At 43.2% G+C, this 898353-nt stretch overlaps 3 protein-coding genes, 1 long non-coding RNA gene, 2 other non-coding genes and 1 pseudogene across 9 annotated transcripts; 4 read left to right on the forward strand and 3 right to left on the reverse strand.

Moving 5' to 3' along the window:
* Positions 1–15228: 15228 nt before the first annotated feature.
* LOC141102871 (uncharacterized) lies at positions 15229–26301 on the reverse strand. Its single transcript, XM_073591901.1, has 3 exons — positions 26228–26301; positions 22990–23095; positions 15229–19315 (listed from the first exon to the last, which is right to left on the reverse strand). Exons 1-3 carry the CDS (start codon positions 26299–26301, stop codon positions 15347–15349), a joined length of 4149 nt encoding a protein of 1382 aa, XP_073448002.1. The 3' UTR covers positions 15229–15346.
* A 39480-nt stretch (positions 26302–65781) lies between these two features.
* On the forward strand, positions 65782–79818 carry RPL13A (ribosomal protein L13a). 2 transcript variants are annotated; one of them, XM_073592181.1, is made up of 9 exons: positions 65782–65924; positions 70744–70896; positions 72113–72185; positions 72814–72879; positions 74313–74414; positions 78596–78681; positions 78765–78824; positions 78922–79044; positions 79692–79818. In XM_073592181.1, the coding sequence occupies exons 1-9, from the start codon at positions 65910–65912 to the stop codon at positions 79776–79778; spliced, it is 765 nt and encodes a 254-aa protein (XP_073448282.1). In that variant the 5' UTR covers positions 65782–65909; the 3' UTR covers positions 79779–79818. The 2 variants fall into 2 exon arrangements, with proteins under 2 accessions (XP_073448282.1, XP_073448283.1); XM_073592182.1 differs by lacking the exon at positions 65782–65924 and adding an exon at positions 66351–66369.
* On the forward strand, positions 71972–72046 carry LOC141104043 (small nucleolar RNA Z195/SNORD33/SNORD32 family). Its single transcript, XR_012235430.1, has one exon. It is a non-coding gene; the product is annotated as a small nucleolar RNA Z195/SNORD33/SNORD32 family (small nucleolar RNA).
* LOC141104042 (small nucleolar RNA Z195/SNORD33/SNORD32 family) lies at positions 72237–72317 on the forward strand. The gene has a single exon (XR_012235429.1). It is a non-coding gene; the product is annotated as a small nucleolar RNA Z195/SNORD33/SNORD32 family (small nucleolar RNA).
* Positions 79819–93667: 13849 nt separating the features above from the next.
* Positions 93668–94128, reverse strand: LOC141102872 (ATP synthase F(0) complex subunit C2, mitochondrial pseudogene; annotated as a pseudogene).
* Positions 94129–109290: 15162 nt separating this feature from the next.
* ADAMTS9 (ADAM metallopeptidase with thrombospondin type 1 motif 9) lies at positions 109291–476198 on the reverse strand. Of its 2 annotated transcripts, XM_073592184.1 has the most exons (40): positions 475788–476198; positions 474355–474722; positions 418090–418252; positions 382994–383271; positions 379533–379616; positions 379323–379447; positions 367855–367895; positions 364744–364849; positions 363075–363221; positions 360496–360637; positions 349080–349187; positions 333174–333319; positions 332125–332306; positions 331906–332042; positions 329870–329987; positions 329017–329112; positions 302022–302188; positions 299393–299522; positions 293464–293590; positions 291984–292194; positions 289861–290025; positions 286728–286892; positions 281037–281156; positions 278871–278960; positions 276125–276292; positions 275629–275922; positions 272927–273088; positions 267613–267789; positions 218333–218500; positions 186528–186701; positions 148570–148740; positions 145313–145507; positions 144068–144200; positions 139442–139536; positions 139238–139332; positions 128120–128253; positions 127919–128010; positions 121604–121708; positions 118411–118505; positions 109291–116685 (listed from the first exon to the last, which is right to left on the reverse strand). In XM_073592184.1, exons 1-39 carry the CDS (start codon positions 475891–475893, stop codon positions 118416–118418), a joined length of 5775 nt encoding a protein of 1924 aa, XP_073448285.1. In that variant the 5' UTR covers positions 475894–476198; the 3' UTR covers positions 109291–116685; positions 118411–118415. The 2 variants fall into 2 exon arrangements, with proteins under 2 accessions (XP_073448285.1, XP_073448286.1); XM_073592185.1 differs by lacking the exons at positions 109291–116685; positions 118411–118505; positions 121604–121708; ... (5 more) ...; positions 145313–145507; positions 148570–148740 and adding an exon at positions 159933–162296.
* On the forward strand, positions 470308–653894 carry LOC141103037 (uncharacterized). Of its 2 annotated transcripts, XR_012235236.1 has the most exons (4): positions 470308–470551; positions 541211–542099; positions 615945–616072; positions 653390–653894. It is a non-coding gene; the product is annotated as an uncharacterized lncRNA (long non-coding RNA). The 2 variants fall into 2 exon arrangements; XR_012235237.1 differs by lacking the exon at positions 541211–542099 and having other exon boundaries at positions 470310–470551.
* The last annotated feature ends 244459 nt before the right edge of the window (positions 653895–898353 follow it).

Consider the following 898353-nt stretch of genomic DNA (forward strand, 5'->3'; position numbering starts at 1 on the left):
ATAATAGAGGGTGTCACACCTATATCCGCGTTTGCTGCAGACACAACATCTTTTTTGGGGGGGTTCGTTGGGTAGGGGTACTCGGGAGGACATAAAAATGCCTCTCATGCAGCCGACTGCATTTGGTTTGGGATGTGAATGGGGGAAGTACGGGCGCTGCAGAAGCGGTGGGTTCCCAATTAGGATTGGCGAATGCAGCAGGAAGGGCACTATGGGCACGACGGGCCTGTGTTTGTCTTTTTGGTGGCAGCGGGACACTACTTGTGCTTGCCACCTCACCAGCTTGAACTGCACTTATGGGACTCGCCACGTCACCAAGTGTTACTGCAGTGCTGGTTTGACTACGACCGGGGTGTACTAGGGCGCTGGTGCTTGCCAGTTCACCAAAACGCTACCAAAAAAACTGTTAGCGATCGCAGGGATCAGGCCTGACTCTGCGAACGCTGCAGTTATGCGTTTAGTGTTTTGTAAGTGTCAGTGATCGATCGATACTGCACTTGGGTGGGCTGGGCTGGGCCGGGCGGAGGGGCAAAACGCAGGTGCTAGCAGGTATCTGGGCTGATCCCACTAACACTGCGTTTTTGGGAACCCTAAACTGCTGGGGACGCCAGTATAGATCTGATCGGATCAGATATTGATCAGTTCAGATACTATACCACTAAGGGAGGTGTACGGTGCGTGCGTGGGTGTTAGCGGTACTGGCACTAACCTGACGCTGCCTGGGGCTGGTGCTTGCCAGTTCACCAAAACGCTACCAAAAAAACTGTTAGCGATCGCAGGGATCAGGCCTGACTCTGCGAATGCTGCAGTTATGCGTTTAGTGTTTTGTAAGTGACAGTGATCGATCGATACTGCACTTGGGTGGGCTGGGCTGGGCGGAGGGGCAAAACGCAGGTGCTAGCAGGTATCTGGGCTGATCCCGCTAACACTGCGTTTTTGGGAACCCTAAACTGCTGGGGACGCTAGTATAGATCTGATCGGATCAGATATTGATCAGTTCAGATACTATACCACTAAGGGAGGTGTACGGTGCGTGCGTGGGTGTTAGCGCTACTGGCACTAACCTGACGCTGCCTGGGGCTGGTGCTTGCCAGTTCACCAAAACGCTACCAAAAAACTGTTAGCGATCGCAGGGATCAGGCCTGACTCTGCGAACGCTGCAGTTATGCGTTTAGTGTTTTGTAAGTGACAGTGATCGATCGATACTGCACTTGGGTGGGCTGGGCTGGGCCGGGCGGAGGGGCAAAACGCAGGTGCTAGCAGGTATCTGGACTGATCCCGCTAACGCTGTGTTTTTGGGAACCCTAAACTGCTGGGGACGCTAGTATAGATCTGATCGGATCAGATATTGATCTGTACAGATACTATACCACTAAGGGAGGCGTATGCTGCGTGCGTGGGTGTTAGCGGTACTGGTGCTAATCTGACGCTGCCTGGGGCGACGCATATCACCGCCGGGCGATCAGGGGGCTAAATCTTTATTAGGTAATAAACGGCGGGTGCCCTGACACTATAAAAAATAAATGAACTAACCAGCGTCACCCGTAACAGTTATACGGTGATCAGTGGTGAAAGGGTTAACTAGGGGGCAATCAAGGGGTTAAAACATTTATTAGGTAGTATATGGGGGTCCCTGTCGCTATAAAACGCTGACGGCGAACCTAAATATTTACCTCACTAACTAGCGTCACCAGCGACACTAATACAGCGATCAGAAAAATGATCGCTTAGCGACACTGGTGACGGGGGGTGATCAAGGGGTTAAAACTTTATTGGGGGGGTTAGGGGGGTATCCTAGACCTACAGGGGGCCTAACACTCACTGCCCTAACACTGTAACTGTCACAAACTGACACCAATACAGTAATCAGGAAAAAAAAAAAAAAAAAAAAACCTGCTTGGTGTCAGTTTGTGACAGGGGGGGGTGATTGGGGGGGGGTCGGGGGGCGATCGGGGGGGGGATCGGGGTGTTTTGTATGCCTGGCATGTTCTACTGTGTGTGTAGTGTGTTGGTGCACTCACATTGCAGTCTTCTCTCCTCGGCCCGGAACGGAAAATACCGAGCCGAGGAGAGATGACATCATTTCCTCTGCCTCTGTGTACAATACAGAGGCAGGGAAATGATCCCATTGGCTGGGAGCGATCGCGAGGGGGGGGCCACGAATGGATGGCCTCCCCCTCACCACCGATCGCCGGGGGAGATTTGCCGACCGCCGCAGGCACCGGGGGGGGGGTCCGCGGGCAGGCAAGGACGTACCTGTAAGTCCTTTTGCCTGCCCGTGCCATTCTGCCGACGTATATAGTCGTGCGGCGGTCGGCAAGTGGTTAAATAGTCAAAAATGTATCTCCATTAAAAACGCTTGTAAATGAAACGCAGCTAAATGCAAGTTGACACGTGTTTACAAGCTGTTACAGGTGTTTGCCTCTGAACATCCGTCCTGAACGCATTTTTTTGCTTTCCAAAAAATGCTTCTAAACTCAACCGCCTAGAAATGACTATAAGACCCCTTTCACACTGAGGCGCTTTACAGGTGCTACAGTGGCTATTTGGCCGCTAGCGGGGCGGTTTTATGCCCCGCTAGCGGCTGAAAAAGGGTTAAAACCACCAGCAAAGCGCCGCTGCCCCATTGTTTTCAATGGGCAGTGGCGCTTTAGGAGCAGTGAATACACCGCTCCTACATCGCTGCAAAGATGCGGCTTGCAGGACATTTTTCACCGTCCTGCAAGCTCACCGCTCCAGTGTGAAAGCACTCGGGCTTTCACACTGAAGACACAGGAGAGGCTCTTTACAGGTGCTACACAGGCGCTATTTTTAGTGTGAAAGTAGCCTTAAGCTTTATTTATTTATTTTTCGTCTGGTAATCCAGTCAGTAAGTCTGTTGTTTTTCAAAAGAACAAGCTCTCCAGCAGAATGAATCAGTTACAGGGATGAGACAAACCATTTACCACTGTCAGAGGTGCTTAGAATGATCAGCTATTATTTATGTAAAACCTTTATCCCAAAAGGAACAAAAGCTGTAACTGCTTATAATATGTTAGCTGGAGTCTTGATTCAATTTTTTTAGTGTATTTAAATCTGCTAGTCCATCCAACACTCCCCTCCCCCCAGAATGACAATGCTGTTGTCCAAAGTTACCCCCTGTGCTCCTTCATCCAAAGTGGGGCACTCTAATACAGGAGGTGTGTTACTGGCCAGATCACCAGGTGAAAACAGAGAGGAAAAGCCAAAAAAAAGAAAACTAATGCAACCAACCACATCTAATGACTGGTACACTGCGATAAATTACATTTTTGACCGAAATAGACTTGGTGGACTGGAGTGGGGCCTGGTCTTCTGTGGCCAAATGCGCCTTTAACACAGTCACCTTGGAGGTGGCATATAAGGTGCTCCTACGTTGGCATTGGGTCCCTGTCCGCATTGCCCATGTCAATTCATCCTACAGTGACTGCTGCTTCTGGGGCTGTGGCCATCGAGGTGATGCCGTTTATATATGGTGGAAATGTCCTAGACTAACTGGCTTCTGGTCCTGTGTATTTGGCCTCCTACCCTGTATCCCTGAAAATAAGACCTAGCGTGATTGTCGGTGATAGCTACAATATAAGCCCTACCCCCCCCCCCAACTAAGCCCTACCATTTTTCCATGAAAATAAGCCCTACCCTGAAAATAAGACCTACAAGGACTTAAACTAGGGCTTATTTGGGGGGTAGGGCTTATATTGCAGCTTCACCAACAAGCACGCTAGGTCTTATTTTCGGGGAAACAGGGTATGTACGTTGTTTCTGCCCGTACCAAAAGAAGACAAGTTTCCGTTATTACACTGCCCAATCACGGGCCTATTCGCCCATCAACTGAAGCTTGCTTCCTATCTGTTTGTCAGCCAAAAGAACAATTGCCCAAGCCTGGAAAAAAAACAACTGTTCCCTTTCAGGGGTGAGAGATCGCATGAGCGCGTTGATGCTTAACGAACAGATGCCGAGCATCCGCAATGAGTCTCATGCCAAGTTTCTCAAACTTTGGGAACCATGGCTGTCATATGCCTTTCCTACCCTACCACCAGCCTGCTTGGACAGCCTGTGACGGATGGTCCCAATGCTTCCGAGCCCCACGTTCCCCGTCTCTAATCTTCTAGCTTCCTTCCCCCTCCTAGACTCCTCCTTCTCTTTTCTAGCTCCCTATTCGGTTGGTGCACGATCTTCTTCCCTCTAGCCTTACCTTTCTGCCCAACTTTATTCTGATTTCTGATCTATAAGGCTAGGCTATATATTTCACCACCTTTTGGATTATGGAGGGCCCAGGGGAGTTGTGGGGAGCCTCTCCGGGACCCTTTGGTCTTCATGGGCCTACAAACAAACACCCCTATTCATTGCTGTTATGTTAGCTCTTATTTCTTCTGTTCATGTATCACCTTATTTCTTGTTGCCTTCCATGTGGGCTAACTGTTGTTACCACTTCAATATTAGCCCCTGCAAGGGCGTAACTTTTGCATGTTCACCATTTGTTAAAACCAAGTAAAAACTATTGAAACAGAAAATGATTCCTAAAGCAGATAATTTTTTGTTTTTTTAAAAATAACAAACGTAATACTTATCTGCTTTGTGCAATGGTTTCGCACAGAGCAGCCCAAATCCTCCCCCACCGGCGGTCCTGGTTCCTCCCCCCTACTGGTCGCCCCAATAGCAAGCCTTTTTCTATGGGGACACTCAAGCAGACTCACTCCCGAGCCACGCTCGGTGTGTACATTCATACCCTGCCCCTCCGCTTTCTGCTCATTGGCTCACTGGCGGTGAATGGCAGCAGCGGGAGCCAATGGCTCCCGCTGCTGTGTGAGCCAATGAGGAGAAAGAGATCCGGGAGAGCTATTGCTCCCATGCATATCGATGGATCGAGATGGGGCTCAGGTAAGTATAAGGTGGGGCTCGAGGGGAACTGCACCTCGAGGCTCCTGGGATCTGGCCATCCACCTCCACCGATCCTCCCGAGACACTCACAACACTGAGACACTCATTCTACTCCATGCTTGTAAGTGTAATTTACACTTGTTTTTATTCATGGATCTCAATAAGTTTTATTGCTACACTATCACAACAAAGCCTGGGGAATGCCCAGGAAAAACCCAAGCCTACTTACCAACCAGCTCGCAGACAACCAAATGAACCTGTCTAACAATATGCGTTAAAAACAGGGGTTTAGTCTGCACGCATTTGCAAACGCATGCGTAAGCCACAGAGCCTCGTCACGGCACCCTGGTATCTGTGGTCCCTAACACTAAACTATGAGTGTCCCCACAGTGGAGGCACATGCATTCTGATGGATAGATGAGGGCAGGTGGACTGAAGGGGAGCCCACCCCTTCTTAAAGGTACAGGACACACCAAACACCCAGCATGTAGCACAATGGCTGCAAAGGTGTTGGTGCGTTGCTGGACCAATACACACCCCAATGTGATATGAAAAACAAAAACTCGCCAACGCCCCCATCTACAGCTGGCTATCGCAGTAAGCAGCATTGGAGGGCTGAAACAGATAACAACAAAGCCTGGGGAATACCCAGGAAAAACCCAAGCCTACTTACCGACCAGCTCACAGACAACCAAATTAACCTATCTAACAACATGCGTTAAAAACAGGGGTTTAGTCCGCACGCATTTGCAAATGCATGCGTAAGCCACAGAGCCTCGTCACGGCACCCTGGTATCTGTGGTCCTAACACTAAACTATCAGTGTAATTGCTACACTATGGTTTGCCGTGGGAGTGCTGCAGCCATCCATCTCCTTCAGCCGGTCCCTCTCCCCCCATCACATTCTTGAAGCCAATGCTCCAGGCTGACCTGCCGGCTGTCTTTTCGTCTCCTTCCACCTCTGGTGGTAGCATTGCTCCTGCACAAGAGTAGCTGAAGGCATGCTGACCAAGAAGGAGGTACTGAGGGAGGCATTAGCACTGGCTGTTAAGGACGTCTGCGGGTTTCGGCTCCTTACCCACCTCCCACCGCCCTTAGAAAACGAATAACTAGCCGGTTGTCAAGCAGCTGGCACCCGAGGGCGTCCATAACAACCAGCTGTGTTTTTTCTTAAACGCATAGTTCGTTTAAGAAGTGCTGCTATGTACAAACTACTGTTTTGTAGGTTGAAAAGACCCTTATGCCCCGTACACACAGTCGGACTTTGTTCGGACATTCCGACAACAAAATCCATGGATTTTTTCAGACGGATGTTGGCTCAAACTTGTCCACACACGGTCAGAATTTCCGACAACAAGGTCCTATCACACATTTTCCGTCGAAAATCCGACCGTGTGTACGGGGCATTAGAGTTTAGTTTATTCGATAAAAATTTTCCATCCCGCTCCTTGGATTTTCTCATCACTAGTTGAAAATGATCCTCAGTTCAACTCCACTAAGGATTAGAAAATTGAACATTCTGAAAACTAAAAATTTGAAATGAAATTCTACATGTGTACGGCTTATTTTTAGACAAGGATTTGGTCATTTGAATCTTCAGAAAGACAAGAAAATGAGTAGAGTTAAAGTGTTACTAAACCCAGGAGCCTGTATTTACTATATCAGGTCTCCCACAGTACGCAGAACATGGAAATGCAATTATTTTAGTAAATATAAACTTATAAATACTTTTTCTCATCAGGAGTATATAGCAGTCTTGTGACTTGTATCACTGTCTGCTTAAGCATTTATTGATTGGTTTGCGCAAAAATTATAGCGTCTACTAAATAGGGGATAGTTTTATGCCATTTTTATTAATAATTTTTTTTTATTAGTAATGGCAGCGATCTGCAATTTTTATCGTGACTGCGACATTATGGTGGACAGATCGGACACTTTTGGTGCTATTTTGGGACCATTCACATTTATACAGCGATCAGTGCGATTTAAAATGCATTGATTACTGTGTAAATGTGACTGGCAGCGAAGGAGTTAACCAGGAGGGGGCGCTGCAGGGGTTGAGTGTGTCCTAGGGAGTGATTGTAACTGTGTGACAAATATCGTATAACATAAAAAATTGCAACGATCGCCATTTTATTCTCTAGGGTCTCTGCTAAGAAATATATATTGTTTGGGGGTTCTAAGTAACTTTTTGGCAAAAAATACTGATTTAAACTTGTAAACAGAAAATGCCAGAAAAGGCTTGGTTAGCAAATAGAAATATTACCAGTGGCGGCCTGTCCATAGGGGGGCACTCGCCCCCCCCCCCCCAATCTGTAAACAAAAAAAAATGGTCACTTTAATGCCACGTACACACGGTCGAACTTGCCAATGGGCTAACCTCCGTTGGCATTTCTGACGGAAAGATTTAGAACATGTTCTATATCTAAGTCCGTCAGAAATGCCAACAGAAAAAGTCCGATGGGGCATAAACACGGTCGGAATGTCCGAACAAAAGCTCCCATCGGACTTTTTCTATCGTGAATTCTGACCATGTGTACGCGGCATAAGACTGACCGGGCGCCGGATATGCGGCGGTCTAAGGGAAGCTTCCCAGCCTGCAATCAGCTGATTGCAGGCTGGGAAGACGATTTGCCCACGTTTATGGATTGTCCGGGGGTGCAAAAGATGCGCCCGCAAACACTCCCCCATTCTCCAATGTCCAGTAAACACTAGCGGGGCTCTGCTCTGCACACACTAATCACTGGAAGCCTGGCTGGACCCTTAGTTCCCTTCCCTGCGCTTCTCTGCAGTGCTCTGCCCCTCTTTCATTCTCTCCACTCACTGTGACTGGGAGGTCTGTGCTTATGATAAGGGGGTGCAGACTGGGGGGGTGGTAAATGTGCAGACGGGGGGGAGTAATTGTGCAGACTGGGGGGGTGGTAATTGTGCAGACGGGGGGGTGAATTTTATAAAGCCGATCGTATCCAGGGTCACCCCAAAGACGACAGAGTTCATTATCATTGAAGTGCATGAACCACAAGATCTGCTCATATCGTGCCCTGGCCATGTAGGCAGAGAACACGGGCATATGGTGAATTGGGTCAGTGGACCAATATGACCGCAACTCACTCTTTTTAGTTATGCCCATGAGGAGGGATAGGCCCAGAAAGGTCTTAAATTCGGAAACCGTAATAGGTTTCCATTCTCTGGCAAGGGCCAACTGGGGAATAGCGGCTATGAATTGACCAGCATACAAATTGTTTTGGTCCACAATAGATCTATAGAGATCTTCCGTGAAAAACAGCAAATAAAAGTCAAGTGATGTAAAATCAACTGTTTCCATCTGAATTCTGGGTTGGCCAGTGAATGGGGGAAGTATGGGTGCTGCAGAAGTGGTGGGCTCCCAATTAGGATTGGCAAATGCAGCAGGAAGGGCACTATAGGCTTGATGGGCCTGTGTTTGTCTTCTTCTTGGTGGCAGCGGGACACTACTTGTGCTAGCCACCGCTCCAGCTTGAACTGCACTTATGGGACTCGCCACGTCACCACATGTTACTGCAGTGCTGGATGTGCGACCAGGATGTACTAGGCCGCTGGTGCTTGCCAGTTCACCAGAAGGATGAGCGGCACTAGTACTGGCTCTCTGTACCCCATACGAGAGCCCTGCGGTTCTTGCACCTTAACAGCAGAAGAACGGGGTCAGGTACGCCTGACCTTGGCAGGGACCACAACTCCATCGTCAGAGCTATCTGTTAGGGCGCCGCTGCTGAGCCTGAATCTGACAGATGAGTGACTTCCTCTTCACTATCTGTTATGCTCAGAAACGTGTAGGCCTCGTCACTACTGTACCTTCGATTTGACATTTTGGTCTCTAAATTTACTGGTGCAGTAGTGAGACTCACAGGAAAATGGGCTGACTGTCAGCGACTGATTCAGACGCTACCAAAAAAACTGTTAGGGTTCACAGAGATCAGGCCTGACTCTGCGAATGCTACAGTTATGTGTGTTGTGTTTTTGTAAGCGACAGTGATCGATTGATCCTGCACTTGGGTGGGCTGGGCTGGGCTGGGCGGAGGAGCTAAATGCAGGAGATAGCAGGTATCTAGGCTGATCCCGCTAACGCAGTGTTTTTGGGAACCCTAAACTATTGGGGATGCTAATATAGTTCTGATCAGATCAGATATCGATCCGTTCAGACACTATACTACTAAGGGAGGTGTATGGTGCGTGAGTGTTAGCGCTACTGGCACTAATCTGACGCTGCCTGGGGTGATGCAGACCCTGACTGACGCTAAAACCTAACTGATATCACCCGTCGGGCGATCAGGGGGTTAAACCTTTATTGGATAATATACGGCGGGTGGCGTGATGCTATAAAAAACAAACTAACCAGCGTCACCTGTAACTCTAATACGGTGATCACTGGTGGCAGGGGGTGAAAGGGTTAACTAGGGGCAATCAGGGGGTTAAAACCTTTATTAGGTAATATATGGGGTACAAAAAACACGCCACTTGCCCCCATCTATAGCTGGCTATCACAGTAAGAAGCATTGGAAGGCTAACAGCAGGTATAAACAAGGCCAAGGATAAATCCAAGGTAAAAACCAAGCTTAAAGTGGAGTTCCACCCAAAAGTGGAACTTCCACTCATCAGATTCCTCCCCCCCTCCGGTGACACAGTTGGCACCTTTCAGGGGGGAGGGGGGTACAGATACCTGTATATTACAGGTATCTGTACCCACTTCCGGCGTAGATAGCCGCAGAATCTGCGGTTATTTACGCCACTTCCTGCTCCCTCCCCGCTGCCTGCTGGGAAACACACGGGTCCCAGAGGCAGCAGGGAGCATTCGTATTGCGCGGCGCGACTCGCGCATGCGCAGTAGGGAACCGGGAAGTGAAGCCGCACGGCTTCACTTCCTGATTCCCTTACCGAAGATGGAGGCGGCAGCACCCGAGGACGGAGAGACGCTTCGGCCTCGGGTGCCGACATCGCGGGCGCCCTGGACAGGTAAGTGTCCATGTTTTAAAAGTCAGCAGCTGCAGTATTTGTAGCTGCTGACTTTTAAAAAAAAATTTTTCGGCGGCGCTCCGCTTTAACTTAGTGCCCAGCCCGCAGACAACCAAATAACCTAACAGCATGCGTTAAAAGCAGGGGTTTAGTCTGCACACATTTGCAAATGCATGCGTTAGCCACAGAGCCTCGTCAAGGCACCCTGGTATCTGGGGTACCTGACGCTATAAAAACCTGACCGTGAAACTAATCAACTAACTGGCTAACTAGTGTCACCCGTGACACAAATACGGCAATCAGAAAAAAAGATCTATTAGCGACACTGGTGACAGGGGGTGAAAGGGTTAACTGGGGGCGATCAAGGGGTTAAACCTTTATTAGGGGGTTTAGGGGGGGTACCCTAGACCTAACAGGGCCTACTACTAACTGCTCTAACACTTATTACAGTCACAAGTTACACCAATGCAGTGATTAGTGAAAAATCTGAAATTGGTGACACAGTGACAAGGAGTGAAGGGGTTAACTGGAGGGGCGATCGGGGGATGATTGGCAAGTGTATCTGTGTGTACTGGTGTTAGTGTAGTGTTGTGCAACTCACTGTTAGACGTCCTCTCTCTTCTCACTGGATTCAAAAAGACGCCCCAAGGAGAGATGACATCACTTCCTCCTGTCTGTGTTTACACTTACACAGACAGGGGAAGGATTTCATTTGTTAGGACTGATCAGCAGGTCCAGGCCAGAAACAATTGTCCGGGACCTGAGGACTGATCGGTCCTCTAACGATTCCAACAGCCACGGGGACGGGGGGTGGGTTCGGGTGACCGGGAGCTTTCTGATCATGTGGCTGCCGTGACAGCTAATCATGCCAATCAGGGCTGACCCATGACATTAAGCCCCACCTCCTGGCATTCTAAACCCCTATAAATAAAGTCTGAGATGACTTACATAGTGCAGAATGTGGTATTGTTTAATAGAGATTGTACGGAAGGTATGACGGTGGGTAATATTAGACATGTGCGCCGTCAATAAATTTGTTTCGTTTCGTTCCATTTCGTATTAGGATTAATTCGTATTTCGTATCCGAAATTCAATTCGGATTCGTACGAAATACGAACTTTCGTTAGATTCGTTAATTTTTCGTAACAATTACGAATGTTCGTTATTAATTTATCATTATGAGGGGCTCCCACCATCCCCGTGCTGTGCTGATTACCTGGGGTTTCAACTTTTAGGTTCGTTAACTTTTCGTAACAATTACGAATGTTCATTATGATGAATTTATTATGAGGGGCTCCCACCATCCCTGTGCTGTGATGACTTCCTGGTTTTTTTATATTCATCATAACGAATAATGGTAATTAACGAACATTCTCATTTCCGTTGTAACGGAATTTAGACCTGAAATTCGTAAACGAAAGTTCGTATTTCGTACAAAATTCGGAAGCATAGCAATTCGTATTTCGGATCCGTATGAATGTACGAATTTACGGAAATTCGTACGAGCTTTAGATTCGTACGAAACTAATCGCACATGTCTAGGTAGTATGTACAGAAGAGGAGTGCGGATTGTATGGTGGTGGGTGGTATGTGCAGGAGTGGAGTGCAGAGTGCTGAGTGTATGGTGGCGGGTAGAATGTGCAGGAGAGGAGTGCAGAGTGTACAGCAGTGGGTAGTATGTGCAGGAGAGGGGTGTGGAGTGTATGGAGGCGTGTAGTATGTGCAGGAGAGGTGTGCAGAGTGTACAGCAGTGGGTAGTATGTGCAGGAGAGGGGTGTGGAGTGTATGTCGGTGGGTAGTATGTGCAGGAGAGGGGTGTGGAGTGTATGTCGGTGGGTGGTATGTGCAGGAGAGGGGTGTGGAGTGTATGGAGGCGTGTAGTATGTGCAGGAGAGGAGTGCAGAGTGTACAGCAGTGGGTAGTATGTGCAGGAGAGGGGTGTGGAGTGTATGTTGGTGGGTGGTATGTGCAGGAGAGGGGTCTGGAGTGTATGTCGGTGGGTGGTATGTGCAGGAGAGGGGTGTGGAGTGTATGTCGGTGGGTGGTATGTGCAGGAGAGGGGTGTGGAGTGTATGGAGGCGTGTAGTATGTGCAGGAGAGGAGTGCAGAGTGTACAGCAGTGGGTAGTATGTGCAGGAGAGGGGTGTGGAGTGTATGTCGGTGGGTGGTATGTGCAGGAGAGGGGTCTGGAGTGTATGTCGGTGGGTGGTATGTGCAGGAGAGGGGTGTGGAGTGTATGTCGGTGGGTGGTATGTGCAGGAGAGGGGTCTGGAGTGTATGTCGGTGGGTGGTATGTGCAGGAGAGGGGTGTGGAGTGTATGTCGGTGGGTGGTATGTGCAGGAGAGGGGTGTGGAGTGTATGGAGGCGTGTAGTATGTGCAGGAGAGGAGTGCAGAGTGTACAGCAGTGGGTAGTATGTGCAGGAGAGGGGTGTGGAGTGTATGTCGGTGGGTGGTATGTGCAGGAGAGGGGTGTGGAGTGTATGTCGGTGGGTGGTATGTGCAGGAGAGGGGTGTGGAGTGTATGGAGGCGTGTAGTATGTGCAGGAGAGGAGTGCAGAGTGTACAGCAGTGGGTAGTATGTGCAGGAGAGGGGTGTGGAGTGTATGTCGGTGGGTGGTATGTGCAGGAGAGGGGTCTGGAGTGTATGTCGGTGGGTGGTATGTGCAGGAGAGGGGTGTGGAGTGTATGTCGGTGGGTGGTATGTGCAGGAGAGGGGTGTGGAGTGTATGGAGGCGTGTAGTATGTGCAGGAGAGGAGTGCAGAGTGTACAGCAGTGGGTAGTATGTGCAGGAGAGGGGTGTGGAGTGTATGTCGGTGGGTGGTATGTGCAGGAGAGGGGTGTGGAGTGTATGTCGGTGGGTGGTATGTGCAGGAGAGGGGTGTGGAGTGTATGTCGGTGGGTGGTATGTGCAGGAGAGGGGTGTGGAGTGTATGCGTGGTGAGTATTATGTACAGATGAGGAGTGCAGAGTGTATGGCAGTGGGCAGTATGTGCAGGATGGTGTCACTAGGGCAGTGGATGGTGTCAGTAGTTCTTTATTTTCATCATTTTAATTTTTTTTACAATTTAATGTTTTCACAATTTAATTTTTATTATTTTTTTCAAAATGCTTTTTGGGGGCCAGTGGATGGTGTCAGTAGGGCAGTGGACAGTGTCAGTAGATCAATGTGTCAGAATTGTTTTATTTTTATTATTTGACTTTTTACAATTGTTTACAAATTCATTTTTTAATTATTTTTTTACAATTTATTTTTGTAATTTTTTTTTTCAGAATGACTTTGAAGGGGGGGGGGGGGGTCAGTGGACAGTGTCAGTAGGGCAGTGGATGGTGTCAGTATAGTAGTGGATGGTGTCAGTAGTTTTTATTTTTTCATTATATTATTTATTTTTATTATTTATTACAATTTTATTTTTTTTATAATTTTTTTTACAATTTATTTTTTTATTATTTGTGGTGGGTGGAGGGTCAGTGGATGGTGTCAGTAGGGCAGTGTCAGTAGTTTTTGTTTGTTATTATTTTATTTTTTATTATTTTTTACACTGCTGTGTCAGTAGAGAAGTGAACGTTGTCAGTAGTTTTTTAATTTTTATATATATTTTTCACAATGCTTTCTTTTGGGTAGGGGGAGTGGACAGTGTCAGTGGTTTTTTTGTTGTTTTTATTTTTTACAATTTTATTTATTTACAATTGAATTTGTTAATATTTTTTACAATTTTTTGCAATTATTTTTTTGATCAGCCCTGTTGGGGGGCTTTGGTGAGATATTAGGGGTCTAAACAGAGCCCTGACATCTCTCCTTTGAGACAGAGAAAGGGACTGAGAACACAGATTCCCCAGTCTGTTTCTCTGCAGCCTCAGCTGCACTGAAGATGAATGGAGAGAGACAGAGACTCCTGTTCATTCATAAACTGAAGCAGAGTAAACATAGTTTACGATGCTCAGTTATGAATGGACAGTCAGTGATCACAGACTCTGCTCATTCAGAAAAGGAAGGGGCCTGTAAATGACATGTTTACCAACACCTTCCTCCGCTCCTACATCCTGACACATCCCTTTACAGCAGCTGGTGGGAGAGGAGGGAAGCTGGCAGTGCTGCAGGGGACGAGGGGGGCCGGAGGAGTACACAGGGGGGCCCAGAAAGGAAGGGTAATCTGATGGACAGTTGGGGGTGATCGGTACGGCGGTGGGGCAGTTATAAGAACACTCAACTAAGTAAGTGGCGCAGCCAACCCCCTTAGCAAAGTCAATGGAATGTCGCAGGTCTTGCTGCCCTCCTCAGAATAAGGGTATCCTTAGAACTGAAACATGGTAATGCACAAGGTCGGTGCGCCCTCCTGTTCTTTTTGTACATAATATGGTGTGATTGACCACCCCCCACCCTCACACCACCCTCCGACCAGGCATGTGTTTTGCTGCGAAGCATATGGAGTTGATGGTCCGGTTACATTTTACCCAAAATGCTCTGAGGTTCCAGGTTCAAATCTAGGCCCTAACAGTGGATGGAGGAATCTATTGTTTTTTTTTCATTCATCCCGCAGCCTGAACTAAAGAAAATGAATCATCTATGGCCAGAAGTGTAAGAATTAAAAAAAAAAAAGCAAACATATGCTTACCTACCTGTTGCAGCATTAGTCATGGCTGTCCTTTTGCACGGGCACCTCTGAGCACAGCCCAGGGGACCCAGGTGCATAGGGAGCCCCTGCAGTTCGAGGCCCCCCCCTCCCCCCCCCCCAGCAGGGGGAATCACATGTGGACACTAGACAGAGCAGGTGATCAGTGAGGCGAAATAACTGGAACCGATCGTTTGTGGCTTACCCTAAAGCAGTTGAAAGTTGGCCACAAAAGAATGGTTCCAGTTATTTCCCCCAACCGCCACACTGATCACCTGCTCTGTCTAGTGTCCACAAGCAATTCCTCCTGCTGGGGGGGGGGAACTGTAGGGGCTCCCCATGCACCTGGGACCTCTGGGCAGTGCTCAGAGGTGCCTGTGTGAACAGACATCCCTTACTGATGCTGCAGCAGGTAGGTAAGTATGTATGTGAACTTTATGAAATGTCTGTGCAATCATTAAATTAAAATTACTTAAAAATTTAAATTAAAAAAGAAAAAGTAAAAATGTAGACTAAAAAGCCACTCTCAATAAGTAGCATAGTTTAGCCACACCCATAGTTTTTGGGGCGCAGGAAATAACAGTACAGGAGGGCATAATAATGGGGTCTGTAGAACTCAATCGTTTTCCACATGCAGAGTAGCTCAGGGAAGTTGATGGATCATAACTGGCGCTATAGCCGGCAGAGGTGATCGATGTATTCAGAGAGGAAGCCTCTCTGCTGTCCGTATACAAAGGCTCAGTGGGGAGGATTCCCTCATCCACTTCGAATGTGTGGATGGGGCGAGTCGACTAATTTTGTTTTCCTCTAACCTGCTTCCACCATTTGTTTCATATTACATGTTACTCACACCTTTTTTTGGGTGTAAGATAACAGTAGTGCAAATGGCTTTAGGCTCCTTGCTTTCCTTATCCATGCTCTTGCTTTCGTTTCCTCCTCTTTTTTTGCCTCTCCCACTCTGCTTCTGTCTCCTTTGCTTTCCTTATCAATGTTCTTGAGATCTTCTGTCTTCTCTCTGTATTTGTTTTCTTTTCCTCCTCTCTCTTTTTCTCTTTCCATCTCTGCTTTTATATTTGCTTTCCTCTCCTTATTCCACTCCTCCTCTGTCTTGCTTTCCTGATCTTTTTTTCTCTCCATATTTGCTTTTGTCTCTTCTGCCTTACTTATTATTCCTGTAATCACTGCCATATTTCTCTTCACCTTTGCTTTCCTTTCCTCCTCTCTCATTTTCTGATCCTCTCCTTCTCTTTCCATTTCTGCTTTTACCTCCACTGCTTTTCTTACAAATGTTCTTGAAATCTCCTTTCTCTTCTCCTCTTTTTTCTTCACTTCTTTCTTTCTTTCCTGCTCTCTCTCTTTTTCCTTCTTTTCCTGCTCGTCTTGTCTCTCCCTCTCTAGTTTTGTCATCTCTGCTTTCCTCATTATTTCTGTCATGACTGCCATATTTCTCTTTGTCATTGCTTTCTGCTCCTTCTGTCTCTTCCTCTCCTCTTCTCTTTCCCTCTCACTCTCCATCTTTGCTTTCCTTTCCTCTTCTCTCTTTTTCTGCTCCTCTATTTCTTTCTCACGCTCTGCTTTTATCTCCTTTGCTTTCTTTAGCAATGCTCTTGAAATCGCTTTTCTTCCCTCTGTCTTTGCTTTCCTTTCCTCCTCTCTCTTTTTGTCCTCCGCTTTCCATAATAGTGCTTTCCTCTCCTCTTCCCTCTTCTGCTCCTCCTCTCTCTTCCTCTCCTGCTCACCTTTTCTCTCCATATTTGCTTGTATCTCATTTGCCTTTCTTGTTAATCCTGTAATCACTGCTATATTTCTCTTCAGCTTTGCTTTCCTTTCCTCTTCTCTCTTTTTCTGTTCCGCCCATTCTTTTTCTCTTTTTCCGTCTATCATTTCTTTTTCAGATGCTCCTAGGATCTGCATTAGGTGTTCTATCTTTGCCTCCCTCTCCTCTCTCTTTTTCTCCCTCTCTGCTTTTATCTCCTTTGCTTTCCTTAATAATGCTTTTGAGATCTCCTTTCTTCTCTCCATCTTTGCCTTCTTTTCCTCCTCTCTCTTTTTCTGCTCCTCCCTTTCTGTTTTTATTTCCTCTGCTTTTCTTATAAATGCTAGCAAGTTCACTTTTCTTCTCTCCACCTTTGCCTTTCTCTCCTCTCTCTTTTTCTGTTCCGCCCTTTCTTTTTCTCTTTTTACGTCTATCATTTCTTTTTCAAATGCTCCTAGGATCTGCATTAGGCGCTTTATCTTTGCCTCCCTCTCCTCTCTCTTTTTCTCCCTCTCTGCTTTTATCTCCTTTGCTTTCCTTAATAATGCTTTTGAGATCTCCTTTCTTCTCTCCATCTTTGCCTTCTTTTCCTCCTCTCTCTTTTTCTGCTCCTCTATTTTTTTCTCACGCTCTGCTTTTATCTCCTTTTCTTTCTTTAGCAATGCTCTTGAGATCTCTTTTCTCCTCTCTATCTTTGCTTTCCTTTCCTCCGCTCTCTTTTTCCGCTCCTCTTCTTCCCTCTCCATCTCTGCTTTTACCTTCATTGCTTTTCTTATGAAGGCTCTTAAGATCACATTTCTTCTATCCATCTTTGCCTTTCTCTCCTCTCTCTTTTTCTGTTCCGCCCTTTCTTTTTCTCTTTTTCCGTCTATCATTTCTTTTTCAGATGCTCCTAGGATCTGCATTAGGTGTTTTATCTTTGCCTCTCTCTCCTCTCTCTTTTTCTCCCTCTCTGCTTTTATCACCTTTGCTTTTCTTATAAATGCTTTCAAGATCTCTTTTCTTCTCATTATCTTTGCTTTCCACTCCTCCTCTCTTTCTTTCTCCCTCTCTGCTTTTATCTCCTTTGCTTTCCTTAATAATGCTTTTGAGATCTCCTTTCTTCTCTCCATCTTTGCCTTCTTTTCCTCCTCTCTCTTTTTATGCTCCTCTATTTCTTTCTCACGCTCTGCTTTTATCTCCTTTGCTTTCTTTAGCAATGCTCTTGAGATCTTTCTTCCCTCTGTCTTTGCTTTCCTTTCCTCCTCTCTCTTTTTCTCCTCCGCTTTCCATAATAGTGCTTTCCTCTCCTCTTCCCTCTTCTGCTCCTCCTCTCTCTTCCTCTCCTGCTCACCTTTTCTCTCCATATTTGCTTGTATCTCATTTGCCTTTCTTGTTAATCCTGTAATCACTGCTATATTTCTCTTCAGCTTTGCTTTCCTTTCCTCTTCTCTCTTTTTCTGTTCCGCCCATTCTTTTTCTCTTTTTCTGTCTATCATTTCTTTTTCAGATGCTCCTAGGATCTGCATTAGGTGTTTCATCTTTGCCTCCCTCTCCTCTCTCTTTTTCTCCCTCTCTGCTTTTATTTCCTTTGCTTTCTTTAATAATGCTTTTGAGATCTCCTTTCTTCTCTCCATCTTCGCCTTCCATTCCTTCTCTCTCTTTGTCTGCTCCTCCCTTTCTGTTTTTATTTCCTCTGCTTTTCTTATAAATGCTAGCAAGTTCACTTTTCTTCTCTCCACCTTTGCCTTTCTCTCCTCTCTCTTTTTCTGTTCCGCCCTTTCTTTTTCTCTTTTTACGTCTATCATTTCTTTTTCAAATGCTCCTAGGATCTGCATTAGGCGCTTTATCTTTGCCTCCCTCTCCTCTCTCTTTTTCTCCCTCTCTGCTTTTATCTCCTTTGCTTTCCTTAATAATGCTTTTGAGATCTCCTTTCTTCTCTCCATCTTTGCCTTCTTTTCCTCCTCTCTCTTTTTCTGCTCCTCTATTTTTTTCTCACGCTCTGCTTTTATCTCCTTTTCTTTCTTTAGCAATGCTCTTGAGATCTCTTTTCTCCTCTCTATCTTTGCTTTCCTTTCCTCCGCTCTCTTTTTCCGCTCCTCTTCTTCCCTCTCCATCTCTGCTTTTACCTTCATTGCTTTTCTTATGAAGGCTCTTAAGATCACATTTCTTCTATCCATCTTTGCCTTTCTCTCCTCTCTCTTTTTCTGTTCCGCCCTTTCTTTTTCTCTTTTTCCGTCTATCATTTCTTTTTCAGATGCTCCTAGGATCTGCATTAGGTGTTTTATCTTTGCCTCTCTCTCCTCTTTCTTTTTCTCCCTTTCTGCTTTTATCACCTTTGCTTTTCTTATAAATGCTTTCAAGATCTCTTTTCTTCTCATCATCTTTGCTTTCCACTCCTCCTCCCTTTCTTTCTCCATCTCTGCTTTTAACTCCTTTGCTTTCCTTAATAATGCTTTTGAGATCTCCTTTCTTCTCTCCATCTTTGCCTTCCTTTCCTCCTCTCTCTTTTTCTGTTCCTCCCTTTCTATTTTTATTTCCTCTGCTTTTCTTATAAATGCTAACAAGATCACTTTTCTTCTCTCCATCTTTGCCTTTCTCTCCTCTCTCTTTTTCTGTTCCTCCCTTTCTGCTTTTATCACATTTGCTTTTCTTATAAATGCTTTCAAGATCTCTTTTCTTCTCATCATCTTTGCTTTCCACTCCTCCTCTCTTTCTTTCTCCCTCTCTGCTTTTATCTCCTTTGCTTTCCTTAATAATGCTTTTGAGATCTCCTTTCTTTTCTCCATCTTTGCCCTCCTTTCCTCCTCTCTCTTTTTCTGCTCCTCCCTTTCTGTTTTTATTTCCTCTGCTTTTCTTATAAATGCCATCAAGATCACTTTTCTTATCATCTTTGCTTTCCACTCCTCCTCTCTCTTTTTCTGTTCCTCTCTTTCTTTCTCCCTTTCTACTTTTAGCTCCTTCGCTTTCCTTAAAAGTGCTCTTGAGATCTCCATTTTTCTCCCAATCTTTGCTTCCCTCTTTCTTTCCTCCTCACGGTTCTTCTCATCTTCATCGTGAAGTTTGAGAATGGTGTCAACCTATAAAGACAAAAAAAAAAGAAGGTAAGGGAAGTGTACATTTTAATGTGGCACGCCATTTAATTTTCCTTTTATATATTTATGGACAGATACCTGGGCATACAACAGGACTGCCTGTCTGAATATGGAGAATATCACAGCATTTTGTACAATAATAACACAATAAAGCATACATTCAAAAGGGGTTTCTTTCAAATTTGAATATAGTGGGGAAAGGGTTGAAATGTTGCCAAGAATTTTTATGTTGTCTATGTCCTGATTGGGGTAGTTTCCTCTCAATTCCTGTCATTTCAGTGGGAGAGAAAGAGTGAGTGCCTTCCCTTTTTTTGGGATTTACTAAAAACGGGTGCACACAGAATCTGCTGCATAGTAACCAATCAGCTTCTAACTTCAGCTTGTTCAATTAGGCTTTGAGAATAAGGTCGGCCATACATGGGTCGAATTCCGAAATCATTTTCTTTCGAAAATCTTTTCAAAGAATTTCCATTCGAATTTAGCATCATTAGTGGGCCCGCAGTAATGGCCGAAATTTTTTGAAAAACAATCGATTTTCTAATGGGAGAATCGTGTGAGAAATATAATAGGAAAAGAAATGCGCATGAGCACAAATAAAAAAAAATCCTGGAAAGAAAACTCCCAAAAAGAAAAGAAGATTTCCAGCTACGAAAATTATTTTCTGTAGCAACATGAGGTGAAATTGAAGGCTTGGTTGGTCAAATTTTCGAAATCAATGGTGGTGTTTCGTCAGATTAGGGGACCCGTCAGATTTTAAACGGAAGTGACATTCTGTCACGGCCATCTTGGTACACCCCGCACTCGCCCGCACTAAGGATACAGTGAGAAGCAAGCGGACATTTTTTTTTTACACCCACCGGAGTCTTGCATTTCACACTTATTTTTAACAGTAAACTGAGCTTATATTTTTAAATACAGTATTTTGAAATCCATCGGACTGTTTTGATGTTGAATTTTAAAAGCAGCGGCAAGCCTGCTGATCTCACAGGTTTGCTAATCTGACAGAACACCGCTGCTTTGGTTTCAGAAATGGCCTGCATAAGTCTAGGTTCATGCTTCTCTTGAAATTGCACGATTTCAAAGCCGCATGTCAGTGCAACTTCAGGTGCGACTTGGCTGACATCTGTGTGACAGATGTCTATGCAAGTCGCACCTGAAATCGCCAAAAGTAGTGCAGGAACTACTTCTTCAAATCGGTGCAGCACTGCAAAGTCGGTGTTGCACCGATTTTAACAGTTTCATTGCCGACAATAGGTTGCGACCTGTCAGGCGATTTGACCTGTCCAATCACCTGACAAGTCACACCGGTGTTAACAGGGGCTAAAACCTAGAAGCTGATTGGTTACTATGCACAGCTGCACCAGATTCTGTGTGCTCCCCCAAGGTTACTTTATATGTAGTCCATTCATTCCTACATGTCTACACGTTTCTGTTCCCTGGCGGCAGTTTAATGATAGCACTGTTCCACTCCTCCCACTTCTTCCCTATCCAATAACAAGAGCAGGGAGGTTTATCATAGCCGACTGCTGGCTAAGCATTCATGATTTTGGCTACACTACAAGGGAGATTAGATTGAGGGCCAATGCACATTATGTGCCGTGACAGTTGTTTTACCGCATGGTAAAATGTCTGTCAACGCAGGGACACACAGTAAACATTTGTTTCCTATGTGTCCCATTCACACTGCAATGCAATCTAGTGCTGCCTCTGTGCAGGAGCTTCCTGTATTAAAGACTGGTCACTCCTGCACCCTGTCCTTGTGCAGGGTGACTGGTCTTGTCTCCGCCCCCCTCCTGTAGTTTTCTCCAGGCAGACTGTAGTGGGTGGAGCTTTTCCCCTCCCACGGCTCTGCTCTCTGCAAAGGCTACACAGTGATGAGACCAGTCCTAGTTTTACAAGGTAATATCTGTGCTTAGAAAGGTGTTTGGTGCACACAAAGTGGATTTATATCCTTTGTTGCTATTGCTGAATATATTTAAGGGAAAATTCTGTGCCTGGAGTTCAGCTTTAAAATGTAGGATTTCCTATGTTTCAGTGACAGTGGTCTTCACAACAAATAAAGGGGTGAATCTCACCAGCGGTACACAGACTGTAATAAACACTTGGCAGAGGGCCTAACCCTTCCATACTTTCACGGAAAAAAAGTTTTGCCTTATCTATACTTTAGGCTGGGTTCACACCTATGCGATTTGGATGAGGCTTTCCTCGCATCCAATTCGCATAGCAGGAGATTGTGACCGGCTCTCTATGGAACTGGTTCACACATCTCCGCAGCGGCTCTGGTGCGCATTGCACAGGGGACCTGTGCGACTTTTGGTCCATTTCAGGTCCGAATTCAGCCCAAAATTTGGGCTGAAATTGGACCTAAAACGGTGAATGGAGACGCACCGGACCCCTGCTGTGAGCCGCTGCGTTCTCTAGTGTGAACTCGGCCTCAAAAAAAATTACTGCAGCCCCAGGTTCACATAACACAGATCTATCATTGAAAGCTGAATTAGTCAAAAAATAATTATGTCCTTAGAAAGAGTAGCCATCCGCTCCCCACGCCCTACTTCTTCCACTGAAAAAAGCTTCCATTGCAAAAAGCCTGTGCAATGATTACATAACGCAATCTGTAAACAGTGCCGCTATTAGCAATCATGGGGCCCCATACAGGCTTCCTGACGGGGCCCCCCCAACTCCACCTACACCCCGCCCAGCCCCCAAGGTGCAGTAAACAGCGACAGTGACTTTATCTGTGTATGTCTCAAAAATTTAAAAAAAGTCCCTCCTTTGCCCATCTGCTGGCCCAGTGGGGCCCAGGGAAATGTAATTTAGGCACTGGTAAGCAAGTAGGAATGGGGGTGTGGTCTGGTAAAATCAATTTATTTGTTTAGGCAGAAATGAACAATAAAGCTGCCTTGGGCCCCCCCTGTTTAGCTGATGGGGCCTGGGCCCAGTACTACAGGACCAGTTGTACTGCCTTATCAGCAGCCCTCTCTGTGAATGGGGGAGAGATTGATGAATGACCAGATCCTCTCCCCATTCACAGATAGTGTTAGGCTGGGTTCACACTTTTGCATGTCAGGAGATTGTGACCGGCTCTCAATGGAGCCGGTTCACACATCTCCAGAGCGGCTCCGGTGCGAATTGCTCAGGAGTCCTGTGTGTCTTCTGGTGCGTTTGAGGTCCAAATTCAGCCAAAAATTTGGGCCGAAATCGGACCTGCAACGGTAAACAGGGACGCACCGGACCCCTGCTGTGAGACGCTCCGTGCTGCGGTGTGAACCCAGCCTTACATGCGTTATAATCACTGCATGGCTTTTCTCAAGTGAGGGAGGAGTAGGTGGGACCCCGTCAGACCCGGAGCTATAAACGCTTTCAGCAGCAGGAAGAAGACCTGTCATCACTGCCAGAAGGTTACTAAAGGATCCAGCTGCTTGACAGACATGGGACATACTGAGAAGGAAATCGTTTGATCTAGGAAACAAACTGTTCCAACCACAGAAAGGAATCTGTCCTCATGCAACAAAATTGCCCCCAGCTTCCTGACGGGGTTTTTTTTTTTCCTTCCTCTGGACTAAAAGGGTACCATTTTTCTAAAGACTAAACCAGACAGGCGCCTGTTTTTTCAGCTTCAAGAGCTGTGCAACTATATAAGAAGGACAAAGGTTACTTACCGTGTTCTCCGTCGGGTTGTAGTGTTGTATATTTTTGCCATTGCCTCTGTAAATGCGGGGAGAATGACGGCAACTCCCTATTATCTGTAAATTACTTTCACCAATGCTGTAAGAGAAATAAAAAGAAATATATTATTTTCTCAAGTTTTTGTCATTCGAAGCAAGAAAAACATTTTTGAGCCTGTGCATTTTATATTGATATCCATCAACAAATTTATCACCATTTTTCTTTTACCCATTACTGCCTGGCTCAAGAGATTTGTAATCATACGTATGAAAAAGTAGCTGCAGAATTACAAGACTGTACACCAAATATGCAAAAAGAGACCCTGTCACCTAGTCCATGCAGGGCAAATGACAGTATCTCTGGGAAAGTTATTCCCAATCCCATTTTAACTTTCTTTATCTAAGTTCCTTTACAGCTCCCTGCTTCTCTGCAGCCAGCAAAAATACCCACCACTTCTGAATATGGAGGAGCATGTAACTTGCCCCTCTGTGAGGGTATCTGGGCCCAACATCCAATCATTTGGCTTAAGCACTGGCACATGACCCAGCAAGTGACATCACTACTCCCCGGGTTATGGACACAGCTAAGCTTAGCGGAAGAGCAAGGAGCTACGAGGAAACACAAGTACCAGGGGCATAACTACCACCATATCGGGTGCTATGGGGCCCGCAGCCGATTGGGACCCAGTGAGGATGAGAGCACCGCCGGCACAGTCTCCCAGCCAGGGGAAAAGAGAGGAGAGGAAGAGGCAAGCTGTGACCTGTGCCCAATGCAGCGTGACCTGTGCCCAATACAGCGTTGCCTGTGCCCAATACAGCCTGGTCTGCCTGTGCCCCATACAGCCTCACCTGTGCAGAGGAAGAAGCAAGCCACCCGGATCAGCAGAGAGCTGAATTGCCCGATGTAATAGCTTTCATTAGAACTTCCAGTGTTCCCGGGGCTCACGTCACATAGCTCCACCTCTTGGCCCGGCGCCTTTGATAGACAGAACGCCAATCCAATGCGGGACGTGTGACGTCATCAAAGGCGTCAGGCCAAGAGGTGGGGCTATGTGACGATGAGCCCCGGGAAGACGGGAAATTCAAATGAAAGCTATTACAGCGGGCAATCCCGCTCTCTGCTGATCCGGGTGGCTTGCCTCTTCCTCTGCACAGGTGAGGCTGTATGGGGCACAGGCAGACCAGGCTGTATTGGGCACAGGCAACGCTGTATTGGGCACAGATCACGCTGCATTGGGCACAGGTCACGCTGTATGGGACACAGGTCACGCTGCATTGGGCACAGGTCACGCTGTATGGGGCACAGGTCACGCTGCATTGGGCACAGGTCACGCTGCATTGGGCACAGGTCATGCTGTATGGGGCACAGGTCACGCTGTATGGGGCACAAGTCACGCTGCATTGGGCACAGGTCATGCTGTATGGGGCACAGGTCACGCTGTAAGGGGCACAGGTCACGCTGCATTGGGCACAGGTCACGCTGCATGGGGCACAGGTCAGACTGTATGGGGCACAGGTCATGCTGTATGGGGCACAGGTCACGCTGCATTGGGCACAGGTCAGGCTGCATTGGGCACAGGCCACGCTGCATTGTGCACAGGTCACGCTATATGTGGCACAGGTCACGCTGCATTAACACTGTATGGGGCACAGGCAGACCAGGCTGTATTGGGCACAGGCAACGCTGTATTGGGCACAGATCACGCTGCATTGGGCACAGGTCACGCTGTATGGGGCACAGGTCACGCTGCATTGGGCACAGGTCACGCTGTATGGTGGCACAGTTCACGCTGCATTGGGCACAGGTCACGCTGCATTGGGCACAGGTCACGCTGTATGGGGCACAGGTCACGCTGTATGGGGCACAGGTCACGCTGTATGGGGCACAGGTCACGCTGTATGGGGCACAGGTCAGGCTGCATTGGGCACAGGTCACGCTGCATGGGGCACAGGTCAGACTGTATGGGGCACAGGTCATGCTGCATTAGGCACAGGTCATGCTGTATGGGGCACAGGTCACGCTGCATTGGGCACAGGTCACGCTGCATTGGGCACAGGGCACGCTGCATTGTGCACAGGTCACGCTATATGTGGCACAGGTCACGCTGCATTAACACTAGGGCAGCTGTTGGGGGGGGGCTGTTTGCAGGGGGGCCCCATACAACATTTTGCTATGGGGCCCTGCTATTTCTAGTTACACCCCTGACAAGTACATAGGGTTCCCACGGGTCAGGGAATGCTACTCTTCTGCATTAAAAGTGTATAGAAAATTTTAGAGAGAAGCTCAATCATGTGACCTATAAGTCACATGACCAGCTCGCTTACAATCACAGAGTTCTCTCTGCTGCATTCAGCAGAGAGAACTGTGGGGCATTGCAGGCTCCACTCCAAGGCCCATATTTTATGAATGGGTCATAAAATGCAGTTGTTCATTCTCTGTTATTAAACAGGCTGAATTACTAAAACTGGAGCACTCAGAATTTGGTGCAGCTGTGCACGGTGGCCAATCAGCTTCTAACTTCAGCTTGTCCAATTAAGCTTTGACGAAAAGCCCTCGTTCACATTGGACCGATTTGGCATGCGATTTTACAAAATCAAAATCGGCAGCTATTGCCTGCAATGGCACCGTCCGAATCGGTGAGGCACTAAAAGTAGGGGAGATTTGAATAGACATTTGTGCATGAACCCGCACAGATGTCTGTCAAATCGCCCCCCGAAGACGGACTGCATTGCCGGTTTGAAATCGTGCAAATTCAGCTGAACTCGCACAATTTCTAACCTACAGCAGTGTGAACCTGGCCTTAAACCTGGAAGCTAATTGGTTTCTATACAGAGCTGCACCAGATTGTGCACCTTAGCCCACGTTCACATTGGGCCGATTTGGCCTGCAGATCGGAGCCTATTGCTGGCAATGGCACTGTTCAAATCGGTGTGACGCCGATTTTGCATTGCCGTACCGATTCCCGAAAGTAGTTCCTGTACTGCTTTTGCTGACTTCGGGGGCAATTTCAATAGACATCTGTGCATGAACCCGCACAGATGTCTGTCAAATCACCCCCAAACTCGCACTGAAATGCCGGTTTGAAATCGTGCGAGTTCAGCTGAACTCGCACAATTTCAAACCCGCCCTCAGTAAGAACATGGGTTTCCAGTTTTAATAAATCTCCCAGAGAGTGGCACCTAAGATTCACTATCTATAATGAATTTGAAATAAAATTAATTTCCAACTTACCTGTTCATCAAAAGTGATAGTTTAGTTTGGCTTGTCCTGTATAGGTGCTTTCTTCTAAACATTGTAGTTGCCATCTCGGCTAAATGCTGTAAAAAAAAAAAGAGAGACATATAAGTTCTTGGTTCTACTCTAACTTATAAAAATGTAATGGCATTTAAACATTTTGGCTTACTACACATCGGACATTTTTGACACATTTTTGGGACCATTGTCATTTATACAGCAATCAGTGCTATACAAATGCATTGATTCCTGTGTAAATGACACTGGCAGTGAAGGGGTTAACCACTAGGGGGCAGTGTAGGGGTTAGGTGTGTCCTAGGGAGTGATTCTAACTGTGGGGGGGAGGGGCTACGTGTGACACATCACTGATCTCCGTTCCCGATAACAGGGAGCAGAGATCAGTGACAGTGTCACTAGGCAGAACGGGGAAATGCTTGTTTACATTAGCATTTCCCCATTCTTCAGCTCTGTGAGACAATCGCGGGTATTCCCGCGGACATAGAGTTTGCGGGAGCCGCAATCACACTCACGGAGCTCGCAGCAGGGTCGCACGCCGCCACGCGCGCGACCACACGGCGGCAAATTCAAAGGGATGTACAGGTACGCCCATTTGCACAGCCGTGCCATTCTGCCAATGTATATGTACATGCGGCGGTCGGCAAGCGGTTAAATAAACATTTAAAGCGGGGTTCTCCCATGACACAGAACTCACAGAGCTTTGTGGGGTTTCTAATGAAAGAACACAGCAGAAGCTGATTCATTTCAGACTCTCTCTGTCTTTCTCTGACTAAGACACCATACACACTATTAGATTTTCTGCAGATTTTTGTCTTCAGATTTACCAAAACCATCTAATATGAGGTCAAACCTTAAGAGTTTCAATTTGTATGCAATCAGGCAGGCCCTTGTACTACATGGTTTTGGTAATTCTGAAGACAAAAATCTGCAGACAATCTATTAGTATGTATGGGGCCTTAGGCTGGGTTCACACTGCTGCTGGATACGGCTCACAGCAGCGGTCCAGTGCGTCTCTGTTCTCCTTTTCAGTGAGGAATCAGGCCCGAATTTTTGCCTGAATTTTGCCCTGAAACAGAGCCAAAGACGCACAGGACTCCTGTGCAAAACAGATAAGGACTGGTTGGGCATCATGTAAAAAATGGACCCAAAACTCTTATCTGCTGGCTGGAATTAAAAATACAAAATATGTTTTAAGGAATATTTCATATTTATACAATTTATAGCTTTTAGTCTAAATGATAACAAACTAAGAAAACTATTATACATTCCCTTTAAAGTTTCATATACATAGTAAAATCCCACTAACAATCCAGAAGAACACTACCCAATGTAAATAAGTGTTTTTTTTTAGTGTAAGGTCCTCTGTAAGGTGTATGTAAAACCAAAACTTTATTTTTAAGTTTTGGATAGAATAGGGAATAGTTAAGACTCATGTCATTATTATATTCTCTGTCTATATCTGGTTGGGTATATTTCCTTGCTCCTCCTGCCTAAGGCCGGCCATAAACAGAGACATTTTCTTTCCTGCTACCAAGAAATTGGCTTGATTGGGAATCCCTACCATGGAGCCAATGTGTTCCCCCCGCGGGGGAGACGGAGGAAGCCATTCCACCCAGGAGAACACAGTGATTACTCCTAGTGGCCATAGGTGTGTGCACTCTATTGCATTAGGGTGTGCACCCCAAAGCTTAAACACGCGTGCGTGCCTGTGCGTGTGTGTGTATGTATGTGTGTATGTGTAATATATACAAACACACTCTTATAATTAAATATAAAAAACATTTTAAAATGTATTAAAACATGGATGTGTCAGTAGTGCAGCGGTTGGTGTCAGTAGTTTTTTTATTATTTTATTTTTGTATTATTTTTTTACCATTTTTTTTTAGGCGCCCCTTTGGGGGGGTTTTGGTGAAACATTAGCAGTGGCAATCTGCGCTGCACGGGGTGATTAGGGTGTGTCCGGGCACGCCCCCTGCGCACGTCCATGCTAACGGCTATAATAGCCGCTAGCAATAATTGCACGTAAAATCCAACTCCCTGTTGGATTTTACATGCAATTATTGCTAGCGGCTATTATAGAAACCCAACAGGGGTTCTGATCCTTCCAAAACTTGAAAAGAGTTGTTTTAGCTGAAAATACACTTGATCTACGATATCTCTAGCTGGTATAAAATATGTAGAGAAGTGGAAAAGGGGAAAGCTATCCTGCTAAGGCCCTGTTCACATCTCAGCATAGCAGAATTGCGGGCAGTAAAATCATGACAAAGCGTGCAATGTGCATTTGGTTGCTATTCACTCGTAATAACACCGCGTGAAAAAGGCGCAAAATCGCGTTGTCCAAAAATGTGCCGAAGTCGGCTTCAAAAAAGGATACAGGAGCTACTTTGGTGTATTTTTGGAGCGGAGGGCGGCCTATTGAAGTGAATGGTGTCTCTCCAAAAACATGGAAAACAAACATGCAAAAAAAAATAAGCCTGAAAAATGCAACGATGCTTCGTCTTTGCTAGATGTTAACGGGGCCTAATGTATTACAATATTACAATTTTATACATTGATAGGAGTGAAATAAAAAAATACTTACTTTTGAAGATGTTGAAATGGGCCTTAGAATTTGAATCTCTGAAATTCAAATTAGTGACCAGAAACTCTGGAACCGGATCTGCAATCAGAACCTTGTGTATCACAATCTGTTCACCTGCTCAAATGTCGATTTGTATAATCGCACTAAAAACGCTTATTGCTCTTCGCAATAAAGATCAACTCGCCTATAAAGAAAAAAAGAGAAGTTTAGAACATTTATTTTTTTTTTTTTTATCTACACATCACACAAAGCCGGTCTACATAACTAATGCCAAAGGGGGAATTATAGGTTACTAAACAAATGCTGATCCACAGGCACAATCAATATCATATCGTTTGTACAGATTTGTCACGGGAAGATCTGCCACCATCAGCAGATTTCCCCATCACCTCTTGTTCTGGTGAAAGATCTAAAACAAGGGTCTTCAAACTATGGCCCTCCAGTTCTTCAAGAACTATAATTCCCATCATGCCTAGCCATGTCTATGAATGTCAGAGTTTTACAATGCCTCATGGGATGTGTAGTTCTGCAACAGCTGGAGGGCCGTAGTTTGAGGATCCCTGATCTAAAATGATAGATTTTCCTTCTGCCTGTGACATGAAGACGTATAAGGTGACATCTACCTAGTGGGGCGCCACAGAGAGCAATAAAAACTGGACGGGGTGCTAATCCTTCCCTACTCTGTCTAAATCTACGAAAAAAATGGTTTTGCCTAGACATACACTATAAAGTGACTTGGTCACCACAAGGTGACTGTCTGCATTGGGGGTAACCAATATTCAACACATTAGAAGGTTTGAATACCTGCTGCGGCCGGAGAGAAGCAAAGCGACAGCATTTTAACAAAAAGGCTGCCAGAAAAGAAATGATAGCGCCTGATCATTTAGTGAGGATGCACAGTGTACTCCTGTGGTGACAGGGTCACTTTAAACTTTTTTAAATGTCATCACCAATAAATTACCAAAAAAAAAAAAAAGCAGTGATATTAGCGCCTTACAAAGTTTGAAAAAAGTCTGGGTATGTACTTAAAGTGGAACTCCAGCCAAAACCTTCACTATTTACAGTTTGATATGGTTTTGAACAGAATGTGTAAGGGTTAGATCCTCTGCCAGGCTTTCACTCCTCTGTGTGCTGCCCCTCATTCAAAAAGTGGAGTTCCACCCAAAAGTGGAGCTTCCGCTCGTTTTGTGTTCTCTCCCCTTCCAGTGCCAATTGGCACCTTTCGGGGGGAGGGGAGGGGGGAACAGGATACCTGTCTTTGACAGGTATCCTGTTCCCACTTCCGGGAGTCTGGGCCATGGCCCGTGACGTCACAGCGGGGCTCCCTCCTTCTCTCCCGGTCGCTGGGCCAGTAGGAGAGAGGGCCTCGCGCATGCGCAGTAGGGTTCCCGGTGTGAAGCCGTAAGGCTACACTGCCGGGTACCCATACCCGCAGTGGCGGCGGCAACACCGATTGCTGTGCCGACATCGCTGGACTCCAGGACAGGTAAATGTCCTATTGTTAAAAGCCAGCAGCTGCAGTATGTGTAGCTGCCTGCTTTTAATTTTTTATTTTTTTGGGCGGAACACCGGAACCAGCTTGGTGTAGTTCTGCATGAAATTGGCTAAACTATCTATATATATATATATATATATATATATATATATATATATATATATATATATATATATATATATATATATACATGTATATATATATATATATATATATATATATATATATATATATATATATATATATATATACATGTATATATATATATATATATATATATATATATATATATATATATATATATATATATAGTTGATCTTTCACTTTAAGCCCAGTTTCACACATGTGCAGTGCGAATTGAAGCTCAGGTTTCACTGAGGAGATAAAAATCTCCTGTTCAAAGGAATCACTGTGTTTTAGCTCAGGATCAGTGAGCAAGGAGAGGGGGGGGGGGGGAGGTGTAGTGAGGAGAAGTAGAAAATCCATGTTTAGAACGCAATGCATCTGCGAAGCAGATGCGTTCCCATAGAAGATAAGGGGCTCGTAATTCGCACCGCAATGCCCAGAAAACGCACACTTTTTTGTGCAATGCGCATTGCGAATGCAACGCACATTTGTGAACCAGATGCATTCATATGAATGTATTTTAAAATGTTCTGCGAATTAGATGCGGTGTAAGCAGCATCTAATTCGAATAGGTGTGAACCTGGGCTCAATCAGCCAAATACATTATATACAAATACATATAAATATATATATATATATATATATATATATATATATATATATATATATATATATATATATATATATACACACACACATATATATATATATATATATATATATATATATATATATATATATATATATATATATATATATATATTTATATTTAGCTTTTGTTTTGACGAGCATGAAATGTATTTGTCTGATTTAAAGTGAAAGATCAGTTAGGTTTAAAAACAGTGCAAGCAAGGAGATTGTGTGCCTCTGTATATTCATTATCTATCTATCTCTGTATATTCATTATCTATCTATCTCTGTATATTCATTATCTATCTATCTCTGTATATTCATTATCTATCTATCTCTGTATATTCATTATCTATCTATCTGTCTAATTTATATTTAAAATCAATAAAACACCATTAACTATTATATAGACTGATAGAGGTTAAAGCGTAACTAAACCCAAAGATATAAATTTAATGAAGCATAGCAATCAGTGGATATGGTGGCTGCATTAGTTTTCTTTATGTCAAGCCGTTATTCCTTTATTTTTATCTGGTGATTGGCCAGATCTCTATTATTATTATTCGAGATTTATATAGCGCCAACAGTTTACGCAGCGCTTTACAATGTATAAGGGGGCAACACAATTACAGTACAGTTACAGGAGGGCCCTGCTCATAGAGCCTACATTCTAAAGGGAGGGGGTGGTGGTACAAAAGGTAATAGCTGCAAAGAATGATTTGATGGGGGTGGCTCAGGGACAGTTATGTGGGTGTGGGATAATGTATACGTGCAGCAGCATTGTCAGTCAATGTAGAGGTTGTGTTAGGCTCGATTCACACCTATGCATGTTGCTTTTGAGCGTTTTTGGAGTATTTTTTGTGATGCTTGCCACGTTTTTGAGCAGAGTTTTTACAGCGTTTTTGCTGCGTTTTTGCCGCGTTTTGCAGTTTTTTGTTTTTTTTTACAGTTTTTTTTAGACTGTATACAGTCTAAAAAAAAAATTTTTTTTAAAACGCCAAAAACGCATCAAAAACGCTGTAAAAACGCTGCACTTGCGTTTTTGATGCTGGTCCATTGAATTCTATTACATGCAAAACGCTGCATTTTGCATGCAAAAAAGTCCCTGACCCTTTCCAAAAATGCAGAGGTACAAAAAGGCATTGATGTGAACATGTTCCATAGGAACCCATGTTAAAAAATTCCCATGCATTTCTGCAAAATGCAAAGTGCATCAAAAAACGCGCTAGTGTGAATGGAGCCTTAGATGGACTAATGGATTGATTGATTGCCTTTATGCAATCGATAAAACAATTTAAATCTGAACTCCAGCTAACACTCAGACCCCTTTCACATTGAAGCATATCAAAAATACATGAAAACGGCATATACATGCGGTTTTGTGTTTAAAAACCACTGTATCTATGGAGCAGTACAGTATAGCTGCCTTTGGATAGCAGGATTGTCATTCAGTGGACAGATTGTGTTAGGTGGACTAATGGATTGAGAGGGCTCCTATATAATGGATAAACAATTTAAAGCTGACCTCCATCTAACACATAACATTAAACTGCTACAGCGTTTTGTTTTGTTTTGTTTTCAGTTTGGGATAAGGCTTTATATAAATAAAAACTGATCTTTGTAAGCAGAACTGTCAGACAACAACAGACTCCAACTGAAAGTTTAGTTTGGTTTAAACATAGCACAGCCAAGGAGATTGCTTGTCCCATGTATACATAATCTATCAATATAGCTATTTATCTGCCTTATATTTAAAACGAATAAACTCTATTAACAATTGCATAGACTGATACAGGTTAAGGATGAAGTTTGTTTCACATCAGATTAGCCTAAAAGAGAAATTTGGGATATATCAAAAGGGAGCAAAGGAAAGAAACATCCTACTTACCGAAGCACTCAGATGATCTGAGCAGAGGCACTGACTGCACAGCCTATAGCCGTTAACCCCTTCTGTGATGTCATAACGCTGTCTCAGGTCATGTGACCTGCTCATACCATATATGGAGTTACCATATCGCACAGGTCATGTAACCTGCTCATACACTGTAAGGAAATACGACATCTCTAAAGCCTGTGCAGTGTTATAAATAAAGGAGCTAGGAATGTAATCTACAAAAACAGGTGCCAATTCTGCTTAACAGCCTGTTTCTGACACTTTGCCTTTACAAGTTAAAATCAATATTTGTTGCTAGAAAAACCCCCAAACATTATATATCATTTTTTAGCAAAGACCCTGGAGAATAACATAGCGGCTGTTGCAATATTGTATGTCACACGGTATTTGTGCAGCGGTCTTTCAAACACAATCTTTTTTGGAAAAAAATACACTTTACTGAATTAAAAAAAAAATAAACAGCACAGTTAACCCAATTTTGTTGTATATTGTGAAAGATGATGTTATGCCGAGTAAATTGATATCTAACATGTTACGCTTTAAAATTGCACGGACTCGTGGAATGCCGACAAACTACAGTACTTACAAATTCTCCACTTTAAAAATGTTTAACTGTTACCAGTTTAAAGTTACAGAGGAGGTCTTTCCTAGAATTATTGCTCTCACTCTAACGATCGTGGCAATACCTCACATGTGTTATTTGAACACTGTTTACATTTGCGGGAGCGACTAACGTATGCGCTTTCTTTGGTGCGCGAGCATGCAGGGATGCTTTAAAAAAAAAAAAAAATTATTATTATTTTTACACTGTTCCTTTAAAAAATGATGGCTGTTACTGATTAAAATTTTCGTGTTCGATTAATCGATTTTTTTTTAAAATTGATTAATCAACTATTTTCGATTAATTATAAACGCACATACAGATCCAACCACTTTTAGCTGATTTAGCACCGTTGTTATGGCAACGGCCGAAGCCGGACATACCGGGGCATGGCTAGGACGTCACACGTCATAAACTCAGCCTCACCGCGCCCATAATCTCAGCCTTACCGTGCCCATAATCGCAGCCTCACCGTGCCTATAATGCAGTCTCACCGTGCCCATAATCTCAGACTTACTGTGCCCATAATCGCAGCCTCATCGTTCCCATAATGCAGTCTCACCGTGCCGATAATCGCAGCCTCACCGTGCCCATAATGCTGTCTCACCGTGCCCATAATCGCAGCCTTGCCATGCCTATAATGGCAGCCTCACTATGCCCATAATGCTGTCTCACCATGCCCATAATGCAGTCTCACCATGCCCATAATGCAGTCTCACCGTGCCCATATTCGCAGCCTCACTGTAGTCAGTGCCTGTGCCTGGATTACACAATCTGCGGACATCTCCCGCTGTGTGTCTCGGAGCTGAGTGTGAAAGCTTTGGCCACGCTGTGAGAAAAGTCCCGCCCTCCTCCTAGATCAGCTTGTGTGATAGACAGAACACTGCGTCTATCACACGAGTTGATCTAGGAGGAGGGCCGGACTTTTCTCACAGCGCGGCCAAAGTTTTCACACTCGGAGCTCGGAGACACACAGCAGGAGATGCCCGCAGACTGTGTATGACATATAGTGGAGGAGGAGGCAGCGGAGCGCTGCGCTGCAGCCACAGCTTGGCCCAAAGCGGCCCCAGGGCATTTTGATTGATCAAAATAATTAACGATTAATCGAGGAATTAATCGTTCATTTCCGCAGCCCTAAAAAAAAATATATATATATATAATTCTGATCACTTTTATTGCTGTCACAAGAAATGTAAACATCCTTTGTGACAGTAATAGACAGTGACAGGTACTCTTTATGGAGGGATCGGGGGTCTAAAAGACCCCATACCCCTCCTCTGCACTTCAAAGTATTCAAAATGTCACAAAATCTGCGTCTTTAAATACATTATATTTTTTCAAATTGGCGCCCTTGTATGCAGAGTAAACCAGAAGTGACGATGTGACGGGTTTTTACATTGAAGACCCGATCAAAGCTGATTCCGGCTTTGTTCAGGACTCCTGCCAACCGGCGGACGTGCCAGCTGGTTGCTTGGGTCTCCAGTGGGATGGGAGACCCGGGGGGAGCGGCGGGGGCGGCCCCTCCCGCTGCTTGTGATTTTGGGCGAGCAGCTGCTTAGCCACGTCAGTTGTTATCACTTGAAAGCCCACCGTGGGCTCTAAAAAAACAGTACCGGGGTCCGGGGTGATGCCTCTGGATGCACAACCACTTCAACAATATTACGTACAGGTACGTGATTTTGCATGAAGTGATTAAAGCGGAGTTCCAGTCTGGGGGAAAAAAAAATTAAAGTCAGCAGCTACAAATAATGTAGCTGCTAACTTTAATATAAGGACCAGTGACGGCTGGTGCTAAACATTTTTAGGGGGGTGCAAAGAAATTGAAAAATTAAACTGTTAGTAATGCAGGACTGTAAATAGCCATTTATCAGGTGATTATGTATCATTACTGCTAGTGTGAATCTGATAGTGTTTGTAAAAAATGTATTTTGTAAAAGCCAAAAACTCACTTACATGGATGTATTGGAAATATTTGCATACAATACACAGCGTGCCCGGTGCACCTTGCGTTTCACGGGACGAGAAGCCAGAAACCGGAATTGATGCGATGATGCTCAAAGCCCCGCCCTGTTGAGAACAGTCCAATCACATGAGACCAAAAATATAAAATCAATATTGATTCGCTAAAATCAAAAGTGGGAGGGTTCGGGGTGCAGAGCAGGACAATCTAAAACAAGCCAATTAGAGCTCAGCCTCAAATCACATGCTTTTCAAAAGTGTACGGACCTAATAGACACCCATTAGTCCGCAACCCCACGTACACATATAAACAAAATTGTTGTTTTTTTTTTTTTTTTATTAAATGACAATATATATGACCAACAGGTTTTAACATGTTAAAGTAGCTTTCTTCTTTGGCAAACTTTTGGTGGGGGGGTGGCAGCATCCCCGCTCCCCTTATTGACCAGCCGCCACTGATAAGGAAATTTACCTGTGCAGGGATCCCGCAATGTCGGCACCCCAAGCCGATTCGTCCATCGGCTTCGGGTGCAGGTGCCGGCATTGCAAGTAAGGGAAACTGGGAGTGAAGCCTTCAGGCTTCACAGCCGGTTTCCTGCTGTGCATTCGCGAGTTGCACTGCGCTTTCTGAATAGTCCCGCCATCTTATGGGATACACACAGGTCCCAGAAGGCAGCGGGGGGAAGGAGGAGGGGCCAGACATGACGCATCTTACCAGGAAGTGGGAGCGGGTACCCGTCAAAACCAAGTACCCACTCCCCCCTCCCCAAAAAGTGCCAAATGTGGCAGTGGAGGGGGGGGATGCAAACAAGTGGAGCTTACCCATTAAGGTGGAGCTCCACTTTAAAGTGATGGTATTTAATAACCACTGTTTTTTTTTTTTTTTTGGTTTTTTTACTATTCAAAAGGAAAAAAATGTAGGTTTTGAAAAAAGAAAACAATTTCCCTTACTTTATGTACCTTCAATACCTGTAAATAGTCTTTCTTCATAAATGTAGGCAAAAATGCATTCTGCTACATCCCTTTGGTAAAACAAAAAGCGTATATTATTTAGGGCCAGGTCACACCATTGAAACGCAGTCCAGATGCGTTCCGGATGCTTTTCTGCATGCACGTTTTTAATGCGTTTTTGATCCGATCTGCATGTGGTGTGAACTGGCCCTTAATCTGTGTGAAAGTTATAGGGGAATTACCAAAGGCTCCTGCATCATTCTTAGGGCTCAGGAATCTGGTGTTTACGGCATGCAGCTGATTATCTATGCAGATAGAACTATTTTAGGTTTCTCTGCGCCACTTACACCAGTTTTTTAAAATTGGAAACTGGTATGGGGTTCACAAGGGTTGTTGCTAATTACCAAAGGGGCTTAGAAGCTTACAATTCCACTGCCAGCTTACAAACTATAATGTACTGTATATATTTGAAATTTATGAACCCTGATGTCCTGCATATCGCATTTCTTGAGCCCCTAAAATGCCAGGAGAGTACAAACACACCCAAAAGTGACCCCATTTTGGAAAGCAGACACCCCAAGGTATTTGTTAAGAGGCATTGTGAGTCTTTTGAAGGTTTAATTTCTTGTAAATTTTTTGGGGAAAATGAGGAGAATAAATCAAATGTGATTTTTTTCCCCCCACAAAGTTGTCTTTTTAATAGGATATTTCTCACACACAGTATATGCATGGTTTTTTTTCTATAATCTTGTGTTAGATTACATTATGTGCCACATTGTATGTTATTTATAAAAAATGTGCATCTTTATATCCTATTTCAGAGCGCCTCTCGGCACGACCGCCCACCGCTGTCTTTCCTGATCCGACAACTACAGCGGGAGGGGCTGAGAATCCCCCACTGATGTCAGCCGAGAGGAGGAGAGAAGAGCGGCAGGCAATCACGTGAGTGCCGAGCAGCGCTCTAAAATAAAGTATACAGCTACATATTTTTTTTTATAAAGAACATACATTGGGGCCAATAATATAATCTAACACAAGGGATTATAGTAACAAAACACAGTTATTTATGCAGGGGTGGGGGGGTCGGGGAGCAGATCAGCACTGACACAGCTGACAGGCAGGGAGGGAGGGAGAGAGAGGGAGCAAGGAGAGACAACCGCACAGCTTCCTTTAGGGATAGATGGTTTCTACAAATTTTGTAGATCAAAATTCAGCAGAAAGACCAGGTGGTATTATCATTGAGCCTCAAAAGATGTATTTCTTGAAATCAAAATTTGATTAAAATATGAAATATTGGGGGGGGTGATGACCATGGAAGGTATTATACAGTATAATCACGGTTCACTTCAGCGTTAAGATATATCATAATTCTCAAAGATACACACCATTTAACTTCACCACTGAGGCTACTTTCACACTGGGGCGGTGCCAGCATTAGCGGTAAAGCTTTACTGTTGTTATTTCGGGTGGTAGCGGGGCGCTTTTAACCCCCAAGAAGGGGTTAAAAAGGGGTTTAAAGCGCCCGTGATGAGGCGCTTTTCAGGCACTTCCAAAGAGGTGCCCATTCATTACAATGGGCAGGGGCGGTGTATGCAGTGCTCCCACACTGCCCCAAAGATGCTGCTTGCAGGACTTTTTTCCCGTCCTGCAAGCGCACCACCCCGGTGTGAAAGCACTCAGGCTTTCACACTGGGGTGGCTTGAGAGGCAGTTTTCAGGCGCTTTACATGCGCTATTTTTAGCGCTAAAATGCCTGAAAACTGCCTGAAAACTGCCTTAGTGTGAAAGGGGTCTAAGGGTTTACATCTACTTTAACAGTCCAGCCAGTGCGTACAAGCACTACACCAATCTCTCCCTATGCACTTTATCAGCAGCACTTCTTATGCTTTCCATATCACAGCTAAAGTACATTGTAAATATGGCCGCTGTGCTCTAACTCTTTTATAGTGGGGGGCTTATTCGTCCTACTAAGACCTAAGTTCAAAGGCCAGGGATTGCATTATTGTTACAAAGAATTTGGACTGGCAAATTCCCACATTAGATCCTTGGGTCTGAGAACCTTGTAAACCCATGGTAGAGGTGAACCTGAATCTCAACCCTACTTAGCGACAAGCTCCTTGATCTATCATACAGATGATAAATATGGGTCTCCAAGTCACAAATGCTCTACAAACTCAGAACTGAAAGCTTGAGATTTCAGACAGTCTCCCAAAATATATTGGGCCACTCCTTGTTGTATTTTGTTGCATGAGGCACATAAATGTACCCCCTTCCCTCCATCCACAACACATACACACAATCTACTGTGGATCGATTACAGGTTTGCATACCAACCAGATTTTTTAAATTTCCCCACTGCTAAATTCACAAAATAATCACATGTTGCTATCAGGGTCCCAAAAGTGGCTCCAACATAACCAAACAATGAAAAGCATCTATGGAGATTCAGTGGAATGTCACAGCTACAGGCCAGTCCTCTGGCAAATGGGACTTCCTAACCATAAGCTTTCCCACTCATATTTACTCATTAGACAGACCACTTGTTGACTGTGCAAAGTGCTGGAAGCTGAAAATTATGTTCTTTGTCATGTGAATTACAGTCAACTTTTTATCTCAGACTACAGACAAGCAAGATCCGTTTTTCTAGTATTGCACACAGTGCAGCAGGTAGGGTTGCCACCTGGCTGATACTTTACCAGTCTTAGTGGTAGAAATGTGACCATGACAAAGTTACACTTAGTAATAAAATATGATAATTTGGTTGGAATTTTTTTCTGAGAAAGGTTGGCAACCTAAGTTAGATCACCCATCTGAAAAGCAGTTTTGAGTGTGGGAGCTTTATGATCAATGAATACCACCCAGCTGCTGTAAGCGGTAGTTGTGATTACTAAACATTATACCACCAACGATTATCAATGATGAGTCATACTAGGTAATGTGACATTACATATAATTAATCCAGATGAGGGGTTGGTGGCAGATTGCAGTGTTGGATCACCAGTCTTCACTTCTTGATCGGCATCATGATTGGATGCCCTGCTCAGTGCATCAACATGCATGAGCATTGGGCAGATTCCCTTATTCCATCTAATTGGGGCACATGGTGTTGGTGGGGACCTGCCCTTTACCGGGGATATAAGCTGCTCAGGCTGGACACCTGACCATTTCAGATGGACTATTCACACAAGCAGGATTCTAGACATACCTATGGCCACAGAACCACATACAAGGTAATTGAGTCTGATTCACACTCACCACAACAATTTCTTTGGGTTCATTTTAGTTTTACATCACACAGTCCCCCATTACATGGTGGTTTTGCATTTGGTTTCATCTTTTGCGGGTATATGCACACATAATTTCCCCAGCTGTAGTTTTTTAGCTAATATACTTCATATCACCATCCACTCCCCTCACTCACTCACAGGTATAGGCTTATCCTACTAATTAATACATTTATTTCACAAGGTTTCATCTTCATACCCTTGCAGAGCAGTGTGGACTGTTAAGCATACATCAGATTCACATGGTCGTGATATGGTCGCCTGGTCTTCACCTGGCTGCTGTCTCTGGCCTGGATGGGACTCCTCACCTCAGCCCCGGGGGAGATCATCATCCCTGTCCCTTGTCTTCCCTTGGACATAGGTTGGGCGCCACCATTGGGCCGTATTGTAAGTTACACACCTTTATTTTGAGAGATTGTTCTCTGCTTAAAGGATCTCCTATATTTATAGATATTACTGATTTAATTTCAGAGCATTTTACTCCTGATGATTGGCATGAGTCATGAAACGTGCGTCAAGTTACATCGAACTGATGCCTAGACAAGTTTGACTCACCATGAGCTATCGATAATGTTTATTGAATTTTCATGAATGGATGAGTGTTTTTTTATGTAACTGTAATGCTAATTATGTTGTATTTTATTCTATATATTCATAAAAGTGTATCATAGTACATTGTGTCCTGTATTACAGATTGACACTCTCTATAATGTGATTTTGTTATTAATAAATAATTTTATGAATGATTTGTATAAGGTATCCTTTCAGTGACATGCCTCACACAAAGTCCCATTCCTTTCTCCTTTCTGTTGTTTAGTACATATTAGGGATGGAGGCTTGCCTACAATCAGGTTGTGTTAGGTCGCATCAGTATATACTAATTAAAAGTCGGTCGTCCAAGTTGGATGTTTGTGCGTAGGGTAGAAAGTCTATCTTTGCAAGTCAAGGTCTTTTTAAAATGCAGTGACTTTCCTCAAATGTTCTATTGTGATAAATCCATCATTGTCATTTAAAACACACGGACCTGGAGATTCACCTGCAGAGAATGTTTGCTGAATGTCAGATTCTCTGCTCTATACATATGTCTCTAAAACCTCCTACACAAGATCGGATTTTCTGACGGGAAATGTGTGACAGGCTGTTGGCAGAAAATCCGACCGTTTGTACGCTCCATCGGACAATTGTTGTCGGATTTTCCGCGGACAAATGTTGGATGGCAGGTTTTAAAATCTTCCGCGGACAAATGTCTGTTGTTGGATTTTCCGAGCGTTTGTACACACGGCCACTGGACAAAAGTCCAAAGTACAAACACACATGCTCGGAAGCAAGGACGAGCAAGAAGAGGTCGGTCTTGTAAACTAGCGTTCGTAATGGAGAATTAACATTTGTGAAGTGGCAAATGATGAAATCTCGAAATGCAGCGCACAATTCTCTTCTTCTTTAATGGGATAATAATGAAGCTGCTTTGCTGGTGATACTGATGGAGTTATTGCAAACAAATTTTTAAAGGCATTTTTTTTTCTAGTGATATCAAGAATAATATTATTATGCTCTCTCTTTTTTTTTTTTTTTTTCGGCAAGTTACCACAACACCATTATCTCATAGTTTTAAGATCAAAGATACAACTATGTTGGTGTCCCTTGTCAATTTTACATTGTATTTTTTTAAATGTAACTGCCTACTCCCAAACTGTCATTTGAAGTAAAACACATAGCCAAGTATTATTCTACACAATTGTTTTATTGTGCATAAAAAAAGAAAACCTATAAAATTAGACATGCTATCTGCCAATACAACTTAACCAAAAAGTACATTCTATGCATACAAAAATATAGAAAATATAATAAATCAAATCATTATTCAACCAAAAAATAAGCCTCATGCATGTGTTCTGCTTCTTAATATAGGTGGTCAACAATGCCAAGAGTTGGTGAAAGCAGGGGTCCGTCATCCGGAGATAATTGTAAAAAACATCTGGATTATTCTCCTGGAGCTCCCGCAGCAAAGGCATATGACATAAAAGGTCACGATTAATAAAGCAACCAATTTTTGGTCCAAGAACTCCTCCTCCTCCTGTTCCTGTTCCTGGACTTGGGTCAAAGCAACTCCAAGGCCAATAATAAATAACACGTTATCTCCTCCGATTCCGCAACATGTCTGGTTGACGAACGGCTGTTCAGAAACCAAATGAAAAGCGCGAAATGAAAAGCGCGAATCAACACTCACCAAACTTCTGTTAGCAGAAGGAGCCCAAAGGGTGGCACTAAAGAGATGAAAAAACACGTAGTACGTCACTACGTTCGTGTTTGTTGGCCGACAATTCCTTGCCATTTGTATGCAAGACAAAATCCAGGCACACGCCTTTGGACAAAAGTCTGAGGTTTTGTCTGTGGAAAATCTGATCGTGTGTACGAGGCTTTAGTCTTGTACTGTCATGTGGAACACAGAAATTGAAAAATAAAGAAAAGTCTTCCTGGTATTTGGCCACTGTCCCTAGCCCTCTGCCCTTTTTTTTGGAAGGGTTGGAAGGGAGCTGTAATTGGCTGTGGGGAATCTTAGTGTATATTTGGCCACCTTGGCATCTGAGAACCTCCATCTCTACCTCTACATATCACTCCACTTAAAAATTCTTTTTTACAGAATACCATATGCAAAGCGTACATGAGCACACCATGACCCATTCTAAGGCCCACCTTCACTGACAAATAATTTGAACCTGGAGAAGGTGTATTTTTCCCCTCCCACAAAAGTATACATTTTTGTGAAAGATCATACTTACAGCTGTACAGTACATGGTGTTTTCCTGTGAGCATTCCTTTTTAACTGTGTTTCCATAACAGCGTTGGCATTGATATTTGAACAGCGTGGTTATCTTGTACCTGCTATGCAATGACATTTCTGCCCTATTAATAATAATAATAATAATAATTCTATGAGCTTTTTCAAGTTGCTGCTAAATGACAGGACACAATGAAAATAATTGGGCTCTGAAAGAACACGGTGACACGCTGCAGATAAACACCAGTGCCCACTTTACTCTGCGCTACAAATCGCTTGACATAAATTCCGGGAATGAAGACACAGCCAAGCAGATTGTAACGTACGAGAAGCAGCTCTAGGAAAACCATTGCCAAAAAGACTACATACATTTGTGAGATTTAATTATCACATTTGCAAAATTTTTATGTGCTTAGGAGAGCATTTCACATTTGTTTTAAGTACTTCTCAAATTAGCATACAGTACAGCTTGCGGAGGTTTGATAAGAACTAATGAGCTTTGTTTTCTAAAAAAATAAAACTTTTAAGGGCAACTCTAGGCAAAGAAGAGTAAGTCAGTGAATAGCCAATGCTATTCATGAAGCCCCTCCATTACCTGGCCATTTTTTTCTGTTTTCAGTGTTTTGATAGTTTGGCTGACAGTTACCTGGTCATACAATAGTGTGCTAAAATGATTTGCTATATTTAGGCAGATATAGCTTGTTTCAGCTTGTTTTGTTTGCTTTTTTTATTTTGGGAGAGTCTTTTGAAGGAGCAGATGCTGTAGTAGAATATGCCAGCATTAATCCAAAATAATTTCCACATTGAGAACTGTAATTTGTAATAAAAGGTATTTATTTTTAATAAAAAAATTGTTTTTATGGTGGTGGTACATGTAATTGTGCTTTGTATTTTTGTAAAAAAGACAAAAAAATTCTTGAAAAACTGCAGACTAAGCTCCAATAGCCTACAAATGCAGACTATAGTGGCGACATGGAGGAGACACAAATATATATAAAAACATATTCTTTATTGTACAACACTTAAAAAATACATTAGAAAACTAAATTCTACCTCCAATTCTCTGGAGGGTATATTCAAATTGTCTAAAGATAGTACATAATACAACGATTAGTAAACCTAACCATGTAATCACAATGGCTGGAGCACATGATGCGCAGTTGTCTGTGGGGTCAATGTTTCGCCAACCATATGGCTTCCTCAGGACCCAGAGAAGAGAACAGCAGATTACCAATGATGACAGCTAGCCAAAGAAGGCCCAAAATCACCCTGGACGGGCATAGGAGCACCAAGGGCGAGCAACCCCCCCAACCGGAAGGCGCCCAGACTGAGACGGCCAAGATTACGTTATATATATATTTACATATGAAATCTTTATATGTATGGTGGTGAGGATATCCAATCACGTAAATAATTTTGGGCGGAGTTCCACCCACAAATGGAACTTCCCCTTATCTGGTTCCTCCCCCCCTCCGGTGTCACATTTGGCACCTTTCAGGAGGGAGGGGGGAGCAGATATCTGTCTAATCCAGGTATTTGCTCCCACTTCTGGCAATAGATCGCCGCAGAATCTGCAGCGATCTACACCATGTCCGGCCCCTCCTCCCCCCCTGCTGTCTTCTGGGAGACGCACAGGTCCCAGAAGACAGCAGGGACCAGTCAGGATGTGCAGCGCGACTCGAGCATGCGCAGTACAGAACCAGGCTGTGAAACTGCAAGGCTTCCCTTCCTGATTCCCTTAATGAAGATGCCGGCGCCTCCACCCGGGAGCCGAGAGACGGGTCGGCTTCGGGTGAAGACATCGCGGACGCCCTGGACAGGTAAGTGTCCTTATTTTAAAAGTCAGCAGCTGCAGTATTTGTAGCTGCTGACTTTTATTTTTAAATTTTTTCGGTGGAACTCCGCTTTAAGGGAGTAGATGAAAGTAACAAGCCATCTGGACTCGTGGGATACCAAAAAAGCGTGTAAGGTAACATATAGCTGAAATATATACAGTGGGTAAAATAAGTTATGAACATGTCACCATTTTTCTAAGTAAATATGATTATTATTATTATTATACAGGATTTATATACCGCCAACAGTTTATGTAGAGCTTTACAACTTGGGGGTAGACAGTACAAATACAATACACTTTAATATAGTAGGAATCAGAGGGTCCTGCTCATTAGAGCTTACAATCTAATTATATTTCTAAAGGTGCTATTGACGGGGGCGTGTCCAAGATGGCCACCGGAGCAGACGTGCACTGAGAGAGCTCCGCTCGGCCTCCACCTTCTAATCCTGCTACCCTGCAGTCTGAAACTTAGAACCGGCCGAAAACGAGAGGGGAAGCGGCGGTGACCGGTATGACCAAAGGGAAAGGCACCCTGTCTGCCTGCAAGCCCCAGAAAACAACTTTAAACTCCACTGCACGGATCGTCCGTCCCGCCAGAGCTCTCAATATGGCGTCTCAGGCAGAGAGCAATGTCCCGGACCCAGCAGAGAGGGAACAGTCCAACTTTGAGGCACTTATGCACGCAATCAATAACTGCCAATCGACTCTGACGGGTAAGATTGAACACATGCAGCTGGATATAAGTTTGATCCGCAGAGATATGGACAGCGTTCGATCCCGCCTTACTGAGGCTGAACGCAGGGTGGGGGATACAGAGGACAGGAACACACAGTCTCATTCTGCACACTGCAAACCAAGATCAAAACCCTGGAGACACGTGCGGAGGAGGCTGAGAACCGTAATAGACGGAATAATCTCCGCATAGTGGGGCTGCCTGAAGGGACGGAGGGCAAAGATCCCACAGCGTTCACAGAACACCTGCTGGGAACCCTTCTACCAAATCTCTAATTTCTTTGTGGTGGAGAGGGCACACAGAATGCCTGCTACCCAGGGGCCCCTGGGAGCTCCTCCACGCAACTGCTCAATTTTAAAGATCGTGACCTGGTCCTGCGTGAAGCTAGACAAGTTGAGCAACTGCGTTATGAAGGAGCCAAATTGATGATATTTCCTGATTTTTCAATAGACACTCAGAAATTGCGCCGATCCTTTGACCATGTGAAGCTTAACCTGCGCAACAAAAAAATCAAATACAGCATGCTATTTCTGGCGAGGCTCCAAGTACAGGATGGGGAAGCTGTTCGTTTCTTTACATCACCTGAAGACGCATCACAATGGCTGGAGTCTCTGCCCAGAAGATAATGAGATACTTGTTGGCACTGATACATCACTTACTGACGGTTCCTGATCTGGCACTGTGGGCTAGTTATGAAATCAAGGTGGTGCAGCAGGCCATGTCGGAGGGTAGGATAGTTTCTTATGACACACTCAGAGATACTTTCCAGCTCCCCTCCAAGATGTTCTTAAGATATTTACAACTACAACATGCAATGCAGGCACAATTTCCAGAAGGGGTCATAGTGAAATCGCATGGGGTAGAGAAACTCCTGATCTCAAAAAAACGTTGACCGTACTCTCTCCTCCCTTTATTTTGCGGCACTGATGGAGGGGGTAGACTGTATGCCAAATGGAAGGGGGATGTGCCTGACCTTGCTGATGACGACTGGGAAGAAGGGATCCAGCAGTACATTTCATTAATGATCTCAGCAAAGGATAGATACATCCAGCTTAAATTTCTATATAGGGCATATTACACACCGCAGAAACTTTCCAGAATATATCCAACACAATCGGATAGATGCCCTAAATGTAATACTGAGCTAGGCACCTTTATGCATGTTGTCTGGTCCTGCCCTGTCATACAACATTTCTGGTCACAGGTGGTGGATACTATTAACACAGTGAGCCATTTGCAGATAGGGATGAATCCGATCATTCTTCTTTTAGGAATTTGTGACAATATCACATCCAGTATACACAAGAGACTATTTGTATTTTATGCCTCCTTCTATGCTAGGAAGTCCATCCTGCTTAAGTGGAAACAACCTGACCCTCCCACGGTTTCCCAGTGGAGGGCCCTGGTGAACTCCACACTCCCGTTATATAAGCTAACTTATATGATTCGTAAGTGTCCCAAGAAGTTTGCAAAAATATGGGGAGAATAGACCAAGCAATGATATCAGAGGCAACATGATGGTGTTTTTGGTGGCCCCCCCCTCTTCTTCCCACTATACCCCCCTCATTAGGTCCTTGCCTATTCTCCTGCTCCCCCCCCCCCCAATATGATCCAGCAGTACATTTCACTAATGATCTCAGCAAAGGATAGATACATCCAGCTTAAATTTCTATATAGGGCATATTACACACCGCAGAAACTTTCCAGAATATATCCGACACAATCAGATAGATGCCCTAAATGTAATACTGAGCTAGGCACCTTTATGCATGGGCCGAGGGCTTTCACACTGAAGCGGTGCTCGGGCAGGAGAAAAAAAAAACTCCTGCAAACCGCATCTTTGGAGCGGTGAAGGAGCGGTGTATTCACCGCTCCTAAACCGCTTCTGCCCATTGAAATCAATGGGGCAGCGCGGCTATACCGTGGCAATACCGCGGCTATAGCCACGCTATGCGAGCGGTTTTAACCCTTTTTCGGCCGCCAGCGGGGGTTAAAACCGCACCGCTATCGGCCGAATACCGCCGCAAAAACGACGGTAAAGCAGCGCTAAAAATAGTGCTGTTTTACCGCCGACGCCCCCACCGCCCCAGTGTGAAAGTAGCCTAAGAAAGAACAATTTATTCAAGTGATGTAACCATATCAGTGATATGATACATTTATAATTCTACATGTAATGTTTCCTCTTTTCACTTCTGAAAATATGCGATATACCTTTGTTTACCATGTATTACCACAGTATGCTTTTTTATTGTATGCTTAAATTTCTCTGTCTGGAGACAAATAAAAACTTTTCTGTTGAAAAAAAAAAAAAAAAAAAAAAAAGGTGCTATTGAAATTTTCACTACATGTCTGTAACAACCCATACATACAAAGAAACCGAAACAAGTCCAAAAATTAAGTTATGTGTAATAAAATGGAATGGCACAGGGAAAAAGTATTGAACACATGAAGAAAGGGAGGTGTTGCTTCACTGCCGGGTCCCCTTACCAGGAATAGCGGCGGCAGCACCCGGGAGTCGACCAGAATTTCGGCTGGGGTGCCGAGATTGCGGGCTCCCTGGACGGGTAAATGCCTTAATATTAACAGTCAGCAGCTGCAGTATTTGTAGCTCCTGACTTTAAGTCCTCATGCACACGGACGTTTTTACAGCTGCTTTTTGGAGCTTTTTTTGCAGCTTAAAAAGGCCTGTCTATGTTAGTCTATGGCTTCATGCCCACCTAGGCGTTTTTGAGCTGCAAGTGGCATAGGCGTTTTTAAGCTGTAAAAAAAAACCCAGGACCAGTGGGTTCTGAGAGACGTTTTTCAGCTGTAAAAACACTCTAACGCTCAAAAACGTCATTCACCAACATTTTTTAGCGTTTTTGATCCATTGAAAAAAAAAAAAAAAATTTGAAAAAAAAAAACGCTAAAAAACGCTAACGCGGAAAAACGCTCAAAAACGCTCAAAAACGCTAACAACCGCTATTTCAAAAACGCTGAAAAAAGCTGAAAAAATCACTGCAAAGATACTGGCGTTTTCATAACGTTATTTTAACAGCCTGTGTGCATGAGGGCTAAATTTCCACCCAGGCTGGACGTCCTCTTTAACCGCTTCCCGACTGCCTCACGCAAATATACTGCAACAGAAGGGCACGTACAGGCAGATTAACATACCTGTACATTGCCTTTAAGAGGCAGACTCGTGGACTCGATGTCCGCGGGGATACCCGCGATCATCTCATGGTGAGGAAGAATGGGAAACTGCTAATGTAAACAAGCATCTCCCCGTTCTGCCTAGTGACACTGTCACTGATCACCGCTCCCTGTAATCGGAAGCAGTGATCAGTGTCATGTCACACATAGCCCCTCCCCCCCACAGTTAGAATCACTCCCTAGGACACACCCCTACAGCGCCACCTAGTGGTTAAGCCCTTCACTGCCAGTCACATTTACACAGTAATCAATGCATTTTTAATCACACTGATCGCTGTATAAATGTAAATGGTTCCAAAATAGCGCCAAAAGTGTCAGTTCTGTCCGCCATAATGTCACAGTCATGATAAAAATCACTGATCACCACCATTACTAGTAAAAAAGAATTAATAAAAATTCCATAAAACTATCCCCTATTTTGTAGACGCTATAACTTTTGCGCAAACCAATGAATAAACACTTATTGAAGAAAATTCTTATTTAAGAAAATAAAGGTGGTGGTGTTTTAGGTATTGTTATACATTTATGTCTTCACTTGTAACCTTTGCTTCTTCACTTTTCATTGCATGTCCCCTTAGAAATGGCCAGGTTTGTGACAGGTTTAGATTCCAGGTGGATATAAAAGACACAAAATAAAGCAGCTGTGTATTTATTGTTACAACATTAAATTTATTTTTGTATAATGCAGTGCAAATGCCTGAATTTGACTTGATACTAGCCACTTGCTGTACAGCAGAGCTCAGACACAGAGAGGAAGAAGCAACACAAGGAGTTTAACGGTTGTGCTACAGTGCAAGGATTGTGCTGATTGGAGGAGAGAACAGAGTAACACAGAGATGAGCTCATTAGAGAGCTGCTTCTCCCTTCACTGTCCAGTCACAGGCTGGGGAGGAACAAGACCTGTATGTCAATTACTGCAGCAGAGAAAATCAGGTCTCCTGTCCTGAAAGGCTGAGCTGTGTGGCAGAGCTGTGTAAATCTTAGAACCGGGTGTACAGAAATCAATATCCTATCTATCTATATATTTATATACACTATATTACCAAAAGTATTGGGACACCTGCCTTTTGTGAGGTCAGGCACTGATGTTGGACGAGAAGCCCTGGCTTGCTGTCTCTGCTCTAATTCATCCCAAAGGTGTTCTATCAGGTTGAGGTCAGGACTCTGTGCAGGCCAGCCAAGCTCCTCCACCCCAAACTCACTCATCCATGTCTTTTTTGGATCTTACTTTGTGCACTGATCCAAATCATTTGGTGGAGGGGGGATTATGGTGTGGGGTTGTTTTTCAGGGGTTGGGCTTGGCCCCTTAGTTCCAGCGAAGGGAACACTTAAGGCGTCAGCATACCAAGACATTTTGGACAATTTCATGCTCCCAACTTTGTGAGAACAGTTTGGGGATGGCCCCTTCATGTTCCAACATGACTGCACACCAGTGCACAAAGCAAGGTTCATAAAGACATAGATGAGCGAGTTTGGTGTGGAGGAACATTACTGGCCTGCAAAGAGTCCTGACCTCAACCCGATAGAACACCTTTGGAATGAATTATGCCCCGTACACACGGTCGGATTTTCCGACGGAAAATGTGTGATAGGACCTTGTTGTTGGAAATTCCGACCGTGTGTAGGCTCCATCACACATTTTCCATCGGATTTTCCGATACACAAAGTTTGAGAGCAGGCTATAAAATTTTCCGACAACAAAATCTGTTGTCGGAAATTCCGATCGTGTGTACACAAATCCGACGGACAAAGTGCCACGCATGCTCAGAATAAATAAAGAGATGAAAGCTATTGGCTACTGCCCCGTTTATAGTCCCGACGTACGTGTTTTACGTCACCGCGTTCAGAATGAACTTTGTGTGACCGTGTGTATTCAAGACAAGTTTGAGCCAACGTCCGTCGGAAAAATCCTAGGATTTTGTTGTCGGAATGTCCGAACAAAGTCCGACCGTGTGTACGGGGCATTAGAGTGGAGACTGCGAGCCAGGCCTTCTCGTCCACATCAGTGCCTGACCTCACAAATGCATATTTCCATAGACACGCTCCTAAACCTTGTGGACATCCTTCCCAGAAGAGTTGAAGTTGTTATAGCTGCAAAGGGTGGGCCAACTCAATATTGAACCCTACGGACTAAGATTGGGATGCCATTAAAGTTCATGTGCGTGTAAAGGCAGGCCTCCCAATACTTTTGACAATATAGTGTGTGTGTAATAAATATATATATATAGTATGTATTTAGCTGTTTTTCTGGAGTTCAGCTTTGAGACAACTCCTCACAACTGTTCTAAAGATGACCCATTATTCCTAATTTATTTTCCCAGGGAGATACAAGCAGATAGCGAGAAAAACTGCATATCATATTGATATCTGCTTCCACTTGGCATACAATGGTTTGCTAATATGAAAGTTGGAGGAATAACTCCGAAATGTTGTCTATCGTTCAATCTGACTTCCTCTTTTTTTTGCCTGCAGGGTTTTGACGATCATTTGCCAAATTAGGATACTTAACATAAAATGCCACCGTGCTTCCAGTGCCTAATGGTTATTATAAATATTTATTAGAAGCTGTCAGAATGTGTAGCTAAGCAGTATTAGCTCTTTTAGGAACAGTTTTTCCCAGTTTTTTTATATACTTTTGAAACAATGAAGCATTTCTCTGAATTCTTACCATATGGCTGCTGGAAAACCCTTATTTTCATGTTCCAGAGTAGGCTTAAAGGTATTTGCCTTGTTACTGCTTTTTTGGTCTATGTAGTAAGCAGAGTAGAGTCTGTAAAGGAAACCTCTCAGGATAGACAATGGGCGGGTCAGGAACCCAGAGTGGGGGTTCCTGATCCGCCATCCCAGAGCATCAGTATTGAGAATGGAGCCAGTGGTAGAGGAATCATTCGGCTGCAGTAGAAAGCAGAGGCGATGCTTCCTGTATAGTGCCAGCTCCTGTCATAGGTGGAGTCATACCAAATGCACTCCGCCTGGGACAGCAACAGCCGACGATACCTGCAGGGCCATTCCTGAAATGAAGATTGTGTTTTAAAGACCATTTTTTATTTATTAAAATAACATAGAAATTGGCATATCTGTTCTAGTTCTGCACTGGTTACTCTGGACTGCTTTCAAACCGATCCACAGGTGCAGCGCAGTGCACCTGCGGGTTACCCGCACTGAGCCATAGACTTCTGTTATTACCTGCGGGTTTGGTGTGCTCCTGAATGCAGGAGTTTTGGTGTGCTTTCAGAAAGTGCACCACACCTGCAGCATATAATAGAATTCTATGGTAAGGTGCAGCTAACCAGCAGGAAAGCCACAGGTGCTCCATGCTGCACCCAAGGTGCGAGTAAACTGCAGCCTATAAGTGTGAAAGCAGCCTTTGCGTCAGGGCTGGGCTCAACCCTTCCTTCTCAGAGCTGGCCACTCAGCTGTTGGCAAATTGCCAGCTCCTATCTCTCCACAGTTACTCAGCTGTTAATGATATCCTGCTCGTCAGTCCTGCTTATTTAAGCCATTCAATCCAGTGGATCTTTGCCTTCACCTTGGTCAACATCAGAAGACAATCTCCTGCATTCCTGTTTAAAGACTTGCTTTGCTGACATCCCTTCTGGCTCCAGATCCTGCTTGCTGTTCCACTACATTGATCCCTGACTTCTGGCTTGGCTGACCATCCGTTCTGGTGACTGAACTTTGGCTATATTTTGACTACGTTTGTTCTTTTTACTTTTATTATTAATAAAGTGTGGTTTAACTGTGCTTCTGTCTCAGTCTGATTTAATGGTTTCTGACACTTTGGCCCCTTTGACTTAATTGGGTCCATCTGTGTGTTTTTCAGGTGGACCCAATTGGACCCTCCATTCACCTCTATGGTGGACTTGTGTCCGTTTACACCTGCCTACCTCCAATCCGATCTGCTAAAAAAAAAAAAAAACAGAACGGGATTCGTTCCTTTCCGTCTGGGTGGATCGGAGGGCCCATAGAGTAGAGTGGGCTGTGTCCGCTCTGCATGTGCAGAGCGGACACAGACCTACCATCCGCTCGCTGTGCTCATTGTGGCCCACGACTGCTTACCAAGCCGCTAAACGAGGGGCAATGCCGTGACAAAGTAAGGTGCCCACACAACAATCTCTGAAATAATTCCCACCTATCCAGACAGGAAAGTTCCTAAAAATATAGTTATAGTTCAGAGGAAAAATCATCTTAAGAATGTTTACACAACCCATAAGCTTTAAAAGGTAGAGAGAACCATGTGGTGCACTTTTTCTTTAATTGCTTAAGAATGGGGTAAAGATTAAGATTATAGAAGCTTCTCAGGTCCTTTGTGACCATGATTCCCAAATATTTGAAGTCATCTGCCCACAAGAACAGGGATCCAGTCGCAGATTCCCGGGCACCGAAGTCAAGCGGAAAAAGTACTGACATTTAATCCGGATACCCGAATATCTTCCTAAAGATGGCAAGGGAAGCCCGTAAGGAGGAGTGGAATGTGGAATCATGCAGTGGAATGTGGAATCATGCAAATAGTCCCTGCTCCAAGGGAAAGGATTCTGATAATTTGTCATTCGTCTGCACCTTAATTCGAGGGGCACAATACAGAATACCTAATCATTTGAGATATCGAGGCCCAAAGCCAAATCTACGCAGCACCTCCCAGAGAAAGACCCATTCGACTGAGTCAAAGGCATTCTCAGCATCTAAAGAAGACACAACTCTCGATCCAGAGTTCTCATGTTCGGTAGCCAAATTTAGAAACAAGCGATGAATATGATGTCAGTACCCTTTCCCGGCATAAATCCGGTCTGATCTACATGTGTAAGATCTTTGATTACTTTAGAAAGTCATAAGGTCAGTATTTTAGCCAATAATTTGGCGTCCACATTAAGTAGGGATATGGGCCTGAGAAAGATTACTTTTTGAAGAGCTAGTTACAAGTCACTGGTAGGAAAAGATGATACAACTTTCTTGCATTGTTCTTGTTCTCAAATTTGAAGTTTAACTGTAAGACCAAAGGAACCAAAACACAGCTTACTGAACTGAAAATAACCTCAGCAAAGTATTCTAGATCTCTAGTGACCCCTAGTAGACAGAAAATGTTTTGCAGATGGCAATTAATTTGTGAAGTAATACGGAAGAAATGTATAAGAAAAGGCTTAGTTATAAAGCGAAAAATTGTTTATTGGCTAATATTGCATGGCTTACGTCAATAGATTTTTAGGTATCAGATGATTTTTTTTTTTTTTTATGTGATATTCAAGTCAAGTCAAAATGTGAAGTCAAGGCAAAATATAAACAAACAGACACAACTTCCACTTTAAAAAAGAAAAAAAAAACATTCCTATACCCATGCTGTGTATTTGTTTCTAGAAAAGTAGCATGCACTCATCATATGGTAACAAATCAGATGCTTGCTCCTCACTTCCCACTTCAGTTATTGGTGCCATCACAAGGGAGTATAAACTTGTAGACATTGGTAATTAATGTAATTAATTGTTTGGCCAAACAATTCAAATGGGCAGCCCCTCTGCTCCTTTTAAAATTATCATCCAATGGTATGGGTTGGGTTAAAGGGGACCTTTAATGTAGAAGGTGTGCCAAAATAGCAAGCAGAAGGCAAAGGACTAGTCACCAATATTTCCTTTAAGCTTCCAGCAGCTGATCTTTTTTCTTATCTTCCCAATCCTTGTTCCTGTGTCTCCGTGTGAGGCCCTTGCCTCTTCATATCAGAGCACCTTCCTGATGTTTGTTGATCTGATAAATGATGAATTAGTGTTTAAAAAGCTGCAGGAGTGATGGGTAAAGCACAGATCAATTAAATGAATGAAGCAGATTCAGGAAGATGCATGCAGTACAAGTCCTCTGGTACAGCTTTCTTTTCAGCAAGGAGAACAGTGAGCAGCACAGTAATGACATCATCATATCCTACTTTAATTCTCATGAGACTAGCAGCTAGAGGTAACAGTGCTTTACACAGCTATAAGGCCCAAGGCACAGGAGTGCCTAGGCACAGTCACATGTCAGTAAGCACACTGTTATTTTTCAGGAGAAATAAAAGAAAAAAAAAACTTTTAGGGGTACTGTTTGGCAAAATGAACACTTCTATACATTCACTATAAGATAGCAAATTGAGTTTTGAGCTCAGATTCACTTTATGTGGAAGGGCTAGATATAGACTACCTGTGCCAGGTGCAATACTTTTAAAAATACAGGACAGAAGAAAGACAGCCATGGGGTGTCTAGATCTGAGACTGAATGTAATTGAGATGAATCAGTAAAGAAGATGAGAATAAGTATAAAAGGAAGGGGAAAAAAAAGAGAGATCTAGAAGTAAAATTAAATCTAGCTGAATATTGAATAGATTACATTGTGGAAAAGGCAGAAAGAATGTAAAAAATGTACAGGGAATAGAAAGAAAATAGAGGGTGGAGAAGGAAATATAGGAAAGGAATGACAGGTACACGCTAGTGATTAGGGGACAAGAGATAAAAAAAAATTCTGAAAATGGCAAAATGCATGTACCTTCTCCCCCCCCAAGGTCCAACTCACCTTGCCAGGTGGATTTATAAATGTATTAAATGTTCCAATTGTAAGAAAAGGGAATGTCCCACATCCAGCAAAACCCAGCAGTTTCTGTAGTAAATGCAGCCTCAGCCCAGACTCTGTCCAGGCCATGCTTCCCCTTGCGTTTCATCCCAACCACGGGGCTTAGTCATGCCAGTGACTCTGGTCTGAGGCTGCTTTTACTACAGGAACTGCCGTGTTATGTTAGATGTGCGGCACCTGGGACATTCCTGTTTCTTATTCTTGCATCTACTGAGTCAAGGCAAGCTCTGTCCCAGCCTGCACTCTCAGCGTGAGTTACCAGACCTGAACAGACAGGAGCCTGGAGCTGCACCCGTGGTCTTTGGTGTGGGTGTGCAGTGAATGGTTCCAATTGGTTTTGAAATTGTCATTTAAAATGATGGAGGGGGGGTGGCAAAGCTGCTACCTTTCCTGGGGCCCATTTGATTTCAGGTTGGCTCTGAGGTATAAGGTTCCTTTTCCCACATTGCATTGGGGATGTTTTTGTAGGCCTTGGATCTTGAACATAAATTCTACTGAAAACAAACATACAATATACTTATAGCTTGATAGTCCTTCTCTACTTATATTTATCCTTCCCTGTGCTCCTCTTCCACCTCGGTTGCCCACTGGAATCTCAAAACTAATTCCTGTATATGGCCCAGGCCAGTCCATGTACACAAAGCTAGGTACAACCTCCTTGCCCCCATATAACGGTGTTGTGACCTGACTTTTTACAACTCATGGGGAGAAAGTCATATAGTCCCCTATACATATCTCAAAAGTGGAGGGTAGGCAAAGGGTAATATCAGCAGAATAAGGGACTATCAAGCAAACCTGAACAGGCACTATGCTTGAAGAGTTTACAAATTTTATATCCCTTAAAAAAATTGTAGAGTACAAGTACGTACATCCAATAATGGAACCCAAAGAGTCCGCTCTCAGGGGAAAATCAGGCCTCCTCATTTTATGAAAAAGGTAACTCTAAAATACACAATTTTGGAAAAGATATATTTATAAAATGTCATAGCAAGTTTTAAAGTGCTTCTTCTGATTGGCTTTTATCAGAAAGAAAAGCATTAAACCCAATAGTGTACAGCGATTTTTGTGAAAATGCCAACTTCTGCCAACTTTAAACCTGCCATTTCTTTCAATTTCCTGCTATGTACCACAAGCAACAAAATATCGGCTTCAACAAGAAAGCTGCATTATCCAACCCAATCCTACCTACAACAGATGGCATTTCAATGAATTCTCCTCTGAGTAATAATTTGTAGCAGCTTCACCTCATTTTCCAGCAATTGCTCAGTAGCTGAAATACACAAAACCACACACTCTATATAACCTTTATGTTTCGCTGCATTAGTTGCCAAGCAACCTATTTGAAGAAAGTCTTTTGTTCATTCTTGTGAATATTTAGAGTCTAAATGTAAAATTTAATAACAGTTTAGTTCTTGCATTATGTTTGCTTCAATCGTTTTATGCAAAGAAAAAAATAGGTATTTGCACTTACAGGAGGTGGGCAAAAAAGTACGGCACCTTATGATTAATATGAAGATCCCATTAAGGAGTAGGGACACTCCTCTGAAACTTGGGATGTTACGTTTTTGTTTTGTTTTTTTGTGATGGTTCAATGCTGAGATGTCTTTGAATTGTTCAATTTCCATCTCTCCTTGTTTGTTTATTTCCAAATGCCAGCCATGTTGAAGTTTGCCCACCCTTGGGATATGCTGGTCCACTTGGTACATTCAGTAATCAAGTTGTTATTTTTATGATAAACATGTAATGTTTGGCCTTTTTTAGGACTGTGTTTGTTTCCTCACGGTGATTTAAGAGCCCTTTCACACCGGGCCGCCCATAGCGTCGGCTGTAAAACGCCGCTATTTTTAGAGGCGTTTTACCGTCGGATTAGAGGCGCATTTCTGCTAAAAGTGCCCCCGCTAGCGGCCGAGAAAGGGTTAAAACCACCCTCAAAGCGCCGCAATAGCGGCGTTTTGCCGGCGGTATCCCAGCGCTGCCCCATTGATTTCAATGGGGAGCAGCGGTGGAGGAGAGGTAGACACACCGCTCCTTCACCGCTCGAAAGGAGCTGCTGGCAGGACTTTTTTTCCCGTCCTGCCAGCGCAGCGCTCCGGTGTGAAAGCCCTTGGGCTTTCACACTGGAGACAATGCTGCAGCGGGTTGAGGGCGGGTTGCAGGCGCTATTTTTAACGCTATAGCGCCTGCAAAGCGCCCTCGGTGTGAAAGGGGTCTAAAAGAAAATGCACCAAGGTGATCAATGACATGCCCCTATTATCATTTAAATCAGTGGTCTCCAAACTGCGGCCCGGGGGCCGGATGTGGCCCTTTGCTTGCTTTTATCTGGCCCTTGGGGCAATATTCCCCCCACTGTCAGCAACAGTGCGGCATAGTTCCTGCTACTGATACCGACAATGGGACACTATTCCTCCCATTGATAGCATTGATGTGCCATTATTCCTCCCAGTGATACCAAAGATAGGGAACTATTACTCCCACTGACAACAATGATGGAGCACTATTCTTCCCATTGTTACCAATGATGGGGTGCTATTACTTGTACTGACACCTACGATGTAGCGCTATTCCTCCCATTGATACCAACGATAGGACACTATTCCTCCCACTGATACCAATGATGAGGCACTATTCCTCCCACTGATACCAATGATGAGGCACTATTACTCCCATTGATACCAATGATGGGGCACTATTACTCCCATTAATACCAATGATGGGGCACTATTACTTCCACTGATATCAATAAAGAGGCACTATTCCTCCCACTGATAACAATGATGAGGCACTATTACTCCCATGGATACAAACGATGGGGCACTATTACTCCCATGGATACAAACGATGGGGAACTATTACTCCCATGGATACAAACGATGGGGTACTTACTCTCATGGATACAAAGTCCGGCTTCCCTAAAGTTGGAAGAACAATAGACTGGCCCTTTAGTTAGAAAGTTTGGAGACACCTCCTTAAATTTTAAATAAAGACCAACTCAAACTTAGGGATATTTTAAAAAAAATTAAGCCCAGGTCAAATGAAAACTAAAAAGCTGCTCTTGCTACAATATTTACCCAGTGCTGTACCCCACAGAATAATAGTACACGTTCCTTCAGTAGAAAAGAGGAAGGTTTCACATCACAGTGAGCCAACATTAAAACCCAAGTTGAGGTTTTCATGTAGTACCCACGTCACTCTTAGACAGCTAATGGTGTAAAACATACCCAGTAGGGATTTGTATAGTGATAAATAATTTTTCATAAACCGCTGGTGTTACATAAATACCAGTTCTCAGATGCATGATGGATTTTCCTGCTGCTTGTGCCTATTGTATAAGAAAACTGGAAACTGTGCAGAGTGCACAAATCAAAAGCAGCTGCAACCACTAATAGAAGATATCCTTTCTATTAATTATCTGTAAAACAAAGTGTTGCTCTAAAAACCAAAGTGTATATCAATTCATCATAAATCATCAAAACATTAATACAAAGTGTAAAAAAACACACAGTAAGCATTGATAAAAAGTGAGGAACATTGAAAAATGCCCATAAAGAATCCCAGAACCAAGAGAAGTCCCGTAATAAACATGCATCAATCTAGAATCTTCATGATTTCCAAAAGTGTGCCAACAGCATCCACCAACACCCAGAACATGGTAAAGGAGGGAGCTTACCAGACCACAGTGACCCCCTTATGCAGAGCGTTCAACAGAGCTCAAGGATATATTAATCAGTGGCTGTGACAGCTCTTTCTCAAGGCAAACATCTAAACCCAGCACTGAGTAGCCTCCTCCAGCTTGTTAATGGCTCAAATCCATGTGAAAACAAAGAAATAAACACTTTGCATTGTGTAGTAAGTTGAAATCCAAATGTATTGTATTAAAATCACACTTGCATGAATAGATGTACAATGATTTATGATAAATTGATATGGAATAGGTTTTTAGCGCAACACTTTGTTTTATTGTGCCTATTGTAGTTAATAGGACTTGCTATGCAATAGCGCAGCTAAACACTGTGCTCCCCTACCCAGAGCTTAAAGTCGAACTGTATCCAGCCAATTTTTGTAGTCTTGGTTAGAGTAGGGAAAAAATTCTAGTCAAATTTTTTTTTTTATCTGTGATTCTTTGGCCTTTAGGCCTGTAGAAATTCGTTCAGCAATTGTCGTTTTCAGAATGTTCGTTCAATTATCCAAGAGTTAAAGGGAATGATTTGACAATCAGATTCGTCCAGACCGAGTGAAAAAAAAAAAAAGGATTGAAATTTTTTCTTGAACCTAATGGATAGGAACAAATTTCTAGTTAGGATTTTTCTCGCCCAAGAGCCAATTTAACTAGCTAGTCATATGTGCATGCACTTGCCAAAGATAATCCGGAAATAGAACATTATTTAGTAAGAAAGGTCATCCATACCTTTATACCATTAATTTGGAGACGCAGACATGATACTCGAGCGAAAGGTCATTTGAAATTAGCGGAGTCCATGAAGGGCCCATTAAATGGTCGGATGAGCAATTTTTATACTTTCTCTTCCGAACGTTTAAATGAAATCCTGCAGGTGTATCGGCAGCTCACTTCCTGTCCCTGAGACACCCATACAAGAAAAGGGTAGGAGGGGTACAGTTGTCATTAAGACAGGAAAGCATAGATGGCAATAAACAATTTTTGCTGCCTCGTTCATATAAAGAACTTCAAAAGGGCCTAAATTGGTCTACCAATATCAAAGAAGATACATCAGTCCTCTCAGCTCTGTTGGGACTGAAGATCTAGCTTGACCAGTCATGAAGTTCTTCTCATCCGAACATTCAAATGAAATTCTACAGATGTAAGGGCAGCTCACTTCCTGTCCCTGATACAAGAAAGGGGTTGGAGTGGGTACAGTTGTCACCAAGACAAGAAAGTATAGACAGTAATAAAAACAATGCCAGAAGTTCTAATCCTTCCTCACTGTCAAAAACATGTATTTTATGTGTGCCTGTTGGAGACATTTCATATCACTTCCTGATGTGAAGTGAGGGAGAAGCTCGACAGTATTGACAAAGATGCCAATGAAAACAGAGTTTCTAACCCTTTCCCGCTATAATTATGTTTCTACATTAGGACCAGCATGCAGGTCAAAGCACCAACAACAGGTCAGGGCAGTGTTCAATGTGTTGCTTCATCAGCAACTGTGGAATCTATATGCTAAATTATGTATGCTGGACCCAATATAAAACAAACCAAACACCCAACCCAAAGATGTACCCATGGACAATAGGGGAAACACAAATAAACCCCAGGGTTGGTCAATACCGGCAAGATCTTATGCTCATTGTGATTAAAAATACTGTATATGTGTTAGAGACAAGGGGACCTATTAAAGTCTGCGGTATCCTGATGAACAGATAATCATAGAAGATATACAACAGTATCCCAAAGATTTTTACTAGTTGCTTGGCCCTTATATAAAGGCACTAATATGTCTGTATATTTATATATATACATATATACATAGAGATAGATATATATATATATATATATATATATATATATATATATATATATATATATACTGTATATAGTATCTCACAAAAGTGAGAGCACCCCTCACATTTTTGTAAATATTTTATTATATCTTTTCATGTGACAACACTGAAGAAATGGCACTTTGCTACAATGTAAAGTAGTGAGTGTACAGCTTGTATAACAGTGTAAATTTACTGACCCCTCAAAATAACTCAACACACAGCCATTAATGTCTAAACCGCTGGCAACAAAAGTGAGTACACCCCTAAGTGAAAATGTCCAAATTGGGCCCAAAGTGTCAATATTTTGTGTGGTCACCATTATTTTCCAGCACTGCCTTAACCCTCTTGGGCATGGAGTTCACTAGAGCTTCACAGGTTGCCACTGAAGTCCTCTTCCACTCCTCCATGATGACATCACAAAGCTGGTGGATGTTAGAGACCTTGCGCTCCTCCACCTTCCATTTGAGGATGCCTCACAGATACTCAATAGGGTTTAGGTCTGGAGACATGCTTGGCCAGTCCATCATCTTTACCCTCAGCTTCTTTAGCAAGGCAGTGGTGGTCTTGGAGGTGTGTTTGGGGTCGTTATCATGTTGGAATACTGCCCTGCGGCCCAGTCTCCAAAGCGAGGGGATCATGCTCTGCTTCTATTTGTCACAGAACATGTTGGCATTAATGGTTCCCTCAATGAACTGTAGCTCCCCAGTGCCGGCAGCACTCATGCAGCCCCAGACCATGACACTCCCACCGCCATGCTTGACTGTAGGTGTAGCGATGTAATTGCCGCTAGTAACAAACAATCCACCAATTCACCCCGCTGCTAGACTTCATACATCACTTTCAGAGACAATGAACAGTCTTTTGCTCGTTTTATTTTTGTTGTTTTATTGGGGGGTACAACTTGGATAGGGAATAGGGATATGGGATGCCCATAGAATCTATAATTGCCATCATATTTTAAGATTTAAGCACAACAGCACTTAGAGCCAGAAGATTGGATGTGCATTTATACTGAGTATGAATCTCCTCCTGCATCTCCATGCAGACTGTCTTACCTGACCAGTCAGGAATTCCTCCTATCCCCAAAGCTCTACATTCAGAAATTATAATGGGTATGGTGAGGAGGCTTCTTTCCCAGTCGATGCCTCTGCAGCAAAGTCCCGGGCCCCTCGAGGCCTAATGGTTACCTCCAGAGTTAGGGACAGCTGACATCCTTCCGTATAGAGTGGGTTACAAGGCATGGTGGGTGTAATGCAAGATGAAATGGTGGGTGCCAGACACTTTTTGAATGCAAAGAGATTTATTGTCTCTTAAACAGAACTGTGGGAGTGAGGGTTAGGGCCAGGGCCCCCTTAGATAGATGCAAAGATAATTGGCAGACTCCGAGACTTCTATAGGAAGACAGCTATACAGTTGAAGGCCTCCAGCCTAACTGACAATTGCGCGGTCGTGCGACGTGACATCCAAACAAAACTGACGTCCTTTTTTTCCCCACAAATAGAGCTTTCTTTTGGTGGTATTTGATCACCTCTGCGGTTTTATTCTTTGCACTATAAACAAAAAAATTGCGACAATTTTGAAAAAAACGCATTATTTTTTACTTTTTGCTATAATAAATATCCCCCAAAAATATATAACAAAACATTTTTTTCCCCTCAGTTTAGGCTAATATGTATTCTTCTACATATTTTTGGTTAAAAAAATCGCAATAATTATCAACAATCGTATATTGATTGGTTTGCAGAAAAGTCCTAACGTCTACAAAATAGGAGATAGATTTATAGCATTTTGATTATTATTTTTTTTTTACTAGTAATGACGTTGATCTGTGATTTTTATCATGATTGTGACATTATGGCAGAAACATCGGACAATTTTGACACATTTTTGGGACAATTGACATTAATACAGCGATCAATGCTATAAAAATGCACTGATTACTGTAAAAATGTCACTGGCAGTGTAGGGATTTAACACTAGGGGGCGATCAAGTTAATTGTGTTCCCTAGTGTGTGTTCTAACTGAAGGGGGGAGGGTAGATGACAGATCGCTATTCATACGACGATCTGTCGCTTCTCCCCTCAGAGAACCGGGATCTCTGTGTGTGTTTACTACATATTTACTGGCCCCTTCCCCTGCAATCTATCCTGAAACATCCGCTGCAGCAGCCAAGAGAGAGAAGAGGAAGGAATATTGTTGCCACCTTTTCCTTAAGCCAAACCTGAACACTTTAGTGGCCTGGGACACCTTTGGGTGCCCCAAAGAGAATAGTAATGCGGTGCGCTTAGTGTGCTGCAGTGAACAGTGGGTGTGGCTAAATTGCTCTTGCTGACATCATTGCCCTGCCCTCGGTGATGCCGAACCTGCCTCCAGACAGCTGCCCACAGCTCCCGGACAGCAACAGGTTTGTATGTGACTATCTTTGTTACTTGAGGAGCCACAGCCCAGTCTGAATAATGTGTCTGGGTTTCAGTCCGCCTGAAACCCAAACACATGATTCAAAACTCGGACTGTCCAGGTGAATCCTGGACAGGTGGCAACCCTAGGAGGGAAGACAGCAGCACTGTGGAACAGGGGATAAACCCGGGCAGTAGGGGGAATCAGCAACACATGTCCTGATTAGGGTGTGCCCAGGCACACACCCGACACATGTAACTCCATGTGTTATTATATGTGAACAGCTGTGCCTGCTGTCTCCTGTCATTACGTTGTACAGCTGATCGGTTACCACTGTCCACAGCCACCCCTGAATCGAGCTGCAGGAATATGCTGGGCTCTTGCCACAGTCACTAATCACAGTTGTAAATGAGGTCTAAGCATTTCTATGTTATTTAAAACAAAAATAAAAAAGTTTTGACTTCAATCTGCTCACATAATTTGTAATAAATTCTTTTTTGCCATTCTGAAGCTTCCCTTCAACCACTTTGCATATTATTTTATATATACTGTGATTCTGTATTTGCCAAATATGCTGCAGAAATCTCCCTCCACTGAGTTTGGCTGCAGCCATTTTAACTGTGGTCAGCTGAAGCTGCTTCCTGGTCACTTCCTGGATTTACACCAGCAGCAGCAGCTTTCATTGGCCCTCTTATGACTCATCCCCCCCTCCCTTCCTGGCAAACTCTTACAAGAGTAAGGCTGGGTTCACACTGGAGAACGCTCTGGCTCACAGCAGGGGTCTGGTGCGTCTCCATTCACCATTTCAGGTCTGATTTCAGCCCAGATTTCTGGTCGAATTCTGGCCTGAAACGGAGCAAAAGACGCACAGGATTCTGGTGCGATTCGCTCCGGAGATGTGTGAACCTCCCGGCTCCATAGAGAGCTGGTGTTCTGTTGAGAAGTGCCCGCTATTGAGAAGTGCCCGGAACGAAAGGCGCATGCGCTGTACGGAACAGCACAACAGCTAAATTTTACGATCAGCTGTTGAGACGACGCCTGCGCACAGTAGCCGACAGAATAATCTTTTTCTGTCAGATTGTACCCCGCGCTCCCGTGGCGAGGGGCGGATTTCTACTTCTACTTGTTGTGGGCGGATTTATAAATGATGGGCAGTGCTGTAAAACAAAACTTTTTTATGCTATTCTTTCTGGACGCTTTCGGGGCGTGTTTAGCCAACTGATGGGCAGGTTTGCTGGCCGTATTTAGCATAAAAACTGTAGTTTTGCAGCCCTGGGCATCTTTAAAAAATGCCGCCGCCAACTGCCCATCATTTATAAATCCGCCCCTCACCGACATGAACTCTCCACGGGAGCGCGGGGCACAATCTGACAGAAAAAGATTATTTTGTCAGCTATTGTGTGCAGGTGCTGTCCCAACAGCTGATCGTAAAATCAGCTGTTGTGCTGTTCCGTACGGCGTGTGTGTTGCGCATGCACTGTTCATCCCGGGCACTTTTTGATAGCAGGCATTTCTTGACACAGCACCAGTCACAATCTCCTGCTGTGCAAATTGGATGCGGGGAAACCCTTATTCAGTTCGCAATAGTGTGCACCCAGCCTAAGAGAGGGAGAGAGAGCTGTGTATGATGTCATAAGCCTAGGCTAAGGACCAGACAAGAAACAGGAAGTGGGCTGTATAAGGTATTTACTGGCAGAAAAAAAAAATGCTTTACTATCCGAAGTTAAAACAACAAGAGCAGAAGATTTAATAGATGGAAAGTTGAAAAAATGACTGAAGTTCCACTTTAACTCCTTCAGATCCGCGCTATAGCCGAATGACGCCTACAGAGCGGATCTACTTTTCTGGGAGGCTGTCAATTGATGTCCTCCCCTTTGCACGCTCCCCCTGTGCGCTGTGATCACAGAGTCAATGAGACTCGGGTGTTCATAGATCGGAGTAAGGGGCCGATCCCAACCCCCTACCACGTGATCAGCTGTCAGCCAATGACAGCTGATCACCTGATGTAAACAGAAGATCGGTAATCGGGTTCTTTTTTTCCTCGCGCTGACAACGTGAGGAGAAAAAAAAGCCGATCGCCGGCTTCAGTGCAAAGGACATCGGTCCCGAAGAGGAAGAGGTGAAGCCGCCTCATCTGTGCCCACCAATACTGTCATCCAGTGCCACTTGCCAGTGCCCACACAGTGCCACGAATCAGTGCATAAGTGCCAGCAATCAGTGCCACCTATCAATGCCCACCAGTGGTGCCAATTAGTGCCACCTAGCAGTGCTGATCAGTGCCCACCAATGCCACCTAACAGTGTCACCTCATCAGTGCCCATCAAAGCAGCCTATCGGTGGCCATCAATGCAGCCTCATCAGCACACATCAATGAAGGAGAAAAATTATCTGTTTGCAAAATTTATTAACAAAATAATATAAAACGGTTTTGTATTTTTTTTTTTTTAATCGGTCTTTTTTAAAACCACCAAAAGAAAACTCTGTTTGATGGGAAAAATGATAAAAATATAATTTGGGCACAGTGTTGTATTGAATTGTCGTTCAAAGAGTGACAGCGCTGAAAGCTGAAAATTGGTCTGGGCAGGAGGGGGGTTTAGGTGTCCAGTAAGCAAGAGGTTAAAGTTAAACACTTTACTGATAAAAGGAGGATTGTGATTGGTCAGCACAAGCTGTAGCAGTGATCGCCCTCTTTAGGATGACAGTTGTCTGGTTATCTATGACCGCAATACCATCTCAGTAACTGGCCTGGAACAAGCCTGCAGCTTACAAGTATTCCAGGTCAGTGACTGAGAACCCACCGCTACCATTGCATGGACATGCTGGCCACACAACTCTCATACACACACATTCAATGGCTGCCTCCATTCCTTCCCCTCATCACACACTTCCGGGAATCCCCTTAGGTGAGCTGTCATTGGTTATCCCGCCATCACACACGCATGTGATTGGTCATCCCGCTGCCACACACGTGGTGCAGAGCCCAGGACTATTCCCCGCCCCTCTCGCAGCCAGTGACAGCGCCATTGGGCGGAGCTCTGTCCTCACTTCCGCCCCTCTCTCTTCCTTAGGAAACCCCGTGGCCGAGCTCGAGTCTCTTTCTCGGCCGGCAGCACAAGATGGCGGACTCTAAGGTGAGGGGCTCCGGGCTGTGCGGCTCTTCTGGGCTGGCTGTGTCCTCCCGCCGTGCACTGAGCGGCACCGGGGCTGTGGCGGGAGCGGGGTACGTGTTGCTGGCTGGTCGGGGAGGAAACGTGAGTGGGGTAGAGGAGGAGGGGAGGCCGGGGCCTGCTGGTAGTAGGGCTCCCATGTGACGGGACGGCGTGTGTGAGCCCGGGGTGGGGGAGAGACCCGAATACTGACAGATCTGTGTGTGGGGGGGGATGGGACAGGCTGTGTGTATTAGTGGAGTGTGAGGGGGAAGTCAGGTGATATGGAGGGGGGTCAGACTAAGGGGATCCCCTCATACAGAGTCCTGGGAGCCCCTCACCTCCCCCCATGTCTGATCTCTGCCTGGCCAGCCTGAGAGGACATCCCATCCATGAGGACATCTAATCCTCCCCCCTAGAGAATAAAATGGTGGGTGTTGTAGTTTTGTCACCCAATATTTACACAGTGGCTTTACAGTTTTTTTTAGGGGGAAAAATACTAATATCCAAAGATTTTGTTAGACATCACATAACATAGGCAGACGGTACACTTTGATTATTGTACAGAAACATTGAGGCCGGGTTCCTCCATGTGATTCCAATGCGGGTTCCCCCATCACATCCCCCCCTCAGGAGGGTCACACTGCCCTCTGCGGACCCCTTAGGGTGTCCATATAAAATGAATGACCCCCCCACATCGGTTCATAGATCGCAGTGCCAACAGTGACATCAGACAGGAATCGCATGGATGTTAAAGTGGAGTTCCACTAAAATTTTTTTCTTTTTTGTCAGCAGCTACAAATACTGCAGCTGCTGACTATTAATAATCGGACACTTACCTGTCCAGGGTCCAGCGATGCCGGGGAATGAAGCCCCGCTCGTCTCCCCTCCTCTCTGTGGCACCAGCATTGTCACTGTGGCTTCACATCCAGGCACACACTGCGTGTGCGTGAGCCACACGGCGAGCTGTGACTGGCCAGGCAATCATCTGGGACCTGTGATGTGTCCCAGATGATTGCCAAGAGGGAGGGGGGAGAAGTCATCTCCCTTCCGGTGCCCCAGGAGGAAGTAAGAGCTGGAACCCTCAAAAGAGGATATCTGATTCCCACCCCCCCCAAAAAAATGACATGCCAAATGTAGCATGTCAGGGGGTCACCTTCCCTTAAAGCAGAAGTTCAATTTTTGGGTGGTACTCCGCTTTTAACACCCAATGTGATCCGATTCCAGTGTGGGGGGAAAAGGTCCCCGCAATGTGGGTTCAGCCATACATACTGACTGAATTCGCATCACATGTGATCTGCACAGCAATGTGGTGTGAATCGCATGTGATATCTGTGTTCTCAATATTATAATCCCGGGCACAAAGCCTATAAAATAAGGGACAATACACTTCCATGAATTTTAGTGCACACAAGTACAATATAATATCCAATTGTTGTGTAAAATATAACAGACCATGTTGCTGAGTAAATAGATACTGATAAGTCATGCTTTAAAATTGCGCACATTAAACTCTTGTACATCATCCATGGGCTTTATAAGCCTTTGCAGGTTACCATCTTATATTTGAACAGGTCTGGAGATAGAATTATTGCTCTGGATCTGATGTTTGCGGTGATTTGTTGACTTGTGTCAGCACAGCAGGACAGGGGCTCTTTACTTTTAATTTACTTTTTATTGATCAAATTTATTGCTATAACAAAATATTAACAAAATCCCTTATAATTGGCAGTGACACTCTTTACTGAGATGATCTGGGGTCTATAGACCCCGGATCTCTCCTCTACCCTTAACAGCATTGCATCAAACCAAGCTCAACCAAGCTTGATTTGCTGCTTTCCCAAGCCAAGTTTACATCCGGTGGGATTGACAAATACTTGTCGCTTCCAGTTTCTTAGATCTGCTGCCTGTAAAGGCAATCCAGCAGCTAATTAGCTTCTGGTATTGCTTTTACAATAGCTGAAAATAGATACCCATATGATAGCGATGGCTGCAGGCCAGGTATGACCACTTAAACCCCCCACAAATCGGTATGTTGCTGTGGTTGAAGTGGGTAAAGGAGTTTGGAGTTTTCAAAAAACAAACCATAATCCCTACTTTCCATCTGTCCCCAGCGGGCTCTAAGCCCGAAAACTGAGCGATTGCATGACTGCTGACCACTCAGTGACTGTCGGTCACCATTCTCTGCTCCTCCAACACTTCTCTGGAGCGCTGTGCTGGGGAGAGGGTGGGAGCGTCTGGCGTTGGCACTGAGCCAGCTGCTGATCAGGCATCTGGGTGGATCCTGACATTATTGTTGGGATCCTTCCAGATCCTGGAGTAATTCTGTCAGCTGACAGTGGGCTTTAGTCAGCTGTAGGCCGATTCTGGGTCACAGGAGGGCAAAAGTGCATGGAGACCAAGTAGAGAACTACGGCCAAAAAAGCTTTGTCCATACTTTTAAAATAAAAAAATAGTCCAATGTTGTATTCCATGAAGTGAATGTTCTCCCACATCCATTCTCCGCAATCGCCATCTTTGAGATCTCTGTGCAGATGATGCCACAAGACTTTAGCTGGTCTGCTGGACCTGGTAGTGATTCCTGTAGTATACTCGCTCATCTCTGGCAGACACCCTGCAGGGGGTGGTGTGCATGTGACGTCTCTCAAACAGCACCTTGGGTGGCTGCATCTCGTGTCCCAGGAGGCAGTTTATGGGATATTCTGCATACATACAACTAGGGGGTGATGGTACCGGTTTGTTCCCCTGACAACCCATTCTGAACCTCCCAGCACCATCGCACCTGGGATTGTCTCTTGTTCCAGGAGACTGCAGAGCCGCTCATGTACTGACATGTCCCACACATCCACAATAGGGGGCCACCTGTTAGATATCAGAAAATGACAGCCAGCTCCCAAAACAAAGATGGTGTCACTGAAGATTGGTAGCCCTGAGAACAATCAGCTGCATAGAACACAGCGCTGGACTAATAGTGTCTGAGATGACTTCTGGCTCAACTGGCACTATTGCCCAGATACTTGATTTTTCCAGACTGCTAGAAAAATGAAATGTAATTAGTGGGGACAATCTTTTGTAAATGCTTAATAACCCCCCTGCTGGCTGTAAAGGAGCCACTATTGGAGGTGTAAATTTAAGAGAAAAAATTGAAACTGGTATTTGTCTGCGTGCCTGAGCCCTAATTATGTAAACTTGTGCCAGGTATGGTGGACAAAGTCTGCCAAAATATTTTCCATCCAGGTATTGTCCTCTAATCAAGTCATAAATGGGTAATGAGGTTGTCATAACAATGTGCTCCCTACTAGAGTGCAGCTCTTTATATGCCATTCATTGGTTGTTTCTCATTTTTAAAGTTTGTAAAGGTGTTCATCTGTTAAAGTGTAACATTTTCTATGTTCCAGCTGTGAGTTGTTATAATTCTTCCCGTCTGTCTTTCTGCCATCTGTCGCCTTCACTTCTGGCCCACAGACCCAATGAGAAGTCGGGTGGAATCCCTACAGCGTCCCCTCTCAGCCTTTTTAACCCAGAGGAACCCCTGGAATCATTTTAGCTGGGATTCCTGAAGTTTAAAGTGATTGTAAAGCTCTACTTTTTTTGCTCATTAAAATATCATACTTGCCTGATCTGTGCAGTGGTGTTGCACAGAGCAGCCCCAATCCTCTTCTGAGGTCCCTTGCCAGGGCTCCTGGCTCCCCCCACTGAGTGCCCCCGTGGAAGCGGCTTCCTATGCGGGACACCAGTACATGCTCAATCTCAGACACTGCCTGGTTTGGCCCCATCCCTGCTGTTTGCTAACAGGTTTTGAATGGCAGCGAACAGCTGTTGCATGTGTACACAGCGCTGGATCCAGATCAGCAATGGTCACAAATACACCCCATCTCCCCAGCAAGGGCAGAGACAAATATCGGATTGGGGTTATGGTTCCTATCTCTAGGGCATTTTGACTATACATATGTTAACCCATATGCCACTTTCTCAAGCTACATTCAGTAATTTCTTTTTTGACCAGGTGATGTCCATAAGGTTATTATTGCTGCTCATGGGCTGTGGTAGTTGCAGGAAAGAAATTAGTGTGATTCTCCCATCAACACAGACAGTTCTGAGAGAATTCCTCCTGCCGAGACATTGTGTTCTTGGAGAAGATGGCTACAGCAGCTTCTAGTGATAATCGCAAGTATATACCACAGACTGATTTTATTGGTCAGCTTGGTACTTTCAGCCTGCCCATACAGTTTGCATCTTGGCCAGTTCCTGATGGACCAGCTGAGATTCAAACCGTCTGGCCAAAACAGTGCGGTTTGCTCTTTTGGGATAGACAGATTTTGTAAGTCAACAAGCCCCCGTTTCAGTCTAACCAATGTCTGTTACCCTGCAGAGAGCTTTGTTGGGTGGCTGTCACAGAAAAGCTGTGATTTTAGTCAGGCTTTACCAGATCAATGCTGTGAGGGGGAAGATGGTGGCACCCACTGGGGATATAACTGGATCTGGAGGGGCAGAATGATGCAGATTTTGAATGATGTGAATTTATAAGATTTAGGCCTCATTCACACAGTGCATCTGAAATGGCCCCTCTGATCACAAACACTCCTGGCAGAAAAATTGGGCTTTGAAAAACATGTTAAAAGCTGCTCATAGTGCTTGAACCGGGAGGGAATGCTCAAAGTCAAAAGATGCATTTAAAAAAAAAAAATTTTTTTTTGAGCTCTTATAATACATGTTTTCTGTGGTTTCTGTAAACATTAGCAAAGATTTCTGTTGCTGGTAATTGAGAATGAATGCATTCCTTTTTTTTCCCCCCTGCATTTAGGCCAAGGCTAAGGCTCCACCAAATGCCAAGGCTGCGCCAAAGGGCAAAGGAAATGCCCCGGCAAAGATCAAAAAGCTACCTTCAGAACTAACCAAGGGAGGTCTTCCAGGATTCTACAAAAACTTGGGTGGTGGATTTAAAGCTTCAAGTCATGTAAGTTGTACATTTGTTTGCTAATTAAAGTGGAAGTTCAGCCAAAACCTACTCTTGCCGCATTCTAAACCTAGTGTATCGATCCCTGTAAAGAAGAAAAAAAAATCGATAAACCTACCTTTTCTGAAGCTGATCTGGTCCAGTCTCCAGCAGTAGCTACTGTGTAGAAATCTGACAAGGACCGGGAAGTGATGTCACCCATAGACTTACTATGGGGCTTCTGTTTTCTGCCTCTTCTGCACACTCCCATACACCGAAGCGACCGCTCAGCATGGGACCGGACCGGCTGCAGAATAGGCAAGTATATGGCCCTCTTTACAGGGCTAGATAGACTTGACTTAGAATGTGGTTGGAGATTAGGTTTGATGCACTTTTTTTTTTTTTTTTTTAGCTGAACTTCTGCTTTAAGCCTGTGAAGATTCTTCTTTATCCTGGTATATCTGCTAGTGTTTAAAGCATTACTTTAGGGCTCGTTTACACTGCAATCCCGGTGTTCAGTGGGTGGTTCCCCCATGCACATTTGCATGCATTTGTTGTGCTTTTTACTTTTAGAGTTGCATTTAGGCCCCTTTCACACGAGGCGGACTCCGTTTCTACGGAGCCCGCCTCGGTCCGCTGGCTCAGCGGGAGATCTGTCCATTGATCTCCGCTGAGCCGGCGGATGACAGGTCCCTCTCTTCTCACTGAGCGGGGAGGGGCTTGTCAGGCGCCGCTGCCGCCTATGGAGGGATCAGATGGACCGTTTTCATCAGATCTCATCTGATCCGCCAGCGACGGACCTGGACGTAGGGCCATCCGTCTGCTTTTAGCGGATCGGATGGGGTCGGATGTCAGCGGACATGTCTCCGCTGATATCCGACGCTCCATAGACTAACATGGAGCGCCCGTTCAGGTCCACTGTCAAAACTGACAGGCGGACCTGAACGGTCCGATCGTGTGAAAGGGGCTTTACATGAGGATGCAGTGTGAACAAATTCAGCATGCTTTATTTAATCATGTGAAAGCACTGCAGGACTGATGAAATACATTTTTCTTCATACATGTTCAGGTGTAAACGAGCCCTCACTAAAAACTGTCTGTCAATGATGATCCTTGTGTTTGAGTTTCACTGCTATGAAATCATTTCACATGCACTACCATCTGAGACAGCGGACTAGAATAGGGCTGTAATCGTGCTACACTTTGTACCCAGTGTGACGGCTTCTCTTTATTACAGGTTCTGGTCCTGGATGGCAGAGGACATCTTCTTGGTCGTCTCGCCGCCATTGTTGCTAAGCAAGTTTTGCTTGGTAGGTACTGAAACCATTCATTTGTGGGGTTTTTTTTGTTTTCGACTTGTCATGGTCATTGATGATTGTAAAAGTCTTGTTTGAGTTTCACGGCCATGAGATAACTTTACATGCACTACCATCTGAGACCAACTGCCCATGGTGCCATAAGAAAATTAAAAGCTGGACTTCAGGCTGAATACACAGAACAGATTCATACCAGGATGTTTTACCTGGCACAGAATTTGTATTTCTGTTCATCCAGTTCTGAGATTTACATAGCTCTGACATGCTACACAGCCTTATACGGGAGAATAAAAGTCTTGATCTGCTGTAGTAATAATTATGACTATTCCCCCCTCACCCTGAGACAGGACAGTGAAAAGAGAAGCTGTAAACTCCTGTCTCTCCACTGATCAGCTTTTTTTTCTTGCAATGTAGCAGTAAAGATTGCCCCTAGTACTGCTGTATAGGGACTGAGGCGCTGATATCAAAAATTGGGTACTAAAACTGCATGTATATATTCATGAGAAAAACAGCCACTTTAATTATCTGTCTGCAGTTCAGCTTTTATAAAATGGCAGTGGGCTAAAAAAATTCCCTTTTTGTTTGTTCTTCAAAGTATAAATTTATTTTTAATTTTTCTTAGGACGTAAAGTGGTGGTTGTGAGATGTGAAGGTATCAACATTTCTGGCAACTTTTACCGCAACAAACGTAAGTAGCATGGATATTGTGCATAGCAAGATGCTAAATTCAATATTTTCTACTTTCTTCTATAAAACCTATCCTATTAGTCTTCAAAATTGTTGGCCGTAATGTATTCTGCATGTATTTGATAAAAAAAATTGCAATAAGTGTACATTGATTTGTGAAAGTTGGTGTCCAACTTATAGTGTATATACTCTTAGATTGTAAGCTCTACGGAGCAGGGCCCTCTGATTCCTACTGTATTGTGTTTGTACTGTCTACTCTCAAGTTGTAAAGCGCTACGTAAACTGTTGGTGCTATATAAATCCTGAAGAATAAGAATAATAATCTGGAATATTTTTATTTACTACTGACTATCAGTGACTTGGTGGGACTGCAGGCATCCTGTCGCTGGGGTGGGGGATGGGAACTAACTACTGCTGACCTCTACAGTGGCACTAACAGTGATCAGTGCTAATACTATACTGTCACTGTACTAATGACACTTGCTTGGCAGGGGTTAAGATCTAGGGCGATCAAGGGGTTAATTGTGTTTTAAGCAATGTGCCAGTTTTTACTCACTGCTTTGCAGGAAGAAGTAAAACGGCACATCGCTGCTGTATGAAGAGAGCCCTGTGCTGTTTGGCACAGCGAATGACAGAGCTCTGTTGGTAATGGGTGGGTGCTGGCTATAAATCATTGTCAAGGACCCATTGATAGGCTTGTGCTGTAGTGACTGGCAGCACAGTCTTTGGGTCTGCGTGAGTGGATTCTGATGATGTGCAGGTACGTGATTGTAGGAGCTGGCCTGCTGTAGTAAATGTACTGCGGTGGGGTTGGTAAGTGGTTAAAAAAACAAATCTTGTTCCATTTGTTTTATGTGCTACCTACCTGTTTACTTTGTCCTATCACCTTTTGTAGTTTGGGGTGTGTTTTCTCCTTTCCAAAAAGCGTGACCAAAGGCAAGCTTGATGGAACGGACTACCCTAGAATAGCTGGCAAAAGTAAACTGCCCTTGGGCTTAGTTCACATTGGTGCGATGCAGGAAACCCTGCGATTCCTGTGTGGGTGCATCTAAGGACCTCTGTGGGTGTCAGTGTAAAGTTAATGACTCCACCAAATCGGATCGCAGTGCAAACTGAAATGGTACAGGAATCGGATCGCATGGGTGTGAACACTCATGCGGTCTGATTCTAGCGTGGCCCAAAAAGGTCCTGCACCATTTTGGTGCAAATGCGATTTCAGCCAGTTTGGCTGAATTCATATTGCATCTGATGTGCACAGCAATGTGGTGTGACTGGCATCGCACAAGTGTGAACCCAGTCTTATTGTCTTTGTCCTTCAAGTTGGTGGTTTTCATTTTAAATGAGATCAAAACAAAGCTTTCGACAGACATATTATTTTTTTTTTTTTTTTGCATAAAAACATGCACTTATTTTCATGTCTGTTTTCTCTTGTAGTGAAATACCTTGCCTTCCTGCGTAAACGTATGAACACAAACCCTTCCCGTGGGCCATACCACTTCAGAGCACCTAGCCGCATCTTCTGGAGGACTGTAAGAGGTAACAGTATTCATGCCTTTGTAGTTTAGTTTGTTTAAGGAACCTGGTCTGAATACCTCACTAGCAGTTTGTATCTTTAAAGGGTAACTCCACTTTCTGTAAAATGCAATATGGCTACCTGGAGATGTTCTGTACACAGAATGTGTACATAACGCCTCCCAGTAACTTTTTTTTTTTTTTTTTTTTTTTCCTGCTTGTGTGATTGGCTCACTGATTGTTCCAGAGGTCTTCACTAAGATGCAAGTCAAATTTCGGTGGTTCCTTATAGCGGAAGTAAACTCATAAATTAAACCGCGGGAATGCTAACTGCACATTGGCTTTGCTCTCAACCAAACTGTCAAACCACCCAATGGCTGGTGTCATAACGGATCACATGTGCAGCACCATGGCAGTTGAAAATTAGATGGAGGTAAAGATGGCAGCTTCCCAGGCTGAAAACAATGGGAGGGTTTACTTCCACTTTAAGCAGTGAGCAATTTCTTCCCTCAGATAGTGTATTCAAAAAGTAATTCAGCACTTCACTTTTTCCACATTTTGTTGGTCTTGGATTGGACTAAATTGGTTAAATTAATTTTCCTCAAAATTCTACAAACCAAAACCCCATAATGACAACATGAAAGAAGTTTGAAATCTTTGCAAATTTATTAAAAATAAGAATCCCACATACAGAAGTATTCGCAGCCTTTGCTCAATACTTTGTTGAAGCACCAATTACAGCCTCAAGTCTTTTTGAGTATGCTACAAGCTTGGCACACCTATTTTTGGGCAGTTTCTCCCATTCTTCTTTTGCAGGACCTCTCAAACTCCATTGGGTTGAATGGGGAGTGTCTGCACAGCTATTTTCAGATCTCTCAAGAGATGTTCAATCGGGTTCAAGTCTTGGCTCTGGCTGGGCCGCTCAACAACATTCAGAGTTGTCCTGTAGCCACGCCTTTTTATTTTGGCTGTGTGCTTAGGGTCGTTGTCCTGTTGGAAGATGAACCTTCGCCTCATTTTGAGGTCCAGAGCGCTCTAGTCAGGATCGAGGGAAAAATGAATACAGCAATGCAGACATCCTTGATGAAAACCTGCTCCAGTCTCCTAGTTTCTACTGCTGAAAACATCCCCATAGCATGATGCTGCCACCGCCATGCTTCAGTGTAGTCATGGTATTGGTCAGGTGATGAGCGGTGCCTGGTTTCCTCCCAACATGATGCTTGTCATTCAGGCCAAAGAGTTCAGTCTTTTTTTATCAGCCCAGAGAATTTGGTTTCTCATGGTCAGTCCTTCAGCTGCCTTTTTGGCAAACACCAGGTGGGCTGACTTGTGCCTTTTACGGAGGAGTGGCCTCCGTCTGGCAACTCTACCATACAGGCCTGATTGGTGAAGTGCTGTAGAGATGGTGGTTCTTCTGGAAGGTTCTCTTCGCTGCACAGAGAAACGCTGTAGCTGTCAGAGTGACTATCGGGTTATTTGCCACCTCTCTGACTAAGGCCCTTCTCCCCTTTCGCTTAGTTTTGGCCGTGTGGCCTGCTCCAGGAAGAGTTCTGGTGGTTCCAAACTATATACAGATGATGGAGACCACTCTGATCATTGGGACCTTCAATGCTGCAGAAATTTTCCGAGGTCTAAAGACTTTTCCTTGGCCTTCATGGCTTGGTTTGTGCTCTGACATGCACTGTTAACTTTGGGACCTGATATAGACAGGTGTGTGCCTTTCCAAATCATGTCCAATCAACTGAATTTACCACAGGTGGACTCCAAGTTGTATAAACATCTCAAGGATGATCAGCGGAAACGGGATGCACCTGAGCAACCTATTTTGAGCGTCATGGCAAAGGCTGTGAGTACTTTTTCTTAAAAAAAAAAAAAAAAAAAAAAATTTGCAAAGATTTCAAACAAACTTATGCGAAAAGGGGGGGAGGCTGGGGCTTAAAATGAGACACAGGGAAGTCTATCTCCTGAAATGTAAATGAGCTGCAGGGTGGGACTTTAAAGGACGCATGTTCAACGTGGCCAGAAAATGAGTCACTAATAAAAATGTATTATCTGGACAGTAAAGTCTCGTATATTGAATACAGCAATTGATAAAATAGATCATAGCATAAATGTACACTGCACAATGTGGCATAAAATATCATTCATGTTTATGTGACTCAGTGGTAAAATATTCCAACTGAGCTAAAATCAGTCAGACACAAGATGCATTCCAGATATACCCAACATGTGTTGTGGCTAAAAACCACTTCCTCAGGGGCGGGTGCACATAAATAGAGATATAAATAAGCCAGTATAATAAAGCGCACACAGGGAAAATGAATATAATATGGAAGACAGTAATAAATTATCCCCACATATACTCGCATAAGAACGAAGCCTGGAACCTGCAAGACCCAAACCTGAAGGCTGCCTATAGTGTCCATACCGGGATCTGTGGTAGATTGGACCCACCAGGGAGTCAAGCACACAGTCCCACAACTGATGTACAGGGGGGAGAAAGGGGTTGGAAAAAACACAATTGGTAAGTTATTTGGGCTCCGTTTCTGTAAAGTTAAAAAAATATGTAAATACTATTAATAAAAAGCAGAGAAAAGGAATTGAGCCCAACCCCCCCAAAATACTAGACCTATGAATAAAGGAAAATTACCTATTGACAGGACAGGGAAAACCAAAATCCAATAACGGGTACAAGGTGAGAGGGGCTGCCGTACGGACTGACTAACACCAAATGGAGATGTTATGAGCTTGAACTACAAAGGAGGCCCTTATTGTACCTAACTTGTTTCACATTGTGGTTGTGGGGGTATTTATAGAATTTTGAGGAAAATAATGAATTCTATCCTTTTCGGAATTAAAGGGGTTGTAAAGGTAAAAGTTTTTTCACCTTAATGCATTCTATGCATTAAGGTGAAAAAACTTCTGACAGAACCGCCGCCCCCAGCCCCCCCGTTTTACTTACCTGACGCCTCGAAAGTCAGCTTCGCGTTCCCGACATCTGTTCCTCCGCTCACCCTGGCCGCTGATTGGCTGCAGTGGATGGATTGAAAGCAGCGCAGCCATTGGCTCGCGCTGCTGTCAATCACATCCGATGACGCGGCGCGCCGGGGGGCGGGGCCGAGTGATACAGCGAGCGGCTATAGCCGCCGGCTGTATCACGGGAGCGCGCCCGCAAGCACTCACCACCGTGCGAGAGAGCTCGCATGAAGGTGGTAAATGCTTGCGGGGAGGAGCTGAGACAGCCGCCGAGGGACCCCAGAAGACCAGGTTCGGGGCCACTCTGTGCAGAACGAGCTGCACAGTGAAGGTAAGTATGACATGTTTGTTATTTTTAAAAAAAAAAAAAAACACCTTTACAACCCCTTTAAGGCTGTAACATGACAATGTGGAAAAAGTGAAGTGCTGTGAATACTTAATGGATATACTGTAAATAACCCATAAGGATGGTCTTTTAGCGATCTGTAGGGAGGTTTTGTCCAAGTTAACACAACTATAAGGGGTATAATTGCCATTGACTGTCATGCTAATGTGCTATAAGTTTTTGTTAGGGTTTTATGAGACGGGGGGGGGGGGGCGGCTGAGTTACAGAATAAATTAGACCTATGGTTATAGGTGACAAAGGGGTTGTAAAGGTTCGTGGCACGTGGCAGACAGTGACCCCCCCGTTTTACTTACCTGAACCCCTTCATCTTTTTGCTGGGGACGTGGTGTGTGTGTGTGTGTGTGTGTGTGTGTCTCTCTCTCTCTCTCGATTGGATAGATTGATAGCAGCGCAGCCACTGGATCCCGCTGCTGTCAATCAAATCCAATGACTGGGGGGCAGGGTTGAGTTCTGCATTCGGCCTCTATGGATGCCCAATGCTGGACTCAAGAGCGTGCCTGCGAGGTAACCCCCTTGGGGGAGGGGGTTATCGGATGCAGGGAGGAGCTGCTGGAACCCCAGAAGAGCAGGTTCGGGGCCACTCTGTGCAAAACGAGCTGCATAGTGGAGGTAAGTATGGCATGTTTAAAAAAAAAAAAAAAAAAGCCTTTAAAAAAAAAAAAAAAAAAAAAAGGCCTTTACAGTCACTAAGTGTTAATCATGATGTTTTACTTTTAGTGCTCAGAATATAAGTGTTGCATTGTAATTTTTGCATAAATGTATTCTGGGAATACAGCATGGCGGCATACTGATGGGTACTGCTGTTTACCTCATTTTTGCACAGGTATGCTGCCACATAAGACTAAGCGAGGACAGGCTGCTCTGGAGCGACTGAAGGTCTTTGATGGTATCCCACCTCCTTACGATAAGGTGACTAAGATGTTAAACCTTGTAATGTGACTACATAACTCGCGGCTCTTGCTGAAATACATTGACACAAATTTCTCTAACAGAGGAAGCGTATGGTGGTCCCTGCTGCCCTGAAGATCGTGCGCTTGAAGCCAACACGCAAGGTACTTGATTATAGTTGGAATAGACCTCCAGAATAATGTATGGTGTCTCATTTCTTAGAATGGCAAGTCTAAGCGTATGTTTTGAATCTGTTTGTAGTTTGCTCTCCTTGGCCGCCTTGCCCATGAGGTTGGCTGGAAGTACCAGGCAATCACTGCCACCCTGGAGGAGAAGAGGAAAGCAAAGGCCAAGCTGCACTATAACAAAAAGAAGCACGTCATGGTAAGCTGAAAGTTTTTGTATTTGGATGTTAAATGGAGAACTAGCAGTAATACGTTTTCTGTTCACTTGGTGTTTAGGACTAAATTTTAGGTCCAATTTGGAGCTCTAAAAAATACTGTAAATCTTCAGAGCTGTAAAAATGCAGCCAAAGTAAATCATATAAACTAGCACCTCCCCGACTCTTCACTGAATATCTGCAGGAATTCAGCAACCATGATGAAGAGATACTTTCTTCTTGTATGATATTGAATTCTGGGTTAAATTGGTACTAAAGGCTTTTTTTTTTTTTTTTTTTTTTTTTTTTTTTTTCTGAATCCATTGCTAGTAAAAAGTGTAACATGCCCCAGTACATGTAGATAGGCCAGTGTGGCCAAACACTTATAAAGCACCTCCCATTTAGGAAGTGCTGTGTCCTGAGGAGGAGCGGGCACATTGGAAAAGTGGCTTGCAGATTTATGCAGTGTGAGGCAGTAGTATACACATGCAGGGTGGACTCAAACACAGTAAGGGGCTGCTGGAGCTGTGGATAACACTGTGAGGATAAACAGAATTGGGAGGAAGGAAGCAGTTTTGTAGGGGAAATCTTTTCTGGCAAATGTAGTTTCTGGAACATTGTTGCAAATCATTTTTTTTCCTTTTTTCTGTAGAAACTGAAGAAGCAAGCAGAGAAGAATGTTGAAAGTAAAATTGCAAGGTACACAGATGTCCTGAAGAAATATGGTATCCTCGCTTAAACATGCCCACACGTCTGGAATAAAATATTTGGAAAAAGTGCTTGTTTTGAGTGGAGTAACTTTTTTTTTTTTTTTTTGTGTAAATTTGATCTTTTGAGGATTTAGTGTTTCACTTGTTTACAGCCATGTGTCTTGTTTAAATCCTTGTTTGACACACTGCCCTGTATTTGTAACAGCAACACAAGGGCATTGTACATAACTATAGTTATGCAGCCTTGCGTGGTAGAAAGATGTGGCAATTTGTGTGTAGCATTACTAAAACTCAGATACATAGTGATGTTACAGGAGCATCTGAACTAAAATGGCAAGTGCTGGTAAATGTTGTGTTGAGGCTAGAGTAATAACATTGCTCCCGATGGGGATGGACTAGTGAATGCTGATTAAAGCAGGCCTTCACCCCCTAGATCAGTGATGGCAAACCTTGGCACCCCAGATGTTTTGGAACTACATTTCCCACAATGCTCTACTACACGAGCAACATGGGGAAATTTCCAAAACATCTGGGGTGCCAAGGTTTGCCATCGCTGCCCAAGATCTAAGGCTCTGCACTGCTATCCCTCCCATATAAATTGGCATTTTTTTGGGCTCTGCTTTTTTTTTTTTTTTTTTTTTTTTTTTTTTTTTTCTTCCTCTGCCCACTCATTTTCATTTAGGTGAGAATGTGTCCCTGGTGCCTCAGCCCCCTGGGATTCCACATCACAAATCCCAGGAGGCTGCAGGTGTAGGGACTAACAGTGAATGGTGGGTGAATCTGCAGTCCTCATTGGAGGCATGTCACCTGAATCAAGACCGCCAACTTCCAGTCACTAAGCAGGGCCAAAATGGTGGCACAGGACTTGGGGTTGTATCTGATCAATGTCTAGCAGTAGGATAATGTTTGATCTTTTTTTTTTAGCTCGTTGCGCATCATGCAGTTTTGTCTCGGATTCAGATGCGTAAAATGTCCAGAAGTTCCGAGGAGCAACTGAAGTTGACAGCATTACTTGATGCTAAGCAGCTGCACAGGCAAACAAAATTGATATACTTGAAGTGGTAAACTATTGGAAACTGTTTAAGCCAGGCCAGAGCTGGTGCACATTTCTTTTCTGCAATCACAGGTTGTAGGAAAGAAATTGGCACTATTCCCTCAACAGACAATGTTGACCAGAGAATCCCTCCTGCTGAGCCATTGACGTCTCCTGGCGCGGGAAGCTGCCCTCGTCGGGCGAAGACTGATTATTGCTAGCGGCTATAGCGGCCACTTGTGATTGCAAGAGAATCCGGCAGGCTGATTGTACATGCATTTTATAAATGTAAAGTATAATCCATGCAAATTACCAATATCTACTAACCAGGCAAAGACTGCTGCTGACACCCTAAAAGTGTTGTCCGCTCAACTTCGCAAACTTTTATGAAAAATATAAGTGCAATCCCCATAATGTATTTTATGGTTATATTATAACTTATGATTTTGTGTTTCAAACGTTATCCTACCCGGGATGTCTACTAGACTCTTGTTTGGACAGATTTAAGTGAGTTCTTCCTAAGAAGAATTACAGGCCTACAATATAAAAAATTTCTATGCAAAACAATGTACCGCTTTAACATTCAAAAAAATCTGACATGCCGCCAGGGAGGTTAAACATCCAATGTATTTGGTGCCCACCGCCTCCAGTTAAAATGCCTGCTCACCTCCAAGGTATATGATGACCCCAACATTCACAAAGGCCTCAGTGAACTCCACCCAGGATGGTACTGGAACACTCCTCAAATGGCATCCCCGAATCATGCTACTTCACTTCTTGAATCTCAAACATATATAACACACCAAAAAAATAGATGGAGAAACCATAGTGCTCTCTGCTAAAAATGTATTTAAATTGGATCAAGGGATTAAAAACACATGCATGTATTCTGCTCACCATGCTGATACTAAGGTGAATAGTGATGTCACAGGTAAGGCTGCCTCCCACCCATACGAGGGCCCCCCCCCCCCATTGGTTTCTTTAGCAGGTAACCTGATTGTTAAATTACTCACAGATAACTTTTCATCACCCTGGAGCTGATCGTTAGCTGAGTCTTTGCCATTTTTGCTATTCTATCTATTTGAATGGTAGTTTTCTATCTTCTTCCACATCTTTCTGGTTTCCATTTTAAAGCATTTGAGATCCTTTTTAGCTGAGCAGCCTATCAGTTTCTGCACTTTAAAAAAAAAAAAATTTTTAATATATGGTACCCCCTCAACTTTTTTTTTTTTTTTTTTTTTGTAAGTCCTTTTATTAGCAAGAATCTACTGGCACCTCTTGAGGCAAGGGACCCAAACCCTGTATATTGCCACAGAGAAACCAGACTCGATGACAGAATTTTGCAAGACAAAAAATTCACATGGTGAACCGGATGAGGAAAGCAACCATGAGACAACTAGGGCTGCAACTAACAATAATTTTCATAATCGATTAGTTGGTCGATTTTTTTTTTTTTTTTTTTTTTTTTTTTTTTGTTTTGATCAGGTAATAACTGTAGAAAAGTTGGTGTATACATGTGTTAATATGTGAAGTATAAAAAAAAAAAACTTCCTAAATATTTATATGCAGTGATTAAATAACCAGCTATATGGTTAGAAAGCAAAATCTCTAATCCACTCTGAGAATAACAGACAGAAGAGTTCTGTGTATACTACTAGGTTAAATCTGGTAAAAATATCGGACTCTTGAGATCAAATTTTTTCATTATACCACTGCCCGGCCTATAGCAAAATAATGGCCGGGCGGTGGTTTAGTTATCCTGACTGGGTATCATGACGTCAAGCAGGATAACTGCCAGTGTGCGCCTATGAGGGTGACACACCGATCTTGGTAAAGAACCTCTTTACCACGTGATCAACCGTGTCCAATCGCAATGTAAACAGGAAGAGCCGTTGATTGGCTTTTCCTCACTCGTGTCTGACAGATGCGAGTAGAGGAGAGCTGATCGGTGGCTCTCCTGCCGGGGGGGTCTGTGCTGATTGTTTATCAGCGCAGCCCCCCCCCCCCCCCCCCCGCAGGTATTCCCATCCAAGACCACCAGGGATGCCCACAAAGGTACCCCAAAAGGTATGCCACCCTGAACCACCAGGGAGATGCCAATGAGTGCTGCATATCGGTGCCACCTCATCTGTGCTGCCTTATCATTGAAGGAGAAAACATATTTATTTACAAGATTTTATAACAAATAAAATTTGGTCTTTTTTCTTTTTTTTTCTTTAATTTGTTTAGCAAAAAACAAACAAACCCAGAAGTGATCAAATACCGTCAAAAGAAAGCTCTATTTGTGGGAACAAAATGATAAAAATGTTTTTTTTGTAAAATGTGTAGCATGACTGCGCAATTATCATTTAGACAGCGCTGAAAATTTGCTTGGGTAGGAAGGGAGTTAAGTGCCTGGTATTGAAGTTGTTAAAGAGAAAAAATAAATAGACTGGCTGATTTTCAGACAAAACTAATATATGCTGGTCATACAAAAAAATTTAATGGTAAGAACATTCGTTTGATTTTCTAATCGTTAGAAGCAGAATAGGAAACTTCTTGGTCAAATGTATTCAGTGTATGTGGTTTTCGTTCAGAAATTACATTCATTTTAAAACCGAATGTTTAAAAGTGAAATTTCCAAATCGTCTTTCAGGACAGCACCCGAGAGATCATGGCTCCTCCTCCCACAGGAAACACCTCATCAATTAGGTCTTTAAATTGGAATCCTCCACGTTGCCTCATCAGTTTTTTGTGTTTCCTCCAGCTGGAGGAACACCTCTGGTGGGAGCCATGATCTCTCAGGTTATCTTGGGAGACACAGGTTCTCACCTGATAGGTCTTTTTTTAGGCTAGGACAGTGAGCCTCCCACTTGCCTCTTATATGGACGGTCCCGTGGGCTCCCTCTCCCTCTTCCGTGCTCGGGGAGAGCCTGTACGTCCGGGGGTGCTGTCTAAAAATTTTTTTGGCCTGCAAGTGGCCGTCCTCTGTTCCCTTCTACATGAGGGAACGAGCGGTGGCGGCCGCCATGTTGCTGGTGGCAGAAGAGCGCTTCAGCCACGTCCAGGCAGCACTTCCGGGTCGGCGCGGGCGTCATTTCCGGCGCAAAGCGCAGTGGGAGAGGGCAGGGTCACCTGGCGCCTTATTTCCGGTTCCAGGTCAGCGCAGCGGCGTTTTCGAATCTGGAACCGGTCGTTTTACCACGCACCGCAGACAGCTATGGATAGCGATGCAGCGGATAAGGGGGCAAGCCAAGGCGCCAGCAAGGCTAAGGTAAGGGACTGTGTCCTCTATTACCCTGGGCCGTTTTCTCCTGTGGGGGGGGTTACTCACCCTTTCCCCCACCTTCCCCCCACCACTCTCCCCCCCCCCCCCCCCCCCCCCCTTCTCAGAGGTATGTTGCAGTGGCTAGATTTAGATATCTGCCCTACAACAGGGGATTAGGTGGTGGTGGCTTGCTGGGCACATGGAAAATGAGAGGTTTCTTCCTTAGTGCACCTGGGTGTATTATTTGCGCTGTATTACAGCCTTTTTAAGCGTGGTTGCTTGTCTCTTTTCTGTTTGTCCAGGCCAAAGGTTCTGCCCAACCAGTCAAGAAAAGGTGCCCTGTCTGCAAAGAAAAATTAAGCGATGCTTGGACCAAAACGCTTTGTGCAGAGTGCATTACAAATTTGGTCAGAGAGGAGACTCCATCCGTTTGTGGCGACTTAGTGTCAACAATAAAGGAGGAGCTCCGGGCCACCTTTCAAGCTTTTAGGTCAAACCTAAGAGAGGAGCCAGGTCCCTCTAGGGATCCTCTGGTTCCGCAGCCATCTTCAGAACCCCAGAGTGGTTCTCAAATAATTTTTGGGGGTCCAATATCCCAGGACGCTTCTCAAGGGTCCGTTTCCCTCGCTCCAGATGATACAGATTCTGAGGAGGAGGAAAATGAATCAGATACCACTTCTAAATACAAATTGTCACTAGAAGAGGTGGGAGGACTCCTGAAGGTAATCCATGCCACTTTGGGGATAGAAGAGGAAAAGAAGGAACTCTCCCTGCATGACCGCATGTATGCTGGTTTAGGAGATTCAAAAGGTCGTTCTTTTCCAGTCCATTCAGTTATCACTGATATGATTAAAAAAGAGTGGCTGGAACCCGAGAAAAAGCCTTTCTTTTCCCGGGCTCACAAGAAAAGATTTCCTTTTGAAGAAAATCCAGATTCTATATGGAATAAGGTTCCAAAATTGGACTCTGCCTTTTCCCAAGTCTCTAAGTCTACGGACCTAGCCTTTGAGGATATGGGCACTCTGAAGGAGCCCATGGACAAAAGGATGGACCTGCTTCTTAAAAGAACCTGGCAATCAGTAATGCACAATCTGAAACCAGCGATGGCAACAACCTGTGTTGCAAGGAACTTAGATCACTGGGTTAACCAGTTGAAAGCCCATGTCATAGCAGATTCCTCAAAACAGGAGATTCTAGACTCTTTTTCAACCCTGTCGGCAGCAATATCATATATTGCAGATGCGTCTGCGGAATCGATCCGCATGTCAGCAAGCTCAGCAGCTTTAACAAATTCTGCCAGAAGGGCCTTATGGCTGAAGACGTGGCCAGGAGATGCTGCATCTAAAAATAGATTGTGTGGTATTCCGTTTGCGGGTGATCTGCTATTTGGTTCAGAGCTGGAGTCCATTCTTGACCGCACGGCGGATAAGAAAAAGTCGTTTCCAGTTAGGAAGAAACAGGTGCAAACCCGTAAGCGTTTCTTTCGGCCCCAAAAAGGTCAGCAGGAAGGGAAAATGCAGGGCAAGAGGAAGTCATGGTCTTCTCAGAAGCCCAAAGGTAGGGGTGGAGTGCTCTTCAATCCTCCTGCGGCCTCCGCAAAACCACAATGACTCTGTCAAGGTCGGGGGAAGACTACAGGAGTTTCTTCCTCAGTGGAGAGCCATTTCCTCAAATCAATTCGTTGTAAAGATGCTCTCCCAGGGGTATGTGATAGAATTCACGGAAGAACCTCCAAGAAGATTCCTGGTGACAAACGTCCCAAGGGACGCAGTCAAGGCTCTCGCCATGAAGTCCTTAATTCAGGAACTGAAAAATCAGAGAGTCATTGTTCCGGTCCCAGCGGGGGAGTTCTTCCAGGGGTTCTACTCACATGTCTTTCTGGTTCAGAAACCTTCAGGAAAGTTCCGTCTTATCCTGAATCTCAAAATGCTGAACAAATCAGTAGAATACAGAAGGTTTCGGATGGATTCAATATTTTCAGTAAGAAACCTCCTGTATCAAGGGTGCTATATGGCATCAATAGATTTACAAGATGCCTACCTCCACATTCCTATTGCCGCCAGGTCGCAGAAATATCTGAGGTTAGCACTGAAAGAAGGGAAGAAGGTGGTACATCTGCAATTCAGAGCACTCCCGTTTGGTCTGTCATCATCCCCAAGGGTCTTCACGAAAATAATGGCCGAAGCTCTGGCGCCTCTGCGTCTGGAGGGGATCTCAGTTATTCCTTATCTGGACGACCTGCTGTTTTTTGCCCAGACCAGAGAAGGTCTTCAAGAAAACTTGCTCAGAGCCCGTGTTCATCTAGAATCCATGGGGTGGATTTTAAACCTTCAAAAATCAAATCTGATTCCCTCACAGGAAGTGTTATTCCTGGGTTTCCGTATCAACTCTTTAGAACAAAAAATTTTTCTTCCAGAGGAAAAACAGAAAAAGTTGATTCAAGTAGTGTCATTGCTACAGTCAAATCAAGTTCTGTCCATCAGGAAGGTTATGTCAGCATTGGGAACCCTGACCTCTTCCATTCCGGCCATCCAGTGGGCAAAGCTCCATTTCAGACCTCTGCAAAGTTTCCTGTTAAAAACCTGGAACCACCAGCAGGATTCACTAGATTCATTAGTGAAGATCCCTACTTCAGTAAAAAGAAGTCTGTGGTGGTGGAAGAACCAGACAAGGTACTCAGAGGGGCTGTTATGGTCCTTCCCAACTCAGGTGAGGTTGACAACAGATGCCAGTTCCTGGGGTTGGGGGGCTCATATGAGCGGCCGGTGGGCCCAGGGCTCATGGGACACAAGAGATGCCTTGAGGTCCTCAAATTGGAGGGAACTAAAAGCTATAGAAATGGCCTTACTGACCTTTGCGAAAGAAGTCCAGGGGCAACATACTCCGATCCTGTCAGACAACGCCACGGCGGTGGCCTACATAAACAGACAAGGGGGAACCAGAAGCAAAGTTCTGCAGAGTTTGGCAAAAGGCATTCTGAGTTGGGCAGAGCTCCATACTCTATCCTTATCCGCGGTCCATTTAAAAGGCACCCTAAACAGAGTAGCGGATTTCCTAAGCAGGAACCAGATTTTAGAAGCAGAGTGGCAATTGAATCCAGAAGTCTTCCAGTTAATAGTGCAGAAATGGGGGCGCCCAAGAGTGGATCTCTTTGCCACCCAGGAAAACTCGCAAATGTCTCGCTTCTTCTCCCTGAACAGGAACGAGACATCACTGGGAGTGGATGCTCTGGCACAAGATTGGAAGTTTCACCTCTGTTACGCATTTCCCCCGTTTCAGCTTATCCCTCGGGTCATAGCGAAAATCAGGAAGGAGGAGACAACAGTGATCCTCATCACTCCTTTCTGGCCAAAAAGGCCTTGGTTTTCATCCCTTCTCCAGATGCAACAAGAACCTTACTGGCACCTTCCGTTAAGAAAAGACCTTCTGTTACAAGGTCCTCTATTTCACCAGGAAGTAGCAAAACTAAAGCTCACGGCCTGGCTACTGAGGAGCAGCTCTTGAAGAGGAAAGGTTTCTCGGATAGGTTGGTAGCTACCCTTCTGTCTAGTAGAAAGAAGGTTACAAGAGCAATCTATTCCAAAGTCTGGAAAATCTTCAACTCCTGGTGCACAGCATCTGACAGATCTCCAAGACAAATTTCTTCTGTGCTTGAGTTTCTGCAAGAAGGGGCGGACAAGGGCTTAGCAGTCAGCACCCTCAAAGTTCAAGTTGCTGCGCTGGGGGTATTCCTGGAAAAATCCATTTCATCAGAACCCCTAGTAATAAGATTCTTCAAAGCTCTTACCAGGTCTAGACCAGTGGTAATCAAAAGCTGTCCAGCATGGGATTTATCGGTTGTTCTACAGGCCCTGACCAAGGAACCTTTTGAACCCATTAATTTAGCCTCCCTGAAATTTATTACTTTGAAAACAGTGTTTTTAGTGGCTGTTACAACAGCTCGAAGAGTCAGTGAGCTGCAAGCCTTATCAATCAGGGAGCCTTTCTTTTCCATTTTTTCAGACCGAATTGTTCTGAAGACGGATCCTAATTTTTTGCCGAAGGTCGCTTCGATCCAGAATCGAACTCAGGAAATAATACTTCCTACCTTTTGTTCTAATCCATCGGGTAAGAAGGAAGAAGAATTCCATACCCTGGATGTTAAAAGAGCAGTCTTGAGTTACTTGGAAAACACTAAAGACTTTAGATGTTCAGATGCTCTGTTTGTTTTATTTTCCGGTAATAAAAAAGGAAGACAAGCTTCTAGAGGAACCATTGCCAGATGGTTAAGAATGGCTATCTCAGAAGCCTATTCCCTTACAGGTCTGGAGAGTCCATTAAATGTCCGGGCTCATTCTACAAGAGCTTCCGCGGTGAGTTGGGCAGAAAAAGCTGGCGCCACCCCCGAACAAATCTGTAAGGCAGCTACTTGGACAAGTCTGACAACCTTTGCCCGTCATTATAGGTTAGATCTCATGACGGCTGGGGACCAGGCTTTTGGAAGGAAAGTCTTACAGGCTGTTGTCCCACCCTAAATGGAGTAAGTCTCGATTATCCTCTCGGGTGCTGTCCTGAAAGACGATTTGGAAAATTACAAGTTAGACTTACCGGTAACTTGTTTTCCAATAGGCTTTCAGGACAGCAGTAACCCGCCCTTTGTTTATGCTAATGCTGTAATACTATGATATAACTGTCACTTATGTGTTGCAGCTGGGGCTGGAGTTCTCTACAAACAACTGATGAGGCAACGTGGAGGATTCCAATTTAAAGACCTAATTGATGAGGTGTTTCCTGTGGGAGGAGGAGCCATGATCTCTCGGGTGCTGTCCTGAAAGCCTATTGGAAAACAAGTTACCGGTAAGTCTAACTTGTAATTTTTCAAATGACATTCTTTCATTCAGTGAATGTACAAAGATTTTTGGTATGAATATTCTCATCCAAAAATCGATACGTGTGTGGCCAGCATAAGGCTCGGTTCACACCTATGCAGTTTGCTTTTGATCCGTTTTCTACAGTGCTTTTTGCTGTGCGTTTTGCATTTTTGCAGCAATTTGTTTTTTTTTTTCCCTTTTTTTTTTTTTTTTTTTTTTTTTTGGCAATTTGTTGGGCAGATTAAAAAACACAAAGACTGACTGCATTCTTTTCTGCAGCTTCTCCATTTGAAGTCTATTGAACAAAAAAACACCATTTTGTGCTGAGAAAACTCCTTGGCTGTACAGCCAAGTGGCTGTGAAAAGCACAGATGTGAATGTGTCCTATAGGAAACCATGTTAAATGAACTGTAGTGCGTTTCTGCAAAAAGCACCATAAAACGCATAGGTGTGAACCAGGCCTAAGACAATTAGTAGTAGCAGCATGCTTTTATTTGTATCACCTGTCATAATGGGGTTAAAAAGACTAAAATTAGCCCTTTATAGTAAAAAAAGAACAAAAAGATAATTGCTACTATAAGGGGTTCATTTCATACTGTGAAAGTAATACATTTTATTTAATGAATATATATATATATATATATATATATATATATATATATATATATATATATATATATATATAAAAAAAATAATAAACACACCCAGAAGTAGGATATATGGGCGTTATAACTAGGAGTCTGACATGAAGTGGGGGTGGGGAGATATAAATCTTTTATATTAAAGTAGTACTAAAAACAGACTTTTTTTTTTTTTTTTATGGATACGATCATTTTAAATATAATGCACAATACTGGTAATTTTTTACTTTAAGACCTCTTTTGCACTGAGGCATTTTTCATGCGCTTTTGGGCTAAAAATAGCGCCTGCAAAACTCCTCCCTGCAGTCTCAGTGTGAAAGCCGAAGGGCTTTCACACCGATGCGCTTTCAGTACGTTAAAAGAAAAATTCCTGCAAGCAGCATCTTTGGAGCGGTGTATACACCGCTCCTGCCCATTGAAGTGAATGGGCACCACTGCTGCGGCGGCGCTTTGCGGGTCGTTTTAACCCTTTTTGAGCCGCTAGTAGCGAAAACCCCTGCAAAAATGGCGGTAAAGCGACATTAAAAATAGCGGCGCTTTACTGCCGACGCCCCAGTGTGAAAGTTGCCTTAATGTAATTGTATGGCCTTATATTACCTCCAGTCTATCAACCTCCACCTTCTCTGGGTTGAGATGCTGATCTTCTCTGCAGAGAGTCTTCAAAGTGATTTTTTTTTTTTTGTTTTTTTTTTAACCACTTCAGCCCCGGAAGGATTTACCCCCTTCCTGACCAGAGCACTTTTTACAATTCGGCACTGCGTCACTTTAACTGCTAATTGCGCTATCATGCAATTCTGTACCCAAACGAAATTTGCGTCCTTTTCTTCCCACAAATAGATCTTTCTTTTGATGGTATTTGATCACCTCTGCGGTTTTTATTTTTTGCTCTATAAACAGAAAAAGACCAAACATTTTGAAAAAAAAATGACATTTTCTACTTTTTGTCATAAAAAAAAATCCAATAAACTCAATTTTAGTCATACATTTAGGCCAAAATGTATTCGGCCACATGTCTTTGGTAAAAAAAATGTCAATAAGCGTATATTTATTGGTTTGCGCAAAAGTTATAACGTCTACAAACTAGGGTACATTTTCTGGAATTTACACAGCTTTTAGTTTGACTGCCTATGTCATTTCTTGAGGTGCTAAAATGGCAGGGCAGTACAAAACCCCCCAATGAGTAATGTAATTTTTTTTTTTTTTTGTCATTCAATCACTTGGGGTGTCTACTTTCCAAAATGGGGTCATTTGGGGGGGGGGGGGGTTTTGAACTGTCCAGTATTTGCGCAGCGATTTTTCAAACGCATTTTTTGGGGAAAAAACACACTTTTAAAATTTTAATGCAATAAAACACACTATATTGCCCAAATGTTTGATGAAATAAAAAAAGATGAGCTTAGGCCGAGTACATGGATACCAAACATGACATGCTTTAAAATTGCGCACAAACATGCAGTGGCAACATAAATATATAAATACATTTTTAAAAGCCTTTACAGGTTACCACTTTAGATTTACAGAGGAGGTCTACTGCTAAAATTACTGCCCTCGATCTGACCTTCGCGGTGATACCTCACATGCTTGGTGCAATTGCTGTTTACATTTGACGCCAGACCGACGCTTGCGTTCGCCTTAGCGCGAGAGCAGGGGGGGACAGGGGTGCTACTTTTATAACTATAACCGGTTCCAGGTTAGGGTCTCTCAAAATGCGATGGCATCTTGGGAGACCCTGTGAAAGTGTGCCTAGTCTGTGCAATGCTGTACTCTATGCTAATAACTAGTGCATGGTAGCGTTCAAAACATTCACCAATGCAAAGACCAGGATTGTCAGGACAGGAGGGACAATAATAGCGGGTGTCACGCCTCTATCCGCGCTTGCTGCAGACACATCTTTTTTGGGGGTTCGTTGGGTAGGGGTACTCGGGAGGACATATAGAAAATGCCTCTCATGCAGCTGACTGCATTTGGTTGGGGATGTGAATGGGGGAAGTACGGGCGCTGCAGGAAGGGCATTATGGGCACGACGGGCCTGTTTGTCTTCTTGGTGGCAGCGGGACACTACTTGTGCTTGTCACCTCACCAGCTTGAACTGCACTTATGGGACTCGCCACGTCACCAAGTGTTACTGCAGTGCTGGTTTGACTATGACCGGGGTGTACTAGGCCGCTGGTGCTTGCCAGTTCACCAAAACGCTACCAAAAAACTGTTAGCGATCACAGGGATCAGGCCTGACTCTGCGAGCGCTGCAGTTATGCGTTTAGTGTTTTGTAAGTGTCAGTGATCGATCGATACTGCACTTGGGTGGGCTGGGCTGGGCTGGGCCGGGCGGAGGGGCAAAATGCAGGTGCTAGCAGGTATCTGGGCTGATCCCACTAACACTGCGTTTTTGGGAACCCTAAACTGCTGGGGACGCTAGTATAGATCTGATCGGATCAGATACTATACCACTAAGGGAGGTGTACGGTGCGTGCGTGGGTGTTAGCGGTACTGGCGCTAATCTGACGCTGCTTGGGGCTGGTGCTTGCCAGTTCACCAAAACGCTACCAAAAAAACTGTTAGCGATCGCAGGGATCAGGCCTGACTCTGTGAATGCTGCAGTTATGTGTTTAGTGTTTTGTAAGTGACAGTGATCGATCGATACTGCACTTGGGTGGGCTGGGCCGGGCGGAGGGGCAAAACGCAGGTGCTAGCAGGTATCTGGGCTGATCCCGCTAACACTGCGTTTTTGGGAACCCTAAACTGCTGGGGACGCTAGTACAGATCTGATCGGATCAGATATTGATGCGTTCAGATATTATACCACTAAGGGAGGCCTATGCTGCGTGCGTGGGTGTTAGCGGTACTGGCGCTAATCTGACGCTGCCTGGGGCAACGCATATCACCGCCGGGCGATCAGGGGGCTAAACCTTTATTCGGTAGTAAACGGCGGGTGCCCTGACACTATAAAAAATAAACGAACTAACAAGTGTCACCCGTAACAGTTATACGGTGATCAGTGGTGAAAGGGTTAACTAGGGGGCAATCAAGGGGTTAAAACATTTATAAGATAGTATATGGGGGTCCCTGTCGCTATAAAACGCTGACAGCGAACATAAATATTTACCTCCCTAACTAGCGTCACCAGTGATACTAATACAGCGATCAGAAAAATTATCGCTTAGTGACACTGGCGACGGGGGGTGATCAAGGGGTTAAAACTTTGTTAGGGGGGTACCCTAGACCTACAGGGGGCTAACACTAACTGCCCCACAACACTAACTGTCACAAACTGACACCATGCAGTAATCATGGGGGGGAGTGATTGGGGAGTGATGGGGGGTGTAAAGTGTGCCTGGCATGTTCTACTGTGTGTGTAGTGTTGTGCACTCACAGTGAAGTCTTCTCTCCTCGGCGCCGGAACGGAAAATACCAAGCCGAGGAGAGATGACATCATTTCCTTTGCTGCTGTTTAGCATACAGCAGCAGAGGAATGATTCTGATTGGCTGGGAGCGATCGCGAGGGGGTGGGGGGGGGCACGAATGGAAGGTCTCCCCCTCACCTCTCATCGCTCCCAGACCAAAGCCGACCGCCTCGGGCCGATCGGACCCCCCGCCCGCGGGAAGGCAATCACGTACCAGGTACGTGATTTTGCCTGCCTGTGACATTCTGCCGCAGTATATCTGCGTGAGGCGGTCGGCAAGTGGTTAAACAAGAAACATGTTATACTTACCTGCTCCATAATGGTTTTGCACAGAGCAGCCCTATTCTCCTCTTCTGGGATCCCCACCGACGCTTCTGACTCCTCCTGCCTTCAGAGTGCACCAATAGTAAGCAGCAAAGTATAATATAGAGCGCCCCAATAGCAAGTTGCACATAATAGTATAGAGCGCCCCTATAGCAAGGTAAAAAAACCTCTTGACTTTAGAACCTCTCACTTCCTGCCCAGGACTACATGTCCCATGGGGCATTGCTCCTCACACATTCACAAGTTCTCATGCACTTACTGACATGTATGGACGGTGTACTGAGCTGTATGTGTGCTGCACTGTATTTCCTGATATTTAAACAAATATTGTATTCTGTATTATGCAGGCCAACTAATCGGCTGGCAGATTAATCGATTATGAAAATAGTTGACAACTATTTTCATAATTGATTAGTTGTCGATTAATTGACTAGCTGTTTCGGCCCTAGACAGAACAGTCCCATAGCTTCCGAAAGGGAAATACCCAGGATGGTATAAGAGAATAGTTGCTGTTTAAGGGATGGATTCCTGGCATATCCAATAATGAGACTTCCAAATACTGTACCAATACCAGCTCCAGAACCAGCCACACCTACAGTGGCAGCGCCAATGAATTTAGTAGCAGTATCAATGTCTGCACACTGCACTGGTTTGAACCCCTTGTGATGGAACCAATGCTACCTCCTGTGATTGCTCTGTCCTGAATACAGGGCGGCTCAGCAGGCTACTGGAAAGTGGTCGGGAAAGAAGACAAACACCATTCCTCGCCAAAATTGGGTTGGACATAAGTTTGGCGCAGGTGTACATTTTTCTGGTTATGGTGGACAGACGGGGGATACAAGAATGCCACACAGGTGATACTTGGCAGGGAGAGAATGAAGACGAGTGATGGCACACGGCAAGCGCAGATCCTCCTCAGTTGACGGCAAGCAATGCGCCTCTCCAATCAATTTAGTACGGCGTTCTTCTGAACAATGTCTGGAAAGACCCATTTTATTCTGATTTTCACATTTATTTATAGTGCATTACTCGGAGAAAAATGCACTACACCCGGCATGTACAATGTTTGCTGCCTTCGTCCTTAACCTCCAGAAGATCCCCCCCCCCCCCCCCCCCCCCTTCATGACCAGGCCATTTTTTGCAATACAGCACTGTTACTTTAACTGACAATTGCGTGGTCGTGCGACACTGTACCCAAATAAAATTTGTCCCCCCCCGTACAAATAAAGCAATCTTTTGGTGGTATTTGATCACAAAGACCATTTTGGGCAAGAAATATTTTTTACTTTCGGCTATAAAACACATCCTGTAAAAATCAAATTTCTTCATAACGTCTACAAACTATGGGATATATTTATGGAATTTTTTTTTTTTACTAGTAGATCAGCAACTTTTAGCAGCACTGCAATATTGCGGTGGGACGTATCTGACAATTTTTGGGGACCAGCAACGTTAATACAGTGATCAGTGCTAAAAAAAAAAAAAAAATCACTGTACTAATGACACTGGATGGGGAGAGGTTAACATCAGGGGCGATCAAAGGGCTGTGTGCCTAGCCAGTGTTTGTGTACTGTGTGGGAGAAGTATGGTCAAAGCTCTTAAGCTGGCCATACACCATACATCTTTCTTATTCCATTTTCTTTAGCTTTAATGTCAACTAATATAGTGCAAGGGCCTGTCTGATAAAAAGTGAGTGTTTAGGTTTGACCTCATATTATATGGTTTTAGTAAATCTAAAGTAAAGTTGTACAAGAAAATTGTATAATGTATGGCCAGCCTTGGCCATACTATGCCTGCACCTCTGCACTCCGACTGTTGGCTGATGTGTCAGAGCTGGTCCAGGTGCTGCAGGGATCCCGGCAATTATGTCAGGATCCACCCAGATGCTTGACCAGCAGCTGACTAAGCCTCTTGGGGCACCACTGAGAGCATGAGCCAGGTGGTCCAGTGAGTGCTGGAGGGGCAGAGCTATGGAGTGATCAGCGGTCATGTGATTGCTCATTTCTCTGTTTGAGCCTGTGGGGGGACAGCTGCAGCCACATAGGTGAGTATGAATGTGTTTTTTTTTTTTTTTCTTTTCTCCCCCTGTCCTCCTATTCACTGTTTTAGGGTCAGCAAGAAGAGCTGCATGCGCAAAGGATTTGTGTGTTCCATGTAGGGCTGCAACTAACGATTATTTTCATAATTGATTAGTTGGCCGATTATTGTTTAGATTAATCAGTTAATAACCTTAAAAAAAGTGTTGTTTATAATTTAGTTAATATGTAACATTTAAAAAAAGGCAATTTATTCTTCAATATTTGTATGCAGTGGTAAATATAAATAACCAGCTGTATGGTTAGGGAGCAAAATCTCGAATCCACTCTGAGAATAACAGACAGAAGAGATATACTGTATATACTATTAAAGGAGAGATATACTGTATATACTATTAGAAGAGATATACTGTATATACTATTAGGGGAGATATACTGTATATACTATTAGGAGAGATATACTGTATATACTATTAGGAGAGCTATACTGTATATACTATTAGAGGAGAGATATACTGTATATACTATTAGAGGAGATATACTGTATATACTATTAGAAGAGATATACTGTATATACTATTAGGAGAGATATACTGTATATACTATTAGGAGAGATATACTGTATATACTATTAGAGGAGAGATATACTGTATATACTATTAGAGGAGAGATATACTGTATATACTATTAGAGGAGAGATATACTGTATATACTATTAGAGGAGAGATATACTGTATATACTATTAGGAGAGATATACTGTATATACTATTAGGAGAGCTATACTGTATATACTATTAGAGGAGAGATATACTGTATATACTATTAGGAGAGCTATACTGTATATACTATTAGAGGAGAGATATACTGTATATACTATTAGGAGAGCTATACTGTATATACTATTAGAGGAGAGATATACTGTATATACTATTAGAGGAGAGATATACTGTATATACTATTAGGGGAGATATACTGTATATACTATTAGGAGAGCTATACTGTATATACTATTAGGAGAGATATACTGTATATACTATTAGAGGAGATATACTGTATATACTATTAGAAGAGATATACTGTATATTCTATTAGAGGAGAGCTATACTGTATATACTATTAGAAGAGATATACTGTATATACTATTAGAAGAGATATACTGTATATACTAAAAGAGGTTGAATCTGGTAAATATCATCAGACTCAGAGATCAAATTTTTTTATTTAAAGAAACAAAAAGTTACAGACTGGCAGATTTTCAAACAGAACTGTAATTTATTATATGCTGGCCATACAAAACCAATTTCTTCCTTCAAAAAAAATTTCATTTTAAGAACGTTCGTTCGATTTTCTAATTGTTAGTGGGGTCAAATCGACGTTCGATTTCAACCACAGTGAAGGGAAAATTTAGAAATAATAGAAAACTTTTTGGTCAAATGAATTTTCAGACAGTGTATGTGGTTTCGTTGAGAAACGACATTCATTTTAAAAAAGAATGTTTTAAAATGAATGTCAGCAAGTGAAAATTTCAAATAACATTCTTTCTTTCAGCGAATGTTCAAAGATTTTTCGTCTGAATATTCTCGTCTGAAAATTGATCTGTATGGCCGGCATAAGGCTCGGTTCACAACTATGCAGTTTGCTTTTGATCTGTTTCTGCAGTGCTTTTTACTGTGCGTTTTGATTTTTGCACACTGCGATTTGTGTTTTTTCTTTTTTTTTTAATGCTTTTTTTTTTTGGCCAATTTGTTGTTGGGCAAATTAAAAAACACAAATTGCTGCAAAAAACATGCTTTTCTGCAGCTTCTACATTGAAGTATATTGAACCAAAAAAGCACCAGTTTGCGTTGAAAAAAAGTCCTTGACCCTTTCCAAATACGCAGCAGCTGAAAAAGCCTTGATGTGAACGTGTCCTATAGGAAACCACGTTAAATGACCGGTAGTGTGTTTTTGCAAAAAGCACCAAAAAACACATAGGAGTGAACCAGGCCTAAGACGTTTAGTAACATAATGTGGTTAAAAAAAACTAAAATTAGCCCTTTAGAGTACAAAAAGAGCAAATAATCGCTACTTTAAGGGGTTAATTTTTTTTTTTCTTTTTTTACCGTGGAACAGTGAAAGTAATATTTTTACAGTAGCAATTATTTGCTCTTTTTGTACTATAAAGGGCTGATTTTATTCTTATTTTTTAACCCCATTATGGGCCGATTAATCGATTCATTTCATAATCGATTAGTTGTCGATTAATCAATTAGTTGTTTCGGCCCTAGTTCCATGTAAAAGAGAAGTATGAGAATTCGGTGTGGTTTTGTTTTGGTTTGTTTTTTTCCAGTTTTTTTTAATGCCTAGGTGGATGCAGCATCTGTCCCCTGGTGCCTCTACACTGAGAACTGACTGATTGAATAAAACAAGAGGGACTTTTATGGACTTTTTAGGCACAAGTCTAACAAACTGATTAAAAAATATAGTTTTATTTACTTAGAGAAATACATAACATACAAAAAACATATTGTCTAAAAAACACACCACAACATGTGTATGTACTTAAAAATGCTCGCTATACAGCACCATCTATAATGTATTATTCGGACGTCTGGGTATACTTTCCACAACAAGATCAGTCCGAAATGGTGACTTGATAGCGGGTCTATAATCAGTTCAGATCATATAAATCTTGGATACTCGACATGTTTCGCGTAAAATTACGCTTCTTCAGGAGCGATACAAGATGCGTGGTGGCTATCAGAACATATAAACATAGCAAAAGCATAAAGATTAATACAGTGTATATGATCACAAAACAGACGTCTCTAATGACGCCACATAGATAATGTTTGAGAAGTAAATGCTGGTTCAAGCGGAGCAAAAAATGGGTACGCCAATTAAGGGGGCGATGAAGGGCTAGCTATGGGGGCGTACACAACATGATCTCATATAATGTTAAAAAAGGTATATAACCGTAGGGAAAGTTCATGGGGTAAGTACAACATTTTTTGTCCCCAATGCCTGAAAGAATAAGGGGAGAAAGAAAGGAGAAAAAAGGAAAAAAGAGAAAAGAAAAAAGTATAAAGTAAAAAAGGGGAGGAGGGAGGAGAGGGCAAGAAAAGGAAGGGAAAGAAAGGGAAGGGGGAGAGGGAGGAAAGATGTGGGGACAGGGATTGGAAGGGAAGGGGAAGAAAAGGAAAAGAAGAAAGAAAAAGTAATAGGCTGGAGGAAATACTTACATTGTAGAAACCATATAGAGATATATCAAGGATAATAACCCACAAGCCCAAACAGGGGCCGGAAAACCGGCAGACAGATATATCTAACACACGTCGGAGTATATGTAGGTTGATACTAAAAAGGTTGCATAGGCCCGTTCCTAGAAGAGAAATAGTAGGTTTGTAGTAACAAATAAGCATATATAAGCGCAAGGGGGGTGGTATGTGTCAAATGACACAACCCCCACCATGTTCTCATAACACTTACCAGTCTTTGATTTTTGCAGATTAAGCTTTATATTTTTTTGTCTCTATATAACTCTGGATTTGAACTCAGGTACTTCTGGGCAGGGGGTAATCAGAAAACCTACTGTAGCCAGATGCAGTCTACCAAAGACCTTTCCTAAAATATAAACAAACACATGGAAGAAAAAGGAAGGGGATGGTAAAATGATAGCTAATTTAAGAAGGTAAGGGTTAATCCATGTTCAGCGTCTGGCCGCTATGCACTATAGCAAACGAAAGGGGTACCTGCATATGATGGTAAGAATGATCTCCGGCGTGTGGTGTCTCGCCTGGGGCTGGAGCGGAGTGCACACCATGACAGGACGCCGTCCTATTTGTGTGCACGTCCCGTCCGTCGTCAACCAATCGGCGACGCCGACGTGACGTCATCCGGACCGGCCAAATGCTCGCAGTGCGCATGCACGCCGCCCACACACGGAAACGCCATCCAAACAAGGGCGGCACCTCCAGTGAGGAAAGCAACACACGCCCACCGCGGGCTACACCAGCCGGCACAGAATTGCACCAGCTGTTGTAAGCGCCACATCAGGGAGAACTGAGGTGACGCTGGGCGGCCGCATAGCAGCCAAGAACTCACCACCCGGTGGCGCCCATATATATGCTCCGCACGAACTCAGCAGCAACAAAATAGATATATGTAAAAGAATTAAAGCTTCAACATAGAAAGAATTCTAACAACACCTGAGAGAATCTTAACCCTCAGATGTATAACTCAAAAACCGCAGTATATACATGAGGGTTGCTTACTGTGGGTTCAAACCACAGTGAAACCCTAATTTGTGTGATACATGTGTAAAGATATTAATGTATAGACATACATGTAAGATACAAAGAGTAAAGAGAATATGGACTTAAATAACGAACAGCATGTTAGGAGTCATATGTACAAATATATGTACAAGAAGTAAGTCTCCTAAAGAAGAGAGGAAAAGGGAGAAACAAGGGAGGGGGGAATCAATGGTATGGAGAAAGATGGAGGAATTGAAGACAGAGTTTTATTATATATGTGTATTTGTTTTATGGACAAATAAGACAAACATATTTCCAAAACATTAGTATGAAAACTTGACCACATGGACTGAAGTTATTCAAAAAACCGTTCATGTGTCAAATATGCTGTCAGAGGAAGGGTTTATATGAATGCGATTCGTTTATGCCAGGGAATCGAGTTGCATTCAGGCGTTCTATCCAGAGTGTCTCTCATCTCAAAATTTGTTTGTCCCAGTCGCCGCCTCTGGGGCTTTTTGGAATCACCGCAAGGGCGATGAAGGAAACCACCGAGGTGTCGAACCTATGATAAAGGTCCAGGTGCCTGCTAACTGATGTAATCATTTTTCCTCCTCCAGAATAGTATATATGGTCCTTTATACGTGAGCGAAATTGTCTAATAGTCTTTCCGACATAGAAGGCTTGGCACTTGCATGTCATAAGGTAAACTAAGCCCTGAGTTTCACAATTTGCGTGAAAAGGGGGAGTGAACATTTCTCCATTAGGGAGTCTGAAGCAGGTGCCCACCTGGATCCAGGGACAAAACGAGCATCTTCCGCATCTGGTGATCCCTCTAAGACCAGTTTGCAATGGGAGATCATTGCAAAAATGACTAGATGTAAGTTTATCTCTAAGGGATCTACATCTCCGAAATGTAATGGCTGGGGTAGGGGTAACATATTTTGCCAGGATAGGGTCCTCACGTAGGAGAGACCAGTGTGTAGTTAAAATATTGCGTAATTCTGAATGGTGTTCAGAATAGCTGGTAATGTATCTTACCGTCAGGTTAGATTTGGGAGTTTTTTTCTGATATAGAAGGGAATTTCGTGATTGACGCAGTGCTTTGTTGTAAGCACGGCGAAGAAGTGATTTACTGTAACCTCTTGCCTTCATTCGGTAATAAAACTCGGTATAGATGTATTGAGCCTACAGAAATCGATCAATATAGGACTGATTTTCTGACTATCGTTGGTTCTGCCCACCAGGAAGGCCTCATTGATCAGGACCTTTATAATTTTTTGAATATACGCCATCCCAGGATGGCTACATTTTATGCACTTCCAAAAGTGCATAAAAACCAGATTAGGCCTCCGGGTAGACCCATAGTGTCAGGCATTGGATCTTTAACTGAGAATGCAAGTCGACTAGTCGACTCAATCCTCTTACCACACGTACTATCTTTACCTTCATACATAAAGGACACACTGGATCTTTTGAAGCAGATCGAGGGTTTGGTCGTGCCTCCTGATGCCCTGCTCGTGACCTTGGATGTCGAGGCTCTCTACTCGAGCATCCCTCACGAGCAGGGCATCAGGACAGCGCGTACCTTCCTTCGTGAACAAACGCACCATCGCTGGGACTATTGTGAATTCATTTTGAAATTGTTGCATTTTATTCTCACGCACAACTGTTTTACTTTTGACGAGTCCCACTTCCTCCAGGTACAGGGCGTAGCCATGGGCACCTGTTGCGCGCCCACCTACGCCAATCTGTACCTGGGGGGGTGGGAACGTGCAGTGTTTTCGGATGACAGCCTACTACACTTCACGAATCAGGTGATGTGTTGGTGGCGTTTCATTGATGACATTTTTATTGTATGGTCGGGATCTATGGAGAGCTTAAACACCTTTGTGGGGAGATTAAACTGCAACAGTTTTAACCTGAGCTTCACGGTATGTAGTGATCACTCTACGATTACATTTCTTGACCTTACAATTTGTAAAGACAATGATGGCCGGCTGGCCACCTCCTTGTTCCGTAAACCTACAGCAGGTAATACCCTGCTGCATGCAGGAAGTGCTCATCCACACACTCTCATTAGAAGTATACCCTACGCGCAATACCTTAGACTCCGTAGGAACTGCACGTTCACGGAGGATTTTAAGCAACAAGCTAATATACTTCGCGACCGAATGAAGGCAAGAGGTTACAGTAAATCACTTCTTCGCCGTGCTTACAACAAAGCACTGCGTCAATCACGAAATTCCCTTCTATATCAGAAAAAAACTCCCAAATCTAACCTGACGGTAAGATACATTACCAGCTATTCTGAACACCATTCAGAATTACGCAATATTTTAACTACACACTGGTCTCTCCTACGTGAGGACCCTATCCTGGCAAAATATGTTACCCCTACCCCAGCCATTACATTTCGGAGATGTAGATCCCTTAGAGATAAACTTACATCTAGTCATTTTTGCAATGATCTCCCATTGCAAACTGGTCTTAGAGGGATCACCAGATGCGGAAGATGCTCGTTTTGTCCCTGGATCCAGGTGGGCACCTGCTTCAGACTCCCTAATGGAGAAATGTTCACTCCCCCTTTTCACGCAAATTGTGAAACTCAGGGCTTAGTTTACCTTATGACATGCAAGTGCCAAGCCTTCTATGTCGGAAAGACTATTAGACAATTTCGCTCACGTATAAAGGACCATATATACTATTCTGGAGGAGGAAAAATGATTACATCAGTTAGCAGGCACCTGGACCTTTATCATAGGTTCGACACCTCGGTGGTTTCCTTCATCGCCCTTGCGGTGATTCCAAAAAGCCCCAGAGGCGGCGACTGGGACAAACAAATTTTGAGATGAGAGACACTCTGGATAGAACGCCTGAATGCAACTCGATTCCCTGGCATAAACGAATCGCATTCATATAAACCCTTCCTCTGACAGCATATTTGACACATGAACGGTTTTTTGAATAACTTCAGTCCATGTGGTCAAGTTTTCATACTAATGTTTTGGAAATATGTTTGTCTTATTTGTCCATAAAACAAATACACATATATAATAAAACTCTGTCTTCAATTCCTCCATCTTTCTCCATACCATTGATTCCCCCCTCCCTTGTTTCTCCCTTTTCCTCTCTTCTTTAGGAGACTTACTTCTTGTACATATATTTGTACATATGACTCCTAACATGCTGTTCGTTATTTAAGTCCATATTCTCTTTACTCTTTGTATCTTACATGTATGTCTATACATTAATATCTTTACACATGTATCACACAAATTAGGGTTTCACTGTGGTTTGAACCCACAGTAAGCAACCCTCATGTATATACTGCGGTTTTTGAGTTATACATCTGAGGGTTAAGATTCTCTCAGGTGTTGTTAGAATTCTTTCTATGTTGAAGCTTTAATTCTTTTACATATATCTATTTTGTTGCTGCTGAGTTCGTGCGGAGCATATATATGGGCGCCACCGGGTGGTGAGTTCTTGGCTGCTATGCGGCCGCCCAGCGTCACCTCAGTTCTCCCTGATGTGGCGCTTACAACAGCTGGTGCAATTCTGTGCCGGCTGGTGTAGCCCGCGGTGGGCGTGTGTTGCTTTCCTCACTGGAGGTGCCGCCCTTGTTTGGATGGCGTTTCCGTGTGTGGGCGGCGTGCATGCGCACTGCGAGCATTTGGCCGGTCCGGATGACGTCACGTCGGCGTCGCCGATTGGTTGACGACGGACGGGACGTGCACACAAATAGGACGGCGTCCTGTCATGGTGTGCACTCCGCTCCAGCCCCAGGCGAGACACCACACGCCGGAGATCATTCTTACCATCATATGCAGGTACCCCTTTCGTTTGCTATAGTGCATAGCGGCCAGAAGCTGAACATGGATTAACCCTTACCTTCTTAAATTAGCTATCATTTTACCATCCCCTTCCTTTTTCTTCCATGTGTTTGTTTATATTTTAGGAAAGGTCTTTGGTAGACTGCATCTGGCTACAGTAGGTTTTCTGATTACCCCCTGCCCAGAAGTACCTGAGTTCAAATCCAGAGTTATATAGAGACAAAAAAATATAAAGCTTAATCTGCAAAAATCAAAGACTGGTAAGTGTTATGAGAACATGGTGGGGGTTGTGTCATTTGACACATACCACCCCCCTTGCGCTTATATATGCTTATTTGTTACTACAAACCTACTATTTCTCTTCTAGGAACGGGCCTATGCAACCTTTTTAGTATCAACCTACATATACTCCGACGTGTGTTAGATATATCTGTCTGCCGGTTTTCCGGCCCCTGTTTGGGCTTGTGGGTTATTATCCTTGATATATCTCTATATGGTTTCTACAATGTAAGTATTTCCTCCAGCCTATTACTTTTTCTTTCTTCTTTTCCTTTTCTTCCCCTTCCCTTCCAATCCCTGTCCCCACATCTTTCCTCCCTCTCCCCCTTCCCTTTCTTTCCCTTCCTTTTCTTGCCCTCTCCTCCCTCCTCCCCTTTTTTACTTTATACTTTTTTCTTTTCTCTTTTTTCCTTTTTTCTCCTTTCTTTCTCCCCTTATTCTTTCAGGCATTGGGGACAAAAAATGTTGTACTTACCCCATGAACTTTCCCTACGGTTATATACCTTTTTTAACATTATATGAGATCATGTTGTGTACGCCCCCATAGCTAGCCCTTCATCGCCCCCTTAATTGGCGTACCCATTTTTTGCTCCGCTTGAACCAGCATTTACTTCTCAAACATTATCTATGTGGCGTCATTAGAGACGTCTGTTTTGTGATCATATACACTGTATTAATCTTTATGCTTTTGCTATGTTTATATGTTCTGATAGCCACCACGCATCTTGTATCGCTCCTGAAGAAGCGTAATTTTACGCGAAACATGTCGAGTATCCAAGATTTATATGATCTGAACTGATTATAGACCCGCTATCAAGTCACCATTTCGGACTGATCTTGTTGTGGAAAGTATACCCAGACGTCCGAATAATACATTATAGATGGTGCTGTATAGCGAGCATTTTTAAGTACATACACATGTTGTGGTGTGTTTTTTAGACAATATGTTTTTTGTATGTTATGTATTTCTCTAAGTAAATAAAACTATTTTTTAATCAGTTTGTTAGACTTGTGCCTAAAAAGTCCATAAAAGTCCCTCTTGTTTTGTTCTCTATACAATTTGTTAGGACGTGGCACATTTTTACTTTTTTGTTTGTGTCCACGGTGCCACTCCGTGTGTAGACACATTTTCAATTTTGTACTGACTGATTGAATGCTACTGATCGCTCAGTTCTCACCGCTCCATGAGTAGTGAGCTGCAGACAGTCACAGCTCTCTTCTCTGCCCCCTCCTTGCTCACTGGAGTGCTGAGCTGTGGTGGGGCAGAGTGGTCGGTTTAGGGTCTCAGTGGCTCGCTGAGAGGCTGAGCTGGGTGTCGGTCCAGGGATCTGGCTGATCCTGACTCCGTGGTTGTGATGACGTGGAGCCTGGAACGACTTCTGTGACGTTAGAAGACAGTGGACTTCAGCTCGCTCTCTGCTGAAAACGGGTCACAGGAGTGCAAAACTAACCAAACTCCTGTGATCCATAGAAGTACAGTCAAACGAACTTTGGCTGTACTCCTTTTTAAGGCTTAACGACTGTGTAAAGCCCAAGTGTTCTTGGAGATCTATTGCCTTGTTTTACGTGTCGGGAACACATTGTGGAGTGCTGGTTGCAGCTTAGAGGAGCTGTGGGGGATCAGTTGTAGTGCTGGTGGGAGGAGTAGGCCAAGCATTTTTTCCTGTAGACAGTGAGCAATTACAGGGTTTTTTTCAAAATTATTTTTGCGCAGTTGGGCTTTAGGGGTCGAGGAATAAATTAATATCTTATTCCTTGTCCCCAGCAGGCCCTTTCCATTCTGTGCTTGCGGTCCCACAAAGCCTCTTCTAGAAGGCTCCCCAGCTAGCAGTTGCACATGGACATTATCATATACAATGCAGAACCAATGCTCCTGCATTGTATGTTTGGGTGGTAAAGGCCTGTCAACATCCTGGAGCGCTGGCACTCTGCTGGGGTGGGAATAAGTTAAAAGCTAAGTTCACCTTTGAGGAGAAAAAAAATAAACCTTTTTGCAGGAAAAAAAGTGCATTTATTCCTCTCTTAAGGCATTGCACCCCAACTCAATTGATTTCAGGGGTCTAATGGTGGGTCCTGCAGACATGTTCTTCGGCTTTCTGCACCGCCTTTCTATTTGAAAGCTCCAGGATCTGTGAATAGACTATGGTCACACTGATCGGCACGATTGCTTTCCATTGAAAACTACATGTCCATCTGATGTGGTGACAGACAGGACTTGTATTTTTTATTCAGTCACGTGAGCGATGGGGCTGTGCAATTGGAACCCTGCACAATCTTGACCGTTTTAAACATGCCTGTGGGGGAGTGGTGCCCCCCATCTGCTGTCATGGGGTGAGGGGACCATGTTACATATTGCATATTGGCGTAACATGTTCCAAGAAGATGAACGCTAAGTATTACAGCTTATTCCTCTACTTCTAGACTTACCAAGCATTTAATCCTTGCAGTGCAGGGGGCCTAAATCTGAGCTACGTTCTATGTACCTTTTTGTAAATGCGAGTGCCCTCATAGCAAGCAGGGGGTTTCAGCAAGTGGGAGGCGTCAGGAGCTGCCAGCAGGGGACTTGAGAAGGTTTGGTTCAAAACCACTGGACAGAGCCGGAAAATATAACATGTTTGTTATTTTTAAAGAATAAAAACTGTACCTTTTACAATTAAAACTGCTCCCTCCCACCTTAGAAAAACCTATACAAACGAACCTGTAAAAGGAAGATGCTTATACTTATTTAGTGGTCCAGTCATGTGAATCCCCCCAGTGGCCGGCTTGAGAGGAGAGAGTGCTGACAACCGATGGAATGCCTGGCCAGTGACATCACCTATAGGTTTACTATGGGACATTTGTTGTTAGCCATTCCCTGAAGCTGGCTGCTGGTGAGATCACATGATACAACTGAGAATAAGTATAAGCATCTTCCTTTTACCGGGTAGTTGGTATAGGCCAGTGATGGCGAACCTTGGCACCCCAGATGTTTTGGAACTACATTTCCCATGATGCTCTACTACACTGCAGAGTGCATGAGCATCATGGGAAATGTAGTTCCAAAACATTTGGGGTGCCAGAGTTCGCCATCACTGGTATAGGCGCTTGAAGGTGGGTGGGAGCTGTTCTTAAAGTGCTACTAAACTCATAACAGTAAAATCAGTCTAAATGCAGTAAAGCATGCTTGTCATACTCACCGTGGAACCTAAGGGGTTAAGCCTCCACATTGTGTAAAAGGGCTGTTTGATCCTGTCTTCTGATCCTCCCCTCCTTCCATAGTCCCCGATCCATCTGCTGATAGAACAGAGCCTTGGGGGCACTCTGCACATGCTCAGAGCCTTGGGGGCACTCTGCACATGCTCAGTTTGCTGTGTATTGCTAGAGTTTTTTTGTGGTGGGAGAGTGCATGTGATCAGCACAGGGCCTCTGTCCAGACAGAGGGTCAGGGGTCATGCAGTCTCATAGCACAGTCAGGGGAGAATGAAAACTCCTCCTACAAGCTTTAACCAGTGCTTGGTTGGACACCGATAGAAGTCACAAGACTGCCATCTACTGCCGATGAGAAAAGGTATTTAGCAGTTTATATTTAATAAAATAATTGCATTTCCATGTTCTGTGTACTGTAGTGAATGCAGGGTTCTGGGTTTAGCAACACTTTAAAAGCTTGGTTAGTTCTAGATTGGAATTCCACTTTAATGCAGACACTGACTGTACAGGTGAGGGGGATCACTGGGACATGGGTCACTTTCCCTGCCACTTTCATTATTCTGCGCTGGAGCAGGATTTGGAGGATCAGTGCTGGAAAACAGTTGGGGGATGGTCTGCAGCAGTAGTTACTAATATGTCAGATGCTTTTCAGGAGTAGTTAGTGATGTTTGCGATGGTCTGCAGAGTAGTCCAACGGAGCGTAGGGAAAACCCAGCCATGCTCTGCTGCACTTACAAAGGTTATGCTGTGGAAGTGGATGCTCTGTATGGTATGAGAATAAAAGCTGATTGTACGTCCTGTGCAGGTTATGAGCCCAGGAATGTTATGGATGATTCTTTCCAAAGCTGGGTTATTATTTGTGGAGTGATGGTTTGCAGCAAGGGGACACTAACAGGTTTTTTTTTCAGGTTGCAGGAAAAAAAACTGACAGCTCCAGTTGGACAAACTGTACTAACCATACGAGGTTAGTTGAGGAATCTCCCTCGATGAGAGTTCTAATCGGTAGTCGGTGGGCTGCTGGTTTTCCAGCATGCACGTTCCAACAGAAGCCAGCTGGCTTCTGTCGGACCGACTAACATACACACAGGCAGAATGTCGACTGGTTTTATTTGAACCAGAAAATGTCTCCCGACATTCTGCCTGTGTGTATGGGGCTTTAGGGGGGCACAAAGTTGACATTTGTTGATGCTCTGCAGATAGGAGTAGCACTGCTGACTAGTCCCAGTAGCTGTGGGGGCAAGGCTTTTTCTTACCAATCCCCATAAATAACTCATTCAGTTTTCTTTTCTTGAGGAAGGGGGAGCAATGCGTGATCTTGCACACAGATCCCCTACTGCATTCAGAAAAATACCCCCCCACCTATGCATTAGTGATGAGCTTGGGTTCGGTCCAAAGTCAAGTTTGTCTGAAGGTGGCTCCCTAATATGGCCAGGTTCAATCAATGATGTCATGATCATCCCCTCCCCACTCTATACATGCATTTGTGGGGATAGGAAATCTCCAACCTGCAACTCACCACCCCAGCAATGACTGCTAATTTCCAGGTTCAGACCAAACCCAAGCTCATCCCTAAAGCTAGATACACATTTTTCAATTTCCTTTAGATTTACCTTCAACTATGTAGTACAAGGGCCTGACTGATTGTATACAAATTGAAAGTGTTTAGGTTTGATCCCATGTTATATGGTTTTGGTAAATCTAAAAGAAAGTTGTACACAGTGGTGTTGGGAGGGGGCTGGAGCCTCAAGTGTGCCCCCCCAAAAAACCTCCGGGTCTCGATATTGCTAAATGCATTATTAGCCCCGAACTCTTTACACAGGCAACAGGGAACCATCTCCCACTTGTCCAGCACGGCCGAGTAATGTACAAAAAGTCCCGGTCCAATGCCAAGACCGTTGGGACGTGTGACACCTTCATAGACGCTGCTGGGTCCAGGAGGAGGCGGGAATAACACTGCGGCCGTGCTGGACACTGGGAGATCCCCGCTCGCTCTGTGTAAATGGACGGGCAGCGGAGCGGCTCTCCTATCCTGGCTCTCGCTCCCTGGTGCGTGCAGCCTGCTGTTGGGAAGTGGTCATAGATGAGATGGGCTACACTACACAGGTAAGGCTGAGCTGCAGGAGTGTCAAGAGGCCACCTGTCACAAAGGGGGGGGGTCAATGCATGTGTCAATGTGTATGTGTCAGTGTAGGTGTCAGGGGGGTCAATGTGTCGGGGGGGGGTCAGTGTAGGAGGCAGGTAGGTCAGTGTAATCGTCAGGTAGGTCAGATTCTTCAACCCCACCGCCCCCGCCGGGCTTGGACTTCGGGCTGGAGCCCCTGGTGGTTTTCCCACCTGGCAACGCCCCTGGTTGTACAAGAAAATTGTATCCAGCTTAATAGGCATATGAATAAATTGTCTATGTCAAATAGGCATATGCTCCACCATCCTCCATAGACCAAAAACAGTATTCTGTGTAAAAATCGCACAAAAAGATCATTATACTGTAAAACTTTAAAAATAATTTATTTGTTAATAGGTGAACACCAGTAAAGCTGTTATCAGTGCATATTATAAATACCTATGACAATAAGAACAATGGGTACAATCTGCGTGAACACAAATCTGGTGTTTTTCCTCAGGAAGAAATACAGATAAAATTTTAAAGAATAGGGGAAAAAAATGTGTATAATTAGCACCAGAGATTTAAGAAGAGGTATATACAAAAGAGAATGCTTATAATAAGCACATTTCAGACATGTAGCATCTTTGAAAATTAATATAATTTATACCAACCCTTACGTGTATAGATACAGTGCATGAATAGACCAATATAAATCAAAATACAAATAATTAGAAGTACAAAAAAAAAAATGATCAAATGCTGGTCATATAAACATTTTTGTTAGCCATTCATATAAAACATTGACAAAAAATAAAGTTGCATACAAAAATCTAGACTTCAGATGTTAATAACTCATTATAATTCACAAGACCTAATGGAGCATGTGTTAATAACCAAGCTCCCTTTGTAAGGATCTGATAGAAGAGAACATCTTTACTTCAATGAACTGGGATGGATAAACACTTGAAACAAAAACATTTTGTTCCTCCAGAGGGAGCAGCAAGAGGTGGAGATGGCTGGAGGAACTTCTTATGATAGATGTTTACAACCTACTGCCAAAATTCTCCACCTAAGATGACATGCATAGGTTTTGGATAGAGGGCTACTGGCAGTTCATCAACAATTTTTTATTTTATTTTTTTAAACCATCTAATATTAGAAATTTAAAAAAAATAGTTTAATGTATCATTATTTTCTGAGGGCAGCCATTTAGGTATACAGTATGTGACATTATGTTATAATTTACTATAGTCAGATGTCACTATCGGTCAACACCTGGTCTTAGTGTGGGTAGAAGTAGTTAGCAAGACTCACAAGCTGGACTTGTTCTGCAGTATTGAAAACGTTCCATTACTCAACTTGTGGTTTTGTTCATTGTGATGAACTTTAACGTAACGTAGACCTAAGAAACTTGGTGGTGAATGTTGAATCCTGAATGTTATGGAACAAGTCCAGTTAAAAGTGAATTATAGTTACCTATTTAAGCCGCAGGCATTCTTTTGGTACTATTTGAAAGGGTGTTTGAATGCTATTTCTTTAAACTTTCGGTGTGAATCTGGCATACGAAGTGTATAATCCATAAGGACTGTATACTGTGCGTACAGAGAATAAGGCACCATAAAATAGCTAGCTGCAGAGGGATCCCATTTTATGGTTTCTCCCACTATAATGGATCATAAAGTGCTCTTATAATGACTCGATCCTAATAAAGAAGTTAAACCCTTACATATACATAGTAAAGTGACTGGTCTCAGGTAATACTCTGAGATTAAACAAATCCTCCTACATAAGTTGTGCCTGTTTTTCTGCAGTCTTCTCTCTTCTTTTCTTCACAATAGAATGCAGTCTTCTCTCTTCTAACTCTGTTCAAAGTGCTGAATATTTAATGCTTGTCTGAGAGTTCAGAAAGAAAGGGGGTGGAGAGCAGAAATCACACACTGGAAAGCTCAGTGAGGCGAGCTCCTTCACACAGGAACAGAACTGAGGCTGTCAATCAGCTGGAGCTCCCTCCCCGTCACCATTTTTCTCTTGGTGCCAGGAAAACTTGGTCACTAGTGATTCATGCTGATAGCGGAGGAACGAAGCAGCAGAGAGAAATTACACTTAGGGGTTGATTTAGTAATGAGAGTGCAAAATATTGTGCAGCTTTACAGAGAAACCAATCAGCTTCCACGTTTTATTGTCAAAGCTTAATTGAACAAACTGAAGTTAGAAGCCTATTGGCTACAATGCAGAGCTGCACCAGATTTTGCACTCTCCAGTTTAAGTAAATCAACCCCTTAGTGTTCTTAGTGGAGACAAGTACACATTATAGAGGGATATGCTTTGTTCATATTTCATGTCTGAGGTTTACAACCACTTTAACTAAATATGTACCAAGACTATTATTTTATCTTTTTTTCTGTCTCTTTTTGTGACTGGTGATGAACTATATTATAATCTATGGAAAACATCATCAAATCTGCTCCTATTATTTTATAACAACCCTGAAGTAGAAAAACCTAAAGATAGGGCTGAGGGTGGCAGCTAAACCAAACTTTGTGTTATCATCACTTAATATATTCATTTTATCTAACAAGCAATAAAAGGAGGCACTGAAGACTAAAGCTGGCAGTACGTGGTTAAATCGACATTTAAAATTCAATCTGTGAGTGCTCCTGTCAGCACCACCTGGCTCAGCAAAAGTTGATTTCACAATTAAAGGAGTCTGGTGGGAAATTGTCAGCCACACAGTGCTATCAGATGCAGTCATTGGGGTTTATTTACTAAAACTGGAGTGCAATATCTGGGGCAGCTGTGCATAGAAACCAATCAGCTTTCAGTTTTTGTTTTGTCAAAGCTTAACCGCTTGCCGACCGGCTCACACCGATATACATCGGCAGAAGGGCGCGTACAGGCAGATTAACGTACCTGTAAGTTGCCCTCTAAGAAGCGGTTTGCGGGGGCGTGCCCGCCGCGACCACCGTGAGCGTGATCGCGGGTCCGGCGGACCCAATGTCCGTGGGGATACCCGCGATCGTCTCACAGAGAGGAAGAACGGGGGAAATGCTGATGTAAACAAGCATTTCCCCGTTCTGCCTAGTGACAGGACACTGATCACAGCTCTCTGTAATCGGGAGTGGTGATCAGTGATGTGTCACACATAGCCACGCCCCTTCACAGTTAGAATCACTCCCTAGGACACACTTAACCCCTTCACAGCCCCCTAGTGGTTAACCCCTTCACTGCCAGTCACATTTACACAGTAATCAATGCATTTTTAATTGCACTGATCGCTGAATGTGAATGGTCCCAAAATAGCACCAAAAGTGTCCAATCTGTCCACCATAATGTCGCAGTCACAATAAAAATCGCTGATCGCCGCCATTACTAGTAAAAAAAAAAATATTAATAAAAATGCCATAAAACTATCCCCTATTTTGTAGACGCTATAACTTTTGAGTAAACCAATCAATAAACGCTTATTTTTGTTTTACCAAAAATATGTAGAAGAATACGTATCGGCCTAAACTGAGGAAAAAAACATTCTTATTATATATTTTTTGGGGATATTTATTATAGCAAAAAGTAAAAAATAATGCGTTTCTTTAAAAATTGTAGCTATTTGTGATCAAATACCACCAAAAGAAAGCTCTATTTGTGGGGAAAAAAGGACGTCAATTTTGTTTGGGAGCCACGTCGCACGACCGCGCAATTGTCAGTTAAAGCGATGCAGTGCCGAATCGCAAAAAGTGCTCTGGTCTTTGGGCAGCCAAATGGTCTGGGGCTTAAGTGGTTATTTGAACAAACTAAAGTTAGAAACTCCACCAGATTTTGCACTCTCCAGTTTTAGTAAATCAACCCCAATGTTTTGGTATTCAGACAGTTGTGGGTGCTGTGGCTATCTAAATAAAATAATTTGAAGCGAAGAGTCCCCCATCCTTGCTGCTTAAAGTGGATGGGGGGATGGATTGATTTCTAAGCAACACATCTGAGCGTGTACAGCCAGGCTAACACTGTTATATGGACAATTTTTTCAGGTTTTCACTGGACAGCATACTGTGCAATATTTGGAATTTGCTTTCCCAATTTCTAAACCAATAGGAGAGATAATGTTGCTTCCCCAGTCACTCAGCTAGTCGTGGTAGATTTTATAATAAATTATTCTGCCAATTTGGTGGTTTTGGGATTTTATATGCAGGAATCCAGGGAGGATCTCGCTTAGGGTTGAGACTTGTCTGACAAAAATGACATAAACCATGTTGGAGGGAAGCTCTAAGAGCCCATTCACACTACTGCAGTGCATTAACGCATGATATGGAAATGTGTTAGTGTGAATAGGCCCTGGAAGGTTTAAGAAGCCAAGAGGGGGCCATCAGTCTCCAACTACAACTAAAATATCACTTTTGGGTTGACTGACCATACTATATTTCCAACCAGAATGTTGTCCTGGTGACAAATGCCCCCTCCTCCCACCATTTCTTCTCCTGGTGTCACAGGGACAGGAAGTGAATCTCGCTAATCGGTCACAGACAGACATAAAAATGTGGAAGAAATTTTAACTCGTGGAGTTAGGCTTTACGAACTAAAATAAGGGGTATTATGTGGTTATGTTTAGTTATTTGGACAGCTAGCTGGCTTTTTTTTGGTAATTTATTATTAGCAAAGGTGTTTTGAATGTTATTTCTTTACACATCGGGTGTGACTCCGGCATACTTGGTATAAAATCCACAGGGATTAAACACTATCTGTGGAGAGAATAAGGGGGGGGGGAGTTTACTAAAACTGGAACACTCAGAATTTGGTGCAGCTGTGCATAGTAGCCAATCAACTTCTAACTTCAGCTTGTTCAATTAATCCTTGACAATAAAACCCTCAAGCTGATTGGTTTCCATGCAGAGCTGCACCAAATTCTGAGTGTTCCAGTTTTAGTAAATCTCCTCCTATGTGTCATAAAATGGCTTTTCTTTACCCTGTGACTGGTCCATACGATGGCCTCTATACAAACCGCATACAAGTCTTTATTGGCAGGCTCATTTTAGTGAACGTAACAATTTAACATTAACAAATAATTCATGTACTGTATAAAAACAAGGCTCTATCTCAAGTCAGTATTTTTTTTTTTCTATAGTATATTTCTTAGTGTAACTTAAAAAAAAAAAATCAAAAATAATATTTAACTCTGAGCTAATAATTCAATAAATATTTATAAAGATATTTCTCGTTTTTTTTCTTTTTTTTTATAAAAGGCACCATTGTTGTTCACTTTGACCTTGTAGTGCAAATGATTCCCTTTTTTCAGTATAAAATATTACATTAAATACAAAAACAGAATTCACAATGTTATTTTACATTTGCGCAGACAAAAGATGTAATCTAAAAGGGTATGCTTGGCATGTTCATGAAAAATGTTCTGATGTTCTGCACTTCATTTTTGTAAAGTACCTTTTTTTTCAGTGCTTGACCCTTAAAAGGCAGGAGGAGTTCAGGAAATCCTATTTTTAAGGACTTGATGTTAAAGTGGAAGTAAACTCTGTCATCAACGGCCAAATAAGCTAATAAAAACCCATTCCAAAAGTTCTCCAGATGTAGAAATGGTGAATACAGTAATGTGTATTTCTGCTTATTGTACAATACCATTGGCTGCACTACGTTCACTCCACCATCATAGCCATATGTTGGCATCAACTACCTCCATTCCTCCTTCCACCCATCACTGACAACAGCAACAAATGGAAGATGAGATGGAGAAAGTAAATTGCTGGGACATATCCAAGATGGTGCCACCTTCACCAGCAGTAAAGATAGTGAAGCCAACATTATTGCACAGATGTAGGTTGCTATATTCACCACTGGTAGAACATCTGGAGAACTTTTTGAATGGGTTTCTAGTTTATTTGCAAGTGTAGGGCAGAGTTCACTTCTGCTTCAATTGTGTTACATTTATGAAAATTTGGGTTTAGGGATTTCGGGCCATGACACACTTGGAGTTATGCTGCCGGAAATACCTCTCTCTGGATCACTCAAATGCTGCATTCCTTAATGGAAGTTTCTCTATCTCTGGCTGAAACTCTAGAATCTTAGTCCCAAGCATTGACACTTCATTGACTTGGAATGAGCAACACAAATAAAGAGAGTGAGTTGTCTTCGCTATTATGTTAATAGCGAACTGTTGCCAATGACAGAATCCCTAAGGTGACACATTCTCAGTGTTTTGTGGGAAATGCTGGGGCATTCATATCATGAGCAAGTTGAGTATGTTATCTAAAGAAGCACTCTGGGGGGACTGCCTTAATGGACTGCTTAACTTATCTCACAGCCCCTTCTGTTTGGGCTCCTGGATAATTTGGATCATGGTTGATATGCAGAATGTGCATTACCCTCCTGTGTCTGCCTCTATACTAACAAGCTTAGCTGTGACAGTAGAAAGAGGCACTTATTGCTAGAATGGAATATAACACTAAAGGTACAGCTTTGCAAGGCTGTTTCATGAGGCAGTAAGGCTGAAAACACATTGGGCTTGTGTGCACACCCATAATCAAGATGACCAAGACTTCAGATCTGTGTTTGCATGACTTGCCCATAGCCACTGCCCTAGGGTATAGACACACCAGCAACAATGGACCTCATTGGACAGTATGTACTGTATATACCATCAGCAGAACACTTGAATATACAGAATTTATAGGCTTATTCTAATAAAGCTTTTTACACCTTTCTGCCTGAATGCATGTTTAGCGCTGTTTAAATGTTGCTACCATGCAGAATTATGATAAACATGTAGTCTACAAAGTGTCCTTGATGCCCACTAGGAGCAATAAAGAAAGCCCATTAGCACAATTCCCATCCCATCCACTATCATGACTGTGTTGGGTGCACTTCAAACCTTACTTTTTTTTGTGTGGCTCCATATTTTGAACAGAGTACCAGAGCTGCATTAGCCATTCCATTATTACCAGGGTAATAATGCATTTCTACTGCCTAGAAAGCTGCAGTTGGATTTTTAGACCCGCACACACACATACAAGGGTCAATTTAGACCGAAACCAATTAACCTGCTAGCATGTTTCTGGAGGAAATCCATGGAAGCACAGCGAGAACATGCAAATTCCATGCAGATAGTGGCCTGGCACAAGTTAACGATTAATTATGCAGGTTAGATGGCTCAACTTGGAGCCAATAGAATCGGACAACATGAGCTGCCACTGACAAGAGAAAAAGCTAAAAAAAAAAGTTTGGTGCCAGTTGTAAATTCTTTAGCTCTTTGGTGGCCTGACAAATGGGACCTGGCCTGTTCTCGGCTTATGAATTTTTTTCTTTTAGAAATGAACATTCTGCAGAAAAATGCCAAATAATACCCTCTTAAATCTTGCAAAGCACCAGAGGCTGATAAGCCAGGAAGAACTGCTAGATCACGGACGGATGATAAACCATACAAAACTGTTATAACAGAACATCAGGCATGTCAGTATGCTACATATGATGTAGAGCATGTACAATGCAGTGGACAGACTGCAAAGTGGAACAGAGACACATAAAAAAAGCAGCCAAAACCACTTCACTGGTGATGGCTCCGCTCATGTTCGGCTGGATGCGCATCTTGCAGAGGAGGGCTTGAAAGACACATTTTTTTTACTTACGCCCACAAATATTAAAATAAATAAAGTCAGACATAAATATTACACTATACACCACTTGGTATCCAAGCTATTTACACATATACAAACACTGAACGAAGAGGTATTGCAACACATGTCTTAATCCATCTGAACTTCTTTTTTTTAAAGCACCTACAACAAAAGAAAAAGGAAATTAACTTTCAGTGATGTAGTCAAGCAAACCATAAATAAATAATTTGATTTAAAGAAAATACGCTTTATTCCCCCATCAACACTGTCAGTTGAGTCCTGCTGGCGGGGAGGCTCCCTAGTCAGCAGAACACAAGGATTACTGCTAACGACTATAGGCGGCAGTCATTGCATGTAAAAAATTCAACAGGCTGGTTGTACCCATGGCGATCAATGGATTGATTTTGGTACAACCAGCCTGGCCATAAATGGATGGAATCTCAGCTGGTCCCTGCTTTACTGGCCAAGAATCGATCTATCTATGGCCAGAAGTGATCGGACTTCATCACTCTAAAATCTGTTTGGAAGCTGCACTATTGCAGATCACCACAGTTTTTTTTGGTTTTTTTTTTATATTTTGATTTGCAAAATGTATGTCAAGCCAAAAACATTTTTTAATTTTAGAGAAAGAATTAGAACTCTTGTATTATTATTTTTTATTTTTTTTAACCAAAATGGTTTTATTGAGAAAAAGATGCCAATGTACAGAGAATAGTTAAAAATCAATCCTTGTTGGGTTTTTACTGCTTCCTGGTGAGAGAGAGAGATTTTCCTTCATATCCTGCCCTGCGGACAACGGTTTCACCAGTCGGTAAGTAAGGGAAGGGACAAAGCTATAAAAAAAAAAAAAAAAATCTAACAGGGGCTTTAGTCTTCCCTTACATGACAGGAAGTAAGGGGAAGTCTTTCTAAAGAAGCCCCAGATAACAGTAAGAGCCCAACAGGGTTCCAACCCCTCTCCACTCTGGAACACATTAACATTCATTGCATAAAAAAAAGCAGGCATTTCATTATGGCCTACCAACTTTCGAATGCAGCAAACCAATACGAATGGTATATAATTTGTTGTGCAGTGCATTGTGCTCTATTGTACAGTGCATGAGATGCTATTCGAAATGAATGTCACTGCAAGACACCACACATAGAGATTTACGATTTCTTCTATTCTGTTGCGTCTCTGGAACAGTAACTATAGAGGAATCTCTCCAAAGAGACAGCAAAACTGTATCGACAGGGGTTTTACCCAAAAAATAACACATTAGGAGGATTCAATATTCAGTTTCCTGCTTTGCAGTATGTACATTTTCAGTGCGTGTCTCATATATTAGGCTCACCAAATAGAAATACTGTGGCTGTCTAAAGCTGGAGCCAGACTACATTGGAATTATCACCACCCCAAGCAAATAAAATCAAGAGGTAACTGTGTTGTTGATATGCACCAGTCAGAGATCTTTAGATAACAAGAGAATGAATCTGGTTTATCACTCTTGGCAATGCAGGCACATTTCATGCATAATGTGATCAGTATTGTGTGACTTTGGGACAGCCATTTTCAACTGGGGATCCCTAGGGTTCTTTGGGAGGCTGCTAGGGATTCTTTGAGCCGTGGCAAATTGACTTCCCATCTGTTGGTGCCTACATAGTTTGAGGGCCAAGGCCATTGGTAGAATCAGTGGCATGATACCTGTGATCTTTTTCGCTGTCTGTAAAAGCATTCTATGGGGGCATTTTTCCCAATGACCACCAATGTAAGGGGCAGATTTCCAACTGACACCCAATAACCTGAGACCTGAAAATCATTTTAAGGGTTCCTCTGGGGTTAGAAGATTGAAAAAGGCTGATTTATAAAACCTCTCAGAGTTAGGAATCCATTTAGGGTCCTCTTACCAGTACTATAATAGTTGAACACGGAGGCCAGTTGCAGAGGACGGAATACACTTGCCACAGTAGCCACCACATTTTCCCGTCACCTTGGTTCCATCCTACAAAAACAAAATTGGAAGAATGTGTTACATTTGACATGGTTGTAATGAGTTCAGTGCTTCATAGTGTGACATACAAACAGATCTGTGAAACTTGTTTGACAACATCTAACTTAAGGCCATACACAGAGCAAATATCACCCGGTTCCTACTGAAATGGCCAAAATTGTGCTTTGCCCTTTTAACATCCTCCTGCCTGACATTTTTCATAGTTACATAGTAGGTGAGGTTGAAAAAAGGCACAAGTCCAACCTATGTGTGTGTTTATTTGTCAGTATTACATTGTATATCCCTGTATGTTGCGGTCTTTCAGATGCTTATCTAATAGTTTCTTGAAACTATCGATGCTCCCGCTGAGACCACCGCCTGTGGAAGGGAATTCCACATCCTTGCCGCTCTTACAGTAAAGAACTCTCTGCGTTGTTTAAGGTTAAACCTCTTTTCTTCTAATTTTAATGAGTGGCCACGAATCTTGTTAAAATCCCTATTGAGAAAGAGTTTTATCCCTATTGTGGGGTCACCAGTATGGTATTTGTATATTGAAATCATATCCCCTTCTCAAGTGTCTCTTCTCCAGAGAGAACAAGTTCAGTGCTCGCAAACTTTCCTCATAACTAATATCCTCCAGACCCTTTATTAGCTTTGTTGCCCTTCTTTGTACTCGCTCCATTTCCAGTACATCCTTCCTGAGGACTTTTGGTGCCCAGAACTGGACAGCATACTCTAGGTGCGGCCGGACCAGAGTCTTGTAGAGCGGGAGAATTATCGTTTTATCTCTGGAATGAATCCCCTTTTTAATGCATGCCAATATTCTGTTTGCTTTGTTAGCAGCAACTTGGCATTGCATGACATTGCTGAGCCTATCATCTACTAGGACCACCAGGTCCTTTTCCATCCTAGATTCCCCAGAGGTTCTCCCCCCCAGTGTATAAATTGCATTCATATTTTTGCCACCCAAATGCATTATTTTACATTTTTCTACTTTGAACCTCAATTGCCATGTAGTTGCCCATCCCATTAATTTGTTCTTTTTACAAGCTTTCCACATCCTGCGGAGAAGTTATTACCCTGCTTAGCTTAGTATCGTCTGCAAATACAGAGATTGAACTGTTTATCCCATCCTCCAGGTTGTTTATGAACATATTAAATAGGATTGGTCCCAGCACAGAACCTTGGGGGACCCCACCACCCACCTCTGACCATTCTGAGTACTCCCCATTTATCACCACCCTCTGAACTCGCCCTTGTAGCCAGTTTTCAATCCATGTACTCACCTTATGGTCCATGCCAATGGACCTTATTTTGTACAGTAAACGTTTATGGGGAACTGTGTCAAATGCTTTTGCAAAATCCATATACACCACGTCTACGGGCCTTCCTTTATCTAGATGACAACTCACCTCCTCAAGAACGATTCTTCATGAATCCATGCTGATTACTGCTAAAGATACCGTTCTCATTACTAAAATCTTGTATATAGTCCCTTATCATCCCCTCCAAGAGTTTACATACTATTGATGTTAGGCTAAATGGTCTGTAATTCCCAGGGATGTATTTTGGGCCCTTTTTAAATATTGGTGCTACATTGGCTTTTCTCCAATCAGCTGGTACCATTCCAGTCAGTAGACTGTCAGTAAAAATTAGTAACAATGGTCTGGCAATTACTTGACTTTCGATATGAGAATTGAAGGATACGGGCCAATCAGATGCAACCACTGTTCTAGCTGTCACAATACAGTAGCCAGGGAAGACTCCTTCATTCATGTGGCTTAGCAAGAATGGGGGGGAGGGAATAATTGAAGAAAGATAGACAATGGAGAAGTCTTACAGTTTATGTCAATGTTGATGATGCCCTGTGAGCTCAGCTGAGACTCATCTCCTAAAGTCCAGGACACACTACAAGTTTTTATGCTCGTTCAACTCAGCGAGTTAAACAAACAAGAAAAGCACAGATTGCTGTACCAACACAAGCAATGTTGGTGTGGCGATCTCCCTGACTGTGCAATTGAATTCTGACACGGGGACTCCCCCCACCAGAATAAAGGCTTGCTGAACCGGCCGATTATTTAACAATGTGTACCCAGCTTTACTGTACAGTGTATATTGCCTTTACTCTACACATTGGGGTTGATTTACTAAAGCTGAAGAGCGCAAAATGTGGTGCAGCTCTGCATGGTAGCCAATTCAGCTTGTTCAATTACGCTTTGACAAAACAAAAAAATCTGTGGTAAATATTGTATTTTGGCATCAGAAGAGTGCCAGTGGGTGTAGCCTCCCTGGCGGTTTTCCCGAGTGTGGCTCGGGGTTAAAATTCAGTACCATTAGCGGTAACCCCGAGCCACACTCGGGATCGCATTGCAGGATCCTGGGGCGGCGTTACTTACCTTGTCCCCGGGATCCTGCGATGTCACCCGCAGTGTCCGAGGGCTCTGTCCTCCTCCGAAGCCTCTCCGTGCCAGGCTCCGTTCCCTGCGAGCGGCGCGACGCACGGGGGCGGAGCCTGGCGGCAAATTCAAAAAAATGTCAAAAGCATAACACATACAGTACTGTAATCTTACAGATTACAGTGCTGTATGAAATGATTTCACATCCCTTTTGTCCCCAGTGCTTTGTCCCATGCCCTGCATGCAATTTTACATGATATACACTGTTCTTTCTGCCTGGAAACTGGAGATTGTCCATAGCAACCAAAAAGTGTCCCTTTACGTCAAAAGTGGCTTTAGACCAGCTAGAAAACAGCGATAGTAAATTAGAACACTTGCAGAATTGAGCGATAGTGAATTGTGGGGAAATGTATTTTATTACTATTTTTTTTTTTTTTTTAATTATTTATTTTTATTTATTATATTATAATTTATGTTTTTGTGTTTCAAACTTTATCATACCCGGGATATCTACTAGACTCTGGTTTGGACAGATTTAAGTGTGTTATTGTTAAGATTTACAGACCTACAATATAAAACGCCAAATTTCCATGCAAAATAATGGTACCGCTTTCAGCACCTAAAATCCGAAATAATCATACCGCCAGGGAGGTTAAACCAAAATTCATATAAAATAAAAAAGAAATGAGTGAAAACAAATGCGAAGATCCTTACTGGAGATTTAGTTATTTCAGTCACTGCATAATTTCCTTGTGACATCCATTTAGTGGTTTCAGATACAGAGAGTCCTGTTCCTTGAAGGTTGATGCTAAAGCGACCCTAAGGGAAAGCAATACATAAAAATAGTGTTATTCTAATATAAAAAAAACGCACATATACATTTAGGATCCCGTCCCAATGACATACTCTGGCTATGTGTGAGCTCCCATCAGCGAACTAACTAATAAAAATTTCTACCAAAGCCTTGAGTGTTTGCAAAAAGGAAGTCAGGTGTGTGTGCAAAAATCACTTTCCTCAAATTCAAATATAATGTCTTAATCAAATGGCAAAATGCAGACTGGTAATGGAAATTACAATAATTAGTCTTTTTTCTTTTAAATCATCAGTTTGATAGAAGTCACAATGTTTTCTAATACAGTTTGCCAGCAATTGTAACTTTAAAAGCTTTGTTTTTCCATAATTACGGTTGGCCTGATTTTCAAATGGGGGTCTGGAATACACTATATTACCAAAAGTATTGGGACACCTGTCTTTTCACACAGGAAGTTTAATGGCATCCCAGTCTTAGTCCGTAGGGTTCAATATTGAGTTGGCCCACCCTTTTCAGCTACAGCATACCAGCTTTAACTCTTCTGGGAAGGCTGTACACAAGGTCAGAGTGTGTCTATGGGAATGTTTAATGGTTTTTCCAGAAGCACATTTGTGAGGTCAGGCACTGATGTTGGACGAGAAGGCCTGGCTCGCAGTCTCCTCTCTAATTCATCCTAAAGGTGTTCTATCGGGTTGAGGTCAGGGCTCTGTGCAGGCCAGTCAAGTTCCTCCAACCCAAACTCGCTCATCCATGTCTTTCAGCATTCCCAGAAGAGTTGAAGCGGTTATAGCTGCAAAGGTTGGGCCAACTCAATATTGAACCCTACGGATTAAGACTGGGATGCCAATAAAGTTCATGTAATCCCAATACTTTTGGTAATATAGTGTATATTAGGTCTATTATAGTTTTTTCCTCAACTGTCTTCCTTCTAAACTCCCCATCGCTCACTGACAAGACATGCCCTCCTTGCTTAAATACTTAGAGCTTCTACTCAGTCTCTGGTTTCCCCCCTCTGACATCATTCATTTATTCATGACACTGGCTGAAGGTAAGAGAAATGTCATACAAGAGGAATAGTCATTTTTTTAGGAGAATAAAGTATATTTGAAAATTTCATAGCTTGCCTCAGACTGATTTATGGCTCAGATAGTTGAAGTGTCAGACCTTCATTAAACTGACCTTGATTAAAAAAATAAACTGGCCCAAAAGCTGTACATGCAAAATAAGAGCATAAATACTCTTTTCTTTCAAGCCTAAGCATGTGAATACCGCTCTGTTGAGAAAAAGTCTTTTGCGAAATCAACAATTCCGGGATAGTCAAGCTCCTACAGTCAGGTCCATAAATATTGGGACATCGACACAATTCTAATCTTTTTGGCTCTATACACCACCACAATGGATTTAAAATGAAACAAACAAGATGTTCATCAACTGCAGACTTTCAGCTTTAATTTGAGGGTATTTACATCCAAATCAGGTGAACGGTGCAGGAATTACAACAGTTTGTATATGTGCCTCCCTCTTTTTATGGGACCAAAAGTAATGGGACAGATTAACAATCATCCATCAAACTTTCACTTTTTAATACTTGGTTAATTACAGCCTAAAGTCTGGAACGCATAGACATCACCAGACGCTGGGTTTTACCCCCTGGTGATGCTCTACCAGGCCTCTACTGCAACTGTCTTCAGTTCCTGCTTGTTCTTGGGGCATTTTCCCTTCAGTTTTGTCTTGAAATGCGTGTGAGTGAAATGCATGCTCAATCGGATTCAGGTCAGGTGATTGACTTGGCCATTGCATAACATTCCACTTCTTTCCCTTAAAAAACTCTTTGGTTGCCTTCGCAGTATGCTTCGGGTCATTGTCTATCTGCACTGTGAAGTGCCGTCCAATGAGTTCTGAAGCATTTTGCTGAATATGAGCAGATAATATTGCCCGAAACACTTCAGAATTCATCCTGCTGCTTTTGTCAGTCACATCATCAATAAATACAAGAGAACCAGTTCCATTGGCAGCCATACATGCCCACGCCATGATACTACCACCACCATGCTTCACTGATGAGGTGATATGCTTTGGATCATGAGCAGTTCCTTTCCTTCTCCATACTCTTCTCTTCCCATCACTCTGGTACAAGTTGATCTTGGTCTCATTTGTCCATAGGATGTTGTTCCAGAACTGTGAAGGCTTTTTTTAGATGTTGTTTGGCAAACTCTAATCTGGCCTTCCTGTTTTTGAGGCTCACCAATGGTTTACATCTTGTGGTGAACCCTCTGTATTCACTCTGGTGAAGTCTTCTCTTGATTGTTGACTTTGACAGACATACACCTACCTCCTGGAGAGTGTTCTTGATCTGGCCAACTGTTGTGAAGGGTGTTTTCTTCACCAGGGAAAGAATTCTTCGGTCATCCACCACAGTTGTTTTCTGTGGTCTTCCAAGTCTTTTGGTGTTGCTGAGCTCGCCGGTGCATTCTTTCTTTTTAAGGATGTTCCAAACAGTTGATTTGGCCACACCTAATGTTTTTGCTAATGATGATGATGATGATGTTTTGTTTTTTCAGCATAATGATGCCTTGCTTCACTGATAGTGACAGCTCTTTGGATCTCATATTGAGAGTTGACAGCAACAGATTCCAAATACAAATAGCACACTTGAAATTAACGCTGGACCTTTTATCTGCTCCTTGTAAATGGGAAATTTTGGGGGAATAACACACACCTGGCCATGGAACAGCTGAGCAGCCAATTGTCCCATTACTTTTGGTCCCTTAAAAAGTGGGAGGCACATATACAAACTGTTGCAATTCCTACACCGTTGACCTGATTTGGATGTAAATACCCTCAAAGCTGAAAGTCTATAGTTATAGCACATCTTATTCGTTTCATTTCAAATCCATTGTGGTGGTGTATAGAGCTAAAAAGATTAGAATTGTGTCGATGTCCCAATATTTATGGACCTGACTGTAGTTCTCCATTGCACTCAGTGGTTCCTTCCTATCAGTTATCAATAGTGATATGAAGGTTGGCGGGAACCATTAAGCAGAGAGGGGGAGCATAGATGAATAGACGATAAACATTTCAAGACAGAGATCCCAAAATGTTAGTTTCTCAGCAGACTTCAGAGGAACATTTCTCTTCAACATAGTGGTAAGTCCTTCATTTGCAGGTACAATTTTTAAAACAGGGTCACTAAGCAGTGCAAAGTAAATGGTCTTTAACCAATGTTGGTTGGTATCAATGTCACTATATCTGGCTGAAAAGACATCTACTTAAAGGTAGTTACAGATGTAAGATGGCATTCAGAAGATCCAGTGCAATCCTTTTGTAGACAAACCATGATATGCACAAAATGACCATTTTTGTTTATTTGCTGAACAGACACCCCTGATGCCAGCCTCATCTTGAAAGAACATAAGCGATTGGTTTGGAGGATGAATTTTCCAAACTAGGTTCAACCGAGTGTCTGCAGAGGTCACATGCTACAATGCATCTGGAGAGTATTCACAGCGGTTCACTTTTTCCACATTTTGTTATGTTACAGCCTTATTCCAAAATGGATTAAATTCATTATTTTCCTCAAAATTCTACAAATAATACCCTAAAATGACAATGTGAAAGAAGTTTGTTTGAAATCTTTGCAAATTTATTGAAAATAAAAAACGAAAAAAATCCCATGTACATAAGTATTCTCAGCCTTTGCTCAATACCTTGTTGAAGAACCTTTGACACCAATTACAGCCTCAAGTCTTTTTGAGTATGATGCTACAAGCTTGGCACACCTATTTTTGGGCAGTTTCTCCCATTCTTCTTTGCAGGACCTCTCAAGCTCCATCAGGTTGGATGGGGAATGTCAGGGCACAGCCATTTTCAGATCTCTCCAGAGATGTTCAATCGGGTTCAAGTCTGGGCTCTGGCTGGGCCACTCAAGGACATTCACAGAGTTGTCCTGTAGCCACTGCTTTGTTATCTTGGCTGTGTGCTTAGGTCGTTGTCCTGTTGGAAGATGAACCTTCGCCCCAGTTTGGGGTCCAGAGCGCTCTGGGGCAGGTTTTCATCAAGGATGTCTCTGTACTTTGCTGCATTCATCTTTCTCTCGATCCTGACTAGTCTCTCAGTTTCTGCCGCTGAAAAAACATCTCCACAGCATGATGCTGCCACCACCATGCTTCACTGTAGGGATGGTATTAACCAGGTGATAAGCGGTGGCTGGTTTCCGCCAGACATGACGCTTGCCATTCAGGCCAAAGAGTTCAATCTTTGTTTCATCAGACCAGAGAATTTTGTTTCTCATGGTCTGAGAGTCCAGCAGGTGCCTTTTGGCAAACTCCAGGTGGGCTGTCATGTGCATTTTACTGAGGAGTGGCTTCAGTCTGGCCACTCTACCATACAGGCCTGATTGGTGGAGTGCAGCAGAGATGGTTGTTCTTCTGGAAGGTTCTCCTCTATCCACAGAAAAACACTGGAGCTCTGTCAGAGTGAAAATTGGGTTCTTGGTCACCTCCCTGGCTAAGACCCTTCTCCCCCGATCGCTCAGTTTGGTTGGGCGGCCCACTCTAGGAAGAGTCCTGGTGGTTCCCAACTTCTTCCTTTTACGGATGATAGAGGCCACTGTGCTCATTGGAACCTTCAATGCTGCAGAAATTTTTCTGTACCCTTCCTCAGATCTTTGCCTCGATACAGCCCTGTCTAGGAGGGTCTACAGACAATTCCTTGGACTTCATGGCTTGGTTTGTGCTCTGGCATGCACTGTTAACTGAGATCTTATATAGACAGGTGTGTGCCTTTCCAAATCATGTCCAATCAACTGAATTTACCACAGGTGGACTCCAATCAAGTTGTAGAAACATCTCAAGGATGATCAGTAGAAACAGGATGCACCTGAGCTCAATTTTGAGTGTCATGGCAAAGGCTGTGAATACTAGATTTTAACCACTTAAGCCCCGGACCATTTGGCTGGCCAAAGACCAGAGCACTTTTTGCGATTCGGCACTGTGTCGCTTTAACTGACAACTGCGCGGTCGTGCGATGTGGCTACCAAACAAAATTGACATCCTTTTTTCCCACAAATAGAGCTTTCTTTTGGTGGTATTTGATCACCTCTGCGGTTTTTATTTTTTGCACTATAAACCAAAAAAAAGCGAGAATTTTGAAAAAATGCATTATTTTTTACTTTTTGCTATAATAAATATCCCCAAAAAATATATAAATTTTTTTTTTTCCTCAGTTTAGGCGGATACGTATTCTTCCACATATTTTTGGTAAAAAAATCGCAATAAGTGTTTATTGATTGGCTTGTGCAAAAGTTATAGCGTCTACAAAATAGGGGATAGTTTTATGGCTTTTTTATTAACATTTTTTTTTTTTTTTTTACTAGTAATGGCAGCGATCAACGATTTTTATCGTGACTGCGACATTATGGCGGACAGATCGGACACTTTTGGCACGATTTTTGGACCATTCACATTTACACAGCGATCAGTGCAATTAAAAATGCATTGATTACTGTGTAAATGTGACTGGCAGTGAAGGCGTTAACCACTAGGTGGCGCTGTAGGGATTCAGTGTGTCCTAGGGAGTGATTCTAACTGTGGGGTGGAGGGGCTGTGTGTGACACGACACTGATCATCGCTCCCGATTACAGGGAGCGGTGATCAGTGTCAGTGTCATTAGGCAGAACGGGGAAATGCTTTTTACATCAGCATTTCCCCGTTCTTCCTCTCTGAGAGACAATCGCGGGTATCCCCGCAGACATCGAGTCCGCAGGACCCGCGATCACACTCACGGAGGTCGCGGCGCCCGAACACCACTTCTTAAAGGGCAATGTACAGGTATGTTAATCTACCTGTACGTGCCTTTCTGCCACAGTATATGTGCATGAAGCGGTCGGAAGGTGGTTAAACAAACGTCTTTCACGTTGTCATTATGGGGTATTGTTTGTAGAATTTTGAGGAAAATAATACATTTAATCCATTTTGGAATAAGGCTATAACATAACAAAATGTGGAAAAAGTGAAGTGCTGTGAATACTTTCTGGATCCACTGTACCTATAGACATGCAATTGTCTCCTGATCTGTCCATAATCAATCAGATCAGGTGACAATCTATGGGTACGTTAAGAAAGCAAACATTAAACCCTCAGCAAGCTATTAAAAAGATAATGCAACTGAATACTGTGCAGCTGGAGGTAAGTGCATTCAGTAAGCATGTTTTTTGTTACCTGAGGGCATTTGGCTGCACTGTAACAGTCCCCGGCTGTGGCAAAGGGGACAGGGCGTCCATCAATGGTACGTGCAAACTGAAGATCTGTGGCTGAACAAAGACATCACAAATTAGTACAATATGTTCTTAAAGTATGCATGTTGTACATGCCGGACATACAGTATTATACTGGGAACATAATGTAGAAAGGGCGACTTACTTATAATCTGTAAAGTGGTCAGATCCAGTCTCGCTTTACTGAAGGTGGACAAGCCAGATGCTGTGTAGTCTTTCCTGCATTGACAGTCTTCTCTCCTGCTCCCATTATATGGACATTCTGTAGGATTCTGCAGTCTGCAACAGAAGAGAATACATCATTAACAGGAAGATATTAGGATAAAATAAAGGGTTGAGTAGGTCTCTGTGCTACTATTTCCCTAATTTTGTTTTTGGCATACTCCCTTCAGCCTGTTTTTTAAAAATTCCTTCAGCAGTTAGCTTTGGCATCCCAAATAAATAAATGTATCTCATTTGCAATTTATCATATTTAAGTGTTTCTGATACTCATAGCAGTTTGTAAAAAAAAGAATACACATTCGAGTACTTTTGAAGTCTATGAGAAACCTAAGTCTGACCCAATCAAGTCAGCAACTTAAAACTTTGCATGTAAGCATAGATTCACTTTAAAATTTGAAAATCAGGGTTATCCCATTATAAAAGGTATGACTGGGAGGTATATGAAAATAAAATAACATACTGTGAAGGAATGTGATGTAGATAATAATAATAGTAATCTGAAAATGTCTATTTTCTTATGTGCATACATATTTTTCTCCTTACTCATTATATAAGTATACAGATTTGCTCTGTTCCTATATTTTCTCAAAATGGCGTGTACCCCCTACCTCCCACACACAGAAGAACGCGGAACTGGAGATAAGAACAAAGAGAGCCAAACCTCGTTATGAAAATTATCCATCTTCTTTTCTATCTTGACCAATGAGATGTACCTATTAGACTGACATAGCAATGACGTATTTGTGTGTATAAAACATTAACACCGCCTTGAATAAATTAGAAGTGTAACAGTAACGAAACTGAGCGTGTCTCAGTGTGTTTACTTTTATATGCATGCATATCAACACTTTTCAAATTAGAGACAGCAGCAGATAACCTTGAGCTCGATTGGAGCTCTTAATCATTTCCATAACAGATGGTGCCGAAACCCGGGATCTCAGGCTACGGTCGAAGTTATACCGCGACAAGCATTCGGGCGTTAACTGATTAATGAGAGTGGGGTTTGCGCAGCCCTAACAGTACCGGTGAGTTGATTGATATTCTTACCACTGTACGACTCTCTTATCTTTCGGTTGACGGCTGGATTCTGTCGGTATGCTGAGACTGTTTTAGAGGCAGGTATTTCCTCGCCTGAGGTTGTTTTAACGAACCTGCCAATGGGTTTCTGCTGACTGTATTCTTTGTTCACTGTCTGCCATTCTTTGGGCTACGAAACTCAGCAGTCTAAGGGTGCTACATGTGTGAATGGGTAGTCTCATCTCCAGATGAGCTTTTGGCCTCTGGCATGAGATTGTTTCCCGTGTAGCAAACGTTGTAGACTTGTTACTCTAGGTTCGACGAACCTTTGAGGGGAATTTCAGCTGCTGGCTTTGCAGCCTGAAGTGCTACATGTGTGAATGGGTAGTCTCATCTCCAGATGAGCTTTTGGCCTCTGGGATTAGATTGTTTCCCTTGTGGCAAATGTCTATAAACGTGTTTATTTTGCAGGGTGGTCTGCCCTTGTGGTCATTTTAGCCTGCTGAAATTTTGCAGTTCGAAGAGTGGCAGGTGTAATGTCCTGTCGTGATTGTATTTGTGGTTTATTGTTTGATATACACGAGAGGGGGAGGGGGGCTGCCCGGGGGATCTGTTGGGTCGCGGGCCGTTGCTCCTCACTACCCCTGACGTGTTTGTTCTTGTTCTGAGATTAACCGTACATTACAGGGTTATAACAAACAGTAGCAACTTGGAGCGCAGTATGAGCCCCCACCGAAGGAATTTGCTGATAAGAACGCTGAGAAAAATATTAACTCCTTGGTTGTATGTATTCCCCTCTCAAGCCGTTAGCCGAGAAACAGAAAGTGATATTGTAATGAAAGTGATATTGTAAAGAAGGAGAGAAGAAGATGTTGAAATAGTTAACAAAGTTGAAAGAAGTGACGAAAGTTATGTTGCAGAAGAAACAGGGAGAAAAATCCTGTGTGATAAAGAAAATTGGATAAAGGAAGTTAAGAAAGATGGCGATTGTATTATGTATGTATAGCTGATGATATGTTGGAACTTTAAACAAAGGAGGGGAGGGACAGCACTGCCCTCCGTCTAACAACCACTCCTTTCTCACCACCCAAGCACAACCCACTGTGACAACTCAGCCCGGCGGCCATCTTAGTGCACCCATGCCTTCACTTTCTACCCAGTCCAGTGCACTTCCTGCCGGCGGCCATCTTGGTACACCCAGTAAGCTTAAACAGCCTGTACCCAGCCCTCGCTGTTTTAAACCAAGATGGTTCATACCACACACCTGTCTTCCCCAATACGGGAGCATCACATTCCCAGGCCGGATATGTTAATGATGAAGAAGCATCTGAGTGGGAAGCCCGACAGCAGGCAGCAAGGCCACCCACTGATTTAACCCCCAATCCGGCTCCAGACTCTCAGTTCCGAGAGGATCTCAAACACATGCTGGCAACCGTAAAGAACAGTGCCTCTTGTCAGCCCTCGCCCCAACAACAGTCTCGGTTACCAGAAGGGGCACCAGTGATGTATGTCGCTTTTACTCTATCACAAGCAGCGGCCTTAGTGACAAGTCTGCCTGACCCAGAGAAGCAGCCAATTCCCTTCTACCACAGGATAGTGCAAATACAAGAAACTTACTCAGCTGCCTGGAGAGACTTGATCAGCCTATGCCAAATCAAAGCAGGATATGTCTTTCGGCCAGTCATGCAGATGGCCTTCAATGATGCCTGCCTGACAAGTGCCACTTCCTACACCTCAGGCGTGGAGTTCTGTGCACAACTCCACAACTGGGCAAAGGAGAAGTTGACGGATCAGAAGACCACAATCCAAGATATTACCCAAGATAAAGGGGAGTCTGTGAAGAAGTATCATGCTAGACACACACATGTTATCAACTGCTTTTGTTTCAGGGCTCAGAGAGGATATCAGAAAAGGCCTGATGGTGGCCCGCCCTGAATACTATTCAATGAAAATGTCTGATTTATTGTTGGTGGCCAGAGGTATAGAAAATCAAAAAGGTAAAAAACCAACGCCCCTCATGGTAACCCATGACGAAGATCCCACCTACACTAGTCCACCACCACTGCCCAATACCAGGGAAAGGATCACCTGTTACAACTGTGGGAAACGGGGTCACTTCAAAAAAGAATGCAGAGCCCCAAGATGTCCCAGACGAAAAACCTACCACTTTCCTCATTGACAGGGGTGCAGCCAAAAGTGTGTTGAGAGCGGTGAACCTGCCTAATAATTCTTTCCTTTCCACTTCCTGATTTGCTTGCCAGATTTGTGGTGTCCTCTACATGTCCCTTGAATCTACTAGGAGCTGATGTGTTGTCCAGACTACAGGCCTCAATCAGGACACGCCTGAAGGGGGGTGAAGTTACATACTCCCCTATCTTTAGAAGACTCATCTGCTTTGTGTTCTCTGCCTCTCCTGATGACACTTAATGAAGAAAAAAACTTCAAGTTCAATACTGCAGGAAGTACTTGACAGAATCCCTGCGTGCCTATGGTCCACAGGACCGGGAGACAACGGTAACTTAAAGGTGCCACCAGTTTCAGTCAAGCTAAAAGAGGGCGCTTCATTGCCCCGGAAACCACAATAACCCCAAGAAGAGAATCCTAAAAAGAGAACCAGGTACCTACTGTGGATGCCTTTGACTGCAAAATACCTCACAGAGGTGGACCTTACAAACGTTTTCTTCAGTGTCCACCCTCACCCCTTCTGCTGGTACCTTTTCGCATTCATCCACGGAAAGAAACGGCAACATACCTAAACAGTTGTGCCACAAGGGGCACAGAACTTTCCAAGCCAGTTTGCAAAAGCTATGGCTATCATCCTTGACACATGACAAAAGGAACACCCGGAAGTGATTCTCTTCCAACATGTTGATGACCTTCTCTTTTGTGCAGCTGACTTACCCCCTGTTGAAGTCACCTCAGAAAGCCTGTTGTGCTATCTTGCCAACCAGGGCTGCAGAGCCTCAAAGCCCAAATTGCAGTGGTGCTCAACACCTGTCATTTTCCTTGGACTAATTTCCTAGTGCAGAGCATGGATTCCAGAAGCCTTCCTACTGATGCTCTGCAATCAGACCCTTCCAGATGTCTCCTGAAGAAATATCTAAAGTTTGAAACCCTTGAGTGCGCCACCCCCGGCGCTAGGGCTCCCAGCCTACGACAAAACGCTCAAGCTCTTTGTATCCGAACGTCTGGGACATGCTGCAGGTGTACTCACCCAATCACACGGCATCAGCCTACGCCCCATAGGATATTATTCCTGTCGGCTGGATGCGGTAGCAAGAGGAGGCCTATTGTGTCTGCGAGCTGGATTTGCTACACAAGACTTGCTTGACAAAACTTTGAACTTGGTCCTCGGACACTGCCTCGTTCTGCTTGTTCCCCATGACGTTGTTGCCATATTCAACCAAGATCCAGCCGAAACACTTGTCCACTACCAGACACTTGAGACTCCTGTGTTCCCTCCTACTGGACAGCATTACTCTATTAAGTTGTCAAACACTGAACCCTACCACCCTTCTTTCACTTCTCGAGGGGGGAAAGGAGGAGGAGGAGTAGAGTCTTGACTTGTTACCCCCGTGACCGCACAGGACACGCGGTCACCACTGAAAACACTGTTCTACAAGCTGAAGCCTTAACACCGGTGATGTCTACACAGGAGGCAGAGCTATAAGCACTTACTACAGCACGTAAATGGGCAGAGGGAAAAAGAGCCAACATTCATGGACTCAAGATATGCTTTCAGCATTGCCCATGATTATGGTGTTATCTAGGACAGAGGATTCCTGATGGCTGCAGGAACACCTGTGAAAAATTGATTGATGCCTTGCTTCTCCCAACCCAAGTGACTATTCTGAGTAAAAGCACACGACAAAATGAACTCAAAAGAAGCTTAAGGCAATCATCGAGCCAATACAGCTGCCAAACAGACAGCTGGTGGTCCGCGGGAAGTGGACAACAGGGTGGTAGAAGAAGACCACCCCGTGCTTACCTTACAGACTTTCCCAGTGGACAGAGTTTATCTAAAAGAACTACAGGAAACAGCAAGTCCGGATAAGAAGGAAAGCTGGAAACGGAGAGGAACAACTCTCAGAAATGGACTATTCGAGTGCAACAAGAAGCCTTGTCTACCCAGGAGTATGTACCCAGCCGTGGTGCAATGGGCACATGGAGCTGCCCACTTGACAAAGACTTTTATGAACTCTCTTATCAACAAGTGTTGCACCAAGAGTTACTCCACTGACCGACAGCTTCTGCAGATCATGCATTATCTGCACCAAATGTAACCCAGAATGCACAGAAGAAGCACCTGGCAAAAGCCCTATACCCCATTCCAGAGGATGCAAATTGATCATTCTCAAGTGCCAAGAAGTGGCAGATTCGAATACGCCCTAGTGGAAGTGGTCATGACTGCCAGGACCACAGCTAAGAAATTACTGAGTGAGATAGTATGTAGATTTGGGGTCCCAGAGGTGATATTGAGAGATCAGGGACCAGCCCTAACAACAACCCTTACTGAAGAGATTTGGGCAGCACTGGGGGTTCAGTTGGCACTACACATCCCATACCACCCTCAAAGTAGCGGGAAGGTAGAAAGGATGAATGGGACACTAAAAACAGGATGTTAAAGATGGCCCAAGAGACTAACATGAGTTGGCCAGACAGTTAGCCCATTGCCCTGTTTAGTGTCAGACACACCCCCGGGGGAAACATGCCCTATCCCCTTATGAAATTTTGTTTGGTTCAGCTCCCAGACTTGGTTGTTACTTTCCACAACAGTTACAGTTACAGTCTGATGTGTTGACTAATTATGTAACCACATTATCACGAGAATTAACCTGAATGCATGTCCAGGTGTTTTCTTCCATTCCAGATCCTGAATTAGATACAGGAACACACCAACTACTGTCTGGAGATCCTTGAGCCAAGTTATGATGGTCCATTCCAAGTTTTGCTGACCACAGCCACCTCAGTCAAGTTGGCCAGGAAGAACACCTGAATGCACGCTTATCACTGCAGGAGAGCGTGTTTTCGGGTGCTGCATATCCTTTTTCTGTTTGGTCTAGGGGGGAGGGGCCCAGGAGGTGGCCATCACAAAAATGATAACATAATTACGTTTTGGTGTAACTCTTCAGGTACACATGTGACCACCTTTACCTTAGATTACTGTGACATAGTACCTTGTCCGTTTGACCCTTCATGGTGATGCCATTGGTACAGTGATATCCCTGACGGTAAGGACATATATGTATGCCACACAGACAGTTACTGGGGACAGAGTTGTGGTTTCTGTGGGGGCCAGTGGGTTGGAACACAGGGCCAGAATGGGCGACCACAGAGTGCATTAGACAAAAAAGATGAAAATAGAAAGCCCCCATATCCTAACCAAAGATACCCCTGATACATACACTGACCCAGCACACAGTCAGAGGAGGAAGCGAGCAGCTCTCTCCGGAAGCTTTGATCCTCATGTATACATACATGTCATAGGGGTTACAAGGGGGGTCCCTGATGAGTTTAAAGCCAGGGATCTGGTAAAAGCTGGTTTTGAGTCTTTGATCCCCATAACAACTGTCAGCAAGAATGTAGATTGAATTAACTACATGTCATGGTTATGCAATAGAGTTTGTCAATCAGCATACCTGTCTCCATGTGTTCATCTCTAGAGACCAGCTGACCCTCACCTGACTGCTTTTGTAACCTCCCCTCTAAGCATGACCCCACCCCAGGCCCTATCAGGGAACCCTATATTAACCTGTGCACTGCAAGCCAGCAGTGCTGATCAACCACTGTGTGTTAGCCTCTATGTGTACTTGCTGTGTTTCCTACATCTGATTCCTGTTACCGACTTTGGCCTGTTCCCGACCATCCCTGTTTGCCTGTGACCCTGATGTTCCAGCCAGCTCCCTCCTTCCTCATCTCCTGTAGTCTACCGTGAGCGTGAGCTGTGAGACCCTGGGGACCGCGACCTGGAGCCAGACTGCAGCGCAGTCCATCCTCACCACTAGAGGCTCTGGTGAACACCCGCTGGCTCTTAGACTCCGCGCCCTGGGGAATCTATGCTCTAGCTCCCAGTGGGATCTGTGTCAGTGATCCAGTAGACCTGATTCCTGAACCTCCCAGGGTACAATCCGCAGCAGTCAGCCGTAGGGTCTACTACCTTGCGGTGCACTCCTGATCCCAACGGTGTACATCTGTCACCCAGCCTCTAGGTGACCTGACACTACACATATTATAACCAACAGAGATTTGTAAATTACACTAAAGATGCCCTCCAGGGAATTTCTGATCAGTTAGCCCCCACTTCCTACATGACATTCCAGGACCGGATGGCCTTAGACATGGTGCTAGTGGGGAAAGGAGGTGTTTTGTAAAATCATAGGAAAAACCGGGAACCTGTTGTACATACATTCCTGATAATACTGGCCCAAATGGTAAGGTTACTTTAGCTATAAAGAAATTAGAAGATCTGTCACTAGAGTTGAAGAAGAACTCAGGTATCACAGACCCATGGGACCAATATTTTAGCTGGATGAGTGGGTGGCAGAAGGTGCTCGCCCAGATACGGGTAACGGTATTAATAATCCTGGATCTTTTAGCCCTGATTATATGCTGTATTCTACCTTTTGTAAAAAGGTTAATGAGCAAGGCTGTAGACAATAGCACACCTACATTTCTCCACCAAGAAGAAGAGGACCTCCTTATGATGGAAGATGACAAACCCTTCACTCCTCTACAGTCACTCCCTGTCCATAATCTCACAATCCTATAGGGTTATAGGGATAGATAGCGCCTGACTGCACCTCTCCAGCTGTATCGAGGAGGGAAGTGAACAGTTGCTGCCCAATTCTATATACAGCCTAAAAGAGTTGCTGAGGAGAAGGGCCAGGCTAAAAAGTAGGACCTTTAGTATTAGGGACAGAAAAGAGAAAATAGTCATTTTAGGGGGGATTGTGAAGGAATGTGATGTAGATAATAATAATAGTAATCTGAAAATGTCTATTTTCTTATGTGCATACATATTTTTCTCCTTACTCATTATATAAGTATACAGATTTGCTCTGTTCCTATATTTTCTCAAAATGGCGTGTACCCCCTACATCCCACACATCAGAAGAACGCGGAACTGGAGATAAGAACAAAGAGAGCCAAACCTCGTTATGAAAATTATCCATCTTCTTTTCTATCTTGACCAATGAGATGTACCTATTAGACTGACATAGCAATGACGTATTTGTGTGTATAAAACATTAACACCGCCTTGAATAAATTAGAAGTGTAACAGTAACGAAACTGAGCGTGTCTCAGTGTGTTTACTTTTATATGCATGCATATCAACACTTTTCAAATTAGAGACAGCAGCAGATAACCTTGAGCTCGATTGGAGCTCTTAATCATTTCCATAACAATACTATACCTGTATTATGTTTAGAAAAAATACATTAAATTGGAAGACATTTATAAATAAAGCCCAACTTTTAAAAAAAAGTTCCCTCCTTTCCCCTATAAAAAACAAAACAAAAAAAGCAGCACTCACCCTTCCCAAGTTCCATCACTTCACTTCTCATCCACCTTTGGTCCCGTCTACCCCTCCTCTTCGGGATTAAATGACACCCTATGGGGTTGATTTACTAAATCTGGAGAGTGCAAAATCAGGCTCACTTCTGCAGAGAAACTAATTAGCTTCCAGGTTTTATTTTCAAAGTTTAATTGAACAAGCTGAGGTTAGAAGGAGATTGGCTACCATCCACAGCTGCACCAGATTCTGAGTGCTCCAGCATTAGTAAATCTACTAAGTCATTCAATCCACTTCCTGTGAGCTTAGGGTGTCAAGGCCACACCTACTTTGGGCTTCCAACGGAATGATGCAGAGAACATTTCTCATTACGTGAGCAATGTTTGCTGCATCAATAAGGACTTTCCACTGCAAAACAGTTTTGCATGTTAAAAAATATACAGGGAGGGTGGTCCAAGGGGGGAGGGGGTGGTGGGGAATTGGGTCTACCCAACATGTAATTGGGATTGACAGTATATATATAAATCCAAGAACAAAAAATGTATATATTGCAGATTACCAGTCCTTATATGTGGTGTCTGCATGTGTTTCCTCCTTGCAGGCTAAGAATATTTTCTTCAAGCACAGGAAAATGCACATTGATCCTGCCAGAAAAACAGTGCCCAGTGACTTTGCTGTGCATTGAACTCAAATATCATAGCTATCAGCACTCACAAGTCCTTTTCTGTGAATTATTGAACACCTCCCCTATATGTTAGTACCACACTTGCTCTCCTAGGGTGACAATGCTAACAGGATCACCAGGTAATAAAATAAAAAAAAGTCTGACAAAAAAGGCAGTGCAGCCATTACATCTAAGAACTGGTTAATATTTGTTCCTGACTTAAGTTGAAATACCTGGAAACATGGATTGTCACACTGTTACAGAAAAAAAATGCCAAAATGCAAAGGTGGTACTCAAGCACGGCTGCCTGGGGAAGGGGTCCTTAGTCACCAGTGCCTTGAGAGGGGATCCTCAATAAACTGCTGCTTGAAGAAGGGGTACTTAGTCACCGCCGTCTGGGAAAGGGGTCCTCATTTACTGCTGCCTGGGGAAAGGGACCTCAGTCATCAATGCCTGAAAAAGAGATCCTTAATCACTACTGCCTGAGAAAAGGGTCCTCAGTTACTAATGCCTGGAGAAGGGGTTCTCAGACACAGCTGCCTGTAGAAGGGGTCCTCAGTCACCAATGCATAAAGAAGGGGTCCTCCGTCACCAATGCATAAAGAAGGGGACCTCAGACATTGCTGCCTAGGGAAGGCATCCTCAGACACTACTGCCTGAGAAGGGGTTACTCAGTCACTAATGCCTGGGGAAAGGGTCCTCAGTCACTGCTGCCTGGGGAAAGGGTCCTCAGTCACTGCTGGCTGGGGAAAGGGTCCTCAGTCACTGCTGGCTGGGGAAAGGGTCCTCAGTCACCGCTGCCTGGGGAAAGGGTCCTCAGTCACCGCTGCCTGGGGAAGGGGTCCTCAGTCACTGCTGGCTGGGGAAGGGGTCCTCAGTCACTGCTGGCTGGGGAAGGGGTCCTCAGTCACTGCTGCCTGGGGAAAGGGTCCTCAGTCACTGCTGCCTGGGGAAAGGGTCCTCAGTCACTGCTGGCTGGTGAAGGGGTCCTCAGTCACTGCTGGCTGGGGAAGAAGTCCCCAGTCACTGCTGCCTGGGGAAAGAGTCCTCAGTCACTGCTGCCTGGGGAAAGAGTCCTCAGTCACTGCTGCCTGGGGAAAGGGTCCTCAGTCACTGCTGGCTGGGGAAAGGGTCTTCAGTCACTGCTGGCTGGGGAAAGGGTCCTCAGTCACTGATGCCTGGTGAAGGGGTCCTCAGTCACTGCTGGCTGGGGAAGGGGTCCTCAGTCACTGCTGGCTGGGGAAAGAGTGCTCAGTCACTGCTGCCTGGGGAAGGGGTTCGCAGTCACTGCTGCCTGGGGAAAGAGTCCTCAGTCACTTCTGCCTGGGGAAAGGGTCCTCAGTCACTGCTGGCCGGGGAAAGGGTCCTCAGTCACTGCTGCCTGGGGAAGGGGTCCTTAGTCACTGCTGGCTGGGGAAGATGTTGTCAGACACTGCTGCTTGAGGAAGGGCTCCTCAGACGCTGCTGCCTGGATAGAGGGTCCTCGGTCACTGCTGCCGGGGGAAGGGGTCCTTAGTCATTGTTCCCCAAGGAAGGGGTCCTCAGTGGCCCAAAAATGTTGCACTGCTTGATTTGGAATACATCTCCTGTCTTTCTATTCCTACAATGGTGTGCTGGAGATACCTTGCATTGTGGATTTTTTTCTGTAAGAGGGTGACAATGGACTTTTTAGTGGTGGTGCCATCCATCATTTCAGCACTCGTCTTTGCTCTATGTCTATAGCAGTGAAGAGTACACTGGATCTTATGGATGTAAAAACTGTCACAGAGAAACACACAGACATAAATAAAGTGCTAACAAAACCATTAAGTGTAAAAAATACACAGAGTGCACCCTTTTGATCATACCTGTAGCCAAATACCTCGGAGAAATTTTCTGCCTCATCACTCACAAGCGTCACGTACTCTTTCGGATTGTCTGACTGCATCCCGGAACAATAAACCTGAGAGAAAAGCAATTGTTATTGGTGTGAGAGAGCACCTGCAGCCATCTATAAATAATAGAACACGCAGAATATTATGAAGCACGATGTGCCGAGGATGAAGCTGTACCTTTATTATTTTTTCCTCCACCATAATGTAATGCTCGCCGTCTTCACTAACACCTCTGCGCCTTTTAACATCTTGACAATTGTGAGGTAAATTACCTAAAAGGTAAAGAATATTATATTTGATTTTTTTTTTTGTAAATGATGACCAATTGGTGATCAATTAATTACCAAAAATCAGTTAAATCTATTCTTGCAGTAGTTCCCCCCCCAGTGCTGTCCTCAAGACCCAGGCTGTGGGGTGATCCCTCTGTAGGGCTATTGGCATTCTATGTACCTGTGACTGTGGTCCAAAGCACTTTTGAGAGAAGATGCTGCAGGGGACCATTCACATGGATTGAGGGATCCTACCAGTGCTAGGAATGAGGTATTACATCTTATCCTTGTACCCCTAGACCAGGGGTCTCCAAACTTTCTAAACAAAGAGCCAGTTTAATGTTCTTCAGGCTTTAGGGGGGCTGGACTGGGCCAGTGGGAGTAGAAATGCCCTGACATCAGTGCCCCAACATTGGTTTTAATGGAAGAAATAGCGCCCCATTGTTGGTATCAATGGAAGAAGAGTCTTCTATTGATGGTGTCAGTAGGGGGAATAGTGCCCCATCATTGGTGTCGGTTGGTGAAATAGTGCCCCCAAGAGCCAGATAAAGTCAAGCAAAGGGCCACATCCAGCCCCCAGTTTGGAGACCACTGCCCTAGACTAAACAAACAACTAATGCCCCGTACACACGGTCGGATTTTCCGACAGAAAATGTGTGATAGGACCTTGTTGTCGGAAATTCCGACCATGTGTAGGCTCCATCACGCATTTTCCATTGGATTTTCCGACACACAAAGTTTGAGAGCAGGATATAAAATTTTCCGACAACAAAATCCGTTGTCGGAAATTCCGATCGTGTGTACACAAATCCGACGGACAAAGTGCCACGCATGCTCAGAATAAATAAAGAGATGAAAGCTATTGGCCGCTGCCCCGTTTATAGTCCCGACGTACGTGTTTTACGTCACCGCGTTCAGAATGATCGGATTTTCTGACAACTTTGTGTGACCGTGTGTATGCAAGACAAGTTTGAGCCAACATCCGTCGGAAAAAATTCTAGGATTTTGTTGTCGGAATGTCCGATCAATGTCTGACCGTGTGTACGGGGCATAACTCTTGCAGTGCTGGAGGACTCCACTGCAAGAGTGCATTTTGTCTCATTCCTGGAGTTAAAGGCTAGGTTCGCAGTTTTACACTACATGCAATTTTTTGTAGAAGGAGGTTAAACACAAATCCATACCAAATACACATGAAAGGTGCATTTTTCACATGCTTTTCATGTGTTCCTATTGAGATCTATAGTACCAAACAATGCACTATGCGGCACCAAAAAAAGCACCTGCAACTTTTCAAAAATCACTCTGCATCATGTTGCATTGATGTGATTGGAGAATAATGTGATTTCTATTGTTGTGCATGACGGTGGACACAGGAGAAATCTCGCTAATGTGAACAGGGCCTTAAAGTGGACCTTTCAGAAACTTTACTGCATTATTATACTATTGACTTGTCACAATATGCAACAACAGTATCATTTTTTTTTATAACGCTCCATCTTTTATCATTAAAAAGCAGTCCTTGGAGCTCCAATCCATTATATACATCTGTGAAGCGCACTGCTATTTTTCAGAAGGAATTCTAGGCAAAAGGTTCATTAAGCAGTGTACTGCTTTCTATATGTTCCCAATAATGCCACGTACACACGACCGGACTCTCCGTCAGAATAGACTCCGACGGTCTTTCCGACGGAGTTCCACTGAAACGGACACACGATCACACCAAAGTCCGTTCGTTTAGAACATGATGACGTATGACGGGACTAGAAAAAGGAAGTTCATAGCCAGTAGCCAATAGCTGCCCTTGCGTCGTTTTTGGTCCGTCGGACTAGCATACAGACAAACGGTTTTCCCGATAGGAATTGAGTCCGTCAGAAAGATTTGCAACATGTTCTATTTCTAGGTCCATCAGAATTTTAGAAATAAAAAGTCAGATGAAGCCCACACACGATCGGAATGTCCGACTGAATGATTCTGTTGGACCTTTTCTGCCGGAAAGTCCGGTCGTGTGTACGCGGCATAAGAGCATATCTTCACATTTTAAGTTCAGGTCCACTTTAAAACCAAACAATTTTTTTTTTTTACGTTGGCAAATAGCAGGGAAAGCGTAAGACCCTCCATCAGTTTTTCCGCCATTGTTGGAGTCCCCAAAACCTAGACTTACCTGCATTTCTTGTCCTGATACACAGGATATCACAGGGACAGGAAGTGAAGGACAATCCCTGCAATTGGGACAAATCAGGAATGATTTCTAACCCTCCCCAATTTTTTTAGCATTTTCCCTGGATAGATTTCCCCTCACTTTCTGTTCCAGTAATAGGGGACAAGAAGTGAGAGAAAATCTTCTCATTGGGGACACAGACAGCAAAACTGAAGTAGTCTCTCATTTTTCTTCTAAGGTCGCGTACACACGAGCGGACTTTACGACCAGACTTGTCCGACAGACTTTCCAGCGGACTTTCGACTGACTTTTTAACAAACAGACTTGCCTACACACGATCCCACCAAAGTCCGATGGATTCGTACATGATGACGTACACTGGACTAAAATAAGGAAGTTCATAGCCAGTAGCCAATAGCTGCCCTAGCGTGGGTTTTTGTCCGTCGGACTAGCATACAGACGAGCGGATTTCTGGGTCCGGCGGAGTTACGACGTAAAGATTTCAAGCATGTTCCAAATCTAAATCTGAAGGTCCGGTTAAGGCCACACATGATCGGATTGTCCGCCGGATTTGGTCCGTCGGCGTCTGTCGGACAAGTCCGGTCGAAAAGTCCAACTGTGTGTACGCTGCATAAGACAAAAACATAGTTCAGTTTGGAACTGGACTTTAAAGTAAACCTGTGCTCGGCCTAGAAAGAGTGCAGAAACAGATTCACTTTGATGGCCCTTCATAACAGAACATATATTTTCTCTTCACTTCCTAGTCACTCAGTTTATCCATTCTCAGGTTTGTGTAAGCTAGAATGGGTCTTTGCTTGTTGAACGTTTTTGGGCTGCATTAACACCCAAGCATCGCGTTTTTTCGGGTGTTTTTTCAGGCGTTTGTGTGGGCTTTTTTAACGTTTTTGAGCTTTGGCATTTTTTATTAGAGAAAGAGAGAAAAATATCATCTGTTTCATCATTTGTTGCTACGTTTTTCAGCTTTGCATCCACTTTTATTTAATATTTATTTATTATTATTATTTATTTATTTTTTTTGTTAGGGGTTAAACGTTAAGGGTTTATTCATTTTTTTATTTATTATTATTTATTTACTTATTATTATTATTATTTATTTATTTTGTTGGGTTAGGATTAGGGGTTAATGTTAGGGTTAAGGTTAGGGATAATATTAGGGTTAAATGGTTAGGATTAGGGGTTAATATTAGGGTTGGGCGTTAGGGTTAGGAGTTATTATTAGAGTTAGTCCCCTTTCACACGGGTGGATAGAATTCAGCTTGTAGCCACGGATAGATGAAGTTACCTACCGCACCTAACCTCTGCTTTCCTCTGGCCCCATTCACACACTGCGTTTATCGTCAGTTTCGTTACATGGGGTTTTGTGCGGTTAGAAAAAATTAATTTGACTGCGTCCAGGACTGATTTATCGCTGCTATCTGTACAGAACTGCAGGTAAATCGCAGTGTACTATTTTACCTGTGGATAGCAGCAGCAAAAGGGAAAGAAAAACAACAGGAAGCACGTCAGAAATGGCAAGAATGTTCCATCGCAGCTAAATGCAGCCGCGTGTAAACGCACGTAATCGCAATGTACAACTGCACGTGATCGCTGTGCCTGAAGTCTTGGAATTTCAATATAACAAAACATGCTTTTAACAGCGGCAGGACAGCCGTCTGTGTGAAAGAGGCCTTAGGTGTTGAGGTTAGAGTTATTTTATTTATTTTTATTATTATTTGTTTTTATTTATTCATTATTTATTTATGATTATTATTATTTATTCATTATTAATAATAATTTTTATTTAATTATTGCATTTGAGCAGAAAAACGCTCAGAAATGCGCTACAATGAATCAAGCATTTCCATGCTTTCTATGGAACAAAAAATGCTTAAAAAACACACCAATCTGACCGATTCAAGCTACAAAAAAAGCTCCAGAACTTTTTTGAGCTTCAGGCGTTTGGCTTCAGGTGACTTGTAGTGGAGATGTGAACCATCTCTATAGTGAATAATCGATTTTTTCTCCTCCAGCGTTTTGGAGCTTCAAGCTCTAAAATGCTGAGATGTGAATGGGGCCTGAGAGCTACAAGCAACAAACCGCTCCGCTGTGAACAGGGCATCCAGGTGCGAGTTGAATCTCACATAGAGGTTCCTATAACAGGATGGTAAAAATGTGCCACTTATGGGGCCAGCATTAAAAAGAACCATGAACAAATCTAAGATCACCCTAAAGAATAAATACAAAGTCATGGCACTTTTATTTTTTTATCCTAAGTTCAGTAGCTTTTATAGCAGAACAGTTGGACATAATGAAGGAGAAGGACATAGAGCAATACCACTCTATGTCTCAGCTTCTCTCGGATTAATTGCTACGTACAGTCATGAGGATTGTAGCATGGCCGCTTCTCCTCCGGTTTCATATTCATGGAGCACATACTGCTAGGGACGTCATCATTCGTTAGACACTGCACAGAGCGCTGCATGACACCAGCTCCACAGGTAACAGAACACTGTAAACACAAACAGTATCAGTCTCAGTTACCACCATATAGATAATCTTGCTATACCATATATAAAGTTTTGGGACACCTAACAATCACACCTATATAAACTTGCTGGACATCGTAATCCAAACCATTGGCACTATTAAGGAGTTGCCCTCCTTTGCATTGATAACAGCCTTCAATATTCTGGGAAGGCTTTTTACAAGATTTTGGAGTGTCTATGAGAATTTGTGCCCATGCAGCCAAAAGAACATTTGTGAGGACAGGTACTGAATTTCGAATGAAATAACCTGGATCACAATGGGCATTCCAATTAATTTCCAAGGTGTTCAGTAGGGTTGAGGTCTGGGCTCAGTGCAGGCTCCTCAAGTTCTCCATACCAAACTCATCAAACCGCATATTTATGGATCTGTCTTTATGCACAGGGGCACAACAGGGCCTGTCCCAAACCATTGCCACTAAATTGAAAGCATACCATTGGCTAAAAAGTTTTTTTTACTGTCATAACATTCACTGTACCCCTCACTAGAAATACCTAAACACAATACTTTGGAAGGGTGTCCACATACTTTTGGCCATATAGTGTATTTCTTTTAGTCTTAATTCATGCCTGACTGTATCTCACCGTACTATACCAATAGGTAGTAATTTTGGACTCTGGTCATGTGACCAATTTTTGGTCTTGTGCACAGCTCCCACTTGTCCCTCATTCGGAACAATGTCCCTCTTTCCTCCTCATTTGTCTCCTATTTTTATCTGATCTGTATAGCTGTATGTAAGATGCACTACTTTTCTATCAAAAAGTGTTTCCCAGTGTTAAACCTTTCATCCAATTTCTACATTGCTACATTTGTAAATTCCAAAGGCCAATATAAAGGAATAGTAAAAAAAAAAAAAAAGTGCTTGTGGGTTCAAGACATTATTTTTGTTAATAATTCTCTTTTAAGGAGGGTGTGTCCTATGCCTACATACTTTTGCTAATAGGTGTCCCTCATTCCCATCTCAGAAAGTTGGGAGGTATGGTCTTGTGGTCCAAGTCATGTTCAGCCATGAATAACTTGGAAGAGAAACTCAAGTGTGTTCTTTGAAGCTTTTCATCTATCAGACATGGTACTTACCTTCCCCCAGTTGCCAACTCTCCATGAAGCAAGCAAAGGACACTCTCCCAGGAAGCAGCTTTGTACATTGGGTGGTTGGGTTCCTGGGCAGTTGGCTGAACTTTGGTAGCCATACTCATAATGGTCCTTTCCTGAGTACACTTCACTGCATGACACCAGCCTTTGCCGATAGCCCATCCCGCATGTCACTGAGCACTGGAAAAGATTACATACTTGTCACCCATGGGCATAATATACAATCAGAGTCATATCTTTATATAATCTTCACACTGAGCACTGAAATTAATAGCTTATCTGATAAGAATGACAAGTACTTCCTGAAGCACGTCCAAGCTGCCTATCCTAAACCTCCTGTGATGACCTGCAATCAAGGCAGGCTGCGCAACCCAGTGCTTTTTGTAGAATAACATTGGGCATGGATGGTGTATCATAATGCTCAATATTTTCAGCTATTTTGGGGGGAAGATTACATTTATTAGATGTGTTGGGAGCTGTGTCTACCATGCTTTCATAATGCACTCCTATTGATGAATTAAAGGAGCAGTCCATCCAGAAATAATACTTTAGTTTTAGATGCTACAGAATTAAACCTCCTGACAGTTATTGCTCTATTGGTGAGATGTCTGCATTGATTTCCTATTTCTGCAAACTACAACTTAAATATATTTTTTTGGGTGGACTGATTTGTTTTTCTTTTTTTGCAAATCTTTATTTTGCATTATATTTCAAAGTTAAAGAATATATCAACAATAAGAAAACAAGGGCCACATGGAGTATCTGAAGTCCTTCCTCCCTCAGTCCTTCCTCCCTCATCCCGCCCTTATATGTCTGTACATTTCTTAAATTGGTTAGTACAAAAAACTCACATCGCTGACCCCAGTTTCAGACGTTGGGAGTAATAACATAATGCAAGAATAATAACCCAAAAAATAATAAAGAACAGATACATTAAATGACGATAAATGTAAACCAATGCAGGTGGACTGGTCTTTTAAGGCAGTTGAAAAGGACATGCTGTATGTACAACACAAAGTAACAATAAACTTCAATCAATGTACTATACGATCCAACTAAAAAAATCAAACTCTGTATTTTGGATCTGTCAAAAATGCTTCAAAATCGCATGTCAGCAGGAAAGCACAAATGCTTAAGAATCCTGACCCTAAGAGGCGAATGCTGACGCTCAAAGGCTAAATCCACCTTTTGTTTTTTTTTTTGTTTTTTATTCCAGCTTCCCTATGTACCAATATACCATTAATGTACCTCTGTTGCAGAAAAGAAAGCGCTTTCTCTCTCTTCTTGAAGAGGCGTTACCTCAGTTTCCTATAGAAAACTCCTCCATTACTTCCTGCTACATATCCTGATATTTGGGACAGGAAAAACTGTTATAGGGCGTACACACGGTCGGACTTTGTTCGGACATTCCGACAACAAAATCCTAGGATTTTTTCCGACGGATGTTGGCTCAAACTTGTCTTGCATACACACGGTCACACAAAGTTGTCGAAAAATCCGATCGTTCTAAACGCGGTGACGTAAAACACGTACGTCGGGACTATAAACGGGGCAATGGCCAATAGCTTTCATCTCTTTATTTATTCTGAGCATGCGTGGCACTTTGTCCGTCGGATTTGTGTACACACGATCGGAATTTCCGACAACGGATTTTGTTGTCGGAAAATTTTATCTCCTGCTCTTCAACTTTGTGTGTCGGAAAATCCGATGGAAAATGTCCGATGGAGCCCACACACGGTCGGAATTTCCGACAACACGCTCCGATCGGACATTTTCCATTGGAAAATCCGACCGTGTGTACGGGGCATTAGACTCCATTCACACTTGTGCAACTTGTCATGCAACTTTGGACATCCAAGTCATTCCCCATGTTTTCCAATGATTACCATTCATATATGTGCAGTTCATGCACTACTTTGGTCCAAACTTGAGGACCATAGACTTCAATGTTAACCCTAAAAAGTTGCATGAAAGTCATACCTGAATGGTACTCATTGTAGTGCAACAGTTGTCCATTATCAATGGTCAAAGCCAAAGACGTATCCAAGTTGCACCCATCCAAAGTTGTATCAAAGTTGCATAAAAGCTGCATTTCAAAGTCGGCGCAACTTTGGAGTCGTAAAAGTGTGAACGGAGCCTTAGTGAACAGTAGTTCAGCAGCTGACCTCATTAACACAAACCATGCACCTGCCCTCCCCCTCCAGGAGATTGCTTCATACCATACCAGTGAGATCCTTGTGGAAGATGGAAATCAATGTAGTAGGTACAGACATTACAGTGATTGCTTACGGCTTCTAAATCCAGTGCCCAGCAGCAGACCTGCTGTTTACTGAACATAGGAAGTTGGCCACTCGTCATGGGTACAATTCAGAAAAAGCACTTTCAACTTTCTCAATGAATGCAAAGTTTTGAGTGGACAAAGTAGAGATTTTAACATCACTGCCCCACCACTCCACCTTGTCCAATTAGAGAACGCTTTGCATTCATTGACAAAATGCAAAGTGTTCCCTGAATGATGCCTGTGCCGAATGAGCGACCTCCTGTGTTTACTAAGCAGCATGGCAGCAGCACCGCATGAGACCCAGAGAGAGCTGAATACTTTACCCAGAATAGGTAAAATCCTGGTCTGCTTTTGGCCCACAAAATGAAATAACTCCATTTTACCACAGCTTTTACTCCATCCTTTGGAGAATCAACCTAAAGTTCTGAAAAGAAGCTGCTCCTGAGATCACTAAATATATTCATTGAATACCTTCACCTTCTCTCCTTGCAGTGCTAAGCTAATATGAGGCTTGTGCAACTCTGAAATATGAAAGTATTCATAAGCAGCTACAGAAATTCAAACCCTTTACACTTATGCATTTCTGCACTTCACCCTAAAACGCGTTACAGCAATACATAGGTGGTAAGCTAGCACATTGCCAGTGCATCTCATTGTATGTGTGTTTCAGCACACCATAACCCACAGATGGGAAACATCTGTAAATTGTGGTGTTCATGCAGTGTGGTGTGTTGTCAGCCCATTCAAAAAGAACACAATGCACATTATCGCACAGCAATGCCCTGGGCATGTGTGGCCTCATAGGGCTCTATAGAAAGTTTGTGTCTATAACAAATAGTAGTATTTAAAAAAAATCTTCATTCTAAAATGATAACAATGTGATACTACATGGTTATTTTAGGTACAAATTAGCAAATTCTTTAAATGCACAAAATAAAATTTTTGCTCTGTTTGTACCTACCTCAGACCACTCCCCGGTAATCCAGATGTATTCACAGGACTGTACATTGCAAGTCTCCACATCGGACGGGCGCTTGTTCTCCTCACAGTGGAATGGTGGGACTTCCTTCTTCTGTTCATTGACGCAGTACACCAGGCGGTAGCGGAATCCTTCATCACAAGTCTTGCTGCACTGCAAGTAGAAGCACCCCGGTGGTGAATCACACTGGATCTAATGACCGGTAAACCTTCAATACACCGTTCTTTATATAGCAGGGCCACAAGCATTGTGAACAGTGGACCAGCACTTTCAAGTCTGCCAGTGAAGGTAGGCTATATAATAATTCTTAGCTAGGTGTCTTGGTAAGAGCTGATTGTATTGCTCTGTTCCAGCCAATCAAAATCATCCTTACATTTTAAAAGGTTAATTTGACAAGGAAAGTTAAAGATACTCTGTCAGGGGGTAAAACAAATTACAAACTACTGCAGATATAAAGTACAGGCACCTAGAGCAAGGGTCTCCAAACTTTCTGAACAAAGGGCCAGTTTACTGTCCTTGAGGCTTTAGAGGGGCCAGACTGTGGCCACTGGGATTAGAAAATGGCACGGTGTTAGTAAGAGCAAACAGTGCCCCATCACTGGTTTTAGTGGAAGGAATAGTGCCCTATTGTTGTTATCAGTGGAAGGAATGATTCACCAGTATTGGTATTCAAGGTAGGAATGTTGCCCCATCATTGGTGTCTGTGGTAGTAATGGTGCCCCGTCATTGGTATCTGTGGTAGAAATGGTGCCCTGTCATTGGTGTCCGTGGTAGGAATGGTGCCCCATCATTGGTGTCTGTGGTAGGAATGGTGCCTCATCATTGGTGTCTATGGTAGGAATGGTGCCCCATCATTGGTGTCTGTGGTAGGAATAGTGCTCCATCATTGGTGTCTGGTAGGAATGGTGCCCCAAGGGTTGGATAAAAGGCAAGCAAAGGGCCACATCTGGCCCATGGGCCACCATTTGGAGACCACTGACCTAGAGGTCTCTGCATTGGCATCAATTATCTACCTATGAAGTCAGAACCATGGTATCATGGTGATGAGCCAACAGAGGTTTCTGGGGAGTGAGAATTGCACAGTGACACTTATAGACACTAAGGCTACTTTCACACTGGGGCGGTGAGTGAGGTGTATACACTGCTCCTCCACCGCCCAAAGGTTGCTTCTTGCAGGACTTTTTCTAGCATCCTGCAAGTACACCACCCCAGTGTGAAAGCACTCAGGCTTTTACACTGGAGTGACAGGAGAAGCGCTTTACAGGCGCTATTTTTAGCACTAAAACACCCGTAAAGCTCCTCAGTGTGAAAGTGGTCTTACAGTAACCTCTGGTTTGGAATAAATATATATATGTGTTTATTCATTACAGGTACTTATATAGCGTCATCAATTTATGGAGCGCTTTACATACATATATTGTACATTCACATCAGTACTTGCCCTGAATTAACTTACACATGATATACAGATGATGTTTTCTTTATAAAGAGTTTATTATTTAGACATATATAGTTATAATGAGCAAATAAAACGCAATTATTCAAGCAATCGCTATATGGACTGCTGACATCTCCTGTAACCATGGCAGGTTGTTCTGTACACAAATATATTTGCTTGGTGTGGGAATGCCAGGAGCTATGGAGATCATTTTGAGGAATATTATCCATTTCTTAAAATTATCTCCATAGCTCTTGGCAATTTCAACACCAGGCAAATGTATTTGTATACAAATCCTTCTGGCACGGTTACAGGAGATGTCAGCTCTCCACATAGCAATTGTTTAAATGATTGGTTCCATTTATTCATTAAGAATAAAAAACATCCTATGCTCATATATATTCCAAACCAGTGGTAATTGTCTATCGGTGTCATGGAGCCGTGCTGTATTTTGGACAGTGTCCCATATTTTCTGGCAGCTGACAATTTATTATATCTCTGCAAGGAAATGGAGCTTATACCCAAGCTAATGACTAATGAAGCTGGCCAATGTCTCCAAAGCCAGGGCAGAATAGGGGGGGGGGGTTTGCAAAATGACCAAATGACCAATCAGATTTTTGACACAAAGCAAAAGAGGCTCAGGTTTTACTTTACCATCCCTCTTTAAACCCCTCCCACTGCTAAGCCCCGTACACACAATCGGATTTTCCGACAACAAATGTTGGATGTCAGGCTGTTGGCGGAAAGTCCGACCGTGTGTATGCTTCATCGAACATTTGTTGTCGGAGTTTCCGCCAATAAATGTTGGCTAGCAGGTTCTCAAATATTCCGCCAACAAATTTTGTTGTCGGACTTTCCGATCGTAGTGTACACAAGTGCGTCGCACAAAAGTCCACGCATGCTCAGAATCAATGCTCACCAAACACAACATTAGCAGAAGGAGCCCAAAGTCTAGCACATGACTATTGAACTTCCTTTTTATCGGCTCGCCGTATGTCTTGTATGTCACTACGTTCATAATTGTTGGCCAACATTTGTGTGACCGTGTGTATGCAAGACAAGTTGGAGCCAACAACCTTCAAACAAAAATTCCACGGTTTTGTTGTCGGAAAGTCCAATCGTGTGTACGGGGCATTAGAGCAACTTGGCCACACCCACCATTTGGCATGTTATGTGCACCGCTAGTAGCCCTATCCCTGCTCCACCCTCTGACACATTCCCTTGTTAAGACCTCGTACACACGATAGGAAAATCAGAAGGGAAAATTTGTAAGACGAGCTGTCTGGCGATTATCGGATCGTTAGTACGGTGCTTTCGACAGCCGATTTGACTTTTTCGTCAGACAAAAGCTGGATGTGCAGACTATAAACTTTTTGTCTGATGTGAACTCAACGTCTGATTTTCGGATGGTCAGTGCAGAAATCGTCACACAAAAGTCGAAAGTACAAACACGCATGCTCAGAATCAAGGAACGACTGGGAAGAGTTCGGTCTTGTAAACTAGCGGTTTCAATGGAGAATTAACATTTGTGACACGGTAATTGATGAATTGTCGAAAATGCAGCGCACATTCTCATCTTCTTTAATGGGATAATAATGAAGCTGCTTTGCTGGTGATACTGATGTAGTTATGCCAAACGTATTTTAAAAGGCATTTGTTTTGTACGATCTGAAAATCGCGAATCAACGCTCACTAAACTTCTACAATTACAAAATTAGCAGAAGGGGCCCAAAGGGTGGTGCTTGAGAAATGAACTTCCTCTTTATACACTCATAGTACGTCACTACGTTCGTGTTTGTCAAACGACAATTTGCTCAAAGTTAGTATGCTAGACAAAATCCTGCACACGCCCTTTTGACAAAAATCAGACGCTTGATCATACAAAAATCAAACCGTGTGTACGAGGCCTAAGACCACCGATTTTCAAAAAGTTCTAAAATGATTAACTAAAATGAATAATGAACAAAATATTACAAAGGATACATTTTCCCAGTGCATGGTAATGGTTAAGGGTAATGGGAACAATTGGATCTGACTGTTTGCTATGGGTATTGTACATGTAGCCCATACACTAAAATCTTATATTAAATTTAACAAGTTCATAAAATAGCATTTTCTGTCTTATTTAAATCTGCAGCTTTCATTAACCACTTGCTGACCCAGCCTTTTTCTGACATTAGTTAAAATCAGTATTTTTTGCTAGACAATTACTTAGATCCCCCAAACAATATATGTTTTTTTTTTAGCAGAGACCCTAGAGAAAAAAATGGAAGTCATTGAAATCTTTTATATCACATGGTTTTTGCGCAGTGGTTTTTCAAAAGCAATTTTTTTGGGAAAAAATACACTTTAAACCCAAAACAAAGTATATACCCCAATTGTTTTGTATAATATGAAAGATGATGTTACGCCGAGTAAATAGATACCTAACATGTTAGGTTGGGTTCACACTGCCGCACGGAACAGCTCACAGCAGGGGGTGTGGTGCGTCCCCGTTCACCGGTTCAGGTCCGATTTCAGTCCGAGTTTTTGTCTCAATTCGGACCTGAAAGGGACCAGAAGACGCACAGGACCCCTGTGCAATTCGCACTGGAGACGCTCCGGAGATGTGTGAACCGGCTCCATAGAGAGCCGGTCACACTCTCCTGACATGCGAATTGGATGCGGTGCAACCACATCCAATTCGCAATAGTGTGAACCCAGCCTTATGCTTTAAAATTGCGCACGCTCGTGGAATGGTGTTAAACTACGGTACTTAAAAATCTCCATAGGCAATGCTTTAAAAATGTCTACAGGTTACCAGTTTAGACTTATAGAGGAGGTCTAGTGCTAGAATTAATACTCTCACTCTGACATTTGCGGCGATAGCTCACATGTGTGGTGCAAACAGCATTTACATATGTGGGCGTAACCTAGGTATGCATTCACTACTGTGCGCGAGCATGTGGGGACGGGGGCGTCTTAAACAATTATTTTTTACATTTTATTATATTTTTTAAATATTACACTGTCACTTTTATTGCTATCGCAAGGAATTTAAATATCTCTTGCAATTAAAAATACAACATGACAAGTCCTCTTCATGGAGAGATCTGGGATCTAAAAGAGCCCAAATCTCTACCCTTAAAAGCAAAAGATAAAAAAAAAGAAAAATGTTATCTTTTGCTTTAAAGAGGAACTGCAGTCTGCTCACATAATTTGTAATAAAGACATCTTTGCCATTCTGAAGCTTCCCTCCAACCACTTTGCATATTATTTTATATATACTGTAATTCTGTACTTGCCAAATATGCTTCAGAAATCTCCCTCCACTGAGTCTGGCTGCATCCATTTTAACTGTGGGCAGCTGAAGCTGCTGCCTGTTCACTTCCTGGATTTACACAAACACACAGAGGCACACCTCCAGCTTTGCAGCTCTCATTGGCCCTCTTATGACTCATCTCCCTCCGTTCCTGACAAACTCTCAGAGAGTTAGAGAGAGAGCTGTGCATGATGTCATAAGCCTAGGCTTTTTACCAGACAAGAAACAGGAAGAGGGCTGTATAAGGTATTTACTGGCAGAAAAAAATGTTTTACTATCCAAAGTTAAAACAACAACAAGGGCAGAAGATTTAATAGATGAAAAAAATGAAAAAATGACTGAAGGTCTGCTTTAACCACTTCAGCCCCGGAAGATTTTAGCCCCTTCCTGACCAGGCCATTTTTTGCGATTCGGCACTGCGTCGATTTAACTGACAATTGCGCGGTCGTGCGAAGTTGTACCCAAACAAAATTGACGTACTTTTTTCCCACAAATAGAGCTTTCTTTTGGTGGTATTTGATCACCTCTGCGGTTTTTATTTTTTGCGCTATAAACAAAAAAAGAGTGTCAATTTTGAAAAAAAACCAATATTTTTTACTTTTTGCTATAACAAATATCCCCCAAAAATATATAAAAAAACTAATTTCTTTCTCAGTTTAGGTCGATATGTAGATATATGGCATTTTTATTATTATTTTTTTATTAGTAATGGCGGTGATCTGCGATTTTTATCAGAACTGCAACATTATGGCGGACACATCAGACACTTTTGACACTATTTTGGGACCAGTGACATTTATACAGCGATCAGTGCTAAAACTAGCCACTGATTACTGTGTAAATGGCACTGGCAGGGAAGGGGTTAAACACTAGGGGGTGATCAAGGGGTTAAATGTGTTCCCTCAGTGTGTTCTAACTGTGGGGGGAATGGACTACCTTGGACAGGACAGAGATCACTGCTCCCGATGACAGGGAGCAGTAGATCCCCGTCATGCCACTAGGCAGAACAGGGAAATGCCTTGACATCGAGTCCGCAGGACCCACGGGCACGCTCCCGCGGCGTGCACGCGCCTGCTAGCCCGGGATTGCGAAAGCCTTTTTGTGCAACTGTGCCATTCTGCCAGCGTACATCGGCATACGGCGGTCGGGAAGCGGTTAAGAACAAAAAAATCATGTTGATATGGCCCGAGAACCGGAAGTGATGTTGACATCGCTCCGGTCCTCCAAGGGCATAGAGATGAGCGGTGGCCATCTAGCCATCGCTTATCTCTATGGAAAATTGCTGTCAACGCCGGAGCAAACGATCGGTAAGGTTAGCCTGGGTACCCCTGGGAAGCAGTGGGAAGACACACCTCTCCCACCATTTCTAAAGGCCGACTGCCTGTAGAAAAAAAATATACTAGGGTTATGCCATCTAGCTGCCAGGACTCCGGTATTTAACGTCAAAATGCTGACATTTACAGTTAGGCGATCGGCAAGTCTTTTTTAAAAAACACCCGGTGATCATTAGAGAGGAGCACCAGTCTGCCCCCAAAAAATTTCAAGTCAGCAGCTACAAATACTGTAGTTGCTGACTTTTATTATGAGAACACTTACCTGTCCAGGGATCCAGCGCTGTCCTTACTCGAACTGATTCTTCAACTGGCTTCGGGTCCAGGCGCCTTCACAGCCGGTTTCCCACTGCACATGTGTGAGCCACACTGCATTTGTGAATTGTCCCCAGTCTTCTGTGACCTGTAATGTGTCCCAGAAGGCTGCAAAGAAAAGAAGGCAAGGGGGCTAAAATTCCACTCAGATGGCCGCTGTCAAAACCAGGTACCCGCTTCCAACACTCCCCCAAAAAGTGCAAATCACCGGGGGGGGTTCCACTTTATGGTCTTGTTCAGCTGCTTCAGGTAAAGACTATAAACCACTACACCAAGGCTCATTGTGCAGGCATTGTCCACCATTATCACTGCTGGGAAGTCCATCCTGAACAATGACTGCTTGAGCGCATGAATGTAGACATGAAGTGCCTGCAAAAAGGCTGCCGGAGATCAGCCACACTGGGACGCAACAAAGGATGAAAAAAAGTTAAAACAGTATTTTCTAAAAGAAAAAAAGCATGAAAATTGTTTGTAGTGACTTAGCAAATTACATGTCTCCCAATTAGGGTATAAATCTACTCCAACAGCTTCTGCTTAATTAAAAAAGTCTTCTGTCTCACACACTGACATAGACAAGCCGACCTGGAAGGTTGGTAGTGGATTGGTAGTGCCTGCAGATATACTAGTGGCCACTGTGTGTCAGCGTTGCACTTTTCAGCAACAGGCTAACAAGCGTAACGGATTGAGATTAACTGCATTAGTCACAATGAATTTCATATGTGTGGCTGTAAAGTGGATATAACTGCTTTACAGAGCCATTATCAATGCTTAGACCTTATTATATAACGGAAATTTCTTACCTTCCAAAATTTCATAGACAGGTTATATATTTCCCCCCGTTGCTTTCAATTAAGTGCAGAACATTCTATTCCAGGGTAATTGCAGGACACTGAACCAAGGTATTAAAGTGTACCGTTCCTGCATTAATCATAGTGTATAGAAAAAACACAATATTTCATGTGCAAAACAAATGAAATCCCGGAAGAAGGTGTGAGACTGACCTGTTTAGTTTAGCGCCAAGGTCAAACTGGGTGATGCCAATAGAGGATCTGATCTAAATTCCTACAACCGATTGTGTGTTGGGGATTTTTGCCTTAAACTAGAGCTGGCTCCAAATACTGACCAGTGAGGAGGCATTGTATATTACTGGGTAGGCGCTCTCTATGGAAGAATAAATAGGAAATGCTACACAATGGAGATGTAGGGGGGCTCCCTATGCATTTCGAGAAGGCAAAGAAGGCTCAAAACGGGAGCAGCTGTGCATGGCAACCAATCAGCTTTCATCTTTCATTTTCAATACTTAAATCGGTATTAAACCCAAAAGCAAACACTTGTTATATTGCAGCTTAACAATTCTTAGATGTGTTGGCTGCATTCGTTTTCTTATTTAAGGCTCTCTTTTCCTTTATTTTCACCTGACGATTCTGCCAGTAAGTCTGTTGTTTTTCAAAAGAATAAGCAGTCATGCAGATATATAAGTTAGAGTGTTGAGACAAACCAGTGGCAGCCCGTCCATAGAGAGTGCACGGGTACTGCCACCCTATCCATGGATCCAGCCCCCTGATCTACATATCAGGGCGCCGGATGCATGGATTCCAATGGGGGAGGGGGGGGGTGTATTTTTGAAGCACATGATTATAGCCAGAGGCTCTAATAGGCGTCAAAAAAGAGTGAGCTGTTGTGTGAGAGATGTAGGAGCGGACACCGGAGCCGCCGCTCCCTGCACCTCCGGGCAACTCCCCGCACCTATGGCTGCCGCTCCAATGTTTTTATTGCTGTCCCTACCACTGCCAGTAAGGGCCGGTTCAACATTGGATGTGATTCGCATCGCACTGCAGTGCAAATCACATGCAATCTCTGTGCGATGCTATTTCAGCCATACAGATAGTATGGCTAAAATCGCATTGCATTCGGACCAAACTCGCACAGGACCCTTTTTTTGGTCCGCAGCAGAATGTGAACACCCATGCGATACGATTCCTGTACAAATTTGCAGATCACCCTGCAATATGAAAACTGATTTAGGGGTGTCATTTACTTTTAATTGACACTCCCAGCAGTACGCATAGGGCAGTGTGAACTGCTGCCGGGAGACATGCGATGGGGGAACCCGCATTGGATTCTCAGGGTTCCCACATCGCTGCAGTGTGAACCGAGCCTAAGGAAAAGTAGTGGGAAATCCAAATTATACAGTTGTCACCAGAACAAGAAGTGGGGGGAAATCTTCTGATGGAGACACCTCTTCTGGTGACAACTGTCAAGGAGGGTAAATCCCCTCACTTCCTCTCATTTCTCAATGTGTCCCTGTCTGATGTGTGTGATGTATTTACAATAAGGTTTTCCTTCAAAGGAGCTGATCCATGAAGGTATAGAACAGGGATATGCAATTAGCGCACCTCCAGCTGTTGCAAAACTACAAGTCCCATCATGCCTCTGTCTCTGGGTGTCATGCTTGCGGCTGTCAGAATGTTGCTATGCCTCATGGGACTTGTAGTTCTGCAACAGCTAGAGGTCCGCTAATTGCATATCCCTGGTATAGAATATGTGGACCTTGTTCTGGTCCCGGGCTGCTCCCTCGCTAATCACAACAAAAGGAGTGTACACCAGATGATATATTCTGAGATGGGTATTGAGGAAGGCTTAGTACAAAAGTTTGTATAACTTAAAGGTCTTTTTGAAACATTTCTTAGGAACCCTAATTACAACCAACGCGTTTTGGAACCCCCCCCCCCATTCTTCAGGGCCTGAGCAGTGGATGTTATTAGACTCATGATAAGATGCAACAAAAGACCAATGTTAGGACTTGATAAAGGCTGTCATCTCTTAATGGCACTATTGATTGCCGGCTGGCTCTCTGGGACTGGAAATGAAGGGGCATGACAGAAAGCAAAATCTATACTGACAGAGGTTTTAACTTATCCCAGCCCTATTCAAATCTAAAAAAAATAGTTTTGGCTATACATACATTTTAAAGCTGAATTTCGGATAAGCAAATATTGTTTTAATACAAAGGGCATGTGTATTCTTACTGGGTTATTGGTGTGCTTTGTTTATTTCTTCCAGATCTATGCAGTAACCCAGCAGGAGCTTCCTGTAATAAGGACCAGTCACTACTGCTCTCTCTTCTTGTACAAGGTGACTGGTCTTGTCTCCGCCCCCTCCTGTAGTTTTCTGCAGGCAGCCTGTAGTGGGTGGGGCCTGCTGGGTTCCTCCCATAGCTCTGCTCTCTGTACAGCACAGGGATGATGTGTAAACCGCACCAACATTATGACAAACAGTAACTCCTGCATGCATGGGGGGTGGCATTATCGCAGCTCGGCCATTCATACAGCCGAAGCCTGCAAACCCGGAAGGAAGACCGAGTGAAGATAGAAGCTCCTACAGCAGTGCAAGTGCGCCGCTGGAGGGCTTTGTTTTCCGGTAAGTCTGTCATAATGTGCTAGTATGCGGTGCATACTAGCACATTATAAATAAAACTGCCCGGAGACCAATTTTTTTTTTCTTGCTGCGATTTACACACCATCCCTGTGATGTATATAGCCTGTGCAGAGAGCAGAGCTGTGGGAGGAACCCAGCAAGCCCCACCCACTACAAGCTGCCTGCAGAAAACTATAGGAGGGGGCGGAGACAAGACCAGTGAAGTCACCGGCTGCTTCTAAAGTAAATATCCCCTAAATGGTGCACGTTTAGGGGATATTTACTGTACCTATAGATAAACGTTATTATAGGCTTACCTGTAGGTAAAAATCAACCAAGGGAGTTTACTCCCACTTTAATACCTTTTACAATTAAATTACGGGGGATGTGAATTTGAACATATCAGCCGCCATGAGCCATTTTGCATGTTGCAAAGCAATATTTCTGATGGGCGTTCTAAACACATAAGCATTCCTGCTCTTCCCTTGTAAATGCTAGTATCAGTAGCACCAGCTTTAGTAGGCATTGTGCATAGGGCGAATGCCAATGCAGATGTTGGGCTAAAAAATGCTGAATGCTATGCAGCTGTTGTCCTCTGTAGTAAAATCAGGAATCTGGAAATTGTGTGGCCAGCAAATATGCTGCACAATGACCACATGGTATTATTGGACAGAACATTCCTGCACAGACGAATTCAAATAATTGCTTCCTATATAAAATGGTTTGCCCCACTGTACCGTACTGTTTTTTTGGTTATTAATCAACTTTATGGTCACATCTGCCGGGAATTTCCTATCTTCTTTTCTTTATGCTTTCCCACCTGGTGCACCTTACCCTTTCCTACCTCTCCCCTTTCCCATCCATTCCCACTCTATATTCGATCTTTTGCTTCTATTAACAATCACATTTCCCATATGTCTTTAACCCCTCCCTTTGAAAGGCACTTTTCATTGTTACCGGTGTATTAAAAACTGTGACACTCTTCTAGTACAGCTTGTCCACTTACTGCACAGGAAGTCGAATTCTACTCTCAGGATACAGGAACAGTCTGGACTTTAATTGAAGCTGCTCGATAATTTCTTTATTTGAATATGTTGAGTTCATGCTCACCTTTATCTACCTCTCTCATTTGAATGTAACTCAAAGTGCTTACTTATTTTATGTGAATAACAGAAAGTCTAATGTCGACCATTGTACATTGTGCCTTCTCTATTTTTCTCTGGCCTGCTTGTTATGTAATAATAAAATGATAAATAAAGAATGCAAAAAAAAAAAATGCACAACTAAAAGGTCTGAAGGGGTGCCATTTTGTAAACTAGGGTTGCGCTAATCTTTTCCAGGTTTTTTAATTATTCCCCTCTTTCTTTGTAATATTCCATGTAGCACACATATTTGGCCCCTAGATGGCAAGCTCACTCTTCTGTTTGTTGCAGGAAAGATAAGAGACCAGAACAGATCCTTTGGGATCTCTAAGCTTTCTGGAACCCCATATATCATAAATGCAAGCTGGATTTAATGACAGGCAACTAAATAAAAAAAAAAAAAAAAAACCTTAGTGACAGACAACTCTCAATTGCCACATATTCCCTGAACAGTTAAGTGAATGTTTACAGCCTCTTGGAGAGAAGGTATAGCACAAATTCCTATGCTGACAAAAAAGCCTACTACCAGCTATACACATTGCAGAGCATTATGGGTATAGACAATGTTTTTCAGAAGACCAGTGATTGTCAGTTCTCACACTGATATGAAAAAGACTAACATCTACAGTACCAGGCCTCAGTCACGCTGCACCATGCTCATAAAAACAGTGGCAGATTAAAGTTTGGTCAAATTGGGTGGCTGCCTAGGGCTCCAGACTCCAAGGGGCACAAGGAGAGGGGTAGGCTTCATATTCCTTTCAGTAAAGGTTTTCTTTTAAGATTATCAGAAGATCATGTGCAGTAAGTTCACACACCCATTGTACCTGGAATCAGAAGATGGCTGGGTTGACCTGACTATAAATCTTAAAATCCTATGCTTCATAGCACACTCTGCCCACTCTATTCATACCACCTCCTGCTAGCCCTGTCCATTGCATCCGATGTCCCCTCTGTCCATGGCACCTGATGCAAACTCTGTCAGCTCCATCTTAAAACTTACTCTATCTACTCTGACCAACTCTGCCACCATTACTTCTATCCAATCTGTCCATACCATCTTCTGTCCACTCTGATCATCATCTTTCCACTCTGTCTACAGTATATCACCTTCTGCCCTTTCTGTCTGATCCATCTTCTGCCCATTCTGTCCATATCACCTTCTGTCCACTCTGTCTGATCCATCTTCTGTCCATACCACCTTCTGCCCACTCTGTCCATACCACCTTCAGTCCACTCTTTCTAAACCATCTTCTGCCCAGTCTATCTAAACAACCTTCTATCTGCTCTAATCATCTTTTGCCCACTCTGTCCATATCACCTGTCCACTCTTGCTGATCATCTTCTGCCCACTCTGTCCGTAGCACCTTCTGCCCACTCGGTCTGATCCATGTTTTGCTCAGTTTGTCCATACCACCTTCTGTATATGCTTTATCCGTCTTTTGCCCACTCTGTCCATACCACCTTCTGCTCACTCTCTCCATGTCACCTTATGCCACCTCTTGTCAACCCCATCTTCCACTCACTCTGCATGCATTCCATCTTCCAACCATTCTATTTGCATCAACTTCTGTCCTCTCAGTCCACTCAATCTTGTGCCCACTCTATCCAGACCATCTTCTGGCCACTTTTAGCCTCTGCCAGCCCCCTGTGAACTCTGGGTCTGTCCATATTCAGACAGCAAACATATACTGAGGTACTGACAAAAATGACAAGGGTCCCCTATACAGATATTCACGCACAGAATAAAATTGGACTGATCATACCCCTCCAGTGACATGCCCACAATTGTTTTTGTAGCTAATTGTGTCTGAACCCTCCCCTTCTTCATTACAAAGCCAAAATCATAATGACATGCTACCTCTAAATCTACTTTCTTCACAACTCTGCAATATATACCAGCATATGTCCAGTATATCTGAGGATGTAAGCCAGCAAACCACCATGCAGCCAACTTGTACATGACACCAAAGCAAGTGGCATACTATTTCAGTGAGGCACATCTCATAATTTGAGAATAGCTGCAAAGAATCATGTAGGGAACCACCCTACTCGCTCAATAAGGTTAGGATTTTCCACATGGGGGGCCAAAAATGAAAAATGTTTGCATGTGTATTTGACCGAGACAAAATGACTTCATAAACAGTAACATTTTCTTTTCCCGAAAGATTTGTACTTTATAAAATATGGATTTTTTTTTAGTACAGAAAATGCTTACTAAGGCTTTTTCTTAACGTGTATCTCTAGACCAAACTTTTTTCTACCTTTGGCTAAAATAAGGAAAGATCAGAACCTCTTCTTTTTTTTTTTTTTTTTAGGAGGTGAGGTCAAAAAAAGACCATCAAGTCCAACCTATGTGTGTGATTATATGTCAGTATTACCTTACTCTGTCAGGTTTTTTTTATTATGTGTATGACTGTTGGAGAGATGTATCCTCTATATGTGTCCTGATATCCAGTACATTTTCTAATAAGGACACTTCTTATGGTGGGAGCTGGGTAGGATGGTATTTCCTCTTATTATGGTGAGACTTTTATTCATTTGCCTCTGGGGGGAAAGAAGTGAGGGGAATTAGTGGTGGTAGTTTGCAGTGGTATTTGGCCAGGTCAGCAGTAGGTGTATGGTATTTAGGTTTTGGAAGATTTCATTTCTAACCATAGTTCTATAAGAACCCCATACTCACCGGGGTGCCCTACAAAGTTTAAGTGCAGGCTCAGGATCAGCCTAATTCCAATGCCCACTCAGAAAGCCGTTCATTGGTCGTCGGGCTGAGGAGAGAGAGGACACTGGAATTAGTGCACTTCTCCTGGGCCTTCAGCTTAACAGCAATCTACAGTCAAGAGCTTTCACCATGATAAAATCTACATACACCAAGTTTTGCTTTGGGGAGATATAACAGACTTAAATGAATGCGGTTATGAATTTATAATTATATCAATAAATGTATTCATGTATGCAAGTAATACCTGAATTTGATTTAGTACCAGCCACTTGCATGCAACTTTACAGAAGGACTCAGACTAGGAGAAGAAAGAATCAGCACAAGGAGCCAATCAGTTGTGCTGGAGTGTGCTTGTGCTATCAAGGACCTTGCTGATAGGACAGTGTAGGGTGGCAGAGATGAGCATACAGTATGATACGTCTCCTTTCACTGTCTACCCACAGGCTGGGGGAGGGGCAAGACATGCAGAAAAAAATCAAGTCCTCTTTCCCTGGCAAACAGGAAACGGTCATCAAGGGGAGTACAGTACCTTTTTTAGGTCTCATTTACACTTGTGTATGGGACTGACTATGATTAAGTGTAGGAGACTCCTGCAAAAAGCTGAGGGCAAGAAGCCCTATTTAAAGGAATAGGAGGATGACAGTGCCTGCAGTTCGCAGACCAGGACAAGGGGTGGGCAGGATGGGTGGATGCCCTGGGCACTGTGGTATCATGTGAGGTGGGTGGAGGGGATTTGTGTTGGGAGGGGGGATTTGAGGGACGGCAGGGGTAAAAAAATTCTAGAAGGGGACATTTTGGGGGGATGTGCTAGGAGTGATGATTTGGGGGGATTTGTTTTGGGAGAGGGGATGGGGAAGAGGATTTATGCTAGAAGGGGACATTTTTTTAGGGAGGGGATTTGTGCTAGTAGTGGACTTTTGGGAGGGAGGATTTGTGCTAGGAGGGGAGATTGGGGAGAGGGAGGGGGGCTTTATGCTGGGAGGGGGATTTGGAGTGGAGGGGAGAGGATGTCTAGGGGGGAAATTTAAGGAGTACAGGATTTGTGCTAGGAGGGGTGATTTGCGTTGGGGCATTTGGGGGGGATGGGTGGGTAAGTATTTGTGCTGGGAGGGGGATTTCAGCAGGGGGGCTGATTTCTACTGGGAGGAGGGGGACTTTATGCTTAGGGGGTAAGCATGCAGATTAGTGCTCAATTATTTTTATTTTGGTGGGTAGGGATTTTTGCAGACACATAATGGTCACACATTTTGGGTGGGGGGGTGTAGTTTGGCATGTTCACCATGGGCTTTAGATGACCTTGTCCCGCCACTGTTCGCATGTAATCAAGCATGCAGTGTGAGCCTGCAGGTCATCAGCCCTGGACACAGAGGAGGAGATTTACTAAAACTGGAGTGTGCAAAATCTGGTGCAGCTTTGCATAGAAACTAATCAGCATCCATGTTTTATTGGCTACCATGCACAGATGCGCCAGATTCTGAAAGCTCTAGTTTTAGTAAGTCTTCCCCAGACTGTCTGTGTCCAGTCAGTGCAGCCAGCAGCTGTTCTCCCAGGGGAAATCATAGTCGGTCACATATGCAAGTGTGAATGAGGTCCGAAAGAGACAGCTTAGAGGAAGCAAGAGAAAACTACGTTTCAGTTGGGGAATGTTTCGCATGTCAGGTTTAATTGCACTTTTTAACTAAAACTGTCACTGAAGAGATACAGGGGACTTCAATTACTAACCTCCCTTTGAAAATGAGAGTTGCCTGACTGTTATGTTCACCTTCTGCCTTCAATACTACTGAAGTTGCTATTTTGCAACATATAGGCAGACAGGAAAATCATAGGAAAGTTGGAACTCACGATTGACATTCTTGTTCCAGGTCAATGACTAAGTACTAAACATAAACCTGTCAGCACGGTAGGCATTTTCAGAAGGAAAGGCCAACAACGGCATCCTCCAAACACTACATGCTTGTTGGTTTTTTGATTACCACAATTTTCTCCAATTAAAAATTATATACATTAGGTTGCTGACATTATACAGAAATCTCAATTTTTCTTGAAAAGGTCAAATATTACTCTTCACTTCTGCCATACCGCCATAATGATGCTTTCGTGTGATTCCTGGCCTTGGGTGTTCGGTAGGCAAGCTGACATTTTGCAGAACAGTTGAGATTTGCTTTATGTAAGGGCAAAACAACAGGTAAACTGTAATGTATTATTGCAGGTATTTATTTAACACCAGCCATTTACTAATTTACGTCAATCCCTGTTCTCAAGATGCTTAAAATCTATTGCCGCGTACACATGACTGGACTTTCCGGCAGAAAAGGTCAGACGGAACCATTCCGTCGGACATTCCGATCGTGTGTGGGCTTCATCAGACTTTTTCTTTCTATAATTCTGACGGACCTAGAAATAGAACGATTCAAATCTTTCTGACGGAATCGGGAAAACCGCTCGTCTGTATGCTATTCCGACGGACCAAAAACAACGCAAGGGCAGCTATTGGCTACTGGTCATTGAACTTCCTTTTTCTAGTCCCGTCGTACATCATCGCATTCTAAACGATCTGACTTTGGTGTGATCATGTGTAGGCAAGTCCGTTTCAGCGGAACTCCGTCGGAAAGACCGTCGGAGTCTATTCTGACGGAAAGTCCGGTCATGTGCACGCGGCATAAGGTCTCTATCACACATGCATATTAGGGCCAATTTAGATAGGAGCCAATTAACCTTTCAGCATGTGATTGGAGTAAACGTGCAGAAAGTGTTCTGGTTGGGATTCACACCAAGGGTACTACAAGGCAGAAGTGCTAACCACCAAGCCACTATACTGGCCCTTTGCTGTCCTGTTTACTGGCGAGAATATAGAGGAGAAGCGGTGTTTGACTCTCTCCCCATCATTCATGTGATGGCGTTGAATGATGCCTAAAGGGTGGGGGATCGCCAAACGGAAGGTCAGTATATGCCTAGTGGGGCTACTGTTAAGTTGAACCTATTGCATTGCACAGCTATTTACTGTTAGAACAGGAGATCGTTTTAACTGTTTTATAAAGAGTAGAAAGGATTGCCCTGATTTTTACTGCTACCCAGGGCTCCATTGGGCAGATTAAAAAAAAAAAGTAAAACGGTTTGGTATGATGTACGTCTTCAGGTTTTTTTTTTTTGTCAATTATAATACTTTTGGAACTATACAGGTCTATATATTGATCTTTCCTTGTAAGTTTTATTATATGTATCATTTATAATAAATATTAATTATAAATTGCAATCTTGATGCTTAGATTGCAAAGCATGTTGGGACTTCTGGGACACCTCCTTCATACATTTTGACTGCCATTACAAACTATAAAATATATAAAGAATATAAATATATAAACTATAAATATAAAGGGCTAGTTTACACTGGGACCCCTAACACACACTGTAGAAGAATGCTGTGGTGTGTTGCAATGCAAAGTCAATTGTTGGTATCAGCACACTGCACTGCTTATCATATGACAGTGCTCATATTGGCAGCTGAATACCCAGTTACCAAACACTGCATTGTAGGAGGGCAGTGGTAGTGTCATGTACTCCCCCAAACCTGGAAGTACGCCCTCTAAAGAAGTCTATCACAGCGAAATGCGTCAGTTTGCTTTTCATCTTAATAAAGATGGCTTCTGTGCCTTCAAAATGTCTATGTCATCTTTCTTGCTGATATGGGACTTCAGTAAACTTTCTATTTGGACTTACAATTGACATGCTGGCTGATGGGGCACCACCATTTAGCCATGAACCCAACTCCTATATTGGCGTTATTTAGAAGACTGTACGGTGTAGTCTGATGTACAGTCAGGCTACATATGGTGCCAGTTTCCATGGGGGATCCCACTCACTACCCACTTACTGTTTGATGCCTGACTGGGATGTTTTAAACTTTTATAACGTTCCATCGTCAGATATTTGCTGACGTCAGCGGTTTTACTGGGGTGAGGATTATTTGGGATTTTTGACCTGAATACAGGTTTTCCTAAACTGTGACTAGACTTGTGCATATAGGACAATTCTTATGGCTGTAATGCAAAAAAAAAGCACGTACACCAAACTTTAAATCCAGAAGAAAAAAGTTTACTGAAGTCCCATATCAACAAAAAAAGCACCAACGTTTCGAGAACATGGCGAGCAAACCTTTGCGTTAGGAAGAGGGACACTCTCAAAATGCGTTGCCTCCCCGCCAGGACCCACACTTGTATACACCCGGCACTCCCTCTCCATCCCAGTGTATCCAGGAGATTGAGATCTTCACCACATCTGTCATCTGTGAAGGGGTCTCTTCTGCAGGAGTGACAGCTGCTACAGTCTCCTCTAGCGCCGCCACTGGCCACAGTGTGCGGACCAGCAGAATTGTGATCTGCCAGTCTGATATGCACTAGTACAAGCTGAACATGCGTGGATTGCCCCCTTTGTTTTACATAATAAATGTTATCTTTTTTGTTTCTCTTTTCTCTGTTTTTTCTGCCATTTTCAGTACATAGATACCATCTATTGAGCTTCAGCAGCTGAACACAGTACAGCTTTATTCCTGCAGATTTACCTTTCATCCTGGTTATACCCAACTGCAGTGTGTTAACTCACTTATTGCATCCTGAAGACATAGATCGCTAAGTACTGTGCGTTTTTACTACATTCTTTTCTTCATTCTAGGACATAACATTGGAATTGTGTCTAGGCAGAGTCCTTATCTCGTGACTCGCTGTATGACAAAAGGTAAAAATGATCTTCGCAAATTACTATAATGATGATAATTTTACAATTTCACCAAGTGCAGGAGTGGATTATGGAAAACAGCATTAAAAGTGGTGTTTTCCTGTTACATCTAACACATGCTAACATCAGGGAAATGTAACACATACACACGTGTGAATTTTGTAAGCAGCTGTTTCTTGATATAACTCGTGTTCTGGGATTTGTGGCTCTTAAAGAGTAACCTCAGCTTTTGGGGGAAAAATTTATCTAATATATATTTAAAAGCCAAAACTATTTTTTTCCTTCATTTTGCATAGAGTACAGGATGATTAAAACCCCTGTCATTTTTTTTATTTGCCATCTGTGTCCTATTAGAAAAAAATCAATCATTTTCTTCCTTGTCCTGTAAACACAACAGGCACCTGTGACCGAAAGAAGTGTCCCTATTGGAAGATTTTCCATGCTGAAGAATTGAACTTTATTTTCTCGGCTTGTCGTAGTGTTGTACATCACCGCGTTCTTGACGGTTGAACGTTCACAGAAGTTTTGTGTGACCATGTGTATGCAAGCCAAGCTTGAGCAGAATTCCATCGAAAAAAACCATCCAAGTTTTTTCCGATGGAAAATCCGATCGTGTGTACGCGGCATTACAACCAAAAACGTAAATGTACTTTATTGGGATTGTATGTGATAGAACAACACAAAGTGGCACATAATTGTGAAGTGGAAGAAAAATGATTAATGGTTTTTAAATTATTTTACAAGAAAAATATCTGAAAGTGTGGTGTGCATTTGTATTCATCAGCCCCCTTTATTCTGATACCCCTGACTAAAATCTAGCGGAACCAATTGCCTTCAGAAGGCACCTAATTAGTAAATAGAGTCCACTTGTGTGTAAGTTAAACTCATGTATATTTATAATACAGCTGTTCCGTGAAGCCCTCAGAGGTTTGTTAGAGAACCTTAGTGAACAAACAGCATCATGAAAGCCATGAAACACACCAGACAGGTCAGGGATAAAGTTGTGGAGAAGTGTAAAGCAGGGTTAGGTTATAAATAAATATCCCAAGCTTTGAACATCCCACGGAGCACTGTTCAATCCATCATCCGAAAATGGAAAGAGTATGGCAGAACTGCAAACCTACCAAGACATGGCCGTCCACCTAAACTGACAGGCCGGGCAAGGAGAGCATTAATCAGAGAAGCAGCCAAGAGGCCCATGGTAACTCTGGAGGAGCTGCAGAGATCCACATCTCATGTGGGAGAATCTGTCCACAGGACAACTATTAGTTGTGCACTCACAAATTTGGCCTTTATGTAAGAGTGACAAGAAGAAAGCCATAGTTGAAAGAAAGCCATAAGAAGTCCCATTTGCAGTTTGCGAGAAGCCATGTGGAGGGCACAGCAAACATGTGAAGAAGGTGCTCTGATCAGATGAGACCAAAATTAAACTTTTTTGGCCTAAAAGCAAAACGCTATGTGTGGCGGAAAACTAAAACTGAACACACCATCCCCACCATGAAACATGGTGGTGGCAACATCATGTTGTGGGGATGCTTTTCTTCAGCAGGGACAGGGTAGCTGTTCAGTGTTGATGGGAAGATGGATGGAGCCAAATACAGGGCAATCTTAGAAGAAAACCTGTTAGAGTCTGCAATAGACTTGTGACTGGGGTGGAGGTTCACCTTCCAGCAGGACAATGGCCCTAAACATACAGCCAGAGCTACAATGGAATGGTTTAGATCAAAGCATATTCATGTGTTAGAATGGCCCAGTCAAAGTCCAGACTTGAATCCAATTGAGAATCTGTGGCAAGACTTGAAAATTGCTGTTCACAGACTCTCTCCATCCAATCTGTCAGAGCTTGAGCTATTTTGCAAAGAAGAATGGGCAAACATGTCACTCTCTAGATGTGCAAAGCTGGTAGAGACATCCCCAAAAAGACTTGCAGCTGTAATTGCAGTGAAAGGTGGTTCTACAAAGTATTGACTCAGGGGGGCTGAATACAAATGCACACCACACTTTTCACATATTGTTTTGTAAAAAAAAATTGAAAACCAATTATCATTTTCCTTCCACTTCACAATTATGTGCCATTTTGTGTTGGCCTATCACATAAAATCCCAATAAAATACATTTACACTTTTGTTTGTAACATGACAAAATGTGGAAAATTTCAAGGGGTGTGAAAACTTTTTCAGGGCACTGTAAATCTCCCCAGCGGGGACACTGACAGCAATGAAAACATGCCTGGGGTTCTAACCTTTCCCTACTCTATCCAAAACTTTAGATACAGTTTAAAATGACAGCCAATATTAAGTCATCAGATACACTTATTTATCTTATCTGCTCCTGGTAAAGAAATGGCACTTTTGGGGAGTGGGACGGGGATAGTGGATAGATAAGATACGGAATACAACCGTGTTAATGAACAAAGTATCTCATTGCTCCCGATTGATACAAAATGATTGATAATTTTCCACCCTAGCCAATAGATCGAATCGGATCAAAATTGAGGCTGAATCGATCAGAAGGGAAGTTATGACCATTTGGTGGTTTGCGCATTTGATTTTTTTAATAAATCTCACATTGATCGAGTAAAAAAATTGAAGCATGTACCCAACATAAGGGCTAAATCATATGGGTGATTTTAAACAAGTAACAAATCCAATTACTATGTGATGCACAATCTTCATTAACCACTTGCCGCCAAATCACACTGTATGTATGTACAGTATCTCACAAAAGTGAGTACACCCCTCACATTTTTGTAAATATTTTATTATATCTTTTCATGTGACAACACTGAAGAAATGACACCTTGCTACAATGTAAAGTAGTGAGTGTACAACTTGTATAACAGTGTAAATTTTTTGTCCCCTCAAAATAACTCAACACACAGCCATTAATGTCTAAACTGCTGGCAACAAAAGTGAGTACACCCCTAAGTGAAAATGTCCAAAATGGGCCCAAAGTGTCAGAATTTTGTGTGGCCACCATTATTTTCCAGCACTGCCTTAACCCTCTTGGGCATGGAGTTCACCAGAGCTTCACAGGTTGCCACTGGACACCTCTTCCACTCCTCCATGATGACATCACAGAGCTGGTGGATGTTAGAGACCTTGCGCTCCCTCACCTTGCATTCGAAGATGCCCCACAGATGCTCAATAGGGTTTAGGTCTGGAGACATGCTTGGCCAGTCCATCACCTTTACCCTCAGCTTCTTTAGCAAGGCAGTGGTCATCTTGGAGGTGTGTTTGGGATTGTTATCATGTTGGAATACTGCCCTGCGGCCCAGTCTCTGAAGGGAGGGGATCATGCTCTGCTTCAGTATGTCACAGTACATTTTGGCATTCATGGTTCCCTCAATGAACTGTAGCTCCCCAGTGCCGGCAGCACTCATGCAGCCCCAGACCATGACACTCCCACCACCATGCTTGACTGTAGGCAAGAAACACTTCTCTTTGTACTCCTCACCTGGTTGCCACCACACACGCTTGACACCATCTGAACCAAATACGTTTATTTTGGTCTCATCAGACCACAGGACATGGTTCCAGTAATACATGTCCTTAGTCTGCTTGTCTTTAGCAAACTGTTTCCAGGCTTTCTTTGCATTATCTTTAGAAGAGGCTTCCTTCTGGGACCACAGCCATGCAGACCAATTTGATGCAGTGTGCGGCGTATGGTCTGAGCACTGACAGGCTGACCCCCCACCCCTTTAACCTCTGCAGCAATGCTGGCAGCTCTCATACGTATATTTGCCAAAGACAACCTCTGGATATGACGCTGAGCACGTGCACTCACCTTCTTTGGTCGACCATGGCGAGGCCTGTTCTGAGCGGAACCTGTCCTGTTAAACCACTGTATGGTCTTGTTGCCAGCGGTTTAGACATTAATGGCTGTGTGTTGAGTTATTTTGAGGGGACAGCAAATTTACACTGTTATACAAGCTGTACACTCACTACTTTACATTGTAGCAAAGTGTCATTTCTTCAATGTTGTCACATGAAAAGATATAATAAAATATTTACAAAAATGTGAGGGGTGTACTCACTTTTGTGAGATACTGTATGTGATTGACTGCAAGTGGTTATACCAGGGTTATGGCTGCAGCTGTCAACCATATCCCCAGTACCAAAATTTTCACCCAGAAATGCTTTAACAAGTGAAAAGCAATCCTAGTAAAAAACCAACACAAGAGGGTGCCTCCATCTAGGTGTAGCGATTAATTAAAAAGAATAAAAGACAATGAGATCTTTCTTATGGCTTGATAAAGGGGTGCTCCTGTCTGCCATAAAACATGTAGCCACACCCCCTGCACTTACTGTCACCATCACTCAGCCGAGAGAGGTGCTGTTTGGAGCCGCTGAAGCTGCTGTTGCTTATGTTCCAGCCTGAAGCCTCATGCTGATCCTTTTGGAAGTCCATATGGGTTTATGACAAGACTTGATCCACTTTTAACTAGTGAGTGCATTTTTATTGTCTCATTCTTTTTAATAAATCGCTACACCTATATGGAGGTGCCCTCTTGTGTTTGTTTTTTATACCTGCATTAGGATCTCAAGACCTAATCTGAGGGGAGCTTCATCCACTTCACCTGGTGTTTCCTACCACTCTCTTGGCCCTCTTATGTGCCCCCTTAAATGACGGTTGGGTTCTACTCAGCACAATAGCTTATTCGTTTTCTTTGAAAGCAATCCTAGTGGCTTATTAGCCACCCCCTCCCGCTGCCTCTCCTGTCCCGGCGGGGAGCCCGGCACCTGATCCAGCCAGCTTACAATAGAGGTGATCGGAGACCATATAGTCTCCAATCACCTTTATGGTCTAGGAGACCAGAAGTGACGAGCATTTTTGTTACTTCCCGGTTTCCCCAGATATAAACCGCTCCATTTTTAAATAGTGAAAGCATCTGACCACGCTACTTTAATGCAAGTTGGCACAACTTACATGAGAGTGGCAACTCTGCTCTTTCAGGAGCAGTGCAGCATCCTTGCCACCATATTACAAGAAACCACATTTGGTGTAACTCACTGGCAGGATCAACAGGTATTTGTGAGACTTTGTGTGTGTGTGTGTGTCTAATAAAACTAGGTGCAGATGTGCTAATAATTAAGTGCTGCAGTACATAATGTTTAATCTCTTATTACTGAGAGATTCACCCATTGCTTGCAGTCACTTCAATTGTGCTACTAAAAATGCTAGGATTAATCACTAGGAATAGCAATTGATCGCTACACAGATGGAACAATTGGCTCTCTACAAGTAGCACGTAGTAGTGATTAATCTTGCATGATGCTTCAATCAGGTTCGATTGATCGCCACAAAATGCTACTGCGAGCTACTTGTAGCTTACTTCATAGGGAGTCATTTGTCCTTACCTGGCAATCAATTGCTACTGCTAGCCTTTCATTAATAGCAAGTTTATTAGAATGAGTGACCTACTAAAAATCTCCTGTGGAGCTCTTTCCTAATGAGGTGAGTGCCAGCAAGTGATGCATCTACACCTCATTCATGCATCCCTAGACTGGACAAGCATTTAACCCTTGCTGTGTGGGATGGCCCCGCTGCAAGGATGGAATTTTTAATTTCCGGAGTTGGTCTTTAAAATCTTCAATGAGGCCTAGCCCTTAGCAGAGACCACTTCTCACTGCCCATGTTATATGATTCATCCACGAGGGAAACACACATGTCTTTGTGTTGCTAGACTGACAATGCTCTGCATTCTAATAGAGTACCCCTCACCGAGTCTCATATGGCAGACTATAACATCTCCACAAATGAAGCAGGTAAGAATATGAAATAAAGCTTCCTTAAAGTGGTTCTGCAGTCAAGCTTTTTATTACCTTAATGAATTCCCTGTATTAAGGTAAAAAATGGTATATTACATGTCCTAGCCCCCCCGCCCCCCCCCCCCCCCAATGCTAAACACTTACCTGGCTCCTCTCACCAATCCAGCGCTGTCACAATTACAGAACCGCTCCTCCACTTCCTGGTCTTACAGGGGACACAGCCAGCAGTGAGAGCCATTGGCTGCTGCTGCTGTCAAACTCCTGTAAGGAGGGGCGGAGGGGGGCGTGGCTTACAAGCACTGAGTGTGTCTATGGACGCACACAGACTGGCTTAGGAGCGCACATGCACAGGTGCCCCTTAGCACATGGCTAGCCGAGGGGCCAAAGGAAGAGCAGACAACACTAGCGGGGGACTTCAGAAGAAGAGGTAAGGAACCGCTCTTTGCAATATCATTGCTCAGAGCTAGTATATACAGTATAACATCCATAGGTGTGCACAACCTATTGCATTAGGGTGTACACCCCAAAGTTCAAACACATATGCCTTTCTCTGCATCCAGTTCAACCAAATAAATGGGAAATGCTCTACGCTGAGCGGCTTCCTGTTCATTCACAAACTGAAGTATAGCAAACACAGTTTGCTATGCTTCAGTTATGAATGAACACCGTGAGTGTGTTCACGGTGTTCATTTGTAAAAGGAAGGGGTCGGCACATAACATATTGACTAGCCCCTTCCTTCGCTCTTCATTCTGAAACATCCCTGCAGCAGCTGGGGGGAGAGGAGAGGAGGGAAGCCAGCAGCACTGCCCCGCAACATGGGAAAAGCCCGGGCAGTGGGGTGGATCACCACTGCACAGAATGATTAGGGTGTGCCCAGGCACACCCAACACATCCCCTGCACACGCCTATGATAACATCTTTTTTTTTATTTTAAAGCAAAAAAAAATCCGTTAGTATCACTTTAAATGGCTTGCAAATAAATGTAGAAGATCCAATTTCATGTAGAGTAAACAAACATGGATCTTTGCTTTAAGTAACCTATCAGGTTTGAAATATGGGGCCTGCCATTGCTGATTAGTATTTGAAATTGCATATCAGGGCTCTAGTCTTCCAAAATGACTTTGTGAGTCATTACCTGGAACGAGCCTATCCACAAGCTTGTTCTGGGTCAGTGACTGGTTAAGAAGCAGGGATAAGGATGACAGCCTCAGATCAGCAGTGGCAGATCCCTTATTTCAGTTCTGACAGATTCCCTTTAAGAAGAGGCTGCGGGCAGTTTAGTGAAATCAGCGGCCCGTGTGAGCACCTGCAGCTGTGACGGATGTGACTGATGGATGTGAATGTCATAATAATAAACAGATCTCCAAAGCTCCTACACTGCACACAGGACTTCCTAGCAGCTGTTACACACCATTATGGACACACTTATATCCTTCACTAATAAAAGCACAGCGTGCATTTAAATGTTCCCAATAAAGAAGCCGTCATTTTTCCTATGAGAACAAGTCTAAGGTGACGATAGGGCCCCCTGTGTTCATATTCAGGGGTCTGGAGTATGTAGCACACGTAATGCAGAGGTTCGGGTTGGGTAACATACTATATGGGTTTGGTTTACTAAAGGCAAATAGACTGTACAATTTGCAAAGTGGAGTTGATCCAGAGCTTAGTAAATGAGATAAGGCTTCGCTTTGCAAAGAATATCCAATCACATGCAAAGAAGATTAAAAAAGCTGCATTTTTGCTTGCACATGATTGGATGATGGAAGTCAGCAGAGCTTTTGCTCATTTACTAAGCTTGAAGCAACTGCTCTTGCGGAGTGCAACTGCACTTTGCAAAGTGCACAGTCTTTTTGCCTTTAGTAAATCAACCCCATAGTGTAGGGCTCTGGGGTGAGTAATGTGCATAAGGCGGGGGTGCTAGGTGGGTAACATACATAGTACAGGGGCTCAGGAGGGGTAACATACATAGTGCAGGGGCTTGGTGTGGGTAACGTACAAAGTGTACGGGTGAGGGGTGGGTAATGTACATAGTACAGGTGCTCAGGAGGGGTAACATACATGGGCTTGGTGTGGGTAACGTACAAACTGTAGGGTTGGGTAACGTACATAGTACAGGGGCTCAGGGTGGTAAGGTACATAGTGCAGGGGCTCAGTGTGGGTAACATACTGTACAAAGTGCAGGGGCTCAGTGTAGGTAATATTCTGTACATAGTGCAGGGGCTTGGTGTAGGTAACATTCTGTACAAAGTGCAGGGGCTCAGTGTAGGTAATATTCTATACATAGTGCAGGGGCTTGGTGTAGGTAACATTCTGTACAAAGTGCAGGGGCTCAGTGTAGGTAATATTCTATACATAGTGCAGGGGCTTGGTGTAGGTAACATTCTGTACAAAGTGCAGGGGCTCAGTGTAGGTAACATTCTGTACATAGTGCAGGGCTCAGTGTAGGTAATATCCTGTAGATAGTGCAGGGGCTCAGTGTATGTAACATACTGTACATAGTGCAGGGGCTCAGTGTATGTAACATACTGTACATAGTGCAGGGGCTCAGCGTATGTAACATACTGTACATAGTGCAGGGCTCAGTGTAGGTAACATTCTGTACATAGTGCAGGGCTCAGTGTAGGTAACATTCTGTACATAGTGCAGGGCTCAGTGTAGGTAATATCCTGTAGATAGTGCAGGGGCTCAGTGTATGTAACATACTGTGCATAGTGCAGGGGCTCAGCGTATGTAACATACTGTACATAGTGCAGGGGCTCAGTGTATGTAACATACTGTACATAGTGCAGGGGCTCAGCGTATGTAACATACTGTACATAGTGCAGGGGCTCAGTGTAGGTAACATTCTGTACATAGTGCAGGGGCTCAGTGTATGTAACATACTATACATAGTGCAGGGGCTTGGTGTAGGTAAAATACTGTACATAGTGCAGGGGCTCAGTGTAGGTAACATACTGTGCATAGTGCAGGGGCTTGGTGTGGGTAACGTACAAACTGTAGGGTTGGGTAACGTACATAGTACAGGGGCTCAGGGAGGTAACGTACATAGTGCAGGGGCTCAGGGAGGTAACGTACATAGTGCAGGGGCTCAGCGTAGGTAACATTCTGCACATAGTGCAGGGGCTTGGTGTAGGTAACATACTGTACATAGTACAGAGGCTTGGTGTGGATAATATATGACTGGGTAATTTACATCTGGGGTGAGTAACATATAAAGTGCAGGGGAAGCTCTGCTTGTTTGCACCCTCCACCCCCTCCACTGCCACATTTGGCACTTTTTTTGGAGGAACGAGTGCCTAGTTTTGACGGTACCCGCTCTTACTTCCAGCTCAGATCACTGCGGCGAACTGAGCTGGAAGTTTGCCCCCTCCTTCCCCTGCAGTCTTCTCGGACACATTACAGGTCCCAGAAGACTTTGGGACCATTCACAAGGCGCAGTGTGACTTGTGCATGAGCAGTAGGAAACAGGCTGTGAATCCACAAGGCTTTCCCTTACTACAGATGACGGCGCTTGCACCCAAAGCCGATTGAAGAATCGGCTCGGGTGAGGACATCGCGGGATCCCTGGACAGCTAAGTGTCCTTATATTAAAAATCAGCAGCTATAGTATTGGTAGCTGCTGACATTTAATTTTTTCTGAAGGAGCCTGGAGCTCCTTTTTAAAATGTTTACCTGCAAAAGAAGTTTAAATGTTTACCTGCATACAATACTTACATCTTCTGCCACTATGTCTGTGAAGGTTCTCATTATTCCAGGTCACAGTATAGATGGTAATAGTCACATTCAACTAGACTCGTTCTGTAATATGAAGAGGTTTCATAGATTCTCCAAGCCACTTCTTCAATTCCAATCCAGTTTTAATCTGGAAATGAAGAAATGGTTTGGAGAAGCTATGAAACGTTTGTTGATGAGCACACCAAGGATGAAGAAATTCGACACTTCCAGTAGTGTCGGATTCTGCAGAGTCTTCAGGGTACTATTTCCTCTCAATTCAGCAAGCATGAACTTTCTCTGCTTTGCTGGGAAACATTTTTGGGACATTTTGTTTTAATAGCACTTTAGGGCACTATAAGTAATGTGTAAGTGTAAAGTCCCGTACACACGATCTGACTTTCCAACAACAAAACCATGGAATTTTGTACGAAGGGTGTTGGCTCAAACTTGTCTTGCATACACACGGTTACACAAATGTTGGCCAACAATTACGAACCTGCCGACGTACTACGTGGTTTTTCAGCTCTTCTGCTAATTTCGTGTTAGTAGAAGTTTGGTGAGCATTGATTTGCACTTTTCAGTTTGTGGTTTTCAGTTCGTTTCTGAACGGCCGTTCGTCAACCAGACATGTTGCGGAATCGGAGGAGATAACGTGTTATTTATTATTGGCCTTGAAGTTATTGCTTTGACATTTTTTTTTTGGTTGAATAATAATGATTTGATTTGGTATATATTCTATATTTTTGGATGCATAGAATGCACTTTTTGGTTAAGTTCTATTGGCAGATAGCATGTCTAATTTATTTTGTTAATGCACAATAAAAAAATTGTGGTGAATAATACTTGGCTCTGTGTTTTACTTCAAATGACAGTTTGGTAGTAGGTAGCTACATTTTAAAAAATACAATATAAAATTGACACCAACATAGTTGTATCTTTGATCTTATAAACTACGGGATAATGGTGTTGTGGTAACTTGCACAAATAAAAAAAAAAAAAAAAGCATAATAATATTATTCTTGATATCACTAGAAAAAAAAAGCCTTTGAAAATTTGTTTGCAATAACTCCATCAGTATCACCAGCAAAGCAGCTTCATTATTATCCCATTAACCACTTCCCTACCCAGCCATAGTCATATGACGTCCTGGGATGGGATCTCCCATCCTGGGTGGACGTCATATGACGTCCTGGGATTCCCGGCCGTCTGGGGGGGCGCGCGCGCGCACCCGCCGCGTTGCTCGGGACCCGGTGCGTGTGCCCGGCGGCCGCGATGTCCGCCGGGCACACGCGATTGCCCGTTAACCGGGCCGGACCGTGGATCTGTGTGTGTAAACACACAGATCCACAGCCTGTCAGGTGAGAGGAGACCGATCTGTGTTCCCAGAACGGAGGAACACTGATCGGTCTCCTCCCCTTGTACGTCCCCTCCCCCTACAGTTAGAATCATTCCCTAGGAAACATATTAACCCCTCCCCGCCCCCTAGTGGTTAACCCCTCCGCTGCCTGTCACATTTACACAGTAATCAATGCAATTTTATAGCATTGATCGCTGTATAAATGTGAATGGTCCCAAAAATGTGTCAAAAGTGTCCGATGTGTCCGCCATAATGTCGCAGTCACGAAAAAAAATCGCGATCGCCGCTAAAAAAATAAATAAATATTTTTTTTTTAAAAATGCCATAAATCTATCCCGTATTTTGTAGACGCTATAACTTTTGCGCAAACCAATCAATATACGCTTATTGCGATTTTTTTTTACCAAAAATATGTAGAAGAATACGTATCGGCCGAAACTGAGGAAAAAATTAGTTTTTTTTAAAAAAAAATTGGGATACTTATTATAGCAAAAAGTAAAAAATATTGTGTTTTTTTTTAAATTGGCGCTCTTCTATTGTTTATAGCGCAAAAAATAAAAACCGCAGAGGCGATCAAATACCACCAAAAGAAAGCTCTATTTGTGGGGAAAAAAGGACGTCAATTTTTTTGGGTACAACGTTGCAGGACCGCGCAGTTGTCGTTTTAAGTGCAACAACGCTGAAAACTAAAAATTGGCCAGGGAAGGAAGGGGGTGAAAATGCCCTGTATTGAACCGGTTAAAGAAGAAGAGAATTGTGCGCTGCATGTGGAGATTTCATAACTTGCCACGTCACAAATGTTAATTCTCTATTACGAACGCTAGTTTACAAGACCGACTGCTTCTGGCTCATCCTTGCTTCCGAGCATGCGTGTTTGTACTTTGGACTTTTGTCTGATGGACTTGTGTACACACGCTTGAAAAATCCACATTTGGAAAATTTGAAAACCTGCTATCCAACATTTGTTGGCGGAAATTTCAACAACAATTGTCCAATGGAGCATACACACAGTCTGACTTATCGCCAACAAGCTCACATCCAACATTTCCCATTGGAAAATCCGATTGTGCGTACACGGCATTATCCCCCGCACACACAATCGGATTCTCCGACAACAAATGCTGGATGTAAGCTTGTTGGCGGAAAGTCCAACCATGTGTATGCTCCATCGAACATTTGTTGTCGGACTTTCCGCCAACAAATGTTGGCTAGCGGGTTCTCAAATTTTCCACCAACAAATTTTTGTTGTCGGACTTTACGATCGTTTGTACACAAGTCCGTCAGACAAATATCCAAGCATGCTCAGAATCAAGTACGAGCTGGAAGCGCTCGGTCTTGTAAAACTAGCATTTGCAATAGAGATATCACGTATGTCTAGCACGTCACTACGTTCGTAATTGTTGGCCAACGTTTGTGTGACCGTGTGTATGCAAGACAAGTTGGAGCCAACAACCTTCGAACAAAATTCCATGGTTTTGTTCCATGGTTTTGTGTACGGGGCATAAAACTTACAGGTATTTAATACTTCCTACAGAGATCACTTTACACCCCTGACAATGCCAGCATTTTTTTTCTCTCCATAAGGAACCAAGCATCATTCAGAATCATCATCTACTTCCTGGACTGAGATGCCAGTTCAGAGATGACGCGGTAATGTAAATCCTGGTGCCTGCGCAGTTCTTCACTGTGTTGACAAAACAGATCAGCTCCTGATGCAGTCTTTCACCTTGCTACAACGTTACAATGTTGCAGTCTGATCGCTTTAGGATAAGACTGCAGAAATTCTTTCTTCTGCCTTAGGCCGGCCGAGATTCGAATCTTTACTGGGCAGGCCGAATGTACCCAGTGAGGTAAAATAATACTGCGCAAAAACATATAGCAAATATAACAGCTGCTACACTAAATGTGACAAATATTGATACAAGGGATGTGAAAAAATGTAGCGCTTAACAAAATATGTGTACAAATAATAAGTGCAATACAGTGAAAGCAATACGTATAAAGTCCAACATATATAGGGATGTGACTGTGAGTCTCTAGCCCCAAATCCTAACCAGGAAATGGGAAATCAAACAAATAAAAGTCCTCAGACAATGAAGAGAGAATCTTCTTTGACGTGCAGGGAATAATGTGAAACATCCACACTGGTGAATCCAGAAAAATAAAACAAATGAGTACTCTTACCAGAGCAGGTGGACCCGGATGTCAGCGACACCGAATCATAAAAGCTTAGGGATTGAATCTGTGGCACTCTCAGGTGGAAGTAGAGGTTCAGGGTCTTCTACGGATGGCTCCAAAGAATCTCAGCAAACTCGACCAGAAAACAAACATCTCCGAAGGAACCTTAACAGCAACTTCCCCCCAGAGCAATGCCGGGCGCTCTCCTCTCCACTCTCCCGGAGCTCACCTTCCAGTCTGAAGGATGATTGTGGCTGAGCCACAATCATCCTTCAGATGATTCAGGGATTCAATCCCTAAGCTTTTACGATTCGGTGTCGCTGACATCCGGGCCCACCTGCTCTGGTAAGAGTACCAATTTGTTTTATTTTTCTGGATTCACCAGTGTGGATGTTTTACATTATTCCCTGCACGTCAAAGAAGATTCTCTCTTCATTGTCTGAGGACTTTTATTTGTTTGTTTTCCCATTTCCTGGTTAGGATTTCGGGCTAGAGACTCACAGTCACATCTCTATATATGTTGGACTTTATACGTATTGCTTTCACTGTATTGCACTTATTATTTGTACACATATTTTGTTAAGCGCTACATTTTTTCACATCCCCTGAATGTACCCAGTCGATCGATCAACTTGAGTACAACCAGCCTGCCGGATTTTCTTGCGATTATTGCTAGCAGCTGCTATAGTCACTAGCAACAATCACTCACTTCTCACAAAGACAATTACTGATTCCCCTGTCAGCACTATCTGTGTTGATGGGAAATCGTGCAAATTTCTTTCCTGCAACCATGAAATTCGCACTGTGCATGGCCGGCCTTAGAAACTGGCGTGGGTGGTACAGATAGACTTAATACAGGTCTATCTGCTTAGTTGCACTTCAAACAGTTTCCTGCACCAGTTTTCTGGCGCAGGAATCTTAGTTAATTCCCTGATATGTTCATTACCTACCGCATTGTGTGTGGGGATGATAAACATCAATGCACAGTGACATCATGCACACCCGGAATGTTGTAATCATATGACCAGACTTTTCCATTCTGCCCATGGTTATACTATTAGTGAATAACAGTCAGTGTTGAAATTGCCTTCCACCATACAATGGTCAATCACCAGTAAATTGGGTCTGCCGTTTAGATCTAAAGTGTAAATGCTGCAGTAAAGGGAACATTCATCTAAAGGCCTGTAATGACATTTCTCCTCCTGATTTGCATATGTTGCCTGACCTCCTAATCTGTACACTGGAGGTGTCACGGAAAGGTTTCACAAGCTTACCAGAACCACCAGCCTTCTGCTAATGAGGCCCAAAGGTCAAAATAAACCGGTCTCCAGGTCACTGTTCTTTCTCAGTAAAAGCAGTGTGATGCTTCAAAATCCCAGGCAATGAGGCATTCACTTACAGGCTTCGCACGGATAAATGGCATTAACACAGAGATCTTGTCTCCTTTGGGAGAAGAAAATCTGCATATATTTCCCATAGAGCTTAACTATCTCCTGCTTTTACCACTACAGTAAGATCTAACATGTAAAAAGCACACCGTATTATAAATATTTGAATGTTCCTTTCATTTTTTTTTAATTTTATTTCAGCACTTCCTATTCCATCCTTTATAGTATATTTTAAAAAAATCCAGCAGAGAGAGGTGGAGCCCCTCATAATGGCCACAGCAGGGGTGCAGACTAGGGAACTCAGAACAAAGTTCCCTCCAATAGAGACTCCAAGAGATAGAAGAACAGTCTAGTGGCTTAAAGTAGATCTAAACCTACAACCTACTCATTAACATCTAAAATGCTAGGCCACAATCAGATCTTTCTGGGTCGGGAGCACTGGCGGATGGTGCTCCAAATTTTTTTGGTGGGGGGCGCAAACAAACTGAAAAATTCTGAAAAATACTTAAAAAAAACATCAAGTGCAGCCACTGTGCCCCATAAAATGAAGCCACTGTGCCCCATAAAATGAAGCCACTGTGCCCCATAAAATGAAGCCTCTGTGCCATCAATTGCAGCCACTGTGCCCATCAAATGCAGCCACTGTGCCCCATAAAATGCAGCCACTGTGCCCATCAAATGCAGCCACTGTGCCCCATAAAATGCAGCCACTGTGCCCCATAAAATGCAGCCACTGTGCCCCATAAAATGCAGTCACTGTGCCCATCAAATGCAGCCTCTGTGCCCATCATATGCAGCTTGTGCCCATCACATGTAGCCTCTGTGCCCACCATATGTAGCCTCTGTGCCCATCATATGCAGCCTGTATGCCCATCATATGCAGCCTCTCTGCCCATCATATGTAGCCTGTATGTCCATCATGTGTAGCCTCTGTGCCCATCATATGTAGCCTGTGTGTCTATCACATGTAGCCTGTGTGCCCATCATATGTAGCCTGTGTGAGCCCCCCTGCTCGCCATCTGACCGGCACACACTTACCCCATCCTGGTGGCGGATGACATCGGCGAGCTGTGGGACATGCAGCAGGTGATGGCGGCGTGCTCCTGTGTCCTCCGTGGCTCTCTGTCCCCCCGATCTTCCGTTCCATTAGGCGTCCAATCAGGACGCCTGTGCCTTAAGTCAATCAGGTGACGGGTATTAGATCCGCGCCTCCTGATTGGCTGAGAGGTGATTCAGTGTTAGCAAAGGAAATATTCATTTGCTTTGATAACCTACCTAGGTGAACTGCAAGCGCAATTTTTTGAAGCCTATTAGAGCCTATGGCTCTAATCAGGTGCTTCAAAAACATCCCCGCCGCTGGAATTCAGGCACCTGGCGTCTGAAATAGGGTGTGTCTACAGCGGCCATGGATAGATTCATGCAATGCATGAATTTATCCATTTTTAATAGAGGGGGTGGCTGGAGAGAGGGGGCGGCGCCTGTGCGCCCTTACGAACATGCTTCGATTAGTTGGCATATTTAAATAGGGTGCCAATGGACCAGAGAATGCACCTTCACTACCACAGTGCAAGTTAATGCAGGTTGTATTGTGCTGCAATGCAGGTGCACCCCAGGTGTGATTAATTTGTGCATTGGAGTGTCACTCAAAATGAATGCATGTGTTTACATGCAGTGCAGTAACGCAGAGTAAAATGTGCACATTGCAGTGCATAGAACTGAAGCCGGCCTTAATTCAATTTCATAAGCAGTTGTCAATCATTTGAAATACACTATATTACCAAAAGTATTGGGACACCTGCCTTTACACACACACACACACACACATGAACTTTAATGGCATCCCAGTCTTAGTCTGTAGGGTTCATTATTGAGTTGGCCCACCCTTTGCAGCTATAACAGCTTCAAATCTTCTGGGAAGGTTGTCCACAAGGTTTAGGAGTGTGTCTATAGGAATGTTTGACCATTCTTCCAGAAGTGCATTTGTGAGGTCAGGCACTGATGTGCATGAGAAGGCCTGGCTTGTAGTCTTCGCTATAATTCATCCCATAGGTGTTCTATCGGGTTGAGGTCAGGACTCTGTGCAGGCCAATCAAGTTTTTCCACCCAAAACTCACTCATCCATGTCTTTATGGACCTTGCTTTGTGCACTGGTGCTCAGTCATGTTGGAACAGGAAGGGGCTATCCCCAAACTGTTCCCAGAAAGTTGGGAGCATGAAATTGTCCAAAATGTCTTGGTATGATGACGCCTTAAGAGTTCCCTTCACTGGAACTAAGGGGCCAAGCCCAACCCCTGAAAAACAACCCCCACCCCATAATCCCCCCTCCACCAAATGATTTGGACCAGTGCACAAAGAAAGGGATATGCATTGGGGTGTGCATGGGGTATTTTTTATATTATAGTGCCTTGTTCCCTCTGTTTTTCTCCTGAGGATGCAGGCAACTGCAAAACATGTCTAGTTTGATGGCTTACACTTATATACAGTGCCTTGAAAAAGTATTCATACCCCTTGAAAATTTTCCACATTTTGTCATGTTACAACCAAAAACGTAAATGTATTTTACTGGGATTTTTTTTGTGATAGGCCAACACAAATTGGCACATAATTGTAAAGTGGGAGGAAAATGATAAATGGTTTTCAGCATTTGTTACAAATAAATATGTGAAAAGTGTGGTGTGCATTTGTATCCATCCCCCCTGAGTCAATACTTTGTAGAACCACCTTTGGATGCAATTACAGTAGCAAGTCTTTTTGGGGATGTCTCTACCAGCTTTGCACATCTAGAGAGTGACATGTTTGCCCATTCTTCTTTGCAAAATAGCTCAAGCTCTGTCAGATTGGATGGAGAGCGTCTGTGAACAGCAATTTGTAAGTCTTGCCACAGATTCTCAATTGAATTTAGGTGTGGACTTTGACTGGGCCATTCTAACACATGAATATGCTTTGATGTAAACCATTCCCTTGTAGCTCTGGCTGAATGTTTAGGGTCGTCCTGCTGGAAATGGAACCTCTGCCCCAGTCTTTTGCAGACTCAAACAGGTTTTCTTCTAAGATTGCCCTACATTTGGCTCCATCCATCTTCCCATCAACTCTGACCAGCTTCCCTGTCCCTGCTGAAGAAAAGCATCCCCACAACATGATGCTGCCACCACCATGTTTTAGGGTGGGGATGATGTGTTCGGGGTGATATGCAATGTTAGTTTTCCTGCCACACATAGCGTTTTGCTTTTAGGTCAAAAAGTTCAATTTTGGTCTCATCTGACCAGAGCACCTTCTTCCACATGTTTGCTGTGTTCCCCACATGGCTTCTTGCAAACTGCAAACAGGACTTCTTATGGCTATCTATCAACAATGGCTTTCTTCTTGCCACTCTTCCATAAAGGTCAGATTTGTGGAGTGCACGACTAATAGTTGCCCTGTGGACAGATTCTCCCACCTGAGCTGTGAATCTCTGCAGCTCCTCCAGAGTTACCATGGGCCTCTTGGCTGCTTCTCTGATTAATGCTCTCCTTGCCCAGCCTGTCAATTTAGGTGGACGACCATGTCTTGGTAGGTTTGCAGTTGTGCCATACTCTTTCTTTTTTTGGATGATGGATTGAACAGTGCTCCGTGAGATGTTGAAAGCTTGGGATATTTTTTTTATAACCTAACCCTGCTTTAAACTTCTCCACAACTTTATCTCTGACCTCTCTGGTGTGTCCCTTGGCCTTCATAATTCTGTTTGTTCACTAAGGTTCTCTAACAAACCTCTGAGGGCTCCACAGAACAGCTGTATTTATACTGAGATTAAATTACACACAGGTGGGCTCTATTTCCTAATTAGGTGACTTCTGAAGGCAATTGGTATCTCTAGATTTTAGTTAGGGGTATCAGAGTAAAGGGGGCTGAATACAAATGCACGCCACACTTTTCAGATATTTATTTGTAAAAAATTTTGAAAACCATTTATAATATTCCTTCCACTTCACAATTATGTGCCACTTTGTGTTGGTCTATCACATAAAATCCCAATAAAATACATTTACGTTTTTGGTTGTAACATGACAAAATGTGGAAAATTTCAAGGGGTATGAATGCTTTTTCAAGACTTCTCTGGGGTAGCTTCACAGATAGAAGTGACCCCAATTCTGGGGGTGTAGTGACCATCAAGAGGGATAAAAACTAGTCTACATTTTGTGCTTCATATGATTTTTATTTTGTCTTGTAAACTATATGTACATAATAAAATTCTTTGTCAATTTTAACCTCTTTTGTCCCATGACGGTACCGATGAAATCCTGTTGCCCCAATTTTTGCCTCTCGTTATAATGAATTAGGATGTGGGTGCCCATATTTTTCATTTTAGTAAAATTTCCCTTCTGAGCAGTCATTTACAATTATCTTAATTATAGATGCTGTCAAGATTTTTACACGTCTCAATGCTTCAGCAACAAGACCTCTCTTCCTCTTCGGTCCTACCCACCGAAGATATTTGTGTAATCCTGTCCACCTTTGTGTTCCACCTCCCTCTACAGCATTTGTTGCTGTATTATATAATGTATATAAAAATGTCTAAAATATTTTATAGATTTTATATATTATAAATATACTATATAAAATATTAAATTCATTTTAAAAAATCCAGTAGAGAGAGTATAACGACCTCACAGCACGTGTGCAGACCTGGAAACTCAGCACAGAGATCTCTCCCATAGAGTCCATGAGACGTCACGTGCTTTAACTCTCCAGCATCTAATTAGTTGTAGAGGGGCTTGCCCTTAGATCTGGATTTTGAACGGTAAAAAAAAAATGTAAAAAATTCTGTTTTATAATAGTTTATAACACACATTTACTAGCTTCACTCATAAATCCCCCCAAGCCCGTGTGTCCTTTTTTGGCAGGCAAGTTTTGTCGGGCTTAAAAAAAAAAAAAAAAGAAAGAAAAAAAAAAAGCCTTCATCAGTCATCTGATTTGTATCAGCAGCAGACTGGATCCCTGCAGAGTGTAAACTTTGGCAACCTGACAAAAATGCACGGACGCACTCAAGCCTGCAGCTTACACCTCACAGGAGAAACGAGATCCCAACCGACGTCAGGATGAGCATCTTGTGCGTTTTGAATGTTGCCGAAGTGGCCCACCCCCTGGATCTTCTACTTACGTCTTGCCAGTCTTCTGCTTTCCAAGTGTAAACTGGACAATCCGCCGCTTGGCAAGGCTGCTCTGACGCGGGTCTCGTAGACTGATTACACTCTGATTCTCTGGACGGTTTCTGAGTACCGACTTGGCAGTGGACAGTCCTCTGCTGCACGCCTCTTCCACATGTTACTGAGCACTAGGAACAAGATGAATGCCTGTAAGTTATTACTGCTTTTTAAAACGATAAGCCACATTTAATTTGAAATCCATTATAGCGCATATAATGACCTGTTATCAGGTGTTTCATTATTGTTCTCTTAAAGTTACAACTGATGCATGCAAAAATGTATTGCTCTCATGACTCTGGACGGATCGTAATTTTACTCTTAGTTACGCTGGCGGTTTTCTTTTGTGCAGTTGCCTAATTGCAGCCTTGTTTGGTCGTTTTCTTGTAAAACGAAGGATGCTTAGCATGGCCACAGATGCACAGATCTCTCACCGAGGATGGGCGATGACATGTCTGCCCGCTGCTGCTTTAATCACATGTTGGCAGCACATGTACAGTAAAAGCGGAAAGGGGCCCTAGATTGCAAGCTCCTTTGAGGCACAGGCTAATATTAATGTACATTGTTCTCTATATAAAAGCTGAATATACTGGTGCCATGCCAATTATTAAACTAAGGAAAAGGGAACATTTGCCAGCTGGTCACCCTAAGGTTCTCCAACATGCTGGAAAATCTCCACATAGATATACTGTATATATTATCACTTAAGGCTGGCCATACATTATACACTATATACATTATTTTCCTTTAGATTTACCAAAACTATATAATATGAGCTCAAACCTAAACTTTCAATTTGTATGCAATCAGACAAGCCCCTGCAGTACATAGTTGAAGGTAAATCTAAAGAAAATTGAACAGGAAATTGTATAATGTATGGCCAGCTTAACTGTTAACCCTTACATGGACTGAACATTGCCATCACTAATTGAATCAGTTGTATTGCTTGCATTTAACAGACTATATAGGTTAGAAAAAAAATGTGTATCAAGACAAAAATAACCTAATGAAATATAAAACATCTTGCATTCTCAGAACCTTAAACCCATAGATGATCCAGAGAAAGGGCAAAATAAAACTCTTATAAGGCATGGTCCAATTAGTTCAAATAGTGGAAAAAACCTCTACCGATATTAAAGAGCAATTAAATACTCACTGAATCAAGAATCCAAGCACTCTACAGAGTTGGATGGAGCCATTTATGTTTTTGTACAAGGTGATCATATTCCACTTTAACTGTCCCCACTTAAAGGGGAATACATTCAGGGCTCATGAGCACATTATGTCTTTGCAGCTGCTTTTAGGGGGTCTGGCATTTTTTTTTTACTGCCTCTTAACTCTCCTCCATGTTAGCCTATATGTCCTTGTACACATAAACTTTCAGAGGAGTTTTTGAGGCATAAGCGTTTGGGGCAGTAAAAAAAAAAACGACTGCCTGTGCATCCAGGAGCAGAGGCTGTTTGGCTGTAAAAACGGGAAACGCCAAAAAACACGGCTAAACGCTGTAACAAGCTTTTAGCTGTGTTTGGTGTTTCTACATTTTAGGGAGTGTTTTTACTGTAAAAACCCTTAAAACGCTAACACTCAAAAACGTGGAAAAACGTGCATAACTGCTAATTAAACGATGCAGCTACAACCACGTTTTTAACGCTGCTTTTTCCTGACAGCAGAGCTGGCATTTTTTAAACCTCCTGTGTGCATGAGCCATCAGTTTAGTTATCTTTTGCCAAAGCTGAGCCCCTCTATGCCTATAAATTTAGTTGCCCTTCTCTGCACTATCCAAGTCAGCCATATCCTTCTGGTTACATATATATACATACAGTATCTCACAAAAGTGAGTACACCCCTCACATTTTTGTAAATATTTTATTCTATCTTTTCATGTGACAACACTGAAGAAATGACACTTTGCTACAATGTAAAGTAGTGAGTTTACAGCTTGTATAACAGTGTAAATTTGCTGCCTCCTCAAAATAACTCAACACACAGCCGTTAAAGGGGTTGTAAACCCTCATGTTTTTTCACCTTAATGCATCCTATGCATTAAGGTGAAAAAACACCTGGCAATGACCCCCCCCCCCCCGTTTTACTTACCTGAGCCCTGTATTTCTGTTGGCAGAAACGCACTCTCCCTCTCTCCACGAGGTCCTGGCTCTTGATTGGATAGATTGATAGCAGCGCAGCCATTGGCTCCCGCTGATGTCAATCAAATCCAATGACATGAGCGCCGGGGTGGGGCCAAGTTCAGCATTCATGTCTATGGATGCAAATGCTGGACTCGGGAGCACGCCCACAAGGTAACCCCCCGGGAGAGTGCTTCTCCAAGGGGGTTATCTGATGTGGGGAGTAGCTGCGAGAGCCGCCGGGGGACCCCAGAAGAGGAGGTTCAGGGCCACTCTGTGCAAAACGATCTGCACAGTGGAGGTAACGAACTCTTACAATCACTTTAATGTCTAAACTGCTGGCAACAAAAGTGAGTACACCCCTAAGTGAAAATGTCTAAATTGGGCCCAATTAGCCATTTTCCCTCCCAGGTGTCATGTGACTCACTAGTGTTACAAAGTCTCAGGTGTGAATGGGGAGCAGGTGTGTTAAATTTGGTATTTTCACTCTCACTTTCTCATACTGGTCACTGGAAGTTCAACATGGCAAAGAACTCTCTGAGGGTCTGAAAAAAAGAATTGTTGCTCTACATAAAGATGGCCTAGTCTATAAGAAGATTGCCAAGACCCTGAAACTAGCTGCAGCACGGTGGCCAAGACTATGCAGTGGTTTAACAGGGCAGGTTCCACTCAGAACAGGCCTCGCCATGGTTAACCAATGAAGTTGAGTGCACATGCTCAGTGTCATATCCAGAGGTTGTCTTTGGGAAATAGACATATGAGTGCTGCCAGCATTGCTGCAGAGGTTGTATGGGTGGGGGGTCAGCCTATCAGTGCTCAGACCAAACGCTGCACACTGCATCAAATTGGTTTGCATGGCTGTCGTTCCAGAAGGAAGCCTCTTCTAAAGATGATGCACAAGAAAGCCCGAAAACAGTTTGCTGAAGACAAGCAGACTAAGGACATGGATTACTGGAACCATGTTCTGTGGTCTGATGAGACCAAAATAAACTTATTTGGTTCAGATGGTGTCAAGCGTGTGTGGCAGCAACCAGGTGAGGAGTACAAAGACAAGTGTGTCTTGCCTACAGTCAAGCATGGTGGTGGGAGTGTCATTGTCTGGGGCTGCATGAGTGCTGCCGGCCCTGGGGAGCTAGAGTTCATTGAGGAAACCATGAATGCCAACATGTACTGTGACATACTGAAGCAGAGCATGAACCCCTCCCGTCAGAGACTGGGCCGCAGGGCAGTATTCCAACATGATAACAACCCCAAACACACCTCCAAGACGACTACTGCCTTGCTAAAGAAGCTGAGGGACTGGCTGAAGCTGATGAACTGGCCAAGCATGTCTCCAGACCTAAACCCTATTGAGCAGCTGCGGGGCATCCTCAAACGGAAGGTGAAGGAGCGAAAGGTCTCTAATATCCACCAGCTCTGTGATGTTGTCATGGAGGAGTGGAAGAGGATTCCAGTGGCAACCTGTGAAGCTCTGGTGAACTCCATGCCCAAGAGGGTTAAGGCAGTGCTGGAAAATAATGGTGGCCACACAAAATATTGACATTTTGGGTCCAATTTGGACATTTTCACCTAGGGGTGTACTCACTTTTGTTGCCAGCAGTTTAGACATTAATGGCTACGTGTTGAGTGATTTTAAGGGGACTGCAAATTTACACTGTTATACAAGCTGTACACTCACTACTTTACATTGTAGCAAAATGTAATTTGTTGTCACATCAAAAGATATAATTTTGTTTTGTTAAATGCTGCGCAAACTGTTGGCACTATATAAATCCTGTATAATAATAAAATATTTACAAAAAATGTGAGGGGTGTACTCGCTTTTGTGAGATACTGTGTATATATATATATATATATATATCCTTTTCTTTTCAGGCCAGATGCACAGCGGAGTTTGTAGAATTATTCAATGATACCATATACTGTACATACTGATCTGACACCCTGAACATGAAAGCAATCAGAAATCACCCCATTCTCATGGGAACTAGTGCTACTTCTATGATATATGATACAGTGGAGTGTACGTTGTAACAGGTTAGTTCCCTGTTCAAAGGACTAAAGAAAATGATTTACTAAAATAATTGAAAATATCTATCAACATGCTGGGAAGTGTCAAAAGTTGGCCATATGAGTGATAGCTTTCTGGCAAGTATGGCCCCCCTAATGTGTAAGGAGTGATAAATGGTATCTTCATCAGCCTACTTGGCACTATCATCCCAATGTCATCACACATCTACAAGCAGAATCTTGCAACAAATTTAAATCTTGTAAGTGAACAATGTAGCGGATTTAAAATAAAATAAAAGATAAGTACAGGCAAACTCTACCAAGCAGCATAGCCCAATTTAGAGATGTAGGGATGGTGGGAGGTAAGGGCAGCTACCTAAGGTTGACCATTAATTATGCAATTTTCTTTGCTTCAGCCGCGGGTTGAAAGAAAGAAAATTGCTTGATTTCCCCATCAACACAGTCAGTGTTCATGAGGGAATCCCTCGTGCTGCACTATTATATTCTAATGCCCCGTACACACGGTCGGACTTTGTTCGGACATTCCGACAACAAAATCCTAGGATTTTTTCCGACGGATGTTGGCTCAAACTTGTCTTGCATACACACGGTCACACAAAGTTGTCGGAAAATCCGATCGTTCTAAACGCGGTGACGTAAAACACGTACGTCGGGACTATAAACTGGGCAGTGGCCAATAGCTTTCATCTCTTTATTTATTCTAAGCATGCGTGGCACTTTGTCCGTCGGATTTGTGTACACACCATCGGAAATTCCGACAACAGATTTTGTTGTCGGAAAATTTCATAGCCTGCTCTCAAACTTTGTGTGTCAGAAAATCCGATGGAAAATGTGTGATGGAGCCCACACACGGTCGGAATTTCCGACAACAAGGTCCTATCACACATTTTCCGTCTGAAAATCCGACCGTGTGTACGGGGCATTACAGTGGGTACTTGATTTTTGTACAACCAGCCTGCCCATAGATGGATCGAAATTTGGCCCGTCCATAGATTTTATCCATCTATGGCTGGATTGAGGAGCAGAACATACAGGGTTGCATTATATGATTGGCTAGAAATATCAATTAAAATGTTAGTGATGCCTATGCATGTGGCCTCTGCTCTACCTTGCCAGACACCACCAGCCACATCTCCAGCCGCATCATTTTTCACTCCAACTTTAAGATCCATAAGGCACATCCAGATATCTGGCTGATGGATACAACCATCTCTAACCCTTGATGTTCTGGATGGTTTAATAACTTTTGATGCACACTCTCTATCAACCGGACCTGCATTAAGGGGGAAAGTACTATTCTACCTCTCCTCTATAGCTATGGTCTATATAGAGTTATACCACTAAGTTATACAATAAGACCATCCCACAATATACGGACCCCTGGCTGATGTCATTCACGTTCTCTGTTGCTTGTGCGCTGTTCTGATGGACATAGCTTTCTTTTCATTTTTGAGTTATGTTCTCTGTCTTTATGGGTGGAGCATCAATATTTGGGATATAAGCTACAGATCTGGAACCCGCAAGCCCTCTGTCTCTGAAGAAGATCTGCATTTTGTTTTTTAAAACGCGTTAGACGTTCTGTCTGCCTGACAAAGCTCTGGGCTTTTCCTTGCAGCTGGTTTCCATTTCTGTTCCCAATATTTGTGTTTGTTGCGTCTATCCCCATGTTCATGTTGCTATATATTATCAAAGTGTAATAAATTTTGAATATTTTTTTTACCATCAAACTGTTTGTGGCCCGATTTAAAGTTCCAATCTGAGGAATTCATGTTTTGACTTTATGCATGTGGCCAACAACAAGATTAGACCCGTATTGTTACCCTGTCACATGCTCCCCTAATGACATCCATGTCACAGCATGGTTCATCCTTGTTACTAGGAAGAATATGCAGAGCAATGATTTGCAGCCAAGTGCACATAGACAGGAGAAGGCTGGAAAAGGCTTAAGAAAAATCAGCATCAATAAGATCCAAAATAAAGTAAAACAGTATTTTATAAAAATAAAATGGCAAATGTTTATTATACACTGTGCTTTAGCAAAGTAATTGCCCTCTATTCAGGGTTCAGATCTTATTTAAAGGTAAGTGTAAGGACTAGGACTTCTAAGGGGAGTAATATTATCAATAATATATCCATAATTTGGTTAAAATTCTGCATAAGGCAGTTCTCACTTTCTACATCTGTACAGTACTTTGTTTTTAGTGCACCGCTAGCTGATGACTAAAGCAATTCCATCAGACAGAACCCATATGTTATAGAATAATACACGACTTTCTTTTGCATAAACAAAAATTCTTTCAAACACGATTAGCATCGTACCAATAGCTAAGTAAACATTTATGTTAATTTGCCTAGAAGTAAAGCCACATTTTCATTTTATAATATGAATATTAAAGAAAGGTATTCATGCTCAGAATGACATATTAACAGGTTTGTGTGTTATATATGCAGAGTAATTATTTGCTTTGGGCTGCCTACAGCTACGCTGAGTCGTTTTGAGCTTTATTGTAATATTTAAATGTTTTGTTTTTTTTAACTATACTTCCAGAAATATCCAAGGACCTTGGGAACTTTTAAAGGGTGCTATTTCATTTAGGTTCCATGTTTTCACTCAATCTATAAATTTGCAGACCTACAACAGTGGTCTCTCTGAAGAGGTCCAGAACACCCCAAACTCAGTCAGAGCTAGAGTTCTCCAATCAGTAGGGAACACAAGCTTTGCTTATTGGAAGCCTCTAGGTCTCACTCAGGAGGGGACATGTTGGACCTCTGCAGATAGACCTCTGCTTCCACACAGAGCCAGGTTCCTTCTGCATAGCATGCTAGCAGGGGATAGGCTTTTTTTTATGGGCTGCAGCTGCTGCCTAAGAAAATGTAGTGTTATGCCCCATACACACGGTCGGATTTTCCGATGGAAAATGTTCGATGGGAGCTTTTTGTCGGAAATTCCGTGTGTAGGCTACATTGGACATTTTCCATCGGAATTTCCGTCGCACAAAATTTGAGATCTGGATCTCAAATTTTCAGACAACAAAATCCGTTGTCGTAAATTCCGATTGTGTGTACACAATTCCGACGCACAAAGTTCCATGCATGCTCGGAATCTAGCTGAAGAGCCGCACTGGCTACTGAACTTTATTTTTCTCGACTCGTCATACGTGTTGTACGTCACCGCGTTCTTGACGTTCGGAATGTCCGACAAGATTCGTGTGACTGTGTGTATGCAAGACATGTTTGAGCCAACATCCGTCAGAAAAAATCCATGGATTTTGTTGTCGGAATGTCCCATTGTGTGTATGCGGCATAAGGCTTTACACACCTTTCATTTTGGTGCACCTGAAATGTATTTATCTGATTCAAAGTTAAAATATTATTGTACCTTTAACTTCTTGCTGAGCGTGCTATAGCCGAATGATGGCTACAGCGCGGTCACACATTTCCTGGAAGGTACATTTCCATGGTGGGAGCTCTCTGTGATATCTGTGTCCTTTGGGACACAGCTGATCACAGAATGGGGTAAAGGGACAATTACAGCGCCCCTTTACCATGTGATCAGCTGTGTCCAATTACAGCTGACCACAGTGTAAACAGGATTTGCCAGATATCAACAGTCCTCTCCTCATGCTGACAGCGTGTGAGGAGAGCCGGTAAGTGTCAATTCAGATCATCAGTGCAGCGCTGCCCTTCAGTGCCCATCTGTGATGCCTGTCGGTGCCCATCAGTGATGCCTATCAGTGCCGCCTATCAGTGCCCATCATTTCTGCCTATTAGTGCCACCTATCAGTGCCCATCAGTGCCGTATATCAGTGCAGCCTCATCAGTGCCTCCTCATCAGCACCGTCTCATCAGTGCCCATCAGTGACAGCACCTGGCACAGGAGGCAGCTGGTAGGCAGTATGCAACAAGGCACTAGTAGTGAAAGGTTCCAGACAGCAGCACTAGGGAACAGTCCCTATGCTATCCCTTCTCCTCTGGAACATTTCCCTTATGCTAGGCACACTCTCCCTATTCAGCAGGTTCCTGTCCCTGACCTAGCTTGCCATGAGCCAGTGCTTTTTTTTTTAAAAGATGGCTGTGGAAGTCCAATTGGACAGCTGCCCGCCTGATGACATGTATGGAAGCCTAAGGCAAATGTGCATTGCATGGTGGTAGCGGACAGCGCCACCTGTGTAGGGAGGTCAAGTGGAAGAAGCAAGGGCGCCCTTTCCAACCTCATAGCTAGCCTTAGTACATAGGAATATGGGGCAACATACTACATGTACTGTGTCCCCTGGGGAACACAACACATTCATACAAATTGAAGTGAGATTTCTTCTTTATTAATAAAAAATAACAAAGTGGGGGGTCCAAACACTCAACTTAGAACACAAAGGGATGTAATACATTTCAAAGCACTGTCTTTTGACATTGTTCCCTTTGTTTATTTCACACTTCATCAATGGGGATGTTTTAATTTGGCTCAGCGTCCCAGTTTTGTAATAGTTTCCATATCCCATTTCCAATAGAATCTCATACTTGTCTGCATCTCCAGCATTCTTACAGGGTTTTTGGAAGCTTATGTATCAATGTTTACATACTAAGAACTGGAGTCAACTTCTCATGATCCACCAATCTGAACTGAACCTGCCATAAAAATGTGAATCGGACTACCTGCCAGGAAATATCTCCAGTTTCTAGTAAGAACATAGAGACATAAAAGACTCTTAAGGGTCCATATCACCTTACTGTGGCCATACTGCTACTGAAGAAAAAAAAATTGCTATATTTAAAAAAGGCGCAAGGTCAAAGGTGCAAAAATGCCAATTTTTAGGGATGGGTACACAAATCTATTACAACCAATATGTCCATGCACATAGAGGCATTTAGCTTCACAGTACAGAGCAGCGCTCAACAATGTTAAAATAATGGATAATTCCTGCACTCACTCGAGATGAGAATTTTTGTGGAATGTAGGCATATATGCATGTAAACGTGTAGAATCAGATGTACATGTATATGTGCATAAAGCTATTCTATAGTTGTTAATAAAATTGCTTACAATTGCAAACCTCCATTTACTAGCATAAATGCACTTGAATGTGACTACTCTATGCACCATTACATAGATTTTTAAAGCTGGATTTTTCTGTCAACTTCTGACAGTAAGATCTAGCATAAATTTGAGTATTTTTAACCCCCTTCCTGCCGACTGTACACACATATGCAGCCTCACCTAAGAGGGTCTTTATCCCTGGGGCTGCATATATGCGTACCTGTGTTTGTGCTGGACGCACATTGTACAGCATGCTCCCAAACAGAGTTGGGCGAACAGTTCGTGCCGAGCAAAAGTTCAGGCCCAACATCATCTGTTTGCCCCTTAGGCAAACACCCGCATTTTCAGGGTGCTCAGCGGGATGTTCGCACGCCGAGCACCCCACAATGCACTGCGTGCTGCACAGTGCATTCTAAGCCCTGATTGGACAATGCTTTGCCAAAGTGCGGCGGCTGTTCGGCAAGTGGTTAAAGGAATTTTTTATTTTTATTGTTTCACTTTAAGCATCATTAAAATCACTGCTCCTGTAAAAACAATCTTTTGAAAAAAAAAATGTTCGCGTTGATACATGTCTCCCAGGACAGTACCCGGGCCACCATACCTTTTCTATGGCCAATAACTTGCATATAAGACTTCAAAATTGGGACTTTTGATTATTCAAATTCGGGTCCCATAGACTTCAATTGGGTTTGGGTCCAAACTTTTGCGATGTTCGAGAGTTCTGGCGCAAACCGAACCTGGGGGTGTTCGGCCCCTCTCTACTACCAAAACAGAGACCAGACTCCCACTGAGAACTCCGGGTCCAATAGTAATGATTGAGAACTAAGAGACATGGTTTACGATCACCTAATTGCTGTGATAACCTTTGATTGGCTATCACAGTGATCAGTCACTGTATAGCCCTCAGCTGTGTTTTTTTTCCTCTTGAATGGAGAAAAAGATACATACATTGTATCTTTTTTATCTTTTTCTCCTTGCTAGAGAACAAAAATGTAAATAAAGAAGCGTGCTAAAAAAAAAAAAAAAAAAAAAAAAAAACAAGCTAGATTAGCGTTTGATTTAGGTCAGGGTCAAGGTCAAAGGTCAGGGTCAAGGTCAAAGGTCATGGTCAGTGTATTTTAGGAAGAATTAAAAAAAAAAGAAAACAAAAAGATTTTTTGAATGAATCAGTGTGTTTTAGGTAGGATAGAAACAAGCAAAATGCGCACTATTTTTTTCTGTGTCTTGCTATGGGTACAAACTTCAAATAATATTTACATATGTGGTATTTCTGCAATCGTCAAGAGCAGGAGAATTTATTTTGAGTTGTTTTTTAATGGTTACTAAAAAACAACTCAAAATACATTTTCCTGCTCTTGACGATTGCAGAAATACCACATATGTAAATATAATAATAATATGATAATAGCAAGAAATATACAGTTTTCCTTGGATAATAATAAAAAAGAAAATCAGGAGCTATCCATTATCCATTTACCACCAAATAAAAGCCCAATAAAAGCAAAGTATAATTCAGCTGGATAGACTAAGTCACATTTTTCAAACACAAGGCCTGTGTGCCGAATCTGGGCCTTGTCATGTGGCCCTTGCACCCAGTTTTGCACAAAGGTACTAGAGCCGATAACACGGGTAGTGTGGAGCCGCCTACACAGGGAAGTAGAAGCTTTGGGGGAGGAGTGGGGTTTCACACCGTGCACAGCACACCTGCTTTCTGTACACAGAGCACCCCCGAACTCTGTACGTAACATACTCCTGAACACTGTACATAATGAACTTCTGAACCCTGCACTCTGTAAGTAGTGCACCCCTAAACCCTGCACTCTGTACATAGGGCACCCCAGGACCTTCACTCTGTACACAGCACACCCATGAACCCTGCACTCTGAACGTAACACACTCCTGAACTCTGCATTCTGTATGTAGCGCACTCCTGAACCCTGCACTCTGTACATAGCGCACCCAGATACAACCGTGTTTGACACCCATGCACCCAAGTAGTTGATGACAATATGTACGGTGTTAGGAAAACATGACAAAGTAGAAAAATTGTGTTCAGGCGTTAGGATTTGTTTTTCTTTCATTATGTGTTAATACGTCACGTCATACGTATGATTGCTAAAGCACAGTGGTGGACTCCAAACCAAGCAAAGCCCCAATCATTTTAATGAATGGACAAAGAAAAGGTATTAAGAGAGCCTGGTCACATGACCTGTCAAAGTCATGGGATAGACCTCTCCTGCTATCACAGTGCGTTCACAGAGTTGTGAGGAAGGATTTAATGTTTGCCAAAAAGTTTATGTCCAGATAAAACTTTAGAGTACACAAGGCTCTGCAAAGCGTCACAATGCAGAGTGCAGTGTCCAAGGTGATATACAGTACCAGGTTATCATCGCCACTTCGAGAGGACTATTCACACAAGGAGTCATCAGAGACTGGGTTACACCAGAGGCTGTACCACAGCTCAGAAACTGGAGAGCAAATGGCTCTACAACTAAAAGCAATACACAGGGGTCTTAAAAGAACTTTAGTGCAGAGCTCAGTGCCTGAAAGTGGTATTAAACCCAAAATAAAAAATGTCACACTCTTATATTGTAGCCTACCAATTATTAGATATGGTGACTACATTAGGTTTTTTTTCCAGCTTTTTTCCCCCTTTGTTTTTAACTGGTGATCTGGCAAGTAACACACCTCCTGTATTAGAGTGCCCCACTATGGATAAAGGAGCACAGGGGGCACAGCAGACAGCAGCACTGTTATTCTGGGGGAGGGGAGTGTTAGATATACTAGCAGATTTAAATACACTAACGAACTGAAGCTCCAACTCACACTTTATAAGCAGTTACAGCAACAGTTTTTTCCTTTTGGGAAAAAGTTGTACATAAATAAAAACTGATCATTGTAAGCACCTCTGCCAGTGTTAAATGTTTTGTCTCATCCCTGTAATTGCTATATCTGCAGGAGATCTTGTTCTTTTGAAAAACAACAAACTTACTGGTCACATCATCAGGTGAAAATAAAGGAAAGAAAGCCTAAAAAAGAAAGCTAATACAGCCATCACATCTAAGAATTGGTAAGGTAAAATATAATAATAAATGCTTGCTTTTGGGTTTAATAACACTTGAAGGTCACATCCCAATGGGTTTACAAAGTGAGTGAGTCTTTAGAGACTGGGTCACACTTCAGGCTCTGCCATGGTTTTGGTCGCCATCTACAGATAATTAACACAGTAAACTAATGTCTGGATAGAACCACAAACACAATCCAGAGCCCGAAGGTTACATTCCAGACTAGCCCTGCAATCTTCGGTATTCAGGGTCTAGGTATGGCCTCCAAAACCACCTCCAGAGGCCTACTCACACAAGGAGTTATCAAAGAATTGGCTATACCACAGCTCTGAAACTGTAGAGCACTCTGCAGCTAACACAGTACACACAGATCTGAAAAGTGCCACAAGGCAGAGCTCAGTAACCAAAGGTTCCATTTCAGGCTATTTTCACCCCATTCAAATGCTTACACATAAAGTGTATAACACAGTAAACTAAGGTCTGGAAAGCAACACCATGCCGAGCCCAGTGCCTGAAGGTCAACTTCAAGGCTAGCCTCACAATCTTTGGTCCAGCAAGGCCTTGGGGTTGGGCTCCAAAGCTGATGCTGTAGATAATCTGATCCAGATAGCTGCTGTGTAGAGACCAGGTGAAGTAGCATATTAGACATCTTTATCGAGGAGAAAAAAACATCTGTGGAGTACTGAGCATGTTAAAAGAAGAGAAAATTAACTAACAATATAGTGAGAAGAGCTGAGGAAAAAGCATCCAATCTCCAAGGACACTAGCAAAAAAATTAGACATGGTTGGAGGTTGGGTTATAACGGGGCTGACTTAAATTAGTAGTAAAGTCCTTCTTTTAACTTGTACCTACAGGTAAGCCTATAATAAGGCTTACCTGTAGGTACAGTGAATATCCCCTAAACGTGCACCATTTAGGAGATATTCGCACTACATGCAGCCGGTGACGTCACCGACGCATGCACTCTGAAGGGACGGCATACCCGTGCCATCCCTACAGAGCTCCGTGCCATGGCGGTACGCATGCGGGAGGGATGTCATCATGGCTCAGCTATAATCCCCGTATAGTCCCCCCATTATCCATACCAGACCCTTATCTGAGCAAGCAGTCTGACAGGCCAGTAAAGGGGGGGGGGAGACGAGCGAGCGCACCCCCTCCTGAACCATAGTAGCTCGCTTGCCCTCAACATGGGGAGTGTGCATTGGGAACACCCCAAAGCACCTTGTCCCCATGTTGATGGGGACAAGGGCCTCTTCCCGACAACCCTGGCCATTGGTTGTCGGGGTCTGCGGGTGGGGGGCTTATCGGAATCTGGAAGCCCCCTTTAACAAGGGGGCCCCCAGATCCCGGCTTCCCCCCTATGTGAATGGATATTGGGTACATTGTACCCCTGCCCATTCACCAAAACATTGTCAAAAAGTAAAAACCACAATAGACAGTTTTTGACAATATCTTTGATAAAAAAATTAAAAAGTGTCCCGCAATGTACATTCATCGTCAATCACGCCGCCTGACGGACCAGAAAAAAAAAATAAAAAAAAAATCTGCCTCCATGGGAGGCCTCCCGGCGACTGCTGTCTTTTGGTTTTGACAGCTGTTATATAGGCAAGGGCAGGGCCACCCACTGGCGTAACCAGATGACCTCGCCCCATCTGACATCACATGATGTCAGAAGGGTAGCAAGGTCACTCGGTTAGGTCACCGGGAAGCCCCGCCCTTGCCTATATAACAGCTGTCACAGCCAAGAGACAGCAGTCGCCGGTAGGCCTCCCTTTTTTAATAAAGGAATTGTCAAAAACTATCTATTGTGGTTTTTACTTTTTGACACTTTTTTGACATTTTTTTCTTAATTCTGTCATAGGGGTCCCCTTAACCACATACATATATATATATATATATATATATATATATATATATATATATATATACAGTGGGGACAGAAGGTATTCAGACCCCCTTAAATTTTTCACTCTTTGTTATATCGCAGCCATTTGCTAAAATCATTTAAGTTCATTTTTTTCCTCATTAATGTACACACAGCACCCCATATTGACAGAAAAACACAGAATTGTTGACATTTTTGCAGATTTATTAAAAAGGAACACATACACATACACAGTGGAACCTCGGATTACGAGCATAATCCGTTCCAGGAGTATGCTCATAATCCAAAGTACTCGCATATCAAAGCGAGTTTTCCCACTGAAGTCAATGGAAACAAAAATAATTTGTTCCGCATTGACTTCAATGGAATGCAATACCGCATGCGGCCAGAGGCAGGGGGGCGCCAGAGAGCCTCGGAAACGGCTGAACAGGCCAGAGGAAACTTCAGCGGACCTTGGCAAACCTTGGAAAGCCTTCCTACCCGAGATTTGCCGAGGTCAGCCGAAGTGTCCTCGGGCCTTTCCGAACGGCAGCGATCGGTGACATTCGGCTCCGCTCAGCTCTGGCGCCATCCACCTCAGACCAAAAGCGGTACTGCACACTGCTTTGGCCTGAATCGTGCTCGTTTTGCGAGACAACACTCTCAAACCGAGTTATGGTTTTTAAAAATACAGTGCTCGTATTGCGAAATGCTCGTTATCCACGTTAGTCGCAATCTGAGGTTCCACTGTGTATATATATATATAGATTAGACTGCCTGCACTGTATATAGTCTACACTGAATGCACTGTGTATATGTATATATATGTATATATATACTAATCTGCCTGCACATCACTAACTAACCTGCCTAATCTAGTTCAAGCTCTCTCAATCTCTCCACGGTATCACACTACATACGGCCGCCGTGTAAGCAGCCTTATATAGTGTGGGACATGGAATTAGCCCCCTAAGCCCTGCCTTTGGCTAAACATGGCTCTCCCAGCAGATTGTGCTGCGATTGGCCAAAGCATGCAGGTCAGGTGCATGTTTTGGCCAGTCGGCAGCCGTCAATGCACTGCGATCACGCAGTGCTTAATTGGGCGCTCAAATTTGGGTACAACCAGCCAGTTAGATTTTTTACATTCGATTACTGTCGGCAGCTATGCTTGCTAGCAGTAATCATTGTGTTCTGCCAGCCAGGTGGGCTCCCTGTTAGCAGAACACAATAGCTCTGGGGGAAGCATTCCCCCATCAACAGACTGTTTTGGAAAGCAGGTAAAAGGGTGGGTTTAGTTCAGCTTAAAAGGGGTAAGCCCTACATTTTATCGATAGCTGGCCTTGGGTGTCTGTGTTCTTCTTAGTGACCAATCAGATCTTCAACATTTTCCCAGCGCAGTTAGAAAAATGCAAAGGGAATACCAGGGGGGTTGCCACTCAAACACTTTCTTCCAGTTTCTCTAAATGCTCCTGCTGTGTGATAAGATTGCAGTGGGTGTTCAGCGTGCCCCGCTCATATCACATAAATTTCTCACAGCCTCTGCCAACTCTTCTTGCAGCTTTGCGCCGTCTAGCCAGTGTGTTTTCAGCATGTTGTGTTAGCCGTGCCACATGTCTGTGCCATCTTTTGTTAGGTACCTTCATGAATGCACACATCAAAAAAATTCACGATGAAACACCGGGCATTTATGAAAACAGGAGATCTGTGAATTATCAATGGCAGGGAAAAAGGACATTGCATTATTTCGTAGCAGCCCCGCGTGACCTCCTCTGCTCTCATAGTAAATGTGACAACTTGCCCAGTTATCAATGGATATATTTCACACATACTGTAGGTCTGTGTTTAAAGGAGTACTGGAAAGCTCATTTTAAGATCATTAAATACCATTCGATCAAACCCTAGCTTGAGGACATGTACAGCCCAACTCCGGGCAGCTAAAAAATGATCCCTTGCAGAAGGGCTGTGCCTTCACTGAAAGGGTTAATTGCTTATTTGCCATTTACCTTTTGTTTCACCAGCCCCTCACTTTTAGATTGTAAGCTCGCAGGAGCAGGGCCCTTCTAACCCTCTTGTATTGAATTGTACTGTTGGTGTATTGTCTTCCATTATATTGTAAAGCACTGTGCAAACTGTTGGCGCTATATAAATCCTGTATAATAATATTTAGTCTAGAGGAGAGGAGAAATTGTTTTTACATCCTTACGTCCAGTGCCGGGCTATAGAGCCTGCTCTGTTCTTGATGATGTCAGGATCCTAGGCCACTGAAGCATAATGAGAAGCAGACACTGCGGGGACCGGTCTAGCAGCAGGGAGAAGTAGAGCATCAGGTAAGTCAAGCTCCTTTTATTGCTCCCCTAGACCAGGGGTCTCCCAACTTTCTAAATAAAGGGCCAGTTTATTGTCCTTCAGACTTCAGGGGGGCTGGACTGTGGCCATTGGGAGTAGAAAAGGTCCCAACCTCACTGAGAATAAACAATGCCCCATCTTTGGTTTCAATGGGAGAAATTGCCATCATTGGGAGGAATTGTGCCCTATCATTGGTGTCATTGGGAGGAATTGTGCCCTATCATTGGTGTCATTGTCATTGGGAGGAATTGTGCCCCATCATTGGTGTCATTGGAAGGAATCTTGCCACTTCATTGGTGTCAGTGGATGAATTATGTCCCATTGTTGGTATAAGTAGATGAAAATAGCGCCCCCCAAAAGAAGGCAAAAAGCCGCATCAAAAAGCTCAGCGTATAATGATCAATTGACATTTTTTCAAAATCAATGTTTCCAAATTTTTTTTGCATATCTTATTTTGCACCACTGATCTCCCACAGCTTCTTTGCAGTCATTTCCTGTCTGCATTCATGCACCCCAGCTTTGGTCACATGTCATTTGTAATGGCGGACCTTCGAGGGTGGAATATAATTTCTGGAGCTCGTCTTCAAAGGAAACTTTTACCAAGAGCCTGCCAATGCTGTAATTTCCATTCTGGTGGCCCAGCTGTCATGCTGATCCAATGGCTTCAATACATTCTGTGCAAATGGCATGGCACAAGCACACAGGTCAAGGGTTCTTATATTGTTTGCTGCAGTATAATTCAGGTTCAATGAGGCTGAGAGTACTGAAGCCAAAGGATCAGCATGACAGGCAATCAGGAACAGTGGCAAATTTCTCTCAGTCCAGATTTCCTTTAAAGGGAATCTACTGTGTATGTATAAAGAGTAATCACTCAGAGGTATCATTGTGATGCAAAGGAGTATTTTTTTTACTAAATGTGCATTGTAAAGGTATGGGGCATATACCTTACAAGTTGCTGCCCGCCAAGTGAGCTTGGCAATAGAACATAAAAGTGCATCCAAGTCTACTATGTCATTGTTCTCTTTCTTTGTATATTCCTCATTGACTTACCATTAAAGGAAGAGTAATCTGTACATAACACTTGTGCTAACATGTTCTCTATATTACATATGATTTTCAAAACCGCTTCAGAAAATAGTTTTCTTTCAGGATCACATATGACTAAACTTGTGAATATAATACACCGCCTTTAGAAATTCATTGTAACTGCATTTAGAGCAGAAATCAAGCCAAAAATAAGATAAAGATAAATAGCCCCCAAAAATGATAAAATACCAAAAAAATACCAAAATCAGCTTTTGCTGCCATATTTAACTTCAATTCAGAGTTTTTCCTCAAAAAGTCCTTTTTTCTGATGCTAGATGTCCTCAGTCTGATGGGCAGCATCATTTAGAGAGGATCTCCAGTCTTTCGTAAGAAAATAAAACTCAACAGCTACAAATACTATAGCCGCTGTCTTTTAATAAACAGAAATTTACCTGTCCAGGAGTCCAAAGCTGTCATCACCAGGGCCTGTCCTTCAATGGTCTTCTGGTCCCCGGCACCACCATCTTGTTTGTGGGAAGCTGGCTGTGACTTCCTGCTGTTTTACAGCCGGCTCCCTACTGCACATGTGTGAGGCACACTGCGCATTTGGATTGGTCCGGCAGCCTACTGGGACTTGTGATGTGGGCAGGGCGGGCTCAGCTAAGTAAGAAGAGCTGGGCAGCACAGTGGCTAAGTGTGTAGCACTTCCACCAAGCAGCACAAGGGTTGTCGGTTTGAATCCCAACCAGAGCACTACCTGCCTGGAGTTTGCATGTTCTCCCTGTGCCTGCCTGGGATTCCTCCGGGTACTCTGGTTACCTCCCACACTTCAAAGACATGCTGGTAGGTTAATTGACTCCTGTCCAAATTGACCCTAATATGTGAATTAGGGACTTTAGATCGATAGCTCTTTGAGGGCAGGGGTAAATATACAATATGTATGTAAAGCGCTGCATAAAGTGATGGCACTATATAAGTACATGTAATAAGTGGGAATGGGCTACCTGTCAGAAATAGGTGACCACTACCAGAAAAAAAAAACTCCAAAAGTGGTAGGGGGTGGAGAAAAAGCAGAACTTCACATTCTTTAGATTCATTTTTGCTTTAACTCACTTCCTCTGAGCCCAGGTTGTTCTGGATTGGCTCCCAACGTGTGACTGAACAGTGAAAAGAGAAGCAGCACATTGATGAGCTTATCTCTCTGTCACTATGCTCTTCCCTCCTATAAGCATGCTTCTTGTCAGTACATGAACTGAACCTTCCAGTGAACTTGTACAGGGACTGCAAGAGGCTAAGTCCAGGTCAGATTCAAGTACCTATACTACTTGCATAAAAAAAAAAAAAAAAACAAAAAACAACATTTGCTTTCCTTTCACACCGAGCCGCCCATAGCGTCGGTGGTAAAACGCTGCTATTTTTAGCGGCGTTTTACCGTCGGATTTACAGAGCATTTTGGCCGCTAGCGGGGCGCTTTTACCCCTGCTAGTGGCTGAGAAAGGGTTAAAACCGCCTGCAATGCGCCCCAATAGCGGCGTTTTGCCGGCGGTATCACATCGCTGCCCCATTGGTTTCAATGGGGAGCAGCGATGGAGGAGCGGTAAACACACCGCTCCTTCACCGCTCCAAAGAAGCTGCTGGCAGGACTTTTCCTGACGTCCTGCCAGCGCACCGCTCCAGTGTGAAAGCCCTCGGAAACTGAAAACAATGGAGCAGCTGTTTGAGGGCGGATTGCAGGTGTTATTTTTAACGCTATAGCGCCTGCAAAATGCCCTCGGTGTGAAAGGGCTCTTAAAGCCTAAGTTTAGTAAAATAAATAAATAAAAAAAAATAAAAAGAGTAAGTCTGAGCAAAAAAAACCTTTTACCCACACAGTGGGCCTGTATCCGCACTGCACGGGTCAACTGCTCATTTTTCACCAGGGAATTGGAGAAAGCTTATACTCACCTGATCCTCTACTCCACCTGCAAATGGGGCTCCCTCACGATCCAGCGGTGGACTGTTCCTGACGTCCTTGCATCAAGAACAGGTCTATGGACGTAATGATGTGTGGAATGTTCTACCGTACAAAACCGCTAGACCATGAGGGGGGTGGGAGGTGGGGGGCACATATCTCAATACAGGTAGTTCAAGCATCTACATCTTTCTTGTTATCAGCATTCTGTAGTATTTTGCAAAGCAGCACTCAGACTAGAACAGCAGATTGGGAAAATCAGGTTCCACAGTAGCGCAGACGGGAAACATGCCGATAAGAGTACAGAGAGATTAGAGGGATGACCTCATCAGTGTCCTGCTGCCCCTTCAAAGTTCAATCCTCGGATTGTGCAACTGTCTAGGACCTGATAATATAACAATGGTACATTTCTAGCATTTGAAAATAATATAGTACGTGCTGATTTTCTCATGTAGGGTCTTTGCTGTCAGAAGAGAACATTCTAAAAGCTGTCATGGGTATAAAGCAGAGGAATTGCTGCATTTAGAATGTGTTCTTTAATTCACAGCCTTAGAACAAGAGGGAGGCCCTGATACATGTGTTTGACAGGATACAGTCAGGAGGCTTTCAATGTTTGGTACATTATGGAGGAATTGCATTTGTTGTCAATTATATTATCTAGGATTACCATTACACATGGGCCTCACTAAGATAAAACAGATGAAATGGACTAATTTATCATATATCGAGAAAAAGAGGAGCTAAGGGGTAGCTGGAGAAATGAAAAAGGGCATTTTAGATTTGATTCACAGACAAGCGATAGTTTAGATCTAGTTTTTGTTTTTTTTTTTTTTATCATATAGGATACAAATGTGTTATTATATATGGAATATTAAACCTTTAAGTATAAATCATTAGGGTATAGATTAGAGTGGTTGTGTTACTGTAGCATAGAGGTGCCCCTTGGGGTCAGACATGTAAACACGACATAACCTCCAACTTTTTGTAAGATATACAAAAGATGCGACTGTGTTTGCCCACAAAACGGTATTAAACTACAAGCTGGAGCTGCACGATTAATCGTTAAAGAACCGAGATTGCGATTCTACTCCCCTTACGATCTTAACGCAGCATTTTCCCAATTCAGTGCAGAGAGTTCTCTGCTCACTGCTAACAGCTGTACAAAAAAAAAAAAAAAAACAGGCAGCCTGCCAAGTTTAGCTTAGGCTGAGATAAAGAGAAACATTGTAACAATTTAGTTCTTTAGATCAAAGGGATGAACTTCATTATTTTACTACATGTTTTATTTTTATTATGTTTTTACTTAACTGAATTGCTGCGGGGTTCTCTTTATGAGGACACCACAGGTCTTTTAGACTTCCCTGCAATCTTGTTTATTAGATCGAGTACAGACTATACTTGATCTATTGTTTACCTGGCAACATATGACAGCTGTGAACCTGAAGCTCTCAGAGCAGAGGGCTTCTGGGTTCACTTTACAGAAAAGAGATCTGGTGTGAGATTCGGCTGTATAGTACAGCCAGGAGTCAACTGAGGAGATTACAAAATAAGCTCACAGCTTTTATTGCTAAATGTTTTCAGTGATTCAGTCAGGAATTGGTTTCAGTTCCTTTTGGGCTGATTCATTTGAAATATATGGACTTTGATGTGATGTTTTGAAATGTCACAGCATGGAGTGAAGTGACTGCACATATTGTTTCACCTGAACGTCACATTTATATATTATATTTTATTTTCATTTGTTTGTTATTTATAGAGTGATAGTAATATTATTTATCACGAGGTGTAATTATCACAATAAGAGGGTCACACCACTATTGTGTTAACATATATATATCATTTTTGGCATTTAAAACGTTTAGAGCACCTCATATTTATCCTATATGTCTTGAGGGGGTATTAGGTGAGCGATTGACATTTGGGATTAAATATTTGGTTCATGTATTTTATTTTTAAGGGACAGCTCAACATTACTAATAGTTCACATTTATTTGGAGTTTAATATTTGCAACAATCAGCAATTTTTGGGTTAATTTAGGGCCATTGGCGCGGTGGAGGTGTTCTCTGTTTGAAGGGCGTTTTCAGTGCCATGAGGTGCTGTACACATCATTGTCCAGTAAAAGGGTTAGGATATACCTGTCATAATCAGATCTCAAAAATGCTCGGTGCGTGGCTTGAAGTCAAAACTTCTAATCTGCATATTTTTTTTTAGCAGTCAGTATTAAAACCACTGGAATAGCATGACTAGCACTTTCGGAAGAAGAGATCGGTGGCAGCCTACATTGTTTCTCTTAGTACAGGTTTCCTGTAAGGCTCAGGAAGTGACTTTTACAGAAAAACTCTGGATTTGCATATAACTTCAACTGTCTATATTTTTGGCTCTACTGATCATTTGACATACAGTTTTCATTGTTGATGCATTTTTGTCACTCTATGCCCAATTTACTGTTACTAGCTAACACTTCCTAGTGTGTTGAATAGTGTGCCCATCATTGGTGTCAGTGGGATGAATAGTGCCTCAACATTGGTGTCAGTGGCAGGAATTATGCCCCATCATTGGCATCAGTAGCAGGAATAGTGCCCCATCACTGGGGTCAGTGGGATGAATAGTGCCCCATCATTGGTGTCAGTGGGAGGAATGATGCCCCATCATTGGTGTCAGTAGCAGGAATAGTGCCCCATCAGTGGAAGGAACAGTGTTCCAACATTTAAATCAATGGAAGGAATAGTGCCCTTTTGTTGTTTTTGTTGTTGGTATCAGTCAGAAGACTAGTGCCCTATCTTTGGTGTGCAAGGGAGAAATGGTGTCCCATCATTGGTATCAGTGGGAGGAATAGTGCCCCATTGTTGATGTCAGTGGGAAGAATGATGCCTTATCGGTGTTGTCAGTGGGAGGAATAGTGCCCCACGGGACCCGACCCGTTGGCTGCACTTTGGAGACCACTGTGCTACAGGATTGCTTTAGAAGCTTAGTTCACCTTTTTTTTTTTTTACCATGTTTCATGTTTTAGGGTGTACCTTGAAGCATGGTCACATATCCCAACCCCCCTCCAAACTGCACCCCCTTCCCTGCACAGCCAGTCTGTGAATGAACATACTACATGTTTCACCACAGCAGGGAAATGATGTCACTGTATTTATAGTTCAATCATTACTTCCTCCTGCCCCATATCAGCAGGTCTGTACCTCCATACGGACCCGGGGCTGGAGGTCAGCAATGCAATGTTTGCGTCACCAATGCTCTGCAAGCTTGAATGCAAAAACGTAATAAATTCACATTGTTTATTCTATCATTGTTGGTGCGTTTAATACATGGACTATGCCTTTAAGCTTCCAACATCTAAGGCAGTGTGAAGGTGAAACAAAGTATGCATTGTGAATACAGGAAACAGTTTAATAACTTAATATACAGCCTGAATTTTTTTTGTGTTATTTAACAATTGTAAAAAAAAATAAGAAGAAAAGGAAGATTCATAAAACAAGGTTGACTGCTGATCTAAACCAGATGGCGTAAGTCTTTGTGTGATACCACATGCAGAGGCAAATAAACTTCCCTTTACTGGAAGTTGTTCCCATGTAGAGGCTCCGAGGTCACATGTCAACCATGTATAGGTAGAAGCAGTCAGTACAGATGGGATTACTGCAGCTGACAGCTTGGGAGTTTCTACTTGCAGGAACTGGGAAGTTCTGCCATCCCTAATTATCAAGGTCATAGTCATTTGCCAGCTTGTGACCCTTCCTAGTAGTAAGACTCAGTATGGGATCGCAATTATGGAACACTTTTGTTCTCTAAGTGAAACTACTGATGTCGTTTTCACACTAATGCCGCATACAGACGATCGGAATTTCCGACAACCAAACCATGGATTTATTTCCGACGGATGTTGACTGAAACTTGTCTTGCATACACACGGTTTCACAAATGTTGTCGGAAATTCCGAACGTCAAGAACGCGGTGACATACAACACGTACGACGGGACTAGCAAAAGGAAGTTCAATAGCCAGTGCGGCTCTTCTGCTTGATTCCGAGCATGCGTGGAATTTTGTGCGTTGGAATTGTGTACACACGATCTGAATTTACAACAACGGATTTTGTTGTCGGAACATTTGAGAACCAGCTCTCAAATTTTGTTGGTCGGAAATTCCGACAAAAAATGTCAGATGGAGCCTACACACAGTCAGAATTTCCGACAACAACTCACGTCGAACATTTGTTGTCGAAAATTCCGATCGTGTGTACGCGGCATTAGAGTTATAAATCAATGTAAGCAGCTTTTAGGAAGGGGTGTTCTGAAGTATGGGATAGTCACAAAAGTCCAACATCTTTGGTGCTACTCTTGAGGTAACTATGTGTGTTTTTATGCATTGATGTGTGACATCAACATGCACTGACACACTTTTGTAATGCGTGTTTTCTTGAGCTACCATTGTCATCAATATGCCCTTTAATTCAAGTTTGTGCATCAAAAAACAGCCATTAACTTTTTCAGCCAAGGCACATTGCCCTTCCATTTTGGGTCTAAGGCTGGCCATGCACAAAATGATGTTGATTTGCCAATTCAACCAGTTTTTACCATACGGAAGGAAAAGGGAAATCCTACTAATTTCAGCAAAGTGTTTTAACACTACCTGCTTTTTATACATTTGTTAGTAAATGTTTGTGGAACCAGCCAATCCTACTTTATAAGGCTTTCTTCAAGCAAAACTATCCTAGGTTTTGCCAAAATCAATACCTAAACTTTTTTTGTGTAAATTACAAGTCAGCAGCTACAATACTGTAGCTACTGACTTTTAAAAATCAGGTACTTATCAGTACCTGAGGGTTCAACGCTGTCTTCACACAGCCGGTATTTCTTACTGCTGTGTGTCATCAATGCTGCTTTTTTGGATATGCGATCCAACTGTGACTTCCTGAGGAATCAAAGCCGGCTCCCCACTGCATATGTGTGAGATCACATGGCACAGCGGGACTAGTCCTGCAGTCTCCTGAGATGTGTGACGTGTTACAGGAGGCTGTGGGCAAGGAAACATGGGTAGGAGGCATGCCTAAGTGCATGTCATTCTTGCCTAGGCAAGAATTAACAAAGTGTGAGCGGGTACCTGTCAAAAAAAGGTGTCAACTTCCCGTAAAAATAAAAAAAGTCAACAGTGTTAGGGCACTGGGTAGGGAGTTGAATAAGGAGCACTTTCACTTTTGAGTAAAGGTCCGCCTTAAAGGGTCAGTCCACCCAAAACTAATATTTTAGTTTTTGGTAGCTGCTCAAGAGTTAAATCATTTAATCATTTCCTTTTATTGGTGAGATAGTTTGAGGTCCTGGGTTAGTAATTTACTGAGGCTATTGTTCCCTGCTGGATTTCTTTACTTATTTCATATTATTGGGAATGTAACAGAGGAGCCAAAACGTGCAAGGTTGGTTGATAGAAACAGAGATGGAATTCTGGCATCAATATAATTTTTAAACATCCAAGACATACAAACAGCTAGGGGGCCTCTTGGGATGAGGGGTCACCCAAATTGAGAATCCACATATAAACAGACTAATAATAGGCACCAAACAAATGTTCAAGAGTCCAAACACGTTTTAAAAAAATGCACATTAAAACGCATGAGCAACAATGGAAATCTGTACACATAGCATCTATGCATGTACGAGAGAGTCACATAAATTCAAATATGCTTATATACAGTAGATAGAATCAATTCTATGAAGTAGCTATTGGATGAGTTGAAAGTTTGCAGATTATAACATGTGGTTATTGCACAATTCTACATAATATTCTCCATGGCAATCAATGAAATTGCACATTTAAAATCTTTGTGTGTGAGGGATATACATTTTTTTCTATTCAATAACCATTGGTTGGGAAAAATGTAACAAAAGATTTCAATGTCTGACCTGCTTTGAGGTCTACCAGTCCATCAACAGATCCAGAAAAGATTCACTAATCTCTAGTGGCCATAGATAGATAGAAGTATTGCTGACAGCCATGAAAGATTAATCACGTGCCCATCCCCACACCATAAAACCTTCCATAATTGGATTCTAGTAATCTTATTTACAATAAGTGAGCGAAGAAAAGGTTAAAATTTCTAAGGAGAAATCCTTCAAACTTATGGATTTCCTGAAGGCACTTTCAGTGCTTACTGACACTCATTCGCATGTTACCCCTTACACAGTCTGACCACCAGCCACAGTCAGACCGGTTACCTTGCTTGTTATAATATGGGTGTCTTTGGACAGACATTGGTAACTCTAAAGTCGTAATTGTCTGGGTTCTAAAAATATTATGTTAGGTGCTCTTTTTTCAAATTTTTGGGACCCTGCTCTTCTGCGATGGGCACCTCATTCTACTTTCTGCTCAGATTATTGCCACCTTCTTTCCATATATTTCCACCCCAGGCAGCTCAGATATTTGCTTCTAGCAACAACCCCTACCAAATGGTTGCTTGTTGGACCTCAGCTCCAACTCAAGGTGCAAAACCATCTCTCTTCTCTCCAGTTCTGTCTGGTGGCCAGCTCTCAGGAAGGATGCTACAGCCTACATCGGGCCCGCAAGACTTGTGTTCAAAGCCTGCAGGACTAAGCCTTCTAGGCCACTCCTACCACTACTTTTTCCCGAATGTCATTGGACTCATCTTTGAATAGGTTTTATTGTTGACCTGCTACCCTCCAAGGGCAAGACTGTCATCTGGGTTATCGTGGACTATTTTAGCAAGATGGCCTGTAATCGTCTAACCTTCGCTGCCTTCTACCTAACATCTCTCCACCTTTTTAAATAAAAAGTTGTAAGGCATAACAACCTAGTGAACATTCTTTCAGGGAGCAGATCCTAGTTCATCTCCTGCTTTTGGAAGGCTTTTCTTTTCATTTGGGAATTGTTCTGTCTCTTCTACCTATCACCCCCAATCTAATGGAAAAACAAAGTTTTATCTCCAACAGGTAAATCGAATGGGCCTCTTTCTTTTCGTTGTCTTTTTTCACCCCTGTGTTTGTAACTTCCATACCAGGTCCTGCTTTTATTTCCACATCTCTAATTTTTCAGAGGTCAACAAGCTTGTGGACCATTTTCTGCCATTTGGAAATCTTTGCATAATAGTTTTGAGCAATGTTTGGCCACTATCACCTTCAGGGTTGGTGATCTGATGTGGCTATTTATCCGCAATATCATTCTCAAAATCCACTCTCAAGAGCTAGCATCAAGATTCTTTGGACCTTTCAAAATCATTAAACAAAATCAACCCTGTTGATAATAAAATTCCTCGTGAACTGCATAGCTTGCGACCCTGAGGAACACTTCTGTTCATGCTGATTCCCCAGTAAGGAGTTACCATTACTTCCATCTTGGTAAGCCTTCTCCTTTGGGCCTGGAGGCCCCTCCTCAAGAAGGGGGTAATATTAAGGGTGTTAAGCTGCTTCTACTACCTCTTGGTATCTCCTAGCAGCTGTCAGACATTCTCCCATTTCTGGTGGCGTCAGTTGCTGAGGCACAGTCCCTGTACTGTAATCAATGCACCTCCACTCTCACTGGCTGGCGGCGGGAGGCATCTTCATTGCTAGGCAACAGTTTAGCTCTGTCTCTTCCAACTCATCTGACTGGCCAGTGGGGCTGTGGTGTCCTACCTGGCTTCTGTACCTTGCCTTTTCTCTGGTTGTGTCTGCTACTGGACCTTGCCTGGATAACAGATATGCTTCTGATCACCACCTGCCCTGACCCTTTACCTGGATTTGGATTATGCTAATGACTGTTGCCTGCCTTGAACCTTGCTTGGATAGCGGACCAGAACAATCTGTTTTTAACGTAGACTGTTAAACGGGGCCAATTTGGTTGTTTTGCAGGCTGGCTGGTAAGTGTCCTGGGAAATCTGTTGTTTGTTTGTGATGTGTGTTGCCCTTCCATGTGCACTTTACTGCAAAGGTCAGTTCTAGGTTGGGGTGGTTGCCACTTTTCTGGGCGTCAAGTGTCCCTGTGCCTCTAAGGAAAGGTGGGCTCCCTTTAGGCATACCTGCCATGAATCTATCCATTATTATATGTGCTCCTACTATGGAGGCTCTTGACATTTAGAATTAGGACCGCAGCATAAACAGATGTCCCTTGGCGTTGGCACTGTGGCTTACGCATATATTTGCAAATGTGTGCAAACAAAACCCTCTGTTTTTACTGTGAATTGTTAGACAGGGTCAATTTGGTTGTTTTGCAGGCTGGCTGGTAAGTGTGCTGCAAAATATTTTGTTTGCGATGTGCATTGCCCTTCCAAGTGCACCTTGCTGCAAAGTCCAGTTATAGGTTGGGGTGGTTGTCACTTTTTTGTACAGTTGGATAGCGTACCCTGTCATTGCCTGCTGTCTGCCCTGATCCCTGCAAACTTGGCGTCTAGTCAGTCATTAGTCCTGGTCGCACCTGCATACTACGTCTTTGTTGAATCACTCTACATCCTGAAGCCATCTGACATGATACGTGAACTCTCCCTCTGGGGCTGCTGGGGAACATCCCAGTTCTGTGAGTATATTATATACAGTACTCATATAATTTACTGTACTCATGGAGAATGAAAGTACCGGTAGGCATACTAGCCTAAAGGTAAAGGTGGCTGCAACAGATGAAACGGATCTGACACCTTGCTATTTTCAGAACTGGTAAACCCTTGCAAAAGGATCAAGGAGTTGTTTTCTGTACTTGCAGAAACTGCAAGCCTTAAGCCTTAAGAAAACTAATAACTGTAATAGTGCAAACAGGAGGGCGCAAACGCCTAGTGCATTACCGGAGGTTTATTGTGTTAAAAAACACACAGTTAAATGAATACTCACAAAGTTAGAGAATATATAAGCGTTGTATAAGAGCTGTCATACATGCATTATATGTGTCAATAGGACATTTCTAAATACATAGTAATGTCATATTAAAGCTCAACTCTGAGAATTACAAAAAAGCTTGCCTTGCAGCGTGGCCCCCTGCAATGTGAGGGTTACATGCTTTTTTATTCTAGTGGTAAAGGAATAAGATATAATACTTACAATTTTCTTCGCTCCAGCAGGCTCCCTCCATCTGTGCAACTCTTCTCCTGAAGCCTCTTCTCTAATGGTGGCCACATATGCTTCAATTTTATTATCCAATCAAGGTACGACTTAATCCAAATTATTAAAACTACAAACAGTCAAACTTCCTCTGATTGATTTTGACTTGATTTAGATTGAATTTGATTAAACGTAGACGATCTGCCATTGCAATAAATTATCGAACTACAGCACTGAGATACTTTGTTCATGAATACATTATTTGGATCATTAGGATTATGAGATTACATAGCAGTGGCGGCAGGTAATATATATTTTTTGGGGGGGGGGGGGTTGGTGGCAAACAATGCACCCACGACGGCTTCCCCTGCGTCTCCTCTTCGGCATCTCATGACCCGCTTCCTGGTTGACCGGGAGGAGAATCAATGTGACAATAGTGACAACTGGGTAAGCTTGTGGCGCAGTGCTCTGCACCCTGAGCCCACCCTTTTTTTGAAGCCTATTAGAGCCTCTGGCTTTAATCACGTGCTTCAAAAAAAAAAATAAAACCCCTTTGGAATCCATGTGTCCAGCGTCCCGCATGTAGATTAGGGGGCCCTGCATTACGGCCCATCACTGTTACATAGTATCAAGCTACGGTCGATAACCTACAATTGCATGCTCCCATCATATCTTAAAGTGATTGTAAAGTCTCGTAAAAAAAAAAATAAATAACAACCACATTATACTTACCTCCTCTATGCAGTTGGATTTGCACAGAGCAGCCCGGATCCTCCTCTTGTCGGGTCCCTCTTCTGCTCTCCTGGCCCCTCCCTCTGGTGAGTGCCCCCACAGAAAGCAGCTTGCTACAGGGTCACCCAAGCCGAGTCAGAGCTCCGTGTATTCATTCAGACACGGAGCCCCGACCCAGCCCCGTCCCCTCTCTTCCCTGATTGGCTGACTGATTTTGATTGACAGACGTGGAAGCCAATGGTGCCGCTGCTGTGTCTCAGCCAATCAGGAGGAGTGTCTGGGACAGCTAAGACACTCGTGGACATTGCTGCAGAGTAGAAGGGGCTCAGGTAAGTGATTAGGAGGGGCTGGGGAGGCATTAAGATAAAAAACCTTCTGCCTTTACAACTCCTTTAACTATTGCTAGAAATCCACTTCTCCAAGTATGGCATCTCAATTGAATGGGTTGTTGACTATAGATCGAGTATTCCTGATATAACTATTGGAAAAGAAATTGATCATTTATCAAAGCATGTATGACTACCATAAAATGTTCCAGATGGCAGTGGAAAGATGATGTTATCAAGTACAAAAAAGAGCCAAGAGCAGAGGAGAGCGCCAGAGCCTGGCAGAGCGAGCAGTAAGGTAATTGATGAGCATGTAACCCTTTCAGTGTTGGGGAGAAGGCAATGGGGCACTGCAAGTATAGTTTTTATGCAATTCCCGTAGCTGGACTTTAAATGGTAGAATTCACATGATATTTTTACCAGCCTTTAGGTACATTCAGTTTGGTTGTGTTTTGAAAAAATAGAATTTTATGCAATCAGGGGATGATTAGATATTCTTAACGCATGTAAACACAAGTAAGTGCATTTGGGCATCATTCAGACAAGCGCTGACAATCATAGCCTGTGAATGAGTGCCTTGGTTATGCAACTTCAGCCATCAGATGCTTCGTGTAGGAAGCCCATTCACTCTTACTGGCATGCAGCAGCTCTCGTAGAAACAGCCACTTGTCCCAATTTAACAGCCATGCAGATGCGGGTGAGCGACCCCAAATGCAGAGTCTCCATTCGGAGACGCTCTCCCACACCCGCACGGCTGTCAAATAGTTTGTTTATACTTCCCAGATAATTCTGCCTGCTTTTAAATAAACCAAATGCAGAAGGATAGTGTGAATGGAGCCTAAAAAGCAGGTAAGCTCTATTCTGAAAGCAGAAGATATAAGGTGTGTTGACAATGTATTATTATTTATTCACAGCAGACTGTGTGATCAGTATACAAGGTATACACAGATTTGATATATCAGCACTACACATAAGTAGACTGTTAACACAAACGTCTAAACAGAGGTTGCACCACAATATTAAATCTAATTTGCGGACAGACAGAAAAACAATATTTAGGCTGGGTTGACACTAGTGCAAATTGGATGTGGGTTCCCCGCATCCAATTTGCAATAGCAGGAGATTGTGACCGGCTCTCTATGGAGCCAGTTCACATATCTCCGCAGCGGCTTCGGTGTGATTTGCACAGGAACGCTGTTCGTCCTTTGGTCCGTTTCAGGTCTAAATTTAGCCAAAAATTTGGGGCTGAAATCGGATCTGAAAAAAGGTGAACGAGGATGCACCGGACTCCTGCTGTGAGCTGCTGCATGCGCATATGTGAACCCAACCTTAAAGTGCAACTACATGCAGTGTTAAAAAACTTCAAGTGGTTCTAAACGCTTACATATAGCCAGGGAAGTGACTATCTTCTAATGATACACAGAGGTGAAACAAATCCTCCTACTTAAGCTGTACTTGTGCATCTTAAGTCTTCTACATCCATACAAAATCCAGAATTTATAAAGCTTGTTTGAGCTGTCAGAAAAAAGGAGGCAGAGAGCTGAATTTACACTCTGCAGAGCTCAGCGAGGAGAGCTCTGGGAGCTGATTGGGGGGGAAGAGACACCCAGCACATTGGCATAGAGATGAGGGTGTCAATCAGCTGGAGGTCCCTTGCTGTCACCTTTTTTCTCTTGATGTCAGGAAAACAAGTCAGAAGTGACTCATGCTGACAGAAGAGGAACGAAGCAGCAGAAATGACACTTAGGGGTTGATTTACGAAAGGCAAATAGACAGTTGCTTCAGAACTTAGTAAATGAGGTAAAGCTTCACTTTGCAAAGAATACCCATTCACATGCAAGGAAAATTTCAAAAACAGAATTTTTGCTTGCACATGATTGGATGATGGAAGTAAGCAGAACTTCTGCTCAATTACTAAGCTCTGGAGCAACTGCACTTGCAAAGTGCTCAATCAATTTGCCTTTAGTAAATCAACCCCCTAGTGCTCTTAATTGAAGTACACACTATAGAGGGATGCTTTCTTCATATTTCATGTCTAAGGTTTACAACCACTTTAATTTGTTCCACCCACCCCCATTCCAGGTAGGATCATACTCCATTGCCAGTATAGATGCAAATCATGATCAACATAGCGGGTCCCCATCTCTAAACTAACATCACTACAAAACAAGCTAAAACAAGCTACATAAAGCATTTTATGAGCACAACTTCATTTAGGTAAGGCAAAACAGGAGCAAACCAAAATCTTACCTTTCCCCACTCTCCGGCCTTCCATTTCGGACATCGCCCCCCTCGGCACTTCTTCCGCGTGTTTGGCTTTGCAAGGTGTTTACAGTATTCGTGTTCAACGTTGGTTCCATCTTTGGCCACACAGTAGGTGGCTCTGGTCTTAACGCCTCTTCCACAGGATACAGAACACTGCAAGGCAACACAAAATAAACATTACCAACTGAGCTTGTCTACTGGGGTGGAGAGACCAAGAAACAATTCCAAAAACAGAGTAATGCCCCGTACACACGGTCGGATTTTCCGATGGAAAATGTCCGATCGGAGCGTGTTGTCGGAAATTCCGACCGTGTGTGGGCTCCATCAGACATTTTCCATCTGATTTTCCGACACACAAAGTTTGAGAGCAGGAGATAAAATTTTCCGACAACAAAATCCGTTGTCGGAAATTCCGATCGTGTGTACACAAATCCGACGGACAAAGTGCCACGCATGCTCAGAATAAATAAAAAGATGAAAGCTATTGGCCACTGCCCCATTTATAGTCCCGTCATACATGTTTTACGTCACCGCGTTCAGAACGATCGGATTTTCCGACAACTTTGTGTGACCGTGTGTATGCAAGACAAGTTTGAGCCAACATCCGTCGGAGAAAATCCTAGGATTTTGTTGTCGGAATGTCCGAACAAAGTCCGACCGTGTGTACGCCCTATAAGAGTATTTTTTACTTCTTGTTTTATTCTATGAAATATATATATATAATAAAGGTGTAACTGGGGGGGGATAGAGCACAAGCACATAAGGTGGATAACGGAACTGTATAAGAAAAATGAGGATGGTATTATGTAATGTTGTGTGATATTGAGGCACATCATAGCAAACGTGGACTTTACAACCCTTTATTTTTTTTTTATAACGCGTAATTAAAATACTCATCTGAAACTGGACATCTGTCAATTCATAGTTGACAATATCCCTCAAAATTTAGAGGGGAGCCAACTATGGATCTGTGTAATAGCTTCCATCCTCAAAGTGTGGATGGGGGTGGGGGTTGATGTGGGGCGAAGAAATTAAATAAACCTTCACAAGAGGAGTAGGTAAGCACTGCCAGCGATGTACAGTGGGAATGGAAAAAGTTTAGGAGGTTGGGGATAGGCAAAAAGGGGTTAAGAAATGGAGACAGAAGGGTAGGTTTCTGCCCCTGAGGGACATTATTTAGCAAGAGCTTGAATATAATCAACTCCATTTACTTTTATCTGCATTCTATTCTTCCTAACTGTAGCCAGATTTAACAGAGCTCCTCACATGGGTGAGCATCTTCTTCCTAAAGCCCGGGATGCATCATATCTTCTCTCTCTACCTGATGTATCAACAGTTTGATTCAAACATCCAAGCAGATCTGATTGGCAGCCCTGAGAAACTAAGTACTGACCAAAAACGTAATACACTGCAGCTTGCCAGTCCTTGGATGTAGTGGCTGCATTTCTCTTTCTATTTTCAGGCTTAGTACAGTTTTCTTGGTACAGAAATATACCAGAAATCCAATGTGCTTACTGTGTACTGAGCTGAAATCTCAAACAATGTTACCAATTTTCTTCTCCGTGAACTATAAAACACCTCACTTCTTTGTTTTGGAGGTGATGAGAGGAGGAGGAGGTGTTCTGTAGTCCTACCACACTTCGGGTGCCTAGTGTGACAATGCTGCTCCTCCATCTATACGGCATGGTGAGTTAACATTGCCACCTTAGGACAGGAAACGTGCTACTGCTAGGATCAACAGGTGAATATAAAAAGATAAAAGCCTATAATAAGAAAGAAGTTAATGCAGCTACCACATCTAAGGGTTAGTGAGCTGCAACATATTGCATTTTCGTTCTTGTGGTTAGATACATTTTAGTATCCAAGGAGCCCTGAGCAAATGTGCTTGGGAACACTTTTTTTTCAAATCTCCAACTGGCTTAGTGCACTACAGCGTGAGGATGGATAAAGTACTAAAGCTCTAAATATGCATCTCCAGGCCTAATTTTCAGTTTTAAATGGAGTGTACTTGTATGTACATTATTGTAGCCACCCAGTCCACCCCAGAACTCAACAGGTACTGAGGACCAATGCTTTCATTGGCATTAGTAGTAAAGGATAAAGGACCATTAGTCGTATTGGTTACCTGGCTCTGTAGATCTGTCCATTATAATGCCACCATTAACATTTACAACTTTTGGTTGCAGGTTATTTTTTTTAGGTCTGTTAGGGTAACTGCACATATTACAATCCATTCACGTGTCTGCGGACCACAGTTTGGGAAGCAGTGCTCTGAACAAAGCCAGCTCCATAATGGCATGGTTTGATAATTTTGATTTAGAGGAACTTGAGCTCAATCCTACTAAACACCTTTGAGATGAACTAGAACACTGATTGGGAGCATGTCTTCTTATCCAACATCAGTAACTGGCCTTACAAATGCATTTTTGTTTGAATGGCCACAAATTCCCACAGACACTCCAAAATTTTGTGAAAGTCTACATAGAAGAGTGGAGGATGTTGTAGCTAGTAATAGGAGAGGGGCAATTCTACACGAATGCCCATAGTTTTGAAAAAGGATGTCCAACAAGCTCCTGTGAGTGTGATTGTCAGGTGTCCACAATCATTTACACCATATAGTGTAACATTATTCAACCACCAGATGAATCTTTTAAATATGGACAATCCTATAAACATAGGTTATTAAGGGCAAGAATGAAACGAAAAATTCTGAAAGCTGTACTTCAATCAGATAATAAAGAAGAAGTATGGCCTAAGTCTTTTTGGCCATACTTCTCCTATGGATCACAGGAGTGCAGTTCGTTCTGCATTCCTGTGACCCATTTTTCAGCTGACAGTGGTCAGGATCCACCCAGAAGCCTGAAACCCGTACCGGTCAGCCTCTCAGTGATCCTTTGAGAGCCTGAGCAAGCCCCTCCCGCCCCATTCACAGCCCAACGCTCCAGGGAGTACTGGAGGGGAGAGCAGGGAGCCGGTGACCGCCAGTTAGGGCTCTCTGCTCAGAGGGGAGGGGGAGAACTGAGCGATCAGTGGTGTTTGATTGCTCAGTTCCCACTGCAGAGACAGCGGGGAACAGATGCAGCAATGGATTGCTGCTGCATCCACCTAGGTAAGTATAAATGTTTGTTTTTTACAATCCTGAAACACCATAGGTTCTATTTATAAAAAACAAAAGATGTCCGTCATGGATATTCACATTATTTGCCTATTCTGTTTATTTCTTAGGATCGTCAGCTCTATCTAGTGGCCATTATGCAGTATTTTCCCGACTTGGAGTACTGCATTATAGCCACTAGATGAAGCTGATGATCACAAGATATGATCGTATTAGGCAAAAAACGGGGATTATTCTGGACAGCTGTGCAAATGCTTGAGACATTCGCACAGCAGATGTTTTATAAACAGACCCCAAGTAATGCAGTTATGTACTGTAAAAATAATATAGGATCACCAAGTGTATTATTAAATGTAGCTATGATAAACACCTGAATATGGCTTGGTATCAGCTTGTTGCAGTCTGCTGCATTATAAGACTAAGAATGAAGAGGGAGGAGCAGCCTAAGAGCAGGTCAGGTGAGCGGCAATGCACATGTGCTGCCAGGAGAAGTGAGCAGAGGATGAGCTCATTAGTGTTCTTCTGCTCCTTCACTGTCCAATCACAGCCCGTGGGCAAATGTGTGACCTGGCTGTATTGCTTACCTGCAGCAGAGAAAAGTCAGGTCACCAGTCTTGCTCTGCTGTCTTGACAGGTAAAACAGCTCCCATATATACATGCCTGGAGTTCAGCTTTAAAGGGTAACTCCACTTTCGTGGGGAAAAAAAAAAAACAAATAAAGGAAAATAATATAGCGTGTACAATTGCAATACAAGTCATATTGTAATTGAATGTTATTAAAAATGACCTTTCCTTTTCAATCTGCAGCCACTGTAATTTTCTATAAATGCAATGCAATATGGCTACATGGAGTTGTACTGACTACTCCCCAGAAACATCATTTCGCTTGTGTGATTGGTTTTCCAATTTTCCCAGAAGTCTGCCTAAGATACAAGTCAGATTTCAGGCATCCCCTACAACGAAAATGTCATTTTTCCAATAGCAACACGCCTAAAGGGATGCAGGCCCTGCAGCTTTCATCACTAGTACTGTGCAGCTGCCACAGCTGACCGATAATTATGAAACCTCTCCCATTAGACCCACTTAGCTCAGAGGCACATGGATTTCTTCAGAATAAGAAAAGGTAGGAATCTGCAACAAAGGTTGTTATAATTCTTACAATGTACATAGATCACCCAGGGGGGAATGTTTTTTTCTCAACAAAAGTGGAGTAACGCTTTAAGGAAAACAAGTAGGATACATTATATCCCGCAACACAGGGAAAAACCAATTGTGTTATCTTGTTAGCTATATTCTCACCATCCCAGCACCACCAAGCAACCTTTCTGAATAGGTTCACTGAACATTTTCAGTTCTGAACACTTATGGCATGCCGACACCGAACAAATTCACTTTGATTCCTTATAAGGCTCCTCCAAAAGATGTTGGAATCAAAAGAGTTGTGTGTCGTGACAGAGATTAGCCATGACAGCTGCTTGTAGCGAAGGCCTCCTGCTCAGCATGGTGCATCTTGCTCCCCTCTACGAATCACCAAGATTCTGCATGACTTTCTTGGACCGAGCTGTCCCAGAATTCATTGCTGGAACAAATATTATTCTGAGTAGTTTACATATTGTACTTTTTTTTTTTTTACTGCAGAAATAAAACATCAAAGGAGAAAAAGCTGCTGAATAGAAAGTGCCCAATCGCCAAGCCCATCTCCTGCTCTTGACATTGCCACTTACACTCACTGCTGTGCTTTTATCAGTAGAAGAATGCTATTTGGTATGGTCAGTAAACCGCATCATTGGATAGGCAAATACAATGTTCAGAAAGATCAAATATAATTAGATATGTCAGGCCAGTCACAGGAAGACAGTCTTAGTAATCATTAAATATACTGGTAAATGACGTGAAAGGAACAATTACAAATCAAGTCTAATATCCTTTATATCCGCGCAGTGACGGGCTCCCCGTTGTTACACTGGTATTTGCAATTTTCAGATGGCATGCTATTGTTCCCACATGGGCAGGAAGAGCTTAACTTAGGGTAACTTAGTAACAGCTATATAGCTATAGCAATCACCATGTGTGTCTTAAAGGAGCCATTGCATCAGATTTTCAATGCACCTTCTCCAGAAGCATATACTTTCCTTTGCTGCCCCACTACTCTGTTCAGTTGTTGGGAGCGAAGGAGCCCAAGCCCTGTGTAAGTTCCACGTTGCTTTAGTCTGAGCATAGGGTTTCCGTCTTGCCCCATGTGACAGTACTGAACCAATCATCTAGCACTAGCAGGGCAGCTGATAAGGCAGCAGCCCTCCTGTACCGAGCCCAGGCACCATCAGTACAAAAAGGGGGCCTGGGCACCTGCTGAGCAGGAGGGTCAGCTGTACTGCTTTTTGCTGACTCTTATGGCTCCTCCTGCTTCTCCTCCCTTTTCTCCCTCCATCTGCACTGCACGGGATCCAAATCTGCACCCCCCACCCCTGTTATGCATTTTAGCAAAAATATCAATTGAGGCAGGGGAGCTCTGTCAGATAGGCTATACAGGGCCCTGTGATTTCTAAGGCCTCGTACACACGAGCGGACTTTTCGGCAACAAAAGTCCAACGGCCATCCCGGCGGACTTTCGACGGACTTTTGAACGAACGGACTTGCCTACACACGATCACACCAAAGTCCAACGGATTCGTACGTGATGACGTACGACCGACTAAAATAAGGAAGTTGATAGCCAGTAGCCAGTAGCTGCCCTAGCGTGGGTTTTCGTCCGTCGGACTAGCATACAGACGAGCGGATTTTTCGACCGGACTCGAGTCCGTCGGAAAGATTTGAAGCATGTTTCAAATGTAAAGTTCGTCAGATTTTCGACTGCAAAAGTCCGATGAAGCCCACATACGATCAGATTGTCCGCCGGACTCGGTCGAAAAGTCCGCTTGTGTGTACGCTGCATAACATTGGCCCTGAGCACTAGTGGAAAAAACAACATTTATACCTAGAAACAACTGGTACCTTCTTTGCTCCAGGTGGCTGAATGGAGTGGTGGACCGCAAAGGTAAGGAAAGTATGTGTTGCTGGGGGACAGATTACGACAGCTGCCACCACGGTGGCTTCCCTCCTCCTTCCCTCAGCGGCCAATACGATCGCTTTTCCTCTCAGCCAACCGGGTCTTAAGACCCGCTTCCTGATTGGCTGGGAGCAGAATCAGGAAGACAATAGCAAATATTAATTTACTATTGTCACACAACTGGGTGGGCTCAGGGCACAGTGCACTGCGCCCTGAGCCCACCCTTCGCTGAAGCCAATTAGAGCCTCAGGCTCTACTCAATTGCTTCAAAAAACAAACACCCCATTGAAATCCATGCGCCCAGCAACCTGCATGTAGATTAGGGGCCAGGCGCATGGATTAGGGGGGCGGTGCCCCTACTCCCCTAATGGATGGGCCACCACTGGCCAGCAGACAGGCAGCACTCATAACATAAAAATAAATTTTTCAATAAGTGTTGTGGAACTAGGGGTGCAAAGCTGTGTTAAGCACTGAAAAGTGCTGTTCTAATACTAATAATGAAGAACCACCTTGACTGTTTCCCAATTAAGGATGAGCTTGGTTTGGTCCGAATCCAGACGTTAGCTGTATTGCTAGCCTAATGAGCTGTTGGCAGGAGATTCCCCACCCCACAGCTGCATGTATACACAGGGGTGGGGATGCCGTTAACATCATTGACCTAATATGGCCACATGGTTACATTCAGACAATAATGCTGTCCATTTATAGCCATGTGGGCCCGCAGCTGCATGTAGCAAGAGGTGGGCGATCTCCCTCTTACAGCTCATAGTCCGGCAGGGATGCGATCATGTGACAGCATCCCAAAGGTTTAGCTGAACTGGGTTCAGACTGAGCTGGGATCTGTACCCAGCTAATCATTCGTTCACCGTGACAGATAATCATGGTGATTACATGGATTTGTTTACAAACAAACCTGTCAGTTTAGCTGTCACTGTTCCTTGGATATAGAAAGGCACATTGACAGTTACAGCCAGCACAGTAGTGCTAATAGGGCTTGATGTTTCAACCCCAAAGGTATATCAGCACTCATGATGTTGGGATTGGTATAGTAAAAAGGGAAGGGTGGGTATGTCAGGTGGGCAGCCTCCTTCTTTGACATTTCTTCAATGAGCACATTACGTCTCTATAAGGGAGCGGCTGTGATTTTTGGCATTCCAGGTACACCCTACACAGTGCAAGTTATGAAATTAAAACATTTTTAAAAGTTGATTAAATGTAAATCTAGGAACATAGATTTGTTGTTTTCTCAGCATGTAATAATGAGAAAATTAGTAGAGCATTTATTAAAACAAAACAGTATACCAAATAAGAGTCGTATATTGCCTTAAAAAAATTATTTAGGTAGGGTACTATGGCATAGCGTTATTGTTCAGTGAACTAAGACATAGTGACGCTGCTATAATTGGTCTGGGCGTCTAGGCTTCAATGATCTCTTATCACGAAAAGGTTAACGGCATAAATTCTCCATGGAGATCATGGAGCCAACTAGGATTTGCCATTATATTAGAAACAAATGGCTTGCCATAACCCTAGCTGTGCCCTTTTCAGGTAGTGTCCTTTTAAACATCCCCTGGAGTACCCAGTTTCTATTTTCATCTCCGTCTTTGATAAAAAAAATAAAGTTTAGGTCCTCAGAGACGATTCACATTCCGTCCATTCATCATTCAGCTAAATCCAATATGTTTCCACTTCCCCTAATCTGTTTCTTCCTTTCTAGTCAAAACCCTTAAACAAAACAAACAGGATTGGAATTGGGCAAATGCCGACAGCGGTAACAGTGCCTTTCTGCGCTTTTAATTGAATGGGGAAAGGAAAAATCTGAAAGTACAGAACAAGATTTCAAACAGATGGCAGAGCAGGATTATGTATTACAGTGTTGATGAGGAGATAGCATGTTTATTTTACATTAGTTAACACGGTTTCTGAACAGCCTTTCATTGAAATCACCTTCCTACCATGTATATTCATTTGCTGATGAAGGGAGGGATAGATTTATCTGGGGACTTTTGCTTCATCGTGCTTGACCATGTTATACTTAACTTACAGGTAAAGGTGAACTTCGAAAGGAAATCTATGCTTATAGGTTTAGTCAGACTGTAAGCTCTTCCAAATTAGGGTGTCCTGTAAATTTCCTCCAGCACTGCTCCTGTTTCTTCCTGCTGGAGGCTGTCATTTTGCCGAAGCCCAGAGCCCCTGAACAGCAGTTAATCTTTAGTGCCGAAAAGAAGAGGGCAACAGAGCATGAGCAGAGCAGGGTGAGACAGAGTATGACTGGATTTTAAACAATATAGGCACTTATTTTTAAAGTTTCAGATAGCTGTACCTACAAAAGGAGCCAGCCTAAAGTGATCTATCAGGACTTAAAGAATAACTAAACCTTTATTTTTGTTTTTTTTTAAATAACAAACATGTCATACTTAACTCCTCTGTGCAGTTGGTTTTGATCCTCCTCTTCTGGGGTCCCTCAGCGGTGCTCCTGGCTCCTCCTCTTCTCAAGAGCCCTGTTGAAGAAGCGCTCTCCCTCTGGGCACTCATGCGGGCACACTACCGTGTTCTGCTGCTGCGTCTATTGACAGACAGCAGGACTCGGCCCCACCCCCTGCATCATTGAATTGGATTGACAGCAGCAGGAGCCAATGGCTACACTTCTATCAATCTTTCCAATTAGGAACAGAGACATCGGCTGGAGCTGGTGTGCTCGTTCTCGGCGCTGGAAAGACCGGGCTCAGGTGAGTAAAATGCATTAAGGTGAAAAACCACGATGGTTTACAATCCCTTTAATTTTCTGACTAAAGGTCCCATTTAAGAAGTATCAAAGCCCAACTCCACCTGTAATTCTTTTACTGCAGTCTGTGAGCCCCATTGGTGAGTCTTCCCCTCATTTTCTATTGGCACAGGAAGTGATGAGAAATCGCTCCATTGGGGACAAAGACTAAGGCTGGGTTTAAGGGTGTTTAGGGGCGAATCAGGTCCAAATTTTTGCCTGAATTCCGTCCTGAATCAGAACCATAGACGCACAGGACCCTTTTCCAGTGCAGACCGTGGCTGCCCCGGAGGTGTGTGAACCAGCTCCATTGCGAGCCAGGCACACTCTCCTGTCATGCGAATTGGATGTGGGGAACCCAGTGTGAACCCAGCCTAAGACAAAATACTACATTTTTTCATAACATGAGGAAGGATTTGAACCCTTGTCAAGTTATTTTTACTGTCTGTGTCTCCCTGTCCTATTGACAACCTCTCCCTCCATTTTTTATCCTGCTTTAACAAGACTGGAAGTGAGGTGATATCTCTTAGACCCCTTTCATACTGGGGCGCTTTGCAGGCGCTACAGCGCTAAAAATAGTGCCTGCAAAACGCCCTGAAAGAGCCGCTCCTGTCTCTCCAATGTGAAAGCCTGAGGGCTTTCACACTGGAGCGGTGCGCTGGCAGGACGCTAAAAAAAGTCCTGCTAGCAGCATCTTTGGAGTGGTGAGGGAGCGGTGTGTATACCGCTCCTCCAACGCTCCTGCCCATTGAAATCAATTGGCAGCGTGGCTATACCGCCAAAGTGCTGCTGCAGCAGTGCTTTGCGGGTGGTTTAACCCTTTCTCGGTTGGTTTTAACCCTTTCTCAGCCGCTAGCGGGGGTAAAAGCACAGGCAATTATTAGGCAATAAGTACTGTTTAAAAGAAAGCCATTAATGTCAAGCTAAAATATTTTTCCTTGCAAAGGTTTTCCTTGTAAGTGAATGTCTCAACTACTGAATTTTAGTTACACATAAACTGTAATGACTCAATATCCACTTTTGGATTAGATAGTCTCAGCCTACTGGGCTTTATGAGTACATAACAGTCTGTACTGATGCCCCAATAGAAGGAGGAGAAAAGAGGAGGAAATGTCGGTTTTACACTCTAATAGAGCCATTTTTCTTTTACAAAGGGTTTTATTGATAACATAACATTGATGCATCATGAATAAACATAACAAAAAGTTTAGCATCTTATAATAATAGAGCCATTTTTAACCAGGTTCCGTGGAGCCCTCTTATTCCTCCAGAGGTTGCTAATGCTTTCATTTCATGGTACCTGAATAGTTCCAGAGCCAAGCCACTTGGCAGAGTCGGCTGCATGATCTTTTTAGCTGTCTGTAAGTGTGGCATTCTGACCGCCACTGGCCCTAGATGTTAGTGGCATTATCCCCACTGACCCCGGATAAATTGCTTGTATCCCCACTGATCTCCAATGAAAGGCTGCTTTCATAGATTCTCTACAGATATACACAGAGAGTTCACCTGGGTTTATAACTGTTGCTTGACTTATAAGCTAAATTTAGCTAGACATGGCAGTGTCAAATGTAACAGTCAAACCCTGCCCCAACTCCAGCCAATACGATGCATTTAGCCATATGTGAAGATACTTAGAAAGATGACTGTAGTATTTTTCAAACCAGAAAGACACTATATAGAAAAGTATGTTGTTGACAGTCCTCCAAATTAACACATTCAGATGTGGTTTTTTTTTGTTTTTTTTAGTGAACGGTCCTTCAGTACTACAGCAAGGCATTTTAGCCATTAATTTCCATGCTCTGATACACTCCTCCAGCCTCTGTGCATAAAGCCAGCTCCATAAAGAGATAGTTTCATGAGAACTAAAGTGGTCACTACAGAGCTCTGACCTCAACCCTATAGAACTACTTTTGGAAGAATTGGAAAGCCACCTGCAAGCCAGATCTTCTTACCCAACAACAGTACCTGACTTCCCTAACAGTTATGCCCCGTACACACGAGCGGAATTTCCGTTGGAAAAATCTTGGATGGTTTTTCTGACGGAATTCTGCTCAAGCTTGGCTTGCATACACACGGTCACACAAAAGTTCGCAGAACTTTCGACTGTCAAGAACGTGGTGACGTACAACACTATGATGAGCTGAGGAAATTAAATTCAATGCTTCCGAGCATGCGTCAAATTGTTTCCGAGCATGCGTAGGAATTTTGCACGTCGGAATTGGTACAGACGATCGGAATTTCAGATCGGAACTTTTTCCGACTGAAAAATTGAGGACCTGCTCTCAGTCTTTTGCTGGCTGGAATTCCGCCAGCAAAAGTCCGATGGAGCATACACATGGTCGCATATTTGGACCAAAAGCTCTCATCGGACTTTTGCTGACGGAATTTCCGCTCATGTGTATGGGGCATTAGAGACTGTTAAAGTTGCAAAGCAGTGGTGACAATCTATATTAATTGGAAGGGGATGCTACACAAGCTCATAAAGATTGTGACAATGCGAGGCCCCGCCACTGTGTAAATGATTGTAAAAAGAATGTAGGGTTCACACTTATGCAGAATGCAAGACTCCGGAGTATCGCTTTTGAGCAGAGAAAACAGTTTTTACAGCTTTCTCCAGATTTTGGTATTCCTGGATTGGGCTCTGTAGTTTCAAAGTGCTTTGGGAGGGAAGACATCTCCAAACCAGTGTCTAGATGTTCTTGAAGACCAAAAAGATGTGTATCCAGGTGCACACAACCCTTAAAATGAAGGCTTGGGTATACCTCAGGGCTCCAGCCAGGAGGGGGGTGTGCTCCTTTTTGAAGACAGGTGTGTGATCCTGTTTGGAGACAAGGGCGCTCTACTGAGAAGACTGTACTCCATGGGGGAGGGATTCCATGCCCATCAGACAGAGAGCTGGGACCGTTGAGAGCATCTGGGAGACTGAGACAGCTAAGGCAACAAGGAGACAGGGGACTGGTGAAATTTGTAGGTCTCAGAGGAGTGAGATAGCCAGAGGGTATCAGAAGAACCCCTATTTAGAGGCCTGGAGTGGGCCTGTGCAGCAAGGTGCTGTAACCAAGGCTGAGTAAGCCAAGAGAACCAGGAGAGCTGAGCAATACAGTCAGAGGGACTGGCTACGCTGCTAAAGCGTAGCCAAGTGGTTTAGCATTTCCTGTTTTGCTGATAATGCTTTGTGGAGCTGAAACCCCTGCTTGAGAGAAATTCTGACGTGAAAGACTTTGTTTTCTTTATATTTGTTTAATAAAAGTGGGCTGCCATGCCCTTAAACTGCAGTTTGGACTGACATGACTCACTAAAAAATGCATCTACCACATGAGCTTAATCACCCCATATCACAAGATGTAATAGTCAGGTGTCCACAACGTTTTGGTCATAAAGTAAATTTTATCACATGCGTTTTAATTTAAACATGTAACATGTTCAGAGAAAACAAATTAGCACTCAAGCCTTACATCAGACATGCTATTGTGGCACATCCAACCATCACTGTGTCACCCTACCTCTGCAGTGAGCCACTCTTAAAAACCCAAATTTCCATGTATGGGAAACTTCTTCCACAATGCGGTGCTATTCCCAAACATGATCTCTGTCAAGTGATGAGTGTGCATTGCCCTATGCAGATACAACACCTTTAGAAAGTTAGTGTTTGCATGCAGGGTCCCCAGGGGGCTTCAGGGGTGGATTTGGGGGGTGGGCCTGCAAAGGTATTATGTGGCTCCTTAGAGTGCATATTATACTGTTTTAGCATTACTTTGCTTCCTCTAAACATGTTACCAGTTTATTTGGACAAAGACTGCAGTACTTCATTATAACACCTTCCTTGGGTAAGTGGGGTCTGAGAGTTTTATAGGGAACTTCTAAGCTTCATAAGCACCAAAATGTCTCTATGTGTTTACAATGTACTTGACAAATCTAATAAAAATGTGTTCTCTTGAAAATAACAATGTTTCATTTTTTTTCCAGGTATGCGCAGTAAGATTGGATGCAGGATACCTTTTTTCAGCATATGCGTGCCATATGTAGAGAAAAACAGCATGACAGTTAAAGCACAGTAATTTACGAGCCCTGGATGCTGAGCATATGTCATGTAGATGCTTTTCATCTTAAAGGCACAAGTAGAGCAATCTGACGTTATAATTTTCCAAGAACTGTTGTATCATCTCACTGAAACTATTTTATAACAAGCCTGTCAACAGTGATAGTGAAAGTTAGAATGACAAATCTGCTTATTACATATTGTTTAGCAGAAGCATTCTCCTACTTTGTGCCCCCTATCGAAGTACAGACATGCTGCCCCTTCGACAATCCTGCGCCCTACCACCAGCAATAAGCCACCTCTAGAGGGCAGATTTCAAAGTGCTTTGGGAGGAAAGACATCTTCAAACCAGTGTCTAGGTATTCTTGACAACCAAAAAGATGTGTCCAGGTGCACACAGCCCCTATAATGAGGTGAGATTATCACCTTGCACAGGAAGGAATGGCCTTGTTACTAAGCATTTGGATCTTGATACCCTACCATTTTTTTTATCCAAGCTTACTAGGTAAAAATGGGAGTGGTTCATTAAAAAAGGGGCGTTGTCAATTTGAATAAGGGCATGTCTTTCATGAAAACTAGAAGAATACAATATTTTTCCTTTTAGTGATCCTGTAATGAGGCTACTGTGAAGAACATCAAAGTATATACATTATTTTCTTTTTCTCTCTCTCTGCATAATAATATCAAATTATGAAATGGGACTGTAGCAACTAATAAGTTCTGACTCAAGCTGGTTATACCTACACAGTGACCTCTCATAGATAACTTTTTTTGCCCTACTGACAAATGAATACCTCCAACCAGAGCCCCAGTACAGAAGACTTGGCCTCCAGCATGGAAGATTTCCTGGGGATGGGGGAGGGCGTTTAGCCACAAGATCAAAGTATAGAGGACAGGGGTTGCAGTATTCGCCACCACACAGGAGCCGAGTGTACTGCTGTAAGACTGGATGTTCAGGTCTCCATGAAATGTACATCATCTTGGGTGACCATGGGAGATTTAGCTGAGCTCTCAGGAGACTGGGAAACAACCCCTAATATTGGGTAACTTGACATCTATTCCTCTAATCCATTTCTAGAGCTGGATTCACCACTAGGCACAGTAGGCCTTTGCATAAAACGTACAACTAAAGGCAAAACTTTATTTAGTTTTTGACCCCCATTAGGGAGATTCACCCTCTCTATTTGTGCTGCTTACCATTATCATTGAAAGAAAATTCCAAATTTTGGGTTATCCCCAGAAACGTAATAGAGGGGAATCTTCCAATAGGGACACTAATTCTGGTGACCTGGGGGCCCCTAAGAGATTCCCTTAATTTGCAAGAATTTCCTCTCACTTCCCGTTTTGGTTATAGGACAGGAAGTGAAGGGAAATCTCTGCAATGAGACACAGATGACAAAAAATAAACAGGTATAACCCTCTCTTACTTTATCCAAAAAAAGAGAAAAGTTTTGCTAATAGTTTTACTTTATGAGTACAGAGGTGAAAAGTTGGCTTTTCCCCATATATTTTCTGGCCACACACTTCTTCCTACTATCAAAAGAAATACAGGCAGGCTGTATGTATTCAAATAAAACCTATGTCTTCAGAATTGATGCTGTCAGTTATCAATCTAAACTCTTACTTATTTTCCCACAGGTTTTCTTTAAAGGAAGTCGCTTTTGGAAAGAATCTACAGCAGCTGGCACACAAAGTATTTTGTACAGCTCACTTTACTAAAGGATAAATTATTGCAGTTACATTACGCAGAACATTAGGCCACATTCTCTAAAAAAAAAAAAAAAAAAGAAGACGACGCAAGCTAAGGACTGAGTGATCACGGGCCTTCCAGATTTCAGTCCTTGCGTTTTAAGCAGTGTTACAGTGTCACTGGAGGCCTCTGGGGGAAGTGAATGATTTATGACGTTATTACAGTACATATTAGGAGTGGCTCTTCATCTAGCTGGGAAACAAACATCCAAGTGCTCACTTTCATAAAATTCCTGCATCTGTTGCTAGTAAAAGTTTAGGGGAAATTTACTGGTTACCGTGTGCATACACAGCAAATGTTTAGCTCTAAAAAACTAAATTCTAGATATGGTGGAAACATATATACCACCTCTCCTCATCCAAATACTTTATATGGTCAAACGTTTGTGGATATCTGAGTGCCAGAGCTATACATAAGTTTAGTGAATTCTCTGAAACAATGGCCATTAATAAAAAAGCATATAGCGTAATATAGAATTGGCACACCACTTTGCAGGTATAACAGCCTCCATTTTTCTGGGAAGGCTTTCCACAAGATTTTTGAGTGCATCTGTGGGAATTTGTATCTATTCAGCAAAAAGAGCATTTGTGAGGTCAGGTACTGATATTGGGTAAGAAGACCTCGTTCGCAGTTGACATTGCAAATCATTACAAATGCGTTCAGTAGTGTTAAGGTTAGGACTCAAGTTCCTTTTACACCAAACTTATCAAACCATGTCTTTGTATATAGGGCCACAGTCATGGTGGAATAGAAAAGGTCCTTTCCCAAATGGTTTTTTACAAGGTTGGAAGTGCACAGTTCTATAAAATGCCTTTGTATGTTGTAGCATTAAATGGTTAGGCCACCTTTTCAGAAAAAAATAAAAAAGGTGAGCTTACACCCTACACACCCTCCTCAGCCCCGGCCTTGCTGTACTCACCTCCATGGGTAATAATCTATCAGTGCCCATGCAGCTGATGTAGGGGTCCAGGGATTTGAAATCTCTGCTCTTCTTCTTTCTTTAGGGGCTCCAGGGTGGATCAGAGAGAATCCAATTGGTCAGCACTGACCCATGACTGCTTTGACCAATCAAAATTGCTCTGATTCATTCCAGAAGGTCTACAGAAAGAAAGGAGAAGGAGATTTCAAATCCCTGGACTGCTACACTGGCTGTGTGGGCACTGACAGCTCATTACCCACAGGAGTACGTACATCAGGGACCGGAGGAGAAGAAGGGTGTAGAGTGTTAGTTCACCTTTTCATTTTTTTTCTGAAAAGGTACGCTTACACTTTACAGTACCCTTCACTGGAAACACCTAAACTCAGTAATTTGGAGGGGTCCCGTGCACTTTTAGCCATATAGTGTACATTTTCATACTCTTACTCATAACTCATAATTTGTATAAGGGAATTCTACTAAAAAACATTGTACATGTATGTTACTTTTTAAAGTTAGTCTTCAGTCGTTAGTTTGCCTGATCTGGTCATTTATGGCCTGATTGGAGAACAATCTTATGTCTGTTAGCTTCTCCTTGACTCTTACTAGCTGAGCCTGCATGGGGAAAAAAGAATTGCCTGGATGTTTCCAGACTAACTGTTATTGTCACACCATTCTTCATATCAAGAGGGCAAGGTGGCACCTGAGCACCTCCCCTTCTCCTTGCCCTGCTCCATGTGCATACATGAATGTTTGTTTGGCTGTTTGTGATTAGTCATATTTTGTGTGCACAGGCTGCCACCATCTAGTGTCTGTAGACATGATAAGGATATGCATCAACATGGAAAAATAACAATTGGAACAGGATGCTAGTGCATGCCCAAAGACATACTGCGACCTCTGCAGACACCTTCTAGCTGATCAATCTCTCAGTAAAAAACTGATCATCTGAAATAGATTTTGCAAATCTATCCTTTTTGTCTTCAGCTAAGGGAAGGAATTTCCCCTCTGTGCATAAACATGTTTTCTTGGTTGAAACCATCATGCATTTTTGGCTAGATATTTTGCAGGGCCTGTTTTTGGTGTTGTTAACTCTTCTGACGATTATATCATATCTATGGCTAACCTAAGTTAGAAACCAATTGTAATAATTGGTTGCTATGAACATCACAATTTTTTAGAGTTATTGAAAATATACAATGCATGAATTTACAGCACTGGCTCTACCAAAGAGGTAAGAGCAAAATAAACACTTGCTTGCCTTAGCAGTGTATTATTGAATACCACAGAAATACAATTTCCCTTGGACAATGAAGTGTGTATATGAATGTGATACAATATCAGATTTTACCACCAAGTGGCATTCTAGGTGAAATTGGTAACTGTAGATTCCTAGGAGAACATACCAACTTCCCAAGAAGAGTGTCCATTGTGTTACTATGTAGCGTGGAACAACATGCCCCCCATATAATAGTATCTTAGAATAATGTGGTTCCCAATATAATGCAATAAAATAGTCTGAGAATCTAACTGATGTCGCAAGCTAAAGACTGACCATGTCTTACAAGCCTACAGGTAAGTCCTCTGTCATTATGCCTCTTAATTAATAGGTTACTTGTACACTCAAACATAATGCAAACTGTTTAGTTATTTAAAGGTATTATGTGGATTTAGAAATTACAAGGTAAGTGTGCTAAAGGTTAAAACAAAATCATAAAACACTGAATGCAGCTCAGATAATGGAAAAAATGTAAATTAAACATCTTATTAGGGGAATATATCTGTGGATACCCTGGTGTAGATCAGTGGGCATCTAGACTGATGTGAAGGTTTGTCGGTAGGCAACACTTTACAGAAGCCATAGTTTTGTAAAAGCATGCCGACTGTTGTAGAAAGAGGAGCGCTGGAGCAATATAACGGTCCAGATATAGTTCATTATTTGTAATGCTCATTTAAAAGCCAACATGTTTCAGAGGCAGCAGAGGCCCCCTTCATTGGGCGTGAGGTATTCTGGATTCAATGGGAACTGGACAAGAAGAATAAGCATTGCTGAAGGGGAAAGTTAACATAAACAGTAATGCTGCGTACACACGATCGGAAATTCGGCCAGCAAAAGACCGATGAGAGCTTTTGGTCCGAAAATGCGACTGTGTGTATGCTCCATTGGACTTTTGGTGGCCGAATTCCAGCCAGCAAAAGACTGAGAGCATGTTCCCAATTTTTCGGTTGGAAAAAGTTCCTATCCAAAAATGTGATCGTCTGTAGCAATTCCGACGCGCAAAATTCCTACGCATGCTCGGAAACAATTCGACGCATGCTCGGAAGCCTTGAACTTCATTTTCTCTGCTCGTCGTAGTGTTGTACGTTACCGCCTTCTTGACGGTCGAAAGTTCAACGAACTTTTGTGTGACCGTGTGTATGCAAGGCAAGCTTGAGCAGAATCCTGTCAGAAAAGTCATCATATCTTTTTCCGACCAAAGTACCGATCGTGTGTACGCGGTATCAGTTTCCTGCTCCAGTGGCTGGTTTGGCTGACAAACCAACAAACCAGTGACTGACAATTCCTTATTTGTCTCTTTAAATGGACGGTACAATTATTAGTATATATATGCACCCTTATATTGGTTTGTTGCTCATGTTTACGTCTTTGGACAGATTTCTGCAAAAGCCAAATTGAGTTCAAGCAAACCTGGCCTATGTGCACTGGGTACATAATGAAAAAGTAATACAGAGTGGTTACATCTATGGAAATGCTGGTGCAATAATTGAAACACAAAAGTATATAACTATACAACTGTAAACTTACCGAGTGCTAAAGTGCAAAGTGAAACAAATTTTCCACAAACAGTAATCATCAATACCTGATGGTGGCAACTTGGAACCAATCACATAATGATAAAACAGTAAAATATTTATTAAAATGTAAACATAGATACGCTCACTTTTAGTTTAGAAACACAGGTAACACTCCACGAGCGCCGAGCTCATATACTGCCGTCACTTCCAATTCTGACTATTGCTCCAATCCCGGCGTGTATCGTCACATCACGTGACTTCATTACCTGAATCAGAAGTGACGGAAGTATACGAGCTCGGCGCTCGTGAAGTGTTACCTGTGTTTTTGGTATTGATGATTACTGTTTGTGGAAAATTTGTTTCACTTTATCACTCAGTAAGTTTACAATTGTATAGTTATACACCATTGTGTTTTGATTATTGCACCAGCACTTTATTATAGTAATTTTAGAAGCTTCACAGCGTAACATCACTATTTATTCATTTACCTCTCTATTTGTTAAAGATCAGCTAACCAGGTGTCTGCTGCAGTGTACCCTTATGCCCTGTACACACGGTCGGACATTGATCGGACATTCCGACAACAAAATCCATGGATTTTTTCCGACGGATGTTGGTTCAAACTTGTCTTGCATACACACGGTCATACAAAGTTGTCAGAAAATCCGATCGTTCTGAACGCAGTGACGTAAAACACGTACGTACAGTAGCCAATAGCTTTCGTTTCTTAATTTATACTGAGCAAGCGTGACACTTTGTGCGTCGGATTTGTGTACACACGATCGGAGCTTCCGACAACAGATTTTGTTGTCGGAAAATTTTATAGCAAGCTCTCAAACTTTGTGTGTCGGAAATTCCGATGGAAAATGTGTGATGGAGCCCACACACGGTCAGAATTTCCGACAACAAGGTCCTATCACACATTTCCATCGGAAAATCCTATCATGTGTACAGGGCATAGGAAGTTTCCCTTCCCAGCTATGCCTGTAGTGATAGCAGGTCTGATATAAGTAAAGAGTAGTAGATCCTTCTGCCTACAACCACCACTGTGACCCCCAGCCTTCTGAGAGCCTTCAACCAAATGCAGATCCCCTAACCTCCAACAGTGTCCCTCAACCTCCCACAATCCCTCCCAGCCCCCACACCCAGATTCCCTATTTCCCTGCATTAACACCCAGTCCTATCCAAAAACCCCAGTGCACTACAACACCCCCCCCCCCCCCCGGGGAGGGGCAGCTCTTAATGAATTTCTGTTTTGCCATCTGATCATCAACCTGGGCATTTAATGGATCTTGTCTCAGTATTGCCAGTGATTTATTCTATTTTATCAAGGGCATCCACCCAAGGCAATTACAAAACCACGCAAGGAGTCTCACTCCTACTGTTTCATCCTTATAGTACAGTTGGCTGTAGCTGATGAAGTCCCTGAAGTAGACTTCGGAATTTTCGACAACAAGGTCCTATCACACATTTTCCGTCGGAAAATCCGACCGTGTGTACAGGGCATTAGTGTTTAATTTGACAGCGCGGGAGTAATATATTTATTCTACATTTATTGAAAATCACACATTAAAAAAGACAGCAGAGGGAGCTGTAGGAAGCTGAAGTTATATGCAGAACATGCATTTTCCCTCCTAGCATATGGCATTTATTGGCACCCAATTAATTTTTCATCCTATGCTCATTTGGATTGCCCAAATTTGTGCCAGGTTTCCTTTAAAATAAGCACTGACATAAAAGGTCAGCTAAAAAATTTCAAACACAGCCAGTAACCTTTTCCCAAGATTAAGATGACCAAAGATCATCCTGTGTGGTTAGTCTAAACCCAACCTGATTTTTTACATTTAAAAAAATCAAAATCACAAAGAAACTGGCAATGAATGTCCCATGTCCATGGCTATTTTATGTTTAATGTATCATATTTACAAAAGCATAGAGTGTACACAAACTGAATAATAAAGTCTAGCACTCTAGACTTGCTTTACTCCATAAAGGTGTACAGCACTTGTAATGGAAAGCTTTAGCCCCTGATTGTTGATATAAATAAAAGGAGCTGAAGGCACCAAAGGTAAACCCTTTTACCTTATTTTGAAAGCTACAATTGAAGTTGTGGTCTGAAGATCTTGACATGTCCCAGACAAAAAAAACCATGGCCAGTCTATCCAAAACTTTTCAAAATGTTGGCTTTATATACACTTTAAACAGATCCTGTTTGAAGTACCCTGCAGTAGAAAAGCTGTACTTACCCGTCCAGCGGGCTATGAGTTTTTGACGATTAACACTTCCAGGAGTTTTGGGCATCTGCCCCCCCCCCCAACCCCCTGACTCAATTCTCTGATCCCTATATCACTGGAGGACACAGCACTAATGTGGGAGTCAGAGGGTGAAACCACAGGTATGGTAGGTGACACATGCAATGTGACCCCAACTAAAATTACTGGTGCCGCTCAAGGCTTCACCAGGTCCTCTTATGTAGCAACCACTTGGGGTGCAGACAAGGACAGAGCTCGTCCCAGCTCTAGACATCTAATAGAAAAAGGAAAAGTCCTGGAAGTCACACGTCTCTGCAAAACCCTGTAAGAAGGTGTATGACAGGCTCAGCCCGGGCTCCAACAAGACCACACTCCCAACGCATTTCACATCTTCAGAAAAGATAAAAGACAAGGGTCAGTAGAAAGGTATAATACTGCCTCTATTACAGGGAACTTCACATAGGATTTTTTAGATACTTACAGATTCTCTTTATGACTCTTTTATTTATAGGAAGTCCCTCTATTTAATTTTTGAATGACTATATCATGCAATAGGACATTACACAACTTAATCATTGTTTTTGTGGCACAATTTTTTTGATATGCAACTGATATCTCCTTATCCACTATAGTGTCCTTGAGATAAAAAGATAATCATAAATCTTTATAATACATGTTCATTAGATTTCCTCTAAAGTGCCTTTTTCCAAACTAAACAAGCAATGTTTCTAACCTTTTCCTACAACTAATCACAGTAGTGGTAATTGAATGACTAATGATACTTTCAGTGTTTTGTGGAGAAGAACAATTCAGCAGTGATGTTACAGCACATTATTGCACTCAACAGGTGCTTTTTAATGGATCTCTATGGAGTGAGCGTTAAGGTAAGCAGCAAGTAAGGTAAGAACAAAGATTTTGAACAAAGGGTCCCCATAGTGCCATCCTTTCATTCCCTACTGAGAAGAGGTCATCGTCACGTACACTTTTGCATTCACATTGGTCAGTCTAGTGCAGTCAAGAGAGGAGAGCATCTGAATGGGAATGTGGAGTGACAGGGTAATAATAAGACGAAGGGGCCTGCGAGAGAGGATTGAGAATGGATTGAAAGGGCTCTAATGATGAGTCCATGGAAATGTCAAGTTAAAAGACTGAAGTCTTTTGTGACCTCTTTGGCCTTTTAATCGGAGACCTTTCAGTTCTTGACAAGATCTCGGCATCATCAAACAAATTCCGCCATACAATACGCGGGAGACCAGAGCTTCTCCATGCCCCACCACTAATTGCTGGAAATAAAGGAATGCAACAACTTACTCTATATAGATAACCGCTTCAACAAGCGCTATACATTCTGAGGCCTCTGGTCATTCTAAAGAATCACACAGCAGCTGCTTGAACAACATATGCATCTTAAAGGGTAAAATGCACCAATACAAATTTATTCAACATAGAGGAAAATGCATGCCCCCCAGTATCTGCTGTGGACCATTGTCTGGGTATCTAAATGTGCAAAGACCAGATCACACTTCTGTTATCTGATGAAGGGTTAAAGTAGAACTAAACTCTCACCAAAGAATACTTTTACAGTGCATTGTAAGTAAAATATTGCATTATACTAAAATTTTATTCCATGTTTTGTAATAAATATTTTTTTTGCTTAGACTAGGGCTCTCCAAACTTTCTAAACAAAGGGCCAGTTTACTGTCCTTCAAACTTTAGGGGGAACGGACAGTGGCCAGTGGGAGTAAACAATTCCCCATGATTGGTATTAGGGGGAGTAATAGTACCCCATCTGTGGTATCAATGGGAGGAATAGTGCCCCATTATTGGTGTCAGTGGTAGTAATAGTGCCCCATCGTTGGCATCAATGGGAATAATAGTGCCCCATCATTGGTTTCAATGGGAGGTATAGTGCATCATTATTGACATTAATGGGAGGAATAGTGCCCTATCATTGGTGTCAGTGGTAGTAATAGTGCCCGATCATTGGTATCAGTGGGAGGAATAGTGCCCCATCATTGGTATCAATGGGAGGAATAGTGCTCCATCATTGGATGCTGACAATAGTGGAATAATGCCCCCTATTGCCTGGATAAAAGTGAGCAAAGGGCAGCATCTGGCCCCTGGGCTGCAGTTGAGACCACTGGCCTAGACAATCAATTTAAAGCAGGCCAGGCATGGCAATATCAGGTCAACTGTCACTTCTAGTTCTCAGCTATGTCTCTATTCACTGGTAGGCAATTCCCACCAATAAAGATGCTTGGCACCATAACCCATATTTAGGGCAACACAAAACAAGCAGCTTTAGTAGAACCGCATTACTACACACATTCCTGTGTGACCTTCATATGACTGCAACTTAAATCTAGGACACTAAAAATCTAGACAAAAATCTAGTAGCCTCAAAAGTCAAAGGTAGCAAATATATGCCTCATTATTTGCAATAAGGTTCTGATATGACCTTTGCTGGCTGAAAATTGGTCTTATTTATGGGCACTGAATGATTCAACCACAAAGCATCATTTGGAGGGACGGAACTGACCCTCCTTAGACCTCAACTGGGCCTTAAAATGTATGTAGCGCTAAAACATTCTTTCATTTTGAAAAGAGTGTGGAATGGTTATAACCCCTGTAATGTTTTTATTGATGTCTGTGTCCCTATTGGGGAAATTCACCCCCTCTATTGGTCCTGATGAGAAATCCAAACTTTTTGAGTTGTCACAGGAACAGCAGATGAGGGTGAACCTTCTAACCGGCTCTAGTGAAAACTGTCTCTTTCGAGAGATATCCCTTTACCTCCTATGGAGTCTCTGAGACAGGAAATAAAGAGAAATCTCCACAATGGGACACAGGCAGGGGTCTTAAACAGGGACGTGCAAAAAACAAAAACAAAAAAAAGATCGACTTCGAGGGTCACAGAGTCCTCAAATGTGGGGGGGGGGGGTGGGGGGCGTGGGTAGCTGAAGTCCTACCCAGCCACTGGTCAAAATGTGGGTTTCCTATCATCTATGGTTCCAGAGATACGGGGCTCCTTGCATTGCCTTTCAGAAGCTACATACAGAGCAGCCAGTTTAAATACAAGCTGGCACACTCTGTTTGCAGCAGACTGAGAGGATGAGCTCACAGTGCCTCTCCTCACTTCTTGTCAGACGCACTGAGCTCAATGGATAGCTTGGAGTCTTGGACCAATGGTAAAGCACCATTGGCCCAAGCTGTCCAATAAAAATGCTGCAGTGGAGGCTAGCCTCTCACTGCAGTGTCATTGAAGGGGCATGTGTCTAAAAGACAAATGCTCCCTTCCAACTCAGCCCTTAAAGCGGGGGTCCACCTATCTATCGTTTTTTTTTTAGTTCATTCACAAACTTTTCTTCTCAGCATTACATACTCACATATTGTGTGTAATATGTCTGCCTGTGTCAGATTTCGTCGGAAAGAATAACTTATATTATTCACTGCAGGCGGTTTCCATCTTCATTGTGGGCATTTGAAGCCCACAAGCATTTATTTCCTGGATGTGGTGAATGCTGTGCTCCCAGCATTCACCGCTCGTTCCCGCACATGCTCAGTGGCATCCTGGGAAGCCTGAGACTAGCTCCCAGGAGTCTGGGAGAGGCTAGAAACACGCCTACTCCCACGGGAGGAGAACCAGGAAGTGCAAAGAAGAATAGAAAAATAAAAGGTAATTACGGCGATTTAAATTTTTTTAAATGGCATGTCAGCATCTAGGCAAGGAAGAGAATACATACAGATATTGTTAAAAATTTGGGTGGAACCCCGCTTTAACTACAAGGAAAAACATGTGTTTATGTATATAAGATTTAGCCACAATCCCATGGTTTTTCACAGTTAAGAGGGAGAATGAGAATCTGTTGCTGTTGAAAAGGTACAAGCTAAATCATATATTATTATGCTTTATGTTATAAGATATTAATTTATTATTTATCTATTTACTGTGAAATTACTGGTTTGAAGTTATAACTTCAAACTTCAGTAATTTGTCTGTTAAGCCACCTGCTTGAGTACAGTTTTTGAAAATATAGTAAATTACCTTAAAAATAATATATAATAATCTCAGACTATTTTTGGCTGAAGCTAAACATATGATGAATAGGGCTCTTATATACGCTAAAATGACGGCCATTGAAAACAATAAGATACAAAAATGTAAAAAAAATATGGAAACCTTGGGTTAAGCATTACTTACCCCCCCCCGACTTCAATAAGAACCTGTTAATGCCCTGGTAAACTCTATCTCTCTTAGAATCAACCGCATCTTCTCCTGAACTAGAACCTCGCTACAGTGCTGGGAAGCTTTTTCCCTCCTGAATATACTCTTATGCCCCGTACACACGATCAGAAATTCCGTCAGAAAAAACTTGGATGGTTTTTCCAACGGAATTCCGCTCAAGCTTGCCTTGCATACACACGGTCACACAAAAGTTCTCTGAACTTTCGACCGTCTAGAACGCGGTGACGTACAACACTACGAGGAGCCGAGAAAATGAAGTTCAATGCTTCTGAGCATGCGTGATTTTTTGCACGTCCAAATTGCATACTGATGAATGCATTTTCAGAAAAATAGAGAACCTGCTCTCAATCTTTTGCTGGCTGGAATTCTGCCAGCAAAAGTCCGATGGAGCATACACACGGTCGGAATTTCTGACCAAAAGCTCACATCCGACTTTTGCTGGTGGAATTTCTGATCGTGTGTACGGGGCATAAGTCTTTCCTACCTCTGTTCCTCTGGGAAGGAGTTATCTATAGTGATCGCACTATGACCACTCATACTACTCTTACCATAGCCTTGCTCAGACTATTGCTCCCTACCTTCCTTCACCCCCTCTTTTCTACCTTTCTACACCCTTAACGTATCCAAGACACTCTTAAAAGGTGACCATCCAGTTCCCAGTTGTTAACTGGTCACAAACTTAATTAGACAGTAGACAGTTACTATAAACTTAATTGATGTTTGTATTTTAAGCTGTCCATACCTATCACCTCCTTCTGTAAACCCTTGGTTTCTCTCAAACAATGTAACGATAAGTTCACTTATCTGTTTGTTACCATATCTATGCAATCTTTGATGGTTATTATTGAATGTTTATACTCTTGTTTTCCCTTATCATTTTCATGTCAATAAAAAAATTTTGACAGAAAAAAGATCAACATGTAATGCTCTAATAAAGGTCAGTAAAAGCTACATCACTCCCGAAAAAAATAAAATAATATATAATAATTATTTGTATATTACTTACTTGTGGTAATTATCCCCTTGACACCCGGGCTAATTCTGACACTTCTCTCCCACATGTAAAAATCATATTTTTTTGCTAGAAAATTACGCAGAACCCCCAAACATTATATATATTGTTTTAGCAGACACCCTAGGGAATAAAATGGTGGTCGTTGCAACTTTTTATGTTACACAGTGTTTGCGCAGCAATTTTTCAAACGCGTTTTTTTTTTTTGGAAAAAAAAAAGTTTCATGAATAAAAAAAAATGCTAAAGTTAGCCCGATTTTTTTGTATAATGTGAAAGATGAGGTTACCCTGAATGAACAGATACCTAACATGTCACGCTTTAAAATTGCGCACACTTGTGGAATGGCGCCAAACTTCTGTACTTAAGAATCTCCATAGACAATGCTGTAAATTTTTTTACAGATTACCTGTTACAGAGGAGGTCTAGTGCTAGAATTATTGCTCTCCCTCTAATGTTTGTGGGGTATGTAACCTGTGTGTATCTGGCTCTGATACTAGTCAGTGCCTCACCAGCCACTGACCTCACCGCACGTCCCTGGTCTTAACCCTTCCCAATCCAGAACAAAAAAAGTTTTGGTTTTACAACCATTAGGCTTCATGTACACTATACTAAGTAAACTCAAGTTTAGGAGCTTATGGTGTTTCTTTTGCCAAAGCTCCTAAACTCAACTCCATGTAAACATAGGCTTTTAGGATTGTTTAGGAGCTGCTGCGGTGGGGGAAGGTTCAACCTCCCTTCACCTCCTGAACGAGGAAGAATCGCGTTCAGGATAAGGAACGTTTTGACCGCTGGCCGCAAAATGCGGAAAAATCACGGCGTGATTTTGCAGCAATTTGCGGTTTCCTGTGGCCGGCGGTCAAGGTAGTTTAGGTGTATATGAAGCCATAGGTTTTTACCAGTTTTTAGGAGCTGCTGTAGTTAGGGGAGCCTCAACCTTCCTTTCCTGAACGCGGAAGAATCGCGTTTAGGATAGGAACGTTTTGACCGCTATTTGGGCTATGTGTACATGAAGCCTTACAAACTTTATGTTCTTAATTGTGTTTTTTAATAGTGTAACAGTTTGGGATCCTAAACGTGTGTTGTTATCTGAATCGATAAAAGAGTGATCAGTGTTCATACAATTTTTAGCCAAGTGCCAGGTGGAAAAATACCTCTGTCTATACTGCCAGTCAGATAACCAAACATGCATTATTCATGATTGACAGTGTCTGTACCAAGACGAAAGTGGCATTATTAACAAGTCTGGCCAATTTACTATCTAATTAAGTGTGTTATACAGCCAGCTCTTAATTATTATTATGTTTCCAAGAGACCAGACCTCAAAGTCAAGTTTGTAATATTGGAACACAAAAGGGAAGCACGGTCATAAAAATGATGTTTATTAAAGATGAATGGTCAGCACGACAATGACATAGGAGCCCACTCCTCCACACTACCTCCCACTGATGCATTTCACAACTCATAGATGCTTAACTGTCACATTTACAACAGCTCCCACTAGGACTGGATTTCAATAATGTGCCTGTCCAGGCCAGTTGTACTATTACCGAGACATCAGAGATCAGTGTGAGGGTTCAGGTCCCTATATTTTACATATAATATCAATACATGTACAATATTTAGTATATGGCATTTCCTGGTGTTATTACTCAACAATTGCATAGGAAAGAGTATGGAACAATTTGTTGCCTCTCCCTCCTGGAAATGTACCACTTTATGTCCAGACTAACGTGGCCCTTTTAGAAATTTTGAACTGGCTACCATGACACAAAATAAAATGCAAGATTCAGAATTAAAGTAACCTTTTCCTTTCCCAAAACGTATTAAAAATTGGCTGGTGAACATTTATTACAGGTACTTATATGGCGCTGTCAATTTATACAGCGCTTTACATATCTATTCTGCATTCACATCAGTTCCTGTCCTCAAGGAGCTTACAATCTAAGGTCCCTAACTCACATTCATACATACTAGCGCAAAATACTGGAGCCAGTTCGCCTACCAGCATGTCATTGGAGTGTGGGAAGAAACCCACGCAGGCATAAGGAGAACATACAAACTCCAGGCAGGTAGTGCCGTAGTTGGAATTTGAACCGATGCTAACTTAGTGCTAACCACTTAGCCACTGTGCTGCTCAGAATATTAAGTATTAATATATTAAAGTGTTACTAATCTCAGGACCCTGCATTCCCTATATCTGGTCTCCCACAGTACACAGAACATAGAAATGCAATTATTTTAGTAAATATAAACGGCTAAATGCCTTTTCTCATCAGCAGTATATAGCAGTCTTATGACTTCTATTAGTGTCTGGTTAAAGCTTGTAGGAAGAGTTTTCATTCTCCCTTAATTGTCCTATGAGGCTGCAGGACCCCTAACCCTCTGTCTGGACAGTGCTGATCACATGCACCCTCCCAAGACAAGAAAAACCCAAACAACTCTCTAGCTATACACACCAAACTGAGCATGTGCAAAGTGCCCCCAAGACTCTGTACTCTCAGTAGATGGATTGAGGACTGTGAAAGAAGGGGAGGATCAGAGTAGACTGGACAAAACAGCCTTTTTACACAATGCACAGGATTAACCCCTTAGGTTCCACAGTGAGTATAACAAGCATGCTTCACTGCACACACAGACTGATTTTATTGTTGTGGGTTTAGTAACATTTTACTTATTCAATTTATAATGAACTTACAGGTGAATAATAATCAAAAAACAAAAAAGTCCCTAAAATCCAAGTATTTCCCCCCATTGGCTGGCCCCATTTTGTCTTTTGCACAGCATTGTGATGGTGAAGCTAAACTGTCATTTACAGATGCCAAAGACATCCTCTACTGTTCCTTTAGCAGTCACATGTCACTGCTCTCTGCATACATCAGTGGCCAGGGGGAGAGTTTAAAGAAAGATATGAAGCTCTATAGGAGCCCAGGGATACCAGGTTGCATCCTTGTATGGTTTAGAGCTGCCATATTGACATTCATAGAAGGAATGACAGCGCTTTATGAACCTCCAAAAGAGTACACTAATGAGCGTCTAAGGATGCCAGTTATCTAAAACTGCAAAGGTTTTTTTTTTTTGTTTTTTAGGTGGGCACTTTAGATATAAACACTTTATCGCACTTTAAAACTGAACTCCAGGCAGATATAATAGACTTTTATTTTTTAAAGCAAGCAGTGTAAGTACCTGAATTTGACTTGGTATCAGCCTGCAGTCCCTGTACAGCAAAGCTCAAACTGGGGGAGGGAGGAGCAGCACAAGGACAATTTGTGTTGCAATGCTCCTGTTCAGGTGTCTGCTGCTTCTCTTTTACTGTCCAGTCACAGGCTGGGGAAGGGGCAAGGCCTGTAAGTATTACCTAACTGCAATAGAGAAAAATCTGGTCTCCTGCCTTGCCAGACAGGTCTGTGCTGTATGGCAGGTCTGTGTAAGTCTCAAGACTGGATGTACAGAAATACAAATCCTTTGGCAGCAAAAGCAGCTCTCATGTATGTGTTTCATCTGACATTTTCCTTTAAGACATATAAGTGATGTTTGGACAGATCACAGTGTGCACATATATCAGGCCATGGACAACCTAATAAAAACATTGTTGGAAATATTACATTATCCTCAAACATGCAGATTATTACATATTCATTGGAGCGCCCGTCTGTTATGAGCAACGCTTCTGTGTGATAATCTTGACAGGCAGCATCAGAATGTTCCATCTCTATTACAAATGTGTTCATACTGATCTGTCACCCAGGATATTCCGCAGACAAATAATCATTTATCTGACATTCGTAAATCTGGCTGTCTGGAAGAAATGTATCTGACCATCTGAGAAGTGATATGCTCAACAACAAGTCATAAAACAGCTATACTGGAACCGCTGTAGCTCTTAGCACAGAGAAAGCTCTCCATTATAAATTCACTAGCTCTCCGGGGGACAATTCCATCTCCACCTTATTACTAATGGGTTGGGAGGGAGCGCTAACAATAATCAATTCTGACATGAAATACTAGCAAGAGAATCAAGAACTATGAAGGGAAAGTAATTGTGATTATTATAGTTATTACTAATCATCAGGCTGACACTATAATGTAGGCATAGTGATTGACAGCGAGACCTACAGGAAGGCAGCGAAATGCGTCAGTTGATAGCCGGCCCAAATTAAAGGGAGCTCATTGGGCCAGATTAGATCTAAGGGGTTCTTGACATTGGCCATTACATAAATGAAAATCTATGGCTCAGAAGGTCTTTTAAAGTTTAACTGCATTACAGAAGATCTGAACCTCAAAAAAAAAACTCATACGCTGTACCTTGTTATTTTCAATGCTTTTAAACCTGAAGTTTTTGTTAAAAACGTACCTCGGGAACCTGCCATTAGTGTCTTTGTTTAGGCACTTTCTATTATGGGATGATAACTGTCTTCCAATTATGCTTCTGCATTTTGACCCCTGGAGGGGACTACAAGTGTCAGTGCTGACACACATTGCTTAAGCCCCTTTCACACTGGGGTGGTTTTCAGGCGCTTTAGCGCTAGAAATAGCCTCTGCTAAGTGCCTGAAAACATCATTCATTCCAGTGTGACTTTTCACACTCGGGCGGTGCGCTTGTGGGACGTTCTGAAAAGTCCTGCAATCAGCATCTTTGGGGCGGGTTGGGAGCGCTGTATTTCTCTGAACCAGCCAAGATTCGAACCATCTATGGCCGGCTTAAGACTACAGGGAGACCGGCCTATTGCTTCCTTGGATGTGTGCCATGTATCCCAGGAGGATTCAAGCGGTCAGAGCGAAAATCATTCGCAAATGACAAGTGGGAGCTACTACCACCAAAACTATATAAGAGGCTAGGGGGTGGAGGTGGGGGGAGGAAAGATGCTGAAAATAATTTTTAAATTGAAGGTCCTCTTTAAATAAGCTCCACTTCTTTGTACATGTACGCTTTAAAAGGGTTAGGTTGTGGAAGAGTTTGAAGATGTTATAAAATCTGAATGACAATTTATATAACCAAGTGTATAGCTTGCTGGATTTTTCCTATTGCAAATCCATGGTAACATGATGTCACAGGAAGGCCAAAAATTAGTATGCATCTATTATAACCTCATATTCCCTCCTTAGCTTGCTGTATACTACTTAAATTACCCAATTGACATTTAGTTTTCTAAAGCACTGTGGGTCAATTGTCATTTTTTAATAAAATACTTCTTTTCACCTGTTTGCATCTTTAATGAAACCTTCAGATCTAGTGATATTAAAAAATGATTTTTGAAAATAAATGAACAGTTTAAAGCTTATATGAGATTTTCTAAATTGAGTTTTTCAAATAAAAATGTTAATAAACCATAATGTTGAAAACTAACACAGCATGGCAACACTTACATCAAAGCGTGTTCGATACTCAACAATGTCCCTTCAATTCAGCCCAAAAAGGTTTATTATTTTTCTATAACAGCACTACCAATTTTGTGTTTGCTCCTAGTGCTAGTGTTGTCTCAACGAAGCCACCGTTGCATGTGCTCCCCTCGCCCCCCCCATCAAGCTATCTGTGCTGCTATACACAGGTGGTCCAAAGAAGTTAGAGCAGAATAGGACCCATGATCCCATCTCACCGCCTATCTGTTATGATTGACAGATCAGCATCACACATGCACATTGCCAAAGCATGCACACAAGTGGTGATGGAAAATGTAGTCCCACTGGCATGCATTGAAGATTAGAGAGGGTGTGCACCCCCCACCCCCCCATCCCAACCAGCAGTTATAAGAGTGGTAATTCAGACCTTTACAAATGGAGTACATGAAAATAATGGCATTATTAAAGATGTTGCATGCATGTAAAAAGAGAACATGTATTTTGAACAGGGATTTAAAACTACTTTTTGTCAATTCTTTTTATATTTTGTTTCTTTGCTGTCAAATAAATATGAAAAAAATGTATATGAAAGGTTGAAGTTTTTAACTTGCAGCCAGTTGGTTATGAGAAAAAGGCAACAGAGCTGCATATTCGCCAGGATAAGGTATGCGTTTTTAAGAAAAAAAATATTATTTCCCTTTAACTGAAAATTCAAGAGAGATGATACGGTGGTACTATAAATGGTGAGAATGAGTCAAACAACAGCTATTATACAGTAGAGAAGCAATAATATAAGACTTGCACTTGTACTCTATGTTTCTTTAATGTTTTCTGACGATATTACGACCATGGAATACTGTCATTGTGTTATGCAATATTCATAGAAAATTAAATAAAAGGTACTGAAAAAATAAATAAATTTTATTACATAAATACATACATGGAATACAAAAGTGACTGCAGAACCATCCAGCATATTAGATCTGGGGCAGAGATGTCATAGCTGGCATGAATTGCAAACAACCTTGATGTAAATGGCCTTGCCGATAAAACGACTGCAAATTCCTCTGCTTTTTGTTTCACCCAATAATTACCGGTTTTGTATTATAAAATGGATACAACAATACAGCCAACTGATTATAAAAAAAGAATCTGTGTTCAGCAGCAGTCTATGTTAGAGCTGAATATGCTTATTATGCAGGGATATGCTTCTATTGCAATACGGCCCCTAGTGTAAAGGGGCAATGCGCAAAAGATTACTTTTTTAAGCTACATACATACGGTATTTAATCATCTACTGCAGAGACTTCATCAGCTACAGCCACCTGTACTATAAGGATGAAACAGTAGAAGTGAGACTCCATGCGTGGTTTTGTAATGGCCTTGGATGGATGCCCTTGATAAAATAGAATAAATCACTGGCAATACTGAGAAAAGATCCATTAAATGCCCAGGTTGATGATAAGATGGCAAAACAGAAATTCATTAAGAGCTGCCCCTCCCCCCGGGGGGGGGGTGTTGTAGTGCACTGGGGTTTTTGGATAGGACTGGGAGGCTCTGGATGCGACTGGGTGTTAATGCGGGGAAATAGGGAATTTGGGTGTAGGGGCTGGGAGGGATTGTGGGAGGTTGAGGGACACTGTTGGAGGTTAGGGGATCTGCATTTGGTTGAAGGCTCTCAGAAGGCTGGGGGTCACAGTGGGGGTTGTAGGCAGAAGGATCTACTACTCTTTACTTATATCAGACCTGCTATCACTACAGGCATAGCTGGGAAGGGAAACTTCTTAATCTCCCAGGACTTGTAATGGATCACTGCCCAGGGAAAGGAAGTACTGGACTTCATGCTTGTATTGATGGCAGGCCCTTAATCTACCCATTCTTATATATGCTCCTACTATGGAGGCTCTGGAAATTTAGACTTAGGACCACAGTAAATACAGAGGTCCCTTGGCGCAAACACTGTGGCTTACGCATATATTTGGTTGTTTTGCACGCTGGTCGGTAAGTGTGCTGGAAAATCTTTTGTTTGTTCCTAATATGCATTACCCTTCCACGTGCACCTTGCTGCAAAGGCCAGTCATAGATTGGGGTGGCTGCCACTTTTTTGTATTGAAGGTAGGCCTGCTGTTGCTCTGCATCAAGGAAAGCAATGATCTACAATGCCCTAAAATAGCTAATGGAGTATTACTAAGTGCCATTCTGTGGTTCTGTCAACAGGAAGGGGACACTCCACTGGTCCTCATGGTGCCCACCCTCCATAAAAACACTACACCCAGGGTAGCTGCTCCTCTTGCCCTCTTTTTATCAGCCCTGCCTACTGGATAGGCTGGTAGATGATTCGACCCATCATCTGTTCAAAATGGAAAAAACTGTTTTGGGTAGACTTGGCCTTTAAAAGTAACTTAAACTTTCTTCACAACATTCGTCTCTTGTAGCTTCCTGCCCTGCTAAATAAATCTGTATAGTTTTTGGTATCCTCATCTTTTGTTTGACCCCAATTCTGCATTTGCAAAAGTACTGTATGTTTCTTGGTTCAGGCACCACTTCACTTCTAAAACCACTTTGACTTGGCTTACACCCACTGGAGCATGAGAGACAGGTTGCTTTGCACACTTTCATGTGACAAGAAACTGCAGCCCTACCCAGAAGCCCTGTGAAAAGCTTGCCAAATTTCAATGAAAAAATACTTTCTTTAACAGGTTGTAACACTACCTCGATATAGCAAAAGCTCTGCAAACTCCTAAAACAACACCTGGAGTAATTGAGCAACCTTCATTCTCTCTTTTACTTTAGACTACTGGCTAGATTCTGATTATCTGCTAGGTGGTAACTGCATACCACTGCTTTTAGTGCTTCCAAGTAAGCCTATACATAATGTAAATTATAAGAGGTAGTCTCCCAGTTCATTTGAAACTGAACTATAGCTGGATCTTAAAAATATTGCAAAATAATCTAGTTATGTATTCATTAGAAAATCATTAAAGAGGAAGTAAACCCTGATGGGTGTTACTTCATCTTTGTTTCCTCTTCGATGCATAGTAGCCCATTATGTGACACTTACCTGCAGGAGAAGCCCGCAATGTCCCTGTCTTCCTCACTAGTAGCGAGCATCCATTCTTCACCCCTTTTCCTTCGTCCCTTCACCCCTCTTCCGCGAACTCCGGCTCTGTGACTGGCCAGTCGCGTGACGTCGCGTGAGCCGCCTTTAACGGCATGACCCGAGCTATAAACGGCACAGCGTGCCCTTTCTAACTCCGGCGCATGCGCAGAAGAAATCTCCCTACGGCGATTTGCAAATATCTACTAGACCATGCAGATCTGGGAGATATTTCAAGGACCTACAGGTAAGCCTTAATCTAGGCTTACCTGTAGGTTAAAGTGGTTGTAAAGGGTTTATAACCACTTTAAAAAGTATTACTACATAGATTCTATATACACTGAGCAAAATTATAAACACAACACTTTTGTGTTTGCCCCTATTTATCATGAGCTGAACTCAAAGATCTCTGACTTTTTCTATGTACACAGAAGGCCTATTTCACTCAAATATTGTTCACAAATCTGTCTAAATCTGTGTTAGTGAGCACTTCTCCTTTGCCGAGATAATCCATCCACCTCACAGGTGTGGCATATCAAGATGCTGATTAGATGGCATGATTATTGCACAGGTGTGCCTTAGGCTGGCCACTCTAAAATGTGCAGGTTTCTTGTATTAGGAGGGTTGGGGGGGGGTATGAAAACCAGTCAGTATCTGGTGTGACCACCATTTGCCTGTTGATCAGGTTGTTGATTGTGGCCTGTGGAATGTTGGTCCATTCCTCTTCAATAGCTGTGCAAAGTTGCTGGATATTGGCAGGAACTGGGACACGCTGTCATATATGCCAATCCAGAGCATCCCAAACATACTCAATGGGTGACATGTCAGGTGAGTATGTTGGCCATGCAAGAACTGGGATGATTTGAGCTTCCAGGAATTGTGTACAGATCCTTGTAACATGGGGCCATGCATTATCATGCTGCAACATGAGGTGATGGTGGTGGATGAATGGCACAACAATGGGCCTCTGGATCTTGTCACAGTATCTCTGTGCACCTGTGTTCATTGTCCATAGCATATGCCTGCCCATACCATAACCCCACCGTCACCATGGGCCACTCGATCCACAATGTTGACATCAGCAACCGCTCACCCACACAACGCCATTGTGGTTTCACGTTGTCTGCAGTTGTAAGGCCAGTTGGATGTATTGCCAAATTCTCTGAAACACCTTTGGAGACAGCTTTTGGTAGAGAAATGAACATTCAACTCAAGGGCAACAGCTCTGGTGGATATTCCTGCAGTCAGCATGCTAATTGCACACTCCCTCAAAACTTGCGACATCTGTGGCATTGTGCTGTGTGATAAAACTGCACATTTTAGAGTGGCCTTTTATTGTGGCCAGCCTAAGGCACACCTATGCAATAATCATGTCTAATTGTGTCTAATCAGCATCTTGATATGCCACACCTGTGAGCAGGGGCATAACTAGAAATAGCAGGGCCCCATAGCAAAATGTTGTATGGGGCCCCCCTGCAAACAGCCCCCCCCCCCCCAGCTGCCCTAGTGTCAATGCAGCGTGACCTGTGCCATATACAGTGTGACCTGTGCACAATGCAGCGTGACCTGTGCCCAATACAGCGTGACCTGTGCCCAATACAGCCTGGTCTGCCTGTGCCCCATACAGCCCCACCTATGCAAAGGAAGAGGCAAGCCACCCGGATCAGCAGAGAGCGGGATTGCCCACTGTAATAGCTTTCATTTGAATTTCCCGTCTTCCCGGGGCTCATCGTCACATAGCCCCACCTCTTGGCCCGACGCCTTTGATGACGTCACATGCCCCGCACTGGATCAGCGTTCTGTCTATCAAAGGCACCGGGCCAATAGGTGGAGCTATGTGACGTGAGCCCCGGGAACACTGGAAGTTCTAATGAAAGCTATTACATCGGGCAATTCAGCTCTCTGCTGATACGGACAGCTCGCCTCTTCCTTTCCTCTTTCTTCCCCTGGCTGGGAGACTGTGCCGGCGGTGCTCTTATCCTCACTGGGCCCCACTCGGCTGCGGGCCCCATAGCACCCGCATGGGTCGCTATAGTGGTAGTTACGCCCCTGCCTGTGAGGTGGATGGATTATCTCGGCAAAGGAGAAGTGCTCACTAACACAGATTTAGCCCTGGTTCACATTTGTGCATTTTGACATGTCAAATCGGCAGCAATTGCCAGCAATGGCACCGTCCTAATCGGTGCGACGCCGCATTTGTGGTGCTGCACTGATTTCAAAAAGTAGTTTCTGTACTACTTTTTGCGATTTTGGGGTGCGATTTCCATAGACATCTGTGCAGAAACCTGAAAATGAAGTCTCTGAAATCGCTGCCGAAATCGGGACTGAAATACGGGAATGAAATGATGCGAGTTCAGCTGAACTGGCACCATTTAATTCCCGCTGTCAGTGTGAACCTGGCAGATTTGTGAACAATATTTGAGAGAAATAGGCCTTTTGTGTACATAGAAAAAGTCGGAGATCTTTGAGTTCAGCTAATGATAAATAGGGGCAAAACACAAAAGTTTAGTGTTTGTAATGTTTATAATTTTTCTCAGTGTAGTTAATTGAATTTTTCTTGATATTCTCATGTGATGCCCTGTACAGCACCGATCAGGCTGGAGGGAGGGAGGGCCACCACTCTAAATAGAGTATTAAACTGCTTGCCCGGAGTTCAGCTTTAACTATGCACCAGCATTATTACAGGAGAATAACACACATGGAGTTTCTCCAGTTCATAAAATGCTGTCCAAAGTATGCAAGGCACATCAGCCCCGGAAGGATTTACCCCCTTAATGACCAGGCCATTTTTTGTTATATGGCACTGTGTTACTTTAGCTGACAATTGCGCAGTCGTGCGACGTTGTACATAAATAAAATTTTTGTCCTTTTTTCCCACAAATAGAGGTTTTTTTTGGTGGTATTTGATCACCTCTGCGGTCTTTATTGTTTGCGCTGTAAACAAAATAAGACCGACAATTTAAAAAAAAACAACATTTTTTATTTTCTGCTATAAGCACCCAATAAAAAAATAAAATTTCTTCATGAATTTAGGCCAATTTATATTCTGCTACATATTTTTGATAAAAAAAACCCAATAAGTGTATATTGATGTGCAAAAGTTATAGCGTCTACAAAATAGGGGATATATTTATAGCATTTTTATTATTTATTAATTGTTTTACTAGTAATGGCGGTGATCAGTGATTTTTAGCGAGACTGCAACATTGCGGCTGACAGATCGGACACCTAACTGACATTTGTGACACTTTTTTGGGAACCAGTGACATTATTACGGTGATCAGTGCTAAAAATATGCACTGACATTGTACTTATGGCACTGGCAGGGAAGGGGTTAACATCAGGGGCGATCAAGGGGTTAACTGTGTTCCCTCAGTGTGTTTCTAACTGTGTGGGGGGATGGGCTGCCTGGGACAACACACAGATTCATCCTCCTGCAAAGCAGAAACACAGGATCTCTGTGTGATCCCCTGACAGAACGGAGATCTGCCTTGTTTAATTTGGCAGATCCCCATTCTGTCTTTGCGGCAAACGATCATGGGCGGACATCGAGTCTGCTGGACCTGCTGATTGGCTCCTCCTTTGGCCAATGGGCGCGCATGCGCCCACAGATCGCCGTGTATGAGCCTAACGTACACCTGCAGTGATTCACGCAGCCAAGCCAACCTACCGTAGTATAACTGTGGCGGCTGGTCAGCAAACGGTTAAAATAAAACTATAACATACAGTGTAGTATCACACTGAACCACTAGGTGCAGCCACAATACCAGAGCAAACTGTAAAACTATTGTACAGTATAAGTTAAACACTAGTAAGGGCAGGATCAATACATGTCAAACCTACATGCCAAACAGCGCCACAAGTGTTATACAGTTTTAAAATGGGCATCAAACGTAACCCATTTGGTGTATGCTGTGAGTCTTATAAACGCTCATAAATTGTCGGTTGTTCCGGTTCTTAAAGATACTCTATGAATATGTCAAGCAGGAGCAGGTCTATTGAGTAATAAGGATGAGCTCCGGCGTGTTCGCACAGCCCATGTGCAGAGCCCGCCAGGAAGTCGGCATGGCAATGCGCTAATCACAGGCAGCGAGACATTTCCCGATCTCTGCAGCCGCGCATTGGGACAATGTCTCACTGCCTGTGATTAGCGGCTTCCTGGTGGGCTCTGCACATGGGCTGTGCGAACATGCCGGAGCTCATCCTTATTGAATAAGTGTTAACTGACAGGCAAATCTGTTTCTTGCTGCAACAGTAAGGCTGACCATGGATGGCTTGAATGTTGGCCAATTCCTGCTGAATCTGCCGAATTTGGAACCATAGGTAGCCCTGCAAGCAGCACCCGGCTTGACAAAATTGGACCGAGCCAAGTGGAAAATTGTAAGCTGATGTAGTTGCTGTTTAGCAGTGCCACTGTATTTATTTTGTATATTATCTTTTTATTAGTATAAATTAACATTTATTACATTCTTACAAAATTGGTGTTTCTACCTTGCATTTCAAATATTATTCTAAAGTCAACAAAACCCCACTTTATCTCAAACCCACATAAGAAAAATCATAATTAATTATTCCCATAAGCACCCCACCCACCCACCCTCTCTCTCTCTCCCCCTCCCACCTCCCCTTACATCAATATTAATCACTCCTTTTATGTACTCTCATATATTTACCCCCAGGACTCCAGTCTCTCCCGAACCCTCCACCCCCCTTAACACTCCCCCATCATTACATATTCTGAGGATCTTTTAAACTCCAGCCACTTCCTCCATACCGTATTATATGTTTCCATGGTATCTTCACTTCTATGTATTGTTTCTTCTATTGATCTCAACCAATCTATCTTTGCTATCCATTCCTTCATCGAGGGGGTTCAGGAGTTCTCCACACTTTTGGAATTAGGCTTCTGGCTGCGTTCAACAGGTGAGGCACAAAAGGTATTCCTATATTGGGCTACTGTTTTATCCGTATTGTGGAACAAACATTTCCACGGCTCTTTCCGAACCTGCTCCCCTGTTATTTGGTAGATGTTGTCTATGATTTTTTCCCAATACGGCTGAATCTTCCCGCAATCCCACCATAGGTGCGCAAAGGTTCCAAGAACGCCACATCCCCTCCAACAAGTTGGAGGGGCCTCTGCACTAAACTTCTGTGCTCTCTGTGGGACTAGGTACCATCATGCTATCAGTTTATAACACATTTCTATTGTCCTGACATCCCTGGAGGTAGAACACTCTACCCTAAGAATCTTATGCCTATGTTCCTCATCCCGTAGAGTACCAATTTCCTCTTCCCATTTCCCCAAGTAGGGTGGGAATTTAGGTCCGGCGTGTTCGTACAGCCCACGTGCAGAGCCCACCAGGAAGTTGGCACTGTGCTACGCTAATCACAGGCAAAGAGACATTTCCCGATCTCTGCAGCCGCGCATCGGGTAAATGTCTCACTGCCTGTAATTAGCGCAGCACCGACTTCCTGGCGGGCTCTGCACGTGGGCTGTACGAACAGGCCAGAGCTCATCCTTATTGAATAAGTGTTAACTGACAGGCAAATCTGTTTCTACCTGCAACAGTAAGGCTGACCATGGATGGCTTGAATGCTGGCTAATTTCTGCTGAATCTGCCGAATTTGGAACCATAGGTATATGAATACAGTAGCCAGCAGTGGAGGATTCTTCATCCATGATGTTGGTGTGGATGGGGGAATTAATTGATTTTGAAATTAACTGATGGATTTTCAGACCATGGGCTGAAGAACAGAAAATCTAGCCATGTATGGCGTCCTTAGGTTTTCTACCGGTCCTTCTACTACTTTGTGAAACCAGCTGGTTGCAATAAGAGCAAGGAAATTTTAACAACTTCCCGACCGGCGCATGGCGATGTACGTCGGCAGAATGGCACGGCTGGGCAAATGGGCGTACCTGTAAGTCCCATTTGAACTCCCTGCTGTGCCATTGCGTGCGCGCCGGCGGCGGCACGCGCGCACGCCGGCCGGGAGCTCCGTGGGCCGGGTCGCGGATCCTGCGGACTCGATCGCCGCGGGGATACCCGCGATCGCCTCATGGAGAGGACGAACTGGCTAGTGACAATGTCGCTGATCTCTGCTCCCTGTCATCGGGAGCAGAGATCAGTGACGTGTCACAGCTAGCCCATCCCCCCTACAGTTAGAAAACACTCCCTAGTACTGACTTAACCCCTCCCCGCCCCCTAGTGGTTAACCCCTTCACTGCCAGTGTCATTTACACAGGAATCAGTGCATTTTTATAGCACTAAATATAAATTTAATAAACCTAAAATAAAATATAAAGTATAAATGACAATGGTCCCAAAAATGTGTCAAAAATGTCCGATGTGACCGCCATAATGTCGCAGTCACAAAAAAAAAAAAATCGCTGATCGCCGCCATTACTAGTAAAAAAAAATATTGTTAATAAAAATGCCATAAAACTATCCCCTATTTTGTAAACGCTATAACTTTTGCGCAAACCTATCAATAAATATGTAGAAGAATACATATCGGCCTAAACTGAGGAAAAAAACTTTTTTTTAATTATTTTTTGGGGATATTTATTATAGCAAAAAGTAAAAAATAATGCATTTTTTTTTTTAATTGTCGCTATTTTTTTGTTTATAGCGCAAAAAATAAAAACCGCAGAGGTGATCAAATACCACCAAAAGACAGCTCTATTTGTGGGACGTCAATTTTGTTTGGGAGCCACGTCGCACGACCGCGCAATTGTCAGTTAAAGCGACGCAGTGCCGAATTGCAAAAAGTGCTCTAGTCAGGAAGGGGGTAAATTCTTCCGGGGCTGAAGCGGTTAAATCTTAACACGCTTAAAGCTCAACTGAAATCTTGCACCTTTTCCCTCTTTTTAGTGCTGCATTGAAGCGTCAAAAAAATACACTGTTATCTCAGTAGAAATTAGCTTTCTGTCCCTTTCCGACTCCAGTGCTCTATGCTCTACTCCAGTGCTCTATGCTGGCACACCTCTCCTTGCAAGTGTCCTTACAAATACTTGTATTGCAGAAGAAGAGATGGGTGTGTCTGACCAGTTTGTTAGATTACAGGGTGCACTGGGCAGCATGATCACACTCCGGTGCCTACTGGACTGCACATTCATATTAAGGTACACTGTGCATCTATTTTAACAGGGAAGTGGAAGTTAGACTATGAAACTTGAGGTTGTTTTGTATGACTATTACTTTGATTTTTTTTTTTTTCACATTTTACAGCATTCTGTTTTTATTGAAAATTTTTTACATTTACATAACGAAAAAAAAAAGGAGAAAAAAAAAGGAAAAAATAGCATTAATCTCACCCAATGGGTGCCAAAAAAAATAAAATAAATAATAATAATAATATAATAATAATAATAATAAAAAAAAAAAAAATATATATATATATATATATATATATATATATATATATATATATATATATATATATACCACATTACAATAATATATAAAACATAAAACAAAGATATACCAACACACTGAAGGGGTCTCTGAAAAAAGAAGAGAAAAAAAAAATCATAAACAAGGGAGAGAGACAACCCCTGATCATACTCCAGACCCGTGATGGCGGACCCCGGAACCCCAGACACTCCCCTACCCTCCCCACACTGAAGGGAGGCATGGTCCCAAAACATCCCCTGCACCAAGTTCCGCCACCACCGCCCAAGACTATACATCCCTAAACCCTAATAGGGATATCCCTGCCTTATTTTCTTTCATCCATTTAGATAAAATTTTACTTTGATTTTACCACTTAATGGTTTTTTTTTGGTATTTTCACTTTTTCATATCAAAACACTAACTTTTTGTGGAGTTCCCTTTTTACTATAAGTAAACAGAGTTTCCCTGATGACAGGTCCTTTGATCTGCAGAAAAAGTTGCTTCTTACCAGAAGAAATGCCCTTTGTATCTTTTCAGGGTCACTCACTGTAAGTAAGCAAACCCCCCAGCTGGACCATCTGAACTTTTTACAAGGTTACATTCTCTAAAAGGCTCCAGGCCATTGTTCCTGCAGAGAGATATATGTTTATTTAGCTGCGTAAACATGTTCCGTGTCTGCTGTAAGTCACACAACCTCTCGGAACTCTCCATTTGTCTGACCGGTGAAAAGACATTACAGCGCACACTTGTAAAGAGAAACAGCAGACAGCTCTGCTTAAGCTAACATTGTCATATATGCACAGTACCCTACTTCAGATCCATAAACTAAAAGGCCAAGTTTATTCTGTATAAACAAGCAGACATTCTTTAAGTTGGGCTGCCTTGCGTGTTTTCTACTACAGTAGGATTCAAACTGAATGTTTCCACTTTACAATTTATAGAAAACAACCTTTAGCTTGCTTAAAGTGGAGCTAATCATCTGACATGTTATTATGAACATCTAGAAATGTTAACTCTGTCTAAGCCGTACCCAGAAAATGTAACTTTTATCTGGAATTTCTTGTGAATTTCTTTTTGCCGATTGACTGATTTGGGAATAACTTGTACAGCAGATAATGCTTGGTGATTTGTGCCAGCTTTGGTTTTTTTGAGCCCTGAAAAAGGGCTAATGTGTTGGCTGTTCTGTGTTGTCATTTGTAAACAGGTGCTAATATTAAAAGTTTTTGGACTCTCAGACTTATTAATGTTCTCATTCGACTTTGTACATGTAGATCTTCAAATCTGGGCCCCTTGTTTGAGGAACACCTGTTTTTGTCAAGAGGGGCCTCAACAGAGCCATTGTGCCTTATCATGATCTAACTGATCTTCTGATAATGTGAAGCCACCTTGTTTCTAAAGAAATAGCAGTGCACTTCTTGGTATGTGATGGTGCCTAAGCACTACTGTGTCTACAGCCTCATAGCTGTATATCTGCAGTGTGAAATATAAGGCACTGCTGCCTGTAAAGCCAATACACTGGCTGAACATTGGCCGGTTCAACAGAAACCATCCAACATTCAGCCTATGTGTACAGCAACCTGTCTGGCTTCTGTCAAAGGGGCATGACTGAAAAACATCTGCCGATCGACATCATATCAGCGCTCTCAATTGCTGAGAGCGCTAACCGGTGTGTTCTGACAAGGGGCAGTCTCCCTGTCAGAAAACACAATAGCTCAGTGGGGACATTGCTGTACTAACATTGGATAAGTTAGTATAGAGAACTGCTCTCGAGCTCCAAGTTGGCCACCTCCACACAAAGACAAAGTGTAGAACAATGCATGGTAAGCCAGTAACAGGAAAGATCAGCTGCAAGGAATCCTCAGGCAATACTGGTGACTTGCCCTTTGCCCTCTGCCCGCCTTTTTTAGGCACTTCATTTAGAGTTCAATTCCTCTATTAAAGGCTAAGTTCACCTTTAAAAAAAATAAATAAATGCACTTATTTTTGCAGGTAAAAAATCATGCATATAATGTTTTTTTTTCTGGAGCCTGCAGAGCAAGGCACCCGTGATCAGTAGATTGCGGGTGCAATGCCAGGATCCTGCACACTCTCAGTATAGACTGTTGTTACAAGAGAGCAGGAAGATCAATGAACTACGAGAGTGCTCCTCAGCATCCTCGCAGTTCCTTGAGAACTACAAGCTGTCTGTCACAGTGTTAGACAGTAGTTGTAGTACATTCATTACCAGAACTCTGTAAATGAATGACATGGCTGTGTCAGCAGAGCCCCGCACAGCCACACTCTATTTAAACTGTGACAGAGGGTGCAGGGAGAATATCTCCCACCCGCTTTCACAACATGTTTTGGTAACGTTTCCCCTAAATATGTATGTAACATGAAACATGTTACCAAAGGTGAACTTATCCTTTGCGGAAAGACAACCTTCCCAGGGTTTCCTCACCCTTTTGCCCCAGCTCCTTAAAGCAGGTGTTTAAATCTAACTCTAGAAGTTAACAGCCTCCCAGCCTCGGAAAGGGAAGAGCAGCAGTAGAATTTAATTAGGCTCTGCTGCACTTCTCACAGTTTGACAAACATACTGAAAGGTGGAGAGAGCAGAGTGATGACCGAAGAGTACACAGCTGCTCCTTCATTGTCCAATCAGCAGACGGGAGATGCATTCTGCTGCTGCAGTGAAGGTGAAAAATTCCGTTTGAGATTGAGACCAACCAATCAGATTGCTACAAGTCTGGCTAGCATTATGGACAAAGTGTAAGGTCCATCTCTCAGCTTGGACTTTAAGTGCAAAAGCCACACAAAGACACAGAAAGTAACATGTTCACTGTAACAAAGATTTTGACAAAAATACATCTTAAAAAAACATAAAGCAAGATGGCCGAAGAGTTATTTCAAGTTATTTCAAATTTATTTATCCTAACCTGTATTTTAGAAAGAAATATCTTGAACACAGAAGTCAGTCCCTTGTTATGGTAAGGCAGTGTGGCACTGCAGGTTTAATGGCTATGTACATTTTTGGATGAGGTACAATGAAAGCATTTAAATGGCTTTGGGATGAAATCAGAAAACTTTGCAATACTGGCCCTTGCGTTTGAAAATAGGACTGTCTGTGTTGCCTAAAACAACCAATCATTTGACTGAATGCTATGGACCATCCTGACAATCCTTTTTTCAGACTCTGTTATACAAGATAAGAATTAAGTTGCAACCAGGAGCTCAATATATATCAAATATCCTTTTCTGATAAAGTGCTTTAGAACCAAATATATATATATATAGATATTTATATATGTATGTATTTATAAACAGACAAAAAAAAACCTTTTTGTGAAAATGAAATATACAGTGAAACCTGGTAGTGAACTCCCTGTTCAAATAATTTACAAAAATGTGATTATGATATTTTACATATTTGTACAACCCCAAATTACATCCGGGTTTTTAACTGAATATGCTACACATATATATAGAAAAAAACATAGCACCAAAATCGTAATCGCTGTAACTTTGGAAAGTATTTTAAATACAGAAGACAAATGTCAAAGCGCCACAAAGTGCACAGAAAAAAATACACATTAAAGGGTCATCTGCCCCTAAATTCATATTTCAGTTATAGACAGAGCCTGAAGAAGAAAGGCAGCTGGACTCCAGGATAAGCAAATATTGAGAACTATAATGCAGGAATCCAATGTGAAAAATTGAGCTTGCACAGGAGCTTCCTGTAATAAAGATCAGTCACTGCTGCTCTCTCTCCTTGTGCAGGGTGACTGGTCTTGTCTCCACCCCCTCCTGTAGTTTGCTGCAGGCAGCCTGTAGTGGGCGGAGCCTGCTGGGTCCCTCCCACAGCTCTGCTCTCTGTACAGGCTAAATACAGCACGTGGTGATGTCACTGCTACTTTTACAAAATAATAACTACGTTTGTAAAGGCATTTGGTGTACATAAAGTGGGTCATATCTATTGTGGCTACTGAGAAATATATTTACTTTAATGTTTTGCTGAGTTCAGCTTTAACTTTTTATAATGAATAAGTTAAAGATTCTGGCAGTGAGATTTCCCGATCACAGTCCTGGTTCTGCTTCACCCACCTTAAAATTGTGGGTGTTCCTGATCACATAGAGAAGCTCCCACTACATCTGTTGCATTTTTCATTATATGAAATATATAAAAAATCCAGATTGAGAATGCAAGTGAATGAGATCCTGCCACCAAAAAAATGTGAGAAACAGATCTCCCTGTTCACTGTCTACCAAAAACTGAAATATGAGTTCTGGGTGGACTGATCCTATATGCAGAGCAGCCCTTTAACAGTTAACACTGACAGTTATATAAGGCTTACCAAACGTCTTTAGTAAAATGTACAAAACAAACAAATATGAAAAACTGCAAAGAATAAAATGCAACTCCCCTTTACCTGAATTTTATTGAAAGTGTATCCAAAGCCTGATTTTTTAATTTTTTTAAGTTTTTTTTTTTTTAAAGTTTTTAAGTTTGGATAAAGTGGTAAAAGACCCTTCTGTTCCTTTTTGGGACAATTACCTTCTCAATTTGTCCTGGTGACCATTGTTTCCGAGAAGGAAAGTGAGGGGAAATACAAAATTTTACAGTCGTCACCAGAACAGGTACAAATTTCCCAGTAACATCTGTCTAAGAGCAATTTCCCCTCATTCTGGAAGTGAAGGAGAATTTTCCCAACAGAATAAAAAAAACTGATGGGTTTCAACCATTCTACCAAATCCAAAACTGAAAAAAGTTTAGGCTTTATACATGTTTTAATCATATTAAATAAAAAGACAGTTAATTGTAGTATGTGATACTTCATTTTCATTATTACATAATAGATTATGTTAGATATAATTTCATATTATCCACAAGATAATAAAATACTACAAATATTCTGACTTCTAATACTACCTGTTAGAACAGAAGAAATGTCTTCCTTAAAAAAAATTTATAAAAATGAATTGCTAAGATTACGGCATTTGGGTATTGTTCCCTTTTTGACAAAATAGATTCTAAAAAAGATTATAACTTGTGCTAAGATATAAACTTTTTTCAAATTTTATTATCAATTAAATGTATTTTACAGCAAAAACAAAGAGCATATACTGTAACTAGAACAGCCTATGTGAGTATCACATGCTACTACCAACTTTCTTTTCTATAGTAGATAAAGCAAGCATTATTTAAAGCTCAACCAAATAAATTAACACTTCAATATACCTATTAGGCATGGAAATATGATCACAGGGAAATAGTAGCACTGCATTACTGCATACCATGTAATAATAAAGGAGAAAATACGAAGGCTAAGGGCCTGCATCGTTGGTCTATTGTTTATGTCAGAACTGCTTCTCTCCTCATGCAAGATAACGGGATCACAAAAGCAGCTTGATGAAAATCAAATGCAGGTCAAACGGAGATCAACTGTGGACCGATGGCTACCTGTCAAAGTGATGTCAAATGCAGGGGGATGTAACTGAAAACAAGCTGCATCTGACCACGGACAAAAAGCCCATCAACATAAGTACTAAACTGGCTTCCTTCTGAAAATGGCAGTTGCCTGGCTGTCAAGCTGATTCACTACCCTTAATACTTTGGTGGACACTGGTGCAGCTCTGCATAAAAAACAATCAGCTTCCAGGTTTTATTGTCAAAGCTTAAGGCTCCTTCTTAATGCATGCATTAAGATAAAAAGACTTCTGACTTTACAACTCCTTTAACCTCTTGCCAACCATGTAACGCATATGTGGGCGTTAACCCACATATGCGTCTTTAGGGACTAAGGTTTGTGTGCCAAGAGCACTACGTACTTCCAGCATAGTGACCGAGCTGTTACAGACACTTCCAGGTCTATCAAAGGAGTGAGCTCTTTCTCCGATCCATACTTCCTTGCATGCCCCCTCTCTCCCCTGTTGCAGTAGCTTTGAGCTCAGTGGTGCTGCGTCAGAGGAGACAGTGAACCGGGGGTTTGAGAGCTCACTCATATTGGGGGGGGGGCACTAACAGCTAGAAGTGTCTTACAATATTTTAGCAACAAGGCAGAATGGGGAGATGGCATCTTTGGAAGTTGTTTGCCCCGGCTTTGTAGGTTTATGCCTATAGCAAGGAATTATCCAACTTTAGTCAAAACTGCAGTTTGTTCTTATCTTCAGGTACCCTTTACCTGCATAGGCAGTTTTTTGGTAAAGGTGAACTAACCTTTTGTAGTATACCTTTTTTTAAGATTTGGATAGAGTAGTGAGGGGGGTTATAACACCTGTCAGATTTTTTCATTGCTGTATGTGTCCCCATTGTCCCCATCTGTGTCCTGATTACCAATGTCTCCTGGAATTAAAATGAGGGTAAATTCAAAATTTCCATCAGAACAGGAATAGAGGGGACATCTTTCAATGGGGGACACCTGTTACCCTGACAACTGTCTAAGGCCTGTTTTTACATGGGCTTCAGGCTGTAGAAGAACAGTGTGAACAGCAAGCTTTGACAAAGCATTTGCAGAGCTTTCCAAAAGCTTTGTAGAAGCACCATTCAGTTCCAGTTTGTAAATATTGAACACCTACTGTAAATAGCTCCTAGATCCTAATAGGAGTGCTGTATGCCACTTTAAGCAAGCTGCTAGCAGGTTTCACCACTACCTGATGCTTGTTGAAAGCCTGCTAGCAGCTTGCTTAAAGTGGCATTCAACACTCCCATTAGGATCTGTGTGTTCAACATTGACAAACTGGAGCTGAATGGTACTTTAAAAGCTTCAACAAAGCTTGCTGAATGCTCTGCTATTGCTATTCACACTGAGACACAAAAAAAGTCTGACACTGGTTTGAATCCTTCCCTACTATATCCAAAAAAAAAAAAAAAATGGCTTTAGATATACTTATATACCTTTAAAGGATTGGTCAGGATTCATTGTCATGGGTGGCAAGACTTATCTACAGTATACCTTTTCAAAATACTCTAAAACCTTCATAACTAAAATGAACAAGGGTAGTGTCCACCTTGTTTAGCTTCCTCCTTTATAGCATATTGTTGCCTCCAACGCTACAGATGCTCATTTTATTTATATTGATAATTAGAAGATGAACGGTTTAATCTAACTTGTTATTAAGGACCAGCACAGACAGTTTATAACCCTTCATGTTAAGCTCTTGGATACTAGCCATATTTGACTTTCATATTTAGTCCTTTAAGATATAATGGAAACCAACAGTATTTATCATTATGGTTACCAGCCTGTGTCTCACAGACGCCGTCAGATGCATTGATGGATTAGATCCGTTCTTTTCAAATGTAAAACCACGTTGATGTAACGTTGAGAAACATTTTTACGCTGGACAAAAAGCAATTTGTATCAAAACTGACAATCGTGTCTAAAGCACCACTAAGTGCTGCGTTCAAATAAAAAAACAACATTGCACCTATATTATTGTAGACCTTGGTTCTATAAAAAAAAAATGAGCGATGGGTACAATTCCATCTGTCAGTATTTTACAGAAATATATCTATGGTCATACCGAGCTCCAAGGACCTGTATTCCACGCAGAATCTGGAGGACAGCTGTGAGTGTTACACTGTTCCCGGTCTGGAGGTTTATCAAGCACTTCACAACTGAGGTCATTAAATCTTTCACCGTTGGGTCTCTGACACACCACCAGTCTTGTCCTTGTGCCGGCTCCACATTTTTTGGAACACTGTAAAATTAAGGAGGTGCACAAGGAATTAAAGCTTTGAAGTTAACAGAAAATGTAGCCAACTACGACATCATTTATTAGCAAATTACAAATTATAATTCCAGGCAAACAGCTAAATGCACAGTTGGAATACATAACTGCTTAATGGTTTACCTGACAAAGATTTTGTAATTCTGTACACACACTCTTGAGATTGATACACCTTTGTCACAGCCAACCTATGATGTGTGTACAGAGGGTCTAGTACATAGGGTTGAACAACTTGATGGTTAGTTTAAAGTTTTTACTATTTAGGATAATGATAGTATTATGCAACCAATTAGTTTTGAGGGTTATGGATTCCTCCTTCACACGGGTTGAATGGTGTCTTGTTGTTAGACCCAGACTGACCCAAAGGAATGATATCAGGTTATAGGAAGCTAAGTGATATGTTAGCATTTGCCTCCAGTGACATAGGCTGCTGCATAATCCAGGAAAATCATTTCACTATTTATTTTTGGCATTGATATAGCACCAACTATTTACACAGTGCTTCATATATTGTACGTTCACATCAGTCCCTGCTCTCAAGGTCCCAGTCTCACATGCATACATACGCATACTAACGTCGGCCACAGACGGTTGGAACCTCGGCTGGTTCCTGCTGGAATTTCAGCCAGTTCGAACCATGTATGGACTGGCTGAATGTACTTAAGTTGATTGATTGATCAACTTGGATACAACGAGCCTGTCGGATTTTACATTATTTTAATAATAATCACTATGAACACAATGGCTCCACAGCAGGGATTCCCCAATCAACACTGACTTGATGGTGGAGGAATTGAGTGATTTTCTTTCCTGCAACCCGTGGTTGCAGGCTCACCTCTGTCCATGGCCAGCCTAAGACCAGTTTTAGATGGGGGGCAATTAACCAATCAGCATCTCTTTAGAGTGTTGGAGGAAACCCACACCAGCACAGAAAGAACTCGTAAAATCCGTGCAAAATCCATGAAAGTAATCTCCTGGTTGAGATTCTAACTGAGGGCCCCCAATGCTGCACGCCAGGAGTGCTAACCACTAAGTCCCTGTGTTGCCTTGGTTCAACTTTGCTGTTTCCCAGATCAACTCCCTGCTAACTGGACAGAAAGGATGAAGCTGATTCACTGCCCAGTAGGCAGACTGTAGGTGGAGATGTGACACAGGAAGTAGAATTACAGAACCAGAAAATAAATGTGTCACTGCTGGGTGGTATGGCAGATGTGTATATCACAAGGCTGGCTAAACAGGTTTACAGTTCCTTGGCAGCTAATAGTAAACTGCCAGATATTTTAAAGGGTTAGTTCACTTTTACAGAACTGTTTTTAAGGTGAACTAACACCAGACACTCTCCCCACCGTTCATTCCCCACTCTTCTTCCTCCAGGGTTGCTGCTCTGTTAGCACCTCCTCAGCCAGTCCAGTGCTCTGGGAATTTGAAATCCCCACTCTTCATCCTCTCCTCTGTGCAGCACTTTCGGGAAGGGCCAGATCGATTCCTTGTGATGTGTGGGGATTTCAAATTCCCGGAGTGCTGCAGTGGCTGCTGGGGTGCTGACAGCTTGGTAACCCCGGATGTAAGTACAGCGGGGGGCCTGGGGAGGGTGTCTGGTGTTAGTTCACCTGTATATTGTTTCTATAAAAGTGAACTAATATGTTAAAGTGACTCTGCCATGAATAGGTTAAAATACATAGTCTCTTGAAAGAATCCCTACTGCCCAGAGATGGGAGTCAAACCCTGTATTATATTATATTGGAGCTTGCACGGGGTGGATGGCATCCTCCTACTCATGTGGTAGTGCTGAAGCTTGGCGGTTGGACAGTCAGACCCAAGTACTGCATCATGGTAGGAGATCCTATGCTCTCTCCTATCTGAAAACACCGGGTATTTTGCTAGGGCTGCAAGAGAGCAATGGAGTGGCAGGGTACCAATGGGCAAAGGTAAATTTAGATGCATTGGGGTGGTGATGGGGGGGATTTAGCCTTTAAGAGACGGTGTATTGAGCAGCTTGCCCAGAGTTCCACTTTAAAATATATTACATATCTATTTGAACACTTTCACTCAATTTTAATTTTACAATATTAAAATTTCCATTTCACAAGCAACTTGCCACGAGAGAGACAAAGTTGATGCCACTGCAGACCTACTTCTGAAGTACGTGTTGCCTGGCTGTTGTGCTGACACACACTCAGAACAAGTATGTGGATCAGTAAAGTCAGAAGTCCTTATTCCTTATCTTACCTTACACGCCAGTGACTCAAGTATTGAAGCCAGAGATTCAGCATAATACAGTGGGGACGGAAAGTATTCAGTCCCCCTTAAATTTTTCACTCTTTGTTATATTGAAGCCATTTGCTAAAATCATTTAAGTTCATTTTTTCCTCATTAATGTACACACAGCACCCCAAATTGACAGAAAAACACAGAATTGTTGACATTTTTGCAGATTTATTAAAAAAGAAAAACTGAAATATCACATGGTCCTAAGTATTCAGACCCTTTGCTGTGACACTCATATATTTAACTCAGGTGCTGTCCATTTCTTCTGATCATCCTTGAGATGGTTCTACACCTTCATTTGAGTCCAGCTGTGTTTGATTATACCGATTGGACTTGATTAGGAAAGCCACACACCTGTCTATATAAGACCTTACAGCTCACAGTGCATGTCAGAGCAAATGAGAATCATGAGGTCAAAGTAACTACCTGAAGAGCTCAGAGACATAACTGTGGCAAGGCACAGATCTGGCCAAGGTTACAAAAAAATTTCTGCTGCACTTTAGGTTCCTAAGAGCACAGTGGCCTCCATAATCCTTAAATGGAGATGTTTGGGATGACCAGAACCCTTCCTAGAGGTGGCCGTCCGGCCAAGCTGAGCTATCGGGGAGAAGAGCCTTGGTGAGAGAGGTAAACAAGAACCCAAAGATCACTGTGGCTGAGCTCCAGAGATGCAGTCGGGAGATGGGAGAATGTTGTAGAAAGTCAACCATCACTGCAGCCCTCCACCAGTCGGGGCTTTATGGCAGAGTGGCCCGACGGAAGCCTCTCCTCAGTGCAAGACACATGAAAGCCCGCATGGAGTTTGCTAAAAAACACCTGAAGGACTCCAAGATGGTGAGAAATAAGATTCTCTGGTCTGATGAGACCAAGATAGAACTTTTTGGCCTTAATTCTAAGCGGTATGTGTGGAGAAAACCAGGCACTGCTCATCATCTGTCCAATACAGTCCCAACAGTGAAGCATGGTGGTGGCAGCATCATGCTGTGGGGGTGTTTTTCAGCTGCAGGGACAGGACGACTGGTTGCAATCGAGGGAAAGATGAATGCAGCCAAGTACAGGGATATGCTGGATGAAAACCTTCTCCAGAGTGCTCAGGACCTCAGACTGGGACGAAGATTTACCTTCCAACAAGACAATGACCCTAAGCACACAGCAAAAATAATGAAGGAGTGGCTTCACAACAACTCCATGACTGTTCTTGAATGGCCCAGACAGAGCCCTCACTTAAACCCAATTGAGCATCTCTGGAGAGACCTAAAAATGGCTGTCCACCAACGTTTACCATCCAACCTGACAGAACTGGAGAGGATCTGCAAGGAGGAATAGCAGAGGATCCCCAAATCCAGGTGTAAAAAACTTGTTGCATCTTTCCCAAAAAGACTCATGGCTGTATTAGATCAAAAGGGGGCTTCTGCTAAATACTGAGCAAAGGGTCTGAATACTTAGGACCATGTGATATTTCAGTTTTTCTTTTTTAATAAATCTGCAACAATGTAAACAATTCTGTGTTTTTCTGTCAATATGGGGTGCTGTGTGTACATTACTGAGGAAAAAAAATGATTTCAGCAAATGGCTGCAATATAACAAAGAGTGAAAAAATTAAAAGGGTCTGAATACTTTCCGTCCCCACTGTATGTATCACACATAACATAACACATTTGTATCATGTATGACAACTTCATTGGCATATAAAGAGGTCCATCACTGATAATTGATTTGGTCCATAACGGGACTGTTAGTACTGTAAGTCACCATTTTATTATTATTTTTATATTTTAGTCAATGCATTTAGTTTCTACCATTAGTCCTAAAGCAGTTAAAATGTATCTAAATTCAAAAACAAAAATGTAATATGTAGCAGCTTGCCAGTCCTTAGACTTGGTTCACACTATTGGTTTTCCTGTAGCTGTGTCTCTACAGGCACAGCAGCCTATTCATTTGAATGGGGTGCCGTACCTACAAAAAAATGCAATAGGTTTCTGCACCTTTTCCAAAATTGCAGCTGCAGGGAAACCGCGCAGTGCTACGTGGTTCCAATCATTGAAAAATGTGTTATGGTTTTCCATGCATGGGGGTGCCAATGAGAATTAGTGGCACCTCTGCACTTCTGCTAATAGCAGTGCATTTTTAGTGCAGTAAAGCGTGAGATTTAGATGCAAACCTAGGCTTAAATGTGGTGGCTGTATTCGTTTTCTTTTTTTAGGCTTTTTTACATTTTCAACTATTGATCCTGTTAGTAAAATACTTTCTGTCGTAGAATGACAACATTCACCTACTTTACTGTATCTAGGGTGGAGCAGCATTGTCACACTGGGCTGCTCCCCTGATTTGGACTACAACCGCCCCCCATCTTTGAGTTGCTTGGTAGTTCACAGAAGATAGCTGAGAAAGCTAATAACACTGTTTGAGATTTCAGTTCAGCTTAACTGGAAACTACAAGGACACAGTATTTCAGGATCAAGAAGTAATTTCTGTACTGGCAGAAAATAAAATGAATGCAGACACCACATAAATACACTGGCTGCAATATCATGTTTGTTACTGGGATTACATATAATTTAAAGAGAGTTGGCAAATGCAGCTTACCTCCCCCCAGTTGCTAAAAGCCCATTGTGGCCCAGGTCCTGATTCACAAGGCTGTTCGGCTGGTTAGCTTGTTTCTTCACAGTTGCCCATTGCCCATCGCTGAACTGTGAAACATGCTCTGGTCCATAAAGGGACTGTTAGTATTGTCACTACGGTTAGTTACTATTATTATCATTACTGTAGTATTGTTATTAATGTTAGTTACTACTTTTAGTACTGAAGCAGATAAAAAGAGTTGGCAAAAGCAGCTTACCTCCCCCCAGTTGCCAAAAGCCCATTGTGGGCAAGGTCCTGATTCACATGGCCGTTGTTCAGCTGGTTTGCTTCTTTCTTCGCAGTTACCCGCTGGATACCCATTCTCATCTTGGCACACCACAACACGGAGCTGAAAGCCCCCAGCACACGTGCTAGAACACTGAAGAAAGTACTTGGCTCAGTAACATTAATGTCTTTCTACTAAAATAACCAAGGAATACATTGTATTCCGCTTTGCTTTGCCTGTAGAGTCACATTTTCATGGCAAGACAACTGAAATGCCTGGGTGTCTTGTACTTGAACTAAACCATTTCAGTCTAAAGGCTCGTACACACTATAAAAAAAATCAGGCGTACATTTTCGTCCAAAGAATTTTCATACAATTTTGATATAGTGTGTACACAACTTTTGACAGCTGTTTCCAAATTTTCATACGAAAATTCCCGAAGGGACAAACTTTTTCTATGTACGGGAACAGAACAAACGATTTTCATTTAATGTGTACCATTTTCATACCAATTTCGTACAAGAAAAATCTGAAAAGAAAACTGTGCATAATCAGATACAATAAACAACAAAAAAAAGCCTTTGTCGTATGAGAATTTTCGTTTATCGGTTCCGATAATTCCGAAAAATTGGACGATTGTTCGCCCGATTTTCTTATAGTGTGTACCCCACCTAAGGCTTTACATGGATTGAACTTTGGTTTATTTCTGCTGAATTGGCGCTGGTGTCACCACCCTGCTGCCGAATGTTAATTTTGAAGATCAAAGGTGATGGGCGAAAATTGCAGTCAATCGGGTGCAGTCCCTGTTTGGCCAGGGCTAGTTCGCATGTGCGGTCATTCAGATCACTCCTCGGAGAGCATTTGAATGGCTGTGAGGATTTATTGTATTGCTTCCTCACCACCTGCTTTAACTCCATGGACCTTGAGGTAGCTTGCCACAATTGCATGCATTGCAGATCGGTCCCATTCACTTGAATTGGTAGTGATTGGTGGGCTGTAGCTGACATGGGATATAATTCCTGCCACGGCTATGAAGCAAAGCATTTGGGCCAAACCATGTGTACACCCTGGCACGGCTTCTGCAGCTAAAGGGGGTAGCGAATGGGGGGTGCCCCCCCAACCTCATATGTGGATGAGCCCCCATTCTGGCAGCCCGCACTGCGGGCTGTCAGAATTCAATAGTCAGTGGGTGAGATTCATCCATCAGTGCTGTTCAGGGCGGACAGATATACGTGTAAGGCCAGCTTAAAAAACCTTTTTTGTTAGTTTTGAGTAGTGTGGAGAGGAATTAGAACCCCTGTCAGGTTGTTATTGCTGTTTGTGCTCCTGCTAGGGAGATTCTCCCTGTATATATGTCCCATTTACTGTTATTACCAAGAGTGAAAGTAAAGGAAAATCCCAAATTCTGGGTTGTCACCAGAACAGGAATAGGGGGGAAATCTTCCAGTGAAATATCCCCAATCGGAAGCAGATGACAATGAAAACCAGACAGGGGTTATAACTCTCCCTTACTTGACACGAAAATTAAAAATTTGGTTTTGCCTTTGGTTCTACTTTAAGATATAGATAAGATGTTGAATATGCTGTCGCTACAAAACTACAACCAATTAGTTTATCTCTAGTTATGTTTGGGGATTTATTGCAGCTCTGTGTTACCAGTTGTGATTTTTTTTTAATTTAAGTGTCTGTTGGCAAAATAAATTAAAAAAAACAAATTTCATGAAATCTCCGATAGGAAGATGGCAATAAAATTTTGACAGTGGTATTAACCTTTCTTCACTACATACGAAAAAAAATAAAAAGTTCAGGCTGGAGCTGGGCTTTAAAAAAAACTCTAGTTTCAAAGGAAAAACATACAGTATACAGTATATTTAAAATAAAGAGCTGATTAAATCTTGGAATACAACCAATTTACACATTTATCAACTTGCTATGCTGTGAGAAAGATTCTAATATACAGTCGGGCACGTAACATTCTGAAAAGTGTTGACTCTTATCCAAACTTTCTACACAACATCATGGTTAATCTGGAGAGATATACAATTTATTCCTTCACTGGTATGTTCTCAATGCACTAATGCACCAATATTTTGTGGACACCTGACTATCATATCTATATTGAGCTTGTTGGATATCCCATTAAAAAATTATGGGCATTAACATGGAGATGCCCCTACCTTGGAGGCTAAAAAAGCCATCTCTCTTCTGGAAAGGCTTTCCACAGGATTTTGGAGTATGTCTATGGGACTTTGTGCCCATGCAGCCAAGAAAGCATTTGTAAACCCAGGTAATGGTGGTGAATGAGAAGACCTGACTCACCACTGGCATTTCAATTCTTCCCAAAGGTGTTAAGTAGGGTTTAGGTCAGGACTCTGTCCAAGTCACTTAAGCGCTATACAAAACTAGTTAAATCATGTCTTTATGATGCTGTTTTTTTGCACATGGGCACAGTCATGGTCGAACAAAGAGGGCCTTCTCCAAATTGTTGCCACTAACGTGGAAGTGCATAACTGTCTATTGTAAGTCTAATTGCTTGGCTTTGTATGATGTAGCATTAATAGTATCTCTCACTGGAAACACCAAACTGCAGTAACTTGGGAGGGGTGTCTTTTTGTTCCTATAGGGGCTGTGATGGTCAAGTGTCCAAAAAACTTTTAGCCAGATGGTATACATAACAATGAATTAGAACTTACTGATCCCCAGGGTCCAATTCTCCATTGATTTCCACTAGACCCTAAAGAACGGCCACTGTTCCTGTTGAGAATGGCCAGGGTCGGATTAGATCGTACTCTTTGGTCCACATTTGGGAGATAATGAATGGGTCTCCCATAGTCATTGTTGACATAGTGGCAAGGGGACATAGAGCACTCCTGTTCAGCCGATGGAATGTCCTCAGGGTCACATTCGTTTTGTTCAACTGTTAGACCAAGGAAATCCACGCAGACAACTTGGCGCATTGCCTTCCCCTGTCCACAACTCACAGAGCACTGAAATTGGAAAAAATGAACTGTAAACATGAAGACAGCAGGTGAGAAAACTACAATTAAATGTAAGTGCTTCCAGAACATACAGGAAACTAGCATTTTGAGATACAGGTAAGTGGTTCCAGGCTATGCATTTGTCCCATGACAGGTTTGCTTTATGCTTTTACTTTAGCATTACTTTTTATTATTGAGGATATAGACTTACAGAACTCCACTCCATCGCTTTCCATTGTCCGCAAGGGGTCACTGTACATACTTCAGTGGCGGATGGCTTCGGGAGGTGTGAACAGGCTGATTCATCTGCTACTGATCCTTGATCATCACGGCAACTGACATACCTCATTCTAGTTCCCTTTCCACAAGTTGCTGAGCACTGGGAAACATGAAAAAGATCCGTAATGATGAAATAGCTTGAATCTGGCTTAAAGTATATGCCACACAGGGAAGTGCGTTATTAGAGTATAGTATTCATTTAGTTATTATTGCTGTTATTGGTAATTTTATTGCTGTTATTGTGTCTTGTTTCCATCCGTTATTGTGATTTTGTGTTGTCCTCATTGAATGTAACTGTATCTTAAAGCGGAAGTAAATTCTCCCCCTTAAATTGATTGTAATGGTTCTTTTTCTTTTTAAAACAAACATGTTATTTTTTACCTGCTCTGTGCAAGGGTTTTGCACAGAGCAGCCCCGATCCTCTTGTTCTGGGGTGCCCTGGTGGCGCTCCTCTTCATCGGATGCCCCCACGGAGAGCCGCTTTCCCTGGGGGCACCCGTGCGAGCGCACTCACGAGTCCCACTGCTATGTCCATTGACACAGACAGCAGGACTCGGCCCCGCCCCCCATGTCACTGGATTTGATTGACAGCAGCTGTATTTGGATGTTATCCTTCGTGCTCTGCTGCCTTGTATCCAAACCCCGTTCTTTGTATTGACATCAGTGGGGCATGCACATCTCTTCCCCGATTCATGGCACGCTCTTTGTGCTGTCAGCCCATTGAGAAGTGTTCCATGTATGAAATATCCGCTCCCTGCGGCACTGTGGTAAAATACAGCGAGATTACAGTTTCATTCAGTCCTTCCTGCTACACCCCATGTGACCTTTGCTTTTTTTTTGCATGCTAATCTACATATCGAAAACGAATGGGTTACTAAAGCAGAAAAATTTGACTGAATAGAAATTCGGAAGTGATGTCATGTTTTCTATTGTATTTGTATTGTGTTTTCAGGCGAACACTGTACTGAATTAATGAAAATCATACGATCTGGTATCGTACGAAACATATTTTCGTGTTTTTCCCTTCAAAAAATTTTGGACGAAAGCTGTTTACTAAGGATCAGATGATCGTATGATCGCTTCAAAAGCGATATTTTTTATACGATTTTCTGAATGTGTGTACGGACCTTAAGAAACCATCGCTCATGCGCGAGATTATAGAACAGGCTACAGGAAAGGACTGAAGTATATTGGACTACGGACTTGGAACACAATAGTTAAGATGGCGCTGGCTTATCCCGGGAGGCACAAACTTTTTAACTTCTTAAACAAAGTAAGGAACATGCAATTGGGGCTGAATTATAATGTAGAATGTGTTATGACGTGTACACATGACCGGACTTTCCGGCAGAAAAGGTCCGACGGATTCATTCCGTCGGACATTCCGATCGTATGTGGGCTTCACCTGACCCTTTTTTTTGAAAATTCTGACGGATCTAGAAATAGAACATGTTTCAAATCTTTCCGACGGACTCAATATCTATCGAGAAAACCGTTCGTCTGTATGCTAGTTCGACAGACCAAAAACAACGCAAGGGCAGCCATTGGCTACTGGCTATTGAACTTCCTTTTTCTAGTCCGGTCGTACGTCATCATGTTCTAAACGATTGGACTTTGGTGTGATCGTGTGTAGGCAAGTCCGTTTCAGCGGAACTCTGTCGGAACTCCATCGGAAAGACCGTCAGACTCTACTCTGACGAAAAGTCCGCTTGTGTGTACGCGGAATTAGAATACCTCAATAGAATGGAATAGTAAAAAATCAGCATCGGAGGGGGAGAGTTAATAGTTTCCCTTTGGGAATAATAAAGTATTCTAAATCTGAATTATTTTTCTTATTTTATTTTAGAATTATTTTGGCTGTACATGTAAAAAAATTAATGAAAGATCTGACTGTTTCAAATTATAAAAAAGAAAGCATTCTTCCAGGTGATAAGGAAAATGAATGCACAGCGACACTGTTGTCACCATGACAGGAAGAAGGTAAATATCTATAATGGGGACACAAAAAAAAAAATCCTGACATACAATAGGTTTTAACCTTTTCCCTCCCCATCCAGGGCAACAACTAGAATTTTTTTTAAAAATTATTTTAAATGGCATGTAAAACTAATAGGTTATGGTCAGAACTGTGTAGATGGGTAGACCCAAAGGCGGAAAAAATTATTGTGTGTGCAGTTGCTGGCTGGTATATATAATATATAAGTATAAGTAATGTGATTTGGAGCTTTGTCTAGCTAATTATTTAGCAAAATTTCAAAATGTAGAAAGCAGTATAAAATAGCGATTCACCTATTTATTTAAATACTACATTTTATTTTGCTTGGAGTTCTCTTTTACAGAATATGAAATAAATAAATACGGATTAGCGTGCTTGCTTGAGAAGAAGGTGGAGGGTGGGGGGTGGGGGATGGGGCTGGTATGGCAATTAACTTAGAATTTTCCTTTTATAAGGTCAAATCTATCTAAGTTTTAAACAACCATCACATGACCCCAGGGCAGCGCTCTGGTGAAACTGAGCAGGGGATCGGAAAATAAGCCATTTTGTTTATGTAATAAAATATAGGCACCGCTCATCCGTAAACAGAGAGGAACTGACGCATTTCAGAGCTAAGAGCTGGAGCAGAGTGCAATGAGCAGAAACGAAGGAGGAGGAAGTCATATGAGCAAAGTGCACTTACAGGTGTCCACGATCCAAATCTCCACTGTGTCTTGCTGTGGACAATCTGCTTGGTTTCAGGAATGCCTGGGCACGCAGCTGTTTCACAGTCCTGTCAAAATCAGTTTGGTGTGTTAGGCGGTTTCCTTTCCATAATTAATGACTTTTTGAACTTGTTGCTAAGGAGAGCAATATTGAAGGAGATTTTGCTGATGCCATTGCCTGGCACTTGGTATATAAAACAAGGCCAGGTTTAGGGATTCTACTACACATCCCAATATCGCAGAACATCTCCAGTTTCTACCAAGCTTTATTATTTAGAATATTATTTATTTATTATTTAGAATATTATTTATTTATTATTTAGAATATTGATTTATCAGGCTGTTGACTTCTGAGGTTATTAGTCAAGGAACCTTAACCCCTTTTGCAAAAGATCAGACTTAACATGACCACTGTGATTGGCTGTTACGGTGGTCACGTGATCGGAAGCCAGTCCAGCTGGCTACTGGTGTCTTTTTGGGACCAAAGAGCCATTTTTGGCAGCTCGATCTATGTGCTGGATTGCTCCTAGAACATAAAAATTGCCCGCCAAGCGACACATATGTGCGGCATGTAGGCGTTAAAGCCCAGCTTTTTGCCACCACACATATGTGTTACTGCGGCATAAAGGAGTTAAAGATTAATACCAGGTATGGATATTTTTAGATAGTTACATTTTTCAGCTTGGGACAAAGTAACTATGTATATACCATACCTGGCCAATACCCCTGGAAGCTTGAAATCACTGTAGTGAGCACCCTTATTCAAATGATCTCCACTAGCTTCCGGGTCCTGTGCCGAGCGGCTGCCCTGCTGCTTTGAACACAGGAGGTCGCCCATAGATTGCTCAATAAATGCAAAGCATTCTTTGACTGGATGAGGAGGAGATGCAGGGTGGTGACACCTTAATCCCCACCTTGTCCAATCAGAGAACGGTTTGTATTCATTGAGCCTACTACAGTGATTTCCAGCTTCAAGGAATATGCACTAGGTATGCTCCATGCATAGTTACATTAGTCCAAACTGGACCAGTGAAACCATGTAAAATATTTATACCTGGAATTTTTCTTTAAAAAGAATCCAACAATTTGCTCATTGAGGTATTGGGAGAATGAGGACACTACATGATTCAGTGCCCACATTAATTGCTAAACGCATTTTTGCCATAAAAAAAAAAGGTGGTTGAGCTGCATTTTTACCACCCTGCCTTTAAGCTGCAAAGGCAGCCAGATGGGGAATTACATATGCTGTGGCAGCAATGCCTTGCATATTCAGGGGAATTGGGCCTTGTCGCAACTGCAAGCCAGCTGCTAGACTTGTGGTTGTGGCGAAGTATTCCCATTCCACCAGCCTATTTGACTGTCAAACCCCCCCCAAAAAAACAGGCATTCAGCAAGTGGGAGTGTCATCTCTCGAATGCCTGCACTGCTCTGTGAAAAGCAATCTACCACAGATCTCTCTTCACATAGCAATGCAGGTGTAACAGAGTCCTAAAGTTTATGAATGACATTCAAGCAGGTACACTTCTTCTTCTTCTGCTTGTGATGGGTGAGGGTTCCTACTGAATCAACCTGCAGTGTGTGTAATGTCTAGCTTTGGGATCTTATGCCAATTTGAAATTTACCAATAGGGACATTTGCTCAGGTGACCACATTTTCACACATTTCCTGTTGTGTCTCCCGGACAGGAAGTGAAGGGAAATGTCCAGGATAAAACATAGACAGCAACCCCTTATCCTCCATTAAAAAAATGACATTGGCCTTAACTGCTTAATACTCTATCCAATATTAAAAAAAAAAAAGATTCTACTTTAGAGACCCTTGGGCATGCATGTCAATATGATCATGTTTTCTATGCTAGTTATTGCCCTAAACATAAGAGCAGCAGTTGTACGAGCGATGCTGCTCAGGACAAAGGTAGTAGGGAAAGCCATGGGCAGCACAGGGGGTCCAACGGAGATTGGACAATTATTTTAATACTTATTCAAGGATGTCTGCTGCACCTTAGACACTAGATCACCCAAACCCGGCCAAAAATGACTGGATGGAGGGTCGTCTTCTAATGTCTATTGATACTGTTGACTCACTTTTTAGTTCACAGATTAATATGAACACGACCAAGTTGTGTATCAGTGTGGGGTTCTTACCTGTGTGTCAGTAGGTCGAGTGGCTGCATTGCATTCGCTGTCATCCACCACAGCCCCATAAGCACCTACAACGCATTTCACAGCTCTCATCTGATAACCTGCGCCACATGCCGCTGTACACTGTGAAAGTAAATACTGTTAGGATGATGACTGCACCTTGCATCTAAATTGGAACAGAAAACAAATCCATCTGTGTACACATTCTTAGAGCAGAAATATAGTAAAAATAGTAAAATATAGATGAATAGGCCATTAAATAACAAATCCAGCTTTTAATCTCTGGAATCCAATTGTTTCTTCTTCTGCCACTAGATGTTTAGATGTCCTCAGTCTGATGTCCAGCATCATTCAGCCCGCTTCCTCTGAGCCCAGGTTGTCCAGTGACTGGACAGTGAACGGAGAAGCAGCACAGTGATGAGCTCATCTGTGTCACTCAGCTTTCACCTTCAATGAGCATGCACATGATTGGAGCTTACTGGCTCCTTGTAGTGCTTCCTCATTATTCCTCCAGCTCCACTGTTCAACAATTGCAAGAGGCTGATATCAAGTCACATTCGGGTATTTACACTATGTGCATTTAAAAAATACTGTACATTTACTTTTGCATTAATAAGTGATTTTTATATCTGTCTTGAGTTCAGCTTAAAATGCATCTTATATGCAAGAAAAAAACCATTACAGTTTTAAAACTCTACATAAGCATACTACAGATCTAAATAATCTAAACTGTCCTCTATCAGCTCTAAGGGATGGTTCACACTGCTGCATGGTGCGAGATTGCATGTGATTCACAGTGCACTGCAGTGCAAATTACATGCGATGTCTGTGTGATGTGAATTCAGCCATATAGTATGCATTAATTTGCTTCGCATTCGGACCAAACTCGCGCAGGACCCTTTTTTTGGTCCGCAGCAGAATCGGATCTCATGGGTGTTTACTCCCATGCGATCCAATTCCCGTCCAAATTTGCAGATCGCACTGCGATATGCAAACTGATTTGGGGGTGTCCTTAACTTTTAATTGACACTCCCAGCAGTTTGTATAGGGCAGTGTGAACTGCCGCCGGGAGACATGTGATGCGGGAACCCGCAGTGGATTTGCAGGGTTCCCGCATCGCAGCAGTGTGAACCGGCCCTAAGACCGAGAACTGAGAGATCACATGACAACTGGAGAGCCTAGCTGGGGAGGGGACAGGAGTGGCTGGCTCTGGCTCTCAGTCGTGGCCTGAAAGGCGGAGCCAACTGTCAATCAGGCAGCGGGGTGGATCCTGACAATATTGTCAGGATGCTTCCTGAGCCTGGAGCAGCTCTGCCCCATCGGCTGATAGCAGGCAATAGCCTCTGGGCCACAGGAAGACAAACTTTAAGTGCACTCCTGGGCTCTGAGGAAGAGGGGGCACCCTCGAAACGCGTCAGTTTATTTTGGACTATTCTCACCCAACTCAGGCCAGCAGACCCTGTTGGACGATGTTACTGATGGACTTTGCAAATTTCTTGCTTGATTTTATCACTCATTTGTGAGTCTAATATTTTATTCAATAAATAATAATCTTTTGCTGCAAAGTTAATGCGCAAGGCTGGTGCGCTCTCTGTCCTTGTTTTTTAGAATTTCCCAGGGTTCTCCCTGACCTGTTGAAAGTGGCAGCACAGCTGATGCAGTGGTGTGATTTGTGAACAAGTCCCACCCACTTCTCGATTTTACCCAGAGTAACCTCTCCAGCGCAGGAGCATTTGTTTTCTCTTTGTACTGTGACCAACAAGAGAGGTATGGCCAAAAAAGCTCTACAAAAGCTTTGGCCATACTACTTTTTTAAATGTATTTTCTAAATGCAAGCAGTAAGTACCCTTTGCAATCCACTGTACAGCAAAACTCAGACTGGAAGTGGAAATAGCAGCACGAGGAACCATTCAGTTGTGCTTCAATTCGGATGTGCTAATAAGGGGCATGTTGATAGCAGGAGAGAGCAGAGTGACATAGGGAGCTCATCAGTCTGCAGCTTCTTCATTAACTGTGCAGTCACAGTCAGGGAGGGGGGTGGGGTACAACAAGACTTGTAAATGTTACTTAAAGTGGTTCTAAAAGTACAAGGTTCTTAACCTATTAAGGCAGTAGCAAACTCTCTTTTATAATATATATATATATATATATATATATATATATATATATATTATAATAAAGCTTACCTGTACGTAAAATGAATATCTCCTAAATTTGCACCATTTTGGAGAAATTCTAGCGGCAGCAGCCGGTGATGTCACCAGCGCATGCACTCTGCAGGAACAGCATACCCTTGCCATCCCTTTAGTGCTGTGTGACGCAGCCGAGACTCTTGCGCTTATTTAAGTGGCTGCAGTCCGTGAACCTGGAAGGGAGACCCGGTGAAGATGGAAGCCTCTGCAGCAGTGACAGTGCACTGCTGGAGGGCCTTGTTTCAAGGCAAGTCTTTCATAATGTGCTAGTATACAATGCAATAGGTGGAAATGTGTTTTTTTCCCACACGTTTACTACCCCTTTCAGTTAAAAAACGTTCTGCAAGCATCTCCCTCCTCAGCTCCCCCTTATACTTACCTGAGCCCGATCTCAATCCAGGGATGTACACCAGAGCAGCAGTTCTCCCAGCTCTCTCTCTCTTCATTAGCCAGAGAAGCAGCAGTGAGGTGGGGTGGGGCTGGGCCGAGCTGTGCTTTGTGTGTCATTGGACACACAGAGCCAGCACAGGGCGTAAGCATGCATTAGTGCCCCCATAGCAAGTGGCTTGCTATGGGGCACTCCGCAGGAGGGAGGAGCCAATAGCACCAGTGGGTAACATGAACAGAAGAGGATCGGGGCTGCTCTGTGCAAAACCATTGCACAGAGCTGGTAGGAATAATCTGTTTAAAAAAATATGTTTCAATTAATTTTAGCTGTAGGAAAATCCAGTTTCTTGTCCTATCAGGCTAGGCTGTGCTGTGTGGCAGAGCTGCATAAATCTCAGAACTGGATGGACAGGATTATGAATCCTTTGTCAGGTATGACACCTCCCCTAAATGTACTTCGAGTGCATCTTTAGCTACTGAATTTATTGGTGTATAACACGCACTTTTTCACCCTGAAAATTGGGTGCAAATAGCGTGTTATACGCCAATACTTGAACTTTAGCTGCCTCAGAGGGGACAGGGAAGGGACGAGCGCCGTCTGATTACATACAGTGAGAATCTCCTGTTTACTTGGCGGCCTCTGTAATAGGAAGTCCCGTCTCCTGGGCCGCCATTGGACCACTGTTCTGCCTATCATAGGAGATTCTCACTGTATGTAATCTGTCGGCGCTCGTCCCGCCCCCCTCCCTGTCCCCTCTTGGCTGCAGATGGGCATCGATCAGGCTGCACTGATGGCAATGGTGAGGCTGCTGCATTGATGGCAATGGTGAGGCTGCTGCATTGATGGCAATGGTGAAGCTGCTGCATTGATGTGGACTGATGAGGCTGCATTGATGTGGACTGATGAGGCTGCATTGGTGGCACTTGTGAGGCTGCAGATGGGCATTGATCAGGTTGCATTGATGGCAATAGTGAGGCTGCAGATTGGGAAAGATTATAATTTTGCTTCAAAGTTCCTTATTTAAGTTCTGCTTAATATAAAATGCAAACAGGTCCTTTCTCTGTGCTGTGCTATATGCCAATACATTCCTCCCTTTCTCTATAGCATAGTTTGTCCCTGAACTGCTTTAGAATAGGACTAGTTAGTGAAGCAATGCACCATTAAACATTTCTAGCAAGGCCGAGGCAGCAAGGCTAATGGCCTCTCACAGGAGGATCTTACACTAAAGTGGTTTTGAAAAAAAGCAAGAGCAAGATAACAGAAAACAGGGTTAAAATTCAGTGTTCCTTTAAGTATTTGAATCATGCCATTTGAAATGTAGGTCAGCTTGCTAACCTACTGGCTGGGATTAAACATGCTTCATTTGCTGACTCTCCAAGTAAAAGTTAAGAATTTTCAATGGTATGAGGATTTCAGAAGTACATTTGATTTTTCTTCTTAAAACATTAATCCTTATACAAGGAATTACTGCCAAGACACCAACCAGATCTTAAATCTGCTGAAGTAACAAGGACAGAAAGCAAAACAATTATTCAGACTAGAATATCTCACCTTTTTTAGCCATGAGGTGGTGCGCTACTGTGAACTGCTCAATTACTAATGCGTTTCACTACAGATATACGCTATGCAATATCTGACCTATGTATTTCAGCTTATAATTAGGTGGATTAGTACTTAAAAAGTATGTTAAACCCAATGTTGTTTTCTCTGTACAGAGTGTGGAAGGGTTAGAACCCCTGGATAGTTTGTACTGGTATCCAAGGCAATATCTTTACTTGGAGGCCCAGCAGCCCGTTCCAGAGGCTACTGAATGTGGCTTTGCACAAATCTCTCAGCTTAACACTATGGGTCCTTTTGGATCTGATTAGAAAGCCCATGTGAAAGGGACCTAACACTATGGGCTCTTTCACACGGGCGGTCCGCCTGACGGACTCCGCTTTGCTCAGCGGGGGATTGATCCGTTGATCCCCGCAGAGCAGGCGGATAACAGGTCCATATCCACTCACTGTGCAGAGATGGACCTGTCAGAGCCCCGCTCTCCTCTATGGGGAGATTGGATGAAAACGGACCACCTGTCCGTTCTTATCCAATTCGATCCTCCAGACGGATGCAAAATAGGGTCACCATCCATGTGGATTTTACAGACAGGATCGGATCCAATATTGAGGATGTCAGCGGAAATGTCACCGCTGGCATCCGCCGCTCCATAGAGGTGAATGGAGCGTCCGATCAGGTCCACCTGAAAAACTGATAGGCGGACCTGATCGAAAAGCACGTGTGAAAGGGGCCTATAAATATGCCAGGAGGAAAGAGCTCAGGTATGACCTCATCAGCACACTGGGGCTGGTACACCGTACTGGTGTACTATCCAATCACAGTCTGGGCCTGGTCATTGACCAAGAATACTACTCTGCTGCAGTGTAACCCGCAGGGGGTCCAGGACCTTGCTATGCTGCCTGGCAAAGGTGCCTGATTCACAAATCCTTGTAATGCCCAACCTTAGGCCGGGCTCACATATGTACGGTCGCAGGTTCATGCCTGAGGTCCGGGGCGTGTCTGCTCACCGATTCAGGTGCGATTCAGGTCTGAATTTTTGCCTGAATTCACACCTAAACCAGACCCAAACATGCACAAGACCCTTCTGCAAACTGGACCACGGCCACCCCAGACATGTGTGAACTGGCTCCATTGGGAGCTGGTCACTCTCGCTTGTCATGCAAATTGGTTGTGGGGAAACCTGCATCCAATTTGCATATGTGTGAACTCAGCCTTACACAGCAAACAATGAACTCCCAGTTATTGATCCATACTTGAATCCACTAAATAAGTCCTAAAGGAGGGGATAGTCTTTGAGCCCCTGAAATGCGCTGGCTGTTGTTTTTTGTGAACCATTATGAATATATAAAAGATCTTGGACTCTTAAACCTTTCATTTGGTGCTCTAAACACATGAATCACAAGACTGGCTGAACAATATTACAAATCATTTGGGAGACAAAAGAGTTTAATGTAACACCTATGCTAAAGATAGGATTATAGGCACAGAAAACGTACATAACATATTCAAGAACTCACACAAATTAACAAAAGATTAACAGTGAAGAAAACAGCATACCTGTCCCCATGGTCCAACTTGCCATGATGCACATTCTTGTTGCTGGCAAGTTTGGACTGAAATCGGCTTTGTCTCTGGATTGCAGTCTCTATCATTTACTCGCGTTTCGCCAAATTGACACCACGTCTGTCGGTGTTTATGTCCCTTCCCACAAGTCACAAGGCACTGAAATTAGAAAGACCCGATATGTCATTCAAACATGTAATTATATATTTTATTAACTTACTCAGTTATATTTCCAGCAAATTTTGCAGCACTTTACAGAGTATTACTTTCCAGTAGAGATCAGCATAGGGTGTGTAAAAATGCAGCCAGACCCAATCCTTCATAAGGTTCCATTCACACCAATGCATTTTTTCATGCTTTTTGCAGAAACGCAGGACATTTTTAACATGGGTTCCTATAGAACATGTTCTCATCAATGCATTTTTTGTGCCTCTGCATTTTTAGAACGGGTCAGGAACTTTTTTAAATTCAAAACGGTGCTTTTTTTGCTGTTTTGGTTCAATAGACTTGAATGGAGAAGCTGCAGAAAAGCATGTAGTGCATTTTTCCTCGAGTTTTACCATGATTATGACGCAATTTATGTTTTTTTATCTGCATAAAAACAGAAAATGCATATCGTGGCAAAATCGCTGTAAAAAACCCAAAAAGCACTGCAGAAACGCTCAAAAGCAACCTGCATAGGTGTGAATGGAACCTCAAAAACAGTGGTCTCCAAACTCTTGGAGCACTATTCCTCCCACAGATACAAGGCACTATTCCTCCCACTGACACCAATGACAGGGCACTATTTCTCCCTCTGACACCAACAATGGGACACTATTTCTCCCACTGACATCAAGAGGCACTATTCCGACCCCTGATACCAACATTGGGGTACTAGCCCTCCCAACAATATAAACAATGGGGCACTATTCCTGCCACCAGTACCAATGATGAAGAACTATTCCTCCCACTGATACCAATTATGAGGCATTGTTTATTCCCATTGATGTTGGGGCATTTTCTACTCAGAGAGATGCTGTCATGTTGCCCATTCAGGGCGAGGTGTGCCTTCTGATAACCAAACCACCCACCGCACTCACCCCTCTAATGCTTTTTGCCACTTACCTACTCCTTTGGAACACTCTCTGTTACTCTACAGGAGCAGGGTATCTGGGTATGAAATTGCATACAACCTGCCCTATGTGACAATGCTTGGATTTGAGTGGTCAGTTCCCAGGCCCAAGCACTGTCATGTGTATAATGACAGTAACGTCATTCACTGTAATAAGCTGTGACAACATCCAACACAGGAGCTTACCCAGAGCGGACTCCTGCAATGGAAAACGTGGATGGGTGAACCCATGGATGGGTGAGAATACCTTCCTGGAGGGAAGTGGTGGGCTATCAGCAGACACTGTGTCTCCTTAACCTGTCCCCAAATAAGCTCACAATCAAATTTCCCTACCACATTTATACACACGGACACAATGCAACCAATCTGAATGGGAGCCAATTAACCTACTAGAATGGTTATAATATGGAAAAGTCTCTCCCAGAGGGGTTTTTCCACAGGAGAAATCAGAAAATTGAATCGTTTAAAAAGATTTTATTAGAATTAGTGAACAACAAGTAATGAACACATTATGGGGTTGATTTACTAAAGGCAAATAAACTGTGCACTTTGCAGAGTGTAGTTGCCCTCTGCAGGTGCAATTGCTCCAAAGTTTAGTAAATGAGGTAAGGCTTCACTTTGCAAGAAGTACCCAATCCCGTGCAAGGAGCATTAAAAAAACTGCATTTTTGCTTGCACATGATTGGATGATGGAAGTCAGCAGAGCATCTGCTCATTTACCAAGCTCTGGAGCAACTGCTCTTGAAGAGGGCAACTGCACTTTGCAAAGTGCACAGTCTTTTTCCCTTTAGTAAATCAACCCCAATGTGTTCATTACTTGTTGTTCACTAATTCTAATAAAATCTTTTTAAACTATTACATTTTCTGATTTCTGCTGCGAAAAACCCCTTCTGGGGGAGACTTTTCCATATTATAACCTGTTTGGGGTGGCAGCAATATATATCACTCACATTCATGTGTTTTTCTCTATGACCTACTAGAATGGTTTTGGACTATTAAGAATATGGTTAACATGGAGGGAACCAACACAAAACATAAACACGACAAGCAGAAATGTCACTAATTACTATTTGGTTATCAGTAGTAAAAAGTAATTGTTGTTCTTTAACAATGCAAATCCTTAAAGAGGGATTAACCTCATGGTCAATATTGGATTATTTTGGAAGGCTGTATGCTCAGACAGAAAAAGTGACCTATCCAGTACTTGCTGGTATGGGGGAACATGTGACTTGATTTACTCTGGTGCTAGGGGCAATTGGCACCTCAGGCACTCAGGCCTTTTTCATGGGATGGAAAGGGAGAGTCCTTAGCCCTGTGTAAGCTCCACATTATGGCTTCTCATTTATGCCATTGAGTGACGATATAAAAAAGGAAAGGTAAGTAAAAGTAACTCCAAGGGCTGGAATAAAGAGAACCTGTTGGTTTGCCTAGCATGTTTATTAATATAAATGTGATTCAGAGTTAAAGCAACCCTGTCTCTATTAAAAAACAAAAAAAATAACAAAAAAAAACACTCCCTATAAATAATTTATTAACACCTACATTTGCCACCCATCATGCCACTGATCTTTGATCTCTTGAGCTAAGCTTGCTGAACATTCTTTAGCATCCAGTACTTCCGGGTGTGCTGGATGCCAATGCTCTGCTGTTTCACCTGCCAGACCCTACATCACTAAAGTGGTGACGCAGGGGTCAGCTCAAGGAACCACAGCACGCAGGAGGCAACCATACATCTAGAAGTATGTTGGACACTAATGTTTTTTCAGTGAGCTTAGCTTTTACAAAGAGTGAAGATGGGTGGCTTACGTGATATCACAGGTAAGTATTCATTATTATCCTTACCCAGAGTACTTTTTTTTTTTAATACCAACAGAGTTGCTTTAGCATGTACTGTATGTCCATCTTAATATTTCATTATGATAAATAATAGTAAGAGTCCAAACTGGATGTGGAAGGAGCAGCTTTTGAGGCCATTTTGCATTTCACTACAATGTAACCAAGTATTCCACTTACATCAGACCAGTCACCTGTCTTCCATTGTGGACACTGGACATCGCTACAACGTTGCTCTGTTAACTTTTCCTGATGGTTACATTTGGAGTCATCCAGAACTTCGCGGAAAGAATTTACGCACACAGCTCTCCTCCTCCTTGTACCTGTGCCGCAACTCTTAGAGCACTGTGCGGGAAGATGAACATTTTAGAAAGATCAATGCATACAAAAGAGTATGCGTGGGCAAAGAAAAAGAAAAACATATGCAGTACACTGCTGTATGACATGCACGTTTCCCCATATTTTGTATATTTCTAAACACTACAAATAAAAATGTATTCCTGCAATTTATCTTGCTTTTTAAGACCTATAACATATGTCTCTATAACATTTTTATTAAATGTAGCGCCCTCCTACACAGGTGCTAGGAATAGGTACATTTAGCAAGAAAAAAGAAAGAAAGGGCGCACCAACCATGTGCATTATCCTTTAGATTCAAATTTATTAAAACTAATGATAAAAAGGAACTACTTATAAACAGTAGTAGAAGACGCATCAGCCAGCAGTGATTCCTGTGAGTTCCTCCGGCACCTCTGGTGGGCTCTGCTGCTCCTTGACTGCATGCTGTGATTTGAAGATTGTTTTTATACATTTGAGATCTTCTACTACTGTTTGTAAGTAGTTTCTTTTTATCATTAGTTTTAATAAATTTGAATCTAAAGGATAATGCACATGGCTGGTGCACCCTTTCTTTCTTCTTTCTCGTTGTCTGCTAGGATCCCCCATCCTTGAGGGCAGCAAGGCCTGTGTTTATCCCATGATTAAGTCTTCATGACGAAATATGTTGGGGCGTGGCTACACGGCAATCGAACGCTTGTGACGTAGGACGCTGTGACAGGGAGCGCCATATGAGGAAGTGCGGAAGTGGGTCCTATCAACACCAGGGATCGGGTGAGACGGGTATTTTGAGAGCGCAGTACCTGGGTCCGCCGCGACCACCATACACTGGTTTTACTGATTGGAGTTTATGCTGTGACAGCTTGCTGTGCTGTGTTATTTTGGGCTTGCAGTGAATTTTAAAGATGTGAGTTTAATGGTGGAGGAGTATGTTATTTTTAATAAATATCATTACGTTATTGCACTATTGGATTATTTTCTTTTTTCATGCGGAGAGAGCTCTTTGGCATCACACTCTGGATAGGTAAAGGTGTACCATTGGAGATCATTCATTTCCCCTTGCAGTGTGGGATAAAGGCTTGGTGGCCCTGACACGAGAGTGGGGGCAAAAAGAGCTGGTGAGTTTATTTACCTAAGGGGAGTGGACTCACAGTCACAGAGGTGCGGTGGAAGATTTATTTTAAGTGAAGATCTGCACTGCATCACGTCACGGAACTACACATTTTTTGGACTTTTTTTGGACTTTTTGTGGACACTTATTTATATTTGTGGATTGATTCACATTGGTTTACACATATATATTTTGAATTATATATTTAATTTTGTTTGTGTGCACAGATATGTTATTCACATAATTGGTTTTGCGCACTATTTCTGTGAATTTTTGATCATATCATTTGATGCACATTAATAGGGAGGAGTGATGATATAATTATATTACTGGTTGATTTTTTGTTTTTCACTCTTCACTATATGTCACTTTATGATTAGGGTTTTCTTTAGCGCTGCTATTTTGAGTTCACTTGGGGCGAGATTGTGGTGAACCAATTTTTTTCATTTATGGTTGATATTATTTAAGCAGCAGCTTAGATTAAGATTATTTTCCATCAGCGCAGCGTTTTTGGGTGTATGAGTGGGCGGATTTTTATATACCTGATTTTTGACATATAACTCGCCTTTGTCACAAAATGATGGCTTGTTGTTAAAAAAAAGCAATAGCATTAATTATGAATGCATTACAGCAGTGGTCATCAACCCTGTCCTCAGGGCCCACTAACAGGCCAGGTTTGCAAGATAGCTGAAATACATCACAGGTGATATCATTTGCTGCTCAGTGATTCCAGTATTCTAGTCTGCATCTCCCCAAGGGAATACATAAAACCTGGCCTGTTAGTGGGCCCTGAGGACAGGGTTGATGACCACTGCATTACAGGATGTCAGTTGATGTTCAGCCAACCAATACTAACTTCTGACCAGGCTGAGTAGCTCCATCCTCCGGTGTTGCAATCCTCATAACATTTCTCCTTGGTGTTGGGCTTCTGTAGACTGCCACAAAATCGGTCATCTACCTTATCCATCCTCCCCTCAGACTTGATGTATTTGGTACAGTAGAAATCAAGTGTGCGGTAACCAGGGCCACACTGGGCACTACATTCACTCTTTTTGGCCACTTGCCACCTGCAAACAGCCACTGTTAGACTTCGCCAGAATTCACGGGCAAAAAAAGGTATCCACAATGACAGATCAAAGGCTAGATTTACCATTAGGAGGCGAAGAATTGAGTTTAGGGACAATGCAGATTAAAAAAAGCTATGTTTGTTTTTTTTAAAGAGAAGTGATTTCCTTTTGGACGGTCTCTGTTTGAAATATCCTATGATAACTTTTGTGATTAAAGTGGATGTAAACCCAATGTCATCCTTTCTAAACTACTGCCATAGGGGTTATCTATAAGGATATACATGTCTCCTGCATGTATCTTTACCTGTCAAATGTCTCCCCTCTGTCTGTTATGAGAGCCGAAAAACTGCATATTCTATGGGTGGGTCTGTTGTCTGGAGCTCGGTGGGTGGAGTCCTGATGTCAGTAGACTCCCCGCCCACCTCTACACTCCCCTTGTCAATATGCATTTTCTCCTGTTTATTTCTTACACTGAACTTCTGCTATGATCTCTAACATCCAGTGAAAAGACAGGAAAGTAACCACATGACTTCAGCATGTCAAATCAGCTGAGGTGTGGAACAGCCAATCCTTGCAGAGCTGCTGAAGAAAGGAGTGGGGGGGGGGAATTAAAAAATAATGCATGTCTTAGGCTAGTGCACGAGATATGTAAATCACCTGTCACTCACAGCAGGGGGGAGGATTTGACAAAGTTTTTCTCTTGTCAAGATTTATCTCACTGAACAATAAAAGAGGATTGCTCAGAGCTGGATTAACTCTGTGTGGGAAGACTATGCTCAAATGATAGGAAATCTTATACTCTACATTATGACATAAAAAAATAAAAAATTTCGGGTTTACATCCACTTTAACTTGCACATAAACACATTGTAAATTTTAGCTTAAGCTATTCGGCTCTGTAAATAAAGGATTTTTTTTAAACAGAGGAACTAAGTAAAGCCTTGAAAACATGTGAAAAGCAGCTGAGAGCACCACCTGCTGGATGCATTTGAAAATACAAAAACATATTCATATGCATTTTTTCATATTTATCATTTTAAAAAAGAAAACTTATTTTAAAATGTTATTTTGTTGTTTTTAACAGCCTTTAACATATTGATTTCCCTTAATTTACAGTGGATTTGAATATTAAAATATACCCTTGTCTCATCAGTGTGAAAATAGGTGTGGTTTAGCAAAAGGGTGGGGATTAGAGTGCCAAAGTGTGTGTGTGCCAACAATCTTCAGCAATGTAAATCCAGCCCTGAATATAGTTTATTATACATTTACCTCAATTCACAGTCAGTGTTACAGGGCTCAGTTACCAGCTCAGGCTGAGAAATGCGATCACATCTTTGGTCCGAGACCACTAATTGATCTGAGTCCCTGGTACAAATAGGCTTCCTTTTCCTTTCTCCTGCAGACATAAGCATATCCTTGTAAGGCATAAAAAACAGCAATCCAGTTTCTTTTAAAATATATTTAACTTCAGCCATTTTTTTTTTTGCTGTTACGAATATTTCCATTTACTTCCTGTCCTAGAGACACAAAGCAATGTGTGGGGAAATTTTCCCCAAAGTGAACAAAAATCCCTCCCTAGACAACTGGCTCTGGATCAGGTACCCCAATCACTTTTTGTGCTGGTGATAAACAGAGACAGTTCAAATGAGGATACAGCCAGTTATAAAAACCCAATATTTTTCAAGTAAGGACTCAGTGTATTTTTATACAGCCAAGACTTTTGATGTCCATTTAGAGCGTCAGCTCAATTTTTCTTAAAAGTTTTTAAATGGTTCTTAACCACTCCTCTTCTGGGGCATTTTTTAAAATTTTTTGCACACGTGATAAAATCCGATTTTTTTACTAGAAAACAATGATATATTTTTTTCTGAAAACAAAGGCCCTGCAGAATAAAATGGTAGCTGTTGCAATTTTTGATGTTACGCAATATTTGTGCAACCGATCAAACGCATATTTTCAGTAAAAAAATACACTAAAATGAATTTTAGTACACATAAACACAATATAATGCCCATTTTTTGGCAAAATATAAAAGATGGGGTTGCGCTGAGTAAACAGATAATACCTGACAAACATGTCAAGTATTACAACCGTGCAGACCCATGAAATGGCAAAAAACTTCAGTACGGTACGCCAAAATGTCTATGAGCAATGATTTTAAAGCCCTTACAGGTCATCAGCTTAGCGTTCACAGTGCATTATGGCTCAGAATTATTGCTGTCACTGTGGCGTTTGTTGTGATACCTCACATGTGTGGTACAATCGCTGTTTCATACACATGTGTTCTATACGCTTGATTGCAGTTGTGTGTATGTGCAGGGTGAGGGGGGTGATTTCACTTTTTTTTTAATTGCTTTTATTTATTTTATTACAGTCTATTTTTTACCCTTTTTCATTTAACTGTATTGCTTAAAATTCCTCTATGTGATAAGATGGACAGGTTTTCTTTATGGAGACATCAGGGGTCTATTAGCCCTCCACTGGAGCTAATCAAGCACAGGGGAAGGGGGTGGTGGAAGCTTATTGATACTGCAAAAGTGATTGGCTCTACAGTCACCTAGCCCATCAGCTTGCTTAAATCCCTTGAATACCAGGGCATGTATACATGTACCTTGGAAGACAAAGGGGCTGATTTACTAAAACGGGAGGGTGCAAAACCTGGTGCATCTGTGCATGGCCAATCGGCTTCTAACTTCAGCTTGTTCAATTAAAGTAGTTATAAAGGCAGAAGTTTTTTTATCTTAATGTCTGTGTGCAGCAGCCACCCCAGCACCCCCTAATACTTACCTGAGTCCCATCTCTATCTAGCAATGTCCATGAGTGCCTCGGCTGTCCTTGACTCTCCCTCCTGATTGGCTTAGACACAACAGCGGCGTCATTGGCTCATGCTGCTCTCAAAGTCAGTTAGCAAGTCAGGGGAGAGAGGGGGCAGGGCCGATCCGGCGCTCTGTGTCAGAATGGACACAGGGAGCTGTAGCTCAGCTTGGGTGCCCCCATAGCAAGCTACTTGCTGTGGGGGCACTCAACAGGAGGGAAAGGCCAGGAGAGCCGAAGAGGGACCCGAGAAGAGGAGGATCTGGGTTGCCCTGTGCAAATCCACTACACAGAGCAGGTAAGTATGACATGTTTGTTATTTTTATAGAAAAGAAAACGAGACTTTACAATCACCTTAAGCTTTCACAAAAAAAACTGGAAGCTGATTGGTTTCTATGCAGAACTTCACCAGATTTTGCACTCTCCAGCTTCTAGTAAATCAACTTCAACGTGTTAAGGAAACATGAATAAAGGATAAAACCTAGAAGTATCACTCCGCTTATAAAAGTCCAGAATACATTTTTTTTTTTGCAGTCGCTAAAGGAAATCCATCACTTTTCAGAGGTTGCAAAGTTCCTCCTTCCTCAGGGCTGAATAAGATCAAAAGAATGAACTCTGGACCAGACAGTGGTATCATAAGAATGAGTAATTAGTAATAATCATGTTGAAGGCTTTATGTCTCATTCTAGTTTGGTTGCTTGACAAGATTTCTAACCTTTCCATCATCTATCACTTTAATCAACCTTTAATCATCATTTGCAGCTTAACGCAAGCAATAAAAGTTTGAGAAATCTCCTGATATATATACATATATATATATATATATATATATATATATATATATATATATATATATATATATATATAAAAATATATATATATAATATATATCTCCACAAGGCCATTTATATTTGCCCACAGGCATAATGATAAGGTGAAGTTCATCTACACCAATCCATTTTCCTGAGGACTTAAAAGCCGCCAGGGTCTAATGCAGAAAGGGCTTATTTATCTTCAGTGTGAGTAATATGACATATTCTCAATGTTACTGTACGGACCATTCATCAAACTGAAAGCAGTACTGAAGACTTATGACCTAACGCCAAAGAACAACAATGTCTGACTGGACATTATGCTAAGCTGCTGGACAGCATTATTCTCTATGAGCAATGCCTAATGAGAAGTACTCTGCATAAAGCTTTTTAATTAATGAAGAATAAGAACGGTATAACTTGAGTATACTTTCACAAAAAATCAGATTGTTTATTCTAAAGGAAAACTATAGGTTATTTGATTAAACGTATCCTGTGCATTTTATATGTTTGATCTGCAGTTTTGAAGGCTGATCACACAAAATATATATTTTTGTGACAGTCAGGCTTGAGCTAATGTGTACACAGCATGCATTTCCCACTGCAAACGATAGGAAACAATTTACAAAACGCAGTGATTGCACTATTTGCTTCCTCTATCCCAAAATGGTGAGACCTCCCTGTCAGTGCAACAAATTCTGCTTCTTCAGGAAGAAGAGTTTCACTCCTCCAGCTGCATTCTCTGCTACAAAAAAAGGCATGATCAAACGTTTGAAGCCCATATGTCATGCCCAGGCAGGCAGTTACGTCTGTAAATTTGTAAAGGTATTTTAGACAGAAGAAGGCAGAGGGTGCTTCAGTGTGCTGGCACCTAAAACACTTAAAGTGTTTGTTAACCCCTCCAAAAAAATTGATATTCTGGTCCCTTAAAGCAGATTAAACAGCACAGTGCTTGTGCTGTGTAATCTGTTCCCCTCTAAACTGTAAAAAAAACTCTCTGAACCTGTCACTTCCTGTATCCCCTCTCTGTACTGACCACGAATATCAGGGCTCCTGAACCCAGACCACCGTGGTCAGAGTGCGTCTCTCTGTCATACACAGCCTGCTCTGCTCTCGTCTCTCCTACTCGTTCCCTCCTCCCTCCCTTTCAGCTCCTTGCTGTATGTCTCCATCTCCACCCAGCCCCCCCCCCGCCGCTATTAGTACATATCCAAAAAAATAGCCCCTCCAATATATTAAGGCACACTGTATATATCTTTTCCAAAAATGAGCCTTGTAAATAGCTATTTAGAGCTGTCTTCAGGCCGGCCATGTGACTCCCCAGCTGACGTCAGAGCGAGATCACGCCCCCTCCTGCAGAAGCCATCCATCGGAGCTGAAAAGCGACCAGCCTGAAGACAGCTCTAAATAGGTATTTACATCGCTCGTTTTTGGAAAAAATCTATACAGTGTGCTCTGTCTTAATATATTGGAGGGGCTGACAGTGACTACTAAGTGTGCACTTTAAACAGGAGCTCCAGGTTTCTGCAGAAACAATTAAAAGTCAGTAGCTACAAATACTGTAGCTGCTGACTTTTAACATCAGGACAGTTACCTGTCCACAAATCCAGCAGTGTCCTCACCGAGCCGATTTTTCAATCGGCTATCAGGTGCTGCCGTCGCCATCTCCAGTACGGGAAACTGACAGTGAAGCTTTGCGGCTTCACAGCCCGTTCCCTACTGTACATGTTGCTGACATCATATCAAAGATGGCCGCTTCCAGCATCAGTCTCTGGACCTTTGGATGTGTACATAAAGGAGTCTTTTACAGGTAAATAACATGCCTAAAATATGTTAAATATACATATAGGGGTTAATTCACAAAAATTGGAGAGTGCTAGTAAATCAACTCCAAAGTGTTAAGGAAACAAGAACAGGTTAGAACCTAGAAGCATCTCGATATCCCAGAAGTTCGCCCCCCCCCTCCTTCCCCCACCAATTAGAAGGCACAGCGTGCTTTGCACAGTAGGGAACCCGTTGTGAAGCCGAAAGGTCTCAGCACCGGGCTCCCTTACCAGGAATGGCAGGGCTGGGGTGCCAACATCACGGGCTCCCTGGACAGGTAAGTTCCCTAATATTAAAAGTCAGCAGCTACAGTATTTGTAGCTGCTGCTTTTAATTTTTTTCACCCATGCTGGACCTCCTCTTTTTTTTAACAAGAAACTGGACCTCCTCTTTAACCACTTGCTTACAGGGCACTTATACCCTCTTCCTGCCCAGGCCAATTTTCAGCTTTCAGTGCTGTCACACTTTGTATGACAATTGTGCGGTCATACAATACTGTACCCAAACTACATTTTTATTATTTTTTTTCACACAAATAGAGCTTTCTTTTGGTGGTATTTAATCACCACTGGGTTTTTTATTTTTGCTAAAGAAACAAAAGAAAGACCGAAAATTTTGAAAAAAATGTTTTTTTATAGTTTGTCATAAAATTTTGCGAACAGGTAATTTTTCTCCTTCACTGATAGGCTACACTGATGGGCACTGATGAGGTGGCACTGATAGGTGGCACTGATGAGCACTGATGAGGCAGCACTGGTGGGCATTGATGAAGCGGCACTGGTGGGCACTGATGTGGCTGCACTGATAGGTGGCACTGATGGGCTCTGATAGGTGGCACTGAGAGGTGGCACTGATGGGCCCTGATAGGCAGCACTGATGAGCACTGATATGCACTGGTAGGCGGCACTGATGGCCAAGGACAGCAGCGTAAAGTGGTTAAAATAAATAATTTGCTAAAAAATATATCTCATAATTAAATCTTAATAAATATGCATTATTAAAAAGAATGTGGAGATGTTTTAAGACTACTTCTCCTTATGAGAGACTATAAATGAATATGTGGGCCTTTCTGTGATAATGTAGATTGTGGTAGATTTATTCAGAATTAGAGAGACACGTAATTGAAGACTATGTGAAAGATTGTGTTGGTGTTAATTGATGCAAAACTTCAATAAAACAATAAGACAATTCATTTGTTTTTGTACAGTGCTCAATCGTCCATTTAGGGTTTGGTTCTACTTTAAGGTGTAGCTCAAATCAAAACTTTGTTTAACTAGTTTTGGATAAACTGGGAAGATGCTGAAACATCTATTGAGTGTTTACTGCTCTCTGGGTCCCTTTGGGAGATTTCCACTCACTTCCTGTTCTGGTGACTACCATCACAGGACGTAAGATGATTCTCTGCAGTGGAAACACAGACAGCAATAAATATCTGGCACATATTTTAACTCTTTCCCACTCTGTTTAAAAAGTGCTTTAATTGCTGCTTATGTGGAGTCATTTCTTTTCTCATTGATTTCTGAAAAAAGTACACGGGCTGGAATTCTCTTTTAGCTATCACAACTAGACAGATACCAATCAGGAAGTAAAAAGATGAAATTAAAAAAGGAAACAGCAAACATGTATTACAAGGAAAAGAATGAAGTCAGATTGCTGAATACTTCATAAGCAGAGAAGATATAGACACTGACATAAGTATCTATAAAAGACCCAGCAGTAACAGATTTGACGCTCCATCAAGTCCTTACCTTGGCAGATTTTGCTGCATGCTTGCCAAGGTCCATATGAGTTCCAGTAGAAAAGCTGAGGTTTATCTTCAATGGGGATATTGAAACTATATCGGACATCTGGGTTATATAAATTGCCGACCGATAATACCTACAGAAAAAAAAAAAGGAATTGTCACTTTGCAGTAAAATAGTACTGTAATAAAGGATGGTAGAGCAGATAAGTATTACCTTAATTATTCAGTTAAAGTGTGTGCACAGAAAAAAAAAAATATTTTCTTAAAATAATTGCACCCATTGATCCTATCATATCTATAGCCACTTATTTCTGGAGGAGAGTTGACAACACTGCAAGATCGCTGTTGAAACTTCAGCAGCTTTGCCACCCTTTCCCCACAGTGTGGGCACATCGGATGTACAGTTGTTGTCAGCCTGTAAGAAGTACCAACAACTTTGGGCTTTGAGTACGTGCCCCCAGCCATTGCTACACCAGAACAAAAACTGAGTCAGAGCTGGTATGAGACCACCAGAAAAACTAAATTATTATCTAGAGCAGCCTTTTTCAACCAGGGTGCCCAGGCTATCCCTGAGGAAGTCATGTGACCAGTAATGCAACGCATCGGGTGGAGCCTTGTGACGTCATTTCCAGTGGCGTTTTACGGAGGTGCGGTGAGGAGGCGAGTGTGTCACTACTCCCATTATTTCTTACTGCGATTTTTATTCTTGCTTGATGTAAGCAGCTTCTTTTACTTAATAAAATTACTTTATATTTGGCAATATTGCACTATGGCTGTTCTTTGTTTCCTTTGTGTGCCATTTATACAAGAAGTGCCATTTCTTGGAGCAAGATGTTTCCTCTACATATGGAGTTTCCCAAGATGTGTTGATACTAAGATATGGACATAGTTCTTCATCTTCGCTTGGAACCTGGATGTCTTTACAGATCCATTAGCAGGATTTCTTATCTGACTATCTGATGAGCTTTGTTTGACCTCTGGGTCATTTTTGGAGGTGATAGGCCAATTCATACATTCAATGTTTGGATCGATGTGCTGTCTGTTTTTTCTTCTACCAAGTTATCCCTATGAGATTTTTATCTTTATATGAACTGACTCCTACCACTGGGCTTTAGTTGGACTTTTATTCACATTTATTTATTTTTTGGATACTTATCATGTTCATTCTTTAAGTATATTAATTCATGTCACGTTACTGAATAAGCGCACCACTCTTATTTCTTCTTTTTAGAGCTAGTATGGGACCACCAGAAAAACTGCATTATTATCTAGAGCAGCCTTTTTCAACCAGGGTGCCCAGGCACCCCCAGGTGCCTTCAGGTTTCTTCAAGGGTGCCATGGCAAAATGCCAAAAAATTGTATACAAGCCAGCAGGTGAATCAAGCCTACCTTTTAGTTACACAAAACCACAGGTTCTCATTGTGCACCACTACAACCTTCTAGCCGCAACACCCTAACAACCAATGACATCATCAGTTTACAAGGAGGACATGGTTTGCTCCTCCCTTACTCCTCTCCATCAGCCCCAGGGTCACAATAACTGAGTGAGGGAGAGAAACTGAGGGAGAAGAGAAACACTGGAATACTAGTCAGTACCAGTGTGCAAAGCTGTGTGTTGCCTTGGAAGAATACATCACCTGTAATTTTAGGTATTTTACATGTGTAGATGTTGCTGCATTATAAAAAAAACTATTTGTTTCATTTTTTAAATTTCAGAATGGAGCACCTCGAGATGGTTCTGAATTTTAAAGGGCGCCTTGAGTGAAATAAGGTTGAAAAACACTGATCTAGAGGGTATACCAATGGCCACCCGCACCCGAAATGCAAAATTAAATTAAAAAAACACATTAAAGTGACTTTTAGAGCTAACAAATGCAATAATCTATCCAAACGTAGGTAAAATAGTAGATACCCAACATGTCAAACCCTTAAATTTGTGTGCGCCCGTGAAATGGCGACAAACTTCAGTACCCTATATTTTCTATAGGCGATGCTTCAAAAGCCCCCTGTACAGTGCATCCGGAAAGTATTCACAGCGCTTCAATGTGGAAAAAGTGAAGCGCCGTGAATACTTTCCAGATGCACTGTAGGTCACCAGTTTTAGGATGGAGAGTGGGGGGAGGAGCTGTTAAAAATTTCATTTACCGCCCCTTCCTTTTCTGAATGAACTCAGTGAGTGATTTCTATGATCGCACCTGTGTTCATTCTTAACTGTGTTTACTAAGCTTAAGTTTGTGAATGAACAGGAAGTCACTCAGCACAGAGCACTCCTCATTCATTCAATGTCCAGTGCAGCTGAGGCTGCAAAGACAGGGACTAAGGGATCTCTGTTCTCAGTCCCTTTCTCTGTCTCAAAAGTGAGAAATCAGGGGTCTGTTTAGACCCCTGACATTTAAAGAAAAAACCCCAATGGGGCTCCTAAAAAAAATTGTAAAAAAAAACAATATTGTGAAAAATAATAAAAATGTAAAAAAAAAAAAAAAAAAAAGAATAAAAATAGAAAACCTACTGACGCCAATCTCTGCTCTACTGACACTGTCCACTGCTCTGCTGATATACATACATGTGTGTTTGTGCTCTGGGGTGCACACCCTAATGCAATATTCTGCGCACACCAATGGGCTCATTGTTACCTGAAGGACAATTTCTTGGTCAATCCGATCGGTACAATTAATTCTTTCAATGGTGTGATCAGAGCCACTGTATTCAATTATTGTGTTTCCCACTTTGATTTCCTTTTTGAACATAATGACCATAAAGTTTCCGTTTAGAAGGGATTCTCCATTGCTGGTCGACAAAGCTGAGAACAGAAAAACAACGCTGTAAAGAGAACGCACATGAAACTCACAAACATCGTGGTGAGAGTTTTCTATTTTCCCATTTTCAAAAATTTTAATCCATCAAAGCATTATCAAGCACGAACATAAAACTCACTTGTTTTCTTCTATTTTATTGTTAAAAATGGAAATAAATGAATACATTGGAAAAAAGCTCAAAGTTGAAGGGAAAGGGGTTTATAGATCTATATGAGTTGAAATGATCTTGTGCAACCTGACTAAGCCTCTTGGTATGCCCCTGTGACATATACTTACCTTTAAAGGATTTGCATTGACATTACCCAAATCAACCTAAAAAACCTCCCCGTCCCCCTCTAGATCACGCCCCAGCATTCTTTTTTTCTTTGACCTTGTTCCTTTAGTGAGAAACAGTTTTTGATACTCCCTGTGATTGCATCACTGGGCTTGGAAAGTTCTTGAAGGGGCAACTGATGGGAGCTTAGTTCCTATGGACACAGGCATGTGGACAGGGACATAGAGGGGCTCTATATTTATCAAAGTGACAGGTGTCCTTTAACCTCTTGACCTCCAGAAGATTTACCCCCCTTCCTGACCAGACCATTTTTTTGTGGCACTGCATTACTTTAACTGACAATTGTGCGGTTGTGCGACACTGTACCCAAATGGTATTTGATCACCGCTGCATTTTTATTTTATTTTTTTTGCGCTATAAACAAAAAAAGCCTGACAATTTTTTTTTAAATAAAAATATTTTTTCACTTTCTGCTATAAAACATATCCAATAAAAGTAGGGCTGGGAAAATTAAAGATTAATTCCTCGATTAATCGTTAATATTTTTGATCGATCAAAATTCTTTTGATCGGTACTCACCTCTCCATCGGCTTCCGGGTCTTCAGGGAGTTCCGTCGGAGATACGGCGACGTCACGGACATCGACGTCACCGGACTCCTCCCCCCTTCCCCAAGTGCCTCCGTCTGCTAACGAAGGGAAGGAGGGAGGAGTCCGGTGACGTCGATGTCCGTGAAATCATAAATTGAGGAAGACAGATCCTAACAATTTGATTGATCTCACTAGTCAAAGTATTCAGATAAACATCTATGTAAATCCTGGACTTGGCTATGAAAATCAACATATCTGAGGGCTTTCCCAGCTGTAAGTCAGTTTGACGATGAACTGACATTGATTGGTTATCCAGCAATCAAGAAACATTTATGATGAGGGCACTTTTTTTCCAAAGAGCTGACACTTTGCTGTCTCAGCAGGTTATGGATGTCTCTGGCTCTCCATCGGTCCCCCTGATGCACAACGGTGCTATTTAAAAAGACTGTGGGATGATGCCGTAGCCCCGCCCCACTGAGGAAGTTCTGATTGAATGTAACGCGTACGGGGGAGGAGCTACGCGAAAATTTTAATCAGTAACAGCCCTAAATAAAAGATCTATAAAAAATCAAATACTATGCTGTATTTTGTTTTTTAAATATTCTTTGCCCACAGTGTGCTACAAACAGACCTCATCTTTTTAATCACATCAGACACTATGGAGTCTCCATGTTCTGGACATAATCAGCTGTTTCCCCTCCCCAGCCCTGATGTGTGCCAAGGTCCTGGCAGTGGTGGCAGAAGACTACCACAACACTGGAAATACAGATCTTCCATTGCCCCTGCTACAACATTGCCTGATGGCAGTGCTAGGTGCAGCTATGTGCATTTGGTATATGTAGAAAGTGTCAGAGATTAAAGGTTTTTTTAAAAAAATACAAGCTAGCATCATGCTTACCTGAGTATCTATATTAGAGGTGTTTACTTTAATAAGCGTGGACTGGTGACAGGTCACTTTAATGCAATAATAAATCCGAAAATGCACATTTATTATATTGCAGCATACCAATTCTTAGATTTGATAGCTGCATTCGTTTCCTTCTTTGAGGAAAAAAAAGTTGCTGTAACTGCTCACAAAGTGCCACTCCAAGTTCCGCTTTAGTTTGTTATTCGTGTCCATATACACTCACCGGCCACTTTATTAGGTACACCTGTTCAATTGCTTGGTGACACAAATTGCTAATCAGCCAATCACATGACAGCAACTCAATGCAGTTAGGCATCTAGACGTGGTGAAGACAACTTGCTGAAGTTCAAACCAAGCATCAGAATGGGGAAGAAAGGGGATTTAAGTGACTTTGAACGTTGCATGTTTGTTGGTGCCAGACGTTCTGGTCTGAGTATTTCAAAAACTGCCAATCTACTGGGATTTTCACGCACAACCATCTCTCGGGTTTACAGAGAATGGTCCGAAAAAGAGAAAATATCCAGTGAGTGGCAGTTGTGTGGAGGAAAATGCCTTGTTGATGTCAGAGGAGAATGGGCAGACTGGGCAGATGATGATAGAAAGGCAACAGCAACTCAAATAACCACTCGTTACAACCAAGCTATGCAGAATACCATCTCTGAACACACAACACATCAAACCTTGAAGCAGATGGGTACAGCAGAAGACCACACCGGGTGCCACTCTTGTCAGCTATGAACAGAAAACTGAGGCTACAATTCACACAGGCTCACCAAAATTGGACAATAGAAGATTGGAAGAACATTGCCTGGTCTGATGAGTCTCGATTTCAGCTGCAACATTCATTCAGATGGTCGGGTCAGAATTTGGTGTAAATAACATGAAATCATGGATCCATCCTGACTTGTATCAACGGTTCAGGCAGGTGGAGGTGTAATGGTGGGGGGGGGATATTTCCTTGGGACGCTTTGGCACCTTAGTACCAATTGAGCATGGTTTAAACACCACGGCCTACCTGAGGAGACTATGGACCAAAATCTCTGAGGAATGTTTACAACACCTTGTTGAATCTATGCCATGAAGAATTAAAGCAGTTCTGAAGGCAAAAGGGGGTCCAACCCGCTACTAGCAAGGTGTACCTAATAAAGTGGCCGGTGAGTGTAAATCTTCTAGTCTAATACTACCCTCTCCCCAGACTGACAATGCTGGGTCTCAATTGGTCCTCCAGTGAAGTGGAGACAGGAAGTGTGTTACTGGCTGGATAACCAAATGAAAATAATGAAAAAAAAGGAAAACTAATATAGCAACCACATTTGGTTGGTAAAATGTATTATTCTGCAATCTATTACATTTTTGGTATTGGGTTTAATGCCACTTTAAGTTCTAGTCAGTTAATTGGCTTCTGTCTACACTGGCCCTATTATGTGTGTATGTATAAATGGGAGAAAGGGACGTTACATTGTAATCTTCTTAAAGTGGAGTTCCAGCCTGTAGAAAAAAAAATTAAAAGTCAGCAGCTACAAATACTGTAGCTGCTAACTTTTAATATAAGGACACTTTCTGTCCAGGGATCCCATGATGTCGGCACCCCAAGCCAATTCGTCCAATGCAGGTGCCGGCATTGGATGTAAGGGAAACAGATAGTGAAGCCCTCAGGCTTCAAAGCCAGTTCCCTATTGCGCATGCGCGAGTCACGTTGCGCCCTCTGAATGGTCCCGTCGTCTTCCGGGACACACATAGGTCCCAGAAGGCAGTGGGGGGGGGGGGGGTTGGAGGAGGGTCGGATGTGATGTAGATCGCCATGTGGCAATCCTACCAGGAAGTGGGAGTGGGAACCTGTCATACCCAGGTACCTGCTCCCCGCTCCCCCAACCTAAAAAAAGTGCCACATGTGGCAGTGGAGGGGGGGGGGGGTGCGAACAAGCAGAGCTTCCCCTTTTGGGACGAGCTCCGCTTTAAGGGCAGGGACTGATGTGAATGTACTATATGTAAAGCACTGCGTAAATTGATGGTGCTATAGAAATACCTGTAATGAATAAAAAATTAAATAAGTCACTTTAAACTATGCAACTGTGATAAGATTGCAAGAGTAATTTAACTTATAGAATAAGTTCCTAAATGTGTATTTCACATGTACCTTTAGCTTTTTAGCTATCTGGATTGAGCTGCAACTGAAATTCAGTTTTGTCAATTGGGATATAATATAAAGTGCACAAAATATATATCTTGTACCATAGAACAAGCAAATCTGGGCAAGCGGACTTGTGATATTGTACAGCCAGCCATTCAGGTATTTGTAATCAGATAGAGCGGATTGTATTGTCTGTAAACTATAATTTGCGGTAACAGCAGGAAATATTGCAAAAGTAAACCGCATGACAAGAATTTATTTCGAACACTTCTCTTGCTGAAGACAAGTGACTGCCTTGCAACTCTTGAATTGCTTTTTCAGATCCATTACGCCTTTGCCTTTCAAAAACTGTGCTGGAACAATAAAGCTTTGTTCACTTGGCCATAATGCTTAAGGCAGATAAAATTGCACTTTGAGGGATATATGTCTACCGAAGCAACCTCACCAATAAGTCACTGGAGGCAGAAAATTGATGCTGAAAATGAGAAAAGACCGTCTGTTTTAGTTGGCTTGAAATAACTGAAAACCTTTAACAGTGGAGCAAAAATAAGTTCTGAAGAGAGTATAAGCCAATGTATCAAAGTGTCATGGATAGACCAAGCAAAAGAATGAAGTCAACTGTGCTAGCTTTATGACATGCTACCTAAAAAGGATTTTGTTGAGAACCAAAAGACCTATGTGAGAAGGCTGTGATGGAAGAAGCCATTGCCAGACTTATGAACAGCTTAATAGTTCCAGGGCAAAGTCTCAAATAATATATTTAGCTATGCTTCCCCAGAACTACCACATGGCACAAAAGTTAGAGATTGTTGTTTCCATCTTAGTCTTTTTTTTGCTTTGTGACAGGTTCTCTTTAAAGAAAGAGTACCGTTCTTTTGATCGGATTATTTAACATTTTTATTATTTTAGTTTGAATTGCACACATTTGCCCATCAGTAAAACTGTCTTTGGGGATGTGTGATGTGGACATCCTAGGAGACAGTTTGGAGGAGTTACTTCATTCTCGTCTACAGGTAGGTGAGATAGGAGGAAGGTCAGAAACCTTTTTACAAAAAAGGAATTATTATCAAATTATGGGAGAGCGATGAAGGGGAGAGAGCAGCAGTATGGCTCTTCAGCATCATGCAGGCTTAATAGATAACAAATTAAAAAAGTGAGGCTTTAATTATGCTTTAAACTGTCCATAGATATGACATGGCAGTTATCTGATCTAGTCTTTATTAGTCAGGTTTGTGATGATCCATTGTCTATGGTGGGGAAAAGTACCACAACCTAAGGAAAAAAAAACATTGGCAAGATTGGCTGTGTGAGGCCTCTCCTGTCTCCTTCATTGCTCTACACAAAAGAGTTTGCAAAACTGTAGAATAGTGTATGCCTGCCTACCACGTGTCAAACACAAGGCCCGTGGGCAGAATCTGGCCCACCAGGCCGATTCATGCTGCCCTCACACCTCTCCTGCCTCTGTGGCACCCCCCTCATTTCCACCAGCACCTTGTCTCAGCAGTCAGCAGCAGAAAGGACAACATAACTCTGCCAGATTCTTCTCTGTACAGCTACTGCTGGATCCAGCCCTCCTTTGGTCCTCATCCAGACCCTACACTTTCTGCTACCCAACTCCACCACCAGCTTCTCCCTGGCAGCAGCACAAGGTAAAGGGGGGCACTGTGATTTAAGGGAGGGTGGAGGACTCTTGACTTCTGATGGTGGGAGACTTTTGACATTTGATGTGGGGGGGGGGGGTTATCCTCTAGACATCTAGTGTTATAGATACAACTGGAGTTGGTGCCTTTGTGCTGGCATGTCCTCTTATTTTCTATATCTCTTGGGCATCTCATTAAAAAGTTCTTCTCACCAACTCCTGCCTCATCCTCCTCTATCATGCAGTGCTTCTTCTGTATTTTCTCTAATTTATAATGAAACGTTATAATCATGATATGATAAGATCATACATGGACAAATCCCTTAAAAACACGGATTCATGTTGACTAGTTCATATACCAGGTGTATAATTAGCAATTGGAAAGATGTTTGTTGATCCCTAAATCTTATACAAAGCTCCCTCAACCTTCAAGGTTCTGCTTTTATTTCCTCCATGTCTACAGGATTAAGAATGAGTGACAAAGAGGCAAATAATCTAATTCCCACAGGTTTCCCAGTAACAACCTCCCTCCTCAATGGATACATCCGAGACCTTAACTCACACTGACAGAGCGTTCTTTTCTCTCTTATAACCCAAATCTTGTGGTATGTGCAGCACACTCTATTTACCAGGCCAAATTCTTTGCCAGAGAGCAGTTTCCTGAAAGCAGCAGTCTACTGCACAACTTCACACTAATGCGATTACTTAGTTAATTTCCTGAGTTTGCTTGTGTGCCATTTCATCCATCACATGGCCGTGTTACTGTGAGGGCTCTCTCCTCCTAAATGGAAGAAACAAAGGGCAGCGTTTGAGAGAACCGGGCGGACCTAATGTTTAAAAGGCCATTGTAAAGATCCCACTGGAAAAAAGCCCTTTAATGTTCACTAGCACTGTGTTTTGAAAGTAGAGACTTCAAGTGCCATTATCACTTAATGGTAAAGTGGGAGTAAAACTTCAAGCAGTGAACTTAGAACCAAAGTACATGTAATTTTACTACAGAAGCCATCTGTGGTTTGTAGGACTGTTCAAAGGGACTAAAATATAACAAACATAACTTGTTTCTCTTTACACTTTATGTCCCAGGTCTTGCTAGGCTAGGGAGGACTTAAATTGGCACCAACACTGCTCTTGGCACTTTTTATATGCAAAAGCTGCATCTGCCCTTAGGGGGCGAAAGTGAACACCTCCCCTACATATCACATTTAGGAGATCAGCTAAATTTAAAGGAGAAGTACAGCCAAACCTTCAAGCCCGCTGTTGGCTGACATCACAGAGCCAATCCAAGCTCGGGCAAGATCGCGACAATGAAGTCGGGATCCGCCCATGTGCCTGGGCTGGCACCCGGCGAGTTGCTGAGAGCCTGAGCTGGCCGTTCCTGCCCCCTCCACAGCCCAGTGGTCCAGTGAGCACGGGGGGCAGAACAGAAAGCTGCTGACTGACAGTCACCAGCTCTCTACTCAGGGAGCTGTGAGAACCGAGCGATCGGCGGTGTTTGATCACTCGGTTCTCAGTGTTAGAGGCACCGGCAGACCAATGCTGCATCCACCTGGGTAAGTATGATTCCTAAAAAAAAAAAACAAAAAACAAAAAAAAAAACATTCCATACATGTCTTTTAATATCAGTAGCACTAACGGCATCACAACCACAATATTGTTAAAGGATCACTAAAGATAATTTTTTTTTTTTAAATAACAAACATGTTATACTTATCTCCACTGTGTAGCTCGTTTTGCACAGAGTGGCCCTGAACCTGGTCTTCTGGGGTCCCTCGGCGGCAGTCTCGGCTCCCCCCGCAAGGACTCAACACCTTCATGTGAGCTCCCTCACATGTAGTTGAGTTCTTGCGGGCGCGCTCCCGTGATACAGATGGCGGCAATAACCGCTCACTGTATCACTCGGCTTGTCATTGGATGTGATTGACAGCAGCACGAGCCAATGGCTGCGCTGCTTCTAATCCATCCACTGTACCAATCAACGGCCAGGCTGAGCGGCGAAGAGGATGTCGGGGGCGAGCACAGGACTTTTGAGGGGTCAGGTAAGTAAAACGGGGGAGGGGGGGGGGGAGGGGGGCCGGTATTGTCAGATGTTTTTTCACCTTAATGCATAGAATGCATTAAGGTGAAAAAACTTTTACATTTACAACCCCTTTAAAGCGGAACTAAACCCTTATATCCTTTACAGTCAAGGAAACTGCCATTTTAGCCTCTGATGTGCAGTTGCCATGGGCCTGCATGTAATTAGTTATGACAACAGGAACTTTACTTACCTGAGACCCCTTTGGATCCAGCGCTGTGCACGTCGGCAGATCGTTTCTCCCCTCACTTCCGGGTCTCGCTGGCTTTGCTGGGGCACGGGGAGCCATTGGCTCCCAGTGCTGTCAATCAAAGACAGTGACGATGGAGCGGGGGGCGGGGCCTGAGTCTCGCTGTTTGTGTCAATGGACACAGCAGAGGGACTCGGGTGCGAGCATGCATGAGTGCCCCCATGGGAAGCTGCTTCCCATGGGGGCACTGGAAGAGAGGAGGGGCCAGGAGCGCCTGCGGGGGACCCGCAAAGAGGAGGTTCCCGGCCGCTCTGTGCGATTCCATTGTACAGAGTAGGTATAGACATGTTTATTATTTTTAAAAAAATAATTTCATTTACAAACCCTTTAAATCACATTTCTAATTGCATATTGCACTTGTTTGTAGCCATAACACTGAAATTTACACCTCAAACTGTAATTTTGTAACTTTTGCAAATGCCAGTAAAAACTTGGCTGTGCCAGTACATTTTGGGTGTTGTGCCAGTAAATTTCAATCTGGTAGGTTGGCAACACTGCCTTCAATGCTGGCATTTTCTTTGGTTAACAATGGTAAGTGAACAGGAAAAAGACTGCCATATTCATAGGCACCCCCAACCAGTTGTTAATGAGGAAGTAAATTTCTCTCTGTATGCTATAGAGATGAGAATTAGGGGGCGTTCCGTAGCCAAGCAGGGGACTCAGGCAGGGTTGACAACACTGCTTGGGATTCCGGTGCAGCAGAGGCAGTGTTGTCAGCTCACTACAGGAAGTAAGGAGTGTACTGGATTTTTGGCAAATCAACAGTTATATTTCTCTGTGTATAAAACAATCAGTGCTACCTATAAATATACTAACTAATACATCCAACTGTAACAAATCCCTGTGTTGCAATAAATAACGTGAAAAAATTAAAAATATAAAGTATATATGCAAATCTATATGTCTGTATTCACAGTGGCTGCTGTACACTCTTAGTCATTTCACAACACATAAAATACATAAAATGTCCCATATAGTGCAGCGCCACTAGAATCCTTAATTCCTGTGCTAAACAAACATCCTTTTTATACATAAATTGTCAATCAAAAGAAATGAAATATATCATCAAGCAAAGTCCATAAAAAAATGTAGATTCCACCACTGTGCTCTTCAGTCCCCAATCAGGTTAACCACTAGCCAACCAGCTCACGCAGACATACTGCTGTATAGAGGTACGTCAATTCACGCAGGGAGGATAGCGGGCGCAAGCCTCGGGAGCATGCCCGCTATCCGCCGGCGACCCACGATCACGGTGAGGAGAGGCAGAACGGGGAACTGCCTATGTAAACAAGGCAATTCCCCGTTCTGCCAGATCACATGACAGAGATCTACTGTTCCCAGTGATCGGGAGCAGTGATCTCTGTCATGTTCCAGTAAGCCCATCCCCCCTACAGTTAGGACACACCTAGGGAACACACTTAACACCTTGATCGCCTTGACCCCTTCCCTTCCAGTGTTATTTTTACATTGATCAGTGCATTTTTATAGCACTGATCAATGTAATAATGTCACTGGTCCCCAAAAAGTGTCATTTGGGGTCAGATTTGTCTGCTAAAAATCGCAGATCGCCGCCTTTACCAGTAAAAACAATAAAAAAATTTAAAAAGTCCCTAAATCTATCCCGTAGTTTGTAGACGCTATAACTTTTGTGCAAACCAATCAATATATGCCTATTGCGATTTTTTTTCCCAAAAATATGAAGTAGAAAATATATCGGCCTAAACTGATGAATAAATTAGTTTTTTTTATATGTTTGTTTGGGAAATGTATTATAGCAGAAAGTAAAAAAATAATGTTTTTTTCTTTTTTAAATGTTGGTCTTTTTTTGTTTATAGCGCAAAAAATAAAAACCGCAGAGGTGATCAAATACCACCAAAAGAAAGCTCTATTTGTGGGGAAAAAAAGGACATCAATTTTATTTGGGTACATCGTCGCACGACCTCGCAATTGTCAGTTAAAGAGACACAGTGCCATATCGCAAAAAATGGCCTGGACATTAAGGGGGGAAAATTCTTCCAGGGCTAAAGTGGTTAATAACACTAAATTGTGCGCACCACTACCGGCTGAAAAACCTGTTCACCTCAAAGATGAGTTCAATGGGCACTGTGTATAATCACTCCTGTGAATTGCACAAGAGTCCTGTGTGTCTTCTGGTCCATTTCAGGTCCGAATTCAGACAAAAATTCAGACTGAAATTGGACCTGAAATTGTGAACAGGGACGCACCGGACCCCTGCTGTGAGCCGCTCCATGCGGCAGTGTGAACCCAGCCTCAAGCGGATCTGAAGCAGCAGATACTCACCTTATCCCCAATAGTCTGACGTCTGCAAAGTCCCTTGCTGGCGATGGCATCTTCTCCCCAGCTCCTTCTCGGTACCAATCTTTGGACGCCTTGATTGGTCAGAACCGGATGATGTAAATAGATGACGTAAATGTAAACTCAGCCTCGAACATGCAGCTCAATGTACATTGTAGAGAGAACTGCAAGCAGGCAGGTAGGTTTATTGATTTATTGCAAAAGAGACACGTCTCTTCTGCGTTAAATAGCCAACCCACTTGTAAGATTTTCAATTTGTCTTTATTTCCATATCTCGCTTTCATATATTGGATAGGGTGCCCTTTGATCAGAGGCTAACACTAACAAATTTATATTTTCTGGTTAAACTAAAGTAGTCAAAAAAAAAAAAAAAAAAGAAAAGAACTGCCTAAATTAATGATTTCCCTCATCTATAGCAACTAGTCAAACGCATCTCTTTACTATTGAAACAGGTGAATTGATTGCCACACAGAGAGATCGTGATCAATGAGGCTTATTATTCCTGCATCCATAAACATCTCATTCCCTCCATTCTTTTACAGGTGGCATACACATCCATACTATAATGACGGATGAGAAAGCAGCTGGCTTGCAGAGATCAGTGTCATGCATAATTTTGCAATTAGCAAGTGCTTATAGAAAATAATAGAAAGTAACCTGTTCACCAACAGCACATGGAGAATAATCTTCTCCTATTCATACATCATAATCTCATCTCCTTGGCGATTATAAATGCATCATGTGCTAAGCAATTATTTAATTAGAAATTACATATACACATTAATATGTTTAGGATGTGCTGAAAGGCTTAATTAGTTCTTTTGTGCTGTAGTAAGCAGAGATAGCACACTCAAAATGCAGTGATGCAAGCCCAAGTAAATGAGCACAGAATATAGACATATGCCCCGTACGCACGATCGGACTTTCCGCCAACAAAAACGTGGATTTTTGTTCGAAGGTTGTTGGCTCCAACTTGTCTTGCATACACACGGTTACACAAATGTTGGCCAACAATTACGAACGTGGGAACGCAGTGACGTACAACGAGCCGAGAAAAAGGAAGTTCAATAGTCATGTGATATCTCCATTACGAACACTAGTTTTACAAGACCGAGCGCTTCCATCTCGTACTTGATTCCGAGCATGCGTGAACTTTTGTATGCGGACTTGTTTACACACGATCGGAAAGTCCGACAACAAAGTTTTGTTGGCGGAAAATTTGAGAACCTGCTAGCCAACATTTGTTGGCGGAAAGTCCGACAGCAAATGTTCGATGGAGCATACACACGGTCTGACTTTCAGCCAACAAGCTCACATCCAACATTTCCAGTTGGAAAATCAGACTGTGTGTACGCGGCATTACAATTACAAGCTCTGGATGTAAACACAAATATATTGACAGTTCTTTTTTTTTTTTTTTTTTATTTAACTGGGAAGTGCCCAACAAGGTGAAAAATTAAAGTAAATGGGGACTGTAGTCTCAGTAGCCACAGACCTTGCATAATTGAGGCTCGGTTCACACTGGTGCAAGGCGAGAAACCCTGAAAATCCAGTGCGGGTTCCCGCATCGCACCTGAATCGCCGGTGATTCGCATCGCACAGACATCACATGTGATCTGTACAACAAAGCAGTGCGAATCAAATGCGATGTCTGGCATCGCACCAGTCTGAATCGGCCCTCAAAGTCAACAATGGCAGATACCATAGTTCTATCCTCACTGATTTGGTTTTGATTTGCCCCTCTCTGATTTGGTTTCATTGGGATTAATTTACTAAAACTGGAGAGTGCAAAATTAAAGGGCGATTGTGAATTGTAGCCAATCAGCTTCCAACTTCAGCTTGTTTAAGTAAAGCGTTTGTTACATCAACATTTCATATTCCTGATATGAGCCTGCTGTACCATGTACTTGTATGAAGAAGTCTCCTGTTCTTTTTGTAATGCTTCCTCTGTGTAAAATCCCTGGTGTTTCTCCCAGTCCCTCTGCTTTTCTATTAAAAACTGACCACACTAAGCAGGAGAGCACACCGTGGTCAGTTCTCTAGAGGTGCACCAGAATTTGCACTTTCCAGTTTTAATGAATCAATCCCACTTTGTTACTGGAGTCTGACTCCCTCTGACTTCATGGCTAAAACTGGCTATAGATGGATCGAAATTCGGCTAGTTCAGCAGTGACCTGATGGATTTCAATCCATGTGTGGCTGTTCCTGACTTCTGTCAAGCTAGAGTCTTGGAAAACTTTTGTTGGTCAGTAACTGCAATTGGCTGATTAGTGTAGTCTGATAGTGTCCCACTATCATAATACAGTAGCACAGTGGAGAGGATTCCTCTATCCATCTTGCTTGTGTGGATGGGGGCTGATCGAAAAAAGGAGTTATCTATGGCCAGCCTAAGCTCTGCCAAGCGCCATTCCAGTGTCCATTGAGATTACCCCAGTAGCCAGTAAAAGTGCTTTCAGTGGATGGGATGATAGCCCTTAGGCTAGATTCATACTACTCATTGGTGTGCACAGCCTATAGCATTAGGGTGTGCATCCCAGAACACAAACACACATGCGTGTATATCAGCAGAGCAGTGGGCGGTGTCAGTAGAGCAGATTGGTGTCAGTAGGGCAGTGAACAGTGTCAGTAGTTTTTTTAATCTTTTACATTTTTTTACAATATTTTTGTTTGTTTTTTTTTTTTTTTTCTTTGGAGCCCTGTTGGGGGCTTTGGTGACATATCAAGAGTCTAAACAGACCCCTGATGTCCCACTTTTGAGACAGAGAAAGGGACTGAGGACAGAGATTCCCCAGTCCATTTCACTGCAGCCTTAGCTGCACTGGACAGTGAATGAACGGGAAGTGCTCTGTGCTGAGCGGCTTCCTGTTCATTCACAAACTGAAGCATAGAAAACATAGTTTACTATGCTGCTTCAGTTAAGAATGAACACAGGAGTGACCAGTACAGATCACTCAATGTGTTCATTCGGAAGGGGCCCGTAAAAGAAATATTTACTGGCCCTTCCCCTGCTCTCCATCCTAAAACATCCCCAGTAGCAGGAGAGGAGGGAAGCTGGCAGCACTGCATGGGGGAGATGGGAGGGCCAGAAAGCAGGGGAAATCTGCACCGCATGGAGGTGATTAGGGCACACCCGGCACACCCTGTGCGCAAACTTATGATACTACTACATGCTGAGAATGCACACAAATGCGCACACTTTCCCAACACGCACAGAAACAGGCAGCGATTTAGAATATGTGTGGTAGTACCTCTAATTTTTAATGGCACCCCAACACACCTGCAAATGCTTGCACTTTCATGCAAGCCAAACCGCATAGTGCTGTGTTCAGTGCAGCGCATTTTTGAAAAAGAGTCAGGGGCTTCTTTTCTGCATTTCTTGTGCGTAGGACAGCCATTGAAATGAATGAGCTGCCCCATATGAAATGCAATTGGTTGCATCCGTATGGTGTGAACCAGACCTTAGTGGAGATTAGCCACAAAGTCAAGGAAAGTCATCCCTGAGTAACAAAGAAAAAACAAATTTAGAAAGGGGAAAACATTTATTTTACTGACTAATGAAGGTAATATCAGCATCTAGTGGCGTCTGCAGAATGTTTACTTTAAAAGTTTAAAAATGATCAAAGGTTCATTGACACACAACCGTTGTGCAGGTTATCAGCAGCTCTTTTATGTAATATACGGTAACTTTTTTTTGCCAATATTTGATCTTTTATGATGTTAATCAGGCAAGTGAGACAATGCAGTGACCTTTTACTATGAAAACCATGTGCGGACTTCTCCAAGGAGAAAACGTGCTTAACCCAGATGAAACGAAATTTTTTTTTTACACAAGTGTGCTCCTTCACTTGGTGAGACATCCTCCTCCTCGGCTATAAGGAGTTTCCTCGCTGTGTTGTTATGCGCCCACTTATACCAAAGAGTAAATGTTAACACTTGAGATTTTGATGACAATGTTAAATTCCTTCTGGAATCTCAAGTGAGCTCTGGGAGGTTCACACCGAGCGGTCACACACTCACTGAGCTGTGAAATAAGTGTATGCACACACACTTTTTCATTTGCATCTATATAGGCTGCATATGAATAGCACATCTCAACAAGGGGTGGATGAGGCTGTTTGAATGAGTCTCTTTGGGGGTTAAGGGGCCCAGGGTTGTACCGATAAAAAAGGACAGGTTTTTGGTCAATGCATTTTTTTTTTAAGTTTACAAATGTATACACTATTGTATTTACTGTATTTATTGGCGTATAACACGCACTTTTTCACCCTGAAAATCGGGTGCAAACAGTGTGTGTGTTATATGCCGATACTGCAATTTGGGCTGCCTAGGCGGCAATGGGGGGTGGGGGGATGGGTGAGGGGGGCGAGAGCCCTCAGATTACATACAGCGAAAATCTCCTATTTACTCAGCGGCCTCTGTAATAGGATGTCCCGTCTCCTGGGTCAGCATTGGACCAGTGTTCTGTCTATCATAGAAGTTTGTATTAAAGAGGCCCCCAACGAAACAGGAGATTCCCGCTGTATGTAATCTGACGGCGCTTGTCCCGCCCCCTCCCTGTCCCCTCCGAGGCAGCAGTAATCTGAGGTGAGGCTACAGATGGGCACTGATCAGGCTGCATTCATGGCAATGGTGAGGCTGCATTGATGGGCAATGGTGAGGCTGCATTGATCAGGCTGCATTGATGGGTAATTGTGAGGCTGTAGAGGGGCACTGATCAAGCTGCATTGATGGGCATTGATCAGGCTGCATTAATGGGCAATGGTGAGGCTGTAGATGGGCATTGATCAAGCTGCATTGACGGGCAATGTGAGGCTGTAGATGGGCATTGATCAGGCTGCGTTGATGGGCAGTACTACAAAAGTAAATACTCCTGCGCACGAGTGTGTTAGTTAGATGATCCGAAGATTCAGAATGGACAATGAATTTCGGCCTTGCTGCCCTCCAGGATGGGGATATCCTAGTAGTCAAACAAAAAGAAAGAAAGAGAGCGCACCAGCCTAGTGCATTATCCTTTAGTATATTTATTCTAAACCGCTGCTGGCTGACATGTTTTGAAGGTGTCCCTTCTTCTTCAGAGCCTTCAGACACCTTCGAAACGCGTCAGCCAGCAGCGGTTCGTACATCCTCTCTCTAGAACCTGGAAACTGCTAACAGTGGACTAAATGCCTTAAGATTGCTATAAACGTGACTTTCCTTCTACCTTTGTGAGTAGATTTTATTTATGGTTTTAAATAAATTAATATACTAAAGGATAATGCACTAGGCTGGTGCACCCTTTTTCTTTCTTTTTGTTTGCATTGATGGGCAATTGTGAGGCTACAGATAGTGTTGATCAGGCTGCAGATTGGCAATGGTGAGGCTGCATTGATGGGCACTGACCCTTATTTTGCTTCAAAGTTCTTTATTTAAAATTTAAGTTTTTTTTTTCCTAAAACTTCCCTCCTAAAATGAAAGTGGGTGTTATACGCCTGTGTGTGTTATATGCCGATAAATACGGTAAATCATTAAAAAAATTATGTATGCAAGACATCTCATTCACTACCATGACCGCGTTACTATCTTTGGCGTACTTCAAATTTAGGAACCTTACTTTTCTGTGGCTCCATGTTGAAACAAGCATACAAGACATTTACAGTATTTGACAAATTAACATTTAACACAGTGTGCATGTATAATTCTCAGTTTACAAATTATGTTGGGCTTTCTATTAGGAAAGTCCAATATTGCCTGCATCCTTAAATCAGCATTAACCCAAAAGCAAACATTTATTATGTTACAGCTTACTACTTCTTAGATGTGGTGGTTGCTTTGGTTTTCTTTTTTAGGCTTTTGTTCTTTTATTTCATCTGGTGATCCCAGCCAGTATGTCTGCTGTTTTTCAAAAGAAAAAGCTCTCTTGCAGTTAGAGGGCCGAGACAAACTATTTACCAATGACAGGGTAAGACACAAAAGAAGGAGAGCACACGGGCTCCTAGAACAGGAACCTTTATTATGTGAATAAAACATAAGTAAAGTTACACTCACAATTGTAGGCATATATCATCCTAAGCATCGGCATCGTGCTGTGGATATCTCTCTCTCCTCTTCTCACTACCCTAATGATAGTTTAGTTGTCAGTTTCCATGTCAGCTGTAGCGCTGACTCTATGGGGTTGATTTACTAAAGGCAAATACTGTACAATTTGCAAATTGCAGTTGCACTCTGCAAAAGCAGTTGCTCCAGAGCTTAGTAAATGAGCAGAAGCTCTGCTGACTTCCATCATCCAATCATGTGCAAACAAAAAAGCTGTTTTATTTTTTATTTTTCTTGCACGTGATTGGGTATTCTTTTGAAAGTAAAGCTTCCCTCATTTACGAAGTCCTGGAGCAACTGCACTTGCAGTGAGCAATTGCACTTTGCAAAGTGCACAGTCTGTTTGCCTTTAGTAAATCAACCCCTATATACAGTGCCTTGAAAAAGTATTCATACCCCTTGAAATTTTCCACATTTGTCATGTTACAACCAAAAATGTGAATGTATTTTATTGGGATACAAAGTGGCACATAATTGTGAAGTAGAAGGAAAATGATAAATTGTTTTCAAATTTTTTTATCAATAAATATGTGAAAAGTGTGGCGTGCATTTGTATTCAGCCCCCCTGAGTCAATACTTTGTAGAACCACCTTTCACTGTAATTACAGCTGCAAGTATTTTTAGGGATGTCTCTACCAGCTTTGCAGATCTAGAGAGTGCTCAAGCTCTGTCAGATTGGATGGAGGGTGTATGTGAACAGCAATTTTCAAGTCTTGCCACAGATTCTCAATTGGATTTAGGTCTGGACTTTGACTGGGCCATTCTAACACATGAATATGCTTTGATCTAAATCATTCCTTTGTAGCTCTGGCTGTATGTTTAGGGTTGTTGTCCTGCTGGAAGTAGAACCTGCGCCCCAGACTCGAGTCTTTTGCAGACTCTAATGCCGCGTACACACGAGCGGACTTTACGGCAGACTTTGTCTGGCGGACTTTTCGACGGACTTTCCGAAAGAACGGACTTGCCTACACACGATCAACCAAAGTCCGATGGATTCGTACATGATGACTTACACCGGACTAAAATAAGGAAGTTGATAGCCAGTAGCCAATAGCTGCCCTAGCGTCGGTTTTTGTCCGTCGGACTAGCATACAGACGAGCGGACTTTTCGACCGGACTCAAGTCCGTCGGACAGATTTGAAACATGTTTCAAATCTAAGTCCGTCAAACTTTTGAGAAAACAAAGTCTGCTGGAGCCCACACACGATCGAATTGTCCGACGAAATCCGGTACGCCGGACCAAGTATGCCGTAAAGTTCGATGCCCTGTATTTGGCTCCATCCATCTTCCCATCAACTCTGACCAGCTTCCCTGTCCCTGCTGAAGAAAAGCATCCCCACAACATGTTGCTGCCACCACCATGTTTCACGGTGGGGATGGTGTGTTCAGGGTGATGTGCAGTGTTAGTGTTCCGCCACACATAGCATTTTGCTTTTAGGCCAAAAAGTTAAATTTTAGTCTAATCTGACCAGAGCACCTTCTTCCACATGTTTGCTGTGTCCCCCACATGGCTTCTCGCAAACTGCAAATGGGACTTCTTATAGCTTTCTTTCAACAATGACTTTCTTCTTGCCATTCTTCCATAAAGACTAGATTTGTGGAGTGCACAACTATTAGTTGTCCCGTGGACAGATTCTTCCTCCTGAGCTGTGGATCTCTGCAGCTCCTCCAGAGTTACCATGGGCCTCTTGGCTGCTTCTCTGATGAATGCTCTCCTTGCCCGGCCTGTCAGTTTAGGTGGACGGCCGTGTCTTGGTAGGATTGCAGTTCTGCCATACTCTTTCCATTTTCCGATGATGGATTGAACAGTGCTCCGTGAGATGTTCAAAGCTTGGGATATTTTTTTTTTATAACCTAATTCTGCTTTAAACTTCTCCATCACTTTATCCCTGACCTGTCTGGTGTGTTCCTTGGCCTTCATGATGCTGTTTGTTAACTAAGGTTCTCTAACAAACCTCTGAGAGTTTTAAAGAACATCTGTATTTATACGAAAATTAAATTACACACAGGTGGACTTTATATACAAATTAGGTGACTTCTGAAGGCAATTGGTTCCACTAGACTTTAGTTAGGGGTATCAGAATAAAGGGGGCTGAATACAAATACACACCACACTTTTCAGATATTTATTTATAAAATATTTTGAAAAATATTTATCATTTTCCTTCTACTTCACAATTATGTGCCACTTTGTTTTGGTCTATCACATAAAATCCCAATAAAATATATTTACGTTTTCGGTTGTAACAGGACAAAATGTGGAAAATTGAAAGGGGTATGAATACTTTTTCAAGGCTCTGTATATGCCTAAAATTATGAGTGTAACTTTACATTCGTTTTATTTATATAAAAAGATTACTGCATTAGGAGACGTGCGTGCTCTTTTTATGTCTTTTTCAGTTTCAGGCGTCCTGCTGGTTCTAAGAGCAGCAAGGCTTCCCTGGATTCAGTTTCCCTCCTGTTACAATTTGCTGAACTGTGGACTTTTGGACTGGTTTTGCAGGTCACCCTTGGCAATAGCGAGTATTACTAACATATTATGTCTAGACAGGGGTGCCTACACTGATCAGCTTTTATTCATTCATGTAAAACCTTTATCCCAAAGGAAAAAAGCATTGCTGAAACTACTTATAAAGTGTTGGAGTGCTGGAGTTTGGCTTCAATACGTTAGTGTATTTAAATCTGCTAATACGTCTAATGCCCTGTACACACGGTCGGACATTGATTGGACATTCCGACAACAAAATCCTAGGATTTTTTCCGACGGATGTTGGCTCAAACTTGTCTTGCATACACACGGTCACACAAAGTTGTCGGAAAATCTGATCGTTCTGAACACGGTAATGTAAAACACGTACGTCGGGACTATAAACGGGGCAGTAGCCAATAGCTTTCATCTCTTTATTTATTCTGAGTATGAGTGGCACTTTGTGTGTCGGATTTGTGTACACACGATCGGAATTTCCCACAACTGATTTTGTTGTCGGAAAATTTTATAGCAAGCTTTCAAACTTTGTGTGTCGGAAATTCCTATGGAAAATGTGTGATGGAGCCCACACACGATCGGAATTTCCGACAACAAGGTCCTATCACACATTTTCCATCGGAAAATCCTATCGTGTGTACGGGGCATTACGCTGCCCTTCCACCAGGCTGACAATGCTGCTATCCAATAGTGCACACTGTGCTCATTCATCCAGAGTGGAGGCACTCTATCATAGGAGGTGTGTTACTGACCAGATTACCAGGTGAAAACAGAAGGGAAAAAAGAAAACGAGGTCACCACATCTACTGTTTGGTAAGCTGCAATATATTACGTTGTTGGTTTTGGGTTGAACACCACTTTAAGCTTTTGGGCTAAAGTGAAGAGGTCTTAGAGGTAGATTCACAATAAGGGTTAGATTTACAGGCAAATTTAGATTAAGGGTTTAGATTAAGGGCAAAGGACAGTTCAGGTTAAGGCTCTATGCACACTGGGGTTATATAAAATGTCTGTTCTCTCAGGAGTAAAAAAATGCTCATATAGAGCAATTTTTGTACAAAGTTTAGACGGGTTTAGGAGAGTTTTACGTTTTTTCTACCTCCAAGCTCCAATCAGAAACGCGATCCAGAAGGTTTTTTTTTCTGTCTCTAAATGTTAAACTCAAAATATGCCTCTAAACGTCCTAATGTGCATGGACACATAGGATAACATTGAGCTGCTTCTACAGGCAGAACACAAAACTCCTGTAGATGCAACTTTTTTTAAGCCAGTGTGCATGGAGCCTAATGCCGCGTACACACGGTCGGACTTTTCGTCTACAAAAGTCCAACGGACGCTGACGGACTAAAGCTGGCTGGTAATCCGATCGTGTGTGGGCTTCTCCGGACTTTCAACGGACTTTTTCAGCCTCAAATCCGACGGACTTTAGATTTGAAACATGCTTCAAATCTTTCCGACGGACTCGAGTCCGGTCGAAAAATCCGCTCGTCTGTGTGCTAGTCTGACGGACAAAAACCCACGCTAGGACAGCTATTGGCTATTGGCTATCAACTTCCTTATTTTAGTCCGGTGTACGTCATCACGTAAGAATTCGACGGACTTTTGTGTGATCGTGTGTAGGCAAGTCTGTTCGTTAGAAAGTCCGCCGCAAGTCCGTCGAAAGTCCATCGAAAGTCTGTCGGACAGGCTGTCGGACTTTTGTAGCTGAAAAGTCCAACCGTGTGTACGCGGCATAAGGGTTACACAACGAGGTTAGTTCTGGTAAATAAGAGTTGCAAAGGTATTTTCAGGCTAAGGTTTAGTGATTAGGTTGTATTTAAAGATTATGTTCAAGTTGGTTTAAATTCAGGGTAAGATTTAGCGGTTTAGATTAAAAGTTAGGTTTAGAGGTGGGTTCAGGTTTAGAGATCATATTAAGTAAAGGGATGCATTTAAAGGTGGGTTAGTTTATGGGTAGATTCAGTTTTAGGGTTAGCATTAGAGGTCAATTCATGGTTAAAAGTTTAAAGGGCAATTCAGTTCAAGGGTTAGACTTAAAAGTCACTTCAGATTAAGTTTTAGAAGTATGTTCAAGTTAGGGTTTAGTAGTTAGATTGAAACTATTAATTGAATAGGGGGTTATTTAGAAGTTCTGTGACTAGGTTGAAGTTACCAATGATCTTACATGGTGACCAATCATGAAGACACAGTCCAAGTGCCATTAAGACAAACTATCTCTGGGGCCATTGACATTAAAGTGGATGTAAACCCGATTCATGAAATTTGAGCTGGGCACATATATCTGTAGTTTTTACTTATCTCTCTCCAAAGCACTAAGTCCCCTGTCTTTCTGCTGCTTTGTTCCTCAGTTATCAGAATGATAACTTCTGACAAGCTCTCTGACACAGGAGATAAAAGCAGCTGGACATTTGTGGGGAGTTTGCTATAAATAGATTAGCAGAGAGCTGGTCTATTCACAGCACAGCTCTGCAAGTTTCTTTCTTCTTCTGCCTATGTGGAGGGGGTGTGCCTTTCCTCCAATGAGCTGTGTTTGCAAAGACTCCCTTCCCACTGCTAAAAGAGGAAGTAAAAGTTTTCACATAATGTTCACTTTCTAAAGAATATAGCAAGGTAAAGACTGCAGTTATACATGTAAAACTTGTAGGGAGATTTGTTTCATCCCTGTATATCATCTGAGGTTGTTCTCTTCACTGGGTATAGGAGAGGGTTTACATCCACTTTATTTCTTTTTATTTATATGGGAACTCTAGCAACTAATGTACTTAGTATTATGTTTATGAGCATAACAATTTATTAATTAATTTTAAATTAGGAGGTCAAAACTGGCAATATGCATATGTCTGCCTATCTATCATTCTGTCCACATGCATCCTAAAAATAACACTTGGTGCAGCAGGCTACCGGGACCTGCTGAATTTCCCTCTAACGCATGTCCTGATGTGCCTAAAGTATTCTACAGGAAAATATGGGTATTCTTTCAAAGTGTAAAACATAAACAATGCAAAGCACACGGTGGTGATAAGTCAGCCTTTGGTCTAGAAAAGCACGGTAAACAAAGTAAAACTTTAAGAAGCTCTACATGAAAAGGAGCTTTGAAAATTTGCCAAGAAAGGTTCAAGTACAAGACAGATTAGTTTGAAAGACAGAAACATTAGATCAATAGACAGGTTAGATGGTGGGGAGGACAGAGAGGGAGAGAGAGTGGGAGAGAGAGTGGGAAAGAGAGGAAGAAACAGAAGAGAGAGGGTCAGAAGAATAGAGATGGGGGGTGGGGGTGGGGGTGGGGGGCAGGAAAGAGAAAGAAAATAAGAAAGGAAGAATGGAAGGGAAGACTAGAAAAAGCAGAAATAAGACCAAAGAGGGAAAAGTGTGTAAAATGAAAGAGGAAGGGGGAAGAGCAATTGGCATATAAAGAAGAGAGAATAGAAGAAAGAGAACAGAAGAGGCAGCAGCAGAGCAGCTCAAAATGGGGCTCCCCTCTCCCAGGCATCACTCCCCTCTCCCTGATTAGATCTTATGTTTTTCCTTACAATGCACTGCACCCCTCCCCAGGTCAAATCTATTGTCTCCCTTACCAGGCATGGCTCCCCTCTCCCTGATCAGATTTCCCTGCTTCCCTTACAAAACACAGCACTAATTTCCCAGCTCATATCTACCCTGTCTCATACTGGATACCACTCCCCTCTCCCTGATCAGATCTCCCCTCTTCCCTTACCAAGCACCATTCCCCTTTCCCAAGTTACGTCTACCCTTTCTCTTACCAGGCACAACTCCCCTCTCCCTGGTCAACTCTACCCTCTCTCTTACCTCTTTTTTTCTCTCTTTACCCTTTTTCCTTACCAGGCCCCGCACCCCTCCCCTGGTCAACTCTACCCTCTCTCTTACCAGGCACTGCTCCCCTCTCCCTGATCAGATCTCCCCACTTCCCTTACCAAGCACCGTACCCCTTTCCCAGGTCTTATCTATCTTTTCTCTTAATGGATACCACTCCCCTCTCCCTAATCAGACCTCCCCTCTTCCCTTGGCAAGGACTGTTCCCCTTTCCCAGATCACATATACCCCTCTCTTACCAGGCACCACTCCTCTCTCCCTAATTAGATCTCCCCTTTTTTCTTATCAGGCACCACACCCCTCCTCTGGTCAGATCTACCTTCTCTTTTACCAGGCACCACTCCTCTTTTTCTGATCAGATCTCCCACTTTCCCTTACCAGGCACTGGTCCCAATCCCCACGTCACATCTGCACATCTATCATCTCTCCCATCAGGCACCACTCCCCACTTCAAAGTCACATATACCTTCTCTCTTACCAGGCACTATTTCCCTCTCCAAGTTCAAATCTACCCTCTCTTACTAGGACACCATTCTCCTATCCCAGGTCACATCTACGCTCTCTCTTACAAGGGCACCAATCCCCTCTCCAAGGTCATATCTACCATCTATTGCTCCCCATCCCCTGGTAACATCTACCTTCTCCCTGACCAGGCACTGCTCCCCTTTCTTACCAGGCACAATCTACCCTCTACCCTACCAGGCACCACTCCCCTCTCTAAGGTCACCACTCCCCTCTCTTACCAGGCACCATTCCCACTTCCCCAATCACATCTTCTCTCTCTTAACAGACACTGCTCCCTTTTAACTTTTTACATTTTCCCTCTTGTTCCTTACTGCATTTCTATCTCTTGGCTCCCTACTACTTATACTCATCAAGTCACAGATGTACGAATGTCTTCTGCACAGAAATCACAACATAAAATTTGTGTAACTACAACAAAAGCATAATGTGAACCCTTTGCACTTGCGGAGTGACTGGGGAATAACATGCCAGACTGGAAAGGGATGACAGTGTCAGCTGTGAGTGAAGGGATGTGATCACAGCGACAGACAACTAAGTCTATGTATAGAGGGGATCATCCTTACACAAACAAATGCTTCGAGTGCTTAGTGTGCCCCTGACACAAATCAAGGTAGAAGCAGCCCGCTGTAATGTGTAGAACTGAGACTCGAGCTAAGGAGGTGCCTCTAACAAGTGCTCATCACAGTGTTGGACAAAGAACAGACCTACATCATTTACAATAACAATTTATACATCAGAGCTGAGCTAGACGTTTCACTTCACTGGCAGAACTGTTTTCAGAATTACCTAAAGGGGAAATCCATCTAAAGTGAATCTAAAGCCAACATTATTAGTTATGGATAGAGCAGGGAAATTATTAAACCCCAATCAGACTCTGTTTTTGCTGTCTTTGTCCCACTGGGCAGGTTACCTTTACTTCCTGTCCCAGAAACACAACAGGAAGTGAAAATCTTTCCAAAGTAAGAGGAAATCCTCAATGAGATAGCTGCCACCGGAGCAGGAATCACCAATGGAAGCATTTTCCTATGTCTTTGTACCAGTGACAACTAGATTGTCATCACCATAAAGATATGAATCTCACCAGTGGGGGCACAGGCAGCAATGAACACCTGACATGGGTACCAACTGTTCTGTATGCTTTTCAAAACTAATAAAAACCTATAGACCTAGGTGTTAAACACCAACTGTTCTGGCTTGTATTTGGCTTTCATATATGGCTATGAAAACAATCTTTCTGTAATGGATAAGTAAACAAGAGAGGGGCTGAATTATTTACCTTGAAAAGGCTACTTCTGTGCTAGTCACATGACATGACCTTAGGTCATGTGATCTCAGTGAAGGGAAGGATGAACCAAACTGAACTCTGAACCTGTCCTAACATCGGCAAATGTAAAAGCTTGCCCAATGTGTCAGGACCACTAGAAGAAAGTCAAACAGCATTTTTCGGCAAAACTCTTAACATAGTTTTATGTTACCAAAACTGCCCACGTTGCTAAAATCTAGTGGTGTTTCAAAAAAGTGATGAATTCCTTATTGTAAAGAAAAAAGAGCACTTATACAGGCATCTCAAATCGGAAGAATTGCAGTTTAAAAAAGCTATATCCGGGAAAAGCCTAGGCCTGGGCTATGCAAATAAAGTATTTTTCCAAGCTATGAGTAAGCATCTATTGATGTGAAACGCATTAGCTACTGCTATACACGGTTTCTGTGAAGTGGCTGTTTTTGGATTTTAATTATTTACAAATAAAGATGTCTTTCTGTGGAGTGCAGCAGTCCAGGATTTTTTCATTTCCATAGACTTATGCAAAGTCTGCACCTGCAATCAATTCTAGAGAGTGGTAGCACTCAGACGAGGTCCGGAGGCTTGGTGAGCGGCATATCCTTTCGGAAAGTATTTTTCCATGCTGATTCTGGGGCTGCATTGCTGAATATTTTTGTAATTAAATATTTTATAGACATCGCCCTGTAAAAAAACAGGGAACTAACTTGCTTGAAGCTGAACTCTACAGCCCTCTCCTGAGTGGGGCTGCAAAGATGGTCTATTCTGCACTTAAGTACGCATTATCATAGATGCTAAATACCACACAGGTTAGTAAAGTTCACAGACTGCCATGTTGAAGACAAAGAACAAGTGGAAATGAGGCGCTGGATTCAAATGATCAGATGATTGGTCAGATTGTGATAAGGCATAATGGCTCTAGTGGAACCACTCTAGACCAAAGCATATTGTCCCTCAAACAGGGGGGCCAGTTTTTAAAATTCACGTACGGTATATAGTCTGAAAGTGCCAAACAAACTGTTTGAAAGTCTAAAAACATTAATATCAGTACTGATTCACAAATAACTTAGAAAAGCCAATGTGATTTGGGGCTCAAAGACCTCTCCCTTGTTTGAGGCATAACTATAATGGGTAATCATAAGGGCTCAAAAATTACACAAAGCACCAATTATTATAATAAAAAAAAGTGGGTCAGCAAAAATGCTGTGCGTTGGCTGTTCTATGTTGTCATCTGTGAATCAAAATTATATCAAATGTTTTTGGACTCTAATTCCCCGTACACACTATCGGACTTTCCGACAACAAAACCATGGAATTTTGTTCGAAAGTTGTTGGCTCCAACTTGTCTTGCATACACACGGTCACACAAATGTTGGCCAACAATTACGAACGTAGTGACGTACAAGATGTACGGCGAGCCGATAAAAAGGAAGTTCAATATTTATGTGATATCTCCATTACGAACTAGTTTTACAAGACCGAGCGCTTTCGGCTCATACTTGATTCCGAGCATGCGTGGACTTTTGTACGACAGACTTGTGTACACACGATCGGAAAGTCCGACAACAAAAATTTGTTGGTGGAAAATTTAAGAATGTTCGATGGAGCATACACACGGTCGGACTTTCCACCAACAAGCTCACATCCAACATTTGTTGTCGTAAAATCCGATCGTGTGTACGGGGTATTAGTCTATTTGTTTGCTGTTCTTATTGGATTTTATACAGATTAGAACCCAGGGCTGTGTGAAGTCTGACCCCTTATCTGAAACCTGTCATGGCTGAGGTGGACAGGTGGCTAGGGACAGAGCTGCCATAGATGCTTCAAGAATTGAATGGGCATTTTATGGTCTCAGATCTCACATAGCACTGGCTACCTGTGGTGTACACAGCCTGGGACTGGACCTGTAAAGTCCTGGCCAGGGCTATGCAAAGGAAGACTCCATGTTGGTTATGAGACTGTGGAGCTATATGTTTTCATATCCATTATAAGAGACATCACCATCATAAAAGCAGTAAACCAAATATCTTGAAGCTGCTGTCATTTGCATAGTTCCAGGACTAAAGCCCTCCACTGTGCAAAATTGTGGAAGGGGGAAGGGTGAACAAGAGTCAGGTTCATGCAGCATATAAGTACACAATGCCATAGGTAGTAAATTCTCCACAGGTTAGGGGAAACCTGACGGGTTGTCTTTAGTGAACACTACAAGTGACTAAAAAGCTTTCTCCCAGAATCAGTGGAAATTAGTTCAGCTTTATCTTGGAGAACTTTGAAAAATTCATCCCAATGCAAATAGATGCCAAAATTATGTCAGCACTATTTGTCTTCTCCAGCTCTGAAATATTTATAATCTCTAATGAGAAGACAAAGCTCCAGCCAAGACTATAACATGGTCTGCAATCTGTATTCTTCTAAGGAGTTCAGACACAGCAGAGTGATCTTACCAAGGTAGTTATCATCTTCTGGTTTTCCTGAGTAGCTGTGCTGTCGCACATCGATGTTGGTAGCACCGGCCGGAATACGCACCACAGTATTGTAACCTGGAAGACACAAAAGAGCCGAAGCTGATTAATGAGCCGGATGTGCTCCACAAAGCCTGTTTGATTTACATGGCTGCCAAATGCATGTAGCATAACTTCAAAACACAACTTTCTATGGTAAAAGGGAACAAAGGAATAGAAATCGTCATTTAAGAGGCTATATCTAAATGAGGACAGTGATCCATGCAATCCTGTCTGAAAATGTTTTAATAAGACATTATGTCATCTTTTTCATCATGTCTTAAAGTGAACCTCCGCCCAGATTATGGACACATTCATATTCTTAAAGCTGACCTTGCAGTAAAAAGCAAGGTCTGCTTAAAGTGATTCTAAAGGTTTTTTACCTTCATGCATTGTATGTATGAAGGTAAAAAACCTTCAGTATGCAGCCCCTGCTTATGAACACACAGATCGGCTTGGGAGGGAGCACGCACAAGTGCCCCCATAGCATCCAATTCGCAATAGTGTGAACCCAGCCTAAACTGCGTGGAGTCCATAGGCGGGTGCCTATTTGGTAATCAGGCACTGGTCCCTGTGACATATAATGTACATGTGAAAGAACTGTAAACAAATTAGGAGCAGTGCGTATCATCCATCATGATGCAGGAGGACAACATAGTTTCCACTTACTCTCAACTATGCTGATGAAGGATGGGAACAGACAAATTATTTTCATTGTCCAGTTTTAGACTTAGCTTACTTTGCATATTAAACAATAAAACAAGGCAAAGCATTAATTAAATTTCTGTTTACCTACCATAATGTACTAAACTATGCGTTCCTTCTATGGGTTTACAGGATGAATTGTCTCCACCACAAACTCCACACTTATCTCTTCTGGCTTTTGAGTTTAGGACATGATCACAACCAGCTTGCTTTAAAAAAAAGATAGAGAGAAGAGCCAAGAAAAATAAGTACAGTACATCCTGTGCTTAGGTTATACTCTACACAAACACCAATAAATAAAAGCTAGCCAGAGGTTCTATCCCTTCCCACTCTATCCGAAGCTAGAGAAAAAGTTTGGGCTGAATTTCTACTTCAACTAGACTCACGAAAATACACACAGCCATCATGATCAGTCTCTGACAATGTCCAGCAGTTTTGGTTCAGAGGAAGGAAAGTCAAAACCTTATGTGCAACTGTGACCAATTTAACTCCATGATGGAAAAAAATCTTACCTGACCCCACAATGGCTGTTGTACCTTTTCTCAGGGCCAATAACAATTAAGAATCCTATGACTATGGCAGCACTTCCAATAACAAGCAGTCCCCTTCAGCAATCCTGATTCCAGATAAGGGCTCAGATTTCGCACAATTCTTAGCTCTCTTATGGTAGTTAATGAACTATAGGCTATAAATCACCGAAAGGCTCCCCTTTAGAAAAGAATCTGTCACAGCTGATGTTACTTAAGGAGTATATAATGTCTTACATGCTGTGAGCCCTTCATGGCTTCAACATTATCTGATTCCCAAATTGTGCATTAGTTTTGGGGCAATGAACAGCACTCAACTGGATGATATTTAGCTTGATTGCCCAGAAACTAGTACCCACTCCTGGAGTTTGTGGATTGGTATATTGCTAAGACGTTTTTCATTAGGTTAACGGGACACCTACTTTTTGGCTCTTTCAAAGAACTTCAATAAGGATTTGCCACGGTATTCCCAAATGCACCTCAGTATTCGGAGGTTCCAATTCTAACCTATTTGGTTTGAATGTGGTCAGGTTTTTCCTGTCTTCTGTGACTTCACTGTGGTGATTTCCTCTAACTTCCTGTCCTTGTGACACCTGGGGAATCTCTAGATCTCCTAATCTGACTAAAAAGAAGTGTGTTTATTGTTGTCTCATTGGAGAAATTTTCCATCACTTTCTTTGACCCTTCACTAGAGCAGGATGTGTGGGAACATCTACATTGAGAATAAATGTTATAATTACAGCCTGGAAAGAGTTAATCATTATAAAAGCCTCAAGGCCATCGTATAATATGAACTGTGATTGACATAGGGGTATGTCGCCCTTTCTCTCGAACTTTAGTACAATAGTTCTTTTCAGGGTGACTCACAACAAAACTGGAACATTTACATAAGATCGTTCAAACAAAAGAGCTGAAACGTTAACCTAAAATGCAGTATTGCACATTTCAACAAAAATGATTTTCCATTGAAATCCTATAGAAATTGTTATTTACAGATGCATGAATTATAGGAATTAAAAATCCAACAGTAAAAGAAAAGCTGAACGAAATGTAAAAATGCAAAATGATAAGTCATAAAAATGAAAAGTAAACTGCAAAAATGCTTAAAATATTGTAGACAACTACGACTGGCAAACCTGTGCAGAAGAACAGACACCTTTGGCCTCCCAACAGTAAACTATTTCTTAGTGGCATCGTTGGAGACCCAACATCCCAAACACGGGAAGCCAGGAAGAGAGAAAAACTCTCCCTCTCCATACCCACCTACCCCCCTCCAATCCAACCCCATCAAACCCCCCCCCTCCTTTTTTTCCTTTTCTTCCCCATACACTCCTCTCATATCCTACCCACTCTAACTTCCTCCAATCTCCCCTGTAAAAAGACAAAATTTGGAAAGCGGCAGTTGCTAGCCATGAGCTGAGTATGCGGGACCCAATAGTGAGATCTAAATCTTATGCAGCGGTCCCATCTTTCAATGTCTTTATTTTTTTTGTTTTTTTCTGTGTGTGCCACTGCGAAAGTCTATGGGCTATATTTATTAGCTCACGGGGACCACAGTATGAAATTCAGCAATGCACAAATCAAGTGAGTAACTATTTACCCGACACAGTCCTTGCACGCAGATGTCATTTGTGTCTGGTCCGCATGACGTCCCATCTATTACTCTGTCCCTGAGCTGATAATAGGCTGTGCTTCCTGCCACGCGGCAAAACAGTTTACAGCGATCCTTCATTAGAACTGCGGACAGTGAGGAAACAGTTTGTCAATAGCATTTCATTTCAGCAACACGAGTGGAAGAGGCACTCTGGGCACTACTTACTTCCGCTGTACTTTGGCACCCAGCGAACGTTCGGAGGTAGACCATTGATATTAAAATGCTTTCCATCAAACTCAGCACACTGTTCTTCACGAAAGTCCCTCTTTTGCTTAGTGCAAGGTTCAGTGTTGCAGGATTTAAATTTCATTCGGCGTCCCACGCAGTATTTGCCACCATTTCTTGGTCTGGAGATAAAAACAAATAATGTTTCTGGATACACTGTGATATAAATTTTCAATATATCCACCTGTTCACACCTTTGGCCTTGAAAAATGCTCACCAAAGATAGTTATATGTACAAATCTCCTTACAGGACCCATAGATAAAACAGCCCAAGTGTGCCCATAGACATTAGGGTGGTTGTGTATGTCAATGTGATGTGATCAGACTAACCTAAGGCTAAATACTCTGCAGAGCACTGCAGAACATTACAATCAACATGTATGCTCAGCTATGCCAAGTAACATCTATTAAGTAGACCTAAACCCATTGATTTAACAGTTTCCCAAAACTGTTACATTCAGGGCATACTGCGAATAAATACTGTTACATTTGCTTGTGCTCTCAACTGAACGATCAAGTTTTCAAATGGCTGATGCCATAATTGATCACACGTGCGGCATGACGACAACTGCAAATCAAACAGAGGTTAGGATGGCAGCTTCTTTGGCTGTAAGGGATAGGAGAGGTTAGTTCCACTTTTAGGCAATGCAGAATGGAGGTAAGCAGACAATCCTAACACTAGCTCTGGGGAAACAATAGCAATCAGGCAAGAAATTCTAACCTTTTCAATGGTTTGTACCCCTAAGAGCAGCAACTGTCAGGAATACCTGGATCGCAGGACTGGCAGAACAGAATTACAATTCCTTTAGTGAATAACACAGTTATCATACACGTATTTCGGTTAAACATGTTCCTGTTTGCCAGGTGTTCATTTATAATTCACTTGGGAATGGCTATATAAATAGGCCCAAATGATTGGAACATGAAAAGAAATAGATACATCATGTTCAAAGAAACAGTAATAGTACTTGTGTGTAAGGTGTTCTTACTCTGGTCTGTTGCACTCCCGGATGGCGGTTTTAATTCCCCCGCTGCAAGATCTGGAACAAGCCCCAAAAGGGCTCCATGACCCCCATGAGCCATCGATAACGGAGGAATCGCGCTCTTTCGGGATGCACACGCCATACCTGCAGTGCTGTGGTGAGGATAAACAGAGGTAATACAGATGTAATACACTGTGCTGTCTGCAAGGCATAAGCAATGGAAGTAGTCAACTGTGAAGAAATCATGTTTTATTTACAGGTTCTCACACAACTCTGCTTCTGAGAATATAAATGATTTATTCATATTTACCCTTGTTTGAGGTGAATAGTACATAAAAAATGTTCTCTGTAGAAATAATGACTGTGGAAATCAGGTTAAAATTATGTTTTCTGTTTAATAATGTTTATGGAAGTTTTATCAGAAGTACAGTATAAGAAGTACAGAAAACAGCCAAAGTTAGAAAGTTACATGGCCAGGGTTTCAATACAGCTTTTATAGCCACATATTGGAACAAATATTCATAGTTTTAAAAAACCTGTGGATTACAACCAGGAGGGTCACAGACTTGCCTATGGGCAGAAAAAAAGGTGCAAGAGGGGGTAGAGTGGTAGAGAAAAGGTGGGGGAAAGTACTTAAGGGGATCTGTGGTCAGGGGGCTATCACGAGTCATATGGGCCAGTCTAGGAAATCATCATTAAAGCAGACCTTCAACCTCCACATCCTGTTTTTAACATTTCACTCCTACACCTTCTCTCAGAATTAGATTTTTAAAAATTACTTTTTAGGGGAACACGTCTGGATTTTCAACTAGATGATGTACAGCTGCCTGCAGGCTCCAGGGATACTTATGTCATGCACCCCAGGAGAACTCAGGGTCCTCAACAGCACAAGCACAGCGGCATATTACCCACAAGGGCGGGGGTTGGTTATCTCTTTTTTATGTTTTGCAGCTGGCCCAATAGTGCCATCAGGGGACAGGCTGTAAAGAACCCAGAAGAGATAATTGGATGATGTCAAAAAAGAAGGAGACAGATATGGACCAGGCAAGCAACAGCAAAGCGGAGGATCCATACAAAACACAGCTGGATTCGCTGAGCATGTGAGTGGATATCCCAGTAAAAAAAAGTAAGAGGAAGAAAAAAAAGAAAATTTCTCTATAGAGCAGAAAGGGTTGGGAGGAGTGGCCAAAGTCTGAGAGTAGGTAATGTTGGATCCCTGGGGACCATATACCAGGAAGCCATTCTATCGATCCTTATAGCAGTAATTGTATCATTAGTTATCATCCAAGCAAATCTGTGGTCAGGAGACTACTCCAAGTCATGTACCATTCTAGAGATTCATCATTAAGGTTTAGGAGGCAGCAGTCAAAGTCTGGGGGTAGGTTATGTTGGATGCATGGGGACCCTACATTCCTAGAGAGGTTATCGTTCAGTATAGCAGTATTTGTATTGATAGTCATCATTCAAGGGGATCTCTGGTCAGGAGGCTACTCTAAGTCATCCGGACCATTCTAGAGATTCATCATTAAGGTTTAGGAGGCAGCAGTCAAAGTCTGGGGGTAGGTTATGTTGGATGCATGGGGACTTCACCTTCTTAGAGAGGTTATCGTTCAGTATAGCAGCGATTGTATTGATAGTCATCATCCAAGGGGATCTGTGGTCAGGAGACTACTCCAAGTTATCTTGAACATTCTAGAGATTCATTGGGAGGCAGCAGTCACAGTCTGGAGGTAGGTTATGTTGGATACATGGGGACCCCACCTTCCTAGAGAGGTTATCGTTCAGTATAGCAGTAATTGTATTGATAGTCATCATCTAAAGGAATCTCTGGTCAGGAGGCTACTACAAGTCATCTGGACCATATCTAGAGATTCATCATTAAGGTTTACAAGGCAGCAGTCAAAGTCTGGGGATAGGTTATGTTGGATCCATGGGGACCCACCATTCCTAAAGAGGGCCATTCTATCATTCAGTAGAGCAGTAATTTTATTGATAGCCATCATCCAAGGGGATCTCTGGTCAGGAGACTACCCCTACTGAAATTCTAGGGAATCATCATTAAGGTTTAGGAGGTAGCAGTCAAAGTCTGGGTGTAGGTTATGTTGGATCCATGGGGATTGGCCTTACTCAAACAGGACCATTTTATGATTCAGTTAGACAGTAACTGTATTGTATGACACTGTATTTAAGATAGTGGATTAAATGATGTTTTCTACAGTCAAATGATAGTGCATCTTTGAAATCTGAGGGGTGAATTGTTACATGGTGCCTGCAGTTACAGAGGTCAATAAAAGCTTGTTTTAAAGCTCACTTACTGCTTGGAAAGAATATGAAAATACATATCAATAGCTATTCATTAAATTAGAATGGCAGTCCAACTAACCTAACCAGGGCACTGAAAGTTTCTGTATCGTAGTGTACTACAACGCCTGGATGTGAACCATGTCTAGTTCAATGTGTTTTGTGGAGTGTTGGCATCCTATTCAAAAGGAATGGGTTGCCTAACACAATGAATGTTACATACAGTACATGTGTGTCACCACAATGCAAAAAATAATACTGGGAGTATGCTATAGGCCGCCTAACCTGAGGGAAGAAGGGGAGACAGATCTCCTATCACAATTTGGATTAGCAGCAAGGATAGGAAGTGTTATCATAACGGGGGATTTTAACTATCCAGACATAGACTGGGCGGAGGAAACCGCGCATTCATCTAAGGCTCGCCAGTTCCTAAATGTCTTGCAGGACAATTTTATGGGTCAGATGGTAGACGCACCAATTAGAAATAAAGCGTTACTGGATCTACTGATTACCAACAATACAGACTTGATCACGGATATGGAAATACGGGGCAATTTAGGTAACAGCAATCACAGGTCAATTGGCTTCAGTATAAATCACACAAATAGGAAACATAAGGGGAATACAAAGACACTGAGCCAACTTCCCTAAACTATGAACCTTGCTAGAAGGCATAAATTGGGATAAAATATGAGGAACAAAGAACACGGAGGAGAAATGGGTTTGCTTTAAGAGCATATTAAATAAGGGCATTAGCCAATGCATCCCATTGGGTAAAAAATTTAAAAGAGCGAACAAAAGTCCTGGGTGGCTTAACTCAAATGTAAAAAATGCATATAAAAGCAAAGGAGAAGGCCTTCAAAAAATACAAGGTTGAGGGATCATCATCAGCATTCAGACTTTATAAAGAATGCAACAAGAAATGTAAGGGTGCAATAAGGACGGCTAAGATAGAACATGAAAGACACATAGCGGAGGAGAGCAAAAAAAATCCCAAGAAATTCTTTAAGTGTGTAAACAGTAAAAAAGGGAGGACAGACCATATTGGCCCCATAAAGAATGAGGACGGACATCTGGTTACAAAGGATGGGGAAATGGCGAAGGTATTGAATTTATTTTTCTCCTCAGTCTTTATAAGGGCATCGAGGGGCTTCAGTAACCAGAACTGCAGTGTTTATCCTCATGACACATCACAGGAAGCACCTCCATGGTTAACAGAGGACAGAACTAAAATTAGACTTGGGAAACTTAACATTAATAAATCACTGGGCCCAGATGGCTTGCACCCGAGGGTACTTAGGGAACTCAGTCAAGTAATTGCCAGACCATTGTTCCTAATTTTTACTGACAGTCTACTGACTGGAATGGTACCAGCTGATTGGAGAAAAGCCAATGTAGCACCAATATTTAAAAAGGGCCCAAAGTACATCCTTGGGAATTACAGACCAGTTAGCCTAACATCAATAGTATGTAAACTCTTGGAGAGGATGATAAGCAATGCCAAGCTGCTGCTAACAAAGCAAACAAAATATTGGCATGCATTAAAAAGAGGATCAACTCCAGAGATAAAACAATAATCCTCCCGCTCTACAAGACTCTGGTCCGGCCGCAGCTAGAGTATGCTGTCCAGTTCTGGGCACCAGTTCTCAGGAAGGATGTACTGGAAATGGAGCAAGTACAAAGAAGGGCAACAAAACTAATAAAGGGTTTGGAGGATATTAGTTATGAAGAAAGGTTGCGAGCACTGAACTTATTCTCTCTGGAGAAGAGACACTTGAGAGGAGATATGATTTCAATATACAAATACCATACTGGTGACCCCACAATAGGGATAAAACTTTTTCGTAGAAGGGAGTTTAACAAAACTTGTGGCCACTCATTAAATTTAGAAGAAAAGAGGTTTAACCTTAGACTACGTAGAGGGTTCTTTACTGTAAGAACGGCAAGGATGTGGAATTCCCTTCCACAGGCGGTGGTCTCAGCGGGGAGCATTGATAGTTTCAAGAAACTATTAGATAAGCACCTGAACGACCGCAACATACAGGGATATACAATGTAATACTGACATATAATCACACACATAGGTTGGACTTGATGGACTTGTGTCTTTTTTCAACTTCACCAACTATGTAACTATGTAAATGCAGTAACGCATAATGGCTCTTAGACTATAAAAATATAAATAAGGCTCAGTAAGGAATAACTGAGTGGAATGCATAAGTCAGTATCAATGGCGACCCTAGGGGGGGGCAGAGGGGGCCCTGACCCCCCCAAAATTATGCTGTGCCCCACCATCTCCCTCTTAGACAAAAAAATCAATGTCTAAGAGGGAGAGAGTCCCCAGTCAGCTCCTGCGGGTGATTCCTCCCCCCTCCCCTGCTCGCTGACACTGCATAATGCGAGCGTTCACAAAACCACGGCCGCCTGATCTGCTCCTTCACCTGCATCCTCATTGGCAGGGAGAAGAGCGAGTTGCAGGAAGGACTCCACCAGGACTTTCAGTTACTGAAAAAACAGACTGATTTCTCCCGTCCTTAGGACAGGAGGACCAGCCTGTAAATTCCAAGAGATGCCAGACCAGCGCTGTCAATAGCAGGGGCAGGACAGCAAGAGGAGGCTGGGGAACCCCACAGTGGCAGAACACCAGGGCCCGGAGGCAAGACAACCTTTGCAACCCTGATAGTTCTCCCACTGCTTTGGATCCTTATATTTTCTTGATATGCTGGTGACATATATCTCTTGTTTTCTGCCACCCTGGGGGACCCCAATACAGTAGGAAGGGAGCTCACTGCAGAACATGTGAAAGGGCCCGTTGTGGGGTCGTAGTAAAGGGCCCCAGGATATATATATATATATATATATATATATATATATATATATATATATATATGCATTTTATAGTTGCCCCCTACTTTTGTCCCTGTCCCCCCATGTGCCCCCCCTAAATTTGAAAGCTGGAGACGCCACTGGTCAGTATACACAGAGCAGGAACAGGTAAGAGTCTGCAATGACAATTGCTAAAATCCCTGTAATGTATTTAATTATGGTAGAAAGGTCTTTCTTTCTAAATGAAGAATTCCACTGAGTGCAGAATCTTCATGTTTGACTGATGCGTTCCTTTAAAGAATGTGATTATATTTCCTAATTTCAGCAATGCAGGAATCAGATTGCGCTGATAAAGCCAGTGCAGCTTCCTTTACAATACAGGAGAGTTTCATTTGATTAATGAGACACCAGAGCTCCATTACTACTTATATGGCCAAGGTAGTTTCAATAATCCCCAGGAAGAAGCTGACAGCTCCATCAGTCAGACCTGCATATGGAAGATTGAACTGAAACAATGGCTTGGCCAGGCTACTTGTTGGAATGCACAAGTAACAATATACCTATCACCTGTTAAATGATCAATAGGTAAAATACCTGCAGAGATTAGAATACAGCCCTGACTTTACTTGTTACGTATTAATAGAGCAACCAGTTAATTATGGACTACTAAGGCAAATTAATAGCATTTAGACAATCGTAAAACACCATATGTGGCTGTACTCATGTAAACGCTGACTGCTTCTTCATTGCATATGGTTTACTTCACAAATGTGGAAGTGGCAGGTTTAAAGGAATACGTCGCATGCAGAAGCAAACCGCATTTACATTAGTATGACAGAATACAGCCAGTCACTTGTATTGGCACCTGCAGCTCCCTGGGTGCGGGAAAGCAACAGGGAGTTTACGCTGGAATATATGTCAGCATGTTAATGTCCGTGTGCATAGAGGCCATAGAGTGGGCACAGCCTACTTGACCGGATCCCTGTTTTTCATCCTCAAATTTATTTTACATCCATGCCATGTTAATACACCCATCAAAGTATACAGGGAACCCTGTGGCATCATATATTTTAAACCAGACCAAAACTTTTTTTTTTCTGTTTCAATCTTTTTTTATCAAGATTTCAAATAGTAATAGGCTAATGTAAGTAAACAAAGTCAAGTACAAAAATAGAACTGTCAGCATAGCCAATGTACGAACAGTGGAGACCATAACATATGTGGAGACCAAAACTATTTTATGGACTTCCTGCCACACTTATCACCCTCCTAGCACACAAAATTCGTAAAGTATAATTAAACACAAAACTTTTTTTTTCATTTTGGATTGGGTGGAGAGGGACTAGAACGCATATCAGTTTTTATATTGCTGTCTGTGCCCCCATTATGGAGAGTCACCCTCTCTATTTATCCTGTTCACCATTATCATTGAAAGTGAAAGAAAATCCCACATTTTGGGTTGTCTCCAGATAAGTAATAGAGGGGAAATATTCCAATTGGCACACTAGTTCTGGTGAACTTCCCCAAGGAATTTGCTTAATGTGCAGGGATTTCCTCTCACTTCCTGTTTGGCTGTGGGACAGGAAGTGGAGGGAAATCTCTGCAATGGGACACACATGGCGTAAAAAAATCTGATGGGGGTTATAACCCTCCCTTGCGCTATCCAAAATGAATTAAAAAAAATTTGCATTATAGTTCTACATTAACAATGATTTATGTAGTACCATTGTGCCCCATGATGCTACTAACAGTAATAAAGGTTGGAACGGGCAACACAATGCATGAAGCGACTAATACCTACAGTTGTTGATCGAAATGTAGCAATAAGAAGACACAACAGGAGAGAGGTTAAAGAATAGACTTTCTTAATCCTGCTCTGGCCATGGCCACATGACCAATTGGCAAACAGCTTTGCCTGAAATCTGACATACCTTGACATTTGGTCATATGACCAGCCCTAGCAAGTCAATGCGTGAAGCAGTCTCCATAATTATATGATACAACCTAATAGCCAGAACTAATATTTCCTGGCCTCCTCCCGCAGTCCTTGGCAAGGGCGACGTCATCGTCCTTCTAGCCAGATCTCAGGGAATGTTGAGTAGCTCAAATCTCATAAGAAGATGACCCTGCATTGCGCTACAGTGTCTTCTCGTGAGATTTGGACTACCCAGCGTTTCCAGGGATATTGCCGGCAGGAAGAAGACATCACCCCCCACACTACAGAAGTGGGGAAAGAGAAGTATATTATCTATTTTTTGCACTTGTATGCATAATTTATTGAAAGGTGGCCACACCAAGTAAGCAGACCTTGCTTAAAGTGCAAGGCCTGCTTAAAGTTGCTTAGTATATTATTTTATTATGCTATGGACTACAAAATATGTTTGACAGATATTTTTTAAATGCACGTATAGCCCAGGCCTTTTTTTAGAAAATTAAAGTTTTGTATAGGGATTAAAACCCATATTTTTGCTGTCTTTGTCTCACTGTGGAGATTTATTATTACTTCCTGTCCTGGAAACAAAACAGGAAAATAAAGGAAACTCACTAGATGATTTACCTTCAGCTCTTAATCTGGTGGCAATTCTAAAATGTTTCTTCCCCTCTCTTTCCGTATGAGTGACAATGGTCCAATGGACACCAGGACAAGGTAGCAATAAAAATTTGATTTGATTTTGGCTTCAAACCAAAAAAGGAAAACGTTTTGCGTTTACATACACTAACAACCAGGTAAATATTCTACATTGTATATTGTCTTGAGACTGATAATTTGCTAGGCTTTGAAAAATGTCATTGTTTTTTATTTTAAATTGACCTAAATAGCACAAGATCAAACACTACACACAAACACATAACCAAATGATTCAGAGGAACGGCATTCCTCCCCTCTTCTCAGAAATCAGTGAAGGGTGAGCAAAATACCCCTTTCTGGGTTTGCACTAGTGGCAGAGCCTGCTGCTCCTCTAAAATGTGATCCGCAGTGGAAAGCTTTCCAGAGGCATTTAACAGGCAAGGAGGAGGTGATATGTTGCCACCTCACTGTCTGTTTAAACCCTTAAAATGCCAACCCACCACGCCGCAATCTCAACATGATTTTTCTTGATAACTCTTGAGAAGCATCGCAACATGTATACACCCCTGTCTGGCTGCCTTTGTAGCTTAAAGGGGGGCAGTCGAGGGCGGTAAAAACACACTTGCATTTTCCTTTAAATCTCAGTTACTGGATTTTAAAAAAATTCAGGAAGTAAAACTGATCCTTTCTGTTTATGAATCTTTTATATGAGCTATTTGATTAAGGTTTCCGTACTTGAACCTTCCTTAAACCAAAACTCCTGAAAGGGTCAAGAGGAGAGAATAACTCTGAACAATGCAGGTAACTTTATTCCTTTTCACAGAGGACATAAATGGAATTTCTATTCCACTAGGAGAATGGAATTCCTTCCTTATCAACAAGTGCCATGTCAAATTTTATACCAATAATTACACCCAGTATGGACTTTCTGCTTCTGATGGCCCTATTGTAACTATCTCTTTAGGCTGTGAGGCCTTTTAACAACAGGTTCTCCAATTTTAAATACGGTACATGCTGGTGATTTTATTAAAAGTATACTCTGCATTCTTGGTTAAGAAAACTCATGCTTGTTTCAGAGTCCATAACACTACTACCTTGTGGTAATGTGTGGCAACATTACTTGTGTTGTTGCAATACCATGCCATTCTGAATGGCAACCCAACACTGTGGTGTTAATACCTCTGGCCTGTAGATGTCACTATTTACAGTTGTTTTATGTATAATACTTTCTATACTCTGTACAAGTTTGTTTCAGTTCCTGTTCCTGTTATGATACACTCAGAAGGCTGCATGTGCTGCACTCTAAACTGTGTCTTCCAGACTATAGGACACAACAAATGCACTGTCCCAAAGCACTAATGCTTTGCTGTGCAGTGCGCTGCCAGAAATGCTACATGCTCTGGTACATTAGAAAGCCTTAATGCAATGCATATAAACATATGGCATTGTGCAATGCAATGGTGTGGCTGGCTCCTCAAACATCTGTTCACAGCCAACATGTGCAATGTTCTCTTGCACTTGCCTGGCTTCACTTAAATAAAAGCAAAACTATAAACTAGCTTTGAATACTTTAGTGCAGGGGTCCATAAACCTTTTAAACAAACATCCAGTTTACTGCCCTTCAGATTTCAGGGGGACAAGACTATAGTCAGTGGGAATAGAAAATGCCCCAGCGTCAGGAGTAAACAAAGCTTCAGGATTGGTGGTCAGTGGGAGTAAACAAAGCCTCAGACTTGCTGGTCAGTGGGAGTAAACAAAGAATCAGGCTTGGTAGTCAGTTGGCGTAAACAAAGCCTCGGACTTGGTGGTCAGTGGGAGTAAACAAAGAATCAGGCTTGGTAGTCAGTTGACGTAAACAAAGCCTCGGGCTTGGTGGTCAGTGGAGTAAACAAAGCCTCGGGCTTGGTAGTCAGTGGGAGTAAACAAAGCCTTTGGCTTGGTGGTCAGTGGGAGTAAACAAAGACTCAGGATTGGTAGTCAGTGGGAATAAACAAAGCCTCGGGCTTGGTGATCAGTGGGAGAAAACAAAGACTAAGTCTTGGCGGTCAGTTGGAGTAAACAAAGCCTCTGGCTTTATCAGTGGGAGTAAACTATGGTCAGTAGGAAGGGTAACAGTACCCCTCTCACCTATGAGACTACAAGTGGCAATGCTGACACACATTGCACAGGTATGGTTCATCGTTGTCAGGAAGCCAGCCCTTAACAATGGTGTGTAGCCATTGTTGGAATGCTTGTTGACAGGAAATTACTGCAATTAGGCTGCAGAAGATCAGCAGCACTGTGTTGCAAAGAAGGCAGAAAAAAAGGTAATAACAAACTATGTAAAAAAGTGGTGATTGTTTATGATACATAGGGGTGTATTTATGAAAAAATTGCATAGCAATTCACTCATTGAAAGTGCATGTACTTTCGTTCCGTGAAAATTGGCAAATAAACAATTGTTACTAGGCTAATTTCTTTGCTGGTAGAATGTTTTTCATTGATTACAAATGGAAAATACAGCATTTGGACACTAGGTGGCACTAAGTACTATATGACATTTCTGTGATACTTAGCACCATCTAGTGGCCAAATGCATTTTTGCCATTTTACAATGAAAAACATTTAACCAGTACAAGAAATAGTCTAAAAACATTCATTTTTTGCCTCATTTGCACAGAACGAATGTACAGTTGTGCTTATACGTTTACATACCCTGGCAGAATTTATGATTTCTTGGCCATTTTTCAGAGAATATGAATGATAACACAAAACATTTCTTTCACTCATAGTTAGTGTTTGGCTGAAGCCCTTTATTATCAATCAACTGTGCGTTACTCTTTTTAACCGGTTCTCGACCGGCGCATGCCGATGTACGTCAGCAGAATGGCACGGCTGGGCAAATGGGCGTACCTGTACGTCCATTTGAATTGCCCGTCGTGCAATTGCGTGTGCGCGCGTCGGCCGGGAGCTCCGTGAGTCGGGTCGCGGGTCCCGCGGACTCGATTGCCGCGGGGATACCCGCGAACGCCTCACGGAGAGGACGAACGGGGAGATGCCGTTGTAAACAGCATCTCCCCGTTCTGCCTAGTGACAAGTGTCACTCGATCTCTGCTCCCTGTCATCGGAGCAGAGATCAGTGACGTCACACATACAGCCCTTCCCCCTACAGTTAGTAATCACTCCCTAGGACACACTTAACCCCTCCTCGCCCCCTAGTGGTTAACCCCTTCACTGCCAGTGTCATTTACACAGTAATCAGTGCATTTTTAATTGCACTGATCGCTGTATAAATGACAATGGTCCCAAAAATGTGTCAAAAATGTCCTCCATAATGTCGCAGTCACAATAAAAATCTCTGATCGCCGCCATTACTAGTAAAAAAAAAAATGATTAATAAAAATGCCATAAAACAATCCCCTATTTAGTAAACGCTATAACATTTGCGCAAACCAATTATTAAACGCTTATTGCGATTTTTTTTTACCAAAAATATGTAGAAGAATACGATTGGCCTAAACTGAGGAAAAAAAATGTTTTTTTATATATTTTTGGGGGATATTTATTATAGCAAAATGTAAAAAATAATGCGTTTTTTTCAAAATTGTCGCTCTTATTTTGTTTATTGCGCAAAAAATAAAAATCGCAGAGGTGATCAAATACCACCAAAAGAAAGCTCTATTTGTGGGAAAAAAAGGACGTCAATTTTGTTTGGTAGCCACGTCACACGACCGCGCAATTGTCAGTTAAAACGACGCAGTGCCGAATTGCAAAAAATGCTCTGGTCAGGAAGGGGGTCAAATCTTCCGGGGCTGAAGTGGTTAAATCATAATGACAACAGAAACTACCAAAATGACCCTGATCAAAAGTTTACATACCCTGGTGATTCTGGCCTGATAACATGCACACAAGTTGACACAAAGAGGTCTAAATGGCTATTAAAGGTAACCATCCTCACCTGTGATCTGTTTGCTTGTAATTAGTGTGTGTGTACAGGGCTGGTGCAAGGATTTTTGACCCCCCTGGCGAAACCTCATTTTGCCGCCCCCCTGGCTCTGTCCCTGAATCCACCCCCTTTGCATCAGTGTGACAGAAGCTGGCGCTAGCATGCGGCTGCAGTAGAGCGCACTGATCATAGAGTTAGGGGATATTTGCTTCCACTCCATCAGGACATGTCCTCCAGTGCTACATCTCTATAATGCAACTACAGAGCGACTGCCTGAGTAACATGCAGCAGAGGCACCCCTTATGTCCCCCTAGATACGCACGCTTTATCCCAGCAGAGCCCTCTAGAGGTTATAACATTTATTACAGAGGTATTTACAGTATAATACAGCACCGAAAACTTACATAGCAGACCGGCGCCCTAGGTAGCAGTGCACCCTAGGCGGCCGCCTAGTTTGCCTAGTGGTAGCACCAGCCCTATGTGTGTATAAAAGGTCAATGAGTTTCTGGACTCCTGACAGACCCTTGCTTCTTTCATCCAGTGCTGAACTGACGTTTCGGAATTCTGAGTCATGGGGAAAGCAAAAGAATTGTCAAAGGATCTGCGGGAAAAGGTAGTTGAACTGTATAAAACAGGAAAGGGATATAAAAAGATATCCAAGGAATTGAGAATGCCAATCAGCAGTGTTCAAACTCTAATCAAGAAGTGGAAAATGAGGGGTTCTATTGAAACCAAAACACGGTCAGGTAGACCAACTAAAATTTCAGTCACAACTGCCAGGAAAATTGTTCCGGATGCAAAGAAAAACCCACAAATAACTTCAGGTGAAATACAGGACTCTCTGAAAACATGTGGTGTGGCTGTTTCAAGATGCACAATAAGGAGACACTTGAAGAAAGATGGGCTGCATGGTCTAGTCACCAGAAGAAAGCCATTACTACGCAAATGCCACAAAGTATCCCGCTTATAATATGCCAAACAGCACAGAGACAAGCTACAAACCTTCTGGCACAAAGTCATTTGGAGTGATGAGACTAAAATTGAGCTTTTTGGCCACAACCATAAACGCTACATTTGGAGAGGAGCCAACAAGGCCTATGATAAAAAGGTACACCATTCCTACTGTGAAACGCGGAGGTGGATCGCTGATGTTTTGGGGATGTGTGAGCTACAAGGGCACATGGAATTTGGTCAAAATTGATGGCAAGATGAATGCAGCTTGTTATAAAAAAATACTGGAGGAACATTTGCATTCATTAGCTAGGAAGCTGCGCATGGGACGTACTTGGACATTCCAACATGACAATGATCCAAAACACAAGGCCAAGTCGACCTGTCATTGGCTACAGCAGAATAGAGTGAAGGTTCTGGAGTGGCCATCTCAGTCTCCTGACCTCACTATCATTGAGCCACTCTGGGGAGATCTCAAACGTGCCGTTCATGCAAGACAGCCCAAGAATCTACAGGAACTGGAGGCTTTTTGCCAAGAGGAATGGGCAGCTTTACCATCTGAGAAGATAAAGAGCCTCATCCACAAATACCAGAAAAGACTTCAAGCTGTCATTGATGTTAAAGGGGGCAACACACGGTATTAAGAACTGGGGTATGTAAACTTTTGATCAGGATCATTTGGCTAGTTTCTGCTGTTATTATGATTTAAAAAGAGTAAACACAGTTGATTTGATAATTAATGGCTTCAGCCAAACACTAACCATGAGTGAAAGAAAAGTTTTTGTGTTTTCATTCATATTCTCTGAAAAATGGCCAAGAAATCATAAATTCTGCCAGGATATGTAAACTTATGAGCACAACTGTACATGCACCTTTAAGTGAATTGCTATGCAATTTTTATTTTTCAAATACACCCACAGTGTTTTAAAACGAAATGTCATCCAGGTATGGTTTATATCTACCTTCCAATTTGTCAGTGATAGCAAAAAACTATTTCTTTTATAAACAGTAAACCTGTTCTTAAGAAGGATCCATAGGACAAGGTTATTTTGCTCTGTCTAATATGCAGGAAAGAAGCATACAATATGACTGATGTGAAGCAGGAAGATTACATTACGCTTTCCTATTAAAGCCCCAGCATTAGGAGATAACGGGATATTTGCTGGCACGGGCCAGCGATCATTGTCTCCATTTCTGAAGTTATCTGTTTAATTGTGGACGGAGCTATTTTAAAGCATCATTCTAGATAAAGGGAACAGCAGGGCCATTTTTACCACAATACATCTCTGAGGTTGTTTCCTGGGCCTACGATTCGAGGGCAGCCAAGTGTAACGGTGGGAAAGGAGAGCGGGACATGGGAATTTTCTGCCTCTTTGTGCTGGACTTTTACTGCTTCCTGTGTGACATCACCACCTCCATGATGTTTCTTTTATAGGCCAAAATATATTATGAGCAAAAGAACAAAAAGCTTTTAAAACACATTAGTGGCACAACAGCTAGCTTGGGATGTTATATATTTTTTGGAGCACTGAAAGTATATATAAACCCTAACTGGACAACATTTATTTAGCTAAATCACTGTGTATCATGAACAACTGCCATTTGTTAAATAAAATACTTATTTGTACCTTATTTTTTCATCTTTTGTTATATATTAGTGTTGTGGATTTCCTGTAGCCTATTTCAACCACTTGTGTTTTGGACCACCTTCTTGACTTTATGATAGTGACTATTAATGAGCTCAGACATGTTCCAAACCCAAGTGGATGAGCCCACCATGAAACTGTCACCTGCCAATCATTTGCTACCAGAGCATTCCCCCCCGGGGGGTGGGGGGGGGTAAATACACATGTGCCTTTAAGCCAGGAATGTCCAGATGCAGATGATTGGCCCATACAGGTGACTTCCTGGAGAGCTCACACATGTGGATTCGGATCCAAGTCCTAGTCATCACTGATAGTGACAGCACTGGACTACACAATTTAGAATTTAGGAGTATAAAGAAGATGTATTGAATGCGTGTTGACTTGATATGAAAAAAAGAGCCCCTAGTGATCGTGCCAAGAAGCTTCTTGTTCATACACTGTTATGGGCTCTGACAGCAAGGGGTGTGTCAGACTTCTGTAGAGAAATGTCTGCTTCCCCACAGAGAGGAAGGGTCACACTCTGCTGCACGCTGGCATGAAACAGGCTTTTTTACTTAGGCCATGGGTGATTTTTTAAAGAAGATAATCTATTGCCTCGTTTCCACTGAGCGGATCGGTTCGGTTCGGTACGGTACGCTATTTTGGGTGTTTCCATTATGAAAGCGGCCCATACAACCGAACCGTACCACTCCATTCAGGGTCCTGCTTCAGATGTGGGGCCATAGAAAATGGAACGGTTGGGTTAGGGCGGAGCTACGATACATTCCACTGTTTGGCTGACAGAAAACCCTCTGCTGTGCTATGCTGAGGCATTTTTTCTAAACCCTGTATGGCTCCTTGTGGTCCCATTTGCAGTGGAAACGCTCACCAGAATAGACCGGACCATTCTAGGCCATTCAAACTGTACCGACCCGAACCGATCCGCTCAGTGGAAACGAGGCATATAAGACTTTGCACACCTTTTGTTTTGCGGCTCCTGGAATGTTTTTAGCTAAGTGGAGATTTCAATTAGGCTTTAAAGCCTCTGTTTTAAAGCCTAATTGAAATTGAAACCAATACGAGTACATCTAGACTGATCCCAAAACCAACCCTTGACACCACATTAGAAATGCACTTTAACCCTGCCTGTCCTGACGTCCCTTTGGTTCTGAATGGCCAAAGTGGGGGGGAGTTTCGACAATCATGTGACCAATGTAACTGGCTGTCACAGTGGTCAGATGATCAGGGGCCAGTCCCAGTTCTTGATAGTTGGTGGCAACCAAGAGCTATCTTTGACAGCTTGATCTATGTGCTGAGAGCGCGCAGTAAGTGTGCTCTCAGCAGAGAAACATAGGCCGCCCAGTGACGCATATGTGCAACGTGTGGGCTTTAAAGCCCACCCTTTTGATGCTGCACATATGTGTTAGGCAGGCGGCAACGGATTAAAAAGTGAAACTCCAGCCAAGCCTTTACCTTGTTTCCTGGATGGGGTAGGGGAAGGTTAGAACCTATGTCAGGCTTATATTTCTATCTTTGTCCCCCTTCATGGGGGACCACTAACAGAATCGAATCTCACAATGACCGTTTTTTTTTTTTTTACGGAAAATCGCAAGTAGTGAAATTGATCGGAAATAAAAATGTATATAATTATAGTTACATCTGTTTTACATTCACAGGTCTTTATTCTTGAAACCCTATTAAAATCATTTTCTCACCTTTCCCGGCTCACATTCGGTCCCATCTGCCCATGGCGTGTGCTGTGTTCGGCAGCCCTTGTGTGGCCCCTCCATATTAATGCACCACAGTCTCCGGCACTGCATTTGCTTTGCGGGGACAAACAGATACAGTTCATTCCCAGGCAGTTTAATGTATAACATATAAATTCACAGAAAACTGCCTGCTCTGCACTTTACAATGACACTTTTCCCAAAGCTTCTTTTATCTGGCTAAAGGATCCAAGTCTATAACAGCGTTAATGACCCTCTATGTAGCCTGAAACAACCTATTTAAATATGGAACAAAGTTTACATTCACACAGGGAAAGGCTGTAAAGCCAGCAAATGCACATTAACAGCCATTGTACATAACTAACACATTAATGACCTGAAAGTGTCTAAAGAGAATTAACAATGGGCTACATTGCAGTTTTTCTCAGGACACAGTACACAAAAAAGAAACTCAAAGCTGTGATTAAAAAAAAATCAAAGCTGTGATAACTAAGGACCAAGTAAAATACAAATAAAAAAAATACAATATTAATATTAATAAACAGCACATACTATGTTACTGTATATTTGTTTTTTGTCTGTACTTTGTAACGTTTCCATGTCACTTTACGTGAATGTAAAGGGTGATAGCACCAAAACTTGGTTATAACTCCAGTATAGATTTATTATTTCTTGATAAAAAAGTAAAAGCCAACACGGTTCGGTTCACAACCCCCCCTTCATCAAGGCTTTAATGTTGGTAATAATGGAATAGGATACTAGAGAATGCAAGCAGTCTGACGACCACACTGTCATTCTAATCCTTGTCTATTTGTTTTCATTGTCCACTATCTTTTATCATTACCTGCAGCATTAAAGCCCTGATGAAAGGGAAGTTTTGAGCCACCAAAACACATTGGCCTTTATCTTCTGATATTTTATCAAGAATAATAAATCCATACTGGACTTATTACAAACTTGTGGCACTCTCATTTTTTTGGAAAACCCATACCTTGTTACGGTTTAAGGCTTGCATTTCTTAGAGCTAAACTCCATGCAAACAGCTAAATACATTATTGAAATTCATATGTAGTAGCTGTTGCATCTGCCAAAGTATTTCTGATAATCCAGTCTTGAAATTTACACAGCCCTTCGACACAGCACAGTTAGCCTGTGACCGGCCTTTTCTCTCCTGCAGCTATGCAATTTAGTTTCGTCACCTCCTTGCTTGTGATTGGACAGTGAAGGAGCAGTGTGTCAGGGATGTGCTCAGCCCTTCCTTCTCTGAGCTGGCCGCTCACCTGTTGGCAAATTGCCAGCTTCTATCTCTCCACAGTGACTCACCTGTTGATGATATCCTGCCTACTTAAGCTGTCCAGCCCAGATGATCTCTGCCTTCATCTTGGTCACATCTCTAGAGACGCTCTCTTGTGTTCCTGTTAAAGACTTGCTTGGCTGACATTCCTTCTGGCTCCAGATCCTGCTTGCTGTTCTACTACACTCATCTCTGGCTCCCTGACGTTTTGGCTTTTCTGACTATCCGTTCCGGTTCCTGAACTCTGGCTATGTTTTGACTATGTTTATTCTGTTTACCTTTTTTATTATTATTAAACAAGTGAGATTTAACTGTACTTCTGTCTCAGTCAGATTCATGGTTTCTGACACAGTGGCAGAACAATGAGATATCTCCTATGCGCTCATCTCCCAACAACAAGATCCTTGGCAGCAGAATAATGCAGCACACCTGATTGGCCCCTACTGCTGCCTTACCTTCTTCCTGTTTGAGGTCTTCTATTCAGGGCATAACAAAAGCCTCATACTAGCCCAGATAGCAAGTATAAATAGCCACAAGTTTGTGGCAGTGTTGAATTGTAAGCCTGTTAACTTGCTGCACATTTTCACTGGCAAGTTGTACACTTGTAGAGCACTTTAAGTACAAGTTCTAGTTGACACTTTTCCAATTTGTAGCAAATTTGTGTGGCAAGTCTCTAGCAAGAGCAAAGTTGCAGTGGTGAGTCTACAGCAAGAGCTCTGCAAGTCTACAGCATGAAAATTCAGCTACAGTGACCCCTGTGGTGGGATGACTATTGCACAACATAACTGTACCAGAACTTATGCCGCGTACACACGGTCGGACTTTTCGTCTACAAAAGTCCAACGGACGCTGACGGACTAAAGCTGGCTGGTAATCCGATCGTGTGTGGGCTTCTCCGGACTTTCAACGGACTTTTTTAGCCTCAAATCCGACGGACTTTAGATTTGAAACATGCTTCAAATCTTTACGTCGTAAGTACGACGGACCCCGAAATCCGCTCGTCTGTGTGCTAGTCCGACGGACAAAAACCCATGCTAGGGCAGCTATTGGCTACTGGCTATGAACTTCCTTATTTTAGTCCGGTGTACGTCATCACGTACGAATCCGTCGGACTTTTGTGTGGTCGTGTGTAGGCAAGTCCGTTCGTAAGAAAGTCTGCCGCAAGTCCGCCGAAGGTACGTCGGAAGTATGTCGGACAGGCTGTCGGACTTTTGTAGACGAAAAGTCCGACCGTGTGTACGCGGCATTACAGCACACTTGCAGAATGTTTGCAAAGAAAGTTGATCTAGAGTCATGCAATTTGGACTTGCTGCAATTGTGCAACAGACTTGTGAAGCCTGGCAAGTCTAGCAATAGCTTAGCAGGTCATTTTTAACCTTGCAGCACAATTGCTTGCTATCTGGGAAGTTACATTTTTGTAGTTGCACTAGTTATATTTACAAATAGATGTGATTTTTTTTTGTTCTTTTAGTGGGGGCCCATGTACTGCAAGAGTTAAATACTCGTCAGCTCCAGGGGATGAGGAATAAGGTATAATACTTACCCTACTTCTCACTCCAACAGGCCCATCTGTGCAACTGGTCCCCTGAAGCCTCTTCTAAAAGATATTCTAAGCCACAGTAGCACAATGACATTGTCAAGTACAATTTAGGGCCAAAAGGATTGCAAGGGACTACCCACAATCTGGAGCAGAGAGGACGAACGTTCCAGAGCATTGAGTACGATAAGTAATATGCCTTATTCTTTATTCCCGAGAGTTAACAAACATGAGTTTCTTGGAGTATGGGAACCTTTTGTGGTGAGGTGCAGCAGCAATAATTACAGACTCCCATTGCAGAGAGCAGATTGTGTATCAATGCAGAATCCAGTAAATCTCAACAAACCCGGCAAGAAGGCATCTGACCAGGAACACTCACAGCAAGTAACAGCAACAGGTAGCAGAGCAGGTCTCAGATGTGCTGAAAGTGTCTGTCTTGAGGGGTGGAATGTGGCCTGGCTGGTCCAGACTCGAATGGGGAGATCTCCAGGTAGGATGGCGTGTCCCTATCCTTTCCCTACTTATCAGGAACCTCTCTCTGCCGCTAACCACTGTCCCTATCAGATGGGTGACCTGTCCCAACACTATCCACATGCAAAATGCGGGCCAAGCCTAGGACCCAGGGACTTATATAGGCACTCCCTAAACCAAGATGGCTGCTAGAGTCACATGGGTGGCAGAATCCAATCGGATAGCTTCCTAAAAAGAAACGTCTACCGAGAAAAATATGGAAGTTGCAACTGCTGACCTCTTTGGAGAATGCTAGCTGCCTGGCTTTCTTCAGCTTCAATACAGCAACCTGTGGACCTGAAACAAGCACCAAGCCAAGAAAGTCAGAAGGAAGACAGAACTCTTTACCCACATACTAGGTCTCCAGCTTGGGAGCTTCTAAAACCACTGGATTGGTATGTCAACCAAGGTAAAGGAACCTTCGAAGGAGAGTATAAAGGCCCAGCTCGTACAATTTCAGAAGATGTAGGTGACATTACTTTGCCTCACTGATGCCTCTTGGGAAATCCTAAATGAATGCCCAGCCTTCTGAGAAGCATAGTGACGTTGCTCTCACTTCCCAAAAGAATTTGGAAGGAAAAGAGGAAAGATTCCTGATGCTGCACATCCGTGGAGTCCTATGGTGATATGAAAGAGACAACCTCAGCCTGGGCTTCCGCCAGGCCATGCCCCCAAGGTATTTCACTCCCAAGGGAGTGAAACGTGTCAGAGGCATGGCCTGGCGGGAGCCCAGGCTGAGGTTATCTTTCTCATACCACCATAGGACTCCGTGGATGTGCAGCACCAGGGATCTTTCCTCTCTTCCAATGACTACAGGAGCTGGGATGAGCTCCATCCCTTGTTGGTACTCCTGTAGTGGTTGCAGCATCACCCACACCACTCCCCATAGTGATCGAGCCTAAGCGGCACACTAAACAAACCGTGGGTCACAGAAAGAATTTGGAGCTGGGGACCAAGGTAAATATTTCTTTCAAATGTATTTTAAGTGATTTGTATTTGAATGGGTGAAAGGCTGTCTCTAAATTGTAACTCCTATTTCCATGGAAGGTCTAATTTAACACTTTCAGACTTGAATTTGAAAAGCCCCTTATTAAAGGGTTTTAAGGGGTCAGCACAGTGGCTTAGTCGTTATCCTCGTCGTTATGAAGTTTGCATGTTCTCCCTGTGCTTGCCTGAGCTTCCTCCCATACTCCAAAATCATGCTGGTAGGTTAAATGGCACCTGTCCAAATTGTACCTAGTAAGTGTATGTATACATGTGAGATAAGGACATCTGATTGTAAGCTCCTTGAAGGCAGGGACTAATGTGGATGTACAGTATGTAAAGTGTATATTGTCAGTGCTATAGTGTATAAATACCTGTAATAACCACAGGGCATTCAGAGCATAATAAATGCTTGTTGAACACAATATTCTTCAGACTAGCACTTAGGAACTAAGATTTAAAAATATGCACTGTACCTGGAGTCTGAAAGACAAATTGGGTGACCTGCTATGCCTCCTATATACACACAACCAGTCCAAGCTATTCTTAATTCAGACTAAAGACTAACTGCATGCAAAACAAATTAAAGTGCCACTAAACTATAATCTTATTCTCCAAAAACATACACATTCAGTACATAATGGCCCTGTAATCTATTTTTCATAACATTGTTTCATATTGAGTTTTTCTGCCTCCTTGTAACTTCCTCTGTAAGCCACCCCATAGTCTACAGCCCATAGTCCCTAGTCCATTTTGGAAGCAAGCAAGAGAGGGCAGCTACATTCTTGCATACAGTGGGATCATGAAGAACGAATTTAGCCATCCTCTTACAGGAAGTCAGATCATATTATCAAAAATTGGAGATAGTTATTATCTGCTTTTTTATCTGCTTTAACAGGCCAACATCCCTTTACTGTATGAAAAACACTGTTTTTCCCCTGGAGATGAGACTTTAAAGGCACAGGCGTGTAACAAGGTAATATAAGATTCAATGTTAATAGTATCAAAAAAGTACACGTAGTAAGACACAAAATATAAAACGTAATTTATGCTAAAAGTGCTGAGCTGAAACATAAAGGGGTAGCAAAATGAATCATGTATATCATAGCATGAGGCAATGTATAATATATAATAATGGTCTGCATTCACAGTTCCAATGCGTTTCAGAGTGACCTTGACTCCTTCTTCAGTCTGTTATACAGTTTAGTATAACTATAATCTAAAAAATAAAGAATGTATTATACATCTTTCATACATTAAATGACAACCCAAATGGCAATGGATGGAGCAGATGTTAACATGATACTCAGTGCCCACAAAAAGCCGTAGGCTTAGCATGTGGCGGTACAGCCAGAGAAAAAGAGAAGATACAGAAGAATGAGTCTCAGAACCTTGGTAGTGGACAATTTTTTGTGAGTATATAAATAAGAAATGTCCATATAAGAGTGTATATACAAAATTTGTATCCTGCATCCATCCTGCTGTAGGTATCACTGTTAGGACCAGCGCCCTTGCATTCCACTGTGCAGACGCGGCCCTTTGGTGAGGGGCGGGCTTTTGCCCACGATTTACATCTCACACGCCTTCCCAGTGCTGCCACTAATGGCCACAATGGACCCGCACTTGTGTGTCGGCGGGGGCGTGACACATGACGTCACTCCGCCCGTACCAACATCTTAGTTGTAAGCACGGGGCGATGCTGTGTGTCGAACACTAGGGGACCTTCCTTTTTGACAGACACAGAATGCTTGTGCTTCCACACATGGAGCATTGTCTCCACCCTTGTTTGGGGCAACAGCCATATAAATGTAGGAGAGGTTATGTCCCTCTCTTTGGCTACTGGTGCCTCCTTACACCCAGATACAAATTGTGGCAATCAACATATACAGGTATGTTTCTTTTTTGGTTTCCAGGTGTACTGGATATGGGTTTTATATCATTTTTATATCATCATTATATAAGTGACAGAGATTTATCTGTTCATTTCCTATGTTCCCAGATTTGATAAGACTTGCTGTCTTCTCCGCACCAGGATTTCAGTGGGCTGCTTTCATAGCTCAATATGAACTTCTATAAGTATATTAGGACTTGGAAGTTCTCTAGGTATGTGGCCTTACATCTTGCATGGGCATCTGCCAACGCTTGGTCACTATAATACAATGCTATATAGCAACCATGACCTAATGCACATCTACCTTACATCTCTCCTCTCCCTTTTAGGGATTTTCAGGTAGACTCCAGTTGATGATTGCTTGACCCATCAAATATATCACTAATTAGAGATTATCATACAACCCTTGATCAAATATCTAGTGGAAATCTTTACTGATTCCACACTAGGTATGTGTACACGTGAAAACAAAATAAATTTACATCATATGTTCTTGCAATTTTTGTATATACACTCTTATATGGACGTTTCTTATTGATATACTCACAAAAGAATGTCTACTCTTTTTTTCCCCCCTCAGGCACTCCATCTGGTCCCAGTATACCTGATTGCGGTTTTCTGCCCAAGGTTCTGAGACTCATTCTTCTGTATCTACTCTTTCTCTAGGTGTACCCACCACATGCTTAGCCTACGGCTTTCTGTGGTCACTCACATTTTACTGTTCTCATGTGCTGACTGATTGTGATTCATGGAATTGTGGGCACTGTGAGTATCATGCCCAGATAGCAAGCAATTGTGCTGTAAGTTTGAAAATTACTTGCTAAGCTCTTGCTAGACTTGCCAGGCTTCACAAGTTTGTTGCACAATTGCAGCAAGTCTGCATTGCATGACTCCAGATCAACTTTCTTTGCAAACATTCTGCAAGTCTGCTGCCAGTTCTGGTGTACAACATGCAAGTGAAAATGTGCAGCAAATTAACAGACTTACAATTCAACACTGCCACAAGTTATCCTTGCTATCTGGGATGTTAGGAGTCCGAAACGCGTTGGAACTGTGAACGCAGACCATTATTATATATTATACATTGCCTCATGCTATGATATACATGACTCATTTTGCTACCCCTTTATGTGTTAGCTCAGCACTTTCAGCTTAAAATTGCTTTTTATAGTTTTGTCTTACTACATGTACTTTTTTGATACCATTAAAATTTAATTTTATATTACCTTGTTACACACCTGTGCCTTTAAGGTCCCATCTCTAGTGGAAAAACTGCAGGAAGTTGTTCAGGAAGTCAGATCATGGCAGCAAAAAACAAGAGATTTTGAGGAGGCTGAGAGCAATAGAATTAACTTTTTTGAGTTTGGAATACATACTTAAATAGAAGTTTAGTTTCACTTTAAGTTCTGATTGGGCACCAGGGGTTTGAATCCCCCGCCAGTTTGGTATATCTTTTAGACACTCCAGTGTTTACATTTGGATCTGTTCATAAACATCATGCCCACAGTCACATGCATAAATTCTCTGCACACTTTCCATGCTATATATACTTCTTTAAAGTCTGTGTATATACAGGCAGTCCCCAAGTTACGAACACCCGAGTTACGAATGACTCCTACTTACGAACGCCCTCAATTGCCAGCCACTTGTGCTCCACGCTGGTCCTGGATACATCCGGACACATCCCATACTTCAGTACTACATGTACTGCATGGCCAGAAGAGCCCCAGATAACATAACAAGCGCCCGGAACATCCCACATCCATGCACAGGCAGACGTTACACTTACGAATGCAGTGTTCCGACCGGAAGTTACACTTACAAATGCAGTGTTGCAACTTACAAACAACTTTGACTTACGAACAAGCCTACAGTCCCTATTGTGTTCGTAACTCGGAGACTTCCTGTATTTTAAACAGTTAATTCTCCTTGTTGGCATATTTAGATAATATCACAGTAGAGGGTTTGTGTCGTGGAGAGATACAGCGCTGACATCTTGAAATATCAAGTTGTTGCAAATAAAATAGCCAAATTATTTTAATGTATGTTCAGCCAAACTTCTTACTAGTTTTGCATAAAGGGAGGAAGGATTAGAACCTGTCATTCTTATTGCAATTTGGGGCTCGATTAGCGATATTTCCCCTCATTTACACTCATGGTGACAACGGTTTTAACAGTAAGTAAAGGAAAATGGGCAACAGGGACACATACAATAATAAAATGCGACTGGTGACACACAACTGGTTTTGCCGTCGAAATAAACTCTGAAGGTTTTTACGATGGAGTTCCGCCGGATTTCCGCTCAAGCTGTCTTGCATAAATACGGTCACACCAAATTCCGACCGTCCAGAACGTGGTCACGTACAACACGTACGACAGGTCAAGAAAACAGAAGTTCAATAGCCCGTAGCGAATAGCTTCCGTCTAGTACTTGCTTCAGAGCATGCGTCGTTTTTGGTGTGTCGGAACAGCATACAGACGAGCGGTTTTTCCAATAGTAATTTGTTTTGTCGGAAAAATATAGAACATGTTCTCTATCTAAGTCCGTCTGGATTTTCGACAGAAAAAGTCTGATGGGGCATACACACGGTCGGAATATATGATGTAAAGCTCCCATCGGACTCTTTCTGTCGGAAATTCCGCTCGTGTGTAGGCGGCATCAGGGTTTCTCTCTGTGTTGCTGTTAGAGACTTCTTATCTGATGGAACCATTATCACTGGGACAGTACATGAGGTTAAATCTCTCTAGTGGAACTCTGGATAGCAGTAAAAACCCGACCTAGGTTCTAATCCTTCCTGTTTTAGGCTTCATCCCAGATAGCAAGGATAACTTGCCACAAGTTTGTGGAAGTGTTGAATTGTAAGTCTGTTAACTTGCTGCACATTTTCGCTGGCAAGTTGTAGTTGACACTTTTCCAATTTGTAGCAAATTTGCATGGCAAGTCTCTAGCTAGAGCAAAGTTGCAGTGGTGAGCCTACAGCAAGAGCTCTGCAAGTCTACAGCATGAAAATTCAGCCACAGTGACCCCTGTGGTGGGATGACTATTGCACAACATAACAGAACCAGAACTTGCAGCAGAATTGCAGAATGTTTGCAAAGAAAGTTGATCTGGGGTTATGCAATGTGGACTTGTTGCAATTGTGCAACAAACTTGTGAGGCCTGGTAAATTTAGCAATAGCTTAGCAAGTCATTTTCAAACTTGCTTGCTAACTGGTATGTACACTAGCCTACACTAGCAGCTCAAAACTTGAGTTTAGGAACTTTTGGCATTTTTTTTGCCAAAGCTCCTAAACTCAAATCCTTAAAAACTTATGTGTCTATGTACACATAAGCTTTAAGCAGAGTTTAGAAGCTGCCGTGCTTAGGTGAGCTTCAACCTCCCTCTCCTGAATGCTGAAGCATTGCATTCAGGATAGGAACGTTTTGATCGCTGACTACGGGAAAGCACAAAATGCGGCCAAATCTTGGCATGTATTTGCCGCGGCTTTGTCGCATTTTGCGGTTTGTAGGCCAATGTACATTAAGCCGTAGAGCAGGTACTACAAAATGTTTGCCATTGCCCTTGTCGGACAGAAGATCCTTCTATGTGTGCCTTCCTAAAAATAGTTTCACTTTATTACTAGGGGCCTGAGCTCTCTGACTTCAGGACTAAGCCCTGACAACTATCAACCCCAGGGTATTGATTAAGCACAATTGTACTGTGCAAAACGCGACTACAAGACTTCTGTGTTGGTGTCCTTTGATGTCACTTTGGTGATCAATAAACGGCATTTGGATTTCTATTGATGTGTAGCCATTTATTCTTCTATTCAACTACCAACCCCTGCCTGATAACTGCCATAGTGACCAATAGAGCATCCTCTTTGTATAATGATAGCCATACTACCAGCAACATTTTTTCATCCAACCATATTGCAAGCAGGCAAAGCTTACATGAGAGTGGCAACTCTGCTCTTAATTTTGGAGCAATACAGCATTGTTGCCACCCCATTACATGAAGCTGCATTGGGTGGGCTTCACTCAGGAGCATCACTCACTCCATAGACTTGATAAAATCTCCAGACTAATGGGGCCTAATTTACTAAAGTATAAAGTGAGTTGAAGTGAAGTGTGCCTGGGAGCCCTTTAAAATTTGGACGAGAAGTTCATGACGATTTGTGGGATGTAGTCCTAATGCCAGTCCCCTAGTAACAATGTAGATTTAGATTCAAAGAGGAAACAAAGGGTGGGATTTCTATCTAAGAAATCTAAAACTGGCACCCTAATGTGTCTAGTTTAGGCAGGCCTTTTCAAGTTTTAACTACAATGCTGTAAATTGGCTGACATATTTAATTAAAGGTAGACTATGGCCTCCCTTTAAAAATATGTGCGGCGCCACTCAATTATAAGAGCATCTACACTTATGGTTTTCTCTTAATCACCCTGTTAAGTGCCACAAATAACTGATGCTCCTTAGTGAAGTCCACCCAATGCAGCTTCCTGTGATGAGGTGGCAACAATGCTGCATTGCTCCCAAATTCAGAGCAGAGTTATCACTCTCATGTAGGCTCTGTCTTCTTGCACTATGGTTGGATGAAAACATGTTGCTGGGAGTATGGCTATCAGCATTTCCAATGAAGATCCACAAGCCTGTAGTTCTTCAATCAGCCCCTGACGACCTGCCAGTTCTGCCCACTGTTTTCTGAATTGGAAGCACTACCTCTGGTGCTAAAATCCACCCACTGTGATCTGCAGCGTCTACGAGGGGGGTGTGTGAGACACAATGAAGGAGGATTTGGCTCAGGCAGGTAAGATGACATAAGCTTTGGTTTACTTTATGAGGCTCATTAATCACATAGTAACTGGATTTGGGACTTGTTTAGCCTGTCGTACTGAAGCCTTTGGTTGTACGTTAAATAAGGCTATGCTATGCACTGACAGCCTTCTCTTCACACACTTCCTCTCACTCATGATTGTGTTACACTGTAATATTGCCAGTAACCAGGCTAGCAGGATAGGTGCCCAGCAATTTGATTAACAGGTGTGAGACCTGTGTAAACAGTTAATAAATAGGCACTAATGAGAAAAACACACATCTCTGGCCGTAACATTAGCACTCGGCAATCTACTTTATATTTTACCTACAGAAACCCTTCAAGTTTGAAACTCATTCACACAATAATAATCTCAGAATATAGAAGTACTAACCATATATGGGCAAACTTGCGATCCCGGCCCAAATATTAACTCACATTGCTTGTTGACATTGTATAGGACACCAGGCATTTGTTGAGGTAAAGAGTACGCTCTTGAGACAGGTTCATCAAGCAGACATTCCCCATATCCTGTGCTGAAAGGGAAGCGACAGAGTCAGCACTGCACAACCTCATTCCATAGACTTGATAACATCTCCAGACTAATGGGGCCTAATTTACTAAAGTATAAAGTGAGTTGAAGTGAAGTGTGACTGGGAGACCTTTACATTTTGGATGAGAAGTTCACTCTGCTGAAACTTCAGGGCCATGAGATCTTGATGCAGGAGTGGTAGTTTTTGATGGCAATAGCTCATTACGTCACCCCATGTAGCAATTAGTGTTAAAGCCCAACTCCGGGAAATCTGAAAATACATCCTTGCAGTGGGGCTGTGCCCACACTGCAAGAATTGACTGCTTGTTTATGTCTAGGGGAGAGTAAAAGCACTTTTATTTACCCGATTGCTCCCCCGGCAGAGAACTGCTCCAATATGCTCCAGCGGTGAACTACGGACCCAGCATTGTTCTTTATAATGTCAGGACTCCTTACTGCTGAATCACGGAGGGGAGAAAATGCTGTGGGGACCAGTCTAGCTTCATGGAGTAGCAGAGGATCTAGGAAGTTATATACTTTTCTATGTCCCCTAGACCAAAGTGAGCAGGTAACCTCCTGCAGTGCGGGCGCAACATCACTACAAGGGAGAATTTTCTAGTTTTCTAGAGTTGGGTTTTAAGCTAGCCATACACCAGTAGAATTTAGTTTGAAAATTTTTGTTTTTGGAACGCTTGTTCGATTCATTTGCTTTTGACTATAGTGACAAGACAATTCAAAGGATAGGGTCTCTCTTCTAGCAAATAAACCTTGATACCCCAATGAGAACAATGACCACCAACTGTCATTCATTACCACCTTTACAATCATCATGGATTAATTAAAAAAACTTTTTTTCAAAGTCTTAAAAAATGATAGGGTCTTAGGACCTATCTTAGCAGATTGTCCTCATATCCTATTCAGAAAAACACAAACCCTTCGAGATCTCAAACCCTTCGAGATCACCAACCGTAGTTGAGCCTCTACCAAAGATCTCTATGCTTGTCGTAAATGTAAAATGTGCCAAACTATTGGTGGACAAACCTGTAGAACCAAATCTTTCTCCTCACAGGCAACCTTCAAGTCATATAATATTGAGCATTTTATCTCATGCAATACTAAAGGTGTGCTATACCTTTAAAAGTGCCCAGGCAAAATTCAATACATGGACAGGACCACTAGGGCATTAAATGAGGATTAACTAGCATATAAATAATATTCAAAAGGGCTTCAGGGACAGATACAGGCAGATATTTATCCATCATGCCCTACCATCAGGGAAGCGTGCGATTGGCCCCAAATTTATTCTGCAGCAGAACAACAAACCCAAACATATACAGCCAATGTCATTAAGAACTATCTTCAGTGAAAAGAAGAACAAGGAGTCTTGGAAGTGCTTGTTTTGCCTCCACAGAGCCCTGATCTCAACATCGAGTCCATCTGGGATTACATGAAGAGACAGAAGGATTTCAGGCAGCCTACATCCACAGAAGATCTGTGGCTAGTTCTCCAAGATGTTTAGAACAACCTACCCGCCGAGATCCTTCAAAAACTGCGTGCAAGTGTACCTAGAAGAATTGATGCTGTTTGGAAGGCAAAGGGTGGTCACACCAAATATTGATTTGATTTGGATTTATCTTCTGTTCATTTACTTTCCATTTTGTTAATACATAAAAATAAACTTCTATTTCTGAAAGCATTCTTCATTTACATCACCTGCCTAAAACCTTTGCACAATAATATATATATATACATATATACACACATATATATATATATATATACTATATATACATATATACACATGTATATATACATGTATATATATATATATATATATATATATATATATATATATATATCAACACAGGCATATTTAAGTACCCTGCACGCTGTGCAGTTGTCACTTGAAGAATAGCAGGGGTGAATCATCTGTGGTACTTGGCTGAGGCCTGGTTTTCTGGGCCTATCCAGGTATCCCTTCACACTGTCATACCAGAACACAATGTCCAATTAGAAAACCGTATGCCAGCATGAGACCACTGGTTACCCTGGTTACCCCATGTCTACGGACATGGAATGCTCAGCAAGAGTTGCCAAAAGAAGGAGATTACTTTGTTTTATTACAGAATTCAGCATGTGTAATAATTTATTAGACTTAAAGAAAGGTCTTCATGCAAAAGGGACTTTGTGGGAGTCCTGATTAGAATAACAGACACCCACGTCACTCAACAGACACTCAGGCCAGTAACCCAGGGAGTGTAAATATCTATATACAAGGACAATTCTGAACATTTAGAAACAGTAAACATTGGAAGGGCTTAACGGAAGGATAGATTATGACCTTCTTAGGTTTAAAAAAATATTTCTGCCTGGGCATATTCCTTTAAACCTTATGGGAAGCACCCTCCTTTTACATACATATAGCGTTTTCCAGAACTTACTCCAGAAATTGTGTTATATACTTTCGGCTGCACTTTGACCACATCCAGGGGTTGGTGTAAAAATTGAGGGTTGGAGCCATGACATTTTGCTGATTTTTGCCACCTTCCTCCTTGCATTTATTACTATCATCATGTGGCATGTTAAATCTAACAATAAACAGAGGAAAAAAGTTACATGTTAAAAAATAGTATGTATCACCAACACAATGTTAAAGCAGTTGTTTTGCGGACTGAAATAATATTTAAGAGTTAGTCATTTCCCCTCACCTGAGGGTAGGTGAAGGTCATTTTTAAAGTGACCTAGTCACCCCCTGGCAACTACATGAAGGTTATTGTAGGCAGGTGATGGAAGGGGCAGAGAAGCTGTGCCAGCATAGACAATAATTAAAACTACCAGAAGAGGAAAGGTCTATTAATTAGGTCTTTAATTGATGGGCGATTAATACTTCTTAAAATGTCCAGCAGTAGCTTTAACCTTCTGCGAAACCCTTCACTAAGAAGTTTATTTACAGATGCTCCTTCAAAGCAGACCTCCTTTAGCCCAGCTCCCTCTAAATATACACTCCAGTAGGCGTAGACTAAAGTCCTTGGGCCTCTGGCACATGCCCTAGAGTGAGGCAAGGCCCAAGTAAAGATCCTTTTAATGCAGGCATTCTCTTCAGGCAGATGCCCAGGAGGGACAGAACCCTTTGGAAAAATGCTCAAAATATTTATCACCTTCTCAAACTATGCTTCTAAACAAGAACTTTGGATTGGTTGGATCATATATAATCATAACGTAGAGATTGTCCTTCCTACCCTGATAACTGGAACATCCTCAATAGTAACAGGCATAAGCAATCAACACACTGAGCTTAGGAGAACCAGCAGAGCCTAGAAAAATTTAAACATACATACATACTCAGGCTGATTACAGCTGTCCCCCTGCCAGAACACAGCAGCTCAGTGGGGGAGATCGCTGAACTAACCTTGCATGGTTAGTACAGTGGCTCCGACCTGTATTTAGGGCAGAGTCCCTGCAGGTAGACTACAGGGTATTTTAAAAGGGTGATATTAAGCCCTCATTCCTAAATATTTTAGGGTCACGCCACATGAGTGAATGTACTAAACCTTGTAGACTGAAGTATAGCTAGCCTGGCCAATGAAGGAACAACACCATAGGAGAAAGTATGGGGGTCCTAGTGATCCTTGTCAATGGCAAGTTGTCAAGGCTGCACTGGCTGGCCAGTGTCTAGGGCAACAAAATATGAAGGGCAGTAACAAACCTCAAAATGCTGAGAGGAGTCAAAAGGCTCTCTACAATTCAGGGAACGTTTTCTTGTTTGGTATTCTAAGCAAATAAGAAAGTAGCTTTTAATATGAATCCAAAATTGTACAACTGGAACTAAGGGGAAATCTTCCAATAGGGATATCCACTGCTGTGACCACAGCCCAAGTGAGGATTTGTTTTCACGTTCCTCTCACCTCCTCTTGTGTCTGCGGTACAGGCAGTGAAGGAAAATCTCTTCAACAGCACAGACAGCAAAATAAAAAAAAAAAAGAGAACAAAAAATGATGGCATGCTCTATCAAAACAAAAAAGTTTATACTGGAAAAGGTTGCTAGGGGGACTTAAAACAGGTAAAGTATAAGATTTTTTTTGAAGACAAGTATATTTACATCAAACATACACGTGTCCAAGCTCATGTGCTATGGTAAATGCTGTGCTCAATCCGTTGTCTTCGCTTATGGAACAGCTCCTGTATGGGTCACATACTGTACCCAGCTCTGCTAGGCCTGAAAGGGACAAAGGCTGGTAAGTACAAGGTATATGTTCACACTACTTATTTACAGCCATGTTGCCATAATGAGATATAGAGACACTCTAGTGAAAAAAAAAGGATTTCAAGCAATTAGAATGATTATTGTAAACAGCACTTTTGGTGCCCGTTTTTCAGTAATGCGACTCTTTTTATAAATACTGTGTATATATATATATATATATATATATATATATATATATATATATATATATATATACACACACACACACACACACATATACATATATATATATATATATATATATATATATATATATATATATACACATACAAACGTGAACCATTAGATGTTCCCTATATCACAGCAAATCTTCACGTTTTGAGTTCAGGTCCTGTGCCCAGAATATAGTTATTAAAGCTGAACTCCAGGGACAAAAAAATCTTTACTTTGCGTGGGTCCCTCTCCACAATACAAAGGTTAGCTGCTTGTTTCACCTACAGGATAATGAATAAGGTGATATACTACTTACTTCCTAGCTTCCCTGGCAGGCAGCACTGCCCCCCGGCTTGTCTGTCTATTCCCATACAATTCAGGACCTCTTCTCTGACTATTCCCATACAATTCAGGACCTCTTCTCTGTCTATTCCCATACAATTCAGGACCTCTTTTCTGTCTATTTCCATACAGTGCATGGCCTCTTCTCTTCGCTGCCTGTCTGGTTGCTGCTCTGGGACATCATCCCCTACAATGCAGGACGACATTGGAGAGCTGCGAACTGGTCAGGCAGCGAAGAGAAGATGTTTCAGGGGACCGGTTGCAGGAAGAGGAGAAATAAGGCAAGTTTATCACCTTATTCATTATCCCCTAGGCCAAGCGTGCATTTACCAAAAACCTTTACCCTTGCAGTGTGTCCCCTTCCCCACTGTAAGGGTAAAGGTTTTTGGTCCTCAGAGTTCAGCTTTAAACTATTTACATTTTATCAGTAAACTAACGTTAAAACAAGCTATCCATAACCTCTCAAAGTGCTTTTAATCAAGATCCTCAAAGATCATAATAAGACTATAGAGTTAGCTTTCAGACATTTTCTAAGGGCTCATTCACAGCACTGGGGTGCGTTTAGGTAGCCAGTTTAAAATCAAGTGGCTGCCAATTCACCACAATGCACCAAAAAATGGTGCAGGGGCCATTTTTGGCAGCACAACACAACACATGTTAGTGTGTTGCTCTAGACTGCAATGCAAGTCTGTTGGCAAGGTGCATTGAGCTGCCATTCAATATAAATGGCACTGCATCTCACTGACACATCTAACCTATGTTGCCACAATGGGATGGTGTGAATGGGCTCTAAAAGCTTAGAAAAACTCACTGGTTTTCTACATTAGAAGACTGACAACCTGGCAAGTTTCTGGTGCAACAGAAAGTATTAGGAAAAGAGTGAAGATTTCAATGCCTGTGTTGTAAACTTTGCACATTTTTCCACAATGCCTACAGATACAGGGATGAATGGTGAACTTGATCCATATAATGAACTTGGTGTTGAGCTATTCACTTCACATCACAGAGGACAAGGGGGCACTCTTTACCTCTGGAGGAAAAGAGATTTAACCTCCAAATACGGAAATACTTCTTCGCAGTAAGAGCTGTGAAGATGTGGAATATACTCCCTCAAGACCTGGTTCTGGCAAGCTTAGTAGATTGTTTTAAAAAAGGGCCTGGATTCTTTCTTAGATACACATAATATACTGGATACTAACATTTATAGGTAAAGTTGATCTGGGGAATATCCTATTGCCTATTGGGGGTTCAGGAAGGATTTTTTCCCCCCAAATTGTAGTATACTTTATTGGGTTTTTTCTTTCCTCTGGATTAATTTTGGGTTTAGGATTGTGTACTATATATAGGATTGTATAATTTTTTTGTCCAGCTTCTTTTGGTTGAACTGGATGGATCTGTGTCTTTTTTCAACTGGTCCATGTGACTATGGGGGTTATTTACTAAAGGCAAATCCACTTTGCACTACAAATGCACTTGGAAGTGCAGTCACTGTAGATCTGAGGGGGGACATGCAAGGAAAATAAAAAAACAGCATTTTTGTTTGTACATGATTGGATGATAAAATCAGCAGAGCTTCCCCTCATGTCAGAGCTTCCCCTCAGATCTACAGCGACTGCACTTACAAGTGCACTTTCAAGTTCAAAGTGGATTTGCCTTTAGTAAATAAACCCCTATGTAACTATGCATGAGGCCTTGTGCTTTTACTGCTTGTTCAGAGTATGTAAATACTTTGGTATGCAGGAACTGGGCATCAGTTCACTTTAGGGTTCAAAAAAGGTGGAATTTGATTGGAACAATTAACACCACTATGGATTTTTATTTCACTAGCCTCATATACATCAATAACATATTTGTTATAAATATTTTATGAAAATTGTATTAAACATAAATATCATATTAAAAAATTCTATATGAAATTCACCCACACCAACCAATTCCAGATAAATCAGAGTGACCAGCCTCTAGAGCAGGGATATGCAATTAGCGGACCTCCAGCTGTTGCAAAACTACAAGTCCCATCATGCCTCTGCCTCTAGGTGTCATACTTGTGACTGTCAGAGTCTTGCTATGCCTCATGGGAGTTGTAGCTCTGCAACAGCTGGAGGTCCGCTAATTGCATATCCCTGCTCTAGAGGCAACACCAGAGATGTTTATAGGGTGACAAGGAACTGGCATGTGCTGTGGCAAGAACTGGGTGTGACTAAGTAGTGCAAGAGGCGTGGTTTAAAAGCAACACTGTGTGATGTGTACATACAATAACGAAAACCAGAGCATTAAGTCTAGGATGTATAATGAAAGTAGTACTGAGAATTACGCCAACAGTTTATGCAGCACGTTACAACATAAATAAATAGAATGTTTTTTTTCAAGCGGAGTTTAGTGTTACTGTAATTCATAGACTTCAAGTCTCTGACCAGCCACTCCTACTAATATTATTGCAATAAAATAAAGACATGTCTTACCTAATGTATCACATTTCTCATGGGCTCTGCAAATATCCTGTCTGAATGCAAAGTATGTGTTTATTTAAAAAGTACAAAAGGACATAAAAAAAGCACAAACACAAAAAACACAATTACACAAATGAAATAAATAATCATGTACCTTTCATTTAGGGCTGCTGCTGACATACATATGCTCATACAGACATTGCAGACCATATCGTTGTTCTAGGGCCTAACAATGCAGAAGGCCCAGCACACCCTGCTTCATAAACATATATCTAGAAAGCCATAGCATTGGGCATTTTTAGCTCAGAGCAAAATTAATAAGTGTACAGTATCTCCTGAACACAGCAAGAAATCATTTTGTACTGTGCCGAGTTATCTTTTAAAAGGCTATAGGTGTCAGAAGTGAAGCTGCTGGTAAGATGGAGGTTGAAAAGTCAAGCAGCACTATAATGATTTTGCTGTTAAAGAAATGCATTTGAGGCCTTTCAGAGGGCAGCAGAGTGAGAAGATAGGATTATACTAAACCCTGCTATAGGCACGCCTGTTTGTCCGATGAGAGAAGACTTTGAACTATAGATGGTCAATCAGAGAGCATTTTCTAAGGTGATAACAGTGCCCACAGCATTTGGGGTAAAATGTAAAAGCATGACCAAATTAGTATGGTATCCATTTATTTGGTATAAAGCAACTCTACTGCCCCGTACACACGGTCGGATTTTCCGATGGACAATGTCCGATCGGAGCGTGTTGTCGGAAATTCCGACCGTGTGTGGGCGCCATCGGACATTTTCCATCGGATTTTCCGACACACAAAGTTGGACAGCAGGAGATAAAATTTTCCGACAACAAAATCCGATCGCGTCAATTCCGACCGTGTGTGGCCTGTTCCGACGCACAAAGTGCCACGCATGCTCAGAAGAAATTCCGACACGGGACAGCTCGTTCTGGTAAACTTAGCGTTCGTAATGGATAAAGCACTTTCGTCACGCTGCAATGTTCAAAATGGTTTAATACAGCGCACTCTCTTCTTCTTTATAATGTGACAAGAATTAAGTCGTTTTGATGCTCATATTCACACACACTTCTCACAAAGTTTTTTCGTTACTATTTATCGGGATTCCCTCAATATATTTTGATTTCTCACATCTGACATATTTTTTTTTTTTTTTTTTTTTACTTTAATGTAGAATCTTTTTTTGTGTTTCTCTTTTTATTTTTTTTTTTTTTGGTGATTTTGATTTGTACTCCCGAAAATGTTTGTGTGTTTTTTGTGACAAGTTCCCACAACACCATTGATATGTTGTTCTATTTAATCTGTAGGAGATTGTTTGGTGTTGTTGTCCCTTGTTAATTTCACATTGTACTTTAGAAATGTACCTGAATTGTCACCAACAAACTGTCCTTTTTGGATGAAAACACACACAGGAGAGTAGAATTTACCGAAAAATATTTTATTAAGGGGTCACAACTATAAACAAAGAGGGAGGCAACGCTGGAGAAACTGCAGAAGTGGGCGAAGCCTTGGACCCCCGGGGCAGACATCAATTATTTAAAAGCAAAATTGGTGGCCTGAGGAGTCCTTATCTAAGGGAGGGCAGTCTGGTCCAGAAGTCCCAGAGATCCGGAAAGCAGCAGATGACATCTGTGTCCCCAGGCTGTGGTCATACAAGAGACTGCAGCTTTTGTCAGACCAGACTGAACCCAGGGCCATCACTCTTTGGTCTTCCTTCCACGCTTCCTTACAGGCTTTGGTTGTGGTGGTGGAGTTGTGGCAGCAGGAGGAGGAGGAGGAGGAGGAGGATCGTCCCTCTCCATGACATCCGTCTTGTGTGTCAGTTCCCCACTCTCCCCCTTACGTAGGACTTTATAAATCAGGTCCTCAGAAATCTTGCGTTGGCCCTCCTGCATGCCCTGCAATTTGGTGGCAGCCATGCAGGCAAAGGCCTCTTCAGGACTGGGGAAGGCTCTGAGGGACGCCGAAGCCTCCTGGATCAGCCTGTACGCTGAATCCTGCACAGGACTGGGAGTGGCCTTCCTGGCCCTTTTATATGGCAGGCGGAGGGGAGGGACCTGAGACTCAGTCAGGCTGCGACTGGTCCCTGGCTTCTCTTGGCTGACACTTAGCCCCGCCTCCTCCTGGCTGCCACTAATCCCCGCCTCCTCCTGGCTGACACTAATAATCCCCGCCTCCTCCTGACTGCCACATTCCACAGCCTCCTCCTGGCTGAGGTCTTCCTGTGTATGAAAAAGGGACATAGTTTTAGTATTGTTTTCATCAATCACACACAATTTTCACCTCCTGACTGCTGCAAATTCAATGTTAACAAATATAACAGACTATCCTTCTGAGCCCAGCATTTTGCATTCTTGTCCCAATTTTGGGTGCCCACTACTGTCTATTGATATGTAAAACACTTTTTTCAAGCAGCAATTAGTGTTCAATAATAACATCTAGTAAACATCATTTATTTATTGACCAGAAATCTGTAGAAGAATGCTATACCTGACTCAAGCTGGGCTCCTCCACTTCTTCCTGGCTGGAAGGCCCAGGTTGGACATCAGAAGCCTCAGCTGGTATGGAAGGAAGAGTGGAAGGAAGAGTGGAGAGGGATTCCCTGACTTCAGTGTGGTCTGACAGAAATCGCAGTCTCTCATAGTACCACAGCCTGGGGACATAAATGTCATCTGCTGCAGCTCCGGACCTCAGGGAATCCGTGACCTTCTTGCGCTCCCTAAGATAAGTGCTCCTCAGGCCACCAATTTTAGCTTTCAAATAGGGGATGGTTGCTGTGGGGACCACCGGCTTCACCAACTCCAGCAGTTTATCCAGCGCTGCCTGCCTCTTCTGTTTGTGGTTATAGTGGGGGTGTCTCACCTGCCACAGACAGGGCAGCTCTCTGTACTTGTCAATAAACAGGGGCAGGAAATTGTGGTCGTTGAACCCATCCATTTTCTCTGCAAGACACAACACAAGACAAACCCTAATGTCAGGCCAAACTCCCCTAATCTTGTTACAATATAGGCTTCCATTTCGAAGCAGTATAGGCCCAAGTTTAGATCCTACCTTCGTTAGCACGATCGGCGTCTCCGATGCTCCTTCCTCCGCTCACAGATCGTACGTAAGACGCGCGCGTTACGATTTATACACACTGCGCATGCGTATAACTCCGCCCGCCCCTGACGTTCTTTCTATTCTATTCCCCGCCCCTTTTCGTTCGGCGCAGTGGAGGAAGAGCACATGGCGGATAGACAGCAGGATCGTGCTAAGTACAGCAACGAGGAGGAGGGGGAGGAAAGGCCGGAGCCTGAAACGTCCCGATCCAGAAGGAGATTAAAGGACTCAAATATGTCCTTTGGGGAGATGTTGGAGATGGTGGACATCCTGAAGAAGGCCGACTATGATGGAAAGTATGGGCCTTACCCCAACCCCAATGTCAGAAAGGCCAAGATCATGGCGAAAGTGGTCAGGAGTCTGCACCGGAAATTCGGGGTACGACGATCGAAAGATCAGCTCAGGAAGCTGTGGTCGGACCTGAAATTACGAGAACATGAGCAGTACATAAAGATCCGGAGAGTGCTGCAAAAAAGTAAGTAGTTGTGCTGTGTTCCTATTCTTTATGTTTATTACGTTCGTGCTGCTCCATGTGCTTTTAGGAACTGTTGTACAGTTTAAAATGGCAACTTTCATGTTCATGGGCACATTATTCGTTCGGATCACACATTTTTTTTTCGGACTATAAAATACCATTGTTTAGCCCATATGCATTTGGCCACCATTTTGAGGCCCTATACTTGTCTTCAAAGAATTGGGTTGTGTAGATGGCTTTGTTACTAGAATGAAATGCAAAGTAGATTGTGTGTAAGGAGAGGACACTGAGCAGCTGTTTTCACATCTGGACACTGGAGCACTAGTGTGGGACACAAGAACACCATTTTTATTAGGGGGCCACACAGGTGCTCCAGTGTATACTATAGGGGGGGATACATCTGTGAAGCTTGTACCAAACAGGTAAAGTATTGCAGCTTGACAAAGGACACTAAAAAAGCTACATCTTGGAACTCTGCTAAAATAGACAATTGTACCCCACTTCCAAGCAATGTTTCATCTTTATAGTTCTGCCATCAAATATCTGTGTGCTAATTATACCATTTTTGTTTTACATAGGGGAGAAAAGACTCGGAGGACACCCCTCATCCGAGAAGAACAGAGCCCCCCCCTCTGGAAGAAGGGGAAATCCCACCAACACAAGATGAGCAGGAGGAAGAAGACGTGGTGGAACTAGTCACCACAACAGGTGAGTGTCTGCGACCACAGGCTCAGATAAGAGATGGATGGGGGCATTATTTTTAGACCTAATTTATTTTGTGTTTCTTTTTAGGTGATCGTGAGGTTGTGGATCCAGATCCTTTCACATCCGAAAGTGCCCAGATCCTGATCGGGGAGATCATGGGGTGTAATTTACAATTGGAAAACATCAAGCAAAACATCAATGATGTTATTCCCAAATATAAAAACATCATTGATATTTTGGGGCGAGTTTAAAGCCCCTCCAAATCACTTTCTTCTTTTGTCTGCTACAATGTGCTAAATGTTTTTGTGATTTTGCACAAAGCCAAATTTGGAGGATGCACACAATGTGTCAACATGTGCTATCTGCCATCACAGGAGATCAATGGACGCGTTTTGGGGGTGCAACCCCTTCCTCAATTATAAAGTAGCGGTGAGGAAGGGCTTTCTCCCCCAAAACACGTCCCTTGATCCCCCCCTGATGGCAGATAGCACATGTTGACATTGGGAAATTTGTGTGCATCTTCCAAATTTGGCTTTTCCAGGGGTGATTTCCCCCCATCTGAACGCAATATCAAACACAGTTCCTAAATACTCATGTCTGATATTGCCTTCAAGTTCTACCAAATGTGAACTTTGTAAGATCAAGATTTGTGTCTTTCTTGTGGGTTTTACACAGGCCTGTTTTCTATAAAATGCAAATTTTGATTTTGGATAATGACACCACAAAAATTGTTATACAACAAACATGTTGGTTTGTCAGAAAAACCTTTGGTAAATGCACATGTGATTGTGCAGGTATTAAAAAGATTGCTCATCAAGAATGTGTGGATTATTGTCTCAACGCTACAACACTTTTGGGGTGATGTAATTGTTGTTTTATGAGAAAATGGGGGTAATTTCCTAAGGGGAAATCCACTTTGCACTACAAGTGCAGTTTCAGTGCAGTTGCAAGTGTACTTGTAGTGAAAAGTGTCTTTGCATTTAGTAAATAACAGCCAACAGTGCTTTGTATAAGGTTACACAATCACGACATTTTCTGCACTCCACACATTTCTGTCAGGGTCAGCTCAAACAAACACAAGCAGTAAATGTCCACAAAGAAGAGCCTGGGGGGAGATGCCTGTCGAGAACTTGAGGTCCTGCAGGCTTCTCCCTGTGGCCAAATACCGCAGGGTAGCGACCAACCTCTGCTCCGGAGTGATGGCTTGCCTCATGCAGGTATTCTGCCTGCTAATATAGGGGGTCAGCGAAGCCAAAAACGGTGAAACACGGGGTCCGTCATCCTGAGAAAGTTCCTGAAATCATCAGGATTATTCTCACGGATCTCACGGAGCAAAGGCATATGACAGAACTGGTCACGCTGAAGCAACCAATTCTTGGTCCATGAACTCCTCCCCACCCTGTTCATGGACTGGACTTGTGTCAAGGTCAGGACCCCAACACCAAGCCCCCGCACAGCACGAACTGTACGAGGAGTACGCATACGAAACATGGCTAGAAAACGGTCGGCTGCTCAGAACGAAGTAACAGAACGCACTGAAGAACAGCAAGGCCTGTGAAGAGCGACCTGAAAAACAGCAACGAGCGGACAAGATCGCACAGAAAACTCCGATACGAACTGACTGCACGCACTGAAGAGCAAATACAAACCCACAAGCACAAACTGAATGGCAGAAAACGATCTGAAAGCCACGAGTCTGAAAAAGCGCGAATCGTCTCTCACCAAACTTTTACTAACACGAGATTAGCAAAAGGAGCCCAAAGGGTGCCGCGCTTGGTTCTGAACCGGCCTTTTCTAGTCTCATCGTACGTGGTGTACGTGACCGCGTGGTTGTCGATCGGAAATTCCGACAACTTTGTGCGACCGTGTGTAGGCAAAACAAGTTTGAGCCAACATCCATCGGAAAAAATCCTAGGATTTTGTTGTCGGAATGTCCGAACAAAGTCCGACCGTGTGTACGGGGCATACCACAAATTTAAATGCCAGAATAAAAGGTTCACCTGAAAGGAAGAAACGAATCGCCCAATTTTCTGCTGCTCACACCACTGACTGCTGCTCTAATAAAGAGGAATCGTCCCTAAAAATCTCTTTAGAATCCAACACATCTTGGAATATCTGTCTTCCACTGAACTCAATGGTTCCTCATGCCAACCTTTACGTCAATATTGTGTTTTTAAGTGATGTACGGGTTGGTGGAAAAAGCCACTGAGAACAGAAAGGGACATAGGAGTTTGACACTCCCGAAAGTTGGATTTCTGTAGAGACTTCCGTGATGGGGGTAATTTCTCCTAACTGGAGTGGTCTTTGGTGGCGCAAGTAAGTAGCTCTAATTCTGACATTGATTTTTGAAACAAAGTCACTTTAATCATAAAGGCCATGATACTAAATTATATTTAAATATACTGTGTATACTTTTTGATACCATAATATCAAGAAGTATAGTTTCTCTCTCTAATACTAAGATAGAACTACTACTAGTATCATACTAGAATTATTGAGTAGCCAGGCTCCAATAGCTCCTGTTTGAGTCTACAGCACAATATCTGCATTCATAGACTAGTGTCTTTTTTTTAACATTCACTTGTACTGTGACTATAATGTAGTACTAGAAAATGGCCAAAACCCTCCTGTAGCAGTAGGTACATAGGATTGCCACCAGGTCAGTATTTTATCAGTTTACCAGTATTAAAGAAAGTTAGGAATCGCAATTGTGGCATTTCTTCCCTAGTAGTGTGGGCACCTGTGGCAGCCAGTAGTAGTTGCACAGCCCAAGAGTGGACATGGGAGTCCAGTGTAGATAGGTAGCCAAAAGGATCACTTCAGGCTGTCAAGTCACTGAAATTATACATTATCCTTATGAATGGGGTGAAAAGGAGTTGGACACAAATAATGGATCACTCCTTCAATATTCGAAAATCTGAAAGTATCCTGAAGGAGGAAAGTGTGGCATTCTGTGTTTGGCTTTCTTTAACTATCTTAAAAGCCTCTCCATCGTTATAGGGCAGGTGCGCCCTCAGAGGGTTATGGAAAACCTTATCTCCTGCACTGCACTCACCAATGGTGGGTACAGCAGGTTCTGCTGGTCAAAAAAACAACAATTTTCAGGAAGTTTCAACTATTTTCAACTAGATGTTTTTCCACTACATCCAAATGGGTCAGTGCAACCTACAACCAACAATTTCTATTACCACCATTAAAACTGTGGGTGGTAGGTTGCCTTGAATTGCCTAGAATTGTCATGTGCATGGCAAATAAAGCTCATATCAGAGTCAACCATATTCTGGCATGAACCAATAGTTCTAGGGTACCTTAATAATAAGTTGTGGTATACCAATATTTTCTTAAGAACCGAACGGTTGAACAATGGCTCAGAACCAAATAGTCACATGAACTTTGTAATGATAACGGGTGCACCCAACCTTATGACTCATTTTTTTGATCTCAATATATGTATGCTTGGGTATGGTTTGGATTTTTAAAAAAATGACGTGGGAGTAGAATGAAGTGGCCTTGTCAGGATGCAGAATTGCTTCTTTATGGGACCTGTTACAAGCCTCAAATGGAAGCTCTTTATCTTGTAGGCTGCCCATCAGTTCCAGCTGATCCAGAATTAGTATGCAACCTGACAAATGGACTGGCAACCTTAATCTAGTGCAGGGGTCTCCAAACTTTCTAAAGAAAAGGCCAGTTTACTGTCCTTCAGACTTTAGGGGGTCTGGACTGTTCCCAGTGGGAGTAAACAATGCCTGAACTTTGGTATTAGGGGGAGAAATGGTTGGTGTCAGTGGGTGGAATAATGCCATATTTTTGTTGTCCGTGGAAGGAATTATGCCCCATCAGTGGATGGAATAGTGCCCCATTGTTGTTGTCAGTCGCAGGAATTATGCCCCATTGTTGGTGTCAGTGGCAGGAATAATGTCTCAAGGGCTGGATTAAAGCCTCAAGGGCTAGATAAAAGGAAACAAAGGGCCACATCCAACCAGGGCTGCAGTTTGGAGAACACTGATCTAGTGCTTCTTAACAGGCATTTGACTTCAGGACTGATTCACTTTAACAGTTTCAGAATTTTGCATGTAAAAATGTAATGCATGACTTAATTCCAATTTAGGCCATCACTGCCTTCCTAAATCTTTTTTTTTCTGTCTTCTACTGTATTTTCTGTTATTTCCATTTGCTGGGGGTAGTGGCTAAGGATTACATACTTTATTTCCACATACCAGACTTTTCCATGCATTAAATCTTAATTCATAAAGCAGTATTTTATTTGTGCACATCTCAGATCCTTGCAGAGGAACACTACCTCAGCTGCGGGATTAACAAGTTGACGTAAGTTTCACTAAATGAAAAATGTGCCCCTGACAGTGTGTTAAACTAATCGCTCACTTCATTTAGATCAGATTTTGCTTCTCCACCTTTGAGAAATCTGAAAAGCAGAGCCACATCAGCAGAAAATAAACTGTACCTTCTCTGTTCTCTTTAAACTATAATTTTACTGCTGTCCTCCTCAGGAGTAAATGATGTGAATAGCAGTGAAGGCTTGTAGTACCAGAACACCTGGATATGTCATCACTGCCAGCCTGTTGAAGAGTTTGAACTTATAAGCACTCTGCTTGCTCTCATGGCACGTATGCCGTCAGCTGATCTCCCCAGATCAGGTGGCACACACAGGGTATATTGAACTCTGTGGAGCTTGCAAGAGAAGGGAACGATCGGATCTCCAAGTGGCCAACATCGATGTGCAGAGGCTACAAGCACACACACTATGGCATCACCATGACTGATGACATCAAAAAATGTCATTTATAGCAGTGTCTAAAGAGAATACACTCTAGATGAAAGAGCACAGGGTGACCTTTGAACAGCAGCATTGTCAGTCTGGGAAGAGGGGAGTGTTAGATGTACTAGGAAATTTAAATACACTAACAAATTGAAGCCAAACTCAAGTTGACACTTTATAAGCAGTTACAAAAAACATTTTCTTTTCTGTTTGGGATAAAGGTTTTACATAAATAAATAAAAGCTGATTGTTGTAAGCACCCTTGCTAGTATTACTTGGTTTGTCCCATCTCTGTAAATGATACATACTGTTGGAGAGCTTGTACTTTTGAAAGACGAGACTTTCTGGCCAGATCACCAGATGAAAATAGAATAAAGGGAGCCTAAAAAGAAGTGTATTCTAAGAAATAATAAGCTGCAATATAATACGTTTGCTTTTGGGTTTTAATACCACTTTAAAGGCTAAGTTCACATTTTGGGAAAAAAATAAGAAGTGAACATATTTCTGCAGAGAAAAAAATGTGCAGTTATTATTTTTTCTAGCAGAAGCCTGAAAAGCATTGCAGCATAAAGCTCCCACAGACTCTTGGTATGGCTGTCTGCCTCTACATTATGCATGGGCAGACAGTTACTGAAGAAAAGGAAAATCAATGAACTACGAGAGCGATCACCAGCACCCTCACAGTTCATTGAGAACTACAGAACTGTCTGTTGCGATGGAAGACGATACATGTAGTCCATTCATTCACAGATTGCTGTGAATGAATGACATGGCTGTATGGGCAGAGCCCTGCAATATTTAAATTGTAGCAGCGGGTGCGGGGAGAAGAGCCCCCACCCACTGTCACAAGAGGAGAATGGGGAAAGGGGGGGTGCACAGAGGGGGGACTGCTGGAACATGTTACATGTTACACCTTAAATATGGGTGTAACGTGTAATATGCTCCCAGAGGTGAACTTTTCCTGTAAGGTAAATCCTTCATTATATAAGTGCTGGCTGTGCTGCCATTGCCGAGTTCTGTAATTACTAGTTGCTTGGCTGTCATGCTGTCACTTTCTGAGTCTGTGATATGTAATAAGGTGGTAGGGGAACAAAGGGAAGGTAGATAAAAAAAAGCAAGGGTTGGGCAATTAGGTTGACCTGTTATTTTGTACTTCATAAGGAAAGCACAGTTTTAGGCTGGCCATACACATTACAATTTGATTTTAAAATCTCTGTAAGCATGTTGTTAGATTTACCAACAACTATGTGAAGTAAGGGGCCCTTGGACCTACCTAATAGTTGTTGGTAGACCCATAAGGGCCTCATTTAGACTGGCGAATGAGACAGATAGGTGCTTTGTTCAGAAGCAGATAAATGCCACCAATCTGTGTATGTGGTCATAAATGTCGTTCCTGTTTGAAAACTGTCCACGTCCAAGATAGGACAGATTCCCTGATCACATGCAACTACTCATATGAATATTACAGGTGAAAATAAATAGTGCTGGACACTGATGAGTACAAGGTACACATCTGGCCACACCGCTGCAGGCTGTTCACATACACTGCGTGCATTCCACCAGCAGGAATTGTAGATTCTTGTCAGTGGCCAGCTGTGTGAATGGTCCCAAAGAGATGGTATAATTAGATTTTAATCTGTATGGGCTTCTGAAAAATCTTGTATAATCAGATTGTAGGCTATATGGTCAAGCTGTACATGGTCTCCAAACTGCAGCCCTTTGCTTGCTTGGGCATTATTTACCCCACTGTCAGCTACAGTGGGGAATAGTTCCTGCCACTGTATTCCTCCTAGTGACACAAATAATGGGGCACTAGCCTGCTCATTATTACTAATGATGGAGCACTATTCCTCCCACTGACAGCATCGATGGGGCACAATTTCTCCCACCCACACCAACGATGGGGTATTATTCCTCTCACTGACCCCAATGATGGAGCACTATTCCTCCCACTGACATCAACAAATGGGCACTTTTCCCCCCACTGATACCAATGATGGGGCACTATTCCTCCCACTGACACAAATGATGGGGTACTATTCCTCCCACTGACACCAATGATCGGGCACTATTCATCCCACTGACACCAATGATCAGGCACTATTCCTCCCCCCAAAACCAAAGATGGGGCACTGTTTACTCCCACTAACACCAGGACATTTTTTGCTCCCCCTGGCCACAGTCTGGCCCCCCTAAAGTTTGAAGGGCAGTAAACTGGCAATAAACCCCTGCTGTACATAGTATAACATTAACATTTAAAATGGCTGACAAATTTGTTGTTATTATATTCATGACAGTTATTACTAATAATAATATAATATAATTTATTAACATACTAACACAATGTAAGGGAGATAATCAAAATGCAATAGGCTTTTTAATTTGTACAGACACATAAAAAATGTTCCCACCTTGTGATAAGTACCGCTGTATCGTGGTGTGAGGGATGGCTGTCATCGGGGTAGTTCTGGGATTGTTGCCATATGCAGAAGTTTTTTAATGTAGTTTGAGCATTATAAGAAATGGTTGGACCCTCCTAGTAGGAATAAAGACAAAGAATAGTCTAGTAAAAGCTTGTGAACAGTTTTTCATGCCAGAAACCACACAAGGAAACATCATACCTGTTCATCATGGACGACAGCTAATTTTACTATGGCGATATTGATTAAATTACCGATGCTTGGGTCTTTATAGATAGAGGCTACCTGCAGGAGAGAGAATTAATCAGGATGGTCTTCAGAATCTCATTCAAAATTAACCAAGCGTTACTGTTATTCACACACCACAAGGAATTCATTGTGTGAACTGTCTTGTGGATATAACAGATTGTGAGTTGAAAAGTTCTAAATAATAAAGTATACCCTAAATCTATTTTTTCAGTATGATTGCCATCAAGCCTCGCTGTTTACAATATTCTTAAAGTAGAACTAAAGGCTGAACCTTTTTTGGATAGAGTAGAGTAAGGTTATAACGCTCTTAGTTTTTTTTGCCATTTGTGCCCCATTAAGGAGATTTCCTGTCAATTCCTTACCCACAATCTCAACAGGAAGTGAGATGTTATCATCAGGGTCACCAGAACTAGTGTCCCCATTGGAAGATTTCCCCTCTATTCCCCTATTCCCTCTATTTCTTCTCTATTCCTATTCTGGTGACTACTCAAAATATGACAAGAAACTCACAGCCGATTCAAACTCCCTCACATACATTCTTCCTTCTCCATCGCAGAAGCTCTGAGCTCAGAGGTAGTGGGGTTTGAGAGCTCGCTCCTGTAATGGTGGAGGTGAGCAGTATTCATCAACAGTGTCTTAGCAACAAGGCAGGACAGGTTGGTGCCATCTCCAGGCTTTGGGAGGTACATAAATGGCCTGAAGCTATAATTAATACACTGCCCAACTTTAGTCAGAGCTGCTCAGTTTGTTTTTATCTACAGGCACCCCTTACCTGCATAGGCAGTTTTGTTTTTTTGGTAAAGGTGAACAACCCTTTAAAGTGGTTGTAAACACTGAAGGTTTTTGACCTTCATGCATTGTATGCATGAAGGTCAAAAACCTTCTGTGTGCTGCCCCCCCCACAGCCCCCCTAATACTCACCTGGGTGAGCCCTCTCTCGATCCAGCGATGTGCATGGGAATATTGGCCAGGGTCTCTCTCCTTATTGACTGGGCTATTGGCTCCCACTGCTTCAAATCACAGCCAGTAAGCCAATGAGGAGGGAGCGAGGCTGAGCCGTAGCTCCATGGGGTTGATTTCCTAAAGGCAAATAGACTGTGCACTTCGTAAGTTGCTGCAGAGTTTAATAAATGGGGTAAAGCTTCACTTTGCACAAAATACCCAATCACAGGGAATGCAGGGAAAATAAAAAAAAACAGCTTTTTTGCTAACACACGATTGGATGATGGAAGTCAGCAGAGGTTATGCTTATTTGCTAAGCTCGGGAGCAACTGCTCTTGCAGAGTGCACAGTCTTTTGTAAATCAACCCCTATGTGTCCTATGCACTCATAGAGCAGGGCTCGGGAGCGAGCATGCACCAATGCCCCTGTAGCAAACAGCTTGCTATTTGGGGCATTCTTGAAGGGGGAGGAGCCAGGAGCGCCAGCGGGGGACCCGAGAAGAGGAGGATCGGGGGCTGCTCTGTGCAAAACTATTGCACACAGCAGGTAAGTATAACATGTTTATTAAAAAAAAAAAAAAAAAAAGAAAAAACCCAAACCATTAATATCACTTTAAGCTATGTCTCAGTTCTGCTGCCATATTGAATAAAACATTAAATGGAAAAGGGATGGATTAGTAGAAGTTGAAGCTGGCTATAGACATTAAACAGGTGTTGCATGTTTGCAGACAGTCCAGCTTCCAAATTCTGTTTACGGATGCACACTTGTAATTTACAAAGGTGCTTGTAAACGTGTGCAGCAAACACCACACATGACACTTCTTTCTTGGGAAATCCCCAGTTCCCACAAAGTGTACACTGGTCAGTATATTACCCTCTGAGATTCAAAGGTTAAGTCTATTTGCAATCAAAAGTGAAAAGCATCAAAGCTTATTTAAATGACAGTTGTCACACAAACACGCAAGCTTGGCCCACCTGAGCATACAAATACATGGAGGGAGAAAAAGTAATGTGAGTAGGTGCTACCGCTGGTACCAATTTAAATCAAGGAATTACCAACTTTTTACCAAGCTTTCCAATTGGCCCATCAGCATGGAAACCATGGGACGGGGAAGAGCACCTTTAGCTCTATAATTAAGCTGGTCATACATTGAGCAATTTTTGGCTAGCTCCTGAAGAATGGGAAAAAATTCGCTCAATGGGTGTCCCTGCTGTCCTCGCTGCATTCGCCAAAAAGTCAACTGTTCGATCAACTTTTTGTCGAAGATGCCTGCTGGAAAACTTTCAGCCGAACAGTAGTTGTATGCAAACAAATGCAGCTGCTGTTCCGATATTCTGAAAACAGGATGATTCTTCCATCTGCACTGTTTAGTGTGGATAAAGGAATCTGTTAAAGCTGGAAACGTATGAAAGTTTAAAGCTGAACTCTGGGCAGAAAAACTTTTATTCAATATAATTCTCCAACAGCTGATATAAATCCATTTTGTGCGCACCAAATGCCTTTGCAGACTCAGAAATGACCTTAAAATAAGAATGACATAATTACAATGCTGTACAGAGAGCAGAGCTGTGGAAGGGGCCCAACAGGGCCCACCCACTACAGACTGCCTGCAGAAAACTGCAGGAGGGGGAGGAGACAAGACCAGTCACCCTGCACAAGGAAATAGAGCAACAGTAAGCACAACCTAGGCACACAGTTAACCCTTTGACCGCCCATGATGTTAAACCCTTCCCTGCCAGTGTCATTAGTACAGTGAGAGTGCGTTTTTTTTAGCACTGATCACTGTATTAGTGTCACTAATCCCCCAAAAATTTCAAAAGTTTCAGTTAGGTGTCCAGCTATAAGTCGCTGATCGCCGCCATTACTAGTAAAAATAAATAAATAAATAAAAATATCCCATAGTTTGCAGACGCTGTAACTTTTGTGCAAACCAATCAATATACACGTATTGGGATTTTGTTTACCAAAAATATGTAGCAGAATACATTTGGGCCTAAATTGATGAAGAGATTTGATTGTTTACATTTTTTTATTGGGTATGTTTTATAGCAGAAAGTAAAATATATTGTTTTTTATTCAAAATTGTCGGTCTTTTTTTCTTTATAGCGCAAAAAATAAAAACCACAAAAGGTGATCAAATACCACCAAAAGAAAGCTCTATTTGTGGGAAAAAAGGTCATCAATTGTATTTGGGTACAGCATCACACGACCACGCAATTGTCAGTTAAAGTAACGCAAAAAATTACCTGGTCATGGAGGTAAATCCTCCGGAGCTGAAGTAGTTAAGCAATAATACACCTCCCTCTTGTTATTAGCCATTACTTGTTTATCCTGGTGCTTGTCTTTAAATGTTTCAATATTGAATAACTCATATTAAATCCCCCCCCCCCCCCCCCCCCATTGTGTTTTTTTGGTAGGAATCAGATGTTTCCTCCCCTAAGAAGTGATAGAAGCAAAGTTCAGATACTTACTATAGACATGAGTGTTAAAACATAATGCTGAAGATTAGCCCCATGATACTCCACCATCCTGTTGTCAGCAACCACCATCACTTCCACATAACGAGGATAGGACAAAAAACGCTTTGTTCTTCTTAGAGTTTGTGTTCCATTGATCTTATCAGCATTATGAAATGAGGGATCCTGGTCTCCTAACAGCCCTTCTCTCATGTTCTGCTCATCTGAAAACACGCTCTCCTGTTCCTTCGGAGTTCCCCTTTTCCTCTGTTTAATTCTACTTTGTTTTTGACCTGCAGTGAGATTTTAAAAACAGACAAAGTAAGAAAAGGATATACCACAAACCGCCAATATCACCTCAACAATTCTTATGTCTTTTCATAGAAATGTATTTTATAATTAATTTCCCAGATTGGGAGGAAAATCCAACCAGTTAGAACAGCTAAAGGGTACTTTTAGTGAGGATGTGTTTTAAAGGATAATTGTAATGTGTACATAAGAACAATTCCACCTTTTTTGTGGCTAACTGTATCTCAGAGAATGTAGTCAGCATGCCTGCAGATAAATTGAAATTTAATCAGCCACACACAGAGTCTATTGTTTTTTTGCCTAACTTCTGTTAAAACTGCCCCCTTCCCCCTCCCAATGCCGCGTACACACGGTCGGAATTTCCGACAACAAATGTTCGATGGGAGCTTGTTGTCAGAAATTCCGACCGTGTGTAGGCTCCATCGGACATTTGTTGTCGGAATTTCCGACAACAAAAATTGGAGAGCTGGTTCAAATGGTTCTCAAATTTTCCGACAACAAAATCCGTTGTCGGAAATTCCGATCGTGTGTACACAATTCCACGCATGCTCAGAATCAAGCAGAAGAGCCGCACTGGCTATTGAACTTCATTTTTCTCGGCTCGTCGTACGTGTTGTACGTCGGAATTTCCCACAACATTTGTGCGACCGTGTGTATGCAAGACAAGTTTGTGCCAACATCCGTCGGAAATAAATCCAGGATTTTGTTGTCGGAATGTCTGATCGTGTGTACGTGGCATAACACTTATGCTAACCAACCTGTAGGTGGGGTGAAGCAGGGTGTGGCGACAATAATGCATACAGTTAGATGCAATGGAAAATTTGTATTGAAATAATACAAAAAGCAACAGTACCCAACAAACCCAGTGGGAAGGCTGCCCAACCGGGTGCACTCACAGTTTTCAGTAATGTAAAGAAAGCAGGAAAAAGCTGGACTGACAGTGTCTGTTAAGAGAGAAGAATACAGCTTGGCCATCTCGCGCCCAAGCGGGATGAGGTCAAGAGGAGTAGCGACCCTACGCTTTCCCTCCCCGTCAGGAACCTTTCCCTACTGCTAGTACTGTCCTTAACATATGGGGTATCTTCCCCTACAATACCCACTCTCGTAAAGTGCACCAAACCTGTGCACCAGGGCCTTGACCACTTGCCGACTGGCTCACGCCGATATACGTCGGCAAAGTGGCACGGATGCGCAAAACGACGTACCCGTACATCACTCCATCATTGGCGTCTAGCAGGCACGTGCACTCGATGTCCGCCGGTGGCCTGCGATCGTGGCGCGGAGAGGCAGAACGAGGAGATGCCTATGTAAACAAGGCATTTCCCTGTTCTGCCTAGCAACATGACAGGAATTTACTGCTCCCAGTGATAGGGAGCAGTGATCTCTGTCATGTTCTAGTGAGCCCATCCCCCCTAGAACACACTGAGGGAACACACTTAACCCCTTGATCGCCCCCTAGTGTTTAACCCCTTCCCTGCCAGTGACATTTACAGTCACGATAAAAATCGCAGATCGCCGCCAATACTAATAAAAAAAAAAAAATTATAATAAAAATGCCATAAATCTATCCCCTATTTTGTAGACGTGATAACTATTGCGCAAACCAATCAATAGACGCTTATTGTGATTTTTTTTTTTAACAGAAATATGTAGAAGAATACATAACTGAGGAAGAAAATTATTATTATTATTATTATTATACAGGATTTATAGAGCGCCAACAGTTTGCGCAGTGCTTTACAACATGGGGCAGACAGTACACTTACAATACAAATCAATACAGGAGGGATCAGAGGGCTCTGCTCGTTAGAGCTTACAATCTAGAAGATTCGTTTTTTTATATATTTTTTTAGGATATTTATTATAGCAAAAAGTAAAAACAAAAGCTTTTTTTTTCAAATTTGTCGCTCTTTTTTTGTTTATAGCGCAAAAATTAAAAACCGCAGATGTGATCAAATACCACCAAAAGAAAGCTCTATTTGTGGGGAAAAAGAGGACGCAAGTTTTGTTTGGGTGCAACGTTGCACGACCACACATCAGTTAAAGCGACGCAGTGCCATATCGCAAAAAAGGGCTTGGTCAGGAAGGGGGTAAATCCTTCCGGGGCAGGTAACCATAGAGGAACGATGTTCCTCTTTAATTATTTTCCAGCTGCAAGGCCACTGCAGGTGAGCGCCACCTGCAGTGGAGAAAGTAGACTGCACCTGCCTACAAACCTGTGTAAGAAAAATGAGTATGCTTACCTTTTTTCTGTCCGCTCCAGTCTGATCATGTGATTCTGCTTCCCTGTGTCAACCAGCATCATTGAAGGGGAGAGGAGGAAGTGCTGACAACGGATTGGGTCATTGAAACCTATGGGTGGCGTCACCACTCCAGGCTTTACTAGCCGTTGTTGAGTGCTCTGTCCTCTCCCCTGTAGCCACTGCTGGTTGACACAGGGGAGATCATATTCCCGGACGGAAGCAGTATGAAAATAAGTAAGTATATACATCTTTCTTATACAGGTTAGTTAGTATAAGTGTTAAGAGGGGGAAGGAGACAGTTTTAAGAGGAGTTAGGTTTATGCCGGAATTCCACTTTAAGAGATCTAAACCGTTCTGACTTTATTAACTAGACAAAGATATTTGTTTAGACCAGAATTTTCCTGATTTACAAAATAAAATGTATATTAAGGTAAAATTGAAAATATTTCCCATGTTTTATTCCCTTAAAACCTCACAACAATACCCTTTGATCAACCAAAAATGCACTCAGTTCTTTAGCTCTGTACTGTGCTGACAACACACAGCATTTTTTGGTGTCAGCCCTGCCCAGCTTTCTTTTGCTAAACTACCTAAACCCTCCCCTATCCAATTCTATACAACATAAACACCAGGGATGAACTTGGGTTCAGTTAAGGGTTTGGCAGAACCCAGAAGGCAGCTGTCAATGCCAAGCCAAACAGTTGCAAGCAGGGGATTCCCCGCCTGGCAGCTGCATGTACACTGTCATAATCAAAGAGCATATATTTGCACTTATTGAATATATACAGTATAAAAATATACGTTCAGTTGTATATTTAACAGACAAAAAAATGAGCAAATAGGAAAAGTTAATGTTAGGGTTTTCATCCACTTTAAATGTGTTTATAACACATTTTTATAAATAGGACCACTTCTTAACATTTGTTTACTACGTCCATACTGAACATTGTTCAATTCCATAAGGACAAAAAGGGAAGAAGTAACACACTTTCCTAAGAACTACCATGCATTAAGACTACCGCCTAGAAGAGAAAAGTATAATGGGCGCCGTTCCAAGGACTATTGATAGCAGTGCAGACAATAGATAATAAAGGACAAAAACGTTATCTAGTGGTATAAAAATAGGAGTAAAGAAAGGGGCATTATTCCTTGCCACTGCTTGCATGTCCTCTGCCTTTCGTGAGACCTCCTTTGGGATAAAACAGGTTTTAATTAGTTGTAGTAAACAATGATAAGGAAGTCTCAGCTTTACAGTAATGTGAACATTAAACAGACATGTTATTGTGAAAGTTAAATGTATAATAGGATCATCACACTCAAAAAAAAAAAGTGCAAAGAGGAAGAAAAAAGATGTATTCCATTGGGTACGTGACATAGATTCTTCTTGTAGCAAACTTTTCTTTATTTCCAAGGCTTTTTAAAGTTTTCTCCCTGGAAGGTTTTGTACTTAAAAATGTAAATGACCTCAATGGTGAAAAAAACGTGTTATCTGGTAACTGAGTATATCTGTAACAGTATTTAGCATATAAATGTAATTTTTATTTCACCTATGTCTTTATTTATATTATTTTCTACATTTATATGTAGACCAAGCAGACCAGCAATAGTGACAGTAAGCGCTCGTTCATACACGATGTGTATCCTCCCCACTCCCTGCTTTAACCCTCAAAATGCCGATTCACCGTGCTACACTTGAATGGGTTGCATTTGGAGGCTGTATCGCCTGCATAAAGCATTTTACATATTTACATGGGACCAGTTTGGATCAATGTAAGTGTGATGTGTCATACCTGTGGGATCCCCATAGACATTGAAAATCTCTGTAGTGGGCACCACTACTACACTGATCGCTACTAGCCTCAGGGTCTTACGGTTGCCCAGCTGCCTACTGAACGCAGTCACTTGCTTGGCACAGGTGCCATTCAGAGAACACTACATTTTCTCAATGAATGCAAAATGTTTTCTGACTGGACAAGGTGGTTCCATTAGCGGTAACCCCGAGCCACACTCGGGATCGCATTGCAGGATCCTGGTGCGGCGTTACTTACCTTGTCCCCGGGATCCTGCGATGTCCCCCGCTGTGTCTGCGGGCTCCGTCCTCTGCCCGAAGCCTCTCCGTGCCAGGCTCCGTTCCCTGCGAGCGTCGCGACGCACAGGGGCGGAGCCTGGCGGCAAATTCAAAAAACTGTAAAAATCATAACACATACAGTACTGTAATCTTACAGATTACAGTACTGTATAAAATTATTTCACATCCTTTTTGTCCCCAGTGCTTTGTCCTATGCCCTGCATGCAGTTCTATATTATATATACTGTTCTTTCTGGCTGGAAACTGGAGATTGTCCATAGCAACCAAAAAGTGTAACTTTACGTCAAAAATGGTTTAAGACCAGCTAGAAAACTGCGATAGTAAATTAGAACACTTGCAGAATTGAGCGATAGTGAATCGTGGGGAAATTTATTTTATTATTATTTTATTTTTTTAATTATTTATTTTTATTTATTATATTATAATTTATGTTTTTGTGTTTCAAACTTTATCATACCCGGGATATCTACTAGACTCTTGTTTGGACAGATTTAAGTGTGTTATTGTTAAGAATTACAGACCTACAATATAAAACGCCAAATTTCCATGCAAAATAATTGTACCGCTTTCAGCACGTAAAATCCGAAAGAATCATACCGCCAGGGAGGTTAAATAAGTACTTACCTGTCCTGGGTGCCCGCGATGTCACCCGCCCGAGGCCGACCCGTCCCTCGGCTCTCGGGTCCCGGCACCGCCATCCTAGGAAAGGGAAACAGGCAGTGGAGCCTTCCGCGAGCGGCGCTCCGTTCTGTGAATGGCCCCGTGGTGTTCTGGGAACACACACAGTTCCCAGAAGACAACGGGGCCGATCACCGAGGAGAACAACTCACCGCGGAATAGGAAGAGGCAGATTAGGAAGACTGCCTAGCAACAAGGATTTAGGTAAGTTTAATTTTTTTTTTTTGGTGATTTTTTTTTTTCAGGGTGGCTCTCCACTTTAAACTGGTCGAACAGGAATACATATCACAAGAGCAAAATTATCTGGTTTCATGTAGAATAACCCAATGGTGCGTACCGGTTGGGGGATTATTTTGGAGGTACAGGGAGAGCAGAGTCTACGATAGCTGTGAAGATATGGGATGTTAATACCATATGCTTTCAATGACAGTTACATGCTACTGTGTTGCCTGCACTATTGAGCCTATTGAGTCAATATTTTACTACTGTGACTTTTAGAGCATGAAAGGGTGCCTAGAAATTGCATTGGTCTAATATTCCTTTTCTTTAAAAGGTCCTCCTAAAGGCCTCACACACACTGTATGCTCTTGAAGCTTTTTTCTCCTACAGGAGTTTAGCAGCAGCAAAAACGCAGTAAAAAGGAGCGTTTTGCACAGGCCTTAATGCACGCCTACGTGCCTTAATGAGCGTTCCCGCGTCTGGTGTTAATACATTCTTTGGCCAGAATTCTGGCCATTAGAATGCATTAACACGGGAACACGCCTAAGGTCAAGGCGTGTTCATGCACGTTAATGAGTGTTGTGGAGCTTTTGAGCGTTTTTTTTTTTATGCTCAAAAGCTCCTCTCCAAAACGCACAAGTCATTTTTTTTTTTTTTTTTTTATGTCTGAAAAGTCCCCTCTCACTAAATATCTGAAAACGCCTATAGTGTGCATGGACACATTGGGGTTGATTTACTAAAGGCCAATAGACTGTGCACCTTGGAAAGTGCAATTGCACTCTGCAAGTGCAGCTGCTTCAGAGCTTAGTAAATGAGGTAAAGCTTCACTTTGCAAAGAATACCCAATCACGTGCAAGGAAAATAAAAAGAACTGCATTTTTGCTTGCACATGATTGCTTGATAAAAGTCAGCAGAGCTTCTGCTCATTTACTAAGCTCTGGAGCAGCTGCTCTTGCAGTGTGCAACTGCACTTTCCAAAGTGCACAGTCTTTTTGCCTTTAGTAAATCAACCCCATAGACTAACATGTCGGGTAGCTTGCAGCCAGAGAAAAGAAAAGCTCAAATGCCTGAAAAAGCAGCTTTTTTGAGCTGCAGTATGTATGAGGCCAAATGCAGCAGTGCCTGCCCTGTCTCCCTACCCACCACTGCCACAACACTTCTTTTTCCATAGGATTGCATTGACATAAAAGGAAGGGAAGATTTCTCCCACAAACCAGCCATTAAGGTTACTTAAAGCTGAACTTCAGATTTTGTTACACTTTATATAGTTTGTTTTGGCCAAGCTGGCTCAAACTAACTATGTCCCTCACCAACATGTATGGCCGCTGGACGTATAAACTATATGTAGATGAGACTACAAATAGCATACCGCACTCTGTTCCGGGTGCGAACCGAGACCTTCCTGTCTCATACCCGGAACACAATAGAGTCTATCTGAGCGGCGGAGAGGTGGGCTGATGATGTCACAACCTCTGACTGTTCCGGGTATGAGGCAGGAAGGTCTTGGCTCACACCCGGAAAACAGTGTGGTATGCTGTATGTAGCTAGAGCTACATACTGTTTATACAGTACATCCAGCGGCCTCCCATGTTAGTGAGGGACATAGTTCATTTGGGCTAGCTTGGCCCAAATGAACTATGTAAATTAAGCTAAGGCTTAGGTCCCTATGTGTTCAGCGATGCATTACCAGAACGCAGGTCTTCTGTGTTCTGGGCATTTGTCCCTGAATGCATAGGTCCCTAAACATGAGTACCACTTGGTACAGCATTCAGCCTCATCCAGCCATCGCCTGCTGTAAACTTTGACAGGCTGCAGGTAGCAGGGCTTCATGCTGCACCCACTCCTCCTGGGTGCATCAAAATGCCAGGAGAGATGCACAGCAGCTATATGCCCCTGTGGGCAAGGGGCCTTAGGGTTCAAATACCTTTTATTCAGTATACGGCAGTAAGAACAATCATTATTCCTGATTGGCTGCTAAGAATTATTATAATTTGATCATGCTGTTTGCCCTACTGAACTTGTATCCAAACACATGAACCATTTAGCCTCTTTTATATAACGTGTGGAGGGTTCTGCTTGACTACGTATGCCAGAATGACCTTTTGGAACACTGAGGACTATTTTTAGGTATGTTTTTCATTTTAAACTAATTAGAACTTGCCACAATTTCCTTCTCTCTCATTTCCGGGTTCGCTTCACTCCATTTCAGTCATAACTCTCTCAGATTCAAATGGGAATGAGCCTGCTAAAAATAACAGAGCCAAAGACACAATCAGGCCACCTAGATGCAAAGATGCTTGGAGACAAGATGAGGAAACAACACATGTGGATTACATCAGGGAAATGATGACCCTAATGGCTTTGCGTGTTGTGACGTCAACCAGAGATCTTAACGTCAGCAATGACAGCAACTCTGGAAAGCCATCATTGTCACTTGTTTTGGTTTGATCTTCAAACATAAAATTCTACCATGAAAAGTCTGGTCAATTTCAACAAATTACTAATCGTTTTAAAGTTAGAGCTGTACAAAGTTCTGAACATAACACACTACCAGTTTTCTCTGCCAATATGCATATGTGACATCACATTCTGGTCTTTCTCTGGGTAGAAGCTCAAAAGATGTGGATGCTAACCAACCAGAAGAGTAGGGTTTGCCTATATATATATATATATATATATATATATACACACACAGTATCTCACAAAAGTGAGTACACCCCTCACATTTTTGTAAATATTTTATTATATCTTTTCATGTGACAACACTCAAGAAATGACACTTTGCTACAATGTAAAGTAGTGAGTGTACAGCTTGTATAAGGGCCCTTTCACACGGATGTGTCCGTGTACGGGCTCCGCTTTGCTCAGCGGGGGATCGCTCCGTCGATCCCCGCTGAGCAGGCAGATGACAGGTCTGGGTCTGCACACTGTGCAGGGACGGACCTGTCAGAGCGCCGCTCTCCTCTATGGGGGATTGGAGGAAGACAGACCGTAGAGTCCGTTTTCATCCAGTCCACAGACGGATGGAAAAATAAGGTTTTCCTCCGTCACACTTTAGTGGATCAGAGCGGGTCCGATGCCAGCAGACATGTCACCGCTGACATCCGTCGCTCCACAGAGCTGTATTGAGCGACCGTTCAGATCCGTCCGAAAAAAATGACAGGCGGATCTGAATGGTCCGCACATGTGAAAGGGGCCTGACACATTGGCACATGTGAAAGTGTCAATATTTTGTGTGGCCACCATTATTTTCCAGCACTGCCTTAACCCTCTTGGGCATGGAGTTCACCAGAGCTTCACAGGTTGCCACTGGAGTTCTCTTCCACTCTTCCATGACAACATCACTGAGCTGGTGGATGTGAAAGAACTTGCACTCCTCCACCTTCCGTTTGAGGATGCCCCACAGATGCTCAACAGGGTTTAGCTCTGAAGACATGCTTGGCCAGTCCATCACCTTTACCCTCAGCTTCTTTAGCAAGGCAGTGGTCGTCTTGGAGGTGTATTTGGGGTCGTTATTATGTTGAAGTACTGCCCTGCGACCCAGTCTCTGAAGGAAGGGGATCATGCTCTTCCTCAGTATGTCACAGTACATGTTGGCATTCATGGTACCCAATCACGTGAAAAAAAAAAACAAAACTGCATTTTTGCTTGCACATGATTAGATGATGGAAGTCAGCAGAGTTTCTGCTCATTTACTAAGCTCTAGAGCAACTGTTCTTGTAGAGTGCACTTGCACTTTGCAAAGTGCACAGTCTATTTTCCTTTAGTAAATCAACCCCATACAGACGGTGAATTTCCAGAGCACAGACAGCAATATAAACCTGACAGATGTTCTAATACCTCTCCACTCCACCAAAAAATAAAGTTTTGCCTTTAGTTATATTTTAAAGCTACAACTGGTACAAAATAGAAAAAAAGTACAAATCTCACCTTGAAAAAATGAGCATGAAGACCAGAAACCAAGTGTAAAAATATGGTGACACAATAGGCAAAAATAACCAAAGACTTAAAAAAGCAGCAAACCTATGATTTCCATTCATTATAACTAGGCCCTATAACTTTAATGTACAGTTCTATTAAGAAAATAATGCCATGGCATGCAATAATCCATCTTCCAATGTGAAGCTTAGATAACAGAACAAAGCAAATAAGATGTGCTCCTTGCCATGTATACTACATGTCAAGATGTGTTCCTGTGCCCATAAGGAAACCAAGTGATCGCATAATATAACATAGCGTGATCTGAAGGTCTCATGTGACTGCGCCAAGTAGCTGCTGAGCTTAAAGTTAAAAGTTAATTATTGCACAACAATAAAAAATCTATTTACTTGCTGCTTACAACTTAACCCCGCACTTTCATGATCCTTTCTGCAGCTCGTGCTAAATCAATGCATAGAAAAGGCAGCAGGGTGTTAAAGGGTTAATTATTAGCTCTAGAAAGATTAGAAAATATTACTAATGGAGAGCATAAAAAATAGTATCAAAACTACAAAAAAATAAAAGAAATACACTGAGCACTGGAAAATAGAGAATAGTTTTGCTTTGTCCCAGTTACTACTAGAATTAATGATCATCAACTCCTGGTGAATGTAATAGAATGCAAAACAATTCTTGGTGACATGGATGGATGAACCTTGCCTTGTTTAGTGGTGTGTTTTCCATTCTTTTAGGCCTAAATGTTGGCTGATGATGATGAAAGTTCACACATCCCGGTACAGCTCTTGATTTTGTACATCAACTAACTGCTGTAGTTTGAGAATTGATAGAAGCAATAGGCATGTCAAGGGAGCAATTTGACTGCTAGAATGTATTTTCACTTCATGAATATATCTAAAATGGGGAGTTAAACTCTTACCTACTAAGCAGTGTTTCTCAACCTGGGGTTGAATGTTTCTTCCTGAGGTTACAAAGGGTTTTTCGAGCAATGGTGGATTGAATCCCCACCCAAATTGACCAAGAATACAAGGGGAGAAGTTTTCCACTAACCATCTATGTAGGGGATTATTTCTACTTTGAGTACCAATGTTAGGAGACACTACAATTTTGACCTTTCTTTGCTGCAGTTTTTCTTCGAGTATATTATTTACAGTAATTTCTTAGCAGGTTGGTAAAATTCGCTTCACTGGTTGTCAAATTCGCTAGGTACGCCACAGGACAGGAATTCTTTTATGAATCATGTTCTTAAACGTATTGATCATGCTACAGTACCATCAGCTGTAGGTATAATCCTTTTTAGCAGGGGTTTCCCAAACACTTGGAAATTATTTCAAAGGTCCCTTAAGGGTAAAAGTGTTGAGAAAGGATTTTCTAGACTAGGGTTTCTCAACTAGAGTTCCTCCAAAGGTTGATAGGGGTTCCTTGAGCAATGAGCAAATTCTGCCTATCAGATAAGTTCCCACCGGCACCAATGATTTTTTTTTTATCTGTAAGAGGGTAATTCTACTCAATGACCATCACACTAATGTATCATAAATTGTAGACCAGTGGCGGCTGGTGAAGTTTTGGGATGGGGGGGCGCCAGGCCCTGCCCTTCCTTTTTGACCCCTCCCACTTGGTGAAAATGGGCATGGTTTCAGCAAAATAGTGGGCGTGGCTCTAAGGTGGTGTGGTTAGTGTCTGAGATGAATGAGGGATGGAGGAAGAGGGAGAGAGGGATGGAGGGACAACAGGCCCAGATCCTACACAACAATAGAAATATGTGTATTCTAGAAAGTTTAACAATCAGCAGATAAAGATACTCCAAACACCTGGTGTTAGCGCTTCAATCATCCCGGCACCATGGTTGTTATGGTGTCAGGATGATTGAAGCGCATTATTTCTATTATTACATTGTAATATAAAATGAAATCATTCAACTCACCATAATGCAGAATCAGTGGGAGCCCTGAGCATGTCACTAGCCACGTCGCCTGCCACCAGATGCCATCAGGTGTCCCCAGCAGAGTCCCTCCTTACATGCAGCCTGTGTCACATAAAATGCAGCCTGTGTCCCACCAAATGCAGCAGCATGTGTCCCCACTAAATTGCAGCAGAATGTGTCACCACCAAATTGCAGCAGCATGTCTCACCACCAAATTGCAGCAGCATGTGTCACCACCAAATTGCAGCAGCACGTGTCACCAAATTGCAGCAGCATGTGTCACCAAATTACAGCAGCATGTGTCACCACCAAATTGCAGCAGCATGTGTCACCAAATTGCAGCAGCATGTGTCACCAAATTGCAGCAGCATGTGTCACCAAATTACAGCATGTGTCACCAAAATGCAGCAGCATGTGTCACCACATTGCAGCGTGTGTCACCAAATTGTAGCAGCGTGTGTCACCAAATTGCAGCAGCGTGTGTCACCAAATTGCAGCAGCATGTGTCACCAAATTGCAGCAGCATGTGTCACCAAATTGCAACTTGCAGCATGTGTCACCAAATTGCAGCAGCGTGTGTCACCAAATTGCAGCATGTGTCACCAAATTGCAGCATGTGTCACCAAATTGCAGCAGCACGTGTCACCAAATTACAGCATGTGTCACCAAATTACAGCGTGTCTCACCAAATTACAGCGTGTGTCACCAAATTACAGCGTGTGTCACCAAATTACAGCGTGTGTCACCAGATTGCATCATGTGTCACCAGATTGCAGCGTGTGTCACCAGATTGCAGCGTGTGTCACCAGATTGCAGCGTGTCACCAGATTGCAGCATGTCTCACCAGATTGCAGCGTGTCACCAGATTGTAGTGTATGTCACCACATTGCAGCGTGTGTCACCAGATTGCAGCGTGTCACCAGATTGCAGCGTGTGTCACCAGATTGCAGCGTGTGTCACCAGATTGCAGCATGCTTCACCATCAAACCCCCCTCCCCCGGTTACTTACCTTGCTGTGTGTTGTCCTCTCCAGCGGTGTCTCCTGGAGAGCTCCATTGTTCTCATACTTCCTGCTTCTCTCTCCTGGGCGCAATTGGAGAGAAACAGGAAGTGACATCATACTCAGATGTCAATCAAACCGCCTGGCCCTAGTAATAGATACTAGGGCCGGGGCGGAAGCTACTCGGCGCTTCAGAAAGCGCCGCAAGGCGGGCTAAACGCCCGCAAATGAAGCGCCACGTATGCAGTCTCTTGATTGCATAGACGTGGCGCTTCCCATAAGTGCACTGTGTCCGGCGTCGCACTGTATCCGGCGTCCGGACACAGTGCACTTAAGGACCTTTTTGTGTATTTTTGTTTTAAAGGGCAAGCTTTAAAAAATATTTATTTTTTTTTTTTTTTTGACATTTTTTTTATTTGGGACTGCCTGAAGGGGGGGCGGCGCCCAGGCGCCCCATATGGACAGGCCGCCACTGTTGTAGACATATTGTAGGCATAGTAATTTTTAGCAGGGGTTTCCTGGAACCGGAAAATTATTTTAAGGGTTCCTCTGTGTTGAAAATACTGAGAAAAGCTATTCTAGGGAGTACAGTACAGGAGAGTCATACAAGTAGATGTCAGAAATAGCAGATCTGTGAATGTGGAAATCTCCTTTAACCCCTTCCTGCTGCCGCCTACTTTAAGAGCTTCTAAATGCTGGGAGGCGTAGGTGGGCATTTGGATCATGTGACTGCTGTGATTGGCTGTCTCAGCGGTCACATGATCAGAAAGCTCCTGATCCGCAAGTATGCATTGGAAGCTTTCCAGTCCCTACCGGTAACTGTGCTGGGAGCATGCAGGGAGCACAGATAGTGTTAACATAGGGCTGCAAATATTTGACTCTCAGTGTTAACGCCCAGCCGCTGAGAGGCCGCATATATGAGTACCATCGATGGGAAGAAGTTAAACAAAACTGTAAAGTCTTCTTTACTGAGAAAATGTGTGATACACTTCCACAGAAGCTAACTCATTGTAAACTGTTTCCAGCAAGGCTGGATGTGTTTTTTAAACATGAAATATAATTGACTATCAAGAGTAATAAACAGGCACACTTTTGCTAATATATATATGAAATAACACTGTAGAATAGCCATTCTCAACCAGGGTTCCTAGGTTTGCTAGGAGTTCCTTGAGCTGTGGCGGATTAACCTCTGATCTGATGTTGCCTGCATGGTTTTGGGACCACTTGGCAGAGCCAGCAGCGTGACACCAATGATCTTTTTGTAGCAGTCTATAAAGGGGGCATTCTGAACACTACTGTAAATGGGGCATTCTTTCCGCTAGCCACCAATTATGGGGTGCATTTTTTACAATGACCATCAATGAATTGGTTTTAGCAAGGTTTCCTCAAGACCCAAACATTATTTACAAGGACTCCTCCAGGGTAAATGGTTGAGAAATGCTTCTGTAGAATGCTGATCCAGTGAGTATTTGATTACCTTTGGGTATCAGGAAAGGACTTTTTTTCTCTTTTCTGCTATTTGGTGCATGCTTTATAAGGGTTTTTTGCCTTCTGACAGACCAAATGTGGATTTAGGAATCCGAAGATGCAGGTTTTTAACTGACTTATTTTTGTTTTTTTGGTTGAACTTGACGGGCATATTTTTTTTTTAACCAGAATATGTAACTACCTAAATTAGATGAGAGATAATGATATTTATAGGTCCGTTAACAGACTTTGGAGGGTAATATATACTTACCTGCTCTCTGAAATGGTTTTGCACAGGGCAGCCCAGATCCTCCTCTTATCGGGTCCCTGGCTGCAGCTCCTGGCCCCTCCCTTCTGTTGCGTGCCCCCACAGCAAACTGCTTGCTATGGGGGCACTCAAGCTGAGCTGCAGCTCTGTGTGTCCATTCAGACACAGAGCCGCACCTAGGCCATGCCCCCTCTCTCTCCTCATTGGCTGACTGAGTTTGAATGACAGCAGTGGGAGCCAATGGCGCTGCTGCTGTGTCTCAGCCAATCAGGAGAAAGAGTCACATACGACCAAGGCATTTGGGGACATCGCTGGATAGAGAGGAGGCTCAGGTAAGTATTAGAGGGTGCTGGGGCAGCTGCTGCACACAGAAGGATTTTTTATCTTAATGTATCGAATGCATTAAGATAAAAAAACCTTCTGACTTTACAACCACTTTAAGGTATAAACATTTTTGGCTTTGGAACCACTTAGTTATGTTAATTTTGTGCAGTGCCTCTTTAACCAACTCAATACCAGGCACTTTGACACCCTTCCTGCCCAAGCTATTTTTCAGCTTTCAGCGCTGTCACACTTTGAATGACAATTGCGTGGTCGTGCAACACTGTACCCAAATGAAATTGCTATCATTTTTTCTTCACAAATAGAGCTTTCTTTTGGGGATATTTGATCACCTCTGCGGTTTTTGTTTTTTGCGCTAAAAACAAAAGAAGAGTGTCAAGTTTGAAAAAAACTAAATATTTTGAACTTTTTGCTATAATAAATATCCATTTTTTTTAAATAAATTTTTTCCTCAGTTTAGGCCGATATATATTCTTCTACATATTTTTGGTAAAAAAAAAATTTAAAAAATCGCAATAAGCGTATACTGATTAGTTTGCGCAAAAGTTATAGCGTCTACAAAATAGGGGATAGATTTATAGCATTTTTATTATTTTTTTTTTTTTTTACTAGTAATGGCGGCGATCTGCGATTTTTATCGTGACTGCGATATTGTGGCGGACATATCGGACACTTTTGACACATTTTTGGGACCATTCATATTTATACAGCGATCCGTGCTATAAAAATGCACTGATTACTGTATAAATGTGACTGGCAGGGAAGGGGTTAACACTATGGGGTGATCGAGGGGTTAATTATGTTTCCTAGTGAGTGATTCTAACTGTAGGGGGAGGGGACTCACAAGGGCAGGAGGAGACCGATCGGTGTTCCTCTGTACTGAGAACACACCATCGGTCTCCTCTACCCTGACAGGTCGTGGATCTGTATGTTTACACACACAGATCCACGGTCCTGTTCTGTTACCGACTGCCGGGCATGCGCATCGGGTCCCCAGTGACACGGCGGACGTGCGCGCCCCCTGGTGGGCCGGGAAGGTGAAGGCATCATATGACGCCCTCCCAGAACGAGAGCCGTGCCGCCTGGCCGTCATATGACAGCCGGCGGGCGGCAAGCAGTTAAATATTGTGGCTTCCTGGTGAAGCATTTAGTGAAACCACCAATTAAAGCAAAATTTGCCAATGGCACCTTAAATGTGTCTACAGATGTGAATGAAACTTGCAAATGACACCTGGAATTTGCCCATGAATGAGTAAACCACTGTTTCGTGTTTAATTATCACTGTTTTAAACTTGCTCATGTTTTGCATTGTATTTGCATAATGAATATTTGGATTTTATTGTTAAGATTGATGCTTCTGTTTTTGGCACCTTAAAAGTCCAATTTTTTGATTGTGTGAAAAACAAATGATGCTTTTAATTTACTCTATTACTCAATAGCCGCAAAGGATATAAATCAATTTTGTGTACGCCAAATATTATTACAAACTTAGACATAACATGTGCAAAGAGAAGAGCTGTGAGAGCGGTCCAGCAGCCCCACCCATTACAGGCTGAATGCAGAAAACTGCAGGAGGGGATGGAGACAAGACCAGTCACCCTGCACAAAGAGCAAGAGCAGCAATGAGTGGTCTGTATTACAGGAAGCTCTTACACAGGGACAAAGGGGGTTGATTTACTAAAGGCAAATAGACTGCGCACCTTGCAAGTAAAGTTGCTACAGAGATTAGAAAATGACGGGTTCTGCTGACTTCCATCGTTTAATCATATGCAGGCAAAAATGCTGTTTTTTTAATTTCCCTTGCATGTGACTGGATATTCTTTGTAAAATGAAGCTTTACCTCATTTACTAAGTCTTGGAGCAACTGCACTTGCAAAGTGCGCAGACTATTTGCCTTTAGTAAATCAACCCCAATGTTTCACACTGGATTACTGCACAGATCTGGAAGAAATACACAAAGCGTGCCTGCATCAGATAAATTTACACCCAGGCAAGTCAATTTTTAAATCAATTTTTGCTGATCGAAAAAAAAAAAAAAGAACACAGAAATATACTGTATACACTTACACAATAAAATAAGTATTACTGTGTGCTGTCATATGCAAATATTGTAAACCTTTTTATACCTGGGAACCAAAACCACACATTAGGACTAGTGATGAGCTAAGCTAAGCTAAGCAGGAAACTGTCACATGGCTTCCCGCTGGCCCAATCATTTGCGGCTGGGGAATTCCATGCCCCTTATGCCGTGTACACACAACCGGACTAGTCCGATGGAACAAATCCGTCGAACAATACGACCGTGTGTGGGATTCATCGGACCTTCAGCTGACTTTTTCCGTCGAAAATCAGACGGAGTTTAAATTTGGAACATGCCTCAAAACTTTCCGACGGACTTGAGTCCGGTCGAAAAATCAGTTCATCTGTATGCTAGTCCAACGGACAAAAAAGGACGCAAGTGCAGCTATTGGCTACTGGCTATGAACCTCCTTATTCTAGTCCCTTCGTACATCATCACATTCAAACCAATGGACTTTCGAACGGACTTTAGTCCGTTCGTGTGTGGGCAAGTCAGGTCGTCCGAAAGTCCATCATAACTCCGTCGAAAGTCCGTCGGAAAGACCGTCAGACCTTTAAAGCTGAAAAGTGTACACGGCTTTAGCCTCACGAAACAAAGGGGCAGGGCTGCTGATAACACCATTGACCTAATATGACCACGTGTCCACATTTGGTCAAAGGCCTTATTCAAATATGCCATGTGGTCTTATTTGGATGATATCAGCCAGCATCCCTGCCCTTTTGTTATATGCAGCTGCGGAGTGGGGAATTCCCTGGCCGCAGCTGATTGGGCCGTCAGCCTGCTGTCATGAGACAGCTTCCCACTTAGCTTAGCTTATCCCTGGTCCTAATATGTAAAACGTGGTTTTGGTTACTCTTTCCAAAAAAGTTTATAAATTGGATATCCTGCTATCATGTGACAGCTTCCCACCGTCATGCTTCTGAACCACAGCTCATCATTAATTAGGACTGTCTTGCAAAATATGGGTCATGGGAAAAAGGGCTGGGCCTGAAGACTGATAAATGAAAAATAAAGTGAGATTTGTACATCAAGCAAAGTGGCAGGGGTATACAACCAGATGCCACCCCAGCAGGCCGCACTCCTCTTACAGATAGTCACAAACACAAAAATCTCCCTGTGCTTGGGAATAGGCCTGCACAATGTAAGTAGGCTATACTTTCATCCTGACTTGTATGGATAAATCTTGTCTTGCTGCCCTCATAGGACTGGGGAAGTCTGAAACAACGGGAACCACAAAAAAGAAAGGGAGGGCGCATCAACCTAGTGCATTATCCTAAAACCATTGCTTTATTAAAGTGATACTATAGTCTTGTTTTTTTTTTTTTTGTTAAAAATAACAAACATGTTATACTTACCTGCTCTGTGTAGTGGTTTTGCACAGAGCAGCCCACATCATCCTCTTCTTGGGTCTCTCTTTGGCGCTCCTGGCCCCTCCCTCCTGTTTAGTGCCCCCACAGCAAGCAGCTTGTTATGGGGCACCTGAGCCAAAGCTCCCTTTGTCCATTCAGACAGGGAGCATGGCCCCGTCCCCTCTCTCTCCATGCGGTCTCAGCCAATGAGGAGGGAGAGTCCTGGACAGGTAAGTCTCTCGTGCAACATCGCTGGATCAAGATGGGGCTCAGGTAAGTATTAGGGGGCCTGAGGGTGGCTGCTGCACACAGAAGGTTTTTTATCTTAAAGGAGTTGTAAAGGCAGAAGGTCTTTTTATCTTAATGCATTCTAGGCATTAAAATTAAAAGCCTTGTGTGTGTAGCAGCCCCCCTCTGCCCCCCCCAATACTTACCTGAGCCCCATCTCTGTCCAGCGATGTCCATGAGTCCCTCGGCCATCCAGGGCTCTACTCATGAAGTCGTTCTAAAGTCAGAATGCATTAAAATAAAAAATAAAAACCTTCTGTGTGCAGCAGCCCTCCTCATATTTACCTGAGCCCTCTCTTGATCCAGCATTGTTGCACGAGAGACTAGGCTGTCCAGGACTCACCTCCTCATTGGCTGAGACAGCAGCGGGGTGCCACTGGCTCCTGCTGCTGTCAATCAACGTCAGTTAGCCAATCAGGAGATAGAGGGGACAGGGCCAAACGGCAGCTCTATATCTAAATGGACACACGGAGCTGCAACCTGGCTCGGTGTCCCCATAGCAAGCTGCTTGCTGTGCGGGCACTCGACAGTAGGGAGGGGCCAGGATCACAGAAGAGGGACCCGAGAAGGGGAGGATCCAGGCTGCCCTGTGCAAAACCACTGCACATAGGAGGTAAGTATAACATGTTTGTTATTAAAAATTAAAAAAAACAAGACTTTACGATCACTTTAATGCAAAATATGCATTGAGATAAAAAAAACCTTCTGCCTATACAACTAAGTATTATACTCACAAAATGACAATTGTATCAAGCTCATGACATAGCACAGCAATATCCTATCCACAGTGCATCATACCATGTGGCAGGAGAGGGTGCAGATCCAACAGGCTAACGTGTTTTGAGGACTAGCCTCTTCCTCAGAGATGGGATCTGTGCATTGGATGATGCTGTGCTATGCGATGAGCTTGATACAATTGTCATTTTGTGAGTATAATACTTGCCACTTTTTATATTAATAAAGCAATGGTTTTAGGATAATGCACTAGGTCGGTGCGCCCTCTCTTTCTTTTTTGTGGCCTCACTCCTCTACCTGACGTCACTCTCCTCCAATTATGCTTTATATCTATATATATCCCATATAGGCTGAGAGATAAACACTTCCTGCATCAAGTACACAAATCAATTTCTCTTCATTATCATGGATGAAGAAAAAAAAATAAAACCACACTGTATAAAATGTGAAAACAAAAAAAAAAAAAACTTATATAAATAAATATTAGAGGCCTGGTGCCTAGAAGGCTTTCTGCTGTGAGTGATTATATTTCCCTATTTACTTCCACACATTGTTCCTTGGCTTTGTGATAGACAACACAACTCGCCAGGACAGAAATAGCTGGTTTTAGTGGGAGCACAGTACTAAATTTAACAATGATTATAGGTTTCAGGGTGAGACAGCTGTATATTTTGGAGTCAGTGCTAAATACAAATATGACAATTTACAGTGTGCTGTTACTATTCTTACATGTATGTGAAGCGGCCTGACCTTATGTTTAAAGTGTTCTGCACCTTAGTGGGAGCTTGTTACTTACATGGCCATTTGTCTGTTTTTAAATGGTGCAGCTTTGATTTTCAAAGATTGACAGAAGACAAAGAAACCCTTCACCAGTATCTCATCTACTGTCCTACCAAAAATAAATATAAGAGGGGGGCTGGTTAAAGTGGACCTTTCAGTGACTTTACATGAAAATAGAGGAACTTCACCCCCTGCTTTCATTTTTTTTTCATTCTTTTTAACAGGTTGGTTGTAATGTGCAGACTCACACACCTAGCGAACCCAGCGATGATCTGTTATGATCTGCCGATACATACCAGGTCCTGTGCCATCATCTTAGTTGTTTTTGTCATTAGGAGCTGGCTGTCTCTCTCGGGCTCTTGCAGCCATCCCCTGATGACGTGCTGCTCGGTTCACCCTACTCCAGTGCTGTGATGCCTAACGATAGCCATACACAGATTCAAATTGGACCAGTTTAGCAGAACTTGGACACATTTCGATCAGTGTGTGACCATCCCTGCTTGACAGAAGTTGATCATTTGATTGACTTCTCTTGAAGGGACATGTTTATCTTTATCAGCAACTACAGTCAATCAGCTGCAGCCGCTGATCTGTGTATTTTGACAACAGCGCATGACTCTGTCACATTACAATGTCCTCGCAGGGGTTTCCTCCATCTACCTCATTTATGTGAATCGAGAAATCGGTTACTTTTTTTTTTTTTTGGTCAGTCAGCTGGCTGAACAGGAAAAAGGAATTAAGTGTGCAAGACCAGCTTTAGCTGATGCCTCCTGTGATATCTGATATGGATATCTCAGGAGGCTGTGAGAGCAGTGTGATGTCTAGGGCCAGCCATACATGGTGCGAATTTCTTTCCTGCAACCACAGGCACAATTCCCCCATCAACACAGACAGTGCTGACAGGGGAATCAGCAATTGTCTTCCCTACCGGTACAAGAGAGTGATTATCGTTAGCGGCTATAGCAGCCGCTTACGATAATCAGAAGCAAAACCGGAAGGTTGTTTGTACCCAAGTTGGTCGATCGATCAACTTGGTACAATCAGCCTGCCCATTATGGTTCGAATCTCGGCCGGTTCCTGCTAAACCGGCTGAGATTCGAACCGTGTATGGCCAGCCTAGGCGAGAATGGTGACAGTGGATGAGGTGGACCCTAAATCAAAAAAAAGTAAATAAACATAGGAAAAAAAGCATCACTTTTGTAGATTAACAAGGGGAGAGGAACACAATGGAGCAAATATGTATACTGGAGTGAAAAACTGGAGTTAAGTTCCTGCAATATCACAAAATACAGCAACAGTCATTTTCTAAAAAAAAAAAAAAAAATGTACCTTTATTTACTAAAAATCAGTCCCCCCCCCAGCTACAGTTCAGTGACTTTGCCTAGGCTGCAATATATGTTATCAGTCTGTGGAGGCAAGAGAGAAAACATTTCCTCCGTCTCTTCTCCAAATGTGAATTGACTGCAACATTGTAACTACATACAAAAGGTGGGAGGCCGCAGTAGAGGGCTTATCTGTGTCAGACAATAAATAACAGTAACAGTATTTTCAATATGATGGACAACCTCACTGGCCAATAGAGAGACTGAAGGAGAAAGCCAAGAGTAGTTTTAATAAGATGGGCAACCTCACTGGTCAATAGAGAGATTTAAAATGCTGAAGGAGAAAGCCAAGAGTATTTTTAATAAGATGGACAATCTTCACTGGTCAATAAATAGGCTCAGTAATTTATCAATATAACAATAGGTCGGATATGAAACCACCTTGGTGGCCTTACCAATAAATACTCTATTATTGAAGTCAATTATTCACTGTTATATGAAACTTATGTACAATTGTTAATATGATTGTACCAATGTTATTTTCAAACATTAATAAAAGCTTTTTGTTTAAAAATAAATAAATAAATAAATAAATAGATTCAAAATGATAAAGGAGGAAGCAAAGAGTATTTTTAATATGATGGTCAACCTCACCGGCAAATAGAGAGATTCAAAATGCTGAAGGAGAAAGCCAAGAGTATTTTTAATATAATGGACAATCTCACTGGTCAATAAATAGGCCCAGGAAGCTGAAGGAAAAAGCTAAAAAGTATTTTTAATATGATAAGAAACCTCAATGACCAATAAAGAGGCCCAGGAGGCTGAAGAAAAAAGCCAATAGTATTTTTAGTGTGATACACATCCAAAATGAGTAAATATCGAGGCTCAGGAGGCTGAAACAGAAATCCAAGAGTATTTTTTACTATGATGGGCAATCTCCCTGGCCAATAGAGAGACTCAGAAGACTGAAAGAGAAAGCCAAGAGTATTTTTAAAATTATGGGTGATAGACAATCAGTATGTTCTGAGCCCCTGCCCTGAAATAAGTATGCATATCAGGAGTCCTTCACTTACTGCCTACATTTTATTGGTCAGTTCCTTAGAGAGCGTTGACCTTGAAACTGCCAGGCAACAAGCATTTCCAGAGGAAGGTCAGCAATGGCAGACCACCCCCCCCGTTGACCTTGAAACTGCCAGGCAACAAGCATTTCCAGAGGAAGGTCAGCAATGGCAGACCACCCCCCACCCCCGTTTCTCTCCTTTCGCTGAGTTTTGAGTGAACATTATCTCTTTATTTTCAGAAAAGCTGATTTCTTACTTCAAGCATCTCTCTACCAACAGCTCTGCTGAAACAACAAGATTATAGTTTTTACAGCACCCATACCAGCTACATTATCATATCATAAAACAATTTTATGGAAATAAATACTGAAATTCTGAGAGCACTAGAACCTGATATTCTTATTCACACACTCATATAAACTCTTCTCATAAAGCCCAGAGTTGTTTTTATAGGTGGAAGAAATCATTTCTTTTTAATAAATGTCAATGCTCGCCGTGTTTTGTTGTTTCTTTTTTATTAATGTTGCAGGATAAGACGCAGAAAAATTCTTATTTTCTGCTCCTTCCATGCTAATGTAATATTTATCTTCTCTTTACTGTCAGCCCTATTAAGTTTTGCTCTAATGCTCTGGGACAAATGGGCAATAAATTTATTGATTTGGCTTAGGTGTGTATGTCATTGTTGCCGCTGTACTAAGGTTTTTCAGCGCAATGTTATTATTGTAGTGTAGCTGAATGGTTTCCTAATCTACAACATCAAACTTAAGTCTCGGAGGAGCAGATCAAGCTAAATGTTTGGATCAGGAGGATATCTTCAGTAATAAGTAAAGCACTGGATTTAACTCAGTGTCAGATAAAAGGGGGTCATTTATAATGGAGAACAGTTATAGCTATGCGTTCTCTGTTATACATCGTTGTACTATGCAAACGTATGCCGCAGTGTGTAGCCAGTGAAGCCCCACAGAGTACTCGCTGCTCTAAAGAGCAGAGGGGTCTTCCTAATTTGAGGAAATGTGGTCATGTGACCTTTCCTCCTGGCTCATTTTAATGCACTCTGTCAGCTTCAGAGCCCCAAAGCTGGCATAGCAGAGAACATTTGTAAAGCATATCACTGCTTTAAAAAAATGTGTGTATTTTTTTATGCAGTGTGGCCAGACCACTGCTTTTGAAATGAGCCCCATAGTGCCTTTGCAGCATGTGCTATGACAGAAGGGTCCAAGAGGAAAGATCGTCTATTGAGGAAGAACAGTGATGCCCTGTACACACGATCGGACATTCCGACAACAAAATCCATGGATTTTTTCTGACGGATGTTGGCTCAAACTTGCCTTGCATACACACGGTCATACAAATCTTGTCGGAAACTCCGAACGTCAAGAACGTGGTGACGTACAACACGTAGGACAAGCCGAGAAAAATTAAGTTCAATAGTCAGTGCGGCTCTTCTGCTTGATTCCGAGCATGCGTCGGAATTGTGTACACACGATCGGAATTTACGACAATGGATTTTGTTATCGGAAAATTTGAGATCCAGATCTCAAATTTTGTGTGACGGAAATTCAGATGGAAAATGTCCGATGGAGCCTACACACGGTCGGAATTTCCGACAACAAGCTCCCATTGAACATTTTCCGTTGGAAAATCCGACCGTGTGTACGGGGCATGAGGCTCATGACGGACCAAAAAATTTGAAGCCACAACCCTTTCTGCTTCACCCAGCCAAAAACGCTTTTTAACAAGGCATGTGCAGTGTATACTCCTGATCCATTCCCAGTATCTATACAAAGATGCCAAAAAGTAAGCCAGTTGCCGGGGGGATGCAAATCTTGTGCACATGTGCAGGAGTTACATTATCAATGGCTACTCAATGGCCAAAGAGGAGGGGCACAAACCTGGAAAATGAGGAGGTGAAGATAACTACTGCAATGTGTAGGCAGGTGCAGTCTGTATTGCCCACTGTAGGTGGCTCTTGACCAAAGCAGCAATGCAGAAGGGGAATGAAGTTGTGAGGAACTTGGTTCCTCTGTGATTTCCTGTGGTCACCAGGGAAACAGCTGTCCGATAGGACGCTAGTGCCCCTCCTGGCCTCTGTGGCCATCTTGGGCGAGGGCAGAGAATAGTTTGCCCCTGTCTCCCTGATTTGGTGCGCATTGTGCAAATGGCTAGTGTAGGGATAGTGTTTAGCATCAGGAAGAGGTTTCAGAGGTTCCAGAGAAGGAGGGAAAGTGCAGAGACTATGCTGTCTCCTCGCAGGAAGCCTCCCCTTTGGATGTGGACCGGCCAGACTGCATTCCCGTACCTCATTGCAGATGCTGTAGGCATCATTTAAAATTACAGATAGCTGTTACTGTTCATAAGTGACTCTGGACAGCTATGCCTACCCGCCGGGCCTAGTTTTATTAAGTTGGTACTTTCTACAATATATTGCTCTTGTCTATCTCAGGCTCTTTGTTCTCACTGCTCACCACACCACGCTGCACCTTGTTCACAAGCGGATGGAGCAGGAGGGACAGCATGGGACTGTTTTCAAATGTCAGCATTGAGAAAAACAGCAGGCCTACAATTGTACTTTAAAGATATTCATTGCACAATTTTATATACATATATTAAATGTATTTAATACTTTAAAAAATAGTTTTTTATAAAATTTTAAGTGTATTTTTTTATATAGAACATTTAGACACCTCTAATTTTTGTTTCAGTAAATATTATTCATTTCAAAAGGCAAGGTATAGCAACAGTAGAGCCCATACAGGTCAACATACATTGGCAACATAAAAACAATAGGATGGAGAATAAAGAACATAAAATTGTCAAAAACTTGCACAAGAAGTGTCATAGAATAAAAAGGGTGATATAATGTAAACAACCATGTTGTTCCTCCAGCAAGAAGAAATGGGGACCAACAGAGAAAAAAAAGGGGCAGGGGGGAAGAGGAACAAGGTATTCCCTAAACGGATTCAGGCCCAAAAGTGGGAATATGAAACTATAAATGACTTGGACTAGAAGAGTACAGAAAAGGAAGGCCATAGGCCAGGGTTCACACACAAACCATTTTTCATTAACTAATAGTGTATTCATTACACTCCTTAATTTCTAGCTAACTCTAGGCTTCTTTTAGGCCTTAGAAATCACCACTTTAATTTAAAAGACACAAAGAGCAACACAGCTTCAAATCCATGATACAGAGAAATTAGCCTATAGTGAGTCTACAGTCAGGCTGGAAGTTGCATGAACTGGAATGTGCTGGAGGAGGTAATTAAACAAGGACTTTGAAGATCTTCATTGTGATTTTATACAAAAGCATGAATAGAGCTAGATTATACTCCCCCCAGCCCTTACCTGCATCACGAGTAATGAGGCAGAACACTAAAGCACATAGAGGTGGTGAATAGTGCAACGCTTCTTACTGGGATATCAAGACTTTTATTGTATCCTCTAAAAGATAGCTGCTTCTTTATTAAAGGGAAACCAGTCTTATATATGTATACTGTATATACAGAACCTTGAAAAAGCATTCATACCCCCTCGAAATTTCCACATTTTGTCATGTTACATCCAAAAACGTTAATGTATTTTATTGGGATTTTATGTGATAAACCAACACAAAGTGGCACATAATTGTAAAGTAGAAGGAAAATTATAAATGGTTTTCAAATTTTTTTACAAATAAATATCTGAAAAGTGTGGCATGCATTTGTATTCAGCCCCCTTTACTCTGATATCCGTAACTAAAATCTGGTGGAACCAATTGCCTTCAGAAGTCACCTAATTAGTAAATAGGGTCCACCTGTGTGTAATTTAATCTCAGTATAAATACAGTTGTTCTGTGAAAGTGGTTGTAAACCCTTAGGCTGGGTTCACACTGGTCCGACAAACGCTCCGACATTGAGAGCTCATGTCGCATGACGTGTGAAATTTAATGTTTCCCTATGGGAGCCGTCCTAACTGGTCCGACACAAGTCGTTCCGACTTTAGAAATGCTCCTTGTACTACTTTGGTCCGACTTTGATCCTACTTCAGCCTATTGACTATCATTGAAGTCGGATCAAAGTCGGATTGCCGTCTTGTATGATCCGACTTCGGCACGCGACTTGTGCTCAGATGTTCTTGAGGGGGAACTCCGCGCCAAATTTTAAATAAAAAAACGGCATGGGTTCCCCCTCCAGGAGCATACCAGGCCCTTGGGTCTGGTATGGACCTTGAGGGGAACCCCCTACGCTGAAAAAACGGCGTGGGGGGTCGCCCCCAATCCATACCAGACCCTTATCCGAGCACGCAGCCCGGCCGGACAGGAATGGGGGTGGGGACGAGCGAGCGCCCCCCCCCCTCCTGAACCGTACCAGGCCGCATGCCCTCAACATGGGGGGTTGGTGCCTTGGGGGAGGGGGCGCGCTGCGGCCCCCCCACCCCAAAGCACCTTGTCCCCATGTTGATGAGGACAAGGGCCTCTTCCCGACAACCCTGGCCGTTGGTTGTCGGGGTCTGCGGGCGGAGGGCTTATCGGAATCCAGGAGCCCCCTTTAATAAGGGGGCCCCCAGATCCCGGCCCCCCACCCTATGTGAATGAGTATGGGGTACATGGTACCCCTACCCATTCACCTAGGGAAGTGTCAATAAAAAAAAAAACCACAGTACACAGGTTTCAAAATTAATTTATTGGGCAGCTCCGGTATCTTCTTCCGACTTCTCCCGGTGTTCCGCCTCTTCTCCCGGGCCCCGCCGCTATCTTCTTCCAGCTCTATTGCCAGCGAGGGGCCCGGTCTGCTGCCGCTGTCTTGTCGCCGCTGTCTCGCCGCTTCTTCTCTTCATCTCTTCTTCCGATGTTGACACGACGCTCTCCCCGGCTGGAATGCTCTCTGTGCGCTCTGCTCTGACTTATATAGGCGGTGACCCCGCCCCCTTATGCCGTCACAGTCCCTGGGCATGCTGGGACTGTGACGGCATAAGGGGACGTGGTCATCGGGTGATGACCACGCCCCCTATTAAAGGGGGCTCCTGGATTCCGATAAGCCCTCCGCCCGCAGACCCCGACAAACAACGGCCAGGGTTGTCGGAAGAGGCCCTTGTCCTCATCAACATGGGGACAAGGTGCTTTGGGGTGGGGGGCCGCAGCGCGCCCCCTCCCCCAAGGCACCAACCCCCCCATGTTGAGGGCATGCGGCCTGGTACGGTTCAGGAGGGGGGGGGGCTGCTGCTCGTCCCCACCCCCATTCCTGTCCGGGCGGGCTGCGTGCTCGGATAAGGGTCTGGTATGGATTGGGGGCGACCCCCCACGCCGTTTTTTCGGCGTAGGGGGTTCCCCTCAAGGTCCATACCAGACCCAAGGGCCTGGTATGCTCCTGGAGGGGGAACCCATGCCGGTTTTCTATTTAAAATTTGGCGCAGAGTTCCCCCTAAAGATTCATACCAAACACAGTGCCGGGCATTGGCGGGGATCCAAGTCGGATCCCCGTTCATTGAAAGTCGGACACATGCCGGCTTCATGTCGTAGGACAAAGTCGGATCCAAAGTAGGACGGCTGTCGTGTCGCACCAGTGTGAACCCAGCCATAGGCTACTTTCACACTGAGGCAGGCGGGCGGGCATGGGGGGTAAAGCGCCGCTATTTTTATTTATTTATCTATTTTTAGCAGTGCTTTACCGTAGTTTTAGCGGCGCTATTCGGCTGCTATGGGGGCGCTTTTAACCCGCGCTAGCAGCTGAAAAAGGGTTAAAACTGCCCGCAGCGGCGATTTGGCGGCGCTGCCCCATTGATTTCAATGTTCAGGGGCGCTTTAGGAGCGGTGTATACACCGCTCCTACAGCGCTGCAAAGATGCTGCTTGCAGAACTTTTTTTACCGTCCTGCAAGCGCACCTCTCCAGTGTGAAAGCACTCGGGCTCTCACACTGGAGAGACAGGAGAGTCTCTTTACAGGTGCTATGCAGGCGCTATTTTTAGTGCTGTAGCACCTGTAAAGCTCTTCAGTGTGAAAGTGGTCTTACAGACCACTTTTTACTACAGGTAAGCCTATAATAAGGCTTACCTGTAGCTTCCCCGGATATCTCCTAAACCTAAACAATTTAGGAGGTATCCCCTGTATCAGCATGTGTCGACGTCATCGGCACATGCGCACTGAAGCAACGGCACGTTCCTGCCGTTGCTTCAGCTAGTGTGCCGTTACCGGTGGCTCCTGCGCGACAGAGCACTGTTCAATCCATCACCTGGAAATGGAGAGTATGGCACAACTGCAAACCTACCAAGACATGGCCGTCCACCTAAACTGACATGCCCATGGTAACTTCTGGAGGAGCTGCAGAAATCCACAGCTCAGGTGGGAGAATTTGTCCACAGGACAACTATTAGTCGTGCACTCCACAAATCTGGCCTTTATGGAAGAGAGGCAAGAAGAAAGGCATTGTTTGTAAGAAGCCATGTGGGGGACACAGCTAACATGTGAAGAAGGTGCTCTGGTCAGACGAGACCAAAATTTAACTTTTTGGCCTAAAAGCAAAAGCTATGTGTGATGGAAAACTAACACTGCACATCACCCTGAACACACCATCCCCTCCCTGAAACATGGTGGTGGCAGCATCATGCTGTGGGAATACTTTTCTTCAGTAGGGACAGAGAAGCTGGTCAGATGGAAGATGAATGGAACCAAATACAGGGCAAACTCAGAAGAAAACATGTTACAGTCTGCAAAAGACTTGAGACTGGGGTGGGAGCTTACCTTCCAGCAGGACAACAACCCTAAACATACAGCCAGAGCTACAATGTAATGGTTTTGATCAAAGCATATTCATGTGTTAGAATGGCCCAGTCAAAGTCCAGACCTAAATCCAATTGAGAATCTGTGGAGCTTGACATAGATAAAGAGCTTGACAGAGCTTGAGCTATTTTGCAAAGAAGAACTGGCAAAAATGTCACTCTCTAGATGTGCGAAACCGATAGAGACATACCCAAAAAGACTTGCAGCTGTAATTGCAGCGAAAGGTGGTTCTACAAAGTATTGACTCGGGGGGCTGAATAATGCACCTCACACTTTTCAGATATTTATTTGTAAAAAATTTTGAAAACCATTTATCATTCATTTCCCTTCCACTTCACAATTATGTGCCACTTTGCGTTGGTCTATCACATAAAATCCCAAAAAAATACATTTACATTTTTGGTTGTAACATGACAAAATGTGGAAAATTTCAAGGGGTACGAATACTTTTTCAAGGCACTATATTTATCAATTATAACATTTAAAATAAATGATTATATACTGTATATACCGTATGTATTTCTGCATATGCAGGTTCGGCGAAGGTATATCTAAAGCCAATTTGATTGTTATATAGTTGGAAATGAATTAATACCCTGTAATGTTTTATGGTCTGTGTCTGTTTGCAGAGACTTTCTTTCATTTCTTGTCTTGCAGACCTCTCAGAAAGCAAAATAAGTCTCTCCAAAGTGAGGGAAATTCCCACTTAGATAGTTGTCATCAGAACAGGAGTTCCCATTGAAAGATTTCTGTATGGTCTAGATACATGTTGCTGCATATTGGGTATTATAGTCTGATACCTTTAGCTGCATCTGGTTGTTGGAGCTCAATGACTCTACTTAGGCAGCTCATATGACACCCAGGGCTGAGAACTATGAAGAAAAGAATTATGATAGTGCCAGTTGATGATCTTTTAAAATTCACAAACAGGATGACAATGGATTAAACAAGCCATGCATTTTGGGAAATAAGAACAATTCCCCTTTATCAGCGTCTTAGTTCTGTGTTTCAAGCAAAAGGCATCTACTGGCAAGAAAGTCAGTGTTAGTGAACAAGTCAATGGTGGAAAAAAAGCTTCAGGTGGGTGAATGAGAAAACAGCCCCTGCATGCATCAATTGGTTCCGACCAGTAACGATTAAGCACATTTCTGTGTGAAACGCATCTACTGTTGTCGGTCCTTTATATGAGCTGTGATGTCGGTTTTATCTATTTGCTGTAGATTGCAATAAACAGGTTTTATCTGCTACATCGTTAAAGTGCAGCCAGCCTTCTTTGTTCAAGAGAGTCAGTGTTGTCACCCTAAGACAGGAAGTATGGTAGAACTACACAACATCTTCACCTCTCCTGTTGTCCACAACATAGGGGTTGTTCTGTAGTATACAGAACTGAGCTGGGCAGGGTTGAAAATATTGTTCAAGATCACATTGCTGGGTGTACAGTAGACCAGACAGTACTGGATTTCTGGCAAGATCAATAAGTATTTTTTTGCACTTATCGAACAGGTATAACACATTGCTTTCAGTAATATATTTAACAGGTCCCAAAAAGGAAATAATTGAAGTGGTTGTAAAGGCTGAAGGTTTTTTACCTTCATGCATTCTATAAATCAAGGTAAAAAACCTTCCGTGTGCTGTTCCCCCCACAGTCCCCCCTAATACTCACCTGAGCCCCCTCTCGATCCAGTGATGTGCATGAGAGCCTTGGCTGTCCCAGGATTCCCTCTTCTAATTGCCATTGGCTCCCACTGCTGTCCATCACAGTCAGTGGGCCAATGAGGAAGGGGGTAAGGGTGCCAGCCGCGATTCTATGTGTGGATGCATAGAGCAAGGATCGGGAGTGAGCACCAGTGCCCCTTGCAGCTTGCTATTGGGGACACTGGTCATGGGGGAGGAGCCAGGAGCGCCGGCGGAGGACCCGAGAAAAGGAAGATTGGGGCTGCTCTGTGCAAAACCACTGCACAGGGCAGGTAAGTATGACATTTTTTTTTTTTTTTTAAAGCCGAACCTTTAATATCACTTTAAGAGAACGTAATTGTTAGGGTTTACATTACACTTTAATTACAGCTGCATAACGTTATAAAGGCTGCATTTATGTCTCCAGATTCAGAAAGGCCCTGTCATTCTACATTTAGCAACCTGATTTTTGGAAGTGCAACTGAAAACTTTTTGTGCCCTGGTTTAAGTCCAGCTCCTATTTCTGCAGGTGTCCTCTGCAGGGATTAAAAAGAGATTAATGACGCTTTCCTTATAAACCGGTCCAGGCTCCTCACTGAACAGTAACATCTATTAAACAAAAAAAGGCCTTTGAGAAAAGGAAGATGATGAAATGGCTTTTAATATGGAAAAAACGGTCCGTGGAGCGGGACGAAAAACATGTTTTTTCGATGTATTAGGACTCGGAGGAGATGCTGTCATCAGCTTGGTGCTCTTATTTCCTCGGGTTACCAATAAAGCCGTTTTCCTGCTGCCATGCAGGATATCGTGTCTGTGGACAGAGACTGCAATGGCTTAACCATATGACAAGGAGCTTTATAGAAGTCTGCAGGATACTTACTATAGGATGTGAACACTGAGCTACTAATTCAGGAGAAGACCAGGAGCTCTCCAGCAGCTGCTGAGCTGATGGCTGTCATTGGAGGCTTTATTTGTATAAATGGTCTTTTTTAAAAGGGCGGACCATTATTTCTCGGTGCTGACAGCTTGGCTCCAATATTTTTGGTGCAGAGCTGTCAGCACATCTGTGAGTATTTGCAGGCTCCTTACACAGGTGAGTATCAAGAACAAGGGGTTAGTTCAGTGTTGGGTCTTAATTTTGGAACTACAGTACACTAGGTTGGTGTTAAGGGCAGGGATTATGGTTAAGCAGTGTCAGGACAGGATACTGTGATACCCAAGGTAAAGATGCCAAAATGCAAGTCCCCAGGGAGCTGAGACAGATGCAGCTTGCATAACTGTGCTTATATTGACTGGGCCAGAGCAGAAATTACAGCCCTAAGATTACCATGTTTTGGTACATGGCAGCGGTTCTCAACCCCTGTTCTCAGGATCCACTAACAGGCCAGGTTTGCAAGATAATTGAAATACATCACGGGTGAAAAATTCTGCTGCTCAGGGATTGCTGTATTCTAGTATGCATCCCCATACTTAATATCTGGCCTGTTAGTGGGTCCTGAGGACTGGAGTTGAGAACCACTGGTCCATGGGAAACTGAACAGGATAAGGGGAGTGTGTCGATTTAGGCTCAAATGTTGTCAATTTAGAGTCCATTCAAACTTGTGCGACTTGTTATGCAACTTTGGATATCAAAGTCACATGACAAGCCGTTCCTCATGTTTTCCAATGATAACCATTCATATATGTGCGACTTAAAGCTGCAGCAACATCAAAGTAGTTTATGTACTACTTTGGTCCAACTTTCATGCAACTTGAGGGCCATAGACTTCAATGTTAACCCTCAAAAGTTGTATGAGAGTCATACCTGAATGTTATACAATGCAACAATTGTGCAACAGTTTTCCATTATCACTGGTCAAAGCCAAAGTTGTATCCAAGTTGCACCCATCCAAAGTTACACCAAAGTTGCACTCCAAAGTCAGAGCAACTTTGGAGTCGTACAAGTGGGAATAGAGCATTAGTCATAATAAGCATGGGGAACCAGAATTTCATTGGCATCATGATAACCAAAATATAGTCTTCCATCTGGGAACTATCTAACTAGGTATCTTATAATTCATTCTACGTGAAATTTTATTCTGTGGTTTGTCTCTTTTAAGGCACTTAATTAATTTTTCTGTCAGAAAGCATTTTTAATGTAGCGCTACAAAACAAATAAATGCAAATTACATATGAACAGCACGCAAAAAAAATAAAAATACTAGAGAAAAAGGCAACAAAGGACTTAACAAAATATAATATGGTTAACAATTGTATTTATGTAATGTTATAAAGGATATGTTACCCCAACATTTCATATGCCTGATATGTGTCTGTTGTATCATGTATCTGTGTTAAAAATTTTCCTGTTCTCTTAATATTGCTTCTTTTGTGTAACATACCTGGTGATCCTGCCAGTCCCCCTGCTTTCCTATTTCAAACTGACCACGCAAGGCATAGAAGCACATCCTTACCAGTGTGGTCAGTATGGTCTCCAATGGTCAGACACACAGCCATTTACTGGCAAGATCAGTGTGCTACTGTTTCTCCACCCACACCCCTCTAAGCCCCTTTGCAGCTGAAAGCAGAGATAATGTGATTACTTATAAAAAATTTAAAAAAAGAAGGTATTTATAATTTTTTTATATCTATACACAAATGTTTTGCCTTCCAATTCTATTTTAAACTGAATGGGTTTTTTTAGGGTAAGGGTCGACATATATTTTAAGTTTAGGACACACATTTTTGGGTACCTACCATGCAAAAATTAAAGTGGAGGTTCGCTAAAAAAAAATATTAAAAGCCAGCAGCTATAAATACTGCAGCTGCTGACTTTTAATACATGGACACTTACCTGTCCAGGGAGCCCGCGATGTCGGCAGCCGAAGCCGATCCGTCCTTCGGCTCTCGGCTGCTGCCACCGCCATCCTTGGTAAGGGAATAAGGAAGTGAAGCCGTGCGGCTTCACTTTCTGGTTCCCTACTGCGCATGCGCGAGTTGCGCTGCGTGTCCTCTCTGGTCCCTGCTGTGTTCTGTGTCTCACAGAACACAGCTGTGGAGGAGAGCGTAGGCGTCGGAAGTGGCGTAGGTCACCGCAAGCTCCACGGTGATCTATGCCAGGAAGTGGGAGCAAATACCTGTATTAGATTAGACAGGTATCTGCTCCCTCCTCCCCCCTGAAAGGTGCCAAATGTGACACCGGAGGGGGGGAGGACTCCAAAAAGTGGAAGTTCCATTTTTGGTGGAACTCCACTTTAATGAAGAGTAGGAGATTGGCTCTCCCATTGTAATCAATGGGGCCCCACTGTCCTTGTGAAAGCTGTCCTCTGCACTTTATGTAGAAGCTTCTGAGTAAGTGCAGGGACAGCTGTCAGTTAGGAGCTATTTTTATGCAGTTAATTCATTTATAAGTATTTTTTCAAATACATTTTTGGGCCATTTATTGCAGTGCACATGTTTTTTATTTTTCACTCCAAAGAGGTAGAGGGAGCGGGCTTATCGAGCCTGCTTTGATGTGAGGGGCATCTGTGGCCTTGACGGATCTTTTTCTCCTCCCCAACAGGGGGGTTTCTCTTGGCAACGCTTTTCCCTAGTACTTGGAGGACTGGCTTCGGCTGGCCCCTAAAGATTGGGGTACATCTGGTTTCAGCCAAGTGGATCAGAGTACCTCAGGAGTCAGGGATTAAGGCCCTTCTTTTTCGGAGGTTGGATCACTAGTAGCCTTTTGAACTTTTTTGTGTGCTGTGACATCATGGTTCACGTTTTTTGTTCACAGGGGTTATGACAAAGATGGACAGCACCACAATGCTTCAAAAAACATATGGGCAGCACAATGCTATTGATTACACTGTGAAAGCCGATCTGCCATTGTAAACAGTCCGTAGGGCTGATCTGAATTGACAGATCGGTTATACAGAATGCAGAAGACACCACAGAGCAGAAGCAGGAGAGGCTTCATTCCCAGCTGTGCCCTCTCCACCATACTGCCCCAAGCAGGTGCCTCTCTTACCTCTGGGTTATGGTTTTAGGGTGGAGGTTAAATTAGACATGTGAGTTGTGCATGCAGGCAATGCAACCGATTCACCTAGCTGCAGCCCTCCCCAGTAGCACACACTTATTTTACTCTCACTACATTGCTGCTCAGTGGCTGGGAGGTAAAAGAAATAAAATAAAAATAAGATGACGCAAGAACCAACACGGCAGAGTCTCTTACTTAAATAAATAAGTCCAATGTAATGTACAGAGTGGGGGGGGGGGGGGATGATCAATGTAAATGAATAGTCAATGTGAATATACACCATCGGCAGCAACCCTGAGAGAAGAAGCAAGCCTCTGGAAAACACGAGGGAAAAAAACATGGCGCACCTTGCTTTTTCCCTCAGGTTAAAGAAATAGCCTGGGGCTTGGTAATTAGATGTTCATACAATCTGATTGGTAGCTATAGGTTACTACACATCATCATTGATCTTTCCCCTTCCTTGCTGAATAGGCCTGCATACCTGCCATGATGTCTCCAAAAGGTCAGCCTCCCTGATTTAATACTTGAACAGTCACACAGAGAACGTGTCAATAAGTCATGAACGATTAACTATGTCAGAGGGAAGGAGAGACGTTACCTGTTGTGTCACATGTCTTTTTTTCCCTTGATGCATTTTGCTGAGGTGTGATGTGTCTATATACTATATGTGGCTTGTTGTGCTCCTCTTCATAGTCCTTCTCATTCTCCAACTGTAGAGGCTCCACAAAATAGTCCCCATCCTGAGACTTGAATGTGCCGAGCTGACAATGAGAAATAGAAGCATTATAAGTAAAACATCCACTGCACTTTAATTTATATAACAAACTGATTCCAGGTCAATCTATGAATTGCTAGTGCTCAATAAAACAATAGAGCTATGTTCATCCCCTGATCTGGCCAACAATGATTGGAAAGTGATTGTAGGTGTATGGTGTAGCCATGATTGGGACAGCCCCCCACCCCAACCAGAATCAAAGAATCAAACAGCAGCCTCCTATCATTTGACCATCTGCTGTACAACCACTATAAGGCTAAGTATAAGACTCCAGTGCTGATAGTTTCATGACCAACAAAGTAATTTGGCATTTTTAAATAGTGTTAAGGGTTAAAGGAATGCTTGAGTCAACTCATACATCAACATTTTGCATGTGACCTCCATTGTGTTCAATGGATCCATCATTCACTCAGGCATTCATCATGTGCTGCTGGATGGCACACCACCAAATTCTTGTGGTGAAATGTGTCAAGGTTTCTGTCTCTGGATCTGTTGAGATTATTTATTTTTAGAAATACATTTTCAAAGAGCATTGCTACTGAAGTGTGGATCATGGATCATTTTTCAAAACAAAATGGCACCAGAAATCCTGCTTGAATACAAGGGACTTTTTATTGCATCCTCAGTTTAAATCAGCATCACGTGTCCAAGCTTACATATTTCAGGCTATATATATATATATATATATATATACACAGTATCTCACAAAAGTGAGTACACCCCTCATATTTTTGTAAATATTTTATTCTATCTTTTCATGCGACAACACTGAAGAAATGACACTTTGCTACAATGTAAAGTAGTGAGTGTACAGCTTGTATAACAGTGTAAATTTGCTGTCCCCTCAAAATAACTCAACACACAGTCATTAATGTTTAAACTGCTGGCAACAAAACTGAGTACACCCATATATATATATTATATATATATTGTACAGTGCACCAATTAGGCATAACTTTATGACCACCCACCTAATATTGAGTAGGTCCCCCTTTTGCCATCAAAACAGCCCTGACCTTTTTGAGGCTTGGACACCACTAGACCTAGGTATGTTGTGGTATTTGGTACCAGGCCATCAGTAGAAGATCCTTTAAGTCCTGTAGGTTGTAGAGTGGGGGTCTTCATGGATAAGATTTGTTTTTCTAGCACATCCCACAGATGCTCATTGGATTGAGATCTGGAGAATTTGGAGCTCAAGTCAACACCTCCAACTCTTTCAAACCATTCTTGAACCATTTTTGCCGTGTGGCAGGGTGCATTGTCCTGCTGCAAGAGTCCACTGCCATCAGGGAGTACCATTTCCATGAAGAGGTATACTTGGCCACTGGCCAGCAAGTTTAGGCAGCAAATTTAGGTAGCTGGCCAAGTAACACTCACATGAATGTCAGGACCAACACCCACATGAATGTCAGGACCCAAGGTTTCCCAACACAACATTGCCCAAAGCATCTCACTGCTTCTGCTGGCTTGCCTTTTTCCCATACTGCATCCTGGTGCCATCTCTTCCCCAGGTAAACAACACACAAGCACCCGGCTATCCATATTATGTAAAAGAAAACCATTGCTCAGTGATTCAGTTCTGATGCTCACATGCCCATCGTAGGCCATTTTGGTGGTGCACACGAGTCAGCATGGGCACCCTAAGCAGTTTGTGACTACGTAGCTCCATATACAACAAACTACGATGCTCATTTTTTCTGATTTCAACACATCAGCTTCAGGGACAGCATGTTTACTTGCTGCCTAATATATCCCACCAACTTTCAGATGCCATTGTAACTAGATATTTAATGTTATTCACTTTACCTGTTAGTGGTCTTAAAGTTATGGCTGATTGGTGCATGTTGTTGATTTAGAAAAAAAAGGTTCAGTCAAGATGGGACTTTGATCTGAAAGAGCTTAAGTAGTATTAAACCTAACTTAATCTCCAACCCTAGCCATCACCCTACCCCTAGCCAATTATCAAGCAATAGCACTCTCACATGGGTTTTATGAAGTCTATAGCATTGTGTAAGCTATGACCTAAGTGACTTGTGACTTCTCCAGCAGCTGAACGGATCCGAGAAGAAATGTATCTTTCTCCTTCAATCCCATGCGTAATGGGAAGGAAAGGGTCATCACTCTGATCAGAATTCTACTGCTTTGCGAAGTGCTGACATGAAGAAACAGAAAGGCAATGCAACTGGCTAACCTTAATGAGAGTTCTGTTTTGCCCTCATTGTCCAGTCACAGGCTGGGATGGATCTTGAACCAGGGTGCATTAATGAGCTGCCGTAAAGTCGGCAGAAAGGTCCAGGATCTGGCTTTGCTGTCTGATAGGGTGTCTGGATCACAAGACTGGCTGAACCTAATTACACTTCTATCAGGTGGTACAACAGTCCCCATAGATGTAATCCAGCCTCATGGAGTTTAGTTGACTCCTATAATAACTACTCTGTAAAAGGAAGATGAGCCTTGGTCCAGTACTGTGATCTCCCCAGGGGCTTACCATGGGGCATCCATTGTTATTTGTTCCTCCTCTCCCCAGTTGCTGGGAACCAATACATGACTGGACAGAAGTGTCCTCAGAATAGGTAAGAATAAACGTTTTTCTTCTACAGGGTAGTTAGTATAGGTGCTAGAAGGGGTGGAACCGTTTTATGCACAGTTAGTTCTAGCCCAGACTTTTCCTTTAAAGTAGAATTATAGGCAAAACATTTTTTTCCATTTTGGATAAAGTAAAGGAGGGTTATAACTCGTCAGTTTTTTTTTTTTTTTTTTGCCATCTGGATCCCATTGGGGATATTTATCTTCACTTGCTATTCCAATACCCAAAACAGTAAGTGAGAGGAAATCCCTGCAAATTAAGGGACTCCCTTGGGGCCCTCCAGGTCACCAGAACTAGTGTCCCCATTGGAAGATTTCCCCTCAATTACTTTTCTAGGGTCAACCCAAAATTTGGAATTTTATTGTGATTTTTTTTTGCTTTCACGTTTATTGATAATGGTAAACAGGAAAAATAGAAGGTGAATCTCCCTATTAGGGAGGGGCCCAGAGCAATGTTCTAATACCTTTCCACTCTATCCAAATTTTTTTTTTAAGTTTTGCTTTTAGTTAAAGTGGAGCTCCAGGCTCCCCCCCCAAAAAAAATTTAAAGCCATCAGCTAAAAAATACTATAGCTTCTGACTTTTAGTATAAGGACACTTACCTGCCCTTGGATCCAGCAATGTCCTCACCTACTTCAATCGGCTTCAGGCGCACGCATCGGCATCAGAAGTAAGGGAAACAGGAGCCTTGTGGCTTCACAGCCGGTGACCTACTGCGCATGCACAAGTCATGCTGTGCCTTGTGCATGGTCCCGTAGTCTTGTAGGACCTGTGATGTGTCCCAGAAGACTGCGGGGGAAGGAGGGGGGCCAAGCTTCCAGCTCAGTTCGCCACAGCGATCTGAGCTGGAAGTAAGATCAGGTACCTGTCAAAATCAGGATACCCCCCCCCCCTACCAAAAAGTGCCAAATGTAGAAGTGGAGGGGGGGGTTGCAAAAATGCATATCTCCCCCTTTTGGGTGGAGCTCCACTTTAACACTTACAGGTTTTGCCCCCCCCCCGGCGTGTGAATGAGCAGTGGAAGGAGAAGCAGCAGATTTGTTTCCCTGTCACTCTGCTCTTTCCTCCTATCAGTATGTTCTTCATTAGCACGTGAACACTGCAGCACATTCCAGTCTGAGCTCTCCTTACAGGGAAAGAAAGACACTGACACCAGGACAGGTTCAGGTATTCAGCTTTCATTAGGAAAAATAAATATAAAAATGTATCAGTGAATACAGCGCTGCATTCATTTGCTCCTTTTATATCTTCCTGTAGTTCACCTCTAAAACAGCCCCTACTGTATTACTACCTAATTTTTTCCAAGTACAGACCTTATTTCTGAGCAGCTGGAGCTTGTAAAAAAATATATGCAAGCTTCTAACCGTACCCTTTTTATTAAACACAGAGCCAGGAGATGTTTATTTTTTATGTCTCTTCTCTTTACTGAGTAAATTGTCTTTTACACACTTGCTCTCAAGTAGCAAAGTCAGAACGTGTTTGCAGCTTTTTTGAGTATAAAATGTTTGATGGCATGGAAACTCAGAGCAATAAATTATAAGGGCCTGAACTAAAGCGAGAACTAATGCTGAGAACGTCTGTTTATACTTATACTTGTCTATTTATACGTATCGTCATTGTTATAATAATCTGCATGTGTGCAAGTCACTAGGAGGGTGGATTCTGTACTTGAGCTTCAACAGGGGCATAGCTACAACGGGCTGCGATCATCAGTCTTTCCGACTGGAGGGTAGGGTACTGTTTAAAAATGAGCAGTTGTTGAAATCATTACATACTTGAAATGAGTGCTGTTACCTCCTTTACATGCAATGAGAAAACAACTAATCATCATATACAGTTGTGCTCAAAAGTTTGCATACCCTGGCAGAAATTGTGAAATTTTGGCATTAATATTGAAAATATGACTGATCATGCCAGAAATCTGTCTTTTATTTAAGGATAGCAATCACACGAAGCCATTTATTATCACATGTTTTTTTTTATCCTTTTTAAATCATAATGATAACAAAAATCACCTAAATGGCCCTGATAAAAAGTTTACATACCCCGGAATGTTTGGTCTTGGTACAGACACAGAAGGTAGCATAGACAGGTTAAAATGTCAATTAAAGGTTCATTTCCCACATTTGTGGCTTTTTAAATCACAATTAGTGTCTGTGTATTAATAGTCAATGAGTTTGTTAGCTCTCACATGGATGCACTAAGCAGGCTAGACACTGACTCACGAGGAGGTAGAAAAGAACAGTCAAAATACCTGCGTAACAAGGTAATGAAACTTCACAATGTTGGAAAAGGATAGAAAGAAGTTATCCAAAGCCTTAAATATGCCAGTCAGTACTGTTCAATCACTTAATAAGAAGTGGAAAATTTGTGGTTCTCTTGATACCAAGCCAAGGTCAGGTAGATTAAAAAAGATTTCAGCCACAACTGCCAAAGGAACTGTTCGAGATACAAAGAAAAACCCACAGGTAACCTCAGGAGAAATACAGGCTGCTCTGGAAAAAGATGGTGTGGTTGTTTTTAAGGAGTACAATACGATGATACTTGAACAAAAAAGAGCTATATGGTCAAGTTTCCAGAAAGAAGCCTTTACTGTACAAGTTCCACAAAAAAACTTGCTTTTAGGCTGGGTTCACACTTATGCGAATTAGATGCTGACTTCGCCGCATTCAATTCGCATGACAGGAGATTTTGCCTGGCTCTCCGGGGTGGCCGTGGTACGCATTTAGGAAGGGTCCTGTGTGTCCTTAGCTCCAAATCAGTTGCGAATTTAGGCAAAAATTCGGACCTGACTCACACCTAAATGGGTGAACAGGGATGCACGCATGCTGTGAGTCACGGCCGCAGCATGTGTGAACTCGGCCTTATGATGTGCTCATCTCATAAGGACCAAAGGCCATCTTAGAAGAGCTCTAGAGTCTACCTTCATGGGGAAAGAGAACAACTGCTCCTAGGAACATGAGATCATGGGGCTTAACCAAGACTCTTGCATAGGGGAGCACTGGCATAGCTCCAAACTGTCCCTGATTTAGAGGGACTGCCCCCCTGTCCCTTTTCCCTCCTCATTTGTCACTCATTTTAGTCTGATCTATATAGTATATAAAATGCACTTTTTATTTATCTTTCAAAACGTGTTTCACAGTTCTAAACCTTTCATCCAATTTTAAAATGGCTGCATTTGTAAATTCTGAAAGCCAGTATAAAGGAATAGCAGTGGTAAAATCTAATCTTTTATTTTGTCTAATTCTCCTTTAAGTGGGGATGCCAGGGGGTGTATCTTATGCCTACATACTTTTGCTAATGGGTGTTACTCATTTCCAGTTAAAAAAGTTTGCAGGTATGCACTGGGCTGGAGGGTGTTTGACTTCTGGGCCAGTACTAATAAGATATATTGAGCTGAAGTGAAGATCCTTCACCATTCATACGATGATCAGAGAAAGGCCGGTAATCAATAACACATGCTAGGCATTAGATAGCTAATTGGCTGTCATCTGCCAAAGGGAAGTCTTCCAGCACCAACTTCCTGTAGTAGCTTTGAGATGTCGTAACAAATTAAAGTGATAGTGGAAAGTGAGAAGACGTTTCACAATAAACCATGTTTTTTAGGAACACCCAACTTTCACCATCCCACCATGTGGCATCATTTACTATGGTAAACTTTTTTTTAGAAAACAGATGAAACCAAAAAGTTGACACTGTAGCTCCTCAGTATCTTGTGTTACATTGCAATGCAAACCTCTTCCGATTTGGGGAATCTTGCTACAAAATAACAGAAAAAAAAGCGAGGCTGACGCATTTTGAGGGAACCAGCTTTTGGCTCTGGGTTCATGCAGTGGCTTTTTCCAGGTTGGTATGGACCTACCCTTTATTGGTCAAGTGGTGTATGATATATTTAGGAGGTGTTGGGATATATACACTAACTATGCTTTGAAGGAGGGGGATTGAAACACATCAGCCTGGATGTCTGAGTGATGCGCAGGTCTTGATGACACATCTTCCATAACCGGACCTCTTCTCACTTTATGAAGTAATTTTGGCCCGTGGGCATTGTATGAGTATATCTTTGGCTTGTTCTTTCTTTTAATACACTTTTTTATTGGGTAACGTACTAGGCCTTTGCTCCCTCTCTCTTCTATTCTGTTTTTCAGTTGCAAGTAAGCTTTTAGTTCAAAGATCTCTGTCCTTACCATGAAAATGCTAGTTGGCTGTGTTTGTTCACCAGGCCAAAGCTTACCAACTCTCCCCTGCTCCTATATCCCTTTACAAACATGTATATCCTTAACTGCTTCCTGAACTGTACAGCAGTAAAGATGGTTGCATGCACCTTTATATTTCTTCCAAAAAGCCTCCAAAGCTATAAAATTCCAGAGCGTTGAGTTATGCGGATACCACTTAGAGACTGGAAAGGCAAGCTATTGCCTACCAACTCTCAAATCTCACTACTGTTCTGAAAGTGGTTGTAAACTAGGGTTGTCCCGATACCACTTTTTTAAGACCAAGTACCAATAGTTTTTTCAAGTACTCGCCGATACTAATTACTGATACTTTTTTTTATGTCATGTGACAGTTTTCAAAGCACAATACAGATTAGGTGGCACTGATATGCAGCACTGATAGGTGGCACTGATTAGGGAGCACTGATAGATTAGGTGGCATTGATATGCAGCACTGACTGATGGCTGGCACTGACAGATGGCTGGCACTGATGGATAGATGGCACTGACAGAAGTCACTGGCAGGTGGATGGCATTGATAGATGGCACTGACAAGTGGCTGGCACTGATAGGCGGCATTCATGGGCATTGGGCACTGATAGATGGCATTTATTGGCACTAATTGGCAGGCACTGAAATGCCATAAGAGGAAAGGCTGCCTGCCAAGTGCCCAACTTGGTACTCCTTGCGCTCGGCCTCATAAAAGCTGCAGCGGCCATCTTGTTACACTCAGCCCGAACTATATGGGCTGGGTGTAACAAGATATCCGCTGCTGGCTTACTGAGGCCGAGTGCAGGGTGTACCGAGATGGGCATCGGGATGTCGTCACTTGCGTTGTTCTGGCTGCTGACTTCCGGTTGTGCCGGGTTGCCTAATCTGAAACACCGCGTCTCCCAGGTATCGGATTAGGCATCGGGAGCATTTGTGCAAGTACTCGCGCAAATGCTCAGTATCGGGATAACTCTATTGTAAACCCTCACATATATCCAGTAAAGTGACTATTCTCAGGTGAGAGACAAAGATAAAAAAAATCTTCCTACATAAGTTGTACAAGTTTATCTGCAGTCTTCCCTCCTCTACATCCATTCAAAGTCCATAATTTATAAAGCTTGTCTGAGCTGTCAGAAAAAAAGGGGAGGAGAGCTGAAGTTACACTCTGCAGAGCTTAGTTGGGAGAGTTCTGAGAGCTGATTGGAGGGAATGGACATGGCCCCTTCACACAGCACACTGGAACAGAGCTGAGGCTGTCAATAAGCTGGAGGCCCCTCCCCTGTCACCTTTTTTTCTCTTGGTGTCAGGAAACCTTGTCAGAAGTGATTCATGCAGATAGCAAAGGAATGAAGCAGCTGACAGAAATGACACCTAGTGCTCTTAATTGAGACAAGTATCAACTATAGAGGGATATGCTTTGTTCATATTTCATGTCTGAGGTTTACAATCACTTTAAGTTAAAGTGGACCTTTTGCCATTTACTGTGCTTTTGGCCACACCCTTTGTATGTTCTATTTCACAATTGCAAAGAATTTTAACATTTTGTGAGTTTAAGTTTGCCCCTCAACCTTCCCACAGCCCACAGCCTTCTGGAATATTTAGGTCACACATCCTATGAGGCTGTAGATCGGTCCATGCTGAAGTATTACAAGATTTTGTGCCTTCATTGATGTCAGTTATGCAGGCCCCAAACTCACGTAATTCTTCAGCACTCACAGATCTGATGTCCCAGGAGGCTTTGGGCGGCTACAGGCACATCACATGCAAAAATTAAACTCTTTACAGGTCAACAAACATGAACATTTTTAGCAATTGTGTAATAGAGAGTTGGAAGAGGAGGAATGGGGGGAATGATAAACTGTTGAATTAACAAAAGTCTCCTTTAAAGCAAAGCTGTCATTAACCTGGGTATTCAAACTAAACATGTCATGGAAAAATGCATCAGCAGAAGTTACCTTCAGTGATGACAATAATTCAAAATGATAAATAGATTCCGCTACCGCTATATAGGCAACTGAATTCGTATGTAATTTTGACTTCTCTAGAAAGAGTTGAGATTGACTCCAGACCATCCTGATTCCCAGGTTGATTTACTTATATAATGGGCAAACCTAGTGACTAAAAAGGAAGCCAGGAAAGGGGCAAAGCAAAGCTAACTTTTTGTGCAGATTTGGAGATTTCTCTATATAACTGGATTTACGCAGTTATATACATACACAATATCTCACAAAAGTGAGTACATCCCTCACATTTTTGTAAATATTTTATTATATCTTTTCATGTGACAACACTGAAGAAATGACATTTTGCTACAATGTAAAGTAGTGAGTGTACAGCTTGTATAACAGTGTAAATTTTCTGTCCCCTCAAAATAACTCAACACACAGCCAATAATTTCTAAACCGCTGGCAACAAAAGTGAGTACACCCCTAAATGAAAATGTCCAAATTGTGCCCAAAGTGTCAATATTTTGTGTGGCCACCATTATTTTCCAGCACTGCCTTAACCCTCTTGGGCATGGAGTTCACCAGAGCTTCACAGGTTGCCACTGGAGTCCTCTTCCACTCCTCCATGACAACATCACGGAGCTGGTGGATGTTAAGAGACCTTGCGCCCCTCCACCTTCCGTTTGAGGATGCCTCACAGATACTCAATAGGGTTTAGGTCTGGAGACATGCTTGGCCACTGCATAACCTTTACCTTCAGCTTCTTTAGCAAGGCAGTGGTGGTCTTGGAGGTGTGTTTGGGGTCGTTCTCATGTTGGAATACTGCTCTGCGGCCCAGTCTCCGAAGGGAGGGGATCATGCGCGGCTACAATATGTCACAGTACATGTTGGCATTCATGGTTCCCTCAATGAACTGTAGCTCCCCAGTGTCAGGCAGCAGTCATGCAGCCCCAGACCATGACACTCCCACCACCATGCTTGACTGTAGGCAAGATACACTTGTCTTTTTACTCCTCACCTGGTTGCCGCCACACACGCTTGACTCCATCTGAACCAAATAAGTTTATCTTGGTCTCATCAGACCACAGGACATGGTTCCAGTAATCCATGTCCTTAGTCTGCTTGTCTTCAGTAAACAGTTTGCGGGCTTTCTTGTGTATCATGTTTAAAAGAGGCTTCCTTCTGGGAGGACAGCCATGCAGACAAATTTAATGCAGCGTGCGGCGTATGGTCTGAGCACTGACAGGCTGACCCCCCACTCCTTCAACCTCTGCAGCAATGCTGGCAGCACTCATATGTCTTTTTCCCAAACACAGCCTCTGGATATGACGCTGAGCATGTGCACTTAACTCAACCATGGCGAGGCCTGTTCTGAGTGGAACCTGTCCTGTTAAACTGCTGTATGGTCTTGGCCACCAAGATTCTTATAGCCTAGGCCATCTTTATGTAGAGCAACAATTCTTTTTTTCAGATTCTCAGAGAGTTCTTTGCCATGAGGTGCCATGTTGAACTTCCAGTGACCAGTATGAGACAGTGAGAGCGATAACACCAAATTTAACACACCTGCTCCCCATTCACACCTGAGACCTTGTAACACTAACGAGTCACATGACACCGGGGAGGGAAAACGGCTAATTGGGCCAAATTTGAACTTTTTCACGTAGGGGTGTACTCACTCTTGTTGCCAGCGGTTTAGACATTAATGGCTGTGTGTTGAGTTATTTTGAGGGGACAACAAATTTACACTGTTATACAAGCTGTACACTCACTACTTTACATTGTAGCAAAAGTGTAATTTCTTCAGTGTTGTCACATGAAACGATATAATAAAATATTTACAAAAATGTGAGGGGTGTACTTATTTTTGTGAGATACACTATATATATATATATATATATATATATATATATATATATATATATATATATATATATATATATATATACAGATCTACTGTTTTTTTCCACATATAGTTTCACATTTTTTTTTGCCAAGATGAGCGTTCGCTCCTCTGTTTGTTTGTTTTTTTTTATGTAGTTTTTTGGGTTTTTTTGCTCTCAGTCCTGGCGAAGCAACCAGAAGTGCGATGATATCTCTACTTAAAGAGAAGAATTCCCCATGGGTTGCAGGAAAGAAATTCACATGACTCTCCCATCACACGGACAATGCTGACAGGGGAATCCCTCCTGCCGAGCTATTGTCTGCTCCTGGCGGGAGGGCGGGGTGGGCAGGGGAAGCCGTCCTCACCGAGAGAAGATGCAGCCGCTAGCGATCATCGTAAAAGAATCCAGCAGGCTAGTTGTCACCGAGTTGATTGATCGATCAACTTGGTACATTCAGCCTGCCCATTAACGGTTCCAATCCGGCTGAGATTCAAACCCCGTTTGGCCAGCCTTAGACATTTGTCACTGGAACAATTGTCTCCATTCACATATTTCTGGTGACAAATTCTGGCTTTCCCATCACTGTCCCAGTGCATTGGTCACCAGCACAAATAGAGAGAGTGAATCAGAGTAGGGAGGTAGAGGCACAGACAGACATAAAAACTGACAATGGCTCTAATCCTTCCCCGCTATATTCAAAACTGGAAACATTTTGGCTATACATAGACACTAAATATCTTTTCATCATGTCATCTGTTTAAATTGCACAAGTTTGACAAAGGCTATTTCAGTTGGACAAGTCCTGGTCTATATTTGCATAAATAAGCACCACAGGTTTTAGGACCTCTGAAACTGTGCCTGATTTACAGTCCAAGAGGGAGCTAAAACATAATGGTGGAGATTTACTAAAGACAAATAGACTGTGCACTTTGCAAGGACATTTGCTCCAGAGTTTAATATATGATCCATCCAATCATGTGCAACTAAAAATGCTGCTTCTTTTTTTTCCTTGCCTGTGATTGGGTATTCTTTGTAATTTACTAAGCTCTGGAGCAACTGCAACTTGCAGAGTACATGGTCTATTTACCTTTAATAAATCAACCTGTATGTGTTGTCGAAGATCTACTTCAGTCATTTGTGTTCTCACATCCATAAGCAAACTTTTTGTTGTGTTCACATCCTTTATTTCTTCTGTTTTCTGCTGTTTTAACATCTAGTAGGTTGAGATTTTAGGCAGCTTATTTAAAACATAGAACCTTAATGGCTCAACAGAAAAGCCAAATGTTCCTGCATGTGATGCAAAGTTCAAATTGTGCCTCAAGGCCCTTTAACACTAAGGCAGGCCATACATGGCTCTAATGTCTCCTGATGAACTGGCTGGGATTTGAACCATGTATGGACATGCCGAATGTACCAAGTTGATTGATCAATCAACTTGGGTACAACCTGTATGCCAGATTTTACCTTTGATTATCACTAGCGGCTGCTATAGCCACTAGCAATAATCACTGTCTTCTCCTGGCGGGCACAGCTTCCCCTGCCCCGGGAGAAGACAATGGCCCGACAGGAGGGATTCCCGCGTCAACACTGTCTGTGTTGATGGGAAATCAAGCACATTTCTTTCCTGCAACTGAAATTCGCTCTGTGTATGGCCAGCCTTAGTTATGCCTCTAAAGGAGATGTACAGAGGTAGACATGAAGGAATTGCTGGGTGTGCCAGGGAAGGTCCTCTGAATTGAAAGCCTGGTTCGGGACAGTATTAACACTTGTCTAATAATGCATAATGGTAGAATTCAAGTTTACAAACTTATTCAGATGTATATAACCCTAATTGCTACATGAAATACAGTTCATCCTGACAGATATTTATTTAAGCAAAGAACATTTTTTATGTTTCTTAACTGTCAACATTCCCGCGTGACTGATGCTGAATGTCTGCTGTGATGGAACCAATGACCAAACAAATCAATCACTTCGACAGATAGTCTAGCCAAGTAACTGGTACCAGATGTATATCTTCAATGCTGATAGTACTTGCTCCTTAGGGGAATTCAATGCATTGACCTATATGCATCTAGAATTCTGTAGTTTATCTTGTAAGCATGCTCTTAATATTTCATATTAACAGTGTGACAGGAAAACCAGTCTGGTTATGCTAAAGGGGCCAAAAGGAACCAAGAACCTTTCATCCAAATATCTTCTTCTTTTTTTTTTTAAACAGAGGTTGTTTTTGTTATTACTTCCATGCCAAATCTACAAAAACAAAAGATGTATTCTCCATTTCCAAGGACAGTGGGCAGAACTATGAAATTCATTTCTTTTATGACCTAGTGCAGGGGTCTCCAAACTTTCTGAAGAAAGGACCAGTTTACTGTCCTTCAAACTTTAGGGGGCCAAACTATGCCCAGTGAGAGTAAACAATGCCCAATCTGGTGTCGTTGGGAGGAATAGTGCCCCATTGTTGGTGTCAGTGGCAGAAATTGTGGCCCATTGTTGGTGTCATTGGCAAGAATATTGCCTCAAGGACCTGATAAAGGCAAGCAAAGGGTCACACCTGGCCCCAGGGCCGCAGTTTGGGGACCACTGATCTAGTGGATCAGAGTGCCTCCAAAACCAAGCACACAGGTCATAACCAAGTTATAACCCCTTTATAATGTTATGTGCCTATGTGTAATGGTCAAAAGACTGCAACTGTCTTATCTCAATTAGAAGAAGTAATGGCCTTATCCAAGGGGCTCCTGGATCAACACATTTCATTCCTTTTCAAAGAGCAATCTCAAAAATGCCACATAAACATCACATATATTTTTTTGACTGTCATCTATGATAGCCCAAGCGCAGGTTCACTTTAAAACTATCTTCTACAGCAAGGTTTCTCAAACAGGGTTCCATATAGAGCCCTAGGATTCCTCCAGATGTTGCTAGTGGTTCCTTGAGCAATTAGCAATTTATTTTCCAACAGATTTTTATTCAAAGGTTTAACATAATACAGTAGTACAAACATTATTGAACAAATGTCAAAAGATGGATGTACCCTCCAATATAATAAATGGGCTGAGTATTGTAGGCAAAACACAAATTAACAAGCCTAACAGGCTGGCTGCGCCAAATGGAGTGCCTGCTTACCAAGGGCATAAGCTTGGTGAATGTAATCACCCTATTACAGAAACAGAATAAAGGCATATCTTTAAAAGAACATTACATTGAAGTGGTTCTAAAGTCAGAAGGCTTTTTATCTTAATGCATTAAGATAAAAAAAAAACTTCTGTGTGCAGCAGCCCCCCTCATACCTACCTGAGCCCCCTCTTGATCCAGTGACGTTGCACTAGAGACTAGGCTGTGCGGGACTCACCTCCTCATTGGCTGAGACAGCAGCAGGGCGCTATTGGCTCCTGCTGCTGTCAAAGTCAGTGAGCCAGTGAGGAGATAGAGGGGGCAGGGCCAAGCCGTGGCTCCGTGTCTCAATGGACACACAGAGCAGCGGCTTGGGTGCCCCCATAGCAAGCTGCTACCTGTGGGGGCACTCAGCATGAGGGAGGGAACAGGACCGCCAGTGAGGGACCTGAGAAGATGAGGCTCTGGTCTGCTCTATGCAAAACCACTGCACACAGCAGGTAAGTATGACATGTTTGACATGTTTGTTATTTTAAAGCAAAAAAACTTGAGACTTTAATATCACTTTAACAATTGATCAAATGGTAACACAGTTACATTAAAAGAAATGTGGGAACAATAGCGGTAGGAATTATGCTCAGTGCCTCAAGGCTCAATGCCTTGCTCCCATGTGTATGTTGATGTAGGATAGGTTCTATGGTCCCTCCATTGGTATCCATATTAAAAACATCAATCAGAAGAGAAAAGGAAAGGAGAAAGTAGAGGAAAGAAAGAAAGAATAAAAGCAAGAAAGAGAAAAAAAGAAAGAGAGAAAAAGAAAGAAAGAGAGAGAAATTGAGGAAAAAAAAGGGGGAAGAAGGATGCAAGTTGGTCTCCTCGATCTCGGTCCCAGACCGCAGGGTGCCCCAGCAATGGCCAATTTCTGCCTTTCAGATAAGTTCCCACTGACACCATTGATCTTTTTAGCTATCTTTAAGGGGGTAATTCCTCCCACAATTGTGAGAAGCGTTCTTCCCACTGACCATCACACTAATGTATCATTAGTTGTATTAGATATAGTCATTTTTAGCAAGCATTCCCCGAGACAGGAAAGTTATTTCAAGGGTTCTTCTGTGTTTAAAAGCTTTTTGAAAGGCTCATCTCAGGGGCGTAACTATAGGGGGCGCAAGAGTCGCAGCTTTGACCGGGTCTTGTGCTGCAGGGGGCCCGCGCGGCCCCCCTTTACATATGGCCGGCGGCAGCGAGTACCAGTGCACCGTGCGCACGGGTGGCTGGAGGTGGGGGGTGACTATCAGCTCCATGCTCGAGTACGGCACAGGCTGCTCTTTAGCTGTGCATTCCCCGCATGACCTGCTGTGTCCTCGACTGGCTCCTCTGGGCCCCCCTCTCCTGCTCCATCCAGCGCTGCTGAGTCCGATGTCTGTCCCGCCCCCTGATTCCAGCTCACACTGCATTGCATGCTTCTCCCAGGCAAATAAACTTTAAGCACAGAGATGCAGTGCAGCCCTGTGAGAGCCGGCTCCCCGGAGGACACCGCAGGCTTGTCTGCCAGCCCCCCTTCTCCCCCATCATACACAGATGATGACAGACAAGTCTTTATGGGAGATACACTGATCACCCGTCCAGCGCACTGGAGGGAGCTCAGGCCACCATGGATGAGTGCCCAGCCTGCAGCTTGGTCATGGTGAGTGAGATGACCCGATCCCTCACATACCCCCTCCATCACCTCTGGGGACAGGGACTCCATCACCTCTGGGGACAGGGACCCCATCACCTTTGGGGACAGGGACCCCATCACCTCTGGGGACAGGGACCCCCTCTCTCCTGGGCATAGGGACCCCCTCTCTCCTGGGCATAGGGACCCCCTCTCCCCTGGGCATAGGGACCCCCTCTCCCCTGGGCATAGGGACCCCCTCTCCCCTGGGCACAGGGACCCCTTTTTTCCTGGGGACAGGGATCCCATCTCCCATAGGGAAAGGGACCCCATCCCCCATGGGGACAGGGACCCCATCCCCCATGGGGACAGGGCCCTCTTCTCACCTGGGGACAGGGCCCTCTTCTCACCTGGGGACCGGGACCCCATCTCCCAAGGGGACAGGGACCCCATCTCCCAAGGGGACAGGGACCCCATTTCCTATGGAGACAGGGAACCCTTCTCACCTGGGGACAGGGACCCTATCTCCTCTGGAGACAGGGACCCTATCTCCTCTGGAGACAGGGATCCCATCACCTCTGAGGACAGGGACCCCATCTCCCATGGGGACAGGGACCCCATCTCCCATGGGGACAGGGACCCTATCTCCCATGGGGACAGGGCCCTCTTGTCACCTGGGTACAGGGCCCTCTTGTCACCTGGGGATAGGGATGCCATATCCCCTGGGGACAGGGACCCCATCTCCAATAAGGACAAGGACCCCATCTCCCATGGTTACAGGGACCCCTTCTCACCTGGGGACAGGGACCCCTTCTCACCTGGGGGCAGGAATGCCATCTGCCCTGGGAAAAAGAACACTATCTCTCCTGGGGACTGGGACCCCATCCTGCCCAGGGACAGGAACCCCATCTCCCCTGGCTGGAGGATAGGGGGGTACCAGCATGCGGTCACTGGAGATGGGGGCAGGTACAGCACCAGCAAGGTGTGTGCTCCAGCCCCTGTGTGCTCTTTCCCGAACCCCCTCGTGGGTTCTGCCAGGTTCCCACATCCCCTCTCCTGCTGGTTGCTGCTGGGAGTTTGTCAGGACAGACAGTGGGAAATGGGCCGGTAAATGTGTAATTTACCGCCCCTTCTTTTTCTAAATTGAGAGTCAGTGATCTGTACTGATCACTGACTGTCCATTCATAACTGTGACATATAGTAAACTGTGTTACTATGCTTCAGTTTATGAATGGACAGGAAGCTCTGTACAGAGTTATTCCTGTCCATTCATTCTATGTAGCTGAGGCTGCAGAGAAGGAGATTGGGGGCTTTGTTCTCAGTCTTATAGGGCGTACACACGGTCGGACTTTGTTCGGACATTCCGACAACAAAATCCTAGGATTTTTTCCGACGGATGTTGGCTCAAACTTGTCTTGCATACACACGGTCACACAAAGTTGTCGGAAAATCTGTTCATTCTGAACGCGGTGACGTAAAACACGTACATCGGGACTATAAACGGGGCAGTGGCCAATAGCTTTAATCTCTTTATTTGTTCTGAGCATGTGTGTCACTTTGTCCATCGGATTTGTATACACACTATCGGAATTTCCGACAACGGATTTTGTTGTCGGAAAATTTTATATCCTGCTCTCAAATTTTGTGTGTCGGAAAATCCGATGGAAAATGTGTGATGGAGCCCACACACGGTCGGAATTTCCGACAACAGGGTCCTATCACACATTTTCCGTCGGAAAATCCGACCGTGTGTACAGGGCATTACTCTTTGTCTCAAGGGTGGAACATCAGAGGTCTGTTTAGACCTCTGATATCTCACCAAAGCCCCCCAACGGGGCTCCTAAAAAATGGTAAAAAAAAACAAAACTACTGATACCAGTGGCAGAACTACAGGGCTCACAAAGGTTGTACCTGTGACCGGGCCCTGGAGTTCCACCACCGGACTCGAAGGGAAGGGCCCCGGCTGGGGTTCAGGGGGGCCCTTCATGGTTTCTTGCACCGGGGCCCTGAAGGTTCTAGTTACGCCACTGGCTCATCTACAGGAGCATTGATATCCTAATCTGTTACTGACTCAGCCAGTTTTACTCCCTCAAGATCGCATTAAACATACATGTTTTTAGTCCCTACATACATAGCTTTTCTTTTATCTATAGTGAAACTTCCTTTTCGATGCAGTTGCCCAATCAGCCAGTGCATCCACGTCAGCTGTAAGTCAAAGACTCTTTGCATGGAATGTATTTCATTACACAGTTTATCATCTTCATACACAGATATTGTACTTTAATCACAAACTATATATCATTTAAATACACAGTAAATAGTAATGGTCCCAAAACTGAAACTAAATTATACCACTAACAACCTTTGCCTATTTAGAGAACAAATCACAAGCTTCAAGATTCTTTAAAGGTGATGTTTAAAACGGTTTTCAATCAATTAACAGGCTGCTATCAGTTTTAAAGTGTAACTATAGCCAAAACTTTTTCCTGGTGCCTCCATGGCAGCATATCTATGACAAGCTCCGCCTTGGCTCCTCCCTAGGGACCAGTGAATATTATAAAAGAAAAGGATTAGTGCACTCACAGCCTTCCCCTTTTTTTTCCCTCATACCTCATGGTCAGTGAATGGTGGTCGAACGCCCCTTACCTCTGCAGTCGGGAGCTTCCAGCTGGGTTCAAGCCTCTCCCAGGTGCAGTCCCTATTCTTGGCAGCTAAATGCGCTAATAAGATAGAGAGTCCCTTCTGTGGGTCTTTTGGGACAGCAGTTGTCTCTTAACCACTTCTGAACCGCCCACCGTCGTTATACGTCGGTATTTTGAAGAAGAATATCGCTGTTATGGCAGCAGCTAGCTGCCATAACCCCGGTATCTGCTTCTTCAGCGGGCGGTCTGCTTTCAGATAAAAGTGGTCTCTGTGGCAGATTCGCCGCGAGATCACTTTTATCGGCGGCGGGAGAGGTCGCAGCGACTTCAGAGTAGTCCCTGCACTACTTTGGTCCCACTTTGATGCTACTTGAGTCGCAATAGTGGAAACATGGGCTTACTCTGATGGATGATATCAGAGACATTGTTCATGAGGGGAAAGAAAAAAAAAGTTTCTCTCAATTGCCTAGGAAAACTTTATCAACGGTCGGAACAAGATTCTGCAATGTCAGACGGTCCGCTGGAGGTAGACGCGGCAGTGATTCGTATAACAAAGAATTTCTTCTCACCAATCGATAATTCAGCCTCAATTTAGGATCCTTTAGATAGATGAATAGACCCCAACTTAAAGGAGCTTACCAAATGGCGGGTAAATGCCTGTAAGTCAGCAATTGCCTTATCCAAAACCCTGTGGGCATGGACCAAAAACATTGAAACAGGGATTCGTCAAAATGTTCCTAGGGAAAATATAGTCAAGGCTTTGGACGAATTATGGCTTCCAGCAGACTTCACCAGTGAGGCGGCGATGGATACAATGCGTTACTTCAGAAGATCAATGTCACTACTTGTGATAGCCATATGGATATTATGGTCAGAACTACGGGGAGCTGACACCGTTTCAAAACAAAATCAATTTTTTTGATGGTCAATCACTCTTTGCAGAAAGGTTACAGAAAGCCATTTCCCGCATCACAGGAACAAAGTCAGACTTGATTCCCTGGAACTGCAGAATTAGATGTATCCGGGATTCAGGGATGCTTACTTGCACGCACCCATACTACAACTGTTACAGAAGTATCTGAGATTTTTGGTCGACCAGGCCCATCTACAATTCCAGAGTCTCCCCTTCGGACCCTGCACTTCCCCCAGAGCCCTCACAAGGGCTCGGATCACTAACCAAGCTTATTTATGAGAACTGGGTCTCAGTTCTTATCACTAACCAGATGATATCCTCCTTTTATCAAAAGATCCAGCCCAGCGAGTGGAACACAGGTGGATGCTGTGGCCTACACTATCAAGATACGGTTGGATGGTAAATCACCAAATGAGTCATCTTTTCTCCAGTTTAGGCGCCTTATTCAACACCGCATAAGGGACGGTGTCCCTGCCATCTCAGAAAGTGTGGGCGATCATTCAGAAAGTAAGGAGAGTGAGGACATGGTCCTACATAACAGCCTCAAGCTGACTCAGCTTAATCAGGATTTTTGTCTTTTTGTAGCCAGATGGTCCCATGGACACATGGATACCTTAGGAACCTTTTAGCTAGAATTCCTGAAGCAATGGAGCAAACAGTCTATCCCAGTCCATATATCGAACAAGTTTGATGCACAGGGGTCTGCACTAGTGGACAAAGAGGGAGATGCCTGTAAAGCCACGTCCATTAAGGCATGTCTTCTGGACCACAGTTACCACAGATGCCAATGCAATAGGCTAGGAGGCACATTGCAGCCAGATGTTGGTTCAAAAGAGATGGGCGTTTAATACGGCAGACATCATTGCAAATATCCTTGAAATCTAGGAGGCTTATCTCGCATCAACAGCATTTGCTCTCTCAGATCAAGGACGAAACAGTTCTGATTCGGATAGACAATAGAGCTGCAATATCATACATATATCACCAAGGCGGAACCAACAACAGTTCCTTACTAAAGGAAGTGGAACCCATCTTCATTTGGGCAGAGGGGAATCTGAAGGACCTAAGGGTAGTCTATCTTCCAGCCCACTTAAAACACAGATGCCGATCACCTATCCCAAGGATTCCTGGATCCCAACAAATGGTCCCTACAACCAAAGTTATTCAGTTGGATTGTGGGCCAGTGGACCTTTCCTGAACTGCACCCTTTTGCTACAGCAAGCAATATCAAGCTGCAGAGGTTTATTTTACATCTACCACAAGCAATAGATGCCCTGTCAAGTCCTTGGGCATGCAATCTAATTTAGGCGTCCTACGGCCTCCTACCTCGAAAATTCTCTTGAGGCTTGCAATATCAACAATAAACGGTGATAACAGTCCTGCCTGATTTGCAGGGAGACCCATGATTCCCTAGGGCAATATTTCTTAAGTGTCCAGCCTCCGGTAAATATTCCTCTAATACCCTTTCTTCTGGATCGAGGCATCACACTCACTCGCAGATTGAACCTTCACATTAGAATGTTAAAACAGAGACTTTAATCATTAGGATGTTCTTCCATAGTTGTTTCAACTCTGCTCAAAGCACAGAAGCCTTCAATGAACAATACGTGTGACAAGGTTTGAAATAAGTTTAGATCTTTTGCGAAGGGCAAAACAAAACTTCAATTCTGATGTACCCTCTTCCTCCCAACTCCTTGACTTCCTGCAAGCAGATCTTGATTAAGGATTAGGATTAAGCAATTTAAAGGTACAGCTGGTGACAATCTCTGCTGTGACAACAAGAGATGGGCCGATGATCCTTTAATAATCAAATTCTTCAAGAGGGTCAAGAAGATAAGCCCACCCATTAAAACAAATCTTTCCCACTTGGGATCTCTCTATCACTCTGGAGCCCTTATCCAAACAGCCTTTTGACCCACTGATTCAGCATCCTTGTGGAATCTCACTTGGAAACTATTTTTCTTTGTGGCGATGGCATCGGCCTGGGGAGTATCAGAACTTCAGGCTCTGGGATCAGAAGACAATAATATTATTTTTTGTACTCGGATAGAGTGGAACTTGGAATGGTACATGGATTCATCCCTAAGGTCTCCTCTTCCTCTACTATCTCCGAGCCTTGGGCCCTGCCAATCTTTTCAGATCCAATTTTGACCTACTTCACAAAGACGATATTACTTCGGTACTAAGACACTATATTCAAGCCACAACTCCCTTCAGACTTTCATCTAACCTATTTGTAATACTAGAAAAAAAAAAAATAAATAAAAAGACAGGGGCAAAGAAGCATCATCTGGGGCCATTCCGGAACTGCATTATCCATCATGCCTTGTTATGTCTGTGAATATCAGAGCTTTACAATACCTCATGGGACATGTGGTTCTGCGGCAGCTGGGGAGCCATAGTTTGCAGATCCCTGCTCTAGTACAATAGTTTAATGGATAATCAAGTTGGTTAAGGTGGTGTACAGGGATAGGGGACTGGAACCCCCTCTTTAGTTGGGCTGTGTGCCACCCAGTTGTTTTCTGCTTCCTGGATGGCCAGAGCAGACGTATCCATCAAAACGATCTAAAGGGTAGCACCATGGTCATCCCAAAATGCATTTACGTGACGTTGAAGAGTAGACCCGGCAGCTTTCTCATCTGTATAAACTGCCAGACAGGCTATCGGGTTGGCATTTGCCTATTTTAAATTATTTTTTAAATAAATCTTTTACTATACATCATCCCACCCATTTCAGCTAGTTATTTGTCACAGGTATGCTGCCATGGAGGCACCAGGAAAACAGAAAATTGTTTCATACTTACCGTAATTTTCTTTTCCTGGTGCCTATCCATGGCAGCATACAAACCCACCCTCGGTAAGCTATATTACGTAGAATGCTGGGAGTGCACTAATCGTTTTCTTTTATAATATTCACTGGTCCTGAGGGAGGAGCCAAGGCGGAGCTTGTCACAGGTATGCTGCCATGGATAGGCACCAGGAAAAGAAAATTACAGTAAGTATGAAACAATTTTCTGTTTTCTTTTCAATTTGGATATAGTAAGGAAGGGATATAACTCTTGTCGGTTTTTTTGGTATCTATGTGCCACTGGGGAGATTTCCCATCACTTTCTGTCCCATTGCCAAAACAGAAAATGAGAGGAAATCCTTGTAAATTAAGGGAATCCTTGGGGCCCCTAGGTCACCAGAATTAATGTGCCCATTAGAAAATGTAATCTCTATTACTTTTTTTCTCTTTAGAGAAGGTGGATCTAATTAACGGGGATGTAAACAGCAACGAAAACCTAATACGTGTTCTCATTCATCTCTACTCTATCCAAAACTAAAAAAAAGTTTTGACTTTAGTTAAACTTTAACTTACATGCAATAACCATCTGTAAAGATATGTGTAAAACACTTTAGCAAAGTCCAAATATACAGCATCCACTGCCACCCCTTTTTCCAAATTCTAACTACTTCCTTATAAAAAAAATAAATAAAAAAGCAGATTTGTTTGATAACACCTGCTCCTCATAAATCCATGCTGGCTTTCAGTTAGGTAGATTTCTTATAGAGCACAGCATATACACATTTGGTCCTTTATCAACCCAACCAAATACTGTATCTATCCTGCAACATAAGTTAACATTTAGGTCTGTAGTTACTAAATAAAGATTTTAAATCCTTTTAAGCCTAGGTTTACATTGGTAGGATTTGGTATGGGATTTGACATGTCAAATTGCATGCCAAATCGGCGGCTATTGCCGGCAATGGCACTGTCTGAATTGGTACGGCACTGCACCGATTCCCAAAAGTAGTTCTTGTACTACTTTTGGCGACTTCGGGGGGGGGATTTGTATAGACATCTGTGCAGGAACCCACACAGATGTCTTTCAAATCGCTGCTGAAGTTGGACTGCATTGCCAGGTTAAAATCGTGCGAGTTCAGTTGAACCTAGGCTAAAGGTTACCTGTAATGTGATAAATATTAAGGCCTCCATTGCTGACTTCTCTTTGACCACCAAGTTGACCCTGTTGACCATCATGTTGACAACATACCTGGTTGCCTGACTTTCAAGATGACCACCTGACTTCAATACTCTGAGTCACTGACCAGAACATGTAAGCAGAAAAGGACTTTACTATTTTTAAAATAGCTTGAGGTGCCTCCGAAAGAACTGAGAGTCGGCATCTTAGCCAAGGAACACTTATGCCCCATACACACGGTCGGATTTTCCGACGGAAAATGTGTGATAGGACCTTGTTGTCGGAAATTCCGACCATGTGTAGGCTCCATCACACATTTTCCATCGGATTTTACGACACACAAAGTTTGAGAGCAGGCTATAAAATTTTCCGACAACAAAATCCATTGTCGGAATTTCCGATCGTGTGTACACAAATCCGACGCACAAAGTGCCACGCATGCTCAGAATAAAGAGATGAAAGCTATTGGCTACTTCCCTGTTTATAGTCCCGACGTACGTGTTTTACGTCACCGCGTTCAGAATGATTGGATTTTCCGACAACTTTGTGTGACCGTGTGTATGCAAGACAAGTTTGAGCCAACATCCGTCGGAAAAAATCCTAGGATTTTGTTGTCGGAATGTCCGATCAATGTCCGACCGTGTGTACGGGGCATTAGATGAAGTTCAGCAACGATAGCCCCCATTTTTTTTTTTTGTGTAGGCTCCATCGGACATTTTCCGTCGGAATTTCCGACAAACAAAATTTGAGATCTGGATCTCAAATTTTACGACAAAAAAATCCATTGTCGTAAATCCCGATCGTGTGTACACAATTCTGACGCACAAAGTTCCACGCATGTTCGGAACTAAGCAGAAGAGCCACACTGGCTATTGAACTTCATTTTTCTCGGCTCGTTGTACGTGTTGTACGTCACAGCGTTTTTGACGTTCGGAATTTCCGACAACATTTGTGTGACCGTGTGTATGCAAGACAAGTTTGGGCCAACATCTGTCGGAAAAAAAACATGGATTTTGTTGTCAGAATGTGCGATCGTGTGTACACGGCATTAGGCGAAGTTCAGCAATGGTAGCTCCAATTTTATCTAATGACAGGTGTAAGTACCGTGTACAGATTGCACTTGTTTATGGCTTTCCACTTTCAATCAGTTCTGTATTGCTTATCTATTTTATCGTTCATCTGTAAATTATATTTTAAAATTGCTTGAAAAAAAAGACATTTGACTATAAAAATAAAGATGCCATTGTCAGCAAACCAGTCAATAAAAAATCACTCAAAATTGGAAATAAAAAATAAAGATAACTGAGCTCAGAACTTTGAGGATTGCTGGTTATAAGCCTTATGGCTGGGGTGTTTTAGTTGCAATAAATTGTCTAATAGTTTCTGAACCACATCAATGTTAAACCACTGTGGTGCATTTAAAATTTAATTTTTAATTTTCCACCAAGACTTATTTTTCTGAGGAAAGACTTTTGTAAGACCAAATCTAATGGAAATATGTTTTTTTTTCAACCAAATTAAATATTTAACCACTATGTAATTAATGAAACAAAGCACAGTAGTAGAATTTCTAAATACAAAAGATGCACATGAATCTGTCATGAATCTGTCTTGGTATCAGATTCTTGTCTATCAGAGTCTTAGAACTCAGACTGTGAAAGGGGAAACACTAGGAGTCAATCAGATGCTGCAGGCATGCCTTTAGGAAAAAAAAACAGGGATGAGCTCATCAGTCTGCTGCTGTTCTTTTACTGACCGATCAGAAGCTAGGGGCAAGGATGTAACCTAGCTGTATTGCTTAACTGCGGGAGAAAAAAAAAATCATGAATCTGTCATGAATCTGTCTTGGTATCAGATTCTTGTCTATCAGAGTCTTAGAACTCAGACTGTGAAAGGGGAAACACTAGGAGTCAATCAGATGCTGCAGGCATGCCTTTAGGAAAAAAAACAGGGATGAGCTCATCAGTCTGCTGCTGTTCTTTTACTGACCGATCAGAAGCTAGGGGCAAGGATGTAACCTAGCTGTATTGCTTAACTGCGGGAGAAAAAAAAAATCATGAATCTGTCATGAATCTGTCTTGGTATCAGATTCTTGTCTATCAGAGTCTTAGAACTCAGACTGTGAAAGGGGAAACACTAGGAGTCAATCAGATGCTGCAGGCATGCCTTTAGGAAAAAAAACAGGGATGAGCTCATCAGTCTGCTGCTGTTCTTTTACTGACCGATCAGAAGCTAGGGGCAAGGATGTAACCTAGCTGTATTGCTTAACTGCGGGAGAAAAAAAAAATCAGGTCAACAATCTGGCTGTGCTATGTGGCAGAACTGTATAAACCCCAGATTTGAAAGGACACAATTACAAATCCTTTGCTGGTTAAAATCATCTATAATGATTATTACATTATGATGTATAACAATCTGTTTGCCTGGAGTTTAGCATTAAGTTTTGCCTCTGTTTGTCCATGTCTATTTGAACTTTGGAGATCCAAGAACAAAAAAAAAAAACATGCTGTAACTATCACAAGAACACATGTATTGCGGCACCTCTGAAGATAATGTATCTCAGAGACACATGGCAGTCATTTGCGATATCATTCCAGAAGGTAAATTGGCAGGAGTTATCTTCCTGTTATTCTGACCTCTAAAATATAGCTGTGCATTAGGACACAGAACATTTAATAATTACAGGATATTGCTATACCAAATGTATGTTGTTTGTTTTAAAGGAAGCACCTCGAGAAATAGCAGTGGTAACATTTTCCAAAACAAGCCTCTAATACTGAGCATTAAAAATGAATCTGTCATGCATATTTATGGACAATGGTTTGTTTCATAAATTCTGCTTTAAATATATTGGTTATAATCATGTGAACTCACATTCACACGTCAACCATATGCTATGGAAACAGCCAATATGTGAGCGTCAGATCACTAGGAACCATTGACAGGATGCAAAATATTGTCTTGCAGCTGCCAATCTTCTATTTAAAGCAATTTATACAATAAAGTATATGTGAACCTTTTACCTAGAAAACCTATTCAGAGAAATGCAAGGCAAAACATTTGTGTGTATAATATACAATATACAATATATATATATATATATCCCTAGTATGTATGAATGTGAGTTAGGGACCTTAGATTGTAAGCTCCTTGAGGGTAGGGACTGATGTGAATGTACAATGTATATGTAAAGCGCTGCGTAAATTGACGGCGCTATATAAGTACCTGAAATAAATAAATAAATAAATATATATATATATATATATATATATATATATATATATATATATATATATATATATATATATATATATATATATATACATACATATATATCTATATACTAGGGCTGGGGGAAAAAATCGATTGAAATCTTGAATCGAGTTGAGAGGTCAAATCGATTCAAAATTTAAGCAAATTGATTCTTTTAGATTTTTTTTTTTCACCGCGCCGGTCCTGAGGAGCTGCAGGCAGGAGTTTTTAGGCGAGGCCGCGGCTTTGGCCTAGTCCGTGAGACCGGACGCCGCGGACTAGGCCGTAACCGCGGCCTCGCCTAAAAACTCCTGCCCGCAGCTCCTCAGGACCGGCACGGTGTCCAAAAACAAAAAAAACACAATTCGAATCGTGAATTAATTTTTTTTTTTTAAATCGCAGTTTTTTGGTTTTTTTTGAGAAAATCGCCCAGCTCTAATATATACTGTATGTGTGTATATATATATATATATATATATATATATATATATATATATATATATATATATATACACACACACATACAGTGGCTTAAAAAAGCAGTTTCTGCCCCCAGCTTTCTAACGCCCTTACGCAACTGTGAACAGAGGTCATTTGATCACTTATAAGAAAGGAAAAAAATGTATGTATATTATAAACAGTGTATATATACAGTGCCTTGAAAAAGTATTCATAGCCCTTGACATTTTCCACATTTTGTCACGTTACAATCAAAAACATAAATGTATTTTATTGAGATTTTATTTATTAGACCAACACAAAGTGGCACATAATTGTGAAGTGGAAGGAAAATGATAAATGGTTTTCAAAATTTTTTACTAATAAAAAACTGAAAAGTGTGGTGTGCATTTGTATTCAGCCACATTTAATCTGCTACCCCTAACTAAAATCTAGTGGAACCAATTGCCTTCAAAAGTCACCTAACTAGTAAATCCACCTGTGTGTAATTTAATCTCAGTATAAATACAGCTGTTCTGTGAAGCCCTCAGAGGTTTGTCAGAGAAACCTAGTGAACAAACGTCATCATGAAGGCCAAGGAATACACCAGACAGGTCAGGGATAAAGTTGTGGAGAAGTTAAAAGTAGGGTTAGGTTTTAAAAAAATATCCCATGCTTTGAAGATTTCACGGAGCACTGTTCAATCCATCATCTTAAAGAGGAAAGAGAATCCACAACTGCAAACCTACCAAGACATGGCCGTCCACCTAAACTGACAGGCCGGGCAAGTTGAGCATTAATCAAAGAAGCAGCCAAGAGCCCCATGGTAACTCTGGCGGAGCTGCAGAGATCCACAGCTCAGGTGGGAGAATCTGTCCACAGGACAACTATTAGATGTTCACTCCACAAATCTGGCCTTTATGGAAGAGTGGCAAGAAGAAAGTCATTGTTAAAAAAAGCCATAAGAAGTCCCGTTTGCAGTTTACCAGAAGCCATGTGGGGGACACAGCAAACATGTGGAAGAAGGTGCTCTGGTCAGATGAGACCACAGTTGAACATTTTGGCCTAAAATCAAAACGCTATGTGTGGCAGAAAACTAACACTGCACATCACCCTGAACACACCATCCCCACTGTGAAACATGCTGGTGGCAGCATTATGTTGTGGGGATGCTTTTCTTCAGCAGGGACAGCAGGGATGGCCCATCCATTGTGGGCATACAGGTGCCAGCCCCCTATTCATGCCCCAGAGGCTCTAATAGCTTCAAAATAGGGTGGGCTCGGGACACACAGCATTGCGTCTGGAGCCCATCCAGTTGTGTTGCAACAGTGAATGAATATTCGCTGTTGCAACACTGATCCTCCTCCTGGCCAATCAGGAATCGGGTCTGATACCTGTCACCCGATTGGCTGAAAGGACAGGCGAACCTATTGGACGCCTAGGAGGAGGGGAGGAGACGCACGGCGGAAGCAAGGAGAAGAAGAGCCACTGGCCGATGCCTGAATGCCCGAACCCGGCCACTGCTTGGTGCTCCGATCCCTGCCGCTCCTCAAGATGGAAAGCTGGTCAGAGTTGATGGGAAGATGGGTGGAGCCAAATACAGGATAATCATAGAAGAAAACCTATTAAAGTGTGCAAAAGACTTGAGACTGAGGCGGAGGTTCACCTTCCAGCAGGACAACGACCCTAAACATACAGCCAGAGCTACAATGGAATGGTTTAGATCAGGGGTCTCAAACTGGTGGCCTTCAAGCTGTTGCAGAACCACAAGTCCCATCATGCCTCTGCCTGTGGGAGTCATGCTTGTAACTGTCAGCCTTGCAATACCTCATGGGACTTGTAGTTCTGCAACAGCTGGAGGGCTGCCAGTTTGAGACCCCTGGCTTAGATCAAAGCATAATTATGTGTTAGAATGACCCAGAGTCCAGACCTAAATCCAATTGAGAATCTGTGGCAAGACATAAACCCCTTTCACACTGAGGGCGTTTTGCAGGCGCTATAGCGTTAAAAATAGCGCCTGCAATCCATCCTCAAACAGCTGCAGCATTGTCTCCAGTGTGAAAGCCCTCGGGCTTTCACACTGGAGCGCTGCGCTGGCAGGACGGGAAAAAAAGTCCTGCCAGCAGCTTCTTTGGAGCAGTGAAGGAGCGGTGTGTTTACCCCTCCTCCACCGCTGCTCCCCATTGAAATCAATGGGGCAGCGCTGGGATACCACTATTGCCGTGCATTGCGGGCGGTTTTAACCCTTTCTCAGTTGCTAGCGGGGGGTAAAAGCGCCCCGCTAGCGGCCAAAATGCGCCGCTAATCCGACGGTAAAACGCCGCTAAAAATAGCTGCGTTTTACCGTCGACGCTATGGGCAGCTCGGTGTGAAAGGGCTCTTAAGTTGCTGTTCATAGACGCCCTCTATCCAATCTGACAGAGCTTGAACTATTTTGCAAAGAAGAATGGGCAAAAATGTCACTCTTTAGATGTGCAAAGCTGGTAGAGACATCCCCAAAAAGACTTGTAGCTGTAATTGCAGTGAAAGGTGGTTCTACAAAGTATTGACTCAGGGGGGCTGAATACAAATGCACATCACACTTTTCACATATTTATTTGTAAAAAAATTTTGAAAACAATTTATCATTTTCCTTCCACTTCACAATTATATGCCACTTTGTGTTGGTCTGTCACATAAAATCCCAATAAAATACATTTACGTTTTTGTTTGTAACGTGACAAAATGTAGAAAATTTCAAGGGCTATGAATACTTTTTCAAGGCACTGTATATATACACTGTTTATAATATATATAATTTTTTTCCTTTCTTATAAGTGATCAAATGACCTCTGTTCGCAGTTGCATAAGGGTGTTAGAAATCTGGGGGCAGAAACTACAAGGGGGATGGATGTGCTTCCATGCCTAGCGTGGTCAGCTTGAACATACACTTTCAAGTAATTCTAAAGGTTCAATTTTTTTTTTTTTTTAAATAAAAAACATGTTATACTTACCTGCTCCGTGCTTCTTTTTGGATTCCCCTCCCCGGCTGTCCTGGTTCCTCCCCCCTGCTGAGTGCCCCTTATAGCAAGCCTCTTGCTATAGAGGTACTTGAGCAGGCTCGCTCCTGAGCCGCGTTCCTGTAAATGACCATTATCCACTCACAGAGTGTGGCTTTGCCCCATCCCCGCTCTCTCCTCATTGGCTCACTGGTGGTGATTGATAGCAGCAGTAACCAATGGCACCCACTGCTGTTTGAGCCAATAAGGAGAGAGACCTGGGAGAGCTGCTGCTCTCATGCACATTACTGGATCGAGGTGGGGCTCAGGCAAGTATAAGGGGGGCTGGGTAAACTTCACCCAGAAGGTTTTCTTACCTTAATACATATAATGTTTTAAGGTAAAAAAACATTTGCTTTTACAGCCTCTTTAATTACACAAGCATCTTCTATCCTAAAGCATATCTAAACCCAAGAACAAATGTTTATATATTGCACTTGACTAGTTCAAAGATTGGCAGATGCATTAATTTTATATTTTATTATACAGCTAAACAGTACAGCAAGGGTGAGTGGATCAAACGAGTATGGGCATTAAGTCATCCAAAGACATAAGACAGCAGTCTGCAAACAACAATGCCATAAACATGCATGTCCATAGTGGTAAAGCGAGCATGTTTATCCCTTTGTGGACATCAGCAGCCTTTTCTCCAAGGAAAAACATTCTGGCCAAGAACATTGAAAGGTGTTGGGACATTTTAGAAGTAACCCAGAAATTATACATGTGTTCCCAAATTAAAACCATAATCAGCTGGAACGAGCATTGATCTTCCAATGTCTGTGAATACTTTCCATAATCTTTTGGCAATTAAAGCAGTCCTTTATAATGTAATCCAACTGTTTCTTTTAGCCACTTGGCTTTAGTTACCCTAAAATCTGGACAGGGTGACCTGAAGACAAAATATTGTTTGGGAAACATTCATCATGTTCAAATAAAGAGATGACCCAGGGCTTTCTGTGTCTGAAACAATGACATTTACCTCCTTTGAACTAGATGTAGTATTGGCTCTTTTACCACACTAAGAATAAGTGAAGCATGACCCATTCATAGGCTTGGCATTGAAAAAGAACAATTGTAGCAGTGGACATTTAACAGTAATCAACAGCTTGTTCATACTGCCCGATTTTCTGAGCTTAGAAAGAGGAGCATTTGAAAGTGAATTTGTACTTGGCCTGAATTATACAAAATAACTTGTAAACCTGACAGCAGGCATGGGCACTCCATGCCAACCTGATCCACCAATATGGAAAAAATAAAGAAATTAAAGGTATGGGGAAACTGCCTTTGTTTCCCACTGTGAATTGGTTGCTAAATAAGGAAACACGTGTTCAGGCTTGCACAGGAAAATTTTGGGGTGCTGCTGATTCAAGCAGTGGGGCAGCATGGGAATTTTAATGGTGTCAGCTATCAACCAATCACAAATCCAGGCGTTGGCCACTATGACAGTGTGAGGCCCTGCTACTGTGGAAATGTAGGAGAAAATGACACAGGATTACTATCATTAAGGCTTAATGTGAATTGATGTGGCCAATTTATAAATCCCTACATTTAAAGAGAAAGAATTACAGTAGGGTTGATTTACTAAAACTGGAGAGTGCAAAATCTGGTGCAGCTCTCTATAGAAACCAATCAGCTTCCAGGTTTTTGTCAAAGCTTATCTGAACAAGCTAAAGTTAGATGCTGATTGGCTACTAGAGATGCACTGAAATTTCGGCGGCTGAAAATTGTGTTTTTGGCATTTTGCCAATAGCTAAAAAAGTGCAGATAAAGGTGTTAAAAACACGCGATTTTGCCACGATTTTTCTGTGCTTATGGTGTGACTCAAAAACGTAACCCAGGTGCATTATTGATGCGTTCTTGCTGCATTTTCAATGCATTTCAATGGGGAGGTGCATTTTTGGTGTGTTTTTTTTTATTTCTTTTTAACTGACCAAAAATGCAGCAAGCAAGATTTTTAACACTAAACGGAAGCGCAACGGACCAGTGCAAAGAGATACATAGAATTTAAAGGAATGCATTTTTCTTGAGCTTTTCTTGAGCTAAAGGTGCCAATAATGGCCAAAAATAAATTCATATTCATTTAAATTCATGATATTATTTAACCACTTCCGCTCCGGAAGGTTTACCACCCTTCATGACCAGGCCATTTTTTGCGATACGGCACTGCGTTACTTTAACTGACAATTGTGCAGACGTACAATGCTGTACCCAAATAAAATGTTCTTTTATCCCACAAATAGAGCTTTCCTTTGGTGGTATTTGATCACCTCTGCGTTTCTTTTTTTTTTTGCGCTATAAACAAAAAAAGACCGACAATTTTGAAAAAAAGAACAATATTTTTTACTTTCTGCTTTAAAACATATCCAATAAAAAAATGTAAAAAAATCTAATGTCTTCATTAATTTAGGCCAATAAACATTCTGCTACATATTTTTGATAAAAATAATTCCAATAAGCATATATTGATTGGTTTGTGTAAAAGTTATAGTATGTACAAACTATGGGATATTATAATTTTTTTTTTTTTTTTTTTTAACTAGTAATGGCAGCGATTAGCGACTAAGGCCCTTTCACACTGGGGTGGTGGGTGCATCAGCGGTATTTTTGTATTTTTAGCGGCGCTTTACTGTCAATTTTGCGGCGCTATTCTGCCGCTAGCGGGGCGCTTTTACCCCTGCTAGCGGCCGAGAAAGGGTTAAAACCACCGTAAAGAACTGCTGCAGCAGCGCTATGCCGGCGGTATAGCCACGCTGTCCCATTGATTTCACCACTCCTTCACCACTCCAGATGCTGCTAGCAGGAGTTTTTTTAACGTCCTGCAAGCGCACTGCTCCAGTGTGAAAGCACTCGGGCTTTCACACTGGAGAGACAGGAGCAGCTCTTTACAGGCGCTATGCAGGCGCTATTTTTAGCTCTGTAGCGCCTGAGTGTGAAAGGGGTGTAATAGCAGGACTGATATTGCAGAGGACAAATCGGACACCTAACTGACACTTTTTGGGGACCAGTTTTGGGGACCAGTGACACCAATACAGTGATCAGTGCTAAAAATATGCACTGTCACTGTACTAATGACACTGGCTGGGAAGAGGTTAACATCAGGGGCGACCAAAGGGTTAACTATGTTCCCTGGGAGTGCTTACTAACTGTGTGAGGGATGCATTTACTGTGGGAAGACAGTGGTTTGTGTTTCTGCTTAGCAGAAACACAAGATCACTACCTTCCCTTGTCACAGAAAGGCGGTCTGTTTACAGAACGTCCTTGTTTACATAGGCAGACCGCCGTCCAGCCTGTCTCCCGAATGATCGGCGGGTTCCAGTGGGAGCAGGTCGCTGGCGGCGCACAGATCTGAAAGTGTCTGGTGCAGAGTGGCCGCCCTGCCACAGTATATCTGCATGGGGCGGTGGGGAAGAGGTTAAAAATTGGAATATAATACAATTACATATACAATATATATATATATATATATATATATATATATATATATATATATATATATATATATATATATACACCATTTTAAAACCGTCATTTTCAGTTTCGATTTCGGCCAAGTGCATCTTGAATTTTCGGTTTCGGCATCAAAATTTCCATTCGGTGCACCTCTATTGGCTACCATGCATAGCTGCAACAGATTTTGCAACAGATTTTGCACTGTGCTCCTCTACTGACTCTCCACTCCACTAGAACCCTCGTTTTAAGCAGGCTTCTGGGTATTAGGTAACATATAGACCCCCCATATGACAGTACCATGGAACCTTGGTTTATGAATAACGCGGTTAACGAGCGTTTTGAAAGACGAGCAACTTTTTTTAATTCTGACTCGGTTTGCGAGTGTTGTCTCGCAAAACAAGCAGAATTCAAGCTAATGAGGTGTGCAGTACCGCATTTGGCCAGAGGTGCGAGGGCGCCGGTCCGGAGCCGTTCGTAAATACTCAGAATCATTCGGAAATACACGGAAACACTTGGAAACACACTCCGTTCCCGAGTGTTTCTGAGGCTTTCCGAGTTCACCTGAGCTGTCCCCGAGTATTTCTGAGGCTCTCCGGTGCCCCCCCCCACCTCTGGCCACATGCAGTATTGCATGCAAAAGAAGTCAATAGTGGAACAAATTATCTTAGTTTCCGTTGACTTCTATGGGGAAACTCGCTTTGATATGCGAGTGCTTTGGATTACATGCATTATCCTGGAACGGATTATGCTCGTAATCCAAGGTTCCACTGCACTGGTGCCTGAGTGGTCAGTCTCCATGCCCCAACACTATTATGTGGGGCTTGGCATTGCATCATCCACTCATCCACCTGGGTATGCTCCGACATTATCCAAGACTGGAACTTACTCATGGTGGATTCCTGCAGCAGTGAAGAGGAGAGGACGGGTGAGTATACTTTGCTGGGTAGGGTTAGCTATCAGTGGAGACTGTCACTTTGCTCTGAATGACCTTGGATAAGCAAAAAAAAAAGTTACTACAGATTAATATTTCACACCTAAAAAAAGAAACAAAAAAAGACAGCTGGGAGCCATACCCAGACACATGAGCACAATGAATAAAACAGGAACACTAGGCCAAATTGTGAAGGAGTCCAAATTGCTTTGGTCACATAAAACAATCAACGCGTTTTGGGGGCCACCAACACTCCCCCTTCACAAGGGCTCAGTGAACATTAACAAGGCTTGGGTAGACTTTCTAAACTGAAAAATCTGATAGATCTTAGTTTGCTGGTAAATTCCAAAAACAATTATGCAGCATATGTCAGTGTAAGCAGAAACAGCTAATTGATTGCTATCTCTGCTTACTGTGACATATGCTTCATCTGAGTTCACATCATTTACCTGCAAATTAAAATTGAAATCTGCTCTGGTGACTGAAGTTTAAACCAACCCATTCTACTTATAACTACCCTACTTATAAAATTATCACAGAGAGCGGAATGGCACTAGAAGTCTGGGCAATTCTTATGGGCAACATAGTTTAATAGCACAACCCCATAGTCTGTATTGCATTTATTGCTTGTACAGAAGCAATGCTGCATCCTGAGCACATGGCCTTAGGTTTCGCATTCTCATTGGCCAGAGATAAATTCTAGCGTTGGCTCTGTGCTACAGCTGTGGCCGCACCGGCAGCTGCTTAACACAGCACAACAGGGAGCTGACCTTTTACATCAGCCTCCTCATAACTGTGTTATGCAACGTTGTGACATTTCAATTTGCATGGGAAGAAGCGATGGATGTGTCAGAGGTGTCAGAGCTGCAGAATGACAAGAAAGAAATGGCGAGTCAATATGAGATAAACTATCAACAAAAACAATGCAGAACGTCAAGACCAGTCACCTTGCACAAGGAGACAGCAGCAGTGACTGGTCTTTATTACAGGGCACAGTGGCAAAGTAGGTTTTTTTCATGCTGGATTACTGCATAGATATGGAAAAAATACAAAATATCCAAGTAGAAATACACATAGGTCCTGTATTTACACAATATTTCTTTACTATGAAGTTCAGCTTTAGGGCTACATATGTAGCTGATATTTCAGCTTTGGATAGGCATTGGTCAGCATCTGTCTCTTTGAGATTCCAGTTGTGAGATTTGCCTGCAGTAGTTTGCATTTCCCCCTTCCTTCCAAAAAGGACATGATAAAGGCGCCAGGCCCTAACATTTTCCAGGTACTTGTTTATTCTACATTACGAAAGATCCATTGGGAGAGTTGACATAATTATTAAAGTGTTACTAAACTCAACATTTTTTTTTCTATTAAAATAACAAACATGTTACACTTACCTGCTCTGTGCAGTGGCATTGCACAGAGCAGACCCAATCCTCCTCTTCTGGGGTCCCCGGCGGCGATTTTGGCTCCTCCTCTTCTTTTTCAGTAGCCTCCGTGCTCCCGAGCTATGTGTCTACGGAGCTCCATAGACTTACACAGCAGGACTTAGGCGCGCCCCCCACTTCCTCTGATTGGATAGGAGCCAATGGCTCCTGCTGCTGCTTGAATGCAGTGTAAGACCCCTTTCACACTGGGGCGCTTTTCAGGCGTTTTTGTACCTGTAAAGCACCTGAAAGTGCCTCTCAAGCCACCCCAGTGTGCAAGCCCGAGTGCTTTCACATTGGGGTGGTGTGCTTGCAGGACGGGAAAAAAAGTCCTGCAAGAAACTTTGTGGCAGTGCGAGAGCGCTGTATACACCTCTCCCGCACTGCCCCTGCCCATTGAAATGAATGGGAAGCACTGCAGAAGCACCTGAAAAGCAATTTGGCAGCGTCGCTACACCCTTTCCTCTGGCCCCAGCAGGGGTTAAAAGTGTCCCACTAGCGGCCAAAAAGTGCCGCTATAACAGCGGTAAAGCATCGCTAAAACTAGCGGTGCTGCACTGCTAACGCAGTCCGCGCCCCAGTGTGAAAGTAGCCTAAAGAGGTAGTAAGGGGAGAAAAGATACAGCCCTGCACAGCGCTGATCTCTTCTCCCCTCTCATCCCCTTCACACAGGGAAGGGGGGGGGCACTGGGGCACTGAAGACGTTTTATACCTTAAAGTGATTGTAAAGGATCATTTTTTTTTTTTTTTTTTTATTTAATAGAACAAACATGTTATACTTACCTCCACTGTGCAGCCTGTTTTGCACAGAGTGACCCCAATCCTTGACTTCTGGGGTCCCCCGGCAGCTCTCGCAGCTCCTCCCCGCATCAGGTAACCCCCTAGGAGAAGCGCTCTCCTGGGGGAGTTACCTTGCGGGCTCACTCCCGAGTCCAGCATTCGGCGTCCATAGACATGAATGCCGGACTCGGCCCGCCCCCCCGGCGCTTGCGTCATTGGATTCGATTTATGGTAGTGGGAGCCAATGGCTGCGCTACTATCAATCTATACAATCAAGAGCCGGGACCCCGTGCAGAGAGGGACAGCACGTCTCCGCAGAGCGACGTATGGGGCTTAGGTGTCAGTTCTCCACATCAGGATTCTCCAGTTATTTCTTTATTCTTTATTCTATTTTACGCAAGATCTATTGGAAGAGTTTGACATATTCATTTCATTGTTTCCTGGTAGCAATGGAAGTTGGGGGAAACTGGAAATTCTGATGGGAAGATCATGTCATCAAAATCTTTTTGTATTTCAACTTGTCAACCAGCACCTAAGAAATATCAGTTTGTGGGTCTGCCAACTATTGAGATGCAACTCTAGGTAAAGTGCCTTGCCATTTGATTCTCTATTGTGTACATTTTTGATGCAGAAGCAATTTCACTATATAAAAATGTTTTCAGGATCAACTTCAGGCCTAAATAAAAATCATGGTTATATTGTGGAAGAGCGTGCAAATTCCTCCAGGGCTAGCTTATCTCAGGGGAAAAATCAGTGATCGGACAAAAGTTTTTTAATATGCTTAAAGCGGAACTTCAGTCATTTTTTCAACTTTCCATCTATTAAATCTTCTGCCCTTGTTGTTTTAACTTTGGATAGTAAAACATTTTTTTTTCTGTCAGTAAATACCTGATACAGCCCACTTCCTGTTACAGCTCTCTCTCTCACTCTTGTGAGCGTTTGCCAGGAAGGGAGGGGGGATAAGTCATAAGAGGGTCAATGAGATCTGCAGAGCTGGGGGTGTGTGTGTGTAAATCCAGGAAGTGAATGGCAGCAGCTTCAGCTGCCCACAGTAAAAATGATTGCAGCTAGACTCAGTAGAGGGAGATTTCTGCAGCATATTTGCAAAGTACAGAATCACAGTATATATAAAATAATATGTAAAGTGGTTGGAGGGAAGCTTCAGAATGGCAAAGATGTTTTTATTACAAATTATGTGAGCAGACTGCAGTATCTCTTTAACTACAATTCCCCTTAAGACATCTTGGATCTGCTATAAAAAGAATTCTGATGCAGATGTTTTAGGCACTAATTAGTAGTGCTAAGCTAAAGCTTTAACCTTTTCATTTACTAAAAAGTTAGGTTTAGGTGTTACATTGGGATTAAAGCGCATCTATAGTGTATATATAAAGTAGTATATAGTTTGGGATAAAGTGGAACAAAATTAGAACTCGTGAGGTTTTTATTGATATCCAGGGCTCCATTGAAAAGATTTACCCTCACTTCCTGTTCTGGGGAAAACTTTACAAGCAAAAGGGGAAAATCTTCTACAAGAAAACAGCAATAAAAAGATAATGGAGGTTCAGCATTTCCCCACTTACTGTATCTTGAATCTGCCCCCTCCCCCCCCCCCCCAACTTTATTTCTTTATTTATTTATTTCAGGTACTTATATAGCGCCGTCAATTTACACAGCGCTTTACATATACATTGTACATTGTACATTCACATCAGTCCCTACCATCAAGGAGCTTACAATCTAAGGTCCCTAACTCACATTCATACATATTAGGGACAATTTAGACAGGATCTAATTAACCTACCAGCATGTCTTTGGAGTGTGGGAGGAAACCGGAGTACCCGCAGACACAGGGAGAACATGCAAACTCCAGGCAGGTAGTGTCGTGTTTTGGGATGCGAACCAGTGACCCTTCTTACTGCTAGGCGAGAGTGCTACCACTACACTTCTGTTCTAACCACCCTGTAGAAGGAAAATGCTTATACTCACCTATTGTTAGGGCGCTTCAGTATGGTCACATGATCTGCTCCCAGTGTCGGCTTAAGAGGAGAGGAAGGACAGCTGACAACAGATGCTCCATAGTAAGCCTATAGGTGAGATCACTGCCATCCATTGTCAGCGCTCTCCCCTGAAGCCAACCACTGGGGAGATCACATGACTGGAGCAGAGAATTCTGAGAATACATCAATATAAGCATCTTTTTTTCTACATGGTAGTTAGAATAGGAGTCAGAAGGTGGGTGAGAGCAGATTTAAGAGTAGATAGTTATATCCTGGAATTCCCCTTGAGGGCCGGTTCCCACTGCTGTGATGTCTGAGATCGGATGTGATTCGCACCACACTGCAGTGCAAATCACATGCAATCTCTGTGCGATGCAATTTCAGCCATACAGATAGCATGGCTGGATTTGCATCAAACTCGCACAGGACCTTTTTTTGGTCCGCAGCAGAATCGGATCGCATGGGTGTTCACACCCATTAGTTAAAATTTAAGTTAACCAAAACACCCCTGTTGGCTAAACAACAGAAATCACTAGATTCCTCCATTCATGCCAAACAGCTTGGATGGCGGAATCTCACCTGCTGGCTATTGGATTCTGGTAGCGACTGCTTCCATGGTTGTCTGAATACCCAAACAGTGCCTGCACCTGATTGGCTGGCTGGAATCATTCCTATGATTTGCAAATTGTAGTTTGTCAAGCTTGGTGGTGCCACCGTGCCAACAGGAATCAGCCAAAATTTGAGATGTGCATGGCTACTGTTAGGCTGGCCACACATGGTGCAAATTTCTTTTCTGAGGAAAGCAATTCACACGATTTCCCAATCAACACAGATAGCGCTGACAGGAGAATCCCTCCTGCTGAGCAACTGTCTGCTCCCAGCGGGGGCGGGCAGGGGAAGGTGTCCTCGCTGGGAGAAGACAGTGATTATCGCTAGCAGTTATAGCAGCCACTAGCAATAATCGTAAGAGATTCTGGCAGGCTGGTTGTACCCAACTTGATCGATCGATCAACTTGGTACATTCAACCTGCCCATTAATGGTTCAAATTAGGGTTGCACTAGGGCTGGGAAAAAAATCGATTTAAATCTTGAATCGAGTTGAGAGGTCAAATCGATTCAAAATTTAAGCAAATCGATTTTTTTAGATTTTTTTTTTTCACCGCGCCGGTCCCGAGGCGCTGCGGGCATGAGTTTTTAGGCGAGGCCGCGGCTTCGGCCTAGTCTGCGGCTACGGCCGGACGCTTCGGACTAGGCCGAAGCCGCGGCCTCGCCTAAAAACTCATGCCCGCAGCGCCTCGGGACCGGCGCGGTTTCCAAAAAAAAAAAACTCGATTCGAATCGTGAATCGAGTTTTTTTTAAGAGAATCGAAGATTTTTTTTTTAAAGAAAATCTCCCAGCCTTAGGTTGCACCGATACTAGTATCGGTATTGGTGCCGATACCAAGTATTTGCACAAGTATCGGGACTCGTGCAAATGCACCGATACCTGAAACTGATACTTTCAGGCTCAGTTCTTTGAGCTGTCAGTGGGTCTCCCCAATGTTAAAGAATAATTGGAGCTGTCAAAAAAAAAAGCAGGTGGCAATGTTTATTAACAACATTGCTCAGTCCTGAAACACTAAAATAAAAAGAAACATTGTTTCTTTTTGTATATTTCTGTTTCTTCATCTGCAGATCAAAGGGATGAACAAATGTTCCTCTGTTTAACCCCTTAATAACCCTTAATCTACTCTAATTAGCCTTAATTAACTCCCTATTCTCCTCCATTTAAAGCGGAGTTCCACCCAAAAGTGGAACTTCCGCTCATCTGATTCCTCCCCCCCTCCAGTGCCACAATTGGCACCTTTCACGGGGGTGCAGATACCTGTATTAGACAGGTATCTGCACCCACTTCCGGGAATAGACTCCCGCGGGAGTCACACCTCCTCCCGCACCCCCCCCCCCGCTGTCTCCTGGGAAACACACAGGTCCCAGGAGATAGCGGGGACCACTTAGAACATGCATCGCGACTTGCGCATGCGCAGTAGGGAACCGGGCAGTGAAGCCGCAACACTTCACTTCCTTATTCCCTCACTGAGAATGGCGGTGGCAGTAGCCGAGAGCCGAGCTATTGCTCAGCTTCGGCTGCCGACATCACTGGACTCCTGGACAGGTAAGTGTCCGTTTATTAAAACTCAGCAGCTGCAGTATTTGTAGCTGCTGGCTTTAAAAATTTTTTTTTCAGGTGGACTTCCTCTTTAATTATTATTTTCCTGCTTTTTTTTTCACATCTATTTTATAAATAATATGCTTTGTACCATTGCTGAAAGCTGAAGTTAAAACAAAACAGTTGCGGTAGGTATCGGTAATTGGTATCGGTGAGTACTAAAAAAAAAAGTATTGGCACTCCTATGCCCCATACACACGATCGGAAATGCCGCCAGAAAAACTCTGATGAGAGCTTTTGGTCGGAAAATGCGACCGTGTGTATGCTCCATCGGACTTTTGCTGGCAGAATTCCCGCCAGCAAAAGATTGAGAGCAGGTTCTCTATTTTTCGGTTAGAAAAAGTTCCTATCCGAAAATGCGATCGTCTGTATGCAATTCCGACGCGCAAAAAATCACGCGTGCTCAGAAACAATTTGACGCATGCTTGGAAGCATTGAACTTCATTTTCTCGGCTCGTCGTAGTGTTGTACATCACCGCCTTCTTTATGGTCGAAAGTTCAGAGAACTTTTGTGTGACCGTGTGTACGCAAGCCAAGCTTGAGCGGAATTCCGTCGGAAAAACCTTCCAAGATTTTTCCGACGGAAATTCCGCTTGTATGTACGGGGCATTACTCGTTGTAAAAAAAATGGTATCAGTGCATCCCTAGTTCAGATCTCAGCTGGTTCCTGCTGAACCGGCCGAGATTCAAACCGTGTTAGGCCGGCCTTAGCCTTTGCTGGGTGTTTTTTCTTAGTTATGCATCAATTCCATTCCTCGCACCTCTATCCCTCTCTGAAAAGATAAATTGCACTGCCAGGGAATTGGAGATAAAATGTTTTAAACAGCATTTTCATTCCTAAAAACTGTCCAAACCTTTATCTTTTCTAAACACTGCCCTTTCTGTTTAATGTGGATGTGGACCCTAATTTTGGCTGAAAGGTCAGTTTCCAAGGCTTACAATCAACACAATAAAAGCGTGAGTGAGGAATGTATAAATAAATCATCAAAAATGAGAAATCTTGATGGCTTTTTATGACACATCCATGTGCTATTTTCATTGGCTGTATGACAGCCTACTCCATCCTCCACACTTTCCTAAACAAAACGGAGCCAGAACACCATACAAGAGAACTCAGAGATTGCTGAAGCTGCAGGAAGAAAAATGAAATGCCTAGCTTTAATCTAAAGTGAAGCCCCTTAATAGAGAAAATGGCACGCAGCTCATCAATTTATAACCAGAGAAGAGGCATGTTGGCGAGGCAATTTATTGCAAGTGAGAAAGTAAATTTCCCCGTTGTGTCAGCTAGTGATGGAGACTTAAATTAAGACCAGAAAAAAAAAAAAAAAAAATTACCAGAAATTATTGCAGATGCATATGTAGAGCGACTCAATTCATTTAAAAAGGAAGGTGGGCCAAAGCTATTTTGGCTGTACTTCTCTTTAGGGTCACAGGAGTACACTAAAGGTGGCCATAGATGGATCGAAATTCAGTTGGTGCAGCAGGAACCACCAGAATAATGATCCATCTATGGGCAGGCTGGTTGTGCTGAAGTCAATCCATTGATCGACCTCAGTACATCCAGCCTGTCAGGTTTTTTTTTCGCCCGATCACTGTCGGTGGCAGTGATCATTGTATTCTCCCAGTAGGGAAGGCTCCCGGTGCTCCCAGCTGGCAGAACACAATAGCACTGCAGGAGGGATTCCTGCATCAACACTGACTGTTAATGGGAGAAACAAGATGATGGAGCAGAGCTGTTTCAGGCCCTGGAAAGAGTCCAACAATCTGGCTGCCCGATTGACATCTGGCTGTGCCTCTCAGCATGGCTGAGAGCCGGAGCCAGCTGCACCCGGCCCCTCCACAGTTCGGCCTTCCAATGAGCGCTGGAGGAGAAGAGCAGAGAGCAGTGACTGACAGTCAACACTCTCTTCTCCGAGCAGACCGAGAGCTGAGGAACCAGCAGTCATAGAGCTAACGTGGGACAGCTGCAGCATCACCCCAACACTGCAGCATAGATGTGCTTATAGAAGTTTATGTTTTTCATAAACCCATACTTCTCCTTTTAAGAAAATGTCAAAAAAAAATATTTTCCAAAGAAGAGGGTTTATACTCCCCTTTCTCTGATCTTTGCTCTAATTAAGCTCTACACTCACCTGAGGAATCTTCACATTTGGATACTCCCAGGAATGCCAGATACCTGCTCCCTCTGCCACGCCCTGTGGTACCTTCCACTGACCTCTAAGTGGTTGTAAACCCTTCCATATACCCAGTGAAGTGACTGGCCTCAGGTGCCACACGGAGTGGAAACAAATCCTTCTATATAAGTTGTATCTGTCTATCTGCAGTCTTCCCTTCTCTACATCCATTCAAAGTGCTGAACTTATAAACTTGTCTGAAAGTGCAGAAAAAAGGGGGCGGAGAGCTGAAGTTACACTCTACAGAGCTCGATGAGGAAAGGTCTAAGAGCTGATTGGAGGGAAGCCCCCCCCCCCTTCCACAAAGCACACATAAACAGAGCTGAGGCTGTCAATCAGCTGGAGGTCCCTCCCCTGTCACCATTTTTCTCTTGATGTCAGGAAAACTTGTCAGAAGTGACTCATGTTGATAGCAGATGAACGAAGCAGCAGAAAGAAATGACACTTAGTCAATTGACTATCCTAATTAAGACAACTACACATTATAGAGGGATACGCTTTGTTCATATTTTATGCATGGTAATGCAGAAGACGGAGTATTGACTGGAATAGCGTTGCAACATTCAATAAGGGCATTTACTATCTAGGAATATATTTGTAAAAGAAACGCTGCATATTTTAGGAATGAATTATTCCACAGTAGCCATAGCTACAGAGGTTAGTAAGGGGTTATATTCTAATTGTGTCAGTGTTACACCACTGTATTTATAAATGCTTGCTGGGGAGAGTAATTTTCAGAGACCACTGCTTTCACACAGAGAGTATCTTCTGCATCGCATAATACTTTCCTGCTGGAGAAAAAAATTAAACCAGTCTGTCTCAAATCCTGGGGAACCCTTGTAAAAATCTTCAGGTCCCACTGCCAAGGATAGTCCATTGGAGGGTTATTAGAAAGATGCCCCTTTACAGTGGTGGTTAGGATGCCACCCTCACAGTCAACTAAGGAGATCACTGTTGTCATGCTGCTGGCTTTGCCAAGTGGTGTTGGCCCTTGAAGGTATGAAGACACCATCTGATGGGAGGACAATCATCCACAGCTCGAGGAACGCCTAGCAACCCTTTAAGGAACCCTGGGATTCAATGGAAACCTGTTTGAGAATGGCTGAGTTAGACTATTAACAATTTAATCTTTGATCTACCCTAATTGTTCACTATTATGTAAGGAGAGGTATAGTTGGGCTTTAAAACCTCTTGCCTCTTTTGTTGCCATTAATCCTTAGTGAATCAACTGTTAGATCAGCCATTAAAGTAAGCACACTAGGCAAAGTTTTTTTTTTTTTTTTTTTTTTAGAGGAAGACAATAGATCTATTAATATGTTTTTAGATTGTGGGTGGAAACCCACACAAACACAGGGAGAACGAAAAACTCCAGACAATGTCCAAAGTAGGTTTCAAAACTAGGATCCAGCACAACAAATGCTATCTCCTATAGCAGCCAAGCATCAAATATAAGTAAAATAAAGTGAAATATAATTGGACCAATGGGTTACTACATTTTGTACATCATTATTGCTTATTACATAATGTCAAATTCGATTTTGTTTCTGACATATTTTTCTTCTCTTGATCTGCAAAATATGGAGCAAAAAAGGAACTGTTGTCCTTAGCAGCCAAGTTCCATTTTTTTTTTTCTGGAAAGTTAACATCTGAGAAGTTTTTCCACTTTTACACCAGCCTTCCTTATTCAAGATTTCATCATTTAGCCCCCACTGTCATCCTTCAGTGATACAAAATACATCACCAAGACCTCACACAAAGATCCAAAATGTTCAAAGGGTTTTATTCAGTATATTCAGCAGTGAAAACAAAAATTTGTTTGGCACCGCGTTTAGACGTACGGCCTCGTGCCAGTACCCTTGGGTTCTATTCCAGTCTACAGACTATCTGCGTAGCGTTGGCATGCTTTTCCCACAATCACGTGGGTTATTCTTTACTGTATAAACAAGACTCATGTGCAAAAACTAAAAGCAAGGGAAAGAAGCTACACATGCAGTTACAGCCAATCAGATTCTACCAGTCATTTTGTAGTAGTCGAAACCTGACAGGTGTTCTAACTCTGCCCTACTTTATGTAAAACTAAAAAAGAAAAAAAAAAAAGAAAAAAAAAAGAAGAGTTTTGGTTGGGCATACACTTGAACCTTTTTCACACTGGCAATGTCAAACTTTGGTCAAGTGTAGGACATTTCTAAACACATACAGTATCTCACAAAAGTGAGTACACCCCTCAAATTTTTGTAAATATTCTATTATATCTTTTCATGTGACAACACTGAAGAAACGACACTTTGCTACAATGTAGTGTACAGCTTGTATAACAGTGTAAATTTGCTGTCCCCTCAAAATAGCTCAAGACACAGCCATTAATGTCTAAACCGATGGCAACAAAAGTGAGTACACCCCTAAGTGAAAAATGTCCAAATTGGGCCCAATTAGCCAGGTGTGTTAAATTAGGTGTTATCGCTCTCACTCTCTCATACTGGTCACTGGAAGTTCAACATGGCACCTCACGGCAAAGAACTCTGAGGATCTAAAAAAAAAGAATTGTTGCTCTACATAAAGATGGCCTAGGCTGTAAGAAGAATGCCAAGACCCTGAAACTGAGCTGCAGCACAGTGGCCAGCAGTTTAACAGGACAGGTTCTACTCAGAACAGGCCTTGCTATGGTCAACCAAAGAAGTTGAGTGCATGTGCTCAGCATCATATCCAGAGGTTGTCTTTGGGTAATAGACATATGAGTGCTGCCAGCATTGCTGCAGAGGTTGAAGGTGTGGGGGGGTCAACCTGTCTGTGCTCAGACCATACGCTGCACACTGCATCAAATTGGTCTGTATGGCTGTTGTCCCAGAAGGAAGCCTCTTCTAAAGATGATGCACAAGAAAGTGAGCAGTTTGCTGAAGACAAGCAGACTAAGGACATGGATTACTGGAACCATGTCCTGTGTTCTGATGAGACCAAGAAAAACTTATTTGGTTCAGATGGTGTCAAGCGTGTGTGGTGGCAACCAGGTGAGGAGTACAAAGACAAGTGTGTCTTGCCTACAGTCAAGCATGGTGGTGGGAGTGTCATGTTCAAGGGCTGCATGAGTGCTGCCAGCACTGGGAATCTACAGTTTGAGGGAACCATTAATGCCAACATGTACTGTGACATACTGAAGCAGAGCATGATCCCCTCCCTTCGGAGACTGGGCCGCAGGGCAGTATTCCAACATGATAATGACCCTGAACACACCTCCGAGACGACCACTGCCTTGCTAAAGAACCTGAGGGTAAAGGTGATGGACTTTCCAAGTATGTCTCCAGACCTAAAGCCTATTGAGCATTCTCATACAGAAGATGGAGGAGCACAAGGTCTCTAACATCCACCAGCTTTATGATGTCATCATGGAGGAGTGGAAGAGGACTCCAGTGGAAACCTGTGAAGCTCCGGTGAACTCCATGCCCAAGAGGGTTAAGGTAGTGCTGGAAAATAATGGTGGCAATACAAACAAATTTACACTTTGGGCCCAGTTTGGACATTTTCACTTAGGGGTGTACTCACTTTTGTTGCCAGCGGTTTAGAAATTAATGGCTGTGTGTTGTGTTATTTTGAGGGGAAATTTACACTGTTATACAAGCTGTACACTCACTACTTTACATTGCAGCAAAGTGTCATTTCTTCAATGTTGTCACATTAAAAGATATAATAAAATATTTACAAAAATGTGAGGGGTGTACTGTATAAGGTTAGGTTCACACTAATGCGGCTCTGTGAGCAGCTTTTTGCACAGCATGGCAGCCCATTCATTTGAATGGGATGCTGTGCCTCCTGAAACGCAGGGAAAAGGTCCCTGCTCCATTTTTGGAATCGCAGTCGCAGTCCACATGGGAAGTGCAAGTGCAACACGGTTTCCAATGCGGGAGGGATTTTCAGTGTGAGTAACGTGCCATTAGGATTAATAGCACCCACGCAGATCTCCTGCAATTCTTTGTGTGGGTTATTAAGGCTGTGGGACCTGCAGCAGGAACCACCCACACAGATGTGAACCTAGCCTAAATTCAGGTTAATTACAGACAAAAAATAAACTCAGTGCTAATTTGAGGAGAGACCCTGGAGGTGTACACACATCAAATAAATGTGATTAAAAGAGTCTCTCAAAACGAAGGACAAAGTCCATAGCAACAGTCTCTAAGATGAAGAGGAATCCATGTACCAGCACCAAGGGCAGCCAGTGTGAAGAGCTAGAAGAAGTCTCTGCAATGCAACAAAGTAAAAGAAACACAGCGCCTCTAAGTGCAGTATTGGTAAACCATTTAATGATAAGTCAAAAGTGAAACTACTCACAAAGGGAGCATAACCACAAGCATAATAGTAATCCTGCAGCAAACCCCGGGGGTGGTTTTCTCCTAAACGTCCGTGTCTCTGAAGTGCAGCTGATACCTCGTGCAGGTGGATTCCAGCATTCACAGCCTATGAGAACAGCAGGGAACACAGAGGTGAACGGAGATTACGTCACTTCCGGGTGCAGGGTGAGAGGAGGTGGCTTTGCGCTCGGAGCATGCTTGCTCCTTCCTCAGGCCAAAGGAAGAAGGAAGCATGAGTAATTTCACTTTTGACTTATCATTAAATGGTTTATCAATACTGCAGTTAGAGGCGCTGTGTTTCTTTTCTTTTGTTAAATTCAGGTAATTGTTTTTCAATATTGTCATTCAAGCTCAGCACTTGCCTGCATTTAGATGTAGCCAGCTTAGTTGTGTAGAGAAGATATAAATCTGTGCATTCAGAATCAAATTATAAACTCTAAACGCAACTAATTGTGGCTAAATGCATGTAAACATGGCTAAAACTGCTTTAAAACATGAACAGAAACACAGACAAAAAAATTGATCTAGTAAGTGTGAATGTGGTCCTAAAGTTCCTTTGGTATAATTTACACTTTAGGTTGGGGAACCCTAAAAACAGTTGGTTGAGTTGCGCTTTTACCACCCCCTTCTCATTTAAGCTGCAAAGACACCGTAAGGTGGTATACATATGCCATGGGCACAATGATTTGTATAGAGGAGCACAAAAAATGATCCCCCATGGTGTTTGGCAGGCACTATCGCCTGCTAAAAAGTGACCCATTCAAGTGAATAAGACTGTAACGCAACTGCATGCAATGCATGCCATTGCAATACAGTGATGTGGGCTAAAACAGGTGGTGAGGAGGTGACACCTCCTTACCACCTGTCAAATGTCCTTGGAGAAGTGGTCCACCGCCAATCGCTCTTTATTGGGCACAAGTGCAAACTAATGTTTATTTAGTCTAAACAGGGGTGTGTGAAGAAGGAGTCCACTTTTCATTTAAACTGAACCTACATTTTATTTTATTTGAAGAGCATAACACATGTGCTGGTGTGCCAATGCAATGCAATACTTACAGTTCTCTTAATTCTATGCACAGCAGTTCACTGCGACATATTAAAGTGCATTGTAAGGCATTTTTGTGTGTTGTGCTGCATAGAAAAGCAGGTTCCATCACAATTACTTCCACATTCAGTCATATAATGTTGTTAAAGCCCTAAAGAAGAGGGATCCATCTGGGATTTGATCTTCTGATAAGTGATCCTACTATTGTGTAAAATAGGAAGAACCGCGCTAACACAAAAACATATAAGCAGCAGCATATAGTGCGATCACACCAAAATCTAGAGTCCTGTAAAAAGCTGCGCTAAAATTATTAAAAGTTCATATAAATGACATCAAGGGGATTTCTCCAAGTCCTTATTTCAAAGTGAAAACACCACCACCGTGCAAGGCCTTTTAGCTTGCTGGAACACAGACATCCCACCAGTCATCCGGGTTTTTCGTGTTGAATGGTGACATGAGGATAACCTAAGGGAGCCTGGAGATTTACCCCCCATAGGAACACCGGGAGCGTCAGCAAGCTAAAAGGCCTTGGCTAGGCTAAAGCCACTTGCCCTTTTATGCTTGCCATCTGGTAAGCAGGCTCTACTACTAGGGTGGATTGTCACTACTGCTTAGAAGTGCACGGTGGTGGTGTTTTCACTTTGAAATAAGGACTTGGAGAAATCCCCTTGATGTCATTTATATGAACTTTTAATAATTTTAGCGCAGCTTTTTACAGGATCCTACTATTGTGATCAGAGAGATGGCAGCCTAGGACCTTAAAGAGGAGTTCCACCCTCCCAAAAAAATACAAATCCTGTAGCTGCTGACTTTTACTATTAGGGCACTTACCTGTCCAGACATCCAGCAGTGTTCTCACCTGAGCCAATTCTTGAATCGCCTCTCGGGTGCTGCCTCCGCCATCTTGGCTAAGGGAACCGGAAGTGGAGCCCTGCGGCTTCACAGCTGGTTTCCTACTGCACATGCGTGAGTCGCACTGCACTCTGTGAATGGACCGCCTGCGGGGAGAAGGAGTGAAATTTTGACTCACTTCGCCGAGGCAAACTGAGCCGGAAGTGGGAGCGGGTACCTGATTTTTACCCCCCCCCCCCCCCCCCCCCGGAAAGGTGCCAAATATGGCAGCAAAGGGGAGGGGGGGCAGACCCCTTTTGGGTGGAGCTCCGCTTTAAGCAGGTCTACATGAACTCCCTCTGTATAATGGGTGTATATCCTCCAAGGAGTATTCTCCACCTCTTTCTGGATATACACCAAAACTAATTCTCATCTCCACTGGCCCAGTGCCACCACAAACCTACCATTGACGTCTCCTTTTGAAAATGCAGGTTGACTGGCTGTCACGTTGATCCAATGGACCCAGTATGAAATCACAGAAGGAGCAAGCATGTAGCAAAGTACAGAAGCAAGAGATCAGAACTTCTGTGCTGCATAACTGTCCTAGGGCTGACGCAGAAGACAGTGAAGCCATTGGATCAGTATGACATCTAGATATCTGGTATTTTTTTAAAAAGAAGGGGTCAGCATGGCAGCTTTCATATTCCACTTAGTAAATTGCAACTTATAAGGAGAACAGGCACTGACAACAAATGACTCTGGGTGTCCAGTTAAACTGTTTTGCACATAAAGGCTCTCAGCTTGAAACTGAGACAAAATTGCTATTAGGTTACATTCAAAGTTGAACTCCGAGATAAGTGAAAACTGTCTAAATACAAGATTCTTATTTGAATCTTGGTGTGCTTTGTGTATTCCTTCCAGATCTGTGCAGGTATACAACAGGAAAGTTTGCCTCTGTTTGCCTCTGTGCAGGAGCTTCCTGTAATAAGGACCAGTCACTGCTGCTCTCTCTCCTTGTGCAGGGTGACTGGTCTTGTCTTCGCCCCCTCTGTAGTTTTCTACAGGTAGTCTGTAGTGGGTGGAGCCTGCTGGATCCCTCCCACAGCTCTGCTCTCTGAACAGGCTAATTACAGTACAGTAATGATAGCACCACTACTTTTACAAGGTAATATCTGGGTTTGCAAAGGTTTTATGTGCTCAAAAAGTGGATTTATAGCTACTAGCAAGGAAAATATTTCAGTTGAATTTTTTTGTGTCCAAAGCTCATATTTAAAGCAAACCTCCCCACAAACAAATCATTTACAGCCCCCCCCCCCAATAAATGATCCATTCAATGTACATTTTTTGTGCTACAGAGCAGCACTTCTTCCTTTCTCTCCTAGATAAGAATGACGTTTCATTCAATTTCACGCATGTTCAGATGTGCTGAAGAGCTCTTCCCAGCCTTTGGTACCCGGCAGAGACCTTTGGCACATCTGCGCATTAGAGCGGGGGGGGGGGGGTTCCACTTGCACCTTGCACGCGCAAAGATGTACAATTATAGATGTCCTGGATCGCTGGGTGTCAGTGCATTGTCGGTGAGGGAAACCTGACACACGAGCTGAAGGTCTCTGCCAGGTCCCGAAGGTTGGGCAGAATCCTTTTGGTGCATCTGAACACGTGCCAGGCTTTCAAAGATGGTGGTAGTAGCATTAGGGGGGCTGAAATGCCTCTTTAACCTCCCTGCCACCCGCTAACAGTACAATTACTGCTGTGACCTGAGAAAAGTGCGTGTTGGCCGCTCAGGTTCGATAAGGAGGGGGTATGTAGACAGTGCAACTGCAGCTACTGCTAGAGTGCTAACAGGGGATGGAGCCCGTTCTGGTTCCTACAAAGGTTCAAGAAAGGAAGGGTGACCCCTGGAAGTCGCACATCTATGGTGTCCTGCTGCAATGAATGGAGTAGCAACCTCAGCCTGCTAGTGGGCGGCACAGCCAGGCATCCCGACATACCTGTACATCGCAGTGTACTTCCTGGTTTAGAGGCGTGCATACGTGAGCCCCCTGCTGACCTGTGCTGTGATTGGACACAGCACGAGTGTGTCAGCAGATTACAGCCAATCATTTTGGCTGCATACCTGCTGACTGGCTGTGGCCAGTCAAAGCACAGATCTGTGTGTTTGTAAACATAGGTTCTGGCTGGATTTCTCCCTGTCGTTCAGAAATGAAAGCAAGGAGAGAAACCCAGCCAGATCAGTGAGTAAAAGCAGCACACATACACTTGCATACACTTGTTAGGTACAAAGCTTGACCCTTGACTGCCCTCTTAATCACCCCTGTCACCCAGACAGTGCAATTAGTACAGTGTCAGTATACAGTATTCTCACTGATCACTGTATTAGTGTCACTAAAGACTTCAGAGTCAGTTAGCGTCAGATTATCCGTCACACTATCACAGTCACAAGGCGTTGATCACTGCCATTACTAGTATAATGTGTGTATGGATCAGTATCTTGATCACAATCAGAACTATACTGGTGTCCCCAAAAACAGTGTTGGCAAGATCAGGACCTGATCATTGTCAGCACTTGTGACATGTAGCAAAATACATTTTGGCCTAAATTCATAAAGAAATTTGATTTTATTGGATATGTTTTCTAACAGAAAGTAGAAAATATTGTTTTTGTTTTTTTTTTTTCAAAAATGTTGGTCTTTTTTTTGTTTCTATAATAAAAAATAAAAAATTGCATGTTGCATGACCACACAATTGCCAGTTAAAGTAGCACAGTGCCGAATAGCAAAAAAATGGCCTGGTCACGAAGGGGGTAAAACCTTTCAGAGGTTAAGTGGTTAAAGGTGGACAGGCACAGACAACAAATGACTCTAGGTATCCAGTTCCGCTAATTTGTAATAACGCAGAGCTCCCGAGCTGACAACTGAGACAAAGTTGTTATTCGGTTATGTTCAGAGGTCTACAAATCCCTCCCCATAGAAACCATTACAATCTATAAAGACCCCACTCTATAGGCTGCTAACTTTCTTCTAACGGAAAACACTTGGAGGAACCAGTCGTAAGTTTTAAGGCGGCGCTATCAACACAGCAAAGTATTTGTTTAATTCACATCAATGACAATCCTGTTGCCTCATTTTAAGAGATTATTAATCATCAAACAAATCTGTTGTACGTTATGTATATCAAAGCATTTCCATTTTAGGTGTTTCCTGTGTCTTATTAATAAACACTTTAAGGGTCCCTTTAAATGAAAACGCCAGTGATCGTCCAGACTCCGCCTGCTAAACAACTAGAGAGAAAACAACAACCCCAGACAGAATCGGTCTGGGGAACCACAATGAGCCAAGCTGGATCTCTCTACATTGGAAACGTATTGATTTCTGCCTTGTACTCCGCTCCCGCAGAAGACCGCTGCGCTGGCTTAGCCGAGGCATCATCGTTATTGAAGGAATTACATACAGAAGGTCTATGAAGCTCCTGGTAAGCATTGCTGCGCAAGAGAAGCTATCGATTGCCCAATATGCTTTTAATGACGTTACCAAAAAAAAAAAAAACAACAATGTCCAGATAGGATCTGCTCCTCTGTACAATCAGCAGCTGCTGCAGAACCTCTTATAGATGTAGAAGCGCGATGCATGTGGAAATCTGATTAAGTCGCCTTTTTCATTTTTAGGTCAAGTGGTATCTGCGTATTGCTGCGTTGTTGCAGGCCACTGTATCAATGCTGAAAAGCCATTATATTGACGTTTCTTAAAGAGCCCCATTTATCATTGTTACTAATAATATTAGATGATAAGTGATTGGATCAGTGCAAGAATTCAGGGACAAGTGCTCTGAAGTCAAGAAATACGGGGCAGCGTACAAGCATGAATCATATATAAAGTTGCGTGACTTAATGTGAAGGTAGTATAGTGATATTTTCAATCACGCAGCTGACTTTTAAGTCTGATAATCCCATAATGGAAATGATACAACCCCCCCACCCTCGCATCACCCTGCATGATGACACTGTCCATAGAGTACAAGGCTACACACCAAAGTTTTATTAAAGTCAAGCACTGCCATACTTAAAAAGCAACTCAAGTTTTGTTTTGCAGTGTTGGTACAAGGTCCTCGAACGCCCATATCAAAAAGGCCAAAGTGCACCCCCCCCCCACATACATCATAAGTGTGAAGTAATTCAGCAGTATAGGTTGCAGGTCTTGCCATTTTGGTGCCCCCCCCCCCCCCCCCCTCAAGGCTCTTGCCTCTTCTGTCTTGCCCTCGGCCAGGCCCAGGAAACGCAGGTTAAATTGGAATTCCAGCTAAGGTAGTCTATACGCGGTTCAAGACCTGCTGAACTGGCTGAGATTTGACCCATGTATGAGCAGGCTGAATTTGGGTACAACCAGCCTGCCGGATTTTACTTGCGGTAAACTCTAATGAGCAGGGCCCTTTGATTCCTCCTGTATTGAATTGTATTGTAACTGTACTGTCTGCCCTCATGTTGTAAAGTGCTGTGCAAACTATTGGCGCTATATAAATCCTGTACAATAATAATCACTAGTGGCTGGTATAGCCGCTAGCAATAATCACTGTCTTCTCCGGAGGGGACAGCTTCCCCCGCTCCCCTGCCAGGAGAATACAATGGCTCGGCAGGAGGGATTTCCACATCAACAATGTCTGTGTTGATGGAGGAATCAAGCAAATTTCCTGCACTTGGGGGTTGCAGAAAAAGAAATTTGCATTGTGTATGGCCGGCATGACACCTAACTTCCCCCTCCTAACACCTATGCTAACTAAACTGTATAAGAAGGATGTATATGCTTACCCATTTTCAGGCTGCTCGGGTCAAATCATGTGATCCAGCTCCCCTGTGTCAGTCAGTTTGGCTGCAGGGGAGAGCACTCTAACAACAAATAGGCCGTTGAAGCCTATGGAGGAGCTTACGGTCTTGCTAGCCGTTGTCAGAGTGATCTCTCCTTTTCCCTGCAGCCACCGCTGGCTGACACAGGGGGTCACGGAGCGGCCCGTAAATAAGTAAGTATATACATCTTTCTTACACAGGTTAGTTAGCATGGATGTTGGGGGGAACTATTTTAGGGGTAGTTAGATGTAAGCTGGAATTTCATTTTAAAGCCCTTGTCAGGTTTTTATTGCTCTTTATATGCCCATTAGCGAGAATCCCTTCCTTTTTGTCTTGGTGACTACAAAAAGTGAGTGAAAATTTTTTGAGTTGCCACCATCAAAGAGAATTTGAGGTGACATTTTCCAATAGGGACACTTGTTCTGGTGACAAATGTCTAAGAGGAGACGTCCATCTCTTTGGAGAGACCTTACCTTACTTCCTGTTGAGACTGCAGCACGGGAAGTGAAAGGAAACCTTCCCAGTGGGACACAGGTAACAAAAAAAGCTGACAGGTTTTGCTTGTTCTTTTCAAAATGAAAAAGTTTGGGCTTTACATAGACTTTAAGCACTTTTAGATGCATAGCTCTGAGCATTCTTTGGGAGGCCTTTTAAACTATTTAATATTTTAGGATACATGCACCTGGTTACCTGTGTAGGGGTTTTATGTCTGCATGGGTTTATGCAAAAACTGGCATATACCCACAGCCATTTATGTCTATGGGGCTGCTGAATAAAGCATCGACTGTATATCTCCCAGGCATTAAAATCTATCCAAACTTTGCATTGCATGAACCCTAATGCCGCGTACACACGATCAGACTTTACGGCATACTTGGTCCGGCGTACCGGATTTCTTCGGATCAGTTCGAAACATGTTTCAAATCTGTCCGACGGACTCGAGTCCGGTCGAAAAGTCCGCTCGTCTGTATGCTAGTCCGACGGACAAAAACCGCCACTAGGGCAGCTATTGGCTACAGGCTATGAACTTCCTTGTTTTAGTCCGGTCGTACGTCATCACGTACAAATCCGTCAGACTTTGGTTGATTGTGTGTAGGCAAGTCCGTTCATTCAGAAAGTCCATCGTAAAGTCCGTCGAAAAGTACGCCGGACAAAGTCTGCCGTAAAGTCCGCTCGTGTGTACGCGGCATAAGTTTTCCTTTAAAAGAAACCTATATCTATGATAGGCTGTCATTGCTGACGTCTCCTTGTGAAAATGTTAGCTGACTGGCCACTTGGCCACTGACCTGGAACACGCATGCAGCAAGCGGAGTGAATACTCCTGCATATTTGTTTCTTTCAGGTCAGAGGCTAAGTTATTGACCTGGAAGAAGTATGCATACAGTGTAGAACTCCACATCTGTCTATTTGTTTCAGGTCAGTGACTCACTAAGTATTGAGTCCTGTGGATCCAGCATGACAACCAAGCAACCAACATTTTCACAAGTAGATGACTAGTTTCCTATAAAGCAAGCCTCTGCTCAAAAGAAACGTGGAGGCTGCCACTGCTGGCCCCTTCATTCTGAAAATGCTTGTTGCCTGGCTACCATGCTGGATCCACTGGGCTCAATATTTCCTGAGTCACTGACCTGGGATGAATATATAGATATGAAATTCTACACATGTATATTGTATATATATTTGTTCCAGGTCAAGAACTCGGTATTCAAACCGAGTATAACCATAATAGGCCACTGAGTGTAACCATAATAGGCCAAGCAACTAGCATTTTCAGCAATGACAGCCTCCATATTTCTCCCAACACAGGATTCCTTGCTTGGCAAGCATTCTACATTTAATGTGCAATACTGGAAAGTTTACAAAGCAAACATCTATTGCACAGTACCGGGTGCTCTCTATGAATCTGAAAAATCCTGCGTGCTTGCTGACAGCCAGGGGACCTCCCAACCCCAGCAGTGTGTCACTGGAAGTCAGGAAGCTATTTTCCTATCTGATGCACCAGAATCAATCTCCCTCCTCCAGGGTCCAGCCTCCTGGCTTCCGTTCCTCTCCCACTGTCAGCATGACGTCACTGCTCTCTACTGAGGGCACCAGTGTCTCTGGGCAGCAGTGTGTGAATGTGCATGCCCCCGGTGACACCGCCAAGGCACCTTTCCCCTACTGAACACGGTGGATGAGCATAGCCAGGATTGCAAGGCATGCTTTCTAACTAAATACATGCACTAAAAACTTTTAGCTGTGTAGAACCCACCTTTAAAAGTTGTAGGCATCTCTCATTAGCCTAAGACTCTCCAGCTGCTGTAGAACTACAAGCCCAGCAGGCTCCCAGGAGGTCTGCAACAGCTGGACAGCCCTTGTGGGCTGATGAAGGATCACGCTACCTACGGCACCGGCGATTATTACTATAATGACAGCCATGGAAATCCTCAGCACTCACCATTCCCGAGCAGAGGCTAATGACTGCAATGTGTTCCGTCTTGCTGTTTACATGTCCATTGTAGAAGCAATGCCCAAAGTCGGTGTCCTGATGATAGCCATCGGTCTCATTACCCTGGGGTCTTCCATACAGGCTGACGGTTAAAACTGGTGCAATAAATCCAGAATTGACACTCAAGTTGAAGAAGAACTTCTGCCCAAAAGCTGACAGTCTGTAATGAGTGGTGGCGTTCGCCCAGGGGTCGTCCTTGGGGACGAGGCTGCGTTTTTTCCTTTTGAAGTGCATTGAGTGAGGGAGGACTTCGCCAAATTCATTCACTCTTGTGGGGGTTACTACTTCGTATTCACCCAGCCTCTCCAAGAGCTTAGCTGCAACAGTAACACACATAGAGACGGGCAAAGTTATTGTAACGCATGGTTCATAGCTAGGAGTACAGTGTCTGCTCTCCCTCAACTACCTCCCTGTAGGATCCCAACAGATTTTGCTGCTCCATGCATGACTTGTGTGTGTGTGTGTATGTATTACTGCTAGGTGTATGACTTGTGTGTGTATTACTGCTCTGTGCATGACTTGTGTGTGTATATTACTGCTAGGTGTATGACTTGTGTGTGTATTACTGCTCTGTGTATTACTGCTGGGTGTATGATTATGACACGTGTGTGTGTGTGTGTATTACTGCTAGGTGTATGACTTGTGTGTGTATTACTGCTCTGTGTATGACTTGTGTGTGTATTACTGCTAGGTGTACGACTTGTGTGTGTATTGCTGCTCTGTGTATTACCGCTAGGTGTATGACTATGACACGTGTGTATGTGTGTGTGTATACACACACACACACACACACATATTGTTCTAGATTTGCCTTCACTCTTGTCTCTTTAACTTTTAGATTGTAAGCTCCTTTGGCCACACAGCCCATTCATTTCATCCCTACCATCTGTTTTCTCATTCTTGTACTAGCCCATGTCTATTTTGAATCATACAGTGTTACAGAATATGTTGGTGCCATATAAATCAATAAAACCAATGTTTGTATAATATTAAGTAAACCAACAAGTTGTACAGTATTTGCACATGTTGTATATTTATATATCTATACTTGTGTATATATACAGTAAACTTTACGCTTATAGAATACTTTGCATATAAGTTGCAAAAAGTTCACCCATTCATTTGACTATTTCAACTAAAAAGTTGGGTTTTCCAAACTGCTTTACATTAAAATAAGAGGATAACTTGCGAATGATTCGCTATACGCTTGCAGATATTCGCCTATAACGTGCAGATGATTCGCTAATAACTTGCGAATATTCGCCTATGACTTGAGGATGATTGGCTAGCTAATAAAGCAGCAGTTTTTCTACTATAAAATAAAGAAAAAAGTTAAAGCCTGACAAGAGAGGGTCTACACAGCACATAATACAAACCGTTACCTTGCCTTGGGTGAAGTTTGGGTCCTGGTGCCGGCGTTACATTCAAGAGGTCTTGCAGAATTGTCAGTAATCCCATCAGCCAAAAGGCAAGATGCATGTTGGTCATGAGCAAAGCAGTCTGCGCTGGGCTCCCTTCTTTTTTGCACTGCACACACACAAAAAAAAAAATTATTTCCAAAAAAAAAAGAAAAAGAAATAATTCCTCTTGGCAAGCGGTCTTTAGACTTGGTAATCCTCAGGACTGGCCCTTGAGTGTGCAGTGGCACTCAGCACAGGGAGACAAGTCCTTAGCAATCGCCCATGGAGTTCTAGGCAATCCAGCATAGTGCACAGGGGGAAGCGAGGGGGGACTCAGCGAACAGGCTTCTTCTATTAGTTCTTTCTACAGTACTTTTGCCTGAGTGACTGAAGGCTGCTGTTGGAGGTTAGAACAGCCAGGGCTGGGGGGGAGTGGGGAACGCAGAGCCATGCCCAGACAGGGAGGGTACAATGTTCACTGCACAGAATGCATCTTTCATGACATCCAGCCATCCACAATCCTGCACAGCTGTTCAACTACACTGCATGTCACTTGGCTGGGGATGCTTCCCACAACTATATACATTGTATTCATGGCTTCACAAGAACTTTTTTTTTATTTCCTGCAAGAAAACTTTTGGAGACCCATTTCATTTTCATGTGTTTAGGCGCGCTGCGTTTAAATTTTAAAAACAGACTGGCAACGCATTGAAAAAAGAAACCACATCTGTGGTATTAATTGCAAATCTGTACTAGAAGTGCATTGGCAGTTACGTGCATTGAGGTTCCTCACCGTGAATTAGAGTAACATGAGATCAAACGCGCATTTTGCTGCAATGCCAGCCTCAAACCCTTCTGGAGAAAAATACAGGTGTGAAAGGCTAGGTTCCCATATATGAGGGTCAGGAACACGCACATAACCGCGCACGTTCCGACCCGCAGGCAAAACATGCTTCTCTTTTGCAGATGTGCGTCAGAACACCACAGCGCCACGGGAGGGATTCCCCCATCAACACTGACTGTGTTAATGGAGAAATCAAATCCGCGGTGGAAGCAAATGAATTATCTATGGGCTGCTTAATTAGGTCCACATATTGCATAGTTTTGGCAAATCTAATGCTGATTGTACAGATATTGTACGGCCAGATTGTAACATGTATGGTGACCATTAAAACCCCACTCCAGGTGGAAAAAACATATTATTATTATTATTATACAGGTTTTATATAGTGCCAACAGTTTGCACAGCGCTTAACAAAATAAAGGCAGACATTACAGTTACATTACAATTTGGTACAAGAGGTATCAGAGGGCCCTGCTCATTAGATCTTACAATCTAAAAAGGAAGGGTCAATTGATACAAAAGGTAATAGCTGTGGGGGATGAGCTGATGGAGGAAGTAAAACAGTGTTGGTTAGAAGCAGGATAGGCTTCTTTAAAGAGAAGGGTTTTCAGGGATCGTCTAAAGATGGATAGATTAGGGGACAGTCGGACAGATTGGGGTAGGGAGTTCCAAAGGAAGCTCTGGAGAAATCCTGGAGGCGAGCATGGGAGGAGGTGACAAGGGAGCTAGAGAGCAGGAGGTCTTGGGAGGATAGAGAGCAGGAGGTCTTGGGATAATACCCCATGCAGTGATGTCCCTCCTCAATGTAAGGGTTATATGCTTGTTAAGTCTAGGGGTAGAGGAATAAGGGTCAGCATACATATTACAATCTGACCGTGCAATCTTTGTACAAACAATTTTTCATTTACCAAAACTATGTCATATGAAGTCCTACCTAAACTATCCAATCAGGCAGATTCTTGCATTACCTAGTTGTGGGAGATCTATAGGAGATTTTACAACCAGATTGTAGGTAAAATATTCATTGTATTCCTCCCACTGGCAACTTCCATCAGTCCCCTGCAGCCTCTTCTTTAAGGCGCTGCCAGCGGTTGCACGTTGACATCATCAAGTACAAGGCAGGACCAATAGGACAGCAAGGGCCCTTCCCGCAACTTGGATGTCAATTGGCTAGTGACGTTTCAGACAAATATATTTATTTTGGATATTTTAATATGTGTTGAAGATAACGTGCAGGAACTTTCTTTTCACTCATGAAAATGGGACTCAATGCACACGTTATTATTGGTTAAGGTTCACTGCGTTAACTTTTTAAATAGATTGGCAGCATATTAAAGACACATCTGCAGCATTTTTGGGCAACACCGCATATATGCGTTGTACTGGAGGTGCGTTGCCAGCTATTGTACGTGTGTGTTGAGATGCGTCACTGTGCGTACGATAAAACGCACCTTTCACTGAAGTGTAACTTATGCAGCGTAGACACAAGTGGACTTTTCGATCGGACTGGTCCGACGGACCAAGTCCGGCGGACAATACGATCGTGTGTAGGCTTCATCGGAGGAAAATCTGATGGACTTTAGATTTGGAACATGCTTCAAATCGGACTCGACAGACTCGAGTCCGGTCGAAAAGTCCGCTCATCTGTATGCTAGTCCGACAGACGAAAACCCACACTAGGGCAGCTATTGGCTACTGGCTATCAACTTCCTTATTTTAGTCCGGTCGTATGTCATCACGTACAAATCCGTAGGACTTTGGTGTGATCGTGTGTAGGCAAGTCCGTTCGTTCAAAAGTCCGTCGGAAGTCAGTCAAAATTTCGACGAAAGTCCACCGGAATGGCCATCGGACTTTTGTTGCCGAAAAGTCCGCTCGTGTGTACACGGCCTAAGGTTAAATGTATTAATGATAATTAATGCCTAATTTTTTTTTATCATGTTTATTTTCTGTAATTGCCTGCATCAACAGGATCGGGGGGGTTAATAGTTAGACAAATGCATTTCACAGTGCTGCCAGTCTAAAGCTGGCCATACATGGATCACAATTCGGCCAGTTCAGCAATGAGCGGACAAATTTTGATTCATGTATAGACTAGCTAGTTGTACAAAAGTCGATCTTTGTTGAGTACAACCAGCCAGACTGTTTTTTTACCAAACCGGTATAGCCAGCAACAATGATTGTTGTATTCTCCTGGCAGAGAAGGCTTCCCACTGTATACAATAGCACAGCGAGAATGATTCCTCCATCCACATCCAATGTGTAGATGGGGGAATCGGCTCATTTTTTTCATTTAACCCACTGGTTGAACGAAAAAAAAATGAATCTTGTATGGTCTCCCTTACACAGGAGCACAGCTGTTTGGGTGAGAGAGCTGATTGTTGCTGCTCCTTTACTATCCTGCAAGAGGAAGATCCTTGACCATACTGTATCGCTTTAATTTCTGTGTTGAACAGTGATGTCGGGTACCTGGCTGTATCGACTGGCAGAGGTCTAAACTTCTCGGGACCTGCTAAAAAGAGTTATAAATAATTATTTTCATCGGGGCCCACTCATACCTGAGCATTTCTCTTCCATGCATCTTGCAAAAAAAATACAGGTGCTTTTTTTGGGGAACAATGCACATTTTTGGTCCCCCCAAAAACTTAAATGGGAGCAAATATATAAAAGTCATACAAATGTATGGAAATGCATAACAAACACCTAAAAAGTGCAGTAAAAATACAGGAAAAAACAGATGCACAATTATTAACTTAGCCCAAGAGTAATTTTTTGTTTTTAGGATATGCTTTTGTTGCTAACAGTAACCACCAAAATGCATAAATACGTGCATGCATGTTTTTTTTGTTTTTTTTCCATGATAAAGGAGATGATAAAGGTAAAACTAAAGGCAAAGCTTGTTTATAATGTTGGCACTGAAAAGTGTCATTTTCCATCTCAAAAAGTTGGGAGGTATGGAGTGATGAGACATCTATCCGTCTTTGAATGCATTGCCGCACTTCTGGAATCTGCTGTGACTTTCATGCCATGCATGTGGCTGAAGAAAGCTAAAGTGAAAAACGTATTCCTTTCCTTCGTATCAACAGAAGGATAGAATTATGACTGTACAGAGATTTTAAATCAAGTCAGCAAATCTCTGTATGTGATCAGGAGCACTTTAGCAGTCAGGAATATCCCCCCCTCCACATACCTGAGTCCTCGCACTGATGCCCAGACTGAGCATTACCTAACCATAAATAACCAATTTTTTGCGAGTGATGCAGTAGATTTGAACATAATTGGGTATGTAGGAGGTCAATGGTCAGTAGTGGTCTTTATCACATGGTCAGTAGTGGTCTTTATCACATGGTCAGTAGCGGTCTTTATCACATGGTCAGTAGTGGTCTTTATCACATGGTCAGTAGTGGTCTTTATCACGTGGTCAGAAGTGGTCTTTATCACGTGGTCAATAGTGGTCTTTTTTACGTCAGTAGTGGTCTTTATCACATGGTCAGTAGTGGTCTTTATCACATGGTCAGAAGTGGTCTTTATCACGTGGTCAGTAGTGGTCTTTATCACATGGTCAGAAGTGGTCTTTATCACATGGTCAGAAGTGGTCTTCATCACATGGTCAGAAGTGGTCTTTATCACATGGTCAGAAGTGGTCTTTATCACATAGTCAGAAGTGGTCTTTATTACATGGTCAGTAGTGGTCTTTATCACGTAGTCAGAAGTGGTCTTTATCACATGGTCAGTAGTGGTCTTTATCACGTGGTCAGAAGTGGTCTTTATCACATGTCAGAAGTGGTCTTTATCACATGGTCAGAAGTGGTCTTTATCACGTGGTCAATAGTGGTCTTTATCACATGTCAGAAGTGGTCTTTATCACATGGTCAGTAGTGGTCTTTATCACATGGTCAGTAGTGGTCTTTATCACGTGGTCAGAAGTGGTCTTTATCACGTGGTCAGTAGTGGTCTTTATCACATGGTCAGAAGTGGTCTTTATCACATGGTCAGAAGTGGTCTTCATCACATGGTCAGAAGTGGTCTTTATCACATGGTCAGAAGTGGTCTTTATCACATGGTCAGAAGTGGTCTTTATCACATGGTCAGTAGTGGTCTTTATCACGTGGTCAGAAGTGGTCTTTATCACATGGTCAGTAGTGGTCTTTATCACGTGGTCAGGAGCAGTGTTGAAAATCCCTGCAAGCAATGATCTTAGGAGAGAAGTCAGGTTGGGTCACGGGTTGGAACACTTGCTATCTATTTTTGGGGACCATAGGTGTGTTGGGAGAGTGCTGGAAGCAAAACAGAAAGGATAAATCTTTAGATCTATATTTTAGAGGCAGTTCTCTATCAACTGTGGTGTCCTTGGGGGTCCCCGGAGTAGACAAAAGCTTGGTTCACATCTACAGGCGTGACTGAGCATGGGGAACCTATTCGTTTCAATGGGCTGCCCTATGCGTGAGAATTGCAGAAAATACGTTCCTGACTCTTTCCCAGAGATGCGCTGCATTGAACTGCCTAGTTGCAGATGCATTGGGTTGCCATTAACAGTTAATGGAACCGCTGTGCGTCTGCAAAATCTTGTCAACGTGTTGCATTGCAGGTAAGTGTGCATACCTGACACACAGTAGTGTGAACCGAGCCTAAGAAATGCGAAGAGAATGAGAGGCCAGTAAATGTTTATTCCACATGACAGGCACTCACAAAAAAAAAAAACGGGGCCATTAAATGGCGTGGGATATATAGGCCGGTGACTACTCTGCCTATTCGGTAATCTGGCGCTGTTAAGGGCTTGTTCACACAAGAACCGCACCGTGTTCCCTATAGGGCAGTGTGATGCGCTGTGATCATTGCGCTGTTTATCTTTTTTTTTATTTTATTCAAATACCAAAAGGATATTTTATTCATTTCTTTTCACCGCAGCGAGCTGTGCTGCAGTGTACAGAGTAGTGTTACAACAGCGGTGAAAGAAATTACTGCATGGCCTCAGTAGTGTATTCTGGTTTTGCGCTGCCCTAGCCAAGATTAAAAATGGAAAAAGAAAAAAATAATTGCGCTTCAAAAACATACAAAATAAAGTGACATAAAGCTGCGATGTCCTAGAATGTGACACAAACACACAATATAGGCAAGAAAAAATAGGTGACTCGCGCTAAGCAAACTGGTGAATGTGGGGCTAAGAAGTGCCACACCAAAAAAAATTAAATACAATATATATATGATGAAATTGGTGTAACAACTGTAACACACTAAATGTGGGGGAATTCACAAGCCCCCTTAGTGGATGTGCAATTGGTGCAATGTTATAACACAATTGGTGCAAACAAATTTCGACATGAATCCATGTGTGATGGATATAAATCAGGAAGTAGGTAATTGGAGGGATAGTCCATATGAAGGGAAACCCAAAAAAATCAGGACAGGAGGTCCTCACTAGGGATGAGCTTCGTGTTCGAGTCGAACCCATGTTCGACTCGAACATCGGCTGTTCGATCGTTCGCCGAATTGCGAACGTTATGGGCCGTTCGCGCTAAATTCGTGTGGCGCGTCACGGCCCATAATTCACTGCGGCATCGCAGTGCATTGCTGGCTGATGATTGGCCAAGCATGCACTATGACCCGCATGCTTGGCCAATCACAGCGCTGTCAGTAGAGAGAGCTGTAATTGGCCAAAGCCAGGGTGGCTTTGGCCAATTACGGCTCAGGGCATTTAGTACACACCCCACACTATATAAGGCCGCCTGCACGGCGGCCCTGTGTAGTGTGTGTTCCGGTGTGCTGAGAGATAGAGAGAGAGAGAGACAGTGTCATTTGATTTGAGTTAGATAGATTAGGCAGAACAGTCAGTCAGTTAGCTGCACTTACAGTGTATTGTGTATATATATGCATCCCAGGTGTTGCATATATATATATATACACTGTATTCAGTTTAGCTAGATCCGTTCCTGTTATCTTCTATCTAGACTATTTACATTTAATGCAGTGCGTCCTGCTCACAGTGTTCAGCTAGATCCGTTCCTGTTATCTTCTAGACTATTTACATTTAGTGCAGTGCGTCCTGCTCACAGTGTTCAGCTAGATCCGTTCCTGCTATTTACATTTAGTGCAGTGCGTCCTGCTCACAGTGTTCAGCTAGATCCGTTCCTGTTAAATTCCTACTGACCGGCAGGCTTGTCTGGTTACAGTATATAAAGCTACCTGAAGAAAATTACAGGTGTTCTATTTGATCCTATTAGTACCACGGTCAGGCAGCTAGACTATTTACATTTAGTACAGTGTGTCCTGCTCACAGTGTTCAGCTAGATCCGTTCCTGTTATCTTCCTACTGACAGGCAGGCTTGTCTGGTTACAGTATATAAAGCTACCTGAAGAAAATTACAGGTGTTCTATTTGATCCTATTAGTACCACGGTCAGGCAGCTAGACTATTTACATTTAGTACAGTGCGTCCTGCTCACAGTGTACAGCTAGATCCGTTCCTGTTATCTTCCTACTGACAGGCAGGCTTGTCTGGTTACAGTATATAAAGCTACCTGAAGAAAATTACAGGTGTTCTATTTGATCCTATTAGTACCACGGTCAGGCAGCTAGACTATTTACATTTAGTACAGTGCGTCCTGCTCACAGTGTTCAGCTAGATCCGTTCCTGTTATCTTCCTACTGACAGGCAGGCTTGTCTGGTTACAGTATATAAAGCTACTTGAAGAAAATTACAGGTGTTCTATCCCAGCTTAGTGCAGCTACAGGCCATTAGTATGTCTGGAAGGCCAAGAAGGAGAGGCAGACAGTCACAAGCCAATAAGAGAGGGCAAGCAGGCTCTGTGTCTAGTGCTGGTCGTGGAGACGGTGCATCCTCATCAGCACGTGGCCATGGGACACGCTTGGCCTTTTTTTCGGCAGCTGGCCATGTTGAGCCGCAACATGCGGAAGACTTGGTCGAGTGGATGACCAAGCCGTCCTCATCCTCCTCATCCTCTCTCACCCATGCCCAGGGTGCTTTGTCTGGCAAAGCAGCGGCCTCTTCCCTCAGCTCAATGTCATCAGTGACTCCTTCCCTAGCTCCACCATGTCCTCATGAGGATTCCCTCGAACTGTTTGACCACAGTGTTGGGTACATGCTCCAGGAGGATGCCCAGCGTTTGGAAGGCTCTGATGACGATACTGAGCTCGATGAAGGCAGTAACATGAGCGCGGACAGAGGGGGTGCCCAAGAAGGACAGCAATCTGGCAGTCATGCTCCCCCTGCTGCAGCATACTGCCAGGTTTGCTCCAGTGATGAGGAGGGAGGGGATGATGAGGTCACTGACTCAACGTGGGTGCCTGATAGGAGAGAGGAGGAGGAGGAGGAGGAGGAGGAGGAGGAGGAGGAGGAGGAGGCGGCAGCACATCACCAACGAGGCAGGATGCCCTCCAGGGGCCAGCCTAAGGGCAGCACATTGACTGCATCACACCCCAAAGCTCCACATGTGCAGGGCGCTGCAGTCTCTGCGCGTTATTCAAAAAGTTCTTTGGTGTGGGCCTTTTTTGAGACGAGTGCATCAGATCGCACCGCTGCTATTTGCAACATATGTCTCAAGCGTATCTCGCGTGGCCAAAATATCTCCCGCTTGGGTACCACATGCTTGACCAGACATATGTTGACCTGCCATGCAGTTCGTTGGCAAGCGTATCTAAAAGACCCACACCAAAGAACAAAGAGGATCTCTCCTTGCTCCTCATCAGCTGAGATTTCCAACCCCACTAGACCTTCAGTCCTCTCTGAGACCTGCAGTGAGAGGAATGAAGGTGTAGAATTAGGTGTGTCACAGCCAAGTACTTGTGGGCAATCTGCTTTTGGTACACCGACGTCAGATTGTACCAGGCAAATTTCCCTGCCCCAGCTGCTGCACCGCCGAAAGAAGTTTGCTCCCAGCCATCCACATGCCCAGCGGTTGAATGCTAGCTTGGCAAAATTGCTAGCACTTCAACTGCTGCCTTTTCAGTTGGTAGACTCTGCCCCCTTCCGTGAGTTTGTGGAATGTGCGGTTCCTCAGTGGCAGGTACCCAAACGCCACTTTTTCTCACGGAAGGCGATTCCGGCTCTCTACCGGCATGTGGAAGGCAATGTCCATGCCTCGCTGGACAGGGCGGTCAGCGGTAAGGTGCATATTACCGCTGACTCATGGTCCAGCAGGCATGGACAGGGACGTTACCTAAGTTTCACGGCGCATTGGGTGACTCTGCTGGCAGCTGGGAAGGATGCAGGACAAGGTGCAGTAGTGTTGGAGGTTGTTCCGCCACCACGCCTCCAAAATGCTGATTGTGACACACCTCTCTCCTCCACCCCCTCCTCTTCTTCTTCCTCCATGGCCTCTTCCTCGGAACCAGCGGTGCTCCGTAGGCGTTCAAGGGGCTACGCAAGTACGCAGGCCAAAAGATGCCATGCGGTGCTTGAGCTGGTGTGCTTGGGGGACAGGAGCCACACTGGGGCAGAGGTTCTGTCAGCTCTGCAGGGGCAGGTTCAGAGGTGGTTGACGCCACGCCAACTTAAGGCAGGAATGGTGGTTTGCGACAATGGCACCAACCTCCTCTCTGCCCTCCGACAGGGACAAATGACCCATGTGCCCTGTTTGGCTCACGTCCTTAACTTGGTGGTGCAGCGGTTCTTGGGCAGGTACCCGGGCTTACAGGATGTCCTGAGGCAGGCCAGGAAAGTCTGTGTGCATTTCCGCCGGTCATATAATGCCAGTGCTCGGCTGACGGACCTCCAAAAGGAGTTTAACCTGCCCAAGAACCGCCTAATCTGTGACATGCCCACCAGGTGGAACTCAACGTTGGCCATGCTGCAGCGGCTGCACACGCAGCAGAGGGCCATCAATGAGTACCTGTGCGACTATGGCACCAGGACAGGGTCAGGGGAGCTTGGTTTTTTTTCCCCACGCCAGTGGGCCATGATCAGGGATGCATGCACTGTCCTGTCACCATTCGAGGAGGCCACGAGGATGGTGAGCAGTGACAGTGCATGCATCAGTGACACTGTCCCCCTTGTCCACCTGTTGGAGCACACGCTGCGTGGAATAATGGACAGGGCACTTGAGGCAGAACAGAGGCAGGAAGAGGAGGACTTCCTTAGCTCTCAAGGCCCCCTTTATCCAGACAGTGTTCCTGCGTGCCCGCCGATCACACAGGAAGAGGACGAGGAGGAAGAGGAGGAGGAGGAAGATTGTGTCAGTATGGAGGTGGAGCCTGGCACTCAGCATCAGCAGCAGTCTTTAAGGGATCAGTCCCAAGAAACACATGGACTTGTACGTGGCTGGGAGGAGGTGGCTGCGGACCATGTCGTTCTTAGTGACCCAGAGGACTCCGGACCGAATGCCTCAGCAAACCTACGCTGCATGGCCTCCCTGATCCTGCAAAGCCTGCGTAAGGATCCTCGTATTCGTGGTATCAAGGAGAAGGACCAATACTGGCTGGCAACCCTCCTTGATCCACGTTACAAGGGTAAGGTTGCGGACCTTATCTTGCCATCGCAGAGGGAGCAGAGGATGAAACATCTTCGGGAGGCCTTGCAGAAAGGTCTGTGCAACGCGTTCCCAGAGACTGGGAGGTTACAAACTCCTGTTTCTGGACAACGTGTTGCTGAGGCTTCGGTCAGTCAAAGAAGGAGCGGTGGAGAAGGTGGCCGTCTGACCGATGCGTTCAGACAATTTTTTGGTCCGCAGCCCCAAGGTATGATCGGTTCCAGCAACCATCGCCAGCGTCTGTTTTACATGGTGCAGGAATACCTAGGGGCAAGATCAGACTTGGACACCTTTCCCACCGAAAATCCTCTGGGTTACTGGGTCTTGAGGATGGATCACTGGCCAGAGCTTGCACAGTATGCAATTGAGCTACTGGCCTGTCCTGCATCCAGCGTTCTTTCGGAACGCACATTCAGTGCTGCTGGAGGCGTGGTAACCGATCACAGGGTGCGTCTGTCCACCGACTCGGTCGATCGGCTGACCTTCATAAAAATGAATGAGTCTTGGATCACCACCAGCTACCAAGCACCTGATGCTGATGTAACCGAATAATTTTTTTTGAAATCTCAGATCCCTTCAAAGACTGCCTATGCTGATGCTGAGTGACTATCCCTGAGTAATTATCCTCTTCCTCCTCAATCATCACGCTGATAGCTTGTAAGAACATTTTTGGTTCTGGGCGCCACCACCAGTGCCTAAGGCCCAATTTTTCAGCCCCTGTCTAACAGGGGCGTGTAATTACAATTTTTGATGCAATACTTTGCAGCAGGGCTCGTTCCTGCGTTCCAACTAGAGTGTCTGTGAGGGGTTGCAGTGTTGTGGCACCAGCACCAGTGCCTAAGGCCCAATTTTTCTGCCCCTGTCTAACAGGGGCGTGTAATTACAATTTTTGAAGCAATAATTTGCAGCAGGGCTCGTTCCTGCGTTCCAACTAGAGTGTCTGTGAGGGGTTGCAGTGTTGTGGCACCAGCACCAGTGCCTAAGGCCTAATTTTTCAGCTGCTGTTCAACAGGGGCATGTAATTACAATTCTTGATCTAATATTTCACAGCAGGGCCCTGTGAGGGCTTACAGTGTTGTGGCCACAGCAACACCTAAGGCCCAAATTTCTGCTGAGTATATAGGGCAGGACCCTACTTTCAAACATCTAACTTACAAACGACTCCTACTTGCAAACGGAAGGAGACAACAGGAAGTGAGATGAAATCTACCCCTAGGAAGGGAAATTCTCTCCTGTAAGAGTTAATATGGGAAAACAAGTTCTCCTTTCCACTGATGCTTTCCAATCCTTGTTCCACAAAAAAACCCAAATTTTCAAAAAACATTTTTCATTGGGACAAAAAAGTGAGGTGAAATCTTCTGAAGAGGAGGAAAGACAGCAAAACAAATGTCACAGGGGTGATAACCCTTCCCTATGTTTTCCAAAAAGCTTAGAAAAGATTTTTTGGCTGGAGCTAAACACGTTAAAAATGTTCAAAATTACAAACAGATTCTACTTAACAACAAACCTACAGTCCCTGTCTTGTTTGCACCGCCTGTATACTGCTGTTCAGAGTATATAGGGCCTGGTGGCCCCACACCTTTCCTTATTTTAATTTGGGTGCGGGGTTCCCCTTAATATCCATACAAGACCCAAAGGGACTGGTAATGGACTGGGGGGTACCCATGCCGTTTGTCTCACTGATTTTCATCCATATTGCCATGACCCGACATGACATTAAACCCGCAAGCAGTTTTAAATGAGATTTTTTCCTTTAAAAATGACATTTGGTGCAGGGACTGTTCTAAACATGGGAAACACGCGTCACTTTACAGGCATACTATAGACACCCCCCAGGTACGATATTTAAAGGAATATTTCACTTTTTTTTTTTTACTTTAAGCATCATTAAAATCACTGCTCCCGAAAAAACGGCCGTTTTTAAAAGTTTTTTTTGCATTGATACATGTCCCCTGGGGTAGGACCCGGGTCCCCAAACCCTTTTTAGGACAATACCATGCAAATTAGCCTTTAAAATGAGCACTTTTGATTTCGAACGTTCGAGTCCCATAGACGTCAATGGGGTTCTAACGTTCGTGCGAACTTTCGGTCCGTTCGCGGGTTCTGGTGCGAACCGAACCGGGGGGTGTTCGGCTCATCCCTAGTCCTCACCTCCCGTCCTGATTCCATCCTCGCCCCTGGGAGTTCCGGACTAGCAGGATCTCAAAGCCCATTTAGACCCTCTGTAACAGGGGGTCATGGGGTTCTGGTAAGCGGCCAGGCTCTCTCTTTTGGTGGTGGACCCACATATCTATGATTCTACAAGATTAAAAATGGGCCACCCCGGCCCCTTTAAAATTGAATACGCCTGTGTAACAGCGACAAACGGCGTAAATTTTACTATCCATAGGCGACGCTTTAAAAGCCTTTACAGGTTACAAAAGTGAGTACACCCCTCACATTTTTGTAAATATTTTATTCTATCTTTTCATGTGATAACACTGAAGAAATGACACTTTGCTACAATGTAAAGTAGTGAGTGTACAGCTTGTATAACAGTGTAAATTTCCTGTCCCCTCAAAATAACTCAACACACAGCCATTAATGTCTAAACCGCTGGCAACAAAAGTGAGTACACCCCTAAGTGAAAATGTCCAAAGTGAGCCTAAAGTGTCATTTTTTTGTGTGGCCACCATTATTTTCCAGCACTACCTTAACCCTCTTGGGCATGGAATTCACCAGAGCTTCACAGGTTGCCACTGGACACCTCTTCCACTCCTCCATGACAACATCACGGACCTGGTGGATGTTAGAGACCTTATGCTCCTCCACCTTCCGTTTGAGGATGCCTCACAGATGCTCAATAGGGTTTAGGTCTGGAGACATGCTTGGCCAGTCCATCACCTTTACCCTCATCTTCTTTAGCAAGGCAGTGGTCGTCTTGGAGGTGTGTTTGGGGTCGTTATGCTGGAATACTGCCCTGTGGTCCAGTCTCCGAAGGATGGGGATCATGCTCTGCTTCAGTATGTCACAGTACATGTTGGCATTTATGGTTGCCTCAATGAACTGTAGCTCCCCAGTGCTGGCAGCACTCATGCAGACCCAGACCATGACACTCCCACCACCATGCTTGACTGTAGGCAAGTACACTTGTCTTTGTACTCCTCACCTGGTTGCCGCCACACACGCTTGACACCATCTGAACCAAATAAGTTTATCCTGGTCTCATCAGACGACAGGACATGGTTCCAGTAATCCATGTCCTTAGTCAGCTTGTCTTCAGAAAACTATTTGTGGGCTTTCTTGTGCATCATCTTTAGAATAGACTTCCTTCTGGGATGACAGCCATGCAGACCAATTTGATGCAGTATGTGGTGTATGGTCTAAGCACTGATAGGCTGACCCCCCACGCCTTCATCCTCTGCAGTAATGCTGGCAGCACTCATATGTCTATTTCCCAAAGACAACCTCTGGATATGACACTGAGCATGTGCACTCAACTTCTTTGGTCGACCATGGCGAGGCCTGTTCTGAGTGTCTAACTGTCCTGTTAAACTGCTGTATGGTCTTGGCCACCGTGCTGCAGCTCAGTTTCAGGGTTTTGGCAATCTTCTTATAGCCTAGGCCATCTTTATGTAGAGCAGCCATTCTTTTTTTTCAGATCCTCAGAGAGTTCTTTGCCATGAGGTGCCATGTTGAACTTCAAGTGACAAGCATGAGAGAGTAATGCCCTGTACACACGGTCGGATTTTTCGATGGAAAATGTGTGATAGGACCTCGTTGTCAGAAATTCTGACCGTGTGTGGGCTCCATCACACATTTTCCATCGGATTTTCCGACACACAAAGTTTGAGAGCAGGATATAAAATTTTCCGACAACAAAATCCGTTGTCGGAAATTCCGATCGTGTGTACACAAATCCGATGGACAAAGTGCCACGCGTGCTCAGAATAAATAAAGAGATGAAAGCTATTGGCCACTGCCCCGTTTATAGTCCCGACGTACGTGTTTTACGTCACCGCGTTTAGAACGATCGGATTTTCCAACAACTTTGTGTGACCGTGTGTGTGCAAGACAAGTTTGAGCCAACATCCGTTGGAAAAAATCCTAGGATTTTGATGTCGGAATGTCCGAACAAAGTCCGACCGTGTGTACGGGGCATAAGAGCGATAACACCAAATTTAACACACCTGCTCCCCATTCACACCTGAGACCTTCTAATACTAACGAGTCACATGTCACATGGAAGAAAAAATGGCTAACTGGGCCCAATTTGGAAATTTTCACTTAGGGGTGTACTCACTTTTGTTGCCAGCGGTTTAGACATTAATGGCTGTGTGTTGAGTTATTTTGAGGGGACAGCAAATTTACACAGTTATACAAGCTGTACACTCACTACTTTACATTGTAGAAAGTGTCATTTCTTCAGTGTTGTCACATGAAAAGATATAATAAAATATTTACAATAATGTGAGGGGTGTACTCACTTTTGTGAGATACTGTGTGTGTATATATATATATATATATATATATATATATATATATATATATATATATATATATATATAAATTATTTATTTTCATTTATTTTATTTGCCATGCTCACACTTCATGTTGGTTTTTTCTTCTGTAATTTGCTCTTTTGATCCTTTTTTTTTTTTTTCCTGCATACCAAAATATTATTTAATACCCCACATACTACAATCCCATTATAAACGGTTAAACTTTTTCTAACCTTGAAATTATGAGATTCAGGAAAATGCACTGAAAAGTGATTGGTACATGTTCGTAGGATTGGATATTTAAGTGTGATTAAAATATATTGGAACTTTTGGATTGTCAAATCATTGGGCTGATATGATTTCATATTCCCCAGTGAGATCTCCCTGATGAAGCCTCAGAGACGCTTGTCACATTTTTCTGGGCTGAGCCTACGCATGTGCTTTGCACTCCCCATTTCTTAAAATGATATATTATATTCCTTATAATAAATCAGAAATGGGACTCCCTGGTTATTCTCATATATAATGTGCAGAGTGAGCGTCAGCATAGCCCGGGCAGTGGGATGTCGCTCCCATCGCTAGCGATTGAGCAGCATTCTGGCCAGCAACAGACTGACATCTCGCTGTATCAGGCTATGGATTGAGCGATTCCATAGGGACAGACAGGCAGCCTGTAAAGCGATCCCACCACTGGCGATTTGTCTCTAGCGGCAGAATAATAGTCTGACTGATGTCAGCCTCAGGGCCTTTTGTAGCAGTGATTAATCACATTTATCAATTGCTAATACCAGCAATTAACAAGGATTTGCAGCTAATAATTTAATTGCAAGGGTTTGGTCATTTTTCGCTCTGTCACTGCTACCAATTAAACTAGTGCTACAGCGTTGGGTTGATGCGCTCTGTGGAATCCCTCTTCTTCAGTGATTTGTAGCTAAGCCATAGCGATGAATGCAGAGCGATTGGCGCTGACATGATTTGCTGCTCAAACGCTGAGCTACAGATTGCTGTAAAATTAGCATTCCCATAGAGAATAAGTAATTAGACTAGAAAATGTCTGTGTCACGTGCCAAAGTGACAAGGTGGGTATCTTTCACACTGGTGGCAGTTAAAAATAGGCGGTTTTGCCCCTTCCCCGACCACCCACCTAAAGCCCACCATGAGGTGGGGGCTGTTCAAATGCTGTGCCTGCGATGCTTTGTGTCATGGCACATTTAAAACTGTATGTCGTGTTGACAGGCGGCACCCTCTTTCAAACTCACTTATTCAGGTCTATGGGGCTGCACCGGAACCCAAAACGTTTGGCTCGCAGTTGCATTGCGCATTAGTCCCAATGAAAATTACAAATAAAAAAGAGGCATTCATGAGACAGCACAACGCTTCCTAAATGCCCGAGAGCAGCTACTTATCTGCGCTCTAAAAAGCGATCTATTCAGAGAATATACATGTGTGAGCCCTACAATGCTCACCCTTTGCTCTGACAATCCTCTCTACTGCCCCCTAGCGGTCAACAGATACAATGTTTTTAATTTGTCCTAATGCTCACAATTGATCCACTCCTATTTGATGTCAGCCAAAAAGGATTCTACAGTTTTTATAATATTTTTTAAGTGTGATTGAGATTCTTTTAAACCGTATCTGAAGACAGGGCTTATTTTTTTTCTTCTGGGGGTTTTTCACAAAGGGGAGCCTGTGCTTTATTTGACCCACCTTATCAGAGCCAGTGATGTATTTCATCACTTGATTGTACAAATAAGTGTTTAAAGCGAACCTTCAGTCATTTTTTCAACGTTCCGTCCATTAAATCTTCTGCCCTTGTTGTTGTTTTAACTTTGAATAGTAAAACTTTTTTTCTCTGCCAGTAAATACCTTATACAGCTCACTTCTTGTTTCTTGTCTGGTCATTATCCTAGGCTTATGACATCATGCACAGCTCTCTCTCACTCTTGTGAAAGTTTGCCAGGAGGGGGGGGGGGGGGGGGGGTGAGTCATAAGAGGACCAATGAGAGCTGCAGAGCTGGAGGTGTGCCTCTGTATGTCTGTGTAAACCCAGGAAGTGAACAAGCAGCTGCCCACAGTTAAAATGGCTGCAGCCAGACTCAGTGGAGGGAGATTTCTGCAGCATATTTGGCAAGTACAGAATCACATTGTCATAGCTCCCAACTGTCCCTGATTTCGAGGAACTGTCCCTGAATTGGAGCAATGTCCCTCATTCCTCCTCATTTGTCCCTCATTTTGGTCTGATCCATATAATTGTATATAAAATTCACTTTTTAGCTATCAAAAACTGTTTCCCAGTGCTAAACCTTTAATCTGATTTCTAAATTTCTACATTTGTAAATTCCAAAAGCCAATATAAAGGAATAGTAGTGATAAAAAAAGCACTTGTGAGTTTAATCAATCTTGTTTTTTTTTTTGTACCATTTTCTTTAAGGGGGCTTGGCAAGGGGGTTTGTCCTATACCTGCATACTTTTGCTGATAGGTGTCCCTCATCCCCATCTAAAAAGTTGAGGGGTATGCATTATATATAAAATAATATGCAAAGTGGTTGGAGGGAAGCTTCAGAATGGCGAAGTTGTTCTTATCACAAATTATGTGAGCAGACTGCAGTTCTTCTTTAAAGCAGTAGTAAACCCGCTGACTTTTTTTTTGTTCTACACCTGTAAGGGAAAAGGCATAATGAGCTAGCATGCACTGCATACTAGCTCATTATGAAACACTTACCTTAGAACGAGGCGCCAGTATCTCGCCCGGTTCACGCCGAGGGAGCTGACATTTTCCCTCGGCGTGTCTTCCGGCACTGTGAGTGGCCGGAGCCGCGATGTCGTCACTCCCACGCATGCACGTGGGAGATTTCTTTCCGCCAAGGTCCGGACTTTCAGACGAGAATCCCCGAAGTACATGCGCCGCTGAAGTCAGCGGCTCATTGCGAGGGCAATATCTCCTAAACCGTACAGGTTTAGGAGATTTTCTTTTTACCTACTGGTAAGCCTTATTATAGGCGTACCTGTAGGTAAAAGTAAAAAAAAAAAATGACTTTACTACCGCTTTAAGTTCCTGAATATGGTTTTCTGATGTCTATATTGCTGTCTGGTGAGAGCCACTTTCTCCATTTGTCCTGCGGTCACAGTCACCAGGACTGAAAGTGAGGGAAACTGCAAAAGTCTGAGTTGTCACCAGAACAGGAATATCAGAGGAATCTTCCAATGTGGACACTTGAGGTGAGAACTATCTAGAGGGGGTTTACTTCACTTCCTGTTGTGTCTCCAGGACAGGAAGTGAAGGGAAATCTATAGAATGGGACACAGATGGCAAAAAAAAACCCAAAAAACTTGGCAAGGGTTGTAACCATTCCCTACTCCATCCAAAATTGCGACAAAATTTTTTGGCTTTGGCGTATACTTTATGCAAATAATATTAATTCTAGATGATTAATATTGTTTCTAAGTATAATTATACATTTATATAAAAATGCGGGCAGGAATATTTACCCCGAACATGTGCAGTCTTGGATTCCTGCTTTACGTGTACCTGTGTTCTTCTATGCCAGGCAATGAAGCAGATTTACTTGATCATCCTCCTGTACATGGTCCTCTCTCCTTCACTCCCCCATTGCTCCATTCAGCTGGAGGCAGAACACAGAGAATGCTTTAGTTGATTGCTTTTGGCTCTATAAAAGATAATCTTTCAGGGCAAGATCATGGCAAAAGCAGGCAGTTGAGTCGTGGTTCACCGCCTCCTGACTAGGGATGAGCCGAACACCCCCCGGTTCGGTTCGCACCAGAACCCGCGAACGGACCGAAAGTTCGCACGAACGTTAGAACCCCATTGACATCTATGGGACTCGAACGTTCGAAATCAAAAGTGCTCATTTTAAAGGCTAATTTGCATGGTATTGTCCTAAAAAGGGTTTGGGGACCCGGGTCCTACCCCAGGGGACATGTATCAATGCAAAAAAAACTTTTAAAAACGGCCGTTTTTTCGGGAGCAGTGATTTTAATGATGCTTAAAGTAAAAAAAAAAAAAAGTGAAATATTCCTTTAAATATCGTACCTGGGGGGTGTCTATAGTATGCCTGTAAAGTGACGCGTGTTTCCCATGTTTAGAACAGTCCCTGCACCAAATGTCATTTTTAAAGGAAAAAATCTCATTTAAAACTGCTTGCGGGTTTAATGTCATGTCGGGTCATGGCAATATGGATGAAAATCAGTGAGACAAACGGCATGGGTACCCCCCAGTCCATTACCAGGCCCTTTGGGTCTTGTATGGATATTAAGGGGAACCCCGCACCCAAATTAAAATAAGGAAAGGTGTGGGGCCACCAGGCCCTATATACTCTGAACAGCAGTATACAGGCGGTGCAAACAAGACAGGAACTGTAGGTTTGTTGTTAAGTAGAATCTGTTTGTAATTTTGAACATTTTTAACGTGTTTAGCTCCAGCCAAAAAATCTTTTCTAAGCTTTTTGGAAAACATAGGGAAGGGTTATCACCCCTGTGACATTTGTTTTGCTGTCTTTCCTCCTCTTCAGAAGATTTCACCTCACTTTTTTGTCCCAATGAAAAATGTTTTTTGAAAATTTGGGTTTTTTTGTGGAACAAGGATTGGAAAGCATCAGTGGAAAGGAGAAATTGTTTTCCCATATTAACTCTTACAGGAGAGAATTTCCCTTCCTAGGGGTAGATTTCATCTCACTTCCTGTTGTCTCCTTCCGTTTGCAAGTAGGAGTCGTTTGTAAGTTAGATGTTTGAAAGTAGGGTCCTGCCCTATATACTCAGCAGAAATTTGGGCCTTAGGTGTTGCTGTGGCCACAACACTGTAAGCCCTCACAGGGCCCTGCTGTGAAATATTAGATCAAGAATTGTAATTACATGCCCCTGTTGAACAGGAGCTGAAAAATTAGGCCTTAGGCACTGGTGCTGGTGCCACAACACTGCAACCCCTCACAGACACTCTAGATGGAACGCAGGAACGAGCCCTGCTGCAAAGTATTGCTTCAAAAATTGTAATTACACGCCCCTGTTAGACAGGGGCAGAAAAATTGGGCCTTAGGCACTGGTGCTGGTGCCACAACACTGCAACCCCTCACAGACACTCTAGTTGGAACGCAGGAACGAGCCCTGCTGCAAAGTATTGCATCAAAAATTGTAATTACACGCCCCTGTTAGACAGGGGCAGAAAAATTGGGCCTTAGGCACTGGTGCTGGTGCCACAACACTGCAACCCCTCACAGACACTCTAGTTGGAACGCAGGAACGAGCCCTGCTGCAAAGTATTGCATCAAAAATTGTAATTACACGCCCCTGTTAGACAGGGGCAGAAAAATTGGGCCTTAGGCACTGGTGCTGGTGCCACAACACTGCAACCCCTCACAGACACTCTAGTTGGAATGCAGGAACGAGCCCTGCTGCAAAGTATTACATCAAAAATTGTAATTACATGCCCCTGTTAAACAGGGGCTGAAAAATTGTGCCTTAGGCACTGGTGGTGGCGCCCAGAACCAAAAATGTTCTTACAAGCTATCAGCGTGATGATTGAGGAGGAAGAGGATAATTACTCAGGGATAGTCACTCAGCATCAGCATAGGCAGTCTTTGAAGGGATCTGAGATTTCAAAAAAAATTATTCGGTTACATCAGCATCAGGTGCTTGGTAGCTGGTGGTGATCCAAGACTCATTCATTTTTATGAAGGTCAGCCGATCGACCGAGTCGGTGGACAGACGCACCCTGTGATCGGTTACCACGCCTCCAGCAGCACTGAATGTGCGTTCCGAAAGAACGCTGGATGCAGGACAGGCCAGTAGCTCAATTGCATACTGTGCAAGCTCTGGCCAGTGATCCATCCTCAAGACCCAGTAACCCAGAGGATTTTCGGTGGGAAAGGTGTCCAAGTCTGATCTTGCCCCTAGGTATTCCTGCACCATGTAAAACAGACGCTGGCGATGGTTGCTGGAACCGATCATACCTTGGGGCTGCGGACCAAAAAATTGTCTGAACGCATCGGTCAGACGGCCACCTTCTCCACCGCTCCTTCTTTGACTGACCGAAGCCTCAGCAACACGTTGTCCAGAAACAGGAGTTTGTAACCTCCCAGTCTCTGGGAACGCGTTGCACAGACCTTTCTGCAAGGCCTCCCGAAGATGTTTCATCCTCTGCTCCCTCTGCAATGGCAAGATAAGGTCCGCAACCTTACCCTTGTAACGTGGATCAAGGAGGGTTGCCAGCCAGTATTGGTCCTTCTCCTTGATACCACGAATACGAGGATCCTTACGCAGGCTTTGCAGGATCAGAGAGGCCATGCAGCGTAGGTTTGCTGAGGCATTCGGTCCGGAGTCCTCTGGGTCACTAAGGACAACAACGTCCGCAGCCACCTCCTCCCAGCCACGTACAAGTCCATGTGTTCCTTGGGACTGATCCCTTAAAGACTGCTGCTGATGCTGAGTGCCAGGCTCCACCTCCATACTGACACAATCTTCCTCCTCCTCCTCCTCCTCCTCCTCGTCCTCTTCCTGTGTGATCGGCGGGCACGCAGGAACACTGTCTGGATAAAGGGGGCCTTGAGAGCTAAGGAAGTCCTCCTCTTCCTGCCTCTGTTCTGCCTCAAGTGCCCTGTCCATTATTCCACGCAGCGTGTGCTCCAACAGGTGGACAAGGGGGACAGTGTCACTGATGCATGCACTGTCAGTGCTCACCATCCTCGTGGCCTCCTCGAATGGTGACAGGACAGTGCATGCATCCCTGATCATGGCCCACTGGCGTGGGGAAAAAAAACCAAGCTCCCCTGACCCTGTCCTGGTGCCATAGTCGCACAGGTACTCATTGATGGCCCTCTGCTGCGTGTGCAGCCGCTGCAGCATGGCCAACGTTGAGTTCCACCTGGTGGGCATGTCACAGATTAGGCGGTTCTTGGGCAGGTTAAACTCCTTTTGGAGGTCCGTCAGCCGAGCACTGGCATTATATGACCGGCGGAAATGCACACAGACTTTCCTGGCCTGCCTCAGGACATCCTGTAAGCCCGGGTACCTGCCCAAGAACCGCTGCACCACCAAGTTAAGGACGTGAGCCAAACAGGGCACATGGGTCATTTGTCCCTGTCGGAGGGCAGAGAGGAGGTTGGTGCCATTGTCGCAAACCACCATTCCTGCCTTAAGTTGGCGTGGCGTCAACCACCTCTGAACCTGCCCCTGCAGAGCTGACAGAACCTCTGCCCCAGTGTGGCTCCTGTCCCCCAAGCACACCAGCTCAAGCACCGCATGGCATCTTTTGGCCTGCGTACTTGCGTAGCCCCTTGAACGCCTATGGAGCACCGCTGGTTCCGAGGAAGAGGCCATGGAGGAAGAAGAAGAGGAGGGGGTGGAGGAGAGAGGTGTGTCACAATCAGCATTTTGGAGGCGTGGTGGCGGAACAACCTCCAACACTACTGCACCTTGTCCTGCATCCTTCCCAGCTGCCAGCAGAGTCACCCAATGCGCCGTGAAACTTAGGTAACGTCCCTGTCCATGCCTGCTGGACCATGAGTCAGCGGTAATATGCACCTTACCGCTGACCGCCCTGTCCAGCGAGGCATGGACATTGCCTTCCACATGCCGGTAGAGAGCCGGAATCGCCTTCCGTGAGAAAAAGTGGCGTTTGGGTACCTGCCACTGAGGAACCGCACATTCCACAAACTCACGGAAGGGGGCAGAGTCTACCAACTGAAAAGGCAGCAGTTGAAGTGCTAGCAATTTTGCCAAGCTAGCATTCAACCGCTGGGCATGTGGATGGCTGGGAGCAAACTTCTTTCGGCGGTGCAGCAGCTGGGGCAGGGAAATTTGCCTGGTACAATCTGACGTCGGTGTACCAAAAGCAGATTGCCCACAAGTACTTGGCTGTGACACACCTAATTCTACACCTTCATTCCTCTCACTGCAGGTCTCAGAGAGGACTGAAGGTCTAGTGGGGTTGGAAATCTCAGCTGATGAGGAGCAAGGAGAGATCCTCTTTGTTCTTTGGTGTGGGTCTTTTAGATACGCTTGCCAACGAACTGCATGGCAGGTCAACATATGTCTGGTCAAGCATGTGGTACCCAAGCGGGAGATGTTTTGGCCACGCGAGATACGCTTGAGACATATGTTGCAAATAGCAGCGGTGCGATCTGATGCACTCGTCTCAAAAAAGGCCCACACCAAAGAACTTTTTGAATAACGCGCAGAGACTGCAGCGCCCTGCACATGTGGAGCTTTGGGGTGTGATGCAGTCAATGTGCTGCCCTTAGGCTGGCCCCTGGAGGGCATCCTGCCTCGTTGGTGATGTGCCGCCGCCTCCTCCTCCTCCTCCTCCTCCTCCTCCTCCTCTCTCCTATCAGGCACCCACGTTGAGTCAGTGACCTCATCATCCCCTCCCTCCTCATCACTGGAGCAAACCTGGCAGTATGCTGCAGCAGGGGGAGCATGACTGCCAGATTGCTGTCCTTCTTGGGCACCCCCTCTGTCCGTGCTCATGTTACTGCCTTCATCAAGCTCAGTATCGTCATCAGAGCCTTCCAAACGCTGGGCATCCTCCTGGAGCATGTACCCAACACTGTGGTCAAACAGTTCGAGGGAATCCTCATGAGGACATGGTGGAGCTAGGGAAGGAGTCACTGATGACATTGAGCTGAGGGAAGAGGCCGCTGCTTTGCCAGACAAAGCACCCTGGGCATGGGTGAGAGAGGATGAGGAGGATGAGGACGGCTTGGTCATCCACTCGACCAAGTCTTCCGCATGTTGCGGCTCAACACGGCCAGCTGCCGAAAAAAAGGCCAAGCGTGTCCCATGGCCACGTGCTGATGAGGATGCACCGTCTCCACGACCAGCACTAGACACAGAGCCTGCTTGCCCTCTCTTATTGGCTTGTGACTGTCTGCCTCTCCTTCTTGGCCTTCCAGACATACTAATGGCCTGTAGCTGCACTAAGCTGGGATAGAACACCTGTAATTTTCTTCAGGTAGCTTTATATACTGTAACCAGACAAGCCTGCCTGTCAGTAGGAAGATAACAGGAACGGATCTAGCTGAACACTGTGAGCAGGACGCACTGTACTAAATGTAAATAGTCTAGCTGCCTGACCGTGGTACTAATAGGATCAAATAGAACACCTGTAATTTTCTTCAGGTAGCTTTATATACTGTAACCAGACAAGCCTGCCTGTCAGTAGGAAGATAACAGGAACGGATCTAGCTGTACACTGAGCAGGACGCACTGTACTAAATGTAAATAGTCTAGCTGCCTGACCGTGGTACTAATAGGATCAAATAGAACACCTGTAATTTTCTTCAGGTAGCTTTATATACTGTAACCAGACAAGCCTGCCTGTCAGTAGGAAGATAACAGGAACGGATCTAGCCGAACACTGTGAGCAGGACGCACTGCACTAAATGTAAATAGTCTAGAAGATAACAGGAACGGATCTAGCTGAACACTGTGAGCAGGACGCACTGCACTAAATGTAAATAGTCTAGAAGATAACAGGAACGGATCTAGCTGAACACTGTGAGCAGGACGCACTGCACTAAATGTAAATAGTCTAGAAGATAACAGGAACGGATCTAGCTGAACACTGTGAGCAGGACGCACTGCACTAAATGTAAATAGCAGGAACGGATCTAGCTGAACACTGTGAGCAGGACGCACTGCACTAAATGTAAATAGTCTAGAAGATAACAGGAACGGATCTAGCTGAACACTGTGAGCAGGACGCACTGCACTAAATGTAAATAGCAGGAACGGCTCTAGCTGAACACTGTGAGCAGGACGCACTGCACTAAATGTAAATAGCAGGAACGGATCTAGCTGAACACTGTTAGCAGGACGCACTGCACTAAATGTAAATAGTCTAGAAGATAACAGGAACGGATCTAGCTGAACACTGTGAGCAGGACGCACTGCACTAAATGTAAATAGCAGGAACGGATCTAGCTGAACACTGTGAGCAGGACGCACTGCACTAAATGTAAATAGCAGGAACGGATCTAGCTGAACACTGTGAGCAGGACGCACTGCACTAAATGTAAATAGCAGGAACGGATCTAGCTGAACACTGTGAGCAGGACGCACTGCACTAAATGTAAATAGCAGGAACGGATCTAGCTGAACACTGTGAGCAGGACGCACTGCACTAAATGTAAATAACAGGAACGGATCTAGCTGAACACTGTGAGCAGGACGCACTGCACTAAATGTAAATAGCAGGAACGGATCTAGCTGAACACTGTGAGCAGGACGCACTGCACTAAATGTAAATAGCAGGAACGGATCTAGCTGAACACTGTGAGCAGGACGCACTGCACTAAATGTAAATAGCAGGAACGGATCTAGCTGAACACTGTGAGCAGGACGCACTGCACTAAATGTAAATAGTCTATAAGATAACAGGAACGGATCTAGCTGAACACTGTGAGCAGGACGCACTGCACTAAATGTAAATAGCAGGAACGGATCTAGCTGAACACTGTGAGCAGGACGCACTGCATTAAATGTAAATAGTCTAGATAGAAGATAACAGGAACGGATCTAGCTAAACTGAATACAGTGTATATATATATATGCAACACCTGGGATGCATATATATATACACAATACACTGTAAGTGCAGCTAACTGACTGACTGTTCTGCCTAATCTATCTAACTCAAATCAAATGACACTGTCTCTCTCTCTCTCTATCTCTCAGCACACAGGAACACACACTACACAGGGCCGCCGTGCAGGCGGCCTTATATAGTGTGGGGTGCGTACTAAATCCCCTGAGCCATAATTGGCCAAAGCCACACTGGCTTTGGCCAATTACAGCTCTCTCTACTGACGGCGCTGTGATTGGCCAAGCATGCGGGTCATAGTGCATGCTTGGCCAATCATCAGCCAGCAATGCACTGCGATGCCGCAGTGAATTATGGGCCGTGACGCGCCACACGAATTTAGCGCGAACGGCCCATATCGTTCGCAATTCGGCGAACGGGCGAACAGCCGATGTTCGAGTCGAACATGGGTTCGACTCGAACACGAAGCTCATCCCTACTCCTGACCACCAGCTCAGGTCTGTATCCATTCTGTGGCAACGCTGCAAAAGTTAAACAGCATATCACATTTGACAGGTGGTACTGCTGCTGAATGCGACCCATTCAAGTGACTGAGGCTGTGCCACAACCACCCTGCAACTCTGTGCAAAAGCCTGCAGTTGTGCTGTGGCAAATTGCCTTTTTGAGGGTAAGAACAGGTGGTGAAATTTTGCCTTATTGATACCTGTCAAATGCCTCTGAAAAGGGATCCACTAGAAATCGCTTTTGAAAAGAGCAACAAACACTGCGGCACATGTGACTGGGCCCTTGCATCTCCAAGGCACATGTGTTGCACCGCACCACTACACATGGTAATGAATTACCTTGTGTTGTGGTATACCACTGTGCCAAAAATGGGCTGCCTTAATGCAACGTGTGTTAGCATGCAGAAAAAGCGCATTCATGCAATGCATCAGGACGATTAATGCAGATTATTTTTATTTAGTAAAGGATCAATACATTTATATTTTAAATCTGAACTCCAGGCAAACCACTAAATACACAGATTAAATACATATATGAGAACTGTATTACCTGCAAAGGATTTGTATTTCTGTCCGTCCAGTCCTGAGATTTACACAACTCAGCCACAAAGCACAGCCCTGTCTAGCAGCTCAGGAAACCAGATTGTTTATTTGCTGCAGTTTTACTTCTCCTCCCCACCCCCACCCTGTGACTGGACAATAAAAGAAGAAAAATAATTCTTCTCTCTGTCACTCTGTTCTCTCCTCCTATCAGCATAATTCTTGATTCCTGTGTTGCTCCCCCCCCCCCCCCCTCATGCTCTGCCATACACAGATGGGTTTTTAATCATTTAAATAGAATATATTTACTGATATATAAATGATACATTTATTTAATTTATGTGTTTACACCTGCCTCTAATTTAGCTTTAAATGCAGCCAGTGTAAATACCTACATTTATCTTCATATCAGCCCCCTATGAACCCCAGCACAACAACACTCAGAGTGGTAGAGGGAGGGATACACCAGCACTAGAAGTCAATCAGAGCACATGTGCCGACAGTGAACAAGCTGACAGGAGGAGAGGCCAGAGTGATCACTTGTCCCTTCTACACCCCTGGCCGTTTCTATGCTCAGGAGGAAAGTCATTCGGCTTGGATAGATTTTCCCTAGACAGTCTGCACCTGCAGCACTCCCCCCCCCCCCCCCCCATCCCTCTCCCCTCTCCATATGTACAAACAACTTAACCTGACGTGAACTTACATGTTTGTAGAAGGCTCTTTCTATAGACATATTGTTTGGCGGCTGGATTGTGCATGCACAGCCGGACGACATCTAGTCTGCAGGTCGCTTTCATCTGATTGCACGTTGACTAATAGCAAACTCTGACTGAGATTTTATCTCAACAATTGTGGATCAGGGAAGCCGAGCGAATTTAGATATTACTGATACCAATGAAGAGAGAATTCACAGAATCATAATGGATTACAATAGCGAAGCTTTTGGCTAGGTTCACACCCTAGTAGTTCTGTGAGCAATGCTTGTGTGGGCACGGCAGCCCATGTATTTGAATGAGATGCTGTGCCCGTATTTCATGCAGTAATAAGGTTCCTGTACTTTTTATTTAAAACAAATTGCACCATATGATCATCCGCAACCAAAAACACACTACGATTTTAGATGGCATGGGGGTGCCGTTAAGAGTGAATGGCAGGTCTGCAAAGGAGCAGCGCGGTTTGACTTTGGGTGGTTGAGGGTGTGAGAACGGGTGCGGTTTACACGCTGTCGCACCCACAACCACCTGCACAAGTATGATCATAGCCTTCCTCCTAGCTCCTAAGTTCACGTTTTGGGTGGAGTTGGGCTGTATCCCTTAAAGGAGAAGTACAGCCAAAGCTCGTTTGGCTGTACTTCTGTGAATCACAGGAGTGCAGTTCGTTTTGCACTCCTGCTGTGACCCGTTTTCAGCAGACAGCGGGCTGAAGTCCTCTGTCTGCTGACGTCACAGAGCCAGTCCAAGATCGTAACACTGGGGTCAGGATCTGCCCACATACCTGGACTGGCACCCAGCTCAGGCTTTCAGAAAGCTGCTGAGAGCCTGAGCCAGCCACTCCCGCCCAGCATTCCAGTGAGCGGGGGGGCAGAGCAGAGAGCGGTGGCTGACAGTCATGGAGCACTGAGAACCGAGCAATCAGCTGTGTTCGATCGCTCAGTTCTCAGTGTCCCCTCAAAAAGTTCTGAATGCCGGGGGGCAAGAAAGATTGATCATTCATGATGTGACCACTGTGATTGGTTGTCACAATGGTCATATGATCGGGAGCCGGTCCCGCTGGCTTCTGATCGTTAGTGATGAGTGAGGGCCAATTCGTCTATCACCGCAGGGACACACAGGAAACAATTGTTTCCTATGTGTCCCGTTCACACTTCAATGCAGCCTATCGCTGCAGCGCGCTGCGATAAAATTTAGGCATGCTGCATTTTATCGCAGTGCACTGGCCTGAATCGCACTATGAAAGAAGTGTAAGTTTTGTACACTTCAAATAAAGCTCATACAAAATAAAAAAAAGGGAGCAGTGCGCTGCAATAAATTGTGCACGGCACTGCCCCCTAGACCAATAGGCAACACAAAGTGGCGGGAGCAATGAATCATTCCTGCTGCTCTGGGTTGCTGTGTGAATTGGCTCTTTCACAGCTTGGTCTCTGTGTTGGGAGCATGCAGTGTACACACGCTCAGTGCAAAAACATTGACCTCCAGCAACACATATGTGTGTCATGTTGGCATTAAAGCCCACCTTCTTTTTTTTGAACATGCCTGAGCTCACCCCTAAGGGTGCTTTCACACCGAGACGTCGGCGGCAAAGTGCCGCTATTTTTAGCGGCACTTTACCGTCGTTTTAGTGGCACTAATCGGCCCCTAGCGGGGCGCTTCTAACCCCCGCTAGCAGCCGAAAAAAGGTTAAACCGCTCCTACAGCGCTGCAAAGAGGCTGCTTGCAGGACTTTTTTTACCATCCTGCAAGCGCACCACTCCAGTGTGAAAGCACTCGGGCTCTCACACTGGAGAGGCTCTTTACAGGCGCTATGCAGGCGCTATTTTTAGCGCTGTAGTGCCTGTAAAGAGCCTCAGTGTGAAAGCGGCCTAAGACTAAGTTCACACTTAGCTTTTCGTGAACGCACATTTTTGCGCTACATGCAAAGGGCAGCCCCCTTCATTTCAATGGGCTGCCCTATAACCAACAAACAAGCCAAAACAGCTTGTGTACCTTTATGGGCATTGAGCTTCTGCTTACCATGTTAGGGGCGACTTACGATTTCTGCACATTTTGTGAATGTGTGCAAAAACACGCGCCTTTTCACGCGCTCATGAAACGCTCGGGTGTGAATGCAGCCTAATGGTCACCATAACAGAGCCTCTGAAACCTGACAGGAATTCTAATTCTTTCCCACACTAAAAAACATTTGACTATAAATAATAAAGTATTATGGTTAGTAATTAAATCTCAGCTCAGAAATATTAGCTCTACTCTCTGCTGGTATGAAAAAAAAAGAGAAAAATATCCAACTGCCCATTTACTTACCTGAAGCCATTTACTTACCTTACTTACCTGAAGCCATGGTCACATGATGGTCCTTCTCTTCTGTTTACTTCCTGGGGTCCTTCTTCTAGTGCCCTTATCTCTGCCTGTGTGATGTGGACATCCCTATTGGTGGGGGCCACACTTCCAGTTCCAGCAGCTATATCCACTATTTACATTTCATCTTTCCTGGATTTGGGCTTTAATATTATTGATTTGTTTATGGTATAGGCAATGTGGGGTTGATTTACTAAAACAGGAAATCTGGTGCATCTCTGCATGGTTGACATTCAGCTTCTAACTTCAGCTTGTTCAATTAACCACTTGCCTACTGGGCAGTGGGCACTTTCACCCCCTTCCTGCCCAGGCCAATTTTCAGCTTTCAGCGCTGTTGCACTTTGAATAATGGTCATGCAACACTGTACCCAAACTAGATTTTTATCATTTTTTTTAACACAAATAGAGCAAAAAGACTGATAATTAAAACAAATAAATAAGTTTCTTAGTTTCTGTCAGTAAATTTTGTAAATAAGTAATTTTTCTCCTTCAGGCTGGGTTCACACTATTGCAAATAGGATGCCGGTTCTCCGCATCCAATTCGCAATAGCAGGAGATTTGGACCTGCTCACTATGGAGCCAGTTCACATATCTCCGCTGCGGCTCTGGTGCGAATTTGCACAGGAGCCCTGTGCGTCTTTTGGTCAGGTGCGAATTTGGGCTAAAATCAGATCTGAAATGGTGAACGGGGACGCACCGGACCCCTGCTGTGAGCCGCATGCGAAGATAGTGTGAACCCAGCCTCACTGATGTGCGCTGATGAGGCTGCACTGATGGGCACTGGTGAGGCAGCAATGAAGGACACTGATTAGGTGGCACTGATGAAGAGGCACTAATATGCCGCACTGATGGGCACTGATAGGTGGCACTGACAAGCCCTTGACAAGTCCAATAGGGTTGACTCTCCAGACAGTGAAAGGTGGCCCAGTAAAGGGCCCTTGGTCCAGTTTGGACTGTAACAAGGTACCAATGTCCAACTCGTCGGTGGCAGCTGAAAGGAGGTTCCTGCATTCGTGGGTTGAGTGAGGCAGCGTGATGAGGCCAGTGTGGAATCCTGACGTCAATCCGTGTATTAGGAAGGCTGCCAGTGAGAGAGCCTGGTGTGAGGAATGGTAGAACCCGAGCCACCCGATGTCCACTCGGCCTAGTCAGGACGCTCTTTGCTGTTTGATGTTGCATGTGAGTTCGGGATGCGCTCTGTGGCATGAGACGCAAACATGGAGCAACCAGCACTGACTAAAGTTGCAAGTCCCGTAGTTGTAATTGTTGCAGATTGACGCGCCCTCCCACTGACAAGATAGGTCATCCCAACTTGTCCACCTGGGGCAGTTGTGTGAGGGCTGGCAAGCTTTGTCCGAAACCAGAGGTGGAGGGAAAGTTGGGGAGGTGTCTAGCGCCTGCATCGCAGCACCAGTTCGCCGTATGGGTGAAACACTGACAGATGGCACAAAGTGGGAGCGTAGACCCGCAAAATGGTGGCAGAATAACTCTGTATCGATGATACTCCAGTTGGTGCTGGCCTGAAACTGTGAAAGTCTGGCTGCTGCTTTGGCTGAAAATGACTGGTGGTAGTCGTAGAATGAAAACCCTCTGTAGTTGTAACCTAGGTCCACCACTACGTGGTGCAAGTCCAGTTCTTCCCTCCTGCTTGGGTTGGCTGCGCAAAGGACATCCCTAAACATCTCGAAGGCCAACACAAATTTACTCAATTAGATCTTCAATTGGAAGAAACCCTTGATTAACAAACGTGTTCAACGTGTGTGAGTTGGGGGAATACACATGAATATGTGAATTCAGTGCAAAGATAAAGCAAATGCTTTTATAATGAATTAAATTTAATTTAAATCAACTAAGATAAAGTGTCTAAATAACTTATATTGCTTTAATGAATTGTTCCAATGAACTGTGAGCTGTAAATATGTCCAATAAATATGTGAACACCTGAATAGTTGGTGAAAAAATGAAATGAAATGAAATAAAAATAAAATGTGATAAGAATTAAACATTTAAATAAAATAAAATAAAATAAAATAAAATGAGTGACTATATGATAATAATAAATCTGTGTTAATGATAACAGTGAAAAATATATATTTAAATATATATATTTAAGTGTGCCAAAACATACTTAATCACAGAGGTATATGTAAATAAATGAATGAATAAGTGCTGTCTAACACCAACCGTGTGTAAGGAACGTGTACTCATATATATATCCTGTGTGTATACGGGATATATATATGAATTGTTATCACAAAATTTAAAAATATTTCATTTATATATAAAAGAACTGTATCATAGGGCCGCAGCTGGGCGCACTTTCAGGACTCTGGCCACTCTGGCCTGGATATCGGTGACTGCTGTGGACAGCGTGGTCACCACGGAGTGGAGCTGGGCAATAGCCGAGGAGATCGACTGCAGGGATGCCTGGGTGCTGGGCTAAGCTGCCATTGGAGGTGAGAAAAGCAGCCTAAAGAGCTTGGCTTTCCTGTCTGTGGCGGGTAGGAAATAAGCCTACATGACAGCTCTGCTGTGAGCTTGGGGATGGTCCAAGCCCTGAGGGACCGAGTGCTGCCGCTCTCTGAACCCGCGGAGGGTGACAGAGGGGCAGAGGCGAAGTCTTCGCTGCTGGCCTGTTACATGGCTTCAGCTAAAAGACAAGGAGAGGGGGAATGCATGTTGTTAAGATAAGTCGAGAAGGCAGGAATGGACAGCGCAGAGCCAGCCTGGTGACATAATACAGCGCACTGGAACCGACAAAGACCACCAGTGAATGGTCTGTTTAAATACCCCCCCGGACTCCTCCCATAAATTCAGGCCACCATACTGGCCTTCAATTTTGCCACGATTGTAGTGTGGCAATCACGGAAAAGCGTCGCTTTAAAAATTTGTGAAGCTTGTCACCCAAAAAGGAGCAGGGACTTGTTTTGGGCAACAACACACATAGAGCATCCCATTGAAGCGAATGGCCTGCCCTATATGTGACACGTGGAATTGTAAAAATCGTCAACACAAAATCACGAGCAGGAACGCAAGTTCCTGCTATTCAAAGTGTTTACGGGGCCTGTTTGCCTGGAGTTCAGCTGCCTAAGCTTAGCTGTAAGTCGACTCACATGCCCCACATGAGGAGCTTGGTGGCATTCGGCTGCAGTGGATTACAAAGAGCTGTCACTAAGGTTCTTTGAGTTGTGAGTTTAGCACAGCTGCTGTGTTTGCTGGATAGCCTGGAATAGGAAAAGAAGTTGAAGTTAAAGTTAACAGTTCACAGAAAATGATTTTGCGTATCTTAAAAAAAACGTTATGTGGCTGCAGTGCAGTAATAGTTCCCTTTCTAGAATGGTTAACTGTAAAAAATTATTTACTTTTATTAACCTTTCTCACTGGCTAAATTGTGTTATTTTTTATTTTCCTCTGAGCTGTTCTCATTAAGTAAGGTGCTGAAAAAGCTTTCATTCAATCTTCTGGTTGGTGTTAAAGCAGTTTTTACTGCCCTGATTTGTTTATCTGCGGCCACAGTCATGACAAAGCATACTGCCGTTTCCTTGCTCAGCTCATAAAGGTCTCTTCTCAGGGCTGAGATGTTTATTTTATCCAGTCTCCTCAGTGCCGGTTTATAGGAGGGTATGACTGAGTGGCCTTTATGTCCCCATATTCTAACCTTTTTGATTTGACCTTAAGGAAACAATGGCCATGGCTTGCACTCAGCCTAAATCCTTCAACGGAGCGGGGGCAAGGCCCTCTCCCAGCTAGGTAAGGGGTTGTGTCCATTGACGGCAAAATGAAACCAGATTCCATGACTCCTATATTAACAAACATGGTACAGTGCACACAGAATTGGCAGCATAGCTACACATTAAAAACATGCTTAGTGCAGTGCTTAAGAAGAGCAATGCAAAAGACTCTTAGCAACCTTTAAAAGTTCATAACCCAAGGGCGGTCATACTTGGTAAAAAAAGATACAACGCTTGAAAAAAGCTAACTTGCTTCATATTACATTTGTAATGTCAATGGAGGCAAGCCCTTAAAGTGTATGTAAACCTTAAAGCCAGCGATAGATTGAGCGATTTTCTTTCCTGCAGGTGGTGCGCGTTCATTTAGGGAGTGGAATCGAACTGTCGGTGGGTCTTCACCAGAGATCCTAATGGTGGAGATGGGCTGGGAACCCTAGTGGTCCTGGTTCCCTTTGCTGCAAAATGACAACAGGGCATGACCCGTAGGACCGCCCCATCAAGGGAGTGGCTGGACTAGAAAGGCTTTGGTCTTTAGGGACAGTTCACAAGGGCTGCAAGTGTGGGTCCAGGCAGGGGTCGAGAAAAGTGGCAGGTGAGAGACTAATCAGGTTCAGGCAAAGGTCTAGGCAGGCAGCAAGCAAGAGCGTTGTCAGGTCCAAGCAAAGGTCTAGGCAGGCAGCAAATAGGGGCGTAGCCAAGTCTGGACAGAGGTTTAGGCAGGCAGTAAGAGCGTAGTCTGGTCTGAGCAGAGGTCTAGGCATGCAGCAAGCAAGAGTGTAGTCAGGTCAATCAAACCAGTAGCTGGCAGGCAAGTATTATGGCTCTTTATAGCTCAGGTAGCTGGGCAATGGAACACAACACCAGCCACTACAAAGGCTGGCGGTTAAATACCCTTATTATTTAGACCACATACCCAGTGTCATTACTGTGAACTCTGGAAGTCCTGGCAGGGATTCTGCAAGTATCTTGAAAGTCATGGCAGAGATTTTGAAAGTCTCTGCCAATTTATAGCCTTCTCTCAAACTTTGTGTGTCGGAAATTCCGACGGAAAAAGTCCGATGCAGCCCACACACGATCGGAATTTCCAACAACACAATCCGATCGCACTTTTTCCCTCGGAAAAATCTGACCGTGTGTACAGGGCATATGAGCACCGTAACAAAAGGAGTCTGATTGGTAGAAGTTCTATAGTACAGGTTACCAGAAGTACATTCCCGCTAATCCTGTGAAGGGCTTTTGGTAATCTGGCCGCAGTGCCATTATGCATAACCTATATTAAGGCAAACCAAGTGAACATTCTAATTTTATCACAGCTGAAGTTACACCACACATCTGAAGAGCTTTGTGAAGTCTGCCTGCAGTCAGTGGCCATAAATTTACTGGACTTTCTGTCTTTATCACCATTGTAGTGTAGTTCTTTAGACTGAATTACAAAAGAAAATTAGATTAATAGTCAATGGCTTAATTTAAGCAGATATATCTGAATAATCAAATAACCATATTTCAAAGCAATAAAATAACTGTCTCTGTGTATTCCATGTAAAATTATTTCTATATTTCAGTGCCTTAAAGGGAAGCCATTATTTTGTCTCATAAAACATATGATGTAGTATCATTGCTTTTTCAAAAAAGATCAATTGCAAGAAGATGATGATAATAAATTCAGAGGTTACAGTAAATTAAAAAGCATTGTGCAAGTTTTAAATTAGGATACTCAAAATTCAATAGGAAAGTTGGAAAGCAACTGTTAGAATACAGCGCCACCATCCCTCAGGAGAAGGCACTGCAAACAATGTATAGTGAATCATAGCAATTTTTCATTTTTGGCCATGTGGTAATACATGATGGCGATAATTAATAAAAAAAGTATCTGTTACCTATAGCAAATGATCAGATTCTCGCTGTCAGTTTCATGTTATAGAGGAAGCCAGATTAAACTTGTCAATTGTATTGACAAACTTGTTTTGTTAGGCAGATTGTAGAATTCACATATGCCAAGCTGATATCCTCTATCTTGTGTCTTCTGTTTGTTTTTGGGTGTGTTTGACCTCTGCCACCAACTCTTCTACTGGTGGGTCTACAGGCTGGATTCACATCTCCTTTTTTTGTTTCAACCAAGGTGGGTTTTGTGGGTGGTCCTGATCACCCCTCAGTTCAGGGGTTTGGCACCATGACATGCTCCTGATACCCATAATGGGCGAGGTCCTCTTGAGGACCTTTTGTGGACTCTTTATTTGGGAGTCCTCTCCACATAGTCCTGTTTGGCAAGGGAATGCCCACCATAGACTTAGAGTTGAAAACAGCTTTGTAATTCTGCTCAGCATGGTTTGTTATCTATATATCTCCGTAATACTACAGTAGCCAGCAAAATAATCAACCTTTTCTCTATTCTCCCTAACCTTCTTCTTTATCCCTTGCCCATTCGCATGACAGTAAATCAGCAGTGTGACAATGATAATCCATGGCCCAATGAGTATTTTGGAGGTTAAAGTAGAACTATAAGCAAAACGTTTTTCATTTTGGATAGAGCAAGGAAGAGTTATAAACCCTGTCAGATTTTTTTTTCATCATCTGTGTCCCATTGGGGAGATTTCCCTTCACCTCCTGTCTCATAGCCAAACAAGAAGTGAGAGCCAATCCCTGTAAATCAAGGGAATTCCGTGGGGACCCCCAGGTCACCAGAACTAGTGTACCCATGGGAAGTTTTCTCCTCTATTACTTCTCTGGGGACAACCCAAAATTTGGGTAATTTCTTACTTTCACTTTCAATGATAATGGTAAACAGGACCAATAGAGGGTAATTCTCCTTAACGGGGGCCCAGAACACAATAAAAACTGGCAGGGGTGCTAATCCCTCTCCACTCTATCCAAAGCTAAAAGAAAAAAAAAGTTTTGCCTTTAGTTATACTTTAATACATGTCAAGGAAAGGTAGCAGGAAACAAGCAACTGGCTGTGCAATGTGGTAGGCATTTGTGGATTACAAGACTGGCTGAACAGAATCCTCAATTGGCAGGTAAAGCCTCACCTATTATGTATTTCCACTATGTACTACGCTGCTTTCCTGGAACTTTGGAATATGCTCATACATACTGTTGAATGGTTTTAAAAAAAAACAAGCCCATATACAAAAAAACACAACAAAACTCATAAAGGAATGCATCTAACACCATTTTTGATACCCTATGCTGTGGTTATGTCTGTTGAAGGGCATCTCCTGTTTTGGTAGATCTATTGAGTCGTCTTGTTCTGTGATTTGTAATTGAGCAATAAAATATTTTTAAAGTGTATTGTGTTTCTGTTGTTATAGTGCTGCTGAATATCTGGGGGTTTTAAAATAAGTGATATTGTTTCCTGATGTACGCAGTGTGAGGGGGGGGTTAAGGGAAATCCTTCAGAAACATTCTGGCTGCTTCCCTTTTGTAATGGAAAGCAAGATTTCCCTTCTTTGCTGTGCGTCACGCTGAAAGCTGTAGAACACAGGGGTTTTCAGAGTTAGGGCTTCTTCACACTTGGTTTGTTCTTTGAAGAGCAATCCATGTTCGGATTGCTATTTAGACAGCATTTGACAGGCGTGAGGAGGCATTATACCTCACCTCCTTCTTTAACCCCCTGAACCCTGCAATAGCGTGCTGCAAACGCGTGCAATGAACATGGTTGCAGGGTGCTTGTAGAGAGGCCCCATTCACTTGACAGGTGACAGGGGGTATAATTCCTGCCTCAGCTGGGAAGCAAACATCGGGGCTGCAGCATGTGTATGCCAATGACTGCTGTCTCTGCAGCTAAAGGTGGAACGGCAGGGGGGCTTTGGGTAACATTATGGCTCAACCACGGGGTTTGCCATCCCTCCACTGCTAGTGTGAACCATCCCTTAGGATGTCTGGAGATGGATATAGGTGGCTGAATGCAGGACTCGGCCCCGCCCCCCGGCGCTCGCGTCATTGGATTTGATTGACAGTAGCAGGAGCCAATGGCTGTGCTATCAATCTATCCAGTCAAGAGCCGAGAACCCCGGGCAGAGCGACAGCGCATCCCCGCTGGGTCAAGTTTGAGGGTTCAGGTAAGGAAAACGGGGGGGCTGGGGGGCCGATCACTGACAGGTGTTGTTTCACCTTAATGCATAGGATGCATTAAGGTGAAAAAACACGAAGGTTTACAACCCCTTTAAGGGGGGCTGGACTGTGGCCAGTGGGAGTAAACAATGTCCCTTTTTTGTTAATAGGGGAAATGTTAGTGCCCCATCATTAGTGTCAGTGGGAGGACTAGTTCTCGATTGTTGGTGTCAGTGGGAGGAATAGTGCCCCATCATTGGTGTCAGTGAGAGGAATAGTGCCCCATCATTGGTGTCAGTAGGAGGAATAGTGCTCCATCATTGGTGTCAGTAGGAGGAATAGTGCTCCATCATTGGTGTCAGTGGGAGGAATAGTGCCCCATCATTGGTGTCAGTGAGAGGAATAGTGCCCCATCATTGGTGTCAGTAGGAGGAATAGTGCTCCATCATTGGTGTCAGTAGGAGGAATAGTGCTCCATCATTGGTGTCAGTGGGAGGAATAGTGTCCCATCATTGGTATCAGTGGGAGGAATAGTGCTCCATCATTGGTGTCAGTGGGAGGAATAGTGTCCCATCATTGGTGTCAGTGGGAGGAATAGTGCTCCATCATTGGTGTCAGTAGGAGGAATAGTGCTCCATCATTGGTGTCAGTGGGAGGAATAGTGTCCCATCATTGGTATCAGTGGGAGGAATAGTGCTCCATCATTGGTGTCAGTGGGAGGAATAGTGTCCCATCATTGGTGTCAGTGGGAGGAATAGTGTCTCAAGGGTCGGGTAAAGGTACTCAAAGGGCTGCATTCAGGCCCCTGGTTTGAAGTTTGGTGATCACTGGTCTAGGGAGTGGTGAAACCATCCCTGGGGACAGTGTAATATAGAGGTTGTATCTAAGCAGGGAACTCTCTGCAAGTGATGGTGGGGCTTAGACAGTTTAGTTTCACAGCTAGAACCCTAATGTCTTAAGAATGTATTCCTATGGGTTGTATTTTAGTGGTGTCCAAGTGTTGAAAGACCATATGAATGAAGCTGTATAATTGGTGTTGTTGTTCACCCCATCCAAATACTACAACTCTGTAATATGCAGCTGCTCTTCCAGTGGGGCCTAGAAGTGGAGTTATTTATATCACTTTCCAGATTTTCTCTAAGGAATACATGACAAGTAAATCAGCCTGTAATTCTAAACATGAACCTGTTCTCTATATCCCAGCACAGTGTATTGGCAGATCCCACTGGCACGTATCCCTCCACTGCAACATGTAATAGACCACTATAGTAATTGGATCCAGATAGTGCTTCTATTGGCCTCAAGGTTTCGGTTGAAAATACCTCTGTGACTATGTAATGCTACTGCCATATGAGAGAGAACTGGCCCAGTGCAGGGGTGAGTTCCATCTACGTGTAAAACAGGAGCCTGTGATTTATACATAACAAACCCCATCCATGAATATATCATTTTTACAATGTTTTTTCTATTGCCAAGCCTTCATTTTCTCCCACTATGTCTACTTCCTGTTGTCCGTGGAAAGGAACACTGCCTGCCCTCTAGAGGCCACAAATGGTAATTTAGGGTGGATTTATCAAATGGATGATTTTTTTTTCTGTAAGGAATATGGTTAGGTTAAAAGGTTATTAATATTGAAATGCTTCTGACCATGCTTCTGGACAGTAAGTCTGTTGTACAGATTAAAGTGTATGCAAACCCTTCTTATATCTGCTCCCTGCTGGTGTTAAATACACAGCTGAAACCATATTCTTATATCTGTCGATAAGTGCAAAAAATGATCTGTTAAAGCAGCGGTCCCCAAACTTTTTGGACCAGGTACCGGTTTCGTGCAAGAAGATTTTTCCAAGGATCGGGGGGGCAGAGACTATATGGTGTCAGAATGATTGACGCGCAAAATTTCTATTATTGCATTTCAATATATAACAGTGGGAACCACTTGCCGCTAAAGTCTGCCACCAGATGCAGCTAGTCACTAGCCTGTGACCGGATACAGCTTGTCACTGTTGCCGTCTGCCACCAGATGCAGCTTGTCACTAGCCTGTGACCGGATACAGCTTGTCACTGTTGAGGTGTGCCACCGGATGCAGCTTGTCACTAGCCTGCCACCACAGCTACCAGATGCAGCTAGGCATTAACCTGCCGCCACAGCCACCAGATGCAGCTTGTCACCAGCCTGCCCTGTGTCTCTCCTCACTGGATTTAGTGAGAGCAGTGGAGCCATTGGTTCCTGTTGCTATCAATCAAATTCAGTGATGAGGGAGCAGGGAGGCGAGGCCAAACCATGCTGTGTGTTTTAATAGACGCAGGCAGTGCGGCTTGGGACTGAGCCTGCACCATGCCCCCATAGCAAGCGGTGCTTGGAAGGCTGCTCTGTGCAAAATCATTACACAGATCAGGTAAGTATAACATGTTTGTCATTTAAACAAAGATCCTTTAAAATCACTTTAAGGCGGTAATAAACCCAAAATCCCAAATTTTATATATTGTAGCTTACCAATCTTTAGAGATGGTGGTTGCCATAGCTTTTTTTTTGTTAGTCTCCCCCACTTTCACCTGGTGATATGGCCAGTAAGACACCTCCTGTATTAGAGTAGATTAGAGTAGCCCCCACTCTGGAAGAAGGAGCACAGGGGCACCTTTGGACAGCAGCATTGTCAGTCTGGGGGGAGGGGAGCGTTAGATGTACTAGAAGATTTAGATACACTAAACAAATTAAAGCAAAACTCCAGCTAACATGTTACAAGCAGTTACAGCAACAGCTTTATTTACTTTTTGGGATAAAGGTTTTACATAAATAAACAAAAGCATTGTAAGCACCTTTGTCAGTGGTAAATGATTTGTCTCATCCCTATAATGGCTACATCTGCAAGATAGCTTGTTCTGTTGAGAAGCAACAGACTTCCTGGCTGGATCACCAGATGAAATTAAAGTGATTGTAAAGTCTCAAGGTTTTTTTCACTCTCATGCAATCTATGCATCAAGGTAAAAAACCTTCTGTGTGCAGCAGCCCCTCCTAATATTTACCTGAGCCCCATCTAGATCCAGCGGTGTGCACGAGAGCAGCGGCTCTCCCGGTCTCTTCTTCATTGGCTGAGACAACAGAGAGCATCCTTGGCTCCCGCTACTGTCATTCACAGCCAGTGAGCCAATGAGGAGAGAACAGGGGCAGGGTCGACCTATGCTCCGTGTGTGAATGGACAAGCCTGCTCAGATGCCTCCATAGCAAGCAGATTGCTATGGGAGCGCTCAGCAGGAGGGAGTGGCCAGGAGCGCCGTCGGGGACCTGAGAAGAAGAGGATCTGGGCTGTTCTGTGCAAAACCACTGCACAGAGCAAGTAAGTATAACATGTTTGTTATTATTTTTTTTAAAGAATATGCATTAAAGCGGAGTTCCACCCATTTTTAATTTGTTAAAAGTCATCAGCTACAAAAAGTGTAGCTGCTGACTTTTAATAAACAGACACTCACCTGTCCCACAGTCCAGCGATGCGGCTGTCCAGAGCCTCGCTTCTCTCCCCCCTCCTCTCCGCGGCGCCCTCATAGTAACTGTGGGCACCCGGCTGTGACAGCTTATGGCTTCATGGCCGGGCGGGCACTGTGCATGCGCTAGTCGTGCTGTGCTCTGCTATTGGCCAGGCAATCTTCTGGGAACTGTGATGTGTCCCAGAAGATTGCAGAGAGGGAGGGGCTGCCTAGGGGGAGAGGAGGAGTCATGGAAGGAGGAAGTGGGAGAGGAAGTCCCTATAAAAAGAAGGTACCCACTCCCCCCCCCCCCAAAAAAAAATGACATGCCAAATGTGGCATGCAAGGGGGCGAAAAGTGCTTAAAGCGGAAGTTCCACTTTTGGGTGGAACTCCGCTTTAAGATAGAAAGCCAATGCAGCCACCACATCTAAGATTTGGTAAGCTGCAATATAATAAATGTTTGCTTTTGGGTTTAATACCACTTTTCAACTTCTAACCTAACTTCTTCAGCTAACTAGAGTGCAACCTTAAAGAGACTGTAATTGATCACCTTGTAAAACAACCCATTCAGTTTCAAATAGAAATGAAAGGCAAAACATTTGTGTACACATATGTTTTCAGCTGCATAAAAGCAGGGGGGAGGAGAAGCAACAGTACACTGAGCTTCCCAGTGAAAGGCTGGAGGAGAGCAGGCTACGTTCCCAGCATAGCTAGAGAACTGACCACGCTGTGTTCTCCTGCTTTAGTGTGGTCAGTTTTTAATAGTAAAGCAAGGCAACTGTCAGGAACTCCAGGGATTTCATGCAAAGGAATGAATAAAAAGAGAACAGGATAGTTCTTCATACAAGTACATGGTACAGCAGGCACATATCAGAAATATGAAATGTTGGGTTTTCCATATTCTTTAAAGTGTAACTCCACTTTTGTTGAGAAAAAAACATTCCCCTCTGCGTGAACTATGTAATTGTGTCGCAACAGTATATATTATATTATTTTTTCTTTATTTGCTATTTTTTTTCCCCCACGAAAATGGAGTTACCCTTTAATTGTTTTCTAATTTACAATTTATGTTTACAGGTTGTTCGGTTTCCTTTTTTTTTTTTTTTGTTGATCCTTGTAACTCACCCCCCATATAGTGCTGGTGATGCAGACGGTCACATCACAGTGTATAAATTGTAATTTGTAAATTTCTCACCTTAACCTAGAATGGCTGTAAATGCATTTCCGTCTCTCCTCCAACCTCCGCTGCCTGTTCACAGATCTCAGAAGAGGAAACTGCTTGGAGTGTATCAGTTTACAGGAATCAAGTTGTAGCACTTTATATTTAATGGGTTGTAATAAAAATGACATTTAAGAACATCTGACACGTCTGTAGACAGGTAATAAATGACACTCAGAGAGCTCAAGGAAATGTAACAGTATCGGCAAGAAAAAAAAAAAAAAGCATTTCTAACACCAGGTCTGCTGTATGAGATGGGTGAGAGACATACAGAACTTTTAGCTTCCTATTTGTTGCAGAAAACAAATCTAAAAAAGATTAAGGCTGGATCCGCATTTTTTTTGCACAGTAGTGTGTTTTAAACCTGTGTTTTATTTGTGTATATGCAATATATATGAGCATTGTGGTGCACTGCGTAAAACATAAGTATATACCATTTCAACCAACGCACCTGCACTTCAATGTTAAGAAGAGAACATTTACTGAAGTTTCTTGCAGACTACAAAGTTAACAGAACACAGTTCACAGTTCATTGCTTACACAGTTCCAGTTCATTCTAACTAATTCAGCTAATTCAGGCTGCCCATGTCACACCTCCAAGAAGGGAGAGTCCTTGTCTATGGTCCATGTTCTGGTTCCAGTACCCCGACTGGGTACCCTAAAAAGGGAAACCACATATTTCTGTAAGAGCTACCTCTTGCAGCAGGCATCCTGCTAGTTCCCATGTGGAAAAACCTCCCTCCCAGAAGGTTACCTCCTCTTGCATTTATGGACCACTAGGGGCAGGACCACGAACACCCAGGAGTTAGCAACATTAACCCTTTTCTACCTTCCTGGGCAGCCCTCGTACATAGAACCCACAGCACAAACTTTATTATAATACAGTGCAATACAATAACACGAGGCAGTGTACATCCCAAAAGTAGGCAGCTGCCTACATACATGCATTGTGCGCTGTATAGGTTGGTATGTTTTCTTTTTTTTATTTATTGTTCAAGTATGTCTGAAGCCAAACTTTTTTTTTTTTTAGATTTTAATCAATGAGGGAATGGTTTGAACTCCTTAAAGTTTTTTTTGTTGCTGTGTTTTATTGGGGAGATTTTCCTTTGTTTCCTCTCTCAAGACACAACAGGAAGTGAAAGCATGAAAGGAAAATACGGATGACTGCACACCAAACTGAGATCCAAATGCCTTTATTCGCATAAAACAATGAAGAACATGTACAAGCAAGGGAGGACCGGCTTACATGTTTCGCACACGAATTGTTCTTTATCAAAGACATCTGCAGCTTCTGGCTTCAGGAGTCAGAAGTATGAAGCATACATAGAACAGGGGTCTGAGGTGTGTAATGTACACAGTGCAGGGGTCAAGTGCGTTATGTACAGAGAGTGGGGATCAGGAGTAGGTAATTTAATGTATATAGTTCAGGGGTCAGGAAAGTGGCGGCTGCTCCATATGGGGAGCAGGGACACCGCCCCTTAATCCATGTGCCTGGCCCCTAATCTACATGTGGGTGCCGGACGCATGGATTCCAATAGGATTTTTTTTATTTTGAAGCACATGGTTAGAGCTACAAAAAGGGGAGGGCTTGGGGCGCAGAGCACTGCGCCTCGAGCCCACCCAGTTGTGTGACAATAGCGAATTAATATTCGCTATTGTCTTCCAGCTTCTCCTCCCGGGCCAATCAGGCAGTGGGAGGAACGCGATTGGACGAGAGGAGAAACAATTGTATTGGCTGGGCAGGGGGGGGGATGTACAGGAAGATCCAGGACTTGGGAGTTGGCTGCCCAGAGCGCTCTCTCAGTACTTTGCATCGGCGCCGATTGACAGCCCAACTGTGGAGAGCACCAGGCGCCACTGGGTCAGGAGTGGGTAATTTACAGGGTTCAGGTCTATGTAACTTACATACATAATACATACACACTGCATACACATACATAAAACACACAGGTATTAGCAACTACTCTGATACTTTGCTCTTATTTTGCTAATTTGTATTCAGTACCCCCTGTATTGATGGGTCTTTAATCCCATGAATGTATTACCATATTTTGTTGTCACACTATAGATACGTTTGAGCATTACAGTTGAATGCAATAGACCTGCATTCAATCAAGACTGTTCTGTGCCTTCCCTCTTCCATTTGTGCATTGCATTTACACGGCTTGAAATCTGTGATCACCTTAAACTGTTACTGTCGTTTGCACAAGTGTTATTCCATCATTTTTTCACTTAGTGACTCCCTGCACCTTATACTATATAGGTATGTTTAGGAATATCATAAAACCTTTATATTCTAATATATACCCCTACTAATTCATTGATTAAACATTTGCATCCATTTAGATGTTATGTGTCACTGTTTAGGATATATTGGTCCTTTAAATGCTCCGGCCCCTGTTGGGGGTTTGCGGTCTGAGATTGGGATCAAGTTTTGTGCTTCCTTCCCTCCCTGCTTGCTTGGCACAATTTCAGCGTTCTATTCTTTTTTTGTTTTTGAGCTATGATCTCCACTGGTTGAATCATGAATGGGTTTAGTATGTTCAGTTTTACATATGATTGTTTTGTACATAACTATTGTATAAATATTATTGAATTTTGTTCATGTTTGTAATGATATGTATTCTATAATTGTAGATTGAGCTTGCAAAACCTGGAACTATATAACCTATTGTCCCTGAAGAAGACTTTTTCCCTTCATGTTGAAACACGTTGGATTTCTTCTGTCTCATTCTTGACAGTTGATTTCTAGGTTATTCCATTGGTTTGACTCCATGTTGTTCATCATACCATGTGTTTGTTTTTATTGATCAACTCTTTTTACATCATATATTGTATATTTGCCTTAATAAATTTTGTACTTTAATGACATTACTATTTCTGGTCAATTAAAATCCCACTCTTTGAGGAATTTCTTTTCGCTGTACATAAAACACACATACCCACCACATACACATACATAAGCACTGTAAGCAATCTGGTAATGAATCGGCAACCGGAGCTAAATTCCAGTATTGCCGGTTTAATTCCTGCAAGTTCCCAGCTAAGCATATGGACTGCTGACAAAAACTATACATGGTTGTTTTAACAGTAACACATATTACATCATACAGCCATCTCTTGAACAAGTACATGTAGATAGAAAGTGGAAGCAAACATTGTGGATAATGCATTTCCTTCATTTTAGGAGATGCAGGGGCGATATGAGAAAATTTTAGGGTCCTAGGGTCTTTAAAAATCTGTTGGTCAAGGTCTGCTTCCAGTTGGCTTCTGTGTAAATTGCTCCTAGACTGTGTGTCTAAGTTAGACCTTCAATTGTAAGCTCCTTGGGGGCAGGGAATGAATAGTATATAAAGAGCTGAGTAAAGTGACTGTGCTATTTAAATGCCTGAAATCAAACAAAATTCCGTTATCATTTACACCGATCAGCTATAACTTTATGATCACCCACCTAATCATTTAATATTGAGTAAGCCCCCCCTTGGCTGCCAAAAAAGCCCCTTTTGAAACGGAAACAGCCACTACACCTCTGAAGATATGCTGCGGTAGCCGTCAGTAGCAGATCTGTAAGTTGTGAGATGGGACCTCCATGGATCGCACTTGTTTTTCCAGCAGATCTCACAGATTGAGATCTGGGGAATTGGAAGGAAGTCAACATCACAAACTCTATGTTGTGTTCCTCAAACCATTCTTGAAACATTTTTGCAGTGTGGCAGGGCACATTATCCTGCTGAAAGAGGCCACTGCTATCAAAGGATACTGTTTCCTTGGAGGGATGTACTTGGTCATCAACAATGTTTAGATAGGTGATTCGTGTTAAAGTAACATCCACATGAATAGCAGGACCAAAGGTATACCTCCCAACATTTTGAGATGGGAATGAGGGACACCTACTAACCAACGTATGTTGGCATAGGACACGCCCCCTGCCACACCCCCTTAAAGAATTAACCAAAAAAAAAAAATTAAATCCACAAGGGCTTTTTTGTACCACTACTATTCCTTTATACTGGCTTTCAAAATGTACAAATGCAGCAATTTAGAAATTGAAGATGAAAGGTTTAGCACTGGGAAACACTTTTTGAAAGATAAAAAGTGCATTTTATATACAACTATATAGATCAAACCAAAATGAGGGACAAATGAGGGGGGAAGAGAGACAGAGGGACATTGTTCCAAATCAGGGACAGTCCCTTGAAATCAGGGACAGTTGGGAGCTATGCCCAAGGTTTCCCAGCAGAACATTGCCCAAAGCATCGCACTGCCTCTGCCAGCTTGCATTCTTCCCATACTGCAGCCTGTTGCCATCTCTTCCCCTGGTGAGCAATGCACATGCACCTCCCTGGCCATCCGCATGATGTAAAAGAAAACATGATTTATTAGACCGGGCCACCTTCTTCCATTGCTCTGTGGTCTAGTTCTGATGATCACGTTCCCACTGTAGGATACACAGCCCCATGCATAGCAAACTGCCCATTTTTTCTGCTTTTAACAAATCAACTTGATTAAAAAAACAAAAAAAAAATACTCACACTAGGGCACAATCTATAAATAAGTAAAAGCAGCTGGCACAATTTGCAGGCAACAAATTAAAAGCAGTAAGTGGTGAGTGATGTAAATCAGGCCGGAAAAGTCCACTAACCACTAAAGAAAAAGCGGTCAAAAACTAAAGTTATGCTCATTGGTTAAAGCCAGACTCCAGTTCACACTACTTGCTCCACTCCCTCCAGTGTTGGGATCGATTCTCCTCTAAACAGCAGTATCACCCCCAAACATGCAGGTCATAAAGAACACAGAACCATGGTGTAGTAAACTCCAGAAAAACCATTTATTCAAAGTATTGCACTTACATGGAAAAAAAGAAACCAGCATATCAATACAATGTTGTTTCAAACCAACAAGATGAAAGGAAATAAACTGAAAACCGTTGGATGAAGAACAGTACTGGACGCTTCACTATAATTATGGTGTTTCTGGACACAGTTTTGTATACAATCCATGCCTTTGTTTAGATGCAATGTTTTTAATATACCTTGTTAAATAAATATACTCTTTTCTACTCATATATATATTGGTTTATACATGTCTCAATATATAAGTGCCTAAAAAGTTCACCTAGGGGTATTCAGCTCTTTTCTAAAGATTTTGGATGTGGCACTATTACAGGATACACTCACAGAATCAAACCAACAAGATGGCCGTCGTTCGTTTCGGAGCACGATGATGTCACACGCCATGGCTCAAACCAACGCATTTCGTCACCATGAGACATCACCGATATGCTAGTTTCTTTTTCTTTCATGTAAGTGCATTACTTTTACTAAATCAGTTTTCTGGCATTTACTAAACTATGAGATCATTCTGCTTTCTCTATGACCTACATGTTTGGGAATGATACTACTGTTTAGTGGAGAATCGATCCTGACACTGGAGGGAGAAGAACAAGCAATGTGAACCGGAGGACTGAATCTACACTATAATACCAAAAGTATTGTGACGCCTGCCTTTACTTGCACATTTACTTTTTTTTTTTTTTTTGCATCAAAGGGCTTTTATTGTAACAAAAGCAAAAGGCACTTCCAATACAGATGTGTAAATATACAGTCCGTACATAGAGCGGAAACAACTTTACATATACAAGGATCCCAGATAACAAGGATAACTTGCCACACATTTGTGGCAGTATTGAATTGTAAGTCTTGTCAACTTGCTGCACATCTTCCCTGGCAAGTTATACACTTGCAGAGCACTTGAAGCACAAGTTCTAGTTGACACATTTCCAATTTGTAGCAAATTTGCGTGGCAAGTCTCTAGCAAGAGCGAAGTTGCAGTGGTGAGTCTACAACAAGAGCCCCGCAAGTCCCATATATAATGATAAACCCTGTGTCATTGCATAAAATAATCCATCTATTATACAAAAAATTTTAGTTTCTATGAAACAATCCCAGATAGGAAGTAATAGTGCTGCAGCAAGTCCACATTGCATGACTCCAGATCAAATTTCTTTGCACACATTTTCTGCTAAATATCAGCATATAAACATGGAGAAATAAAACTTTCCAATTTTTGCTACACCAATGAGATATTCAGGTTAGTCACTCCTTGATTTGTACCTCCCTGAACTCCATATCAGATCTCATTGTTACCACTCACCTCTCTGCACACCACTCCCAAAGTGATTCTATGGCTGCCCCAGCACCAATTAAAGAAAATCCTTACACACAGCAGGGAGAAATGATGAAAATTCGGCCACAGTGACCCCTGTGGTGGGATAACTATTACACAACATAACTGAACCAGAACTTGCAGCAAACTTGCAGAATGTTTGCAAAGAAACTTGATCTGGAGTCATGCAATGCAGACTTGCTGCAATTGTGCAACAAACTTGTGAAACCTGGCAAGTCTAGCAAGAGCTTAGCAAGTAATTTTAAAACTTGCAGCACAATTACTTGCTATCTGGGTGTATTCATTTCATCTTTATACTGTATCTTATGTAAATTCAGACACCCCAAGTCTCCTGCGAAGTGCGGGAGTCTCCCGCATTTCTATGGCGGCTCCTGCACGCTGTGAACTCCTTTGTATAGATTTTTAGCTGACAGCCACTTCTCCTTCTCTCCCTCCTGTGGCTGTCAGCTAAAAAACTATGCAGGGAGATCGGTGTTCACAGCTGTCCCTCGTGCCGCACCGATCCCTCCCACCGAGAGAAGTTTATGGGAAGGCTTGAGGAGTATTTAAACTAGGATTACGGGGAGGGGGGGGGGGGGGGGTGAACTAGAATTCCATTGGGCAGACAGGTCAGTTAAGGGTCAGCCATTAATGGAGGGTGGAATGGTAATAGATGGGGGAGGGTTTTGGCAGGTGACAAGAAAGTTCCCATGTTGCAAACAACAACTGGAAATTATAGTGCCATTTGTACTACTAAACAAGATATGAAAAACACCAGAGCAAAATGTAATAATGCAATAAAGTGTTTGTTCACCAATGCCAGAAGTCTGCCAAGCAAAATAGGTGAGTTGGAAGCTCTGGTGCACGAGGAGAGCTATGATGTAATCGGTATTGCTGAAACTTAGCTTCATTCCTCACATGACTGGGCTATTAATATTCCTGGCTATGCACTCTTTCGGAGAGATGACAGGGTAAAAAGGAAAGGTGGTGGGTCTGTCTCTATGTGAGAAGTGATCTCAAAGCGAGTGTGAAAGAAGACCTGGTTGATGGAGAGTGTGATGAGTCTGAAGCATTATTGGTGGAACTGCATATAGATGTGTGTAGTTCAAAGTTAATCATTGGAGTTTGTTATAGAACACCCAATGTTAATGAGGTGGTGGAGACTCAGCTCCTTGCACAGATGGAAAGGGCTGTAAGGGCTGGGACGGTGATAATAATGAGGGATTTTAGCTACTCAGAAATTGATTGGAGTAATGACACTGCTGGGACAGTTAAAGGGCAAAAATTTATAAACCAATTACAGGACAATTTTATGGTCCAGTTTATTGAGGCCCCAACTAGGAATGATGCTCTGTTGGACCTGGTAGTCTCAAACCATGCAGAGCTTATTACTAATGTTCATATAAAGGAACATCTTGGTAGCAGGGATCATAACATAATTTCATTTGATGTTAGCTGTAAGCAATAAACACATACCGGAAAGATAAAAACACTTAACTTTAAGAGAGCAAATTTTCCAAGGATGAGGGCTGCTCTCCAGGACTTGGACTGGGAGGGAATATTGGCATCAATGGGCACAGAACAGAAATGGGAATTCTTCAAAGTGACTGTTTGTGAACTCACTGCAAAGTATATTCCCATGGGCAATAAGTTTAAAAGGCTAAAAATAAAACCTATGTGGCTCACGGCCAAAGTTAAAAAAAGCTATAAATAAGAAAAGAGCTTTTAAAAAATATAAAAATTAAGGAACACTAGTGTCGTTTAAATGTTACAAAGAATATTACAGAATATGTAAAAAGGAAATCAAGGATGCAAAAACCCAAATGAACGACAGATTGCAAAAGATAGTAGTACAAACCCCAAAAAATTCTTCAAATATATTAATAGTAAAAAGGTCAGGTGCAATTTTCAAGTCTTGCCACAGATTCTCAATTGTATTTAGGTCTGGACTTTGGCTGGGCCATTCTAACACATGAATATGCGTTGATCGAAACCGTTCCATTGTAGCTCTGGCTGTATGTTTAGGGTCATTGTCCTGCTGGAAGGTGAATCTCCGCCCCAGTCTCAAGTCTTTTGCAGACTCTAACAGGTTTTCTTCTAAGATTGCCCTGTATTTGGCTCCATCCATCTTCCCATCAACTCAGACCAGCTTCCCTGCCCCTGCTGATGAAAAGCATCCCCACGACATAATGCTGCCACCGCCATGATTTTGGTCTCATTTGACCAGAGAACCTTCTTCCATATGTTTTCTGTGTTCCCTCCACATGGCTTCTCGCAAACTGAAAACTGGACTTCTTATGGCTATCTTTCAACAATGGCTTTCTTCTTGCCACTCTTCCATAAAGGTCAGATTTGTGGAGTGAACGACTAATAGTTTCTCCCACCTGAGCTGTGGATCTCTGCAGTTTCTCCAGAGTTACCATGGGCCTCTTGGCTGCTTCTCTGATTAATGCTCTCCTTGCCCGGTCTGTCAGTTTAGGTGGACAGCCATGTCTTGGTAGGTTTGCAGTTGTGCCATACTCATTCCATTTTCAGGTGATGGATTAAACTTAAACTTAAACTTAAAAGTGCTTTGTGAGATGTTCAAAGCTTGGTATATTTTTTTAAACCTAACCCTGCTTTAAACTTCTTCACAACTTTATCCCTGACCTGTCTGGTGTATTCCTTGGCCTTCATGATGCTGTTTGTTCACTAAGGTTCTAACAAACCTCTGAGGGCTTCACAGAACAGCTGTATTTATACTGAGATTAAAGTACACACAAGTGGACTCTATTTATTAATCAGGTGACTTCTGGAGGCAATTGGCTCCACTAGATATTCGTTAGGGGTATCAGAGTAAAGGGGGCTGAATACAAATGCACGCCACACTTTTTAGATATTTATTTGTAAAAAATTTTGAAAACCATTTATCATTTTCCTTTCACTTCACAATTATGTGCTACTTTGTTTTGGTCTATCACATAAAATCCCAATAAAATACATTTACGTTTTTTTGGTTGGAACATGACAAAATGTGGAAAATATCAAGGGGTATGAATGCTTTTTCAAGGCATTGTAGCTGCAGAGGTTGGGCCAACTCAATATCGAACCCTACAGAATAAGACCGGGATGCCATTAAAGTTTATGTGCGTGTAAAGGCAGGTGTCCCAATACTTTTATGTAATGTAGTGTACCTGGAGTCTAGGTTTAACCATTGAGTACAGCTGTGCTTTTTGACTGCTTTTTCTTTAGTGGTCATGGATATCTGGTAAGTGGCTATGTTTGTTCACTGATGGTGGAGGACTCTTCCGGCTTGTTTTGACATCACTTACCACTTGCTGGTTTTATATGATGACTGTGAATTAAATGATTAAAATCTTTTTTGGCGTTTGCCTACTCTGGTGAGGTTTAATTACACTATTTATGTCTATGGTAAAATAGCATTGCACTTTTTTTTCCTCTTTTATTAAATCAACTTGATGGACAACATATTTACTTGCTGCCTAATATATCCCACTGACTTTCAAATGCCATTGTAACAAGACAATCAATGTTATTCACTTACCTGTCAGTGGTCAAATAATTATGGCTAATAGGTGTATGTCTACTTCATACTTCTCAACTTTTTGAGATGGGAATGAGGGACACCTATCAGCAAAAGTATGCAGGCATAGGACACACCCCTGGCCAAGCCCCCTTAAAGGAGAATTGTACAAAAAAAAAACAAGATTGGTTAAACCCACAAGTGCTTTTTTTTACCACTACTATTCCTTTATATTGGCTTTTGGAATTTATAAATGCAGCAATTTAGAAATCTGATGAAAGGTTTAGTGCTGGATAAAAAATGCATTTTATATACAATTATATAGATCAGACCAAAATGAGGGGCAAAGGAGGAGGAATGAGGGACAGAGGGACATTGTTCCAAATCAGGGACAGTCCCTCGAAATCAGGGACAGTTGGGAGCTATGCTACTATGTTCAAAATAAATATGCTGTCTAGCGCAATATGTGATATTGTACAGGAAAACTTACACAGAGATGTGTGAACTGACACCTAAAACTTATTCAACCCAAACCTGTATAATAAATAATGGAAGTACTCAAAAGGTGTTTAGGAAACAAAAGCCTGAATCATCATTTTTGTATTTCTTCACTTTTTTTCAGATCCTACAAGAATGACTTATGTCCCTTTACTGCTGATAAAACAGAATGCGATGTGATAAAGCTTTCAGCAGTGACCCAGCCTGGGAATATTTGTTTTGTCCTTTCCCGGTGTCTAGTATTCCCAGTATTGGTAAATGCTGCAGCCCCCTTCCAGTTAGCTCATGTCAGATCCCAGTGATAAGATGAGATCTGTAATGTTAGTAGCTGGCTTTTATAGTGGAGCAGAGAGAGGAGACAGCTTGGCTGCAGTCATCAGCAGTGATCAGTCGAATCCTTGGAGCTAAAGAATGCAGAGGTTTCCTTACAAAGATCCTACAGTGTCATAGGTGTCTGCAGGGGGGCTCTTCACACACTGCAATAAATTACATTGAAAAGAAATTGAAATGGAATTTGACTATGAACTTTGTCTTCTGGGTGCTGGAACATGTAAGAAATTTAAATTATTGGAAAGCTTTTCATAATGCCATTTTAAAGCAGAACTTCAGCCCATGTTTACCCACTTTCCTCTAGTTTAACCACTTCAGCCCCGGAAGGATTTGCCCCCTTAATAATCAGGCCATTTTTTGCGATATGGCACTGCGTCGCTTTAACTGACAAGAGAGCTGACCTCCCGCAGTAGAATGACGGTCCGCTAGTGGTTAAGTAGTTGTGTAAAGGCTAAGTGCCCTTTCACACAGGCTGTCCGATCAGGTCCGCCTGTCAGTTTTTAAGGCAGACCTGATCGGACCCTGCATTGTCCTCTATGAAGCGGCGGATGTCAGCGGACAACTGCCGCCATCCAATCCTGTCTGCCAAAAACAGTCAGATGGTGGTCCCATTTTTTATTATTTTCCATATGTCCAGTGGATCGGATCGGACAGGCAGTCCATTTCCATTCGATTTCTTCATAGAGGAGAGCAGGACTGTGTCCGTATGGCTACAGCGGCCATGGATAGATTCATGCAGTGCATGAATCTATCCATTCTACACAGAGGGGGTGGCCGGAGAGAAGGGGCGGCGCCCGTGCACCCTTAATGGACGCACCACCACTGGTTGGGGAGGGTGCTATAAATAGATTAGCAGAGCCCTGAACTATTCAAAGATCAGCTCTGAAAGTCTCTACCTATGAGGAGAGGGGGTGTGTGCCTTTCCTCCAATCAGCTGTCTTGGCTGTATGTCCAGGCTTCACTGCAGTGTTGAACAGGAAGAGAAAATCTCCTAACACAATGTGAACTTTCTAAACAGTATATAAAGCTGAAGACAGCATATACATAAAACTTATGTAGGGAGATTTGTTTCATCTCTGTGTATCATCTGAGGCTGTTCACCTCACTGGGTATATGTGAGGGTTTACATCCACTATAAGGTTGCATTTTTTTCATTAGGGTAAAAAAAACGTTTGGGTGCAGCACTTAGTGGGGGGGGGGGGGGGGGGGGTCCAGGATCACTGGTGGGGGACCCCAGAAGAGCAGGACTGGGGCTGCTCTGTGCAAAACCATGGCAGAGAGCAGGAAAGTATAACAAGTTTTTAAATAGACTTTACAATCACTTTACAAACCTAATTAGAAAAGATAAAATACATATAAAAAAAAATCTGAATCTGCACCCTGCAGCAGTTTCAAGACTTTTGGATGTCTACAGAAGGGAGGCTTTTACATAAATAACATGCATGAAATACACAAAATGCATGTAAAATCCTACGGGAAAATTGTTATTGAAATGAATGATCCAGTGACAGGGTCTCTTTAAAGATTCATTTTTTATTTTATTTTTTTAATGGTTTAATGTCAGCAAAAGTTGACTTTCCAAGGTAAATATTTCTTGGGGCAAAGCCTAAGACAAAAGTGTAGACATCCAAGGGCCCTGGCGTATTGCCTTTTATATTGTCTATTTCCCAGGCGTAGATTCGCAGCGCTCAGATTAATGTCTCCAGCGGCACCTCAAATGACACTGAAGAAATTAATTTTGAAATATTTGTTATGTAATCCACAGTTAAGGCTCACGGCTGGCTCTTTTCTCCTAAGATAACGAATGTTTAATTATGATGTAATATATTCATTGTCTAATGATAGAAGTGGAGATAATGCAACACACCGCCAATAAAATCACATTGACTATATATTCTCCACATTGCAGGCGAAAAAAGTTTTCTTCAGTCCATCTGTCTGTATTGACATAAGCAGTAAATTGGTTTCTATGTTCCAGTTGGGAGGTTGTAAATCTCGCTGTTTTCACAAGTGAGCTGGAACATTTTACTTACAGTATCCAGAGCTGGAATAGCAGGGAACCAGTCAAATGAATCTAATGTTACATTTCCTAGCTGTATTTATTTTCACATTTCTCTATATCCAAGTATGAGTTCTAGGCATTCTGACGAGGGGAATCAATGCTCTTGGTGTAGATTATGATTACAGTTCAAGCTAATTCCTTGTCAAGGGAACTCTAAAGTTAAAGCGGAGATCCACACTAAAATGTAACTACCGGGGCTCCTTGGAAGCCCTCCAATTTCTAATCTACAATGGCCCCCGTGCCCCACACCCCCTGACCCCCTCTATGCTTACCACCCTGCGGGCTTGCGAACAGGCCTACATATGGGAAAAAGTAAACCATCAGAGATTTCCCCTAATGCCCCGATTTGGCTGAACCCTAACCTACCCCACATCTACAAACTTTTAATCCCTTACGCATGGACCAAGCATGGTATAAAACTCATATCTCACAAAGTATCGCAAGCTTCCTTACTCCCCTTCACGCACCTTTTCTCTATGTACAATTTACCGAAGCACTACCAATTTTGTTATCTTCAACTGTCACATGTCCACACTCCTCCTGTATCATGGTCCAGTCAGAGTTGGAAAGAACGCTCAGATCTGGTTGTGCTGAGAAACCTACCTCACACTTATACACACACCTGGTCTTTGTGTCTCTACCGCCTCTTGATAAACTTTGGTCTCGCTGGCAAGATATTCCCACACTGGATAATGATGGCTGGGATGATGTCTGGGACTTCCCTTTCAGCATATTAGTCTCAATACGTGATAGATTGGTACAGTTCAAAATCGTACACAGGGCTTATTTCACTCCATACAGACTCCATGTGATGAACCCCGAGTGCTCCTTGGAGTGCAGGAGATGTGGCGTCTCACCAGGAGACTTCTCCCACATTTTCTGGCATTGCCCTAAAGTCCAACAATATTGGAGGGAGATACTCACTTTGATAGACAGGGTTGCATCGACCACTCTGCCACAGGTGATGGAGGTCTGTCTACTGAGTTTAATAGAAACTCTCTTGCCAACTATAGCAAAACGCACAATGATTGGGTTGTTACTCTTCTATGCCCAGAAGAATATTGCAATGCAGTGGAAAAAGCCCACTCCCCCTTCCTTGGTGTAATGGAAGCATTTGGTCAATGACAGTCTTCCATTGTATAAGGACACATACATAAATAGAGGTTGTCCGCTGAAATTTGATAAAGTTTGGCGTATATGGTTAGCCGAACCTGACACAGCTTAATGGATTTGGGTCTATTTGTAGACAATGTGCCTTATTATCCATTTTACCCTGGGCTAGTTTGGGGTGTTAAGTTGTAATATCCTTAGTTGTGTTGGCAGAAGACGTCTAGAGCTGTATCAAAGATATGTCTTGGGCAGGGAGAGGCGTACCTAAATCATTGTTTCACTCTCTGATATGCAACTTACTCTTGCAAAATTTAATGTATCACACCAATGTTGTGCCCGTGTACTGTAGGCACTTAAGTTTGTATGTATATTTGTTTGTACCAAAGCTTGCAATAAAAAAAAAATTCCAAAAAAAAAATGGAACTTCCGCTTTTAGGAACCCTCCCCCCCTCCGGTGTCACATTTGGCACCTTTCAGGGGGGAGGGGGGTGCAGATACCTGTCTAAGACAGGTATTTGAACCCACTTCCGGGCATAGACTCCCACGGGAGTCTACGCCTCTTCCCGTCCCCCCGTGCTGTCTGCTGGGACACACACGGGTCTCAGAGACAGCAGGGACCATTCGGATTGCGCAGCGCGACTCGCGTATGCGCAGTAGGGAACCGGGAAGTGAAGCCGCAAGGTTTCATTTCCTGATTCCCTTATCGAAGATGGCGGCGGCAACATCCGAGGACCGAGGGACGGTTCGGCCTCGGGTGCCGACATCACTGGACCCTGGGACAGGTAAGCATCCTTATTTTAAAAGTCAGCAGCTGCAGTATTTGTAGCTGCTGACTTTAAAAAAAAAAAAATTTACGGGACTTCGGCTTTAACTATAATGGTTTTGGGAGTGTTTTATTTTTTCAGTTTATACAATTTTAAAGTGTTTCTACCAAGGACGTGCGGTGAGGTCAGTGGCTGGTGAGGCACTGGCTAGTATCAGAGCCAAATACACACAGGTTACATACGCCGTGATCGTTAGACTAGACCTTCTCTGTAACTCTAAACATGTAGTCTGTAAAAAAATTTAAAGCGTCACCTATGGAGATTTTTAAGTACTGAAGTTTGGCGCCAAAGTGTGACATGTTAGGTATCATTTTTTATATTCATGAAACAGGTTTTTTTTTTCCCCAAAAAAAACGCATTTGAAAAATTGCTGCGTAAATACCGTGTAACATAAAAAGTTGCAACGACCACCATTTTTTTCCTAGGGTGTCTGCTAAAACAATAGAGTAAAACCTTGAATTGCGAGCATAATTCGTTCCGGAAACATGCTTGTAATCCAAAGCACTTGTATATCAAAGCAAATTTCCCCATAAGAAATAATGAAAACTCAAATGATTCGTTCCACAACCATTTGTTCATAAATCCTTCAGTTTATAGTCCATATAAAAAGATTATAGCAATGTGACCAGGTTGTGTAACCATAAAATGTCCATCCACAAATGGAAGCCTCCACAAGGGGATTAGAAGCAAAATCCATCAGGAGCTCCAGAGTATAAAAGAGAAGAGAGGCGCCTCTAAGTGTAACAAAATGGTTACATTTAACGAAGGTACAACATTTAGCAACTCACATGATTGATGATTAAAAGAGGCACATCTAGGTATGAAGGCATCCGGGGTAAAGCTGTCCACATAGACCGTCCTCCGTACTGCCAGCTCTCACCGCTGTCAGTCTGCAATCATGAGTGACTGGGAAGACTACTCTAAAAGTGAGGCTTGAAGCGATTGTGGAGCGCAGCCTGGAAGGGATGACGTCTATGACGGTACGGAGAATGGTCTATGTGGACAGCTTTACCCCGGATGCCTGCATACTTAGATGTGCCTGTTTTAATCATCAACCATGTGAGTTGCTAAATGTTGTACCTTCATTAAATGTAACCATATTGCTACACTTAGAGGCGCCTCTCTTCTCTTTTATACTCAGTTGTGATATGACACTACTTGTATATCAAGACATCGCTTGTATATCAAGTCAAGATTGATAAAAAAATTTTACTTGTCCTGCAAAACTCTCTCAAACCAAGTTACTCTCAAACCAAGGTTTTACTGTATATATAATGTTTGGGGGTTCTGAGTAATTTTCTAGCAAAAACGTGATGATTATTACATGTAGAAGAGAAGTGTCAGAATTGGCCTGGGTGGCAAGGGGTTAATTACCATAAGTAATATACAAATAATTATTATATATTGTTTTTAAGGTAATTTACTATATTTTAAAAAACTGTACTCAAGCAGGTGGCTTAACGGACAAATTACTGAAGTTTGAAGTTATAATTTACAAACCAATATTATCACGGTAAATAGATAAATAATAAAGTATTATCTTATAACATACAGCATAATAATATATAATTTAGCTTTATTATAACAGCACCTTTTCAAAAGCAGCAGATTCTCATTCTCCCTCCTAAAGCGGAGTTCAACCCTTTTAAAAGTCAGCAGCTACAAAAAGTGTAGCTGCTAACTTCTAATAAACAGACACTCACCTGTCCCACGGTCCAGCGATGTGGGCACATAAAGCCTTGCTCCTTTCCCCCTCCTCTCCGTGGTGCCGGCATTGTAACTGTAGGGCGCCTGGCGTGTTGTGAAAGGCCGGGCAAACTTCTGGAACCTGTGACGTGTCCCAGAAGATTGCAGGGAGGGAGGGGGGAAAGGTGAACTTCCTTCCTCCAGGGGAGGAAGTAGGAGCTGGGTGCCTGTCAAAACTGGGTACACGCTCCCCTCCCCCAAAAAAATGACATGCCAAATGTGGCATGTCAGGGGGTCACCAGTACTTAAAGCGGAAGTTCCATTTTTGGGTGGAACTCCACTTTAAAGTGGTTGTTAACCCACTTCTACTAAATTGTCTTATCCCTTCTGTACCATAATAACATGTGTCCCTGTGCCTGCGTAATGTTAAAAATCTGCCGATCTGTACCGATATAAGCTCCGCTCCGGGCGCTCAGCTGATTCCTCTCCTCTCTTCTCTCTCCGGTGCTGGTACGAGTAGGGAGGGGAGGAGGGAGGAGGACAGAGGAGGACAGAGGAGACACAGACACAGGGGAGCTGCAGAGAGCAGGCTGCGGATGACGGAACCATGCAAACTGACCACGGTGTCAGGGCTCAGCAGCCATGATTATCATGGTCAGTTTGCAGAGGGGAGGGTATAGCCAGACAGGATCAGTCAGGTTTTTTAGGGTATACAGGCGGCCAAATTACACAGCACAAGCACTGTGGTGTATAACATGCTCTAAGGTAATAGGATGTGTTTTTTATTTTTTTGGGTTAACAAATGCTTTAACTGTGTGAGAAAAACATGGGATTGTGGGTAAATTTTTATACACATAAACACATGTTATTTCCTTCTAGTTAAGAGGGCTGTGCTGGAAGGGAGCATTTGTCTTTTAGACACATGCCCCTTCTATGACAATGCATTGAGAGACGTGTCTCCACTGCAGCATTTTTATTGGACAGCTGGGGCTAATGGTACTTTACCATTGGTCCAAGGCTCCAAGCTGTCCATTGAGCTCAGTGCCTCTGACAAGAAGTGAGGAGAGGCACTGTGAGCTCATCCTCTCAGTCTGCTGCAAACAGAGTGTGCCAGTTTGTATTTAAACTGGCCGCTCTGAATGTAGCTTCTGACAGGCAATGCAAGGAGCCCCGTATCTCCGGAACCATAGGTCGTAGGAGCCCCAATTTTTTTATCAGTGGTGGGGTTAGGCTACTTAGCCCCCAAATGTGGGGTCTCTGTGACCTCAGTCTAAATGTAATCTTTTGTAGTTTATCAGTTCTTAGACGTGGTGGCGGCATTAGTTTTCTTGTTTCAGCCTTTTTTCTCATTATTTTTACAAGACAATCCTGCAAATAACATCCTTTCTGTCCCCGTGCAGCTACACTCACATCTCAACTGTATTTAAAAAATGAGTATGGGAATATATGAGTATATGAATTTACATGAGTATATGAATTTTTTAATCATACTTACCTAGGTGGATGCAGCATCGATCCGATGGTGCATCTGTCCCCCACCAGCTCTAAGACTGAAAACGAATCGATCATACACCGCTGATCGCTCAGTTCTCAGAGCTCCTTGAGCAGAGAGCTGGTGACTATTAGTCACCAGCTCTCTGCTCTGCCCCTTCAGCGCTCAATGGAGAGCTGGGCTGTGGAGGGGGCGGAAGCGGGCGTCTCAGGCTCTCAGCGGCTAGTTGAGAGGCTGAGCTGGGGGGCTGGTTCAGACATGTGGGCGGATCCCGCCCATATGGTTGCGATCTTTCCCGAGCCTGGACCGGCTCTGTGGCTTTGACGTGGTTCCAGCCATTGGTCGCTACAGTACCCACTTAGAAACACAGCCATTTCTACAGGAACCTGTGCTTTGGGATTAGTGCGTTGGCCTGATACACAGAGTTTAAACAAATCCACTTACATACATTGTACCTGTTTATCTGCAGTCTTCTCTTTTCTACATTCATTCAAAGTCCAGAATTTATAAAACTTGTCTGATCTGACAAAGTGCGGAGAATTGAACTGACACACTGCAGAACTCAGTGAGGAGAGCTCTGAAAACTGATTAGAGGAAAGGGACACACATCCCTTCACATAGCACAGAGGAACAGAGCTGGGGCTGTCAATTGGCTGGAGGTACCTTCCTGTCACCTTTTTTCTCTTGGTGTCAGGAAAACTTGTCAGAAGTAATTCATGCAGATAGCAGAGGAGGAGGCAGCAGACCGAAATGACACTTAGTGCTCTTAATTGAGACAAGTACACGCTATAGGGGGGTGTGTTTTGTTCATTTTTCATGTCTGAGGTTTACAACCACTTTAAAGCATACAGTATATAAACCCAAAAGCAAATATTTCATTATATTTCAGGCTACCAGTCCTTAAATGTGATGGCTGCGTTTGTTGTCTTTTTTTAGGCTTTTGTTCCTTTATTTGTACCTGTGATCCAGGACAGCAGATCTATTATTTTTCACCTTTATTTAAGAGACCAAGCGATATCCATTTATGTAAAAACCTTTATCCCAAAAAGAAAAATACAGTTGCTGTAACTGATTAAAAAGTGTTAGATAGAGTGCAGCTTTAATTTGTTAGTCAAGTCCATCTAAATTTTAGAGTGCATCAAACAATACCCTCTTTCAGACTGACAATACTGCTGTCCAAAGATGATTCTATTCCTTTGTCACTGAGTGAAGCCACCCATGGACAGAAAGGGTGTTACAGGATCACTAAGTTAACATAAAAGAAAAAAGCCTTACAAGGAATACGAATGCAACCACTACATTCAAGGATTGGTAAAATGCTATATACCAGATTTGGGTTTTTGTTTTTGGGTTTAGATACACTTTAGGACTGGCAAGCTGCAGTATACAGTAGTACATTTTTGTTTTTGGATTTAGCAATACTTTAAGAGATACTATATATGTACAGTAAACAGTATTACTGTATATGTAAACTATTTTTTACAAAAAACTACTGCACCCATGACACAGTACTCAAAGAGAATTACTGTATTTAAACGAGTGAGGACATATTAGAAACTGTTTGCCTTCAGACTCTGATTTGCTCTTTTGAGAAAAAGAGGGAGTAAATTGGAGTCTGAGCTATTGAACTCTGTAAACAGGCTTCTTTTAACAGAGCAGCTAAAAAAAGAGTGCTCCTCATGCTGACTGTTACTACCTAAACATTTTTTTACCCTAATGCAATGAATGCATTAAAGTAAAAAAAATGTTTAGGCTTTAATTACACTTCTTGTTAAAGTGGTTATATACATTTGACATTTTTGTTAATTTTGATAAGAGTAGAAAAGAGTTAGAATTTCTGTCAGGCTTTTATTTCTGCCTGTGAACTCGTTGATGAGTTTTTCCCACTTTCTGCCCCAGCTATACCCTTACAATAAATGTGTGTGGGTGTGGAGAAGGGGGTAGCTGTTTATTGCTTTTTACAGGTACTTAGATACTTATATACTTATATACTTGATATAGATACTTATATAGTGACGTCAATTTACGCAACACTTTACATATATATTGTATGTTCACACCAGTCCCTGCCCTCAAGTTGCTTACAATCTAAGGTCCCTAACTCACATATGCACATACTAGGGCCAATTTAGATAGGAGCCATTTAACCTACCAGCATGTCTTTGGACTCAGTATGGGAGGAAACCCACACAGGCACAGGGAGAACATGCAGACTCTGGTCAGGTAGTGCCATAGTTGGGATTCAAACAAACGGCCGTGCCACTTAGACTCTGTGCTGCCCACAGCCACTGTGCTGCTTATGTTCTAACCCTTCCTCACTCTACAAAAGTGTTGGAGTACTGTCAGCTCAGACAGAGTATGACAGTATGACAGTCTAGGCTCCCATGAAGTGGGTTGGTTGATGCTGCCCATCATTCAGCTTAGTAAATGAGTGCCACAGAATGTTGAAGTCAATGGGGTAACACCTTGTACACACAAAGAGCGTATTGGACAATTGATTGTCCATTTTTTATTTATTTTTTGCATGCTAGTCTCATATAGAAAATGAAGAGGTCACTTAAAGTGGTTGTAAACAATCACCTTGTAAAACAACCCACTCAGTTTGAAAGAGAAATTAAAGGCAAAATATTATACAGTAAAACGTTGGATTGCGAGCATAATTCCTTCCAAAAACATGCTTGTAATCCAAAGCACTCTTATATCAAAGCAAATTTTCCCATAAGAAATAATAGAAACTCAAATGATTCGTTCCACAGCCATTTATTCATAAATCCTTCAGTTTATAGTCCATTTAAAAAAAGATTATAGTAATGTAATAGGTTGTGTAACCATAAAATTTCCATCCACAAATGGAAGCCTCCACAAGGGAATTAGAAAGCAAAATCCAGCAGGAGCCACAGAGTATAAAAGAGAAGAGAGGCCCCTCTAATGCCCCGTACACACGATCGGAAATTAAGGCAGCAAAAGACAGATGAGAGCTTTTCGTCGGAAAATGCGACCGTGTGTACGCTCCATCGGACTTTTGCTGGCCGAATTCCAGCCAGCAAAAGATTGAGAGCATGTTCTTAATTTTTCGTTCGGAAAAAATTCCTATCCGAAAATGCGATCGTCTGTAGCAAATCCGATGCGCAAAATTCCTACGCATGCTCGGAAACAATTCAACGCATGCTCAGAAGCATTGAACCTACTTTTCTCGGCTGTGACCGTGTGTATGCAAGGCAAGCTTGAGCGGAATCCCGTCGGAAAAGCCATCGTATCTTTTTCCGACCAAAATCCCGATTGTATGTGCGCGGCATAATTGTAGCAATATGGTTACATTTATTGAAGGTAAAACCTTTTGCAACTCACATGGTTGATGATTAAAAGAGGCACATCTAAGTATGCAGGCATCTGGGGTAAAGTTGTCCACATAGACCATCCCCCACACCGCCATCTCTCACTGATGCCAGTCTGCAATCGTGACCGGGAAGACTACCCTGCAGTAGAGCGATCTGAAAGCGTGACTTGAACTGCTCATGGAGCGCAGAGTGGAAGAGATGATGTAAATGATGGTGCAGAGGATGGACAGCTTTACCTCGGATGCCCGCATATTTAGATGTGCCTGTTTTAACCAATTCAGCCTCGGAAGATTGTCCACCTTAGTAACTGGGCCATTTTTTGCGATACGGCACTGCGTCGCTTTAACTGACAATTGCGCAGTCGTGCGACGTTGTACCCAAACAATTTGACGTCCTTTTTTTCCCACAAATAGAGCTTTCTTTTGGTGGTATTTGATCACCGCTGCGTATTTTAGGGGATAGATTTAATGGCATTTTTATTATTATTTTTTGTTTTACTAGTAATGGTGGTGATCTGCGATGTTTAGCGGGATTTCGACATTGCGGCAGACAGATCAGACACTTTTGACACTTTTTTGGGACAATTGACATCTATACAGCGATCAGAGCTATAAAAATGCACTGATTACTGTGTAAATGTCACTGGCAGGGAAGGGGTTAACACTAGGGGGCGATGAAGGGGTTAAATGTGTTCCCTCATGAGTGTTTCTAACTGTAGGGGAATGGGACTGCCTGGAGGAGGAGACATATCGCTGTTCGTAATTACTACGAACAGCAGATCAGTCTGTTCTCTCCTGTCAGAATGAGAATTTGTGATTGCGCCTGCCAGCCCCGTGCATCTGGTCACCCCACTATGGCTCTTAAAGGAGCCGATATACCGGTACAGCGTTTCGCGGGAACAAACCACTTTGCTGACGTATATACACATGAGCCGGTTGCTGGCGAGTGGTTAATTATCAACCATGTGAGTTGCTAAATGATGTACCTTCATTAAATGTAAACATATTGCGACACTTAAGCAGCGTACACACGAGCGGAATGTCCGACAGAAAAAGTCAGACGGAAGCTTTTCATTGTCTATTTCGATCGTGTGTTTTCAAAAATTCTGAGGGACCTAGAAATGGAACATGTTCTAAATATTTCCAAAGGAACCAATTCCTATTGGGAAAACCGCTCGTCTGTATGCTGTTCCGAAGGACCAAAAACGACACCTGCTCTAAAGCAAGTACGAGACGGAAACTATTGGCTACTGGCTATTGAACTTCCTTTTTCTAGTCCCGTCGTACACGTTGTAAGTCACCGCGTTCTGGATGGTCGGACTTTGGTGTGACCGTGTGTAGGCAAGACCGCTTGAGCGGAATTCCATCGGAGAAACCTTCGGAGTTTATTCCAACGGCAAAACCGGTCGTGTGTATGCGGCATTAGAGGTGCCTCTCTTCTCTTTTATAATCTGTTGTGATATTGTTGTTGGGGGATCAGGAAGGATTTTTTTCCCCTGCTGTAGCAAATTGGAGCATGCTCTGCTGGGGTTTTTTGCCTTCCGCTGGATCAACTGAGGGTATACAATTGGGCATATTGTATTGTACGATATTTTTTATTTTATTTATTGTTTTTAAGGTTGAACTGGATGGACTTGTGTCTTTTTTCAACCTGACTAACTATGTAACTATGTAACTATGTAACGCTATTTGTACATCAAGACATCGCTTGTATATCAAGTCAAAATTTACAAACTTTGCTTGTCTTGCAAAACGCTCTCAAACCAAGTTACTCTCAAACCAAGGTTTTACTGTAAATGTCTCCCCCCCCCCTTTTTATAAGTGATCACCTTCCCTCTGTTCTCAGCTGCGCAAGAGCTGGTGGGAGGGGAAGCAGCAGCACCTTGAGCTTCCCAGTGAATGGCTGTGCAGGAGGGGTGTGTCAGGACAAGTCTGATCATTGGAGGAGAGCACACTGAGTTCCCAGCATACCTAGATAACTGGCCACGGTGTTCTCTCCTGCCTAGTGTGGTGAGTTTTTAATAGGAAAGCAGAGGAACTGGCAGGAGCACCAGGGATTTTGCTCAAAGGAAGCAATACAAAGAGAACAGGAGACTTTCTCATATAAGTACATGGTACAGCAGGCACATATCAGGAATATGAAATGTTGGGGTAATAAACGCTTTAAGTTCCGAAAACTCTCATACGACAGAATACAACTTCGGAAGTGATATAATGTGTTGTATTATAATGTAATGTGTTCAGTCGCTTCCAAGCATGCGCAGTCTTGGTTGGTCTTTTTTTTTTTTTTTTTTTTGACGAATACTGTACAGATTAAACAAATATTGTAGGTTTTGGTATCGTGCAAGAAAAGTGATATCTTTCATCCTATTTTCTGATTGTGTGTACTAGGCTTTAGATGAGTATTGTGGCAAAAGTTTTTTTTTTTTTTGTCTTTACAGATGCAAGAGACAGCATTTTTTTTAAATGAAGTCCTGGAGCTTCACTTTAAGAAACAACAACGGACAGACTTGTACTAAGACTACAGCCTTTACTATTGCCAGATGGTCTCACAGTATATTTATCAGCATACTTAAAACGCAGTTCAACTGACAGCCGCCAGCTCTGTCATTCATAAACCCTACAGCACAGTTTATACAAGGACTGCTCTTTATTGTGGATTGGTGGGGACCGCTACTATCCAAAAACAGAGGGCTTTTTCAGTTGGGACACATTTGTTTTATATTACGAGAATATTTCCTTCATATTATATGACTGCTCAATAGAAAGCAGCATTACCGCCCATATCAAATTATTCCTGATCTATTTCATGGAAAAATAATAATGAAAATGTCAAATGGACGTGTTTGCTTGTACTGTTAAGCAAAGCACAGACTGTTTTCTTGTCTGTTAATAGTTTTCAGATGGAACTGTGCAGCAGAAACATGAAGGCAATAATCCTCATCCCCAGCAAGTCCCCATCCTCTGGAGAACCAATCTGAGCCTCTCCGGCAGTCCAGGAATATGCCTGAACTTTACTGATGTCTACTGTGATATCACTGTCTCTGAAAACTTGGATTGCTCATTGGGAACAATTAAGCCAAGACTCTGTATGGCGCAGTTGATTACAATATTTCTATTAGCAGAATGACATAGAAGATTGCGTTTCTGATTAGCTGCTGCCACCATGATTAAAGATTTTTTCTTAACGAAACAGCCAAAAAAAGAAGGCCACCCAACTGTAATTGTAGAGCAAAAATGTAACACGAGGTTTATCTTGAAGATCAGTTGGCTAAAATCCATCAAAAATATACAGACTGCATTAGAAATATTGTTTCTTCCAAGAAAGAGGTGAGAAGTTTGGGTCTGCGACTGGTATTTCAAACTAAAAATCCAGGAAATATAAAAAGAAACTGCTGAATGTAGTTATAACTATGTGTCAAAAGATGTTAGATGTTATTTTTTACATGGTTCTAGCAAGACATCTGTCTTGATATCAGATTCCTGTACTCCCACCTACGGTAGCACCAAAGTTGGCCATACACTATGTCAATTTCGCTACATGGGAGGCCCTGTCAGCTCCCTCCCACCTTACAACCATCAACTGAAAAAGCGATGGTTCTGGATGTAAAACTTTCGACTTAACATTGGCTGCATCCAATCAGATTTTGAGTGATGTGATAGCTGCCTGCAGCGGCTGTCAGGGTACAATAAGCACAGCAGAAGATTTGTCCATCTATGCTGTATAGCATGGATGGAGGAAGTTGGCCATACACTGATGGATTATTTATTTTTGTTCACCCTAACAAATTTCTCCATCCACGCTATACAGTGTAAATGGACAAATCTGCAGTGCTAGCTTGTAGATAGATGCGGTCTATTTTCTCCACTCTAGGTGGCGCTTGACAGCAGCGGCATTGCACTTGGAAGGGAAGTCAAAAGAAACATGGTTTCTCTATGGTTTCCTGGGTCACGGGGGAAGCTATCTGATTGGATGCTGCTGCCCCATGTGACTCTGGCAGCTATTTTGGGTCAGGCAGAGCCTATTTAAGGCCCTGGCTCCTAGGCTTGGCGCACATTTCGCATGTGGGTAGTGTAGGGTCAGACCACCCGTCTGGCAGGGACAGTGATTAGCGGCAGGTAGAGGTTCCAAACAAGTAGGGAAAGGATAGGGACCTCCTTCCTGGAGACCTCCCCAGTTGGGCATGGACCGACCAGGCCGCATTCTGCTCCTCAAGACAGGTGCTGTCGGCACTTTCATGACCTGCTCTGCTACACATCACTATTGTATTCTGTGAGTGTTCCTGGTCGGGTGCCTTTCCTCCAGGCTTGTTGTAAATTTCCAAACTTTTAATACAGGTTCTGTTCTCTGCAACTGGACTCGAATACCCAAACACTTGCTGCAATTGAAGGTCAAGTGAGAGGGTTTAATGAGGGCCACCTATTAAGCGAGCTTCTGCAAGTTTCTCAGGAACCTGTCAAAATTCGCTATCACGTACCTGATGGTAGAGAATGATGTTCAGGTGAAGGCCTCTTACAGCTTTGGCTCAGGGACCAGCAAGGACCAGGTAAGTAACGTATGGATCAGAGCAGACAAAGTAACAGGATATGTAGTCAAACGGGCCAGGTCAAGAACAGACGGTCAGGTACAGGCATGGACAGCAGGCAGGAGAATGGTCAGGATAGAGGCAGAGGTCAGCAACAATGGAGCAGGCAAATGAGCAAGAGACAAACAGAATCTAAAGACAGGCCAAGGTCAGAACACGTAGCATTAAAAGCGTGGTCAGGACAAGCCAGGTCAATCACAGGAATTAGGTGCAGGAACAGGCACAGGATCACAGGAAGAGCTGCAGAGCAGACAGCAACCAATTAGTGCAGCTGCTGCACCTATATAGGCCACTTAGCGCCAGTATCAGTGGCGAATTTGCGCATGCGTGTGCATATGCGCACTTCTGTACACCGCAGGGCCGCACCAGCACAATTGTGTGCACCTTGGAGCTTCAGATGCGCTATGGTCAGCACGTCCCTGACATTTGCTCAATGTATAGTCAGCTTAAGAGAGGGAGGAGTAACATTTTAAACCAACCAGGCTCTTTTTCACTGTATAGTGCTGTCAGTCTACCACTTGATGCTTTCTGGAAGAACGAGACACCAGAGTGATGATATCAGCAATATACAGCTGCTTCTTCATTGTCCAATCATAGAGCAGGCTGTTCTGGTCAACTTTAGTGTAGCCTGAAGAGAAGTCTAGTGCTGGCCAGAAGTTTCCATTGTTGAGTTACAGGCTGGAATGGGTTCTAGACCAGGCTGTATTCTAGACAGACAACTGACCGCTACAACCCTGGCAGACAGACAATACCAGAAGCCTCAAAAAACATAGCTGTGCTCTTGAGTCTCTGTGGCGTAAGACTTATGCCGCGTACACACGAGCGGACTTTCCGGCGTACTTGGTCAGGCGGACCAGAGTCTGCCGGAAAATCCGACCGCGTGTAGGCTCCGGCGGACTTTTCCGGCGGACTTTTTCCCAAAAGCCCGCTGGACCTAGATTTGAAACATGTTTTAAATCTTTCCATCGGACTCTGTTTCTGGCGGAAAGTCCGCTTGTCTGTATGCTGGTCCAACGGATCAGATACGACGCAAGGGCAGGGTATTGCATTTCGCGCTCGCTGCAATAGGAAAAACAAATTTAGGTCTGGTATGGATTTTAAAGGGAAGCCCCTACGCCGAAAAAATGGCGTGGGGTCCCCCCTAAAATCCATACCAGATCCCGATCCGAGCACGCAGCCCGGCCGGTCAGGAAAGGGGGTGGGGACGAGCGAGTGCCCCCCCCCGAACCGTACCAGGCCGCATGCCCTCAACATGGGGGGTGGGTGCTTTGGGGGAGGGGGGCCCTGCGGGGCCCCCAACCCCAAAGCACCTTGTCCCCATGTTGATGAGGACAAGGGCCTCTTCCCGACAACCCTGGTTGGTTGTCGGGGTCTGCGGGCGGGGGGCTTATCAGAATCCGGGAGCCCCCTATAATAAGAGGGCCCCCAGATCCCAGCCCCCCACCCTATGTGAATGAGTATAGGGTACATGGTACCCCTACCCATTCACCTAGGGAAAAAGTGTCAATAATAAAACACACTACACAGGTTTTTAAAATAATTTATTAAACAGCTCCGGGGGGGTCTTCCTCCGGCTTCGGGGGTCTTCTTCCGGCTTCGGGGGGTCCCTCCGGTTCCTCTTCTCCCGGCGTCCGGTTGGTTCTTCTCCGCTCTCTCCGGCCTCTTCTCCCGGTGTTCCAGTTCTTCGGCAGGCTCCTCCGCTGTCTTCAGGCCGCTCTTTTGCCAGCGGAGGTCCGGACTTCTGGGCTTCTTGTCCTCTTCCCTCTTCTCTTCTCCAGATGTTGACACGACGCTCTCTCCGGCTGGACTGCTCTCTGAGCGCTCCGTTGTGACTTATATAGGCTGAGACCCTGCCCCCTTATGATGTCACAGTCCCTGGGCATGCTGGGACTGTGACGTTTTAGGGGTCGTGGTCACTGGGTGATGTTGACCATGCCCCCTAAAACGTCACAGTCCCAGCATGCCCAGGGACTGCTGCCCTTGATACAGTTGACCACCCTTTCCTCCTCAAAAAACTCAATTTGCTTGGTCTCCATGGCTGCATTCTCCGTTGGTTCGAATCTTACCTATCTCATCGCACCTTCAGTGTCACTTACCGTTGGGGTCCCCCAAGGTTCTGTCCTTGGACCTCTACTATTCTCAATCTACACGTCCTCCCTGGGTCAGCTGACAGCCTCCCATGGCTTCCACTACCAGTTATATGCTGATGACACCCAAATATATCTCTCTGCCCCTCAGCTCACCCCATCAATCTCCTCACGCATCACTGATTTACTAACAGACATATTAGCCTGGATGTCAAACCACTTCCTCAAACTGAATCTATCTAAAATTGAGCTCTTAATATTTCCTCCCCCACATGCCCCTTCCCCTGACTTCTCTGTCAAGATCAATGGCACATCTATCAGTCCGTTCCCACATGCCAGGGTGCTAGGGGTAACCTTAGACTCTGAATTGTGCTTTCAGGCCCACATACAATCCCTTTCCAAATTATGCTGCCTAAGCCTCCGCAACATTTCCAGAATACGCCCCTTTTTAACTAATGACCAAGTTTCTAATTCACTCCCTGGTTATCTCTGGCCTCGACTACTGCAACTCCCTCCTCATTGGATTACCTTTACATAGACTATCCCCCCTTCAGTCCATAATGAATGCCGCTGCAAGACTCATCCACTTTACCAACCATTCAGTGTCCTCCACCCCTCTCTGCCAATCAATCCACTGGCTTCCACTTACCCAACAAATTAAATTTAAAGTACTAACAATAATTTACAAAGCCATCCATAACTCTGCCCCCAGCTACATCACTAACCTAGTCCCAAAATACCAACCAAGCCGCTCTCTTCGGTCCTCCTAAGACCTCCTGCTCTCTAGCTCCCTTGTCACCTCCTCCCATGCTCGCCTCCAGGATTTCTCCAGAGCTTCTCCCATCCTTTGGAACTCCCTACCCCAATCTGTCTGACTGTCCCCTAATCTATCCATCTTTAGATGATCCTTGAAAACCCTTCTCTTTAAAGAAGCTTAACCTGCTTCTAACTAACACTGTTTTACTTCCTTCATCAGCTCATCCCCCACAGCTATTACCTTTTGTATCAATTGACCCTTCCTTTTTAGATTGTAAGCTCTAATGAGCAGTGCCCTCTGATTCCTCTTGTACCAAATTGTAATGTAATTGTAATGTCTGCCTTTATTTTGTTAAGCGCTGTGCAAACTGTTGGCGCTATATAAAACCTGTATAATAATAATAACAATAATAATAATAATTATAGACCAGCAGTGTAGTCTGCTGGGAGGTCTTGTTGAGGTCACTCTGGGAAGTCTAATGGTGGTCATACTGCAATTATAAGGCATTTTAAACCACTTTCAACTAGAGTTTAGTCACAAAAACTATGAAATAGATAAATACAGCTTACAGCCAACTGTTTCCAGTCACACTGTGAAGTGATCTAAAGTGTTATTGATAGTATCATGCCCTGATTCATTCAATTGTTTTTGAACTTAAAGCTGGCTAAAAGGTTGAAAATGGCTGAACTCGCCTAAAAATTGCAATGTCTGACTAGTTCAAAGTATATGTCTGAGCAAAAAAAAGTACATATCTGCAATATATCCACATTGCCCTATCTTTTGTCTCGCTAAAGTACAGAAAAGTACCAGTTATTCCTTCTAGAATTCCAGCATGCTCTAAATTCTTGTTTCAGCTGACAACTCTGCCTTTGCTGCACTGAAATTTCAAGCAGTGCCATCAACTCTGCTGGACTACAGAACAATCCTCCGTCTCCTCACCTCCATAACATAAGGACTATGGGTTCTGAATTTCACAGTGAAGAATGGGCTTGGATTATATCACTGCTTGGGACCTCAGAGGCAAAGGGAGGTGGAATTCTGTATTTTTCTGTACTTGCAGCATTTTTAAATGTATGTTAGAGAGACGTAATGCATATGCTTTTTTTTTAATTTGTCAAAGCAAACATTCCAAATAAGCCCAGGTTAACACTTGTGCAGGTTAGGAACGTGTGCATAATCGCGCATGTTCCCTACATGCAGGCAAAAACACTGCGTTAACTCCTAACGGCATCCCCAGGCATCTGAAAATGTGACATCGTTTTATGCAGTTCCTTGTGTAGCACCCTCCTAAATAGGTGCTAGGAATTAGATAAGTTAGAGTTGCACTATATTGTACACTATAATGGCATCTCAGTTTTAGTCTGTAGGGTTCAATATTGAGTTGTCCCACCCTTTGCAGCTATAACAGCTCCAACTCTTCTGGGAAGGCTGTCTGCAAGGTTTAGGAGTGTGTCTATGGGAATGTTTGACCATTCTTCCAGAAGAGCATTTGTGAGGTCAGGCACTGATGTTGGACAAGAAGGCCTGGCTTGCAGTCTCCGCTCTAATTCATCCCAAAGGTGTTCTATCAGGTTGAGGTCAGGTCAAGTTCTTCCACCCCAAACTCGCTCATCCATGTCTTTATGGACCTTGCTTTGTGCACTGGTGTGCAGTCATGTTGGAACAGGAAGGGGCCATCCCTAAACTGTTCCCACAAAGTTAGGAGCATGAAATTGTCTAAAATGACTTGGTATGCTGACGCATACCTTCACTGGAACCTGAAAATCAACTCCTAACCATAATCCTCCCTCCACCAAATGATTTGGACCAGTGCACAAAGCAAGGTCCATAAAGACATGGATGAGCGAGTTTGGGGTGGAGGAACTTAACTGGCCTACACAGAGTCCTGACCTCAACCCCATAGAACACCTATGGGATGAATTAAAATGGAGACTGCAAGCCAGGCCTTCTCATCCAACATCAGTGCCTGACCTCACAAATGCACTTCTGGGAGAATGGTCAAACATTCCCATAGACACACTCCTAAACCTTGTGGACAGTCTTCTCAGAAGAGTTGAAGCTGTTATAGCTGCAAAGGGTGGGCCAACTAAATATTGAATCCCGCGGACTAAGACCGGAATGATATCATGCTGGGTAACTGTACAGTGCCTTGAAAAAGTATTCGTACCCCTTGAAATTTTCCACATTTTGTCATGTTACAACCAAAAACATAAATGTATTTTAGTGGGATTTTATGTGATAGACCAACACAAAGTGTCACATAATTGTGAAGTGCAAGGAAAATTATAAATATATTTTTCAAAATTTTTTACAAATAAAATTTCTGAAAAGTGTGGCCTGCATTTGTATTCAGCCCCCTTTACTCTGATACCTCTAACTAAAATCTAGTGGAACCAATTGCCTAATTATTAAATAGAGTTCACCTGTGTGTAATCTCAGTATAAATACAGCTGTTCTGTGAAGCCCTCTGAGGTTTGTTAGAGAACCAAAGTGAACAAACAGCATCATGAAGGCTAAGGAACACACCAGACAGGTCAGGGATAAAGTTGTGGAGAAGCAGGGTTAGGTTATAAAAAAATATCCCAAGCTTTGAACATATCACGGAGCACTGTTCAATCCATCATCCGAAAATGGAAAGAGTATGGCAGAACAGCAAACCTACCAAGACATGTCCATCCACCTAAACTGAGAGCCCGGGCAAGGAGAGCATAATCAGAGAAGCAACCAAGAAGCCCATGGTAACTCTGGAGGAGCTGCAGAGATCCACAGCTCAGGTGGGAGAATCTGTCCACAGGACAACTATTAGTCGTGTACTCCAAAATCTGGCCTTTATGGAAGAGTGGCAAGAAGAAAGTCATTATTGAAAGAAAGCCATAAGAAGTCCCATTTGCAGTTTGCGAGAAACCACGTGGGGGACACAGCAAACATGTGGAAGAAGGTGCTCTGGTCAGATGAGACCAAAATTTAACTTTTTGGCCTAAAAGCAAAATGCTATGTGTGGCGGAAAACTAACACTGCACATCACCCTGAATACACCATTCCCACCGTGAAACATGGTGGTGGCAGCATCATGTTGTGGGGATGCTTTTCTCCAGCAGGGACAGGGTAGCTGATCAGAGTTGATGGGAAGATGGATGGAGCCAAATACAGAGCAATCCGATGCCCTGTACACACAATAGGATTTTCCGACAGATGTTGGCTCAAACTTGTCTTGTATACACACGGTCACACAAATGTTTTTGGAAATTCCGAACGTCAAGAACGCGGATACGTACAACACGTATGACAAGCTGAGAAAAATGAAGTTCAATAGCCAGTGCGGCTCTTCTGCTTAATTCCGAGCAAGCGTGGACTTTTTTGTTGTCAGAAAATTTGAGAACCTGCTCTCAAACATTTGTTGGTGGAAATTCCGACAACAAATGTTCTATGGAGCATACACACGGTCGGAATTTCCGACAACAAGCACACATCGAACATTTCCCGTCGGAAAATCCGATTGTGTGTACGAGGCATTAGAAGAAAACCTGTTAAAGTCTGCAAAAGTCTTGAGACTGGGGCGGAGGTTCACCTTCCAGCAGGACAACAACCCTAAACAGAATGGTCCAGTCAAAGTTAAAAGACTTAAATCCAATTAAGAATCTGTGGCAAGACTTGAAAATTGCTGTTCATAGATGCTCTCCATCCAATCTGACAGAGCTTGAACTATTTTGCAGAGAAAAATGGGCAAAAATGTCACTCTCTAGATGTGCAAAGCTGGTAGAGACATCCCCAAAAAGATTTGCAGCTGTAATTGCAGTGAAAGGTGGTTCTACAAAGTATTGACTTTTCAGATATTTATTTATAAAAAATTTTGAAAACCATTTATAATTTTCCTTCCACCTCAGAATTATGTGCCACTTTGTGTTGGTCTATCGCATAATATCCCAATAAAGTACATTTACGTTTTTGGTTGTAACATGACAAAATGTGGAAAATTTCAAGGGTGAGCACACTGAGGTCTGAGTCTTTTCCCAAAGTGGATTAATGCAGCTTGGGGGGCACCCTGCCCTCTCAGGCAGAAACTGCTGTTGGTCACGCCTCAGGTAGGCAACCTAAGGGGCTTGAAAGCTGAGACCCAGGAACTTAACTGAGGGGAGCTGTCTCCTGAATATCTGTCTGGTATCGCAGGGAGGTTTCGCTTGGAAGTTGGATGGAGGCTATCGGCTGTCCTTGGGCCTTGTGAGTACAGATACTTGAGAGATCTTGAGGACCTTTGTACTTTAGCTACCCCTCTAGTACTACATAGTCAGCCATGGGTCTATTTAAAGGGGACTCCAGCTTGTGTCCTGAAGAGCTTTGTCCACCTAAACTTCTTCCTAAAAGGGACTCTGCTCTTGTGGCTCTAACTACTACTACTAAGCTTAATTCTACTGTTTGTTTCAAATATAGGCTGCTGTGAAGAATACCTAAGTCCTCAGTTGTACATATTTCTTGTTTTTGGATTATCCCACCACTACCCTCAACCCTATCCAAGTTTTCCAAAAAATAAAAAGATGCACAAAAACAACATCCCATGGACTGGTTATTGAAGAATCATGAAAATGAGTCTGTGGGGAAGACCTGGCCAGTAATATCTGCGGTTCCTATAGGAGTAGTGCTACATCTATGTTCTTAAAAAAGAGTTGGGGACTTCTTTCCCTACATTTTTCATGGGTACAGCAGCCCATTCAAATGAATGGGCTGCTGTACCAGTGACTTGCTTGTGCAAATGCGCACAAAGCCTGCCCAAGCATGATGCAACTCAGTAAAAAAATAAATAAATAATGGCAAAAATGCACTGCAAACCTGCTGCAAACGCAAAACAAATACATGCAAACTCACATTTGGAACCACACGCTCAGTGCAGGATTGGCTGTAAATAAGCCCTAAGGGAGTGCAGGACCTAGTTGAGCGGTCTGGCTAGTGCAGGCAAATTTCACAGCTTCAGTAGGCAGTACAGCTTCTGGCATTTCACAGTCAAGTGACAAGTGGTGGGACTTAATCTCAACTTGGGCAGAAGTCAATGTCCTATGTACAACTTAGAAACTAAGGGGCTCCTAGCATACAGAACCACAAAATACAGTTCCTTCACTTTAGTATTGTTGCTAAGTTAGAAACATTTTAGGCAGGGTTCACTTTAAAGCCTAACTGACCACTCAGTTTAAGTTCTAACTGCATCAAAGCAAAATTTTTGTCTAAAGTCTAAAAGGTTGTTTTCTTTAAAAACCTGCCACATCCTGCGTAGCCTGACTCTGCCAGCAGATGTAAGGTGGGACCCTTCCCCTCTCTGTTGGGAAGCAGTGGTCTCACTGCAGCGGTCCAACACACCCCTTACTGAGTGTGACCTATAGCTTTGCCATCGAAAAACCTCCTGCTCCCCACTGATCAGACAGCTCTTGCTGAACAGGGGTCGTGTTGAACCTCTGCAAAGAGATCACTGCTTCCACATAGGGAGCAAGGGTCCCACTCTACAACATGCTGGCAGGTGACAGGCTTTTCAACTCAGGCTGTGGCTGATTTTTAAAGAAAACACTTTGCACAGTTTAGCCCAAACAAACCCAATGAAAGTGAGAAAAAACATGGAATTTGGTTTTAAACTGAAAGTTCAATTACGGTTTAAAGATGTACCAATTTTCCAGGCATGATCTAATTTTTTCTAATCCATATGGGTCAATTGTATAATATTTTGAATACAGACATTGTGAATATGTGAATAAAATGGTTATCAATTTCACACAGCATTGAAAAGTTGCTAAAATCATGCACGCTTTGCTTGTGGCTTTTCATAGAAAGGTATGAAATTGCTCTAACAGAGTCATCAGGCTGATGAAGGCGTAATTCACACAATGTAGATGCCCTGAGGTTGTTAATAAATGAAGCATATGTAGCACTGACCCCCGAAGGAGCTGCTGGTTTAATTGGGCTTACCGTTACCTCAACATTTCACCGTATCCGTCACAGGGGTCCCATTAGAAGAATGTTCAATGTCTACACCAAACACTCAGTTTCTTTTTTCTCCAATTCTTTTATTTAACAAAGTCAGATAGAGGGATGGAGGGTTATGGGAGATTCAGGTACCTGGTATTGCGGATCAGGATATTTCTTCAATCCAGAGGACAAACAGTTTCCACAACTGGATATAGCAATCACCGGATAGGCCTCTCTCACTGACCTAGCAGCCGATGCGATGCTCGGTCATAGTCTCTGCCACAGACTTGAAAAATCCTTACACAATCCTCTGCCACAGGATGGTGTAACCAAACTTTTGCAAGATTAAAGCATAACTGCACAGTACCAGTTTCTTTCAGCCGATCCGGCGATACTGTGAGGTAGGTGGCCCGGGTTGCATCCTTCAATTGAGTTTCCAGGCTCTTCCTGAGATACCAGCATACTTTGCTCGGTCACCTCCAGAGAAGTCCTCCCCTGATTTCCTTCAATCAATCGACTTCTCCTCGCAGGTAATACAGCACAGGACCACCCTCTGGATTAATAGGCCCCTGAACTCCTGGGCCTACTTCTTCAATAACAAAGCCTCGGGCCAGCCGGCCCTGAGACAGCAGAGCTGCCACGGCACACCTTGGGCCAGGAGGGCCTTCAGGTCGGGAACAACGAACCCCGACAAATTGGCGCCTGTACCTTAAGTACCCTTACCCAGAATGCACGGCGAGTGAACCACTCCCACCGGGCTGTTTCTGAGTAAAAGGGGTACCCAATGCATCCAGCCTGTTGCATTTCCAACACTTACTGGTGGCTACAGCGACACCTACTGCCAAGTGGAAACTGACACAACCCAGCTGAACTGGTACAGAAACCAGCAAATTTACCATAATTAGTCTGAGCTAAACTACAGCTTCAGACAACCTTATATTTACATACTGTAGATTGCACCTGCCCATCAGGAGCAGGGCGCTACACATATGCAGAATTGGTTACTGTTATGATGCTAATTGACACTATGGTCTAATTAGAGTTAAAATTATGAACAAAACTAAAAGGTGATATACTGTATATGATGCAGTCTATCATTTTCAATAACACTGCAGTATTTGTATTCCAGAGCCCACCCCGTAACATGGGTTTACTACATGTTGATTCTGCCAGTAGATCTATTATTTTCAACTTCCTGTAACAGGGTGACCATGCTGCCTTTCCTGCAGTCAAACTGCACAGCAGCATGGTCACCCTGTGAAAGGGGTGGTCAGAGATGGACATATAGTTTTAAATGAACTTTAAAGAGGAGCTGGAGTCTGCTCACATAATTTTTAATAAAAACATCTTTGCCATTCTGAAGCTTCCCTCCAACCACTTTGCATATTATTTTATATATACTGTGATTCTGTACTTGACAAATATGCTGCAAAAATCTCCCTCCACTAAGTCTGGCTGCATCCATTTTAACTGTGGGCAGCTGAAGCTGCTGCCTGTTCACTTCCTGGATTTACACAGACACACAGAGGCACACCTCCAGCTCTGTAGCTCTCATTGGCACTCTTATGACTCACCCCCCCCCCCTTTCCTGGCAAACTCTCACGAGAGTGAGAGAGCTGTGCATGATGTCATAAGCCTAGGCATTTTACCAGACAACAGGAAGTTGGCTGTATAATGTATTTACTGGCAGAAAAAAAATGTTTTACTATCCAAAATTAAAACAACAAGGGCAGAAGATTTAATAGATGGAAAGATGAAAAAATGACTGAAGGTCCTCTTTAACTAAAAGAAAGCCTAACCACGGCAAACATGTTTAAGCAATTACAGCAACAAGGGGTTTAAGTCTATGAATACAAGCTGAGTATTGTGACCTTCTCAGTAATACATGGTTTATTCCAATGGACCCTGTAGCTGAACATTTTGCTGGAAACCTTTGCCTATTAAGAGAAGTTGGAAAATAAATGATTTACTCAACAGGCTATTAAAAAAAAGCTTATTATTGCTAGTGATGGATCACCAGCATAATATAACTCATTATTGATTTTGCACAAAGTTACATTAAAAAAAAAACAAACTCAGAAATAAGGGTGGATTAAACCCTTTTGGGGGCAATGCTGCATTATGGATCGGATAGTCTATGAGATGCATCTGGTGGGGGGAAATTGAAAGAAGTTTTTTTTTTTTTTGTGTTGTTTTTTGTGTTGTTTCTTTTTTCCTCCTCTGGGAGGCACAGTGGAGAGATGATTGATGTCATTAACCACTTGAGGTCCGGGCCATAGCCGAATGACGGCCACAGCGCAGACCTCAATTTCCGGGAGGCCGTCATGGGACGCCCTCCCCTGTGCAAGCGCACCGCGCGCACCCTGCAGGGCGTGCAGTGCACGTGCTGTGATCACTGAGTGATCCCGGCCCCTTACCATGTGATCAGCTGTCAGCCAATGACAGCTGATCACATGATGTAAACAAAAGCTCGGTAATCGTTTTCTTTTTCTCCTCACGCTGTCAGCGTGAGGAGAAAAAAAAGCCGATCACCGACTTATGTTAAAGGGACATCAGTCCTGAAGAGGAAGGAGGCACATATGCCTCATCTGTGCCAGCCAGTACCACCTGCCATTGCAACCTTCCAGTGCCCACAGTGCCCAGCAGTGCCACCTATCAATGCCCACAAGTGCCACCTATCAATGCCCATCAGTATCAGTGGTGCCAATCAGTGCCACCTAGCAGTGCTGCCATCAGTGTAAGCAATCAGTGCCCATCACTGCCATCCATCAGTGTCCATCACTGCCACCCATCATTAACAAAATATAAAAAAAAATATATATATATAATTTTTTTTAGATTCGGTCTTTTTCAATTTTTTTTAACAAAAACTAAAAACCGCCGAGGGGATCAAATACCACCAAAAGAAAGCTCTATTTGTGGGAAAAAAATGATAAAAATTTCATTTGAGAACAGTGTTGTATGACCGCGCAATTGTCATTCAAAGTGCGACAGCGCTAAAAGCTGAAAATTGGTCCGGACAGGAGGGGGGGTTTAAGTGCCCAGTAAGCAAGTGGTTAAAGGAAGAGGATATGTTATATTAGTAAATTAGGCACGGGATGGGCAACACGTAATGGAATCACATAAAGAAGGGTAGATTGAAATGAAAGGTGGAAAGGTATAAAAAATGAAATAGTAGAGTGAGATTATATGGAATTAAAACACTAAACATAATAGGACACGAAAATAGTAATTCGAAATGATACACTTAATTTGTTTATATATATATATATATATATATATATATATATATATATATATATATATATATATATATATATATATATATATATATATATATTTTTTTTTTTATTACTTATTTTATTTTTTTTGTGTGTTGTAGGTTATTTGACACATGTAATAGGGCACTGTAAAGCCCCCTTCTTAATTATACTTTGAATAATGTTTTGCACAAATTGAGTTTTGGTTGTGGGTAGGTAAGTGGGTGGGCTTTTTCCTTTTTTTCCCCCTTTCTCTCTTTTTAAGAGGACATGATCAAGGATCCGGTGTGTTTTCTTGGGGTGGAAGGGGTTAGTGTGGTGTATGTTAATGAAAAGATTTATATAGATATACTGTGCAATGTTTATTTCTATGTTGTATGTTGAAACTTGTCTTAATAAAGAAAAAGTGATTATAAAATAAATAAATAAATAACCATAGTCCTCCAAAATTGTGTGTAGCTTCTGGTCACACACACTGATTTGGAGCTTACCATGCACACCCACCATGAGGATTTGGGTTGAGGCAGAAACTCTCAATTTCGGTCACTGAGCTGCTTAGGCGATATTGGTTTAAATAGTAAACCACATGTGAAACATAAAATACCAAAAGTTGAAAAAAGTTCATATAAATGATGTGATCAGTCCGCAATCATATACTAAACCCAGATGATTCGAGTCGCTAGAGACTCTGACTGACGGAGAACCTGTGCAGGGATACTCGATTCCAAGTGGAAGGTTATTTCCACACAAGCGTTTTTAGACTTATCATCACAGAGAGTCACATCTCATGGTAAGGAGACATCATCACTGGTATATGCACATGTGGTGTTTTAAGTGGAGCAGGGACACACGGATATTCATATCATAATCACCTGGATTTAGTATATGGTTGCAGACTGATCACATCAATTATTTGAACTTTTTTCAACTTTTGGTCTTGGTCTTTTATGAAAAGTGTTCCACTGTGAATCACTTTTGGGAAGGGCGGTAAGGGCTGTGGTGCATCAGAATGAGCCATAAGAAGCCTATAACTATACCATGTGCAGCTCACAGAAAGACTCTTAGTTTTAGGAGGTACTTGATGGCCTTACAAGGCTGGATGCACTGTCTACATTTTACAACGTAAGATTAACTATGTCTATTCAGCAAAGGCATTTAATTAATTGCAACTGATACTGTGCGGTGATCAGAGAGTCCCCCATCTGCCCCCTGAGATCTTTCCCTCCTGACCGCCCAGGTGCTAACAAACCCTGCTGGGAAACGGCCTTGGAAAAATAGATAGAGCGAAACTAAACATAACAAGAAGTAATTGGGTGACTCCTGAAATATGCTGCGACCTGGATTTTCACTCAAGTCCACTGCTTTGAAATAGGCAGCAGATCTAGGCTATCTAGAGTTACAAAAACAAGAACAAAAGGCACACATGACTGTAATAGATAAGGACAAATGCAGGAAAAAAAACCCTTTAAAACAGTTTATTCTTTTTTTTTTTTTTTTATAATAACAATAAGGAGACTGCAAGTTGTATACTGTTTTTGTACAACATATGTGACAGCCCATTTCTAGAGATTACCAATGCTAACATTTCAACAACAGGAACAAATGGAATTTTGTTTTCCTGTGCTCTGCAGGTGCAGGGCGCTGCTGACTCTCCGCTGACTTTTAAAAAGTTTCCTTGGCGTGGGCCTTTTTCGACATGTGTGCAGCAGATCGCACCGTTGCTGTTTGAAGCCTATGTCTGAAGCGGATCAAGCCTGGCCAGAACAGTGTCCCCACTAAAAAAGCCTCTAGGTCAGTGATGGCAAACCTTGGCACCCCAGATGTTTTGGAACTACATTTCCCATGATTCTCAACTACACTGTAGAGTGGATGAGCATCATGGGAAATAAAGTTCCAAAACATCTGGGGTGCCGAGGTTTGCCATCACTGCTCTAGGTGCTGCATCTAAATTGAGCCACACCGAGGGTGTGTGGTTCTAAATGCTTGCCAGCGCTAATAAGTGTTTTAGCTCGGAAACTGAGGTTGTATTGAAGTTTTGTCCTCCAAGGTACTTTGTGACATTAACAGAAGGGGAAATAACCACTCTCTACATGGTGCAGTTGCTAATATGGCTATCAAATGCAGCCAAAGTACACTTGCTGTCATACATTAGTAATTTTTTTTTGCCATCTCTCCCTATCCATCAAAAATTGCTAGAATGCAGGAAGCCAGACCTCACAGCATCATTGGTTGTTAAGACGCAGGTGGCTGGGCTGCTTGGCATCATTGGTTGCTATGTTGCAGGTGGCTGTCTGCCCTATAACAACCAACAATGCAGTGTGACCAGGGTGCTGAACATTCACAGGGCTGAATATGCACTGAAGACAGAGTCTCCAGTATAAACACTCCAGCCACAGTGCTCTCCCCCATGGCGTAAACGTGTTGACACCATGCCTTCATGAGTGGCCCCTGATGAGGCCACCTCGATTGGCCTCATGAATGGCATGGTCCAGCCAACAGTATCTCTTCTTTGCAACAAGATGTTTTCAACCTTTTGGGCTGAATGATACCCAGAACGTCAGAGGAAAGACTGAGTGTAGGATATTATTGCTCAGCCCCCTGAGCAGGACACCCGGCATTCATTGTTAAAGAGAGCGGTGCTGATATCATGACCATATCCTCACTGCTTTCTGCTCTGTCTTGGTCCTTTTCCAGTGTCCATCATTGGGAAAGGACAGAGACAGGGGACACAGTGGGGTTGATTTACTAAACTAGGGAGTGCAAAATCTGGTGCAGCTCTGCATAGAAATCAAACAGCTTCCTGTTTTTTTTGTCAAAGCTTAATTGAACAAGCTGAAGTGAGAAGTTGCTTGGTAAACCATGCAAAGCTGCACCAGATTTGCACGGGCAGAAGTCATAGTAGTCAAAAATAAAAAAAAATCAATGAATGGCTGCCAACATTGGAAGTGTTCCCACACAATAAAGAGTAAATATAAGGTAATAATGTGGCGCTTACTCAATATAGGATAAATAACATAACATGCAAATGCACCACGAAGGTAATTAAATCAGTACACATTAGGGGTGAGCCTGCGGTTTGAGTCGAACGTAAGAACGTTGTTCTAAAAAAAACCCGAACATATAGGGCATTCGTGGAAAATTCGAGCGCCGTGGAACGCCCCATAATGCACTGCATATTGCAGTGTATTGCTGTATGATGATTGGCCAAAGCATGCACCTGACCTGCATGCTTTGGCCAATCACAGCGTGCTCTGCTGAGAGAGCCATAATTGGCCAAAGGCAGGGTGCCTTTGGCCAATCATGGCTCAGGGGAACTAAGTCAATGCCCCACACTATACAAGGCTGCTTACATAGCGGCCATGTGTAGTTTTGTTGGGGTGGACAGAGAGATAGCTTGAGTTAGATTAAGTAGGCAGGTTATTCAGTTAGTGGCAGTGTATTTGATATATATATACAGTCAGTCTAGTATATATATATATATATATATATATATATATATACTCTGCATTTAGCATAGACTTTATTATTATATATTCAGTGTTTACTCTATATTCAGTCAGTGCAGGCGGTGTATATATACATTATATATATATATATATATATATATATATATATATACTCTGCATCCAGTGTAGCCTATATCTACAGTGCATTTGGTGGTGTACTGTTTCTAATACACTTCAGGCTGTGTATTAATATATATATACAGTCTAGTATATATATATTTGTACTCTGCATTCAGTGTAGCCTATATATACAGTGCATTCGGTGGTGTATAGTCTCTAACACACTTCAGGCGGTGTACACAGTATATAATACAGTGTAGTGTGGTGTTGCAAAACCAAAAATACTACATGTCCGGAAGGCCACCAAGGAGAGGCAGATGCTCACAGGCCACTAAAAGAGGGCAAGCGGCCTCTGTGTCTACAGTCAACAGTGGTGGTTGTGGACATGGTGCATCCTCTGCAGGTGGCCGTGGAGCACGCTAGTCCTTTTTTTCTGCTGCTGGCCGTGTTTTTGAGCCACAACATGCAGAAGAGTTGGTGGAGTGGATAACAAAGCCGTCCTCATCTTCCTCATCCTCTGTCACCCAGGCTCAGAGTAGTTTGTCTTCCAATGCAGCTGCCAAAGCAACCTATTTCACGGGCTCCTTGTCCACAGTCACTCCTTCCGTAACCCCACCATCATGAACGATGGAGTCCCCAGAATTATTTGACCACAGTGTCAGTTATATGCTGCTGGAGGATGCACAGCGATTTGAAGGCTTCGATGTTGGTTCACATGTTGAGGAAGGGAGTAACGTGAGCCTAGAGAGAGGGGGTGCCACAGAAGGACAGGAAACTGGCAGTCATGTTCCGGCAGCTGCAGCATACTGTCAAGTTTGCTCCAGTGACGAGGAGGGAGGGGATGATGAGGTCACTGACTGTACTTGTGTGCCTGAGAGAAGAGAGGAGGCACAACTCCAACGAGGCAGGATGTCCTCTAGGGGATAGCTTAAGGGCAGCCACCCTATTGCATCACACTGCAGAGCTATGCAGGTGCAGGGCGCTGCTGACTCCCCGCTGACTTTTAAAAGTTCCTTGGTGTGGGCCTTTTTAGACACGTGTGCAGCATATTGCACAATTGCTGTTTGAAACCTATGTCTGAAGCTGATCAAGTGTGGCCAGAACAGCAGCCGCTTGGGCACTACATGCTTGATCAGACATTTGACGATCTGCCATGCAGTCCGTTGGCAACAGCACTTGAAAGACCCACATCATAGAAACTTCTCCTTGCTCCTCATCTGAGATCTCAAACTCTACTATACCTCCAGTTCTCTTAAAAACCTGCACCGAGAGGAATGAATGTATAGCAATAGGTGTCCCAAGTAATTACAGCCAATCTGCTAGCAGTACACCGCCAATCGATTTTAGCAGGCAAATTTCCCTACCCCAGTTGCTGAACTGTAAAAATAAATTTGGTCCCAGCCATCCACATGCTCAGCGTCTACATGCTAGCTTGGCCAAATTGCTAGCACTGCAACTGCTGCCTTTTCAGCTGGTAGACTCTGCCCCCTTTCGTGAATTTGTGGAATGTGCTGTACCTCAGTGGCAGGTTTCAAAACGCTATTTCTTTTCACGTAAGGGTATTTCGTCTCTCTACCGGCATGTGGAAGGCAATGTTTTGGCCTCGTTGACAGGGCGGTCAGCAGTAAGGTTCATAATACTGCTGACTCATGGTCCAACAGGCATGGGTAAGGACATTACCTTTCCTTCACGGCGCACTGGGTAACTCTGCTGGCAGCTGGAAAGAATGCAGGGTTCAGTGGTGTTGGAGCTTGTTCCGCCACCACGCCTCCAAAATGCTAGTGGTGATTCTGCCACAGCTTTCTCCTCCACCCCCTCCTCTTCTTCTTCCTCTATGGCTTCTTTTGCAGATTTATCCTCTGAACCAGCAGTGCCCAGTAAGCGTTCAAGGGGCTACGCAAGCAATCAGGCTAAAAGATGCCATGCAGGGCTTGAGTTGGTCTGCCTAGGGGACAGGAGCCACACTGTGGCAGAGATTCTGTCAGCTCTGCAGGGGCAAGCTCAGAGGTGGTTGATGCGACGCCAGCTTTAGCCGGGAATGATTGTATTCAACAATTGCACCAACCTTCTCTCCGCCCTCTGACAGGGACACTTGACCCATGTTCCATGTTTGGCACACGTTCTGAATTTGGTGGTGCAGCGGTTCTTGACCAGGTCCCCAGGCTTACAAGATCTACTGATGCAGGCCAGAAAAGTCTGTGGTAATTTCCGCCGGTCATAAAATGTCAGTGCTCGGCTGGCTGACATTCAAAGGGATTGCAACCTGCCCTCCAACCGCCTCATTTGTGATGAGGCCCACCAGGTGGAGCTCAACGTTGGAACTCAACGTTGGCAATGCTGCAGCAGCTGCACACAAAGCAGAGGGCCATCAATGAGTACCTGTGCGAGTATGGCACCACGACAGGGTCAGGGGAGCTTGGCTTCTTTTCGCCACGCCAGTGGCTACTGATCAAGGATGCATGCACTGTCCTCTCACCATTTGAGGAGGCCACAAGGATTATGAACAGCGACAATGCATGCATCAGTGGCACTTTCCCTCTAGTCTTCCTGCTGGAGCACACGCTTTGTGGAATCATAGACAGGGCACTTGAGGTAGAACAGCAGGAGGAAGAGGAGAACTTCCTTTCCTCTCAAGGCCCCCTTTATCCAGATAGCATTCCTGTGGGCCCGCCAAACACACAGGAAGAAGAGGAGGAGAAGGAGGATTGTGGCAGCATGGATGTAGAGGATAACACTCAGCAGCAGACTTCAAGGGATGGTTTTCAGTCCCCAGAAACCCAAGGAGTTATGCGTGGCTGGGAGGAAGTAGTTATGGATAATGTGATCCTTAGTGACCCAGAGGACTCAGAAACTAATGCCTCTGCAAACTTACGCTGCATGGCCTCCCTGATTCTGCAAAGCCTGCGAAAGGACCCTAGGATTCGTGGTATCAAGGAGAGGGATAATTATTGGCTGGCAACCCTTCTTGATTTACGTTACAAGGGTAAATTTGCATCCTGCCTTTGCAGAGGGAGCAGAGGATGAAACATCTTCAGGAGACTTGAAGAAAGGTTTGTGTAACGCATTTCCAGACACTGGAAGTAGGGATGAGCTTTGAGTTCGAGTCGAACTCATGTTCGACTCGAACATCGGCTGTTCGCAAGTTCGCCGAACAGCAAACAATTTGGGGTATTCGCGGCAACCGCCACCACCCGCACCACCACCACCACCCAAGGCCCAATTTTTCTGTTCCTGTTTAACAGGGGCATGTAATTACAATTTTTGATATAATATATTTCATAGCAGGGGCCATTCCTGCGCCCAACAAGAGTAATTGTGAGGGGTTACAGTGTTCTGGCGCCATCACCAACACCTAAGGCCTAATTTTTCTGCAGAGTATATAGGGCAGGCCGTATAATATATAAACTGCTGGGGGACCAAACGCCTTTTTGTCTTTTGGTCCAGGGGAATATCCATACCAGACCTGAAGGGCCTGGTATGGATTTTGGGGGGGGACATCCACACCTTTTTTTTTCAATGATTTTTATCTATATTGCCGGGATCCGACAATACATTACAGCAGTTTTAATTTAAATTTTTTCCTTTAGAAATGTCATTTTGCTGTAGTACTGTTATAAACATGGGAAAGATTCGCTACTTTACAGGCAGACTAAGGAGACCCCCCAGGCACGATATTTAAAGGAATATTTCATTTTTATTGTTTCACTTTAAGCATTATTAAAGTCACTGCTCCCGAAAAAAATGGCCGTTTTTAAAACTTTTTTTTGCATTGATACATGTCTCCTTATACTTGCATACAAGATTTTTCACATTCGCGTCTCATATACTTTAATGGTGTTTCGCACAAATTTTTTGCCTGTTCACGTGACCTGCTGCAAACCGAAACGGGGGGTGTTCGGCTCAACCCTGGTACACATAACTGGATAATGAAAAACATGTGCAAAGGTTGCAAACACCACAAAACTGTATAGAAAAGGCAATAATAAATGCTTAAGATAAATAAGGTGGTTAGCCCAAAAAAGAAAGATAAAGTGATGTGCCATGGACACATGTTGCTTTTGATAAGAAGTCCTATAAATTAGCTCTCTGATAACTGTCATATCAGAGTATACGCTGATGTATACTCTGTGCTCTCCATGGTGGTAATAAAATATTGTTTTGGACCTCATATCGCATCTGAAGGTTGATTTGTTTCTTTATAAAAAACGGAACAGTCGAAATAAAGATCTCTACTCACCGGAAAGTAGAGGTGTCTTTTTAAAACAATCATTTGAGAAAAATATTTTTGGAGCTATGATTCCTTGTTTGCTCGTCATTTGGAGTCTCTAGCTAACTAGAATATGGTCAAAACTCTAGAAAGCAGATTGTGTCTTATTCTATCCAACACGAAATAACAAAAAAAAATAAAAAGTGTTGGGGAATGTCAATTTAGTTATCATAGTCATATGTTTAAAGGTTTCTCTTCATCTGTAAGCAATTTTTTAGAGACTAGAGTAATAGACAAGTTACAGGAAGCCCTGACCTTCAGAGCAAGATCACACAAGTTCTAACTGGTGCTGTTTATGTATTTGTTTGTGTGTTGGTCATAAAATATGGCAGGTAATCAATCTTTATCTTCTTTCACATGAACAGCCCTTGAAATGGAGATGTAGTCTTTTTAACCACTTCAGCTCTCACACCTGTAAACCCCCTCTATAGACCAGAGCAATTATTACATTTCTGTCATGGGCCTATTGATTTGGCAATAACTTTGTCATTACTTAAAGTGGTGTTCCGGACTAAATTATACTTTTTAAATAAAAATACCCCTATAATACACAAGCTTAATGTATTATAGTAAAGTTAGTCTGTAAACTAACGTCTGTTTTGTTAGTTTATAGCAGTAGTTTGTTATTTTATAAACTTACAGCAGGCCGTGGCCATCTTAAGTGTGGGCATCTGAAGCCAGACTGTATTTCTTCCTGGATCTCATCCTTGCAGATCTCGCACATGCTCAGTGCAGCACAAGCAGTGTAACAGGTTTCAGGTCAGGTTTCCATAGCAACGGGCAGTGTCAGAGGAAGTTGCCGCCCCTTCCCAGAAGGCATTGCAAACAGGAAATGATGCGATGGGCCACGGCCAGGGAGGAGGAAGTGAAAAATGAATACAGCAGATATACAGTAGGTGCTGAGAAATTTTTTTTTTTAAATATCCAATTCGTTTACAGTGCACAGTTTAGTGAGGGATGCTGAAGAGTTGTAAAAGTGGGTGGAACTCCACTTTAAAGTGTTACTAGACCCAGGAGCCTGCATTCACTATATCTGGTCTCCCACAGTACACAGAACATGGAAATGCAATTATTTTAGTAAATATAAACAGCTAAATACCTTTTCTCATCAGCAGTTACAGCAGTCTTGTGACTATCAGTGTCTGGTTAAAGCTTGTAGGGGGAGTTTTCATTTTCCCATGATTGTCCTATGAGACTGCAGGACTACTGACCCTCTGTCTGTACAGTGCCGATTGACCCTGTGCTGATCACATGCACCCTCCCAAGAAAACATTTTTTTTAGCATTACCCACCAAACTGAGCATGTGCAGCTTGTCCTCCAGCCTCTGTACTATCAGGCGATATGTTGGGGACTCTGGAAGAAGGGGAAGATCAGAGAAGACAGAATCAAACAGCCTTTTTACACGATGTGCAGGATTAACCCCTTAGGTTCCACAGTGAGTATAACAAGCATGCTTTTCTGCATATGTAGACTGTTTTTACTGTTGTGGGTTTAGTAACACTTTAAGATAACAAAGTAATACATGTATCATTTTTAAGACAGGTAAGGCTTTATTTTGGTGATATTGTCTTGCAAAAATGATTTTATATTTTACGCAATCCATAGAGAAAAAAATGTACCAAAACTAAAAAAAACTATTTTTTTTTTCATCAGCGTTAGGTAAAAAATAAATTAGATCAAATTACACATTTTACGCTACCATTTGTTCAATTTAAAATGATACTAAAATTAATGATCATGGTGCAAAGCATTGCAAAGTTATTTAGAAAAGTACAACCAAAGCATTTTTTGGGGGGGGGGGGTTTACGTTTTGTGCTTTTTTTTAATGCAATAATGGAAAAATTAATGAGCAAAAGGAATGCAAATAAAAAAAGATTGAGGATTATTTGTTAGAAAAATGTGAATTAAAAAACAGCATGAAAATATTAGTTAGGGGGAGAAGGGGAAGGAGTTAATTATAGCTAATTAGGATAAAAGACGTGTTAAGCCTGAGACACATGTAGTGCTACCCCGCAGGAGACGCTTGAATATTGTTGGTTCCTTTCTCTGCCTCTTCAACCCCAAGAACAGACCCAACTCCACTGGCACACCTGGTGGTAATGTAGTTTAGATAACACAGTAAAAGGACACATCTTATAGTGAACACAGTGCGTGACTTTACTGTGTACTTGCTTAAAGTGTAACTCCACTTTTGTTGAGAAAAAAACATTCCCCTCTGGGTGACCTATGTACATTGCAAGGATTATAACAACCTTTGTTGCATATTCCTACCTTTTTTTATTCTGAAGAAATCCATGTGTGTTTGTCTGTGTCTCTTGGCTGAGTGAGTCTAATGGGAGTGGTTTTATAATTATCAGTCAGCTGTGGCAGCTGCAGGGCACTAATGAGGAAAGCTGCAGGGCCTGCATCCCTTTAGACATGTTCCTATTGGAAATATCACACCAATAACCAAATAACTCTGGGGAGTGGTCAGTACACATTCTGTGTACAGAACAACTCCATGTAGCCATATTGATTTGCATTTATAGAAAATTACAGCAGCTGGAGATTGAAAAGGAAATTTTATTAACATTCAATTACAATGTGACTTGTATTGCAACTGTATACGCTATATTATTTTTTCTTTATTTGCTATTTTTTCCCCCACGAAAGTGGAGTTACCCTTTAACCACTTACGGCCCGTCCGCCGTTGATATTCGTCGGCACTTTGAAGAGGGATATCGTTGTTATGGCAGCAGATAGCTGCCATACCCCGGTATCCTCTTCTTCAGCGGGCAGTCCGCTTTCAGATTTGCAGCAAGATCACCTTTATCGGTGGCGGAAGAGGGCCCCCCTCCCGCCGCGCTCCGGTGCCCTCCGCCGCTTACTGGAGCCGCCGGCAGCGGCGGAGGGGATCGCGTCTGCTCTCCTCTATAGTATGGAACTGAGTGAGGGGAAGATAGCCCCCACCCGGCTCCATACCATTGCAGGGCGGAAGCGACGTCAAAACGCCTATCCGTCAAAGAAATTGGGTCCTAAGTTTGTGAGGCCTTTCCTAGTAAAGAAGAAGGTCAACGATGTGGCCTAAAAATTAGAATTAGATTCATCCCATTTTTTACGTGACCTTGCTGAAACCTTCTATCCCTAATTCCTTCCCTGGACAAAATTTTAGTCCACCCGAGCCAGTACTAGTTAATGGGGGGGAAGAATTTGAAGTGGAAGCAATTTTGGATTGCAGGAAGAGGAATAACCAAATTCAGTTTCTGATAAAGTGGAAAGGGTATGGGCCAGAGGAGAACTCTTGGGAACCTGAAGGCAATATTCATGCCAAAAGACTGATACAGGCATTTAAGAGTGCTCATCCTGTTAAGTTGGCCCGGTTGGGCATCCGGAGGTTGCCCATTGGGAGGGGGCAATGTCAGGAAGGGCATGCCAGCAACCAAGATGGCAACCAGAGAAGATCCCCTGTACTTCATGTCCCATTGAGAAGAGTAGCATGGGCGCGTTTCTGTGCATGTGTGCGCACATGCGCCAATGCAGAACGGGATGCCACCACAAGTGCATGCCTGGTGACAGCCCTGGTGCCAAGAGAGGCTATTTAAACTGGCTCATTCCCCAAGATCAATGCTGTCTGGTCTACAGTGTTTTCTGTGTCTCCTGCTATCCGTTGCCTGTACCAGTTCCTGTTGACCTACCCGGCTTGCTCCTGACTACTCCTGTTATCTGCCTGCACCTGACCCCGGCTTGTCTTTGATTACACCTGTTCCTTCTGCCACCTTGCTGCCAGCCTGTTGCCAACCCTGCCTGCATCTGACTACGCTTCTGCATCAGCACCTGTTCTGGACTTGTTCTCCGGTGTCTCATTCAGCCTGCATGCATCTGCCTATGCTCCAGTCATCTCCAACACCAAGTTCTGCTAGCTGCTGTACCCACGCTCCTGTCCGTGGCACCCAAGTACCAGCCTACTCCAGTCTCCAGCCTGTCAGGTGTTCCTGGTCGTCCTGCTGTGTCGGTTCTCCTCCAAGGCTCTGCCTCCAGTTCCGGTTCAGCCTCCCTGCTAGCAACTTGCCAGGCACTCATGCGACTCTGCACTCCCGCGCCACCTGTCTGCTCTACCAGGGGCCTCGAGTCAGAGGTGTAAGAGAGGCCTTCCTCTGCATAACAAACTCGACCATCAGGTACGTGACAGGGGATTTAGGGCGGCTTCACACTGCCCGGTGCTGCCCACTACACTTTGGGCAAATCGCATCTAAACTGCAGGACCTCATAGAAGTCAATAGGAAAGTGCAGCTAACCCTCTTGAAAACCATGGGTTAGCTGAGACTTAGCAAAAGCGCAGCAGGGCAGTGTGAAGCCCCTCTTAATAAGTGGTTAAATAGAAACAATTTTTATTTGATTTTTTTTTTTTTTTTAATTGTTAAGTTGCTTTAACTGCTATCATGTGCAGACTAAAGCTTCGCCTTCCAAGCTGCCGATAAATGAAGCAGAGTAGATATAAAAGTAACAATGTTACTTGGTATCTATCTCACTTTTGAATAGTGTTTATAAACATTGTGCCAGGCAGCCTGCTTTTTGACAACAGCAGCCATTAGACCCCATTCACATTTTTTCTAGTGGGCGATTTTTTTTAAAATCGATTCACACATGTTTCCACGTGTCTTGCATAGAGCAGCCCATTCACTTGTTTGTTGTTGTAAAGAAGTTTAGAGACCAAATTTTGGCTCTAAGCCAGGCATGTTTTTACACTCGAGATTTGCGTGATTTTTGTGGCGTTTTGTTGCGTGAAATCGCAGCAAAATTGCACCATGTTTGGGGTGCCATTAATGATGAATTGCGTTACATGTTTTGCCACAATCTTAGCGCACTTTGGAATTGCGGGCAGAGTTGTGTTGATTCTGCCTGCCATACCAAATCACTAATGCCCCGTACACACGGTCGGACATTGATCGGACATTCCGACAACAAAATCCATGGATTTTTTCCGACGGATGTTGGCTCAAACTTGTTTTGCATACACATGGTCGCACAAAGTTGTCGGAAAATCCGATCATTCTGAACGCGGAGACGTAAAACACGTACATCGGGACTATAAACGCCGCAGTAGCCAGTAGCTTTCGTCTCTTAATTTATTCTGAGCAATGCGTGGCACTTTGTGCGTCGGAATTGTCCACACACGGTCGGAATTTACGCGAATGGATTTTGTTGTCGGAAAATTTTATAGCCTGCTCTCAAACTTTGTGTGTCGGAAATTCTGATAGAAAAAGTCCGATAGAGCCTACACACGGTCGGAATTTCCGACAACAAGCTCTGATCGCACATATTCCGTTGGAAAGTCCGACCGTGTGTACAGGGCATTAGTGTGCACAAGGCCTTACAGCTTTCCTATTTACAAAGCAACTCCCTGCTAACATTTTGAGTTGGGAATTGCTGGCAAAAGCCAGGGAGAAGCGGTAGTGGTGCAGGAGAGGCATACTATATACTACATACCGCCTGCGTACTTCAATAAAGGTTTTATGAGCATGTGTGGTACACCCAGTGCAGGGCTGCTGTTAGAAATCCCAGGGCCCCGAACAGAGCTCAGCGAAGCTGGCCCCCCTACAATCAGCACAAATAAAAACTCAATTGTGTTTCTTTAGTGCTACTTTTGTGCTGTTTTGTGCCGTAAAAATTTACATTTGTGCTGCTTTTATTTTTAAGATATTAGCAATTGTTTTTTCCAGACCATGACATCACCTAGCCCCCCTACAACGTCCAAATGACACAAAACTGGTCTCGTTGGTTAGTGCTACATTTGTGCTGTTTTGTGCTGCTAAAAATTCCGTTCTATCTTTTATCGTTTTTGCGTTATTAATGATTTATTAAAGGTCACCAAAGGTCAGTCAGCCCCCCTACAACGCCCAAATGACACAAAACTGGTCTTGTTGGTTAGTGCTACGTTTGTGCTGTTTTGTGCTGCTAACATTTCCGTTTTATCTTTTATCGTTTTTACGTTATTAATGATTTATTAAAGGTCACCAAAGGTCAGTAAGCCCCCCTACAACGCCCAAATGACACGAAACTGGTCTCGTTGGTTAGTGCTACATTTGTGCTGGTTTGTGCTGCTAACATTTTTATTTGTGCTGTTATGGTTTTTAAGTTATAACAGTTTTTTTTTTTTTCAAACCCCACTCACTTTGCCCACCCTACAATCAGCACAAATAAAAACTCAAGTGTGTTTCTTTAGTGCTACATTTGTGCTGTTTTGTGCTGCTAAAATTTCCTTTCTACCTTTTATCATTTTTGTGTTATTAATAATTTATTAAAGGTCACCAAAGATCACTCAGCCCCCCTACAACACCCAAATGACACAAAACTGGTCTCGTTGGTTAGTGCTATGTTTGTGCTGTTTGTGCTGCTAAAATTTCCATTCTATCTTTTATCGTTTTTGCGTTATTAATGATTTCTTAAAGGTCACCAAAAGTCAGTCAGCCCCCCTACAACACCCAAATGACACAAAGCTGGTTAGTGCTACGTTTGTGCTGGTTTGAGTTGCTAAAATTTTTATTTGTGCTGTTAAGGTTTTTAAGTTATAACAGTTTTTTTTTTTTTTCAGACCCCACTCACTTTGCCCACCCTACAATCAGCACAAATAAAAACTCAAGTGTGTTTCTTTAGTGCTACATTTGTACTGTTTTGTGCTGCTAAAATTTCCGTTCTACCTTTTATCGTTTTTGCGTTATTAATGATTTATTAAAGGTCACCAAAGGTCACTCAGCCCCCCTACAACATCCAAATGACACAAAACTGGTCTCGTTGGTTAGTGCTACGTTTGTGCTCTTTTGTGCTGCTAAAATTTCCGTTCTATCTTTTATCGTTTTTGCGTTATTAATGATTTATTAAAGGTCACCAAAAGTCAGTCAGCCCCCCTACAACACCCAAATGACACAAAACTGGTCTCGTTGGTTAGTGCCTCATTTGTTCTGGTTTGTGCTGCTAAAATTTTTATTTGTGCTGTTATGATTTTTTAGTTATAACAGCTTGTTTTTATATTTGTGCTTTTTTGTGTCATAATAATAAAAATTTGTGCTGCTTTTATTTTTAAGACAATAGCAATTCGTTTTTTCCAGATGATGACATCACCCCGCTCTCCTGTCATGTACCTGGTTAGTGAGCTCCTGGTTAGAAAGCAGCCATGGGAGCACAGTGCGGTATGAGTGCCTGTGATCAGTCCAGTAGACTGCGTGGTGGCAGCAGTCAGCAGGTGGATGTGGCGGCAGAACCAGCTGGTGGCAGATGAGCTGGCACTGAGCTTGGCTGGTGACAGACTGTGGGTAAGCAGCTGGAAGCAGGAGACAGATGAGACCTTGCTGGGCTGAAGAGCTGTAGCAGGCTGGATGAGCAGGATGCAGGGTCAGATGAGCCGGGTCCATAATGGTCAGGCAGATCAGGCATAGACGGCACACAACAGGATAGTCGGGTCACAAGCCAAGTCAGCAACAGGAGGTAGATCAGGCAAGAAGAGAAGGCAGAAGCAGAATCCAGAGACAAGCCATGGTCAGGGCAGGTAGCAGTCAAACGGAGGCCAGGAGCAAGCTTGGTTAGGATCAGAGGTCAAACACAGGAATCAGGAATGAACACACAGAAGCAAACTGCAGCCTGTTTAAATAGTCTGTCTGGTGCCAGCATTGGTGACAGGCTCACGCTCATCTGCCCAGCCAGTTGCCATTCTGCGCATGCGCATATGTATGTACACGGAGACATCATTTGTGCTATGTGAAAGCCTTCCCTGACACCCCCTACAACAGCCAAACAAAATGAAACGGGCTGGTTGGTTAGTGCCACGTTTGTGTTGGTTTGTGCCTATTTACTTTCCATTCTATCTCCTTTTGTTTTTCAGTTATTGTTGATTTAATAAAGGTTACCAAAGGTTACCCAGCCCCCCTACAAGAGACAAAGGGCATGAAACTGGGCTGGTTGGTGCCTCCTTTGTGCTGGTTTGTGCTGTTTAAATATCAGTTCTACCACTTTTTGTTTTTCAGTTATTTACTATTTAACGCGTTTAACAGCGTTTCGTGTGCATGAGGCCTTATAGTATCTAATAACATGGGATGCCAAGTGGGTGGGGTTTGATCAAATAAAAACAAACTTTTACAATTAGGAAATCAAAGCAGCACACATAATAATTTTAACAACACAAACGCAGCTCTAACCAACCAACCCAGTTTCATGTGTAGGGGGGGCTGAGTGACCTTTGGTGACCTTTAATAAATAGTAAATAACTGAAAAACAAAAAGTGGTAGAACTGATATTTAAACAGCACAAACCAGCACAAAGGAGGCACCAACCAGCCCAGTTTCATGCCTTTTGTCTCTTGTAGGGGGGCTGGGTAACCTTTGGTGACCTTTATTAAATAACTGAATAACTTGGGGGTTCAAACAATAACTGAAAAACAAAAGGAGATAGAATGGAAAGTAAATAGGCACAAACCAACACAAACGTGGCACTAACCAACCAGCCCGTTTTCATTTTGTTTGGCTGTTGTAGGGGGTGTCAGGGAAGGCTTTTGCATAGCACAAATGATGTCTCCCTGTACATACATATGCGCATGCGCAGACTCGCAACTGGCTGGGCAGATGAGCGTGAGCCTGTCACCAATGCTGGCACCAGACAGACTATTTAAACAGGTTGCAATTTGGTGTGCCGCTTCTGTGTGTTCATTCCCGATTCCTGTGTTTGACCTCTGATCCTAACCAAGCTTGCTCCTGACCTCCGTTTGACTGCTACCTGCCCTGACCATGGCTTGTCTCTGGATTCTGCTTCTGCCTTCTCTTCTTGCCTGATCTACCTCCTGTTGCTGACTTGGCTTGTGACCCGACTATCCTGTTGTGTGCCGTCTATACCTGATCTGCCTGACCATTATGGACCCGGCTCATCTGACCCTGCATCCTGCTCGTCCAGCCTGCTACAGCTCTTCAGCCCAGCAATCAGCCCAGCTTCAGCCTCATCTGTCTCCTGCTTCCAGCTGCTTACCCACAGTCTGCCACCAGCCAAGCTCAGAGCCAGCTCATCTGCCACCAGCTGGTTCTGCCGCCACATCCACCTGCTGACTGCTGCCACCACGCAGTCTACTGGACTGATCACAGGCACTCATACCGCACTGTACTCCCATGGCTGCTTTCTAACCAGGAGCTCACTAACCAGGTACGTGACAGGAGAGCGGGGTGATGTCATCATCTGGAAAAAACAAATTGCTATTGTCTTAAAAATAAAAGCAGCACAATTTTTTATTATTATGACACAAAAAAAGCACATATATAAATTCAAGCTGTTATAACTAAAAAAACATAACAGCACAAATAAAAATTTTAGCAGCACAAACCAGCAAAAATGAGGCACTAACCAACGAGACCAGTTTTGTGTCATTTGGGTGTAGTAGAGGGGCTGAGTGACCTTTGGTGACCTTTAAAAAAATCATTAATAACGCAAAAACGATAAAAGATAGAACATAAATTTAAACAGCACAAAACAGTACAGATGTAGCACTAAAGAAACACACGTGAGTTTTTATTTGTGCTGATTGTAGGGGGGCCAGCTTCGCTGAGCTCCTGAACAGACTACCTGACTACCCCCCCAAAAAAAAGATACATTAAGATCATTATTATCGAACACAAACAACTTGACTTGCAAAATATCTGCTAAATCTAAAAGATAAAACTGTATTGAATTAATGAGTAAAGCTCTGTGTGCCAATTAGGTCTTGGGGCTCATTCACACGGATGATGTGGCCTGTACAGTGTGAATCAGTGTATATATCAGTGTGAATATCGCAAAAACGCTGATCGATGCCATTACTAGTGCATAAATAAATAAAAAAATACAAATAAATAACGTAATCCCATAGTTTGTAGAGGCTATAACTTTTATGCAAACCAATCAATAAACGCTTATTGGGATTTCTTTTACCAAAAATATGTAGCATAATACATATTTGCCTAAATTTATAGAAATTAGATTTTTTACATTTTTTTTTTGATTGGATATGTTTTATAGCAGAAAGTAAAAAATATTGTTTTTTTTCCCAAAAATGTCAGTCGTTTTGTATTTTTTGCGCTAAAAACAAAAAAGTTTTTAGCACAAAAAATACAAAAACGCAGAGGTGATCAAATACCACCAAAAGAAAGCTCTATTTTAAATAAATACATTTTATTTGGGTATAGCGTTGCATGACTGTGCAATTGTTAGTTAAAGTAACGCAGCGCCATATCGCAAAAAATGGCCTGGTCAGGAGGGGGGGGGGATAAATCTTCTGTATATATATTTAAATTTGTTTTGGGGTTTAGATGTACTTTAAAAACTACCAAAACATATTTATTTTCCTTTCTCTATTGATTTCAATGCATTTCCCCAAATGGCAACAATTTGTCAAAATCTTCTAATTTCGCCTGTCCCTTTTATGAACACGCAACGGTCCGAAGAATAACAGGTGAAAATAAAGGTAATAATCCTAAAAGTAAGAAAACAAATGCAGGCACATCACCTCAAGGACTAGCAAGGTGCAATTTACAGTGCCTTGCAAAAGTATTTACCCCCCTTGGCTTTTTACCTATTTTGGTACATTACAGCCTTTAGTTCAATGTTTTTTTAATCTGAATTATATGTGATGGATCAGAACACAATAAGTTGGTGAAGTAAAATTAGAAAAATATATACATAAAACTATTTTTCAGAAATAAAAAACTGATAATTGGCATGTGCGTTTGTATTCACCCCCTTTGTTATGAAGCCCATAAAAAGCTCTGGTGCAACCAATTACCTTCAGAAGTCACATAATTAGTGAAATGATGTCCACCTGTGTGCAATCTAAGTGTCACATGATCTGTCATTACATACACACACCTTTTTGAAAGGCCCCAGAGGCTGCAACACCAAGGCAAGAGGCACCACTAACCAAACACTGCCATGAAGACCAAGGAACTCTCCAAACAAGTAAGGGACAAGTTTGTTGAGAAGTACAGGTCAGGGTTAGGTTATAAAAAAAATATCCAAATCTTTGATGATCCCTAGGAGCACCATCAAATCTATCATAACCAAATGGAAAGAACATGGCACTACAGCAAACCTGCCAAGAGACGGCTGCACACCAAAACTCATGGACCAGGCAAGGAGGGCATTAATCAGAGAGGCAGTACAGAGACCTAAGGTAACCCTGGAGGAGCTGCAGAGTTCCACAGCAGAGACTGGAGTATCTGTACATAGGATGACAATAAGCCGTACGCTCCATAGAGTTGGGCTTTATGGCAGAGTGGCCAGAAGAAAGCAATTACTTTCAGCAAAAAAAAAAGGCACAATTTGAGTTTGCGAAAAGGCATGTAGGAGACTCTCAAAATATATGGAGGAAGGTGCTCTGGTCTGATGAGACTAAAATTTAACTTTTTGGCCATCAAAGAAAACTCTATGTCTGGCGCAAACCCAACACATCACATCACCCAAAGAACACCATCCCCACAGTGAAACATGGTGGTGGCAGCATCATGCTGTGGGGATGTTTTTCAGCAGTCGGGACTGGGAAACTGGTCAGAGTTGAGGGAAAGATGGATGGTGCTAAATACAGGGATATTCTTGAGCAAAACCTGTACCACTCTGTGTGTGATTTGAGGCTAGGACGGAGGTTCACCTTCCAGCAGGACAATGACCCCAAACACACTGCTAAAGCAACACTTGAGTGGTTTAAAGGGAAACATGTAAATGTGTTGGAATGGCCTAGTCAAGCCCAGACCTTAATCCAATAGAAAATCTATGGTCAGACTTAAAGATTGCTGTTCACAAGCGCAAACCATCCAACTTGAAGGAGCTGGAGCAGTTTTGCAAGGAGGAATGGGCAAACATCCCAGTGGTAAGATGTGGCAAGTTCATAGAGACTTATCCAAAGCGACTTGGAGCTGTGATAGCCGCAAAAAGTGGCTCTACAAAGTATTGACTTTAGGGGGGTGAATAGTTATGCACATTTACCTTTTCTGTTATTTTGTCCTATTTGTTGTTTGCTTCACAATAAAAAAAAAAAAAAAAAGTTGTGGGCATGTTCTGTAAATTAAATGAAGCAAATCTTCAAACAATCCATGTTAATTCCAGGTTGTGAGGCAAAAAAACACGAAAAATGCCAAGGGGGTGAATACTTTTGCAAGGCACTGTATTACAATTTTGTTTTTGGGGTTTAGATATGTAATAGGAGGAACCCAAAGGGTTCCTTCAGAAGTTGCTAAGGGTTCCTTGAGAAATGTCAGATTTGTCTTCCACCTATGATGACCTCCATAGGTAATTTTCCACTGGCATACAATGTAAAGTGGTCACTGCACTGACTGGCAGTGTAGGGGGATAGTTCATCCCTGACCACCCATCTAAGTGGACACTACAATTTACAAAGCCTGCGTTTCCTGTATGGCCATTATTATTATTAATTTTATGTTAAGATTATCATTGTCTTATATGGCAGGGGTATATTGTAACGTGATCCGCTCTGGGTTTTAAATATTCTAGCCCACAGATACCGCCACATTCTTCTTTCACTTTCTACAAGTTAATGATTATGCTAATGTACCATGAGCCATAAACTGTAGATATAATCATTTTCAGAAGGAGTTCCCTGAGACCTAAAAAATATTTCAAGGGTTCCTCCAGGGTAAAAAGGTTGAGAAAGGCTGCTTTAAAATGCTCTCCATTATTGGTCAATGTAAGTTATTAAAATTGCAAGCTTTGAAGACTTCAGTTCCTTCCTCAGGAATTATACAATTGCATAATGCCTGAGGATGGGACCTAAGTCCTGAAGCTTGCATCTTTAAAAACTTAGGTAAAATCTGTCTGTATATGCAGAATAGCATGCTTGTTATACTCACTGTGGAACTTAAAGTGTTACTAAACAGAGTAATATGAAAATAGTTAATCCGCCCCCCACAGTGCCCACAGCTTATAAATCTTCTTTGTACATTAAAATACTGCCGCTACATACCTTTTTGGGTGATCTGCATACCGCGGTTACATGATAAAATGCACAGTTTCTCCAGTGCTGAGAGTTCAGGAAGGAGGAGATTTCCACTGCAGCCTGTATACACGCCCACAGGTGTGATCTCAATATCATGTGACCTGGCTTTCTCTGAGAACAAGTAACTGTTCTTTCCAGCATAAAAGACACAACTGAGCATGTGCAGGTCGGCTACTCTGCCTGTGTTAGCTGGCCTTCCCCAGATAGACCGTGCAGAAGTCAAGGATCTGTGCATACAGGATAAAACAGCCTTTTTACACAATGCAGAGGAATTAATACCTTACGTTCCACAGTGTGTATAACAAGCATGCTATGCTGCATATACAGACTGGTTTTACTGTTATGGGTTTAGTAACACTTTAAGGGGTAATCCTCTGCATTGTGTAAAAAGGCTCTTTGATCCTGTATGGACAGATTCTCCCCCTCCTGCAGGGTCTCTCTTGGCAAGGCCAGATACAGTAGTACTGCTGCACATGCTCAGTTTGGTCTCTATTGCTGGAGAGAACATTTCCTTGTTGATCAGAGCTAGCCAGGTCACATGATATTGACATCACACATGTGGGCGTGTATACAGATCCCAAATGACATCCCAGTCCTTCCCTCCTCCTCCATGCCCAATAACTAAAATTAACTATTTTAATATTACTGGGTTTAGAAACACTTTAAGTTTGCCTATAAGAGTAAACTTCTATCTCCCTGTATGTACTGCGAGGGAAAGCTTTTTAGTTTTAAAGGTTCAAACAGATTTAGTTAATTAGCAATAAATGTCAATGAGGAGAAACTCCTTTCATTTAATAATAAATAAAACTAGTATTGTTTTTACACGTCTGTTTAACCAACTGAAACACTAAAACCCCAATCCCATGCGTCATAATGTCCCCTAGTAACCGTGAACTGCAGAGATAAAATCAATAGAGATGGCCTGAGTCCACAAAATCTCTCCCACATCCTTCTTTGTGAGTAAAAATACATAAATAAAAAGAAATGAAAACTAAAATCATCTGCAGAAATGACTATGAACTTTTCAGAACAGGCAAAACAATGAGTAAGCAATATTAGGTTATTGCCGGTTATGAAATTAAATAAACAAAATGGCGAAAATGGAAATAGAGCAAAGTGCAAATCCTAAAGATTTTAAATATACGTATTTGAAAATAGTTAACTATTTGAATTTCCAGTTTGTTCTAAAGTTAATACTGACTGGAAAAATCAAATGGTAATTTCAAGCTGGACATTGGGCAGATATAAAATAATACTATTTAATGCTGTTGTATATTTCTTTAAAGTCTAAATGTAGCTAAAATTTAAAACAGAAAAATCAGCACAGGGGACATAACGTACAGTCAGCAGGATGTGTCCCTTGTGCAAATTCCTTTTCTATTAGTAGAAATCTTCCTCCGTTCATGCCCCCCACCCACCTGCCATAGCCTTCCGTTGTAATGGAGGTTAATACAACTAAGGGGCTGCCACAGGCTCTCATCAAGAGTGCCTGATTACTGTGTTTCCCCGAAAATAACCCCGGGTCTTATATTAATTTGGGCAACAAAAGACACAGTAGGGCTTATTTTTGGGGTAGGTCTTACCATGTAATGTGCTGTCTATCTCACCCTCTCTCTCCCTAACTGACAGGAATCCCCAGTGTGAACTGAGTTAAAATGCTTGGAAAATCCTATAATCCACTCAATTACAGCAGTATATAATGTACAATGTGTGTGAATCTGTAATATAATTGTGCCAAATACCTTCGTTATAGCCCTGCTCTGCGCTTCTGTGACCCGCCGGAGCTCTCTTCTCCACATTTATATTACAGAAAGACACATTGTACATTACATACTACTGTAATAGAGTGGATTAACCGATTTTACAAGCATTTTAAACTAGGGCTTATTTTCAGGGTAGGGCTTATATTGCAGCCCTCCTGAAAAATAATGCTAGGTCTTATTTTTGGGGTAGGTCTTATTTTCGGGGAAACAAGGTATGTCTGCCCCTTCTCTCCAGCTCCTCCATTCATAGAAGCCATAATACAGCTTCTATGAATAAAACAGGATCTATAAATAGAGGGGGCAGAGCTATCAATCATGCACCCGTCCATTCTGCTTTCCATTCATGTAAGCTCTACTATGGCTTCTATGAATAGAGGAGCTGGACGAAGGGGTGGGCATAAGTGGGCTCTCTTGATGAGAACTTGTGACAGCCCCTTAGATGTATTAACCCCCATTAAAGTGGAAGGATACAGAGGTAAGGGCGGGGGAGGGCATGAAAGGGGTAAGATTTCAGAGACTACTACAGAGTTCAGTTTTAATTGTTCTCCAAATAATGACACCTTATAATTAGAGATGAGCTTGGAAATGTCTCACTGCCTGTGATTAGCCGTGTGCAGCTTCCTGGCGGGATTGGGCACGTGGGATGGGCTCGCCCGAGCCCATCTCTACATTATAATCAGGTTTTTGGAAAAGCCCTTCAGTATACATTACCATACACAGCTGACTTAGTCCACCTTCACTGTTACCTTTTTTTTTACTAGGACTCTTCTCTAACAATCCAATTATATGGTAGATCCGGAAATCAGAATGTAAAAATTCTATATTTTCTAATATCAGAACAAAACACAAGGTTCATTTGGAGATCCATCTCCATATTTCAGCTTTAGATTAGTAAACAGCTATATCCTCTTAATTCCTTTCTTACTATAAGTAGAACCATCTGTGGGCTTCCTGCTGGTATATCGCCATGTTAATCAACTCTCAGCAGGGGCCTGTGTACCCTGCAATGTAATGCCGTGTACACACGGTCGGAATTTCTGACAACAAATGTTCAATGGGAGCTTGTTGTCGGAAATTCTGACCGTTTGTTGGCTCCATCAAACGGTCGGAATTTCCGACAAACAAATTTTGAGATCTGGATCTCAAATTTCCCAACAACAAAATCCGTTGTCGGAAATTCTGATCGTGTGTACACAATTCTGACGCACAAAATTCCACGCATGTTCGGAATCAAGCAGAAGAGCCGCACTGGGTATTGTTCTTGACGCTCAGAATTTCCGACAACATTTATGTGACGGTGTGTATGCAAGACAAGTTTGAGCCAACATCCGTCAGAAAAAAAAACATGGAATTTGTTGTTAGAATGTGCGATCGTGTGTACGCGGCATTATAGTTACTGATGTGCTGAAGGGATAGAAAAGCTCAACAGTGCGTTCTGCAAGCTGAAGTGAGGAAATTTGTGTAACAGGGAGAGCCATGGGACTAGGAGTTTTGAGGGTTATACTGTATCTCATCCAAGAGATACCGTGTGTTTCTGCTTCCCATCAGCAGCATCAAACTGAAGCTTTAGGTTTTTTTTATTTTCTAAGCTTTCACTGGAAAATCACAGCTCAAATCTTACTGGTTATTTCCCAGTCCAATGAGTGTACAAAAAAAACCAAACACTTTAAACGATCTTCTGCAGATGGTGCAGAAGATTGTTTAGGGTGATTTCACACCTTGTTTTGTATGCCTGTAAGGGTAGGGTGCGCGTCTTGTAATGGACAGGTGACTTCTCCTCCATGTATTCCCCATTTAACTCACTGCACGCCAAGTGTATGGGTCACACGGGAGGCATAGCCTGGGGTGGGTTCTTCTGGGCTATGCCAGGCAACCAGAAGGGTCATGTGTTGTGGCATCGGGTATACATCTTGCCCGGAAGCGTGCTCATCATTGCCGGGACCCAACAAGGGTTGCAGTCATGTGAAGAATAAAACATTATGGCAGTTCTCTCAATCAAAGGTGAGCCAGATGTGTGCAGTGTCATGTGAATTCCCTTCCGTGGATGTGGTCCCGTATACTACACACTTGTATAGGTGTATGTGGTGCATTAGGAGGCAGAGCCTATGCCCACTCCACCGTTAGCATACTCTGCCACCTTACTCCCAGTAGCAAAATGGGGTCCTGCCACAGACCTCATGTATGCTCACTTAACCCTTTTGTGTTCTGTACCAAGTGATCAGGCCGTGACTCTCTGTTACGCTAGTCCACTCCTGGGGACCGACAGAGACAGACAGCTAGGGAGGGAGCCATAACACCAGACCACCTCACTATCGGAGAACTCATCACCCTTCCAGGTACCACGCCAATGACTGGTTGCAGTTAGCCTTTTGTTGCTGAGATGTCATTAGAATCTTTAGTGTAATGGCACAGGCTGTTGCAGACTCAAAACCTAGTGTGTGTACGCCAGGACCCCAAGTGCACTCCTTGAGTAACTTCAGACACATTGCAGTTAATAACTTTTACTAAAAGTAGGGCATGATAAACATAACAAGCCAGAACGTCCTTTTACTATTTAACGTTAATAGTGGCTGCCACAGATTAAGCCCTATATGGGTGAAGTCCATAGCTGGCATGTCTTGATGGGAGAAGCTTAAGCGTGGGCAAATTACGAAAACTGGAACTCTATAGAAGAACTGCAGGTCTCAGCACAGTCCTGATCTCTTGTCGCTGACCCAAACTGATTGGACCTGAACCTTGAGATCCAAATCTCTGCCTTTTATATATCACAGGAGTCTGGACCCCAAATGTCGGCGAAATGTTAGCAGCGAAACACAACAGACTTAACCCTTTCTCTCCCCAACCTGGACAGCCACACTAAACTAACTCAACAATAACAAGCCCTGCAGGCAACCTGCCTACACGTTGTGTTAACACATGCATGTTAATGTGTATTGTGTCACATAACAACCTGTGTTGTGTTAAAGAGAAAACATTTAAAATTGCCACCAGGCAGGCTCTTTATTGCAGAAAAGACACTCTACTTCTCTTCTGCAATAAAGCAAACTTGCCTGCCTGTACACAATCTTCTTTAGAATGTACACAAAGCTGCACATGCCCAGATTGCGGTACATTCTTGGTTCACCTCAGCGCAAGAATGAATGAACTCCTACAAGCATGCACGGGAGTTATGTCACTTTTTTGCTGGCCAATCAAGACACCTGAACACTTGGCACCCAGAAGAAGCTGAGGAGGAGGTGTCAGGTCCAGCAAGGTGAGGTAGGTTTTTGCAGTCTAGGACTTTTTTTAAGCACCAATTCATTTTGACTAGGTTACTAATGACAAAAAACAGAATGTTTTCCAATACAGTGCACCACAATGCACTTTAGTTTGTTGCCATTTGTTTTGTGCACTGCAACGCATATGCATTGGATCTACGTTACTTTAGTATGTTGGGATGCCATTTAAAATGAATGGCACCGCAACATGCCAATGCATGTAATGTGCATTAACTTGCATAACAGTAACTCATACATACAGTAAGGTGTGTTTTGGCCCTGAAAGCATGACTAATCCATAAACATTCACCTATCGTCCAGTGATGCAACATCTGCAAGCTCCCTCACCAGTTCCAACATTTTCTCCCACTCTTCTTCTGGATTTGGCATCTTCTTCCATCTTGTTTGGCATGTCCCAGATCACGTAATTCCTGCACATACAAAGCAATGCACTTACATATCCATGGTATAGACAAGCTTGTCATACAAGTTCTCTACATGTATCATAGTATCCAGGGTATCCCAAGGGGAAATAGGTTCTCTACCTTCTACACTCAGCCTGACAAGAGTTCAACATTCATTTTCATACAACTGGTCAATAAAATAATGCTCTGTACAGTTCCAGGCACTTTGGTTTTATCTTTTAGTTTTCCTTATATGACCCTTGGATATCCAAAACTTGCATGGTTTGTTGTTGGAGGGGTGCGATACAATGTTACCTGGAGGAAAGCATTGTATACAATATAATGCCGCGTACACACGATCGGAATTTCCAACAACAAATGTTCGATGGGAGCTTGTTGTCGGAAATACCGACCATGTGTAGGCTCCAACGGACATTTTTTGTCGGAATTTCCGACAACAAAAATTTGAGAGCTGGTTCTCAAATTTTCCGACAACAAAATCCATTGTCAGAAATTCCGATCGTGTGTACACAATTCTGATGCACAAAATTCCACGCATGCTCGGAATCAAGCAGAAGAGCCGCACTGGCTATTGAGCTTTATTGAACTTTTTAATTTTTCTCGGCTCGTCATACCGTCACCGCGTTCTTAATGTTCGGAATTTCCGACAACATTTGTGTGACCGTGTGTATGCAAGACAAGTATGAGCCAACATCCGTCGGAAATAAATCCAGGATTTTGTTGTCGGAATGTCCGATCGTGTGTATGCGGCATTAGAGTGTCTTTGTTGGCCACTGAAGTTATCTCATTATATGGAGGATAACTGGGAAGCTTAGCCCTAAGTTTGGGAAAGCAAAATAAAAAAAGGTGAAACCTTTCTTTGGTGTCACTTACACTAGGGTGTATGTACTGTAATGTTCGACCCTCAAGTCTAGTTTGTTTTGCTAGTATTATCTCTCTATATCATGCTTGGGCATTGTTCAAGGTTCTGTGCTCTGGGCCAGCTTGAAAGAAGTGGACTGGGGCATGGTTTAGTTGAACTCAGGTTTGGGATACAATGGTGTGATCATTAACTAGGGGCAAGCACAGAACTCGAACAATGGAGCAGGCTAGATCCATTTGTGCCCACTCAGGTAGTAAAAGAACAGATGAGATAGGCATGCTCTGGCCAGGTACAGTATAAGTGCAGAAAGTGATCTTGGGACTGGCAGACCAGCGGGTTGTGGGGCGAGGAGAAAACTGTGTTTGGGCACTGTATAAGGCTACCATGTCTAGTGTGGCTACACCTTTAGTAAGGGCTGCTTCAGCAAGCCCTTACTAAAGGCATACACTGGTCTGATCCGTGTGCTACAGACACACCCATTTGGGATTCTTCTCCATTGATTATCATACAGGAACAGCCCTAAAGAAGGGGGAGTCCTTGTTGCCCCCAAAACACGTTGGCTTGTCATACTTGTTACAATCTCCAATAAACTCCTTGAAACTCACCTTCCAACTTGTATTTACTAGACACCGCTAAGACCTTGCAAGGAGCCATTCAGCCTGAGCACTGCATTGTGAAGAGACAGGGAAAGTGTCATGTGCTCCCCCATATTTGAAATCGCCTTGTAATTTATGGGGCTCCAGAAGTGCATCAAGGCAGCAGGGGAGTATGGGCAAAGGGAGTTTAGTCACCCTATAATGCTTCCTTTGCAGCAAACCTGTTGGGCAAAGAACAGGGCACAGGTTCTCTTTACAGCTTATGCTATCTTTACTACCATAGGCAAACAATAGGGTCACTTTAACCACTTGCTTACTGGGCACTTATACCCCCTTCCTGCCCAGGCCAATTTTCAGCTTTCAGCACTCTCACACTTTGAATGACAATTGCTCGGTCATGCAACACTGTACCCATATGAAATTGTTATAATTTTTTTCACACAAATAGAGCTTTCTTTTGGTGGTATTTAATCACCACTGACTTTTTTATTTTTTGCTAAACAAACGAAAAAGACAGAAAATTTGGGGGAAAAAAACAAAACGCTTTTCATATTTTGTTATAATATTTTTCGCCTTCCTTTTTTTTTAAAGGTCAACAGCTACAAATACTGCAGCTGCTGACTTTTAAAATAAGGACACTTACCTGTCCTGGGCACCCGCGATGTCGGCACCCGAGGCCGAACCGTCCCTTGGTCCTCGGATGCTGCCATCGGCGTCTTTGGTTCCTGGTTCCCTTCTGCACATGCGCGAGTCGCGCTTCGCAATCCAAATGGTCCCTGCTGTCTCTGGGACCTGTGTGTCTCCCAGCAGACAGCGCGGGGGGGGGGGGGGGGACGGGAAGTGGCGTAGACCAGAAGTGGGTGCAAATACCTGTTGTCATGACCTTGCAGTAATACATTCATGACCTGTCTGTCTCTTACCTGGTCTGTGTATCAGCCTTGAGGCTTGTGCTCTCACACCTGCATGCTTAAGTAATCTTCCCTCTGTGTGGCTCCACCCTAGCCTCAACAGGAACCACTATTTAACACCGTATTCTCCAAGCCTGCCTTGCCGTGCAATATTGTGTGTTTGGCTTCCTGTTTGCTGTGTGCTCTAAGTTTGTCTCTGTCTCTGTTACCGATCTTGGCGTGTTCCCGACTATTCCTGTCTGCTTGTGATCCTGACCTTTGGCGCGTTCTCGACTATCCCTGTTTGCCTGTGACCCTGACTTTTGGCGTGTTCTCTGTTATCCTTGTCTGCTAGTCATCCCAACATTTGGCTACCTCCTTACTATTCCTTGCTGTCCTGGGCTGCTGTTTCCTCTCCATCCTCCTGTAGCCTACCGTGAGTGTGAGCTGGGAGACCCTGGGGGCCGCGACCTGGAGCCAGTTGCAGCCCAGTCCATCCTCACCACTAGAGGCTCTGGTGAACACCAACTGGCTCTTAGACTCCGCGCCCTGGGGAATCTATGCTCTAACTCACTGTGGGATCCGTGTTGGTGCTCCAGGGGACCTGCCTTCCTGAACCACCCCGAGTTCTATCTGTAGCAGTCAGCCTTAGGGTCCACTATCATAGCGGTGCACTCCTGACCCCAACGGGGTGCATCTGTCACCTGGATACAGGTGATCTGACACCTGTCTTATACAGGTATCTGACCCCCCCTCCCCCCTGAAAGGTGCCAAATGTGACACCAGTGGGGGGGAGGGTTCCGAAAAGCGGAAGTTCCATTTTTGTGTGGAACTCTGCTTTTACTGATGTGCGCTGATGAGGTGGCACTAATGGGCACTGATAAGCTGCACTAATGGACACTGATGAGGCAGCACTGATGGGCTCTGATAGGTGGCATTGATGAGGCGGCACTGGTAGGCAATGTTTAGGAGGCACTGATAAGGCTGCACTGATGGATGGCACTGATGGGCACTGATAGGTGGCACTTATGGGCACTGATAAGTGGCATGGAGAGGTGGCAATGATAGGTGGCACAAATGGGTGCTATTAGGCAGCACTGATGGCCACTAATAGGCACTGATAGGCATCACTGATGATGAGGCACTGATTGACAGCATTGATGTGCACTGATAGGTGGCACTGGGGAACACTAATAGGCACTGATATGTGGCACTGGCAGGCACTGATATGTGGCACTAATAGTTGCACTGGTGGGCGCTGATAGATGGCACTGATTAGCAGCACATTAGGAGCACATGCTAACTGACATTTTTTTATTTCCTGATCAGCTGTCATTGGCTAACAGCTGATCACATGGTAAAGGACCTGCTGTGATTGGACCTTTACCCAATCTATGATCAGCCAAGTCTCACTGACTCGGCAATCACAGAGCGCGATAACGGGAGGACATCCATGTATGCCCTCCTTGCAATTTAAGCCCGCGCTGTAGCCATCTTTTGGCTATAGCGCGGGCAGCAAGTGGTTAAAGTGCCACTAAACTCTAGTTGAATTTTTTTTTTTTTTTGCTGCTGAGATCCACCTTCCTGTTAGAAAGTGGCTAGGTTTGTTCTCCCATGGTCCCACTGTATCAGTGGTGGCCCACCCATATGGGGTGCAGGTGCACCACCCCCCTTATCCATGCACCCGGTCCCTAATCTACATGCAGGGCATGGGACGCATGGAATTCAATGTTTTTTTTTGAAGCACATGATTAGAGCCTGAAGCTTTACTTGACTTCAAAAAAGGGTGGGCTAAGGGCGCAGAGCACTGCGCCCTGAGCCCACCTACTTGTGTGACAATAGCGAATTAATATTCGCTATTGTCTTCCCGATTCTCCTCCCGGCCAATCAGGAAGCAGCTCCTGAGACCCGATTGGCCAGGGAGTCTTGGGACTCCCAATCGTGTCTCAGGACACACACTTCCTGTTCAGCCCGGAGGAGAACGGAGAGGAGAATGGCCCGGCTCTTCATTCCCCCTGCCTCCTATGTTAAGGGTAGTCCCCGCCACCGCCTTCTCATTCGTCTAATGCTTGGTGTTGTGGAAAATTTTATGAAGATGTATTTTAATGTATTGTCATAAGAGTTTCCCAGTGTCCGTTCTCTCGCAGGCCACTCTAAACAGCTGACTGGGGCAGACTGACGCTGGTTGAGATCCGTTTGGTAGTGAAAAGCTCTTTGGGGATGTAGAGAAATGTTTGCAGAGTGGGGACATGTCCGCCAGCTAAGGGCCCCTGTGCGATGCACAGAGCGATCGTCTGGTGGGGGTGTGTTCGCTCTGTAAAGACATTATCGGTTTAACGAGTGTGCGCTCATGTTGCCCCTGTGTGCCTGATCAACATATTTGTGGCCCAATGAGTGTACGCCTGCCGATTAATCTCGCGACACAAAGACAGTAGAATAATCCAGGTATACATTGTTCTCTGGAACAATGTATAATAGGGATTCCTATCAACGGCAATAGGGAGTCTTTTGGGTTGTTATGGTTGGAGACGGAGTCCATGTTTGAAAGCCACGTGTCTTCTAAAAACATGCATGCACCCTGTCTCTGCTCAGACACGCCCACAAGACTCCGGTAGTCATTGTTCATTGGTTGTATTTTCCTGTGTTGAAAGTCATGTTTTTTTATTTGGTCATGTCCTTATATGGTCATTTCCTGTGATGTCATTATGTATTGAGGGAGTGATTGGCTGTTGTAGCCATCACTTCCTGTTTGTCATAGCTTTTGTGATGTTGGAAATAAAAGCAAGGCGGACTGCAAAGAGAGGCAGAGATGCTGAGATGAGAACGTAAGAATGTGGTGATGGCTGTTTACTGGGAAATGGGGAACCAGAGGGGAGACATACGATCAAAAAGTACGTTATATCATTAAGATGAAAATGGGTGCTTATTAGCACAGGAGATACGGCTGTGTGCATAGCTTACATCCAAATTTCCCCAACATCGGGGGGGTCATTGGTGTGCTTGTGGCGATCGCCGCTGTTTGTCTCCCGGGGGAGGGGGGAATGCTTGCGTCGATCGCCACCTTACCATCTGCCTGGGGGGGTTTTATGGTGTTAGTTTGTCATCCCCCCCCCCCCGAAATATTTAGCAGCAGCTGCCACTGCACTGTATGTAGAAATGTAGCCACCCTTTCTTCCTCTCTCCTGAGATAGACTATGGGATTTGTAGTGTGCATAGAGTAGTGCACATGACCACCTCTAATGCCCGCTGCTCATTCCAAACAAATTGAAGTGAAGGGGAGAGGGGCAGGTTCAGGAGCTCATGAAGGGTGTCACAAGGAGGCAGAAATACATAATACATCATTTTATGCAAAATGGATTGATTACAAGGCCATTAAGTAATGGATGTGTATGGAGGATTTTTGAAGAATAAGGATATCGTGTCACTATAATTATTTTTTTTTCTGTTTTAGCATTGTCAGCAATCTATTATATATTCCTATTTTTTGTTGTCAGCATTCTGGATGGATTTTACAGAAAATACTATTATACCAAACTGTTTTTTTTCTGTCGCAGTTCAATGTCAAATGAGGACCAGTACCACTTAAAATGGATTGTTGGAATGTTTCTAAAAAGATTGTATTGATAAAGTAATCCACCTTCAAACACAAACTCCACTTAATCAATCAAATATTTAGATCGATTTCATGATAAATGTCTATTTTTTTTTTCACTGAGCACTTTAGAACAAATTTTCGACATTTGGTTTCATTTCCCTTTCTTCGCTGTTTAAACAATCTCTTTTCTGACACTGAGTGAAAACACGGCCTGTTTATTATTTCAAAAGGGAAATGTTTTCTTATTGAGGGGGAAGCCTATAGTACAATATTTGCTAACAGCATGCGTCTATTTAGACTGGTATCGCAATACTTGCATCACCCTAGGATTTATTCCCAGAAGCATTTGTGATAACGAAGACCTTTTATTAATATGCCGGGTCTCCAGTCTAAATAAAAGGTTAGTCCACTGAAAATTAAAGTGTATGTCCAACCAAAACTTTTTTCTTAGTTTTGAATAGAGTGTGGAAAGGTTAGAACCCCTTTCAGGTTTTTACTTCTGTTAGGGTTCATTCATGCATGCATTGATCTCTAAAGTTGCACCCTATGATGAGGGTGTAACTACATGGGAACCCTTTGACAGTAATACATATCAGAATAATTCCCTGACATTTTCCAGCTGTGTCTCCTTTGGCCTCTGTGGTTGCTTGTTGTCCTGGGGTGGGCTTGGTTTCACTTTGGCAGACGGTGGGAATCGAAGATCTTCTGCATCTTTCCCAACGAGGACTTTCTTCAGGTATTTCTGTGACATGCTTTATATCATGAGTACTAGCCGAAATACTGTGTCTCATGCTTTTATGAGTTGTAACCCAGATTTGTAAATTTTTTATAATTCTTTATTATACAGAGTACGACTGTCTTAAATGTCCCATGGGAATTGTATCTTTTGATTTTTACGGGAGGGATGTGGGCAGTGTAGGTAGATTATACAACTATATTACATTACATTGGTCTCTGAAGAGCGATCTGCGATCATATTTGGACAGGTGGTTGACCGCCCTTTGACAAGCGGTTATATCGCCTTTAAACCACCTACTTTAATCAAGTAGTAATGCGCTGCAATCATATGCATTGCTCGCGGTTGCGGGGGGCACTTGCAGAGCAGCTTCATTCATTTGATTGAGTTGCATTTGCGGGGAAACCCGCATCCAATTTACATATGTGTGAACCGGGCCTAAAAAAGATTTACCCTCACTTCCTGTTCTGTTAACAATATTTTACCAGACAGGAAACATTTCTCTGTCCTCATCCCTAAGGATTGCAAAGCTGCACCATTTGCATTGTGTACACTTGCATAGCCCCTCCCATGCCTCCCAACATTTTGAGATGGGAATGAGGGACACCTACTAGCAAACGTATGTAGGCATAGGACGCACCCCCTGTCACATACCCTTAAAGGAGAATTTACCAAAAAAAGTTTAATCAAATCCACAAGAGCTTTTTTTTACCACTACTATTCCTTTATATTGGCTTTTAAAATTTACAAATGCAGCAATTTAGAAATTGTAGGAAAGGTTTAGCGCTGAGAAACACTTTTTGAAAGATAAAAAGTGCATTTTATATACAACTATACAGATCAGACCAAAATGAGGGACAAATGAGGAGGAATGAGGGACAGAGGGACATTGCTCCAAATCAGGGACAGTCCCTCAAAATCAGGGACAGTTGAGAGCTATGCCCTCCCACTCTGACTATGATTGCCTACAAGTAATAGGATGGTGCACACCTATAACTACATGTCCCCAGTTTACTGCAGGAGCATAAAGACTGTAAGGCAGGCCATCCATAATGCGATTTTCTTTCCTGCAACCCCAGCATGCAGGAAAGAAAATTGCTTGATTCCCCCATCAACACAGTCAGTGTTGATGGGGGAATGCCTCCTGCTTCAGGCCAGCAGAGCACAATGATTACTGGTAGCGGTTATAATAAATAGTAATAGTAAATATAGTAATCACATGCCAAAAATCCAACTGGTTGTACTGAAGTCGATCAATAAATCGACTTCAATACAACTAGCCTGCCCATACGTGGATCGAATCTTGGCCGGTCCCTACTGACCTGGCTGAGATTCAATCCATGTATGGCTGACTTAACTGCCTCCAACCACCCCCTGGAACTTAAGGTCCGTACACGCGAAAATTGGAAGTAAAATTTTGTCCGACAAACTATCTGCTGATTTTCGGATGCTTTCGACAGCCGACTCCGGTTTTTCGTCAGACAAAAGCTGGATGTGCAGACTATAAAAAAAAATTGTATGTGAACTCAACGCCTGAGTTTGATTTAATTAGTATGGTTTTCGTACAATAAAAAAAAAAACAAAAACACAAGTGTAATGCCGTGTACACATGGGCGGACTTTTCCGTATTAAAAGTCCAACGGTCTTTCCGACTGACTTTCCGACGGACTTTTGACGGACTTTTGACGGACTTTTGACGGACTTCCGACGGACTTTCGAACGAGCGGACTTGCCTACACACGATCACACCAAAGTCCGATGGATTCGTACGTGATGACGTATGACCGGACTAAAATAAGGAAGTTCATAGCCAGTAGCCAATAGCTGCCCTAGCGTCGGTTTTCGTCCGTCGGACTAGCAAACAGAAGAGTGGATTTTTCGTCCGGACTCGAATCCGTCGGAGAGATTTGAAACATGTTTTAAATCTAAAGTCTGTCTGATTTTCGACTGAAAAAGTCAGCTGCAGGTCCAATGAAGCCCACACACGGTCGGATTGTCCTACGCATGCTCAGAAACTAAAGAATACATAGAAAACTAGTCAACACTAGTTTATTTTTTTACTAGTAAAAAAATAAAAAAAATTAAAAATGCTATAAATCTATCCCCTATTTTGAAGACGCTATAACTTTTGTGCAAACCAATCAATATATGCTTATTGCGATTTTTATTACCAAAAAAATTTAGAAGAATACATATCGGCCTAAACTGAGAAAAAATTTGCTTTTTTTTTAAAAAAAGGGGATATTTATTATAGCAAAAAGGACAAAATATTGTGTTTTTTTCAAAATTGTCGCTCTTTTTTTGTTTATAGCGCAAAAAAAAAAACTGCAGAGGTGATCAAATACCACCAAAAGAAAGCTCTATTTGTGGGAAAAAAAGGACGTCAATTTTGTTTTGTTGCAGCGCTGCACAACCGCGCACTTGTCAGTTAAAACGACGCAGTGCCGTATCACAAGAAATGGCCTGGTCATTCAGCAGCCAAATCTTCCGGAGATGAAGCAGTTAATGTAACCACAGGGACAGCCCAGGCAGCGCTACACCCCTCCATAGATAGAGGGTGGAAAGGGCTTGATTTGGGGCCCCTGCCCCCCTCGCTCTGCTCAGCCATGAATTCAGCTGAACAGACCGTGACATGGCTCATTACACTGGCGGTGCTGGAGTCCTCCAAGAAGAAGATCTCCGACCCGAAGGGCTTCCTGCAGGCATCCCTGAAGGACAGAGTGGTGCTGTGCAGGTTGCTGGAGAGGCTTCTGCTGGGCACCATGGACAAGGTAAGGGCAATCCTCCCCCCCCTGACATCTACCCGCCTAACCCTGTGATAGATGGCCTGCTCCACACCAGCAGCGAACAGGTTAAGTAGCAGCACCATCGCCCCTCCTCACTGTTGTAAGGGGGGTGCGAGTGAGGGGGTCAGGTTTGATTGCCATCAACCCCCCCAATGCCTATATTGTGCCTATAAAATATGCTTTGATTGCTGTGTTACAAGTAGGAGTTTCACAGAGTCTCTGAAATCTCAGCACAATCCTAAAAACTTCTCTATTAAATATGATTTGTGCACACTGAAAATAAACAGAAAGTTAACACTTTGTCTGAGCCTACTGGTAGATTTATGATCTACCATCTGATAGGTAAATTTAGTGAATTGCTCGTTATAGGAAGTTAGATTTGCCTCTGTTCCAGCTTGGCTGACATTGCGTGTGGTTCCACATTGTGCCGGTGGGTGTCGTTGTCACCATCGGCGGGTGCTGGAAAAGCAACGTGTTAAAGCGGATGAGTGCTCCTCTGTCCCGGAGACAACTCGGTGGAGGTGGTCCTCCGAGTTGCCTTCTGGGAGAGGGTATTTATGGGTCAGACGCCATGTTTAGGGGTTCGTTTTCAGCCACCTGCTGGCCCTCCTGGCCGACAGGTACAGTATGTGTTAGAGTACCACCTCGTGGTCCTCCGTTCCGGAAGCCTGCGTCGCTGTGGCGCGTGGGTGGGCCCAGAAGCCTGTCTGGGGCCTACCACAGTAGCCGGGGAATGGTCTTGAGCTGTCTATCCAGAGTGACGAAGCTGGACAACCAAGAAGATCCCAGGGGAGGACCCGTCATGGAAGGATCATGCAGAGTGCTGGTCTGGAGAGGGGCCTGGTGACTCGGTTGGAGGACGTATCCTGAAGTAGTCTTACTGCATGGTACTGCCAGGTTGGTTTAAAGGTTCAAGTACCGTGTCTGACATTCATCGCAAACCATTACATCCTGTGGCAGAGGATCGTACGGGTTTAATTCAAGCAAGTCTGTGGCAGAGACTTTTGTTCGTGCTACGTACTGGCTGCTAGGCAAGTGAGAGAGGCCTATCCAGTCGAGCAAAGATCGTGTCCCACAAAAGGGGATTGCATTCAATTAAAGTATTCAACTTTAAAGGATGTTCTAAAGAAACCTAAAGAAAGGTATTTGAGCTTCCCTGCAGTTTTCCTCCTGCCTCTTTCCTGCTACTTCCTTCGTTACTTGGTTCAATAAAGAATTGAAAACGTACTCAAGTGTTGGTGCTTATATCGTCCAGAGGTAAACTCAACTGAACCCTAGACCCGGTGCCGGTGAAACGGAGGTGTCGAGAGTGAAGGTAACAGCCCGCTTAAACCAGCAGCTCCACCGAGAGTTAGTGCTACACTACCTTACATGAGAACTTCAGTAAAATATTCAATGACTGCTTAGCAACCAGCAACTGTTGAGATAATGAACACTTTGGTGAGAACTATGGAATGTACAATATAGTGTACATAGTGCTGAAGTCCATAGGGCAGAGTGCAGTGGTCAGGACAGTACATAACACTGTAGTCAGTGTCAGGTTTAAGAGTACATAACACACAGAGAGCAGAGTCAGGAGTGTGTAATAGACATGTGCGCTGTCAATAAATTTGTTTAGTTCCATATTAGCCATTTGGGGCGGCACATTGGTATAGTGGGTAGCACCCTCACCTAGCAGCAAGAAGGGTCACTGGTTCAAATCCCAACCACAACACCACCTGCCTGGAGCCTGCATGCTCTCCCCGTGCCCGCATGGGCCCCCCCCAGGCACCCCAGCCCCCCCCCACACCCCAAAGACACGCTGGCAGGCCAATTGGCATCCAAAATTGGCCCTAGTATATGAATGTGAGTTGGGCACCTTGGATTGTGGGCTCCTTGAGGGTAGGGACCAATGTGAGTGTGCGATGTATGTGTGGAGCACTGCATAAATTGACAGTGCTGTATGGGTACCTTAAATAAATACTAATATAATAGATGTGCATCTTAACCATCTCAATACAGGGCATTTTAACCCCCTTCCTGCCCAAGCTATTTTTCAGCTTTCAGCACTGTCACACTTTGAATGACAATTGCGCGGTCATGCAACACTGTACCCAAATTAAATTTTTATTATTTTTTCCCCACAAATAGAGCATTATTTTGGTGGTATTTGATCATATCTGCGGTTTTTATTTTTTGCGCTATAAGCAAGTTTGAAAAAAACACAATATTTTTTACTTTTTGTTATAATAAATATCCATTTTTTTTTTTTTAAACAAATTTTTTCTTCAGTTTAGGCCGATACTTATTCTTCTACATATTTTTGGTAAAAAAAAAAAAAATCGCAATAAGCGTATATTAATTGGTTTGCACAAAAGTTATAGCGTCTACAAAATTGGGGATAGATTTATAGCATTTTTATTATTTTATTTTTTTTTTTTAGTAGTCATGGCGGCGATCTGCGATTTTTATTGTGACTGCGATATTGCGGCGGACACATAGCGATCCGTGCTATAAAAATGCACTGATTACTGTATAAATGTGACTGGCAGGGAAGGGGTTAACACTAGGAGGTGATCGAGGGGTCAACTGTGTTCCTAGGGAATGTTTCTAACTGAAGGGGGAGGGGACTCAGAAGGGGAGGAGACCGATCAGTGTTGCTCTGTACTGAGAACACACATCGGTCTCCTCTCCTCTCTGACAGGACGTGGATCTGTGTGTTTACACACACAGATCCACATCCTGCCGTGTTACCGGGCAATCGTGTGTGCCCGGCGGACATCGCGGCCGCCGGGCACGCACATCGGGTGCCCAGTGACACGGCGGGCGCGCGATTGCCGTCGGCGGCGTGCGCGCGCCCCCTGGTGGGTAGGGAAGGTGAGGTGACGCCCTCCCAGAACGAGAGCCGGCGGGCAGCAAGCAGTTAATGAGACACAATGTACAGGGATATAGAAGAATTGTAGACACTCACCCACACTCACTCAGGTTGGACTGGTGTCTTTATTCAACCTTACTAACTATGTTAGTTCGTATTTCATAATTCGTGTCTGAAATTCATTTTCGATTCGTACGAAATACGAATTTTCGTTAGGTTTGTTAACTTTTCTTAACAATTACGAACATTCGTTATGATGAATTTAAAGGCCAAAATATGCCTTTCTCAATATGGCAGTCGATGCCGATGGCAGTTTTGTTTTTATCCGAAATACGAAATTCTGTTGAAGAATTTCGAATCCGAAATACGAATTTTCGTTAGATTCGTTCACTTTTCGTTCCAAATTTCGTTTCTACAGAAACATGTGACTGTTGGTTGGCCAATCAGAGGTTTTCTTCTGCTGCTGAGGCCAGCATTACAGAGAGGGCCGGTCATGTGGCTTCCCTTCGTGGGTTAGTTAGTGTAGTGGAGCAGATCACACAATTATTTGTCTGTGCATCTGAGTAAATCTTTGCAATCCTTTGTTTTTCGTTGTTCATTTTAGTTTATATCTGTTGTAGTGTGTGAGTGTATCATCTGTTAGTGTTTAGTTTCTGATTTTATTAGATTTTTTAGTTGGTTTTGAGAGATAATTGTTTTTTTTTTTTTTTTTATTTCAATTTTTCAATTTCTTGTTTCATTTAGTTAATATTTTGTTATTCTCTGTTGTTATAATATTTTTTGTACAGTTGGTGATTTTGGTTTTAGTTTGCTGCGATCAAAATCATATTTTTTTTGTCTACATTTTCTAACTTTTAAAGGAAAAATGAGCAGCAAACAACGCCAAAAAAGTGCTGCCGGGAGAGGGAGAGCTATGACCTGTGTACATGAGCAGCAGGTGGGACGTTCTGTCTCTGTGCCCTCTGAACTCAGCTCACCTCCCATAAAGCTGAGGCATGAATGGGAGTGAAGACTGCTGGTGGTAAAGAGCCTGGCAAACAGCAGACATTTGCACGTCGCCAGCTGTTCCAGGATTTACCTCCTAGAACCAACACTGCTGCTGGTAGCATGGTGCCCGCTGGTACTTTTTATGGAAGAGGGCAGGCCAAAGGGGTTCCCAGTGCACATACATTTGTGCAGCCAAAGCTGGAGATCCTGCCATGCAGCAGGAAACATGTCAGGAGGCCGAGGCTCATGATGATGTCACCACCACCCCCACCATTGCTGCCAGTGCCATCACCATCAGCACTACAGGGAGCTTGGCATTGATCAGCAAGGAGACAGAGTTTACTGCTTCTAATGATCACTGTTCCCTTGGCAAAGTGGAAGAGGTGGAAACAGGCTTTCCTGACATTGTGACATAATGAGCACCATCCCTGTGCTGTGCTCATTATGAGGGGCTCCCACCATCCCTGTGCTGTGCTCATTATGAGGGGCTCCCACCATCCCTGTGCTGTGCTCATTATGAGGGGCTCCCACCATCCCTGTGCTGTGCTCATTATGAGGGGCTCCCACCATCCCTGTGCTGTGCTCATTATGAGGGGCTCCCACCATCCCTGTGCTGTGCTCATTATGAGGGGCTCCCACCATCCCTGTGCTGTGCACATTATGAGGGGCTCCCACCATCCCTGTGCTGTGCACATTATGAGGGGCTCCCACCATCCCTGTGCTGTTCTGACTTCCTCCTGGGGCTGTACCCCTGCTGTGCTCATTATGAGAGACTCCCACCATCTCTGTGCTGTGCTCATTATGAGGGGCTCCCACCATCCCTGTGCTCATTATGAGGGGCTCCCACCATCCCTGCGCTGTGCTCATTATGAGGGGCTCCCACCATCCCTGTGCTGTTCTGACTTCCTCCTGGGGCTGTACCCCTGCTGTGCTCATTATGAGAGACTCCCACCATCTCTGTGCTGTGCTCATTATGAGGGGCTCCCACCATCCCTGCGCTGTGCTCATTATGAGGGGCTCCCACCATCCCTGTGCTGTGCTGACTTGACTTCCTGGGTTTTTAACTTCATCATAGCGAATAATCATAATTATTATGACAATGGTAAAAGGATATTAACGAACATTCTTATTTTGTCCGATTCTGAATCTCCCATCGACTACCAGTATCAGTCTCACTCCCACTCCCATATCAAAAAAGGTCATTTTCCCAACCCTCACTCAGCAGCAGAAGAAAACTGCTGGTCAACAAAACACCAGTCACGTTTCCGTTGTAATGGAATTTGGATACGAAATTCGTAAACGAAATTTCGTATTTCGTATAAAATGCGGAAACATAGCAATTCGTATTTTGGATCCTTCCGAATGTACAAATTTACGGAAATTCGTACGAATGTTTGATTCGGGTCTGGCAGAGGCAGTGCCTGATCATGTCGTGTGATGTCATAGTGCAAGAGAGCTGAGCGGAGCAGCCGGAGCCTCGCTGGAAGGGAGCAAGTCAAGCCAGGAGCGGGATTGTCAGTGCTGTTTTGACTAGAGTGTACTAAAGGGACCGCATGGCGTGGGGAGAGACTGTCACTGTGACTCAGGAGGGGACACGTCGTGATGGTGAGGTGTCATCATCATCCGTGCTGCTGTACACCGCTGTCAGTGTCACTGTGACAGTCAATTTCATGTATGTGTGCCCGTCCATTCTAATTTCTTGTCATCCTGAGTCCTGTTCCTAAGCTACTTACTTACTACTGTATATTGAAAATATAATAAGACATATGTTTTTGCCCTAATATCTACCTTAAATCACATTGCACTTAAAACTGTAATTTTGTAACTTTTGCAAATGTCAGTAAAAACTTGACTGTGCCAGTAAATGTTGGGTGCCGTGTCAGTAAATTGCAATCTGGTAGGTTGGCAACACAGCAATAACGTTTTCAGTAATGTCTTTCAAAGAAATATTTCTGTTCAGTGATAACCTAATTTTCTATAAATGTATCACAACCACATATGGCAACTTCTACTCTAGGTAATTATGTGGAATATTCAAGTATGTTTTGAGCAGATGTCTTTTTTCATATGTTTGCTGTATGCTTACAAAAAATAAAATCATTAAACAACCTTGATTATGTTTTCAATTTTTCATTTAAGCCAAACTCAGATATAAAATACACAAGTGAATGCAGACCTGTAATCATTAACACATCATTAAATGTAGTTTTTAATGCAAACAGTGTAGATACCTGAATTTGACATGCTAATAGCCGCTAGCAGACCCTGTACAGCAAAGGTCAGAATGGAGGAGAGAAAAACAACACAAGGAGCCAATCAGTTGTGCTAATATACAACTATACAACATGCTAATAGGAGGAGAGAGCAGAGTGAAAGAGAAATTAGCTCACCAGCTTGCTGCTTCTCCTTTCACTGTCCAGTCACTGGCTGGAAGAGGAACCTGCGAGTGTTACTTAAAGTGATACTAAACAGAGAAGTGTAACTGCCATAATTCATTCACATAAATCATATATATCATGGCACTGTAAATTTTTTAAAAATCAAAAAGTACCTAATATCCTGCAGCGCTGTTGTCTGGTCACATGACCTTTCCCTGTTCTTTGGCATCTGCAGGGAAAGATCTTTAGGAGGGGTTTCTATTACTCTGCTGATATATGCTCTCTACAGTCTGAGTCTGGCCAGCCCTAATTGGTGCTGTGTCAGTCACATGATTTAAAAAAAAAACAGTTTCAGAAGAGCAATTCAAATTAAATTATGTATATCATATACATTGCTTTTATCCGGCCCTTGGGACATTATTCCCTCCAATGTCAGCAACAGTGGGGCATAGTTCCTGCCACTGACACCAACAATGGGTCACTATTCCTCCCAATGATATGAGTAATGGGGTCACTATTCCTCTCACTGATACCAGCGATGGGGCACTATTCTTCCCACAGATATCAATGATGGGGCACTATTCCTCCCACTGATACCAACGATAGGGAAATATTCCTCCCACTGATACCAATGATGGGCCTCTATTCCTCCCACTGATACCAATGATTGTGCACTATTCCTCCCACTGATACCAATGATGGGCCTCTATTCCTCCCACTGATACCAATGATGGGGCACCATTCCTCCCAATGATGCCAGTGATGGGGCACTATTCCTTCCACTGACACCAATGATGGGGCTCTATTACTCCCACTGATACCAATGACGGGGCACTATTCCTCACACCGACACCAACGATGGGGCACTATTCCCCCCAATGACGCCAGTGATGGGGCACTATTCCTCCCAATGATGCCAGTGATGGGGCACTATTCCTCCCACTGACACCAACGATGGAGCACTATTCCTCCCACTAATACCAACAATGAGGCACTATTCCTCCCATTGATACCAATGATGTGGGTCACTATTCCTCCCACTGACACCAATGATAGGGCTCTATTCCTCCCACTGATACCAATGATGGGGCTCTATTTCTCCCATTGATTCCAGTGATGGGGCACTATTCCTCCCAATGATGCCAGTAATGGGGCACTATTCCTCCAATGATGCCAGTGATGGGGCACTATTCCTCCCACTGATACCAGTGATTGGGTACTATTCCTCCCACTGACACCAACAATGGGGCACTATTCCTTCTAATGATGCCAGTGATGGGGCACTATTCCTCCCACTGATACCAGTGATGGGGCACTATTCCTTCCACTGACACCAACAATGGGTCCTATTCCTCCCACTAATACCAGTGATGGGGCACTATTCCTCCCACTGATACCAGTGATAGAGTACTATTCCTTCCACTGACACCAATGATGGGTCACTATTCCTCCCACTGCTACCAGCGATGGGGTACTATTCCTCCCCCAGACATCAACGATAGGGATGGGCGAGTGGTTTGGGCCGAACTTTCGTTGTTCGAACGTTCGGTGAACAGCTGAACAAACGGGTCGTTCGACAGTTTGTTCGCCCCCGGAACCGACCACAATGCATTGCGGAACAGTGCATTGCAAGCCCTGATTGGCTGAAGCAGTGAACACTTCAGCTAATCAGGGCACAGAGCACTGTCAAAGTCATGATTGGACACTGTCATCATGACTTTATCCAATCATGGCTCATTCCCGCCCCACAGTATAAAAGTATTCTTTTAATGGCAGACATTTTCAGTGTGATTTCAGCGTGGAGAGAGATAGAACAGGGCTCTGTTCAGTGCTATTAGTTAGTTAGTGTGCTATACTGTGCTATTTTGCTTCAATTGTCAGTGTAGAATATTAGTTTAGTGTCAGTCTAGGGATAGTGTGAGTGTAGTGAGGAGGACCATCATTCAGCTTTGCATAGTGTGCAGCTAGAGTAGGGACAGCTCAGATAGTTTCACTGTAGTGTAGTGAGGCCGTGACATTCATACATACATTAGTGTAGAGTAGGGACAGCTTAGATAGTTTCATTGTAGTGTAGTGAGACTGTGTCAGTAATCTTTACATTAGTGTATAGCTAGAGTAGGGACAGTTCAGATAGCGTCAGTTTAGTGATGGTTGAACACCGTCTATTTGATTGCGTTACTGCCAGTTTAACGCCATTTGCTTCTGTGTGCGTTACTGCCAGTTTAACGCCATATAGTTCTGTGTGCGTTACTGCCAGTTTAACACCAATTTAATGCCAGTTTAACTGCCAGTTTAACACCATATAGTTTTGTGTGCGTTACTGCCAGTTTAACACCATATAGTTCTGTGTGCGTTACTGTCAGTTTAACGCCATATAGTTTTGCGTGCGTTACTGCCAGTTTAACGCCAGATAGTTTGTGCGTTACTGCAAGTTTAACGCCATATAGTTTTGTGCGTTAGTGCAAGTTTAACGCCATTTACTTCTGTGTGTGTTACTGCCAGTTTAACACCATATAAATGTGTGTGCGTTACTTCCAGTTTAACGCCATATAGTTCTGTGTGCGTTACTGCCAGTTTATCGCCATATAGTTCTGTGTGCGTTACTACCAGTTTAACGCTATATAGTTTTGTGTGTGTTACTGCCAGATTAACGCCATATAGTTTTGTGCGTTACTGCAAGTTTAACGCCATTTACTTGTGTGTGCTTTACTGCAAACTTAATGCCATTTACTTCTGTGTGCGTTACTGCAAGTTGAACGCCATTTACTTCTATGTGCGTTACTGCAAGTTTATTGTCATATAGTTCTGTGCGTCACTGTACATATGGCGCATTATATTGCAGTAGTTTATAGTGTATCCGTGGAGTGTGTCTGTGTAGTGTGAGTACTCAAATTAAAGTGCACCAAACACCACTTTACATTGACCATTTTACTGTTTGACAGGTGCATATCATTGCAATTTTTTACAGCAAGGCCAATTCTTACTTTCATCAAGAGTACCTCTATAGGGTTACGGTGGGAAGGTGCCACCGACAACCAAAGACCAATTTTTCTGCACCTGTTTGACAGGTGCATATCATTACATAGAAAAATAAAAGAGTTGCGCTAATTAAATGTGCAATTTAGCATATATGACATAAATAAAAAAATCGTGTGAAGGAGGATAAATGCAGGAGACAACTGCATATAATCCACAATAGTGTCCCATCAAATGAAGAAGAAAAAATAAATAAAATGAAGTAGTGACTCCAAATCACCCATAAATAATCAAAGAAAGTCCAAGTGATAAACAATGATAAATCCGTGACAACCAAAGAAGATCCACCACCGGGAATAGATAGGTATGAAAATCTGAAAATGTTGGGAGGTATGCCCGTGCATACCACAGAGACCGGTGGCCGTCGGAAGAGGTGTATCTCTGCTACGAGTTCTGCTGCTGTTGTTGCTGACGGTGTGATGACCCCTAGTGGATGCTGATAGAAGTTCTCAAAGCCTGTTTAAAGTTTACCTGCCTGCTGTGATCCTCTGTAGTGGGGGATCATGGCCATTCGGTAAGAAGTAAACCCTTCTATTCCCGGTGGTGGATCTTCTTTGGTTGTCACGGATTTATCATTGTTTATCACTTGGACTTTCTTTGATTATTTATGGGTGATTTGGAGTCACTACTTCATTTTATTTAATTTTTCTTCTTCATTTGATGGGACACTATTGTGGATTATATGCAGTTGTCTCCTGCATTTATCCTCCTTCACACGATTTTTTCATTTATGTCATATATGCTAAATTGCACATTTAATTAGCGCAACTCTTTTATTTTTCTATGTCTGATATTACAATTGATGTTTATTGTTAGTATTGCTGCTGTTTATATCACTAACTGTTCACATATTCTATAGCGCAGTTTTTATTTCTGTTTTTTTTGTACTAGGTGCATATCATTGCAATTTTTTACAGCAAGGCCAATTCTTGCTTTCATCAAGATTACCTATATAGGATTACAGTGGGAAGGTGCCACCGACACCAAAAGACCAATTTTTAGGCACCCGTTACTTCTATCCAAAGTCAAAGTGACACCAGAATGTATCCAAAAAATCTCTAATCTTGTTCCCAGTGCACTACATTGTGGCCTCATTATACACTCGCTGTTGCTGAGCAAAATAAATGCAGCTTGCAGGGAATTTTTTTCTTGGGCTTTATAAATGCAATTATTGCTGCAGCAGATACTAGACATGGTACAGATCTGCCACTTTACAGGTAGACTAAGGGGATCCCCCAGGCACTATATTGGAAAGAATTTTTCATTTTTATGATTTCAGTCTAAAAATAAAAAAATCACTGCTCATTTAAACATGACGTTTTTCACAAACTTTTTTTTATTGATACATGTCCTCCAGAGCAGGACCCAGACCCCTATAACCATTGTATGCCTAATTACTTGTATGTAAGCCTTCAAAATGGGCACTTTTGATTTTTGACATTTGGGTCCCATTGACTATAATGGTGTTCGTTATTCCGGTCCGAACATGCACGGTGCTCGAAAGTTCTGAACGCGGGTCAGTCCGGCCCATAACTAATCAACGATGAGTCACTATTCCTCCCACTGACACCAACAACGGGGCACTATTCCTCTCACTGACACCAATGATGGGACACTATTCCTTCCACTAATACTAAAGAGGGGATGCTGTTGACTCCCACTGACACCGGGGACATTTTCTACTCCTGCTGGCCCCAGTTTTGCCCCCCTAAAGTTTGAAGAACAGTAAACTGGCCCTTTGTTTAGAAAGTTTGGAGACCCCTGCGCTAACAGATAGCTAAAAAGATCAATGGTGTCAGTGGGAACTTATCTGAGGGGCAGACATTGCTATTTGCTTAAGGAACCCCTAGCAACCTCTGGAGGAACCCTGGTTGAGAAACCCTGGTTTAGGGTGGCATAGTCATCTAAGGAAGTGCCCTCCACCTTCGCAGTCCATAAGATAGAAGTATCAGGAATGCTGTGTCACATGACCAAAGATTTAGGTACGTAAATGGGGTTTTAGGTATATTTCGATACCATTTTTAACTTCAGTTAATATAAAAGAGATAGGTTGTGTGTGTTTTTGGGGTTGAGGCGGGGGATTGTACATTTATATGTACATTTATATGTTTTTGTGCTGGGATTGGAGGTAAAACTCATAGGCTCCTGCAGACAATTTCTCTAGCTACAAGTCCCGACTTTCCGTTAGGGAGCTGGAGGAAGTTACCAATGTTCTACAGGTGTGGGTCTTATGCTCCACTGAGATCTACAAGTCCCTCTGCCTCAGTGACAGATGGGATCTGCAGTCTCTCTCTTCACAGATACCTGCAAATGGATGATGTGACTGCTGCCACATACAGCCACACTGAACTCAATAAAATGACAGGAGCCTGCAGGGAGAAAAACTTCTTAATTCAGTACAGAGCTGGGGCTGGGAACTTGACCATGTTTCAATTTATACAATACATATGGGTGTTAGATGAAGCAGGGTCAGAAAGGTGGACTTAGTCTTTAATGAAGTCACAGAACCCTCGGGACATTGATGTGGGTATAATAGGGAAACTTAAAGATGAATCTTTTATCTTGCCCAAAGCAGTCGGCCATAGCAGTGTGTCCCTTTTCTTCTTCCTGTGCTATTGACAAGACATAGAGAATCTGATTGGTTGTTGAGGAGAGTGCAGACAGTTCTTCTCTAGGACACTTAGAAAACTTAATTTGGATGAGGTCATCAAGTTAATTTCCACAAATAAATCACAAGCCGCCATCAACATATGTTCATTTATTTTTCCACTTTCACAGTCCCCATTATCTCACTGCCTTTGTGGTTTATATGAAAACGGCTCGACTTTTGTCTTAAAAAAATATACACAGAGCATGTGGAAGTGGATTCTGTATGGTGTAATGGTCATCTGTCATCTGAAGCCCAAAATTCAGCTCTATTTTTAAGTGTCTTCTGGCAGGGCCGTTCAACTGTCTTCTATATCTATAACTATACCGATTATATCAATGCTGTCCAAGGGAAGACAAAGTTCTTACCACAAAATATATTAAGTGTGCCATTGCTTTCTTGAAGCCGAACTCCACATTTTGTTTTCTTATTTTCTTATAACTCTTCCTTACAGCTTTTGCTATTTGCACATAACTTCTAACCTATACAAAACAAAAAGAAACAAAAATAACAAAAATGTTATATATTGCAGCTCAACAGTTCTGTGTTAGCTGCATTAGTTTTCTTTTTTCAGGCAAAGCACTTTTTTCTTCAGGTACAGAAGCATAAACACACGTGCAGCACTAAAAAGACTTATTGTTAAATAAAATTAAACTCAAAAAAATGTGCAATGATCAGCAATCAAGGAAATACGTGTATTAATCAGGCACGGTTGCAAAAGATTTAATAAAATCTTCTTTTAAGCTTGAATATAAAATCCTTTGGGAAACATGACACTGCTGTGATCCACCATCATGTGCCACATAGATACTCTTACCAGAGCAAATGGATAATTTCAGATAAAGAAAAAATGCGCTTGTATATCTCAATGGTCACCATCTGGGATGCAGTGCAATTCCGCCTCCGCTCCAGATTATATGCTTAAGACAGCCATAACCTCAGGTTTCTATCTGTCCGGAATACCATGCACTTCCACATCCAATCAGGTAACACACTCATGACAGTCGGATTACTTGTCCATAGCACGCGAAAAAAACTTCTATGCTCAGGACGACGTCAGATGTTATGAAACGTGTAGGGTGGAGCCTATGCTTGTGACATTAAGCACTCCAATACCAGGAAGTGGCTGTCTGACTCCTGGGACCGTTCGTTCTTACTAAGCAATTATGTGATTTTTTTTATTGTGAGTATTTAGTGCATTTTAAATAAAGTATTGTTGCATTTTTACAATATGAGGCTTTTTCAGCTTTTTTCGCATGCTATGGTCGAATAATCCGATTGTCATAAGTGTGTAACCTAATTAGAGGTGGAAGGTATTCCAGAGAGATACAAACCTGAAGTTACAGCTGTCATAAGCATCTGAAGCGGAGTGCAATGCATCCCAGACAGTGACCATTGAGATATACAAGTACGTTTGGACTCTTTTCTTTATCTAACAGAGTCCATTTGTTCTGGTAAGCGTATCTATGTAGCACATGATGGTGGATCACAGCGGTGACATTTTTAACGAAGGATTATATATTCAAGCTTAAAATAAGATTTCATTGAATCTTTTAGGACTTCCACTGATTAATACACATATTTGCTTGATTGCTGATTGTCGCACATTTCTTTGAGTTTAATTTTCTTTCACAATAAATCTTTTTAGAGCTGCACTTATGTTTATGTATATTAGTCAATTCGTGTTGATTGACATGTCAGTTGCTTTTCATACTCTCTAATTGCTATTCTCCTCAGGCTTATACTGTAGGTACAGAAGCATACCTGTTGATCTTGCCACACTCCCAGTGTCCTTGTAACTTTCTGTGCCCTAAATTGAATTTTTAAAGCAGCCCCCTCCCTACCAAGGAAAAAAAGGTGCATGTAGCTCTTGCAAATTACCTGAATCTATTTCCTGGTTTTCTTGGTGAAAAAGCCAGTGCCTTCCAGCTGCTCCCTGGGAAAACTTTGTCACCAATGCCTTCAAGGAAGATCCCGCGTGTAAACTGCGAGATGTACAGTACAGTATATATTTGGCTATGGTAAAGAAGATGTATGGGATTTAAAAAATATGCATACTCACCTCCTTGCTGTAGCATCTATATGGTGCTACAACTGTCCCACATCTGCTCTAAGACCAAGAACTAACCGATCACATGACTGCTGATAGTTCATCCCCCAATCTGCTCCGAGCAGAGAGCAGAGACTGTCAGTCACCACTCTCCACTCAGTTCCTCCAGCATTCACTGGAGCGCTGGGTTGGGAAGGGGGTGGGAGCAGCTGGCTCTGGCTTCCATCCGCATGCTGAAAGGCCAAGCCAGTTGTCAGTTAGGCAATCAGTGGATCTCTACAGTTTTGTTGGGATGCTTTCCGAGCCTAGTGCCGCTCTGCCTTGTTGTCTGCTTATAGCTGGCAATAGCCCACTATCAGCTGACTCTGGGTCACAGGAGAGTAAAAGTAATTGTAGTCCTGTGACCATAAAAGAAGTATGGCCGATAAAGCTTTGTCCATACATCCCCTGGGTTGACATGACGTCCGGACATTGAAGTGGAGATATCTGGATGATACCTGAGGCTACAGGCATCATCCAGGTATCTTTTATTTTTTTAGCTGGCAATTCTCTGCAATGTAAAAGCCATCATAGGGGCTGTTTTGCTGAGCAAATACCATGTGACACAAACAATTGCAACGACCGCCATTTTATTCCCTAGGGTTTCTGCTAAAAAAATATATATATATGTTTGGGGTTCTGAGTAATTTTTTAGCAAAAAAAATGTTTTTCACATGTAGGAGAGAAATGACAGAATTGGCTTGGATGGCAAGTGGTTAATGGTGGTGATGTCGTATAAAGAGGGGGGGGGGCACATAAATTAGTGTCAGCAATCATCTGTGAGATACAGAACACCTCCCTCTTATGTAATGGATATAAGGAGAGAAGGAGATGTTTGCAATTCAAATCACGAGAGCAACCTATGGTTACAATGCTACACCATTATTTTAAGTATTTTTTGGTGAGTGACTGTTGTCACCCTGGGGCAGGAAGTGTGTTATTGGCAGGACCACCAGGTAGAAATAAATGAGAACAATCATGAAAAAAGTAAACTAATACAGCCATCACACAGGTTTTCTGATTAGGTCCGTCTGTCTGTTTTTCAGTAGGACCTGATCAGAAGTGAAAAGTGGGTCTATGGGCAGGCTGATGTAAAGGACTTATGCCCGTTTACATCCTCCTACCTCCAAGTCCATCCAAGTCCAGAAAAAAGAAAGAAAGAAAAGGACTGCATCATTTACAAGTCCATAGAGCCGTCACGGGTCTTCCCCCATCCGTGTAAATGTAGACGCAAACTAAGTGGGCAAGGATGTGAAAAAACTGACATCCACCCCATTCAGCCTTGATTCAGCAGGGAATCTGCTGATGCATCTCTTGCTGAACAGAACAGAGTGGCACTACGTGAGATGGCCCTAAGGACTGATATGCTTCAATAGATAACATTTCTGTTCCCACATATTCCAGGAGGCATAATCTTTCATTCACAGAGGAGGAGGGGGCGGGCCTAGCATGTGTTGTACTTGTTTGTTCACTTTGATATGCTTTCAGTATCCCAGGAGGCCAAAAACCAGTGCCAAGGAACCAGGAAATGCCAATATTGACTTAATTAAGTGAATAGCCCGCCCTCTCCTTCTGCCTCCCAAGCCTTACTAATGGTTACTGAGCTTTCCCTTTTGTATGCGTGTAGGGTTCTGCTGCCCTCTAGTGTCTGAATTTGTAAATGCCTGTAAATATATATGCACTTGGGTTGTTGGGTGGGTGCCCCTGGTTTGTTGGCTTTGAAACCCTGGAAAGAGGATGTGGAGGGAGAGAGAAGGTCTCAGCCACATGTCCTGTCCTTGCTGCTGAACTCAAAGTTAGAAGGGACTATTATGCAAGTATTTCTATGATCTAATAATTTAACTGCAGCTGCTGGGGCTCAGGGGACTCTGTAAATGAACTTGGGGCATCATTCATACTGAGGTATCTCTGTTAAAGCGGATCTTCATGCTCTGAATAAAGTTCCCTCCTCTCCAACCCCCCCATAGCGCTGTCTATTTTTTTATTGCTTATTTGTCCTTCTTTCTCATAAAAAGTGTCCGGACCAGCCCCGCCATGCATGTCACTCGCCTAGCAAATGACGGGCACAGTGCTCATTGTGCCTCCTGGGATATGCACGTCACATATCCCAGGAGGCATAGTCCTTTATTCAAAAAGGAGGAGGGCCTAGCCCCACATTATCGGGAGGCCCGCCGTCTGAACCTGGAAGAGGTGGTAGGCCTCTTGATTATGTTACAAACGACATGGCTACATTGAACCAAGCAGTGGCAGAGACAAGATGATCTCAGTGGGACAACACTGGATCCACTGGGTGGGTGAGTATTTGACTTTGCAGAACACACTACCTAGTAGGAAGAGGTAAAAAAAAAATGGGGGAAGAGAGGTTAAAGATCCACTTTAATACCTATATATACCAGGGCCCTCTGATTCATTTTGTACTGAATTGTATTGTAACTGCACTGTCTGCGCACATGTTGTAAAGTGTTGCGCAAACTGTTGGCGCTATATAAATCCTGAATAATAATAATACATGTAGCAGGCATGTTGTAATGCAATTTCTCCTTTTGGCCACAAGATGGAGACATAGAGAGGTCCTTCCAGAAAACTGAGAGAGAGAGAGAACATTGGGAAAAGGGGGAGTTTCAGGAAGTGCTGAGGGGAGAGAAGAGAGGGAAGTACTGAGGTAAAAGAGAGAGAGAGAGAGTGCTGACAGGAGACAGAGGAGAGGAGCTTCCTTAAAAGAGAGGTAGATACCAAGGCTCAAAAAGTCCTTTGCTAAGATACAGTGACACTTAACAGTGAGAAGAGGAGGAGTGTGTGAGGGGAAGGAACTGAGGTGCCAGAGTGAGAAGAGAGACACCAGGGACTGTGTGCCCCAACAGAGGAGGAGGGATGTCCTGAAGCCCGGAAAAAAGAGTCTGTGAGGAGAATAAGGAGAGCGGTCTGAGGAGAGGGAGAGAGAGTGTGGTGAGGTGACAGGTGTGAGGAAAACCACTGAGACTGAGGAGACTGAGAGAGAGAGACTCTGGCAGCATCAGAGGGGGAGATAGCCAAGCTTCTCCAGAGACTGCCAGGAGAGTGTTGCCTGGAGACGGAGGAGTGAGGACGCCTGTGGGGAGCCAGGAGCAGAGACAGCCATGTGGTCCACTATTATTTAGTCCAGGGACCCTACTCAGCATCCCAGCACCACTCAGCTCAGCAGAGACGACCCACGCCTTTCAGGGATCGAGATACCCATCCGGGTATCGGGTCAGCTGCATGTTCACCTTGCGAGTTTCGCTACCAGTCATCTCGATCGGCCATCAGCAAAAGATCCAGTGCCTTACAACATCGCTAGGAGCATCAGGAGCCTGAACCAGCACCTGAGACTACTGTTGTGTCATCACACAGAGAACTGATGAGCGGGTGTAAACCCAACATCCTTCTTGACACCATACTGACACTGCATGCAGACATCAATTTCCCTTTTTAGTGTCACGGGATGCTTGTTTAGAGCTGCCATAGTAGTTTGCCCTTTTAAATCTCTACCTAACGGAACATGCTTCATGCAGGCTTGTTTAAACCTTTCCTTAAAACAAGGGCCCCACCGTTTGCTAGCAGAAGACACTAGTATTCTTCACCTCAGGACCTGCCTCTCAAAGGTGTTTGCGGCCCAGAAGGAGCTGAGAAGTTGACAAGTCTTCTCTCCTCCCCCTCAGCGCCTATGTTAAGGGCATATAGATTACTACCCTTTCTATACCTGCAGTTGCTAAATATTTAAGGTTGTCTTTTCTAATGTTTTAGTTATTTGTAGCAAGGTTTAACAGTATTGTAAGTTTCCATATGCTTTAAACCGTGCTAAAATATTCAACTTGTTTATCACTACCAGGTATGTGTCTATTTTTGGTGATAATCCACAGCCCATTTATAATTGATAATCCACAGCCAGGATAACGGTATTTACCACATGTGTCCTTAAATGTTTTTGCAGTAATTTTATTTAACCAGGTGTGTCAGAAGGGCTGAGGTCATTCTTGGAGTTGAGGCGGAGATAAGAGAATGCAAATTCACCAAGCGGCTCCTTCAGGGGTGGCGCTACATACAAAATGTGCATAATTCCACCAGGACTCCTATCAGGCCCGTTGCTGATAATACCTGTTTGTACATTGGGTATACATGTATGTAAGTATATGACTTGGTGGGTGGCTAAGGGGTAAGTCATTTTTTTAAATCTAAAGTGAAGGTATTTTTTAAAAGGTTATACATCTGATCATATCTAAAATGCACTAAATGTGCTAAGCAGTTTTGTATACAAAGCAAGGATTATGTAATAAACAGCCGTCTTCATAAATCACCAATTTAGACCAGGTGGACAAATAAAAGCAAGTAACAACATGGAAGAATGTAAACAGTCTTACCGAAATCATTATTGCTTAAAGCACTTAAGAAAAAATAGCTTAGCAGCTTAAGCTGCATTGACATAATGACATCCCATTTATGGTCCACATTTAGGAGAGATTTACACCAAAAGCACCATCTGCATCCTGCAGTTATTAACAGATAAAATTATTGGTAAAATTAAATATTCCTGGATCTTTACTTCTATAGCCCGTAGCGACGTGTTGTACTTTCAGAAATTGCCTTTATTTTTTTTTGTATATTTCTACGAACTACTGTTTGTAGAAATGTTTGTTAACACAGCGGATGTTATAGGTTCATTTGCATTAACAGGAAGCTGTGTTTGCTTATATCTAAACTCTAGTAAATTGAAATAAAGTTACTGGGAATCAATTAAAGTGGTAGTAAAGTCAGTTATTATAAAAATGGCTACCAGGCAGCATTTTTATAACAGAAGAGACCCTAGAAGTCTTTTCTGTCATAAATCTCCCCCCTGCCTGTCAGCGGGTAATGTGATCTGAGTCACACATGCGCAGTTCAGACCACTTTTACAACCCGCTCTGTGTGCCGCTGCGATGCGACGTTGCCCTGGTACAGCCAAACAAGTGGCCGAAGATCGCAAACCCGGAAGAAATACCGGGCGAAGATGGAAGCTGATGGGGACAAGTGAGAGCGCTGAGAGTGCAGTGCTGGAGGGCTGCGTTTGTAGGTAAGTTTGTCATAATGTACTAGTATGCAGTGCATACTAGTACATTATGGCGTAAGGCTGCCAGAGGACCCATTTAAAAAATAAACATTTTTTTTACTTTACTACCGCTTTAAAATAGAACTCTGGTGAATGGAAAAAAAAATCTGTAAAATTACACAACATCAAGTTTTGTGCTTTTCTTGCATCTTTTATTTTGAGCCTCACCAGCCCCTGCACATTGGAGGTTACCATTTGCCAATCCTTCCAATGAAAGAAGTTGAAAGCACAAGGATGAAATAACTAATTCCAGAAACAAAGATTAATGCCGGCCGTAGAAGGTTTGAATCTTGTCCGGTTCAGCAGCTGAGATTTGAACCATGTATGGGCAGGCTGAATGTACCCAAGTTGATAGATCGATCACCTTGGGTGCAACCAGTCTGTCAGATTTTACATGTGATTATTGCCAGCCGCTTTTATAGCTGCTAGCAGTAATCACTGTATTCTCCTGGCGGGTGGTTGCAGGAAAGAAAATCTCTCTGTCTATGGCTACTTAGGCCCCTTTCACACGAGGCGGACTCCGTTTTCCACGGAGCCCGCCTCGGTCCGCCGGCTCAGCGGGAGATCAGTCCATTGATCTCTGCTGAGCCGGCGGATGACAGGTCCCTCTCTGCTCACTAAGCGGGGAGGGGCTTGTCAGGCGCCGCTGCCGCCTATGGAGGGATCGGACGAAAACGGACAGTATCTCACCCGATCCGATCCGCCAGCGACGGACCTGGATGTAGAGCCATCCGTCTGCTTTTCAGCAGATCGGACCGGGTCGGATGTCAGCGGACATGTCTCCGCTGACATCCGACGCTCCATAGACTAACATGGAGCGCCCTTTCAGGTCCGCCGTCAAAACTGACAGGCGGACCTGAACGGTCCGATTGTGTGAAAGGGGCCTAAAGCAAATAATCATTCTCATGCCCACAGCCAGGATACCATTGTAGCATCCACCATAAAGAGAGCCTGTCACCAAATGGCAGGTAAGAGCCCAGAAAAATCAAGTATAAAATTTTATTCACTTGCAATTTGTTAAGGAACTTCACCACTCCGGGAAGAGCTGGCATTGGCTACCACAGCCAGTTCCCCTTCTCTCCCATGATGTCATAGCCCTCTTCATTCTGAACGAATTAATATAAATCATACTCCTCCTACTAAAAGCTTGGGTCGCAGATTGCCTTTTATCGCTCAATATCACCCTTTCTCACGAAAGATCAATAATATTATCAACAAACATTGGTCCATCTTACATAATGGTTATCCTGCGGTTACTGAATTTAATAATCCCCCTGCGAGTGTCTAATTACTGTCTTTTCTGGCTAGCTCATTCACCCCTCTTCTCACTTCCCTACACAACCTTTTATGTAGCAGCCAGGAGCAGAGGAGGGAAGGGCAATACTATAGAGAAACCTTTCTCAACCAGGGCTCTATGGAATCCTAGGGTTCCTCCAGAGGTTGCTAAGCAGTTCCTTGAGAATTGAGCATGTTCTGCCTCTCAGAATATAACCATTATCTGTGAGGGGTATTCTTCTCAATATCCACTAATGTAAAGAGTATTCTTCCCAGTGATCACACTAATGTACCAACAGTTTATAGATATAGTAATTATTAGCAGGGGTTCCCTGAGAGGTATTTTAAAGGTTTCTTTGTGTTAAAAGGTTGAGAAAGGTAGCTATAGGGTGTCAATTGAGTGACAGCTCTTATGCCCTGTACACACGGTCGGACTTTGTTCGGACATTCTGACAACAAAATCCTAGGATTTTTTCCGATGGATGTTGGCTCAAACTTGTCTTGCATACACACGGTCACACAAAGTTGTCGGAAAATCCGATCGTTCTGAACGCGGTGATGTAAAACACGTAGGTCGGGACTATAAATGGGGCAGTGGCCAATAGCTTTCATCTCTTTATTTATTCTGAGCATGCGTGGCACTTTGTCCGTCGGATTTGTGTACACACGATCGGAATTTCCGACAACGGATTTTGTTGTCGGAAAATTTTATAGCCTGCTCACAAACTTTGTGTGTCGGAAAATCCGATGGAAAATGTGTGATGGAGCCCACACACGGTCGGAATTTCCGACAACAAGGTCCTATCACACATTTTCCGTCGGAAAATCCGACCGTGTGTACAGGGCATAAGTCTGCTGAGGTGGGTGGCATCTCACCCAAGGTGGTGGTGGTAAGCAGCAGTTTCAGACCTTTTGGATGTTCACACAGAAGAAACTCTTACAGGTAAATAACACATGTATGATGCACCAAAGAACACCTCCTCTCAACCCACCACCAAACCTGCACTATACACCCACCAGTTATCCTTATGCTTGCTCCTCTGCTGCTTGCCTGCGAAGGAAGTGGCAATGATTACGATTGTACACATCTCCATGTGACTGTGGGGAGACGGGTGGTTAGTCATGTGCTTCTTCATACTTGGAAGTACCAGGATTTATTTAAACAAGTGTTGGAAAAGACGACAATAGACACATAGACAGTGTTTTCTTTTAGGTTGAGTTTTTATCCCCTTGACATTTGTTGTTGGAAAGAATGTTAGAAACCTGTCGTTTTCCACTTGCTTCCATGGAAGGTTGCTTGATCTACTCAGTTAGGTTGTAAGTTACCATTTTCATTTTTTTAAGTCCAAACCCGCACTCTTGGAGGTAATATTTTGTAAAATACTTTTTATATAGATACTACACTATAAGGGCTCCCCCACCTCTCTTCTTATTTTTTCTGATGAACAACCTGGGTTGTTCTCTGGGCCCACACTTTCTCAGCTCCATTCTGCGGACCCCTAAGGACCACCACTATACAAATACTTTTTCCTGACATGTTGCTTTACATTTGCTTCCTAGTTATAGTCCATTGGAAATTTACATGTCACGCTGTGATAGGCTGTTTTCTTTTGCTTGCAGTTCCTGTCCCTAAGTGATCCTAACTGACTGGCTCAATTTACTAGGATGGATGAATTTTTAATTATATTTATTATACTATCTGGGGCAGCACGGTAGCTAAGTGGTTAGCACTTCCACCTAGCAGCACTAGGGTCACCGACTCGAATTCCAAGCACGACACTACCTGTGTGGAGTTTGCATGTTCTACTGTGCCTGCGCGGGTTTCCTCCGGTTTCCTCCTACACTCTAAAGACATGCTGATAGGTTAATTGGCTCTTGTCTAAATTGGCCCTAGTATGTGTATAAATGTGAGTTAGGGACCTTAGATTGTAAGCTCCTTAAGAGCAGGGACTGATGTGAATGTACTATATATACAGTAAAAGTGAGTAGACCCCTCGCATTTTTGTAAATATTTTATTATATCTTTTTATGTGACAACACTGAAGAAATGGCACTTTGCTACAATGTAAAGTAGTGAGAGTACAGCTTGTATAACAGTGTAAAGTTGCTGTCCCCTCAAAATAACTCAACACACAGCCATAAATTTCTAAACCACTGGCAACAAAAGTGAGTACACTCCTAAGTGAAAATGAACAAATTGGGCCCAAAGTGTCAATATTTTGTGTGGCCACCATTATTATCCAGCACCTCCTTAACCTTCTTGGGCATGGAGTTCACCAGAGCTTCACAGGTTGCCACTGAAGTTCTCTTCCACTTCTCCATGACGACATAACGGAGCTGGTGGATGTTTGAGACCTTGTGCTCCTCCACATTCCGTTTGAGGATTTGAGGTTCGAGGAGACATGCTTGGCCAGTCCATCACCTTTACCCTCAGCTTCTTTAGCAAGGCAGTGGTCGTCTTGGAGGTGTGTTTGGGGTCGTTATCATCTTGGAATACTGCCCTGCAGTCCAGTCTCTGAAGGTAGAGGATCATGCTCTGCTTCAGTATGTCACAGTACTTGTTGGCAATCATGGTTTCCTCAATGAACTGTAGCTCCCCAGTGCCAACGGCATTTATGCAGCCCAAGAACATGACACTCCCACCACCATGCTTGACTGTAGGCAAGACACACTTGTCTTTGTACTCCTCACCTGATTGCCACCACACACGCTTGCCACCATCTGAACCAAATAAGTTTATCTTGGTCTCATCAGACCACAGGATATGGTTCCAGTAATCCATGTCCTTAGTCTGCTTGTCTTCAGCAAACTGTTTGCAGGCTTTCTTGAGCATCATCTTCAGAAGAGGCTTCCTTCTAGGATGATAGCCATGTAAACCAATTTGATGCAGTGTGCGGCATATGGTCTGAGCACTGACAGGCTGACCCCCCACCTCTTCAACCTCTGTAGCAATGCTGGCAGCACTCATACATCTATTTCCCAAAGACAACCTCTGTATATGACGCTGAGCACGTGCACTCAACTCCTTTGGTCGACCATGACGTGGCCTGTTCTAAGTGGAACCTGTCCTGTTAAACCGCTGTATGGTCTTGGCCACTGTGCTGCAGGTCAGTTTCAGGGTCTTGGCAATCTTCTTATAGCCTAGGCCATCTTTATGTAGAGCAACAATTCTTTTTTTCAGATCCTCAGAGAGTTCTTTGCCATGAGGTGCCATGTTTAACTTCCAGTGACCAGTATAAGAGAGTGAGAGTGATAACACAAAATTTAACACACCTGCTCCCCATTCACACCTGAGACCTTGTAACACTAACGAGTCACATGACACCGGAGAGGGAAAATGGCTAATTGGGCCCAATTTGGACATTTTCTCTTAGGGGTGTACTCACTTTTGTTGCCAGAGGTTTAGACATTAATGGCTGTGTGTTGAGTTATTTTGAGGGGACAGCAAATTTACACTGTTATACAAGCTGTACACTCACTACTTTACATTGTAGCAAAGTGTAATTTCTTCAGTGTTGTCACATGAAAAGATATAATAAAATATTTACAAAAATCTGAGGGGTGTACTCACTTTTGTGAGATACTGTATGTAAAGCACTGCATAATGTGATGGCGCTATATAAGTACCTGTAATAAAAGAAATAAATATCTCATAATTGTGTTCAGTTACCAAACTCAAATATAACTTAGGTTTGAAATCATTATTAGTTAAGTATTTATTTATTATGGCATGGACAGTTACTTTTAAAAGCCTGGTTTTGTAGTAAATCATTTTTTATTTTAAAAGCATTAAAGGAATTGTAAAGGCAGAAGGTTTTTTTTATCATAATGCATTCTATGCATTAAGATAAAAAACCTTCTGTGTGTAGCAGCCCCCTAGATCCCCCAATTACTTACCTGAACCCCATCTCTCTTCAGCAATGTCCACAAGTGTCTAAGCCATCCGGGACACTCCTCCTGATTACCTGAGACACAGCAGTGGTGCAATTGGCTCCTGTGGCTGTCAATCAAAGTCAGTCAGCCAATCAAGGGAGAGAGGAGTCGGGGCCAGGGCGGGGCTCCGTGTGTGAATGGATACACGGAGCTCTGACTTTGCTTGGGTGCCCCCATAGAGAGTTGCTGACTGTGGGGGCACTCGATAGGAGGGAGGGGCCAGGAGCAGCAAAGAGGGACCCGAGAAGAGGAGGATCTTGGCTGCTCTGTGCAAAACCAACTGCACAGAGAAGGTAAGTATAACATGTTTGTTGTTTAAAAAAAAAAATAGATTTTACAATCACTTTAACTTATTACCACCTCAAATGCTTCTTTTTCAGCTCTCCTCAATATGTAGGTTTAGAGACCTAAAGCTGAACCTTAGGCAGGTATAAAATACACAAATGGATGAAGCTCTGTAAGGATCAATACCTAATCAAATGTATATTATTTTATTTCAATCAGTGTAAGTACCTGGATTTGACCTGGTATCAGTCTATTGCAGCTGGAATGTAAGAGGAAGAAGCAACACGAGGAGGTAATCGGTTCATATGTTGAAAAGGAGCATGCTGATTAGCGGAGAGAGCAAAGAGGTAAGCTAATCACGAGTCCAGGACGACCTGGCCGCAGAGACAATAGGTTAAATGATAAAAGCCATTAGATTGAGGACATCTAGTGCTATAGGTGGAAGTCTCTGGACTGAATCTGAATATTGCAGCAAAAGTTGTTTTTGTTATTTTTGGTATCTTATTGTTAGCTTGATTTCCACTTTAAAGCAAATATGTGCTTTTCCCAAAGAGATAAAAGTAACAAATATGCTTTAATAAGCAGCGGCTGGGGGCAAAGAAAATACTGGTACTTCCAAGTATTGATGAACATGTGACTCCCTCCCCTTCCTCTCATGTAACAGTACTGGTGCTTGGCCCAGGGCTGTGATATGGGGACTGGGAGAGACTCCTCAGAGCTGTGAAAGCAATGACTATAGCAACTTAGCTTAAATATGATACAGTATTATATGGTGCTGGGGAGAGCAGCAGTAAAGTAAACCTGTTAAATGTGTTCTGTATGGGCAAGGCTTTACATTTACAAACCATAAAAAAAAAAAAATAGGTTTGGATGCCTTCTTTAAGCATATATGAAAGCATTTACATCTATGAATTTGAGATTCACTGTCAGAAAACGGTTAAACATCTCCTCCCACTGTCCATGGCATCACACTGTGAAAGTTGATGAAGAACCACATTTATTGAAGGAGTATTCCACCCACCTTTGTCTAATTGGTGCTATGGGCTTTCCCCTTGTTCAAGGCCTGTCAGCAGGCAGAATAATATAATGCACATCCAGGCAGTGTGGGAGAGAAGTGAGCTGGATTTATTGGATGAGAAATAACCTCGGTACACTGAGTGCTTGAGCTCTGCGATTTACGACCCTCTTTGGCTGAAGCACTCCCCTTATGTCTAGGTGTCATACCCAGCTGGAGACTCTCATGTATAATGTTCCTTATGTCTTAACTATCTTTTTTTTCAGACCTTATCATGGCTCCCTGTATATGGTTATAAAAAAGTATTTTATTACCTTCTAAGATTTCAAAATCATGAAATAAATATGAATAAGGCATGGTGGATGGTTAAATCTACAGTCACCCAGGTAAAGCAGAGCATGCACTGGATCTTTGTTAACAGAAAACCTAAAGCCCTTCTACATTTCCCAAACTTATCTCCCATTATCTCCTGAAAAACTTTAGCCATTCATTAGTGATCTTTTAGCGCTTGGAGATAGCCAAATCTGGTAACTAAAAAGGGAGGATTTTGTACCACCTCCACTAGGCCCATACCCTGCCCCCCGATTAGTCTTGAAAAGGCGCACTTGTGTTCCCTTGAAATGTGTGTTGATGATTGGTATTTGCAGTAAAAGAGGTGTTTTATATGGAATGCTGGCCTTGACCCGGTTTTGGCTGAGGGGGCGGAGTGATGTCAAACATTAAAACCAAATACATTAAACCTCATAAATAATACAATACACAAATTATTTTAATTGGAGTATTTTGAACACAGCTTTTATTAAATAACAAAATATTAACAATAACATGATTTAGACACCAATGTATCAAAAACATCCACAAATTCTGATACAACCTTTAAAGCCAGGTCCCTGACAGTGCCACCCAATAACATATTCCGTTGTAAACCCATACTGGCCACCAGCCATCTACAACCAGCTCGGTGGGTACACACCAATAAGTTTTACACCATTATTCACCTGGAATATCCTGTTCCATTGTAAACCCGTACCAGTCACTAGCCATCTACAACCAGCTTGGTGGGTACATACCAGTAATTTGTACACCATTATTCACTTGGAATAAACCTTATTAAGTACTTCCTCCATGAACACCACATAATTATACATAGTTGTGACCATTAAGGTTAAACCACTTGTCCAAACATTACCAACGATCTTACTTTTTTGGCACCATCAATGCTGTGACAAAAGTACAATATACCTCACATATCCACCATTCTCTTTGCATATCTCAGTTCTTCAAACTTATGCACTTTTAGTCATAGCCATATCCATACATTTCTACACCCCTGAAGAAGCTCTAATGTCTCTACCACTATCATCATTAAAAGCCCTACTGCCAGAATGCACTATTCCATACACCTACACTAATACACCTATTCCATTGTGCTTCCACAGGGGTTAGATTTACAAATAGAGCAGTGGGTTAGCACAAATATACTTGCTGTCAGCTATGTCTTATATGGCTTGATTATCCACATGCTTAGCATTGGCTGAACCTAAGCACACTGCAGACTGCTAAGTGGCAAACTGACATTCATGTTGAGGCTTACAAGCAATCATCCATCCAAATGCTGTCAGCCAATTAAAAAACAGCAGATCCAATCTCAGTAGAGATGATTATGGTTGGTTGAACAGGGATCGCACCATAGCTCCATGATGTTCTTTCCTGGACCCAGGTGTAATCTGTATGCAAATCCTGGAAAGAAAAAGGTGGGATACCTGTCTCCCTGACCACAGTTCTTCTTTAAGCCACTTATAGTTACAGTAAAACCTTGGATTGCGAGCATAATTCGTTCCGGAAACATGCATGTAATCCAAAGCACTTGTATATCAAAGCCAATTTCCCGATAAGGAATAATGAAAACTCAGATAATTCGTTCCACAACTATTTATTCATAAGCCCTTCAGTTTATAGTCCATATAAAAAAGATTATAGCAATGTGTAACCATAAAATGTCCATCCACAAATGGCAGCCTCCACAAGGGGATTAGAAGCAAAATCCAGCAGGAGCTGCAGTGTATAAAAGAGAAGAAGGGCGCCTCTAAGTACAGCAATATGGTTACATTTAATAAAGGTACAACATTTAGCAACTCACATGGTTGATGATTAAAAGAGGAACATTTAAGTATGTAAGCATCCGGGGTAAAGCTGTCCACATAGACCATTCTCTGCACATCCGGCTCTCACCGCTACCCTGCAACAGAGCAATTTGAAAGTGAGGCTTGAAGCGCTCGTGGAACGCAGCGTGGAAGGGATGACGTCGATGGTGGTGTGGAGGATGGTCTATGTGGACAGCTTTACCCTGGATGCCTGCATACTTAGATGTGCCTGTTTTAATCATTAACCATGTGACTTGCTAAATGTTGTACCTTATTTAAATGTAACCATATTCCTACACTTAGAGGCGCCTCTTTTCTCTTTTATACTTAGTTGTGACATGACGGTACTTGAATATCAAGACATCGCTTGTATATCTAGTCAAAATTTATTTCAAAATTTTGCTTGTCTTGCAAAACGCTCTCAAACCAAGTTACTCTCAAACCAAGGTCTTACTGTATTTCAATTTCTGGCAGGTAGCATTTGGCCTGTATTTTGCAGGTTCATTTTTAGGACCACTAGAAAAATAAGGTTACCAGCAACCACGGGGAGTTTAATGTGCAAGACAGACAGCTGCAGCAAATGAATGCTGGGATGAAGGCGAGAGCTACTCAGCAGGCAGATTGTGTCCCCTGAGGGAGTTGAAAGGCTAAATTTCATGTTTGATGAGCGAGTACCTTTAAAGTCATAACAAGGTGAAAAACTTCTTTTAATTGTCATTCCTTGCAAACAGAATATGTGTGAAGTGCTAATTGCCTTAGCTAGTATATCTCTCTTAGTCACAGAGGGATATTTCTTTGATGTTCAGACTACTGATCCACACAGGTACACTTCTGATAACCCTGCTTGCTCTACAGCTTTTATGACAAGTTTGTCCTAGATATAGAGAATAATATGTGAGATCTCAAATTCAAATACAACCAAGACACATCAGCAATAGAGACTGATATGAGCAGTGAACATTTAAAGGGAAAGTGTAATACGAGACTATAATGGAGGCTGCTGTTTCTCACGTACCTTTCCCAGAATGCTAATTGCCTGGCTGTCAAACTGATTCAACGGCTTCCAAAAATAAGTATGCAGATTTGAAGACTCTGACTATCGAATCTGCATGCTTGTTTCGGGTCAGGGCCTCAAAGTATTGAATCCAGAGACATGCAGGCAACTAGTACTCTTGGAAGGTTAGTAATGGGAGCCCTCATATTTCTTTATGTACAGCATTCCTTTAATGTAGGCCATGCAATAAAAAAGCTGGGTCCGCTTACATAGTCAGGCCTCTCCTCATGGCAAAATGTTGTAATAAAGAAAAAAAAAGCCTGTGATTGGAAAAAGGTTATTATACCCTTGGCTACCACCCCCGGCCCCTAGGGGAGGGTGAAGTCATGATCCTTTCTGCGAGATTCTGGAGAATGCTGAGTACTCCAAATCTACGATGCTTCAGTGCAGTGCAGGAGCATCTTGTTGTGATATTTGGGGTGCTTAGCATTTCCTGGGATCTACCAGGAAGATGGTGATGTCACCCCTTGCAGTGCCAAAGCCAGGATTAAAGTGGTTGTAAACCCTTTACAACCACTTTAAACTACAGGCAAGCCTATAATTAGGCTTACCTGTAGCTGCACTGGATATCTCCTAAACCTGGAAGGTTTAGGAGATATCCCTGTATTTGCATGTGCTGACGTCATCCGCACATGCGCATTTGAGCCAACTGAAGCAATGGCACGTACGTGCCGTTGCTCCAGTTGTACTGTGCCGTTCCCGGCGACTCCCACTTGCATACGTGGGAGTGATTGGCCGGAGCCACGATACCCGGAAGTAACCCCTGGGAGAGATGTCGCCGGCCATAGGGGGAGAAGAGGATGGCTGCGGGGGCTTCATTTTCGGGTAAGTAATTCAGAATGAGCTAGTATGCTATGCATACTAGCTCATTATGCCTTTGTCTTGCAGGGTTTTTTTTTTTTACCTGGGTTTACAACCACTTTAAGGCGAGAACTTTTTTCAACCACAGGTTTATTTTATTTGCTTTACTGCAGCCTTTTGCCAAGGGGAAAGTGGCTCACCTTGGTTTTGCACATTAGTTTTCTTCTTTGTTGTATAAGTGAGTATATTTTGCTTTGTAGTATAAGGTTCACTTTAAGCTACCATAAGGGCCAATGTCAACAGCCTTTTGTTCATATAGGAACTGCTGTTCTCATCATGCAAGTCTATGGGAATGCAAAAGCAGCTTAAAACAGGACAAATGCAGACAAAAAAAGTCAACTGTAGGTCAAATTCAACAGCAAATAATTTTAAATGGTCTTAGAAGGGTCCTGAAATGATGTCAAAAGCACATTGCCCTAAAGGTGTCTTAAGAGTGCCCAAAAACAGGAAGGACAGTCAGACATGCATGCTTGGTCAACAATTTCTCCAATAGGAAAACAGGAATGATAAGACAAAGTTTTCTAGCCTGTCCAACCTCTATTTCTCCTGGTAACTGGCAGCTATTTGTGTTTGCAGGTACATGCAACTGATGCCTTCTCCGGTTGACAATTGTTCTTTCAAGTTCTTATCTACCTTTAGATATTGGGCAATGATTGAACAAAGTCTAACTGACCAAATACATTTCCATAAAAATGCATGCTTAGATTGGCTAATCTTGAGGTTGAAGGTGTCTGCAGATCTTGAAGTACGCCCCTAGACATAAGGTTATTTTGCAATTTGAACATAACTGACTTGTTATGGTAACAATCTTCTGTCTATGAGCAGGTTAAGTCTGTATCTTATATAATATGCTAGTCAGCACTGCTTAAAGTGGATGCAAACCCGATTTTTTTTTTAAATTAAGGCTTGCACCTTGTACAGTATAGGATTTCATGTCATCTGTGCCCAGTCTTGCCACAAAGAGTTATCCCAGCTCTGAGCAATCCTCTTATCTTTTTTTTAGTAAGATAAAAACTGACACACAGAGAAGTAGGAGTCAGTTCTTCACCTTTGCTGTGACAGACAGGTGAGATACATATCTCATGCAGGAGCCTGAGAGAGACATTCAGTGTACTTCCCATTCCCCCCTTATTTCTTCTTCAGCTCTCCCAGGATTGGCTGCTCCACATCTCAGCATGATTGGGCATGCTGAAGTCATGTGGGGAATTTTCTGGGTTTTGACTGGATGTTGGTGATCACAGCAGAAGTTCAGTGTAAGAAATACACAGGAGAAAATGCATGTTGACAAGGGGAGTGTAGAGGTGGGCGGGGAGTCTACTGACATCACTACTCCACCCACTGAGCCCTGGAAAACGGACCCACCCACAAAATCCACAGTTTTTCGGGTCTCATAACAGACAGAGGGGAGACATTTGACAGGTAAGGATACATGCAGGAGGCATGTATATCCTTCTAGATAACCACTATTGTAATAGTTTAGAAAGGATGAGAGTGGGTTTACATCCACTTTAATCTAATACAGTATAAATATGTAAGATAAACACATTAAACATTTAATAATTGGTGCGGAGACTTTGGGGTACTGGGAAAATAAGTAAAGGAATGAAAAAACAAACTAAAAAAAGTACAATGCAGCAGTGCACCCATGAGATAAAGCAAAGGATAGTTGTTACAAACTGAACCAACTCTTCACGGTTATCCACTGGCCAGCAGCTGTGAATGAGCCCCTGACAACAGATGACTGGCAGAATATTCTTTGAAAAGTTAGTCTGAGCTTTGAGGGCTAGTCTATTTGGTTATAGCTATGTTTTTTTTTTGTTTACCTATGTACGTAATGGTTGCCCATTTTAATAAACACCATAGCCGCTTGACTGTATTAAATTATTTGGTGTCTGAGGGTTTTGTTTATACAGTATATGCTGCCTTGTCCCATCCCATGTACGTGTGAACTAATAAACTGCAAAAAAAAACAATATAGGTTTCTTAAGACTACATAGTCAATGCCCTTTGATTAGTCCACTAGATTATATACCTGAAACCAACCCTTTTTATGATCTTGAATTACAAAGTACTTAATCTCCATGCAGCTTACTATCGCTTTAGTAGTTTTATTCATTTAACGAGCATGTACAATAGCAGTGGTCAAGAGGTCAAATAGCTCAATCTACTCTTTTGAACATTGCAATGTTATATACATGAGTTCCTTCCTTTTCCTTTGTTCCTTTTTCTGCTTCTAATCAGTCAAAAACTAAAACCCACTCATCATGGGTTTCTAAATCCCCAGAGTGGTGGGCAATGGATTTGCCGACCATGTTTAAACTACCATCATTAAGATAATTTATTTGCCAAATATTTTTCTTTCTTGAGAAAACAGAAATGGACATGACAAAATATTGTCAATTTGATACGGCTGTCCAAGCCTGACCTAGCTAAGTAGAGGTCGGAGAATGTTTATGGAGCTTTCAGGATTATGCTGGCCTTGGTCACTTTTTGGGCCTATATAATAAATATTGTGCCTTTTAGTTTGGCATTTCTAAAAGCCTTGTATGTGTAGAACTAATAGTTTGTATTTGTACGAGTCTCCGTATTAGCTGGAGCCCAACAAAGAAGACTTTTGCTGCAATGTGTATCTAGGCTAACTGTACTAATGGCCACCCATAGCAAAGACGAGCACACACACATCAGAGAATGGGAACAACTGTGCAGAAACTGGCACATTAGTGTGTATACTTTTATTTCAGGCATATATGGCCTGCTTACACATCTTTAAAAATTTTGAATTAATAGATATTGAAGAGGTATGGGGCAGAGTTTATGATCTTTTGCAGACAGGAATATTTTTTGGATGGTAACCAATATTCTCCTTAATTTAAGTACTACTTTCAACTTTTTGTTGTTGTTTGTATCCAAATTGGGAGATTTTTCTTCACTTCCTTTTCTTCAAAAGCAACAGCAGTTGAAGGAAAACCCTTCTTAGGTAGTTGTCACTTATTGTAATGTATCCCCCCATTTTCTGCTCTGGTAACTTCTGTAAAATTTGGAATTTCCCATAATCTTCTGTCCTAGTAACATTGACTACCAGGAGAGATGAATCTTCCCTGTGGGGTCACAGACAGCAATAAAAAACCTGACATGGGGTTTAACACTTACACACTCTATCCAAAGCTAAGAAAAAGCAGAGCCAACTGGGTCTGCAGGGTGTATAAACATGCATGACACAGATAGTTGTGTAACAATAGGCATAACACCCCATGCAGCTGCTATGGAATCTGGGATGGGAGAGGGCCCCACTAGGGAGGATGTTAAGGAAAACTAAACAGTTTCCAGTTTGGAAGGGCTGAGGTCAGACCTTAAGATACTTTTGCTAGTCACAGATCTCCTTATGGGCAGCATTTACTTATCTATATTAGCAGTGTAGACTTTTTGCCCACTGAAATTCTGACTGACAGAAATGCAGTTAAAAATCTCAGAGTTTCGCCTTTCAGAACAGCAGAGATGTGTGGTTCTACAAAAAAGTTTAAAGCCCAACTCCGGGCAAAAACTATTTCCCATTTCATTCCACCATATTAACACTCTCCTACACCAACACATCACTTTTGAGCATTAAAGAAAGCCTCTGTTTGTCAATCTCAACCACTGCTAGTAAAGACTATGTACTTTGTAACACTACTTACACAAATGAACTGTACAGACTTTAAGGAGGTTTAGGGTTGCGTTGCTTCATTTCTTGGCGATACACCATTCAATCTACCAAAATTGTTACAACTTTTACTGTAATGACATTATAAACCTCCTATAAAAATGTATCAAAATGGAAAAATGTCCCATTCCTGTCCTTGCATCCACCTTTAACCCATCATGTAAGACTATTTTTCTGTCTTGAAAATAAGGCTATGATGCTGCAAACTCTCAATTTTTCTTTAGCTGTTGGATAAAAGTGGGTAGTCTATCCCAGGATAACGCTGTACATACCGTAGAAAGCCATGAGAAAGTTAAAGTCCAGCACCAACATGGTATAAAGTAAAATTGCAATACTTTATTCATTGCCAATCAAGACATCAAAATAATCCATCCAGTGTAAATATTGACGCGTTTCAGCCCCACAAACTCTCGTCCTCTGTGCCTAAGGCCCAGAGTTTGTGGGACTGAAACATGTCAATCTATACACTGGATGGATTCTTTTGATGTCTTGATGGACAACAAATAAAGTACCTCAAGGTTATCTCTCGCTGTACGAATCCTCTACTGTCCCCACACAATGACATCACTCAATTTTGGACCCTGAGAGAACCCGCCATTGGACAGCCAATAGGAAGTGTCCACATCACACAGGCAGGACCCCCCAAAAAAGGACCTTGTTGGAAGAAAACCAAAATTAGGACCCAAAGTCACCTGACTACGGGTTTAGGTAAGTAACAAGGATATTTAGATAGGGGTTTTTTCATTCCAGTGATCAACTAGATGGTAGTGGGAGGGAGGGATAGGAGGGGGTTGTTTTTTGCCTGGAGTTGGGCTTTTGAGCAGCTAGTGTTTTAAGGAAGTTTATATTAGAGTTTGAGAGTAATTGGGGTTGATTTGTTAAAGGCAAATAGGACATTCACTTTGCAAGGGAAGTTGTATCTTGCATGTGAAATGGGTGCTGAAATTTCACTTTACAAAGAACCCCCAATCCTGTGCATCGAATATAAAATATTTAATGTTTTCTATACTTCTCCTTTGATTTTCTCTGTCACTACAATTAAAAACAAAAATTGTTTTGATTTCAATAACTATTATAAAAATCTAATGAACATTCCCAATGGTGTATGGTCACCTTAAAGTAGAAGTTTAGCCTAAAACTAAAATCTCAAAATTTACTTGCAGCCACAATCTAAAACTAGAGTAACCTATATAGCCCTGTAAAGCAAAAATCACTATACATACCTTTTCTGAAGACGCTCCAGTCTGGTCCCACGCTGAGCTGCACTGCATGAATCTATCTATGGACGCCGCTGTCCACCCCCATTCAGGCGCCCGGCACCTTTTCACGCCTGAATTACAGCGGCGGGGGGTGTTTTTGAAGCACCTGATTAGAGCCACAGGCTCTAGTAGGGGTCAAAAAAGGTGACCTATGAGCGTCATGCTGGGCGCTCGCAGGTCACTCAGCTGTGTGTTAGAAAAGCAAATGAATATTCGCTTTCCTAACACTAAACCGTCTCTCCACCAATCAGGTGCTCGGGTCTGTTACCTGTCACCTGATTGGCTGAAACAACAGGCGCCGCTATTGGATGCCCAGCAGAAGGAGAGGACGGGAGATGAGGACGGCAGGAGACTCATGGAGGACCCTGCTAGTCGCCGTCACCAGCTGCCCCACCAAGACAGGGTAAGTGCTGGGCAGACGGCAAGCGGGTGGGGGCCACACTGGGGGCATTTAATGGGCACACTGGCAGCATTTAATGGGCACACTGGCAGCAAATGATGGACACACTGGCAGCATTTGATGGGCACACTGGCAGCATATGATGGGCATACTGGCAGCATTTGATGGGCACACTGGCAGTGTTTGATGGCACAGTGGCAGCATTTGATGGCACAGTGGCAGCGTTTGATGGGCACAGTGGCAGCGTTTGAAGGCTCAGTGGCTGCAATTGATGGCACAGAGGCAGCATTTGATGGCACAGTGGCAGCATTTGATGGGCACAGTGGCAGCGTTTGATGGCACAGTGGCTGCAATTGATGATTTTTTTTCAAAATTTTTTTGCGCCCCCCCAAAAATTTTGAGCACCAGCCGCCACTGGCGACTGCCCAACAGAGTGTAAGTGGGGCACAAATACTCCTAGAAGATAAGTTGGAGAGACAACAATGGTGTCTGCATACAGTATTCTATCTTGTGAAGGAATGGGCAAGTGTCCGCTCACCAATTCTGCAACCAAGGCCTCAAGGGAGCTGTCCTGGCAGGAAGCCTCGGCAGGAAGGCTCTTTGGGTTTCCCAACTGGCTACCCCACAACTGAAACGCTTCACGCCATTTGTACAGGTGCGCCTGGAGATGCAATGGGTATCCCCTCTCAGGCAGGAGGTCCCCAACCGGGCCATGGGTCTGTAGGAGGAAACTGTACACCGAAGGCAGCACTCTCCCCTGGGTCTGGTCTTCTTCCTCGTTTCGTGGTCTCTGCTCAGCTCCCAGGCAGCTTCTTGGTGTATTTCTCTTGCCCTCCTGAGGGCAGGCTGGACTGTGTAGATAGCCCCCATAGGATTACAGTGAGGCTGCTTGTAGTGGGGACTACATGTCTTACAATTCCTTGCTCCTGCTGTCCCGTCTCTCCATTGGTCCGCTCCACCCTGCCAATGAGGAAGATGGGGAAGGGAGCAGAGCGGGCTTTTGGGTCTCTGTGAGCGCCAGGGGGAGGGGGAATTCCCCCGCAGCTGCTGACAGGTTCCTGTGTCCCTGTGAGCCTGTCATTGTTGATATCGGGAGGTGCTGGGCTGTGGGTGGGCTGAGTGGCACCCACTACATATGTATAGTGATTTTTGCTTTACAGGGCTAGATAGGATAGTCTTAGATTGTGGCTACAAGTAGATTTAGAAACTTTAGTTTTAGGCTGCACTTCCACTTTAAGCTAGAGATCCCCATCAAAGTTTTGTTATGGGGCCCCATGGTTTTGTAGTTATGACTCTGATTACAGATATCCTTTTTTGGATACCAGTTCATGGAGGAAAAATCTTCCAACAGCCAGCATTTTGCTAATATTTTTTCCACTACCCTACAGTTATAGATAGCATTTGCATTTTGAGCCATTACAAGAGAACATTGTGGAACAAATATTATTGTTTAAATGATACAAAATGTGCCAAGCTCATTGAGGATACATTTAGGAAATATTGTATGATATACTTTCTTGCAGTCAATTAGGATGATTAAAAACATTTGTAATTATAGGTGACTTATGTTTTTCTATTGTGTCTTCCCTGGTTATAGTCACAGTCAGCTTGAAATGTTCAAATGTGGCCTGCGAGATAGCAGAAATTAACGTTGGCATTTCCTTAACAGTGGAGGAAAATTACCTCTAAATATACTACATGCACTACTCTGGAGGAAATCAAAATGTCTCTGTTGCCCATAGCATCCAATCACATTAAAACTGACAATTTGCAAGTGGCAGAATGAAGGCTAGCATTTCATTGGAGGTATGGGCAACATATTTTATTTCCTTTATTTATTGATCTATTTAAAAAAAAGCATAATTAAAGTACATATTAACTCAATCACTAGCATTTTGCATAAGCTTTTATATGTTAATGTAATTTAAAAGCAGTTTTCAGTCCTTTTCTTTCTTCAGCTTTCAATAAAAAAGAATACCTGGTGATCCTGCCAGGAAGGTCCTTGTTCGGGCACTTCCTGTTATGGGGTGACAACTGTTTCCCAGTTGTACTCCTGCATATTCACTCTGTCACATGTTCCCCTAGTGGGGACAACAATCAAGCATGCTGACACACAGCTGTCTAAGCATTGTCCTCCATTGTCCCCATCAGGAAGAGTCCCGAGCAATGCTGCAACAAATACTGGTAGGCAAGAAGTGGCTGAAAGAGGAGATTAGCAGTAATGAGATACAATGTACAAAAAAGGGAAAACTGTATTTTCTGCATTAACCAGTTCCCACCAGACCAATTCTGATATTTCTCTCCCACATATAAAAATCTGTATTTTTTTGCTAGAAAATTACTCAGAACCCCCTAACATTTTATATATATATATATCTATATATAGATATATATATAGATATATATATATATATATTTAGCAGAGACCCTAGAGAATAAAATGGTGATTGTTGAAATTTATATGTCACATAGTATTTGCGCAGCAATTTTTTAAAGGCAATATTTTAGGAACCTGTGTTGAACTTTCGACATTAAGGAGCAACTTGACAGCAAGTGCTGTCAAGTTGTTATTTCATGTGGAGAGTTCAAAATATATCTGGTGGCATTGGCCCCCAAAACACATTGGCTGTTCTTACATGCCTTTTTTTTATCAACAATTAGAATTATCTTGGACCTTTTCATCCGGTTTTGATCTGGCGCTCCTGTATTTTATTTGCTGTTGGTTTTCCCACTGGGGAGATTCACCCTGTCTGTTTGACCGTGACTATTAATGGGAAATCCAAAATTTTACAATTGTCACCAAAACAAGAGGTAATAGTAAATCTTCAAAGGGGGACACCTGTTCTGGTGACAACTGTCTAATGAGGGAATTCCCCACACTTTGTAGAGATTTGCTCCCACTTCCTGTAGCATCTTCAAGTTAGGAATTTAAGGTAAATCTCCCCAATGGGACACAAGCAGCAAAAAAAAAAAAAAAAATACATTAAAGTTTTGACTTATAAACATTTGAGGTTTTAGCTTTACTTTGATTGCATGAATTATGTCTCTTGGAACAAGACCTGTCTGGTATTAAGAGAATTTAGCTAAACTAAATATCATGACCTCTTTGTAATGCAACATAATGGCTTTTACTTGGCTGAAAAAGCAAAGATTTGCCTTTTTATATACATACTGTGCATTGTTTAGCACACCGATGCAAAGTGGCCAAGATTACTCCCAATGATATAAATTATTTCAATGAAATACTCCTTTGGGCCACAAGAGCAAAGTATAATATAAATAATATGACTTCATTAAACCCACTTTAGATCTATTCAGGCTGTAATTTCCTACTAAGGCCTGATCCATTTCTGTGAATTATTCAATATTTCCTTATGGACATAATCCTCTTCAAGTTTTATTCGTTGCTTACTTTCATTTTACTAATACCTCCATGACATGATGTCATTTTAGGTGTCAGAATTGCTGGAAAAGTAAATACAGTACAACAATGTGATGATGTAACGGTTCATGCAATTTTATTTTCACAAATCCTGATGCTTTAACACTCTAGTCCAAATGATCATCTGTATAAAGACAGCAATGGGGGAACTGATAAAATCTCTAAATGTTATTGTGTATCATTTCTCATGGTTCTTGACTATAGGAGAACTGAAAACAAATCAGTTCACTCCCTGACAGATTGAGGCCAAATTCACACATTGCAGTAACATATTCATTACCACAACATGTGTTAACATATCTAATGCGTGTTGCTGCATTACGGTCCTATTAATTTTCAATGATATTGCACCTCAACATAAGATCTTGATGTCTCAATGCTGGCTAGTAACTCTCCTGGTCCAGCAATTAGCTTACCTACATAGATTCACATGGAAAAGCCATATTTTGAGTCCATTCAAGTCTCTTATTTTAACTAAAGCCCTGATGAGTAAACTGATCTTTTATCATTTGGTCTGGTGCTCCGTCCATTGGTGCGTGTTCATTGTCTGTTGGGAGACACCTAACCCGAGCCAGTGAGCTCTCCAAATGTTTTTGTCCTTTCACTACTTTTGTATGAACTCACATCAAAGTCCAAGTACATCTTGGATGCTTTTTTCTTCACCTTCACCTCCTCTGTTTGGTTTTCATTGGTGTCCATGTCCCTGCTAGGGATATACTCTCTTTTATCATTTGTTCTGGTGCTACTTCCATTGGTGCATGCTCATTGTCTGTTTGGAGATGCATAACCTGAGCCAGTGAGCTCTCCAAATGTTTTTTGTCCTATCACTACTTTGTATGAACTCAAATCAAAATCCAAGTACCTCCTGGATGCTTTTTTCTTCACCTTTACCTCCTCTGATGAGTTTGTATTGCTATCCTTGTCCCTGCAAGGGATATAGCCTCTTTTTATTTGTCCTGGTGACCATTTTGAGATGACAACAGAACAAGAATAGAGAGGGTATCTTCCTATGAAGATATCTGGTCCTATGACTACTGTTTAAAGCTGGCCATACGTGGCTTGAATTTTGGTTGATCTTTGTGAATCTGCTGAAAATCGAACCATTGGTGACCCTTCTAACAAAACCTGAAAACTTCACTTAACAGATTGAAGGAGCTGGGCAAACAAAAGCCAACCAAACAGTGACTGCAGCAATACATAAAAAAGAAGTGTGAACTGTGCTTGGGTGCATACAGTGCAACAACATACTAAGTGATATTTACATCATATACATCATTACAGTCACAAAATAAGAAAGAAAAAGGTTGCGTGAATATCCCAATACATGAACCATATCAAACTTCAAATATAGATATCAAATAGTTCTTTGAAACCGAGTCCAAGTGCAATAAAGGGAATAAGAGGTGCAATCCAAACGTGATCAGTAGACAGGTAGATGTGGGACTTAAATCACTGATATAAAGAACGATATTTGGTGTGCAGTTGATAAAATCAACCACCAGGTGACACCATATGAGGCTTACCAGATCACAGTGACCATTTAATTTAAGATTGGTAAAAGCAAGCATTGGAAATATGACATCATGCAGGTCTTCAATGTTGTCATCAGTGAGAAAAGGGCTTTCTGGTCATCTCACAATGGGTGCATGGGAAAGAAACCTCATTCAGAAATCTATCAGGGTCTTGGTACATTGAAGATAAAAGTGGAAAAATTCTCATAGTGTATACCATAACTCACAAATAGTAAAAACAGACAACGCTCTTCTTTAAAAGGAACTCCAGCAGGTAACGTCCAAAATGGCTTCCCGACAACTTCCAGCAATGCAGCTATAGCATCACAGTAGGCTCCGCCCTACGCGTTTTGTCATATCTGTCATTATCTGGGGCATGGGCACCATGCCAGGCCATCGCTCTTAATATAGGACGCAGTGAAGCCAAGCAAACCAATCAGCTAAATTCACTGTTCAGGTATTTTGACAACTGCCTGTTCAAATCCTTATGTGTATGATCAGCTTAAAAGGGGATTCAAAAGAGGGGCTCTTCAAAGAGATTTTCTCTCAATTGTTGTATCTACAGGACAGGAAGTGAAGCGTCCTGTCTTCAGAATAGTGTCCTCACTACTTTATACAAAATTTTTAAAACATTTACTGACTAGCTGGGTATTTCCTTTCCTCTGCTAGTTATAAATTATTCTCTGTAACTGCCATAATTTGCTTTATCAAAGCGGGAACTTCAAAAGGGGAAGTTCTGCTTCTTTGTATCCTCCCCCATACTCTTTAATTATTGGAAGTTTTTGGGGGGGATGGAGGGAAGTTTGGCCTTCCCCACAGCCTTCTGGGACACATCACAGGTCCCAGAAGACTGTGGGACCATTCACAAAGCGCAGCTCTTGCATGCGCAGTGCAAACCGGCTGTGAATCCGCAAAGCTTCACTGCCGGGTTCCCATATTTAAGATGCCGGCATCCAGACCTGAAGCCGATAGAAGAATTGGCTCAGGTGAGGACAATGCTGGATCCCTGAACAGGTAAGAGTCTTTACATTAAAAGTCAGCAACTACAGTATTGGTATTTTTCTGGGGGGAGACTAGAGCTCCTCTTTAACCCAACGCTGTCCCCAGCATAAAACTGCAAAAATTAGGGCCTGAAGAAATCACCACCCAAAGACTCTTCAGAATCCAACATTTGCAGAAGTGCCAGACTTCTGGTACCCCGCTACACTCTGTGGTTCCTCCCACCGACCCCTAAGTCACTACTGGACACTAGAGATGTGCACGATGGAAATTTTTGTTTGTTTGTTTCGTGTTCATTAAGTTAATCCTTTTCGCTTCATCATATTTGTTATGTTAGAATATTTAGATTTGTTTAGTATATCTGGATTCCATTTGTATATTAGTTTTCTGAATCAATTCATATTTTAGAAGTTGGTTTGTATGATTGGCTATATTCATTTTAATTTCTTTTTTTTGTCATTTCAGGAGATTACTGACACTATGTTTGGGTTGGATGGAGATGGATCCATCAGGGTCTTTAAATCATAACATAACGAACATAACTAAATTAATTTCAGATTCATTTGTTATGTTATAATTCTGAGATTTTGATTTATCCACCTTTAGAAAAACAAAACATAAGAAATTCAGATCATTCGTTATGTTGTTACGTTATTTTGGATGCTTCAAACATTAACAAAAGGCCCAAACTATCGCATCATGTCATCCGAATAAATATGAATGAATTTGTTTTGTTATCATTTATTTTGGATTCATTGAAATTCCTTACTATTGTGATTTGGAGATTCAGATACATCCGAATCTCCGGATAACAAAAATTTTGTCTGCACTTTGATTTGTAACAAAATGAATTGCACATGTATACTGGACACAGATTGAATCATTGACCGCAGTAGTGAAAGTGAGAGTAAGCTAGGTCGTTAAAGGATCCCTTCAGCCAAATGGCTAAATTACATGAAACAAAAAATATTCTTAAAGCTGGATTCCAGGCACAAAAACTTTCATTCAAATATACTACTTAACAGCCACAAATCATATAAATCCACTGTGTGTGCACCAAATGCCTTTACAAACCTATATAATACGCTGTAAAAGAAAAAGCAACATCATCACTGTGCTGTATGTAGCACCCTCTAGTATACAGTAGAATGCTAGCTTGCACATCATTTTTTTTTTGTAGTGTAGGCAAATTGTTTGGCTTGGCTGGCAGCCAAGCCTGTGTTTTGAATCTGGGTCAGGGTGAGTGATCCAGGGAGGCTGGATGACTTATCAGGCAGCACCTCTAGTATCTTCCCCTACTTGCTGGAACCTTGGAAGTTTCCAGAAGAATGGGAGGGAGGTTAGGAGGAGCTGCCTGGTATATTGATGAGGGTCCCAGTCAATCCCCATCCAAATGGGCTGGCAGGGGGAGGGCACCTCTTAAATACTCAGAGTCAGGCCAGCAGGGGCAGTATGGAGTTCTGGTGGAAGCTGGAGATGGAGTGCTGAGGAGACTGTCGGATGCTGTTGAGAGTAGCCCACTAGTCTGGGGGGGCCCGGGTGCTGGAGGGATCCTTTGAAAACTCAAGGGGGAGTCCTGTCCAAAGGCATTGGAGCAAGTGTGAGGACAGCAGGAGCCAGCAAGCATGTCCAGGAGACCCCCAGGGAGAAAACAGCCAGGTGGCTGGTGAGTGAGGCAGTCTGGGAGGACTGTGGGAAGCAACCAATAGGGCTGGTGAAAGGGGCAGCTGCCAGCCAAGTGGGCTGGCAGTGCCTGAAGAGGTGGTGCTGGGATCAGTAGCTACAGGAATGTAGCTGGACACTGGGACTTTTTCTACACACCAAAGGGGTCCGCGGCCCCTGCCTGCAATGGGCCTTTGCTTTATCTGACTGTCGCCTTGGTCAGATCAACTAACAGTGTGCCAGCTGGATTTGTGATTTGTGTTCTGCAAGCAAGTGATGTGCTGGAGGAAAAGGAGTGTACATAGAGAGTGTATCTTACCCCGAAGAGACTTTTATTCCAGTCAAGTGGACATCCCCATCCAAGTTCTATACCACTAATAAAAAAAAAAAACAAAGTTGCTGGACTGTTTTCCTGACTCTAAGCGTGCCTGTGGAAAAATCGGTCTGCCTGGTTGTTCAGGGTGGGGAATCCCTATTCACCAGCGGCTCCTACGGGGGATGCGCTACATGCACAAAGCCTGTGCAGAGAGCAGAGCAGTGGGAAGGGCCCAACAGGTTCCACCCACCATAGGCTGCCTGTTGAAAACTACAGAAGGGAGCAGTTACAAGACCAGTCATCCTGCACAAGGAGAGAGAGCAACAGTTACCCGTCTTCATTACAGAACAAAAAGTGCAACAGCTGTTTCATGCTGGAACTGAAGACATACACATAGGTGTCTATATTCAAGGAAGAATAAACAAGCATCTAGTGTTTAACCACTTGCCGATCAGCCGCCGTCATTATACTGTGGCAGGTCGGCACAATCCTGCGAACCGTCGTAGCTATACGTTGTTGGTCCCTTTGAGCGGGACAGCAGGCGGGCGTGCGCCGCCGGAGGTGTGCCGATGCTTGTGACCGGCGGTCGCGATGACCGCCGGCCACGAGCGATCGCGGGCACGAGAGGCAGAACAGGGATGTGTGTGTGTAAGGAGTGAGCATGAGAGTGTGAGGAAAGGAGAGAGAGATTGTGAGTTCCTATGAGCTGGGAACCACGATCTCTCATCTCCTATAGTCAGTCCTATCCCCCACAGTAAGAACACACACATAGGGAACACATTTAACCCCTTGATCGTCCCCTAGTGTTAACCCCTTCCCTGCCAGTGACATTTATACAGTAATCAGTGCATTTTTATAGCACTGATTGCTGTATAATTGTCAATAGACCCAAAAATGTGTCCGATGTGTCCATCATAATGTCGCAGTCACGATAAAAATCGCAGATCGCCGCCATTACTGTTAAAAAAAAAAAATAATAATAAAAATGCCATAAATCTATCCCCTATTTTGTAGACTCTATAACTTTTGCACAAACCAATCAATATACGCTTTTTGAGATTTTTATTACCAAAAATATGTAGAAGAATACATATCAACCTAAACTGAGGAAAAAAATAGCTTTTTTAAAAGAAAATTGGGGATATTTATTACAGCAAAAAGTACAAATTATTGGGGTTGATTTACTAAAGGCAAAAGGACTGTGTACTTTGCAAAGTGCAGTTGCACTTGCTCCAGAGCTTAGTAAATGAGCAGAAGCTCTGCTGACATCCATCATCCAATCATGTTCAAGCAAAAATTCATTTTTTTTTAATTTCCTTGCACGTGATTGGGTACTCTTTGCAAAGTGAAGCCTTACCTCATTTACTAAGCTCTAGAGCAACTGCACTTGCAGAGGGCAACTGTACTTTGCAAAGTGCACAGTCTTTTTGCCTTTAGTAAATCAACCCCATTGTGTTTTTTTCAAAAGTGTCGCTCTTCTTTTGTTTATAGTGCAGAAAATTAAAAACGCAGAGATGATCAGATACCCTAAAAAAAAAGCTCTATTTGTGGGAAAAAAAGGACGTCAATTTTGTTTGGGTACGACATCGCACGACCGAACAATTGTCAGTTAAAATAACGCAGTGCCGTAAAAAATGGCCTGGTCATTGAGCAGCCAATTCTTCCAGGGCTGAAGTGGTTAAACGATATGAGCCCAGATTTCAGATTTAATGTTCAATGATGTATTCACTGGTCAACCAGTATTTGATACTAATAGCTCATTCCTGGTTCAACTCGATGCACAACTGTGAGGGACGGATACATTTTCATGCGTTGCTTGGTCCCTTTCACTGGCTGCTTGGACGGAACTCACAGCGGTCAAGTCATTCATCCATAACGTCATATTAAATTAATTCGATGAAACAGCTGCAGTCCAGTGAAGGTACAGATCACCCACCACTTAAAAAACACAGTCTGGAGCTACAGCGGCTTCTGATTTCATAGAATGACACGAAGGCTTGCCTCCACTCCAATGTGTCACATTCAATAAGACGGGTATTTTGACTCGGCTGGCAGATAGCAAAATAATGACCTCATTGAATGCACTTAGCGCATCTTCTTTTAAGTAAGGGTGGCTATTACTTCACTGTGGTCTTGCGGACCAGGTGACGTAATGACTGTGGAAGCTGCCTTTATTATTGTTGTTCCGTCTGATCTATTATACAGACATAAAGGGAAGCCCCGGCCTGTTTGGTTTACACATTGTTCATGCCTACTTAAGCATTCCTCTGTGCCTCTGTGTCTTCACTGCAGCCATAATTTGATGTTTTTCTCTGAGACTGTACTCTTTGATGATGGGGAGAGAGCAGCGCTGTTACAAATTCATTTAATACCTTTCTGGCCAACTGTAATAATAAGTAATTAAAGTGAACTTTAATTTTCTTTTATTTTGCTTTGCCTGGTACCTCCATCTCTTTCTCATCAACATGTTAATGACATTTTTAAGTAAAACCTTTCCATTTTCATGACATATCTTATTTTAGACCCAGTGACATCATCACTCGGTCTCTGTGATTCTCTATGAGAGGCAGGCCGATCATGGCTGATGGGAGGGGCCTGCAGGGTGCTGTATATAGCTTCCTGAAAACATCATGTGATACGGATACTGAACCTCCATGACTGAAAGAACAGAAATCTTTTAAAGGAAAGTTGTGGGCCAGAGCCACAGTCAGACTGGGGACGAAAGGCTAGATGATGCTGGACGTCCTCCACTCAGGAGTGACCTGGGGGGGCCAGGTAACAAAGATTTATGCTCAGAGGAGTAATTTGGGGAGGGGTGGGAGATAAGAGAATATAAGTTAGGGACTATTTGGGAATGGATGGACCATGTGCTAGAAGGGGGGTTGTACTGGTACTGCAGAGATTTTGGGGGGAAGATTTGTGCCGGGAGGGCGGAATTTGGGGGGGATGTGTGCTGGGAGAGGGAATTTGGGGGACGACGATGCGGATTTGCGATGGGATAGATTGGGAGGGAGGAATTTTGGGGGTAGAAGAGTATTTGTGCTGGGAGGAGTGATTTGGAAGGGGATTTGTGCTGGAGGAGATCTGAAGAGAGGAGTTGGGGGGTAAAAGAAGATTTGTGCTGGAAGGGGGGATTTGGGGGGGGGGATTTGTGCTAGAGGCGAGAAGAGGATTTGTGCTTTTGTGCTGGAAGGTGGGGAAATGGGGGGTTGAGTTTGTGGTGGGAGGGCTTTGGGAGGGAATTTGTGGTAGAAGGGTGGAGAGAATGTTTGCTGGGAGGGGGAGAAGGATTGTGCTGGGAGGTTTGAGGGAGAGATTTGGGGGGTTGTTTTTTTTTTTTTTTATGGGTATGGGTAAGTGTTTTGCTGGGAGGGTGGATTTTGGGGGGGGTCTTGTGCTATGGGGGGAGAGGATTTGTGCCGGGGGGGAATAATATATGCTGGCAGGGGAAGAGGATTTGTTCTGGGAGAGGGGATTAGGGCAAAATGATTTTTACTAGAAGGGAGATTTGGTGTGGGGGGAGGACTTGAAAAAGGGAAGAGGATTTGTTTTGAGAGGAGGATTGAGGGGAGGATTTGTACTGGGAGGAGGGACGAGGGAGGATTTGTTCTGGTGTTCTGGAAGGGGGGAATTTGGGAGGATGGAGTAGGATTTGTTTGAGGGGGAGGATTTTTGCAGAGGGGGGTGTTGGGAGAGGGGGGGGGGAGTTTTGTGCTGGAAGGGGTGATGCAGATTAGTGCTGGATTTTGCTTGGAGGGGAGGGAGTGGGCAAGGGTAAAGTGGGGGTGTGTATAGTATAGCAGTATAGGACTATTTTATATATTTTGTAGAAGCTATATAAATGCATTGTTGGTGGACTTTGATTTATGGATACAGGCAGGGCCATCAATAAGGCATATTGAGGTGGCTGCCTAATGGCAACACACAGGGGAGGGTGGCACAGAGACTTGAATGTCCATATCAGACATTACATCCTCAGTGCATGTTCAGCCCTGTGTATGTTCAGCATCATTGTTGCACCATAGCAGCCAATGACACTGTGTCAATTGATTTTCAATAAACTTTGCATTGCCCTAATTTGTGTCTTTTATATCTGCCTACCTAGGGTGCCCTGAATGGGGCAAAGCATTTCATGACAAAATCTCACCCCTGTCCTGCCCCCACCTAGCCCCTTTTCTCTACAATAAATCCCTGTTCTCTAACCCAGGAAGAGCTCACCCCCCTCACTACACACTGAATCAGGCCACGACCCTACAACCCTGGCAAACAGATGACACCAGAAATCTCAAAAATATTAGCCATGCTCTTGAGCGTCTGTGGCAAAAGACTAGGTCTCTCTTCTTCTAACTTCAAACAATACAAATCTGCCCTCCAAAAATACAATTCTTGCAACACCCCGCACCGTGACGTCAGCTGTTATCACACGGCTCTATAAAATGTCTGCTATGTGTGTGTGCTGTGTGTGCGATGAATAATTGGTGCCGACCCAGTGGCCTGACACCCCTAAGCGGTGCCAGCCTGACGCCCCCCCAATGTATGGCACCCCCCTGGTTGGTGTGCCACTGTTTACTTTAACCCTACTTACCATAGGTGCTCTTCTTTGCACCTTATTTTATAGTTTCTTCTTTAACTTGACTGAACGTTAGTAGACAACATGAAAGTACTGAGCTTGCACAAATAAACTCCTCTTAGTACCACATCCATCTCATCTTAAAAACTAGAACTGAGCTCCTATCTCCGGAGATCTCTATCCAGCATAGGCAGCTCTCTCAATGAACACATCTGTTCTGATTTAGTATAAAATTGCATCTATCAAAGACTTTGTACATAGGGATTAAATGTACTTTTGTTTTGGCAAATGCACAATAAAGAACAATTCTATGCCTATTTGTCAACTATATGATCTCACAGAACAAACAGATTCTGGAAACATAAACTGTACCTACCCCTTGCTATGCCTTTTCCAATTTTTATTCTTCATCCACAGTGCCATGTCAGGAAACCCATCACGTCTTGATGATTGATCTGCAAAAATCCCAGAGTACATATGACCTTCTAACAGGGTATCATTTCCATGCCATATCATAGCTAGAGAAATGTTGTCTTACGTTTTTTCACTATTAGCTTGAGGGGGGTTTGAATTCTCCTTTTTTTGCTGAGTGGAGTTAAAAAAATACTGTGACTTAATCTCACATTTTACCATTTATTAAAGTAAGCCATGAATAGAAAAGTCAGCGCAGTACACATGTGGCCCTAAAATGGGAACTTAGAAGTTCCTATACAAATCTTTAGGTCCGCCTTTCTCATTCATGGTTGAGTGGAACATTAGGGTTCCTCCTGAGGTTTTTAGGGATTCCTCAAGCTGTAGAAAATGGACCTCCCACCTACAATGACCACCAATGCAAAGTGGCATTGTTCCACTGACCACCAAAGTAGACGGTTGTTTTTACTGCAAGTGCTGGAGAACACCTTCACTAGTATTAGGGGATACAACCACTAGTGTTATGTGACACTTCTACTTCTGTAAGGGGACAGCACCACTAGTGGTAGGGTACCCTACCACTAGTGGTAGGGGACATTACTGCTTGGGTTAAGGAACACCACTGCTAATTCTAGGGGACATCACCACTTGTGTTAGGGGACACCACTACTGGTGTTAGGAGAAACCACCACTTGTGTTCCACTGACCACCAAAGAAGGGGGGTGCTTTACCACTAGTGTTAATAGACATCCTCACTAGTATTAGGGGACACCACTACTAGTCTTATGGGACCCCACTACTTGTGTTAGGGAACACCACCAATATTTTTAAGGGACACAAGCACGTGTTAGGGGACACCACCACTAGTGTTATGGGACACCACTACTTGTGTTAGGGAACACCACCACTAATGCTAGTGGACACCACCACTTGTGTTAGGGGACACCAGCACTAGTTTTAGGAGAAACCACCACTTGTGTTAGGGGCAGGGCTGCTTTTAGAAATCATGGGGCCCCCTACAGCCTACCTGATGGGGCCCCCAGCCCCGCCCCTGACCCAGCATACCTACCTAAAAGAATTCAGCATTGTCTTCAAGGAGGACAGAAAGAAGCACTGGTACTCAGTTAGGAGAGATGGGGGGTCCTGGTGCTTAGTGGGGAGATATGGGGGATCCTGGTGCTTAGTGGGGAGAGATGGGGGTCCTGGTGCTTAGTGGGGAGAGATGGGGGGTCTGGGAGCTTAGTGGGAGACGGAGGGGCCCTGGTGCTTAGTGGGGAAAGATAGGGGGTCCTGGTGCTTGGTGGGGAGAGATGGGGGTCCTGATGCTTAGTGGGGAGAGATGGCAGTTCCTGGTGCTCAGTGGGGAGAGATGGGGGTCCTGGTGCCTAGTGGGGAGAGATGGGGAGTCCTGGTGCTTATTGGGAAAGGTGGAGGGTCCTGGTGCTTAGTAGGGAGAGATGGAGTCCTGGTACTTGGTGGGGAGAGATGGGGTCCTGGTGCTTAGTGGGGAGAGATGGCGGGGTCCCGGTGCTTAGTGAGGAGAGGTGGAGGGTCCTGGTGCTTGGTGGGGTGAGATGGGGGGTCCTGATGCTTAGTGGGAAGAGATGGGGTCCTGGTACTTAGTGGGGAGAGGTGGTGGGTTCTGGTGCTTTGTGAGGAGTGTTGGGGGGTCCTGATGCTTAGTTGGGAGAGATGGGGGGTCTTGGTGCTTTGTGAGGGAGGTGGAGGGTCCGGGAGCTTAGTGGGTTAGACGGAGGGGCCCTGGTGCTTAGTGGGGAGAGATGGGGGGTCCTGGGGCTTGGTGGGAAGAGATGGGGGATCCTGGTGCTCGGTGGGGAGAGATGGTGGTTCCTGGTGCTCAGTGGGGAGAGATGGGGTCCTGGTGCTTAGTGGGCAGAGATGGGGAGCCCTGGTGCTTAGTGGGGAAAGGTGGAGGGTCCTGGTGCTTAGTGGGGAGAGATGGGGTTTCCCGGTGCTTAGTGGGGAGAGGTGGAGGGTACTGGTGCTTTGTGGGGTGAGATGGGGGGTCCTGATGCTTAGTGGGGAGAGATGGGGTTCCTGGTACTTAGTGGGGAGAGGTGGTGGGTTCTGGTGCTTTGTGGGGAGAGGTGTAAGGTCCTGATGCTTAGTTGTGAGAGATGGGGGTCCTGATGCTTTATGCTTTATGGGGAGAGATGGGGGTCTTGGTGCTTAGTGGGGAAAGATGGCAGGTCTTGGTGCTTTGTGGGGGAGGTGGAGGATCCTGGTGCCTGTTGGAAAGAGATGGGGGTCCTGGTGCCTGGTGGAGAGAGATGGGGGGTCCTGGTGCTTGGTGGGGAGAGATGGGGGGCCCTGGTGCTTAGTGGGGAGAGACAGGGGTCCTGGGGCTTAGTGGGAAGAGATGGGGGATCCTGGTGCTCGGTGGGGAGAGATGGTGGTTCCTGGTGCTCAGTGGGGAGAGATGGGGTCCTGGTGCTTAGTGGGGAGAGATGGGGAGCCCTGGTGCTAAGTGGGGAAAGGTGGAGGGTCCTGGTGCTTAGTGGGGAGAGATGGGGTGTCCTGGTGCTTAGTGCGGATAGACAGGGGGTTCCCAGTGCTTAGTGGGGAGAGGTGGAGGGTCCTGGTGCTTTGTGGGGTGAGAGGGGGGGTCCTGATGCTTAGTGGGGAGAGATGGGGGTCTTGGTGCTTAGTGGAGAGAGATGGTAGGTCTTGGTGCTTTGTGGGGGAGGTGGAGGATCCTGGTGCCTGGTGGAAAGGGATGGGGGTCCTGGTGCCTGGAGGAGAGAGATGGGGGTCCTGGTGCTTGGTGGGGAGAGATGGGGGTCTTGGTGCTTAGTGGGGAGAGATGGGGGGTCTTGGTGCTTAGTGGGGAGAGATGGGGTCCTGGTGATTAGTGGGGAGAGGTGGAGGGTCCTGGTGCTTTGTGGAGAAAGATAGGGGGTCCTGGTGCTTAGTGGGGAGAGGGGGAGGGCCCTGGTGCTTTGTGGGGAGAGATGGGGTCCTGGTGCTTTGTGGGGAGAGATGGGGAGTCCCGGTGCTTTGTGGGGAGAGATGGGGGTCCTGGTGCTTGGTGGGGAGAGACAGGGGTCCTGGTGCTTAGTGGGGAGATGTGGAGGGTCCTGGTGCTTCAAAAGGAGAGGTGGAGGGTCCTGGTGCTTTGTGGAGAGAGATGGAGGTTCCTGGTGCTTGGTGTTGAGAGATGGGGGGTCCTGGTGCTTGGTGGGGAGAGATGGGATCCTGGTGCTTGGTGGGGAGAGATGGGGGTCCTGGTGCTTGGTGGGGAGAGATGGGGGTCCTGGTGTTTGGTGGGGAGACATGGGGGTCCTGGTGCTTAGTGGGGAGAGATGGGGGCCCTGGTGCTTAGTGGGGGAGAGATGGAGAGTCCTAGCTCTTAGTGGGGTTGGGTGGAGGGTCCTGGTGCTTGGTGGGGAGAGATTGGGGTCCTGGTGCTTGGTGGGGGCTCCTGGTGCTTCGTGGGGAGAGGTGAGGGGCCCTGGTTGGGGACCTGGTGCTTAGTGGGGAGAGATGGGGGGCCCTTGTGCTTGGTAAGGAGAGATGGGGGGCCCTGGTGCTTAGTGGGGAGAGATGGGGGGGCTGGTGCTTAGTGGGGAGAGATGGGGACAATGGTGCTTAATGGGGAGAGATGGGGGTCCTGGTGCTTGGAGGGGAGAGATGTGAGGCCCTGGTGCTTGGTGAGGAGAGATGGGGGCCCTGGTGCTTTGTGGGGTGAGAGGGGGGGTCCTGATGCTTAGTGGGGAGAGATGGGGGTCTTGGTGCTTAGTGGAGAGAGATGGTAGGTCTTGGTGCTTTGTGGGGGAGGTGGAGGATCCTGGTGCCTGGTGGAAAGGGATGGGGGTCCTGGTGCCTGGAGGAGAGAGATGGGGGTCCTGGTGCTTGGTGGGGAGAGATGGGGGTCTTGGTGCTTAGTGGGGAGAGATGGGGGGTCTTGGTGCTTAGTGGGAAGAGATGGGGTCCTGGTGATTAGTGGGGAGAGGTGGAGGGTCCTGGTGCTTTGTGGAGAAAGATGGGGGGTCCTGGTGCTTAGTGGGGAGAGGGGGAGGGCCCTGGTGCTTTGTGGGGAGAGATGGGGGTCCTGGTGCTTTGTGGGGAGAGATGGGGAGTCCCGGTGCTTTGTGGGGAGAGATGGGGGTCCTGGTGCTTGGTGGGGAGAGACAGGGGTCCTGGTGCTTAGTGGGGAGATGTGGAGGGTCCTGGTGCTTCAAAAGGAGAGGTGGAGGGTCCTGGTGCTTTGTGGAGAGAGATGGAGGTTCCTGGTGCTTGGTGTTGAGAGATGGGGGGTCCTGGTGCTTGGTGGGGAGAGATGGGATCCTGGTGCTTGGTGGGGAGAGATGGGGGTCCTGGTGCCTGGTGGGGAGAGATGGGGGTCCTGGTGTTTGGTGGGGAGACATGGGGGTCCTGGTGCTTAGTGGGGAGAGATGGGGGCCCTGGTGCTTAGTGGGGGAGAGATGGAGAGTCCTAGTTCTTAGTGGGGAGAGGTGGAGAGTCCTGGTGCTTGGTGGGGAGAGATTGGGGTCCTGGTGCTTGGTGGGGGCTCCTGGTGCTTCGTGGGGAGAGGTGAGGGGCCCTGGTTGGGGACCTGGTGCTTAGTGGGGAGAGATGGGGGGCCCTTGTGCTTGGTAAGGAGAGATGGGGGGCCCTGGTGCTTAGTGGGGAGAGATGGGGGGGCTGGTGCTTAGTGGGGAGAGATGGGGACAATGGTGCTTAATGGGGAGAGATGGGGGTCCTGGTGCTTGGAGGGGAGAGATGTGAGGCCCTGGTGCTTGGTGAGGAGAGATGGGGGCCCTGGTGCTTGGTGGGGAGAGATGGGGGGCCCTGGTGCTTGGGGGGCCGGTGACTACTAGGTGTTTTTTCACCTTGATGCATAGGATGCATTAAGGGAAAAAACACAAGGGTTTACAACCCCTTTAAGTTCCCTCATAAGTCCCTCCCTCCTGAGTCTTGACACCACTCGGGAGTCCCAGCCTGCTTAGTGTACTATGTGGGCGGGCTAGAAGGGTGGGACGGTCGTTGCAACCCTTATGTGCAGTCTCACTGCCAGGCCCCTCTACTGCTCAGGCCCGGGACAGGAGGGCCGCCTGTACCACCTTATCAGTGGCCCTGGTTAGGGGGCACCACCACTAGTGTTAGGGGACACCTCCACTGGTGCTAGGTAGCACAACATTTTCACTATCTGTATTTCTTTTTTGTTGTTATTCATTGCATTTCAAGATTAGTGCTGAACATAAATATGTCATATGCAGCAAATAGGTGTTAAACAATGATCTGTCCCTTGTGATACTTACCTAATCTCTACCCTGGTCCTCTTTGGTCCTAGTAACAGTTGATAGTTCTGTTATTTATCATACGTACATATGCTGTTTTTGTATGTTCCTGTTCAATGTCGCCCCTGCGTGGGCAAACCATGGCTTGTCATATCCACATGAAACCTAATAATAATATTGAACAAGAAAAAATAATTTGTCCTGGAAATCAAATACTCAAGGTACACCACATTCTTTTTATTTACAATTTCTACAACTGACTGATCATGTATATCAAGTATATTCATTTTTAGCAGAAGTTACCCAAGACCTGAAAATGTTTTTAATGGTTTAGGTCTTTGCTGTGGTGCTTCAACGGGAGTCCTGAACCAAGGTGCTCAATAATTCATGTAACCACAAAAAAGAACATCAACCAGCTTAGCTTAACATCCTTCTATATTACCAATGATGATAATTTTATGATCACAATCCTACAACCAATAGTAATGAATGGGATGTTCTGGAGGCCAAACTACTTTGCATACTTAGTTCTGCATTTGCTTAATGGAACGCCATGGATTCAGGGAACCCTGGAATTCTCTTGAGATATAAAAATGGACATTACTTATGGCTGCTTTGCAGTTTACCAGCATCAACATTATGATAAAATTCTGCTAGGAAATTTGGGTTTTTGCCTTTAGTTATAGTTTGATGTTACAAAATCATAGTCCCTTGACTATGAATGATGCTGTCTCAGTATCCAATTGGAATGTGAAGTTGGTAGGATGGACAGGCAAGCTTTACCACTCGGTATTCGGCCATAACTGCAGGCTTTTGTAGGCTGCTGCAGGTTTGCATCTGCAGCATCTTTTCCTAGAATGGTTTGGATCAAATAAAATTTTAACTTTTAATTTTTGTGTCACAGCAATTAAATAATTAAATACATAAACATTTAAAAAGTAAAAAAAGATTGCCAGAACGCTAATTTATCTAAAGAGACAGCAAAGCAGTAGTTGATTGTTTCAGGCAGGCTGGATCTCGTTAAAGCCTCTGATTCTGTTAATTCACTTCTATGTGCAAATATTAGCTTCTGCTATTGTTCTCCATAAACAGGCACATTATATCAAAAACATATGAAAAGAGGTCTAAAGCTTCACCTGCTGACTTAAAGCTGAACTCCAGTAAACCTAACAATGTTCTGCAAGGGTTAACTGCTCATTTCTGTCTATTGCGGAGTTTCTCAACCTTTTTTCAGTCGTGACATCCTATGAAATTATGTTTTTTTAACTTTTCATTTCTGTTTCACAGCATTTAAATAATTAAATACATAAACATTTAAAAGGTAAAAAAAAAAAAAGATTGCTGGAACACTAATCTAGCTATAGAGACAGCAAAGCATTAGTTGATTGCTTCCGGCAGGCTGGATCTCATTAAGGCCTCTGATTCTACTAATTCACTTGTATGTGCAAATATCACCTTGTGCTATTGTTCTCTGTAAACAGGCATATTATATCAAACACATATGCAAAAAAGTCTAAAGCTTCATCTGCTGGCTTAAAGCTGAACTCCAGTAAATCCCAAAATGTTCTGCAAGGGTTAGCTGCTTATTTCTGCCTAAGGCAGAGGTTTTCAACCCTTTTTCAGCCTATGAAATTATGCACTCTCGAGGCACCCCATTCTAAAATGTAAGGATAAAACTACTAGTATTACATAAAGCAGCAGCATCCACACATAAAGGACATCCCATAATAGATGCAATTTTTTTTACAATGCAAATATACCTTTGTGCATTGGTACTGAACAGAATTACAGTGTTTTTTTTCTCTCCCAGTTGCAGTTAATGTGATCCCAGTGCTGACAGAGGGGAGCAGGGGAGCGGCAAGCAAGGATGCTGTAAAGCAGGGGTCTCATACTGGTGGCCCTCCAGCTGTTGCAAAACTACAAGTCCCATGAGGCATTGCAAGGCTGCCAGTTACAAGCCTGACTCCCACAGGCAGAGGCATGATGGGACTTGTAGTTTCTCAACAGCTGGAGGGCCGCCAGCTTGAGACTTCTGCTGTAAAGGCTCCCAAAGTGGTCCTGGTCCTTATCAGCTGATGATATCATAGATTGTTAGGATGCCAGCAGCTGGCCCACATGATGCCCACAGTTGCAGTGATGTACAATAAAAAACTGTCCCTTGTGTAACAAAAAACAAGACAGGTTTGATCCACCGACTGACTTTTGATAATTTTTGGGCAATTTGGGAGAATTTTTAGGTACTTTGCCACGATACCCCTTAAGGAACCCGGATGGCAGCATGGTTGAAAAATGCTGGACCAGGGGATTTGGAAAAGCAGATCTACCTACCCGATCCTCTGCACTGCTAGACTAGTCCTTAAAGTCTCTCCTCCCCCATCCTCTGACATTAAGATCTATGCAGGGTCCTTAGCCGGGAGCATGCCCTCTGCCGAAGGAGGATCGGGTAAGTAATAGTATTTTTACTGTCCCTTGGGGTAGATGAACAGTTACCCCTTGCAGTGTAGAATAGATATATTTATTAGCTAATGATGTCCATGTGCATGTACTCTAAATCCCTTGTGAAGGCAAACAGTGTCTTACTAATATAACATTTTCATTTATTCATGCAGTCTCCAAAACGTTATCAAACGTGCAATTATGCTATAAAGAGGTTTTCCTCTTTCATAAAGAACATATTAAAAGTTCTGTGCCTGCACCCCTCCATTGTTCATTGGCTGGACTGTTTTGCCTAGATCCCCAGCCAATCAGTTGATTGAATGGAATCCCCACCAATCACCATTCAACAAAATACTTTAGTAGTTCAGAGATTTAGAATGAACAACCTACAGTAGCTCTTCGACCAAATCAAGGTAATTATCTCTCCAAGTGGTATTGCTTGTGTTCACGCCGTCCTAGTGTATAGGAGATGAAGGGTGCCGGTGTTCTGTCGAGAAGTGCCCCCCACTGAATAGTGCCCGTGTATGTGCAGGACAGAGCACTTCAGCTGATTTGACGATCAGCTGGAGTGACGTGACCGAGGCGCAAGCGCACATCGTAGGAGGCGTCTCTTGATGGGAGATACCATTTCATGGCCACAATTGAAACCTATACTAACAGCAGGGGGAGATTGTAGTTCTCACATTGTGCTTTGCTGTTGCGGGGCGGCTTTACAGTGTGCTGATGGTCCGGTTTTGTCTGTGTTGCAGGGTGGGTTTGCTGTGTTTTGCCTGTGTGAAAGGGTGGGTTGCAACACAGACAAAACCAGCTCTTCAACACAGGCACTAGCCGCCCTCCAGCAGCAGCGATGCACAATCTGAGAACTATGGTCTCCCCTGCTGTTTGTATAGGTTTAAATTGTGCCTGTGAAATGGTATCTCCCATTGAGAGACACCTCCTATGATGTGCGCATGCGCCCTGGTGACCTCAGCCCAGCTGATCTGCAAATCAGCTGTTGTGCTGTTACGTACGGCACATGCAAGGTACATCCCGGGCACTATTCGATGGAGGGCACTTCTCGACAGAACACCGGCTCAGCAAAGTCAAATGGCAGAAAATGGAGAAAGGATGGCCACACTCGAAAATAATGCCTTTATTGAATGAAGCTTAATCCATACATCAATCAGAGACACAGGTCCAGATGATCACTGACGCGTTTCGCACCGTTAATGGTGCTTAATCATAGCTGTAGGACGACCGATTGCAATGTGTCTTTTATACAAAACAAAATAATATATGGTGGTCACCTGACCAATTGTATCTAATCCAGATAGCTCTTTGACCAGTTGATGTGCGAACGTGTGCGGCTCATTGGTTGCCTGTGAGGTATTTATTATGGTAGAACACAATCTTATTATCACATGTGATGTGTATCTGTTGTTATTATGTGAATTGTACAGGCTACAACATATAGAATGAGCTCACTGAGCTGCCAAATATTTATAGCTTTGTACCAGCCCTACTCACTCACCCAGAACAGATCAAAGAACACATCTGGAAACTCAAAGAACAAAAATTTTCCCTGATTCCCCCAAAATGTGAAAAGCTGATTAGAGAAAGATTAGCCTTCAATGAACAGAAAAGAACATCATGCTCCGTTATCCTTGTGTGGAAGCAAAATGCCGGCACTGACTGCTGCATGTGTAGAATGCTGAATAGGAATCATGAATGGTATTTAAAGTGGACCTAGCATCAGATATCATTTTCATTGTAAGTGCATGCATAATAAGTGATGTATAACAGTAACACCTACATGTATTTATTACTTCCTACAGAGATCACAGAATTCTCCCTGACAATATAAAAACTTGGCGTCATCTTTGTTTAGGCATCATCCAGAGTTAGCATCTTCCTGGACTGAAATCCTGGCTCTTAGAAGACAAAGCAGTTCATTTCACAAAGGTCGCGCATAGGGGCATAGGCCTAGTGCATTATCCCCAAACAAAGGTTTTATTGATGTACAAAGATCGGTGATATACTCACAAAAAAAGACTTGGATAAAAGCATATCTTAACAGCTTGCCGACCAGTCGCCGTCATTATACTGCGACAGGTTGACTCCCCTGTGCGAATCGCCATAGGTGTACGTCGGCCGCTTTAAGTTGGCTCCCCTGCGTGAATCGCGGTAGATGTCCGCCGGCCACCCGCGATCGCTCCTTAGAGAGCCAGAACGGGGATCTGCGTATGTAAACAAACAGATCCCTGTTCTGACAGGGGAGTAGAGAGAGATCTGCTGATTCTAGTGATCAGGAACAGTGATCTCTCTCCTCCTCCAGTCAGCACACTCCTCCCACAGTTAGAAACACCTCCCTAGGGAACACACTTAACCCTCTTGATCGCCCCCCGAGTGTTAACCCTTTCCCTGCCAGTGACATTTCTACAGTTATCAGTGGCTATTTTTAGCTCTGATCGCTGTATAAATGTCAATGGTCCTAAAAAAAAATTCAAAAGTGTCCGATCTGTCCGCCGCAATGTCGCAGTCCCGCTAAAAATCTCAGATCGCTGCCATTACTAGCAAAAAATAAATACATTTTAAAAAAAGCCACAAATCTATCCCCTATTTTGTAGACACTATAGCTTTTGCGCAAACCAATCAATATACGCTTTTTGCGATTTTTATTACCAAAAATATATTGGCTTAAACTGATGAAGATATTTTTCTTTTGGGATATTTATTATAGCAAAAAGTAAAAAATCTATTTTTTTTTTTCAAAATTGTCGCTCTTTTTTTATTTATAGCGCAAAAAATAAAAACTGCAGAGGTGATCAAATACCACCAAAAGAAAGCTCTATTTGTGGGGAAAAAAGGACATCAATTTTGTTTGGGTACAACTAGACATGTGTAGTTTGTTTCATACCAAATTAATATTCGGACAAATTTTTCATTATTCGGAGAATTGGATATATCCGAATACCCGAATTACAATAGAAACAAATTTTACCGAATGCTCCAAATAACATAATGAAATTCGTCTGAATTTCTGAAATTCTGACTGAAATTCGATTCGAATTTTACATTGAACTCCAGTCAAATTCTCACTACACATATTGCTGAAATCAAAGACTGTGTGTGTTATTAGAGTACCATTTCAAAATAATACTGTTTTTGTTAAGCCAAAGGTGATTTAAACAGTCATTGTAACCATTTGATGAAGATTTTTCTTTTGTTTGCTCACTTTGCTGCATTCGAATTGAAAACAATATAACATTTTCATTTCGATCGATTCGAAAATGTATCGATTTAAACATTTTGAATCAAAAAAACCCGGTAAATTCGAAGAAAATGCGAAAATTCCGAATACGAATTCTGAAAACGAATTGAACGAATCAATCGAATTTAACTAAACGAAATAACTAGATTAACAAATTAAAACCAAAACAAATTTTTTCGGCATGCACATGTCTACGTACAACGTCGCACGACTGCGCAATTGCCAGTTAAAGTGACGCAGTGTTGTATCGCAAAAAATGGCCTGGTCATTCAGGGGGAAAATTCTTCGGTCCTTAAGTTGTTAATATTCCTTCACATGGGTCCGTGAAACTGTCTTGAGGCTCTGAAGAAGAGGAACTTTTTGAAACGCGTTAGCCTATGCCTCTGCAGGGAAAGTCTCAAGAGATGTGGACAGTGTCACAGACCCATATTAAGATATGCATTTATTAAAGTCTTTTTTTGTGAGTATATGACCTATCTTTGTACATAAAAAAAAGCCTTCGTTTGGGGATAATACACCAGGCCTACGCGCCTTCTGTCTATGTTCTAGTGCTTGGATTCCCCAGTCTGTGGAAGGCAGCAAGGAGTGCACTATCCATTTGAAAGCGTCAGAGGAAAGAGTTCACAATTACATAGAGGCGCACTGCACAGCGCAGGAGAATGAACTGTGTGTCTTTTGGATTTCTTTTGGCCATATTTGATCACCTCTGCATTTTTATTTTTTGCGCTAGAAACAAAAAAAGACCGACAATTCTGAAAGAAAAAAACAATATTTTTTACTTTCTGCTATAATTATCTATCCAATAAAAAATGTAATTTCTTCATAAATTTAGTTAATATGTATTCTGCTACAAATTTTTGGTAAAAAAAAAATCCCAATAAGTGTATATTGATTGATTTGCGAAAAAGTTATAGCATCTACAAACTATGGGATATATTTATTTATTTTTATTTTTTACTAGTAATGGTGGTGATCAGCGGTGATCAGTGGGACTGCAATATTGCAAACCGTTCTTATCCGAGCGACGCAAGTCGCTCTGACTTAGAAAAAGGTTTCTGTACGACTTTGGGGGCGACTTGAGGCGACTTGCATTGACTTCTATACAGAAGTCGTTTTGCAAGTCGCCGCTCCTGTTGTGTCCAGATTGCCTGAGGCAGTCGCGCTGCAAGTCGTGCTGCCTCAGAGTGAACCGACACTAACAGGGAGGGCTACACCCAAACTGAAATTAAGGCCATGGATGCTCACCTGGACTTGCTCCAGCAGGCCCCCTTCACTACTGTGACTTGTCCCCTTTTAGACCCCTTTCACACTGGGGTGCGGGCTGCATTAGTGGTAAAGTGCTGCTAGTTTTAGTGGCGCTTTACTGCTGTTTAAGTGGCGCTTTTTCGGACGCTAGTGGGGCACTTTTAACTCCTGCTAGCGGCTGAAGAGAGGGTTAAAAGTGGCCGCGTTGCGACACTGCTGAAGCAATTTGCAGGCGCTTCGACAGCGATGCCCATTCATTCTAATGGGCATGGGGCGGTTTAGAAGCGGTGTATACAGCGCTCCGAAACCACCCCAGAGATGCTGCTTGCGGGACCTTTTCTAATATCCTACAAGCTCACCGCCCGGGTGTGAAAGCATACTGGCTTTCATACTGAGGCATTTTTCAGGCGCTTTACAGGCGCTAAAAACGCCTGAAAAGTCTTAAGGGGTCTTAAAGCGGAGGTCCGCTGAAAAAAAAAAATTAAAAGCCAGCAGCTACAAATACTGCAGCTGCTGACTTTTAATATATGGACATTTACCTGTCCAGGGAGCCCGCGATATCGGCAACCGAAGCCGATCCATCCTTCGGCTCTCGGCTGCTGCCGTCGCCATCCTCGGTGAGGGAATAAGGAAGTGAAGCCGTGCGGCTTCACTTCCTGGTTTCCTACTGCGCATGTGCGAGTCGCGCTGCGCATCCTCTCAGGTCCCTGCTGTGTTCTGTGTCTCACAGAATACAGCGGTGGAGGAGAGTGTAGGCACCGGAAGTGGCGTAGGTCACCGCAAGCGCTGCGGTGATCTATGCCAGGAAGTGGGAGCAAATACCTGTATTAGACAGGTATCTGCTCCCTCCTACCCCCTGAAAGGTGCCAAATGTGACACCGGAGGGGGGGAGGAATCCAAAAAGTGGAAGTTCCATTTTTGGGTGGAACTCCACTTTAAGTTACTGGCTGTGGTCACACTCCAGCCTCCCCATCATACCATACAGGGTTAATGTCCCTGTATGGTATGTGATGATGTCACGGCTTTGGGGTGAAGGAAGAGACATTAGAATTATAGTATAGACACCCCCCTCAGTGCAGACCCCCCCCCCCATTAGTATAGACACCCCTCTCCCTTCCTGCACATGTCTACCTACATACTGTATAGTAAAGTGTACAGACCTCAGAACAGTGCAGATGGATATAATGTACACAACGGTGTGTCCCTCAGGCTCCTCCTGTGTGGATATAAACAGAGGGGAGGCGGCTTCGGCCCGCTCCACTGAGTGAGATAACCAGCGAAACCCGAGAGTGTAGGGCAACGGGTGGTGTTAGCGGTCCCGCTACCCACGGGCATCACCCCTCTGGCGGGTGTCACCCAGGTGCAGCACGCACCCCCCGCCCCCAGTGACGCCACTGCCTCAGCCTCATGATGTGTCACTCAGGTTATGTGACATCACTGGTTGCTAGACGCTGGGCGGTTCTAGCAACCAGTGCAGTGGCAGAACAAAGTGAAACGGCCGAGATGTTAGTTATTTGCACAGTGCCCACATCTGCTGCTGATGGCACTGCTGCACTTGGTGAGAGACTCGGGGCTATGGACCCCAGATTCAGGGCTATAGCCCCAATAGCCACCCCCTAGCAATGCCTCTGCCCTGAAGCCTTAGTGCAAAAGAGTCCTTATTGTCAAGTCTACAGTTACTGGAGTATCCCTAGGCCCACCCTCACACTAACCAAGTTCTATCCAAAAATAAAAACCACAAAAAAAAGACAAGCACAGCCTATTCTCTATTCTCTGACTCAAGTGATTGGGAAATGTTATGTGTATGGCTGTTGTGTGCCTATCAAGGAATGGAACTGCCAGACCAACCGAGTCTGTGCACTACAAAAAAATTATACTGTTGCTGTGCTATGGGACATTTGATAATGTATTCATACAGACTTGTAAAGTTACTGAAACGTTAGTTTTCAGTTAAGTTAAGAACTTGTTCACATAGGCTGATATAGCGCAATAATGGGAATGTGTCCTTTGAGTAGGCAGATGTAAAAGCCCTTCATGAATCCAGTAATGTATTCATTAAAATGATTACATGCATTTGAAATAGTAATTTAGTCTGCCTTGGTGCTAATTCCAGAAATCTCTTCCACAGCAGCATTTAGAGAAACCATGCGGAGAGTGTCGGCGGTCTGGTTGAGTATATTTATCCCGGATGACAAGCGGGCATTCCACACCTTTACACCAGAGATGAAGCCTTTGATGTTCCATGTTGGTCATTATCCCCTACCGATGTTCCATCTTGTTCACTGAAGCCTATTTTGACCACCTTAGCTGGGGTCAAAATGATCTGGTAACCCCCCTACTTTTTAACACGAGGTGGAGTGATTTTTTCTAGAGGGCTTTCCAGGGTATCTTTTTCTCTTGTGATACGTTTCACTTCCACATGGATTGCTGTACATTGGTTGGTTGAGAATACTACTCCTTTTGGCTCTGAAGGACTACTCCTGGGCTTATTCTGCTTCCAGTTTCTCTTGGGACTTTTTATTACTCACGTTTATGTAGAATGTTTATAAATCTTTTATACATCTGCTTTTTAATATGATTGTGTACACATTTTTTGCACTTTTTTGGGATTAAAGTTGTTTTATTCAACTACATATTGGATAAATATATGAAGTTAGTTGATACGCACTTTGTACTTTATTATTCACAGCACTGCACTTTTTATATTGATTCTGTTATACTTTACCAGAATATAGTGCTAGCTGCTAAATTAGGAAGAGAAGCCCAAGCACAAGGAGATCCCTCCTTTTTTGTAAAAGAAGTTTGCTGACTGGGGTAGAGAGCACAGAAATAACCTAATCATTGAGAATCCGTTCCTTCACTATCCAATCACAGCTTTGAACAACCTGATTTGCAGTGGAAAAGAGTAAAAGGTCAGGACACTGTGTAGTGTCTGGATTTGGATTTGAAAATTGGCTAAATGTAATTACAAATCATTTTATAGATAAACACATATGTACTGTATATCAACTATGTATTTATTAATTGTTTTCCCTACAATTACACTTTAACAAAAAACAAAAATCACCCATTTTGACCTTCTATGATGAACATTTCATTTAGTCAATGTTGTAAACAATATTTATTATTAATCTCATTTATTTACTCTTTTGCAGTCTTGTAAAGTGTCCACACTGCCTAATGGACACGGCTGCCATTAGAAATCATGGGGCCCTATACGTCATGTATGGTAGGGTCACCAGGTCATGTGTGCCATGCATTCAGAAAACGGTTTTTAAAATGCCTAACTACATTAGATTACAGCCTGACTTCCATTACCCTCTACCCAGCAGCAAATCTAGAGCGAGTCATGGCTGTTGTCACTGGTTCTAGACAGAGAGGGGAAGGAGGCCTAATTGATGATTATTTGGTGGTGAGAGGCCACAACTTTCTGCCCACTTCCTAAAAGGACAGTAACAGTAATTTTTAGGATATAGTTTGGATACTAACTACATGCTGTTATTGTGGGATCTAGTGAAGTCCAAGCGGTCCAGCGCTGGAACTTTGGGCCCCAACGATTACCAACACACTGGCCAGTGGGAGGAGTTTGGAAAGACTGATGGACCTTTGGTTCCCAGTACCCCCCATTAGTTAGGATCTATCTGGTTTAAGGGACTATTTACACCAGGTGCAGTATGACAGCATTGGGAGGCGATTCCAGCTCATTATCACTCTATAGGCAACTGTTGCTCTACAGGCTAGGGTGATGCTTGAATCAGCCCAGGATCAAGCATTGTCAGTGTCAGTCAGCACTGTAGAGTGCTTTGGAGTGGTCAAAGAAAAAGGGTAAGCAGTCCTTGTTTTATCCATGTGTAAGCAGGCTTAGGCAGTCAGTGGGTGCTGTACCGGCTGGGAGGGCCGGGGTTAAAGTTTTACCCACTCTCCTGACTGTTTTGGCAGGTTTTTCTGTCTGGGTCCGGCCCACTTGCGCTGCACAATATAAATTGGGACAGTGGTCCGGTTCAGAGGTCAGTCCTTGATCCTGTGTGAGTAACTGAGAGTGAGACCCACAGGGGTTGGAGATGGAAGAAGAGACCTGCCGAAGTAGGAGAATGTTGTCCGTTACGAACCACAACAGAGACTTTTAGCTTGGTGTTTCTACCTACAGATGCCAGCCCTGGACAATGCCCCTGAAGGACCTGCACTAGTATGAGAGAGCCCGTAATGGTATATGGACACTGAAATGTACTTTTTCACTTGTGTCAGGGCAGCACGTCAACCTGAAGTTCTAGTTAACAGTAGGGAAGTATCATGTTTTGCCCGTTGGACTGTTTTAAGTAAAGTATTGAAACTTTGTCCCCGCCCGGTCTGAAGTCATTAAAGAACTGTATTGTAAGTAACTGGCACACACATAGTTCACCAAGTGGGTCTTTAATACATTGGGGTATAAAGACATCAGCGTAGAGTGGACCAACGTGAGGACATAAGCAGTTGCCAAGAGTAACAGAAATGTAACAAGCAGCCTGTTGATAGCATGTACCTGTTATAGATGGCATGGCCTATTGCAGCGAAAGAGATAAAGTCGACACTCCCTGCGCCAGCGGTCTGTCTCCCAGCGCAATAGGGGTGGATTGCATCGCAGAGGTTCTCCATCCTGTACAGAGGTAAGGGGGTTCAAGAGTTAAGTTGATTGCACGTGTGGAACCCTTGCAGAGTGCACTGCGGGGCCCACTCTGCTACTTGGGAGTAGTAGTGGAAGGTGCTGGACAAGTGGACGTGGACTTTGGCTCAGCATGTCTCTCCAAAATGCAAGTTGCTGTGAAGCTGTACATTGACATGAGAAACTGAGAGTTAACTGGAGAACAGTTGCAGTGTTGTGTGCATTGTGAATGTTCATCTCAAGTGTGGAGGTCCACCTTAAGGTTGAATGTTCCCCCACGGCAGCCTCAGCCTTGTCACAAGGTATTGAGAATGCGACACAAAGTAAAGGTACTCCATGTGTGTGTGTGTAGAGTGACCCTGTAACAAAGTGCCTAACGTAGCCCAGAAGAACCCACCCCAGGGTAGGCCTCTGTGACCCTTGCTTGGCACCCAACAAGGAGGGAAACATGGAGGACATGACTGACATCCACCCCCTACCCTTACATATGGAATAAAAATGTCTTCTATGGAAAGGTCTGTTGTCTAGAGGGGGAAAACACTGTATTTACATTCTATAGGAATGCATTCATACTTATTTAGACTGGAGCTAACCCCTGTATTCCTGTTTGTTGTAACAGTTTCTCAGCTAAATGGCACTGAAAGTTTGTTACTCTTTTAGCATAAGATTACTGTATATACTCCTATATACGCCTCAGATGCTGCATGATATAAACAAGCACAGATGGCAAACAAAATAAAGCAGCATCTGTCAGAGAAAAAACTTCAGAAGTAACTTACACGTTGCAACATGAATGAACATTGTAACATGAATTCAAGAAAATAAAAAACAATGTGACAATATATAAGTGACATAATGTAAACTCAAATTCATCAATAAAAGTCTGTAAAAGTCCAAAAATAAAGAGAAAAAAAGAGAAAATCAATAAGATATAAGAATAGGTTCCAGTGTGCCAGAAGAGCAGATTCCACAGGAAAAAAAAGAAATAGACAATTGCATGCATAGGAGAGCCAAATTCTCCAGACCCTCCGTGTGCAACACCAACAATGTAAAAGGTAGCAGCTTACCAGAATGTGTTGTCTTCCAAACTAATGGCATGTAGTCACATGAAAAATGCTGCAGCGATGGCCATAAACAGTCTACCAGCGGCCAACGTCACGTCTGGTCCCACCCAATGCGTTTCCTCATATACTTGACATGCCCCTCACAACGTCAAGTATATGATGAAATGTGTTGGCTGGGGGGGGGGGGGGGGTGTGACTGGGGCCCGGGGGGTTGGAAGGAGTTTAAGGGCTGCGAATCCTTGCCTGTAATGGGGCTTTGCTACAAAATTACTATAGGGTGACATAGCTGGGTTCTGCAATCAAGTGTGTGCTGGTGGAAGAAGAGGAGCTGTATATAGGTGTCAGGTTACCTGAGTCCAGGTAACAGATGCACCCCATTGGGGTCTGGAGTGCACCGCAAGGTAGTGGACCCTACGACTGACTGCTGCGGATGGAGCTCTAGGTGATATGGGAGAGCAGGTACTCTGCAGTACCAGTACAAACAAGGCCATGGATAAATCCACAGAAAAAAACAAGTTTAACTTACCACCAGCTCGCAGGCAACCAAATAACCTGTCTAACAGTATGCGTTAAAAGTCTGCACACATTTGCAAATGCATGCGTAAGCCACAAAGCTCGTCAAGGCACCCCGGTATCTGTGGTTTCTAACACTAACTTATGAGTGTCCTCACAATGGAGGCACATGTATTCTGATGGATAGGTGAGAGCAGGTGGACTGAAGGGGAGCCACCCCTTCTTAAAGGTGCAGGGGCACACTGTAGTACCAACATGGATGACACTGGGAGCTAGAGCATGAGATTTCCAAGAGCCAGCGGGTATTCACCAGAGGCCCCTAATAGTGGGGATGGATTTAGCTGCAGTCTGGCTCCAGGTTGCGACCCCTAGGGCCTCCCAGCTCATGCTCACGGTAGACTACAAGGAGGTAGAGAGGAAGCAGGAGACTGCGACAACAAAGGATAGTCAGGGGGTAGCCAAAGGTCGGGGGAACAAGCAGGTAAGGATACTCAAGAACAAGCCAAGATGGGTAAATGGAATCAGACGTAGAACACACAACAAGTAGCACACGGAAGCCAGACACACAATATTGATCAGCAGGGCTGACTTGCAGTGCACAGGTTAATATAGAGTTCCCTGATAGAGGCTGGGTGGAGTCATGCTTTGATGAGGGATTACTTGAGCAGCAAGGTGAGAGTGGCTGGCCTCTTAAGCTGAACACATGGAGAAGTAAGCTAACAGACAAACATTACTGCATATCCATGACAACAGGACTGTTTATAGGAAGAGTTGTCCTGGAAGTTTGAAGTCAAGTAGGCATCCCATAACCTCCCATCCCTATCCAAGTTATATCCCTCAATAAAACGGAACTGACTCTGGTGACTGTGGAAATATGGCGTGCCTGGCTGTGCAGGGTGGGGAATCCCAGTTCATCTGCAACCCTTTAAGGGGATGGGCTGCATTCTTTTATAGATAGGTTCAGACGATTTACTAAAACTGGAGAGTGCAAAATCTGGTGCAGCTGTGCATGCAGGAAGCTGATTGATTTCTATGCAGAGCTGCACTAGATTTTGCACTCTCCAGTTTTAGTAAATCAATCCTATAGTCTCTATAAGACTCTATGACAACATAGTCTAGCTAAGAATCAATACTTCAGTAAAATAGTTCAGAACACAAACAGTTACTTTTCCTCAAAAACAGCATTCCTCTTAATGAAGTCCAGGGTAGTTCTGGTAACAAAGGTTAACAGCTGGAGAGATCCAAATATTGGGGTCATGGGGGCTCCTCACTGGAACCAGAGCACTCTGGTAGTAGTTGTGCTCCCCACAGTAGCTGTGTCTTTCAGCGAAGCTGCATGCAATTTATCTCCAGCCCAGCTTGCTACAGACCAGTTCTGACAGTGGAGAGCCTCTCACATGGCTGAGGATCACTTGCTCAGCTTCCTCTGCCTCTCTGAGCTGCTGAGCAAGGGAAACAGAGAATCTTATCTTTCCTGAGTATGTCCAAGAACCCAGGGGTTAAAGGGGCCTGCATCTGCAACTGAATATGGTGAGTAAATGGACACACCTCTACAGTAGTACAAGCTGCCAATCCAAGGAGCTGATAGTAGAAGAGATCAGAGTGAAAGATTAGCGTGATTGTAAAGTCTCATTTTTTTTCTCTAAAAATAACAAACCTATTATACTTATCTGCTCTGTGCAGTGGTTTTGCACAGAGCAGCCCAGATCCTCCTCTTCTCGGGTCCCTCTTCGACTCTCCTGGCCCCTCCCTCCTATTGAGTGCCCCCACAGCAAGCAGCTTGCTATGGGGGCACCCGAGCTGAGTCACAGCTCCATGTGTCCATTCAGACACGGAGCCCCGGTTCAGCCCCACCCCCTCTCTTTCCTGAATGGATAAAACTGACTTTGATTGACATCAGCGGGAGCCAATGGTGTCACTGCTGCGTCTTACCCAATCAGCCGAGGCACTTGTGGACATCGCTGGAGAGAGATGGGGCTCTGGAAAGTATTAGGGGGGCTGCTGCACATAGAAGTTTTTTTTATCTTAATGCATAGAATGCATTAAGGTAAAAGAAACTTCTGCCTTTACAACCACTTTAATGAGCTCATCAGTATGCTGCTTCCTCATTAACTGTCCAGTCGCAGGCTGGGGATGGGGAGGAAAGCTGTAAATGAAAGTGAAAATGCAGCAGAGAAAGATCAGCTACCCTTCTCTGCTAGACAGGGCTGTGCTCTGGGGCAGAGTTGTGAAGAGTTAGGAACTGGGTTGACAGAAATACAAATTGGCAGGTAAAACCTTTTTTTAAATAAAAATGTTCTTTTTCTACAATGTCATGCATGTCAGATGGCTCATTCTCCTGCTGAGTCCCATGGTTTTTTGTTTTCGGACCTATGCTACTACTGGACACAGAGGCCAGCAGAAAGCAAGAAAATGTTATTTTCTTAAAATCTAAGGTAAGTAAAAAATCAGTACACGTGACATTACTTGCAGCCAGTGTGATGTGTCCCTTGTCCTGCTGGCCCCTGCTTTAGTTGAAAATTGACATCCTCTGACCCCCTCCACTCATTTTATGTTCTATGAATGGGGGAGGGGGTGGAAGAGGCGGGCATAGTCAGCACTCTTGATGAGTGCATGTGACAGGTCCCTTGGCTATATTAACACACAGCCGCAGGAGTTAATAGAGCCAAGAGAGCTATCACATGCACTCATCAAGAGTGCTGACTATGCCCGCCCTTTCCATCCCCCTCCTCTATTCACAGGAGCTGTACCAGTGTCGGCCTGTCCATACGCCGCCCCCCTAATCCATGCGTTCGGCCCCCTAATCTACATGCGGGGCGCCGGACAAATGGATGCCAATGGGGTTTTTTTTTTTTTTTTTTTTTTTTAGAAGCACGTGATTAGAGCCAGAGGCTCTAATAGGCTTCAAAAAAGGGTGGGCTCAGGGCGCAGAGCACTTTCTCCTGAGCCCACCCAGTTGTGTGACAATAGCAAATTAATATTCGCCATTGTCTTCCCAATTCTCCTCCTGGCCAATCAGGAAGCGGGTCCTGAGTCCCGTCACCTGATTGGCCGAGAAGAGAAGCGATCCTATTGGCCGATGAGGAGGAGCAGGGAGAGAATGCAGGGGAAGCCCCTCTGAAGCACCAGGAGGAGGAGACACCGCCTGCTGCCCGGAGGAATCACTGCCAGCGACCTAGATGGAGTAAGGGTGGGGTTGGTGACTGATCGGGGGGGTGTCTGCGTCTGTGCACTGGTGCGCAGTCATCTAGGAACAGGAAGGGGCCATCCCCAAACTGTTCCCACAAATTTGGAAGCATGAAATTGTCCAAAATGTCTTGTTATTCTGACATCTTAAGAGTTCCCTTCACTGGCACTAAGGGGCCAACCCAACCCCTGAAAAAACAACCCCACACCATAATCCCCCCTCCACCAAATGATTTGGACCAGTGCACAAAGCAAGGTCCATAAAGATTTGGATGAGCGAGTTTGGGGTGAAGGAACTTGACTGGCCTGCACAGAGTTGTGACCTCAACCTGATAGAACACCTTTGGGATGAATTTGAACGGAGACTGTGAGCCAGGTCTTCTCGTCCAACATCAGTGCCTGACCTCACAAATGCACTTCTGGAAGAATGGTCAAATATTCCCATAGACACACTCCTAAACCTTGTGGACAGCCTTCACAGAAGAGTAGAAGCTGTTATAGCTGCAAAGGGTGGGCCAACTCAATATTGAACTCTAAGGACTAAAACTGAGATGCCATTAAAGTTGTTGTCACGTGTAAAGGCAGGTGCCCCAATATTTTGACAATATAGTGTAGGTCAGTATTCATGCTTTTCTTGAAGGCCTTTTCATTTTCTTTTCACGTTAAGAAATGAGCAGATATTAGACCTTGCCGTTTACAGTGACCACCCACGTGTTTTGTACCTACAACCACAAGCAATTATCTTAAAATTCTACACAGAACTCTTCTAATCCTGGAAACCCAGCGGGATCATGAAATGAAATCCACAGGGTAGAAGAATCTCAATTTTTCATTTTATAACTCCTTACTGGAATCAGAAGAAAAAGAAAACGCCAAGACCATCCCACCTTTCTACTAATGCAACATTTGACAATTACCGGAAACGGGGAAGTGAGAACACATTCAAACACTCATTTTACTTCCCGCATATTGTGGAAAAATCAAGATTAGGGGCATTGTTGTGTCCAAGTCAGAGATCTCGTAGTCACTGGCACCTTAATGCACCTTATTGTGAGAACCAGAAATGGGAATGATATGGTATAGACCTGTCACTGCTAACTGGGTTCGGAAACAAATCAAGGACATAAAAACCTTTAAGTATTGCCAAATATACACGCCTTAAAAAGGAAAAAAAAAATTAAGTTGCTTTTTTTGGAACCAATCAGTGAGCTAATCTCATGATTATACAGAATAATTGACTTCCATGGTGTCACAGGGAGATTTCTGCTGTTGGGAAGGTCATACATTCTCTTATAAAGTTCATTGCAATTCAATAAGTCAGATGTGGGTGGATCATTAAATTTACTACTAAATTACTCTACATATTGGATACCTAAGCTAGTTTTTAGACCACACACTGCTAACCCTTGACTTACTAAATGGCATATTTAATCATGGTTGCACAATGCTCAAGCACAGCCTCTTTAGAGTCACCAATTTATCAGCCTGTTCATGTGTAACACATGTGTGCGGCAAAAAAAGAATGGGCTTCAACGTCCACACGCTACCCATATGCGTCACTAGTAAGCTAATGTTTCCGTGCTAAGAGCGCGCTCAATGAGCGCTCCCACCACAGAGACTGAACTGTGAAAGACAGAGCTCTCAGTCCCCTCTAATGCCTTGTACACACGATCGGATTGTGTAGTCGGAAACTCCGATCGTGTGTGGGCTCCATCGGGCTTTTTCTGTCGGAATTTCCGACACACAAAGTTTGAGAGCAGGATATAAAATTTTCCGACAACAAAATCCGATCGTTTAAATTCTGATTATGTGTACACAAATCCGACGCACAAAGTGCCACGCATGCTCAGAATAAATTAAGAGACGAAAGCTATTGGCTATTGCCCCGTTTATAGTCCCGACGTACATGTTTTACGTCACTGCGTTCAGAACAATCGGATTTTCCGACAACTTTGTGCAACCGTGTGTATGCAAGACTAGTTTGACCCAACATCTGTCGGAAAAAATCCATGGATTTTAGTGTCGGAATGTCCGATCAATGTCCGACCGTGTGTACAGGGCATAATGGTCGATAGCTGGTGCGACTGGCTCCCAATCAAGTGACCACTGTGACAGCCAATCACAGTGGTCACATGATCGTCAATCCTTCCCACCCCCTGGCGTATAGACCCTATTAAAGGGATGCGGGGGCTGGGCAGCCCATTTAAACTAATGGCAGTCTGACAGCGGTCACCATTGTTTGCACGTATTCACACAATAGCTGCAGCTATTGATGGATGACTGGGTCTGGATGCAGTCAGCTGGACATCTGTCCCTTACTGCAGCTAATGACTCTGTATGTGGCTACATGAATTTGCCATATGTTTAAATAGGCTGAGTGGCCGCTGCTAATCGCATGCCCTGGTCTGCTGATTCGTGCCGCTGGAATCCGGTGGCTGCATGTAACCAGCCATGTGAGGCCCCATTCACATCTAGGGATTTGCAATTGCATGCAGAAATTCTGCCTGTGATTTCAGAATGCTCTAAGATCGCAGGAAAATTCTGCGTTTGGATGCCACTCATTCCTAATGACACCTCAGTTGCGGGGTGATTTTGCTGTGATTGTCATGCGATAAAAATGCAGATGAAAAAATTCACGCAAAGCTTGTCGCCCAAAAGGTGCAGGAGCTTCTTTTGTGCAAAAACATGCATAGGGCAACCCATTCAAATAAAGCCCTATTCATTAGTGGGAAAGCGCTTTCCTGCTTACAATTGAAATGTGTTTCTACGTGTTGTGCACAGGGTAGCACATTCATTTGTATGGGCTGCCCTATGCGTGCTTGACGCACAAAAGAACCTCTTGCATCTGTTTGGATGACAAGCATCTCATGATTTTTTCACAGCGTTTTGCTGTGTTGTTCGTGTGGTTTTCACTTGTTTTTCGTTTGCGATTTCGCACCACTTTTGGGGGTGCAATTAAGAATGAATGGCACCCAAACGCATTTTGCACGTTTTGCAGCAATCTGAGCGTGACTGGAATCATGGGCAGAATCTCATCAAAAGGGACCGAAATGTAGAGTTGGTGGTGCCAAAGGTGGAGCGAAGACTAGGAACCCAGTGTCAACAGAGAGCAGTGGTCCCCACTTAAAGGGCAAGGCGTGTTAGACCTCACTGTATAGTGGGTCCAATCCTCAGGTAAACATGTAGTTTGAATGGTGGAGTCACAGATAAAGGCAAAACTTTTTGTGACACATTATTAGTCATAATATCACAGTTAAAGGAACTTTCTGGTGATATATCAGAAATATACACAGAAGACACATGGTTGTTACATAGTAGGTGAGGTTGAAAAAAGACACAAGTCCATCAAGTCCAACCTATGTGTGTGATTATATGTCAGTATTACATTGTATATCCCTGTATGTTGCGGTTGTTCAGGTGCTTATCTAATAGTTTCTTGAAACTATCAATGCTCCCCGCTGAGACCACCGCCTGTGGAAGGGAATTCCACATCCTTGGCGCTCTTACAGTAAAGAACCCTCTACGTAGTTTAAGGTTAAACCTAATTTCTTCTAATTTTAATGAGTGGTCACGAGTCTTGTTAAACTCCCTTATGCGAAAAAGTTTTATCCCTATTGTTGGGACAACATCTCTTGGACAAAGGCATTATCTTTATTATTTATTCATTTTTATTTTATAGTAGTATTTTGTTATGTATTTATGAAACATATACACATGCTGAATAATAAGGAGGTAGTTAGTGGTTTTAGTGCACTATCATTTTTATATAAAAATTGTTAATGCTGAAATTGAGAGAGTTTAGTTCTGCTTTAAAACACGACTCAAGAGTATATTAAGAATAAAAAGGAGTAAATATGACACATTAATTGTTAGGGTTACATACACTTTAAATCAGCTTCAAACGTCCCAGGCAGGTGTGAATATGATTGGCGAGTTTGCGAAACTACAGTGCCTTGCAAAAGTATTCACCCCCTTGGCTTTTTACCTATTTTGTTACATTACAACCTTTAATTCAATGCTTTTTTTAATCTGAATTATATGTGATGGATCAGAACACAATAGTCTAAGTTGGTGAAGTAAAATTAGAAAAATATATACATAAAACGATTTTTCAGATATCAAACTAACGGATAATTGGCATGTGCATATGTATTCACCCCCTTTGTTATGAAGCCCATAAAAAGCTCTGGTGCAACCAATTACCTTCAGAAGTCACATAATTTGTGAAATGATGTCCACCTGTGTGCAATCTAAGTGTCACATGATCTGTCATTACATATACACACCTTTTTGAAAGGCCCCAGAGGCTGCAACACCTAAGCAAGAGGCACCACTAACCAAACACTGCCATGAAGACCAAGGAATTCTCCAAACAAGTAAAGAACAATGTTGTTGAGAAGTACAAGTCAGGGTTAGGTTATTAAAAAATATCCAAATCTTTGATGATCGCTAGGAGCACCATCAAATCTATCATAACCAAATGGAAAGAACATGGCACAACAGCAAACCTGCCAAGAGACGGCCGTACACCAAAACTCACGGCATTAATCGGAGAGGCAGCACAGAGACCTAAGGTAACCCTGGAGGAGCTGCAGAGTTCCACAGCAGAGACTGAAGTATCTGTACATAGGATGACACTAAGCCGTACGCTCCATAGAGTTGGGCTTTATGGCAGAGTGGCCAGAAGAAACATATTATTTTCAGCAAAAAACAAATGCCACGTTTTGAGTTTGTGAAAAGGCATGTGAGAGACTCCCTAAATGTCTGGAGGGAGGTGCTCTGGTCTGATGAGACTAAAATTGAACTTTTTGGCCATCAAAGAAAACGCTATGTCTGGCGCAAACCCAACACATCACATCACCCAAAGAACACCATCCACACAGTGAAACATGGTGGTGGCAGCATCATGCTGTGGGGATGTTTTTCAGCAGTCGGGACTGGGAAACTGGTCAGAGTTGAAGGAAAGATGGATGGTGCTAAATACAGGGATATTCTTGAGCAAAACCTGTACCACTCTGTGTGTGATTTGAGGCTAGGACAGAGGTTCACCTTCCAGCAGGACAATGGCGCCAAGCACACTGCTAAAGCAACATTTGAATGGTTTAAGGGGAAACATGTAAATGTGGTGGAATGGCCTAGTCAAAGCCCAGACCTCAATCCAATAGAAAATCTGTTGTCAGACTTAAAGATTGCTGTTCACAAGCGCAAACCATCCAACTTGAAGGAGCTGGAGCAGTTTTGAAAGGAGGAAAAATCCCAGTGGTAAGATGTGGCAAGCTCATAGAGATTTATCCAAAGCGAATTGGAGCTGTGATAGCCACAAAAGGTGGCTCTACAAAGTATTGACTTTAGGGGGGTGAATAGTTATGGGCATTGACCTTTTCTGTTATTTTGTCCTATTTGTCGATTGCTTCACAATAAAAAAAAAATCTTCAAAGTTGTGGGCATGTTCTGTAAATTAGATGATGCAAATCCTCAAACAATCCATGTTAATTCCAGGTTATGAGGCAACAAAACACGAAAAATGCCAAGGGGGGTGAATATTTTTGCAAGGCACTGTACTTATTGTAAACAATTTTTACATTGGACTTGCTTTATGCCAGAGATGTTCCAGCATCACAAAGCTGTGTTCTAGGACTAGGATCACCCGGCTAAAGAAAAATGGCAGTGGGACGGACTGGTGTACTATAGCTATGAATGGATAAAAAAATGAAATATACACATGTATGATATCATAACTTCAGATTTTGGCTATGTCTTGGTCTAAGGTAGATCTAAAGACAATTTCTTCAATGGAACCATGGAACCTCAAACTACAAAAGGTAATCATAATCATGGATAGAGGTATTAATCATTTTCTTAAACTAAATCAGCCTAATCAATGAGTCAAGCCCTTGATTATACAGTATAGTTTAATTCACCTCCTCTGGATTACAGAGGAATTCCTATAACATGGCCTTCTGGTGAAAACCGAAGCTAAGATCTTCCCAAGGCTAATAATTTTCTCTTATACACATCGTAACACGACTCCAGCACACTGCACCGAGCCCCTAAATCATAACATTTGAAACTAAAATCCTCCCTAAATAGATTTGATTGGTTTCCAGATGGGCTGTTCAAGTATATCGTAATGGGATTTCCTCATCTGCACATAATCAAGCCTGTGCTTGTATTAAACAGTTCATTCAATACCATTCATGAAAGAGGATGGGGAGGGTTTACATCAGGCTGCTAGTCAAGGTGCCCATATACCACACAAACATAATGCCTAGTCTGGTTTGGGTTGATTTCAGATCTTCGACAGAGGTGAGCGACCGGATTGGAAACAGATGTACAGAGACCGCATACACCAACAGATGAGATCATTGGGGAACCACATTGAAAAGGAATTCACAATAAATAAACTTTTGTGATGGATCACTGGATCATGGAAATTGTTTACATCCCTAATCTTTATGAGAGGTATTAGTGAAAGATTAGATTTAAAATCGCTTTAATAGTACCTTCCACTCATAACTGATATATTGTAGATTATGAGTGAATTAAAAAAGAACTGGAATGGATTGGTGTGCTTCAGCCATGCATGAATGAAAAGATCTTTGAAGGTTGGTTGTGCTGCATGTGTGACTCTCAAGGCTTAAATTTGATGCAAACCCAAAACGAATTAAAAACCTTAAATAGATTTTCACCTAACTTTAAGTCCTGTGTTTTTTTTTACTTTTAGTATACATACATTTATTTCATCTGTTTTCTGTCTGTTCATATGATATGCAGGATACTCTGGTGCCCTCCCTGGTGCAGGGTCCTCTCTTTTTGCTCCCCTGGTGGTAGGCAGTCTTGAATGTGCTAGAGAAGGGTGATTTGTCCTGTGAGTCCAGATAGGTGGGATGCCACACCCCCAGGAGGTGTGTCCATGACAGCCTAGGGCCACATGAAGAGATTGATTGATACTTTGCCCCTTTTAAATAATTGAAAGGTCTTATTTGAAATGGAATGAGGATATTGTTATCTGCAAGATACACAGTGACTACTGTTCCTGCATTTTACCTTCTATTCATAAAAACTGGTAATGGTGAGTCTATGGTATGTTTTCCACTTGTAGGCAATTACGGCTTCTAAGACCACCCAGATAGGTTCAGGTAATGCAGGAAGACCTCCGTTGACCCCCAGGCCTGGAGATATCAATAAAGTGACACAGGAGACAGGTTTGCTTAGCCACTTAATGACATCTAATTTGTATTGGTCAAAAGGGACAGTATTTATGCAGTTTGAGGGATGGGAGGAGTTTTACTAACCTTATACATGTCATTGAAATGAAAATAGGTTCAGTTAATATTTAACTATTAGCTGGTGTTATAAGACAAAATCTTGCATCATTTCTACTATATATGTATTTCTTAACAAGTGAAGGACACACTAATCTTATCAAGAACAAACATGAGCTAGGCCAAACTCCATATTCTAGCTAAAATGTATAGGCAACCTTGAGAAGGTTTTCTATAGATAACAACTTAAAGATAATGTGGGTTTCAGTTAAAACTCATATTTGAGTTTTCTCAATTTTCCTGTGAAACATAAAATGGTTCCCTAGAACTAAAATGGAGTCCCTCATGATATGTGCTATGTTCTTTACAATCCCCTCTTTGAGACATTATTTATATGGCTCACTATCTTTCACAGTTATGTAAATTTTCTTCTATCATAATACATACTCAGATAAATTCTATTCGCAGCAGCAGGATCAGGGGTTCGGGATGCCTTAACAATTATGCACATTATAAGCTTATAACAGGCATATAGGAACAAAACAAAAAGAGCAATCATAATTATAGTTATGGCAGCACTTTTTATCCATGCCAAAATTCCTATCCCAGAACTTAGGTTTGCAAAAGGATCCCATGTCTTAGCAATGTTTCTAGCTTCATCTTGTAATTTGCTTACTTCTTTCCGGTGTTGTGCAATTATATCATAATAATCTGGTACCTCCATACTTGTGTTATGAAACCAAGTACAACACTCATAATCTTCTGTGTTTTCACATAACCCAGTTAAAGCAGCACTCATGCTTTCTATGGCTAACTCGTGTAGTTCTAATTGTTTTCTAATTGCCCTAGTTTCTATATTTAATTTAGTAATATCATCAGAATTCTTTTCCATTATTTCATCAATGATTCCAGTGTAATTATTCAACCTTTTCATTAAGTCTATTCCCCACCCAGTCCATGAGGGGAACCAAGCCCATGCCTTATCCTTTGTAAGAAATAACTCCCTTTTATTGCGGTGTTTGAGGGGGTACCTAGGATGCATGCTAGCTTCAAGGAGGTGTCCTCCCTTGCTATCTCCTACTACGCCCATGATGGGGACTAGGGATGCAAGATAACACCATCCTTGGGGTTCGGTGGGGATCCAAGGGTGACAGATTTTTCCACAACAAATATAAATACTGTTTCCTAGAGCTAAGGATCGTTTGTTGAATATTGTCATCATTTCATCAGAAAAACTGGAAAAAGTTAAACTCGACAATAATTGTCCTACTGTGGAAGTGGAACTGGAGTTAAGAAAGTTTATTAGAGTGGTGTTTAGGGCAGGTTCTGAAGTATGAAAGAAAGGGCTTTCAATTGAAGTCATTGAAAAATTAATATTAGCTTGTTGGCAAACTTCAGCTCCATTTGTGGAGTTTCCCAGCCTAAAACACCAGTCTGGGGAATGACTTCTACCAGTAATTTGGAAAGTAAGGGTATTATTTGAAAGTGTTCTTATGACTTCTGTGAGGACGACAGGAGGTGTGCCATTAAGGAGTGGGGTGAAGTTTAGAGGTACTGCCATTAAGGGGATTCTAGCAGTGCTAGGATGGAGTTTACTACATATCCAACATTTTTCAAATCCAGATTTCTGGGCGTAGCTATATTTAAACTTCAATAATAACATTTTATCTGTAAAACTTTCTGAGTTTTCATTTCTCTTGTGTCTGTCATGTGTATTATTCTGTTGTAGAGTGTTAGAGGCCCCACAAATACCCTTTATGAGTCCCAAATCTTCAGAATAATAAATACAGTTAGTTATCAGCCAAGTTGGCAGGAACACAATCAGGGCAGCCCAGCATAGGAGGCACAAGGCCTTCCCAGAAGTCCGTGATGAAATAAGCGACGTCATCTTGTTCAGAGTCTTGACCACCTGCTTCACTCAGTGTTCGAGGATTTATATCACCTGCTTCACCTCTCTGTGCTTTATCTTTGCCTTGCTTCTTAGGGTCCTGGTTGACCTTCTTTACGCGACTTTCATGAATCCAGGCCTGTTGTCCTTCTACCAAAATAGCTGTGCGGGTGACTGCGATCACTGTGGTTGGGGGTCCGAAGGGAAACTCTTGTTTCTTGGTGCGGTTCAATCTCTGGACCACCACGGTGTCACCCACCTGGAAAGGGTGTGTAGGTTCCTGTGAAGAAGAAGGAGAGGTGCGAGCAACATTCCTTTCAACTTTATCCAAAGTTTCAATAAGTTTTTTTACATATTCTTCCTGAATAAGATCTAGGTCCCCTCTTTCTAACATAAGTGGCTGTCTGGCCCATGGGGTGGGGAATGGCCTACCCATTAAGACTTCAAAAGGAGAGTATCCTGTCTTTTTAGAGGGTGTCATTCTTACCTCGGCTAGTACAGCTGGTAGGACCTTCTTCCAATTTGCATACGTACCTCCAGTGGCCTTCCTGATCTTATCTTTAATGGTTCTGTTCATCCTTTCCACTATACCTGAACTCTGGGGGTGGTAAGGAATATGAAACTTCCATTCTATTTTCAGTGTTTTTACCAGGTCTTGACAAACTTTGGCCACAAATGCAGGACCATTGTCAGAGTTGATCTGCAGTGGGCAACCCCACCTTGGGATAATTTCTTGTATCAGAATCCTCACTACTGTTTGTGCATCTTCCTTTGTAGTTACAAACAATTCTATCCATCTTGAAAACATGTCCACTATTATTAGCAAATATTCCTGTCTTTTACCTAGTTTGGGCATGTGTGTAAAATCTATCTGCAGATGAGTGAATGGTGTAGATGGATATATCAGATGTTCGTGTTTTGCTTTGTGAGGGTTGCTAGGGTTATTCCGAATGCATGTGATGCATCTGGAAACATATGCCTTAACGAGAGAGGGAAGACCTGGAATGTAAAAATCCTTATCCAAAAGTTCACATGTGACTTTCCACCCTCTGTGACCTATCCCATGGTATTGTGAAATAAAAATGGGTGCACTGGCTACAGGGATACATGGTCTCCCCTCTTGGCAGACAAGGTCAGTTTCTGGGTTTGTCTGCACACCTATTGAGTTCCATTGCTGGACCGTCTGCTGCTATGTAGCCCCGCCTTTTCCATATGACTCCAAAATCATGCGCGACACCGTACGCGTACTTGGAGTCTGTGTAAATGTTTACATCCTGCCCTTCAAAAAGCTGACAAGCTCGAGTAAGGGCTATAAGTTCTGCAGCTTGTGCTGATTGGAATGGGACAGGGTTTGCTTCCAGTATTTTATCAGGCAGCTGAACAACAGCATACCCTGCATGGTATGTGTTATCATTTGGTCTTGAACAAGACCCATCCACAAAGACATTCTGTGCTCCAGGGAGAGCAGTTGAAGACATGTCTGGTCTTGGGGATGTGTCTTGGTGGATGAGGTCCATGCATTCATGTTGAGGCACTACCTCATCTTCTTCACCTTTCAAGCCTAGCAAGGCATTCAGGATTGGAGCTGGGCCAGAAGTGGGAGAGGCATATTTGATCTCAAGTTTTGGGTTAGAAAGTAAAATTACTTCATAACCGCTCAGCCTCTGGGCTGACATGTGCTGGGTATGGATGTTCTTTAGTAGAATGGATACATTGTGAGTGGTGTGTAGTGTGGTGGCATGCCCTAGAGTGAATGATGTAGCCATTTCCACCACCATCGCACAGGATGCCAGAGCTCTGAGACACGCCGGCATGCCCTGTACTGGCATCGGCACAACTTTTGAAAAAAACGCAATTGGGCGGAGTTTCCCCCCATGCTCCTGAGCCAGGACCCCCGCCATTGTTTTACAGTTGTCCCTTGCAAACAAGTGAAACATTTTACCATATTCAGGTAGTCCAAGTCCAGGAGATGTGACCATTGCAGTTTTAAGATACACAAAAGCATTGTACATTTCATCATTCCATTTCACACAATCTGGCATGTCAGTACCTGTGGCTTGCCTCAGGAGATTATCATAGTAGGAACAATCAGGTATCCATTGGCGGCAGTAACCAATCATTCCAAGAAAGGATAGCATGTCCTTCTTAGTAAGTGGGCGGGGCAGACCCACGAGAGCCGCAGCTCTCTTGTGACTGATTTTCCTTTCTCCTTTGGAGAGTACAAAACCAAGGTATTCAACAGTTTCCTGACACCATTGTAGCTTTTTCTTAGAAACCTTGTGACCATTGTCTGCTAACCAATGTAACAGATCTAAACCATCATTTTTACATGCTTTCTGGCTTGGACTACACAACAACAAATCATCCACATATTGGAGTAGGACAGAACCATGGCGGGGTGTCCAAGACCGCAGGGTTGCCTGGAGGGCCACTGTGTACACTACAGGGGAGTCTACATAGCCCTGAGGTAGTCTACACCACGTCATCTGTCGGTTTCTGAAATTGAATGCAAAGATAGGCTGTGTCTCTTCGTCAACAGAAACTGAAAAAAATGCATTACAAAGGTCAATGACCGAAAAATACTCTGCATCGGATGGTATGGAAGTTAAGAGTGATGGCACATCAGGCACTATGGGAGCAATGGGTATTACTAGGTTGTTTATAGCTCTGAGGTCTTGTACAAACCTGTAAGAGCCGTCTGGCTTCATTACTGGGTTAATGGGGGTGTTGTAGGGTGACAGTGTCTCTTTAAGAATTCCTAGCTGCAGGAACCTTTCCACCATTGGGGCCACTCCTTCCTCTTTTTCTTTTGAAATGGGGTATTGTTTGTGATAAACCGGCTGTGCCCATGATTTTAAAGCTGCCTTGTATGGGGTACAAGAAATAAGACCTACATCCAAGGAGCTTTTTGACCATACCGGATCATCTGGTGGAGGGAGATCACTATCCTCAGTGTAATATATTGGTATTACCTTGGAGTGTACGAAGACCCCTCCTTCAGTAGTCATTTTCAGTGTTATACCCAATTTTCCCATCAAATCTCTACCCAAGAGATTCACAGGACAATTTGGTATAATCCTGAAACAATGATGCAAGACTGTTGCACCTCCCCTTTCAACATCACTTACTGGTAAAGGTGGTGTTTTGTATGTTTTGGTAAGTATCCCATTAATTCCCATAGAAGGTTCAGCAATTTTAGTCTCACCTCTGTAGTAGTCCTCACTGAGGGTGCTCCGAGTTGCCCCTGAATCGGTTAAAAACGGAACAGGCCTATTTTTGACATATAGGGTCACAATTGGTTGTTCATTGTAAGAGTGTGAGATCAAAGGAAATGCTGGGATACTACCTTCCGGGCAGCTTCATTTTAGTTGCTGTTGATTCCACTGTATAGGGAATCGGGGACCCTGTTGCTTTGGGGCAACTTGATTCGGTTGGCTAGATTGGGGTCCCTGTGTACGCATTTGATCTTGATCTTGAGTATTTGGGTTATTCCATTCATAAGGACATTGATTTCTCCAGTGACCCTCTTGTCCACAGTTAAAACAACATGTGCGGGACTGCTGGGGTGGTCTGGAAAAACCATGCCCTCTCCCTTTTGTTCTTCCTCTTCCTCTGCCTCTGTTTCCACTGCTCCATTGTCCACCATTATCTTGGGGAGGCTGAGTTCGCACTCCACCCTGATAAAGGCTACTCACTGCTTTCTCTTTTATTACATCAAAACACCCTGCTGCTTCTTTCTGTATTAAAGTTTCCTGAAATTGGTCAATCGTCTGTGTGGTCCATTCAGATATCATCTGTTTCACCACCAAGGCGAACTGGGGTTTTAGATTATTCATAAAAGTTTGAATAAACAAAGCTCCCACATCAGTAGTTGTAGCTAATCCAGCTTCTGTTGTCCAATTTTCATGAAACCTTTTCCAGAATTCAACTACAGTTTCTCCTGACTTTTGTTTGCATGCTATGGCAGTAGGGAGGGAACTTTTATTTTTAAATACTCTCATCATTTCAGTCTCTAATTCTGTCCACATGGCGTCCCTACCTGGTACTGTGTTTAGCCCATATGCTCCCGCGTTTCCAGTGTCAATAGTGTTTATACTTGGAACATTTGCCCAGCTCCAGGAACTGGTGTGTCCTATGATACCATCAATGATAAGACGCATGTCTTCCTGTGTGTAATTTCTACCCTTACATGCCTTTTTTAAGTAAGTTAAAGTGCCACCTGCAGAGGCGGTGGGTTTGGGGCAATGTTTTACTATCCTATCAATGTCCTCAATGTCTATTACCTTTTTTAATAATTCATTTCCAATGGTCATGAAAGGTGCTTGAAGGTTAGTGTTACTATATACAGTTCCACTCTTTGTTTTAGGGGGACTAAGTATTCTATCCCCTTTAACGTCTTCTTCCTCCTGCTCTTGGCCAGGTGGTGAAACTACCCCTCCTATAGCTCCCTGTTCATCTTCTGGTTCACCTACCTCGACTCGGGCCCTCTGTGGGTGCTGTCTATCTTGTTGTGGAGCGGGAGGCATCTGCTGTTGTGGTTGTGGAGCGAGGGGGACCTGCCGTTGTCTGGTTGCATAATGTCCAGCCAGAAGATCAATATCTTCTTTTCTTAAACTCGGATAGACATGTACATATGCAGGTGGAGGATGACTGACTATTGGCAGGGGTGGGGCTATTGGGTCAGGGACAAATCTCTTTTTATCGGCTTCTTCTCTATGTTTCTGGTCATAATCTTCCTTACTTAAACATTTGGTGGGCTTTTTCTGTTTCTTATTATCCCTCTGAAACCAATATGGGGCGTATTTTAACCAGTTCTCTCCTCCCTTTTCCATATAATCCATATCCCATTGAGGATCCCCGGGGTACCAAGGGAAAGCTCTCTTATCTCCTAAACACAATCCTTTTATCATATCTATGTGAAATTCATCATTAGCGCCATCCCGGGGAAAGGGGTCTACACTGTGTATGGCTTCGGTCCATCCCGCTAAATTTGAAACCCATGGGACTATGAATTCATAATTAGTACCACAAATTCTGGCTACAAAATCCTTACACGTTTCTCCTGGATTGGGAAGAGGGGGAGGATCTTCTTTACCTTGTTTCTGACCCATATTGACAGTGGGAGTCGACTGTTCTTACCACCCAGTCTTCTGACCCACACACACACAACAGATTATCTTATAACTTCTAATGCGATAGATAAGAAAAAGCAAAGGATTTTGGGGTCACCGGAGTCTATTTCCTCATTAACCACTTCATATCCCTTCCCAAAAGGAATGTCTCTATATATGTGTATGCAGTACTGCTTATCTTTGTGGGTTTCCCAAAAACCCTCTAATATTAACCTCTGGCGTGGTTCTTATCCCCTACTAATTTACGGGTCTAAAAAGCTTTAATCAGAGCTGAGGCAAGAAATATTTCGTCAATAAAGACAAAATGAAGACTTACCTTCAGATATGATTTTATTTGGCTTTTTTTCCCGGCGAGCCCCCAGATTGTAGGCAATTACGGCTTCTAAGACCACCCAGATAGGTTCAGGTAATGCAGGAAGACCTCCGTTGACCCCCAGGCCTGGAGATATCAATAAAGTGACACAGGAGACAGGTTTGCTTAGCCACTTAATGACATCTAATTTGTATTGGTCAAAAGGGACAGTATTTATGCAGTTTGAGGGATGGGAGGAGTTTTACTAACCTTATACATGTCATTGAAATGAAAATAGGTTCAGTTAATATTTAACTATTAGCTGGTGTTATAAGACAAAATCTTGCATCATTTCTACTATATATGTATTTCTTAACAAGTGAAGGACACACTAATCTTATCAAGAACAAACATGAGCTAGGCCAAACTCCATATTCTAGCTAAAATGTATAGGCAACCTTGAGAAGGTTTTCTATAGATAACAACTTAAAGATAATGTGGGTTTCAGTTAAAACTCATATTTGAGTTTTCTCAATTTTCCTGTGAAACATAAAATGGTTCCCTAGAACTAAAATGGAGTCCCTCATGATATGTGCTATGTTCTTTACACCACTCATCGGTATAACCCTGAGGAGCTCTCAGTCACACATACCACTCAACTATATAAGGTTCCACAGGAATGTCTCAGGATTTTAACGCAATTCCAGAACCATGCGGATCCGGGCTGTGTCCCGGAGACAAGAACTGGACCCCTTCTTCTAGCACCTTACTCCAGCTCAAGCAGACTCAATGGAGTGGTCCCCTACTTGACAGAGTCTGCATAGTCCAGGCAGTAGAAAGAGAAGGGCAAGAGTAGCAGCATGAGACTTTGGGGTTGATTTACTAAAGGCAAACAGGCTGTGCACTTTGCAAAGTGCAGTTGCCCTCTGCGAGTGCAGTTGCTCCAGAGCTTAGTAAATGAGGTAAGGCTTTACTTTGCAAAGAATACCCAATCATGACCAAAGAAAATTTTAAAAAATGCATTAACCTCCCTGGCGGTATGATTATTTCGGATTTTAGGTGCTGAAAGCGGTACAATTATTTTGCATGGAAATTTGGCGTTTTATATTGTAGGTCTGTAAATCTTAACAATAACACACTTAAATCTGTCCAAACCAGAGTCTAGCAGATATCCCGGGTATGATAAAGTTTGAAACACAAAAACATAAATTATAATATAATAAATAAAAATAAATAATTAAAAAAAAAAAAAAAAAATAGTAATAAAATAAATTTCCCCACAATTCACTATCGCTCAATTCTGCAAGTGTTCTAATTTACTATCGCTGTTTTCTAGCTGGTCTAAAGCCACTTTTGACGTAAAAGGACACTTTTTGGTTGCTATGGACAATCTCCAGTTTCCAGGCAGAAAGAACAGTGTATATCACATAAAACTGCATGCAGGGCATAGGACAAAGCACTGGGGACAAAAGGGATGTGAAATCATTTCATACAGTACTGTAATCTGTAAGATTACAGTACTGTATGTGTTATGATTTTTACTTTTTTTTTAATTTGCCGCCAGGCTCCGCCCCCGTGCGTCGCGCCGCTCGCAGGGAACGGAGCCTGGCACGGAGAGGCTTCGGAGGAGGACGGAGCCCTCGGACACTGCGGGTGACATCGCAGGATCCCGGGAACAAGGTAAGTAACGCCGCCCCAGGATCCTGCAATGCGATCCCGAGTGTGGCTCGGGGTTACCGCTAATGGTACTGAATTTTAACCCCGAGCCACACTCGGGAAAACCGCCAGGGAGGCTAATGCTTGCACATGATTGGATGATGGCAGTCAGCAGAGTTTCTGCTCATTTACTAAGCTCTGGAGCAACTGCACTTGCAAAAGGCAATTGCATTTTGCAAAGTGCACAGTCTTTTTCCCTTTAGTAAATCAACCCCTTTGACTTCCATGCAAGCTGTTTTCCACTTACACCAATGTTTACCCCACACCCTGCTGGGCACTCAGTGATGGATTACCAAATAGGCAGAGTAGGCACCAGCCTATGGACCCCATGTCATTTAGGAGCCCCATAACAGCGGATCGAAATAATACTGATTTGATCTTGAAAGAAAATTACAATGAAGCTTTTTAAAATTGTTTACTAAAGATTGAAGAAATTAGTCAACTCAAAGAAACAAAAACTTTACATTAAAGACTCTATAGACAAAATACTGTATTCATGTAATGTACCCAATAACAACTTAAAGTATACTAACCATAGATATCAGGTTCACATTACAGTTTGTCTCCTAAAAGCTCATCTTTTTTCAGTTGTTACATAGTACATAGTTGGTAAGCTTGAATAAAGAGAATAATCCATCCAGTTAAACCTATGTTGGTGTGTGTGCATGTGTAGAAAATAATTTCCCGTATTCCTGTATATTGTTTGCGCTAAGATGCACGTCCAAGAGTCTTTTAAAACTATCCATACTTCCTGCCGACACCACTGATTGTGGAAGAGAGTTCCACATTCTTACCGCTCTGACAATGAAAAACCCCCTATGCAGCTTTCCCGCTTCTCTTCCTGTCATTGTGTGGCCCCCATGTCCTCTTACACTCCCAGGGACTGAAAAGTTTCATAATTACGCTGGGATCCCCATTGAGATATTTGTATATTGCTATCATATCTCCTCTCAAGCGTCTCTTCTCCAGGGAGAGTACATTTAGTGCTTGTAGTCGTTCCTCATAATTGAGGTCCTCCAGTCCCCATATTAATTTAGCTGCCCTTCTCTGGACTCTCTCCAGCTCAAGCACATCCTTTCTGAGGATTGGTGACTAGAACTCGATGGAATACTCCAGATGCGGCCGAACCAGAGTTTTATAAAGTGGCAGGATTATCGTTTTATGGAGTATACCTGGAGTAAATTCCCTTTTTAATGCATGCTAAAATTCTGCCGGCTTTGGTAGCTGCAGCTTGACACTGCATGCTATTGCTCAGTCTGTCTTCTACTAGGACCCTAGATACTTTTCCATCCTGGAATCCCCTAGGGGTTGTCCCCCCACAATGAGAAACTTGCATTTATATTTTTACACCCCAAGTGTATCTTACATTTACCAATGTTAAACTTCATTTGCCGTCTAGTAGCCCACTCCATTCGTTTATTCAGGTCCTCTTTTAAAGTTTCTTATCCCTCTGTGATGTTATTGCCCTACATATTTTTGTGTCATCAGCAAACACTGAGATTGAGCTATTTATCCCATCCTCTTTATCATTTGTAAATAAGTTAAACAGAATTGGTCCCAGGACAGAGCCTTGTGGTACCCCACTTACCACTCTAGACCATTCTGAGTACACGTTATTTTTCACCACCCTTTGGACTCGCCCCCACAGCCAGTTTTCTATCCAAAAGAAAACCCTATGTTCTATACCCACGACCTCAGTTTGTAGATTAAAAGTGTTTGTTAAGCCATTTTTAAAAGGTCTATGCCAGCCTCTCTATTAGAGGCTGGCATAGCACACTATATAAGTAATTTTAAAAAACAAGTGTTGTAAATACCAATTTTGAGCTGTCTTCAGGCCGGTCATGTGACTTGCGGCTGCTTTACAGCTCCAATGGATGGCTTCTGTGGGAGGGGTCATGATCTCCCTCTGACGGCAGCCGGGGAGATCACATGGCCGCTCGTCTCCTCCCGCAGTATCCAGTCACATGATCAGCCTGAAGACAGCTCAAAATCTGTATTTACAACACTCGTTTTTTAACAAGAGTAGGGGCTGGCAGTGACAATTTTAGTTTTTTTTTACAATAATAGTAGCGGGGGGGAGGGCAGGGCCATGCTGGAGACAGACATAGAGAGGGAGCTGACAGGCAGGAAGAAGGGGGTGAGGGGGAGAGAGGAGAGCAGAGGGGACAGCAGCGTATGACGGAGGGACGCACTCTGACCCTGATTTTCCCTGATTTGACTGATTTTTCCTGATTTTCTTGTTCAGTATAGCGAGGGCATACAGGAATTGGCAGGTTCAGGGAGGTTTTTTTACAGTTTAGAGGTGGGCAGATTACACAGCACAAGCACTGCGCTGTTTAACCACTTCAGCCCCGAAACTTACCCCCTTCCTGAGCAGGCCATTTTTTGCGATATGGCACTGCATTACTTTAACTGACAATTGCGTGGTCATGCGACACTGTACCCAAATAAAATTTACACCTTTTTTTCCACAAATAGAGCTTTCTTTTGGTGGTATTTGATCACCTCTGCGAAGAGTGACAATTTTAAAAATACATATATTTTTTACTTTTTGCTATATTAAATATCCCAATTAAAAAAAAATAAATAAAAAAAAGTCTTCATCGGTTTAGGCCTATATGTATTCTTCTACATAATTTTGGTAAAGAAAATCGCAATAAGCGTATATTGAGTGGTTTGCGCAAAATTTATAGCATCTACAAAATAGGGGATAGATTTATGGCATTTTTATTTTTTTACTAGTAATGACGGCGATCAGCGATTTTTATCAGGACTGCGACATTGCGGCGGACAGATCGGACACTTTTGACACTTATTTGGGACCAGTGACATTTATACAGTGATCAGAGCTAAAAATAGCCAACGATTACTGTATAAATGTCACTGGCAGGGATGGGGTTAACACTAGGGGGTGATCAAGGGGTTAAATGTAAGTTTCCTAGGTGTGTTATAACTGTGAGGGGATTGGACTGACTGGGGGAGGAGACATATCGTTGTTCCTACTTAGTAGCAACAGACGAGCTGTTTCTCCTCCCCTGACGGGAAAGGGATTTGTGTGTTAACATACACACACAAATCCCCGTTCCTGCTCTCGTGCCCACAATCGCGGGTGGCCGGCGGGGATCGCGCCAACCGGCCACGCACATCGGGTCCCCCACCGTGCAGTGGGCGTGTGCGTCTGCTATGGCTCTTAAAGGAGCCGCAGTTTGTACACACGGCGATTCACGCAGCAGAGCCATTCTGCCGCCGTATATATACAGGAGCCGGTTGGGAAGCGGTTAATCTGCTTTTTGTATTTGTAGGATCTGTATTTTTTTGGGGGGGTTAACAAGCACTTTAAGCGTTTGTGGGGCACTGTAACAAATGCTTTTGCAAAATCCAGATACACCATATCTACCGGCATACCTTTGTCCAGATGGCAGCTCACTTCCTCGTAGAATGTTAATAGGTTGGTTTGGCAAGAGCGAACTTTCATAAACCCATGCTGATTACTGCTAATTATACTGTTTTTATCAGCAAATTCTTGGATATAGTCCCTTATCATCCCCTCAAATAGTTTACATACTACTGATGTTAGACTGACAGGCTTATAATTTCCAGGAATATATCTCTGCCCTTTTTTGAATATTCATATCACATGGGCTTTTCGCCAATCAACTGTTACCAATCCTGTCAGTATGCCGTCCATAAAGTTTAGGAAGAGTGGTATGGCTATAACCTGACTGAGTTCCTTAAAGGGGTTGTAAAGGTACGTTTTTTAAATGTTTTAAAAAATAACAAGCATGTTATACTTACCTGCTCTGTGCAAGGGTTTTGCAAAGAGCGGCCCCACTTCTCCTCTTCTGGGGTCCTCCAGCAGCGCTCCTGGCTCCTCCTCTTCTCGAGTACCCCACGGAGAGCCGCATTCCATTGGGGCACTCATGCGGGCATGCTCCCGAGTCCTGCTGCCGCGTCCATTGACACAGACAGCAGGACTCGGCCCCGCCTCCAACTCCCATGTCACTGGATTTGATTGACAGCAGCGGGAGCCAATGGCTCCTACTGCTATCAATCTATCCAATGAGGACCGGAGACAGCAGCTGGAGTTACTGTGCTTGTGCCTGTCGCTGGAACGACCGGGTTCAGGTAAGTCAAAGGGGGACTCTGGGGGGCTGCTGCACTACAGAAGTTTTTTCACCTTAATGCATAGAATGCATTAAAGTGAAAAACCTCAAGGGTTTACAACCCCTTTAAGGACTCTTGGGTGTAAGCTATCTTGTCCTGGTGATGTCTCTTTGTAAAAACTTTTGATGAAACCTACCTATCTATAATGTACATTAGTGATTAGAATCTCCATCTAGCGGCCCACATGCACACTACTTAGATCAATGTTATCCCACTAGAGCATGTGCACGAGAAACCCAGGGGGGCCCAAGGATTCAACTGCCTAAGGCCCTCCACAGAGTTTAATCTGGCACCGTAGGCACTATTGTTCCTCCCCACAATTTGCTGGATGCTATGGTTCCTCCAACCACCCACTGAGCCTTATTGTTTCTCCCCACTCTCCTCTGGACACTAGTTTTCCCCCCACCCCTTTCTGGACACTATTGTTTTCCCTGACCCACCTTTGGGCACTAAGGTTCCCTGCACTCTCTGCTTAGCATTAATATACTCCCCCCCCCATGCAGTAATGTATCCTCTGCCCTCTCTTAGCACTATTGTCCCTCCTGCCCCGCTGGGCAATTTTTTCTCCCACCTCTTACTGGGCGCTGCCATTCTCTTCTCCAAGCCCTATTGCTGCCCTTATACCCACTGGGCACTATTGTTCCCTGTACTCTCTGCTTAGCACTAATATACCCCTCTCTGCACTATTGTAGCCTCTACCCTTTCTTAGCACTTTTGTCCTTCCTGCCCGATGGGCCACTTTTGTTCTCCCAACTCGCTCTGGGCACTATTGTTCTCCTCTCCATGTCCTGTTGCCCTCCCACCCACTAGGCACCATTGTTCCCAATCCCCACTTGCTCAGTAGGATTGTTCACTCTCCCCCTGCTGGGCAACTGTGTTTCCCTGAGCATCAATGCTGCCCCTTACCCCTTACTTCTTACTAAGCAATAATGCCCTCTATGGTACCTCACTAATACAAATGCATTTTCCCCTGACTTTCAAATCCAGGCATTTTCTCCTCTTTTACTGCCACCAACAGGCACTTTTTCTTCCCACTGACACTGGGCATTTTTTCCTTCTACCACACCAGACACTCTTTCTTCCTCTGATCGCCAACACTAGCCATTCCTCCTTCCACTGATCACAGGGACTCCAGGGCAGCCTCCTCCCTTCCAACCACAGGCCCTTTTCTCCCTACAACTCACATTGGGACATTTTTTCCTCTCAGTGATCAGAAATGTAAGGGGCCCTATGATACAAACTCCTTTCTGCTACACTCTACAGTATATGCTGTGTAGTATGTTACAAAGGTCTGACCCCTGCACTCTATAGGCTGTGTTGTGTAGTACATTGTCCTGGCCAAAGTGTTAATTTACTCAGCAGTTGCTGGTTGTTGTGTAGTTTGCAATTAAAAAATCTTTTTTTTAGGTAGGCTGAGACAAAGTGGTAGCTCTCTGTGTAATTTCATTATTTATTCATCTTTTAAAGGGGTTGTAAAGCCAGAAGGTTTTTTTTTTATCTTAATGCATTCTATAAGATAAAAAGCCTTCTATGTGCAGTAGCCCCCCTCGGCCTCCCTAACACTAACTTGAGCCCCATTTATGTCCAGAGATGTCCATGAGTCCCTCGGCCATCTGGGACTCTCCCTCCTGATTGGCTGAAACACAGTAGCGGCACCATTGGCTCACTCTGCTGTCAATCAAACTCAGTCAGCCAATCAGGAGAGGGGGTGGGGCCGAACCACAGCTCAGTGTCTGAATGGACCCAGGGAGCTGTGACTTGGCTCGGCTGCCCCGATAGAAAGCTGCTTGCTGTGGGAGCACTCGACTGGAGGGAGGGGCCAGAAGCAGCAAAGAGGAACCCGAGAAGAGGAGGATCCGGGCTGTTGTGTGCAAATCCACTGCACAGAGCAGGTAAGTATATCATGTTTGTTATTTAAAAAAAAAAAAAAAAAAAAAAAGAGACTTTACAATCACTTTAAGCTGACTATCCACTATACAATCTAATTGTACAATCTCCTTAAGGTCTACCAAGAAACTATAATGTAAATGCATGCACAGATGGATAGAAATTATTTGGATTGTATAGGTTTGTCCTCATATTACATAGTTTTGGTAAATTTAAGTGAGATTTACAGCATTTGTACAGTTAGATTGTAGTATGTATTACAAGCCTTATTATTATTCAGTATTTATAATGCGTCAACAGTTTGCACAGCACTTAAGGGCAGACAGTACAATTAAAATACAATTCGATTACAGATGGAAACAGAGGGCCCTGCTCATTAGCACCTACAATCTAAGAGGGAGGGTCAAGAGATATAACAAGATAATAATTATGGGGGATGAACTGATGGAGAAAATAATAGTGCAGTTGTTAGGTGGGGTCAGGATAGGCCTCTCTGAAGAGAAGGGTTTTCATTGATTGTCTAAAAGTAGACAGAGTTTGAGATAGTTGGATAGATTGGGGTAGGGAGTTCCATAGGATGGGAGAAAAGTTCTGGAGGCGAGCATGGGAGGTGTTGACAAGAAAGCTAGAGAGCAGGAGGTCTTGGGAGAAACAAAGAGTGCGATTAGGTTGGTATTTTAAATTGAGACTAAGCTAGTGATTTAGTTGTGATTGGCTTTGTAAGTTATTGTTAGTATTTTGAATTTAATTTGTTGTGAAATGTTTATATACATGAAAATCTCACACACAGCACAGTGTTCATAGAGTTTTTTGTGAGTATAAAAACTGCACACTGTGTATACAATATCTAGGCCAAGGCTCTATTTACCATGTTATTAAAGCCACACTCAATATTTAATGCACTTTAATGCACATTTAATGCTCTTTTTTTCAGATTAAAGTTAAAAGGGACTTTGCTTGCTTCAGTGTCTCAACGCTAAAGAAGTATAAAGTATTATAATTGTAAAGCACAATGTTTTTTTGGAGTGTTTTTTTTTTTTGAGCAGCAGTATGATTACAGTAAGGCCACACAATTTTTTTTGTGTTAAGTTGACCATATATCTGCAGATTGGGCCATGTGACCTTGATCTGCAGGAGCTTTGGTCATTTATGGTGATGGTAATATCTGGTAAAAAAAGATAGTCCAAACAGACACCAACAGGCTTGAATGACTGTGACTTCCATCCTGCCAAACCAATATCCATACATATAACATTTGGAAAGGAATGTTTCCAGCAGTCTTGAGGGTGCTGATTATCCAGGAGGTCCAAACAGAGGCTAGCCTATTCATCAACTACACCTTTGTAGGTTGTTACGGTCCACCCACAGTGGTGTTTGGGTCATAGATTGCACTTGGCTACAGTGTCAGAAATTTTGATATGCTGGATTTGCTGTTAATCACCATCTATGGAAAGTTTATGACACTCTGTTGCCTGCACACCTTACCCTCCATAACCATCTTTAAAGGACCTGTCTTGATGACGACATCCACCCCAGTCAGTGACACATGTTGGGCACTATGTGGCTTAGACATGTCACATGACAGAATGGCAAGAACCCCAAAGGAAGCTGATGATCAAACTGTGAAACAAAGTGTTACAAAAAGCCATGGCCATAAGGTACACTCATCAATCAATGCAGAACCACTTTGCATGTTACACTTTCTTTAGCCCACACCATTTAGGGGCCTAGTTTGTCATATTTGCCCTCCAGGCCAAAGCTTCTCATTCCTCCTCTGTAACGTCCCGATGCTCCACGATTGTGTTTTGGAGGGTTCAGCACATCTATGGGCTTAATAATCATGACATAGACCTTTAAGTTACAGTAACATGCAAACAAACAATTTGTAAAGTCAGCTGGCTTTATATTTCCAGTTCTATGCCGGCACCTCATATACAGGAGCTCTTCACTTTATGATGTGTGGGAAATTGTGCTTAATTATATATCTGTGGACTAAAAATACGACATTACCCTTTGACACACATAATTACACATCATCATGTGGACCATAACATCTGTTTTGTTTAGTGTATAGAGATATCTAATTATGGCAAGCATGTTGCAATGTGCTTATTTAGCAATGCTTTCCTTTGCATTTCTTTCTAAAGTTTTGGAGTGGTAAAGCGTTTTCCAAAATAGGCATTGTCATTCAACAAAAAAAGAAAAAAAAACCTTTCCTTGAATGAACTCATGATTTCATATTTGATTGTTGAATAGAACAGTAACGGAATATTTGTATATGAAGTTTTTTAATTCACACAATACAAAATCAAATGTGTATTGTATATGATAGACACATGAAGCTTTAAGGAGATATAACATTACTTACACACCATTGACCTATTTACCTTTATTACCTGCATCCTTCCTCTGATCCCTGCCATTATAAATTCCAAAAAAATCACTCATTAGCAATGCAGAATTATTGCTTGAGTGTGAAAGATAACATTGTATACATAAAGGGAACTTTTGCAGGTTAACCATGATTTATTGTTATTCCTTGAGGTGTTTCTGCTCTTAAAATTTCTGCAATGAATGTAAGAGATTTCTAGAGAGCTTGGCCACCTCAACACTGGAGAATGATTAACAATAAAATGGCTCCAATCCAATGAGTGATATGAGAAGTTGTAACCTATAGGATGTGACACCTTTACTGTTAAAGTAATAATAAAGTCTTGTTTTTTTTTTTGTTGTTTAAAAATAACAAACATGTTATACTTACCTGCTCTGTGCAGTGATTTTGCACAGAGCAGCCCAGATACAGTGCCTTGAAAAAGTATTCATACCACTTGAAATTTACCACATGTCATGTTACAACCAAAAACATAAATGTATTTTATTGGGATTTTATGTGATAGGCCAACACAAAGTGGCACATAATTGTGAAGTAGAAGGAAAATGATAAATGGTTTTCCAAATTTTTGACAAATAAATATTGAGAAAAGAAAAGTGTGGCATGCATTTGTATTAAGCCCCACTTCGTCAATACTTTGGGGATTATTTACTAAAGGCAAATTCACTTTGCAGTACAAGTGCACTGCAAGTGCAGTCACTGTAGATCTGAGGGGGACATGCAAGGAAAATAAAAAACAGCATTTTAGCTTGCACATGATTGGATGATAAAATCAGCAGAGCTTCCCCTAGTTTCAAATCTTCCCCTCAGATCTACAGCGACTGCACTTCCAAGTGCACTTTAAGTTCACTTTCAAGTGCACTTACAGTGCACTTGTAGTGCAGAGTGGATTTACTTTTAGTAAATCAACCCTAGTGCAGAACCACTTTTCAATTACAGCTGCAAGTCTTTTTGGGGATGTCTCTACCAAGTTTGCACATCTAGAGAGTGAAATGTTTCCCCATTCTTCTTTGCAAAATAGCTCAAGCTCTGTCAGATTCGATGGAGAGCATCTGTGAACAGCAATTTTCAAGTCTTGCCACAGATTCTCAATTGGATTTAGGTCTGGACTTTGATTGGGCCATTCTAATACATGAATATGCTTTGATCTAAACCATTCCATTGTAGCTCTGGCTTTATTTTTAGGGTAGTTGTCCTGTTGGAAGGTGAACCTCCACCCCAGTCTCAAGTCTTTTGCAGACTCTAATGCCGTGTACACACGGCCAGACTTTATAACCAAACTTGTCCGACGGAACAAATCCGACAATTCGACCATGTGTGGGCTTCATTGGACCTGCAGTGGACCTAGAACATGTAGAACATGTTTCAAATCTTTCTGACGGACTCGAGTCCGGATGAAAACACGTTTGTCTGTATGCTAGTCCGACGGACGAAAACCGACGCTAGGGCAGCTATTGGCTACTGGCTATGAACTTCCTTATTCTAGTCTGGTCGTACATCATCACGGTCGAATCTGTCGGACTTTGGTGTGATTGTGTGTAGACAAGTCCGATTCGACGGAAGTCAGTCGAAAAGTCCGTCGAAAGTCCGTTGAAAAGTCCGACGTGATTCAGTCCATCGAAAGTCCGGTCGTGTGTATACAGCATAACAGGTTTTCTTCTAAGATTGCTCTGTATTTGGCTCCATCCATCTTCCCATCAACTCTGACCAGCTTCCCTGTCCCTGCTGAACAGGCCACGTATCCCACTGTTAAAATGAAAATAAGAAAGCATTTTTTTCCTCTATTTTCGCATTGATAAGGCACATTTGTTGTTAGCTCATAAAATAGCTCAAGTTTCAAAGCACAATATCATGTCTCCCAGCAGAACAAAAATTTAAACAGCAAATACAAGAAGAACTTTCCTTAAAAAGCCTATTGAAAACTCTAAGCGAACAGGGACCAGGCGTCTGGACTGGTAGGTGTACGCCAAGTTTCAGTCCCCTTCTTCATCTTCTCTGAAAAGGCGTAGAGCCTGTTTATTATCTTAATTTTACTATACCATCTGAGTTTTTTCTTGCCTCCTTTGCGCTCACGGCTCTTGGGACGAGCGAGTGCCTCCCTTTAGGCTGATGTGTTGGAATTACCTCCTGCTGGAATGCGGCACACATTGGTCGATCCAGACGCCGCCATCCATCTGTCCCTGCAGAGGCTTGTATCTGCATGCCTATAAGACCTTGCTATTAAGGAGGTCCATCGTTTCTGGTAATGGTCCATCCTCATTATCCCCTGTATTCACTGGTGGCTTGGAGTTTTTTCACGTTCCTTCCATCTTTTCTCACTCTCATGGGTTGCATTTAATGAACTGTGGATATGTGACTTTCCCCTATGCGACTTGTGTGTCTTCATTGAACCCTTTACGAATGGATTGAACTTTACTACTATCACTTGCACTTTTTAATGCACTAGCAATTCATGATTTTGGATGTTTTATAATTCTATGCACTTCATTATGTAATCTGTTATTTTTGTACTAGGTTACTCTTTGTATATCCTATTTGAACTCACTATTTTAAAGCACTGATTATTAATTATTGCTAGTCAGTGTACTCACTTTATATTGACTTACATATTAGTATATTTATATTCCATTCACATTTTTATCATTTGATTGTCAAAATAATAATTCATGTTATTGAATGCAAGCGCACTTAATTTTTTACTTTTAAGAATGGTAGGTGGGCTGGCCACTATCCTCAGTTCAAAAATGTGAATGCACAGTGAAGTTCTACCACCACCACTTTTATTAAAGTCCAGTAAGGAAACCATTGTTGGAAAATCCTTTTGGGTAGGGGGTCTCTAAAAGATAAGTGCATTTAAGCAGACTTGGTAAATGGAGGCCCATCTAAGGTATTTGGAACCTCCACATAGGATGCTTCTGTTAATTGTCCACTGAGCTGGGTTCTATTGAAATTTCTTGAACTACTGTTATGACCCTTCAAGTACCCTTGAAGCGGTGTGGTGTAGCTGAGGGTGAGGCATTAAAAGCTAGACTGCTAGACTGTTTACTGTTTGGGTGTTTTATATTAATGTGTCACTTTGATCTGTCTTTGGGCCTTTGTTAATGGACTTTTTTTTTATTCAAGTCGGCCGAAGAAGGAAGGCAAAACCGCTTAAAGCAGGTCAAATGCAGTTCAGGAGATCAACTGCAGGTCAAATGTACCTGTCAATGAATTCTGAATAATCTCAGAAGGATCTCAAATGAATGTCAAACTGATGACATTGACACAACCTCAAAGACCATTGACACAAGCCCATTAGGTGTTCAAGTTGATTTTGCATTTATATTGACCTCCATGGGAAGAAAAGCAGTTCAGATACATACAAATGCCTGGTTACACAAGTTCTTACATAATAGCCAGTTCACAGAGCTTTACAAAGGCCTGAGGTTCTTTATTTTCAGCCATGTGACTGTAATGTTCAAATGTCATTGGACTTAAAATAAATGGATTATTATTCTTGTTTCTAAGCCTTGTAAACTGAGGCTATAGAGAAAGAAAGGCTTGTGTAAAGTAGAACTAAACTCTGCAATACTCACCTATCCTCCTCCTCTATTGATGGCTAAGCGGCTCCCTTTTCTGGTCCTTTTCAGAGTTTGGCATCATCTGCCATATTGATTGGCCAGCCCAGGATGATGTAACTCTCGTGCGCGTGCACTGGTGTTAATTTATCCCTGCATCGAGGCATGCCAAGAATGTACACTGAGCTGCTCAGGCACAGCTTAGTGCACATTCTAATTAAGTTTGCAAGAAGAAAGGCAAAAAAGTTTTTATTGCAGAAAAAACATAGTATGTCTCTTCTGCAATAAAAAAGTGTCCCGCTTGCAAATGTTTTTGTTTTAGCACGATTTCCTCTCCAAAGTACTTATCTATGATGTCATCAGCACTCCCACAGTAAACCTGATTTCAGATTTTAGCTGATATGTGGTAAATTACTATTATTTTAGGTATTTAGGTATTTGAATTGGAAATGTTTTTCATGACTTCTGAATGAAGTGAACTAATGAGAGCTTTATATAATTGCATGGAGGTGTTTTTTTCAGTATAAGACTATCATGAACAAAATCTTTCCTAAGGGTAAAATAAGTTGAGGTAGTGGTCTTTTTTCGCTGTCAGTGAATTACATTCCTGTAACTGCCTGTTCCATTTAGACCTTTAGCTTGAAATCCCAGGAGATACTCTAAACAATGACCCTGAAATAGCACAGACAGACACACCAATGTGTTGCAGCAGAATATTGCACAGAAAGGAGGTAATTCTAGGAGGAGATTGCTGGATGTCCCCTTCTAAATGACTCAGAGATTGAGTCACAATCCATGGATAGAGGTGTGGCAATGTGCCCAATTGAAGCCAAAATTGTAGCGCACACACGTATTACACTTCCGACTCTTTATAGATGGCCATAAGCGCAAGGGTCTGATTTTCAGACACAAACCCCTGCATGATTCTGCATTCACCTAACATAATTTCACTGTGTGCTGGTCAATTTAAAGAAGCAGTGAAGTAATTTTGAAAAAAATAATTTTGCTGGGATATTGTCAAGTTCACCGTCTGCATAGCTGAAATTTGTTTTATAATAACTATTTATTTTTATTCTTTTTACATAGTGTTTTGTAATGTGTTAAGGGTAGTTTTGTTTATTTCATTTAGTGTTCTTTGTAACAGGTTTTCTGTTTTCATTTTTTTTAGTGTATTTGTTATTTGTGTACTGCCTCTTGATTATTATTATTATTTTTTTTTTATTGTATAAAAAAAAAAATGAGGCTAGTGAGGGGCCATTTTTTGGCGCCAGGACAAATCCGGGCACATCCTTATTTCTTGGTAGTCATTTAAAGTCCATAGAAACCACTAAAAAACATAGACTTCAATGCATTTCACTGAAATGGTAAATTTTTGAAATTCTGGAGAAAAGAAAACTCTTAATTTTACGCATCCCTAGTCAATATACTATACTGTCTATAGAGTCATAGTTGGCAACAACAACATATTACAGCACATCTGCTGTATAAATATAGTATAATATAGAGTTGAACAAATTATTATTTTCTTCTTATCTATGGCAGTCATTAATTCACTGTTTGGTGTGTAGTTGTTGCACCAAAGGTATTCAACCCGTTCAGTCTAGAATATACACTCCTTAAAGATTTTTTTTAAAGTTTTTTTTGAAGATAGATTCTTGTAGATAGTTTTTTTGTAGATACCCATATCCCTCCTGATCCTACTCATTAAAGTGTTTATGTCATTAGAACAAATACAGGTACAGGCATACCCCTCTTTTAAGTACACAATGGGGTTTATTTACTAAAGTTGGAAGTGCAAAATCAGGCTCACTTCTGCATAGAAACCAATGACCTTCTAACCCCAGCTTGTTCAATTAAGTTTTGGTAATAAAACCTGGAAGCCGATTGGTTTCTATGCAGAAGTGAGTCTGATTTTGCACTATCCAGCTTTAGTAAATAAACCCCATTGTGTACTTAAACGTGGGGTATGCCTGTATGAAGTGCAGTCATCTAGAGTTACCTGCACATATCTATAGCAGCTTCTAAACCCTGCAATTGCAGTCAAAATTGAGATCCATGTTAACAGGCACTTGCACTTCGTCATATGACTTGAACCATCTTGCACCTTTTAGCCTGCTGTAATTTCTATTTGGCCAGTGAGTACCTGGTGTGTGTGATAGCGCTAGATTAGCGATAACAAGGCTTAGTATTGGTGGATACACAATGGAGTAAGTCAGTGGCGTCGCTAGGGGGTGGCTTTTGGGGCTATAGCCCTGATTTTGGGGCCCATAGCCCTGAGTCTCTGCAGGGGTTCCCAAGGGGAGGGGAGGCTCTCTGGGGACCCTGATGTAAGTGGGGGGCCCTCTGGGGACCCTGATGCAAGGGGGAGGCTCTCTGGGGACCCTGATTTTAAGGGGGAGGCTCTCTGGGGACCCTGATTTAAGGGGGGGCTCTCTGGGGACCCTAATATAAGGGAGGCTCTCTGGGAACCCTGATGTAAGTAGGGGGCTCTCTGTGGACCCTGATGCAAGGGGGAGGCTCTCTGGAGACTCTGATGTAAGGAGGAGGCTCCCTGGGGACCCTGGTGTAAGTGGGGGGCTCTCTGGGGACCCTGGTGCAAGGGGGAGGCTCTCTGGGGACCCTGATGTAAGGGGGGCTCTCTGGGGACCCTGATGTAAGTGAGGGGGCTCTCTGGGGATATATACACACACACACACGTATATTACTGTATATACATGTGTATGCCCACCCAAGCGTATGACTTTCTTTACTGCGCTGCTATGGGCTCTAGACCTAGATCTTTTGTAGACCTAGCAACGCCCCTGGAGTAAATTCTTCTTTCACAGGGCCAATACCCAATGAAGGTGTGGTGTAGGTAGACTTTGTTATGGTCCTGGGCTGCTACCTCTTTAATAGCGACAAAGAAGATGCTCAGCAATCCCAGAGTTGGCCAGTGAGGTGGCTCATCATAGTTATGGTCTAATAGGAATATAAGGAAGGCACAATGTAGTAGAAAGCTCTGACATCTGAAAATGTTGGAGCTTTGACTGTCCAAACGGCTTGGCATATGGTCTTATCTACAAGCTTTTTAAAGCTGCTTGAGGCATGTAGTTACTGATAGTTGCTTGCATTTCATACCTGCAGCAATCAGGGGGGGGGATTCAGTAAAGCTGCTGCGCCACTTTTCTGGCATAAATCCCTCTTGTTAATGTTTTGCGCCAAATCCATGAAATGGAAATTAAGTATTTGTGACACTTTTGTTTCTGACAGCACCAAATACAGATAGATCTAAAATGTGCCACTTTTACATTGTGTGGCATTGAATGAACGAAATATAAAAGTGGAGCTAATTAATACCAACTCTTTTTTGGCGTACAGAGAGAAAAACTGTCTCAGACAGATTTTGCTAAGCTGTCTCACATACCTTAAAAAATGGCGCAGCATGAGCCACATTCAAGTACAAGTTCTAGACAGGTACATGAATTTGGTGCATTCTTCTTCCACTCTTATGCCCCGCTCACACGGTCGGACTGTCCGACGGAAAATGTGCGATCGGAGCTTGTTGTCAGAAATTCCAACCGTGTGTGGGCTCCATCGGACATTTTCCATCGGATTTTCCGACACACAAAGTTTGAGAGCAGGCTATAAAATTTTCCGACAACAAAATCCAATCGTGTCAATTCCGACCGTGTGTGGCCACAATATATTTTGATTTGTCACATCTGACCAAAAGGATATAAATATTTTTTTTTTGTTTGTATTTTTTTCAAGCCTGATCTTGTTTTATTTTATTTTTTTTTACTCCAGAATAACTGTCCTTTTTGAAGGAAAACACACATAGGCAAGTATAATAAAGCAAAAAATCCTTTATTAAGGGCTTAGAACCAAACAAAGAGGGAGGCAAAGCTGGATAAACATGGCAAATTGGCAAAGCCTTTGACCGCCAGGGCACACATCAATTATTTTACTGCAAAATTGGTGGCCTGAGGAGTCCTTATCTAAGGGAGTACAGTCTGGTCCAGAAGTCCAAGAGATCATGAACAGAAGATAACATGTATGTTCCCAGGCTGTGGTCATACAAGAGGCTGCATCTTTTGCCAGACTAGACTGAACCCAGGCCATCACTCTCTGGTCTTCCTTAGATGCTTCCTTCCATGCTGTGGCTCTGGTGTTGGAGGTGTGGCAGGAGGAGGAGTAGGACCTGGAGGAGGAGGAGGAGGAGTAGGACCTGGAGGAGGAGGAGTAGGACCTGGAGGAGGAGGAGGAGGAGGACCTGGAGGAGGAGGAGGACCATGGGTGAGCTCACAAATGTGGCTTTCACATGTGAGTTGGCCCCTCAACCCCTTATTTAGAGCTTCTAAAATTACAAACTTGTATAAGAGGCGTTGGCCCTCCTTCATTTGCATCATTTTGCATGCAGTTAGCTCACCAAAATCCTCTTCCACACTGTGGGGTGTTCTGAGGGCCTCAGTAGCCTTCCAAAATAGGCCTATTGCAGCCTCCTCCAGGTTACTCCTCTTCCTGCCACTTTGTCTTTGAAGGCAGAGGGGAGAGACCTGTGTATTGGGCAGCCTGCTTGGCCCAGCCACCTCCTGGCTGAGACTTTCCTGTGTATGAAAAAGGGACATGGTTTTCGTTTTTGGTTCCTAAATCACAATCATAAATCAGTACTCCAAACTAACATCTATTTAACATCATTGATTGGACAACCAGAAATATTTAGAAGAATGCTATACCTGACTCAAGCTGGGCTCCTCCACATGTTGCTGCCTGGAAGGCCCAGATTGGGCGTCAGAAGCCTCAGCTGGGGGGGGAAGGAAGCGTGGAAGGAAGAGTGGAGAGTGCTGGCCTGGGTTCAGTCTGACCTGCCAGAAAATGCAGTCTGTCATAGTACCACAGCCTGGGGACATAAATGTCATCTGCTGCTCTTGATCTCTGGGAATCCTGGACCTTCTTGCGCTCCCTTAGATAAGTGCTTCTCATGCCACCAATTAGGATCTTCAAATAGGTGATGTCTGCCGTGGGGATCTCCGGCTTCACAAATTGCAGCAAATTATCCAGCGCTGCCTTCCTCTTTGTTTGGTTCTTATAATCAGGGTGGTTTACCTGTCACAGACAGGGCAGCTCCCTGAACATATCTGTGAAGACTGGCATAAAGTCCTGATCATTGACTAGATCCATTTTCACTGCAAGACACAACACTAGACAAACCCTAATGTCAACCTAAAGTCTTCTAAACTTGTCCAAATACAGGCCTCAATCTAGAAGCAGTATAGGCCCAATTTTAAATCTTACCTTCGTTATCACGATCGGCGCCTCCGATACTCTTTCCTCCGCTCACAGATTGTACGTACTACGCACGCATCTTACGCTTTATATACACTGCGCATGGGTGAAACTCTGCCCGCCCCTGACGTTCTTTCTCGTCTATTCCCCGCCCCTTCTGTGAAGCTTCTTCAAAACAGGTAAGTATTCAAGCTTGACAAAGGACAAAAATATTTCTTCATCTTGGAACTCTGCCAAAATAGACAATTGTACCCCACTTCCAAGCAATGTTTCATATTCCTATTTCTGCAATGAAATATCTGTGTGCTAAGTATACCATTTTTTTTTTAACATAGGGAAGAAAAGACTCGGAGGACACCACTCATCCGAGGAGATCACAGACCCCCCCCACCTCAGGAAGAAGGTAAAATCCCCCAAAGCCAACAGGAGGAGGAGGAGGGAGACGTGGTGGAAATAGTCACCACAACAGGTGAGTGTCTGCGACCACAGGCTCAGGTAAGAGATGGATGCCGGCATATTTATAATACATTGTGTGTTTTTGTTTCTATATTTTAGGTGATCGTGATGTTGTGGATCCAGGTCATTTCACCAGTGAAAGTGCACAGATCCTGATCGGGGAGATCATGGGGTGTAATAGGGACTTGGAAAACATCAATGATGTTCAAAACAAAATGAAGAACATCATTGATGTTTTAGGGAGAGTTTAAAACACCTCCAAATCCCTTCCCTTTTTTGTGCTTTTTGGAATCTAAAAATTTCTCACTTTTTTTACATATTCTCGAAAAGCCAAATTTTGAATATGCACGCAGTGTGTCAACATGTGCTATCTGCCATCATGGGAGATCAATGTAGGCGTTTTGGGGGTGCAACCCCTTCCTCAATAATAAAGTAGCTAAGAGGAAGGGGTTGCACCCCAAAACACATCCCTTAATCCCCCATGATGGCAGCTAGCACATGTTGACATTCGGCAATTTGTGTGCATTTTCAAAATTTGGCTTTTCCATCACCCCATCTGAATGAAATATCAAACACAGTTTATAAATACTCATGTCTGATATTGCCTTCAATTTATAACAAAGTTGAACTTTGTAAGTTCCAGATTTGTGTATTTCTTGTTGGTTTTAAACATGCCTGTTTTACCTTAAATGGACATTTCTACTTTTATTAATGTGACCAAAAAATTGTTATACAACAAACATGTTGGTTTGTTTTAAAAACCTTTTAAAAAGGCACATGTGATTGTGCTGGTATTAAAAAGATTGATAATCAAGAATGTGTGGATTATTGTTTCAATGCTTAAAAACTTTTTTTGTGGTTAAATTGTGGTTTTCTGTGACAATGGGGGTTATTTCCTAAGGGCAAATCCACTTTGCACTACAAATGCAGTTTCAGTGCAGTCTCAAGTGCACTTGTAGTGCAAAGTGTCTTTGCCTTTAGTAAATAACACCCAACAGTGCTTTCTAATGTTACACAATCACGCCATTTTCAGGACTACCCACATTTCAGTCAGGGTCAGCTAAAAGAAAGACAAGCAGTAAATGTCAGCAAATATTTTAGTAGTTAAATTATTATTTTTTATTTAAAAAATGTCTCAGACATTGTCTGGCATATCGATGGCCCCCCTACCGGCTAAATATTCAAGGTATCTTAGACGGACCTCGCGGGCACTCAGGGGGGGGCAAGCCAGGACGGCCAGCTTCAAGTGCCGTCAGGGTTGGTTCATTTACATGAATTCTGGATTCAGGCCCAACTGAGGCAGCATAGTTCCAAGAATTTCTACTTAAAAAATTGTGGAGAACACAGCAAGCCAGGATGATATGATTGAGTTTATACTCCGCCATGTGTATGGGTGTAAGAAATAGGCTGAACCGGCTGGCCATGATTCCAAATGTGTTCTCCACCACTCTTCTGGCTCTGGCCAGCCGGTAATTAAAAACCCTCTGGTCCGGGGTGAGGATCCTCATAGGGAATGACCGCATAAGATGGTCCCCCAGCGCGAATGCTTCATCCGCAACGAAGACGAATGGGAGTCCTTCCGCATTGTCTTCTGGAGGTGGCAAGTCCAAGCTGCTATTCTGGAGACGCCTGTAGAACTCCGTCTGGGTGATGACTCCACCATCTGACATCCGGCCATTCTTCCCCACGTCCACTTACAGGAATTCGTAAGTAGCCGACACCACCGCCAACATCACAATACTATTGAACCCCTTATAGTTGTAATAGTATGACCCCGAGTTGGGTGGTGGATCGATGTGGACGTGTTTCCCATCAATTGCCCCTCCGCAGTTAGGAAAGTCCCACCGCTGGGCAAAGTGGGAGGCCACAGCCTGCCATTCCTGTGGGTTGGAAGGAAACTGTGGAGTCAAACAAGAAAAATAAATTGATAAAGTTGGGGAGGAATAACAAGGACTTCTCCAATTAAGTCCTACCTCACCACCAGAAACCAAATGGACTATCGCGGTACCTCATAAGAACATACAGAGTAGGTAAAATTTCAATCTATTCAAAAATAAACATTAAAAGAAATCTATACATACATAATATAGATTGACAACAGTACAATTAGGACATGTTACAATACAAAATTTGTCGGGATAACAATTTAAAACGCCCACATAGGTAAAACCTGCCTTCATTTACCTATGTGGGCGTTTAAAATTGTTATCCCAGCAAATTTTGTATTGTAACATGTCCTAACTATACTGTTGTCAATCTATATTATGTATGTATAGATTTCTTTTAATGTTTATTTTTGAATAAATTGAAATTTTACCTACTCTGTATGTTCTTATGAGGTACCGCGATAGTCCATTTGGTTTCTGTTGGTGAGGTAGGACTTAATTGGAGAAGTCCTTGTCATTCCTCCCCGAATTTCTTTATCACTATATGTCTGAAGGATGAGGGTCCCCACTAACACTTTACCCCTCTTTTCTACCCCTGTGGCATTTACTTTATAAGAAAAATAAATTAATCATTTTGCACATAAACATGGAAAGCAGATTAAACATAAACATTCTTGGCCAACATCAGTATAACATTTATTTTAGGGAGTATTTAAAGACAAAGGTTTAAGGTCCACCTATCAGATTCCTCCCCCCCCCTCTCATGGGCCATTTCTAAAGTTTTATGGGGGGGGTATGTTTTGGACAGGTAACCCTCTCCACTTCATTGAGAGATGAATGCCTAAATAATGTGTATTCGTTTGGCCAGCCCCTCCTTACTTACACTATTGGCAGCCCACTGGACAGGTAAGAAGTGTCATAATGCAAAGAGATAATACACACTGTACACATTTGAGCACATTTTGACATTCTGCTATTACCTATCAAGATAATAACAGGATACCAAAACTTTAAACAGTACCATTTGAAAGTATTCAGGCAGGCCCTTGCACTACATGCTTTGGGGAATTCATCCATAAATATGACCACAAAAGAGGTGGGTATAGTGTGTATGGGTTTGGCAATGTCAGTAGATAGAGGATTGGTATCAGCTGAGTTAGCAGTTCGGGGGAGGGAGGGTTCCAAATGATTTTGGGACACAAAAAAAAAGCCTCTGGCACTCTGCCTGAATTTAAAGCACAAATCACAGTTTGCCACATTTTAGGGGGTATTTAGGGTAAAGCATTAATATGGAGCTGACAAAATACATTGTTAAGTGACTACATGAGGTGAATATAGGGCCAGGAGAGCATGCTGGGGAGGTAAGTGAAGGCAAATATGTATGAAGGACAAAAAAAAATTACCTAAAAATCCAGCATGCATGAGGACAAAGGGGACATTCACAGCATATTACAATCATGGTAATTAGGGAATGAGGAAAGAAATACAATATATTATCAAACATTAAATACAACAAAATGTGATGTTAAAGGATAAAAATCTTACCTTAATATACTCCTTCTGTAGGACCTGAATGATGGCAGAACAGGTCTCCAGGATAATGATCCCCAGAGCCTGGGGGGAGATGCCTGTCGAGAACTTGAGGTCCTGCAGGCTTCTCCCCGTCGCCAATTAGTACCGCAGGGTGGCGACTAGCCTCTGCTCCGGAGTGATGGCTTGCCTCATGCAGGTATCCTGCCTGCTGATATAGGGGGTCAGCAAAGCCAACAAACGGTGAAATACGGGGTCCGTCAGCCGGAGAAAGTTCCTGAAATTATCAGGATTATTCTCACGGATCTCACGGAGCAAAGACAGAACTGGTCACGGTGGAGCAACCAATTCTTGGTCCATGAACTCCTCCCCACCCTGTTCATGGACTGGGCTTGTGTCAAGGTAAGGACCCCAACACCAAGCCTCCGCACTGCACGAACTCTACGAGCAGTACGTATATGCAACATGGCTAGAAAACGGTCGGCTGCTGTAACAGAACGCACTGAAGAACAGCAAGGCCTGTGAAGAGCGACCTGAAAATCAGTAACGAACGTACAAGAACACAATGATAAATCAATGGTGCTCGCTGCACACACTGAAGACCAGATACAAACCCACAAGCACAAACTGAACAGCAGAAAACGATCTGAAAACCACGAGTCTGAAAAAGCTTGAATCGTCTCTCACCAACCTTTTACTAACACGAGATTAGCAAAAGGAGCCCAAAGGGTGCCGCACTTGGTTCTGAACTGCCCTTTTATAGTCTCGCCGTACGTGGTGTACTTGACCGCATTCTTAGTGATCGGAAATTCCGACAACTTTGTGTGCCCGTATGTATGCAAAACAAGTTTGAGCCAACATCCGTCGGAAAAAATCCATGGATTTTGTTGTCGGAATGTCCGGTCAATGTCCGATCGTGTGTACGGGGCATAAGGATGCATGAAAGACTCTTTTGCAAAAACTGCCTGTGCCAGTCTTTATGAATTTCAGGGAGAGTGTCTTTATTTTTATTTCTGACTGCAGTGTAACTTTAAGTGCAGATTTTGCAACCAACCGAAGCAGATGAAACTATTTTAAATATTTAAAATTTGAAATAGTTACTCAAATCTGTGCACAATCTTAGTGCTAACCCTCACAAAAATATTCAATTGTCATTAGTTATATTTTATTCTGGAATAGAACTGTCTAATCCTTAATTTTTGTCTTAGTTTAATGTCCATGTGTGATTTCCATTCAATTGGCCTCATGGCTAGACAGACAAAGAAAACTGTCACTGATTCACATGGCAAAATGATATTGTAATTATAGAAGCCACCGTTTATGTTATAAAATCAGGCTCTTCCTGCAGAACGTAATGTGAAAATTGAACTGCATGCTTCCAGCCAAGATTATATATTTAGACCTCTAAATAAAGCTCTATATGTAACCAAGTGACAAAAACAAATTTAAAGTGAAATTATGTTGTATAACTTACTTCTTAAACAGTTATATGTAATTAAAGAGGAACTGAACTGTGGAACCTGTGCCGGAAATGGCAAGCAGATGAAAAAGGACTTGGCAAAAGTATTGCCAGTGGGCTTCCTAAAGCTGTTGTGTTTCCCATTACTGATTTACCATGCTTTGTTCTGCACTGTTTCTCTGTGTGAAGGTGGCCATCTTGGTAAAGACAGAGCTTTGCTTCCTCATTTCAGATCTGGCCCCTGCTAACCAGTCATCTGATTATTGGTGGGGGAATATTCTAAAAGCAGGGAGATCCTTGAATGGCAGGTGCCCAGTACAGCTTTCTCTTCAGCAAGGATAACAGTGAGCAGCACAGTCAGGGCCGGTGCTACCACTAGGCAAACTAGGCAGCTACCTAGGGCACACTGATGCCTAGGGCGCACGGCCACTGGTGTTGCTGCTCTCTTCTCTCTGCAGCAAGCAACTAATTCTCAGCATCAGCAGGCAGCTGCAGCTCCGTTTGCACATAGTTTCAGAGGCGCAGTGGCGGCGGAGAGCTGTGTCTGTGTCCTGACTCCTGAATGAATGGAAGCAAGCAAACATTCATTGATGGGTCCTGGTAGGCTGCATTTGATGGGCGCTGCTGAGGCTGCATTTGACGGGCGCTGCTGAGGCTGCATTGATGGGCGCTGGTGAGGCTGCATTTGATGGGCACTTCATTAAAAAGGTGGTGTATACATGGGCAGGGCAAATGGGGTGGAGTCAGGGGTGGAGCCGGGGGGTCGACAAAGTCAGGTTTCGCCTAGGGTGTCAAAAATCCTTGCACCAGCCCTGAGCACAGTAGTGACAGCATCAAAGTTAGTGCCAAATCTCATGATCTCAGCATTCAAAGGCAGCATTGTCTAAGATGATCTCACACTGCAGATTCAACTATGGGGCTACAGAACAGAAGTGCCAAGGCTCATGTATTGTGCACTGAAATTCAAAACAAAGGTAAATCTTTTGAATACTGCTAAAGCTGGCCACACATTGTTTTAAATTCCAGCAGATTCCTAAATTAGCAAAGTTTCATCTGCAAGTGGTCCTGTTGGCACCACCCGACTCAACAACAGTTGTTTTGACAATTCATTTTTGTGGAGGGAAATGGGTGGAAAATTGGGCGCAATTTTCATTATAGAAGGGCAAATCCTTACTTTTTGAGTTCAGTAGGTAGAAAGAAAACCCATCCAAAGGGTATATATCACAAACAAACACCATCAGCTTTTAGGCAGAAGAGGCAAAAAAACAAACCTCCAAAAACTCAGCCTTTTTAGGGATACAGTGTTTTATTTTTGCTGATCTAAATGCAGCCCATTGTTTTGCCTGTACACACAGGCACATGAACATGAGCTGCATATGGATTAGTAAAAAAGAATTATATAAAGCTGAGTTGCCAGTAAGTAATTTATAGAGTTACGTGCATAGATGCGCAAATACGCAGGTAAAATGTTAATTGATTTTACTCATGTAAGTATGTATGTGTAAAAATAAATGTTGCCAGGTACCCTAACTGGCTAGGTGAGAAATAAGACAGGTGCAGCTGCAGACTTATGCCCGGTCACATGATCGGACATTGCGACGACAAAATCCTGTTTTTTTCCGAAGGATGTTCGCTCAATCTTGTCTTGCATACACACGGTCACACAAAGTTGGTTGGAAATTGTGAACGTCAAGAACGCGGTGACGTACAACACGTACGACGAGCCGAGAAAAATTAAGTTCAATAGCCAGTGCGGCTCTTCTGCTTGATTCCGAGCATGCATGGAACTTTGTGCGTCGGAATTGTGTACACACAATCGGAATTTATGTGAACGGATTTTGTTGTTGAAAAATTTGAGATCCAGATCTCAAATTTTGTGCAACGGAAGTTCCGATGGAAAATGTCCGATAGAGCCTACACACGGTTGTAATTTCCGACAAAAGGCTCCCATCGAACATTTTCGGCCGGAAAATCCGACCATGTGTACGGGGAATAAGTATGATTCCTTCCCTGCTCAACCCTCCCTTTCCCTGCCTGGATTAGTCTGCAGCGGCCCTCCATGCAGTGTAGGACTCCCTGATTTGTGCGTCCGCCTCTGTCTCGCCTTGGCATGCACCAGAACAGCTCTGATACTTTAGCCAAATGGGTTCATGGGAGATATAGTCCTCAAGGGGTGCTGTGCCATGGGAGTGAATAGGGCTGAGGACTACAGGATTCGAGGAAACCCAGAGAAGAGGAGGAAAGATTGATAAAGAAGGGTTACCAGGCTTTTTCGTTTCAGGCCTGGTTCACACATGTGCAGTGCGAATTTAAGCTCCGGTTTCCCCGCGAAGAGAAAAATCACTTGTTCAGCGTTTCACGTCAGTTTTTGATCAGGATCAGGTCAGGATTGCATCAGTATCAGGTCGGGTTTACATCAGGATTTTATCCTGTTCACAATGGAATTAATTTACATTCCAATAGCCTGGTGTTTATTTTCCATATGTCAATATACAGTAATTACTAATATTCTAATCCTTGAGCCAATATAGGTCTTTGCAATACGCTATCAGGTAACCAGGTGTGTCAGAGTGAATGAAGCAGTTCATAGAGTCTTGGCAGAGAGCAGAGGACCCATCATACCAAGCAGCTCCTTCGAGGGTAAGCGCTATAAGAACTCAAGGAATTTTGGCTAGGAATACTTATGGTCATCCATCAGTACTTTGTGCAAGTATCCTCTAAAGCCAAAACTGTATCCTACAGTGACAAGAGGTTAGAGGGATGACAACAGAATATGACACTAACAATAGTGTTGTTGTACCATTGGACTTCCATGCTGCAATGGAGTATCATTGAGCCACACAGGTGGCGGCAGGAGAGGTAAGTATTCAGCCTCTTTTTTATAGGTAGGTGCTTTCCTGTAAGTATTTTACTATATGACAGGATCTCTTTACAAGAATGAAAAAAGGTATACTGCCATGTCTCTGTGTGGCATTTTCCTGCAGCAGTCGTGTGGTCATGTGCCAATTTTAGAATGTGTGGTCCAGCTATTAAACCAAGGGACAACAAATGCTGGGAGAAGTTAACAAGTAAAATCTCCCAGCTCTCAAGTGTCTCCAGAGTCCAGAACACTTTAGTAAGCTGAACTAGTCGCCAGTCTCAGCTGTCAAATCAATAGGAGTAAAGCGAGAGGATAATTTGGCATTTTGTGATTCGACTTTGGAGAGCTCAGTGCCCTCAGGATGATGCCTCTAATCCTTCACCGGGGTCACGGCCAGGGCAGAGGAAGGAGCTGTTTGGGAAATTGCAGAAACTTGCACCTTTATCCAGTAAGGGGATATTCATGAGTCTCCCTCCTGCTGATAGGCTTAGAACCGCTGCGCTAAAGCAATATGCACTTCCAAAGCACAAAAACTTTCAAATAAAAATTGTTTACCTCCACCATAAGCCAAGAAGGCCTGGTTTCTCGTTAATCTATCTGTGAAGCAGAATTTAAAAGAAAACCTCCCAGAGGAAAAAAATTAAAAGGATTTTTTTTGCTAACCTATTTGTGAAAATGCTTATTTCTGGGCTGTCATGCTGATACTTTGCATAACATCCCACATTTCTAAGATAAAACATAGACACGTTATGGTAGGAAATATATTAAGGCAAAGGACATGCTCCTGCCCTTTACAGTATATGGACTGTAAAAAATGAATATACAAAAATTTGCTAAACCTACAAGTGCTTTTTTCATCACTACTTTTCCTTTATATTGGCTTCAAAATCAAGTATTTAGAATTTAAATGAAAAGTTTTGTGCACTATAACAAAGGAAAAGAAAGGCGCATCTAAGTGCAGTGTGCAAAATTTAATAAAGTGCACAAAGGGTTAAAAGCACTTACAAGATTGTTGAGTGTTAAAAGACATGATAAAATCAGGAGTCCTCATCTGTGGCATGTGTCCATCCTCAGCATGGTGGTAGAGAGCAGTATAGAGCCATCCAGCAGCTGTAAAGCGTTCTCATACGTGTTAAGACCAAGGTCTGAAGAAGGAGCCGCACATGTTCCGAAATGCGTTACCGCCCCCTTCTCTCCACTGACACCATCAGCCTTGTGTGTCCCGCAGTGAATACAGGCTTCCCTGCTGCCTCCTCTCCCCAACACATTTTGAGAACGCTTTACAGCTGCTGGACGGCTCTCCACCAGAGCACCCTTATCTCCTCTCTGTAGTGCACTATAACACCTTTGGTAGTTAAAATAGAATTCCAGGTTTATTTTTACTTTAAATAGTTAATTTGGGCCAAGCTGTCCCAAACTAATTATTTCCTTGCCAGAACGGTCTTGCTGCTGGGAATGCTGCAGTGGACTGTAGTAATATTAGCTACATACTGTACAGTAAGCAGGGCTATGTTCTGGCAGCAGTGTGACTTCCCCACGATGATGGATAAAGAGAGTCATTCTTAGCATATTTCAGCCATTCTGGGGAAATCTTGTATTTTTTTTGTAATTAATACATGGCTTCCTCTTGTATTTGGACTGTTCTGGATAGGAAATGATTTGTCTGGGCCAGCTTGACCCAAATTAAGTATTTAAAGTGAAAATAAACCTGGATTCTCTATTAAGTACTACATTTTTGCAATGGTCTACAAATCAGATCAAAAAAGAGGGACAGCTGATCAGGAAAGAAGGACAAGGAAATTGGTTCCAAAAAAGGGACAGTCCCTCCAATTCAAAAAGATGGAAGAATGCCTGATGTTTACTTTTACTATAAGACTGGTCTTTCGTGGGAAATACTAATAGATAAACACCAGCAGGGATGCGCTGAGCCCACGCACTAAACCCACCATGACCTAAAACTTCACTTTTATTGGACAACTATATAAAAGAAATAAAAGGAGATCAGGTCACAAAAACTGCCAGATGTGTAACCTTGTAGGGCAATGTAGGACCAACACATAAGTATGATGTAATAATCATAAAAGATGTGTATAATTACTTTCATTAAACAGCATCTCAACAGACAGCATTTATATTTTAGCTGTTGCTGATGTATCCTATTGTTTGTATGGAGATACTGTAGGGTCAGTATCCTGACCACTTCCCACTAGCTAGAGGCGTGGACTAGTGCTAAGTGCCAATGTGGCTACTGAGAGGCTTAACTTCCTACCTAAAGCTAAACATGCCCATCCCAGCCTGGTAGGAATATTCTCCTATTGATCCACTATTTCTGCCTTAATTAAAGTAAAACTACATGCAAAACTTTGTTTTTCATTTTGGATAGAGCATGGGAGAGTTATAACCCTTGTCAGATTTTTTTTCGCCATCTGTGTCACATTGTGGAGATTTCCCTGCACTTCCCGTCCCATAGCCAAACAGGAAGGGGGAGGAAACCCCTACAAATTAAGGGAATTTCTTGGGAACCCCTAGGTCACAAGAACTATTGGAAGATGTCACCTCTATTACTTTTCTGGAGACAACCCAAATTTGGGAATTTTCTTTTTCTTTCACTTTCAATGATAATGGTAAACAGGACAAATAGAGAGGGGGATCTCTTTAATGGGGACACAAAATTCGGGCTGAAATCGGACCTGAAATGGTGAATGGAGATGCACCGAACTCCTGCTTCGATCTCTAGTGTGAACCCAGCCTAAAGGATGTAGTCAGGATACTATAGTCTATACCAGGCATGTCCAAAGTCTTGCCCGCAGGCCAATGGCAGCCTGCGTTCCGGTTTAATATGACCCCCCTGGTGATTTGGCTATATATATCTTTTGTGGCCCCCCAAAATATATACTGTATTTATCGGCGCTGCCTCAGGGGAGACAGGGAGGGGGCGGGACGAGTGCTGTCAGATTACATGCAGGAGAATCTCCTGTTTACTCGGCGGTGTCTGTAATAGAAAGTCTGTCTCCTGGGCTGCTATTGGACGACTATTCTGTCTATCATAGGAGGCGGGACTTTGTATTAAAGAGGCCGCCGAGTAAACAGGAGATTGTCCTGTATGTAATCTGTTGGCACTTGTCCCCCTCCCCTCGCTGTCCCCTCCAAGGCTGCAGATGGGCATCGATCAGGCAGCACTAATGGCAATGGTAAGGCTGCGTTCATTGCAATGGTGAGGCTGCAGGAGGGGAACTGACCCTTACATTGCGTCACATTTTTTTATTTAAATTGTAAGTTTTTTCCAGAAACCTCACGCTTATGCCGCATACACACGATCGGACATTCCAACAACAAAATCCATGGATTTTTCCCGACGGATGTTGGCTCAAACTTGTCTTGCATACACACGGTCACACAAATAATGCCGCAAATTCCGAACATCAAGAACACGGTGACGTACAACACTTACGACAAGCCGAGAAAAATGAAGTTCAATAGCCAGTGCGGCTCTTCTGCTTGATTCCGAGTATGCGTGGAACCTTGTGCGTCGGAATTGTGTACACATGATCTGAATTTTGTTGTCAGAAAATTTGAGAACCAGCTTTCAAATTTTGTGTGACGGAAATTCCGATGGAAAATGTCCGATGGAGCCTACACACGGTCGGAATTTCTGACAATAAGCTCCTATCGAACATTTCCCGTCGGAAAATCCGACCGTGTGTACACAGCATTAATTTGAAGGTGTGTATTATACGCCGATAAATACGGTATATCCAAATAACAAGCCCGAGCTCATCCTTAGTCCTGAGCCGCAATCGGGGATTCGTTGGGGGCCACAAAAGATATATATATCCAAATAACACGCCCAAGCTCATCTTTTCACCAAACACAGCCACAAAGGCAAGAGAATTCTTGTTGGGCAGTGTATTAGTGCTTGGGCGAACACACTTAGACCGAATTTTAATGGTTCAAAGAATGTCAGATCTGGTTTCAAATCTGGCCTTCTTTGAAAAAAGTTTGGACACCCCTGGTCTATACATTAGACCAAAAAGAGGGACAGCTGATCGGGAAAGAAGGACAAGGAAATTGGTTAAAAAAAAAGGGACAGTCCATCCAAGTGAGAAATAGTTGCAAGCTATGCCTCTGTCAGAATGTAGATTACTGATTTTGAGCTGAAATTTAGGTTTGACAATTTTTACAGTTATGTTGGACCAGTTTAGACATTGGATCAGTATGGAACATACATGCTTTACACTGGTTCAAGCTGTAAAAAATGGCATAACTGGACTTCATTCTAATATATTATATCTTAGGTCTGATACAGTATGTGCTTGTTACAAGAAATGTATGTGAATCTGAAAATCTTGAAGCTAAAGCCAGCTAGGCAGCAAGTGGTTAAAGAGGAAGTAAGCTTCCTCTGCTTACATTTACCTATAGATAAGCCTATAATAAGGCTTACCTATGGGTAGTGAAATTAGCTCCTAAACCTGTACAGTTTAGGAGATTTTTACATTAAATGCAGCCAGTGACATCTCTGGCGTACGCGCTCTGCAGGAACAGGCACGGGTTCCGTTCTTCCGAGCCCTGTGCTGTCAACGAGGGCTCCCACGAGCATGCACGGGAGTGACATCATCAGGGCTCCGGCCAATCACAGCGCCGAAGCCGGCAAACCCGGAAGTAACTCCAGGAAAGATTTAAGCCGTGTCAGCGGTGTGCAGGCGCCGCTGCAACAGCTTTGTTCTAAGGTAAGTATTACATAATGAGCTAGTATGCGGTGCAAACTAGCTCGTTATGCCTTTGTCTCACAGGGTTTTTTTTTTTTTTCAGAGTATACAACCTCTTTAATACTAGACGGATCAAGCACTTGAGAAAATGGCCTGTGTACATGGTGCCTAAATGTTGTTGGACTCATTTCAGACGGATGGTGTGCACAGTATGGTGGAGCAAATTGTACATTTACTGTATTGCTGGGTCTATGATATCAGGGGTCCAAACAATGAATAATTTATACTTTTATTTACTACCCACATTTACATTATGTATAGAATAAACCAACAGACACGAAGGATGCAAGGCAGAGAAGCAAATTCTGCCCACCCCGGTGATGTTCCTTTGGTTTTTGTACCAGTATCTGACGCATTGTAGGAAACTTATCCCAGGCCACCTGTAGAAGGCACCACCTGGTACAAAATTCTCCATAGCAGGAATGCCCCTACACCCCTGTATTTTCATTTAAAACCTTTTTAGAAAAAGTATCCGTGATAATTTTCTTAATGACTTTTACTTGCCATGTAACAATGAGGATTTTACGGGTCATATAATGTCAGGGAATTTAAAGTGAAGCAACCTAGTGAAATATCATTTGAAGACCTCCTGAACTTTGGTTTTTACGACTCTTCTGGAAAATTCAATCATGAATCACCACTCATCAGAACAGTCATCTGCTGAGGTCATCAGCAATACGTGGCTGGGTGCAATCTTTAATAAATAGCTTGCTGTGATTATATATGAGATAGAACACCCACTCTGAAACTGATAAGAATGTTCAGAAACCAATATAAATGTATGAAGACATCTCAAATGCATTAACATTGGTCATAGAACTCAGAGGTGATTCCTAATATTCCAGGAAGGCATAGTCCTCTTTTTGCAAAATTGAATTACATGTACCAACATTAAAATAAAATGTGCATTTATTCAATTTCTTCTTTAAAGCCTGAAGTGCATTGCAACTTGCATTGTATGTACGTGTAGGCAGGTTTAGTCTACTTTTATCACTGTAGGTGATGCTCATCGGCAACAGCAGCAGCAGCATTACAGTTGGAGAGAAAGTCAAGAGGAACATGGTTCCTCTATGATTCCTGGGTCACTGGGTAAGTTATCTGATTTGACACTGCCACCCCATGTGATTCTAGCAGCCATCTTGGGTTAGGCAGAGCCTATTTAAGGCCCTGGCTCCCAGGCTTGGTGAGCATTTGTGAATGGGTAGAATAGGTACAGGTACCCCGTCTGTTAGGGACAGAACTAGTGGCAGCGAAAGATTCCTGATGAGGAGGGAAAGCGTAAAGTTTACAACTTCTCTGGGCATCTTCCCGCTTGGGCACGAGACAGCAGGTTACATTCTGCCCCTACTAACAGGCACTGTCAGTTTGGCTGAAGCCTGCTCCCTACACGCTGTTGGGACCTGTGATTATTTCCGGTTGGGCTGTCTTCCTACCGGGTTTGTGGTGAACTGTCTTTGCCTTACTTCAATACTGTTCTTTATATCGCACTGGAACAGTGTGCTATTGCCACTGCACCACGCTACAGTCCACCTACACACAGGGTCCTGCATTGTTTATATCCCGGTCCCAGGTATGTACAGAGGTAATGGCCTTCTGTTATGGGGCTGCACAAGTAATCAGTGGACTGCAAGTGGGGTGACAACACCCCACTTGTGCTCCATTGGGATCTACGAGTTCCTTTGCCACAGTGTCAGATAGGACTTGTGACCTTTCCATTCACAGATCCCTGAATGGATGATATGGATGTGTGGGAAGAGCCATGCACAACAGTGCCTATTTCAAACGTAGACAGATGGCTGCAGGGAGAATCACCCAACTATTCAGGTAAATGTAGGGGCAGTTTGAGGGTGGAGGGTTGAGGAATGAGAAAATGTTTCATGTTAAATGACAGGGAAAATAGTTTTTTTGGCAGAAGAGACGAAGGTCTCTTCTGCCAAAAAACTCAAATAGTTTTTTTTACTTGTTTTATTTTAGTTACACTACGCACAACTGAGTCTAGTCCTTGGTACTGGTCAAAGACGTAAGGATAATTTATTATTATTATACAAGATTTATATAGTGCTAAAAGTTTGCACAGCGCTTTACAACGTTAGGGCAAACAGTACAGTTACAATACAATTCAATACAGGAGGAATCAGATTTATTGATTTTAACTTTGATCATATAAAACAATCATTCCTCGAAGAATAATATTTTAGCATAACAAAAAAGGACTTCTTTAAAGGCATATTCCACCTTTTAAAGAATGTAATAAATGCTCCCAAATTGAAAGAAGAGTAAATGTGAATTTATTAATTTTTTTTTTTTGCATTTGAGCCTGCAAAGCATTGCAACTATGATCAGTGGGTCTGTGTGGCTGCAATGTGCAGGCTCCTGCAGATTTTTCCTTTAGCCTCAGGCCCGTACCTTGGACCTTCAATTGTGGGGATGAAGGAAGTAGAAAATGAATAATGGACTGTTGAGATGTATGAGTCCCTCTGCCATGGCGGCATCGACATATGGAACTTGTACTCTTGCATTCACAGCTCTCCAATGGAGGAGGCAGCTGTTTGTGGCTCACCAAATTCAAAATGAAACAGAAGCCTGTGGGGAGAAGAAGCCGAAGATTTGGGTATATGCAGCGTGGGTTGAGGGTTGTGTTTTGGGGAATGGCACGATGTTAAGTGTTACACCCTAATAAATGTGGAAGTAACATGAAACATGGTCCCAAAGGTGAACTAAGCCTTTAAACAAATTTTACTGGATTTTTGCCAATAATCATTAACAATTAGAAATCATCAAGGGCTCTGTTTAAAAATATTTTCACACAACTTTCACCCAGGATTAATGCATTTTTCCAGGTATGTCTAATTTGAAAAATGTATGAATCGTGAGTGAAAATGTGTGAATAAATTTGAAAATATTTAAAAAAATAAACCCTTAATCTGAAAGTAAAATCAGAGATAGTTACCTCTGCCCCAATAGTCGCATGCCCAAGAGGTCCCTTGCTGGCGCCAGCATCTGCTCCTTGGCTTCTTCCAGTAGTTGGTCTTTGGATGTCTCTATTGGCTCAGTGCAGGATGACATCACCCCCACGCATGTGTGGGAGTCATTCATCCCGCCATGTTGGCAGAAATGTAAACTGAGCTGTGCAGAGGATTATGAACATGCAAATTTGTTTTATTTATTGCAGAAGAGACATTGCCTGTAAGACAATTTACATCAATCTGATCACTTTTATTCATATATCTAAAAGGTAGTAATAAGTAGACTATAGTTCCCCTTTAAGAGAGCTAACATAATCTCTCATTTCTAAGACTTCATCCCATTCCATTCCTTGGCATGGCACGATTTAAAGAAAGACAATAAAACAAAGTAGATTTAATTGATTTCTCAGTTGCATGCTATTTTTGAGTTAAATTGTCTTAGTTAAGCATGTTTCCATTTCAGTTACTCGACGTTCACACAGGAATTAGTGCAATTATTCAGATGCTTCAAACCTGCCGCTATGTCAGATGTTACCGACGGTAAATGTGTACATAGATGATTAGTTCCCATAGCCCAGAGCCTGGTAAACAATGTATGTTAAGGCATGTGAGCTCATTTGTTCGGGGCTTATTTACCACATGCGGAGGGGGATGACATCATGCGTTTGGACACTGACAGCCCAGAGACGGCTGTGGTGTTCCTCTCATGTCTATGCATGTGGCAGATTCTGCCTAATCCGTCTCAAAAGCTTTACACGTTCAATGTAGTCAGATAATCTGTCTTTTACCTAACCCCCTCCCCACCGCTTTCCTGTAACAGAGGAATTTTATATAAGATCCGCAGAAATCACAATGTATGTCCAGGGCAGATTTATATCACATGGCTTGCTTTAATGTGCAGTATGATACCCCAAATTATAAAATGTGAGAAAAATATCTATGTATGTATCATCTATCTATTTATTTATTTTATTTATTTCAGGTACTTATATAGCGCCGTCAATTTACGCAGCGCTTTACATATATATATTATACATTCACATCAGTCCCTATACCCTCAAGGAGCTTACAATCTAAGGTCCCTAACTCACATTCATACCTATACTAGGGCCAATTTAGACTGGATCCAATTAACCTACCAGCATGTCTTTGGAGTGTGGGAGGAAACCGGAGCACCCAGAGGAAACCCACGCAGACACAGGGAGAACATGCAAACTCCAGGCAGGTAGTGTCGTGGTCAGGATTCGAACCAGCGACCCTTCTTACTGCTAGGTGAGAGTGCTACCCACTGCGCCACTGTGCCACTGTGCCGCCCATCTATCTATCTATCTATCTATCTATCTATCTATCTATCTATCTATCTATCTATCTATCTATCTATCTATCTATCTATCTATCTATCTATCTATCTATCTATCTATCTATCTATCTATCTATCTATCTATCTATCTATCCTCTCTCTAAAGATGGCCATACATTATACAATTTTCTTGTTCAATTCTCTTTAGATTTACCTTCAACTATGTAGTACAAGGTCCTGCCTGATTGCATATAAAATTGAAAGTGTTTAAGTGTGACCTCATATTATATGGTTTTGGTAATTCTAAAGGTAAGTTGTAGAAAAAAATTGTATAATGTATGGCCAGCCTAATTATGTATGTATGTATGTACGTATGTATGTATGCATATCTGTCTATCTACATATCTATATCTATCTCTCTATTATGTCCTAACACCGCTCTCTCTCTGTCCTTATTTCACTGTAATTACCTAGCAATCTAGTATCTATCTATCTATCTATCTATCTATCTATCTATCTATCTATCTATCTATCTATCTATCTATCTATCTATCTAGCTATCTCTCTATCTATCTATTCTACCTTTCATTCTTTTTCTCTGTCTATCTAATACCTACTTTTAGGCTGGGTTCACACATATGCGATGCGGGAACCAGTGCGATTCCTGTGAAGGTTCCCGCATCACATGTCACTCGCAAGCTGTTCCCACTACTCCCAGCGAACCACTGCGGGTGTCAATGTAAAGTTAACGACACCTCCAGATCGATTTGCAGATCAGAGTGCGAACTGTCAAATGGTACAGGAATCGGATTGCATGGGTGTGAATACCGATTTCAGCCATTCAGTTTGTATGGCTAAATTTGCATTGCACAGACATCGCATGTGATCTGCACAGCAATGCGGTGCGTATCACATGCGATGTCTGTGTACACACCAGTGTAAACCCAGCCTTACTCTTGTCCATCTTTCTAATTATCTATCTTTTGCTTTCTTTATATGGTATCTACCTTTTTATCATCTATCTATCTATCTATCTATCTATCTATCTATCTATCTATCTATCTATCTATCTATCTATCTATCTATCTATCTATCTATCTATCTATCTATCTATCTATCTATCTATCTATCTCTGAAATAGTTTCTTGTTAATCATTTGCTGTTCTTATCTTATATAGTTAGTTATTTTACAGATCAGATATATAATTCTCCGCAAAATCATTAAGGAGTTTTTTCCTTGAACCTGAGGGTGAAAGATTATCACATTTTCTTGATCAAAAGTTCTATAAGCTACGCATATATACAGTGTTCACATATGGGTGGGATTTATCAAACAAGACAGTCAGGCATCTATCCAGCACAGACACGGCTGAATCTCATTTTTTAAAGAACTTCTGATAGATTTGTTTTCTTTTACAACCCTTGCACCTGCAATCCCACAAAGTGGATGGCACAGATTGCCAAACTCCTCTGCACAATTTATCAATTGAACCTTTTTACTGATGATAACTTAATAATGCACATGTAAGTGATCAGTGCTATATAAAAACTGTAGTATTTTTCAGTGTTATATAATAGTATCATATTGTATCATACTGTAAATATTGGCATAGTGTTGTATCTGACCCTTGGGGGAAAGAGTATTTGAATCAAGCTGAAGTCGCCAGTTTGTCTTATAAGAACTGATCTCTGCTACATTTTAATCCATGGAGTATTCTGGTACTATGTAAATATGTTAAGCAGGTGATATGAATGTATATAAATTCATCTACAGATCTATCTACAGTTTTATATTTTTATAATTGATTTGAAAAAAGACAGATCCATCGAGTTTAGTCAAACTCTACATTCGTGCAGTTGATCTATCTATCTATCTATCTATCTATCTATCTATCTATCTATCTATCTATCTATCTATCTATCTATCTATCTATCTATCTATCTATCTTCATGGCCATCATTAGAAGTGACAGGGTCTTGCACAAATTTGGCCACCCCTCAGGGGAAAAATTAGGTGGCATGCAATGCGCCATGGCAAATTGTGGATGTGGCCAAACAGTGCCAGGGGCTTAAAAGTTAAGCTTATGTGCAGAGTGTGGGGATAAAAAGTATGTAATGTAACAGAGTGCAGGGATCAGGAGTGGGTAACACAAAGAGTACAGGTGCCAGAAATATGTTATGTACAGAATGCAGGGGTCAGGAGTGGGTAGCATATAGAGTGCAGGTTAGAGAAGTTTGTAATGTACAGAGTGCAGGAGTGGGTAACATAAAGAGTACAGGTGTCAGAGGTATATTATATACAGAATGCAGGGGTCAAGGGTGGGTAACATACAGAGTGCAAGTGAGGGTCAGAAGTATGTAATTTACAGAGTGCAGGGGTCAGGGGAGGGTAACATACAGAGTGCAAGTGAGAGTCAGAAGTATGTAATGTACAGAGTGCAGGGGTCAGGGGAGGGTAACATACAGAGTGCAAGTGAGTGTCAGAAGTATGTAATATACAGAGTGCAGGGGTCAGGGGAGGGTAACATACAGAGTGCAAGTGAGTGTCAGAAGTATGTAATGTACAGAGTGCAGGGGTCAGGGGAGGGTCACATACAGAGTGCAAGTGAGTGTCAGAAGTATGTAATGTACAGAGTGCAGGGGTCAGGGGTGGGTAACATACAGAGTGCAAGTGAGTGTCAGAAGTATGTAATGTACAGAGTGCAGGGGTCAGGGGAGGGTAACATACAGAGTGCAAGTGAGTGTCAGAAGTATGTAATGTACAGAGTGCAAGAGTCAAGAGTGGGTAACACACAGAGGTGGCATGCATGGTACACCATGGTGAATTGTGGGTGTGGCCAAATTGGGCTAACAGTAGTAGGGGCCTAAAAGATAAAATGATATGAAACTCTTAGTTTTTTAAGCACTTTTAGTAGCTGGTATAATAACTTGCTGAGTATGCAGTTTCTTTATCTTTTCATTTTTTCCTTTGTTTTGATTTAAGCTGGTGCCATGACCGCTGCCCTAGGTTTCCTGTTGCAGGGTGAACCCATTTCTTGCAGCATCCTATTCAAGGCACTAACAGATTAATGCCAGCATCAGGAACCAGAGACCCAAAGATCAATAAAGCCAATCCCCACGCACAAGGCCCCCTGGTGTCCGCTAGGGCCCCGGCTCTCCAAGGACTCCAGAAGGAGAGAAGCTCTGGGAATGATCGGGCAGACATTGTACGTTTAAAAGAAAAGAACAACTTCCCATTTTCAGTAGCATAAGTCTACAATTGATCCACTATCTATCTATCTATCTATCTATCTATCTATCTATCTATCTATCTATCTATCTATCTATCTTTTAGTTCATAATCTGTCTAGTTATCTATTGATAAAACTTTCTCCCTGTCAATTTGATGCACTGGAAATCTATCTATCTATCTATCTATCTATCTATCTATTTATCTTTCTATCTTTCTTGTGGAAATGTGGAAATTCCGGGGTGGTACATTTGATACTCCAAGATTTTATAAATCTATCTATTTAGATACATGTGTAATTATCTTTATCCGTTTATGTCCATTAAGTTCCCCCAAAAAAAAATAAGTTAAATTTTTAGTGTCATAAATCAATAATTGATCCATAGCAAGCTATCTATCTATCTATAAACACGTATTAGAAAGAGCACATATTATGAGCATCGTAATTTCTTTACAGTTCTGTGTTTGGAACAGCAGAAAGATAATGCAGTTTAGCGAGTACCATTTATTAAGTTAATGGTTTGAAAAATCCCATGTTACAGCACTACAGACTATTTTACTTTTAGTCATGTTCCAGGATTGGTAATTCAATTTAAAGGCAATTTACTGCCATAAAAGTGTCAAAGTGAGCAGTAAAAGCAAACAATAATGTTGCCCAAGAGAATATTATTTAGAAAAAAGTGAAACAAAGAAACTCATTCTAGCAAGTCTGCTTTCCTCTAAATGTAGATATCATAAATCTTTCAGGAAATGAAGATTTCTGAGTGCTATTTTAAGCATTCACATGTTAAACGTGTATTTTATTATTAGTCCAAAAAAAAAAAACAATGACATTGAGCAATATCCACACACACATAAAAAATTATAAACAGATCTAGAACTATAGGATAAATTAGTTGGTATAATTTTGTTGCAAGTTTAGCTGAAAATCATTTTATGGTGTTTTTTTTCATGCTTGCTATGCCATGTTTTTATCAAAATATTTCACATACAAATGTGTAGGACCGCCGCAAGAAAATTACATACGGCATATTGGGAGACATTTGTTTTCAGTGAAGCTATAGATCAGCACTGAGAAGAGTGAATCCATAAAGGACAATCCTTCTACTGTGCTATTAAAGAGGAAGCGCAGCAATGCTCAGGAAAAAAATATATTGCTTATAAGTTTTTATAATATACCTACCGTATTTCCAACATTTTATAATTATAGACTTTTCAGATGTTTACCATACTCATATTAACTGCTTTGCTGAATCATTCTTGTTGTTTAGACTTAATTTCCTAAGGTAATATTACAAACATACCTAACTGTGTCAGATTAGTACAGTAATGTGGTGGAGTAGTAAGGTAATTTCCCTTCATTTCCTGTCCAATACACACAACAGGAAATCTCTCCAAAGTTAAAGAAGCCATCTTAGACAGCTATCACTAGAATAGGTGTCTTATTTAAAGAACTTCCTCTCTATTCATGTTCTGTGACAACTAAGCATTTTGGACTTGCCCTTACGTTTTGTCCAAATGACAGTGATCAACAGGACAAATAGAGAGGGTGACTCAGACAGCTACCAGTGGAGGAAGCGGCATTGCAGACAGCTATGGAGGCCGAGGATGGGTCCTTTGGCCCTGATCCGAGCTGGTTGGCTTGGCCACAGCTAGATTCCCCCATTCCTACCAGGGTTGAGTGTGGTGGACCTGACGCTGGAAGTGCTGCTGTGTCTTCTACTGCCTGAGTGAAAATAGACTTAATTGTGCTGGAACCTGTCATGGGTTTGATTCCAGTTGACCACCCACCAAGCTGAACTACACTCGTTCTAGGGATATTGGAGCTGTGGCTGGAGTAACCCCCACTGTCACGGAAGAACCTATTGTTAAGGGCCCTATCTCCAGTCTAGTTCCTACTGTCTCGGTGTCTCCATTTTTTCCTGTTTCTGTGGCTGGGATGATCCATTTTTCCCCCCATGGATAGCAAGGCACCGGAGCCACCTAACATGTCAACCTGCTGTAGAAAGTGGTCAAATAATACACCCATTTATCAGTGGAGAAACACCTGTATGCAACTGGAAACTGCAATAGATGCATATCATCCTCCGAGAGTTGATTAAGGACAATGTCTTACTCGGTTGGCCTGGTTACAGCAGTATATGAACCAGCTTGTGAAATCTCACTAAGGGATGGAATTCCTTTAGCTTCCAGAGCATTTGCTCTAGACTGTGGAAGGCGAGCTGCAAGTTATTTACCACCAGGCAGTGTGGGAGTACCTGGGCCTCCCACAGCCTTTCCCGAACCTGGTGGAGCAGGATAGCTCTACTTTACAGATTTTCACAGGATCTGCAAGGAACTTATTTTTTGGTTGGCACAGTTATATGGATCAGGTTGAACAGGACAAACCAGCCATCCAAATGCAAATTGGACTAAGCACCTTACCAAAGGCCTATTATACGTGACACAGAGTCTCAAGTCTTGTGTATATTTATTTGCCTTTTGACCACAAGCTGTTGGTGTCCTAATAAAGGTTGATGGATGTAAGTTATGTGCATGTACAGTGGGTAAAATAAGTATTGCACACGTCGCCATTTTTCTAGGTAAATATATTTGTAAAGGTGCTATTAACATGATATTTTCACCACATGTCTGTAACAAACCATGTAAACCATACAAACAAAGACATCAAAACAAATAAGTTCAGAAATGAAGTTATGTGTAATAAAATGGAATGTCACAGGGAAAAAGTATTGAACACATGAAGAAAAGGAGGTGCAAAAGGGCATGAAAAGCCAAGAAACAAGCTGAAATCTATCAGCAATTAGAAAGCAATCCTGCCCCTTGTCAGTACAAATTAATATCAGCTGGTTCAGTCTTAACTGATGGCCTATAAAAAGATGTCCCATTACTAAGGTGTCACACACGAAACATCTCATGATGGGGAAAAGCAAAGAGCTCAAGACCTTCGCAACCTTATTGTTGCAAAACATACTGATGGCATTGGTTACAGAAGGAGTTCTAAACTTCTGAATGTTCCAGTGAGCACTGTTGGGGCCATAATCCAGAAGTAGAAAGAACATAATTTCACCATAAACCGGCCATGGCCAGGTGCTCCTCGCAAGATTTCTGAGAGAGGAGTGAAAATAATTCTCATAAGAGTTATCCAAGAGCCAAGGTACAATTGTTTCATAGAAAACAATAAGTAATGCACTTAACCACCATGGCCTGTATGCACACTCACCACACAAGACTCCATTGCTGAAGAAAAAGCATGTTGAAGCTCGTTTAAAGTTTGCTGCACAATATTTAGACAAGCCTGTGAAATACTGGGAGAATATAGTCTGGTCAGATGAGACCGAAACTAAACTCTTTGGATGCCACAATATACACCATGTTAATATTATATATATAGTCATACCATACCAACATACCAACAGTGGAGTTTGGAGGAGGGAGCATCATTGTGCACTGGTGCACAGTCATGTTGGAACAGGAAGGGGCCATCCCCAAACTGTTCCCACAAAGTTGGGAGCATGAAATTGTTCAAAATGTCTTGGTATGCTGATGCCTTAAGAGTTCCCTTCACTGGAACTAAGGGGCCAAACCCCTGAAAAACAACCCCACTCCATAATCTCCCCTCCACCAAATGATTTAGACCAGTGCAGAAAGCAAGGTCCATAAAGACACGGTTGAGTCCTAACCTCAACCCGGTAGAACACCTTTGGGATGAATTAGAGCGGAGACTGTGAGCCAGGCCTTCTCGTCCAACATCAGTGCCTGACCTCACAAATGCGAAGAATGGTCAAACATTCCAATAGACACACTCCTAAACCTTGTGGACAGCCTTCCCAGAAGAGTTGAATCTGTTATAGCTGCAGAGACTGGGACAACTCAATATTGAACCCTACGGACTAAGACTGGGATGTCATTAAAATTCATGTGAGTGTAAAGGCAGGCATCCCAATACTTTTGACAATATAGTGTTTCTTTGATATAACCACATCTCTGCCCTTTTACTTGGACACCACAGACATTTTCAGACTCAACCCAAATCAAGTCCCAGCTCATCCCTATTCCTGTGTTATCTCAAGGAGCCTAATTAGCCCTCCTAGTTAGTATGTTGAGAAGAACAGGCTAGGGGCAGTTTAAGTAGTTTGTCAGAAGACAACTGGGCAGGGCTGACACCACTCAGTTCACAATAATGCTGTGTGTTGTCAGCCCACAATAGGACCTAGGAGGTGAGTGCATTTCTGGCAGATCAATGGGTATTTGTCTGTATTTTTCTTTTTCAGGGTAAAAACATGAGGAAATGTGCATATATTACAAAGATGTATTTTTTTTTATTTTTTCCCTGACATACACTTCAAGCCAAACGTATTTACATATACATCATTAAATAAAATGAAAATGGTTATATTTTCCCTGTACACAGGTAGAGTTTATTAAGAAGATGTTTTACATTACACTGATCACATATACATATATTAACCACTTAAGGACCGAAAGGTTTTACGTCCTTAATGACCAGGACATTTTTTGCGATACAGCACTGCGTTATTTTAACTGACAATTGCGTAGTTGTGCGACGCTGTATCCAAATAAAATGTATGTCCTTTTTTTCCCATAAATGGAGCTTTCTTTTGGTGGTATTTGATCACCTCTGAGGTTTTTATATTTTGCACTATAAAGAACAGTGACAATTTTGAAAAAAAAAAAAATAATTTTGCTGTAAAGCATATCCAATAAAAAAAACATTTTGCTGTAAAACATATTAAAAAAAAATTTAAAAAATCAAATTTCTTCATCCCTTTAGGCCAATATGTATTCTGCTACATATTTTTAGTAAAAAAAATCCCAATAAGCGTATATTGATTGGCTTGTGCAAAAGTTATAGAGTCTACAAAATAGGGGATAGATTTATGGCATTTTTATTTATTTTTTTCTAGTAATGGTGGTGATTAGCGATTTTTTAGCATCACTGCGACATTGCGTCGGATAGATCGGACACCTAACTGACACTTTGACACTTTTTTTGGGAACCAGTGACATTATTACAGTGATCAGTGCTAAAATATGCACTGACTCTGTATAAATGACACCGGCAGGGGAGGGGTTCAGGGGGCGATCAAAGTGTGTTCCCTGTTTGTGTTTTCTTACTGTGGGGGGATGGGCTTGCTGCATGGACACAGTGATCCGTGGTGATGATTAGCAGGAACACAAGATCACAGAGTCCATGCCTGACAGCACAGTGGTTTTCACTGGCAGATCACCATTCTATTTCTCTGGGGAACGATCTGCAGATTCCGGTGGACATCGCATCCGCCAGACCCGCAGATTGGTCCCCCTGTGGCCAATAAGCATGCAGTCATGCCTCCGACAGCTCGCGTGCGCCCCCCATTGGCTATTGCACAAAATCACTTACAGGTACGTGATTTAGCGCAAAAGAGCCGACCTGCCGCAGTAAATATGCGGTAGGCGGTCAGTAAGTGGTTAAAGAGACAAAAAAATATCTTTATATGATTGTAATGTTCATGTGATGCAGTTGTTTTAGCATTAGGTCTCAGTTTTAAACTTGGAATAAAAGTCCTACGAATTTTTCTGCGAATGCCTGAAAAAAAACTGACTCTGTAATACCATTTGTCAGTGTGTTTGTTTTACTGAAGGACATAAAAAAGCCTTCAACATCTGAAAATGTGGTCAGTGCTTTAAAAATAATATTTCAAATAATTTGATCGTGTAATAATGACTTAGATCAGAGATGGTCATTTGATGTAACGGCTTAAAATATAAACACTAAACACAGCTGTATTAAGATTGGACAAAGCATTGATCTGTCTCTTCATTTATAGACTACGTAACGTTCTGTTCAAACAGAACACAAAACCAAATATACAAACTTCCAGATGTGGGAGGATGTTATGTTCTAGAAGAAGGCTTGTATTAGTTGGTATCAATAACCTGTTGCATTAGGAGACATGGGGTTGATTTACTAAAACTGGAGAGTTCAAAATCTGGTGCAGCTGTGCATAGATGCCAATCAGCTTCTACCTTCAGCTTGTTCTATTAACCACTTCAGCCCCGGAAGGATTTACCCCCTTCCTGACCAGAGCACTTTTTACAATTTGGCACTGCGTTGCTTTAACTGCTAATTGCGCGGTCATGCAATGCTGTAACCAAACGAAATTTGCGTCCTTTTCTTCCCACAAATAGAGCTTTCTTTTGATGGTATTTGATCACCTCTGCCGTTTTTATTTTTTGCGCTATACACGGAAAAAGACTGAAAATTTTGAAAAAAAATGATATTTTCTACTTTTTGTTCTAAAAAAAATCCAATAAACTCAATTTTAGTCATACATTTAGGCCAAAATGTATTTGGCCACATGTCTTTGGTAAAAAAAATGTCAATAAGTGTATATTTATTGGTTTGCGCAAAAGTTATAGCGCCTACAATCTAGGGTACATTTTCTGGAATTTACACAGCCTTTAATTTATGACTGCCTATGTCGTTTCTTGAGGTGCTAAAATGGCAGGGCAGTACAAAACCCCCCCAAATGACCCCATTTTGGAAAGTAGACACCCCAAGGAAATTGCTGAGAGGCATGTTGAGCCCATTGAATATTCATTTTTTTTGTCCCAAGTGATTGAATAATGACAAAAAAAAAAAAAAAAATTACAAAAAGTTGTCACTAAATGATATATTGCTCACACAGGCCATGGGCATATGTGGAATTGCACCCCAAAATACATTTAGCTGCTTCTCCTGAGTATGGGGATACCACCTGTGTGGGACTTTTTGGGAGCCTAGCCGCATACGGGGCCCCGAAAACCAATCACTGCCTTCAGGATTTCTAAGGGCGTACATTTTTGATTTTACTCCTCACTACCTATCACAGTTTTGAAGGCCATAAAATGCCCAGATGGCACAACCCCCCCCCAAATGACCCCATTTTGGAAAGTAGACACCCCAAGCTATTTGCTGAGAGGCATGTTGAGTCCATGGAATATTTTATATTTTGACACAAGTTGCGGGAAAGTGACAATTTATTATTATTTTTTTTTTTTTTGCACAAAGTTGTCACTAAATGATATATTGCTCACACAGGTCATGGGCATATGTGGAATTGCACCCCAAAATACATTCTGCTGCTTCTCTTGAGTACGGGGATACCACATGTGTGGGACTTTTTAGGAGCCTAGCCGCGTACGGGACCCCGAAAACCAATCACCGCCTTCAGGATTTCTAAGGGTGTACATTTTTGATTTCACTCTTCACTGCCTATCACAGTTTCGGAGGTCATGGAATGCCCAGGTGGCACAAACCCCCCCAAATGACCCCATTTTGGAAAGTAGACACCCCAAGCTATTTGCTGAGAGGCATGGTGAGTATTTTGTAGCTCTCATTTGTTTTTGAAAATGAAGAAAGACAAAAAAAAAAATTTTTTTTTTCTTTTTTTAATTTTCAAAACTTTGTGACAAAAAGTGAGGTCTGCAAAATACTCACTATACCGCTCAGCAAATAGCTTTGGGTGTCTACTTTCCAAAATGGGGTCATTTGGGGGGGGTTTGTGCCACCTGGGCATTCCATGGCCTTCGAGACTGTGATAGGCAGTGAAGAGTGAAATCAAAAATTTACGCCCTTAGAAAGCCTGAAGGCGGTGCTTGGTTTTCGGGGTCCCATACGCGGCTAGGCTCCCAAAAAGTCTCACACATGTGGTATCCCCGTACTCAGGAGAAGCAACAGAATGTATTTTGGGGTGTAATTTCACATATTCCCATGGCATGTTTGAGCAATATATAATTTAGTGACAACTTTGTGCAAAAAAAAAAAAATTTGTCTCTTTCCCGCAACTTGTGTCACAATATAAAATATTCCATGGACTCGACATGCCTCTCAGCAAATAGCTTGGGGTGTCTACTTTCCAAAATGGGGTCATTTGGGGGGGGTTTGAACTGTCCTGGCATTTTATGCACAACATTTAGAAGCTTATGTCACACATCACCCACTCTTCTAACCACTTGAAGACAAAGCCCTTTCTGACACTTTTTGATTACATGAAAAAATTATTTTTTTTTGCAAGAAAATTGCTTTGAACCCCCACACATTATATATTTTTTTAAAGCAAATGCCCTACAGATTAAAATGGTGGGTGTTTAATTTTTTTTTTTCACACAGTATTTGCGCAGCGATTTTTCAAACGCATTTTTTGGGGAAAAAACACACTTTTTTACATTTTAATGCACTAAAACACACTATATTGCCCAAATGTTTGATGAAATAAAAAAGATGATCTTAGGCCGAGTACATGGATACCAAACATGACATGCTTTACAATTGCGCACAAACGTGCAGTGGCAACAAAATAAATACATTTTTAAAAGCCTTTAAAAGCCTTTACAGGTTACCACTTTAGATTTATAGAGGAGGTCTACTGCTAAAATTACTGCCCTCGATCTGACCGTCGCGGTGATACCTCACATGCATGGTGCAATTGCTGTTTACATTTGACGCCAGACCGACGCTTGCGTTTGCCTTAGCGCGAGAGCAGGGGGGACAGGGGTGCTTTTTTTTTTTTTTTTTTTTTTCTTTATTATTTTTTTGCTTTTTTATTTTATTTTAAAACTGTTCCTTTCATTTTTTTTTTTTTTTAATCATTTTTACTGTTATTTCAGGGAATGTAAATATCCCCTATGATAGCAATAGGTAGTGACAGGTACTCTTTTTTGAAAAAATTGGGGTCTATTAGACCCTAGATTTCTCCTCTGCCCTCAAAGCATCTGACCACACCAAGATCGGTGTGATAAAATGCTTCCCCAATTTCCCAATGGCGCTATTTACATCTGGCGAAATCTAAGTCATAAAATGCTCGTAGCTTCCGGTTTCTTAGGCCATAGAGATGTTTGGAGCCACTCTGGTCTCTGATCAGCTCTATGGTCAGCTGGCTGAATCACCGGCTGCATTCTCAGGTTCCCTGTTGAGACAGGAGAGCCAGAGAAAAACACGGAAGACGATGGGGGGGGGCATTCTCTCCCACTGCTTGTAAAAGCAGTCTAGAGGCTAATTAGCCGCTAGGATTGCTTTTACATGAAAGCCGACCGCTGGCTGAAAAGAATGATACCAAGATGATACCTAAACCTGCAAGCATCATTCTGGTATAACCACTCAAAGTCGTGAATGCTGTACCTGAAGACAAAAAAATGGTTAACAATAAAGCACAGTAAACAGTAAAGTATAAAAAATTGCATACCTGAAAAGCAAACATGATAAAACATAATAACAATAAAACATTGCAGAATAGAATACAGTAAAAAAGAGCAGAACAATAGAGAGAATAGAGAGAGAGAGAATAGAGAGAGAACAATAAAACGACAACTATTATTTTTTATTTTATATTTTTGTTTGTGTTTTTTTTTTTTTTTTTTTACACTTTTTTTGTAACTGTAACTTTTATAACTGTAACCGGTTCCAGGTTCGGGTCTCTCAAAATGCGATGGCATCTTGGGAGACCCTGTGAAAGTGTGTCCTAGTCTGTGCAATGCTGTACCCTACGCTAATACTCAGCTAGTGAATGGTAGCGTTCAAAACATTCACCAATGCAAAGACCAGGATTGTCAGGACAGGAGGGACAATAATAGCGGCTGTCACGCCTATATCTGCACTTGCTGCAGACACAACATCTTTTTTTGGGGGGGTTCGTTGGGTAGGGGTACTCGGGAGGACATAAAGAAAATGCCTCTCATGCAGCCGACTGCATTTGGTTGGGGATGTGAATGGGGGAAGTACGGGCGCTGCAGAAGTGGTGGGTTCCCAATTAGGATTGGCGAATGCAGCAGGAAGGGCATTATGGGCACGACGGGCCTGTGTTTGTCTTTTTGGTGGCAGCGGGACACTATTTGTGCTTGCCACCTCACCAGCTTGAACTGCACTTATGGGACTCGCCACGTCACCAAGTGTTACTGCAGCGCTGGTTTGACTACGACCGGGTGTACTAGGCCGCTGGCGCTTGCCAGTTCACCAAAACGCTACCAAAAAAACTGTTAACGATCGCAGGGATCAGGCCTGACTCTGCGAACGCTGCAGTTATGCGTTTAGTGTTTTGTAAGTGACAGTGATCGATCGATACTGCACTTGGGTGGGCTGGGCTGGGCTGGGCCGGGCGGAGGGGCAAAACGCAGGTGCTAGCAGGTATCTGGGCTGATCCCACTAACACTGCGTTTTTGGGAACCCTAAACTGCTGGGGACGCCAGTATAGATCTGATCGGATCAGATCAGATATTGATCAGTTCAGATACTATACCACTAAGGGAGGTGTACGGTGCGTGCGTGGGTGTTAGCGCTACTGGCACTAACCTGACGCTGCCTGGGGCTGGTGCTTGCCAGTTCACCAAAACGCTACCAAAAAAACTGTTAGCGATCGCAGGGATCAGGCCTGACTCTGCGAACGCTGCAGTTATGCGTTTAGTGTTTTGTAAGTGACAGTGATCGATCGATACTGCACTTGGGTGGGCTGGGCTGGGCCGGGCGGAGGGGCAAAACACAGGTGCTAGCAGGTATCTGGGCTGATCCCGCTAACACTGCGTTTTTGGGAATCCTAAACTGCTGGGGACGCTAGTATAGATCTGATCGGATCAGATATTGATGCGTTCAGATACTATACCACTAAGGGAGGTGTACGGTGCGTGGGTGTTAGCGCTACTGGCACTAACCTGACGCTGCCTGGGGCTGGTGCTTGCCATTTCACCAAAACGCTACCAAAAAAACTGTTAGCGATCGCAGGGATCAGGCCTGACTCTGCAAACGCTGCAGTTATGCGTTTAGTGTTTTGTAAGTGACAGTGATCGATCAATACTGCACTTGGGTGGGCTGGGCCGAGCCGGGCGGAGGGGCAAAACGCAGGTGCTAGCAGGTATCTGGGCTGATCCCGCTAACACTGCGTTTTTGGGAACCCTAAACTGCTGGGGACGCTAGTATAGATCTGATCGGATCAGATATTGATCCGTACAGATACTATACCACTAAGGGAGGCGTATGCTGCGTGCGTGGGTGTTAGCAGTACTGGCGCTAATCTGACGCTGCCTGGGGCGACGCATATCACCGCCGGGCGATCAGGGGGCTAAATCTTTATTCGGTAATAAACGGCGGTTGCCCTGACACTATAAAAAATAAACGAACTAACCAGCGTCACCCGTAACGGTTATACAGTGATCAGTGGTGAAAGGGTTAACTAGGGGGCAATCAAGGGGTTAAAACATTTATTAGGTAGTATATAGGGGTCCCTGTCACTATAAAACGCTGACGGCGAACCTAAATATTTACCTCACTAACTAGTGTCACCAGCGACACTAATACAGCGATCAGAAAAATGATCGCTTAGCGACACTGGTGACGGGGGGTGATCAAGGGGTTAAAACTTTATTAGGGGGGGTTAGGGGGGTATCCTAGACCTAAAGGGGGCCAACACTCACTGACCTAACACTGTAACTGTCACAAACTGACACCAATACAGTAATCAGAAAAAAAAAAAAACCTGCTTGGTGTCAGTTTGTGACAGGGGGGGGGGGGTGATTGGGGTGGGATCGGGGGGCGATCGGGGGGGGATCGTGTGCCTGGCATGTTCTACTGTGTGTGTGTGTGTTGTGCACTCACATTGCAGTCTTCTCTCCTCGGCCCGGAACGGAAAATACCGAGCCGAGGAGAGATGACATCATTTCCTCTGCCTCTGTGTACAATACAGAGGCAGGGAAATGATCCCATTGGCTGGGAGCGATCGCGAGGGGGGGGCCACGAATGGATGGCCTCCCCCTCACCACCGATCGCCGGGGGAGATTTGCCGACCGCCGCAGGCACCGGGGGGGGGTCCGATCGGACCCCCCACCCGCGGGCAGGCAAGGACGTACCTGTAAGTCCTTTTGCCTGCCCGTGCCGCTCTGTCGACGTATATAGTCGTGCGGCGGTCGGCAAGTGGTTAAGCTTTGACAAAAAACCCGGAAGCTGATTCATTTCTATGCAGAGCTGCATTAGATTTAGCACTCTCTAGTTTTAGTAAATCAACTCAAGGGGTTTGTTCATTCAGTTGATACCAAGAGATATTTGTTCTTTAGAAATGTATAATGCCGCGTACACACGGTCGGACTTTTCGGCTACAAAAGTCCGACGGACGCCGCCGGACCAAATCCGGCGCACAATCCAACCGTGTGTGGTCTGCATCGGACTTCCGACGGACCGTTTCGGTCAGAAATCCGACGTACTTTAGATTTGAAGCCTGCTTCAAATCTTTACGTCGTAACTCCGCCGGACTGATGGAAAGCCCGTTCGTCTGTATGCTGGTCCGACGGACCAGATACGACAGAAGGGCAGGGTACTGCATCTCGCGCTCGCTGCAATAGGAAAAACAACATTTCCTATTACGGCGAGCACGGGGCATCCCAGGCCCTTAGGTCTGGTATGGATTTTAAGGGGAACCCCCTATGCCAAAAAAACGGCGTGGGGTCCCCCCAAAATCCATACCAGACCCCGATCCAAGCACGCAGCCCGGCAGGTCAGGAAAGGGGGTGGGGACGAGCGAGCGCCCCCCCCCCTCCTGAACCGTACCAGCCCGCATGCCCTCAACATGGGGGGGTGGGTGCTTTTGGGGAGGGGGGGCGCCCTGTGGGGCCCCCCCACCACAAAGCACCTTGTCCCCATTTTGTTGAGGACAAGGGCCTCTTGGCCGTTGGTTGTCGGGGTCTGCAGGCGGGGGGCTTATCGGAATCCGGGAGCCCCCTTTAATAAGAGGGCCCCCAGGTCCCGCCCCCCACCCTATGTGAATGAGTATGGGGTACATGGTACCCCTACCCATTTACCTAGGGAAAAAGTGTCAATAATAAAACACACTACACAGGTTTTTGAAGTAATTTATTAGACAGCTCCGGGGGGGTCTTCTTCCGGCTTCGGGGGTCTTCTTCCGACTTCGGGGGTCCCTCCAGTTCCTCTTCTCCCAGCGTCCGGTTGGTACTTCTCCATTCTCTCTGGCATATTCTCCCGCTATCTTCATGCCGCTCTTTTGCCAGCGGAGGCACAGACTTCTGGGCTTCTTCTCTTCTTCTCTTCTTCCGATGTTGACACGACGGTCTCTCTGGCTGGAATGCTCTCTGAGCGCTCCGATGTGACTTATATAGGCGGAGACCCCGCCCCCTTATGCCGTCACAGTCCCCCCGGAGCTGTCTAATAAATTACTTTAAAAACCTGTGTAGTGTGTTTTATTATTGACACTTTTTCCCTAGGTAAATGGGTAGGGGTACCATGTACCCCATACTCATTCACATAGGGTGGGGGGCCGGAACCTGGGAGCCCTCTTAATAAAGGGGGCCCCCGGATTCCGATAAGCCCCCCGCCCGCAGACCCCGACAACCAACAGCCAGGGTTGTCGGGAAGAGGCCCTTGACCTCATCAACATGGGGACAAGGTGCTTTGTAGTGGGGGGCCCCGCAGGGCGCCCCCTCCCCCAAAGCACCCACCCCCCCATGTTGAGGGCATGCGGCCTGGTACGGTTCAGGAGGGGGGTCGCTCGCTCGTCCCCGCCCCCTTTCCTGACCTGCCGGGCTGCGTGCTCGGATTGGGGTCTGGTATGGATTTTGGGGGGGACCCCATGCCGTTTTTTTGGCGTAGGGGGTTCCCCTTAAAATCCATACCAGACCTAAGGGCCTGGGATGCCCGCGACGGGGCTCGCAAGGTGTCAATCTCGCCGATAAAAGCGGCGAGATTGACATCCTTTTCTAGTCCCGTCGTACCCGAGTCACGCTCAAAATGAACGGACTTGTCCGTGTGTGGGAAAGTCCGTTCATTCTGGAAGTCCGTCGGGAAGACCGGATTCCAGAAAGTCCGGTCGTGTGTAAGCAAGTTCGTCTGTTCAGAAAGTCCGGCGGTAGTCCGCTGGAAGTCTGGCGGCAAGTACGTCGGACCTAGCTTCCCAGAAAGTCCGACCGTGTGTACGCGGCATAAAAGTTTTCTTGCAGGGAGCATGAGCATTGTTGATTGGAGTACTGTGCAAAAGGCAACTTGGATCACAAGAGACCCAGACTGCTTTCCTCAGTGGTCTTGCTTTCCGATGTGCTGTCAGCACAAGCACAGGGCAGTTTGCTAGAGTTTTAATTGCAAACATACAAAAATAAAATGCCATCATCTTTACCTCTTATTTATTTTATTTTATTTCAGGTACTTATATAGCGCCGTCAATTTACACAGCGCTTTACATATACATTGTACATTCACATCTCTTATGCAGCGAAATAGCAAAACCTCACCCGGGTATTAAAATGGACCTTTCAGTAACATGTCTGTAGGAATAATTTAATGATATATTACTATATGCGGAGGTGTAACTAGAACCTCCCTCCGGGCCTGGAACCCTTCCTTCTGATCCTGGGGCCCTTTACTCCCATTGTGGGACCCTTTATTATGGATCCCGCAGGGAGATCCTGTGACGGAAGTCAATTTGGGCTGGGGGGCTGTTGGAACCCAGAATCCCTTGGAGAGGTTGGGAAACCCTTGCTTCAGCACCTCTTATGTCTAAGTCACCCTATTAGGGGCACAGGGTGACCAAGAAAATGTGGCTTGCATTACTTAAAATGAAACAGTAATATTTATTCACCATATCTCCCAGGAAATATACAAAGACTATGCCTGGTTTATTTGATTCTGAACTATACGTGTTACTTGAAAGAGCTGATCACATTTGCCTCTGTACAATGTAGGAGATGGTCCGTCTGCTACTAGGGACTCCTGCTATTATGTGTTTATGTTTATGATAATGTGTGTTGTGTCTTCTGAGCTAAAACAAGGCAAGTCTGCCCTGAAAGGTAACACCCCTGAGTCACCTAGGCTGTTTAAATGATTAGTTAATTAGCTATGTTAATTCTTTTTCTGGTTACAGTTTCCTAGGGTAATATGATCAGAAGGGGGTGCAGGGAAATGTCCTCCTGGTGTATACATTTGTGTGAGTTTGTCCAATAAATGATTCTATGTTCAAGCCGTGTAACTGAGCTAGTCTTGCCTGTTTTTTAGTTACAATATGTGGCTGTAATATCCGATGTTCAGACTGGAGGACGCTGTATACCAACGGAAGCACTCAAGCAGAGTGTGACAGGGTTCCGTGACATTGGTGGCAAGCAGTGAGATCCTTCCTGCAGTCTGGGACATCCAAACCTCCACTGGGATCCAAGGTCCGGATAGCAGAAGAGGAGATATGTATCTGAATCAGAGTTGCAAGGGCTGTTGCAGAGTGCCCTTTCAGCAATCCCCAGGCCTGTGTCTGCAGATCAGTACCTGGAGATCAGGCAGCAGATTCGGGTGCAGATCTGGATTGGAGCCCTCCAGGTCGCTGGTAGACACCAGGGCAAGTGCTTTCCAACCCCTGAGCAACGAGCCAGTGACCAACGGGAGCTACGGATGCCATTCCTGGGAGAGTTGCCCCAGGACCAATGAGTGTCCGAGTTGGACAGGCTGGTCCAGCAGGAGATGGAGCTGGACAATCAATATCAGGCTCTGCAATGGCACGCAGAGCAGGGATATTTAGGGGAGACAACAGAATGGATGGATGGATATGACTTTGGCGGCCCTGGATTGCTGTGGGAGAGCCTTACAGATGGTTTTGTGTTTGGCTATGAAGGGGAACCTACCCTTGAGGACCTGCGAGAATACAGAGAGGCTATGCTTAGTCTTGTAGGGGTCTCAGAGCTTAAATCAGACCTGGAATATTTGCTAAGGAAGGATCAGCATCTGGAAAGGACATATGGGGAACTGCTAGAACACGTTCAGCAGCATGCCCTAGAATTACCACCGGCAACGCTGGAGATGGCTGTTCCCAAAGCTGAAGTGCTGACAACAGGGCAGAGTTTTGCTAACCTCTGCCCAGCACCGATAACATCCTCTGGGTTCTATGGACAGGAGATGGTGAACCTCTATCCCCAGACACCGGTTCCAGAGACTGCGGATTTAATAGACTTCTCTGCTGAGGTAGAACAACCTGGTGAGCCTCCAGCAGAAGAGCTAGCATTAGGGCCAAACATCACTAAGCTCTGCCCAGCGCCAACAGCAGCTTCAGCCTCCCTGAGAGAAGAGGCAGTCAGCCTTTCTCCCACAACACTGACAGAGACATGGGATTTCTGCCAGCAGCATCTGTGGAGTTACCAGAAACTTCTCCAGTTGAAGCGCTGACAACTGGATAGTGGGTCCAAGACCTCTGCCCTACACCTGCGGCAGTTCTGGAGGCCCAGGGTGAGAAGGAGGCGGTCACTCCCCAGCAGCAGATCAAGATCCAGGGGAAGAAGGGAGAGGAGGTGTTCGTCCTCCCTCCCCAACAGTCAGCCAGGGTGGAGGAAGCAGTCTTTCCTCCCCAGCAAGGATCTGTGCACCTGGGAGACAGTACCAGAGACTTGTCATCCCAGCAGCCAGGTGAGAGTAAGGGAGATGAAGCAGCCGGCTTCCCTTCCCAGCAGCAGATGGCACCCCAGAATGATGCCAGAAACCCAGCAGAAGGGCTGGCGACAGGGCAGAGTGCTGCTGGCCTCTGCCCTAAACGAACAGAAGATGGAGTTCTTGTGAAAGTGGATGGGACTTTGGTCTCCACTGACATAACCCCAGAAAATGGTCTGGCACTGAGACAGGAGGATGTCAGCCATGCTTTGCAAACACTGGGGGGTTTTCATCCAAAAAAAGTGGATAGGACTACAGTCTCCACATGCATACCCCAGGGATGCTGGACAGTTGGCCCAGATCCCCCACAGCATGACAGAGTGAGCCCAGTCACCCTGTCTTCTCTCCAGTGGCTGAAAGGACTCCAGGGAGAAGGGCCAGTCCACGCTTCTCCCCAGCGGCAGGTATGTTCTACGAGAGAGGCAGAGTTTGGCTGGGTGAGTAATGCTTCTGTTGGTAAAAATTTGTTTGGGGTATTGTGTGGATACCGGCATTGGGGACTGAAACTACAGACTAACTTCAGAGTCAACCCGTCTGGGGTCTCCTCCTGTGTTAGTCTGCTGTCGAAAGGGGAGAGATGTGACAAGAGTCACTTTGGGCGGGGGCCTGATGGAACCCAGAATCCCTTGGAGAGGTTGGGAAACCCTTACTTCAGCTCCCCATGCACCTCTTATGTCTAAATCACCCTGTGTCTATTAGGGGCACAGGGTGACCAAGAAAATGTGGCTTGGATTACTTAAAATGAAACAGTAATATTTATCCACCATATCTCCCAGGAAATATACAAAGACTATTTCTGGTTTATTTGATTCTGAACTATACATGTTTATTGAAAGAGCTGATTACATTGGCCTCTGTACAATGTAGGAGACGGTCTGTCTGCTACTAGGGGCTCCTGCTATTATGTGAAGGTGTCCTGTGTTTATGTTTATGATAATGTGTGTTGTGTCTTCTGAGCTAAAACACAGCAAGTCTGCCCTGAAAGGTCATACCTCTGAGTCACCTAGGCTGTTTAAATGATTAGTTAATTAGCTATGTTAATTCTGTTTCTGGTTACAGTTTGCTAGGGTAACATGATCAGAAGAGGGGGTGGGGAAATGTCCTCCTGGTGTATATATTTGTGTGAGTTTGTCCAATAAATGATTCCATGTTCAAGCTGTGTAACTGAGCTAGTCTCTCCTGTTTTTTAGTTATAGTATGTGGCTGTAATATCTGATATCTGATGTTCAGACTGGAGGAGGCTGTATACCGATGGAAGCACTCAGGCAGAGTGAGACAAGGTTCCGTGACAGACCCTTTCACATGTCTTGCAGTAGGGCCCCTTCCTGTGGTCTTAGGCCCCCTCACAGTGGGAAAGGCCAGGGCCTGGTCAAAAGAGCGACCTTTATGACCCTGGTAGTTTCGCTAGTGGTGCCAAATTTTTTTGTTCTTTTACTTTATTACTTTTTACGATTTTATTTTATTTATTTATGTTTTTTTTTTCAATTTTATTTTTCGTTAATATCCACAATCTTTTTAGGTGCCCCGCTGGAGGGTTTTGGTGAAATATCAGGAGTCTAAACAGACCTCTAAAGTTCCACCTTTGAGACACAAAAAAGAGACTGAGGACACAGCCTTCAACCTCCATCTCTGCAGCCTCAGCAGCACAGAATGAATGGACAGGAATAGCTCTGTACAGAGTAAACAGTTTACTATGCTTTAGTTATGAATGAACAGAGTCAGTAATCGGTACCAATCACTGACTCTGTCCATTCAGAAAAGGAAGGGGCCATTAACTACTTGCCGACCGCCTCACGATGATATACGTCGGCAGAATGGCACGGGCAAGCAGAATCAGGTACCCGTACGTGATCTGCCTCCCGTGGGCGGGGGGTCTGATCGGACCCCCCCGGTGCCCGAGGCGGTCGGCATTTGTCCAGCGGTGATCGGAGGTGAGGGGGAGGCCATCCATTCGTGGCCCCCCCCTCGCGATCGCTGCCGGCCAATGAAATCATTCCTATGCTGCTGTATGGTAAACAGCAGCAAAGGAAATGATGTCGTCTCTCCTCGGCTCGGCAGTTTCCGTTCCGGCGCCGAGGAGAGAAGACTGTAATGTGAGTGAAAACACACACACACAGTAGAACATGCCAGGCACACAAAACAACCCCCGATCCCCCCCCCAATCACTCCTCCCCCCCCCCCCCGTCACACTGACACCAAGCAGTTTTTTTTTTTTCTGCTTACTGCATGGTGTCAGTTTGTGACAGTTAGTGTGTTAGGGCAGTTAGGGTTAGCCCCCTTTTGGTCTAGGGTACCCCACTAACCCCCCCTAGTAAAGTTTTAACCCCTTGATCACCCCCTGTCGCCAGTGTCACTAAGCGATCATTTTTCTGATCGCTGTATTAGTGTCGCTGGTGATGCTAGTTAGGGAGGTAAATATTTAGGTTCGCCGTCAGCGTTTTATAGCGTCAGGGACCCCCATATACTACCGAATAAAGGTTTTAACCCCTTGATTGCCCCCTAGTTAACCCTTTCACCACTGATCACCGTATAACTGTTACGGGTGACGCTGGTTAGTTCATTTATTTTTTATAGTGTCAGGGCACCCGCCGTTTATTACCGAATAAAAGTTTAGCCCCCTGATCGCCCGGCGGTGATATGCGTCACCCCAGGCAGCGTCAGATTAGCGCCAGTACCGCTAACACCCACGCACGCAGCATACGCCTCCCTTAGTGGTATAGTATCTGAACGGATCAATATCTGATCTGATCAGATCTATACTAGCGTTCCCAGCAGTTTAGGGTTCCCAAAAACGCAGTGTTAGCGGGATCAGCCCAGATACCTGCTAGCACCTGCATTTTGCCCCTCCGCCCAGCCCAGCCCAGCCCACCCAAGTGCAGTATCGATCGATCACTGTCACTTACAAAACACTAAACGCATAACTGCAGCGTTTGCAGAGTCAGGCCTGATCCCTGCGATCGCTAACAGTTTTTTTGGTAGCGTTTTGGTGAACTGGCAAGCACCAGCCCCAGGCAGCATCAGGTTAGCGCTAGTACCGCTAACACCCACGCACGCACCGTACACCTCCCTTAGTGGTATAGTATCTGATCGGATCAATATCTGATCTGATCAGATCTATACTAGCGTCCCCAGCAGTTTAGGGTTCCCAAAAACGCAGTGTTAGCGGAATCAGCCCAGATACCTGCTAGCACCTGCGTTTTGCCCCTCCGCCCAGCCCAGCCCACCCAAGTGCAGTATCAATCGATCACTGACACTTACAAAACACTAAACGCATAACTGCAGCGCTCGCAGAGTCAGGCCTGATCCCTGTGATCGCTAACAGTTTTTTGGTAGCGTTTTGGTGAACTGGCAAGCGCCAGCGGCCTAGTACACCCCGGTCGTAGTCAAACCAGCACTGCAGTAACACTTGGTGACGTGGCGAGTCCCATAAGTGCAGTTCAAGCTTGTGAGGTGGCAAGCACAAGTAGTGTCCCGCTGCCACCAAGAAGAAGACAAACAGGCCCGTCATGCCCATAATACCCTTCCTGCTGCATTCGCCAATCCTAATTGGGAACCCACCACTTCTGCAGCACCCGTACTTCCCCCATTCACATCCCCAACCAAATGCAGTCGGCTGCATGAGAGGCATTTTCTTTATGTCCTCCCAAGTACCCCTACCCAACGAACCCCCCAAAAAAGATGTCGTGTCTGCAGCAAGCGCGGATAGAGGCGTGACACCTGCTATTATTGTCCCTCCTGTCCTGATAATCCTGGTCTTTGCATTGGTGAATGTTTTGAATGCTACCATTCACTAGTTGAGTATTAGCGTAGGGTACAGCATTGCACAGACTAGGCACACTTTCACAGGGTCTCCCAAGATGCCATCGCATTTTGAGAGACCCGAACCTGGAACCGGTTACAGTTATAAAAGTTAGTTACAAAAAAAAGTGTAAAAAAAATAAATAAATAAATAATATATAAAATTTTAAAAAATAGTTGTCGTTTTATTGTTCTCTCTCTCTCTATTCTCTCTCTATTGTTCTGCTCTTTTTTACTGTATTCTATTCTGCAATGTTTTATTGTTATTATGTTTTATCATGTTTGCTTTTCAGGTATGCAATTTTTTATACTTTACCGTTTACTGTGTTTTATTGTTAACCATTTTTTTGTCTTCAGGTACGCCATTCACGACTTTGAGTGGTTATACCAGAATGATGCCTGCAGGTGTAGGTATCATCTTGGTATCATTCTTTTCAGCCAGCGGTCGGCTTTCATGATGTAAAAGCAATCCTAGCGGCTAATTAGCCTCTAGACTGCTTTTACAAGCAGTGGGAGGGAATGCCCCCCCCCACCGTCTTCCGTGTTTTTCTCTGGCTCTCCTGTCTCAACAGGGAACCTGAGAATGCAGCTGGTGATTCAGCCAGCTGACCATAGAGCTGATCAGAGACCAGAGTGGCTCCAAACATCTCTATGGCCTAAGAAACCGGAAGCTACGAGCATTTCATGACTTAGATTTCGCCGGATGTAAACAGCGCCATTGGGAAATTGGGAAAGCATTTTATCACACCGATCTTGGTGTCGTCAGATGCTTTGAGGGCAGAGGAGAGATCTAGGGTCTTATAGACCCCAATTTTTTCAAAAAAGAGTACCTGTCACTACCTATTGCTATCATAGGGGATATTAACATTCCCTGAGATAACAATAAAAATTATTAAAAAAAAAATGAAAGGAACAGTTTAAAAATAAGATAAAAAAGCAAAAAAATAATAAAGAAAAAAAAAAAAAAAAGCACCCCTGTCGCACCCTGCTCTCGCGCTAAGGCGAACGCAAGCGTCGGTCTGGCGTCAAATGTAAACAGCAATTGCACCATGCATGTGAATTATCACTGCGAAGGTCAGATCGAGGGCAGTAATTTTAGCTGTAGACCTCCTCTGTAAATCTAAAGTGGTAACCTGTAAAGGCTTTTAAAGGCTTTTAAAAATGTATTTATTTTGTTGCCACTGCACGTTTGTGCGCAATTGTAAAGTATGTCATGTTTGGTATCCATGTACTCGGCCTAAGATCATCTTTTTTATTTCATCAAACATTTGGGCAATATAGTGTGTTTTAGTGCATTAAAATTTTAAAAAGTGTGTTTTTTCCCCAAAAAATGCGTTTGAAAAATCGCTGCGCAAATACTGTGTGAAAAAAAAATGAAACACCCACCATTTTAATCTGTAGGACATTTGCTTTAAAAAAATATATAATGTTTGGGGGTTCAAGTAATTTTCTTGCAAAAATGTTTTCATGTAAACAAAAAGTGTCAGAAAGAGCTTTGTTTTCAAGTGGTTAGAAGAGTGGGTGATGTGTGACATAAGCTTCTAAATGTTGTGCATAAAATGCAAGGACAGTTCAAAACCCCCCCCAAATGACCCCATTTTGGAAAGTAGACACCCCAAGCTATTTGATGAGAGGCATGTCGAGTCCATGGAATATTTTATATTGTGACACAAGTTGCGGGAAAGAGACAATTTTTTTTTTTGCACAAAGTTGTCACTAAATGATATATTGCTCAAACATGCCATGGGAATATGTGAAATTACACCCCAAAATACATTCTGTTGCTTCTCCTGAGTACAGGGATACCACATGTGTGAGACTTTTTGGGAGCCTAGCCGCGTACGGGACCCCGAAAACTAAGCACTGCCTTCAGGCTTTCTAAGGGCGTAAATTTTTGATTTTACTCTTCACTGCCTATCACAGTTTCGGAGGCCATGGAATGCCCAGGTGGCACAAAACCCCCCCAAATGACCCCATTTTGGAAAGTAGACACCCCAAGCTATTTGCTGAGAGGTATAGTGAGTATTTTGCAGACCTCACTTTTTGTCACAAAGTTTTGAAAATTGAAAAAAGAAAAAAAAATGTTTTTTCTTGTCTTTCTTCATTTTCAAAAACAAATGAGAGCTGCAAAATACTCACCATGCCTCTCAGCAAATAGCTTGGGGTGTCTACTTTCTAAAATGGGGTCATTTGGGGGGGGTTGTGCCACCTGGGCATTCCATGGCCTCCGAAACTGTGATAAGCAGTGAAGAGTGAAATAAAAAATTTACACCCTTAGAAATCCTGAAGGTGGTGATTGGTTTTTGCGGCTAGGCTCCCAAAAAGTCCCACACATGTAGTATCCCCATACTCAGGAGAAGCAGCTAAATGTATTTTGGGGTGCAATTCCACATATGCCCATGGCCTGTGTGAGCACTATATCATTTAGTGACAACTTTGTGCAAAAAAAAAAAAAATTGTCACTTTACCGCAACTTGTGTCAAAATATAAAATATTCCATGGACTCAACATGCCTCTCAGCAAATAGCTTGGGGTGTCTACTTTCCAAAATGGGGTAATTTGGGGGGGGTTGTGCCATCTGGGCATTTTATGGCCTTCAAAACTGTGATAGGTAGTGAGGAGTGAAATCAAAAATTTACGCCCTTAGAAATCCTGAAGGCGGTGATTGGTTTTCGGGGCCCCGAACGCGGCTAGGCTCCAAAAAAGTCCCACACATGTGGTATCCCCATACTCAGGAGAAGCAGCTGAATGTATTTTGGGGTGCAATTCCACATATGCCCATGGCCTGTGTGAGCAATATATCATTTAGTGACAACTTTTTGTAATTTTTTTTTTTGTCATTATTCAATCACTTGGGACAAAAAAAATAATATTCAATGGGCTCAACATGCCTCTCAGCAATTTCCTTGGGGTGTCTACTTTCCAAAATGGGGTCATTTGGGGGGGTTTTGTACTGCCCTGCCAGTTTAGCACCTCAAGAAATGAAATAGGCAGTCATAAACTAAAAGCTGTGTAAATTCCAGAAAATGTACCCTAGTTTGTAGACGCTATAACTTTTGCGCAAACTAATAAATATACGCTTATTGACATTTTTTTTACCAAAGACATGTGGCCGAATACATTTTGACCTAAATGTATGACTAAAATTGAGTTTATTGGATATTTTTTTATAACAAAAAGTAGAAAATATCATTTTTTTTCAAAATTTTTGTTCTTTTTCCGTTTATAGCGCAAAAAATAAAAACCGCAGAGGTGATCAAATACCATCAAAAGAAAGCTCTATTTGTGGGAAGAAAAGGACGCAAATTTCGTTTGGATACAGCATTGCATGACCGCGCAATTAGCAGTTAAAGCGGCGCAGTGCCAATGTGTAAAAAGTGCTCTGGTCAGGAAGGGGGTAAATCCTTCCGGGGCTGAAATGGTTAAATGACTATGATCTACCGACCCCTTTCCCCACTCTTCATCCTGAAAGCGTCCCCTGGCAAGAGAGAGGGGGGAAGTCAACAGTGCTGCGTGGGGGGTTGAGGGGAGCCAGGAGAGCGCACAGGGGCCTGGGGGACCTGGATAGGAGGGATGGCATATAGAAGAACCAATCCCCTCCATTTTCCACCTGCAGGCATTCACTGGAGAGGAGGAGAAGTGGGCTTTCAGCAGCTGCAGGAGGAAAATGGAGAGCATCAATTCCTCTATATGCTGCTGCCCCCACACTCCCTCCTATCCAGGTGTACAGTGGGGCCAACACGGGCCCCCTGGAGTATGGGGCCAGGTCACAATTGTAACCCCTGCAACCCCTGTAGGTATGCCCCTGACTGTGTGCAGCAATAGTATTAGCTATACCAATTATCGCTGAAATAGGTCCTTGTTTTTGAGTCCAATGCTTTGCTTAGGTTGAGGTGATGTCATCAGTCTCCTGTAGGCAGGTAGAAGCATTTCTTTGTTCCCCCACTGATCAGACTACAATATTGTAATTTTGTATCAAGTGACACATAGTGCCCTCCTAGTTAGGCTGATAGGTAAATTTAGTTTTTGGCTTCACTGCAGTGAGTGGAGCAGTGATTGATTCTTTGTGTCTATTCAGGGTTTCCTAAGCTGGGATTAGATTTCTACCACCTGTCTTTGAAACAATCTTTCAGAATATAGGGCAGGGAAATGCAGATGACCAGTATGAATGAAGGAGGCATCCAGAAGGTGGCTGGGGAGCCGATACATGTATAGGAAGCTCTGAGTGAATGTCTTTCCTCTTCAGGGAGAATTCCAGTCTCCTCCTGCGGGGCTACTGCCCCTAGGAGACAGTTTCTGAAGCAGGAGGTTCCAGTCTAGGTCTCAGCAGGAGCTGGGCTGAGGACCCAGGGAAGGCTGCGTAAGGAGTATTTGCTGAAGTCCTGGGTCTGAACAAGGATTTTTTTTATCTTTCCTCCTGAGTAGGGATGAGCTTCGTGTTCGAGTCGAACCCATGTTCGACTCGAACATCGGCTGTTCGATCGTTCGCCGAATTGCGAACGTTATGGGCCGTTCGCGCTAAATTCGTGTGGCGCGTCACGGCCCATAATTCACTGCGGCATCGCAGTGCATTGCTGGCTGATGATTGGCCAAGCATGCACTATGACCCGCATGCTTGGCCAATCACAGCGCTGTCAGTAGAGAGAGCTGTAATTGGCCAAAGCCAGGGTGGCTTTGGCCAATTACGGCTCAGGGCATTTAGTACACACCCCACACTATATAAGGCCGCCTGCACGGCGGCCCTGTGTAGTGTGTGTTCCGGTGTGCTGAGAGATAGAGAGAGAGAGAGACAGTGTCATTTGATTTGAGTTAGATAGATTAGGCAGAACAGTCAGTCAGTTAGCTGCACTTACAGTGTATTGTGTATATATATGCATCCCAGGTGTTGCATATATATATATACACTGTATTCAGTTTAGCTAGATCCGTTCCTGTTATCTTCTATCTAGACTATTTACATTTAATGCAGTGCGTCCTGCTCACAGTGTTCAGCTAGATCCGTTCCTGTTAAATTCCTACTGACCGGCAGGCTTGTCTGGTTACAGTATATAAAGCTACCTGAAGAAAATTACAGGTGTTCTATTTGATCCTATTAGTACCACGGTCAGGCAGCTAGACTATTTACATTTAGTACAGTGTGTCCTGCTCACAGTGTTCAGCTAGATCCGTTCCTGTTATCTTCCTACTGACAGGCAGGCTTGTCTGGTTACAGTATATAAAGCTACCTGAAGAAAATTACAGGTGTTCTATTTGATCCTATTAGTACCACGGTCAGGCAGCTAGACTATTTACATTTAGTACAGTGTGTCCTGCTCACAGTGTTCAGCTAGATCCGTTCCTGTTATCTTCCTACTGACAGGCAGGCTTGTCTGGTTACAGTATATAAAGCTACCTGAAGAAAATTACAGGTGTTCTATTTGATCCTATTAGTACCACGGTCAGGCAGCTAGACTATTTACATTTAGTACAGTGCGTCCTGCTCACAGTGTACAGCTAGATCCGTTCCTGTTATCTTCCTACTGACAGGCAGGCTTGTCTGGTTACAGTATATAAAGCTACCTGAAGAAAATTACAGGTGTTCTATTTGATCCTATTAGTACCACGGTCAGGCAGCTAGACTATTTACATTTAGTACAGTGCGTCCTGCTCACAGTGTACAGCTAGATCCGTTCCTGTTATCTTCCTACTGACAGGCAGGCTTGTCTGGTTACAGTATATAAAGCTACCTGAAGAAAATTACAGGTGTTCTATTTGATCCTATTAGTACCACGGTCAGGCAGCTAGACTATTTACATTTAGTACAGTGCGTCCTGCTCACAGTGTTCAGCTAGATCCGTTCCTGTTATCTTCCTACTGACAGGCAGGCTTGTCTGGTTACAGTATATAAAGCTACTTGAAGAAAATTACAGGTGTTCTATCCCAGCTTAGTGCAGCTACAGGCCATTAGTATGTCTGGAAGGCCAAGAAGGAGAGGCAGACAGTCACAAGCCAATAAGAGAGGGCAAGCAGGCTCTGTGTCTAGTGCTGGTCGTGGAGACGGTGCATCCTCATCAGCACGTGGCCATGGGACACGCTTGGCCTTTTTTTCGGCAGCTGGCCATGTTGAGCCGCAACATGCGGAAGACTTGGTCGAGTGGATGACCAAGCCGTCCTCATCCTCCTCATCCTCTCTCACCCATGCCCAGGGTGCTTTGTCTGGCAAAGCAGCGGCCTCTTCCCTCAGCTCAATGTCATCAGTGACTCCTTCCCTAGCTCCACCATGTCCTCATGAGGATTCCCTCGAACTGTTTGACCACAGTGTTGGGTACATGCTCCAGGAGGATGCCCAGCGTTTGGAAGGCTCTGATGACGATACTGAGCTCGATGAAGGCAGTAACATGAGCGCGGACAGAGGGGGTGCCCAAGAAGGACAGCAATCTGGCAGTCATGCTCCCCCTGCTGCAGCATACTGCCAGGTTTGCTCCAGTGATGAGGAGGGAGGGGATGATGAGGTCACTGACTCAACGTGGGTGCCTGATAGGAGAGAGGAGGAGGAGGAGGAGGAGGAGGAGGAGGAGGAGGAGGAGGAGGAGGCGGCAGCACATCACCAACGAGGCAGGATGCCCTCCAGGGGCCAGCCTAAGGGCAGCACATTGACTGCATCACACCCCAAAGCTCCACATGTGCAGGGCGCTGCAGTCTCTGCGCGTTATTCAAAAAGTTCTTTGGTGTGGGCCTTTTTTGAGACGAGTGCATCAGATCGCACCGCTGCTATTTGCAACATATGTCTCAAGCGTATCTCGCGTGGCCAAAATATCTCCCGCTTGGGTACCACATGCTTGACCAGACATATGTTGACCTGCCATGCAGTTCGTTGGCAAGCGTATCTAAAAGACCCACACCAAAGAACAAAGAGGATCTCTCCTTGCTCCTCATCAGCTGAGATTTCCAACCCCACTAGACCTTCAGTCCTCTCTGAGACCTACAGTGAGAGGAATGAAGGTGTAGAATTAGGTGTGTCACAGCCAAGTACTTGTGGGCAATCTGCTTTTGGTACACCGACGTCAGATTGTACCAGGCAAATTTCCCTGCCCCAGCTGCTGCACCGCCGAAAGAAGTTTGCTCCCAGCCATCCACATGCCCAGCGGTTGAATGCTAGCTTGGCAAAATTGCTAGCACTTCAACTGCTGCCTTTTCAGTTGGTAGACTCTGCCCCCTTCCGTGAGTTTGTGGAATGTGCGGTTCCTCAGTGGCAGGTACCCAAACGCCACTTTTTCTCACGGAAGGCGATTCCGGCTCTCTACCGGCATGTGGAAGGCAATGTCCATGCCTCGCTGGACAGGGCGGTCAGCGGTAAGGTGCATATTACCGCTGACTCATGGTCCAGCAGGCATGGACAGGGACGTTACCTAAGTTTCACGGCGCATTGGGTGACTCTGCTGGCAGCTGGGAAGGATGCAGGACAAGGTGCAGTAGTGTTGGAGGTTGTTCCGCCACCACGCCTCCAAAATGCTGATTGTGACACACCTCTCTCCTCCACCCCCTCCTCTTCTTCTTCCTCCATGGCCTCTTCCTCGGAACCAGCGGTGCTCCGTAGGCGTTCAAGGGGCTACGCAAGTACGCAGGCCAAAAGATGCCATGCGGTGCTTGAGCTGGTGTGCTTGGGGGACAGGAGCCACACTGGGGCAGAGGTTCTGTCAGCTCTGCAGGGGCAGGTTCAGAGGTGGTTGACGCCACGCCAACTTAAGGCAGGAATGGTGGTTTGCGACAATGGCACCAACCTCCTCTCTGCCCTCCGACAGGGACAAATGACCCATGTGCCCTGTTTGGCTCACGTCCTTAACTTGGTGGTGCAGCGGTTCTTGGGCAGGTACCCGGGCTTACAGGATGTCCTGAGGCAGGCCAGGAAAGTCTGTGTGCATTTCCGCCGGTCATATAATGCCAGTGCTCGGCTGACGGACCTCCAAAAGGAGTTTAACCTGCCCAAGAACCGCCTAATCTGTGACATGCCCACCAGGTGGAACTCAACGTTGGCCATGCTGCAGCGGCTGCACACGCAGCAGAGGGCCATCAATGAGTACCTGTGCGACTATGGCACCAGGACAGGGTCAGGGGAGCTTGGTTTTTTTTCCCCACGCCAGTGGGCCATGATCAGGGATGCATGCACTGTCCTGTCACCATTCGAGGAGGCCACGAGGATGGTGAGCAGTGACAGTGCATGCATCAGTGACACTGTCCCCCTTGTCCACCTGTTGGAGCACACGCTGCGTGGAATAATGGACAGGGCACTTGAGGCAGAACAGAGGCAGGAAGAGGAGGACTTCCTTAGCTCTCAAGGCCCCCTTTATCCAGACAGTGTTCCTGCGTGCCCGCCGATCACACAGGAAGAGGACGAGGAGGAAGAGGAGGAGGAGGAAGATTGTGTCAGTATGGAGGTGGAGCCTGGCACTCAGCATCAGCAGCAGTCTTTAAGGGATCAGTCCCAAGAAACACATGGACTTGTACGTGGCTGGGAGGAGGTGGCTGCGGACCATGTCGTTCTTAGTGACCCAGAGGACTCCGGACCGAATGCCTCAGCAAACCTACGCTGCATGGCCTCCCTGATCCTGCAAAGCCTGCGTAAGGATCCTCGTATTCGTGGTATCAAGGAGAAGGACCAATACTGGCTGGCAACCCTCCTTGATCCACGTTACAAGGGTAAGGTTGCGGACCTTATCTTGCCATCGCAGAGGGAGCAGAGGATGAAACATCTTCGGGAGGCCTTGCAGAAAGGTCTGTGCAACGCGTTCCCAGAGACTGGGAGGTTACAAACTCCTGTTTCTGGACAACGTGTTGCTGAGGCTTCGGTCAGTCAAAGAAGGAGCGGTGGAGAAGGTGGCCGTCTGACCGATGCTGTTCAGACAATTTTTTGGTCCGCAGCCCCAAGGTATGATCGGTTCCAGCAACCATCGCCAGCGTCTGTTTTACATGGTGCAGGAATACCTAGGGGCAAGATCAGACTTGGACACCTTTCCCACCGAAAATCCTCTGGGTTACTGGGTCTTGAGGATGGATCACTGGCCAGAGCTTGCACAGTATGCAATTGAGCTACTGGCCTGTCCTGCATCCAGCGTTCTTTCGGAACGCACATTCAGTGCTGCTGGAGGCGTGGTAACCGATCACAGGGTGCGTCTGTCCACCGACTCGGTCGATCGGCTGACCTTCATAAAAATGAATGAGTCTTGGATCACCACCAGCTACCAAGCACCTGATGCTGATGTAACCGAATAATTTTTTTTGAAATCTCAGATCCCTTCAAAGACTGCCTATGCTGATGCTGAGTGACTATCCCTGAGTAATTATCCTCTTCCTCCTCAATCATCACGCTGATAGCTTGTAAGAACATTTTTGGTTCTGGGCGCCACCACCAGTGCCTAAGGCACAATTTTTCAGCCCCTGTTTAACAGGGGCGTGTAATTACAATTTTTGATGTAATACTTTGCAGCAGGGCTCGTTCCTGCATTCCAACTAGAGTGTCTGTGAGGGGTTGCAGTGTTGTGGCACCAGCACCAGTGCCTAGGGCCCAATTTTTCTGCCCCTGTCTAACAGGGGCGTGTAATTACAATTTTTGATGCAATACTTTGCAGCAGGGCTCGTTCCTGCGTTCCAACTAGAGTGTCTGTGAGGGGTTGCAGTGTTGTGGCACCAGCACCAGTGCCTAAGGCCCAATTTTTCTGCCCCTGTCTAACAGGGGCGTGTAATTACAATTTTTGATGCAATACTTTGCAGTAGGGCTCGTTCCTGCGTTCCAACTAGAGTGTCTGTGAGGGGTTGCAGTGTTGTGGCACCAGCACCAGTGCCTAAGGCCCAATTTTTCTGCCCCTGTCTAACAGGGGCGTGTAATTACAATTTTTGAAGCAATCATTTGCAGCAGGGCTCGTTCCTGCGTTCCAACTAGAGTGTCTGTGAGGGGTTGCAGTGTTGTGGCACCAGCACCAGTGCCTAAGGCCCAATTTTTCTGCCCCTGTCTAACAGGGGCGTGTAATTACAATTTTTGAAGCAATAATTTGCAGCAGGGCTCGTTCCTGCGTTCCAACTAGAGTGTCTGTGAGGGGTTGCAGTGTTGTGGCACCAGCACCAGTGCCTAAGGCCTAATTTTTCAGCTGCTGTTCAACAGGGGCATGTAATTACAATTCTTGATCTAATATTTCACAGCAGGGCCCTGTGAGGGCTTACAGTGTTGTGGGCCACAGCAACACCTAAGGCCCAAATTTCTGCTGAGTATATAGGGCAGGACCCTACTTTCAAACATCTAACTTACAAACGACTCCTACTTGCAAACGGAAGGAGACAACAGGAAGTGAGATGAAATCTACCCCTAGGAAGGGAAATTCTCTCCTGTAAGAGTTAATATGGGAAAACAAGTTCTCCTTTCCACTGATGCTTTCCAATCCTTGTTCCACAAAAAAACCCAAATTTTCAAAAAACATTTTTCATTGGGACAAAAAAGTGAGGTGAAATCTTCTGAAGAGGAGGAAAGACAGCAAAACAAATGTCACAGGGGTGATAACCCTTCCCTATGTTTTCCAAAAAGCTTAGAAAAGATTTTTTGCTGGAGCTAAACACGTTAAAAATGTTCAAAATTACAAACAGATTCTACTTAACAACAAACCTACAGTCCCTGTCTTGTTTGCACCGCCTGTATACTGCTGTTCAGAGTATATAGGGCCTGGTGGCCCCACACCTTTCCTTATTTTAATTTGGGTGCGGGGTTCCCCTTAATATCCATACAAGACCCAAAGGGACTGGTAATGGACTGGGGGGTACCCATGCCGTTTGTCTCACTGATTTTCATCCATATTGCCATGACCCGACATGACATTAAACCCGCAAGCAGTTTTAAATGAGATTTTTTCCTTTAAAAATGACATTTGGTGCAGGGACTGTTCTAAACATGGGAAACACGCGTCACTTTACAGGCATACTATAGACACCCCCCAGGTACGATATTTAAAGGAATATTTCACTTTTTTTTTTTTACTTTAAGCATCATTAAAATCACTGCTCCCGAAAAAACGGCCGTTTTTAAAAGTTTTTTTTGCATTGATACATGTCCCCTGGGGTAGGACCCGGGTCCCCAAACCCTTTTTAGGACAATACCATGCAAATTAGCCTTTAAAATGAGCACTTTGATTTCGAACGTTCGAGTCCCATAGACGTCAATGGGGTTCTAACGTTCGTCGGCGAACTTTCGGTCCGTTCGCGGGTTCTGGTGCGAACCGAACCGGGGGGTGTTCGGCTCATCCCTACTCCTGAGGATCTATTTGTGGAATTTGGGTAGCAGACAGCTCCCAGGACATTGTGAGTAAAGACCTTGCTGTGGACTTTGGATGTGCTTGTGGCAGAAGGGATCTAAGTGCCGGAGGTTTCTACATGGACCGGGGCTGCTCTTATAGAGTCCTACATATACTGACCATTCCAGGTTCCCTCCAGGAAGTGCTACTGTAAGAAGATTAGTGAAGTTTGTCCTTTCATTATTGCTATTAGTCATTCTTGACTTTCCCATACCTTAACCCCTCTCATGTTAAAGTTTCTTAAGCAATAAATACTAAAAAGACGGTCCAGCAAGCAGATGGGGATAATAGCTGAACAAAGATGGCACCATCTTTCTAAAAAATCCAAACAGATGAAGGCATTGTCAGGAGGAATACTGTGATCTCTATAAAAGGTAATAAATACCTATTATACGCTTACACATTACTTAACATGCATGCGCCATGTTTCGGATACTTTGCCCACTTTAAGGTGAACACTGAGATAACTTAAATGCCTTCTCTAATGTACAATGTACTTTCTTTTTAAAAATTCATGTAATGGGCTGTAAGTCCCTTTTATACAGGTTGCTATGGATATGACCATCACTCTAGTTAACAAGCGACCAAACACCAGGCTGTGAGAGGAGTTAAGAGCTGGTAGGTTTAATGGAAGGATGAAGATTCCCTAGAACACAATGTAGTGGCGTGGTATAATGGTTCCACTTTGGGAGAAGGCAAGGAACAACCCTTCAATGAGAAAGAGAGGAAGTGGAGTCATTCTTTTACCTGCCATAATTACGGACTAGTGACTATGAGTAAATTGTGAATACGGGTGAGTAAACGGTTCCCTTGTAAAGGTCAGACTAATTAGAGAAGTTCTGTTTCATTGCATGAAAATTGATGTTCTCAGCATTGTTAAGGCATTATACTTTACAGCCGGAGATGTGCCTGATATTCAGATTATCTGCAAACAAGTCTGCTGGACTAGTCTCTTATCCTTTATAAGTAGATAAAAGAATAGCCAATGCCTGAGTTAAGAAGATGTTACAGACTCTGTGGGAAAGAGGTAGTTGGTGTGTACAAAGGGAACATTATGATGTACTTGAGTTGGGTCTCCCGTTAACTTAAGCTGACCCACGACTACTTTGCTTCGGTCTATCTAGTAAATAAGCTTGATTCCTTGTACAGTGCCTGGAGCTACCTGGCCTAGGAAGGCCTCTTAGTGCAATATGTTCCTCTGACATGTGCTACTGTGGAATATAAGTCATCACATATAGGTCATAGGTCTTTAACCCCCCCCCCCCAATCCCCCAAGTGTGGTATGTTCTAGAGAAGACCTTGGAGGATTACAAGTGTTAGACAGATAAACTAGAGTGGCCAAAGAAATGCTTGTTACAGTCATACCTCCTAAAACTAATATTTCAGTAATGAGTGGAAGCGGGTTATTGTTCAGGAACTCCAACAGGGAGGTTTCTATGCTGCAACCCCTCTTTCTCCCTCACTCTTACTGGTCTCATTCCTTTCACTGCATTCTCTGGTGTAATGAAAAACCTCCAGGGAGAATGACTGGTTTACTGCTACCAGTTTAGCTGCCTAGTAACCACTGAAAGAATCAAAGAGTAGGTGGTGGCTGCTAGGGACTTCTTTAGACATATCTGCAGGTAATACTACATTACAAAGATTGTGGCAGTTGTAGGGATTTAGCTGATGGTGCAACTAACTGTACAAGATAAATGCTGAGACAGAGCTGCTTATTTATTATTACAGGTATTTATATAGTGTTAACAATTTATACAGCACTTTACATATTGTACATTCACATCAATCCCTGCCCTCAGGCAGCTTAGAATCTGAGGTCCCAACCTCACATACATAAACATACTAGGGCCAATTTAGACAGAAGCCAAATAAACCACCAGTATTTCTTTGGAGTGAGAGAGGAAACCAGTGTATCTGGAGGAAACCCACGCAAACACAGAGAGAACATTCAAACCCCACGCAAGTAGCGTCCCGGTTGGAATTCAAATTGAGGACTCCAGTGCTGCAAGGCAGACATGCTAACCACAAAGCCACTTAACATGTAGACTGCATTCCCTGAGTTATACTGCCTCCAAAATATACATGTTATGCTACTTTCAAACTGAGGCGCTTTACAGTCACTACAGCGCTAAAAATAGCGCCTGTATAGCGCCTGTAAAGCTCCTCTCCTGTGTCTCCAGTGTGAAAGCCCGATGGCTTTCACACTGGAGTGGAGCGCTTGCAGGACGGTCAAAAAAGTTCTGCAAGCCGCATCTTTGCAGTGCTATAGGAGCAGTGTATTCACTGCTCCTAAAGCGCCCCTTCCCATTGAAAACAATGGGGCAGTGCCGCAAACCCGCCGACAAAGTGCTGTTGCAGTGGCACTTTGTGGGCAGTTTTACCCTTTTTCGGCCGCTTTACCGCCAGCACCCGCTCGCCTCAGCGTGAAAGTAGCCTTAGACAATAACGTATCTTTAAAAAAATGTTAGTATACCCTTAAAGCTCACATTTTGTTAAATCCTGGGTGTTAAACCAGGTTGCACACTTGATTTACTGGATTTACAATGTGCCATTATACGTATGTAACAATACAAACCTTACATAACTTTGTGTAATGAATGAGATTGGCACAACTTTAATTGATGCCTAAGGCATTAGGAATGTTGGGACCACCCCTGGTTGTAAATAATATACTCTAATTCTCAATGCTGTAACACAAAGAGCCACTTACTCAACTCTTACACAATTCAAGGATATGCCTGTGTTTTGGGGTGTATGTTCAGTTTGCTTATGTAAATTCAAGGTCTTTAAAAAGAATGTATGGGCAAAACACTCCCAGTAGATTTCTAGAGGTCATTGTTATGGTCAGTGTTTTGTGTTTTACTTATTAGAATCCACCTTAACGCTCCTTACCCCACTTCCTATACCTTCCAGTTACTGTACACAGGCAAAGATTAATTGTTGGATTTATGGTTGCGATAAGGGAAAGGCAGTGGTGGGGAGCAAAGTAAGGGTCTATTTAAAGCTGGCCATAGACGATTTGAATCAGAGACTGGCCGAGTTTTGATCCACGTACTGTATGGGCAAGCTGGATCAACTTGGGCACAACCAGCATGTCAGATTTATAGCATGCGATTATTGCCGGCAGCTATAGCTGCTAGCAATAATCACTGTGTTCTCCTGAAAGGAAATGCTCGCTCCCAGCAGAACACAATAGTACTGTGTTGAATGGGGGAATCAAGTGTTTTTCTTTTCCTGCAACCATGGGTTGCAGGAAAAAAAATCGTATATTCTATGACCTGCCTAAGTGGGCTTCTGATTGTAGGTGGGTGCAGCGTGGTGCGGAGTCAATAATTAACACAGGCAGGTGCAGTACACTTGTATTGAAGAAATGCAGCAACAGTTCTAAACAAACCCTGTGGGAAGTCCACCAAGCAGTGCACACTCACAGTTCAGTAGCCTGACAGGAGTAGATCCCAGCCGGAATGACAGCGTCTGTTGAGAGGGAACTAAATGCGGCCTGGCCGTCTGGTTCCCAATCGGTACAATATCCAGAAGAGATGAGGCCCTGCTCTGTCCCTCCCCTGTGCCTACTCTGTCCACTCTCCAAAGCGGGCCAAACCTCGGGAGCCAGGGCCTTAAAAAATGCACTGCCTGACCCAATACGGCTGCTTGAGTCACATGGGGCAGGAGCATCCAAAAAGATAGCTTCCCCAGTGACCCAGGAAGCCATAGAGGAACCTTGGTTCCCCTGGCTTCCTCTCCAGCAACAGGGCCACCGTGGAAGAGCGCCACCTGTTGTGGGGAAAGTTAACTGCATCTGCTTACATGTTCGAATCAGAACAGCGCTCCACCCCCATACATGCTAATGGGAATGAAATAAAACATCTTGAAGCAGCTTGATGCAACTAAAGCTGGACATCCACTAAAAGATTTCTTAGCCTATTTAGCCTACAAGCTGAACTAAAGAAATCAACCAGATTCCTACATCCATACAAACAGGGTAGATGGACATATCCCCCTACCAGGCTATTGTATTCTGGCAGCTGAGCGTTCCGGCTGCCAGAATATCAGAAGACTGCCTGTACCTGACTGGCTACAGGTGCAGTTTGGCTGACAATTTTCAATTTGAATCCTTCAACAAAAGTAGAGTTGACCTTGAATAATCAACTTCTGTTGAGCAGGCAGGACCACCCACTGGCTGATTCCTCTGCATGCTGATAAGAGGAGAAAGCAGAGTGACAGAGATAAATATTTTTGTCTGTGCTGCTTCTCATTCATTGTCCATTCCCAGGTTGAGGGCCAGTCCATGACAGCCTTAGACGAAGTGGGCTAAATGAAGCTGGCTGTCATTCAACATAAAAAAGCCTGAGGAGATCTAGTGGTGGAAAAGTAGTACTGCAGTTATAGATTTAAGGTGAAGTCAAAATGCTTTTTTCAATAACACCTTTTGGCTTTTAATTTCACTACCGTAATTATGTACTGTGGTTTGTAATTGTTACTTGGTGGAACCTGAAGGGCATTATTATTTGCTTGCGGTAATCTAGAGCTGCATAGGATTAAGACACAGTCCAGCTCATCCTCAGAAATTCATTTTTGCACTCACCCTTGTTTCCTTTAGTCGGAACTATCTTTACACGTGGGCAACAGTGCTTCCAGTGTCTTCTTCAAGCATGCTACACAGTGCACATTGTAGTGGCTCTTGCGTGTTCTCCATTGCTGGCAGCTTTATTTTCCATGTTAGCAGTGTTCCTGGCAGGGAGACACAGGCCATAACAATGCTGCAGAATTTATTTTGGAATACTTAGCCTCCTGCTAGCACACAAAAGAAAAGGAAGTTTCACAATGCAATCAACTGAGCTGCAGATGTGAAGCTGGCAATTCCATTACAGGAATTTACTATAACAGGTAGCCAGGTGGAATTAAGAGGCTGTCATTATTCACTGTTTAATAGTGTAGAAAATAGTGTATAAGTAAAGGCTGACAATATGTTACGTCCCTGCACTAGAACTCTCTTCCCTGCCAAACTGTCGAAACTATCTGTGCCCTCATTTCCCAGGAACCACAAACAGACACTGGGATGACAGTAACATTATTTTACTGCATGTAACATAGATGCCATCCAATAAATGGTAACCTACTGGTGGGAGTGCAGCTGCTCAACGTGCAGGCACACATTTTTGGCTTCCACACTCATTGCTCTAGCACCTGTAATAGCCCATCTAAATTGGAAGAAAATAAATAGCATGCACACAGACACCAAATACATTTAATTTGCTTGAAATATGGTTACCATTCATCCCCATTTGCTGCGGACAGTTCACGGTGGAATTCTGTCCTATGCAGTAAGAAATTTCGGGCAGTGTCCTTGGGGCTGTAGTAACCCCATAGTTTTTTTTCGATAAGACATCTGTGCAGTTCCCGGCATCTGTCACCACTCACTGACCTGCCTACTGTCACCTGTCAAACTAGCAACACAGCACACAGTTGGAGGTATCTGCGCCAGGGGCGTAGATAAGAGAGGGGTCAGGGGGGTACATTCCAGCCCCCAGAGCCTTAAAGTGATTGTAAATTAAGAAGGTTTTTTTTTATCTTTGTGCATTCTGTGCATTAAGATAAAAAGCCTTCCGTGTGCAGCAGCCCCCCTCAGCCCTTCTAATACTTATCTGAGGTCCCTCTGGATACAGCGATGTTGCAGAAGTGTCTTGGCCGTCTGGGACTCCCCTCCTCATTGGCTGAGACAGCAGCGCAGCGCCATTGGATCCCACTGCTGTCAATCAAAGCCAGTCAGCCAATTAGGAGAGAAAGGGGGTGGGGTCGGGCCACTGCTCCGTGTCTGAATGGACACACGGAGCTGTGGCTCGACTCGGGTGCCCCCATAGCAAGGTGCTGCTGTGGGGGCACTCAACAGGTGGGAGAGGCCATGAGTGCTGAAGAGGGACGCGAGAAGAGGAGGATCCAGGCTGCCCTGTGCAAAACCACCGCAGAAGAGCAGGTGAGTATAACATGTTTGTTATTCTTAACTAAAAAAAACAAGACATTACAATCACTTTAAGCCTCAGTTCACTCTGTGAACCGCATGTGAATTGCACAGAAACCACACCATTTCTGTGCAGTTCACATGCGATTCAGTACTGTGCGAATTGAAGCCATTAATGGTGTGTAGCACCCTCTAGTGTGCTACTAGTGTGAGTGTAGGGCAATTTATATCATGATGTTTAACTCAGTCTGTAATTACACAGGGGTGGGGATGGATGTGGAACAATTATAACCCCACATAGGTACCATCCCAGAAAGATACAAAAATCAATAACAAAAGTAAAGTGGAGTGGGACTTTAAATGAAGATATATACCACAAAATAAAAATAATTAAACTTTATTTACCATATATCAATGGTTAGATAAAAACATTCTACAACTATAACAGGTTAAAATCACAGTTTACTGTTATTCGGTCCAGAACGTGCTGATCCTGGCAGAAAGGATCAAAAAGATGGCCTACGCGTTTCATGGGGAGCCCCGATTCGTCAGGACCTTAAAGTAGCACGAATTTGATACAAATGTTATAATAACCTATAAATCAAATATTGACAAGGTTATAGATAAATATTGATACATACTTGAATCAATTGTAAGAGCATATGATTTAAAAAATTTATAAGGCATTCACAAATGCCCAAATGGCATTACAGTATAATATAGCATAAAAACTTAACGGATTAAAATTGCATTTTATTTGTTTGATGTCCGATAATGTGTCAAATAGTCAAGACCGAAGTAAAGGAACAGATAGATCAATCAATACCTAGAGCTCAAAAGTGAATTAATGTGTAGTTCTTTCACCTGTATAATGTTGATGATACAGTCAGTCCAATGGAGAGGGAGCCTGGTGAGCCCATGGGGATGACCTCCGCGTCCTCACCAAGAAGGCAGAGCAGACTCCTGTGTGGTGGTAATCATGATATCGATGTTTGTAGTAACAATATGATACAAGATGAAGAGTAGGAAAAATGGAAGGAAATTTGTGGATTAAAGTCTTACCTTGCACTAGCAGGGAGACCAAGGTAGAATGTAATATATTCAAAGAAGTATATATATACTCTTGGTAGAGGATGGATTAGATGACTGGAAATGTAAGCTAAAACGCCCTTTGAATTCAATCCCAGTCCCCTGGCTTGACACATAGACCAATGCCGGACATTTACAATACATGTACAGACACCTTACAAAAATACATAGCCTAAATATCACAAAAGTACATAACGATGTCTACATTTGAGGATTATATCAACCATCTCAGCCAATGTGACCATCCAACAAGGAAAAAATGCATTTTCATATTAGAGTAGGAAGGGGGAAGAATAGGAGAGGGTCACCAAGGATACAATGAAATTGGATTTATCATGAGTATGGATCAATTATTTAGAGAAATGGGGTATAGATGATAGCATCATTTAACCCTGGTGGTTGAGTGGCCCTAAGTTTGTATATCCACACAGCCTCAGTTTGTAGAATTTTCTGATCGAAGTCACCCCCCCCCCCCAACCGGGGGGTGAATTCTGGCAACTACTTGATACCTTAAAGAGTCCATTTTGTAATTGTGAGCTTGTGCAAAGGTAAAGGTTTCTCAACACCTATATGTACAGTTAGGTCCATAAATATTGGGACATCGAAACAATTCTAATCTTTTTGGCTCTATACACCACCACAATGGATATAAAATGAAACAAACAAGATGTGCTTTAACTGCAGACTTTCAGCTTTAATTTGAGGGTATTTACATCCAAATCAGGTGAACGGTGTAGGAATTACAACAGTTTGTATATGTGCTTTTTAAGGGACCAAAAGTAATGGGACAGAGTAACAATCATCATCAAACTTTCACTTTTTAATACTTGGTTGCAAATCCTTTGCAGTCAATTACAGCCTGAAGTCTGGAACGCATAGACATCACCAGACGTTGGGTTTCATCCCTGGTGATGCTCTGCCAGGCCTCTACTGCAACTGTCTTCAGTTCCTGCTTGTTCTTAGGGCATTTTCCCTTCAGTTTTGTCTTCAGCAAGTGAAATGCATGCTCAATCAGATTCAGGTCAGGTGATTGACTTGGCCATTGCATAACATTCCACTTCTTTCCCTTAAAAAACTCTTTGGTTGCTTTCGCAGTATGCTTCGGGTCATTGTCCATCTGCACTGTAAAGCGCCATCCAATGAGTTCTGAAGCATTTTGCTGAATATGAGCAGATAATATTGCCCGAAACACTTCAGAATTCATCCTGCTGCTTTTGTCAGCAGTCACATCATCAATAAATACAAGAAAACAAGTTCCATTGGCAGCCATACATGCCCACGCCATGACACTACCACCACCATGCTTCACTGATGAGGTGGTATGCTTTGGATCATGAACAGTTCCTTTCCTTCTCCATACTCTTCTCTTCCCATCACTCTGGTACAAGTTGATCTTGGTCTCATCTGTCCATAGGTTGTTGTTCCACTGTGAAGGCTTTTTTAGATGTTGTTTGGCAAACTCTAACCTGGCCTTCCAGTTTTTGAGGCTCACCAATGGTTTACATCTTGTGGTGAACCCTCTGTATTCACTCTGGTGAAGTCTTCTCTTGATTGTTGACTTTGACACACATACACCTACCTCCTGGAGAGTGTTCTTGATCTGGCCAACTGTTGTGTGTTTTCTTCACCAGGGAAAGAATTCTTAGGTCATCCATCACAGTTGTTTTCCGTGGTCTTCAGGGTCTTTTGGTGTTGCTGAGCTCACCGGTGCGTTCTTTCTTTTCAAGGATGTTCCAAACAGTTGATTTGGCCACACCTAATGTTTTTGCTATTTCTCTGATGGGTTTGTTTTGTTTTTTTAGCCTAATGATGGCTTGCTTCACTGATAGTGACAGCTCTTTGGATCTCATATTGAGAGTTGACAGCAACAGATTACAAATACAAATAGCACACTTGAAATGAACTCTGGATCTTTTATCTGCTCCTTGTAAATGGGATAGTGAGGGAATAACACACACCTGACCATGGAACAGCTGAGCAGCCAATAGTCCCATTACTTTTGATCCCTTAAAATTGGGAGGCACATATACAAACTGTTGTAATTCCTACACCGTTCACCTGATTTGGATGTAAATATCCTCAGATTAAAGCTGAAAGTCTGCAGTAAAGCACATCTTGTTTGTTTCATTTCAAATCCATTGTGGTGGTGTATAGCGCAAAAAAGATTATAATTGTGTCGATGTCCCAATATTTATGGACCTGACTGTATGTCTGTGACGTGTTCTTTGATCTGTTTCCAGAAGTTTCGCTTGGTTTTGCCCACATAGTGGCTTCCACAGCCACATGTGAGCAAATATACTATGCCGATAGTGTCACAGTTAACAAAATGGTACATGGTTAGATCTTCACCTGAGGGTAAGTGGACAATTCTAGCCAGTGGAATAAATTTAAAAAAAAAATTACACTTGCCACATCGAAACGTGCCACGAGACAAGGAACCACAGGGGTCTCTGTTTTCTTAGGGGGGAAAAATTACTTGACACTAGGATGTCGCGTAAAGATTGTTTGCATCTTAATATAAGGTGTAGTTCAGTCTGTAATTGGTTCAGGGTTATTAGAGTTCAGGGCTGGGTGACTCATACAGGCAGCTCTCTGGTGCCTCCCCCTGATTCTAGAAAGTTGGAGAACATTTTGGAAGCTGTATGGCGGAGGCCAATTCCCAGGCGGTGGACCTGGCAGGGGGTCTAAGCCAACCCTAAATATAGATGAGCCATTCCAGCAGTGGAGTCAGGTGGAAGATGGAGATGCAGTGCTGAGGAGACTGTCGGTGGCCCTCGAAGAACCCCTGCCGGTGAGGGGCTCTTCCTTGGGCCAGGGCTAAGATGGCTGGCCTGGAAGGATAAATAATGATATTTGAAGCGCTTCACAATGTGCAAAAAAATGAATATATATGAATAAAAATAAATATAAATACTCAAATAAATCTAGCGGTGAGTAAAATTTCCTAAAAAATCCAGCAATCAAAATAGTGTAAAATTATAAAAAATTATTAAAAAATTAGTGCCACCAAATGTGTAAAAAAATCCACATAAAAAATCAACATAAAGATAAATATATAGGGATGTATTCAGAAGGATCAATTATACAAGTGTAGAATCCGATTGGTATAAAGCTTTGATCCGGTCCCACTAGCAAAGCTGTTTAAAAAACACTTGCTTAATTAAGGTGCTCATTGACATTTATAGTAACAATGTTTCTTTTGCTTCTGTTCACAACCAATGTGAGAATCATAAACAGATCTCATTTAACAGGCAGATAAGAGAAAAAAACAATCATTGTGCAATAGTTAGTATACCAAGGTACACAGGCAAACTTCAATCCACTCACGTGTGCCTTATAATGATAAGGCATATGCAGGTTTTGCTATAGCAGTCAGCCGCCTTAGACAGGAGCAGATTCACTGCAGTACACTGTGTGATACTGCTGATCTGCACAGAGCGTCCTTGGCTCCTCCCACGCGTTGCATCACAGTCACGTGACTTTTTCAAGGATCCTTGAAATTTTACTTGAAATTTTACTCACCGCTGGATTTATTTGAGTATTTATATTTATTTATTTATTTTTATTCATATATATTCATTCTTTTGCACATTGTGAAGCGCTTCAAATATCATTATTTATTCTTTTTAAGTGACTCTGAAAACACTCTCTTTTGATAGCAGCCTCACTTGGTTTTATGTGTAATTATCAGCTATTTAGCATCACAGCGCTTTGTGTTTTATATATTCTTTTTGGCCTGGAAGGATCCTGCCACAGAAGAAGTTAGAAGGAGGCTTTTCTGAGAGGCAGTGGGAGCAAAGAAAGGTCAGTATGTGTATTATAGCACATTGCAGGGACCGACAAAAGGTGAGACTGCCACATGTAGCAGGTCTTTCTGGAAGATAGTGGTGTGCTTAAATCTCCCCTACCTTGCCCTGGGAGATCCTCAGAGAGTCAGTCAGGTAGACTGGTGAAAAGGGTCAGTCAGGTAGACTGGTGAAAAGAGTCAGTCAGGTAGACTGATGAAAAGAGTCAGTCGAGTAGACTGTTACTGTGAAGTTGGGCATCCCATAATTCCCATCCCCATCCAAGTTATTATCCCCTAATAAAACATAAAAACACAGCTCAAGGACTGTTCACTGTGTCTGGATGAAAACAGAAGTTGTTGTGTGCCTGGCTGTGCAGCAGTGGGGAACTCTGTCACCCTGTCATCTGCAACCCCTACATGGGAAGTGCTACATGTGAATGGGCTTGAATCACATCAAAGACGTGTATGCACATTTCTTGGATCCATACTGCAAACAGATTCTATGGTGATTTTGTACAATGCATTCGAGTGTAGGCAAACACACTGCGTTTGTGACCTGCGTTTGGGGTGTCGTTAACTTTGTACTGACACCCGCAGTAGAACGCAAGGGCAGTGCAATTGATATGCGGAGCGGCAGATGTGATAGATCTCAGCATTTCCTGCACTGCATTAGTGTGAACTTGGCTTACTCCCCCCAGCCTGTGATGATGATGGGGGTTCCTGTTTGGAGAGGTGTCAGGCTGTCAGGCCATGGTAGAAGCTTCAGATAGGCCAACTACCAGGCTCTCAGTGGCGGGGAAACTGGCACTGTGTCTGCCTGAAGAAGAGTAGGATCTCCTCGGCCTGTGTATTCATCCATAGTAGCTCATCCCCTTTTGGCCTGTATGCTGACACTTCTGGTCAGCGGTCTTCCTCTTCTGGTTCCTGACAAGTCCTAATGGCTCTCCGGTCCCAGTGGTGATGTGATGCTCCAGCCTCTCCATCTTCCACATCTGCCTGGCGGCCCTCTTAGAGAGCGATGTGCTGATGCAGGGAAAACATCCTGACCACGCAGTACTACAATGCCTCAGTCCTCCCTGGATACAAGGGACGGTCCTGATGCTGCTCCTATGGTCCGTGTGTATGAGACTTAAAGCTCAGGCTAATAAAAATTTGAATAACCAAGATCTGATTGTTAAATGTATTTTTCCATCATCATGCTGGAGGACCAACCCAACTAAAAAGTAACAGTGACAGAATTTGGAAGGGTCAAGGTGCTTTCTAACCCTAGGCTTGTTTTTACATGGGTTTCAGCTTGTATAAGAGCAGTGTGAACAGCAAGCTTTGACAAAACATTTGCAGAGCTTTCAGCAAGGTTTGTTGATGCGTTTAAAGTACCATTCAACTTCAGTTTGTAAATGTTCAACGGAGAACCTAATGGGAGTGTTGATTGCCACCTTTAGCATGCTTCGCCAGGCTTTCAACAAGCTTCAATGAGTTTTGAAGCCTGCTAGCAGCTTGCAAAACGCATTAATGCACAACATACTAGGTACTGTATATGTTTATATCTACAGTATATTCCTGCAATAGTGATAGGTTGTGTTTTTGCAATAGAAAATGCTTGAGACTGACAGAACATTAATCTGTATGGCCAGTAAGCTACCTTACAAAAAACAAAACAAAACAAAAAAAAAAAAACATACGGGCAATGTCTAAACATTTTCTTTACACATTTTTAGCAGCTGGTTTTATCAAACATTACAATATACATGAGGGCATCACAGTTTTCAGAGCTGCAAGCAAACCAAAATACAGGTCCAGTTCCATTTTGGGGCATAAGGCTGGTTGACCTTCAACTTAGGCACAGCTACATGAGCATTTGTAGGCATCAGAAACAGCACTGGTAAATAAAAAACTGAAGGCAGTCAAGAAGAAAGTTTGGAACATTTAATAAATTCTAGATCTCGAGGGGCATAATTTTCATTTATTAGTCAGCATGTACAATCAGCACAGCTATCCATCATATTTAAAGAACATGCTGAAATCTCTACTCAATATAGAGGCCCCTTCATAAAATCTCTCTGTGCATGATAACAGTGGAACACTTAAGACGAAACAAATTATTGCTCTCAGGAGAAAAGACATTCTGAATTAAAGTAGAAAGTTAAAATGTGTTTTTCCTGAAGCGAAATGCCCGTTTCTGTTTTCAGAGAGACCGGTCCCATAGCAGAATTATTACAGGGCCTTTTGGATCTTTAAGACACCACCAGACATATACCATTCTGAAGCAATACTATCATGATTTTAATAGAAACTCAGTTTTAAATGGACTTAGACTTTCAAATACACATTTATAAAATTGTTGTGCAGATAGGCAAAGGAGATTTGCAGCATATTTTTTTTCCATCTGTGCACAGGGTCCTCTTTCCTCCGTGTTGAGGGAAGTAGAGGAGACCAAAAAAATCACAAAGAGTACCACGCTGTCAAAAAAAACGTGAAAAAGCAGCCAACACGACAATGTAAATAAAATGGTCAAAAAAAGGACGGGGAGTGCAGCGCTATAAACAAATAAATACCAAGACTGTAATTGTCGACAATGATGTCACAATAAAAGAAGTGAAATAATATGTGAACAGTGACATAAATATACAGTAAATAAAGTGACATATGACCAGTATAAAGATCAATAAAAATAAATGTCCATATGTGATGAAACGGGACCACATATAATGGTAAATCCCTGTGGTGAGTGATCCAAAACAAGCATTTAACGATCATTAAAATCTTGAGCAGACATCAAAGTGAATGGTGAATAACCATGAAAAGACCACCACCAGAAGTACTAGTCTCTTACCAGAAAGATTGGACTTGTACAGGTGTACAATTGACAAGCCAATCAAGCTTGGAAGGTAACCAATGAGGCACCAATTCAATGTATGGAATACAGCGTCTGGATGGACGTTCCATTGAATTCAGCAGAGTAGACACAGCTTACATGCAGTTGCAAATCAGCCAAACCATAGATAAAGGAAAGAGATAGGGCACATAGCGTAATACTGTATAGGATATTTATTCCAGATAAAATCATAAGTATTACACTTACATTTGCCAATAGGAATACAAGTGCTTGAAAAGGAGACAATAACTGTGGACCAGCAAGAAATCCCAAATTTCCCAGATTTCTTGCTGGTCCACAGTCCATGTCTCTTTTTTGAGCACTTGTATTCCTATTGGGTTTAGGGTCCTGGGTTAAGATACACTTTAACCACTTGACCACTGGGTACTTAAACCCCCTTAATAACCAGACCAATTTTCAGCTTTCGGTGCTCTCACATTTTGAATGACAATTACTCAGTCATGCAACACTGTACCCAAATGAAATTTTTGTCCTTTTTTCACACAAATGGAGCTTTCTTTTGGTGGTATTTAATCACAGCTGGGTTCTTTATTTTTTTCGCTATAAAAGAAAAAAGACCGAAAATTCTGTAAAAAAATGCATTTTTCTTTGTTTCTGTTATAAAATTTTGCAAATTAGTAATTTTTTCTTCATATATTTTGGCCAAAATTTATACTGCTACATATCTTTGGTAAAAATAACCCAAATCGGTGTATATTATTTGGTCTTTGTGAAAGTTATAGAGTCCAAAAGCTATGGTGCCAATATCTGAAAATTGATCACACCTGAATTACTGACGGCCTATCTCATTTCTTGAGACCCTAACATGCCAGAAATGTACAAATACCCCCCAAATGACCCCTTTTTGGAAAGAAGACATTCCAAGGTATTTAGAAAGATGCATGATGAGTTTTTTGAAGTTGTCATTTTTTCCCACAATTCTTTGAAAAATAAAGATTTTTTTTTTCTTTTTTTTTCACAAAATTGTCATATTAGCAGGTTATTTCTTACACACAGCATATGCATACCACAAATTACACCCCAAAACACATTCTGCTATTACTCCCGAGTATGGCAATACCACATGTGTGAGACTTTTACACAGCCTGGCCACATACAGAGGCCCAACATGCACAGAGCACCTTCAGGCTATCTAGAGCTCCCAGGCCAATTCTAACATTTCTCTCCTACATGTAAAAATCATCATTTATTTGCTAGAAAATTACATAGAACCCCAAAACATTATATATTTTTTTTTAGCAAAGACCCTAGAGAATACAATGACGGTCCTTGCAACTTTTTATCTCGCACGGTATTTGCACAGCAATTTTTCAAATGCGTTTTTTTTGGAAAAAAATAGTTATGTGCTTTAAAAAAAAAAAAAAAAACAGTAAAGTTAGCCCAATGTTTTTGCATAATGTGAAAGATGAAGTTATGCCGAGTAAATAGATACCTAACATGTCACCCTTCAAAATTGCGCACGCTCGTGGAATGGCACCAAACTTCGCTATTTAAAAATCCCCATAGGCGACACTTTAACATTTTTTACTGGTTAAATGTTTTGAGTTACAGAGGAGGTCTAGGGCCAAAATTATTGCTCTCGCTCTACCGATCGTAGCGATACCTCACATGTGTGGTTTGAACACCATTTTCATCTGTGGGTGGGACTTACGTATGCGTTCGCTTCTGCATGCGAGCACACGGGGACACGGGGAAAAAAAAAATTTTTTTTTAATTGTTCATTTTACTTTATTTATTTTAGTTTGACACTTTTTTCCAAAAAATAAATTTTTTGATCACTTTTATTCCTATTACAAGGAATGTAAACATCCCTTGTAATAGGATTATGACATGACAGGTCCTCTTTACAGTGAGATATGGGGTCAATAAAATCCCACATCTCACCTCTAGGCTGGGAAGCCTGAAATAATAATAAAAAATATGATCCTGGCTTCGATCGTAGCGGTGAGTCGGTAGAAGCACCTGAGGGTGGCGGGAGGGGGGGGACATGCCCTCTTGCCTCCTGTATGAACGATCAAGCAGCGGAACAGACTCTATGATCATTCTTATGGTGTAGGGAATGACCGGCTAAAAAAGTTGATATCTGAATGATGTCTGTAGCTGCAGGCATCATTCAGATATCCCCGCACAAAGTCAAGGATGTCGTATGACAGGCGTTGGCGGGAAGTGGTTAAAATGCATTTTTTTTTAACACAAAGTCGTCCATTTATACAATATTTCTAACACATAGCATGTACATACCAAAAATAACACCCCAAAATAGATTCTCCTACTACTCCTGAGTACGGTGATACCACATGTGTGAGACTTCCACAGCCTGGCCACATACAGAGGCCGAGTACAGCCGAGTATGGCTGAGCATGGCAGAGTAGGGCCGAGCATGGCTGCGCATGGATGGGTATGGCACAGTATGGCTGGGTATCACCGAGTATTGCAGAGTATGGCTGGGTATTGCAGAGTATGGCAGAGTATGGCTGGGTATGGCAAAGTTACATAGTTACATAGTTAGTCAAGTTGAAAAAAGACACAATTCCATCCAGTTCAACCTTATAAGTATATAAATGTGTATATATACAAGTATGGCTGGGTATGGCAGAGTATGGCTGGGTATGGCAGAGTATTGCAGATTATTGTGGGGTATTGCAGGGTATTGTGGGGTATTGCAGGGTATTGCAGGGTATTGCGAGGTATTGCAGAGTATTGCGGGGTATTGCAGGGTATTGCAGAGTATTGCTGGGTATTGCTGGGTATTGCAGGGTATTGCAGAGTATTGCAGGGTATTTTGCAGGGGATTGCGGGGTATTGCAGGGTATTACAGAGTATTGCAGGGTATTGCAGGGTATTGCGGGGTATTGCAGGGTATTGCAGGGTATTGCAGAGTAATGCAGGGTATTGCAGAGTATTGCGGGGTATTGCAGGGTATTGCAGGGTATTGCAGGGTATTGCGGGGTATTGCAGGGTATTGCAGAGTATTGCAGGGTATTGCAGAGTATTGCAGAGTATTGCAGGGTATTGCAGAGTATTGCAGGGTATTGCGGGGCATTGTAGAGTATTGCGGGGCATTACAGAGTATTGCGGGGCATTGCAGAGTATTGCGGGGTATTGCAGGGTATTGCAGGGTATTGCATAGTATTGCAGGGTATTGCAGAGTATTGCAGGGTATTGCGGGGCATTGCAGAGTATTGTGGGGCATTACAGAGTATTGCGGGGCATTGCAGAGTATTGCGGGGTATTGCAGGGTATTGCAGGGTATTGCAGAGTATTGCGGGGTATTGCGGGGTATTGCAGAGTATTGTGGGGTATTGCAGAGTATTGCAGAGTATTGCAGGGTATTGTGGGGCATTGCAGAGTATTGCGGGGCATTGCAGAGTACTGCAGGGTATTGCAGAGCATTGCAGAGTATTGCGTGGTATTGCAGAGTATTGCAGGGTATTGCAGAGCATTGCAGGGCATTGCAGAGTATTGCGGGGCATTGCAGAGTATTGTGGGGCATTGCAGAGTAATGCGGAGCATTGCAGAGTACTGCAGGGTATTGCAGAGCATTGCAGAGTATTGCAGGGTATTGCAGAGTATTGCAGGGTATTGCAGAGTATTGCAGGGCATTGCAGAGTATTGCAGAGTAATGCTGGGTATTGCAGAGTAGTGCTGGGTATTGCAGAGTATTGCAGAGTGTTGCGGGGTATTGCAGAATAGTGCAGGGTATTGCTGAGCATGGGGGGGGATGGCTGAGCATGGATGGATGGATCCATGGATGTGACTGTATTTGTCACTGAGCAACGCTGTGGGCACTACACATCCATCCCACAGCGCTGCTGCCATCCGATCCCTCCCCCTCCGTACCGATCGGTACACAGGGAGGAACCGGCGTCATGACATGACGCCGGATTGTTTACATGTAATCGATCCGTCATTTAACAGAGCGATCCCATGGTAAACGGCCGCGATCAGCATTTTCAGGATTCTGGGAGGACGTCACTGTACGCCCTCCCAGAGTTATCCAACCGCCCTGCAGCCGTCATTTGGCTATGGGCAGGTTGGTAACTGGTTAAAGTAATACTAAAGTCCCAGTTTTTTTCTTTTAAAAATAACAAACATGTTACACTTACCTGCTCTGTGCAGTGGTTTTGCACAGAGCAGCCCAAATCCTCCTCTTCTTGGGTCCCTCACCTGCGCTTCCGGCCCCCTTCCTTCTGAGTGCCCCCACAGCAAGCAGTTTGCTATGGGGTTAAAATTAAAAAAAAAGATGAAGCGCTAGAAATGCAGCTAGTGCGATATGGAAAAAGTTCAAAGGTCCAAGTGTGCCAGAAGGCAAAGTTAATTTACTGCTGAGACCAGACCAGGGTTTAGGGGTTCTGGTCTGTATCAGTGTGGACAGCCAGCTGTAGAGAGCAGAGACGACTCTGTGGATATGGGTGAGAGAGAGAGAGAGGAGCTGCACCACTCTGAGTGCGGTGTCAGTTAAAATTCAATGTTTAATAAAAGTAAGATCAACTCACATTTTGGTGAGATATAATGTGCATACCTGGCATAAGTAGCTTGGGCTCCTGTAGTCCAGCTGGGCAGCGGTGGTGGTCAGTAGGGATGAGCTTCGTGTTCGAGTCGAACCCATGTTCGACTCGAACATCGGCTGTTCGATCGTTCGCCGAATTGCGAACGTTATGGGCCGTTCGCGCTAAATTCGTGTGGCGCGTCACGGCCCATAATTCACTGCGGCATCGCAGTGCATTGCTGGCTGATGATTGGCCAAGCATGCACTATGACCCGCATGCTTGGCCAATCACAGCGCTGTCAGTAGAGAGAGCTGTAATTGGCCAAAGCCAGGGTGGCTTTGGCCAATTATGGCTCAGGGGATTTAGTACACACCCCACACTATATAAGGCCGCCTGCACGGCGGCCCTGTGTAGTGTGTGTTCCGGTGTGCTGAGAGATAGAGAGAGAGAGAGACAGTGTCATTTGATTTGAGTTAGATAGATTAGGCAGAACAGTCAGTCAGTTAGCTGCACTTACAGTGTATTGTGTATATATATGCATCCCAGGTGTTGCATATATATATATACACTGTATTCAGTTTAGCTAGATCTGTTCCTGTTATCTTCTATCTAGACTATTTACATTTAATGCAGTGCGTCCTGCTCACAGTGTTCAGCTAGATCCGTTCCTGTTAAATTCCTACTGACCGGCAGGCTTGTCTGGTTACAGTATATAAAGCTACCTGAAGAAAATTACAGGTGTTCTATTTGATCCTATTAGTACCACGGTCAGGCAGCTAGACTATTTACATTTAGTACAGTGCGTCCTGCTCACAGTGTTCAGCTAGATCCGTTCCTGTTATCTTCCTACTGACAGGCAGGCTTGTCTGGTTACAGTATATAAAGCTACCTGAAGAAAATTACAGGTGTTCTATTTGATCCTATTAGTACCACGGTCAGGCAGCTAGACTATTTACATTTAGTACAGTGCGTCCTGCTCACAGTGTACAGCTAGATCCGTTCCTGTTATCTTCCTACTGACAGGCAGGCTTGTCTGGTTACAGTATATAAAGCTACCTGAAGAAAATTACAGGTGTTCTATTTGATCCTATTAGTACCACGGTCAGGCAGCTAGACTATTTACATTTAGTACAGTGCGTCCTGCTCACAGTGTACAGCTAGATCCGTTCCTGTTATCTTCCTACTGACAGGCAGGCTTGTCTGGTTACAGTATATAAAGCTACCTGAAGAAAATTACAGGTGTTCTATTTGATCCTATTAGTACCACGGTCAGGCAGCTAGACTATTTACATTTAGTACAGTGCGTCCTGCTCACAGTGTACAGCTAGATCCGTTCCTGTTATCTTCCTAATGACAGGCAGGCTTGTCTGGTTACAGTATATAAAGCTACCTGAAGAAAATTACAGGTGTTCTATTTGATCCTATTAGTACCACGGTCAGGCAGCTAGACTATTTACATTTAGTACAGTGCGTCCTGCTCACAGTGTTCAGCTAGATCCGTTCCTCTTATCTTCCTACTGACAGGCAGGCTTGTCTGGTTACAGTATATAAAGCTACTTGAAGAAAATTACAGGTGTTCTATCCCAGCTTAGTGCAGCTACAGGCCATTAGTATGTCTGGAAGGCCAAGAAGGAGAGGCAGACAGTCACAAGCCAATAAGAGAGGGCAAGCAGGCTCTGTGTCTAGTGCTGGTCGTGGAGACGGTGCATCCTCATCAGCACGTGGCCATGGGACACGCTTGGCCTTTTTTTCGGCAGCTGGCCATGTTGAGCCGCAACATGCGGAAGACTTGGTCGAGTGGATGACCAAGCCGTCCTCATCCTCCTCATCCTCTCTCACCCATGCCCAGGGTGCTTTGTCTGGCAAAGCAGCGGCCTCTTCCCTCAGCTCAATGTCATCAGTGACTCCTTCCCTAGCTCCACCATGTCCTCATGAGGATTCCCTCGAACTGTTTGACCACAGTGTTGGGTACATGCTCCAGGAGGATGCCCAGCGTTTGGAAGGCTCTGATGACGATACTGAGCTCGATGAAGGCAGTAACATGAGCGCGGACAGAGGGGGTGCCCAAGAAGGACAGCAATCTGGCAGTCATGCTCCCCCTGCTGCAGCATACTGCCAGGTTTGCTCCAGTGATGAGGAGGGAGGGGATGATGAGGTCACTGACTCAACGTGGGTGCCTGATAGGAGAGAGGAGGAGGAGGAGGAGGAGGAGGAGGAGGAGGAGGAGGAGGCGGCAGCACATCACCAACGAGGCAGGATGCCCTCCAGGGGCCAGCCTAAGGGCAGCACATTGACTGCATCACACCCCAAAGCTCCACATGTGCAGGGCGCTGCAGTCTCTGCGCGTTATTCAAAAAGTTCTTTGGTGTGGGCCTTTTTTGAGACGAGTGCATCAGATCGCACCGCTGCTATTTGCAACATATGTCTCAAGCGTATCTCGCGTGGCCAAAATATCTCCCGCTTGGGTACCACATGCTTGACCAGACATATGTTGACCTGCCATGCAGTTCGTTGGCAAGCGTATCTAAAAGACCCACACCAAAGAACAAAGAGGATCTCTCCTTGCTCCTCATCAGCTGAGATTTCCAACCCCACTAGACCTTCAGTCCTCTCTGAGACCTGCAGTGAGAGGAATGAAGGTGTAGAATTAGGTGTGTCACAGCCAAGTACTTGTGGGCAATCTGCTTTTGGTACACCGACGTCAGATTGTACCAGGCAAATTTCCCTGCCCCAGCTGCTGCACCGCCGAAAGAAGTTTGCTCCCAGCCATCCACATGCCCAGCGGTTGAATGCTAGCTTGGCAAAATTGCTAGCACTTCAACTGCTGCCTTTTCAGTTGGTAGACTCTGCCCCCTTCCGTGAGTTTGTGGAATGTGCGGTTCCTCAGTGGCAGGTACCCAAACGCCACTTTTTCTCACGGAAGGCGATTCCGGCTCTCTACCGGCATGTGGAAGGCAATGTCCATGCCTCGCTGGACAGGGCGGTCAGCGGTAAGGTGCATATTACCGCTGACTCATGGTCCAGCAGGCATGGACAGGGACGTTACCTAAGTTTCACGGCGCATTGGGTGACTCTGCTGGCAGCTGGGAAGGATGCAGGACAAGGTGCAGTAGTGTTGGAGGTTGTTCCGCCACCACGCCTCCAAAATGCTGATTGTGACACACCTCTCTCCTCCACCCCCTCCTCTTCTTCTTCCTCCATGGCCTCTTCCTCGGAACCAGCGGTGCTCCGTAGGCGTTCAAGGGGCTACGCAAGTACGCAGGCCAAAAGATGCCATGCGGTGCTTGAGCTGGTGTGCTTGGGGGACAGGAGCCACACTGGGGCAGAGGTTCTGCCAGCTCTGCAGGGGCAGGTTCAGAGGTGGTTGACGCCACGCCAACTTAAGGCAGGAATGGTGGTTTGCGACAATGGCACCAACCTCCTCTCTGCCCTCCGACAGGGACAAATGACCCATGTGCCCTGTTTGGCTCACGTCCTTAACTTGGTGGTGCAGCGGTTCTTGGGCAGGTACCCGGGCTTACAGGATGTCCTGAGGCAGGCCAGGAAAGTCTGTGTGCATTTCCGCCGGTCATATAATGCCAGTGCTCGGCTGACGGACCTCCAAAAGGAGTTTAACCTGCCCAAGAACCGCCTAATCTGTGACATGCCCACCAGGTGGAACTCAACGTTGGCCATGCTGCAGCGGCTGCACACGCAGCAGAGGGCCATCAATGAGTACCTGTGCGACTATGGCACCAGGACAGGGTCAGGGGAGCTTGGTTTTTTTTCCCCACGCCAGTGGGCCATGATCAGGGATGCATGCACTGTCCTGTCACCATTCGAGGAGGCCACGAGGATGGTGAGCAGTGACAGTGCATGCATCAGTGACACTGTCCCCCTTGTCCACCTGTTGGAGCACACGCTGCGTGGAATAATGGACAGGGCACTTGAGGCAGAACAGAGGCAGGAAGAGGAGGACTTCCTTAGCTCTCAAGGCCCCCTTTATCCAGACAGTGTTCCTGCGTGCCCGCCGATCACACAGGAAGAGGACGAGGAGGAAGAGGAGGAGGAGGAAGATTGTGTCAGTATGGAGGTGGAGCCTGGCACTCAGCATCAGCAGCAGTCTTTAAGGGATCAGTCCCAAGAAACACATGGACTTGTACGTGGCTGGGAGGAGGTGGCTGCGGACCATGTCGTTCTTAGTGACCCAGAGGACTCCGGACCGAATGCCTCAGCAAACCTACGCTGCATGGCCTCCCTGATCCTGCAAAGCCTGCGTAAGGATCCTCGTATTCGTGGTATCAAGGAGAAGGACCAATACTGGCTGGCAACCCTCCTTGATCCACGTTACAAGGGTAAGGTTGCGGACCTTATCTTGCCATCGCAGAGGGAGCAGAGGATGAAACATCTTCGGGAGGCCTTGCAGAAAGGTCTGTGCAACGCGTTCCCAGAGACTGGGAGGTTACAAACTCCTGTTTCTGGACAACGTGTTGCTGAGGCTTCGGTCAGTCAAAGAAGGAGCGGTGGAGAAGGTGGCCGTCTGACCGATGCGTTCAGACAATTTTTTGGTCCGCAGCCCCAAGGTATGATCGGTTCCAGCAACCATCGCCAGCGTCTGTTTTACATGGTGCAGGAATACCTAGGGGCAAGATCAGACTTGGACACCTTTCCCACCGAAAATCCTCTGGGTTACTGGGTCTTGAGGATGGATCACTGGCCAGAGCTTGCACAGTATGCAATTGAGCTACTGGCCTGTCCTGCATCCAGCGTTCTTTCGGAACGCACATTCAGTGCTGCTGGAGGCGTGGTAACCGATCACAGGGTGCGTCTGTCCACCGACTCGGTCGATCGGCTGACCTTCATAAAAATGAATGAGTCTTGGATCACCACCAGCTACCAAGCACCTGATGCTGATGTAACCGAATAATTTTTTTTGAAATCTCAGATCCCTTCAAAGACTGCCTATGCTGATGCTGAGTGACTATCCCTGAGTAATTATCCTCTTCCTCCTCAATCATCACGCTGATAGCTTGTTGCAGTGTTGTGGCACCAGCACCAGTGCCTAAGGCCCAATTTTTCTGCCCCTGTCTAACAGGGGCGTGTAATTACAATTTTTGATGCAATACTTTGCAGCAGGGCTCGTTCCTGCGTTCCAACTAGAGTGTCTGTGAGGGGTTGCAGTGTTGTGGCACCAGCACCAGTGCCTAAGGCCCAATTTTTCTGCCCCTGTCTAACAGGGGCGTGTAATTACAATTTTTGAAGCAATAATTTGCAGCAGGGCTCGTTCCTGCGTTCCAACTAGAGTGTCTGTGAGGGGTTGCAGTGTTGTGGCACCAGCACCAGTGCCTAAGGCCCAATTTTTCTGCCCCTGTCTAACAGGGGCGTGTAATTACAATTTTTGAAGCAATAATTTGCAGCAGGGCTCGTTCCTGCGTTCCAACTAGAGTGTCTGTGAGGGGTTGCAGTGTTGTGGCACCAGCACCAGTGCCTAAGGCCTAATTTTTCAGCTCCTGTTCAACAGGGGCATGTAATTACAATTCTTGATCTAATATTTCACAGCAGGGCCCTGTGAGGGCTTACAGTGTTGTGGCCACAGCAACACCTAAGGCCCAAATTTCTGCTGAGTATATAGGGCAGGACCCTACTTTCAAACATCTAACTTACAAACGACTCCTACTTGCAAACGGAAGGAGACAACAGGAAGTGAGATGAAATCTACCCCTAGGAAGGGAAATTCTCTCCTGTAAGAGTTAATATGGGAAAACAAGTTCTCCTTTCCACTGATGCTTTCCAATCCTTGTTCCACAAAAAAACCCAAATTTTCAAAAAACATTTTTCATTGGGACAAAAAAGTGAGGTGAAATCTTCTGAAGAGGAGGAAAGACAGCAAAACAAATGTCACAGGGGTGATAACCCTTCCCTATGTTTTCCAAAAAGCTTAGAAAAGATTTTTTGGCTGGAGCTAAACACGTTAAAAATGTTCAAAATTACAAACAGATTCTACTTAACAACAAACCTACAGTCCCTGTCTTGTTTGCACCGCCTGTATACTGCTGTTCAGAGTATATAGGGCCTGGTGGCCCCACACCTTTCCTTATTTTAATTTGGGTGCGGGGTTCCCCTTAATATCCATACAAGACCCAAAGGGACTGGTAATGGACTGGGGGGTACCCATGCCGTTTGTCTCACTGATTTTCATCCATATTGCCATGACCCGACATGACATTAAACCCGCAAGCAGTTTTAAATGAGATTTTTTCCTTTAAAAATGACATTTGGTGCAGGGACTGTTCTAAACATGGGAAACACGCGTCACTTTACAGGCATACTATAGACACCCCCCAGGTACGATATTTAAAGGAATATTTCACTTTTTTTTTTTTACTTTAAGCATCATTAAAATCACTGCTCCCGAAAAAACGGCCGTTTTTAAAAGTTTTTTTTGCATTGATACATGTCCCCTGGGGTAGGACCCGGGTCCCCAAACCCTTTTTAGGACAATACCATGCAAATTAGCCTTTAAAATGAGCACTTTTGATTTCGAACGTTCGAGTCCCATAGACGTCAATGGGGTTCTAACGTTCGTGCGAACTTTCGGTCCGTTCGCGGGTTCTGGTGCGAACCGAACCGGGGGGTGTTCGGCTCATCCCTAGTGGTCAGCAGTTCCTGGCAGCCCCAGTGGTTCCCGAGGCTGAAGACAGTCACACAACAAGCACGTCAATGGTGATGGACGGGAGGCGTGGTCAAGCTGGCGTTTGGAGCATGCGTGCTTCTTCATCAGGCATGCCTGATAAAGAAGCATGCATGCTCCGAACGCGAGCTTGACCACGTCTTGGAGCGTGACCGTCTTCAGCCTTGGAATCAACCGGGAACTGCTAACCACCACCGCTGTCCAGCTGGACTATAGGAGCCCAAGCTACTTATGCCGTGCACATTATATCTCACCAAAATGTGAGTTAATCTTACTTTTATTAAACATTGAATTTTAACTGACATACTGCACTCAGAGTGGCGCCGCTCCTCTCTCTCTCTCAGCTTGCTATGGGGGCACCCGAGCCGAGCCACCCCTCTGTGTGTCTATTCAGACACGGAGCCACGGTTCAGTCACACCCGCCCCCTCTCTCTCCCCATTGGCTCACTGACTTTGTTTGACAGCAGCTGAAGCCAATGGCGCCGCACTGCTGTCTCAACCAATGAAAAGGGAGAGTCCCCGGCAGCCGAGTCTCTGTTGCAACATCACTGGATCGAGATTCAGGTAAGTATTAGGGGGCTAAGAGGGGCTGCTGCAACACAGAAGCTTTTAATCCTAATGAATAGAATGCATTAGGATAAAAAGCATTCTGACTTTACAACCACTCTTTTCGACTGTCAAAAAAGAAAAAAAAAATATTTTTGGGCTAGTGAAATGCCCCGTACACACGGTCGGATTTTCCGATGGAAAATTTGTGATATGACCTTGTTGTCGGAAATTCCGACCGTGTGTAGGCTCCATCACACATTTTCCATCGGATTTTCCGACACACAAAGTTTGAGAGCAGGATATAAAATTTTCTGACAACAAAATCCGTTGTCGGAAATTCCGATCGTGTGTACACAAATCCGATGGACAAAGTGTCACACATGCTCAGAATAAATAAAGAGATGAAAGCTATTGGCCACTGCCCCGTTTATAGTCCCGACGTACGTGTTTTACATCACCACGTTTAGAACGATTGGATTTTCCGACAACTTTGTGTGCCCGTGTGTATGCAAGACAAGTTTGAGCCAACATCCGTTGGAAAAAATCCTAGGATTTTGTTGTCGGAATGTCCGAACAAAGTCCGACCGTGTGTACGGGGCATAATGAAATGGTAGAATCTGTTCTTTGCTTTACTACTTGATGCTTTATGGCTTACACATTTAGGGCTTTTTAGTATCTATTAGTTATGTTTAAAGTGGTCTTTATACAAATTATTCTGATGCATTACATAGGTCATTCAAGTTTATATTATAATCATGGTGGTTTTGAGGATGATTTGTCTTTGATGATTACAAATATTTTATCGAATTTCAAAATCCGTGTGCATGGATGATTATATTTACTTTTTATTTATTCAGTCATGACTTTTAAGTATTTATGTGTGTGGTCACTTTCAATGAACTGAGGATGTTTTCATGATATAATTATATGGATATTCATCTTGTTGGATTTTAGTTTACCCAGTCATTGATTGTTCATAATCATCATTTTCATTTATAGCGTGCAGTGTAAATATGTGTAATAATCTTATTTACTACTAATTGCCAAAGGGTTGGAATTTACATTCTGAAATAATGTCATTTTTCTTTCCATGTATATCTGCTTGCATTTTCTAATTGTTATCTTAGGATTCAATTCATCTTTAACGTGAAGTTACCTTCACCAACTATTAATCAAACTAACATGAGCATTGTCTAGCAGAAAACCAATATTTTGCTAAATATATTAAAGTAGAAGTTTGTTATGATGTTAACCAATTTACTTGAATCCCATAGAAGCTACAAATGTTATACATGTACTTGTTCCTGCCCTGCATAGATTGGTCTTCCTGGTCTTCTTGAAGTGCTATGGGCAGGAGTACTTCCCCTGAGTGCCAACACAGAAGTAACCCTGGGAGGCCCATTCCATACCTTCCTCAGGACTTATGGCAATGGACCTCAATCACAGCTTCAACCAGCAGTTCAATTTCAGGAGATGTACCCATCCTGAGGTTAGGAAAAAGAGGAGTCCACCCAACAAAGCCTTTTAACTCACAGTTTGTTTAAATATATATACATCCTTCCAGTCATTTCACATGATGATGGCACATTTCTTGGTTGTAAACAGATCGAGAAGAGCAGAGATGAGAGATAAATCAAGAAGCAGCTTACCTTTCAGGGTTTGGCAGAGTGCTACTGTACATCCCATGCCAAAGGGATATGAGTAGTACCATTGGTCCTGCAGCTCACTTTTCTCGTTTCCTTCCTAGGGGGAAGCTCCTAGCAGCTACAGTCTCATAGAGTACATCTTCACATGCCTTGGTCTTTGCACTGCGTCCCATGGTGAACTTCCCAAGCCAACTCCTGTCCAACAATTTATACAGAAACATCTTACACAAAAAGCAGCCACTTCATAGAAGGGCCAGTAAACTGCTATTAATAACATTTTTGTTTTTAGGTTTAGATATGCTTTGAAGCCAGGCTGCCTGGGGCCACAATGACATAAAAATTCAGGTGTATTTCTCTGCCCTGCCGTGTTCAATAGGCCTTAAGCCAAAATCTGGGTTAAACAAACATTGTCTAAATTCAAGAGCCATATGTATTCTTACTGTAGCCAGGTTCTTGGTTAGAGACAAAAATAGTTTTCTTGGGTTAACACTACCTTGCCTCCATCCACCAGGGGGAGTTGACAAGCAGAAGGAGCTCAAGAGGCTTGATGGTTGGCAGGATTTAATAATGGGAGATGAAGTTTGGGAAAGAAACTTTACTATGGCAGTCTATTGATCATTGGACTACAATTCCCAATGCGATCCGGGTATATGGGGAGAGAGAGTTGTATTTTCCCAGGCTAAATACAGTGGGGCTTTCTGTTTGCTGCAAGGAGAACGAGGTGTGCACATAGCTGCTCCTGTGTGCACACTAGCCTGCAAACAAGCCTTTGGCTGAGAGAGGGACTGGAGTGCTGTGAAACCATGTGCTGAGGACCTGAGTAACTCTAGGCAGATTCAGAAATGAGCTGACATCTGAACAGTGAGACTTCTGTGGCTGTATCGATGGGACAAGTGAGAGGACACTGCTGCCATTAACCTGTTGCTGCTAGCAGATACTGAGTACATAGGTACTGGCCATCGAACAAGCAGCATTATTTAATACATGCAGACTTTAATGGGACTGTACTCATGTGCACCACCATAAAGACTGGGCCCCAACGCTGGCTGGCTGAAGAACTAGGGCTAACGACTGCTTACTCAGATAGCTGCTTCACAAGAACTTTTTACTCTCAAAATACTTTATTGAGCAAAATTTTCATGTACACAACATGTACATACAGAATGTACTGAGAACATAAAACATAGTAATTGTCATAAAGTGAACTGTGATACTATAGCATTTAACAGTTAATCACTGGAAAGTAGAAAAATCATAAAACTATATACAGCAACTTAACTAGGCAAGTTGTATAAACGATACCAAGATTAGAATTACCTTGGCCAGTACCTGGCTGGAGGGTCAAGCATGCTATAGAGAGTAACCAACTCACAATTTTCATCTGTAAAGACCCAAATAAAAGCACCCATTCCCCTAAAATAATGAACTTGCAGGAGCCTATGGAGAACCAGCTGTGCAATTCCTGGAGTATCTATCGAATGTTGACAGATGAAGAGACATTTTTGGGGAGCATTTTGATGTTGGTATGTTAGTTTTTCACATATCAGGGTAGAGTTTACAATGTTGTTTAGAATGGGTATGTTGTGATACACAAGAACTGCTATTTACTGCAACCCATGACAATATATTGGGTTTGTCTACCACTAGCCAATCTGGTGTTTGCTTTTTTATACTGAATCTTAGTTGTGTTTAGGGTATCTTTATCCACGCTCCCAGTAGAAGTGTACTATCCATTTGCTTAACCTGGTGTATCAGTGGGGCTAAGGTTGTTCTCAGAGTCAAAGCAGAAAAACAGAAGAACCCAATGTACCAAGCAGCTCCTGTATTTAGTGACCTATCGAAATCCAACATTCAGCTCACATATTTCTATAAACTCTAGTTTTACTGTAAATAAGTATCTATTTATATCTGTGTGCTACCCATGGAAGTTTTATGCCATTATGATAACCCTGCTCCAGCAGTGCAATTCCAAATCCTTTGAACCCCTGAACCGTGATTTAATCCATGGAATTATACAGTCTCTCTGAACTAAAAATATTTAAACAATCTTCGAACTTGTCCAGACTGATCCTTTCATCGAGGGCTCTTTGTTCTCCTATGTATTGACAACTCATTTTTTTCCCTTTTTTATATTTTTCTTATGACATCATTGTAAAAATAAACTATAGTATAAATAAATCACTCCCAGCAACATGCACTGTGCTTTTTTTTTAAACCAAATTTTTCTTTGCACTGAAAATATCTTGGTAAATTGAAGTCATTTTTACATGCCACATTATACATCAAAGTCATGGTCCTTGATTAATGATCACACTCTAGAGTGCACCCCATGCACCTGTATGGCACCTGCTCCCTGCACTACGCACCAGTGCACATTCCATTTCATAGATACGTATCTCCTCTGGTGAATTCCTAGTTTCATGCTTTCTAAAGCAATATACTACTTTTGCTTCTGCTTTTTGAGGGAAAGCTAATTAAAGCTGAACTCCAGGCAAACAACTCAACACCCAGATTAAATATACATATGTGAGTGTCTGCCTAATGCTCTGTACACACGGTCGAACATTGATCAGACATTCCGACAACAAAATCCATGGATTTTTTCCGACGGATGTTGGCTCAAACTTGTCTTGCATACACACGGTCACACAAAGTTTTCGGAAAATCAGATAGTTCTGAACGCGGTGACGTAGAACACGTACGTCGGGACTATAAACAGGGCAGTAGCCAATAGCTTTCCTCTCTTAATTTATTCTGAGCATGCGTGGCACTTTATGCATCAGATTTGTGTACACACGATCGGAATTTCTGACAACGGATTTTGTTGTCAGAAAATTTTAGAGCAAGCTCTCAAACTTTGTGTGTCGGAAATTCCTATGGAAAATGTGTGATGGAGCCTACACACGGTCGGAATTTCCGACAACAAGGTCCTATCACACATTTTCCATCGGAAAATCTGACCGTGTGTACGGGGCATAAGTGTTTGTAGTTCTGTCCAGCCACTTTTGTGATTCACACACACAGCCTGGAGGGTGACAATACTTTCTCTGTTATAATTAAAAAAAGGTGGTGTGACCACTCCATCTACACAGTTCAAAAAAAAGCTGCACTCCTCATAGTACTGAACCTTGAAGTGATGGGGGCTTGAAGTGAATGCCATGGAAGGTGCTGCTCCAGAACCAAATGCAAAGAAATGAAGTCCACAGCACTCCAAATAGATGTGTTTCACATGATTATTGTGAAGACAGCATCACATACCAATGTTTTGTGGCCTCGCAGGTGACACTAGGTTGCTTTGAGAAAGTACCCTGTGAAGCCCTGAATATTCTTATGCCTTTCTGATGCTGTCTTCACAATAAATACGTGAAACACATCTATTTGGAATATTGTTGACTTCATATCAATACCACTTGATTTACAACCTGCTGAATGGACTGTGAGTAAGCAGCGGCATTTTAATAAATTTTAACTCTGTTTGCTCTGCTCTCTTCTCTCAACAGCACATTTGCATGAAGCAGACTCTGATTGGCTTCTACTGCTGCACCACCCTCTCATAGCCTAAGGCCCCTTTCAGACGGAGCAGACTCCGTCCAGCAGATCCGCCTGCTCAATGGGGAATCTCTCCGCTGGTCCCCACTGAGCAGGTGGATTATAGGTCCGTATTTGCTCCGCTATGCTATTCTCTATGGGGTGGTCAGATGGAAATGGACTGCCTGTCCGTTTCCATCCGACTGTCATCAGATCTGCCAGATGGATGGGGCATCCCCATCCGTCTGTTTTTAGTGGACCGGTTCGGATTGAAAGCCAGCAGGTGTCAGTGGACGCATGTTGGCTGACATCCACTGTTCCATAAAGAACAATGGGTGGTCCGATCGGGTCCGTCTGAAAAACAGACATGCAAACCCAATTGGTCCGCTGGTGTGAAAGGAGCCTAAGTACTGCAGGAAATGACAGAAAGTTGGTTAACCACTTCAGGACCAGGCCTCTTTTTTAGATGTGTTGTTTACAAGTTAAAAACAGTTTTTTTTTTTTGCTAGAAAATTACTTAGAACACCCAAACATTATACATTTTTTTTCTAACACCCTAGAGAATAAAATGGCAGTTGCTGCAATACTATTTGTCACACCGTATTTGCGCAGCGGTCTTACAAGCGCACTTTTTTTGAAAAAAAAATACACTTTTCGGAATTAAAAAATAAGACAACAGTAAAGTTAGCCAAATGTTTTTTATATTGTGAAAGATAATGTTACGGCGAGTAAATTGATACCCAACATGTCATGCTTCAAAATTGCTCCCGCTCGTGGAATGGCAACAAACTTTTACCCTTAAAAATCTCCATAGGCGACATTAAAAAAATTCTATAGGTTGCATATTTTGAGTCACAGAGGAGGTCTAGGGCTAGAATTATTGCTCTTGCTCTACCGATCATGGTGTGCTTTGAACACCGTTTTCATAAGCCAGCGCTACTCACGTATGCATTCACTTCTGCACACAAGCTCAGCAGGACGGGGCGCGTTTACATTTTTTTTTCTTATATATTTTACCTTTTATTTTTTATTTTTACACTGTTTAAAAAAAAAAAAAAAGTGTCACTTTTAATCCTATTACAAGGAATGTAAACATCCCTTGCAATAGAAAAAAAGCATGACTGGAACTCTTAAATATGAGATCTGGGGTCAAAAACACCTCAGATCTCATGTTTACACTAAAATGCAATAAAAAAAAAAAATTGTCATTTAAAAAAATGATTAAAAAAAAAAAAATGGCCCTTTAAGAGCTATGGGCGGAAGTGACATTTTGACGTCGTATCCGCCCTGCAATGTCATGGAGATGGGTGGGGGCCATCTTCCCCTCACTCATCTCCATGTACAGCCACAGAGAGGACCGGATTGCCTCCGCCGCTGCCAATGGCTCCGGTAAGCGGCGGAGGGCACCGGAGTGTGGTGGGAGGCGATCCGGTAAAAAGCCGATAAAAGTGATCTTGCAGGGAATCTGCCGCAAGGACCACTTTTATCTTGTAGCCGACCGCTGGCTGAACACGAGGATACCGGGGTTATGACAGCTAGCTGCTGCCATAACGACGATATCTGTCCTCAAAGTGAGGGTGTATATCGGCGTTCGGTGGTCAGCAAGTGGTTATGTATATATTTCATTGTTTATAATTATCATTATTTAAGATTAAATGAAAATATTATTATTATTAATATTAACCATTACAGAATGCACAACTGTTATACAGGGTTAGTACAGATATAATTGTAAAATCCCACCCCATTAATTTTTTTTTACCACTCCAAAACTTCAACTCTTCTCTCTGCTTTCTCTCATCAGCACATGTGCATGCAGCAGACTTTCATTTGCTTCTAGTGCTGCTCCTCCCTCTCTTAGCCTCAGTGCTACAGAGAATGACAGAATGGTATTTATGCTATGCATACATCTAATTATTTATTTAGTTTTTTTTCATTAATTTGTATTATTATAGTTTTAAATAATTATGATTTAAAATATTATTATTAAAAAAAAAATAATAATAATTGTTGTTTGTTGTTGTTTTTGTTATTAACCACTTAAGGACCAGGCCTATTTTTCAAACTTGTTTGTTTACAAGTTAAAATCATTTTTTTTGCTAGAAAATTACTTAGAACCCCCAAACATTATAGATTTTTTTTCAGACACACTAGAGAATAAACTGGCAGTCATTGCAATACTTCATGTCACACTGTATTTGCGCAGCGGTCTTACAAATGCAATTTTTTTGGAAGAAATACACTTTTTTGAATTAAAAAAAAAGAAAACAGTAAAGTTAGCCCCATTTTTTAATATTGTGAAAGATAATGTTACGCCAAGTAAATTGGTACCCAACATATCATGTCAATCGTGGAATGGCGACAAACTTTGACCCTTAAAAGACGACGTTTAAAAACATAGGCGACGTTTAAAATTTTCTGCAGGTTACCAGTTTTGAGTTACAGAGGAGATCTTTTGTTAGAATTATTGCTCTCGCTCCAACAATCGCGACCAATGCGTTCGCTTCTGCGCGTGAGCACAGAGGGACGGGGTGCTTTAAATTTTTATTTTTTCTTATTTATTTTACTTTTTATTTTTACACTGTCCCTCTTAACAAAAAAAAAAAAATTTGGATCACTTTTATTCCTTTTACAAGGAATGTAAACATCCCTTGCAATAGAAGAAAATCATGACAGGACCTCTTTAATGTGAGATCTGGGGTCAAAAAGACCTCAGATCTCACATTTACACTTAAATGCAATAAAAAAAAAAGTCTTTTCTTTTTTTTTTTTTGTTTTCAATTAAAAAAAAATGTCCCTTTAAGGCCATTGTGCGGAAGTGACGGTTGACGTCGCTTCTGTCATCCAGTGTCATTGAGACGAGTAGGGGCCATCATTCCCTCACTCAACACAGTGCCTCAGAGGGGAAAGGATCGGATTGTCTTCACCGCTACCGACGGCTCCGGTAAGCAGTGGAGACGACTAAGACGTGGCGGGAGGGGAATGGGCACCTCTCCCACTGCTGATAAAAGTGATCTTGTGGCGAATCTGCCGTGGAGACCACTTTTATCTGAAAGCGGACCGCCCACCGTTTAGGAATATACTGAGTTAGCCATAATAACAGTATTCAACATCAAAGTACCGACGTATAACGACGACGGGCGGTCCGGAAGTGGTTAATACTAATAAGAATAACAATATATCTACAATAATTATTATAACTTATCATTATGGAATACTCAACTGTTAGTACATCACTCTCTTCATCCAGTGCTGAATTTCACATCCTGCTGCAGTCCATACCATCAATCCCCTTCTGACCTGAATGACCAGTCTGTAGTTAAGTTAGGTCACCCACCTGGCCATTTTGCTTGATAGGGATGTGCAAATCTCAGAACTAGATGAACAAAAATGAACATTCTTTTGCAGGTAAAACAAACTTATACATGTAAATGTAACTGCCTGGAGTTCAATTGTAAAGGGCATATTTACCTTCAAAGCAGTAATAAACCCATAGCTCCCAACTGTCCCTGATTTCGAGGGACTGTCCCTGATTTGGAGCAATGTCCCTCTGTCCCGCTTTTCTCCTCATTTGTACCTCGTTTTGGTCTGATCTATATAGTTGTATGTAAAATGCACTTTTTATCCATCAAAAAGTGTTTCCCAGCGCTAAACCTTTCATCTGATTTCTAAATTGCTGCAGTTATAAATTACAAAAGCCAATATAAAGGAATAGTAGAAGTAAAAAAGCACTCTTGGTTTTTTGTACAATTCTCCTTTAAGGGGGTGTGGTAGGAGGTGTGTCCTTTGCCTGCATACTTTAGTATGTCTCATCCCTGTAAATGATGCAATCTGCAGGAGAGCTTGTGCTTTTGAAAGACTGGCAGGATCACCAGATGGAAAGACCGAAAGCCTAAAAAATAAATCGAATGCAGCCACCACATCTAAGAACTGGTCAGCTGCAATATAATAAATGCTTGATTTTAGGTTTAATATCACTTCAACAGAAACTCTCTAATGCAGCCAAGGGGGCTAAATAGTTTTAAATGTGCCATGTGATTTGTTAAAATATAATTAAATGTAGACTCCATACCTGTTGGCTATTTCTGTCCCCCCATGCAGCCTGGTCCAAATACTTCATTGTTTACATCCTTACCTCCTGGGTTAATTGCAGGACAAAGCAGCAGTTAACGCTTGCCTGTAGCAACCCAAGAGCAAGCATGTTTCCTGTTTCAAAATCCGCACACGCTACATGGGGGGACAAAACGGCCTTCAGGTATAGCATCTGCATCTAACTACAGTATATTTGAACAAACTGCACAGTTTATTTAAAATCATTGGGGCCCCTTGTCTGCATGGGACAGTTTCTTTAAAAAAAAAAAGTGAAATTAGCCTTTAAATGCAAAATTGTTTAGGATCCCACAAAGTGTACCTTTAAATATTTTACAATATCTGAAACACACTGTTATAATTTTTAGCTTGTCTTTAGTTTCCTGAGAACTTCCTCTCTCCACCTTCAATTTTTTTTCCTCGTCAGTTCTCTGGCACAGAGCGCTGTATCTAGATTTACATAGCTTGGATGCTTCCAAGTGTTGCAAATCTCCTCTTATCATACAGGCAGTAATTCCAATAAGAAGCCATGTCAGGCCTCTAAATAGGCTGTAAAAATAGTAAGATATAGTAAATACATTATAGTAGGAATGTGCAGCGTGGACCAAATCATCAAGAATTCTGGATCATGCCGGTATTTCTATGATAAGGAAGACATGTTTCCACTCCCAAGTAGACATAATACACATAAGATTTCAGTTGCCAGAAATCAAAGGTCAAATACGACAACTGATAGTAACTGTCAGGAAGAAAAATCTAGAGGATATTAGTATTGTTAAAGGCTGTAAAAGAACAGTAATACTACTTACCTGTTCCAACACTCATGTCTCCGATGTTCTCTCTCTTGCGGGGAAAGTGATGTATTTCGGCTGGAGAAACCACAGCATGTAGGCAGGTGCAGGTACTCTTCTGGCCCTTAAGTGGTACTGTGCCATTGTTACAGTGGAAGAGGGGTCTATAAGGGTAAATTGCCCCTTAGAGACTCTGTTAGCCCTCATCTGATTTGAGTTCTTGTGAGAGCTGAGGTGGTCATCTTAACATGGGAGCCTTTAAATAGGGGATCCCACGCCATTGGGCAGTGTTTGAAGCATGTGGAAGGTTAGGGAGAAAAACCCGCAGGATAAGGATAGTGCTTAGAATAGGGAAAAGCTCCAGATGAGTAGGAACAGAGTGAGAAACACTATCTGGTGTTGCAGAACCTTCCGAAATCTCTTCTGTGAGAATTGTCCTGTTCCACCACAACTCCTGCAGAAGTCACACTCTGGTAACATTTGTCTCAAACCTATTACAGTGATAAACTGTATAGTCTTTTTAAGTGCTTTGAGCTTGTATGTGCTTCTACTACATTGCTGTCTATAAAGTTCCAGTTCACAAGAACTGTCGTGTGACTTTGATCCCTCCCGATTCCCAGGCACCTGCACCGAGGCCCTGCCTACAAGAGCACGGCAGAATATACAGGCATACCTGGAAGTGGCAGATGATGAAAATTCTGCCATCTGGTGTAGGTCTGCCAGAAAATGAATCCACTGTGCATGGGTGGTGGGACAGATAAGTATTATCACTGTACTTTTTTTACTCTGCTTTTTTTAAGTGATTGTGTAGCTTTAATATGTATTATTTTTTATATATTCAAGGAAAACAAGTACATTTAAGAAATATAAGTAATATAGGTGTAGTGCTACTCCTGTAGGAGCAGCTGTATAGGATGGGTCCTCTGTTCATTGCCCTGACCTTCTCAAGAACCTCAGCCCCTCTTACGCCCCAGGTACTGTAAATATCCCCTAAACATGCAACGTTTAGGAGATATTTACAGTAATTGTAGGTAAGCCTTATTCTAGGCTTACCTATAGGTATAACTTACACAGGGAGGTTAATAACCTCTTTAACGACAGTCTAAATTATTCTGCATGTAGTATAGATACAGTATAGGTACGGAATAGTCTCAGCATAGGTGCCAGGTAGTTGTGGTTCAGATATGGAAAAGATTCGGTATAATGTGGTATAGCATTGGTATAGGAGCAGCCTAGGTTTGGAATAAGTGCAGTATAGAGTGCATTATGGGTGCGGTATGGATTGGGTACATTTGGTTACTGCTCTCAATGGCTCAGTCTCAGCTAGCAGCGTCAATAATGGGCAGATGGCCCTCTCACTAGTTCCTAGGATGCTGCTGTGGATCCTCGCTGTATGAGGGGGCCCCCTCAGTCTCTCCCTGAAAGCTTATGGCGATCAGTGGTGGGAAGCAGAGGGTTAATGGACGCTCCAGCCTTTCTGCGGCAGCGGTGCAGGATCTGTGATGTGGCAGGTACTGTACTGCCCCCCAGTGTCCTCAATTTCAGTCCCAGGCTCGCATCGCCACTAGAAGGTAAATACTCGGATAGAGGTGTATTGTTCTCCCCTCCCCCTGGTGCCAAGAGGAAGAAATTTCCTGGGCAGTTTACCAAAAAATCCTATCTCCACTCCTGCTACTGAACAGTGTCCATTTGGATCTGTAGTCCGAAGAGTTTATGGGTCCCATTATATGGCTGCCATCTCAAAACCCGCACTTCCAGGATTCTCAGTACTCTGCATAGAGGTCCATGAGCTTGCTTGGATTTAGCTCTCCCCATGCTGGTCAAATGAGAATGGTGAAGCATAACATCAGTATCTCAGTAGAGGGAGAAAAGAATAAAAGGCAATGTACCCTTCTCCATGTTGCTGTAGCCCAGCACCTGGCTACCTAGGTTTCTTTCCATGTAATCTGAGAGCTGTTATTGTAGGCATAGACCATTTCAAATTTTGCCTTTTTTACAGGTCAGTTTGTCTGTGTCTGAACTGTAAATGCAGACAAGAACTGTGAACAAGGAACCTTTTGATCCAATGACTTCAACACAGGAGGCTTAACTAACACTCCTGTAATCCCTAGATCAGCTTTTCTAAACCTGTTTACTTTAGAGGAACCCTTGAAATAATCTTCAGGCTTTGGGGAACCCCACCTGAAACTATTTCATTGAGGTCAAAGGGAAAACTGCTCCTTACATTGGTGTCATTGGGTCATTTGGAAGAATATAATGGTGATCAGAATGCCACCCTTAAAGACAGCTAAAAAGATCATTGGTGTCATGCAGCTGATAATGCTAAGTGATGTTGGCCCCGACACTATGAAGACACCATTAATTGGGAAGTCAAGCACAGCTCAAGAAAACCCTGGCAACCTCTGGCGGAACCTTAGCGTTCTATGCAATCCAAGTTGAGAATGGATGCTCTAGACCAGGGGTCTCAAACTGGTGGCCCCCCAGCTGTTGCAGAACTACAAATCCAATAATGCCTCTGCCCGAGGGAGTCATGCTTGTAACTGTCAGCCTTGCAATGCCTCATGGGACTTGTAGTTTTGCAACAGCTGGAGGGCCGCCAGTTTGAGACCCCTGCTCTAGACAAACAGATCACTAATTGCAGCCCTTGCAAAAAATGTAGCTGTTGTAGACAGAGAACAAGGTAAGCATCAGGAATACCTCTAGATGTGAATTTTGCTTTTTCCAATTGGCCATCTCGAGTCACACAGGATGGTGGAATGAGAAGGGCTTTGTTACAACACATGAATGGGCTGCCTGCTTCGAGCAGTTTGGGATCTATTTCTCTAGGGATTACATTAGTGCAGTACAATATAGAAATCATCAATTTTGGCTCCTTACAATGAAGTCTTTGCATTAAATAGGTAGTACAGTGCTGATTTCAGACAAACTGAGTGTACACAGAGCAAAGCTGACACTGGCCTTGGTCTCTGATGATGGTGCTCAAAGCATAGGGAAATAAAATGTTGAGGTAAATGGTTATAATGCAGTATTTTGTTGTTCTTGGATATATAAAAAAAAACTAAAGTACAGTTTTCCCTGGATATTGGAGGGTGGTATAGCTAACTATAGATATCAGGGAATAGTTAAATGTGTATGTTTGTTTGATTGTCTGCCAGCACAGCTTCAGCCTCAAATAGGAAAGATAGGGGTTTCCTTGTTTTCCTGTAAAGGTAATGGAGAAGCACAGGGGAAGACCACCTCTACTCTTTGCAGACAGTTTCTGGACCACACAGGACCACCTCAGTGTCCCTCACAGACATTAGGGACTGGGGGCTAGAGGAAGAGGCATTTATGCAGGTTTACAGCATGGATAGCATGCACTATGGACTCCCTAATGTGATAGTAATTCTTATTCCTATGAGGAGCTTGTGTTGGGAAGCAACTGAGCAGAATTACAAATATCTTGACAGGTGCAACAGCGCACATTTTTTTTTTCTCATCACATTGTGTATGGAGACAATGGTAACACATATAGAGGGTGGATCTCCCCAGTAGCAACATAGACAGCAATAAAAATCTAAGTGAAATGAACCTAAAGCATACCAGTATATTGAGTTTCCATTCTAAAGTGCATAAATATAAAAGTGAAAACAAAAAGTGCAGAAAAGTACAGAATAAGACATATCCATTAATGTTTTGTGTCCATGCTGAACAACTTTCTTAAGGTGATAGACATGTCTCATAGAACAAATATTTATACTGCCATAAATGGCCAAACCTGTCATACCTGGCTAACCACAAACTATAACAAGCTGTTGCCCATTAAATTGTAAACCAGAATCAGTATAGGTAGTATCAGTCAATAAAACTGTACCTAAGACTAATTGGCTATGACACCCCCACGTGCCACTAGTCCCAGCTTCTGCGATGTGTGCTCTGGACAGTGGAAGTAGGCAGGTCTTCCGGTCCACATACCGGAAATCTTCATGATGCACTTCCTTCTTCCTCTTTGGGTTAACGAACTAAGCTATAATATGATATCACTGCTGAGCGTGCACCCCCAAAAGGGCGGGAAGTGTTAGGTCATTGGGACTAAGCACTATTAAAAACCTGACGAGTCAACACATATTCTCCATCCAAAATAAAAAAAAAGGAGTTTTTGCTTTAATTAAATTCCAAATTTAAACAATTTTTAAAGAGTAAAAGTGGAAAAAAAGGTTTTATGCTGCCTCTCCAGCTCTGCTGAGAGGCCTCACAGGTGGGGAGCCATTGAGCTAAACTACAGTATGCTTTTTGTATATAATAATCTACAGTAAAGAAAAGAATTATTTGTTCCTGGCAAAATTCTTCGTTTTAATGAGGTCTTCTGCTCTGGATGTTTAGAATTTCAACTCTATGCCTTTTATCTGCACCCAGCGGTATATATAGTGTTCATTAAATGTTGATGTGTATACTAAAGCAATGACAGTTATCAGACTTGGCCGCTACAGGGTTCCCACCGAAACAATTACTGCTATGTTTACGTTTAAAGGGCATTGATCTTAAAAAAAAACAAAAACCTCCCCCTTTCCTTATTTCCATAACACAGTGGAGCAGTGCTTTGTAGTTTGCAGAGGGGTACCGGGGGGGTCATAATACTGCTTGAGATTTTAGTGCATCAGAAGTTAGGAGCTTATTGGATTTCTGGCAAAACCAGCAAAACCATGCTTACCTATTTTGAGAAGACTGTGAAGAGGGAGCTTCATTTGGTGAAGGATTTGTCTAGATGATTTATACTGTTGTTCGTGTAGCAGAGAAGTCTTGAAGGTTCTTGTGTTTTTGAAATTACAGCACTGTTGAAATCCATCTACAAAATATTAGTCAATCTGTCCATTTAGCTCTTGTAAATTACAATTGTGTCAATACTGCAGGGCTGGTCCTATCACCCCTTCTGCCAGAAACATGTCCACCCCTGTTTCCCTAGAGGCCTTCTCCCCAGCATGTATGTTTTTCTTTTATATTTTTATACTTACCTTTTCCAGATGACTTTCAGACAGTCATGTGACAGGATCTTCTTCATCTTAGGATCTTTTCCTGATGGTGGGTGGTCCTAAATGGCTTAGAGACCTGAGAAGATGATGTCATCATTGTGATCATGACACACAGAGTGCAGGGTGCTGTGGTACTGCCCCCTCAGGGGGTGTGTCCATGACACTCTATACTCATAGGATGTCCACAGACCTTTGCCAGAACGGTGACCTCTAGTGGCCAAAAAATAATTACTGTGAGGGACAGCAACAGAGAGGAGGTAAGTATTGTAGTATGGTTTAAAATTTCTTTAGGGGGTTGATAAAAAATAAATAAAACATTTAACCTAGAGTTGGGCCTTAAAGCCCAGCTACACCCAATACTCTTTGTTTTTAGTTTAGTTTTTTAGTAAATAGAGCAGGAAAACACTATAACTTCTCTTGGGTTTTAATTCATGTCTGTGACCCCACTGGGGAATTTTCCTTAATTTCCTTACCGTGTACCGCCTGTAGAAAAAATGGAGACATGCAGGCAACCCATTGAAGTTCCAAGTCTTGTTTATTCCACGAAAATGTATTTTTTATTTTTGCTTGTGTCTCCATTGGAGAGGTTTCCCCCCACTTCCTGTCCTAACAGGGAGTGAGGGGAAATCTCTCTAAGGACACAAGCAATAATAAAAACATTGCAAGGGGTTACAACCCTTCACTGCACTATCCAAAATTAAATAAAAAGTTTTGGCTGAAATTGAGGTTTACCCTCAAAACCCAAGCCTAGCCTCAAATCTAACTATGGAACCTTTACTCTAAACCTGTACCAGAAAACTATATACCAATGGTTTCCAAGTCACCTCCCTTGCTGCGGAAAAGTATATACATGGGTGAGAAGGTGACACCTCAGGAAGCACTTAACAGGTTTTGTTAGTTTCCTGATTTTGAACTCCATACAGTAAATTATTACAGGAGCAGAAAGGACAGTGGCAGAGTAAATACCATAGCAATGGCAGGGTGAATAGTTGAACTATGTAACTCTATTATATTTCATATATATATATATATATATATATATATATATATATATATATATATATACACAATACAGCACACACACACACACATACTGGATACAGTATATACTGTATATATACAGTACTGTGCAAAAGTTTTAGGGGGGAGGTGAAAAAATGCTGTAAATTAAGAATGCTTTCAGAAATAGAATAGTTTTTTTTTTATCAACTAACAAAATGAAAGGTAAATGAACAGAAGTGAAATCCAAATCAAATCAATATTTGGTGTGATCACCCTTTGCCTTCAAAACAGCATCAATTCTTCTAGGTACACTTGCACACAGTTTTTAAAGAAGCTCATCAGGTAGGTTGTTCCAAACATCTTGGAGAACTAACCATATATCTTCTGTGGATGAAGGTTGACTCAAATCCTTATGTCTCTTGTAAGACAGACATATATAATCCCAAACAGATACTATGATGTTGAGATCAGGGCTCTGTGGGGCCAAACCATCACTTCCAGGACTCTTTGTTCTTCTTTACACTAAAGATAGTTCTTATTGACATTAGCTGTTTGTTTTGGGTCATTGTCCTGCTGCAGAATACATTTGGAACTAATCACATGCCTGGCTGATGGTATGGCATGATGGCTAACTGCCTTGATTTTTTATCATTGAGGACACCATTGATCCTGACCAAATCTCCAACTCCATTTGCATAAATGCAGCCCCAAACTTGCAAGGAACCTCCACTATTGCCTGCAGACACTCATTATTGTCCCACTCTCCAGCCCTTTGGCGAACAAACTGCCTCCTTTGGCTATAGCCAAATATTTCAAATTTTGACTCATCAGTCCAGAACACCTTCTGTTATTTTTTTGCACCCCAGTTACTATGTTTTCATGCATAGTTGAGTCGCTTTGATTCCATGTCGGAGGTATGGCTTTTGGACGCAATTTTTCCATGAAGTCGACTTCTGGCCAGACTTTTCCAGACAGTAGATGGGTCCCACTGTTTTCTGCCAGTTCTGTGCTGATGACACTGCTGGACATCTTCCGTTGTCGAAGGGAAGTAAGCATGATGTGTCTTTCATCTGCTGCATGAAGTTTCCTCAGCTGACCACTGTGTCTACAGTCCTCAGTATTGCCCGTTTTTTTGTGCTTCTTCAAAGGAGCTTGAATAGCACATCTTGAAACCCCAGTCTGCTTTGAAATCTTTGTCTGGGAGAGACCTTGCTAATATAAGGCAGTATAACTACCTTGTGTCTTGTTGCTGTGCTCAGTCTTGCCATGGTACCTGTGACATGAAACCGTCTTCCACAACTTCACCTTAGTAGCAGTTTGGCTGTTCTTCACCCAGTTTTAAGCTGGCTACACAGCTGTTTCTGTTTCAGTTAATGACTGTGTTTCAACCTATATATGAAATTGACTGTCATTAGCACCTTCTTGCTATAATTGGCTTATCATACACCTGACTATAATCCTGACTACAAAAATCCTGACTTGTCGAAGTGTACAAAGGGTGCAAGGGTAAGAATTGATGTTGGTTTGAAGCCAAAGAGTAGTCACAGCAAATATTGATTTGATTTAGATTTTTCTTCTAAGTGCTTACCTTGCATTTTATAAATTGGTAAAAATGAACAATTTAAATATATATTTTTGAAAGCATTCTTACTTTACAGCATTTCTTCACACCTGCCTAAAACTTTTGCATGTATATATATTCTGCCTGGCAGCACTAGAGTCATCGGTTCAAATCCCAACCATGTCACTAACTGCACGGAGTTTGTCTGTTCTCCCTACGCCTGTGCAGGTTTCCTCCAGTTCCTCCGGTTTCCTCCAGCGCTCCAAAGACATGCTGGTAGGTTAATTGGCTTCTGTCTAAATTGGCCCTAGTATGTATATGTATGCCTAAATGTTATCTGATCTCTTATCCATTCACCCATAAGATCCTTCTCTCAGATATATAAGAGCAAATAAGAGGCGCTCATATCCCCAGTGATAGCAATCAAATGTGCTGCAATTCCACCAAATGATGACTAAACTTGGGTGCAAAAATTTATGTATATGTATGAATGTGAGTTAGGGAAGGGACAATGAGATTGTACAATATAAGTACCGTATGTAAAGCTCTGGGTAAATTGACAGCGATATATATATATATATATATATCTGTAATAAAGACAAAAATGATTTAAAAATAAATAAATAAATAAATAATAATAATAATAATAATAATAATAAATATATATATATATATATATATATATATATATATATATATATATATATATATATATATATATATATATATATATATGCAAAGGTTAACATATTCTAAACCAACCATTCCGTTGATTTGAAAACTACAGTAGTTATGAATGTTAATACTGAGGTTATATAAAATAGGCTGTTTGAATTAAAATAATATGTCTACGAATTTCTAATAAAAAGGCAAAATACAAAGTAGATGAAAAAGACAGATGTTTGTGGGCAGCAAATGAATGTATTAGCAAAATAAAACCAGATGGCATTGCATAAAAATGTGATGTGTTGCATAAATGGATATTAAAGGGAACAGATCAAATGAAAACAAAAAAATCTGAATGTTGCAAGTCTTAAAAACTACCTTAATTGCAAAAACAATGCCATAGAGGTAGATTTGGAAACCATTGGCACATCTAAGAAACACAGTAGGCCCTAAATTCTTAATCAATATGTCAGTGGGCCCTTTGCTTGCTTTTATCCAACCCTTGGGGCACTATTTTCATTCACTGATACCAACAATGGGGCTAATTCCCCCCACTGACACCAATGAAAGGGCAGAATTCCTCCCAATTATACCAACGATGGGGCACAATTTCTCCCAATAACACCAAAGATGGGGCACAATTCCTCCCAATGATACCAACAATGGGGCCTAGTGAAACCAATGATGGGGTGCAATTCCTCCCAGTGACAACAAAAATGGGGCGCTACTCCCACTAATACCAAAGAAGGGTATTGTTTATTTCCACTGACGTTGGGACCTTTTCTACTCCCAATGGCCAAAGTCCGGCCCCCTTAAATCCAAAGGACAGTAAACTGGCCGTTTGTTTACAAAGTTTGGAGACCCCTGCCATATGTGATAAAAGGCTTGCTTTACGTGAACTCTTCCCTTGAAAGCTTATAAGGTCAAACCACCTTTTGTTGTGAATCTGCAATTAAGGAAAAATAGTAATGTAACCAGCTCTGTTGTTGGCTGTGGTCGTTCTCCTATTGTGCCTGTGTTGACTATCGATGTTTACTCAAAAGGATTTGAAATTGGGAGTTTTTAGATTGCCAAAATTTCAGTGAACAATCAATAGATTTTGGCAAAATGCGTTGGAATTAGGTAAAACTAAAATGTATCTAAACCAAATAGCAAAAATGTATCTATACTGCAGCTTACTAGTCCTTACATGCAGTGGTTGCATTAGTTTTTGTGTTTTTTTCAGTTTTTTCACCTGGAGAACCTGCTAGTCACCCACTTCCTGTACTAGAATGACAATGTACTGTATCTTTGGAAGAGCAGAGTTGTTACCCTACAAAAGTTTTACAGAACACTCCCCATCCTTTTCTCCATGGGGGGGGGGGGGGAGTTCTGTAGTCCACAGAGGGCTGAGAACAATGCCAACTGGTCACAGTCACCAGAGACAGGGACCATGGGAATTTATCAGCTCATAAAATTTTTGGCAGGCTGAAAAGTTATGTTAATGCACCTATTGAACAGGTATAACAAAATGCTTTCAACTGTACAGTATATTTAACAAACCAAATGGGTACAAATAAGAGAATATTTTGTTCTGTACTGACATGGAGGTCAGTGGATGGAAGCAATGGGCACCGTGAAGGACAGAGCAGTGTCTGTCTGGAAGTGTCAGTTTCAGAAGAAACATTACCCTGGTAATTTCTCTTTAATGGAGCAACATTCAGTGGTGCAGACAGCAGAAATGGAAACTATTTACATTCTTTATTACAGGGAGCTGTTTTATTCGTAGGGCATTGAGGATTGGCATCTGTTTCACTTTTGAGGTAGACTCCACCCAAACAGCCAAATACATACGCGCATATTACTAAAAGTATTGGGACACCCGCCTTTACACACACATTAACTTTAATGGCATCCCAGTCTTAGTCCATAGGGTTCAATATTGAGTTGGCCCACCATTTGCAGCTATAACAGCTTCAACTCTTCTGGGAAGGCTGTCCATAAGGTTTAGAAGTGTGTCTATGGGAATCTTTGGCCATTTTTCCAGAAGCTCATTTGTGAGGTCAGGCACTGATGTTGAACGAGAAGGCCTGGCACGCAGTTTCCTCTCTAATTCATCCCAAGGGTGTTCAGGCCAGTCACGTTCCACCAGACCACCATCCCAAACTCGCTCATCCACGTCTTTATGGACCTTGCTTTGTGCACTGGTGCACAGTCATGTTGGAACAGGAAGGGCCATCCCCAAATTGTTCCCACAAAGTTGGGAGCATGAAATTGTCCATTATGTTTTGGTATGCTGACACCTTAAAAGTTTCCTTCATTGGAACTAAGGGGCCAAGCCCAACCCCTGAAAAACAACTCCACACCATAATCCCCCCTCCACCAAATGATTTGGAACGGTGGCCCAAAACTTTTGGCAATATAGTGTGGATGAGCAAGTTTGGGGTTGAGAAACTTGACTGGCCTGACCTTAACCTGATAAAACACCTGTGGGAGGATTTAGAGCAGAGACTGTGAGCCAGGCCTTCTCGTCCAACATCAGTGCCTGACCTCACAACTGCGCTTCTGGAAGAATGGTCAAACATTCCCATAAACACACTCCTAAACCTTATGGACAGCCTTCCCAGAAGAATTGAAGCTGTTATAGCTGCAAAGGGTGGGCCGACTCAATATTGAACCTTACAGACTAAGACTGGGATGCCATTAAAGTTCATATGCGTGTAAAGGCAGGTGACCCAATACTTTTGGTAATACAGTGTACTTGAAACACATACATAACAGTGGTTTAAACCTATAAAATGGCTCGTGATGTAGAATGCATACTGTTGTAATCACTTTTGCTGTGCTCACTAGACACTGATGACATCAACCCAGAGCTCTGTTTCTTTTAAAACCAACTTTAATTATACCTGTCACCTGCTAAAACCGAATAAACTGACCTTAGCAATCCAAAGTCGTACTTCTTGTTGGTGATAAGGACAGGCCTGTCCTCTTCCATCCACTGCACATTCCTTTTGGCTTTTTTTGTTTCATCTTTTGGCTTAACACTATAATGCGGGAGACTTACTGGCTATTAAGATTCAGGAGACATGAGTGGGGGTCAGGAACTCTTGCATAAGAGAGTATTGAGGGATTTGGGTTGTGTCCTAATGCCGCGTACACACGGTCGGACTTTTCGTCTACAAAAGTCCAACGGACGCCGACGGACTAAAGCTGGCTGGTAATCCGATCGTGTGTGGGCTTCTCCGGACTTTCAGCAGACTTTTTCAGCCTCAAATCCGACGGACTTTAGATTTGAAACATGCTTCAAATCTTTACGTCGTAACTACGACGGACCCCGAAATCCGCTCGTCTGTGTGCTAGTCCGACGGACAAAAACCCATGCTAGGGCAGCTATTGGCTACTGGCTATGAACTTCCTTATTTTAGTCCGGTGTACGTCATCACGTACGAATCCGTCGGACTTTTGTGTGGTCGTGTGTAGGCAAGTCCGTTCGTTAGAAAGTCTGCTGCAAGTCCGCCGAAAGTCCGCAGGAAGTCTGTCGGACAGGCTGTCGGACTTTTGTAGACGAAAAGTCCGACCGTGTGTACGCGGCATAAGTGGTGGTACAGACATCTGAAAGCATGTAAATGCATTTATGTCTGCAAAAGTCTACTGCTGTAGTCATTTTAAAGCTGAACTCTAGGCAGGTAAGCAAGATTATTGCAGCTTTGTAATCATTCATAGATCAGTACATGTATTATTTTTAAATAAGTACCTGAATTTGCCCTGGTATCAGCCTCTTGCAGTCCCTGCACAGCAGGGCTGGGGTGAGAGAGGAGGAAGCAATACAAGGGCCAATCTGTTCATGTATTGACAAGAAGCATGCTTGTAACTGGGTGTTAGGACCCTCCTGTATACATCCTGAAGGATGTCTGTTGTAGTTTTTGCAGGCACCACTGGTTGCACTGTTTGCCCGGTTTTGCCCTCGGTCAATTTCGTGAGGCTTCTTTTTTGGATTGTCCTGCTCAGAGGTTGCCAAGTAGCCTTCATGTCTTCCATGTCTTAGGTGTTTGGTGGAACCTCCTGTGGACTAGCACTGGAACCATGGTGGATAGAGAGGCCTCCCAAGTGCTTAAGTATGTGATTCCCAACATGGCATTAGTGCTGTCTGTAGTGAGGAAAGTGGTAAACCTGAGGGATGGTTATTCAAGACTTAGACCTGCCATCACTTAAAATCAGACTCTAGACCTCAGCGTGGGATTTGGCTTAAAGAGGAGCTCCAGGCTCTTTCAGAAAAAATGTAAAGTCAGCAGCTACAAATACTGGACACTTACTTGTCCAGGGATCCTGTGATGTCCAGGTGCCGACATCTCTAGTAGGGGAAACAGAAAGTGAAGCCTTTTGGCTTCACAGCCTGATTCCAACTGTGCATGCGCGAGTCGCGCTGTGCCTTCTGAATGGTCCCGTAGTCTTCTGGGACCTGTGATGTGTCCCAGAAGACTGCGGGAGAAGGAGACGCTGCAGCGTTCTGAGCCGGAAGTGGGAGCGGTTACATGTCAGAACCAGGTACCCGCTACCCTCTCCCCCCCAAAAAGTGTCAAATGTGGCACTGGAGGGGGGGAGGGTGCAAACAAGTGGAGCTTCCCCTTTTGGGTGCAGCTCTGCTTTAAAAACCTGCCACAAAGGGAAGCTACATGCTGATAAGAGGACAAAGCAGAGTCACAGAGAAATTAGTTTATCACTGTGCTACTTCACAGGGTGGGGCAGGTACAGAACTATCTGGGCTCACACAAAGTGGGTTGAATGATACCAGCTATTGTACTAAGGATATCTAGTGGCAGAAAATAAGTACTGTGGGGAAAAAACTCTGGATTGAAGTTGAATATTGCAGCAAAAGCTGGTTTTAATGGGCTATTAAAACCAAATTAACAAGATGAAAGTGCTATTCACTTTCATCTTATTAATTTTAACTGGAATTCTATCTTAATTGGTTTTAAAAGGCAGTAAATGTACTTTAAATAGCTCCCTCTCCCAATAACAACAAACAGAGCCAACAATTCCAACAGAAGCCTGATTTCAACTTTCAGATAAAACTGAGGATAAAACTTTACTAAAGATAAAGTCAACTTTTAGGTGACTACACAAGCTTAGTTGAACAATTATTTTTTGGCTTTTGTAGGAATGAATACATAAATGAAAGGGTATTTTTATAAATTTGCCCAGCATTTTTCTTTAAAGCTCTCACAAAAATGAGAAGAGTTTAAGTGATTTGAGTTCACTACTGCAAAATGTCATGTATGGAGCCAAGAGCCTGTAAGCTGCCAAATTTTGTGTATCCAAGCAGTCAGCTCGGTGGGATTCCGTCCAAGTTTCTGAACAAATTTTCCAATGTAATAAGAACAAGCACAAGGAACAATGTAAGGGATTGTGATATACATCTATTCCCTTCTTATCTTTCGATATTTACTTCCACTCAAGCTAGAGATAGCACATAATCTCTCTGCTAAATTTATGCCCTTATGAAAAATAAAGAGAATAATTTCAAATAGAAGGTTGCAGGAGAAAAATGTTACAAGCTGCACCTCTGTTTGTAATATTTCATTATTATGCTCTCATATGTTCTTTTTGGCTCGAAGTTAAGTAATATTAAAAGACAGTTAAGAACTAACCTAACATATATTATAAAACATGGAGCACTACAATGTTTCACTGTGCTAGAACGACTTTAAAAATGTTTCTTTAGGGGGGTTTTACTTTCTCTAAATGTTTATCCACAATCCAGACCACAGCAGATTTGGAAAAGAAAAAGGTGTAGTTTGTGTGCTTGGTAGATAGCTACCTTCTGCCAGGCATGCATGTTCTCCATTACGCTGAGCTTCTCCCATACAGCTTTGCTGTATAATTCGGGTTGTCCTTCCTCCAGTTCTTGGAATAATTCCTCCAGGACATACTGAAACACACGGCCGTACACCCGCATGATGTACTTCTCCATGTAACTTTAGAGTTGGGCTAGCTGGGTGATCCTGGCTTGAAAATGTACTTGACCCTGCGGTAAGTAGGCATCTGCAGGAATTTGTGCCCTGAGAATTCCACCAACTACTCAGGTGAAGGAGACTGAGGTTTTCATAGTTGCCAACATTGGGAAAAAAAAATTCGGGACACTTTTTTTGGCTGTAGGCGGAGTCAGCCTATAATTAGGGGGCGGGGCATGCGTTTGCAGGCGTGGTATAGAAAAAGGGAAAAATGCGATAAAAAATGGGCGTGGTTTACGTGAAATAGTGGGCGTGGCTTACATGGGCGTGGCTAAATGGGGTGTGGTTAGAGTCTGAGATGAATGAGGGATGCAGAGGGAAAGGGGGGTAGAGGGATGGAGGAACAGCAGACCCAGATCCTACACCATAATAGCAATGTGTATTCCAGAGTTTAACAATCAGCAGATAAAGATACTCCAAACACCTGGTGTTAGCACTTCAATCATCCCGGCACCATGGTTGTTATAATGTCAGGATGATTGAAGCGCATTATTACTATTATTACATTGTAATATAAATAATGAAATCATTCAACTCACCATAATGCAGAATCAGTGGGACCCCTGTGCGTGTCACCTGCCACATCGCCTGCCACCAGATGCCATCAGGTTCCCCCAGCAGAGTCTGTCCTTACATAAGGTGCCCCCAGCAGAGGGGGGAGAAGGGGGTGCAGGTATGGTGGTGACACAGGGGGGGAGAGGGGGGTGCAGGTATGGTGGTGACAGAGGGGGGAGAGGGGGGTGCAGGTATGGTGGTGGCACAGGGGGGGAGAGGGGGGTGCAGGTATGGTGGTGACACAGGGGGGGAGAGGGGGGTGCAGGTATGGTGGTGACACAGGGGGGGAGAGGGGGGTGCAGGTATGGTGGTGACACAGGGGGGGAGAGGGGGATGCAGGTATGGTGGTGACACAGGGGGGAGTGCAGGTATGTTGGTGACACAGGGGGGAGGGGGGGAATCAGGTATGGTGGTGACACAGGGGGGAGAGGGGGGTGCAGGTATGTTGGTGACACAGGGGGAGGGGGGAATCCGGTATGGTGGTGACACGGGGGGGGAGAGGGGGGTGCAGGTATGTTGGTGACACAGGGGGGAGGGGGGAATCAGGTATGGTGGTGACACGGGGGGGAGAGGGGGGTGCAGGTATGTTGGTGACACAGGGGGGAGGGGGGGAATCAGGTATGGTGGTGACACAGGGGGGAGAGGGGGGTGCAGGTATGTTGGTGACACAGGGGGGAGGGGGGGAATCAGGTATGGTGGTGACACGGGGGGGAGAGGGGGGTGCAGGTATGTTGGTGACACAGGGGGGAGGGGGGGAATCAGGTATGGTGGTGACACAGGGGGGAGGGGGGGAATCAGGTATGGTGGTGACACGGGGGGGAGAGGGGGGTGCAGGTATGTTGGTGACACAGGGGGGAGGGGGGGAATCAGGTATGGTGGTGACACAGGGGGGAGAGGGGGGTGCAGGTATGTTGGTGACACAGGGGGGAGGGGGGAATCAGGTATGGTGGTGACACGGGGGGGAGAGGGGGGTGCAGGTATGTTGGTGACACAGGGGGGAGGGGGGGAATCAGGTATGGTGGTGACACAGGGGGGAGAGGGGGGTGCAGGTATGTTGGTGACACAGGGGGGAGGGGGGAATCAGGTATGGTGGTGACACGGGGGGGGAGAGGGGGGTGCAGGTATGTTGGTGACACAGGGGGGAGGGGGGGAATCAGGTATGGTGGTGACACGGGGGGGAGAGGGGGGTGCAGGTATGTTGGTAACACAGGGGGGAGGGGGGGAATCAGGTATGGTGGTGACACGGGGGGGAGAGGGGGGTGCAGGTATGTTGGTGACACAGGGGGGAGGGGGGGAATCAGGTATGGTGGTGACACGGGGGGGAGAGGGGGGTGCAGGTATGTTGGTGACACAGGGGGGAGGGGGGGAATCAGGTATGGTGGTGACACAGGGGGGAGGGGGGGAATCAGGTATGGTGGTGACACAGGGGGGAGGGGGGGAATCAGGTATGGTGGTGACACGGGGGGAGAGGGGGGTGCAGGTATGTTGGTGACACAGGGGGGAGGGGGGGAATCAGGTATGGTGGTGACACAGGGGGGAGAGGGGGGTGCAGGTATGTTGGTAACACAGGGGGAGGGGGGAATCAGGTATGGTGGTGACACGGGGGGAGAGGGGGGTGCAGGTATGTTGGTGACACAGGGGGGAGGGGGGAATCAGGTATAGTAGTGACACAGGGGGGAGAGGGGGGTGCAGGTATGTTGGTGACAAAGGGGGAAGGGGGGAATCAGGTATGGTGGTGACACGGGGGGGAGAGGGGGGTGCAGGTATGTTGGTGACACAGGGGGGAGAGGGGGGTGCAGGTATGTTGGTGACACAGGGGGGAGGGGGGGAATCAGGTATGGTGGTGACACAGGAGGGAGGGGGGGAATCAGGTATGTTGGTGACACAGGGGGGAGGGGGGAATCAGGTATGGTGGTGACACGGGGGGAGGGGGGAATCAGGTATGGTGGTAACATGGTGTGCAAGAGGGGAGCCAGGACCATCAATGTCCCCAGCCAGCGGAGCCCCAGTCCATCCATGCTGGACCTCAGCCTTTGAGAAGTGTACTGAGTACACCCCTCCCCCTATCCCTCTTCTCCCCCACTACACTGACAGGCCACTACTCACAGGTCAGACAACTCCTGAACAGCCAGATGAAAGCCTCCCTTCTTCCCTCCCGTCACTCCCACTATTCCTCAGAGCTCCGTTGGACACACGGGGGCGGAGGGTGATGGCAGTGGAGGCTGATCACGTCTTCCTTGTGTGCAGTGTAGAGCGGGGAGGGGTTGCCAATCCCTCCAGCCAATAGGCTTCAGTGTACAATAGAATTTTCTATTTGTACACTGAAGAGAGAAGCGGATTGGCTGCCCCTCTCCCCTGCACTGAACACAAGGGGAACTTTGTGACTGACTCGTGGAGGCAACGGCGGCCATTTTGTGGAGCCGTTGCCATTTTTTACAAAAACACTCACGATTTTCTCGGGACAAACCCAAAAATTCGGGAAAACACTCGGGACAAAATTAAATCGGGACAAGGGTCCCAAAATCGGGATTGTCCCGGGAAAATCGGGACTGTTGGCAACTATGGGTTTTGGGGACTGTGGTAAATCCTAATCCAGATCGAATGTCAGCCTCTCCCAAGAGATCCCATTAGGTCAGTATCGAGTGGAGAGTACTCTAGTAGAGGAGGAATCTAGATGCCCAGCAGCATAGAATTCAGGATGGTGATTCTGGTGCTGTCCGGATGATCTTCTGAAGGTATCTTGGGAATTGCAAGAGGTGGCAGCTCTTCCAGAATAATCGCGTGGGGGCTTTATTGTCTCACCCTGGTGGGTTCAGGTTCCATAGATGCTTTTCAGGGCGGCAGCTCGACCCAGAGGCCATCCCTGTTAGCTGGTCTCAGTTTGGCCGTAGGATCTTCACTGGGGGTCTGGAGGTGGATGCATCTCTGGCATCAGGATCACTCTTGGGAAGGCTGTCTGGACCAATCTAACTATGCCAGGCCCTTGTACAGGGTCACTACTATACACATAGGGTACCTTTACCTAAGCCACGCTCACAACCTGGTAGATGACAGACATGAACAAACTCATTTCCAGTAACGGTATGGGATCCTGTCATGCACCTAGCATGGGCTGTATGGATGCACTTGACTTCACTTCACTCTTTTCTGTGTACAGGATAAGGGCCACGGCAGTACAGACCTGCTTCCATTGCTATAGGAGATGGAACACGGACGAATGAGGCTATCTTACCTGCCACATGTACTCGCTTAACCACTTGCCGCCCGCCATATAGCAGAATGACGGCGTCAAAGTGGTTTCAATACCCCGACTGGACGTCATATGATGTCCTCAGGATATTGAGTCGTTGCGCGCCCCCGGGGCGCACATCGCGGCAATCGTTGTTGCGGTGTTTCAGTCTGACACTCCTCAACACCGATCTAGGTAAAGAGTCTCTGACGGAGACTCTTTACCACGTGATCAGCCGTGTCCAATCACGGCTGATCACGATGTAAATCGGAAGAGCCGGTGATCGGCTTTTCCTCACTCGCGTCTGACAGACGCAAGTAGAGGAGAGCCGATCAGCTGCTCTCCTGACAGGGGGGGGGTCTGTGCTGATTGTTTATCAGCACAGCCCCCCTCGGATCCCACCCAGGACCACCAGGGAAGCTGTCCAGGACCACCAGGGAAGCCATCCACACTGGACCACCAGGTATGCCCCCTAGACTCCTAGGGAAATACTAATCTGTGCCCAGGCAGCTGCCAATCAATAATCAGTGCCCACTCACAATGCCTACCACTGCCAGTGCCACCAGGGATGTCTATCAGTGCCTCATATCAGTGCCATGTATCAGTGCCCATCAGTGCCATGTATCAGTGCCATCAGTGCCCAGCAGTGCCGCCTATCAGTGCCCATCAGTGCTGCCTATCAGTGCCCATCAGTGCCACCCATAAGAACCCATCTTTTCAGCCTCTGAGTGCCCATCAGTGTCGCCTATCAGTGCCACCCAGTGCCACCCATGCGTGCCCATCAGTGCCGCCTATCAATGCCCATCAGTGCTGCATATCAGTGCCACCCATCAGTGCTGCCTAAAAGTGCCCATCAGTGCCGTATATCAGTGCCCATCATCAGTGCCCGCTCATTGGTGCCACCTCATCGGTGCTGCCTTATCAGTGCCTGTCAGTGCCGCCTTATCAGTGCCCATCAGAGAAAGAGAAAACTTTTTTACAAAAATTTTTAACAGTAACAAAAGCAAAACTTTTAGCTTTTTCAAAATTTTCGGTCTTTTTTTATTTGTTTAGCAAAAAATAAAAACTGCAGAGGTGATCAAATACCACCAAAAGAAAGATCTATTTGTGGGAACAAAATGATAAAAATTTAGTTTGGGTACAGTGTTGTATGACCGCGCAATTGTCATTCAAACTGCGACAGCAGTGAAAGCTGAAAATTGGTCTGGGCAGGAAGGTGTATAAGTGCCCGGTATTGAAGTGGTTTATGGCAGGCTGCTAGAGAACCCTTCATTACCCTTGGTAACCACTTGTGTCTTCACACTGTATTAACTTTTGTACTGATGTCTTCATACCCCAATGTGTTTAGTGACCCGACTGTAGACTATATGTGCCAGTTACTTATATTACACCCCTTTAGTAACTTCAGACCAGGCGAGGACAAAGGTTCAAAAGCTTTACTTAAGGCATCGTAACATGATTACATTAACAAGCAACAGTTCGGAAGAAAATACAGACATTCCCCTAACGTCCCTAGTAATTAACTATGGGCCTGTGGTTGTTCCAGCATATCTGCTTAGAATAGGTCAGTGGCGGTCAGTCCATAAGGAGCGCAGGGGCGCCCCCGCCTAGTTTGAATGCTGGGTTGCATGTGGGACGCCACACTTATAGCTTTCTATAAGTTTTTTTTTCCTCAAGCACATGATTAGAGCCTGAGGCTATAATTGGCTTGAAAAAGATTGGGCTCGGGGAACAGAGCACTGCACCCCAAACCCACCCACTTGTGACACTAGCAAATCAATATTCACTATTGGGGAGGGGGGCGTGCTGACAGCTGAAGAACATGGCCGCATAGCTCTAAAGCTCTGCTCTTCTCTCAGGGAACACCAGATTCACAGAGCCTCCTGATGACCTGCTAGCACCGCCCCACTGCTCCCCGACTTGCAGACCGCCCGCCCTACTCTGTGGCATGAAAAGACACCATCATGCTCCGCCGTCGGTAATCAAACTCTCCCATTACTTTCCCATCATACAGATCTTCAACAAAATGGCAGCAGGAGACATCCTGCGCCGCCGGTCACCGAACATCTAGGGGCAGCCCTTCAGACACACACACATCCTCCGTTGTCCCAACCGACAGACATGCAGAGTTGCCCCCTCACACTGACACTAGCGACTCTGGGGAATCCTCTCCATTTATCCAGAGCCCTGTTAAATCCAGGCCGTGCAGGGATTCTGCTTCGGAATCTGGAGGGGTGATTGCGAACCTTGGGGGAGGGTTTGTTTGCCGCCCCCCTAAAAAGTTTAACACCAGCCGCCACTGGAAAAGGTTCATAATTGGATGAGTCCATGGAGAGTTAAAAACTAATTTCAGCAATTGTCTAGTCCTCCAGATTCTGATGACAGGATGACAGCATTCCATTCCCCTAATTTCTGGGCCCCATATGACTAATGACTTTCCTTGTTCTCTTCTCTTTCTTAGGCTCAGGCTCTCTCTCTCTCACCTGGGTGCGGACTCCCCGTTCCTTTTATATCACACGGAACCAGTGGGCAAGATCCAACAAAGCCCACCAGAGAGCCCAGGAACACACTTAACTTTTAGCTTCTCAATTGGGACAGAGCCGGAACTTCAACCTGCCTCCATGCAAGAAAGTAGTATAGTTGAGAAACCTGCTTTCTCCCCACTTACTTCTTCTGCATTCACCAAAACTTGGATACCTGCTAGGTTTCAGAAAAACACCTTCTGTGTGATCGCACTCGTTCACAATTGCTTTGGTCTCTGAAGAGAAATACATATTCAAATCACTCTTCAGACAGCATTTGACAGGCGGTGAGGAAGCATTATATCGTCTCCTTACCTTTAAACCCTGCACTAGCATGCCACAACCATGTACATTGCAGGCCGTTACTGCACGCTTGCAGAGTGGCCCCATTGCCTCAACCATGGGGTTTTACCATTCCTCCACCACTAGTGTGAACCACTAGTATGAATGAGCCCTTAAGTTGGGTACACATGGATCGAGTTTGGCTGGTTAGGGTAAATGTAATTCTCTCTGTAACCCAAATTATAACCTTTCCTGTAGTCCAAACAATCACCACTTCTGTAATATAACACTAACCTCTTGTTTGCATACTCACTTACCAATTAATAGAGTTCTGTATGCAAGAGCATTTGACACAGTTCCCCATAAACGTTTACTGTACAAAGTAAGGTCCGTTGGCATGGACCATAGGGTGAGTACATGGATTGAAAACTGGCTATAAGGTGGAGTTGAGAGGGTGGTGATAAATGGAGAATACTCGGAATGGTCAGGGGTGGGTAGTGGGGTCCCCCAGGGTTTTGTGCTGGGACCAATCCTATTTAATTTGTTCATAAATGACATGGAGGATGGGGTAAACAGTTCAATATCTGTATTTGCGGACGATACTAAGCTAAGCAAGGTAATAACTTCTCCGCAGGATGTGGAAACCTTGCAAGAAGATCTGAACAAATTAATGGGGTGGGCGACTACATGGCAAATGAGGTTTAATGTAGAAAAATGTAAAATAATGCATTTGGGTGGCAAAAATTTGAATGCAATCTATACACTGGGGGGAGAACCTCTGGGGGAATCTAGGATGGAAAAGGACCTGGGGGTCCTAGTAGATGATAGGCTCAGCAATGGCATGCAATGCCAAGCTGCTGATAACAAAGCAAACAGAATATTGGCATGCATTAAAAAGGGGATCAACTCCAGAGATAAAACGATAATTCTCCCGCTCTACAAGACTCTGGTCTGGCCTCACCTGGAGTATGCTGTCCAGTTCTGGGCACCAGTCCTCAGGAAGGATGTACTGTAAATGGGTCTGGAGGATATTAGTTATGAAGGAAGGTTGCGAGCACTGAATTTATTCTCTCTGGAGAAGAGACGCTTGAGAGGAGATATCATTTCAATTTACAAATACCGTACTGGTGAATAGGGATGATTCGAACATCCACCCCGGTTCGGTTTGCACCAAAACTTGCGAACAGACAAAAAATTTGTGCGAACATGCGAACACTGTTAAAGTCTATGGGACACGAACGTGAAAAATCAAAAGTGCTAATTTTAAAGGCTTATATGCAAGTTATTGCCATAAAAAGTGTTTGGGGACCCGGGTACTGCCCCAGGAGACATGTATCAATGCAAAAAATTTTTTTTTAAATGGCCGTTTTTTCAGGAGCAGTGATTTTAAGAATGCTTGAAGTGAAACAATAAAAATTAAATATTCCTTTAACCACTTGCCGACCAGCCGCCGTCATTATACTGCGGCAGTTCGGCACAATCCCGCGAGCCGTCATCGCTATATGTCGGCTCCTTTAAGCGGGATAGCAGGCGGCGCGTGCCCGCTGCACTCAGGGGTGCTGATGCTCGTGACCGGCCATTAGCGATTGCGGGCACGAGAGGCAGAACAGGGACATGTGTGTGTAAACATGCAAATCCCTGTTCTGTTCTGAGAGGAAATGCAGATCGTGAGTTCCTAATAGCTAGGAACCACGATCTGTCATCTCCTATAGTCAGTCCCCTCCCCCTACAGTTAGAACACACAGTCAGGGAACACAGTTAACCCCTTGATCGCCCCCTAGTGTTAAACCCTTCCCTGACAGTGACATTTATACAGTAATCAGTGCATTTTTATAGCACTGATCGCTGTGTAATTGTCATTCATCCCAAAAATGTGTCAAAAGTGTCCGATGTGTCCACCATAATGTCGCAGTCACAATAAAAATCGCAGATCGCCGCCATTACTAGTAAAAAAAAAAAAAAAATAATAAAAATGCCATAAATCTATCCCCTATCTTGTAGACGCTATAACTTTTGCACAAACCAATCAATATACACGTATTGCAATTTTTATGACCAAAAATATGTAGAAGAATACATATCGGTCTAAACTGAGAAAAAAATTAGCTTTTTAAAAAAAAATTGGGGGTATTTCACAGGTACAGGTAGTCTGCCTGTAAAGTAGCACATTTTCCCATGTTTAGAAAAGTACCACAGCAAAATGACATTTCTAAAGGAAAAAAAAATCATTTAAAATTGCAACAGCTGTAATGTATTGCCAGATCCCGGCAATATACATATAGAATCATTTAAAAAAACACCAGACCCTTCGGGTCTGGTATGGATATTAAAGTGAACTCCATGTCAATTTTTTTTTTTTTTAAATGACGTGGGGGTCCCCCCCCCGCAATCCATACCAGACCCAAAGGGCCTGGTATGGACGGGGGGAACCCATGCTGTTTTTTTCTTAATTCTGTCATAGGGCTTCCCTTAACCACTTCAATACACTATATTATTTATTGTACATTGCACTATATATCCTGCACTGCATTATATATACTACGCTGAGTGCACTATATACTCTGACCTGCAGTATATATACTATATGGACTGCACTATATACTCTGAACTGCAGTATATATACTATACGGACTGCACTATAAACTCTGCTGAAAAATTGGGCCTTAGGTGTTGGTGGTGCTCGAACACTGTAACCCCTCACAATTACTCTTGTTGGGTGCAGGAATGGTCCCTGCTGTTAAATATTATTTCTGAGGCTGCTTGCCCTCTTTTAGTGGCCTGTTAGCATCTGCCTCTCCTTGGAGGCCTTCCGGACATTTTTTTTAACACCGCACTACACTGTATTATATACTGTGTACACCGCCTGAAGTGTATTTGAAGCTGTACACACTGTATTATATACTGTGTACACTGCCTGCACTGCATTAGAAACTGTACACCGCCAAATGCACTGTATACATAGGCTATGCTGAATGCAGAGTATATATATATATATATATATATATATATATATATATATATATATACTAGTCTGACTATATATATTTCAAATACATTGCCTGTACTGACTGAATATAGAGTTTACACTGTATATATAGGCTACGCTGAATGCAGAGTATATATAGATAGATAGATAGATAGATAGATAGATAGATAGATAGATAGATAGATAGATAGATAGATAGATAGATCTAGCTATATATATATATATATATATATATATATATATATATATATATATATATATATATATATATATATTAGTCTGACTGTATATATTTATATATATCAAATACACTGCCACTAACTAACTAACCTCCCGTCCACTATAACACACTATACAGGCGCTGTGTAAGCAGCCTTATATAGTGTGGGGCGTGGACTTAGTCCCCTTGAGCCATGATTGGCCAAAGGCACCCTGCCTTTGGCCAATTATGGCTCTCGCTGAGGAGCTTGCTGTGATTGGCCAAAGCATGCAGGTCAGTTGTATGCTTTGGCCAATCATCATACAGCAATGCACTGCGGTCTTGCAGTGCATTATGGAGCGCTCTAATTTGCTGCGAATGCCCCATAAAATTTGCTGTTCGGTGAACGGGCAAACACCCGATGTTTGGTTCAAACTTACGTTCATCCCTACTGGTGACCCCACAGTAGGGATAAAACTTTTTCATGGAAGGCAGTTTAGCAAGACTCATGGCCACTTGATAAAATTAGAAGAAAAGAGGTTTAACCTTAAACTACGTAGAGGGTTTACTGTAAGTGTGGCAAGGATGTGGAATTCGCTTCCACAGGCGGTGGTCCCATCGGGGGGACATCGATAGTTTCAATAAACTATTAGATAAGCACCTGAACGACCGCAACATACAGGGATATACAATGTAATACTGACATATAATCACACACATAGGTTGGACTTGATGGACTTGTGTCTTTTTTCAACCTCACCTATTATGTACTATGTACTATGAAAGACCAACCCTTCCTTCCCTGTAAGATACCAGCACTAAGGTCTCAACACAGAATCTACTGCTTTGGAGTTCACTGATGCACTCTACCAATGCCTGGATGAAAAATTTAGGTTGCACTCCTTTTATACATCTAGATGGATGCTTGATTTGATTTTGACTGCAGTATACCTTTTTATAAGTGTATTATTCAATCCTGAGAATTAATTTCTCATTGATGAGGATTTTTTTAAGATTGATTTTCTTCTCCACTCTGATCATGAATGTGCCACTGAGGCTTAAATAACATGTTCCCCATAAACAGTACTTAGACATTATTTCACCATCCTTCTGGTTCTGAATACATAGCACCTAATGTTATACTTCAGTGGTGTCTCTCATAGACTGTGGATTTAAATAGTTGTTATCATGTAGATTTCTGAACAGAGCTGTATATATCCTCACATATTGCTTCTTTCCAACCTAGGTGGTACGTCTTAAATTTCCTACAAGAGCACTAGCTAATACAATGAACATAAGCTCCACTATAGCTTACAAAAAAGCCCAGTTTGTGAAATAAAAAAGCAGTTCTTATTGCAATTCTCAACCTTTCTCTGGCACTTTCCCGAATTTACTACTCTGCCATCCAGCATTATTCAATCAATTTCTGTGATCCCAGGATGAAGTGCATATATAAAACTATGAGAGCACAAATCAATAATAAGTACAGTAAACGTTTATTGATCATAACAAGAGGTCAGGTCCTACGCGTTTCGAGTGATCAAACATCCCCCATCAGGTCTTATATGCTGGTGATGATAGTAGATAATAGAGCACAGGTAATATAGAAAAACAAGATTTAAGTAATCACAGTTGGGGTTGCTTATATGATGTTTGAATCCTGGCTGTCTCTGACAGATAAGTCCTCGAGCGTCCCTGGGCTTACAGTGAAATGCTGCAGAGGGCAGCACTGTTTTTCTCAGCATTTAGCATCTGCCTTCTGCTGAAAGACATGGCATCACAACCAGAACAAAAAAAAAACCTAGAAAAAAGGTCTGCACCAAGATTAAGAAGGATTCACCACACTACCAGACTATGCAAAACTTTTTTCTTAGTTTAATAGACAGCATACAATAGAGCTCTTATGTGTATCCTGTACAATTAAATAAACTAAAAATTTCCCACAGTCCGTTATTGCAGCAAATTTTTTATATTCTTGGTAATTATCTGCTAGCAAGACAAATTGGTCTTGGCCATGGTCCATGTGGATGAGCGTGAAAGCAAAGATCCACCTGAAGTGATTTGTTTGATGTGTATCTAAATGCAGCAAACAGGTATGTATAAAGATGTATAAAAGCACAAGGGTACTCCAATAGAGGTCAACAAATGTAAAGAGTCAACAGATGTGAAATTAGAATTATTACTCACAGTTCTAGAATGCTCAGAGTTATACAGGATTCAAAAATTCTGCCTAAAATGATTTTTATGATTGTAATTTGTTCAAATAAAAAGTTTGATTTCATGAAATGCGCTTCTGGATCTCTGATTGTCTAAACATGTGGTTTTCACTGAAGCCAAGTCATCAAGCTACAATGATTATACTATATGGCAAAGCATTGGCTCAGTTTAGGGGAGCTGATTTGCCCATTGCTGGCAGTAGCTAGTTATAAATCGGTATTCAAATAATGTAAAATTAAACTTCAAGCCAGTGGAACTGTAAAAACCATGAACAATTAAAATTTTGGTAATGTTTTCTTTTTTTTTTTTTTTAATACTTTTTTTTATTATTTTCCAAGAACATTACAAAATAAGTTTACGAACAAAATATAACCAAAAATAAAAATCTGCAAAATCTAATTTAAATAAAATAAAGGTACCCAAGAGCGGTCAGAATAAGCACTCTATAAATACCGGTATTAAAAAAAAGGTTTCTTTTATTATTTCAAATTACAGTGTTTCCTGTAGCATTGAGCTTGATATAATAATGTATATATAAAGTTTATATCAGAAGGATTACTAACTGTGTTACACTCAAAGCATGGATGAACAATATACCCCAATGATAGCACTATGCTCATAAGATTTTGTCTATTAAGCATTTGTATTAAGATGCTTTTTTGAACAGAAAAAAAAAAAAACTAAAGTCACACAGCTTGAAGAAAAATAAGATATACGGTGCCTTGAAAAAGTTTTCATACCCCTTGACATTTTCCACATTTTGTCATGTTACAACCAAAAACGTAAATGTATTTTATTGGGATTTTTTGTGATAAACCAACACAAAGTGGCACATAATTGTGACGTGGAAGGAAAATTATGAATGGTTTTCAATTTTTTTTACAAATAAATATCTGAAAAGTATGGCATGCATTTATATTCAGCCCCCTTTACTCTGAAACCTCTAACTAAAATCTATCGGAACCAATTGCCTTCAGAAGTTACCTAACTAGTAAGTAGAGTCTCCCTGTGTATAATTTAATCTCAGTATAAATACAGCTGTTCTGTGAAGCCCTCAGAGGTTTGTTAGAGAACCTTAGTGAACAAACAGCATCATGAAGGCCAAGGAAAACACCAGACATGCCAGGGATAAAGTTGTGGAGAAGTTTAAAGCAGGGTTAGGTTATAAAAAAAAATATCCCAAGCTTTGAACAGCTCACGGAGCACTGTTCAACCCATCATCCGAAAATGGAAAGAGTATGACACAACTGCAAACCTATCAAGACATGGCTGTCCACATAAATCGACAGGCTCGGCAAGGAGAGCATTATTCAGAGAAGCAGCCAAGAGACCCATGGTAACTCTGGAGGAGCTGCAGAGATCCACAGCTCTGGTGGGAGGATCTGTCCACAGGACAACTATTAGTCATGCACTCCACAAATCTGACCTTTATGGAAGAGTGACAAGAAGAAAGCCATTATTGAAAGAAAGCCATACGGAGTCCCGTTTGTAGTTTGCGAGAAGCTATGTGGGGGACACAGCAAACACGTGGAAGAAGGTGCTCTGGTCAGATGAGACCAAAATTTAACATTTTGGACTAAAAGCAAAACGCTATTTGTGGCAGAAAACTAACACTGCACATCACCCTGAACACACCATACCCACCGTGAAACATGGTGGTGGTAGCATCATGTTGTGGGGAAGCTTTTTTTCAGCAAGGACAGAGAAGCTGGTCAGAGTTGATGGGGAGATGGATGGAGCCAAATACAGGGCAATCTTAGAAGAAAACCTGTTAGAGTATGCAAAAGACTTGAGACTGGGGCGGAGGTTCACCTTCCAGCAGGACAACGACCCTAAAAATACTGCCAGAGCTACAGTGGAATGGTTTAGATCAAAGCATATTCATGTGTTAGAATGGCCCAGTGAAAGTCCAGACCTGAATCCAATTGAGAATGTGCAGCAAGACTTGAAAATTGCTGTTCACAGACGCTCTCCATCCAATCTGACAGAGCTTGAGATATTTTGCAAAGAAGAATGGGCAAAAATGTCACTCTCAAGCTGTGCAAAGCCAAAAAGACTTGCAGCTGTAATTGCAGTGAAAGGTGGTTCTACAAAGTATTGACTCAGGGGGGCTGAATACAAATGCACGCCACACTTTTCACATATTTATTTATAAAAAAATTTGAAAATCATTTATCTTTTTCCTTCCACTTCACAATTATGTACCACTTTGTGTTAGTCTATCAAGTAAAATATAATAAAATACATTTATGTTTTTGATTGTAACATGACAAAAAGTGGAAAATTTCAAGGGGTATGAATACTTTTTAAAAGTACTGTAACAAATAAATCTAAGTAGATATGGTTAACCCAGGGGAAAAAAAATGTACACAGTCCTTTTAGAATAGTTCAATAATTGTTACCTTTTGTATAAGGTTATATATTAATTCAAGGAGAAAGTGTAGTTAGATCATTTTTAATCTGCCCAATGAGATGGTGAGAATTGCTTTGTGGTACCAATCTGTATATTGAAATGAAGAAATAAGTTGTGTGATTTCTGAGTTAGAGAGAGTTCCCTCTATGAAAAGTTGCCATCTTGCAAAGAAGTGATTGATAGGGCCAAGTGATTAAGCAATTATGTCCAACATTTTCTTAAAATCATCTCACATGTGAAGAATATGCTACACTATAAAACTACACTGTATTGTAGATAAAATTCTGATTAATAGTAGGTCCCATAAATTGTCTCATCATACTTCAAACCTCTGAGTACTACTGGAACTCCTAAAATCCCAAACAAATGTTGACTATGGAATGGAGTGATTTAAGAACAACCCCCCCCCCCCCCCCCACACACACACACACAACCCTCCACTAAGTGCCCTCTGTGTTCCGCTACACAGGAGGCAGCATATCATTGCCATAGCAGGGGACATACTGAGATCTCTTTCATTTGTTGCAAGAATTCTTGGATGTATACTGAGGATTGGTAGGTACAAAGGTTCATCTCCCTTGAAGGATTTCTTGAAACATTTAATGGTTAAGAGCATGAAAATACAGCCAATGTGTTTTGGGGCGGAAAAGCCGCCCTTTTCTTCAGGGCTTGAGCAGCCAATAGAAAAAAATCACGACAGAATGCACAAAGGGACCCCTGTAGAGCTTGATGTTGCAAGAAAGCATTGGCAACTATGCTCCTCCCATGTGACTTTCCCTCCTCTATAGTTGAAAGGAATCAAATCTAGCAAATTGTCTATGCATCTATTCATTGGCCATGTCAGGAACAAAATCAATATAGATGCCAGCAGCACAGCAAATTCAGAAAGAACAAGGAGAGAATGATTTTGTGAGCTTTCGCTTCACCAAAATTTTGGTAAAAATCTGGACTTTTCACAGAAATTTTGCTGTTTAAAGGCTAAGTTCACCTTTGTTCACTTTTTTTTCTAAATTCCAGCTCCCCTATGTACCAAAATTGCATTAATGTACTTATTGCGCAAAAATAAAACAGCTTTCCATTAATTCTACAGTGGCTTACCTAACTCTCTTCATAACTGTATAAATACACTGCTTGATTACTTCTGCCTTACTTCCTAGGTCATGACACAGGAAGGAGTTGACCAGCTGAGGGTAGATGATGCGGGGTGTGTGCTAATGAGATCAGCTGGTCAACTCCTTCCTGTGTCATGACCTAAAGTTTCACCATAAAGTAAGACAGAAGTAATCGAGCAGTATGTTTCAACAGCTACAAAGAGAGTGAGGTAAGTCTGTGTAGAAATAATGGAAAGCTGTTTTTATTTAATTAAGACTCATATCTGTTACAGCAGAGGATGCCATTTTATCAGTGCCCAGTCTTGCCACAAAGAGTTAATCCAGCTCTGAGCAATCTTCTTATTTTTCTTCAGTAAGATAAAAGCAGACACACAGAGAAATAGGTATTAGTTTCTTCCCCCTTGCTGTGAGTAACAGATGATTTCCTTATCTCATGCAAGAGTGGGAGAGAGGCATTCTGTGTACTTCACATTCCCCCTCCTTTCTTCTACAGCTCTCCCAGGATTGGCTGCTCCGCACCTCAGCATGATTGGGCATGCTGAAGTCATGTAGTGACTTTCCTGGGTTTTGACTGGATGTTAGTGATCATGGGGAATAATCCACGAGACCAGCAGAAGTTCAGTGTAAGAAATATCGATGCCTGGCCAAGGAGAGTGTAGAGGTGGGCAGGAAGTCTACTGATATCATGACTCCACCCACTGAGCCCCGGACAACAGACCTGCCTACAGAATCCTGAGCATTGCAGGGCTCCAAACAGCTAAATGGGGATATATTTGACAGGTAGGATACATGCAGGAGGGATGTTTATCCTTATAGATCAGCACTACAGAAGTAATTTAGAAATGATGAGAGTGGGTTTACATCTACTGTATTGCTATATTGCACATAGCGCGGGCTGGAATTTAGAAAAAAAAAAGTGGAACTTTAAATGCAATTTGGAGTCAAAAGGTGAACAAAGGTGAACTTAGCCTTTAAATGCAATTTAGAGTCAATGGGGAAGATTCAATTAATGTGGCTTTTAATGATGCAATGGATTTTAAATGGAGTCTAAGGGATCTCCTTTCACCTTCCTTGGACCTTTTCTTGTGCCAAAACTCTAACATGAATCCTAATGCTAACGCCATCCCATGTATTTAAACACACTGCTCGATTACTTCTGCCTTACTTCCTGGTCAAATTTTAGGTCATGACACAGGGAAGGAGTTGACCAGCTGATCTCATTAGCACACCCCCGTGCATCATCTACCCTCAGCTGGTCAACTCCTTCCTGTGTCATGATATAAAATCTGACCAGGAAGTAAAGAAGAAGTAATTGAGCAGTGTGTTTAAACAGCTACGAAGAGATTGAGGTAAACCTGTGTAGAAATAATGGAAAGCTGTTTTATTTTTGAAAATAAGTATATTAATGCTATATTGGTACATAGGGGAGCTGGAATTTAGAAAAAAAAGTGAACTTAGCCTTTAAAGACAATTTGGAGTCAATGGCGAAGATTCAATTATTGTGGTATTTAAAGTAGCTATGGATTTTAAATGAGGTCTAAGGTCTAAGGCAGGGATCTCCAAACTACGGCCCTCCAGCTGTTGTGCAACTACATGTCCCATGAGGCATTTTAAAACTCTGACATTCACAGACATGACTAGGCATGATGGGAATTGCAGTTCCTGAACAACTGGAGGGCCATAGTTTGGAGGCCCCTGGTCTAAGGGATCTCCTTTCACCTATCTTGGACCTGTTCTTGTGCCAAAACTCTAACATTAATCCTAATGCTAAACCCACCCCTACATTTATAAACAAAGCCATGTGATTATTTAAGAAAAATGAGGGGAATAACTGCGCTACAGTGAAATACATAAACAATAACAATTATAGCCGCGATTCATCTATGTAACACAAACACAGTGAAATTAAATAAGAAAAAAAAGGGGGGTTGAATCGCACTAAAACAGATTGGTGATCATACACATCATCACCAAACCAAATAGTTAGAACTAAGTGAAGAGTTCCCCTTTAGTGTATACATAATATACAAAACACGTGTCAAATGAATAATTAATCCAAAAATAAAATGTTCAAAGTGATAATAAAAAGTCCATGTATAAAAAATAAATCACCCAAGTGATATGAAAGTATCTTTAAAAAGTTCCAAAAAACATAAATTCTTGCTGTGAGAAGAAAAAAGCGTGCTTGCTCCACCACCGTAAAAATAAGACTGGCCGCTTACCAGAAACTCATGATCCCCCGTTACAGAGGATCAGAGAAAGCTGTTTGTTAATACTGCTTTGAACCACGACCAATGGATCAGAGACCTTATACCGAGATGGGACATCAAAGACTGCAGGGTCAGGCTAAAGATGTTCACACTGACAGGTACTCAGACATCAGCCCACAGCATTGCAGATACGGTCATAGAAGGAAAAAAAGGCTCCATATAATGTAAAATCATTGACTTTATTGGATAAGTAAAAAGTTAAACTCACATGTTAGTAGAGAATAGTAGGCATGTAGTGTAGTCTGGAGCGCCATCCGGAAGCTCACAGACAGCCTGTCCTACTGGAAACAACAGCAGCAATGGGAGGTGACGAGAACACGTCGCTCTGCCCTATGCGGCGTTTCATGATAGAGTCACATCATCCAGGGGCCCCTGGATGATGTGACTCTATCACGAAACGCCGCGTAGGGCAGAACGACGTGTTCTCGTCACCTCCCATTGCTGCTGTTGTTTCCAGTAGGACAGGCTGTCTGTGAGCTTCTGGCCAGTGCTCCAGACTACACTACATGCCTACTATTGTCTACTACCATGTGATTATTTGTTCCACACAAATCTTGCCTAAGCAGTCCACGTGGCAAAATTTGAAGCTACCTTTGACAATTATTTGGATGGTGGCAGAATTAGTAATTTTGCTGCAAAATCAATTTACTCCAAGTTACTCCGATCATCCCTATAAGAAGCAGTAATGTAGAAGAGAAATCCCCATTGCTTACTTAGTGGAAAAATGTCCAGATTCTGTCATCGGCCTCTCCACATTCTCACCCAGCTCCCAAGACAAAAGATTTATTGTCATTCCAGGAAAATAAATAAATCTCAGCAAGCCTGTGCAGTTTGTCTTTATACGCTGCCTAAAGAACAGTCAGGTCCCCCCAACGTCAGGACAAAAGCTGTCACTGCTCTAGGCAGGATCTGACAGGACTATTTGATAGATTTCCACACTGTATCAAACGTTTATTGTTTTTGCGCTCAATATTTATGCAGCCATGGCAAAAAAAATGGTGATACATGGAAAATATTTTAACCTTATGTAATGAAACATATTGTTCAGAGGTCTTTCCGTCGACCTTGGTATGACCAGCCCTGGGTTTCAGTTCAGTTGGTTGTTACCTAGGAAAACACTTTTGTTTATGTAACATTTCAATTCATCAGAATAGGCTAACTTATTAGAAACATCTTCACAGGTAAGAGGAACGCTCTACCTGCGCACGTCCACAAACTAAACCAAATACAAGAAAGAGAGTCTTTCTGTGTCAGAGGGAGTTAAGACATGACTCAACCTTGGTGTCTGGTCTTTGAAGGCCTTAAGGCAAATATAACAAGAAACGCATTTTTGTCCAGTTTTGTATTCATTTAAAACTATCTGTGCTTAATTAAAAATCTTAATTTCGAATACATTTTAAATCCTCTTTCCACAAATGCCCACACAGCAGACTGGTAAATAATGTACCATACAGATGAGTCAAATAAATCTGGGTTCGGTTCAAGACAGGTTTGCAGAACATGAGTAAAGTTTAATTTCTGAACCCATATCCACTCCGCCGCTACAATTGATGTCCAGGGCCAAATTTAAATCCCTCTTATCCACTAGCATTCTATAAGCCTCGATAAAGGATTGATTCCCCCAAAATGTGTTGACTTTTAATGTGGAATAAACTTTTTGATGGATTGTACCAACAAGTGTGGTTGTCAGGATTGGGATCTGAACTTGGAACCTCTGCAGTGTCTGGCTCACTGTGCCACCTGAGATGCTGGACAGTTCCCTGCCTGACTCCTTGGACAACCTTGTTTTTTGTCTTGTTTCTGCTGAACCCTTTGTTCCTCCCATGAATGTCCTCATTTATTGTGTATCTAAAGGTTTTTATTTTTGTTTTGTTTTTTGTTTTTTTATAATAAAAGTGTTATACTTACTTGCTTGATGGTTTTTCACAGAGCAGAGGGATTTGAAGAAATTAGAAAATGTGCTGTTCTGGACTGCAATTGTATATGTGGATATGTAACAGCTCCTTTCTCAGGCGCCCTTACATTCTTGTACATGTCCACTCTGCCTCTACAATTGCAGTCCGGGACTGCATTTCTTCAAATCTCTCCTAGCCACTAACATACTATAAGCCCTGATGGTTGAGGAATGTTGAACCCCAAAAATGTGTTGACTTTTCAAGTGAAATAAACTTTTTGATGCACTGTACAAACTAGTGTGGTGCTCCTGTCCTTCTAATGCTCTCAAAATATGGGAGACTATCTTTTGAAATAACTGCAGTCATCTGAGCTAAACTCAAATATCAGTTTTTTTCTGGACTGACCCTTAAACTGACTGCAGCTGGAGTCATTATCTTGTAACATTTCTGTGATTCAGCACTTTGACCGTGTCAGCAGTGAACATACAAGCTATGAAACTTACTGGAAAAGTAGTCAGTGATACATAGAGTGTTCTCTTTTTTTGTACCCTTGTGGATCCGTTGATTGAGAAATGACGCTCTATGCTTATCAAGCTCCTGGCAGCCACAGAATGGCACTGATTTTGATTGGAATACACTGCTGATTGAGGAAACTCAGGGCAGGAAATGAAGGAACTTTGCTAAACTTTAAATGTGGAACGGAAGTGTTGAGCAGACTCTGAGAACAACTATCAGGAGGAATGTAGAAGAGATTTTTCCTGTTGCATAATAAGGGGTCACAGGAAATTGTTCTAATGCCAGAAATGATCAGTTGTGAGTGGCAGTCATTAGGCGGGAGATAAAATAGTTCTGTTCCTGAATCAAAATGGTTTTTAATTAAGTATATCATAGGACATAGGAAGGGGAAATACTGACCTTTAAAACACCATTATGATTGCTTATTGTGTAATTTTTCTCATGCTTTATTACATATTCATTGACAGATCTAGAGATATGAATGAGCAATATATGTAGATCCTATAATAAAGAAGAATCTGTACATTGCTCATTTACTGCTCATGTCATACTTACCTGCTCTGCTCTGGTTTTGCACAGAACACCCCTGATCCTCCTCTTCTCGATACCCCTGCCGGCGATCCTGGCCCCTCCCCCCTGCTGAGTGCCCTCAAAGCAAACAGCTCATTCTGAGGGCACTCTTGTGCTTGATCCTGAGCCTCCTCTGTGTGTCTGCGGCTCCCTCCTCACTGGCTGTGATAGGCAGCACCAGGAGCCACTGCTGTGTCTCATTTAATGAGGAGAGAGAGACCCGGGAAAGCAGCACCTCTCGTGCACATTGCTGAATCAAGATCAGGCTCAGGTAAGTATGTGGGGTGGAGGGGGGGTTAAGGGGAAAGCTTCATGCATAGAATGATAGAAGGTAAAAAAAAACTTATATAATAACAGCCTTTAGAACCACTGTAAGCAGTGAAAACTAAACTCCAAAAAAGCTAAATACACTGATGAAATGCAAATATGGGAGCTGTTTCACTTGCTAAATAGCTTGTATTTATGTCCAGCCAATCCTAAAGTTTATGCAGCTCTGCCACACAGCACAGCCCTCTCTTGCAGAGTAGCCAATCAGTAAAGTTTATGCACAAGAAGCATGATCGGAGGAGAAAGCAGAGTGACAGAGAGATGAACTAGTGGTGGTAGGAAAGGTTGCCCTGAGTGCAATAGGCTGGCAACATGGGCTTCCATGTCTCTTGGGCCTTAGATGTCCAGCAGGATCCCCTGTGAACTAAGCCTTCAACCTCTGAGAACAGAGAGACCTCTCAGGTAAGTACATGACTCCCAACATGGACTTAGGCCATCTGTAGTGAGGAACTTGAAAAAATGGTGAACCAGAGGGATGGTTACTGGGTTGTCAGATCCACCATCGCTAATAATTAGACTCTAGGCCTAGGCAGGAACTGACTTAACAACCCGCTGCACAGTGAAATAAAGTGAAAACTTGCAGTGCTCACCCTCCTACTCCCTTTACGGACTCTTAATTAAAGTAATTATAGTGAAAAAAATTAATAAATTGCAAACATGATCATAATGATTAGGAGTCTATACAGGAGTAGGAGGGTGAGCGCTGCAAGTTTTCACTTTATTATATATTTAGTTTCCCCACAATGCATTAAGTTTTCAGCATATCACTGAATGGTGATTTAATATAGATTGAACACGCTGTAAGGCAGTTCTACATGCTGACAGCAGGAGAAAACTGAGCTTTGGAGAGATGTGCTCATCACTGTAATGCTTCTTCTTTTACTGTCTATTCAGGAGCAGACCTGTAAGTTTTATTGAACTGGTCTCCGCCCCATCCTCACCCTATTACTGGACAGTGAAACGTGAACCAGCATAGTGATTAGTTAATCTCCTTGTCACTCCATACTCTCTTTCTATCAAGCTTCTTGCACCGCAATACACCTGATTGGTTGTTTGTGCTGCTTCTGACTTCCCCTCTCTGTGCTCTGCTGTATAAGGACTTCAAGAGGCTGATACCAAGTCAAATTCAGATACTTACACTGTTAGGAAAAAAAAATAATTATGTGTTAATGATGGCATAGCTCCATTTATTTGTGTCCTTTATATCTGCAATGAGCTCTGCTTTAAAATAAAATAGCTCCCTGCTATGCAGAGGTGCACGTTCAAGGGGCAGATGGAATGACTGCATGACTAGTCAGAGCCCAATTTGGCAACTAATGCCGTGTACACACGACCGGACTTTCTGGCAGAAAAGGTCCGACCGAATCATTCCGTCGGACATTCCGATCGTGTGTGGGCTTCATCGGACTTTTTCTTTCTAAAACTCTGATGGACCTAGAAATAGAACATGTTTCAAATCTTTCTGACGGAATCAGTTCCTATCAGGAAAACCGCTCGTCTGTATGCTATTATGATGGACCAAAAGTGACGCAAGGGCAGCTATTGACTACTGGCTATTGAACTTCTTTTTTCTAGTCCCGTCGTACGTCATCGCGTTCTAAACTATTGGACTTATGACACTATTGGTGTCATCGTGTGTAGGCAAGTCCGTTTCAGCGGAACTCCGTCGGAAAGACCGTCGGAGTCTATTCTGAAGGAAAGTCCGGTCGTGTGTATGCGGCATAAGGCCAGAGCCTGTAGGCAGCAGAAGCAAAGGGTCGACCTTTACCAATCGGCTATGGGCCACCCATTTTTCTCACATAATAGATAAAAATATAGTCATTTCATATAATCTTATTTACAAAACATTACAATATTTTTTAAAGAAACCCTGTCATCACAGTGCTCATCGTAGTCTGAGCATATTTAGTAAAAGCAAAAACATAGCACTTACTGTAGCACTTTGGGTCTTTGTTTCTCCAGTATTACTGTTTTTAAGTTCTGAGCCACCTTCATCAATTCTGGAAGCTTTATTAGATTGTGTACCATATTATAGTAGAATCTGGAGAAGTAGGCAGATACAAATCCTTGGTTTATAGTAAAATAGAAATAAATTATACAAAAGCTTTCTGTTAATCCGGTCAGAGGACTCTCTCTCTCCACCTCCATGTGACAACGTTGGGCCAATCACCATTGATCATATATGAGATGATGGGAAATTAGTCACTTATTTCTGCATACCCAAATCACCAGGTATTTTTTTTCCAACAGGTGAACAAAGTGTCGGCCAAGAAAAGAGAGGGGCTGCTGGGAGTAGGACATTAAGGCTCGGTTCACATAAGAGCCGCATGCGGCTCACAACACGGGTCCGGTGCGTCCTGGTTCACTGTTTCAGGCCTGATTTCAGCCCGAATTTTGGGCTGAATTCAGACCTGAAATGGACCAAAAGACGCACACAGACTGGACCCGCTGCGGACATATATGAATTGGCTCCATAGAGAGCCGGTCAAAATCTCCTGTTATTGCGAATTGGATGTGGGATCCCACATCCAATTCACAATGGTGTAAACCCAGCCTCAAGCAAACCTGAATGGGCAAAGTGTAGATTTGTTTTACACTGATCAGAAGAGAAATAAAGGGGCTGCTAATAAATTATTATTTATTTTGCACACATTTAAAAAATTATTTTAGGCCTGAACATTACACAAAACCCACAAATATTATATATTTTCTGAAAGCAGACACCCTAGAGACAAGGTTGCCCCGAGTAAATAGATACCCAACATGTCAAACCATAAATTTTTGTGCACCAAACTTCAGTACCCTATATTTTCTATAGGGGACGCTTCAAAAGCCCCACTGTAGGTATCAGTTTAGTGTTACAGAAGAGGTCTTGTGTTAGAATTATTGCTCTCACAACGTTTTCACGCATAGGTGCCCCGACGCATGCATTTACATTCGGCCATTTTATGTGCTTGGGTGTAACTTTATTATTTTTTCTTAACCTTTTTTTTTCATCACATAGGGGACAAACAGTCCCCTATATGATGATTTTTTAGGTGACATGCTCTTTTTATTGAGATATACAGGGTCTAAAAGACCCTGCATGTCTCTCCTGTATTCGACTGAATGTTTTGCAATGCAGATTGCATTGCAAAACATTCTTTCCCGGCAAAGCGAGCCGGGGACACCGAGAGCTTGACCTGGAATTGACGTCAGAGACGGGGGTGGCTCGGGGACAGTTGTTAGGTGGGTGTGGGATAGGCTTCCGTAAACTCCTAAAGGTGAACAGGTTAGGAGCTGATCGGATATACAGGGGCAGGGAGTTCCAGTGGATGGGAGAGGCTCCCATCCTCTGGAACTCCCATTTGCCAACTGCTGCCATTGTGCTGACGTATATCAGCGTGCGGCGGTTGGCAAGTGGTTAAGGTGGTAATTAAATCCAGTTAGTTCCTTATCTGCATTAAATTAGCCCTAGAACTTGTGTAATAAATATGTGTTTGGTTTTAAAGGGATGGGGTGGCAACCCTAAGGTGCCCTCATGTGTAAAAAAAAAATCCTGTGCAGTATTGCAGTATTAGTCTTACCAGTAGGTCATGTGGGACATCCCCAAAGCCTGGCAGAAATCTCCCAGGATTCTTTGGCCATTAGGAGCTTGTCCAAGTGAGTGCTTCTGTGTTTCAAACTCATGCTTCCTCATTTGGAACAAGGAAGCATGCTCACTCTTAGGATGCTGGGAGTGAGCTCCTGAAGACCTGAAATCTCCCAAACGTTGGCCATCTAGGAGCTTGCTCTCAGCATCCTAAGACTGAGCATGATCCAAACAAGGAAGTGTGGGTTTTGTACACAGAAGGGCTCACTTGGACAAGCTCCTAATGGCCAGAGTGTCCCAGAATTTGGGAAGGACAAGCTAATCACCTCAGTGGGAGTTTCTCTGGCAGGCTTTGGGGATACCCCTCATGGCCTAAAGGTTAGGTTGTTAAACTAAGGCCAATACTGTGATACTGCACAGTGTTTTTTTTAACACACTGGGTATAGCCTATTTTTCTTTTTTGTTTTAAAAAAAAAATAGCCCTAGCCTTTAAGTTGTCAGAAAATAGTAGATATCAAAGAAAGGTAAAAATACACAGTAGTATTATGCCTGAGGAGTATTTGTAGCCCTTCCCATCTTATTGTGAATACTTGTGTATACTGTGAGCAGGATCCAAAAACTGTGTCCTAGGAGGATAAAGCACGCACATCTGTTGACAGCTGGGGAACTCACTTTAGGAAAAATAATGTGATTGCCAATTTACTTTGCTGCCAGCAAGAAACTCATTGCCAAAAGTGCAGCAAAGAATTTAAACACACAGGGATGTATGATGCAAAAACATAGGAAAATAAATACAATGTAGTTAAAATATATATATAATTATATACAGTGGGGAAAATAATTATTTGATCCACTGCAGATTTTGTAAGTTTGCCCACTTACAAAGAAATGAAGGGTCTATAATTTTTATCATAGGTGTATTTTAAATGATAAGAGACAGATTATCAACCAAAAATCCAGAAAAAACACATGATACAAATTTTATAAATGGAGTTGCAGTTCAGTGAGTAAAATAAGTATTTGATCCCCTACCAACCAACAATAATTCTGGCTCCCACAGACGGGCTACAGTATGCGCTCATGTGGTACACAGGTTAGTCCTGTAAATTTAAGAAGGTACTCCTAACGACAACTTGTTATGTGTACAAAAGACACCTGTCCACAGAATCTCTTTCTTCCATTCAAACCTCATCATCATGGGTAGGGATGAGCCGAACACCCCCCGGTTCGGTTCGCACCAGAACCCGCGAACGGACCGAAAGTTCGCACGAACGTTAGAACCCCATTGACGTCTATGGGACTCGAACGTTCGAAATCAAAAGTGCTCATTTTAAAGGCTAATTTGCATGGTATTGTCCTAAAAAGGGTTTGGGGACCCGGGTCCTACCCCAGGGGACATGTATCAATGCAAAAAAAACTTTTAAAAACGGCCGTTTTTTCGGGAGCAGTGATTTTAATGATGCTTAAAGTAAAAAAAAAAAAGTGAAATATTCCTTTAAATATCGTACCTGGGGGGTGTCTATAGTATGCCTGTAAAGTGACGCGTGTTTCCCATGTTTAGAACAGTCCCTGCACCAAATGTCATTTTTAAAGGAAAAAATCTCATTTAAAACTGCTTGCGGGTTTAATGTCATGTCGGGTCATGGCAATATGGATGAAAATCAGTGAGACAAACGGCATGGGTACCCCCCAGTCCATTACCAGTCCCTTTGGGTCTTGTATGGATATTAAGGGGAACCCCGCACCCAAATTAAAATAAGGAAAGGTGTGGGGCCACCAGGCCCTATATACTCTGAACAGCAGTATACAGGCGGTGCAAACAAGACAGGGACTGTAGGTTTGTTGTTAAGTAGAATCTGTTTGTAATTTTGAACATTTTTAACGTGTTTAGCTCCAGCCAAAAAATCTTTTCTAAGCTTTTTGGAAAACATAGGGAAGGGTTATCACCCCTGTGACATTTGTTTTGCTGTCTTTCCTCCTCTTCAGAAGATTTCACCTCACTTTTTTGTCCCAATGAAAAATGTTTTTTGAAAATTTGGGTTTTTTTGTGGAACAAGGATTGGAAAGCATCAGTGGAAAGGAGAACTTGTTTTCCCATATTAACTCTTACAGGAGAGAATTTCCCTTCCTAGGGGTAGATTTCATCTCACTTCCTGTTGTCTCCTTCCGTTTGCAAGTAGGAGTCGTTTGTAAGTTAGATGTTTGAAAGTAGGGTCCTGCCCTATATACTCAGCAGAAATTTGGGCCTTAGGTGTTGCTGTGGCCACAACACTGTAAGCCCTCACAGGGCCCTGCTGTGAAATATTAGATCAAGAATTGTAATTACATGCCCCTGTTGAACAGCAGCTGAAAAATTAGGCCTTAGGCACTGGTGCTGGTGCCACAACACTGCAACCCCTCACAGACACTCTAGTTGGAACGCAGGAACGAGCCCTGCTGCAAATTATTGCTTCAAAAATTGTAATTACACGCCCCTGTTAGACAGGGGCAGAAAAATTGGGCCTTAGGCACTGGTGCTGGTGCCACAACACTGCAACCCCTCACAGACACTCTAGTTGGAACGCAGGAACGAGCCCTGCTGCAAATGATTGCTTCAAAAATTGTAATTACACGCCCCTGTTAGACAGGGGCAGAAAAATTGGGCCTTAGGCACTGGTGCTGGTGCCACAACACTGCAACCCCTCACAGACACTCTAGTTGGAACGCAGGAACGAGCCCTACTGCAAAGTATTGCATCAAAAATTGTAATTACACGCCCCTGTTAGACAGGGGCAGAAAAATTGGGCCTTAGGCACTGGTGCTGGTGCCACAACACTGCAACCCCTCACAGACACTCTAGTTGGAACGCAGGAACGAGCCCTGCTGCAAAGTATTGCATCAAAAATTGTAATTACACGCCCCTGTTAGACAGGGGCAGAAAAATTGGGCCCTAGGCACTGGTGCTGGTGCCACAACACTGCAACCCCTCACAGACACTCTAGTTGGAATGCAGGAACGAGCCCTGCTGCAAAGTATTACATCAAAAATTGTAATTACACGCCCCTGTTAAACAGGGGCTGAAAAATTGTGCCTTAGGCACTGGTGGTGGCGCCCAGAACCAAAAATGTTCTTACAAGCTATCAGCGTGATGATTGAGGAGGAAGAGGATAATTACTCAGGGATAGTCACTCAGCATCAGCATAGGCAGTCTTTGAAGGGATCTGAGATTTCAAAAAAAATTATTCGGTTACATCAGCATCAGGTGCTTGGTAGCTGGTGGTGATCCAAGACTCATTCATTTTTATGAAGGTCAGCCGATCGACCGAGTCGGTGGACAGACGCACCCTGTGATCGGTTACCACGCCTCCAGCAGCACTGAATGTGCGTTCCGAAAGAACGCTGGATGCAGGACAGGCCAGTAGCTCAATTGCATACTGTGCAAGCTCTGGCCAGTGATCCATCCTCAAGACCCAGTAACCCAGAGGATTTTCGGTGGGAAAGGTGTCCAAGTCTGATCTTGCCCCTAGGTATTCCTGCACCATGTAAAACAGACGCTGGCGATGGTTGCTGGAACCGATCATACCTTGGGGCTGCGGACCAAAAAATTGTCTGAACGCATCGGTCAGACGGCCACCTTCTCCACCGCTCCTTCTTTGACTGACCGAAGCCTCAGCAACACGTTGTCCAGAAACAGGAGTTTGTAACCTCCCAGTCTCTGGGAACGCGTTGCACAGACCTTTCTGCAAGGCCTCCCGAAGATGTTTCATCCTCTGCTCCCTCTGCGATGGCAAGATAAGGTCCGCAACCTTACCCTTGTAACGTGGATCAAGGAGGGTTGCCAGCCAGTATTGGTCCTTCTCCTTGATACCACGAATACGAGGATCCTTACGCAGGCTTTGCAGGATCAGGGAGGCCATGCAGCGTAGGTTTGCTGAGGCATTCGGTCCGGAGTCCTCTGGGTCACTAAGAACGACATGGTCCGCAGCCACCTCCTCCCAGCCACGTACAAGTCCATGTGTTTCTTGGGACTGATCCCTTAAAGACTGCTGCTGATGCTGAGTGCCAGGCTCCACCTCCATACTGACACAATCTTCCTCCTCCTCCTCTTCCTCCTCGTCCTCTTCCTGTGTGATCGGCGGGCACGCAGGAACACTGTCTGGATAAAGGGGGCCTTGAGAGCTAAGGAAGTCCTCCTCTTCCTGCCTCTGTTCTGCCTCAAGTGCCCTGTCCATTATTCCACGCAGCGTGTGCTCCAACAGGTGGACAAGGGGGACAGTGTCACTGATGCATGCACTGTCACTGCTCACCATCCTCGTGGCCTCCTCGAATGGTGACAGGACAGTGCATGCATCCCTGATCATGGCCCACTGGCGTGGGGAAAAAAAACCAAGCTCCCCTGACCCTGTCCTGGTGCCATAGTCGCACAGGTACTCATTGATGGCCCTCTGCTGCGTGTGCAGCCGCTGCAGCATGGCCAACGTTGAGTTCCACCTGGTGGGCATGTCACAGATTAGGCGGTTCTTGGGCAGGTTAAACTCCTTTTGGAGGTCCGTCAGCCGAGCACTGGCATTATATGACCGGCGGAAATGCACACAGACTTTCCTGGCCTGCCTCAGGACATCCTGTAAGCCCGGGTACCTGCCCAAGAACCGCTGCACCACCAAGTTAAGGACGTGAGCCAAACAGGGCACATGGGTCATTTGTCCCTGTCGGAGGGCAGAGAGGAGGTTGGTGCCATTGTCGCAAACCACCATTCCTGCCTTAAGTTGGCGTGGCGTCAACCACCTCTGAACCTGCCCCTGCAGAGCTGACAGAACCTCTGCCCCAGTGTGGCTCCTGTCCCCCAAGCACACCAGCTCAAGCACCGCATGGCATCTTTTGGCCTGCGTACTTGCGTAGCCCCTTGAACGCCTACGGAGCACCGCTGGTTCCGAGGAAGAGGCCATGGAGGAAGAAGAAGAGGAGGGGGTGGAGGAGAGAGGTGTGTCACAATCAGCATTTTGGAGGCGTGGTGGCGGAACAACCTCCAACACTACTGCACCTTGTCCTGCATCCTTCCCAGCTGCCAGCAGAGTCACCCAATGCGCCGTGAAACTTAGGTAACGTCCCTGTCCATGCCTGCTGGACCATGAGTCAGCGGTAATATGCACCTTACCGCTGACCGCCCTGTCCAGCGAGGCATGGACATTGCCTTCCACATGCCGGTAGAGAGCCGGAATCGCCTTCCGTGAGAAAAAGTGGCGTTTGGGTACCTGCCACTGAGGAACCGCACATTCCACAAACTCACGGAAGGGGGCAGAGTCTACCAACTGAAAAGGCAGCAGTTGAAGTGCTAGCAATTTTGCCAAGCTAGCATTCAACCGCTGGGCATGTGGATGGCTGGGAGCAAACTTCTTTCGGCGGTGCAGCAGCTGGGGCAGGGAAATTTGCCTGGTACAATCTGACGTCGGTGTACCAAAAGCAGATTGCCCACAAGTACTTGGCTGTGACACACCTAATTCTACACCTTCATTCCTCTCACTGTAGGTCTCAGAGAGGACTGAAGGTCTAGTGGGGTTGGAAATCTCAGCTGATGAGGAGCAAGGAGAGATCCTCTTTGTTCTTTGGTGTGGGTCTTTTAGATACGCTTGCCAACGAACTGCATGGCAGGTCAACATATGTCTGGTCAAGCATGTGGTACCCAAGCGGGAGATATTTTGGCCACGCGAGATACGCTTGAGACATATGTTGCAAATAGCAGCGGTGCGATCTGATGCACTCGTCTCAAAAAAGGCCCACACCAAAGAACTTTTTGAATAACGCGCAGAGACTGCAGCGCCCTGCACATGTGGAGCTTTGGGGTGTGATGCAGTCAATGTGCTGCCCTTAGGCTGGCCCCTGGAGGGCATCCTGCCTCGTTGGTGATGTGCTGCCGCCTCCTCCTCCTCCTCCTCCTCCTCCTCCTCCTCCTCCTCCTCCTCTCTCCTATCAGGCACCCACGTTGAGTCAGTGACCTCATCATCCCCTCCCTCCTCATCACTGGAGCAAACCTGGCAGTATGCTGCAGCAGGGGGAGCATGACTGCCAGATTGCTGTCCTTCTTGGGCACCCCCTCTGTCCGTGCTCATGTTACTGCCTTCATCGAGCTCAGTATCGTCATCAGAGCCTTCCAAACGCTGGGCATCCTCCTGGAGCATGTACCCAACACTGTGGTCAAACAGTTCGAGGGAATCCTCATGAGGACATGGTGGAGCTAGGGAAGGAGTCACTGATGACATTGAGCTGAGGGAAGAGGCCGCTGCTTTGCCAGACAAAGCACCCTGGGCATGGGTGAGAGAGGATGAGGAGGATGAGGACGGCTTGGTCATCCACTCGACCAAGTCTTCCGCATGTTGCGGCTCAACATGGCCAGCTGCCGAAAAAAAGGCCAAGCGTGTCCCATGGCCACGTGCTGATGAGGATGCACCGTCTCCACGACCAGCACTAGACACAGAGCCTGCTTGCCCTCTCTTATTGGCTTGTGACTGTCTGCCTCTCCTTCTTGGCCTTCCAGACATACTAATGGCCTGTAGCTGCACTAAGCTGGGATAGAACACCTGTAATTTTCTTCAAGTAGCTTTATATACTGTAACCAGACAAGCCTGCCTGTCAGTAGGAAGATAACAGGAACGGATCTAGCTGAACACTGTGAGCAGGACGCACTGTACTAAATGTAAATAGTCTAGCTGCCTGACCGTGGTACTAATAGGATCAAATAGAACACCTGTAATTTTCTTCAGGTAGCTTTATATACTGTAACCAGACAAGCCTGCCTGTCAGTAGGAAGATAACAGGAACGGATCTAGCTGTACACTGTGAGCAGGACGCACTGTACTAAATGTAAATAGTCTAGCTGCCTGACCGTGGTACTAATAGGATCAAATAGAACACCTGTAATTTTCTTCAGGTAGCTTTATATACTGTAACCAGACAAGCCTGCCTGTCAGTAGGAAGATAACAGGAACGGATCTAGCTGTACACTGTGAGCAGGACGCACTGTACTAAATGTAAATAGTCTAGCTGCCTGACCGTGGTACTAATAGGATCAAATAGAACACCTGTAATTTTCTTCAGGTAGCTTTATATACTGTAACCAGACAAGCCTGCCTGTCAGTAGGAAGATAACAGGAACGGATCTAGCTGAACACTGTGAGCAGGACACACTGTACTAAATGTAAATAGTCTAGCTGCCTGACCGTGGTACTAATAGGATCAAATAGAACACCTGTAATTTTCTTCAGGTAGCTTTATATACTGTAACCAGACAAGCCTGCCTGTCAGTAGGAAGATAACAGGAACGGATCTAGCTGAACACTGTGAGCAGGACACACTGTACTAAATGTAAATAGTCTAGCTGCCTGACCGTGGTACTAATAGGATCAAATAGAACACCTGTAATTTTCTTCAGGTAGCTTTATATACTGTAACCAGACAAGCCTGCCGGTCAGTAGGAATTTAACAGGAACGGATCTAGCTGAACACTGTGAGCAGGACGCACTGCATTAAATGTAAATAGTCTAGATAGAAGATAACAGGAACGGATCTAGCTAAACTGAATACAGTGTATATATATATATGCAACACCTGGGATGCATATATATACACAATACACTGTAAGTGCAGCTAACTGACTGACTGTTCTGCCTAATCTATCTAACTCAAATCAAATGACACTGTCTCTCTCTCTCTCTATCTCTCAGCACACCGGAACACACACTACACAGGGCCGCCGTGCAGGCGGCCTTATATAGTGTGGGGTGTGTACTAAATGCCCTGAGCCGTAATTGGCCAAAGCCACCCTGGCTTTGGCCAATTACAGCTCTCTCTACTGACAGCGCTGTGATTGGCCAAGCATGCGGGTCATAGTGCATGCTTGGCCAATCATCAGCCAGCAATGCACTGCGATGCCGCAGTGAATTATGGGCCGTGACGCGCCACACGAATTTAGCGCGAACGGCCCATAACGTTCGCAATTCGGCGAACGATCGAACAGCCGATGTTCGAGTCGAACATGGGTTCGACTCGAACACGAAGCTCATCCCTAATCATGGGCAAGAAGAAAGCGCTGTCAATGGATGTGAGGGACAAGATTGTAGACATGCACAAGGCTGGAATGGGCTACAAGACAATCAGCAAGAGGCTTGGTGAGAAGGAGACAACTCTGGGAGCGATTATTCGCAAATGAACGAAATACAAAAATTACCATTAATCACCCTCAGTCTGGAGCTGCATGGAAGGTTTCGGCTCATGGGGTAAGGATGATCATGAGAAAAGTGGGGGACCAACCCAGAGCTTGTGAATAGGGATGAGCCGAACACCCCCCGGTTCGGCTCGCAGCAGAACATGCGAACCGGCAAAAAATTTGTTCGAACACATGAACACCGTTAAAGTCTATGGGGCACGAACATGAAAAATCAAAAGTGCCAATTTTAAAGGCTTATATGCAAGTTATTGTCTTAAAAAGTATTTGGGGACCTGGGTCCTGCCCCAGGGGACAAGTATCAATGCAAAAAAAGTTTTAAAAACGGCAGTTTTTTCGGGAGCAGTGATTTTAATACTGTTTAAAGTGAAGTAATAAAAGTGTAATATTCCTTTAAATTTCTTACCTGGGGGGTGTCTAGAGTATGCCTGTAAAGTGACGCATGTTTCCCGTGTTTAGAACAGTCCGAGAGCAAAATTACATTTTTAAAGGAAAAAAGTAATTTAAAAGTACTCGCGGCTATAATGAATAGTCGGTCCCGGCAATACACATAAAAGTTCATTGATAAAAACGGCATGGGATTCCCCCACAGGGGAACCCCAAACCAAAATTTAAAAAAAAAATGCGTGGGGGTCCCCCCAAATTCCATACCAGGCCCTTCAGGTTTGGTATGGATTTTAAGGGGAATCCCACGTCAAAATTAAAAAAAGAAATGGCGTGGGGTCCCCCTAAAAATCCATACCAGACCGTTATCTGAGCACGCAACCTGGCAGGCCACAGGAAAAGAGGGGGGACAAGAGAGCGCCCCCCCTCCTGAACCGTACCAGGCCACATGCCCTCAACATGGGTAGGGTGCTTTGGGGTAGCCCTTCAAAGCACCTTTTCCTCATGTTGATGGGGAGACGTGCCTCATCCCCACAACCCTTGCCCGATGGTTGTGGGGGTCTGCGGGCGGGGGGCTTATCAGAATCTGGAAGCCCCCTTTAACAAGGGGACCCCCAGATCCCACCCCCCTGTGTGAAATGGTAACGGGGTACAAATGTACCTCTACCATTTCACAAAAAATGTGTGAAAATGGTAAAAAAAAGACAATACACGCCTTGGGACAGGTCCTTTATTAAAAAAATTAAAAAATAAAACTGTCCCACGAAGTCTTCTTCTTCTTCTTCTCTCGCTCTGACGTACCGAAAAAAAAAAAAAAAAGCCACACGCCGCCTACGATCTGCCTCCATGGTAGGCACCCGCCGTAATGACCGACCTCTCAAGTGACAGCTCTTTTATAACTGAGGGTGGTGCCACACAATGATGTTGCCAGGTGACCCTGCCCCCTTCTGACGCACGGGGACATCCCTATGGCTTTCCCGTAGCGTCGGGGGGCGGGGTCACTCATCGTAACCGAGTGACCCCGCCCCTTCTGACACTACGGGAAAGCAATAGGGATGTTCTCATGCGTCAAAGGGGGGTGGGGTCACCCGGCAACATCATTGTGTGGCCCCACCCTCAATTATAAAAGAACTGTCACCTGAGAGGCCCGTCATTACAGTGGGTGCCTCCCAGGGAGGCAGATCATAGGCGGCTTGCGGCTTTTTTTTTTCTTTTTCGGTCCGTCAGAGCGAGAGAAGAAGAACAAGACTTCGTGGGACAGTTTTATTTTTTAATTTTTTTAATAAAGGACTTTTCCCAAGGCGTGTATTGTCTTTTTTTTTTACCATTTTCACACATTTTTTGTGAAATGGTAGGGGTAAATTTGTACCCCGTTACCATTTCACACAGGGGAGGTTGGGATCTGGGGGTCCCCTTGTTAAAGGGGGCTTCCAGATTCCGATAAGCCCCCGCCCGCAGACCCCCACAACCACTGGGCAAGGGTTGTGGGGATGAGGCCCTTCTCCCCATCAACATCAACATGGGGACAAGGTGCTTTGGGGGGCTACCCCAAAACACCCTCCTAAAGTTGAGGGCATGTGTCCTGGTACAGTTCAGGAGGGGGGCGCTCCCTCGTCCCCCCCTCTTTTCCTGCATGCTCGGATAAGGGTCTGGTATGGATTTTTGGGGGGACCCCACGCTATTTTTTAAAAAATTTTGGCATGGGGTTCCCCTTAAAATCCATACCAGACCTGAAGGGTCTGGTATGGATTTTGAGGGGGACCCCCACGCCATTTTTTTTTATTTTGGCGCAGGGTTCCCCTTAATATCCATACCAGGCCTTTTAATTTTGGTTCGGGGTTCCCCTGTGGGGGAATCCCATGCCATTTTTATCAATGAACTTTTATGTGTATTGCCGGGACTGACAATTCATTATAGCCGCGAGTACTTTTAAATGACTTTTTTTCCTTTAGAAATGTCATTTTGCTCTTGGACTGTTCTAAACACAGGAAACATGCGCCACTTTACAGGCATACTATAGGCACCCCCCAGGTACGATATTTAAAGGAATATTACAATTTTATTGTTTCACTTTAAGCATTATTAAAATCACTGCTCCCGTTTTAAAATTTTTTTTTTGCATTGATACATGTCCCCTGGGGCAGGACCCAGGTCCCCAAACACTTTTTAAGACAATACCATGCATATAAGCCATTAAAATTAGCACTTTTGATTTCTCCCATAAACTTTCAAAGGGTGTTCTGCGGCTTTCGAATTTGCCGTGAACACCCCAAATTGTTCGCTATTCGGAAACAGGTGAACACCCGATGTTCGAGTCGATCTTACGTTCGACTCGAACATCGGGCCCATACTTGTGAATAGGGATGAGCTTCGTGTTCGAGTCGAACCCATGTTCGACTCGAACATCGGCTGTTCGCCCGTTCGCCGAATTGCGAACGATATGGGCCGTTCGCGCTAAATTCGTGTGGCGCGTCACGGCCCATAATTCACTGCGGCATCGCAGTGCATTGCTGGCTGATGATTGGCCAAGCATGCACTATGACCCGCATGCTTGGCCAATCACAGCGCCGTCAGTAGAGAGAGCTGTAATTGGCCAAAGCCAGGGTGGCTTTGGCCAATTATGGCTCAGGGGATTTAGTACACACCCCACACTATATAAGGCCGCCTGCACGGCGGCCCTGTGTAGTGTGTGTTCCGGTGTGCTGAGAGATAGAGAGAGAGAGAGACAGTGTCATTTGATTTGAGTTAGATAGATTAGGCAGAACAGTCAGTCAGTTAGCTGCACTTACAGTGTATTGTGTATATATATATGCATCCCAGGTGTTGCATATATATATATACACTGTATTCAGTTTAGCTAGATCCGTTCCTGTTATCTTCTATCTAGACTATTTACATTTAATGCAGTGCGTCCTGCTCACAGTGTTCAGCTAGATCCGTTCCTGCTATTTACATTTAGTGCAGTGCGTCCTGCTCACAGTGTTCAGCTAGATCCGTTCCTGTTATCTTCTAGACTATTTACATTTAGTGCAGTGCGTCCTGCTCACAGTGTTCAGCTAGATCCGTTCCTGCAATTTACATTTAGTGCAGTGCGTCCTGCTCACAGTGTTCAGCTAGATCCGTTCCTGCTATTTACATTTAGTGCAGTGCGTCCTGCTCACAGTGTTCAGCTAGATCCGTTCCTGTTATTTACATTTAGTGCAGTGCGTCCTGCTCACAGTGTTCAGCTAGATCCGTTCCTGCTATTTACATTTAGTGCAGTGCGTCCTGCTCACAGTGTTCAGCTAGATCCGTTCCTGCTATTTACATTTAGTGCAGTGCGTCCTGCTCACAGTGTTCAGCTAGATCCGTTCCTGTTATCTTCTAGACTATTTACATTTAGTGCAGTGCGTCCTGCTCACAGTGTTCAGCTAGATCCGTTCCTGTTATTTACATTTAGTGCAGTGCGTCCTGCTCACAGTGTTCAGCTAGATCCGTTCCTGCTATTTACATTTAGTGCAGTGCGTCCTGCTCACAGTGTTCAGCTAGAGCCGTTCCTGCTATTTACATTTAGTGCAGTGCGTCCTGCTCACAGTGTTCAGCTAGATCCGTTCCTGTTATCTTCTAGACTATTTACATTTAGTGCAGTGCGTCCTGCTCACAGTGTTCAGCTAGATCCGTTCCTGCTATTTACATTTAGTGCAGTGCGTCCTGCTCACAGTGTTCAGCTAGATCCGTTCCTGTTATCTTCTAGACTATTTACATTTAGTGCAGTGCGTCCTGCTCACAGTGTTCAGCTAGATCCGTTCCTGTTATCTTCTAGACTATTTACATTTAGTGCAGTGCGTCCTGCTCACAGTGTTCAGCTAGATCCGTTCCTGTTATCTTCTAGACTATTTACATTTAGTACAGTGCGTCCTGCTCACAGTGTTCAGCTAGATCCGTTCCTGTTATCTTCCTACTGACAGGCAGGCTTGTCTGGTTACAGTATATAAAGCTACCTGAAGAAAATTACAGGTGTTCTATTTGATCCTATTAGTACCACGGTCAGGCAGCTAGACTATTTACATTTAGTACAGTGCGTCCTGCTCACAGTGTTCAGCTAGATCCGTTCCTGTTATCTTCCTACTGACAGGCAGGCTTGTCTGGTTACAGTATATAAAGCTACCTGAAGAAAATTACAGGTGTTCTATTTGATCCTATTAGTACCACGGTCAGGCAGCTAGACTATTTACATTTAGTACAGTGCGTCCTGCTCACAGTGTACAGCTAGATCCGTTCCTGTTATCTTCCTACTGACAGGCAGGCTTGTCTGGTTACAGTATATAAAGCTACCTGAAGAAAATTACAGGTGTTCTATTTGATCCTATTAGTACCACGGTCAGGCAGCTAGACTATTTACATTTAGTACAGTGCGTCCTGCTCACAGTGTTCAGCTAGATCCGTTCCTGTTATCTTCCTACTGACAGGCAGGCTTGTCTGGTTACAGTATATAAAGCTACCTGAAGAAAATTACAGGTGTTCTATCCCAGCTTAGTGCAGCTACAGGCCATTAGTATGTCTGGAAGGCCAAGAAGGAGAGGCAGACAGTCAAAAGCCAATAAGAGAGGGCAAGCAGGCTCTGTGTCTAGTGCTGGTCGTGGAGACGGTGCATCCTCATCAGCACGTGGCCATGGGACACGCTTGGCCTTTTTTTCGGCAGCTGGCCGTGTTGAGCCGCAACATGCGGAAGACTTGGTCGAGTGGATGACCAAGCCGTCCTCATCCTCCTCATCCTCTCTCACCCATGCCCAGGGTGCTTTGTCTGGCAAAGCAGCGGCCTCTTCCCTCAGCTCAATGTCATCAGTGACTCCTTCCCTAGCTCCACCATGTCCTCATGAGGATTCCCTCGAACTGTTTGACCACAGTGTTGGGTACATGCTCCAGGAGGATGCCCAGCGTTTGGAAGGCTCTGATGACGATACTGAGCTCGATGAAGGCAGTAACATGAGCACGGACAGAGGGGGTGCCCAAGAAGGACAGCAATCTGGCAGTCATGCTCCCCCAGCTGCAGCATACTGCCAGGTTTGCTCCAGTGATGAGGAGGGAGGGGATGATGAGGTCACTGACTCAACGTGGGTGCCTGATAGGAGAGAGGAGGAGGAGGAGGAGGAGGAGGAGGAGGAGGCGGCGGCACATCACCAACGAGGCAGGATGCCCTCCAGGGGCCAGCCTAAGGGCAGCACATTGACTGCATCACACCCCAAAGCTCCACATGTGCAGGGCGCTGCAGTCTCTGCGCGTTATTCAAAAAGTTCTTTGGTGTGGGCCTTTTTTGAGACGAGTGCATCAGATCGCACCGCTGCTATTTGCAACATATGTCTCAAGCGTATCTCGCGTGGCCAAAACATCTCCCGCTTGGGTACCACATGCTTGACCAGACATATGTTGACCTGCCATGCAGTTCGTTGGCAAGCGTATCTAAAAGACCCACACCAAAGAACAAAGAGGATCTCTCCTTGCTCCTCATCAGCTGAGATTTCCAACCCCACTAGACCTTCAGTCCTCTCTGAGACCTGCAGTGAGAGGAATGAAGGTGTAGAATTAGGTGTGTCACAGCCAAGTACTTGTGGGCAATCTGCTTTTGGTACACCGACGTCAGATTGTACCAGGCAAATTTCCCTGCCCCAGCTGCTGCACCGCCGAAAGAAGTTTGCTCCCAGCCATCCACATGCCCAGCGGTTGAATGCTAGCTTGGCAAAATTGCTAGCACTTCAACTGCTGCCTTTTCAGTTGGTAGACTCTGCCCCCTTCCGTGAGTTTGTGGAATGTGCGGTTCCTCAGTGGCAGGTACCCAAACGCCACTTTTTCTCACGGAAGGCGATTCCGGCTCTCTACCGGCATGTGGAAGGCAATGTCCATGCCTCGCTGGACAGGGCGGTCAGCGGTAAGGTGCATATTACCGCTGACTCATGGTCCAGCAGGCATGGACAGGGACGTTACCTAAGTTTCACGGCGCATTAGGTGACTCTGCTGGCAGCTGGGAAGGATGCAGGACAAGGTGCAGTAGTGTTGGAGGTTGTTCCGCCACCACGCCTCCAAAATGCTGATTGTGACACACCTCTCTCCTCCACCCCCTCCTCTTCTTCTTCCTCCATGGCCTCTTCCTCGGAACCAGCGGTGCTCCGTAGGCGTTCAAGGGGCTACGCAAGTACGCAGGCCAAAAGATGCCATGCGGTGCTTGAGCTGGTGTGCTTGGGGGACAGGAGCCACACTGGGGCAGTGGTTCTGTCAGCTCTGCAGGGGCAGGTTCAGAGGTGGTTGACGCCACGCCAACTTAAGGCAGGAATGGTGGTTTGCGACAATGGCACCAACCTCCTCTCTGCCCTCCGACAGGGACAAATGACCCATGTGCCCTGTTTGGCTCACGTCCTTAACTTGGTGGTGCAGCGGTTCTTGGGCAGGTACCTGGGCTTACAGGATGTCCTGAGGCAGGCCAGGAAAGTCTGTGTGCATTTCCGCCGGTCATATAATGCCAGTGCTCGGCTGACGGACCTCCAAAAGGAGTTTAACCTGCGCAAGAACCGCCTAATCTGTGACATGCCCACCAGGTGGAACTCAACGTTGGCCATGCTGCAGCGGCTGCACACGCAGCAGAGGGCCATCAATGAGTACCTGTGCGACTATGGCACCAGGACAGGGTCAGGGGAGCTTGGTTTTTTTTCCCCACGCCAGTGGGCCATGATCAGGGATGCATGCACTGTCCTGTCACCATTCGAGGAGGCCACGAGGATGGTGAGCAGTGACAGTGCATGCATCAGTGACACTGTCCCCCTTGTCCACCTGTTGGAGCACACGCTGCGTGGAATAATGGACAGGGCACTTGAGGCAGAACAGAGGCAGGAAGAGGAGGACTTCCTTAGCTCTCAAGGCCCCCTTTATCCAGACAGTGTTCCTGCGTGCCCGCCGATCACACAGGAAGAGGACGAGGAGGAAGAGGAGGAGGAGGAAGATTGTGTCAGTATGGAGGTGGAGCCTGGCACTCAGCATCAGCAGCAGTCTTTAAGGGATCAGTCCCAAGAAACACATGGACTTGTACGTGGCTGGGAGGAGGTGGCTGCGGACCATGTCGTTCTTAGTGACCCAGAGGACTCCGGACCGAATGCCTCAGCAAACCTACGCTGCATGGCCTTCCTGATCCTGCAAAGCCTGCGTAAGGATCCTCGTATTCGTGGTATCAAGGAGAAGGACCAATACTGGCTGGCAACCCTCCTTGATCCACGTTACAAGGGTAAGGTTGCGGACCTTATCTTGCCATCGCAGAGGGAGCAGAGGATGAAACATCTTCGGGAGGCCTTGCAGAAAGGTCTGTGCAACGCGTTCCCAGAGACTGGGAGGTTACAAACTCCTGTTTCTGGACAACGTGTTGCTGAGGCTTCGGTCAGTCAAAGAAGGAGCGGTGGAGAAGGTGGCCGTCTGACCGATGCGTTCAGACAATTTTTTGGTCCGCAGCCCCAAGGTATGATCGGTTCCAGCAACCATCACCAGCGTCTGTTTTACATGGTGCAGGAATACCTAGGGGCAAGATCAGACTTGGACACCTTTCCCACCGAAAATCCTCTGGGTTACTGGGTCTTGAGGATGGATCACTGGCCAGAGCTTGCACAGTATGCAATTGAGCTACTGGCCTGTCCTGCATCCAGCGTTCTTTCGGAACGCACATTCAGTGCTGCTGGAGGCGTGGTAACCGATCACAGGGTGCGTCTGTCCACCGACTCGGTCGATCGGCTGACCTTCATAAAAATGAATGAGTCTTGGATCACCACCAGCTACCAAGCACCTGATGCTGATGTAACCGAATAATTTTTTTTGAAATCTCAGATCCCTTCAAAGACTGCCTATGCTGATGCTGAGTGACTATCCCTGAGTAATTATCCTCTTCCTCCTCAATCATCACGCTGATAGCTTGTAAGAACATTTTTGGTTCTGGGCGCCACCACCAGTGCCTAAGGCACAATTTTTCAGCCCCTGTTTAACAGGGGCGTGTAATTACAATTTTTGATGTAATACTTTGCAGCAGGGCTCGTTCCTGCATTCCAACTAGAGTGTCTGTGAGGGGTTGCAGTGTTGTGGCACCAGCACCAGTGCCTAAGGCCTAATTTTTCAGCTCCTGTTCAACAGGGGCATGTAATTACAATTCTTGATCTAATATTTCACAGCAGGGCTCTGTGAGGGCTTACAGTGTTGTGGCCACAGCAACACCTAAGGCCCAAATTTCTGCTGAGTATATAGGGCAGGACCCTACTTTCAAACATCTAACTTACAAATGACTCCTACTTGCAAACGGAAGGAGACAACAGGAAGTGAGATGAAATCTACCCCTAGGAAGGGAAATTCTCTCCTGTAAGAGTTAATATGGGAAAACAATTTCTCCTTTCCACTGATGCTTTCCAATCCTTGTTCCACAAAAAAACCCAAATTTTCAAAAAAACATTTTTCATTGGGACAAAAAAGTGAGGTGAAATCTTCTGAAGAGGAGGAAAGACAGCAAAACAAATGTCACAGGGGTGATAACCCTTCCCTATGTTTTCCAAAAAGCTTAGAAAAGATTTTTTGGCTGGAGCTAAACACGTTAAAAATGTTCAAAATTACAAACAGATTCTACTTAACAACAAACCTACAGTCCCTGTCTTGTTTGAACCGCCTGTATACTGCTGTTCAGAGTATATAGGGCCTGGTGGCCCCACACCTTTCCTTATTTTAATTTGGGTGCGGGGTTCCCCTTAATATCCATACAAGACCCAAAGGGCCTGGTAATGGACTGGGGGGTACCCATGCCGTTTGTCTCACTGATTTTCATCCATATTGCCATGACCCGACATGACATTAAACCCGCAAGCAGTTTTAAATGAGATTTTTTCCTTTAAAAATGACATTTGGTGCAGGGACTGTTCTAAACATGGGAAACACGCGTCACTTTACAGGCATACTATAGACACCCCCCAGGTACGATATTTAAAGGAATATTTCACTTTTTTTTTTTTTACTTTAAGCATCATTAAAATCACTGCTCCCGAAAAAACGGTCGTTTTTAAAAGTTTTTTTTGCATTGATACATGTCCCCTGGGGTAGGACCCGGGTCCCCAAACCCTTTTTAGGACAATACCATGCAAATTAGCCTTTAAAATGAGCACTTTTGATTTCGAACGTTCGAGTCCCATAGACGTCAATGGGGTTCTAACGTTCGTGCGAACTTTCGGTCCGTTCGCGGGTTCTGGTGCGAACCGAACCGGGGGGTGTTCGGCTCATCCCTACTTGTGAATGATCTCAAGGCAGTTGGGACTACAGCCATCAAACAAACCATTGGTAACACAATACGTTGCCATGGATTGAAATCCTGCAGCGCCCACAAGCTCCCCCTCTTCAAGAAGGCACATGTACAGGCCCATCTGAAGTTTGCAAATGACATTAAGAAGGTTTGGGAGAAAGTGCTGTGGTCAGATGAGACCAAAATTGAGTTCTTTGGCTTTAACTCACCATGTTTGGAGGAAGAAAAATGCTAACTATGACCCTAAAAACACCATCCCTACGGTCAAGCATGGAGGTGGAAACATTATGCTTTCTGGCTGTTTCTCTGCTAAAAGTATAGGTCAACTTTGCCACATTGAGGGGCCAATGGACAGGGTCATGTATTGTAAAATTTTGGATGAGAACCTTCTTCCCTCAGCCAGAACACTGAAGATGGGTCATGGATGGGTCTTCCAGCATGAAAATGACCTAAAACATATCATCAAGGCAACAAAGGAGTGGCTCAAGATGAAGCACATTAAGGTTATGGCGTGGCCTTGCCAGTCTCTAGACCTTAGTCCTATAGAAAATGTATGGAGGGAACGAAAACTTTGAGTTGCCAAGCGACAGCCAAGAAACCTTAAAGTAATTGTAAAGTCTCTTTTTTTTGCTATAAAAATAACAAACGTGTTATACTTACCTGCTCGGTTGCAGTGGATTTGTCCAGAGCAACCCGGATCCTCCTCTTCTCGAGTGCCTCTTCTGTGATCCTGACCCCTCCCTCCTTTTCAGTGCCCCCACAGCAAGCAGCTTGCTATGGAGGCACCCAAGCTGAGTCACAGTTCCCTGTGTCCATTCAGACATGGAGCCCTGACCCCTCTCCCCTGATTGGCTAGCTGACTTTGATTGACAGCAGTGGGAACCAATCACACCGCAGCTGTGTCTCAACCAATCAGGAAGGAGAATGTCGGACGGCTGAGACACTTGTGGACAGAGAGGGACCTCAGGTAAGTATTAAGGGGGCTAAGGGGGGCTGCTGCACACAGAAGGCTTTTTATCCTAATGCATAGAATGCATTAAAGTGGTTGTAAACCCTTACAGACCACTTTGACCTACAGGTAAGCCTAGATTAAGGCTTACCCGTAGGTCCAAGAAATATCTCCTAAACTTACACGGTTTAGGAGATATTTGCAAAAAGACAGGCGCCGCTGTCTACGGCACATGAGATGTGTGCAAACCTGGAAACCAACTACAAGAAACGTCTGACCTCTGTGCATGCCAACAATAGTTTCTCCACCAAGTACATGTTTTGCTTGGGGATCAAATATTTATTTTACTCCCCCTGAACTGCAACACAATTTATAACATTTGTATTATGTGCTATCATTTAAAATACACCCATGACAAAAATTATAGACCCTTCATTTCTATAAACTTTAAAAAAAAGCACAGCTTTTCTCTGGGAAACACTTGTGTTTAGGTGGTCCCCAATCCTCCAATAGTCAGTCTAACACGTGCAGCATGAGCTTTGCAATTTTGCTATGTAAGAGCTGTGCTGTCAATCATAATGATCTTGTAGAAAGGGCAGACAGGGACATTATACTGTCAATGTGTCAGACGCTGGTTTGAACACTGAATTGCTGATTAGCTACTTTCCAATTGCAAGTATGTGTGGTAACTTGAATGGGAATTAAAGTATAACTTAACCCATGAGCAAAAAGTATTATATTGCAGTGTACAGTCCTTAGATGTGGTGGCTGCATTAGTTCTCTTTTTTTTTTTTTTTTTGCAGCCTGTTTCCTTTATTTTCACCTGGCAATCCTGCCAGTTACATACTGTAGCTATGGATAAACAGCACTGTCACCCTAAGATAGAACTACAGAACAAATCTTCCTCTCCTCTGTTCCATTACATGGAAGAGGAAGGCAGCTTGTAGCCCCGAGTGGTGTTTTTCAACTTTTTTTCAGTCAGGGAACCCTTTGAAAGTATGTAAAATATCAATGAACCCCCTTCTAAAATGGGGCCCCCATCAATTCAGATTCCAACCTTCAAAGTCCCAGCCCCCCCTTTTACATTAGAGTCCCCCCCTCTTCACATTAGAGGCCTCAGTTCCCCTCCTTGCTTTTACATCAGAGTCCTCAGCCCTCCCCCTTTTCCACATCAGGGTCCTTCCCCCCCTTTCCCATATCGGAGTCCTTAGTAACCCCCCCTTCACACCGAAGGCCTCAGTTGTCTCCCTATTTTACATCATTCTCCTCCCCTTCCTTTCACATTAGAGTTCTCATTCCCCCGTTCATATTAGAATCCTTAGTCCACCCCCTGCACATTGGAGTTCTCAGTCCTCGCCCTTTCCTTTTACATCAGATTCCTCAGTCTCCCCTTTCACATTGAAGTCCTCAGTCCTCCCTTTCACATCAGAGTCCCTACTTCCCTCCAACCTTTTCCTCCAACCTTCCAATCTTCACTACAGTAGGGCTGTGGCAGCATGGCAGTGGGCAGGAGGTGAAGCACATCTAAACGGAGGCAGACTTCACTCCTCTTCTGAATACTGGAGCTGCCCTGAATACTGTGTGCCCTGCATTAGTGTTATGTGTTTCAAAGGTGCTGGTGGCCAGTTCACCTAAACCATCAAAATGCATGCAAAAATACCGGACATAGTGTGGCACCCCTGACATCCCCAGATGCACACTGGAGTGCCACAGCAACCTGGTTGAGAACTGCTGGTCCACAGAAAGAGCTGGGGACAATAACCAATAATTGTCAGCAGAAAGCACAGGAAGTAACCAGCTCACAAAGTTTCTGATAGAATGAATCAGCAGGTATTTAGTTGCAGGTATCAAACACATATAACAGAACACTTCCAATGGTCTTTTCAACAAGCCAAAAGGGAACCAACAAGGGAAGTACATTTTTTAAAAGGATACCTTCTTTCCTAGCTATCTTCTGAAAACTACCATTTGCGATGTTCTCTGTGTAATGTAGATGAAGACATATAGACATGTTTGTAGTCCATATCAGGAGAGCAGTCTAGGCTTCCTCCAAGGATACAGTGGAAGAGCAATGTAGCCACCCATGTACAGGAAGTGTGTTATTTGCAGGATTACCAGTTGAAAATATTGCAAAATCTCATGAAATCTTGGGGGAATTTTTTTTTTAAGAGATGAATGATGGAGATCAGGAAGAGTAGGCTCGCCACTAATGATATCCTTATTTTAAAATGGTGGCACAGGAAGAGGAACAGGGGCAGGATGGTTCAGCTGTGGTATGTGAGGCCATTAAAGAACAAGCTTGATACTATACTGTAGGTAAGTAAATTTATTTTACTAAATACATTTTATTAGTGTTGATGGTGTTTAAAGTATATCTGTCTACTATGAGCCCAGGAAGCAGATGCTTTCCCTGAAGAATGCCTGAACAAAGATGGCTTAGTGCTTCTGGAGTGTAAAGCAGATAAAAGCTTTGTCAGGGGAATACTGTGATCCCTGTGAGACATAATAAATATTTGTAATACTTACACTTGAACACTGTTAAGCATATATTTAACATGAAAAAATGTAACTCATACTAGGCCCACTTTAAAATACATAATACCCAACTCATTAGGTTATTTTGCATGTGCTTTTTCCCATAATAACTGTCATTTTGCGACTGTAATTCCTAAGTATCATAATACTCTTATTGCTGAAAATAAAAAATACTATGGAAAAGAATGATCATCATAGCTTAGAAATATAGGGGCTATAATAATTGATAAACCATTTTACATGACAGTGGATGCAATATTTTTTAAAGTTGTTCAAAAGGCTGAAGGTTTTTTACTTTCATGCTTAAAAAAAACCTTCAGTGTGCAGTGCCCCCTTCCTCCAGCCCCCCAATCCTTACCTGAGCTCCCTTCGATCCAGTGATGTTCACGATAGCCTGGTGGACCCACTTGCCCAGTTGAAGTCCGTTTGGACCAAACGAGTCAAACTCGCTGCGCTTATATTGGAGAATCACAAGGATTGAGGAACCTTGCCTGGACCATCACCTCTGAAGAGTGGTCGTTTCCTGTTTGAAGTGATCCCTCTCCTGCTTAACCTAGACTGTGAGGCATTCGGCCCACACAAGCCTGATTGACCCACTACCACTGGTAAGTGGGTCCACCGTATTCGGTAAGAGTACCCATCTACATTTCTATGACAATTCTTCACATTGTACAGCTTCACTGCCAGTTTTATGTTGTCTACACCACTTTTATTTGATCGAAGATTCACTATTGTGTATTTGATGGACACTTTTTGTTGAACTTTAATATATTTTTTCTTCAGTTCACAACAATGAACATTGGATTTTTGTTAGATCATCACATTACTTATATGTCACATATATATATTATTCAGTTCACTATCGTTTTGAGCGCTACATGTGTATTTCCTCATTCTGTTTGGACTTTAAGTGTTAGCAGCTTTCTTACATGATTTGGTTTAGCGCAGTAATTTCACACAATCTTTCCACATTGGCTCCCACTGCTGTCAATCACAGCCAGTGAGCAAATGAGGAGCGAGCAGGGGGGCATACAGAAGCGGCTTGGGAGCGTGCCCCCAGGGCAAGCGGCTTTCTGTGAGGGCACTGCTCAAAGGGGAGGAGCCAGGAGTGCCAGCATGGGACCCAAAAATAAGAGGATCGTAGCTGCTCTGTACAAAACCACTAACAGAGCAGGTAAGTATAACATATTTGTTATTTAAAAACAAAAAAACAAACAAACAAAGCTTTATTACCACTTTAAAAATAAATGACATAAGGCAACATAGGTAGGTATGGGCTAAATGTAGGCCAGCAAGGCCAAATGACCAACAAGCTTATTCAATAAAATAGTCAAAGAGCATAGCAAGTGTGTGAATGTAATAACCAATTACAATCCATCATGTCTGGAAAAGTAAATTCTCATTGGTTATTGTGGTTTACTGCACTTTTCTCCTAGGACTGTGTGTGATATGGTACCATGGGGAATTTCTCAAGAGGAGCTTTCATACATATATGTTTTAAAATTCTTAATTTCTAAATTGTCCATAAATAAATATATGCCATGCATGTACAGTAACTGTATACTTTAATTGAAGCTGTTACATTTTTAAACCAATGTTGTAATAAATGTACAGTATATAGCTGTCTACATCTGTTTCCTGGTCAGTGCTGCCACACTCTGGGCTGTGAAAACACGTTGATTCTTTTATGAAGAATGATTGTCATGTAATGAAAGATTTTGTTTCTCACAGGAGACTTCAGTATGACCCCCTTATGTTAAGCTTGATATTTTTGATCTTGAAATGAAAGTGGTTGTAAAGCCTAAACATTTTTTACCCTAAAGCATTCCCTGCAATAACATAAAAAAATGTTTCAGTATGTGTATCACCCCCACACCCCGTTATACTTACCTGAGCCCGATCTCGATCCAGTGCCCATCTGTAGTGGCTCTCTTCTCCCTGCTCTCACAGGCTTTCCTGAGAGCAGCAGGTGCCAATGGCTCCTCCTGCTGTCAGTCAAATCCTCAGCCGAGGGAGCAGAGGGCCAACCCTTACTGTCTGTGGCTATAGATGCAGGCAGTACAGCTCAGGATCAAACCCGCAGGCGTGCCACAACAGGAAGCTACCTATGGTGGCCAACTGTTACTGTCTGTGGCTATAGACACAGGCAGTGCAGCCCGGGATCAAGCCCGCAGGTGTGCCACAACAGGAAGCTACCTATGGTGGCCAACTCTTACTGTCTGTGGCTATAGACACAGGCAGTGCAGCCCGGGATCAAGCCCGCAGGTGTGCCACAACAGGAAGCTACCTCTGGTGGCACGCTAACAAGAGGAGTAGCGATGAGCACCAGTGGAGGACCCAAGAAGAGGAGTACCCGTGCTACTCTGTGAAATTCCATTAAGGAAAGTAATAGAGTAGAGGACTCCTCAGTCCAGGACCAAATAAGAGGAGTATCCATGCTGCTCTGTGCAATTCCATTGAGGTAAGTATAACATGTTTGTTATTTTAAAAGAAAAAAATTTACTTTACAATTGCTTTAAAACTATACTGCAGGGAAAAAAAATCAAAGCTACCCTTGCAGTGTTGCCCCTACTAGTTTAAAAAGCTTGTTTTTGCTTAGGGTATCTTTAAACACAGTATTACTTAACTTATCCATCACACACACAGGCTTCCTCCTCTCTGTGCAACCGTTCTCAGAAGCCTGCATTGTGAGTACTGGCAGATAGGGGTTAAATCACAGTTTCTACTTACCTTGTTTGGAACACACTAAGACAAAGTATTGCAAATTGCCAATTGCAACTGTGTTTTCATGTACGAAAACGAATTGCCTGAAGTAGAAGTCACATAAAATGAAGTAAATGCCAGTACATAACTTTTGCTTTTAATGCGTGTCTCTAGTTTGTTTCCAGTTTTGGACAAAAATAGGAATGAGTGAACCTTCTCTTTTTGGCCTTACATTTCCCTTTACATCCTATCCTGTAGACACAATCAAAGAGGCAATGACACCTAAGTGTAAGGAAATTCTATTTTGGATACTTGTCCAGGCAATGCACAAATTAATACCTGCAGTCAAAACCATTGATCACTAACCTTTGCAGCTGTAGATACTATTTATTTATTTATTTTATTTATTTCAGGTACTTATATAGCACCATCAATTTACGCAGCACTTTACATATACATTGTACATTCACCTCAGTCCCTACCCTCAAGGAGCTTACAATCAAAGGTCCCTAACTCACATTCATACATACACATACTAGGGCCAATTTAGACCGGATCTAATTAACCTACCAACATGTCTTTGGAGTGTATACTATAATTCATACTCAACATTTTTAGCAGAAGCTTCTCAGTTTTGCTTTCAGCTTCTCTCTCATAGCTTAAAAAATAATGCACCCAACCCATCCACATCCAGTACATTATAATATATTACATTTTTGCTCTTGGGTTTTAATATCTTAAGAATGAATTGTTCCACAGTGGCTGTAACTAGAGAGGTCAGTCAGTTTATTTCAAAGCTTATTTATTGCTTGTTAATAATATGTATGTGAATGTCCATAGCCTAGCCACAGTTCTTTAAAGTTATGTTGCCGATACAATCTGTAACCATCATAATGAATACTTATGATTTGTTTCTAAACTTTTGAAAATTGAGGTTGCTTCAACATGTAGTAAAGCACCTTTAAAAATATTTCTGTTGCACCAAAGACACTATCAGGCACATATAAAGTTTTTTAAAACGATGGACATTCCGCAAATGATAATGGTTAGCCTAGATCTGACACTGCATCCCTTAAACCACAGACAGAATCAATGCAATTCTTTCTCTTTGTTGTACATTTAACAGAATGTTATTTATTACCTAGTTACTTCTAGGTCTTGTGTGTGCAGAATAGATCGCATGTGGCTTTTTTTTACATCCGCCCGGCAATTGTTAGCCACCTCCTACAGCTTTGTACTGTAATTGCTCCGTAGAAATCCATTTTAAATTACTTTCTCTTATTAAAAGAGCTGAAAAGACGCTATTAAAAAAACAATATACCAATTTTCATCCAAAATTATGGCTAGGTCTACAGATTAAGAATATTTCCCATAATGTAATAATGGGAAAGAGGACAGATAGGCACATTTCTGTAACATCTCGGAGCAGGGAAAATTAACAGGTTATTGAGTTAATGTGCTAACTGCTTTTATTGTTGAAGCCGGTATTGAAGAGGAGAACAAATACTGGAGGCGCAATTATAAAATGTCCTTGATGAAAAAGTATGAAGGCTTCACTTTATGCAATGACTTTCAAATGTCGGATAACAATGGTTTAATGCCAAAGAGATTGGCTGAGCAAAGCTTTTAAGGGCTAACATTGTCAAAATGTGAAGCTTTCGCAGCAACAAAAGATATTTGTGAAAGCCGACGCTTGGTGTTACGTGTTCAGCCTGAACGGCTTTCCACCTATTCTTTTGACTACAGTTTGGCAAATGAAAGAAAACATTTAACTGGTTGCCAAGACTACAACATTTGCTGTTTAGAGGGGCTCATACTGCTGTCAAGAAAAACATTGAATGCAATGGGTGTTGGCAATTATACTAGAAAAACTTCTACTTTACGTTTATGATTCAAGAGGAGGCTGAATGAAAATTAGCTCAAGGTGAAATTATTATCATGTGTGTCAGTAATTGTAAGAATTTTCAGATCACCTATCCTTAGTAGCAAATGTAACTGCAGTGTGAGAGGAAGAACTGCAGAAGAACTTACATATTTGCCAACACTCAACATGGCCTTGAAAACACATGCAGACATTGTGTACGGGAGCGGGCCCGTGCACATGCATGTGCAATCACACACGCCTGTTCGCTTGTTTGGCGCCAAGTGGCCTATTTAAAGACAGCAGTCTGGCCCACAAGTTGCTGGATGATCGTCTGCCCCCGTATCCTGTGCTTCTGTGTTACTGTATTTTTTGGATTTCCCATTGCTGCCCTTTGATTAGTCTTGGCTTCTCTCTGGGCTCTGACCCTGGTTTGTTCTCACAGACTTTGCTCTCTTCCTGCTTACTGTGTATGACCCTGGCTTGATCTTGACTACGCTTCTGTTCTTGTTCCTGACTGACCTCCCATGTATGACCCTAGTTCTGGTCCCTGACTCCACTTCTTGTTCCACTCATCTGTCAATATCCACCAGCACATCTAGAGCGTCATCTTTTATGGTGACATCTCAGCAGGTTCTTCACCTGCACACTAATGCCGCATACATATGATCGGAATTTCCGATCATCTGTACGCGTAAATTCGGAAATTTCGGAAATTCTGACAAAAAATGTCCGATGGAGCCTACACACGGTCGGAATTTCCGACAACAAGCAACATCGAATATTTGTTGTCGGAAATTCCGATCGTGTGTACGCGGCATTAGAGTGTCATCTGCTTTGTTAGCATCACTGCATGGTCAAGTCTCCCTCTGGTGCCGCATCTACTCTGAACCTCGGGCAACTTCACAGCTGACAACTTCAGCTTCTTTGGGCGCAGCATTCTCTGTCTCCACCTTCAGGGGGGCTCTGCACTCAGCCACAAGGGGAGCCCTCTCATCACTTTGGCCTTTGACCAGGTACATGACCTGCAGGAACAGGCCGTTCAGGGCAATATAGACTTTCATATATCTAGCTACAGACTTCTTGTGGACTTGAGATCAAAATGGGAAGGTTTGATTTTCATTTCAAACAATTTACTATTTATTGTAAATAGTTTTGATTGTAGGGATGTGGTGCCTAATGGTAGGGGGACACAACTTCTGTATATTATTTAGGGAACATCTAGAAACGGTAACTTCCAAGCAAGCAAAAATGGGAAGTGGCTCTCCATGAAAAACCTTGCATATGTTTATTAAAGTATTCCACTCTCTATAAATACGTTTTGGATGGAGTGAAACACGTAGGACCTGTGGGACAAGTGGATCAGTTTGTGCTTGGAGTAGTTTATTAAACACATGCAAGTGTTTTCATGTCGCTGAGGTTTCCGGTCGCCGAGGTGAGCTTCACCCTGCTGGCGGTGTCCCGTGTTCATCTCTGGACTGGTGGTGACGGAGTGCGCATGCGTGAGGCACTCGGCACGCGCATGACGTCATGATGTCACGCGTTTTGTGACGGAGATGACGACGGCGGTCGAGGCCTTCTGGCCTTCCGGGACGCCAAGGGAGCCACACGTGGGCCGCTCTTTTGGCGGCCCACATGCCATGTTCCTGGGGGAAGTGGGGGAGTTCTGCACCTGCCTACAATCATCCCATTAGCCTCACTTTAGCTATATAAGAGACTGGACGTCTAAAAGTCAAACAAAAATCCTATGCAGGCCAGGATGGATGGCATTGCATCCACCTTCCTTTGACATTTGAGTTCTCATCCTTTTTTTTTTGTACAACCGCAGTCAGGTTTTCAATATCAAACAAGTTCTACAAACTTCATACAATCTACAGCCTATATGAATCACGACACAGTATAAGGTAAACTACAGTCAGGTCCATAAATATTGGGACATCGACACAATTCTAATCTTTCTGGCTCTATACACCACCACAATGGATTTGAAATGAAACGAACATGATGTGCTTTAACTGCAGACTTTCAGCTTTAATTTGAGGGTATTTACATCCAAATTAGCTGAATGGTGTAGGAATTACAACAGTTTGCATATGTGCCTCCCACTTTTTAAGGGACCAAAAGTAATGGGACAATTGGCTGCTCAGCTGTTTCATGGCCAGGTGTGTGTTATTCCCTCATTATTCCATTTACAAGGAGCAGATAAAAGGTCCAGAGTTCATTTCAAGTGTGCTATTTGCATTTGGAATCTGTTGCTGTCAACTTTCAATATGAGATCCAAAGAGCTGTCACTATCAGTGAAGCAAGCCATCATTAGGCTGAAAAAACAAAACAAACCCATCAGAGAGATAGCAAAAACATTAGGTGTGGCCAAAACAACTGTTTGGAACATTCTTAAAAAGAAAGAAAGCACTGATGAGCTCAGCAACACCAAAAGACCTGGAAGACCACGGAAAAGAACTGTGGTGGACGACCGAAGAATTCTTTCCCTGGTGAATAAATCACCCTTCACAACAGTTGGCCAGATCAAGAACTATTTCCAGGAGGTAGGTGTATGTGTGTCAAAGTCAACAATGAAGAGAAGACTTCACCAGAGTGAATACAGAGGGTTCACCAGAAGATGTAAACCATTGGTGAGCCTCAAAAACAGGAAGGCCAGATTAGAGTTTGCCAAACAACATCTAAAAAAGCCTTTACTGTTCTGAACAACATCCTATGGACAGATGAGACCAAGATCAACTTGTACCAGAGTGATAGGAAGAGAAGAGTATGGAGAAGGAAAGGAACTGCTCATGATCCAAAGCATGCCACCTCATCAGTGAAGCATGGTGGTGGTAGTGTCATGGCGTGGGCATGTATCGCTGCCAATGGAACTGGTTCGCTTGTATTTATTGATGATGTGACTGCTGACAAAAGCAGCAAGATAAATTCTGAAGTGTTTCTGGCAATATTATCTGCTCATATTCAGCAAAATGCTTCAGAACTCATTGGACGGCGCTTCACAGTGCAGATGGACAATGACCCGAAGCATTTTGCGAAAGCAACCAAAGAGTTTTTTAAGGGAAAGAAGTGGAATGTTATGCAATGGCTAAGTCAATCACCTGACCTGAATCCGATTGAGCATGCATTTCACTTGCTGAAGACAAAACTGAAGCTAAAATGCCCCAAGAACAAGCAGGAACTGAAGACAGTTGCAGTAGGATTTCAAAAATAAAAATAAATAAAAACAAAAGGATCAACAATCTGTATGATGGACCAGAAAGCATCAAAAACTATAAAACAACTGGCTGCAGGTGGCATCTATCTTACAGGGTGTGTGGACTTGATGTGATGGGTCTGTTATATTTAAATTTTATTTATTATTACTCTCACATCATGGACCGCACATCAAGTTATTATCAAGAACCTTAAAATTTAATTTTTTGCAGAAAAACTTCTTATGTATCCCATCCATCTTGGCTTTGTTAAATATTATAGAAGCTTTATTCCAAATAACAAATTCATCTTAATCGTTTTTTCTCTCAATAAGGGCTTATTGTATAAATGTAAAATTACAAAATTGTTATCTTAATCTAAACTAATCCCATTTTTACAAATTTCCCCAATAACCTGGATTTAATTTCCAACCAAAGGTTGTCTAAACCAGTTTCAATATATCTATATTATTAATAAAATTGTTAAACTCATATTAGAAATGAATACTCATTATTACTTAATTTTACTTAATTTCCCTTTTTCAATTTGTGTAATACACGGTTAAATGTAACCTTAATTTTACCATGTCTGGAAAAAAGATTCAAAAAATAATTGTGATCACATTGTTTATCATTAGATTTGTTAACCAGGCACATTTTGTTATAAATGTTTTGTCTAAAAAAATGGAATTGGCATGGTGTCCTTCCAGCTTATCACTGACCTCTCATCTCAGCCATATTCTTTCAGGAGAGCACAAAGGAGGGGGTCACATCTGCGTACATGACACACACAAGCGATAGAACTAAAGCTCCCAGCATTCACACATACACGAATATCTCTCTAAAATCGCTTAGTTTTTCCCATTTGTACACTACACATGCATATCATTCGCTCACTTTCTTTTAATTCTCATTAATATTTCCCTGCCTAAATTCTGCTTTCCTTATTTTGTTCAGATACCTTTTATATCTAGCTTCTATGATCAGATGGGCAGCCAGAGTGCTCATCCCATCTTCCCTCTCTGACAACATATAAAGTATTCTGTTTTACCTCTAATTTCTCTGTTTCTGACTCTATTAGTTGTAGTGCCTGACCCCAAATTCATCCCACAACTTAACATGAAAATGTCCCTTTCTGTCTAGTGTTAATGTCACCCTTGATCCATCCTGCTCACATAGATAGCTGTTTCTCTAGCTGTTTACTCTGCATGATTCTTAGTCCCTGTGGACCTTTGTAACCCAGTTACCCATTGTGGATCCCTGCCCACTTTAACCATTAATCTAGTGGCTCAGTATAGGCGGAACCGCACCTTTTGTTCATATATAGCGCTCCTCTTGTGCTGGGCATTTTTGAGGGTCTCTTACCCTTCATTCCCTTACTTAATTCAATGCCTATAATGACTGGCCAGTCTTCTCTACATGTGCCTATACCCTCTTGTCTCTAAACTACTTTATCTAGCAGATGTACTACATATACCTGTGAACAGCACTATTCTTCCCTTTCTTATCTATAACACTCCGATGGACAATAGACAGGGACAACATAACATATAACCACCAATCAATACAGTTCGATTAAGGGGAGTAAAATGGATACCCTTTGTCCCGAAAATGCCTTACCGATCAAGGAAGTCTGATAACTCAAATGTAAGCAAAAGGCTTACCTCAGCCGGCTGATTATCAGAAATTCCCAGATCATCTCAAGCTCCTCGTTTCAGATACAAAGGGTCACCTGGAAACCCCTCCTGGCTGGCTCGCCATGCTGACTCGGTTAAATTGATGATAGGCAACTCCTATCCTCATATTGATTAGTGGTTCCAAATTAATAATAACTACTGCAGTAGGGAACAGACACAAAAGATACACTCAGCATCTTTCCAAATAACTGTTCTGCTTTATTATGACGCAATTGAAGGTTTTATGCACATGATTATGTAGCTATCACATTAATATTACAATTGTACCTTTATGGTAACAAGGGGCGTTACATAGGCAGGCTAATTCTAATCAGGACTCGAAAGAATGTAAACATGTACTGAAAACATTATTAGTGCTCTGTGCACAGTGAGGGCAGTGTGCAATACATACAAAATAGAATACAATTATATACAGAATGTACAAATTTCCATTACAGGGGACCTATGGCTGCAAATGGGCACAGTGGGGCATGCAAATGGGCACAGTGAGGCTGCAAATGGGCATTGTTGACCCTCTTTTCCACTTGCAGTAGCTGCGCATTTCTCACCCTAGGCTTATACTTGAGTCAATAAGTTTTCCCAGTTTTTTGTGGTAAAATTAGGTGCCTCGGCTTATATTCAGATCGACTTATACTCAAGTATATACGGTATATAAAATATAATATAATATAATTTAAGTTATGACTCATGGTTAGTTTTTGAGTCAGAAATTGGGTCAGGGTTACTGCAACTCAAGCTGGATGGCTCCATAGAGGCAGATCTCTGGTACCACCCCCTGGATCTAGAAGTTTGGAGAAACTTCTAGAAGTTAGTGGGAGGAGGCCAGGAAGGTCCGATCTGCATACTTGAGGGAACTTGGCCAATCCCCAGGCAGAATGTCCAGGCAGGGTGGCTGAGTCAGCCCTTAAAAATGGTGGAGCCATGCCAGCAGGCAGTCGGGTGGAAGATGGACTGTTGAGAAGGCTGTCAGTAGCTTAGGAGGGGACCCCTTGGTCTGGAGGGGGGGGGGACTCTGCCTCCAGGGCAGGTTTGAGGAGGAATCTTGCCTAAGGAGCAGCAGGGAGCAAAGAGGACAGAGTGAGTACATCAGCACACCCAGGGATTTACAAGGGGAGAGACTGCCACATGTAGCAAGCTTTCAGGGGGACAGCACTGTGCTTAACCCTTCCTATCTCTTGCCCTGGGAGATCTTTGGAGCAGCCAGGTGGGCTGGTGGACAAGCAGCCAGGAGGTCTGGTAGTTCCTGCAAGCTGTAGAGCTGGGAGCAGTTTTACAGAGAAGATGTATGTAGCTGACAACATAATGTGCTATTTTCTAAAGGGGACTGGGAGCTCCTAGTCCTCAAGGGACTTTTGCTTTTGATTACTAAGGACTGATGGTGTCATGGAAGGAGGACAGTTCAGGATTTTGTACATCCAAGTCATTACCCCTAATAAAACAACAAAACCAAGCTCAGATACTGTTTTCATGTGTCTGGATGAAAGTGAAAAATGCTTGTTGGCTGTGCAGCAATAGGAGAATCAGTTACCAGCAGCCCCTGCCTGGGTAGTGCTACAGCAGGAAAGTAGGAGTTTCCATCGAGGGCACCTCAGTGTTGGTATTTTTCAGTGCAGAATAGTTAGTATGCAGGGCAAGAGATATAGGAGAGGTTAGCTTTAAAACAATGGGTTAAAGCAAACGTTTAGTGATTTTTTTTTAACAGCACCAGAAACGGAATTTACCACGAATGAAGAATGTCCCATGTGCTGGAGGCTGCTGTGTTCGGTTTAAAAACTCAGTCTTCTGCCCCCAGATTCCCATGCAGCGGTGCTCTTAAATTGCTGAGTGTATGTGGGGTGGGCTCAAAATATTTTTTGGGTGGCGGTGGTTTAGGTGCTTGGGTGTAAGTTCATTTTTTACCCTTTTCTTTTATTAAACTTTATTTTTTATCACATGGGGAAAAAAGTTTTCTTCCCCTCTACTCAGCGGCACCTACAATGCAGGTCCCAGGTCCAACAATGGGAACATGGAGCCCATGAAACACGTCATAGTCCCTTGCCCATCTCAGGAGTGACCAAGAGAGGGTGGCTACATTCCTACATACAGCGGTACCATGAAGAAAAAAAACGTAGCCACCCTCTAGCAAGAAGGCAGATTACAGCAGCAAACAAAAAAGCAATTTGAAGATTTGGAGGCAGCTGAGAGCAATGGAAGGTAGTTTTTTAGTTAAACATTTATACTTGAACAGATTTTTTAACCAGAGTTCAGTGTCATTTAAATTCTCCAACAAAACAATGAGAATGCCATTGTTGGCTGATCAAGGCTGTTGTTGGTATGTAGGGTGAAGGTGGAGTGTGGCAAAGCTTGCAGCTGAAGCTATAGTCTAGGTCTCAGTGGGCTACTCAGATGCAGAGAAAAACATTTGTTTAATAACTCAGATGCCTGCAGGCACCTTGTAAGACTTTATTTTATTCTCTAATATTTTTATTGAAGTTTAAACAATGTGAAAGGTTCAATTTAAGCTTTCTTTTTGGTATTTCATTATGTTCTCAGGCCTGCTCACAGCTATAATCCCTCTAGTGTGTTTCTTGGGTTTACTCTGCAGCCTCCAGGCCCTGGACATTTCTCAGAACACCTTCAGAAGGAACCTTGCCAGGGGCATCTATATGTATACCCAGATCAACTCTTCTCTCAGTATTCTGTACCATGCCCTGGGGGCTGTGGAGAAATGTAAAATTAACTTGTGCTGATGTGGAAATGTCTGACTTTCTAGCTGGATTGAAAAACTGGGACCAAAGAACGCCTGCACAACCCTTTAGATATTTTTCAAAGCATCTCAGCAGCCCTGAAACCTAGAGATGCTCAATTATGGAAATGTCATCTTTTGCTACAAAGTGTGAGATCTGACCAAACCACTCAGATGTAACATTTGCACCAACCCATTGTTAAAACACAAACCAGGACCAGGGAGAGAGACATCGCGAACTCTCTAGTGTAGCAAGAACACTGACCCTTTTGTCAGTGGAGCCGTGTATTCATTAAGAGACCAACAGTAAGCTTTAGATTAGAAGATAGAAGGAGATGGGCAAGACCTTGACTTTAAAGAGTGAAATCACTATTTGCATAAATGAACACTACAGACTCAAGGATAGGAGGGCATTTTGGATTTAACAATTTAAAGGTATATGTTGGTGCTTCTGTGTACAAGCAGTGTACATCTTTACCATCTTTATTTTAAAGAGACATTTCATAATTTAAACCAATTAATTATTCAGGACTAAACTACGACTTTTCCAAGCAAACAGTGTGAGGAGCTATGATTATTAAGCACTATCTAGAGGTAGCAGATGCATAGCGTTCAATGGGTCTTGGACGTTTGAAACTGGTACCAGTCTGTTCCCGCCACTTGCACATTTTTCTAATGTAAAGTGAACCCGCATATATGAATGTAACATAAAGCTATATTAACCATCTTAAAGTGATATTAAACCCTTCATTTTTAAGCGCTTTCAGTAGCTAATTTAACCATTGACAAAGTATCCCTTAATCCTTGCTTTATAATTCAGTTTAAGCTGGTGCCACTTCCCAATGTTTCCTCTTTCGGGATATCTCCTTTCTCTTGCAGCATCCTATGGAATGACCCTTGTATACAGAGACAAGAGTTGTGTCTTCCTACACTGTGCATCAATAGAAACACACAGCCCTGTAGTCTACGATAGCAAGACACTCCCATGCTCCTTCCGCCTACTGCTTTTTCCAAATTAACAGACTGATGGAAGACTGCACTGTCAACTGTTAACTCTGTAGCGCACCCCTAAGGAGGCGCAATTAAACTGAGATCCCCCATCCTGCACAGCCAAGCACACCAAATTTCCACAGGCACTCCAGAGACAGAGAACAGTTCGTGACTTTGTTTTTTCTTTGTTATTTATTGAGGGCTATAACTTGGATAGGGATGGGAAGTTATGGGATGCCCACTTGACTTTAGCAAACTTCCACAACAAACTTCAGGGACACTCTTTCTATATACAGTGTCTATATACAGCTCTATTTCCTCCTCCAGCACTCACTTGCTTGGAGAACCTAGCTGAATCACTGTGTGCAGATCTGACAGGCGCTCAGTCAGATTAGAAGAAATGGCCCATTACAGACAGGAACCCGAGGCCCCTTGATTGTGTAGCAAAAATTACAGCTTGTTTTACTTTTCCTGTGGCTACTGATCCCAGCACCACCTCTTTAGGCACTGCCAACCCACCTGGCTGCAGCTGCCCCTTTTGCTAGCCCTCCAGGATAACTTCTACACCACAGTCCTCCAGACGGACACTCACCAGCCCACCCAGCTGACTCTCAGGAGATCTCCCAGTAGTGGATTTGTGGGCTTTGGGAATCTAAGACACATTTCATCTGTTTCACCAGTCTTGGGATTTTTTAATAATGTCAAGGAATTGACATTTGGACATATTAAAAACACTGATTTAAATATTTTTTTATATTTTTCTTTAGTGTAACACAATTTTTTAATATTTGTACTTTTGTGATAATATCTCACGTGGGTGGTGCAACTTATTTTGCTTTCGTTTTTGCATTTTCATAAGCGCAGTGCAATTTTTATTTTTCCATATTTATGAGGTGGCCTGCTCCCTGCCAGCCCATTTACTGGGGATTTGCTGAGGCCCTAATAAATATTCCAGGTAACTCTTCCTTACCTCCTGTCCATTAGATCTAGAAGTTTCTACAACCATTCAGAAGGACAGGAAGGCACCAGAGGAGCTGCCAGGATAAGTCATCCAGCCCTGACTCACTGAACCCTGATCCAGACTCACAGCTCAGGCTTAGCTCTGAGCCAAACTAAATGTACCTACATTTAACACACACTAGAGGTTGCTACAACTCTTTCCTCTGAGTACTGAAATTCAGGGAAGCAGCACTGAAAGAGCTGAAGCCAGCCAGCATTTAAAGCTATGGTAAGTGTTGTAACCACTGAGGGGCGTGGCCAGGAACGTTGTGTGAGCAGTCACTTTTCACAACGCTCCCACCTGTTACCCTGCTTTTGATCCTGTTCCTGGCTCCGCAAGTCTGTTTATTTGCCACTGAGAGAACTGGATATCCTTCTGACTCACCAGCCACGTCTGGCTTCCCTGTACCCATGATGGTCACCTGTAAAAACAAGGAGGAAGCCCAGTGTCCTGAGATCCAACATGGCGTCGCTGCAGCCCTCCCACAGCATGGCACATGTGGCATGATAAGGAAAGATAATGTGAGAGAACTGCCCAAGACCCCTAAAGCAGCTGCAGGTGATCCCCCTAGTAACATGAGATTCTATGCCTAGAAGCCATCTGGGCTGGTGGATTTGGCCGGTGCAGCTGACACGGAGGATCTGGCTGGGGAGAGAAGATACAGTGCAGGAGGAGGTGGAGGGAGACCTGGAACAACAGGCAGCCATTGCAGACCAGCTTTATGCACATGCTGACATGCTGAAGGGGAGGCAGAAGGGGAAGAGGAGACTGAACAGTCAACTCTGGCAGCAATACTATGGGCGGTTAATAAATTTACTGCATGAGTTCATACATTGCAAGAGCGATTTGGTGGGCTGAAAGAGGAGGTAATCTTGATCAGACAAGACCTGAAAAAATCAGGGAAAGAACAACCGCTGCTGAAAGCAGGATCAGTGACATAGAAGACCAGCTCCCCTCTCTGCTCAGGGATATGCAAACTAATGCCAGGCTGGTTAAAGCATTGACATGCGGGCTGATGACCTTAAAAATAGAATGAGGTGCAATAATGTGCGTATCGTGGGTCTCCCAGTGAAGGGAGAGGGTAGAGACCCCAGAGATTTTGTGGAACAGTGGCTACTCAATCTATTTGGGAAGAAAGCCTTTACCGCTTTATATGCAGTTGAGAGAGCTCATAGAGTTCCAACACAGCCCCTTCAACCGGGCCATCCTCCAAGACCGCTGCTAGCTTGGCTCCTGCACTACAGAGACAGGGAAATCATTCTGTGACTGGCCCGTGAATATTTAGTTTAATGGGGTACGGATTTCCTTTTACCCTAACTTTTCTTCAGAAGTTCAGAAATGTAGGGCCTGCTTTGCTGAAGTCAAGTGGCGCCTACAGAAATGACAGGCCCGTACGCTATGCTCTATCCTGTGAGACTCCAAATCATGGCGAGGGGCCAGGCCCACTTCTTTTAAAATACATCAGATGCCTCAGCGTGGCTAGATGCAAACGAGAATGCTTTCCATCAGGCCAGGAGGCCAGCAGCAGAAGATGATTAAGCCTACTTCATTCCCTTAAGGGTATTACATGTTGGCTCCCAGGGTTTCATTACACTGTGCTACACTTGTACCTGCGAGATGTAATGGAACATCTGTTACTTTTGTCTGCAAAGAGCGTTTCTTATGCCGCGTACAGACGGTTGGACTTTACGGCAGACTTTGCCCGGCAGATGGGATTTCGTCGTAAAATTTGATCGTGTGTGGACTCCAGCGGACTTTGTTTGCTCAAAAGTTGGACGGACTAATGCCGCGTACACACGGTCGGACTTTACGGCAGACTTTGTCCGGCGGACTTTTCGGCGGACTTTACGACAGACTTTCTGAATGAACGGACTTGCCTACACACAATCCACCAAAGTCCGTCGAATTCGTACGTGATGACGTACGACCGAACTAAAACAAGGAAGTTCATAGCCAGTAGCCAATAGCTGCCCTAGCGTGGCTTTTTGTCCGTCGAACTAGCATACAGACGAGCGGACTTTTCGACCGGATTCGAGTTCGACGGATAGATTTAAAACATGTTTCAAATCTAAGTCCGTCCAACTTTTGAGCAAACAAAGTCCGCTGGAGCCCACACACAATCGAATTGTTCGACGAAATCCCGTCCGCCAGGCAAAGTCTGCCGTAAAGTCCGACCGTGTGTACGCGGCATTAGATTTGAAACATGTTTTAAATCTATCCCTCGAACTCGAGTCCGGTCGAAAAGTCCGCTCGTCTGTATGCTAGTTCAACGGACAAAAAGCCACGCTAGGGCAGCTATTGGCTTCTGGCTATATACTTCCTTGTTTTAGTCCAGTCATACCTCATCACGTACGAATTCGACGGACTTTGGTGCATTGTGTGTAGGCAAGTCCGTTCATTCAGAAAGTCCATCGTAAAGTCCGTCGAAAAGTCCGCCGGGCAAAGTCTGCCATAAAGTCCGACCGTGTGTACGCGGCATTACTCTTCAGTCTTGTCAGAGTTGGATCCCTGTTGGATTTTCTTCAAACTATGGATGAGAGGATCGGTTGTCCTACTAAAATTTGGGATTTGCACAAAGCTGCCCTGGGTACTGATATTTGTGACCTCCAGGCCACGTTGGGGGTTAGCAAATTGCAGCCCCTGATTCATGTTTTGCATGTTGGGCACATTCGACAGGATATCCTACTTGTTTGTAGTGGCATGCCATTTATCTGTTCAGTTTGTTTTTTCCTACTTGTTCAGAGCATTACCATCTTTGCATGACAAATCTGTAGAGTTACTGTTTGCACATAATGCAGCTACACGCAGACTTGGTGTGGGTCAACGTGCCCACTATTTACCCTGTTCTGTTTACACCCACGGATGAAGAATGACAATGGTCCAATGATATCATGGAATGTCAGGGGGATCCATGACCCCTTGAAGCGCACCATGGTACTCATTACGCAAATACTTACCTGCTATTTGCTCATTGCAAGACACTCACCTCACTTCTGATTCAATCTCGTGCTTGAGGTTCTACTGGGTTGGGAAGGCTTATCATTCCACTCAAACCTCTTTTTCAAGGAGGGCGAGTGTACTGATACACAATTCATTGGATTACCAGGAGATAGATTGAGTGCTGGATATAGAGGGGAGATATGTAATATTGCTATGCCGTTTATTTACCTTGAAATGTATACTTTGCATCAGTCCTCACTTATGTTCCTTAATAAGAGGCCAGATCCGCAGTTGACAACGATTCTTTATATTCCAGTATCTAGGACCATTAAATATTGGGGTATTCAGGTTACTCCAGACCTTCTGCATTATCTCGGGCTAAACCTCACCCCTTTACTTAAACGTAGTCGTGATCAGATTAAGGTGTGGTCTAGATTGAAACTGTCACCAGTAGGTAGGATCAACCTTATCAAAATGATTCTTATGCCACAAATTTTATACATGCTAAATAATTCACCATTAGTAATTCCATTGAAGCAGTTTCGTATTATTAACTCTGTTTCAATTGCTCATATGGCACTCTATCACTGCTAGGGTGAGATTAGAAGAGCTTCAATGACCTAAGGACGCGGGAGGGTTGGCACTACCAAACACATGGCTGTACTACTTAGCCTCCCAGTCACAGCACATAGCCAGGATGATTAACCCAAACCCTTCTCAGGAGATGAATCTTGCAGATACAACCACTAAGCTCCTTAGATTTACAGTTGTGACAGGGGTTGCTGAAGGATTGGAAGTATTACAGTTCGCTAAATCGAACAAATTGTACCCCATGTATAATTTAATGAAAAAAATTTGGAATAAAGTCAGAACACTACAACAGCTCACTGGGTTTATTAAGTTTAGCCCTATATGGCATAACAACTGGTATAATAAGATGGAGAAATTGCAATATGGGCAAAAATGGCAGCAGTATGGATTTACTTACATCAAATATTTTGAAATGGAGAGTTGTGTCCTTTTTCTGCTCTCCAGTCGGAATTCCAGCTCCCCATGTCCATGCAGTTTTATTATTTACAACTCCAGCATGCGATTAAGGCTCAAAAAGATGTTGAGGCATGGGTACAAAGCCCTACTTATATTTTTAATTACATGTCTGAGGTGTCGTCTTATAAGGGTTTTATCTCCTGTAGATACGCTATGTTACTTAATGTGTTTCTTCCGGATTCTACCCATAAGGTGATATCCCAATGGGAATGGGATGTTGGGCCCTTTGAAGAGGAACAATGGGAGATGGCATTACTAGTGGTTATACAATGCTCTTTAAAAGTTGCCCAGCGCCTGTCTCAGTTGTATTTACTCCTACGGGTTCATTACACCACTGCTAAGTTAGCAAGAATGGGAATATGCAATGGTCCATTGTGTACTCGTTGCATGAGGGATCATGGTGATCTAATACATCTTCTATTGCGTTGCCCTAAACTATATGTTTACTGGAAGGAGGTTATAGGTATCATTAACCTGGTTTTCCAGGTTCGGATTAGAGAGGACCCCAAACAATGTCTGTTAGGTATCATAGAGGATGTTCTCGTGGAGGAGGATCCTAAGTAGGCAAACTGACCGGAAACTAATTCTGCGGCACTGGAAATCTACAGAACCCCTTACGGTGAATGAATGGATAGAGCAAATGGGTAATACTTTGAGGCTAGAAAAATACATTTAGTAATATAGGGGCAGCCTAAAAGGTTTGACAAGCTGTGGGAAGCCTGGTTGGGCATTCCTGGGCTGGCCCTGGTAGATCATGTTCTGGACCGAATGTTATAGCCAAGGTGCCATGGAATCACCATCTGCTGGGTAATTCACTCATGGTGAACGGGGGAAGTGATGTGCCTTTCTATATGTGTAATTGTGTATGGCTTCCTGTTAAATCTCTGCACATATGTCACGTGTTGATGCTTACTGTTTCTATCATGTAGATGTTATTACTGAATATGCTTGTTTGATACTCTTGGTTTTCTGCGATGAACTAAAGATTGTGAATGTATAACAAACTGCATTGCTCTGGAGCCTGTAACAGCTATATTATTTATGTTATATAAAATTTGTTTTGAGATGAAAAAAAAAAAGAATTTTAACCACTAGTTTACTGAGGAATGTTTATTCTATTGTCCTCAATGTGTTAGGTTAAAAAAAAAAACGCTAAGGATTTAAAGAGGAGCTCCGCCTGGGGAAAAATAAATTGAAAGTCAGCAGCTAAAAATACTGTAGCTGCTGACTTCCAATATATGGACACTTACCTGTCCACTGAGCCTGCGATGTCGGCACCCCAGACGAGTTTCGGATCGACTCCCGGGGGCTGCCGCCACCATTCCTGGTAAGGGAAACCAGCAGTGAAGCCTTTTGGGACCCCAAAAGGGACCCCAAGGCACCCTCCCTATGTTGAGGGCATGTGGCCTGGTACGGTTCAGCAGAGGGGGCTCTCTCGTCCCCCCTTTTCCTGCAGCCTGCCAGGTATGCTTGGATAAGGGTCTGGTATGGATTTTGGGGGGCCCCCTGAACCCCTGACTGAATCACACTTGATGGGATCCATTTCCGGGGGACTTATCCATACCCTTATGCAACTGAAATTGGGACTTTCTCCAAACCCCCTCTGACTACCCCACCCCCCCACCCCCTTTAGCCTACACCACCTATTTTGTTTCCACAACCCCCCCCTCCCTATCACCCCCTCCAATCAATTCAACGCGGGTCAAGTATAGCTTTACTACTACATTAGATGAGTTGTAGTCGGATTTAACGTTTTCAACTTTCATAGATTTATAAGTTTTGGTGTGTCTCGGCCGGGATGATATGGTTATGCACCTCACCTACCCAATGGATATGGTTTCTCCATGCCCATTCGGTAGGACCTTAACCTCTCTAGTAGAGGCTGAAATCCACTGTACATTGTGTGGACAGCAAGTTAGTACCCTATTCTGTCCATTGGAGCCCCCAGAGGGTTCCCCCCTCCTCTCTTTTCTCCTTTCCTTCTCCTTGCTTTTCCTAACCTCTTATCTTTTTTTTTTTTTTTGCCGACCTTCAGGATCCTCCTGCTGATGCAGCTCAGGCCTGGGAACACAAACCTTGCTGGAATGGACACCGGATACGACCCACGGACGTCTCTAAGGTAGGTGATAGTGTAACAGAAGAGAGCTTTTTCCCCCTGCTCAATGGCTGATAGCATTATACCCTCTCCTCCTCTGCGTGTTGCTTCACACAATACGCAGGGCATGAACTCCCCGGTCAAACGCCAGAATATTTTGCAATCCATGCACTCCCAAAAGATGTATATAGTTCTACTTCAGGAGACTCACTTTCCAAAGCGGTTTAAACCCTTCTTCCTACATGCCCGTTGTTTTTTCTAGCATATGCTGAGGACAAAACTAAAGGAGTAGCAATTCTAATATCTAAGAACTGCAAGTTCATGCTGCAACTAGAACAGAGGGACCCGGAGGGCAGATTCATCCTCATGAAAGGCATGATAGATAACCAATTGTACTCCTTCATCTCTCATTATGCACCCAATCAGGGCCAAGCTGCATTCTTTCAGGCGATGCTTAAAACACTAGGCCCCATGGTAGGTGGGACAGTCATCGATGGAGGTGACTCAAATACTGCCCTTGATCAGGGAGTAGACAAAACCAGACCACCTCCCCCCGGAACCCAGCTCATACGCCCGCCCAAAAGGAGTCTTAAAATAGCTAAATTGATATATCAACATGGTCTAGTGGATGCCTAGAGGGAACTAAATCCAACTAAAAGGGATTACACCCACTTTTCCCATCCACATCAGTCCTACGCTAGGATTGACCACATTTTTATCTCCACTTCTAAAACCCCAGACATGATCAAGTCCTCTGTAAGAGCCACGGTATGCTCTGATCACTCCATAGTACTCCTCTCCCTGAAAAGAAGCTCTAGCTGTCCCAACCCCCTTCAATGGAGGCTAAACGAATCCCTGCTCAGCGACCCAGTTAGGGCCACAGAAATTGAGAAAGCCATTGAGGAATACTTCTGCTTGAACACAACAGCAGATGTATCAGCGGAAACTCTTTGGGCTACTCACAAGGCCACTATTTTGGGCAAATTATTCCAATTATCTACTCGGGTGAAAAAAGAGCACATGATTGATATAGAAAGGCTAGAAAAATAATTTAATCGCACGCGTACTCTTCATAAGACCCCAAACAGGTCCCCATAGATAAATTAGATGTAGCGTGCTTATCCCTCAACCTAGCCCTCGCATCCAAAGCAGAAAAACCTATTTGATGGAGCGGAGCTAAATTCTACCATCAACAGGACACAATCAGCTCAATGCTGGCAGCCAAACTGACACCCCAAACTAGACAGGGAAACCTACCTAAAATACAAGTCTCGGGTCATCACCATACCTTAAACCCACAATGCATTATGGAAGCTTTTTCACCATTTCTATGAGAAACTATATAACGCAGGGAATAATGATGATGAGCCCCATATGAACTAATTTCTACATTCACTCCCAATACCAAAACTAGAACCCAGACACCATGATGTCTTAGAGTGCCCAATTACAGTGGAGGAAGTACTAAATGTCATTAAAAACCTAAAAAGGGGATCTGCCCCTGGACCGGATGGCTTCTCCATACCCTACTACAAGACATTCACGCAGACTCTAGCTCAGCCCCTCACACACTTCTTTAATGCTAAAACAAATGGGAATCCCCTAGATAGACACCCCAAGGGTTACTCCTTTCACTCGATCTCCAAAAAGCTTTTGACTTGGTCTCCTGGCCTTGCCTGTTTAACATCATGCAACCCTGGGGCTTTGGTCAGAGATTCATGGGCTTAATGGCAGCATTATATTCCCACCCAGAATCGCGGGTATGACTGCAGGGTTACTATTTGGATACCAAAAAAATAGCCAGAGGGACCAGACAGGGATGCTCCCTATCACCCCTTATATTTGCGATAGCATAGAAACCCTGGCAACTGCCATTCGTACCAACCCGGTTATACAAAGGGTGACATGTGGTCCACAGTCACACAAATGCTCTCTGTTTGCGGATGATCTATTGTTTTTCATCACATCGCCAACAAGCTCTTACTCCTTTTACTAGATCTCCAAAAAGCCTTTCACTTGGTCTCCTGGCCTTACCTGTTTAACATCATGCAACACTGGGGCTTTGGTCAGAGATTCATGGGCTTAATGGCAGCGTTATATTCCCACCCAGAAGCGCGGGTACGACTGCAGGGTTACTATTCGCATACCATAAAAATAGCCAGAGAGACCAGACAGGGATGCCCCCTATCACCCCTTATATTTGCGATAGCCATAGAAACCCTGGTAACTGCGGTTATACAAAGGAAGACATTCGGTCCACAGTTACACAAATGCGCTCTGTTTGCGGATGATCTATTGTTTTTTGTCACATCGCCAACAACCTCTCTCCCAAACATTTGCAAACTGCTAGATCACTTCACTAGGTCTCGGGCTTTAAAGTTAATCTCACTAAATCCCAAATTTAGAACTTGAATGTCCCTCCTGCCATAGCAGAAAAACTCAAAAGTTTCCTCCAGTTTGAGTGGAACAACTCTACCATTCGATATCTAGGAGTGGAACTCCCCCCCGAGGGTGGAGCAACTCTACTCGGTCAACCTTCTCCTCATGTATGATAAACTTGGTACAGATCTTAAAGATTGTTCATTTCCATGACTTAACCTGGCTAGGGAGACTAAACGTAGCTAAAATGATAGTACTCCCCAAATTGCTATATCTTTTCCGATCCCTACCAATCCCAATCAGAAAAGGCCACTTGAGAACATTTCAAAGCACAATGATAAAATTCATTTGGGGCGCCTCAGGCCACCGCCTGTCAAGGAAAGTGCTCTACAGACCAAGGAAGCAGGGAGGGTTGGGAGCCCCAAATATCCTTTGGTATTACCAAGCGGCTAGACTGGCACAATTATCAGTCATCTACACACGCACGGAAAAGCCTAATTGGGTGCAGATAGAGAGGCAAGCAGTTCCATTGCACACATTAGACTTCCTTCTCTGGTGAGCAGCAAAAGATCGTCCTCCAATTATGTCCCCAGTGCTCTCTAACTCCATTTCCCTTTGGGACAGCCTGAAAAACCATCCATCGCTAACATCAGACATGACACAGCTAGCGCATATTTTTCATAACCCAAAATTCCCACCAGGAATGAATATTAAAGCCTACAGCTGGTGGTTGGACAAAGGATTTTACCGCATTGGACAGTTTGACTACCCGGGGCCCGCTCTCGCTCAGCTACTGTAAAAGCAAGCTGGAGATGCCTAAATCCGAACGTTATAGATACTTACAGCTCTCCCATTTCCTGACTGCTCAATGGCAAAATAAGCCATTACCCCTATCAAGGACAGCCTATGAACAATGGTACGGCCAGGCCACAGAGAGGGGGGGGGGGGGGCATTTCAGTAATTTACCTGTCACTAACCTCAGACAACTCTAAGCTCCCTTACATGTTGACCTGGGAAAAAGAGACCCAGATCAACTGGAGCCAGGACACTTGGCACAGTAACGTCTTTCAGTCTTACAAAAACATATGTAACACAGCCTTGATAGAAGCAAATCTCAAAATAATAACCAGGTGGTACCTTGTTCCAGCAAGATTGGAAATAATGTTCCCTTCCTCCTCACACCTATGCTTCAGAAGTTGCGACATATATGGTTCCATGCTACACTTTTGGTGGGATTGCCCAAAAATCAGGGGATTCTGGAACAAAATTTTCTATATGATTCGCAAAGTAACGGGATGTCAAATCCCAAAAGATCCATCCATTGCTTTGCTCAGTGGTCGGATACCTGACGCAACCAAAGCAATCCAATCACTGATTTTCTTCATCCTACTGGGAACTAAATTGACTATAGCAAAAGCATGGAAACACCATAAAGTATCCTTCACCGCAGCCAAAAGAAACATTTCCTGGATAATGGCTCAAGATAAAATGGTAAGCTCATTAAAAGACACTGTGGCAAAATTCGAGTCTGTTTGGGAACCATGGGTCACCTATGTAGGTGTCCCCTGATTATCAACACACGTCTTATTAAGACAGGTGTGATTCCTGAAGGCTGGCAAAAACTGAACATCTTTATTCTACTTCCCCCCTCTTCCTCTTCTTCCCTACTTTTCTACTCTTCACTCTTTTAACCTCGCACTGTCTATTAGTGCTCACAGTTCTGAGTGTTCTACAACGAGCCCAAGGACCGTATACCCTGAGGTCTCTTAAATAACAATCTGATAATGTTCAAGGTTATGCTCGTCATTACCTCACTGACAAGCCGGATGGCGTTTAGTCTCCATCATGTGCAAACCACTTCTCATACTTGAGATTTTCGGAAGAATAAGTCTGACAGCAAATGTTATATGTTTTCATATTACTTCCCTAGCTTACTCAGGAATTATTCATCTCATCTCTAAAGAAATATATTAGACTGTCTAGCCCTTGACATATTGTTATAAAGTTGTAATGATCAATGCAATTTTTGTATGTTTATATCGAAAATAAAACATATTGAAAGAAAAAAAGAGGCAATCAACTGAACTGTACTGATGCTAAACCAAATTATAACTGATGCGAACAGGGTCAAAAGTATCAGCATCAACTAACCCCAAACACTCAGTGCATAGCTTACACAATATGCATATACGTAGCCCCAATAGTGGGTGTTCTTCAGAAAGGGGTACCCCTAGAGGTGGCTACAAAGTGATAGCAAACAAACACTCCTGCACATAATTGCGATAGCCGGGCGATCAGTGACTCAAGGGATAGTGTCTTTGGCCTTGCTGCCCTCCTGGATAGAGGGTATCCTAATAGTCACAGAAAAGATAAAAAGAAGAGGGCACACCAGCCTTGTGCATTATTCCAAGATAATTTATTGATAAAAAACAGTAAAATACTATTCACAAACAGGTGATGAACAAAAGCCTGTAAAAGCCACTAAAATATGGCAATCAGTCTTAGAATCGACCGCGTTTTCGAAGTAGTACCTTCTTCCTCAGAGAAAGAAGGTACTTCTTTGAAACACATCAGCCAGCAGTGGTTCTGTTCCCCTTTGCTCTCTGGCGATGGTCGGTTCTAGGACTGATTGCCATACTTTAGTGGCTTCTACAGGCTTTTATTCATCACATGTTTGTGAGTAGTATTTTACAGTTTTTTATCAATAAATTATCTTGGGATAATGCACAAGGCTGGTGCGCCCTCTTCTTTTTATCTCTTTTGGCGGCTACAAAGTACCTGGCGCCTAATTGCCAGTATTAACTGGCTTTCGTTGTGGCCCTTCTGTAAGTTGGTGCTTTCCCTTTAAGAATGTGTAATAGATGGGCTGTTAAATAAGGAGCAGTCTCTATTGCATTACCTTTCCCAGAATCTTGCCATTGATCCTCTGCTACCAGGAGGGGGGGGGGGGGCAGGAATTATTGAGGGATTTCCCACAGAGCCTACTCTGGTTGCACAGCAGGGAAGTGAGGGGTAGGAGGAAAACAGTTGGCTCTGCTCAAACAGCGGGGAAGCGAGGGGTAAGAGTTGGCTGTTGCATAACACACAGAAATCCTGGCCCTGGGAGAAGGGGGGAGTAAGAGAGAGCTGCACACCGCCAGCAGAGCACCCGGCTACACTTGATTACACTTTATTGAGTGGAGAATTCTATCTCTGACTCAACAGGTGGTATATCTGTATATCAGAATCTCTGCAGTAAGCCTGCTGCTTCCACAAGGAGAGCAAGAGTCTTTTTTTTTGCAGAGGACGGGCTTTATTAATCTGGCTGTAGCTGATTTCCAAAGAAAATGAACTGTATAAGCAAAGGCCAGCAGAAATACCCAGTGCTGACATGAATAATTTAATTGAAACATTTTAGCAAAGGAAGAAAAGAGGTATTGTATGCATACTTTACACTTCAACTTTAACAAATGCAAGTAAATATTGCTCTGTAAAATACATTTATAATATTGTTAGCATCTTTATTGAATCCACACTTCCCTTTCTTGCAGATTGAGAGGCATAGCTAGAATCATTAGATACTTTCAGGTGTGTAGGTCTAAGGCATGAGTCTACCCACTATTTGTTGTGGCTCCCTTTGTTCCCCAAAGTTGCAGGGAATTATTAGTGACGTAGTGACCAAGAGAGTCAGCAGGACGACATTGGTATCTGACACAACAGTATTGTTTATTAAAATTTATAATGACACTGGGGATGATTTACTAATACCAGAGAGTGCAAAATCTGGTGCAGCTCTGCATAGAAACCAATCGGCTTCCAGGTTTTATTGTCAAAGCTTAATTGAACAAGCTGAAGTTAGAAGCTGACTGGCTACTATGCACAGCTGCATCAGATTTTGCACTCTCCGGTTTTAGTAAATCAACCCCACTGTCTCTTTAATGCAACAGTTCCTTTTTTTAATCCCAATATAGATTAAAGCAATTTAAAATTCCCTGATCACTCTGAAAATTGTTTCTTTACTTTCTGGCATGATATATAATTCTCAGCTTGAACTACAAATTCTAATTATAGTACTTGGGCCTAAACTACAAGTTCAGATTTGATACCTGTAGGTCAGGATGAAAAGCAGGAAGGTGCCAAACAGTGTCACTTCATTAGGCAGACCCTGATGTCAAGGGTGAGTTGGGTGACCAATATCAAATTATCATTGTCACATTGTAGCAGCAAAAAAAAATCCATATTCTCAGATAAATTGTTATTTCTGGATTTCTTGGGGTTATTCACTAATTGAAACAAAACTGTAGTTTACAGAGTTTTACAAGAAAGTTTTAGTGTTTTATCAGTTTATTGTCAACCTGCGTTAAGAGAAATATTAACAGTTGTAAACCCTTGTTTTTTTTTTTTAAATAAATATAACAAAAATGTCTATACTTACCTGCTCTGTGCAATCATTTTGCACAGAGCAGCCCCGATCCTCTTCTTCTGGGGGGCACCCCAACGGCATTCAAGGCCCCTCCACTTTATCAGGTGCCCTCACAGAAAGACGCTTTTCATGAAGGCACCAGTGCAGGCCCCGCTTCCAAGTCCCGCTGCTGCATCCATTGACACAGACAGCGGGACATGGCCCCGCCCCTCACTCCAATCTCACTGGATGTAATTGACAGCAGCAGGAGCCAATAGCTCCTGCTGCTATAAATCTGTCCAATGAGGAGAGAGACAGCGTCTGGAGCTGTTGTACTGGTGCACATCGCTGGATCGGATCGGGCTCAGGGGGAACTGCAGCACAGAAGGTTTTTCACCTTAATGCATAGAATGCATTAAGGTGAAAAAGCTTTAGGCTTTACAACCACTTTAAACACAACTATTCAGATCACTTGCTGCTTTCCTGTTCCATGTTAGTGATCAATAAAGAATTGAAGCCATTAGATCATTATGACCTTTAGACAACTATCCTCTCAAGTATCTTTGCTTTCCCTGTGGAAGCAGTGATCTCTCTACAGAATTCCATTACACTCCTTGTTGAGTCAAAGCTAGAACTCTACAATCATCAACTCTCAAGCTCCCTGATGATTGGAGAGATCCAACTCTGACTCAGCAGTGTCAGAACCTCTGCAGAGAAACTACTGCTTTCACCCAGGCCAGGATCCCTTTCTCTGGAATTGCTGGCAGGGGACAGGCTTGTAAAGGTTTTCTAAAGAAAATGAGTTGGAAGACTTTGCACAGCTTTTTTTGATGCACCTGGAATGTATTTAGGTAATTTAAACTGAAGGCTCACATAGGTTGAAAAGTGTATGGAAACCATAATGAAGAAATTCCCCTATTTGCTCCCTTTTGGCCTGGTAAGAATACATTTGAAAGTGTGTTGTTATACCTATTGAGAAGTCCATAAAATTCTCATTTATTACTAGCACTACCAAAATCAGTGTTCAGTTTGTGTTTCTGGAGATGGGATACATTGGCCCCCCCATCTCAAGAAGGCCAGCGCAGTGGTGAAGGTGTGTTGGGCTCTTATGCCCATCTATGGATACTGTAAGTGCATCCTGTCTTTCCCCAGAAAATGGATTTTATGTATTGGTTGGTATGGAAGCAAAGCTTTTATAACCATTCACAAAAGTGCCAGTAAAAACAATCACTAGCATATAAATAGAAAACAAAAACTAGTCGTAAAACCTAATCTAAAAGTTCCATGATTTCCCAAAGCTCCTCTTTGCTTCTGCATCCCCTACAGAGACTTCATAGAGTAGTTTGTAAAATGCTTATGTTATTGGTAGGGGAGCCAAATTCCCACAGGTCTGAATTCTGCAGCTGCTATAGGTCCACTGTAGACTCCTGGATTGCAGGATTTTAGGAATTTTTCCATGTTCTGATTTTTTCTTTAGTTAAACCAAAAGTGTAATCAGATACATAATAATCTTATGTAACCAAGCTATGTTATATTTAAAAAATCCTTAATTGTTTATTTAAGTAGTATCTTCTAAGAGCCCTTTAAGGGTCGAGTGCCACCAAATTTAGGATTGGGTGTTGGCTGTTTGGGGTGCCAATTAGAGGATGGAAATCAAGAATATAAAATGGTGGCAGGATGGGTAGACTTCGGGGTTAAGTTCATCAGGGATCCTATTTGTGACAGCTATTTTCCTTTAGGTGGATGAACAACTTCCACATTATATTTGTCTACTAACAACTGGGTCTACTGCCCTCATGGGAGAATATGGTAGTGTGCTGTGTTCCCCAGAAAGAAAAATGAACTCCCCATTGGAGAAAAAGATTTAATTTAGTGGGATCTCTGAACAGCAAGAGTTGGTGAAGGAAAGCTAAGTGGGCACCAGAGGAATTAAAGTTTGTGACTGATGTTTTGGAATTGACCTAAAGTAAGGTAGACAGAAATGCTACAGTGCTGTATTATTATGCCTTTCCTATTCTTCAGTAAAGACTATATTTTTGTTATACATTCCAATCCTGATTAGACTATCCATTATTGGGCTACAAGGAACCACTTATGTGTTATCAGAAGTGCTAAGCTAGTCATTTAAAAGATTGAAGACTGGTATTCTTACTTTAGGGCTCTGCGTCTTTGGTCCCCACACACTCCGATGGCCCCTTTGCTCCTCAATCCAAACCGCTTGGTCTATATCGACAGGCTTTCCAGTGGTGGATTGATAAAGGCCTGTATAGAATAAGTCAGTTCCTTGACCATAGAGGAATTTGTCCTGTCTCCTACTTTGTGTAGCAGTTGAAGGTGCCTCCATCTGAGCATTTCCGTTTGCAGTAGATCCTGTACTTTTTGAGCTCATTGCAGAGATCTACAGCTGATATTACTGCACGCACTGCTTTTGAATCCAGATGTTTCCAGGGGAGGCCCTGAGATGGCGGGGGGGGGGGGGGGCATATTGATTCTGTACAAACTGTTTGTTTACCCACCTGTGAAATTGCCTTGTATGTTAGCATAGGAGCAGGACTTAGGGGAGGAGATTAATTTGAGTGACTAGTGGAAGTGGTCTTCTCGTACATATAAGGGAATTATGAATACGGCCCTGGTGGAGGGACGATATAATGTGCTTTCTAGATGATACCTGGTGCCAGACCACCTCTCGAAAATGTACCAGGGGGCTTCCTCTCTGTGTTTTCGAAGATGTAGTCAACCTGGTACAATGTTCCTCATATGGTGGACCTGTGCCAAGGTTTGTCAGTTTTGGATTAGAGTTTGCTCCCTGATAAAGAGGAAAGAATTTGAGAATTTACATGAGGCCTCTGAAATAAATCAGAGGTACCTCCATCCCGAGTTTTGCACAGCAAAAAAGCAGAAGAAAGGTTTGGGACTTTGAGTGAAGCATGCAGTTGGAGAGCAAGGAGATACTAAAGGTTATCAAAATAAATTTTATTCCATAAGTACAACATATAGTGCAGTACAGCAATGGCACAGAAATACATTGTAACCTGAAAGCCTTCCAAAATAGAGTTGCGTAATCTATAATAGGCAGTATAAATGTGTAACCATAAAATACAATTGCATATGACATCCCACACATTAGTAATAAAATGGTCACTGACTGTAGACATAAACTAGCCGCATAGATGGTTCAAATAACTGGATGTATAACCATAATGTAGCATCTATAGCTATGGTAGTTCAAACAATTGGATGTATAACCATAATTGTAGCATCTATAGCTCGACACGTTTCGTGACTACCCTTCACTCATCAGGAGCAGACGCTGTAGGGATGTCTAAAGAATTGAAAGTTGAACAGTGAGTAAACTGAACATGCCAAGAGAAGGGGAGGGGGGAGTGATAAAACATTCACCCATACTTACAGGTTGCCAATGAACCTGGGGTGTGGCGGTGGATGTCAGGGCAGAGCTGCGGAAAATTGTCTCCCACGGGAGCTGAGGCGGCAAAAACAATGGCGAAGTGACGGGAAGTCCTGAAGGGTACAGTGTGGCTGGGAGAGTGAACCCCACCAAGGTCCATAGGTGTGCATGAATTGTATATAAAATCAACTGTGAATAAATGTAAAAATGTGTATAAATATATAAACGGTATGTGAAGATAATAATTAAATTGCTGGTGAGGTAGTGATCCGAATCTAGTGTGGGAAGGGTGGGAAATGTGAAAAGTGAGGATGAATGCAATAAGACATGTGAGAAATGGACGTGAATGTGAGATAAAGGGTGAGAGTTTACTCCCTGATCTATTCTGTGACAATGGTGAATATAGTTAAGAACCCTAAGGTGGCTCTTCTTAATGAGCCTGTTTTTGATGCTTTCAAGCATGTTCAGATTTTAATCCACTATGTTTCTCACGACAAAAATCGCTATAGCAACCGCTTGGAAGAAACCAGTTGTAAATCTAGCTTATATGAAAAATAAACTGACATGGATCATGCCCAACGATGGTCAGTATCTTGCAGGATAAGACTAAGTTTGCTAAGTTTGACTCTGTTTGAGATCCTAGGATTAAGTAGCTGACTGAGGAAAGTGGGCAGTGGAGGCGAACGTTTGGACAGTCCTACTTTCTCCCTTTTGCTTTGTTTCTTCTTCTTCCCCTCCTCCTTCCCCCTCCTCCTTCTTCCTTTTGATACTTTTCATTTCTTTTTCTTTTCTTCATTTTAATTCTCCCTTCTCCCCCCCCCCCCCTCCCCTTTTCTTCCTTGAATTCGCTCTTCCTTTTTTCACTTAGTTGTGTGGATTACATTTGTTGTTGCATATTTTTTCTCATTCAGTTTATTAATTAAATATTGGATGTATAACTGAATATTTGCAGATGCAACTGCCTGTTTTGCAATAATAACAAAAATACAGATACAGATAACCTGGGTACATTAATGATCGATCAAAATCTTCATAGCCAGGTATCATTCCATTGCTCAAATGCATGAATTGTTAAACTATTTGACTTTCAGTCAGAAAATCTTGTGTGAGCAGAACTATGGTGCGTTTATAACCTTATTAGATCTTGACAAACAGCCTTATTTGCTATTGCTAGCTTAATTTGAAGAAAAGAAAGAGCAAAGAAGAAGGAAATATATAAAGTGATAGAAGAGAAGAATGGCATCAGGTATGTTACTGTAGGTATGATCATCCGTGTGGGTACGCAGGAGGCCGCGGAAGGTGTCTGTGAGGCTACCAGTATATGTGTTGTCTATATATTATGGGGTGTCAGGATGTCTTCATAGGCTTGGGAGTATTTGAAGGAGAGCCAGGGTTGCCAAGTCTTATGAAATCTATCGACCCTATCGTTGGCCTGTGATAAAGTCTCCTCCATTTCATAAATGTCTGAAACCTTATACAACTTATACAACTAGTCTGCAATGGAGGGAACCCAGTGAGAATTCCAGTGTAAAAGAATTAAGGACTTAAGTAGGTGTTTTGATAGAGAGTGCTTATATTTCTTAAATGAGAAATTGGTTACGTGCAATAAACAACATGCCGTGTTAAAGGCGAGTTTGGTTTCCGTTATTTGTTTGATCAAGGATTTTACTTTGTCCCAATATGGGACGATCAGCGGACAATGCCACCATATATGGGACAGCGTGCTTCTCTCTTTTTGACACCTCCAGCATGCCGCAGGAGTCTGTGGGTTCCAACCATGCAATTTGGCCAGGGTAGTGTGTCTTAAGCTTATATGCTGTTTCTTGCATTTTCGTGCTGATGGAACATTTGTGAGTAAAGATAGAAGCATACCTCCATTGTTTGACAGTGATCTCCATTTGCAGTTCCTCTGACCATTTCCTCCCGAGTCTGTCCAAACCGATGGGTTTCGAGTTTTGTAGCCATGAGTATGCAGTAGAGGTGGCTTTAACGAACTAAGTGCCCTTATGACATACTGATTCCAGTTCCATAAGGGGTCTATGGAAATTCTCTTTACCTGTCTTCCCCCCTAGGTAACTGCGTAATTGTAAGTAGGCCCAGAAGGGCATATGTGACTGGCTTCTCCCCTCCTTAAGTGAAGTCCATTCTTTTATTTTGCTGTTAATGAAACAGTCTCCTGCTAGAAGGGGGTCTGATTGTTGATTTGGTTGAAAAGCTGGATTACCTAGGCCAGGTGCAAAGTCGGGATTATCTTTTACTGGTGTTAGGGGGCTGAGTGAGGATGTGACTTCCAAGTTTGCAGCCAACCTATGGAAAATTTCCAGGGTGTTTCGCATTAGTGGGTGTCGTCGTAGACTAAGAGGGTAACTCCCCCAGGGAATCCATGGGGAATATTTTAGTGGAATTGAGTTCAGATCCGTTTCCAGGGAGACTCAGTCTTTCACAGCCCTGTGACAATGCCAGTCAATTAATCTGGTTAAATGAGATGCCTGATAATAGTTTCTAAAGTCAGGTTAGCCCATTCGTCCTTGCTCTTTAGTTTTCGTCAATAGGGTAAACCTAATTCTTGGCTACTGATGGTTCCAGAGAAACCTTAATAGGATAGATCTTAGTGAGTTAAAGAAGTTTGAGGGAATTTTGATGGGTAGTGTGTGAAAGAAGTAAAACAGCCCAGCCAGTATCGTAATTTTGATTATGGCCGCATGACTGAACCAGGAGAAATATCCAGGCTGCCATCAATTTAATTCCTTTGCAATGTTTTTGACGAGAGGGGGGAAATTCTGCTCATACGTAGAGGTTAGTAAGGGTGTAATCCATACTCCAAGGTATTTCAATGCCCTTGAGTCCCATCTAAAGGGGGAGTTTGCTTTGGTCAGTGTAAGTGTCTGTTCTGGGAGGGATATATTCATGGCTTCAGATTCTGAGTAGTTTATCTTAAGGTTGGAAACGTAACCGTAGCGAGAAAAAATTATTTCATTAAGTTGGGCAAAGTAGTTTGTCAAAAAGAATAGTAAGTCACCCGCATAGTCTTCAACTCTCTGTCCCGAACCCCAAAACCTGTAATGGCAGTGTTAGCCTTGACCATGCTAATAAATGGTTCTAGGGAGAGTATAAATAGAAGAGGGGATAGCGGGCAACCCCTGCCTGGTGCCATTGGTTATGAGGACCCAGTCAGACAAAGTGCCATTAATCTTCAAATTGGCCGATGGGTTTTGGTAAAGCACAGAGATCCTGGCCCTTCATATGGGGCCCTAGGCCCACCCGTTCGCAAACAGCCAGCATAAAGTCCCAGGCAACATGGTTGAAGGCCTTCTCCGCGTCCGTGGACAAGAGAAGGCCCTTGATGTTCCGTGTGTTTCGCATGCGTTAATAGCATGGCTTTAATAACATTGTCCTTTGCTTCCTGGCCTGGCATAAAATCCACCTGCTCTGGACCAACCAGGTTCAGCAGGAGGGGGCTCAGTCTTGATGCCAGTATCTTCACAAAGATTTTTACATCTAGATTTAGTAATTTTATTTTATTTTTATTTATTTCAGGTACTTATATAGCGGCGTCAATTTACGCAGCGCTTTACATATACATTGTACATTCACATCAGTCCCTACACCCTCAAGGAGCTTACAATCTAAGGTCCCTAACTCACATTCATACATACTAGGGACAATTTAAACAGGATCCAATTAACCTACCAGCATGTCTTTGGAGTGTGGGAGGAAACCGGAGTACCCGGAGGAAACCCACGCAGACACAAATGATATAGGACGGCAACTGGCGCATTCTGCAGGATCTTTACCAGACTTTGGTATCACAGTAATGTAGGCAGAGAGAAAGTCTGGGGTGACTTTCCTAGCTTCAGACAGAGAGTTCAAGGCCGCCCTAAGCGGGTCCGTTATAATATCTGCAAATGTCTTGTAGTAGATAGATGAGTATACATCCGGGCCTGAACTCTTGCCCGACTTCAGATTTTTGATTGCTCGTTTAATTTTTGATGTCTCAATCAGGCTCTCTAATAGTGTCACATCTGCATCTGTCAAGGTAGGCATCCCACTTTTATCCAGATAATCCCAGATAATTTGCGGTCTGTCACCTAGCATACCCTCCTGTCTATGTTGCATGCGGCGGTAAATTGTACAACTTCATATAGAAGTTGTGGAAATGCTTCGCAATGGCCTCTGTGGTCACATCCACTTTACCATCACTCCGTCAAATACCTGGTATGAAGTTGCTAGTGGCCTGTTTTCTCAGGGCTCTAGCAAGCAGTCTACCCATTTTGTTGCTTGATTCGTAGTAAAGTTTTTTTTAAAAAAACAGAAATCTCTTTGATCTGTAATCAAATATCTGTTGGAGGGCCTTCCTAACATCTAGAAGCTCTTGTGCTGTGAGAGCAGTAAGGCATTGTTTGTGATAGGTTCTCCTCTTATAGTGCACTTGTAAGCCTCCCAGGTCGTGAGTGGGTCTGCATCAGTTGAATTGTTGTGTTGGAAGAATTCTGTAAGTGATGTGGTGAGTTTCGGGGGGAGGACAGGGTCAGTTAGCAAGGAGGCATTGAGCCTCTAGGTCTGGGTTTTCAAAGCGGGTGTGGCTAGATCAAGGGTTAGCGAGATTGGAGAATGGTCTGATAAATATTGGATACCTATATTTGACCAAAGGTAGGCCCCGTTGTGAGATGAATATATAGTCCAGGCAGGCATGTCTATTATGGGGGGGAAGAATAGTATGTGAAGTCTCGCCCCTCGGGGTTGACAAAGTGCCATGTGTCAAATAATTGTAATAACTGTAGCAGGGTCTTAAGTTTTTTGAGGATTTTATATGTAATGCAAGTCTTCCCGTTGGATGTGTCAGCTAATGGGTTTAAAGGAACAATAAAATCCCCGCCTAGAATTAGGCATCCAGACACGAACCACTTTAGTTCCTTCACTATCCACTGGCAAAAAGACACATGAGGAGTTCCTCCACTATCCACTGGCAAAAAGACACATGAGATCCATTGGGGAAGTATACGTTGGCCAACGTAATAGGTGTGTTGCTGTATGTCCCCTTCAAAAATACAAATCTACCGCTCGGGTCTAATAATTTTTCTTTGAGGGTGAAGGGGGCTTCTTTGCTTACCAAGATCAAGACCCCCTTGGATCTGGAGTCATCATTAGTGGCATGATAGGCTTCTCTAAAAAAGGAGTCTGTCAGCTTAGGTAGGTGGTGCGTTTTAAAGTAAGTTTCCTGGAGAAACACAAAGTGTGGCCTACCTTTTTTGAGTTCCCTCAATAGGGTGGAACATCTTTCAGGTATGTTCAGACCTCTGACGTTGTGCGTGATCACTAAGGGATCGCATCCCAGAGAGGGGTACGCCAACTGCTGGACTCAGGAGGAAATGCTCAGGAGCGAACCTGCAAAACAAATCTGGTGATAACAAATCAATATACAACTAGATATACTGTTGTAAAAATAGTAGTAAACACTATGCCGTAGGTCAGACAGATAGGTAGGAAGAAAAAGGTGTAGAAAGGTAAGTATGAGAAACTAAAGGTATCCCATTTCAGACAGGTTATACTATCTCAAAAAGTAGTAAATTAGTGTGCCCTATACCAGGCAAACTGGGTACAGGACCACTCAGCGCGGAAAAGGGAGGCGACTAGCAACTGGGTGAGTAGTCATCAACTTTAACTAGTATTTAAAAGTGTAGAAATTTAAACCAACAAGAGCAACTAGGTTGCAACACACACAGCCTTCAGGCAGTTATCGTATAAGTCTAATCTAGATCTAAAACTAGTTGACCAGATAGTATTAACAAGTAGTCTTATGGGTATTGAGCTGAGGGCACCTGCCCCCCCCAGGACCAGAACCATATCCCCATAGCCCACCTCCCCGTGGGGTGATGTGCTGCGTTGGTTCCATATCCGACACGTGAGGAGGTGATCATAGTGCAGTTGGCTGAGTCATATAAGCGGGTCACATATGTGACCAGACGCTAGATGGATACAGTTGTCAGCCATGTGGGATTGCTGTATTCAAACATCTAATGAGTTAAGTTAGGAGTCATCAGTAAGGGACATCGGAGTCTCCAGGTTGGGTTGCTCATGGGAATAAGGGGGAGGGAGGGCCTGGGACATGTAGCTGATTCTATGTGCCCAATGTTGAAGAAGTCCAGCACATTCCTTTTAGGGGCAACAGCAGTAGTACTGTAGCATGGTAGAGTCAGTGGGAGGGAGTAAGTAAGCGAACAGCATGCACAAAAGTGGTGCCTGATGTCACATCCTTGAAATGGTCAGTGGGAATGAGTGAGGGGGTAAAACAGAGGATCGGTAACACCGGGCAGGTGAGCAGAAAGGTAAAAGTGTGGCATCCGGGTCTGGTATCACTCTTCCTCCGGCTCTCTGCGGTCCTCTGTTGAAAGTTTGGGTGTTCCTGCCTTAGATCCGCTGCTACAGTTAGGTTTCTGCTTCTTGGACTGTTTTTATCCGGTGTAGAGAAAGGGGATCTCTGAGGGTTTCTTTTCAATGGGGCCAAGGTGTAACCCGAGTACCAGTCTGGGAGGGCTACGTGGCCCAAATTTAGAGCCTCACAGAAATCCTGCAGGTCATCTGGTGTGCGCAGGATATGTTGTTGACCATTCCAGGATACCGTCAGTGCAAATGGGAACCTCCAAGTATATTTCAAATCTCTTTCCCTCAATTTCTCCAGCAGGGGGCGTAGTGCACTACAACTTTTCAGAGTGATTTGGGAGAGATCCTGGAACAGCATTATGTTCGCCCCATTAAATACAATCTGCTCATTTGGCCTGGCTTTACGCATGTTCTCCTCATTGAGGATAAAGTTCTGCAGGCAGCAAATTATGTTCCTTGGTGGGGTAGTGTCTGGGCCCCACGGTTGGAGCGCTCTGTGTGCCCTCATAAAATCAATCCCCATATCTTCCTGTCTTTCCAGCAAACTGTTAAAGACCCGTTGCAAAGCAGGGATGATTTGATCTGGTTCCACAGTTTCGGGGATTCCCCGCACACGTATGTTATTCTTTCTGCCCCTGTTGTCCAGGTCCTCAATATGCCTGTTCATCTCAATAAAGTATTGGGTTTGTGTAACAGTGACCCTTTCCAATATGTGGATAGCTTTATCCCTGTGTTTCCCCGCCGCCTCAGCAGCTGTCATCTTCTCAGTTAAAACTAGAAAGTTAGTTTTCAGATCAGTTATGGGCGTTGAGAACGTGGATTTAATGTCCACAGAAAACACTGACATGTCAGCGTAGGTGAGTGGGTGGTCTGAGCATGATGTCCCCTGACCTGAGTCCTCAGGAGCCGATTGGGAGTCCTCACTGTAGTCCTCCTCGTGGTGAGCCGGCGCCATCTTGGAGCTCCTCACCCTGGTGCGGGCCTCTGGTTTCATTTTAAACAAGTTTGTGATGTTTCTGGCTGGATAAGCTGCAGATCCTCGTCTCGGGCGAGAGTGCGGGGTGGTATAGATCTGTTTGCCCGGAATCTGAGCGTGGGAGGTCGGGTATTAGGCAAGGAAAGGCTGTGTGTGTGCGGAGCTCTCTCAATGTGCGACTATTCCCATTGCGCGCCAAGCCACGCCCCTCTTGTTGTTGCATATTATGTATACTCACGGCCCATGCCGGCGAGCCGGTGGGTGGTGGCGAAGTATGAGTTCTAATATTTTCCCCTGGAGGAGGGTTTTCTGAGTGGGATTGCTGTTTTCTTTGTGTTGAATTTCTACTTTACATAGCATCCCTTTGTATCGGATATAACTGGTGGTATAATATTCAGTTCCCCTTTTATACCTGTTCTTAATGTTTTAATATGTTCCACCTGTGTTGTGGACCCTATTCTTGAAAACTTTCAATAAGAAATATTGAAACAGAAAAGACTGAAGACTTGGTAAGAGAATTGAGATTACTCATTGTGCGGTACCCTGTGTCCACTTCAGCTTGTGTTGGTGGGATGGCTTGCACACTCCTGTAATGCTGGTGGCTGCTTTGGGACAGTTCTTCCCTGTGTCAAATAGCAACTTGATGACAGCTAAAGATAGTAATCTCGGTGCCCTGGCTTGTATTGGGGTATTTGAGGTCCCCTTCCACTATGTCATAAGAGAATTCTAAGTTTAAAGCTGACCATACACTTGTAGGTTTTGAAACCAAAGTTTTTGTGAACAACACAAAAATTATCAATACATTTGAACATCATTGCTGTTGTTTTTAACATGTGATTTTGGAACGAATAGACAGCATTTGAAATATGTTATTTCAGGATAAATTTTCTATTCTGCTCCTTTACAATTTTTGTGTCTCTATTGTAGAAAACAAAGGTCGATTTGACTCTACTAATGATTAGAAATCCAAATGAAAATTCTTAAAATGAAAAATTTCAAATAAAATTCTACTGTTGCATGGCTAGCTTTAGTCTCTAACTCATTGGAACTGATTGCTGTATAGTGTTGTCCTGAATATTGAATATTCTAGCACTGGCATATCCTCTTTTACAAACTCAGCTGGTTATTATTGACCTCTTGCAGTTCCATGCACAGCAGGATTTATACTGATACAGAAAGAGGCACCACACTGTAAGCCAATCAGGTTTTACAACATTGTATGGCGCAAGAAGGTGCTAGAAGGTGTGAAGAACAAGCTAAACCTGTCAAAAAAAAAGTTTTGACTAGAGTTGGGATTTAGCTATCACTGAGTGTGCATGGAATTGCCAGCTAATCAAGAAGATCATTGAGGTAGCTGTCGAATTTGAACATTGCAAACAAGGTGACAACAACATGAACTGTGACACCCTATATGGGGAACTGTAGGGGGGTCTTTTCAGATAATTAAAATTTTGTAGTAAATTTGGAAAATATAAGGGAGGAGATTATGGAAAATAGGATTTAAGTGTGGTTTTCCTTTAAATCAAATGAACATTCCTAAATTTAAATGTATACTTCATAGCAGGTTCTCTCTGCATCCCTTAGTCCAGCATGTGCATGTCAAATCATTATATAAATCAGACTCATCTGGTATTGATGAGCTAGACACGGACGTCGGCCTTATGCCAAATCCAACAATATGGTAAAAATCAACATGTCTACTGACATTTACTTTTCACAATCGTACTGTGGCTGGAAGTACTTCCCTGTTCATTTGTAAGATATAATTACATTGGCTTCTACCCAAAGAGGGCTCCGTTTACGCACCCTGCTGCCGTGCGGGATATCTGGAATATAACTATAGAAAACAACCCAAGTGGATGGGATTATTATTGCTCTTTGAATTTTTGGGGGGTATTAGGGATCAATGATGGAAAAGAAAATATAATCACAGCAATTACCTCCGACATTAGCCTAGTGAAATCATTGCTACGCAACCGTTCGGAATGCAGTATTCAGGGTAAATAGTGCATGCCTTAAAGGGAAACGTCATGCGGAAAAGGAGATCTTATTTTAAGCACATAAATGACTTCTGCTTTTGTATTAAATCTTCTCTTTCCTTTTGGTTTGTCAGTGTCCCTGTTTCACCTTTGCTTCCAGAAGCAAATCTTCCAAGCCAACCCATTCCAGTGCCAAGAATAAGACATTTTCTTGAGCTAGTAATGTTGTTAGTAATGTTAGACACCCTAGCTCTATACCTGCTCCCTCCAGCCAGTGCAGACACTTCCACTGTGAGTTTGATTTTGAATGTTTATCTGGTGTGCAGGCGGGGGATGATGGTAATTGCAAATATACAATGGTTCCAGGTAATATTTTGTAGTATGGTTTTGAAAAATATCATATATATTATAAAATTATAGTTTTATTTGCTTGCATTTCTGCTTTAAAAAGATCCCGTGACCAGGGAACCCCTGCTAATAATTACTTTATACACACCTCAAGATACATTGGCTTTCTTTGCAAACATTCTGCAAGTCTTCTGCAAGTCTGCTCCAAGTTCTGGTTCAGTTATGTTGTGCAATAGTCATCCCACCACAAGGGGTCACTATGACTGGCAGAGCTCTTGCTGTAGGCTCACCACTGCAACTTTGCTCTTATTAGAGACTTGCCACACAAATTTGCTTCAAATTGGAAAAGTGTCAACTAGAACTTGTGCTTCAGGTGCTCTGCAAGTGTACAACTTGCCAGTGAAAATGTGCAGCAAGACTGATGCTGCGTACACATGAGGGGACTTTACGGCAGACTTGGTCCAGCTTCCGGACTCCGTCGCATAATTCGATCGTGTGTGGGCTCCAGCTGACTTTTTTCCCCAAAGGTTTGACGGACCTAGAAATGAAACATGTTTCAAATCTTTCCGACGGACTCGAGTCTGGTCGAAAAGTCTGCTCGTCTGTATGCTAGTCCGATGGACAAAAAACTACGCTAGGGCAGCTATTGGCTACTGGCTGTGAACTTCCTTACTTTAGTCCGGTCATACGTCATCACGTACGAATCTGTCGGACTTTGGTTGATCGCGTGTAGGCAAGTCCGTTCATTCGAAAGTCCGTCGGAAAGTCCGTCGGAAAGTCCGTCGGAAAGTCCGTCGAAAAGTCCATCGGACCTAGTCCATCGAAAAGTCTGCCCGTGTGTAAGCTGCATTACAATTCAACACAAGTTATCCTTGCTATCTGGGATGGAACCCCCCATGGCTTCTACCACAGCTTCTACATCAAAGTTTATGTAGTGGAGTTAGGGAAGGGGCAGATGAGTTGGGCCAACATGTGCAGTAATTGAACACTTGAAGCAAAGGAGAAGGCTATGATATGCAATTAAGGTGGGGTCTGTGCCATGAAATCAAGTTTTCCTGGAGCGATTGAATTTCCTAGCAAGTTTTAAAGTATATTGAAGTGAATAAAATGATTTAAAGTGATTGTAAAGGCTCCTTTTTTTTGTTTTTTTATTTTTTTTAAATAACAAACATATCATACTTACCTCCACTGTGCAGCTCGTTTTGCAGAGTGGCCCTGAACATCCTCTTCTGGGATCCCTCGGTGGCTCTCGTGGCTCCTCCCCGCATCAGATAACCCCCTAGGAGAAGCGCTCTCCCGGGGGGGTTACCTTGCGGGCACGCTCCTGAGTCCAGCATTTGCGTCCATAGACACGAATGCCGGACTCCGCCCTGCACCCCCCCAGCGTCCGCGTTATTGGATTCAATTGACAGCAGCTGGAGTCAATGGCTGCGCTGCTATCAATCTATCCAATCAAGAGCCGAGAACCCCGGGCAGAGGAAGAGTGCGTCTCCGCCAGGTGAAATTCCAGAGCTCAGGGAAGTAAAACGGGGGGGGGGGGGGGCTGGTCACTGCAGGTGTTTTTTCACCTTAATGCATAGGATGCATTAAGGTGAAAAAACACAAGGGTTTACAACCCCCTTTAAGGAAAGGAAAGTTTATGTATGTAAGCATTTCAAATACTTGATTTTTTTATGCTTTTACCTCAAAATTTTTTAAGTTGGGGACAGGATCTCTTTAAGTTGGGAGTTTCCTACTTTACCTTTAAAGTGCAGCCACTCCTGCCATGGTCAGTATCAGTAGTTTAGAGCAGAACTTTGCCGTTTGGGTCTTGTGGCATTCACAAGTGCAAAAAAGCTGCATTATAACCGCTTTAGCTTAAAGCCTGGTATCCTTGTTAAGGAGGCAGCAAGGAATGGGGAAGGTTTTTTTTTTTGTGAGCAAGTTGCTGTCACAGCAAATGCAGCTCACCACAGTCTAAGGACAGTGGTGGGAACAGGAAAGGCTGAAGACCAGCTTCTACATGACTCAAGAATCAGAGAAAGTGCCATGTCTCAGGATATTGACCAGCAGTGTTTTCTTTGGACCCCAATGCGTATCCTGTGGACTTGTACACAGAGGCACAGAGGGTGGAACTTATGTATGGCTGCCTCTTACCTCTCCAAGATGGCTGTCTAGAGCCCATCAAGGGGACAGAATAATCCGTTATGGTCCCCTTGGGGGGCCTGAAGGAATAGCACAGTTCTATCTTCAGGTTAATAGAGATACTGCACCCCACCAACTGCCTACAAATTGGCCAAGCATGCAGGTTTGTGTGTAGACAACCCTGTTGCAAATATTAATCTGTAGCGCCACCCTCATGAGGGCCACTTGAAAGATCTGTACCCCAATGGTTGCCCTGACCTTGCAAGTCCTCCGACACCTCTGACACTCTAAATTACGACATCCTTGTTGTAACAAAAAGCATTTAGAAACACACTTAGTCAAGTAAAGCAGTTGAATCTTATTTTACTGAAAGATTTTTTTTTAGCAAAGTAACTTACAACTGACACCCACTGAGGATTTACTGCAACAAATAACCTTGATGGCAGAAACAGTCAAAGAATAACAATTAAAGGAAATGTCAAACAAGCACATATATTGAACCAACAAACTCGGCTTGTATTTCGCTCTATGGGTTCAGGCAGGATAATGGCAGAGGAATGTCAGATTACTCCCTTTTATCCCCTGACACTACAGCCCCAAAGAACTGTAATAACACTGTATTTAGTTCAGTTCAAACACTTTAACCTTTAAGTCTGTAGACCCGCTAGTTTAGTAAATAGAGTCCTGGGTGAAAGTATGGGCCCTTATGGCACCAATGGCTATAATCCCTTGTGGGGGGGAATAGGATGTAGAAGAAAGGCAGGCCTTGGGTCTTTAGCTAGCTCTTTGGTGGTGCACTTGAGGTGTTCTGACAAGCAGGGTGGAATAAAGTATGTTTAAGGTGCCCTGGCAAGCAGGGTGATGCAAAGTATGCTTGTGGAGTTCTGGCAAGCAGGAAGAGCCCTGTCGCTGCTCAGCAAAGAGTAAGTATAGCACAAAGCCCTAAACTTTTCGTCAGGGAAACAAGACTATGGTGTCTGCATGCAGTATCCTTTGTTATAGGAGGTTGGACAAGTGCCCACTCACCATTCCCAGCAACCTCTGGTATTGAAGAGTGGCATGAGGGTTCTGCAGCAGGTCTCAGCAGAGTCTAGCTCGAGGGGTGGCGCTTGACCCTGTGTCGCACTGCGTCGCAGCCCGGATGGATCTGGTGTAAATGTGATGAAAGCGGCCTCCTAGCTGCCACTGAACAACCAGAAGTGGCTGGCAATGGATGCTCCTGCACCCGTTCACAATGACTCTCCTTCTCCCTGTTGCACAGGCCACAACTCAGCTGCAGCACTGTCTGACGCCAAGTCACTGCTTGCAGATTCACGCTGTGGTCCCAAGAGAGCGATTTTTGACCCCCCCCCCACAGGCTTTTTATTGCATCTCCCAGTATTTTGTTCTGTTTCCCCAGCCAGCTGGGATTTGTAGTCCATAACAGTCCGACTGACTATAGAACTTGGATCTTTGGTTTCATGTCCCAAGATGCTTTGCTCCATTCTTAGTTCTCGTTCACCCTGATTGCAGGATGTGATGAGATTCCAGGCTGGGCACTAGGAGAAAACAGCCACACTGTAGCAATATTGCAATGTGTCCCCTGAATATGCAGGCAATATTAGCCAGCTCCTGGCTACAAATCTATGGAGAATGATAAACATACCAAAAAAATTATTTCCCTGAGATTACCAAAGTTCCCAACAAACCAGGGTTGTGTGCGCAGGTTGCTCTGTACCCACAGACAAGTGGACATCTCCAAGTCTGACAACAATCAGCCAGATCAAGGACCACTTTTTTGTCTTTTCTGTCTGAAGAGCTATCCACATTTGGATTGCACTTCATACAGCAATAGACAGGTTGTATTGCCTCCTCACCGCCTGTTTTAATTTCATAATTACTGGACAACCTCACTGCAACCACGCATAACATATGTGGTTGCGGGACAGTTGCAATGTGGCACCATCCAATTGAATGGGTTGCGCTTGGTGGGCGGTAGCACCTGCCAAACGCAACAAGCAGTATAATACCTGCCACGGCCAAGAAGCAAAGCATTGTGGATGCGCCATGTGTACACCCCTAGTTGCTGCCTCAGCAGCAACATGGTGAGCAGGCGAGGGTGTGGTAAAAACACAGCTCAACTGAAGGGTTTTTCTGCCCCTCGATCACAAGTGTAAACAAGGCCTAACAGAAGATCCTAGACATTGTCAGCTGCAATAAATAGCTACTTATGCCACCTTGGCTATGAATGTAAAAGTGAAACATGAAGCCTCACACACCGCAACTGCTCCCTTTGATTTTCTGGCAATGTAAACAATATATTAGGACAATAATAAATAGGGAACAAGGATTAGGAATGAAAGAAAACACAGCGAGCAATCAGGTAAAGTATAGGAGATTTGTCAGAACTGGTGCCTACATTTACAGCAGGATAAAGGTGATTAACCACAGTACACAGGCAGGCTTGTATTGGCAGCTCACTGAAGGGCCCTCTCCCTTTCACCTTTCCCAATCACAAAGCTTTACCATCGGGGAACTTCAAACAAACGTCAGTGTTATTCTTCACTGGACTGAAACCCTTTTTTGGCTTTCAAATAGGAAAGAGTGTTTGGATCTGGGCTCAAGCAGATCAAAAACCTAAGGTTACACATTTTGGCTTGCTTAGAAGCGCAAATAAATATTAAAAATAAATGCTCCTCTTGTCAGGATGTGAGATGCCAAACTGGAAATGAAAGAGAATTTTTTGCCACATGACTTTAAATAGGATAACCGGCAGAAAACTGCCAACCTGAACTGTGTACTATAAAAATATAACAGCTGGGCTTAAAGATACACTCCAGATTTGAAATGCATGCAAGAAGCACTTGATGTCTTCACCTAGGTTTTGCTGTAATGCTCCGGTCCACCCCATCCCCTCTTGGTGATTCGGGAACTCCTTTAGCTTTTCTGTTTGTAACACAAGTAAGCCCAAATATGTCCACATCAGCAGCTTATCTTAACCCCCTCCAGTGGCGGCTGGTGGTAATTTTTTGGGGGATGGGGGGCGTTAAAAGTGCGGGTGGGGTCGGACCAGTTGGTCAGTGCACTTACCTCAACCAGGGGCAGCTTTCCTCCTCGGGCATCACGAGCGGGCATCTTTTTCCCCTGCTTGGTGGTTTCCGTCTCCTCCCTCCACCTCGGCGGCCAATCAGAACGCTTCTCCTTTCGGCCAATCAGGAAATGTTTCCCCCACCCATGCTTCCTGATTGGCAGAGAGGCAATCCAGTGTTAGAATAGCGAATATGCATTCGCTATTCTAACACTCCTGGGTGGGCTCCGAGCGCAATGCTCTGTCTGGAGCCCAGCCTATTTTGAAGCCTATTAGAGCCTCTTGCTCTAATCAGGTGCTTAAAAAAAATCTGCCTCTGGAATTCATGTGCCCGGCGACCTGAAAGGGGAGGCGGCACCCGTGTGCCCGTAATGGGTGGGCCGCCCCGACCCCTTCACGCAGACATAATATGCAGCTTTCGGCTTGAAGGGGTTGTACCGGGGTGATGCATGCAGCTACAGGCATCACCCGGTACTGTTTTTTAAAGCTGACGGTGGGCTTTCCTGGGATAACAAACAATGCGGCTAAGAAGCAGCTCAGCTTTTATTACAAGCAGCGGGAGGGGACATTCCAGGGCTTTTTTCTCAGAGAATAGGTGCAGTAACTCCCCCTTTCCGAGTCACCCCTTTTTTTCCGCCCCCACCCACCTCCAATTTAGAGAATACAGAACCACGTATAATTTTGTGGTGCTAAGTAATTTGTATGGAATTTGGTACTGATAAGAAAAGCAGTAAAATAGATCCCCTGCAGCCAGCAACAATAGAGCCCCCCGCCAGCAACAATAGATAACAAGAATGGACCACTCGCAACAAAATTCCCCCCCCTAGCAACAATAGACTCCCAGCAGCAACAACAGATCTCCCAACAGTCAGCATCAATAGACTCTATCAGCCAACAACAATAGACCCCTCCCTCAACAGTAGATCTCTCCCAGCAACAACTGACCCCCCAGAAATAAAAGGCCCACCCCCAGCAACACTAGGTCCCCCACCAGCAGCAATAGACTTCCTCTGCAACAATAGACCCCCCCTTCAAAAATAGATCCCCTCCAGCTAAAACTGATCCCCCAATCAATAGACCCTGCAGCACACCCCAGCACCCCATGCCATTACATACAGTACAGTCAGTGCTGGAGGTGCCAGAACTGCGTTCCTGCTGAAAAAAGCCCTGCTCCCGTCCCACCGGGAGACCCAAGCGACCAGCCAGCGCGTCCGCCGGCTGGCCAGAGACCCGAATGAAGCCGAAATCGGCTTTGATCGGATCTCGGATCTAGTAACCCAGAAGCAATGTCATGACATCACTTCCGGTTTACAGAAGACTTAAAGGCGCCAAATTTAAAAAAATAACAGGATGCAAAACGGCCTAACCTGTCGTTTTTGAATGCTGTCATTTTTTTAAAATTTGGTGCCTTTAAGTCTTCTGTAAACCAGAAGTGATGTTTTAAGTGCAAAGGAGGAATTTGGTGTCTTATAGATCCCAGATCTCTCCATAGAGTGTACCTCTCATTGCCTATTACTGTCACAAGGGATGTTTACATTCCTTCTAACAGCAATAAAAGTGATCAGAAAAAAAATTGTAAAGAGACAGTGTAAAAAAGAAAAGGAATAAATTAAATAAATGAAAAAAAAAATGTAAAGCACGCCAACTGGTAACTTGTAGAAATTTGTAAAGTGTCGCATATGGAGATTTTTAAGTACCGTAGTATGTCACCATTCCATGAGTGTGGAATTTTAAAGCATGACATGTTAGGTATCTATTTAGTCGGTGTAACATCATCTTTCACATTATACAAAAAAATTGGGCTAACTTCACTGTTTTGTTTTTTTAATTCATGAAAGTGTATTTCTTCCCAAAAAAATTGCATTTGAAAGACCGCTGCGCAAATACAGTGTGCCATAAAATATTGAAACATTCGCCATTGTATTCTCTATGGTCTCTGCTAAAAAAATATATATAATGTTTGGGGGTTCTAAATAATTTTCTAGCAAAAAATACAGATTTTAACTTGTAAGCAACAAGTGTCACAAAAAGGCTTAGACATTTCTCACATATTCGGAATATGTTCAGGTTTGCTGCTACCATGTGTTGCGAATCTGAGAATTTTTTGTGCGTATTTACCAAGGATAATTTTTTTAAAACCCATAATGCACAGCATGGCCTTTGAACTATGACCTGCAGACTAAAGCCAGGCATAGATGGTTAGAATCTTGTCCAGCTATAGCTGATAGCAATAATGACTGTGTTCTAATGACAAGGATGGCACCCCGCACAGCCCCAATGCCTGACTGTGTTGATGGAGGAATCAAGCATCATCTATGGCCAGCCTTAGAAGAGCCAATACCAGCCATAGTTGACAAACTACCTTTTTTTCTGATTGCTTTGCTTTGGGCAATCAACCACTTTACTATTTTTCTTTTGTTCTTTTCTGTTTGTCTGTTTGTTTTAATTTATTTTAGCAATATACTGTTTTTTATTGTATGGAATTAGGGCCTTGTTTTAGCTTTAACTTCTTTTTCTTCTGCAATTTTTCCCTTAAAATAAAAATAGACTTTTGTCTCAGGGTTTTTTTTTTTGTTTTTGTTTTTTTTTTTTTAATGGCATATTAGTATATGAGCAATTCTCATGTTTTTTAAATTGTTGTTCTTTCAACCATTTACAGACCAGGAGATATGCCTGCTTAATCACCAGGCCATTTTTTGCAATTCGGCACTGCGTCACTTTAACCTCCCTGGCGGTATGATTATTTCAGATTTTAGGTGCTGAAAGTGGTACCATTATTTTGCACAGAAATTTGGCGTTTTATATTGTAGGCCTGTAATTCTTAGGAATAGTTCACTTAAATCTGTCCAAACAAGAGTCTAGTAGACATCCCGGGTATGATAAAGTTTGAAAAACGAAATAAAAAATTATAATATAATAAATAACTATAAATAATTATAACAAATAATAATATAATAATAATAAAAATTATATAATAATGTAATCAAATCAAAAACACTGAAATTTGCTCAGTTGCAGAATTGTAGCTTTTGTTACTTTTAGTGTTTGATGACGGATCTCCTCACAAATCACTATCGCTCATTTCTGCAAGTGATTATAATTTATTATCGCTTTTTTCTAGCTGGTCTAAAACCACTTTTGATGTAAAGGGACAGTTTTGGTTGCTATGGACAATCTCCAGTTTCCTGGCAGAAAGAACAGTTTTTATATATATAAAACTGCATGCAGGACACTGGGCAGACCACTAGGGACAAAGGGGATGTGTCATTATTTGATACAGTACTGTAATCAGTAAGATTACAGTATACTGTATCTATACTGTGTGTTTCACTTTTGAATTTACCGCCGAACTCCGTCCCCCGTGCGTCGCAACGCTCGCAGGGAACGGAGCTCGGCACTGTGAATCGAGCGAGACACAGCGGCTCGCCGATCACAGCGGAGAGGCATCGCAGGAACCAGGGGACAAGGTAAGTAAACTCTTCCTGGATCCTGCGATGCAAGCCCGAGTCTGGCTCGGGGATACCGCTTTTGGTATGAAAAATCCACCCCGAGCCAGACTCGGGAATACCGCCAGGGGGGTTAACTGACAATTGTGCGGTCGTACAATATTGTACCCAAACAAAATTGACAGCCTTTTTTTTCCACAAATAGAGCTTTCTTTTGGTGGTATTTCATCACCTCTGCGGTTTTTATTTTTTGCGCTATAAACAAAAAAAGAGGGACAATTTTGAAAAAAAAAACAATTTTTTACTTTTTGCTATAATAAATATCCCCAAAAATGTTTTTAAAAAACTAATTTCTTCATCAGTTTAGGCCAATATATATTCTTCGACATATTTGTGGTAAAAAAAATTGCAATAAGTGTATATTAATTGGTTTGCGCAAAAGTTATAGCGTCTACAAACTATGGGAAAGATTTATGGTATTTTTATTTATTTATTTATTTTTTTACTACTAATGGCGGTGATCTGTGATTTTTAGCAGTATTGCGACAGACAGATCGGACACTTTTAACACATTTTTGGGACGATTGACATTTATACAGCGATCAGTGCTATACTGTAAAAATGCACTGATTACTGTGTAAATGTCACTGGCAGGGAGGGGGTTAACACTAGGGGGCGATCAAGGGGTTAAATGTGTTCCCTAGTTAGTGTTTCTTACTGTATGGGGATGTGACTGACGGGGGGGAGGAAACATATCACTGTTCCTACTTAAAGTTAGACATACACATATTAGGCCTGTTATCCCTGATTACATCTATTCTTTCTCGGCACTTTTATACTGCTGTATCATCTGCGGCCTCTTGTGCTTAAAGCGCTTATTCTTTTTTCTCTGTAGTCCTTTTTAGCCATATTACCCTGATTAAAAATGTCCTGTTGCTTGCCAATTTTACACTGCTTTATCATCTGTGGTCTCTTAGGAAGTGCAAGTGCAGTTGCTTCAGAGCTTGGTAAATGAGGTAAAACTTCACTTTGGAAAGAATATCCAATCATGTGCAAGGAAAATTTTTAAAAAATGCATTTTTGCTTGCACATGATTGGACAGTGGTGGCTGGTGGGATTTTTTTGTATGCCACCGACACCCCCCCCGGTCTGTCGGTTGGTTGGTCTGTGGGTGGGATGGTCAGTCGCACATACCCCATCTCAGCTTCCCATGCTTCCCATGCTCAGCGGCGGCGGCCTCCCATTTCCCTGCTCTCCACAGGACTCCACGGCGGCGGCGGCTTCTGTTTCCACTCTCCTTCTCGGCGGTAAAATCGAGAGTCTTCTCTTTTCCGCCAATCAGAAAATGCTTCTCACACCCGCTTCTCATTGACCGAATTGAGGAACAGTGTTACAACAGTGAATATTCATTTGCAGTTGTAACACCTGGGTGGGTTCATGGCGCAATGTTCTGCGCCACGAGCCACCCTATTCTGTCAGGCTGGGCTCAGCCCTTCCTTCTCAAAGCTGGCCGCTCAGCTGTCGGCTAATTGCCAGCTCCTTTCTCTCCACAGTGACTCACCTGTTGATGATATCCTGCTCGTCAATCCTGCCTACTTAAGCCGTCCAGCCCAAATGACCTCTGTCTTCGCCTTGGTCACTTCTCTAGAGACGCTCTCCTGTGTTCCTGTTAAAGAATTGCTTGGCTGACATTCCTTCAGGCTCCAGATCCTGCTTGCTGTTCTACTACGCTCAACTCTGGCGCCCGCCCCTCCCTATTTCTACACAACTCGCATTGCCTCCTGGGGAGTGTAGTTCTCTACCCTCCTCCTCTCGCGCTCTTCGCGCCGCTCCTCCGCCTCTCCTTTTCATTGGATACGGTCGGACATATGTTCTGCACGTACGGGCTTATTTAAACACCCTTACTACACACTGGGTCAGACCACGGACAGGCTGCCACTCCAGGGATCTCCCCTCATGCAAGGTAATTTCAATCATCCCCTCCCTGTGGTTACTACCTTTCAGAAGGTGAAATCACGTTTCAACTACTTTGTTTTTTATCACAAGTAGTGATGATTATTATGCCTAATAACCATATTTATTAAATACCTGTTACCGTCTCCAACTTTCCCCTCTATGTAGTGGGGGAGACGATCTGTAAACAGGATTTTGTTTGTCCTTAATATGGACAACTATTATGCTCATCTGCTAACCCAGCATTAACAACGTTTAGTGCCGCTCTTACCATGGCTATATATTGCCTTTCTATATATCTTCCCTACACTCATCAGTCAACCCTTCTATCTCTTATCATTATTATCACTATATTGTCTCCATTCAGAGAAACATCATTACCTGGCAGCCCCTGCTCCCCTTTAGACATAGTCGGGTTCTCTGTAAGTATTTCTTTTGCCCTCTTAGTCTATCCTCATTATTTAAACTCCTTTCATACAGCATGTTCCACCCTGTTCACTACCTTATTGGGGTTTCACATCTTCCACATATATTTCACTTCCTCACTTCCTCACACCTATTGGATCTCTCATGCCCACACACATCCCCTTCCCCCATCACTTCCTTTACACCCACCTTTCCCCCTTCTTTCACCCCCCCCTTTCCTTCCCCCCCCTTTCCTTTCTTTTCTCCCCCCCCCTTTTTTCCCCCCCTTTCTTCTCCCCCCTCCCCTCCTTTCCCCCCCTTTCTATCTTTCTTCCTCCCCCCCTCCCCTTTCCCCATGGTCCTCCCCTTCCTCCTTTTCCTCCCCAACCCCCCCCCCCTCCTTTCCTTATCCTCCCCCTCCCCTTTCCCTCCCCTATTCTCTCCCTCCTTCTCCCTTTCCCCTCCCCCCTTTCCTCTTCCTTTCCCTTCCCCTTCCTTCCAATTGTCCTTTCCTTCTCCATTCCACATTAACCCTCTCCATATATGGCAGCTACAGATTTCACGGCCCCCATCTGGGCCCATCCAGACTTAACCTCTTCAGTACAGAGCAAAGTCCGTTCTCCCACACCTGGCTTGATTTTCCCAGCAGGTAACTATTCACCAGATGGCAGCCAAACAAATTAGCTTTGGACAACCGCCAATGCTCTTTTTCTATAAATATATTTCTTTGTGTGAATATTTTTATGGCTTCTAATTGTATCCCCTTTTATGCAGCCACATATCCACTTGGGTCCCACAATATATCCCCTGAGGAAGCCCCACTGGGCGAAACATGTAGGGATTAGGGATTACAGTGCTGAGCGACCTTTCTTCGAATCTGATATGTACTGCTGTATGTTATTTCATGTTATTATGCCTAGCCAGCATAATTTTTCAATTCTGTATATGTTGAATAAAATATGAATTTTACTTTTTATTTTGATGTCTGTTGAAATCTCTTTTCCCGGCACCCACAAAGTCCCACCAAATTATCCTCCTGACTATATCTGGCTCCCTGACGTTTTGGCTTGTCTGACTATCCGTTCCGGTTCCTGAACTCTGGCTATGTTTTGACTATATTTACTCTGTTTACCTTTTTATTATTATTATTAAACAAGTGTGATGTAACTGTACTTCTATCTCAGTCTGATTCATGGTTTCTGACAAATTCAGGCACCTGGCGTCCTGAAAGGGGCCGGCTGGGACCCTCTCACTGCCGTACTGTAATTGTTTTTTTTCATACGTTTGTAATGGTACATGCTCCCTATGGCAGTCCCAGCTTCCAATGACATTTTGCACAATGTGGAGAATTTCCCTAACTTTGGAGAGGTTTCTTATCATTTGATGTTGTGTTTACAGAATGGGAAGTGAAGGCAAATCTCCTGATAAGTGGCACAGGCATTTTAACAAATCAATACTCCATCAGAAAAAAAAAAAAAGACATTTGGATATTCTAAATTATAAAATGTTGGCTTTGCTGATTTTCCCTGAAGAGTAAATTAGCTGCTAAAAACAGATCAAATTGTTCCTGTTGTATCAGCACTAATATGATACAATGTTTACCTAGAAAACATCTTAGAGTAGCTTGGAACAATCAGGTATCTTCAAATGTTTGGAATAGATAATTACCAACGTGGGACACTGACAAAGATGTTGATGGAGCCATCAGAAAAGCTGGAACCAATTAAAAAATCATTTATTCTTTGGCACCAAATATAGCTATCCATTCTACGAAAAGCTTAGTTAGCCCTGTGAATCTACTGTAGTTATAATAAAAAAGGATACCCATGTCGTGCCATTGTTTAATCATCTGGAATTTCATAATTAAAGAATTCATACACGTTCCCTATAAAACTAAAATTCTGTTTGCTTCTGTGTGTGGACGCTTCAACTGAATTAAATTGTTACTAAACCCACAACAGTAAAATAAGCCTGCAGTAAATCATGCTTGTTATACTTACTGTGGAACCTAAGAGGTTAATCCTCTGCATTGTGTAAAAACGCTGTTTGATCCTGTCTTCTCTGATCCTCCCCTTCTTTTACTGTCCCCAATCCACCTTCTGATAGAACCGAGCCTTGGGGTCACTCTGCACATGCTCAGTTTGGTTGTTGGCTGTTTGATCCTGTTCTCTCTGATCATCCCCTTCTTCCACAGTCCCCACTAGGGGCGGCCCATCTATTAGGGGCCCCCGGGCCCCACCCCCTCTCTTCAGGCAATCCCCTATATGCAATGGATAGATTTATGCATAGCATGAATCTATCCATGGCCGCCGCAGCCGCCCCCTATTCATGCATCCCGCCCCTTTCAGGGCACCGGGTGTATGAATTACAGCGGCCAGGTTTTTTTTGAAGCACTTGATTAGAGCCAGAGGCTCTAATAGGCTTCTAAAAAGGGTGGGCTCGGGTCACAGAGGATGCGTCCGGAGCCCACCCAGGTGTGTTGCAACAGCGAATGAACATGCACAGGGCCAATCAGCACTGTCCAGACAGACGGTCAGGGGTCCTGCAGCCTCATAGGACAATCAGGAGGGAATGAAAACTCCTCCTACAAGCTTCAAACAGACACTGATAAAAGTCACAAGACTGCTCTATACCGCTGATGAGTAAAGGTAGTTTAACAGTTTATATTTACTAAAAGAATTGCATTTCCGTGTTCTGTGTACCATGGGAAAACAGTTATAGTGAATGCAGGCTCCTGGGTTTAGTAACACTTTAACAGGAAAAGAAATGGGGAGCATTGGTTATTCACGGTACCACAAATAGAAACTTACGCAAATTTCTATAAAACTATCCAAAATTTCTTTTGACATCATTAACCTCCCTGGCGGTATGATTATTTCAGATTTAGGTGCTGAAAGCGGCACAATTATTTTGCACAGAAATTTGGCCTTTTATATTATAGGCCTGTAATTCTTAGGAATAATTCACTTAAATCTGTCCAAACAAGGGTCTAGTAGACATCCCGTGTATGATAAAGTTTGAAAAACGAAATAAAAAATTATAATATAATAAATAACTATAAATAATTATACCAAATAATAATATAATAATAATAAAAATTATATAATAATGTAATCAAATCAAAAACACTGAAATTTGCTCAGTTGCAGAATTGTCGCTTTTGTTACTTTTAGTGTTTGGTGACGGATTTCCCCACAAATCACTATCACTCAATTCTGCAAGTGATTCTAATTTATTATCACTGTTTTCTAGCTGGTCTAAAGCCACTTTTGATGTAAAGGGACACTTTTTGGTTGCTATGGACAATCTCCAGTTTCCAGGCAGAAAGAACAGTTTTTCTAATATAAAACTGCATGCAGGACACTGGGCAGACCACTAGGGACAAAGGGGATGCGTAATTATTTGATACAGTACAGTAATCTGTAAGATTACAGTATACTGTATCTGTACTGTGTGTTTCACTTTTTGAATTTGGCGCCGAACTCTGTCCCCGTGCGTCGCAACGCTCGCAGGGAACGGAGCTCGGCACTGTGAATCGAGCGAGACACGGCGGCTCGCAGATCACAGCGGGGAGACATCGCAGGATCCAGGGGACAAGGTAAGTATCCTCTACATTGATCCTGTGATGTGATCCCGAGTCTGGCTCGGGGTTACCGCTTTTGGTACTGAAAATCCACCCCGAGCCAGACTCGGGAATACCGCCAGGGGGGTTAAAAGAACAACAATGTAAAAAACGTGACAAATGCTCATATACTAAAATGTATGTTTAACTCTCCAGACTATACTGCCATAGAAGTTTTTTTAATAAATAGACTATTAGAAGGGCTGAGATGCATCTGCTCTTGCAGAGGGTACAGGCTTTTTGCCTTTAGTAAATCAACCCCAAAGACTGAGGTGTTGATTTACTAAAGGCAAATAGACTGTACACTTTGCAAAGTGCAGTTGCACTCTACAAGTGCAGTTGCTTCAGGGTAGAATACCCAATCACATGCAAAGAAAATTTAAAAAAAAACAGCATTTTTGTTAGTACGTGATGATGGAAGTCAGCAGAGCTTCTGCTCATTTACAAAACTCTTTGCAAAGTGCATAGTCTATTTGACTTTAGTAAATCAACCCCTTGGTTTTCACTCAAGTCAGTCAATGGAGAGGCAGCAGCCGATCAGTGCTGTCGATATAGAGTTTATAGCCTTGTGCAAGCTACAACATCAGCAAATCCTATCCCTTCATGGGAAAAGCACAATTTCATTTGAAAACTTGCGCCTACGGTAGATCCCATTTCAGTACTTGTACTTCAACCCAATTGTGCCCATAGCACCTTGTACATAAACAAGTCCTATTGCTTCATTGCATCCATTGAACCACATATTCTCTGCTGTGTGTTCTAAGTCAGCATGGTCCATTAGACAATTGGCTCCTGAAATAAGTGCAGAGAAAAAAGTACAGCCTGTGGGCAAAGAACGCGCAAACCATAAAATCCTGCCTATTGTTGGCTGAAAACTTTAACAGCTGGGACCAAGCGTTCTGCAGATATTGTTACTACCCAAAACTGTTTTCTGTGGAACTTCGCCTAAGGTTTTCACTTCCATTAAAAGTATATTAGGACTTCATCAACACTATCACAGGGGAACGGAGAAGGATCTTGTCAAAACGAACCAGTCATGGTGCAAAGTAAGACCAATGTCTAAAGATACAGCAGCATTTTCAGGCACTTACCACATATTTTACGGCTGCTGGTAATTTTACTCTAAAGACACGGCTATCAAAATGTTACAGAAACAAAAGGCAAGCTGGAAAAATGAGCTTTGGTTTATTTTCTTACTTTACTCTATGCAGCACCAAAATATTCGGCAGCGCTTTATAGAACTGCACAGTTACAACTGTTTGCTCCTTACATTGTAATGCTCTTTATTTCCCTTCACTTCCTGTCCCATAGCCAAACAGGAAGTAAGAGGAAATCCCTGCAAATTAAAGAGATTCCTTGGGGACCACCAGGTCACCGGAACTAGTGTTCTCATTGGAAGATTTCCCCTCTATTACTTTTCTGGGGACAACCCAAAATATGGGATTTTCTTTTACTCTCACTTTCAATGGTAAACAGGACAAATAGAAAGGGTGAATCTCCTTAACAGTGGCACAGACAGCAATAAAAACTGACACTCTCCAGTCTCCTCTAAAACTAAAAAAAGTTTTTCCCTTAGTTATACTTGAAGTCCAGGCAAGTAGCTAAATGAATACATTAAACACTCAGGGGTTGATTTACTAAAGGCAAATAGACTGTGCACTTTGCAAAGAGCAGTTGCT

The sequence above is a fragment of the Aquarana catesbeiana genome, linkage group LG07 (assembly GCF_042186555.1).
Source record: "Aquarana catesbeiana isolate 2022-GZ linkage group LG07, ASM4218655v1, whole genome shotgun sequence".
NCBI classification, from domain to species: Eukaryota; Metazoa; Chordata; class Amphibia; order Anura; family Ranidae; genus Aquarana; species Aquarana catesbeiana.

Coding starts and splice junctions, on each gene's coding strand:
- LOC141102871 (XM_073591901.1), bottom strand. CDS start 26,301: ATGGCAACTACAATGTTTAGAAGAAAGCACCTATACAGGACAAGCCAA. Junction 23,096..26,227: donor CTATCACTTTTGATGAACAG/GTAAGTTGGAAA, acceptor TTTCTCTTACAG/CATTGGTGAAAGTAATTTAC. Junction 19,316..22,989: donor ACAACCCGACGGAGAACACG/GTAAGTAACCTT, acceptor TTGTCTTTATAG/GTTGACACCATTCTCAAACT.
- ADAMTS9 (XM_073592184.1), bottom strand. CDS start 475,893: ATGACCAACATGCATCTTGCCTTTTGGCTGATGGGATTACTGACAATT. Junction 329,988..331,905: donor GCGTGCAAGGACTGTGTCGG/GTAAATAGTTAC, acceptor TTTTTTTTAAAG/CAAGCTGGTTGTGATCATGT. Junction 128,254..139,237: donor TCCGAGGTATTTGGCTACAG/GTATGATCAAAA, acceptor CTTCTGTTGCAG/ACTGCAGAATCCTACAGAAT.
- RPL13A (XM_073592181.1), top strand. Junction 70,897..72,112: donor GATTTAAAGCTTCAAGTCAT/GTAAGTTGTACA, acceptor TCTTTATTACAG/GTTCTGGTCCTGGATGGCAG. Junction 79,045..79,691: donor ACAAAAAGAAGCACGTCATG/GTAAGCTGAAAG, acceptor TTTTTTCTGTAG/AAACTGAAGAAGCAAGCAGA.